Source organism: Balaenoptera physalus, assembly GCF_965194825.1.
Source record: "Balaenoptera physalus genome assembly, chromosome: 20".
Taxonomy (NCBI): domain Eukaryota; kingdom Metazoa; phylum Chordata; class Mammalia; order Artiodactyla; family Balaenopteridae; genus Balaenoptera; species Balaenoptera physalus.
Genome location: NC_138901.1, coordinates 46,733,428 through 47,882,657, shown reverse-complemented (window position 1 = coordinate 47,882,657; position 1,149,230 = coordinate 46,733,428). Strand labels below are relative to the sequence as shown.

Here is a 1,149,230-nt window from a genome sequence, read left to right as displayed (position 1 = left end):
CCGATTGTCTACGCCAGAGGAAAAGCTCGGGCTTGGAAAGACGTAGGGCTTTCTTCTAGATGCTATTTACCCACCAATGTAAGGGTCCCATCCCTCCGCCACCTCAACCCAGCATGCCAGCCCAGACGCTTGGGGTGACACCTTGATTTGTCGTGTGTTTGGGAGCGCTCTAGAGCAAACCGACGGTCCGGGTTCAAACAGTCTCTACCACTGCCTAGCTGTGACTTTAGGCAAAGTTGGCTCACCTCTGAGTGTCTGAGTTTCCCCATCAGTCAAAATGGGGTGATAACAGTACCTATCTGATAGGGTTCATGTGAAGAATGAGTTAATGTGTGTACAGCACCTGGATTGATTACTGCCACGTGTAGGCACTAGATAAAATGTTAGCAGTTGTTACTGTTCAGCCTCAGATCTCCTAAGCATGCCTCCACACGTGAGCAGTGGGCATGGGCGAAATACCCACCCCATCCCTCACCCTTCCCTCCCACCTCCTACCACTTCCCCTGAGCTCAATTATCTGCCTAAACTGAATAGACAAGACTCTGATCAAAGGTCCCACACATCCATACTTCCAACATCTGCCAACCAGAAGAAACCTCTCTCCTAAGCTCCTTGGCTGCAGAAGCGGCTGGCTAATTTATCTTGGTATCCTCTTCACAGAGCCAAATACAGAGCATGGCACACAGCAGGGGCTCCAGAAAGCTGTGCAATCCAATTCATGAGTTCTTAAGACAGGTCCTATGCCCTGAAAGAGAAACTGTGTAACAGTGGCTCTCAAACTTGAGAGTGGATCAAAATCTCCTGGAGGGCTTGTTAATCCACAGAATGATGAACCCCACTCACAGAGGTTCCCTCCCACTCAGTAGGTTGAGGATGAGGCTGGAGAATTTGCATTCTAACAGGTTCTCAGGTGATGCTGATGCTGCTGGTCTGGGGGCTGAACTTTGAGAATCTTTGGCACAGAGAAAGGTCACAGAACAGGAGAACTATCTCAAGGGACGGTCCATAACCAGGCTGCAGCCTGGTTGGTTCAGAACCTCTGTTTGTTCAGCAGCCAGAGCTGCCAGGCTAGAGTGACTGGCTCACTCTAACTTAATTCACAAGAGATTTCCTGATAAATGCCTACTATGCAGTTACAGCAAGCTTGTAAATGGGGCCTGGTCAACACATTTTTCTGCAGGGCCACTTTACGTGGAAGCCATATCCTGCGAAGGGCCACTGCCAGCCTGTGGCATCCACACCTACCCATGCCGTTATGGCAATGGTGTCAGGGCTGGAGACTGGACAAGCCCCAGATCCCTGGCTACTCTCCCGCCAGGCCATGCAGCCGGTCCCTCTTCTGTGGACACAGTCTTCCTTCTGGTTGGTGGAGAGCATTCAGTAAGCCACAGCTTGCCTTCCCGCTTCATCTCAGACGCACTCCAGCCTTCTCAACTGGGTTTGGGTGTCCTGTCGGCCACCCGTTCACAGAACTGCCTCTTAGAGATACAGAAAGCAAGGATTTTAAGATAATCCCTTCATTCATCCTTTTAACATTCCATAAGTATTCATTAAGTGTCTACCTATGTGGCAGGCCCTGTTTTGGGCTCTGGGAAACAGTAGTGAACAAAACAAAGATCCTTACCCTCCGGGAATTTATATTCTGGTGTGAGAAGACAGAAAATAAATAAAGAGAATGCACAGTGGGTTAGGGGGTAACAGGTGCTGTGCACAGCATAAAGCCTGCAAGGGGACAGGGAGTGTGACGTTTCAGAGCTGTTTTAGAGACTGGGGTTCTCAGCATGGTCTCTGAATCACTGTATGACCTTGGGCAAGTCTCCTAACTCATAGCCCTGATCCTCATTTGCAAGATGGAGATTATATGTTGTGAGGATGAACAGAGATAGTTATGCAAATGATGGTCACAAAGTAAGGGTTCCACATATTCATTTTTATTTATTCAATAAATAAATTCATAATAAATTCCTTCCCCACCTTCCAGAGTGAGTCTCCTCTAGTGAGATGAATTCGTCTATCAGGTGATGATTCTTAGGTTTGGCTTCAGCTCTTGAGACTTTTTCTGTGACACCCTCAGTACAGAAAGTTCGCCTCTTCCTTCCTCCCTCCCCTCTGCTTCAGGCACCTCTGTTAGCATCACTCTAAGTTTCCCCAGCTTGGACTCCCCTACCTGCATCTCAACACCCCAGCAGCCATACAACCACATTCATGAATAGACCCACAAACATGACAAACCAAGTTTTTATTCGCGTGAAACAAATGTGAGAATGAAGACAGGTAACTAACAAGTTAACAGGTAACTAACAATAAAAATATATTGCCAAAATAAATAAATTCACAGAATGATAAGTGCTATGAAGGGGGAAAAAAGCAAATAGTGATAGCAAATTCGCAGGGGATGAGGTGCTTCATTAGATGAAGTGGTCAAATAAGTACAGTCTAACTGATCATTGAACTAAGATCTAAATAAAGAAAAGGAGCCAGCCGTCTGGAGCTCTCGGAAAGGGGCATTCTAGGCAATGGGAACACCACGTGCAAAGGCCCTGAGGCAGGAGCAAGTTGGCACACTCCAGGAACAGAATGAAGGCCAGCTGGTGTTGCTACAGCATGATGCAAGAGAAAAACAGGGGTTGGAGATGACGTGGGAATGCTGGGCAGAGGCCAGATAAATTAGGACGTGGACAGGAAGTTTGGATTTTTCTCTAAGTCTTTGTTAGTCCTAATGTGGTCCAAGATTACTGCATCGCCGGGAGCTTGTTAGAAATGCAGTCTCAAGCCCCACCCATATCAACTGAATCACAACCTGGATTTTAGCAAGATCTCCACGTAACTTGAATGTATTTTAAATTTTTGGAAGCATAGCTCTCTAAGTACATGGAAAGAAAACCACGTTCCTTGCAAAGTGTTTTAAAAGATTCCTCTGGGGAGTTCCCTGGTGGCCTAGTGATTGGGATTCTGGGATTTCCCTGCCGTGGCCCGGGTTTAATCCCTGGTTGGGGAACTAAGATCCTGCAAGCCCGCGGCGCAGCCAAAAGAAATAAAAGATTCCTCTGGCCACCACAAGGAGAGTGGATATGGTAAAGGGGCAGGGTCAGAAGCAGAGATGCTAGATTTGAGACTGCTGCAGCGGCCCAGGTGAGGTGCAGGGGGAGGTGGGGGGATGGAGGACACGTTTTGGAGACAGAGTCAACAGCACAAGCCGATGGGCTGAATGTGGAAGGAGGAAAGAAATCATTTCGGCCGTCCTGGCCATCCTCTGCTCCTCCAAAGATACTCCGGGGCACTGAAGGGTGGGAGGAGCCCTACCCTTCAGTCAGGTCCGGCCACACCCTCATGTGCCACGCCCACCCCCCCTTCCCACCTCTACCCACAGCTCAGGACTCAGGCAGTATTGTCTTAGAACCTAGAACAGTGCAGGGGGAACTTTGGATTCCTGGATTTCACCTTCAGTCAAATTGTCCAGGGCATTTGTGGAGTTGCCCTGGAGAGATGAACTCTGTTATTACATACTCCTGTGCTCGTATTCATTCATTCATTCAGCAGATATTTACTGAGCCCCCAATATGTGTTCAGCACTGTGCCAGACTCTGCGAATAGAGCAATAAACAGTACATCCCTTTATCGTTTATAAAAGGACTTTGATTTGAGCTCATAGTAGCCTGTGTTGTCTTCCTGAGGCCTGTCCCATGTTGCTCCCCATGGGCCGCTGATGACCTCAGAGCAAAGTATGAATTCCTGAAAGAAGGCCTATGAGGTCCTTTATTCCCAGGCCCTACAGACCTCTCCAAGTCCATCTGCTACCCAAGGCTTTTTTTGTCAATGTCCCCCAACTTAAGAATCTGATGAAAATAAAATTGTCTCTCCAGAGAAGAGTAATACAAGGGGACTTCCCTGGTGGTCCAGTGGTAAAGAATCCACCTTCCAATGCAGGGGACGTGGGTTCAATCCTGGTGAGGAAACTAAGATCCCACATGCCGCAGGGCAACTAAGCCTGCACGCCACAACTACAGAGCCCATGCACCACAACTAGAGAGAAGCCAGCGTGCCGCAACGAAAGATCCAGCACGCCACAACAAAGATCCCTTGCAACTAAGACCCGAAGCAGCCAAAAATATAAATAAATAAATAAATAAATAAATAAATAAATTTTTTAAAAAAAGAGTAACACATGTCTACTCACAATTGTGATACAACTTCAGGAGGTTTGTGGGTCCCCCTAAGCGTATCCTTGAACCCCTGGGCTGCAGACGAGGTTAGGAACCCTGCTCAACAGCTGATACTTGCTGCCTTTACTCAACAATCTTGGGTCACACCGTGGAGAGTCATGTCACCGTGCCTTTGCTCAGGCTGTCACTTGTGCCCACAGTCCTTTCTCTCCATGTCCCCAGATACATTTCTGTTCATCGTGTAGATCTAGCTCACATGCCCCGCCACCCCTCTCCCACAGTAGGAGCAATCTTTCTGACTTCCGTATTCCCACCGAACTTTGCAACTTCACATATCTTTGGTTCTTTCTCTGCCTGTTTCCCTGACTGGATAGTGAGCCTTCTTGGGCTCAAATAGACTCTATATGACCTTGGGCGAGTTTTTGATCTCCCTGAGCTTTTATTTCCTCTTCTGCAAAAATGAGGATAATAATCTCTCCCTCCAGGGTGGCTGAGAGGGGTAGACGAAATAAAGCAGATAGGCCTGGCACACAGCGGTGCTTAATATGTGTTTGAATAAACAAAGGATGGATTGCACTTTACAGGTGAAGAAACCAGGGCCTCTGTTCAGGGATACTGACCCCTGTGGCCTTAGGTGCTCGTTCTAGGATACACCACCACCACCTGCGCCGTGTGGTCAGAACCAGCTCTGGGTCAGGTCACAGGAAGGAGCCAAGCTGACAAATGGCCTTCTCAGCCCTGAAACTGAAGACACCCAAGTTGTCATGGGCTTTTCAGGCCACCTGGCAGGAGAGGGCTGTTCCTGGAGATGCAGGGAGGAGCCAGTCCAGGGAAGGCCCCGAGGTGATGTGGGTGCCCTCCTGGCTCCCAGTTACCTTGTCCAAGCCATTTATCCTCCTCCACTTCCAATCCTTGTCCTTCTGAAGCCATCAGTGTCCACCGTGTGCTCCCCCACCTTGTGGTTTCTTGTACCAAAATCTCCCCATCACTTCAGGTCTTCCGCTGTGGGCCCCAGCTTCCTCTCCGCCCCTGTGCTTCAGCATAACCCCCGTCCACTTCCATGATCACCTTTTCCACTATCACGTGCTCATGGCCTTCCTTCCCTCCTCACCCCACGCAGATCCCACACTCCACCACGACTATTGCTCCCCAGCGAACCCCCTGCATAAACTGCCCTCCCCTTCCCACCACACGCACCTGGCCAAGTCCCAGCCCTCGTAAAACCCCACGCTCCACTTTCTCCAGGCCTGTGCCAGAGCAGCTGACGGGTGCGCTTTAAATTCATGACCACAGACCTCAAATTGGCACTCTTCATGCCTGGCAAGCCTACCAACCTTTCCTAGAAAGTTCATTTTCCTGTTCTCAGAGATGGCTATTCCATGCTTTCCTCTGTCTCCACAAACCACCCTGCACTCCTCAGTGGATGTACTTGGTTCATCCTTCCTTGAGAAGCTAGAAGCCATCAGACCAAATCTACCAGCCCCTCTGCCCTGTGCCTCTGCTCCCTGCCTCTCCTCCTGTAACCAGTCTAAGGCCAACCACCTTCGGCTAGGACTCCGGATCCACCCCCCCGGCAGGCCTGTGGCCTCCACTCCAGGAAGTATCCTGCTTTCCTCGGCATCAGCATCTTCTCCCTTGCTGCCCTGTTATTCTCTTTTGTACACAGACATGTTCTAGTCGCTTACTTCATGAAAGACAGAGAGAGTGGGAGAGGGAGGTAGGGAAGAAAGGAGGGAAGGAAGGAAGGAAGGAAGGTAGGAAGGAAGGTAGGGAGGGGGAGGGAGGTGGGGGGAGGGAGGGAGGAAGAGAGGGAGGGCGGGAGGGAAAGCACACCTCTGCTTCAGTTAGGGTTCTAGCAGGGAAACAGAATTCACGTAGATGATTCAACCGACCTCAAAGAAAGGGCTACTTACAAAGTTAAGGGAAGAAACAAGGATATTGGGTACCCAGAGACAAGCCAAGCTCGGTAGGGGTGGTAACTCCTAGCTCAGAAAGGACCAAGGGAAGAAATAGTGTTCTGAGAGCCATGGGGGAGGGGCAGCCCAGAAGGACCTGCAGGCACAGGGGACACAACTCCTGCCCGGAGACCAGGTGCGGAAGCAGCGAGGGGGTTGGGGGGAGGGGCAGAACACAGACCTCCCTTTCTTCCAGCCTTCTGGCTCTCCTGCCTTTGCCTCCCCTGGGCTGACCCCACCTGGGCACATTCTAACAGGAGAGCCCAGGTGATGCAGTACAGAAGGGTCGCCCTCCCAGAACCCAGAGCAGAACACAGGCAGAGAAGGGATCTTGGATGGGCGCTTGGCCAGCACACCCTCCCTTGACCCCAAACGCCCTTCCAGCTTCTGCCCCATTTCTCTGCCGACCTTCACAGCAAAACCAAAGAGCTGTCTTCACTTCACATGCTTTCTCCAACTCCCTAGTCCAGCTTTTGTCTCCATTGTTCAGCCTGACAAACTTTCCACTGAAATTCCTCTTCTCAAGGTCACCAGTGGCCTCCACGTTCCCAAAGCTGAGAGACAGCCTCTCCGGCACAGCTGCCACGCCCTCCTTGTTGGAGCCTTCTCTTGGCTTCCTGGCCCCTGCTGCTTCTGGTTTTCCTCCTCCCCTCAGGCTGCTCTTTCTTACTCTTGCTTGCGGTCCCCTCATCCTCTGCATTGGCTCGATCCAGAGCCCAGCCCTGAGCCTTTCCCTCTTCTCATGTGGACCGTCACCTTTGTGTCTGCTCTCTGGTTGACCAGATGCACAGGGCCTTCTCATCCTTCAGCTCTCAGCTCAGATGCCGCCTCCCCAGAGAGGCTTTCTTTCCTTGACCAAACTCTCCAGAGCAGCCACTCCCTGCCCTGTCACTGTGTCATGCTGCCCTGTTTGCTTCTTTCATCAACTTTATCACCATTTGTCAACCTGGTTGATTTAGGGATTTGTCTCCTTGTTTATATAGGCACTTGTTATCCGGAAGCCTTGCCTGTTCCTATATCCCTAGGACTTGCTGCATGGTATATAGTAGTAAAACAGGAGGGAAGGGGGCAGGGCACAACATTTAAAAGAATGACATAGCCATAGGACATGAAAAAAACTGGTTAGAACTAACTAGATCCAAGATGGCGGAAGATTCAACTTCCAGTAGACCTTGAGCCTCATTTTATGCTCATTGTAATACACTAACATACTAAATGACACATCTACCAGTGCCATGAGAGTTCTGAGGCTAACCATAAAAGGCCAAAAGCACGCAGTGGCCCAATTCCTGGAAATCCCTGCCCCTTCCCTGAAATAGTTGGAATAATCCTCCCACTCATTAACCTATGAAATTACCCAGCCCATAAAAATTAACCACCCCATATTTCAGAGCCTCTCGTCTTCTGATATGGCCCACACTCTGTCTATGGAGTGTGTTTCTCTCTAAATAAATCCACTTCTTACCTATCACTTTGTCTCTCACTGAATTCTTTCTGTGATGAGACATCAAGAATCTGAGCTTCATTAAGTCCTGAGATCAGATGTGTGGTCTCAGTTAAAAGACCATGGGTTCAAGTCCCAGTCTGGGTTCTGGCTGAGTTCAGGTCCCAGCCTGTGGGTTCAAGTCCCAGTCTGAGTTGCACAGTTTCAGCAGGCGCTAAATAAATCGTTATTGAATGAATGGTCAGGAAACTTGCAAATGTCACAGAGCAAGATAAAGTCAGTAATTTAAGAACACTGTTTTGCTTTTGCAAGACAATTTCTTGATAGGCACTTAAATATTCTACTGGGTCATTTGAAAGAAACCTCCTTTCCTATTAAATTTATACTCACATATATCACATATGAGCAGAGAATCTGGCCATAGGGATTTGGAAGTAAATGAGGTCCCATGTTAATGTCAGGTAATTTTGTTAAGTGAAGACTCAGAATGAGATCATCTCTCTGCCCCCTCCGGTTCTAGCCTCCAGGAGGCTAGCATTAGGAATGGTCAAGGGTCAGCGCTGTGGAGTGAGGCAGACCGGGTTTAAATTCCATTTCTAACCCTCATTCACAATGTGACCTCAATCAAGTCACTTGGTCTCTCTAAGGCTCAAGGTTTTCCTGAGTAAACTGCCCGGGTAGGGCTGTCAAAGGGATTAAGGGGACAATGCATAGAAAACCTTTAACCTCTGAGCCTGGCACATGACACTGTTTAGTATCAATAATTTCCAGAGCTATGATATGATTTTTTGACTCCAGAAGCTTCCTAATGATCACAGCCTGCAAAAGAGAGTGATGAACATAGTTAGGGAGTTGAGTTGAGGTTGAGCTGTTTCTGGAAGGTTGTTTGGAAAGGGGTGGGAACTGACTAGAAATTTAAGATATTGTACTATCCTTTCCAGGGTCAAAGCATTGAAAAAGATGATGGTACCCATTCCCACAAACATGAATCAAAATCAAAATCAAAACCATAAAACACAAAATCTGGATGTATGCTAAAATGAAAACAGCTTCTTTCTAGATTTTCTGATTGCATAATTCTAGATAATTCATTGAAGCCAAACTCTTTCTTTTTCCAGTGCCCCTGCTGTGTTGCCTGCTTCCAGGTAACCAAGCAAACATCTGATTCCAGCTTCAAAAATTCCTGGGATCTGAGGGCCAAGAGCTACTTCCCCCACCTCTAATATAATTAATGGTAATGAGAATGCATTGCGTCTCTATTGTCCCATCATTCTTGAACTCTTCAGAGTTCTTTGACCTATGTTAGTTTGCTTGAACTGCACATTTCCCAGATGTGGTTAGTAGCTCCATGGGTTTAAAACCAGAGAAATTAGGTGACTGTCAGGGGTCACCCACACATTCACAGAATAACCAGAAATGTAGCCTCAGTCCCTGGACCTATCAAATCACAAGCCAAACGACCTTCAAATTACCCTTTGCCCAGAGGCCAACCAACTCACCTTTATTCATGCGATCCAACTCACCACTCAGGACTTGGGTGCCACCTCCTCCGGGAAGCCCTCCCTCACCTCCTCACTGGTCCAGCTCACTTCTTCCAAGCTGCTAAAGTCCTCAGAACTTGCCCCTGGCATCTTAAGACATCCCAGCCTTGAAGCTCTTCGCTTCCTCATCTGCCTCCTGCACTGGACTGGCCTCACAGCCCAGTGTTCCCAAGGTGTGTGATTATTTGTTGAATTAAATGAGCCAATTTAATTAATAGATAGATCTTTCTCAAGCTGGATTTAATATCCCGGGAGGACTTGCTTTATTGGAAGTAGAGACAACACTGACCTAGTCCCAGGCAGAAGGCAAAGACTTGAAAAGGTTCCCTTGTGCCACCTCCATCCCATAAGCACACCCCCCACCCTGATAACCGTGGGCCCTGAAATGCCACCATTTGAGAAGAGTTTATTGTCTTTTTCTACTGACATGCTTTTTTTTAATATAAATTTATTTATTTATTTATTTATTTATTTATTTATTTATTTATTTTATGGCTGCGTTGGGTCTTCGTTGCTGTGCGTGGGCTTTCTCTAGTTGTGGCGAGCGGAGGCTACTCTCGTTGCAGTGCACGGGCTTCTCATTGCGGTGGCTTCTCTTGTTGTGGAGCACGAGTTCTAGGTGCGCGGGCTTCAGTAGTTGTGGCACGTGGGCTTCAGTAGTTGTGGCTCGTGGACTCTAGAGCGCAGGTTCAGTAGTTGCGGCACACGGGCTTAGTTGCTCCGCGGCATGTGGGATCTTCCCGGACCAGGGCTCGAACCCATGTCCCTGGCATTGGCAGGCGGATTCTTAACCACTGCACCACCAGGGGAGTCCTCTACTGACATTCTTATTCCCCTAGATGGTACTAGAGTGAGGCAGGTGAGGGGGTGAGTGCCTAAGAGGGGAGGGGGCTACTGAAAGATACTAGTCCTTACACTTATTTACAGATCTGCAGCTATTAGTCCCATTTTATGGAGGCTGAAATGGAGCAGTCAGAGGCCGTCCCTGGAATTTTGTGCTGAATCTTCTGGGAAAGGTGGTCTTTCCCACAGAGGTGTTAAGTGAGTAGGAAACAGAATTGGGGCTGCCATGGAACATCTTTCTTGCTACATGAAGGTCAGCTGGCGACTGTAGAAGGGCAGCAGAAAAGACAGAGAGTGCCCTAAGACCTTGTTTGAACCTTGCCTGCCCTGCCCTTGGGCTTCCCAGATACACAAATTAATCAATTCTCTTTTTCACTAAAGCTGGAGAAAAGTAGGCACACCAGGATGGAGAAGATGAGAGGGTAGACCAGGAACTCAGCAAGGCCTGGAACTATCCAAGCAGGACAGAGAGGGACAGGGAGGGGAGGGGAAACAAAGTCTTCCAACTCAATTTGGTGCCATCCCTGACACCCACCCAGCAGCCTGCCATGTGACTTCGTAGCCGGGGTGTACTTCTCTGATCTCAGGCCTGCCATCTGCAGAGGGATGTACTAATTTGCAAAACCACACCAGAGATGGCTTGTTCCTGGGAAACTGCAGAGAAATGGGAAATTTTCCAGTGAAATAAATGTAAAGAGACCTTTCCGGGTCCGGAGAGGGAGGAGGGACCACACATTTTCTAAGTCCCTAGTGCGTGTCAGACACAGCCAGGAGGTACCTTATCTGCTTACTTGTAAGCTACTAAACTGAAGGTGGGGACACAGTGCTTGATACTCAATGCATGTCACTCGCTCAAAAGGGAAATATTTTTGGAATGAATGAAACGCTTATACCAATTACTCCTCATAAGAGTCCAAGGAGAAGAGAGTTAGGGACAAGGAAACTGACCCTCCAAGAGGGTCAGAAACTCCCTCAAAGCCACAGAGTTGGTAAGTGGCCAAAGCAGAATTCAATGCCCATCTTTCAGGCCTGAGAACTTGCATTCTTGCCATTACCCTAGCCAGAGAGAAAATATCACCTCTATAGGACATGTCCATGCAGGGCCTCTGGGAACTAGAACAGAGAAGTTGGAAAGAACAGGTTGAATTATATGACTTCCATAAGTAGGATTGAAAGCATTAGATGATGAAGCCTGTGTAATTGCTAAGATGGAGGAAAAAGCCACACAGATTGTAGGGGGCACGGCGGCACCCAATCAGGGCCAAGGAGGACTCTGGGAGGAGGTGGAGGGAAGCCAGTGTTGAAACACAAAGTGATAGCAGGGAGAGGCTTGGAATGAAGGGTTTATCTGAAACTGCTGGCCTTGAGGATGGAGTTCTTGCTTGGGGAAGGAGAGAGAAGCTGAGAGATGGCTGTGGTCAGGAGTGCCCGAGACTGCCAGAGGAGTGAGCGTCTCCGCCTAAGGCAGAGGAAGCAAAGCAAGAGGGACAGCAAGAGAGACTCAGGGTAGACAAGAGGAAGCTTCCTTCAGGGCAAGAGTGAGGGAGCCCTGGGCTGGCTGGATGAAAAGACTTAGGGCAGGAAAGGCTGCTGGTTCAACATAAAAGCTCGAAGCTCTGGGGCCGGCCAGCCTGGGTTGGAATCCCAGCTCAGCCTGTCACTAACTGTGTGACCCTGCATTACTTCCTTCTCAGCCTCCATTGTCATCTGAGAAGCAGTACAATCCTTTACCAAGCCTGGCACAGAAGTGGGTATAACAGGAAAATGACTAATAGAAGAACTTAAACCTTACACCCTGGGGTTTGCCCCAGAGAGGGGGCAGTCTCTCCTACCCCTCTGCCTGCCCCCCAAGGGCGCTGGGCTTGTGGACAACTTTCCACGTGCAGAGATCCCTAGAGGGGAAAGGAGAGGAAGGGGGCCCGAAGCCCAGTGCTTTACCCTTGAGCCTTGTCTAAAACATTTATCTGAGACTTTTGAAACTTTTTCTTAGGGGAAAAGAAATATAAACTTCAAAGTTTCCTTGTTCTCTGTGTTGGGGAAGGAAATGTCTTAAATTAGACTTTGGGGCACCAGCCCCTCTTGTTTTTGGAAAAAACACTTCTATGGGCCTTGGCTGACCAGGGGTTACACCAGATCTTATTCTGGAGCGAATGTGCACAGATGGGGGCTTCCCTAAATGTTTGCTGTTTAAGCCACCCAATCCATGGTCTTTTTGTTATAGCAGCCCAGATGGACTAAGACGTATGGCAGTGTGCAAAGAGCTTGCTGATTCTTCAGCACCATCTCAAGAGGGTTGGTTGAGTCAATTAAGTCCAAAGGAATGTCCAAAATAATTTTATATTAGATTTTACTTGATACAACAAAATCCCTGCGTTGGACCTGAAAGGCTCTTGGTGCCATAAGAAACTGGGGTTATTTGGGGGTAAACGTCAATGGGGAATACACCATATGCATTTCTTTTTGCTTGTTTGCAAGTTCCTCAGGATGAAAGACTGTGGCCATGCAGTGGTCTGATTTCTTTGCAGCAAGTGGTTGGGAAGGGCTGGAGCACAGTGGAAATGTGCTGCAGTGGAGGGGACAGTGGAAAAGAGAATCTTAACTCCCCCACTCAGGAGTGGAGAAATCCTGGGAAACATACTTAACCTCTTGGAACCTCAGCTTCCTCATCTGTAAAATTAGGAGGAACCTTTCTCGTAAGGTGGTAGGGCAAACGAAACAAAGGAATGAATGAATGAATGAGATAACATACACAAGCCCCTAGGATGAAGATAACTGCTGCATGGTCAATGCTCAACTAGCACTGGGTCCTCCCACCCACCTTGTTTCCAGATCACAGGTTGCAATGCTGCAGAGGATATTCTGGCCTTGTAGGAGGAGGGTTTGGCCCACAGACCCAGTCATCTGCATTGCACCTGTGAGATTTCATATTCCCGGCCTCCGCAAATCACAGGAGAGAGACATAGAGAGGATGGGCAGTTAGCATTCCTGCTAAGGGCCCCAAAGAACCAGCCAGCTTCCAAGCAAGCCTGGCTCAGCTCTGTGGGACTTTCTCAGCCACTGCTCCGGTGTTTCCTATCATCCAGCTCCAAGTTTGTCTTCCCCTTCACCTCTGCCCTCATTGGCTCCGGCCATGGGAAGGCAAACACAGCTTGGACAATGAGGGAAGCTAAAGGCTGGACAAAATTACAGATGGGCAATTGGTATTTTTTCTGATGTTTCTGTTCTCTAATTAGGGATTTGTTTCTTTCACTGTCATCATTTTATCTTCCAAGCCGGGGCTTTACAGGAAGCTGGATAATCAACTTTGGGAGACAGAGTGTATGACAAGCATAACTTACCCAGGACAATTTACGTGTGAGATTCCATCAAATAGATTTCCATGTTCTACAAATTAATATCCATAGGGGAAAAAAACTTTCCCCCTACCTCACATTACATACAGAAATTAACTCAAGAAGGATCACATACCGACATGTAAAAGATAAAACTATAAAGCTTCTGGAAGAAAACATAGGAGAATATCTTCTTGACCTTGGGATTTCTTTAGGCAGGACACTAAAGGATTAAGTATTTTAAAAAATTGGTAAACTTGTCATGATCAAAATTAAAAACACCAGAAGACACACTTAGGGAAGTAAAAAAGCACACCACAGACTGGGAGAAAATATTCACAACAGATAAATCTGACACAGGACTCATATTTAGAACATATAAAGAACTCTTACTAAATCAACTTTTTAAAAAAGATAAACACAAGAGTTAAACAGATATTTCTCAAAAAAAAAAAAAACCATACGAATGTCCAGTAAGCAAATAAAAAGGGTGCTGGCATCTTTCATCATTAGGGAACTGCAATTAAAACCACGCTGAGTTACCACTTCATATCCTTGAGAATGACTCAGAGTAAAAAGACCAACAATTCCAGGTGTTGGGAAATGGACTATTACTCAACCCTAAAAAGGAACGACTTACAGATACTTGTGACAACATAGATGAATCTCCCAGACATTTTATGCTGAGTAAGAGAAGCCTCACGCAAGAGCACACTCTGTATGAATCCACTCCGTTTATAGGAAGTTCAGGACGCGGGAAAATGTCTCTCTTAGTGATGGAAATCAGAACAATGGTTGCCTCTGGGGAGTAGGACATTCACTGAAGAAAGGGCACCAGGGAACTTTCTGGGGTGATGGAAATGTTCTTACCTTGATTTGCATGATGGTTACATTGGATGGTACTTTAAAAATCTATAGTTTTGGGGGCTTCCCTGGTGGCGCAGCGGTTGAGAATCTGCCTGCCAAGGCAGGGGACACGGGTTCGAGCCCTGGTCTGGGAAGATCCCGCATGCCGCTAGAGCAACTGGGCCCGTGAGCCACAACTACTGAGCCTGCGCGTCTGGAGCCTGTGCCCCGCAACAAGAGAGGCCGCGATGGTGAGAGGCCCGCGCACCGCGATGAAGAGTGGCCCCCCGCTCGCCGCAACTAGAGAAAGCCCTCGCACAGAAACGAAGACCCAACACGGCCAAAAATAAATTAATTAATTAATTAAAAATCCTTCCCTCTAAAAAGAAAAAAAAAAATCTATGGTTTTTTACTGTATGAAAGATATACCTCTTCAAAAATATACAAAAGTTTGAAAAGTTTGAAAGACTCCTAAGACAGATAAATGGAGAGATGCATCTGTTATGCACAGTGTTTAACTATTTGCAGTACAATTGACCCTTGAACAACACAGGTTTGAACTGCATGGGTCCACTTATATGAGGATTTTTTTCCAATAAATATAGTACCTGTATTTTCATTTTACAGATCTTTTTTTTAAAGCCTTTTTTTCTTTTATTATTATTTTTTAATAATTTATTTATTTATGGCTGCGTTGGGTCTTTGTTGCTGCAGGCAGGCTTCCTCTAGTTGCGGCGAGCAGGGGCTACTCTTCATTGCAGTGCATGGGCTTCTCATTGTGGTGGCTTCTCTTGTTGTGGAGCACGGGCTCTAGGTGTGCAGGCTTCAGTAGTTGCGGCACGCAAGCTCAGTAGTTGTGGCTCGCGGGCTCTAGAGCGCAGGCTCAGTAGTTGCGGTGCACGGGCTTAGTCGCTCTGCAGCATATGGGATCTTCCCGGACCAGGGATCGAACCCATGACCCCTGCGTTGGCAGGCGGATTCTTAACCACTGTGCCACCAGGGAAGTCCCCATTTTACAGATCTTTAAGTTAACTAAATGTAGGGAAAAGTTTGTGTTGGATTAGAGATCACAATAGGTGGAATCAAAAGAACTAGAGTTTGAGACCTGAAGATGTCCAAACTGTTTCAGCTTCTCGCCTTTGAGTGAGTCATTTATCAATCCCTTTGTTTTTGAGACAGAGATAGCAGCACGAGGATTTTCAGGTGCGTGCGGCAGCGGGGAGAGGGGTGTTGGCGCCCCTAACCCCTGCGTGGTTCAAGGGTCAACTGTGCATTTCCGTATCCATGGTCCCAGTATTCGAAGTCCTGACTGGGGTCTCTATTTTCTCACCAATTTTCCCCCATAACATTCACCCCCGAATCGCTCTGCTCCAGCCCCATTGACCACTAGTTCCTCAAAGAGGCCGGGCACATCCCCATCTCAGGGCCTTCTCACTTGCTGGTCTCTCTGTCTGGGATTCTCTCCTCCCAGAGTCCAGCTTGCTCCTTCACTTCCTCAGTTCTCTGCTCAAATACTCCCCTGTCAGGGAACAGCACACACATCCTCCTTTCTCTCTTTCCCCTCTGCTTCATTTTTCTTCATTACCTTTATCACCCCCTGACATTGTACACATTTACTTGCTTATTGTCTATCTCCGCGCTAGAATATCAGCTCCATGAGGCGGGGGTTTTGTCTTGCTCACTGCTGTATCCTCAGGACCTGGAATAAAGTGCTCACTTCACATCTGTTGAGTATTTGGTCTTAGCGGGCACTTATAGCAATCCTGGGAGATTTTTTTAAAGATTGTAAAGTTTAAAAAAGGATAATAATTGTAAGCAGAAGGCCTGACATACAGTAGATTGTCAATAAGTCTGAGTTCTTTTACCTCTCAAATTCTTCTCTAGGGTGTATAGGCAAGGATTCATCATCTTCCCTATTTTTAAAAAAAAATTTATTTTTTAATTTTTTTATTTATTTTTGGCTGCATTGGGTCTTCGTTGCTGCGCGCAGGCTTTCTCTAGTTGCGGAGAGCGGGGGCTACTCTTCGCTGCAGTGCACGAGCTTCTCATTGCGGTGGCTTCTCTTGTTGCGGAGCACAGGCTCAGTAGTTGTGGTGCACGGGCTTGGTTGCTCCGTGGCATGTGGGATCTTCCCGGACCAGGGCTCGAACCTGTGTCCCCTGCATTGGCAGGCGGATTATTAACCACTGCGCCATCAGGGAAGCCCCTTCCCCATTTTTTAAGTTAGGAAAATCAAGTTCTGTATGGTTTAGTGATTTCCCGAGGTCACTGCAAATGGCAGCTCTCAGTTTGGAGGCTAGGCCTTAATGCAGACAGCAGCCATCAGTTAAATGGCCAGATTACACAATGGAAGGCAGAGGTATTAGCACATGGACTAATTTGCTGCCCACTAATGGATACTAGCTAGGTAACTCTCCCCCTCCTCCAGTTTCACACCCTGGAGACTTTGGCAGGATACATGTAACTCTCTATTAACTTCTTGGAGGAGGAAGGAGGCCTGGTGGTGCTGCAGATAAGCGAAAGGTCACAGGCATTTGACACCTGAATATATCACTTAATCACTTATTTTCTTTTTTTTTTTTTTTAATTAATTAATTTATTTTATTTTTATGGCTGTGTTGGGTCTTCGTTTCTGTGCGAGGGCTTTCTCCAGTTGCGGCAAGCGGGGGCCACTCTTCATCGTGGTGCGCGGGCCTCTCGCCATCGCGGCCTCTCTTGCTGCGGAGCACAGGCTCCAGACGCGCAGGCTCAGCAACTGTGGCTCACGGGCCCAGCCGCTCCGCGGCATGTGGGATCTTCCCAGACCAGAGCTCGAACCCGTGTCCCCTGCATCGGCAGGCGGACTCTCAACCACTGCGCCACCAGGGAAGCCCACTTATTTTCTTTTGACAGCAGGCTTACCTTCCCAATTAGGTAAGATCTCAGTTACATTCACATGAATTTTCAGGTCAAGGCCATGTACTCCATGTTTGCAGAACATTTGAGTTTAGGGCAGTGGAATTAAGGGACACGAAAGAGCTCAGTTGATTTAAGGCAGCCAACAGGAGAATAAGTGTGTGCCATCAAGTCTAAAGTACACGCTCTCCAGAACGGAAAACAGCAAATCACTGTGAATGGAATAAATGAAAGTTAAGAGACCAACATTACTTGGCCCTGTAAGTGCTAATATTGGACCCATCTCAGGGTCTGATTTAGCTGGTAGCACATCCCATCTAGCCTCTCACTTCCTTTTATTACCCTCTTAATTCGGAATCACTCGCCTTGGCCCATCTGACCTACTCCCCAAGTTCACTGGTGACTTCACTACCCACCAGATCGAATGCTCCAGACCTCTCTCCTCCAACAGTGCGGTTTCTTCAAACCGAGCCTGACCCAGGTTCTGGGGATTTCACTCCCGGTGCTGATCTCGAGAGGACATCTAATATTTAATAACGGAAACCCCAAAGCTAGGGAGAACTCTGCAATGCAAGCACAGGACGGTCATCTTTTCCTAAATCTGAGATGTGTGATTTTTAGCAAGAGTCACGAACCCCTTTGGGAATCTGATAAAACCTGTGAGCCATTTCCCCAGGGAAAAGTGCATTCACCCAAGAATTCAGGGAGTCCTGTGCTCCGTGAAGCCCATCCACAGGAACTGGGTTAGGTACATCTGCTTGAAGTATAAAAGCATCTATTTTTCAGAGCCTGTGTTATATCCCTTGAAACATTCCAATGATCTGCCGCTTTTCAACCTTAGGATGATCGGGGGTGTTTCCCGCCACTTAATTACAGGGGAGTTTGTGTTGGGAGAAGGCAGATCCAGTAGTAAATGAAGCTAAGGACTTGTCTGGGAGAATGAAGAAGAAAAGAATAGCTCAAGTCTCGTGTTTTGCCAGAAGGAAAAGGAACAGGTCGTCCTCACGCTCAAGCCTTGTTCTAAACTTAGCCAGCTCCCGTGGTTCCAAGTTGGCAAAATGAGCTCCCACTGTCCTAATAAACATGCTATGGTGCAGTGACTCAAGAGATAGCAGCCGGGTGCGGGATTCAGCTGCTTCTAGCCAGCCAGACAAGGGACATGGTGGGCTAGACCCCCAACACAGCAAGGACGTCCAATGTAGCGGGGAGGACGGCCTGGGCACCGGGCTTCCCTAAAGAGCCAAAGAGGCTTGCCAGTGGCAGAACCCAACTTATCAATGCACAGAAGAGCAAATGAAGGCCTGGGGGTCTAGGCAGTGAAGGGGAGGACCTGGTGAGGTCACACAGTGAGAGAGGGAGCCATCCTGGGGGCGTCATCTGATAGGACTTCACACCCATCAGGGCACTGAACAAGGGAGACAGTGGTGCCACATGGGTACATCTAAGGAGGATGGCATTCCTAGATGCCAAGGGTATTCTGCTCCCTGTGACCTTACACATCTAAGCATCAATAGAAGGTGGATTCTAGAAGGTAGACAGGTAATGCTGCTCTGCCCTGCCTGGCCCTGCTGTGGCCAGGCTGCCCTGGTTAGGCTGTGATGGAGGCCTGTGCTCAGCTCAAAGTGCTGCACTCCCGGGGAGGGTGGGCAGTTAGGAGGGGGTGGGTGGACTTGGGGTTCGCCACTGGATGGGAACACAGAGACAAACGGGCATGGTCACGATCTCCAAAGAGTTGGTGGGCTGTCCAGGAGGTCAGACTCCCTCTGCAGAGGCTGGGACACCTGGCAGGAATGCCAGCCACAGGCTCAGTGGGGTGGGGAGGGACCTCCTGGGGTGGGCGCCAGGTGGGCGCTGAGGGTTCCTTGCGAAGGTCAGGAGGAGTGTTCACCTGAGCAGCATGTAGAAGTTACAGCTGGGAAGGGGAGCTGCCAAGGCATCATACAGCATCACCTGAGAGGTGATAGGAGGCTGGGACAGGTGGCCCAGAACAGGGAGGTAAGGGACAGGCTAGCGGCTGGAATGGAGCAGGACATTTGTCCTGAACAAGCAGGAATGGGCAAGTTTGTCCTGAGTGGGGAGTGGCCTCCTGGCACCAAGGGAGGTCTGAGGGCCCAATGACATTTCACAGCTACTGAACAATGAAACGGGAGGTAGTGAGCTCCCTAGCACTGGAAGGCTTCAAGCAGGTCCGCTTGGTGGGGGGAGGAGAGAGCAGATTCAAGCGTCAGAGTCCCTTCCAACCTTAACAGTCTTCGGTTTGGATTCCCCCAGAAGACTTGTTGAGAGAGAAGAGCAGAAATTTGTTTCTTCTTTTCCAAAGTGGGAAAGTTCAGACCCAGACTGAACACTGCACCCAAGGTCACACAGGAAGGCAGCAGAATTGGGAACAAAACCCACATCCGCTTCTTCCCAAGCCCCAGACTTTCCCATCTGGTTTCCCAAATGGTGTCCCAGCCTGCGCTATTTTGGGCTGGCTTCCCCACCGGGACAGAGGTCGCCTATGGGACAGCATGGCCCTGCCTGCCGGCTCCCAGGTGAGGCTGGTAAACGAGCACCGAAGGGCCAGTCCTCTCTGCCCAGGTCCCAAAGGGGGACCAACCCTGGCTCTGTCCCTGCACCCTCAGGAGGGAATGAAAGGATGCAGGGCACTTATTCTGACTCTGGCTCTCTTCACAAAGAAAACCATGTTGACTTCCTTTGGGGAAGTTCCAAGATCCGCAGGTGAGGACTTCCCTGGCGGCGCAGTGGTTAAGAATCCGCCTGCCAATGCAGGGGACACAGGTTCCATCCCTGATCTGAAAAGATCCCACTTGCCGTGGAGCAACTAAGCCCCGAGCCACAACTACTGAGCCTGCGCTCTAGAGCCCATGAGCCACAACTACTGAGCCCACACGCCTAGAGTCCGTGCTCTGCAGCAAGAGAAGCCACCGCAATGAGAAGCCTGTGCACCGCAACGAAGAGTAGCCCCCGCTCGCCACAACTAGAGAAAGCCCGCGCTCAGCAACAAAGAACCAACGCAGCCAAAAAAAAAAAAAAAACAAAGATCCGCAGATGAACCTTGTCCTCCAGGCCACCAGGGGGACCCAGCTGGCCTGACTTAGATCTCTTTCTCCCAAGTAAGTTCCTTAGAACACCAGTCCTTCAAAAAGCTCCTTGAGGAAAGGCTTTTTTGTTTTTTGTGTTTTGGAACAGCTTTATTAAGATATAATTCATATACCATGTACCATATAATTCACACATTTAAACTGTACAATTCAATGATTTTTAGTATATCCAAAGTTGTGCAACCATTGCCACAATCAATTTTTGAACGTTTTCATCACTTCTAAAAGAAACTCCGCCCTGCGACTATCACCCTCTAATTCCCCATGTTCCCAAGCCCCAGGCATCCACTATTCTACTTTCTGTCCCTATAGGTTTTCCTATTCTGGGCATTTTACATAAACAGAGTCATATAATATGTGGTATTTTGTGTTTGGCTTCTCTAACCTGGCATAATATTTGCAGAGTCCAGCATGTTGTAGCATGTGTTGGTACTTCATTCCTTTTTACGCCTGAATAATATTCCATTGTATGGGTATCCCACATTTTGATGATGTATTCATCAGCTGGAGGACATTTGAGTTATTCCCACCTTTTGGCCAATGTGATTGAGGAAAGGTCTGGTGTTCAAACAAATTAGAGAGTGATACCAGCTCTATGTCCCTCTTCGAGATTCACGGTGTCCCTTAGCGTATTAAAGGCTCTGAGAAGTCCTGCAATAAAGGCAACTGTTCATCTTTACTTGACCTGGTGTAACCAGACTTTCTTCACAGTCCTTCACACAGAGAAATCCCGGGAATTGATGTGTCAAGGTATATACTTGGGAAGACAGAGACCAGACTGAAGAGGAGCTGCCAACCTGAAATCTCAACTGAAAGGAAGTGGGCGATAGAAAGCATTCCAGCTCCTCCTGCTACTGCCACTGGAGGGACTGTTCTCTGAGCTGAAATGCCATGAATCCTGAGATATCCAGCAAACTGGGAGACCTTGCCAGGCCAGTCCATTCATTTGCTCCTTTGGTCATTAAACATACACAGTTTGAGCAACTATGGGGCTAGAGCAGAGGCTTTCAAGCATTTCTGACTATGGGTGAGGGGTCTGGGAAGCAGTGGGGGGCAGATAAAGGACCTAGAGCATCTCATGTTTCTGCCTTAGCAACCAGGTGGACAACGGCGCCTTCAGAAAGCAGTCAGGATTGGGGAGGAAGAGGATGAGTTCAAGCTGTGACATCTTGAATCTGAGGGGCTGTGGGCCATCCTCAGAAAATGTGGGGAGGTTGGAATTTTCCTTGGTCCAGGGCTCAGAAGAGAGATGTTGGGCTGAATGCTGAGTCCTAGGGGTCTTGTTAAGGCTTGGGAGTGAATGAGAGACTTGGGGAGGGTGGGAAGTGCTGGGAAAGAAAGGTGAGAACACAGTCTTGGAGAACACTAGTATTTGTTTTTCTAGCATCTTTATTGGAGTATAATTGCTTTACAGTGGTGTGTTAGTTTCTGCTTTATAACAAAGTGAATCAGCTATATATATATATATATATATATATATATATATATATATATATCCCCATATCCCCTCCCTCTTGTGTCTCCCTCCCACCCTCCCCATCCCACTCCTCTAGGTGGTCACAAAGTGCAGAACACTAGTATTTAAGAGTGAGTACTTGGGGGGAATTCCCTGGCGGTCCAGTGGTTAGGACTCGGAGCTTTCATTGCCAGGGCCCAGGTTCAATCCCTGGTTGGGGAATTAAGATCCCGCAAGCCCCGAGGTGCGGCAAAAAGAAAAAGAAAAAAGGGTGAGTACTTGGGAAGGGATGGAGAGAATGCAGCCAGCGAGATCCGAGATCTGAGGAAGACAGGAAGGTGGGGTGTTACAATAGTGATGACGTGGTCAGAAAGGCCAACCACCACAGAGGTCACAGGGGATGAAACCAGAGACAGGGGACAGGAGAGAAGGGTCAAGAACTCTATGGCAAGAGGTGAAAGGGCAAATGATGAGGATGTGAAGCCAGGGTGTGTAGACACCCTTTGGAAAAGCATGACTGAGGGAGGGGAGAAGGAGGGGTCCGTTCCCTAGGAAACGGGAGCCGGAGCAGGCGGGGGGCAGCAGAGCAGGTAAGGCGGCCTGGCTTCGGCCTCTCAGCACAAGCTTCCCTCGCAAACCTTCTTGCTACTTGGAGCAGAAACAGCCTCTTTTTGGCAACCGTTTTGCCCTTACTCATGCTTGGATTAACAGCAAATTCTAATTTCCTGGCCGACTCATTTCCCACCCTTCAGGGAGCCTGGCAGGAGGTCCCGACTCTTTCCCTGCCCCTCTACTTCCAAACAAGAGTGAGGCTAGGGGAGCTGCTGACCATTCATCAAGGTCTCCCCCGATCCCCCCTTCTGGGGGGATGAGTCGAAGCTAAGACCCGGAGAAGGGTCTCTGGTTTGCCCAAAGCCACAAAGCTGTCCCCACACCACTGCACAGACCCTCAGTGGCAGACGCCCCGGAAGGCGTGGGTGGAAAGGGGGTGCCCAGCCAGTCTGGAGGCCCCAGGGAACACCTCCCCACTCAGCAGGAACGCTGATCCCTCCAGCTGAAAGCGCCTGGAGAAAAGGGAGAGATAATGAAACAACTCTCCCGTGACTGGTTGGCCGGTTGCCCTTGACTGCTTGAGTGGGGAGGGGCGGGCCCAGCCTGGGCCTCCTGCCAGGCTCCCTGAAGGGTGGGAATGGAGTCTGGAAATCAGAATCCCCCGTTACCCTAGGCATGAGTAAGGACACAGGGGTTGCCAAAAAGAGGCTGCTTCTGCTAGGAGTAGCAAGAAGGTCTGTGAGGGAAACTGACACCAAGAGCCCAGAGCCAGACCCCGTTACCCACTCTGTTGCTGTCTGGCTCTGTGACCTCGAACCTGCTTAACCTCTCAGGGCTTGGAAATGCCTCCCATCACCTCTGGCAGACACATGTTCCTTTGCTCATTCATTCATTCATTCATTCATCCAAAAAGCATTTCTCAGCATCTGTTCCCTTGGAAAGGGATGTGTCATGGGGAGAGCTAAGGATTTGGAGTCAGAGACCCAAGTTCAAATCTCCACCTGCCACTTACCAGCCACGTGACTTTGGGCAAGTCGTTTAATCTCTGTGTGCCTCAGTTTCCTCATTTGCAAAATGGGGGTAAGACTACCTACCTCATAAGGTAGTTGTAAGAATTAAGTTAAACTAGACAGACAACAGTCTTCAATAAATGCTGAACACAGCAGCTGTACTTAGACCACAGTGGCAGCCTGGTGATGCTGCTGGCTGTGGTAGTGTAAATACTCCGTAAAGCCTAAGCCAGATCCTGAAGCATAAAAGATGCGCAAGAGACTGTAGTTTCTGTTATTGTGTTACTGTTGACATTAACAATCATAACACAATAATATCATTGTATGTACAGTGCTTAACATACTTCCTGATGTGGCAGCTACTCCAGAAGTGGTTGTTATTAATGCATTCATTTCGGCGATGGCATCATGATATGCCAGTGCCCAACACCTAGCAGGTACTCAATGTGTGTGAGTTTCCTTCTCATCAGCAGGGACCTTGGGGCATCCTCACCCTGGTGAAGCGTCCGTGGTCATCTAGGATGGAGTTAAGCACCTTTGGGTACCCAGAGCAGGGTGCATCTGAATCCCAGGGTCCTGTGGAGGCCTCCATCCTAGGGCCACTCAGGACCCAGATCTCTCTCACAGCTGTTGCTGGAGGACACAGATCTTTCCAGCAAACCTCAAGTCTGCTTCCAGACCAGCCACTGTCCCCCACCCCCACTCCATGTTTCTCAGCCCAGGAGTGGGCTGGACTCCCCTCTCCCTGCCCAACATTTATATTCCCAGCTATTTATAACCCAGGCTTAGAGCAGCCATGGCTGGGGCTGAATGGGTAGTGAGAAATCTGGCTTCCCATCACGTGCGCAGCCCCAGAGGCCCCTGGCACCCATCAGAGCATTTCATTTTCCAAGCCATCTCTTTAGCTTTCTTTCTCCTTCCCTGGCTCTGGTCCAGCATCTCTGTAACTTGGGTGATTTGGTTCAAGAAGAGGTCATTTCAGCCCTCCCTGTAACTGCTTTGGAGTCACCTGGGCCAGGGGGTCCTGGCCTGTTTGTGGCCTGAAGGCGCTGTGCTTCCCTTTCAAAGCCTCCCTAGCACCAAGGAGGAAGGCGGCCCTGACTGCCTGCTGGGAAGTGGAGGAGAAGATGAGAAGCAATGTCTAATAGCTTGGGGGGTGGGATAGGAGGAGGGCACCGTGCTGTCTACAGTGCCAGGGAGCAGGGTGGGGGCACCAGAAGCCCCTGTAATGTGGTGAAGGGGCAGGAGCACAGGTGCTGGAATCCCAGATCTGCTACTTCCTAGCTGTGTGCCCTCGGACTAGTTACTCAACCTCTCTGAATCTCCATTTCTTACCCTGTAAAATATAAAGATAGTCCCACGACAGAGTCACTATCAGGACTGAGAAAATCTTTGAGGAGCTCCCACAGCACAGCGTCTGGCATGCAGTTGCCAGGTCTGTCTTCCTTTTACCTCCCCTCAAACACAGATTCCCTGGACCAATGAAGGCTAGAAGAGCTGAATCCATTGCACCTCATGGTTTCTAAGGTTTGCAACTGAAAAGGGCATCAGCTTGAGGAAGAGAGCCTTGGCCTCAGCTTCCGCTGACTGGGGTCTCCCCACCTAAACTGCCTGATTTGAAGCTGGCCTGTTGGCTGAGGGCAGCAGCCGCTCTAGCTTGAGCCTGAGTGACCACAGACACTCGGGCCTGGGAGGGAGGAGGGATGGAAGGGGGAGAGGGTGTCTGCATGAGGAACTCTGGAGGTTCGTGGGAGAAAAACACGACCTCAGCTGAGAATTGGGGCTCAGGCCTTATCCAAGAGCCTCTGGGTGGCTTTGTGACAACATCAAGACCCGGCATCGTGAAGGCGGATAGGTTCTCCCTACAGGGCTGAAGCAGGAGGGGAGAGACATGGTGGCCTGAGAGGCTAATGTGAGGCTCACATGGGAAGAAATCCCCAAAATCCCTGAGGGGCAGGGCGCACAGAGCTGGAGGGCCTGCCATCACCCTAGGCTCCAGCCCCAGAACCCTGCTCACGGCCCTTATAGCGCCCCCTGGTGGCTGGGGAGAGATGCTTGGCCCAGGCTGAGAGCTAAAGTAGGTTAATATCCCATGACGCTCAAAGAACAGATGGACTCTGTGTGTGCGTGCGTGCACGTGTGTGTGTGTGTGCACGTGTGTGTGTAAGTTGGGACTGGGGAGACTGGATTTAAAATTTACTCCAGATCACTCTGAGTCTCCTCAGGGACCGCACAAGCCTGCGAGCTCTGGGAGGGAAGGACCACCTCTAGCTTGCTCAGTGTGGTCTCCCCAGGGTCCAGTGCACAGCCTAGAACTCAAGAATGATGAATGGATGAGTAAATGATGTGAGAGAGTGGTTTTCAGGAAAAGCTGCCAGGACTTCCCTGGTGGCAAAGAATCCGCCTGCCAGTGCAAGGGACACGGGTTCGAGCCCTGGTCCGGGAAGATCCCACATGCTGTGGAGCAACTAAGCCCATGTGCCACAACTACTGAGCCTGCACTCTAAAGCCCGCGAGCCACAGCTACTGAAGCCCTCGCGCCTAGAGCCCGTGCTCCACGACAAGAGAAGCCACCGCAATGAGAAGCCCACGCACCGCAACGAAGAGTAGCCCCCGCTCGCTACAACTAGAGAAAGCCTGCATGCAGCAACAAAGACCCAACGCAGCCAAAAATAAATAAATAAATGTATTAAAAAAAAAAAAAAAAAGGAAGAGCCTGCCAGGTGTGGGCAGAGGAACAAGACCAAGAAGGCCTTGGTCTGTGGTGCCCATCCCTCCCCATACCCAGCCGAGCCACAGCTCAGGATGGTCGAGGCAGCTGGTGGAGGGCAGGAGCATCCCAGCTCTATACGGACGTGCTGGGTGGCGCCTCAGGCTCCTCCTTTAACCTCTCTGAGCCTCGTGATCCACATCTACAAAAAAGAGACCCCAAGTAGCTGTCTGGGCAGAGGTTTTTTGAAAATTAAGTAAATTTGATGGATAAAACAGCATAGCGGGGCTTCCCTGGTGGCGCAGTGGTTGAGAATCTGCCTGCCAATGCAGCGGACACGGGTTCGAGCCCTGGTCTGGGAAGATCCCACATGCCGCGGAGTGACTAGGCCCGTGAGCCACAACTACTGAGCCTGCGCGTCTGGAGCCTGTGCTCCGCAACGAGAGGCCGCGATAGTGAGAGGCCGGCGCACCGCGATGAAGAGTGGCCCCCGCTTGCCGCAACTAGAGAAAGCCCTAGCACAGCAACGAAGACCCAACACAGCCATAAATTAATTAATTAATTAATTAATTAATTAATTAATTAAAAAACAAACAAACAAAAAAACAGCATAGCGTGTTTAGGGCTCTGTGCACGGGCATTGCCCTGGCAGAGCAGGGATGGGTGGGCAGAGCCTCCCCCCACCACCCAGCACCCTGCCCTGCTCTCTCTTCCTGTCGCAACCGCTGCCCCGGCTGCTACCTGCCGGCCTGGGTCCAGGCCCAAACCAGCCCCAGGTACAGCTGCTTGCTTTCTTCCTGCCCCCCTTCCCTTCCCACTCACCAGCCCCCACTCCCCCATCCGTGCCTTTCCTTCTTCCTGCAGCAATTTCCCCGCCTCTCTTTGTGTCCCTTCTAGACATGGTTCCAGCCCCCTCGCTGGAAAAGACTACAACGGAAACTTCTTCCTCAGATTCTCCTATTGTGACAGCGCTCTCAGCCCCCTCTGGGCCCCTGGACTCCAAGAAGCCCTCCCACCCATGCACCCAGCCCCTGCTCATGAGGCTCAGCCTGAGAGGGGAGTGGGCACCTCACCAGAGTGGACACATCAGTGATTTAGGGAGCGCAGCTCAGGGAGCTGGCCTGACCTCCCAGCTCTGCTACGATCTCTGGTGGCGGTGAAATCTTCCTGGGTTTGGGTGTCTTTTCCCACAAACATGGCCACAATCACCCCACTCCAGGCTCCTGTGCCACTGAGGCTGAGGTGACAGAAGCCCTGCCCGACCAGGGAGGTCAGCAGCGTCCTCTCAGGGGCCCAGGCCCTTACTGCACCATCTCCTGGGAAAACACCTCCTGTAGCATCCCACTGTGGCCACCACTACCTCAGGGTAGGAGAAAACTCTAGCGAGTCTCACAGATGAGTGCGCACTGTCTCTCAGGCACTGAGCTTTGACCTTTATATGCAGTATCTCATTTAACCTTCACCACAACCTTTTGTTTCCCCCCATTTTACAGCTGAGGACACTGAAGGGATTGCCCAAGGTCACATGAAAGTCAGTGGTGGGACTGGGAGGCAGCTCTAACTTCAAAGCTGACACACTTTGACCACAATTCTTTCTCTGGACAGAAAATGTACAAATCCAGAAACAAAAACAAAATACCCCAAACCCATATAAATAAAATCCCCTTCTTAACTGGAATCGATTTTATGCAAAGGAAAAGTCAGAGACTCTGGAAAGCCCCACCATTGTCACCTGAACATTAAGAAGTTCTGGGACTCGGTTGGCAAATAAGGGGTGGAAAACAGATCTGTATGATAAAAAGTGCATACAGGGACTGGAGCGGGTTAGCCCAGGGTCTGAATGCTGATTCTTCAATTTGCTGGCTGGGTGGCCATGAGCTGGGGATGATACCTCTCTACGATTTGGTTTTGGGGTTTTCTCTTCCAGTGTAACCAAATGAGATCTTACTGAACTGACCCTCCCACAGATAACAACTGTTTACAAAACACACACACACACACACACACACACTCAAGGCATTGGAGAGTGAATAAAAGCAAGTAGACTCTGGAAAAAGGGAACAACAAAGGAGAAGTTAACCATTTTTTATGGCTTTGAACTTGAGAGCAGACCATAGCCAGCACAGCACAGATAGAAAATCTGCAGTCTTTCTGGCTTGAAGAACCAAAGGACAAATTTCATATCAACCACAGGTACCAGAAAGTGAAGGCGGCAGCCTTAGCCAAAGAGGGAGAGCCTTAGGTCCTGTGCATAAACTTGGTTCAAACCTTCAGTTGATCCCTGAACCACACATGCATGGAAGTGACTTCAGCTGAGGGGGGAAAAAAAAACTGAACTGAGATTTGGGCTGCCATCCAAAGAGCAGAGTTTGAAGTTAATTGCCTAATAAAACAAAATATCAACACATTTTGAGAATATAACAGAATCCAGAGCCCCTACAATGAAACATACACAATGTCCAACATACAATCCTGTTCCTTTATAGTTATGTTCTCAGACCACAGTGGAATTAAACTAGAAATCAAAAACAGGAAGATAGCTGGAAAATCCCAAAGTATTTGGAGATTAAACAACATACTTCTAAACAACACATAGGTCAAAGAGGAAGCCTTAGGAGAAATTTTAAAATATTTTGAACTATATGAAAATGAAAGTACAAAATGCCAAAATTTATTGGACGCAGCAAAAGCAGTGCTTTAAGGGAAATTTATAGCATTGAACACATGTAGTACAAAAAGAAAAGATCTAAAATCAATAATCTAAGTTTCTACTATAAGAAACATTCCCATGACCTGTGGAAGAAACTAGAAGATGTTAAAACATGAAGAGTTTAAACAAGAAAACAATTCCATTTAAAATTGCATCAAAAAGAATAAAATACCTAGGAATAAAGTTAACCAAGGAGGTGAAAGACCTATACTCTGAAAACTATAAAACATTAATGAAGGAAATTGAAGATGATTCAAAGAAATGGAAAGATATCCCGTGCTCTTGGATTGGAAGAATTAATATTGTTAAAATGTCCATACTACCTAAAGCAATCTACAGATTTAATGCAATCCCAATTAAGTTTTATATATATATGTGTATATATATATATATATACACATATATATATATATACACACATATATATAATATATGTATATAGATATAATGGGATATTACTCAGCCATAAAAAAGAGTGAAATTCTGCCATTTGCAACGATGTGGATGGACCTAAACGTATAATGCTTTGTGAAATGTCAGACAGAGAAAGGCAAATACTCCATGTTATCACTTATATGTAAAATCTAAAAAACAAAACAGGGAATTCCCTGGTGGTCCAGTGGTTAGCACTTTGCGCTCTCACTGCCATGGGCCCAGGTTCAATCCCTGGTGGAGGAACTAAGATCCCACAAGCCACTGCAGTGTGGCCAAAACTAAATAAATAAATAAAATAAAATAAAATAAAAAACAAACAAATGGATATAACAAAACAGAAACAAACTCATTGACATGGAGAACAAACTAGTAGTTACCTGTGGGGGGAGGGTTGGGGGAAGCAGCAAGAGAGGGAAGGGGATTAGGAGCTACAAACTACTGTGTATAAAATAAATAAGTGAGAAGGATGTATTGTACAGCCCAGGGAAATATAACCATTATTTTGTAATAACTTTAGATGGAGTATAATCTATAAAAATACTGAATCACTACGTTGTACACCTGAAACTAATATAATACTGTAAATCAACTATACTTCAATAAAAAATAAAATCAAATAAAATTCCCCTGTAAATTAAAAAAAAAAAAAAACCTGAAGAGTTTTACAAGAAAAAGAAAACTTCAGGGCTAGAAAGGGCCTCAAACAGTGACTTTCTATGATGTCTCCACCATTTAATAGGTAAGAAAGCTGAGGTTAATAGCTAAAGAAAATGTGCTTTGAAGTCAGGTAGCTCAGGGTTAAATCCTGGCTGTGTCGTAGCAGAGGGTCACTCTGGGTGATGGGCGGCTTTCTCACTGACGGTCGGTCCTTTGGCCTCTTCATCATCTCCTCTAGTCATGGGGAGCTCATTACCTCTCCCATCAGCCCCTGCCACTACTGGGCCAATCTCCTTGATAGAAGGTTCTTCCCTGCCTCAGTCCTGCTCTTCCTCAGTTTCACTTCTCCCCTGAGGGTCCTGTCACACAGAACAGATGAGTGCCTTGTCCTCATGACAGCCTTCAAATGTTTAAAGACTGTATTCACCGTCCCCTCCCCTCCCCACCCGTCTTCTCTTCTCCCAGCCAAGAGCTCTAGCAAGCTCCTAAACTTTACTGACAATCACTATGTAGAAGTCCAGGCTCAGGGAGGTGAAGTAACCTTCCCAAGTTCACACAGCTAAGACGTAAACAACCATTTCTCTGAACCCATGATTGTCTAGGTCTCTCTGTGGTTCTAAGCTACCAGTACCTTTTTGTTAACTCTCTCTCTACTCCATATTAGTTTCCTGTGGCTGCCATAACAAATTACCACAAACTGAGTGGCTTAAAACCACAGAAATTTATTCTCTCATAGCTCCAGAGGCTAGACGTCCAAAATCAAGGTGTTGGCAGGGCCCTGCTCTCTCTGAAGTCCCTGGTAGAGGGTCTTTCCAGCCTCTTCCTAGCTTCTGGTGGTTGTCAGCAACCCTCGGCATTCGTTGGCTTGTAGATGCGTCACTCCAATCCCTGCCTCCGTCCTCACATGGCCTCCTCCCTATGTGTCTGTGTTTCCACATTGTTCTTGCCTCTGTGTATGTCTCTGCACTCAAATCCCTTCTTCTCATAAGGATACCAGTCACTGGATTTAAGATCCAATCTAATCCAGTGTAACCTCATCTTAATTTGATTATATCAGCAAAGATCTTACTTCCAAATAAAGTCACATTCACAGGTACCAGGGGTTAGGACTTGGACATATCTTTTGGGGGGACACTATTCAACCCCTCTACCACCAAATGTGGTAGAAAGCAGTTCAGCAGAGGAAGCTGAACAGAAATTGCCGTGCCTGGGGAATAGGCTGTCCATGCTCAGGGGGTGATGGAGGGCTGGACAGGGCCCCATGGAGAAGGCCCAACTGCCCCGGGCTCAGAGACGGGAGCCTGGTTTGTGCTCGGTCACCAGACTGTCTTGTGCTTTTCCTGGCTGCTCCGTCTGTCTGTCCTCCAGCTGGTAGGAGGCATGACGATGCAGGCAGAAGAGGAAGCCCAGGAGGGGAGGCCAGCAGCTCCTGGGCCTGTCCGGATCATTTGCAAGGAACCCTGTGCAGGTCACAGCTTTGCTGTGCAAGACACTCTGGGTTGTAGCTGCTGCCGAATTGACCTCATCGGTAAAGCAGCAGCTCAGTCTAGAGCCAAAGGATCCTTGGCAAGAGCTGGGAGGACTGGGAGGGAGGGGAATTTTTCTTTTTCTTTCTTTTTTTTCTTTTTTGGTATCAGATTTTATTTTTTTAATTTAATTTTTATTTTATATTGGGGTATAGTTGATTTACAATGTTGTGTTAGTTTCAGGTATACAGCAAAGTGGTTCAGTTATACATATATATATATCTACTCTTTTTCAGGTTCTGTTCCCATATAGGTTATTACAGAATATTGAATAGAGATCCCTGTGCTATACAGTAGGTCTTTGTTGTTGATTATCTATTTTATATATAGTAGTGTGTATATGTTAACCCCAAATTCCTAATTTATCCCTCCTGAGGAATTTTTCTTAAAAGAAAAGAGATAGAGGCAGACTCCCAAGGCAAAGAATGCAGTGTTTTCCTTTTACAGAGTCACCGACCAAATCCCAGTTCATAAGAAGGACAGACCCACACGTTATGATTTAAAAGAAGGGCCTCTGGGGACTTCCTTGTTGGCCCAGTGGTTAAGAATCCACCTTCCAATGCAGGGGACACAGGTTTGAGCCCTGGTCAGGGAACTAAGATCCCACATGTCACGGGGCAACTAAGCCCAAACACCACAACTAGAGAGCCTGCGCACCGTAACAAAGACCTGACGCAGCCAAAAATAAATAAATAAATAAATAAATACTTTTTTTAAAAAAAAGCTTAAAAAAAAACCAAAGAAGGGCCTCTGAGTAGGGACTGCACTGTCCTTCCTGTGTGTAAGGCTGTCCCTGGGGCAAGGTAGCTTTGTGCAAGGAGCCACTTGAAGCCAGGCAGACCAGGATTCCAGCCTTAACTCTGCCAGGTACCAGCAGTGTGACCTGGCGTGTCAGTTACCTCTCTATGTACCTTATGCCCCTACATCTGAAACAGAGTGGCTTGAAAACCTTTTTTGTCTGCCTCTCTGGCTTCTGTGCCCCCATCTTAGAGCAACACCCCTTGATTTTCACTTAGAAGGTCCACCCCTCACCTGCTCTCGTCCATGAGGTTAGGGAGGGCACCACACCTCATTTCAGTGGTACATTTGGATGGGCTTGGAGCTTTTGGTAAGAGCCTCAACCATTGGGAAGTCACCCTCCTCTGGTTAGAGTGACGGGCTCAAGGACATACCAGTGACCTGAGCTGGTTTTTGGGGTGGGTGGCTGGGCTTTTGCAGGGGCTCCCAAAAGAGGTTTCTGCTCTCCCACTGACCTTAGAGCTCTAGGGATCTGAACCTGCAGCCAGATGGTGACTGTGAGAGGACCCACAGGGATGCTGGGGTGACAACATGATGCCAACCTCAAGGTGAGAAGAAACAAGAGCCAGGGCAGTGTGGTCCAGGAGGCATTGCTGAATCTAGATCCAGCCATGCCTGAAGCCAGATATGCCCCCCTTAACCCTGCAGTCACGTAACCCAGTATGTTCCCTCTTTTGCTCAAGCCTCAGGTTGGGTCCCGTGTCACTTGGAACAAAAACATCATAATCAACTTAGATTAATAATATTCATTTCAGCAGGTTACTGTAGGATTCAACAGAATTAGATCCTCAGATTATGAGCTTTCTGAGGACAAACTCTGTCATATCCATATGTGTGTTCCTAGTAGCTGACCCACAGCAGATGCCCAGATGTTTGTGGGATGAATAAATGTGCTTAAACGTCCCTAAAAGCTTGTAAGATTCTTAATAAATGTTAGTTAATATTATTATCCCAGCAAAGTTAATTTCATCATCTTTTCTTGTTCCTATTGCCCTACGTCTATGGCAATATGAAAAATGGCCATATTCTCTGCCAAGAATTAATTGGCTCCTCCAAATAATTAAATAATTAAGTTAGCAATATCTGTTGATGGCCTAGTATGTTCCAGGGTTGGCCAGTAAAAGTCCGGTGATGAACAAAAATGACACATAGAAACTGGTCTCGTGAAGTCCCAGCAGCTATAAATTGTGTATGACAAGGTTACCATAGAGATAAATTTAAGTGCCTGGGGGACACAGAGCAGGGGCAGCTAACGCTGACTTGGAGGATTAGACAAGGCTTCTCAGAGGAAGTGTTGCTGGGGGCTGAAGGCTGAGGAGGGGTTACTATGGTAACTGGGGTGGGGTGGGAGAGTGTTCAGGGGAGAGGAACCAGCAGTGCAGAAGCGAGGAGGTATTAGAGGAACTCGGGTCAGCCTGGTTTGAGAGGGATGAGCCTGGAAGGATGGAGGAGGGGCTCCCACAAACCCTACTAAAGACTTTGGATATAGTCTTAGAGCAGAAGGAAGGCACTGAAGGGGTAAGAGGCGGGGTGGAGCATGTTCAGACTTGCAGTGTTGGAACACTCTGCTTGGCTGAAGTGTAAAGGATAGTGTTAAAGACCAAATGCTGGGAATTCCCTGTCTGTCCGGTGATTAGGACTCCACACTTCCTCCGCAGGGGCACGGGTTCCATCCCTGGTCAGGGAACTAAGGTCCCTCATGCTGCACGCGGCGTGGTCAAAAATAAAAAAAGACCAAATGTTTGTGTCCCCCCTCCCCCCAGTTCATATATTGAAATCCTAACCCCCAATGTGATGGTATCAGGAGGTGGGGTCTTTGGCAGGTGATTAGTTCACAAGGGCAGAGCCCTCATCAAAGGGATTAGTGCCCTTATAGAACAGATCCCAGAGAGCTCCCTCGCCCCTTCTACCATGTGAGTACACAGAATATGGTCATCCATGAACCAGGAAGCAGACCCTTACCAGGCACTGAATCTGCCAACGCCTTGATTCTGGACTTCCCAGACTCCAGAACGGTGAGAAATGAATTTATGTTGTTTACAAGACACCCAGTCTCTGGTATTTTGTTACAGCTGCCGGAATGGACTGAGACGGATGGGTTGTCCGGGCAGTACACCCAAGGTGGTGCAGTGGTCCGTGGGAGATGCTGGTGGCCTGAACCCAGGGAGAAGCAAAGGGTGGAGAGAATTGGGCTGATTCCACAGTTGTTTGGAAGTGATGGAGAGGATGTTGGGAAAGAGGGAAAGGGAAGACTCAAAAGGCAGTTGGGAGGACCACGTGGCTGTTTCCTGAGAAAGATCTGGACAGGAGAAACAAGGATGGCCATTCATGACTGCCGATTCCTTCTACTGCCAAGGACAGCTCTGGCTCAGCCCATATCCATCCTGGGCTTTAGGGATAAGCAAGGGAACTGCTGTGGCCCCAGCTAGGTTTCCATGGGAAGAGCTGAGGTTGGGAGGGAGGGGACTGGCAGCTGCTGCCACACATGCAGGAACAAAAAGAGAGAGACGCAGAGAGGCACGTTCAAAAGGACAGAGAAAGAGAGAGACAGCTGGGGAAACGAGCTTTTAAAAGTTCTGCTGCATTATCACAGTAATTCCCTGAATTGGTTTCCCAGGGGCTGCCATAACAAATTGCCACAAGTCTGATGGCTCAAAACAACGGAAATTTATCCTCTCATAGTGTTAGAGGCAAGAAGACAAATCAAGGTGTTGCTGGGGTTATGTTCCCTCCGAAGTCTCTAGGGGAGAATCCTTCCTTGCTCCTTCCAGGTTCTGGTGGCCCCAGATGTTCCTGGGCTGCATCATTCCAATCTCTGCCTCCATCTTCATGGCCTTCTCTTCTCTCTACCTACCTCTCCTCTGTGTGTCTCTTATTAGGATACTTGTCTTGGATTTAGGGCCCACCTGGATAATCCAGGATGATCTCATCTTTAGATGCTTAATTACATCTGCAAAGACCCTTTTTCCAAATCAGGTCACATTCACAGGTTCCAGGGGTTAGGATGTGGACATATCATATGGGAGGGCCACCATTTAACCCACTATTTTCCCTTCTAGTCTTTTCTCAAGGAACAACAATGAAGGTTTCAAATCACTTTTTTATTATTTTTTGTATCAGCTTTATTGAGATATAATTCACATAACATACAATTCAACACATTTAAAGTGTACAATTCAATGGTTTTTAGTACATTCACAGAATTGTTCAATGGACACCACAATTTAAGAACATTTTCACCGTCCCCCAAATGGTTTATTTCCCTTTAGTTGTCACCCTCCATCTCCCCATCTCCCACAGCCCTAGGAAACCACTCTTCTATTTTCTGTCTCTAGGATTTGCCTATTCTGGACATTTCATATAAATGGAATCATATGTGTCCTTTTGTGACTGGTTACTTTCACTTAAGCATAATGTTTGCAAGATTCATCCACGTAGTGGCATGTTTTAGTATTTCATACAGGCAAATAATTTTCCATTGTATGGATAGACCGTATTTTGCTTATCCATTCATCATGGACATCCTTGCAACGACGGACATTGCTCATCCATTCAATGATAGACATTTGAGTTGTTTCTACCTTTCGGCTATTCTGAATAATGCTGCAATGAATAGTCATGTACAAGTTGCTGTATGGACATATGTTTACATTTCTCTTGGGTATATACTTAGGAGTGGAATTGCTGGATCAAATGGGAACGCTGTGCTCAACTTTTCGATGAACTGCCACATTGATTCCCAAAATGGCTGCACCATTTTACATTCCCACTAGAAGTATATGAGGGTTCCAATTTCTCCATGTCCTCACTAACACTTGTTATTATCTGTCTTTTCCATTACAGTCATCCTAGTGGCTGTGAAGTGGTACCTCATTGTAGTTTTGATTTGCATTTCCCTGATGACTAATGCAGTTGAGCATCTTTTTATGTTCTTCTTGGCCATTTGTATAGTGTCCTTGGAAAAATGTTTCTTTTGGTCCATTTCCCATTTTTTAACTGGGTTACTTATCTTTTTATTATTGAGTTCTAAATGTTCTTCATGTATTCTAGATACAAGCCCCTTATCAGATAAATGATTTGCAAATATTTTCCTCCCATTCTATGGGTTGTCTTTCACTCTCTCGATAGTATCCATTGAAACACAAAAGCTTTTAACCTTAATGAAGTCCAGTTTATCTACTTTTTCCTTTGGTCTCTTGTGCTTTGGGTGTCATGTCTAACCATTGCCAAATCCAAGGTCATGATTTACCCCATGTTTTCTTCTAGGAGTGTTATAGTTTTGGCTCTTATGTTTAATTATTTTTATGCCTACTCAGTGTTTTAAATATAACACCTAAGAAGGATCCACAGGTGGCCAACCAAGTAAGCTGCGGCCATGCTTACTTGGGAAGGACCCATGCAGGATTTGAAGAAAAGTTTCCTTGTGCCTTTCCTCCGCCTTCCCATCCTCATCCCTGGTGGTGCACACTCTATGGGGTGATGTCATCTGAGGATGGAGTCCTCCTCATGGAAGAGAGTCCTGGAACACAGCTGAGAAGCCTGGTATAAATCTGCAGGGGTAGACACGAGCTATAGATCAAAACTGCAGGATGAGCGTGGAGGACCGGAGAAGCTGATTCTCCAGAATCCATCCCAAACTGAGAGAGCTGGAGCAGACTGCCAGTGAGATTGAGCCTGTGGTCAAAATGAAATAATCCACCCACCAGAATATCTGGACAAGGAAAGACAGGCAATGCCAAGCATCAGTGAGAATGTGGAGCAACTGAGACTCTCAAACCTTGCTGGTGGTAGTGACTTTTATCACCACCACTTTGGAAAATGGCAAGTCTCTACTATGATAGAGCATACACCTTGCCTATGACCCAGCTACTCAACACCTAGGTAGATACCCAACATGAAGGTGCACACATGCTCCCCAAGACATGTACAAGAATGCTCATGAAAGCACTAGTCTGAATAGCCCCCAACTGGAAACAACCCAAATGTCCATCAACAGCAGAATGAATAAATTATGGCATATTTGTGCCACAAAATATTATATAGCAATAAGGATAACTAAACCACAACATGAATAAATCTCATAAATACAGTACTAAGTAAAAGAAACCAGACTCAAAAAACTATATAATATATTATCATATTTATATAAAATACAAGGCAGGAAAATTAATGGTGAAGAAAGCCAAAATAATGGTGACCCTTGGGGGGGAGCAGTGCCTGGAAGAGGGCACAAGGAGGGCTGCTTACCTTCTCTTTCTCGATCTGGATACTACTGACATGGGTGTGTTCACTTTGAAAATTTGCCTAACTGTACGCTGATTATTTGCATTTTGGGGCATGTAGGTTATATCATGAAATTTACAACAAAACCAATGAAAAACTAGAACAAGCAGAAACTGGGTATAATGCTATGTTCAGGGATGGGGTGAGATGAATGTCAATTACAGCCAGTCCAGGCCCAGATCCTCATTATGTGAGGACTGACACACTCCCAGCAGAGGGGGCGGACGCTGACAGCGGTGGGACCCTGCCAGGCAAATGTGTGGAAGGAAAAGGGCAAATTAACTAATAGACCTCTTCCTTTTTTCCTTCTCTCCCTCCTTCCTTCCTTCATTTATTAATTCACTCTTTTATTACAATCTCAGGACCCATTTATTGAGTAACCACATCAGCTACACCCTAGGTACACGAGCTAAGTAATATACAGCCCTTGTCATCACAAAGCTCACAGTCTGACGCGGGAAGCAGATTCATAAAGAAATCAGTACAATCTAGAGGGAAAGGGGTCCCGATAGGCATCTGTCCAGGTAACAGCATGGCCAGATCAGGCTGACTGGGGACCAGGGAAGGGCGGGGGGACAGTTAGGGAAGGTTTCTCAAAGGAGGTGATACAGAACCAGGGACCTTAAGCAGGCTACAGAGAGACGATGCTCCTGGCAGAGGAAAGAGCCAGCCTGGCTCCCCTCCTGTTACACCGAAGTGGACATGAGTAGGAGGTGAGTATGAAAAATTGGGGGGCAGGTCAAGAACCATAGAGAAGGTGCCCGGGGATAACTCCATGGTAGTAGATGATACAGGCTACTGTGTTCTTAACCGCTGGCTGGATAGGAACCCAAAATGATCCTGGTAGCAAGAGGCTGAGATGATTTTCCAAGAAGTCATCTTCTTGCATTCGCACCTGTTAAGCACACAGATGGCCTACTCAGGGGTTCACGAAAACAAAGCAAAGATGCTCATCTGGCTGGGTGTGAGGCTGTAGGGTGTGGTGGGGTCTGTGGATCTTGACTCTTCGGAACTATCCACAAGCATTCAGATTCTGTTGTTTTCAAAATGAGGTATAGGACGAACGGAACAATCAGGTCCCTGAGTCCCATCCAGCGTGTGGCTGCCAGTTTGCAGCCTCTGGACAAACTTATTTCCAAGGTGCCTCCGGATTTAAAGAGTGATTTCAGCGATTTCGTGTGTGGGTGATGCAGTCACACAAGGTAAAGCGTCCTCTGAATTCCTTCATCTCCTGACAGAGTCTCTCAGTAGACAGGGCCACCCTGGGAGCCTTTGTGCATCTTTCCGTGACTGTCAGGGGCAGAACTCAGAGGGATAGGTTGGTTGGTTTGTTTTTAATATTTATTTATGTATTTGGTTGCACCGGGTCTTAGTTGCAGCAGGTGGGCTCCTTAGTTGCAGCTTGCCAGCTCCTTAGTTGTGGCATGTGAACTCTTTGTGCACGTGGTATCTAGTTCCCTGATCAGGGATCGAACCCGGGCCCCCTGCATTGGGAGTGCGGCGTCTCATCCACTGTGCCACCAGGGAAGTCCCCAGAGGGACTGGTTTTTAACTGTGGAAAAATACTGGCAATCATAACAGATCTTGATCCAGGTTCTGGAAAATTCCAGAGGCCAAGAGCCTTGGATGCACAGTTGTCCCATGACCAGAGCAGGAAGAATTTTGGAATTTGTGGGACAAGTCATCTTCCTCTCTGGGAAGACCTATTTTGTGCCAATTATTGGGCTGGTCCCTAAGCCCATGTCATCTTTATAACAATGTCTTAGGCTGTTTATTATGATTATCCTCATTTAACAGAGGGGCAGAGAGGTTCAGTGACCTGCCCAAGGTCTCACCATGGCAAGCAGCAGAGCCATTGCAGCTAGAACTGCAAACAGCCCCGAGCCCACTCTAAGACAACCACATCCGTGAGGATGAGCCTGTGTCTAGTCCAAGGCTCAGAGAGGGGAGGTGACTCATTTAACGCCACACAGCTGGCAAGGTAGTTCATCATTATCATGCTCCATTTATTCTTTCAAAAATTTTTCTTGAGGGTCTGCTATTCATTCAACAAGTACTTTCTGAGCACCTGCCTGACACTGCTCTAGGCTCTGGGGACACAACAGACAATAATCCCAGCCCTGGCTGAGCTTACATTCCGGAGGGGAAACAGTGAACAAATCCTGAAGTAAGTCAGGTGAGAGATGGGGAATACAGTGGAAGAAAGTAAATCAGGGAAGATAGGCAGGGTGTGTAGGAGGTGTGAGGGTTGCTGGGTTTAATAGGACTCACTTATTAAGCCAGGGCTCACATCCTCACTTCCTTGGGTTTCATCTCAAAGGTCACCTTCTCAGTGGGGCCTTCCCTCACCTGCTTTTCATCTCACCTGGTGTGTGGAGACAGACGCTACAGAGCAGGAGCCGGGGGGGGCCAGTCAGGAGGCCTCACACTGACCCAGGCAAGAGAAGACCGGACTCACCCACTCACCACAACTAGAGAAGGCCCACGCGCAGCAATGAAGACTCAGCGCAGCCAAAAATAAATAAAAAATTAAAAAAAAAAAAGACGGGGCTCAGTCAGGGTGGCAGCAGCAGAGGTGCAGAGAAGTAGGTGGATCCCAGACATATTTTGAAAGTAGAGCTAACAGGATTTGCTGATGGATTGGACATGGCAAATGAGACAGAGCAATGATGATCTCAAAGTTTTGGGCCGAGGGACTTCCCTGGCGGCGCAGTGGTTGAGAATCCGCCTGCCAATCCAGGTGACACGGGTTCGATCCCTGGTCTGGGAGGATCCCACATGCCGCAGAGCAACTAAGCCTGTGCGCCACAACTACTGAGCCTGCGCTCTAGAGCCCGCAAGCCACAACTACTGAAGCCCGCACGCTCTAGGGCCTGGGTGCTGCAATTACTGAAGCCCGCGTGCCTAGAGCCCGTGCTCCGCAACAAGAGAAGCCACTGCAATGAGAAGCCTGCGCACCACAAGGAAGAGTAGACCCCGCTCACCGCAACTAGAAAAAGTATGAGAGGAGATGGTTTGGGGGAAAGTCAGAAGTTCAGTGTTGGGCATGTTAGTTTGAGATACCTCCTGGATTTCCAAGTGGAGATACTGAGGCAGCATGGTGCTGGGGACTAAGGGGAGGAGTCAGGACATGGGAGGATGTCCATGAACTTAAAGCACTCTCCAGATAGTTGGGAAGGCCGGACACTCTGGTGAACCTCCCCGGGGCCTCTTGATTCCAGCAACACCCTGACATCAGGACACTCTGATGTCCCTCATGGTGGCCCCAGTGGTGCCCACTTCCTGGTGTTCACGCTCTTACACATTCTCCTCCCACACAGAATAGGGCTGAACTGTAACAAATAAGAGATGGCAGAAATGATGGTTTGTGATGACCAAGACTAGGTCATAAAAGAAATCATGGCTTCTGCTTTGCTTTCTCTTGGGTCCCTTGCTCTGGGGAAGTAAGCTGACATGTCAGGAGGACACTCAAGCATGCCTATGGAGAGGTCCATATGGCAAGGAACTGAGGCCTCCTGCCACAGCCATGAGAATGACCCATCTTAGAAGTGGGTCCTCCAGTCCCACTTCAGTTGACTTCAGTTGACTGCAGGCCTGGCTGATAGCTTGACTGTAACCTCATGAGGGATCCTGAGACAGAACCACCCAGATAAGGTGCTGCCAGATTCCTGACCCACAGAAACTGTGTAAGATAATGACCTTAGATTGTTTTAACCTGCTAGGTTTTAGGGTAATTTGTTACATAGCAATAGATACCTAATACAAAAAAAAATTTTTTTTAATGCCCAGAAGGGCAAGGCAGGCACTTTTGTAACTTACCCAAGTTATTACTTATCTGCTGGCTGACCCTGATGAGCGAGGCAGCTGCCCAGCCTGCCACTGCCCAGCTGTCCCAAGACCATCCTGTGGCTTCTGAGACTCCTGGGTCAGGTTTGTGCTTAACATCTCCACAAAGAGTGTCAGCTTCTCCTGTAGGAAACCTTCATCATCAAGGTCAGAGGCAAGAAGAACTAGCACGGGTCTCAGTCCATCCTCTCAGGTTCCAGCTTATCCTCACCCTCCTCCACTTTACATCTGTCTTCTCTTCCCAAATGCCTGCCCTATGGACATAAAGCTCCATCATCAGACACGAAGAGAGCAGCTTTACAGAGACTGTTGACGCAATTAGTTATGTAATATCAAAGGCCATAACAAATCCCTTTACAGAGCTAAAGGTGGTTCTGCTGCTCTGACACAGCCCTTCAAGCCTCTGAGGGCACAGAGGCAGAATTCAGATTTGGGGAAGGTGAGCGCATGGGCCCAAGTGGGCCTTGTTCATATTCTTGTCCTGGTATCTGGTCTGAGCTCCACCCAGAAGAAGCACCAGACCTCTCTCCCCCATCCCCAGGCAGAGTGTCAGGATGCCAGAGTCCAGTGGCAATGGGTTTGGAGTCCTCAGACCTGGGTCTAGAATCCCTACTTGGCAGTTACTGGCTAAATGACTTTGAGTCACTTTACCCATCTAACCTCAGTTTCCTCAGCTGTAAAATGGGTATTTAATGCTGACTTAATGGGATTATCGACATTAGATAAGCTGTGTTGGCCATCCATTAAATAGTGGTGTTTATTATGATTTGACCTCATGGCTCAAGGCCGGCTGGTTGGGGCTTGGACAGGGAAAACCCAGCACTTTTCATGTCCCTCCAGTTCCTTTTGGTGATATCAAGTGCCTAATCTTTATCCTTACCACCCCTCCTGGGGCTGTTGGGGGAACACAAATAAGAGTTTATGTGAGTAAATGTCTTAAAAGATGCTATCACAAAGGAGGGGTCTCCAATGATGGCAGTTGGATGAGTGGTTTGAGCCGGAAGGACCTCTCTTTCAGTATCTGCAACTTCTTTGTGAGTAAGAACCATCTTTTACAGTCCTCAAACCTTGAATTTCACTGGCACGGCCAGAGGAATTTGGGGTCAGAACTGGGAGGGTAGGAGGTTGGTGGACAAATTTTCAGAAGAAGTCCGGGAGGTATAGAAGGGAAGAGATTGATCTAGCTGCTATCTCTATATCTATTTATGCACATATCTATTTATATATGTCTGTTTTAATCTATCTACATTTCTAGCGCTTTTGTTTATTTATTTATTTATTTATTTATTTATTTATTTATTTATTTATTTATTTTTGGCTGTGTTGGGTCTTCGTTTCTGTGCGAGGGCTTTCTCTAGTTGCGGCAAGCGGGGGCCACTCTTCATCGCGGTGTGCGGGCCTCTCACTATCGTGGCCTCTCTTGTTGCGGAGCACAGGCTCCAGACGCTCAGGCTCAGTAGTTGTGGCTCACGGGCCTAGTTGCTCCGCGGCATGTGGGATCTTCCCAGACCAGGGCTCGAACCCGTGTCCCCTGCATTGGCAGGCGGATTCTCAACCACTGCGCCACCAGGGAAGCCCCATTTCTAGCTATTTAGTAAACATTTATACAGCACTTAACTATGTGCCAGACAGCACTCTAAGCACTTTATGCAAATATTAATTACCATTTATTAAGCACCTAGTATATAAGTGCAAGCACCTGGCACATCCGTTCCCATTCAACTCTCCCAGCAACCCTGCAAAGGAGCTGTTATTGTCCTCATTCTGAGATTAGCAAACAAAGCAAGCAAATGGGGAAGCTAGGATTCTGAGTTTTGTGAGATGCCAAAACCCACATCGTCCCACCACTCTTGACATGTTAGAAATCCAGGCAGGGTGGAAGCTGCCCGGGTGGAAAGATTCAGCTAGTTTGGAGAACTAAAGCTGAGATGGTTTACAAAGTTCCTCCACATCGAAGAATGTTGACAGGAGCTGCTAGCAGGTGTTTGAGAATCCCTTTCCCACTATCTCCATATTAAAAGGGAATAAACTGGGACTGGAGAAGTTAAGGGAGTTGCCCAGGGACAGTTGTGTTCCAGCCGCATACAGTGTTAAAAAGAGTTTTCAGATGGGCAGGGGAAAAGTGAAAGGCTTTTTATTAAAGTCATCTGTAGACCCTTTCAACATTCAGCATTCTTTTCAGGAATGTTCTCATCTCTTCCCAAGAGGGCAGAGCCTGGCCCTGAACTAAAGCGAGTCAGAGAGAAGGGATGTTCTTTCAGCTCTTACTCTGCACCAGGCAGTGTACACACATCATCTTGCAACAACTCTAATATTTTCATTCTCCTTTTATAGCTGAAGAACTTGAGTTTCAGAGAAGTAAGAGGATTTGCTGAGGAAGTGGTGGAGGTGGGATCTGAACTCACATCTGGTTGACTCCAGAGCCTGCAAGGCTCCTTCCACTGCCACTCACTGTCTCACCAGAGGGCAGCCAGGCCACCAGGTGGGACGGCAGAGTTAGGTCAGAGCTCTCCTGCCCCTCAGGAGGACGTGCAGACCAGCCAGGAACAACTCCCCAGAAGGCTCGGGCGCAAACTCCATTCCCCTGAGCCTCTGCTCTCAAGGCGTCATGGCTGCAGGGCCAGGAATGGACGATCTCAGAGATGCCATTTGCGTTGCTGTTTATGCCTCAGAGCAACAACCTGAGGACCACCTCACCCAGGTTCCCGTTCTGAGGTAAACCCCCATTATGCCACCCGCCCAGGGTGCTAGTCCGGCACCTGCTTGAACACTTCCAGGGACAGCAAGCCCACTCCCCACTAGCTGTGTTAGCGCAAGCCCTCCAAGCCCCCACCAGTCCATTGATAGAAATAGGGCCACACATAACAGGAATCGGCTTTCTCTGGCTCTGTCCCCAGCAGCTCCTGCGCACCTTCTGGGAATGCCCTGCAGGTGTCTCACAGGTGCTCCGCCTTTGGAGGTACGCTTCCCAGAACTCAACCACCCACTTTAAAAATGCTGACTTTTGGGGACTTCCCTGGCGGTCCAGTGGTTAAGAATCCGCCCTTCCAGTGGAGGGGGCGCGGGTTCCATCCCTCCTTGGGGAACTAAGATCCCGCATGTCCTCGGTGCAGCCAAAAAAAAAGCTGACTTTTTAAAAAAACAAATCTTCAGTGTCCACAGGAGATATGAAGCCACCACACTGTCCTAAAGCCCCACTGATCAACTTGCTTCCCAAGTGGAGCCCCAGCTGCCCTCAGCTCCTGCTGCTTCCCGGGGTGGCCTTGTTTCAGGGCCCACAAATGATCAGAATCTGGGAAATATTATTGTCTGCAAACTTTGCACGGGAAACACCATGGGGTGGGGGGGAGGGGGGAGGAGGGTAAAATTAATGCCTGTCTGTGGGGCGAGAGTGCTGAATTCCAGTCCCCCGCTTCCCAGGATGGGCTGCGCGGCCTTAGTCAAGGCACACCCCCTCCCCCAGGTCCCAGTTTCCCCATCCGTGACCGTCAGGGGTCTGATTCCGGGCAGAGGGCGGGGAAGAGCAGGGTCAGAGGCCTTGCTCGGCTTCTCCCGCTGCTCGCCGGCCGGGGGAGGTGAGTCCTGGCAGCCGAGGAAAGCCGGCTCGGCTCCGGCGCCCGGGGAAGGCGCTGCGGGCTCGGGCACCCCCTGCGGGCCGAGAAGAGCCTCGCAGTGCCGGCGATCGAGGCCGGCGGGGAGGGTGCCGGGCCGCCGCCCGGGCCGGCTAAACTGGGCGCAGGACTATGTCACTGGGGAGAAAGGAAATGAGTCATCGCTCCCCGGGGCCGTGAGGAGGCCCCGGGCGAGTGCAGAGTCGCGGCCACAGGAACCCGGGACAATGGCAGGAAGTGAGAGGAATGTGGGCCTGGCTTCGGCAGCGGGGGCCCCCTCCGCCTCTGACCCCGGACCCTGCAGAGGGTCAGGCGACTAGAGGAAGAGGGGGTGATACGGTGCTGGGGGGGGGGGTGGCTGGGGGCGGGAGGGGGTGGATGGACGGATGGAGGTGGCCGGGTAGGGTGGACGTGGGGTGGCTGGAGGACGTAGGGGGTAGAGTCGTGCCCGGGGTGCCCCAACCTGAAGGACAGCCCGAGTCATCCTTCCATCAGCCTGGCCGGACCCCTCGGTGGCTCCTCATTACCCTTGGAACAGTGCTCAAATTTGACTGAACGTGAGGATAATCCCAGGGGCTTGTTAAAACCCAGATCCCGGGGCCCCAGCCCAGTGTAGGTCAGAGCTGGAGCAATAGGAGTGCATTTTTCACAGACTCCTAGTAGGTGATGCTGAGGCAGGGGTCCTGGGACCACTCCTTGAGTAGCTCCATCTTAGAATAGACTCCAAGCCGCTTAGCTGGCCTATTGTTCCTCCAGCCTCACCTCTCCCCACTTCCTACCCCCCGCACAGATGTTCTAGCAAAACTCAACTACTTACTTTTTGCTGTTTCTTTCCTCTTTGTGTTTACACAGGCTGTTTCCTTTGACGGAAACAACTTCCTCTCACTCCACTGCTGCCCAAACGGGCTGACTTCCACCAACCCTTTAAAATCTTCTCCATGGTGTACGTCAAAGGGCACAAGTAACACAGTGGAAAGGTAGCCCACAGAACCGGAGAAAATATTTGCAAACTCTATACATGATAAGAGGTTGATATCCAGACTATATAAAGAACTCCTATGAATCAACAACCAAACAACACACAATACGATTTTTAAATGGGCAAAGGACTCAAATAGACATTTCTCCAAAGAAGATATAGGACTGGTTAATAAGCACAAGAGGGCTTCCCTGGTGGTGCAGTGGTTGAGACTCCGCCTGCCAATACAGGGGACACGGGTTCGAGCCCTGGTCTGGGAAGATCCCACATGCCGCAGAGCAACTGGGCCCGTGAGCCACAATTACTGAGCCTGCGTGTCTGGAGCCTGTGCTCCGCAACAAGAGAGGCCGCGATAGTGAGAGGTCCGCGCACCGCGATGAAGAGTGGCCCCCGCTCGCTGCAACTAGAGAAAGCCCTGGCACAGAAACGAAGACGCAATACAGCCAAAAATAAATTAAAAAAAAAAAAAAAGCACAAGAAAACATATTCAATATCACTAATCATAAAAGAAATGCAAATCAAAACCACAATGGGATACCACTTCACCCATTAGGATGGCTATTATCAAAAAACAAAAAACAAGAAGCGTTGAAAAGGATGTGGAGAAACTGGAACGCTTGTGCACTGTTGGTGGGGATGCAAAATGCTGTGGCTGCTGTCAAAAACAGTATGGTGGTCGGGACTTCCCTGGCGCTCCAGTGGTTAGGACTGGGCACTTTCACTTACCGGGCCTGGGTTCAATCCCTGGTCAGGGAACTGAGATCCTGCAAGCTGTGTGGTGCTGCCAAAAACAAAACAAAACAAACAAAAACAGTATGGTGCTTCCTCGTTTGATCTGGGTGTCCGCCAGAAAGAACTGAAAGCAGATACTCAAAGAGATATTTGTACCCCCATGTTCATAGCAGCATTATTCTTTTTTTAATAAATTTATTTATTTATTTATTTTTGGCTGCGTTGGGTCTTTGTTGCCGCGCATGGGCTTTCTCTAGTTGAGGCGAGCATGGGCTACTCTTCGTTGGTGTGCGCAGGCTTCTCACTGCGGTGGCTTCTCTTGTTGCGGAGCACGGGCTCTAGGTGCTGGGGCTTCAGTAGCTGTGGCTCGCGGGCTCTAGAGCACAGGCTCAGTAGTTGTGGTGCACGGGCTTAGTTGCTCCACGGCATGTGAGATCTTCCCAGACCAGGGTTCGAACCCGTGTCCCCTGCATTGGCAGGCAGATTCTTAACCACTGCGCCACCAGGGAAGTCCCATAGCAGCATTATTCACAATAGCTAAAAGGTGGAAGCAATCCAAGTGTCCATCTACAGGTGAATGAATAACAAAATGTGATATATACATACAATGGAATATTATTCAGCCTTAAAAAGGCAAGAAATTCTGACACACACTACAACATGGATGAACCCTGAAGACATTCTGCTAAGTGAAATAAGCCAGTCACCAGAGGACAAATACTATAAGATTCCACTTATATGAGGTACCTAGAGCAGTCAAATTCTCAGAGTTAGAAAAATTGCCAGGGGGCTTCCCTCGTGGCGCAGTGGTTGAGAGTCTGCCTGCTAATGCAGGGGACACAGGTTCGAGCCCTGGTCTGGGAAGATCCCACATGACGCGGAGCAACTGGGCCCGTGAGCCACAACTACTGAGCCTGCGCATCTGGAGCCTGTGCTCCGCAATAAGAGAGGCCACGATAGTGAGAGGCCCGCACACTGCGATGAAGAGTGGCCCCCGCTTGCCGCGACTAGAGAAAGCCCTAGCACAGAAACGAAGACCCAACATAGCAATCAATCAATCAATCAATCAATCAATCTTTAAAAAAAAAAAAAATTGCCAGGGACGGAGTGGGGTGGGGGGAATGCAGTTATTGTTTAATGGGTATAGAGTTTCAGTTTTACAAGTTGAAGAGTTCTGTGGATGGATGGTGGTGATAGCTGCACAACAATGTGAGTGTACTTAGTGCCACTGAACTGTACCCTTGAAAATGGTTAAATTCATAAATTTTAGGTTATGTGTATTTTACCATAATTAAAATTAAATAAACAGTCTCTGTGGCAGCCTCTCTCCTTCTGGTTGCAGAGAGCTTGACCCTGTGGCCCTGCCCCACTGCACAGGATTAAGAGACACAGTCCTTTGCTGAGGAGCCAGGTTACACAGGGTCTGTAGGCCATCGTAGGACTTGGCTTGTACTCTGAGTGAGGGTTTTGAGCTCACAGTGACTTGATCTGATTTGTAAAAGATCCCTCCAGCTGCTGTGTTGAGAAGGTTGAGGAAGGGGAGGAGAGAGAGGGCAAGAGTGGGGAACTCCGTTTGGATGACCTCCTTTCTTGGCTTCCTCCGGCCCTCAGGTGGAGCTGACCTCTTCCTCCCTTGTTCCCTGAGCTTCCAGGACACTTCTCATAGTTTAAACACTAGCTGTTTGCTTATCAATCTTCCTCCAGATCGATGTATACACAATCCCTGGCCCAGAACAGGTGCTCAGCAGCAGATGTGGCAAGCAAGTTAGATGCAATTGAGATAGCAGCTGGAACCTGGGGTACTGGTCAGGGTTCTTCGATTGCAAGCAACAGAAACCAACTCTGGCTGTCTTAAAGAAAAGAAAAGAAAACTTGGGAGGTCCCCAAAATCCGTAAGAAGGCTGGAGAACTAGGCTTGGAAGAAGCATAGGAAGCGGAAGAGAAGATCCTTGGCAGTTAGGTTATGCTGCTGGGGTGAATATACCAACTGTCTCTCCCAACCTTGTTTCAAAGTCCTGGAAAGGGGTCTGACTAGCAGGCCTTGGGCCATGTCTCCAGGCTTTGGTCTCACTGGGGCAGAGAGAGGAACAGCCGTGGCTGAGAAAACCTCCAGACACCCCTTTGATTTCCAAGAGGGGAGGGCAGGTTTCCCCTGATCCATTGTCTCAGCAAGGCTGTGCTTGTGGGGGGCGGGTCATGGGAAAGGAAACCAGAGAGCTGTTAGGGGAAATGAATGCTGAGTGGCCAAGGGCCAGCAAATGTCCACTACAATTTCCCAGGGCTAGAAAAGCACAGAGCCATGAAATGTGACCTGTGACCTATGACCTGTGGACTGTGAAGGAGGTGCATCTTCCTTGCCTTTGCATCCCCCGTGCTTAGCACAGCACCTGCTACTCAGTAGGTGCTCACCTAATGTTTATGCAGTGAGGGAATGGATGAAATGACCAGCTGTGGAAGCCCAAGGGCTATTAGTGTTTCTTGAAACATCCATTTCATGAATAAAATGGGATGAGATAGCAGCAGCCTCAAAGAAGAGATTTGCCAAAAAGGAAAAACAAAAACAGAAACAGTCTCAGGGGATAAATTATAGCCCTGTTCCTTCTGGCCCTTCCCAAAGGCCCTGTCAATCTAGCTCTGGGCAGGATTAACGTTTATTTAAAGCAATTGGCCCCGTGCAGCCTTGGCTGATTGCAGTGGATGCATTGGAGAGGCTGGGCAGCGGGGGTGGGCCAGCCTCCAAACCCTCTCAGAAGCCCATAGATCTGGTGTCCAGGCTTGGGGCCCAGCAGTCTCAAAGGAAGAACAAAGAGGGAAGTCACGATTGCGTGTGGCATGAAGGTGATGTCTTCCAAGGAAATCCACTGAGCTGGGCACCAAGAAATGTCCCCATCCAGGTCTGGGGGGCTGACTGTAGAGCCGGCCTGGAGGCCATACAGACCAGACGGCTCCTGGGCCTGGGACATCACTAAAATGCCCCAGGTGCCCCCCCAGGGGAGAGGGGGAGGAGGAGGCTGCACATGGAGCCTCGGACAGTCACCTTCAACCAGAGCAGAAACACACTTTCAGGTTTCCCATGGAAATTCTGTTTGCATAAAGAGTTCGTCTGTGTAACAACAACAACAAAGTTTAGGCTTTTGTTCGCTCAACTAGTGCACCCCTTTTCAGAAAGTGGTTTGGGTATGCAGGTGGAAGGGACACTTATTACTTACGTGACCTTATTAAGCCTTAGTTTCCTCATCCATAAAATGAGGATAGTATCAGGAGATTGTGGTGAGATTAAACAGGATGTATATATTAACGTATGTGGCTCATGCAAGTGTTCGAGACACCTCGGCCAGAGCAGTGGGGAGAGGGCCCTGGTCCAGAACCAGGAGGAGGGTCCCATGGCCTGAAGGAGAATGACAGAGGCCCCAGGAGGCAGTGGGAGCCTGGGGGGAATGGTTTGGGGATGCCCTTGGGCTGTGACAGTGACCCTGAGGAAGTAACAGGAAAACATCGGGGCAGGAGAACCTCAGAAGTGACTTGGGAATTGTTTCACGAGAACCAAAACGCCATCCTCCTACCATGCGTTATTGCATTAAGATCTCAGAACTAGGGCTTCCCTGGTGGCGCAATGGTTGAGAATCTGCCTGCTAATGCAGGGGACACGGGTTCGAGTCCTGGTCTGGGAAGATCCCACATGCCGCGGAGCAACTAGGCCCGTGAGCCACAACTACTGAGCCTGCGCGTCTGGAGCCCGTGCTCCACAACAAGAGAGGCCGCGATAGTGAAGAGGCCCACGCACCGCGATGAAGAGTGGCCCCCACTTGCCACAACTAGAGGAAGCCCTCGCACAGAAACGAAGACCCAACACAGCCAAAAATAAATATAAAAATAAATAAATAAATAAGAGCCTTCCCTAAAATTAAAAAAAAAAAAAGATCTCAGAACTAGGATATAACTCCTGGAAGAAGTGGTATATTTTCCCCCACCAGCCTGCTGGAAAAGGGACTCAGAAATGAGGCACACTTGTAGAAAATAAAGAAACTTCTATGTCTCCTCCCCACCCCTTGAGATGCCTGGCCACTGAGAGAAAACCCAGCCTGTGGATCTGAGGCCTGGAGCCCAGAGGATGGACTGCGCATGCTCTCTCAGTCCCTCCCGCCACTTTCCTCTAAGTCTCTGCACTTGGTGCTGCCCCCTCCCCAGGCCCCATCTGTTCTGTGGTTACTTCCCAATCTTGACTTTCTCTGGAGGGTGGAGCCACGTTTTATGACCCCTGTAAAACACTGTGAGCTGTTTACTTCTCCCTCTGGGTTACTTAGATTCTTGCAGGAGCTGGGGAGACGGCAGTGAGAAAGGAAGGGGCAGGCTGATCTTTCGAGGCTCCCCCCAGCCCGTCAACACAGCTGTCAACAGGGAGATGTGGCCCGATTCCAAGACTTGGCAAGACAACCACAGACATTTGCAAAGTGACAAAAGGGGAGGAGGGGCCTAAGAAGAAAACAGCTTTCACACATGAAAATGCCTGGAAAAGTTTTCCAGACTCATTATTCTTCTCTGGGGTGATTTTCAAGGCCAACAGAGCCTGGGGCCTACAGCTCCAGGAGGTGACTCAAGTGGCCCAGCAGACATGCAGATGCTTCCTCTCTGCCGAGTGTGTGTGTGTGTGTGTCCATCCCAGGACAGGACACTCTCTGGATCTTTAGAGCCAGTAGGGCATTTAGCCATCCCCTAAATTCACTTCTTTTAGGGCATGTGGAAACCAGGGCCTCAGGGACATAACCCGCCTGAGGTCACACCATTCTCCAGAGATAAAGGAGGAAGCGGCCAGGGATTCTGAAACCATCTCGTCTAGTGCCCCAGCACTGGCTCCTCCAGCTTGGTGGGGGTCACTCTCTCACGATGGCACAGCCAGGAGATAAAGATAGCGCGGTTGGACTGCCCAGCATTGGTCCTCACCTAGGGCCAGGCCCTATGCTTTTTCACATAGGTTATGTTGTTCCATGTACTCCTCACCCTCATCTTCCAAAAGAGGCATTTTAATACACATTGCAGATGAGGAAACTGAAGCCAGGTGTGTTTTATTTCCCACAGCCCATGCTGGTCCTATTTATATTATCATGATTGACATGTTGAGCACATACTCTGTGCCAGGCACTATCTACACACTTCACACGTGTTAGTTCATTTTGTCCTCATCCTGGCAGGTACTAGGACTAGCCCTATGTTATAAATGAGGTCCCTAAGGCACAGGGTTTGAGTAATTTGCTCCAGGTAAAAGACAAAACAAACACAAAAAACAAGGGGAGGAGTCAGAAATCCAACATGAGGTGAAGGAGGGGAGGTGAGACAGGGAAGGGAGGAAGGCCCCTGAAGTCTGCACTCATGAGGAAGTGACCACTGTGGGCAACTGGGGTCACTCCCACCGGGACCCTCTGAGGGGCTGCATAGAACACACATCAGGATATGGCAGAGGGGTAAAGATGCTCCTCGTTGGTTGAGGGTCACAACTGGGGTATTGGCAATTCCTTGGTACTTCTGAGCTGCCCCTGTGGGCTCCATATCCGGGGTATGTCCTGAGGCAGAGATGCCAAAGCTACCTTCCTAAAGCTACTAACTGCAGGTGACTCCAGGTGGCCCAGGGGCAGCTTCTGCTACCGGCACAGTATTAGACCCAGCACATCCATGCTCAACAAATGTTCATTCACTTCCCTACTCTCTACAGGTTTTGTTTATTTTCATTCACTTCCCTACTCTCTACAGGTTTTGGGTTTTTTTTTCTTTTTTACCCAGGCATTCCTGGAAATCAATAAAATTGATATCATTAAATGTATGTCAAAATGTGATTTACTTTTACAACACCATGAAATTTTCGTATTAAAAAAGTCATAGATTAGAAAACTTGCTTTGTCAGATCACTCCCCAATTATTACTTCATAAAAATCATCGTCTCTATGAATGCACATAGCACTATTCACAAGAGTCAAAAAATGGAGGCAACCCAAAAGTCCATCCATGGAGGAATGGATAAGCAAATTATGGTATAGCCATACAATGGAATATTATTCAGCCATAAAAAGGAGCAAAGTACTGATACATGCTACAACATGGGTGAGCCTCAAAAACATTTCACTAAAAGAAAGAAGCCAGGGGCTTCCCTGGTGGCGCAGTGGTTGAGAATCTGCCTGCCAATGCAGGGGACACGGGTTCCAGCCCTGGTCTGGGAAGATCCCACATGCCGCGGAGCAACTGGGCCCGTGAGCCACAGTTACTGAGCCTGCGCGTCTGGAGCCTGTGCTCTGCAACAAGAGAGGCCGTGATAGTGAGAGGCCCGCGCACCGCGATGAAGAGTGGCCCCCGCTTGCCACAATTGGAGGAAGCCCTCTCACAGAAATGAAGACCCAACACAGCCATAAATAAATAAATAAATAAATAAAAATTTTAAAAAAAATAAAAAATAAAAAAAAATAAAGAAAGAAGCCAGACACAAAAGGTCACATAATGTATGATTCCATTTATATAAAATATACACAATAGTTAAATCCACAGAGACAGAAAGCAGATTCATGGTTACCAGGCTGTGGGGAGAGAGGAATGGACAGTGATTGCTTAATGAATATGGGTCTGCTCTGGGGGTGATGAAAATATTTTGGAACTAGATGGAGGTGATGGTTGCACAACACTGTGAATGTACTAAATGCCAATGAACTGTTCACTTAAATGGTTAATTTAATGTTAGGTGGATTTCACTTCAATTTAAAAAAATATCATGGTCACCTATCCATAAGGAGTAGAGAGAGGAGGCAAAGGCAGGTCTCAGGTGAACCTCAGGTGAGGAAACAGGTCAGTTGCCATCCCTGCCCAGGTGGTCCTGCTGAAAGGGTTTCCCCAGCAGCCAAGAACGGTAAATTAAGACAGAACAATGAAGTGGTATTTTTTGTCTTTCAAATTGGGACCCGTTTTTTACAAATAATACTCAACCTTGGCATGAGTATAGGGAAAGGGCATTCTCATACTCTTCTGGTGGAATATAAATTAGTCTAGCCATTCTGGAGGAAGGCTTGGCATTTTGTATTATAAGACTTTTAAATGTTCTTGTACTTTTGTTGTTGTTGTTCGTTTGTTTAATTTGGGCACACACCCGGCAGAGAAAGCACGGAGTCCTAACCACTGGCCTGCCAAGGAATTTCCCAAAATGTTCTTGTCCTTTTAAATGAAATATTTCCCATCCAGTTTTCATGTGCAGATGACTCACTCAGGACTGCATTTTTATCTGGATCTTAAAGAATGTGAATATGTCCTAAATCCATGAGAAGTGGTCTAATACTTTTTTTTTTTTTTTAAATCAGTCTATACCCTTTGACTTGTGTATAAGGGTCGGGATCCTGGCCAGAAACAGGCCCAAGCATTTATTCTATAATCGAGATGGTATTTCAAATCAGTAAGGAAATATTCTAGTAAAGAAGAAAGGCTGAATAATGGTATTTAGGAAGTTAGCTAACTATTTGGAAAAAAATAAGCTTAGATCTTTACTTCACCCTTATAGCAAAATAAATTCCAGGATTTAAAAGCAAATGAAGGGACTTCTCTGGTGGTCCAGTGGTTAAGACTCCACACTTCCAATGCAGCGGGCCCAGGTTTAATCCCTGGTCAGAGAACTAGATCCCACATGCTGCAACTAAGACCCGGCGCAGCCAAATAAATAAATATTAAAAAAAAAAAAAAAAAGCTAATGAAGAAGGAGAAGGAGGAGCAGGGAATAAAGGAGGAAGGTGGGGAGGGGGAGAAAAGAAAAAAAAATCGAGCTCTAGAAGAAAATAAGGGAAATCTTTTGTCTGATACTCAGATGGAAACAGTCCTATAAGCAGAAAGCAAAGGGGGAAAGAATAAAGCGAAACATCAAAAGGTCCTCATAAAAATGTAACCTGTATGTGTCAAAAATCTCTAAAAACAAAATCGAGGTAAACTCTAAGCTTAGAAAAATATTTGCAGCACGTGACAGACTCAACATGTCGGAGAACTTCTAAAAATCAATACGAGAAAAAAAAAATAGAAAAAATGGACAAGAGATATGAATAGGCCACTCACAAAAAGGGAACTGCAGATGTTCGCATCTATTTTTAAAATGCAGCAGACACGTGATTTCGGGGATGCGGAAAGCAGGAACCAAACCAGGCTTTCACCAGAAAAGGGCAGTGACCCCGCCTCGCTCTGTAAAAGGGCTCCCCACGAAGGGGGGTCCGGGATGCCGGAGCTTGCCCTTTCCCCGAGCGCTGGACGAACAATTCCATCCTTTGTTGAGGCTTCACCCAGAACGCAGCCCACACCCTCAGGAAGGTGGTGATCCCCCTCCCTTTTCACGGGGGCGGACCGGGCTCCCGATGTCAGGGCCAGCAGGGCAGGAGCTGGGCTACGCCCCCGGGGCTCCGCGGCCACCGGGGGGCGGTGCTGCCCAAGGGACGCGCCAGCCTCGGACCGGCTCGGGGACCACAAAGGCCCCTTTCTTCTCCCGGAGATGAGTCACAGGAGTCACGGCCGGGGCCAAAGCCAGAAACGCCGCCCATCCAAGGCGATGGGAGAGGAGGGCAGCGGGGCCGCAGGGCGGCGCCTCGGAGTCACCCTGGACTCCTGCTCTGGCCTCATCTTCGGCTCGTCGGGCTTGGCTGGCACAGCGGGGAAACTGGGTCAGGCCGGTGGCCTTGTTTGCTGTTGAACATCAGTGGCCCAGTGGCAGGATGTGAGTGAGAAGGGCATCTCCATTTCCTTCCTGGTGTACTCATGTGACAGATATCTGAGGAGTCCCTAATGCCAGTCAGGTCAGGAGACACTCTGACAGGCAGCTCCTAGGGAACTTCTAAAGCCACAGCCCCAGGAGTTCAGAATGTGTGATCTCAGACCCTGGAGGCTGGGCTTGCCTGGGTGGGTCCCCAAATCACTGGTCTCCCCTTTGCATCTCAAGTTCAGCTGCCGGATTTGGGACACCTCATCCTGGCATTGGATTCCCTTGGGATCCACCTCTCTGACTGGCTCTGACACCCCCTCTCACTCTGTCACCACCCCCCCCCACCATCCCACACACACTCCACATCCTACCCATTGGGGTCTGTGTTTGTATCCCAGGCTGCCGTGGCCACCGGTCTCCCATGCCCACTCAAGCCCATCCAGTCTTTCCTATACTTCTGAAACTGCTGTGGGATGTCTGCAGTCTGCATTTCTTGTCTCTCCAAAATTCTCACTTTTTGCTGATAAGGAGGACACTTTTGTCACTTGGTCCAAAGGTGTGAGCTACACAGTCTTAGGGAAGCTAGAAGCAGCCTGTACAGCCCAGGTCTGTTTAGCTGGAGATGGCTGGAGAGACCCAGGAAGACGGGACCTTGGAGAAGTTGGGGGCAACGTCAGGGAAGGAAGCTCTGGGCCCAAGTGACACGAAGACCTCCCATGCCAGCAGGGAGGTCAGCGAGAGAGTCAGGTGGAGGAGGGTCTGAGTCCAGAAGAAACGAACTCTTCCTCTCCTCTCTCTCCTTCTCTCTTTCCTCCCTCCTTCCCCGCCTTGAGCTTGAGTCTGACTCTGAACCCACATTGCCCTAACCGTGAAGTCGGGCTGCTGCAAGGCCTCTCTTAAACTGAGTTTTGCTAACACAGTGTCACCTCTGCCTGCGTTATGTGTGGACACAGTGAGGCACAGAAGGGCTAAATTATGTGCCAGGAAACACGGCAGAGTGGCAGAAGGGCTTAGCTCCCAAGCCCCCCATGCTCCGCACTGTAGAGAATGTGGCCAGAATAAAGGGGAAAGCAGGTTGGTGCTCTGCGACCTTGCTGGGATGACCTGTTCACAGAATTGAAGGCAGAAATTTGTCTTTAGCATTTTTTAAATTGACTATTTATGTACTTATTAATTTAGGCCATGCTGTGCGGCTTGTGGGATCTTAGTTCCCAGACCAGGGATCGAATCCAGGCCCTCCGCAGTGAAAGCTTGGAGTCCTAACCACTGGACCACCAGGGAATTCCCTAAATTGACTTTTTTTTTTTTTTTTGGCTGCGTTGGGTCTTCGTTGCTGTGCGTGGGCTTTCTCTAGTTGCGTTGAGCAGGGGCTACTCTTCACTGTGGTGCGTGGGCTTCTCGTTGTGGTGGCTTCTCTTGTTGTGGAGCACAGGTTCTAGGCATGTGGGCTTCAGTAGTTGTGGCATGCTGGCTCAGTAGTTGTGGCTCATGGACTCTAGAGCCCAGGCTCAGTAGTTGTGGCGCACGGGCTTAGTTGCTCCGCAGCATGTGGGATCTTCCCGGACCAGGGCTCAAACCCGTGTCCCCTGCATTGGCAGGCGGATTCTCAACCACTGCGCCACCAGGGAAGTCCTAAATTGACTTTTTTAAAATGTTTGCTGTAAAATGTCCAAACAAGACAGAAGTATATAAAATAGAATCTGAATGAAAGTCCAATTCTCCCCCAACTGACATCTCACTGTTAACAGCTTGGTGTAAATCCTTCCAAGATTTTTCAACTATAAATTGAGCATACCATTCTAGAACTTGCTCTGTTCTCTTCCTACAGTTTTATCTCCTTTTGTACAGGCTCCTAACATCCCACAGATGGTAAACCCGGCCTTCTCAGATGGACAGTTAGGGAGTTTCCTGGTTTTACCTTTACAGTACACATCTGTGGTTTACTGCAGGCACATCTGCAGGGAATAACTTTCTAAAAGTGGAACTGTGATAGCAAAGGAAGTGCATGCTTCTGCTACTCTCTCTAAAAGCTTGTGATGGCAAAGGGCTGACAGGCGCAGGGCAGGCTGTGCTGAGCCACCTCACGGAGCAGTTCCAGACGTCAGCCTCCCCTGCTCCCTGGCCTGCCCCTCACCCTCCAGCCAGGAAGCAGCCCGGTCTAAAGTTTCTGCCTTTGTGCACAGACCCTGGGGTCCTTCTGGCACACCTGACCTCCTCCCCCAAATTTCTTATTTCCCATCAAACACCTCCCTCTGGCCATCAGAACTGACAACTGTCCCACCGTGGGGGGCCACCAGGGACTCACAAAGCCACCCTTTTGCAGCCTAGTGGCCCTGCCTACTAGCTTTGGTAACACATTTCCATTTCCCTCCTTTTAAGGAAGAGACAAAGATAGAGAAACGGTTTGTCTCCAAATGCAAATCAAACCCTCCCCACTGCCACAGGGCTCTGCTGGGAGTGTGTCTGCTTATTGTCTTAATGCACGGTCCGCAGTGCACTCAGGTAGCTTTGAGTGACTGATGTGAGCTAGTCAAGCCGCAGGGCTTCATGGAGCCCACTCAGCTCTGGGCCAAGCACTGGGGGTGAGAAAAGAAAAATAGAGAACATGAACCTGGGTCCACTCTCTCCCCAGTACTGTGTGTTCCCCAGATCCTGTCACAGCACAGCATGGCTTTAAAGAGATTTGCCTCCCTCCTGCCCATCCCCCTCCCCAACAAAAATGAGTGCAGGTGATACTTCTTTCTCACAATGACTATACCGGGACTTCCCTAGTTTCTCAGTGGTTAAGAATCCACCTGCCAATGCAAGGGACAGGGGTTCGATCCCTGGTCCAGGAAGATCCCACATGCCGCGGAGCAGCTAAGCCCACGCGCCACAACTACTGAGCCTGTGCTCTAGAGCCCGCGAGCCGCAACTACTGAGCCCACACACCACAACTACTGAAGCCCGCGTGCCTAGAGCCCGTGCTCCGCAACAAAAGAAGCCACTGCAATGAGAAGCCCGCGCATCGCAACGAAAAGTAGCCCCTGCTCGCTGCAACTAGAGAAAGCCCGCGCACAGCAACAAAGACCCAACGCAGCCAAAAATAAATTAAAAAAAAAAAAAAAAGAATGACTATACCATGAGTGTTAGCAATCAGTATCATCTATGGTGGTGGGGAGTGGAAGCAGGGTTCTCAGAACAGTTTACAGAGCATTCTCAGAGAACCTTCTTTTGGGGTCCCTTGAGCCACTCACTGGGTATCACTGTCTACTCCCGGAAACTAGGTGGGAAAATGTCCCTGCCCTTAGGTCTAGCCTCACAGTCTGGTCACAAGACAGGAGCAGAAACAATCACAATACAATGAGATAGATGCAAGAGAAGGCGTGGGTAGGAGGGAGGTTGGTGCCATTAAATGAAGGGGAATATTTACTCTTGGTGGAATGTTTTGGGGGGAATGTGATATCTGTCCATCCACCTTCTTTCCTTTTTCACTTACACATTTTTGCTCGAGGCTATATGTTCTCTGCCTGTACCTCTTGCTCTTGAAATCCCATTATTGCCTCAAGGATACATTTTTATATTAGACAAAGGAAAAGATAGTAACATTCGCAGCCTAAAGGCAAAATCCCCCATGAGTCTGGCTCTCTTCACAGGTCTGCACCGGTCCTCTGTCTTCTCCATAGGCTAATAATCTTTCATGAGTTTTTCCTTTCATTCAGGGATGCCTTGGGAATGCGGACCGCAGGAGGAAGCAGTTGCCTGTTGAACATGCTGGGTACCAAACATTTTTTGGACAAGATAACGCCCAGTGCTGGTGAGGTTGCAGTGAAGTCGTCATACCCACACACATGCTGTTGCTGTGGTTTAAATGGAATCTACACTTTTGGAAAGCAAGCTGGCAGCATGCAAAAGAGCTGCAAAGTAAAACTTTTGACCCACTAGTCCATTTTCGGGATTATCAAAGCTTTGTTTTTCTGGGAGCTATTTTTAATAGGAGAAAAGAGGGAGCAAGCTTAAATGTCTAACCAGAGGGAAATTGTTCGTTAGACTGAAAGCTCCTTTGATACAGGGACTTCCTCCTATGCATGAAGCCCAGGTTCAAAGAGGGCCCTCTGGAAAAGTTTGAGGGCCAGTGGAGCCAAGAGATGCAGCATAGTGGTTAGAGGTACAGCTTCAAGAGCCAGCCTGCCCAATTCAAGTCCCAGCTCTGCCACTAACTAGCTGCGTGACCTAGAGAAAGTTATGTCCCTTCTCCATGCCTCAGTTTCCTCTTCTGTAAAATGAGGATGATGATTAGAGTTGGGCTATTCCCACAGGATTATTGTAAGAATTAAAGAAAGGTAAAAAAAATTTTTAAGAAAATAATTTTTAAAATAAGAAAAAATAAAAATAAAGAAAAATCTAAAAATTAAAAAACCAAGGGAATTCCCTGGTGGTCCAGTGGTTAGGATTCTGAACTTCCACTGCCAGGGCCCGGGTTCAATCCCTCGTTGGGGAACTAAGATCCTGCAAGCCGTGTGGCGCAAAGAATTAAAAAAATAAAAATAAAACAACAACAACAAAAGAATTAAAGATGGTAAAATATGTGAAGTATAAGTGAGCCTAAATATTCTATTATTATTATCACTGAATAAGCCAAAACATTCTGAAATATCATGTAGTGATTATAAATGATAATAACTAATTCTATGTAGCAAAGTGGAAAAAATGTTAATGATGTCATCAGCTCCTCTCCATTCTCCCTGCCTCTTGCCTTGCTTCTCTGGTACCTTCTTCCTCAGCTGTCACATAGCTGACAAGCAGAATAACCCTGTAACTGCACTGCTGGGCTTTTACTGCTTCACTTCTCCTAAAATGCCTAGAAGCTGCTTCACACCTCTATATCTTTACCAACCCCCTCACCCAACCTGGTGAATGCTGACTCATCCTCCAAACTTTGCATTGCATCTAGAGCCTTCCTTCTTTGAAACGCCTGACACTTTCTGAATCATAACAATTGGATGGAGAGATGAACAGGCGACTGGCTCTGCCTGCGCTCCTAGTCTGGGTCTCCAGCCATGCACACAAATACAGATGGTCTCTGACTTACACGGTTCAACTTTATGATGGTGTGAAAGCAATACAAATTCAGTAGAAACCATACTTGGAATTTTGAATTTTGACCTTTTCCCAGGCTAGCAATATGTGGTCTGATGCTCTCTTATGATGCTGGGCAGGGCAGCCACACAGCTCCCGGGCAGCCACGCGATCACGAAGATGCACTTACAATCATTCTGGATCCAGACAACCATTCTGTTTTTCACCTTAAGTACAGTTCTCAATAAATTACCTGAGATATTCGACACTTTATTATAAAACAGGCTGTGTTAGATGATTTTGCCCAACTGTAGGCTAATATGTGTTTTGAGTACGTTTAAGGTGGGCTAGGTGCTAGGTTCAGCTGTGATATCAATAGTTTAGGTGTATTAAATGCATTTTTTACTTAGGATATTTTCAATTTATGATGTGTTTATTGGGAGGTAACCCCATCGTAAGTCGAGGAAGATCTGTGCCTTCACAGACTTTCTGGCCCCTTGATCTCTCCCTTCCATCCTTCAGCCATTGAAAGGCTGCTGTCCCAAGGCCTTGCTCTGGCCACGAACAGGCACTACTGCTGCCTAAGGAAGGAGCCCTACAGAAGGGGGCCAGAGAGTGTGCTTTAAACTAGAAGAGGCAGCCAGGTAAGGAGGCCATGGGAAGGATAGCAGCACCACCCCACGTGGTTTCCCAGCATCCTCTTGGTTTCCCAGCATCCTTCCTGGTTTCCCAGCATCCTCTCTGGTTGCTGGCGCTCTCCCCCATGGCCCCGCCTTTTGAGGGTCCCATTTGCTGTGAGGACCGCTGGGGCCATGGTTCCAACAACAGGAGTGAAAGGAAACAACCCCTCACTTTCCCGGTCTGGGCTCTGCTGCTGACTTCACCTTGTCTTGATGGAGTTGATTGACTTCAGTAAAATTAAGGGGTTTGAACAAGATCAGTGGTTTTCAACTGGGAACGTACTTCTATGTGGCCTGTGTTGACTGAAACAAAAGACACAACCTAAAAGTTGACAGTTGTGTCTTATTCGGCAGACATACCGTGGACTTCAAGCCCAGGAGACAGGACTCTCAGATCACGCTCCGAAGAGGTAACGGGGAAGCTAGGATATATGGGAGTTTTTGCAACAAAGACTAGGTAGTCAGAACTTTAAAAAATTACTGTTAATTAAAGAAAACCAGTATCTCAAGTTAAAGAATTTAGCACTTTTCTATGTATGGGGAGAGGCAAGAGTCTGGGCTCACTGAAATCATTCCTTTGATATGCACCTTAGCTCTCTAGGGCCAGTAGTCTGTGCTTTCTCATCCTGAGTCTCCTCAGGGTGCACCATCGGGGGTGGCTGCAGTGGCTGACTGCTAGATTGGCGGGCATCTTGTTTCTATTCTGAGTTCCTTCAGGGCTCACCATCCGGGCGGCTGTAATGTGATAGCTTGGTAGCTGCAGCATCCTTTGTTTACTGATACGGCAGGCAACATTTTTTCATTGACACCTGGGTTGTGGTTCCAACTCAGAATGTCCAGGGAAGGGGCCTGGCAGGTACTTTTTCCAAAATTCCACAAGTAACTCTTATGGTCAACGTAGCTCATTCATTTTCTGGGGAGGGCCATGGGGCACGCTCGCTGTGAGCTTGGGTGGGGTGGGTGTAGAACCCCATTGCTATACGAAAAACTTGCAGCGTCGTAAAGAAAACCGACTGAAACGCTTACACTGCTATATGTCAGGCCCTATTCCAGTCTTTTTTTTTTTTTTTTTTTTAGGTAAGAAGTGGATTTATTTAGAGAGAAACACACTCCGCAGACAGAGTGTGGGCCACCTCAGAAGGGGAGAGCAGCCCCTATTCCAGTCCTAAATCCTTTAATCCTCATGACAACCCTATGAGGATGTAACTGAAACAGGAGGGAAGGGGGCAGGGGACAGGCTTTAAAAGAATGACATAGCCCGAGGACATGACATAAACTGATTAGAACAAAATAGGTCCAAGATGGCGGACTAGTCGGCTTCCACTAGACCTTGAGCCTCAGTATATGCTCATCGTGACACATCAGCAAAGCTAAATGACACAACGGCCGGCGCCATGACAGTTCCAAGGCTGACCATAAAGGTCAAAAAGTGGGCGGTGGCCCAATGCCTGGAAATCCCCACCCCTTCCCCAAAGTAGCTGGAATATTCCTCCCATTCATTAGCCTATGAAAGTACCCACCCCTGTAAAAACTGACAACCCCATACCACTGGGCCACTCTTGCCTGTGAGATGGCCCACACTCTGTGGAGCGTGTATCTCTCTAAATAAATCCACTTCTTACCTGTCCCTTTGTCTCTCGCTGAATTCTTCCTGCCATGAGACATCAAGAACCTGAGCTTCATTAAGTCCTGAGACCATATGTGTGATCTCAGTTAAAAGACCGTGGGTTCAAGTCCCAATCTGGGTTTTGGCTGGTTCAAGTCCCAGTCTGATATACACGGTTTCATAACTACTATTATCCCCATTTGACAGCCAAACAGAGGCACAGAGAATCTCAGTTCCTGCCCGAGGTCCCACAGCTAGTTAGTAGAGAGCTGGGGTGCCTACCCGGGCAGTTTGGCTGCAGACTCTCCTGTCAACCAACTCTTTCTGTTGCTTCCCGTGATAAACCCACTGAATAAGGCCGTGAATAGTGATCCTGCCTATGGCCCATTAAAGCAATTATGAGGTTTTTTGCCTTAGCTGTTTAGTTTTGCAGATTTGTTTTCATCTGCTTTCGAGACTGGGATTCGTGGAGGGCGGGAACTGTCTTGGTATCCCCGGCACCACCATGGTCAGGCATATGGCAAGTGCTCAGGATATGCTGAGTGAATAAATGAAGGAAGGAAGGAAGACAAGAATGAATGAATGAGTTTGTGAATGACAGGTGCGGGGATAGAAGGAGGCCCAGGATGTCAAAGAAGCCAGGGTAGGACAGCCACTGCCTGGGCAGAGGCAGGAATCAGGCCCAAGAGGGTGGTTCTGTGCCCTGATCAGTCCATACCCAAGGCAGCTAAACAATGTCCTCTGACAGTCTCTGCCCACAGCCCAAGTACTGGTTCCAGCAAAACCCTCTGCCTCTTGGGGCTGCAGCCTCCCCACCGTCCTCCACCCCCACGCCCAGGCTCTGCCTTCTCCCCAAGTGGAAGGAGGCGCCTCCCTGGGTTCCAGGGCTTGTGTCTTGGGGGCAGGCAGCCAAGCTCCACTTCTCTGCCTCCCAGCCCTCCCTGATCATCTGACTGGTCACATGAGGCCTGGAGTGGGGTGTGGCTGCTTTTAAGGCCTTTGGCATTTCTTTCAGGAAAAAAAAAAAAACAACTAAAAAAACTAAAAACAATGGCTCAACACGCTAAAAAAAAATTTGATTTGCCTCAAATTTGCCTGGGGGAAGGGGATAATCAAAAACACCCAAGGCCCCTGCTTCTGTGGACTCTTTTAGGCATAATAACAGTTCCCTGTCTTAGGCTAGGCCCCATGCTAAATGCTTTTGGGGCTTTTGGGGCTTGCTCTCATATAATCCTGACAACCCTGGGTTTCAGGTACCAGGATGATTTCACAGGTGAGGAAGAGGAAGTTCAGAGAGGTCAAGGGACTTGCCCAAAGCCACACAATTATGAAGTATCAATAGTTAGAGCAAAGATTTTAAACCAAGTTATCTCTTGACTTTGAAGCTTATGATCTCATAGGTGTATAACCACACTCTGCCTTGGCCTTGTCTGAGGATGTGTCAATGGCCTTTCAGTAAATATTTAGTGCCTAGAAAACAGGCCAAAGTGACCCACTTTCTACAGAAAAGTTCCAGATGGACGCTCCACATCTCTCTCTCTCTGACCCCCGCCCCCCCCAATTATTGGACTGGCCAAAAAGTTCGTTCGATCTTATGAAAAAACCCGAACGAAACTTTTGGCCAATCCAATGCAAAATGAGATACCAGGCATGGGATCTTTAATGTCATTTCTAGGAGAAGAAATAGTATGCAGTTTTTGTCAACTTTGTAGTTTTCCATGTAGCGTGACGTGAAGAAATCATGAGCATTTGTCTTTCAAAACAGTGAAGTTGGGAGCTTCCCTGGTGGCATAGTGGTTGAGAATCCGCCTGCCAATGCAGGGGACACGGGTTCAAGCCCTGGTCTGGGAAGATCCCACATGCTGCGGAGCAACTAGGCCCGTGAGCCACAACTACTGAGCCTGCGCGTCTGGAGCCTGTGCTCCGCAACAAGAGAGGCTGCGATAGTGAGAGGCCCGCGCACCGCAATGAAGAGTGGCCCCCACTTGCCGCAACTAGAGAAAGCCCTCACACAGAAACGAAGACCCAACACAGCCAAAAATAAATATTAAAAAAAAAAAAGAATAATAAGAAAACCAAATGACATTCAAAATGTTTATTAAAAAAAAAAAACAGTGAAGTTATGAAGACATTACTTTAAAAGTACCTGTGGAGATTTATTTCCATTGAGCATATATTTACTTTTAGATCCTATTTTGCTCTGCCTGCCAGGAAGCTCGAAGTTGAACTTTGTGCTCAATTTGCACAATGAGTGTTTTACCTTCTTTTTTCCAGGACCTGGAGTCAGAAAGCCTGGGTTTGAATACTGGCTCCACCATTTACTATCAGGTGGCTTTTTGGCAAGCTAGTTAACCCCTCTATGCCTCAGTTTCTTCATTTATAAAATGGGGGTAAGAAAATCTGCTTCATTGGGTTGTTGCAAGGATCAAATTATGCAGGTTAAGCACTTAGGACAGTGCCTAGATCATAGTAAATGTCTATAAATGTTAGCTATTTTGTGATTTTAATATATTTTTGTTAGCTGGATTTCATTGTCAAGCCATTTTTCAGGAAGGGCTAATGGATCTCCCTTCACTTGCCTCATCGAGTCTCACACTTCATTTACCATCTGCTTCTGGTGTCTTCTACTCCTGACATTATCTATAACATCTCACGGATGTTTTACTTGTATGTAAATACCACTGACTTGTATTTCATCAAATCCTAGATGCCACTGATTATAATCTGTACCATCAGTGTGTACCACTTAAGAAAGAAAAAAATTTAAAGACAAGATCGATTTTAAAATACATCCCAATTTCAGAGATGTTCAAATGTGGAGGGGTAAAAGTACAATCCATGAATGGTAAGAATGATCTGATCCTTTATTCCTGACTTGGGCCCTCCCTGGCTGTGAACTGTCGCTGCTCCTTCCATCGCATCTGTGTCAGTTGACCTGGATAACGCTTCCACGTGGCCCAACGCCACCCTCGTGGCTGGTATTCCCACTGGGTCAACTCCAGGCAAGCGTGTCTAACCTTGTGCACACAGCTGGTGCAAGGGGCTCAGGTTTCCCCTGGATGTGGTAATTTGTAACCTGACCTGGTATTGATCTTTAAAGCCAGTAGTTTTAAGGTCAGCTGACTTTTTTTTATATATATATAAATTTATTTATTTATTATTTTTATTTTTGGCTGCATTGGGTCTTCGTTGCTGCGTGCAGGCTTTCTCTAGTTGCGGCGAGCGGGGGCTACTCTTCGTTGCAGTGCGCGGGCTTCTCGTTGCAGTGGCTTCTCTTGTTGCGGAGCACGGGCTCTAGGCGCTTGGGCTTCAGTAGTTGTGGCACGCGGGCTCTAGAGCGCAGGCTCAGTAGTTGTGGTGCACGGGCTTAGTTGCTCCATGGCATGTGGAATCTTCCGGGACCAGGGCTCGAACCCGTGTCCTTGCATTGGCAGGTGGATTCTTAACCAGTGCGCCACCAGGGAAGTCCCAAGGTCAGCTGACTTGCTCACCTTTAGTGACTGCTTTACTGCTTCCTGCTTTGGCCTGAGTTGGACTGTTCCCGTGGGCAATAAAAATTACTTGTTTGAGATAAGTTCATAAGGAGAACAGTGTGGGGAGAAAAACTAACCAATGTCCAGTGTAATTTCCCCAGGCAGTGGGCAAAGCACAGGGCTCAACAATCATTTTTCTTGTCTGCATGGGTTTCAATCACCAAATTATATTTGGAGTCGTTCCTTCTAGTTCATTTTTTCCGTGATCCAGGGAAAGGAGAAGTGTGTTGGAGAGGTTAAGCCTGACCTCCGCGCTAACCCCAGGGGGTGGCAGCACAGGCAGGGACTAACTTAGGAGTCTGAGGTTGACTGAGTAAGCGCCTTCCCTAAAGTCTAGCGTCTGTTCATGGCCAGTTTGGAGAGAGACAGGGCTCTGGAGGCAGAGTAACTGGAATTTAAATCCTGGATGTTGGGCTTCCCTGGTGGCGCAGTGGTTAAGAATCTGCCTGCCAATGCAGGGGACCCGGGTTCGAGCCCTGGTTCCGGAAGATCCCACATGCCATGGAGCAACTAAGCCCATGCACCACAACTACTGAGCCTGCGCTCTAGAGCCCGTGAGCCACAACTACTAAGCCCGTATGCCACAGCTACTGAAACCCGTGCGCCTAGAGCCCGTGCTCCGCAACAAGAGAAGCCACTGCAATGAGAAGCCCACGCACTGCAACGAAGAGTAGCCCCTGCTCTCCACAACTAGAGAAAGCCTGCACGCAGCAACGAAGACCCAACCCAGCCAAAAATAAATAAAATAAATAAATTTATTAAAATAAAATAAATAAATCCTGGATCTCATTTCTTAGCTGTATGACCTTGGGGAGTGAGTTGGTCTCTCTGAACCTCCATAGCTATAAAACGGGGATAATAGTACTTCAGAGTCATTGGGAAGCACCAAGAATAGCAATGAGCACACAGCCAACGCTCAACAAATGGTAGTAACACATGGTGAATGCCTACCGCATACCTGACACTGTGCAGAAAATAAAGCTAAACACCACTCATGGAAGAGAGGCACTATTACAGCATTTTTTAAATATCAAAACTCCGGAAGCTACATGCTATTAAGCAGTCAAGCCAGCAATCACCCAAGTCTTTCTTGAGATGCCACCTTAGCCCGCACTTCTGCAAAGTCCTCTGGGCAGCTGGCCGTGGGGTGAGAAACTGGGCCAACCTATCATACGAACATCCTCCTGATCTGAGGCCAGATGCAGCCAAGCCTAGAAGGGCTGGGTCTTCGCCATGTGTTGAACATCGTGACCCAGTCTGAGAGAACTGCTCTCTCCACGCAGCATAGGCTGGATGGGCTGGCGCTATGCCTCCCATCCCAACTCCAACCCAGGGGTACTTCCATGCCTGCTGATCAGGGGCCAGTCTCTCCTTTCCAAGGCACAAACAACCTGCCACTGTGACCCAAATGCCAGCCAGGGGCAGAGCCCTGTGGGAGAATGCTGAGAGCCTGCGCTAAGTGTGAGGCATTTCTAAATGGGGCACCAACCCCTAAGAAGAAGTAACCAGCAACAGGGCATGTCTGAAAGGCCAAGCAAATGGTGTGGAAATTAAGATGGATGGAATTCAAGAAAGAAAGGGGCAAGACCACTCTGGGCTGGGGTAGCTTCTCTGTGACCACCAGAGAGAGACCGTCTAGGTCATAAACTCACATACCTACAAGATTTGGGCATGTCGTGAAATTGAGTGAAATAGGCTCGTGTCATAAAATAGGGGGTGGTGGGGACGCCTTTGAATTGGGGGCTGCTGACTCTTGCAGCACAGTTGGCCCACAGTTCCCGTTTCTAAGCTCAACTGGTATCACTGAAGAGGGAGCTCGAAACCTACAGAATTCCTGCCAAATCATCTTAGCAGGGGTGTCTTAGAGGCAAGGAGATGGTTGAGGAATACAAAGAAATGGGTATCTGTATGTTCACCTAGTGCAAATGTGTCTTTATGGTTTCCATTTTATACTAGCCTCGTTCCTGGCTCTATTTCGTATCATTATCTTTCTCGGGTATCTTTGAATATTCATCATCCTTTTTTTTTTTCTGTAAGAACATGTCATTATTAATCAAAAATTGCGAAACTTATACACAAAACTTATTGGAGTCGCCACTTCATCTATCTTTGTTGCAGGTCATTCATCTTATTCCTGACCCACACTTGATGATTTCTATGGTCCACACTTTGTTTTTGGAGAACAATTTTTAAAAAGAGCCATTAGTGCTTCAGCCTCATTTAAAACAAAACAACAACAAAAATCACCATCATCACTGTATTATAGATTTTCCTAAACAAAGTTTAGGGTTTATTTAGAGACCAGAAGAGCAACTTCTCTGTGGTATTACAGGTAGAGAAAGTTCCTCGATTTCTATCGTATCTCTAAAAGAGAAACCACAAGGATAATCATAGTTGCAGTCTCTAAAAAGGAAAATAATGCTGGAGTTCATCAAAATTGAATTAAATCATTTTTCCTTCCCCAATCCTAGCCTCATTCAATCTTTTTTTTTATTTTCTGATTTCTCAACTGTTAAACCTTTAAGAATGCCATATCATAACCACACAAAGCTACCCAAACATCTGTAACATAAATAGGTCATTTTATACTTGATTCAGACCAGACATTTTGCTTTTGGCTAAAGGCAAGCTTTACAGAGGAAAGAGCACGTTGAGATTGCTAACTGATTTTCATTCCTCCCAAACATTTTACCATAAACATAAGCCGTGGTAATGATGACCTTTCTCCTGGCTGCACTTTAATGTCACTACCAACAGCTCTCATTTCTCAGGGCAAAGGATTTATAATGTTTTAAATATTTATTTTTGGCTTAGTCAGGTCTTAGTTGCGGCACTCAGGATCTTTCGTTGCGGCGCGCTAGTTGTGGTGCACAGGCTCCAGAGCGCGCCCTGGCGGCAGGTGGGATCTTAGTTCCCCCACCAGGGATCGAACCCGCGTGCCCTGCATTGGAAGGCGGATTCTTCACCACTGGACCACCAAAAAAACCAGTACTCCAACTGATGCTTTATCTATGATTTTGAAACCAAGATACAATAGTAAACCCAAATATCACTCTACTGTAGATTTTTTTTTTTGAAAGTCTAGGGTTGTATTTTTTTTTTTTCCCTCTTCATTGTGGTGTGCAGGCTTCTCACTGCAGTGGCTTCTCTTGTGGAGCACGGGCTCTAGGCGCACGGGCTTCAGTAGTTCTGGCTTGCAGGCTCTGGAGTGCAAGCTCAGTAGTTGTGGCACATGGGCTTAGTTGCTCTGTGGCATGTGGGATCTCCCCGGACCAGGGCTCGAATTCGTGTTCCCTGCATTGGCAGGTGGATTCTTTTTTTTTTTTTTTTTTAATTAATTAATTAATTAATTAATTTTTAGATGTGTTGGGTCTTCGTTTCTGTGCGAGGGCTTTCTCTAGTTGCGGCAAGCGGGGGCCACTCTTCATCGCGGTGCGCGGGCCTCTCACTATCGCGGCCTCTCTTGTTGCGGAGCACAGGCTCCAGACGCGCAGGCTCAGTAGTTGTGGCTCACGGGCCTAGTTGCTCCGCAGCATGTGGGATCTTCCCAGACCAGGGCTCGAACCCGTGTTCCCTGCATTGGCAGACAGATTCTCAACCACTGCGCCACCAGGAAAGCCCTGGCAGGTGGATTCTTAACCACTGAGAAACCAGGGAAGTCCCTCTACTGTCGATATTGCTTGTGTTTTATCTAAACATTCTATAGTTAAAATGCATTGTCTTAGGCCAGAACTTGGTCAGAATTACTTGGACAAAATGTTTGTCACCCACAAACCATTCCGGTTAATCTGGAGATTGGATTCACCATCTCTCTGACTTCTGGCTTATGAGACAATGTTTTACTTCTCATTCTGTGTCTTTTCTTAGCCTCGCAATGGCTGGCCAACAGCCAAGTCCTCTGCACCAGTCAGATGCTGCTTCAACCCGTAAGCATGCTACAGTTGCAGTCAGCCTTTTTTGGTCTTGCTGCCCTGAAGGCAGGGCAAACCAATCGAATCCAAATTTACCTCAATTGCAAGCAGGCAGGGAATTTCAAAGACCGTAAGTTTAAGATTTGCCAACCTCAGATCAAGTTACAGGTCATAAAAATCACTTGAAGTTGTGAAAAGATTGCTTGGCTACTGAGGGTGAGAAGCATTTTCCTATGTTCACAGGCACCCCTGTGCGGTCCTAAAACAGGAAATGAAATCTGAACATAAAGGCTCTCTTGTCAGTTCTCCAAATGACATGAGAGAAAGCGGCAGTACCATTTTAAAATCATGTAGGCTAGAATCTGATCCATGTTAGTATCCCAATCATGTCTTCCCTACCTTCCTTTGGTCACTCAGTCTAAAGCATTACCATCCTGCTATTACTTCTTCCTGATAGACATACAGAAAATGTAAGCGTGTTTCTATTTATATTCTGCAATCTTCCTTTCATCTTGCACTATGGTTTTCATGGGGAGATGGCAAGCAATTCTGGCTTTCTCAGAGAACATATCTTCCCAAAATGCTATTTTTACCTAACTGGATATGTTGGTTGGAGAGTAAATAATTTAATGATGTGAAGGGTATTGGTATCTTACTGCTTTATAAAGTAGATGTATTAAAGTAAAATGAAAAAAAAAAAAAATCACAACAGGTTTAAAGATAAGATGCTTTTGTAAAATACAGGTGATTCTCAAGAACTTGGGTAGATTTTCCACTGGCTTTTAACTTTATAACCTACAACTATATACACCCCAAAAAGAGCAACTTGTAAGAACTTCAAAACAGTTTCTCAGTGGAGACAAGTCTTCAAGGGTACGCATAGCTAATAAAAGTTTTCCTCATTTTGCCTCCTCAAAGGGCCCACACCACTAGATTTTTTTCTTATGGTTACTTTAGCCAGAAAGGTTTACTATAAGCCTATTAGGTCCCCTAAAAGATCATAATTTTCTTTTGCTCAGTAGTTATTTTAAAGTGAGCATTTCTGCAGCAGCCCTCCAAGAACAAACCAAGTAAAAGCGGTTGCATTCATGGAGCGTTAACTCTCAAGCAGTGCTCTACAGTTGTGCTGTTTCTTCATTACCCTTCTTATTTAATTTGCCTGTGGTGCTTCCAACATATTTAAAAAACATTTGAGATAGTGGTTTGTTTTTTTTTTTACAAGTCTTTAATTAAAAAACTCAACAAAAATATATAATCAAGCATTTTACATAATGCATACATTCTTAATATCTGCAGGTAAGATAAATAACAGAAGGCAAAAGCAGATATACTAATTGTATTGCTTCTCTTTGGCAAGTCACCAATATTATCCCCTGCAGAAACATAGGATATGTGTAAAAAATAAACAAAAAGCAAATACGCCCACCACGGTCTTAAAATAATTGTCCCTTAGTACAAACAACAAAATATTTAGCAATAATGCAGTAGATGGATTTTTCAAATTGACTAAAATTTATTATAATACTTTATTTATACCACAGGGGTTAAAGTAGCAAGCTGCTTTCCAAAATTAAGGCCCACAGCAGTAGTTAGGAAAAAAAAAAAAAGACACCCTTTTTTCCTGGTTATATCCTGGCTATTTTTCATTCAATAATGTGACATTCAAATTCTACCTCTCAGATGCCACTCCTAAGGAAAACAAAATCCTTCCCTAGACAAAAGCTGTTTTACTTGAAGGTCAGTTGTCTGACCACCCCCCAACCAAATACACATTTTGTTATGAGGCATTCAGCTTTCTTAAGTCAGTATTTACCATCTAACTCAGTGTCCCAGAATAAAAAAAATTCCTTCCACTTTACAGCAAAGATACATAGTGTGGCTCTACTGAAGCAATATATACATGTTGGAACTAAAAATTAGAAAAGCAGAAGGGTCCATTCAAAACACAGCAGCTTATATCGAAATATATACATGTATGTATATGTTTTCACAGTTACATTTTAGAAAAAAATTTACATTTGATATGTTCAGAAATATTTCTCCTAAGGTCTATAAATAATATTTTAAAAGCTCAACTGATCAAAATGCAATACAAGAATGTATCAAATTAAATAAATCTCCTAAACCTTGAAGTCAGCAAAGCTTGAGGCTTGTGTAAAGTGTGTCGTCAGTCCCTAACACTAGGGAAGACAGCATCCTCTACACACGGTAGGAGAGGAACTCTAAAACTTTGGAAGGAATCGGCAGCTCCTGGACTTCTTGGGTGGGCATCACTCTCCGGATTGACATGCGACATAAATGTTGGAGGCTAGGGACTTGCCTTGGAGTGGCCCAAAAATACACACTTCCATCATGTGTCCTAGACAGAAACAAACAAATCACAAGCTCAGTCACACAAATCCATGTATTTCATCATCCCACAGCTCAAACAACTACCACCAAGGCTGTGAATTAGAGCCACAAACTGCACATTAAAACCTAATTAAGGAGACCTGCCCAGTGATCTCCCTCTATGACAAAGTAATAATATTATAAAGAGCCCTTATGGAAGATTTACTGACAATAAAATACAGGCTGCTTTGACTAAAAGCCTCCTTAAATTGCCTCTTAAAAGAAAACAGAAAAATCACTTACCCAGCAGCTAAAACACTGCCATCAGTAGAAAAGGCACAGCAAAGACCATTGCTCAAAGGTGCAACTTGCACTGGATAATCCTCATCAATTCTCCAGAACCTCACCATTCTGGAAAGGAAATAAATCGTCCAGTGATTATCTAGTAGGAAATTTAAGGTAAAAGCAACTTTTAAAATTCAGAAAGAAATGCCACCCTGTGCTGAGTCACAAAATATACACACAAACACACACACACACACAAATCACTGCAGCAATGACTGGAACTTGCTTTATGAAAGATTTTATAGTTTATACCAATTGGTAATTTGGATTAATTCACACTGAGAGACTATAAAGCATGGCTGCCTTCACTTCCCAGTGTTCTGATCTGTAATGCCCACAACCGGAAACTTTCTCCTTACTTCCTTACACTTAAAATATAATCGGTATCTGATCTGTTTAACTCTTTTCAAGAAGTTTATGAAACTTTTCACCGAGGTACAGTGTGTCTAGGAATAGCAGATAACTGATAGTCAGAAACTAGCTGAACAAACAGGAAAACAATGACTGCTGGCAAACAAAGAACTCTCCCCGTACGTTTGCTAACATTCTAGAAAGATGGTAATGAGTCACTTTCTGAACTGATGTGACCAAATTGCTTAATGCTATATCCACGTACATTGATAAAAGTATGAGAAAATGGAATGGCTACATCTAGTTTCTCCTTACCAATAAGCAGCACATCTTACTGATGTGACATTTCATCTTTATAGTCTCAGTTTCAGTGGATACAAATGACTCTGTTTTAATCATTTATTTCACTTTGAAAATGTCCTTCTGTTTCAACCTTTATAAGATATTACTAAGAAAATCTGTCAGCTGAGCTAAAAAGTTAATTAAAAATGCACCCAGTTTGCCTGAACCAGTTAACAAACAAAGAACACAGGGAAAGGCATGCATTATCTTTAGTTTACATAAATACTGTTCAGGCCAATATTCTTTAAGACACATAAACATCTCCCAAGGTCTTGTCTAGAAAAAGGGCCATTAAAACCCAACTGCAGAAAGGCCATATTTTTCATCCTTAAGAATGTTTTTTATTAAGTAGAAGAATGAAAGGAAATCTTTACAATAATAAATAGGTCAAGATGTAATTCACACACTTACTTATCATCAGCAAGGCTTGCAACATGCAGTCCGTCATGACTAAACGAGACAGATCGTACCCATCGGTCATTTGCTCCTCCAGCAAATATTGGAGTGGGTGGGGGAAACAGGTGCCTGAGGTCAAAGACATGTTTTCAGTGGAAATGAGAGTCACTTCAAGAAACAAAACTACCCAGGTACAAAGTACATCAGTCTTTGGAATAATGTTTAAAGTGGCCTTAACAAACACAACTGAGAAGACTGAGCAGAGCTAGTCTATCCACTTTAAATGAAGCGATTAAACCCAATTACTAATCTCCTTCTTACAGAGTGGTTTAAGACAGTCCAACTTTAGTTTTAACTATGTTTCCCCAACACGAAACTCTAAATATAATTACCACTTCTACAGAGTCATGTACTGTTAAGTAACAATAACAAGATCTGTATCAAGAAAGTCAAATTTATTTGTAGAATTTAGACGCATTATTAAAGGGCCTAAATGATACCGAAATTTTAAATTATGACAGACTGTAATTTTAGATTTCACATGTTAATGATTCTAATCATCCCCATGACTTCTTAAAAGCTGTACTGATAGTAGAGATGAATTACAGACTAAAATAATTCATGCTGTACCCACCCAAATTCCATCAGAATGTCTCCAGTGTGTGGATCCCAGATATAAACTCGAGTATCATAAGATGCCGTAGCCAGTAATGCTCCATCAGGAGAAAAGTCACAAGCTACAACATCATGGTGATGTCCTTCTAGTTTCCGTATCATGGTATATTTATCCATATTCCAAAGGAAAACCTGCAAAAAAGGCAAATGTTATAGCTTCATTCAGACATGCAGAGGACAAAATGGCACATCTTAAACTAAAACTGCTAAATTTAATTAAGATTACATTAAATTAAACATTATAAATTATGAATAATTATGAAAGAATATGCTCAGTGTCATAGTCAAAGATTAAAATCAGTTTTTAAGTTAATTAAAGTAAACATGCAAATTCTATTTCAAATGTTTCTGTTAAATGTTAATTTAAAAATAAGCCTAAACACAAAAAAGGCAATGCAGTTTAACCACAAAGTTATACTGACATCCATTTATTCCAAAAACTAATTAACTAAAATATACAGAAATAAATAGGGTTAAGTACTACAAACCCCCTTCTTTTTTTTTTTTCCAGAAACTACCAAATTTTTAAAAAATATACAGACAGAAAATATAAGGTTAACAAATTGTTACTCCATTGGCATCTCCCTTTGAGATAATCACTTGTTTACAATAGGCTTGGGTCACCAACGTGAGCCTAGGAAGAGAAACAGATACTGCAAGCAAAGAGAATTTTTCACAGCCAAATGAAATTTCTTTGGCAAACAACAAGGATGTTAAACCACATTATAAAATGAAAATGCTAATTTACGAAAATAATACAATTAACATTTCTGTGAATCAAGATTTGCCAATCTTATTTTTCCCAAACCAACCACAATCATTAGTCATTTTAAGTATAAAACATTTAAATCACTTTAGTACAAGTTCACACATAGTTTTAGATTCTAAAGATCAGTAGTTATACTGTGCAGAATAGCTCTAAACAGGATTCTAATGTTTACTTCAATCTGTTATATTAAACGTGAGCTTGGAGGTTTATTACAATCCTAATAAGACAAACTCTCCTCCTCTTGGAGTAAAGCAATCCTTTTTGCTATGTTTTTCTGCACAGACACAATATATTATTTCCAAAGAAAAATAAATACAAATTTTAAATTGGATCAAAGACTTAAGGTATCTCTAGTATCTCAAAGAATTCCAAAAAATAGCACAGAGAAACCATTTGAAAGCCAACTACATTACATTAAATTGGTTTCACATGTTAGACTCCCAATTCCACCAGACTGGAAGATCAATTACATCGGAGGAGTCAGTTGGTTTCACTGTGGGGAAAATTATTTTTAAAAAGAAAAAAAGAAAGAAAGAAAAGCAGAAAGTGGACATCGACCAGCACCTGTGTACGTACAGTACACCTTGCAGCCGAATGCAAGGTTACTTCATCCTATGGTAAAGGTCGCCCCCAGCCCGGTAGCCAGAGATGCCACTCTTTCTGCCCAGCTAACACCATTGTGCGCCTGTGTGCGAGTGGTGCCAGCATAACCTCAATCACACCAATATTGCTGCCACCACCTGTGACAGGGAAAGCAAGAAGCATATGGAAAACACACAGCCTAAAATAGCAATGTCAACATCTAGCTTTGCTCTTCTTATGATTTTTAAAGAACTGAATATTTTTTTCTAAACTGCCAACATTTGCAACTATCATTTTAACACACTTCTTGGCTAAATAAAATGCATTTTAACCAGCCTCCCACCCCCCCATTAATTCAAAGTGTATTGTGATCATCACATGTATTTGGACTTCAACCATTTTCATAAATACCTGAAGCTAATAAGATCTCTTTAACTATACTAACTCAGAGCTGGTAGACAACTAACTAAAGGAGGGTTCATCAATAAGCATAACCCTCTTAAGAGTCACTTTATACTTAATCTGTCTACAGGTATGCTATGCGAGACAGATCATATCAAATTTAGATGAAATTTACTCCAGGACATACATGACTGTTATTTTTATTCTTATTAGATTTTTAAGTTACTTTTTTTCAGTTAAATGTCCAGGACCAGCTGGGACTTAAAACTTTTTAAACAGCAAACTGGACCAAAAAAAAAAAAAAATAGAACAACAGAGAAGAAAATAATTAGCAAGGGAATGTCTTAACATTTGGACTAGATCTCTTCTATAGCACATAAACTCTCCTAGATCTGAGAAAATATAAAATTGACATAACCCTCATTTTATGAATATCATCTCTAACTAAAACAATCCAATTTCTCACTTTACAATCAATAACTATACTTATTTAATTTCCCTCATGCAAATTCTCCCCCATCATGAAATAACACATTTAAGATAATCAAGACACCGAGCACAGACTTAATAGGTTACTTAGATTTAAAATGATTATGCACATATTATTGTAATCCAATTCACAGTAAGTATACAAGAACTTTGACACATACTGCTTTACTGGCTCCCACTGAACACAGCATAGAAGAGTCAGGAGAGAATGCACAGCTGTACACCCAGTTCTGATGGCCCCTCAGTACTTTCATCATGTTTCCTGAACAAAAGGAAAATACCTGGGTTAACCCTAGAATCTACTTCAAATAAGTAGCATTTCAAAAATGGCAGAATCACAGAATCACAAACTTCTACAGAGGCAGTGATTAATCTATTACAGGGGTTGGCAATATACAACAGTTGCTTATTTTTGTACCTAAGTTTTACTGGAACACAAGCATGCCCATTGTTGTGACAGCAGAGTGGAGTAACTACTGCAGAGATAGCATGGTCCGCAAGCCTAAAATATTCACCATCTGGCCCTTTAAGAAAAGGTCGGCTGACTTACAACTGAAAGTATGTTGAGAGAGCAAATTCCATATGATATGAGAAAAAAAATAAAATTTAATTTTCAAATGTTTTAACTATTGGGATCCCTTCACCCCTCAATAGCTGAGCAATCATAGAATTGATCAATGCAGAAGAGGTGCCACATAGTTTGGTAATAATATTAGTGTATTATTCTATCAGGCAATGGTTATTACCCATAAGCTGAAACAAGTCTCCAAATCTGAGGGGTTTGTTTTCTACTACATTCAATATAAGCTATATTTCCCCAAACAAGCCTGTCAACTTCCAGCTTGAGGCTGGTAGAGCACTAGCAGATCTTAATTAAATATATGGTTTTAGTTAAAACTATAAACTCTTTCATCAGAGGCTAAGAAGGGGGAAGAGATGCTCATCTCAGGTCTTCTCAAACAAGGTAGACTCTCCAAAACTTTGTAAAAGGATCACAATTATCAGTGTTTCCGAAAAAGCTAAAACTTGACACTGATATTCCTTTTACTATATTGGAGGGCAAATCTCTTACTTTTTATAATTCTTACTTAAACTATCCAACTTATTATTATGATTAGTATTTACATCCTATAAATTCTGGTGTATAAATCATGTTTGAATTTACATTTTATTAATTACTAAGTTATATCTTTTGTTAGGTCAAGATCTACTTAAATTTTCACTAAGCAAATGAAGGAAGTTAAATCCTCCCCAATATAAAGGAAATAAAACACAGACCAGTTCAAATAAAACCCTAAGACTGATCCAGATTCTGTCCTCAAATAGTTGATACAGATATGTGTAGTTAGTTTCTGAGTAATATCAGATTGTTTACTTAGAGTAACTGCTGGCTCCTATTCTGGGTCACATTTATCATTTTGTTTGATCTGTACAGGGAAAGGGACCAAAGGACTAAGCAGAGAAAAGGAAACTTTGATCATGTCACTTTTAATGTCAAATGACCCAAGTGTTCGTAATACCTCTCAGTAGTAATATCCAGAAACTAATTCTTTTCCACAGACTAGAAAGAAAGACATACCATCATCTTTCAGGTCCCACACTCTCAGAGTTTTGTCTCTTGAAGCTGACACCAGGATCAAGCTCCCATCTGGAGCAAAAGTTAAATCTCTGACCACTTCAGTATGATCTACCAAGTTAAGGAGGAGTTTTCCTAAATGCAATGGAAGGTGGGAAAGAGACAATGTTAATAATTTTAATCAGCTTCCATATTAAAAAAATAGGGTTGAGATCACCATTAAAAAAAAAAAGAATAGAAATATCTGGGTACCTCCTTAGTTTACCAAGTGTAAAATGACTTATTTACTAGTGCCTTTACTATTATCTTTAAAGATTCACTATTTACATTGTTTTAAAATGGATTATTTCCAAGATACCAAAGCCTAAATTAGAAAAATTAAAAGGGAATTCCTGAAATGTGAACAAACTCCTGGATCAAGTCAATTTAATATCAAGAAAATCTACATCATTTAAAAATCTTTGTATAGTATGATTTTAAAATACAAAATCAAAATTCTCCTTTTCTTTTACTTGGCCTAGACTACGAATGGACTGTCAAACTCCCCCAAAGATACACGTTATCCAGAACAGCCTAAATTTTTAAACATAATCTCGATGAAAAAAAGGTATTTATTCATCTAATATTATAGTTTTGTTTTTCTATGAAAAGCAATGTGCTTACCTTAAATGTTTTCCCAGAATTCAATCAAATTTACTGACTCATTATCCGCACTCAGTGTTAGTATCACTTGCTGTATTCTAATGTACATAATTTTAATGCTCATTTGAAAAAATCTTTTAAATTTTGGAGTACATACTATCAGCCAGAAACTATTTTAGGTAGTGAATAACACATTTACTTTTTTAAAATTTATTTTATTTTGGCCGTGCTGCATGGCTTGCGGGATCTTAGTTTCCTGACCGGGGATCGAACCCATGTCCCCTGCAGTCCTAACCACTGGACCGCCAGCGAATTCCCACAACACATTTACTTTTAATTGCCCAAAGAATTTAACTTCTCAACCTATCTGGTTAAACTTTAGATAAAATGTCATTAAAACTTTCCAGAGGTTAGATAATGATTGTTGAAAACCAGATTTACCTTGAAAGCCTCTGAGCTATCAATCATTGAAAAAGTATATAAGAAAACACCTTGCGATATGAGTCATAAACTAAATTACCAGTTTATAAGTGATAATTAACTAAACATTCCTTAGACGTGCCCTTCCTACTATAATATTCTCTGAAGAGTGATCAAGCAATATGAACTCTATTTTCCTAAATTAAAACTATGAGCTGAAGATGCTATTTAGACCAAATATAAAGATACATTCATAGCATCAATTCTTGCTTCTCTGTGAGTTAAACTCCTCAAATTATGTATTCTTCCAGTGCCTATGAGCTATGCTTGCATCACAAGATAATCAGGTTTGCTTTCAAAACTATGACTCCATACCTGTATATACATCCCATATTTTGATACGCCCATTGTTTAACCCTGTGGCAAGGAGTAGCTGATCTTGTCCAAATCTGAATCGATGCCATTCTATGTTTACACAGCGACTCTGTTTTTCTGGAACTGAAGATCCAAAAGCAAGACTCCAGACTATATCGCCACAGTCTATAATATGTTCACGAGGCTTATTTTTTGGACCACCATCACTGTTTTGTCTTGACAATCTTAAACTGCTTGAATTGGTGATATTCTTGGTGCCATGCAGGAGACTGGGTAGGAAAAAAGGTCAGATTGAAATCTAGTTATTATTTACTCTGGATTCATGTGAATACTAAATAATGATGTGTTTGTTAAAATAACTTCAATATCATTATAGTGATACAGAATAACAACAGAATCCTTATAGATGGGAAGAGGAAAAGTTGCTACAAGCTACATGGGCATGACCAAATAAATTCAGACTAAAAGAAATCCTCAGTGTCTGAGAAAAAGTTCAACAATAAAGCAATTTATAATTTATTCATTTCAAATTTTCAAATTTGTTTTAATATATCCTTATTGATATAGAAATCCTATCTCAATTAGGACTCCTTTAATTAACCCAAAAGTATAAACAAGCAAAAAACAAAAACAAAAAATTCTGAGAACATTAAGATATTGTGAAGCTGACACCAGAAAACTATCTTAAACCCCATAATAATCAGTAGTTTCACATACGTTCTAGACCTAAAGTAATACGTAATAAGGACATTAATGACAAAAACCATAAAGGTGAACTAAACACAAAAAGCAGGGAAAGATTAAATTTAGTAGATACATTTTAGAAATTGCACTACCAAGGCACAATTAACCTGCCTTTTGATATATGGAAAAGAAAAATTTAAAGACACCGAAGTATCTGAGAAAGTATTCTATGATATATAAGGCCAGACAATTCTTCCCACAAATTTTCCAACAAATATATTCAGCTTATGAGTAAAATGCATTTACAACAGTCTCCAAAGGAAAAAACTTAAATAGCAAAATAATCTTATTATTCCACACAGAGAAAAAAATAAATTCTACAAACAGACAGATACAAAATACAAAAAAGAAAACAGTCTTACAAGTTCTTAAGGCACTGGGACCACGGAACAAGCTTTACTGCACGATGTCCTTGTGACCAAGCAAAGTATGAACCATCTGGAGCAAAAGCAACAGTCCAATTTTCACGACCACATTTCTTGTCAAAAGGAGCCGCAGGAGCTAAAAGTTCACCTATAGTACGTGATCTCACTAAAAGGAAAAATAAAAAATATAGGATATCATATATAACCAACAATGAATTTGAGACTGCATCCATATTACTTTGGGATCCACTCAGCTCCACTGAGTTTTTCCTTTTTCTATGTAGACAAGGTACAATGAGTTCTGCATTCTACCCTTTGAGGGGAGATGTGTGGTGTGAAGACCCCGTAATGAGAATAAACATCTTTAAGTTTTGATAAAGTGATTTTCCTAAAATTTCCCAAATCAAGAGCTTTTTAAGAAAGTTTCAAAAAAAAAAACTGGTCAAATAACAATAATGTAATGATCAATCAGGGCTAGCAATTACTGAAGTCCTGACTTTTGCACTGCCTTATGTTTTCCTCAAATTACTAACATTTAAAATGCAAGAAACTTAAGTTGCTCTGCAGGAAAAGTATCTTCCAAAAAGTTTGTAGCTTTCAAAAACCATAAACCACTATAAAATAAAGTTTTATATCATTACTCAAAGGAAGCACTATAGGGACTTCCCTGGTGGCGCAGTGGTTAAGAATCCGCCTGCCAGTTGGGGGGACAGGGATTCAATCCCTGGTCTGGGAAGATTCCCATATGCAGCGGAGCAACTAAGCCCATGCGCCACAACTACTGAGCCTGTGCTCTAGAGCCCACGAGCCACAGCTACTGAGCCCGTGTGCCACAACTACTGAGCCTGCGCTCTAGAGCCTGCGAGCCACAGCTACTGAAGCCCGCGTGCCTAGAGCCCGTGCTCTGCAACAACAGAAGCCAACACAATGAAGAAGCCCGCGCACCGCAACAAAGAGTAGCAGCCAAAAATAAATAAATAAATAAATTTACTTTTAAAATAAAATAAAATAAAATAATTAAACTGGCATATTAGAGTGTACAGAGAATTCTTCTGCCTTTAACAAGAAGGATAATCAACAAGTTCCTATTGTACATGTGCAGATGCAAACGCGGCTGCTATTTCCTCAATTCTGGAAAAGGATCTTTTTTTTTTTTTTGGCTGCGTTGGGTCTTCGTTGCTGCGCATTGGGCTTTCTCTAGTTGCGGCAAGCAGGGGCTACTCTTCGATGTGGTGCGCGGGCTTCTCCTTGTGGTGGCTTCTCTTGTTGCAGAGCACAGGCTCTAGGCGCGTGCGCTTCAGTAGTTGTGGCTCGCGGGCCCTACAGCGCAGACTCGGTAGTTGTGGCTCACGGGCTTAGTTTCTCCGCGGCATGTGGAATCTTCCAGGACCAGGGCTCGAACCGGTGTCCCCTGCATTGGCAGGCAGATTCTTAACCACTGCGCCACCAGGGAAAGGATCTTAATCAGTCTATCACCACTGCTGTCTTGGGTCTGTCTTGATTTCAAATTTTGCTACTCTTCCTTTTTAGTTATAAGTCACCTTCGGTTTAGTTTCCCTATTATCTATTTTGTGATCTGTTGCGTGTTCAACTCTATGGTCTACTTTTATGTTTTGGGCTTAAAGTTTCCAACAACTAAACTTCAATATATTCTACATACTGCAGTTCAAATGAGAACCACATATACTCCTATTGCAAGAGCAGATATATATACACAAACCCCAAAAATGTATTCATTCAGTGACACTTCCAGTCTCCACGTGTGCTCCACCAACAGGGATTGTAGCACCTGGCATGTGACAGGGGCTCAGAAAATATTTATTGGACGAATATGAAAGCACATGTATAAGCTCCCATTCTTAAGCGATTTAAATATTTCCTTGGGACTTCCCTGGTGGCGCAGTGGATAAGACTCTGTGCTCCCAATGCAGGGGGCCTGGGTTCGATCCTTGGTCAGGGAACTAGATCCCACACGCATGCTGCAACTAAGAGTTCGCATGCCACAACTAAGGAGCTGGTGAGCCGCAACTAAGGAGCCTGCCTGCTGCAACTAAGACCTGGTGCAATCGAATAAATAAAATAAAAATAAATAAATATTAAAAACAATAATTAATAAATAAATAAATATTTCCTTGCCCAGTTCTTTGATACATTAACAATGAGAGATTATGGTTTAAAAAATGAAACAAAGGAAAACTGAAATCTGTTTTCCTATGATATTCATAAATATAAATATGCATTTTGGCACAGCTGAAATTATTAGAAAATTTCCTTTTGATGACTCAAAATCTTCCCCCGTGACACTCCACCCACTCAGTACTGGGTCTGATCTAAAAGAATAAGCCTGATCCTGCTCTCACGTGACATTCATATATTGAAGACGGCCATGACATCAGCAACTAAATCTTTTCACCAGGATAAAATCTGGAGAGTTTTCAATCATCCCTTAGATTACATGGTTTCAAGTCCACTCTCCACCTACACCTTCATACTTTTCTGGATAAACTCCAGTTAGTAACGGCCCTCAAAAAAGTGGAACTTTTTCAACCAAACACAATACTTCAAGCGTGGTTTAATCAAAGCAGAACCCCCCACCTACCCCTGCCCCACTTGTATCACATGACTTTAATACAAAATTCACAAACCGGTGACACTCTTATGCCTGTAGAATGATTTTTTAAATATACAAATGAGGGAGTTCCCTGGTGGCCTGGTGGTTAGGATTCTGGGCTTTCACTACCGAGGGCCCGGGTTCAATCCCTGGTTGGGGAACTAGGATCCCACAAGCTGCACGGAGCGGCCAAAAAAAACCAAAAACAAAACACTCACATACAAATGATTTTTGAAAGGGCTTGCTGCTCCATGTCCCCTATATTCCTCCAAGCCCACAGTCTTTCATTTATGTGCCTCGCCCCTGAATTTGCAACCCCTGCCTAAATCTTTTTTTTTTTTAAAACATGGGTTTCTATAACCACATCTATCTTTTAAAATCCACAAATTTTAGGAGAAAAAGAAAATCAAAGTTCACAAATAAGGGAAGCAAGTTTTAAAATTCTACTGAAAAATGCAAGCATTATCTTAAAAAGAGAAAGCCCCTGATTAAACTAGATGAGTATACTTATATAACTTCCATCTCAAAAAATAGAGGACTGGCCCTTGCATTCAACTTCAAAAACATCTGGTAAATTAGACTAGAACTCATTTCTCCTTTAGCAAGCATAAGCAAGACTAACTTTCCTACAGAAGACTCATTTTTTTAAATCTGTATTTTAGGATCACTCTGTATTTTTCTTCTTTCACCTTGACCACAATCACAAAACTCCTCTTGTGTAAAGGGTGGTAATAAATTAACTAAAAAACTGGTTCAGATAACAAAGACCACGAAATAATAAGCTAATCTACTCTCGAATATATTTTTTTTTCAAGAAATAGGGCCACCCTAAAAAAATACTGCCAAATAAATACAAACAAGTACTGAATTAATAATTACCTTGTGTTTCTTTGCTTGTTAACAGGCATATAAAATGATCACTTCATTTTAATCAAATAATTTAAACACTCATTTAAATACTTACTGGTACACTATTATAAACTAGCACAAGGTTTATAATGAAGAAAAAATTTTAATTAAACCTTTATATACTACCTGCAACTATTGAATGTTAGTATCCTAAGATACTATGATTTAATGACCTTGTATAAGGGAAAAGCTGCCTGCCGTGGGAACTTGGCCATTAGATACAAGTTATTAATATTATTAATATCCGCACAGTAGTAACACATCATCTGAGTCACTGCTCAACCAAGCAAACCAGATTCAGCTCCTTCTTCACATTCCTCCCTGCAATTTCATAACTAGAAAGGGAGGATCTGTGGCAGAACCTTGTGAAAGAGGGCAGTAGCTCTAGGCAGTAACTCCCTGTCACAGAGACTTCTTTAATCATTCATGGAATCTTGCCTCCTCTTTCAGTACTTACTTGAGAAACCAAACAGCTATAATTAATACCCAAGAAAAAATGTTAGTCCTTACTGATAGATACAAAGCAATGCAGAGGTATTAGTGTTTAACTTTGTATTCAAATGATATTTTAAAAAATGAAACAAAGAAACAAAAACCTGGAGTTTAAAACAAAAACTTACAAAAGGCCAAAGTTCTTTTAAATATAGCAACTTTATACTATATAGTAACTTTATATAGTTATATAGTAACTTTATATTATATCCAGGAAATAACACTGAGACACATACACAAAAAAAAATTTTTTTTTTTTAATTAAAAAAGCTATTTAGTGCATGGTTCTACCTTATGCAGGTATGCTAAGAACCTCTATCCATCCCTTAGAAGAGAGGACTGGAAAGTTTTCAAAATGATTCATCAAGATGAAATAAAATACAGATAAATGAAAGGCAGATCACTCATCTGCAATACTGCTGTGAGTAGGAAAAAAAAAATAGCACTGAATTGAGAATAAGAACTTCTGAGTTCTATGTTCCACAGTTAAAATAAAAATTGGACATGAATTTTGTTTTCTCTGTATGTTTAAAATAGTCATTAAAACCAGGGTTAAAGTCCCCTCCTAACCTGCCATTCAACCTTATCTCTAAGAGAACAAAAGTCCAGAACTCTAAGATAGCTGTCTCTAGATATAAAAATTCACCCACATACAGGATACAGGGCCTTTTGGATACTTCAGCTTCTCCCTTTCTCTAGAAAACCTCCTCCAAGGATTCAATAAAGGCACACATTTAGTTGAAGAACAAGAAAATGCAAAGGCTCTCTGCTCAGTAGCTCCTTCCAAGTTTCATTTAATTAACACACAGTATTGGGCTCTGGGGAGGGATGAGAAGATGCTAAATCTATTTTATTTTTTTTAAAATAAAAACTGTCTATCTATCTACCTATCTATATTTTTTTGTCCATGCCGCGCGGCTTGCGGGACCTTAGTTCCCCGACCAGGGATCCAACCCGGGCACCCGCAGTGAAAGAACCCAGTCCTCACCACTGCACCGCCAGGGAAGTCCCAAAAACTGTATGTATTTAAATAAGGTGTATAACATCACTTGATAAGTTCAGGGTTTATAAGCATAACAATCAATGCACAGCACCCGCAACTCGCCCCAAAGTTGTTCCAGTTATATTACCTTGAGAGAGAATTTAAATAATGTGAGGTGCTTTCTACTGAGTCAGTGGGTAGGTCCTGACGCAGGACCTTCAACATCTATTGGCCTGTCTTCTGCTTGGCAGGACTGGCCACTAAGCCAGTTTCTAGGCAGCCTTTTCAAGAGTCTGCTCTTCTGTAGATCAGCTTTTCTCCGGTCACTCCACCCAACCACCCTGCTCCTCCCTGCTCCTCTGAGTGTGAGAGATAACTGAGTCTCCTCCCCAGAGCCGCTGCCTTTCTTAACGCCATGCCATTTTTTTAAATACTGCTTTTTCCAGGCTGATGGCACCTCTTCGGCTGCATTTCTCCTTATAATTGTTGGTATACACGAAGACCCATCCTTTCATAACAGTTCAGATCACACAAGTTTACTTTTCCCCACCGGAAACTTTTTTAAGAGTCCTGGAGACTTGCCCAGCCCTCCCCTGCCCACTCGACGCCCCAGCCCCTTAGCCAGAAGAAATCCAGAAGAATGGCCCTGCGCGGACCGCCGATGAGAAAACTGGGGGTGGGGGGGGTGGTCCCCGGGGAAGCGTGTCCATCTCCGGCCACACAATCATTGCAACCCTCGCCACTCGGCGCCCAGGTTCTCTTTGCCTCTAATATCCGCGCACCGCCTCCCTCCGCGCCAGGCGCACAGCAGGCGCCGCATCAATGCAGATCCCATTTACCCTCGGCGACACCCACCCGGAGGGCCGCTTCCTTTCTCTTCGCTCCAGGGCTTGGCCCCGGCTCACTGTTCTTCCTCAGACTCAGAGACGCTTCCTCCCGAGCCTCTGCCTCTCCGCAGCCCCCGCGCGCTCACCAGCAACCCTCACCCATCGTCCCATTCCTCACCGATCTCTTTCTCGTTGACCCTCGGGGGAAAGCTGGCCATCTATGGGGCACCTTCTGATTCCGGGGGCGCGATGCGGACGCAACGACAGAGAAGGGAAAGGCGAGCGCCGAGGGGCGTGACGCGGGCTGGGTCCCTCCCGGTCCCGGGGACGGAGGGGAGGGGCGGGGCGGTCGCGGCGGCTTCTGCCGACTGCCCCGGGAAAACTCCGGGAGGCCTCGGACCAAACTACGGAGTCAAACACAGACAATAGATGCTGTTCCCTTCCTCACGCCTACGGACCAAGACGCTTCCCTCTACACAACCGACTGCAAACGAGACACTGGAGACAAAATGGCGCGTGTCGCGGGGGATAGCAGGGCAGCGGGGGCGGGGCCTCGTGACGTCACAGAGCGATGGCCAGCCTCCCGACGTTCGAGACGTGACGGCCTCGGCTCGGCGCCCCGCCTTCTCTCCGGGTGCGAGCGGGCGTTGTCCTGGGGACGCGAAGGGGGAGCCGGAAGAGCGCCGGGGCGGAGGAGGAAGGGGAGGCTGCAGCACCAGCCCAGCCCCAAACGCTGGGTTGGAACTTACCGACTGTGCGTTTTAATTCTGTCTCATTTTCCCGGCCGGGAGCCCAGCATGGTATTTGTAAGTTGAAGAGCGTTTGAAAACGCAAACACAGAATTGTATAATACATATTAGCTCACAGCGTAAAGATTGCATGGAACTTAAACTGACTGAACTGTAAAGAACAAAAAAGACGTTTCAGGTTTTAACTCGGTTTGGCCACCTCCCCGGCCCTCATGTGCTGGGGACCTGGAGGTTGCAGTGATGAAAACAGTGAGAAGACAATGAACATCGCTATGCACCCACACGTCCGGCCGCGAACGTTCTGACGAGAGCCAGCCGGTTTTTGGAAGGGCCGAGGTGACCCGAATTCAGGAACAGGGAGACCCGGGCATGATGGCGTCCCGCCCTACCATGAGACCTGCCGGGGCTGTCTTTGTCCTGGCTGCTTCCTGCAGCTGGGCCTGCCTCGGGGCTGCAGCGAGGCTGGCGGTCAGCAGTGTCCCTGCCACTGGCCAAGGCAGACCCCACCGTGTCTGCTGAGAAGCAGCCCTTCCCGCACCCAAGGTCTAGGCCTCTGGGAGGCAGCTAACCATTCACACAGCAGAGCTGATAAACGTGTCAGTGTCTGCCAGAAGCCAAGTTGGTTCCCGTATACAGATGACATATTTGCATTTTAATTGGCTCTTCTGTGGACTCTAAACCTAGTTCCAAAGGAGGACAGCTAAGGCTGGGAATTTCAAATATGCAGCAGATGCTAATGGGAGAGGAGTTGCATAGCCAGACTCTTTTGAGAGATCTCAAGTGACAGCACCTAGACATGGCTACTTCATCTTTTTCTTTGCATAAGGATAATTCTTCCAATGGTGAGATGTTTAATACCAGGTACAAGAAATCATCCCCCCTCCTTTTAAAAAAAAAATCATTTTGTTACATTCAGTAAACATATTTATTGAGGCTTGCTCTGTGCCAGATACTGGGGCTAGTTGTTGAATATTTATAGTAGAACAAAAGAAAAATTTTAATGCAGTCTTGTAGCTCAGATACCAATATTTTTGTCAGTCCCTGCTAATTCTTCTAACCAACTGCTATTACCTCTGTTTACATGTACTGTACCAAACAAAGTCATGGAAAATACCAGTTCTTGAGTGTCTGTGAATTGTTTTGGTGACTTTTTGTTTTGTTTTGTTTTGGTGACTTTTTCATACAATTGTTTAATTCCACTCTAGTTTATTACTGCTAGTCAACAGACTTCCAGACCATTTCCTCAACTGACAAAGTATGACAATGGAATGAAAAATAATTGTATGATTTGCGTACTCATTAGTGATAATATCTGCTGTTTATTGGGTCCATGCTACATGTCAGGCACCGTGCCATATAAGTGCTTTTGTGGATTAACCCATTTAATACCCACAGCAGTATGAGCAGTGTATTAGTCATTTATATTTTACCAACAGTTAGTAACTTGACGATAGTTACAGAGCTCCGAAGTGATAAAGTGCTAGATTTGAACCCAAACTTGTCTCCTGCCCTGCCCTGCTTCCATGCTACCTTGTCTCTCATAAATGAACCCTACCATGAGAAGCAAATATGTACGTGGCATTTCATATTTATATTTGCTATGTTAATGTCAAATCCGAATGGCTGTCTTATCACCTGCATATCCCATAAAGCTGAGATTCTCCAGAGTTTTATTCTTGTTCCACAGCTGTTTTTCTTCTTCCACACTCTCCCTGCGTTATGACAACCTCTCTTTGGGGTTTAATTACCAGCTCTATGTGAAGACTCTCAAGTCCAGACCTGCCTTCTCTCTTGAGCTTCAGATTTACATATTCAGATACTTAGAGTAAAGCCTGACATGTCACAACTGAGAACATAGTCTTCTCTCCCAAAGCTGCTCCATCTGTTATATTCCCTGCCCTAGTGAGCACGTCCATCCAGTCACCCAAGCCAGAAGCTGGAGTGTTTTTAGACTCAAGCCACTCTCCCCCAACCCCATGTGGCATGAATCAGTCCACAAGCCCTGCCAGTATTTTCTCTTAAACGTTCTGGAGTCTGCCTTCTCTGTTCCAAAACAGCTGCCACTGTCTTAATTCAAGAGCTTGTCATGTCATCTCTCTTAACACTCCTTTATAACCCCACACTCTAAGAAACCGCCATCAATACCTTGGTGCATTTCCTCCTAGGCTTTTAAAATTTTACTAGCTGTGTGTCCTTGGGCAAATTTGTTAACCTCCCTATGCCTCAATCTTCTCATCTGTAAAATGGAGATGGTAATATTACCTGCTTCACAGTTTTGAGAATTAAGTGAGTTAATATGAGAAAAACATTTAGAACAGGGTCTGGCAACAGAGTGTCAGACACTAAGAGTAAGATATAAGTGTTAGATACTATTTTTCTACATAATAATCCCAGCTAACTGCAAAAGTGAAAGATCAAAATCTCATAAAATATAAGGGATTGGCAAAGAGCCATAAAAATAACATCAAGTATACGTATAATCAAAATCATAAGTAAAAGTTCTGGAAAGCATTCACTTCCAAAACAAAGCTGATCCAACCACTAGAAACCCGTTCTCTTGAATCTCATTCTTGAGTTATTCAGAAAACATTGCTGCTGTGTGGTTATCTACTAAGGGTGATTTAGTCATGATTTTTTTATGTGGATATCATTTCTTTTGAAATTTTTGAATCAACATTTACTATCTTGAAATATAATTTTAAAAAAATTTACATCCTGTCTTATTCCATTTTCTCATATCTCAGCAAAATGTTGTAGTAACAGTTTGGCATTGGGAATTCCCTGGGGGTCCAGTGGTTAGGATTCCATGCTCTCACTGCTGAGGGTGTGGATTCAATCCCTGGTCGGGGAACTAAGATCCAGCAAGCCACGCAGCTTGGCCAAAAAGAAACAACAACAAAAACACAATTTGGCGTTTTCATGTAGTTATATCTCTTAAGGATGTATTTTTCTACACCGTTTTCTTATACTGACAGAGAAGTACATAAGCATTAGAGAGGGGAAGCAAAAATTATTACATTCTTTTGTTCAAGGAGAATAAATATAACCATTTTATATGTAAATAATTAGAATTTTGGAGTAGAATACAATATAAAATTTTGTGTCTTGCTTTTTTTCTTTCTCACGATAAAATAATATTTTCCTATGTAGATAAACTTTTCACCACATCGTAGGTAATTTTAACTTTATTTGGAGGGGAGTTTTTTCCTTTCCTTCTTCAGAATACATAATATTTAATAGTGCAGAAAGGTGGGCTTCTCCTGTAATTAAACTCTGATTACTCATATGGACAGTGTAGGTATATTCCCTGTGATGTTATGAATGTATCCAGTTCAAAATTGTGGCCTGTTTTGGGAGACTCCATATTCACCAAAAGTTAGAACAATTCAAGTGGGTTGTCTCTGAAGTTACAGACAAACCTCTAAATTAGCTTTAAATTGGGAAGGATTCTTGCAGGATCTTGTTTCTGAATGTATATCCTGGTGAGAGTAGAAAGTAAGTGTTCCCTTCCTATAACTAAAGGGAAACAATGTTTACTTAAAATAACAATCAAACATGACTTTAAAAAAAGAAACCCACTAATAATTGTACAACTGGAGTTTGAAGCCTACCACCACCAGAAAAACAAAACAAAAACAAAACAGAACAACAAACCAACATCCAAAATCCCAAATATTTTATCGTCCCCTAGTGTGGTTAAATCTCAAAGATGAAAAAGATTACCATAGTCTTTTGACTCGCTATTGACTGAGACCAAACCAAAAAAAGGTAAGAACAGCCTCATTGTTTAAGCAATAGGAATGTTGCTTGTGTGCCTGTTTGTTTTGCTTTTTGGACCTTTTTGCTATTGTTGTTACAGCTCCCCCAGGCTAAGCCTAGGAATTCACCCAAAGTTATTCAGTGCTTGGGTCCTAGGGCAGGAGTTTCGGATCTTGGGATTTGTGGAGTTAAGTCTGGGATCCTCGATTGAAGAGTGTGGAATTTGCTCAGAATTTAGCTGGACAAGCATAATTTATACACACAAACATGTGCATTAATAAACTGTAGTAGATACCTTGATAGTTATAGAACATACAGGGAAAATAATAGAGCCCAGAGGACAATTCTGGAGGCAACTCCTTTTGGCTGTGGTAGCCTTACTGGGGATGAAGTGTCTAGAAATGCCCCTGCTTTTACCCTGCTGTCTTATTTTTCACTTTTCTTCCTGATTTCACATTTTTTGTGGGGTGTTTGACAGTGTGGTATGAGCAGAACGTTAGTATCAGGTTTTCAAAGATACATAATTTGATCTTAGTTTACAACTATACCCAGAATGGCTCAAAGTGTGGAAAATGGTGTAGCCAGTCTAGATGTTTCTACATCTATGTCTGAGCCAGAACGCTCCTGGCAGCCTATAGGAAGTTATCGTATTATATCTAAAAGGGTAAGTGGAGACCCTGTCTCCAGTGTTCTGTAGGATTCCCAGAGCTTGTTGCTGAGCTGACTCAGCTCCATCCCCTTCTCCTCTCCTTACCCCCTTCTCCTCTCCTTACCCCCAAACTCGGGGCACTTACACGCAGGCTCAGTCCTTTAGCTCAGTCCTGGACCTTCAGGAGAAATCTGTATAAAATGGAATATTCCGTGCAGTGACGGAGATTTTCCTCATATCAATCATTTTTCTCTTCCTCTGACAGAGCTTCGCATTTTCATTTTTCTGAATGTTCCTGCCTGTGACCATCTGTAGAGATTATGAGGGGGAAGAAAATTATCTTTCACCGACTGCATGAAAGGCAAGGGTTTCTCTTACTTGTCCTCCCCTCTATCCTTTGTTTGGGAACTGCTTCTGTACTCTTCTCAACTTCAGTTGCCTGACTTTGGGGGCAACTTTTTAAGTCAGCTGTTTCTTTCTCCCTTCTGTTGGAGGGTGCCAGCATTGGCTGGAATTTGAGTGCTTCTCCGGGGACCCAGAGAGTCCCGCAGACAGCTCACAAGCTCTCTCTACTCGAGCTGCTGGCCCCAGCCAGTCTTGCCCTGGTGGAATGGATTTGAATGCAAGATCTTCCAACCGATACCTTTACTTGCTAACATATGGGTCCCCGTTTCTTTTAGGCTGAGGAATTTCTGACTGATTTCCAACCCTCCTCCATATCATTTCTTTTTAAGTTCTTTTTTAATCTTCCATATTGTTTTACTTTCTGAATTTGTTTTTTCCTTTCTATGAAATGCATTCTCTTGGTGTAATGAAAATGTTTCATTTTCTCTACTTGGTTTTAACTTCCTTGAGGGCCATGACCTTTCTTTATCTTGGAGTCATTTTTAGATTTTGCACATAATTTATATTCAGTAGATGTTCGTTGAATGGAATTGAATTGAATCTTTCGTCTGACTTCCCACTAGGGTATCTGAGGTAAATTGAGAAGGCAAGTGTTCCTATTACTGTCTTTACAAAAATCAAGAGAAATCAAATTCGAAAGTTTGCTAGTAGGAGAGTTCAAAGATTAAGGCAATTGTGATTGAAGCCAATAAAAAAAAAAAATTGTGTGATTTTGCTTATTACTTTTACCTGGAAAAATAAGTGTATTGAAGAAATCGTCTCCAGTGTATAGTTAGGAGTCTTCGAGACTAGCATTTAAACTAATTTCTCAGAGGCATAGAATCATTTTCAGATTCATAGCTGGAAGGGACCTTAGAGATCATACAGTGTAACCTTATTTTACAGGTGATGAAACTGATAGTTGATTCTACAAATGAGTTTCTCACATTCATGTGACTAGTTAGTAAAAGAATGAAGATGGGGCACAGTTCTGCTCATGAGGAGCCTGGCGCTTTTCACATTGTACTGTAGTTCTTTTACCATACTGTGGTTATTTGTATACATGCCATCTCCCCTCAAAGTGTCATTGGTTAATAGAAGACAGAAGCCATGTCTTTTTCATCTTGCTATTTATGGAAGATAAAAGGTATAATGCTTGGCAAATATGGCCGCCAAATGGTAGGTGCTCAATTAACTCCCTTTGAATTAATTAAATTCTTACCTGATGAAATGTGTTTCTTCTTGGCCTCATGTTCATGAGAAGCCACTTTTTATTTATTCATTAAATATTTATTGATTACCTACTATGTACCAAGTACAATGCTAGTATCAAAATGAGAGTTAAAATGAAGATCTTGGGGAGTGGGGAAAAAAAAATGAAGATCTCCTTTCAGCTCTCAGTCTATATTAAAATATTACTGTAGGGTATTAAATATCTCAATTAGAAAGGAAAGGCAGTGAATTCTCAGCTGATCTATTTCCTTTTTATAGACTTGTTTGCATTTCATAGAATTTTAGTGCTAAAGGGAACTTAAGGTTACCTAAGATCACATTTTCAGTAAATGGCAAATTTGAGGACCAGAATGAATGTCATCTCCCTCAAAATCCAGTATTCTTTCCATTACAAATAATTCCTTCCTTTCTTTTGCATTTTTGGAACAACATATGCATTAGTTAAACTTATGAGTGTTAATAAAACGGAGATCCATACTTCTTTTCGATTAGATATCAAATGCCTGAAGGGGGTTATGGAGAGAAAACAGGACAACTGATTCTTACCCAAAAAACAGAAAATGTCTTAATCATCTGCTTCAAATGATAGGATGTTAGAGCCGGAAGCTTCCTTAGGGACCAACTGAGCAAACCCTGTTAGTTCCAGATGAAGATGCTGAGGCTCAGCTTCACCCAAGTCACATGGTAGGTTTCTACCAGAGGCAGGGCTGGAATCCAGGTCCCTGGACTCCTCATCCATGAGGCCAGTGTTTCCCAAACTTCAGTCGTTTGAAAACTACCTTTTCAATTTGTCCAAATCCAAATATCATTTATGTTAGTATTTACTTAATATTTTTATTTGAATCAAGTTTTTTTGTTTTGTTTTATTTTGTTTTTTTGGCCATGCCTTGCCACTTGTGGGATCTGAGTTCCCCAACCCAGGATTGAACCCGGGCCCTCAGCAATGACAGTGCAGAGTCCTAACCTCTGGGCCACCAGGGAATTCCCTATTTTTAAAATTAAAAATTTTCTAATATGTAATGTATTTTAAAACTTCCGGGCTTCCCTGGTGGCGCAGTGGTTAAGAATCCACCTGCCGGGCTTCCCTGGTGGCGCAGTGGTTGAGAATCTGCCTGCCAATGCAGGGGACACGGGTTCGAGCCCTGGTCTGGGAAGACCCCACATGCCGCGGAGCAACTGGGCCCGTGAGCCACAATTACTGAGCCTGCACGTTTGGAGCTTGTGCTCCGCCACAAGAGAGGCCACGACAGTGAGAGGCCCGCGCACCGCGGTGAAGAGTGGCCCCCGCTTGCCGCAACTAGAGAAAGCCCTCGCACAGAAACGAAGACCCAACACAGCCAAAAATAAATATAAATACATAAAAATTAAAAAAAAAAAAAAAAAAGCTTTAAAAGAATCCACCTGCCAATGCAGCGGACATGGGTTCGAGCTCTGGTCCGGGAAGATCCCACATGCCGTGGAGCAACTAAGCCCGTGCGCCACAACTACTGAGCCTGTGCTCTAGAGCCCGCGAGCCACAACTACTGAGCCTGTGCCCCTAGAGACCGTGCTCCACAACAAGAGAAGCCACTGCAATAAGGAGCCTGCGCACTGCAACGAAAAGTAGCCCCCGCTCGCCACTAGAGAAAGCCCGCATAGCAACAAAGACCCAACACAGCCAAAAATAAATTTATTTTTTAAAAAAACTTCCATTTACTCCTAAGAAAAAAGGTTGCCATTATCATAAATGGGAAACCAGTGTTATTTGCTATAACTAGAAGACAAACATAAAAATTAAAACTTTGGAAATATTTCTAAATTCTGCTTAATTACTCCTCTTGCTGAAGGCATGGCTCCCAAGGTTTACTCTCTTTTTAAAGAGAGAAACAACAAGTATTAGAGACTCCAAATGAGAATTACTTCCTGATGTAATTAAAGACAATTGAAAGGGAGTCACTTTCTCTCTACATATTTTTTGTCATTTTATGCGGCAGCCAAAAAATGTTTTGTATACCACCAGCAATTCAAACTCCACAATTTGGGAAACACTACCCTGACCTATAATAGCATGTATTGAAAATGCATTTTGACCCTGTACTCTCATCCTTGGGTAACACTGTATTTTATAAACATTGATTGGTTCTTATCTAACCTGTGTCTTAAAGGCATAGATTGTTATTTCTTCATCCCACAGAGGAATGAACTGAGTTCCAGAGAGGGTTGGAGAATTATCCCAGCACAGTGATAAGTTTGAGCCAGGGGCAAACAAGCCAGGCTTAAATTCCTGATAAGGATTTGGCCACCTTCCTTCCCTTGATGTGACCTGGGAATCTAGGAGTTGTGCAATCCTTGTGGCTTGCTCCAGCTGTCAAGCAAAGGGCTGAGGCTGGGGCAAAGGCTGACTTCTAAACTCAGTTTGGCCCTTGCCAGGTTAGCTCATTTAATCCTGCAGCAAATGTATCCCATTTCACAGAAGGAGAAACAGTTTCAAAGAGGCTAAGTAACTTTCCCCAATTCTCACACTCCTAAGAGGCAGAGCCAGAATGTGAACTCCCCTTCCTACTTCTTAAGCTCATGTGCTTCACTGACACCATGAAATTATACATTTGGAGACCTGGGTTCTAGTTTGATTTTGCCACCGTTCAGAAAATCAGAGGACCCTGAGCCATTACCGTCTCTGCCTGCTTTGCCCAGTCATGGGTTTCCTTAGTTTTCTCATCGCCTCACAAAGGGACACAAGTGGATTCGCGTTGTAGGCCCCTCGTTCCATCTCTCTTCCCTGCATAAGTACCATTCTGCCCTTATTTTATTTTGCATCATACTGTGACATGATTAGAGCAATGGCAAAGTTTGAGAAATTGGTTTAAAAAATTGAAATTCCCAAATTAATGCTGCTAAGAATCAACATAAACTAGACTAATTTTTTTTCAGATGTAGAAATAATCCATGCTGAGAGATAATTTATAAATCGACTTGGCTAGCTCCTAAATCTTATCAGGAAGGCCTTTGGTGAGGGGGTGGGGAGGTGAGCGGAGGCTGAGGGGGACCTGCTTGGAGGGAGACCATTAACAGGGAGATTGAAAGGGCCTAAAGTGAGGGGAGGGGGAGGAATCTTAATAAGCAGGAATTCAGAGGGACTTGGGATGAGGAGCAAAGCGTGGGGGGGATAGAGAGAGGGATGGCGGGGAGTGGGGGGACAGGAGACGACGAGGGAGGAGAGAGAGAGACAGTTTTCTTCTCTTCAGCTCCTTAGCCTGACTGCTCTGCCTGCAGCAACCCCTGTATATATCTTAGGGTCTTTTCCCATTCCTTGAGCTGGCAGTGCCCTCAGCCAAGTAGAAGATACAGACCTAGCGCTCCTTTTTGCTCCCTTTGGGCAGCAGGTCCTCCAGCAGCCTGATGCCTTGGAGAATATCATCTTCATTTCACATTTTAGCAGGTCATTCATAAACACTTCCTCCTTCAACTTCCATGGGCGCCCCACCCTACAGTTCTCACACTGCCTCAGCCATGGCGCTGCCATCTCCATGGTCCATTGTATCATATATTTTAATGCATAAGTTTTGTAAAATATCTAGGGAATACCTTCAAATGGGGAAATAAGTGTTCTGTCTTCCAATTTTATTTATTGAAATATAGCCAAAAGTTAATGGACCCATATCACATGAGGAGCTAGCGAGTGACATATCCTTCTTCTCAATGGCTTGTCTGATAACATCACTAATTTTGGATAATTCATTTACCATTTCACCCCCAACACAGCCTATTACACACACACACACACACACACACACACACAAATTCTAATCATTTTCTTTGTCAATAAATGTAAGGATTGTGGGTAGTAAATGGCGTTTTAGAAGTTGGGACCCCCCTCTGATATCAATGCTTTAAAATATTTTTAAACTAGTCATTATCACCGGAGAGATTCCAATTTATTGACAGGCAATTTGAAAGCACAAAGAAATTATTTTCAGAGTCGCAGAGCAGGGAATAGTGAAAGTCCTTGAGTCAGTGAATAAGCCAACAGACAAAATCTCTCATTGTTTGCCAAGCTCTTGATTTCTTCTCTTGGAAAAAGTGATTTCAAACCAAAAGTGATTTCAAACAAACGTCTCTCAAAGGGAATTAAAACTTGAGGTAGGTGAGAAGGAATTAAGAGTGTAGGTAGTCTCATAAAAGAGCTTGTCTTCAGGCCCAGACAATACCCATCCCAGGAAAGAACCTGCAAATGTGACCCTGACGCCAGGGTAGAAACTCTTTGATAAGAAGTCAGGAAGAACAGACATTAACCGAATTTGTAACTAGTGGAGGATTTTTACCCAGAGGGGTTGATAACAGAATGAAATTGACCTAGAGAAAGGTCTCTAGGAGTGATCCCTTGGGGAATTAGGAATCAGGAAGATGAACAGTCATCAATCAGAAGGAACCATAGTCTGGAAAGTACATCATTTGGATCTAAAGTGGTGCCAGAGTTCAGTGGAAAAAGTCCAGAACTTGAAGTCTGGAATTTGAGTCTCTCTTGCTGACAGTTCACATGACTTAGGGTATGCAGCCTGCTGTTCCACTCTTAGAAATGCCTGCTGAATAAAAGAGAAAGTATGTGTGAAAAGCTTTGTCTCTAGAAGGAAAAACTATGTATAAAGGCAGGATAGTAATGTAATACTTTTCATTCAGCTCTCAGGCTTCATTGGACTCATTAGAAATTTATGTAGCTGGAATTACCAAATGATTTAAGGAATAAGCTCCGAACTATGGAGGAGCAGGCAGTTCTAAAATGGATACAAGTGAATTAGTAAGATAAAACCTAACTATTTTATTGCTTTGAAATAGGACTAGTGAAGCTGCTGAATATACAATTTGTTTTTCTTCTGCCAGAGTAGAACCATTTTCCATGAACTTTTCTTTATGTCTTTCTTGTTGTTTTCCTCCCAACTTTATCTTTTTTCTCTTTTAAAAAAAATTCTCATGCATTTACTCCTTTGGGGGAGGGTATTGTTAAGGGGTTAACTACCTAACTTTTTTCACCAATGCCTTGACTTAAATTAGTCCTAATATTACCAAGTTATGTTTCTATATGTGAACTTGGGTGGAAAATAATAAATGCTAAGGGAAAGGTCAAATTGAGGATGTGGAAGAATTGGCAAGAAGTTGAAATCCAAGGGCTTGAGTCATGAAAAGGAAATAAATGAGGCTAAAATATAATTAAGCCGTGAGAGGAATTAAAGTTTTTTCTTAAGTGAAAATTATTGTTTATGGCTGTCACTATACCAGTCCCAGAACTCAAGGCTCCTCAAGTCCATGAAACATGGCTCTGAAAGGAGCTGCTTCAGTGTATTATCTTGTTTCAATAACTACTTAAATTTTCATGCATTTAGCTCCCAAGATACAGATAAGAGAAGGCAGAGAGCTGGGGAGGAGAGACACTTGTTGCCAAGATTTTCTTTTTGTAGCAAATGAGTCTTAAAGAAGGAAGAGCTCATTCTCTTATCCCTTGAAATCTTACTGTTTCATATTCCTCCCCAAACTTGACCTTCCTTTCAACTTGTATTGGAACCTCTCCAGAACTAAATTCTACTGTCCAATTCAAACGATAACCTTTCCTATTTCCTTTCTTCTTCTTCTTCTTTTTATTTTTTTTTAATTAATTTATTTATTTGGCTGTGCTGGGTCTTAGTTGTGGCACACAGGATCTTTGTTGCAATGTGTGGGATCTTTAGTTGCGGCATGTGAACTCTTAGTTGTGGCACGCAGGATCTATTTCCCTAACTAGGGATTGAACCCAGTCTCCCTGCATTGGGAGCACAGAGGCTTAACCACTGGACCACCAGGGAAGTCCACTATTTCCTTTCTTTTTGCCTGCCCTATTACAAATAAGTGGCACAGAACTTGGCTTTTTATTAAAACTTTCTTGTAACAATGCTATTTTTTTAAATTAATTAACTTATTTATTTTTGGCTGCTCTGGGTTTTCGTTGCTGTGCGCGGGCTTCCTCTAGTTGTGGTGAGAGGGGGCTACTCTTCGTTGTGGTGCACGGGCTTCTCATTGTGGTGGGTTCTCTTGTTGCGGAGCACGGGCTTCAGTAGTTGTGGCGCACGGGCTTAGTTGCTCCACGGCATGTGGGATCCTCTCGGACCAGGGCTCGAGCCTGTGTCCCCTGCATTGGCAGGCGGATTCTTAACCACTGCGCCACCAGGGAAGTCCCAACAATGCTTATTTTTATCAAAATATTCCATTCAACTAGTTTAGGGAGTCAACTGATGATTAAAAAGTCTTCTACCAAAAGCAACATCTCCTGATGCCCTTGGCTCTCGCTCATCATCACTTCCTGCCACCCAGAGGCAACTGGTCAACTGGTTAAATTGTTCTCTTCTGATGTCTACCTCCATATTTCTAAGAAGAATGTGTATATTATCTTTTTTTATTTTGTCCCAGAGCAATTTTTATAAGTTAGGCAATTGTGAAAAGCTTAAAGATGTGAACAAGCTGTTTATTTGATCAAGTTTATTGTTCTTCAAAATTCAGGCATTGAGTTTAATTCGTCTTCAAAGTACAAAATATACATAACCAACCTGCAGTACACTATTCTGAATGATAAAGTTTTTGGAAGTGCAAACCGAAAGAAGATAATGCATTTCCCCAACTATAAAAATCAATGAAATACAATCAGCCAGGATTCAATCGGAGACTCAGAGCCCACAGGAACAGAAGGAGCAGAATGCACTAGGAGCTGTGTGTGTGTGTGTGTGTGTGTGTGTGTGTGTGTGTGTGTGTGTGTGTATCATGTAAATCATATCTAATCTTATGCAATTGTGGGGCCTGTTTAAGCAGTCTCTGTAAAGCTGTTGTGATCACACCTAATCCTGGAGCTTGAAGACTTCAGCAAAGACAGCCTGGAAGGGAAGATAGATATAAAGTAGGGAAAAGCAAGTACAACCTGGAACCTACAAGCATGAGCTAAAACCCCAGGAGGACAGACTGAAACCATGTCACTTCTCACTGCCTCTAACCTTGATGGTATAGATAGCCTGTGGGAGAAGCTGTCCCCTTCATTATATATCTAGCCCAGGAGTTGAAAAAGCTGGAGAATGATTCAGGGGAAGGTGGAGCAGTTGTAGGTCCAGCCACTGTCCCATGCCAACAAGGTAAGCCAGCAGATAAGCAATAATGTGAGCTACAAAGTGGTTGCTTCTTGGGGCTTCCCTTGTGGCACAGTGGTTAGGAATCCACCTGCCAATGCAGGGGACACGGGTTCGATCCCTGGTTCGGGAAGATCCCACATGCTGCGGAGCAACTAAGCCCATGCACCACAACTACTGAAGCCCGTGCGCCTTAGAGCCCATACTCCGCAACAAGAGAAGCCACTACAATGAGAAGCCTGTGCGCCGCAACGAGGAGTTGCCCCCGCTCACCGCAACTAGAGAAAGCCCGCACGCAGCAACGAAGACCCAACGCAGGCAAAAATAAATAAATACATAAATAAAATTTATAAAGAAAAAAAGTGGTTGCTTCTTTGCTTCCAAACCCCAGATCTGTGTAAAAATGTCTCTTGTAGTTCACCCTAGCCAGAAACATACAGGGAGGGAATTTTGAGTAATTATTATTATCATAATAAATAAATAGTTCAGGATTCAAGTATGCATCCTGCCCCCTTACCAAGAGGACAATGGAAAAGTCATCTAACAATCCTGGGACCATGTGTACTTTGGGAAAAATGACTTGTAAGAGGAAAAAAAGAAGAATAGTGGTATTTCATTCCTGGAAATTACCTAGAAGTCCATCATCAGGGATATTTGCCCAGCTCCTTTTCTACTGCCCAAATTAAGATAACTGCTGGATAAACCGAGGTTTCTAAAATTGTATTCCCTAAATTTTTAATAAAAGATAGCAAAGCTAGGCTTTTACTTCAGAGCCTTTTCATTTTCAATCACCACCTTATTTAAAAGAAAACAAACAAAAGGCCTCCAAATCATCTCTGTAGTAATCTGATTTATTTTCTTACCTCTTGGCATTTGGGTGAATTGTGGTTTCACTTTTTTTTAAAGTAGGTAGGCTTAAGTTTCTCTGTTATCACAGTGGAATTTAAGAATTGCTGTTTACACTGTTTAACAACCAAGAACAATGCATACTGTTCAGTAGAGGGTAGGTGAAGCTGGACACGTATTAAATTTTGAGTATTAAGAAAAGTGCTACGGTGGAGCCAAGAAAGTTAATGTTTTTAGATGAACAAACTGTTTCCATTTAGAATAACTCTCTCTCTCTTTTTTTTTTCAGGGAAAGTCATATAAAAGGAAGGACTATACCTAAATTTTAAATTTTAAATATAAATTAAGTTTAGGTCTCCCTTTTTCCTCCTAAGCTATTCATAGATGAAGTTCATCATTCTTTCTACTGTACGACATGGGATATAAGCAACAGAACAGAAAAAGCCCCCCAAAACAAAAACCATTGTATCTGTTTCTCCCCAGCTTTCTCCATGTCAACAAAAGTTAGGAAACAAAAGATAGTCATAAAAATCTCCACTACAGGAAAACTCATCCAAAATAAATTATGTCTTTTTAAAATAAATTTATTTATTATTTATTTATTTATTATTTTTGGCTGCGTTGGGTCTTCGTTGCTGTGCGCGGGCTTTCTCTAGTTGCGGCGAGCGGGGGCTACTCTTCTTTGTGGTGCGTGGGCTTCTCAGTGCAGTGGCTTCTCTTGTTGTGGAGCACAGGCTCTAGGCGGCGGGCTTTCAGTAGCTGTGGCTCTCAGGCTTCAGTAGTTCTGGCTTGCGGGCTCTAGAGCGCAGGCTCAGTAGTTGTGGCGCATGGGCTTAGTTGTTTCGCGGCATATTGGATCTTCCCGGACCAGGGCTCGAACCTGTGTCCCCTGCATTGGCAGGCGGATTCTTAACCACTGAGCCACCAGGGAAGGCCCATAAATTATGTCTTTATAAAAATGAACTTAGTAGAAGTTGATCATATCAAACACAAAAAGCAAGCAAAATTGTAAACCATATAAAGGAAATCAATCTAACTTATAAAATGGCATTCAACCAGTCCAATACTTTGTATAAAAATTGGATAACTTGAAGAATTACAGTGATTGTGTCACAAAGGTAGAGGTAAGATGTTTAAATTACAGGAAGTTTTAAAAATAATTTTTAAGTGTTTCTGCTTCAGACAAATAGGAGTTATCAAACCCCTTTCACAGACTTCTTTTCTCTGGATCCTAAGGTATGCCCCATTTTTCTTGCCTTCCTGGTTTTTGGGGGGTTCTAGCAGAGCTCAGCCGCATGGCTCAGTTTCTCAGCGAGCTCATCTTTCTGTGTTATGGGTATTGCCTCAATCGTTCTATGCCTCAGTCATTCTGCAGACCTCACATCTCGGAGAGTGTTTCTACTTTTTACAATGAATACCATAGGGCATTCGTCTTTGGTTGCAGGGATGGGGCGGGGGTGGTGGAGATTTCCTCCACCATTTTTTTACTATATGGGTTTTCTAGATTCAGCAAGATTGTCATAAGAACCAATGTCTTCATTTATCCATGTACTGTACACCTGATGGAGTATGAGGCCCATTAACTGCAAAGATTTCTATAGACGCATAGATTTAATGAGCTCACCTTCCAAAGGCACTGTATGTGCCCCTATTTGTTATGTTAAAAGTGGTTGAAAATTAGAAGTGTTTCTGTGATTTTTTTTTATTTCGCAATGCCTCAAAGAGTGCATATGAGTTTTTTTGTTTGTTTGTTTGTTTTAAATTTATTTATGTATTTATTTATTTTTGGCTGTGTTGGGTCTTCGTTTCTGTGCGAGGGCTTTCTCTAGTTGCGGCGAGCGGGGGCCACTCTTCATCGCGGTGCACAGGCCTCTCACTATCGCGGCCTCTCTTGTTGCGGAGCACAGGCTCCAGATGCGCAGGCTCAGTAGTTGTGGCTCACGGACCCAGTTGCTCCGCGGCATGTGGGATCCTCCCAGACCAGGGCTCGAACCCGTGTCCCCTGCATTGGCAGGCGGATTCTCAACCACTGCACCACCAGGGAAGCCCCCATATGAGTTTTTAAAAGCCAAATTTAGGGCTTCCCTGGTGGCGCAGTGGTTGAGAATCTGCCTGTTAATGCAGGGGACACGGGTTCGAGCCCTGGTCTGGGAAGATCCCACATGCCACGGAGCAGCTGGGCCCGTGAGCCACAACTACTGAGCCTGCGCGTCTGGAGCCTGTGCCCCGCAAGGGGAGGGGCCGCGATAGTGAAAGGCCCGCGCACCGCGATGAAGAGTGGCCCCCGCTTGCCGCAACTAAAGAAAGCCCTCGCACGAACCGAAGACCCAACACAGCCAAAAATAAATAATAAATAAATAAATAAAGTAGCTATAAAATTTAAAAATATATATATATAAAAGCCAAATTTAATAAGCAAATTGGTTGCATTATTAAATAGCAAAGGATGCTATAATTTCACTGTGAACTAGAAAACATACCACCAATAAAATTTCTGAATATCCCAGAAATATTGACCTATAATCTTACAAATATCCTACAGAAGCTTAGCACGTCTCTCCATGACATCCAGGCTCTCAAAGATCAGAGCAGTTTGCAGGTGGGGTCTCAGTAGCAAGATGTCAAGGTCACCTAGGGGATTAACACCCGGAGCTGGACTCCTAGGCAGCTGGCCTGCCCTGCTTTCTTCAGACAATAAAAGCCAAAATGATAGTCTCATTTAGTTGGGCTTCAGGGGAGGGAGGGAGAGTAGGGAAGCACTCAGGGAAAACCTACAAATTCTACCATAGCCAGAATTTCCATTTATCCCTACTTGGAAAAAAAAAAAAAAAAAGACAAAAGAGTAGCAAACACTTTCTCCATATGTTTCTCCATTGGTTCATTGTGCTCACTAAAACCAACTCTGTTTGCAATTCTGATCCAGGATGCAGTGAATCAGCAAATCGTTTTCTTTTTAATTTGTGCTATTACTCAGTTGCTTTGACATAAGCAGTGCCTTATACACTGACCATATTTCGCCATGATACAAGCAACATCTTTCTCTGCTCTGAAGCTTGAGACTTCCTGAGCTGACTTTTCTAATGCAAGATGTGCTTCTCAAGGGGAACATGCTGTGTAATCACGTTTAAATATTTGCACTGGCACCTTTAAAATGTGGTGCTGTCTTTAGGGCCTTTGTGGGTGAAGGCTTGGAAAACCAAGACAACACCACTGTGGTTCTCACTAGTATTCCCTTGTTATGATGAACAAAAGTTTCAACGTATAGAGCAAGGCATAGATACAAAGGTGAGCAAATTTGGGTGTCAATTTTAAGTAAATTATTTAGATAGTTGTAAAACGAGACCCTCTTTTTCTCCTCCATTATTGCATTATTTTGAAAACATCTGAATTCCGAAGCTCAAAAACTGTTGGCTAGAGATTCCCTCTTTGCCACAGTCTTCCCAGTAAATATTGGTGGGAGCTAGGAACAAAGCTTAATAAAAGCTTTCTTGTATGTTCTCTGCTGCCCTGGCATAGCATTAAACGGGTACGGATGGTCTTTCAACAATAGCCCACACTGAAGCAAAACGTAACCCTGAGCTAACCCCTTCTACTACTAGCTAACCCCATCCGCTGCCTCAAAAAGTTACTAAAGAATATAACAAAAGAAAGGAAAGGATGAAGATACTAACAGGAGTCACAACACCCTCTCCCCTGCAAATTTAACCGTCCAACCTCCTCAACCAACCGCAAAGTTGGCTGTGTTATTTTGCAAAGTAATCTGTGTTAGACCAACAGGTAATCCCTCTGTAGTTATTTCTGATTTAGGCAATAGGCATTTGTGTTTATTTTGTGGCCATAGTGAATCCTCAAGCTGTAGCCTCAAGGGTTAAAGCCAGATAGAGCTGAAAGAAATGCTTTTCAAAGCTGTCCTTCAGGAGGCGGCCCTAGATCAGCTACATTTTGTAGGACAGCTTCCTTATGACCTCAAAGAGAGTATCAGAAATCTTCTTAGTGCAATGCGATCTCTTCTGTGTGCAACTGGCCCTTTGCTTTGTGGTTTGAGCTTCAGCAGAATTCCATATGGCTGATGGTAAAGCAGAGAAGAATCCCAGGAGGGCCAAGAAAAGGTGGATTCCTGTTGCAAAAAGCTGCCTAGCAGTTTCCAGTCCATTATGTTCATCAACATCTGAAAATCCCTGACAGCCGGCCATGGATATGTGGGAATGGCTGCTGCCCAGTCAACCAGCAATCCCTCAGCACAGAAGCTCTTGAAGGGGCAAAAAGCATCTCAGAACACTTAAGTGGACACACTTGCCATGCGTGGAGACTTAGGACTCTCGTTAAGGCCACAATGGCCAATGGTGGTATAATTTGACACAAATCTCTAACTAGGCAGAAGAACAACAAGAAAGCTGTCTGAAATAGGCCTGGATTCCTTGTTACCTCATGCTCAAGATGGCAACGGGCTGGCATGGCTGGAGCAGCTAGGCACTGGGCAACATGACTGTCTCTCTCCACATGCCTCGCTTGGGCTTGCTCACAACGTAGCTGTTTCAGGAGAGCTGCATTTCTTACACGGTGGCTGACTTGCCCCAGAGCAAGCATTTCAAGAGAAGTGCAAAGCTTCTTATGACCTGTCCTTGAAAATCCCAGAACTTCACTTCTGCCAAATTCTATTGTTTAAGAAGTCATGAAGCCCAGCCCAGATTTAAGGGGAGAGGAATTCAAGAATGCCTCCTGATGGGAGAGGAGCATGTGAGGTGGGAGGTATTGTGTAGCCATCTTTGAAAAACACAATCTTCTGCATCTCAGGACTCCAAATTTTCTAACTGTCTAGTATTAGTGATTCTAGTGCACTGTATTTCTATAAGAAAAACCCTAAATTTTGCTCTTGGTAATTCTATTTGGACAAGTTGGAAATTGATTAAGCTTTTCAACTAACCAAACTTCTGAATTTGAGTTTTAACCATATTTAAATGTTACTATGATTTCAAAGAGGCTATTGATTTTGAAGTAGTGGACTTTGATCGAGTTGACTTAAAAAACAAAAAACAACACTATTTGGATTTTAACTGTGATATAGACATTATAGTAATAGATCATTGGTGTTCTACTGACTATTTCTATTCTTTTTTTTTTTGGCTGCATTGGGTCTTCATTGCTGTGCACCAGCTTTCTCTAGTTGTGTCGAGCAGGGGCTACTCTTCATTGCGGTGCGCGGGCTTCTCGTTGCGGTGGCTTCTCTTGTTGCGGAGCACGGGCTCTAGGTGCGTGGGCTTCGGTAGTTGTGGCACACGGCCTCAGTAGTTGTGGCTCGCGGGCTTAGCTGCTCCACGGCAAGTGGGATCTTCCCAGAGCAGGGATCAAACCCGTGTCCCCTGCATTGGCAGGTGGATTCTCAACCACTGCGCCACCAGGGAAGTCCAACTATTTCTATTCTTGAGGACAAATTCAATGTATGCCATCATTAAAACTTAAAAAAAGAAATGAGGGCAAGGTAAGTACAGATAAAGCAGCACCCAGAAAATCTTCTAAGAATAATTAGAGACAACTTGACTAAGACCCAATAAGACTCAATACGTTCAACATCCATTGTTGAACTTGGAAAGATGAGCCCAAGAGAAATCTAAGTTATTATAGCCAATCTCCTTCTTGTAATCTTTTAGGATCCAGTCAGCAGAATGGGACTTGCATCTAGAAATAAGCACAGTCACCAGTACAGAACAAAGACCAGGAGTAGGAGTGGATGGGTGGGGAGGAGGACTGAACCTTCTCTATATGAGCACAAATAGAGGAGGGTCAGTCTGGAGGGCAGTCATCAAATTATCAGGGTCTCCCAGGAGACAGGTAACGCAAAACAATAGAACCGCTGGCTGGGACATAACAGGATGTCCGTGAAGGCAGGCAACAAACCAGTTAGACACTAAGGGGTCCCCAGACAGCAAGAACGCCACAAAGGCCCAAGATTCAGGAGTAGGGGTGGTGGCGCTTGTATTCCCAAGAGAGAGTAACACACGAAAGCAAAAGACACAGTTCTTTGAAACAAAACAGAATCGATACCAGTTCTGTTCTCTTCTGCCTGAGGTTATGACTAGTCCTGGGGGCAGAGGCAGAGCTGAGGTGAAGATCAGCTGGTTAGATGTAGGAGTCCTAGGAAGCCTGTTTAAGGGAAGGAACTAAGCTTATTTGGTCAGAAATGAACACACTGACTCTCAAAGTTGAGTGTGTCTCAGAATAGCCTAATTGAGTTGTTAAAAGCCACCCTTTGAACTCCACTCCCAAAGACTGTGGGTCAGTATGTTGGGGTGCAGTTCAGGAATCTGCATTTTTATAACCACCCCAAGTGATTCTGCTGGCCCACATTCTGAGAATGATGGAAGTACAATCCTTTCCACTTGACCGCAGGCTCGGGGATCACAAGGACAGCTGGGTTAAGGTTTTAGCCCACAAATAGAACAGTTAGAATTTGAGAGGACTTAAGAGGGCCTTCAACATAACCGAGCTTAGTGAATAATTAGTCAGAAATGATCCTATTTCAGAAGTTTTGCTTTTAAACAACTGCAGCAGAGCTGTAACTGCCACATCAGAGGTTTGAAATGTGGCTAGGAACATTTTGCATCATTTAAAAATGTCAAGCATTTGAGAAGTTTCCCGGCCTGATTTTAAAAGCTGCACGTTTGAAAATAAAGATACTTTTTCCCCTTAAAGTAAAAATAACCCTTGTTGATTGTAGAAACTTTAAAATTTAGATAAGCAAAAATAATATTTTTAAAGACCTATAATCCCACCACCCAGAGATAACCACAATTAACCCCTTTGTGTGTATCTTTCCAGCCTTTGCCTAGACAAATACACTCATATGTGGGCTTGTTTTTCCTCCCCTTTGTTTTGATAAATGGGATAGTATTGTACCTTCCTGGGTAGTGGTGGTGGTTTTTCAAGTTTTTGTTTTAGAACCAGGCTCTGAGTTTACTCTCTAGCCCTTCTAGACCCTGTGGCCTTCCATCTCTACTTCCCTCCGTATCTTGGCTTCTTTCCTCTCTGTCTGTTGATCGGTTGTTACTTTGTGACCAAAACTGGGTGTTCTACAAATTACCGATAGATGCGGCAACATGCAGAAATCTCACAGGCCTTGTGCCAAATGATAGAACCCAGGCGCAGAGGAATACATGCTGTGTGATCCCATTTGTACCAAATTCTAGGAAAGGCCCAACTCATCTGTAGCGGCAGAAAATAGATGAGTGTTTGCCTAGGTATGGTTTGAAGGAGTTGATTACAAAGGGGCATGAGGGAACTTTGAGGGATAATTTAAATATTCTATATCTTGATTATGGTGGTAATTTCATGAGCGTGTACACTTGTCAAAACTCTTTGAATTTAAGTTGGGTGTGTTTTATTGTACGTAAATTATGCCTCAACAAAGCTGATTTACCCTACACTAATTTATTATTCAAAATTCTGAGAGGGATTCTTACTGGCTCAGTTTGTGTCAGATATCCACTGTGAGTCCTATCAGCCAAGGCTGGAGGGCCACTGTAAGAGACAGAGATTGGGGTAGATTCCCAGCTCACAAGCCTCCCTTCTCCAAAAATAGCCCTCAGACTCAGGAATGGACCCCAGTGGCCATGCCTGGGCTGTGGGACTCAGTCCACCTGTCACAGCTGGCTGATGCAGGGTGGACACATGACACAAATCAGGCTAGTCCCCCCCCAGGAGTTTTCAAATGGGGACTTAGGAGAGAGAACCAGCATCTGGCTGGAGGGGACCTCTTCGGATGTGAGGCCCAGGTGCCGCCAGTAAGCAGGTCTGCTATCTTAGAAAACAGAGTCAACGTGCAGAGAAGTGCAAGGCAGAGCAAAGTACTGGTAGAAAGGATTTCTCTGCAGTCAAGTGGGTGTGCAATAGGAATAATTGCAAACACCAAAACTCTAAACGCACAGAGTCAACCATCCATTAGCTTTCCTCTTCCAGGACTAGAGAAAATTCCAGGGATGAGGCTTGATCTGAGTAGTTTATCAGAATTGCCAGAAGCAGGTATAAGTGGTATAAGCAGGTATAAAAGGGGAACCTCCACAGCCAGAGGAGCAAATGTAGGCATGTGATCTAAGCAACCAGTGGGAGATCAGACATAGGAGGGAGTTAAATTGTGCTTTCCATGCCTATTTACTGAGCACCGGCTGTGTCCCCAAAACTGTTCTAGGTGCTGGCAATATAGCAGCGGATGAGGCAGATGAGGGCTCTGCTATCATGAAGCTTTCATTGCACTGGAGGGAGTATGGCAATAAACAAACAAGAAACAGACACATGGAAATTCTAGATAGTGACACATTCAATGAAAACATAAACACAAGGAGGTAATAGAAAGTGGCTTCAGCAGAGAGCTAGCCATCTTAGACAGAGGGGTCAAGAAAGGCTTAGCAATAGAGGTAGCATTTGAGTTGACAGAAGGAGGAGCCCCAAGCAGCAGGACCAGTTTCCACAAATGCCCTGAGGAGCTCAAAGGTGTTTGAGAAAGTCCACAGGGGTGGAGTGAAACCAGCAAGGAGAGCAGAAGCAGGTGATGTCTGATGGGGAGGGGCCAGACTACACGGGTGAGGGGTTTGGTTTATGCTAAGGATGACGGGAAGACATTGCAATATTAAGAGAAAGTTTCCATTTGTAAAAGTTCCTGCTGGCTATTCTGCTGAACATGGAATGTAGGAGAGCAAAAATGGCAGTAGGGAGACCAAATAAGAGATCACAATAGTAAGTCCTGTTGGACACAAGTAGACAAGTAAAGATTTGGGATATGCATGACATCAGGAGTTGAAAACAACAACAACAACAAAAAAACAGGTGTTGGGCAAGAGTTTAAATGTGTAGACCAGTGGTCCCCAACCTTTTTGGCACCAGGGACCAGTTTTGTGGAAGACAATTTTTCTCTGGATGGAGGGGGAGGGGGGATGGTTCAGGCAGTAATGCGAGCTATGGGGAGCCATGGGGAGCGGCAGATGAAGCTTTGCTTGCTTACCTGCCGCTCACCTCCTGCTGTGCGACCCGGTTCCTAACAGGCCGCGGACCGGTACCGGCCCGTGGCCTGGGGGTTTGGGACCCCTGGTGTAGACTATGAACAAAGCAAGGTCATGTGACATGTAAGAGCCAACTTGAAACAGAATGTAGGTCGCCCAGCAGGCTTGGGGTGTCTGAGTCATACTGCTGCCCTCAGTGCCCAGAGGCCCACGTGAGGCTCTGCTGCTGAAGTGGGGGAACCCCTCCTCCATTTTTTGTCACATTTCAATGTCACCCAGACATCAAAACAATGAGGTTTGTGCCCTGATGTTTCAGATTTCTTAGGGACAACAGCTCTTTCAGCATCTTTGGAAGCCCCGCTCTCCCTAGCGCTCAGAGGGCAGTGTTGACTCCCCTCCCAAGACCCGCTCTGCTGGCATGGGCAAAGGTCATGCTCCTTCTTCAACAGCTCTGTACAAATGGAGCCCCAAGAACAGACTCCTTCGGAGCCCTTACTTGCACTATCCCACCCCCATGGCCACATATGTTTAAATAGCCCAGTGGTGGACACAGTTAGGTTCAAGCCAAGACTGCTACAGAAGTATTATTTTAAATCTCCCTAATTAATCTCCTCTAACATGTTCAAATATTAAGACCTTATTAACTAAAATGATTTGGATAATCCAAGCTTGAAATAAGTACTTAACCAGCAATATCCCTAATCTGAGCTTTCTGTTGGACTTCTGAACATTTTCCTCCAATTTTGAAAAGCAGAGAGACAAACCAAGTAACGGCAATTAAGACACACTGTCATAATCTCTAGGCTACACATGAGTACTAAACTGAGTGCCCAAACACCCAGATGTCAGTCCTCAGAGGTCAATCTCTTCCCACCAAAGTTCACTCTTTTCACTCTTTCCAATTTCGGAGCCAACTCTAATAGATGGATTATAGTTCAATAGCCTCAGCTTACTCAGGTTTAGACTATTAGGAATTAATTCATCTACTCTTCTAGTCAAGGGTCTGTGGGTTGCTAGAATCAAAGACTTATACCTGGAAAAACTAAACATGGGTTAGAGGAAGAGCAGCAACTGAGGCTGCTCTCTCACCTCCTTCTCTTTCTCAGCTGCCCCGCCTCCCCCTTGCGCGTGTGTATATCTCCTCCATTCCTCTCCCAGTTTCTTTTCTGGCCAACTTCCTCTGCTTAGTCAGTGTCTCCATTGCCTCATATTTTAGGCCTGCACATCGCCTGTTAGGGCCACCCAACCTTAATTCTTTATAACTTGCCAGAACGCCTACCTCCCCGCCCTTAACCAACCTAAACTCCCCAGAGAGGAATCTCATGGCCCAGCTTATATATTCCAGCTAGGCCACAAGTCAGATCACTGACCAGACCATGAATGAGCTGCCTTTGGACCTGAGATGTATCTCTGATTATATGGGTTATAACCAGGGGGCTCAGGGTCACACGGTTTATGACATGATCACTCCAGTGCAACTGGATCTAGGGACAGCAGTCCCCCAGAAGAGAGAGTGTGTGGGCAGACATCCTAGAATGTCTTTTGATACATCCTCCCCACTCTGGGGCGCAGTGGCCCAGTCATCACATTGGGTTCCTATGCTGCTACCCGAGTGCCCTTGCTGTCAGTGAAACCCAGGACAAAGTACTCCCATGGGTGTCCCTCCCCAAGCATCTAGCTGATCTGGAGTCACCATCCTCCCCCTCTTCCTCACCTTTCCTCTAATTGTCTCAGTCCAGAGTTAGAGAAGTGCTTCTCACACCCTAATGGGCATACCCGTGAACTGGGGATTAAAATGCATATTCTTATTCAGTCAGTCTGGGGTGGGACCTGAGATTTTGCATTTCGAACAAGCTTCCAGGGAGCACCGATGCTTCTGCTTCCAGGACCTCACTTGAAATAGCAAGGTGTCGTAGAACTCAGCCTGTTTCCAGCTCTTTAGTTCTTACTGGGTTTTGTTCTTAATTTGTTGTTTGAAAGGCCCCAGCCCTGGTTCAGTAGGAGAGCATCACACTGAAAAGGCAAATTATGTGACAACTAGAGCCTGATGGTCAAAAGACTTGAAATAAATCATCTTTTAGGTGTAAGGTGGTGGAAGAAATTATATTTCTTAGAATTCTAGAAGAACTCCTCCTCAAGAGATAAGCTGAGTGCAGAAGATCGCACCATGATCCCTGGGGAAGCTCTGATTAGAGTCACCCCTGACATTTGCAGGCCCTGGGACTAATGCACTCACAGAGGCCCACACACGCTATGACTAAATGTTAAAAATCATAGATCAGTTGAACACACTGCTAAATAAAATGTGTTCCACTCTCCAGTCTTGACAACTGTATCTTTGAAATGGCAATATTTAAAAATACATGTAAAGCTATAGTTTTATATGCCCAAATCAGTAAATTATCAAAGTTGACCAAGAATAACTGTTGGAACTCTTGTCTTGCTGTTCAGTTGATGGGTCAGGGATGTTTGGGAGAGTAATAAAATAAAGCAAGCATACTTTGTAAGTTATTCTATATTTATTTCATGAAATTTATTTTTTGTACTTTGTACCTTCATTTCAGCAAAATTATAACAAAATTGTGACAGTCAACATTTTTCACATAGTTGTGTTCTGTTGACAGTAATGACCTAAAGGATTAAAAAAATGTGTTCTTATTGTATCCAAAGTGTAAAAAATTAGAATATAGTTTATCAAAATATAAATTAAGGGGAATTCCCTGGCAGTCCAATGTGTGCTTCCACTGCAGGGGGCACTGGTTCAATCCCTGGTCAGGGAATTGAGATCTCACATGCTGTGTGGCGTGGCCAAAAATAAAAAATAAAAATAAAATAAATAGATAAAGTATAAAATCAAAATAATTACTTTTCATAAACTTTCAAAGTACTTATTTTACTTCTTATTTATTTATTTATTTATTTTTGGCTGCGTTGGGTCTTCATTGAGGTGTGTGTGGGCTTCTCATTGCGGTGGCTTCTCTTGTTGCAGAGTGTGGGCTCTAGGCACACGGGCTTCAGTAGTTGTGGCATGTGGGCTCAGTAGTCGTGGCATACGGGCTCAGTTGCTCCACGGCATGTGGGATCTTCCTGGACCAGGGCTCAAACCCATGTCCCGGGCACTGGCAGGTGGATTCTTAACCACTGCGCCACCAGGGAAGTCCCTTATTTTACTTCTAAAATACTTAATGTTAGCTATTAGAATTAAAAGGCAATACAATTATATTTAATAAATATCAAAATTTTTAATGGAAATTACTTACATAAAGCCAAAATGTGTATTGGGTTTTGAAAATTTAGTTAAATCTTGTTAACTATTTTTATTTTTTAAATGACGGGGGTCAATAGGTAAAATGAAAAAAAATCTATGCATTTACCAAACAGATGGAACTTTTCCAAGTTCAAAATACCAACATGGTGCAAAGCCATCCCCAGGTCGATGTTCTGGCTGCAGTGCATCCCATCTAAAACGTGCCTGCTATTTCTTCCTCTCCTTAGATTATTTTGCTTATTAGAGTCTGGTGTTCCCAGGGAATCTAAGGGCTGGTGGGAACAAAAACAAACAAGATGCCTTTGCAAACATTCCCTGTTCTTTTGACCTTCGAGGGACCCGCTAGGAAATGGAAAGGCTTGCTCGGCTTCCTGAGAAAACTGTAGCAAAAGGAATTTTCAACTGGGTATTATTTTTGGGAACTGTTCAGATTTCTCTAAACCCATTTTTTTTTTCCCCCTCACAGAACAGGAGTAAAGAAATCCAAAGATTATCTTGAAAATAGAGGCAATGCTACCCTGTCTCCCTGTGTGCTATAGCAGTTAGGTTTTGATAGTATGTTTAATTGAGTAGGCCCTTTCTCCAGACATGGTCAAAACTCAAAATGTTCTGAGTATCTGATTTAAACTTAAAGAGCTTTTCTATGAATTAGAGAAAAAAAGAAAGAAATTATTAGTACTTTTGGATAAGATGGTGACTTTGAAGGCTAACATCTAATTCCATACTACCTTGCAACCCCAGTTCCTGAAAGAAAGGAATAAAACACAAGTAAAAGAGTACCAGTACCAGAGCTAGAAAAGGATATCACTGAAGAATTTTGGACTACAGCAGATAGTCTGCATTGAAGGAAAAACACCTTGACCTTGACTCTTTTTCCCTTCAGGAAGCAGAGTCCTGCAATAATTGGAGATCCTGGATCCCACTGACTCTCCTAATAAGAAGGAACAGAAAATGAAAGGTAAAAATTGGCCTATGTCATCACTCCACTTGCAACCTCTTTTACCTTTAAAAAACAGTTGTGTGTGAGGCCCAAGGTTACAAGTGACTACCTCATAAAGAAGGTGGAGGGAGTGCCTTCCTGAGTTGGTGGCCACAACAATAGGCTAGATTCTACCTGGGGCCTGGGGCCTGGGGCCCCCACGCTAGTCACACACCCATCAGAGAAAGCTGGCAGAGGTGCATCATCAAACACCTAGAATCAGAATCTCTGCCCATCAGTTTATAGCCCTGGAGCCCCTCCTTCTACCCTTAGGCTGAGGATCAAAGAGGCTTTCAAATTAAGAAGAGCCTCAAAGCTGCATCTGGGAGAGGTGGGGAGGAGGGGGGAGATAGTGATGGGATCCCAAGAGAATCACTTTACTCATTTCAGGGCCTTATAGGACGTTTAGATAAATCTCTCAATTTTCAAAGGTCAAAAAGTAGAAAAAAACCAACATGGGAACCATGAAAACCTCTTGTGTCATAAAGGGAAGGGAACATAGCACTCGTGAGAAAAACCACGCTGTTGAGTAAGGTGAAGTGTAGTGTGCTCAGGAGAACAAAATATTCCTTTATGCGCTGAATACATAATTTCTCACAGGGAGTGAAATGTCTTTGCTCAAGAACATATCTCGCAGAGCATGACTGGCTTTGAAGAAGAAGCCTTCTAGGCAAAGCCAAGATGGCTGGTGAACAAGAAGATGGAGAGAGAAGAAAATGAACCTGAATTGGGAGGGGTTGGAGCAGATCAGAAGGGGCATGATGTGGGGAGAGTCTGAGGAGAAGGGCTAGAAGTTCAACAAGTTGAGGAGAAAGTAGGCCCTGAGAAGAGAAGAGAAATCTGGAGTAAAGTTTAGAAGACAACCCCATTTATGTCCAGATGTTGCAGTCTGGAGCATCCTGACCCAGTAAGAAATGGGCATCTCTCTTAGCAAAAGAAAACTCTAAACTTGTCTCCCCAGAACTGTGTAGTCCAAGATGGTAGCCGCTAACCACACGTGGCTATTTACATTTAAATTAAGTAAAATTTAATAAAATTAAAAATTCAATGCCTCAGTCACACCAGCCACATTTCAAGGACTCAATAGCCAGACATGGCTAGTGGCTTCCGTATCGATGGTTTAGATATGAAACATTTCCAGCATCACAGAAAATTCTACTGGGATAGCCGTGGTCTAGAAAATCCCTTATGCTCTCCCACCTATTAGAAATTAAAACAAAGGAAGCTAATTCTTTGGGTAACTATGTTAGCCAGTGCAGAGATTATAAACATTCCTCTTCCTGGCGGGACACAGGGAAATTCCTTTGCCTTAAACTTTCTGTACTTAGTTGACTTTGGATGTTTAGGGGTTTTTATCAGAACTTGTTTTAGGAAGGAAGACTAGAATTTTTTTTTTTTTTAATCTTCTATCTGACTAAGTCAGAGAGAATTCTTTGCCAAGATTCTTTGCTACTCTTTGCTACTTCCTTTTCTTTTTTTTTTTTTTTTTTTGGACGTGCTGCGTTGTGAGGCATGCAGGATCTTAGTTCCCCTGACCAGGGGTTGTACGCACACCCGCTGCAGTGGAAGCGTGGAGTCTTAACCACTGGACTGCCAGGGAAGTCCCCAATACTTCCAATTTTTAATCCAGTCTATTGTCTATTTGGAGATCCCAGGAGTTGATTGGATGGAGTTGCTTTCTGGGTCAACAGGGGTTACAGTATTTTCTCAGGCCTCCTGCCTACTAGTTACTTCTCTAGGATGCCAAGAAGCTTGTTTCTTGTTTATTAGATACTGTGTTTAACCTATCAGCTTGACAAAGATCAATAGCACACGTTATATGTTGATGTTGGAATTAAGTGCAAATTGTTACAGCCATTATGGAGAGTGATATGGTAATCTCTATCAAAATTACCAATGCACCTGCCCTTTGACTCAGCAATTCCCCTTCATGATTTTATCCTACAGATATATTCATGCAGCATAAAATTATATATGCCCCAGGTTATTCATTGTCATACTGTTTAGAAGCCTGGGAACAACCTAAATGTCCAAAAATAGAGGACTGCTTAAGGAGGTTATACTATCCATATAACAGAATATTATGAAGCCATACAAAAGGATGAAAAAGCTCTTTATGTAGTAGTTGGGAACAATTTCCAAGATATATTGTTAGGTGAAAAATAACCTGCCATCATTTGTGTTTTTTTTAAAAAAAAGGGGATGGAGTAGGGGAAGAATATGTGTAATTTCTATATGTGTACAGACTGTCTCTGGAAGATGAGGGAAATGAGGGGCTGCTGGGGAAGGGGATGGTGGGAAGGAAACTTTAATGTCCAAATAGACTAAATGTCCTATGGTACCTTTTGAGTGTTGTACTATGCGGACCAATTGCCTGTTAAAAATACACATTTTTAAAAAGAGAAAATGGAGTTTTCCAAAGGGCTCCTTCACCTTAAATCTTTCTATCACAGTTTTCGTTAGCTGATGAATATGCGTTTAGAATTAGAAAAATAGCTTGCATGTGTGGTAACATGGCAGACTAGCTAACTACTGACTCTCCCACTGAGCAGTCAATTACCACAATGAAATAGTAACAGTATCGTCTGGAAAGTATCTGTGAACTGTCCAGAAAGCTAGAAATCCTCAGGCTAGGAGCAGAGAAGGGCACTGAAGGCAGCTTTGACCCTGAGGGCTTTGCCAGATCTGGTGAACTTGACTGACTTCATGACCTAGCGAGGCTCTGGAGCCTGCAGAATGTGAGGATTTTAGTAAAGGAGCCCCTCACAAATACGGGGTCCCAAAGGTCCACACCCTCATGGTAAAGATGAATTAAAAATGCCACCCCGCTCCCAGCAGTCTACAAGGAACATAGCCTGTCTTAAATCTTGGCACTGAGAACAGTGGGGAACTCCTTCCCTAAGCCCACCCACAGGAAATCTGAAACCCAAGCTGGTTCTCACCCAGGGATGCACCCTGAACTTTAAAACCTCGAACTGAGGTCTTTGGCAGTGTTCTCCGGTGCCCGAGAGAAACAAGCACAGATTCTTTCTGAAAGAACCCATTTTAGGTTTGGGCTCAAAGAATTTCTATAGATAAATTAGAAGAAAACTGAGAAAAATCAATAAACACATAAGGAAACAAGGCATCACAAATGGTAGCCTACAGGGCACAAATGCAGAATCAGACTCGTAAAAACACCTGATATTGACATTATCAGAGCTGGGACATTCAAAATGGGACACTTAAAAGTCTGAGTAACGAGCAAGAGCTGTTGAAAATGAACAAAACAGAACTCGTAGAAGTAAAATAGATTTACTTTATGCAGATAAAATCTCCAGTGGAAGAATTTGTCCTCCTCAAAAAGCCTATAAAGTATGTGCAATGCCCACCAGAGACCTGTGTGTGGCAAGCATTGTTAATTGCTTACCCAACAGACCTCAGCTTTAATTGGGTATCAAGTGGTGGTAGCTTCAAGGGAGGTTGGCCTCCTCTCAAGCCCCAGGGGCTGAATCCTGATTGTTCAGACTCTAAGCAAATCACAGTCTGCTCCCTTTGCCTGTCATTGATAGGCAAGGGTATGTGAAGTCATTATAGGCATTAAGATGTGAGAGAAAGTCTGCTGGGGACTTTTGGGAAAGTCCTGAAAAAGAGGACTTTGCTCCTAAAGAGAGGTGAATGGCGAGAATTAGACGTTTTCTAATGCTAGGCATTGATATCTGCAGTGTGAAGCATGGAGCTGCAGCAGCCATCTTAGGACCATGAGGGGAGCTGACCTATGACATTGAAGGGGACAGGCCAGTACACTGAAGATGAAATGGCAAGAACTTAAGTCCTTGATGACCCAATTTGACTGGTAAGCTCACCAACTCTGAAATCACCTGACTTCCAGAATTCTTGTTCTGTGAATATACTTTTCATTATTGTTGAAGCCATTTTGAGTTGAGCTTTCAGTGACTTACAACAGGAAGCTTCCTGACCGACACACCAGGCTCTCACACTGCAACACACACCTAGGGCAGCAGGTCAAATCCAGACCAGGGCAGCAGGGACTAAATTCACAACCAGCTGGCAGCTCACCTGGAGCTTCTTGGAAAACTGTGATTGGCCTCCTACCAGCTTCCTGAGGACAAGGGTCCAGGGGCAATGGAATGTGTTTTGGCACTTAAGACTGAAGAAAAGTACCTGTTTTACACCAAGAGTCCAGCTTTGACGTCATTGATTTAGTTACTCATTATAAGTCTGTAGACACTAGGTTAGATGTAAGGACAAACAGAGGTGTAGAACAAACAGTGTGTCTTCTGAGTCCCCTCCCTTCCACACTCACCAATCCCCTTTGTGGTGCCATACCCACCCCTCTCTGCGGTTAGAGGCGCCTCTCCCTGACTTTTTCACAGGAGATAGAATGGTGCTCCATCTGAGAGTTTGTGTATGGGCTGGATCCAACCCAGCGGGGACCTTAAAAACTAAAGAATCAGGCTGAACTCTCAGACAGCCCCATCCTGCATTGGGGTGAACTCTCTTCCCTAGCCCTATCCTTCTGTTCAACACGTCCACTCTGAACCTAAAGGTGGGCTGGAATCAAACTCCCCTATAGGAATTCATGGATTCATCCAAAAGCCATTCATTATAAAGGCACAGGAGGAGTTCACCATGCTCTGTTATGCCTCTATGATCTTGCACATGCTATTAACTCTCCTTGGTCACCTGACAAGCTCATACTCACTCTTCAAGACCAGCTTGAACATCATCTCCTCCGTGAAGCTACCATAATTCCCAATCTCCCTTCTCACCAGTACCCCTTCTTGACAAAGGGAATTGCCCCTTCCTCCACACTCCCAGCATGCTTTGGACAATGTCTGTTCACTCAGTATTGAAAAATCTTTTGTTTGTGTCCATTTCTCCCTCCATGACTTATTCATCTTTGTATCTCCATTTGTGACATATAAGAAATCCTCATTAAATGTTTATTGAAATGAAATGAGAAGGCCTGAAATAATGAAAGCTTTTCTAGATCATGATGTCCGTTGCACGGTGGAATGTCCCATAGCCTCTATTCTGCTGTTGCCTGCAGAGTCATTTCCCCTTGGGGATGTGGACTTGAGGTAGTAGAACAGTTCTGTTTCCTTCCATTCAAGGAAGGCACAGAAACACACAAAGGAAATATCTTTACTGAGATTAAACAGATTCTTTTAAAGTTGCTAGTTGGATCTCCTGGATTCCAGAGGTCTCTAGGGCTTCCATAATGTTGCACCAGATTGCAAACGCTTTACCATCCTGATAAACCAATCTATTTGTATTCTCTGGATTCAAACACGTTATGGCTCTAGTGTAAGTATGCATATGACTGAGAAAACAGTAATTTCAGAAAGATTAAAATAAGAGCCCCCCACTAGAATATGTAAAGAACTCTAACAATCTACAATTAAAAACAAAAATACCCAGTTAAAAGTGGATAAAGGCTCTGAATAGACATTTCTCCAAAAAAGATATACAAATGGCTAATAAGCGCATGAAAAGCTGCTCAACATTATTATTCATCGAGGAAATCCAAATCAAAACTACAATGAGATGCTATTTCATACTCACTAGGAGGGCTATAATAGAAAAAACAGATAATAACAGGTGTTGGTGAGGATGTGGAGAAATTGGGGCACTCATATACTATTGGCGGGAGTGTAAAATGGTGCAGCCACTTTGGAAAATAGTTTGGAATTCCTCCAAAACTCAAACATAGAGTTACCATATGAACCAGCAGTTCCACTCCTAGATGTATACCCACGAGAAAGGAAAACATATGTCCACACGAAAACTTGTACATGAATGTTCATAGCAGCATTATTCATAATAGCCAAAAAGTAGAAACAGCCCCAAAGCCCATCAACTGATGAACGGATCAACAAAATGTAGTACCTGCATAGAAAGGAATATTATTTGGCAATAACAAGGAATAAAGCAGTGATTCCTGCTACAATATGGATGAACCTTGAAAACATCATGAAACTGCATATTATAGGATTCTATTTACATGAGATTTTTCAGAATAGGCAAATTCATACAGACAGGAAGTATATTAGCAGTTGCCTGGGAGTGGAGGGGGGGGGATGGGAAGGGGGGAGTGACTGCTGGTGGGCATTGTGTTTCTTTTTTGGATGATGACATTGTTACAGTGGTTGCACAATTTTTTTTTTTTTTTTTTTTTTTGGCCATGCTTCGAAGCTTGCAGGATCTTAGTTCCCTGACCAGGGATGGAAACCAGGCCTTCAGCAGTGAAAGCACGTAGTCCTCAGCACTGGACCGCCAGGGAATTCCCCACAATTCTTGAATATAGTAAAAACCACTGAGTTGTACACTTCAAATGGGTGAATTGCATGGCCTATGAATACGTCATTAAAGCTGTTTTATTTATTAGGTAGATAGATAGATAGGTGATAAACCAACCCCAGACAGAGGCAGCAGCCTGCCTTCTTCCTGCTTCCTGGGCAGGGAGTTCTCACCTGTTTGTCTTTAATCCGTTTATCTCCCTGTTGACTGGGATCCACCCAGCCAGCAAACTCGTGTTTGCTCTGCGGTAACATCCGTAGGATGTGCCAGGCCTCAGGCCTGACTTTTCTCTGCAGTCCTTGCCAGCTAGGTCAGTGTCGGGGAGGCAAACAGCCGGGGCTGGCCCTGTGGCAAATGTGTGACAATACAAGGGCGTGAGAAGCAGTCAGAGAGCCCCCTACAGGCTCCCTTGGAGAGCACGCTGGAGTCCTTTCTTCCAGTTGAACCTCCTGTTGCTGAACCAGGAGGTGAATGAAGCCAGATACCAGTGTGTGGGATTGGAAATAGGAAAGCACTTCCCCAGGGCAGGGACAGGCTCTGGGGGCTCATTACAGTGAAAAGGAAGACAACACACACGACCAAGCACTGCCCAGTGAAGACTCTGTGCTATTTGCTTTACCTACTGATCTCATTTAATTCTTCCAATGACCCTGTGAGGTGTGAAGGAGGGACTTTTTTAATTCCTGTTTTACAAATGACGGAACTCAAGTTCAAAGAGGTTAAGTAACTTGACTAAAGTTGTATGACTAGAAGTATGTGAGCCAGGTTCTGCTCTTAAAAAAAAAAAAAAAGATTCCAACTAGCTTATACATCCCACAGTAGTGGACTGGTTTAATTAATTATCCTTCATTTATACAGTGGGACACTATACAGATGTAAAAAAGAAGTAGGCTTGCGGGCTTCCCTGGTGGCGTAGTGGTTAAGAATCCGCCTGCCAATGCAGGGAACACAGGTTCGAGCCCGGGTCCAGGAAGATCCCACATGCCGCGGAGCAACTAAGGCCGTGCGCCACAACTACTGAGCCTATGCTCTAGAGCCCGCAAGCCACAACTACTGAGCCCAAGTGCCACAACTACCAAAGCCCGTGCACCTAGATCCCATGCTCCGTAACAAGAGAAGCCACCGCAATGAGAAGCCCACGCACCGCAACGAAGAGTAGCCCCCCCTCGCCACGACTAGAGAAAGCCTGCGCTCAGCAACAAAGATTCAACGCAGCCAAAAATAAATAAAAATAAAAATAAATACATTTATAAAAAAAAAGAAGTAAGCATGCATTAAATAATAATATGGAATGATCACCATGATGTATTTTTAAGTGAGAAAAGCAAGGTACAGAATGGTATATGTAGTATTCTACCATTTGTCTAAAGGAGGGAAGAAAAGATACATATATTTATAATTGCTTGTTTCTGAATAAAATAACTCTGAAAGGGTGTATAAGAGGCTAGTGACATTGTTTGCTTCTGGGGAAGGTATGATTGTCAGGCTCCAAGATCCCCCCCCCAGCTTCTAGCCTTCTGGTAGTCACATCCTGTATGGGCTATTTTGGGCTGACTTGTTAGTCACACCAATAGGACATCACAGTAATGATGGTGTGTGACTTCCAAGACTAGGGCATAAGACATTGTGGATTCTGTCTTCTTCTCTCTTGGATAATTCATTGACATGTCATAAGGATACTCAAGCTGCCCTATGGAGAGGTCCAGGTAGAGAAGAACTGAGGCCTCCTGCCAACAACCATGGGAGTGACCCATCTTGGAAGGGGATCCTCCAGCTCCAGTCAGGCTTTCAGAAGACTGCAGCCCCAGCTGACATTTGACTATGGCTTCATGAGAGACCCAGAGACAGAACCAGCAGCTAAGATGTGCCCAAATTCCTGACCCACTGAAAGTACATGAACTAATAAATATTTACTGTTTTTTTTTTTTAACTGCTAAGTTTTGGGTTAATTTGTTATGCAGCATTAGATAACTAATATAGATTTGGGGGCTGCTATAACAAATATCTAAAAATGTGGAAGTGCTTTGGAACAGGGCAGTGGCAGAAGCTGGCAGGACTTTGAGGGGAGAGTTTGTGAAAGCTCAAGATACCTTGAACAAGACTATTTATACAAACCCAGTGATATTTGGAGAAAATATGGACTTATAGGAAAATGTTCCTGGAAACTGGGGGATATGGAATCCAGTTAGGGGACTGGAGGGCTAGGGGATGGGAGTGGGAAAGAGACTTTTCACTTTGAACCTTTTGAATATTTAATGTAGTACCTATATAAAAAAATAAACTGATAATATTTAAATAATAATTTTTAAAATGAGGCTTAGAATGTGATCTCCATAATTCAAGGTGACTTCTAGGATCTCTGGTCACTGCTGCCCCTCTCCCTACTATGATGCACAGGCCACCACAGCTCTGAATGGTCCCATTTTGAGGAGGACTAGAAAGGTCCAAGTGTCCCTGTCCCCAGAGTCCATGGTCAGTGTTCTCCCGGTGTACTTCAGGGGATGGAAGGAGCTTTGGGATATTTGGATTTGTTCCTTAAATGTCTTTTCTTTCCTCTTTTTCATCTCTTTTTTGTTGTTGTTGTTCTACCTTCTGGAAGATTTTCTTGATTTCACTTCCAATTATTCTTTGGACTGTTTTATTTCTTCATCATATGGTCAATTTTCAAGGACTTTTACCTGTTCTCTGTTCCTTTTTTGGAGTTTCCTAATCTCATTGTATGATTATAAGATCTTCCCTTACCTAGCTGAGATATTAATTAAAACTTTTAATTTTTGGTCTCTTTTCTATGTTGTCTCTGTTCCTCAGAGATCCTTTTTTCTCTTTTTTCCCCTTCATTTTGTTTGCCTTTTCTCCTTTACAGCTTGAGGTGTCTAAAAACGTCTGGTGTGCACTGGTTCCCTGCTTATATTTTAAAATGAGGCTTTAAAAGTCTCACTGGAACCTACATGTGGGAACAGGCTTTGTTCACTGAAGGTGGCTCCTTAGCCTGATGAGGAAGGAGATGATTTTTTTCCGACGAAGCTCCCTAATGTCCTCATGTAAAGGGTTTTTCTCTGGGGTTTTTTGGTTTCCCAGAGGAAAATCCCTAATATACTACCTAAGATGTAACAACCTAGTTACAGGCGTTCTGGGAGCAGACAAGAATGGGGAAGAAGGGGAAGCTGAGGGTCCAACCGTTTGTCAAGCATTTGATCCCCCTGTGTTCAGTCCTATGCTTCCGTCCTTGCCCTCTCCTGTTCCTGGAGCCCTTTAAATTAATTTAGTCTACATTTTGGAGGTTGGGGGTGGTCTTACAGATTTTGCGTTAATTCCCCTGTCTTCACTCTCAGCCAGACCTTCCCTGTACTCTACCTTGTAGCCTTGACCTCTTAAGGGTTTAGGGGGAAATCCCCCTATTCTCACCAATCTCCCCACTGCAAGCATTATTTTCTATTTTCTTCTGCTCTGCTAGATCTTTTATCACTCTCCTGCCTTCCCCAAAACATCTTGAAATTTCTTATGTCTTCTCTCCTATTCTCTACATCTTAAGGCTTTTTTAAAAAAAATTTATTTACATATTTATTTAGGCTGCTCCAGGACACAGTTGTGGCATGCGGGATCTAGTTCCCTGACCAGGGATCGAACCCGGGCCCCCTGCTTTGGGAGCTCAGAGTCTTACCCACTGGACCACCAGGGAAGTCCTTTTTTTTTTTTAAATTCCTTTACCAATGTTTAAGTTGTGTCTCTGTAAGAAGATAAGAAAATCTCTTACAATCCATCTGCTCTGTTTAACTGGACACAGCTCACATTTTCCTAAAATGCAGTACAGACTCAACAAAACATACCTGTGCACAGGATTCAGCTCACCACCAGTTTCAACCAAGATACTGCCAGTGTGGGCTCCAATGAGTGGGTCAAAGCTAGCTGCCAGCCAGATAAAGATCTTACCTGGATGGGGAGGCAGAGCCTAGGTATTTGGGGAAACCCTGAGGTAGAGCAATAACACCGTAAAAGGATTAACAATTGAACATTAAATTCAACTATGCTTATATGGCAACTGCCATCTGATTGGGTTTATCTGGTGTCTGGTATTGACCTGGAGTGTCAGGTTTTTCGGCTTCTTGTCTAATTAGACAGATATTTAACTGGGTATGTAAATGTCCTTTCTTTTATCATTAAAAATGTTTCTTGATTAGGAAAATAAGTATGGTGTAATAAGTATGGTAAGTATGGTGATATGATTTCTGTGTAGATAAGCAGTTTCCTTTATACTAAGCACAGGAAGATGAGAATACCCAGGAAACTATAGCATTCATAAGGCATACTGATTGGACATTAGTTAAACTTATTTTATTATTATTATTTTTTTTAACTTATTTTTATTTTTAATTAATTAATTTATTTTTTGGCTGTGTTGGGTCTTTGTTGCTGCACGCGGGCTTTCCTCCAGTTGCTGTGAGCGGGGGCTACTCTTCGTTGCAGTGGGCGTGCTTCTCATTGCGGTGGCTTCTCTTGTTGCAGAGCATGGGCTCTAGGTGCACAGGCTTCAGTAGTTGTGGCATGAGGGCTCAGTAGTTGTGGCTCACGCACTCTAGAGCGCAGACTCAGTAGTTGTGGCACATGGGCTTAGTTGCTCCGCGGCATGTGGAATCTTCCCGGACCAGGGCTCGAACCCGTGTCCCCTGCATTGGCAGGCGGATTCTTAACCACTGCGCCACCAGGGAAGTCCAGCCATTTCCACTATTTGACAGCTCTTCTACATTCAAAAATGAAGAAGTGCCAAAATAGAGAGTGTCAGGCAGAAATGCTTTAGGCTACCAATTACCTAAAACCTGATTTATTGTTCAAGAAATGAGTTTGTTTCCTGGCATAGTAAGAAGTCCGGAGATGATGTTGGTATTGGTTCCACTGGACCCCAAGCAATTTCTATCTTTCTCATTCATCATCTCTAACAAGCTAGCTTTGGGACCTATGTACCACCTCCTACCCCTAAGATGGTCACTATAGTTCCAAGCATCATGGCCTCATTCAAGGTAAGAATGAGGGTGAATGGGGGTAGCACCAGCAGCTTTGTTCCCATTTGTCAAGGAAGCAAAAGTTTTCCCAGAAGCTCTCAGGGTTCTTCAGCTTGTACTTTATTGGCCAGAACTATGTCACATAGCACTCTCAGCTGCAAGAAGGTCTGGGAAAGAGAATATTTCCCCACCCAGACTATATGATGGAAGAGGCCAAGGAGAAGGGAATTGGGAATTGGTATTAGATTAGTCAACCTTCAGGGCCTGATGCCTTGGCTTACAAAAATTGCAGCCTATTTTTTTTAAATTTTATTTATTTTTGGCTGCGTTGGGTCTTCATTGCTGCACGCAGGCTTTCTCTAGTTGCGGCGAGCGGGGGCTACTCTTTGTTGCGGTGAGCGGGCTTCTTATTGCGGTGGCTTCTCTTGCTGCAGAGCATGGCCTGTAGGCATGCAGGTTTCAGTAGTTGTGGCGTGCGGGCTCAGTAGTTGCGGTACGTGGGCTTAGTCGCTCCGCGGCGTGTGGGATCTTCCTGGACCAGGACTCGAACCCGTATCCCCTGCACTGGCAGGCGGATTCCTAACCACTGTGCCACCAGGGAAGCCCTGCAGCCTATTTTTAATGTTGCCATTTACCAAATCATTTTAACTCTCTATACTGATACAGGTATACAGAAAATGAGCTATAATTGTTCCACACTTGGAAGACAATTAGAAATTTATATTTTAAATATTTAATTTGAAGTGCCTTGCTGGCAGTGTGGTCCAGAATGAGAAACAAATTTAAAGACGTCTTTCAACGCTATCAGTGAATTTCTGTGACTCTGTATAAATTGAATTCCAGAGAACTGACCAAGTCTAAAATCGAGGTATCTTGATTTAGTGATGTAGATTTAGGTGAACTAGGCAATGACCAACTTGCTAATACCATCCCCAGAATTAGACCACCACCCACCCCACTGCATCCCCCCCACCACCCCGGCACCTGGTCAGAAATGCTGAAAGCCCTGAGCCTCGCTCCAGGGCCGGCTCCTTTACAGCTGTGCTTGCAGCTGGCCAGCTGGCGGGAGACCCCACTGGAAGGAAAGCAGGAGGCGGGGCTTAGGCAGCCCTCCTCAGCCTGCCACCTCCTCCTTCTAAGAGAGGTTTGTGAGAGGGAGAGAAGCCAGGAGGGTGTGACAAGTGGAAAGGAGTCTTTCCCCGACCCCTCCCAACTTATCAAGGTTGTACCATTTCCCTTTCTTCCTAGAGGTTGATACTCTTCTCCGTATTACAGGAGATTTGTCAACTACAGTCCAGCTCCTGCCTGGCATTCAAAGAAAGCGAGTGTTTGTCATTCATTAGCCTCTTCCTCCTCCTCCCCCATCAAATGATCTCTCAACCAAGGTTGGGAGAAATGAACCTTCCCTTCCTCCCGGAACATATTCCGGACTTCATTTCTCCTTGGGATTGCTCAATTTCCCTTCCTGTGTTTGCAATTTCCCCCAGCATGTGACTTGCATTTGGCAACTCTTGTCCTGGGGTGTTGGGGACGGTGGAGTTATGCCTCTCACACCACGTTTCTGTACCACGAAGTCAAATTGCACTTTTTGGCTAGACCCACCTGCCCCCTGTCCCTGCCGAGGGCTCTCCTCTCCCCAGCCGCCAGCTCCAGGGCCTGTCTTCCTTGTGCACCAGCTCAAGTAGCTGGAGGACATTTCTCTCTCCCTCCCTCTCTCTCTCTCTCCTTTTTTTTTTTTTTTTTTTTGGCCCCTAGCACTTCCTATGTTTCAGTGGGGGAGAGTGTAGCAGATCTGGATTCCTGGTGCTGCGGGGGCATGGCACACATGAAGCTTCTATCTGGGGTGATGTTTCTGACTGTGTAGCTTTGAGCCTGGTTCTCAAGCATCTGGATGGTTCTGTGAACTGCCCATTAACCTTTTGAGATATTTTCTGCTTAATTCAGTCATTCCATTTCTATCGATTCCAGCTGGGAACCATGACAGTCGGTAGTAGTTGAGTCCCTGACCTGACCTTCCAAGCCTGACTTTCTCATCAGTTCCCCCTTGAAGTAAGAGAAGGGACCCAGACTGCGTGTCAGGGAAGGATATCAACGTACTCACATTGTTCTTTTGTGTTGGGGGAGGCCGTGCTGTGGAAACTGCACTCAACCCAGAGTTGGAGCCACATGCTTTAGTCATCATTTTGTCAAAACTAACCCGGTGACCTTAGGCAAGTCATTTTCCTTCCATGGGTTTCCTCATTTATCAGATGGTCTAAGTGAAGATGCAGGTCAAAAGATGCCACATTTCCACATGGTTCCTGTTCTTGGAGCCTAAGTTTCATCACAGTGGCTCCACTTAATAGAGTATTTTTGTTTTTCCTGTAATAACTTGTAATTATAGTTCAAGCAAAAATCTTGACGCATGGTTAATTTTATTGCCCCGTGCCAGTCCTGGTTTCCAACCCCAGACTCAGCTGTATCCCAGCTTTAAAAGCCCAAGAGCTGGAACTCTACAAAACAAGGATTAAAATATGTGTATTCAAGCTATTTATAGGGACTGGGTCTGGGAAGCGTGTCTTCATTCTACTTATGGGTGGCATTGTCTTTACTTACGGATGGTGATGGTTTATGAAATCAGCCCGGGCTTGGGGCTTGAATCCTGGCTCTGAATGGCCTTGAGTGAGGACCATACAGGTTCCCACATACTGCTCCATGCTGCCAGCTAATGGGTTGGGACTGACTTACCGTCCCAAGAAGGCTGTGAGTTTCTCAGGAGCAGGAACCATGTCTTAAATGGATTTCATGTCCCCTCTTACCTCTCTCACTTCGACTTTTATATACCTATGTATATGTGGAACATCTCTGGAAGACCACCCAAGAAACTGACAGCAGTGGGGGCCTCAGGGAAGACTGGAGCCAGGAGGAAGTGAGAGATTAAGTCTTCACTGTACACTCTTGAGTATTTGACCATGAACATAATGTAGTTACAGTATTTTTAAACTGCTTAATAGAGAAATAAGAAAACTCACATTTCCATTTTTATTTCATTTTACACAATAGTGTATTTGTTCAACCCCCCATTTGGGGGCATTCTGATTTCTCTGTCTGGTTAGGGGTTGTCGCTCACCTCTCTTCAACCTGGAAAGGCCTCCCAGAGGAGGTGGCTTCTGACGGATGAGTAGGAGCTAGTCAGGTGAGGGAAGGCATTCCAAGTAGAGGGACAATTAATAAGGTGTGGAGCTTGTGAGAAAATGCAAGGAAGGTGGAATTGGTGGACATCAGCCTGAAAGGATGGGATAGGTCATTTAAGGCTCCTGAAGCATCCTGGAAACTTGAATCCCTGGACTTTATCCCAGACACAGTGAGAAGCCACTGAAAGGATTTTAGATTAGTGAGTGATACTGATCAACTGTATAAATCAGCAACTCAGATTATGAGCAGTTCCCATGGCTTGTTGGTAAGACAGCTGGATTCTCATCTCCTAGGACCCTCAGACTAATGGTGTGATCATGGGACCCTCACCAGAACATCAGGTTATACTACTTTTTGCGGGACTGTCAGTGTCTCTGCTATTTAGAGGCAGAGGGTCTTTAAAAGGTCAGTGTTACTGTCCTAGATGATATCTGGGGTGATGTTCACGGGGGATTTCATGGAATCAGATTTTTAGTGATGGGGAAAACTTAGGAATCCAATTCAGTTACAAATCCAAGTATTTCTGAGGAGCACTTGGGCTTCTGCAGACATGTTTAACATGAAAACCTTTTTCTGATCCTAAATGCCTTGAAATAAGTTAAAGACCACCTGTGTAATCTTAGAAGCTCAGATTCTGAGACATTGTCGGAGGGATCCAGTTCTTCGTACAAATGTTCTCTGAGCACTGAGTCTATGGCAGCATGAAACCTGACAAGCAAATATCCCTGCCCTCTGTGAGGTCAGTCTAGCAAAATACAAGAGGATATGAGATAAATGGGATAATTTAAAACAGGAAGTTTTACTGTTGAACTCTGATATTAAAGTGAGAACAGAGAAGAAAACATTTGTATATCAAGTTCAAGCCAAGATTTTTTTATATGTTAAGGATTTTACCTGTTTTCTCTGGGGCTAACATGGGTCTCACCAGTAATGGCCAACATTTCCTGAGCTATAAGTTGCATATCATTTTCCCAGGCTTTAGCTGCAACACCATGACCATGGCCCTTATTTTCATTTGAGGGAGTCTGGGTAGATTAATTAATACTTACGAAGTTTTGCATTTAGTTTAATAAAAGTTGGAATGAAATACATCTAATGCAAAAAGAAAAATGCAAAGGGTAATTTACAATTCAAGCCAGAACACTTTCGAGTGTGAAAGGGGTGCAATTTAGTAATTTCATCCTGAAAACAGGTATGAACTGAGGCTGTCCCAGGGAAAGCAGGCACCTTCGCTGTGTATCACTTAGTGAACTCATTCTGTTACCAAATTGGTTGACTGGACCTGCCCCGGGGTCCTAGCCTGGGGCAAGACTCCTTGTCTCCACCAGGGAGGTTCTCTTTCCAAGTGGATTCACGCAGCCAATAACAAAACCCGTGCTGAGACTGGAACAGCACAAGCTTTATTGGAACAGCACAAGCTTTATTCAATGGTCAAAGAACGGAGAAGAGGGAGCCTTGTTTGCAAATCAAAACTTCCCAACCCAATTCAGGCAGAGACACCAAATATATAGGAGGGTTGAGGTAAAAGGGAGGGAATTGGAAAGAGTGGGAGGATTATTCATGACATCCGAGGACAGTGGTGTGGTTTGGACCTGGAATTGATGCAACACTCCCTTCAGTCCTTGTTTGGGCTTTTCTTTTTTTTTTTTTTTTTTACTGTATAATTCCATTTATATGATATACCCAGAAGAAGTAGATCCATAGAGACAGAACACAGATTGGTTGCTTTCAGGAGCTGGGGTGAATAGAATGAGGAACAACCTCTTAATGGACATGGGATTTTCTTTGGGGATGATGAAAATGTTCCAGAACTACATAGAGGTGGCACAACATTGCAAATGTACTAAATGCCACTGAATTGTTCATTTTTAAATGTTTAATTTTATGTTTTGTGAATTTCATCTACAAAAAAAAGAAAGAGTTCTTTCCCCTAGGGAAGTTTAATTCAAATACCTCTCTATGCTTTGGGCTTTTCTGATTGTTGTCATGGCAATTGTCAACTGTCATGGCACTGGTGGGTGTGTCATTTAGTTAATGTATTACAATGAGCTTATAATGAGGCTCAAGGTCTACTGGAAGTCAAATCTTGTGCCACCTTGGACCTAGATGGTTATAACTGGTTCTTGTTTTTTAATCTTTGCAGCTTCCTCCTGAAACTTAGATAAGAGCTGTTGGTTTCCATTTGAGGACACAGCAGGGGTAGGACTCTGGGGCTACAGCCTTGGTAGCAATTCTACTTAGAACCAAAGAAAGGCCAACTATTACTTTATTCATCAATAAAAGTTGGTTTATTCATAAATAAGGGTTGACCACGCCCCACCCCGATAAGCAGTCTGGAAGTGGGGTGTTGCTGGTGGCCCAGCGGCCCCAGAGTGCAAGGGTGGAAGGCTCTGATTCCCTTGGCCTTTCACTCCAAGTGCCAAGATGACAGATCCAGCCACTGCAGCCACGTCGGAAGAAGAAAAGGTGCAGTCCTGGGACCATGAAAGCTGAAGCTTTCCAGAAACCCTAGTGGACTTATGCTTATTCAACACTGGCCAGAGCTGTCTTGTAGCTTCCAAGTGCAAGGGAGGTGAGAAGGTGTGTTTTCAATGAAGGAGTAAACCAAGGAAAGAGAAAGTTGGAAGGGCTTTGGGTCCAACCTACAGAGTGTCCGCCATAGGCTCCAAGTGGGAAACACACACAGAGCTGTGGGAGCAGAAGAGAACACACCTAACTCTGCAAAGGTGATGAGGGTGATAGAAAAAGACTTCTGAGGCTGGAAACCCGGCCTCGGTTGACTCGATGGATGGAGAGCTCCCCACATGGATGCTGAGGGTGTCGTAGGCAGAGCTAACCACAGATAGCACAGGGCCAGGCTCAGGAAATTAGGCCCAGCAGGTAGGAAGGGGCCAGATGCTAATGAGTTTGATTTTCATTGGTTATGAAATCATCTGAGGGCTTCCAATGTAGATTTCAGGGCATCCCCAGATCTACCTAATCAGAACCTCCAGGGGATGCCCGGCAAGTTTGGGAAAGCTGGCTCCAGTCTCGACCAGGGGTTTCAAAGTGTAGGTGCTGCCTAAAGCCACCCACAGCAACCCCCCATCGCCAACCCCCCACACCCCCCACCTCCCCGCCCTACACACACACAAGGCATCAGAATGGCAGTCCGTCTGGTGAGGGAGCTGCTTGATGAGGGGATGGTCACTGAGTCACTGCTCTCCTGTCAGTTTGGCGGGGCCAGGAATGAAGGTGGACCAGTTCTGCAGGTGGGGTGAAAACAAAACCTGGAAAACAGCAACAGAGAGTTATCCAAGTTCTTTCTGAATGTGACTGAGACCATTCCTGAACCGTCCCAGCCAGGGGCCCTCCTTCCCAGGGAGCCAGAGGGAACTGGCAGAAAGATAAGTCATCAGTCTCTGGCTGGGGTTTCCAGTGGGGCTCACCCACCCTCAGGGCTTCCCCACCACCCCTCCCTCTTTAAACTCTAACTCCTCACCTCCCCCACTGCGGAGTTAGCCTGGGGAAGATGGTTCAACAATAACCACTGGGCTGGAGGGAAGGAAGGAGGGAGAGGACCCAGATGCTGGTGCTTTACCCCCTGGGCTAATTCGGAATTAACCTGCTATCAGCAACACTAGTTTTGCAGGTAAAGCACCATTTGTCTTGAGTTAGATATATATCCCAAATAAATCTCAGTGACCTCTGGGACTCTGGGCTGGCACTGGTATTGGTAGCTAGAGAAGACATAGGAGAAAACCACAGCGCCAATTTATAATGTGTAGTGCTGGCCCTCAAAATGTGAGGTCGGTCACCTTCCCATCTCACCTTTTATTTCATCAACAAACAATCCTTTGAGAACTTGCCATCTACAAGAGGCTGTGATGGCCCTGAGGCCCCAGGAAGAAAGGCAAGCCCTTCAGTTTGGAGCAGAGGAGACAATAAAGGTGTGATAAATAAATAAGCAAAAGAGACTTCCCTGGTGGCGCAGTGGTTAAGAATCTGCCTGCCAATGCAGGGGACAGGGGTTCTATCCCTGGTCCAGGAAGATTCCACATGCCGCAGAGCAACTAATCCCAGCTGTTGCAACTACTGAGCCTGTGTGCTGCAACTACTGAAGCCTGCGTGCCTAGAGCCCGTGCTCTGCAACAAGAGAAAGCCCAACGCAGCCAAAAAAATAAAAAATAAGTAAGCAAAGAGCTGTGACAACACAACACTGGGGCCATCAAAGAGGGGCATTAACCTGGAATAGAATAGGGGCAGGGGGTGGGGTGCAGGCAAGGAGGTCTGAGCCAGTCTTGAAAAGTCAGCTCTAGTTGACCAGCCAAAAGGAAGTTTTCTCTTCCCCCAGAGGGATCACATGGGGAGTTCAGGGATAAAACAGGTGGTGTTTACAGACTTTTCTTCTCCCACCTTCACCCCGCACCCAACCCCAGAAACTTCACTTCCATCCCCAGTTAGACTAACTTTTAGTACTTTGTGATCCAGACAATGAGCAGAAAAGGTCCAAAGGGGAAAGTGATTACTGAGGGTGGGGTGGGGGGAAGAGTGAGTCAGTCTTCTGATAAAGAGTGGAATGGAGAAGAGGGAGGGAGGCGGGTGTCATTACTGGCTGTTGAACTGCTTCTGGAACTGGGCCCTGCTGTACAGTTAAATCAGTGGGCTTGGAGGTGGCTTTCCCTCAAATCTTGGCATCTAGAGCCCTACGGCTCTGCTCCTCCCATCAGCCACGCTAATCGCAGTAGCCACCCATTCATTCACTCATTCATTGAGGCAGAAGATACAGCCATGGGCAAAAGAAAACCTCTGACCTTATGGACTTCTGTCCCAGTGGGGAGACAGGCGAAGAACAATCAAACCAGTAAGGGATAAAGAGCAGCAAGAAAGAGAGGGGGAAAGGGAGGGGGAGAGGAGGTATACTAGTTTACTGTGTTGGGGGAAGGTCTCCTCTGTAATAAGGTGACAGGTGGGCAGAGACCTGAAGGAGTGATGGAGGAAGGAGCCATGTAGATAGATATCTGGGGGAATCGCATTCCAGGTGGAGAGAGCAGCACCTGCAAATGTCCTGAGGCCCGACTGCGGGGGGACCCCCAAGATTGCCAGTGCTGCTGAAACAGGATGAGCAAAGCAGGGAATTCCTTGTAAGAGAAGAAGCCCAGAAGGAGTTTAAGAGCACCAGCTTTGCAGTCATGCATGCCTGGGACCTGCTATTTAGTAGCTGTCTACATTTAGGCAAATTGCCTGATTCTCTCTACGGCTCATTCTCCTTGTCTATAAAATGGAAGGAACAGTGTTATTGCCCTTATGGTGTTCCTGTTACTGAATCATACTTGGGTCTGCTTGCCCGAAGCGCAGCAAAGCCAATGCACTGACACTGGGTTGTGGTGAAGAAAAGTACAGTGTTTATTGCATGGCGCCAAGCAAAGAGAACGAGGTTCAAAAGACCCGAACTCCCCAGTGGCTTTCAGGGAAGGGGTTTTAAAGACAGTGTGACAGAATGTGTCACAGGATGCGTGATCAGCTCGTGGACAGTTCTCTGATTGGTTGATGGTGAGGTAACAGGAATCTCAATTGTCAGCCTTCTGGTCTGGGGTCTACATTCTGGTGGCCAGCATACAGTTAACTTCCTCCACTTGATGGGGGGTTCAGTATCTTTAAGACAACTCAAGGACATAGCTCAGATTATTATCTATAGCCTTTGAGGAGGAAGCAAAGGTCGTTGACTTTGTTTTTATGGCTAAACTATTATTATTTTGTCTTGCTTGACTGTTTTCCTTTGATTCTGCATGTTCTGACTTCTCTGATTAAATTTGCTCTTTAGAACTTGGAGAAGGCCTAGGAGGCTAAATCTTTTCCATCAGCAAGAGGCGCGGGACAAGGGGAGGGGGGAAGGTCTGTCCCCAGGAAGGCCCCACAGGGTCCTGCTCAGTTTCATTCCACATACTTTTATTATAAGTACAATGTGTACATGTTCATTATTTGCTTTAACATTTTCCCAAAGAGATTTTTCCAACAACATATGCTAAATTTTTTTCTTTTTGCCAATTTTTTTAATTTGAATTTTATTTTATTTATTTATTTTATACAGCAGGTTCTTTTTTTAAAAAAATTTTTGGTATGTTTTATTTTCATTTACTTCAATGTGTCTTTTTTTAAAGATTTAATTTTATTTTTGGCTGCGTTGGGTCTTCATTGCTGCGGGCAGGCTTTCTCTGGTTGTGGCGAGTGGGGGCTACTCTTCATTGCAGTGCGTGGGCTTCTCATTGCAGTGGCTTCTCTTGTTGTGGAGCACGGGCTCTAGGCATGTGGGGTTCAGTAGTTGTGGCACACGGCCTCAGTAGTTGTGGCTCGCGGGCTCTAGAGCACAGGCTCAGTAGTTGTGGCTCGCGGGCTCTAGAGTGCAGGCTTAGTAGTTGCGGCGCGCGGGCTTAATTGCTCCGTGGCATGTGGGATCTTCCCGGACCAGGGCTCGAACCCGTGTTCTCTGCATTGGCAGGCGGATTCTCAACCACTGCACCACCAGGGAAGTCCCAGCATGTTCTTATTAGTTATCCAATTTTTTTTTAATTGTAGAAAAATATACATAACATAAAATTGACCATCTTAACCACTTTTAAATTTGCAGTTCAGGAGTATATTCATGTGTTGGGCAGCCATCACCACCATCCACCCCCACAACTACTGTCATCTTGTAAAACTGAAACTCTCCATCCATTAAACTGTAACTCTATATACCCCCCTCCTCCCAGCCCCTGGCTACTACCATTCTACTTTCGATCTCTATGAATTTAACTACCCTAAGTATCTCATATAAATGGAATTATATGGTATTTGTCCTTTCATGACTGGCTTATTACACTTTTTTTTTTTTTTGGCCAAGCCACAAGGCATGTGGGATCTTAGTTCCCTGACCAGGGATGGAACCCGTGCCGCCCAGCAATGGAAGCACAGTGTCTTAACCACTGGACCACCAAGGAAGTCCCTGGCTTATTTCACTTAGCATAATGTCCTCCAATTTCATCCACGTTGTAGCATGTGTCAGAATTTCCCTCCTTTTCAGGGCTGAATAATATTCCATTGTATGTCTATACCACATTTTGTTTATCTATTCATCCGTAGATGAGCACACTTTGGCTATTGTGAAGCATGCTGCTGTGAACGTGGGTGTACAAATATCTCTTCAAGACCCTGTTTTCAATTCCTTCAAGTATATACCCCCAAGAGGAATTGCCAGATCATATGGTAGTTCTATTTTTAATTTTTTGAGGAACCTCCCTACTGTTTTCTGCAACATCTGCACCCTTTTACAGTTCCACCAAAAGTGCACAAGGGGTCCAATTTCTCCACATCCTCACCAACACTTGTTATTTTCTGGGATTTTTTGGATAGTTCACATCCTACTGGGTGTGAAGTATCTTTTCTTAGTTTTATAAAAACATTTTAAATCACATGACAACTGCGTGTCTCCCATGCTGTGTTTGAGGTACGTGGGCATCACATACCAGCAATCACAAATTACTCTCACTGCTTCCCCCATTCCTCAAGGCGGGGGCTTGCCATCGTTACTCCGGAGCTCTGGTACAGGCACCAAAAGCAAGGCCAGAGCAGCATAGAGCTTGGCTGGGTCTCAGCAAGACAGTTGCCAGAGTCAGGGTCAGGATTCAGTTATCTTCAGACGGAAGCAGAACATTTCTCTTTGAATCAGTACTTCCTCCCACTTTCTTTTCATTTTGAGCAAACAGAAACCCTAAGATTTAAAACCCTTTCCAAGGAGTTCTGAGCTACGGTCAACGTAAGGAAGCAACTGTCTTGCTTTTAATCTTCAGTTTTGAACCTGAGTCACTGGGAGGTCCCTCGGCTACTGGTCCTTGGAATGGTCTCTGGAATGTGGGCAGATTGTAGCAGGTTCTGTCTCTGCCCATCCCTGTTTGACCCCTGTCTCTGCCAGGCGTTGCACACCCACACCATATCTGGTCTGGAGGGTTCTGTGTAATCACGCCCCCTGCTCACCCCCTCTCAACTTCTCAGGAACCCACACCCTGCCCTGGCCCTGCTCACTGCACTGTTTGTACACTTCACCCTAGAAGCACGGCACGACACAGCTTCTCTCTCCTCGGGACATACCCCGGGCTCCCTGCTCTTCTTGGGCCCCTGCTCTTGGCTCTCCTCGTAACGCAGTGCATCCTCCGTGGCTGGCCCACGGGTCTATGACGGTGGGAGAGACGGGCACAGGCCTCACCCTGGAAAAGCCTGGCATAGCAGGAGAAAAATAGTAATGACAATCAGCAAACTGAGTGCTGCATTAAGGAAAAACTAAGTGCTGCATTAGATAAAAAATAAAGGCCCAGAGGCCAAAGGTGGAGAATCGGGAGGAAGAGCTTGCCGCTGAGCCGGGAGCTGGAGGCCCATTGCAAACGTCGCCCTTGCAGGTGAGGCTTGGGAGGGGGAAATGTCCCTGTCCATAGGGAGAAGGTCTCCGACTGTTGCTGATGGGCTGGCAGGAGGTGTGATGGGCATTGGGCATCCAGTTGCCTCTGCTGCACTTCAGAGGTGCCCAAGACGGGGGTGGTGGTGCCAGTCGACGGGCCAGGTGACCAGGTCAGGGTCTGTCAGCTGTGATGGCTGCATCACACAGCAGACATTGAACCTGGTCTGGGATAGTCAAGATAAAAGGTTTAGAAAAAGGCATGGTTAAAAAAAAGAAAAAGAAAAATGAAAAACATTAAAAAAAAAAAAAACCAAGAAAAGAAAAAGGCATGTGATTTTCTTCCTTGTTTGTTTTTTACTAAAAACAGTAACTCCTCACCAATAACATATGATGGCAATAGCTCTCTCCTAGTGATCACGTGGTAGGTGGCAGATGCTTTGCTAAATTCTTAACATGTATTATCTCATTTAATCCTCGGAACAATCTTAGGAGGCTTTATCACTATCTTCACTTTATAGATAAGTCTACTGAGGAGTTTATCTCTAGGGAGGTTAAGTAACTTTAACAAGGTTCAAACGTAGATCTGTTTTACCCAGAGCTCAAATCTTTAACCACCTAATTCTGCCTAAGTATAGGCATTTTCTTTAAACAGCTGGGATGGGTTTGACCTGGCCGCAGGGCTTTCTTTAATTCCCAACTCCTTCACCTCAATTCACATTTAAACCAGTCCTCCAGTTTCTGCCTAAAAAAGCAATGCTTATCATATTTAAATATTTATTAGAAGTCTCCATCTCTGTAATGGTGTATTTCCCAAATAATTTTTCTGATGGGGTCCAACCCCACTGTGAGAATTTTTCAGATTTTAACTATGAGAGGTGATGGCTGCATTAACTAATCTTATTGTGGTAATCATTTCTCACAATATACATATATCAGTTCATTAAGTGGTACATCTTAAACTTACACAATGTTATCTGCCAATTATATCTCAATAAAGCTGGGGAAAAAAAGAAAGAATTTTGGGGAATTCCCTGGTGGTCCAGTAGTTAGGACGCAGCGCTTTCACTGCTGAGGTCGTGGGTTGGATCCCTGGTGGGGGAACTAATATCCCACAAACTCCGTGGCCAAAAAAAACACAAAAAAACAAAAAATAAATGGAAGAGTTGTGCTGAGGTAAATATTTTTCAAAGTAAATAGGTCATTAAGTAGGGTTAGGAATCCTTTGTTATAAAGAAAGATTTTTGATGAATGGAATTTTCTGTAGCAAGCTTACTATTTATATTAACTCTAAGTATACCTTTGTATCACCTCTGTCAGGCAATTTACCTTTGCTCACCCTTTGGGAAATGGTTTTACATTTGATAAAGAGGCCCAAAGCAGACAATGCATCTCTGCTTTAATCCTTTAAGAAAAATACCTGCCTTTATGTCTGGCCCAACCTTAAAAATCAGGTAAATAACAGAGAATAGGGACTCCGTAAAACTATTTACACTGGTAACTGGGATTAATGTAGACCTCAGAGCTTTTAGTGACTTCTTCTGACCTCTCCTGGACACATTTGGGATTGCATGGCTCTCAGGTCCTTTAAAGCAACCAGCAAAATTAGAATTAAAGAGTTGAAGTATAAAGTGTTTCATCTAAATCCCTCATTTTTTTTTTTTTTTTTTTAAACAGAAACCACCAGGTATTTCGGAGGGAATTTATTTATTTATATTTTTTGGCTGTGTTGGGTCTTCGTTTCTGTGCGAGGGCTTTCTCTAGTTGCGGCAAGCGGGGGCCATTCTTCATCGCGGTGCGCGGGCCTGTCGCTATCGCGGCCTCTCTTGTTTTGGGAGCACAGGCTCCAGACGCGCAGGCTCAGTAGTTGGGGCTCACGGGCCTAGTTGCTCCGCGGCATGTGGGATCTTCCCAGACCAGGGCTCGAACCCGTGTCCCCTGCATTGGCAGGCAGATTCTCAACCACTGCGCTACCAGGGAAGCCCCCTCATTTTTTGAGATAAAGAAAGTAAGGAGGGACTTCCATGTTGGTGCAGTGGTTAAGAATCCATCTGCCAATGCAGGGGACACGGGTTTGAGCCCTGGTCCGGGAAGATCCTACATGCCACGGAACAACTAAGCCCGTGTGCTACAGCTACTGAGCCTGAGCTCTAGAGCCTGCGAGCCGCAACTACTGAGCCCGTGCATCACAACTACTGAAGCCCATGCACCTAGAGCCCATGCTCCGCAACAAGAGAAGCCACCGCAATGAGAAGCCCGCACACCACAATGAAGAGTAGCCCCCGCTTGCCATAACTAGAGAAAGCCTACGTGCAACAATGAAGGCCCAAAGCAGCCAAAAATAAATAAATTAATTAATTAGTTAATTAAAAAAAAAAAAGGTAAGGTGCAATGAGTTTATGTGACTTATCCAAGGTCATTCAGTTACATGGTGGGATATGCAGGACCAGCACCTAGATATTTATTATCTCATTTAATGATAAAATACTGATGTGCAAATAGTGGTGAACTCCATTGCGATGAATACTCTTTAGATTATCTACAGAGAACCATCATTATTAGAAATGGGAACAACCGGCATAGACAAAGTGGTTGATAACCAAGAATTAAAAATTAGGATTGTTGGGACTTCCTTGGTGGACCAGTGGGTAAGACTCTGCGCTCCCAGTGCAGGGTGCCTGGGTTTGATTCCTGGTCGGGGAACTAGATCCCGCATGCATGCCACAACTAAGAAGTCCGCATGCCACAGCAGAGATCCTGCATGCTGCAACTAAGACCTGGTGCAGCCAAAATAATAAATAGATAAATAAATATTTTTTTAAATTGCGATTGTTTGAGGAAGGTCATAATTGTTTGAGGAATGTCATGTCCCATATCCTATAATCCCACAATTATCTTCAGTTACTATTTGATGATATATGTAGAGTAACAGAGAAGGATTCAGAGAATTCATTTTCACAGAAAGCTCTTTTTAGTTGCAAATTCCTCTTCTTGATTATGGTTTATTAAAATTAGTTTGCTTTCCCAGAGGAAATTTTAACTGACTATAGGGAAAGAAAACTGCCCAGGGTTAAAAGGATTGCTCTTTTTAAGAAATGACTCTGCTAGTGTCCCTGCAAAGGCATTTGGGACCCAAAAGAGGTGTCCAGAGGTTTCTGGTCCTTCTTCGGCCATGAGTTCCAGGTCTCCCCTTTGAGGCATATCTGGATTAGAAAGCTGAATGACCACAAATATAGAGTCAACTTATTCCACATTTTAAAAGATCCAGATGCATAGCATTATCTAGATGAGTAGAATATCATATTTGAAAGAATAAAAGCTTTGGAGCCATGCAGTTAGTGGCTACTTACTAGCTGTGTGAGCTTAGGTAGATTACTTAACCTCTCTGAGCCTCAGTGTCCTCAGCTATAAAATAAGACTCAGAAATGGTACCTCCCCAGAGAGTTGTTTGAGAGTAAACCAGACTGTGTGTGCAAATTCTTAGTACACAACCTGGTACAACAGGCCAAGGGGAGGGATAGTGTTGAGTTTCTCACATGATCCTAAATACACCAAATATTTTTTAAATTTTATTTATTGAAGAATAGTTGATTTACAATGTTGTGTTAATTTCTGTTGTACAGCAAAGTGAATCAGTTATACACATACATACATTCTTTTTCATATTCTTTTACATTATGGTTTTTGTTTTTTTTGTTTTTTATAAATTTATTTATTTATTTATTTTTGGCTGCATTGGGTCTTCGTTGCAGTACATGGGCTTCTCATTGCGGTGGCTTCTCTTGTTGCAGAGCATGGGCTCTATGCACGTGGGCTTCAGTAGGTGTGGCTCTCAGGCTCAGTAGTTGTGGCTCGCGGGCTCTAGAGCACAGTCTCAGTAGTTGTGGCGCACAGGCTTAGTTGCTCCACGGCATGTGGCATCTTCCCGGCCCAGGGCTCGAACCCCTGTCCCCTGCATTGGCAGGCGGATTCTTAACCACTGTGCCACCAGGGAAGTCCTCCATTATGGTTTATCACAAGATATTGAATATAGTTCCCTGCGCTATACAGTAGGATCTTATTGTTTATCCATTCTATATATAATAGTTTGCATCTGCTAATCCCAAACTCCCAATCTATCCCTCCCCCACCCCTGGCAACCACAAGTCTGTTCTCTATATCTGCGAGTCTGTTTCTGTTTCATAGATAAGTTCATTTGTGTCATATTTTAAATATTTATTTATTTATTTATTTATTTTGGCTGCACCAGGTCTTAGTTGCAGCATGTGAACTCTTAGTTGAGGCATGCATGCAGGATCTAGTTTCCCGAACAGGGATAGAACCCGGGCCCCCTGTATTGGGAGCGCAGAGTCTTACCCACTGGACCACCAGGAAGTCTCATGTGTCATATTTTACATTCCACATATAAGTGATTTCATATGGTATTTGTCTTTTTCTGACTGACTTCATTTAGTATGATATTCTCTAGGTCCATCAATGTTGCTGTAAATGGCATTATTTCATTATTTTTTATGGCTGAGTAGTATTCCATTGTATATATGTACCACATCTTTTTTTTTTTAAGTATTTATTTAGTTAGTTAGTTAGGCTGCTCTGGGTCTTAGCTGCAGCTTGCAGACTCTTAGTTGTGGCACGCAGACTTCTTAGTTGCGGCATGTGGACTCTTAGTTGTGGCATGCAACTTAGGGGCTCTAGGTCCCCGACCAGGGATCGAACCCGGGCCCCCTGCATTGGGAGCTCGGAGTCTTACCCACTGGACCCACAGGGAAGTCCCTGTACCACATCTTCTTTATCCATTCATCTATCAGTAGGCATTTAGGTTGCTTCCATGTCTTGGCTGTTGTAAATAGTGCTGCTGTGAACACTGGGGTGCACGTATCTTTTCAAATTATAGTTTTGTTGGGATATATGCCCAGGAGTGGGACTGCTGGATCATTCTATTTTTAGCTTTTTGAGGAACCTCCATACTGTTCTCCATAGTGACTGCACCAACTTACATTCCCACCAACAGTGTAGAAGGGTTCCCTTTTCTCCACACCCTCTCCAGTATTGTAGACTTTTTAACGATGGCCCTTCTGACTAGTGTGAGGTGGTACCTCACTGCAGTTTTTTTTTTTTTTTTTTAATTTTACTTATTTATTTATGGCTGTGTTGGGTCTTCGTTTCTGTGCAAGGGCTTTCTCTAGTTGCGGCAAGCGGGGGCCACTCTTCATCGCGGTGCGCGGGCCTCTCACTATTGCGGCCTCTCTTGTTGCGGAGCACAGGCTCCAGACGCGCAGGCTCAGTAGTTGTGGCTCACGGGCCTAGTTGCTCCGCGGCATGTGGGATCCTCCCAGACCAGGGCTCGAACCCGTGTCCCCTGCATTGGCAGGCAGACTCTCAACCACTGAGCCACCAGGGAAGCCCTCACTGCAGTTTTGATTTGCATTTCTCTAATAATTAATTAGTGATGTTGAGCATTTTTTCATGTGCCCGTTGGCCATCTGTATGTTTTCTTTAGATAAATGTCTGTTAGGTCTTCTGCCCATTTTTCTTTTCTTTTTTTTTTTTTTCCAGCACCACATGGCATGTGGGATCTTAGTTCCCTGACCAAGGATTGAACCTGTGTCTTCTGCAGTGGAAGTGTGCAGTCCTAACCACTGGACTGCCAGGGAATTCCCATTCTGCCCATTTTTTTCTTTTTTCTTATTTTTTTTTCACTGTTTTGATATTTTTCTATACATGTATGAATATGTACTTTATATATTTGAGATCACATTATACAGACTACTTTTAAACTTAATTTTCACTTAATAGTTTTCCCATATAAGACATTTCTAATAACTTTATAGTATTTCTATCTTTGGTCTGGGACTCATTTTACCAATTTCTATCATTGATTAGTTAGTTATGTTTTCTGGCTTTTCCTATTATAAACAACATTGAAATGAATTGGGTTGTTTGTTTTTTTCTTGTTGAGTTGTATGAGCTGTTTGTATATTTTGGAAATTAAGCCCTTGTCAATCACATCATTTGCAAATATTTTTCTCCCAGTCCGTAGTTTGCCTTTTCATTTTGTTTATGATTTCCTTTGCTGTACAAAAGCTTGTACATTTGATCAGTTCTCGTTTGTTTATTTTTGCTTTTATTTCTATTGCCTTAGGAGACTGACCTAAGAAAACATTGGTACAATTTATGTCAGAGAATGTTTTGCCTGTGTTCTCTTCTAGGAGATTTATGGTATCATGTCTTTAAGTCTTTAAGCCATTTTGCATTTATTTTTGTGTATGGTATGAGGGTGTGTTCTAACTTCATTGATTTACATATGGCAGTCCAGCTTTCCCAGCACCACTTGCTGAGGAGACTGTCTTTTTTCCATTGTAAATACAGAAGATCTTAATGGTGAAAGTTATACTCATTTTGTTATACCCACAAAACTACTAATTTATGCATTTATCATGAAGGAAGTTTCAATTCTATCCCTCAAAGACCTAATAAAATCATCTAAAATGGACAAGACTTATGTTCACAAAGGCTTTCAAAAGAGTAGTACGACATCCCCACTCTAATACTTTTTTGCTGTTTGCTTTTTGTGATTTTGTTGTGTTTCTCCACAATAAAGAGTGCTCTTAAAACTTGGCAGTTAAATTGACTGACTGTGTATGTGTGTGTGTGTGTGTGTGTGTGAGTGTGTGTGTTTAAACATTTCATAAACATGTGCTTAGCACATTTCTTCAAGAGGAAACAAATCTTTGTCAATGAGAAACTGAAGGCATGATGCCTCCCTGAGTTAATGAAGTCAACCCAGCCTGTCTTTTGTTGCAATGAAAGACCAGAAGTGTAATCCTTTCCCATTATATTAGAGCAGAAGTCACAGTGGGGTGCTACTGAGAAAGAGCTAAGGGGACAGGATTCTGGAGTTTTGAAATTCTTTAGCCAGAGCAGTGCTGCATTGATCAGTTTTGTGATTTATCTGCTCCCCTCAGGAAGATTTTGTTTACGCACAATTTTTTTTTTTTTTTTTTTTTTTTTTGTGGCTGAAAAATATTTGAACAATAGAACACAGATCTAGTCCCATTTCCTAATTTTACACATGAGGAAACTGAGGCTCGTGGAAGTGAAATGACTTACCACTAAGTTAGAAATAGAGCCAAAAATAGGATGTGTATTGGTCAGAGGTCGTGGTTGTCCATTATAGAAGCCAATTCTGGATAGCTCAAGCAAAGGCTCACAGGGGCTGTCAGAATTCATGAGACTCTGAGAGTCAGACTTGGAAATATTGGCAACCAAGAGCCCTCTGGAGGGCCAAGAAGCTGGACAGTGTTCACAGAAAGTCCAGAAATTGTTTCATAACCAGGGGAGCCTGTTCAAAATATTGATGCCTCTTCCGCCTTGACTGCAATGGATGGCGCCAACCTTTCTTTCTATCATGTCATTTTTTTTAAAATTTATTTTATTTTATTATTATTATTATTTTTTGGCTCTGTTGGGTCTCTGTTGCTCCGCGCGGGCTTTCTCTACCTGCGATGCGGGGGCTACTCTTCGTTGAGGTGAGCGGGCTTCTCATTGTGGTGGCTTCTCTTGTTGCAGAGCACGGGGCTCTAGACTCATGGGCTTCATTAGCTGCAGCACGGGGGCTCAGTAGTTGTGGCTCACGGGCTCTAGAGCGCAGGCTCAGTAGTTGTGGTGCACAGACTTAGTTGCTCCGTGGCATGTGGGATCTTCCCAGACCAGGGCTCGAACCCATGTCCCCTGCATTGGCAGGCGGATTCTTAACCACTGTGCCACCAGGGAAGCCCAGTATCATGTCATTTGCTCAAGATTCAGAGTCCTCGGAGAAAGTACCTGGTTGACTGAGCTGAAGCCATGCATTCTTGCTGCAGCTGAACTTGAGCCAGGAGAGGCAGATCTGGCCCCTTGAGTTCCCATAGGAGAGTAGCACCACAATGGCCCATGCATAATCAGGGAGGGAAAGTGCCCCAGAAGGAAATTTTGGATACGGTTTAGTGGGAATGGATGTGGGCAGCCCATGGGGCAACCACAGGGAGCCTGGTGGCATACAGCGGATTCTGACCACATGGACAAATTGCGCCAAACAGGAAGTGACACAGCAGGGAGGAAAGGATCCTTGTTGATGTTTAACCTGACTCTGACCTTTCCCAGGGTGAGCCTCTTTCCTGCCGTTACATCCTTGGTACAGTTGGGAAAACTCCACCAACTTATCACCGACATGAAACTAGTTATTTAATAATCCTGTACCCATTGCTGAACAATGGCTCTTTTAGAAAATTATTTCTTAAAATGTAGGTCTACGTCCAAGGTTAGGATAAAGAGCTGGTCGGGTCTTTAGGGAAGTAATGATGGTCTATCAGTCCAGAGAAACAAAACCAGTAGGTTGTGTATATACAGGCAGACCTCAGAGATTTTGAGAGTTCTGTTCTAGACCACCAAAATAAAGCGAATATTGCAATAAAGTGAGTCACATGAATTTTTTGGTTTCCCAGTGCATATAAAAGTTATGTTTGCACTGTACTGTAGTCTATTAAGTGTGCTATAGCATTATGTCTTAAAAAAAGCGATGTAGAGACCTTAGCTTAAAAATACTTTATTAGGGGCTTCCCTGGTGGCACAGTGGTCAAGAATCCACCTGCCGATGCAGGGGACACGGGTTTGAGCGCTGGCCGGGGAAGATCCCACATGCCACAGAGCAACTAAGCCTGTGTGCCACAACTACTGAGCCCATGCGCTGCAACTACTGAAGCTCATACGCCTAGATCCCGTGCTCTGCAACAAGAGAAGCCACTGCAATGAGAAGCCCGCGCACCACATGAAGAGTAGCCACCGCTCGCTGCAACCAGAGAAAGCCAGCGCACAGCAACGAAGACCCAACGCAGCCAAAAAATTTTTTTAAATAAATAAATAATTAATTAATTTAAAAAAATCTTATTAAAAAATACTTTATTGGGACTTTCCTGGTGGTCCAGTGGTTAAGACTCTGTGCTCTCAATGTGGGGGACCCTGGTTTAATCCCTGGTCAGGCAACTAGAGCCCGCATGCATGCTGCAACTAAAGGTCCTGCGTGCCACAACTAAGACCTGGCGCAGCCAAATAAACAAATAAATATTTTTTTTTAAATAAAAATACTTTATTGCTAAAACATGCGAACCATCCTCTGAGGCTTCAGCAAGTCGTAGTCCTTTGTTTGTTTTGTTCTGCTTTTTTATTGAAGTATAGTTGATTTACAATGTTTCAAGTGTCTAGCAAAGTGATTCATTTATATGTATACATAAACATATATACATGTGTATATGTATATATTCCAGCGAATTGTAATCTTTTTGCTGGTGGAGGGTCTTGCCTTGATATTGGTGGCTGTAGCAATTTCTTAAAATAAGACAACAATGAAGTTTGCTCTATGGATTGACTCTTCCTTTCATGAACGATTTCTCTGTAACATGAAATGCAATTTGATAGCATTTTACCCACCATAGAACTTCTTTCAGAATTGGAGTCAGTCCTCTCAAACCCTGCTGCTGCTTACAAATTTTACGTAGTATTCTAAATCCTTTGTTGTCATGTCAACAATCTTCACAGCATCTTCACCAGGAGTAGATTCCATCTCAAGAAATCAGTTTCCTTACACGCAGCTGCAGAGCAGCATACTCATTACTCCTTGTGGAATGCGTTGCTACAAACCTTCAATTTGTAAAAAGTGGCAATATCTGCGAGGCGCCATAAAGTGAAGTACAATAAAACAAGGTATGCTGTATATGGAGAGAGGGATGTATTTTCAGGAACTGGCGCACTTGATTGTGGAGGCTGGTAAGTTCAAAATCTGCAGGGTAGGCGGGAGGCTGGAGACCCAGGGAAGCATTGCAGCTTGAGCCCAATGTGGTCTGCTGGCAGAATTTCCTCTTCTTCTGGAGAAGTTGGTCTTTGTTCTTTCTTTTTTTAAAAAAATTAATTAATTTTATTTTTATTTAGTTTTGGTTGTGTTGGGTCATCCTTACTGCGCGCGGGCTTTCTCTAGTAGTGGCGAGCGGGGGCTACTCTTCGTTGCGGAGCGCAGGCTTCTCATTAGGGTGGCTTCTCTTGTTGTGGAGCACGGTCTCTAGGTGCACGGGCTTCAGTAGTTGTGGCTCGCGGGCTCTAGAGCGCAGGCTCAGTAGTTGTGGCGCACGGGCTTTGTTGCTCTGCGGCACGTGGGATCTTCCCGGACCAGTGCTCAAACCCGTGTCCTCTGCATTGGCAGGTGGATTCTTAACCAGTGTGCCACGAGGGAAGCCCGAGTTGGTCTTTTTTCTATCAAGGGCTTCAACTGGTTGGATGAGGCCCACCCACATCATGGTCATCTGCTTTATTCGAAGTCTACTACTTTAAATGTTAATCTCTTCCTAAAAATACCTTCACAGAAACATCTAGAATGTTTGACCAATATCTGGGTACCATGACCTAACCAAGTTGACACATGAAATTGATCATCACACATCTCAGAAAAGGAGCTGGGAAAGTTTAAAGGACTTTACAGCCAGCTGTAGGCACAGTTGACCTTGGGCAGCCACTTTCCTCTTTGGGTTTCAGTGTCCTTATTTGTAAGGTGAGGGGCTTGAGTTGGGTGGTCTCTAACGGCTTGGGGGTAAAATAGGAAGGTGAGTATAAACACTGAATTTGTCCCCTCCCAGATTCTCATGGGGAATTTCCAACAGAGTTTTAAATGGTGAGAACTTGCTTCAGACGTGGAAACCAGGTAGAGTGCTATTTATGGGTATCCTACCCAGCCCCCATTCCCTCCTTCCCAGCAGCACCCCAGCTTTTATTCAGGTTCCCATCTTCCCTCACATAGCTGTGTGCTTCCAGAAGAACTGACCTCGGGCTTCCCTGGTGGCACAGTGGTTGAGAATCTGCCTGCCAATGTAGGGGACACGGGTTCGAGCCCTGGTCTGGGAAGATCCCACACGCCGCGGAGCAACTGGGCCCGTGAGCCACAGCTACTGAGCCTGTGCGTCTGGAGCCTGTGCTCCGCAACAAGAGAGGCCGTGATAGTGAGAGGCCCGCGCACTGCGATGAAGAGTGGCCCCCGCTTGCCACAACTAGAGAAAGCCTTCGCACAGAAACAAAGACCCAACACAGCCATAAGTAAATAAATTAAAAAAAAAAAAAAGAACTGACCTCATGCCCAGCACCAAGAGTTGGCCTGCTTGGCCTGCGAGGACTTTTATCCCCCTGCCATTTATTGGTTCAAGAACCCAGTCAATTAACACACACCGATTCTCTGGACATGGGAACAAGTTCACAAAGGGGTTGGTAACCAGATGGAGCCAATAAGGTGTAAAGAGAAGTTTGCTGTAAGCTTCTGAAAAAGTTACATCCTCCTGCTTGAGAGATACCTACCAGAAGAGGCCATTTGTCTTCCTCTGGATGTGGTCGGGTGAGGCTCAGAATTGTGGCAGCCATCCTGCTACTAGTGCAAGACGAATCCAACTCAGGAGAATCCCAAAAACCAAAGCTGAAGCCCTGGTTGTATCATATCCAACCACCCCTAGTGATGAACTTTTCCAGTTATGGGACCCAATAAATCCTCTTTTTTTTTTAAGCCAGTTTGAGTGGGGTTTGAGTTACTTGTAACAAACAGAACCCTAACAGACACAACACTATAAAGGATGCCATTGAAATGCTTCTGGACTTGGTGCTAGGCTAATTCTGACAGTGGAGGGTGAGAACAGGCAAACACAGCAGGACCAAAGCCTGCACAGCAGGGCTTTCTCTCCAAGCAGACAGCTGCACCAGGCAGTACCTGCATCCAGTAGGGCTTTCCCCCAAAACAAACAAACGGGGAGACATCACTGTATCTATGAAAAGATGCTGCAAATCCAAAGAAGAGGACCACCCTGGAGAATAAGGAGAAATTCTCCAATTTGAAGTAAGTTTACGCAACATTTTAGAAAATGTATGAAGCGGATGTTATTGTTTAATCTGCTCAGCATCCCTCCCCCACCTCTTTTGACAATTGGCTTCATCCAATGGAAACAGGTCTGGGAATGAGACCCAGGCTAGACCAATAAGCCTATCCCCAATATATTTCGTGAAGCCAGAAGAGAGGAATTTTATCGCCTCTTGGGTTACAGAGCTGAAAGGGTATGAATTTGGTGTTACTAGTGTTCATGTTTCTAACCAGAGGGAAAAAATCCAACTGCAGTAGGAGAAAATGAAGCCAGTAAGGCTAAGGAAGGGGAGAGAGAGAGAGAGAGAGCTGGCAGCGTGAAGACCCCGGTTTCACTCCCTCTCTGAGGTCCCTGGAGACATCCTGGTTTCTGAGACTCTGCCTTCGTTCTGTCAGCTTCCCCAGTGTCTTTCCAATAAAGTCCCCATTTCCCTCAAGCCACTTCCAGATGGGTTTCTGTTTCTTGCATGTGAAAGGGCCCTGGCTCACAGAGCTTCTGCTTCATGTCCTTATCCAGCCAAATTGAAGGGAACATTGGCCAATACAGAGCAAGAAGTCATAAGGAGGGATCCCTCTGAGATCAGGAAACATTTTCACGGAGAAGGAAACAACAAATGCCAAATGAAAAACTTCTTGGAGGCAGAGCTGCCAAAAATTAATTTAGTGAAGAAGACAAACTTAAGAAATTCACCTAGAACTCAGGATACATATGAAAATTACAAAACCAAAAGTGACGTGGAGGGCTTATTCAGGAGATCCAAGGTAGACATACAGGCTAACAGTTCTTTATTCAAAACCCCTGGAGTCAGATGTGCTTCTGGAGTCGGCATTTGGGGGGTTTTAGAGAGGGGACGTAGTGTATCCACAGATAATACATACATCCCTCATGGGGTCTAGGTCAGCACTCTGCAATCAAAAATATTACATTTCTGCAGTAAAACACTGAGGGAAATAAATAAAGACAATAAATAGTCTCATATCATGCCTGGTCAGGATTTACTGCCAAATAAGTGTTGCCAGCTCCTGAGAAAATTTTTGGTTTTCAGAGAATTTTAAGATTTTGGAATTCTGGCTAAAGGCAACTATAATAGGAATCTCAAAAAAAGAGCACAGAACTGATAAAATAGGAGAAACATTCAAAGAATCAAGGGGGTGGGTAAACATTCAAGAGCTGAAAATAGTGAAACTGAAGTTCAAAAGGTCAAAGAGTGCGAGGTGAAATTAATTTAAACAAGACCTAAATGCACTCTGGTCATATTTTTAATATGAAAGATAAAGAAAAAAATCTATAAGAATATAGAAAATTCTAATAAATAATTTATTGCATTGATTTAATGACTCTATCCCAAACTTTTTACCCTATACACACTAAATATCATTTGCTTCAAACACATATATTACATTTATATAAATTGATCATCTACTGGACTACAAGGAAAAGCTCAGTTGTTTCTGAAAAATAACTTGACCAAGGTCACCCAGCTGGAAGGTGATGGAGGTGGGTATTCATTCAATCCAGAGCTCCACCTCTTTACTTCTTCTAAAATCTTAATATTCTCCATGGACAACAAGGGGGTAGTAATTCATTTCCAGGCACTTGATCACAGAGATAAGTATTAAACTTGAGGATAAAGACTACAACTGGCTAAATGTCCAGAACCATGTCAATATTCAATAAATGTTAGTTGGTTAAATAAATGAGTGAATGAGCTAATAAAAACAGGAAATAAAAGAAGGCTCACCAAGGAATTTTGTATTTTACACGGGATGTACTCAAAAGCACCACTCTTTTTTAGAACACATCTGAGACACGGTTGGGGAGGGCAGCTGTTTCTTTACAAAGCAAGTGATGTAGCCACAGCTGCTATTAGGCACCATTAGAGGAAGCATTAAGACAAGGATGTACATGCGACCGAATTGCAGTAAAACTTCCGTAAAGTGACAGGGATCAACGGGAGATGGGGCCTCGAGAGCCTTAATGGGCTTCACTTACTCTCCCTCAAAACTTTTTAAGCTTCCCCCATGGTGACCAACCCCAGAATAATGCACATTTAATTCAGCTGCTAATGCAGGAAAATCAATAGCTCTGCACCACAGATAGTTTATTACACATAATCTCAAGTTTAACACATAAATAAATAATATACACAAACCATGGCATTTAAAGAGTACAATTTGGGGCTCCTCTTTTTCCCACAGATCAAAATACTTCTTACATCTTACTAAATATTTCACGTTAAAAATAATAAAGATTTTTTTAAAAATCTAGGCTGGAATCACTCGGAAAATTTTTCCTTTAAAATAATCATTATGATGGCTTTTATTTTAATAACACTTTACAAGTTGTTTTCATATACCTCACCATTTTTTTAAAAAATTAATTAATTTATTTATTTTTAGCTGTGTTGGGTCTTCGTTTCTGTGCGAGGGCTTTCTCTAGTTGCGGCGAGCGGGGGCCACTCTTCATCGCGGTGCGCGGGCCTCTCACTATCGCGGCCTCTCTTGTTGCGGAGCACAGGCTCCAGACGCGCAGGCTCAGTAGTTGTGGCTCACGGGCCTAGTTGCTCCGTGGCATGTGGGATCTTCCCAGACCAGGGCTCGAACCCGTGTGCCCTGCATTGGCAGGCAGACTCTCAACCACTGCACCACCAGGGAAGCCCCCTCACCATATTTTGAGCTTCCTCCTCAAATCCTTGTGAGTTAGATGGGACAAGTAAACCTATTTAGCAGATGAAGAAACTTGAGAGGTGAGGAGAAGAGTCCAGCTTATAAGAACTGGGAGTCCAACACCTAGCCAAAGGTATTTTTAGTCCCAACAGGGACTTGGTTCTGTTGGAGCTGGTGGGGCTGGAAGCAGTTTTACCCTGAATTGTGTCTACCACTGGAATTCGCACATGTCTGGACTTGGTAAATTAAGCTCACCAGAGTCTTAGTTTTCTGGAAGCTTGTTTTGTAGGTTTTTGGAGACCTCAGGTAGAGAGAGTTGAGTTAATCATACCCCTTAATTCATGGCACATCACCATCATCTTCTTCTTCAAGGAATTGCTCTTATTTTGTTCAATTATAGTTTTCCTTTTATGCCCCATCCCCACTCCTTTTATATAAAGTTCAAAACAGGCAAAGCTATCCTCTAGTTGCCAGGGTTGGGGGGACCACTGGTGTTCCTGAGGTTGTGGCAATGCTTTAGTTTTTTATCTGTGTCATGGTTATATAGAGTTACTCACTTTGCAAAAATTCATTGTGTTATATACTTGTGATTGGTGTGGTTTTCTATATATATATGTTACACTTCAATAACATTTTACTTTAAAAAATCCTGCTGGCATTTTTAATGGAATTACATAAATTTATAGATTAATTTGGGAGAGAACTGACAACTTAGAATTGCTGTCATCTTATCCATGACCATGTTGCTAAAATTTTATTAAGAGGGATATTTGTCACGAGGGATTAAAGTCTGTAGTTTTTTTTGTTGTTGTTGTTGTTTTTCTTGCAGTGTCTGAATTTAGCATCAGGGTAATGCTGGCCTCATGGAATGGGTTGGGGAGTATTCACTCCTTTTCACTTTTCTGGAAGAGTTTGTCAAGAATTGGTATTATATCTTCCTTAAACACGTGAGAATTCACCAGTGAAGCTACCTGGGCCTGAAGTTTTCTCTGTGGGATGATTTTTTTTTTTTTTTTTTTAAATGTGGTAAACCATTTACATATTGACAAGATGGAAGAGAACCAATTGTGATCGCAAAGCCTCTTTATTGTTATCGGGTTTTTTTGTTTTGTTTTGTTTTTAAATTTACTTATTTATTTATTTATTTTTAGCTGTGTTGAGTCTTCGCTTCTGTGCGAGGGCTTTCTCTAGTTGCGGCAAGCGGGGGCCACTCTTCATCGCGGTGCGCGGGCCTCTCACTGTCGCGGCCTCTCCTGTTGCAGAGCACAGGCCCCAGACGTGCAGGCTCAGTAGTTGTGGCTCACGGGCCCAGCTGCTCCGTGGCACGTGGGATCCTCCCAGACCAGGGCTCGAACCCATGTCCCCTGCATTGGCAGGCAGATTCTCAACCACTGCGCCGCCAGGGAAGCCCTCTGTAGGATGATTTTTAACTTCAGATTCTATTTCTTTAACAGATATAGGGCTATTCAGGTTATCTATTTCTTCTTGAGTGAGCTTTGGTGGTTTGTGTCTTTCAAGAAATTTGTCCAGGGAGTTCCCTGGTAACCTAGTTGTTAGGATCCCTGGCTTTCACCGCCGTGGCCTGGGTTCCGTCCCTGGTAGGAGAACTGAGATTCCCTGGAAGCTGTGCAGTGTGGCCAAAAAAAAAAAAAAAGAAAAAGAAAAAGAAATTTGTCCATTTCATCTAAGTTGTCAAATTCATTGGCATAAAGTTGAATTACCTTATTATCTCCTTAATATCTATAGAATCTGTAGGGATGTCAGCTCTCTCATCCCTGTTTTCTCACTTCTGTCTTCTCTTTTTTTGCTGATTAGTGTGGCTAAAGGTTTTTCAATTTTATTGATCTTTTCAGAGAACCAGCTTTTGGTTTCATTGATTTTTTTCTATTGTGTTTCTTTTTTCTAGTTTACTGATTTTCACTCTAGTCTTTATTATTTCCTTCTTTTCTGATTACTTTGGGTTTAATTTGCTCTTCTTTTTCTATACCCTTAATGTGGAGGCCAAGAACATTGATATGAGACCAATAGATCAATGGAATAGAATGGAGTCCAGAAACAGACCTGCACATACATGAACAACTGATTTTTTTTTTTTTTTAATTTTTATGTATTTATTTATTTATTTTTGGCTGTGTTGGGTCTTCGTTTCTGTGCGAGGGCTTTCTCCAGTTGCGGCAAGTGGTGGCCACTCTTCATCGCGGTGCGCGGGCCTCTCACTGTCGCGGCCTCTCCCGTTGCGGAGCACAGGCTCCAGACGCGCAGGCTCAGTAATTGTGGCTCACGGGCTTAGTTGCTCCGCGGCATGTGGGATCCTCCCAGACCAGGGCTCGAACCCGCGTCGCCTGCATTGGCAGGCAGATTCTCAACCACTGCGCCACCAGGGAAGCCCCTGAACAACTGATTTTTAATAAAAGTGAAAAGACAACTCAGTGGGAAAAAGATAGTCTTTTCAGGAAATGGTTCTAGGACAATTTAGATATCCATATGCAAAAAAAAGAATTTTGATTCCTATCTCACAACATATACAAAAATTAACTCAAACGTATCATAGACCTAATGTAAAACCTAAAACACTAACATTTCTAGAAGAAACCATAGGAGAAAAGATTTGTGATCTTGCAGTAGGCAAAGATTTCCTAGCTTCTGTTTGAAAAAGTTGTACATTCTATTTTTATTCTTCTAGGGTTTACTTCTCACACATTAATATGTATACTCACCTCCATTTAATTTCTTAATCTTATCAAGAACTATTTGTTTTCTCCCAAAGAGACGTGTACCAGGTACTTTTCACTAGCTCTGGTCTTTTTTATTTCTGCTCTTGGTATTGTCTGGAGATTGGGTTATGGCTTATTACATTCTTTTTCTTTTTTTTTTTTTTTGTCATCATTTATTCAGCTAGCAAAGAACTTGACTAATTTATTTCCATGCCATATATTTCAAAACATTCTCTGGCTTTATTTTTCTCCTTGCTGGAGAACTCCCTCCAACAATGTCTTCAAATGAGGTCTTTGTGTGGGAAATCTTCTGAGGGTCTCCTAGACCACCTGACACCATCTTCAATTCATTCCTTCACTTAAAAGATAGCTTAGCTTGATATAAAATTCTAGGGTCAAAATTCCTTTCTTTCAACATTTCAGAAACATCTCTCTAGTGTCCTCTTGCATCCTATTGAGGATTCTGACATCAGCTTACTTCTTGTCCCATTAGAGATCATCTGCTTTTCTCTCTGGATAGCTCCATGAAAACGAGACCTCTGTTTTGTTCACAGCTTCATGTTTAATGCCTAGATCAGTTTCCAGCCCAGTCCTTCAGTCAGCAGTTGCTGGATGAATGAATGTTATACCATCCTGCCTCCAGGATTAGTGTTATTGGCAGTTGTGTGCTTACACCGGTGAGCAGGGCAGGCAGGTGTGGTGTGATTTAACAAGAAAGCCGCATAGAAGCCTTAACTATTCTTCCAATGTTTATAATGACCAATTGAAATTATGGCCCCCTGGTTCAAAGTCAATGTCACATTCAAGAAGCAGAGGACAAGAATTAATTTAAAAGAAATTTTCTCCCCCTCTCTCCCTCCTCCACAGGGGTTTATTATTCCAGCAACTCCTTCCCCTATGTTCCTTTTCTGTTTATTCTCTGTATCTGCTTCAAGAAAGTTGTCTCTGACCAAAGTCGACAGTGAATAGGAGCTGGGGCCATGGACAAAGGAGGCAAGGAGTTAGGCTGGCAGTTAGAGAATCTGAGGGAGGACTTCTGTAAAAACCCTCTTGTTCATAATTTATATTCCTGAAACTCTACCCTGGCATTAGGTGTCTCCTGAGTATTTCCCTCTAGCTGGAACACTTTCTTCTCAGTCTATTCAACATCTACTTGCCTACAGCTCAGATGTTACCTCCATGGGGCCTGACATAACAATTAGGAACTCATCTACACATTATATTTGAGTCCCTACCTGCTTGGTAATAAAAATATGTTTCATTTCACCCAGGTGATAACATGTAATATTTGGAAGGGACTTCAGGGAAGGTATGATCTGACCCCCAACCAGTGCTGGCAGTTTCTCAGCCCTGCATAGTAGAATCAAACCCCAGACCAATTAGATCAGAATACCTGCAGGTTGGGCTCAGGCATCAGGAATGTGTAAAAGCTTCCCAGCCGAGTGTACGTGCAGCCAGGATTGAGCGTCACTGCTCCAGCATCCTGACTAGTGGATATCCAAGAGGCACCATCGTGCCCTGGAATTCAGCACAAAATATGATGACTTTGGGTTTTTAGGTTCAAACCAAAGCTCAGAGATTTTCTAGGTATATGATCATGGACAAATGAATATTTCTGTGCTTCAGTTTCCATATCTATAAAATGGGAATTTGAAAATACACCATCAGATCTAATTGCAGAATATACGTGGACATCCACACTTCCATTAAGTAAATTTGAAAATGCATAGGAAATTGCTTATACAATTTCTTATCTATCTATCTATCCACCTATCTATCTATCTATCTATCATCTTTACAATCTGTACATATATTGTTTCTGTGATCAAGATTAAAGTAATTTGCGGGACTTCCCTGGTGGTCCAGTGGTAAAGAATCCACCTTACAATGCAGGGGACGCAGGGTTTGATCCCTGGTGGGAGAACTAAGATCCCACATGCCGCGGGGCAGCTAAGCGTGCATGCCACAACTACTGAGCTCGCACGCCTCAATGAGAGAGCCCACGTGCTGCAAACTACAGAGCCCAGGCGCCGTTGAGCCTGCGGGCCACAACTAGAGAGAGAAAACCCGCACTCCACAACTAAAGAGAAGCCCATGCCACAACGAAAAGCCCACACCCTGCAATGAAAGATCCCATGTGCCGCAACAAAGACCCAAAGCAGCCAAAAAAAGAGAAAATAAATAAATAAATAAAATGTATTCTTGAAAAAAAAAGATTAAAGTAATTTGAAAGCCAAAATTTTTAAAATAAAATAAAATGGAGATAATAAAACACACCATCCTCTTAAGGTGGTTGTGAGGGTTACAGGAGAAAACCAGTATAAAACACTTAGCATAATGCTGGTACATTGCTAGTGGTAGCCAACCTTCAAGATGACCCCAAAGATTCTCACCACCTAGTATTCATCCCTATGTGTAGTCTCTTCCCACAGTGACAATTACAGAAATAACAGAGTGGGATGTCTGAGGCTAGGTTGGAAAAGACATCGCCCCTTCCTCCTTGCTCTCTTTCTCAAATCACTTGCTGTGGTGGAAGCCAGTTACTATATTATGAGGTCGAAACTCAGGTACTCCATGGAGAGGCCCTCAGTGGGGGAACTGAGGCCTCCTGCCAGCAGCCAGGTCAGGGAACCATCTCGAAGCACATCCGCCAGCCCCAATTAAGCCTTCAGATTACCGCGGCCCCCGCTGGGATCTTTACAACCTCGGGAGAGATCCCACGCCAGAACCACTCCTCTAGGCCACTCCTAAATTCCTGACTCACATGACATGCATGAATTAACAAATGTTTATCCTTTTAGGCCGCTATGTTTTGGAGTAACTTGTTATGCAGCAATAGATGAGCAAAACACCCAACAAATCTATCGTCATTATTATTATAAAGCACTTCCTAATTTTGTGCTGAAATCCATCTTCTCATAATCTCCACCCTCTCTTCCAGTTCCGTTTTTTTTTTTTTTCAAGCCACATAGAAAGAATATCATCTTTCTTCCTCATGGTCAAAATGTTCAGTGACTGTCTTCATGCCCACAGTTTAATTAATCAGACCTTAGCTGAAGAACAGTCCTTGTGCCAGGCAGTAGGGTTGCAAAGAAGAGTAGGACAGGGATTCTGCTCAGCCAACATCCCTCCTTATGAATGAAGGGACTTGGCTCCCAGGTGCAGGAGGAGGAAGTCCCGATTGAGGCATGGCTGGTTCTACTTGGAGAAGTGAGGGAAGGCTTCTCAGAAGAAGTGGCAGGAGCTGAGGCCTAAGGGATGAATAGGAGTTCTCCAGGCAGATGAAGGCGAAGGCTTTCCAAGCAGACGTTACAGGCAGCAGACCCCACACCTTCACCCCTCCACCTAAGCCCTTTCTCCTCCAGGGCGCTCATCTCCTGCTCTTGTCCAACTTTTGGCGAAGTTTTGAGTCCCTCCACTGCCCCATCCCCACCCCCAATCTGAGTAATTCCACTCAGGACACACCCTTTCCTCTCACATGATGGGGCATCCAGACAGAGCCAAACCTCCTCCAGGGTGGTCTGACCAGTGTGGAGTAAATTCAGCCATTCCCTTTCTTTTTCTGGAAGTTCCACTGGGTCCAGAGCTGCCTGAGGTTTTCCTGGCACCCACATCCTCCTGCTGACTCATGATGGGCCTACAGGCGTCTGGACTGCTAAGTCCCTTTTCACACGTGCTCCTGTTAAACCACATCTCACTCAGCTTTGTACTTCTGCTGTCGTCTTGTTTTTACAATTTTTCCTGGGTATTTTGAAGTTTGATAATTTGATCTATGCAAACTGCTAATCTCAGCTCCTGGTTGGCAGGGGCCACATTGAAGCAAACTGGACCACAAAAACTCACTTTAGAACACGCCCTGGAAACAGAAACCTTCTGTCATTCTAAGGCCATTGTGGTTAGGGGTGATTCAGACTGACTGCAACTCCAACCAGCTTCAAAGATCTCACCGGATAAGAGGCTGTCTTGGATTTGGAGATGCTTTCGATGAGGGAAAGGCCATGGGGGGGTGGGGTATGGGCTGTGATGCTTTACAGAAGGAAGGGAATTGGAAGGGGATGTTTGTGTGGTTCCCCACGGTTCCCACCTTCCCCAGTCAGGGAGAATCGGGCCATTGTCTAGCTGGAACGCTTGGCTTGTTTATCTTCTTAGGCCCAGTTTGGTACAAGGTTTTCACTCAGTTTTTCTTCTGCCCAAAAAACAACCACAGGAAGGGGCTGACCTGCCTTTGGCAAGTGTCCAATCCATGTTCTCCTTCTCCATTTCTCTGCCTCTTTCCTCTATCACCGGCTTCTAAGAGAAAATAAGAAGAACAAGCTTCCCCTTTTGTCCCATCAAGGCAACATTTAATCATTCATTCATTCAACTAGTGTTTACTGAGTACCTACTATGTGCCAGGCATTGTTCTGGGTGCTGGCAATCCTAATGTGAAAGACACAGTCCCTGGCATCAAAAGGTCACAGTTCTGGAAGGAAGCTCAGTAGTGTTAGAGGCAAACCAGAGGAGGTGAGAGCACATGGTAGAAGCATTTGAGCCAGCTTGGGAGGAATTAGAAAAGTCTTCCAGGAGAGGAGACACATAAGCTGATCTTTTTTTTTTTTAACTTTTTATTTTATATTGGAGTATAGCCAATTGACAATGTTGTGATAGTTTCAGGTGCACAGCAAAGGGACTCAGCCATACATATACATGTATCCATTCTCCCCCAAACTCTCCTCCTATCCAGGCTGACATAGGCTGATCTTAAAGGCAGAGTTAAAGTTAGCCATGGAGAATAATCATTATTATCATAGCTTTTGTTAAGCATCTTCTCTGTGCCAAGCACTGTGTTAAAATCTTTACCTATATATTATTTTATGTTAATCCTTGCAACACCACTAAGAGGTTGCTACTGTAATTATTCCAGCTTTATGAATGAGGAAAGTGAGGTTTAGAAAGGTCAATTTGCTCACGGTTTTACAAAGAATAAATAGCAGAAGTGAGATTTAGACTCAGAGTTCTCTGACTCTGGAGCTCATTCTTTAACCCGGGGCTGCTGTGTATAGCTGTGCATGTTGTACACTGCACAACTCCAGGGATGGCCCTGCTCTTAATGATGCATTATGCATGGGAAGGATATACAGGCAGAAGAATCTTCCTTTACAGAAATAGAGAAAGCAACCTAGATTTGGGAAACTGGCTCTGCAATGTAGCCGTGTCAGGGGCTAAGGAACTCCTTGAAGATGGGCAGCTCCTTTGCACCTCCTGTGATTGCTATTGGAACTAGCTATTAGCATCTTGAGAGAGCTCCTGGGGCCTTGTATATGGTGAGGGACCCAATTCTTCCTTCTCACAGAGCAGTGGAACTCTCTGCCAGAGGTGACGTGAATGCGCCTAGTTCCCTTCTGAGCTGTTGGCCACACAAACTTTCCAGTTCATAGGCTGCATGTGGTCCCAGGTTCATGAATTTCAAAACACCAGATGGAGGCGTTTGAATCTTTCTGCTGTGCTGTAATATTTTCAATAAACCTTGGACAACCATAATGACAACAACAACAAAAACTTTATTTACAAAAACAGACAGCTGGCCTGCAGTCTGTAATTCACCAATTTGATTTTTGTAAATATTGCATTGAAATATCACTTCCCTTGAGTACTGAGTTTTCCAGTGTCCCTTTCACTCACCTCATCCTAGCCCCTGCCCTGCTTAAGAGCACATGTGTCCCTTGACTGGATCCTAGTTCAGAAAAACCAGCGTCTATAAAACTTCTGGGGAATAAACCAAAAAAAAAAAAAAAGGTATAAGATGATATTGGGGAATATTGTTACTCTTTAGGTGATAACGGTATTGTAGTTATGTAGAAGATGTCCTTATATTTTGGAGATGGCTTTGGCAAAAAGTACACTATATATATATATATATATATATATACACACACACATATATATATATACATACATATGTGTATATATATAAAAATAGAACAACAGGGCTTCCCTGGTGGTGCAGTGGTTGAGAACCTGCCTGCCAATGCAGGGGACACGGGTTCGAGCCCTGGTCTGGGAAGATCCCACATGCCGCAGAGCAACTGGGCCCGTGAGCCACAATTACTGAGCCTGCGTGTCTGGAGCCTGTGCTCCGCAACAAGAGAGGCCGCAACGGTGAGAGGCCCGTGCACCGCGATGAAGAGTGGTCCCCACTTGCCGCAACTAGAGAAAGCCCTGGCACAGAAACGAAGACCCAACACAGCCTAAATAAATAAATAAATAAATATTTTTAAAAAATGGAGTATCATTAATAATAACTAAGTATTAAAAAAAAAAATAGAACAACAATTGGATTTTGGTGGCAGGTATATGGATGTTCATTGTACTCTTCTTCCAATTTTTCAATATGTTTGACACCTTTCATGATAAGTGGCTTTTACAAAATCTTATATAAGCCAAACTTTTACAATAATATAATAGACTGAAGACTGCCTGGAGGAGGAGGATTGCCCCATGTTGGGGAGGGGGACAGAGACACCTCACTTGCTCTGAAACTAACCCAACCCTACTCCTTTCAGCGCCTCCCCACCCACCTTACCTGCTGCCTGTCCTTGCTCCAGACCCATGAGGAATGGGGGGCAATGGCACAATAAATTTTCAACTTAGGTTCAAATACAGAATTTCAAATGAGGGCATTTCTAATTAATAAATATCATTTTGCCCACTTCTGTGTTGTCTTCTTTCTCCTGGTATTTCCCAGGAGTGTGCAGTGTGAAACAGGCGGGCCTCACATCAGACCCAGGAAAGAAAGGAAAACGTGATCCGTTTTATTACATAAGGCAGAGGTTGTCACAGGTGGGCCTCTGACCAGCCGCATTAGCATCACCTGGGACCTTGTCACAACCCCTGGCTTCCTACCTCAGACCTGCCAAAGCTGAAGCTGTGCTGCGGCCTGGCAATCTGTTTTAAGTCCTCCAGGTAATTCTGATACATTCTCAAGTTTGAAAACTACTAATACAAAGACATGCAAACATGCTTATGAATAGACTTCTTAAATTTGGTTCTCAGTAGACTTAATAGATTTTTTGTTTGGTTGTTTTGTGTTTTTTTTTAAATTTTATTTATTTATTTATTTATGGCTGTGTTGGGTCTTCGTTTCTATGTGAGGGCTTTCTCTAGTTGTGGCAAGTGGGGGCCACTCTTCATCACAGTGCACAGGCATCTCACTATTGCAGCCTCTCTTGTTGCGGAGCACAGGCTCCAGACGCGCAGGCTCAGTAATTGTGGCTCACGGGCCCAGTTGCTCCGCGGCATGTGGGATCCTCCCAGACCAGGGCTCGAACCCGTGTCCCCTGCATCGGCAGGCAGATTCTCAACCACTGCGCCACCAGGGAAGCCCTGTTTGTTTGGTTTTTGATTTTTGGTTTTTTGTTTTGTTTTGGTTTGGTTTTGGCCACGCCATGTGTCCTGCGGGATTCCAGTTCCCCGACCAGGTACTGAACCCGCACCCTCGGCGGTAAAAGCGTGGAGTCCCAACCACTGGACCGCCAGGGAATTCCCCATATATACTCTGTTCTGTTCCACGGTGATGGATATCCATTATAAACAGGTCTAGGGTGACATTCACCTGTGTATAATTCTGACGAGGAGGTTCCATTACAGTGTGCTCAGAACCTGTAGCAAGTGTTTTAGAAAAGTGCCCGTGTCACTTTCAGGAGCCAGTCTCTGGGCACATGAACCCAAGACGGTGTTGCCAAGTCTGTGGTGTCTTTGGACCTTGAGTGTCTTTTTAAGCTTGGTCATATATTTCAGAGAGTCGGGACAGCTGTAATGTAGGTGTCTCATTACAGCCATTTTCAAGTTTTTCTGAGGCCTCAAACGATTTTATTAAAAAAAGAAACAAAGACAGTCAGTCCGATGAGGGTGTTGGGAGCAGGCTCTGGGGAGGGGGTGATGTCCTTTTTCATCACATAGGGCTGCTAGTCGGCCCCTACTTCTACATCCAGATCCATGCCGGGGAGCCTATGACAGCCAGGGTCCTCTCCTCCTCCCCGACCCCCAGACCGCTACGGCCTCCATTTGGCCTCAAAACATGGAGCTACCACTGTTCCCAGACACAGCTGGCCCAGCTGCACTGACATCACCCCTTTGGGCCTTCCCATGATTTAGGCATAAAGTAAACACAGATGTGGCAGGTGAGCAGCAGGAAGGCCAGGTGCACCGAGATTTCATAGAGGCAGGAAGTGTCCATGCTGTGCGATATTACGATGATAGTTTACCTAACAACAATCAAGAGGCAATTCTTACCACTGGCTCTGGACACCCCACCCCGAAGCCCCACCCAGGTGGGAATGGTCCTCTTCAACTTAAAGCCTGGGCAGCTTCATGAATGGGCTCCTTTAATCAGGTGCAAGAGGCTGCAGGCTCCTGATTAGGCAGCATTCCCATGTCAGTCAGAGAATATCACCTTCTAAAACCAAAGTGAATTTTGAATCATGTGTATAGCGTACGCTAATGGTAACATATAAATGTGTTTCTGACATTTCTCTAATATCAGCAAGTGGGGACTTCCCTGGCGGTCCAGTGGTTAAGGTTCCGTGCTTCCACTGCAGGTGGCACGGGTTCAATCCCTGGTTGGGATACTAAGATCCTGCATGCTGCACAGCCCGGCCAAAAAAAGGAAAAAAAGATAATATCAGCAAGGGGACTAAAATATAACATAAATTGTGATTCAGTCGTTGCAGTGGGTCTGAGTTAATTCACCCATGGTGTGGAGGGCATTTGCCAATGTTTGTGACTGTCTATCATCCAAGCCCTCCCTCTGTTTGGGGGAACTTCCCAGTGCGTGAGTCAAAGTAAGCCTCATGCCCCCCAGGGAAGTAGAAAGGTCTAGAGACTAATCTCTTCCCCCACGTGCTCTTCGAATAAGGGCAAATGACCTAGGATAGCCAATCAGACGCTCTCACCCTAAACTTTAAATTGTGAATAAACGAAGCAAAGATGAATGGAAAGTTAGGATACATGTGCGTTGGAAGGACTGGTCTGAGGCATTCTGGTTGGATTGTTCCTGCTAAAAGATGAGTATCCTGTATTCTGCTCCTTAGGCCCTGTCCCTACCTCCATTTTTGTCTAGTCTCCAGCTTCTTGTAAGTTCTTTGTAGCCCTACAATCTCTTTTCTGTTTACAATAACCAGAGTTGTTTTCTGCTGCTCACAACCAAGAATTGACTATACACACATGTTTTGAATGCACAGTCCCAAGTCCATTTCCAGGTGTTGTAGGGATACCGAGATGACTACAGGCTGGAACGTGCTGCAAGCAGTGAATGAGAACACAGGCTCTGTCTACATGACACAGGCTTGAGTTCCAGTCTTGGCTCTGTTGCTTACTAGTTGGGTCATCTTCCACATGGGTTCCTTATCTTCTCCTGGCATCATTTCTTCATCTATAAAATGAGGCTGCTGCTCACAAGGTTGCTATGAGGATTAAATAAAATAAGAGTGGTAAAGGGCTCAGCATAGTGCCTGGTATGGAAAAGTACATGATAAATGTTGGCTCTGATGACGATCTTTTTTTTTTTGGCATGGGGTGGGGGTGGGGATGATGATGATTCTTTTTTGTTTGTTTGTTTAATTAATTAATTAATTCATTTTTATTTTTGGCTCCGTTGGGTCTTCATTGCTGCGCGCGGGCTTTCTCTAGTTGGGGCTATTCTTCATTGCGGTACGTGGGCTTCTCATTGCGGTGGCTTCTCTTGTTGTGGAGCATGGGCTCTAGGCACGCGGGCTTCAGTAGTTGTGGCTCGCGGGCTCTAGAGCGCAGGCTCAGTAGTTGTGGTGCACGGGCTTAGTTGCTCCGTGGCATGTGGGAATCTTCCCAGACCGGGGATAGAACCTGTGTTCCCTGCATTGGCAGGCGGATTCTTAACCACTGCGCCACCAGCGAAGTCCCGATGATGATTCTTAACTTCAAGGAATTTGTAGTCTTGAGTCTGGCTCATAGTCACTAGTTCTTCCCAAACTTCCACGGTAGAGATACAGGGACAGATACTGTCACGACAAAACGTAATTATCTGCATGGGGTCTAGAAAATAGAGAGGCGTAAGTACATTAGTCAGTCATTTAACCAATAAGATTCAGAGATAGTTATTCAGGTCTTTATTGAGCTCCTATTATGTGCCATGGCCTTCACTAAGCATGGCTTCAATGGAGGAATAAAGCTATATTTGGAAAAAACACACACTCTTTAAGAGAGCCAGGTTAATTCTCCAGCCTAGAAGAAGTAAATTCCTCTCAAAACCATCCTCTTTCAAATGCACTTCTGAATATTAACTAGTTTACTTTTCCAGGGACTTTAAGGCCAGGAAGTAGATATCCTGTAAGTCTGGTTATTGTGAATCATTTCCCAGATTCTGGGCTTCCATGAAAAATTAAGTTTCTAAACTTGCAAAGATGAAAGCCCTGATCCACCACTGACATTTGACCCCACTAAGAAGCAGACAGCCTGTGTGACCTACTCTGTGCAGAGACATGCATGCACAACCCAAATATTTTTTGAGCATGTCCTGTATGCCAGCCACTGGGTGAGGCACACAGGAAATACAACAGCAAATCAAAGAGGGTGGCCCCTGTTCTCTTGGTGCTTTCTCTGTGGTGGGGAAGGGAGATATTCACCAAAGAATTACATAAATAGTCATGCCATGGCAAATTGTGATAAGTTCTCTGTAGGAAAAATGTAGGGACCTATGAGGTCATGTGATAGGTGGCACTGACCAAGCCTAGATGTTGGGGAAGGTTTTAATGGGTAAGATCTCATCTGAGCTATGATCTTAAGGATGTGTAGTGGTCAAAGTGAGGAAGGAAGGAAGGAGCAGGTTAGGCAGAAAGAACCACAGATGAAGGTCCTGCAATGGGAGGGAGCAAGGCCTCGGTATCTACCTCCTGAGTGGTTGGGGAAACATATGAGAAAATACCTGTAGTCTTCAATAAATATGAGCTGATTGAATAAAATAATAATGTTAATAAAAACTAACAATTATTAAGCCCTTAATATATTGTAGGAACTTTTAAAATGTATTAAAAAGGTTAATTAACACTAGCTGCTGTAGCACAGAAGTCGCAAATCTCTGTGGTTTAGCACAACAAAGATTCATTTCTTCCTCAGCTCACAGTGGGTTGGGCAGCTCTCCTGGGCAATCTCCTCCAAGTGGTGACTCAGGGATCCAGGCCCCTTCCATCTTATAGCTCTATAACCCCCCAGGGCAGCCTTAAAATTCTTCCTTAGATCTTTTCTATACAACCACCCAACTAGTGAAGAAAAAGAGTATGGAAGATTGTGTGAGGTGTTTTGGGGCCAGGTTTGTAAATGGCATACATCACATCTGCCCTCATTCAACTGGCTAGAACCCTGTCCTAATCTGGCTGTCATGGAGGCCAGGAAATGCAGTTGCCTGTGTGCAGTGTGACTGCAAAATCTGCTCTCTTGACCATACATAATACTTGCTGATAAATCTTTATCAAGAGGCAGACTGAAGTGCTTGTTTGTACACTGTACTATTCTGGATGAAGCACTAACAGAATTAGATAGAGATGGTTACCTGATTTGGGAGTTTACAGTCAAAAAGCCAGCTCTGGCCCGGAAACTTACAAATATGGCACATTCTATTGAAGAAAACTGTTAAACCCAGGCAGAGATTGTCAATTGCCGGGGAAGGGAGATGGGACCAGGGAAGAGATTTCAAATCTCTGTGGATGCTTGTGTACTTTGAATAAGAATATTCTAAGATGACCATTGTTTTAATGTTTTTTAGTTATGATCCATTTATTTTGAAATTTTGAATACAGTTGGGGTGGGGTGTGGAAGGAGATATTTATATTGTTCTAAGGGGATTAAAAGAAGGTTGAGAAGCTGCCTAAGGATAGGAGTAATTTACAAGGGGCTGAATTTATGTGGGAAAGAAATAAAGGAACAGGCACGATTCCTTCCCTTCCTTCTTCTCCCAAGCTGACCACATTTTACATGTTCTAAACTGATGAAAATTTCCTATCCAGTCTAGACTTTGGCCTCTGGAGGGACAAGATTAGGGAAAGAGAAGACCAGGAATGAAGAATTGGAGGGATAGAAAGAGAGGAGGCTCTTACATAACAGAAAGTTGCTTAAGAACATAGGGAAGGAGAAGAAGCCGTCAAAAGCCAAATGGAGTACTTACAAACGGTACCCAGACTACGTTTAGGTGTTAGAAAGTGTTCCTGGGTGGTTGGAGAGCCCAAAGGACTGAGTATCAAAGAAGGGAGAAATAGCTTGGTGATTCGAGGAGTGTGACGTTACTCTAGACAGGACTTCAAGATCTGAGGTGGTGAGAGTGGTTGATGGATAACAAAAGTAAATAAGGTACATTGAGGGCTGCTACTCACACAGACTGTGACATGCAGTTTACCTGCTTTTACTTTACTATTTTATTTTACTTTTATTTTATTTTATTTTACCTGCTTTTAATCATCACAAGAGTCCTGTGGAACATGCACCCCTGTTGGTCCCATCTGCCAAAGGTCACATGGCTGGCAAGTGGCCAAGCTGGGATTGGAACTGTCCCCTGGCTCCAGAGTCCAGGCTAGAGTGGATGTGCCTGGGTTGCATGGAGGCTTAATTAAATGCTGGTGTTTATACAGTGGAAACACACACACAGCACAGTCAGTTAATTACTTCTAACAGTCTGGGCATTAAATACTTTCTCCTTTACCTTTCCTCCAGGCTCCCACTTAGAGAATCTTTGCATCCTTAAGGACAATCTACTTGTTTCCACTTGGACAGCTTGATGAGGAAGAGAACGAACTCCTGGAAAGCTCATACTCACAGCCAAGGAGAGCCAAGTGAAAAGTTGGTTCCATTTTCCCCAGAGAGTAACAGTTCATTTAATTCCAGCAATAAACTGGCTCCAGGGAGAAAGGACTGTTTAAAGGTCTGTGTCAATTACACAGTGATTATGAAATTCATGATATGACTAATCCAGTGGCTGAACCTGTGATTATCTGACATAATCCAAGAATATAAGTGTAACACACTCTTTTCCTCCCATTAAAGAGAAGTCAGTTAGTGCTACATTCCAGATGACTTCTCTCCTTTCCTATCTCTTCTCTCTATGAAAGAGTAAATGTTTATCAAATGGTTTCTGAATTAAACTCAGTGTCCTGGAAGCTATAAGGGCTATTTTTCTTGGATGGCTCAAGGTCTGGGAACTCCAGTATGTTGATTTATATAATTTGAAGTACCATAAATGCCTTTGACCTTGAAGACTTCCTTTTAATGATTTGCATATCCTTGCCAATGATTAGACTACAGGCCATCATGACAAGCCTGTAACTTCCTGGAGAACTCCTTCTTTATTTATTTTTGGACATTTTATAATTTTTTTTTTCTCTTAATGCTTTGTAAATAGTAACTAAAACCCATTTGTAACAAGCACCTATAAACGTACCGGCTTTTAAAATCAGGAGGTAAAAAATTATTGCGCAAGCTCTGAGGTCATTGATTGTTTTTGGAGAGAAGTCTATGACAATCTCTGAAAGCCTGCCACCTCTCAGACCCTTTCAGAGAAAAATGTTTGTGGTTCCTATGCACTGGGGGCTATGTTTTGGGTCCTGTGGCCACGCTTCCTTGGCCAAAGCTGATTGGACCAAGGATTGGCACGTGATTCAAAAGTTGTCCTTTATAGGCTAGACAGCAGCCAATGAGATGTCCTGATACAAGAGCTTGGCAGAAAAGGAGGAACTTCTGCAGGATGGTGTCTGGCTGACTCGGACTGTGAGACGTGCTGAGGTAATTAGTAAGAAAAAAGAGGAAGGAGAGACAGTCATGATATCGGTGGAAGTCTAGAGTCGCAAGCAAAAGACACCTGTTGTTGAGAGGCCAGCATGATAACCAGGTATCTGTGTTGTATCCCAAATGCCAGTTGGTTTTCTTATCTCCTATTCTCTCACTTCTCCATGTAACTTTATAGTAAGCCCCCAGACAGAGGAAACATGATTAGAACTCTGTTTCTGGCCCCCACCCCGTATGTCCATATCCTGACCCCCAGCACCTGTGAATGTTACTTTATAGGGCAAAAGGGACTTTGAAGATGCGATGAAAGATTTTGAGATGGACAAACTGTCCTGGATTTTCCGGTTGGGCTCGGTGTAATCCCAAGTGTCCACATAAGAAGGAAGCAGGAGGGTCGGAGTCAGTAGTAGGGGTTGTGACCATGGAAACAAGAGGTTGAAGTGATGTGAGGAAGGGGCCAGGAGGCAAAGAATGCAGGCACCCTGGAAAAGCTGAAAAAAGCAAGGAAGCATATTCTCTCCTGAAAGTTCCAGAAGGAGCCAGTCCTCAGGACATTTGGCTAAATCCCAGTGAAACTGACTTCAGACTTCTGATGTCCAGAACTATAAGATAATATCAATAAATCCGTGTTGTTTTAAGTCACCAAGTTTGTGACAATTTATTACAGCAGCAATAGGAAACAAATACACCACCTGACTGACTAAGCCAGGGATCCAGCATTTTTGTGCTTTTTTTGAGAAAGACATAAAACAAGTAACTTAAGCACTTGGCAGTTTTGCCTATTAGTTCAGTATTGTGGGACGTTCCCTGATCTGCTCCGAAGAGGTCATTTCATTTTGCCAGGAGGATATAAAGGGAAAAAATGGGAAATTAGGTATTAAATGACAAGAGAATTGTCAGCGTGGCCACAGTCACTCAGAGAAGATTCCCTTAAGAGCAGTATTTGTAGGGGGAAAGAATTTTACGTTATGCTTTTAAGACAACAAGATCAAAAACAGATGAGAAGCCCAATAAAACTGAAACCACACTTCACCCAGGACTATACCCATCACACTGTCATTTTTCATTAATTCAGAATCTGTCTGGAGATAGATCTCAGTGCCCTTGTTAATGTCTTTCAAGGCATTCTCATCATTGTAATTGGGTGCCATCCTAGAGGGGAGGACGTTAATGACCATATACAACACACTGAGCCAAGTACAAATACACATTAACTAGCTTTCCAGGACTCCTTTCTGCTCTCCCGTTATAATTTATGGAGAACACTCAACCAGTTAGGTTCACCTGTCATCCTCCATAAAGACCCAAACGAGAATTCTCTTCTGGAAAGCTTCAAGTTTAATCAGTTCCTTCTGCTAGTTGTTCACAAAAGGCTTTCTGCTGCTGAAGAAAATTAAGCCTTAAAAACAACAACAACAAAACAAGTTTCCATACATGTGGTATCTTTTAGGATGAATGCATTTTGAAGGCAAGGACAAGGTTTTTTATACATGCTGTTCTTGATCCCTTTAGGAGACAATATACTTAATAAAGAAAACTTTCTGACAGTGGTCATTAGGATTATTCTGATAATTACTGTATTTATTATTCTGATAATTACTGTACTGATCGTTTGATAACTTACTGTGTCCTTAGTTGCAGGCAACAGAATCCACTCTAGCTTGTTTTAACAGAACAGGATTGGAGCAGAGTACTAGGTAGATTAGAGGATTTCCAGCAGTGCCAGGGAAACAGACTAGGATACCACACACAGCCAGAACAGTCCCAGGAGAAATGCCCAACCATAAACAGGACTGTTCTCATGGAAACCCCATTGTGGCTGCTCACCACTCAATACCTATGATACTAGGGGTTGGACACTGGAACTTTTTTTTTTTTTTTTTGGCCGCGCGGCATGCAGTATCTTAGTTCCCTGAGCCAGGGATCCAACCCAAGCCCCCTGCAGTGGAAGCACGGAATCTTAACCACTGGACCGCCAGGGAAGTCCTGGACGCTGGAACTTTTACCAAAGCTTCTCCACCGTCGTGCTTGCAAAAAGATGGATCCACCCATGTGCAACTGCCACTCCGTTTGAATCACTTTCACCTTCCGGGGTCACACGTGCATCTACTTAGCAGAACCTGGGTCATATGCAGAACCCTAATTACAAAAGAGTTCAGGTGCTGGGAGTATTAGAAAGGGTCAGAGTGAATGTTGTACAAGCCAATCCATGGAATCTGTCACAATGACCATATCTACTTCAGGTGATTTGTGTGACAGAATGGTGGTAATCATGAGGGTCACAATAAAAATAATAGCTAGCATTTTCTGGAGTGCTTTCTGTGTGTCCAGCACTGTGGTAAATATTTTATGTACATTATCTCATTTAATCCTCAAAGAAAAGCTATGAGGTTGGTACTATTTGTACCCTTGCATTAGAAGTGAAGACATTGAAGCACAAAGAGTTAATGAACTTGCCCCAAGTCTCGCAGTCAGTAGAGTCAAGATTCAAACTCAGGTCTGTCTAAAACGAGTCTGTGCTTTCAGCTAGTGTAGTGATGATGCTTCATTTTTTACCATTTTTTTTAGTCCATCTGTGAGGGCCAGCTTGACTAGCTAATCTGTGTTTCCCAAGTTTCTAGAAGACTTTTGCAAACACTGGGACTCTGATACTTGTGTAACTGGAAAAAAATATTAGATCTTCTGAGTGTGAAATCCAAAGAAGGGGTACATCTGACCAGTCCTGGATTATATCACCTTTGTGTCAGATCTAAGGTGACCAGCCAATGATAAGAGATGCACTAAATGGAAAAAGTCAGCTAAACAAATTGACCTTTGAAGAGGATGGAAAAAGCATGACAATTCTATATCCTGTACAACCTATATAGGTTGCTTTATTTAAAGTGGGGGGATCCCTTAAAAAGACTAACCTTAACTCTAGGCAAAACTTAAATGATTTTCTTCTCTTTCTTCATTTTGAAAGCCAGAGCCAGCCAGACAAGACAGGGCGTATACTGTTGCACAAAATCCTGCTGTATTTTGAGCCTCCAGGCTGAGGAACAAATGCAATTAACATTCCAAGGTGTGAATTATTTCCTCACCATATGAAGCCCTGAAGCATCTTATTGTGATTACAAAGGCTGGACTAACTGCAACTTTCTTAAGGTAAAGTGTACACAGTAAAGATATACAGAAAAGTTCTTAAAAGTTATAAACCCAAACATTGCATAGTGCTTAGAACCCGTTTAATCACAGAACAGGAGACAGTTTCTAAAGAGCTTGCGGTTCAGTGCCTTCCCACCTCTTGTTTCTAAGTTAAAACAGAACAAAACAAAAAACTAAGACTCAAACCAACTCCACTGGAATCATCCTTTAATCTCATTCTAAACTTGTGTCATCCTGTTGAATAGAGGCCCACAGGGAACAGGGCCCAGCAAATCCCTGGACCTCCTGGTCTCTGGTAAAGACACGGTTCCTCCCCTGAACTGGCTTCCTTAAAGCTAAGGTATTTTCTCTTTTGCACACAGAGCAGTATTTTCCAAAATGTACTGTGGAAATCACTGGAGGGGTCAGGGGGTGTGTACATACATGAACTTTAAGTGGTTTATGAACAAGTATTTTTTAATTTTCACATGTTTTAGTTTAAATGTATATTGAGAAAAATATATAACATCAAATATGAAATTCATGGATATGATTGCTTATAACACGGCTAAGAGTTTAAAAAAAGGAGAGACTTCCCTGATGGCACAGTGGTTAAGAATCCGCCTGCCAATGCAGGGGATACGGGTTCGAGCCCTGGTCTGGGAAGATCCCACATGCCGCAAAGCAACTAAGCCCTTGCGCCACGACTGCTAAGCCTGCGCTCTAGAGCCTGCAAGCCACAACTACTGAGCCCGGGCGCCTAGAGCCCGTGCTCCACAGCAAGAGAAGCCACCGCAATGAGAAGCCCATGCACTGCAAAGAAGAGCAGCCCCTGCTCGCAGCAACGAAGACCCAACGCAGCCAAAAATAAATAAGTAAATAAATAAATTAAAAATTAAAAAAGGAGAAATCACTGCAAGAAGTACATATATTAACCAAGTAGTTGTTAAATAAACCAATCAAATGCTACTTTAGTCAGCAAAACTGCAAATTGCTCAGGTGATAGAAATGTGGGAAACTGTCAAAGGGGAGGGTGACTGGATTCCGGCACCTAGTCTGTTATGTCCAGCTAGGGAGACCTTGTTTTAATTTTTATTTTTTAACACAATGTAAAAATATACTCCATTTGCAGTTATTACAAGATATTGGCTATATTTGCCTTGTTGTACAACACATCCTCGTAGCCTATCTTACACCCGGTAGTTTGTACCTCCCACTCCCCCACCCAGCTGGGGAGATCGTGAGCAAGTCACTTCCTCTGGTAAACTTCAGGTTGTAAAATAAGAGGGGATATTAGGGGAAATGTTGGAAAGTGGGGCTGTTCTTGTTCCAGGAGCCCAGGGCTCCCCAAGGTGTCTGAGGGGCTGGCTGAGGAAGAAGGATGAGGCCAGCTCTCTAGGCTCCAGCCCCCAGAGCAGCTTTCATTAGTTTTACTTATCAGGCTTCTAATAGAAATTGGTTTGAAAACAGGGTTCACTGATTTTAAAAAAGTCTGAAAGTGTTCCTCTCAGCCTGAAAATATAATATTTTTATATTTTGCTTTTATAAACCATAACTAACCAAAAAGCTAATGATATTTAAATAAGCTCAACAAGAGTGAGGCTTGTTTCAGGAATTTTGGCCGAATAATAACAGATAACATGTTTTGATCACATAGTATATACCAGGCACTGTGCTATAGATCTCATAGTATATTCCAGGCACTGTGCTATAGATTTTGTTTTGTTTTGACAAAACAAAATTGAAAACAAAACCAAACCACCACCGTGAGGTAGGTTGTATAATTAACTCCATTTTATAGATGAGAACGCTGAGGCTCAGAGAGGTTATGCACTTGGCTTAGGTCACCCAGTTTGTTTCTGGTCAGGATATAACCCAGGCAGTGTGAATCCAAACCCTTCACCTGTATTGCTGTTTTTGCCCCTGGGAGGAGAGAGTGAGGTGCCCTAGTCTGAAGGCCAGTATCCTGGGGGTTGGAGATCTCCAGCAATATAACCATCCAGGTAATCCCACTTATCTCAACTTCACATACAGCTGCCCTGCACATTTCCAGTTACCCAGCATCCATGAGCCAACTTTCAAAGACTACCCACTCATCTAGTTGTTTGGCAGCCATGGTCCAAGTATGCTGCTCTTGGCTAAATCATGGGTGATTTCTATGTCACTGTACAGTCTTTGGTGTGAGGGTTCACCTGTGTATGGGCTCACCAGCCACTTGCAGTGGAGTTCCTCATGTTCTGAAAGCACTCTGGGATCTCAGGCTAGGTCCCTTGTTCATATTCACTTTCCTTCTGTACCCCAGTGCTGGGCCTACCTACTGTCTGATCCACAATTACATGCCTGCTCCTGCCCTCACTTAGTTTCCCTTTTCCCAGACCCATGACTGACTTGAACACAATTTTTTCCTCTCTCTCCACCCAACCCCCATTTTGCTGCTCCTGGGGAGAAAGCAGAGAACCCCTTGGAGATTTCCAAAAGTTTTTTGTGTTTTTTTCTTGCTAGTAACAGTGGAGGGGACATGACAATCATTTTTATTTAACAATCACTAATAGAGTGCTTACCTTATTACCAAACACCACTCTAAGTGCTTTACAATGAGTAACTCGTTGATTCCTTATAATGACCATATGAGGTAGTTACTATCATTATCCTTGTTTTGTAGATGAGGAAACTGAGGCACGGAGAGGTTAGGAAACTTGCCAAAGGGTCTCTTAACAAATAAATGACAGATTTTATATTCAAAACCAAGATTGTGTAGCTCCAGTTGGTGGGCGCCTCTTAGCCACCACATGCTGATGCTTCCCAAAAGAAAAGCGTTAACAAAAAGCAACAAGAGGGCTTCCCTGGTGGCGCAGTGGTTGAGAATCTGCCTGCCAATGCAGGGCACACGGGTTCGAGCCCTGGTCTGGGAAGATCCCACATGCCGCGGAGCAACTGGGCCCGTGAGCCACAATTACTGAGCCTGCGCGTCTGGAGCCTGTGCTCCCCAACAAGAGAGGCCGCGACAGTGAAAGGCCCGCGCACCGCGATGAAGAGTGGTCCCCACTTGCCGCAACTAGAGAAAGCCCTCGCACAGAAACGAAGACCTAACACAGCCATAAATAAAATAAATAAATAATTTAAATAAAAAAAAAAAAAGCAACAAGAGAAGGTCGGAAGTTGGAAGTCATCTTAATTCTTTTTTTTTTTAATTGAAATATAGTTGATTTACAATCTTGTGTTAGTGTCTGGTGTACAGCAAAGTGATTCAGTTTTACATATATATTCCTTTTCAGATTCTCTTCCATTATAGTTATTACAAGATATTGAATATAGTTCCCTGTGCTATGCAGTAGGGCCTTGTTATCTGCTTTATACATAGCATTACAGTTTGCAGTTTGCAATTAGCAGATACATCTTAATTCTTTATGGTCCTCCAAGACTTTCAAATGCCTCTTACAACATTCCTTCACGGTTTGTGCTGCTGGGCTGTTGATTCCCTCTTCATCGTAGTGCTGTCTGCATATCCCCCAAGGCCCGGGTCTCAGTAAACGACCATTAGAGAGGGCAGGATACTGGGTCTCTGCCGAAATCCTCCCAGATCTTTTTTTATCATTTTGGTCATTTCTCCCCAGCTTCAGGTGTGCTTTTGCTTACAACAGCCTAACCTGTGACTCTTTGGGAGCCCCTCTTCCCTCAAGGGCAAGGTTTTGGAAGTGCTGAGTTTTCATCCTCCTGGGGTGGTCCTTAACAGATGACCACCGGTGGGGAGTACGAATGCCTTGCCTTCGTTTGGAAGAGACACAGGCGTGACTTGCATTCCAGAGTCTCCTGCAGCATCAGGCCGAATGGCAGCCTTGCTGGTTTCTTCCCTTTCCCCTTTGTCCACTCCTTTACTGATTTCTCCTGGGAGCCCTTCCTTAATAAATCATGTGCACACAGTTCCTCACCTCAAGCTTTGGTTCTGGGAAACCCAACCTAGAAAAAACTTAAAAAAAAGAAAAACACCTTAAATGTTAAAAGAAATAGTGCTCCCTGATTTCAGGGTAATTTAATAGAGCCAGGCCTGTTCCTTCTTAGCATCCTGATGGAATTAATGCTCAGTTGAGCATTTTATTTACATTTTCATTCATCTTTGTAAGAGTTAATAGCACCCAATCTTTACGTTGCTCTTTTATTTCTTTGAAAGGTTTCTGCAATACTTCCTCACTCTAGGGACTCACTGGAAAGGATTGACTTAAACAGGGGTTAAAATTTTGTGTTACCCCAAACCCCTCCCACCTTTCAGGAAGCAGTATCTCAAGTCATTCTTTGTCCCCCAGGACATGCACACGTGAACAAGCACGCACACACACACACGCAGATATACTCACATATATGTGCACAAATCATGTGCTTACATGCATGCACCTGTACATGCACGTACAAATACACATGCATGCACACAATACTCATATATATGCACACACAGACCATGCACGCACATGCATGCATGCACACACACATACACATATATGTGCCATAGTTAGGACACAGATTTCTGCCCGTCTGTCTGCCTAAGCAGTTCTCTGAGGAATCTCCTCATGCTTCTTTTTACTTGTATAGCTTCCCAGAGGAGTATGAAGGACTCTGATGGCTGTCAACAGAGTGTCAAGTGTGGCTCTGAACCAAATGATATAATTTTAAATGTAATGAGAAAAATAGAAGGCACTGAGGAAAAAAAGAAGGCAAATTATAAAATTTCTCTGGGAAACCTTTAAAACACAGCTGGTCTGTTCAATCATCCTAAAAGTTTTTTAAAGTCTAAGGGGGCATACAAAATTACCTTTAATTGAATGTTTACTACAGCTTACATATTACTGTTAGGTCAAATTTATAATATAGTAGATTCTGAACAGAGCTGTATTTATTACTATGCTGTGTGTATGTCAATTGTATCTCAATAAAACTGGGGGTTGGGGGGAAGGACTATTAAAAAATATTTTCTGTAGAAGCTCAGAGAATCCCTGCCAGGTGACTTTCACATCAAAGAGGGGAATTTACATGTGATGAGTGTTACAGAAGGAACTGAATCCTTTTGGGAGGTGTTGCTTCTCTCCTAGCCCATAAGAACCAACAATGAGGACCCCTCATCTCTGAGGCACTGTGCTAAGCACCCTGTGTGAGTTATCTCAGTTACTTCTCACGGCGCTGCTCTGTGGGAGATAGCATTATTCAGTGAAAAAACGGAGGGTAACAGAAAGTTAAGTAACTCACCTGAGGTGACCAGCAATTATCTGGCAGGTCTGGATTCAAATCAAAATCTCTAGCACCAAAGCCCGTGGCCTTAAACAATAAAAGGAATGAGAGGGAAATACAAGTATATGTAAGTGAACACCTGGATACCCCTCTACCCTTGTGTGGCTCTGCCTGCCTAGACTTAAAGTCAGGCCAGAGCCTCCAAGGTGTGTGGCCCAAAGGGACCATGTGAATTTCCCATACCTTAGGACAGGTCACTCAATGATCATAGCTGATACTTATGAGTGTTTCCCAGGTGCCAAGCACTGGTAAGATCTTCACGAGCATTATCTCACTTAAACCTCAAAGTCCAAAGCTGTGAGGCAGGTAGTATAGTGACCTTGTTTTACAGATGAGCATAGGCTCAGAGAGGCTGATTTGCTTGCCCCTGGCCACACAGCTCAGAAACAGCAGACCTGGCCTTCAAACCCAGATCTGGGGCTTCCCTGGTGGCGCAGTGGTTGAGAATCTGCCTGCCAATGCAGGGGACACGGGTTCGAGCCCTGGTCTGGGAAGATCCCACATGCCGCGGAGCAACTAGGCCCGTGAGCCACAACTACTGAGCCTGCGCGTCAGGAGCCTGTGCTCCGCAACAAGGGGGGCCGCGATAGTGAGAGGCCCGCGCACCGCGATGAAGAGTGGCCCCCACTTGCCGCAACTAGAGAAAGCCCTCGCACAGAAACGAAGACCCAACACAGCCAAAAATAAATAAATAAATAAATAAATAAAAACCCAGATCTGGTCTGAGTTCAAGCCACATACTTAACCCCCTCTCCTATACTGCCCTCCAAAGTACTAAGCATAAGACAAACTGAATAGTCTGGGTCTCAAATACGTCCTTAAAAACCTACCAGATCTCTCAATTAAAGCTGGAAAAAGGTCAAAGAATAGTCCTTTTTTCAGATATTTCCAAATTGTGATTTTTTTTTTTTTTTTTTTTTTTTGGCCTATGCAGCACCTAAATCTCATTCCCTTTTAGTTGGAATTCCATTTTTGGAAGGTCTTGAAGGGAGGGTCCCTGCCTGCAGCGGAAGCTCAAAGAGGTCAGATAGTCCCGGTCCTGCTTGCTGGCTCAGCCAACGGGATGCTCCAGCAGGGAAAGATGGCTATGGAGGGATGGTGATGCAAATACTCAGGAGCCCTTAGAGAGCACTCACAGCAGTGCCTGTGGCCGTGAGTAATATTCCTGTGTCACGTCTTTGGCTGGGTTTCCTGCTGACTCACTTCCATTGGTTCCTGCTTGTTTTCTGGGGCCTGTCACTCAGCCTCCCCACCCATTCTATGACCCACCAATATCTTTCCAGTACTCTCTCCTTCTGTTCAGGTAAACTGCAGGCTGCTTCTGATGTGTGCAACCAAGAACCTGACGAGTACGAAATTATTCCTGCGTTTGGAATTACATAGGTAGAGGTGAAGATAAACCCTTATCTTAGACTTCCACAGATGATAAAGAACGTACTCTTTTCTGAGATCCAAGGCTAGGGACATAAGTACGTATTTGTACTTGGGTAACAACAATCTTTTGTACATTGGGGCTATAAGGAGCTTTCCTGTGAAGGCCAGAGGCTGTCAGTAGCACTCTAAGTATTAAAAAACAGACACACACACACACACACACACCCAACACACACACACACACACACACACACACACACACACACGCACTCACACAAGATAAAGGTGTTATCTGACAATGATGGAGAGAGAGACTAACTCCTTTCCTAAAGAAACATGCTATGGAGAGGGCATTTTGAAAACAGATCTTTAAATATTTTGTAGTTATGTGGTTTGTTCCTAAAAAACATAAGTGTGCACTCACAAAATGCTTATAGCTGCACACTTTTAAATTTGGAAGTCAAAATTTCTAATTTAAGGTAAGAAGGACATGTTTCAGGGGATTTTGAATCCATTTGTTAGGTTAGAAAAACAACTGACTGACCTCAGGGAAAATGGAAATACACTAACTGCATTACAAGAGTAGCAGCACCCTTGCAGAGTTAATGACTAGGGCTGAAAAACTAATATCATTAGAGGAAACTTGTAAGTTAGGGTAGCCATTAAAGAAGTAACAAAATAAACTGAACTTTAGAGCCAGAACTTTGAAAAGAGCAATAAATCAAGATGCTGAAAAATAATGAAAAAAGTCCCATCACAATGCTCTCGGTAAAAATATTATGATAAATGACATTCATAATATTTTATGTTTTATAATATATTATAACAATATATTAAATATCATTAATAATATTGCTACTATTAGACATTTTAGTGAGAACAAAAAGTAATATATTATTAAATAAAACACAGAATAGTTTAGAATATGTGTAGAATGTTTAAGTAAATAAATAAACCTATATTGGGCATGAGTGCTTAAATTTTTTTAGTGATAGAAATACACCTTCAAAAAAGTTTGGGTACCATGGGCCTAAACTATTACATTATAAAGAAAATGACCCTGTGAATTGACCTTAAGGAGCCATAGTGCATAGCATTTCTCAAACTCCTCTAGTCATGGAACATACGGAGAGATGAGTATTCTAAGAAACCTTCTGTGGACAATGCTGTATGATGGTTAAGAGAGTGGCCCTGCATGGCAGTCAGACCTGGATTTAACTACCAGCCTCATCACACACTAGCTGGGTGCCCTGAACATGTTACTAAATCTTTTTGACCTTCTGTTTCCTTACCTGTAAAATGGGGCTAGGAATAGCACCTCATATGCGTGTATAAACTTTTAAAATGATACTGTATATAAGTGTCTAGTATTATATATAAGTGCATAGTACCTGACATCTTGTAATCACTTCTTGAAAGGAAGCTTCTATTATTACATGATAATAGAAAGTTAGGATAATTGTTTAGAGAGCTGTCATCTTTCACAACTACACTTCCTCAGGGCAAGGGTTGAGTCATCTATTACGAGTCCTATTAACACTTAGCTGCCATAGACATTCATGAATGAATGAAGAAATGAATGATAGAAGCAGAATTCTCTGAAATGAAAGTTTGGGAGACTAAGTATAGCACCAAAGACTGAAGGAAAAACATTTCTTTCTTGGTTGTCTATAACTCATCTTTTAATGACTAGACCAGAACACTCATATAGGATGAGTATTCATAGTAGCTTTTGTTACCTAGACAGTTGATAACAATTAGCCAGTAATTAATTGTTTCCATCTGCTCCCCTTTGATTCATCATTCAAAACAAAGGTATTATGGTTCTCCTGTGGTTTGGTATTGCTGGGAGCTAGAAGCCTAGCACAACCTGAGATGAAGACAAGATGACTACGAGTGCTTTAAAGGTCAAGGGAGTAAGGACTGGGGTGGCCAGGGAACGTTCAGCCATGGGGACATAAGATAGGCTTCCCCCTCCCCCTCCAGCTTTATTGAGGTATAACTGACAAATAAAATTGCAATATATTTAAAGTATACAATGTGATAATTTGCGATACTTATACATTGTGAAATGATTACCACAATCAAGTTAATTAACTCATCCATCAACTCACCATTTTTGGTCTTTTTTGTTTCTGTTTTTGGTGAGAATGCTTAAGATCTACTCTCTTAGCAATTTCAAATATACAATACAGTATTATTAATGACAGTCACCATGCTGTACATTAGATCCTCAGAGCATATTCATCTTATAACTGAAAGTTTGTGCCCTTTGACCACCATCTCCCCTCTTCCCCCACTCCCCAGCCCCTGGCAACCATCAGTTTACTCTCTGTTTCTATGAGTTTGACTTTTTTTTTAAGATTCCACATGTAAGTGATACCATACAGTATTTGTCTTTCTCTGTCTGGCTCAGGTGGGTTTTGAAGGATAAACAGAAGAAAAATTATTTCAGGCCCAGATAAAACAAGTGAAGGCATAATAATAGAGTCAATTTCTATCTCTCGTTTCCCTTTATGGGCTCTCCCCCAGCCCCTGCTGTTCCTATTACAGTGTTTAAATAGTTCTAATGATACTACTGCTACTCCTGATGTCATATTTATTGATCAATAAATAACTCAAATAAGTCCTAGGCTTCACATGGCCCGGTGTTGGGGTGGTATTGTATTCAGAAAAAGAATCCAGAAACCAAAAGTGAAAGGTAATTCCTATGTACTTTCTTCAATTTACAACTCAAAGTAACACTTGAGAAAGTCACTCTCTGTCAGTTCCCCTGGTCTCCAATCAGCAGCTGCTAAGCCCTCTCTCTTTCCATTTCTTTCTTTCTTTCTTTTTTTTTTGTAAATTAATTAATTAATTTATATTTGGCTGCGTTGGGTCTTCGTTGCTGTGAGCCGGGGCTACTCTTCGTTGCGGTGCGCGGGCTTCTCACTGCGGTGGCTTCTCTTGTTGCCGAGCATGGGCTTTAGGTGCTGGGGCTTCAGTAGCTGTGGCTTGCGGGGCTCTAGAGTGCAGGCTCAGTAGTTGTGGTGCATGGGCTTAGTTGCTCTGAGGCATGTGGGATCTTCCCGGACCAGGGCTCGAACCCGTGTCCCCTGCATTGGCAGGTGGATTCTTAACCACTACGCCACCAGGGAAGCCCCTCTTTCCATTTCTTAATACCCACTGGTGTCAGTTGGGGTTGCATTCAGCTTCATGTAGTGACACCTGTACACACCTGTGTAACTAAATGGAGGTTTTATTGTCCGTATGTAACCAGAATTCCAGGGGTAGGCATTTCAGGGCTGGTATCACTGCTTGAGGAAGTGTCCGGGACCACAGTTCCCTTTAGTTTTCATCTTTTGCAAAATGGTTGCTTCACCTCAAGGCTTTGAATCTGTGTTCTCAGCAGGAAGAAGGAGAGGAATGAAAAGCAAATGACAAAAGCTTCATGCATGCCAGCTGAGTCTGTCTTCTTATTTTTCTTTTTTCTTTAAATTCAGGAAAATAATAGTTTTTTAGAAACTCTACCCCTTGGATTTCTGCTTATATCTCATTGGGAGTATTGGGTCAATTGGCCATCCTTAGCAGAAAGAGAGTCTGGAAAGGTAAGGATTTTTGTTTGTTTGTTTTTTTAAGGTGGGCACATTGCCCCCTAAGAACAAAAATGGGGGAGAAAGGAAAGAATGATGGTTAGGCAGCTGGCGGTGTGTGCTGTATTTCTCTCCACCGAAGTGCTCCCTGAACCTCTGCTAACACACAGGTACACATATAAACTCCCCTCTCATCTCCCCCTCTCTTTCCACTGCTATTCTCTTCTTTCTTTCAGGAGTCAAACTGGATCTTTTTTATTCCAGCTTTTTGGGGGCTCCTCTCCTCAACTGGGAAATACCTACTGGATGACAGGCACTGTGCCAAGCCCTTTATAAGTATTATTTTATTTAACTCTCATTACAGCCTACAAAGCAGGTACTTTTATTATCATCCCATGTATAGATGTGGAAAGTGACGCTTAGAGTGATGAATTAACTTGCCAAGGTCACGTAGTTAGTTAGAGAGTAAGAGGTAGTGCTGTCATTTGAACTCTGATGTCTCAGGTAGAAACTGACTTTGAGATGGAAATTTGTAGACAGGAAGTTCATTGTAAAGTGCCTTCAGGATTAATACCTGGGGGAGCAAGAAAGCAGGATTGGCCAGAAGAAGTGAAGCTAAGACATAGTTGCAACAAAGGGTTTGGCCAATCGCATGAGGAGCTTTGGAGTTGAGAAGGCCCATCAGTGTAATCCCACCTGGAGGCAAAGTTCTCAAGGGCCAGGCCTTTAGAAGTGGGGGTCCCCTAAACTGGAAGTGGGTTCTCATAGGGAGGGGGTTTGACCTTGGGCAAGGTAGTTCTCTTCAACTGATGGTAATTTCTCTATAGGGTCTCAGACAGCCATCAGCTACTAACCCTCCCAGCAGCAGGGGTAGGGGTGGGGAATGAGGGCTTCAGTCCTGAAGTGGATACCATGGCGTCCACTATTGTCAAACCCTTGCACTATTCAAATCCACTTTATTCATATAAGTTCTGGGAATAGTTCCTACAGATTCTGGTTGGTCTCTTTTCTGGGGGAAATTTACAAGAGTATAGTTAGTAGCACGAATTATAGCCCTCACCACTGTCACTGGTCTTAAGACCACACTGATCATCTCCCTTCCCTCGCCTTTCTGGAGCCCACTGACCTTAAGGTAGCGTCTATGCTACTCTCAGTGGATGATCCAAACACACATCCCTGAGAGGGTCTGAGCCCCTAGTCACCACATCCTTTTCAGATGTGGCTGCTGTAGTTGTCTATTTGCCATCATAACTGAACAAGGGAATACCAAGAGATGTCCCTGTAGATTGCCAGACATATTCTACTCTGCCCCCTGTTGTGTAATAGCAGCTCTACCTCTTCCTGATGATCAGGGTCAATTATCCCTGAAGATGGTGACTTCTTTCCTTGCCTGCTAGTGTCTTAGTACAAACAGCCCAAAGTGACTGGGAGGCAGTCATAGCTTGAAGTTTAATGGGACTATTGCTGTGTCCCCTGGTGGAAGTGCTCTCCCTTTGGGAACAAGGATCTCTAGTCCTACAGAACCCAGAGTTGTGGGGATGGGAAACACAAACCCCCCAAACGGATCACCGGGGTTGATGTGACACAGGGCCACTCCTTCTACCCCTCAGCTCTCAGATCCACGAATCCTACCTATTGGGGACATAGCACTACATAATGGTCTTTGATTAGGGTGCATTATTTGTCCTGGAGGATGGTGCCCCATCCTCTCAGTGTATCATCTCTAATCTGGACCTCAGTTGTGCCTTCAAATGGCCATTCCATTACTCTGTTGGACTGGCAGTTTCTGGCTAGTGGGGTATGTTATAGGACCAATAGATATATGATCATGTATCCACCGCTTTACACACCGCTTTTATTGTAGGAAGGTTTCTTTGGTCCAATGCTATGTTATGTAGGATCCTGTGTCAGTGGATCAAATATTCTGTAGACCCTTAGACAGTGGTGCTGGCTAAAAATAAAGAAACCAACCAACCAACCTGAGGGCAGGAAAAGCAAACCCATACCCAGAATGTGTATCTATTCTAGTCAAGATAAACTACTGTTCCTTCTAGGATGCAGGAAGTCAATTTGCCATCAACTGGCTGGTTGGTTTCCTTTGAGGGATGGTGCCATAGTGGGGACTCAGTTTTGGTCTCTGTTGCTGGCAGGTTGGGCACTTGGAGGCATCAGTAGCTCAATCAGCCTTGGTGAGCAGGAGCCCATGCTGTCGGACCCATGCATAGTCTCCACCTCTACCACTGTGGCTACTCTCTAAGTGCACTCTAATCTCTGCCACTCCCCCAGGGGATGCAGGGTTTTTGTTTTTGTTTTTTAATTGAGAATCTTGGCTAGGTTGGTGCGGGGCAGTTTCAGAAGCTTCCGCTTGGCTTTCCCCACTATAACTACTCATCCCACAGGCCAAGGAACTAATGTGGGGCTTCTGCTAACTACCAAGTATGTCTATTCTAATTATACATTCAGGGAGGACCAAAGGACTCATTACTATATGTACTTACTGGAAATCCAGTCTTCTTTAGTCATTAGGTTCTGGGTCTGAACATTGGCTGAGGTCCAGAAACCAGGCAGAGGATTGTGACTTTTTATTGGGGCAGCTTCCCTCAGCCTCCTCCTCATTCATCCATGAGTTTTAAAAGGTGTACACAAAATTGGGGCAGCCACTATGCAAAACAGTATGTAGGTTCCTTAAAAAGCTAAAAATAGAGCTACCATGTGATCCAGCAATCCTGCTCCTGGGCATATACCCGGAAAAGATGAAAATTCTAATTTGAGTGTTCATAGCAGCACTATTTACAATAGCCAAGATATGGAAGCAACCTAAATGTCCATTGACAGATGAATGGATAAAGAAGATGTAGTATAAATAAATAAATAAATAAACACACACACACACACACACACACACACAAATGGAATACTACTAAGCCATAAAAAAGAATGAAATATTGCCATTTGCAGCAACATGGATGGACCTAGAGAATATCATACTAAGTGAAGTAAGTCAGACAAAGACAAATATTATAACCACTTATATTTGGAATCTAAAAAATAGGGACTTCCCTGGTGGTCCAGTGGTTAAGACTCCACGCTCCCAATGCCGGGGGCCAGGGTTCGATCCCTGGTCAGGGAACTAGATCCCACATGCTGCAACTAAGACCCAGCGCAGCCAAATAAATAAATAAATATTTTAAAAAATAATAATAATAATACAAATGAATCTATTTACAAAACAGAAACAGACTCACAGACATAGAAAACAAATTTAGGGACTTCCCTGGTGGTGCAGTGGTTAAGAATCCGCCTGCCAGCGCAGGGGACAAGGGTTCGATCCCTGGTCCGGGAAGATCCCACATGCCGCGGAGCAACTAAGCCCGTGTGCCACAACTACTAAGGCTGAACACTTAGAGCCCGTGCTCTGCAACAAGAGAAGCCACCGCAGTGAGAAGCCCACGCACCACAACGAAGAGTAGTCCCCGCTCGCCTCAACTAGAGAAAGCCCACGTGCAGCAATGAAGACCCAACGCAATCACACACAAAAAAAGAAAACAAACTTATGGTTACCAAAGGGGAAAGGGCTGGGGGAAGGATAAATTAGGAGTATGGGATTAACAGATATACACCATTATGTATAAAATAAATAGGCATTTACTGAATAACACAGGGAACAATATTCAATATCTTGTAATAACCTATAACGGAAAGTAATTTGAAAAAACATATATGTAACTGTATCACCTTTGCTGTATACCTGAAACTAACACAATATTGTAAATCAACTATACTTCAAAAAAAAAAAGTGTACACAATGAACCCTGGTTGGCTGCCCATCTCAGTTTCCTCTAGGCACACAGTGTTCTATTAACTATCTCCATAGCTCTCTGTGGCTCATGTCCTCTTGGTTGCCACTCTTAACAATGCCACTTAATTCTGTTGCTTAAGCGCTGCCACTTGGTCTCTATTTCTTCAAGATCCTATCAGGCCTGTTGTTATCAGGAAGTCTAGCTCTGTAACAGTATCTTCTGTCATCAGCCCAGGCCTGCAGAGAGGAGTGTAGCAGTGGGGCTGATGTCCCTTCCCCTAGTGCATTCCTTGTTGGCTTGTGCTAAGTGGCAGAACGTAGTCAGTTGGTGGGATGTACACAGTATATCCCTCTAGCCTGCCCACTTCACTGCGTCTTTTGCTCCCTTCTTCTATTGTCTGCCATGACAGCTCCAGCCTTTCTATTTCACCTAAGGTGGACCACTGCTTTCTCCAAGCTTCCTAGAACCATCCTAGCAACCTGTTAGCACTATCTCCTGGAGTCCTTGCCAGGATGTAAATACTGTAGAACAGGAATATGCTCATGTCTGTAAACTCTGCTTTGTCTGGTGTTATGCTGTCCTCTTCCCTCCCCCATTCAGCACCCTGGGGACTTGATCCCACACATATACTCCCAGCTTCTGCAAGTATATATATGTTAGCTAGGTCCTTTAGCTCTTTCCGGTTGCATAGTACCTCTCCTCCTTTGGCAGGTCCAGCATTTCCTCAGTGGGGTTACTTTGTGACTTGGCTTTAGTTATTGGTCTGGTAGGAAATGTACAGGTAGATCCTGAGAGACTTGCAGGGTAGACACTTCATTTTCAAGCAGGGGGCAGGGCACTTCTACAAACCCAGTGCTCAGGGTGATGTGGGGTTTTAAGGTGTCTCAGTGCCTTTACCCAGATACCCCGTCCGAAGTGTCAGGACCCCTCTGCTTCCTGGCTACAGCCCTGATCTTGGCATAGCAGACTTCCCAGAGCTGAGAAGTCAACCTTTTGGGAGTTCTACTACTCTGCTAATTCAGTCCTGGGCCTGATCCCCCGCTTTTTCTGCCTCCTCCCCCTCCCCCACCTCATTTATATGCTGCTAAGGAGACACTCTAGCTTTCATCCTTAGCCTTTAGTTGGTGATTAATCACCCTCAACTTTGCATTGTCTTTTCCTGAAGCTTAGATTTACTCCATCGATAGCTATCCAATCCCGTAGTTCTTAAACTGCTATTTCCCCCATATTTTAAAGAGTGAAAGGGGTAGGATTCAGTAGAAAGAGAAGCTGGACTAAATGCAGTCACAGCTGAGGCCTCAGCTGACCCCTTGGGAGCTGATCCCTTAAGGGGACTCTGGAGTGGGAAGGGCCCTCCAGGGTGGTCTCACCCTGAGACTGCATCTCCTGGTCATTTGTGCGGGCTCTCCTGGGCAATGGTGTGACCTGCTCCAGGTAGTTGTTTTAATGAGGGCAATTCCCGGAAAGGGATTCTGTTGAGAGCTGTTGGCCACCAACACTTCCAGGGCTGGGGAAATGGGCGCCTCGGTCCTAAGAAGTTGCTTGCTCCTTGGCATGCTGGAGGTGGGAAAGAGAGGAGAATAGAGGGAATGCTCCTTTTGAAGAGCTTGAAGAAAAAAATTGGCAGATTGTTGCCTGACCAAGAAACAGAAGATGAATGAAAGACATGCATTTAAAACTATACCAAACACTAGTAGTTCCCCTAAACCCTCTTGTGTGGGATGGTGCAGAATGGGGGATGTTAGGGCACAAATCTAATTCTGTTCTACTCTGAAGGCCATGTCTTCCTACTAGACCAGAGCTAGTCAAACTGGTGCTCCATGGGCTAAATTCAGATAGCAGACGTATTTTGTTTGGCTGCACAGTGTTTAAAAAAATGTGAATTGGCTGCCACTATGTAAAAATTGGAAGAGTTTATATGTAAGTTCAGAGCTCCTGCTTGTCTTGAGTAATGGAAGATCTAGCAACACTGTGTCAACATTCCTGCAGGGCAGGAATTGACTGGAGTTGAGTGACAGCTGCTCCTTTACATGAGGGGCTGTGCTCCATAGTTCACCAGTCTCTATGTGTGAATTTCTGAACTTCTTTGGCATTTTTGTTTAGAATTCCTGCTATACTGTGCGTGATATATATAAAATAGGTGTTTGGGCACTTAATATTGGTTCAGTGGAATTGAATGAATTTGATTAGAGAGGAAGTTTGGAGTGAAGTCTAGACCTCCAGTTGTAATGAATGGCTTGGCACTCAGGGGAGGCCCCGGGACAACAAGTGCTGATTAGGATAAATTAATGACATGCTGGCTGGAGCCTGCGTAAAGCAAGATGAGCAGAGGGCAAAGGCCTGAAGTTTGGGTGTCTTACCATAGAGTTAGAGAGGAATGGGGAATTAGGGGAACCAGAGAAGGAGAGGAAAGGGAAGCACAGAGGGACCTTGGCAATGAAATGTCACTGGAGGCAAGGGAGCCAAGAGTTTGGGCAGTTACATCCAGTAAGATGACAGGAATGGACAGGCAAAAAGCCATGCCAACAGGAAAGTAATTAGGGACTTTCAGAGGAAGTATGAGAAAAGGAAAGATAGATTGTGGGTCTGAAGTTTGGCCCTGAAGTAGAGGCCCTGGGATACTTTGTGGGTGTATGAATGAGAGCTTTTTGGGGGGTCCTAATTGGGGAAGGCATAGATGGACATTGGTTTAATATTCATCCTTTTCTTCAACACTGTCAGCATCATTTCTGACATCATCTAAAAGAAATTAGTCAGTATTCATGTTGCATCCTTAAAGAATGGACAAAAGAACCATCCAGACTCTGTCCTCTTGTTCTATTGGAATGAAATATTAATTAACTTAATACGTATTTTGGACAATCACCAGCCGGCAGAGACTGGAAACTTCTCTCACAGATATATCTCTCTGTATAAGTGCTATCGGCTTTGTGGGTTTTCTGTGGTAAAATTAAAATTCTGGTTTCGCTCTACCTTGTCACCCAGTTAGTATCCTGCTATGTGGCCTCACTGGCTCTTAATTAGTATGTGCTTAGAATGTGTAAACTCACTTAAACATTAGCCTAAGTAAAGTGTATTGAGGAAGATGAAATTAAAAATAACTCATTCCAAAGTTCGTGTTAGATATAGATAGATCATCCATTGTTTTGGATGTAAACCTGGAAAACCATCATAACCCAATTCCACACGAAACCATTTCAACTCTGGTATTGGGGGCACAGGGAACACCTTTGTTTCAGAAGAGCCACAATTTGTCTCTATTGTCTTTAGGGTCAAACCACCTGGGTTTGCATCCTGACTCTGACACCTACCAACCAACTCTATGACTTCAGCCAAGTCACAGAACCTTTGTGACCCAGCCTCATTACATGAGGGTAATGATACCTATTGGAAAGCCTCGTTGAAAAGAGTTAAATGAGAGGATGAATGTGTTGAATTAATAATGTATGCCAAGCCCTTAAAGGCTTTTTGAGGATGGTGAAACTTGAATCTTTCTATTATCAACTGCGCAAAAGTTTTATTAACTCGGGTGCCTATCAGTTCAGCAGAGGAAGTCGACTGGGATTCCGAAGTCTGAGTACTTTGCCATTGGGTCTAGCATTGGGATTTAAGAGAACGTTTAAAAAAAAAAAATCACCGAATCTCCCTTGGCCCTTGGCCTTACTTTTCCCTGTTACTCAGCAGGCTATAGTAGCTACGAAGAACCTGGAAACCTGAGGTTGTGTGCCTTATTTTTTGAGAGAGCTTAAGGCAGAGCATAGCTCCCCAAAAATCAGCGGCAGAGATCTGTGTGCAGGGAGAAATGCTAGCCCCAGGGCGCCCTAACTTCCAACCCGGGGAGCAATCCAAACTCGGAGGCTGGCGGGGGACGGGGAGTCTGAGGTGGTGGTGGGATGAGAGCGGATGCTCCCGGGTCGGCTCGGACTCCCTCCGGCTACAACCAGAGCCCGAGTCGAGGTGAGCCCGGCGGCGATGAGGGACGCGCGCCTCGGGGCCCGGAGGAGTTAGGTGACGTCACCTCCAGGAGGACTCGCTTTTTCATTAATGAAACCGGCCGGAGCGGGCGCATGCGCGGCAGGCCCCCTTTCCTCTCGCTTCCCCCTCCCCTTTCCCAGCCGCGCTCTCAATCTCGAGCTCGCTCGCTCTCCCTCTCCCCAGGCCGTGGAAAAGATCCCACTTCCGGTGGGGTGTCATGGCGGCGTCTCGGACTGTGATGGCTGTGGGGAGACGGCGCTAGTGGGGAGAGCGACCAAGAGGCCCCCTCCCCTCCCCGAGTCCCCCTTCCCCGTCCCCCTCCCCCCAGCCTCCACGCCAACGCCCCCTTCCCCTCTCCCCCTCCCGGCCGGGCGCCGGCCACCCATCCCCACCCCCGTGGGAACGTTCGGCGCCTGCACTCCTCAGACCCTCTCCTCGCCTCTCCCCTCACCTCAGCCCCCGCTCCCCGCCCTCTTCCCGGCCCTGGGCGCCGGCCGCCCGGTCCCTCCGCCGCCCCCCGGCCGCGGGGAGGACATGGCCGCGCACAGGCCGGTGGAATGGGTCCAGGCCGTGGTCAGCCGCTTCGACGAGCAGGTAACGGGCCCTTGGCCGGCGGGAGGTGGGAGCGGAGCGGGGGTGGGGACGGAGTGGGTGAGGGGAGGAAGGAGCGGCCGCCTCCCCCGCGGCCGCCTCGGGCTCTAGAGGAAAGACTGGGGGGATAATTGGGGGTGGCCTAGGGGGGAGGTGCGGCAAGGAGGGGACAGCTGGTGGCTCGAGCTCCCCTTCTCTCCTAAGTCGGGGGTGGGGCCTTTTCCCTGACCACCCCTCCGACCCTCCATCCCCTTTATCCCAGCCCTTCCGCTTGCTAATAGGGATGAGTGACCTGGGGACGCTTTCAGGGGCTCTCCATGTGGATTTAATCATCCCCCCCCCTTACTATTTTTTTGTGAACGTAGGTGGGTAACATTTAGGGGTTTCCTCTTGCCTCAGTGGATCTCCTAACTGGGGGTGAGTAACTGAAGGAACCCCCAAGGCCCGTCTTGTGTACCCCCAATGGGAGAACGATAACATCCCGCCCCTCCCCCAGTTCTTCAGCTTCCTCTCTTGGAGGGGGAAGAGTAGAAGAAAGCAGGGAAAGCACAGGTTTTGTTACTTCTTGCTCCGTCGTCTCAGCCCGCCCCGAGAGCTCCAAGTGCACACACACTGCACGTCTTTTTGATGCCCCACACGGGCGTCCCCCCATACCCTGATAAGACAAGACTGGCTTTTACATTGCCGTTTGCAGTGGAAATCATGGTTCTGGTTCCCTCCTGCTTCTGAAATATTTTTCCTTTTTTTTTTTTTCCCCCTTCCTTGGTAGTTGCAGTTTCCCCCTTTATTTTTTGCCAGCGATCTGAGAATGTGAATATTGCTTTCTATAGTGGGAATCTTGGGGATTAAGGGGAGAAGAGTGAAAGGAAAGTGGGAAACTGCATCTGAGCCACTGACAACAGAGAGCAAAGACAGCTGGGAAGTGGTCCTGAAGCCGTTAATTCTGCTAGTGTTTTGTTGTTTTTTTAAACTCTCACCTCTTAGCTGACAAGAGAACTTTCATTGAGAATATTTGAGATGGAAAAAAAAAGTTGCATAGCTTGGAGAGGTGCCTTTTTATTCCCTGAGCTTCAGACTCTGAATCCTGGGGCTGATCTGAATGAATGCACCCGGAGCCTTTTGTCAGTAGGATTTAGTTTAACTTTGTGTTGCTTAGGTAGTTGGGGATCGTTTAAAGGGATGCTTTTTGCAGCTGCAGTTCTACCATGGGCTTCCTGTGATGAGGGAACTGTTTGAGATTGAGTCAATCTGTTTTGTTTACTGGATATAATCATAAAACTGATTATGGGAGCTGAATGGAGGGGGGAGAAGGGCTCCACTTTTATTTGATCCATAAACATTTTCTTATGGGACTCATAGTGTTTCTGACCTATCTGAAAGATGTTTGGGAATAGGCAGAGGAATTGAGAAGAAATTTGAGAAGAAACTACTTAGATAAAATAGAATTATGAAGCTGTCAGAGACTTGAAGTTCTTTCACATATCCTTATGCTTCCAGACCAAAAAGTATCTAAAAGACTGTGCTACTAATCTGTTTGAGGAAGTGAAATGTTACTGCATATATTGGATTGTATTATTGATAGAGCCTTAGATTTAAAACTTGAAGAAAAGACTTTCTCTGTGTAATTTAAAAAAAGGATTTAAAAGGCACACAGAAGAACCCCAAAGCTGATCTGTGTGGACAGTTTAATCTGGATGCGGGAATTTGATGGATTCACACCACGACTGTAGTTTCCAGTTTTTTTTTAGTTAAAAATTGTTTCCAGTTTTTAAACTTTATTTCTTCACTTCTTACCTGTTGATCTTTAGGCTTATCTGCCACATATGACAAACATAGTTTTCTATATTTTAAAAGAGGAATGATTTTGATTATATGCCCAGTAATGCAAGTAAATTTTTCCTTCTTTTTGTCCCCAGAGTTAAAAGACCTTAGGCTTTGTTGTTTGCTTTGTTATGAATATTGTGGAATCAAACTCAGCACCATCTGTTAAAAAATAAGGATGTAAGAATTTTAAACAGAAGCATTAAAAAAATATATTCCTTAGGTTGTAATTAAGAGAAAGATCCATAGGACAAATTATTCCTCACATTTTTCTCTTACAAGGTTAAAGCCCACTGACTTCGAGATGTAAAAGTATAAGGGTTTTGGTGTTTAACATAAGGCATTTATATACATTAACTTATTATAGAAGTAATAAACGTTTAATTCAAATTAGAGTTTACCTTGAGGTTGGAAAGCAAGAAAACTAAGCCTCATAGTGGTTAAATGACTTTCCAAGGTCACATAGCAGACCTAATAATAAGAGCCTCAGTATGAAAAGCATTGAATGCTGGACAATCAGGAATATTTTTTCTGATAAGTATCCCATAGGATTTGTTTTAATAATCCAAAAGTATAGTTAGGAGAGAAGAATTTACCTTTTTATTGAGGGGGGAAAACAACCTGCATGTAGTGAGAGATATTTGTATGGGAGTCTTAAGCATTTCAACTATGTCTAAAAGTTTTAAATTTTGGATATATTGACTGTGCTTTGTTTCACTGGGTCCAGGCGGAGGTGGGCTGCTTCCTTTTATTATAGCTAAGACATGTGTTGAGGCAGAGAGCATGTGCATCTCTAAAGATGGCAGCTCTATTTATGATTGAATTGATGTTTTGGTTGGACTTCTAATATTTGTGGTGATTAAAGTAGAAATGCATTACTAGCCGCTGTTGATTACGTATTGTACTCTGATGGGTATTGCTCAGCCACTTGGTGCCGTAGACCCAGTTTAAGCAAGTGGTAGTGTTCCGTCTTGACATTTTGAGCTCAAGTCCTTGTTTCCAAGTGGGTAAAGTAAAATTCCTGTAACCTGCTGGTTTTGCAACTAAACCTAATATTTATGGCCTGAGTTGAACAATTCTTAACAATTTGAAAAATAAGTACTGGACTTCCCTGGCAGTCCAGTGGTTAAGACTCCGTGCTGCCACTGCAGGGCACGCGGGTTTGATCCCTGGTCAGGGAAGATCCCGCATGCACAGCGCGGCTAAAACAAAAACAAACAAAAAGTAAGTACTTCCTTGATTAGGCATGGGAGTTGTGAAGGTGGACAGCTAGAAAGCTGAATGGATAAGTTATATCTTCTGCTCCTTCTTAACCTGCCTTTATGGTGCTGAGTGGTAAGTTTCTAAATTGAAATTGGCAAATTTTAGGTGTGCAGCTTTAATTTGTGGCTCATTATCCAGGTTACTTAAATGAGAGGGAGAACCTTCTTACATGCCTCACCTAGCTCCATATGCCCCACCGGTCTCTGTAGGACTTTGTTCCTGAAAAGGAGTATAGGAAAACTGGTCATATGAAGGTTTTTGTTTTAAGAAATTGAGAAAAGATATCACCAAATGATTTATTGTAAATATGTTCACTTAAGCACTTATATTTTCCATATCTGGTCAAGTAAAAATGGTATATAAAAAGCCAAAAAATAACATTTTAAAGAACATATTAGAGAGTAAACCCTGATTTTTTATTTTTAATAATAGCATATTTGTTGTTGTAAATTGAATGCTAATTGGAATGTCCTTCGAATATGTGGTAAAAAAACTCACATTATAAAATGATTGGCAAGTGTCTTTGAAGTTAGAAACTACATGTTAATTGGCCAGATACATTTGTAAAACTTTGAAGTTGTTTTGGATTTAAAAAAAAAATCTCCTTAGCCTTGTTCTTAAAGCCTGGTCTGCCTTTGTAAGGCCTTGTAAGTAGTTGAAAATGAATATTCTTTTGACAAGGGGTATGTTATGGTGAGTGAGAAAAAAATGCTTATTCTTTATTCTGGAACTCATCTTTTAAAAACAATTTCCAACTGGTCCTCAGTTAGTTCTCTGTGTTCCCTCACTCCCCCCACCTTATCTAGCATCTAATTCAGTCTTTCTTTATGTGAGCGCCTTCCTTTTCACCTTCAAACTTACTTAGATTTTTTTTCTTTTAAACATTTACTTGGTCCTGTAGCTTTCTGTGTATAGATCAATCTTTTTCTTCCTTTGTTGCCAGATACCTGCTGCCTCTACTGTTTATCCACCTATATCCTTCATAACTCTCTGAAAACTAGCTTTTGCCTCTGCTTTCCTTCTGGATTGCTTCTTTCCAGAAAGTGATTCCTTCTGGCAAAACAGTGGTTTTCTGATCAACTGTAATGCCTCTGTGGTGTTCCGTTACCCCTGGAAATCAGTTTCCTCGAATTCCCAAGACACGATACTGTCTTGTATGTACGCTTGCAGATCCTTATATGTTGATGTTCTCATCAATCCTTGTGCTTTCTCTGTCATACCATGCTGCCCATTGTTGAACTGCGGTTCCTAAATGAGGGTCTGAGTTTTGTTCTGCTATTTACAGCCTCAGTCCTTATGCTAGCCATTAGATCTCTGTGGATCCTAGATTTCCTCATCTGTTGGAATTGACTAGAAAATCTGTAAGATTTCTTTCTAGTTTAAATATTCGATGATTTTAATACTTTAACAGCATCTACCTATGCCACAACAGTCTTATCGGGAGCTGACCCCACTTAATTTACTTAACGTTTTCTCATTATGCCTCAGTGTGCACCTATGTTCCAGGCAAGCTGGCCTAGTCTCTTCTGTGTATGTCAAGCTTATTCCTGCTTCTCAGCCTTTGTTTATACCAGCCCCTGCCTAAATGCTTTAATTCCTCCTTTATCTTTTTTTAATTCCTGTCCACACTTAAATGGGCAGCTCAAGCTTCATTTTTCCCACGAAGTCTTTTTAGACTAAACTCACTGCAGCCTCACTTCTTGGTGTGCTTGTCACCTGGGGTTCTACAGAACCCCTCTTTAACATGTCTCCCTTTGGGAGGGTAGGTTGAACATAGTTTAGCATTGTTTTCTTTTATCTTTTTATCAGATAGAGTATAAACTTTCTTAAAAGCAAGAAGCCGCTGTTAGAATTCTCCTAATAGTCACCCCAGGGCCCAGCACAGTTAGAAGCACACAGTGAGTCATTGATGGAATGGTTTTCATATGATTCCTGGTTCAAAGGTAGACTGACTAAAAAGAGTGGTAATTTTGGCTTTGTTTTAAATGTAAATAACTGAATTTTAATTTAGTGTTTATGGTAGCCTCGGTCTTATTAAGTTAAGTGATATTTTAACTAGGAATAGGTTTTTAAGAAAAGAGAGCTTTAAGGAGGAACTTGTATATATTTATATTTCCTCCAACAGAGCTAACATTTTTAAATCAAGTTTCAGATCCAGTTAACTACCTTTGTGATCTTGAATTTGTCATTTACTTTTAGTGGCAAGTCTCTACATAAGGAAATTTTTTGCAGTGGTCTGATAGGATAATGAATGTGAAACACTTTGAAAAGACTAAAATTATTCAAATGTAAAATTTATACATTTTCTTCACTGCTGACTATTATGTTTTCACTAAATAAAGGAGATTGACTAGTCTCTGGATATGCCCCTGTATGTACCTTGGCCAATATATACCTTACTTTAGCATTCACTGACGAATACTTAGGATACTGAGAGGGTCCTTAGGATGACTGTAATCGTTCTCTTTTCTTGTTTATCATCTAATTTGTGGCATACATAATATACAGCTCTTCAAGTTTGGGAAGTGTAGTAGAAAAATGTCATAAGGTGTGTGTGACTTGGGCCAGCAATATTGTTATATTAGATTTTAAATATTGCTACAGTTTTTGCCATTTTTGGCCAATAGGAAATTAGAATCTTAAACCTCCTTTCTTTTTTTTTGGATGTATTTAGCATGGAGAATTTTGTCCTTAAAGAAAAGGTTAGAGATATACTATAATAGTAAGCATGCCTTATTTTTGCATCTTTGTTCTTTAAATTACTCAGACTGCTGTGGGGCATTTTTTGTTTTATTTTCATATTTGTTGTTATGGGGTTCCATATAGACTCTCTGTTGTTGCATTATAACAACATACTTTTCAGGGTGAGCAGTGTATTAAAAATGTGTTTTGCACATGTGTTCACTAGGCCTCAGTCTACTCTTCGTTGGGGGTTTTGTGTGTGTCTGTATGTATATAAGACAAGGGACGGGAGTTATAGGAAGGCTCATTTTTTAAAGGAAGTTTAAGGAGAATGTACTATAGAAGAAGTAGAAGGGGAGATTTGTGGTCAGCTTAAACTGTTAAAAGACTTAGAATCAATACTGAAGTAGAATATGGGCATCTTAAGCCCTTTCTTTGCTGAGGATTGAGTTGGATTTATGAAAAGCATTGGCTTATTCCATCCGACATCTTTTAGAATACCCCATTTTCTTGGGTGTGGAGAGGGAAGGATGAGACAAAATTTGTTTTGACCTTGAAGAATAGAAAAGGTATTTTTACATTGTGGTGACTGAATTAAGTTTAAGGTTTCAGCAATTTGTAAATTTCTGTTTCATACTGTGTGGTAGAGCCTTCAGGAAAACAGAGCACACTCAGAGGTTGTGCTGAAGAAAATTTTAATGTTGTAGAATATAAATAACTGGAATTGATAGTGCCTCCAATAAACTCTCACCAGGTGCCTGCTGTCGATGGCATATTTGACCACTTCAAATGTTATATGCCTGAGATATATAGTTACCTTCTTTGGTTCTCTGAGTGGCTTTTGAGCCATTGATCATGTCATCAGAAGGGCTTCTGTTAAGACAAGAAAGCCCCAAGCTCATATGGAATCCCATCTTGTTATAATGAAAAATTGGAATTATCTTCTAAACTTTACATATTTTTGCTATAAATGGTACTAATCACTTTGCTGTAGCAATAACTTGAGGTGCAGACTTACAGATTGCATATTTTCTTTAAACCACAGCCTGGCACTCTTCTGGTTTGGCTTAGGGTTGCCACTACGGTCTACAAGCTGTTGCCTGCCCCTATTCATATTTTATAGTTTGGAGTGTCTTATCCTGTTGGATTTCAGAGAACATACTTAACTTTTTCTGGTGAAATCCTTATCCCCTCCGTTTCACATCCCCCAAAGTAGGGTGTTGTGTCTAGTGCAAGAGGCATGAAGTTAAATTAGTAAATAGCAGGACTTTTAGAAATTTACTTTAAAGGACTTTTATTTAACTTTTTTTTAAAAAAATAAATTTATTTATTTGTTTTTATTTTTGTCTGTTGGGTCTTCGTTGCTGTGCGCAGGCTTTCTCTAGTTGTGGCGAGCGGGGGCTACTCTTCGTTGTGGTGCGCGGCCTCTCGTTGTGGCTTCTCTTGTTGCAGAGCATGGGCTCTAGGCGTGCAGGCTTCAGTAGTTGTGGCACGTGGGCTCAATAGTTGTGGCTTATGGGCTCTAGAGCACAGGCTCAGTAGTTGTGGTGCACGGGCTTAGTTGCTCTGTGACACGTGCGATCTTCCTCGGCCAGGGATCGAACCCGTGTCCTCTGCATTGGTAGGCGGATTCTTAACCACTGTGCCACCAGGGAAGCCCTATTTAACTTATTTTAAATTATAGTTTTATATCCAGATATTGGCCTTGTGGGTAATTATGGCTATAACAATCTCAAGCGACCCTTTTCTGTTTAATTGTTGACAGCTTTCCTTGGATAGTCCTCATAGTCATTTGGGCATGAGAAAACCACTCTTACTGCCTCAAATTTGTGATGGCAGTATACTATGTAGTAAGAGAAAGAGCTTTTGACTGTACAGTTTTCAGAGTGACCTTGGGTAAGTCAGCCTCTCTGAACTTCAGTTTTCTGTTTTCTTCTGTAAAATGGGGATAATATCTGCCTTACTTATGTCATGGGCTTGTTTAGTGTCTTAGGTGTGACTCTTCTATGTGAAAGGAAGCTGTAAATAATCATTAAAGTGTATTGCCATGATTATTGTCCTGTGCAGTATTTTTTTGTCTTTTCTTTATATCGATAGTTTGGTGATTATTATTATTTCTATAATGCATGAAAAAAAAACTAGAGAGGCAAAGCAACTTGTTCACAATCATATGACATGTAATTAATTGAGTTTAAACTAGAGTGTGGGTGTCTTAATCCTTAGAGCAGTAACTTTCAATAAATAGAGCTTTATAAAAAGGGCCTAAATTTTGTGAACAGGTAGCACAAATATGTAGAGTGAGGAAAGTATTACTGCTTCTTCACTCAAAAATGACATGTTACGTTTTACCTTTTATGTTCATAAGAGAGTATCTGGAAATCTTTTTCAATTGGTTATGTGTTAGACAAGTTTTAAGCATTATATACTGATTTCATTGTTTATCATTCTTCTTTTCACCTTATCAAAGCTTCTCTTGGCTGTTAGAAGTTGTAACATTGTTCCCCTTTTATTTAGTTTTATAACATTTTATAACTCACTGCAGATTTTTAGGTGAGGAGAGTTGAATTCTGAAGGTGAGAGAGTAGAATTTGTGAGAGTACCAACAGGAGTGTATAATTATAAATATGAGATTATGTTTTTATTTCATTCTTTTATCTGGCATTTCACAGTCAAGTTTTGTAAAGTTGCTTTTCATACTCTAAGAACATTCCATTTAGGATTTGATTAAATTTGAGACAACCTTTTAAACTTTGGTAGTGTTTGAGTGTCTTGTTCTATTGGATTTCTGGGTGTTTCTTTTTGTCTGTGCCCGTCTGCTTTCCTTCCTTGTTTCCTTCCTTTGTCTACTTTTTCAGCTCCTTCCCATCCCCATCCCCAATACCAACTTTCGAATCATTCATCTTGTCTCTTAGAGTATCTTTCCAAATCTCCTGTCTTTATCAGTGCCTTTCACTTCTGTCCCAGCTCAGGGCTGGGAAGATGTTTTAACTTTATGCTCCAGGCAGGTCTTCTTCCTTTTGGGTAATGGACTAAGGGGGAAAGAAAAGAAGCATTTGTATTTCCTGTTATGTTTCAGTTTTTGGTCTCTGATAACTGAATTTACAGTAGGGAATGTGAGAGATAGAAAGTATTGTTTTGGTTAAATGTTGGTAACAAAGATCAGTAAAGACCTGTGCTCTGGTTTCTGCCCTAACACAAACTACCTTTGCTATATTATGTAAATCTCCTCAATTCTGAGCTATTTCATTTACTGTATGTTAAACAGGAAAAATATAATCTGACAGTCCAAAACTTTTATAATTCTTAAAATGGGTTGATGTTTGTTTCATTTTTTTAGAGCCAGTCCTTTTGAGTAAGAAAATAATTCCAGTCACTAATTGATTAGTGACAGATCCTTAGTTAGAAGGAATCTGAGCTTACTTAAATCCACTTCTGCAATAGCCCTGACAGATAATTGTTCAACCTCTACTTGGACATTTATTAAAAAAAAAAAAAAAAAAAAAAGTGGTAATTCATATTCATTGTAGGAATATGAAATGTAACAAAATCACAATAAAAAAAAAAAGGCCATTTATAATAGCACAACTCAGAGGAGAACCACAGTTAAAATTCTGAAATTAGACCCCTTGGGTTTGAATTCTTGAGCTTGGGCTCTGCCATTGCTTACTAGTCCTTGGCCAGGTTATTTAGCTTCAGGCTTCAGTTTCTTCACTTGTAAAAAGGGGTCAATAATAGTACTTACTTCACAGAGATTGATGTGAGATTTATATTAGGAAATACATGTAGAGCACGTGGCATAGTTTCTGGCAATAAATGTTAGATACTGTTGCTTTTATTAGGTTGTTGGGATTGAATGAGATACATTGTCTTATAATCTGCTCTTATAATATAACGTGAGCATTTGCCCATATGATTATACTTTCTTTTACATTATTTAAAAATTTAAGGTATTATATGTAATTATTTTTTCTTAATATTTTAAAAATAAATTTTGAATTTTCTACACTGAATATGTATTTTTATAATCAGAAAAACAATCGGTAACAAAGCAAATAAATGTTACTTTATAAAATGTAACTGGAATGTATTAATGTAAAAAAAAAATCTCAATTTTTAGCAGCGTAAGGTTAACATAAGAGTAGGATCAGAATGAGGTGACTATAATAAAATTATTAAAGTACAAGAACTTGTTACAGTGCCTTCAGCTGTCCAGGTGAGAGGGGATCATGACCTGCCCACAAGAGAAGCCTTCTTGACAGGTCTGTTGATTTCGGAGTTTTCAAGGATTGGTTGTATGGTTGTACCTCACAAAATTTGACCAGTTCCTCTAAAGACAATAGGATAAATCCTTTTTTTCCTGTCTGTTATAAATGGTACTATGATATGCAATCTTATTTTGCCCTTTGGGCAGCCAGGGGTACTACATCTCAAGGTAACACATTCCATTAGTAGAATTGTAATTGTTAGAAACTGTCCCTTAAATGGAGCCTCCTCTGTCTTATTTGATCACTAAACATTCAAGTTCCTATTATTTGTGGTAGATGCTGAGCACTGTGGTAAATGCTGCGGAAATAAAGACAAGACATGCTCTTGGTCTCAAGGAACCTAAAGTCTATGGGAGTGTGTGAGAGGAGCACTTAATTTAGACTGGGCAGTCAGGGAGAGCTTGACAGAAAGTGAAGCCTGAACTAAGTTGTGAATCTTGTAGGTTCTTATATGCCATACTAAAATGTTTAAGCTCTCATTTGAAGATTTTGGGTGAATGTAATTTCATCTAATGGCTTATGCTTTAGTGGGAGAGGTTGAAAAATATAATAAAGGGAAATGTGGAATGTAGTACCATAGGAGGTAGAAGAAGATAGGGATCTAAATTCAGGTGGTGGATTTAGAGACTGAGATGGTAGAGAAGGAAAGAATGGGTTTGGTCTATAATAACTGTTGGGGTAAATGAGAGAGTGCAGTTTAAGGGCACTTAGCAGTATTGGGCAGTATTAAGGACTCAGCTGAGTTTGGAGACAGTGTCTTTGTTATGGTCATAGTCACTAGAATTGAAGGGATCAAGGAGTGTTGAGGACCAGTTGTTGGATAGGTGGTCCACCTTGACATTGAAGTCACCTAGATTAGGGTTGCCAGATTTAGCAAATGGAAATATAGGATGCCCAGTTAAATGTGAATTTCAGATAAACAGTAAACGTTTAGTATAAGTATTTCGCAATTATTGCATGGGATATAGTTACACTAAAAATATTACTTATGTTTATCTGAAATTCAAATTTAATTGGGAGTCCTGTACTTTATCAGGCAACACTCACCTAGATGGTAATGGATGTGAGGTAGAGGAAAAACTGAGCCAGGAGTCAAATTGTTTTGATGATGGGGAAAATATCTAGAAAATTGGTAGGTGACTGTGACAAGGTTTGTTAGTGAGTAGCACATGAGTCAATGAGCCTCAAGGAAGAGTGGGAAGAGTAGAAAAGTTTGGAACCTGGCCTCCTGGAGTCTTCTATTCATTGTTCCTAATTCTATTCTCTATAACTCTTCAGAATGTTTGTCTTTTTTACTTTAAAAATATTGGGAGACAGATCTTAAGTATTCCTCAGGGTTGTCTCCCCGACCCCAAAATATATTATTCATTCAATTATTTATAGTATAAATTGTTAAGATATTTCACTATCATGGTTGTTTTTTCTCTTGGTGAAGTGGTGGTCAGTATTCAGGCATATCATTTGTCATCCCTTTTCTAAGTATTTTTGTATATGAAGGTGTTATGTGAGACTTAAAAAAAAGGCTTACAAAATGCTGAGCTTCAGGTACTCTGTATTTTTGGTATTCATCTGATTACCAGTACAGTTAACCTATCAAAGAGCATGTGTGTGCATGTGTATTTTTTTTTTAAGTTTTATTATGAAAAATTTTAACATATACAAAAATAGAGAGATGATTATAAATGAACCCCCATGTACCCATTATCCAGCTTCTACTTAGTTTTATTTCATCAATAGTCCTACCCCTTTCCTGCTCTGTGCGTTTTCATTATTTTGAAGCAATCCCAGTTATCATTTCCATGTGACTTATTCTTAACTCATGCTGACCTTAAGAGTTGTGTGATATAAATACAGTACTCAATGGGGAAGACTTGAGTTTGAGTCCTAATTGTCTACTGAGGAATGAGTTAACCTGGGCAAGTCAAGCTATCTGAGTATTTTGAAGAGTGTATATGAGGGTTGGGGAGGAGACATATGCTACCTGCCCTTTTTCACAAATCAAAGATACAAGGGAATGTATGTGAAGGTAGTCTGTAAACTTGCTTTACACAGGTAAGATTTCATTATTGTTAGTAGATAATGCTTCCTTCTGTAAGTGCTTAAAAGTCATCTGCATAATAATCAGTCCTAGAATTATTTGGGTGTTGACATTAAATTAAGTCCATAGTCCTAAGATGACCTTTTCACCTTTAGCTGCGCCTGCATTTTGAGGCACCGTTGTTTTCTCGTTCCCAGTCTGGCGCCTTTCTGTTTTTTGTGAGTTCTCAGAGTTCACAGACAGCATTTCCTTTGTCACATTTCAAAATTTTCATCTGTCCCCTTGGATTAATTCATATAGACTTGAATTCAGATAAGCAGGTAGGTGGGGTCTTTATGCATTATCTAAGTGTTCTGATGGCTGTCAACAATGCTCTTTTTCACATTTGAAGATAATTTTGTTTTCTGCTAAAACAATTAGAAATAAAATTGAATTGAATAGTTCTACTTTCAGTCTCCTATAGGTATTATACCATGTACTCAAACTAGTGATTCTTGCCTTTCCTTCCTCCTCTTCTTGATCGTAATATATTTTTTGAAGGCTTTACATATTTATTTTAACATCTTATCGTTAAAGTCTTTAGTGATTCTGAACTTTTAACTTTTTATATTCATGTATCAGTTTATCTGTTGTATGTAGTGTGTGTTCTTTCTCTAATGGCCTTATCAATACTGAGCTGGGAATGGGGGACAGGAGGAACAGGCACATTAGTTTCTTTCTTTCTTTTTTTTTGGCCGCGCCGGGCAGCTTGCGGGATCTCAGTTACCGGACCAGGGATTGAACCTGGGCCACGGCAGTGACAGCCCGGAATCCTAACCACTAGGCCACCAGGGAACTCCCACATTAGTTTCTTTAGAAATATCAGCTTTACCAGATCACTTAAGACTCTTGTTAAAAGTACAGATTTCCTGGCCCCACTGAACATCTATGAGTTCTAGAGGTATGGACAATGAGTTGTAGTTTAAAAACTCTCCCCAGGTCACTTTGATGTAAAGCTGGGTTTGGGAATCACTGTATGATATGCAGGGAGACTTCAGCTTCTGGGTAGTATAGTCATCTATATAGTACATAGTACAGTCATCTGTATCACTGCAATGAGTAGTAAAAAACTGAATGAACTTTTAAAATCATATTTTAAAAAATATTGGAGGCCTGTAGAAGTAATCACGACTAGATTAATTAAAATTCCAGATACAGAAGAGCCCTTTGTAGGTGAGAAGAGGATTGCTGACATTTGCTGATTCTGGACACAGACTGAAGAAAAAGAATGAACCAGAGGTGAACTGAGTCTTACTAAAACTGTAGCATAGCACTGACACATTTCAATTCATGAATGGATTGAAATGATGAGCCTCTCTCATCCCTTTTGCCTAATAGAGTAGATAGAGAATGCTCACTGGGAAGATATATTCTGGGGTCTCTGAGGCTCTTTCATTTCCAGTATCCAGTGTACAATGAACAATTTCTAAAAATTTGAGAAGGTGGAAAACTGTGATCCTTAATCAAGAAGAAAAATAAGCGGTAGAAGTAGACCTACAGGTAATTGAAATGATCAGACAGGGACTTTAAAATAACTATGATATGATAAAGAAAATATAGGAAAACGTGGACAAAATGGAAAGGTGGAGAATTTCTATAGAGAATTGGAATTCATGAAAAGGAATTAAATGGATATTCTAAGAATCAAAAACATGTCAGTAGCTTAAGGTCTGTCATTTATATGTTACTGAGAAAACTTTGGTGCAGGACTCTAGGATCTCACTCCACCCCTTGCCTTACTCTTCATTTATCTAAAAAAATGGGAAAACAGGTCAATCGAATATATACCATTTAAGTTCTATGAGAGCAGGGACTGTGTCTGTCTTTTCAGTGCTGTGTTCCCAGGGCTTAGTGCCTGACACATTAAAAATAAAACAAAAAACATGCAACAACAAGAAGCCCACAGTATCTGAAATTAATTATTCATTGGGTGGATTTAATAGACTATACCAATAAAAGACAAGAGTACAGAACTTGTAGACAAGTTAATAGAAAATAATCCAGTTTGAAGCACAGGAAGGAAAAAACAATGGAAAAAGTAGGACAAAACAAAAGAGATATGTGCAACTCTAGTAAAAAGTTGAATAATGTGTGGGACTTCCCTGGCGGTCCAGTGGTTAAGACACCATGCTCCCAATGCAGGGGGTGCGGGGTTGGATCCCTGGTTGGGGAACTAAGATCCCACATGCCACTCAGCATGGCCCCCCAAAAAAAGAAAAAAAAAAAGTTGAGTAATGTGTAATTGGAAACCCAGAAGTAGAGAAGGGAACTTAGTGTGGGAGCAAATATTTGAAGAGATAATGGTAAGACATTTTCCAAAACTGATGAAGGGTATCAACCCATAGATTCAAGTAGTTTAGCAAACCCCGAGCAAGATAAATACAAAGAAAATTACACTTTCTAAATACACTCAGACATATCTTAATTGATCTGTTGAAAACTAGAGACAAACTCTTAAAAACAACCAGATGGAAAAAAAATAAGACATGTTACTTTCAAAGAAACTAATATAACTGATGGCTGCATTTTGAACACAACAGTGGAAACTGTGAAATAATGGAATGACATTTTTTAAGTGTTGAACAAAAAAAACCTGTCAAGTTAGAATTCTGATCCCAGCAGAAGTATCCTTCAGAAATAAGGGTAAAATAAAGACATTTTTAGACAAACAAAAGTTGAGAGAATTAATCACCAGCAGACCTGCTCTGTAAGACTTACTCAAGGAAGTTCTTTAGGCAGAGGGGAAACATGTCAAGTGGAAGGATAAAACTATAGGAAATAATGAAGAGCACCCAATTGGGTGTAAAATGAGTAAATATACACCCAATATGAATAAATATGCAAAAACAGTGCCTTTTTTCCCCCCCTATGTTCTTTGGAACTTTTTAGGAACTTTATTTTAGGAATTTCATTTTTTATTATTATAGAAATTCTAGACTAGGATTTTTACAGTTTCTAGAATGATAGAAATTCTACAGTTTTATTAAGGCAAACTTGCCATACAATAAATAAATAAACTGCATATATTTAAAATGTACAATTTGATGACTTTTCCTATATTTTTAAGCCTGTGTTAACACCACAATCAAGATAATGAATATATATATCACCTGCAAAAGTTTCCTCCAGCCCCCATAATCCATTCTGTACCTCCATCCCATTTCTGGGCACCTGCTGAGCTGTTTTTCTCAATATTTATTCATTCACCTGTTGGTAGACACTTGGGTTGCTCCAGTTTTTAGCTACTGCAAATGAAGTTGTCCTGAAGATTCATGTATATGACTTTGTGTGGACGTATACATTCATTTCTCTTGAGCAAATACAAAGGAGTAGAATGGCTGGGTCATATGGTGGGTGTATATTTAACTTTTTAAGAAGCTGCCGATCATTGTTTTCCAAAGTGATTATGTCATTTTACAGGAGTATATGAGGATTCCAGTTGTTCCACATCCTTGCCAACATTTATTTGCTTACAAAAATTTTTTTTGACTAAAAATTTTTAAAATTATAGCCATCCAGTGGGTGGGAAATGGTATATCATTCTGGTTTTGATTTGCATTTCCCTAGTGACTAATGAGCATCTTTTCATGCACTTAATTTACCATCTGAATATTTTCTTTGATGAAGTGTATATTTGAATCTTTTGCCCATTTTTTAAAAATTGGGATTTTTTATTATTGAATTTTTGAGAGCTTGTAATATATGCTGAATACAAGTCTTTTACCAGATATGTGATTTGCAAATATTTTCTCCCAGTTTCTGGCTTGTTTTGTTTTTTTTTGATTTTGTTTTCTTCTCAAAGTCTTGAAAGCAGATGTTCTTAATTTTGCTGAAGTTCAAGTTATCAGATTTTCTAAAAAAAACAATAAGAGGATCATGTTATTGATGGTATATCTAAGAAATCTTTGTCTAACACAAGGTCACAAAGATTTTTCTCCTATGTTTTCTTCTAGAAATTTTGTTTTAGATTTTACACTTAGGTCTATGACTCATTTTTAGTTAATTTTTGTACTCAGTGTGCTTCTATATGCCTATTTTGTCTTGCCAGTCGACAGTCTTGATTATTGTAGCTTTATAGTCATTTGAAATCAGGTATTGTAAATACTTCAAGTTTGTTCTTTCTCAAGATTAAGTTAGTGTAGATATTTTGCAAAGAGGAAGAATCAAGTCCTTTGTCCTTCCTACAGTCTTTTTTAAAAAAGTATTTATTTATTTATTTATTTATTTATTTATTTATTTATTTGGCAGCACTGGGTCTTAGTTGTGGCATGCAGGATCTTTTAGTTGCAGCATGTGGGCTCTTAGTTGTGGCATGCGGGATCTAGTTCCCCGACCAGGGATCGAATCTGGGCCCTTTGCCTTGGGAGCTCGGAGTCTTAACCCCTGGACCACCAGGGAAGTCCCACCTCCTCCAGTCTTGACAGGATTTCTTTAGTGTCCCCTTGGTAGAGCCTTAACAAGGAGCCAGCTAGCAAAGGGAAATATAGTTTGCGCAGTAGCCCAGCCATCAGAAAACAAGGTAGAGAAGGATAGGTGTGAAGATGAGAGGCAGCAACTTAGCAATTGGCACAGTCCACTTCTTTGGCTACTCAGCAGCCATGCGTGCCTTTATACAGATATTTGATCTTGTGTACAGAAGACAAACACTATGCTTTTGCCTAAGAAGATGGAAGTCTTCTTTATAAAAATGAAGATGTCCTGGGACTTCCCTGGTGGCACAGTGGTTAAGAGTCTGCCTGCCAATTCAGGGGACACAGGTTTGATCCCTGGTCTGGGAAGATCCCACATGCCGCGGAGCAGCTAAGCCCGTGCACCACAACTACTGAGCCTGTGCTCTTGAGCCCATGAGCCACAACTGCTGAAGCCCACACGCCTAGAGCCCATGCTCAGCAACAAGAGAAGCCACCGCAATGAGAGGCCCGCGCACCGCAATGAAGAGTAGCCCCCACTCGCTGCAACGAGAGAAAGCCCGTGTGCAGCAACAAAGACCCTACGCAGCCAAAAATAAATAAAATAAAATAAATAAATTAAAAAAAAATTGAAGATGTCCTTACCTTCTTCCCAAAATGGGAAGCAAGTTCCAATACTCATTGTATCCATATTTGGGTGACATTCACACTATCCATTTTTAAGCTATGTTAATTATGTCTCAAATTCATAGTCCCATCTGAATATCATGCTACCTAAAGACTAAGTTGTAAAGTTAACCTTTACTAATAAAATTTGTATAACATATTGAGAAGGAGAAGAGAGAAGAAATTGGTTTATACATTCACGCAAAATCTTCTGTAGTAAGCAAAGAAGAATATATGTGTAACTGCTGTAGTCTTTGCTTTTGTTAACTAGTTGAGTGATTGTAAATTCATCCTTAAAACTACTGTCTTCTGCTCATTCCATGTTTCCTTTGCCCTCATTCAGGGCCTCAGCTGGTGGGGTAACCCAAACCTTCATTAGTGAAGAATATGTGTCCTCACATATTCTTCACAACATCCTCATGTATTCTTCACACATTGCTTTGTGTGTGTGTATTTTCCATTAACTTTTACTATTACACACGTATAAGAGATTATTTCAGAGAATCCTTGGGGTTCCAGGCAGAGTCCTCCCCTGTCCTTATGTAGCAGTAGTCCTTTATCTCCTAGGTAACCCAGATGAATTACAACAGCTAGTAGAATGACCCTCTTCTTTGCCTCCTCATGATGATTCCAAGTTTATTTTGATCGTTAGCTTTCTTTTTTTATGAATGAAATTCTCTTTCATTCAGCCTGATAGTAACAAATGGCCATTAGTACAGAAGCTTGGGCTTCTGGCTTGAACTAAGTAGTAAGCTAAGCACAGTGGCAGGTTCTTGAGCTCTGTTATTTGAAAAGCCTCTCCTTCCCTGGAATGAGTTTAGGATCTTATTTATTTATTTATTTATTCATTCATTCATTCATTCATTCATTTATTTATAGCTGTGTTGGGTCTTCGTTGCTGCGTGGGCTTTCTCTAGTTGCAGCGAGTGGGGGCCACTCTTCGTGGTAGTGCACGGGCTTCTTATTGCACTGGCTTCTCTTGCTGTGGAACATGGGCTCTAGGCACGTGGGCTTCAGTAGTTGTGGCACGCAGGCTCAGTAGTTGTGGCTCGCAGGCTCTAGAGCGTAGGCTCAGTAGTTGTGGTGCATGGGCTTAGTTGCTCCGTGGCACGTGGGATCTTCCTGGACCAGGGCTCGAACCCGTGTCCCCTGCATTGGCAGGTGGATTCTTAACTACTGCGCCACCAGGGAAGTCCTTAGGATCGTTTTAAATGTCATGTTACAACCAGCAAACAGAATTTTTGCCATTCAAAAAATCTTTTCTCAGCCTCAGAAAACAGGTGAAGCCCGGTTTGGACTCTTCACTGACCGTTCTGACTTTTCTTCTGCAATTTTAAATTTATTAAAATTTACAATTTGTGAATTGTATGAGAATATTTTGTTAACATGTTCTTAAAAATTTGAATGCCAGAGGTAAACACCGTAAACATTTAGTGTGCATATTTGTTCTCTACTATTTGGATGTCCGTTTTCATTTTTAACATCAACTGCATTATTTCTTCACATAACTAGAAAAACAGGATGATTCGGAAGTTTGGTTGATGGCTTTAAAAAAACGGTATTAGAAAAATAATTTTCACAATTGAACATAATTTAAATACTAGATAAAATGATCACCTGGAGGCAGATTGTTTTGGTAGGTAAACACTACATTGGAATTCTGGGGCTGCCAATGCTACCTATGTACTTTTAGAATTTTGAATAATTTAAAACTTACAGAAAAGTTGCAGCAGTAGTATAAAACGTCCCATATATTCTTTACCCAGATTTACTAGCTGTTTATATTTTGCTCTTTGTTTTACGTTTTATTATTTATTCTCTCTTTCTCTCTGTCCATGTGTCTGTGCATGAGTGTGTATATAATATAAACACACACACATATATGCATTTGTTGCATGTGGAGGAGGCATTTGACAGTAAGTTGTAGGCATCATGTTCCTTAATTCCTGAATACTTCAGTATGTCTTAATAAGTAAGGACTCTCTTACTTAGCTACAGTACAATTACTGAAGTCAGGAAATTTAACTTTGATAACAATACTGTTCTCTTTAATACACGGTCCATACTCAAAGTTTGTCAGTAACAAATTCCCAAATAATTCACATACTTTAAAAATCTGTTTTGTTTTTACCAGTTTCCTGTGTTTCCTGATTTTTGAAGTGGTATTTTTTTTTCTTCTTTCACCTTTGGGTTTCAGATGTGAGATTAATTAATATTCAGTACTGTAAACTCTACAGAAATTGCATACTGTGTTTTTCATTCTTAGGCATATGTAACGTTAAGTCCAAGTAGGTATGCTAGGCTCCAACTCTTAAGCATATTTTGGGTAGTCTTTTTGGAAGATGATTTTATTTAAATTTTTTTGAAAAATTTTGAAAATTTAAACAAATATGGCTATTATGGAATAGAATGCAGAATTTGCATCTCTTTTTAAGATAAAGCATGAGACATCAAAGAAGTAATTTACCTCCCAATAATTGAGAATAAGAATCAGACCAAATTTGCTTGAGGTAGAGGAGGTAACTCCCGTTAAGATTAGGCTACTGAAGCCTAGGCACTTGGCTATTTAAAACAAAAAAATTAATGTTTGAAGCTCCTTGAGCAATAATTTGAGGGAAAAAAATCACAATTAAAAAATAAAAATAAAGCATAGTAATTATTTATTAAATGCTGTTTTAGTTATAGCTCACTCACCCAGAGTGTTTCTTGATTTTCAGACGTTTTCCTGGCTTTCTTCTGGTTGGTAATTTCTATCTTAAGTGTTCTGTGGCCAGTGAATATGGTTTGTATGATACCAGTATTTTCAAATTTGAAGTTAGCTTTATGAGCTTGAACACTGTATTAGTTATTTATTGCTATGTAACAAATTCCCCCAAATGTAGCAATATTAGACCAGAAACATTTATTATCTCATAACATTTCTGTGTGTTAGAAATCCAGTAGCAGCTTAGCTAGGTGTTTCTGGCTCACAGTCTTTCATGAGGTTCCAGTCAAGCTCTTGTCTGGGCTGCAGTCATCTGAAGGCTTGACTGGGCCTGGAAGATTTAATTCCAACCTAATCATTTACACAGCTGTTGGCTGGAGGCCTCAGTTTTTTGCTAGCTGCTTTTTTATTTTTGACACTTTTTTAAAAAAAATTCAAACAGAAAGTCACAGAAATTATAATCATCCTCATCAGTTCACTCAGACCCATGTAATTAATTTTTTTCATCTTGATCTTTTGTTAGCACTTTTATGAATTCATCAGTTTTCCATTAGAGTTCTGAAAATGCTTATTCATTCAGTTCAGCAGTATAGTCAGTTACCAGAAACCTGTACTTGTCAGAGTCTTTTCCATGAATTCCTTGAAGATGAAACCCTTTTATAGGAACATTTTTGCAAAAGCATCAGAGTACACCCAGAACTGTCTGTAAATGACAAAAGACTTAAAAATGACCGCGGTTAAAGATTTTTTTTTAAATTAATTTATTTTTGGCTGTGTTGGGTCTTCGTTTCTGTGCGAGGGCTTTCTCTGGTTGCGGCAGGCGGGGGCCACTCTTCATCGCGGTGTGCGGGCCTCTCACTGTCGCGGCCTCTCTTGTTGTGGAGCACAGGCTCCAGACGCACAGGCTCAGTAGTTGTGGCTCACGGTCCCAGTTGCTCCGCGGCATGTGGGATCTTCCCAGACCAGGGCTCGAACCCGTGTCCCCTGCATTGGCAGGCAGATTCTCAACCATTGCACCACCAGGGAAGCCCCACGGTTAAAGATTTGATGAAAGTTCATAATAATGCAATTGACAAGGAAATTTAGTTATTTGTTAGATATACATTTTAAAGTAATAATAACTAGAATTATGACTTATTATACAAGAACATATAAGGTTTTTAGGAATTTCATGTAATGTCTGAAACATTTATGTTAACATATTTCCATACAAATAACCCAAAGAAAGTTTAGTGTTAGTTTTGTTTTTAATTTTTTAATTTTATTTAATTTATTTTTTTATACAGCAGGTTCTTATTAGTCATCCATTTTATACACATCAGCGTATACATGTCAATCCCAGTCGCCCAATTCAGCACACCACCATCCCCACCCCCCAGCGGCTTTCCCCCCTTGGTGTCCATACATTTGTTCTCTACATCTGTGTCTCAACTTCTGCCCTGCAAACCGGTTCATCTGTGCCATTTTTCTAGGTTCCACATACATGCGTTAATATATGATATCTGTTTTTCTCTTTCTGACTTAACTTCATTCTTTATGACAGTCTCTAGATCCATCCACGTCTCAACAAATGACCCAATTTCGTTCCTTTTTATGGCTGAGTAATATTCCATTGTATATATGTACCACAACGTCTTTGTCCATTCGTCTGTCGATGGGCATTTAGGTTGCTTCCATGACCTGGCTATTGTAAATAGTGCTGCAACGAACATTAGGGTGCATGTGTCTTTTTGAATTATGGTTTTCTCAGGGTATATGCCCAGTAGTAGGATTGCTGGATCATATGGTAATTCTATTTTTAGTTTTTTAAGGAACCTCCATACTGTTCTCCATAGTGGCTGTATCAATTTACATTCCCACCAACAGTGCAAGAGGGTTCCCTTTTCTCCACACCCTCTCCAGCATTTGTTGTTTGTAGATTTTCTGATGATGCCCATTCTAACTGGTGTGAGGTGATACCTCATTGTAGTTTTGATTTGCATTTCTCTAATAATCAGTGATGTTGAGCAGCTTTTCATGTGCTTCGTGGCCATCTGTATGTCTTCTTTGGAGAAATGTCTATTTAGGTCTTCTGCCCATTTTTGGATTGGGTTGTTTGTTTCTTTAATATTGAGCTGCATGAGCTGTTTATATATTTTGGAGATTAATCCTTTGTCCGTTGATTCATTTGCAAATATTTTCTCCCATTCTGAGGGTTGTCTTTTCGTCTTGTTTATGGTTTCCTTTGCTGTGCAAAATTTTTTAAGTTTCATTAGGTCCCATTTGTTTATTTTTGTTTTTATTTCCGTTACTCTAGGAGGTGGATCAAAAAAGATCTTGCTGTGATTTATCTCAAAGAGTGTTCTTCCTATGTTTTCTCTAAGAGTTTTATAGTGTCCAGTCTTACATTTACGTCTTGAATCCATTTTGAGTTTATTTTTGTGTATGGTGTTAGGGAGTGTTCTAATTTCAATCTTTTACATGTAGCTGTCCAGTTTTCCCAGCACCACTTATTGAAGAGACTGTCTTTTCTCCATTATATATCCTTGCCTCCTTTGTCATAGATTAGTTGACCATAGGTGCGTGGGTTTATCTCTGGGCTTTCTATCTTGCTCCATTGATCTATGTTTCTGTTTTTGTGCCAGTACTATATTGTCTTGATTACTGTAGTTTTGTAGTATAGTCTGAAGTCAGGGAGTCTGATTCCTCGAGCTCCGTTTTTTCCCTCAAGACTGCTTTGGCTATTCGGGGTCTTTTGTGTCTCCATACAAATTTTAACATTTTTTGTTCTAGTTCTGTAAAAAATGCCATTGGTAATTTGATAGGGATTGCATTGAATCTGTAGATCGCTTTGGGTAGTATAGTCATTTTCACAAGATTGATTCTTCCAATCCAGGAACATGGTATATCTCTCCATCTGTTGGTATCATCTTTAATTTCTTTCATCAGTGTCTTATAGTTTTCTGCATACAGGTCTTTTGTCTCCCTAGGTAGGTTTATTCCTAGGTATTTTATTCTTTTTGTTGCAGTGATAAATGGGAGTGTTTCCTTAATTTCTCTCAGATTTTTCATCATTAGTGTATAGGAATGCAAGAGATTTCTGTGCATTAATTTTGTATCCTGTAACTTTACCAAATTCGTTGATTAGCTCTAGTAGTTTTCTGGTGGCATTTTTAGAATTATCTATGTATAGTATCATGTCATCTGCAAACAGTGACAGTTTTACTTTTTATTTTCCAGTTTGTATTCCTTTTATTTCTTTATCTTCTCTGATTGCCGTGGCTAGGACTTCCAAAACTATGTTGAATAATAGTGGTGAGAGTGGACATCCTTGTCTTGTTCCTGATCTTAGAGGAAATGCTTTTAGTTTTTCACCATTGAGAATGATGTTTGCTGTGTGTTTGTCGTATATGGCCTTTATTATGTTGAGGTAGGTTCCCTCTATACCCACTTTATGGAGAGTTTTTATCATAAATGGGTGTTAAATTTTGTCGAAAGCTTTTTCTGCATCTATTGAGATGATCATATAGTTTTTATTCTTCAATTTGTTAATATGGTGTATCACATTGATTGATTTGCGTATACTGAAGAATCCTTGAATCCCTGGGATAAATCCCACTTGATCATGGTGTATGATCCTTTTAATGTGTTGTTGGATTCTGTTTGCTAGTATTTTGTTGAGGATTTTTGCATCTATATTCATCAGTGCTATTGGTCTGTAATTTTCTTTTTTTGTAGTATCTTTGTCTGGTTTTGGTATCAGGGTGATGGTGGCCTCAGAGAAGGAATTTGGGAGTGTTCCTTCCTCTGCAATTTTTTGGAAGAGTTTGAGAAGGATGAGTGTTAGCTCTTCTCTAAATGTTTGATAGAATTCACCTGTGAAGCCATCTGGTCCTGGACTTTTGTTTGTTGGAAGATTTTAAACCACAGTTTCAATTTCATTACTTGTGACTGGTCTGTTCATATTTTCTACTTCTTCCTGGTTCAGTCTTGGAAGGTTATACCTTTCTAAGAATTTGTCCATTTCTTCCAGGTTGTCCATTTTATTGGCATAGAGTTGCTTGTAGTAGTCTCTTAGGATGCTTTGTATTTCTGTGGTCTGTTGTAACTTCTGCTTTTTATTTCTAATTTTATTGATTTGAGTCCTCTCCCTCTTTTTCTTGATGAGTCTGGCTAATAGTTTATCAATTTTGTTTATCTTCTCAAAGAACCAGCTTTTAGTTTTATTGATATTTGCTATTGTTTTCTTTGTTTCTATTTCACTTATTTCTGCTCTGATCTTTATGATTTCTTTCCTTCTGCTAACTTTGGGTTTTGTTTTGTTCTTCTTTCTCTAGTTCCTTTAGGTGTAAGTTTAGATTGTTTATTTGAGATTTTTCTTGTTTCTTGAGGTAGGCTTGTATAGCTATAAACTTCCTTCTTAGAACTGCTTTTGCTGCATCCCATAGGTTTTGGATCGTCATGTTTTCATTGTCACTTGTCTCTAAGTATTTTTTGATTTCCTCTTTGATTTCTTCAGTGATCTCTTGGTTATTTAGTAACATATTGTTTAGCCTCCATGTGTTAGTGTTTTTTATGTTTTTTTCCCTGTAACTGATTTCTAATCTCATGGCGTTGTGGTCAGAAAAGATGCTTGATATGATTTCAATTTTCTTAAATTTACTGGGGCTTGATTTGTGACCCAAGATGTGATCTACCCTGGAGAATGTTCCATGCGCACTTGAGAAGAAAGTTTAATCTGCTGTTTTTGGATGGAAAGTCCTGTAAATATCAATTAAATCTATCTGGTCTATTGTGTCATTTAAAGCTTGTGTTTCCTTATTAATTTTCTGTTTGGATGATCTGTCCATTGGTGTAAGTGAGGTGTTAAAGTCCCCCACTATTATTGTGTTACTGTCCATTTCCTCTTTTATAGCTGTTAGCAGTTGCCTTATGTATTGAGGTGCTCCTATGTTGGGTGCATATATAATTGTCATATCTTCTTCCTGGATTGATCCCTTGATCGTTATGTAGTGTCCTTGTCTCTGTAACAGTCTTTATTTTGAAGTCTATTTTATCTGATATAAGTATTGCTACTCCAGCTTTCTTTTGATTTCCATTTGCATGGAATATCTTTTTCCATCCCCTCACTTTCAGTCTGTATGTGTCCCTAGGTCTGAAGTGGGTCTCTTGTAGACAGCATATATATGGGTCTTGTTTTTGTATCCATTCAGCGAGCCTGTGTCTTTTGGTTGGAGCATTTAATCCATTCATGTTTAAGGTAATTATCGATATGTATGTTCCTATGACCATTTTCTTAATTGTTTTGGGTTTGTTTTTGTAGGTCCTTTTCTTCTCATGGTTCCCACTTAGAGAAGTTCCTTTAGCATTTGTTGTTTGGTGGTGCTGGTTTGGTGGTGCTGAATTCTCTTAGCTTTTGCATGTCTGTAAAGCTTTTGTTTTCTCCATGGAATCTGAATGAGATCCTTGCCGGGTAGAGTAATCTTGGTTGTAGGTTCTTCCCTTTCATCACTTTAAATATGTCATGTCACTCCCTTCTGGCTTGTAGAGTTTCTGCTGAGAAATCAGCTGTTAACCTTATGGGAGTTCCCTTGTATGTTATTTGTCGTTTTTCCCTTGCTGCTTTCAATAATTTTTCTTTGTTTTTAATTTTTGCCAATTTGATTACTATGTGTCTTGGCGTGTTTCTCCTTGGGTTTATCCTGTATGGGGCTCTGTGTGCTTCCTGGACTTGGGTGGCTATTTCCTTTGCCATGTTAGGGAAGTTTTTGACTATAATCTCTTCAAATATTTTCTCGGGTCCTTTCTCTCTCTCTTCTCCTTCTGGGACCCCTATAATGCAAATGTTGTTGCGTTTAATGTTGTTCCAGAGGTCTCTTAGGCTTTCTTCATTTCTTTTCATTCTTTTTTCTTTATTCTGTTCCGCAGCAGTGAATTCCACCATTCTGTCTTCCAGGTCACTTATCTGTTCTTCTGCGTCAGTTATTCTGCTCTTGATTCCTTCTAGTGTATTTTTTATTTCAGTTATTGTATTGTTCATCTCTGTTTGTTTGTTCTTTAATTCTTCTAGGTCTTTGTTAAACATTTCTTGCATCTTCTTGATCTGTGCCTCCATTCTTTTTCCGAGGTCCTGGATCATCTTCACTATCATTATTCTGAAATTTTTTTTTGGAAGATTGCCTATCTCCACTTCATTTAGTTGTTTTTCTGGGGTTTTATCTTGTTCCTTCATGTGGTACGTAGCCCTCTGCCTTTTCATCTTGTCTATCTTTCTGTGAATGTGGTTTTTGTTCCGCAGGCTGCAGGATTGTAGTTCTTCTTGCTTCTGTGCTAGCTGGTTGTTTTGCAGAGGGTCTCTTTGTAACTTACTTGTAGATGCGTCAGGTGTGTGTGTGTGTTAATTTTTATTATTATTTTTTACAATTGTAGCAATTTCATGTATCTTTATTTATTTTATTTATTTATGGCTGTGTTGGGTCTTCGTTTCTGTGCGAGGGCTTTCTCTAGTTGCGGCAAGTGGGGGCCACTCTTCATCGCGGTGCGCGGGCCTCTCACTATCGCGGCCTCTCTTGTTGCAGAGCACAGGCTCCAGACGCGCAGGCTCAGTAATTGTGGCTCATGGGCCTAGTTGCTCCATGGCATGTGGGATCCTCCCAGACCAGGGCTCGAACCTGTGTCCCCTGCACCGGCAGGCAGATTCTCAACCACTGCGCCACCAGGGAAGCCCCTGCTCTCTCTTTTAAAAATAACATCCTTTAAAATCTTTCCTAATGTCTTTTAGGATGTTAGTAATTAACTTCTTTTAATGTGTGAAATATTCTTCTCATTCCCGCATTTTTTTTTCTAAAAATTAATTTGTGTGTGTTTACTTGGTTCCCTTTCTTTCATGCTAACAAGCCTTCTTTGTGCCTGGTGATTCTAGGCTGTCTGTTCTCACTTTAAATATTTATTCTTAAATGTGAGACAATTGGAAGCTTATGCACATCGGCTTGACTATAGGGTGAGTTGGTGGTGAGCTAGCTTCACTGTTGGAAGCCCTCCAAATGCAGATATTTTCTTTGGGCATTCAGTTTCTCCAGGAAAATACTACCCAGTTGCTTACCTGGGAAGATATATGTCTAGTTCCAGGATTCTGAGAGCCACATGAATGGGGGCTGGTGGTTTATGGTGTGGAGGTTTTCATTCAACTAGCAAGTAATAGGATTATTGTGGAAATACTATTTTATGGTTCACATTTGTAAAATATAGTTGAAGGAAATGGTTAATTGGGTTTCTTCCCCTGAAGTCCCCTAACTATCTGTAGACTGGGTGATAGACTAGCAGGGACCATCTGTTGTTTCTGGACGTAGTTTGAGGAACACTGCATTAGGTAATAAAGAGGCTGTTGTTAAGGGAGATAAGAGTCGGTGTGACACACTAGCTCATTCTTTTATTCAGCAAGCACTTATTAATTACCTTTTAAAACCCCTGACCTCAGGGAATAAAGTAGGTTACAAGAAAGATACTTCCCTGCTCCCGTGGGACTTGCATTTTTGCATAAGGATGGACATTAAACAATTTATCATCTGGTTATTTACAGTTGTTGGAGGTTCACAGAGCATTCATATATAGGAGACCTGCTCTTGGGTTCAGGGATGGCATCTCTGAAAGTATGAATCAGGAAAGTGGTGGGAAAATGAGAAGAGAGTGGCAAAGAATGAGACTAAAGATCTTATTCAGGATAATAATAATTGTGAGATTAAATGAGGTGTAGAATGTGTTTAGTGACTGGTACTTGTGCTCAATAAGTGTTAACTAGTAATTATATTATTTGTAGGAATATTATTATATTGGATGATCAAATAGAAGACATTTGATTTTTAGCATTTAATTTATAAAAATAAAAGTTTTGTGTTAACAGTACAATAAAACAATATATTCATAGAATCATTTATTACTAAAAAAAATCCTTTGTTGTATAGAAATTTTGGTGTTTCAGATTATTGCTAGAGCAGAGATTGTGCTTAACTTCTTAACAGTTATATCTCCAGCACCCAGCATAGTGTCTGACACATACAAAGTGCTCAGTCTTTTTTTTTTTTTTTTTTTAATTTATTTTTGGTTGCGTTGTGTCTTCATTGCTGCACGTGGGCAAGTGGGGGCTACTCTTCGTTGCAATGCATGGGCTTCTCATTGCGGTGGCTTCTCTTGTTGCAAGGCATGGGCTCTAGAGCGCAGGCTCAGTAGTTGTGGCGCACGGGCTTAGCTGCTCCACGGCATGTGGGATCTTCCCGAACCAGAGCTCGAACCCGTGTCCCGTGCATTGGCAGGCGGATTCTTAACCACAGCGCCGCCAGGGAAGTCCCTCATTCTTTTTTTTAAGACTAAGCACTTTGGGGCACTTCCCTGGTGGCACAGTGGTTAAGAATCCGCCTGCCAATGCACGGGACACGGGTTCGAGCTCTGGTTCGGGAAGATCCCACATGCCGTGGAGCAGCTAAGCCCGTGCGCCACAACTACTGAGCCTGCGCTCTAGAGCCCATGCCTTGCAACAAGAGAAGCCACCGCAATGAGAAGCCCGGGCACCGCAATGAAGAGGAGCCCCCGCTCGCCACAACTAGAGAAAGCCCGCGCGCAGCAATGAAGACCCAATGCAGTTAAATATAAATAAATAAATAAATTTATTTAAAAAAAAGAATTCGAAATGAGTACTAGAAACTCCGGGTAACCTAGAAGCTGGGAAGGATATGTGATTTCAGATACAAGAAATACTTTACTTTTTTCCTTACTAAGGCATTTGTTTGGTCGTGTTCCTTCAAGGGAATTGCAAGTGGCCTTTTGATTAGAATTTAAATATTATCCTTTTCATATATATTCAATACCTTTTCTGTAGCCAGCAAGGATCTGTTAAGGACAAAGTACTTTTCTTCTCTTGGGGGAGTGTAATTGGTGCTCTTTAGCCCTCCAGCACTCAGACCTACAATGTATTAGTTATCTATTGCTGCAAAACAAATTACCTCAAAAAACAACAGACATTTATTATCTCACAGTTTCTGTGGGTCAGGAATATGAGAGTGGCTTAGCTGTTTGCCTCTGGTTCAGTGTCTCACTTGAGGTTGCAGTCAAGCTGTTGGCTGGGGTTGCAGGTATCTGAAAGATTGGTGGGAGGATGTGCTTCTAAGTTCACTTCTCTGATTGTTGGCAGGAAGCCTTAGTTCTTTGCCATGTGGACCTCTCCATAGGCTGCCTGAGTGTCCTCATGACATGGCTCTTGGCTTTCTCTAGAGCCAGTGATGAGGAAGAGGCAGGGATTGGGGGGTGGAGGGGCGGAGAAAACAAGCCAGTTGGAGATGAAATCTTCCGTCTTTGATAACCTAATATCGGAAGACAGACATCATCACATCTGTTGTAGTCTAGCGATTAGAATGACCAATGCTGGTACAGTGTGGGAGGTGTGAATATCAGGAGGTGTGGCTCATTGGGAGCCATCTCAGAGACTGACTGCCCCACACTCAATCAGTGGGATCAACTTCTTCCAGCCCAGTGTATCAAATATATTTAGAAGTATAGGTTAATTAAACTAGAACTTGATTAATATTTGTACATTGTTTCTGTTGTAAATTGAGAGTTCCCACATTTCTGAGCTTTTTAGTTTGGCATTTTTGCTACTCTCTCTTTTTTTGGCTTTTCCCACTTTCCCTTCCTTGTCCTTTTTTTTTTTTTTTTTTTTTTTAAACAAATTATTTGTACTGTTTTTTTGTTTGTTTTATTTATTATTTATTTATTATTTATTTTTGGCTGTGTTGGGTCTTCGTTTCTGTGCGAGGGCTTTCTCTAGTTGCGGCAAGCGGGGGCCACTCTTCATCGCGATGCGCGGGCCTCTCACTGTCTCGGCCTCTCTTGTTGCGGAGCACAGGCTCCAGACACGCAGGCTCAGTAGTTGTGGCTCACGGGCCCAGTTGCTCCGCGGCATGTGGGATCTTCCCAGACCAGGGCTCGAACCCGTGTCCCCTGCATTGGCAGGCAGATTCTCAACCACTGCGCCACCAGGGAAGCCCTCCTTGTCCTTTTTATATTTCTCAGATTTATTCAGAAAATTGTTCATTGTTTCCTACTTTCAACTTAACGTTGGGGGTACTAGAGAAAATTGGGTTAGATACTTATAGCTTGTAGATCCTGTTAGATTATAAATTTCAGTCTCTTACAATAATGAATGTAGATAAAAATTCAATTAACAATCAAGCTAAGAAGAAAAAAAAGAGAATTTTATTCAAGCCAAACTGAGAATTATAACCCAGGAGACAGACTCTCAAGCTGTCTGAGGTTCTACCAGTTAGGAGCTAGAGATGCAGTGTTATGCGTTTTTGAGACAATTATGGATCATATTATACATAAAGTTCATCAGAGATGTTTTGGTCAGGTATGCTTGTTCAGAGCGAGCCTTTAGGTCAGTGTGACCCCCTATATAGGACGAGAAAGAAATATTAATCTTAAAATTACAATGTTGGTATCAGAAGAAAGGCACCATTTTTCTCAAAGGTTGATTATATCCTCCTGCCTAGAGGAGGTCTGGTTAATGTGTAATGCAGATACACATTGCACATTGGGAAAGGCCCATCACAAATGGGGGCGGGTTGGGGCATGTTCGTGTGTGATTCAATTCTGACTTAGTTTGGTGTCCTGCTGTAGAGAAATTTATGATTTTCCTTATGTGTATAATAATGCTAATTTTGTGGTTTTAAGTCTTCAAGGAGAAGTGAATAAAGTAAATAAAAGGTATTATTTGTAGGCATATTTGATTTTACTTGTATGTGGTTATTATACGTTTTATTAAAAAAATAAATGATTGCTGGGCTTTAGCACTTACAGATAGAGAACATGGGCCTTCTCTATAAATTAAGAGCCAGGAGATTTTTGTTTGAGTTTAGGAACAAAATTATTTTGTAGCTTTCAAAGGTACTTTTCCTTCCTAAATCATGAGTTTGAGCATCAGATTTCAGAAAGCTGAATTATTACTGAGGGCACTACAGCCCTCAGCCTGTGAATAGGTTATATGCTGACACTTCACTTGTAAGTCTATGTGGAATTCAGATACTTGATCCCTATGGAAATGCTGTTTTAAATAGTATTAGGTTCTCTTCCTACCCTCTAAACTCCTCCCCCTCTAAAACCTGAAGTTTAGCCTGTATTGAATCAGAGCTCAATCAGAATTTTTAAATCTTTTTTAAAAATCTTAAAGCAATCATAAACTTACAGAAAAGCTATGAGTAAAGCACAAAGAATTTTAATCCCGAACCATTTTAGTCGTAAGTTGATGATATGATGCCTTATCACCCCTGAATACTTCACTGCCTTTTCTACAAATTACAGTGTTACTGTATTACCCATAATACACCTATTAAAATCAGGAAGTTAACATTGATGCCTTATTACTACCACCTAATTCTCAGGCCCCATTCAGGTTTTATATTTGTCCAATAATGTCCTTCATATCAGAAAGATGAAGTCCAGAATCATGTTATATTTAGTTCTTACGTCTTTTTTGTCCCTTTCATTCTGGAACAGTATTTCTTTGACTTTAATGACTTGGACACTTTGGAAGACTGTATCATCTGGTTATTTTGTAGACTGTTCCTCAATTTGGATTTGTTAACATTTCCTCATGGTTAGGTTTATGTTATACATATTTGATAGGAATATCTCAGATGCAATGCTGTGTCCTTATTATATCCCATCAGGTGACACAATTTAGACTGTCCAGCTATTGATGATGCTAACTTTGATAACTTCATTAAGATGATGAGCCAAACTTCTTCATTATAGAATTACTCTTTACATTGTATGGGCATGCTTAGAAACTGTGTAAATATCTCAGTCTTTTTTCTTTTCTAAATGGATTCTTTTTTAAAAAAAATTTATTTTATTTATTTTTAGCTGTGTTGGGTCTTCGTTGCTGCGCGTGGGCTCTCTCTAGTTGCGGTGAGCGGGGGCTACTCTTTGCTGTGGTGCGCGGGCTTCTCATTGCGGTGGCTTCTCTTGTTGCAGAGCACGGGCTCTAGGCGCACGGGCTTCAGTAGTTGCGGCATGCAGGCTCAGTAGTTGTGGCTCGTGGTCTCTAGAGCTCAGGCTCAGTAGTTGTGGCACACGGGCTTAGTTGCTCCGTGGTATGTGGGATCTTCCCAGACCAGGGCTTGAACCCATGTCCCCTGCATTGGCAGGCGGATTCTCAACCACTGCGCCACCAGGGAATCCCAATATCTCAGTCTTCATCAAGCTTTTAGTTTATTCAGCGATTCCTAAGAGTACAGACTAATTGTTTCTGTTATTCAATGGATGATATGTTTTATCATTATTTATTTTTATGCTCAAATTATTCCAGACTTGGCCAGTGAGAGCCCCCTTAGTCTGGCTTCTGTGTCCTTTTGACATGTCTCCGTCATTCTTTGAGCATTTCCTTTTTTTCTGACATAACAAAATGTTCCAGACTTCTCTGGATCTTCCTTGTGTTTCGGAGCTGGAATCATCAGCTGTTTCTCTAAGGAGCCCTGGTTCCTTTCAGAGGAGAATGGTTTTTAAAAACCAAGATATAGGGGCTAGGTAGACTCATTACTACTGAGTTGTCCTTGTTTCTAAGTCTTCTTAGTGGACAGAGCTAGGGAATAGACGTAGTCCTATCCACACATTCCAGGTATGTGTGTGTGTATACATATTTATATCAATATTAATTTCCATATCTATATATTGAAAGCTCTGTGTTTACACTGCCTCTAATTTTATTTCAACACGAGGGTCCTTTGTAGTTTTCTCCCTTTCTTTATTTGTAACTTCTTTCTCTGACAGTAAGAAACCTGGCTGTCATTATTCTTAACATATATATACTTCTTTGATTATTCTTCCTTCATGTAACCAATCTCCCATCACTGTCATTCCCTGTCACCACTTGCTCCCAAGTGCAGATGCCCTCCTCACTCTGCTTGGGCTCCAACGCCCCTGATTTTTGAACCGCCACCCCCACCTTATGTGGGTGCCCTTCTTGCCTTGCTCAAGCTCGTATTCCTTACCCTGTGCTGCTTCCCTATGTGGACATCCCTCTCACCCTGTTCTGTGCCAGAACACCCTCTCCCTCGTCATGCAAACGCCCAACACAGCCCAACTCCCCTGGCTGGGCCCCACTCTCTTATCTCTTAGTCTCACTCAGGCTGTGAAACCCAGCTTTGGGCTATCCTCCTTATGGACACCCTCCTTATCCCATTTCAGCTCTGACACCCTATGTGGCCTGCTCTCCCATGTAGATACCCTTCTCACCCTGCTTAGATTCTAATACCCCATGCCTGGCTACCCTCTCAATGGGAGTCTTTCCTTACTCCATTCATGCTCTGACACCCTTTGCTGGGCTGCCTTCCACATGTGGACACCCTCTTCGCCCTGTTCATGCTCCATTTCTTCTACACAAATGCCTTACTCATCCTGCTCCGACTCCTACATCTCCTCCCCGAAACACACACAGATGCCTACCTTGCTCTACCCCTCTTAATGGCTTTTGTACTGAATTATTTACTGAAGGGAAGGGAGAGGAAGGGAAAGGAAGAGCCAGCATATTTTATGGGAACAGTGTGATCCAAGTTTATGTCTGACAGAAACAAATCTTCCCCTGCAGTGGTAGATATGTGGAGACAATGGAAAGGGCATTTGGGAATCTGCTTTTGGAACTTCATTAGTATTTGGGACTACTGGTATAAATAGGTTCTTTATTTGTGAATCAGAGACGTCTATGTATGGAAAAACTTGGGTAGTTGGTAAGTTCAGAATAGTAGGAAGGGAATAAACTAAAAGCAAGAAGTGTTTAGGGAAGGATGATGTTGGAATTCACTTCTTGATAAAATTGGTTTGGCTCTCTGTTAATCTCCTTGCCTACAAGTGTCCATATCGTCTTACAGTGTCCATTAAAAAAAAAACAACAATTAATTATTTAATAACCTGTTTTATGAGCTCAGTATTAAATTTCAGAATGTTATTGCAGTATTTTCCTACCTTTAATCATTTATGTACTATTAGTTTAGCCATATCCTGTGTCCTTTACTTAGCTTAACTTTAAGTTGGCTTACCTTTTTCACTTAGCCTTGTCAAAGGAATAGTATCTTTGTAATCATAGTGCTAATTATATTTTTTTTGTATCACATGTTAAAATGAATGTAAAACTTAAATTTTTTAAAGTTCATTAGGTGCCATATAAAGTCATATAAAGTCAATCCACTGGTGCAGAGTCCACTTTGGGAAATGTGTTACTATAACCAGTATAAATATTTGATACATTTTCTTGATTTGTGTTTGTTACTTGGTATCTAGAGCCTATTTGTCTTTTTTTTTTTTTTTTTTTTTTTTGGTAGCATGATTTTTTCTAGGTGTCTTTTCCCCCAGTATGATTTTTTTCTTTGCTTTTTTTCTCATTTAGATGAAGACTTATATTAAGTGAATTTTAATGTCATTCCCAACCCCATCATGGTCTGAGGGCTTTTTAGAAATTGGTTAAAATGTACACAGAGGCAAAGATTTTAGCCTATGACCTTTTCAAGAATTTTCTGAGTGCAACTAGGAACAAATTATCCATTGTTCACAGTGCTTTGCTCAATGTTATGCCTTCTCTTGCTAAATCCTCTTACTTGTTGAAATCTTCTATCTTAAGTAGCTAACAGTTTAATACAGATCATATTAAAAGGTTATTTTTCTTCCTGTAGTTTAGGCGCTTTACATTTTTGCAGTAATACCCAAAGTTTTATATAAAGTAGCATGAAGTGTTCAAAAAGGAGTTTTTTTCCCAATTGGGAAAGTAATACATGCCAATTGACAGTAAGAGAAATTCATAAAAGTAAAAGAGAGGAAAAATATTAACTCATTTTTACTTCTCAAATACAATTTATCTTAAAAAAAAATTTTTTTTTTTAAAATATGCCCACTCCAGGCATAGTCATTTCTTTATTATGAGTTCCAATAGGATTTAACTTTATTTTAGAAAACTGTAGAGTCACAAAAATGGTTTCATTTTATTTTTCACTTTTAAAATTATTAGTGAAATGAACACATTTTCATATATTTATTGACTATTCATCTTCTGTGAATTGCTTCGTATTTCTTCAGTTTTTGCATTAAATAGTCTTATTAATGTACAGTATAACCTGGGACTTCCCTGGTGGCACAGTGGTTGAGAATCTGCCTGCCAATGCAGGGGACACGGGTTTGAGCCCTGGTCCTGGAGGATCCCACGTGCTGCGGAGCAGCTGGGCCCGTGCGCCTCAACTACTGAGCCTGTGCTCTAGAGCCCGTGTGCCACAACTACGGAGCCCACGTGCCACAACTACTGAAGCCCCTGCAACTAGAACCCATGCTCCTCAACAGGAGAAGCCACCAAAATGAGAAGCCCGCGCATCGCAGCGAAGAGTAGTCCCCCACTTACTGCAACTAGAGGGAGCCCGCGTGCAGTAACAAAGACCCAACACAGCCATAAATAAATAAATAAATAAACATAAATAAATATAGTATAACCTTATACTATATTAGTATGTAAACCTTTTGGCTGCTAGTTGTTGCACATTATTTTACTTCCTGTTACTTGTCTTTTTCTTTGTCAGTAGTGTCTTGTTTTTTTAAAGTAGGATTAAAACGTTTTTATGTAAGTAAATATATTGGTGTTTTTTTGTTAATGGCTTCTGGATTTTGTCTTGTTTAGGAAAATCTGTCCTACCCAAATATTATGAGATTATTCTTCAGTATTTTTTCTAATAGTTTTATGACTGTTTTTCTTTTTTTACATTAGGTTCTTAATCTCTCTCTCTCTCTCTCACACACACACACGTATTTTAAAATGTTCTGTTGACAAATCATTCTTTTACCTCTGATTTGAAATATTAACTTTATCATGTTTACTTTCTATGTACATACTAATATCTGCTCTATGACTGTAATTAGTTTATCCTTATAATATATTGGTTTTGTTATAAAAGCTTAATATTGAATAGAATGTTTAAGTACCTGATAATGCAAGTTTCCCCTGGATCTTGTTTTTCAGAAAGTTATTTGGTATTCTCACAAATTTGTCCTTTCAAGTGAACTTCAGAATCAATTTGCCATTTTAAATAAGCCCCCCATCTTCCAAATCCATTATAATATCTTCTCACTACTTCTCCTCTACTTTTTTTTTTTTTTAAGGACATACTTTTAAAAAAAAATTAATTTGTTTTTGGCTGCATTGGGTCTTCATTGCTGCACGTGGGCTTTCTCTAGTTGCAGCAAGCAGGGGCTGCTCTTCGTTGCGGTGTGTGGGCTTCTCATGGCAGTGGCTTCTCTTGTTGCAGAGCGTGGGCTCTAGGTGCATGGACTTCAGTAGTTGTGGCACGTGGGCTCCGTAGTTGTGGCTCACGGGCTCTAGAGCGCAGGCTCAGTAGTTGTGGTGCATGGGCTTAGTTGCTCCGCGGCATGTGGTATCTTCCCGGACCAGGGCTCGAACCCGTGTCCCCTGCATTGGCAGGCGGATTCTTAACCACTGCGACAGCAGAGAAGTCCCACCTCTACTTTTATTAGCGTAATTTAAGCTACCATTTTTCTCTTGCCTAGACTATCTTCTAACATACAGCAGCAAGAAGACTCTTTTAACAATTTTTTTTTTAAGATTTTTTTTTTTTGATATGGACCATTTTTGAAGTCTTTATTGAATTCTGTTACAATATTGCTTCTGTTTTATGTTTTGGGTTTTTGGCCGCGAGGCATGTGGGATCTTAGCTCCCCAACCAGGGATCGAACCCGCACCCCGTGCATTGGAAGGGGAAGTCTTAACCACTGGACTGCCAGGGAAGTCCCAAGAAGACTCTTAAAAAACGTGAATCTGATCATGTTGCTCCCTTGTTTACATCCCTTCAATATCTTCTTCCCCTCTCTTTTTCATTACCTATTGCTGCATAACAAAGTACTCCAAAGCTTTATAGCTTAAAATGGCCTGTTTATTTTGCTCACAATTTTGGGAGTCAGGAATTCATGACGGGTTCAACAGTGTGCCACAAGGTGTTGGCTGGGGTGGCTCGGGCTGGAGAATCCCTCCCAGTACTTCTTCAGTCACATGTCTGGCACCTCAGTGCTTCTTGACCTCTGTCTCCACATGGCATCTCATTCTTCACAATCTCTCCGTGTGGCGTGGACTTTTCACAGCATGGTGGTCTCAGAATAATCACACTTTTTACGTGCAGCTGGCTTCCAAGGAGGAGGGAAAGAAAAACTGTCAGACCAATTAAGGGCTGTGCCTAGAACTGGCACAGTGTCCCTTCTGCCATATTTTATTGGTCAGAACAGTCACAGAACCTGCCTAGTTGCAAGAAAATGGAAAAATAGACTCCACTTTTTGATGTGGGAATGGCAAGATCTTATTACAGGAGAGCATGTGGGTTGAGAGATACCATGACTGTATTTGAAAAATATAATCTGCCACACCATCAAACTCAAAATAAATTCAGAGCTTTTAAAATGACCCACAAGGCTTTTCATGATCTGACCCATCCCTGCTTCTCTCTCTGACCTCATCCCCTGTATTTTCTTCTTTTGTTCCCTTTAGTTTAGCCACAGTGGCCTCTTTGCTAGGCTTTGAATGTGCCACACTCATTCCAGCGTCAGATGTATTTTACCTGCCTCTGCTGCCTTGAATGTTCTTCTTTAGACCTTTGCATGGGTCTTCCCATTCTCTTCATTTAGGTCTCTGCTCAAATGTCAGCTCTTCCTGACCACCTTATCTGATAGAATCTTGGTCACTTAGTACCCCTAATCTTGCTTTTTTTTCTACATAGATTTTAGGGCTGGTATGAGAGCCTGGGGGGCCTGCGTATACTTTTCTTCCCTCTTTGTTTTCTGAACAAGTTGAGAAACAGAAGACCAAAGGTAGAGACCAAAATATATATGAAATATATAAATATTTGTGTGTATATGTATGTATGTGTGTGTTCAGTGTGAAGTTGTGAAGTTGGAGACCCAGTGGGCCTGCTATCTAAATCTCAGAATTAGGCAGACTTACCCACCTAGTCTCAGGCAGTGTTGGTTACTCCCTTCTGCAGGGTGAGTCCCCTGATCAACTCTTGGAATGTTGATATAGAGGAAAATTCTTGTACTCTGTAACAAGCCTGTTCCCAAGTAAAGAAGGGTAGAGCTGAGTTGTGTGTACCCATTTATTATTCTCATTTTTATCAATCTGACTGACTAAAGGAGGATGAAAGGAGGGGAATAATGGAAGTGTCAGAGATGACTCTCAGATCTGAGAAACTTGATGGATTGTGGTACTATTTACTAAGATAGGAAACATGGTAGGAAGATTATAAATTAAATTTTAGAAACACTGACTTTGAAGTGCCTTAAGATACCCATGTGGAGATACCAAATAGGCATTTGGATGACACATTTGAACATACGGATTTGGTAGTTGTATTAGTTTTCTATTGCTGTGTAACAAACTACCAGAAACATAGTGGCTTAAAACAATACAAAATTATTATCTCACAGTTTCTGTGGGTCAGGAATCTGGGCACTGGTTAGCTGGGTTCTCTGCTCAGGTTCTCACCGGGATGAAATCAAGGTATTGGTCAGGGCTATGATCTCATCTGGGGCTTGGGGTCCTCCTCCAAGCTCACTGGTTGTTGATAGAATTTAGGTCCTTACAGTTGTAGGACTGAGGCCTTCAGCTCTGAGAGGCCTCTTGCTGTTCCCTGCCATGTGGCCTTCCCCACAGCATGGTAGTTTGCTTCTTCAAGGCCAACAGAAAGTATTTTTGCTGTTTCAGATCTCTTTTATGGCTTCCCTGGTTAGGACAGACTCATTTGAGATAATCTCCCTTTTAAGTCAACTGATTAGGGACCTTAACTGCATCCTCAAAGTCCCTTTTGCCATATAATATAACAGTCATGAAAGGGATATCCCTTCATAGTTGCAAGTCCTTCTCACTCTTAAGGAAGAGAATTATACAGGGTGTGTCCACCAAGGAATGAGACTCTTGGGGCTTAGTCATTAACAGTCATCATAGTAGTAATCAGTAGGATAGTCAGTGAATACACAAGATTGCCCAAGAGAAAGGGAGAACAGAAGAGAGATTAGGGGATAATTTCAGAATTATTGATACCTTGAGGGTACATTTATTCATCTTTGTGTTTGTAGCACCTACATTGCTATCTGGTACATAGCGGATATTCAATAAATGTTTGTTAGAATTCTTCCCTGATCTCAGATTTTGAAAAATTAATGTATAAATTTATATTATGTGTCCTTTTATGTATATAGTCTTTTTTCTTTTCTTCTGTGTGGTAAAATACACATAAAATTTACCATCTTAATCATTTTTAAATGTACAGTTCGGTGGTATTAAATACATTCACATTTGTTGTGCAGCCATTACTACTATCCATCCCCATAATTTTTCATCTTATAAAACTGAAACTCTGTACCTATTAATCAGTAATTCCACATTCTCCCCTCCCTTTAGCTCCTGTCAACCACCATTATACTTTCTGTCTTTTGATTTTGACTACCTTAAGTATCTTGTATAAGTGGAATTATACAGTATTTGTCTTTTTTGTGACTGGTTTAGTTCATTTAGCATAATGTCTTCAAGATTCATTCATGTTATAGCATTCTGGAGAATTCCTTTCCTTTTTAAAGCTGAATAATATTCCATTGTATGTATATACCACATTTTGCTTATCCTTTCATCTGTCAGTGGACACTTGGGTTCCTTCCATGTTTTAGCTGTTATGAATAATACTGCCATGAACGTAGGTATACACATATCTCTTTGAATCCTACTTTCACTCCTTTTGAGTATATACCCAGAAGTGGAATTGCTGGATCATATGGTAATTCTATTTTTAATTTTTTAGAGAAAATTTCATACTGTTTTCCACAGTGGCTGTACCATTTTATATTCCCATCAGCAACGCACAAAGGTTCCATTTTCTCCACATCCTCACCAACACTTGTTGGTTTTCTGTGTGTGTGTGTGTGTGTGTGTGTGTGTGTGTGTGTGTGTGTTTTGATATTAGCCGTCCTAATGGGTTTTGATTTGCATTTCCCTAATGATTAGTGATGTTGAGCATCTTTTCATGTGCTTATTGGCCATTTGTTTATCTTCTCTGGAGAAATAACTATTCAAGTCCTTTGTCCATTTTTGAATCAGGTTGTTTTTGTTATTGTTGAGTTTTAGGAGCTCTCTTTATAGTCTGGGTATTAATCTCTTACCAGATACATGATTTGCAAATATTTTCTCCCATTCTGTGGTTTACCTTTTTGCTCTGTGGATAGTGCCTTTTTTTTTTTTTTTCGGCCTCACCGTGTGGCATGCAAGAGCTTTAGTTCCCCAAGCAGGTATCAAACCCCATGCTCCCTGCAGTGGAAGCATGGAGTCTTAACCACTGGACTGCCAGGGAAGTCCCTGGATAGTGTCTTTTGATGCACAAAATTTTAAAGTTTTCTTGAAGTCCAGTTTGTTTATTTTTTCCTTTGTAACCTGTACCTTTGTTGTCATATCCAAGATATCATTAACAAATTCCGGGTCGTGAAGTGTACTATGTTTTCTTGTAAGAGTTTAATTGTTTTAGGTCTAACATTTAGGTCCTTGATCCACTTTGAGTTCCTTTTTGTATATGGTGTTAGGTAAGAGTCTAACTTCATTCCTTAGCATGTGGATACCCAGTTTTCCCAGTACCATTTGTTGAAAAGACTGTCCTTTCTCCTTTAATTGGTCTTGGCACCCTTGTCAAAAATCATTTGATGATATACAAGAGGGTTTATTTCTGGGCTGTCTGTTCTGTTCCATTGGTCTACATGTCTGTCTTCATGCCAGTACCATGCTGTTTTGATGACTGTAACTTTCTAATAAGTTTTGAAATCAAGAAGTGTGAATCTTCCAAGATTGTTCATCTTTTTCAAGATTGTTTTGGCTATTCAGGGTCCCTTGAGATACATATGAATTTTAGAATGGGTTTTTCTATTTTTGCAAATAATGTCTTTAGGATTTTTGATAGAGAGTGCATTGACTCTGTAGATCATTTTGTGTAGTATTGACAACTGAGATAATCATGTGGGTTTTTTTTCCCTTCATTTTGTTGCTGTGGTGTGTCACATTGATCAATTTTCATATGTTGAACCATTCTTGCATTCCAGGAACAAATCCCACTTGGTCGTGGTGTATAATCAATGCTTTTAATGTGATGCAGAATTCTGTTAGTATTTTGTTGAGAATTTTTGCATCTATGTTTATCAGGGGTATTGGTCTATAATTTTCTTGTAGTGTCTTTGGCTTTGGTATCAGGGTTATGCTGGCCTTATAGAGTGAGTTAGAAGTGTTCTTTTAATTTTGAGGGAAAGCTTTAGAAGGGTTGGTATTAGTTTTTCTTTAAATGTTTGGTAGAATTCACTAGTGAAGTGATCAAGTACAGGACTTTTCTTTTTTGGGAGATTTTTTGATTACTGATTCAATCTCCTTAGTAGTTATAGGTCTGTTCAGGTTTTCTATTTTTTTTGTGATTTAGTCTTGGTAAGTTTTGTGTTTCTAGGAATTTTTCCATTTTATCTAGGTTTTCCAATCTTAAAAGGCATACAGTTGTTCATAGTACTCTCTTTAAATCCTTTTTAGTTCTGTAGAATTGATAGTAATGTCCCTACTTCCATTTCTGATTTTAGTGCTTTGAGTGTTCTCTCTTTTTTTTGGTCCATTGAGCTAAAGGTTTGTCAATTTTGTTGATCTTTTTGAGGAACCAACTCTTGATTTCATTGATTTTCCTCTATTGTTTTTCTATTACTATTTTGTTTATCTCTGCTCTCATCTTTATTTCTTTCCTTCTCCTAGATTTGGGTTTCCTTTGTTCTTCTTTTTCTAGTTCCTTAAGTTGTAAAGTTAGGTTGTTGAGTTGAAAGTTTCTGTGTTTGTTTTTTTTTTTTTTTTTTTTTTTTAGTTTCCTTGTTTTTAATGTAAGCATTTATGGCTATAAGTTTCCCCCTTAGCACTGCTTTCACTGCATCCCATAAGCTTTGATTTGTTGTGTTTTCATTTTCATTCGTCTCTAAGTATTTTCTAATGTCCCTTGTGAGTTCTTCTTTGAAACATTGGTTGTTTAAAAGTATAATGTTTAATTTACACAGTTTTGTGAATTTTCCAGTTTTACTTTTGTTACTGATTTCCAACTTCATTCCATTGTGGTCAGAGAAGATACTTTGCATATCTATCTTTTAAAATCTATTGAGATGTTATTTGTGTTCTTACCTATGGTTTAACCTGTAAAATGTCCCATGTACACTTGAGAAGATTGTATATTCTATTGTTGGATGGAGTATTTTGTACATGTATATTAGGTCAAATTGTTTTATTGTGTTGTTTGAGTCCTCTGTTTCCTGACTTATCTTCTGTCTGGTTGTTTTCTCTGTTATTGTGAGTGGAATGTTGAAGTCTCCAACTATTATTGTAGAACTCTCTGTTTCTCCTTTCAATTCTGTCAGTTTTTGCTTCATGTGTTTTTTTTTTTTTTAATTGTGACCATGTCACATGAAGTTTTTTTTAAAAAAATAATTAATTAATTTTTGGCTGTGTTGGGTCTTTGTTGCTGCACGCAGGCTTTTTCTAGTTGTGGTGAGCAGGGGCTACTCTTCGTTGTGGTGTGTGGGCTTCTCATTGCGGAGGCTTCTCTTGTCGCAGAGCATGGGCTCTAGGCACACGGGCTTCAGTAGTTGTGGCATGTGGGCTTCAGTAGTTGTGGCTCGCAGGCGCTCGAGTGCAGTCTCAGTAGTTGTGGCACATGGGCTTATTTCCTCTGTGGCATGTGGGATCCTCCTAGACCAGGGCTCAAACCTGTGTCCCCTGCATTAGCAAGCAGATTCTTAACCACTGTGCCACCAGGGAAGTCCCTGCTTCATGTATTTTGATGGTCTGTAATTAGCTATGTAAATGTTTATAATCTATCTTCTTGCTGTATTGAACCTTGTATTAATTTATGATGTCCTCCTTTGTCTCATAACTTTTTTTGATTTAAAGTCTATTTTGTCTTATATTAGTATAGCCTACTCTCTTTTGATTACTGTTTGCATAGAATATTTTTTTCTATTCCTTCTTCTTTAACCTGTTTGTGTCTTTGGATGTCGAGTGAGTCTCCTGTAGGCAACTTATAGTTGGGTCATGTGTTTTTATCCATTCTGCCAAATCTGTCTTTTGATTGGAGGGTTTAATCTAATTACATTTTAAGTAATTACTGATAAGAGGGGATTTACTGCTGTCATCATGCTATTTGTTTTCTATATGCCCTATAGCTTTTTTTGGTCCCTCATTTCCTACATTACTGTCTTCTTTTGTGTTTACTTTTTGTAGTGGAATGTTTAAATTCCTTTCTCATTTCCTTTTTGTATATTCTACAGCTATTTTCTTTGTGGTTACCAGAGGGATTACATTGAATGCCCTAATGTTATAACACTCTCACTTGAATTTATACTGCTTAACTCTGAGTTTTGACAAATACACACATTCATGTAATCCTCACCATGATCAAGATATAAGAAGTTTCATTACCCCCAAAATTCCCTCGTACCCCTTTGGCCAGGAGGGGAGGTGGTGGCAAATCCTGAGGGGACATCTGTTGTCTTGCAGGGGAGAGGCCTCTGAATTGTCTTCACACAGGCGTGGGGAATGCTTGCTCTTAGTAACAGTAATGGGCCACTTCTGTAGACTTTGACAGTTCAGGGCAATTTGGAGAGAAAAGATTTTGGGGAGCACCAACCCAGATGTTTCCATTACATGTGTCAGAGTCTTATTATTCTTTGCGAACCACAGCTCTCTGATCTTGGCGTAGCAGACCTGCCTTGTTTGGGAGTTTAATTTTTGGAGCCTAGCAACTCTGATAATTCTGGTTCTTGTCCCTAGGTTTCTTTGCCTTCCTGCTGGAGGAGAGGAGAGCATCTTTGTGTGCTTCCAGAGAGGCCTTCTGGCTTTCATACTTAGCTTCTAATTGGCAGTCAGCTTTCTGTTATCTTTTTTCACAGAGCTCAAATAGTTTAGTAATATTCTTCAAATTCAATTGTTTTTGAGGTTACTGTTTCTCCTTCATTGCCAGCTTTAAATTCACATCTTAGCACCTGCTCCGTCTGCCCTGAGAGCCTAGTGCAGGATGTTCATTAAGGTGTTCCCTTGGGATGCACACCTGAGAGAAGGGAGGATTGCAGATGCAGAATTCATGGTACAGTGCAGGCCCAGAATCAGGTTTGGCCAACCCCTTTGGGGAGCTCTGGAGCTAGAATGGCCCTTTTGAGTTTCCCAGAATTGGGCTGAGGTATTCCGGCCTTTATATTGCCATATCAATTGGTCATTGGATGTGGGCTGCCCAGGAAGGGTTTCACCTGGGCAGGATCATTCTCTGCAGGTGAGGCGATCCCTAAGGTGCTGACTGACAGCTCTCCGGCACTTAAGTCCTTACGTGAAGGGGGAGCTGAGCAGTGCCTCAGTGTCTACCAAAATTCCCCTGTATCCACTAGGAGCGACCAGTTTGTTTTTGTTTTTTTAGTTTCATTAACTCATGGATTTAAATATGTATATATTTAGCAAACTTGCCATTGACTTATAAGTATGGAAAGACGCACAAATGTATGTAAATATACAGCTCAATAAATGTTTGCCAAGTAAACACAGCAGTGTAACCCGTACAGAGATCAGGAAATAGAACAGTGCTAGCAATCCAGGAGCTCCTCTTTCCCCTTCCTTTTCCTCTGGTCATTACTTGCTCTTCCCAAGGGTCTCTGCTATCCTGACTTGAATTTAACATGTTTTTGAAATTTGTGTAACAATCATACAGTAAGGGATCTTTTGTTCTGACTTCTTTCACTCAGTATTATATTTATGAAATTAAGTTTATAGCTGTAAGTCATTTATTCCCATTGCTGTAGAGTTTTTCTTTGTTTGAATATACCATTTTTAAAAACCATTTCTGCTGTTGATAGACATTTGGAGTGTTTCCAGTTTTTGGAAATTACGAAAGCACTGCTATAAACATAGCTGAACATATCTTTTGGTGAACATATGTACACATTTCTCTTGGGTATATACTTAGTGAAGTTGCTAAGTACAGTTGGCCCTCTGTATCCGTGGGTTCCACACCTGTGGATTCAACCAATGCATATAAAAAATATTTGGGGAAAAAAAATTCCCAGTAAGTTCCAAAAAGCAAAATTTGAATTTGCCAAGCAACTGGCAACTGTTTACGTAGCATTTGCATTGTATTTAAAACTATTCATGGCATTTATATCGTATTAGGTATTATAAGTAATCTAGAGATGATTTAAAGTATATGTAAGTATGTGCGTAGGTTATGTGCAAATATTATGCCATTTTATATAAGGGACTTGAGTATCACAAATTTTGGTATCCTCTGGGCTCCTGGAACCAATGTCCTGCAGATTTGGAGGTATGACTGTATGTATATGTTCCATTTTAGCAGATAATGTCAGTCTTCCAAAGTAATTACTGATTTACACTCCTACTTGTAATGTACAAAAGTTCCATTTGCTCTGATTTGCCCCTGTTTATTTAGGATGTTACCCTCCAGGCTGTACGATTAAGAACTGGGTGTATTTACTAGGGTCCCTCTCTCTTTAGTAGGTTCTGTACTCTAATCTTTGTCTTCTGCGGCTGTGAGATTTTGAAATTCTGTTCTGCTTTTCAGAAGTTTTTGGCTTAGCTTTTTTACCATTTTCCACCCAACTATGCATTTGAGACTCCCTCATGTCTTCAATTGTGTCACTCCAGCTCTCAGTGACAACCAGAATCTCTGATGGTTCCTCTTTCCCTCAACAGAGGTACTTTGCTTGGGAAAGGCAAAGAAAAAGACTTTTTTTGTGTGTGTGTAGGGGGGCCCAGGTTCTGCAAATGCCCCAGGGCGGGAGGAAACAGCTGCAGAAGATCACCTTGCTTGCTTCTCCATAGTTCACCCTTTTTTGGAAACTTAACCTCTCTAGTCCTCATTCCTTCAGTAGCTCTCTAAAATCTTTAAACAGTTGAGTTTTGTATTTTTTCTTTTTTGTGTGTGTGTGAATTTGGGGGAGGGAGGTGTTGTTTTGCTGTGAATTACTCTACCTTGGAAGCAGAAGTATAGATTAAAACATATTTGATGTTTCGATAAATTAAAATTGTTGTCCTTAACAGTGTTCAAATTATTCCATTTCTGGTCAGTGGGAGCCTCCTCAAAATTTATTCCTGAGTCTTTTTGACTCGACCCTTTGATAGCTTTCTTTGGCAGCTTTCTTGCTATCTGGTATGACAAAGTGTTCCAGGTTCATCATGTACCTTTTTGCCTCAGATGTGGACTCAGCCATTTTCTGAAGGCGTCCCAATTCCTTTTACCAGGAAATGGAATCTCAAGATCATTACTGCAGGGTTGGTCATTGTTTCTAGGCATTTTCAGCAAACAAAGGGGGAAAAATATATTTTATTTTCTTCATACAAGATAAAACTACATTAAGAATTGATATAGATACTTCCAGTTCCAATTCAAGACTACAGGGTTTTTACTTTACTGTTCCTCTCCTGTACTGAGAGTTGCAGTTTTTAATGACACCAGTAGTGACAGAATTAAAATATCACCGAATCACTCATTTCCATGATCCCACAATACATACAGGATCAAGATTTATCTTCATATTTTTGTCCCTAGAGTATATTCCATTAGGAAGTGAACCTAATATGATTTAAAATAACTTAGAATAGTTCTTCTCTTTGTGACTATGCCATTAAAAATTTGGATACAAATTTCAGTTCATTTGTTTATTTTTGATTTCTATTTTATTTTTTAGAATTTTAATTTAATTTTATATTTACATAAATTACATAATTTCAAAATAAAATCTATAAAAACCAGGGAATATAGATTCTATCCTCGACACCTCTCCTTTATTTTCTTTCACTTCCTAAAGGTAACCACTTAAAAGTTTTTAAGTTTCATCCTTCTGTTTTTGTATGTGTGAAGAGGTGTGTGTGTGTGTGTGTTTATTTCTCCTCCCACTTCTTAGATGAATGGTAGCATACTGTATACTCTTTTCTTCACCCTGTTTTTTTAACTTAAAGATATATCCTGGAGACTGTTCCATAGTTTGATGAATTTGGACTCATTTCTGTCATATTTTTTATGTTACATTTATATTTATACAAGTCTTTTATTTTAGTCATTTTTAATTGTGTGGTCTATGTTATTTGCTCTCCCAGCGTATTTTTTGGTATTTCAGAAGGTTTTTGTATTAGGGTTCAGTCAGGGAAGCTGATTGTGTAATGTGGGAAGGGACTTATTATGGAAATTAGACCATATACAATTTTGAGAGGACTCACGGGGTGAAGATCTAGAAGGGGGAATTGGAGGATCAGAGAAGGAGTCACTAGTCAGATCCTCTAAATCAGTGGCAATGGGTAGACAAGTTGGAGCTTTTAGGGAAATCTGAGAAGCCAACTATGTCCAGCCACTGAAGTGGGACTGTGAAGGAGAAGCTTAAAGAGAGCCACGTGGGAAACTCTTGCTGTGTTTAGTTACCCCCTCTGTAGAGGTTTTCACCTAAGCATCTGGTGGTGGGCTTGTGCCACTGCTCACCCAGCACAAACCAGCAGTTTGTATTTTTGTTCTGTTGGTTACTTTTATATTGATGCCTTTGTATAGTACTCTACTTTCCTCCCTTTCTTGGGAGGGGAAGTTGTTATATAGTGGTTTTCTTCTGTAAGCAATATTGAAACAGCTAGTAACTTATTCTCATCTCCTCAGCCAGCATTTGGTTTAAAATAATACCCTTTTACTCTTAGTACCATAAGGTAATCAAGAAACATCCTACTTTTTGTATACTCTCACTACCCTCTCCCCATTTTTGATAATTGTACTGTATCTATACTGTCATTACACATAGCAATTACATAGTGTGTTTTTTCTCTTACTATCATCATTTATTCTCAGTTCTTTTAATAAATGTGTATTTAATGGTCCTTCGTAATGTGGATGTGTCTCCTGTTATTTTGGTTGACTGAAGTATATTCTCTAGTAGATTCCTCAGGAAAGGCTTACGGGAACAATATTTCCTGGGTTCTTGCAGTTCAGAACAGTTTGATTGTCACCATTGTACTTGGGAGTCAGTTTGCCTGCATATAAAATCCTTGGTTTACTTTATCTTGTCTTGAGAATATTAAAATGTTATTTCATTTTCTATTAGCATATAGTATTGTCAAAGTCTGATGACAGTCTAATTTTTGTTTTTTTGTGTAAGTGGCTTTCTCTTTCTGCCTGAATGTTCAAAGGATTTTTTTTTTTTTCTTGTTCACAGAAGGTCAATAGTTGTACTAAAATATGCCCTGGTATTGGTCATTCTGGGTCAGTTTTTCCAGGTATGCGGTATGCCCTTTAAATATATAGTTTCAAGTGCTTTTGAAAAATTTCAGCAACGTTTTCTTGAATTCTAATTTCTAATATTCATTCTACTCCATTGATTTGATTTCCTTCTTTGAGGACTCCTATTATACCTATGTTGGATCTTGTTTGCCTGTCTGTCACTTCATTGCAAATCCCATCTCATTTTTCTTTTCTTTTCTTTTTTTTTTATATTAGAATTTTCCTCCTATTTACCTTCTTTTTCTCTTAAAGCATTATATATATATATATATATTTTTAAATAAATTTATTTTATTTATTTATTTCTGGCTGCGTTGGGTCTTCATTGCTGTGCGCGGGCTTTCTCTAGTTGCAGGCAAGCGGGGGCTATTCTTTGCTGCGGTGCACGGGCTTCTCATTGTGGTGGCTTCTCTTGTTGCGGAGCATGGGTTCTAGGTGTGCAGGCTTCAGTAGTTGTGGCTCATGGGCTCAGTAGTTGTGGCTCGCGGGCTCTAGAGCGCAGGCTCAGTAGTTGTGGCACACGGGCTTAGTTGATCCGCGGCATGTGAGATCTCCCTGGACCAGGACTTGAACCCATGTCCCCTGCATTGGCAGGTAGATTCTTAACCACTGTGCCACCAGGGAAACCCTATATTTTGTTTTATTCACTCTTTAATATCTTCTGGTTAGTCTTCACTTCTGAAATGATTTTTCTTTTTTTTTCTAATTCTTTCCTGAGTTTTGTCAACTTATTTCTATTTGTAATTCTAATTTGTTATTTCATATCTTTAGTCATTTAAAAAATTTCTCTTGGCTCATTTTGAATTAATAATTTACAGTTTCATCTGTTGGTGAACATATCTTTTTGGCATGTTTTCATTTTCTGTTGCAATGTTATTCTGTCTCTTCTTTTTTCTCAAAATAACTTCACATATGATTTGACTACAGTGTTTTCTGTTGCTCATTTTTATGTGAAATTAGTTTTCCTGAATTGGTAGGAGAGAAATGTGGGCCAGGATAATTTCTATCTTCATGGCTGTGGAGCTCTTCTATTGCTTTCATGAAATTAAATGAATACGTCATCTCATTCTTTGTGAGCTCTCTTGGCTTCCTTCCTCTTTTCCACCTTTATCTGGATCTTTTTCTTTTGCCCTGTTGTTCTTGTTTCAGTCTGGAGTGAATCTCAGCAATTTCTTCTCAGCATGGGCTTCATCCTTGAAGGGAGTGTTTCTTTAGCTGGTTAGTTTAGAACTGTGCTGTCCAGTGGGTACAATGTCTACTTAAATTTAAGTAAAATAAATTAAAATAAAATTAAACATTTGATTCATCATTTGCATTAGCCACATAACAAGTGCTTAATAGCCATATATGGCTAGTGGCTACTGTAATAAACACTGTTGATATAGTATAATATCCTAACCACAGAAAGTTCTGTTAGACAGTGATGGTTTAAAGTGTGCTTTCTTCTTTTCAGACTTTATTGTAGACCTTTTGCACACATGTGCCAATTGCCATGTGTACAAAAACCCCTGTATTTTAGCTAAGCTTCTAAACTTGTCCTGCTGTAATTTTCATTGAGGATGTAATGCAGTTTGGGGATTTTCCTTGTCAGATCCATCAAACATTCTGCTTCCCTCTGCTCTCTCTTGCACAGATGCTTATACCACACCAGTTTTGTAGCTGTAAGTGGTTTGTTCTTATTTTCTGCTTGTATTTTGGTTATTGTGGGGTGCCTTGTCCCCTAATTTTGATGTAGATATGGTCCATGGGTTTTGCGATTCTAGCTTCTTTGCTATTTTATGAGGGGGTGTATTAGTCAGGGTTCTCTAAAGAAACAGAACCAATACAGGGGAGACAGAAAGGTCTGAAGGCCTGAGAACCAGGAACACTAAGGGCAGGAGATCAATGTCTCAACTTAAGTAGTTAAGCAAAAGGGACCAGTTCTTCCTCCTTCTGCCTTTTTTATTCTATTCAGGCCCTCAGTGGATTGGCTGATGCCCACCCACATTGGAGGGGTGCAAACTGCTTTACAGAGTCCACCCATTCAAATGCTAATTTCATCTGGAAACACCCTCAGAGACACACCCAGAAATAGTGTTTAGCCAAATATCTGTGTGGTCTATGATCCAATCAAGTTGACATGTAAAATGAACCCTCACAGAGGGATTTGGGGAGATTCACAAGCTACATTGCAGCCACTGCCATCTTCTCTCTCTCTCTCTTTTTAAGGATATTAACAATTCTTAATTTTCTTAATATCAAATGTAAAAGATCTTATGGGTATTTATTTGCATTTTTTATCAGTTTATTTTTTTAGAGCAGTTTTAGGGTCACAGAAAAATTGAGTGGAAGGTGAAGAGTTTTCCCATATGCCCTGTGCCTCCACACATGCACAGACTCCTTTATTATCAGCATCTCCCACTAGAGTGGTACACTGGTTACAATTGATGAACCCACATTGACATGTCATAATCACCCAAAGTCCACAGTTTACATTACAGTTTCCTCTTGGTGCAGCCACTGCCATCTTCTACAATCCTCTTTTTTTGGTCTTTCAGATTTTTTTCTCTCCATAATCTTGTAACATTATGTAATTCTGTAGCTTCTGTTCTGCCCTATCTTCTAAACCCTAAACATGCTTCTCCTCTTTTATTTAATATTTCTTTACCATCAAATTAGTCACATTATTAACTGTTTTTTTTTTTAATTTTTATTTATTTATTTATTTATTTATTTATTTATTTATTTATGGCTGTGTTGGGTATTTGTTTCTGTGCGAGGGCTTTCTCTAGTTGCGGCAAGTGGGGGCCACTCTTCATCGTGGTGCACAGGCCTCTCACTCTCGCGGCCTCTCTTGCTGCGGAGCACATGCTCCAGACGCGCAGGCTCAGTAGTTGTGGCTCACGGGCCTAGTTGCTCCACGGCATGTGGGATCTTCCCGGACCAGGGCTCGAACCCGTGTCTCCTGCACTGGCAGGCAGACTCTCAACCACTGCGCCACCAGGGAAGCCCCACATTATTAACTGACTAAGCAAACTTGGGCATGCTGCTTGGTCTCTTTCCACCTTTTGTTGCACCATTTTAAAAATGAGGAAGCTGGACTCAGGTTTGTTTCTTCACGGAGGAACCTCATCATGTTCTCTGTTAGTGTTAGCAGGATCTAATATTTAAACAGTAAATATATTCGTGATGCTTTCAGTACAGAATGCTGCTCTTAAACAGGGTAGAGATGAACTTCCTGGTAGTGCGACTTAGTTCATTCTCAGATAAATATAGGTAAATATAAATATAATATCTCCCTTAAAAGATATTTTTTTCCATGAGATTTATCTCTTTGTTGTTCTGTTACTCCCTCAGCTGTGTACCTGAGGGTGATTATCTTACCTGAATCAGTCTTACTACGTATATTCCAGGCTTTACAGCTTGTTTTCTTTTCTGCACAGTCTGCCGTTATTTGCCATTATTGACTAGAGGTCTAAGGCATAGATTTTCTTGGTCTGTTGTTCTTTTAATGCTTGAGTTCAATATATAAAGGAAAAGATTGCATTTTATTGCAGACGTTTTTCTCTGAAATAATTTTTAGCTACAAGGAAGTAGCTCTATTTCTGAGTCATCATTCTGTCTTACATAGTGCTGGGTAAAGATTTAATTTTGTAGATAGAGATTTATGACTTCTAGAAAGAAAGCTGCAAAAAGTTGAAATTTCTAAAGAATTTTAGATTTGCTATAAATTCCTTTATATATTGAAAATTGGAGCTTGAGATACAAATATAGGTAATTGTGGTTGATAAAATTTTCCTAATATCTCATGATTTTCAATGAGAAATAGTTCTCGGTAGTCATTTTAAAATGTAAGCTAACATTTTTTTTTTTTTTTTCCTCAGCTTCCAATAAAAACAGGACAGCAGAACACACATACCAAAGTCAGTACCGAACACAACAAGGAATGTCTTATCAATATTTCCAAATACAAGTTTTCTTTGGTTATAAGCGGCCTCACCACTATCTTAAAGAATGTTAACAATATGGTGAGTGTTTGCATTACTGTTTTACGGGAGAATTTGGTTTGTTTTTGATTTTAAAATTTGGAACAGCATATTTTGAAGTATGTAAAGTCATTTTCTGTGGACTCTGGACATAAACATCTTAATTTATGGATGAGCACAGGTAACCTTTTAACTTTCTTTTTAGATTTTAATTCTTTTTCTTAGATACTTGTCTTATTTGTGACCCTATCTACTGTTCCATTTTTCTGGAATTACGATTTCATACAGATTTTGTCATATTTAAATTGACCATAGTAATCTATTAAAATCTTTTCCTTAGCTTCTCATTTGAATGTTTACATATCAGATTGTCCCAGTCCTAAGTAGATGGTAAATAAAATATGACTTTGTAGTCCTAAAATGTGAGATTGCTTTTGTGAAGATGCTGTTTTATTTCCTTCGTCCTGTAACCTGTGACAGATTCCATGGTAGAGAACCTGTGTTGAAACAGTTTTCCTCAAATACCTATTTCATCAAGTATTTCCACTGTCAAAAGCTCATAATTGCCTCTTTGTTTCCTGTTTTATAAAATCTGTTTACATTCCCTAGACTTAAAGGTACTCCAACTATTTTCTCTCTGTACCTTTGAACATATTATTTCTCCTCTTGCTGTCAGGTGATTCTTTCCTCTGTGTCAACTTCTATCTAAAATCTCCTTTATACTCAGTTCAGAACAACTGATCTGGATATTTCTTGATTAACTCCAAACTGCTCTGCTTGTTTTGAGCACTTATAACCACAATTTATACTGTTTGCATTGAGCAGTGAAACTGATTTCTGGTTGTAGATTGTGAAAATCAGTACCATTTTCATAGTCACATCATCTTTGGTGTGTTTTCTTTTTAAAAAGTTGATTGGAAGATGCCCCGGGCTTACAAAATTGGTAAACTGGAGGAGTGGGCAATCATATTTTCTCTTTATGGAAAAAAATTAAGATTTTCTGAAAAAAGGACCTTTTATAAATATGTAAAGTAACTTACAGAAATACATTTAAGATTTTATGGAACTCTTCTGTTGCATAGTGTGTGGGTCATACTGATAGGATTTTACTTTTATAGATAAGTGGCCATATTCTCAGATTGAAAATGTTTTAGTATTTGGACCCTTCTTTTAAAAACAAAAACAGTATTGAGATATTGGCATTCATTTAGTGCTTATTGAGTAAACTGAATTGTGGAAACCATAGTCTGCTGTTAATAGTGTAGTATTTGATTTAAAGATAGTGAATGCTTAAAACTCGCTTTAATTGGTGTTACAGCATTTTGTTGCTGTAAGAGTTAGGCTTTGATTATTTTGTGGCATCAAAGTGTGGTTAAATGTTCAGTTCAAGATTCTGGTAAAGATCTATATGTGTATCTAAATCCTACATATTTTTTTCTATATTGTTCAAATCTAAATTTTACTTAAAAAATAACAGAACATGGGATTTTCCTAATGTTACCATCTCTTTAATGCTGTTTGTTTCAAAGTACATTTACTACATATTTTTAAAGTATAAACTAGAGTATCTTTTACTGTGGCAGGCTGATGGCAGATTGTTTGCCTGAGAATTTATTTTGTGTGAGCATTAGGATAAAATCAGAAATACTAGATTTAATTATACTATGATCTGGGAGATACAATGATTTATCTATTGATTTTCTTGATCCTTAGTCCCTCACTTTTCAGATGTGTGCTGATTTGTAGTGGAGAGTAATAACCAACTTTTAGTGTTCTGAATATCTTTTCTTTTAGAGAATATTTGGAGAAGCTGCTGAAAAAAATTTATATCTCTCTCAGTTGATTATATTGGATACACTGGAAAAATGTCTTGCTGGGGTGAGTAAATCTATTCTTGAATAGGCAGGTTTTGTGCCTTCAGTTTTGAGAATGATCTGATGTACTGAAGCACAGGTGTGGACAAGAAGAGGCATGGACTTTCTGTCTAAGACGTACGAAAATGAATTTTGTTAACAGAGCTGACTGGGTAGCATAGAGAAGTTTTCATGAAAAAATTATATTCTCATCTTTTGTAAATTAAATAGATATTAAGATTACTTATGAAGTGTTAAGCTTGAGTTACATCTCTCTCTCTCTCAGGTTTTCTAGAAAAAATTTTGTGGAAAAGTTACTATTTCATTTAACTAATTTCTCCAGTTGGTTAGGCCTGTGGCATTGCTTAGCTGTCAAAGAATGTGATGTTAAAGACCAAGAGAATCTTGTTTCCCCCGTGTGAATCTGATTTTATATTTTACTTTTCAAATCTATGTAAAAGAGAACTTAAAAAATTAAAACTGTTACTATTACTGTGATAGATCCTACCTTAAGAACACGTGTTATGTAAATATGAACATATAAAATAGATATGTAGAGGAGTAGTTGAGTACAAAACAATTGTTCCTCATGTTTCCTCTAAATAGTTATCTCAGAGTTTTCAACCATGACTTAATTAGAAATTTTTCAAGAATGTTTCTGGTTACTTATTTATTTGGCTGCATCGGGTCTTAGTTGCAGCATGCGGGATCTTTCGTTGCAGTGCGCGGGCTCTTCATTGCGGCGTGCGGCCTTCTCTAGTTGTCGCAGGCGGGCTTCTCTCTGGTTGTTGCACACAGGCTTCTCTCTAGTTGTGGTGTGTGGGCTCCAGTGTGCGCGGTCTCAGTAGTTGCGGCGTGCAGGCTCAGTATTTGTGGTGCATCAGCTTAGTTGCCCCTCAGCATGTGGGATCTTAGTTCCCCGACCAGGGATTGAACCTGCATCTCCTGCATTGGAAGGTGGATTCTTAACCACTGGACCACCAGGGAAGTCCCCAAGAATGTTTCTGTTGTATAAAGCATAGTGCTTCTATACTTCAGTAGCTTTAATTCTTCCTGGAAAATGGTAGGAGTTTACATAAGTACATAAATTTAATATCTCCATTTTAAAGATCTCTCTATTCAATATGTATTGGGGTTAACTTATTTCTTCTGAGATTATAATCTCTCTTCCTTTGACCCATCTTTTGCTTTTATTCAGAATTGCTTCTCTCTTCCACATATGTTATAATTGTTCTTTTTAGTAAAACTAGATGGGAAGGGACTCTGACATATGAGGACTGATCAATTGAGAACAGAGAGAACAGTCAAAGTGTTTAAAGAAGGGGTAGTGTCGGGAGTTGGAAAAGGGGTAGGGTAGGGAATTGGAAAAAATAATTACATTCACACAATGATGTATCCTTAGGGAAGAGAAGTATAATATTTAAGACTATAGGCCACAAAACCTAAGCATAATGTTTTAAATTCTTTTATTGACCCTTGTCCACATTCCAAAATTGTGCGACAGTGCTTATAAATTTTCTTCTTAAATTGAGGACGAGCTAGTTCTGTTTTAGCTTTGTGCTATGTATTAATTTGTGATGGGCTGTTCATTTGTAAAATAGAGTGAAAGAGCAAAAAAGCTGTTAAATAGGATGATGGAATTTTGAAGGTGGACAATTTTTCAACTTCTCTTGAATCAATTCTTTGTAGTGGTCTTATTACTTTGATTGTAGATGCCAATATATCAGTGACACCTGTGTTTGAATGGGGGTAGGCTGGTTTATTGCCTCTTCAGTTCTACATCTTTTCTCCATTAACATTTATAATTGAGAGGTAGTGGTAAAGGTATTTTGGATAATGATCACTGATATCATTGATCCCTGTTTAATTTGATACTCTTTGGAGATAGCCTAATTGAAGCCCTACTAAGTGGGCATGGTACAGCTTTTATAATACATAAAATATATATTAGCTTGCTCTGCTCTATTGAAAATGTATAAATTTTTAGATTAAATTTATAATTAAAAATAATACTATTCATATTATTGAACAGCTGTGTTTTTCTGGATTGCCTTCAATGACTTTATGGTTGTGTCCTGATTTTCCTTTTTACTTATTTATTTATTTTATTTTTTATTAAAAATTTTTTTTTTACAGCAGGTCCTTGCTGGTTATTGATTTTCCTTTTTAGATCAAAGTAAGTTGAGACAGTTTAAGAACTGAGCCCTATAGTACATATTTATCATATTAGTAGTTGAACTAGCTAAATGAAAGTGAACAAATACTTATCAATATCATGATTAAAACCAAAATTTTGTGAGTAAAATTTTGTAGAATTTGAGGAATCTTAAGTATTTTTGATCCTGTATATATGACCATTATTCAAAAGATTGAACACTTCTATAATTTTTATTTGTATATTAATTGGAGTTGGTTTCAACACCTGTATTGTCTGGTTAGCCTATAAATAAGAAAGAGCATTGTAACTCAAATTTTGCAGGTTTTTGTGATATCTGTTTATTTACTGTCCAAATATTTCAATGTATTTGCATCTGAAAGCTTTTGGGATGCAATTACAGATTTGATCATAGCACACTTACAAAAATTTGTTCTTTGTCATCATGCTTGGTATTATCAAAATTGTCATTCATATAAGGATACTGAAGCCGTTAGGTAAAATACTGATGTGGAACAGTCTATTTTCAACTAAGGGTAGCTTATCCATTGGCTGTTTTGTTAATTGTAGAGATTTATTTTACAAAGTAGAAACCTCAGTGTTAACACCAAAGTTATCAAACTTGGTGTCATTAACAGAGAGACCACCTGGCATTATGTACTTCGGATGTGATGTAATACGAACTGTAGTGAATTTTACCTAGTGTTTAACTTGAATCTAATCAGACTGTTATATTTAGATTCCAGCTTAACAGAAAATATAACAACTAGGAGAACAAGTTTCACCACTAAGACATAATCAGGTCAATAATATACAACATTTTGTAAGGCAACTGGTCTATTTTCTTTAAAAAAGTCAGTGTTATGGAAAATAAAAATGATCTATATGGTGTGTAAGGGGGAAATAGTTTTAGGATAAAGAGACTAAAGGAATGTTACAATCATGCTGCAATCTGTGAACCTTTTTTGGATCCTGGTTGAATAAAACAAGAACAGCTATGAAAGACATTTAGGGGGCAGTTGGGGAAATTTGGATACGGTTTGGGTATTAGCTGATCTAAGGGAATTTTTTATTTCTCCTTGGTGTGATGATTGCATTGAAGTTATATTGGAGAATTTTCTTATATTTTAGAGATGCCAAAGTAAGTTAGTAATGAAGTAATGATGTTTGTAATTTACTTTGAAGTGGTTAAACTAAAACAAAATTATTTGTAATAAGTAATATCTACCTGTTTTGGTCAGTCTGCCCAAAGGTAGATGTGATTGCTCACCCAGGAATTAATTTGGACGTTGAGACAGATGACGCAGTGCACTCACCAGTGAATATGAGTAAAGTTTATTTAGGACTTACAATAAGCTAGGGATTCCCAGGAAGGGAAGGGCTTAGGAAGGGATTTGATGAACAGGGGAACAAGCAGAAATTGGGGTGCTGAGGAGGATGGATGGGGGTACCTGGACTTTTCTTGTGATTAAGAAGTGAAAGATGGAACCACCCTCTTTATTAAACTAATTGTAGATAGATAAAGCAAACATGATGAAATATTAACAATTGTGGAATCTAGGTGATGAGTATATGGGTGTTTGTTATTCTGTTTCATCTCTTATGTATGTTTGAAATTTTCCATAATAGAAAATATTTACAGGTAAGTTTAAGAAAGTTTTAGAATTATGTGATTATTTCTGTTTTAGCAACCAAAGGACACGATGAGGTTAGATGAAACGATGCTGGTCAAACAGTTGCTGCCAGAAATCTGCCATTTTCTTCACACTTGTCGTGAGGGAAACCAACATGCAGCTGAACTTCGGAATTCTGCCTCTGGGGTTTTATTTTCTCTCAGCTGCAACAACTTCAATGCAGTCTTTAGTCGAATTTCTACCAGGTTAGTGTGTAAATTTACATAGGAATGTTGTAAGTAATGTAAAATTTGTCTACATAAAAGTAAAAAGTTGACAGAAATGAGTTTAACCTGGGCTTCTGTTGAAATTTTATGCATTGATTTCTTTGAAATTTTTATTTTGTAATGTTGTGTTATTGGTGGGTACAGTTAAATGCGAGTACTATGATAAACTTGAAAGTCTAAATTTTAGGAAAAAAATGTCACCCATGACCGGGCTTTTTTTTTTTTTAAATACTATTGATAGGTATAAATTTTGGGTTTGGCTTTTTAACGTATTATTCCTTGTAATGAAATTAGTCAATCAGAATAATAGATGAGTGGTCAGAATTCTAATGATCTTAATGCTCTGATCCTTATCACAAGCTCCTAAGTTATCAAAAAACAAAACAAAACAAAAAACCAAACCAGCAGTGTGGAAGCACAAGGAAATGAGTAATTCTAGAAAGTAATTCTAGTAAGTGTATGAACTGTGAAATCTCCCATTTGTTGAGCATTTACAGCATGTGCTATGCTGTTTGATCTTCACAGTATCCTTGAAATGTAGGTGATACCGCATTTTATAGGTAAGCAAACTAATACTAAAGAAGTTATCAAGGTGCTGTGCCAAGTGACGGAGGACCCAAAACTTTGAAGTCCGGCTGGCTTCAGAGTCTGTCTGTTTTGTTGTGCCCGGCTGCTTCCTGGTACCGCTATTTTAGCCGCATTTTGATGAAATCCTTTTTATAATATCCACTGCTGTGCTTTAAAATTGTATGATAAGTATAATTTAAGCTTTTATTGATGCTTAGAAATCATCATGTGATCATTCATTGTGATAATGCTAGAGATGGAGAAATGGGTATAGAACTGTAGCTGATGGTAGCAGGTAACTCTGGATCTTAATTTCATGCGGACGATTTGCCTTTCTCATGCAAGTAGAGTCAAATGGGTCCCTAATTAAGACCAAGTAGGAAGTATAACGTAAATCACCTAGTGATTCAGTGGATCAAAGACTAACGCAGAATAAAGAAAAACAATTTCCTTTGCTTAATGGCACCTGCATCTTTGATTTGTCTTTTGTGTGAGCAATGGACGTCCATTAGCTTAGTTCATTCTTATGTTGTTTTCCAACAGATGTGAATGAGAACATACATCATAGTTTGAGAATTTGTGCTGTGGTTTTTAGGCGGAATTGGCTAACTTCAAAATCCTGCAGTCTTTTTAATAAAAAATGGCATTTCTTTGATCGTGATGCTGGGCAACAGTATTCTTCCAACCTCTCATCAGAATTGTGGTGCAAAGAAAATTAAAATTTTATCTAATGTTATAATATGACTGATAATGTAGGGTAATAGTTATACAATAGAACGATGTCTTCATGAAATCTCTTGAGTGTTAACATCTCATATTCTGAGTAAATAGTACACTGGTTGAAGCAGCAAGGTAGCAAACACCTAGGTAATAGGACGCATTAAAATGATAAAAAACAAAACCAAACCCCTTCTTTGTTTAGGTGACTACTAGACCAGTCTTACTGTTTGAAATAATCTTACACTGAAGGTAGAAAATGATCAAAAGGGTAAAATGTTTTTTAGTCTATCCAAACATGAATTGCTTTAATAAAACACAGCAAATGTGCCACCTCTGAAAACTCTAAAAATCTTCTAGTCACCAAAGGTTTTATTTTGCAGCATTGGCACGTGTAAAAATAGACAACTTTTGGTTGTTTCCTGAATCTAGTTCACTGTTTGCAGAGTAGAAGTTAAATGTCTCCAGAATAAGCCAGTTTCTTTAGCTTTCAGGGGACAGACTGCTCAGAAATGGGATCTATGAAATTCATGTTTCAGACAACTGCATTTGCTGTTTCATTTAGTTGGTGCCAGAAATAGGAGCTGATCTTATTAGAGGGTCACTTACCTAAAAGACCATTATGATGGTTTAATTTAGATGGGGTTATCCTGTGACACTGCTGTCGTAGCATTAGGTGACAAAATATGCAAGGAACTGGAATGGCAGTTCTTTCTGAAGATTGAATTTATACTTCGTATGTACTAGATGAATCAGTATCATGAAAATTTGTTGTGCTTGACCATTCTACCTGTCTATGGATGTTTCTCTTTTAGGATTAACATTAGCTTTTGATATTTCTGTCCTTTGCTTTTCTTTAAGGGAATAATATGAGTTACAGATCATAAGATAACTTTTTTATTCTGCTGAAGTATACCATGTTCTGCGGCTCATAGTACTCTTTTTTGTAGAGCATTAGCTGCTTTCTCCACAGAATTATTATACAATGCACTGGATCTAATTGTTTTGTAGTTGGAGGGTCCTGAAAAATATCTAATTTGACATATACCAGAAGCAGAAGATCAGTGACTTTGAAAGTTCTATTTGATTCTTTTACAAATCTGCTGGTTTTTTTAAAATGGTTTCTTACTGTTTTTAATAGTTTAAAATTTCTTCTTATATGTCTGATTATTTAAAACATACTTATTATATATTCTCTTTAAGATTGTTAAATAATCTCATTTGTTTGTATGTGCCAACTGTCATTCACAGTGAATTTTTTCTCTCTGTTTTGTAAACTTTGATTGCAAATTTATCTTTAGTGCAGTCTGTATTTTCTTTGGGAATCTCTTGTAGCCTGGGAGTGTGGGAGTATCCTAGTGATGGTTTTGCATTTGTTTTTGCCAAGTGCCCAGTTCTGGACCTATATTTTTGTTAATTTCTCAGCCCCAGATTGTATGGGTAGTACAAATGTGGGCCTCAAACCCTTGTAAGGTGACAGCCCTGGGTGACTTTTTCCCCTACCCAAATCTTAGGCAGAGCAGACAGACTTCTCGTGCTGGTAGATTTCCCCCCTCCCTCTCTTTTCTTTATGTCTCTGTCTCTCTTTCAGTGTCTCTTTCTTTTTTTAAGGAAGTGCATAGCTCTTTCTAGCCATGTTTTATGCAGGCCCCTGATTCTACTCTCTGCATTATGAGGGTACAGGACTTTGTATCCAGTCCCATGTGGATGTTTTTAGCCCCAGACCCCTAGGTTAAGGAGAGAAAAAAAATCTAACCGACTCTCACCCTTCTTTTGTTGGCTAGATCATGCCTTCAAAACCATCTCTGGTTTTCAGTTTCCTTTCCATTTCTGGACTTGGGTGGGTAAATAGTGTTTGTTTTGCTTTATTTCTGTACATTTAAAATATCTTTTTGTTGTTGTTCAGTTTACCTAGTTTTTCTAGATGTTTTAGTGATAGGTTTTCCACTTCATTTCTTTTGCCCAGACTACCCTTTATTTGATTTCTCTGCCTTATAAATTCACAAAATGTTTCTTCCCTGTGGTAAAAACTGGACTATAAAAGGAATTAAACTTTTCTTCCATTTCTCACAAACAACCACAAGAGTTAGCTTTTAAAAAGTTGGTGTTGCTGATTTATTAAGTTGTGTTTCCTAAGGAGTCATATTCCATATTTTTAGGCTCTTTGCAGCAGCTGTGGAATTTGTAGCATGTAAATCAGTTTTGAGGACCTTCTCATTCCCAGTGTGAACTGCTAAGCTTTTCTCACCCTGATGATAAGAAGAACATTAGTGTAAGTGCTTAGAATAATTTTAATGTTAGCTATACATCTATGGGCTAAAGTGAGTGAAAGAGGAATTTGAGAAGGAAGAAATAGCATTGATTTCATTTTTAGCAACTGAAGGTTTAGTGTGATGATTAATGTCAATTTTAAATTATATTGAAATGGTTATACTTTGAGCTAATATTTTGAATAAGGTCCTGTACTATTTGTGCTTTTTCACACATCTCTCTCTGCATTTATGAAAGTTAGTAATTTCATTCTATTGCTTACATTTTTGATATCTATTAATTGAAATAAGCAAGCTTCATTAGGAAGCACACAACAATAGATTAGCAGTACCAACATTTGAAAAGCTGACCTCTGTGGTTGTTAGCGAAAAAAAGGAAGAAAACTTTAACCTCTTTTATTTATTAAGCTTAAGTGAATTTCTTAGCAGTTTAAACATCTATATTTTTGTTAAGTGCTAAATTTTTCTACATTTTTGGTAACTTCATATTTAATAAGAGGGAAATTTGGGGTTTAGAAAGATTTTTGTCATTACAAGCTTAAGTTCTGTGAGAGAGGGACACTAATTAAATAATCACGTAAGCACACGTACAGACTGAAAAGCGCAGTGAATAAAGGCTTACTCATTTTTTTGATACAAAGTAAATGTATCCTGTGAATGTAGATAAAATGTCATTCATGTTTCTGAAGTCTAGTTGATGTGAATAGAGGTTAATAAAATTTATCTTTTTTTAACTTATAATTTGAAATTTGAATTTTATATTATAGAAAAAATTTTAAAATACACATAGCAGAGAGAAAGTATTTCAGATACCCAAGTATCTCTTACTGTGCTTCAGCAGTTATCAGCATGCTGTGATCCCTTTTTTTTAATAAAAATTCTGTATATTAAATTCTGTATATTGTACAACATGGTGATTTGATATACATTGTGAAGTTTACTGGATTATCACGGTTTCTTTTATCACAGCCTCTGAATTAGTTATGTTCCTTTAGATTTTCATTAAAAAATTTATTCTCATTTTTATATGTGTATTTTCTCTTATAAACTCATCATTAGGGTGAGAAGAGTCTGTTGAATTCAGAATTTCGGACTATCCTAAGACTTCAGTTGATAAATTATTTTTGGTTTTTACTTTTCAGGTTACAGGAATTGACTGTTTGTTCAGAAGACAATGTTGATGTTCATGATATAGAATTGTTACAGTATATCAATGTGGATTGTGCAAAATTAAAACGACTCCTGAAAGGTAAGTTTAAATGTATGATATATCTGAAATTAATCACTGTGGGTGAAAAACCAGTATGTTGAATGTACTAATTATACTAATTGTGTTGAGCTAGAACATCAAAGTGGATTTCATAGTGCAAATAAATGTCCTTGAGAAATGGACAGTAATACTTTATGGTTCAGTAATTTTTGAACCTTTGAAAACAATACATTAGCGAAAATGAGTATCTTAAGTCTTGGCAATGGAAAGTTTTGTTCAACTACAATTTTTGCTTTTAATAAAGAGAATGGGGCTTCCCTGGTGGCGCAGTGGTTGAGAATCTGCCTGCCAATGCAGGGGACACGGGTTCGAGCCCTGGTGTGGGAAGATCCCACATGCCGCGGAGCAACTAGGCCCGTGAGCCACAATTACTGAGCCTGCGTGTCTGGAGCCTGTGCTCCGCAACAAGAGAGGCCACGATAGTGAGAGGCCCGCGCACCGCGATGAAGAGTGGCCCCCACTTGCCGCAACTAGAGAAAGCCCTGGCACAGAAACGAAGACCCAACACAGCCAAAATAAACAAACAAACAAACAAACAAACAAATAAATAAATAAAAAGTAAAAAAAAAAAAGAGCATTTCTTTAAAAAAAAAAAAAAAGAGAATGTGAGGATGCTGTTATTTAATTTTTCTAGAATTTCACCTCTTGAGGGTAGCTAGTAGGTTATAGAAGTTATTTGTTTAGCTATTGGTAGTGCTAAAAGCAGATAGCGTAGCAGGCTATAGAAGTTTCATTGCAGGTGGAACCAGAAGATTGTGCTCTTACGATGAGAGGAGAAATTGAGTCAGGAATCTCATTTCTGACATTCTGTTTTCAATTCTGTTATTGACTTACTGACTGACTTTATAGCATTACAAAGTCTTACTCTTTCAGTAAAAGTTAGTTTTGCTTCCTTGTAGAACATGTCAATAGTAGTCACACATGGGAATATTATAATGCCTAAAATGTGTGTTTTTAAAGCTTTGGAAAGTGCTTTCTATGATTATGTTGATTGAAATAAACTATCAGAAGGAATTGAGAGAATTTTTGTGGTAAGCAGGAATGTGTTAATATAAATCAAATATCATTGAGTATTATTAATAAAATGAGTATAAATACCTAAATTCATTTCACAAAAATTGTGTTTTAATTTTATGGAATATTGGATCCTGGCTAATTTAAATGTGGAACCTTATAGTATATGATTCACACTCATTTTTATTTTACTTTGTATGTTGATATAGGAATTGTCACTAATGTTTTTTAATGTCTGACCTAAAAGGAGATTTAGTTATACTAACTTTGAAAACCTCAACAGTTCTACAGTGTGTAATTTTCAAAATACCATGTTTAGTTTTCTTAACATTTGCTTTAAACTCAACAACTATTCACCAGAGATGTAAAAAGGCTGTATCTATATAGATGAATCCTATAAGGCTGTGTTCCAGCTATATTACCTTGTTCAGAATTTGTGATTTTAGATCATTACCATTATAAAACCAAGCAACAATTAAATCACTTTTCAGTAACTTTAATAAAGGAAAAATGGATCATTTTAGCTATTATGTCAAGATACGGACAAGTGGGCAGCAATTATTTTAGATTATTATAAACCACCACTCAATTCAGTTGAAATTTCAAGATTTTAATATTTATCATTAAACATTGAAAAGTTAAGGAAGTGAATGGTAATATTTAGAGATTTAATCTTATAAAATCTTATCTTATAAAAAATTTTATCTTATAAAATTTAAGAAATTAAGTGGGGTTTTGTGATTTTTTTTTCATAACTGTTCAGTGACATTTGGGAAATCTAGTCCAGGGTGCCTGTGGATAGGTGTTTGTTTAAAAGATCAGTTTTCATAGAAATGTTTAATCCATAACAATTAATTGAGATGGTTCTCCATGCACAAATGAGAGAAACTAAGTGTGTGGATAAATTACTTTCTTTTTATTGTGGTAAGTTATCCCCATTGAATGCAGCTTCCTTATGATCATAAATTTAGAGTTTATGCTGATAAATGTTAAGTATAAAGCTAATATTAAATAGACCAGCAAAAGATGGTTCTACATGATAATGGTGAAAGGAATGGAAACTTCCTGTAATATGGAATAGTAGAAGTAGTAATGTGTTTTAAATTCGATTCAGCAGCTTTGGTTGGGAAACTGTATGTAAGGAACCATGCTAAGTGCTGGGCTTACAAAGATTAACAAAGTATTGAATCTCTCCCTTTGGCGCTCATGGCCTGGTTTATCAGACAAATACATTATCAGATTATTTGCAAAGCAGTGTGTCAAAGCTAAATAGAGTGAGCATAAAGTGAGAGAATAAGTATCTATGGGTTTGGGGGTGGGAGATGTTAAGAGGAAAAGAGCAAGATATAGAGAGGTACAAGAGTAGGTCAGATCATATTAATAAAAACATAGTAACATTTGTTGCATTTTCAGTATGTGCCACATGTCACGCTATGCAGTTCACATGCTTTTTTCATCAATACTCACAGTAACCCTGTGAAACAGATATTATTATTATTATCATCCCCTGTATTGATGAGGAAACTGAGGCTTAAGTAACATTTACAAGGTCATACAGCTATTGAGTGGCAGGGTCACATCTGTCTGTCTCTAGAACCAAAGTACCTAACTGCTATACTGTTTTGCTTATGGGTTATTAGGCTTTATTTTAGTGGCCATGGGAAGTGATGCAGAGGCTTTTGGGTGGGAATTACCTTGATCAGTATTTTATTTTAGATATGCCACTTTGCTTGAAATTTGCAGGATGATTTGCTAGAAAGTTACATGAACTTCTGGGACTTGGTTGTATAGTAACGTGAGGTAGAAATAAGGATAGTGGAGGTCTGGATGGAATGGGGTAGGGTGGGGACCAATTTGATATGGTATTTAGGAAGTAGAATACATTGCATAGCTTTTGGTGATTAATTTAGGAATGTGATGTTAAAGGGAAGTATCACCAAGTGTTACAGAGCAGCCTGGTTAAAGCAGAGAAGGTGGCCAGGAAAATGATAAATTCAGTTTTAGATCTATTGAGTTTGAGGTATTGGTAGGGTACCCAGTCAGAAACTTGTAGAACTGGAGTATTAAAATATTTATACATTGGAATTGAGAATAGACTACTGTGTATAACACATTTAAAGTGTCATAAAGGTAAAGTTGATGAGTATAGGAAGGCAAAAAGACTCAAGAGCACTGTGAAGTGTAATGCTATTGTTTGGAAGTCAAAGGAGAGCAAGAGCAAAGAAGGTTGGAAGGATATGTTTTAAAACTGACTTGGAGAGCAAGTTGCTCATTTCCAAGTCCAGGAAAAAAAGTGACTTTTAAAGGATTATTTAGACAATTTTATAACTTGTAGACTCATCTCTGTCTTATAAAGATATTTATGTAATTGTAGAAAGTACCTGCATCCCTTCATTAAAAGTCCATATGGGGAGTTCTCTGCCAAGAGACTGTTATCAGTAATATAGTTTATAGAAGGGTCATCTTTTCCAGATATAAATCTTTTTATAAATGTGGACAATACATTTATAGAAGAGGAAATTAAAATATCTAATATATTTATATGGAGAAATGTTTAGTCTTATTTTAAAAATGCATTCTACTTCTTTGAACAATCAAATTAGCAGAATAAAAGAAATGAACACATTTAATGATGGCAAGGATGTGATAAGGGCACTTTCATATGCTGCTTGGTGGGAGTGGCCTTTGGCCCAACCCTTCTGAAAATCAGGTTGGCAATATTTATCAGGAGCCTTAAAAATATTCATCTCTTTGGACAGTTCTTTTTCTAGGTATTTATGTGCCTTAAAGAAATAATCAGAATGTGGAAAAGACTTGGATATAAAAGTATTAATGTTACTTATAATAGTGCAGTATTGGAAATATCTTAAATATCCAACAATTGGAAAATATTTAAATAACCAGTGACTTAATACAGTGACTTAAATATTCTGAAAGACATCAAAGCATACTGAAAAGACTATGGCTTTGAAGCCCAATTCAATCATTTATTAGATCTGTAACCTCAGAAACACAGTTGGCTCATCTGTAATACCTGAAAGCATTAAGATTTTGAAAGAATTAAATATATTGGATTGAAAATACCTGGCATGTTGTAATTGTTCAAGTAATAGTTATTATTGTATATAGAACCATCAAATATATGTATGAGGAATTTTTAGTGATATGGAAAAAGTGGGGGATATGATGTGAAATGTAAAGAACAGGTTTGATATGAACAGGTTTTGTTCAGTTATGGTAAATGTATTTGTCTTATACATGCATAGGAAAAGGGAAGGGAGAAAATTCACCCAACTGTTAACTGTGATTGTCTCTGAATGGTAGAATCATAGATAATGTTTTAAATTTCCCTTAGATTGCTGTGTATTTTTTGAATTTTCTACAATGACCGTGTATTTTATCCATTTTTTAAAAATGTAGTTATTACTAGAAACAAAACAAAGGAAAAAATTCACAACAACCTTTGAAGTTCAAGGTTCAGTTTGGTCTTTAGTGGACATAACCAGTGAGGTTTTGGCTTATACTAATTACCTTTACCTTTACATTGCTTATAAATAATACTGGAACAAAAGTTTATATATAAAAGGAAAGTTATTTTTACCAGTAGCTCTGAATTGTATTTGTGTTAACTAATTAAACTAGAGTTAATTGTAAAACTTTTTTTTTTTTTCTCCAGAAACATCATTTAAATTTAAAGCCCTAAAGAAAGTTGCACAGTTAGCAGTTATAAATAGCCTGGAAAAAGTAAGTAATAACCTCTTTGATATTAAAGTTTTGTTAATTTTGGGTTATAAGTGTTGCTGTCTTCAGTATTTTGAATCAAGGAGTTATGACTTGAGTGACACTTTCACATTAATTTTTAGGAAGACTGCATTGCAATATTCTTCCAAAGGAAATTAGAATTTTGTGATATAATTGGAAGCATATGTTATTTTATTTACTATATTAAGAAAATATGACATAAAAACATATGTTTTGTTATTTGTAGGCATTTTGGAACTGGGTAGAAAATTATCCAGATGAATTTACAAAGTTATACCAGATTCCACAGACTGATATGGCTGGTAAGGATAAGATTGGTTTTGTTTGTTTGTTTGTTTTTGTCTTTTAAACTCTTATGAGGTAAAAACCTATCATTTTCCAAGTTATTTTTGTTATTATGGTACTTTTAATCTTTTCAACTTACGTCAAATAGGAAATATTACTTTTTTCTTATATTTCTAAATTAGCCTCAACCTTTTTCCTTTGAGCAAATGGATAAGGAAGTTTGAAATGAAGCTCTGATCTTTAATTAGAGTTGTAGATTGGATACTGATGGCTCTTTGTTTTAGAGAAGCACCTTTTTTCTGTGTGTGCTCTGAGGCTTTAGTTTGTATTTAGAGAGATGTGTGTAAAGTAGGAATATCCCCACTTGGAATTCTCAAGACACAACTGCAAGAGGGAGAATAGACTCCTGGAGAGCTTTGGTAATTCCCTTTGAGAAGCTATTCAGTCTTCGTTTCTTGGATACATCACACTTTGCATAAGGCCCTGCACATTGAGACTAAATACAAGTCTGGCCATTCTAAAATTTGGGCTTTTCTAGATGGATCAAGATAGCTGTTATAATACATAGACAATATAACCTCTTCTAATACATAGACCATATAACATTTCTTGAATTGAAAGAATTTGCTGAGTTACGTGAACTTCCAAGTTTATCTTTTAAAAATGTGGCCTTTGGGTTTTTGGATAGCACCAGCTTTTAATTTAATGCCAGAGATTTTCTTCTCATCTAATTATATCATTTAATATTTATATTTTTCACATAGAGTGTGCAGAAAAACTGTTTGACCTAGTGGATGGTTTTGCTGAAAGCACCAAACGTAAAGCAGCAGTTTGGCCACTACAAATCATTCTCCTTATCTTGTGTCCAGAAGTAATCCAGGATATATCCAAGGATGTGGTTGATGAAAACAACATGAATAAGGTGAGGAGGGCAAAGTTGTTTCCATCATGTCCAGATGTGAAGCAGTTTTTGTTTTTTGTTTTTTTTTTAATTTGACCACACCGTACGGCTTGCAGGATCTTAGTTCCCCGACCAGGGATCGAATCCAGGCCCGGCAGTGAAAGCACCAAGTCCTAACCACTGGACCGCCAGGGAATTCCCATGAAGCAATTTATTTTACTCAAGGTGTATATTACTTTAAGCTTAGCATTCTGTAAGCATGATATTTCAGGTGACCATTTCTAGTTGCATCATTGTAGGTTTTTTTGTTTCCTGTCCTTAGCAGAGACATACTTGGACATAGATTTAGTTGGAGGAAAAATATGATATCAGTGATAACACTCATTGATTAAAGATTTAAAATAATCCTGTAGTTGCATTCTTTTACCAGAAAGGACAGTATTAAACATAGTTTTTTTATAAATTTATTTATTTATTTAATTTATTTATTTGGCTGCGTTGGGTCTTCGTTCCTGCACGCAGGCTTTCTCTAGTTGCGGTGAGTGGGAGCTACTCTTCGTTGCGGTGTGTGGGCTTCTCATTGCGATGGCTTCTCTTGTTGTGGAACATGGGCTCTAGGTGCAAGGGCTTCAGTAGTTGCGGCATGCAGGCTCAGTAGTTGTGGCTCGCGGGCTCTAGAGCACAGGCTCAATAGTTGTGGTGCACGGGCTTAGTTGCTCCGTGGCATGTGGGATCTTCCCGGACCAGGGCTCGAACCTGTGTTCCCTGCATTGTGAGGCAGATTCTTAGCCACTGCGCCACCAGGGGAGTCCCTAAGCATAGTTTTTGTTTGTTTGTTTGTTTGTTAACATCTTTATTGGAATATAATTGCTTTACAGTGGTGTGTTAGTTTCTGCTTTATAACAAAGTGAATCAGTTATACATATACATGTATCCCCACATCTCTTCCCTCTTGCGTCTCCCTCCCTCCCCCCCTCCCTATCCCACCCCTCTAGGTGGTCACAAAGCACCGAGCTGATCTCCCTGTGCTATGCGGCTGCTTCCCACTAGCTAACTATTTTACATTTGGTAGTGTATATATGTCCATGCCACTCTCTCACTTTGTGCCAGCTTACCCTTCCCCCTCCCCATATCCTCAAGTCCATTCTCTAGTAGGTCTGTGTCTTTATTCCCGTCTTGCCCCTAGGTTCTTCATGACCATTTTTTTTTGCTTTTTAGACTCCATATATATGTGTTAGCATACGGTATTTGTTTTTCTCTTTCTGACTTAGTTGACTCTGTATGTCAGACTCTAGGTCCATCCACCTCACTACAAATAACTCAATTTTGCTTTTTTTTTATGGCTGAGTAATATTCCATTGTATATATGTGCCACATCTTCTTTATCCATTCATCTCTTGATGGACACTTAGCTTGCTTCCATGTCCTGGCTATTGTAAATAGAGCTGCAATGAACATTGTGGTACATGACTCTTTTTGAATTATGGTTTTCTCAGGGTATATGCCCAGTAGTGGGATCGCTGGGTCGTATGGTAGTTCTATTTTTAGTTTTTTAAGGAACCTCCGTACTGTTCTCCATAGTGGCTGTATCAATTTACATTCCCACCAACAGTGCAAGAGGGTTCCCTTTTCTCCACACCCTTTCCAGCATTTATTGTTTGTAGATTTTTTGATGATGGCCTTTCTGACCGGTGTGAGGTGATATCTCATTGTAGTTTTGATTTGCATTTCTCTCATGATTAATGATGTTGAGCATTCTTTCATGTGTCTGTTGGCAATCTGTATATGTTCTTTGGAGAAATGTCTGTTTAGGTCTTCTGCCCATTTTTGGATTGGGTTGTTTGTTTTTGATATTGAGCTGCATGAGCTGCTTGTAAATTTTGGAGATTAATCCTTTGTCAGTTGCTTCATTTGCAAATATTTTCTCCCATTCTGAGGGTCGTCTTTTCGTTTTGTTTATGGTTTCCTTTGCTGTGCAAAAGCTTTGAGTTTCATTAGGTCCCATTTGTTTATTTTTGTTTTTATTTCATTTCTCTAAGAGGTGGATCAAAAAGGATCTTGCTGTGATTTATGTCATAGAATGTTCTGCCTATGTTTTCCTCTAAGAGTTTGATAGTGTCTGGCCTTACATTTAGGTTTTTAATCCATTTTGAGTTTATTTTTGTGTATGGTGTTAGGGAGTGTTCTAATTTCATTCTTTTACATGTAGCTGTCCAGTTTTCCCAGCACCACTTACTGAAGAGGCTGTCTTTTCTCCCCTGTATATTCTTGCCTCCTTTATCAAAGATAAGGTGACCATATGTGCGTGGGTTTATCTCTGAGCTTTCTATCCTGTTCCATTGATCAGTATTTCTGTTTTTGTGCCAGTACCATACTGTCTTGATTACTGTAGCTTTGTAGTATAGTCTGAAGTCAGGGAGCCTGATTCCTCCAGCTCCATTTTTTTCCTCAAGATTGCTTTGGCTATTTGGGGTTTTTTGTGTTTCTGTACAAATTGTGAAATATTTTCTTCTAGTTCTGTGAAAAATGCCAGTGGTAGTTTGATAGGGATTGCATTGAATCTGTAGATTGCTTTGGGTAGTAGAGTCATTTTCACAATGTTGATTCTTCCAATCCAAGAACATGGTATATCTCTCCATCTGTTTGTATCATCTTTACTTTCTTTCATCAGTGTCTTATAATTTTCTGCATACAGGTCTTTGTCTCCTTAGGTAGGTTTATTCCTAGATATTTTATTCTTTTGGTTGCAGTGGTAAATGGGAGTGTTTTCTTAATTTCACTTTCAGATTTTTCATCATTAGTGTATAGGAGTGCAAGAGATTTCTGTGCATTAATTTTGTATCCTGCTACTTTACCAAATTCATTGATTAGCTCCAGTAGTTTTCTAGTAGCATCTTTAGGATTCTGTATGTATAGTATCATGTCATCTGCAAACAGTGACAGCTTTACTTCTTCTTTTCCAATTTGGATTCCTTTTTTTATTTCTTTTTCTTCTCTGATTGCTGTGGGTAAAACTTCCAAAACTATGTTGAATAATAGTGGTGAGAGTGGGCAACCTTGTCTTGTTCCTGATCTTAGTGGAAATGGTTTCAGTTTTTCACCATTGAGGACGATGTTGGCTGTGGGTTTGTCATATATGGCCTTTATTATGTTGAGGTAAGTTCCCTCTATGCCTACTTTCTGGAGGGTTTTTGTCATAAATGGTGTTGAATTTTGTCGAAAGCTTTCTCTGCATCTATTGAGATGATCATACGGTTTTTCTCCTTTTTCTTCTTGCGTATATTGAAGAATCTTTGCATCCCTGGGATAAATCCCACTTGATCATGGTGTATGATCCTTTTAATGTGTCGTTGGATTCTGTTTTCTAGTATTTTGTTGCGGATTTTTGCATCTATATTCATCCGTGATATTGGTCTGTAATTTTCTTTTTTTGTGGTATCTTTGTCTGGTTTTGATATCAGGGTGATGGTGGCCTCATAGAATGAGTTTGGCAGTGTTCCTTCCTCTGCAGTTTTTGGAAGAGTTTGAGAAGGATGGGTGTTAGCTCTTCTCTAAATGTTTGATAGAATTCACCTGTGAAGCCATCTGGTCCTGGACTTTTGTTTGTTGGAAGATTTTTAATCACAGTTTCAATTTCATTACTTGTGACTGGTCTGTTCATATTTTCTATTTCTTCCTGGTTCAGTCTTGGAAGGTTATACCTTTCTAAGAATTTGTCCATTTCTTCCAGGTTGTCTATTTTATTGGCATAGAGTTGCTTGTAGTAGTCTCTTAGGATGCTTTGTATTTCTGCGGTGTCTGTTGTAACTTCTCCTTTTTCATTTCTAATTTTATTGATTTGAGTCCTCTCCCTCTTTTTCTTGATGAGTCCGGCTAATAGTTTATCAATTTAGTTAATCTTCTCAAAGAAACAGCTTTTAGTTTTATTGATCTTTGCTATCATTTTCTTTGTTTCTATTTCATTTATTTCTGCTCTGATCTTTATGATTTCTTTCCTTCTGCTAACTTTGGGTTTTGTTTTGTTCTTCTTTCTCTAGTTCCTTTAGGTGTAAGATTAGATTGTTTATTTGAGATTTTTCTTGTTTCTTGAGGTAGGCTTGTATAGCTATAAACTTCCCTCTTAGAACTGCTTTTGCTGCATCCCATGGGTTTTGGATCGTCGTGTATTCATTGTCATTTTTCTCTAGGTATTTTTTGATTTCCTCTTTGATTTCTTCAGTGATCTCTTGGTTATTTAGTAACGTATTGTTTAGCCTCCACGTGTTTGTGTTTTTTACGTTTTTTTCCCTGTAATTCATTTCTAATCTCATAGCGTTGTGGTCAGAAAAGATGCTTGGTATGATTTCAATTTTCTTAAATTTACTGGGGCTTGATTTGTGACCCAAGATGTGATCTATCCTGGAGAATGTTCCATGCGCACTTGAGAAGAAAGTGTAATCTGCTGTTTTTGGATGGAATGTCCTGTAAATATCAATTAAATCTGTCTGGTCTATTGTGTCATTTAAGCTTGTGTTTCCTTATTAATTTTCTGTTTGGATGATCTGTCCATTGGTGTAAGTGAGGTGTTAAAGTCCTCCACTATTATTGTGTTACTGTCGATTTTCCTCTTTTATAGCTGTTAGCAGTTGCCTTATGTATTGAGGTGCTCCTATGTTGGGTGCATATATATTTATAATTGTTATATCTTCTTCTTGGATTGATCCCTTGATCATTATGTAGTGTCCTTCCTTGTCTCTTGTAACATTCTTTATTTTAAAATCTATTTTGTCTGATATGAGTATTGCTACCCCAGCTTTCTTTTGATTTCCATTTGCATGGAATATCTTTTTCCATCCCCTCATTTTCAGTCTGTATGTGTCCCTAGGTCTGAAGTGGGTGTCTTATAGACAGCATATATATGGATCTTGTTTTTGTATCCATTGAGCAAGCCTGTGTCTTTTGGTTGGAGCATTTAATCCATTCATGTTTAAGGTAATTATCAATACGTATGTTCCTATGACCATTTTCTTAATTGTTTTGGGTTTGTTTTTGTAGGTCCTTTTCTTCTCTTATGTTTCCCCCTTAGAGAAGTTCCTTTAGCATTTGTTGTATAGCTCGTTTGGTGGTGCTGAATTCTCTTAGCTTTTGCTTGTCTGTCAAGCTTTTGATTTCTCCATCGAATCTGAATGAGATCCTTGCCGGGTAATCTTGGTTGTAGGTTCTTCCCTTTCATCACTTTAAATACGTCATGCCACTCCCTTCTGGCTTGTAGAGTTTCTGCTGAGAAATCAGCTGTTAACCTTATGGGAGTTCCCTTGTATGTTATTTGTCGTTTTTCCCTTGCTGCTTTCAATAATTTTTTCTTTGTCTTTAATTTTTGCCAATTTGATTACTATGTGTCTCTGTGTGTTTCTCCTTGGGTTTATCCTGTATGGGACCCGCTGTGCTTCCTGGACTTGCGTGGCTATTTCCTTTGCCATGTTAGGGAAGTTTTTGACTATAATCTCTTCAAATATTTTCTTGGGTCCTTTCTGTCTCTCTTCTCCTTCTGGGGCCCCTATAATGCGAATGTTGTTGCATTTAATGTTGTTCCAGAGGTCTCTTAGGCTATCTTCATTTCTTTTCATTCTTTTTTCTTTATTCTGTTCCGCAGCAGTGAATTCCACCATTCTGTCTTCCAGGTCACTTATCCGTTCTTCTGCCTCAGTTATTCTGCTACTGATTCCTTCTAGTGTATTTTTTATTTCAGTTATTGTATTGTTCATGTCTGTTTGTTTGTTCTTTAATTCTTCTAGGTCTTTGTTAAACATTTCTTGCATCTTCTCCATCTTTGCCTCCATTCTTTTTCCGAGGTCCTGGATCATCTTCACTATGATTATTCTGAATTCTTTTTCTGGAAGGTTGCCTATCTCCACTTCATTTAGTTGTTTTTCTGGGGTTTTATCTTGTTCCTTCATCTGGTACATAGCCCTCTGCCTTTTCATCTTGTCTGTCTTTCTGTGAATGTGGTTTTTGTTCCACAGGCTGCAGGACTGTAGTTCTTCTTGCTTCTGCTGTCTGCCCTCTGGTGGATGAGGCTATCTAAGAGGCTTGTGTAAGTTTCCTGTTGGGAGGGACTGGTGGTGGGTAGAGCTTAATGGGACTTTTTGTTTATTAGGAGCAGTAATCCATTATTTTCAGTTGGTTGTAAATATTTTTTCCAGACCATTATTTCTTTTGACTATATTATCTTTTTTAGCAGAAATATTTGAAGTATACAATGAATATAACAATGACCCATACTCATATTAACAGTATGATATATTGCTTATCTTTTTTCTATTTACATATGATTTTGAAAATTGAACAAATAATAGTTGCATAAATTCTCCTTTAATTCCAGATAAAGCTGAAGTCCCCTTTGATTCCACTAATTCCATATTCTTTCGTTTTTCCCTGGGAACAGCCACTGTCAGGGGTTGGTATACATCCTTCTAGTCTACTTTTTAAAATTTTTATGAGACAGAGAGATTGAGATCAAGATCTAGTTCAGTGCTTCTCAGAGTGTGGTCTTAAGAGCAGCAGCATCAGCATCACCTGGAAACTTGTTAGAAATGCAAATTGTTAGATCCCCACTCTAGGTCTGCTGAAACAGAAGCTCTCGGGGTGGGGCACAGCTCGCAACCTGTTTTAGCAAACCGTCTAAGTGATTGTGGTGCACACTAAAGTTTAAGAACCATTGTTCATTTTGTTATGAAACAATAACTCCCCATATTCCCCTCCCACTAGCCCCTAACAGCCACCATTCTACTTTCTGTCTCAATGAATTTGACTACTCTAGATACCTCATATAAGTGGAAATGTAGAGTGTTTGTCTTTTTGTGGCTGGCTTATTTCACTTAGCATAATGTTCTCAAGGTTCATCCACCTTGTAACATGACATGTGTCAGAATTTCCTTTCTTTAAGGCTGAGTAATATTCCCTTGAATATATAGACTATATTTTGTTTATCCAATTTCATTTGTCCCTGGACTTTTGGGTTGCTTCCACCTTTTAGCTATTACAAATAATACTGCTGTGAACATGGGTATACAGATATCTCTTTGAGACCCTGCTTTCAATTCTTTTGTATATATACACAGAAGTGGTATGGTTGGATTGTATGTAAATTCTATTTTTAATTTTTTGAGGAAGTGTTGTCTCTTTTAAGGTTACTATTGACAGTTTATTCTTTGCTAGGAAATATATTTTTCAGTTTCATCAACAAGGAGTTATGTATATCTATATCTACATATGTTATTTACAATATAGAAATATATAGACAGAATGTTTATTTATAATGTTTATATATTCTCTTCTAATTATTTTCCTCAATATCCATGTTTATAACTCTTTCTTCATTTCTAATATGTCTCATGTTTCCTCATTCATGTTTACTAGGGTTTATATATTCTATTGGTCTTTAAAACCTGGCTTTTTTTTTTTTTTTTTTTTTTTGCTGCATTGGGTCTTCGTTGCTGTGCGTGGGCCTTCTCTGGTTGTGGTGAGCGGGGGCTACTCTTTGTTGTGATGCGCGGGCTTCTCATTGCAGTGGCTTCTCTTATTGCGGAGCATGGGCTCTAGGTGCGCGGGCTTAGTTGCTCCGTGGCATGTGGGATCTTCCTGGACCAGGGCTCAAACCCATGTTCCCTGCATTGGCAGGCAGATTCTTAACCACTGCGCCACCAGAGAAGCCCAAAACCTGGCATTTTGACTTTATATTTTCTAACATTTATTTTTTGAGGTAATGGTTTAGTTCATCTATTTGCAATTTTTTAAGAAATTGTAAAAAAAAAAAAAATTGTAGAAGTATCTGTAAGGCTTTGGATTTTACTTTTTAGCAGCAGTCTTGGTTTTCAGATGAAGTTTCCTCAATTTTAGTGATTTCCAATTTCTAATTTCTCTTACTTGATGATGCCATATTCGACTTAGAGGAATGTTTTTGGTTTCCAAATTGTTAGTTTTTTGTGATTTAAAAAAGTTTAATTGTGGTACATATTTGTTTAAAAAAGTGTTTCATGGTCATCCGAGTAGAATGTGTATAATTTTAGTAAGACACAGAATTTAATGCAAATCTTTAATGCCACTCTTAGAAGTACCCTGTAGGTGGCTTGAGATAGTATGCTGTGAGAAATGCTTGGTTTAGCTGGCTGGGCTCCCACAGGTAGCCAATTGACTTTGGCAGTGTGGCAGAACTCCTTCCAGGCTTTGGTAATCATACGTAGCGCTTTATTATAAAGCAAGCAAGGCAACAAACAACAAACAAATAGAACCCTAAACAGATCAGATCAGGCTTTCATTTACACCAATCCTAGACTGCAGACTATGTATGGAAAGCAGTTCTATTTTTCAGTTTCTAAATTTTATTATTATTTTTCTTTGTATTACTATCTTACTGTATTAGGGTAGGTAGTATAACAGCTCAACTAAATAGAACTTTATTATACTTAATGAAATAGTATTGAGCAGCCGAACTGAGTAGCTCTGCAGGACAGTCCTCCTCTTTGTGGTTTCTTAGGACCTTGGCCAGCAACGACTGCCATTTTCCATACGTGGCTTCTATGGGAGTTGTTTCCATTCTGCGAGCCAGAGGGAAAAAGATAACATAGAAAAAAAGCATGCTGAGGATTTTTATGGATCAGGCCCTTAAATAGCATGCATCTCTTTCATTCACATTTCATTAGGTGAACTCAGTCATATAGCCACATTTAACTGCAAGGGAGGCTGAGAAATATGGCTATATCTCCAGGAACAAGAGGTGAACATGGGAACCAAGGAATAAAGGAGCTAGAGGAGAGATCGGCAGTCAAGGATGGCTTAAGACTGCTGTCTCCCTAGAATTCCCAGTTATTTCTCTTTTTAAAAAATAATTAATTAATTAATTAATTAATATATATATTTGGCTGTGTTGGGTCTTTCTTGCTGCGTGCAGGCTTCCTCTAGTTGCAGCGAGTGGGGGCTGCTCTTCATTGCGGCGCGCGGGGTTCTCATTGCGGTGGCTTCTCTTGTTGTGGAGCACTGGCTCTAGGTGCATGTGGGCTCAGTAGTTGTGGCTCACAGGCTTAGTTGCTCCGCGGCATGTGAGATCTTCCCGGACCAGGGATCGAACCCGTGTCCCCTGCATTGGCAGGCGGATTCTTAACCACTGTGCCACCAGGGAAGTCCCCGTTATTCCTTTATGGATAAAAAATTATTTATCAAGAGTACCTGTTTACTAGGATAACAGTACAGGCTGTATGTGCTGTAAGAATTCAGATGAAGCTTGGATAGTTAGGAAAGTTTTATGGAAGAGGTGTGGAACTTAGCTGAACTTGAAATAAGAAAGGAATTTAGATTAGAGAAAGTGAGTGTTGTTCAAGCCAGGGTAATCAAGAAAATGGATATAAAAATGTTGAAGGTATGTTCAGAAAAGTTAGCTAGAGAGTGGAAGGTTCACACAGGCAGTTACAAGAAGTGAAGATGAAGAGCAGATGTGAGTAATCTGGAAGACATTGTGAGCCAGTTTGGGTTTAAACTTTATTCTTTAGGCAATTAGGAAAAGTCTAAAGATAAGGGTTAGAGGTGAGATATGCAGAATAGTGTTTGAGAGTGATCAAAGAGAAGTCCAAAGTGGGAGTTGGTTCAGAGGAAATATGAATTTAGCTTTTAAATTTTTATTTACTTATTTATGTTGTGGTGAAGTAGCAAAAAATTTACCCTTTTAACTGTTTTTAAGTGTACAGTTCAGTGGTGTTGAGTACACTCACAGTGTTTTTGTGGTGTTGTTGAGTTGTAGGAGTTCTTTAAATATTGTGGATATTAATCCCTTTTCAGATATATGATTTGCAAATATTTTCTTTCATTCTGTGGATTGTCATTTCACCTTCTCAATAATGTCCTTTGATACACAAAAGTTTTTTAATTTTGATGAAGTTCAGTTTATTTTTTGTTGCTTGTGCTTTTTCTGGTATCATATCAAGAAATCATTGCCAAATTCGGTGTTGTAAAGATTGTCTTGTATGTTCTCTTATAGGATTTTATAGCTTTAGTTGTTTAGATCTTTGATCCATTTTGAGTTCATTCTTGTATATAGAGTAAGGGAAGGATCTGACTTCATTCTTTTGCATGTGGACATCCAGTTTTTCCAGCTCTCTTTGTCGAAAAAAACTGTGCTTTCTCCACTGAATTTGATCATATATTCGAGGATATCTTTCTGCACTTTCTGTTCTATTCCAGTGGTCTATATGTCTGTCTTTATACCAGTATCACAGAGTTTTGATTACTGTAGCTTTGTAGTAAGTTTTGAAATCAGGAAGTTTGAGTCTTCCAACTTTGTTCTTCTTTTTCAAGATTGTTTTGGCTTTTTGGCTTCCTTTGAAATACCATATGAATTTTTGGATGAGTTTTTCTATTTCTGCAAAAAACACCATTGGGGTTTTGATAAGGACTACATTGAATCTGTAGAGTGCTTTGGATAGTATTGCCATCTTAACAGTGTTAAGTTTCCAATCCATGAACATGGGATGTGCTTCTGTTTATATCTTCTTTGATTTCTTTCAGCACTGTTTTATAGCTTTCATTGTACAAGTCTTTCATCTCTTTGGTTAAATTAATTCCTAAGTATTTTATTCTTTTTGATGCTTTCATAAGTGGAATTGTTTTCTTAATTTCCTTTTTAAATTGTTCATTGCTGGTGTATAGAAATGCAGTAGGCTTTTGTGTGTTGATTTTGTATCCTGCAACTTTGCTGAATTTGTTTATTAGCTCTAACAGGCTTTTTGTGTGTTTGTGTGTTATCTTCAAGGTTTTCTACATATATAGATCATGTCATCTGAGAACAGAGATAACTTCTTCCTTTCCAGTTTGGATGACTTTTATTTCTTTTTCTTTTCTCATTTCCTTTTCTTTTTCTAATTGTTCTGCGTAGAACTTCCACTAGTATGTTTAATAGAAGTGGCAAAAGCAGGTGTCCGTATCTTGTTCCTAATATTAGACCAGTAGCTTTCAGTTGTTCACCATTAAGTATGATGTTAGCTATGTGTTGTTCATATATAGCTTTTATCATGTTGAGGAAGCTTATTCAGTGTTTCTGTCATGGGAGGGTGTTGAATTTTGCCAAATGCTTTTTCTGCATCAATGGTGATGATTTTTTTCCCTTCATTTTATTCATGTGATGTATTACGTTGATTGATTTTGTTGTTGAACCATTCATGTCCTCTAGGAATAAATCCTACTTGGTCATGGTATATAATCCTTTTACTATACTGCTGGATTTGGTTTGCTAATTCATGTTGAGGATTCTTTCATAGATATTCTTAAGGGAAATTCGTCCATAGTTTTCTTGCACTGTTTTTGTCTGGCCTTCATATTAGAGTATTGCTAACCTCATGGGATGAATTAGGAAGTGTTCCTTCTCCTATAATTTTCTGGAAGTGTTTGAGAAGGACTGGTGTTAATTCTTCTTTAAATACTTGATAGAGTGTTCACCAGTGAAGCCGTCTGATCCTGGGCTTTTTCTTTTTAGGGAGGTTTTTTATTACTGATTTCATCTCCTTGCTAGTTATAGGTCTATTTAGATTTTCTGTTTCTTAATGAGTCAGGTTTGGTAGATTGTGTGTTTCTAGGAATTTGCCCATTTGTCTGGATTATCCTGTTTGTTGGTGTATAATTTTTCATAGTGTAATAATCTTTATTTCTGTAAAAACAGTAATGTCCTCATTTTCAATTCTGATCTTTAGTAATTTGAGTCTTCTTTTTTTCTTAATCTAGCTAAAGGTTTGTAAATTTCTTGACCTTTGCAAAGAACCAACTTCTTATTTTGTTCATTTTTCCCGTTTTTCTATTCTCTATTTCATATTGATTTGAGAATTTTCTTCTTTTTTAATGTAAGAGTTTCCAGCTATAAGTTTTCCACTTAGCACTGTTTTCTTTAATTTTTAGTATGTTGTATTTTTACTTTGATTTGTCTCAAGATATTTTCTAATTTTCTTTGTGATTTTTTTCTTTGACCAAGGGTGTTGTTTAATTTTTACACATTTGTGAATTTTCCAGTTTTCCTTCTGCTGTTAATTTCTAGTTTCATTTCATTGTGATCAGAAATATTATATATATTATTTTAATCTCTTTAAATTTATTAAGACTTGTGGCCTAACATATGGTCTATCCTGGAAATTGTTGCTTGTGTGTTTGAGAAGAATGTATATTCTGCTGTTGTTGCGTGAGTTTAGCTTTTGGCATGTTATATTTGAGAATGTGTGTAAGTATAGATGTATTATTTTCAGTTAGGAGTAAGGCCAAAGGGAGAAATTTGTTAATGAGCTGTAGAGAGGGCTTGAGATCACAAGAATGCATAACTTTCTATGAGGAATGGAATTTAGAACAATAGAACAGCCTTAGATATATCCTTAGTTAGAAGGCTGAAGCTTGAATATAGCCTGGAGTTTTAGATAAAGATGGAACAATTTGAGATAGACAGTAACCGAGGAAGTATAATATTTAGAAATTAAAGATAATATAAAAAAGAGAATTTGATCAGCTAAATTCAGGGTTGGGAAGTCAACTACATTGTTCGGGAAGGATGGTTTCTCATGTTCCTTTAATAATTCAACAAAGAAAGGGAAGAACAGGTTCCTTTTTTTTGGATTCAACAAACATTTAAATGATGACAGCTACTTAAATTATGAAATTTAAAACCACAAATATCAATATATCAATTATATATTTCTAGAGTATAATTTTTAGAGGCTAATTTGCTACTTTATTAAATAAGTCTGAAATCTAAGAAACTTCACATATTATCTAATTGCTGTATTTGAATTTTGTAGAAGTTGTTTCTGGACAGTCTACGAAAAGCACTTGCTGGCCACGGAGGAAGCAGGCAGCTGACTGAAAGCGCTGCAGTCGCCTGTGTCAAACTGTGTAAAGCAAGTACTTACATCAATTGGGAAGATAACTCTGTCATCTTCTTACTAGTTCAGTCCATGGTGGTTGATCTTAAGGTAACATGCTTATTGTTTCTCTTATACAAACTTAAAAAACGTTAAATGAAGAATAAACTTATAGTATAAATAGTATACTAGATCACTGTCAAAGATCATTGCAACACAGAAGTTCTGAGTCTTCTTTTATTAAGTTCTTAGGACCTGCTTTTGTTACTGTTCCCCCGGCTACATAAAGTGGCTTAGAATATGAAGAAAACACAGAATGAATCTGTTTTCTTAAATTAGCATAAATATTCAGACTTGGGTTTAAAATAATGTAGAAATTTGGGCCTGAAAGGAACCATATATGGTATAGTAAGAATTTTGTCAGACTGATGAACCACAATATTAGTGTTTTGTGTTTTGTCTGGGAACTAAATGTTACTGCCATCTGTGTGGATGATGTGTTATTATTAAATACTAGTAGAAAAAATACTGCATGACTGTTTAAAGGCTTTTGTTTTCTATTGGGATTTTCATAGAACCTGCTTTTTAATCCAAGTAAACCATTCTCAAGAGGCAGTCAGCCTGCAGATGTGGATCTAATGATTGACTGCCTTGTTTCTTGCTTTCGTATAAGCCCTCACAACAACCAACACTTTAAGGTGAGAGCATTGGTTTTGATCCAATTGTGTTTACTGATGCTGTTGATCCTTTTAAATGTGAAAAGAGTAGAAAAATGAATAGATTACACCTTTATCAGTATTGCTCGTTATTATATGTTAATTTCAAGACCTTAAAGATCTATTCTATTTTTAAAAAAACTTTCTTTTTGTTGTTCCTTTTGTCCTCATATATATTACTATATATTTTTCTCATAGAAGTAATAATCACTTTTTTTCTTTCCTCTTTAGATCTGCCTGGCTCAGAATTCCCCTTCTACATTTCACTATGTGCTGGTAAATTCACTCCATCGAATCATCACCAATGTAAGTCCAAAAGGTATTGCTAAATTACTTAAAAATTTTTTTTCTTTACTCCTTTTTTATTTCTTTTTAAGAAAGACATTTTTGGTTTACAAAAGATTTTGAATTTAGATGTATGATATAGGAAGATTTCTCACACATGATTCTATCTAATAACTGATATACAATTGTATTTTTCATATTTAATCTTGACCTCAGGGCCCTTATTGAGGAAGGTGGGGTTAATAGGATCCTTTGGAAAGATTAAACTTAAAAGATATTTGGATCAGAAGCACTTGAGAACAGTGCCACTGAAAATATAATTTAACATTTTCATCCCAAAGCTCTTCACATATTATTTTAATACTCTTAGCCCTTTCCCAGCATTTGATACATTCTGACTTGTCACCTTACTGTTTAAGTTAAAAGTAGCAGTATTTATGTTGTAGCCCATTATGTATATTAAAAAAATGGTGGGACCATATTTGATTGCACTTTTTAGTCTTCCTTAAACAAATGAAACATGAACACTTAGAGGTGTTTACATGATATAAAAGCATATCAGACAAAATAAGCAAACTCATCAAAAGGTACTTGTGAAACCTTCGACTCTGATGTGCGTGCATCAAGTAGAAAGATAGTAACCGTATTAGATTTGGACCATGGATTTAAAAAATTCTGTTCTTCTGATCATATTTTGAAGGTTTTCAAGTGTTATTTACCATAGCTCCACTTTTATCCATTTTTAGATATTCACACGTAAGTGTAAATTGTTCAACTTTTTCCTGTTTTCCTCCCTTAAAAAGGACTTTAATCATTGATAACTTAGGTATATTTGTCCTCTTTATAATCAAATTTCATTTTAAAGGAGTGTCTCTAGTGAGTTAAAAATATCCTTCTCACCTTCATTTGCCTTGGATGTATTGAACTATATATCAAATTCTGCCACATTTTCTTTTATCCATTCCTGCAGAGGAATAATAACTATTAATAAAGCTATGTAGTGACACATTTGGTTTTTCTCAGTGGGGTGCTAGTAACATTTTTGGTCAGGACAATCTTTACAATGCAGGACTGCCTTATGCATTGTAGGACATTTAGCATCCTTGGTCCTCATTTCATTAAATACCATTTGTGCCACTTCCCTCCTCTCCCATCTCTGCCCCCAGACACTATGAATAACTAAAAATGCCTGAGGGAATGATTCCTCTCTCAGTTGAGATCAGTTATAGGTAGAAGTAACATTAACTACAGTTTCTTGCAAAAGGTAAAGTTTAATGAATCTGATACTGCAGATAAGGTATGTTTGTATTAAAAACTTAGAAAAATTTTTATTTTGCTTTTGCCAGTGTAATGAGCTAAGACACTGTACCCTTAAGGTTTACTTTCAAGGCCATTAGTTTAAAAAAGCAATGATTTTTACCCTTCATGTTTATGTGTAATTCAGAAATAAAACATTATTACTTTTTTCTCCTTTGGTTTATAATACTAAAAACATTCTATTTATTAGAGTGGATGGTTTACATAAATGCTTAAAGCTTGTATTTAATAAACCCAAGTGTATACTTTTTTGATACTCTGTGGCTAGTTACTTTAATTGTGAAATATTTTTGTCTACAATTGAATATATAGAGCACTTTCAAGCATGGACTTGGCACTGCTGTAAGTGGCTGAGCTGCTCCTTTGTGGGTTTAAAGCATGCCTGGAGTGGTACTTCATGCATGCCTCAATGTATATGGTGAAGTGGTTGTGCATCCTTCTGTACTCTAATGAGTACTGCATGTGTGAAGGTGGAGTGTGTCTGTATCAGAGGCCACATAAATATGAAATCTATTTTTATAAAGAAAAACCTGTATTGGCTAACTTTTAAAATATTAAGTGTTAGTAACCTTTTAATGACTAGCTTGAAAAGGAACATAAATTTGAGTCTATAAAATATCTTTTATAGTTGGACCTTAGATAATGATACTTTATTATAATAGATTGTTTGATAAATTGTTTCTTGTTAGGGTTTTTCTTTCCTTTGGTTTGAGGCTAAGAGATATTGAATCTGAAGTAATTTCTGATTGAAAAGGACTATGTATAAAGTAAATATGCAAATTTATGGAATTGACTATTATAGAATCTCACTTAATGCAGATATTATGGAAATATTCTGTCTTGAAGTCACATAAAATTTTTCTTAGATATTTGGACTCCTAATCTTAAATTTATTTGTAGTATAAGATTTCCTTTTAAATGATTCTTGGTTCAATACACCTCGTAAGTTTTCTTCTTCCTTTCTTTTTCAGCCAGCTCACAGATTATTTTAAAATTACCACATTCTCAAATTAGATAAATGTTTTACTGATGTGGTTTTGGGGGTGTATGTAGAAGCAGTAATGATGTTTGCAGTTTTGTTTTGCTTTCGTGAAACATACTCATATTCAGTTCATAAGTACTGTGTTTAGGTCTAAAAGAGTCCACTGTTTCTTCTTAAGAAATCTGAAAATCCAGTCACTATTTGAATTTGATTATAATTTAAGCTTTCATCAGTTTCTAAAATGGTACGTGTTGTACCATCACCTTTTTTATTACGGAATGCCATAAGAGATGAATTGTAGTTAAAAGATCTGTGTTATGTGCTTAATCTTTATACGCTTCCTTTAGGTTAGATTAGATATGTTGTTATAATTGGGCAATTAAAGAAATAATACATACATATATGAACCAAATATCTCTCCCATCAGTGGAACATGCTATAGCTGGTATAGTACTTAGTATTGTTTTTTCCTTATGGCAGTTTACTGTAGTTTACTTATGGATAGTTCACATATTGAGAATGAGATGATCTCATTCTATTGAGAGGGTTTGGTTGAAGAAATTATTTCCAAGGTATGTGAAATTTATTGAAATAATCTTGAAGAATTGCCACATGGTTTGCTTATATTATGAAAGTATTGCCATTTGTTTGGCAATGAACTTAGAATTTTCAAGGACAAGAAAGAATAAGTCTACCTTAATTGACTAGTTTTAGAAAGGACACATTTAATAACTGCTTGAAACACTGAAATTTTTACCAGCTACATGATGTCTAGGTTTTAGTGCCTATTTTATTTGAAAGTGTATCTTTAAATTTTACTTTAAAATGAATGATTTTATATATTATGAAAAATAGAAATTTTGAAAATAACTAAATCTTAAGTTAAAATCAAGTTATTTAATAGGGTATACCTGGTACCATGATACAATTCCAACAGCTATCAAAATGACATAGTAGTTTGGATAGGATGTTACATGGGATGCATATGTCTTTAGTTCAGCAGTTTCTGACAAGATATTATAGGGTCAGTAGAGTGAGGAAGACCCTTATCTCAAAGCATTTTGTGATTATTCAGTCTTTGTTACTTTAAGCTGATTAACACAAGCTGTATAAATTAGTAGATATATGGAAATCAAAGTGTATTGATTGCTCTGTGCAAGTCAGGTGACCAAATTGACTAACGTTTAAGGAATTCATTATATAATGAAACTAATAAAACTTGATCATTTGTTGGGAAGTAAATAAAGTAAGAGTTTGAGAGAAAAATAGAAACAATCATACTATCCAAATAAAAGTATTTCTTCCCTCATAACTTAGGAGTTTTTTCATAAATGGAGTTCAGTATTGATTGTATTTTATAAATTGGTTTTATAGTATACTATCCAGTAAATAGAGTTTGTAATCCAAAATTGGGGGCTTAGGTAATATAACCTGATGCTACTCTAAATATTCTGAGAGTTATGGCTAAAAAAATTAAATGTTGAGAATTTAATTAGCTTAGTTTCAAATTAGAGGGAACTTGGGAATAAGATGTGAAGCTATCACATCCCCTTATCTAGTGTTTCAAATTGTTCTTTCAGGTATTTCTTATAGCAGGAGTATTATAACTTGGAAGCCTGTATTTTAAGTCATCCTATTCCTTGCATGCTCTCTATATGTAGTGAAAATTCATCCAGTCATTTTTGTATTCAGTGATAGACAAACTTAATAGTTTTAGTGATTTTCATAATTGTCATTTTTCATAATATAGTAATTAATTCATTTACAAGTAAAAGTAAAAGATACACTTTCAAATAAAATAGGCACTAAAGGGTTTCCCTGGTGGTGCAGTGGTTGAGAATCTGCCTGCCAATGCAGGGGACACGGGTTCGAGCCCTGGTCTGGGAAGATCCCACATGCCGCGGAGCAGCTGGGCCCGTGAGCCACAGCTACTGAGCCTGCACGTCTGGAGCCTGTGCTCCGCAACAAGAGAGGCTGCGATAGTGAGAGGCCCGTGCACCGCGATGAAGATTGGCCCCCGCTTGCCGCAACTAGAGAAAGCCCTCGCACAGAAACGAAGACCCAACACAGCCAAAACTAAATAAATAAATTAATTAAAAAAAAATAGGCACTAAAAACTAGAATCAAAGCTAAATAAACAGGTTAAACTGTAGAAAAATATTTACATAAAATAATTACTTCTAAAAAATATTTAGCTATGATCATTTTGTCTTTGTGGTGATCATTAGTCTTCTCATGTATTGTGCCATCATTGCATATCAATTTAAGATTATAGGTTTACTAATAGCTTTATCTCATTTACTAATTTCATGTTGTAATTGTTGTTTGTCTGTAGGCATATAAGTAATGGTTTATCACATATTCCTTCAACACTGTGTGAACCACTAATCTCTTTTAAAACTGATAATAGCATTCTTGCCTTGGGAAAATATATACTATATATGCATATGTTTCTGAAATGTGTAAAACATTAAACTTGTAAAAAAGAAAAAGATTGCCTACAGAATTAGCTCTCTAAAAACTTTGTTTTTCAGATTCACTAGATTATCAGTGAGAAAAGACAGTCTCAAATGCTCACGCTTATGTAGTGAGCGATTTGTTTCATGTTCATTATGATATTTTAAAATAGATGTATGGTTTGGTGTTTGAATTAAAGACATTACTTGAAGACTTTGGAAGTCATAGTGTGTGTTTGCATGGTCTTAGGAAGTTTCTCACAAAGTGATAAACCATAAAACTACAGTGATTACCAGAGCATATAACTCATGCAAATTTGGACTTTTCCTTTCTTATGGTCTCTGTTTTTCTCCAGTCTGCATTGGATTGGTGGCCTAAGATTGATGCCGTATATTGTCACTCAATTGAACTTCGAAATATGTTTGGTGAAACACTTCATAAAGCAATCCAGGGTTGTGGAGCGCACCCAGCGATACGAATGGCACCGGTAAGATTAATCAAGAGTTTTGAATTCCACCTTCTTGCAATTGCGTTTTCAGTGTCTTTATCCCATTCTTGCTGTTTTGATTTTTCTAGAAAATCAAATGAGACCTTTCTTTTCAGTAAGTATTGTGGTATGTTGAATACTGCAATATTGTTGCAATACTAGTTAATGATGTATGTTTTCCACTATTTCAGTGAGTTTAACTTACTTTTCTTAGAGATATTTTCTAACAAAATGCTGTTAAAATCTTAATGAATGTCACTTTTTCTTTCTTTTCTTAGTTTCTTTTTCCTTTAATTTTTCCTTATGAATCAAAATATTTTGATTAGCTCCTCATCTTTTGGGGGTGAGTAAGGGAAGCTGACTCCTGGGTTAGAGTGAATGTTCCTACTAATGCACAGTTTTGCCCATTGGATGCTGAATATTACACACAGGAAATTACAAATAAAATTTAAAGTTTATATTCAAAATAATATTTCATATTTCATTAAACATGCTTTGAACATTTAAAATGATAGGCACTTTGATATTAAAGTTTGACTCTGTTTAAACTTAATAAAAGTAGATATTTTCAAATAAGCATTCTCACAGATTAATACTCTTAATTTGGAAACTCATATAGAACCAATTTAAAAAGACAATTAGAAGATGGTAGAAGTCATTTCTTGGTATTCATGTATAGCAGGAGTATTATACATGGCAACTCTTGACATTGATTGGTAGTGCTTTGTCTTCTGCTTCTTCTTTTCTTTTTTTTTTTTTTTAAGAATTTTGGTAGGAACTTTATAAATTTATTTATTTATTTATTTTTGCTGTGTTGGGTCTTCGTTTCTGTGCGAGGGCTTTCTCTAGTTGTGGCGAGCGGGGGCCACTCTTCATCGCGGTGCACGGGCCTCTCACTATCGCGGCCTCTGTTGTTGCGAACAGGCTCCAGACGTGCAGGCTCAGTAGTTGTGGCTCACGGGCCCAGTTGCTCCGCGGCATGTGGGATCTTCCCAGACCAGGGCTCGAACCCGTGTCCCCTGCATTGGCAGGCAGATTCTCAACCACTGCGCCACTAGGGAAGCCCTGCTTCTTATTTTCCATTCTTTTTGGCTGCTGTCGCTCACATGATCAGATGCCAACCAGTCACTGTTTTGCATGGCAGTGGGCTTCTGTGGCTGTATGTATGACCATTGTAACTACCTCAGAAAAGTCCTTGGTTTCTTTGACTTTTCTGTGTATAGTTACCATTATAGTCATATCATGTCATTTCACATGAAAATGTGGCATGTTGTCACCTATTGGTTTTAATAGTAAATTAGCCACTTCACACTTAAAAGATAATTTAAACAGCTTTCTTCCTGGCATACATCTCTTTTTCCAAGTTCCCTCAGTCAGTAAAATATTTTGGTTTTGTACAGTTCTAGTTCACTCTGATCCAGTTGTCAACCATTGTTTCTGAGGATTGTTTATCTTTGATGTTCAAATAGAGAAGTTTGCTACACCATATATTTTGGGATTATTTACCCCAAAAAATTATAGCCAAAAGAGCATGGCAGTCATGTTTTAGTAAATAAAATACAAAGTTATCTTTAGTTTTTGTAATGCCAAGTACTTAATTTTTTTAAAAAATGAAAATGTCAATCCAAGTATAAATTAATTGGAGATAAACATAAATAATAGCTACTTAAATGTTATTAACTTGACATTCATTTTTAAAAAGTTTTAGAAAATGACTTAAACTGTTTAAAAATTATTTATTGACCTATTTATTCATTCCAAATGTCCTCTGGGAAGTTAGAACTTTGACTTTTTTATTTTATTTTATTTTATTTTATTTTATTTTATTTATTGATTGATTGGCTGTGTTGGGTCTTCGTTGCTGCGCACGGGCTTTCTCTAGTTGTGGAGAGCGGGGGCTACTCTTTGTTGCGGTGTGCGGACTTCTCATTGCGGTGGCTTCTCTTGTTGCGGAGTATGGACTCTAGGTGCGCGGGCTTCAGTAGTTGTGGCAGGTGGGCTCAGTAGTTGTGGCTTGCAGGCTCTAGAGTGCAGACTCAGAGTAGTTGTGGTGCATGGGCTTAGTTGCTCTGCGGCATGTGGGATCTTCCCGTACCAGGGCTCGAACCCGTGTCCCCTGCATTGGCAGGTGGATTCTTAACCACTGCGCCACCAGGGAAGTCCCAGAGCTTTGACTTTTGTTTTAAGTTTTCTGCCTCTTTCAGTAGAAAATTAATGGCCACCAGTAACAGGAATTGGTGGAAAGTTGATATTCATTTCCAATTTGACTTCAGTATCTAGTTTACCAGCTGTCTGTAAGAAAAATGAAAGAAAATGAAGCTAAATTATTTTTTTGAACAAAAACAAAACTTTATTGGTAGTCTGAAAATGTTCCCTGCATTTAGAAGTTATTTTACTTCTTAGCCCTAGTTATTAGCTGATTCTAGGAGCTACATACTATACACACTATTTATGATAAGTATTTCATAAAAGCCATAACTAGACTTACTTTGGTCCCAGGACACCTGTGATAAGAATTTAGTTTTTATTTCTAATTATTCTCTGAAAGTATCAGTATATATATAGTTTTCAAAAATCTTTCTTAAGCTGTTCATATCCGTGTATTTATATGTATACATGTGTGTGAAATTTTTTTTAAGGCATTTTTTGTTTTAATAAATCTATTTATGGTTGCATTGGGTCTTCGTTGCTGCGTGCAGGCTTTCTCTAGTTGTGGCAAGTGGGAGCTACTCTTCGTTGTGGTGTGTGGGCTTCTCTTTGCGGTGGCTTCTCCCGTTGTGGAGCACGGGCTCTAGGCGTGTGGGCTCAGTAGTTGTGGCTCGCGGGCTTAGTTGCTCCGCGGCATGTGAGATCTTCCTGGACCAGGGATTGAACCCGTGTCCCCTGCATTGACAGGCGGATTCTTTTTTTTTTTAAATTAATTAAGTAATTAATTAATTTATTTTTGGCTGTGTTGGGTCTTCGTTGTTGTGCGCGGCCTTTCTCTAGTTGCGGTGAGCGGGGGCTACTCTTCGTTGCAGTGGGTGTGCTTCTCATTGCAGTGGCTTCTCTTGTTGCGCAGCCTGGACTCTAGGCACACAGGCTTCAGTAGTTGTGGCTCGTGGGCTCTAGAGCTCAGGCTCAGTAGTTGTGGTGCATGGGCTTAGTTGCTCCACGGCATGTGGGATCTTCCCGGGCCAGGGCTCGAACCTATGTCCCCTGCATTGGCAGGCAGATTCTTAACCACTGTGCCACCAGGGAAGCCCAGCAGGTGGATTCTTAACCACTGTGCCACCAGGGAAGTCTGTGAAATTTTATATGTATGTGTATTTGTACATAATGGCCAAGGGACAGCTTCCTGGCTGATACTCTTTTTTTTTTTTTTTAACTTTTTATTTTATATGGGAGTATAGCTGATTGACAATGTTGTGATAGTTTCAGGTGTACAACAGAGCAACTCAGCCATACATATACATGTATCCATTCTCCCCCAAACTCCCCTCCCATCCAAGCTCTGGCTGATACTCTTATCAGGGAAAATAATCATCAAATCTACTATGAAATAATTTTTTAGGATAAGAAAATGCTTCAATTTGGATGATCCTTAAGGTGAATCTTACCCCTCTTAAGCCTGGTGAGTGAACAGTCTGACAACAAATATAGGAAATATCGAATTTGCACTAGCTGCCAAACACATTGTTAATGCCAGGGAAGCATGATGAGCTAAACAGACACAGAGATGCCAGTCTTGTAGGTTTTGCTTGAAAACTTCTAATGAAGAGCCAACTACAGTGCCCATAAAGTCTGGAAACAGTCAAATATACATAATGAATGGTTTAGAGATACTTTACATCAGGGTTTCCCAACTTTGGCACTACTGACATTTTGGCATGGTTAATTCTTTGTTGTAGGGGACTGTCCTGTGCATTGTGGGATGTTTAACAGCATCTTTAGCGTCTACCGACTAGACACCAGTAGCATCTCTTGCCCCCCAGCCAGTCATGAAAAACAAAAATGTCTATAGACATTTTTCAGATATTCCCTGGGGAACGAAATTGCCCCCAGTTGAGAACCACTGTATGATATGATATGTTCAGTGGGTTGTCCTTATTTGCATTGCCTCAGATAATTTGTGGCTCTGATAAACCTTAGCTTCCAGTTTGCTGCAGAAGTAATCAAGGAGTTCATTGTGTCAAGTTAAAATAATATGTGTTTCTAGGCTTTACAACTACTCTGTATTTTGGATATGGATAAATTTCTTTCTGTAAAGAGCCAAGTATTTGAAAATTTTTCTCCAACCAAGATCAACTCATGTCCCTATCACTCCCAGCTATCATGATCCTCTCTCTTTTTCTGGAGCTCTATAGAACCCTTCTGATTCTTCCATAAGACAGCACTGCAGGAGGGGGTGGGATTAATTGGGAGGTTGGGATTGACATATATACACTATCGATACTATGTATAAAATAGGTAACTAATGAGAACCTACTGTATAGCACAGGGAACTCTACTCAGTACTCTGTGGTGACCTAAATGAGAAGGAACTCCAAAAAAGAGGGGACATATGTATATGTATAGCTGATTCACTTTGCTGTACAGTATAAACTAACACAGTATTATAAAGCAACTATACTCCAATTAAAAAAAAAAAAGTGGCACAGGAGATCAAATAAAGAAAACAAGATCCATACACACACACACGCACACAAAGACAGCACTGCAGATATTTGAATAAAGTTATACTGTACTGCTAAGGGTTCTTCAAAAGTGTGTGTAGGTATGCGCTTTGTTTCCTCTGTTTTTAACAGCTAAGGAAACTGAGGCACAAGTACTGTTAAATGAATGACATATCATCATATGGTTAGTAAATAGTCAACATTCAGTCCAGTGCCTTTCCAGTTCTTCAGCTGTCTTCCCCTACCCTTGTTTTAGCTTGATGAAAGCAGGAGCCTTGTCTGGCTTCTCTAGCACCCAGTTCCTGGTCCCTAGAACAGTATCTGGCATGTCATAGGCATCTAGTACATATTTGTTGAATTTCTTACTTGACCTGCTTTCAAAACCCTCCTCCATCTGGTATGCTTCTCTTCTGGAAAGAATCTTCATTGCTTTTTTTCAATGAAAATGATATATTAAGCTCTGAGTTTAGTGTTCTAGATGTGGTATAATAATTGATGAAAACTATTAACCTGCTGTGTCTGCATATGATGTTTCTACTAATACAGTCAAAGATTGCATTATTTTAGATTAAGCTTTTAATCATTTAAATTCTTTAGCCTTTTTCACATGAACATCGAGCCATAGCTTCTCCATTTTTTACTTTTGTAGTATTTTTAAAAATTTTAGATATTTATCTCAGCACTAATCATTTATGTTTTAAAAATAAGATAGCCTGTTAATAATATGTGTAAATTCTGCACGAAAATTTTCCTTCTTAAAGGGGATCCTGGCTCATCACATGCTTCTTACATGCCTATAATTCAGTCATGGCCTTAATTAACTTAACAGATGGTTTTGGCCCTTTGTAAACACCTGAGTACTCTGATTCATGAATTTTTTCCTGGGCGTGACTGCCTCTCCTCTTTGGCCAATGTGTATATACCAGGTTGGATTCCTACTATTATTTGCAATGTGGAAGATTAATTAATAAACTAACGGGTGGTTTATTTTTCTTACATTTCTAGCCAAGAAATACCTTTCTTCTTTAGCATGTTATTTCTAACTTTTTGTAACCCACTAATGGTCACTAATTAAAAGGTATTTGAATTGAAAAATTTATTTAATTTTTTCAAGTCTTTTCCCCCAGTTTTATTGAGATATAATTGACCCACAGCACTCTATGAGTTTTCCCCCGGTTTTATTGAGATATAATTGACCCACAGCACTCTATGAGTTTAAGATGTACTGCATAATAACTTAAGTTTCATATACTGTGAAATGATTACCACAGTATGTTTAGTTAACATCCATCATTTCATATACATACGAAAAAAAAAGAAAAAAAGGTTTTTTCCTTGTGATGGAAACTCAGGATCTACTTTCTTAACAACTTTCCATACAGCAGTGTTAACTATAGTCATCATGTTGTACATCCCCAGTACTTATTTACCTTATAACTGAAAGTTTGTACCTTTTGACCATTTTCATCCAGTTCTCCCAACCTCTACTCCCTGTGTCTGGTAACCAGAAATCTGAGCTCTTTTTCTATGAGTTTGTTTTCTGTTTTGTTTTGTTTTTAAGATACCACATATAAATGAGATCATACAGTATTTGTCTTTCTCTGTCTGACTCATTTCACTTAGCATAATGCCCTCCAGGTCCACTCACGTTGTCCAAATGGCAGGATTTCCTTCTTTTTTATGGTTGAATAATAATCCATTGTGTGTGTGTGTGTGTGTGTGTGTGTGTACCACAGTTTCATGACACTTGTTTCCATGTCTTGGCTATTGTAAGTAATGCTGCAGTGAACATAGGGATGCAGATATATCTTTGACATAGTGTTTTCATTTTCTTTGGACAAATACCCAAAAGTAGAATTGCTGGATCTTATGGTAATTCTATTTTTAATTTTTTGAGGAACCACCATACTGCTTTCCCTGGTGGCTGTACCAGTTAAATCCCACCAGTAGTGCACAAGGGTTCCCTTTTCTCCACATCTTCACCAGCATTTGTTATCTTTTGTCTTTTTGATGATAGTCATTGTCACAGGTGTGAGGTGATAGCTCATTGTGGCTTTATTTTCATTTCCCTGATGGTTAGTGATTTGAGTACCTTTTCATGTGTCTGTTGGCTGTTTGTATGTCTTCTTTGGAAAAATGTTTATTCGTGTCCTTTGCCCCTTTTAAAATTGCATTATTTGGTTTTTGCTGTTGAGATACATGAATTCTTTACGTATCTTGGATATTAACCACTTATCAATTTATGATTTGCAAATTTTTTTCCATTCCCTAGGTTGTCTTTTCATTTTGTTAATCATTTCTTCTACTGTGCAGAAGCTCTTTAGTTTGAAAAACAACACCCCACTTGTTATTTTGTTGTTTGTGCTTTAGGTGTCATATACAAAAAAATCATTGCCAAGACTCATGTCAAGGAGTTTTTTTTTTCTGTTTTCTTCTGGAAGTTTTATGGTTTCCAGTCTTACATTTAAGTCTTTAGTCTATTTTAAATTAATAATTGTGAGTGGTGTAGAATTTTTCAAGTTTTACATTTTGTATTAGGCAGCCATGCTGGAACAAAATTTGTATGCTGCTATCTGAGATTGATATGATATAATTAAACTATTATTTACTTTTTGGAAATGGTTAATAAATAGATGATTTTTATATCTGCTAATTGTTCTCTGCTCCGTTTTCCTGTGCAATGGCTGCATCATGGAAGAACAGTTACACTTAGTGACATTTTAATAAATAAATTTGTTTAATGAAAGTTTTACCTTGATCTACGGTGTTAACTTCGACTTAGAATGAAAAGAAGTTTAATGGGAGCAAACAGTAAAAACAGCATTTATTAAATATATTTGGTAAGATGTTTGTTGTGCGATTATAAATATAAAAGCAACTTGTATTTGTAAGTTTTGCTATTTATTTTCTGTAGTGACATTCCTGTAGTACATTAGATAGTTTTTCTTCCACACTGAGGACAAAAACCTTCAGTGTTCTTGGGCATAATAACAAATGCATTTCTCACATGTAAACATTGACAATAATTGCTGTATGTTATAGATATGCATCTGTACTTTTTACCTTTGAAGTTCAGCCTTTTACAAGGACTTTTTTAAAAATTTTTATTTATTTATTTATGGCTTGCGTTGCGTCTGCGTTTCTGTGCGAGGGCTTTCTCTAGTTGCGGCAAGTGGGGGCCACTCTTCTTCGCGGTGCGTGGGCCTCTCACTATCGTGGCCTCTCTTGTTGTGGAGCACAGGCTCCAGACGTGCGGGCTCAGTAGTTGTGGCTCACGGGCCTAGCTGCTCCGCGGCACATGGGATCCTCCCAGACCAGGGCTCGAACCCGTGTTCCCCGCACTGGCAGGCGGACTCCCAACCACTGCGCCACCAGGGAAGCCCAACAAGGACATTTTTATTATGAGTCCATAGATGCTGGATATTCTCCTATCTGTGTATTTGCATATAAAAACATGCATGTCAAAAGCATACATTTTTGTTTCCTTTTAAAGGAAAAGGGGAAATGTTTTGTAAGAATAGATAGAAAGGTGGTATTGGATCCAGAGTATAATTGTTAGATTTCCGGTTGAATAACATCCATAATTATAGTATTAACACAGCATCTACCATAGTATCTCTGTAATTGAAACACATTTTCCATGATTTAATTTTTCTCAAAGAATTCTTTCTCTGTTTTATCAGTGTTCTTCAGGCAAAATACATGCATTCTGTAACTTGAGAGAGATGGAATACAATTAAAGGAAAAAGAAAATCTTACAGTTAAACTGTTAAATACAGAGATTGCCTGTATAGCATATTTCATCAATTCTAAGAAGTACCTATTTAACATTTCTGAAATTGGGGTTCATCTTATTTGTATGATGTCTTACAGTTGACAGTGAGTTTTCATTCCTTGTGGTACATAAAATGATGATGCATCTTACAGTTGATAACGTCATTGATTCTATGAAATATTTGTGTATACCTGTATGAGATGTTTTGTTAAATGAGTTGCTCACTGTATGTATCTGTGAGAGCTATAGAATAAATATTTTATCTCTAATATTTTCACATTTGGAAAATTGTTTTTAGCATAGGAGTCAACCTTATATTAAAACTTTTAGTATCTTAGCAGATTTTCACTTAAACTTTATTATATAAGAATAATATAAATGTTGCAAAAATAATTTTTATTTGCTTTTCAAGCTTACTTATATTAATCTTATACTTTCTATTGAATGTTTCTACTAATACTACACATTTGGTGGTGTAAAATATGTCCCTTTATTTTTCGAAGCTTTTTAAAAATAGATTTACTTGAAAAAGTTGAATAGCTATTATCCTGATTCTTATGTCTGATTCTTACAAGGTGAATGTCATGTTTTTGTTTTTAGAGTCTTACATTTAAAGAAAAAGTAACAAGCCTTAAATTTAAAGAAAAACCTACAGACCTGGAGACAAGAAGCTATAAGTATCTTCTCTTGTCCATGGTGAAACTAATTCATGCAGATCCAAAGCTCTTGCTTTGTGTAAGTATTTTTTATAAAATGCCTTGAAATTATCATACTAACTTAGTTTGGTTTAGCTGAAAAGCCAAAACCTTGAAGGTGATTGTTAGCTCAAGAACACTTACTGACCTTCCTGATCATACATGAAACCTAAGAGATCCCTAAGAAAACGAACTTACAGAGACTACTAATATAATTAGATCAGATTTCTTAACCTTTTGTCTTAATTTTTCTTATCATTAAACTAACATACTTTGGTGAGATCTTCTGTCCATACCCGGCTACCAGATTATATATTATTCAGGGCATAATCCTGGGATGGGGTTTAGATGTAATGAAGCAACCATAAATTGAGTGCTTCCTATATCTATACAGTTGGTTTTTTAAGTCTCCAATTGCTATTGCCAAAAAATTGAGTTTTTCCGTCCCCCTTTCTTCCTGTCATCAGCCTTTTAATATCACTGGCTTTGCCTGTGTATACTGTATTGGGAGGAAAAGGAGTTAAAAATGGGTATGGTTAGCACTCAGTTATTGTGGTAACTCTGCTCTTAACAGCCTCAGATGGTATTAGATTCCTGAAAGCATCACTGTAGTACACAAGATAATTAGGAACTAACAAGTGAAAATGAGTGACAGTTATATGAAAGGATGAAAAACATGGGTTCTGGAGACATATTAGCTATGTGATTTGGGTGACTTAACCTCTCTGTGTCTAGTTTTCTTATCTAAAATATTGTGATGATAATAATAGTTCCTACCTTAGCTTGTTAAGCAGACTGAGATAGTACATGTCATGCTTTTAGGAACAATGCAAAATAAATGCATAATGAGCACTAAATAAATGTTACGTATTATTACTATTAATAAAATACAGTTAACATTAACACTAATATTATTAATGCCCAAAACATAACAGAAATATATCATGAAGCTCATAGGATAACATATTTAACTCCTGTGGAATTTCTTCAGTCCTTGGAGCGCAACATCCAGAAAACTTTCCTATTGGTTTGTTCAGCAACAGGCTTTTTAAGTGCTAAGGGTACTTTTAATTTTGATGGTATATTTTTCAAATTACTATACTATAGGAGTTCATAACTTGATGTGCATAGTTTCAAGAGTTCTTTGAGTCCTCTGAATTAAAAAAGAAGTATTTATGTAAATATTTTTTCTGGAGAGAAAAGAGATGAGAGAGAGAATTCCCAAAAGGATTAGTGACCCCCCCCCCCCCCCCCCCCCGCAAAAAAGGCCTATGTTGTTTTGAGCTCTTTGAAAAGCCCATCCAAATTTGGGAGTCTAATAGAATAAATTGTTAGAACTTTGGTGTGGAAAAAGTCCTAAAATCTATCATTAAGACTTTATAAACGGAATGAAATAACTTTTTCCCCTCATTTCTTTGTTATGTAGCCCAGGTTACTTGTGGTGTTGTTTCATCATGCATGTCATATATTAGCACCACTCTGTTTGCATAGCTATAATTCAGAATCAGAGAATACATCAAAGTCACCAGTGCCTTTTGTGTTAAATATTTTATTGTCAAGGAACAAGAATTTAAGCAAAAAGTGCTGTTTTCCACGTTTAAAATTTAGCAAGCAGAAAAGGAGCATTTAAAATAGAAATTATTTTCTTTGCTGCCATCTAGTGGTTAAACAACTTTTCTCAGAGTAATCAAAGGTAAGTTAAAATTGTGAAAGATTCATTGTAAATATTTGATTATTTTATATTTTACCTATAAAAATCTAAATCTTAGTAAATAGGATAAATATAGGAATAACTATTAAGTGATTTCAGTCATGGTTTTTTAAAGTAATGTGATTTTATTGTCTTCTATCTCTACCTCTCTATCCTAATTCATACTACTCTCAATTTTTCAAGCCTCCTAATTGCTCAGCTTGCATCATCTGTTGCTTTTAATCATTTCTCTGCACTGAAGTTACAGTGATATCTTCAAAAAACAAATCTTATGCTTCCTGCCCAGCTTAAAACCTTTTAGTTGAGGTTGCTTTGGGAATAAAGCAAACTCCAAATAGACCTACATGGTTTTGCAGCGTTTGACTCCCACCTACCATCTCTGCAACATCTAGCATTATATTTGTCTTCTTTACTCTAGTCATGACGGCCTTTCACTCCCTCTTACTACATTCCTTCATGCTTATCCATGCACTTGCAGTTCCTCTGCCTGCAGAATGCTTCCCTATCCTCTTGACATAGTAATTCCTAATTCTGAGCTGTTATCACTGCCCTAAGGAAGCATCCCTGCCTATACCACATTTCCCTGTTACAGGTGCTCATAGCAGCATGTAACTTCATAGTTCTTTCTCATTTGCAATTTAAACTTGTTGATCTAATTATTTTATTGATGTTTGTCTTTCCCACCAGACTACATGTTCCAAGAGGGTAGGAAACATGTCTTTTTTACTTGTTGTGTCTTTGGTGTTCAGTAAATGTTATTGGGTTATTAATGAATGAATACAAATGTCAGAAAAATAGGCAAACAGTTTTTGAATTATAGATACACTGGGGTAAGGGCTTACCTTAATTGTTGTAATGGGAAAGAGTGTGTAGTTAACAAAATAAAATACGGGCACTAATTGTATTGGCCTCACTTAAATGAACCATATATGCTTGAAGTGTAAATAGATTCTTCCAAGTTACAGGAAGCATTTTAGTCTCTTTAAGTAGGTAGACACTCACATGTATATACCGCTTTGTTTTGGATACAATGTCTTTCCGCAATGAAAAAGCCTGAAGTATGGGGATCTGGAGGTGTGGATTCTAGCCCTGTGTGGATTTGGGTAGGTCCTTGTACTGGAAGAGAGGGCTACACAGGATAATCGTGTAGTCCTCGTCAAGCATGCACATTCTTTGCCTTTCATCACAACAATTTTAAGATCCCAAACCAGAAGTTCCAAATCAGAGGTATATTATTTAGCCAATGTAGTGTTGCTGAAAAAAAATTATTTACTTCCATTATTGATGTAATTTCTTAACTAAAAAGCTAATACCTAGTTTTTGTTTTCTTTTAATTAGGATTTTCTCTGGATATTATTCACATTAATGAACAAGTATAGATGTAGATTAAGAGAATTCTTAACAAAAGCAGTTTTGATTTTTTTTTTTAAATCCCACAATTATTATTATTTTTGAGGTAAAATTCACATACCATGAAGTTTTTACCTGTTTAAAGTGTACAATTCACTGGTTTTGGTATATTTACAAGGCTGTGTAGCCATCACCACTATCTAGGTCTAGAACATCTAGAACATTTTCATCACCTCAAAAATAAACCTAGAACCCATTAGCAGTCAGCCTCCATTCCCTCCACCCTTCAACCTGTGTCCAGCGATTTTTTTTTTTTTTAATTGAAATTTGCTTTTTTCTTTGCAGAATCCAAGAAAACAGGGGCCTGAAACTCAAGGCAGTACCGCAGAATTAATTACAGGGCTCGTCCAACTGGTTCCTCAGTCACACATGCCAGAGATTGCTCAGGAAGCAATGGAGGTAAGGGGAAAATGAATTCTAGGCTCTTGAAGGTAAAGTTGTAACTACGTACATTCCTTTTTTTAATCTATTCCTTTTAAATTTTTTCTTTAATTTTTATTTTGTTTAAAAATTTTTTTAATCCAATTTTTAAAGGTTACTTTCCATTTACAGTTACTACAAAATATTACCTATATTCCCCATGTTGTGCAATACATTCTTGAGCCTATCTTACACCCAATAGTTTGTACCTTCCACTCCCCAGCCCCTGTATTGCCTGCCCCCCAAACTCCCTCCCATTGGTAACCACTAGTTTGGGCTCTGTATCTGTGAGTCTGCTTCTTTTTTGTTATATTGACTAGTTTGTTGGATTTTTTAGATTCCACATATAAGTGATATCATAAAGTATTTGTCTTTCTCTGTCTGACTTATTTCACTTAGCATAATGCCTGCTAAGTCCATCCATGTTGCTGCAAATGGCAAAATTTCTTTCCTTTTTATGGCTGAGTAGTATTCTGTTGTATGTATATGTATTCATTACCACATCTTCTTTATCTATTCATCTGTTGGATGAATGGACACTTAGGTTGTTTCCATATCTTGGCAGTTGTAAGTTATGCTACTATAAACATTGGGGTGTATGTATCTTTTCTAATTAGTATTTTTTTTCTTTCCGATATGTACCCAGGAGTGGAATTGCTGGTCATATGGTAGTTCTATTTTTAATTTTTTGAGAAAAAAACTGTTTTCCACAGTGGCTGCACGAGTTTACATCCCCACCAACAATGTACAAGGGATCCCTTTTCTCCATATCCTCATCAACATTTGTTATTTGTGTTCTTTTGGTTCATTCTGACGGATGTGAGGTGATATCTCACTGTGGTTTTGATTTGCATTTCCCTGATGATTACTGATATTGAGTATCTTTTCATATGCCTGTTGGCCATCTGTATGTTTCTTTGGAAAAATGTGTATTCAGTTCTTTCGCCCATTTTTAAAATCGGGTTGTTTGTTTTTTTGATGTTGAGTTGTATGAGCTGTTTATATATGTTGAATATTAATCTCTTATCAGTCATATAGTTTGCAAATATTTTCTCCCATTCAGTAGGCTGTTTTTGCATTTTGTCAATGGTTTCCTTTGTTGTGCAAAAGCTTTTAAGTTTAATTAGGTCCCATTTGTTTATTTTTGCTTTTATTTCCTTTGCTTTAGGAGACAGATCTAAAAAAATACTGCTACCATTTATATCAAAGAGTGTTCTGCTTATGTTTTCCTCTAGAAGATTTATGGTTTCTGGCCTTATATATTTAGGTCTTTAATCCATTTTGAGTTTATTTTTGTATATGGTGTTAGAGAGTGTTCTAATTTCATTCTTTGACATGTAGCTGTCCAGTTTTCCCAGCACCACTTATTTTCTTGCATTGTTTTTTTTTAAATTAATTAATTAACTTATTTTTGGCTGCATTGGGTCTTCGTTGCTGCGCGTGAGCTTTTCTCTAGTTGCGGCGAGCTGGGGCTACTCTTCATTGCGGTGCCCGGGCTTCTCATTGTGGTGGCTTTTCTTGTTGCGGAGCACGGGCTCTAGGCACACGGGCTTCGGTAGTTGTGGCACATGGGCTCAGTAGTTGTGGCTCACGGGCTCTAGAGCGCAGGCTCAGTAGTTGTGGTGCACGGGCTTAGTTGCTCCCCAGCATGTGGGGTCTTCCTGGACCAGGGCTCGAACCCATGTCCCCTGCATTGGCAGGCAGATTCTTAACCACTGCGCCACCAGGGAAGGCCAGTATGGTCATTTTAACAGTATTGATTCTTCCAGTCCAAGAACACGGTGTATTTTTCCATCTGTGTGTTGTCTTCAGTTTCTTTGATCAGTGTCTTATAGTTTTCAGAGTATAGGTCTTTTGCCTCCTTAAGTAGGTTTATTCCAGGGTATTTTATTTTATTTTATTTTTTTGACGCGATGGTAAATGGGAATTGTTTCCTTAATTTCTCATTCTGATAGTTCGTATTTAGTGTATAGACATGCAACAGATTTCTGTATATTAATTTTGCATCCTGCAACTTTACTGAATTCATTGATGAGCTCTAATAGTTTTTTGGTAGTGTCTTTAGGATTTTCTATGTATAGCGTCGCGTCATCTGCAAACAGTGACAGTTTTACTTCTTCCTTTCCAATTTGGATTTCTTTTAGTTCTTTTTCTTCTCTGATTGCTGTGGCTAGGATTTCCAAAACTATGTCAAATAAAAGTGGCAAGAGTGGACATCCTTGTCTTGTTCCTGATCTTACAAGGAAATGCTTTCAGCTTTTCACCATCGAGTATGATGTTAGCTGTGGGTTTGTTGCATATGGCCTTTATTATGTCGAGGTATGTTCCTTCTGTGCCCACTTTCCGGAGAGTTATTATCATAAATGGATGTTGAATTTTATCAAAAGCCTTTTCTGCATCTATTGAGATGATCATATGATTTTTATTCTTCAGTTTTGTTAATGTGGTGTGTATTACATTGATTGATTTGTGGATATAGAAAAAAATCCTTGCATCCTTGGGATAAATCCCACTTGATCATGGTGTGTGATTTTTTTTTTTTTTTAATTATTTATTTATGGCTGTGTTGGGTCTTCATTTCTGTGCGAGGGCTTTCTCTAGTTGCGGCGAGCAGGGGCCACTCTTCATCGCGGTGCACGGGCCTCTCACTATCGTGGCCTCTCTTCTTGTGGAGCACAGGCTCCAGACGTGTGGGCTCAGCAATTGTGGCTCATGGGCCTAGTCGCTCCGCAGCATGTGGGATCTTCCCAGACCAGGGCTCGAACCCTTGTCCCCTGCATTGGCAGGCAGATTCTCAACCACTGCACCACCAGGGAAGCCCTGTGATCTTTTAATGTATTGTTGAATTCATTTTGCTAATATTTGGTTGAGAATTTTTACATCTGTGTTCATCAATGATATTGGCCTGTAATTTTCTTTTTTGTCATAGCTTTGTCTCATTTTGGTATCAGGGTGATGGTGACCTCGTAGAATGAGTGAGGAAGCATTCCTTCCTGTGCAATGTTTTGCAATAGTTTGAGAAGGATAGGTGTTAACTCTTCACTAAATGGTAAAATTCACCTGTGAAGCCATCTCTGGTCCTGAACTTTTGTTTGTTGAGAATTTTTTTTATTTTGATTCAGTTTCATTACTGGTAATTGGTCTGTTCATATTTTCTATATCTTCTTGATTTAGTCTTGGAGACTACATTTCTAGGGATTTGTTTTTTTCTCAGGTGTCCATTTTATTGGCATATAATTGTTCATAGTAATCTCTTATGATCATTTGTATTTCTGTGGTATCAGTTGTAACTTTTCCTTTTTCATTTCTGATTTTATTCTTTTAGGCCCTCTCCCGTTTTTTCTTGATGAGGCTGGCTAAAGGTTTATCAATTTTGTTTATCTTTTCAAAGAACTGCTCTTAGTTTCATTGATCTTTTCTATTGCTTTTTTAGTCTCTGTTTCACTTCTGCTCTGATCTTTATGATTTTTCTTCTACTAACTTTGGGTTTTGTATGTTCTTCTTTTTCTCGTCCCTTTAGGTGTAAGTTTAACTTGCTTATTTCAGATTTTTCTTGTTTCCTGTGCTAGGCTTCCTCTTAGAACTGAGGTAGTCTTCTCTCTTAGAACTGCTTTTGCTGCATCTCATAGATTTTCGTGGATCGTCGTGTTTTCATTTTCATTTGTCTGCAGGTATCTTTGTTTCCTCTTTGATTTCTTCAGTAACCCATTGGTTGTTTAGTAGCATATTGTTTAGCCTCCATATGTTTGTGTTTTTTGTAGTTTGTTTCTTGTAGTTGGTGTCTAGTCTCATAGTGTTGTGGTTGGAAAAGATGCTTGATATGATTTCAGTTTTCTTAAGTTTACTGAGACTTGTTTTGTGGCCTAACATGTGATCTATCCTGGAGAATGTTCCATGTACACTTGGAAAAGAGTGTGTATTCTGCCGCTTTTGGATGGAATGTTTTCTACATATCTGTTAGTTGATATCGACTAATGTGTTGTTTAAGGCCAGTGTTTCGTTATTGGTTTTCCGTCTGGATGATCTGTCCGTTGATGTAAATGGTGTGTTAAAATCACCTACTATTATTATGTTACTGTCAGTTTCTCCCTTTATGTCTGTTAATATTTGCTTTATGTATTTAGGTGGTCCTATGTTGGATGATAAAGAGAGACATCTCATTATTGCAGAGGGTTCTAATCCATCCAGAAGATAAAACTTTATATGAGTCTAATAACAAAGATTTAAAATATATAAAGCAAAAATATAAAATTTCTAAATATATAAAGACATGTAAAGTAAAAGGAGAGATAGACAAATACGGTTATAGTGGGATACTTGAGCATACTTTTCTCAGTATCTGACAGAATAAGCAAGCAAACAAATAGTAAGGGTAGAAGATCTGAACAACATGGTTATCAGATTTGACCTATTTGACACTTACAGAGCACTGCATTCAATAAACGCATTTTCTTTTCAAGTACACGTGGAACATTTAGTATATCTTGAGCATAATGCAAGTCTCAACAAATTTTGAAGGATTGAAATTACCCAAAATTTTTTTTATGACTACATTGAAATTAAGCTAGATAGCAGATAACAAAAAGGTTTATGAAAGATCAAATGACTATACAGTTGACGCTTGAACAACATGGGTTTGAACTGTGCAGGTCCAGTTGTACACAGATTTTTTCAAAAAACATGTTGGAAAACCTTTTGAGTATTTGCGACCATTTGAAAAAACTTGCTGATGAATTACTAACCTAGAAATACCAAAAAAATTAAGAAAAAGGTATGTCATGACATAAAATATATATGGATACCAGTCTGTATTATCATTTTTTGGGTCATTTATTTTATTACACTTTTTTACTTTTTTTATTCGAAATATAGTTGATTTACAATGTTGTGTTAATTTCTACTGTACAGCAAGGTGATTCAGTTATACATATATATACATTCTTTTTTTTAATGTTCTTTTCTGTTACGTTTTAATCACAGAATATTGACTGTAGCTCCCTGTGCTATACAGAAGACCTTGTTTATCCATATATTATCATTTATAAATCTATTATAAAAAGTTAAAATTTATCAAAACTTACACACACACTTACAGACTGTACATGGCATCTTTCACAGTCAAAAGAAATATAAACAAATGTACAGATGCAGTATTAAATCATAACTGCATAAAATCAACTAGTACATACTGTACTACTGTAATAATTTCATAACTGCATTTTGTTACTATTTTGGTGAGCTCAAGTGTCATGAGTATCCTCTTAAAATGCTATGTGAGGCTCATAGTCTCTGCATGAGCAGTTTATCTCTCCAGTAAATTGTGTATCAGTAAAAAGCGATCTCTTGTGGTTCTCGTGTATTTTTCATCATTTTTAGTGCAGTAACATACTTTGAATAACACCATGTGACCCATATGAAGTGCCACTAGTGATGAACGCAGAAAGAAGTCATGACATTACAAGAAGTTGAATTGTTTGATATGTGCTGTAGATTGTAGACAGCTGTGGTTGTCTGCCATTTCAAGATAAATGAATCCAGTGTAAGGACTATTGGTTGGAGGGGGGAATGGAAATTCATGAAGCTGTTGCTGCAGATACTCCAGGTGGCATGAAACCTTGCACTTTTTGTGAAATATCTTTTTATCTTGTATTGAAAAGGCAGCATTTATGTGGGTGCAGGATTGCTATAAGAAAGGTATACCTATTGACTTCAGTATGATTCGAGAAAAAGTGAAGTCTTTATCTGACAATTCGAAGCAAAAGGAAAGTGAAGGATCTAAAAGCTGGAGAATTTAATGCCAGCAAAGGATCATTTGATAATTTTAGAAAGAGGTTTGGCTTTAAAAATGTCAAGGTAAAGGAGAAGCAGCTTCTGCTGACCAAGAGGCAGCAGATGAGTTCCCAGATGCCATTAAGAAAATCATTGAGGAGAAGGAATGTAAGCCTGAACAGGTTTATAATGCAGATGAAAGTGCCCTACTCTAGAAAAAAATGTCACAAAGGACATTTATTAGTAAGGAAGAGAAGCAAGCACCAGGATTTGTGCAAATGCAGTTGGGTTTATGATCAGAACTGCCCTTATTTGTAAAGCTTCTAACTTCCAAGCCTTGAAAGGAAAAGATAGATACCAGTTGCTATTCTTTTGGTTGTACAGCTAGAAAGCCTGCACAGTGAGAACCCTTTTTCTGGATTAGTTCCATCAATGCTTTGTCACTGAAATGAGGAAGTACCTTGCCAGTAAGGGGCTACCTTTTAAAGTTCTTTTGATACTGGACTGTGCCCCTGGCCACCCAGAACTCCATGAGTTTAACACTGAAGGTGTCAAAGTGGCCTGATTGCCCCAAACATGTCTCTAATTCAGCCTCTAGATCAAAGGTTCATAAGGACCTTTAAGGCTCGTTATACTCTGTACTCTGTGAAAAGGATTGTCAACGCTATGGAAGAGAATCCAAATAGAGAGAACATCATGAAAGTCTGGAAGGATTACACTATCGAAGATGCCATCATTGTTACAGAAAAAGCTGATTCATCTTGTAAACATGATGTAAACTTACAGTATTGATAAATACAGTACAGTACTATAGATGTTTTTTCTTTATGATTTTTTAACAACATTTTCTTTTTACTAGCTTTATTGTAAGAATATAGTATATAATATATATGACATCCAGAATTTGTGTTAATCGACTATGGTATTGGTAAGGCTTCCAGTCAACAGTAGGCTATTAGTAGTTAAGTTTTTAGAGAGTCAAAAGTTATATGTGCATTTTTTACTGCATGGGGGGTCAGCACCCCTAACCTCATTGTTCAAGGATCAAACTGTGCTTTGTTTTTACTCATATCCTGCTCGTAAGAAAGTAAATTAGTACAGCCATCATTAAAAATTGTTTTGTAATATATCTACAAAAGCTAAACATATGACTTAGCAATTCTCCTCCTAGGTATGTATCCAACAGAAATGTATATGTATGTTTACCAGAAGATACGTACAAAAATATTAATAGCAGCATAATTTGTAGTAGGCAAAAACGCTGGAAACAACTCAAATGTATCAACATTATCATTCCACTTATTAAAGCAATGCAAAAAGAACAAGCTGCCACTAAGTACAAAGCATGGTTGAATCTCACAGACATAGTATTGAGTGAAAACAGCCAAACACAAAAGAGAACATGCCGTATGATTCCCTTTATTTATATAAAGTTCAGAAACAGGCAAAAATACCTATGGTGATAGAAGTCAGAACAGTGGCTACCTTTGTCAAGAGCTGATGACCGGAAGGGAATGTGAAAAAGGCTTCTGAGTGTTAATAATGTTGATCTGGGTAATGGTTATATGAGGTATATTCATTTGTGAAATTTCATTGAACTATATATTTAAGATTTGCTACTTCATTATTTATCATGCTTTATTTTACCAAAAGTGTTTCAGCACTCATTGTTACACTCATTGCTTGTATTTGTGTACATTGCTGTTGGTTCTATAAAACAGTATATACTTTACATTCTTTTTGGAAGGCTATTTGACAGTATTTAGCAGGAGCTATACAGATGTCCATTTTTCTGTCCAAAAAATTCCAACCCTGTAATTTTTTAATCCTGTGAATGTAAGTTAAAAGGAAAAAGCTGCACACATATATGCTTATTGCTCTTATTTGTAATAGAACATTAGGAGAATTTTAAATATTCACTAGTAAGAGAATGTGTTAATATTCAATAACAAGAGAATGATATTTCAATTTGGTGAACTGATTGACATATATACACTAATATGTATAAAATGGATAACTAATAAGAACTTGCTGTATAAAAAAATAAAATAAAATTCAAAAATTCAAAAAAATCCATTAAACCATGCAGATCAGATAGCAATATGGAAAAATATTTATGAAATGTCAAATGAGTATACTGTGTTTACAGATTTGTTAAAATATATGTGGAAAATTTTAAAATGGAAAGGAACATGAAAAGGAAAACATTCATATTAAGGCAGAGAAAAGGCTAACACATTTTCTTTGAATATTTCAAAAAAATGTTTTGTCAAAAATGTTACAGAATTTGCCACTTTAAAGTGTCAGTAAATTGTACTAAATTTTTGCACAATAGTAACAAAATTGAATGTTAATTTGTGCTGTTTTTCCTTGATATGAGAGGTATAACCTATATAATTCTTGAAGATTCTCACAACGAATTGTAGTTTTCACTAAACATCTCAAAATAATTACAGTGAAAGTATTTGAAATAAGAAAATATAGGTCTGGTGTTTATATAATTTATAACTTATGGAGTTACAAAGTTGAACAAGGTTAGACATTTACTTATTTTTCCTAATGTGAGGCAGGTTATCATTGCAGCTGTATTTGCAGTTTATGCATTTAATTTGGTTTTAAGAGAAGAAATCAGATCTCATTATGTGTTCCAAACAGTGTTTCATTGGAATTTTAATAAAAGGCTTTAAAGAAGAGTAAAGAATCTCCAAATGTGCTGACCAAGGACTGAGAAGAATGTGCAGAGCTCAACAGTGTGCGTCTGGGGGAAACGTTGTGGAGCTGGAGTTAGGATAGGGCTGGTTTGAAGGAAGAGTCTAGTTTTACTCTTTATACCCTGGATGACATTAATTTATTTAATAGTAGTGTTTTTGTATATTAGTTGTATATTCCTGTTAATGTTCTGTGAGCCAAATCCAATTTCAATTCTGTGGTCAATTGAGGTATTTTAGGATGAATAATCTGCTATGAAATACAAAATCTATTTTCCTCCCCCTCTCTCCTTTTTGAAAAATAATTTGTCCTGTCTGTTCCAAAAGAATTTGTGGCAAATAAGATAACTTCTACTTTATCTTATGGCCTAGAAGTAAAATTTTTTTTTTCAAACTTTATGGACTGACTTTATTTTTTATTTTTTTATTTTTTAATTATTTTTTTTCTTATTAGTCAACCATTTTACACACATTAGTGTATACATGTCAATCCCAGTCAGCCAATTCATCACACCACAACCCACATCCCACTCCGCTTTCCCCCCTTGGCGTCCATACGTTTGTTCTCTACTTCTGTGTCTCAATTTCTGCTCTGCAAGCCGGTTCATCTGTACCATTTTCTAGGTTCCACATATATGCGTTAATATACGATATTTGTTTTTCTCTTTCTGACTTACTTCACTCTGTATGACAGTCTCTAGATGCATCCACGTCTCTACAAATGACCCAATTTCGTTCCTTTTTATGGCTGAGTGATATTCCATTGTATATATGTACCACATCTTCTTTATCCATTCATCTGTTGATGGGCATTTAGGTTGCTTCCATGACCTGGCTGTTGTAAATAGTGCTGCAATGAACATTGGGGTGCATGTGTCTTTTTAAATTATGCTTTTCTCTGGGTATATGCGCAGTAGTGGGATTGCTGGGTCATATGGTAATTCTATTTTTACTTTTTTAAGGAACCTCCATACTGTTCTCCATAGTGGCTGTATCAATTTACATTCCCACCAACAGTGCAAAAGGGTTTCCTTTTCTCCACACCCTCTCCAGCATTTGTTGTTTGTAGATTTTCTGATGATGCCCATTCTAACTGGTGTGAGGTGGTACTTCATTGTAGTTTTTTGTTTTTTTTTAAATATTTATTTATTTATTTATTTATTTATGGCTGTGTTGGATCTTCGTTTCTGTGCGAGGGCTTTCTCTAGTTGCGGCAAGCGGGGGCCACTCTTCGTCGCGGTGCGCGGACCTGTCACTATCGCGGCCTTTCCTATTGCGGAGCACGGGCTCCAGACGCGCAGGCTCAGTAGCTGTGGCTCACGGGCCCAGTTGCTCCGCGGCATGTGGGATCTTCCCAGACCAGGGCTTGAACCCGTGTCCCCTGCATTGGCAGGCAGATTCTCAACCACTGCGCCACCAGGGAAGCCCCCTTCATTGTAGTTTTGATTTTCATTTCTCTAATAATTAGTGATGTTGAGCAGCTTTTCATGTGCTTCTTGGCCATCTGTACGTCTTCTTTGGAGAAATGTCTATTTAGGTCTTCTGCCCATTTTTGGATTGGGTTGATTGTTTTTTTAATACTGAGCTGCATGAGCTGTTTATATATTTTGGAGATTAATCCTTTGTCCGTTGATTTGTTTGCAAATATTTTCTCCCATTCTGTGGGTTGTCATTTCGTCTTGTTTGTAGTTTCCTTTGCTTTGCAAAAGGTTTTAAGTTTCATTAGGTCTCATTTGTTTATTTTTGTTTTTATTTCCATTACTCTAGGAGGTGGATCAAAAAAGATCTTGCTGTGATTTAGGTCAAAGAGTGTTCTTCCTATGTTTTCCTCTAAGAGATTTATAGTGTCCGGTCTTACATTTAGGTCTCGAATCCATTTTGAGTTTCTGTGTATGGTGTTAGGGAGTGTTCTAATTTCATTCTTTTACATGTAGCTGTCCAGTTTTCCAAGCACCACTTATTGAAAAGACTGTCTTTTCTCCATCGTATATCCTTGCCTCCTTTGTCATAGATTAGCTGACCATATGTGCGTGGGTTTATCTCTGGGCTTTCTATCCTGTTCCATTGATCTATATTTCTGTTTTTGTGCCAGTACCATATTGTCTTGAGGTAAAATATTTTTGTGTGTATTAGTTTTGGAGAGATCTCCTTACTTGGGGATTATTTTTGTTTTCCATAGAGTTCTTTGATACTTATTGAAATTATTTTGTTTGTGTCTTAAAGAAGTTTTTACACATGTATATTGCTCTTCTGAATTCATCAGTATATAACTTATGTGTATATGCCATTTAAAGTAAGACTGATAGGAATAAAGTAACTTCATTTTTTATATATATACATTATATATATATATAATACATATAATCCCCTAGAGATTTTGGTTCTTCAGAGTTTTTCTGTTGTGCCCTATACTGTGTGTTGAGGATACAATTAAGTAGCTCAATTTGTTAGCATTTGTAAAATAAATACTCCAGTGTTATGTTTACCAAAACTCTTTTGAATAAGTCTTCTCTTTCTCTTTTTTAAAAATTCAGGCTCTGTTGGTTCTTCATCAGTTAGATAGCATTGATTTGTGGAATCCTGATGCTCCTGTGGAAACATTTTGGGAAATCAGGTATATGCACTGTTATTTTTTAATTCAATTTAAAATTTTATTTTGTATTTTTTGTCTTTGAATATTAACTCTGTAGTACTTAGTTTATTATAAAACTTTATTCATTTATACCTCCAGAGGTTTTATGAGTTTGTATTTTATTTAACTTGAAATTATTAGATTATTTCTTGTTTTAACTGTAAGAACATTGTCACAGCAGTTTAGAAAATAAATTTTTAAAAATTGTGCTAAATTTCATTATCTAAACATAAGTACTGTTATTTGGTATGTTCTCTTCTATTTCGGATTTTTATGTGGTTACAACTGTGTTTTAAATTGATTTTTACAGTTATAAGCTTAGAGTATTAAAATTTTGTAATGTTAATAGTTTATTTCAGTTTTCTAAACTGTGATCTTTCATACATTTTCGATAATACCAGTGTTTTTGGTGGATGAATTAATACTGAATATCTGCTTAGAAGGCAAAATATATATAAATTTTATAATTTATTTCCTTGGTTATATAAATTATTACCTTTCAGTGAGCACAGAGGTAACACATTGAGGAAAATGTAAGTGTGTAAGCCTCAGGTTTTGTCATTTTCTTATAATAGAAGTGGGTACACCAAGTCACTTGGCATCTGAGTTAAATCCTAGACTCTGAAGCAGTGCTTTTTGATAGTAATGTAATGTGAACCACATATGTAATTTAAAATTTTCTAGTTGCCACGTTCAAAAGTAAAAAGAAACAGGTAAAATTAATTTTAATAGTATATTTTTTAACCCAGTATATATATAATATTTTTCAACATGTAATTAATATAAAAGTTATTAATAAGATATTTTACATTCTTTTTTAAATAAAGTCTTCAAAATTTATTATGTTTCATACTTACAGGACGTCTTAATTTAGACAAGCCATATTTCAAGTGCTCAGTAGCCACATGTGGCTGGCTATGGACAGTGCAGCTCTAGAGTAGGAATAAGGAAACTTTTTCTCTAAAGGGCCAGGTAGTCAATATTTTAGGCTTTGTGAGCCAGGTAGTGTCTTTTATAACTATTCAGTTCTGCTGATGGGACATGAAAGCAGCCATAGACCATATGTAAATGAATGAGTGGGGTGTGACCATGTTCCACTAAAACTTTATTTACAAAGGCAAATGATGGACTGGATTTGGCCTGCAGGCAGTCATTTGCAGACCCCTGCTCTAGAGCATTAGGTTCACATACAGTCTGTGCTGTGCACCTGGTCTATAATTTTTTCTTGAGTCCTCTGCAAGGATGAGATGCATGGATGAAACAGCTGGGAGTTGGGAGAGTAGGGGGCTTAGAAGTACTTGCTTTTTTTTTTTTTTTTTTTTTAACGTAATCCGTATACTTACATCCTTTGATGATCATGCTATTAACATTTTGATAACCATTTCTCTAAAACAAATCCTGGAAAGGAAAATAAGCTTCTCTAGACTTTGTCCATTATTAGAGAATGCCATTCTTACGGACTGATTTTATCTGCATTACGTTGTTTGTTGACAGTGCTGGTAACAGTGAACTTTGTTTCTGCAGCTCACAAATGCTTTTTTACATCTGCAAGAAATTAACTAGCCATCAAATGCTTAGTAGCACAGAAATTCTCAAATGGTTGCGGGAAATTTTGATCTGCAGGAATAAATTTCTTCTTAAAAATAAGGTAAGCAAAATGACATCTTTCATAATGGAAGAATATTTGGAATGGTAATGAGAAGAGATTAAGGAAATGTTTATTAGCCAAATTAAGTCCTAATTCAGCTCCTCTCTCCTACAGTCTTCAAGGGAAATTTTGTGCAGAAGACAATGGCTGACAAATCAACTCTTTAAAAATTATTCTGAGCCTTTAGCCTTAAAGCCACAATCCTGATAAAGTCTTGCTGAGTTAATCAGGACTCTGTGGGGCAGTGCTAGGAGGAGTGGGGGCTGCTATAACCAAAGAAGATTGAGTAACAACATAGTCTATCTCTCCTCTCAAGTTCATACATAAGACTTGAATCCTATGGCTAGGCTAGTCCAGAGAATGTTATCTATCTGTATATGTAAAGAAACTGAAGGGAAGAGATTGAGGGCCCTCAATCTAGGTTTATTTATATTTCTGCGAGAAAGCTTTTACCTCTTGAAAATATCAGGCATCTTCTTCCTTGGGGTTGAGTGAAAAGTTTTGATCCTGAGCTATTGAAGTATGGTGACAAGGTTTTGGGGGCTAGAGAAGAGCCTTAATTTTTTTTTAACATAAAGTTTCTATAATTAGTCAATTAAAAAGTTCTTCTATTACAGCATAGTTTTAGGAGTACTTGATTCAGTGAATTTTTATCCATTTCTAGAATGGATAAAATCTATGAGAAATCTTAAATGTATCAAATGCGTATGCTTTTCAGTGTACCATGCAGCTTGTTAAATTTTCTTTGTTTAGAAATGGGCTAATGGTAAGTTGGATTTATTTATATCTGGCTTATCTTAGTGTGTTAATATAGTGGAATTTGGCATTATTCCAAAGATAAGGAACAAGATATTTCATGTTTCATGCCCTTGCCTGTGGTATAATTCTCTGGAGTACAAGCATTAGTAATCCAGTAATGAATCTATAGTCTTCTGGTCAGTGAGGTCACTCTTATATATGGCGTATATACCAGTGTTAATTCTGGTCCAGAGGAACTTAATCTGAAAAGAGTCAACTTCCAGTTATCCTGACCATAGCACAGGATATAAATCTTACGGGAGGCAATCTTAGTCGTTTTTTTTTTTTTTTTTTTTTTAATTTTTTTTTTTAATTAATTAATTTATTTATTTTTGGCTGTGTTGGGTCTTTGTTTCTGTGCGAGGGCTTTCTCTAGTTGCGGTGAGCAGGGGCCACTCTTCATCGCGGTGCGCGGGCCTCTCACTATTGCAGCCTCTCTTTTTGCGGAGCACAGGCTCCAGACGCGCAGGCTCAGTAATTGTGGCTCACGGGCCCAGCTGCTCCGCAGCATGTGGGATCCTCCCAGACCATGGCTTGAACCCGTGTCCCCTGCATTGGCAGGCAGAGTCTCAACCACTGCACCACCAGGGAAGCCCCTTAGTCATTTTTAATTGACCGAGAAGTACATTATATTTTTCATGTGGTAGCTTTATGTTGTTGATGTTTTACTTGTGTCTCTGTTAAACCTAGAAACGTTAATTTACATTTCTAGAATCTGTTGATTCTGATGGTTTGAAGAGTGGAAAACTGAGAGGAGTTTCAGAGATATCGAGGAAACATTATTTGTACTATTGGGTTTCTAGTGAATGTTCTTCAATGTGAGGGGAACAGGAGTTGGAAGGAGAGGTTTTCCAGGATAGTCTCAAACAGAAAGACAACTTATATTAAATATTTATTTCTCTTGGTTATCAGTACTTTGAAAAGGCTTATTTTTTCTTTCTAGCAAGCAGATAGAAGTTCCTGTCACTTTCTCTTCCTTTATGGAGTAGGATGTGATGTTCCTTCAAGTGGAAATCCCAGTCAGGTGTCCATGGATCATGAAGAATTACTACGTACTTGTACTCCTGGAACCTCTCTCCGAAAGGGGAAAGGAAATTCATCCATGGTAAGGAGTTTCTTTTGTAGTTTTCTTGTATCGTCATCTGTGCTCTGTATTTTTTTCCGAATGAACTTGGGTAAATTTCAACTAGGTAATATAGCATAGTGAAGAACTGCTTAGCTTGTAGTTCTGTTACTGCTCTTTGTAGACCCTCAGGCAAGTTCCTAACATCTCTGTGATTCAGTTCCTTGACTTTAAAATGGGGATAATAATAATTTCTGCCCCAGAATTGTTGTGAGGATTAAATGAGATTATGTGTAAACAGCACTTGATTTTTTGACACTTTTAAGCTTTAACTGATACCTATAATTATTATAACTCTCTATCCCATAAGAAAGACCATTCATACCCCAGAAGTTTAAAAGTTCTGTCAACTAAAAAGAGTACAGATTTACTGGGGAAAAAAGCATGTTGCTTGATGTTATGCGTAAGTGTTTTCATGACTTCTGTGTCCATAATTCCCTTTAAAAATAAATCATAATACAAGTGAAAATATCAAATGATTAGAGTTTCTTTTTCAGACCAAAGCTTTTTTTTAATCCATAATTTACAACATAATCTTCAGTTGAAGGAAAAAAAACCAACTACTAAGCAGTGTGGTATTTAGTCTTGTCTTACCTGCAGAATTTGCATTCATTTTGTAAATGAGGATTTCTCTATTTCGTGTTTTGGGAATATGTTATCCAGAGCCCAATGTATCTTCTACAGTAATGTTCAGTTCTTATTCATGTCCTTTGTTAAGTCAGTTTTGCAGCATGATTATTTTATTTCTTTCCTCAGGGTGGATAGAATTTCATGTTACTTCCTCTTCCTTTGTCGTTTATGATTGACTGAGAAGTGTATTATATTTTTCATTGAGTAGATTTATGTTGTGCCTGTTTTATTTGTGTTCATATTAGACTTAATCTACATTTCTGGGATCTGGAAAGGATACCTATTCTAGTTGAAATTGAACAGATAGTAGTATTGTGTTGGTCCAAATAATCTGAGTTCTCATTCAGGCGAGATATTTTGAGGTTTGAAAATCCTATCATGGTTAAAGGGGAAAAGCTCTTGTGGGTTATTGTATGCAGACGTATCTGGTACACAGCTTGTTGTATTATTGGGTTTTGTAAGTAAAATTATGTAAGTTGCAAATATTTGCCTCCCACTCCTGACTCCCAGGATAGTGCAGCAGGCTACAGCGGAACCCCGCCAATATGCCGACAAGCCCAGACCAAACTAGAAGTGGCCCTGTACATGTTTCTGTGGAGCCCTGACACTGAAGCTGTTCTGGTTGCCATGTCCTGTTTTCGTCACCTCTGTGAGGAAGCGGATATCCGTTGTGGGGTGGATGAAGTGTCAGTGCACAACTTCTTGCCCAACTATAACACATTCATGGAGTTTGCCTCTGTCAGCAATATGATGTCAACAGGTAAATCATGAGTAATGTTTTTTCACTCAGTCTGCCTTGAATCACGTGACGTCTGATTGCTCTAGGAACATAGGAATGTATTTAAGATTACTACTTTGTAAGTTTACAGGGCTAATTCAGATAGCTTACCTGAAATCCTTTTCTGCACAAGGTAAGGTGAAAGTAAATAGTATCTGAAATAAGTTGTTCATTTCTCACTGAGTTTTTAATATGCCATATACATTTGTTTAAAAACTGGCAGTATAAATTACTTTCAGTTATAGATTATATAATTTACTCTGCCGGAACTGTATGTAGTGAAGTTTTAAAAACATTGGCACATGTTATGAGTAAGTTTAGGTGGGAGTAGCTATTTTAGGCTGTGGACATTGTGGGGTCCCAGTTAAGTGCCCCTTTCCTGTGAGGCTGGTGAAAGGAAGTGTTCACCTTTATCATTTGAAGTATTCATTCCACTCCTCCTATTCTGCCTTTGGGTTGGGCTTGCCAGGTTCTCCGTTGGCAAGCAGGGCTCTAAGTGCAGTAGGTTGACTTGTTGTTGTCTTTGCTTAGGAAGAGCAGCACTTCAGAAAAGAGTTATGGCATTACTACGGCGAATTGAGCATCCCACTGCAGGAAACACTGAGGTATGCCCTTGGCAACAGAAATATCCCTCTCAGGCCCCCACCCTCAATTTTAGAAGCCTTGTGTTATGCGTATGTGACCAGGAATAGCTTTTGAAGCAAATCTAAGATATGCGCATATTACAAGTAGGATATTATAATATGCACCAGGTTTGAGACCTGCCTATTACTGATTGATTTTTAGCTCTAGGTTTAAAGTTGCTTTCAAGTGGTAATTGCCTTCATTTCAGGCTTGGGAAGATACACATGCAAAGTGGGAACAAGCTACAAAACTAATCCTCAACTACCCAAAAGCCAAAATGGAAGATGGCCAGGTGAGTTTGTGAAGTTGATTTTGTCTATTGATTGATCTCCTAAATATATGTACTTTACTTCATCTTTTGTGAGTGACCTCTTAATATAATAAGTTTGTAGATGTCTTAAGACTGATATTTAGTTGTGGTTAATCTAAACCTGCACTAATATGGTAGCCACTAGCCACTAGTCAAATTAAAGTTTAATTTAAAATTAAAAACAATTAAAATTCAGTTTCTCTGTCATTCAATAGCCACATGTGGAAGTTGACTACTCTATTGGACAGCGTAGATATTAAATGTTTCCATCATTGCAGAAATATTGGACAGCTCTGAGCTAGAGATGATTTATGGTAGGACCATTTCTTTCCCCTCTTTTCTTTCTCTTTCTCCATCAGAGTATTTCACAGAATTTTCAGGAAAGGAGCGACAAAGATAGAGAAAAATAAATTAAAATTGAAACGATACATTTTACTATTTTATTAGGTATTCTAATTAAGGGATCTGGTGGCCAGAAGATTGAACCATAGGTTAAATGAAGTTTTAAAATTTGGGCATTTCATTCATCAGCTGTAATCATCTGTTACCCTGGACATTTACAATTGATATTTCTGTATGTTTGATTTGTAATGGCCATATTGTTCTCATTATTAGGTGTTTTAGAAAAACTCATTAGTCTCCCATTGTTTTTTTCTTGTCATGCTTAATTAGAACAAGAAAAAAAGTTATGTTTTTGTGAAGCAAAAATCTGTACCTAATATCATTATCGGGAGAGGGACACGTGGCTTTAAACTGAAAGCTTTTTTTTTTTTGGTAGCTGTTTTGTTGAGATATAATTCACATACCATAAAATTCACCTGTTTAAAATGTATGATTCAGTGGTTTTTAGTATATGCAGAGTTGTGCAGCCACCACCGCAATTTAATAAAAACCCACACCCGTTAGCTATCATTCCCTAACCTTCCCCGGCACCTCTGCCGCCAGCCCTCAGCCCTAGGCAACCACTAAGCTACTTTCTGTCTGAGTAGACTTGCCAATTCTGGACATTTCATATAAATGGAATCACGCAACATGTGGTCTCTAGTGACTGGTTTCTTTCACTTGGCATAATGTTTGCAAGGTTCATTCATGTAAATCAAAGCTTTTTAAAAGAAATTTGATATCCTGTGTTGATTATATTAGTCTATGATAAAAATATTTTAGTGGCTCTTTAAAAATGTATATGATAATCTTAAGTTTGGGTTTTTTACTTAAAAAATTTTTTTTTGCATCTTTCGCATAGTTTTTTAAAATTGAAGTATACATTCAAAAATATGTGTAAATCAAAGTGACAGTGCAAAATATTAGGAGGTGAACATACCTGTGCAACCAGCACCCACATCAAGAAAGAAATCATTACCAGCATCCCAGAAGCTTTCATTGTGCCCCTTCCAGTCACTAATGACCAAGAGTAACCATTATCCTGATTGAATACAGTCATTTTCCTGTTGTTAAACTTATATAAACGGAGCAGTAGAAGTATACTCTAATATCTGGCTTCTTTCACTTAGCATAATGTTTGTGAGATTCAGCCACACTATTTCATGCAGTTGTAGTTCATTTATTATTATTGCAATATATTATTTTGTTTAACAGTCCTCAATTTAATTTTTCTTTTCTATTCTTTTTTGGCATTGGATAGTTATACAACGACTAGTTATTTTGAATAGTGCTGCTATAAACATTCTTGAATGCGTCTTTTGCTGACCTTATAGATGTATTTCTGTAAGGCACACACTTAACAGTGGAATTGCTGGGTCACAGGGTATGCAGATGCACATATGGGGAATATAAATGGATATAATCACATTAAAAAACTGTTTGACAGTTTCACAAAAACTTTTAAAAGATAACTAACATTTTAAAATGAACTGCCATAATATCTGTGTAAATGATCAAATATCATCCAGCCATGAAAAGCATTCCTTTTAAAGAGTATATACAAAATGAGGCAATTGATCCACTAACAGGGGTCTGTTATTAGTAGTTTCTTATACCTGCACGAACAAGCAATTTTTCTATTGGGATTGTTCAAATTATAACCCTTTAAAGACCAAAAGTAGGAAATAAAATATTGTACATACTTTTTCTAATTCAACTAGATAAATATTTTGAAGCACTTAAATATTCAATAAAATTAGACATTTATATCAGGCCTGGGCAGAGCTAAGCTGAAAATATATAATATGGTACAATATGATGTAATATAATATATTCAGTTAATAACTGAATTCTCTATGTCAGAGAATGGGACAACATTATCAAAACAGTATAAGACAAGGGAAACCTGAAATTGTACCAGTGGAACAGAATTGAAAATCAAGAAACTTGTGGTAATCATTTGAGCCCCGATAAGAAGTATATAAATATATAGCAGAATTCAAACTAGAGAAGAAACACCAGTCTAATTCTTTATGCACTATAAAAGTCAAAACACAAAAGATTCCCCAGATGAAAGAACAGTGTCATAATCAAAATGTTTATATTTCAGCTTCAGTTTAACGTCACTTATTTAGCTTCTTTTATATACACTGTGACACAGTTTAAGAACATTTAACTGTAATTTGAAACCAGAGTAATCACCACTATGTTCCCAGAGTCAAGAAGAGAATAAGTATTACTATTACTCCTTTGTTTCTGTTGGAGATGATCTAATCAAGAAAAGTGCCGAGAAGTACTGATAAAAGCAAGACAGTGATAAAATATTGGGTTGGCCAAAAAGTTCGTTGGGTTTTAAGGACATTTTTCATTTTCACCAAGAACTTTATTGAACAACATATTCATTAACCAACGAACTTTTTGACCAGCCCAGTATGAACCCTGTAAGGGAAGTCTTTAAACCTAATATGAAAACCACAATTACTAAAAAATAGGTTGATAATGGTACGTTAAATGCTATGAATTCACCACACCTAGTTGATAAGAATACACAAAATGAACTTTGACTACTGCATAAAAAATTTTTAAATTCCTATTTACCTGTTGTTTCCTAAATTTTCAAGGCAACCTTCAATGAAACTCATTCAGATCTATCTGTAAACCAACATACTAAGCAACAGAGAAGTTTCTCTGCTTCATTTATTAATCCTTCAGAAAGATTAATTGTATCATCATCTTGGACTGTATCCCACCACAAGGTGTTTCCTTTCTTGCAAACAATATCCAAATTAATGTCTTTCACAGAATTACTGTTGAATTGATGTTTATGAATTATAGGTCCTTGATTAAGATGTTCATGGTAAATAGATGCTACATTGGCAAGATGTTGTTAGAGATGGGATGGTAGCTCTGCCTATGAAATGAATCTGAACTAGCTCCTCTTCACACCCAGATTCTTCACTATCAAAATCAGCCATATTTTTTTCTGATTTTGCACTGACCTGGGAGCTACTGCAACTGACATCATCTGCACTTAGCTTATCATCAACCATATGCCCATCATGGTAGTGATGACGATGTGGTGGTGGGGGTAGTGATGCTGAATTTAGTGATGCTAAATTGCCGACAAGCAAATAATTCATTTCCAATCGTCTCCCAAGAAAGTCCCCAGTGCGTGTAATACTGCAAGATTCCTGAGATGCTTGTGCTATATGAGCAGCATTCATTTCCTCTGAAATATGTTCTGGGTCTTCAGCGTGTGAACAGGCATCCAGCATTTGTATTTGATTATCTACTGATGGCATTGGCTCAGTGTTAAAAAACAGGTCCTTTCCTGTTCCATTGCTTGCTGATGGGCCTTGGGAATCCCCTAAGCAAATGCCTGCTTGACTTTCTAACTTTCTGTTCCAAAGATCCGTACCACAACTACTTTTAAGAGGATTATGACCATGATCTTCATCTTCTTGAAGGGCTTCAAATCTGCAGTGTCTTCTGACTGTACCTCATTGCCAGAGCGCTCAGCTGACTGGCTTGCATTACTAGAATTCACCTCATTGCTAGGTCCATTACTATTGCTTCTAGGACCACTGCTTCCATCTTCACCACTGTTGGCAGTTTTGCCAGAACTTCCTTGCTTGGATTTCTTTGTGTCTGAAAGTTGCTGTTGCATCTGTTTCGTTCTGTGTGTAAGTTGCTCATCCATTTCAATATCACTGCCTCCATTCTGATGAGTTTCACTGTTATTGCTGCTTTGAGGACTAACTACAGGTGACCAAGGTGATGGAGCTGGTCTTCTGAGCTCTTCTTCCTCTTTCTTATTTTCAATGGGAAGATTAATAAAGATGCCAAAGAACTGTTTAGGTAGCTGAGCTTTAGCGGCTAATACATTATTCTATAATGCGTTAATTAACATCAATGCCAAGTATAATGTCTGTTCAGTATGAACACTTGGCTGAAGAGCTGAAACCAGATTAAGAAGATGTCTAAGTGGTACTGGATCCAAATTCTTGATGAATAAAGGAAATAAATCAGCATATACCAACTACAGTGTTTTCAGCTGTGCTGCAGCCCAAATGTAGTCAATATGCTAAGTACTCAGTCATCCTTCCGCTGCTAAAAAATATTCAGTCACTGACAGTGTTTGATAATCTCAGTATGAAATTCAGTCCATATATATGCTCTACCACATTGTTGCTTATAAGCCAGTCTGCAAGTTCTTTTGCAGTGGACTTTCTATGGCTGATGCTAGTGACTCATTACTGCATATATCGTTGAAGGTGTGAAGTTGATTCATTATCTGACTGAGCCTAGTCAACCTCTTAGTCAAAATAGATCACGTAAAGTACTTAAATGCAAGAGCTAGGCTTACTTTATCAAAGCATAGCGTTGTATCCAATGGTTCTTCCACTGTGCTGCACATTAAGTCATCCATATTGTGAGCCCCACTCTGTCTTAACTCCTGATCAGGGAACTTGCATAAATACCTGATAATGTAGGTCCTAAAAGAGGTAATGTGCTACATGACAGCAGAGATATGTAGCCATATTCTAATACTAGATACAACTGTAGTAAATCCATGTGCTGTAAGAAATGGTGAAGTTTTAAGAGTCCCATATTCAAAGCAGTCATTCATGAGAGGTCATTTTCCCCATAAAACAGACATACCTAATGAAACAAATGCAGTGGTACTTCTACATCATCCATGTCACAGATTATCCCTAATATGTTGCTTTCTTAGGTTGATATATCCTCTATAGTTAAGGTGAGTATTATGCTTGCAAGCAGTTGGGAAATTGAATCTGAAAAATTTTTGCTACACATAGTAAGTTTTTCTTTCTCATCTCTGTTCCGTAAACTAAAAGAACCGGAACTCCTGGAAGATTCCTCCTCTGTCAGGTTACAAATTCTTTTAGAGTATTATTTTTTTCTATTGACTTTTTATCTTTCTATACTCCTTCATTACACTCTTTTCTATATTCAGTGGTTTTTCCACTTGGTTACTCTCATCTTGCCATGTGGGAATCTGTAAGATCTTCTGTAAGAGCGTATGGAAAAATCCGAATGAACTTTTTGGCCAGTACAATGTTCACAAAGCTGATCCCAGAGCACTTGAACTTCAGCAATCACTAAGTTATTAAGTGCACACACTACTTGGTTAAAAATCTCCAAATGCTTATATTCCTTGAAGCAGCACAGATATGGCCTCTGTGTCCAGGAATTGATATAAGCAAATGTTTCAAAAGTATGTTCCTTCCTGAACTGCAGTCCATTACCACCTTCTGTATCTGATACTGGATATACGTGTATCACTACCTTCAATTCTGTAACTTAAGACTCATCCATCCTCAAGCAGTAAGATACCTTGATGTGACTAGAAATTACAGAGTGAAGACTTGGATTTTTTAAATGTAAAAAATGTTCTTTTGTCATGGAAGAAATGTTGGATAAAAAGTAATTTGTCAAATCTCTCAACCAATTTAGGTTGAATTCATGCTTTCCATAAAAATTTTGTGTTTAGGCTGCTGAAAGCCTTCACAAGACCATTGTTAAGAGGCGAATGTCTCATGTGAGTGGAGGAGGGTCCATAGATTTGTCTGACACGGACTCCCTGCAAGAATGGATCAACATGACTGGCTTCCTTTGTGCCCTTGGGGGAGTATGCCTGCAGCAGAGAAGCAATTCTGGCCTGGCAACCTATAGCCCACCCATGGGCCCAGTCAGTGAACGCAAGGGTTCCATGATTTCAGTGATGTCCTCAGAGGGAAACACAGATACACCTGTCAGCAAATTTATGGATCGGCTGCTATCCTTAATGGTCTGTAACCATGAGAAAGTGGGACTTCAGATACGGACCAACGTTAAGGATCTGGTGGGTCTAGAATTGAGTCCTGCTCTTTATCCAATGCTCTTTAACAAACTGAAGAATACCATCAGCAAGTTTTTTGACTCCCAAGGACAGGTAAAGTGTTCTCTGTTTTATTTTTCACCCTTCCCTGTGAATAGAGTGACTCATTTGAAATAATGAAGCCTTTTCCTTTTAGATTATTTAATTTTGATACTGGCATGAACTTTCACTTATAATTTAAAAAAAATAGATGAAAACATTGCAAAAAGAAGAATCGTCTAATGTAGGAATCAATTTGCTTTTTAGGGACTCTAGCGCATGGGCGTGCCTGGGGTTAACCGTGTCTTGGGTATGGATATGGGTGTCTGTGTGTATCTATGTGCACGTTTGGATATGTGCCCATGGTTGAATTTCTGCATGTGTATGACATTTAGATCAGGCAGCTTCATCTCTCTGTGGTCTGTCTGCTGTGCATTGATTCCCAAATCAATTCCCAGTGTTTTGTTCTTCGTATAGGTTTTATTGACTGACACCAATACTCAGTTCGTGGAGCAAACCATAGCTATAATGAAGAACTTACTAGATAATCATACTGAAGGCAGCTCTGAACATCTGGGGCAAGCTAGCATTGAAACAATGATGTTAAATCTGGTCAGGTAAGCGTTCTACTGAAGTGTAGCAGACACACACTGGTATCGGTAGTTAGTAGTGAAATAATTTGCCATCCTTTTCTCTGTTGCACCCAAATTAGGGTGTAATAATAAGGTAATTAGAAGTTATATATGTTCTCATATAAACAAAATGAAAATCTTATAGTTCTTATGGTTACATTTAATCATTTTACTTAGAGATGAAAGCATTTAGAAAATCTTCTCTTTTGTTTATATCGAATCATTTTTTTTTAATGCTTCTGTGTCTAGATATGTTCGTGTGCTTGGGAATATGGTCCATGCAATTCAAATAAAAACGAAGCTGTGTCAGTTAGTGGAGGTAATGATGGCAAGGAGAGACGACCTCTCATTTTGTCAAGAGATGAGATTTAGGTGAGTTCTCAAAAAAGCAAAGTTAAGTCTTGTAAATCTTATTATGTTGAGTGAAGTACAGAAAAATAGTGGGCACCTGGTTATCGTGGGAAGTGGGGAAGGTGAAAAAGGAGCATTTTATGTGTGTGTGTGTGTGTGTGTTTTTCTCTTCATATCTTTTCAAATTTCCCAAACCTTTGTGCCCATGACAGTGCTCCCTTTTTCTAAAATTATACTACACTTGAGCCAAGAATTTGATTTTGTATCCAAATGGATACCATAGCTAAGGGCTGATGTGGTGGATGAGTACCCAGGTAGCTTATGTTTGTGCCCTTCTCACTGTTAAATTTGTAATAGCAGTATCTCTTTTATGAAATTGTCATGTTGCTTGGGTGATTTGGAAAATTACTTGAACTATTAAAAATTCTTATATGACTAAAAGTGTATGTGTGACTTTAAAAAAGCTGTGTCCTCTTTTCTTTTTCTCTGCCATTCTATAGGAATAAGATGGTAGAATACCTGACAGATTGGGTTATGGGAACATCAAACCAAGCGGCAGATGATGATGTAAAATGTCTTACAAGGTAAAAAAACAAAAAAAGACCTTTAACTAAGTATGAGCAGGTTTACTCTAGGTGTTAGTACTACTTCATTATAGTTTGTATACATATATTTTATGTGTTTTGAAATTGTTTTTTGGGATATCAAGCTTTTGCATTTGAATTATATAAAGATACTAATCTTTATTATTTCTTTTTCTTTTTAACTAAAAGTCTTTCAGTAAAAACAAATGTGAGAGAGTGTTATGTTTGGAAAGTTTGTGTTGTCTGTTTAGGGAGGATGGTCTACAGTTGGAAAATAAGGTATATAAAACCTTAGATTGTTTTTATTTTTTGATTGGATAAAGATATTATTTGAGGAACTTAGTCGTTTTGAGTCTTTCTAAAATGTAATTGCTTAAGTTTGCTCTAATGATAAACACTTACTGCAATGTGTCAGAAGTATTTAAACATTATGAATTACACAAAAACCATTCACATATATTTCTTTGGCCAGCCTTGGTTCCATAGTATGTGCTTTTAATTTAAGGTAGTCATTTTGCCAAGATTACTTTGTAGAAAGCTATTATCGCCCTCTCCCCAACTTGAAATGTCTTGGCATTCTGGGCTCTGCATATTAACTCAGATTATTTAGGTTTTCGTAGTAATTTGTTTAATGAAATAGGTAGTTATTAAAGTTTGTGTCTGTTAGGAAGAAGTTTATTTGAGGGGAAGGTGGAGTGGAAGAACCTGAAAGATTTGTGGTCTTTAAACTTTTTTTTTCTTCAGAGATTTGGACCAGGCAAGCATGGAAGCAGTAGTTTCACTCCTGGCTGGTCTTCCGCTGCAGCCTGAGGAAGGAGATGGTGTGGAATTGATGGAAGCCAAATCACAGTTATTTCTTAAGTAAATTTCAGTCACCAAAAATACAAAGGAAAAAGCAAAGCCCCACACACAACAAAACAAAGTGTAACCAAAGTAGCAAATGATTATATTTAGAAAATGGACTTCAATTGCTTTGTTTTTATGGCCATCGGCCGCTGTCTCACAAAATATAACATGTGCTTGAAGCAGTATTATCCATGATAGGGCTGGTATAGGAAGTCCTATACCAGAGCCACTCATGGGATGCACATGTGTTTTGTGGTTTGTTTTTTTTTTTCTTTTCTACTGAACACTCTGTATTCTTTTTTTCCACACACACACACTGTATTTTATTTTTACAAGAGATAAATAAACTGACACCAAGCATTGTAAATGGATGACCACAACAAAAGCAACAATGATTGCAATTACCAAACACGAAACACACTCATACTATGTCATAATATTGACATTCAGTCCAGTAATCCAGTGTTTTGTGGTTTTTAAAGAAAATAATTTGATTGGTGAATTTTTAAAAATTAATTTATTTATTTTTGGCTGCATTGGGTCTTCGTTGCTGGGCGTGGGCTTTTTCTAGTTGTGGCGAGTGGGGACTACTCTTCGTTGCAGTGTGCGGGCTTCTCGTTGTGGTGGCTTCTCTTGTTGTGGAGCATGGGCTCTAGGCGTGTGGGCTTCAGTAGTTGTGGCACGTGGGCTCAGTAGTTGTGGCTCGCAGGCTCTAGAGTGCAGGCTCAGTAGTTGTGGCGCACAGGCTTAGTTGCTCTGCGGTATGTGGGATCTTCCCGGACCAGGGCTCGAACCTGTGTCCCCTGCATTGGCAGGCGGATTCTTAACCACAGCGCCACCAGGGAAGTCCGATTGGTGAATTTTTATTGACAGTAAAACCCAGATCACCTCCTTAAGTCATTTAAAACGTCATTGTCTAAACTCTTTGGACCACTAATTTTTATATTCTAAACATTAAAAGTGATGCACTTACCAGGAAACACTGCATCTATTTGGTGTTTATATTATGAAATATGTACTGAGCTTTGTCAGGATAAAATCATATTCAACACAAAACACTTCATAATGAGCCATGCTGGCTGATTACCCCAAGACTGGAGAGAAGCAGATACCCAGAGCCACTCATGTGATGCAGATGTGATGGTTTCAGAATGTCTGATTAGCTGTCTGGTTGATGTGGCCTTCACTGGGTAAGGGTCAGTCTTTTTATTTCTCAGGTATTTCACATTGTTTATGAACCTTTTGAATGACTGTAGTGAAGTTGAAGATGAAAATGCACAAACAGGTGGCAGGAAACGTGGCATGTCTCGGAGGCTGGCATCACTGAGGCACTGTACAGTCCTGGCAATGTCAAACTTACTCAATGCTAACGTGGACAGTGGCCTCATGCACTCCATAGGTGAGATAAAATGAAAGCTTCATTTAGAAATTTAAAACCTAGAGAACTGGCATGTAAGACAAGTGGAATTACTTCAGAAAGACCATGTTAGTAAATTTGCATCTGTCTGTCCATATCAGGTTTAGGTTATCACAAAGATCTCCAGACAAGAGCTACATTTATGGAAGTTCTGACAAAAATCCTTCAGCAAGGCACAGAATTTGACACACTTGCAGAAACGGTGTTGGCAGATCGTTTTGAGAGACTGGTGGAGTTGGTCACAATGATGGGTGATCAAGGAGAGCTCCCAATAGCTATGGCTCTGGCCAATGTGGTCCCTTGTTCTCAGTGGGTAAGTTCATTGAGTAAGAGCAGAAGAGCAGTGCCTGGCACATAGCAGATGCTTCAAAATTCATTCATTCAATGAATTTTTTTAAATTGAAGTATAGTTGATTGACAATGTTTCAGGTGTACAGCAAAGTGATTGAGTCATATATATATATTCTTTTTCAGATTCTTTTCCATTATAGGTTATTAAAAGATACTGGATATAGTTCCCTGTGCTATACAGTAGGTCCTTGTTTATCTATTTTCTATATAGTAGTGTGTATCAATGAATTGAATTAATTGCTAAAACTTTTAGAGCTGGAAGAAACTTCAGATATTATTTGAGTGATTTTCAGCTGTGGAAAGTGGTTGGCTCTTCTAGCCCTCACTAGATTTCTTAAATATGAGGATCTTATTTCACATATTTAAAGTAAAACTCAAACTCCTTACCTGACCCACTGAAAAATTCCATTTGAACAGTCATCAAAAGAAAATTAAAACCCCTGATCTGGTCTGGTGTCTTCATATATTAAATGAGATAATTAGGGTTAAATCTCATATTTAGTTGTTTAGTAATGCTAGAACTAGAATTCAAGGCTTATGCCTGTTTACTATTGATATATCTCTAGTTCACAACTCTTTTTTTCTGTAATGCGTTATACAATTTTTTAAAAATTTAACCACTCTTATTTGCATTTGAAATTGTGACATTGCTTGTTTTAAATACAGAAGACATAATATGGCTATTTGGCATCTCTTAATAAAAAATTTCCTAGAACCATATCATTTTTGGTAACATATGCTAAACATTTGAGAAAGGTTGTCCCTTTCCATGTTAAAAAGCTGTTTAGTTTATACTGTACAGAAAATGATTTCATTTCATTTCATTTTAGTAAATTATATCTAATTTATAATTATATCTATAATTATATCTAATTATATCTAATCTGTTGTTGCCTGTTAGATGTGTTTCTGCGTAAAAGCTGTAGGATCTTATTCTTCATACTTACAGTGAAACTCAAACTCTTTACCCTGGTCTACAAGGCTCTACCCAGCCTGGGCCCTGCCTCATCTCTGACATCATCTTATGCCATTTTCCTTCTTGTTCACCAGACTGAAACCACACTGGCCATCAAGCATGTTAGGCTTATTTCTACCCTTGAGCACCCTTGCTGCTGCTGCTGCCTAGAATACTTATTCCCTGGTCTCTTGTTATTCACGTTTCAAGTCAGATATCACTTTCCTAGTGAGGTCTTTTCTGGCCATCCAATCAAAACCACACCCCCAGTCATTTTATTCCATTCCTTGTTATATTTTCTTTGCAGCAGTTATTTACTATGTGAAATTATCTTGTTTATTTGATTGCTTGGTCTCATTGCACCACAATGTGAGCTACATGAGAGCAGACTGTGTCTATGTTGTTTACTGCTGTAGTTCCAGGTCTTGAAGTACAGCCTGGCATATAACAATGACTCAGTAAGTAATTGTTTAATGAATGAAGATGGAATCCTGCTTGTAGCTAGGGAGTTAGAAAAAGGAAATTGTTGAAATCCTCTTGAAGCCTAACATTAGTTCACGAATCTTCATATATTTTGAAAATGGATATTCTGAGTTACCTTTTAGCACCTACCTATAATTAGCGCTAAAAATTATCAGTAATTTTTTCAATAAAATAGAATTAGTTAAGTCCAAGAGGCTTTAATCATTTTGTTTTCTTTCAGTAAATCATTTCTTATGTGTTTTATACTAACTGACTTTTTTTTTAGAGAAGGACTTTTATATTAGGCCAGATCTATTCGAACTGTATCTAAACAAAATACAAGATAACTTTAAAAATTTTAAGTCTATTTTGTAAATTTAAATTCTGGTGCTTATATGAAAATTCAACTATCATTTATAAAGCCAGACACTTTTAAAAAATGCAAAAATACAAAACAACACTACTCTTCACAGATTTTTGTTGTTGTTTTGGAAAATATAATTATTTTTCCAAAAAATATTGTTTATGCTAACATATTATGGATTTATGATGTTATTTTTATTGTTATTCTTAAATAAATTAAAATACTATAAAAAATAAATAAATAAATAAATTCTGGTGCTTAAAGTTTTCAGAATTTTGCAGGGGAGGGATTAGAGTGGAAAAAACTAGCACAGCAGTCTAAAAATAGTTTTATTTTGTAACTGAATTATTTCTCTTAATTATACTTGGCTTTAAAGTGGAGGATAGAATTTTTATATCTAGTCAATTATGTATTGTGTAACTGTAGGAAGTATAGCAGAGTATTGGGTCGTATTTGGCTTCAGTTATCTGTGGTTAGGATTGTTAAATTTTTTCCTTTACTCGAATAACAGATTATAATAATCCTGGGACCAGACAAGAATTAGAGGAGCTACAGGCCATGATCCTGGCTTTGTTGTCACTGATTGAAGTTTGGGCCATCTTATTATGGTTACCCCTGTTCTCTCTAAATCTCTTCCCAACATGCATGGTTAAACAGTGATTTACTATCACATTCATTTTTCTCGAGTGTACCAAAAGAATACTTTACTGTGGGGAATTATGAGGCTTATCATTTAGGAACTAGATGCAAATTAGCCACCCACCCCCACTTTGTATGTAAATCTGGCTTATCTTTTGGTTCTGAATGCACAGCCTAGGTCTTTTTCCTGACTTGCTGAAAATCCTGTCGTTTTTCCATTTTTGTTGTTTCTTGCCTAGCCCGTGTTCAGTGTTCACTGAGTTTCCCTGACCATATGAGAAGAGAGTAGAGCTCTGTGGTCACCGAAGTCTTATTCGCCCTCATTGATTTTCTAAGAAAATGATCTGTGCATATCAAATTCTTTGCCATCATCTTCTATTTCTGTTTTCTTTTATTTTGTCATAGAATTTGAACTGAATCCTGGATTTTTTTTGTCTTCTGGTAAAGCCTTGGCCTCTCTTAACCTTTTATCATTTAATCCTTAGAGTTAGCAGCTACTGTAGGTGTATAGAAATAGTCATCTGTCATAGACAGATATACACAGATAAATCCCAGGGGAAAACTTAATCAGTCACCATATACCTCAGTTCAGCAGGTGGTTGTCAGCTTTGGATTTGCCTTTCAGTTTCCTGCTTAAGGAAAAATGGAACTGTTTACACTGACACAATTTTATTTTGTTCCCAGGATGAACTAGCTCGAGTTCTAGTGACTCTATTTGACTCTCGGCATTTACTCTACCAACTGCTCTGGAACATGTTTTCTAAGGAAGTAGAATTGGCAGACTCCATGCAGACTCTTTTCCGAGGCAACAGCTTGGCCAGTAAAATAATGACCTTCTGTTTCAAGGTTTGTATCCATTTATCTTTTTTTTTTTTTTTTTTTTTTTTGGTGCCAGAGGTATGCCAAACAGTGATTATGTACAGACTGTACAGAGCAGAATGTCTTCTTTAATGCAAGATATTTGGAGCAGGCATAATAAATTCCTACTTGTGTATTTCTTTAGGTATATGGTGCTACCTACCTACAGAAACTCCTGGATCCTTTATTACGGATTGTGATCACATCCTCTGATTGGCAGCATGTTAGCTTTGAAGTAGATCCTACCAGGTGTGTCATCCTCTCATCTGCAACAGCTCTCCATTTTTTCATTTCCACTACATGAGGCAAGGCCCTCATAATTTCTCCCCTTGATTCTTAAGATTAGTCTTTAATTATAAAAGTTACACACAAATACATTTTTCTTTTCTTTTTTTTTTTAATATTTATTTATTTGGTTGCGCTGGGTCTTAGTTGCAGCAGGCAGGCTCCCTAGTTGGGGCTTGCGGGCTCCTTAGTTGTGGCATGCATGTGGGATCTAGTTCCCTGACCAGGGATCAAACCCGGGCCCCCGGCACTGGGAGCACAGAGTCCCAACCACTGCACAACCAGGGAAGTCCCTCAAATACATTTTTCTTAAAGAAAGTTACAAATAACATTAAAGGTGTCTTTGACTATCACCTCTAGAGACATAGCACTGTTACTAGTTAGGCTGTTCTTCTGTCCTTTTTTCAATCCATTTGCATATACATATTTCTAGTGGTAGAAACTATATTATAATGTGGGCACTTAATATAAATGGTAAGATATTATCAATATATACATGTTTTTGCAACTTTTTTTTTTTTAACATAATCCTGTATCTTAGATCATTCTTTGTCAGTATAGAAGGATAATGAATCTGATTCTTTTTAACTGCTGCATAATATTTTGTGGTTTGGCAATATCATAATTTATTTAGCCAATGCCATATCGATCCCACTGACTTTTTAATTAATTAATTAATTAATATTTGGCTGCATTGGGTCTTTGTTGCTGCGTGCGGGCTTTCTCTAGCTGTGGCGAGCGGGGGCTACTCTTCGTTGCGGCACATGGACTCTAGGCACGCAGGCTTCAGTGGTTGCGGCACATGCGTGGGCTTAGTTGCTCCGTGGCATGCGGAATCTTCCCTGACCAGGGCTTGAACCCGTGTCCTCTGCATTGGCAGGCAGATTCTTAATCACCGTGCCACCTGGGAAGTCCCAATCCCGTTGACTTTTGTAGTAACTTTCTAATTATTGTCCTAGCATTATCTTTTTATTTGCAGATCATTTACTGCAGGAATTATTCTGAAACCTAAAATTTTTTGTCACTTTTTTTCTTAGAAACCATCAGTTGTTCCCCACTGACTGCAAGAAAAAAACTCATCTGACTATAATCCACATCACTACTTGTCATTCTTTCATGTGATCTCTGTACTTTAACTCCAGTGAAATAATGCGCATGTTGTACATTTTTAAAGTGGCTTGACAACGTGGGGTTCATTGGGATTAGAGTTGCCTAATAAGTAATACCCATTTTCCCCCCACCAAGTTCAAAACCAAAAGGTCAGAGGGAGGGAGGGATGGGAGGGAAGCACGCAGGAATCAGCTATCTCCTTTATTTCTGATAAAAATGATTAAAGAGTGGGGCTTTAGATCCTGTGGGCATATAGTATAGGCTTGCTAATACATCACCTTGAATTGGAATCATCCTCCCCATCCCTTGCACAGCTGGGTAAACTACAGGCTTCCATCACAGGGACTGGCAAGCTTTTTATCACAAGTGGAGAGAAGACCAGATTATGTCTTTTCTGCAGGCAGACATATCTAGAATGGAGAGGATGGCACTGAACTGAGCATGCTTGACTCTGTTTTTTTTTTTTAATCTATCTCGCTCTTCCTCCTATAATGAGGATTGACTTAGGAGAAGGGAAAGAGGCCAAGGGGTAATGTAAGGTGCATTATAAAAACCACCATCTCCATGAAGCTTTCTACCTGTCCCCATGGTATCTGGCTTATAGTTGGCATTTCATAAATATTTGTTGAATGAAATTTTAAACACTTATGCTTGCTTTTTCTAAACCACATCTCTTGTCTTTCAGTTAGGACCTTAACATTATTTTATTTTTTATTTTCAAGTTCAGAGCTTCTTGATGGTTTCTCTTCCTAAATAATTTTATTTGGCAACTTCGTATCAGTTATTTTTGGCTCTGCCTTTGCTGAAGTATCAACTGTAATATCTAATCAGAACTCTGGCACCTAAATTAACCAGTTATTGTTAAAATGATTAAAAAGTTGTAGTTTAAAACTTAAAAGCAACATTCTTTTAATGTCATCTTGTATTTTGTTACCATTTAGCAATTTCACTTTCTAAAGGGTAAAAATTACTTAGAGAGTGAACTACTACCTGAAAGAAATCTACTGTACTAAGTACTTTGGTACAGAGAAGGAAACTAGATGACAAACTTCCTATATTCAGGTTACTTAAAATCAAGTTGACGTCTTTTCTGACATGTAGAGGGCTTGGAAGTTGACACTGCTATGTTCACAACAAGAAAAAGCTGAAAACAGAAAATCAGCAACTCTTCTTAGATTCATCAGAGAATTGAAGGGCACCCCCCCCCCCCGCCCAAAAAAAAGGGGAAAAACTGGCGTGACAGCCAAATTCAGAGAATCCCAGCTTACAGGGAGAAACAGCTGCTGGAGTCAGTAACTGGTAGGAACACTTAGGCTGTAATTGACAACTTGCTGGAAGTTGAGCGTGGATTAGCTTGAGAATGAAAGCTCCTGGGGGCCCTGTGTCAGGGGGACCCCCCACACTTCTGTGAGTTTGACCTCTAGAAACCCTACCAGGTTCTCATGGTGAAGATGGAAGAAAAGTCCCCTTGCGCTCTGGGCAGGGGAAGGGGAAAAGTAACCATTTTGTAGTATGCGCATAGTGTTCTGTTCTCCCTTACAAAGGCCTGCCTTTAAGGGAGACTATCAGAGCCTTATCTGGCCTGGAGGATGGGCAGTTACCCAACTTCAGCCTCCTCTAGCCTTCCTGACTCACATAAGGGGAGAAAAAAGCCTAAGAAATTCTTCTGAAGGTCACAGCCCAGCCACTCTGGCCCAATAAAACAATGGAGATATAAGCATAAGATTATAGACTGCTTCCCCTCCCCAGTACCTCACTACTACATCAACAGGACTCCAGTGTATTAAAAGTGGGTTACAACCGAGAGCTTCAACACAGAGACTCTAAGAAGAAATTCCTAGGGAAAACTAGGGAATCCCAGACAACTAGGTAGACAAAAACAAGGACACTGGAAGAAATTGACACCTATAGCTACAGCAAACATTAAACACAACCTAAGTCCTAGCCAGATTAACATATAACCTTACACTAAAGACCTCTTTGTTTCTGTTCCTGCTACCCATTATGTCTTAGGTCTTTCAACAAAAAAACTACAAAGCATGCTAAAAAGCAATAAAAATCGCAGTCTCAAGAGACAAAGCAAGCATCAGAACTAGACTCAGATGTGACAGATTTTGGAATTATCAGACAAGGATTAAAATAACTATAATTAATATGTTAAGGGCTCTATGGAAAAAAAGTGGACAACATGCAAGAACCGGTGGGTGATTTAAACAGAGATGGAAACTCTAAGAATCAAAAGGAAATGCTAGAAATCAAAAACATCGTAACAGAAAGGAAAAATGCCTTTGGATGGGCTTATCAGTAGACTGGACACAAATGGGAAAAGAATTAGTGAACTTGAAGATATGCCAATAGAAATTTCCAAAACTGAAATGCAAAGAAAAAGAAAAACTAAATGGAAATGAAAGTACATCTTATCAGAATGTGTGGAATGTAGTGAAATGTAGTATTTACAGCATTAAATGCATGTATTAGAAAAGAAGAACGATCTAAAATGAATGGCCTAAACTTTCACCTTAGAAAATTAGAGAAAGTTCAGTATAAACCTAAAGCAAGCAGAAGGAAAGAAATAAAAATTAGAAATCAATGAGATTAAAAACAGAAAAACAATAGGATAAAAAAACAAAAACAAAAGCTGATTGAAAATCAAAGGGAAAAATTTTTGTACACACAAACACTTAATTGAACACAAAGCTTCATTATAGATCAGAATTAATGGAATAGCCAGTAAGTTATCATTGGCATGTGGGAGGCAGGAGGGATAGATGTATTAGAGGGACATCTGAAACAGACCAGCAGCACACCTGCTGCTGTGTTGACTCATTAAGAAAAAGTTCCCACAAAGTAGACAAGAACTGTCAAGGTTTCTAGGAATCTCTTCTAGCCCTGTTAAATATATTGTTAATCTTTTCTTTCATATGCAAAGCTTCTATGCCCTCCATATCTCAGATTTGAGTTACTATTGTAGCTTCTTAAGTGATCTCCCTGCATAAAGCCCCCATTTTTAGACCAATCTCTTTTTAGTTCCCCATATATCCCAAGTTCATCTTCTGCCTCTGACTTCTCGGCAACCAGTTGCCATGTGAATTAATCATGTCTATCTCTGGTTTGCTATTTTGTCTTTTATATCCTTGAATAATTGTACTCATTGCTTAGTGTGTACTTGTCTCCCCTCTTTGAGAAGTTCAAAGGCCAATTATTGTTGAATCCTCAGCACCTGGCATTAAGATGGCAAATAGTAGACGCATGATAAATGTTTATCGGATTGAATTGTGTGCTTGTCCTGCCTTCTTCTTTCTGAAAAGCCCTTACTTCTTTTTGCCTATGCAGATTCTTTCCCTCCTTTAGAACTCACCTAGTCCATGAAATCTTTCCTGCCTGTCGTCTACATTAATTTCCAAACTCTTACTGTATCCATATGCTGCACCACATGGTGAGCTGCAAGGAATCTGGAGTGTCCCCAACTTTTATGTAATATGTAAATTAGTATAGAAAGAAAATTACTAGTTAAGAGATTGAAAACAAGTATTTATTCAATAATTGTTTTGGTAAGGTACTATGCTAGTTTTTAAGGGGTCAAAGATGACTACATCCTTCAAGGATCTTACAGTTTAGTAGGGGAGATAAGACATATAACAAGTAGTTAAATAGTGACTTTCATAGGGAATGTGTTTTGAGAGTTCGATTGGGCAGCTCAAGTAAAGGTTTGTGGGTCTGAGAGCCACTGGGTAAAATTTAAACCCCATAAAGGAGGCATTGTAATTATTCCTGTCTTATTGATGGAAAAAATGAGGCTCAGAGAAGTTAAGTATCTTGACCAAGGTCATAATGGTCAATAAGTGGTAAAGCTGAAATTTAAACCTAGTGAGTCTGCCTTCTGAATATCTGCCTTTAATCACAGCACCAAGACTTTAGAATCATACAGAAGAGGGGCTTCCCTGGCGGTCCAGTGGTTAAGACTCCGTGCTTCTACTGCAGGGGGCGCGGGTTCAATCCCTGGTCAGGGAACTAAGATCCTGCATGCTGTGCAGCACGGCCAAATAAATAAATAAATACCTTAAAAAAAAAAGAATCATACAGACGAATTAGCAACAGTAATTGAATGTGGGGAATAATGGAATACTGCGGGCAAAGACGACATCAGAGGTCACCTGAATGACATGATTGAAGCAGTAATGGTGCCATTGACAACATGGGGAACACAGGATGAGACATACAAGTAGGAGGAAAAAAATCAGCTGATTTTGAACAAACTTGAGTTTTAGGTACTGGCAAGAGGGACACCTAGCAGTTAGAGATATTAAACTGGATATGAAGGGCAGTTGAAAATAGGGCCTGAATGGCCACAAAATATTGAAAGCATGTCTAACTTTACTGAAGTCATGGAAATAAAAGTTAAAAATGTGAGATGCACTCTCCTACCTACTAGATGGACAAAGGAATAAAAATCATATACTAAATTTGTGAAAATATAGGGGGAGCAGAATTTTTATACACAGTTCTGAAAATTGCCTTTTTTATAGTTGGTTTGTTTAAATCAGGTTCCCAGCAAAGTCCAAACGTTGCATTTGGCTGAATGTCTCTTAAGGAGTCTCTTTTAAGGAGTGTGTCTGTTTGTTTGTTTGTTTGTTTTTAATTGGTTTTGCTTTTTTTCTTTTTCCTCTCGATAGGTTAGAACAGTCAGAGAGCCTTGAGGAAAACCAGCGGAACCTCCTTCAGATGACCGAAAAGTTCTTCCATGCCATCATCAGTTCCTCCTCCGAATTTCCCCCTCAGCTACGAAGTGTGTGCCACTGTTTGTACCAGGTATGCTTAAGGTTAGAGATCACCATTATTAATCCACAGCTAAATTTCAAAGAATGCTTTACCAAAGAGGGATTTAGCTGCTAATAGTGGGTGGTTGATAATACTGAATCAATTTGGATGAATAATGCATTAAGAATTGTTTAAATTGGCTTTAAAAATATGAAGTAGTTTAAGGGGGTACTTTAAAAATAATAAATTTTCCTTGCGTTGAGAACAAGCTTAAAATGCACCAGATCTACTGGGTATAATAGATGTGACTGAAATGAGATATATTATGGAATTTTTGTTGTTGTTTTTATCTTGTACCTAAATTACTCATAGGGTCTTTCACATATGAGGCTGGTCTACTCCTTGCTTTTTGTGTTGTGAAATGCTTGATCCATAATTTTGATTTTTTCATTAAGCTCTCTTGTGTTTGTGTCAGGTTTTGCCAGGACAGGCTGATGTTTATTTTATGTAGAATGCTACTTATAAAATATATTGCATCATCATTCACGTCAAATTATTAGACTTTCCAACACTAGAACTGCAAGTAATGCTTCTGAGTTCAGATGTCCACAGTCATCCCCTCCTTGCTAAGGAAATTGCATCTGTGTTCTTTTATGGCTTCCACTGTGTTTTTGATCGGCATATGCAGTTTCAGAAATGATTTAATCACTCCAAGGGAGATTAGTGCAAATCCACATTAGCCTGTTAAAACTGCGATTCTGGAAGAAACATTAGTGGGTCTGGAGTTTGGGACAGGGGCAGGTATAGGGGAAAAAATTTATGCATTTATCAAAACCCATGCCTTTTGTGTCTTTTTCTTTGCAGAGTTATCCCCAGCCATTTGTTTTTTAGCACAGGGCTTCGGTTGCTTAGAGACGTTAGCAAGATCAGTGAAATTGTCATTTAAAAAAGCTGTTTCAGGCTGCTCTGTGTGAATTTTTCCCCCATTGCTATTTATAAAGATGTATCTGCTGTATCTATAAAAAAATGTTTCATCATGTTTGTAGATGATGAAGCATACTTAGCATTAAAACTCTCTTAATTTAATTTATCATGACTTTTCCTGCCTTTTCAAAATAGCTCAAGGAAGCTTAGGAGAGCCCCACATAATTTTTTCATCTAGTTAAATCTGAGGCCAGAGGGTGGTTTAGTTATAGTATGAAATCTAGTACAGTATGTAATAGCTTAAGTTTGGGCATTATTCAGGTTTCTCTTTAAATCAAATTCGGTCCTTCTTCTGTTTATAAAACTAGGCAGAAAAGAAATGGTGAGCACATATTAAAAATAGTCTGGACCAACTTCTTGGTTGGCCTAATAGTAACTGTTTTCAGAGAGCAAATGAATTTCTCAAGTGGCAGTGGCTTTGACTTTAGCTGGTTAGACGTGAATGGGTACTAACTACCTGGTTACATATATGGTCTAGTAGATTTTAGTAGAAATTCTTCATGTGGTTGTCTCCCTAAAAGAAAACAACTTTTGTATCATCAGCAAACTTGGAGTCCCATTTGATAAGGAAAAAGGAACTAAGTGCTTGGCACTTATTAGTAAGTACTTAGAAAATATTTAATGAAGGAATAAATAACCCCATTCCTCCCACCCAAGTAAACAAGATTCTTGCCAGCTTTCATAGTTAGGAAGGGAGGGAGGTAGCGAAAATAATGCAGAAAATAAAGCTAGTTGATAATTGGTGGCTTATTAACCACTGTGTGTTGTGCTTTTTAAAACATTCCATAATACAATATCCCATATTACAACAGACCTGAATTATTGTATTAAAATTTCACATACAATTATTCCCTTTAATAATATTATTTAAATGCTAGTGCATTTTGGGGACATATTGGATAAACTTATTGTTGGAATGTACAATACTATAGAGGAAATATACGCTATGTTATTTATAAATAAGAGTTTGTTTTTTAATAAGTGACTGATAACAGGAAATTTTACATTTACTAATTAAAAATGAAAAAAAAATAAACTTTGATCTCAAGATATTCTTTCATTGAGTCTCCTTCCAAACGTAGTTTTTCCCTTAGTTTGCTCTTTTATTTTTATTCATCTTCCCTCTTCTGGCTTTTCCTTGCCCTTTTGACTTTGGCAATAACATAATGGTCCATTTGTACTTTTATGTTCTGCTGGGAGGGATAGTAGTCGATTGTTTTTTTCCCTCTAGTAAATATGTCTCCTGCTTTGGGACCTACTGGGGAAAATTTGAAAGCTGAGTATATTGCTAGCTAATAAATTTCTCTGAGCTTTAGGTCTTTTTACTTGAGCTAGTATTTTTGACTGTTAAGCCTTTTTAAAATCATGGTTTAACCAGGTCTTTCATTTTATATGCCTCCTTACTTAGTGGACTGGGTTAAGATTATATAGAAATAGTCAACTGTGAACATATGTTAGATTTATAACTGAGACATTTTCTCATGTAGTTATTTCCACTTTTCCTCCTGATAGTTTTGGAATAATGAGAAAATAATTCCCAGAGTGGATATTCTTCTAAGTTGTGGTGAGAGAATTCTGAGAAAGAGCTAAATATGATTCTAAATAAATGTCGTCTTTTCCTAGCAAATGTGCTTCTCCAAACAGAAGTAGTTTACACAAAAATTTTAAGGCTATAATTGATGGTTATATACCATAATTGAAAATAAAAAGTGTATAAAACTGCATTTTTGGGATAAATTGGGTTACTAGTGCTTTTGTATATAGTCTAAAGTTTGAATCAAAGCTCCTTGAGAAAAGGACTGTGTCTTCTTGTTTTATTGCTTTCTTCCAGTGCTTAGAATGGTATCTAGCAAGTAGGTGCACTGTAAGTACTTGGATGAATGGATGGACGGATGGATGAACAAATATCAAACTAATGCCAGGTTATTATGGGTTTATGGTGTTGAATGCACAGAATTCCTAGAATAAAATGCCATGTATGGTGGATTAAAGAATTCTAATTTGTTTTCAAAATATTTAAAAGATAATTATTGTGCCTAGTCTAGTCCAATCAGGAGTCTTTTAATTTTAACAGAGCTCTTTGGCCTAGGAGGAGCTCTGAGAGATGAAACCAATATGTCTCTGTGGGTTTTGGGGGTTTTTTTGGGTTTTTTGTGTGTTTTGGTTTTTTTTTGGAGACATTCTGATAAATGGTCAAATCTGTGAGAAATTTTAAGCAGGCTTACAGTTTTATTCTGTAATTTTCTCTGCAGTTTCTTCACTTTAATATTAATGCTTATTTCTAGTTGAGCTGATAACATTCTTTTCCCAAATGTTGCAGAGCTTTTAACCTCCTCTGATTAGAACTTTTTCAGGAAGTAGCCTGCAAAGAAAAATAAGTGAAATTGTAAGAGTAATCTTTCTTAAAGAGAGAGAGAGAGACTTTTAGCTCAGAATCTCTAAAGTGTATTTTTCTATTATATTTAGCCATTTAATGTTTATTTTTTTAATCAGTAGGATAGGAATTCAATGCCAGCTATTGAAAAAAGAACTTTTTAAGTCAATTGAAGGATACACAGAGAAGTATATATAAATATATGTATCAAGAAAAAATTATGTAGACGCATAGAAGTGTTTTTAGAGTATGATCTATTTGTAATGAACATTTTATATAAAATTTATCAAAAGCTAGGATTTAACTGAAATGTAAATATTAAATATCCTCACATTCACTTGAGGAGAGCTTTTCTGCGATTTATAGCCAGAAATAGTAGATATGATTGTCTCAACATTTCTTGCTATTTATTTAGTGCTTTGGCTTAAAAATGTAATAAAAATTAAAATCCAGAGATAAAATTCATCCCTCAAAATTAAGTTGATTCCTAATTTTTTGTTGATTCCATTTGTGTTACATTTTGATCATGTAATTTTATGTACAAGCCAACATTGTTTTTGTTGCTGTATGTAGTTGGTGCTGTGACTTGTTTGTGCTCATCTCTGTTCTGTAGGCAACTTGCCACTCCCTACTGAATAAAGCTACAGTAAAAGAAAAAAAGGAAAACAAAAAATCAGTAAGTTTGGAGAACTTTTTTTTAGCTGTTTCTTTCAAAGCAAAACAAAAATCTTTTGCTGTTTGTTAAGAACATCTTCACTTCAGCCTATTTGACCTTCACTGTAAAATCATTCTACTAATTCTGGCACAAAATAGCTTTCATTTCAATTAACCCTGGAATTAAGTTACATTGAAACATTCTCTGTGTTCCTTTGGTTTGATTTATCCCAAAGGCATTTTGGGGGCATTTGTTGCATTGGATATCCCTGGTCTAATTTTATTATTTATTTTTTAAATTATAAATGAATGCAAAAGAAACTTAATTTCAAGGCCTTAGGAAATGCTGACTCTCTTCATTCTTGCTTCTTGTTTGCAGGTAACGTGAGTGATTTCTTTTCCTAGAGATGAAAGTTTTTCTTAATTGTTAGAAGTACATGGAAGGAAAGTGTCACTTTCTAAATCTTACCTAAAAGTAGCTGAGGTTTATTTTTTACTTCTTATATTTTTATCTAGACAGTCTCGGCCAGGATTTAGATAATTGTGCTTAGATTATAAAAATTCTAATGGTAAAAGAAAACCACTTTTACTTTAGAGAAAATCATTATTAAACTATTGGGACTGAGAATATAGTACTTTGAAATAAAGGAAAACAGTGAGTCCATATTTATAGAGAAACACCTTATTTGCAAACATGATATGCATATACTTACCTGCTTCTATGAACTTGCCCTAATTTAAAAGGAAGAAAATTATGATAGTCATAGTTATTTTCTTCCTGTGAGTGATAGTTGTCCAAAATATTAACGTGCATTCATTTTAAATTTGCCATTATCTGTCAGTATGACTGATCTTTATCAGGCTCAGTACTACCTTTGTTCATACAATCCAAATGAATTTAGAGAAAGATGTAAAGAAAACCTTTAGGAGTCATGTAGGTAGTTTACTTTAAAGGGTGAAATTTAGTGTATAGTATTCATCTGGTTTCATCTTTCATTTCTCGTCTGAGCTTTACATATAATACATTTCTATTTTAAATTCAGAACTAAATTAAAATTTAGAAACATGCTTTTATGTCCATTCAAGAGATTCTTTTTTGGATATGTTAAGTAAATTTGGTCAGCTGTGAGCAAATGGATTGGATTGGATGGCCATCTTAATAAAAACATTGCTTTCTAATGCTTCAGCCTTCTAATTCTCAGCATATGTGGATTTAACATAATATACACCATCACTGTTGAAATTAATTTACTATTTCTAACACTCTTGTTTGGTGTTTTACTAATACCATTGTGTAGTATATCACATAAATTAAAATTCAGGCTTTCTCTGTTTCTCTAGAGCATGTTTTTTAGCCTTCCTAACATTGCTTTACTTATTAAGATTTTGTCTAAAATTGTTCCTTGAAATGTTTTTTTCTACTAGTGTTATTTTCAGATTTAAAAAAAAATGTTTCTGGGTAACACTAAGTTTTGGAATGTATTTCTCAGCACAAGTGATATGAGGTCCTTGTGGAAACAAAGGAAATCTAATTGGCAATTTGAGATATTTTAGAACACATTCCGAAGTATGAAGACAGTATAGTTATTATAAATTTAAAATGTTGGTTTATGGAGTTGTTGGCTTAACAGAATCTAATGATCTAAAAAGCAAGTTAACTTTCTTTTGGGGTGTATGTACCATCGATTGTAATGTGTAAGATATGGAGAGAAGGTTCTGGCTTCTGGTATATAGCTGTGTAATCATATTATAGATAATTCTCTTTATCATACTCAAACATATACTGTAAATTAGATTTCCTTTGAGAAGTTGTCAACCTAACTCAGGTAATTAAGGATAGATGGGTTGTGATTCTCTTGATGATGTACAGTGTATGACTGCCTTTATTTGTAACCTGTAGTTCAGCTTTTATGGGGGGGTGGGCGGGGAGGTAAGTAAAGGGGACATTTGACTGATAATTGGTTTCAGCATTCAGACTGGCCCTACTTTGACCTTTTATGCAGAATGTCTTTTGGATACAAATTAGATTTTTGCAGATTAAAAATAAAAACAACTTGAGTATGTGTATATTATGAGGTAAAATTACACTGATGTTAATTTGTGGTGAAAGGAAAAGAAGTATTTTAGTAAATTAACTCATAAAATTTGTTGTTGAGCATTTTTATGGATATTGATTATTTTATCAGGTTTTAGTTCCAAAAATATACTGTCATTGGTGAGATACATAATTTTATGATACATGAAACAATGTGTTCTTGTAGTGTGGATACTTTTGAGTTTTGACATGAATTATTTTTGAAGATGTGGAAGTTAGTGAAGGTGTAGTACCTTTCATAATTTTTACAGTATTCCGTTAGGGAAATAATTCACTCAGATATTCATTAAATTCTGAGACTGCGTAATATTGAGTTTAGATCAGGTATAAATGTGTGTCACACTTTAAGAGCTTTTCTGTCCTAGAGAAAACCAGGAAATAGCTACTCTAAAAATGCATTTTAAAAGAGTTCTCTGTGTGCATATAAGTAATTGATTTTTTTGAGACACTTTCCCAGCAGGTTAGTATTTTATAATTAACCAGTTCTTTGGAAACCAAACTCTTACCTTTTACTTCTTTAAAAACCATTTCAGGATTTTAATGGATTAAACTGAATACATGCGATTCTTTTAAAACAACCTATTTGCAATTATAAATATAAAGCGGTTTTTAATCCCGTTCCTTCTTGCTAACTCACTCCTTAAAGGCTTTAAAAATTTGTAGGTTTGTTGAGGTGTTTCTTATCTTTTAAGATTAAAATTTGTGAGTTCGAAAAGAAACAGTCAGTAGTAATGGTGGTCTGTGAACATTCTAAAATTTATGAAGAGTTTTGTCTGTGCGAAAGTAAACGTTCATTTTTCTGTTCCTACTCCCCGAAAGGTTAAACACTGTACTAGAGTAGTAAAAGCACTTGTGTTTTCTTCTTAATTCTGTTTCCAAAACTGTATTTCAGCTAAAAATAACTAAAACAGTATTTAGGTTTTAAAGCCATTCTTCTAAGACTGCTGTGTGTAGCCACCTTCACCAGTTTCCTCTTACTGAGGTGTAAGGTTGTCCTTCACGCGATAGCACTCCAAGTACTATAACACCAAGAAAGCTTCCTGAGCTATGCAGTATACATGAAGGTGAGAATATATTAGTTATAACTCACCCCTGTTATCACCTCTCACAAAGATTTTCTCAGCTTAAAAAGTCATTCTCTAAAGTCTTATTTTTACTAACTTCGTATCATATATAGTTGAAAACTATTTTGAGATTTTAGGCAGTGAATAAGAACACATTTAAAATGTATACCACATGAAGCACTGAAGGAAATAGAATGAAGTGAAATGATTCTTATTCTTTCCAGAGTTAATCTTGAGTCAGTCAGCCATGAGAATTCATGACAAGAAGTATTACTTTTTTGAGGCATTGTGAAGAAAACTAGAGCTATGTGAGATTCTGCATATAAATCTTGTTTTCTCATTTTCCCCCAATAGCCTTTGAAATGCAGGTATATCCTTGGAATCCCAGAATATTGAGTGGAGTACTGCGCCTTGCCGTTAGGCAACACTGCTTTAAGCAGCAGTTAGCCACGCTAAGCATGAATAGTTGTCGAGATTTAAATGTTATATGAGTGTTCTTTAAAAATAAATATGTGTGTGTTATCTGTAACAAATGTAAATTTCAGAATACTATAATTTTCATGTGTTAATTTAAAGCAGGACACGCTAGGAAAAGATGGGAGCTGAGCCAGCTTCATAACACTTTCCCAGTCTAATTTACCTTCAAAGTGGAATGTTCTATAAAGAGAAAAAGAGAAAATAAATCCATTTAAAATGTTGGGCTCACGTTGTTTTTCAGTGTGGGCAACGATTCCTTGTATCTTTAACTTTTTTTATTTGGCAGAATTACAAATTGAGGTACACATAGGGGTTCTCTCTTTTGCTGGTGGGATCCGTTTTTCTTTTAGGTCCCCAAGAATTCCCATTCCTCCATGGTTTAAATAATAAATAGGTCCTTATATTGTAAAGCATTCTGATGAAGAAAAAGAACTGGCAATAATGTTACTTGTAAGTAAGTTTTTTCTCTCGATAGGAATCAAAGAAAACTAAGTTTTGTTTTGTATATGGCAAGCGTTTTGCTCAAGAAATTTAATTGTACCTGGTATACAGCAAAATGTAAGTATTTACCGTTAGGTATTGGATGTTTCAGGGGTATGCTGTTGAAAACTTATTTAGCTTTGCCTTACAAGAGTTGACCACACTCTCATGTCTTGTGATCTTAGTAAAATATGATAATCCTTGTGTGAAAATTTGTTCTGCTTTTGTTGCTCATCAAACCTGCAGTATAAACAGTGATGATAAAATTAAGATCTTTTTTCAGATCTCGTCTACACAACTCATCTATGAGACTTCTCTTTTTTTCTTAGATGCCTTTATTGTGCTTTTGAATGATAGAGGGCAAGAATTGAGGATAAATTTTTGTTTACTGATGTTTTGGGAGTAGGAAAAATTAGGTGTGTGTTGTTCACAAGGATTGGTCTATTCAGCGTTTTTGTGCAAAGTTTGACTTTCGAGCCCTTTCTTCCCATTTCCTTGTTTTAATTCAAACCATATACTGAATTCTCAACTCCTTGTTTCTAGGTGGTTAGCCAGCGTTTCCCTCAGAACAGCATCGGTGCAGTGGGAAGTGCCATGTTTCTCAGATTTATCAATCCTGCCATTGTCTCACCATATGAAGCAGGGATTTTAGATAAAAAGCCACCACCTAGAATCGAAAGAGGCTTGAAGTTAATGTCAAAGGTGAAGAATCATTTTGATATAACTATTCAAAATTTCTCTTCCATAAATTTTCAGTTTTTCATATTCACTGTACTTTCTCTTAATTTTTGAAATGCCCTGTGGTTTTCACTTATGTGCTTTTGTTTTATTTTTATTTGTTTATATTACAAAGAAATTCATTAGACTGATACCGATGGACCTTATTATCATTTGAAAATATTTTAGCAAATGTCTTCTGAAGATGGTTTTCTATGTAATCATTATGGAAATTCTGAAATGGAAACCAAAATGTATACTATATGATTTTTAAATTAAAAAATACATTAAAATTTTAATTTGTATTTTGTATATGTAAATATATACGTGTTTATATAATTATATTCATATTTGGGAAAGCATAGAAACAAAACCTAGTATTTATTGAATGAGCAATAATTGATTTTAACTACCAGTAGAAATTGTATCAGTGAGAAAATTAATATTTTTTAAAGAATATATGAATGTGTAGCTTTCATAAATAAATAATCAGATCCTTTATAACCCTATTTTATTGTTTAGATACTTCAGAGTATTGCCAATCATGTCCTTTTCACAAAAGAAGAGCACATGCGGCCTTTTAATGATTTTGTGAAAAGCAACTTTGACGCAGCACGAAGGTGAGCAGCCTGCTACTTAGCCAGTTGCTCTGTTTGGATCAAATATTTTCAGTTTCACTCACATCTGTGTACTTGATCTACATGAAGCTCCTGTGTAGGTTTTTTTTCTTTTTTCTCTCTTGGTCAAGAACATAATCTTATTTTATTTCACTATAAAAGACAGTAATGAAATAAAATGATATTCTTTATAATCTGGTAGTGATTTCCATATTTAAAAACCAGGAGGGATTTTTGACATATCTACTAAAATAAAGGATTTGAGTTTGCCACAATATGGAGGAGAGGAAGAAGGAAAAAGATTTCTTTCAGTAAAAACTAAAACCAAACTGGTACAGATGATGCATTATAGTGTATAATCACAGGTTTTTTTGACGTTAGAATATTTTTGATACTTTAATTTGGATATGTATGTAAACTAAAAATTTACTCTTTAAACCACGTGATGCAAATGCATAAGATTTTGTTCATGAGTAACTGGACAACTGTTGAAGTTTTATGATTTTAGAAAACTTGAGTTCTGCTAGGTTCCCATAACTAACTAGTTGCTTCTCCTTATCTCTCTGAGTTGTTGGTTTATCTGTAAAGTAGGTATAACACTATGTTTGCCTGTGAGTTGATTTTAGAGAAGCAAATGACATAACTTATGACAAAGTGCTCTGTAAATGTAAGTTAACGTCAAGAATTCTACTTTTCATACAGTGTGAATCTAATTGTTTTGGCTCACAGTCTAAGCTATACTTGTACAACACTCTCTTCCAATTTTTCATTATAGTTCCTGCGAACTTCTCTCTAATTGGAGTTTAAAAGGTGTACTGTTGGACTGCAAATCACATTGGAAAGAAAGTGAATGTCAGCATAGGATTTATATTCTGGCAGATTGACTACCCATAGAAAGTTAAAAGAACAAAGGTTCTGATCCTGGCTTTGACCTAAGAGGCTGTATAACTTTGGGGAGGTCTTTTGTCTTGTCTGGGCCTCCGTTTCCTTATCTGTAAAGTACTGGCTTCTATACAAAGTCTCATCTGTTTAAATTTCGTTGTCTGACTTCAGAGCCTACTCTGAAGCTGTAGCCAGGTATCAGAAATGGAAGACCAACTATCTCCTTGTCTCTTCTTGTTTCGTTTAATGATAGTCACATGTGTGAATAAAACCTCCATATTTGTAATAGCAGTAATTTCACAAAGTTACTTCACATAGATTTAATTCAAACATAGATATGAGTATATCTGGTTTTTGAAATTCTAATAACTTTGCATTTTTGAAGGTTTTTCCTTGATATAGCGTCCGATTGTCCTACAAGTGATGCAGTAAATCATAGTCTTTCCTTCATCAGTGATGGCAATGTGCTTGCTTTACATCGTCTACTCTGGAACAATCAAGAGAAAATTGGCCAGTATCTTTCCAGCAACAGGTAAAATTTCCCTGTCATGGGGGTATTGAAAAGTCTCAGCTTAAATTTTTTTTTTTTTAGTATTTATTTATTTATAATTTATTTTTTGACTGCGCTGGGTGTTAGTTGCAGCACGTGGGATCTTCGTTGAGGCATGTGGGATCTTTATTTGTGGCATGCGGACTTCTTAGTTGTGGCATGCATGTGGGGTCTAGTTCCCTGACCAGGGATCGAATCCGGGCCCCCTGCACTGGGCATGTGGAGTCTTACCCACTGGATCACCAGGGAAGGCCCAGTTTAAATTTATACTAATAAAATTATTGGTCATGAATAATGCTTTTTACTTTGCATCTTCTTAGATAAGAATTATGATTTGGAAAGAGAAATGTAGACTCTTTTTAAAAGTATATAGGCAACAGGTTAAGTCATATTAAATGATCAACCAACCTACATCAGTGCTACAGACTTTTTTAAAAATATTAAGCTAAGAGGGAATTAATCCTCTGGTGGTCCAGTGGTTAGGACTTGGTGCTTTCACTGGGTTTCATCCTTGGTGGGGGAACTAAGAATCCTACAAGCCGTGCGGCACAGCCAAAAAAAAAAAAAAATTAAGCTGAGAATTCACAAATTAGCCTTTTGGGTTTTTTTCTGGTTTGCAAACATAATGTACAACAAGACATAGAGAAGTTTAAATATACTAGAAGTTCAAATGAGTATTGGCATCTGAATCTGAAGAGCAGCTTAATTCTTAGGAATTTAATAATTAAAACATTGCTATTCTATTGCAATCCTATAATAATCCCATTTGTGATACTCTAAGTATATGCAAATAGCTTTATATAGACAATACTTAATAATTGAAAATTATTAATTTGGGAATTGTTTCATTCGCTGTTTTTAGTTAAAGTCTCTTGTAGCCTGAATCATTTGCTGTCCTTTCTAGTTATGTATGTTTATAAAGGGCCCAAACTCCTATGTATGAGTTCTCTTACGTAGGTAAAATGAGTCTAGATTACTTTTAAATGGCAATAAAAATGGTTTGCTCATTCATGGGTAAAATAGAAGACCAAAGCTAAGGCTAGCAACTAATTAGGAAATGGAAGTTTAAAAGAGAGAGCATTTTAATCCTTTAAGAGTTGTTAATGGATTGAAGTAGACATGGGTATGACTAATATGTGCCTAAGATAGAAAGAGGAAGATGCTTTCTATATCTGTGTGACACTTAAACTGTGGAACTGTTAAATGCAAACGTTCTTTTAAATGCATTTTTTAAGTGCAAACTCTTATATAACTTACAATCATATTCATGTAGTTTAATACTAGAGAGTTTTTCTTCAATTTGGTTTTTTAAAAAAAGACACATTGCAAACATACAAAGAAGTATAGACCATAATGTAACAGAGACCCATGTCTGCCACCTAGCTTTAACATTATTTATTTTGCTGTAATTACTTCAGATCTTTATAACATTTTATTTCTTGGGGGAAAAAAAGGTATTACTTCTCCCTTGTGTAACTGACAAGAAAAAGGAAATTACAGGTATAACATAGGTACATATAATATAGTTTTGTGTGGTTTAAAATTTTACAGCAGTGATACACTGAGTATAGTCTCTTCACACAATATTCTATTTGAGATTTATCATTTATTTAACTTAGTATTTCATTGAATGACTATATCACAGTTTATTTTTGCACTTCCTAAATGATGGATATTTAGGGTTTCCTGTTTTTTATTATTTTAAATAGTGATGTAATAAATATTCTTCATGTTTGTCTCCTTGTGTATTACCTAATGTGTAATTGCCGAGTTCTGGGGTATACACAACCTCAACTTTACTAGATGTTGCCACATTACTTTTCACAGTGTACATGCTTATTTACACTTTGACAGCACTGTGTGAGAGTACCTCTTTATACACATCCTCATCAAAATTGGCATTAGCAGACTTCATAATTTTTGGCCAGTTTGATGTTTGTGAAATAATATCGTTATCTTTAGTTTTAAATGTTTAATAGTTGTTGAAAATTCATATTTACCCTGGTTAAGCAGAAATCTGATATCAGGGACAGTATGTCCACTTCCTAAAAAGTGGATCAGAATGTTATATTTACTTACTGATTGCCCATTTAATGGTAATGGATTAATACTAGAACAAAATGAATTTTTATGTGAATTTTGTAGTTTGGGGAGTGGTCATATTTCTAAGACGTCTCAGTGTAAACTTAAAACCCCTGAGCTCTTTTGGATGCTGTTTACAAATTAGCAGGAACCACCAGCTGACAGTAAAAAGAAAAGCAGCCAGTGACAATCTAAAGAAATGTGTTCTGCTAAATGTGAACTGCTACTTTTTTCTTGCTATATCTAGGGATCACAAAGCTGTTGGAAGACGACCTTTTGATAAGATGGCAACACTTCTTGCATACCTGGGTCCTCCAGAGCACAAACCTGTGGCAGATACACACTGGTCCAGCCTTAACCTTACCAGTTCAAAGTTTGAGGAATTTATGACTAGGTAAAGTACCACCTTGAAATGATGATTGCTTTCTTTTTCGATGAGATGCAAGGTTTACCACCAGGCCACTTGTTAGCTATGCTTGTATATTTGATAGAGAATTCTTAGGAAGGATGTACTTAATGACCACATTGCCATGTTTTGGAATCCCACTTTTCTCTTACTCTGTGTATTGTTGAAATATGCTTTGTTTCACAGTTGATTTTCTTATAAAAATAATAGCATCTTATTGAATAGTACTTTGTCATATTGTTTTGAGGTGTTTTTGCATTTAATAGTTAAAAGGGAGGGTAGATAACATGATTTTCATATTATAATTAGCGAAAACAGAGTTCAAAGTGAATAATTAATTTGCCTAAGATTCCATACCTGATTCATAGGTCCTTTGGTTCTAAGTGCTGAACTCTTTCTACTACACTGTAACATTTTTTAGAACCCTCCTGAAAGTTAATGATACTAGCTTCTTTTAGATTGAGGCTCAGAAGATATAGTATACTTTAATATTGCTATAAAATTTCTGTAGACATTTGTTTTGAATCTCATTTAGATGGATTTAGTTTGGATCCTCGTTGTTAGACATTCACCACTATGATGTTACAGTGAAGATAGTTTGCTGAATTCTTTAGTCTTTATAAAGTACCTTTCATACTACTTTACACTTAGTCACTTAGTGTTTCATAGTGAGTGTGGGTTAAGTGCTTTGTTCATGGTGTGTGCCAGAGGCAGAAAGAAAAAAGCAGAATATGACATTCTGAAGTTAATTCACGTTAACGATTTGCGCATAATGTCCCGGGCATTGTAAGTGCCTGTTATTAATCATATTACATACAGGCCATAGTTTTGTACACATGACTCCCATATTTTGATACTGTTAAAAGAATGTATGAATGTATAACAATCGCCTTTCAAACTTAATTTTTATCTTTAGCTCTGTTACTTAATTTTTATCTTTAGCTCTGTTACATTTTTCTGTGTAACAAATGTTTATTCCTATGTAATTAAAGGAATATTTTCCGTACAAAATTTTCATGTTACCTAGTTGAAAATTGTGCAGTCCAAAAATATAAAACTATTTTTTATTCAACATTACTAAGGATGTCCTTGCCGTTTTTCCATTTTTCAGAGAAAACCTCTTTATTAGTCCTTCTACCTAAGACCCTACCTTCCTTACAAAACAGCCTTCTGTCCTTTTGAACACTAAATGATTTAATATGTGTAAGATACTTAGAACAATGTCTGGTGTATATATAAAGTGTTTAATAAATATTAGGTGATATTTTTGTTCTAAGTTCCCACTGATGCTCTCTGAGACTCATTTTTCTTTTAAAAAAATGGAAATAGCTTTATAATGTTGTCAACCATAAAAATAAAAATTGTTAAGTTATTCAAAACATAGAAATCTAAAAAAGAAAGTAAAAAATTTTCAGTTATTTCATCCCTTAGAGATAATTCAGTTAACATTGGGCAGATAGCCTCCCAGTCATTTACCTATACACGTGTGCACCTGTTTCCCTTATCAAATGATATCTATGTTGTTTCCATTAATATTAAACAAATGCTGACCTGGTACAAGCAATATGATGAACTGAGGTAATACAACCTCTCCTCCCACCCCCAAGACACATAGAAATACTAGATAAAAGAAAATGTATTTTAAAAATAAAGTAGCACAGGGAGATGAGCTCGTTGCTTTGTGACGACCTAGAGGGGTGGGATAGGGAGGGTGGGAGGGAGGCTCAAGAGGGAGGGGGATATGAGGATATATGTATATATATAGCTGATTCACTTTGTTGTACGGGAGAAACTAACACAACATTGTAAAGCAATTATACTCCAATAAAGATATTAAAAAAAATAATAAATTCATACATAGCTGGAAGAGAATTTTGGAGCAAATTACCTAGTATACAGTCAGTACAGAGAGATAAAGAAATGGAAAATATGAAAGCGTTTAAGAGATACAAGTGATAGAATGAGAAGGTCCAGCATGTCTAATAAATAGAGCTTAAAGAGAATAGTGACGAGGTAATATATGAAAGACAACAAATGAGAATTTTCCAGGGTTGTTGAATGACATAAATCTTCAGGTTGTTAAAGACACACACTGAGTATTGAGCAGAATATATAAAAATTAAACCATGCCTTTTTTGGAAGTATATTTAAATATATATAAGAGTATAATTATAAAAGTGATATTCAGAATCAGGGAGATTAGAATGGACTTTTAATAAATTGTGTTGGTACAACTGTACCAGTAAGTAACCATCTGGAAAAAGATAACGCTATTTGTGAGGATAAATTCCCATAAAGAAGAACATGTGGGCCTTTCTCACTCATTCAGAATCAGTAAGCCAGGAAAGAAAAGGTTGATAAACTGAACTCTTAAAAAACAAACAAGTAAAAACTCAAAAATTTCTGCCTAGAAAGAAAAATGATTAAAAACAATTCTATGGTTAATATCCCTGTCCAGTAGTTTTCTTAGCATTTTCCTAAGAACCACTGTTTGTGGTTCAAAGAACAACACCTTGAATTTTTTGGTACATGTTAACCACATTGCCCTTCAGAAAGCTTTTAAAATATTTTGTCATTTTGTATATTTTATCATTGGTGCAGTTGTGGATTTTTGTAGATATTCAGTGGACAATGTAAAGCCTATGAGTTACTCTATTCTTTTTTTTCTTTCAGACATCAAGTACATGAAAAAGAAGAGTTCAAAGCTTTGAAAACTTTAAGTATTTTCTACCAAGCTGGGACTTCCAAAGCCGGGAATCCTATATTTTATTATGTTGCACGGAGGTAAGAAACACTATGTTTTATCTTACCAGAGCTTTTAAAATGATATCAAATGTAGAGAGACAGGAAGTTTGGTTTTTCCCATTTGATTTTACTAGAATTGAAGACAAGTTTTTCTGGGAGAATGTAGCTGGGTAAACAGCCGTCTTGTCCCCAAATGATGCTCAGTACATTAGAAATTACTTTTCAGACTACCTGTTTCGTATTGGCTTCTCTTTGTTACATCAGTTTTTTTATACCACGTTACAATGAATTAATTACCAAGAGTAAAAAAATCACAATTTTTTATTTTCTGGTGTATTCTGATTAAATACTATCCACAACATGATACTCAGAAACTTTTTTTTAAACGGAAATAAAACTTTAAGAGTCTGAGAACTTTTAGTAATATGCTGTGTAATACAACATCAGGGTGATTTAACAAATAATTCAGAGACACTATGGGAAATTTCTATAAAGATATGGCACAGGTGACAGCCTGAAAAATTGATTGTATTTGTTCATGCTGTCTTTCAGTCAAGGCTAGTTCCTAGAAAACCTTTCTGGCAGTGCTCCTCCTTCACAATAGGTATAATGCTTGCATTGCTTTCCCTGCCATTGTCTTTTCTTTCTTGCCTCATTCTGCCTTCCTTTTGAGAACTTGTCTGTGACGTTAGTCAGTTTTACTTCTTCCCATTTAGTGTGACATAAACTCATGGTAATTGAACCTTAAGGACAGTGTGATATAATAGAGAGACCACTGGCTTTGGAATCTCAAGGACTATGTTTGCTCTTAGTTCTGCTGTTCCACTAGGCTCTAGGAATTAATCTTTCTGAATTACCTCAATTTAACATAAATTGAGGAATTATGTCAGTAGACTTAATGGTCATGATTGGCAAAAAATTGGCAGTGTATAGGAAATAAACGGAGGTTGAGAAGTAGTGGCAGAGGAGTGAAAAAAGGAAGGTGGGAGGTGGGAAACTCAGTTAATTGGATAATTCAGATAGCGTTAACACCAAGAAGTCCTAAGAACTGGGGTCTTAGGGAATCAAGAGGGCATAGAAACTTGCATTTATCCTTAGCCCTCCTCTTTAACAACTCTGAGTAACATCGCTTCACCTTCCCATGAAAGTCTTCTCTCTACCTTTTATCTCAGATGCTGCTTCTAAATTGCCTAAGATGATTTTAATTTTCTTTTGCATTTGAGATGAACCATATTTGTATTCCATCCCAATCTTTAACACCACCAGTGTATTTTGATTTTCCCTATTTTGTCAAAGTAATTAAAAGTGAGACATTGGTAAGAGAGGTAGATAGACATGTGTCTTCCCCCCCTCCCCCCTTTAAATTCTTGTTAGTTTACAAGTCAGAAAGATTTCTGGAAAACCTCAAAGCTGAGTTTTTTCTTCAGGATCAGAGTGTAAGATTGTGTTCGTTCTCTGCAGTGGTCTGTACTATGCAGGCCAAAAGGAAAGTAGCATGGGCCTGATGCAGACACCCTCTGTGGTATTAAATCAGTGGGATTTCCAAGAAACCTGTACAATATGGTGACTTTGAGAGTGCTAAGGATTCCCAGCTCTGCTGCTTCTTAGATAAAAGTTAATTTTTACGAATCTGTTTCTTCATATGTTAAAGAGGGGGAGATGCTTATAAAAACTATCCTGCCTACCTCTCCCATAAAGTATTTTGTGACCTATAAAGTTCTGTACAGAGCATATTTGAGGTTTTCTTTTTTTGTTGTTTTTGTTTTGGGATATGACTTTGCTAATTTCAGACTTTCAGATGTTTCAGTTTCTTACTTAGACCTATGAGAGTGCCTCCTGGCCTTCATTGTCACCTGGTGTGAAGCCTCAGGTCCAGGACAGATGAGCACGTAATAGCTCAGAGTAGAGAAAGGCCCAGTTCCTCCACTGTATACAAAAGCAGGAGAAGGGAGTAACTCAGCCAACTTTGTCAGAGAACACTTAGATTTGACTTTTTGATATTCCTTTGTTTTTGTGGCTTAGACTACCATGTATTAGTTTATGTCTTTTGAGCTGTGGATTCCAGTCTCCTTACAGATACTCCACAGACATTTCGCACTTGAAATGTCCAAAACTTAATTCAGTGTATATTCAAATCAACTTCTTCTTCACACCACATTATCTTTCTCAGTAGCATCACCATCCCGTCTCACTCTAGAAACCCTAATCATTTAAAATTCTTCCTTCTTTCTTTTATCCTCCTCAGTATCAGTCACCACATCTGATTTTAGTTGTGTGATCTAGGCACATCAATTAGGCGGTTTTAGTCAGGGCCCTGTTATTACAAAGAAGTCATTCTTACTTTCTCAAGAAGATAGGCCTCAGGAAAAACATGAATTAGAGCAGGGCCTGCCCAGATGTAGACAGAACTTAGATGTCTGTCAGTCCTGGCACTGGCTTGCGCTAATTCTCTCTTGGCTTCACGTTCAGCTCTACCTCATTATTTTCCTCTGTCTGTATTTCTTCAGTTTTAGCCCCAGCTAGTCGGTCCTTCATTACCTCAACATTGCACACTTCAGATTCCAGAAGGAGGACATGGTTCCGCTAGAAGTACCTGTCTGGCAAAGCCCTTAATGCTGTATGCTGGCCGGCCACTAGATTTCTGGCTGCCCCTACGTCAAGTGCGTGTTCCTAGCCTAGCAGTCATGTGATTCAGAATAACCTCCTAGTGCTGTTCCTTTATCAGGGGCTGTCCTGTGTCTTAATTTTTTTTGAATTGAGTCTTAATGGTTTAATGTTACTTTTCGGTACTTTGGAAATGTCTTTTGAATTTATTCCCCCCCCCCCCCCACTGCCATTAGTGAGAGTCTCTTATTAGCTTTAACCTGTACTAATGCAGCATTATTCTCCTACTCCCTAAACCCCACATAACTACTTCCAGGTCATCTTTTTATTTATTTATTTATTTATTTATTTATTCATTCATTCATTCATTCATTCATGGTTGCATTGGGTCTTCGTTGCTGCGCACGGGCTTTCTCTAGTTGCAGCAAGCGGAGGCTACTCTTCATTGCAGTGCGCGGGCTTCTCACTGCAGTGGCTTCTCGTTGCAGAGCACGGGCTCTAGGTGCACAGGCTTCAGTAGTTGTGGCACGCGGGCTTCGGTAGTTGTGGCTCACGGGCTCTAGAGCCCAGGCTCAGTAGTTGTGGTACACGGGCTTAGTTGCTCCGCGCCATGTGGGATCTTCCCAGACCAGGGCTTGAACCCGTGTCCCCTGCATTGACAGGCTACTTCCACGTCATCTGAACGTTGCTTCTGGAGGCAGTTTCCAGTTCAGATCTAATCTTGTCTCTCTCCATTTGTTAAATAGAGTCCCCATATAAAGTCCAGGTTCATATAAAGTCAGGCATGCTGGGTGCGCCATAATTTTGACCTAATTTAGTTTCTAATCTTTTCCTGCTATTCCCTCCCGTACACTTTTGCTCCTAGCCTGTAATATTTAAAGTACCATAAATATAAGGACAGTTGTTGCAGCATTGTTTATAGTGGCAAAAAACTGTGTATCAAAAGGAAATTGTTGAATAAATAATGATACATCTCTATTATGGAATAATATGCAATGTGTTAAGTCTAGTTTGCTTGTTACAAGTGATAGAAATGAAATTTAAACTTGTGTAAACCAGAAAAGATATCAATTGCCACATGTACCCAAGAAGATCAAGAGATGGACTGGCTTCTTGCATGACTACATGCAGAGCGTTGAACGGTGTCATCTGGAGAACATCTGTCTTCTCTGTGTCTTGACTCTAGTTTCTTTGTGTTGATTTCATTCCCAGGCAGCTCTTCCTAAACTATAGCCAGTGATGGTTTGTGTTCTCCCAGCTTAACAACCCAGTGGAAGAACACTTCTTTCCCAGTAGTAACAGCAAAAGTACTGGTCTCATTGGCCTTGAGTCACCTGCCAGTTTCTGAGGCTTTCACTATGGCAAGGGGAATGGAATTTCTTGGTTGTCTGCGCCCGAATTATGTGCCCATCCCTGGAGCTCAGTGGTGAAGCCAGCTTGAACTGCGTGAACTAAAAGGGGTGGGGGGATGGGAGCAGGGTTTCCCAAAGGGAAATTGGATTGCCGATATCAGAATGAGGAAAAATGGATTCTGAGCAGGAGAAAGTAACAGAAGTCCTCTAATGCACCTTTAAAAGGATCCGGAAGGATGGCTCTGACATTTATCATGCAAGGTGCAGAGGAATGTGGGTGTGTATGTGCACAGGCATATGATATGTATAGACTGTGAAGTGTGTGAAAGTACACACATTAAACTGTTAACATTGCTTATCTCAGGGGAGTATGATTGGAGCAGGTAGAGGATTAATTATAGTATTTCTGTTATATATCTCTGTTGTTTGACTTGTTGCCAGGGGCACATATTATTTTTGTCAGAGTAATTAAAAATATAAAACCTGAAAGTACAATGAGGAATTTTCCTCTTAGGAATATTGTGATACCTGGCAATTGCTTTTTGGGTGTCAGTAGTAATAATGATAATAGCTAAAACTTACTGAGTGCTTTCTCTGCATCAGGCAAACTGTGTGTATTATATACTTTTTCATTTAACCCTTAAAGTAACCTGCTGAGCTATTATTATTACCAGTGACTGACTTGTGTGTAAACTGAAATTTAGAGAAATTGTTAGTCATTCAGAAATCTAGGTATTAATCAGAATGACCTGGAAAATTAAAACAAGCAAATGTATATATCCCAAGGCCCTACCTGGGCTGCCAAGTCAAAATTTCAGGGTAGAGCCTAATCTGTATATCTAACAGACACCCCGAGTGATTCATTCATAGTCAGTTTATTACTGGTTTGTTTGGGAGTCTCACTGGGTCAGGTATTTAATTCATGGTGGCACAACTAGTAAGAATCAGAGCTGGGTTTCAAACCTTAACGACTGCACTATTAATAACATGATTATTAAAAAGATAACATGTTTATTATCACTGTTAAAATTATACACTAGGTTTTTAGGTTAAATCAGTCTTTGTAGACCAGCATGAAAATCTTACCAGTAGTTATGGGACATATTTCTGTAGGGAAGAATTCTGAATTCTAGGCATCGGATTTACAAATGACCTTTTGCAATAAAAGACGAAAGTTTACTCTAAGATAATTTTGTCATTGGAGCAGCTGCAGTCTGCATTCCAAAGGTTAGCCGAATTGAAACCTTTTTTACTGTAACAACGTATTACTATTACACATTCGTGGAATATGGTGACACAGATAGATGTATTGTTTTGTACAGCAGCTGTCCCCAACCTTTTTGGCACCGGGGACGGTTTCGTGGAAGAACAACTTTCCCACAGACCCGGCGGGGTGGGGGGGAGGGGAAGGAATGGTTCAGGTGGTAATGTGAGCGATGGTTCAGGCAGTAATGCGGGTGATGGGGAGGGGCAGATGAAGCTTCCCTCGCTTGCCTTGCCCACCACTCACCTCCTGCTGTGCGGCCCAGTTCCTAACGGGCCTGGGGGTTGGGGACCCCTGTTGTAGAGCACTGTAGTTTATCCTTTTGTCTATTTAATAAAAAATAAAATAGGGCTTTCCTGGTGGCGCAGTGGTTGAGAGTCTGCCTGCCAATGCAGGGGACACGGGTTCGAACCCTGGTCTGGAAAGATCCCACATGCCACAGAGCAGCTGGGCCCGTGAGCCACAGTTACTGAGCCTGCGCGTCTGGAGCCTGTGGTCCGCAACAAGTGAGGCCGCGGTGGTGAGAGCCCCACGCACCGCGATGAAGAGTGGCCCCCGCTTGCCACAACTAGAGAAAGCCCTCGCACAGAAATGAAGACCCAACACAGCCATAAATAAATAAATAAAATAAATTTTAAAAATAAATAAATAAATAAAAAATTAAAAAATAAAATAAATACAAAAACAACACATGCCACTCCTCAGTCCCCATCCCCAACCCCCTATCCTTTACACAGACACACACACACACACACACACACACAGAAGCACACTTTGATTAAACGTTGCCAACATAATTTCTTCTGTTATACCTTTAATGTAAAAACCTGAGTTTCAACTCAGTTTTGCAAACATTTAAAAGGCAAACGTGGTATTTTGCCTTTTTTAGCATTAATAAGGAAGGAAATCATCATATTAAGGTAATAATTAAGCTTACACAATTAAAATTTGCAAACAATCAAATTAAACTAGGATATGATAATTTACTCAGAAGTAAGTTGAAATAAATTTGATTTTCCTAGTGTGCTTGTCATTCAGCAGATATAATGAACTGAGATAGCAATGCAAACAGTCCAAGTCCACTTCAGCCCGAGTGTACGCAAAACATCAAAAATATTACGTAGAAAAGAGAGTGCTGTCCATTGCGTTCAGTGTGGTGCCACCACTTTTCGTGTTCATGGTTGTGGCTATCTTTGGGGTCACTTCTGTATTCTTAGTTGTCTTGGGATTTGATGTTGTCTTGGGATTTGAAGTTGTCTTGGGATCCAGAAATGTTTGGGGCTCTGGAGTTATCTTGGAATTTGGGGTTGTCTCAGAATTTGGGCTGATCTGCTTAGAAGCTGTCATAGAATTTGAGGTCATCAGTGTTGGAGTTGACTGCAAAGTGTCATCAGCAGACAGGAGGAGCAGACTGAGTAATAGCTTGAACATCATTTTCCTGTTTCAAAATAATTATGGAAAATTAATCTAACACTTGGATCACAAACAAATCTAAGAACTTGCTTTTTTAAAAGTGGTGGTGAGGGGGCAGGGGGAATGAAGGAAACCTTATCTCAGCACTGGGGAAATGCCAACCTTGGTTTAACAAATTTCATGGTTTTTAAGATAAAAGGAAATTCAGAAGAGATCGATATCAACTCCTCCATTTTACAGATGGGCTCAGACAAAGGCAAAAGGATGCATATCTAAAAATGACCAGAACTAGAACTTGAGTCTGAGTCTTAGTCTAGTGTTCTTTAGTAGATGGGGACTATGACATAGGCATAGTATAGACATACACCAAAAGATTACTAGTAAACCATTTTTAAAGTAAGGCTAATTTTTTTTTAATCATGTATTCAAATCTAATGGTTTGCCGCATTTGAGATAAAGCAGCTAGCCCATGTTGAACATGGTTAACTATTCTTTTTTTTAACTTAAAGCGCAAACTTAAATTTTAGAAGTCTAATATATGCTAAAATTTACATTTGGTTCTAATGTGTAATTGAGAAAATTTCAAATTAATATTACCTTTTGATGTTTTTTCTTTGAAGATTAAAACTTCAGGCTTTCTCCAGTGTCCCGTGGGGGATCTAATTTCTCACTCACTGTGTGCTGTTTAAATAAAATTAGTAAGTCACATGTTATAAACTTGATCTGCTATTTGCTCTTTGGAAATAACCTATTGAGTGCTTTCCAAACTGGTGCAAACAGATGGACTGTGGCAGAAATCAAGGAATTCAAATAAAGTTCCTCTAAAATCTAGTGTCTTATTTAAAGAACCCTGTGAATACCACTTTGTTATTCCTCTTATCCATGTGTATATTAGTGAATGTCTTCATTGGATTAACACTAACTGGAGGAATATACTCTTTGCCTGCTGTGATTATCATGACTTAAAATCAAGTAAGTATATTAGAGATAGATTTTTTTTTCTTCAAGCATCTTGTATATATGTTTAGAGGGTAGGTAGTTTTTGGCTGGAATTATTTTGAAGTTTTAAAAATAATTCAAGAATATAGCATTCTAGGAGTTTAATTTCTAGTAAATAATTATTCTATTAGAAAAGAAGTTAAACTTTATTAACATAAAGCTAAATAAGAAAAGAATTGCATATGAAAGTGATACTTTTCATATTGAGTTTGCAAAGATTTTTTTAGTACATTAAATCACCCACATTGAAGCACATTAAGTGAATTCTTTAAAGGAATTTCATCTTTCGGTAACTCCTTTTCCTTGATAAGTGGTATACAGGGAAGTTGGGTTGTATTGTGCTAACGTTTTCATCACATTAGCCGGCTCTTTTAAAGAATTGCAAGGCTGTGAACAATGGTGTTGACATACAAGGAAATGGCTACATAAGTGGCAGAAGCTCAAGTCAGTACATGTTTCTGACTTGTTTTACTTTGCTATGTAGGTTTCTTTTTCCTCCTGAATGAAGAGAACCAGTGCTTGCTAAATCTTATTTATATTAGGTACATATTGTATAGAACCTAACTTAACCGGAGGTTTGTGTGATCAGACCTAAGAAGTAAATATAAAAAGCCTCAGAGTAGATATTATAAATCAGAGTACTAAAATAATGCACAGATAACTTTTTATTGATGCTTCAAACACCTCAATCTCAACTTATTTAAAATTTTAAATTCAACATTTTCCCCTTCCTATTCTTATACCCAGATATGTTGGGTTGGCTAAAATGTTCGTTTGGGTTTTTTGGTAAGATCTTATGGAAAAAGCCAAACAAACTTTTTGGCCGATAACATATTTTTCTCATAATCTCTTTCTCAGGTAACTGCGTCATTACCCAGCCAAATGGCTCTCCAACCTTGAATTTCTTATTGTCTTCTTATTGATCTTAAGCTGCCCAAGCCTCTCGATGGTAATTAAGTAAAATTTAAAGTTCTGAACGCTCCAGCACTTAAATGTTCCCCCGCCCCCCAAAAAATCATCTGGAATTATTTAGGCCTTTAAATACCTCCCACTTCTTTATCTTTGTGCAGCTTTCCCCATCTGCCCAAAGTATTTCTTCCTCATTCAAAATTCCATTCTTCCTTCAAGGTCTAACTCTGATGGCAGCACCTTTTATGAGAGCCTTCCTTAATTCTATACTTCAGAATCAGACATTTTAGGACTTCGTACTTCTAGAGCACTTATCAGAGTCTGTTTTTTTTACTATAGATGTATCCTCAGTCTTTCTTCAGCCAAATTCTGGCTTCCTTGTGATCAGGTACTACTTCTTATTCTTTGTACCTGCTAGCACAGTGAGTACTTGTACATAATAGGGTACAACAAACACTGGAATTTACTGAAACTTCTCTTTGTTTCTTCATGTCTGAGGGCTGATATCATTAGTGATGTCTAAAATAATAAACATTTGGTCATTTACAGTTTTCCCTGCATTACAAAGTCCTATTTCTACTTTCTGGCAGCTGTTTTGAGAGGATTTCTTTATTTGTATGATGTGGATCATAATGTACATTCATATTCTTTACCTGTGTTGTATAACAAAAATTCAACCGAGTAAATTTTAAAGATCTAATTGGCTTTATTTGAACAATTCATGAATCGGACAGCATCCCATCTAACAAGTAGAGAGGAGCTCCAAAGGATTATGGAAAGGGAAAGTTTTTGGTTTTGTTTTCCACATCTTTATTGGAGTATAATTGCTTTACAATGTTGTGTTAGTTTCTGCCGTACAGCAAAGTGAATCAGCTATATGTATACATATATCCCCGTATCCCCTCCCTCTTGAGCCTCCCTCCCACCCTCCCTATCCCACCCCTCTAGGTTGTCACAAAGCATCGAGTTGATCTCCCTGTGCTATTCAGCAGCTTCCCACTAGCCATCCATTTTACATTTGGTAGTGTATATATGTCAATGCTACTCTCTCACTTCGTCCCAGCTTCCCCTTCCCCCGCTGTGTCTGTCTATGTCTTTACTCCTGCCCTGCCACTAGGTTCATCAGTACCGTTTTTTTTAGATTTATGGAAAGTTTTTAAAGGCGAGACAAGGAAGTCATAAACAAAAGTTATTTCAGGCTTAAGTAACCTACCGTGGGGGATGGACGGGGGATGGACAGGGTCTGTCTATGTGGCAGATTATCTCGACTTCCTTTTGGTGCTGACCAGAAAATTCCACTTCGACTGGTTAGGATTACATTCCTGGAGAAGGTTGTAACTGCAGTTAGGTTAGGTATTAAGTCTCGGTTTTAGCACAAGTGACTCCATTTTGGGCTTGTTGGTTTTTTTTTTTTCAATAGTATGTAGTAGCAAGTGGCTTTTCAGTGTGGACATCTACGTTTCAAAAATCTTTTTGGAAGCTTCCTGAGAAAGTGGATATGCAAATGTGCAAAAACAGGCTATTGTTATGTTAGACTTAAATGTGAGTACCTTTCAGAATTGTACATAAGCAGTTTTACAGTAAAATTTCAGCCTCTTCATTGTAGGACTCTAATACAGGAAAAAGAACACATTTCTCCTTAGTGGCAAAATACATGTTCTGAGGGGAAATGTCTGTCTTTGAACAAGTTTGTCTTCCAGTATTATTACAGTATAATACCGTAAGCCTGTTATCTAATTTTGGCTTGTTATTTATTCTTGTTTTTCATTATAAATGAAAAAAAGTGATTTAATTTTAAAAAGGAGCTCTTCTGTTTCCTTCTCTTGGATAATGGTATCTCCATCCACCTTGAGTTTTAAATGGGAGGCTAAACATCAGTCTTCATTTCTACCTTCTCTTAACCACATACATCTGATTAATCACTAAGTCTTGTTGATTCTGCCTCAAAAAATTTTTTGTACTTTATCCTTACATTACAGACTCAGTTTGTAGCTTTATCAGTTGTCTAAGCTGGGGTTAGCAAACTTGTTTGTCAAAGGAGCAGTAGTAAATATTTTAGGCTTTATAAGCCACATAAAGTTTTTCTTTTTTTCTTGTTTTTGTTTTGTTTGGTTTTTGGTTTTTAACTGCTCTTTAAAAATATAAGAGCCATTTTTAGCTTGCAGGTCATACAAAAACAGGCCACAAGTAGCATGTGGGCGGGATATCGCCAGTGGACCATAGGTTGCTGCACTCTGTTCTAGGCTGTTGAAATAACTTCCTATTTGGATTCTTTGTCACCGGTATGTTACCCCATCCCCTCCTTCTTCCACATTACTGCCAGAATGATCTCTCTAAAATATGACCGTGTGACTTTTAGATAAAACCTTTTATGTGCTCTATTAACTAAGTTTTTATACTTAAGGTGTTCATATACCACCTCTGGGGTTTTTGCGTTTCTTCGTAAGATCTATCCTATTAGTTAATCAGTATTTTTTTATTGACTTTTTTCTTAAAGGAAATTTTGTATTATACCATAAACAGAAAATCAGTATTGATTGCCATAACTAGAAAACCAGCAAACAAAAGATAACAGTAAAAAAGAAATACGGAATTATTAAATGACTGTTTCATATACCACCCCATCATATAGGTACCACACTTCAAAAAACCACTGACTTATAAGATGAACCTTTTTTCCTTAGCGTCATACAAGTCTCTTCATAATCTTTTACACTGTTCACAATAGTTGCAAGATTGCTGAACTAAAGCAGGAGATTGAAAGTCATTTTGGTAAGAGGCTAGAGATGCTGGCCTTATTCTGGAAATCTCATGATGCTCTCGTCATTGATGTGGTTCCAAGTAAGCCTTGTATGCTTTCTGGGCTGTTCTCAGGAAAGTGTGTTCATGACACACTGCTGAGGGTATCTTTAAGGGCAGTTGTCAAGAAGACTCTAGGAGCTGGCAAAGCCACAAAGTCTGCCCAGAGAGCTCAGAATGCCACATGAGCATTCTGCACATTACCTCCTATATTGGTCAATAAAGTCTTAAAATAACTTTCTCAATTGGTCATTTAAGTTTAATAATAGAAGACTAGTCATCACAGTTTGTAGTAACAGCTGTAGAAAGATGTCTCGCCTTTGCTTCAGCAACACTGACCATCTCACTATTTTCCTACTCTGGCATGGCTCTGTGATTCTGCATAGACTTACCATTGCCTTTGGGTGCCGTTAATATAGGGCAAACTCCTCCTTTTGATTCAAGACCCATCTCAGTAACCTGACTGTCACTCCTCTAGGCAAGTTAAGAAAAAAAAACGGCTTTATTGAGACATAATTCACATAAAGTTTACCCTTTTAAAAGTGTACAATTTAGTGGTTTTTAGTATATTCACACAGTTGGGCAATCATCACCACTACGTAATTTTAAACATTTCATCACCGCAAAAAGAAACCCCATACTCATCAGCAGTCATTCCCCATTCTTCCTCACCTCAACCCTCTTAGTCCCTGGCAACCATTGTGTGTGTGTGTGTGTGTGTGTGTGTGTGTATGTGTGTATGTGTGTGTACATACATATATACACCACATTTTCTTTTTTTCTTTTTTTGCTATTAAATATATTTTTATTTTTTTCTTCTATAATAAAACCTTTTTTTTTGAAATAACTTCAAACTTACAGAAACATTTCAAATATATAATACGGAGAGTTCACACATACCCTTCACTCAGATTCCCATAATGTTTATAATTTTCAAAACCACAGTACAATGATCAAACCAGGAAATTAATATTAGTATGCTCCCGTCAGCTGAACTAAAGACTTCTTCAAATTTTAGTTTCCGCCTTATATCCCGTTTCAGTTCCACAATCCACTTAGGATCCCACATTACATATAGTTGCTGTGTCCTTCATCTTCTCCAAGCTGTGACAGTTCCTGAGTCTTTCCATATCTTTCGCTACTTGGTAATTTTCATACTCATGGTCTTAAATATATTTTTTAATGCACAGATTTTTCAGCATGAAGAGCCTTCTCTGGTGGGTAACCCATCTCTTGAATCACCTTCAGTCATTAAGGAGAAAAGACTGTGGCATTGTGATTTGCTGAAGCAGAGCCTCATACAAGTGTTAGGCTGTTCAGAATGCATCACTTTTATTTTTATTTATTTATTTTTCTTAACATTTTTATTGGCGTATAATTGCTTTACAATGGTGTGTTAGTTTCTGCTTCATAACAGAGTGAATCAGTTATACATATACATATATCCCCATATCTCTTCCCTCTTGCATCTCCCTCCCTCCCACCCTCCCTATCCCACCCTTCTAGCTGGTCACAAAGCACTGAGCTAATCTCCCTGTGCTGTGCGACTGCTTCCCACTAGCTATCTATTTTACATTTGGTAGTGTATATATGACCATATATACACTACCACTCTCTCACTTTGTCCCAGCTTACCCTTCCCCCTCCCCGTGTCCTCAAATCCATTCTCTAGTAGGTCTGCATCTTTATTCCCGTCTTGCCCCTAGGTTCTTCATGACTTTTTTCTTTTTTAGATTCCATATATATGTGTTAGCATATGGTATTTGTTTTTCTCCTTCTGACTTACTTCACTCTGTATGACAGACTCTAGGCCCATCCACCTCACTACAAATAACTCAGTTTTGTTTCTTTTTATGGCTGAGTAATATTCCATTGTATATATGTGCCACATCTTTATCCATTCATCTATCAATGGACACTTAGGTTGCTTCCGTGGCCTGGCTATTGTAAATAGAGCTGCAGTGAACATTGTGGTACATGACTCTTTTTTTTTTTTTTTTTTTTAATTTTATTTATTTATTTACTTATGGCTGCGTTGGGTCTTTGCTTCTGTGCTAGGGCTTTCTCTAGTTGCGGCAAGCGGGGGCCACTCTTCATCGCGGTACACGGGCCTCTCACTATCGCGGCGTCTCTTGTTGCGGAGCACAGGCTCTAGACGCGCAGGCTCAGCAATTGTGGCTCACTGGCATAGTTGCTCCGCGGCATGTGGGATCCTCCCAGACTAGGGCTCAAACCCGTGTCCTCTGCATTGGCAGGCAGATTCTCAACCACTGCACCACCAGGGAAGCCCCATGACTCTTTTTGAATTACGGTTTTCTCAGTGTATATGCCCAGTAGTGGGATTGCTGGGTTGTATGGTAGTTCTATTTTTAATTTTTTAAGGAACCTCCATACTGTTCTCCATAGTGGCTGTATCAGTTTACATTCCTACCAACAGTGTATGAGGGTTCCCTTTTCTCCACACCCTCTCCAGCATTTGTTGTTTGTAGATTTTTTTGATGGTGGCCATTCTGACTGGTGTGAGATGATATCGCGTTGTAGTTTTGATTTGCATTTCTCTAATGATTAATGATGTTGAGCATTCTTTCATGTGTTTGTTGGCAGTCTGTATATCTTCTTTGGAGAAATGTCTGTTTAGGTCTTCTGCCCATTTTTGGATTGGGTTGTTTGTTTTTTTCATATTGAGATGAATGAGCTGCTTGTAAATTTTGGAGATTAATCCTTTGTCAGTTGCTTCATTTGCAAATATTTTCTCCCATTCTGAGGGTTGTCTTTTCGTCTTGTTTGTGGTTTCCTTTGCTGTGCAAAAGCTTTTAAGTTTCATTAGGTCCCATTTGTTTATTCTTGTTTTTATTTCCATTTCTCTAAGAGGTGGGTCAAAAAGGATCTTGCTGTGATTTTATATCATAGAGTGTTCTGCCTATGTTTTCCTCTAAGAGTTTTATAGTGTCCGGTCTTACATTTAGGTCTCTAATCCATTTTGAGTTTATTTTTGTGTATGGTGTTAGGGAGTGTTCTAATTTCATTCTTTTACATGTAGCTGTCCAGTTTTCCCAGCACCACTTATTGAAGAGGCTGTCTTTTCTCCATTGTATATTCTCGCCTCCTTTATCAAAGATAAGGTGACCATATGTGCGTGGGTTTATCTCTGGGCTTTCTATCCTGTTCCATTGATCTATATTTCTGTTTTTGTGCCAGTACCATACTGTCTTGATTACTGTAGCTTTGTAGTATGGTCTGAAGTCCGGGAGCCTGATTCCTCCAGCTCCGTTTTTCTGTCTCAAGATTGCTTTGGCTATTCGGGGTCTTTTTACACCACATTTTCTTTATCAGTTTGCCCACTGATGGATACTTAGGTTGTTTCCACATCTTGGCTATTTTAAATAATGTTGCAATAAACATGGGGATACATAGAATATTATTTTCCTGTTCATCTATTGGACTTTTAGCTCCTAGATCTTATATGTCTTCATCTGGATACACAGAGAATCTAGCAGAGCATGTGGCATTTCATAGAACACTTAATAAATGAACTTAGCTTTTAATTATTATATGTATGTAATCATTCAGTGCTAGTGTTAAGACTAATCGCCAGTTTTAATTATGGACACACATGACTGTAGTTTAAAGGAAGAAGACTTGATTTAATAACAGTGATTAGAGTTGGAGTCCTGAATTGAGCCAAAAGATTTCTCCAGTGGTTTTGTTTTCTGTTATTCTTGGTTTATAGAAGTATAGTGGCCTTGGCTGTTAGTGAAACAAGGCTTTGGTTTACTCATCAAGGGCGATTTAGTGATTTATGACTTGACAGTACTTAAAAAGAAACAGTGGCTGCAATCCGTCTATTGTTATGAAAACACAGTTGATTTTTTTGAATCAACTGTGGTTCACCTCTTTTAGTGTTAATATATAATCCTTGAAAGGAAATAATCCTGAGATATATTTATGAGGTTTGATTTTATGAAACAATAGGGAAAAATTCTAAAACAAGCATCTGAGGGTAAATACATCCAAGTGAATATTGCTCCCTTCAGAAGAGCCGCTGTTGGAGGTGATGTAGTTACTTCAAACCCTGATGCCTTTGAGCACACATTTTTAGGGAAATACATTTTTGGACGTGTTGTCGAAGTCTAAAACATGTTCTTTTTAAATGGGGTGGGAAAATCTTCATATTTGAAATTTTTTGATAAGGCAAAATGTCATTTAGTAATATATTTGTTTAAAATGAGTTTTTTCTTGTGTGACATATAAACTGGCTCTTAGTAATATTTGAAAGGAGGGGCCCCAAAGGTGTTTTCACTAATGACAGCCTCATTGGAATAAGAGTTTAAAGACTCAAACATACCTGCTTTGAAGAAAAATGTAAAGAAATTTAGATATGTGACATTTATGTTTAAAATTTAAGTCAGTTTATAGTCAACTCATCATTAATATATGAAGATGTTTTACTAGTTTCAGGTGACTCCTTCATCCTTTGATTACTTTTACTATGTTTTTTTTTAATTTAATTTAATTTATTTATTTATTTGTTTGTTTGTTTGTTTATTTATTTATTTATGGCTGTGTTGGGTCTTCGTTTCTGTGCGAGGGCTTTCTCTAGTTGTGGCAAGTGGGGGCCACTCTTCATCGTGGTGCACGGGCCTCTCACTATCGCGGCCTCTCTTGTTGAGGAGCACAGGCTCCAGACGCGCAGGCTCAGCAACTGTGGCTCACGGGCCCAGTTGCTCCACAGCATGTGGGATCCTCCCAGGCCAGGGATCGAACCCGTGTCCCCTGCACTGGCAGGCAGATTCTCAACCACTGCTCCACCAGGGAAGCCCACTTTTACTATGTTTTAAAGAGACTAGCCTTTACAGTGTGTTTCTAAGTTTATATTTAATGTCCTGCAGCTTTTTTTTTTTTTAATTTAGTGTCAGGGCAAGAGACTCATAACACTTCATCAGAGTATACTTTGTTAAGCAAAAAAGATTTCATTTACTCATTGTAGAAAAGCCATACCATGAGGAAATACTAGAGCCTGTAGATAAATGAAATTATTTTTAAACATTTATTGGCTTTGTTTATTTGTCATTGGTATGAGGAAATGCAGCTGAGTATCTGATTGTAAGTAATAGAACTGGTAAATGGATGTGGCTGTGTGCCAGTTACTCTTACACTATACAGTGTCTCAGGTGCAGTTGTGGTTACTGAGGGTTCGCTTGGCAAGGAAGGGCCTTCCAATGGTTTTTGTGGTGTATGGCATCTTTATTTTTCCTTAGTGGTGTTTTGTTCTTTTCTTTCTCGATGAAAAGCCATTAAATCTTAGTTTATTTTCTGTTGAGGCAAGCATTTGACAGGCATTTGAACTCCCTCAGCCTTCCAGAAGTGTTTACTTTGTTTTTTCGAGCTGTGACTATGGGCAACAAAATAGCACAAAGTGAAAAACTACATTTCCTGGTATTGAGTATTTCATCAGATTTATTTGATACTTGGCCTTGAGATACCCATTTGAAATATTCAGATATCTAATTTTTTACTGATAAATCATATTTTCCATGGAGTAAATAAATAACAAACCTTGTAAATTAGTTATTTGAAGTGTAACTAAGGAAGACAGATACATGGGGAATTATGTACCACTATGGGTTCAGTTATCTCCATTTCTGATCTTTTTAATTACCTAGAATCTCTTATACAAGACATAGGAGTAATATTTACAACCTTTATATAGCACCTACAAAGTGCTTTAATATACATGTTTTATCTATTCTTTAAAATACCCATGTGGAACACGTGTTCTTAACAAGATTTTTACCAGAGGACACATTTAATCGTTTACCCAAGATAACAACACAGGCTTTTGGTGACAGTCTTATCTCATGCTCTTTCTATTAAATCACAGTGTACTTTAAATATTCTTAGAATTGTTTTGATCAGAAAATACTGTACAGTTTTGCTGCTTTTATTGTGTGTTTGTGTGTGTATGTTTAATTTCTGTACTTAGATTTCATCAATAACTTCCAACAAATTCAGAATATCAGGCCATGGTTTATTGAAAAGATAAATGGGTGTATTGGGCTTATGTCTCAACGGGTTCCTGAACGTGTTTAACAGAGTTGGGGCCGTTGAACCAAAGTGACAGTTCGTAAAAAATGAGCTTCTTAAGAACCTCACTTGTATCACAGTTTTAAAAGTGTGGAGCAGACTAATCTGCTTAACACATTATTAACACATTGAGGTGGCTTTTTTTTTCTCTGTTTCCTTGATTTCCCTTGAGCAATCTACTTATACTAAATTGTTCACAGGTATCAGAATTAACCTTTCTCTGAAATTGTTCCAAAGGTAACTCCCCACTGCCCAGAACTAATTTCTTATATGACAAGTAGCAGCCTAGCCAAATCCCCTTCATTCATAACTTTTCTTTCATCTCTCTTTTCTCTGGACTATGAAGCTAAGACTTTGACCTATTGGAAGAAACTTAGGCTCTAGAATAAGAAAGACTTGGAGGTTTGACTTGGTCTGTCTTAAGTAGGTTATTGTTAGCGCACCAGTCATATCTTTGATCTGTATTAATTCATCCTTTTATTTAATAAATTCAGATCAAGCTGGCCCTTCTCCCCCCCCCCGCCCCCCACGAATAAAAACCTCCTAGCAGGAGGTGATAATCTACGCTGAAATAAAAAGGATAAATAAAGGTTTGCCAGGGGAAGAAGAGGGAAAGGAGTGTAGTGGTGAGGACATGAAGAATCTCTGAGAGCCTGATGGCAAGAGAGAGCACGGTGAATTACAGGGGCAGAAAGATGTTTTGTTTGAACTATACAGTGTGAGGGAGCTGGAAAATTTTAAGATGATACTGTAAAGGGTGGCAAGGGCCCGATCATACAGTAAGCCATATTAAGAATTTAGATTTTATTCTGAGACATGGAAAATTATTGAAAGTTTTTTGGAGGGGTTTTTGTTGTTGTTATTGTTCATTTGCTTTGTTATTAGGAGAGAAAAGAGCTTGTCTGGTTAGATTTGTTGGAGAACAATCCTGACAGCAGTTAACCGTGTAGAGCTAATGTAAGCTAATATAGTAAGTATGTGCTTCCAAAAAATCTGATAGTGCGTCTCTGTCTCTGATCTTTATTCCATGATACCCTCCAGTTTCTTAACCACCCCTCCCTATTCACAGTTCATTTTGCATCGTCTCATTTTCTTACTCAACCTAGAGCCCTTGGACAGCTGTTTCAATAGTTCTTTTCTAAGATCTCTTGCATTTTTCAAAGACAAAGCAGGTGATAAAACACACTTGGTATACATATTAGCATTTTGGTATATTTATCTTTTTTGTTGTTTTTATACGTAGTTCTATAACATACATGTTTATATATCCTATAGTTTTTGCCTGTCTTTCTAGTATATGCATTTTCCACTTTTCAAACTTAAAAAAAAACCTCTACATAAATATTTGTATTGGACACGTGATACTCTGGCCAGTGGGCCATCATTTACTTGACCAGTTTCCTAATGGTAGATATTTAGCATTCTGTTTTTCTTGCTATTAGAAAGAATGCTGGTATTTACCTAGAATTTACTAGGTTAAAGGTTAAAATATTTTAGGTTTTTGATCATTGCTGTGTTGCCCTCCCCCGTCATTGGTATATTAATTTAAAGATATGCAGATTATGACTTGTCGAATGAGGAGGCACAAGCCACCCACTCGGGGTTGGCAAGTAGCTCCCTCAATTTCCAAGGGAAGTGAAAACCCCTGGGGTCGTTTTGATTGAAGGCTCAGTTTCAGTACACTCAGAAAAAGGAAGTAAAGTCACAAGATTTATTATTTAGAGATCCCAGAAACGTCGCCGGGGGGGTGGGGGGGTGCACAGTGAGCTGGGGGAAGAGCAGTCCTCTGCCCCAGTTCAAGAGATACAGTACAGGGTAGGAAGCACCTCTTGTAAGTTGGTTGGGATGACAGTCACTTAACTTTTTACAGGCTCGACTCTAAGTGCTTATTTTAAAAGGTGCCCCAGGAATAGCAAAGTGGGAACTTCTGGTGGTAATCCTAATTTGAGTCCTTATCTAAATGTCCAGACTCTGGGTATGTGTAGGGTTGTCATACTGTAAAATGCTTAGGCAGCAACTCAGAATAGCTGTTTTCTCATCGCAATTGCCAATTGCTGTCCCAAAGAGTTGTACCAGTATGTGAATGTGACTATTTCCTAATGTCTTCCCCAGCATTGATTTTTTTTTTTTTTTTACTTTTAAAAAAATTGCTTGCTGTTTTAGTAATAAGCGTGGTATCACATTTTATTTTTATTTCTCAGTTATTATGTGGTTTGCCATATTCCCATATACTTATCAATCCCCATGCTTCCTGTCTTTTAAACATTCTGTTTGTGTCCTTTACCCACTTGTCCATTGGGAAATCTAAGTATTTTTCTTATCAATTTTATGAGCATTTGATTAACAATCTCCTGTACATTTTTCTCTTTGAGTATTTTTATCAGGCTCATTGTTTGCAGCATAAGAAGTTTGGGATTTTGTATGTCAAACCTATTGATGATTTCTTTGTGATTTCTTTTTCTTTTTATAATTAAAAATAGCCTTCCACCCAGAGATTTATATTCTTTTTTATTCTTCTGCTGGTTTTAAGACTTCCTTTTTTATATTTTCTTTTTTAGTTCACTATGTAGGTGTATCACATGAAGTAAGTGTTAAATTGGACTGTTTTCAAATTTTCCCAGCATTGTTTTTTGAATCTTTCCCTTCCCCTTTGATTTTTTATTTTTTTCCTTCTAAAGTTAACAGTGTCTGAGAACGCACTACATGGTAGGTACTGTTCTAAGCACTTTATACGTATTAACTCATTTTTTTTTTAAACATCTTTATTGGAGTATAATTGCTTTGCAGTGGTGTGTTAGTTTCTGCTTTATAACAAAGTGAATCAGCTATACATATACATATATCCCCATATCCCCTCCCTCTTGCGTCTCTCTCCCACCCTCCCTATCCCACCCCTCTAGGTGGTCACAAAGCACCAAGCTGATCTCCCTGTGCTATGCAGCTGCTTCCCGCTAGCTGTTTTACATTTGGTAGTATATATATGTCAATGCCCCTCTCTCACTTCGTCCCAGCTTAACCTTCCCCCTCCCCGTGTCCTCAAGTCCATTCTCTACATCTGCGTCTTTATTCCTGACCTGCCCCTAGGTTCTTCAGAACCATTTTTTTTTTTTTTAGATTCCATATATATGTGTGTATTAACTCATTTTTTCCTCACAACTACCCTGTGAGGAAATGGAGTCACAGAGAACTTCATATGTGTCCTGTGCTCTAATTGTGCTATCATTTCTATATTGTAGTTATCTTCCTTTCTATTTATATGCCACTACCATTCTGTCTTAATTATTATAGCTGATGAAGAAAGGCTAAGATACTTCTGTTTCTTCCTTTTTCTATTCTTGCCTGTGTATTTTTCCAGATGGACTTACGTGTTTTATTCTAACAAGAATCTCATTGGAATGTTTGTCAGAGTTGGCTTAATCCATAGATTATCTGGAATTAATCACATCTTTACAATATCAGTCAAGGTGTGTCTCCTGTGCTTAGCCTTTGTGCCTTTGGACATTCCAGATGCTGAAAAAATACTGAGTGAAAGAATAAATGAATGGGGAGACCTTTGTTTATTGTCTCCATCAAGTCTTGGTTTATACTTCTCATTAACGGTTTTTAACTTTTCCCCATTTGGTCCTGCACATTTCATGTGAATGTTATTTCTTGGCATTATATATTTTGGTTTGTTGTTGCTGTCATGAATAGTATCCTTTTCCTGTAATCTTCTAATTATTTGTTGCCAGAATGTGAGAAAACCATTAATGTTTGCATATTTATTTTGCTGTTATTTATTTAAAGTTGTTCTTCTGAAGGCATTCCTGAGGAATCCTTTGGATAGATAATTATTTCACCTGTTAATAATAACCATTTTGGGTTTTTCCTATAATTTTATTTATATCTGTTGTCTTTTATTCTGGAATAATGTTTAAAAGATTGATGGTAATGGACATTGTTGTTTTGATTCTGGTTTTAATAGAAATATAATTTTTCACTTTTAAGCATGACATTTGCAGTACATGGTATCATTCCTTATCTAGTTCTTACAATATATTTCATAAGGAATAATCTTATAAAGGTTTTAAACTGACTTTTGTGTGACATTTTTGGTGTAAAGGAATTTGCTGTTGCTTCAGAACATTGTTATGGAAGATTATTGAATAGCACATATTTGTCATCTTTTAAGTTAGGCATAGAAGACATTTTCTCATCCTGCTGTGATAAGAGAATGTTTCTCTGACTTTCTTCTGGGTCCCCGTCTCACTAACATCTGAACCTGAATCCTGGAGGGTGAAGGATCAGGGACTGAAGCAAAAAATATACTATTTCATTTTCTTGCTCTTAGAGTGTGGCACTTGGGTGTTTACGTATGTGGGAATTTCTCAAAGCACTGGGTTTGGACATACACATATAATAATACTAACAGCAAAATTACTGCGTGTAGAATGTGGGGAGCCAAGACACTGTGATAAGACTGTATATGAATTATGCCATTTATTCCTCAGGAAAAAATACCCACTATGAATAATTTCTGCCAGCCCATATGACTTAGGGCATTGGTAACTTGCCCAGGGTTGTACAGTTGAGAAGCGGCAGAGACAGGATTTAGGCCTAGAACATTTGACACCAGAGCACAATACCCTTCACCACTATTTTATCCCTTATTGCATTTGCTTTTGTGTTTGTGCTCTTATTTTAATTCTCTTGACTGGGGAGAAACAAAAGTTACTTGTAAAATGAAATCAAACCTTAGGTATGGATGGATGGATATATAACTTATGAGCTTGAGAGATAGACACTGAGGATAATGCATTTTGAAATGTTTATGGAGCCCAATAATACGGTAGTTCTTGTTTGAGTGGCAAATACTGCTCCCTCCTCCATCGGTAATGATAAGAACACAATTTCCTTAGAAGGAAGTATGTAATTACTGTAAGGCTAGATAATACTTCTTTCTGAGGACCTAAGGGTCTGTGTGGTTGACATATGTTGTACGTGTAAATTTACTGCATTTTTTTCTCTGCATTTTGCAGACACATCATTAAGATTGGCATAATTTATAGGTGCTGCTAATGCTATAATGCGTAATTTCACTTTTTGGTCACTTTTCCTCATAGGATTTCTAAGACAGCACTGAATTTTTGGCACCCTCAGAGTGAAAGACAGTTACCTTTAAGAAACCTACTTTCTGTGCAATTCAGTGTGTGTGGTTTTTTAAAACAAGATGCAAGTATGTCGTAGATTAGGAAATATCTAAGCAATTAGCCTGTACCATTGATGGTGAAGATACTAGATTGTTGATTGGGAGGGAGGAGAAACAGCTTGACCATTTTCAAATCATTTAGGGACTACTTCAAATAATTTCTTTTCTTCATGGTGAGATTCCCTCCTGACAATAGTGAGCCAGTTACGTTTGCCAGGGCAGAAAAATGTTCAAGAGTCACTGTACTAAGTCAGTATAGGAGAGGAACTGCTTCATTGAACCTTAAAAGTAATTTTTCCATAAGCCTGCCCCTTAAAAAGAAAGAAAGAAAGAAAAAAGAAAGAGCACATTAGAAGGTTGTTACTTTTCTCTTTCTCTGAGTAGAAATGCTTCCAAATGTGGAAAGAAATCTTAGTTTTAAAAGTCCTTAGGAAGAAGCCCCAAAATTTCTATCTGTAGTCTTTTACCAACTCTAAGAATGCTTGAAATAGATTCTTCCTTATGTCTCACAAATTAAATTCCTCATTTGTGGCTCACCCATTTCAGTTATGCTGTCTTGCATTTTAATCTAGCCGTGTTTCTGGGTCTCTTTTTCTGACTCTTGGCTATTACTTATGTTTTTCTCTGATTCAAAAGATGGCTTACTTGTATATTTGTAGAAAATTCTCAATTTTCTTCTAGTTGAAGTCCCAGTGCAGTTTGGAGTGTCAAGATCTGTCCCATGCCCAGCTGTAGGCCTGTTGTCTGTTTTATTGGGTTCATCACCTGGTCATAGCACCAAATGAATCCCAGCCTTCTTTCCCTTTCTCCTTTCCTTTTCCTTCCCTTCCTTAGTATTGCCCGTGTTTGTTAGCCCCCCATGATTTTATCCTGAAACTAATCTTATTTTTAACTTAGGTAAGTCAGATTCTAACTTCTGATGTGTAAAAGATAAATTTCCCTCTCCTGCACATAGAAGGGTTTTAATTTTTTAAATATTTTAATTTTCCATTAATGAACAGTCTGTTAAATATGCACGAAAACTGTTCCTTTACATGTCTTTAAGCTTGAAATTTTTATTACATTTTTAATACTTCCCTTAAATACAAAAAACAACGCCATTAAACTTTACTTATTAAAATGCAAAGCCTAGTGTCTTCTAGCTTTTTGAAGAGCTTTTGTCCATTATATAATCTGTAAAGTAGCCAAGAGTTCCTCAGAAGCAGGACATCATTTAGATTTAAAACAATCATGGCTTGTGTGCAAAATAATGATGTGACATAACCATTCATGGGGAGGCAGCCACAGTTTTACTCTACATAGTGACAGAACTCTTGGATACCTCCAATATTACATTTACCATAAAGACTTGACCAGGGTACCCTAGAACAAAAAAAAGGTTAAGTCATTTTGATTCTACCAAGTAGATTAAGTTGGTATGACTAGAAAGCCAAATGACACAGTTATGAGCATAGACCTTTTATTTTTTCCCAGATGTTTGACAGTGTAAACATACATAAAATACATATTAAAGTTGAGATGCTTTATATTTTGTGCAGTAAATTGAAGCCTTAAAAAGAAAACATTTCATTTAAAAAAAAGAAACTCATTAGTTTTACTTCATTAAGACAGTAAAATAGCAGCAAGTACCAAGACATTGTGCACTTCTTTATTTAAGACGAGTTGCTTCATTTACATCAGAGTCAGAAATGTAAGACTGGCTTTCTTGAATACTTAATATAGCTTGAGTCACTGGTTAGATAGGGGCATATTTTCCCAACTATACATCAGGGAGGAGTGCTTTCATTAATTTCAGAAAATGCAGACCCTTAGCCAGCCAGCATGACCACAGCATTGAGCATTAAGAGAAACGAAGCATTTACTTTCCAAGCACTTGCCACAGAAGAAGGTAAGCGAGTCTTTACATTTGTGGTTGTCTCTTCCCTCCGTAAGTTAAGGGTTGTGCTTTGTTGAGGCATTTCAGAGAAATTATTTGGCATGCCACTAGTAATACTTAGGGTCATGGGTGTTGGGGATGATTTTGTTGAGCTAGTGAGGCTTGTGTTTGTAACCATTCCATCTTGGAGGTGAATAGTTAGAGTTGCAGCTGCTGCTTCATGTGAATTGATCGTTTCTGTGGATGTATCTTCTGGATAGGGCACAAAAGCCTTGTCAGTGCTAGTAAAGGTGGTGTCTTTGCTTAGAGTGGCACCAAACGTTGTTTCCTTTGTTCGATATTGTTTAGGTATTTTGGTCACTTTGGATTGAGTTACCATACTCAGAGAGTTAATGGTGTCCACTGTCTGCATCCCACTTACAGTGAACAAGCTTGAGGTAAATCCAGAAGGTGTAGGGTATATGTTATGTTCCTTCAAAGGTGATATTTGTCTAGAACAGGGAGTCCCTGTTACATGGGCTTTTGTTTCCATCATCCACTTAAGTAAGTAAGTAATGTTTTGTTTATGGTCACATGACCACCTGTTATTGTAAAGGGTTATCTCTTGCAACTGGAAGAGTTGGTCAAAAGCTTGATCTGGAATGAATGTGAACTTATTGTTGTGCAGGTAAAGATGTGTGAGATTTGTCAGGTTTATTAATGTTCCTGGAAGGATTTGTGTCAAGGAATTGTTAGACAGGTCCACAATATGTAGTTTGGAGGGCATGTTGGTTGGAACTGTCCAGAGTTTGTTACTACTGAGGTTGAGAACCTCAAGACTTCTTAGTGTATTTTTAATGAGGACAACCTTTTCCAGCATATTCTTAGAAACATCCAGATATTTAAGGTTCCACTGATAAGCAGTATCAGATTTTTCAAGCAGTTTAATGTTGTTGTTAGCAGCAGACATGTTCCAGAGGGACCGAGGTAACTGAGCAGGCAAGCTTTCAAGCCTGTTGTTTGAAATGTCCAGGGTCCTCAGATTGGTGTACTGGGTTAACTGGTTATGCAGATCAGTAAAGTGGTTATAAGACAGATTTAAATGGATAATATTCTCTTGCAGTCCAGATGGTAATGTAGTCAAGTTTCTGCCTGAACAGTCCACATGCCTGTGCCTCTCGGTGCATATACATTGGAGAGGGCAAATGCATAAAATACCAGGTGTGAGAAACAGAAGGATGAACAGGCTGGGAGACATTTTCAATATCTGATATTCCATCAAAGCCTGGAAACAAACAGATACACCCTTCTTTTAATATGCAAATACAATTAGGCATCTGCATGGGTCAGTTAGCATTAGGCAAAATTTTCAATAAACCTCATTGTTGTTGAGTTCTTTTATAATTGTTCCAGTGATTAAACTAACAAAGCTCCCCTTCATTTATAGTCCAAATGCTTAATCCTTCAATTGGGGCTATGTGATAGAGAGAGACTCTCTCCCCCTACTGTCTTCTGCATTTTCTCATTTATTTTCTCCCTTCTTAGTCTTTCTTATTTATCTTCCCAGAATGTTGATATTATAAAATGGCATTCTCTGCAAATAAAGAGTCGGAATCTTAAGCTATTACTATTTTTGATAATATTCTTCCTTACTCAGATGGGAAAAAATGGCTGTCGTGTCTGTTTTGGTTGTTTTTTTTGGGTTTTTTTTGGTTTTTGTTTTTTGTTTTTTTCAGATCTCTGCAGTAATAAAATAGTCAATGTGTATGTAGGATGAGATTTTATTTAGATATTAAAACAATACTTTGAAATGCATCTTTGTCTTTTCAGGATAAATATATCCTTGCAAAACATTTTAAGGCACTTGAAAAATCTGACCAACACCATACCTTTAAATCTCACATTTTATAAAGTGATTTCTTTTCTGTATATTTCAGTGCCGATTCTAAAGGAAAACAATGTGTATATTTACAAAGTGAATGAATATTAGAAAGAAATCCCTCAACTGACACTGCAGCAAATTTCTGGTGCATGCACTTGCTATTGAATATATATTCAATCCTAACGTTGACTTTCTCTTAAGACAAGGAAAAAGAAAAAAATTCCGAAGTCGATTTTTTACTGATTTAAATAACAGCTTACCATAGTGTTGTCTTCTACATCAGCATCTCATTTTCTCCGGGAAACTTAAGCTTAAAGGTCGCCTTGTTCTGGAAAGTAGGAACCGCTTCTGGCTGTGGGCTGTGCTTGCCTGCTCAGCTGCATTGTGTTGCTGTGAGCTGAAGCTCTGCAACCACCTGATCAGTACCACATAGGAGGACTGCAGAGCTGTCATTGGTGCTGACTCAAATTTATTGCAAGAGGTGCACACGCAACAGAATGGACCAAAAGAAATTTTTTTTTAATTTAGTGTTGAGTGTACCCATATATCTCAGATTTGCTGTAGGATGGAAAACCTCGGGCACATTAGACCTGGCCTTTACTCATTTCTGTGTATTTGAGCTTAGGCTCCACATTTTAACTTTCACCTCGTGAAGAATTTGTGGTTCTTTTTAATGCGCCTACTCTTCATTCATTTTATACATTGAAAAATGTTGAAAATGAATTTGAGCTTCCTTGTGGATGGTTTTCTAAGATATTAGTTTAACTATTTTTAACTCTGCCTTTTTATCTTTTCTAAAATGGTACAATTGTCTTATCACTTTTTAAAATAACATATTACAATCTGTTTAATTTTTTTCTGTACCCCCCCCCCAGCCAAATATGGTGATTATTATATACAGTCAGGTTTTCAAATTTATCAACCACCTAACTGTTCATCTTTTGGAGAAGTACAAAAGTACTTAAATATGATTATTTTGTTTTTATCTTTCTGATACAAGGATTGTTTGACCTAGGCTATGCACAAACGAGGCTACATTTTTTAATGAGCATCTAATTCTTTCAATTATCAGTTCATGTAGTAAAGTAAATGTGTTTTATTTTATGTCTTTTGGGTTAAGGATTTTTTTCTTCATGAAATTACTTTGGTCAGTTGATATGAATACTGTTGTCTCCAGAGACATCTTTGGTACTATATGAATGGCCATTTATTTGATTTTATGTTTTAAGAATAATAGCATAAATTTTAGTTGATTTCTTCAGAATGTTTCACATTTTATCTTTCTGAGAAAATAATTTACATTGTTTTTAAATTACATGAAATAATGTAAAAGGGAAAACTTTCATTAGGGGCTTTATAAAATAAGACCAGATTTATGACAGCTTCTGCTCCACTCTTTAGTGGACTGATAGTGTAAATAATCTGCTAAAACTTGAATCTAATTTCTAGAATAGCCAGTTTACCTTAGAAAAGAAAACAAAGTCATGACATTTTCTTTACCAAATTGTTACCATTTAAAAACCAGCAATTATTAGCACGTTACATGTAAGGAAAATCTCTTTATGCCTATTTACTAAATCCTTTGTTTTTCTCTAAATTACATTTGCCATTTTTTAACCCCAAAGTTTACCCTAAATAGAATTTATTGTATTAAAAATTGAAGTTTATTTTCTTAGAAAAGAAACTATACTCTAGGAGTCATCTTTTGTATGAGATTAATGTTCCTCAAAAAGTACCTACATTTTAAAAGTCTGAAGTGTTAGAAATTTACTATTGATTAGATACTTTATTCCCACTTTACTTTGAGGGTTCAGCCTTGGACTCTTAATAAGATTCTTTCTATGGATTTCAGAAACCAGTCATCAGTCTTAGTGCTTAAAAATAATGCGTTAAAAATACAACATTCAGCAATATTGTTGTGGAAATAAGGAATGATTGTTTTGACATTTAGGTTTCTTCCATTTCAGCTTCTGTGTATGTTAAACTTCAAGGGATGTGACTGAGGGTCAGTTTACCAAACACTTAAATCTCTCCTTTTAATTTTAGGAAGTCTCATTACATCCATGTGGATGTAGAGTTCTCCAGTTCCATTATACTTATTGGTGTTTTTGTTTGAAAGAAAGAACATGTTATTTCATTATGGATCATATGAATTAGGGTTTAGGCTGTATCGAGATCAGATTTTGCAGCATATAATAGAAAATTCCAATATAATAGTAGTGGCAACGTTTCTTATTTCAAGTTTGGGGACATACCAAATTGCTTCTGTTATTCAAAGACTATTGTAAAATTCTCAAAAAGAAAAAGAGGGTGGAAGTATTGCCTACAGCCATACAGCCCTGAATGTGCCAGATACTCGTCTAATCTCAGAAGCTAAGCGGGGTCAGGCCTGGTTAGTACTTGGATGGGAGAAAAAGGGGGGAGTTCATTTTAGTGTGCTTGAATCGTAACCATCTGTCCGTATGATTTTAGAAGTTCTCATGAAATAAAACAATAGTATATTACATTACTCCAAATAATAATAATAATTTTTTGTAGGCTTAAGTGTTTGTTACAACTTATTTTAGATGTTATTCAGACACATTACATTTTAGATAAGTCAAATATTCTAGACTAAGCAGTAAATTAACTTACATATTCTTTTGTGAAGCACACCGTTCTAGGATGCATTACCCCAACATTGTGAAAGGTATAACAAATTACCTACCAGGGCACAACTATCCCATATTAAATCAACAGTTTGGAAACTCAATCAGTTTATCTTTGTTACTTAAGTTGATAACATTTGTTGTGCTTATTTGAGAGTAGAAGTATTATATTCTCTATTTTTGGTAACATAGTTGGCTATTCAGACTGAACTTACTGCTGAAAACAGCTAAGAGTAGTGAATAAAGTATTTTAAAAGCATGGAAGAACTGACAAGATAGAAATTATCAGGTCAAAATTCAAGTGAATCAATCCTTTCTCCTACCTCACCACCCTTTTCCCCCCGTGTCACGGGCTTGTTGCCAAAACTCAGTCACTTGTTCCCTAGAATGTCCCTCATCTGGATTTATCTGTTTGCTTCCTTGTGAAGATTTAATTTGTTCCTCTATCCCCCATATTTCCTATAAATGGTTTCTAACAGCATTAACATAATTGCTTATTTGTATCATCCTATAATAGTTTCAAAATAATACTAGTATTGCTACAGATACTTAGATTACAGACTACTGAATAAAGTTTAAGACTCTTTGCAGCCTTATTTGTTCTTAGAATACATTTCACTAAAGATGTATAATCAATTCTGTGTCCTAATGCACCTTGAAATAATTGTTTTCTCTATATTTTTATATCACCAACTTTACATAAATTTAGCTTCATTTGTTTCAGTTACTTATCAATTTTTAGGGACTGCTTTAGTCAAAACTGTATAACAAGGTATATTCAGGGAAATCTTGCTTCTCTATCCCCTCCACCCTATTCCCTTCCTCCTCTTATTGGTGACTATTTTTATTAGCTTTTGGTTGTATCTTAACAGTATTTCTTTTTGAAAAAGAACAAAAATATGTATGTATGTATCATATGTTCTTATCCCCGCCCCTCCTCATATAAAAGGTTGCATACTAAGTAGACTGCTACACATCTTCTTTTTTTCTTAATAATATATCTTGAAGATCACTCCATGCCAGCATACAGGGATCTTTCACATTTATTTCATGATGCATAGTACTCCATTTGGGAGTGTACCATGGTTTATTAACCAGTGCCCTGTTGATGGGCATCTGGGTTGTTTCCAGACTTTTGCTGTTACAGATAGTGCCACAGTGAATACCCTTGCGCCTGCCTAAGTAATTTTATATTTTGTCCAATGAGTCTTTGAGAAAAATTTCTGTAAGTAGGATTGCTGAGTAAAACGGTAAGCGCGTTTGGAAATTTTCTAGATATTACCATATATTGACTACACCATTTCGCAGTTCCACCAACAGTATATCAGGGTGTCTAGTTCTGTAGAGCCTCACCGTAGACTTTGTTGCTGAACTTTTGGATTTATTTCCATCTGATGGGTAATGTATCTCAGTTTAATTTTAAATGCATCTTTTTTATTATAAGAAAAGTTGTATATCTTTATGTATGTTTTTAAGGATCATTTAAATTTTTCTTCTGTGACTGTCTTTTATATGTTTTGCATGGTTTTTTTTCTAGTGTGTTGTGGGTATCTCCCCCACCCCCAATCTGTATTTAGGTTTTTTAAACTTTAGGGATATTAGCCCTTTGTCTTAACTTAAGTTGCACATTTTTTCCCCAGTTTGTCCTTTGTCTTTTGACAAAGGTATGTTTTTTCTTTTTTAATGGTGTTTGTTTGTTTTACATTTAAAAGTTTTATGTAATTGGACTTCCTTTTTTTTTTTTTTAATTAATGCTTCTGGATTTTGAGTCTCAACTAGGAAGGTTTGTCCCACTTTCAGATTATAAAGGAATTCACTCATATTTCTTCTATTTTTTTATATAATTTTATATAATTTCATGTTTTATATTTATATCTCTGATTTATTTGGTGTTTATTCCAATGTAGTATGAAGTATGGATCCAGTTTCATCTTTTTCCAAGTACCTATCCAGTTGTCCCAATACTGATTTGAGATTTGAGTCTGTTTCTGGACTTTCCATTCTGTACCATTGATCTGTCTAATCATGTACTAATATCGCAGTGTTTTACTTATAGGTGCCCATATATTTTGCTACTTTACTTTTTGTTCAGAACTAAGTAATAACAACAATTAGAGTCACTCTCATCTAATTCATTGTGTTGCCCACCACCAACACCAAATGGAATACATGTGTGATAAATGTATGTTGCAATGTGTGAGGTAGCTGCTCTTTGGTCCTATGTTAGTGAAAAGAATGCTGAACCAGGAGTCAGGGAACAAACTCAGCTTTCACTACCACTTCTAAGCAAGTCACTTACTCTCTCTGGGCCTGTTTTCTCAGCATTTAACAAATAAAAGGAGCTGAACTAGATGGTCTTGAGGGTTGTTCTGAATCTGGTTAATGGGATCTGGTAAGAGCACCACTGGTGTGTAGTATGTAGTTCAGTCTACCTTTTATTCCCCTGTGCCTTGTCCTTTTGCCGTAGCCATGAAATAAACTTTGTCTTCTGAATCCTGCTTCTTTAGTCTTTCTGTAGGTTTTTCTTTGTTCCAGCATTTTCTTTTCTCCTGTGTTTCTTTAGCTTGCATTTCTTTCTGCTGATTAGGCAAGGATTGCCACTGTTTGGCTGCTCAGCTTCCACTGACCTCAGTGGGGAAAAATTGCATTCAGTAAATAGGAATTACTTTCCCCCTGGCAGAGAATTTCCTAAAAAACAAAAAGCAGCTGCTGACAGGAGTCTGTTCTTCTGTTGTATAAAAAACAGAAGGAGAAAAGCTGCCTCTATAGTGTTTGAAGAAATCAGACGTGACTATGACCAGGTCATCAGCTCTTGATTTGTCTATGAGGGTTGGTATTTCCCAATACTTCTCCTTCAAGAGGTCAGGAAAGAAAGTGATGAAATAGAAGAGCAAAAGTGTGGAAAGAGCCCGTTAGGTAACAATCCTATATGTAAAACAAGAAAGGTTATGATGATTTAAGGCATGTCAAAGTCTTGACCAAATATAAAAACTTTATACCTTATTTACCCTAACTAGGATACTTAAAATTCCAACGAATAAGAGGAGATTCTTAACCTCCTAATTGTTGCTAAATAAATTAACCTCAAAAATGGTAAGTTTGAAAAATACATGAAAGAACTTTTTAATGTGGAAGACAGAGGAAAACCAATGTAATATGACAGTAAACATCATGCTTATTCAAGAAAAATAAGAAGTGCAAAGGAAGTGTGTCTGCAGATAAAAAGTTTTAAGAGTCAGTCAGGGACTCCTCTAAAGATTTAAAGGGAACATTGTATATAAAATCTCCGTGTCCAAAAGTCTGCTAGTTTTTATTAAGATGGAGCTTTATTGGTTTCTTGAACACCAGTGCTGCCAGTAAGTGCTATATTTTATTCTGAAAAATCCCAGAACTATGAGAGGTTCTCCAAGGGTAGGTTACCACTGTGGCCTCCGTCTTTCATTCTAAGTGACTGTCCCCCGAGTTCGGGTGCGGTAAGGCGGGAGAATGTGCGCTTTTGGGCAGAGGAGCACTTCTGCAGGCACGGGCTGGCATCTCCACGAGGATCAGCCAGTGGACTCTCTCCGTCTTAACTTTGACAAAGGTTGGGCCCGCCCCTACTCTGATAACTCAGATTTATCACTTGTCAGGTAATGAATAAAAGATGAAATTCTGTGTAAGAAAGGTAGTTTAAGAGTTTTTTAAAGTTGAGAACCATCTGTATTTTGATACAATCCTTTTTTCCTGAAAAAAGTCATCTGGATTTGGAATGAAGCCATAGAGGTTTGGTTTTTTGTTTTTTGTTTTTTCTTTTATAAGATTTCATTTTTGGGGGGGTGCTTGAGGCATATAAAGAAACTTTGAGAATTCCCTGGCAGTCCAGTGGTTAGGACTCCACACTTTCACTGCCGAGGGCCCGGGTTCAATCCCTGGTCACAGAACTAAGATCCCGCAAGCTGTGCAGCACAGCCAAAAAAAAAGAAGAAGAAACTTTTTTAAGTGGCTAGTTCTAAACTTTGTGTTCCCCCAACAAGATAGGAAAATGTCTGCATTTTATGGTGTGTGCTCATATTTTTTTCAGAGTAAATGTCCCCAACTCATCCCCCCAATTTGATGCTTTAATATGTTTGTCTGACAGTTTCCAATGAGAGCTAAAAGGAAATTTATTCTCAAATAGACATGCATTTTAATCTCTCATCCCCACAAACTTGGAATATTTATTTAATACCCGAGGTATTAATTTAAAACTTACAGTTTTGTTTAAAACTTGGAGTATATATTTAAATTCTCTCACACACACTCTCCCTCAAACTTTGAAATGGAAAAATAAAATTTTATTTATTCAAGGTAAATTTATACACAGCTTTTCAGGAAAAAAATATCTATTGCGTAATAATAAGTATATGTAGATTGCTTGTTTCCAAAATGGCTAAGTTATTGATACACATACCATCCACATATGTAAAATGTACTGTACATTAAAGTTAGGGCCTATAGCCAGTAAATAGACCACTGTTATATAATTTTTTTTAAAAGTTCCACTTATGCACATAGGCTTTGAGCAGATTTCAGGTAGTTCCCGAATAAAAATCAAAATTGGCTACCAATTGCCATTTAATGTATTTCATCACGTGAAGAAAAACAAAAGATTGGAGTCCTTTGAGAAGAAGAGAAAATCAGCTAAAAAGCAAGTAGTAGTTATAACAGTTCGGCAGGTGGGGGTGGCAGGGATTCATTGAGATTTTGATCAGAGTCAGGAGGACTAGGGAACTGCTGACACTGGATCTCCTGGTTTGTCATAAAATCTCCTAGAGGCAGGGTCAAGTTAAGTGAGTCAGGGGGAGGTGGAAATGACTGTTTGAACTCAGAATCATGATCTTCACAGACTTGATTGAGGCAGTCCAGAGATGGTGGGAGATTGGTGGAATCATTTGGAAGAGGAGATACAGTTGTCACTGTGGGTCTGTCAGATTGGTTACTCTCCTGTCCTTCCAAATCAAGAAGGGGAGGAGGTGGTGGAGGCGGATCTACATCATCTGAAGAGGAAACAGCAGTGCCAATTGTTGATCCATCAGCACTATCTTCTGATGTACCATTTGCTTGATCTTTTATTTTCTCTGTTTTGGGAGTGTTAGAATCTTCAATGTTTTCATTTGATTCAAACAACTTAATTTCTAAGTCATCTGCTAAAAGTGTGCTTTTGCTTGGTTTCCAGGCCGTAAGTGAAACAATTGATGTACGTTTTGGGAACACTTCATTTTCTCTAATGTTATCCAGACATACGTCAGGGGTTTCACCATCAGCAAATGGAGACCTACCTGCCCAATTTTGATCATTTAACACTGGTTTTCGCAAGCATTTCCACAATACAATCATGATTATAGCTACCACCATGGAAGTCAGAACTAAACCAATTAATATGACCACTGTTGAATTAGAATTGGTTTTCTGTGGGCTCTTGTTTTTAGTGGTAGTTTCTAGGTTGAATCCTGGTGTCCTCCTAGGTGAACTTTTGACAGTTGGTGTTGGTTGTATGGATAGATTATGAGCAGTTGGTAGTATTGATTTTCTAGAGGAGGTGTGGGTAGATGATGGTTGTTGAGTGGGAGTATAGACAGATGGTGGTGGTTGTCTGGTAGAAGAATGGGCAGATGTTGATCGTTGTCTGGCAGAGGTGAACACAGGTCGTGCTGTTCCTTGGGAGGAGGTGTTGGCCATTGGTTTTGGTTTGCTGGTGACATTATAGGCAAGAGGTTGTCCAGCAGAAGTATGTGCTGCTGGTTTCCCAGAAGACACATAGACAGCTGGTGTTGGTTGTCCAGCGGCAACTTCGGCAGTTGTTATTGGTTGTCCAGAAGAAAGGTTGTTGAATTGTGTTGGCTGACCCGAAGGATTCTCTATTGTGCTTTGAGAATTAGCCGAGACATATGGCCTTGATGATCTAAGTAAAGTAGACTGTGGTTGCTTCTCTGTTGTAGTTGCTTCTGTCTCTGAGAAAAAAATATCGTTCAGATGTCCACAAAACAAAATTATGGTGAAATATTTGGGATCCATTTCAGAATGTTTCCTCTTTACCAGTAGTTTTATAATAAAAGAAAGAAAGAAAATTAGATATCATTTACTATCTGGCATAAAGTAGGTAGGTACTTGATGAGTATTTATCTTTCCTAATTTAGACTTGATACACTATAGGCTAATGTGATCAACTCTTAAATATACTCTAATTTATCATATAACATTTGGAATTCATAGGCAGTGATCTCTCTTAATTCTTTCATAAGATCTGTACTTGGCCCTGCTGCCCCTGTAGGTTTATTACATTTCAGTCCTTCGTTTCACAGTCATACATCTCAAATGCCTAGGCTCTATATGCTGGTACCATGTGTGTGCATGCTACTTTTTCCTCTGTTTACTACTAGAAATACATTGATCCTGCTGCCTCGAAGGACACCATTAACCGTCTATCACCTAATCCAGTGGTCTTTTCTTTCTCTTTTTTTCCTGTCTTGATCACATTTGACACTGTTGATTGCTCCTTCACTGCTATTCGAGTAGCTCTTTGTAGTCATCTTTCTTTCATGCTTATCTCACTAGCTCCTGTCTTTCTCTTGCATCCTAAATATGGTACTTGATAACTTGATATGTATTCTGTCCTCACTCTTAACTACTTTTCTTAATCCTGAATCTGTAAGGTTTCAGCTCTTACCTTTATGCTCTAACTCCCAAACCTGTATGTCCAGCCTAAATTTCCTTAATTCTTGTTCCATCTGTGTGACTTCTTGGTGGACATTTCCATGTATATATCTCACTATCAGCAAATTGAACATATTAAAAACAGTATTCATCTTCATCTCGATAGTGACTCCTGTCCTAACTTCTCTATTTTTGTTAATGGTACTACCTTTGTGAGTTTCTCATGCACAGAGTCTATGGTATTAAGTAATCTTTGCAGCTGCATCAGTGTCCAGCACAGCGTCTTTATACTAGGACCTCGTATTTTTAAAGGATTCAATTCAACTCATAGTCCTAGGCTCAAAATCCTAAAGTGCTCTTTGAATCTGCTTGAGTAAGTAGTCTTGCTGCTGCTTTCACTTATTAATTGATAAACACCACCATTGTGTCAGGCCCTGTTCTGGTTTAGGAGATAGCCCCCCCCCCCCAATTTTTTTTTAAGTTTCTATTGGTAGAAACAATAAATAAATAAATACAATAATCTGATAAGTTTTCTCACAAAGGTATGCAGAAGATGCACAGAGGAACTAAGCTAGCCTGGGAGGGCTTCAGGGAAGGTTTCTCAGAGAAGTAAAACTTGAACTGAATCTTGAAAGGTCTGTAAGAATTAATTAAGCAAATAAAATATTCCAGCCAGGGGAACAACATAAGGGCCTAAGAAAAGAAGTCATGTCTATAAGTTTGTGGGATGTGGCAGATGCTAAAACTTGAAGAGTTTTAAGTTCCAGTTCTACTTCTACCACCTAACTACCTATCTAACCATGAGAACTAGTCACTTAATCTCTCCTGTTCTCAAATGCCTTCTCTCTCAAGTGAGGACAGTTTTCAGCTCTGTGTGTAATATTCTTGTTTTGCACATCATTAAACATAATGGTAACTATTTGGTTATTTCTTAACATTAGGGAAAGGAACATCTCAGGGTTTTAGATCCTGGTCTATATGATTTGAAACTATAGTTTTTCTCTGATTTTTAGGCCAATCTGAGAGAGATTTGATGGTCTGTGCAAGATACAGTAATAGGAGAAGAACAACTCCCTCAAGTTTTGCAAATAGATTTTTCAACATATTTGAGTAGTTTTCATTGCTTACTCCTCTGCCACTCGGTACACAGTAGAAGAAAAGACGTGATTTTTTTCCTGTACAGTCTCTTTATTTTCTCTGTAATACTTCAAGCCTAAATTTTAACATATTTCTCCTTTAAACCCCCTGCACACTGCTGATGAATTAGTCTTCTTACAAGCGTGTATGATCAGGTTACTGTTCCCTTGCTTGAGAGTTCCCCATTGCTGTCAAGATAAAAATGCTAAACTGAATTCTCTTCCACCTGGCTCGAGTTTACCAGTCCAGATTCATATCTCATGACTGAAACTTCTCATTCCTCATCTTACATACTTCCTGAACACACACTTTTTTTTTTTCTTAAACAGGCACTTTTCATTATGCTATTTTTCACCCTCTGAGAGTGTGTTCTTTTTTCCAAACCCAGCCTCTTCCCCCTCTGGCTGCCTAACTGAACCTGTCCTCGTCTGTCAGACCTCAGCTTAAATTCCCTTCTTAGACCAAATTCTCTGTGACTGACCACAGCCCAAAGAGCTCAGCCATTCCCTGAATCCCCGAAGTTCTTGTTATCGTTATAGTTCCTTAGATAATTCTTCATGTATGTAGCTCACTCACGCTTCTTTTCTCTTAAATAATTGTGTTTTTTAAATTACTTCTAACATTTTCTTTTTATTATCCCCACCCCCCAAGCAAGATTTTAAAGAACCGTGAAGAAGGCAGAAAGAAACAAAGAAAATTCCTTATCTAGAACGTCCTATGTGTTGCACCATCTCAGGTGTTTTACATACTTCATTTCATTTAACCTTTAAATAACTCTGAGAAAGATGGAGTAATCCTTGATTTATAGATAAAGAGACAAATTCAAACGCTTTAAGCAATTTGCCAAATGTTATATCATTATTAGTGACAGATTGGGAATTTATACCCAGGACCATCTGATTCCAAAGCATATGCTCTATTCTACTACCCCCAAACTGCCTCATGTTTTTATATTTTGATTCCTTTACAGCAGAGTGCTGTATATGTTAGCAGCTCAGTAAACGCTTAACCTATGTTGGGCTTCTTGGTTCTTTTCCATGTCAATTTTTCACTGTTTATTAATACTTCTATACCAGAATGTAAGCAGAGACGGTGAAATCTGAGTTATTAAATTATGCTTTATATCAACTTTGCAAAAGGTTTAATAAGGAAAAAATTTGAAACTTTTGGCGTAAATATGGGAATTTAAATCATCTCTAGTTGGTTATCATCCATGCAATTCCCACCTCCTATTCTTACAGATTACCCCTTCCCCCCAAAAAAGGCCTCATTGGAAAGTGTTATTCTTTAGAGTTTCACTTTAGTTTTCAAAAAATGCCATCCAAAGCAACAGAAAACATAGGCCATGAATTGTCTTTGCCAAAACATGTTTCTTCTTTTGTGACTTTTCTTAAATTTTTTTTAAAAACCCACACAGTTCCTTCTTTCAGTTAGCTGAAAAAGACATTAGAGAAGGAAAGAACCCAAATAGGAACATAATTATAAGCCCAGTTTAGTCTGTAAGATCAATTTTGATAGGTTCATAGCCTCTTTTGTCAGTAGGAACGTCGTAGACCTTCAGTGTATGAGATTTGCCACTTGTCATTTAAGGGTTACAGCAATATTAACACCAAATGCTATTTTTCACCTATCCTACTCCTTTCTCCAACTCCTCAGTTAGCTATCTAACCTCCTAGGGTCTGCTACGTCAGAATACTAGAATGTCTTAGAATTCTACTACAGCAATTCAGAATAGTCCAGAAAAAAGGAACAGGATTTTAAAAAAGAATAAATAGGGGGTATAATAGTGAAGAAACTGGCTTTCTTTTCTAGTTCAGAGACAGTGAGGCCAGTTTTATTACCAATGCAGAAAGTTATTTAACATTTGTATTTTAAATATATATATATAAGCCATGTGTACCTGAAATACCAACATTGCTTCTGCAGGCAAAGAAGGTAGAAAGAAAGAACCATATGGGGCAGGGGAGTAAAAAGGAGGAGAAAATGTTGGCTAGGATGAAATGAAAGAGGAATATAAAGAAATACAAAATAACACAAAGGAGAAAAATAAAGCAAAACTTAGAGTAAGCAGCAAATACATGGAAAAGGGGAAGGTAAATTGATTAGAGAAGGTATTGAAGAAAAGTTAATAAAAAAGCTGAAGAATAAATAGTGATTATGTATTTAGCAAGAAGTTAGGGTAGAAGGTTAAAGTGAACAAAACTAGACGTTGGGGGAGAAGATTGAAGTAGAAGAAAGAAGGAACCACAAAATGCTGCTCTCCGTCTTTGCGGATACAGGGAACCAGCAAAGAGGAACGATCTTCCCAAAATGGAGGACAGGACTTAAATCACCCACCTTCTCAAACTCACTTACCTTTCATTTCAGGCTCTCCTATCTGTTCTAAGTATCCTTAAGATTCCCCACCTCCCTTTTTTTCCTGTCACTACCCAGAAGCATACTTGTTAATTACTCTAAATAACCTATGCACAATCTATATAGCATTTTTCTAGAAATCCCTTAGTCTGCTGCTCTGGGAAACCCTGAATTTGTCTACCTTTACACGGCAGTATTTTGCTCATTATTTTAGGTTTGGACTTTGAGGTTTAAGTTTGTGATTTTGGTCCTTTGTTTTTCCTGAATATAGAACATTTTTTAAAAAGAAGGAAAAAATCAGCAGTTTTAACTAAGCATTTTAAAGGCAGTTATAGTGAAGTAGGAGTCCCCATATATTAGACATGTTCTCATAAATACAATGCATAAGTACATAAAGGATTTAGCATTTAAAATTGATGCTAAGTTGGATATGATCTCTCTTGTCTTTTAAGGGGAATCAAGGAGATTTGGATAGCATATCCTAGACAAGGCAAGTGTAGGTAGCAGTATCAAAAATATCATTTGAATTTCGGTTACTTTGATATAATGTTATAATATAATAGATTAAAATTTAGTGTATCTAAATTTTATTGTATCTCCAACTAGTAATGTTATGAAACCAGAAAAGGAAGAACACAGCAGTTCCGTATCTTGAGGAAAGGCAGAAAGGGAAATTAACTTTGAACTATGATAGGAATTATTTGATGACTATTTTTTATCAATAGTAATAGCTACCATTTACTGAGTACATGCCAAATGTTCGGCACTATCCTATTTTTTTTTTAATTAATTTATTTATTTATGGCTGTGTTGGGTCATCGCCTCTGTGCGAGGACTTTCTCCAGTTGTGGCAAGCGGGGGCCACTCCTCATCGCGGTGCGTGGGCCCCCCACCATAGCGGCCTCTCTTGTTGCGGAGCACATGCTCCAGACACGCAGGCTCAGCAATCGTGGCCCACGGGCCCAGTTGCTCCGCGGCATGTGGGATCCTCCCAGACCAGGGCTCGAACCCGTGTCCCCTGCATTGGCAGGCAGACTCTCAACCACTGCGCCACCAGGGAAGCCCGGCACTATCCTATTGTAATGAGCAAGGTGATGTTATCATCATCTTACAGATAAAGCTGAGGCACAGAGAAGTTGGGTGACTTGCCAAAGTGTCACAGCTCTAAACAGTGGCACTGATACAGAAACCAGTCAGTCCTGTACTAGAGCTCTTTCCTTCTGTTTACATTCGTAGTAAAATTATGAAATAGGAATGCTTTATGAGGGAAGGAGATGTGAGCTCTCTGGGAACAGATATGTAAGGAACTTTTGGAGTTAAGAGTTGTATAATAGGTTGGACAAGAACGACCAGGAAGCCATTTTAGCCCTGTGACTATGGAAACAGCTATGGGAGTTTTGAATGGTTAGCCTATAAGCTGTCATATTTGAGGTGATTTTTAAAGATTGGACATTGACAGGCATCAGATTTATATTTAACAAATTCAGACTTAATTCAGAATTCATAATTTCCTTCTGAGTAGAATTATATAGGCATTAGTTGAAAAACACAAGCACTATTAAACTCTACACTTGAGACTGACCCTTTAAAAATATATAGACAGGACTTCCCTGGTGGCGCAGTGGTTAAGAATCCGCCTGCCAATGCAGGGGACACGGGTTCGAGCCCTGGTCCGGGAAGATCCCACATGCTGCGGAGCAACTAAGCCCGTGCACCACAACTACTGAGCCTGCACTCTAGAGCCCGTGAGCCACAAGTACTGAGCCCACGTGCCACAAATACTGAGCCCGCATGTCATAACTACTGAAGCCCGCATGCCTAGAGCCCGTGCTCCGCAACAAGAGAAGCCACCGCAATGAGAAGTCCGAGCACTGCAACGAAGAGTAGCCCCTGCTCGCCGCAACTAGAGAAAGCCTGCGCGCAGCAACAAAGACCCAACGCAGCCAAAAATAAATAAATAAATAAATAAATTAAATATTTTAAAAATATGTGTGTATATGTGTGTATATATATATATATATATATATAGACAAGTCTTGTCAAAAAAAAGAGATACAAATCTTTATTTTTTTAACTTCTGTAATAGTTACTTAGAAGAAATCCAAAGTGGACTTGTAGGAGGGAAAGTCATAAGTATTTAATGAAATGTTGAAATAGGATATCATCACCCACTATGAATTTATCATTCTGTGATATTACAAGTCTATGTAAACTCTTTGCAGTTTTTATTTTGGAGGATATTCATTTTGTAATTGTCCAGCTTACTTACAGAATAAGCATCTTTTCGCCATATTAACAACTTTCTATTCTGTGGGTGTTTTTTCCTCTGTTTTACACTGTTTACTAAAGACTCAGATAATACATGACATAAATATGTAGATGATATGAGTAAATATATACACATTTTATCATAGCAGTTTTTTCTTAGCTGTAAAAATGAAGGATAATATTTTCATGTCATCATTATTACTTAAATTTAAAATTCTATTTGTGTGAAAAAGCATATATGATAATGATAATTGAATATCTCATCTAATCACCTTTGGTTTTTTTTTTTTTTAATTAGGTGAAGGTGACCATTCTTACCATGGAAACTAAAGGGGATTAAAAAGTAAAAATAATTTAAATCTATGGATTATGCTTATATACAGGAAAATTTTATAGACAGCAAATCAGAACTTTTAGCAATCGGTATTTTGGGGTTGTAAATTCAATCATATCCCATAAATTCTAGTTTTATTACCAACCCTTAGTGTTTTCTGTCATGGCTATAGATTTCTTTCTTTTAATTACAGAGCTAAGGTCAACAAACATAGTGAATCAATAAACTTTAAAGGGTTAATATTTTAGAAACCTAGGTGAAAATTTTTCTCCAAGGCAGGCTCAACACTGAATTTTTAAAATTCTATGCAACAAAACCACAATACCTGTTATAGACATCTTTAGACTCTCAGACTTTAAGTTTAAAACAATAATGAAATTTTAGTTTTAAAAATAAATTCTATATAAAGCAAAGATCAAACCAGATTGCCTGTGTGAAAATTGTCTTACCTCAGCTGTTAACTTCTTTTGCAGAATGCTGAATTCTTGTTCTAACTGGACATTTTGGTCATTTGGCTAAGAAAGCAGAAGGGGTGGTTCAGTTCAGATTAAAAATGGTCCTTTAGCAAACTGAAATGGTTTCTGCAGAAAAAGAGGAAGTTTATCAATAGTTGTTTCCGGAAGTTCAGTAAGCCACAAAATGACTAAGAAATGTACTACTTTAACAGAATTTATTTTGAAACAATTTGGAGCTACATGATTTGAGTGCTTTTAATTAACATTTATAGGTAAACATTTGAGACTCTCTAGTAATGTGATTATATAGTTTAGTTATTTAAAATAGAACCTTGGAGAGAAAATTATATGTTATAAGGAAAAACTGCCAGTCAGGTTATTACCCATAGTGAGATTTCTTTTCCTAACAAGTGAATGATGTGTCCTGTTTCCTTGTATGACCTTAGGCAAGTCGCTGCACTTCTGAGTCGCCATTTCCTCCTCTGGAGGAATATTTCTATTATTGAGTTTTGTGAGGATTAAGTAAGATAACATAACATGTGTAAATGCCTTACACACAGTAGATAGCCAGTAAATGTTAATGTTATTTCCTCATACATAATTTAGGCTAAGCCCAGGTAAAAGTGTGATTAATTTTTGACCAAATACTTTCCTAAATGATTTTTGAGTTCAAGTCCACAACTCTTTCGTTACCCACAAAGTAAGTGTCGGTGCAAAGTAAAATAAATTGGGAATCATTTTTTTAAATAAGTTAACTAATAAGCAAAGTATGTTGAGAAGAGTATGAGTCAGTCTGAATACAGATTTCTTTGGGCATGTCACCTTCTAGCCTCTTTCCTCATCTGAAAAATGGAGATCATAATTCTAAATTTATAAATGTATTATGGGATTAGATAAATGTAAAGTGCCTAGCATAGCACCTATTACAGTAGATACAGTAAGCATTAAACCATGCCCCGCTTTCCCCTGGTCACTGCAGAGGAACACAGATGGTTAAGACCTAGTTCTTAATGTCAAGGCACTTATAACTTGGAAAAAGAATAGTTTTTTTTTTTAATATGCTATAAACTTATGTAATATAATTTGCTATATATATAGTATACAATATGCTATAAACTTTTAAAATATGCTATAAACTTTTGTTTCACTATTTTTAAATCCCTGAATTAATAAGCATGTGGACCCTAGCACCCCAAGGGTAGAAAACAAAAGTGTCTTAGTTCAGAAATAACTTTTAAAATTTGAATTCAAAACATATCTTAACCTATCATCTTTAAACACTGGTCAAGTTGGGAAAGGAGCCACTTTTCATGAGCTACCATTGGATGCTGTCTACCTGAGGATGTGTGTTTAATAGCCAAGATAGTGAGTGATGAATTTTAAATATTCCTGCAGTAGGAGTTTTCTGATTTGTGAGAAAATGTATGTTGAATAGGAAAGTAGTTGCCTAGTTAATTTCTTCTTTTTAAAAGGACACTAATTTGTTTCAGTTTACTGACAAGTCCTTATATATGACACTTGATTCAAGGACTGCTTTGTGTTGTCACTGTTTGTTCTAGTATACAATCTCAGATTTTTTATTTGCACAGAATGGGAGCTCTGCCCAGCCAGTGTCCTTTCAAGTCTGATCCTTTTTACCCCTCAAAAAATAACCTGATGTACCACAATCAGCATGAGTATTCTCTTGCTTTCCTTTTTCCTTTGTTGATGTTTACCTTTTTCTGAAATAATGTGATTATGATTTGTCATTTAGGAAATGGATTTTTTATAAATTGGTAATAAATTGATAATAAAATTGATGCTTTTTTTTCCCCCTCTCATTTTAAGAGGTAACCTTAAAAAAAGTGTAACCTAGATCTTTGGAGCCATGGAAATTTTAAGAATTGAATTTGATGACCAAAGCAGTATGACCTAGGGAATTATGCAAAAATTATCAATGCCTGGAGCTCGAGCTCACCCCATTCTAATTAAATCAGAAGGAAAGGGTGTGACTTAGGCATTGATGAGTTAAACTCTTCAGGTGATTCTGATTTGCAGTCGGGATGAGAATCACTAACCTAGAAGGGAGGGTAAGATAGTGGTAATACTTGGAAAAAATATATAAAATCTTGTCTTAAATGTCTAGCATATTGCCCAAAATAAATGCTCAATAAGGGATGAGATTTTTTAAATGTGGTCTGAACTTTAATTAAGTATGCCCTGTGTCAGTTTCAGTGGACATTTGGAAAGTCTCTCAAACCAATTTTTGTAATACATTGAATTGATGACGGAAGTCTTGACTTAAATGTAAGTCATTATTTTACTTGAACCCAGTTTCTTTAAAGGTTAAAGAATTACCTGAAGTATCCTGTTTTCCAAATTAGAATAAACACGCGCGCACACACACACACACACACACACACATCTTTCCTTTGCTTATGTCATATTGGGTAATAAATAAAATTGGTCATTTATTAGTCCACTTGGCATTCTCAAAGTCCAAAAATTAATCAGCCTTTGGATATTTGCTATAAATAATCCAATAAGCAATATTTATAGAGTAGAGTTATGTTACACTTAAACAGTAAGATATGCTTTACATTTACACTTAGCCTTCTGTTGTGGCTATAAATCTCATCTGTTTCAGTTGTGCTCTATTTCTTATTGATCGTGACAGTGTATTCTCTAAAATAATAAAGTGAATGAAAATGTACGTAGTCACTTTTATTCTAACAAGTCTTAATTTATTATACAAAATGTAAAGTTTTAATTAAATATTTATAGTAGAAAACCACTTTCTTATGTGTGCCATATATAAAGATGAAAACATCTAGCATAACATTAGCTGTGTTGATAGATGAGCTGGTATGGATTCTGTCACATTCAGCAAAGAAGGTACCACGTAACTGTACAGTTCAACTCTATGCATTAAGAACGTGACTTCTGTTAGATGTTAAAGCGTATACTTGCCTCTAACGACACACTAAAACTCTTCAAAATTTAATAACATTCGGACAAAGATCACTTAACTACTATTGCTGAACAGGAAATATTTAATTGTCCCTTTCTACCTCTATTAGTCAGTTCCTTCAGCTTGTCTTTAAAACCTTCCTCAGATGCTTGGTTGTTTTATTTTTGCTTTTTAAAATAATGTCAGACACAGTTTAAGTAATTAAGTAAGCAGGCATACGTCTCCCCTTCTCACCTGCTTGATTCTAAATTGCACAGCCTGCCATGTTAAATTTTAGACCATCAGAACAACACCTTGGCATTAAATATCAAACTGACTTCATTTTTACTCCAGAAACTTTCTCATTGCTACTTTGCATTTTTCTTCACTAAAGCATCCGTTAGTTGGTGAGTTTTTCAGTTCCTTCTTCATCTTTTCTTTCCCTTGTAGCTGTGAGCACTCCAGTAGATTGCATCATTAGGTTAGGCCCTGTGAGCTGTTTTGCTCTTTTCCAAGTGTCTGATTCAGCAGGCCATAGACCACTGCTTGCCAGAAAATCGCCATTGCTTCTAGGCTGACGCTTGCCTACTTGTTTTGATCGTCTGAGAGATGAGACTTTGTTTGCCAGAACCACAGTTGATAGAAATAAAATTGTACAGATAAGAAAAAGCACCACAATTATAATTAAGCAAACTAGCATAGCCATTTTGTTGTTGTTTTCCTCACAGACACCTTTTTTGAAAATTTCACTGTGACTTTTGCTTGTGTTTTCAATGCTATGTACTGCTGGAGAATTGTTCCTGACGACGGAAGATATATAAAGCTCCAGTTCAGATTTAGGAGTTAAAGACGCGATGTGAGATGATGTTGCTATTTCAGGCATTTTTGTAGAAATAACTTTTTTATCTGCTTCAGGAGTTGTAGGGTTTGTGTTAATGTTTTTATTTTGGCTTCTGCCCGTCTTATTTTGAATATCTGGATCCAAGACAGTAGTATTATTAGCCCACAGATGGGCATAGTTTGCTTTTGTTCCAGGAGACAAAGAAAAAACTGTTGTCATCAGAAAGGCAAGATGCAGGTAATGTCCTGTGTGTTCCATGTCCGTGAGTATACTGGTAATCTGTTGGGATAGCAATAGAATTTGTTAACTTGTGAAAGAATAATGGTTCCTCGTTTTGGTAATTGTAGTTAAAAGACAGCTGATAATGTTATAAATTAGATGCAAGCTCATGCCTAACATTTGCTATCCTGTTTGAATTCCTTCTGAACTGATTTTTTTTTTTTTTTCCTGTTAGGCTACATATAAAGAAACAATTTAATTTCTGTTATTTGTTTAAATGCTAAAAGGTAACATTACAGATATCTACTAATCATTGTAAACTGAATACCATGGTTTTATAGTTTTCTCCCTCTTAAGCATGCTAGACTTTAGCTTTGAGTCAGATACTTCGGCTTTTACTTTTTTGATTCCTCCTTTTTTTTTTCCTGACCATTTAAGGAAACTCCTTGTAGAAATTCCCCATCCTCTAACAAATGAGTCACCATTCTTTATAGTAAAGGAGAAATGGGACATTTTGCTTCATGTATGAAAAGAAAACGCAAATGGCTTTGTGGTGATGGGGGGGGGCAGTTCAGGAACGGGGAAGTGTGGTAGCAACCAAAAGAAAACGGACTTCAAGTAGGAATTCAAGATGTTCTTTTTTCTTCTTGGGTGTTTATCTTGAAGCTTAGAATAAAGCTGGTACTTAGAAATACATTCCTAGCAGTTGTGAAAGCAGTTTTATTGTGGTGGGTCTCCCTTCACCTCTATATCCCCTGACTTATTGTGGCTTTCTGAAAGCAAAGGCATGCAACTTTTCTCATCCTAAACATTTGGCATTACAGAGAAAAAGAGGCAAGTTTCTTTTGAATAATCTCAAAAGTTCAACAAAAATTATTGACTTGTTTCATTATTATTTATGCTTAGAATTTTCCTGTGAATATTTTGACATAATTTTTTAAAATAAATTATACAATAAAATATTTAATAGAAATAAATACAACATCAAGATCATGGGGATTTAGACTCAAGTGGGAAGTCAAGGCAGATCATAAGAGTCTCAACCTATAAAGGAAAAGGTGGAATTTCAGTTTTGGCTCTGAGCTCTCTGGAAGCCAGTCCACAAAGGGAACAAAGTCTGATCCTGATTTTCATTATTCACTGTCAGATTGAAGATTTAAATACAACTAGCATATCTGTTCCAGGTACTGGTAAACAAGCAGGAAAGATTTATTACCATTATTGAGCTGTCTCTCTTATAATAGTATTCCAGTCTCAGCCACTTTTGTAAGAGTATTTTATTGTTAGCATTTATACGAATAGGGGAGTAGAAGCAAAAACTAGATTATTCTCCTGAGATGTACTAAATAAAATTGCGTGTTTAAGAACTTTATTTTATATAAGTTCTTCTCAAAAAATGTACATGGGAGTTTGTTGTTGTTGTTTTTTTTTAATGCAGATTTATTCCATAGGTCTAGGAGGTACCTAAGATTTCTAACCCACACTCAGGTGACACAGATACTGCTGCTACTCATGCTTCTTCTGCTTCTTCTTCTTCTTCTTTTTTTTTAATTGAAGTATAGTTGACTTAAGAATAACAAATGTGATATATTGTTATACAAACAAAAATAGCATATAGTAAACAATGCTAACTGGAAACTAACCTCTGAAGTAATATTTTCCATTGATAATAGGGAGGGGAAAAAAACCTTTCTTATGTGTTCTAGAAGTAAGATTACTTTTTGGATTATGATCTTTAATAGACAGTTAAAGATAGTGTGCACTGACTTCTATCTAATAGTGTCCAACTTCAATTTTTAAGTTGAATGACATAAATCTTTGGATACTTTATGATTCTTCCACAAAGAGAAATACTTTAAATTGGGTTAGCAAGTAATTTCCATCCTTTTAAACTAGACTGGACTTCTGCATTAGATGCTAAAATGATTTAAAGCAGGTTATTGTTCTTGTCACATTAGTTCATTAACAATGTAATATGCATCATAGTATTCGTACACATTTGAACGGCGCTCACCATGGGATAGATAATAGGCCCGCTGTTGACTGTCTTCAGCCAGATGTACTGTCATCCCCAAATAAACAAACTGTTAACAAAATGAGACTTTCTCTTACCCTTACAAATGCCTAAGAATAGAGAGCTGTCTCTACATCCCAGATTTATGCAGTGGAGGCCAGGTTGTTATCAAAAGTTTTCTTTATCTCTGGTCATTTTCAATAAAATTTATAATGCCTAAGCATTAGTAATGAGAAATTTATTTTTAAAACTTATTTTAATAACAAAACTGTGCAATTCACCCTGGAGTCTAAGCTCAGATCCTTCTTAATCCTACTTTAAAGCTCTATGTTGATGGTAAATCTTTCCATTTCTTACTTAAATTTTACTTAATAGGAGAGAAAAAAACAGCATACGTTTTCCATTACTAAATCTACTTTGTTAGTAAGATACTTAAGTACTGTTTGAAAGCACTTCCTCAAACACTAATCTGTATGAAGTTACAAGTGAAAAGGCATAAGAAAAGCCATATATATGACCTACCTTACAAAATGCTTGGTCAAAATCTTATTATAACCTGATTTTAATAAGCCACTTCTTTTCTTGTCTTGAAGCACAGCTTCCAAGTAATTTAAGGCAGAATAGACTTGAAGAATCTGAGCCTAAAAGTAAATCTGCAGTAAAAAAGGATATGTACAGCTAGCTTTCCACTAACCACAGATGACACATTTCCTTTCCACTGCAACTAAAGCACATGTCACAGGGGAAAAAAAGAAAAAAACTCCAACTTGTCTTGTTGGCCACTGGCATAACAGGAGGCTTTGTAGAACAAATCCCCGCCTCCAGGGCAGGGAGAGTTTTCTGCTTAATGCCTTTTGACCTTACATTTATTATGTATGCCTGCTATATGCTCTTGAATGATATGTTAGTATCATTAAAATGAAGAGAAAATAGCATTTTCCCTGAGATTGAGCATTAAAATCTTCTCTAAAAATTGTATTTGTATACCACAGACTGATTTGATAACATGAGTTTGGAGACCCGGGGTATTGGTCAGATAATAGAAACAGTAATGTATATAACAAACATCTCAAAGTGTGGAACTGCAACAATAATTTGGAGAGAATATCTGATACACTTAGATTATAAGGGACAGAAAATGCTTTTGTGTGGTTTAGTGTATACACACACACACACACACACACACACACACACACACACACACACTCCCCTAGAATGTCCTGTCATCACTTCATATTCAGTCTAAAATGGATTTCATTTTTCCCCCTAAGTGGCTGCCCCTCATGATCTCTGTTTTTGTTCATGGTAGCAACATTCTTTGTAATGACAGAGCCTTGGTATACAGCAAGTCCTTTTAATTCAAGGCCTTTCTTTCAGCCCTGATCAGACCTTGGATCATGTCGGTCCTTTCTTCATATTTTTGAGTCAGTTTCTTCTTTCACTGTCACTTATTTTCACCGTTACCCTAGTATTTTAGATGCTTATTAAACCATACCTAGACTACTACGACATCTTTTTTACTAGCCCCGACTCCTTCATATATGTTGTATATATCACTTCCTGTGATCATAACACCCCTTTCTTTTAAAAAGTGTGGTTGAATAACTCCCTAACACCTACAGCAGCAATTCAGAAATGTTTGTGCACATAACTATCAGATGAGAAGGTTGTTTAAAAACAGTGAAAATTTCCAGGCTCCACTGCATAGATTCGTATATAGTAGGCCTGGGCTGGGACAGGAAACCGCACTTTTATCAAGCACCACAGTTGATTCTGATGCTGGTGCTCCACAGAACATCCTCTGAGAAATGCCAGGCTCCTAGGAGAAAATCTGAGCCCCTTAGCTGAACAGTTCTGGTCCATTCACAATTTAGCTATTCTGTATTTTTCCATCTTTATCTCTTAAAACTTCTCTACATGAATCTTCCATTCTAGCTAAACTAGCTGATTCTTACCTCAACACATCTAGTTACCTATTTTTCTCCTTCTTTCCCTCTCTCCATGAGGCCTGCCAATCCCTCTTCTTGTTGAGTTTGAAATTCCTCCTGCCTGCTTCAGCATCTTTTATGTAGTTTTCACTGGTTACCCAGTTTGTGTTGATTTCTCCACTCTTTTGAACTTAACAAAAGTATTTTTCTCTGCAATTTCTTTGACAAGTGATTACATACTACCTCATATCTTTTCTTTGTTCTTGAAATATTTTTCTTTTATTTTAAAATCATTTGACTTGTCATAGTTTTGTCTTATTTTCTCCCAGTAAGATTTAAAACTCTTAGGAAAGGATATTTATCTTAGCCTACTTCGTAGTACCACCTGAGTCATCAAGTATAGAACACTGGTTGTTTTGATTTGAAATTCTTGTACTGTAATTTGTGGGCTTTCTGATGGTCCTTATTTTGACTACTCACATTGATTAGCATTCTTTTGAGTGTAAGCAACATATGACCTAATACAGCTTTATCAAAAAGTGGAATTTATTGGCTCACACAACTGAGTAGTACAGGGATAAATGTGATCCCAGGAGAGGGGCTTTATCTAGGACTCAGATGAAATGGCCAGGGCCCCAGTTTCGCTCTTCATTTCTCTGCTCCTTTTCTTCAGTTTTTAGACAGGCTCTTCCTTCATATCTCAAGATGTAAGCTAACAGCTGCCAGAGCTATATGGTCCCTTATAAACATCAGGAAAGAAAAAGGTCTCGATTCCCAACAGTTTAAGCTGAAGTCTTTGAATTGGGCCTCTTTGGCCCTGGTTGTTCTGGTTTGAGTCATGTGATCATTGTTGAACCATTCTCTCTGGTCACGGTGGGATAAATGAATTGACTGTAAGTCATTCAGTTTACTCCAGAACTCCCAAGTAGGTCATTCCCACCCAAACTGTTCACCTGGGAACTTGGATGGGCCTAGAAGCAACCACCGAATGTCCATTGACTTCCTCCTTGCTTGACTGTGGTGGGCAGGTTTGTTGTTGTTATTGTTGCTCAAAGTTATTGATCTGGGGATTTGTCTCTTCCATTTTGCTTCAGCCTTCTCAGTGTCTTAAGAACAAGTGATTTAAAAAATGGATTCAGACTTTGTATAATTGTTTAATATTATAGTTAGTTTTCTCTAGAAAACTAGTCAGAATATAAGGGAATAAAATAGATTAGTAGCATCTGTATATTCATTCAGAACTCTGTTAATGATCTGTGTACTTTTTTTCATCTTCCTTAGGTTCAAAACTGGTCAAATCAATGGCGATTTGCTGATATACCACGTCTTACTTACTTTAAAGCCATATTATGCAAAGCCATATGAAATTGTAGTGGACCTTACCCATACTGGGCCTAGCAATCGCTTTAAAACAGACTTTCTCTCCAAGTGGTTTGTTGTTTTTCCTGGCTTTGCTTATGATAATGTCTCTGCAGTCTATATCTATAACTGTAACTCCTGGGTCAGGGAATACACCAAGTATCACGAGCGGCTGCTGACTGGCCTCAAAGGCAGCAAAAGACTCATTTTCATAGACTGTCCTGGGAAACTGGCCGAGCACATTGAGCATGAACAACAGAAACTACCCGCTGCCACCTTGGCTTTAGAAGAGGACCTGAAGGTATTCCACAATGCTCTCAAGCTAGCTCACAAAGACACCAAGGTTTCTATTAAAGTAAGTTTCACTCCCTGTTAGGTAAGTAATTCATTGCCTTTCTTGACTAACCTGACTATATACTGGACTCCCCAGGGTCCCGGTAGTAATGTATCAAACATAAAGTCCAGATGGAGGAAAAGCAAGCTTTCTATATCTTCATGGAGGTCCTGCAGAAAACTGGAGAGGTGTACCCTTAATAATATTCCAGGTTGGATTGGAGGCAGGAGAGTGTTGTAGAATGGGCAGTTTGCTGTGTATCAGTCTTACAGTAGGAATATGTGAACAGTGGAAATTACCTATCGAGAGTTCTTCTGATTATTACATGCTTTTTGCAGAGTGAGGAAGGTGAACCTTCAGGATAAAACCTGTAATTAGCCATAGGATTCTTGACCTTTTAAAAAATAACTTTTTTCTGCTGTTTTCAGTCTCTTTTGACAGCATTTATGACAATAATTATTGAACCTATTTGAATACATAATGGTGGTAACTCTTCTTTATATGGCTAACATGGTATTTTGTTTGGTTGGTTTTCGAAACCTCTCAGAATTCTACGTAATGAAATTTAATTCTTTTCCGCTCTACCCTCTTGCTACCATTTTTCAGGTTGGTTCTACTGCTGTTCAAGTAACCTCAGCAGAGCGAACAAAAGTCCTGGGGCAGTCAGTCTTTCTAAATGATATCTATTATGCTTCGGAAATTGAAGAGATCTGCCTAGTGGATGAGAACCAGTTCACCTTAACTATCGCAAACCAGGGCACACCGCTGACCTTCATGCACCAGGAGTGTGAAGCCATCGTTCAGTCTATCATTCACATCCGGACACGTTGGGAGCTGTCGCAGCCTGACTCCATCCCCCAGCACACCAAGATTCGCCCAAAAGATGTCCCTGGGACACTGCTCAATATCGCATTACTTAATTTAGGCAGTTCAGACCCTAGTTTACGGTAGGTTTATAAAAAACTCATTTCAATCTTATTCAAGGTTTGTTGGTTTTAAAAAGAGACCAATTAATAAACTTTTAAAGCAGCCTCTACCTTAATACTGTAAATTGGCAGGTATTCTATATTGGTTAACCAGTATGACCTCATCCAGTTTGCATGAACTGTGGAATTCTGAATAGGGTGATTCACACTAAACCAATGTATGTTCTTTCAACTTTCAGCTGAAACATACAGCATAGCAGTTTTGGTGGGGGTTTTTTTGTTCGTTTGTTTTTTTTAAAACAAAAGTCTTTTTTTTCCCTAAAAGTCTATTTCTAAATTAAGTTTCTCCTTTTCTGAGTTCTCTAAATTTTTCCCATGTTCGAAAGTACATCACTATTAAGTTTGCTCGCAGTCAAATTAGATTATCATTGTTTGAAAAGGAGGGCTTATAACTTTATCATTTTAAATGAAAAAAAAAAGAAAAGAAAAGAAAAGGAGGGCTTAGTGTTCAGTAACTCAGTAACATAGCATAGTTTCCACCTGTGTAACTTTAACAAAATTCTTGAAAGAAAGTTTAAGACAAATACAGATGTCAGATGAGCAGAATATAATTGGTTCTGGTTAGGCTTAGTAATCAAAACATGAATGAGGAAAGGGCAGGGCCTACGGAGTCAGTAGATTAGGTTTAAATCTAGACCTGCTTCTCTGTATGACTTTGGGCAAGGTACTGAAGTTCTCTGAGCTCTAGTTGCCTCATTTTTAAAATAAAGGTAACATTGCCTTCCTCATAAACCTACAAAAGTTTAATAAATGTGTGGTAGTATAGTATAGCATCTAGCATAATAGTTTGTGCTTAGCAAATATTATTTCCTCCCAACTTGCACCCACCCTTTCCTCTCTCTGCCATCGTCTCTTTGCACCACTTCCCTCTTGTGCCCCTCTCCTTTTCATGTTAAGATAATTTTTTGTTCCAGGTACCTTGGGACTGTCAAGTTTTTACAGATATAAATTCTTAGCTTCAGAAAATCTTCCCTTGGTTATAATATAACCCAGGTTTATAAATGGGCTTTTTAGAATTCCAAATTCTCCCTTATTTGAGAGGAAAAAAAAAATCAGCAAGATTTCTTTACCTGGATGGCCCTCATGGGGTGCATGAACTCCCAGAAAATATACACAAAACTTCATGTATGCTTAGCTTTCATTATCTCAGAGGAGTCTGTGACACCTACTCCCAAGTGAGGAATCCCAATTCTTTGTAGCTGTTGAAATATACAGAGTGAAAGTCACTGTCAAAATAGTATCACTCAGAATTCCTAGGAGTTAGCAAAAGATAAACTTAGAAACAATAATATTTCCATTTTAGGAAAATGGAACTATAAGTCTGTCTTGAATTTCTAATTCAAAATTCCTTATAGAAGAATGCTAGCAAACTTCTAACAATTATTAGCTTGAATGAACCTCTATTCTCTTGTGAAATAAAGCAAGCTGACAGCTTCTGCTTTTTGCTGAAGCATGTTGTCGCAGAGAAAAAGCCTGGAGGCAGACTTATAATTTCAGTGGCTTTTTCCCCCCATATGGTTGTTGCATAAATATATTAGCATGATGAAAGTTCAGAGGTAAGGAAAACCTGAAATTTACTGAGCAAACCATTTCCTTTGTGGATAGGGGAGAAAAATCAATCTAAAAATTGAGTTTTTTGAGCTGTTTCCTAAGTTGTTTAAGTATATTTTTAGACATTTATAAGGGAGCTTCTAGTTCTCATGGAACCTGGATATATATTATGGTTTGGGTTTTGTGGTTTTTTTAAAATTCAGTGCTTATGTATAATAGTAGGAGTTCATAAAAGAAAAAAATGGCAGGGGGGACTTAATTATATTAAAAAAATGTTTGACCTCTAGTTTGTAGTATAACTTGTAGGACACCTAGAAAGAAATTCAGTAGATGCAGATGAAAGATTTTAACCATCTAATTTGATGAGAGCCATCTCATTTCTCATTATCCCAGTTAAAACAGGATCTAGTGGGAGCGGGAGCCACAATTTGAGTTTTGGCCTCACTGAAAACATGATATGCCTTATTTTGACTTTCTTTATATTGATCCATCTTAAGACCATAAAATTCTCATATCTTATATCCCAATGAAATGTCTTTTAGAAAGGCCTTATATTCGCTGTCTCAGGAGCCTCACAGTTCTCTTCTGGTTATGTGAAGATTTCCCTTTTAAAAACAACCCCTAAATGATAAAGGGGTATTTTGGGTTTACGATAGAATCACAAAATCTTATCTCTAATTGATCATAAAATTTAAAAATAGTTGATCTATGCTTGGTTATAGAATCGTAAGTTGTATGTTATGAAAAAATTTTGGAATTATAAGAAAAAATAAGTTTTAAAACAACTTAATTTGTGTTTTCTCCTAGGTCAGCTGCCTATAATCTTCTGTGTGCCTTAACTTGTACCTTTAATTTAAAAATCGAGGGCCAGTTACTAGAGACATCAGGTTTATGTATCCCAGCCAACAACACCTTATTTATTGTCTCTATTAGTAAGACACTGGCAGCCAATGAGCCACACCTCACCTTAGAATTTTTGGAAGAGTGTATTTCTGGATTTAGCAAATCTAGTAAGTAATGATAATTTTCCTTAATACTAACAATGATTCTAAGAAGATTCAAAGACAACCGTTTCATTTCAGAATTTGCCAGTGAAATCTTTAGTATAGTTCCACTTCTTCTGTTTTTTCGTCTGACTGAAGAAACTTCATAGTAGACCACATTGAGAAATCCACCAAAATTCTGGCAATACAAGCAAGGTGACAAGATTTTGATACTGTTTGTGTCTCTGGGCAACTTACAAAGCATTTTTTGTACTATTTCAGTTTAATTAGCTTCAGTATTTCTCTTCTTAGCAGGTTATTCCCGATGAGTAAAGTATCCACTTCCTTGATTTTAGGGAAGTAGTCATTTCCTCTTTTCTTCAGGTTGACTTTGAACTGTGATTTTATTGTTCATGTACAGTTCATGGAGAATGCAGTGGCACAAAATACAGGGTCCAGAGTCAACTCCTGACTTGGCTTTGATAAGTGTCATAAATTTAACATCTACTCTTTATGTCTGTCCGTCTTCAGATCCTATAGTAGTATAAATGTTGCTCTTCTCCCAGCTTATTTCCTGACATTTTCTTTTTTTTAATTTATCAATGTCATGAATAATATTTTATAGTTTTTTAAAATAAATTTATTTATTTATTTATTTTTTAACTTTTGGCTATGTTGGGTCTTCGTTGCTGCACGCAGGCTTTCTCTAGTTGCAGTGAGCAGGGACTACTCTTCGATGAAGATCATGGGCTTCTCACTGTGGTGGCTTGTCTTGTTACAGAGCACAGGCTCTAGGCACACGGGCTTCAGTAGTTCTGGCACGCAGGCTAGGTAGTCGTGAGCCACAGGCTCTAGAGTGCAGGCTCAGTAGTTGTGGCACAAGGGCTTAGTTGCTCCGTGGCATGTGGGATCTTCCCGGACCAGGGCTTGAACACGTGTCCCCTGCATTGGCAGGCAGATTCTTCACCACTGCGCTACCAGGGAAGTCCCTCCTGACGTTTTCTTCCCTTCCCTTTCTCTCTCTATAATACATAAAACTTTTTTTATGCATTCATACACATTTCTTGATTTTTCTGTATTAAGTAATTGAAAGCTTTGAAAATTCCGTGAGACCAGATCACTATATATTTTTACAGTTAAGAGATGTAAGAATATAACCCTAAAAAGAAAATGTGTAAGACTGACAAAACAAGAAAAGTATAAAGCTTTATTGAAGCATATTAATATGAAAAAAAAAATTTGAGTGAATGGACACAGGTATTGTGTTCCTGGATGAACAGTTCTTCCCAGATTATTATAATATCAATGTAATTCCTTTTAAATATCTATGAGATTTGAGGATTAAGAATGAGGTAGAACTTTAAATGATTATACATTTCACTAGAAAGTACAATAGCTAAGAAAATATTGAAAGGAAAGAAAACTGAGACGGTCTTGAATTAACAGATATCTTAACACATAACAGTACAATAATTAAAACGGGTGTTCAAAAATCAGCAGTCACATCACTTTAAGAGAAACAGATTGATAAAGAAGTATCACAAACTAATAGAAGAAAGAGTAAATCATTTAAGAAATGAGGCTGGGAAATGAATTAAGTTGGGTCTTCATCTTAATGCCAAACCACAAGATGTTAAAATAAGTTCTAACTATCAACATATTTAAGAATTGAGAGGAAACTTGCACAAGGATCTTAGATAGCCTCATCCACCAGAGGGCAAACAGCAGAAGCAAGAAGAACTACAGTCCTGCAGCCTGTGGAACAAAAACCACATTCACAGAAAGATAGACAAGATGAAAAGGCAGAGGGCTACGTACCACATGAAGGAACAAGATAAAACCCCGGAAAACAACTAAATGAAGTGGAGATAGGCAACCTTCCAGAAAAAGAATTCAGAATAATGATAGTGAAGATGATCCAGGACCTCGGAAAAAGAATGGAGGCAGAGATGGAGAAGATGCAAGAAATGTTTAACAAAGACCTAGAAGAATTAAAGAACAAACAAACAGAGATGAACAATACAATAACTGAAATAAAAAATACACTAGAAGGAATCAATAGCAGAATAACTGAGGCAGAAGAACGGATAAGTGACCTGGAAGACAGAACTGTGGAATTCACTGCTGCGGAACAGAATAAAGAAAAAAAGAATGAAAAGAAGACAGCCTAAGAGACCTCTGGGACAACGTTAAATGCAACAACATTCACATTGTAGGGGTCCCAGAAGGAGAAGAGAGAGAGAAAGGACCCGAGAAAATATTTGAAGAGATTATAGTCGAAAACTTCCCTAACATGGGAAAGGAAATAGCCACCCAGGTCCAGGAAGTGCAGAGAGCCCCATACAGGATAAACCCAAGGAGAAACACACCGAGACACATAGTAATCAAATTGGCAAAAATTAAAAACAAAGAAAAATTATTGAAAGCAGCAAGGGAAAAACGACAAATAACATACAAGGGAACTCCCATAAGGTTAACAGCTGATTTCTCAGCAGAAACTCTACAAGCCAGAAGGGAGTGACATGACATATTTAAAGTGATGAAAGGGAAGAACCTACAACCAAGATTACTCTACCCGGCAAGGATCTCACTCAGATTCGATGGAGAAATCAAAAGCTTGACAGACAAGCAAAAGCTAAGAGAATTCAGCGCCACCAAACCAGCACCACCAAACAACAAATGCTAAAGGAACTTCTCTAAGTGGGAAACACGAGAGAAGAAAAGGACCTACAAAAACAAACCCAAAACAATTAAGAAAATGGTAATAGGAACATACATATCGATAATTACCTTAAACGTGAATGGATTAAATGCTCCAACCAAAAGACACAGGCTCACTGAATGGATACAAAAACAAGACTCACATATATGCTGTCTACAAGAGACCCACTTCAGACCTAGGGACACATACAGACTGAAAGTGAGGGGATGGAAAAAGATATTCCATGCAAATGGAAATCAAAAGAAAGCTGGAGTAGCAATACTCATATCAGATAAAATAGACTTTAAAATGAAGAATGTTACAAGAGACAAGGAAGGACACTACATAATGATCAAGGGATCAAACCAGGAAGAAGATATGACAATTATAAATATATATGCACCCAACATAGGAGCACCTCAATACGTAAGGCAACTACTAACAGCTATAAAAGAGGAAATGGACAGTAACACAATAATAGTGGGGGACTTTAACACCTCACACCAATGGACAGATCATCCAAACAGAAAATAAATAAGGAAACACAAGCTTTAAATGACACAATAGACCAGATAGAGTTAATTGATATTTACAGGACATTCCATCCAAAAACAGCAGATTACACTTTCTTCTCAAGTGCGCACGGAACATTCTCCAGGATAGATCACATCTTGGGTCACAAATCAAGCCCCAGTAAATTTAAGAAAATTGAAATCATACCAAGCATCTTTTCTGACCACAACGCCATGAGATTAGAAATCAATTACAGGGAAAAAAACATAAAAAACACTAACACATGGAGGCTAAACAATATGTTACTAAATAACCAAGAGATCACTGAAGAAATCAAAGAGGAAATCAAAAAATACTTAGAGACAAATGACAATGAAAACATGACGATCCAAAACCTATGGGATGCAGCAAAAGCAGTTCTAAGAGGGAATTTTATAGCAATACAAGCCTACCTCAAGAAACAAGAAAAATCTCAAACAATCTAACCTTACACCTAAAGGAACTAGAGAAAGAAGAACAAAACAAAACCCAAAGTTAGCAGAAGGAAAGAAATCATAAAGATCAGAGCAGAAATAAGTGAAATAGAAACAAAGAAAACAATAGCAAATATCAATACAACTAAAAGCTGGTTCTTTGAGAAGATAAACAAAATTGATAAACTATTAGCCAGACTCATCAAGAAAAAGAGGGAGAGGACTCAAATCAATAAAATTAGAAATAAAAAGCAGAAGTTACAACAGACCACAGAAATACAAAGCATCCTAAGAGACTACTACAAGCAACTCTATGCCAATAAAATGGACAACCTGGAAGAAATGGACAAATTCTTAGAAAGGTATAACCTTCCAAGACTGAACCAGGAAGAAGTAGAAAATATGAACAGACCAGTCACAAGTAATGAAATTGAAACTGTGATTAAAAATCTTCCAACAAACAAAAGTCCAGGACCAGGTGGCTTCACAGGTGAATTCTATCAAACATTTAGAGAAGAGCTAACACTCATCCTTCTCATACTCTTACAAAAAATTGCAGAGGAAGGAACACTCCCAAATTCATTCTCTGAGGCCACCATCACCCTGATACCAAAACCAGACAAAGATACTACAAAAAAAGAAAATTACAGACCAATATCACTGATGAATATAGATGCAAAAATCCTCAACAAAATACTAGCAAACAGAATCCAACAACACATTAAAAGGATCATACACCATGATCAAGTGGGATTTATCCCAGGGATGCAAGGATTCTTCAGTATACGCAAATCAATCAATGTGATACACCATATTAACAAATTGAAGAATAAAAACTATATGATCATCTCAATAGATGCAGAAAAAGCTTTCAACAAAATTCAACACCCATTTATGATAAAAACTCTCCATAAAGTGGGCATAGAGGGAACCTACCTCAACATAATAAAGGCCATATACGACAAACCCACAGCAAACATCATTTTCAACGGTGGAAAACTGAAAACATTTCCTCTAAGATCAGGAACAAGACAAGGATGTCCACTCTCACCACTATTATTCAGCATAGTTTTGGAAGTCCTAGCCACAGCAATCAGAGAAGAAAAAGAAATACAAGGAATACAGATTGGAAAAAAAGAAGTAAAACTGTCACTGTTTGCAGATAGCATGGTACTATACATAGAGAATCCTAAAGATGCCACCAGAAAACTACTAGAGCTAATCAGTGAATTTGGTAAAGTTGCAGGATACAAAATTAATGCACAGAAATCTCTTGCATTCCTGTACACTAATGATGTAAAATCTGAAAGAGAAATTAAGGAAACACTCCCATTTACCATTGCAACAAAAAGAATCACATACCTAGGAATAAACCTACCTAGGGAGACAAAAGACCTGTATGCAGAAAACTATAAGACACTGATGAAAGAAATTAAAGATGATACCAACAGATGGAGAGACATACCATGTTCTTGGATTGGAAGAATCAATATTGTGAACATGACTATACTACCCAAAGCAATCTACAGATTCAATGCAATCTCTATCAAATTACCAGTGGCAGCTTTTACAGAACTAGAACAAAAAATCTTAAAATTTGTATGGAGACAAAAAGACCCCGAATAGCCAAAGCAGTCTTGAGGGAAAAAAACGGAGCTGGAGGAATCAGACTCCCTGACTTCAGACTATACTACAAGGCTACAGTAATCAAGACAATATGGTACTGGCACAAAAACAGAAATATAGATCAATGGAACAGGATAGAAAGCCCAGAGATAAACCCACGCACCTAGGGTCAACTAATCTATGACAGAGGAGGCAAGGATATACAATGGAGAAAAGACAGTCTCTTCAATAAGTGGTGCTTGGAAAACTGGACAGCTACATGTAAAAGAATGAAATTAGAACACTCCCTAACACCATACACAGAAACTCAAAATGGATTCGAGACCTAAATGTAAGACCGGACACTGTAAAACTCTTAGAGGAAAACATAGGAAGAACACTCTTTGACCTAAATCACAGCAAGATCTTTTTTGATCCACCTCCTAGAGTAATGGAAATACAAACAAAAATAAACAAATGAGACCTAATGAAACTTAAAACCTTTTGCAAAGCAAAGGAAACTACAAATAAGACGAAATGACAACCCACAGAATGGGAGAAAATATTTGCAAACAAATCAACGGACAAAGGATTAATCTCCAAAATATATAAACAGCTCATGCAGCTCAATATTAAAAAAACAACCAACCCAATCCAAAGATGGGCAGAAGACCTAAATAGACATTTCTCCAAAGAAGACGTACAGATGGCCAAGACGCACATGAAAAGCTGCTCAACGTCACTAATTAGAGAAATGCAAATCAAAACTACAATGAAGTATCACGTCACACCAGTTAGAATGGGCATCATCAGAAAATCTACAAACAACATGCTGGAGAGGGTGTGGAGAAAAGGAAACCCTCTTGCACTGTTGGTGGGAATGTAAATTGATACAGCCACTATGGAGAACAGTATGGAGGTTCCTTAAAAAAGTAAAAATAGAATTACCATATGACCCAGCAATCCCACTACTGGGCATATACCCAGAGAAAAGCATAATTCAAAAAGATACATGCACCACAATGTTCATTGCAGCACCATTTACAATAGCCAGGTCATGGAAGCAACCTAAATGGCCATCGACAGATGAATGGATAAAGAAGAAGTGGTACATATATACAATGGAATATTACTCAGCCATAAAAAGGAACGAAATTGGGTCGTTTGTAGAGATGTGGTTAGACCTAGAGACTGTCATACAGAGTGAAGTCAGAAAGAGAAAAACAAATATCATATATTAACGCATGTATTTGGAACCTAGAAAAATGGTACAGATGAACTGGTTTGCAGTGCAGAAATTGAGACACAGATGTAGAGAACAAACATATGGACACCAAGGGGGGAAAGCGGCAGGGGGAGGGAGGGTGGTGGTGTGATGAATTGGGAGATTGAGATTGATATATATACACTAATATGTATAAAATGGATAACTAATAAGAACCTGCTGTGTAAAAAAAAATTCAAAAATTAAAAAAAAAAAAGAATTGAATATAAAAACTGGGACCATTTAAAAAAGAAGAGGAAGAATAATATTTAGTTTTTGTGAGTGAGTAAGGACTTAGGAAGTAAAAAAGTCACAGATGGAAACAAAGGAAATGGTGAACAGTTTTGACCATGTAAAACTTCAAAATCTCTATTTAAAAAAAAAAAAAAAAGATTAAAAAGAAAAATCTTAAGTATGCTTGCAGCAGATATGAGAAAAGAGTAATATCTTTATCATGAAGAATTCTTACGGATTAGTAAGAAAAATGCATCAACAGTAACATGCAGGTCATACTACGAAAGAGTATGTTTTTAAGAGTTCACTAATAAATTCAAAGAAGTTCAAACTGAAAGAATAGTAAGATAATATATTCAACTATCAAATTGGCAAAGATATTTTTTTAAAAATTCAGTGTCAATGTCTTTGGAATTGTGAAGAGAGCAGCTTTTCTAGAAAGCAGTTTTGACATGGATATCAATAGCCTTATGGATGTTTATAGCTTTTGGAATCATAATTCCACTCTTTAGAATTTATCCTAAGGAATTAATGTTCATATGTTTATCATAGCATTATTTTTTATTTAGGTTTTTTTAATTCAGGTATATCTTATCAATAAAGTGCCCAAATTTTAAATGAACAGCTTGATTAAGTTTTACATGTGCATACACCACAAAACATCTCCCAGGTCAAGATACAGGACATTTCCAGCATCCGGAAGGCTCCTCTCAGTAAATACCTGTCCTCACCAAGAGTAACCAGTATTATGACCTCTGTTGCCATAGATTTATTTTGAACTTCACATAACATTATTTATAATAGCAAAAAATTGAAACAGTCTAAAAGTAAATAATGAAGAACTGACTACTTTGTTGGATCTCCATATGATGAAATAATATGAAGCCATTAAAAACGTTTTTGGTACAGAATTTCAGTTTGGGAAGATGAAAAAGTTCTGGAGATGGATGGTGGCGATGGTTGCACAACAATGTGAATGTACTTAATTTCTCTGAACTGTAAACTTTAAAATGGCAGATTTTATGTTATGTATATTTTAACATAATTAAAAAATGTTTTGGGTACTCTAGGTGAAGTTATATAGAGGAATTTTTGCTTTATTTTTGTATCTTTTTGTAAGTCTGAAGTTATTTCAAAATAAAAAGTTACGAGATGTCTTTGGAGAATTTTTAATGCTGAGTAAATCTCAGTATAATATATAGTGAAAAAAATATTGAGATCATACTACGTATATAGCATAACCCTAATTTTTTGTGGAGGAGTTGGGATGGGTTATGTCTGTGTATACACACATGTGAATATACATTATCTTTGCATAGATTTGAAAGCCTATGGAGAGATCAAGTGATCCACCAATATATTGATATTGGTTTCATTATTGTGGTGATACTTTCCTTTTACCAAACTTCCTGTAATTACCCACATATTCCTTTTACAATTAGAGTAAAGCAAGAAAAATTTTAACTAGAAGAGAAGTTATTAAAAGGGAGAAAAATAAGGACTTCCCTGGTGGCGCAGTGGTTAAGAATCCGCCTGCCAGTGCACGGGACACTGGTTCGAGCCCTGATCTGGGAAGATCCCATGTGCCGCGGAGCAGCTAAGCCCGTGCGCCACAACTACTGAGCCCACGTGCCACAACTACTGAAGCCCGTGCGCCTAGAGCCCGTGCTCCGCAACAAGAGAAGCCACCACGATGAGAAGCCCACGCACCGCAACGAAGAGTAGCCCCCGCTCGCCATAACCAGAGAAAAGCCCATGCACAGCAACGAAGACCCAACGCAGCCCAAAAAAATAAAATAAATAAATTTATTTATTTTTAAATGGGAGAAAAATAAAACTTTTCAAAAATTGGCTTAATGACTTTGAAGATTACTTTCTTTAAGGGTTGTTCTCTTTCTTCATCTCTATCTTCAGTCATATATTTGCCAAGTCTCTTTTCTCCAGGTCTGATTCTAGGTAATGGTCTTTATCTTTTACCGTTTTTCCCCCAATCTTTTATTTTAAAATAATTGTTGATGTAATTTTCATGGACCATCTGTGCTAATAGTGTATTTTTTTCCCCAGGTATTGAATTGAAACACCTTTGTTTGGAATACATGACTCCATGGCTATCAAATCTAGTACGTTTTTGTAAGCACAATGATGATGCCAAAAGACAAAGAGTTACTGCGATTCTTGATAAGCTGATAACAATGACTATAAACGAGAAACAGATGTATCCATCTATTCAAGCAAAAATATGGGGGAGCCTTGGGCAGGTATTGAGTTTGCTCAAATATTTATCTAGTACCTCCTTGGTGCAGATATTTATCTGATACCCACGTTGTACAAAGCACTAAGCTAGGGATGTAGCTGTAGAAAAGACAGTCCCCTCTTTCAAAAAGCATGCAGACACCCACCTAATTCTTGATGTGCTTCAGAATTGTAGAAGTCTCATGCATGTCTCAGAGCCAGAGAAACACTAATTATTTTAGCACTCTTCTCCATGGCATAATTACAGTCATCCCACGGAATTCTCAGTGTGTAGAACCCACAGGTGCTGAGGGCCAACTGTACTAAGCCATTTTTTATGTAAGGAACTTGAGCATCCCGGGAATTTGGTATCTGCAGGGAGTCCTGGAACTTATCTCCAAGGCTACCAAGGGATGGCTGCATGTAGAATTTAACTGTAAAAATCTGATGTTGTTTCTAATAAATAGTGCATTAGAGTGTATTCTAGTACCCTATATACCATAGGTGTCAGTAAATGTTTGCTAATGATGTTATTTGGGCCACCTGCTCTCACTTATAGTTCCAGCATAAGAATGCCAATATTAAAATAGTATAATGTAGCTATTTTTTATCTGACAAGAATTATGCTACCATTTCTTCAAGATAATCATTGAAGGAGGCGATACCCTTACTCAATGCTGTGAATCCTCCAAATAATTTTAAATGACCTTGGAGCCATTTTTGTAGCTCTACAAAACATCTCAGTACTTGATGTCATTCCTGTATTTTAAAATAATTGTACCTTATACTGCTCATACATTACTGTCTTAGAAGAGAACAGAGGTGCTTTAAGAGTGAGTGAAAATAGGACTTCCCTGGTGGCGCAGTGGTTAAGAATCCGCCTGCCAAATGCAGGGGACATGGGTTCGATCCCTGGTCTGGGAAGATCCCACATGCCGCGGAGCAACTAAGCCCGTGCGCCACAACTACAGAGCCTGCACTCTAGAGCCCACCAGCCGCAACTACTGAAGCCTGCGCACCTAGATGCCGTGCTCCACAACAAGAGAAGCCACCGCAATGAGAAGCCCGCGCACCGCAACGAAGAGTGGCCCCTGCTCACCGCAACTAGAGAAAGCCTGCCCGTGCACAGCAACGAAGACCCGACGCAGCCAAATAAATAAATAAATAAAATAAAATAGTAAAAAAAAAAAAAAAAAAGAGTGAGTGAAAATAATATATGTAGAGATTTAAAATTTTTGAATGCCGGTCTCTGAAGGAATTGAGGGAATATTCTCATCCTTTCCTGGATATTTTATGATAAATTATATTTATTGACAAGTCTGTAAATAAAACCTAGTATTTTGGAGGCCTCAGGTAAAATAGAATTTTCATGTTGACTGGGCTACTCCTTGAACTATTTTTAAGTTAAAAATTAAGTTGGCAGAATGGCTAAAACATAAGTTATCTTTCCCTCTTCCACTAGATTACAGACCTCCTTGATGTTGTACTAGACAGTTTCATCAAAACCAGTGCAACGGGTGGCTTGGGATCAATAAAAGCTGAGGTGATGGCAGATACTGCTGTAGCTTTGGCTTCTGGAAATGTGAAATTGGTTTCAAGCAAGGTAATCCCTTTTCCTTTGCCTTCTGGGCTATGGCTTGATGTATCTTTTTATTATCAGGAGGTTTTTTGTTTTATAATGAGTCATTTTAAACTGAAATTTTTTGTGATAAAACTTTTTAACTCCCGTGTTTTTTAAAATTCTGCTTCTTTACAGGTTATTGGAAGGATGTGCAAAATAATTGACAAGACATGCTTATCTCCAACTCCTACTTTAGAGCAACATCTTATGTGGGACGATATTGCTATTCTAGCGCGCTACATGCTGATGCTGTCCTTCAACAATTCCCTTGATGTGGCAGCTCATCTCCCCTACCTCTTCCACGTCGTTACTTTCTTAGTAGCCACAGGGCCACTCTCCCTTAGAGCTTCCACACATGGATTGGTCATTAATATCATTCACTCTCTGTGTACTTGTTCTCAGCTTCATTTTAGTGGTAAGTTCCAGGAAAGCAGTTTGTGTTTCACCAGTTCCTTTCTCCATTTTACACATTTGACACTTGACTGGCATAGATTACCTTATTATTTATTATGGTACCTTAATACCAAGCTGCTTAATCAAGCCTATGTTAATGATATGAAATATAATCAAATCAAAAAGAAAAAGAATGAATTACTTCTATTCCATCTCAAGCCATGGCAAAGATGTTCTGTGCATGTTTGTCATGTAGACTCTAGTACTTCACATAAGCTGAAGGCTCAGCACCGGTTGACAGTGTTGCTTTACTAGCACGAATTTGTACGTAAAGGGAGTTATGTAATGAGCATTAAGCTCGTGTATCCAGAGGGTTGGTTTAGGGAGCATTGTTATGTAATTTTGATATGATATTCAAATTATCTAAATTCAAAATGAAATATGGCACTTTAGAATTAAAAAAATAGTATCTTTAAAGTCTTTACTTGTTCCTTTTTTCTTTTACAGAAGAGACCAAGCAAGTTTTGAGACTCAGTTTGACAGAGTTCTCATTACCCAAATTTTACCTGCTGTTTGGCATTAGCAAAGTCAAGTCAGCTGCTGTCATTGCCTTCCGCTCCAGCTACCGGGACAGGTCATTCTCTCCTGGCTCCTATGAGAGGGAGACTTTTGCTTTGACATCCTTGGAAACAGTCACAGAAGCTTTGTTGGAGATCATGGAGGTATAGAAGGCAAAATGATAAGAAACTAAGCTCATTTTTAAAAATCCACTGGTACTGTATAGAAGAAATACTGGTTTATTCTGCTGTTTCGCACTTAATGCTTAAATAAAAACACTCCCATGGAATGTGTTTATTGGTAATATATATGTCACTTATTTAGTGCCATTATAATAAACATTTTTTAATGTTTCTATAAACATTTATATACATAAATATATTCAGAGTATCTTTTTTTTAGGCATGTATGAGAGATATTCCAACATGCAAGTGGCTGGACCAGTGGACAGAACTAGCTCAAAGGTATGTCCCAAATAAATTTAAGTTGCAAAAGTACGTGTACTGTTGAAAAGATAGATACTATTGCATAATCAATATTTTAATTAATTATTTAATATATATAAACACAAAGGTTTTCATAAGCTCTTTGGATCTTTAAATTGCAGATTTGCATTCCAATATAATCCATCCCTGCAACCAAGAGCTCTTGTTGTCTTTGGCTGTATTAGCAAACGAGTGTCTCATGGGCAGATAAAGCAGATTATCCGTATTCTCAGCAAGGTACCTCCTCCTCTCCTCCTCTCCTCCCAACTATTTGTTGCTCCCAAGTTGTAAAGTATATCTTGAATTTTTCTAAGGGACATTTAAATTTGAATTTAATAAAATATCTTGTATGTTGCTTATTGAATCTTTAAAAAATGGGTTTTGATTATTTTTTTATTGTAATTCTTTGAAGTGAAAAAACCTCTCTCTAGAGAACCTGTCTTAAAAAGAAAATTAAGTATTTCTTTTGGTAGAAGGTACTCTTAATATTTTGTTATAAGCATTTAACTAGATGGTAAGACTAGCCTTATATAAAATTATATATTTGTAATTACCTATAATAATGCCTGACTTCTTACATTAGAATATAACATAGAGATATTTTAAAATAAGAACCCAAATGTGCTTTTGAGCTAGCTACCAAAATCACCACAGCACTGGAAATAATTCTCACACTTATTAAATAAGAAATTGTTCCTGAAATAATTCTGAGATTCAGTTTAGGAGTTAATGTTTTATTTCAATGAAAGTAAAATAAAGAATTCTGTTTCCCTAAAAGGCGCTTGAGAGTTGCTTAAAAGGACCTGATACTTACAACAGTCAAGTTCTGATAGAAGCTACAGTAATAGCACTAACCAAATTACAACCACTTCTTAATAAGGTAATTACTGTGCAGAAAATGAGTGCATTCATTTTGGGTATCAGTGTTAAATGTTATTTTCTTTCAGAATTCAGAAAATAAGATGGATTGAGAAGTTATAAAGAAAGAGCTATAGTTAAAGTAGAACTTCCTGCCTTAAAATTTAGTTGTTTGAAGTATTTACATTAGAGGAAGAATAAGTGTGGGCAGTATGTTCTCAAATGCTTGCGTGTTGTCTCATCAGTGCTAAAGGACAGATGGGTATATATTCTTAATTCTTTTATCCAGTAAGTAATAATTGAGCATCTGCTATGTGCCAAGTACTGTTTTAGGTGCTAGAGATATATAACTGAACAAAGCCAATAAAATTATCTGCCTTCGTGGAACTTTCATTCTAGGGTGAATGTAGAAGTTGAGGAGTGGCTAGATAATAAACAAAGTAATTAAAATACATGATATATTAATTGGTGACCATTATTGTGAAGAAATGTAAAGCTGGGTAAAGTATACCTGATAATCAAAAGTTTGGGTGCTAAGTGAAGGTAATGTTTAAAAGGAATAAGATGATAATAGCCACTCTTTTAGGGTGGTCTGAGATCATCTCAGCTTTGTGACCTCAAGCAGGTCATTTAACATCTGGACATCATGTTTCCACATTGATAAAATGAGTAAAATGGACTAGATGATGGCATAGTATTATCTTCCAACTCTAAAGTTGTATTCTGTGAATTGAGCACAAAGATATGCCAGATTTCAGAGAGATTACTGAGAAATAAATACTTGTATATTCCTGGTATTGAGTTATATGTTCTACAAACATTCTAATCCTAAATTATACAAAATGGTTCTCTCATCTTCACTGTGAGGGTGAAGGTCATTCTGGCGGTCGTGTGCACAGCGGATTGGAGCAGGGAGAAACTGGAGGCAGAAAGAATCTGCATTTAGAATAAAGAAGGTTGGCATGGCACAGTGTTACTAGCAATAAGCAGACGCAAAAGGGACTACTTTGGAAGCATCAACAAAACTTGGTGACCAGGTTTTAGAATAAAGAAGGTTGGCACGGCACAGTGTCATTAGCAATAAGCAGATGCAAAAGGGACTACTTTGGAAGCATCAACAAAACTTGGTGACCGGGTTTTAGAATCCAAGAATAGGGAGCAATCAAAGGAAATGCCAAGGTTCTCAGCCTGGTAACAGTGTCTTTAGTTACACACATGGAATAGAGGAAGAGCTTACTGATGTATTTACCTTCTCCAGAAGAGAAAACATGCATAATTTGCGGGATAACATGATCCGTTTTATACTGCAGTGCGTTTTGATGAGGCTGTTTGTGGTTCATCTTGCTAACCTGCAGTGCGTCTCCCTTGCCAGGACTCCCCTTTGCATAAAGCCCTCTTTTGGGTAGCTGTGGCCGTGCTGCAGCTCGATGAGGTCAACTTGTATTCAGCGGGCACCGCACTTCTGGAACAAAACCTGCACACCTTAGACAGTCTCCGGATATTCAATGACAAGGTGAACAAGCTTCCACTTGGTATTCCTAAATACCAAGCACATTAGAGCTCCTCCCTCTTTTCTTGTTGTTATCTTTTAAAATCAGAAGAGGTCCATAACTTAAATACGAATTTCTGTAATGCAACTTATTATGAGTATAGTTCCTTACCAGCTCATAAAAACTGTTTAAACTTTGCATATTTTTTATATAAAAATAGCAGAAAACAGTATTTGCCCAATATTAGTAAACAGAATAGGGATAAAAATAGTAATAATAATAGCTACCATGCTAGGCCCTATGCTGTCCAATGCACTGTACACTCAGTTGTAATTTCATAACTCAAAGGTAAAAGTTAGCATTCCCCACCCCCATTTCACTTCACGAAGAAATAATCTAAAAATGAGCTTACTTTTATTGAATTATGGTACTTAATGAAAAATAGGTATAATTAGAAGCAGATAAGGAGTTTGGAGAGTCTAAAGGAAACTTTTGGATACTTAATTGTACTAGTTTTTTGTTTGCTTAATCCCACTTTAAAACATACCATCACCACCCCTCTTAACATTTATCAGCCTTGATTGAGGTTGGATTTTGGTTCACAGAGGACAGTGGAAGGAATATAACAGTAAGAAATTGTATTCCTTTTGTCTTTGGAGAAAAAAAATGGGACGAGTCTAGGAGAAAAGAGAGGAATTTTAAGATAGATGTGTGCATATAACAAGAGATTTGCTTGAAGTGAAATTAACAGAGGTTGTGGGTAGAAAGAAACAGAACCAGAGCATGGTTTTAAGTGTGAAGATACCTCATCTAAAAATTATTCGTTCAGTCTTATGTAGACCCAGAACAGCTGGGGCTCTGGGAAGTATGGAAACAAAATTATAGAGGTAGAAGCTACCTTGAAGTTTATCAGTCAGACCTCCATTTTACAAGATAGAAAAGAACAAAGAAGTCAAGTAACTTGTTCATGTTTGTACATCTGATGTGGGACTAGAACCTCTCTTTCCTAATCCCCATTGCCCTCTTCTGGGGTGGTCTTCGGACAGTGGTGGTCAGAGAGATAGCTACCTATTGGCCATTTCTGTGAATATAAGAATAGTTGTAAGTGAAGTGTTTGTCTAGGAGTATCTGCCTTGGCATTTTCATTGCCAGAATAGCCCATTAGCAGAAGCTAATATTGCCTCCACTGCCCCAGGATACTAGGAATCAGAGATAATAAAGCCTGTTAAAAGTCACCAGAATGAACGACGAATAAGGTCTGAGAATCTGTTGTATAACCTGGTGACTATAGTTGATAACACTGTAGTGTATAATTGAAATTTGCTAGGAGAATAGAACTTAAATGTTCTCACCAAAAAGGGGGATGGGATATAAATATGTGAGGTGATGGATGTGTTTATTAACTTAATGCGGGGAATCCTTTCACAACATGTATGTGAGAGGATATACATTCATCGTTCAAATCATCACATTGCACACTTTAAATATCTTACAATTTTATTTGTCAATTATACCTCAATAAAGCTGAAAATATATATATATATAAATTGAACATATAGTAGGTTAATACTTTATATAATATTTATATGATATTCTGCAACTTGCTTTTTTATTTAACAATATAAAGTGAACATCTTTCTAAGCATGTATATATATACACACACACATAAATGTGTGTGTGTATATATATACATTTGTATGTGTGTGTGTATAATTCTTTCTCATGGCTGCAGAGTATTTTACAGTATGCATGAACCACAGTTTATTCAACCATTTGCCCATTAATGAATATTTGATTTGTTTGTCATCTTTTCTATTATAAAAAATGCTCAAAACATCTCTCTACATTTATTTTATAGACTTAATGCTTTCCTTTCTTTGAGATAGAAATCTAGACAGACCTGAACATGACCCTAAATACCTTCAGTTTTTGCTTTAAAAAAATCTCTGTGCATAAGGAAATCACAGGGCTTCTTTTTTTAAAAATGCAAATTCCCGGTCCTTATCACCTCTCATGATTCTGAGATGGAACCCAGTACTTTCCACCTTTAAACAAGCATCATCAGTGACTTTAAAGCAGGTATTCCTGGTACCACACTTTAGGAAACATTGACGTATGTGCACTGCCATGTGTAAAACAGATAGCTGGTGGGAACCTGCTGTATAGTGCAGGGACCTCAGCTCCGTGCTCTGTTTCAACGTAGATGGGTGGGATGGGGGTGGGCGTGGGGAGGTCCAAGAGGGAGGGGATATATGTATACATATAGCTGATTCACTTCCTTGTACAGCAGAAACTAACACACTGTAAAGCAACTATACCCCAATCTAAAAAAAATCTTAATTTAGAGGTCAAGTTACACCACATTTTTGAGTTTCAATTTCCTTGTTTTCCCACACCAGAATGTCACATCCACCAGGGCGAGTAGTTTTTGTCTGTTTGGTTCACTGACGTACTTGCAGAGCCTAGAACCATGCCTGGCACATCAAAAACATGTGATGAGTATTTGATAAGTAAAAGAATGAATGAATGAATCTGTCAATCCGTAAAGTGGAGCTAATACCTATTACATAGAATTGCTTTAAGGTTTCAATACAATAATGTATCTAACACTTGTATACGGCAGGCACTCAGTAAATATGAACTCTCTTCATTCTCTTGAATTTCCAGTCATCATAGTACACAAAGTGCCAGCTACAGTTCAGTGCATGGTCTTATTTAAAATAACAGTAATTTTAGTTTTTAAAAAGTCACCAGGATATAAATTGACAGTCACTTACTTTGCATTGTAAATCAAAAAAGCTGTTTTATCTTCCATCACCTTATTATTTATATGCTTAACTATCTTGCACTAATTTATTTGCAGTACCTTAAATGTTCTGTGGTTTTCTGTAGTCACCTGAAAATAATTTCTCTCAACCTGAAAGGAGTATTTACCTTGTCATAGCTGTTGAACACAAACAAAAACCAATAAGTGATCCTTCCTTTGTGAACCCCATCAGCCATCTCATGATTATTTTTTAATAGAGTCCAGAGGAAGTATTCATGGCGATCCGGAATCCTCTGGAATGGCACTGCAAACAAATGGATCATTTTGTTGGACTCAATTTCAACTCTAACTTTAACTTCGCACTGGTTGGACACCTCTTAAAAGGTAGAGGCCTTATGTCAGAATATTTTTATGAAATGGTGTCGAGAAGCCAGAAGTAACTGAAATGATTGAGTGCTTGAAATAATTTGGCTCATGTGTCTCACTTTAAACGCAACTGTATGTCTTATTGAGTTATGTTTTGTTCAGTATATATTTTAATAGAACCTAATTTCCACATCAAATATCAAATTTCCTTTAAAAAGCAAAGGAGTTGATTCTTATAAAATTTCTAAGTACTAAACTTTCTAATAGCTGTTTTATTAATTAATGCTACTTATTGATAAGTATCTTTTTGATTATCAGAATAAGATAGACTGCAAATCAATAAATGTTATTTGAGTAACTCATGTTAGAAAATGTTATGTTAGCGATTTGACCACAGATTTTCTTAACTTGTTACTAATTTACTGTTGATCAATCCTGTTGTCACATACCATAGACCCTCACCCTTCTGGTGCCCCATCCTCCCACCTCCGCATTTCTGCATTGCTTATAGCAGTGATCTCCAGCTCTTCCTCAGAGCCAGCTTGTTCACTCCCTCACCTGACTTTACTCCCTACTGGTGACTTCGCTGAGTGTTAGTTTTGGTTTATTAATGTGGGGCAGTCATGGCCCAAGACTGCAGTTAACAGGAACGGCAAATGGGGTGAGTCAGAAGCAAAAACAGTGTAAAGTATGGCCTGGGATAAGGAGCTGGCGTGAATTGCTGGCTTTAGATTTGGTCAAAATTAGAGACTCAAACTAGAGCTTGAATCTGCAGTTAGGTATCAGTTTAAATGATTGTTAAGCTTGAGGGATCATAGAGGTTCCCCCAGTTTTTAACCAAATATATATATACACCTACCATTGTGAATGTATACATTTGATTTCACCACCTTATGAAATTTCTGCAAAAAATATTGACAGTTTTAATCTCTAAAGTGAATAGGCATTGCTCAAAAGATACTACATTTACTACAGGATACCAAGAAGATGGATTGCAACTAGGCTGATAAAATGCTTGTTTATTCTGTATTTCTAGAAGAATACCAAATATTTTCAATGTACAAATCCCCTATTTTAAATGGAGTCGCGTTAGTGATTAAAAGTTGTCCAGAGATCAAGCTTACCCTCTAATCAACCGGATTCTTTGGGCTCTGAGAGCTTATACTCCCTATATCATAAGACTTTTTTCTTTAATTAAAAAAAAAATTGAAGTGATAGAACCCTATTTTCAAAGCATATCTTAAGGCAAACTACACTAAATAGGTTTTTAAAAATTCCTTATGCTGCTTTAGGGAATAGAAGATCTGAAACACCATCATCTTCTAATTTTCCTCTCCCTGAGGTACCTTCGAGTTCCAGGGAACATTATTCTATTCTATACATTTTTGGTGCTTAATCCTATATGTAATTAATTAACTATTCACATATGTATATATTTTACCTTCCCAAATGGCTATTCCCCTTACATACTTCCTTTCCTTGCAAAGTTGCTAGTCACAGAATAAGAATTCAACAGATACTTGATGAAAAAATGAATTAACTTCTTGTTTGTTTTTATTTTTTGTAGGATACAGGCATCCTTCACCTGCCATTGTTGCAAGAACAGTCAGAATTTTGCATACACTACTAACTCTGGTTAATAAACATAGAAATTGTGACAAATTTGAGGTGAATACACAGAGCGTGGCTTACTTGGCAGGTAAAAACACAAAATAGACAAAATTAATCTTACCACAGCTATATCTAAGGACCATGAAAAAGGTACAGACACCTCTAGGTCCTTCCGCTGGTTGCTTGGCAGGGTAAAGAGTTCACAGTTCAGTCCTGTGGCATTGGTTAAAATTTGGAAAGTTTTGCCAAAACATTTTTCCTTACAGAAGAATTTGCATTAATATGTGAAATGTGTTCCCTTAGTCATCTTTGGTTCAAGACACCACGTGGCTCCCTGTTGTCTGTCATAAAATCTAGAAGCCTCAGCCTAGCATCCTGGGCCCTTAAGCAGCCCTCCTGATTCTGTCCCCTTTCTCTAATTTCATAGGCCTCATTTTTTATTACCTCTCCAAATGGATGGGCTATTTTAAGCTAATCTACTTGCCATCTCCTAGAAGTGCCTTTATGCTTCTTTAATATTCATTCCTGATGCCCTTTGTTTTACCTAGACTGTCTGCCCATCCCCACCATTCCATTATACCGTCCCTATCTGCTCTTATCTGATTTGTGTTTCTCCTCTCAACAACACTTAGCACTTATGTATAACACAGTTCTTGAACATCGTTGTTTGTTGGAAAGTGCTGATTCCCAGTTTAGCAGACTTCAGTTTGTGGCAACTTTTTTGTTTGAATTATTTGACCTTGGGCAAATCATTTAACATTTCAGAGTATTTTTCTAAGAAATGGACCTTATAGTCCTGCCCTGCCTACCTTTTGTGTTTGTTGAGGTCCAGTGTTTATTAAAGCACTTGACTAATATAAGGTGCTATTTAAATCTCTTTGTAAGTTTCATGTTTACATGCAGTCTTCCAAAACAGACTGTAAACGCTTTAACATAAACAAGTCTGTCCTAAGTGTTTTATATCCTTAAACTTCATACTCTCATGTTTAACAGCTATTATTCTCTTCAGGAGGTTGTAAGAAGTATATCCTAATTTAAGTCACGCTTGTGATTTATTAAATTTTTAAATCTTCCTTCTTTTTCCTTTTAGCTTTACTTACAGTGTCTGAGGAGGTTCGAAGTCGCTGTAGCCTAAAACATAGAAAGTCTCTTCTTCTTACTGATATTTCAATGGAAAATATTCCTATGGATACATATCCCATTCATCATGGTGACCCTAGCTATAGGTAAATGGACTTCTTCTCCCACAATTTCATAATTACAATCAGGTTTCAATATTCCATGCCAATGGAGGCAAGCAGCAGAGTAATCCAGAAGGTAATATAGAAGGGACTCTAAAGATAACCTAGGAAGAGTGTGTAAATCAAAACTCATTTTATAAATGTACAGTATTTTATGTGTGTTAGTTGAAGGAAAGTTCTTCTAATCTAATTGTGCTAATTAGTTAACATTAGTTTGCCTCTTTTTAAGCACAAATCAGTTGAATAATGAAAAGAGATGATCTTGAAAGTATCGGATTGCAGGAGAAGGCCTAGGAAAACCTGATGTGAAATATAAGCAACATTACATGCTTAATGATAGAAAACTAAGCTATACAGATTTGTAAAAAGATACACATGCCAACATATTTATTGTATTTACTCATATCACACTAAAGTTACTAAAAAGTCTTCTATAGTACAGATTTAGATGTTAAGATAATCATATTATATCCTGTTGTATGTTGCTTTGAGTGGTATATTTTTCACTAAAACATAGAGAAATTACATGAAAATAGCATCATTTGGAGTTTTTTTATATTTTCAATTAAACAAAGATACCTTTAAAGTTTTAGGTACAGTGTTGAACATGGGAAAATAATCTTGTGTTTGTAGTGCTTATATCATTAAATTTATCAACATCCCACTTTTTGATAAAAAGCCCTCAGCAATTTCCAGCTGAGATGTTAACAATGTATGCAAAAGCTTTCCAGGCATACTTGGCTTTCAGTAGTCTTACTCTTCAGTCATTCCTATGATTATATTTCTTTGAGATATGCCCTTTTTGTTATGAAAAGGAGAAAGTGAGTTTGACTGTGTTCCCCCTTGGTTTTTAAACCAGGGATACAATTGCTTATTTAGACCTGATTCTCCCTGATTAAAAAATCAATGCAGTACAGTTCAGTTGAGCATTTGTTGAGTACCTACTGTGTATAAGATGTCATGGCAAGAAAGTGGATACTTCCTGGGGATAGATTAAGAGTTTGTACCGTAAAGAGCTTTAAAGTACAGTTTTAAAATTACTTGATCTCTGCCTTTGGGAAATACAATAGTCAATTAGGAGGGCCAGCAGTGGTTGTATTTGTCATCATGTTTATTGATTCTTCTCAATTGTTTGTTTTAATCTCTCAGGACACTAAAGGAGAGTCAGCCATGGTCCTCTCCCAAAGGTTCTGAAGGGTACCTTGCAGCCAGCTATCCACCTGCGGGCCAGACCAGTCCCCGAGCCAGGAAATCCATGAGCTTGGACATGGGGCAGCCTTCTCAGGCCAACACGAAGAAGTTGCTTGGTTAGTTTATCTAAATTATGTAGAAAGTTTTAGAATTCTTTTCAAAAATGGTCAGATACTTTCACTCCTGGAAAATTATTTGAAGCTGTTCAAGATTATCAAAATTTCCTGTTTTTGATGTAGCAAAGTCTTTGATGCCAATTATGAGAGAGTTTGATAGATCAGTTAAGCCATATCAGTTAAGATAGAGGAATGAGAATGAGATCTTGAAACAGTTTTGGGGGGATTCTTAGACTAAATATTGTGGCTCTACTTGTTTTATTCTGCCTTGGCCAGGCAGAAGGGAAATGGGAGTAGGAGAGACATTAGATACTCAACAGAAAAGGAAGAGTCTTGCAGCATTCAGATGCAGGGCCTTTAACAATATATTTCCCAAAATTACCCTCTGAGGGCAGAATACATGAATATGCTATGAAGCTATAATAATACTATTTGCCATCTTTTCTTTAAAAAGACAAAAAGGTAAGAGGTTTTGATTACTGTAAGAAGATAGGGTTCTTGGAAGTTAAAATTGCTTGGTTATATCAACATTTGACCATGAGAAATATACCTGAAATGCTGTGAGACCCTTTTTCCCTTTTCAAAAACTGAAGTAAATAACGAGAGAGCCCACTGATCCCACCTCACCACAGATTGAATGCAAAGGTGCTCTTACACAACTTTGGCTAAAGAAGTATAAAATAAATAACCTGCCAATAAACCATGAGAGAAATTGAAACCATGAATGTTAATCACTATTACTAATCACATAGGACTGTTATCTTTTTTTTATTTATTTTATTTATTTATTTTTGGCTGCATTGGGTCTTTGTTGCTGTGCGCAGGCTTTCTCTAGTTGTGGTGAGTGGGGGCTACTCTTCATTGCGGTGCACAAGCTTGTCATTGCGGTGGCTTCTCTTGTTGCGGAGCATGGGCTCTAGGCGTGCGGGCTTCAGTAATTGCAGCACATGGGCTCAGTAGTTGTGGCACACGGGCTTAGTTGCTCCGCAGCATGTGGGATCTTCCCGGACCAGGGCTCGAACCCGTGTCCCCTGCATTGGCAGGCGGATTCTTAACCACTGTGCCACCAGGGAAGTCCCAAGGACTGTTATCTTTTGTTTGAGTTCCTTTCTCTTTATACTTTTCCATAAATAATGTTCTAGGAGTTTCCTGGTTACTTTGTGTTTTGTGATTCTGAGTTTTCATGCCAAGGAAGTTGTAAATGAAAAACTAACTTCAGAGAAAATGCAATATTGAATTCATTCAACCCATGTGGTAGACGAAAAAGTTACAGTCTTTGCCCTGGAGTGGCTCATAGTTTGGTGGCTAAGACTTATAATCAGGCAATTGCAACAGCATCCCCAGGTGCCATTAAAGTAAGGAAATTAGGAAAAGCTACAGAGCGGAGGTAACATTTGAACCAGATCTTGAAAATTTAATACATGCTTGCCTGGTAGGCACAGGATAAGGAAGGCATGTATTCAAGAGAGGGGGGAAATAGCATAAATAAAGCAAAGTCAGGAAAAGCACTGGGGTACGAAATGAGGCTAGAGAAGAATTGCAACTAGTTTGTGGGAGACTTTGTGCCATGTTAAGAGATTTAGCCTTATCATGTATCCAGCAGGGATCTTTAAGTAGGGGAGAGACGTTACAAAATTTTATTCTTAGGAAAGGTTTTTGGCTACAATATGGAGAAATAGGAAGAGTTTTTTCGCAAGGGAATCATTTAAGAGATCGTTACAGCGGTCCAAGCAAAAAATGGTGTAGGCCTACACTAAGGCAGGAGCAGTGGGACAATGGAGAAAAGGAATCAGGTGTGGGACTTAGTGCCTGACTCTTTGGGCCAGGTGGGGAAGGAGAAGGCAGTGAAGGATGTCAGAAATTTCTGGCTTCAAAAACTGGCTGGGGGCTTCCCTGGTGGCGCAGTGGTTGAGAGTCTGCCTGCCAATGCAGGGGACACGGGTTTGAGCCCTGGTCTGGGAAGATCCCACATGCCGCGGAGCAACTAGGCCCGTGAGCCACAACTACTGAGCCTGCGCGTCTGGAGCCTGTGCCCCGCAACAAGAGACGCCGTGATAGTGAAAGGCCCGCGCACCACGATGAAGAGTGGCCCCCGCTTGCCGCAACTAGAGAAAGCCCTTGCACGAAACGAAGACCCAACACAGCCAAAAATAAATAAATAAATAAATAATCCTTCCCTCTACTTTAAAAAAAAAAAAAAAAAAACTGGCTGGATAGTGATTCCATTCACAGAGATCAAGACTAATATATTTATAGTACAAGATAAATTTAGGTTGGTTGATATTATATTTGAGGTCCCGTCAGGATTCTTGGCGTGTATATGTAAGAGATAAATGAGAACATACATCTGGAGTTCAGGAAGAGAGAAGTGGACAAGTGGCACATTTAGAATTGATTAGTTCATTAGACAGCTGAAGCTACGGCAGTGGAAGGAGATCTCCCAGGAAGAATGCAGAGTGTAAAGTAAAAAAGGAAGAATGAGAAAAGTAAGAAAACTAAACATAGAGAGTGGTGTCCTGATCTCATGCAGTATGAAAGCACGAATTGGTTTTTTTTTTTTGGCTGTGTTGGGTCTTCGTTTCTGTGCGAGGGCTTTCTCTAGTTGCGGCAAGCGGGGGCCACTCTTCATCACGGTGCGCGGGCCTCTCACTGTCGCGGCCTCTCTTGTTGCGGAGCACAAGCTCCAGACGCGCAGGCTCAGTAGTTGTGGCTCATGGGCCCAGTTGCTCCGCGGCATGTGGGATCGTCCCAGACCAGGGCTTGAACCCGTGTCCCCTGCACTGGCAGGCAGACTCCCAACCACTGCACCACCAGGGAAGCCCGCACGAATTGGTTTTTAGGAAATTTGATATTTAAAGTCTGGTCACTAACTGGATGCCTAGCCTTGCGACTTCAGGCTAATCTCTTAACTGCTCATGGCTTCCTCAGTTTACAGGTACAGGAAGTGAAGAGGTTGGACTAGATTCTTCTGGGCTGTTAAATTATTTGACCTTGATTTTTATGACTATTGTGAATAATTATTAGTATTAAAACTTGAGGTTAATAGAACATTAAATTTCTCAAGTGTTCAATTGTCATATGTAATTATAGTGGCTTCAGTTCTGGCTTTTAAAAAATAATACTGTCAAAAGTATTCCAGATTTGCTGTTAGAGCTGTACCAAGAAGAATAAGAGAAGTTCTTAGAATATACAGAACAGAAATATATAAGTTCCAAATAATCCAGTTTCAATACTTTTACTTTAAGAGACAGGTATTTAACATTGGTATAATACATGATTAGAGAAACTCAAAGCCAAGTGGGAAACGGTACTGCTTGCTATTTTTGAAGCATCTCCCAGTGTATCTATTATTTAGTACTTTTAGGCATGCACATCCTTTTTTCAAAGCCTGAAGAACTAAAACTTTGATTTTGTCTACTTTTAGAAATTCTTCATAGGTTAATGACTCATTCTTGGCACCAGCAGAATGCCTTAAATTGAAAAAAGGCTGTTCAGACATAGTTGATCTTTGCTACTAAACAGCACATATCTCTGTATTTATTATCAAATATTGTACTTGTTGGTGGAGTTTGGTTTACCTCCAGTGTAGTGCATGTAATCTCAATTTAATTTGGACCAATAAGGCACATCCTGTCCTGAAACAGAACAGCTGTGTGGCCAAAATTCCTTGAGAAGATGGAAAAAAACAGGAGAGGAGAGGAACTCTGCCCCAGGGATATGTTTGAGCTTTCTTTGGGTCCTTAAGTGAAAACTTAAACACTTTATGCCCAAACATTTTCTTTTTAGTATATTCCTATTCACAGACACTGTGGTTAATGAACTTCCATATTCTGTAACTTTTGTTTATAGGAACAAGGAAAAGTTTTGATCACTTGATATCAGACACAAAGGCTCCTAAAAGGCAAGAAATGGAATCAGGGATCACAACACCCCCCAAAATGAGGAGAGTAGCAGAAACTGATTATGAAATGGGTGAGAAACAAAGTTAATAATTAATCTAGATCATTGAAAGTAAGGAGGGAGAGTACATTAAAGCCATATTTGCTTTCCAGCCATTTCTTAGTATCATTAGGATAAAATATAGAAACATTTGCTCTTTTTCAAAAGACAAAGACAAGCTATACAGTCCTTAAAATGACAGATATCCTGAAACCTGTGTAGAAAGTAATCATACATATGATATACAACATTGTATACAGCTAGCCAGAACTTTTGTATAGGTGAATAGTAATTTTGTATGATATTTATGTTGATATTTTAAGTGTCTGTTAAAAAGCTATCGAATTTTAGAAGTGACATTAAAATATGTTAGGTGAAGTAGTATCTAGTGTGTTATATTTGATTAATATAGCTGATTGTGTTAATCCATATCTTACCACAGAAACTCAAAGGATTTCCTCATCACAACAGCACCCACATTTACGTAAAGTTTCAGTGTCTGAATCAAATGTTCTCTTAGATGAAGAAGTACTTACTGATCCGAAGATCCAAGCACTTCTTCTTACTGTTCTGGTAATATTTTTTGCTTTTTGTGGGGGGTTTTTTCCAGTCTACTCTTAGAAGGCCCTTAAATATTAAAAACATGAAAGGAAGGCCAAATTCTGCTTCTCACCGAAACAGGTAACAATTCAGCCACAAAGTAAAATGTTTTTTGTTTACTTTTTTTTTAGGCTACGCTGGTGAAATACACCACGGATGAGTTTGATCAACGAATTCTTTATGAATACTTAGCAGAAGCTAGTGTTGTTTTCCCCAAAGTTTTTCCTGTTGTGTAAGTATCTCCACTTGTGTTTAACTTTTGTATCTGTCTTGAAGTCAAATGTTTTATAAAAGCTTAGGAAAAGTATCACCCAGTAGTGTTCACTGGTTGTGGAGAGGGGAACGTGAAGTAGTGTGATAGTAAAAAAAAAAGTAGTGTGGTAGTGATTTTTAGCTTAGAGACAGTGGGTTTAATGGGACCTAGGACTAGTTTTGGCCTGCCGATCGGAAAAAACATTTTTTTTTTTTTTTATTCAAACAGAAAGTCATAAAAATTATAATCATCCTCATCAGTTCACTCAGTCCCATGTAATTAATTTTTTTTTCATCTTGATCTTTTGTTAGCACTTTTATGAATTCATCAGTTTTCCATTAGAGTTCTGAAAATGCTTATTCATTCAGTTCAGCAGTATAGTCAGTTACCAGAAACCTGTACTTGTCAGAGTGGGAAAAACATTTTTTTATCTTGTGATTTTCTTACATTGTTCATTGTGATGAGCATTGTTTATTTCCTCACTTAGGAGAAAGCTGTTAGATTGCTATATTTAAATCAGCATACCTGTTCTGTTTTCTTTTTCAGTAGAGCTTTTGTTTTTAATCCACAGCTGCGTGAAAACAAAATTGACTTCTTATTTGGGAGATGAATTTTATTCTCTCTTAAGGGCTAAAATCATATTAGCCTCAAAGTGTTCAAATCTAGATAACCCAAAGAAACTTGGGAAACTCTATTCCTAATCTAGGCCTTCTATGTAGTATCATTATTTCTTTGTTTTTGTTTAATCTTATTTATAAATTTCAGAATTCTATATACTTGGTTCTTGGTTATTTTTATTAATGGGGTATAGCTGGGTTAGAAATAGTTAATTTCCTCAGAAGTTTGAATTTGATCATATATTCCACCCCCTCCAAGCTAATTTTGCTTTCCTCATTCGATCTGATTCAGCATTTATTAAACACTGATTAATATTAAATTTAGTTTTAACTCCTGGGTACATATCAATAATCAGCAGAAAGAGATGGTCCTAAAGCATGCTGAGTGGCAGACAGAAGCCAACCTTGTCTTGAGCAAATAATCACCACATATAGTTAAGCATGGTTATATGACAGTGCTAGTTAGGTGCTTTTACCATATTTTCCTAATGAGTTAAACACAAAAGACAAAACAAAAAAGCAAATACACACGTTCATTAGAGAAAAATTGGAAAAGCACTCATCACCCTTCATTTTTATCATACTGTTCTAGGGAAAAATATTTTCCAGTATATATTTTCATTTAATTTTCCTTTAAAATGTTCCTCTGTTGACTTTTATTTTTTTAGGCACAATTTGTTGGACTCTAAGATCAACACCCTGTTGTCATTGTGCCAAGATCCAAATTTGTTAAATCCAATCCATGGGATTGTGCAAAGTGTGGTGTACCATGAAGAATCCCCACCACAGTACCAAACATCTTACCTGCAAAGTAAATAAACGTATCGGGAGGAGGATGGTTGATGAACTTGAAACATGTGTGCTGTTAAAGAATGCACTGGCTGAAGAATTCCTTATGAGGAATAGGCTTGTTCACACCTCTCTAATATGCCATTTTCTGACTTTTAATTATGTGTTCAGTACAATAAGTGGTTGACAACTTTTTAACTAAAATATGGTTTTATACTGGGTATATTTTCAGTGAGTTTTAGTCTACTTTGACACTCATTCTAAAAAAAAAAAGTTTTCACTGTGTGTGGGGGTTTTATATATCATCAACTATATAATTGCTGTTAAGACTGAAAGAGTGTCATGCTTGCTATAAGAGTAACATTTGATTTGTTGCAGGTTTTGGTTTTAATGGCCTATGGCGGTTTGCAGGACCCTTTTCAAAGGTAAGAAAATATCTTTTTCTCTATTGACAAAATGAAAGTTTTATTTATATTACTGTTCCTGCTTTAAGACAATATGTTGAAAACCAGAATGATTCACAAAAAACACATATATTATTTTTATTAAAAATTTTCTACCACAAGATTCTTTCCAAGAGGCAACACCTTTAATATGTTTATATACTAGCTTTTACAAAAAAAAAAAATTCAACTAAATTTATGCTTGACTTTTCAGAAACGTATGATAAACCTCTGTAAACTTTCTGCCCTCAGTCCCTCATGTAATTGATGATCTTAATGCACACATTTAGGTATCTTGTGATTAGGAAGGAGCATTACATATGTTTAAAATCTACCTTATGACCTAAAATTAATATAATGTTATATGTCAGTTAAACCTCAATTTTAAAAATTACATAAAGAAAAAGAAATTTACCTCAAGAAAACATTTTTCCTTCCAACCTGTTGCATTAGATTCACTCTTCCCTGAATATATCCTCATTTGCTCCATTCAGTTTGTTCTTTGATTGGTGTTAGTTGATATAGTGCTACATAAATGTGTATTTAATTATTCTCTCTGTATATGGTCTCTCTCCAAATTGATTGAGGTTCCTTGAAGGCAGGACTTCTTTTTCTTCCCCTAGTGCAGTGTTCTAGAGATAGGGGTGCTAAATCAATATGAATTGCATAAATCTTGTTCTGATTTTAACAGTTGAGTACTTAGTTTTGTTTTGTTTAGTTATTACTGCATATCTCTTGATATGCAAAGGCTGTCATTTAAAAAATGGGCCTGAAGTCACAGAAATAAGTATATCATGCGGGAACTTTTGCAGTTTGATTGCCAGTAACTCTCCGAGCCCTTCACAGTATTTAGTTAGTTGAATCTCTACATGGCAGCTGGAATGATGCTCTGCTCATTTTCTCAGTTTTGGAAAATAGACTAGACATCATTCCTGATGATTGGATTGTCTCAGAATTAATTCAGTCTTTGTGCATGGCCTTCAGTAATCACAGGTTCATCTGGAAGCTGTAAGTGTTAGCTGAATAAAATTCCCAGTTGTAAGTCCCATGGTAGTCTACAAATATTATTCCACCCCCTTTTTTTTTAATGATCTGTAGTACAAAGGAAGAAAAATAGTAAATTAAGCCCAAAACAAAAATTGAATTTATCTTTTTTGGCTTCAAGGGGGATTTACAAAAAAAGAAAAAAGAACAGAGCTAAAATAATGTCCTATTTTCCATTACAGCAAACACAAATCCCAGACTATGCTGAGCTTATTGTTAAGTTTCTTGATGCCTTGATTGACACGTATTTGCCTGGAATTGATGAAGAAACCAGTGAGGAGTCCCTCCTGACACCCACATCTCCTTATCCTCCTGCAGTGCAGAGCCAGCTTAGTATTACTGCTAACCTTAACCTTTCTAATTCCATGACCTCACTTGCAACTTCCCAGCATTCCCCAGGTCAGTAAATGTAATCTTTATATAAATTTGAGCAATAATATTACTATACCAACATTAGGAATTCCCTTGTTATCAGTTTATAGCAGATTTTGCTCCTTTTTATCATGAAATTCATCTTACATTTCTTCTTTACCTTGTAGCTGATTTGAATTTTGGTTTCTGTAAAGCTGTCTACTTTCAAACAGTTATACAAAGATAGTGAAATGTTTAGAGTGTTCACATAGTGTTCCAAGGTTGATAAGTTTTTAGAGTTTAGGCAGGAAGAGTAACCTAAGGTATATAACCCTGTAAGTGAACAGAATTATAATTCCCTTACTAATTATAATTCACAGTGTTTCTGTGTCCCTGATACAGCATACTGTATCCCAAAAATAAACAAAATATAGTAGTGCCCCTTTTCCCTGCTGCCAGCAACAACCTGAAAATCTAGGAGTAAATAAACAACCAGACAAAAATGCCACCTCAAAAAAATAACATCTTAAAGCCCATAAGCATATTCCTGACTCTGGAGTCACTCTTAGGTCCAAGTGGGGAAAGTATGCCCATTCAACATGCAACTAAGAGGCAGATAAACTGAGGAATAACAGCTAATAGCTCGGGTGGGGCTGAGATAAACAAGATGGCAGAAATGGCAAACGTACAGAACTCTGAGCTTTTTCAGTGACAAAGCGGATGATTTCTTATGACTCTGTTCAAACCCGGGAGGTATTATTCAGTTCATTACAGAACTGACGCCATTGTGTATTTATGATTACAGTGGGTAATGAAGGAAAGCTTCCGTTGTGGTCATGTATTCTATTCAGAAAGATATCTTTCTAAAATGGTTAAAATTAAAAAGGTTTTGTGTTTAAAGTTCATCATCTGAAAAGTGTACTTATGAAACACCTCATGCGATAAGGAAAAGTTATCAATATTAGATGTAGTTAAGTGTTAGCATGGATTTTCTTTTAAAAAGCCAAATGATGTATTATACTATTTTGTGATGTTTAAGATCCATAAATAGAATTCCCAGTTTATAATCTCAGTTTTGCATGAATGTTTAAACATATATAGTTTTGAAGGTTCTGAAGAACTTGGCAAATCTAATACCCAATTCATATTATAAACCATTATATTAAATAACTATATTCATCTATTAAGCTTTGGTCAACAACAAAGCCTTGGTCAGCAGAGGAAACAAATTGTTTAATCCAGCATTTATTTATCAATCACCTTACTGCACCTAGTCAGGTTTTCTCCCCAACAAGAAATAAGAGAAATCTGGCCAACTTTTTTTCCCCATATAACTGTGTTTATTTGGCCTCTGTCACCTATTCCCTAGAACAGTGTTTCTCCAAGTGTGGTCCCAGACCAGCAGCCTCAGCATCATTTAGGAGCTTATTAGAAATGCAAACGCTAGAATCCCACTCCAGACCTCCTGCACAAGAGACTCCAGGAGTGGGGCCCAGGCGGCAATCTGTGTTTAATAAACACCCAGGTGATTCTTATGCACTAGAGTGTGCCTATGATCTTGCCCCATTATCAGCATTTCAACTGTTAAAGCCAGGGCAAAACTTTAAGTTTACTTTCTTCTAGATACTGCAGCCACTGAATTCTTTCCCTCATCACCACTACCCCCCGCTTCCCGCCATAAAATCTTAGCATTTTGGAGCTAGGGGTTACTATAGAGGTAATTTAGTTCTAGGCTCACAATGTTGTGTGTGAAGGGGAGACTGAGTTTAGAAGAGCTAAGTGAATTGCTTTATCACACAGTTCTTATCTAGAACCAAGGCCAGTGCTCTTTCTACCACATTCATTGCCTACTGTATCTGTCATCTTTCTTCCTTCCCTTCCCCTGCCTTTCACTTTTTTTTTCATTTCTTTCTTTCTGTCTCATTACTTCCATCTGCCTTACCGTAAGTCCACCGCTCCTTTTCTTCTGTAGAGCTCTCTGTCGTCTGGGTTAGTCAACCACTGAAGTTAATCACAATTAGAAAATTCGTAGACTGTCTATATTGATCCTCTTGTTTTTAAAGTTTGGTTCGTTTTGACCAATCTTTTGCCTCTTGGGCTACTAAAGTGATGTTAAAGCTGTCAAAATGTTTAGCTGTTTTTACATTGACTTTTTTTTTTTAACCCAAACTAATTGTCAGGGGTATTTCTGCCCATATTTGCCCACTGATGGAGACAATAAAATAATCAGATTAAGAATAAAGGTACCAGTACAAGTTCTTCTGCTAGTTGATTAACTGTTCATGTCCTGTGTTGATTGGACATTAGCCATATCATTTGCTTAGAAAAGTAGTCCTACTCTGTAACCTCTTATTTAGAATTGTTTAGAGAAATCAAAGAATAGCATATGTGGTTTTGGTTACAGTTTTAAACCTACTGTGTCGCCTCCAGTAGTTCTCCAAAGGTGGCTGCTTGAATAGATTATAACACCCTGGAAACCTCTGACTATTCTCAAAAGAAACTGAAGCTTTAAAAGTAATACAATTAATTAAGTAGAATAACGGTGTTTTTCTGTCTCTAAATTGTAAATTATATATCCTTTGGTTCACCACATTATTTTACTACATGTTATTAGAGAAAGAGTTTATCTTTTCAGTAGTAACTTTACTCTTCGATGAAACCCATTTGTATCTCTAAACTGTGGGCTCATCTCCATGAAAGGATCCTGATTTATTTATCTACCTAATTATTGTGTTTTTGTCATTTGCTCTTAGGGAATACCTCTTAAAAGAGTTAATACTTTGTAACTAGGTATGCTGTTTTATATCTTTAGCTCCTTGTAATCTTACATCCCTATCTCCTCAATTCTTTGTGGATCTGAGTTTGCTGATATCAAAGGGCTAAAAGAAGTGATGAATCTAATCCAGATTCATAACTCACTCCAGCATTTCGGCTTCGCTATTTGGTCGTATAGAAACCAGAATATTTCCCTGTCTCCACTTCCATCAGCCAAGTCCTAAGCAGAAGTATTTAAAGAAGCCCTGTGTCACTCCCTGAAATGGAGCATAAGTGTGGCTTGCCATCAAATTACCCAACATCAACCTGCACTAGTCTACTGAATTTTAAACAGGTGAAAGCTCTGTTTCTTTATGTCAAAAAGCAAAAGTTGCTGATCTGCACACAGCTCAAGCCTTTGCTTCAAACTTTCCCTGTCAGTGCAAGACTTTGCTTTCTAGATCTTTGGTACTTAGCAGGATCGGCCACTAAGCTGTATCTTCTTTTGGTCTCCAATAGTCTCTGCTGTCAAATTAGCTAGATAAGAAATTCATGAACCCCCTCGCCCTCCCCCATGAAACACTAAACCTTACTTAGGAAAAAATTTTGGTGATAATTCATCAGTCACCAGCTTTTGAGGAAGTAGCGGTCATTTACATAAAGCAGTTGTCTCTGAAAATCCAGTCTTCTTGACAGATGATCATAGCCCACTTGTCTATCCCCTTAGCACAAGAAGGATTGTTTTATAACTCCATATATAAAATTACATAAATGACTGTCTTCTGACCCCACTCCTAGTAGAAGTTGACTTGGTATCAGTGGAGCCAGTGGACTGTACTCAGAGTTCAGTGCATATGAAATTGTGTTAACTGTGGTCCTTTTAGCCAAATGGACATAAAACTTTGTCTCTTCAGATTTTCCCACATGCCACTATGAGAATCTTGAAGAGAATCCATAATATTTACTCTCTGATAGATAAGAATATTTCAAATTTGATATTGCGATCCATTCTTAGGTCCATTGTAGCTGAGCTGGACATAAATTGGAGAACCAGGATTAGAACTAGAAAATAAAACCTATCTACTAAAAATGTTATATATGGGACTTTGTCGTGCTTAAGGCCAAGCCATAAATGGCTCTCTTACAGGATGAGCAAAGAAGCCTTTTTAAAAGCCATATTGTGAGTGCTTTATAACCATTTCAAGTATGCATTCCAAATAGTCTTCCTGTATCCTCTTTAGATATTAAGGAGCAAGTATACTAGAAATAAAAATCCAGATGGAATTATATGGATTTTAGTACTCATTAAAAAGAAATTAAATAGGTTCATTTCCAATGTATTAAAATTTAATTTATACTCTACCGAGACCTCCTAATATTTTTCACACTGTAATTTAATTCAGTAAACATTCGAACACCTATTTTGTAGGTATACACTAGGTACGCTGGAACATTTAAAGATGAGAGAGACACTGGTCCCCAGAGACTTGACAGTTTTTGCCTATGGATCTCACTATTCGGTTTCAGCTAAAGTTGTTATTTCCTTCTGAGTCATGTTGTTTAACAAATTCTTTGTGTACACAAGTTCTTTGATTTTTAGGTACGAGATTAATACTACAATGCTCTGTAGAAAATAACCCGAAATCCAGATTTTATCATGAATTATCCCAGATATTCATTGTTTACTACATGCAAGGGACTCTGTTAGACCCAAGGGAGTGGCAGGGGCTACTAGGACATGAGACCTGCCCTCAAATAGATTTCAGAATAGTAAGAGTGGCAAAGTATACACAGGTAACTATTTTGCCCTCTTTTGTGATCTCTTTTGTACTTATGTTGTACCTTGTACTGTAAAGTATTCTGATCATTCAAAGGGACATCTGTTTGGAAAAATCAGGTAATAATTACGGCAAAAGTTTTATAATATATTTTTGACCTCAAAAATATGTGAGGTCACATGTTTTATAATTTTTTAACAAAAATAAGCCTGTGATCTATTTTAAATGTTTTTTCACTTGAAAAAAAAAAACTTTAATTTTTTTCTTTGATCACCTTATTTTACTGTTAGTGTTAGAGCATGGATTTTTTAGAGCAAAGACCTATTTAGGTGAACTTTATTTTAAATTCACTTCTTTCACTTTATTTTGGGGCTATGTCCAGGCCTGTCAGTTATTCAGTCACTTTGCTTCTGTAATGCAGACCTCCCTCCCAGGAAGCCGGGTGGATCAGCTAGGAGTTGTAAGGATTCCTACCCAGTAGTGCTGACAGCTGTGTGCAGAAAAGGTTAGTTTATCAAAACCATTTCTCCGAAGGGTAGACTTAGTCACACTTCCGCTGTGCTTACCAGGTTTAAAATGTCTCCCTCTTAGAAGAAACTTAGAGGCCTCTATTTTGAGACTACTTAAAATCTCCAAAACAGTTTTGATGTTTTAGGGAATTGCTTACCGTATCCCAGACCTTTATTTGGTATATTCTTGATTTGGTTTTTCTTCTTTTTTCTTTGTTATTGCCCTGTATTTAAGGGAGAAAAATAATTTTAAACTGAGCAATTGCTTGGTGTAATTTCTGCTAATTTTCCATTTCATTTTTTAGTGTAATTCTTGATTTACACTAAAATTCTTACTTCTAATAAAGGTGGTAAAAACACATCTATCTGTAAAATTGTAAGTTCTACGATTTATTTAGAGATTGTAATGTTTGGGGAATTTATAGTCAGAGTTCAGCAATTAAAACAAGAATCCTCCTGAAAACCAAGGAAAATAATAATTATCCAGTATCTAATCATATTTCACCCTTTAAAAATCTTACAGATATCACTCACTTTTGTTTTTTCTTCCATTCTGTGTCTGTGAAGCTTCTCTGCCTTGCTCTAAATCAGCAGTTTTCATGCAGCTGTTGCCTCATCAAGGTACTCTTTACTTTTGTCATCTTTGCACGAAATACTGCTTACCCTGCGCTCATCCTGGGCACATGGCATGAGACTTCATTCACCAATCCCTGTAAGCAGAGTCTGGTTCAGGCACCTAAAGAATTTGTAAGGCCATTACTGTAAGGTCTGGATGCTTACGGTGCCACAGGGCTGAGACTTGTCTCGATGAAAGAGCTGTTCATGCTCCCCCTGAGCGCTGAAGATGCCGTCCCAGCCCTGGACTAACACAGGCAGCTGAACAAGAAACTCCAGGGAGAGTTAATAGAGAAAGGAGGGTATGTGGTTTGGGGAAGGGTTTTTAGCTTAGGAAGTATTTATTTTCCCCAAATATAGATACAAAGCCAACCCCAGCATTTCCGTAGAAATTAAAGCTGGCTGTCCACTCTGTCACCCGTGTTAAAAAGAAAGGAATGTGGTCCTTAGTTAGCTCAAAGGACTAAGAAGAAAAAAATGTGATACACTTATGTCTAATTTATAAAAGATGCCTTTTCTTTCTTTTACCTTTCGGTAGTTAGTATACAGAAAGATTAGACCTGTATAGAAAAAGAGGTGTTAGCAATTGATGAAAGACCATTACAAGTATTTTTAAAATTCTTATAGTCACTCTTTTGTATATCTAGCTCAAAATATGAATTTTCTAAATATATATTTAACACGTTTCCATCAGTGTATTACTATAGCATAAGAACAAGCTATAGTTATCTTTTCTTCTAAGAAGACTTATATTTCTTGCTTATTTACATTAGCGTCAGTAATTTTACAAATCCTAGTATAAAATTCAAGTCCTATGCGTTTGTTCTAAAATTCCTTTCAGCACTTCACTTGGTCTTTTTTTTTTTTTTTTTTTTTTTTTCAGGTATTAGGAACATCTTAATTTATGCAGTAATTATCTGTGTGCAAAAAGTCTTCACCTAGCCTATCTGATTCTTCTAACAATCCTTTGAAATAGGCACGTCTACTGTTATTTTTTAATTGCCAGATTAAGAACTGAAACCAAATAAGAGTTCTGATCCAAACAGACTGGAACCTGGGTCTTCTGATGTGCCTCACTGTATGTGTAACAAATGAGCCTTCTGACAGCTTTGCCTTCTCATAGATGCAATAAGAGTTTTCTGACAGGTTTGCCATATGATATATGTGATAAACTAAGCAATGCAGATTCAGGGAACTTACTATCGCCTTCTGCAGGTGGTGGGAGGTTTGGATTATTATGTCTTTTATTTTTGTTGAAAAACTTCTCACAAATCACCTAACCCATTTTTCCTCAGCTTCTCAAGAGCTAAAAGGGATTCGATCCTTTTATTATTTCATGAAAATATTAGGTTCCAGTTTGAGAAATCATTTTGGTGTTTAAAAAAATAGGTGACTTTCTAAAAATTATTTGTCAGCCTGGAACTATATCCCTAGTTGTCAAAATAAACCCTGATACCTGCCTTCAAGGAACTCATGTTTGAGCAGAGGAGATAGACATATAATAGATATATAAGTTATTTATATATGTTATTTAACTATAGTATAATCTAATAATTTTTTTCCCACTTAGTTCACTGAATTTTGGCCAATAACACCTTTTATTTAGGATTTTATCTTTATCTGGAACCACCACAATTCACTGAAGCACAGTGCTTATTCATACACTGCTGTAGAGAATCTTCAGCTTCTTCTGCCCTGCATGTTGTTTGTAACTGGCTGCATGCTTAACTACAGCATATCTAAGGGAATTTAAACTATCAAGTCAGGACCACAGAGGTTTTTACCTTTATTTCACTTGGGTGGTGGCCTTTGGATTTCTGTCACCTCATGGATTTCTGCTTTTGTGCCCACTGAGAGTCAGAAGGGAAAGCCAGTGCGTAGGGGCATAAGAGAGACCAGGATGCAAAGCCTCCAAGCAGCCTTGATGAGCAGGAGTGCAGCACCAAGGTCTGCTCACCAACTTAAAATACAGTATGTACCAAAGCAGGAAGGATCTGTCTCCAATTGGGCAGTCAGGCTGATAATCTGAGAGTTTTTCCTATAGAATGTTGAGACCAAATCCTTCACTACATTCTAGAAAGGTTTCTAGATTTATTTTCAAAGGGTTAAAAAGAAGAATGCTGCCAAAATTCTCAAAAGTGAGAATTACGCTTAGAAACCAGGATACTGGTATCATTCTGTTTCATACTAACCTGGCTTTTTTCAAGGTGCTATTTTTTGGTATATATATAATGCTTTTTTAAATTGATTTTTTAAAAAACCTCCAAGATTTTTATGTCAGCTTCTCCTTAGATCCTTAAATAAAACACCTTTGCTGTGAAGTTGAACTTAGGAATCACAATCATGCCACATTTACCTGTGTGTGACTTGTAGGGTTGGGTCACTAAGTAGGAAGAAAACATATACACAAAAACAGGTAATGAATTGAGATGAAAATTGAGTAAAAGTGGGACATCAGCCTCTCACATAGCATTGAAGCTTTGGGTTATCAGTGACAATCCTAGGTCAGTGATACTTTAAGATTTTTAATTAAAAGGAACATATGCTCATTAGGGAAAAAATTTTAAAATTCAGCAAAATAGAAGAAAAAATCACCTGTAATCCCACCACTCTTAAGATAATCACTGTTTATTAACATTTTGGTGCATCTCCTTCCAATTTCTTTTCTTTATGTAGTTGAGGTCACAGTATGTGTAAAACTTTATTGCTTGCTCTTACCCTTAACATTTACTGGGGTGGCCAAAAAGTTCATTCGGGTTTTCCCATAAGACGTTATGGAAAAACCCGAACGAACCTTTTGGCCAGCCCAATAAAATTTTATTTAGAGGTCTGAAAGTCACTTGCTTAACAAAGCAGGAAATGGAATATTCTTAGTATGTCTTTGAAGAAAAACCTTCACCCTAGTGACTTACTCTGATTATAATTTATATAATTTTAATTCTTAAGAATTAAACTGAACAGGCCCTTGTCCTCAGATAGAAGCTTTGCTACCTTGCAGCGTGATGACTGCTCTCCCCCCCCACACCCCCAGAATGAGCCATAGTCCAGCAGTGGCAAGGCTGCACCAAAGGTGGTCACACAAGAAAGAGCCCCAGAGTGGAAGATTGCTGGCAGAGGGCCACTGGCCCTCCAGTGGTCATCAACACTGTGTCCCTCCTGATGACCATCCCCTGGTTGTTTCAAACCCTTATCTTTAAAGTTCTAGTTTTGCCCGAATCTTATTTCCTATTAAGGAAATAAACCTAGATAAGGAACTGTTGGACTTGAACTTGTAGGCCACATGCGAATTTGAGGAAATGGAAAGTCAAATACTCAGACAAGTTCATGATCACTTCAGATGGGAGAAGCTAAAAAAAACTTTGTCTTTTCCAATAAAAATATGGCGCCACCCCACTGGAGATCAGGGGTTGCATGCTTTTTGGCTCTGAATTGCAGCCATCACATTTAAAAATGGAAACATCAGTTCAACCAATGTTTGTTGAAAAAGTCGTCAACTAGATCTTATAGGAAAATAAAAATGAATGATGAACGATCTTTGCCCTTCTAGGTGCTTTTATTCTAGTAGAGAAAGTATGACATATACACAAGTTGTGATAATATAGGCAAAATATAAATGCCATATAAAAACAGGCAGAAAAAAGGGGAGGGAGAAAATAGTTCTGGCAAGAGACAGGAGAACGCATCATGAAAGAAACAGATGAGAAGAAATATGGGTTGCATTTTATCTTGTAGAGATTGGTAAGGCAATTGAAAGAGCTGCACAAACACACATTACAGAGTTCAAGGCGCATTCAAGGGACGATGAGCAGTCTCCTTTCAATTTTGTTATTTCTTTTTTAAATAGCTCTGGAGAAGATGCAAATAAATATGCAGAAGAGAAAAAAAATCATCCAGAATTCTGCGACCCAGAGAAAAGTTCTTTGAACATCACAGTGTATTTTCTTCCGTTTATCTTTCTACCCGTAGGATTAGATTGGAACAGATTCAAGAGTGGGTTCACTATGCTTGCCTCCTGGAGAGGTGTTGCTGACATTTTTAATGATGCACTCACACTCCCAGCCCAGTGCACTTTTTCATATGCCTGTGTTCCTCTGATAAGCTCAAGACAGCAAACCTCTATGGAGCCTGTGTAAACCAGACCGTGTGCCTGTAGATGCCTCATACTCTGAGTTGAATTCAAGGCTGAATCCAAACAAAGATGTGTGGCTCCTAGAAGGAGGTCATCACAGATCCATTCCCTGTTCAGGAACCAACAAGCAAATAGATGTGTGGGTCTATGTACATTTTCAGGAACATAAATACTTTTTGACTTGAAGTACTATTTTTTGTCCAAAAATAGAAATTTTTCCATTCTCAAATTTACTGTTTATTTTAAAATTCAGATGGTACAGATAAGAATAAAGTAGGGAATTCCCTGGCGGTCCAGTGGCTAGGACTCCACGCTTCCATTTGCAAGGGGCATGGCTTCGAGGAACTAAGGTCCTGCAAGCCGTGTGGCTCAGCCAAAAAAAAAAAAAAAAAGAATAAAGTAAAAATTACCTGAAATCACACCATCCAGAGATAACATTTTTTGGCAAATGTTTTCCCAGCCTTTTTGTTTGTTTATTTGTTTATTTTCCCCTGTATGTGGATTTTTTCCCCCTAATCCAAAATTATAGTCATTTTTCTGTATCAGTAAATATCAATCAGTACTTTACTTTTTTTTTTTTTTTTTTTTTTTTTTTTTTTTTTATTGGCTGCGTTGGGTCTTCGTTGCTGCACGCGGGCCCTCTCCATCTGTGGCAAACGGGCTACTCCTCGTTGCGGTGCGCGGGCCTCCCACTGCGGTGGCCTCTCCCGTTGCGGAGCACAGGCTCCAGGCGCACGGGCTTCAGCAGTCGTGGCTCACGGGGTCTAGAGCGCAGGCTCAGCAGCCGTGGCGCATGGGCTTATTTGCTCCGCAGCATGTGGGATCCTCCCGGACCAGGGCTCGAACCCGTGTCCCCTGCATTGGCAGGCAGATTCCCAACCACTGCACCACCAGAGAAGTCCCAGTACTTTACATTTTGATACAAATTGCTAAAATACTTTTTGCTTTCCTACCAATAGTTATGTCAAAGGTGGGTATAATCGGTCTAATTATTTTAGTAAATTTTATTGAAGTATGACAGAAAAGCACACAGATTATAAATTTACAGCCTAATGAACTTTTAAGAAGTAAACATACTTAAAAATCCAGTATCCAGATCAAGAAACAACATCGCCAGCACCCCAAGAAATCATCCTCATGCCCCCTTCCAGTCACTTCTTCCCCAGAGGTAACCACTATTCTGTCACCTGTCTAATTTGTAATCTTTACTAATCTGATGAGTAAAAAATACCTGTTTTTGCTTCTAGTTACTTTTATGAAGTTACTAATTAGATTATTTATAAAAATACATTGTAGGGCCCAGTTTGAGGAGGTTTAATCTCCTCCATGAGAGAAATAAATGGCATCTGTTAAAGGTGCAGAACAAAAAATGACTTGCCAGAGTTGAAAAGATCAAAGCAAAAATTCTACAGTATGACCTTTCTGATATATTATTTTCTCAGTAAATATTTGAGTTCCTTTGGGGTAGGCACTATGATTTAAAAAATAAAAAGCATCTACCTTTCTTTGAAATGACGAATTTCTGTACCTTCTGCAACTACAGAATATATTCTGTGTGTAAACACCAGTAAGGCTACGTGGCTAGAAGCTGACCTCTGCTGGAAGCTTCTGGTATGATTTGGAGGAAGGCGTTCTAGTCTTTGGTGGCTGCTAGCCTTTCATTCAGCTCAAGCCTGCCTGCCTCTAGCTTTTCCTTGCAACTTCTCTGTTTTGTTTTTTTTTCTTCCTTATGCTGTTTTTCTGCCACAATAGCAAATTTTGCTTAACAAAGTGTGAGGTTTTCTGTGTGACAAGATCTTTGTAAACACTCTAGCAGCTGACTATTAAAATGAAGGCAAAAACAATACACCAGGTTGTATCTCGTATACAAATCGTGAGATTCAATCCTGGAGCTTAACACCACAGGAGAGGGGGTAACTGGCTGCTCTGTTTCTCTCCAGGAATCGACAAGGAGAATGTTGAACTCTCCCCTACCACTGGGCACTGTAACAGTGGGCGAACTCGTCATGGATCCGCAAGCCAGGTGCAGAAGCAAAGAAGCGCTGGCAGTTTCAAACGTAATAGCATTAAGAAGATCGTGTGAAGCTTTCTTTCTTTCCTTTTTCAAACAGACTTAACTTATACGGGCTCTTCACTAGTGACCCCTCACCACCGTGCTGTGATGCTGCACTTCATGTTTTATAATGAGCCCATCCAGTCTGCCATGTTGCCAGATGATCAACTCTTGGAAGCGTTGCCTAAATTTAATGCTGCTTTTTTCTTTAACTTTTTTCTCTTCTACTCTTGGTTTGTCTGGTTTAAGCAAGTGTTCAGAACAACTGCAAAGAAAGTGGGAGGTCAGGACACTTGAACTGAGAACATCCCAGTTGTGAGAGAGGATGATTTCTTGAATACTGCTACTACTGGCCAGCTATGAAAGCCATTTGCACAGAGCTCTGCCTTCTATGTTTTCCCCTTCTTCAACATACAAGTAAAGTGTTAGTCTTATTTACACACTTTTCAAGATAGAAGTTTATGGGAGAAATAATATTATAACCCCAGTATGTTTAATCTGACTTTTAGCTGTGGACTTTTTTTTACCTTACAAAACTGAAGAACCATAGCGGTCAAGCCTCAGTGACTTCATACCATAAAGCCACAGGCGAGGTACTTTGGGGGGTGGGGGAGGAGGGATTTAGTATTTTGTAGTGGGTTCTTAAGAAATACTAACACTTGAGTATTAGCAATAATTACAGGAAAATAAGCGTAACCACATGTATCTTATTAACATTACTGAATTAAAGAGATGAGTTCTGAGGCCTTATCCAAACTCAGTCATCCAAACAAGTTATATTTTTCTCCAGTTGATTATCTTTTAATCTTTAAATATGCTAAAAGTCGTTTTTGTTTTTGTAAGCCAAAACTATACTAAGTATAGTAATTATACATTTTTCCCCTCCTCTTCTTCTTTCCTAAATAATTCCGAGCAGGGTAATCAGTGAACAAAGTGTTGCAAATTGTTCCTAGGAGGTAATTTCTGTAGATGGTTGCATTAGCTCCATACAAAATGGAATGGTACGTGACTATTAGAGTAGACGATGCTTTTATCTTGTTTAATAATTTTCCCAGAAACATAGAATGTGGTGTATATTATCAAAAATTGTTGATGAGATGTATTTTAAATGTCTTGTAATCTTTCCTCTCCCCTCCAAAAAAATCAGGAATCTCTTCAGCAAAAACATTTGGGTTCTATATGATAGAATTGCATTTAATCACTGTGAAAAGACTGGTCAACCTGCATTATTATGACAATAGGGGACCTTAAGAGTTGCTGCTATACTGAATGGTATGGATTATCATGGCATTGGAATTTCCATAGTAATGCAGATCCAATTTCTTTGTGGTACCTGCAGTGTGCAAAATAATTTGACTTCAGTGAATATATTAGTATCTGGATGTTCCAATTTAGGACTAAACAATATTTATTACAAGAAGATATTATCCCCCTATTCCTGGGTTCCCTTTATATGTTAAGGTGTAATGGCTTTGGGAGAGAAGAAGAAACCTAGGGGAGGGGGAGTTTCCTGAAGTGCTATTTCATGAGTGGATTTCAGTAAATTAAATTCCACAGCTAAATCAATGGTACATTTAAATGTTCTGATTTTAATAATATAACACACTTCACATTTATCCACACAGTAACAATGTAATATGTTAATGTAAATAAAATTGCTTTTGATATTCAGAAAATAACAAGAATTTAATTTTTTTAATTTGTTTACAGTCCTGGGAAAAGTAAAAACCGTTAGCCAAAATGATAAAAACCTTAGTGTTAATAGTTATTTTGACACTGAATTGTTGGGAAATATTGAAGACAGGTGCAATTAACTAAACTTTTGTTTTTAACTATTGTAGACGCTTCATTAGAATAGAATGTTTATAATAACAGAGCAACCGAGACGATAAGGAATTAAGACTAGAGCTGAGTTTAGAAACAGATCATTAACAGCCCGGTGCCAAGGATGCCAAGCTGCTGGTAAGGTCCACGTTCCCCCACACCCCAGAGCTTCTGGGGTGGGCATCACAACTTCCTGGCTCCTGGAATAAAAGGCAGATGCGAGCCTTTAATCATTTGGGTTCCATGTTTTTCCCTCTTTGTTGTTGGTTTGGTGCAATGACAGTGGGTAGTGTTATGCTATTTTGCTTCTCCTATCAAAATAGAGGAACTTCCAAAGGTTTACCATTAAAAATATTGATCTTTCCATAAACAAGTTTTCCAAGGTATGCTGTGTCTTAAATTTATTCGTTATTTTCCTCTAGTGTAATGAATGGATGAATTCACTTGAAGTACCTCATGAAGTTAATGATCTGCATTGCACAAATCAAAATTGAGCCTTCTTTGAATTGCAAAAATACTTCTTACCAGTACATCCTGGGAATTTGAAAACTTATTAAGGTTTAAGATTTACCTTGTTTGAAGAACTTCTGACTTTTGAGGAAAATCTAGCTTTCCAAGAAACTGAGATGCACATGAGATAAATCTCTCACCAATATGCTTCCTCTGAGAAATGAAACTGTTTTTTAGGCCTCATACTTATAACCTGCACAAGAAATTCTGAAGTTCATAGTAGGTTGCCCATTTTGCATAATTGGATGTAAGTTCTATAAAGTAATTTGTTTGGGGTTTGTGGATGTTTCCCCTGACTTTTTAAAAAGGAAAACATTAACTCACCATGTTTTTTGGCATGCATGATCTCCCTGTTTTATCACTGCCCTGTCCCAGGAGTGTGCCCTTGTTTGCCAGCACCGAGACCCAGTTCAGTAGCTTTGGGGGAAGTGGCAAGTGCTCTGTCCTGCCTCCACTCAGCCCCTGTCCGTTACTGGGTGCCGGCTCTGTGCAGGTCCTGGGCCAGGGCTGAGGACGCCACAGAGAACAGCCAGCTGCCACCCCTATGAACGGATGTCCTGGGGGAGACAGAATGTAAGCCGGCAACCCTCCCTGCTCAGTGGGTTTTAGGGGTTTTCAGTTTTGTTTTGGCTTTTCTGTTTTTTTGGTTTGGTTTTTACCTCCCACCCCCAACCCAGGCATAATGAGGCATGTCTTATTCAATGTTACGCAACGGACTTACACAAAAATTCACTCTTAGTGTCAGCCACACAGCTTTTTTTTAATGCAGTATATTCACCTGTAAATAGTTTGTGTAAAATTTGACAGAAAAGTATATTTACTACACTGTAAATACCTGTGATGATATATTGTATTATTTTGCTTTTTTGTAAAGCAGTTAGTTGCTGTACATGGATAACAAACAAAAATTTGATTATTCTCGTGTTAGTACTGTTAACTTCTTCCTGCGACTGCGTTACATCATTTAAAGAAAATGCTGTGTATTGTCAACTTACATTGTATATGATAACTTCCTCTCTTTTCCATTCAGGCCCAAACTTTGGCAGTTCCCTTGTCTACAACCTCGTTAATATTGTAAGCAGTTGTACGCCAGCAGGAGAAATACTGCCCAACAGACAAAATCTACCATTGTAGGGGAAAACTGTAGAAATCCATTTCAGATCATTGTTGTTCCCGTCCCATTTTCCTCCCTGTGTATGTACTCCTCCCCTTTTTTTTAAGTAAAATGTAAATTCAATCTGCTCTAAGATGTGGGGAGTTATTTAATTTCTTCACATGCATCAGTTCTGTTTTCTCACTTCCCCGCACTCCTCCCTGATCTTTTGAAACATTAAGGCCATTTCCTTTCTTTTAAGGATGTCTTGGGTTCTCCTCAAACCACCATCACCACCCCCGCTCCATGGGAAGGATCTTTCTATTTCCAGAACCTCTCTAAACGAAAGGTAAAATAATTTTGGTGAAATGTATAAGGGAGAAAAAAGTTTCCCTCGAGCCTCCTAGGGGTCTCTGGCTGAGTCTGAAAATTAAACTGATAAATTAATAGGAGAAAAGCATACACATTTATTTAATATAAATTTTACATGTCACAGGAGCCTTCAAAAGAGGTGAGAAGACCCCAAAAAAACAGTTAAGCCTGAGTATTTCTATCCTAGGTTTGATGAAGAGTGAGCATTTGTGTAAAAATCTGATAGGTCAAAGACTATGAGGTAAGTGCAGTGAAGTGCGGGAAACCTAGCAAGGCCTGTTCCAATTCTCGAAGTCCCTCTGTCTTGTCTTCAGAGATAAGGATGCTCCTTTCCTCCGGGGTTAGGGAGGGCGCCTCTCAAGTGAAGGTTTTACGACCTGTTTCAGGAGAGGATGGCAGGGGAAAGGTCAGAGAAACCTTCCTGCTTCTGCCATTTCCTCAAGCTCCTTCAGTGTGCCATATTTTGAGGTCACATGTCCTGAACCCCATCAAATACTTTTTTAGGGCCTGCCAAACTTAGGGGTGACTCCGTTCTCTGGGTTAAGGTGACTTTAGTTCTTTTAAAATGAGCAGTCAGAAATGCCAGGACACCCCGAGATCAACCAGAGGGCATATATTAGGAGCCCACAATTCTCTCCAGCTCTCAGCTCTCCCCAACAGAACCTTCCCGGGCACAGCATGTGTAAACACTGTCAGATGCTTTCCATGGCTCCACTGCTGCGAGTTTTACCATTTTCTTTACCCCATTATGTGGGCAGCTCCCAGATGGAGAAAGAATGCAGCCTAGACCCTGTGGGCAGGACAGAGCTGATGGCTACGAGGGCAAGAGCGTCTGGTATGTTAGACAAAGGGCTAAAAACCATGAAGCAGACACCTGCAGGTCTGAGGCAAGTGCTGGTCTGTTTACGGAAAAACTGAGAAAGCAGAGGAAACTCACCTGGAGAGCATGCCAGCGCTCTGGGCCAGACCTCCAAGGCAGAGTGTGCATACTCTCCAGGGGTGGGGTCCTGGGAGGGAGGGAAAGAAAGAGCCTGTGGGGGGTGGGGGCTGTTGGTGTGGCTGTAAAGCTTCAGGTGAGTTCTCTGGGCACCAGGCTTAAAGACCGCTGAAAATTCAAGTACAGTTGACCCTTGAACAGTGGAGTTTGAACTGCAAGGGTCCACTTACACACAGATGTTTTTCAGTAGTAAATACTACAGTGCTTCACGGTCCGTAGTTGAATTCAGAGATGAAGAGGGACAGCGGATGCAGAGGGGACCGACTATAAATGATACACCACCTTGTTCAAGGGTCAACTATACTGCAAATAGCTATCTTTTCCCTCCAGGCTAAAGCATCGTAATCAAAGTAGGGATGCCTTTGGATGATCACCTCTCCATCCCTGGACAGTAAGCTCCTTGAGAACATTGACAATATCATCCACTGTTTACAGGCCCGTGTGCCCATTTTTGCCTGCACAGTTTTGCTTTCTGGGACAGTCCAGGCTAGTCTGGCAATTTTGAACTGTCTGGCCAGAGAAGTTTATCCCCAAGGAGGTTTGGGTAGGGCGGAAACGTGCTGGAAGAATAGTAAAAACTTAACCTACAACAAAGAGGTAGCATCGCAGTGTTCCTTTTTCCAGAAAAAAGTAGCCCATCCCTCACCCCCATGCCCCAAGTGGTGGCCAGCATCTGTAACACTTGCCCTCACCCCCTCGTTCTCCCTTGATCTCTATCTGTGAAACTTAGCCTGCACGCTGCACGCCAGAACGCACAGCGGCATCCAAACTCTCTCAAGGGCAGTTGCCCTGAGTAACATGCCAGGCCTGTCTTCATTAGTCAGTCAGTCTTCTTACTGAAGTACGTTCCACTTAAGACCCTTTTAGCTGCCAATTTAAAAGAAGCCGTTTCACAATGTTGATTCTGTTTCTGTAAATATTAAGCCACACTACAGCAACGTAGTCCCCGTTTGTTTGAATCTCTCATACTTTGTTCTTTTAAAAGTACTGGCTAATCGTAAGTGGATATTTCATAATGTTAATGTGGAATTGTAATTTTAGTAGATTTGGCTTTTTTTTAAAGTACCTTCTAAAAATCCGTTTATATCTTGTAATATGTACATATGTACATACACCACATATATGTATATATGCATATTTAAAATTTCCAAAGACGCATCATACATTTAAATTGGGCCAAATTTTTCTAGGTCCTTTACCATTTGTATATGCTGTGAGTCAAGCCAGTCATGATAAAGAGAATCCTGTGGGGTTACAGAGTTCAGACATCCCCCATGGGGGCCACTTCCTCCATACAAAATAGGAAAGTCACATCGGAATCTTAATAGGGCCCCTTCCTGGTCAGAGGTTCAGAGAGCATTCCCCAACTTAATAAACAAAGAAAATGTCAACAGAGGTAACCTCAGCTGATTAATTCATTTGTTCAAAGAAACATTTTCAGTTACTATAATTGTGCCAAGCCCTTTGCCAGGCATTGCAGATGCCAAAAAAGAAGAAGAAAGCTTGATCTCTGCCCTATGCGAGATCACAGTTTAGTCGGGGAAACAGCCACGTAACCAGTGAGCACAGTGTCCAAGGTGTGGACCAGTGACAGGGTCGATGACTGAGGAGTTGGGTCCTGAAGAACGACCAAGAAGTGTGTCCAGGTGGATATGTCCACTGAGCAGCTGAAAACAGGATTATGGAGTCTTGAATGTACAGGGGGTACGTGAGGCTGGGGACGACCTGGCCCAGAGAGCACATGTCGCATCCAGGCAGAAATGCATCCGGGCAGAAAGCAGCGCACCGGAGACGAGACTGGCTCGTTCTGTTCTTATTTTCCTCCTTTCGTCCCACTTTGGGAAATGCGCCCTGATTTTGTACATTTAAAAACTCCATGAAGGCATGCCTTAGCCCCAGAGAGCAAAAATAAGGGTACTCTCTATCTTTGAGTCTGGCCCAAAGTCAGAAGAGGATGAGAAATATATGGCATGGGATCCTCCCTCACCAACTTGATAATCTGCGGGTGGAAGGCAGAAAGGAATTAGGTCGTGTATGCCTTAAGCAAAAACAGTACCACCACTCGCCATATACTCATGTCTAGGATTCTACAAGAGGCCAAAACAATTTTTTCTCCTTAAAATACTGAGTCTTTTTAAGTTTACAGCATTCATTCATTCATCCATCAGACATTTATTGGGCCCCTTGTTTTCAGTGAACTCCAGCATCAGCACCTCTTGGAAATGCTCTCTGTTCTCCCATGGGCTGCACTGAGAGCCTTTCTCTTGGTCCTGTAACAGCTTCTCGTTACAATGTTGTGATCATCAACTGTTCCTGTCTCCCTGGGTAGACTCTAGGCCTCCAAATACAGGGACTATGCCTTGTTCAAGGAGCTGGATAGATGGTTGTTGAATAACACCTAAGGCTCTATGCTATCAGGAAACTATACAAATAGAATAGAAAAAAAGACCCCATTCACAATATCAAAAATCCCTACCGAAACGGAGATGGCCTATGTAATAAAGATCTGTTGAAAACGAATCCAGACTTTGAGATTGCACACATTAGGAAAGTTTCGAAAATGTATTTTGTCAATGTATGCATATAGAAAACAAAAAATTCCAGGAACAGTCTTTTTATAATAGGGCATGTCAACCCCAAAAAGAGTAGGGCAAGAGGGACTCACCGGAGGAAAAATAGTTCTTTAAGAGGACTTAGTTTTGCTTTATGGAAGGTCACTGTGTCGTCCTTACTTTCCTCCCGTTGGTGCTGATTCAGTCCGCACAGCGTCACTCAGCAAACAGGCATGTGAGGGCCGCGGGCTGTAAGGAGAGGAGTAAATGAAGAGACAGCCCACAGAGCTGGATGGGAAGAAGCAGAGTGCCAATTGCTCCCAAACTAATCACTGAGTCCACACAATTCCAATCAAGACCCCTACAAGAAGAGAGTGTGTATCCAAACAAAATGATCCTAGGTTTTACCTTAATAAGACAAGAAAGCATGGCTAAGGGAAAAAAAAAAAAATTAAGAGCATACATAGAAACTTTCCTTACTAGATAATAAAACATAGACATTTTTAAATATTTAAAACTGTGATGATGGTAATTAGGTAAATAGAATGGAAAAGACAAAAAGTTCCGGATTATGTTACGGTGTTAAAAAAAAAAAGCACCAGTAGCCCCCAAATTTCATTGGCTTAAAAGCCACAAAAGCTTTCTCACCCTGCTACATGTCCATCACTGGTTGGCAGGGGGACTCTGCTCACTGCAGTTTCTCGGGCCCCACAGACTGATCAGCCACCGTAGCAAATGACAGAGGGAAGGAGAGCTGAGACAGCACCGCCCAGTTGCCCCTGGAGTGATGGAGACGTTCCATAGCTGAACCGTCCCGTACATGGCCACAGCCACACAGGGCTGTCAAACCCTTGAAATGTGGGTACTGAGACTGAGGAGCTGACTTTTAAATTAGAGGTAAATAGTTACAGGTGGCTAGTGGCTACCAGATTGAACAGCCCAGAATCTGGAGGGTCTCATATCAGCAGTTAAAGGCCGGAGACCAGATGTGCAGTCACTTGTGCTCACAGTCACCGCCAGAACTTGTCACACGGCTCCACAAAATCACAAGGATCAGAAAGAGCTATCCTCTTCCAGAAGGAGGAGAGCTGGAAATGTTGGCCAAGAACATTTACTCCCCCAATAGGGAAGGACTTCGTACGCCTAAAAGCAGTGGAAGAAATCCTAAAGATTACGCTTGACTACCTAATCCATAAAATATCCCCATGTCCAAAAAAAAAAAAAATCACACCCAAATTTAAAGGCCAAAAAAACAGGGAAATTGTTCTAATTATAGGGTTCATAAGAATCGATTTTAAGAAAAGACCCAAGTAGAAAAAAAATGGGCAAAGGACATGAACGGCTAATCCACAGAAATAAAATACTGTACCACTTGCTAATTACTATATGATGGAAAAGGTCATCACGCTCAGTAGTAAACAAAAAAAATGCAAACTTGAAACAGTGAAATACCATCTTCATCTGTAAAATTAGCAAAGATGTATTTAGTACTCGGTGCTGGTCCAGAGTGTGGTGGGATGGACTCGCTCCTGCACTTGACCTCATCCTTCTGTATCATTAGCCTTAAACATGTCCACACCATTTGCCCCAATAATATTATGTGCAGGGATCTAGTCTAGAGAAGTAAGTGATCAGAGAGCTAAGACTTTCATCAAAGCATTATTTATAATATCAAAACACCTGGAGACAACCAAAACATCTGGAGACAACACCTGGATGATTTTTTGGCTAAATATCTATATTCATCCAGCACCTTCTGGAAGCTAACAGGGCTTCCTTATGCACCCTTTAAAAATGGGTTTAAAGAATAATATTTAAATTTGGGAGGAAACTTCCAATAGAATCAAGGGATTAAGAACTGTATATGAGGGTAGATCCCCAATCATGTAAAATGTCTATGTATTTTACACATAGGAAACTATAGTTATACATAGGAAAAAGATGAATATGTATGGTTAATTTTTGTTTATTTGTATTTTATTACCTTTTTACATTGAGCATTATTTAAAAACAAAGGTTGTTTTTAAGAGGCGAAGATAATGCTGACTTTCAGTTCTAACAAGGTATTCGTAATAATGGAACTTATTCAGGCATTAAATTAACAACTACCATCCCCTCGATGCTTTTTACCTTAGTCTTTTCCCTTTTATCCAAAGGTAGCTTTTAATAACTAATTCAGATTCCAGGGAGCTGGGTTTGTTTTCTTTCTCCAGGGGCATATTTTTGTACCTGGTTTAGAGCAGTTCTGGGGACACACCTGCTGACTCCATGGACCCCAAGAGAGCACACTGGCCACCACCAGCCCTTCACTATGACTTTATGACTTCTGCTCACAGCTTACAATCTTTCACGGTTAACAAGGCTGGCTGGAAATGGTCCTGGACCTCACGAAGCTCTCGGTCTATTAAGGGGCCTATAAATTTGCGTAGTTGTGTGCGCTGCATCGGGAAGGTTGTGCACACTGACTACAGTCCGGTCATTTTCCTCAGCTCTTAGGGCTTCCAGGCACTGGCTCCCTGTCCCCATTCTCCTCCCACTGCTCTGACAGCACTTCCTCCACCTGCCTCTTCACCCTCAGCTCTCTACCCTGCAAGTGTTTTCCTGAACTTTCTCATCTTTTAACACTATGTGAAGTGATTCTAATTCATCGTCACCACTTCACCTCCTTCCTCCCCTCCAGACCTGGATAGCCAACCACCTAATGGCAGCTCTTCACCTCTGCACAGGATTTCCAGTGCACTTCCTCCTGGGCCCCTGCCTTGGCCAGTGGCACCACCATCCCCAACAATGCACCTGAGCTAGAACACTGGGAATTATCCTTAATTCCTCCCCACTCACCACCCATCCCCACCACCACACTGGATGGTCACCAAATTATACTGATTGTGCCTTCTGAAATTCCTTCACCATCCCCATTACCTCCCTGCCCATTCAGGGGCCCAGCTCGCTGGCCTGTTTACAAGGGTCCCTAGCATGACCCACTGTCCCCGGTGTACCACATTCTAACCCATCATAGGTGCAGCCAGGACATACTTCAAAGGCTTCCTTCTCACCACCAACACACAAAGTCCAAAGTCCTCACCAGGATACGCAAGGCCATCATTTGACCCCTACCTGTCTTTTCAAGCCCATCTCCTGTTCCAACCCACTCTAGCTCCAGCCATTCCAAGCTCCTCAGCTGGGAGAGCAAGCACCGAGATGACGGACCGTTACACACGTAACCTAAATATCACCGGTCCCCTCCTTCCTCTGCTCTTGCTTTCAACCCTAACTCACCCTGAAACATGGCCTGGCATCTCCTACCCACTGAAGAATCCACTTGCACAAAACTTTACTGAAGGCTTTACAGGGAGGTACAGAGGGGGTTTTCAACCCACAGTCAGCACCTTACAAATCCTCCTAGAGACATGGCACCTTCAGGGCCCATCACTGCCTGGTGGGAGGGATTTCTTCTTTATTGGCCTCTGCGCATGCGCGGTGGCTTTTCTCATTGGTGATTCAGATTTGTTCCAGCTTCTCCCCTCAACACGAATCCTGAGAATGGGATGTTTTGCTTCCTTGGATCTCGCGATGCTCTTGTGTGGGGGGCCTATGCAGACATCATTTCTTTCCGGGGGAGCCTACCTTGTCTTCCAAGAGACACTCCCCCTTCCCCCCGCCCCGAAATATCATCTCCAGCAAGACCTTCGTCTTGGGCCATTCTCCCTGCTCCCTCGGCAGCTTACATCTGTCCTGGGGGGTTGAGCACTGTGGGTTGTTGGCTGGCTGCTTATTAATCTCACCCCAGGTCCCTAGACTCCTGGGGGAGTCTGTGTGACAACTTATGTCCCTGGTGCCTTGCCCTGGGCCTGGCTCATAGGGAGTCTTCAAATCCAGGTGGCATTAGTTAATAACTCCTGTCTAAACATTATGTGCCAGAAAAAAAAAAAAAAAATCTCACCATTTACATCCAGGATGGCGCTCGGAAGAGGCCTAGAATTTCCTTGGGAATTCCCCAGAACCCACAAGAAAATGAGCTCGGTGAAGGGAGAGAAGTTTTCCATCTTGTTCACTGATGTATCCCCAGAGCCTAGAACAGGGCTTGGCACGTAGTAGACGCTCAATACCTATTTGTCAAGAGAATGAGTCTAGGAAAGAAATGCTGCTTCTAAGGAGTGATCTTAAATTTTAAAACCTCCCTTGAACAGCAGGGGGCGCGGGAGAACCGGGCCTGTCCCCGGGGAGGAGGCTCGACGGAGTCTCGGAGCCCTCCCTCGCTGCTGCTTTGCTTCCTTGGGCTGGCGCCCTGCTGGAGACCCCTCTAAACACTGCACCTCAGTTTGTTTCTGAGAATCCTGTGGAGGGTTCACCCCAAGGTCACCAAGCCGTGCACCCGTGCGTTGTCCTTGTTGGAGAGGTTCCCAGGAGGAAGACCTTGGCCTCTGCACGGCTAAATCTCAGCGATCCTGGCTTGTTCGGCCCAGCCGGCACCGCAGCCCCCAGCCCCTGCTCCCTCCCAGATGTGTATTCAGCAGGACTGGACGCCCCGGATTTCTGTTTTCTTTCGTTTTTAAGCTTTTCAGGTGGGGATGGCAGAATAGGTAGCTGGGGCTTTAGTCCAGCGATTCTACTCCAGGACCTTCTGTTCCAAAGCTTCTGTGCAGAAAGGAGCATTGATGGGGGTCAGGAGGCCACTTAGGCCGTGGTCCTAATTCTGCCACCAAAAAGCTTTGTGATCTTGGAGGAGTGGGGGTTGGGAGGAAGGTATCTCCCATCCTGACAGTCTTTGGCTCTCTGAATGTCAGGCCTTCCGTGGAAACCAGGATCCCTCCTCCTGTATCAGGGTAAGGCCGGTTACCTTTCAGTAAAAAATGGCCCCTACCCCACCCCAATCTTCCCACTCTCCCCTTTATTCCATGCAGTCTGTAACTGAGGACTCCCGCGTTTCTTTCCGGCAGAAGGGGCAGCAGAGAAGGCGGGGAGCAGGGAACGTGCTGATCGGAGAGGACTTCCGGTAGGTGAGACGCGGGCAGGAGGTCGCTTCCTAAACCTCGAGACGCTCCGGCCACAAGTCACTTCTAGGAGCCATTTCTGAGGCTGATGAAAGGATGTGGAGCCTAGTTGGGTAGAATAAGTACGGTTTTGTCATTCTTCTTAGAATCCTGGAAGGAACGTTAGCAATCAGATGGACCTACTCCCTTCTGAGGGTCAGAGAAACTTGTGGGTGGGCACCCAGGGTGAGTAAAACCCCAGCCCGGGCACCCCTCCCGACAAGGAAGGACAGGGTCTTGAGACACCCTGCTCACCCCAGACTCACCCCAGTCCTGCCAGGGTCCTCGGCCCCCCAGGCAGTGCCGCTGCTTCTGCCTCTGTGGACTCTGCATGCTGGAGGACGGGTGAAAAAGGACCAGGCGTTCCCACCCTCCTCCTCTCCGCCAGAGCGATATTTATTCATGGTTAAAAAAACCCCAGCAGGTTGTGAGCAGCAAGAAACTGTGAATCCTGTCCCATTTCCACACAACATGGACGCTGAATTCAAGGCCTGGAGGTGAAAATCAGAAATGCTTCCCCCGTTCAGACTGGTTCTCAACCTCTCCATGCCAACACGCATCATAATCACCATGGGCCAGGTACATGCCAGGCACTGTGCCAGCCACGTTACATTCATTTTCTCATGTGAAACCTGCAGGACTTCTGTAGGTAGGAGCTACTATCCTCACTTTACAGATGGGGACACTGAGGTTCAGAGACGTTAACTCGTCCAGAGTCAAAGGGCTAAATGAGTAGCAGACCTTGGTGCCTGGCTCAGCTGTTTTGGATTCCAAAGCCTGGCTCTTAATCTGTAATAACCTCCCCATGATATTTATACCATATATATTGGTTTCCTGTGGCTGCTATAACAAAGTACCACCAACTTGGAGGCTTAAAACAACAGAAATTCATTGTGTCACAGTTCTGGAGGCCAGAAGCCCAAGATCAAGGTGTGGGCAGGGCCATGCTCCCTCCAGAGGCTCTAGGAATGATACACATCCTCACCTCTTGCAGCTTCTGGTGGCCGCTGGCATTCTTGGCTTACGGCCAAATCCCTCCGATCTCTGCACCCTGTGGCCACATCGCCTTCTCTTCTGTCTGTGTTAAATCTGCCTCTGCCTCCCTCTTATGAGGATACTGTGATTGCACTTAGAACCCATCTGGCTACCCCAGGAGACTCTCCCCATCTCCAGAGCCTTAACTTCATCACACCTGCAAAGAATCTTTTTCCAGTAAGGTAATTTTACAGCTCCCAGGGATTAGCATGTGGGTATCTTTTGAGAGGCCATGTTTCAGTTTACCACACCATATGTGTGCCCATTCCTTCCCTAATTTATTCCTTCATAGACCTTAATTGTGTGTATTGGTCATTGTGCTAAGAGCCTAGAGCTAGAAAATCAAAAGAGAAATGACACAGTCCCTGCCCTCACGGACCTCATGGTCACTGTGTGAACTTTCAAACCTACTTCCCAGATGTTCTTGTGATAAATAACAGGAGTGAGAGACATCAGGACACAATAGCTGGCACTTACTACCTGCCAACACTCTTCTGACATTTACACATATTAAATCACTTGACCTTCATGGCCTTATCCCCAGCTGTAGGGTGGCTCCACAGTCTATACTTGTCACCTCCCTGCACAGAATGCTACAGGAGCACAGGGGAGAGGCAGTCAAGGTGAGCGAGGGTGTGGTCAGGGAAGGCTTCCTGCAGGAGGTACCACTTCCATGCAATCTGGAAGGATGGGAGTTGGCCAGAGAAAGTGGGATGGGGAGAGGGTAGGAGTGAGGAGGTGCCCCAGGAAGAGGGAGGCAGGAGGGAGCTGAGATGCTCCTAGATATGGGTGAGGAGAGACATGGGTCAGGGAGGGCTCCTGTCTTTTGGGAGAAGAACCACTAATCTGGTGTGGGCTTCGAGCTTGGTTCACCTGGGATTTGTTCATGCTCAGGTCTGAGGCCCCCACCTCTGCCAGCTGAGGTCTTTCAGCTTCCCTGGTCTCTTCTTTTGGGGGATTTGATGCAGGGAGAGCTCTGAGAGCCATTTCTACAGCTCCCCAAAGGGGATAACTCAGCCCTGCCCATCTCCCTTCTGTCCTGAGCCTCTTGGGTGGGAGAATCAGAGAAGCCACGTGGCAGCCCCTGAGCAGGATATATTCACAGTTGAGCAGGAAGACCACAGAGGGGGAAACTGAGGTCCAGGGAAGAGAAGCCACACGGCTCATGTGCAGAACTGGGCCCCACCCCAGCCTCTCTGTCTGGGCCCCTACACTGCTCTTGGCTCCCGCAGATGATGGCGCAGGGCCCCATCTCCTCTAGGCAGGGGCTTCCTCTGGACCCACCCTTGAATGGAGGTCAGGGACAATAAGTGACTAAGATACATCCTGCCCTGGAGGGTTTCCCACCATGCTGGGGGAGATGGGCAGCCCACCAGAGAATTGTAGAACTAAGTAGGCATCTGGAGGAAGGGACCAGAAATCAGACTAACAGGCAAGATGGAGTGCCATCAGGGAAGGCTTCCTGGAGGAGGAAACCTCTGAACTGAGCTGGGAAGCATAAGTGGGGGTGGGCTCAGCCAAGACCTGTATTTGGGTTGGGTGCAACTGGTGCCACAAGGGCCTGGCATCCTGAGCAACAATGAAGGAGGAGAGGAGAGCCAGGCCAGGTTCTGCAGAGTCCTGGGCAAGGCTGGGAGTCAGAGGAGCTGGGGTGGAGGCTCAGCTGAGCATGACTGGGAGAAGGCTAAGGTCCAGGCCTGGAGGCTGCCACCAGCTCCCAGGGCCAAGACTCTTGTCCTGGGCTCTCAGCTTGAGGTCCAGGGCTGCAAGGGCTGAGAGTGGGAACCTAGGGGAAGGGAGGGAGCCTCCCCAAGGCGCTGGGTGGCCCCCGGCCCTGCAACAGGCAAGCCTGGTGGGTGGCCCTTGCTTTTCCTTCCTCCTGCCTGCTCTGGTCTCCTCTTTCCCCCTCCTGTCCCAGGGTCCCTGCTCCCCCTCTCTGCACCCTTTCCCAGCCCAGAGCTGGCCCAGAGTTCTGTTGGGGAGGCCTGTGTGGACCTAAGCCTGGAAACTGTTCTTTAAGAGGCAGCACAGAGAAGGGTAAGAATAGGGAGTCTAGCTCCATCCAGCTCCAGACTGGCTAGGAATCCTGACCCGGGCTCCCGGCTCCCAGAGGCTGTGTGACCTAGGGTAAGTAGTTCAACCTCTCTGAGTCTCAGCTTCCTCGGGGATGAATGTAACAATCCAACGCGCTAATGTAGGAAACCCCTAGGACATACTGAGCTCTCGACACTGCTGGGTACGCACACAGGACGCGGTGAACGGAGAGGGGCTGGCCTTGGGGTTGGGGGTCTGAGGTTGGATGCGAGGCTGTTGGACCCCGGCGCGGCTGGTCCGGGGACTCGGGCCTCCTCGCTGACTCCTCCAAGTAGGGGCGGGGCCTTCGGGCAGCCCTGGGTTTCCGGGCGCCTGTCGCACACCCACCCTCCCGGTTTCCCAGGGGACGGGACGAGCTTGGAGCCGCCGAGGGACACCGAGTCTGGGGGAGGCGGCGGGGCCGCGCGGGCGGCCGCCCTCGGGGGCGCGCGGCCTCTTTTGTCTGCAGCCTCCCCCTCCCCCGCCCGCCCCGAGCCGCGGAGCTGCGGCGCCGCTGCTGACACGGCTCGGCCGCCGCCGCCACCGGGCGGAGGCTGCGCGTCGCAGCGCCGGGCGGAGGGCGCGCGGCGATGGCGGCGGCGGCGGCGGCGGCGGCGCGGGGCGGGCGGGCGCGGCGGGCGCGGGGCTCGGGCTAGCTGCGGGGCCGGCCCGGATGGCGGGCGGCGCGGGCTGGGCAGGCGCCCCCGCGGCTCTGCTGCGCTCGGTGCGCCGCCTGCGCGAGGTGTTCGAGGTGTGCGGCCGCGACCCCGACGGCTTCCTGCGCGTGGAGCGCGTGGCGGCGCTCGGACTGCGCTTCGGCCAAGGCGAGGAGGTAAGGGCCCGCGGCGGGGGCGTCGGCGCCCCAATCCCCCACCCCCGGCTTTCCCGCCGTTTCACCGGACCGCTCCCGGCCGAGCCCCCGGGCATCCCCGCCCTGTCGGACCCTCGCTTTCCACAATTAGCGCCGGCGCTGCGGGAGTCACGCATCACGCCCGGGGTGGGGGCTTCTCTGCCCATCTTCCCTACCCCGGGCCCTTGCGGGCCCCTCTGACCGCTCTGCAGCCCACTCGGGGTTTGGAGGGTGAGGGGAAGGAGCCGTCAGATCCTGGTCCCGGGACCCCCGCCCCTTCCTACCCTGCGGAGACCGAGACGCAGAGGTCCGTGTGCGGAAATCCCAGGACGCGGGGCGGGGGGAGGGAGGCACGCGCCCCACTGGGCCTGGCCGAGGGAGTGAGAGGACAACTAGGGGCACTCTGCTGTCTCGGCTCCTTGACTGCACCCAGCCGGCCTAGAACACAGCGAGAGGTGTCTGCTTGCGACATTCCTGGATTCTCGGCCCAGCGCCTGATGACCCCCCTTGCGGGCTCCTATGGGCAGGCCTGGCTGACAGCTGGCTGTGTCGGTTGCGGCAGACCTCCCAGAGCCAAGCTGGGGAGCGGCAGCTAGGCAGCGTTTGCAGCAGGGGTGGGGGGGGGGGCCCGCGTCGATTTGGCGAAAGCAGGAACGGTGTTGGTTGTTAGCAGGGCTGGAATCGGAGGGTGGGTGCTGCCAGTGGGGTGGGCAGAGACAGGTGTACTCTCATGCCATGGGCACAGGGACAGGTGGCTATGTCTGGGGGAGGGGAGACGGCAAGGCACCCACCTGGCAGAAGAGCATCCCCGCCCTTCTGCTACTGCCCACTCTGAAATGGTCAGGAGCCGAAGCCCTGAGTAGTGGGTTTCCAAGGCCACCTGAGGCCTCAGGCTCTGCATGGGCACTGGCTGGCATTCTGTTCTGGGGACAGCTGGGGCCTAGCATTCCAGAACATAGGAGAAGCCAGGGCATGGCTGGGTTGGATCCATGCCTCCCTGTCACCTGGCAAGGGGGAGATGATAGATAATCATCTCTGCATGGCCGTTGGGCATGGCTGGGACCTGGGAGTCCCTGAGACCAGTAAGTGGAAGAGGGTGAGGCAAGTGTCAAGTTCGAGAACTCAGGTACCCCATCCCAGGAGGCTCACTGCTACAGCCCCTTTGGAGCCCACCCTCTCCCTCTGCTGGGATTTGTTCAGGACCATTTCCTGCAGCCACCTGGTCCTTCTCCTTCCCAAAGGCTGGTCAAGCCCCTCCCCCTCATCGAGGCAGGCTGAGCAGACCCCAAGCGTGGGGAGAGCCCCAGTCCTTCCTCTCAAGACACAGGCTGCAGGGGAGAAGTCTCTGGCTCTGGCTGGAACTGGAGTTCCAGAACCGCAGTCGCAGTGGTGGGAAGAGCTTCCCAGCAGGCTCTGGCAGGAGGCCACATGGGCTCAGCGGTGAGCCCCTAACGAGCCCCACCTTATCCCTGAGCTGGACAGCTCCTCTAGTTAGAGCTTCTTCCTCATACACTCTGGAGCCAAACCTGCTTGTCACTTAGTCATCGTGGTTCTGGACGGGGACCCATGTGGGTCTCTCTTCTACGTGGCAGCCTTTAAAGATTTGAAAAGAGCACTCCTGTCCCCTTCCCACTCACTTCCTACCATTCTCCCTTCTGCAGGCCAAATACCCCCTGTTCTTGAAGCCCGAGACCATTTCCATACGATCTGGCAGGGACCAAACCTCTGGCTTCCAGCCCTGAAGCCACCATCGACTAATTGTGTGACGGAGTTCTCCTAGTAATGACATGGAGGGGCTGGACCAGGAGACTCCCAGGACTGTTCCGGCCGCAACACCTCTCACACACACAGGTGGCTCAGGGCGAGGCTGCCTTTTGAGTGGTGCACTCATGTTAAGTTTCTGGCCACTGAAACCCCCAGGGATCTTTCTTAGCAGCTTCTGCCAAGCCAAGATTCCCCTCCATCCTGGAGGAGGGTCAGTGATTTTTCTTTTTAAACCATAATCTTATATCATTACAGAATCAGTTTATATGCACTGTGGGAAGTTAGAAATATGGACAAGCAAAAATAAAATATGTTCCCATCTCCCAGGGGGCCTAGCTGTGACACCTTGGTCACATCCTTCCAGAGCTGTTTCTATGCTTATATGTAGGTTTTCTCCATAAAATGAGGTCATGCTGTGCATACTGTCTTGTAACCTGATTTTTTTCCAGTAACTGATCAGCACTTTTCTGCTTCAATAAATTCTCATCTCATTTAATATGCACACCTTACTCAGATTTCCCTATTTGGCCTCAAAACGTCAACCTTTGCTCTTTTGTTCAAACCAGTTTCCTCACCAGAACTGCGCAGTGCATCCGGTTATTCTGATCTCTTACTTTAATGCAATTCTTTTTTTTTTTTTTTTTTTTAATTTGAATAACCCTGACTTGTTGAAGAGATCAGGCCTGTTGTCTGGGTCAGTACTTTCTTAAACCTAAACCTGTAACTTGGACCTTATTCCTGTTAAATTTCATCTTGTTCATTTCCTCCCATTGTAACAGACAGTAGAGAGAATTTACAGTCCTACCTCTGTCACTCCGATGCTGTGCTGCCTACAGGCTGGAGAAGTGGGTGCTTTATGTCTCAATCTGCCGGGCTGGTGTAAACCCAGGGCAGGACCACGGACAGAGCCTCGTAGGGGCGGTTCTGCTCACACTGTGTTATTGACCGAGACCCACAGGAATACATTTTACAGCCCTGCTCACTGCACACCAAATTCACACATACACTACAAAATAGGGATGTCATTTCCCCTTCAAAATGCTATGTTTTCTGGCAGTTTCTATTTCATTTGTTTAAAAATCACATAGAGACCTTGATTTCCCACCTCCCACCCCCTTCCAGTGCTTTAGGGTGGATAACTATCATTCATTAGATATGGAATTCAGTGAATTTATCAGAGCTGATTATCCATATTTTATCAACTATACCCAGAATGCCAGGGACACCAGAATCAAATGCTTTGCAAAAATCAAAATATACTAGGTTGCGGGCTTCCCTGGTGGCGCAGCGGTTGAGAGTCTGCCTGCCAATGCAGGGGACAGGGGTTCGAGCCCTGGTCTGGGAGGATCCCACATGTCGCGGAGCGGCTGGGCCCGTGAGCCACAACTACTGAGCCTGCGCGTCTGGAGCTCGTGCTCCGCAACAAGAGAGGCCGCGACGGTGAGGGGCCCGCGCACTGCCATGGAGAGTGGCCCCCGCTTGCCGCAGCTAGAGAAAGCCCTCGCACAGAAATGAAGACCCAAACACAGCCAAAAAATAAAAAAATATATAAATAAATAAAAATTTAAAAAAAAAAAAAAAAATATACTAGGTTGCAAAGTGTAAAACAAATATCCGTGAGGCCATACTAATATCAATAAATGATTTAATGTTAATAAATAAATACTAGGAGAGTCTCCCATACAGAACAAATTAAAATAATTTATGTAGATAATTCCCTATCAAGGAGGTAGAGCATAACCCCCCACCCTGTAAGCGTCAGGTATGCATAATGACTGCCTGCTAAAGAGGACAGTATGGAAAGGGGGAAAAGGCAGCTTTACAGTGGAGAAGCCTGACACACACTGCCTCAGCCGGGTCACCAAGATCGACATCAGCGGTGATAAGTCATGTAGGTAGTACGTACCCTTCATACGATACGATGGGAGAGGCACTCTACCACTGTGATCCCCCTCCCAAACCCATCACCCCAGTCTAGTCATGAGAAAACATCACAAAAATCTCAACAGGGGGACATTATTCTACAAAACACCTGCTTAGTGCTCCTCACATTTGTCCAGGTCATCAAAACCAAGGAAAGTCTGAGAAACTGTCCTAGCCAAGTGAAGCCTAAGGAGACATGACAACTAAATGTAATGTGGTGTCCTGGGTGGGGTCCTGGAACAAGAAGAGGACGTTAGGCAAAAACTAAGGAAGTCTGAATAAAGTACAGACTTCAGTTAATAATAATGTTATGTATGTATCAGGTTGGCCTCTGATATTTCCCTAATTTACTGACTTGGGAATCACAGTAGAGAAGAGAAGACAAGGAAATTTGATGAAAACATGAGTCATGTGTGAGAACATAGGTTGACGTTTCAAAGAACGTAAGGGCACTGTCCCAGCCCTGAAAGTCTGTAATAAGTAGCAGCAGGACCACTATAACAAGGACGAGAAATGATGGCCCAGTGCCCTGAACCCGTGTTGACTTCTGATAGCTTGCTTTTGTTTCTAACCTCTCTAGGGCTTTGTTTACTCATCCATAAAATGGGGGTGATAACAGTTCTCATTCCATAGCGCTGTTGTGGGGCTTGAACACGTTAATACACGTAAAGTGTTCAGTATCGGGACGGAGTAGGCCCGCTATCAGAATTGCTGCTGCTCTTACTATTGGTGTTTTTGGTAAACACTTGCAAGCATCTTTGAGAGGCTGTTCGAGGCTGGGGGGTTCTTCGGGGTTGAGGTCCAGATCTGCGAACAGTCCCTGGTGTTCTCAGCCCACCCTCCTTGTCAGCTCTGAGCTTCTAGCCCTCCCGCATCTGTGAGTGGAAGGCGTTGGGAGCGGCCAGAGATATCTTGGGCCACATCCCTGGTAAATATATTCTTCTCCCTTTTCCAGTTTGAAAACCATCCTTCTTGCCAGAAGAATGGACTCAAAAGTAGTTGAGTGGCGTCTCTGCCATTTGTTAACCCATTACCATCTCCTTTGAGCAGTGGCCAGTCCTTCCTGCTGGGAAGGGTGGTGTTAATTATTTCGGGGTAGTGACTCAGCTTTAGCCCACCTGGGACTAGTCTATAATTTCCCCGCTTCTTTGCAGGTGCCAAAAGCAACTGGGGCATCGTGCCTCCTCGTTCATATTGAGCAGGAGATGAAATAAGGGTTCCGACTGGGCTCCCTTAGTCCCCAAGTCCCCTCTGGACGAAGGACTGCCACAAGGGAGTGCTGATGCTGGCTGGCTTCAGCCTGGGTGTCTGAACCGGCAAAGGGGTTGGGGTGCTAGGGTGGGCCTAGACTTACCAGGAGACAGTCCTGGGGCTGCCAGGGGAGGGAGAGCCCTGAAGTAAAGCTGGATCTGCTCAGGAGAGGAGGGACGGGATGCTGGGGAAGAAGCAGCTGTATCCCTACGTCTGTGGCTGGAGGTGGGAGGTGATAGGAGGAGGGGCTAGAGGGGAGGGCGGGGCCAGATCAGGAAAGACTCAGCTGTTCCCTGTGGATGGTAGGAAGGTCCAGGCAGCAGGGTCACATGTGTGCTTGAGAACAGAGGCTGGATCCAGGAGGGGACTGTGACACCTGGTCTGAGAGGAAGAGGGTCCTGACTTGGGCGGTGGCAGCGGGTACAGAACTGACAGGGGTCCAGAAGGCCTGCAAAGCCCAACACGCCACTCCTGGAGGGAAGAATTTAAGGCTCTTTTGGAGAACAGGCCCCCTCTAAGTGCCCCACCCTAATGGGGACATGGTAGGGATGACAGAGCTGGCAAAAAAGAAGGAAGGCCCTGGTTCTCCGAGCCTCGAAGGAAAGGTCGGGGTGCCTGTGACCCATGAGTGGGGAGCAGGACAGGAGTGGGGCCCAGAAAGACCTTCTCTTTTCTGAGTTTGTGCCTCACCTGGGTGCAGCCGGTGCCCCTGAGCTTGGAGGTCAGTGTGGGAGGCAGGCTGAGGCTGCGGTCCCTCGGGAGGCGTAGGAAGTGAGCGCGAGGCACCAGGCTCCGGGGGCGGGCTGGGAGGGGCCAAGCCCCAGATCGGACGCCCAGTGCTCTTAGGCCTCTGGCTGCCTGCACCCCGCTTTGGCTGTGCTGGGAGGAGGGGTGTGAGAAGAGCGTCCAGGGGGACTGGTCCATCTTGTCAGGCAGTCTTGACACAGCCTGAATCCATGTGGCAAAACCTCTCTGGGCTATAGCTTCATTCCCAAGGTACCAGGATCTAGAGCAGGAAGAAGCTCGTGGTCGTGGAGGGCTTGGTGGAGGGCGGTGTGGCCCGTGCCTCCCTTGTTGAGATCTGAGTGGAGAAGTGGGGTAGAATCAGGCCTTCCAAATAGCAGGACACGCCCTCGGACCGGTTGCAGTGGATGGAGACTCTCAAAGCACAGACAAGCCCCAGCATGGGTAGCGGCCAGTCACCCTGTGAAGAAGAATTTATCCCTTTTCCCAGGTGGATGGTGAAGGGTCACCAGGCTGGGCAGGCAGAGCGGCTGTCAGATCTGGCCTTGACTCTGAGGCCCGGGAGCTTTCCCCTGCACCTGGAAGAGAACCAAAGAAGCAAAGAAGGAGAAAGGAGATGGGGAGGTGTGGGAGCAGGACAGAGGGAGGAGCACCTCACCTGTGGCTGACGGCTTAGGAGGCAGAGCCAGGAGGGAGGCTGGACCTCCGGATTCCCGCGCACGGGGAACCCAGGACCCTGGTGGGTGGTGGATGGATGGCTGAGGAACTGCGCTCCTCCTTCCGTGGGCCAGGGCTCCACTGCCACAGCCTGAGGGGGGCAGTGCGGATTTGGGGCTGATGCAGCCGCCAGGTGCCTGGCGGGTCCCCCCCAGGCGCCCCACCCCGAGCACCCGTGTTCACGGGTCCGTTTGTAGGGGTTTGGCGGGGGGTTCTGCCCCAGCCCTGGACTGTGTGTGTGTGAGTCGGGGCTCGTGGGGTGGAGAGGAGGTGCTCCTTTGCCTCGTGCTGCAGCGGCCCCTTTGGGCCCCCCAGCGGTCGTCCCCACCGGTGGAGCACAGAAGCGGAGGCTGGCAGCTGCCTGCGGTGGACAGTTAGAGCTGGGTGCCCCAGATGTGGGGCGGGATGGAGGGGAAATGCCCTCTGGCCTGGAAACAGTGAATGTCATGCCTGGGTGAACAGCTGTCCTCCCCTGACCTCACATGATTGGGTGAATGCCCTGAAATTTTTACAGAGTAGCCTTAATGGAAATACCTTTTGCATTGGTGGTTGGTGATTGTCTTAATACATGTCTCCAGGATTTAAAAAAGTTATTTTTTCGATTAATATCTTGCGTACCTACTCTATGCCAAAACTTTTCCAGGCTCTGGGAATCAGGAGTGGCCCGGAGCTTCCATGGGGGAGGGGCTGGAAAAGAAACTGACAAAGGAACGACAATTACTGCTGGGTGGAGGAAGGTACAGGAGTAGGAAGAGACAGAAAATACTGAGACAAAACGATTTTTGCCCTTAGAATGACCACGGATGGCCTCTTCTGTCATAGATGAACATTTAAGTGGGGCCTGGAATGAAGTGGGGGGCTGCGCCTTGCAGAGATCTGGGGGCAACTGATCCAGGCAGAGGCAGGAGGGGGCCTGGGGGTTAGAGGTATGGCAAGAGGACTTAAGGGAGAGGGCAGGGGCTGGACGGGAAGACTGGTGGGGAGGCTGTCACTCCAGGCTGGTGAGACTTGCTGGAGGCACAGAGCAGGGGTGCAGCTGGGGAGACGCGGCTGGCTTTGGATAACTAGAGCCCGTTGGAAGTGGGTGTGAAAGGAGAGAATTTGGAGAATTCAGAGGCTGCCATTTGGTGGATGGGGAAGACTGAGGCAGGAGGCAGGTTGGGCAAGGAGTCAAGGAGTTCCACGCTGGCCTGTGAAACCTGAGATGCACCTGGCGTCCCAGTGGGGCTGTGGAGCCAGCAGTGGACAGATCCAAGGAATGGGCCTCAGCCCTGCTCCTCCTGACAGACCCTTGCCTCCTCCTACCCTGGCCCTTAGGTCTCCCTGCCCACAACAGAGAAATGAGGGAAGAACACAGAACCTGATAAGGTGTGATTCAGCCCCCTTTAAAAGCCAGGCTTGAGTTTGGGGGTCCAAGGACTCAGCTGGACTGGCTTGGGGCATCTCATCTTCCAGGCCAGAAGGCATCTTCTAGGCAAGATGCTACCCGTCTTGGGATGCTGCTTGCCCGTCTGCCCAGCCTCTCGGTCTGAGAGCTGCCCTCGCCTCCTCCTTGGACAGAATAAGAACTGGCTAGAGCCATAATTCACCGCTTGAACGTGCTGCTGGCGTGACCACTGGCCCGCTCCAGTGGATCAGTTGGAGCCACCCCCCAACTAGACTTGGGCTCTTTGCACCCTTCTGCCCCTCACTGTCTCCTGCATTCCCAGCATCTTCTGATTCTTGGAGGCCCCCCAGGAGCCATAGCTTAGGGCCCCCAATTCTTTGCAGACTACCACTCCTGGGGTCACTGCTGAGGGACCCATTGTCCATAGTTGCACGCTCTTGGGGACAGGGAGAGCAAAGCAGCTCAGAATCCAGAAGTGTGTGTACCAGTGTGAGCAAGAGGCGAGCGGGCCTCCTGGTCGCCACAGCCCAAACTATAGCTCTAAGGATCTCTAAGTTCCCTTTAGACCTAGGACGTTGAGTCTAACTTGCTGTGGCACAAAACTCAGAGAAGATTGCCACCTTCCTCCAAAAGCATTTGTTGATTGCACATAGGCCTCTAGTGGCCACTGTCCCCAGGAGAGATCCCAAGTCTGAGGCTAGTACCTGGACAGGGTAGACAGAGGGTTGATTTACATGAAAACAAAAACCAAAAGGGGAGTAGAGGTCCATTCAGTGCTTGTGTTGCTGTAGAACAGCCCTGCCAAGAGATGGGGACTCACTGCCTGCCGAGGCAAGGCCATGCCATCTTGACAAGGCTCTGGCTGAGTTCTCTTTCGTACAGTGAACTAAGGTCTATCTCCTAGAACTGCTGCTCTTCATTCCCCCTACCCATCCATCCAACTACCTACCTGCCCATTCAACAATGCATCCATTTATACATTCACTTATCCATCTGTCTACACATTCATCATCCCCTCCATCTAACCATCTACCTGCTCATCCATCCATCCATCCATCCGTCCATCCATCCACCCAGCCATCTGTGTACCTGCCCATCCATTCATCAACCCAGCCATCAACCCATCTACTTACCCATTCATTACCCATCCATCCATTGGTCCATCCATCTGTTCACCCACCCTTCCACCAGCCTCCCCAGCCTCCCCATCTGTCCATCCACCACCCAACATTTATTGAGTATCTACATGCGCAAAGCCTAAGCCCAGATCCAGGGATGGGGACTGGCATTTTCAGGGAGTGACAAGTGGCTCCGCATGGTGAAGGCACAGGAAGGGCAGGAGGGTGAGAGCTCAGGCTGGAGCAAGGGGTCAGCTGGTGACCTTAGGGATCTTACGGAGGGATCAGGGGCTGGGACTGTGTGACTGGCTCAGATGAGTTTTGGACAGGCAGCAGCACCCCAGCACCTGCCTACCCTCACTGGAGTTAGCTGTTTTTATGATTTCTCACTTCCCACACAGGCCATTGGGTCTGGCAAGAGCTGAAGCCTTTCTGAAAAAAGAGAAAGCCCAGGTTATTTAAAAGGTGCTTATTATGATGGATGGACCTCAGTTTCCTTCTCTGCAAAATGGTGGTCAGAACCCCTATTTGTGGGACTGTTTTGAGGAAAGGAGATAATACATTAAGGCCGACCATGACGCCTGTTGGCCTGGTCTCTGCAGCCCACCTACTCCATGACCCATGTTGGCACCCCTGCTGCTCTCAGCCCCAGGAGTGCACCTCTGGCCCCTTTCCTCCACCTGGTACTTTTCCAGGCCTGACCTCCCTTGTTCAAGGGCCAGAATTTCTCCTGCGGCCACTGGTGACTCTGTGGACAGAGGAGGTGAGGGAAGGATTGGTGCTGACTGCCTTCGTGTTTCTTATCCCCTTCATCCTCGCAATAGCCCTGAGAATCTGAGAGGTGATGGGAGTTGTCCAGGGTCCCACAGTAATTGGAGGAGCCGGGATGTGAACCCAGGTCTGTCTGATTCTAAAGCTGCCTCCTTAGCTGCCTGCCATTGGAGGGTTCCAGGTTCCAGTGTCAGGGGAGGGGGAAGATGATCAGATCTGAGTTTCAGAAATTTGACATAGAAACTTCCAATCCGAGGCTTCCTCTGGTTTTCTAAATCTGGGGTGGTCTGGCTTCCAGGGACGGAGCAGCGCCAGGCAGGGGCTGTAAGTAGAAGTAGATTTGTAATCTGCAGGGTGGGCAGGCACTGCGTGTAGGTGGGGCTGCGGGCAGTGTGCCACCCGGAAGATGCTGTGGAAGGTGGCAGGTGGCAGCAGGAGCTGACTTTTCAGAGCAGAGAGAGGCTGCCTGCAACCACGCCCTGAATTATGCATCGCCACCACTTCCTGTGCAAATGGTGATTAAAGAGCCCCCGGGAGGCCAGCATTTCTCTGGCTGCTCCGGTTTCCTGCCTGGCGCCTTTCCGCAATCCTCTGCAGTCCCAGATGGGTGTGTAGCAGGGGCAGGGCCCTGACTCTCAATCCGGACACCCCGCCGGCACCCAGTCCACGTTCTCCGGGCTCCTCCATCTTCTAGGCTGGCACTGCTGTTTCCTCCCAGCCACGGAGGCCCTGTGGCCCCAGCTGGCCTTGACCCCTCTTGCTCCCCATCTCCTCCACCTCCCTCCAGTGTCTCTGTTCAGGCCAGGTCAGCTTTCTCTCTGTGCTACAGAGAAGAGCTTGGGAGCCGGGGCCCTGGCATCAGGCTCACCTGGTTTGAGACCCGGCTCTGCCACTTTCTAGCTGCGTGACCCTGAGAAGTTACTTAACCTCTCTGTGCCTCAGTCTCCTCATCTATAAAGTGGGGATAATGTTAGCAACGTGTGTTTGCTAATGTGACTGTTAACCACCACTAACTCTAGGTTTTCTGGGTGGGCTATCCATTTCCATTCTTTTACACATCTTTTTGAGCACCTGCTCTGTGTCAGGTTTGATGCTGTCAAACCAAACTTGGGTCCACTCGCCCAATCTCAGTAAAGCCAATCTACTGACCCCGGGTTGTGGTGAAGGAAAGTGCAGCATTTATTGCAGGCACCAAGGATGGAGATCAGGCAGCTAATGCTCAAAAGGCCTGAACTCCCCAGTGGCTTTCAGGGAAAGGTTTTTAAAGACAGAGTGAGGGAGGGAGTTGCAGGGGACAAGATCAGCTCACGGACATTTTTCTGATTGGTTGGTGGTGAGGTCATCAGGAGTCAACATCATCAACCTTCTGGTTCCAACTGGTCTGGGGTCTACATGCTCGTGGTCAGCATGCACTTAAGTTCTTCCACTTGGTGGGGTTTCAGTATCTGCAAACTAGGTCAAGGCTATGGCTCAGAATATTATCTGTAGCCCCTGAGGAGGAACTAAAGGTCCTTGACTTTGTTTAGTGGCTAAATTATTATTACTTTGTCTTGCTTGACAGTTTTCCTTTGTTTCTGCCTTTTCTCACTTCTCTGATAAGTGTGCTCTTTGGAACTCAGGGAAAGCCTCGGAGGCTCAAGTTTTTCTACAAGTAAGAGGCAGGTGAGGACATGGGGGTGGTCTGTCCTGGGAAGGCCCCATAGGGTCCTGCTCAGTTACAGTGTGAGAGGATACGCAGATGGAGAGGTTAGGACTCCTTCCCTGAGGGAGCTCGCTTCTGCGGGGGAGGGGCTCTAGGATAGAAATCTTGGTCCACCTGTGAGAAGGGCAGGGCTGGAGGCCTGTTTAGGTGTAGTTGGGGTGTGAAGACAGCAGATTCGCTCTGCCCGGAGATGGAAAAGCCTTCCCAGAGGTGATGCTGGGCCTGAGTCTTGAACACCAGGGTCCACCAGGGCAGAAGGGAAGGATGGCTGTGCCAGAGGAGAAACATACCTGGCAGGAGGCGGACAGGTGAGAGAGGGGGGCGCTGACCAGGCAGGTGGAGGCACAATGGAGAGAACAGGGTGGATTTTATCCCGAAGGTTGAAGCTGAGGGGGACATGGCTCGTTGTGTTTTAGACAAGCCCATCTGGAATCATGTGGGGCGGGGGAAAGCAGGCCGAGCTGGGAGGGCTCTGCTCCGGTCCAGGGACAAGGAGAGGGGCGTTTGAGCTGCTGGAGAGAAGGGGAGGGTCAGAGGGCGGCTGCCGGGCCGTCTGCAGGACCTCACAGCACGGAGCTGGGACAAACAGGACAGAGCATCCTTTCATGAGTCCTTTGTGACCCCACCCAGGTGACTGGGTGATGGGGCCCGAGCCCAGGTGCGGGTACCTGGCAGCTCGAGGACGCTCACGCACCTGGGCAGCTCCAGGGCTCCCCGGCCTGCCCTCACTCTCAGGAACCCTCCCGAGGGCAGCTGCTCTTTATTTTAAAAACAGAAACGTTCCAAATATTGTTGTCACTTTATAAACAACTCTAGAGGACAAGAAAGCTAACTAGTGTTAAGCTGTATTTTTAGACCTCAGAATCTATGTCCTGTCCTTAGCGGCCACGCACATGCGGTCGTGGCCAGTGTGTATGAGCTCTTTTGGCCCCTTTCCGCCTAATGATATTTCCTGTGTCTGAGTCCCAGACAGAGCCATGTCACCTCTCTGCCTGGTCCAGGATTGACCATCCCATCAGTCACTACTAATGTCTCCACTGCGTTCCATTCTGCCGGGTACACCTGGAGGGGAACCTGGGCGGGCCGGTCAACCCCTGGCTCGCCAGCAGCCTCTGCGGGGCCCAGCCCCTGAGCTGGTGCAGGCGGGGTGGAGCCCAAAGAGAGCAGTGCTTCCCAAGAGTGGACGTGGCGGGTGAGGAGGGCAGGATCCTGGGCACCCCCAAGCCTGCACTGCACGCTGGGCTGGACCTCCCTCAGTGCCACTGACCATCCCCTGGGTCCCAGCCTGCTTGGGCTCTTCCCAGCCCAGTGCTTGGCTGCCAGCCGGAGGATTGACCTCTGGTGTGGGTTTCTCAAAACCCCTGACCCCGAGTGGGCACTGCCAGGGGACACCTGCTCCCATGTTCTAGACACTGAGTGGATGGAATCGAGAGCCTGTTTGCCCACTCATCTGGCCACAGCCATTTGGGCTTCTGGCCACGCTTTCTGGGGCCGTGGGTGGTCTTTGTTTCTCCTTCAGTCTCCTCCCCTTTCTCTCTCCTGCCTCCTGTTTGGCCGAATATCTGACCTTGCCCGAAGCATGAGGATGCCCGTTTCTCCCATCTACACTGAGTATTATTTCAGATTTGTTTCTCCAGTTTAATGAGTGTGTAATAGTATTTCAAACTTGTTTAAATTTTCATTTTTAATGGCTAACGAGACTGCATTTTTTCCACGTTGCTGTTTATTCTGGGTATTTCCTTCTGCATAAACTGTTATGTCCATCTCTGTTGAGCGCTTATCAAGGGGAATTTTTATTTTGATCTTTATAATTTTATTTTTATTTTATTTAATTAATTAATTTATTTTTTAAAGTGTATGTCTGTATTATTTTAAATTTTTATTTATTTATTTATTTATTTTTGGCTGTGTTGGGTCTTCGTTTCTGTGCGAGGGCTTTCTCTAGTTGTGGCAAGTGGGGGCCACTCTTCATCGCGGTGCGCGGGCCTCTCACTATCGCGGCCTCTCTTGTTGCGGCGCACAGGCTCCAGACGCGCAGGCTCAGTAATTGTGGCTCACGGGCCCAGCTGCTCTGCGGCATGTGGGATCCTCCCAGACCAGGGCTCAAACCCGCGTCCCCTGCATTGGCAGGCAGATTCTCAACCACTGCGCCACCAGGGAAGCCCATTTTTAATTTTTTAAATAAATTTATTTATAAATTTATTTATTTATTTTTGTCTGCTTTGGGTTTTCGTTGCTGTGCGCAGGCTTTCTCTAGTTGCGGCGAGCGGGGGCTGCTCTTTGTTGTGGTGCGCGGGCTTCTCACTGCAGTCGCCTCTCCCGTTGCAGAGCTCCAGCTCTAGCGCGCGGGCTTCAGTAGTTGTGGCTCATGGGCATCGTTGCTCCGCGGCATGTGGGATTTTCCCAGACCAGGGCTCGAACCTGTGTCCCCTGAATTGGCAGGCGGATTCTTAACCACTGCGCCACCAGGGAAGTCCTGGATTACATTTTATTACTCAAAAGTTCTACATTTGAATATTTCTTTTTTCCAGTTATATCTGCATTCTTTCTAATTATATTTATCACTTTTTAGTAGTTAGGAACTTATTTCCCATCTCTAGCAAGAATAAATAAACTATTTTGTTAAAACCCCCAATTTGTAAAAATATTCGACCTTTACCCATTTGGAATTTATTATGAGGTTCATCCAACATTTGGTTTGTTAATAGTTGTTTGAATTTATTTCTAAACTAGAACTGAATTACACTGATTCTTTTTTTCTATTTTTTTCTCATGCTTTATTTTGAAAATGTTCGAACAGAAAAGTTGAAAGAAGGATGTGGTGAATACCTGGATACTCTTCACCTAGATTCACTGTTACACTTTGTCACAATTGCTTTTTCTTTCTTTCATTTTGTCACTGATAACCTGTCATCTATCTCCTTTAATGTTGCTTTGCAGAAGCATTTTAAGTAAGTGAAGACATCTTGACATTTTCCCCATGAACACTTCAGAGTGTAGGGACAAGGACAGTCTCCTGTGTAAACAAGTGCCACCATCACACCTAAGACTTACTGTTAATTCAACAGTCATCTAATATTCAGTCCATGTTCAAATTCCGCAAGTTGTCCTCAAAATGTCCTTCCTAGCTTCTTTTTGTTTTGATCTAGGATCCAATCGAGGATCACATATGGCATCTAGTTTGTCATTTTCCTGTTTCATCTCCTCGAAGTTAGAACTATCTCTGATTTTCTTTGCTTCTGTAACCAACACTGACATTTTCTGCCGATCCTGGGCCGGTTGTCCTATAGGCTGTCCCGTCGCCTGGACATGTCTGGTTGTTTCCTCGCACTTTTGGCAAGGAGAGGGGATGGTGTGTACTCCTCAGGGCATCACATAAGGAGTCACGTGATATCGGTTTGTCCCATGATTGGTGATGCTGAGTTTGATCAGTTGGTTAAACCCGCATCTGCTTGATCTCGTCAGTATAATGGTACTTTTTCCCCTTTATAATTAATAAGTAGTCTGTGGGATGGTACCTTAGACAGTGTAAATATTTGGTTCTCAAATAGCTTCTCACACAATGGTTTTAGCATCCCTTGATGCTCCTTGCCTGCATAGATTACACTGGTGGTTGCAAAATGGTGATTTTTCTTTCATTCCTTCTAGAGATAGAGGTTGTTCTGTGTAGAAGATCTTTCCTTCACCACCTTTCCTGAGTGTCACTATGGACTCGTGGATTCTTTTCTTTCCCATGTGTTATAATCCATTACCATCGTTATTCCTTTTTGATGCTCTAAGATTTTTTTTGTCTTGTTTTTAATGCAACATTATAAATTTTGATCATTATTACTTGCTATATTTTAAAATTGAAAAAAGTCAGCCATCATTACCTTTAAAAAAAAAAAAGCTCTCTGATGCTTCACCATTTATGGATTTTTAAGTATGTAAACACATTTCCAAGTTCTTTAATTGGTATTGCATTAAACTTATTAAATTAGAGAGTATTACCATCTTTATTATATATTTAGTTCTCCCGGTAGGAGCAAAATATTAACATTAAAAATAAATGTCTTACAATTAGGCTAAACTAGTGTTTAGTATTTAATGTGTTTGGTTACTACTGAGAATGAAACTTTTTTTTTCCACTGATTTTTTTTTTTCTAGCTGCATGTCACTAGCATATAGGAATGCAATTGATTTTTGTAAATTTATCACATATCTCCCCACTGGTATGAACTCATTTATTATTAATTTATTTATTTTTGGCTGAGTTGGGTCTTCGTTGCTGCGCATGGGCTTTCTCTAGTTGCAGCGAGCAGGGGCTACTCTGTTGCGGTGCGCAGGCTTCTCATTGCGGTGGCTTCTCTTGTTGTGGAGCATGGCCTCTAGGTGCATGGGCTTCAGTAGTTGCAGTGCATAGGCTCAGTAGTTGTGGCGTGCAGGCTCTAGGGCGCAGGCTCAGTAGTTGTGGCGCACGGGCTTAGCTGCTCCGCGGCATGTAGGATCTTCCCGGACCAGGGATCGAACCCGTGTCCTCTGCATTGGCAGGCGGATTCTTAACCACTGCACCACCAGGGAAGTCCCGACTTTTCCTTCTGAGATGGGACTCACACACATTTCTAAAACTAGTTGGTTGTTTTATTATTTTATTTTTATTTTTAAATTTTATTTATTTATTTATTTTTGCCTCACCACGCGGCATGTGGCATCTTAGTTTCCTGACCAGGGATCAAACCCACGTCCCCTGCAGTAGAAGCTCAGAGTCTTAACTGCTAGACCACCAGGGAAGTACCTAAAACTAGTTGGTTGTAAATCAACGATATTTCAATAAAAATTTTTAAAAAGGAAATTGTATAATGTGAAAAAGAATTTTTTAAATAAAACCAGTTGGAGCCTGGGTGGGTACTGGAGACATGGCCCTGACTTAGGAGGGCTCGGGAGTGAGGCATGCTGGGACGCTGGCCACATGGCTGAGTGGCAAGTTAAGGAAAACAGGCCAGGGTGGGTGCCTGAGCTGCAGCTGCCCTGGGTGCTCTCACAGACAGCGTCCCAAAGGCAGTGCTGCCGAGGCCGGTGTCGCTGCGGGAGGGGGCCTAATGCAGAGGGAAGAGGCTGGCAAGAGGTAGTCGTGCGTCTTGACTGAGGGTCGGGGAGGACGCCAGCCTCCAAAGGCAGGGAGACAAGACAGCAGCAGCACAGCAGGGGGATGGACAGACTGAAACTTGCTGGGCACAGATGACTGCAGAGCTGGTGTCGGGCAGCCAGAAGTGGCTGGAGGGCTGAGGTTGTCCCCTGCCCTCTGCTCTGGTCCTGGACTGGTTGGTGGGGCCAGTAGGCATAAGGGTTGGTGGCAGAAGCAGACCCCCATCATCCCTTTCTTATTAGGTTTTTAAATGGAGTGACTGTTGCTTACTACCATTGAGTGTAACGTTGCTACCTGGGTTTAGGTTTATCATCTTTCGCGCGTTAATAAAGACCGCCCCCTCCTTGCCCCATTCTCCTCTTGTTAGAATGTTATCCAAGACCAGATGGTACATTGTACCACATGTCTTCCCAACATCTATTAAATGTTTTAATGATGTTTGCTCTTTTCCCATTTGAGGCAAAGAATTATGCTTGGAAGCGGGGAATCGCTGACAGGCCAGGCCTGGTCAGGTGCCCATCCCCAGAGGCGGGCCACCCAAACTCCCTGGAATGGGGAGGGGTAGTTCCCCAAAGGAAAGCAGGGTGCACCTGCCAACGTGACGTTGCAGAGAGAAACAGCAGGTAGTGGGAGCACGCGTGAGAGGCGTTTGTTTCTGTGGTTCTCTTGGGAGACGGAATGTGGGGACCAGAGCTGGGTTCGGCTCGGTCCCCAGCACCCAGCCCAGCATGTGGCCCGTAACGAGGGCACAGTGAATGCTACCTGAACGACCGAGGGAGTGGATAAAGCAAGTGCAAGGGAAGGGGGCCGGCCCAGTGCCCGGAGCTCCACCTCCACCTGAGCTCCTCCCTGAAATCGTGTGACTTGGAAGCAAGGCTGCCTGATGAGGGTTTGGGGGGCAGGAGGATTCTGTGGTCAGGGACTCAGGTTCTGGGCTGGATAGGCCAGAGGTCAACTCCCAGCTTTCCGACTTGCTGGCTCTATGACCTGGGATAGGTCTCTGAGCTTTTTAGCCTCAGCTGGGAAATGGGGGTGCAGTGATGCTGTCCTCATAGGGGTATTGTGAGCAGAGAATGAAAGAATGAGGCAGAGCTCTTAGTGCCTGCTGCATCCTAAGCCCTTTATGCAGGGAGGTTATTTTTATGGACCCTCTGTAGCTCTAGGGACATTTAGAAGAGGAAGCATGGCACTGGGTATAGCCTGCTGCTGGTGTGCCTGCTGCTACCACCAGTGTGACCCCAGGTTGATGATGATGATGATGATGGTGATGGTGGTGGAGGAACCTGTGAGCACCTGCTCTGTGACAGGCGCCACCGCAGGCACAAGAGTAAATTGAAAAGGTGGTATCGCAGAGCAGAAAAAAGTGCAGGCTCTTAAATTTGAATTCTGGCTCGTCACTTCCTAGAAAGTCCTTAACCTCTCTGTGCCTCAGTTTCCTCGTCTGTAAAGTGGGGATGGGTGATAGAAGCTACTTCCTAGGCTTGTGGAGTGTAGGTGGATTAATACACGAACAGCTCTTAGAACCATGCCTGCCTCCTAGTAACTGCTCCTAAGTGTTACCGATTATTGTATCATTGTCACCATCATTATTATTGCTACTACTCCAAGGAGCTTTCAGCCCAGCGAGGGGGCCGACGGGGACCCATCACACGCCTGGAGAGGTTGTGACCCTTGTGGGCTGAGTCTGCCCGGGAGGAGGTGATGGCAAAGCCCCTCTGTTTTCGCTGCTGCTGCTGCTGCTGCGAGAATATCCCCCGCCAGCCACCTAACTGCCCTCTTGCCAGCCTCAGAGGGCACATGCCGGGCTCAAAGCCCAAAGCCCCCAGGGCCCTGGGTGAGGACCGGCCCACTGTCTCTGCCTGTGTGAGGTCCACCAGCCGTTCACCTCGGATCCCCTCCCCGGCCTCCTCAGACTCGCCAGGGGGAGGCCTTAGGGAATGCAGGCTCCACCCCGGCTACCAGACCCAGCAGAGCTGTGTTGGGATGACGGGGTTGGGACTCTCCCTCGTCCCTCTGCCTGGGGGCCGCACAGGCTCCAGGTCGGAAGGCCAGGCTCACACCTGGCTGGCCTCCCTCCTCACTGGGACTCACTGGGAGACCCCCTCCAAGCCCCTGACCCTCCTGAACCTTGCTTCCCTGGTCTCGTAAATGAATCCGGGGACCCTTCCTTCGAGGGCTGGCATGAAGGTCCACGTGGTGAGAGTGGGCAGGTGCTACAGCCCCGGTCCCTCTGGTGCTGCAGGGCCTTCGCAGGATGGTACCAGGGACCCTCTCGCCTTGGTCCTCCTGCCTCCGTCCCAGGCCTCCGACCCACTTTCTCTGGGGGGAGAGATATAAATTATAAATTAGGGCGTAAATTGTGTATGAGGCCTCTTGCCTCCCTTTTTTTTACTGCTGTGCTGATGGGAAGAGAACTTTGCGTCTGCAAAGAGCTCCCTCGAAATAAATGAACTCGAAGCTACCCCACCCTACCCTGCACCACCATTTGGCCCTGCTGGCCCCGAGGAAATTTCCCCGGGGGCTTTGCATGGGGGTGGCTGCGAGAAGGGACGGTTGCAGCAGAGAGGGAATGGGGGCGAGTAAGCCTGAGATGGGGCAGCCCCCTGGGATTGCCATTATGCCCCGCCTCGGGGTTGGGGCTCCAGGAGGGCCAGCCAGCTTCTGCAGAGGGCGTGTGGGATCTTCCCAGGCCAGGGCTCGAACCCGTGTCCCCTGCATTGGCAGGTGGATTCTTAACCACTGCGCCACCAGGGAAGTCCCCAGTTCATTTTTAAAATTCAACCAATTAAAGAATGTAGAAAGAAGAGGTGAAAGGACTGCCATCCCAGCGGAAGGAGGTAACCTGTGTTTACAGCTTTGTGACCAGCCTCCAGGCACAGTGTGCCTGGAACACACCCATTTATCTAGAGTTTGCTCTGTGCCAGGTTCCAGGCTAAGTCTCGGTGTTTTTCCCTTTAAATCCTAACACCCCGTGAGGCAGACGCTATTGCTCAGAGAGGTTGAGTCAGTCACCCTTGGTCACACAGCTGGTAAATGGAGGAGGTGACATTATACTGGCCCTGGGCTTGTGGCAGTGTTAACAGTCATCTACACACTTTTGTGCTGTTCCCTAGGCTATTTTTATTTCACTCAAAAATATATCAGGACAGCTGTCCCTTTCCTGGGAGCCTCCTGGGAGCTGGTCTGTCTCCCCACAGGGCAGTCGGGCTGAGGAGCCGAGGAGACATTTGCTGAAGGGATGGACAGAGGGACAGATGGATGCATAGGCCGGTTTACCTCAGAGACCACCTGGGCTTCTAACCCTTTCATTCCTATTCAGACACCAAACAAAGCCCTCTTGGGTGGCCTAAGGGATTCTGGTCAGCAGAAGCCAGGCTGTGAATGAGGGGCCGCCTGGTGACACTGGGACACACTGGGGGTCTCATAAAGGAGGGCATTTTCAGCCCTGGAGGTGGTGGCCTGGGTGCCATGTGACTGGCCCTCCTGGCCACCTGGCCAGAGGCACCCCAACCCCATGGCCGCTCTCCGTTGTGCGCTGAGCACTTCACTCCCGCAGCCACCCTCCCACCACCGCCTTTAACCCCTGCAGCTGCTAAACGAGGGGTCCTTCATCTGTCAGCATCCCCCCGAATCCACCACTTTACGAACCAGGAACCGATGCAAAATGGCTTATATGCTGAGGAAATGTATCCTTTGTCCTAACACTTGGGCCCAGAGTTAGGGCAGCTCCAGGGCTGGTTCCTTCAGGGCTTCAGAGGCATCATGCAGGACCCAACCCCGTTCCATCAGCTCCCACAGGGAGGCCCAGGGTGGTGTCTCCTCTCCAAGAGGTCAAGAAGGGCGGGGAGCACTTCCTGTGAGTTGTCTTTTCTTTTTCCCATCATCAAAGGAAACCTCTCTCAGAAGCCTCCTGCAGATGTTTCCTCATGTCTCATTGGCCAGAAATGTACAACGTGCTTTTGCCTAAACCAATCACTGGCAAGGGGGCTGAGCCCACCTGACTGGCTTGGTCCAATCAGGACTTGTGCCCTGGGGTTGAGGTGCCCCCAAGGCAACTGTTCATCTCAGCCACATCAGGGCTGCCCAAAGGGGAGGGAGAAGAGGAGGGGCAGCATAGAGGTGACCAACAAGATTTGCTTCAGTCCTTGTCATAATTTCTTTTTTTTTAATAAATTTATTTATTTTATTTTTATTTTATTTTTGGCTGTGTTGGGTCTTTGTTGCTGCGCGCGGGCTTTCTCTAGTTGCAGCAAGCGGGGGCTACTCTTCATTGTGGTGCGCAGGCTTCTCATTGCGGTGGCTTTTGTTGCGGAGCACGGGCTCTAGGCGTGCGGGCTTCAGTAGTTGTGGCTCGCAGGCTCTAGAGCGCAGGCTCAGTAGTTGCAGCGCACGGGCTTAGTTGCTCCGTGGCATGTGGGATCTTCCCCGACCAGGGCTCGAACCCTTGTCCCCTGCACTGGCAGGCGGATTCTTAACCACTGTGCCTCCAGGGAAGCCCCTTGTCATAATTTCTTGACTTTATAGAAGAGGGGAAGTAAAAGGCTCAGAGCAGTTGAGTAATCCCCCAGGGGCACACTCCAGGGTTCCCACGCCATTTATTTACCGGGTCCCTAGTGAAGCCACGTTGGATGGAGACATTTGCTCCCAGCCCGTTACTTCATCTATTTCTCTGATTTTCTTCTCTTTATCCGCCTAACCCCTTGCCCACCCCCGGACTTCCCTGGGAAAACATTACAATCCTACAGACTTCAGAACGGAAGAGACCTTCAACATTAATGGCTCCAATGCCCTCATTTTCCAAGTGGGGAAACTGAGGCCCAGAGAGGGAGGGGTCCCTCCAAGACCACTCTGTGAGGTCACTGATGGCAGAGCTAGTACGGGACTGAGGGCCAGGGAAGCACAGCATCCCTGAGACTCACAAAGGGGCTTGGAGCCGCCCTACTTTACCACCTTAACCCTCACTGCAAGGCCACCCCTCAGCCTCCCTGCTGGCTGGCTGCCCTCTACCTGCTGCTGCCAGGGTGGAGGCTCGCCGCCACGTCCCTCTTTATGCCCCTCTGCACGGGACACTTCCGTGGCACCCTACACTCTACTGGGTCCTTTTCTGAGCCACAGTCTCACTCGAGCCTCAGAATAGTCCTGTGAGCTGCTCAGGAGTGCACTGTAGACGTGGAAGCTGAGGCCTCAAGGTCACACCATGAGGACGTACTGAAGCGCCAGCGGAGCCGGCTTTACTGGCAGGTGACCTGTGCAGTCACACGGGGTTTAATGCTCTGCGGTCACCATCTTGAAATTGCAAATAAATTTTGAACGAGGGACCTGATGGTTCCATTTGCACTGGCCCCACGAATTACAAAGCTGACCCTAAGCCCCCAGCTCCTGACACCTCAGGGTGCTTCGTACAAGGCGCTTTTCCCTACCCACCTGTGGCCCAGTCAGGGCAAGTCTGGCGGGTTCCGTGGGACAGCCTTTCCCGGGGGGAGAGTGGGCTTCTGGAGGCTGGGGGTGGTCTGCAGCTGGGTCCAGAGGAGCAGGACCTGGAAGGACCACTTGGGAACCCCTCCCTGTCCTTGTCTCCAGCTGGTTTTGCTGAAACTCTGGCCTGACTTCCCTCCCCGCCCTCCCCCCGTCCTGAGAATTAAGAGAATTAATGGAGACGGCGGGTGGCTGCCTCCCCCTCCCCGTGTGCCCTCTGTCCCTTGGGGATGGGGGTAGGGGCTCCAGAATACAGGGCCCCATTGTGTGCCCTGACGTCAGGCAGCTGGGCTGCCTGGGAAAGTGGATAAACAAGCAGCCCTGAGCGTGTGGCCCTGGGGCCGGAGGGGAGGACAGGAACCCCTGGGGTGGTGGGAAAAAGGTGGAAGTGACCCAGCTCTTTCTATCCAGAGGGCTGGACTGTAAGGAGGGACGGAGCGAGACGTTAACGCCTGACACCTAGGAAGCGCTCTTCAGCTGGGAGCTGCGGCACTTGTGACTGTCACTTCTGTGTCTGTGCCTCCAGACCTTGGGGATAAAGTGCAGCCTCCTGGGCGTGGCTTCCAAGCCCTTCTCCTTCAGACCCTGTTCCCTCTCTCCCTGGCCTCATTCTTGATGACACCCCGCTTCCCATATGCTCACCCCACCTTGCCTCCCACACGCCAGAACTCTTGCCTTGACCGGAACCCCTCTCTCCTCTCTGCTCCCTTTGCAGCCGGCCACGTTGTTCCCCACCAGCCCCCTCCCAGCGGAATACTGTCCAGCTAATCCTGGGATTCAGGATGCCCCCGTCCATATTCCTTCCTCCAGTGGGTCTCAGCTCCACCAGCTGCCTCAGCCCCTCCAGGGGGCCTCCTCCCCAGAAGCACTTTGAAGGCAGTCTAAGCTCTGTGTGGGACACAGGACCCCCAGTGGTGGTCGCAGGGCTCCTGCCAGAGCTGAAAGCACTTCCTGGCCTGGCCCAGGGAGTCTCAAGGAACCCTGACCCTCCAGGGGCCTGCGCCTCCCCTCTTTACCTGCCTGCCTTCCTTTGCGGCTGCTTTTTTATGCTGGGGAGTTTCAACTCTGCCCTCCCCCAAGCCCATCCCTGGAACTCCTTTTGCTGGTGCAGAAAACTTCAGGGGCTCAGCCCAGCTGGGGGTCCCCCTAGGGCAGCAGGACTCCCCAGGATGCCCACAGGCCCAGGAAGGGAAGCAGCCTGGGGGGTGGGGGGGACTAGGGGTGGGAACTTGGGGTTTGGGGGTTACTGTGGCATACTGGGGAGCAGAGCAGAGGCCTGTCTAAAGAGTATGCTCTAACACAGCTGTGACCCATTGTTGCTGTGGGGAAGTGTTTCCAAATCTTCAAGAAAAGCCAGATATCCCACTCTGTGTGTGCAGTTTCCTTGATTAAAAAAAAAAATTTTTAGGACTTCCCTGGTGGCGCAGTGGTTAAGAATCTGCTTGCTAATGCAGGGGACACAGGTTCGAGCCCTGGTCCGGGAGGATCCCGCATGCCGCGGAGCAATTAAGCCTGTGCGCCACAACTACTGAGCCTGCGCTCTAGAGCCCATGCGCCACAACTAGTGAGCCCGCGAGCCACAGCTACTGAAGCCCGCGCGCCTAGACCCCTTGCTCCGCAACAAGAGAAGCCACCACAATGAGAAGCCCGTGCACCGCAATGAAGAGTAGCCCCCACTCGCTGCAACTAGAGAAAGCCCGCACACAGCAACGAAGACCCCAATGCAGCCAAAAATAAATAAATTTATTAAAAAATATATATATATATTTTAGGATATCCCTGGCGGTCCAGTGGTTAAGACTTTGCCTTCCAGTGAAGGGGTGCAGTTTCGATCCCTGGTCAGGGAACTAAGATCCCACATGCTGTGCGGTGCAGCCAAAAAAATAAAAACTAAAAAAAAAATTAGATTTAAAAAATTTTAGCTTTACAAATAGTAAATTTCACTTTTTGTTGGGGGAGGGGACATATGATTCCATGAATTTTAATATTTGCATAGATTCCTGTAACCACCACCACAATCAGGGTACAGAACAGTTCACCCCCAAATTCCCTGGTGCTGCCCTTTTGTATTCAAACTCTCCCCTCCTTCTTGCCCTTGGCAGCCACTGACCTGTTCTCTGTCTTTATAGTTTTGCCTTTCTACGTCAGTGGAATCGTCATTTGTAACCTTTTGAGACTGGCGTCTTTTGCCCAGCATAATGCGTTTGAGATTCATCCATCTGTTATCAGTTGCTCCTTTTTATTACAGAACAATTTGCTTATCCATTCACCGTCGGAGGACATTTGAGATATTTCCAGGTTTTGGCGATTGTGTATAATGCTGTTATAGACATTCGTGTATAGTTTTTTGTGTGTGAACATCAGTTTTCATTCCTCTGGAATACGGAAGTTCCCTTCTATTCTGAGTTGGCTGAGAGTTTTTATCATGAATGGATGTCAAATTTGTCAGTTGCTTTGTCAGCATCGATTGAAATGATCGTGTGGTTTTTTTCTTTAGTCATCTTTAGATTCCATCGGTTGATGTTCAAATGTTGAACCAGCCTTGGGGGATAAACCCCACTTGGTTGTGGCTGTGTTGTATCATTCATACATAAATAAATTTACTTATATATATAAATAATATACAAATATATATTGTATATTCTGCGGGTTTGCACAAACGTGTAATGACATATGTCCATCATTAAACAGTGGTCCCTCAGTATCCGAGGGGGATTGGTTCTAGGACCCGCGTGGATACCAAAATCTTCAGATGCTCAAGTCCCGCAGTTGGCCCTCTGTATCCGCGTTCCCTCTGTATTTGTGGTTCTGCATCCACGGATTCAACTAACCATAGACCATACAGTACTGTATGTAATTTATTGAAAAAAAATCCACATATAAGTGGACCCATGCTGTTCAAACCCGTGTTGTTCAAGGGTCAACTGTAATATCATACAGAGTATTTTCACTCCCCTAAAAATCCTCTGTACTTATTAACCTATTAATTTTAAAGTCTGTAAGACGGAGAGGTTTGGGCCAAGGTGGCAGAGTAGGAAGACCCTGAGCTCACCTCCTCCCATGGGCACACCAAAATCACAACTATTTACAGAGCAACTATTGATAAGAATGACCTGAAAACTAGCAGAAAAGATCTACAACTGAAGATATAAAGAAGGAACCACAGCAAGATGGATAGGAGGGGTGGAGACGCAATAGAGTCAAAACCCACACTCCCGTGTAGATGGCCCACAAACAGGAGGATAATCATAATTGCAGAGGTTCTGCCCAAGGATCGAGGGGTCTGAGCCCCACATTGGGCTCCCCAGCCTGTGGGTCCTGCATCTGAAAGATGAGCCCCCAGAATGTTTGGCTTTGAAGGCTAGCAGGGCTTGCTTATAGGAGAGCCAGAGGGCTGTAGGAAATAGAGACTCCGCCCTTAAGGGCGCACACAAAATCTCACACTCCAAGACCCCAGACGGAAGCAGTAATTTGAAAGGAGACTGGGTCAGACCCACTTGCTGATCTTGGGGAGCCTCCCAGAGAGGCAGGAGGCAACTGGGACTCACCGTGGGGACACAGACACTGGCAGCAGCCATCTTTGGGGGCTCATTCTACCATGAGGACACTGGTGCTGACAAGTGCCGTGCTGCAGTCCTCCCTCTAGCTTGTTAGCCCTGGGACCCGGCCACGCCCACCAGCTGGTCAGCACCAGTCCTGGGACCACCCTAGGCTAAGCAGGTAGCTGGGCAGGGACACAGCCCTACCCACCAGCACGCTAGCGGCTGTAGGCACCCTGAGCCTCCCAGGCACCCTGGGACCTGGCCCTCCCCACCAGTAGGCTAGCAGTAGCCCTAGGACCTCCAGGACCCCAAAGCTAGTTGTAGGGACCCAGCCCTGCCCACCAGAAGACTGATACCAGCTCCAGGACTCCTGGCCCCCCACCAATGACCCCAGGACCTGGCTCCACCAACCAGTGGGCCGGTACTAGCCCATAACCCTGGGCTCTGCATCCAGCCATGCCCACCACTGGCCAGCAGCCTCCACACTAGGTAGGGCCTGGCAACCAATTGGGCTGGAAGCCAGCCATACCTACCAGTGTGTACACAGTAGTCAGCCCACCACAATGGAAGGGACCGTGCAGCCCACACAGGGGGCACCCCTAGAGCATACAGCTGTGGTGACCAGAGGGGAGTGCACTGCTGGGCCCCATAAGACATCTCCTACATAAGGCTAGTTCTCCAAGGTCAGGAAATGTAACTGACCTACCTAATACATAGAAATAAAAAGAGAATTAGGCAAAATAAGGCAACTGAGGAATATATTCCAAATGAAGGAACAAGATAAAATGCCAGAAGAAGAACCAAGTGAAGTGTAGATAAGCAATCTACCTGATAAAGAGTTCAAGGCAATAGTCATAAAGATGCTCAATGCACATATTGAGTATGTGCTCAATATGGTCAGAGCACATACTTTATATGATTTCAGTTCTTTTAAATTTGTTAAGTTTTGTTTAATGGCCCCAGGATATGATCTATCTTGGTGAATGTTCCATGCGCACATGAAAATAATATGTATTCTGCTGTTATTAACTGAGAGTTCTATAAATGTCAATTAGGTTAAACTGGTTAATGGTGTTGTTCAGTTCTTTTATATCCTTGTTGATTTTCAATCTAACTAGTTTTATTGATTACTGAAGAGAAGTGCTAAAGTCTCCAATGATAATTGTCAATTTGTCTGTTTCTCCTTTCAGTTCTGTTAGTTGTTGCTTCATGTGTTTTGAAGCTCTGTTGTTAGGTACATGCACATTTAGGATTGTTATATCTTCTTAGTGAGTTGACCCTCTTACATAATGTTCCTCTTAATCTTTGGTAATTTTCCTTGCTCAGATTAAATCATTTCTACTGCACTGTTTTCAAGTTCACCAACTGTTTTTTCTGTCATCTCCATTCTGCTACTGATCCCATCTAGTGAATTTTAAATATTTCAGTTATTGTATTTTTCCATTCCAAAATTTCCATTCAGTTCTTTTTCATAGCTTCTGTTTTTCTGCTGAGAATTTCTATATTTCCATTTGTTTTAAGATTGTTCACCTTTCCTTCATGGAATATGGTTATAATTGCTTTAAAGTCTCCATCTACTAATGATAACATCTGGGTCATCTTGGGGTTGGTATTTATTGTCTTTTCTCTTGTGCATTGCTGAGGTTTTCCTGTCTCTTTGCATGTCGAGTAATTTTGGATTGTGTCCTGGACATTCTGAATATTATATTATGAGACTCTGGGTCCTGTTAAAATACTCTGAAGAATATTAATTTTTGTTTGGTTTTTTTTAATCAGGAAATCAACCCAGTTAGGTTGAAACCTCAGATCCCAACCTGCCCTCTGAGCTGCTCAGTCAGTTTAGTTCTCAAAGCCTTTGAAGTGCTATTTGGATCCACCTCAAGTGTGCACTCTCCTGGGGCCGGTCTGTTCACTGTCTACTCTGTAGTTCAGTTCTCAAAGCCTTTGGCATACTATTTTGGGTTAGTTCCATGTATATGCAGCTCAGGAGTGGGCCCAGGACTTCAAGTACAACTTATCGGATCCTAATCTCAAACTCTCTCTTCTCTGTGATCCTCGCCCCCCACAAGCTCCCAGGAGCCCCTCTTCCTGGTCCTTTGGTTAGAAATCTGAGGTCTTGGCCACGCTGTGCTGTTTCACACCTCCCATGACTGGTCTACCTGCAGGATGCAGTGGTGAGGGGAAAACGAGAGAAACGTGTAACAGGAATTCCCCCTCCCCATTTTGACCACAGGGACTGTTTTTCCAAGTTTATCATTCCACAGAGAAAGATTTTCCTCCTCTCCAAGTTTTAGGTGGCTGCCTGGTGCTGTAGCTGCTGCTACCACCCACCTCTGAGACTGCGGCTTGGGGTAGGGCTGGGAAAGGGAATTAAAAACAAAAATAGAAACAAAAACATTTCTCCCACTCTCTCTGTCCCAAAAGGGCTCCCTTCCCTGACCTCTCGTCAAAAAGAGAGAGTTTCAGGGAATTCCCTAGCGGTCCAGTGGTCAGGACTCCTCACTTCCACTGCAGGGGGCATGGGTTCGATCCCTAGTCGGGGAACTAAGATCCCGCATGTTGCGCAGTGAGGCCAAAAAAAAAAACTAAAAGAGAGGGTTTCTTTTGGAGCTTTTTCTGTTCATATCTGCCGTGCAGTTCTGGGGTTTGAGCTACCTGAGTCTAGGCTGGAAAATATGTGAGAAAAAATAAATCAGGGGACTTACCACCGTATTCATCTTACTTCAAGTTTTTTGGTTTGTTTTTGGTTTTTGTTGTTGTTTACTTCAAGTTTTAATTTTTCTCCCAGTTTGCCTGTTATGATTTACTTTGCAGAGTCCTTGTATAGTTGCTTTATGTATTCTGTCCAGAGTTTTTAGTTATAATCAGTGAAAGAGACAGGGTGTAGTGTTACTGACTCCATCTTAACCTACACCAGAAGCCTTTTGGATCTTGGCAGTTCATTTTAAATATTTAAGTCTGTCTATAAGCCTCATTTGGGATGCTAGTTGGAGACTTGTGCTTTAGCAATACAGCATTTGAAATTACACTTTTTCCTTTAAACATTCAAATTTTTCTGCCACTGCGCTAAAAAAACTTTTTTTTTTTTGGCTGCGCTGCGTGGCTTCTGGGTTCTTAGTTCCCGAACCAAGGATTGAACCCAGGTCCGTGGCAGTGAAAGCGTGGAGTCCTAACCCCTGGATTGCCAGGGACCCTAAATATTCAAATTCTTAAACAAAGGCTCTTTGGACTCAGTTTTTCTAGGTGAAAAGACAGCAGAATTGGGAATTCCCTGGTTAAGGCTCTGCACTTTCACTACTGTGGGCCTGGGTTCGATCCCTGGTTGGGGAACTAAGATCCCATAAGCCAGGTGGCACAGGCAGAAAAAACAGAGAGAGAGCAGAATACGAATTTATCCTTTCTCTGGTCAGAGCAAGCCCCAAACTTGTGATAATAATAGTGATTATCATTATATTAGTAGAAATAATAGTAATTATTGGTTAAGAGCACAAACTCTGGAGCCAGGCAGCCTGTGTTCAAATCCCAGCTCTGCCTCTTACTAACTGTGTGACCTTGACCCTGAATGACAGCCTTCCTGAGCATCAGTGTCCTCACCTGTACAATGGGAATAATAATAGTATCTTCTGAGGTGGTTGTGAGGCTTCGTTGAGTTTGTATGTATACAGTGCTTAGAGCAGACCTGGCATCAAAGAGGAGTTACTAAGCATTTGTTTGATTAATAATTTAATGGCTAACATTTATTAGACCTGCAGACTGAGCCAGCTTATCTCCCTTGCTCAGATAATAGCTCGCTTGAGTCCATCTGGCTTGAACATGTCAAAATTGGGGAGGCGGGGACTTCCTTAGTGGCGCAGTGGTTAAAAATCCACCTGCCAGTGCAGGGGACACGGGTTCGAGCCCTGGTCCGGGAAGATCCCACATGCCACAGAGCAACTAAGCCCGTGCGCCACAACTGCTGAGCCTGCGCTCTAGAGCCCGCGAGCCACAACTACTGAGCCCGCATGCCACAGCTACTGAACCCATGTGCCACAACTACTGAAGCCCGCGCGCCTAGAGCCCATGCTCCGCAACAAGAGAAGCCACCACAATGAGAAGCCCGCGCACCACAACGAAGAGTAGCCCCCAGTCGCGGCAACTAGAGAAAGCCCACGCGCCGGAACGAAGACCCAATGCAGCCATAAATAAATAAATAAAAATTAAAAAAAAAAAAATTGGAGAGGCGTGAGTGACCGGGCCCACGCTCAGGGAGGATCTGGCTGGTGATCAGAGGGCAGTGGCCGTGAAGCTCTGAACATCAGTCTGGTCTGAGCTAGAAGAGATGTGACCTCGGGGGAATGAGCGGGGGAAAAAAATCAGCCTGAAGAGAAAGGCAACCGAAATAGAAGGGGAAGCCTGCTAATTGTGTGGCCCGAAAAAGGAGGATCAATGTTTTACTGCCAGGGAAACAAGCAGTTTCCCTGGCAGCCAGCTCAGCGGCCCAGCTGTGTGAGCTCCAGCAGCAAGAGCTGCTCCCGCCGCCCCTGGCAGGCCCGGTGCGCCCAGCCCTCCCGCCTGGGAGCCCGGCGCGCCCCCAGCGCAGCCCAGCCCTGCGTGGTGTGTGCGCCCCGCTCCCCCAGCCCGCGGGCAGGCCCCCAGCATCTGGGGCCCCGGTTCACCACGAAGACCACCCGTGGGTGGTTATTTGCTGTTCTCACCGTGTGACCTTGAGCAAGCCCCTCCCCCTCCCCTCGACTTGGCTTCCCCGTCTGCCGAATCAAGGGCTGGGTCAGCTGAGCGCACCCCTGCCCTCGGGGGTACCAGCAAAAGTTTATCTAGTGTCCAGGAAGGTTGACACTCTTGCTGATCAAGGTGAGGGGCTCCAGCCCTAGGGGGTAATGCTCCTCGATATACAAGAGGACGGGGCGGGGAGGGGCGGGGATTGAAACATACTTTGGTGCAACCTGGCAAGAGCCTGCCTCTGTGGAAGTCAGTAGGGTGCAGAGGCTGATACTCGGGTCAGCGGGGCTTGGGGTCAAGGAAGAGTTACCACTACAGGGATTCTCTGAGTCAGGGGTCCCCAACCCCCGGTCCGCGGACCAGTACCAGACCGCGCAGCAGGAGGTGAGCGGCGGGCCAGCGAGCGAAGCCTCATCTGCCGCTCCCCGTCGCTCCCCATCGGTCACGTTACCGCCTGAGCCATGTACCCCTCCCCCAGCCCCGTCCGTGGGAAAAATTATCTTCCACGAAAAAACCGGTCCCTGGTGCCAAAAAGGTTGGGGACCACTGCCCTAAGTGTCATAACGTCTCTAAATGTCTGAGCCTCAGTTTCCTCAACTGTAAAATAGTAGCTGCTATTGAGGTTGGTGTGAGGATCAGATGAGATGGGTCCAGGGACTTCCCTGGTGGTCCAGTGTTAGGACTCCGCACTTTCTTTGCCAAGGGCCCAGGTTCAGTCCCTGGTTGGGGAACTGAGATCCTGCAAGCTGCCCGGCGCGGCCCCCAAAAAAAAAAAAAAAAAATGAGGCTAGTCCAGCCAGAGTTCATGGCAAGCCCTCGGTGAACCCTGCCTGTTTTCTAAAGGGCTGTGTAATGGTTGGTGTGGCACCTTCATACGCATTGCTTTCTGGGACCTTTGCTCTTTGAAGAGCCCTGTGGGAGTCCTGGGCCCACCGCTCAGGGGTGTTCCAGGGACTTTGCAGTGGTCCCCAGGACCCCATCTATCTGCCTGTCATCGAGCGCCCTGGCACCTCTGCTCCAGGCTGGCTTTCCCTGGAGGCAGGGGGACGGATAGCCTGGCCCCACAGTGTCTCCCAGCCCTGGGGAGCTGCGGACTCTATGGATTACAGAATCTGAATCTGACTCCACAGCCTGCTGCCTCTTACGTGGATCTGAGGTTGGGCCTCCACATCAGCCATTCAACACTCGGTGACGACTCTGCCCTCGTCTCACATCAGAGATAATTAAAGCATAACCCCCAACCTTGGAGAGGATTGTAGGGGTGAACACCGGGAGCCCCAGCCCATCCCTGCATTCATAGACCCCCTAGAATGCCACTGACGAGAGGGCAGGAGGAGAGGAGGCGGGGCACCAGCTGGGAGGGCGGGTGGGTTCCCCGCAGCCCTGCAGGTGGCACCTGGGCATTTCTATTCTCAGAAGCCACATCCTTGCCTGGCAGTGTCAGAGGCTGCCTGGCTGGGAGGGTGCGGACAGCCGCAGTGCTGAGGAGGCGCCGGCCAGGGCGGGAGCGGGCAGAAAGCCACCTTCCTCCTGCTCTGGAATTCTTCCAGCCTTTCCCAAGGGCCTGCTAGGTGCCAGGTTCAGGGGGGTCACAGAGAGACGATGCACAGCCTCTGCCCACCCCTCACCCCCAGAGTCACACCCGAGTGGAAAAGCAGGGTCAGCTGGGACAGAGGTACAAGCTCAGGGCCACCAAGGTCAGGGAGGGAGGAGGGATGTTTGTATAGGGTCTTCCCTTGCTCACTCATCTTCCAAACCCCACTGGGTGTGTCCCCATAACTGGAGCGGGCTTCAGACCCCTGCTGCAGCTGCCGCACTAGAAAAGTGTACTGTGGGCATGCAGGAAACGTGGTCCTTGTGGATAGGTGAATCCCCCAGGATGGCTTGGGCTTCGGAGAATGCGGTGGGCGGTATGGTGGCTGGAGGGTGTCTGCCGTGACAGTATTAACAATAACAACAGTGACGGTAATCCTTTCCCTACATGCTATGTCTACAGTTTCCAAAGTGCTTTCATACCCTCCACCTGCAACCCAGCCCCAAAGGACTCTGGGAAAGAGCTCATCCTTGCCCGACTGTGCTTTAGATACTGATGGTGATTACGGGGGAGAGGGGCAAGGTGCCTGGCCACCAGCATGTGAGAGTGTGTGCACGTGTGTGTCCACGTGACCGTGTGTGGTTAGCCAGAGGGGCCAGCAACTACCATCACCCCCCAGCAGAGTGCCCGGCTTATAGGCGGTACCCAGTCGTCCTTACTGAATAAATAAGTAAATGAATGCAGGTGTGCTGTAGAGGGGCTGCCACTAAATTACAGGTTGATTTAGAAGTGGGCTTCTGGAAGAAATATCAAGAGGCTGCATTTCAGGTATTGGAACTTTCAGGGGGAAAAAACGGGTTCTGACAAAATCGGCCATTGACAAAAACTAGGAAAAAATACCCAGAGCTCACAAGTTTGAAGTCAGATGCTCTGATCAAAGACTAAATTGAGACATCTTTACAGAGAACAATTTGGCAACTGTTATCAAAAGGCTTAAAAACTTAGATGTCTTGTAGAACCATTTATTTTCATTTATTCAACAAATATTTATGAAGCTTCTATTACATGCCAGTAATGGTGGGAGCTACAAGGTATGCAGTGGTGATCAAAATAAACATGATCCTTGATCTCAAGGAGCTTACTTTCTAGAGGGGTAGGGGGGAAGCTACAAATTAATAAAACTATCACATAAACATATAATTACATATTGCAACAAATGGTTCTGAAAGAAAAGTATAGGGTGCTACAAGGCAGGGTAACAGTGGGGTAGGCCCTAATTAGATGGGCAGGATGGGCTTGTCCAGGAGAAACATTCCATAGAGGTACAAATGGAGACCTGTGGGATAAACAGACATTGCCAGATGATGAATGGGGAGGACAAGCATTTGAGATATAGAGAACAGCATGTGCAAAGGCCCTGAGGCAGAAAAGAGCTTGGCTTGCTTGAGGAGCTGACTGAAGGCCAGTGTGGCTAGAATGCAGTGAGTGAAAGAAACAGTGAGAGGAGATTTGGCTGGAGGAGCCAGAAAATATATGGTGTTGTAGGCCATGTTGAGGAGTTTGGTGGGAAGGGAGGAAGGATGCAGTCAGGGAGTAGTACATTTGAGTGAGTGATGTTGGAGGAGGGACAAGCAACGGTGATGCCTGGGTCCTCACTGTGGCCAAGGGGCCTGGGTGGCTGAGGTGGGATATGGAAAAACAGGAAGTCAAGGTTCTAAAAGGCCGGGGAGTCCATTGGTCATTCGCACAGCTGTAGAACCCCCCAAAGATGAGTTGTAACAGCAAAAAGTTGGAAATAACCAAAATGCCCAACTATTATGGGTGGTTAATAAGTAAATTATGGTATATCTACTGAGCAGAATATTTTATAACCACTAAAAATGTGAGTGGTACCCACTGGGCAGGGAGGGGAGGTGTTTCTGATATACTGTTAAGTAGGGGAGAAACTTCCCAACATCAGGAATGGCAGATTCCTTTGGGCTACACCTTATTTACAAATATATTTTTTTAACACTTTTTATTGAAGTATAAGGTACAAATAGGACAGAAAAGTGCACTGACCACAAGTGGACAGCTCAGTGAGTTTTCACTGTGTAGCCAGACCCTAGATCAAGACAGAGAGACGACCCTGGTGTCTTCCTCCTGCACAATTCTGCAGATGTAACTGCTATCTTGACCATAATTGGCTTTGCCTTAAATCTTGATTTGTAATTTGTAATTTTTAAATAATGGATATGTATGTCACATAATTATTTCCTCCCTGTAGATCAAGGGTGTCTCAGAACTAGAAAAAAAAAAGAAGTGGTTAGAACTATGTGTTTTAAAGAAAAGTGGGAAAGGGAAGGTTTTTTGTTTTTGTTTTCAATTCATTATTTGTTTTTATTTTTGGCTGTGTTGGGTCTTCATTCCTGTGCGCGGGCTTTCTCTAGTTGCTGTGAGCGGGGGCTACTCTTCACTGTGGTGCGCGGGCTTCTCGTTGTCGTGGCTTCTCTTGCTGCGGAGCACGGGCTCTAGGTGCGTGGGCTTCAGTAGTTGTGGCTTCAGTAGTTGTGGCTCGTGGGCTCTAGAGTGCAGGCTCAGTAGTTGTGGCTCACGGGCTTAGTTGTTCCGCGGCATGTGGGATCTTCCCGGACCAGGGCTCCAACCCGTGTCCCCTGCATTGGCAGGCCGATTCTTAACCACTGCGCCACCAGGGAAGCCCAAGGGGAGGGGTTTGATACATTGTCTTTTCTAGAGTTTCTGCAGTGAATTTGTATTATTTTTGTATGAAAGAAACTGCTAAGTTAAAAAAAATCAGTGTTTGTTTTCCACGTGCCAGTCTTTGAGAAATAACTTGGAGACGGAAGCTCAGGCCAAACAAACCCGGGTTCTGAGCACTGCAGTAATGGATTTGATTTTCCTCACTCGTGCTGTCTGTCAACCTCAGAATAAAGTGGCCCCACCGCTGTCTGGGGCCGGTGCTGACCCCGCCGAGGGGGACAGGGCTAGGAAGGGGACTGCTGGCGTCCCCTTGGTTCAAGTGACAAACCCTCCCTCCCTCCCAGCCTCCCTGGCCAGCCTCACGCCAGCTCTGTGAACTCTCTGGGGCATTTCTGGGAGCCTCACACCTGTCCCTCCTTCCTTTCCACAGGTGGAAAAACTTGTGAAGTATTTGGATCCCAACGACCTGGGGAGAATCAACTTCAAGGACTTCTGCCGAGGGGTGTTCGCCATGAAAGGTGAGGTCTTCTGGGGGGAGGGGGGTCCTAGGGGCTCCCAGGATCCTGTCTGGCTGGGAAGGCTGGCATGGCTTGGGTTTCAGCTCAGATTACCCCCTACGGGGGTCCCAGGAGCCCAGGATGGGTTCCAGAAGTAGGCTCTGCCCTTGACTCCCCCGGGGGGCCGAGGGGAAGGGTCTTGGGCTCCCACAGCTGTGCCCGCTGGTGAGGGGCTGTGGGTGTCACTGAACCTCTGCCATGCGGTCCCACACCTGCATCCAGGCATTTCTACCCTTCCCGGTGTCTGTCCCCTTCCCGAGAACAGCTCCCTTCCCTTCCCTCCCCTTCCCTTCCCTCCCCTCCCCTCCCCTTCCCTTCCCTTTTCTTTCTCTCTCCCCCCTCTCCCCTCCCCTCCCCTTCCCTTCCCTTTTCTTTCTCTCTCCCCCCTCTCCCCTCCCCTCCCCTTCCCTTCCCTTTTCTTTCTCTCTCCCCCCTCTCCCCTCCCCTCCCCTTCCCTTCCCTTTTCTTTCTCTCTCCCCCCTCTCCCCTCCTCTCCCCTCCTCTCCCCTCCTCTCCTCTCCCCTCCTCTCCTTTCCTTCCTCTCCTCTCCTCTCCCTTCCTCTCCTTTCCCTTCTCTCCCCTCCCCTCCTCTTTTCTCTTCTTTCCTCTCCCCTCCTCTCCCCTCCTCTCCTCTTCCCTCCTCTCCTCTCCCCTCCTCTCCTCTTCCCTCCTCTCCTCTCCCCTCCTATCCTCTCCCCTCCTCTCCCCTCCTCTCCTCTCCCCTCCTCTCCTCTCCCCTCCTCTCCTCTCCCCTCCTCTCCTTTCCCTTCTCTCCTCTCCTCTCTCCCCCTCCATCTCCTGAGGGAAGTCATCTCCCTCAAGGATGATCAGACTCCTGAGGAGTTTCCCAAGACACAGGACTTCAGTTTTAAACCAGGACGGTTCTAGGCAGACCTGGACAGAGCTGGTCCCCTCATCTCCCTGCCTCCGTTCTGAATTTCCTTCATTTGTTTCCTCCCCACTCCCTCCTCCTAACTCCTCCTAATTCCTTCCTTTCTTCCCTTTAGGGGGGGAATATAAAAATCCCTCTCGTTTTCCCCCCACTCAAAGGCAGTTATGAGACACCTGCAGGAATCAGAGTGTGGCCACTCAGTACTGAACTGTTCATCTGGAGAGAGTGGTCCAGCTCACCAGCCTGTGAGGAGAGCACAGTTTACGTCTGGAAGTCCCAGGGCCTTGCTGTTATCTGTGGAGGATGCCGTGTTTCCCTGTCTGTGTGGCTCAGAGCAGCACGAAGCCTTCCCTGGGGGGTCCCTCAGAGTCTGGGCGGGTGGGAAGGAAGCAGGAATTCCTTGCGTAGAAGTGAGGGGCGAAAGGCAGTGAGCAGAGAGGTTGGGGGGACCGCGCACGGCAGCCCCAGGAAAGGTTTCTGAATGGAGTTGTTTGACTCAATAGGGCCGCCACTAACTGTGCCCGGCATGTCCCTGTGCTGGCGCTTTGCAGGTTTGACCTCCTGTTTGCTGTTCCGAGACCAGTTCCAATGTGTGGAGGTGAGGGGCTCCTCCCATGCCAACAAACAATTTTCTCACACCAGCAGGGTGTCCGAGGAGAATTCAGCTCAATTCTGACACCATCTACCTGGAGGTAGCATCAGATTCCACAGGCTAAGGGCTCAGTCCTATAAGACTGTCTCCCCACCCCCATTTCAGACGCCAGTCACTAGCCCAGGCTGTTACCTATGCTTCTGACCAACTGGCTGTGAATCAGAGGTTCCCACGACCCCCTCCTTGGGTTGGATTAATTTGCTAGAGCAGCTCACAGAACTCAGAGAAATATTTTACTTACTAGATTACCGGTTTATTGCAAAAGGATATGACTCAGGAACAGCCAGATGGAAGAGGTGCATGGGGCAAGGTATGGGGAAAGGTGCAGATCATCCTTGCTCTCTCGGAGGGCACCACTCTCCCCAAATCTCCATGTGTTCACCAACCCGGAAGCTTTCTGAACCTGGTCCTTTTGGGTTTCTGTGGAACCTTCATCATAGTCGTGATCAATTAAATCATTAGACATTGGCGATTGATCCAACCTCCAGGCCCTCACCGCTCCCTGGAGGTCAGAGGTCAGAGGTTGGGACTGAAAGGTCCAGCCCTCTAATCACCTGGTTGGTTCTCTTGGCAGCCAGCCCCCATCCTTAGGTGGGTCCACAAGTCACCTCATTAACATAAAAAGATACCTTTGTCACTCTCAACACTTAGGAAGTTCTGAGGGTTTTGGGAGCTGTGAGTTAGAAACTGTAGATGAAGGCCAAATATGTATTTCTTATGAATCACAATATCACACCTCCTTTGTCCATTATGATTTGGGGGCATTTGTTCAGGGGAGGGAGGCCAGCTGTGTAATGAGTCAGCAGCAAGTAGCGCCATCCTGAAGGTGGCCTTCCATGTTCTGGAGTTTGCAGGGTTGCAGAGGGCCTCAGCCTCGCAGCCCCGGACTGTGTGTGTTTGGAGTTCCTGTGAGCCAGGAAGGGAGTATGTTCCTATATCCCCTCCTCCAGGAAGGCCTCCTGGATTCTCTTTGCCCCAGCCTCCCCTCTGCAACTGGGAGTCTGTCTTCTGTGTGTTCCCTGATGGTGTTAGTCCCAGTGGAAGAACATCTGGAGGGCAAGGACCTGTCTCGGCTCCCTCTGCCCAGCCCTGGACTCGCTTCTCTTCAGATTGGGTGCCCCATCTCTGCCTCTGAATGATCAGCTGGTCTCTTGGAGACTTGGGGCCTCTGCCTCCCTGCAGCCGTACCCACCCAAGGCTTACTCATCAGAAGCAAAGCTGCCCAGGGAATTCCCTGGCAGTCCAGTGGTTAAGACTCTGTGCTTTCACTGCCAAGGGCCCAAGTTCGATCCCTGGTCGGGGAACTAAGATCCTGCAAAAAAAAAAAAAAAAGAAGCAGAGCTGCCGGGCTGGGCTGAGGCTCTGACCCTCCGCTGTCTGTCTGTCCATCCACAGGCTGTGAGGAGCTGCTGAAGGATGTGCTGGCCGTGGAGAGCGCTGGGACACTGCCCTGTGCGCTGGAGATCCCAGACTGCGTGGAGCAGGTGAGAGGGGCGGCCACCGCGGAAGGGCTGGGGAGCCTCCAGCCGCCCGCCTTGCCCTGCTTGGTCTTCCGTCTTCTTGCCTTTGCTTCACCTTTTTGGTGTCAGGGAGACCCCAGAGCCCCCTCTGAGGGCCCTTTGGCTTCAAAGTCAAGAAAGAGATTTTGGAACTGGAGCAGTGCAGCCCCTTGGGAAGCCACAGCAGAGGGTGTAGGGGCTGGGAGTCCTCACAGGGCACCTTCCCCCCCTCGGAGGTCCCAAGGAGAAGCTGAGCTCCAGAGGGAAAGTGGCAGGCTCGAGGTCAACAGCAGGTAGGGTGACAATTTTTCTCTTTTCTCCGACACCAGCTGGGTGTCCAGCAATCCAATCCACTCCTGACACTAACTGCCCAGAGGTGGTGCAGGCCCCAGGGCCAGAGCCTCAGCCCTGCTTGGGAGCAACCACAGACGGGACACCCAGGCTACCTGCACTTCTGCTGGGGCCAGCTACAAATGCGGGGTTCTCGCAACCCCCCTCAGGTTCCGTAGTTCACTAGAAGAACTCACAGAACTCAGGAAAACACTCTGTTTATGATTATTGCTTTATTATAAGGGATACAATTCAGGAAAGACGCACGGGGCAAGGTATGTGGCCGGGAGGCGGGGGCACTCTCCAGGGGCACCACGTCCTTGCATGGCAGTGTGTCACCAACCCGGAAGCTCCGGGTCTGCTTGCTCTAGAGTTTGTATGACCCCATCTGCAGCCCTCTCACCTCCTGCAGGTGGGCATGGGTGGGGCTTAAAGTTCCCAACTTCAAATCACCAGTTTGGTCTTTGTGGTGACCAGCCCCATCCTGTGGCTCTCTGGGGATCCCACCTGAGTCACCTCATTAGCATGAACTCAGGTGGGGTTGAAAGGGACTCCTTATGAATAATAAAAGTCACTCCTGTCGCTCAGGAAGTTCCAAGCGTTTTAGGAGCTCTGTTCCAGGAAGTGGGACAAGGACCACAGTCCCCATGGCTCTGTCTTACTGCCATCATCACCTAATGGTTTGTTTATTATGAAACTTTCATCGTTTTCCCAAACACTTGCAGAGGCATCTTACAGACGAATACAGTTCACGATGCCTGTACTGACAGTCTCTGGGGTCCCTTCTGGCGCAGACACCCCAGGGCTGGAAGAGGATCTCCTTGGTTTGTCATCCAGACTAGCTCCAAAACCTCTTCTCCACCCTCTGGTTGGTGCCTCATCTGGACCCCAAAATATGAGTCTTTTCTATAGCTGAAGGAGGCCCAGGACCAAGAGGTCACTTTGGCCAATGGCATACTTCTTGGGATCCAGCTGGGTGGTGGGCTCAGGGCTGGGACTGGGGGAGGGGGTCCCTACAGAGGGCTGTGGACAAAGAATGTAGGTTGCCATATCGGTAACAAAGGATGTTGTGGCCATCACGCCATCAGCCACTGCAGCTGCGGCTCCCCCCTCAAATGGTGCCCCCTGAGGGGCTTCAGGATGGAGAAAACAGGGTACTGGCCCTAGAGAGCTAAGGTGCATATAAAGGAATGATTTCAGTGAGCCCAGACTCTTGCATCTTCCCGTACATAGAAAAGCGCTAAATTCATGAACTTGAGATGTCTGTCTTTCTTAAATTAATAGTAATCTTTTGATGTTTTGACTACCTGTTTTTTTTTGCAAAACTCCTGTATGTCCTGGCTCCTTCCTTACCTCTTAGGAACAGTCCCTCAGAGCTATCTGCCTGGGCTTAAGTCCTCAGTAAGTCTGCCAAATAAAACATAATTCTTGGGACTTCCCTGGAGGTCCAGTGGTTAAGACTCCGTGCTTCCACTGCAGGGAGCGCAGGTTTGATCCCTGGTCTTGGAACTAAGATCCCACATGCTGCGCCATCGCGCAGCCAAAAAAAAACGTAATTCTTGACTCTTAGGTTGTGCTTTTTTTTTTTTTCTCCTCTTGACAGGGCCATAATGCCCAGAGCTGCCCAGCAAAATGGCGTTACAGAAGGCCAAGGCTCAAAGGTGGCAGAGACCCAAGCCGGGTACCAGGGCCTCCAAGATAGGTCTCAGGTGGTTGGACCCCAGGGTGCTGTGCCCTCAGGGATGAGTGAAGAGAGCTGGGCTCCAAGAGGTGCAGAGGCCAGCAGTGAGGGCTCCAGGCCTGCCTCAGGGGGCAGCAGGTGTGGGGTGAAGATGCATTTGGGCCTGACTGATGGGACCAGGACCAGAGCAGAGGACCCCAATGCAGGACAGACACTGAGTGTCCTGGGAGTCTTGGAGTGGGGCCCTCGTGGATTGAACAGGAAGTGGGGTAACGAGGTGGGCTGTGGGACCATTCAGAGCTGGGTCCATACCCCGCTTTGGCCACTGATGAGCCCTGCAGACCCAGGCACGTTACTCTCAACTCCTCAGAGCCTGTAAAACAGGGCTCGCCATACCCGTCTTGTGAAAATTCAGTGAGAAAACAGGCTGCTAATATGTGAGAATCCCCTTCCTCCCAGTGCCGTGTCTTAGAGATTCGTGTGAGAAATGGTGCTGAAGTCTGCATCTTTCACCCTTGGCTACCGGTGTTTCAAAATCACGTCAGAATAAAGGCCTGCATGTGAGGAGCTGGAGGTCAGAGTGGAGCCCTAGCCGGGCTTCCGCACCAGCCAGCGGTACCAGGGCCGGATCCCGTTCCTGCAGCTGTGGGCTGCTTTCGTGGCCTCCGCACTAGGCCGGCCACACTGGCAGGTGGAGAAAAGGAGAGAGATAGGCGTGGAGGAGTTGGCCTCGGAGAGAGTGCTCTTCTTTTTGTTTATTTATTTATTTATCTTTGGCTGCGTTGGGTCTTCTTTGCTGCGTGCGGGCTTTCTCTAGTTGCGGAGAGCAGGGGCTACTCTTTGTTGCGGTGCGTGGGCTTCTCATTGCGGTGGCTTCTCTTGTTGTGGAGCACGGGCTCTAGGCACACGGGCTTCAGTAGTTGTGGCACACGGGCTCAGTAGTTGTGGCTTGCAGGCTCTAGAGCGCAGGCTCACTAGTTGTGGCGCACAGGCCTAGTTGCTCCGTGGCATGTGGTATCCTCCTGGACCAGGGCTCGAACCCGTGTCCCCTGCATTGGCAGGCGGATTCTTAACCACTGCGCCACCAGGGAAGTCCCAAGAGTGCTCTTCTTTTTAAAGCAATATTATTTTTTCCATAATACAAAATCTGGAGGTTACAAAAAAGCAGAAAGATCAGGTCGGTCGAATCCCAACAACCCCAGTGCCCCTCTCATCTCCTCTCTCGGGACTTTCGGTGTAAGCCCCTCCTGGTGAACTCTTCTCTGCCCCCGACCTGTCTGGCCCTTACAGATGGCTCGGGTGGTCGAGCCGAGCGAGGTGGCTGTTGATCATTGGACGCGCTGGGCAGCCTTGTCCATGAGCGCCCGGTGGGCAGCGTGGGGGGCCGGGGCTCTGTTCCTCATGACGGGCTCCTCGGTGCTGGGAGGGGTGAGGGGGCACAGCGCAAAGCCAGCCTGCCGGACCAGTGGGCTCCCACAGTGAGGGGCTGCAAAGGCCTGGAGGCCCCGCGTTGTGAATGAATCTGTCCCTGCTCAGGCTCCTGCACCATCTGGGCAGCTCTGGGTTCCATTTGGCTAAAGGCCACGAGGGGCGAGACCATAGCTCCTCAGGTTGGGGGGAGCTGAGGGGGCCTGCCTGGGGCACATCCTCATCCTGCAGGCTCAGCCCTCAGGGCCCTGCTGTGTCCCAGCTGTCCCCTAGGGGTCAGCTTGAGACCAACCAAGCAGAGGGAGCCTGGATCATTACTTGGGCTTCCCAGGTGCTGCTAGGGGAGGAGTGGTTTGGGACCAAGCGAGCATGACATAGGATGGGACCACAGGAGCATGCCTCCCCCCACCCACAGGGTGAGGCAGGGACCTCTGACGTCAACACTTGACGAGAGGGTCATAGTTAAAGTAGTGAAGCAGTGAAACACTCTGTGGTGCTGGTTGGTAAACAGATGCAAACCCGGCAGCCTGAGGGCACCCGCCCCATTCACCCCTCTTCCAGGCCCCTCGAACCCAACCCCCCCAAACCAGCTATCACCGCCTGCTCTCCAGACAATGCAAGTCCGTCTGGGTAGGTGACACCTGCATCCCACCGGCTCTTTTTTTTTTTTAATTGAAGTATAGTTGATTTACAATGTTGTGTTTCCTGCTGTACAGCAAAGTGATTCAGTTATACATATATATATATATATATATATATATATATATATATATATATATATATATACACATTCTTTTTCATATTCTTTTCCATTATGGTTTATCACAGGATATTGAATATAGTTCCCTGTGCTACACAGTAGGACCTTGATGTTTATCCATCCTCTATATAATAGTTTGCATCTGCTAATCACAAACTCCCACTCCATCCCTCCCCCGCCTCACCTCCCCCTTAGCAACTGCAAGTCTGTTCTCTATGTCTGTGAGTTTGTTGCTGTTTCATAGCTAGGTTCATTTGTGTCATAGTTTAGATTCCACATGTAAGTGACATCATATGGTATCTGTCTTTCTCTTTCTGACTTCCTTCACTTAGTATGATAATCTCTAGGTCCATCTGTGTTGCTGCAAATGGCATTATTTCATTCTTTTTCTGGCGAAGTAGTATTCCATTGTTTATATATACCACATCTACTTTATCCATTTATCTGTTGATGGACATTTAGGTTGTTTCCATGTCTTGGCTATTGTAAATAGTGCTGCTGTGAACATAGGGGTGCGTGTATCTTTTCGAATTATAGTTTTCTCTGGGTATATGCCCAGAAGTGGGATTGCTGGATCATATGGCAACTCTATGTTTAGTTTTTTGAGGAACCTCCATACTGTTCTCCATAGTGGCTGTACTGATTTACGGTCCCACCAACAGTGTATGAGGGTTCCCTTTTCTCCACACCCTCTCCAGCATTTATCATTTGTAGACTTTTTAATGATGGCCATTCTGACTGGTGTGAGGTGGTACCCCACTGTAGTTTTGATTTGCATTTCTCAAATACTTAGCAATGATGAGCATCTTTTCGTGCCTATTGGCCATCTGTCCCACCAGCTCTTGAACTCACTGGATGTCACCCTGCCTTTGTCCTTAGAGCCTGCAGCTCCCTGGCGCAAAAAGGGCTTGGTAAACCCAACTGTTGGCAAGTTTTCTGATGCAGGTGGATTTGAGTTTGGTCAGAGGGGGCGCTGGGTGTCCCAGAGGTCCATGTGTTGGCATCCCGAGGCTGAGGTCTCAGGAAACGCCCTGGGAGTCCGTCGTGAGGCTGGCCTGCTTAGCGGGCTGCTACTGCACTCCCTTTTTGCAGCTCCCAGTCCGTATGGTATAGGGGTCTCTGTAGGGTGGGGACATGGGCGGTCACAGAGAGCCCCACCCTCGGGCCTTAAAGGCAAGGGGGCAGTGGGATGAAATCTGACTCATAAGCCCTCATGTGAGATCCTGCGTCGTCCTCCCACGTGGGCTGGTTTATAGGGAACCCCATAAAATGAATAGGGTGTCAGGCCACCTGGTGCTCCTCCTGTGTAACCACCATCCCAGCGATGGTGTCACCATCCATCCAGCCCCTAAGCCAGAAAGTCATCCTTGACGCCCCACATCCAGCCAGCCTGAGTCCTCTGGTCCCCACTCACCCCTCGTCCCTCTCCCTCTGCTGCCTCCTGGCTCCTCATCGTCCCCCAGCCTTTCTCTCTCCAGACCCACATCCCACAGTCGCCTCAGGATCTTCCTAAGGAGCTGCCCTGATTGTGTCACCACCCCCCTTCGGTGGCCCCCTCATCACCAGTGGGATAAAATCCACCACTTCTCCAGCCTCACCTCTCACTGCCACACTTCTCACACCCCGAAATTGGTGACACCCAGTTGCTCCTCATTTACTGAAAAGACCCTGTTCTCTCTTGCCTCCCAGACTTTGCACAAGTTCTTCTTTCTCCTGGGATGGCCTCCCACCCACTGTCCCTGGGATAACTTCTGCTCATCATTTAAGACTTAAGTAGGTACCTCCTCCTCCAGGAGGCCTTCTCTAGTTCCCTCTGCCCCCAGCCTGGAGTGGGACCTGTGCCGAGCTTCCCTGGGGCCCTGTGCCCTCTGTCATCCCTGCCTTAACCTCACCCTCCAGGACAGCTCCATGTTCCCCACACGGCGACACCATTTTCACCTGGTGGTGGCAGAGCTCGAGCTGAGTTCATCTCCTTCACATCCAGCACAGTGCCCGTAGCAAACATCCTTATCCACGTGCCATAGAGCGTTTCTCTGAGTATTTCTAGGATTTGAAATCTAGAAATGGAATTGCTCTATCGAAGGGTATGCAGATTTTATTTTTTAATCGATAGGGCCAAATTTTTCTTCCAAAAAGACGGTACCAATTGTATCATCCAACAGTAGATGAGAGAGTGCCCGGGTCCTCAGCCCTTTGCCAGTCCTGGAAGTTCTCCATCTACCTACAGGCCTCCCTTCCACTCCTCTCCCCTCCCTTCTCCCGCTCACCAATCTGATGGAGGAAAAGTCACTCTCACTCTCATCTGTGTTGCCGTTTATGGTGAAGGAGACCATCGTTCCTTCTGTTCACTGGGCCTTCGGATTTCTTCTTTTGTTAATTGCCTCTTTATAGTCTTTGCTCATTTTCTGTTGGGTTGTCTTTTACTTTTTTTTTTTTTTTTTTTTTCCTTTTCTTCTCTTTTTTTTGGGGGCCGTGCCTCACAGCATGTGGGATCTTAGTTCCCCGACCAGGGATCGCACCTGTGCCCCCTGCAGCGGAAGCGCAGAGCCCTAACCACTGGACCACCAGGGAAGTCCCTGGGTTGTCTTTTCCTTATTGATTTATATGAAATCTATATACACAAAATCTATATATATTCTGTCAGTCTATGCACTTTGCTTATATTTTAATTTTGGTTTTGGTGTCTTTTATTGCATAGAATTTTAAAGTTTGGATGTCGTCATTATCAGTCCTTTTATGCCATTTACATTTTGTGTATTATGTGGTGCCTTCTTTACCTTAAGGTCATAAACATACTATTCTCCTATATATGTTTTTCAAATACTTCTAGACAAAAAGTGTATATGTTTAGCTCTTTGATCCACCAGGAGCTTATTTTTGGTTTTGGTGAGGATAATATCTGGCATTTTTATGTTCCAAATCTTGCCAGCTGTTCACATTCCTACTGTGGAATAGTCCCTCTTTCTCCACTTATTTGAAATCTCACCCCTTTATCGTGAGCTAAATTTCTGTATAACGTGGGTCTCTTTCTGGACTCTGGTCTGTTGTATTGATCTATTTGTCTACCTATTTCTAAGCCAGTTTCAGTTACCCTTGCTTTACAGTGTGATATCTGATAGAGAAAGCCTCCCTCATCATTCTTTATTTTAAAAAATTTTTTTGTTATCCTTACATATTTTCTCTTCCAGAATACTCTTTTTTGTCAAAATTCATTTAAAATCCTGCTAGAGATTTTGTTTGAAATTTGTACATCAGTGGAAGGGAACTGGCTTTTTTACAGTATTGAATTCTCTCATCTGAGAACATAGTATATATCTCTTCATCTTTTCTGGCCTTCTTTTATGCCCTTCAGGAAAGTGTTATGATTTTCTCAAATAGGTTTTGCACATTTCTTCATAGGGTGACTCTATTTTAGAGTTTCTGTTGCTGTTACATGTAGGATCTTTTTGCCATGATATTTTCTAATTGGTTATGGCTAAGTGTCTAGGAGACGTTTTGATTTTTGGTGTTGATCTTGTCATGACAACCTTACTAAACTCTCTTATTAGTTCTAGTAGTTCATTTACAAACTATTTTCCAGCCTGCTTAATCTATATAACAATGTAGCCATATTCTTTTTTTCTGCATAAATTTAAATAGCTGCATAATATTTCATTGCAAGAAGACAACCACATTTATTTACCAGTTCCTTATTATTGGGCATACATATATATATATATAGATAGATAGATAGATAGATAGATAGATATATATATATATACTTTTTTTTTTTTAACCTACTTTGGGGGATTAACAAAAGCAGTGTTATAAACACTCTTGTAGCTAAATTGTTCCCCACAGAAGCACTCATTGTTTTAGAGCAAGCCAGAGGTTGGCAAACGACAGTTCCCTTGGGCCAAGTCTAGCAGCTTGTTTTTGTAAATAAAGTTTTATTGGAACATGGCCACGCCCATCTGCTCACTCTTGTGTGGCTGCTTTCCCATCACAATGGCAGAGTTGAGTGGCTGCCACGGAGCCTAAACTATTTACTATCTGCCCTTTACGGAAAAGGTTTGCCAACCTTTAAGATAAATTCTGATAGGTGGAAACCGTTTTATCAAAAGGATACAAATCTTAAAATTTCTAATACATCTGTCAAATTCCTTTCCAGAAAAGTTGTCTCAATTAATCTTTCATCAGGATTGTGTCAGATTCCTTCTACCCTTTGGATGCTCGCTGTTCTGCTTTCTCAAATCTTTCTCATTGAGAGGCTAAAATTAGGATTGCTCTTTTGAATTATAATATGGTTGAACATCTTAAATTGCCTTTATTGGTCACCAGGAGTTCTTTCTTCATTAATTGCCTGCCCACATTCTTCACCCTCGTTTCCATAGATGTATTCATTCCCACTGATATAAAAGAAGTAGAAATATTAACTTTTGGACATACCTCACAAATATTTTTTCAGCCTGTCATTTATTTTTAACTTTGTTTATGACAGCAAATCTAAAAGGTTTTTATAGCCAACTCAGTCTTTTCCATTGTGGCTTCTGCCTTTGGTGTAATGCTTAGAAAGCTTTCCTACCCAAGGCTGTGACATTATATTCTGTTTTATTTTTATTTTATGTATTTGGTTTTTATGTTTAAAGCTTTGATCCACAGAGTGAATTTTGATGTCTGTGGTGAGATAAGGATCCAGTTTTCCTTTTTTTCCTCAGCCCCTCTTACCCTCCCTCCTGCCCACCTCACCTCACGGAAACCAGAAGCTCTTGACAAGGTTATGCTTAAGGGGTCCCCGGAGGCCAAAAGAAACCGGGGTTTGCTGGGAATGAGGACGTCAGCCTGAGCCCAAACTGGCTCTTCTGCTCATAATCAGAAGGAGCGTGGTCAACCTCCAGTCTTGCCAGAACAGTTTTTAAAAATCTGCCCTGAGCTTCTCTCCAGAACTGGCCTGGGGGTATGTAGGGTCTGAAGGGCCAAGTCCACCGTTGCTTAATTTCATCCATTTTGAAGCAAGCATTTCTAAAACCACTTGCAACAATGATACTTTTAAATTCTAAAAATACTTTTCTTGGCAGCCTCTGATTCAGCTGTGCTGGTGAAGGTGTAGGTGGTGGCACCATGCTTATGCTGGTAAGGGGAGGGGGGAGGGTGTTTCCTAGCTCAGGGAGGGGCCTTACTTGATCCTTTCCTCTCATATATGGCCCCAGGTTTTTTGGGTTTTTTTTTTCTGTTCCAACACCTTCCTCCTTCCAAAGGAAAGAATGATTTACTTATCCGAAGCCCGAGAATTTCTGTAAGAATAAAAAGATTCTTAAGTCATATCTTTGAGAAGTAATTAAATTCTGATTAAACCAAAGGTGGCTGGGACAGAAGCAGAGCCAATGTTGATGGTTGCCTTGGTCTGTCCTGGACCGTCTGTCCCCCGTCTTCTGCCCCTGACCATCCCGACCCTAGGAAGGCTGGGTTCAGCTGGCCCGCTGAGACCGACTTCCAGGACACTCTTGAACTCCCCCTGCTGCCAACTCCAGCCTTAATGCTCAAGTTCACGCCTATCTTTAGAACTTTGACTGAGTTAGAGTTTGAGCAAACTTGAGAGAGTGACCACTTACACTCCTATCTTTTTAAAGCTGAGAAGAAAAAAGTTTGGTTTTATTACCCCGTAGGCTATTAATCAATTTTGTACCTAACTTTGCCATCTTCTATCATTGACTATACGTACTTTGATCTCTCCTATTCTCCTTTGAAGCAGCTATCCCAACCTGCTGGTTCCCTCACTGATGAGTTAATTCTTGTCACAGGTAACTGTGGGAAAACACAAATATACACAATCACATAAGGACAGATGTTAGTCACACATACAGTTATATCAGGATGGATGCTAGTTCTCAGAAACAGCAGAGTCTAAACAAGCTGTTCTTAACCCTGGCTTCACACTCGAGTCATGCAGGCTGCTTTCAGAACATACTGATGCCTTGGTCCCTTCTCCCAGAGATTCTAATTCAATTAGTCTGGGGGAGGGGTCCACTCATCTATTTTTAAAAGCTCCCCAAGTAACTCGAATGTACACCCAACGTTGAAAACCAAGGATCTAAGCTAGGAATGCTCAGACTTTGCAGCATATTAGAATTCTCTGGGAGCTTTTAAGATTCTGGATGCCCAGCTGTCCCTCAGACCAATGAACCCGGAACCTCTAGGGGTGGGACCCAGGCGTCAGCACTTTTTAAAGCTCCTCACGGGATTCCATGAAGCCATGACCCGTACAACATCCTGGATTCTGGTCAGTTTACATCAACACTTCTTTCCCTGAGGATGGAACGCAGAGGCTGGGAGTGGGGGAGAAGTCTTATACCTTGAAAATGGCCAATGCCTGGCACAGCGTGTGTGTTCAAATGTCGGCTGCCCTTGGCACATGGCCCCGGAAGTATCCTCTGGGGAGAGTGGTTCGGGACCACAGGGCCCTGGCTGGAGGCGTCCGTCCCCGGTAGAACTGGGCCGCCTGGGTTCTCAGGCCCGTGCAGGGAGCATTCTTGGTGACCAGTGAGCCGTGACTGCTTTCCCAGAGGGAGGCGTGCAAGGGCCCACGGGGACTCTGGGTCAGCAGGGCGGGGGCTCCATGTGTCAGAGCCCAAACAGGAATCTCATTTAGAGAGTTCCTCGTCTGCCACCCAGTTTTGAAAACTTCTGAGAGCTCAGGCTGCCCTGCAAAAGGTGCAAGAACGGAGAGTAGATCACACTGACTTCACAAAGACCCACCAAATGTACTTTTCCTCCAACTTTCAGGAGAGTTGTGAGAGCAGTATAACGAGTACCCATAGATCTGCCCCCCTAGATTCACCGGTTGTTAACATGTTGGCAATTTGCTTTCTCTGCATTTGTGTGCGTCTCTGTAGACACACTTCTTTGGGGGGGAGGGGGGCTGGACCGTTTGAAAGTTAGTTGCAGACATTATGACACTTCACTCTTAAATACTTGACCCTTCCTAGGAGCAAGGATATCCTCCTAGATAACCACAACATAAACTCCATATTCAGGTTTTCCCAATATTTTTATAGCTTTTCTGTCTGATCTCGGATCCAGTCCAGGATGACACATTACATTTAGTTGTCATGTCTCTTTAGTCTCCGTTAATCCGGAATAGTTTATCCACCTTTTGCTCTATGTGCACCATCACCTGAGGGCCCCAAGCGGTTGTCTCCCCACTGATTTTGCCTTTGTCTTCAGACTCTCGTATGGAACCACAGCGCCCTCTGCACTAACTGCATTAACGCCTAGTGGGCGTTTCACACCCGTCTGGCACAAAGCCCTTTGATGCTGCCCCATCCTCTTAGCTCTCGAAAAGGCTCCCCATCTCAGGAACTGGTACCGCCACCCACCTGTGCGCTCGGACCAAGAACTGAGTTGTGCTTAATGTCTCTCCTTCCTTCCATAGCCAACCCGTCCGCAAGGCCTGTTGGTTTTATCTGCAGGATCCGTCCCGAGGTGTCCCCTTCTCTCCACCTCCACGTTACACCCCGTCAGAGCTTCACACCATCCCCCTACCTGGTCACCTGTGCTCTCTCTTCCCTTCCTCCTTACAACAGCCAGAGTGTCCTTTCAAACTCTTAAACCAGGTCCTAGAACTCCCCCACTTAAGATGTTCTAATCACTTGTCATCTTAGGGTAAAATCCTAAACCCCGACTTCTCACTGTGACCTACCAGCTTTCACTTTTGCCTGAACCTTTGACCTGGTCCCATCCCATCTTCCCCATGATCCTCGCTGCTCCAGCCACACTGGCCTGTTTTCTGTTCCTCAAACCCCCGAAGCTAGTTTCTTATCTTTGCCTGGCTATTCCTTCTACCTAGAACCCTCGTCCTCAAGTCTTTGAACAGCTGCCCTTGCATCATTCAAGTTTCAGCACAAGCGTCCCCTCCTCAGAGAAGCCTTCCTTTCCCACGCATCTCAAGGAACCCCCTCTACAGCCGTCCCCTGTCACTGTCATAACACCCTGCTCATTTCCTTTAGAGCCTGCGCCACTGTTTGCCACACTCTTAACTGTCTACGTGTGTCCTGCCTGTCTCCTCCACGTGGGTGGAGGGCTGTGCCTGCCTCTCTCACTGCTGTGCCCTCCACGCCAAGCACAGTGGTGGCACGGAGCAGCTGGCGGTACATATTGGAGGGATGAACCTCTGCTGTGCAAGGTCAGCTCTGCCAGGGAGGAGAGGGCTAGGTTTCCTCCCGCCTGGGAGCAGTTGAGGGGCGCCCCCTTCAGGTCAGAGGCTGTAAAACCACACTCAGTGCTGCGTGGGGAGGAGGGGGGAGGGCATAGGAAGGAGCTGAAAGGGGGAGGACTATTTGCTCTGACTCTGCACCTGGGTTCAGAAACCTTAATGTGTGTACGAATCACTCGGGGGCTTAACACAAGGCAGGCTCTGATCCAGTAGGTCTGGGGTCGCCTGACTGCATCTCCTACAAGCTCCCCGGTGGTGGTGACGCCGCTGGTTGGGGATCGCACCAGCCGTGCTTTTGGTGACTTGTGGGTCCGGCCCCCCCTTCCCCCCCTTCCGCCCTCGCCCCCCCACCCCCGCCTTCAATGCCGTGGGAAGATGTGGAAAGAGCCCGGGGGTGCTCTCGTTGCTTCTATCCCTCCCACCCTCTGCCAGGAAGTGTTGTTTCTAGCAGTCGCTGTCACCTCCGCATGTGGTGAGCCCCTCGTGGTTTTCCGTCTCCACGTGTCTGCTACCGTGACAGACAAGACACTCCCTCCCAGGAATCGTGCTCCGCCGCCTGCTCTGTCACTGCTCTTATGTCTCTCCGGCGCTCCTTTCCTTAAGCAGACTCCCCGGGGGCGTGGTGTCTGGGGGAAGTCAGGCCGGGCTCACTGCCCCGGTGCAGGACAGGACAGCTGACCAGGCTGGGAACTGGGAAGCTGAGGGGCTCCCAGGCTTTGGTTCAGAGTGTAGGCACTTAGGGGCAGACCCAGCCCCAGAGGCAAAGGGCTGATTTAAACTTGGGAAGAGCGTTGGCTTTGGGGTCTGAGGGTCCTGGATTTGACTCCTGACCGTGTCACTTACTAGTGGACCATCCTGAGCAAGTTACTTAACCTCTCTGAGCCTCACTTTCTTCCCTTGCTAAACAGAGGTTGTAATTGGTGTCTTCTGCATAGGGTTATTATAAAAAACGAGAAATGAGAATGCAAGCACTCAGTACAATGCCTAGAAAATGCTGGAATCTCTCAGCTCACAAGGCACAGATTGTGAGACTTGAATACTTTTTGCCCCAGGGCTGCTGACAAGGGACTGACAGGCAATGCCTGTGACCCAGGCTTCCTTCTACACCTGCATCCCACAACCCCACCGCGCACCCCCACCCCCACCCCCGCTGGCTGCTCCTGCACAGCTAGGAGATTTACGCCCTGGGGCATTCCCCAGAATTGGGCTCACTCCTGTGTCACACCCACCTCCCAGGGTAGGCAGGGCCTGAGGGCATGAAAACCACACCCACTGAGCCTGAGGGAAAATGCCCAAACATTTTATAAGAGGGATAAACAGCTGTTCCCATCCCGGTCATTGCTGCGTTCCCATCCTGACCAGGGCAATAAAAATGACTGGAAATAATATGAGACACAGCAAGAAGTCTGATTCTTGAGGGGAACTTTCTGCAGGCTCTGTGAGTGTCCCAGGTTTATGATCCTCCCCAAGCCTCTTTGATTATCAGCACAGGGCGGATGGGCAGGAGGGACACTGCACAAGTCCCTGCCTCAGAGCCTGGCCCAGCCCCTGCTTTGTACACACTCGCTGTATCTAGATGGAAAGAGAGGGCTCCTTTGACCCTGGGGGCTGAGAAGCTGAGCACCTTCTCAACACCCATGCCAAGACTTTACAAGCAGAAGCAGTTTCAGAACAGCTGCCTTTACCGCTCCCTGCCTGGGCTTCTTCCTGTGCTGTGACTTGGAATATTCTTGCTTTCCTCAAGGGAATTTTTAATCTGGGCTGAAAGGACCCCTGAGATGGGTGAGGGGTCCGGCACCCAGGCAGAGGCTCGTCAGGACCTTTATCTGCTGCAGTAAACATCAGCTGAGGCCTGGAAAGGGGCTGCACCTGAATTTACAGGCAGAAACTCAGCTTGGAAGAGTGATATGGGAGAAGGTATTCCTGAGGACACACTAACCCCCATTCCTTAGATTTTCCATTCCTGGTATCCGGTTCCCTGTCAGAAAGCACTGTTTCATCTTACCTTCTTGCAAATACCTCTTCACGGATGTACATTTTGTTTTTAATCCCCTTGGCTCAGTGTAAGGCAACCCTAAACAGAATATTTCCTCAGCCTCCTTAAAATTGCTACTGGAAACCTTATCCAATTTGCCATTTTGCACGCTTTGATCTAATACATTCTTCTTAGGATTTTGCACCAGAAAAAAAAGTCTTTCCTGATGAAATGATTTCCTTCTCTCATCGGATAATAAGAATTGCGGTATAACTAACCTTGCATTCCCGTTTTTGTCTTGGTAGTTAGAAAACTTAGAGCTAATGGTGAATCAACTTTCCATTTACTCATTTACCTGCTTTTTCTGTCGGGCTTATTTTTTATTTTATTAGTCCAACTATGAATGTATTTTATTGTAAATAATTTCACAGATGTCAACAACAGCAAAAAATGAGTTCGGTGGGGGTGGGGGGAAAAGTTCAGATTTAATAAGGAGAGACTAATTGAAAGGATGATTCCAAGCTGGCAGGTGGGGGGGAGAAACTTGAAATAGGAGGAGGGGGCCATGGCAATAGGGAGGAAGCTCTCACCGTAAGATCTCCAAGCATCTCAAGGGTGAGGCAAGAGGGGGTTTCTTTGCGGGAGGAATAAACAAAGGAAGAACCACCGGTGTGGGGAGGGAGGCGACAGGGTGGCTTGGCCATTGGGAGTGGATCAGGGAATGTTTACCCTGAGGCCAGCCTGTGTTTGGAGGGCTGTTGGGAAGGGGCTGTGTGCTGACTCAGCAGGGGTGGCCAGAATTCACAGAACTGGGGGAAGAAGGGAAGCTTCATCATAATTTGGATAGCAAGCATTTTGTTCTGATTGGTCATCAGGACCAGCAGTTCAAGAATGGGAATTTGGAGGGTGGACCCCAGTGGCTTCCAAGTTTCCCTCTGTCTAGACTGTTCTCTCCCAGGGGCAGGGACCAGGCTCACTGCTTGCTCTGCCCAGCCCAGTCCTGGGCCTGAGTGAGTTACTTGGTCAGTGTTCTCTGACTGGCTGAATGAGGACCTTCCTGGAGTCAGGAGCTCGCCTCTCTGGGAGGTGCAGGAACAAGCAGGCCGCACCCCCGCCCCCGGCCAGGACCCCTTCTCTCTTAACTTGTCTTTCTGTCTCTCTGCCTGTGCGCTCTCTCTTTCTCTGTCCCTGCCTATCCAATCTTTCTCTCTCCAGCCCATCTCTCTCTAGCCCTCTGATATCTCCAGTCCCAGCATCCAGGAGGCCCTTCCACTTGGCCCCAGGTCTCAGCACGAATCAGGCACAAGGCAGGGCTGGGGCTGGACAGATGGAATGTCAGCCCCCGCACAGGCAGTTTACGTATCTAATCTCTCATCACCACCCCACCCCCGTCCTGTCTACTCAGACCAACCCTGCCAAGTAGGTACCATTAGACCCATTTTACTGGTAAGGAAGCCGAGGCTCAGACAGCAATTAAGTCGCTTGCCCAAGGTCTGAGGAGTGCAGTGTGCAGAGCCAGGGCTTTAATCTGCACCTACCTGACCCCAGATCCCACAGAGAGCAGCTCTGCATCCACTTTTCCTGAGGCTTCTCAAGTTTCCCGGGCCTCTCTTCACTTCCTTCACCCCCGCCTGGGAGAAAGGACCAGAGGGACTCATTTGCCCTGAGGGGTCTGCCTAGAATCAAAGGCAACTCATCTGTAGGATCTGCATTCCTAGAGGACAATCTTTTACAGAAAGGAAGGAAACTAAGTATTCCAGGAGCTGGGGTGAGGCCTGGGCGGGGGAGAGAAGGCAGAAGAATTCCCCCAGCCCATTCCTACTACTTTTGGAGCCTGAACGTGGCCTCTGACCTGCACAAAGAGGGTCCTAAAGCCTTTTGCTTGGTGAAGGAGGCTGGCCACACCCAGCCTCCCTGTGCAGGGCTGTGCCAGGATTGCTAAAAGGTGCTCCAGAGAAAGGCAAATACCGTATAATATCGCTTATATGTGGAATCTAGAAAAATGGTACAGATGAACTTGTTTGCAAAGGAGAAATAGAGTCACAGATGTAGAGGACAAACTTATGGTTACCAAGGAGGGAAGGAGGGGTGGTGGGACGAACTGGGAGATTGGGATTGACATATATACACTGCTATGTATAAAATAGATAACTAATGAGAACCTACTGTATAGCGCAGGGAACTCTACTCAGTGCTCTGTGGTGACCTAAATGGGAAGGAAATCCAAAAAAGAGGGGATATATGTATACCTACGGCTGATTCACTTTGCTGTATAGCAGAAACTAACACAACATTGTAAGGCAACCATACTCCAATAAAAATTAATTAAAAAAAAAAAAGAAAGAAAGAAAGGGGGCTCCTCTGAGAGGGAGTCTGGGAAACTCATCAAGGAAAGATGAGCAGCTTCTTGGCTGCAGGACTTCTGAGAGCCTTCAGAATGCTCACGTGCACCTCTGGGACCCCAGCAGGAGGTGAAGGCGGTTGCCAGCCTTCTTTGCTCTGGGAACCCTTCGTGCACCAGCATCTTGGTTACAGAAATACGGAACTGATGGGCCCTGTGGGTAGCCCAGAGTGTGGTGCGAAATGTGTTTGGGGCGTAGCTGCCACTGCTTCCCCAGAGGAAGCAGAATGTGGCTTTGTGATAACAGTGTGGGTTTGGCCAGCAACTGTTACGCAGGGACCAAAAGGCTCGTGGCAACATACACCATCATGTGTGAGTCTGGTCCCTCTATCTACTAGGAGGGTCCCTGTGCTACACAACTTCAAGGAGGACTAATCTCACTGTAGTCCATGGGAATGGCGCCTCTGGGAGTTGTGCAGTGCACAACCTGTGCAGCCGAACATGACAGTCCTGGTCCTGGCCCTCATCCTGGTCGTCTGACTGTTGCAACAGCCTCTCTGTTGACTTCCTGTCTCCAATCTACCACCTCTGGTGTCTCCTGCCCCCCTCCTCTGTGTCACCTCTCCAGTCCTACCCTCCTCCAAGTCCCTTCTCCCCTAAGTCAGCTGCCAGAGGTCTACAAGTACCCTCCGGCTGTGCAGGACCCTGGGAGAGGAGTCCTGCCTCTGAGATGGATGAGCTGTATCGTCTTGGGCTTAACCTCTTTGGAGCCAATGTCTCCATTTGTAAAATGAGGATAAAATGCTTGGGTTATAGTTTTCTTTATCATTAGATTCTGAGCTTCAGGAGGCCAAAGGCTGTCTGTCATTCATCCCTGTCCCCTGGCGTCTGGCACCTCCTAGGTCCTGGTGAATGTTTGGTCACTTTGACCAAAACCTTTCTGCCCTTCCCCCTCTCATGCTTGATTGATTTGCCCAGGACTTCTCGGAACACTGCCTGCCCTCCCTACTCCTAGGCTTTGCCTATGCCGTTCTTTCCCCTAGAATTCCCTTCTGCTCTATCTGCAGCACTAACCATTTTGGGGAGAGCTCAGTTGCCACGCCCGAACCCTTTCCCAGCCCTCTCCCCCAAGCCCCACTGGAAACAACCTCCCCCTTCCACACCAACCCCGCCCCCATGGCAGGGGAGGGTCCTGCTGTCCCAGCCAGGCTCCTCTGTTCTAGGCAGAGGAGGGGTTGGCACTTCACTGCACCCGCTTGGGGTGCCCAGAGCCTGCATGGTACCAGGTACAGAGCAGGGCTCAGGACGGAAGGGCCCAGAGTGGACTGGAAAGTGGTGGCAGCTTCAGGGCTCTTTCCTGCTTTCCAGTCTCCCCCAGGAGGGAGGAAATCCTGGGCAGGGTGGTTGCCAGTCGCCTTCCCAGAACAGGCCCAGGCTGGGCTGGGGCAGACCGGTGTGCTAATACCGGCTCGGGGCATGGGGTGGAGCACTTCAGTTCGGCTTTGGGGTCCAAAGCAGTCTTGGGACTTCCCTGGCGGTCCGGTGGTTAGGACTCCATGCGTCCACTGCAGGGGACACGGGTTCGATCCCTGGTGGGGGAACTAAGATCCTGCAAAACCATGCGGCACGGCCAAAAAAAAAAAAGAAAAAAGAAAAAGTAGTCTTTGGGTCTGGTGGAAGAGTAAGCGCATTGGAGACTCATGTTCAGTGTCTTGGCTTATTGGGCTCTCTGTTGTTTAAAAAAAAAAAATTATTTAAAATGCTTAATTTAGGACCCGGCCTGTGGTAAGTGGTCGGTGTCTGCTGTCCGTGGGAGGAGCGTGGAGCTTCACGTTGAGAGCATGGACGTTGGGGTCAGAAAGAGCTGGGTCTGAATCCCGGCTCAACCCCTTCCTAGTGAGACTTTGGGCATGTCCTGTCACGTCTCTGGACCTCAGTTTCCTTGTCTGTGAAATGGGCACGAGCCTGGTGCTCTCTTCTTCAGGCTCGGTGTGAGGATTCGGGGAGACCAAGTCGAAGCCCGTGGCATTAGTTAGGATGTGGTGGAGCCTGCCAGAAAGCAGAGCACTGGAAACATTGGTGGCTATAAATATTACTACTTCACTTCTGTTTTCGGGCAAAGAACCATGAATTTCGTGGACCTCTTCATTTTTTTCTCGCTTTCCATGACTAGCAGTAGCAGGTGGCTTTCTCTCCGTGACTTTTTTCACGGAAGCAAAATCGCGTATGTTTTTTTTTTAATCACTTCACAGGAGGGATCACACACGACTCGTGAAGAACAGCTCTGCTGTAAACCCGGCTGGGTCACACGCTGAGCCCTCACTGCCCACGGCTCCCCGCCCAAGACCCCACACACCCGTGGTCCCTACCCACACACCCCCACCCACTGCAGCCAGGGTGACCCCCGGCAGCTCCCTCACCCACCTCATAGACCCCACCATCCCCAGCTCCCCAGCCCCACCTGTCTGAGCAGTACCTTACGGCCATTTGCCACAGAGGAGCAGGTGTGCAGGTGAGGCAGAAAGACCGCTCCACACACACAAGCCCAGGCCTGGCCTTTGACTCAGATCACCGTCTGCACCTCCATCCTCTCCACAGAGCCCTCAGCCGATCCCTAAGATGCACTGATAACACCCACTGATAAGAACCACCACCAGGGTGCCCGGCACTGCCGTGAGCCAACCAACCAATCAGATATGAATGGGTGTAGGACGCCTCAGTCTGCTACACTGATGTCCCTCGGGACTGTCAAAGAGGGTGATGTGACTTGGCCAGGGAACCCTGTCTTCCCCTCAGGAGCAAACTGTGTCACCAACACTCCAGGTCCTTTCTGTTGGAAGTGTGGTCCAGGGATGGCACCTGGGAGCCTGTTAGAACTGCAAGCTCTGAGGCTGAACCCAGACCAGCTGAGTCAGAATCTGCATTTTAACAAGACGGCAGTGGCTCATTCACATGCTCCTTGAAGTCTGAGATGCGCGCCTGCCGGTCACTGGGGCTCGAGCTCGGCTGCGAACGAGAATCACCTGGGGACTTTAAAATGTGCTGGTGCCCGGGTCCCATGCCCAGATCCAGATTCCACTGGCCTGAAGTTTGGCCCGGACGTGGAGAGTTTTAAATACTCCTCAGGTGATTTTAATGTGCAGAGAAGTTTGGGAATCACCCTTCTCAGTCTTATCACTGGACCCATAAGCTGTTTTATTGCTTGTGTTTGTAAGTAGGACTTGGTGAGAGGAAGGGCATAAGGTTCGGGTGGCCCTGGCCGGTGTGTGGACGGGTGTACATTAGAGAGGGTCTGGGGTAGTGGCTTGGAAATGTGCAGGGAAGCATTTAAGGCCTTGCAACCGCCCCAGTGAGGCACAGGGGAGCAAGGCACTGTCCCAAGGTCCCAGAGCTGGCTGGTTGCAAAGCCTGACCCAACACTTAGTTCCCTGATGCCAACTCCCAGTTGATGCCTGGGCATTTAGAGGTGCTACCTCCACACCTTGGTCCTTGAACCAAAACCTCAGCTGGGTTTTGATCAGTAAGCCTGCCTCTGCTCTGCTCTTACTTTGCTGGTTGCTAGCTCCGGATTCCAGCAAACCATCCTTGAAGCCAAGAAAGCTAAACCCACCAAAGCTGGAGGCGTAAGCACACTGGGGCCTCATCCCCTTGTGTGATGAACACTGAGAAGCAGCTCAGCTTCATGGAGAGCGAGGGACTCCAGGTGGCCGGGGTCTGAGCCCCAGCCCTGCCACTTGTCAGCTGTGCTGCCTCACACTGACCCTGCAGCCTCTCCGGCCTCAGTTCCCTTATCTGTAAACTGGGCACAGTGGTACTCCCCGGCTTCAGGGAGTGTGCAGGTTGAGTGGGATGAAGGCGACAGAGCCGCAGGCTGGGCCTGGCAGGTGTGGGCACCGGATCAGAGTGAGCCGGGGTCACTGAGGGCTCAGCGTCACATGGCATGGCCTCAGGAGTCTCCGGAACACCGGCCTAGGTCCCCAGCAGGCACATCCTGAACCTCCAGGGCCGGGGGCCGCCGACACGTACCTCTCTCCTCCTCTGCCAGACACACGGGCTCAATTGCCGTCCCATGTGTGTGTTTGGTGGCTTTGGGGAGACCTGTGCTGCCAGCGTGGGGACTCCCTAGCCTTCCTGCCCTCATTAAGCAGCAGAAGTTGGCCACGGTTGGTGGCACTCTCCCCCCCGTGTGGGCCCACTCAGGACAGTGCAGCTGTCACTGTCATGGTTATTTTATTTTTATTCCTCCCTCTGGGAGCCCAGAATCAAAAGGAAACGTTAGCGCTGCAGCCTCGTTACGGAGAGTAGAGAAACGGGGTGGGGTGGGCGAGTTTGGATCTTCTCAGCCAGGGCCCCATAGGCTCAGAACTGCAGCATTTCAGAGCGCAGAGCCCATGGAGACTGTCTGGTGCGATGCTTTCATCTCGCAGCAGATGGGGAAACAGACCACACGGGGTCCTGGACTTCCCCAGGGGTGAGTTGGGGCCAGGCTGGAACATGGTTCTCCTGGCTCTGGGGTCTGAGGTCTTTCCCCTGCCACCTAGGACCGCTGCAGCCAGGGAGGAATTAAGGGTAGTTCTCCAGAGACCTCACCCCTCAGCCAGTGTTTCCACGTGAAATGCAGATCCCTGGGCCCTGGTGCCTGACTCGGGAGCTGGGGTGGACCCGGGGATCTGCATCCTCAGCAAGCTCATCTGACTAGTTTGGAAACATTGCTGTGGACTCTCCCCATTGGGCCGAAAGCCCCAGCCCTGTGCTCTGCGCCTCTCCTGCATTAAAATCCCAGCCCCTGACTCATCTGCTTTCACTGAAAGCACCACTTATGCGGCACACCTGACAACAGTAGGTCCCAGGTGAAGGGGACAGAGGCAGGATCCTGTCATGGATAAGCACATGCACCCTGGACCCGGGCAGCCTGGGATCGAATCCCACATCTGCCACTTCTAGTTGTGGGTCCTCGACATGTTTCTTCACCAGCTGGTGCCTTTGTTTCCTCATCTGTAGGTTGAGGAAGCAAGGCTTCCCTCCTGAGGTGTTGTGGGGATTTGATGCGTTAATACAAATGAAGTGCTTCGGTTAGTATCTGGCACATAGTAAGGTCTATAGAAATGTCCACTATGATTATGCACATTTTACAGGCTGAGAAAATTATGCTGAGAGGTTAAGAGACTGTCCTAAGGTCACACAGCCACCAAGCAGCAAAACTGGTTGGGCTTCAACCCTTGTCCCACATAGTCCCTGCCTGGGAGTCTACAGCCTTCCCAGCCCTGCCTGCCAACTGCAGCTCTGCTGGTGGATTACGGATTGGCCTCCAATTGCTCACTCACACACTCTGGGTTAGGACGGATTATCAATTCCTTTAGCCAGGAAGGCAGAGTCTCTGGAAACCAAGTGGCCGTACAGAGCCACCTTTGTCCCAGAAGTCCCTCCCGGGGACAGGGGCTTCTGGGGACGTGACCACCCTCAATCTCGAAAGCTCCATTTTTGTTATGGCAATGCCCATCTGTACTCAGAGTTTATTTTCAATTTCTGGAAGAAATTGCACTTAAAACCTCTGCATTTTGGTCTAAGAGAATGTTTTCAAACATCAGCTCTCCTGGTCCTTGTGCCACTTCCTTGTCTGGGAAAGAAAGTAAAGTCCAGGTGTCCTTAAAAGAACCTCTGCCTCGAGCTTTCTGGTGTTTGCAAAGTGGTTTCTTCCCAGCGTTCCCCTTCCCCACTGCCACCCTCAGTCCTTCTCTGACTTAGTTCTCGTCTGAGTGGTTCTGATGGAATTGGGAAGTTTGGTCCAGCATCCGGCTGGTGCCCACCTTCAGAAATGGCTCTGCAGTACCTCTCTGGTTGCCCTGAGGACTCAGGAACTGAGCAAGGCCATTCAAGCCTTTGGAGGGCCTGGCCTCGGGCCTGGCAGGCACTGGGCCCACCTCTTTCCACCACCCACCCCTCTCCCTCTCAGTGGCTGGGGGAAAGGCAGCTCCATTACCACTCTTTTTCTCTTCTTTCATCCCTGCTGTGATAGAATCTGCCCTGAGCGGTCAGTGCCCGGCCAGCTCTCAGGGCCCATTCTAATGAAGGTAACTGAATGCCCGGGCAGCTGAAACCGGCCCTTTGCAAAACAGCCAGGGGAGGCCTGCCCTTGAGGGCAGAATGTGCCAGCTCTTGTTTGCCTTAGCCTGGCATTAGAGACGGGCTGGGCCCTGCCGTGTGGATGGAGGGGCCCAGAAAAGGGAAGGGGACAGAGAGCAGGTTTATTTGGGGTGAGCTGGGCTGGTTCATTGCAGTTTGCTCTCAGTGCTTTCAGGAGTTGCAAAAGCAAACAGTAGATTTGGGTCACAGGGGGGTGGGTGGAGAAGGAGATGGTAGGATTAACAAGGATTCTGCCGCCAAGTGCTGGGGCTCAGGGCTCTGGGCTCGGGACTTGGGACCCTTCTGATCAGAGCTTCTGCTTCCCTCCTTCCTTCCATCCCTCCCTCCCTCCACTCAGAACCCACAGCTGCGAAGCTGCCCTTGGGCAGACACATGTCACCACTGTCCAGGGCTCCGTTTCCTAGACTCGAGAGGCCTGCAGCAGAGTGGAAGGGCTTGGGAGGCAGGCAGGCAGGCCTGCATCCAAATCCTGGCTCTGAATGTCCTTGGGCAGGTCACTTAATTGTTTTGAGCCTCAGTTTTCTCATCTGTGAAATGGGAAGAGTAGTGCCTCTGCTCTGGAGCATCCAGATTTTGTGGGGCCTGAAGCTCTTACAATGTGTGGAGTCATCCTTAAGGTGAAGGATCTTGTTGCAGCTTCCTTTTGCACATTTTACAAAGCACATGACCATCTGAACACACCCCTCCGGAGCACATAAGTGTCCTAGACGTTTGTTTCATTAGCTTCACGTGTACACATCTACCTGGTAGGACTATGAAGGATCAAATGAGCTAATATGTGTGGAACTCCTAGAACAGTGTCTGGCCCAGAGTAAGGCCCTCGTAAATGTTTTTTTGTGTTTTTTCTTTAATTAATTAATTTATTTTTATCTGCATCGGGTCTTAGTTGCGGCATGCGGGATCTTTCATTGCGGCATGCGGGCTCTTCGTTGCAGCAAGCAGGCTTCTCTCTAGTTGTGGCGCACGGGCTCCAGGGCGCATGGGCTCTGTAGTTCGCAGCACACAGGCTCTCTCGTTGAGGTGCACGAGCTCAGTAGTTGTGGCACACAGGCTTAGTTGCCCCATGGCATGTGGGATCTTTGTTCCCCAACCAGGGATCAAACCCACATCCCCTGCATTGGAAGGCGGATTCTTTACCACTGGACCACCAGGGAAGTCCCCCTCGTTAGTGTTAACTTTTAGTCTTATTACCTCTCAGGGTTGTCGTGAACATTAGGTGTGTACAGTGTTATGCTTGCGGCACCACGCTCGGTGCTGGCAGATGTGTTCATTCACTAGCTCACCTAATAGTTAGTGCACACGATGGGCCGGGTCCGTGTTGAGGTCTGGGGTCAAATGGTCCCTCCTGGCGCTTTCAGTCTGGGAGGGGTAACCAGGCCATCAGTTAATTACACAAATACGCAATTCCAAATGGAATGGTGATGGTGTGAGAAGGTGAAGATGTGCTAGGTGATCTCTAGGGGAGAGAAAAATGAAATCATTTGACTTGGGATATAAGGAAAGGCCTTTCTTGATACATTAAATGAAGGAAAGGATTCTTATTACTTTAATTTCTGCATGTCCATCATGAAGGCAGTCTGGCACAGTGACCAGGTCCAACTAGAAGCTAAACAAATGTTATCTTGTTTGATCCCCTAGACAACTCTGAGATGAGAGAATGGAGACCAGGTGGGAGAGGTGGTCTTATCTGAGCTGACATATGTACTCAGTGGTAGAGCTGGGATTCAAACCTCCACCCAACTGCCTTCCTGCTCTTTCAGCTACACCACATGGCTGACACAAACACACAGATGCCCTTGTAGGCTCATGTGACCTCATGACGTTCTCGGAGGTCACACTATCACTACTACCAAAGTGGCTGTGACCTCCCTGAGGTATCAGACTGCAAGAGCAGTCAGTCTCCCAGACTTGGAAAGCGCTCCTGGTGTCCTCAGGCACCTGCATCGTGAGTGTAGCTCCGCAGGCCCAGTTCCCATGGCCATAGACGCCAGCCCTGTCCTGGCTTTCTGGTCTACCCACTTGGTGCACTTATTCCTGCAGGGGCCACTGATGCTCTTTTACTTGTTACCTTGGAGGCCTGGAGGTGCTCACAGCGTGAGGTACAAGATGCACTCAAACCATAAGACAGAGGTCAGAGTTCAAAAAACAAGTAGGGAAACAGGAGGAGCCCAAGTATTGGGCCCAGAAAACCACAGCGGGGGAATAAGCTTCTTCCTGGGTTTGACAGGCATGGCAGAAAGGGGGATAGGTGAAACATAGCGCCCATGATCCAATGGAGGGAAGCAGGTAGGCAGGCGCGGGGCAGGATGGGGCCAACACTCCTTAAGCACCTACAATGTGCCACCCGCTCTGCTAGGTGCTAGAAACCTGTTATTGAGAGATCCTCTTAGCAATCTTGGGGTAGGTACTTTTATCTCCTTTTCTCAGATGTGAACACTAAGGCTCAGAGTGTCAGATGAGCTTATAAAGACTCATCCCTGAACCTGACAGGAGTTTATGGAGAGCGTCATGATTGAGGAGACAATGGGCCACACAGTAGATGGAGTTTTCTATGGAAATATTATTTTATTTTATTTTATTTTTTTATAAATTTATTTATTTATTTTTGGCTGTGTTGGGTCTCCGTTGCTTCTCACAGGCTCTCTCTAGTTGTGGCGAGCAGGGGCTACTCTTCTTTGCAGTGCGCGGGCTTCTCATTGCAGTGGCTTCTCTTGTTGCAGAGCATGGACTCCAGGTGCGCGGACTTCAGTAGTTGCGGCACGTGGGCTCAGTCGTTATGGCTCACAGGCTCTAGAGCGCAGGCTCAATAGTTGTGATGCACTGGCTTAGTTGCTCTGCGGCATGTGGGATCTTCCCAGACCAGGGCTCGAACCCATGTCCCCTGCATTGGCAGGCGGATTCTTAACCACTGCACCACCAGGGAAGTCCGGAAATATTATTTTTGTAACCAACATTATTGTTTTTAAATACAGAAGCGTGTCATATTTCTATTACCCCTTGTTAAAAGCTGAAGCAAATGTGTTAAAATTATGTGTGACAAAAGTATGTCTGTGGGAGACGAGACTTTTTAAAAAAGTGTCCAGGGTTGTAATATTTGTGCACGAAACTCAATGCCAGGGTAGTAATGACAAGCGCACTCATATTGAGGTCGTGGGAAGCAAGCGCTTTAGAGACCTTACCGCATGAGACAGATACAGTTTTATTCCCATTTTACAGCTAATGGGACTGAGGCTCCGCTGTTAAACAGGTTGCCTGAGGTTGCCCAGCTGGGAAGTGGTGGATTTGGGACTCACAGTCAGGTCTGTTGGAGAGGAGAGAGGCAGCCGTGTCCTAGTCCTGCCCTGAGCGGGCTCTGACAGGAGCTGGGGAGCTGATGGGCCGAGCTGAGGTCGGGGCGACAGGGTGGTGTTGACAGAAGCAGCGACCGAGCTCTCGGTGCCAGGTGTGAAGATGAGAGTTGCCACCCTGTTACCGTCCAGCTGGCCGGCCCCTCGCCTGGCACCTGAGATGGCAGGCAGTGCGCCCTGCTGGCTGGGTCCAGACTTGTGTCCGAAAGCAGTTGACCCTGCCAGGTGGTGGGGCTCCTTGGCTTAAGCCCTCAAATGCTGAGTCACAAAGCAGGAAAGAGTCCACTCACCGGAGGTCAAGTCCCCAGACCTTGGCTGAGAGCTGCCCTGGGGCGGGCTGCTGGAGAGACAACCCAGTCTGTCCTGGAGGAGCTCAGCCTACGAGGATGTAAAGAACCGCAGGGATGCGTGCTCCAGCTGTACCCCAGGAGGGGGCAGCTGATTCTGCCCTGGGGGGGCGGGGGGCAAGCACAGGGCACTGGCTGCACCAAGCTGGGCTTTGAAGGCTGAGTCCTGGTAATCGTCCCAAGAGCTTCCCTGACACCCCCACTGTGTGCGCCCAACAGTCTGCACCTCCAGGCCTCCCACCCACCCCAGATGGGTCCCGCTTCCTGACAAGGCTCAGCCATGCACTCATTCCGCAGCTGTGTGTGGGGCACCGGAGATCCAACTGGTCCCTCCCTCCAAGAGCTTTATTCTAAGGGGAGAAGGCAAGACCATACCCAGGAAAATTGTCAGTAATGTAAATGCAGACAAAGAGAAGTGCTTTGAGGGGACTTCCCTGGCGGTCCAGTGGGTAGGGCTTTGCGCTCCCAATGCAGGGGGCCCGGGTTCCATCCCTGGCCGGGGAACTAGATCCCGCATGCATGCCGCAACTGAGTTCGCATGCCGCAGCTGGGAAGCCTGCGTGCTGCAGTGAGGATCCCACGTGCCGCGGCTAGGACCCGGCGCAGCCTAAATAAATACATATTTTTTTAAAAAGAGAGAGAGAAGTGCTTCGAAGAAATTACAGAGAGTGAAGGGGAGGGAGTGATGGGGGGGGTGGTCGTCTCTAGAGGTGACTAGAGACGTAAGGGATGGAGGCAGGTGAAGCTGGGGTGGGGCAAAAAGCAGGGAAGTGTAAAGGTCCTGAGGCAGGAAAGAGCTTGGTTGGTTTGAGAGCTGGCAAGAAGGCCACCGTGGCCGGTGATGGAGAAGGTGGATCGGGGCAGAGGCGCCTGAGAGGAAGGGGCCGGGCGGGGCGGGGTGGGGGAGTATAGGGTTTGTTCTGGGTGTCGTGGAGGCCAGGTGAAGGGTTTCCCTTGGGAAGTGACAAGACCTACTTGGTGTTTTAAAGAGATCCTTGTGTGTGGGGGGGGTGTCAAGACAGCGCTGGCATCAAGGTGGCCAGTGAGGTGGCTGTGCATTCGTCCAGGGAAGAGGTGGTGGCAGCTTGGCCACCGAGGACGGTGCCAGGCAGGTGGGTTGGGTGGTGAGAGGAAGTGAGCTTGGCTGATGTTGGGGGGAGGAAGGAGTCTTTAAGGACCAGCCTGCGGTTCTCGCCTGGGCTCCTGGGTGGATGCCGGTGCCCTGTGCTGAGCTGGGCTGCGGGGTTGGGGTGGGGCGGGGGGCGGGGAGGGGGATTGAGGGAGGCAGCGGGCTCGGAGGGAAATTCAGCAGTTGGTGTGGACACGTTACTCGAGACGCCCACTGGAGGGTGAGTTGAAGACGTTCACATGCAGTGATGATCCCCTTTAGGTCAGAGCCCCTCCCTCGTTCTCCCATCTGCCGGGAGCGCCGGCCGCAGCAGGCCCTCCCCAGGCTGCGGCCGAGGCCCAAGATTACAGACCCTTCCCGGGGGCGTCCTGCATCCCACGACTGGTCCATGTGGGGATGCGAGGGTTTTGTCCCCTTGCCTTTTGGGGGGGACAACTCTGAAGGGCCATCCCAGCGCCAGAGCACCTGTGGGGTCGTCTGAGACCTCATTAACAACCGCACTGCTGTTCATCTCTCCCTCTGCCCCGTCCTGCTTCCCTCGTGCCCTTGCTGGGTTGATCCCTAACTCGCTCCTCAGTAAACTTCCTCCACGGACGGTTGGATACAATAGTTGGGACCTCAGGGGAGAGGTCCAGGCTGGACATAAACCTTTGGGAGCCCTGGGAAAAGAGGAATCACTCCTGGGGGAAGAAACCAGGAGGGCAGGCATCCTAGAAGCCAGGCTGAAAAAGTGAGGGGGACAGGTCCACCGGGTCAAGGGCTGCGGTGAGGCGAGGACCCACGTGGCTCTGGTTTATTTATTTCCACCCTGTGGGGTTTAGGGAGGGATTTTCAAAGCCAGGGCATAATCTGGTATGGAGATGAACTAGTGGAGAAAGAGACATTGGTGATGCAGAGCGGCTGGGGGTGAGGTGGCTGCAGGGACAGAGAACCTTCAAGGGGGCGGGGCCCAGGATCTGAGGAGCAGGGTCCATCTGTGAACCACCCACTGCAGCGGACAGAAGGCATTAAGGCACCTGCACAGGTGAGTGTGCAGACCTGCGGAGGGGACAGGAGGCGGGTCTCTTCTGGTCGGGTCTCTTCTGGTCGTTTCTATTAAGCACAGTGTCAGCTGCGTGTGAGCAGTGGGGAAGCAGTGCTGGATGGAAAGGAGGAGAACCGACTTAGCCTGAGGGCTCCCAACTAGCAAACGGCAAAGGTGTGATTCGAACCCAGCCGGAAGCTAACTTAAAAAGCCTGGGCTCTGGGCTTCCCTAGCTGGAGAAAGCACAAGGAACAGCAAAGGTGTCAGTTACCTGGTCAGCAGGTAATAGAGGTAGCAGCAATACAGAGAGGTATGGAGCTATCGCGGTGCTGAGTATTCTTCTGAATCGCCGTCAGATGCATTGTCTACTGTGCCACTGGCCTACATCTGTAAGTGTCCTTCATGAGTTATTTCATTTAACCCCCAGCTCCCACCCTGTCCCTCAGTCACCCTGTAACACAGATACAGTTGATCCTCAGTTTTTGCAGATTTCATATTTGCAAATTTGCTTACTTGCTAAAATGTATTTGTAACCCCCAAATTAATACTCACAGCGTTTTCGTGCCCATTTGCAGACATGCTCAGAGATGAAAATTTGAGTCGCCCAACTGAGGTCGAACAAGATGTGACTCTACTTTTTAGCTCATTCTGTAAACAAGTGTCCCTTTAACAGTCTTTTTAGTGCCATGTTTTTGCATTTTTGTGGGGGTTTTTTTGGGGGGGGTGGATTTCACTGTTTAAAATGCCTCCCAAATGTAGTCCTGAAGTACCGTCTAGTGTTCCCAAGTGCAGGGAGGCTACGATGTACCTTATGGAGAAAATACATGTTAGGTAAGCTTTGTTTAAGCATGAATTATAATGCTTTTGGCTGTGAGTTCAACGTTAATGAATCAACAACGTCTAATAACGTGTGTCTTTCAACAAACACGCATAAAACAAAGTTATGTATTGACTGGTTGACGAAAACGTTGTGATCAGGGGCTGGCAGGAATTGACTTGAACGCCAGCTATGGGAAGCGGAGCTGGAGCTGGAGCCTGGCTGGCCGGGCGCTCGAGCACTTCCCGGCCATGAATGTGGCCTTGTGGTCCAGTGAGACAGCAGGGGGCCCGGCCTGGAAGAAAGGTTTCTTTTCCAGGGCAGCCCCTCCCTCCCCTGCGCTGGCCTCCTCTGGGCTCGGCCTCACCAGTGTCTGTACCTGAACACAGCGGCTCCTTCAGTCCGCCTGGCTGCAGCCACTGAGCCCCGCCGGGCTGCGGTTTTCCCCTAAGTGGGAGAAACACTGGCTCAGTGTCCTGGGCCCAGGGCCTTGGCTTTCCCGTTGCCGAGCCCGGCCCCGGGAGGGAAGGCACAAACGAGGCGTGTGTGCCGGAGAGGGAGGCCAGCTCCGGCCTCCAGATGAGCCCAACCCGCCAGTTTATTCAGGGGCATTCTGGCCCTCCCCAGCCCCCTTCACTCACGGCCTCGCATCGTGAAGAGCCCACAGCCCTACTTTTGTCATTTATGGGGCGGCTTGTTTGCTGTGGGTTTGGGGTGTTTTTCTCATCTCCAGATAATGTAGGAGACAATTGTGGGGAACAGTGATTTCCAAGTGGAATTACAAGCCCTTCAGGATAAGGTCCTTCCGACCTGAAAAAAGACGTAAGGTTGTGTGCATCCACTCCCAGCCTTTTCTAAAAGTTTTTCTCCTCTCGGGAGCCGGCTGAATTCCTGAGATGAATGACCTCCACCCTGGAGCATCCCTGGTGCAGGTCCTCAGTGCTGGCTGAGAGCAGGGATGCAGGGAGAGCTCACAGGACTGTGAGGAGGGGGCCGTGACCGTGGAGAGGGGGGCTCAGAGGGCCTCGGGGCCCCACCCTGTCGGAGAACAGATGAGGGCAGGCGGTGGGCAGGCTGCGGCCCGGATCAGCTCTGGGGAGGGTTGCGGTGACCCGACAGAGAGCGCAGCCTGGCTGCCAAGCTGTAAAACCGAGAAAGGAGCCTGGTCTTGCGTTTGGGGCTCATTTTAAACAGCCTCCCCACTCCTGTGGGGAGTGGAAAGAGCTGGTACAGAATCCCACAACCCTCCCTGAGCCTGTGTATACAGAAACTGCCGCTCAGGGACACGGCTGTCACAGCAGCCGAGGCAGCGTTTAGACCCCAGCTTCTCAAGTGCGGGGCCTCTCTGATGACTCACACACCCAGCACACAAGTGTGTGCACATGTGCTGGTGCCTGGCAGGGCACCCTCGCCCCTCTTAGCGCACAGCCCTGGGTGTCCAGTGGTGCTGGCGGGAGGGGGGAGGGTGGCGCTCTGCATCCCCTTCTTATATTTCCAGGTGGCTGGCCTGTGGTTTCTGCTCAGTGAATGTTGTTTGAATAAATGAATAAACGAGTGAATGGATGAATGAATGGCCTTGGTTCCACTGTGGTTGCTTTGGGGAAGTTATTTTACAAATCTGAGCCTCCCTTTTTTGGTGCATCAGTCTCTGGGATCAGCTCCCTGGGTCTGAAGCCTGGCTCTCCACTTATTGGCTTTACGTCTTTGAGTAACCTCTTTGAGCCTTAGTTTCCCCATCTGTAAAATGGGGATAATACCTGCCTCATAGGGTTGTTGTGAAAGTTAAATGAGTTAATGTCATGTGAAGCACTTAGAACAGAACCTCATGCATAGTAAGTGTTCTGTAGGTGTTTGCTATTCATATCTTTAAAATGAAGATAATAACATCATGTTGTTGTGTGTGTGTGTGTGAGTGTGAGTGTATGTTGGGAGCCTGGTGCATTGTTTTCCCAAGTGTGTTCCTTACAACACCGAGTCCTTTTGTTGTTAGAAGTTAAATGAGAAGAGATCCTGTCCAAAGCTGGACAGCCTTAAGAAACCCCCAGGTTCAAACAAAGCGAGGAAGGCCTCTCTCCTGCTCATGTGCTCTGTGACGTCTCCAAGGGGGAACCAAGAGTTTCGCCTGCTGATTCGACCACAGAGCCCATTTTTGCTTTCACAGTGGGATGGGGGCTCCACAAAATACATTTTTGGAAGCAATAAATATTTCTTTTTTTAAAAAATTTTATTTTATTATTTTTTTATACAGCAGGTTCTTATTAGTTATCCATTTTATACATATTAGTGTATACATGTCAATCCCACTCTCCCAATTCATCACACCACCACCATCACCCCCACCCTGCTTTACCCCCTTGGTGTCCATACGTTTGTTCTCTACATCTGTGTCTCTATTTCTGCCTTGCAAACAGGTTCATCTGTACCATTTTTCTAGATTCCACATATATGAGTTAATATACGATGTTTGTTTTTCTCTTTCTGACTTACTTCACTCTGTATGACAGTCTCTAGGTCCAACCACGTCTCTACAAATGACCCAATTTTGTTCCTTTTTATGGCTGAGTAATATTCCATTGTATATATGGAATTGCATACAGTACAGTAGGGAGCCTGACAGGAGGCCAATCCTGACAATACATTGTGTTCCTCACAGTAGCAGAATTTATGTTTGAGGCATGGAGATCATGAAGCCAAGGAGTCATTTATTCTCAGCGAAGGAGAGGGGAAGACTTCACATGACAGTTCACACCTGAGTGGGGTTTTGAAGGATGAATAGGAGTTTGCCTAATGGACAGAGGAGGCAAAATGTTTGATACTCAAACAGCATCCCCAGTCTACTCTCAACCACCGCCCCTTTCTGGGGTCAGTGTGGACCCTTCTGCCATTAGTAAGCTTTGTGACTGTAAGTCATTTCTTCTCTCCAGGCGTCAGTTTTCCATTTGTAAAATGGGATCCCTTCCAGCTTTAATGTGCTGTGATTTCATGTCTATATCGGCCTAGATGATATTAATTTCTAAAGAGTTCCCATATTTGCAAAACACTTTCCAAACGTCTTTGACATTGTTTTAATCCACAGCCCAGCCTTACAAAGTTAGTTGTACTCTCTCCATTTGACTGAAGATGAAAGTAAGGCTTGGTGAGCTAAAGTGACTTGCCCTTTGCCTATAAGTGGCAGAGCCAAGCCTCAAATCCAGGTCCTCTGACTCTGAGTTTGGGGTTCCACACGACCTCTAACTCAACTCATAGGCCTAAAATCCATCTGTGTGTTGCACATAAATGATCCTTGATGAATCACTGGCCTCGCACAGGCCCTGTGTCTGATGTTACTGCTGACAAAGGGGGAAGAGGAGGAGTGGAGACCATTGTGCGCAGAGGATGCCAGGCCCCACCTAAAGAAAGAGCTTAAGGGAAAGAGGTAAGCAGGGTGCCCTGTGAGGGGTGGAAGGCAGGACCTTGAGGACTGATTGTCAAGGGAAAGCTGTTTTAGCCAGACAGTAAAGTCCAGGACAACAGGCAGGGGCTTAGCTGCTCTTTCCAAAGCAAAAATCAGTGCCTAAATCCAGGGTGAAAATAATCCCCTGCCCCCAAAGTCTTTCTGTCCTGCTTCTGTTTCCTTCATAGCACTTGTCATGGACATCGTCCATTCATTTATTTGTTCATTGTCTGACTTTCCCCACTAGAAAGCAAGGGCCACAAGAACTGAGATTTCTATTGATTACAGCTATATCTCCAGCTGGAACAGGGTCTGACCCATAGAAGATCGTGATTAAATATGTGTGCATGAATGAATTAATGAACGATGCCTTCCCCTGCGATCGCTCCAACTCCTGATGTAGTCAGCAAGCCTTTGGCAAAGTATTCAATTGTTCCCAAACTTTGCTGCATTGCAGTCACCTGGGGATCTTTAAAAACGGCTAACGGGGGTGAGATGGGGTGGGGTGGGGTGGAACTTCCCTGGCGGTCCAGTGGTTAAGACTCTACACTTCCACTGCAGAGGGTGCGGGTTCGATCCCTGGTCGGGGAAACAAGATCCCACATGCCGCGTGGCACGGCCAAAAAAACAAAAACAGAAACGGCTAATGCCTGCCTCCCACCCCAGCCGTTTAGATTCAGTTGCTCTTGGTGTGACCTGGGCATTGACTTTTTTACTCTCCCCAAGTGAGGCTACTGTGCAGTGCAATTTTGGAACTGTGGCCTTACTGTCCACTCCTAAAATCAGAGATGTGGGCTGCCAGGTCTGGGAGGTGGTAGGGAGGGTGGGGGGAGGCATTTGAAACAGAGGAGACTTGTTTATGCTCTCAAGGGTCTGCAGTCACCTGATGTTACCGAGAGTACAGGAAAGGGAAGTTTTCCCTCCTTGCCCTCTCCCGATGCAAGTCAAAGAAGACCTTGTTCCATTTCCTCCTCACCTGCCACCATCTCCTCTTAGATGATTGGATGAGTCAGAGGAAACGCAGGTTCTCTCACCATTTTCCCCTCTTATTGGGTTTGTGTAAGAAAACCCATTGTTTACGTCTGCACAGGTTGACAAAAATAGAGCTCAGCCTTTCTGAACACTCAGCCCAGGTCTCGAGTCAGTAAGACCCGGTCCTGCCCCGTCTGCACAGTGTCCAGCCGGACATCACGCAGGACCCCAGCCCCCAGGACAGACAGCTGAAGGCAGCCTGGCCAAAGGACAGCCACCAACCCCGAGGCGTTTGCCAGTGGAAGGGGGCTTATGTTTCTGGGGCTCACACCTGGTCCAATATCTGCTCCTGGGAGAGCGTGTGGCTGTAGGATGAGAAGTAATGTGCTGTCCAAACCGCAGCTTTCCAGAGGAAGGGATGGTCCCAGATGCCTCCTCTTCCCTACGCAGTGCAGACACCCTGGACAGGCCCCTGCTGGAGCGGAAGGGCTCTGGGGTTCAGAGCCCTGTTTGTTGGAAGTGGGAGATTGGGAACGACTGGGAGTCGTTGAGGTTAAGGGGCGTCTCTAATCCCAGCATCCCACCTACTGCCTTAGTACCTGTTTCTCTTTCTGAAGCCACTGCTGAAGTCATCAGAGGTTGAACTTGTCCCCTGGGTTAGAAAGCTGAGACTTTTAACAGCTGGGGCTGATGCTTTCTGACTCCAGAGTCAAGGGACCTCTGAAGAGGAGGTTGGAGAAAACAAGTGTTTGTGGCAAAGTCTGAGCAGGCTACGTGGAGGGTTTTTCCACACAAAGAGCAGCAGCTGGTGATATTGTGTTTGGACAGAAATAAGGTCCAGTGTGTGACCAGGTGTGACCGATGTTGACAGTCCTGGTTGATAACTGATGTTTGTCTTGCAGAGCACTAGACAGAGTCTTGAGTCCCAGCTCTAATCCCGGCTCTGCCACGAACTGTGAGGAGAGAAGCCATTTCCCACCTCTGGGCTTGTTTCCCTGTTATGGTAAATGAGTGGTTTCACTAGACTAGTGATTTGAAACACCTTTTAAGCCATGGAACTCTTTGTTCATGTGAAATTTCATGCGGAAGTCTACATGTAAAGCAGATAGAAGTGGAGCTATTCCTGTTGCTTATCTAGAGCACACCGCCAACCCCACTTTTGCAAGGTCTCCACAGAACCGTGAGGGTTCCAAGGAACCCAGCTTGAGAACCACTGGACCTGATGCTTTCCCCCCCAGCTCTGGGGTTATTTGTGTTGCTGTTTTCTGTTTGTTCATTTGGCTAATGTTGGTTGGCATCGGTTGTTTGGCTAATGTTAACACTGGGTAATGCTCAGAGAGCTCTTTCCTGTTACAATGATGCCCTTTATGCTTAGCCTGGCCTTCCATATGGCCCCAAACATGTACAAAACGTGGCCTCTTTACACCCTCTGATGTTGAGCTAACTCCTGCGTGGTGACAGCAGAAGGAAAGAAGACATAGGTAGATAGCCGTGGTACAGAGAGAATTTACTAATCTCTTCCCTCACCTGGATCACCCAGATGACCATGTGTTTTCCGCCCCCATAAGTTTCTGGAGGATCGTTAACTCCTGCTTGTCAGTGTTCTATTGGCTTTTCTCTGGCTTTGGCATTCAGCGTCATGGGAGTATTCTTGCATCAACAATGGCAGAATCAGTTTCCTGACATAAAGAGAATTAATCAGAGTGACTTGCAGTCTAAAAATTACTCTTGGGTACATTCCCTGGGAGAGGGTTTCTGATTTTAATGAGATTGTTCTTTCTCTTGAAAAGACAAGTCAGACCCCTTAGGAGACTCACAGCGCCAGGCGAGCACTGTGAGGGAGTAACCTCCCTGCCACTCCCCACCCCCAGCCTGTCTGACCCCATCAGTAGGAAGGAGAGGGTCCGGCACTGGCAGTCAGGAGCCTGAGTTTCAGTCCCTGCTTATCTGGTATCTCACTGTGTGGCTTTGGACAAATTCCCAGCCTTCTCTGAGCCACTGTCTTACCATCCATAGCATGGGGGAAGAGTACTTTTGATACTTACCCAGAGAGTCTTCCTAGCTTAACATGGTTAGAATCTATGACATCTAAAACACAGCTATGCTAAGGGACCAGAGTAGCTAACTCAAGACCCTCCTTGTCCCAGCCTTGTAGGTGGGGCTGCCTCAGAGGCAGAACTATATTGCTTAATAACTGTCTCTCAGGCCCCGCTTGATCAGATGACACTGAGTCCTCCATGTGCCCTAGTCTGGGCTGGAGCCCTCAGTTCCCACATTCCATTTCAGAAACAGTAGTTCCCCACACCCCCTCCCCCCCACGCCAAAACTATCACTGCTTCCCTGAACACTATGGAAGACGACAGGGCCTCTCCAGAAAGTCAATGTCCTAAGTTCTCCTGAGAATTCTAATCCTCCTGAGGTTCTAATCCTCCCCCTAGTTCCTCACCAGCCTCTTGCCATGTGGTAATTGATAATGGCTACTGTTTATTGAGCACCTGCTATGAGCCAGGCCCTGTTCTAAGTATTTTATGGGTCCTGATTATTTTCATCTTCACACCAATCCTAAAATATGTATCACTATTATCTCCCACTTACAGATGAGGAAACTGAGACACTGGGAATTAAACCTATCTGGGGTCATCCAGCTACAATGTGGTAAAGCCAAGAAATGACCCTCAGTTCTGGCTCCAGAGCTCTTGCACCTAATCACTGGGTCAGACTGGGGCTCATTCATGCCACTGGGAGTAACTAGCAGCTGGTATTTATTGAGTGCTTGCAGCTCAGGAGGCATTATAATAGCTACTTTTGTTTTTGTTTTGTTTTGTTTTGTTTTGTTTTTGGCTGCGCGGCATATGGATCTTAGTTCCCTGACCAGGGATCGAACCCGCGCCTGCTACACTGGCAGCGCGGAGTCTTAACCACTGGACCGCCAGGGAAGTCCCCTAGGCACTTATTTTATCATTCCATTTACACCTCACAACTGGAAGAGGAAAGGTCTTGTTTCCATTTTCTAAAGTTGGAAAACTGAGGCTCTGAAACATTACATGACTTCCCCATGGCAAATTGTGGAACTGGCAGCCTTCAACTCAGCGTGTCCAATGCTAATGTCTTGTGACACTCCTCTCTGTCATGCTACTTTTCAGGACAAATACCTGGAGATGCTCCGCACCCCACCAGTTTTGGGAAAGATAAAGAGGGACCACTAGCAGCCCCCCTCCATGGAGCTCGGGACCGTGTCCATCACGCTCCCCCTGGTGGGGGTAGGGAAGCCAGGTCTGACTCTCCACTGACCTTCTCTGGGAGAAAGCCAATGATCACCTTAGGTTTCTGCTTCTCTTCCCCAGTTCTGCGTGACCCTGTCCTGTGACCTGCTTTCTGGAGCCCCACACTACTTAGGGGCAACATGAGACACAGAAGGGTAAAGGGGAAACCGAGATAGAAACCCTGAATTCAGCCCCACCCTAAAACCTCACCTAAGGCAGCTGAGCTAAGGCCTTAGGTTGGAGCTGGGAAGGCAGAAAGAGCAGGCCCAGGGTGCATGGGCTCATTCACACACCACACCTTTGATGAATGCCTAAGATCAAATGTACCCCCTGGGCCAGGGTGCCAAACAACCCATGAGGTAGACTGTGCCATTCCCATTTTACAGATGAAGACACTTGAGTCTGAGACGTTATATAACTTGTCCTAAGACTGACAGCTGGCAAATAGGATTCAAACCCAGGTCTGTCCGATTCCAAAGCCAGTGCTCTTTCTGGTACGCCACAGTGCTTCTGCGTGTGTAGGGACTGTGGGGGTGGACACAAACTAGGGTGAGAAACAGTCTGTGGCCTCCGCACGTAGACCTCTGAACTGCAGGGCATAAGCAGGGAGCAGAGGGCCAGCTGTGATGGAGTTTCCACCTCACCCACACTACCCCAGCCTCCCCCCCACATGTAGCCCTTGCCAGGAGGCCCCCCTCTGGCTAATGCTGTCCCTTTTGGAGAGTCCCCAGCAGGTCTGGGAACCCCAGTGGGATGCTTTGCCTCAGAGACAGGCCCTGGTAAACAGAAAGGTAGCTGGGAATTTATTTGCAAGGGAGATACTGGGGAGAAGGAAGTTGAGAGCAAAGAGCCAGAGACAAGGGTGCTGAAAAGTTCTGTGTGTGTGTGTGTGTGTGTGTGTGTGTGTGTGTGTGTGAATTGGTGTTGTACCAAAGGGCCCTGCCCATACCAAGATGCCACCTTGTTGGTCAGTGAGGACTCAGGAACGGCCAAGGTGGCTTCATACGGGCCTGAACCAGACAATTAGGAAGATAAATCCGCTCCCCACCCTCCCCAGTTACACGATACAACGTCAAGTCAAAGGGAAACCACACGTGCAAAATTTACTGGTTTACAGGTTTCCTTCTTTTAATCCGGAGCATAATGAAGATTTATGAGGGGGCACATTTTGGACTTAAATTATATTTACTAGGATCCAACAGAAGGAGTCCGTTCCTTCTTTTGTTTTTTAGTTCTTGTTGCCGCTTGGTTCTTTGTATTCCCGTACTGGTTATAAAGACAGTTTTGACTTTACACGAAAAGATTGAGAAAGTTGTGGGTGGGGTTCAGGATGAGAATCAATTTAGGAGTCACCAGACTCAGGCTGCTGGTGGTGGCGGGCTGTTGGCAGCTCTTCGTTCGCGTCCGCAAATGTGAACCAGGAAGCGGGGACAGCAAACTGAGAGTAGCCTGCAACGGGCAGCGGCGACCACAGCGCCCGCCCGAGAGGCGCTTTAATTTACAAACTCCGTCTCCCGTAATCCCAAGGTCCGGGCCGCCCAAATCCCAGCGGCAGTAACCTTGCTGCGCGGGCTCGACAGGGCCCTGGCGAGCTCCACCTCCGGAGGCACCCCCTCGGGCCGGGGGAGGGGTGCAGTGACCTGGGCCCGCCCCGCGGCCACGCGGCCAATGGTCGGCGCCGCCCCAGCCACCTGCCCCTACCTTAGGGGGCGGGGTTACCTGGGCCCCGCCCCCGCGGCTCGGATTCCCAGGCCGCGCTTCCTCCTCCTCTAGCCCCGCCCCCAGCGCGAGGCCCCGCCCCTTCGAACCCTGAGCCCGGGCGCCTCGTGATGTCACGGCAGCTTTGATACAAAGAGCCCTTCGGCCCACGCGGGTCTCCCGGCAACGGGCGCGGGTGGGGGCGGGGCCGGCGCCTTCAACTGGTGCCGAACCGGGCAAGCAGCCGCGGCTCCGACCGGACTGTTTCTGCGCCCTCCGCTCGGCCGGCGGCATCCCCGTCGGCCCCGCCGACCCGCGCCCGCCCACTTCTCGCCCTTCGGCAGCACACCGACCCGCGGTCGGACTGGGGATGCGCACCCCGCCGGCCCCTGGGGGCCAGGTAAGCGGCGGCCGGGAGGCTCGGGGTCGCGGGGCTCCGGCGACACGCACCTGGCCCGGCCCGCGGCCCCGCCACCGGGGAAGTTGCCGGAACGCGGAACTTCGCCCGCCCCGGGAGGGTCCGCCCTGTCGGCCCTGGCCGGGGAGGTCGGGTTACCTGCCCCCGGCTCGCTGGGCCACAGCGGGGAAGTCGCCCCCGCGCCTCCCCCTCCGACCCTCTGCCGGCGCCCAGGTGCGAGGTTGGGCAGCACTAGCCCTGGGGCGCGGGGAGACGAGGCCAATTCTCTCCTCGGCGCCGTTTCAGAAAGTGTTTTTAGGGAGACCTAGTTGGCCGAAAAGGAGGCTCGTTTGCCCGGACGCCTCCCTTGGGACATCCCCCGTCCTCGCGTCCCACCTCGGCTCCCCGCGCGCCTGCCCCTCCGGGACCAGTGTTGCCCCAGCTCCCTTCTCTTGGCCCCGCCGAGTCCCGAAGCGGGCTCTGCACGGGCGAAGATTTCCCGTAGCTTTCGGAGGCTGCACCGTTCCCGGGCTTCCCTCGTTTCCAGGGTCTGTGCCAGGCAAGAGGGAGGACCAGCCTAGTTCGGGGTTTGGGGACAGGGCCCTGCTCCTTACCAGCCGAGAGGCTGCGGAGGCCGGAGGTGTGCGGGGCCTCCCAGCTCGTAGCTCTCTGGGCCGCAAGAGCCGGCAAGTCCGCCCCGGTAGTAGTTGCTGTTGTCACAGCCGCTTCTCTGCGGACGACAAGCGTCTCTGAGGTCTTGGCGGAGCAGCCTCTGGAGAACCGTGTGTGTGCTGCAGGAACCCTCCCCAGCCCCAGACTTTATTTCTTCTCATCCCTGCACGCTCCAGTGTTCGTCTTTCCACATTTCCCTTTCTTGCTAGCCCTGCTCTCCCACAGATGGCTGGAGGTGACACATCTTTCAGCCCTGAGGGACATGCCAGTATTCCTTGACTGATTGATAGGCCGCCTCCTCAGAGGAGTGTAAGGGGGCTGAGTTCCTGCACTCAGCCTATAGGACTTGGGTGGGAGCCCTCTGGTCTGGTTCCTGTGGATCCACCAAACCTCTGGCCTCCCTACCTGGAGGCGGGTGCTAATCGCAGGGGCTCCTGGGAAGGGGCACCCTCAGGTCCTTTCCCTGGTGAAATGTGGTTACAGTGATTGCCCGGGGGTGGGGGGGGGGAGGGTACCAGCTGTGTGTGTCTCAGACCTCTGCAGCAGTAGAGTTCTTTCTCTCTCTCTCTGTAACCATCTAACCCAGTCCTGGTGGAGTCCTTGAGTCACTGCCATTGACTGGGGTCTTGCCACCCACCTGGCACCAGCTTACTCAGATAGACTGGCCCAAACCTTACCCTGCTGGGCTGGCATTCGTGAAATGCTGATTACGTGCCCAAGGGCTATGACATGCAGACACTTCCCTCCCCTCAAGGTGTTTGAAGGCTGGTGGGAGACTGATAAACTGGGTCTAATTGCTCCCTGCCCAACACCGTCTCCCCAGCTCTCAGGCAAAGTTGATGTGGGTTGTCTCTGAGGTCCCCATGACTAGGCATGTGTGTCCCCTGTGGGATTCTTGAGTAGCAGGCAGATGCTTGGGCACATGCTTGCTGGGGAACAGCTTTGTAATTTGGGGACTCCGGCTTTGATGGAGGGGTGGGGTGGATGACTAAGGCGGGCGGGAGATAAGACAGTGCTCTGGGGACGGACAGGACTAACCAGGCCAGGTGAGCAGGCAGGAGGCGAGACCTTTGCCCCAAGGAAGAGAGACTATCTGGAGCCTGTGCGTAGAAAGGACTTTCAGTCTAGCAAGGGCAGGAAGGAGAAGAAATTAGGGAGACCGGAGCAGCCTGCACTGGGGAGGCACTAGGCTGCAGCTTGAGCGCTTGCTGGTGGGTGTTCTCCTGGCCCCCCACGCTCCTTCCCTGCTGGCCTCTCTTCAGAGCGTTTGGACCCTCCCCAAAGCACACTGGCCCCTTCATGGCCTCTCCTGGCCCCCTCCCCTCCTGCTGGCTCCAGCTACCCTCACACCCAGGGCTGTCTCCTCAGCTGCTTACGGGGGCCCTCACGGCTCTCACCTTCCAGCACCCTCCCCACCCCACATCAGAGTGGCCGGAAACTTCCTTTCCTAGGGCTGCGTTCCCTCCTCTGAGGTGGCCTGTTATGCCAAGGGATGTTTCGCAGCTGATCCTGCTCTAAGGGGCTTCACAGTTTCACTTCACTTTTTATATTTTAGGTGTGGATAGGGAGGAGGCGCAGGGGAGCAGGTGGGAGAGGCTCCCAATAAAATAGCAGGTGAGCAATTCCTGGAAGGCAGGCACCTCAGGCACTCAGGGCCTTAGGCGGGGGAGGGACAGCCCGGGCAGAGGGAGCCCACCCTCTGGCCCTGTGCCCTGGTCCTGTCCCCCGGCGCAAGGCTTATTGCCTTTGGAAGAGGAAGCATCTGTCTGATCTGCCTGCTGTCCGGTGTTGGCAGTGGGCACAGTGCTTTGGCCTTGCTGGGCGTGCAGGATCCCTGGGGTTGGGCTGTGGTCCTCTGTGTCTTGACTCAGCACCTGAGCGTTGATGGCATCAAGTCACTGGCCTCTCGAATGAGGAGGACTGCTCAGGTCTTCCTACTGCCCAGTCCTGCAGCTGGATAATGTGCCCACGGCCAGCCGGGCATGGGACAGGCGTGTGGATTGGGCACATCCACCCGGCATCCTTCTGGACATTGTGTGAACGTATCTCCTGGCTGTGGTACACAGTCCCCTCCGTCAGGTGGCTTCCAGGGCACAGTTCCTTCCCCATGTCTGTTCACCCAGCCCCCACCAGGCACATTGCCCAGTACAGGCAATTCATTCATTCAGCAATATTTGAGCATCTAATTCGTGTTAGATTCTGTGCTGGGCACTGGAGACACAGCAGTGAACCCAACTGGCAATAATCCCTGCCTTCACGGAGCTCACATGACAGCAGAGGGCAGGCAAGCAGGTAAAACCTGCAGCGTGAGAGACGGCAGGAGAGAACGCGGGGTCCTGGGGAGTGCTGGGCAAGGAGTTGTGTTTTTAAACAGAGTTGGCAGGGCAGTCCTCTCTGAGAAGGTGGCCTCTGACCGAAGAGGCCCAGGCAGGGGAAACAGCAACCGCAAAGGCCCTGAGGTGGGACCGCGGCTGGCGAGGTGCATCCACGGGCCTGCAGGGAGGCCGCTGTGATTGGAGAGTGAGCCAGGGGACGGGACGGAGAGGCCAGGGGGCGCCCGATGCTGCCAGGCAACAGCCGGGATCCCAGGAGGAGAACAGTAGCACAGCTGAGATTAGAAATTCCCGGGCACAGAATGCATTTCAGTGCTCTGTCCTCTTTAGACCCTTGCTGTTGAGGGGTTTGGGCCTGAAGGTGTTCCTTGGGGAGAGGTGCCTGCATGTGGCCATCGCTGCGTGGACTTCCTGCTCTCAGCGCGGGTCGGGTCAGATGAGCCTCTCTGAGTGGATATGGAAACCGTCCTTGCCAGACTGTTGATACGAGCCAAAACCACCGGGGTGCCGTCTGTACAGCTGTCTAAGCAGGCAGATCACGGTCGGGGCTGTCCCCGTCCCCACGGGCCAGTGCTACGGGGGTGCAGCAGGTGCAGCGCTCAAGACCCACAAGGTAGCCGGCAGCCCCCCCGGGTCGGTGCTCTGGCCAGCCACTCCCAGGGCTCTGCTTCCTTGTCCCCTCCTTGGGCTCCCTCTTCACTCCCTCTACTCGTGGCCAGGTGGCAGCTCGCTTCTGTGCCCCGGTCTCCTTAGGAGCCCAGCAGAGGTGCTCACGCACCTGATCTGTGTATAGCTGGGGGCCCCAAGTGTGTGTGTGTGTGTGTGTGTGTGTGTGTGGAGTGGAAGGAGAGAATAGGCATTCAGAAATCAGTGCATCCTCCGAGGGGCGCGCGGAGGTCTGAGGAGGTAGCTCGGTGGCCCAGAGCGGGGGACTCCGGGTGACCTCAGCCCAGCTTCGTCTGGCAGGCGGTACGAGTAATACCGACTTTTCTACCCCCTTCTTGACTTCCTTCAAGAAAGGGGAAGTTGCCCGACTCTTGGGCATTTTTGTAATTGATTCAACCTGCTTCATCTTCCCAGACAAGTGGGTTCTTTCCCAGCAATGTAAACACGACTCAAACGAAAACAAAGCTTTGTAGCGGCTATTGTTAATATCTGTGGCTCTGCTCGTGGGTGCTTTTCTCTTGTAAGGGATCCAGAAGAGGAAGGCCTGAACAGAACTGGAGTGTGGGAGAGTGGGCGGGAACCCTCTCACTCTTGAGTCATCTTTTGTCACCCCGACCCTCCTGAGCTCTGCAGGCCTAATTACCATAAAAAGGGGTCTCACGTGTGTCACGTGGCCAGTGCTGTCTGCAGTGGACCCGGGGTAAGAGAGCTGAGAGGGCTCTGCTGTCAGCACCAGACTTCAGTCTCCCTCTTGGGATAGGAGAGACACAGGAGCAAGTTTCTCCTTCCTGCACACCGGTTTTCCTGGGAGAAACGCCTGCCTCGAAACACAGGTGCCTTCATCTCGTGCTCGGTAACCCAAGGCCTGTTTTCTTAAAACAGGAAAAAAGTGTCAGAGCCAGGAAACACCTGGGTCTAGGTCCTGGCCCTGCCGCTTGCTAGTTGTGGGACTTTGGGCAAGCTACCTCGCCTTCCTGAGCCTCAGTTTCCCCACTCCCGGAATGAGAGTGATGATAGTAGCCACCTCACAGGGTGATGATGCAGGTATAATGAGCTGCCGTGACCTAGAATACCCAGAGCGGGTCCTGACGCTTGCTTGGCTGGGGCCTGGTGGACGGTTAGGTAGCTAGAAGCAGGATAGTGTGGTCCCTGCGAGCCTGGGCTCCGGCGTCGGGCTGTCTGGGTTCAGGTCCTGGTTCTGCCAGTTGCTGTGTGTGGAATCTTAGGCAAATCATTTAACCTCTCTCTGCCTCCGTTTCCTTGTCTGTGAAAAGAGAATGATGCTATATTACCTCTCTCATAAGGTTGTTAACGTGGATCAAATATGTAAAGGTATGAAAAGCACTTAAGACAATGCTTGGCTTACAAGCGAGCTGTTATTTTTAGTTCCTTCAGGCTTCTGCTGGTTTGATTCTTGTGACTGATAACCTTAGCTCCTAACAGAACTTCTTGCAGGGAAGATGTCAGCCCCAAAACGGGAAGGTGGCAGGGGAAAAACTGGGCTACCAGAGGACAGGAGGAGCAAGATTCCACTTCCTCAGCGGCTGCGCTTTTAAATAAACCACCTTGGCCTTTGCAGATGCGGACTCTGGGGCTGGGTGAAGTGACTGGCGCCTGCCCGAGAGGCAGTCTGTGAATGAGATGCAAAGCACGTTCCCAGGTGACGGACATCTCCCCGGGCTTGGTGTGGAACTGTGCCTGGTCCTTCCTCCCAGAGGCCGCCTGCTCTGCCGGCCGTGGCCCCTCTACCCAGGAGAGTGGGTCCGCGCCTCTGCCCACTGCCCTTCGCCTCCAGCCGGGACCTGCCTCTCTCTCCACCTGTGCTCAGCTGGAAAAGCCAGCTTGGAGCAGGGCTGCCCGTCTGCCGCTGCCAACACAGTCCCTGCCTTGTTGAAGCACTGTGGCTCTGGCTGGCTGCAGGCCCCAGGAGATCTGGAGAGGGGCCAGGTATAGAAAGGTGTGGGCTCTGCAGCCACCCAGCCACGTCAAGTGACTGCCCTTGGTAGTTTTCCAAGGAGCAAACCTGCCTGTCTGTCTAGCTTGGCTGCTCAGAGGTCTCCAGCTCCACTGAGGCGAGGCTGGCCGGGCTGGCTGGTCAGGTGAGCGGTGGTGAGGACAGCCTCTGGCTGACAGCGTTGAGTAACCTTGAATTGATGGCCTCCTGGCGAAATGAGAGTTCTTGTTGACAAGGCAGGTCTGGCCAGCACATTGTTGTGTGATTATCTGCAAGAGTTATTAGCAGAGGAGGAGCTCACAGCAGCAGGTGTGTGTGTGTGTGTGTGTGCACGCGCGCGGAAGTGCATGCACGGAGTTGTCATTACCCTTCGGTGTACGCACGCGCACACACAGAGGAACTGGCTGAATCCCCGTTCCCCACCAATAGTCACACTGTATTTTATAGATTCTAAGACATAACTTTTTCCTCACATTTTAACATCTCAAATTGCTATGTGTCATACGTTTGCTGGTATGTTATAATTTAATTGACAGTGCCGTTTCTTGGTACACTCGAAATAACAGTGCATCTTAAAATCAAAGACATCTTGGATTTAATGAAACACAGAAACTAGGTAACCACTAGAGAATTTACATAATTTGCCCAGTTTCTTTGAGGAAGGAAGTAGAGCCACCTTGTAGTGGTGGGAGGATTTAAAAAGCAACACTCTGATGTGGTTCAAGGGAATGAGCTTGGGTACTGGGCAGACCTGGGCTCAGTTTCCAGCTCTACAGCTCAGAAGCTGTGTGACCTTGGGAAAGTAGAGCAACCTCTCTGAGCCTTGGGTTGTTCCTCTACCAGATGCGGGTCATGGCTCCACAATCATCAGGATTGTGTGTGAGGCACCTTTCCCTGTTTCTCTCTTGCTGGGTACTGTCTGAGGTCATACTGCTCCCTTCCACCTGGGTTGAAAGGGAAAATGAAGGCAGGGAGTGGGTCCTTGGCCTTTCCAAGGTAACAGAGGGAAACTGGCCTTCATATCTTGGCTTCCTGACTCAGTTTACAATCCTTAAACATCATCTTTTCCTTCCTTCCCTCCTCTTCCCACTTTGTCTGAGTTTTCATTTTCACATGTTTCCCTTTAGCAATTTTCTTTCAAATCTCTCTCCTCTCCCTTTCTATAAAATCTTCCCACGTGTAGCCTCTTTGAAGCTCCCTGTGGTGGGAAAGGGGAAGGGGCTATGCCCCGTGGCCAGGGTGGCACAAGCCCCAGGAGCCTCAGTGGACAGTAGTCCGTGGTCTAGTGTGCTGTGGTCCCTGCAACCTTCAGCTCAAGTCCAAGTTCTGGTGCCACCAGCCCAGCTAATTCCTGTGCCCGTGGCCTGCAGGGCTCAGCCCGAGAGGCTGCTCCAATGCTAAGTGTTGGACCCTGCCATCTCCAAGTGTGTTTAGCATTCCTGTACCTTCCTTGCTGTATTGAAATCAGACCTTGTTCAAACCCTAGTCCAGCTAGCTCTGTGACCTTTTCAAATTGGTTAACCTCTCTGAGCCCCAGTTTTTGCATCTGAACGATGGCTGACGCACAAAAACACCCAGCACATGCTAGGTGCCTAACAGATGCATTCTTTCCTGGTCTTCCTCAAATGTTGAAGACCACCCTGTGTTTCTTTAGCTGGGTGCCAAGGGCTCAGGGAGTGCCAGCTGACAGTGTCGCTCCAAGTAAATGCCCTGAGACAGATGGAAAAGTTCAGGGCAAGGAATAGTGCGGGTGAAGGCATGGGGGCCTGCCTCGATAAGCGGGATGTGGTGGGTGGGCTGGCTCGGCTGCAGGGGGAGGGAGTGGGGTGAGCAGTCAGTGCCTTGGCACCTGTGGGGGGTGAGATTGACAAGGGGGGCTGCTCCCTAAGGGAGGAGCAGGGCTGGGGGAGCCGCAGGCCGAGGGCTCAGTGAGAGACGGTGGCTGGAGGGAGACCTTCAGAGTGGGCAGTGGTCTTAAAGCTTATTTTTGTCAGCGGTCTCCTCTCTGCCTCTCAAGATGCTGATGAAAGCCAGTAGCCCTACGTCCTTAGTTTTGTGTATAGTGTCAGGGGTTGGTAGCCCTTTTTTTTTTTTTTAATAAATTTATTTTATTTATTTATTTATTTTTGGCTCCATTGGGGCTTCGTTGCTGCGCGCGGGCTTTCTCTAGTTGTGTTGAGCGAGGCTGCTCTTTGTTCCGGTGCGCGGGCTTCTCACTGCAGTGGCTTCTCTTGTTGTGGAGCACGGGCTCTAGGTGCGCAGGCTTCAGTAGTCGTGGCATGCAGGCTTAGTTGCTCCGCGGCATGTGGGATCTTCCCGGACCAGGGCTCAAACCCGTGTCCCCTGCATTGGCAGGCAGATTCTTAACCACTGAGCCACCAGGGAAGCCCTCGCAGCCCTCTTTTGATGAGGTGGTGTTGGGTCTCTGGCATAAAGGTGGACCTCTGTCCTTCGGGTGTACCAAGGGGTGTAATGAATTAAACCAGCCCTAAGAGAAACAGAGCTGCAGGTGGGGCAGATCTTTGCTTTCAAAGAGCCTATAATACCTGGTGCAGTGGCCCCTGTGGGACCCCCAGGAGGCAAGGCTACCACACAGCTCCTGGCTGGGGACAGGGGGAGCCAGTGGGTAGCTGTGCCAAGGCTGGGATGGAAAAGCTTCCCCCTCCTCTCCTTAAAATGGTACATGAGGGGCGGGGGAGGTGAGGAGGAGGACCCAGCCTGGCGTGTGCCTCCTTACCCGGTGCCCCAGGGAGAGTCACGGGCAGAGACAGGGCTCACCGGAGAGAGGGTGCCCAGAGATGGCTGGAGGGCTCTAGAAGCTCAGTTCTGGGCCTGGGAGTGAGGGGCGTGGGTGGAGGGTGGAGGGAGGGCGTTGGCCTCCCAGATACAGTGACTTTCTAACTGGGGCTTGTTTAGGGACAGGCATGTGTGACCCAGGGAGGAATTGTGTTTCAGGCATAAGGGACATCACGTGCCAGGGCTTGGGGGCTGGGGGGTAAAGCTGGACAGGAGCTTGGGGTATGAAGGGAGCGGGAGGGGCAGCGTCATGTCCTGAGGCCGAGACTGCCGTGGGGCCTGTGTGTGCTGGCCTGAGGAGTCAGGACCTGGTTCTGTGGCCAGTGGGGAGCCCCCAGGCTCTTTGAGGGCGTCTTGAGGGACTTCAGTACTCTAGGACTCCCTGGGGGCCTCCCCGCTCTGAGCCCCAAGCTATGGCTGCTGGCGGGACCTAGTGCTCTCCCCCATCCCCATTGCGGGGGGCGCCTGGGAAGGGACCTGAGCCGGCTCAGCCTGCCCTGGCCAGCTGTGCGCTGGTGGCCCCAGTGCAGGGCTGCACCCCTGGAACCGGCAGCTTGGATAGCTGGACCTGGCAAAGGCTGCAGAACAAAAAGGGACCCCTCGACTGAGCCTGCCGGGAGCACTGCCGAGGACTCTGGGCTGATGGAAGGTGCTGGAAGGTTACAAAAACAGAGAGCCTGGCAGGGGAGCTCTGTGGGGTGAGGAGGAGGAGAGTCGCCGTGTCATTGGCCTACCTGATCTCACCCTGTCCACTCCAGGAGGACGGGTCAGAAGGAGCCTTGGCCGTCAGCTGTGGGTAAACGCTGGCACCTGCTTGGCCTTTCAAGGCCCGAGGCTTTCTGTGGCAGAGAGAGGCTGGGGTGGGCACCCAGCCTAGCTCTGGACTGTCAGCTCTGCCCAGGTGTGCCCCCCCAGGAGGTTTTGTCACATCGTTTGAGGGTGCCCTGCTGAAGGAGTGCAGCTGGGCCCACCTGGTGGGCTCTCGGGGGCGGAGGACTGGCCCCTGCCATCCCTTCCCCAGCCTTCACTTTAAACTCCTCTTATCAGGATTGTAACACAGGGAACCCCCAAGACAAGCCCCACAGACTCTTGGCTGTGTGAGTAATTAAGCCCTCACTTCAGACGGCCACATCTTTCAAAGCTCTAATTTGTAGCCCAAAATAGTTGCCTGTTCAGAGAGCCAGGAGAGCCCCTGATGGGCCCCCCTTTCAACGTGCAGCCTGTGGATTCGCTTTTGACGTTTGAGTTGCTCTCCACCTGGCCCATGGTTTCCTCAGGAAGAGCCGTAGATATGATGGCTGGTGGGAACTGGGGCTTCCCGGCAGGTACTTGGGGAATCTTTTTTTGAGAATTTAGAGGGGGCAATGGAAGTTAAGGTTCCTGATTCAGGTTCCCATGGCTCCACCTTTCTGTGTGATGACAAATGGGCGTGGAGAGAAAAATCACAGCATCACTTCAGGGCAGAGTGGATTAAATTCTCTGGACACCGGGTCCTCATCTGTAGGGAGGAGACAGTATTTATTTGCAGGATTTTTAGGGGAGGAAAATGAGACCCGCCTCAGTAAAGCATGTAGCAGACGCCGGCCACGTGGTCGGCGCTCCCTTGGGTTACCTTCCTTTCCTTGCTTCCTCTCAGGTGTGGCTCCACCTGGCCTTTTGTAGACAGATCTTGCGTGTGGATTCGGGGAGTTGGATGGGGGGTACTCGGCCAACAGGAAACACCTCCCTTGACCTGCAGCCTCTCCAGGCTGACATGCCTGGAATTCTTGGGACTGGCTGCTGGGTTTGGTTTCCAGATGTGGAAGCAATTTAAGTTCTGTTTTCATAATCCCCAACAGTTTGCCTCCAAAGTCCATGTTCTCTTTTGAAAATCAAGACCTTTGGCTCTGCCTACTTCAGGGGCAGTGGGGGAGACTAGCTGGCCTGTTGGAACCCTTTGTGTTCAGGAGGTAGATTCACCAGGGCACTCAGATCTGGGACCCTGGGCTTTGTTGGGACAGTTAGACCCCATCAAGGGCTTGATGCCTGTGGGAGCAAAAGCCGACCCTGGGACCTCCTCCCCTGTGGGTTTTCCTTGGAGGTGGGTCACTTAGCCAAATTCAGCTGCAGTGTCTGCCTGGCCTCTTGGTCACCATCACTGACCCTAGACAGCCAGCCTTGGGGCGGGGGAGGGGACTCTGGTTCTGGCAGTGTCAGGGGGAGGCTGGCATCACAGCCGAGGAGGGTGCCCACATGTCCCAGGAGTGGTAGAACGCCCTCCTTCCTAAACTGACCACAACAGAGGGAAGAAGTCTGCCCTAGATTCCAAGTAGCCAGAAATACTGCCTGGCATGGAGAAACTGGTAATATCTTGCTCAATTACTAGGCACTGCTGGCCACAGAGGTGACCTGGCCCAGGGTTAGAGGCTCTGTGGTTCCAGGGCTAACTGCTGATCTCTTGTCAACCAGACACTATTTAGGCAAAATAACTTTTATATTTGTACTATAACTACACTGTGTACAGTTCTGGGCAAACAAAAATTGCCTTTGCAATTTTAAGTGCCCGTGATTGAACTGCACACACGCTTCTCTACAACGAAACTATAATACCTATGCTATTGAGAGAACGCAAGAAATGGAAATAATTTACTTAGATCCGTGTATAAAGTGCTTATGAAACATTGTCCTGATAATCGTAGATCCACCAGGCTTCAGTGTCAGCAAAATACAGTCTCTTTAGAAGCAGCGATATCTCAAAATGATCATGGAAGGGAAGCCAGCGATTCCTTTGACCAAAAAAAAAAAAAAAAAATCCCAAGTTTCTTGACAAGGTTCTGGAGATTCAGTAGTTAGTTCTCTATGGAGGTTGAATTGAATTGACCTTGAAGGAATTTGCTCTTATTATCCAGGTGGGAAGGTGGGTGGAAAACACAGACCTAGTTGAGGGGTCTCCACACAGCCTTCCTAGAGGAGGAGGAAAGAGTATTATTAGTTTGCTAGGGCTACCCTAACAGTACTCCCTGGTCATGTGTGTGTCTGTATGTGCGTGTCTGTGTCTGTCCACGTCCTAATTTCCTAATAAGGACGCTGGTCATACTGGATTAGGGCCACCCTTATAACCTCATTTTAATTTAATTACCTCTTTGAAGACCCTGTCTCCAAACACAGTTATGTTCTAAGAGACTGCTGGTTGCGGGGGGAGGGGGACACAATTCTGCCCATAACAGAAAGGCTCTCCGGAATCATCCTCCAAGGGGGGAGGAGGAGGAGGAGGAGGAGGGTGAGCGGAGCCTGGCCCCCAGGGAGAGCCCGAGAGGAGGGGAGGTAGCTCTGCCTTCAGGCAAAGGCCCGCCATTGATGAAGGGCCCTTCACATTCTTACAGCTTGAGCCGCCCCTGCCTCTTGATCTAGTCATTTGTAATCTAGACTGCTGACACTTCAGCTCTTATTCTCAAGGGTTGGTTTTACCCGAGGAGGTTGTGCTGGTCCTCAGAGCTCCCTCTTTCCGCTGACTCTGCCTTTAGGATAGCATTTTTAAAGGATGGCTGCCCCCTTCCATAGTTCTTTTATTTATTTATTTTTTTTAATTTAATTTTATTTATTTATTTATTCATGGCTGTGTTGGGTCTTCGTTTCTGTGCGAGGGCTTTCTCTAGTTGTGGCAAGCGGGGGCCACTCTTCATCGCGGTGCGCGGGCCTCTCACTATCGCGGCCTCTCTTGTTGCAGAGCACAGGCTCCAGACGTGCAGGCTCAGCAGTTGTGACTCACGGGCCTAGTTGCTCCGCGGCATGTGGGATCCTCCCAGACCAGGGCTCGAACCCGTGTCCCCTGCATTGGCAGGCAGATTCTCAACCACTGCGCCACCAGGGAAGCCCCATAGTTCTTTTATTTTTAAAAACTTTTTTAAAGTCTATTCAGATCCTTCATGCATTTTATTTATTTTATTTTATTAATTAACTAATTAATTTGGCTGCGCCACGCAGCATGCGGGATCCTAGTTCCCCGACCAGGGATCGAACCCGCACCACCCTCCCGCCCCCCAATGGAAGCGCGGAGTCTTAACCACTGGACCACCAGGGATGTCCCCCGACATTCCTTTTAAATGGAGCTAAGTTTATGAGAGATTTTACACTTTTCCTTAACCAGTTCAGCAAGCTTGGGGCAACTATCTTTCACGCTCTATGTATGTAAGGTTTACTTCTGACGTATTGAAAAAAATGAGAGCTGTAAGAACTGATTATGGGAGGCCACTGTGGGTGGGACTGGCCACCATTCTCGGCCACCAACCTGCGGGACTCCCATAGGTTTTGCCGTAAGCAGTGCCCTGCGGTGGCTCACAGCACCTGCTCCCCAGCCCTCGTGGCTCCTGAACCCACCATACAGCCCCTGCCGTAGCCGTGCCTCCGTCACCACACAAGGGGACCCCACAGTGTTTCACGGGGAGCCCAGACCAGCCCCTGCAACCAGGACAGACCATCAGGGAGCTGGTCGTGGAGGAAGACTGCACCGTTAAGGGTTCTCGTGCCCGGGTGCTCCCCGGGGCTGCTACCGTATTTGCTTTATCTCTGTGTGGGAGATTTTCTTCTGAGCCGTTTGAAATAAAATTCGGCAAGATGTTATTAAAACTAAGGGCATTTCTCCTTCATAACTAGATACCGTTAACACACCTAGCAAGATCGAGCATCATTCCCTAATATCACCCAGTATCTACTCCATACTCCAGTTTCCCTACTTGTCCCCAGAAGATCTTTTACAGCTAGGTGGTGGTTTGCTTGCTTGCTTGCTTGTTTGAACCGGGATCTAATCAAAGATAACATTCAGTTTTTATATCTCTTGGTTAATTGAAAACAGTAGTTCTCCCAGTGTGGCCCTGGGACCAATAGCATCGGTATAACCTGACAACTTGTTAGAAATGCACTTAAATTAAAAAAAAAACCTATTTCAACCTATTGAAATGCACATTTTCAGACCTCACCCCAAACCTACTGAATCAGAAACTGATTCAGTCTGAGTTTTAACAATCCACCGCACACTCCAAATGACTCTAAAGTTTGAGAACCACTCGTCTAGAAAAATCCCCCTCCCTCTTCTTCTTTTTTTTTTTAACATCTTTATTGGAGTAAATTGCTTTACAATGGTGTGTTAGTTTCTGCTTTATAACAAACTGAATCAGTTATACATATACATAGGTCCCCATATCTCTTCCCTCTTGTGTCTCCCACCCTCCCTATCCCACCCCTCTAGGTGGTCACAAAGCACCGAGCTGATCTCCCTGTGCTATGCGGCTGCTTCCTACTAGCTATCTATTTTACGTTTGGTAGTGTATATATGTCCATGCTACTCTCTCACTTTGTCCTAGCTTACCCTTCCCCATCCCCGTATCCTCAAGTCCATTCTCTAGTAGGTCTGTGTCGAATAAAGTCTTGCCCCTAGGTTCTTCATGACCATTTTTTTTTTTTTGGATTCCATATACATGTGTTAGCATACGGTATTTGTTTTTCTCTTTCTGACTTACTTCACTCTGTATGACAGACTCTAGGTCCATCCACCTCACTACAGATAACTCAAATTCGTTTCTTTTTATGGCTGAGTAATACTCCATTGTATATATGTGCCACATCTTCTTTATCTATTTATCTGTTGATGGACACTTAGGTTGCTTCCATGTCCTGGCTATTGTAAATAGAGCTGCAATGAACATTTTGGTACATGACTCTTTTTGAATTATGGTTTCTCAGGGTATATGCCCAGTAGTGGGATTGCTGGGTCGTATGGTAGTTCTATTTGTAGTTTTTTAAGGACCCTCCATACTGTCCTCCATAGTGGCTGTATCAATTTACATTCCCACCAACAGTGCAAGAGGGTTCCCTTTTCTCCACACCTCTCCAGCATTTATTGTTTGTAGATTTTTTGATGATGGCCATTCTGACCGATGTGAGGTGATACCTCATTGTAGTTTTGATTTGCATTTCTCTAATGATTAATGATGTCAAACATTCTTTCATGTGTTTGTTGGCAATCTGTATGTCTTCTTTGGAGAAATGTCTGTTTAGGTCTTCTGCCCATTGTTGGATTGGGTTGTTTGTTTTTTTGATATTGAGCTGCATGAGCTGTTTGTAAATTTTGGAGATTAATCCTTTGTCAGTTGCTTCATTTGCAAATATTTTCTCCCATTCTAAGGGTTGTCTTTTCGTCTTGTTTGTGGTTTCCTTTGTTGTGCAAAAGCTTTTAAGTTTCATTAGGTCCCATTTGTTTATTCTTGTTTTTATTTCCATTTTTCTAAGAGGTGGGTCAAAAAGGATCTTGCTGTGATTTATGTCATAGAGTGTTCTGCCTATGTTTTCCTCTAAGAGTTTGATAGTGTCTGGCCTTACATTTAGGTCTTTAATCCATTTTGAGTTTGTTTTTGTGTATGGTGTTAGGGAGTGTTCTAATTTCATTCTTTTCATATAGCTGTCCAGTTTTCCCAGCACCACTTATAGAAGAGGCTGTCTTTTCTCCACTGTATATTCTTGCCTCCTTTATCAAAGATAAGGTGACCATATGTGCGTGGGTTTATCTCTGGGCTTTCTATCCTGTTCCATTGATCTATATTTCTGTTTTTGTGCCAGTACCATACTGTCTTGATTACTGTAGCTTTGTAGTATAGTCTGAAGTCAGGGACCCTCCCTCTTCTTTATGACTTTCTCTTTTGGAAAAGACCAGGCCAGTTGTCTTAGAACGTGCCACATTCTTTCTGTCTTATTGTTTCCCCGTGGTGATGTGTAACTTGTTCCTCTGTTCCCTGCTTTCCCGTTTAATAGAGGTTAGGTTTTAAGGCTTGATTAGAATTAAATGTTTTGTAAAGACTATATGATAGGTGATGCTGTGTCCTTCATAATGGAGCACATCAGGAGGCCAGTGTGTGATTGGTCCTAATTAGCATTGCCAGGTTTGATCACTGCATTAAAATGACAGTAGCCTGTTTTCTCCATGGTAGTGGTACTGGGGGTGGGGTCAGGGGGTTGCAGTAATCTGTAGGGTGATTCTTTGGTATTGTGCAAGTATCCAAATGCTCATCAACCTTTGATCTGATGGTTTTATTCTACAGCTGTTGGGTGTAATGTTATATTTGTGTCCTGTCAAGCTTGTGTTCACATCTTCTGTCTCCCTTCTAATTATCTTGTTTGTGTGCCTTATCATTTACTGAGAGAGATGAGTTAAGTTTTGCTCTGTACATTTTGAAACCACTTTATTAGATGCATAAACGCTTAGGAGTGTTACATCTTGTTAAATTGATTTTTATCGTTTTTTTAATGTCTCTCTATCTCTTGTCTGATATTAACATAACCTCTCCAACTTTTAGTTGGTGTTTGCGTGGTGTATCTTTTTTCATTCGTTTACTTCCCACCTATGTGTGTCCTTATGCTTAAATTGTGTCTCTTGTAAATGGCATGTAGTTTTTTAAATCTAGTCTGACAATATTTCTCTTTTAATAGGATGGTTTATTCAGTTTTCATTTAATGAATTACTGATATGGTTGAACTCTTTATTATGCGTCTTTTTGTTGTTCCAGTCTGATCTTTGATTCTCTTTTCCTCACTTTTCCTGAATCCTTTTGGATGACTTAAGTATTCTCCTCTTCCATTTTCTTCTGCGTTAGATTTTTAGCAACACATTTTTATTTTTATTTTTTAACTGATACCTTTTGACATGCTCAAATGTGTTATTGGAACAGAAGTGGGGACAGAGGGCTCAGAGTGTCTCCTGGGTGGGACTATGGCCCCGGTGTGAGCGGCATTTCCAGTGGGGTCCAGGGTCTGACCCGTTGCCTAATGGGCTTGGAAAGCAGATCTTGTTGGCCCTTCCCACACCCCTGGGACTCGAGTGCCCCTTATGCCCGCAGATTGTCCCTCCGCGGACGCACAGAGCCAAAACGCCAGCTGATTCATTCTCAGTGAGCATTGCACTCCGGCAGTGAGCTCGGGCAGCCCTCCCCTCATTGTCAGCAGGCTCCTGGGAAGCTCGTCCTGATCCGAAGGGTGGTGGGTGAACTTGGACCCCGGGGAGCTGGTTAGAAGGTCTGAACGGACATGGAGTGGTCTCCAGCTCTGGTGCCAGTTCAGCGAGACCCCACAGCCTTTAGGGCAGACTGGACATTCGGGTCAGCCGGACAAAAGACCCCTGGCCGGTGCCTGGGTGGTCGCTGCCAGGATCTGCCTCAGAATCTCACCCCAGCCCTTAAGACTTCCAGCCCCTCAGTTCTGCTGCCCTGCAGGGGATTCGCCCACCTCTGGCCTTAGTTTGGCTGCCAGGGGGCCAATCCAGCATCCCTTGTTTCTACAGTTTTTCTGGGAGCTACGTCATGCCCTCCTTTCCCTTGCACTCCTGGGGTGCTACCTTATCAGCAGCGTGTGTGCTGCGGGGAGGATGTGGAGATCAGGCAGAGAGACAGTTGAGGAGTTGCAGTTAAAACACTGAATAAAAGGCAGTGCGGGCTTCCATGCCCCTTCCACACCCCTTCCACACCCCTTCCGTAGTGGTGGTGGTGGTGTGTGCAACAGCAAACCGACTCATCTGACCACCTTGGCTTTATGTAAATGGGAGTTCGTGAGAAACATGAGCATGACTTTCTCTTCCGTTCGTTACCAGCTTGAGGCTCCACAGCTGGTGGAGGCCAGATCCTGGACTGAACCAAGTCTGCCCGAGAGCCTCAGTCTCCCCATCTGCAAAACGGGCTGGTTTAGTACCTCCCTCCAGGGGGTGATGGGAGAATCAAACCTTCTTAGTATTTCCCACTTGAGACTAATAATAAGCTCCTGAGGAAGCCCTGTTGTCACTATTGTCCCCCTCCTGGGATCTGCGGGTCTACTTTATGATGAAAGTAGTGTAGCTGCTGGGGCGTCTACACTGAGATCCGCTCTTGGGTGGGAACCCAGTCAAGGGTGGTCTTCAGCTGCCGGTGGTGCCCTCCCTGAAGTGAGGGTTCAGGAGGTGGATCCTGGAGCCCCTGGCTGGGAGGAGACAGCCTGAAAGCTGCTTTGGGTGCCCCACCCCTGGGAGGGAGGTTAACTAGAGGGGATTCTGCTCTAGCCTTGGGGGTGGCAATCTGTCTGTTTGCCTGACTTTGGCCTCCCCATCAGAGTGGGAAGCTTGGGCTGCAGAGCTTTGATCTCACAGTGTGAGGTCAGTCCCCAGGGCTGGCTGAGACGGGTGATAACCTCTAATAGTTTGGTGACCTGGTGCTCCCAGGTTTGCCCTTGGCCCTGTTGTGGGCAAGCTGAGGCCTTGTATCTGAGTCAAGGTTGCTTTTGTTCAGAAGGCAAGGCTGAGGCACCAGCCCCTCTATGTGGACCCCTAAATCCCTCTTATTCCCACCCTCACCCCTTGACTGGCACCCAGGCAACCCTCTGCTGAAAAGTCTCCTATGAGCCATTGATGAGCACCAGCCGCCTGCAGAGCGAGGCCTGGCTTCAGGGCAGGAGCTGGCAGCCACAGACAGGAGTTGGGGACAGCCTGCATTGCTGCTAATCTCTACCGCCACCACCTTTGCTTGATGAGAGCTGCTGAGCCACAGTGGTGTGTAGTGGCTCCTGGCCCAGGTAACCCCATCCCCTCCCTGTGCACCTGGGGCATTGGCACCAGCAAGTTAGCTCCTTAACCTGAATCGTCTGCTACCTGTGGGAAAGACGCAGCGAGACCCTGACCAGGCCTGTCACTGTTCCTGGGCTGTTGGCTGGCTGGGAGGGTGGATGAGGGCTTTGATGCCCCACACCCCCAGTCGCCTCAAGCCTGCTCAGCCTCGCCAGGCGGCAGGCTGGCCTCTCCCCGGTCCTGGGCTTAGTTTGTGTCCATCCCTCCCCCCATACCTTCCCTGCAGTGGGGTTCCACGTGTGCCCACTGGTGCCTGGCAGCACGGGAAGCTGGGATGTGCCCGCCTGAGCTATTTTTACCCAACCCTGTCCCCATGGAGCTGTTCTTTGCCTCCGCATTACTGCCTGGGGCGCAGAGCCATTGCCGGGGCTGGGGGTGGATAGCCAGAGCCTGGGAGCCTCGCGGACTCCCTTGCCCAGGCAGCATCTCGTCCTAACACTTAATAAAGGGTATAATGAATGCACAGAGAGACCTTCCCAGACAGTGGGCAGAAGACAGCCCTGGTGGGGAGAAAAGAGGCACCTGGCCTGTTTGGAGGGCCGGCTTTGCACCATGGGGTGTCTGGCTTCCAGAAGCTGCACCCAGCCTACCTTCACACCGTGTGCCACTGGGGTCAGAGGGGGATAGGATCCCGGGGGCTGGAGAGAGACCACTAGGCCAGCATGCACCCCTGGCTGTCTTTTTCTCAATACAATGAAGATAATAATAGCTCAGGTTTGAGCACTTTCTGCTTAGAATATGTACCAACTCATTGAATCCTAATAGTTAACCGCATTCCATAGATGGGGAAACTGAGGCACTGAAGTTCAGTAAACCTAAGAGCGCAGAGCTGGTAGCACAGTGCAGGTGGACTGACCAGGATTTGAACCGCTCGGTCCACCTGCAGAGCTTGCTTCTAACGCCACTTGGCCCCCCGCTCTTTGCCGAGTTTCCAAGCATCCATGAGGTGTGAGGCATTATTATTCTCCAGGGCAATCTCGCCAGGTAGGTATTTCCATCCCTGTTTTCAGATGAGGCTCAGAAATCCAACAGCTGGGTCACAGCCAGCCAGCGACCACGCGGGGGTCAGCGCCCGGGCCTCGGGCCTCCCGCGCCGGGCTCTTGCCGGCTGACCCTCAGCGGCGCGCTTGGGCCCAGTTGCTGATCACCTGCCCTGTGCTCCCTGTGATGCTCACCGTGGGGTTCAGACGTGGAAATCCTCACGTTCACCCCTTTAGGGCCTTCCCTCTCCCCGGGAGTGTGGAAACGGGGTCACCTGGAGTCAGCTGCCAGGAAAATGGGCCAGGTGGGGGAGGGGGAGGACCAAAGGAAGCGGTCGAGTCTGGGCCCTGCCGCACCCCCTCCGAGGGTGTGGCCGGTGGGGCGTTGTTGGCCCCTCTGAGGCCTGGAAGGGCCCCACGGGTACTGATGCTTGGCCTTCTCACCAACCATTGAATTCAGCTCGTGCCGACTTGCTACAGAGGAAGACGTGACTTTGGGGCCTGCTGGCGGGTGAAGGCTGCTCCTGAGACTGGAGACGAGGCCCCACGGGCAGACTTTGTGCCTCCAGGCTCCCACTTCCAGCCCGGGCCGGCGGCATCCAGCCCCAGCCAGAGACGGGGGTGGGGGGCTGGAGAACGCTGGTGCTGCAGACCTGCCCTGCCGGAGCGGCTAACTAGGACATGTTTGCCCAGCCTTGGGCCTCAGAACTCTCCAGAAACGCTCTTGAGGATGACCTGCCTCCTGGCCTCCTGTCTGTCCAGGATCTCACCGGTTGACTAGCCAGGGACCCATGGGCTGCAGGGGCAGCTCGGCTTCTGCAACACGCAGCCCCAAGGAGGCCGGATCAGGATTGAATGCTTCCACAGCTGCCAGCTCTTTGGTGCCTGTGAAAATTGTCACGTGTGGTCCTTAGAGTGGCCTCTGAGGTAGAGGTGACTGTCCCCATTCTGTAGGTAAGGAGTCAGGCAGGAGCTCAGAGGTGACTTGCCCAAGGTCACACTGCTTGTGAGTGGCCGGGCCAGCCAGGACTAAAAACCCAGTCTGCCAGGCTCCAGAGCTGCACCCTCACCCAGCCCCGCTCACAGGGGTGTCCTGGGGCCCCTCCAGGTGACCTGGAGTGCGCTGGACATATGCCAGCCACACCCATGTGGCCCTGTGGGGACAGGGAGCTCCATGTGCAGGAGTGGCTCTGGGTCCTGAGGAACAGAGCCCTGGGGACATGGGTCACCCACAGATGTTGCCTGGAGCTACCTGCTGAGGACACTGCCTCTTCCCTAAAGGCCCCCCCCAAAAAATCAGACACCCCCTTTCGGTGAAATCCCATTACCCACTCCCCCGATTCTGCCACGCCTCCAGAGCAGGCCTAGGATCCGGGACCACCAGGCGTCCTCTGACGCCCGAGGAGCTCGCTGATGTGGAGGGAGGTCTGGATGTGGACCAGGTGGCCTGGGGCGGGCGGGCAGCTCTCGGGGTTCTCGGCCTAGAAGTGCGCACGAGCAGGAGGTGCCCCGTGGAGCGATGTCCTCCTCCCCCCACCTTCCCCCAGCTCCATCCCGGGGCTGCCGCAGCCCAGTTTCCTGCTGTCCAGAATCAGCCTGGGGTTTGTCTGGGAGCTCTGGAATCTTGGAGCAACAGGAGAATCTGCCTCACCACGCCCAGGCAGATTACTCTTTAGCTCTGGCACATTCCCCAGAGTTCTTCCTCTTCACGGAAGCACATGTGACACGGGGGCTCCATGGGGGCCCCGACCAGCCCAGGGCCCTGACTGGAGGGTAACTGGGCCTCAGGAAGCCCCTGCTGTCAGGTGCAGCATCTTCCCAGGCCTTCTGGAAACGCTGTGAGGACGGTACTTTTATTATGGATGAGTTCTTCCTCTTCCTCTGTAACTTTATCTAAAAAATATAAAAGAAACTGGCTCCGAAGGGTTTCTGATGTGACTTTGGTTCTCCCAGCTAGGGAATGATGGCTCCAGGTGGGGTGAGAGGTTGCCTTCCAGCACCTTCCAGCACCTTCCAGCAGCCATCTCTGCTTGCCTCCCTTCCTGAGCTGTCTGGGATCAGAGCAGGCTGTCCCCCAACCTCAGCAGCGCTGCCTCCCCACCCCACCCAGTGCTACACTCAGCCCTTCCCTGGAGGGCCGGGGAGAGTGGAAGCTGGGCTGGGACCCAGGCCCCCAGGAAAGAGCACGGGTGACAGGGCCACTTTTGTCCAGGAAAAAAGCCAAACTGGTACCATCCCAGACTAACCAAGGTATACAGTTAGTTACTTTTCTTATAGCTGTCTTTATATTATTTAAATTTGGGAGAAAACTACAGATCTTAGTGGGATGTAACCCCGTTGTATCGATAAGTGGAAAATGCATTTAATATACCTAACCTACCAAACATCATAACTTAGCCTAGAATACCTTAAACAAAATTACCCAGCACAAAGCGTATTTTTAAATTAAGTGTTGAATAGCTCATGTAATTGATTGAACACTGTACCAAAAGTGAAAAACAATGGTTGTAAGCGTTTCAGTGGTTCACCCTCGTGATCGGGTGGCTGACGGAGAGCTGGGGCCGCCCGGCATCAGGATAGCGTCGGACCGCACATCGCTAGCCCGGGAAAAGAGCAAAATTCCAACTTTGAAGTACAGTTTCTACCGAACGCCTATCACTTTCACTCCATTGTAAAGTCAAAAAATCGTAGGTCGAGCCATCGTAAGTTGGAGGACCGTCTGCACTAGAAATGGTTTTGAAGTTATCGTTAAAATTTCCACTTGCCTTGGGCAACCAGTTGTGGCTTGAATGAAGAGGTGTTGACGTAGGGAGAGCAGCCGTTTTTTTTTTTTTTTTTTTTTTTTATTTTTGGCTGTGTTGGGTCTTCGTTTCTGTGCGAGGGCTTTCTCTAGTTGCAGCAAGTGGGGGCCACTCTTCATCGTGGTGCGCGGGCCTCTCACTATCGTAGCCTCTCGTTGCGGAGCACAGGCTCCAGACGCGCAGGATCAGTAATTGTGGCTCACGGGCCTAGTTGCTCCGCGGCATGTGGGATCTTCCCGGACCAGGGCTCGAACCCGTGTCCCCTGCATTGGCAGGCGGATTCTCAACCACTGTGCCACCAGGGAAGCCCCGAGCAGCCGTTTTTTAAGAGAAAAGGCCGGCGTGTCGAGAGCGTGTGTGCACGCGTGTGTGCACACGTGTGTAGCAGAGGGGGGGCGTCGGGGTGGGTGAGGGGCTGGGACTTGGCGTGTCGGGAGCCTGGCTCCAGGTCTCAGGTCCCTCTGTAGCCGGGAAGTTCCAGGCAGTCCCCTCCCTCTCCGAGTCTCATCTTCCCTGAGTGTCAGATGGAGAAGATGAATCCTTCATCCTGCCCTGTACACTCCCCGGAGCTCTCCCAGGGCTGTTGTGAGAGCCGAACGGTGTGTGTGGGAGACAGACAGGATGCTTTGTCAAGTGTGAAGGGCCGGGCAGGTGTGGACTCTGCTTAGTCAGAGGATAAAAATATGCCCAGGAGGTGTTGGTCTAGTTGGGAGGGAGGGACCCCTGTGGGGTGTCTGACCCCTCCTGCTGCCCCTGCTGTGGCTGAGACAGGCCACTCGAGACCACTCTTTCCACCCTGGGCAGGGCCTTGGGCCAGGTGTCAGGAGTTATGGGTGTGTCGCTGTGGGACCTCAGGTGAGGGGGTTGGTCCCCACCTGTGTACCATGAGTTGGGTGTTGGGACAGAGTGCCTGGCAGAAACGCGGCGTCTGTATCTCAGTGTCCAGTGAGGCAGACGTGAGTTGGCCAGAAGCCAAGCCAGATGCTTAATCATGGGTGTTGGGCTCCACTTGGCCCCCTGCCTGCCTTCTGGGGGCAGGGTGGGCGGCAGCCTCTTGCGGACCCCTGCGGACGCGGTTCCAGGGGGAAAGCATGGGCGTTGGTGACTCACGGTCCAATCCCGGCCCTGCCACTGACTCCCACGTGGCCCCAAGCAAGTCACTTCACCTCCCTACACAGAGGGGGAAGGAGACCCACCTCTCAGGGCTGTGAAGACGAGAAGAAACACCCACTTGCAAAGTGACCAAGCCCTCTTGTGGGCCACAGAGCAGGGACTCCTAGCCAGTGCTGCCTTCCCCCTGCCATGTGTCTGGGAGGGTGAAAAGCTGCAGGTGGAGGAACAGAGCACACGCCTTGCTTCTCCACGAGCCCCAGCTCTCCATGGAGGGCCTCTCTCCGGGTGACCACACACTAGCCCGGACATTCCCTGCTGGGGGCAGGAAGGGGGCGGCATGTGGAAGTTGCAGCATTAGGCGGAGTGCCTGGCCTTCATAATTAGTAATGTGTTCCTGTGATGTGTGTCTCCTCATGGTCACCGTGGGGTTTGAAAATCCATGAAGCGTGGGTTGCGTCAGTGATAAATGGAACCAAGCGAGCGGTGGCCAGAGGCAGGTGGGACTCTCTGCCTACTGGCCAGTGGACTTCTGGCAGGTGACTCTCTGGGCCTTGACTTCCTCGTTAGTAAAATAGGGATGGGAATCCCTGTCCTGAAGGGTCATGAAGCCCAAATGGGGTAATAAATTAACTCTTAGCTCAGTCTCCGGAACTTGGTGGTGGTTCTGTAAATGTTGGTTTCCCTTTCTTTCTACTGGGACAGCTTCGGGCTTGCAGACAAGAGCTTGCTTAGGACACAAGATGTGATAAGGTTGGGAGCTGTGTGGGATTGATTAGTGACATGTAGGTGCAAAGGGCCGCGTGAACACTAGGGGGGAGTTTAATTACACAGCCCCTCGGCCTCCACAGTCAGAGGCTCCTGGCTGCCTGATGCCGGCTTTATTGGTCCATCTGGTGCTCAGCCCGAGTCATGGCACAGGCAGGAGCCAAGCTCATTAATCTCCATCTATTCTTAGCCCTGGCGTGTGTCTTGGTGGGGACAGACCCCCTGGAGAGCTGTGCGCTCACCAGTGGACAGCTGCCTGCGTCTGGGCGGGCACAGCTAAGCTGCTCGCTGACCACCTTCCTTGGATGTCCCTGATCCTGTTCTTGTCTGAGATGCCCCGAGGCTTTTCACAGCCCTTGTTACTGTTACTCTTCTTGTGGTCCTGGGGCTGGAGGACGCACCTTTAACGGGGGCCCTGCCAGCCCTAGCTAAGGAGCACGCTGAAGAACCTGAGGAATAGTTGACATCTCCGGTGGGAGCAGGTGGAGGCTGTCACCTCCAAGGTTCCTACCTCCTCAGGGGCAAAGCAGCCCCGAGAAATGGTTTGTAGAGATCTGCCTCTCGGACTAGGTAAACTCTGAATAAAGCCAGAGCTCTTCTCCTGTAAGATGGTTTTAGCAAAAGGTTTGGGCAAATCTTTATGGTGCGCTGACATGCCGGGCAGGGTGCTAGGCACCAAGGACCAGTCCAAAGCTCAGACTTGAAAGACCTAGAATTCTTGCTCCCCAGCTTGGCTGTGACAGGGCCAGGGCAGATCTGTGGCCTAGACTTACCCACTGAGGTCCTGCTGTGACACAGCGATCCCTCTGTAAGATTCCATCGCCATTCTCACTCCACTTACAGAGGCCAGAACTGAGGTTCAGAGGTGCTATTTGATATGCCCAGAATCATGGGGGGCAGACCCCATGCTGGGCAGTCCCTGTACCATGCCGCATCAAACTCTGCTAGGTCAGAGTCATTGTCACTGGGGCTGTGCCTTCTTAATCACTAAGAAGCCTTCTCTGGGTCACTTGGCTTCCTGTGCAGACTTTGTGTTGGGGACCTTGCCAAGCAGCCCAGGGGCCCTGGATGATGCAGCTGGCCTGGCTGTGGCCCTTCTCCATGGGTGGCTGTTCTGGAGGTTCCCACCCCTCACTGGCCTTGCATGAGAGGTCCCCGAGGTGAATCATCTGCCAGGGTCTCACACCCGAGGTTTCAGTGTCTGGGCTTCCCGGCACCGCAGTCCCTGCTGTCCCCTCCATCCCCGGCCCTGCTGGCGTCCTTGAGGTCTGAAGAGCAGTGCTGAGCCTCGGGGAGCCAGGCTCACTCGCGCTGCCCCCCCTCTGTCTTCCCCAGGGCAGCGAGGTGCCAGACCCCACCTTTGCTGATGGCGAGCTCCTCCCCAGGGAGTCCGGCTTCTTTCCTGTGGATGAGGACGAGGCCATGACGCTGGCCCCGCCCGAGGGCCCCCAGGAGTCGGACATGGACGGCCCCACGGAGAGCACCCGGAGCCTGGAGGGGCCGGTCGGGATTCCCGCCGAGGAGAAGGATGCAGGGCTCGGGGGCCTGTTCCTTCCAGAGGACAAGTGAGTTAAAACTGCCTGGAGCTCCACGTGTCGGGAGAAGGTGATGGTCACGGCCGGAGATTTGGAGAGGGAGGAGAGGGCTTCCGGTATCAATCTTACCATACGAAATGGTCGATTTTTAATCATGTTCGACCTTCAAGAAAAAGGCAAGTTCATATGTTTCAACCTAGTATATTTCCTCAGTGCAGGGGTTCGCAAACCCAAGTGGCTCTGGGAATCACACTGTCGAGGAGGGGTCCTTTGGAGCTGCTCATCCGTGTTGCTTCCCGGGGGCGGTCCATCCGCTGCGCTGGTGACCAGCCAGCCCAAGGACAGCTGGTCATATGGCTAATCACCTGCCACCTGATCATTCAGGGTGTTATCTGGGGCCAGTCACCAGGAGGCAGCCAGCAGCGGGGGTGCTGAGAGATTTGGTAAAATTTACAGGAGAAAGAAGTGAGGAACGTGACTAATTCAACCCGAGGTGCTCAGGAGCCCAAGGACAGATAAATAAAGTAAATAAATAAAATAAGGTGGAGATACCCAGAGACCTAATCTTCAGCGCCCTATCACTAACGCTGTGATTCTTAGATGGAAACCAGGGTTCCTCAGGGGCACAGTTTGAAAATCACTGTCCCATTCTTTGAGTGCACAGGCTTATCAGTAGGTTGGAGAGATTCTAGTTTACGAGTTAAGGATACACAGAAACTGCTGCACAACGACTCAAGGGAAGATATGTTTTGGCAGGTGATGAGTTAGTTGTACTTCTTTGTTCTTAGGTTGTAGACAGGGTTCAGCCAGCCACTGACTCTGTCCCAGGCCACACTGGGTCACCCGTGAGAGGCCTGGGGTCTCTGACCTGTGTTCTGTGGCATTAGGCTTCTTTGGACTAGAAATCCGCTCTATGAACTAGGGGAAGCATCCTGCCTACTGGCTCATTGTTGTTTATTTTTAAACCTCATTCATTGTTGGAGCATAAGCACTTACACAGAACTTGAAAAAGGGAGGAAAAGTGAGAATGAAGGGCAAATAACTTAGTTTACTCATGGTCCCACCACCCAAACCCAAGCCCTCTTGCCTTTTAAATATTTTTATTTCCTGCTTTACCTTCTTCTGTGTAGACCCTTTACATGCTTAGACTTATTATGTCTAAAATTTTATATCTAACTTTTGGTTTAATTTTTAGTTTAAATTTTTAAAACTTCAAAATAATTTTTTTTAAGTTTAGTTTTTAGTTTTAATTTTTAGAACGTTTTTCAATCAAAACAACTTTCACTTTTAATTTTTCCACATTACTGCCAATATTTTTTTACAAACCTATCCACAATGATTTGAGAGTCCATAATTTATGTGACCATTTCATTTACTGATGTATAGTATAATTTAATAGTTAATTCAGTGTAGCTGTCCGTAAACCATTGAGTTGTAAGCAATGTTTGGCTGCTCTAGGGCAGCATCGGTTTGAACATCTCTCGTGCAGAAACCTTTTCTGTGGTGAGGCGTTTCCCTTAGGATGAGGTCCCTAAAGTGTGCTTACCAGGTCAAGAAGTACAGGCTTCATCAGGCTCCTGGTATCTTGGCGCCCGTGGACCTCCTGGAAGGTGTGGCCAGTTTCGGCCCTGCAGGCTGTGGTGGCGCCCCGTTCACAGCCGACCCTTGTCTTACACTCAGGTCCCTGGGCCGCACTCCGTCCATGACCACGTCGGACCTCTCCACACACTCCACCGCCTCACTCATCAGCAACGAGGAGCAGTTTGAAGACTACGGGGAGGCGGATGACGTGGACTGTGCCCCCAGCAGCCCCTGCCCCGACGACGAGACCAGGACCAACGTCTACTCGGACCTGGGGTCGTCGGTGTCCTCCAGGTGGCCCCTTGGTCTGGAGTGGCATTTGGGGTCCAGGAAAAGTGGTAGAACCATTCCAGCCTCTTCCTAGCGGGGGTTCAGCTGGCGGAGTCGTGAGCTAACTGGCCTCTGCTCCTGTAGTGGGGGGTGGGGCGGGCGGGGGGGTGCTGCCTTTGCACCCTGATTGGGGGTCTGGAATTCCTCCTTCCTTCTGTCTTGGGGAAGAAACACAACCAACCTGGAAGGCCGAAGGCTCCAAGTGGCCTATTGATACCTTCCCACGCAGCTGAGTCATTACTCTGACGTTAGCTCTCAGTTGCCTTCTCTGTGAAATGGGTACAACTCATTGACTTCCTCTCTTTGAGAGCTCTGGAGGAGGGAGATCTATTGCTGTACTTCCACTCCCCACCCGCCCCCACCCCCAAACACACACACAAGGCTCACAGGTTTTGGAGAATCTAATAGTAAGCTCGGCAGGACGGGGCAGGGCACCAGACTGGACAGCAGTTCAGAAGGTGATTTCTTTCCCTCTCACGACCCAGCGCGGGGCAGACGCCTAGGAAGATGCGGCACGCGTACAACAGCGAATTGCTGGATGTTTACTGCTCTCAGTGCTGCAAGAAAATCAACCTGCTCAATGATTTGGAAGCCCGACTGAAAAACCTGAAGGCCAACAGGTGAGGCCCCGGGGCCCAGCATAGGGGCGGGTGGGTTGGGGACCAGAGGGAGAAGCAGCGGGGAAGGTGGCCCCGCTCTGTCCTGGCAGGTGATCGGGGGCTGCTGCTCAGGGCCAAGCTGATTAGTGAGGGCAGGAAAAAGCCTCGCCCGCACTTTGATCTCTTGCAGCCGGGGCAGAGGAAGGAGTGGGCTAAAGGCCTCTCTGTTCAACCATCCTTTCCTCTCTCTCCCCCTCTCTCCCCCCACCCCACTCTCTGTCTCTAGCCCCAACCGGAAGATCTCTAGCACAGCCTTTGGACGGTAAGGCCTCCCTCAGGGTAGTGCGGGTTGAACGCTGTCCCCTTTCACTGTGCTCCTGCTGCCAGGGTTGCCGACTCCGTGCCAGCAGCCCAGACCCAGCCAGTGCCCTGCGTGCAGCTGGACGTGCAGAGGGGGACGAGGCGTCCCAGGCAGTGCAGGCAGAGGAAGCTCCGCTTGCGAGAAAGCGGGGCCGGCCCTCGCCAACCCCATCCCTCGTCCCTTCTGTCCCTCTGGCAGTGGGCGGCCTCTCCAAGCCCTCCGTTGCCCCCGCCTCAGGCAGGCACACAGGGGTGCCCTGAGAGACACAGCCGCCCTCACGGCTGCTGGTGCCTTTCCCTGGGCTCTGGAGCTGGCAGCTCTACCAGCAGAGGCCCTGGGCTTCCCGCTGGCAGAGATGGGGCGTGAGTGTCCCCCCTGGAGCTGGTCCCTCTGCTCCAGGTTAAATCCTGCACAGCTGACCTCCTGGGCCCACCAGGGTCCCACTCCCGCTCTCCTGCTCATTCGCCCCAGTTCCACACCCGGGGCTCTGGGAGCTGCCAGCAAGTGTCCGGGAGCTGGGGTGGGACAGTCTCTTGGCTGAGACCCTGGCTGCTGGCTGGGAGGGGGAAGCGGCTGGGTTCTGCCTCAGGCAAGAGTTACCTGGACAGCAGTGCCCGTTTCCAGTCCCAGCCACCGACCCACCGTCCTGCAAAGCCTGGGTGGGTCTCCCTCCCCCTGCCCACCACCTGGGTCCCCAGAGATGTAGCGGGAGCAGCTTGGTAGAGGGCTGGGTGGTCTCAGGGGGCCCAGGCCCTCTGCCGGGGCTGTGGTACCAGGCTGCCTGCACGGGGCGGTTTTCCAGGTGGAAGGGGCCGGGGTGGGGGGCTCCTCCACCAGCTCTGGTCTGTGGCAGCTGCCCGCTGGAACACCAGTGTGCACGGCGTACTGACGCAGCGGGAAAGGGCTCTGATGGATCGGCCATGTCTGCCGGGGCTCAGGAGCCCCGTCTGCCGTCCTCAGAGCAGAGTGATCTCTTGAGTTCAGAAGTCAGGCCACTCTGCTCCCCTGACTGGGTGAGGGCACCCTCCCTGGGGTCCCGGGTGCTCCCCCAGCCCATAGCCTGAGTCTGGACCCCAGTCTCCCCAGGGCCCCTGCAGCCAGACATGCCTTCCCCCACCGTGTGCAGGCAGCTCATGCACAGCAGCAACTTCAGCAGCAGCAATGGCAGCACCGAGGACCTGTTCCGGGACAGCATCGACTCCTGTGATAACGACATCACTGAGAAGGTGGGCCTGGGCGGGTGGAGGGGCCGTGACATGGGCGTGCCCCCTGGGGGTGGGGGGAGGGGCTCCTGACGGCTGCCTGGGGACTTGGGAGACCCTGTCCCTGCCCAGGAGTCGGGGATAGGTGGCCCCGATCACATGGGCACATCCACCCCCAGCCCCACCCAGCACGACTCTTCACTCACAGTCACGCGGGGGTCCTAGCCGTCAGTCCCACCATTATTAGGTTCTCAGTCCTGTGGACTTAAAGGTTTCCTCCACCCCACCCCTGCCCCCCTACGGTAGGTGAGTTTTCTGGAAAAAAAGGTGACAGAGCTGGAGAATGACAGCCTGACCAACGGGGACCTGAAGAGCAAGCTGAAGCAGGAGAACACACAGCTGGTGCACAGGTCAGGCCCGGCCTTGGCTGAGACGTGGGCATGGAGGGTGGTCCGTGTTACTGAGCCCCCAGGAGAAGCTGGGCGGAGTGAGGTGGGGTGGCTAACCTGCAGGTCCTTCTAGCTCTGAGGGTCTGTGATACGTCAGCCCCTGGCTGTGGGCCCTGCCCACGCTGGGTGCCCAGGAGGACAGGTCTTTGGGGACAGGGAGAAAGGCAGAGCTTGACCTCGGCCCCCCAGGTCTGCAGCCCCAGCTCGGGTGACAGGGAGGAGTTGGGATCCAGTCCTGTCTCTCTCTGTCCCACAACGATGAGAGCCTGACCTCCCTTCTGGGGGACAAGCTCTGCAGAGGGAGAGGCTGGTACGAGTTGGGGGCTCACACCTGCCACCGGTGGGAAGGGTCCAGGCATTGCTGCGCCCTCCGCCCAACAGAGGCCCACTGAACGTGACTCAGTGCGGTGGTGCGTGTATGGTGTAGTCCTCACAGGATGGCATAAAACTTGGTAAACTGATGCCCGTCCAGGGTCTGGTCCTCAACCTTGTAGGGCCCAAAGATGAGTCCTCTTGTACACCCCAGAAGTTCAGCTCCATGGAGGGACTGTTGCCAGTGAAAGGTGCCCCAGACTGATATACCAACTAGGCCACCAGTAGTGGGGTTACGATGTCTGCAGTGGGACCTGGCCTTACCCGGCTCTGGCAGGCCCACCACCAGCCAGGATGTGCCTATCTTTGCGGTCAAGGTGCCCAGTGAGCTGAGCTATTGATCAGAGGGGGACCAGCCGGGAAGGAAGGGAGCAAAAAGAGTCGGTGAGGCCTGAGGGCTGTTTGACCCGCTGTGGCGAGGCCAGCCCCCTCCGTGCCTGCCCTGGGAGAACCCCTTCAACTGCCAGGACTGACCTCTCCCGGCTCCGGTGGCGGGTGTGGCTGGCACGCCTCTCCTTAGATGCCGTGGGGTCCTTCATTCATCTGTCAGTGAAGCTGCCGGCCCACAGTCGGGGTGTCAGGGTCTTGGGGTCCGGGGCTCCCAGTGGTCGCAGCCTGGGTTCGGGGGAGGAGAGTCAGGCCGCAAGAGCTTGCCCTGCACTGGAGTCCACGCCCCTCTTCTCAGGGTGCACGAACTGGAGGAGATGGTGAAGGATCAGGAGACCACGGCCGAGCAGGCCCTGGAGGAGGAGGCTCGGCGCCACCGTGAGGCCTACAGCAAGCTGGAACGGGAGCGCAGCACGGAGATCGAGCTGCTGAACACCAGGTGGGCCCTCGGGATGGCCCAGTGCCCTCCACCCTCTGATGCGCCCTCACACCCAGGTCTCGCCCTGTGGGCAGGCGCTGTTCCCATTGTATGGATGGGAAAACTGAGCCCCAAGGGGAAGCCTCCTGTAAATCTACTTCTGATACTTGAACACATGGATGTGTTCTCTAGGAAGCAGGTAAAAGAATGTTCGTAGTAGGTACAACTGGAAACGACGCATGTCTATCAATAGGAGAATAGGTTAAAAAAACAAAAACAAAAACACAGTGGTCTTGCCCTGAGTCCTGTGCTGGGTCTGATGTCCAGGCTTGGAGCGCCCCCTGCTGTCAGATTCTTCCTGACCCTGAACACTGGGGCGCACTGACCCCAGGCCCCAGACACCAAGGATAAGCAGGGCTGCTCCCGGGCCTCGGGTATGGCTGTTGGAACCTGCGGCAGGCAGGGAGAGAAGGACGGACCTGGGAGTCTGGCTTGGTCACGCATTAGCTCCATGACGTTGGACATACTCGGTCACTCTCTGGGCCTCAGTATCCATCTGTCAGCCCTCCCTGGAGAGTGACCAGGAAGGCAGGTCGGCGGATGCACGTGAGAACACTGCACACAGCTGAGGGCTGTGATGATGCCAGGGCCCTCCCCCGACACAGGCCAGGGAGGCCACCTGGGCCCCCGGCAGAGGGGATGGCTGCCCCTGCCCTTCTCAGGCCCCCTGTGGCCCCGGTCTCTGAGCTGAGCCTCTGCAGTCTGACAGGTCCAGCCGGGGTGGGGGGTGGTTTGGGAGGTGGGCTCCCACCTTGTACCTCACGGCTGGCAGGCAGGTGGTCCCCTGCCTGCTGAGGTCAAGCAGGCCCAAAGGAACTTGGTGGGCCAGACCCCTGTGCAGCTGGGTGAGACCTCCCAACTCCCCGGTGCCTGAGACCCGCTTTGTCCCCTTTATCGACCAGGGCTTCATCTTAAGTTTCCACGGGTGTTCTAGAAGCTGCTGTTTTGCATCTGTTTCTTAATGAGGTTGGTACCTCATTAAGCATCATGTTCTCTGCCTGCTCCTGACAGCTGGCCAGTCGGCCGGCCTGGGCGAGGTGGCTGGGACGCAGGTGGTGGAAGAAGATGGTGGGAGTGCAGACCAGGGCTGAGGCCGAGCACAGAAAGCCGGCCCTCTTGGGAACTGTCACCTAACCCGTGCCCCTGTTCAACTCCAGGGGGCGCTGTTCCCTCAGACACTGCAGGCAGCGCTCCCAGAGTCTGCAGCGTGCTTTGTGCCTCAAGAGAGGTGGCCTCGTCAGGGGGTGGGGGGGTGGTCTGAATTCCCCTTAGGCCCTGGCCCAGGGGCTTCTCCTGGGGAGCCCAGAGGGCAGTGGGGGCCAGGAAGCCCTCTCTCTGCGAAGGAGGACATGACAGTGGGAAGGAGAGGGAATGCCCTACCAGAAATGTCCCTGCACTGTCCTGGTGCCACTGGCCAATGGTCCAACTCACCTACCCCTCTTCTCAGGTCACTGAAAACTGACCTCGACAGTCCCTGGTGAACATGAACACAGAGGAACCACTGCCCGTGGGCGTCAGAGGCAGCTGCAGCGAGCGCTCAGAGGGCAGAGCCCTGGGGGAGATGCGGGGGAGAAGGTTGCCTTCCAATGGTGAACCCTAACAGGAGGGCCCTGCCCCAGATGCCACAGGAGGACTCTCCATTAGCAGAAGAATACCACTGCCTACCCGCTCCGCAACCCCGGGGGTGTTTCAGGCCCTAAGGAGTATGCAGAAAGAACCTTATGTTCTTATTCATTCACAAACAAGTGTTTCCTTTTATCCAAAAATAATAATAACTCAGAGTCTTTACCATTTTGCCTTGGATGACAGGAAGCTCAAAGCCATATTACCACTTGGAACAATTATTCATATTCTCCTTCTCTTTCCCTCTCTCTCTCTCTCTCTCTCTCTCTCTCTCTCTCTCTCTCTCTCTCTCATTTACTGGTATGTACCCCCCAGGGAGCGGAGAATTGCTGCAAACTGTCAAATTGTAAGGGAATCTCCATTTTTGACATTCTTGTCCTTCTCCTTTCCCCAGGGTGCAGCAATTAGAGGAAGAAAATACCGAGCTTAGAACGACAGTGACTCGGCTGAAGTCACAAACAGAGAAGCTGGATGAGGTAAGCAGCAGGTCCAGGCATCGCTCAGACTTGGATCTTGAGCCAAATCCACAGAGAGGCTGCGTTGGCCATCGGAGGCCTTTAGTTTCTAGTTTCTGAAATTCTAATAAAATTGCTCTAGCTAAAAAAAAAAAAAAGGCATCAAACATGAATAATAATTCATTTTTCCATATTCCTTATTTTCCAAATTTTCTATAGTGAATATCTATTTCCTTGTATTATGGGGGAAAATAATAAAAAAAAGAAAGAGGTTAGCTTCTGTTTGGGGTCTTACCTTCTTTTTTTTTAATTAATTTATTTTACTTATTTATTTTTGGCCGCATTGGGTCTTCGTTGCCGCGCACAGGCTTTCTGTAGTTGCGGCGAGCAGGGGCTACTCTTCCTTGCGGTGCGCCAGCCTCTCATTGCAGTGGCTTCTCTTGTTGTGCAGCACGGGCTCTAGGCGCATGGACTTCAGTAGTTGTGGCTCACAGGCTTAATTGCTCTGCGGCATGTGGGATCTTCCCGGACCAGGGCTCGAACCCGTGTCCCCTGCATTGGCAGGCGGATTCTTAACCACTGCACCACCAGGGAAGTCCAGGGCATCTTACCTTCTTATTCAAGTCCATCTGGCATCATTGAAGGGCTTCAGAGACCTGAGATTTTTCTAGCTGTGTCTCTAGACTCCTAGGGGATCTGGCCATTTCTTTAATCCGTGCCTCGGAAGGCTCTGTCCAAGGGGCTGGTCTGATGGCCCATTTGTCGAGGTGGCTGCCCCGGCCCCCAGCAAAGCCCCTGGGGCACCGCGGGCCCCCTGGGAACTCTCCCCCTGCCCCGGTCTCCCCGGCTCCAGGAGCGGCAGCGCATGTCCGACCGGCTGGAGGACACCAGCCTGCGGCTCAAGGATGAGATGGACCTGTACAAGCGCATGATGGACAAGCTGCGGCAGAACCGCCTTGAGTTCCAGAAGGAGCGGGAGGCGACGCAGGAGGTGGGTCCCGGGCCGGCAGGTGCCAGGGCTCCCCCCGACCCCCGCCACCCCGCATGCCCCACGCCCCGGCTCCCGCCAACCAGCCTCTTTCCCCCGCAGCTCATCGAGGACTTGCGCAAGGAGCTGGAGCACCTGCAGATGTACAAGCTGGAGTGCGAGCGGCCGGGCAGGGGCCGCGGCTCGTCCTCCGGCCTGGGCGAGTTCAATGCCAGGGCCCGAGAGGTGGAGCTGGAGCATGAGGTCAAGCGGCTCAAGCAGGTGGGCCCTGGGAGCCTCTGACCCACGGGATAAGGTGTCCAAGTCCCCTCCGGGTGGGTCTCCTGTGAGGGGCCGAGGGCCGTAGCGCCCCCTTCCCCGACGTAACTGCCTGCTCCTCCCAACACCCTCGTCGTCAGGGCTGCTGGTCCCCGTCTCACAGCTCAGCCAAGGCAGATGGAAATCCCAGGGGCTCTGCTCAGCATCCGTGAAAATAAGCAGACACCCGTCTTCTGTCCTGGGCACATGGGGTGGGGGAGGAGACTCTACCCAGCCACCCAGTAGTGCCTCGCTCCGTTGGGTTCTCCCAGGAGCAGACCCCGCACCAAGGATTCCATTTCAGATGGTTTCCGGAAGCACTCCCACGATTGGAGACCAGTTGGGGGTGGGGGAAGCGGGATCAGGAGGGGGCAGTGACCCAGAGAGGGCGTGATGCTGCGGGAAGCCCACACCCAGAGACTCTGAGTTGACCACCCCCCGACCCCCGGAAGCAGAGGTGCTGCTCCCACAGCAATCCTAAACCCCAGCCCTTCTCAGCCACAAGGGGGCGCCCTAGGCCCCAAGTGTGAGCAGTTAGAAGCCTTTAGGCAAAAGCTAGAGTGCAGGGCTGGTCACCAGGGTCTGGGCAGGACAGTACTGGGCCTGCTGTACTCAGGAGCGAGGGTGCCCCTGGAAAGAACTCCCAAGAGCGGGATTCCTGAGCCCGGCTGCAGGAGGAGCCAAGGAGATGAGCTGACCTGCCAGCCCAGAGATCCAGAGCATTGCTTCTCCTCACCAAGGGCCAGTGTTGGAGAAGGAGCCACTGGGTGGGCGGTGTTCTCACACAGGGCCTCCGGGGCCCCTCTTCTGGCTCACCCACCTCCAGGGAGGAAGGGGTGGCCTGGAGCCATGCCCCTGTCTGGAAACTTGGCTCCCTGACCAGGGCTGTAACTCCTCCTCAGAACCCCAGGACCTCCCAGGACCCAGCCTCCTCCCCCTCAAGCGTGGCAGATGCCCCGTCATCTGTGGGTGTCCTGAACTGGCCATGACACACGCCCAAGGGGAGGAGAGGGTGCTGGTGGCAGTCAGGGGGCAGTGGATGTGGAGAAGTGGGTTCCGGTGGGAGTTGGTATTGCCTTTGTCCCCCTCCACAGGAGAATCATAAGCTGCGGGATCAGAATGACGACTTGAACGGGCAGATCTTGAGCCTCAGCCTCTACGAAGCGAAGAACCTCTTTGCCACCCAGACCAAAGCCCAGTCACTGGCTGCGGAAATAGACACAGCCTCTCGTGATGAGGTAATGTGCCCACCGGCTCTCGCCTTGGAGCCTGGCTTCTCATCTGTGAGTCCTGCCCCATCTCACCTGTCTCGATGACAAGCCTCAGGCTGCCCGGGGCCTGGCCCCTCGAAGTCCCCATCTGCAGTGACCCCGAGTGACAGGGCAGAGCGGTGAGGCGAGGAGGCTGCAGGTGGAGTTAAATCCGCTCTGATTTCCTGTACGTGGTGGGAGGAGCATGGGTTTGGGAGCAGAACGGAGTTTGAGTCTTCGCTCTGCCAGGAACATGCCGAAATGGCCAGTTGATGTCATCAACTTATAATCCAGGGGAGGCTGGACGACCCCTCCCCCAAGTCAAGAGGGGAAGGACGCTGGCATTTCTTGGGCACCTGCTTACAGTATGTCTTCGCTTAATCTTCTGAGAACTCGAAGGCTTTCTGAACACTTGCCTGTCACAGATGGGGAGATCAGGACACAAGATCACCCAACTTACGGAGGGAGAGGGACCCAGGTCTCTAGCTCCAAAGCCCACTCTTTCTGCCCCACTGGGGTGTGCTTATGAAAGATCAGGCCTCCGAAATACCCAGGTTAGATTTCAGCACGAATCATGAGTCACTGAACCCTTACCCTGTGCTTGGGACACACAGCTAAGAGCTGGCCTCTGGGCCTCAAGGAGCTCCCATGTGAGCCGGGCACCAGCCTCCAGCCTGCAGGCAGAGGCAGCATTTCAGTTACAGCCTAAAGGACACGGCAGGAGTTGACCTGGAGAAGGACAACGGCAGGGCCGGAGAGTGGTGAGGAGGACATTCCAGGCAGAGGAAACAGCTGGCAGTCTTAAGGACTTCGAATGTCACTCCTGATTATAAACGCCTCTGGCCAGTGTTCTCTACCTTTATCAGAAAATCACCCGTACCTGGACTCCTCCATGGGCCAGTGATATGAGACTCTCTGGGGGTGTGGCCTGGGCATCTTCGTGTTTAACCCTCCCTGAGTGTGACACCTTAGACTCATGCCCTGGCTCCGAGCTCTGAGGCTGGTCTTGGGGCACTGGCTCTGCCCGCACCCCAGCCCCGGCCCGGCCTCTGACCTCTCTTTCTCGTTCCCTTCAGCTCATGGAAGCCCTAAAGGAGCAGGAGGAGATCAACTTCCGGCTGAGGCAGTACATGGACAAGATTATCCTTGCCATCCTGGACCACAATCCCTCCATCCTCGAGATCAAACACTGAGACAAGGGGCCTGGCTGCAGAGCGGCCTCGGGACCCCTGGACCCCGGGATTAAGGGCCAGATCCTGCCTGAGGATGCGGCCCAGGCCGGGCTCCCACGCACACTGTTAATGTGTCTCTGGCCACGGTGGTGTAACGTGTACTGGTGTGTATGTGGGGAGGCCATACGCACAGCAAGGGGTGAGCGTGGGCCGTGGCTGCGGGCGCCATCTGGGCTGTTAGCCGTCCTTGCACTTTGTGGTCCCTTTGCGAGGGGCAGAGGGTCCCCGAGGTGGGCGGGGGCGAGGTCGGCGGTCAGGAGTTACTGTAATGATGAGAGCTAGAAGCTTGTGTTTCAGATACTGGATAAAATGATTCTACCTCTGGGGACCAGGATTAAAAAGTACTCTAGTGAGACAGGCTCTTCCACCCCATCCCTGTTTCCCCCTGGGAGTGGGAGCAAAATTACGATCTTTTCCAGGAGTTCAAATGCCTCACCAACCTCTTCGGCCACCTTTCAGGCCCAGGTGCTTGAGCTCGGAGAGGAAGAAGGAGCGTATGGGGGGAACGTGTAGGGGCCCCGCACGAGCCCCCCCACCCCCAGCCGGCAGCCCGTGTGAGGCTTGTTCACAGTGTGTCCCAAGGACTCAGGTTTGTGGAGGAGCTGGAGGGGGCGACCTTCATCCTGAGAATTCTTGGCGTTTTGAGAGTTCCCTGCAAACTTCTCCATCCCTGCTCACCTACCTCTCCCTCTCTGTTTTGTTTTTTAAGACAGTGAAAAATAAGCAGCGTTCACCTGGGTGTACATGAAGGGTTAAAAGAAAGGGGAAGGAGGCTGGGGACAGTCTAAGGCACGTGTTGGCGTTGGGCAACCGAAGACACGATTTTCGGGCGGGAGCACGCTCAGGTCCCTGCCAGCATCCTTTCCCGTGGATGCCTTTCAAGAGAGGACATGGACGGACCCTCTCGACAGCTCCCTCGGGCTAGAAGTGGGCCATGCTTACCTGTCCCTGGTGATGGCCTTGGGTTTGGATTTTCAGAATCCAAGCTCTGGGCTTGGCTCAGTTGGGTGGTGAGGGCCCCGTGTTCCAGCCTTTAGAAATACACCTGAACTCGGGTCTCAGCCAGGGGAACAAACGCTGTGCTGGTGGGAGAGACAGTTGGGGAAGTTACAGGGAAACCTTAGTCTTCCATCCTGGTGACACATGGTGGAAATTCACCCTCTGGATCTTTCATGTGATGTTTTGTTCTAGGTGGCTGGGAGTAGATACGGTACTTTCCTTTGAGTTTTCCAATGTGTCTCAGTTTTGTATGGCTTGTGAATTGTTTCCTTTAATCCAAATACATATAAACAATGTATGGTCTTATTTTCCCCCCTGCAGTTTCTTGTTTCCTTCAGCACTTCTAGTGTGAACAGGAAAGCTTGGGCATCTTGGGGAGGGGTGTATGCAAAGGAGAGAGGGCAGGAGAGGGTGAAGAGGGGACCTAGGGACTCGAGTGTGTTCCCGCTCACAGAGCAGGGCTGTGGCCAGGACTGATCTTCATCCCATTCCAGTCAACGTTTGCTTTTGTTGGATTTCGTGATTTCTTTCTAAGCGTATGCATGGGATTTGTTTCCTGCAGCAAATCATGGGGCTGCATTGGTCTGATCCAGGACTTTGGGGCCGCCCACACCAGGAAGATGAGGGCAGGGGTCAGTCTCCTGGGAGTCTCTCAACCCCTAAGGACACTGGTCTCCTTGGGCCCCCCAGGGGTCTAAGCAGAAGCAGCGGTGGAAAGAAGGCACGAGGAGTGAGTCTCTTGAGAATTTGCTAGTAGGATGGAATGGCATGAGTTAAAGGACAGGAAAGATGATGAATCACGAGGTGGCTTTGGTCTGGGTTTTATATGGGGAGGCGTCCTGCAGAGAGGCCAGCCAGATCCGGATCCTGGTCTGTGGGGGACTCGCCCCAGGGATGAGCATTTTATGTGTAACCGTTTATGTGCTGTTTAGCCGCCCTGATGTGGAATTCCAGGGGAGGCCGCAGAGGCCTGAGTTAATAAAGTCACAATGTGGGAAGGAATCTCCGCCAAGCGGAAAGCGGTGGATAAAGCTGTCAGCCTGCAGGGGGCGCCACGGGAGCGGACTCCCGCAGGAAGCGCTAGTCGGGAAGGCCCCTCGGGACCTGGTCTCTGGAACGGGCTGACTGTAAAATGAGACTGAGTTCCACTTAACACACGCCCCATGTTGAGTCCAACCTTTTCACTTCAGCCAGAATGTATCAGATTGGCTTTTTAAGAGCCTGTAGCTTTTTAGCCTGAGGGGGGCAGATGCGGGAGGGGTCCCAGCCCCACAGCCTCTGGGCAGGTTCCAGAGCTGGACTGACTGCTCCAGGTGGGGCAGAACGTGCTCTCTTCCTGTGTTTTCTCCTTCCTTTGTTTTCCGGTGGAGCGTTCTGCTTTTCTCTCTTCAGTGGTGGGGCTGCTAGATAGTATACAGGATGCCCGGTGAAATCTGAATTTCAGGTAAGCAAATGACTTTCAGTAGGTGTTCCCTGCAGTACTTGGGACACATTTTAAATGGAGAAGCTTTTAAAATTCTGATAACTGGGCCCAGTCCCCAGAGGTTCTGATTCCGTCGGTGTGGGGTGTGGCCCAGGCATCAGTGTTGTTTTTTTTTTTAAAGAATTCCCCAGGTGATTATAATTTAACTGGGTGCCCCATGTGGGTTTTGGTTTTGCTAAGCCTGGCAACTGTACCAAGTAGGGATTAGCAGTAATTTGTGTGAAGTTTAGAGGTGTTTGGGGGTGTGAGGAGGGGGTTCTGCAGCAGATTCACATTTACATGACTGAGCTATCTTTGCATTCAATCAGAGCCCCAACAAAATTAGTTGAACCAGCAAGTGTTTAAAAAAAAAAAAAAATTAACTTTGAATTGCCAGAGTTAGGCAAGTTATCTTAAATGCGTAGATTCTTCAAGAATTGTCAGAGGGAAATTATCCTTTATCTATAAACGTCTAATACACTTTATTTCTCACCTATTAAAAACACAAAGCTGGACAACCTCCCAAAGTACCTGGGCCTGAAACAGGGTTTCTCAGCTTGGGCTGTGCATTGGAATCACCTGGGGAGATTTTTTTAAATGCTGCTGCCTGGGCCCCCAGAGATTTGGATTTCATTGGTGTGGGTGTGGCCCAGGCACCCAGCTGTTTAAAGAGCTCCCCAGGTGATGGTAATGTGCAGCCAAGGAGGTTGCTGGCCAAAGGCGGAGAAAACCTCTGTTGGGCTTGTTAACCCAGGCGCTGGATAATAGCGGGTTCTCCTGCTGGGATGTTGGTGGCTTTTCCTGTAATGATGTCGGATGGTGAGAGGTTAGCAGACCCCTCGCCCCTAGGATGGGAGGCCAGATGCCTTCAGGAGTGGGTGGATCCAGCTGTTCTCACTAGCCTAGGGGTTAGCAAACCCAAGTGGACCGGTCTCTGTCTGTTGCTCGTGGAGCCGGTGGGTGGCACATGCTGGGATGTATCAGACACAGTCCAGAGTGGGAGTAGAACGGAGTGGGGATGGGGAAGGGGCGGGGGTGGGGGGTGGGGGTGGCTGCCGAAAGCAGCCTCAGAAACAGCAGCCACCGACTTGCACAGCTGAGCCCGAGGGGATTCCCGCTTTGGGGGTTTTGCCTCTGATCTGTTTTCAGGCTGGGGGGTTAAAGGTCACCCCAGCACCTCCCCTGTTAGTAGCCATACCAGCATCCCCGCCCAGCTCCGGAGGCTCCAGGCGCTAATCTGCTGGATTCCTGGCCGAGCCAGGTCCTGAGGGTCAGAACGGCTCTTTTGTTCCAGTGAGGGACTTAGTAACGGGCAAAGCCCTTCAGGGGCCCGTGGGGCCTGGGGGACCGGGAAGAAATTAAGCTCTCTTTTTGTGCTCCGTGGGTATGTGTGTTTAATGCATTAGCAAATTTAAACCTAAAAGCGAACTTTAGATGCGATCGGAACAGGGGAAGCGTCGGGATGGTTATAGTGCCAAGGAAACGACTGTTCGCCCGGCAGATCTACAGCGACTCTCTTACAGGGCTGAGGTGGGTTTTAGATTAAGGAGAGGGGCCATTCGGGGCTGCAGCCCTGGCACCCGGCCCGGCCTTTCCTCTTTTGGGACTAGGCCAGCTCCTCTAATGCTATGCTTCAGGCTGGCGAGAGGCCTCAAGCTAGAGGGCCACGCCCTCCTGGGTGACTTTGCGCAAGTCCCTCCCCCCCCCCACCCCCGCTGACCTTAGGGACCTCCGGGCCCTGCCATCCCGTTCTGAGTGCGTCCATGAACGGGCAGGGAGCAGGAGAGGCCGGAGCCGTGGGCCTGTTTACCTGCCCTCCTGCCACGCTCCACCTACCTGGGAAATAGGCTGCCTTCTAGAAAGGTGTGTTTCTAGAAGTGTAGGCCCTGCGAAGCCTGATGCCACATGACGCTGGCGCCCCGGCCTCGTAGGCTCCTCTTTTTGTCGTGATTGTAACGGGGTGTCTGCCCGGAGCCAGCAGCAGGGGGGTGGCCGGGAGAGGCACCCTGGCGCCGACCCTGCAGGAGCTCAGTGCTGTCGTCTGGGGAGACGTGCCTTCTCCGGGCCCCTCTGCTTTGCTGTGCTGCACAGGCTGTGTTTTGTCTGCATGGTTCGGGGTCATCGTCCTTGTGCCTTCTGTCCCCTGTCACCACTGTACAGGAGTTTCCACTGCCCCCTTTTCTACGTCCTCTGTTTACCCGAGCCCTGTAACGTGTACATAGCGTCCCCCTTTGCGTCCACGTGCCTCCGCCCCGCAAGGCCCGCCCCCCGCACGCCCGTCCACAGGCCCCAGCTCCGCTTCCTCCGCTCGCTCAGCCGTGCAGACTTGCTGACCTGGGACAGGTGTTTCATTATGGTCTCACTCAGCCCGTCGTCCAGCCTGCCGCTGTTTAGGCGCCTTGCACACTAGAAAAGGCTCACTCTGTGCAAAGCAGCTTCTCCCACAACCCCCTCCCTGAGTCGGTGTCAGTACCTGTAGCCGGCAGAACGCACCTTCTTAAGCTGGGGCGTCAGCCCGGCCGCGATGTCGTGGGTCTGCGGCCGCTCTGTGGGCCCCTCGGAGGATGCACCCCCGGCCCACGGGAGAAGCTCCAGCCGTGCAGCTCCCAGTGCTTGGCACTGGGCCTGGGTTCAGGGCCATCGCCATCTGGTGTCTAAACAGCTTCGGACCCCAAGCAGGCAGAAGGAAGAGGCTTCTGGCTGCATCCCCTGCCTGCCACTAACAACTGCCTAGCTCTTCCTCATCCGCCGAAGGTGCTCAGACCCGGGTGCCATTCAATCCCCGGTGAGGTCAGGACCGCCGTCGGACCATGCGTCGCTGAGGACTGGCTCGCAGCCCGCTGGCTTCCTCGTCCCGGCTCGTCCCGCTTTCTTGGCTGGGGTCTCCGGGGCCCGGGTGGGATGAGCTGCATGTGAGGGCTCGTCCGAGGGTTTGTCATGTGGCTCTGACGCATCGTGGGATTTCACCTGAGTCTTTTGCCCCAGGAGCCTCCGTCTGGAAGCAGGTTTAACTTTGGGGCTGGAGTGAGACTTCCACCTCCAGGCCCCAGGGTGGGGAGAGGGTGGCGAGGCTCCAAGGCTGCGTCCCGGGGTCCCGAGCCGTCTGCCAAGAAGGAGCAGGCTCTCAGAGGCAGGCTCCCTCGGGAACGCTCACGTACAGACCCAGGTGTAAATAAACACTTTGCTCTTCTTGCCTGACTTGACAGTGTTTCTGTGGTAGGGGAGGGAGGGCGGAAGAGGTGAGGCCTGGTCCCAGAACTCCTAGGGTCGGTCTCCCATAGGAAGAGCGGGCCTCATCCAGTGTACCAAGGTGACTGGTGCCCCTCCGGGGGCAGGGGCTCACCCTGCAGACCCTCTTTTGAGCCTGTCCTAGGGACAGCACCTAGGAGAGGAGATGGGCATCCCAGAAGCCCTGATAACGGCACCCTCGGGGCTGTGATGTTTGAAAACTCTGTCCTCGCTGCAGCCACGTTCCCTTTCCCAGCAAGGGCCTCCCAGGGCTCTCAACTTGTTCTGGTCACTAACGGGGTCCCCATGCCATCTTCTGCCGTGTCCGCTCCCATGACTCCGCTGGGTCACAGGCCCAGGTCCTGCACTTGAACCTGGTTGCACACCAAGCTGCCAGCATGGGTACCACCAAGCACTGGAGGTGCCTCAGGTTGGTGGCCCAGACCCCCAGGGTCCTGCCCTCTCCTGTCTGCCCCTGGTGGTGGTTATGGAATTCCAGGTGTCAACAGGGTTCACAGGCCCATCCTCTCTGGAGGTGAGTCTGCCTTCCTGTTAGCCCAGGCCCTCAGGACAGGCAGGACCAGGCCCTCTTACCTCCCCACACAGGCCCTGGTGCTATAGGTCTGCCCAAGTGGGCAGATGGTGCCCCATTCATTGGATTCACACGGCCTCCTGGGCTCACAGCAAAGTCCCCTTCCAACACTGGGCGTTTTGTGATCTGGACCTTTACTCTCTCCATCCTCCTAACATGCCTTTCCCTTTCCCTTCCCAAGTAGGGTTGCCAGATTCTGCAAGTCAAGATACAGGATACCCAGTTAAATTCGAATTTCAGATAAATAATTTTTCAGTGTAAGTATGTCCCAAGCAGTACTAAAGTTATTCATTGTATATCTGAAATTCAGATTTAACTGGGCGTCCTGTATTTTATCTGACAACCCTATTCCCCACTCCTTCTAGGACCCCTCTGCTGCCAGCCAGGTGTCTCCAGTTCCTGAGCACTGGCCCTGCACCCCAGTTTCAAAAATGGCTTCCTTCTTAGTTTGCCACTACTTTTTTTTGAGACTGGTTCTGCCTTCCCTACCCCAGCCATCCAGAAGCAACTGCTGGCCTTTCCAGAAGCTGTAGCCCCCTTGCACCCTGCCTTGGGGTGTGTGTGTTGAGATCTGAAGTCCTGAAAAGGTGAACTCGTTGTTGAGGAAGCGGGGGAGAGTGCAATGGGGTCTCGGGAACCAGGGTGGGGACGGGGTGTCACTGAGAAAACCCCAGTACTAAACTTTCAATCTGCTGTTTCACAATAATTAGGCCATTTCTGAGCACCAACTCTGTGTTCATGGAAAAAGTCCTGCACTTGAAATCAGACCCCCATTCTATCACTTCCTTCTGTGTGACTAAGCAAGTTTTCTGAGTTTCGGTTGCCTCGTCCGTAAAGCAAGGGAAGTAACAGTTCCTACCCATGGAGTCAAGCCACCAGATGGGGATCCAGTGCGTGCTTGCAGAATCAGAATCTGGATTTCGGGAGGCAAAACTCATCTTCCCCCAAAGGCTCCTTATCAAAACGTCTCCTCTATTAAATTAGTTTTCTAGGGCAGCTATAAAAATGTACCACAGGGGACTTCCCTGGCAGTCCAGTGGTTAAGACTCCGAGCTCCCAATGCAGGGGCACGGGTTCAATCCCTGGTCAGGGAAGATTCCCACATGCCGTGTGGCATGGCCAAAAAAAAAGAAAAAAAAAAGGTACCACAAATCGGGGGAGGGGGTGGGGTGGTGCTTAAAACAACAGAAATTGATTCACAGTTCTGGAGGCCAGAAGTCTGAGATCGAAGTGTCAGAAAGGTTAGTGCCTTCCGTAATCTCTGAGGGAGGATCTGCTCCACGCCTCTCCTGGCTGACGGTTGACAGCAATCCTTGGTGCTCCTTGGCTTGTGGCTGCATCGCTCTGCCTTTGTTGTCGCATGGCCATCTTCCATCTGGGTATCTCTGTGACCAAAATTTGCTCTTCTTATAAGGACACCAGACGTTGGATTAGAGCCACCCTACTTTAGTATGACGTCAACGTGATCACAACTGCCATCGCTCTATTCCCAAATAGGGCTACGTTCACAAGTACAGGGCTTAGGACTTTAACATGCCGTTTGGAGGGGACACGATTCAACTCAGTTTACTATTCTGGAGAGAGGTGAGAGCAAGCCCTGCAGTGTGTGCAGGCTGGGGCCCCTGCACAGTCTCGGAGACCGTTTTCTCACCCTCTTTATTACTGACGACGTCCCTACGCCGCTTAGAGGTCACGGTTCCTGCAAAAGTTCCATTGTCGGATCCCACTAACTCACCATGCCCTCAAATTTAGGCCCTTTTAGAGTCATCTGGGCCCAGGACAAAGTCTCCTGGAGGGTCAAAAATGTCTGGATACAAAATCACTCAACCAACACACTTAATCTACCGGGCACCAGGGTGGGATGGGAGCTGGGGGCAAGGGGACTGAGGCCAGTGGGCATCAGGGATAGCGTCCCCGAGGAAGGGCTGTTTCAGCAGAGCCCTGAAGAATTGTAGGATCTGGGAATCACACGTGGTGGAGGTCTGTAGAAAGCACGGCCGTTTCAGGGTACGGTGGCCGGGAGGTGAGTGGAGAGGTGGGGCTGGAGAGATGGGACAGCGGAGGCCCTGCAGAGCCTGGTGGGCCAAGGGTGGATCTCATCATCCATTAAGCAAACGTTTCATCAGCACCTGATAGGCGCTCAGTGTAGGGTGAGGTGCTGGGTTTGTGACGGCAAAACAAACCCGCTCCCCAACCTCAGGGCATAGCAGCTTCTAGAAAGGGAGGTTCTCAAACTTGGCTGCATATTTGAATCACCTGGAGGAATTTTAAACCACGTGGATGTAGGGCCCCAGCACAGTGATTTGGATTCAGATGGGGCTAGACGCTGGGGTTTTTTCCAAACGCCCCCCGCCCCCACCCGAGTGATGCCAGTGTGTGGCCAGGGCTGAGAGTCATGGGTGCATAATCACTGCTGAAATTGTTTTAGGAGTCGGGAGATTTCAACTAGGCCTGAAGGAGGAGCTGGAGATGGCCAGGTGAGAGAGGTTGGGAAAAACACAGAGAAAGAACAGGTGCAAAGGCCTTAGGAGAACTAGCGGGTCAGAGGGCAGAGGGCAGGGGCCAGGGGGCAGGGCCGTGGCAACCACTGAAGGATCTTAAGCCAGCGGCGGCCTGGTCCGAGCTGAGTTTCAGAGAGCGGCAGCAGGACCAGGTAGGCTGCCGAGAGAGGAACCGAGACGAAGGCAGCGTGGACTCAGGTAAGACCTGGTTGGTTTTGTTTTTTGCTGTGTGAGGCGGAGAGTTGGAATCACCAGCTTTGGGTGTTCACCTGGGCAAGGGAGCCACGCTTCTCATGGCCTTGCCGGGCAGGTCCACCCAGCCAACCCATCTCCGGAAAATGACTAACCTACGCCCAGGGGTGGAAAAAGCTATTTCCGCGGCCTCTCGCTTGCAGGCCCAGGATCCTCAGGGGGAGGAGGTGCAGCCCTGCTAACCATGGGGTCCAGAGATCCGTGGTCAGCAGGGGGCCCTTGGTGAGGGGTGAGTCGGGTTCGGTCAGTCCATCTGGCTGCTCTCTGACCTTTGAGCCGCGGAGAAGTGGGATTTGGCAACACTCCTCCCCCTACAGCCCCTCTCCCCTCCCTAATCCCTGTGCCTAATGTGGTGTTTGGCCCACAAGATGCAACAACTAGGTGGTTCGTGTAGCTGGCGTGTCTTTAGGGCTCACCGTGCGCCCTGCGGTGTTCTGAGTGCTTGGCGTGGGGCCGTGGGCTCTTTAGGAGCAAGAGCCCACAGGTGGAACTTGTGCGGCCTGTTTGCACTGATGGGGGCAGGAGCAGAGGCCCAGGAGAGATGGTGGTTCCACCACGGGTCAGCCTGATTGGCCAGGCTACAGCTCAATGTGGGCTGAGGGGTCAGTGGTGCCCCAAGCCCGCTGGGGCAAGGTTGTGGGCTCTAGGGCCCAGGAAGCCCGGAGCCAGCTTCAAGCCAGTCCTTCTGGAACTCACCATGTGGCTGAGTTGGGGCTGCAGGAAGTTCCCCTCATTCTCCTGCCATCCCTGGTTTGGCCCTGACTTTCTCTCCAAGCTCTGACTTTGCTACTGGGTTCTGAGTTGGGCTCCATGAACTGATGTGGCCTCTGGGTTTAACAAAAAAGAAAAAAAATTGCTGGAGCTCCTGAAAGGCCCAAACCCAGAGGGCAAAGGCGCTGAAGTTTGGGCCCACTTTCCAGATTCCGTTTGGTGTCACTAAGCCCAGGGGAGCCTGTGAGACCCTCATCCCCTGCGTTCTAGCCCAACTGGCCCCCTCTGTCTCCACGTGGCCTTCTCAGTTATCCAGTCCAGCAGGCGACCCCCAGACCAAAAGCTGGACTCTTCGGGTCTCCGGCAGCGTCAGGCCAGACCCTCAGTGCTTCGGCCTGCAATCATGGTGGTGCTGGGGGGTGGGGGAGGGGATGCTGTAAACGTCAACTCCGGAGGCTGTCAAGGCAGGAAGGAGACTAGGAGAGGGTGTAGTCCAAGCTGTCCCACTAGAGAGCCCTCAGATGTTTCCATTTTGTGAGGTGAAGGTGGGCACAAAGAAGCCCCACCTCACATCTCTCTGCATACCTCTCTCTACATTTTGAGGTAGCTGGTCACACAGCAATAGGTGCATGAGATAGCAAGTCTTCAGCGGTTTCGGCCCTACCAGGCTTGTTTTCAGGAGATCCATCTTTCCCAAAAGAAATCCACCCAAACAGGACCCATCTTGGGGAATGACTTGGTCCATCAGTGCTCTGATCTCAACCAAGTAGATCTCTTACTGTCCGGGAGCCCGCGTGGAGACATTCCTGACTGTCCGTCACAGCAGGATCGTGTTCAGGGAAAGGAAGGGTCCCAAGGGCTGTAGCTGCTTAGCGCTGGTGCTCAATAAGGCTCCTGCCTTGTTTGGGGCCTTCTGAGGAGGCCTGATTTATACCCCAATAAAAATTAAAAAAAAAAAAAAAAAAAAAAAAGATTTACAATGTTGTGTTCGTTTCAGGTGTACAGCGAAGTGAATCTGTTATACGTATACCTATATCTTTTTTTAGCTTCTTTTCCCATATAGGCCATTACAGAGTATTGAGTAGAGTTCCCTGTGCTATACAGTAGGTCCTTACTAGTTATCTATAGATATTTTATATATAGGGGTATGTATGTGTCAATCCCAATCATCCAATTTATCCCTCCCCCACTTATTTAGCCTGTGATCCACCTGTGAGCCTGCCCCCGACCCTTTAAATTACAGCCACCTGTAAGTATTTTGTTATGAGGGAAGGCTCGACCAACGGGTGGAGGAGTTGGGAAAAGGTAACCGACTAAACACTGAGAAGGGGAAGAAAGAGAGAAAAAAATCAAACCACGTTAACCCCAAGTATGAAAAGCAGCCTTAATTTAAATGTCTACACACGTGGCCATACACTCTCCAAAAAGGTTTCAACCTGTGTTGACTTTTTTCTCCTACTAACAGCAGCCTTAATTTAGAGCCTTCGTGCTGGCAAAGGGACTGTGAAACTTGACGAAAGGGAAAGTTTCAGGTTGCTACCGCACGCACCTACGGAAAAAGGGTCGAGCGGCATTTCACACCCCTGCTCACTTCAGCAGTGAATAGTGAAGAAGGTGGTTCAATTTTTAATTAATGCAGGGCTGTGGCTGATAGCGAACAAACTCCCATTTTGTGGATGAGGAAACTGAGATTAAATAACCTCTGAGGGGCCAGTGGGCATGGCCCCTGCCTCATTCATCCAGCATCACACACGTTTCGATTACTCCATGCAAATAAGCACCAGCCCACAAACCTAGAAAGTGTGTTAGTTGTATGTAACCTCCTATATCTAGGAACTATTATTGCTAAGTAACAAACTACCCTCAAAACCCTACCACGAGAACAATTTATTATTTTCCCCATTTTGTGGGTAGGCTGGCAGCTCCTCTGCAGGGTGTGCCTGGGTTTGCTCATATAGCTGCCCTCAGCTGAAGGGTCAGCGGGGCTGGGAGGTCTGAGGTGGCCAGGCTGATGTGTCTGGTAGGTGGTGCTGGCTTTTGGCTGCGAGATGCCTCACGGCCTCTCATCCTCCAGTAGCTGGACTGCCTTTCTTACACAGCGGTCTTAGGACAGGCTTCTGAGATAGCAAAGGCAGAAGCTACAAGGTCTCTTGAGACCTAAGCTTTAGAACTTATTATACACCATCACTTGGCCCACATTCTATTGGTCAAGGCAAGCCAGACGGGCAGCCCATACCCAAAGATGGGGAATAGACTCTACCTTTGGGTGGGAAAAGTAGCAAAGAATTTGTGACTGCTTTTAATCTACTATATCTCTCTGTTTAAAGTTACCACCCTCCATCCTACCTGCAGAACTTCCCATCCTTCTTCTCTGCTTTATTTTTCTCCCTAGTACTTATCACCATCTGATATACTATATGTTTTGCTTATTTAAGAATAGAAGCTCCATGAGGGCAGGGATCTGTGACGCTTAGTTTACTGCTATAGCCCCAGCACTGAGAAAAGATTCTAGCACCTAGTAGGTGCTCACTGAGGATTTGTTGAATGACTGGATGATCTTATCACTGCACTGCATGGAAGTAGGTATGGCCTGATTGTCAGCTAGGAGCTTCTGGAACCAGCTCTCACCTTTTGGTCAAGTTTCAAAGCATCTTTCTCAAGGCAAAAGCTCTATGTTAAAAATGGTACATGTGAGTTTAGGAAACAGAAGTTAGACCATGCTCTTACGGCTGCTCACTGCTGGAAGAAGGACAAAATCAGGCTCCTGGGCCAGACCCACAGGGACCCCCACCAAGAAGCAGCCCCAGTGCAGCCCAGGGTTGGCTGTGACTCACAGCACGGGAGTCAGAGTAGAGGATTCAAGAATTACCTCTTGGGCTTCCCTGGTGGCGCAGTGGTTGAGAATCTGCCTGCCAATGCAGGGGACATGGGTTCGAGCCCTGGTCTGGGAAGATCCCACATGCCGTGGAGCAACTAGGCCCGTGAGCCACAATTACTGAGCCTGCGCATCTGGAGCCTGTGCTCTGCAACAAGAGAGGCCGCGATAATGAGAGGCCGCGATGATGAGAGGCCCGGGAACCGCGATGAAGAGTGGCCCCCACTTGCCGCAACTAGAGGAAGCCCTCGCACAGAAACGAAGACCCAACTCAGCCATAAATAAATAAATAAACCCAAAGTTTAAAACAAAAAACGAATTACCTTTTTTTTTTTTTTAGTGTTTTTTAAAGGTATTAAAAAAAAAAAAACTTTATTTTTTAGAGCAGTTTTAGGTCCATAGCAAAACTGAGTGGAAAGCACAGTTACCATATTACCCCTCCCACCCCCAACGCACAGGTTCTCCTGCTATCAACATCCTGTACCAGAGTTGTACGCCTGTTACAATCCATGAAATGATCCACTCTTAAAGACGTGGGACGTGCTCATCTTACAATGGTGAGAGAAATGAGGACACCATGAAATATACGAATGTGAAAATATGAGTCTGACTCTCCTAACTATTATATATATATATACTCCATTTCATCAGATGCATCGATTTAAAAAACTTTCGTGCCACTAAAAAAAATTGCCAGTTGTAAAACTCCAACTATAACCAGTTGTCATATTGATTTCTAATTTGTTAAAATGTGCAAAAAAAAAAAACCAACCCATGTATCTCGGAAAAAATGAATTAGTGTGTTTTATACATACAAGAATGCAGGCACAATTGTGCTTCTCTCTGGTGGTAAGACTACGGGGTCCTTTGAATTCTCCTTTTTATGCTTTTAAAAACTTTCCTGTCTCCAACAAATGGTGCTGGGAAAGCTGCATATCCACATGCAAAATAATGAAGTTGGATGCTTACTTTACACCACATACAAAAATTAAGTCAAAATGGACTAAAGACCTAAACATAAGACCTGAGTTGATATAACTCTTAGAAGAAAAAACAGGGGGAAGGCTTCAGGACATTCGATTTGGCAATGATTGATTGCTTGAAGAGGACACCAAAAAAAAAAAAGGCAACGAAGGCAAAAATAGACAAATGGAACTACATCAAACGGAAAACTTCTGCACAGTAAAGGAAACAATCAACAGAGTGAAAAATCCAACTAAGGAATGGGAGAAAATACTTGCAAACTATATATGCGATAAGAGGTTAACATCCAGGATACATAAAGAACTCCTAAAACTAAAAAAACCCAAGCGAACAAAAACCCAATAACCTGATTTAAAAATTAGCAAAGAACTTAAATAGACATTTCTTCAAAGAAAAACGAATGGCCAACAAGTATATGAAAATATGCTCAACATCACTAATCAGGGAAATACAAATCCAAGCACAATGAAATTACACAACCTCACACCTATTAGGATGGCCACTATAAAAACAAAACAAGTATTGGCACTGATGTGGAGAAATCTGAACCCTTGTGCACAGACGGTGGGATTGTAAAATGGTGTAGCCACTATGGAAAACAGTTGCGAGGTACCTCAAAAAATTAAAAATGGAATTACCATATGATCCAGTATTCCCACTTCTGTGTATATATCCAAAAGAACTGAATACAGGATCATGAGATATTTGCACCCCCATATTCATTGCAACATGATTCACAATAGCCAAGAGGTGGAAGTAAACTAAATGTCCAATGACAGATGAATGGATAAAGAAACAACCAATGGAATATTGAGCCTTAAGAAAGGAAATCATGTCATATGTAGATGAACACGGATGAACCTTGACCTTATGCTCACTGAAATAAGCCAGTCACAAAAAGAAAGACACTTATATGAGGTACCCTGAGTAGTCAAATTCTTACAAACAGCAGAACGGTGGTAGCCAGGGGCTGGGGGAGGAGGGAAAGGGGAGTTGCTGCTCCGTGGGTACAGAGTTTCCCTTTTGCAAGATGAAAAAGTTGCAGAGATTGTTACACAGCCATGGGCCTGTAGTTAACACTATTGTACATTTCAAAATGGTTGACAGTGATTTTTATAGCTTTCCTGACTTTCCCCAAATCTCCACCAACACAAGGATGACTTGGGCAGTGGAGGTGGCAGGGTCGGCAATGGAGGGATTGGTCTCGTTTGTGTCCCCACCCCCGACGCCTGTGTACAGGAGGGCTGGGGCCTGAGGGAGGCTGGCAGTTGGCCACGCCCTGCCCTGGGACGGTGGAGGGGGGCCTCCCCTTCCCCACCCATCCCCACTCACCCCCACTCACCCCCACTCACCCCTCCTGGAACAGACGCTATGGCCACAGGCCAAACAAGGACAGAGGGACCTAGTTTCGTTTCCTTTCTTAAAAAAAAATTTTTTTTTAATTTATTTTGGCCGCCTTTCGCGGCCATGCGGGATCTTATGTCCCCGACCAGGGATCGAACCCGTGCCTAACTGCAGTGGAAGTGCGGAGTCCTGACCTCTGGACGGCCAAGGAATTCCCTTCCTTTCTTTTTAATTTAAAGAAAATACAAAACCTACAGTATCGTAATAAACACTCGTATCCCCAACCTCTCAGCTTTTTGCCTCTTTCACAGAATAGAAACGAAACATTACCAGTAAACTCCCCTTTGGTCCCTATCTCGTCTCCCCCTTTCTATTTTTCTAATGTTTTTACTTTTATCTACTTTGTGTGTCTTTCCCTTTGCTTTAGTAAATGGAATGTATTGTTCTACATCTTAAAATCACATGCGCTTTTGTGCCCCTTCTATGCTGATAATCATTCCTTTGAATCTAGATCATTCCTTCTAAGAGTGTCCTACTGTTACGTGGTATGGCCAGACTAAGAGACTCCTCCATTCAGGTCGCCTCCAGCTGGTCATTCTAGTACTGTCCCCAGAACATCCCTGGGGGCATCTCTTGTGCGCCCACATCTGACCCTCCTGGGCAAGGCCACAAATAGATGTTTACTTGGAGTCTCCAGGCCCGACGCCCGTGCCAGAGGCTGAAGGGCAAGAGGGTAGTGAGAGCAACCGAGGAAGGTTTTTCTTACACAGACGGCCGCCCCTGAGGGATCAGCCAGGCCTACTTCCCTTCGCCCCTGCAGCGTGGCGCCCATCCCTCCCGGCTCCCTGAATCTTTCTCCGAGGGCCAGTCCCGTTCCTGCCTGTACCGCCCTTCTTGCCCCCTCGGTTCCCCGTGGACTCGGCCCGAGCTCCAGCGCGCTGCCCCAGTATCCTGCCGACCGGATGGAAATGACCCGGCCAAGGTCACACGGCGGCGCTCCGAGCCGGCGGAGACGCCAGCGGGGACGCTCTGCCCTGGCTCGCTCGCCGCCGCCGCCGTCTCCGCTTCAGCTCCTTCACAGGCGTCGGTCGTGGTTTCTCCCAACCTGGGTTCTCCGCCCGCCGCCGCTCCTTTCGAATGCCCCTCGGGCCTCTCCGCAGGCGCCGTGCCCCTGGGGGCGCTAGAGGCGGGGCGGGGCGGGGCGGGGCGGGGCCGGCGGGCGCCGCGAGTTCGGATCCCGCCGCGGGCAGGACGCGGGCGCCTGGCCTTCACGCAGAGAGGGCCCCAGCGGCTCCGAGCGCTAGGTCCCGGACGGCGGGTCTGGAGGGCAGGGCGGCTGGGCCGGGGGCGGGGCCGGAGGGGAGGCGCCGCCCCTCCCGCGCCTGCACCGCCTCCCCTCCACTGAGAGCTTCCACCGCTCCCTCGGCTGTCAGGCGCGGTGGCCAAGTGGTAAGGCGTCGGTCTCGTAAACCGAAGATCGCGGGTTCGAACCCCGTCCGTGCCTGGTTCTTGAGGTTTGGGGTCGATAGTGGGGGCTTCAGTGTTTCCATGTGTATCGCCTCTTTCCTCTGCGATGTGGCATTTTTTTACTTTTCATATTGTGTTCAGGCGTCTTCCAGTCCCACCCTTCCCCGTCCACCCGCATTCCTCGGCTCCGCGGTCACCAACGCAGGCCGAGCCAGGGCACCAGGGTTCGCGGGCACCAGCTATGTCGCGCTTCGCTAGCCGCCCTGCGTCTCCTCTCCCCGAACCTCCATTCACCCAGCCGCACTGGGCAGGGCGGGGCTGGCCTGGGATCCTTGTGTTACCTGTGGTGACACTAAGGCCCGCGCTAGGCATTGGTGTTGCCAGCGGCGGGTAGGGTGGAGGTAGAGGTCCGGTCTCACTGGTTTTGCGCGTCTCGAGGGTGGGAGAAATTTCCAGAACGGGCGTTTGAGTTTCTGGAGCAGTGTTTTCTGGTTTCTGGGTTTTGCTTGAAAGGTGAGTTCTCCACGTGGTACTCGCTGTCTGCCTTCTTGTCTAGGAAGCCAACCACATCGTTCATCTGGCGGGTGCCTTTTCCTTTCCCAGCCCTTGTGAACTGACCCTTTAAGTCTGGCGCCTGCCTGTGTGATCCTTTGAATCTGGCCCCTAGCCAGTTATGATACTCCCCAAGTCATTTCTAGGATAAATAGACCAATTTAATATGACATGATGTTTAGTGCCTCTCATTCCTGATATGCTCTGGTCTATCTGTCCCCTTCTTCAATTGTGACACTCAGGACTGAAGTGACACGTACTACTCCAGGTGTAGTCTTATTAATGTTTCTTCACCTCCCTCATTCTATATCTCATACTCCTGTTAACGTGACCCAAAAACACACCTTTCCATAGGTCCCGCTGCACAGTTGACCACGTGGAGCTTCAGGTGGATTGAATGTCAGCAGAGTCTCTTTGGGGCAGGATGATAGAAGACAGGATATGGGGCTCAGGAAGCAGGGAAATATATTGATCTTTTTCGCTAAGATTCCAATAAATGGAAGAGATACACTTAGGTTTTGAAGGGAATGCTGAGCTAGGGTATCAGTGTCATCATGGAATTGTTCCTAAATGCAAATCGATTTTCCAGACATTCAGATTCCAGACATTCAGGGATAGGAAGGGGAAAGGTCCTGAAATACTGGATATGGCCTTGAATCCTGTCCCTTCGTTTGGATTCCTGATGAGAAGGAACTCGGAGGCTGGACACTGGGTTTCCTGCAGCTGCTGGAGCAGAGAATTCCACCCCACCAGAGGGGGGTGGATGAGCCAAGCCAAAGTCAATAAAAGAGGGTCAAGGTACAGAAGAGGTCAACATACAGATGTTGGGGGAAACATGGTCCCCCAGAGGCAAGGGTCAAGTATGGATCCCAAGTCAAGGTTGGTGAGAGGAGATGGAAGTGCAGGTGGGTCAGATACAAGCACCAGGGTGAGCATGGGAGCCGAGAGGCCTAGCAGTTACCTTGTAGGCCCACAGGTATCTATACTCACCTCCGTGAGACTGGAGGTAGGTCATTGGCTTGAAGGGGGAGGGCAGAAGCAGAAGGGGACACCTGTGTTGAGTTTATTGCATGACCCTTGTTAAATCACATACCCCGGACTTCAACTTCCTTAGCTGCAAAATTCGAGAGTTGAAAGAGATGTTTCCTAAATGCCTTGTGGCTTGAAATTCAAAGCTTCTACCTCAGAGCTTGGCCCTTGGAGAAGCGGTGTGTGTGTGTGGTGGTGGGGGGGGGGGGCTGCCTCGAGCTAGCGCCACGCCCAGTCTCTCTTGGGGCTGCCAAAGTAGTGAATCATAGTATCCCCTTTCACAGTGGGACTTGGTCATGGCACCCTGGCGGTGAGACTATATGGCCCTGGTTCCCCCATCCAGAGTTACAGCCAGTCCTCCCTGATGGGCAGGACCAGAGCTACGAAGCCCCTCCCCCCCATCAGTTTCCCCTTGCTTGGACCTCCCCACAGTGGCTCCCCCCAGAGTCTAGGACAAACACAGGGCCTCTGGGACCGCAGTTGGAGAGCCACGTATGCAGGCACAGTCATTTGTGGGCAGCTAAAAACCTCCAGGATATTTTTAAAAATACAAACTACTTTAGGTCAGGCTGCTTCTTTCCTGCGAGCAAATATTATGTGACTTAAAAGCAGAATTTGGCAACTGTATATATTTTGCCTTGTGCCGTCAGTTTTAGTCCAATATTCCAGCCTGGAGATATCTATTTTTAAATCTTTTATTGTACAATAAAACACAATTTCAGAAACCACACAAATCAAGTGAATGTCTTAATGAGTTATAAGTAGAACACCACCCAGGTCAGAGAACTTTGCCAGACACCCAGAAACCTCTTTCATGTGCCCCCCTCGCAATCACAACCCACTACAGCCAGAGGCAACCGTACCCCTTACTTTTATAGTAATCACTTCCTTGCATTTTAACTTATCACCTTGTTGTACACCTTTACATCTTTATACCCTATAGTTTAACTTTGCCCATTTTAAAAACTGATATGTCTTTTAAGCTTTTTTTTTTTTTTTTTTTCCAGTCACTAGGATTCTCTTCCTTCCCTTTTATTTCCTTGCAGTGTGTCTGTTGAGGAACCTGGCCCATTTGACCTGGAGAGTTTCCCGTAGTCTAGACTTTGCCGACTGCAGACTCTTAGTGCAGTTCCATTTCTTCTGTCCTCGGTATTCCCTGCAAATTAGCAGCTAGATCCAGACACTGGATCAGAGTCAGATTCCATCCCTTTGGCGAGACCCAGGTATCACCTTCTCTGAGAAACCTCTGATTCCCCCAGGTAATGAGTCACAGCTTATTGTCTGGGACCCCTCTGTGTGTTTCACACCATAGGTGGGAGGCCCCTCAGGACTGGGACAGTGCCTTGCTTGTGTCTGTGTTTCCAGCATCTGGTACAGAGACAGAGCCCTCTTACAAGAGAGGACCCTGCTTAAAGGGTTGCGGAGGTCTTCCCAGAGGAGGTGACGTCATACCTGGGCTCTGGAGGATGAACAGGAATTTGCCAGAGCACCACGAACAATCTTGGCTACTTCTGCCCTCATTCAATCATCGTTGACGCTCAAATATCATGATCTAGGTTGCAACTAAGCAGGCAGGGTTGCTTTACTCCTCCCTAAACCCCACCCCCAACCCCAGCTGCCAACCCCTCTGACCTTGCACATAAAATGAAATTTCAAATTAAGAAACAAATACTGTCTGTCGATGCTTTTATAAGCCAACACTAAAGGTCCAACCCTATACTTTGGGACAAAAGTTGCCAGTTTGGAATCATGGTCTGATAGGAATGAAAGCAACCACCCAACCCTCTCATTGTACAGCCACAGAGACAGGCAAAGAGAAGGGAAGTGATTTGTTCAAGATCATCCAGAAAGCACTACCTTTATGACATAGGTTAAGCTCTTCTGCAGGATGAGCACAAATCTGCTTGGAAAAGTCATCTTTGATTATAACCTGACATGTACCCAGGAGATGGCCCATCTCTTTGCCAGCCCATGGGGCAAGCAGGTACTTCTCTTGTCTAATATTCACCCCTGATCAATAGAAAAAGCACAGGGGCTTCCTTGGTGGCACAGTGGTTAAGAATCCGCCTGCCAATGCAGCGGACACGGGTTCGAGCCCTGGTCCGGGAAGATCCCACATGCCGCGGAGCAACTAAGCCCGTGAGCCACAACTCCTGAGCCTGCGCTCTAGAGCCCATGCTCTGCAACAAGAGAAGCCACTGCAATGAGAAGCCCGCGCACCGCAGCGAAGAGTAGCCCCCCCTCACCGCAACCAGAGAAAGCCCACGCACACAGCAACAAACACCCAGTGCAGACAAAAATAAGTTAATTAAATAAAATAAAATTAAAAAAAAAAAAAATAGAAAAAGCACATAGTGAACAAAATCACTAGGCTTCACCCCAGTACTCAGGCTGTGGAGACAAGGGAGGGACACAGAAACTCCCTATCACCAGTTGGATTCCCCAGGAGACAGACTCCTAGATCTTCTGAACCAAGGGCTCTCCCATCTTCCAGGCACTTACCCTGCCCAGAGAAAGCCTTTCTGAGAACCCCGAGTGAGAGAGCTGGCACTCTGAGCCAGCAGGGCTCCTTTGTGTCCTTACTTTCCAGGATTTTCCCATCGCCCTCTCAGCCTCACTCCCTGGGTCACATTCAGAGTGACCACCTGCCTTCTCCGCACCCCCCATCAGGCAGGAAAACTGAATCCAGCTCGAAGTGCTGCCTTGGCCTTGCGGAAATACCATTACACCTGGAAAGAATCGACTCCTTTCTGGGGACTTTACCCCCCTGCTGCTTCTTGCAGGCAAAGGTTGTGTCCTGTCTTCTCAAGAGAGGAGAAGCTGGGAGAAATCACAGAGAAAATCCCATCCCAGTTTTGCCAATGACAAATGGAGGCCCCAGGCAGAGAACTTATCAGAGTTTGCACAGGAGTGAGGAGGTGAAATCGGCTCGGCTCGGATGTTGACAGAGTCGGTGATCCCAGTAGTGGCTTTTCTGCTGTAAAGATTTCATGGCAAAACCTGTCTTTCCCCTGAGCTCTGGGGCTCTCCTTCTGTCCAAGCCATCTGGGCCGAGAGAAACAAAAGCCATGTAACTTGCCACCTGAGCAAAATCTGCTGAGAAAATCAGCCCCGTGAATTCCATATTCACATACAAAATGATTTTATTTGCAGTCCTTCTCTCCCTCTGGTCACCAGGATCCCCGTGTCTTCTGTCCGAGCTCTTTCTGACTGATGGCAGGAAGCTGAAAAGAACCCAGCACAACCGTGACTGTAGAAGATGCACAATCGTGGCATCTGATAGGCTGGATGGTCCGGAGGAGGAAGTTGAGGGCAAAGAGCTCGGTACGGAGTGACCTTGGGTAAATCATTTCATCTCCCCAAGCCCAGTTTCCGTATCAGTAAAATCGGGGTTCTCATTCCTGCCCTGCCATGTCACACCACTTGATGCCTTGCTAGAGAGATGGCACGTGTTCGTTATTAGCAGAGAATCAGGACTGTAACATGGGGTTGATATTAAGTACCTTGCACGGTTTGCGCATTGGAGGCCGCGGCGAATGTGGCCCTCCTGCCTTGGGGGGGAACGTGGTCATCCTCTGAGAGGAAAAGGGTGAAATCAACAGGTGTTAGAGTGTGTCTGTGCCTCTGTGTATGTGGCTCAGCCCTGGGGGTGGGGGGGGGCCTTGGATGGGGGAGGGGTGGGGGCAGCCAAGCCCATCCAGTAATGGCAAAAACGGAGCTCTCAGGGCAGTGTATGCAGGACTGAAAGGCATTCAGCACGTACTTGCTGAGACTGCATTATGTGTACGGGGATACAGTAGTGTACAAAAGAAACAAAAAGTCCTACCCCTGTGGAGCTTACATCCTGGGAGTCGGAGGCAAAGATCAGCAGCAGGGAGACAGGCCCTATGCAAATGAGTAAAAGATGTGGCATATTAGAGGGGATGAGGGCTACGGAAGGAGAAAAATGCTGGGTTGGGGATAAGAAGTGATGGAAAAAGAGGCTGCAGTTTCAACTGGAGTAGCCAGGGAAGGCCTAGGGAAGAATCTAGAGTGAGGGGAGCCAGAGAGAAAGGTCAGTGTCTCCCGATCTATGGGATTTTGTCCCCAAGGCAGGTCGATCCCTCCCAGCCACAGAGATGGATGTGTGCAGCAGGCAGGCCCGGACATTTAGATTGTCCTTGTCACACCACACACCCCACCCCCACCTCAGGGGCTCTGAGGTCAGCTTGTTAAGGAGCCTGACTCCTGTAGGTCATTTGTGGATGGGGGGAAACAGGGCAGGAGCCACAGGGCAGACTTGGAGGGATGGACTACATTGTGGGGAGGGCAAACGTGGTGTGAATGCCCTGGAGACTGGGCCTTTCTGAGATACTTACTCGGAGTGAGCTGGTGGGAAGTGCACTAGACCGGAGTGGAGAGGGGCTGCTCTCGGCCTGCACTTACTAGCCGAGTGACCCTGGCAAGTAATTCCACCTGTAGAATGTAGGCAATAATAATACCTCTGACCTAGGGTCATTGTGAGAGTGTAAGGAGAAGCTCTTTGCACAGGGTCTTGGCACTGAAAAATTTCTAACTGAGAGCTACCATCATCTTCATCATCATCATCACATGTTGATGTTCTCTAAGGCAGGGTTTTTCAAACTGCAGGAGGTAACCCATGAGTGGATCATGAAATAAATTTAATAGCTTGCAAGCAGCATTTCTTTTTCATGGAACAGAATAGGATTGCATCAAATATATTTGCGTGTATAAGAATTGTTTCATAAAACATTTTACATACATATATAGATAAATTTCCTACCATGGGGCATGACTGAATGTTTGAAAAACACCGTTCTTAAGGCAGTGTTTCTCTAAAGATGATCCTAAAGAGTGTTTTTCTAATTAGTAATTTGCAGGCCACTGCCATCACTTTTGCCATAGCAAAATACCACTTGTGCTATTATTTACTAAATACTGGTCTTTGAGTTAGCTCATTTTAACCTCATCGTAACCACAATATTCTTGAAATTTATTTTTAAAAATATATATTACATATTTTTAGCCTAAAACCATCTCACATATGAGCACCACGCTTTGGGAACACGGGTGGTAAGGTGCATCTTTGTGAAAGCATTTTCTGAAAGCTGGGAGCTAACAGAACTGTGAGACATAGAGGAGTCCCAACCCTTTCAGGGTCCCGTTCTGCCCCGGAGGCAGGCCCAGCCCCACTGCCCAGTTTTCTGAATTCTTGTGGTTGACCTTCCCACAGCGGCCACCTCAAGAAGCAAAGAACAGGCCCTGTCTGCTTGTGGACTGGCTCGGGACCTTTCCTGGGATGTAACCCAGGTGGAGGAGGCCAGAGCCCTGGTGTATCTATCTTTTCTCTTGTGAGCTGTGTCCTGACGCTGCACCAAGTTTGCAGATTTCCTTTCTTGTCCAGCTTTGATTCCATTGATGGGATTAGGTGCCCCCTACGGCCATGTCCTTTGATGTGGTCAGGGGGTAGCAGGGAGATTTCAATCTCAGGGAGCAAATCTTAATCTTCTGCGGGCTTCTCTGAGATCAGCGCTGGGGTAAACCCATTACATCCCTGCACTTTCATCCCCCCAGGACACCGGCTCCTCCAGGCTCCTCAAGTCTCAGAGATCCAAAGGGTTTGTCAGATTTAGAGACAGCAATAAAAGGGGAAGAGAAAGCAGAGCACGAACCCCAGACCCCTGCCAGCACCGGCAGCATCACCAGCAATGTCAGGGCATCTTCCTCTTTCTTCCCTTCTAATCCTGGGCTCCCACAAAATGGGGATTACAGAGGCTTGGGGCCAGAGGCCCGCCCTGCCCCAGCGCTGGGCACCTCTGCAGTGCCTGGCTGCCATCTGCCCTCCATCCCTCCCAGAGCTGCTCTCCTGGGAGCACCTGCTCCTGCACATCTGTCTGCCCTGCCCTGGGGTCGCCATGTGGGGTGTGGGGCCAGCTGGCAAACTGAACAGATAAACCACTCAGCCCTCACCACAGTGAAGTCTTAAGGCACGATTTGCATTGGTGAGGCCAGGAAACAGAAGACAGGAACATAGCCAATACCTATGCGTGGCCACAAGCAGGTATGTCTCATTATTTAAATTAAACCTGACTCCAAGGCTCCATCCTAAGAGAGGCAGGGCAACTCCATCTCAGTCATTATTTGCGTTTACCCATCCCTCCCTCTGCCATGGTCCCTGGAGTCCTGGCCATCTTGAGGATGGGGATCCTGGCCTATGGATGCCCCAGACTGGTCTCAAGATGAGGCATGTGGTTACTCCCCCCGTCCCGGCGTCTCCAGAGAGAGAGAGAGTGAGGCACCAGGTCCCCACCAGAGGGGATTCCACCGAACTCGGATCCCTCTCCAGTCTTGGGAAAGTTCTCCCTCGGCCTCGAAGCTTTTCTGTACCATCCTTCCTCCCTACAGTCCCCCTAAAGGAACTCGGGTTTTCAGAAAGCGCAGCCAGGAAGAGAGAAGTGGGTAAGCAGACAACTGGAAGCGGGGAGAGGAAAACACAAAATTAACATTTCAAAAAGCGTGCTGCACAGCCCTCCGCTTGGCGCCTTACATTTATTTTCTCGTTGGTTTGCCAACGAGAAGGGCCTGGCCGGCCCCAGGTTCCAGGTGGGGAGGTTGAGGCCGGCCGCAGGCGCGCTCCGCCGGGCCGGCGACGCGGCCCGGGAGCAGAGCGGCCGGCAGGGGGCTCTCGGCGCCGGCCTTCGCGGGAGGAAGCGCTCGCTGCGGCTCCGACCGGTCAGAGGAGGAAAAGGGAAAATTACTGGAGCTCGGGGGCGGGAAGGGCTGCGTGACTGGGAGGAAGGTACTTGAGACTGTCGAGTCTGGCAGCCCGCGGCCGGACTCGATCCCCAGGGCAGCTCGGACGGCCAGGGAAAGGGGCGCTGGTGCGGCCCCCACCGCGCCCGGGCGTTCTCCCGCGGGTGCCGCAGGCTGGAGAGGGCTCCGCGGCCCGGGGCGGGGGCGGGGGCGCCGAGGGGCGGGCGGAGGGCGGGCCGGGGCGGGGCGCGTCCGCCCGGCTCCGGGAGGCGGTGCGGGCGGGCGCTGGCCGCGTCCGCCCGCTGGGAGCCGTGGGGCGCGCAGCCTTCCTGATGTGTCACCAGCACGTGGAGCCAGCTCGGGCTGCGCCGCGAGCGGGAGGAACTCCCCTAACTTTCGAGGGGTCTCGCCGCCTCACTCCTCTCCACGCGGCGCCCGGTCCGCGCTCCTCGGGGCGGTGACGGCAGCGGCCCCCAGGTCCCGGGCGGGTTGAGCGAGGCCCCGGCCCCCGGCCCGGCGCACGCGGGGCGCCCGGGACGTCGGGGCGCCTGGTTCGGCTGGCGGCTGCTCCCCGCGACCCCCGGCCGGGGCGCGGGCTCGGCGGCGCGGGAGGGCGAGGCCTGCGGTGCGAGCGGCCCGGCCGGCCCTGCGCCCGGCGGATCTGAGCGCAGGTAACCCAGGCGGCGCGGAGTTGGGCCTCGCGGGCGCGGCGTGGGATCGCGGCGAAGTTTCTCGGCGTGTAACTCTTGCGCTCGACCGGGGGTGGAGGATGGGGGGAAGGCTAGGTTCCTGTGCCTCCCCCACCCCAGCTCAGTGTCTTGGCCTGCACCCCGGCGGCCCGGACGCCGCCGCGCGCTAGGTGTCGTGTAACCCTTCGGGGGCTGGTCTCGGAGCCCTCGGGTCGAGGTCGGGCGAGCAGGATGCCGCCTTTGGGGGACGCCGCTTGGGGAAAACCCAGAATCTCGGGCGAGCAGAGCGCCTGGAAAGCGGGCAGCCGGATCCAGTCCCAGGAAGCCCGTCGGGGGCGCAGCCCGAATCCGAGACGCGCGGGAGCTGAGAGCTGGGTCTTTGCGGGCGAGATGAGGGTGTCGGTTCAACTGGCCTACAAAGTCCCAGTTCTCGGCCCCCGGGACCGACGGCTCCTTCTCGCCCTTCACCGTTTTCTCCCGGGCGGGCGAGAGCTCGGCGCCCAGGCGGGTCAGGGACCCCGGCCGGGCCGCACCTCTCGGGGTCCACACTGGAGAGGTGGGGTGGTAAGGCACGCTCGCCGCGAATTCTGTGCGGAGGTTCGAGGGATCCCTGGGCTTGGCAGGAGCAATGGGAACGCACTCGGAAATTCGAGTTGGTCACTGCGTGCGGTTCTTGTTTCTCCGGGTGGAGCCGGATCCCCGCCGGGGCCGACCTGGAGGGAAGGGAGAGACGGAGCCCCTCTTCCTAATCGGCGGAGCCTATTCGTCTACCAGGCCCTGCCCTGCTGCGCGCTCCGGAGCCGCAGCCTTGAGCTTGGGGGTGGTGAGGACCGCCCGAGGTCTAGAGTTGTCCCTGGGAGTATGGGCCGAGATGTGGAGGTTTTGCCCCTCTCCCTGCGCCCCACCACCATTTCTTTAAAGATGCCTCTTTGTGGGTGTGTTCCTAATGGCTAGCCTTTTGTTCCCTGACATTTGCAGCATAATGCTGACCCACCCTGAGTCCCCTTAATGTTTTATGCTGAGATTCCCTTCTTAAACCATTTATTCAGTAACTTTGCTTCTACTTTCCTCCTGCAAAAGAAAAACCCCACACTAACCCCTGAAACCTCCGGTCTGCCTGGCGTTGGAACTTTTTATTTTTGTTCATTTGTATTGTGTTTTGGCTGTCTTGGCAGTGAGGTGACCTGAACCGTGCGAAGGACCAGTTGACAAAATAGGGCACTTTGGGCCCCCTTCTTCCTGGCTTTGGAAAACAGGAGAGCTTTCTAGAAGCAGGGAGGAGGGAGAGGGAGAAACCAGCCCAGCCAGGTTGGCCCACCTCTCGAAGTTGTGGAAGCTTCTTCTAGAGGTGTCTCCAACTTCTGTGGGTCCGTGTAGAGATAGACCTCACAGGGTACCTACCACATCTGTGTCCCTGTTTTGGTGGCCATGAGGGGGCGTGAACAGAGGGGAGCCCCATGGGCTATGGGATCACCGAGGCAGGGTTGGGCCCGTGAGCCCAGGAGTGGGCATAGCCCCAAACTGCAGTTGGCCGGCATTTTTTCCGTGTGAGCTTTGTCCTGCTGGCTCTAACCAGTGGACTGTGCAGACGTCAGAATTGTGGGAGAGAAGTGTTTATTTGGCCAAGTATCTAAATGTACAGGCATCTTGATCAGTTTTGAGGCATAATCGTCTCTGAGTGGACTGGTGGGAGTTTCAGCTGGAGGCTTTGCCCTAATTAAGGAAACTGCTCCGTTCAGAGTACTGAGTCAGGTTGGGAAAACAGAGATCTCCCTTTGAACCCATGCCTCTCCCGGCCCTGCAGATCAGTACCTTAAATTAAATGAAGTGGAAATCTCCAGAATATTGCATGGTCATAAAACATCCGCAGGACTGGTCTGGAGCAGTGAGATGCGGAAAAGCATTGCAACCATCCTGGAGGGGACACGCACGGGGATGAGGGGCAGAAATCACTGGGAATAAGGGAAAAGGAGCCGGGCAGTGCCCCAGGCCTCCCCTGGCCTTTCCCAGGTAGCCGGCAGTTTTCCCTCAGGCTGTGCCCGGTTCTCAGGGGCTGCCCAGGGTTTTAAGGATTTTTAGGAAATGCCTCGGGGCTTCATTTCTTTGGGTGGGGGTGGGAGTGAAAGGTTAGGTTTTTCCTTTGCAGGATGTAATCGAGTCAGCTATGCCGTGGGCTGGCCTGGCCTCCAGCAGCTGATTTAGGCTGTGGTATTTAGGAATTGTGTTTTAGCTGCGAGCTTTTTGATTTCGCCGCCCCTTTTGAATTCTCATAGTTCCTGAAGCAGATGCCTCCTCCCGCCCCCCCACCCCCACCCCAACCCCATCCCTCTAAGCTGGGTACCTAGGAGCTTTGCGCGGGAAGTGGCTTGACCGGCAGACTTGTTTGCCCTGGAGCCATCTTCAGAAAGCAGCTAAACGCAAGGTGGGAAGCTGGTGGGAGGGTAGGATTTTGGCCAGACCCCCAGGGAGACCCACGGAAGACTTGTGAAATCCAGCTGGACTCATGGTCCTACCTACTGGGAGGAAACGTGCATTCCCTTAACTCTTAAGTAAATTGCAACCTGGTGAATAATTAACCTTGCCCATTTCGCTTTTTTTCTTTTCTTTTCTTTTTTTTTTTTTTAGAAAAATAATATCCCAACCTGTGAAAGATTAGAGATCAATTTTTGTTCAGCATGCTTGCATTGACAAAGGAGCACTGGGAGAAGCCGACCCTCTCCCCTCCACCCCGAAGTCCTAGCAACTCAGGAAATTCTGCTACTTAGAAATCCCTCCAGGGTTTACTCTGGTGGCAGTTGTGGGGAACGGCCTCTGAGCTGCCTCCCCAGGTCTCCTTCAGTTCCTCTGCCCAAAGCTGAGCTGTCTGAACCCCCAGCAACGGTCAGGATTCTGTCCCCCACTTTCTGTAGCGACAGCTTGGCCTTCACTCCTGCATGGAGTCGATTCTGCTGTCAGGCCAGTTTGCGGCTCTGCGCGGGATGGTAAATATTTGGCCTGTCTCAGTTCTTTTACACAAAAGAACAGCGCTCCTAATCTGGGACAAGTCCGAGGAAGAGTTGTCTCAGAAACAGGGGATCCATCTGGGCTCCATGAAGGGTTTTTCTCGAAGCAGCCCAGTGTGAGCGCCATGAAGGCGGATTTGGGGGCCAGATGTGTTCAAGTTGGAGTCCTAGCTGCCACTTGCCAGCTGGGTGGCCTTTGACAGGTAACTGCTCTGTGCGCATTTCTTCCCTTGTGGACAAGGGTTCTGAGACCTCCCTTGTAACGCTTTGGTGAGGCTTAGATGAAAAATGCAGGCACAGTGCCTGGCACACACCAGTAGACCTTCAACTGGTTGTCCTCATCTCCTCTGCCCTCTTATTTTGAATAAGCGCGGGTGGGCCTTGGGCAAGTCATTTAACCCACTGGGAACAGAAGCTTTGTAATCCTATAGCGGGATGATGCCTGGGAACCCCTTCCCCTGTCCGAGTCTATTGTCCACCAGCCACGTGGCAGGGACCCGGCCAGGCTGGGGTTACGACCGTGGGTAAGATGGGCATGGCCCGTTGCTGCCCACTCCGATTTGTACCCCAGCTCTGAGCGCAGATGAAGGGTTTGGTGAGTCCTCTTGTTATAGCTGAGGCTGCGACTCCGAGGGGAAAGGCTCCCCCAGATTCTCACAGCTGCCTCTGGGGCCGAAGGAGCGGGAAGCCTGGCCTTCTGGGTGCAGTAGGGCCTCCCGGGTAGGGTAGGAGCCAGCGGGCTGTGGAACAGGAGCTGGGTGGGTCTGGATAAGCCCCGTTGCTTCAAGGAACCCTGGGTGCGCAGAAGTGGCTGCCTCGCACGTCTGCTCTGCCATGCGTCCAGCCTGAAAGGTCCCAAGACTCCACGTTTCATGGAAGGTCCCCATGAAAGGCGAATTGCCACAGCTGCTCTTGGCCCGCTCACTCATTGACCCAGCTGGCAAGCCAAATGCACTCTAGTGGGACCAGTCAAGCAGGGTACAGACTCGAAGGGCTGGGGGAGGGGAAGGAAATACTTTGATATTACAAAAAGTAATATCTGCAGAGTAATCACCATGGGAAATAAAAATCAGGATTTCATTGGACTTCCTTATACTTTTTTATGGCTTAGTGATGTTTTTATTTTGCATTTCGAACTGGAGGTTGAGATGGACCATAATCTCTTCAGTGCTTTAGAGCCCGGGGCAGTGGGCAGGGTTTACTGGGACGCAGAGCAGGTGACTTCTCACCCACTGTGCAGCTCCCTCCCTCCTCCCTCTGGCACGCTCTGGGGAATTTTGAAATTGCCCTGTGGCCAGACCCCTTGTGTTTGCTGCCCAGGAGGACTGGGGAAGGAGGTGCTGTGTGGACAAACCATCGGCTGATTTTAATCTCAGCTCTGCCACTCTGGGCCTGAGAGCCCCCTTCTCCGTCAAGTGGGCGGCTGGACCAAATAGCGTGCACACCCTTTGTAGTCTTAACATCCTTCTAAGTTTCAGAGCTCCAAGGCGAAGCGCAGAGGAGGGCACCGGGCTGGGACCTGGGCCTGGGGTTGGGAGGGGTGGGAGGGGTGGGGGAAGGACTCAGAGATGTGCAGCTGGGAAATTTGGATCAGTCTGTGAGGACTTGGTGGTTCATTCTCATGAAATGCGCTTCCTCTCACTGGATTTCTGCCCTGGGGTGTGTGGGGTTCAAGGCAGAACGCTGGCTGCTTCTTGGCGACTGAGGCTTAAATGCTGGTTTTTCAATTCTCTGTCTCCGTGTCCACTGTAAGGTAGACCTCCTCCCGCACCCTTTTGAAAACCAGTCACTTGCATTGCTATTTATATGCTGATGGCACCTGGCTTTCCAGGAGGCTGAAGGCAGGCATTGGGGAAAGGGCATTGGCTTTGCAGGCTCTCCCATGGACTAGCTGGGTGACCTTGGACCCGTGACATGCCTTCTTGAGACTGTTTCCCCATCTGTGTTGATACATGCCCACTGTGTAGTGTGGTACAGGGGCCACATGAGAAGGCCGGTGGGAAACGCCGGGTGGTTTGGGGGGACGGCGGGGGAGTACGTGGTAGCTATTCTTAAGTGGCACCGTAGCTCACCCCAGGGCCTATGGGGCCAGCGAAGAAAGCCCAGTGAGGTCAAGGAAGCGCACCCCGAGCCTGGCGAGCCTGCTTGCTGCCTTAACATCTGGGGAGAAAACATTGGAAGAAAAGCAATATGGAGTAGGGCTGGAGGGGGTTCCTGTTTCTCCGGGGAGGTATGCCCAGTACAACCTAAGAGGGGTGGCTGTGGGGCGAAGTCACCGACTCTTCCAGGGGTGGGTGTATTTCATCACGTATTAGTGGGAGAGGCGGGATAACGTTCTCTTGAATCCTTTCCTGTGGAGCTTGCTGCAGTGAGCTTAAAAACATGGGGGAAGAAAAAAAGTTAAAAAAAAATGTGTCTTTGCTCTTGGAACCAAGAGGGCGATTAAACAGGTACTTGGAACCAGGACTTGCATATAAGCAAAATGTTGGTCTCCAACTTGCCTGGCCAGACCACTGTATATCTGGGAAAAGTCAACCAGACCACTTGCTCCCAGCTGGTTAGCACGGAGGGTTCTCCTGCCGCCCTGGGCTGCGTCTCTCTCCCTCTCCCCCTGCCCTGCCTCTCCTCCCATGTCTGGTGATAGCAGGCGTTCATTGTCGCCCAGGTCTGGGTGCATGCGAACCTTGGCCAAATCGCTGAATGTTAAAACATCTGGCAAAATATCACATTTCGACAATGGGCCTTTTCTGTGGAGCTGGGGATAGAGGGGGCAGTGTTGGGATGCTGGAAAACCACTTAAGCCTTGACAGTGGAAATGGGCAGGGTCCAGGATCCTGACTTTGAACACAAGGGGTGAAGATGGAGCAGCGAAGGGCACTCCTTAAAATAGAAGTAGGCCCCGAGAACCAGCTCCCCCTGTTTCCAGAGCCCGAGGTGGGGAGGGAGGGGGGCTGCGGCCAGCCTACCTTGGCACCCTCCCTTTTGTCCTTTCGGTGAATTTTGTTGTAATTAGACAGGTCGTGACAAATACCCCATTGCCCTTTGGGCCGGGGAGCTATGTGGAGTCCTCCCTGGAAACCCAGCCCAGTTCACTTGGGAGCCATAATTAGGCAAGAGAACAGTTCACGGGCCCTTGATTCAATAAAGACCCTTTTATGATGTTGGTTTTTCCCAGAAAAATAATACCACTTTGCCCCATTTATTGCATTTAGATGTGTAATCATATTAGGGCTCAGCAGCCCCGGGGACTGAAGTTACATAGTTGGGGTTTTCACCAAAGGCTGTTACCCGGTCTGCAGAGGGAAACAGTGTGTCCTCAGAGGGGGAAAAAAAAAAAAAAACAACAAGGAACATTTCTGAGGATTTTTGTCGCTTGGCATTTCAAGGACATTTTCTCCCATCAGGGTGAGAAGCGACCCAGGGGAAAAAAAAAAAAACAGAAAGTGAAACTAACTCGCCTGGCCAGTGTGGCCGCAGCCCTGCGTGCCCAGCATGGTCCCTCCCTTGTCGCTGACCATATCTGGCAGTCAGATGGGTGGCACGTGCCCGGCAGAGGGCTGAAGGAAATGCCAGAGAGGATGCCTGTGGCCTCTGCACCGGGAGTCGTGGTGTCCCAGCACGTCCCCACCTCGATGGCAGGGCTGCAGGCGCGGGTGTGTGCAGGTGGCTGTCCTCTGCCTCGCCCAAGCCCCCCCTGTTGGGGCAGTCAGCCCGGACTAAATATAGTCCTGGAGGTCCCTGCGGCTTTCGGTTTGTTGGAAGGCTTTGCTTGGCCCCGCCCACGGCCCCTGGAGGCACCATCTTCCACGCATTTGCATACGGATGGCGCTCTCACCTGCAGGCCCCCTCCCCATGCAACCATCCCCTCTTACCTTCTAACCCCAGACCCTGTGTCAGGCAATCACTAAGAATGTCTCCCAATCACTCACGGAGTAAAAATCCCTCCTAGAAATCTGCCCAGGGCCGGGGTGTTGGTAGACATCACCAGTGGTGTCCAGAACTTCTTTCCCAATTCTCGGTTTAGAAATCTCAGGCGATGAGGAAATTTCTGAGAGTCCATTCGTAGGTGTGCTCTATTAAGAAATAGGGTAGGACCTTTCATTAAAACTGTGTTGCATTAAAAAGGGGAAAAATCCATGTAATTCCGGGACATCTAATGAAACTTATTGCTGAAATAAATATCTTTTCAGATATCATCCTTTAATGCAGAAGAACTGGTTCGTCTATTTATAGATATTGCATATTAAAATAGTCTTTCAGTGTCACTACTATCAAGGTGTGAGGTCTGTAGTTCAGTGTCACTACTATCAAGGTGTGAGGTCTGTAGTTTTTCAATCTTATACTTTAGACTTTGTGGAAAAAGTGCTATTGTTACATATTTATAATAAAATTGTTTTTCGGTTCCCCCCACCCCCAAAAGGAATATAAATAGAACACCTGAAACCAGATTCTCTAATTAGTACATTTTTCTACTTAGCTGTTAGGAATTTGTGATGGGATCAGTTATTTTAGATTTCCAATGAAACTTTGGCCACAGGGAGGTACACCAGGGGAAAAAATCACTGGTTTTCAGTTTTGGCTACCACCCACTCACCTGCTCCCCCCAAAACACCTAACGTGCCTGCCCATCAGGCAGCAACAGTGACAAGAAAACAGTATTATTTTCCTTGTCCCAAGTAGATGGAGTTGGAAAATTTACTCATTTATGTCAGCCTCTCTCTGCTCCTGCCAGGGGAGCAGGCAGATGAAGTTTGGGTTTAAATACTACTTTTTTTTTTTCTACATTTTTCAGCAGTTATGTTAGTAGCTGTTCTTTGGAGAAAAAGTTCTGGTGATCTGAGTTCATTCAGTTCGTATTTTCTGTGTGCCTTGTGTGTGGTTTCTGTGCCTGGTGGCCTGGGGGGTCGGTAGCCCCCCCAGGAGTAGGGACCTCCAACCAAGACCAAGAAGTGAAGTCAGGACCCAGTGTTTGCACTTTGTAACAGTTGCCGGTGCAAGCCCATGATCATTTTATTCATTGATTGATTGACTGATTGCTGCACTGGGTCTTAGTTGCGGCAGGCATGTGGGATCTAGTTCCCTGACCAGGGATCGAACCCGAGCCCCCTGCACTGGGAGCGTGGAGTCTTACCCACTGGACCACCAGGGAAGTCCCAAGCCCGCAGTCCTTTAACCAAAATTCTGAACTCCAGAAAACTCTGAAAACCAAAAGCTGTGTTTATAATGAATTTCCTGGGGAATCCTGACCCGAACTGACTTGAGACTATTAGAGTCTATGTTTCTCTTGTGGGGTGTGAATCTTCATGGCTTTCACTGCAGAGACATTACTGTGTGTGATTCCGGGGGCCGCCCTATGGCATAGTATGTGGCCTGTGCACCACGTTACCTGAAAAATTCTGAACCAGGTAGGGCCTGAAGGTTTGGGGTATAAGAGGTTGCAGCCCTGGATTAGGAGCGTCAGCTAACCAAGACGGCGGGCCCCATGGCCTGCAGAGCCCTTCTCTCCCCAGGCCTTGAGCTCCATGAAGGCTCACCAAGTTTTGCTCACTGTGGTATCCTCGGTACCCAGCTGGGTGCCTGGTGCCTCCTAGGTGCTGAGTGAATACTGATCAGAAGCAAGGGTCAGCCAGCTTTGTCCGTGAAGGCCAAAGAGTGAGTATTTTAGCCTTTGAGGGCCGTGGGGCCTATGTTGCAACTCTTCTGCTCTGCTGTCGGAGTGTGAACGCAGCCATAGATAATACGTAAAGGGGTGAGTACCTGTGTTCTGATAAAACTGTAAGGATGGTGGGTGGGTGGGTCTGGCCTGTGGGCCCACAGTTGGAGTCACCTATGAGGAAGATAAACGCATCCTAAATGTAGACCCTTCCCCATTCTGTTAGCCCTGCTGTCTGCAGGCCTGGTCTGCTTGTTTCCCTGCCCCAGTGGAGTCTCTTTACCAAAGAGATAAAGGCAGCGCCCACCCCTGGCATTGGCTCCTCCCATGTTCTGGACACATGGCCGAGAGGGAGGCGCTGCCCTCCCCGGACCGGCCTGGTTCGTGGGAGTGGGTGTTTGTGTGGACGAACGCGTTTGGGCTCTGGTCTAGCCTCGCCGAAGGTACATCGCTCGGGCCTTCACCCACTGAGGAGTTTTTTGGGGGCTGAGCCAACCTCGGGGCAGGCTGGCTGTCAGCATCGGGCCAGGCAGGGCTGGAGTTTGTGGGGCGTGGCGGGAGCTGAGGGGGGTGAGCGTGAGCGTTTAGGAGGTGTTCTCAGCCAAAGAATTTCTGGCAGAGGGACATGGGTGAACGTAAACCCAGGGGCTCTGATGGGTGAGTTTCAGGTCTCCTGGCCGTGTTCATCCCAGCCCTGGAGTGGCCAGCAAGGGTGGATGAGGCCAGCCGAGTCCAAGAAGGCTTTCCACTGCGGTGGAGGTGCAAATCCAGCCGAGCCCTCTGGCTCCACCCCACGGTGGGGTGGCTGGAAGGAGGGCAGCACCTTGCAGAGCGCACGCCCCTAAGCTGAGCGCTGGGAGCACCGGCGTCCCTAAGCCCGGCGTCTCCAGGCCCCCAGGCCAGCCCCTGCTGCAGGCCCTGGCTGTGTCCAGCTGCTTCTCTGCAGGAGGGGTGCCCCCAGCACATTCTGGGACTGCTGCCCTCTGCTCAACCACCTCCTTCCCTAGTCCGGGTGGAACCGCTGTACGGTTTTCTTTCTTAAGCAAACTCCGAACAAGGGCTGCTGTCTCTGGTCGTTGGCCTTTCTTTTCCTTCCAGCGTGGTTTTGTGGGTTGCCGGCTATTTTAGGGACTCTGAGTTTGGAGTGGAGCCTCCTTGCTCTGCAGCTCCCTTGGAGACTCGATGGCTTTTCAGCCCCAATGTCATCAGTGTGTGTTCAGCACAGGGCGAGGGCTTAGGGAGGCCCCGAGGAATGGCTCTAGGGGCTGGTGTGTTTGTTTGGTGTTGGTTAGCTCTGCTGTCAGAGCCAGGCTCAGGTGGGTCCCCGTCGCACACCTGGCACGGCATAGGGGATCCTCTGGCCGCTGCCCCGGGCAGCCTTCCTGACCTCATCTCGTTATTGAGCTCCGGGGCCAGGCACTGCCTGTACCATGGTGGTAAGAAGGCCCAGAGCAGTGCTTCTCATACTTGGGTGTCCTTGTGAACCACACAGGGAGCCTGTTAGCAGCGCAGACGACTCCAGGGCCCCTCGGTTGACCTAGGGGTCCTGGGGTCAGCGTTGTTAATAAGTGTGTGTGATTGTGATGTTGGTGGTTCCAGGGCCGTGCCGCCGGTGGCCAGTAGGTAAAGCAGCGTGATGTGTGGAGTCAGGGGGAGCAGGGAGAAAGAAGGGGCTCTAACCCAGGGAGGGGCTGTGGTCAGGAAGGGTCACCCAGAAAAGGTGAGCTGAGTTTTGAAACACAAAGCAGGGCAAAGTAATGATCGCTAACTCTGATTGAATGCTTGGTGCCAGGCACAGCTCTAAGCCTTTATAGGAATGGACTCATTTATTTTTCCGTATGTCCCCTCTTTTTTGGATTTCCTTCCCATTTAGGTCACCACAGAGCATTGAGTAGAGTTCCCTGTGCTATACAGTAGGTTCTCATTAGTTATCTGTTTTATACATAGTAGTGTATATGTCAATCCCAATCCCCCAATTCACCCCCCACCTCCGCCCGGGTATCCATACATTTGTTCTCTACGTCTGTGTCTCTATTTCTGCTTTGCAAATAAGTCATCTGTACCATTTTTCTAGATTCCACATATATGCGTTAATATACGATACTTGTTTTTCTGTTTCTGACTTACTTCACTCTGTATGACAGATTCTAGGTCCATCCATGTCTCTACAAATGACCCAATTTTGTTCCTTTTTATGGCTGAGTAATATTCCATTGTATAATGTACCACATCTTCTTTATCCAGGAATGGACTCATTTAATCCTCCCAGCAGCCCTATGATCTTGGAGCACAGAGGGGTTAAGGAGCTTGCCCAAGGTTCTCGGCTAGTCGGTGGTGAACTGGGTCTCACCCTTCTCCTCTGTTCCACTGCATTGGGGCTGGGGCACCCCAGGCAGCGAGACACGCTCATGCAGAGGCTGTGCAGACCAGGGTTGGGGCTTCTTAGGATGCGGTCATGTTGCTGAATGGTTCAGATGGCTCGGCTCGTAGTGTGTGGGGACAGTTGGGTTTTGCTGGTGGAGTATACGGCCATGGTCTTGGTTAGGGCAGAAGGTTGCAGCAAGGTGAGCTGCTGTAACATAGCTTTGAGGGGGCTGAGGCTGTAGTCGGGGTTCTGGGAACACGTGCTTTTTGTCTAAACAAGGCAGGACCCCGGGGTGTGGGGAGAGGGTGCAGCGTTAGTGTCCAGGGAGCAGCAAGGCCTGTGCCCTCACACGTGTCCCAGTTGCCCTCTGAGAAGGAAGAATTCTCCATGGTCTGAGTCCTTGGAGACTCCCAGGGAGCCTGGCCCAGCTCTTGGGGTCTGAGGGCAAGGGGGAAACTGCTTGGAGAGGGGAAGACATTTTTGTTGGGAGCCGACCAAGCGCTCTGTATGCTTCCTTTAGTCCTCACGTCGCCCTACAAAGGGGGCTGCTTATTCCTATTTACTGATGTGCAAGCGGAGGCACAGAGAAGCAACGTAACTTAGACACCGTCACACAGCAAGTAAGCAGGTAGTGGCACCAGGTCTGTCTTCTGTGGGATGCGCTTTTCACCGCAGCGGGGTCCCCCTTGTTCTGAGAGGCCACATGTCCTGCACACACGGCAGGACTGGTGCCCAGGCCCCTCCCTGAGTGGGTGCAGTGGCAGGCTGGGTGGGGCAGGCTCCCAGCAGCCAGCTGGGCAGATTCCAGCTGAGCTGGGGCCCTGGCTGGGATGGCCTGGCTTCAGGGGACGGGTTACTGGCTGATGGGTGGCATTCCGAGGAGTCAGAGGCCCAGGGTCTGTGGGAGGGGCCTGCTGGGGCCTTCCTGGTCGGGGGCCCTGATGCTCGGAGCTGAGCCTCTGCCGCCCTGGAAGCTCACCTGAGTCTGGGGGCACAAGGGTCCCTCATAAAGGAGGACCTTAAACCAAGTTCTGATGCCAGAGCCCCTTTCTTCCTCCTGTAAGAAAAAAAATCAGCCACCGGCCCCTCCTGTTTTTTCTCGTTGGCCGCTTTCTGGCCCTCCCCTCACCCTAACCCCCAGTCTCTTCCAGCAGAGCGGGCAGCTAGCTGATTTGAACCTGAACGCCATCGGGACAAACCAGAAGCCCGCACTGCTCTTTGCCCATGACAGGCTGTTTGCGGACAGTGGGTGGGGAGTCTCTACTATTCCTGCGTCACGACAGGCCTGTGACCGTCACTCAGCCTCTCGAGCTCAGTACCCGCAAGACGGGTCCACGCCCCACATGTGAAGACGAGGGCCAGATGGCCCTTCCTCCGGGTCTTCCTGCTTTGCCTAGTTCTTGGGGGCCCCTCGCCACTTGGGATTCCACCAGGATTCTAGCCCCCAGCTCCCTGCGGGCAGAAGGCACTGGGTTCTGAGTTGGAACAGAGGCTGGTCACTCCTGGGCGTGCCTCGGGGTACGGGGCGGGGGGGGGGGACAGTGAAGCCGGCCACAGTCCAGGCCGAGCATTGGAGAGAATCATGCCACCGTGGAGACCCCGCAGCTACCCCACCTGCCACAGAGCTTCCCGTGGGCCACCATCTCCTCCGCGGCTCACCTGGGCCAGCCCGTCGACTCCTTACTCACCTGGAGAGTGCTCAAGGACAGCAAGAAAAATGAGGGACTTTCAGGGGCAGCTGTGTTTTCTGACTCAGTCATAATGCCCCTAAAAATCCTTATTGTTCTTGCAGTGTGCAGCAGGCAGCGGCCCCAGCCCACCCGGCTGCTCTGGGGTGGCAAGGGCTACCTGGGGTTCGACTGGCGTGTCCTCCCCCGTCGTCCTGAAATGAGAGTGAAGGGGAACTGACTGATTACTAAAACATGTTGTTTGGTCGGTGCATTGATTTGCATGTACTGTTATAATTTCTTCTTTGGGGAGGGCCGGGCCTCAAGACATTCCTGTGCAGATCGGAGCCCAGGAGAATGCAGGGTCTCCCCGGTTTGTGTGTGGGGAGGGTTCCGTAGAGCCCAGCTGCACGAGGAAGGGTAGCTTCGGGGGCAGTTGTGTGCTGGGCTGGCCGGGATGCCCCGCCTGTCCTGAGAAGCTGGCACTGTTTAGGGGCACTGGGTTTTAAAACAGAAGGAGCCTCGGTCCATGCGCTGAGACCCAGTGAGCTGGCCGTTTTGTATAGCCGCCTGCAGTGGATCGAGGTCTTCCCCCGCAGCTGTGACCCTAGAGCCTGCTTTCTCTCGCCCATGTGGTCTCTACCCTTCTCTCACCTCCTGGGTTTCTACCATGCTCAGCAGGTGCCCCACCCACAGATACTTCTGCTGAGCCAAGGCTTTTATGGGTGGAGGTGGGGGTCCCGGGGGACTGTCAAGCAGAAATACCAATTGGTGACACGCCCCCCTTAACACCACCATCCCACATGTCACCAGATCCCACAATATCGTCCTCTCTGGCAGAGGCTGGGCAGGTGGCCAGCCTGTGGATGGGTGGACGGGGAGCTGGATAGGCAGTAAGCAGGACTGTACCTGCTCCCGTGGTCCACCCTGGGTCCTGTCCGCCTCCCAGTCAGCGGAGGAAGTTCATCCTCAAGGTATTTCTCAGGTTTCCCCCCAGGTGCCAACGCAAAAGCTCTTGTCGCGCCAGAAGATGGGTGTTTGTGGGACCCTGACGGCCACGATCCTCCTCCTTGGCCAGCCGAGCCCCCTGCGGTCCCCACTGTGCCGCCGTCCCAGCTCCCAGAGCCAGTTTTTAAGGGGCTGAGTTTGCTCAGCATTCTTCTGCCCAGGGGAAGGGACGGCTCCAAGGTAAAGGTCAATACGGGATAGGGGGGATGAGGGCAGGGGGAGTGATGTTTATTCCTTCTTGGTAAAACGTGGGCGGGGCTCTCGTGAAATGAGCTGCTCACATCCCACAGTGGACACCCGGGCGATAGAGCATATCCCATCCCCTCTCACAGCTAAGCATTTGCTAACCTCTAATCAGCTGTCCCTCCCTGAGGCCCGTCTGCCCTGCTCTTCCATCCCCACAGACCTCCTTGTTCCTGAGTGTGTTCCTCATTCTTTACCCCAAAACATCTGCAAAAAAAAGATAACGCATAAGACATAAAACTGATTACTGGAGAGCATTTCAAAAATCCAGAAGGATGAAGAAGGTTTATAGATACCTATACCTAGAGATCATGTCTGCTAATGAAATAGATCCTTCCAGCATTTTTTTTCTCTTTGCATGTATATCCTCACCCAGTTAGCAGGATTGGGGCTTCCAAAAGTGGTGAAGCTTGTAACCCATCTGAGCGACGGCCCTGGGCCCTTGGGAGGCAGAAAGGCTCTGATTTTCTTTTTGCCAAGTGGGCCAGGGTGCGCCAAAACTTACCTCCAGCTAGCAAGCTCGTTGGGAGGTGCTGGGGCAGCACTGGGTCTCTCTCTAAACCGAGACTGGTGAAGTTGCTGGGGAGGGTGCTAGAAATGTGGGCTCTGGGACTTCCCTGGCCGGTGCAGGGGTTAGGACTCCCTGCTTCCTCTGCAGGGGCCACGGGTTCAGTCCCTGGTCAGAGAAATAAGATCCCACAAGCTGCTCGGCCAGACAGCAGCAACACAAACAGAAATGTGGGCTGTGCCCTGATTGCGTTCTAAGCGGGCTGCTGCTTTGCTTCCTGACTCTGGGCACACGGGAGAATCACTTAAACGTTAAAAAAAATTTCAGGACTTCCCTGGTGGCGCAGTGGTTAAGAATCCGCCTGCCAATGCAGGGGACACGGATTCGAGCCCTGGTCTGGGAAGATCCCACATGCCATGGAGCAACTAAGCCCATGCACCTAGAGCCCATGCTCCACAGCAAGAGAAGCCACCGCAATGAGAAGCCCACGCACCACAACGATGAGTAGCTCCCACTCTAGCCGCAACTAGAGAAAGCCAACGCGCAGCAACGAAGACCCAACACAGCCAAAAATAAATAAATAAATAAACATATAAAAAAAAACTTCAGTGCCACCCCGCCCCGCCCAGGAGCAATTGGATCTGAATTGCTGGGTGTGGGGAGGGACCCAGGCCTTGGTACCTTTGTTTTTCTTCTGTTCCTCAGGTGATTCTGTTAAGCGGCCAGAGAACTCTCCAGGTCCACACCCACAAGTTAGTGACGGAAGAGTTCCTCCAGCTCTGCCTTCAGAGCCTGATGGTGGAGATGGGACCATTTGCAGCTGGCAGACTTTCACTTCCATTATGTTCTCTGCCACTCAGTCACCTTTTGATCCTCATTTTACAGACGGAGGACCGAGGCTAAGGAGATCAGGAGACTTCCTGAAGGACACACGTCTAGGATGCAGCAGAGCTGGGGTGTAGATCTGCAGCTTCTGACTCCCAAGGCTAGTGCCCTTTCTAAAATTGCCATTTGTAATTAGCATATTTAGTTATAACAAGATATGGTCATCATAGTGTCCTGAGCTGGGTGGGTGGGTGCCCCTGTCCCACAGGGAGGCTGGGTGATCGTCCCTTCGTCTCCCTGATGCTGAGTATGTACATGGCCAGCCCGGACCCACGGCCCACCCCATCAGCCTGCTGTGCCAAGGATCCCAGCTCTGGGCAGGGCAGGGTTTAGCCCCATTTGCAGAACATGCAAGAGGTGTGGCTCAGGTCACACAGCTGGTGGGTGGCACAGGCCTAGCGGTCCCTGCTCCTTGCCTGGACAGAGGCATCCAGGAAGCAGCACAGCCCGCATGGGGCTTTGCTCGTCAGGGCCCTGCTCCGAGCTGGCGGCCCTCAGGGTCAGGACCCCTGCTGGGGGTGCCTCCCTCATTCCTGCAGAGCTGGACTCCCAGGGCCTGGGCAGGCTGCCAGGGCAGGGAACTAGTGGGCAGGCACACTGTTGGCTCTAGGAGTGTCACTGTTCCTGGGCCGGTCCGCAGGGCTGGAGGGCCTGGACATGACAGCAGAGACAGGAGCTGGGAGCTGAGAACGCCCCTCTCCCAGGGCCCAGCGGCTCTGGGCCTGGCCCACGGGCTTCCTTTGGCAGGGAGGGCCAGAGCTTTGTCCACACCACCTTCCCTTGCTGGGCCTGGGCTCTCGCCCTGCTCCCCACCAGATCTTTGCGGCAGAGTACACGCTCTTGGCAGTGACATCCATTTAACCTGCTTCGCAGAAGACAGGACGGGTGGGCAGGCAGACTCAGCCGGCAGCTTGGTGGGAGATGGGGTGAGGGCCCTAGGCTCAGGCTTCTCTTGCCCATATTCTTTGGGGAGCCGGGCGGGGAGGCGGCCCTCAACTACCTTGCTTACCTGGGTCAGAAATAACCTCAGCTCAACTGAAAGCCTAGAGCAGCCAGGATGAGGGCAGAGCTTTGAGCTTCTGGAGTTGGTGGGCGTTTGCCCAGGAGCCAGGTCAGGGGCAGCCACTTAGCCGGGGCCTTGGGTAAAGCCCCCTCCCCTCCAAGCCTGTTGCCTTGTTTGTTTAATGGACATAATAGTGCCCTGTAGGAGTATGTCCACTTTCTAGGCATATTCTGAACAGGTAGGCTGTTGTGGCTCCCTGTCTCTCCCCTTCCAGGAGGACACTTCATCAGAGAACTCGGGGAGGTGTCTGGCGTGGAGAACATGCTCGTTTCTTGCTGGTTGCAGTAGGAAGTGAGTGTAGGTCTCCAGGCGTTGGATACTGTCTTCTGTCCGTGATCTCTACAAAGATGACCTTTTCTTCAGTCCTCTCTCTGGCCCTCCTGCCCTGGCCAGACCCTGTTAGGATGGTGGTTCTAGACTGAGAAGCTGTCCTCCTTGCCCCTTTGCCCTGTGTGCCTCTCTGGTCTGGCCTCCCCTGAGGCCCAGGGAGTCATCCTTCCCTTCCTTGGGGTTCATCTTACAAGTCCGGATGCCATCAGCTCCAAGGAGTTCCCTCTGGGCCAGAGCTCCTCCCTCCTCCGCCAGCCTCCTTGGGGTGCAGACAGACAGCCCAGCACAGGCCGGAAGGGCTTTCTGTTTGCCTTGGCTGGTGGGGAAGAGATTAGTGCTCGCTTTCTGTTTTGACTATTGTATCTAACCAACACAGAGCCTGTGACATCGCAGAAGAGCAGACTTGGGTCTTGAATGAGTTTGGGGCCTGTCCCTGATGGCCTGGCCTCTGCAGAGATGTCTGGAGGTAGGAATGGGTGATAACACCGCCCCCTGGGTACGGAGAGATGTGATGACCATCTGTCGGCTTTCCCGGCCCAAGGTCCACAGCCCTTTCCTCTTTTTTTCCTTCAGGGGATGACTTCTCCCCACCTCCTGGGATTCACATGGGGCCACTCCCCGTCCACTGGCTTTAGAGGCAGGCATGTGTCCCAAGCTGGACACTGAGACTCCCTCTTGGGACTTTTGCAGCAACTATGGGAAAAGAGGCATTCACTTTTCATGGGAGTTGCCAGGTTGATGGAACTCCTGCTCTCCACTTGAGGACGAAGCCAAGTGGTAGAGAAAGTATGCTGTCCCCAGACCTCAGTAAGCCCCTGGATCCAGCCATGCCTGAAGCTAACCACACCTCTGGACTAACCTGATTTTATGAGCCAATGAATGCATTTCTTTTTTTCTAAAACTATCCTGAGTCGGATTTCTGTCATAGAAAGGGTCCTAATAAAGTTATGTTTTTCTTTGGTCTCACTTAAGAAATCAACTTTGAGGTACCCACCCACTTTAAGTGTCTAATTCATAAGTTTTTTCAAATGTGTACACCCTTGTAACTACCACCACAGTCGAGCTGTAGAACGTTTCAAGTACCCTCATTCCCCTTTATGGTCAGTTCTTCTGACCACAAGCAACCACTGACCTGCCTTTGTTCTAGAGATTCATTCAGTCTTCTCTCTGGTCAGGTCCCTGGAGGTCAAGGAGAGCATTTCCCTGAAGCTCATGTTGTGGGTCAATGTGGGTCATTTCCCTTGGGACTCAGAGTCACCCCTGGGTCCAAATGTGCTGAAGCCAGAGGCACCTCTGGGTCCCACAGTTCTGTGGTCCAGTACATCCTTTGCTTCATTTGAGCCAGCTTGCCACGGAAGGAGTCCTGGCTAATACAGCTCAGCCAGGACCGCACCCTTCAGTGAAGCTCCCCTCAAGGACCCCCCCTAGGCAAAATCAACCATCAGTCCAGCTCACCTCCTGGGGGCCAGACACTAGTAAGTGCTTTACATGCATTATCTCAAGTCCTCTCAGCAACCCTAGGGGAGGTACTGTTATCCCCATTTTACTGGGATGTGGGTCTTGTGTGGCCTCTACAGCTTCTCTGTCCGCCAGACTCCTGGCTGCTTGCTCTGCCTCAGCCATGGCTGTCTCACAAGTGAAGTTGACCCCTCCCAGCCCACATCCCAGGGTAAGGGGGCTGGCTCCCCAGTGGCCGCCAAAGGGGCTGGAGAATGCAAGCCATATGCCCGGGGAGGGAGGGATGAACTTTGAGCGGTAGTGTAAGCAGCTTTTGGCAGGAAAGAGCTCTCTGCAGGAGGCCCTTTTGTCTTGCCAGTAACCTAGCACACCTTTCAGATCTTTTGATCACACAAAACCTTGCCTAACTTTCTGGTTCTTTCTGTAGATCAAAGAAGTAGAAATGAAGGATAAGTAATTAACAGATGACCAGATCTCTTCCCCAGCTTCCCCTGCAGTAATCCCACGAGCAAACTGTGTGAACAAGATAGCGTCTAAAGAAGAATCACAAGAAGTCGACAAGCCTGCACACGGTGCGGGATGGCGACGACTCTGACCCCCTATCTCAATGATTAACTGAGATTACTTCCCTGTTTCCCCTTAAAAACTTTTATGGCCGAGCAGAATCTTTGGAGGTGGTTTTGGGGGGACACTGAGTCCCCCTTCTCCCCAGATTGCCGGCATTCTGATTAAAAGCAACTTTCCTTTCTACCAACAACTGCTTCTCGGGTGTTGATTTCTCAGCAGCGAGCAGCCAGACCTGAGTTCGGTAACAGTCGGAGACGAGATGAGGATAAATTCCTTCATCCTCTGTCCCTTGGACCACTTGAGGCACATTTTCCACCTGTGGTTTGTTGTACAGCAGTGTGGTTATACATCATCTTGCATTGCTTCCCATTCTTCCCGACCTCCTTTCTCTTTTCCCTCACTTTTGGCACCCTGGAATTCCACTTCCAAGCTAAAGTATCAGCACTTAATCCCTTGGCAAGGGCTGCGCTTTCTAGGGAACTCTGTAGCCTGGCTCCTGGGACCTCACTACACGACCTCAGTGAATGTTGAACAAGAGAATAGATGCACGACATGTCATGGCCATGGGGTTGGGGACTGGATAGGGGGCAAGCATGGTGCCAAATTCATCACAGATTATTCTCCTTTCTCTCTCCCCCTCCATTCACTAGGCCTAATCAACCAAATCCTCTCTGACTCCATGCTGTTATGTCAGAGGCTGTGGCCTCCCCCAGTAACCTCTGTCTGGTACAAAAGAATCCACGCTCCTTATCCTCCACTTGCCAGGTGTGTGAGGCTGGCAAGGTACTCAGCCTCTCTGAGCTAGCTTCCCCATCTGTACAATGGGGATAAGAATGGTCTCACTACCTGGGACTGGTGGGATGCCTAACTGACACTTGGTTTGTGCCTGGTGCAGAGTTGGGGAAGGGCATCATTGAGGCTGCCTGTCCAACTACAGCCCTGCTCTCTTTTGGGAAGCACCCCTCCTCCATTCTCAGTCCCTACTGGGCAAATTGAGGCTGTCCCCCATCCCACCCCATTCCCACACCTGCCACCAGACCCAGGCCAACCAGCACATCTCAATATTGACCACAAATATTGGCTCAGGCCTGGGCATAAGACCTAAGTCAAACCGGTCCCTGCAACAGTGCCCTGAAATTTCTGGAGTAAGGAAAGAGATGCTTGCTCTTTGCTGAGATCCTTAGCCTGGAGCTACCAGAGGCTGTTTTTACTATTTGGACATTTGAGAATGAAGTTAGTGCAGTGACGGCGGAAGAAAGCAAAGCCGAGAGATGGAGCAGGACACAGACACCTGGTGTCGCCCTTGGAGTTCTGGGATCCACCATGCCAGCAGCTAGGTAACCCCTGGTATTTTTAGAAATTAATACATGCACAAAAATTTTCCTTTTTGGTTGCTTAAGCCAGTTCAAGTTGTGTTTCTATTACTTAAAACTGAAATGGTCTTGACTAATACCATAGGTTCTTTATAAATGATCGCTGCTGTTACTGCAATTAATAATATTATTACAAACACACTCCCAGGAGGATGCAGTCTTGGGGATGCATAGGCCACGTTCCCCCAGGGGCCACTGCTGCTCTCCATACGTTATCCTACCCTAGATATCAGCTCCCCAGGGCGGGGGATTCATGTTTGCTGCTGATATAGCCAGGTGCCTGGTGTCTGTGCAGGGTAGGTGATTAATAGACATCCACTAAGTGAACGAATGAAGTTGGTCCATTGCCACCTGGCCCCCAGGCCCAGGTTCACGTTTTGCCCTCTCTGCTTGTCCTTGGCTGACATCTGAACCCACTGGGGTGTCTGCCAGGAGTCTGTCTTGCAAACCGATCTCTTGTTTTCACAGTGTCTTTTCTAGGGCCTCATTCATCCCTTTATTCATTCATGTATACAGTTTAAAATATCTTTATTCGAAGTGTACGTTATGGACCACTATCTTAAACCAGTCACAAAAATTAACTCAAAGTGAATTGAACACTTAAAGGTAAGACTGCAAACCATAAAACTCTTAGAAGAAAACATAAAAAAAAAAGCTCCTTGACATGGGTCTCGGCAGTTACGTTTTTGGATATGACACCTAAAGCACAAGCAACAAAATAAAAAATAAACAACTGGGACTACATCAATCTAAAAAGCTTCTCACAGCAAAAGAAATGATCAATAAAATGAAACCTATGAAATGGGAAAAAATATTTGCAAACCATATATCTGATAAGGGGTTAATATCCAAAATATATAAAGAGCTCCTACAACTCAATAGCAAAATAGTAATAATAATAATGATGATGGTGATGATGATAATACAATTAAAAAACAGGCAAAGGACCTGAATAAACATTTTTCAAAGAAGATACATGAGTGGCCAACAGGTACACGAAAAGATGTTCAAAATCACTAATCATTAGGGAAATGAAAATCAAAACCACAATGTCACCTCACACCTGTTAAAATGACTATCATCCAAAGACAAGAGAGAACAAATGCTGGCAAGGATGTGGAGAAAGGGGAACCCCTGTGTACTGTTGGTGAGAATGTAAATTGGTGCAGCCATTATGGAAAACAGTATGGTGATTCCTCAAACAAAATTAAAGACAGAACTACCATATGATCCAGCAATTCCACTTCTGGGAATATATCTGAAGGAAATGAAAACACTATGTCAAAGAGATATCTTTACACCCGTGTTCAGAGCAGCATTATTTACAACAGCCAAGACACGCAAACAACCTAAGTGTTCATTGACAGACAAATGAATAAAGATGTTGTGGTATACACACACACACACACACAAACATATACATGCATGCAATGGAATATTATTCAGCCATAAAAAGGGAAATCCTGCCATTTGTGACAACATGACTAGACCTTGAGGGCAATATGCTAGGTGAAATAGGTCAGGCAGAAAGACAAATACTATATGATATCACTTATATGTGCAATCTAAAACAAAATAAAAATAAAAAGCCAAACTCATAGAAAAAAAAGATGAGATTTGTTACCAGAGGTGGGGGTAGGGGGTGCATGGGAGCTGAGAGGAGGAGGAATTGGATGAAGTCAGTTAAAAGTACAAACTTCCAATTATAAGACAAATAAGAACTAGGGGTGTAATATACAACATGATGGCTATAGCTAACACTGCTATATGGTATATTTGAAAGTTAAGAGAGCAGATCCTTAACGCAATATTGTAAATCAACTGCACTTCAATTTAAAAAATAATAATAGGGGCTTCCCTGGTGGCGCAGTGGTTGGCAATCTGCCTGCCAATGCAGGGGAGACGGGTTCAAGCCCTGGCCTGGGAGGATCCCACATGCCATGGAGCAACTGGGCCCGTGAGCCACAACTACTGAGCCTGCGCGTCTGGAGCCTGTGCTCCGCAGCAAGAGAGGCCGCGACAGTGAGAGGCCCGCGCACCGCGATGAAGAGTGGCCCCCGCTCGCCGCAACTAGAGAAAGCCCTCGCATAGAAACGAAGACCCAACACAGCCAAAAAAATAATAAATTAATTAATTAATTTTAAAAAAATAATTTAAAATAATAATAATAATAAAAGAGTAGGGCTTCCCTGGTGGCGCAGTGGTTGAGAGTCTGCCTGCTAATGCAGGGGACGTGGGTTCGAGCCCTGGTCTGGGAAGATCCCACATGCCACGGAGCAACTGGGCCCGTGAGCCACAACTGCTGAGCCTGCGTGTCTAGAGCCTGTGCCCCGCAGCGGGAGGGGCCGCGATGGTGAGAGGCCCCCGCTTGCCGCAACTAGAGAAAGCCCTCGCACGAAACGAAGACCCAACACAGCTAAGAATAAATAAATAAATGAATAAATAAAGTAGCTATTAATTTAAAAAAAAAAAGAGTAGATCCTAAGAGTCACAAGGAAGAAAACTTTTTTTTTTTTTACAATTGTAAAAGGAATTTAATTGTTTTTTCTTTTCCAGTTGTTTGCTTCTAGTACATAGAAATATAATTGTTTGTATATTGTTCTGGTAACCTCAGGTCTTGTGAACCTCACTTATTAGTTTGAGAACCTTTTTTTATTGTTATTAATTCCTTAGGGTTTTTGTTGTTGTTGTTTTTACAAAAAGCTATCAGATTGTCTCTGAATAGGATGGTTTAACTTTTTTCCATTCCAATCCATATGCATTTTTTCCCCTTTTTTGGAAGAAAACATTTTTTTCTTTTTATTGTACCTATGTAAGATGACGGAGGGACTTCCCTGGTGGCCCAATTGTTAGGATTTTGTGTTTCCACTGCAGGGGCCACGGGTTCGATCCCTGGTCGGGGAACTAAGGTCCCGCATGTCGAGGGAACCAGGGACAGATGTAAAATGAACAATGTTCTGCCGGCCTTCAGGGAGCTTCTACTGGGGATGTATGTTGACAATTTTGGTACATTTAGGTTATTTTAGGCATTTGGATAATTTTCTGGTATTCTTCTGCAGACCAGATAATAAAACCACTCTAAAGAGTGTATTTTGGTTTTAAGCTAAGTTGGAACTAACCCGATTAGCTATCTTCAAAGAAAAGTCGACAACTTCCCTACCCTCTCCTCTGCCAGTTCACACCCCACCTCGGTAAACTCTAAGTTTTTTACATTGTTCCTGTTATTGACATTCACATCCTCTTCTGCTCCACAATCAAGCCTTTACTGCTTTGTCCACAGGTTGACTCAAAAGATTAAAAGCCATGGAATAGCATTTACATGACTATAATCGTTAAACACCATTTACTGTAAACACCTCCTTTTAACTGCAGCTAGTTGGATTGGGGTTTGTGTTTGGTCACATTTTATTGAATTGGATGAGATGTACCTTCCGGCCGCTGGGACAAAGCTTCCTCTCTGCCAGTTTCAGGGCCTGTGTTCAGAAGGGCCCTGTGCTTGGTTTGATGCTTTCCTGTTGTTGTTTTGAAATTCTAAATAATTTTTGAACAAAAGGTCCCACAATTATGTGGTTAGTCCTGAGCTCACGGCTTTGCTGCTAGAGGCCTGAGTGATCTGAGAAACACTCTCGTGGGGCACCTTCCCTTGGGAGGAAAGGCGGGGTACTTAGGCAGGTCTTGAAGTAGCCATGAAAAATTAAAGCGATAGGCCATGGACCTGAGTGATGGCTTGTGAATGTGCCCCACGTGGTGATGTCAGGCTGGCCTGCTCCTTCTTACAAAGGGGCTGAAAAGTTGGTGAGCCTTGGGCTGCATGAGGGAGGAGGGATTATCCTGATGAGAGCATCAGGGCTGAATGATCTGCCCAAGGTCCCACTGCTTATAAATGGCAGGTCCTGGATTCAAGTCCAGGTCACTGATTCCCAGACCCAAACCTTCTCTGCTCCACCACCCTGCCTCCAGACCAGTGCCACACATGATGCAGCAGAGCTGGGTTTGAATTCTAGTCCTGCTCCCAATTTGCTGTGTGTCCTTTCAGGAGGGACTTGCCCTCTCTGAACCACCTACCCCAGAGTCTGAGGGAGTGGATAAACTTTAGAAGTCCCTTTCAAACAGAATCACTATGTAACTAATAATAGAAGAGTTTCTTCCATAGACAGATTCCAGCTAATAAAAGCAGAAGGAATAAAATATAATATCATTTTGCAGTCCCTAACAACTTAATTGTTTGAATGGCAGCTAACATCACAAAGAGAATCTGACACCATGGATCTCCTGATAGAAGATCTCAACACCTCCTAATGAGGTATTCTTGCCAGAAAAAATAAATAAATAAATAAAATAAAAATTTAAAAAATTAAAATAAACAAACAAACAAATAAATAAATAAATAAAATAAAGAATAAAGAAACCAAACTTGGCAACTAAGCCCGTGCGCTCTGCAACAAGAGAAGCCACTGCAATGAGAAGCCAGCGCACCGCAACGAAGAGTAGCCCCTGCTCGCCGCAACTAGAGAAAGCCCGTGCGCAGCAACGAAGACCCAATGCAGCCAAAAATAAATAAGTTAAATAAATAAATTAAATTAAAAACAAAGAAACCAAACTTGAATCTGATCAAACCTCTGCTTCTAACAATTTACAGGACAAAGGACAGAGGAACACATCCGACTGCACCAAAGAGCAGCAATCAGCGATGTCCAGATGGAGTGAAATGCAACAAGATGGACAACTAGTTCCTTCCAATAAATACAACAAAACACTAGGCCCAAAGAGACTCAAAAGACATAGTGACCAATTGTAATGTAGAAACCTTATCTAGATCAAAATTTAAGCAATCTGTAAAAAGATAATTATGTCAAAACTGGAAATGTGAACACTGACTCTGATAATATTAGGAATTATTATTAATTTTGGGGGTGTGATCATGGTGTTATGATTATGGTTTAGTCTGTTTATTTGTAAGGAAGGGTCCTTTTAGAGATACACACTGATGTGTTTATGGATGAGTTGATATCATGCCTGGGATCTGCTTCAAAGTGATGCAGGAAGAGGGATGTGGATGGGGAGGCGGGTCTGGATGAGGTAAGATGGGCCATGGGTTGATGACTTTCACAGCGGAATGATTTATTGTCTCTGGTTTTGTGTATAATTTTCAGTTTTTAAAAAGTCCCTCCAGCCTATGGGAGGGGTCAGGGGTGGCCGGGCTGAGGGTGGGGGATCGGGGAAGGATGGCCATGCCTTCTCGGAGCAGGGCTGGGGGCTAACAAAGGGGACACCAGGTCCTGCCTCTCCCTGACCACCTCCCATGGCCAGGCTGACCCCTGGAATGTTGCAGTCACTCGTGCCCAGGCTCAGACCTAAAGGGTAGGTTTCTTGGTGTTCAGATAAGCTCACGGAGTCAGACACTCTACTTGTAGAACCCTGGCCCCAGCCCGCAAGCCCAGCTCTGTCCTCCCCGGGGGATACTAGTTTCATATTCCAGGCACATCCTCAGCCATGTCAGGCCATCTGTCCACCAGCACAGGCAGGAGAAGGTGCAGCAGCTGGTGGGAGGTGGGGGTCATTCCCCGACGTACATCCTATGACATCCCTGGTGCCAGTAGTGTGGCCGGGCCAGGACCTGAGGACCTGGAGGGTTAGAGGGCCACTCTCAGGCCCACCACCCAGGAGTGGTCCCCCAAGGAAGTTGGTGCCGACCACCTTAGTGCCCAATTTACTGCATGACCTCGACAAGACGCCTTTCCTCTCTTGGCCTTCGGTTCCCCATCAAAAAAGAGGCTGCTCCGTGTTTCTCAGTGGGCTGCTATTGACCTTCGGGATGGACAATTCTTCCTAGTTTGCATTCCCGGCCCCGGCCATTAAATGCCCACAGCAGTCCCTGTTGCTGTGGCAACCAGAAAACGCCCCACACATTTCCAACCACTCCTGGTTTGCAAACTACTATGGGTCTCTAAGGACCTCGCCAAGCCCATAGTTCTGTGTTTCTGGAGAATTCAGGACAAACTGAGGAAGGGAGGGGCAGAAACTTAATGTGATTTGTAGTCTTACAGAGAGATGATATTTGGGTGGGTCTTGAAATACAACTAGGAGTTTGCAAATTGAGCAAGTGACGGGGGCTGGGAAGGGGGGGAGCTGAGAACATTCTAGGTGGCAGGATCAGCCCGTGCACGGCACAGAGGGATGAAGGAGCATGGAGTGTTTGGAGAAGGGCAGGAGTTCCCTGTGGCCCCTGGAAAACCATGCAATGGAGATAGCACATCAACTTGTGGACAACAGGGAACCAGCAAGGATTTTCAAATGGGGGCAGAAGGACATTTTTCCACCCTGGTCCCTCTGGAAGAAGAAATCGCTGGATGCCTATGTATGAATCAGGAGAATGTCTCACTCTTCCTAGGAAGAACTCATGGGTCCAAACTGCAGAGGTTGCAATTCCCCAGCTGGGATTTTTTGCCTGGGGGGCAGCCGGGTGAAAGAGAGACTTGTGGGTGGTTTTTTTTGTTTTTTTCTTGTGTTTTTTGGCCGCGCTGCGTGGCATGCGGGATCTTAGTTCCCCGACCAGGGATCGAACACACGCCCCCTGCACTGGGAGCACGCAGTCCTAACCACTGGACCGCCAGGGAAGTCCCGAAAGAGAGATTTGGAGGTGACAGTGGATGAGGGGCTGCTCAAGCTTCCCAAATTACTGAAGAGGCCCATGGAGGGGAGCAAGTGTGTGTGTGTGTGTGTGTGAATGCATGTGCACGTGAGTCTGCGGAGGAGAGTATGTGGATGAGTGTGAGTGGGTAGACAAGCGTTCATGTGACAAATATGTGGCGGGTGCAGAGTGGTGAGCAAACACTGCCCTGCCGTGTCCTCACTGAGCGTGTAACCTAGTGGATCTAGTGGAGGAGAGAGAAATAGACAAGAAAGCAAAACCACATTCCAGGAATCAGATTGTGACCCGGGGCCCTCCACCCTGCCCTAGCCACAGGGTGGACACGGGACCCCAGGACAGCCGGTCAGAGCCTCCTTCTCTCTGACTCTTAGGCAGAGTGACAAAGAGGGCCGGAGCCCCCCCGCCGCCTCCTGCCCCACATTCCTACTCCCAGTCTGCGCCTGCCCTTCTGGCCACTTGGCCTTCTGGAGCTGTCGAGGTTCTTACCCCTGCCCAGGCCTGTTTTCCAGCCTTCCCATCGATTGTTGGATGTGCCTCTCTCTGTGTGGGTTTCGTTCTGGCTTTGAAACAAGCAAAGCCAGGGCAAGAGCGCTGTGAGCACAGACGAGGCTCTCAGGGAATCCCCTGCCCGTGACCCTCGCGGACGAGGATGCAGAGGCCGCTGGGCTTCCCAAAGCCGGTACCCCTCCCTGGCACACGCCGTGCACACGCACACGCGGGTCCCTCAGCACGCTCCCCGGTGAGCCAGCCAGTGTGCCGAGCCCCGGGCGGCCTCACAGGGAGGAAATGCCAGCCGCGTTTCTCTAAGCCTCTCTCAGCCTCCCCAAGGACTCTCCGCTGCCCAGCGCTTCCTCTGAGGCCGTGTCAGCGGAGCGGGCCTGGTCCGCCCCGGGCGGGCCTCCAGTGGGGGCCTGTGACTCAGGGCTCAGTCAGGCAGAGGCAGGATGTCGGCCCATTCACTGGGCCATGAGGAATCTCACTCTTCTATTTATAGGCAGCGCAACTGCTGGCCTAGCCTGGGGGGAGGAAGTGGCCATGGCTGGCAAGTCAGGGGAATGGGAACAGCGATTCTAGAACCAGGATGAAACCAGGCCTCGTCACCCCCGCCCCCTGCCTCGGGGGTTTCCAGACAAGGAGTCAACTGGACTAGCGCTTCCACTCCAGAATGGTCCAGGCTGGGATGGGCCAGGAAATGAGCCCAAGGGTCTGCATGACCCATGAGCCAAGTGACAGGAGGCGGTGGACACCGGGTGGCTGGGCGCCTGGAAGGGTGGGCACGGTGGGAAGAGGCCAGAGGAAGGGAGTGCCCAGAGGCCAGGCATCCTGAAGTCTGGCCTCAGAGAACTCATCCTAATCTTCCCATATTGGAGTCCCAACTTGCTTCATCCGTCAAAGACCCCTGCCCGCCCTTAGCTACCATCTTGCCCCGTGGCCAGGATGGCTCCTTATTCCTAGGAAGCTAAGATTTGATACCCTACTATGAGCTGAGCCCTGTCACCTATATTCCCTCGTTCAGTCTCACAAAGCCTTGTAACATAGGTATCAATAAGCCCATTTAACAGAAGTTGAAACTGAGGTTCAGGGTGGTTAAGGGACTTGCCTGGCTTTAAGTGTGTGAACAAATGTGTACTAAGTGTACAAAATGTGCAAAAGGGAAGCTACAGTGCCCTGTCAGCGAGTGCTCTGAGGAGTGGACGAGCTCACATTGGCTGTTATTTGTCGCCATCTATTTTATTATTTTTTTATTAATTAATTAATTTTTTGGCTGCATTGGGTCTTTGTTGCTGTGAGTGGGCTTTCTCTAGTTGTGGCGAGCGGGGGCTACTCTTTGTTGTGGTGCGCAGACTTCTCATTGCGGTGGCTTCTCTTGTTACGGAGCTCGGACTCTAGGCGCACGGGCTTCAGTAGTTATGGCACACGAGCTCAGTAGTTGTGGCTCGTGGGCTCTAGAGCGCAGACTCAGTAGTTGTGGCTCACGGGCCTAGTTGCTCCGCGGCATGTGGGATCTTCCCAGACCAGGGCTCGAACCCGTGTCCCCTGCATTGGCAGGCAGACTCTCAACCACTGCGCCACCAGGGAAGCCCTCGCCATCTCTTTATGGCGCACCATCCACATGGTTTATTTACTTTGTCCTCGGCTGAGCTTGCATCTCTGATCACGTCCTCTGGTGGGAACCAATTTCCGGAACAGGAGACCCTTCCAACTGAGCCTACTGGGGCTGCTTCAGAGGAAACCAGCCAAGGGCCGCCGTGGATACAGCAAATCTGCTCTCACCCTCAGAGAACGTGCGAGGAGCCGTCATGCCGTCCTTTGTATCCCACGGGGCCTCCCCCATCCTTGGTTCCTTCCTGAGGCCCAGATCTGGCCACTCTCTGGGGCTGTTGTGACCGCCTGCTGGCCATCCTCACTGACCCAATGCGCACTGCACCCCGAGGATGCTTGAAGCAGCTGTGAGGGCTTTGTTGAAGGGCTCAGGCCCTTGTCCCAAAGCCAGGCAGGATGGGAGGGAGGGTTGGAGGGAGGGGCCAGCTAAAGGGTATCAGGGTCAACAGGAGGTGGATTCTCACTGCCTTGACGCCAGAGGCAAGAGGGGCCCTTCCTGGCCCGGAATGCCTCATCTACCTCCCCAACCAAAGTTCTCACCCTTCTTTCACCCCACACACATCTCCTCCCTAAGGTGATCAGCAAGCCTCAGGGCCTTGTCTGTGTCTTGCAAACTTCGCAGCCTCTGACAGTCTCTGAATGTCGCTGACTCTTTTCTTCCAAGCAGGACGCAGCGAGGACACATAGGAGGGAAGAGGGCTGGGGGTGGAGCGGAGAGGGTTGGTTCTGAGATGTACTCTGAGCCTGAGGAGGAACTAGGGTGAAGGGAAGAGGGGTCCCCAGAGGTGAAGCTCTTGGGGAAGAAAAGAAGGTAAACCTTCCAGAATGTGGAAGAACCTCTGGCTGGTTGAAGGTCTGAGGCTGGAGTCCGGGGTGTGGTGGGGAAGTAGCGGGAGGCTGGATGGGTGGGCAGCTCTCTAGGGCCGGGGGTGAGGCTAAACGTTCCTCTGAACGCAAAACTGAAGGCAGCCAAGGCTTCCAGGCAGGATGCTGTTTAGTGAGCTCCCTCTGGCCTTGGGGGTTGAAGGGGTTGGATGAGACAGGCTGGCAGCAGGTGGGCCAGTGAGACACCAGCACAGCCTTCCTGGTGAGAGATGAGAGTGGATGAACTTGGGAGGGGGAGGGAGAGAGATGGGGGACTGCGAGAGAGCAATGACATGGGGCGGTTGACTGGCCCCGATGCCCACCCCCCTGGCCCACCCCATAATGATGAGGGTTGGGGTGGCCGGAATGGGGAGGCGAGGCGCCCCTGATGAGCCCCCGTCGGCTGCGCCAGCTGGACGGGTGCAGAAATGACATCACTTTCATGTACTTAACACAAGGTAAACAGTGGTAGAAAAACCCAAGCGCTCATTATCTAACTTGGTAGCCGGCCTTTGGCTCCTTAACAACCGGTTTCCTGGGATTCTGCAGTTCTCTGCAGAAGAGAGCAAGAACCAGGGACTGCCCATCCCTGGGCGCAGGGAGTGTGACCCTTTGCCTGGGGCCTCTTCCTTTCATTCATTCCCTACTTGTTCAGGGAGCCTGGTTTGCTGCGGGCCGGGCCCCAGGCTAGCTGCTTGGGCACAGTGGAGAACAAAAGGAGTGTGATGGTGGTGGTAGGGATTTGATTCTAGCGACCAGCTGGGCTTGAGAGCCCAGGAGTACAAGGAAGCAGTGGGGTGACTGGTGGGGATGGGAGCTGTCATAAGCATTCGAGCATAAGCTGGATCAATCTGAAGGCACCTTGGAGATCATCCAGTTTGACCCTTGATGCTACAGATGGGTAAACCGAGGCCTAGAGAGGTCACATGACATATCTAGAGTCATATGCTGGGAGAGAAGCAGGGGCGGGACTAAAATCCCGATGTTCTGTTATCAGTGGTTCTTTCTAACAAATTCACTGAGAGCTGGCCGACTCAAGAATAGAAAGAAAGGGACTTCCCTAGTGGTCCAGTGGTTAAGACTCCTGGCAGGGAACTAGATCCTGCATGCTACAACTAAAGATTCCCACGTGCCGCAACTAAAGATCCCTCATGCTGCAACTAAGACCTGGCACAGCCTAAAAATAAAATAATAAAATAAAATAAAATAAAATAGAAAGAAAAAAAAAATTAAAGCATGTAGCCTCGCCTCCCCCTTCCCCTCACCACCCAGGCACACATACCTGTGGGTTCTCCAGAGGGTCAGAGACAGAGAGAGAAATGCCTTCTTGCTGGCTGGGTACCGAATGCTTTCCCTTCATCCCCAGAACCCACCCCACATTCTAAATCTGGGGCCGGAGGAGAGCTTCCTCCTTGTGGAAGGAGCCAGAGATAACCACAGCGGCCAGGTAGCCTCAGGGGAACCAGCCCTTTGCCATCACTCCCTGAGGTGGCACTGGCCCCTCTCTACCCTCCCTGGATGGAAAGCCGCAGTGAGGGGAGAGCCTTTCAAAGAGCACAGACGCCCAGCAAGTCTCTGCAGGCTGCTCACGCTCGAGGGCTCCAGGCCCTTGCAAAGCACTCTCACCCCCACCAAATCTGGTAGATTTTGTTCTCTGCTTTAAACAAGAGCAACCACAAACGACAGCACCCCTTTCTCTAATGTCAGTTGAGTGAAACAGACAGCATGGAGGGAAGCTGGAGAACTAGCCCAGCAACTTTTGACAGATCCTTAGCTCCCCTTGGGCCTCAGTTTGCCCATTTGTATTGACCCATAAGTGTCCCCAAGCTTCACTACCCTGTGAGGCTGAACGACCACCTAGTATGAATGCCCAAAGCCTGCTAACTCCAAACCCCAAACTCTACTCTCAGCAGTGCTAATCCCTCACATCTTTTTGAGAGCCCCCAAGAAGACGTCCGGCCTGCCCTCCTGGGTTATGTGCTAGGTTTAATAATGGCCCCCGAAAGATGTCCACATCCTAATCTCAAGAACCTGAGAATACATTACTTTTCATGGCAAAAGAGGATTTGCAGATGTGATTAAATTAAGGATCCTAAAATGAGGAGATTATCTTGGATTACCTGAGTGAGCCCAATGCAATCACAGGGGTCCTTGTAAGAGGGAAGCAGAAGGGTCAGAGTCCCAGAAGATGATGCAATGACAGAAGCAGAGGACAGAAGGCAGAGGTCGAAGTGATTTGAGGAAAAGGCCGTGACCCAAGGCATGCAGGCAACCTCTAGACGTCGCAAAAGGCAAGTAAATGGATTCTCCCCCAGAGCCTCCAGAAGGAATGCAGTCCTGCCAACACCTTGGCTTTAGGACTTCTGATCTCCAGAATTCTAAGAGAATAAATTTGTTTTAAGCTACCAAGTTTGTGGTAGTTTGCCACAGTAGCAATAGGAAATGAATACTGCTGCAACCAGCTACCACGGACAGACGGCCACTTCTGGGGTGGTTCATCCCAGGCCACCCTGCCTGTCCTCTGCCCCTTCCGCTGGGCCACCACTGCTTCCTTGACGACTCTGAGACAGCCACCTCTGCCGGTCACAATCTTCACGTGGGCTTCCCCGAGAGGCCCCAAGGTCTGGAGGTCTCTGCTTGTTCAGCAGGAAATGTTGGCAGTCTCCAAGGAACAGCAGTAGTTTGCTCTTCTCCTGGGTCCCGAGTGTCACGCATGCGCACATGCTTTCTGCCCTGAGCACAGACCCACCTCAGCCTAGAGCAGCTGCCGCATCATAGACAGGAGGGTCCTCGCCGACACCACCGAGGCCCGTTTCTAAGGGGGGCTCCCTCTGTGGGAGGCCCCTCCCCTCTTCACGAATTCTTTTCAGGGACCCACGCATTCCACCCAGCTCATCATCTCCAGGGTGGCCAGTCATTCTCAGTATGAATGGCTCCAGCTGTGTATGCGGTCCAAGGTTCATGTGTTTCTTCCCAAGAGGCTTCTCAGCCTCCACGTAACTCAGCTGACCCACCTAGATATGTGGTGGGGGACAGAGGGTGTGGCAAGTGCCCAGCTCCACATGCCACAAAGCAGCCAGGGACCAGCTTGAAGGGCATGATGTAACCTGCCCATGTGGCTTGCAAGCTGGGTGTATCTGTGAGGTGGGTTCATGGTTGTTTATGAGCCCTCCACACCCCCCTGCTCATGATCTGGCCAGGGCCCCTGATACTGATGTCCCCTACCCCCTGCCCACGCCCAGGTCTGTCCCCTACTTCCCCCTCACTGGTGGCATTAATAAGCCCCCTCCACGTGGCTCAGTTCTGAAGTTTCTGGAGAAACCACGGACAGGGGTCAGTTATGCAGGAACTTGGGAGTATCCTCCTTTGAAAGTGGACTTAACTTCCACTTAAGTATGCAACTGACACATGTTCTCTGAAGAGAAAAAATAAGGAAAAAAATAGTAAGAAAGAAAGAAGGGAAGGAAGGAAAAGAAGGGAAGGAAGGGAAGAAGGAAAGAAAGAGGCAGGAAACAACCTAAGTGTCCACTGATGGACAAATGGATAAAGAAGTTGTGTGTATATACACGATGGAATATTATTCAGTCATAAAAAAGAAGGAAATCCTGCCATCTGTGACAACGTGGATGGACTTTGAGGGCATTATCCTAAATGAAATGTCAGACAAAGAAAGACAAATACTCTATGATCTCATTTATAATTGGAATCTAAAAAAACAAACAAACAAAAACCCAAACTCATGGGAAAAGAGATCAGATTTGTGGTTACCAGAGGTGAGGGATGGGGAGATTGGATGAAGGTAGTCAAAAGGTACAAACTTCCAGTTATAGGATAAGTACCGGGGAGGTAATGTATAGCATGATGACTATAGTTAACACTGCTATATGGTATGTTTGAAAGTTAAGGAAGTAAATCCTAAGAGTTCTCATCACAAGGAAAAAAAGAACATTTTTTTCTTTTTCTTTTTAAAAAATCTATATGAGATGATGAATATTAACCAAATTTATTGTGATTACTGTGGTAATGATTATTGTGGTAATCATTTCACAATATATGCAAGTCCAGTCATTACGTTGTACCCCTTAAGCTTATATGGTGCTGAATGTCAATTATATCTCAATAAAACTGGAAACAAATAGAGCAAGGTATAAATATTCAGCCTGTTTGGATAAATGGGAAAAAAAGAAGCAAGTAAAAATGATTGCTAGGGACTTCACTGGTGGTGCAGTGGTTAAGAATTCACCTGTCAATGCAGGGGACATGGGTTCAAGCCCTGGTCCGGGAGGATCCGACATGCTGTGGAGCAACTAAACCCCTGCACCACAACTGCTGAGCCTGTGCTCTAGAGCCCGCGAGCCACAACTACTGAAGCCTGTGCGCCTAGAGCCCATGCTCTGCAACAAGAGAAGCCACCGCAATGAGAAGCCCGTGCACTGCAACGAAGAGTAGCCCCCGCTCGCCACAATTAGAGAAAGCCTGCGTGCAGCAGCAAAGACCCAAGGCAGCCAAAAATAAATAAATTTATATTTAAAAAATGATCGCTAATCCCATGATATAGACATAATAATCCAATCATCCACTGCTGAAGTTTTGGTTTACATCTGATATAGATATCAGATCACTTATCATCACTGGAATATTATTTATTTATTTTAATACCACAATCATACATACCACTCCAACACAGGCTTTTTTCTCCCACAGCAAATGCGCGATGAACCTCTTTCCGTCTTAACAGATCTACATCTGCATCACTATTTTTCATGGTTATATGGTATTTGCCTCTGTGAATGTGCTACCATTGTTATTAAGTCTAGTGTCAGACAATTACATTGTTTCTAGTTTGTCAAAAATGTAAACAATGTTGCCTTATAAATACTTCTTGGCCCACTTTCTCAGCTATTTTGGGAGGATAAGTTCCTAGAGGTGAAATTGCTGGGTCAGAGGTGTGCACATATTCAAGGCTTTTGGTGCATTTTTGTGCCTTGTTCTTAATTCCAGACCCATTTCTTTCATGCTCTGGATTTGTCACCCACTTTAGCATTAGCTCAAGGACAAATAAATTTAGGTAGAGATTCTGCTATTTGTAATCCTCCAGGCTACGTCTTTCCATTAATATGTATGGTTGAAAAAAAAAAAAATGACTCTAGTTTCCATTTTTAAAGTCCCAAGCATATTCTCACCCTGATATTCCAGTGTGCCTGGCTCTTCCTGGTAGTACTGGGAATTGGGTTAAATGCTGTTTTTTTCCCTTCTAGAGTGAGAAGTTCCCAGGTGAAGCCCAAAACACTGCCATCTCCCGGAACCTCAGTTTACTCATCTGTAAAATGGAGATATTAACAGTACTTTGCAGGATTTTCCTGTGGGTGAAAGGAACCCAGCTCAGTGTCTGACACTTGGGGAAATCTCAGCACTTTTGTCTTGTCCCACCCCTCAGGGCCAGGTGGTGTGCAATGGGGTCTCCTGGCCCACATGTTGTCACTGAACACTTGGCTCCTCCTGGGCCCTGATCCCAGTGATGTCTACCCCACATTCCCAGCCATCCAAGGCTAATCATCTGCCTCAAGAACAACCCCCGGATTTGCCCCACCTTAAAAGGTCCTTGAGCTCTCAGAAGGACAACCAAACAAGAGAACAGAACATTAGAGAAAATTGCTTGTCTAAAATAGATAAATAATTTTCATTTCATTCTTACTTCTGTGTTCTACTTTGTCTTTCTCCTTGCTGTCCCTTTTTCTACATAAGCCAGGCAGGAGGGCAATATTATTCTTATAAATTCTTGAGATGGATTACATAATAATCTAGACTGGAGACTTAAAAAGAAAGGCAACAGCTTGGTAAATGGACAGAAGTCTTTGCAACTGTTTAGAGCGCCAAAGCCCAGGTCACTCCTTGCCTCCTGACACTCAGGAGCTGACTGGCCTCATTCTTGGGTTCCCCAAAAAGAGTCCCAGCTGAGCCTGTTCAGAGCTGCATGGCCCAACTTCCCAGATGATCAGAGTCACCCAGGATGCTTATAAAATGCAGATTCCTAGGCCAGACCTAGGCCCCAGGCCAGACCTGAATCAGATTCTCCCAGAGAGAGACCTGTATATTTACATATGCTCATTAGACATTTAACAAGTGGCTGCAGGTAATTCTTAACATCAGGAAAATATGACCAGCACTGTTACAGATGGAGAACATTTGAGTAATTTTTAACCTTGGCTGCAAATTACAGTCTCCTGTAATTGGGCTTTTAAAAGCCCAATGCTCAGTTAAATCAGAATCTTGATCACTTTGAACCATGTGCAGGGGCCATTGGGAAGACCTCCGACTACATACGGGCCAAGAGTCCAGGGTTCTAGAGCTGGCTTTGCCACTAACTCACTGAGTAGCATCTCTAGTCCCCAGTTTCCACACATGCAAAATGAAGGACATGGACCAGCCCACTGGGAAAACTTTCTGTCATGTGTGTCAGTCTGATTGACTGGAGGTGGCTGCCTGGGTTGCGATATTGAGAAGGATTCCAGGACTGAGATTGGGCTAAATAGGAAGGAGTGCCTTAATAGATTAGTGATGTCTGCCATGGGTGCAGGTGAGAGGGTGTTGGCTTGTGTGTCAAGGGTTTGCTATCTCTGGACTAGATTATCTTTAAGGTTTCCTCTGAACCTCAGTGACATAATAATAATGATAATGGCACCAGATTTATTGTGATGAATAATTGAGATAATCCATGCAAATAATATCTTGCAACCTGTAAAGTGCTATACAGATGTCAGTTATTATAATAATAGTTATTATTTTAGTTCTAGGATGTTATTTCTTTGACATTTTTTAGGCAGAGGCATGAGCAGCAAGTGGCCTGCCTGGGTTGGGGTGAGGTGTCTGGGTCAAAATGCACTATTGGATTGGGAATCACATGGGACTGTAGAAATGGATAACTGAAATCATTAGGGGTTTCAAAGCTAGAACTCTTTTTTTTCCCAACCTAACTGAAGAATGAAATGGTAGAGGGAAGGCAATAAATGGGGTTCTGGATTCCAGAGAACATCCCTGGCCCAACAAGAACCTATTGGACATATAGTCTTTCTACTCTCACGCAGGATTATAATTAAGGATACCCATCCACCCCATCCGTCCGTCCATCCATCCATTCATCCATCTATCCATCCATCCACCCATCTCTCCACTCATCCCTCTACTCATTCACCTGTTCATCTATCCAATTATATATCTATGCTTATTAAGCATTTACCATGTACTGGCATATTCCAGGTTCTGGGATACAGTTGGGGCTGCTACGTTGTACAACCCCAGGGAGCAGTGTGCATGTAGATATTCACATAGGTATCACATAGATAGATATTTGCATAGATCCACTGGACACAGAGGTGAACAAGACAGGCAAGGTCTTTGCTGGCATGGATCTTTCATTCTAGAGGAGGGACAGACAATAAACAAGCAAACAAAATGAATGAATAAGATTATTTCACATAGTGATAAGTTTCTAAGAAGCAGCTAAAACAGGGTGATGTGACAGACAGTGATGGGGGCAGGGGGAAGACAGGGTGGGTGCCTAATTTGGATGGGGTAGCCAGGAAAGGTGATATTGAATAAAGGCCTGAATGACAAGAAACAGCTTGTGATGTAAAGTCCTAAGTTGAGAGCATATCAGGCAGAGCATGTGCAAAGTTCCTGAGGTGGGAACAATTCTAGGAACCAAAAGAATGCCAGTGTGGCTAGAGCTTGCTGCATGAAAGGGAGAGTGGTAAGAGATTAATGCATTTTGGGCTTAAACAGCCAGGTGAATAGTTTATGCATTTACTGAGATGGAGAAGACTGAGGGAGAAATAGATGGCAGGAGGTGAATGAGGAGATCCATTTTGGCCATGTTACCCTTGAGGTGCATATTAGACATTCAAGTGGAGATACTACATAGGCAACCAGATTTAGTAGTTTGGAACTCAGAGGTCAGGGTAGAGGTATGGATTTGGGAGTTGTGGTAGACATCGGGATTGCTTGTCCAATATCCATATGCTTTTTCATGATAACTACCCTAATTTATGCTCTGGTGTCCACGTCTCCCATGTGCCTGGGGGAATAACTCCATCCCTGCACTAGGTGTGGGACATGAAGCTCAAGCCTAAGCAGCAATGCATCCCACCCTCTGGCCATGTAACCAGTCTGGAATGGCCACTGGACCCTATTTGAGGCAATGAAACTAAAGACAAATGTTAAGGCTTTCTGGTCCTTTCAAGAGTACTCTGGAAGAAACCTCCTTTCTCTCCCTGAACATGAAGAATCTGGAGGTTGTTGGCAGCCATTTTGCAACCAAGAGGCAGCAGTAAGGGGATGGGAGGGCCAGGATGATGGTAAGATCGACACAATGGAAGGTAGAAGAGAGGACATGAGGGGGGAAAAAGGTACAAGTTCTGACATTTAGTCTCTGAAGCCTACCTGCATCACAGTTTTGTGGGACAAGAAATCCACCCAATGATCTAAACCAGATTGGGCTGAGATCTCTGTTACTTGCAGCTGAACACAACCCAATGGATAATAGCCATGGCACTAGATGCCATCTCCTTGGAAGAGAGTGTAGATGAACCAGGAGGTGGGTGGACCCAGAGGAAGGCTACTGAAAGTTTTCCAAAGAAAGGGGGCTGTTACCCCTGAATGCAGCAGTTCTGCAACTTTTCCTGTGTATAGTCTGGATCTTCTACTGGAGAGGAGGTGAATGCACTGGAAAAAACACAGTGCCAGAGTGGCTAGATCTGAACAACCTCTGCCATTTACCAGCTGTGTGAGTTCTGGGAACTCATTTAGCCTCTCTGAGCCTCAGTTGCATTCCCTGTGAAAAAGAGGTAATAATACCCACATCAAAGCCTTGTGTGAGAGCTTCCCTGGTGGCACAGTCGTTAAGAATCCATCTGCCAATGCAGGGGACATGGGTTCAATCCCTGGTCCAGGAGGATCCCACATGCCGCAGAGCAACTAAGCCCATGCGCCACAACTACTGAGCCTGCGCTCTAGAGCCCACAAGCAACAACTACTGAGCCCACGTGCCATGACTACTGAAGCCCACGCACCTAGAGCCTGTGCTCCACAACAACAGAAGCCACCATAATGAGAAGCCCGCGCATCGCAAGGAAGAGCAGCCCCCGCTCGCCACAACTAGAGAAAGCCCATGCGCAGCAACAGAAACCCAACGCAGCCCAAAATAAACAAATAAAATAAATAAATTTATTTTTTAAAAAAGGGTTGTGTGACTAGGAACTGGCGACACAGACTTGAATGAGCAGGCTTCACAAGCTTACATGTTGGCTATGAAAATCATGTTTAAACACACACACTACTATATATAAGACAGATAACCAACAAGGACCTACTGTATAGTGCAGGAAACTCTACTCAGTATTCTGTGATAACCTATATGAGAAAGGAATCTAAAAAAGAATGAATATATGTATATGTATAATTGATTCACTTCGCTGTACACCTGAAACTAACACAACATTGTAGATCAACTACACTCCAATAAAAAAAATCATATTGAGGAAAAAAAAGGGTTGTGTGAAGGTTACTTGTGTGAAGGATGTACTAGGTTCTGCGTGTGAAGCTTTCTCTGCCTCCATTTTGCCTTCTCCTTGGTGGCAGAAGCTGCTCTCTCTCAGTGCATTCTGAGGGATGCTGAGTCATTTTATTATAAAAATTAAAATTTTTAAGTGCTCTCTTAAATGACTGTCTCCAGAGAAGTGGCTGATCTCCAGGCACATTCGTTCCTCCTTTTCATGCATCTATCACATTTGAGCATGAAAATAGATGCTCTAATTAGGAGAGAAAGAAGCATGAGCTCCAGTCTGGTGGTGGCTCAGTGATGACTCACATGGGACAGGAAGGAAAAGCTGCTTCTAACAGGGGTCACCCTGGTAGGATGACACCCCATCCTGAGAGGTCCCTGAGGTACAGCCCCAAAGGTGGGAAACACACAGAGCTTTTCCGGAACTGGAATGTAACTACTGGAGACTGAGCCAGTCACAGGAGGCCAGGATGCTGGTTATGGAGGGGTTAACCTCTCTAAGCCCTCTCCCCAAAGGGTAGAGAGTGAGGTCTTCCCAGACTAATGCTATACATCTTATCCACTGGGGAAACATTTCTTGGCTGGGTCCAATGACCTGGGCACGTTATTTAATGCCCCCGTATCTCTGTTCTTTCATCTATAAAACATAGCATTGGGAGAGTAATGTTTGTTCTGGGTGTGCTCATATATTGCTGGCAGGAATGCACAGTGGTATACCTACGATAGGAGGGAATTTGGAGGTATCTAGTAAAATTACATATGCATTTACCTTTGACCTAGCAATCCCACTTCTAGGAATCTGTCCCAAAAGCACAACGGCAAAATACAAAAGATACATGCACAAAGCTATATGTTGCAGCATGACTTGTGGTAGTAAAAGGCTGGAAACAACCCAAATGCCCATCAGCTGGGCACTGGTTGAATACACTATGGCCCATCCATGCAATGGAGTTCCAAGCAGCTGCTAAAACGGTGAGGACTATTTCGATATACTGCTTTGGGGTGATCTCCCAGATAAGATGTTAAGTGAAAAAAGGTGGAGAACACATGGAAAGCTGCTCAACATCATCAATTATTAGAGAAACGCAAATCAGAACCACAATGAGGTATCGCCTCACACTGATCAGAAGGGCCATCGTCAGAAAGTCTACAAATAACAAATGCTGGAGAGGTGTGAAGAAAAAGGAACCCTTCTACACTGTTGGTGGGAATGTAAATTGATACAGCCACTATGGAGAACAGTATGGAGGTTCCTTAAAAAACTAAAAATAGAGTTACCATATGATCCAGCAATCCTACTCCTGGACATATACCCAGAAAAGATGAAAATTCTAATTTGAAAAGATACATGCACCCCAAGTATTCACAGAAGCACTATTTATAATAGCCAAGACATGGAAGCAACCTAAATGTCCATTGACAGATGAATGGATAAAGAAGGTGTGGCATATATGTATACAATGGAATATTACTCAGCCATAAAAAAGAATGAAATAATGCCATTTGCAGCAACATGGATGGACCTAGAGATTATCATACTAAGTGAAGTAAGTCAGACAGAGAAAGACATATCTTATGATATCACTAATATGTGGAATCTAGAAGAGTGATACAAGTGAACTTATTTACAAAACAGAAATAGACCCACAGACAGAAAACAAACATATGGTTACCAAAGGGGAAAGGGGTGTGTGGAGGGAGGGATAAATTAGTTTGGGATTGACAGATACACACTACTATATATAAAATAAACAACAAGGACCTACTGTATAGCACAGGGAACTATATTCGATATCTTATAATAATCTGTAATGGAAAAGAATCTGAAAAATTATATATATATGTGTGTGTGTGTATATATAAAACTGAATCACTTTGCTGTATACCTGAAACTAACACAACATTGTAGACCAACTATACTTCAATAAAAAAAGGTTAAAAAGTAAAAATAAAAGTGGGGGGGATTCTAAATTGGAAACACACACAAACAGAATGAGTTAATGGTATGTAAAGTGTGATTTGAATATAGGAGTCAGGAACATTCAGTACTGTTGCCTGTTTCACATGGGATGCTTCTGACAAGCTACTAACAGACAAGCTATTTGGAACAACGGCTTCCCTTCCTCTCTCTCTCTCAAGAAAAAAGGAAAGGTGAAGAAAAGTATGTTTAGTATACAGCCATTTATTCAAGAAAGGAGGGAGAGAGCATGCATACACGTGCAAACAAACAGAGAGTATTTTTAATTGGGATGATAACCAAAAAAATTTTTGAATGGTTACCTATTAAGAGAGGTGGAAGGCGAAAGAAAGTCTAGATTTCTCTGAGAGTGCTTCATAATACCATTCCCTCTTTTGTAGATGTTTGAAATCTTCCATAGTACAATATATATTTTTTAAATGCTTGTTGCTTTGACCTCACACTAACCAAAGGACCCCACAGCATGGCAAAGAGCCACCACTGACCTAAGGCCTTACCTCAGACTTTTATGTGAGGGGCAGAAGCCTTTTCTTGGTTAAGTGACTGAATGTTTGGCATCTTTGTTCTGCAGCTTAGCCCACCCTAACTAATACACAATCCCACCATTTATCTTCTAGGCTTTGGCTTAGCCTTTCCTTCCTGGCTTGAGAGGTTTGGATTCACCTCACGGAGGACAAGTCCTGCTCTCACAATATGTTCTCCAGGAGATGGAAACCGTGAGTCTGAACCCTGCCTCCCTGGCTCCAGCCCCAGGCCCACAAAGGAGTTGGAGGTATATTGGTGGCTCTATATTTTTTCTGTTCACTTGTTCTATAAGCTAGGGACACTTGCTTGGGCACTGTGGTTTTGATTCTTCATCTTTAAAATATAGAATTCTTATGTTTAAATCTTACAGTGACACCAACTTTTTAAGCAGATAGAAGCAAGCTCTGGTTAAAACAGAAAAGAATTCAGAACTCTAAGGTCTCAGCTCCCTCTGCAGCAGAACCTACCAATTGTCCACATCATCATCCTTTCCCCTCTTCCTCCTTTGTTAATAGAAACCCTATTTTTAGCTGGGCATACTGCTGCCTGGAAAAAAAAAAAAAAGACTCTTTTCAAAGTCCCCTTTTCAGCTATGTACAGTCATGTGACTACATCCTGGCCAGTCAGAAATAAGTGGAAATGTTGTACATGACCTCTAGTCTTATTAAAATGAAAGAGGAATTTCCTTCCCCCTCCCCTACCTGCATTCCACTACCTGAAACACAGATGCAATGGCTGGAGCTCTAGCAACCATCTTGGGTTATGAGGACAAGGACCACATCCTAGGAATGTCAGAGCAGAGAACTGGAGGGAAACTACATCCCTGATAACCTGTGATATCACCATACCAGCTCTAGGCTAGCTACTTCTGAACTTTGTAAGAGAAGTAAAAATGTGAAAGAATAAACTGTCTTATTTAAGCCATTGTTACTATGTGATTTAAAAAAATAAACAGTTTAATCTAATCCTAATCAATGTCTTCACACATAACCCTCCACCTCAACAGCAGCTCTAAAGTAGCTCTGCAGGGCCCCAGACTACTGTGGAACACCATTCTGGCCACAGGAAAATAAGCTGGTCATTGTGAAGTACACTGGCTCTTAAAGCTTCTGCCTAGAACTAATACATGTCAATTCAGCTCACACATCAATGACCAAAGCAAGTCACATAGCCAAATCTGATGGCAATGGGCTGGAGATGTATAGTCCTCTGAGAGAGGGGCAGGGAGTATTTGGAAATAATAAAAATCCACCTTAGATGAAAAAACCAAGACCTGGAGAAGTAATGTGGCTCACCTGAGGTTATACAGGCCAGTAGGAGGCAGAGCTAGAACCCAGATGGAGCTGATTCCAACTCTAATGCTCTTCCTTTCTACTTTACTGTCTCTCAAAAGGAACATGTCATTTGGGAACTTATAATAGCCCCCAAGGAAGCAGTGCTTGGCAAAGTCAGGCTCACACTCCAGGTCCCTGTGTCCATGACTTACCCCTTTCCTGCACTCTTCTCTGGGGAGCAGTTATAACTTGGCTCCTTATCCTATCTCTCTCCTCTTCTTCCCCACTTTTGGGGTCCAAAGTATCAAAATTTATGATTACAGAAGAGAGTAGAAGTGCATCCCTGCCCTAACTTTAGGAAGGATTACAAAACATGCGGAGGAATGTGTGAAACAGCTTCTACATACAAGCATGGATACTCCCAGGGGCAAAGAAAAGAGAGCCATTTAAAGAATCCAACATGGCCATCTTGGGAAACTTTCAATGAACTCAGATATTTTAAGGATACACACAAAAGTTGGGAGGACAGGCATATTCCCAACTGATATGCAGGAAAGAATTGTAGAGATTCTGGGTCTATTTTTCTCCTGTTGTGTGAGCTGTTTCTACTCATTGATCTTCCAAGCTGCTAATTTGATTAAAATGAGAAAAAAGAAAAAGAAGAGAAAATAAATAGCAAAAAGTGAAATGAAGAGCAGGCATAAAATAAAATTGGTAGGAATAAAAGACAGCCAAAGTAAATTTATAAAATAAAATATACATGAGTATGCTTAAAGTAAAACGGTAAAAGGGGTAGGAAATAAAGGGATGAGAGAAAAATAAAGTAGAAGTGGCAACGTTAATATGAGTTAAAGTGGAATTTAAGATCAAAAACATTAAATTGGGGGACTTCCCTGGTGGCGCAGTGGTTAAGAATCCCCCTGTCAATGCAGGGGACATGGGTTTGAGCCCTGGTCCGGGAAGATTTCACATACCGCGGAGCATCTAAGCCCGTGCGCCACAACTACTGAGCCTGTACTCTAGAGCCTGCGAGCCACAACTACTGAAGCCTGTACTCTAGAGCCTGCGAGCCACAACTACTGAAGCCTGCGTGCCACAACTACTGAAGCCTGTGTGCCTAGAGCCCGTGCTCTGCAACAAGAGAAGCCACCGCAAGGAGAAGTTCACGCACTGCAACGAAGAGTAGCCCCCACTCACTGCAACTAGAGAAAGCATGCACGCAGCAACGAAGAACCAATGCAGACAAAAATAAATAAATTAATTAAAAAAAACACAAATTGGTCAAAGAGGAACATTAAGTAATGATAAGAAAAATATTATTTACAGAATAGTAAACATAAACATTTATGTACTAAACAAAACAGGTAAATATATAAGGCAAAAATTTCTAATAATATTGAGAAAATTTGATTAAAATTTACATATGGTTGAAGATTTTTTAATAACCCTTTAAGAATTTGACAAGTCAATGGGACTTCCCTGGTGGTCCAGTGGTAAAGAATCTGCCTTCCAATGCAGGGGATGCAGGTTCCATCCCTGGTCGGGGAACTAAGATCCCACATGCCGCGGGGCAACTAAGGCCACGCACCACAACTAGAGAGAGAAAACCCACAGGCCACAACTAGAGAGAAGCCTCCGCGCCGCAACGGATTATCCCACGTGCCGCAACTAAGACCCAATGCAGCCAAAATTAAAAATAATAATAATTTATAAATTTATTGCAATTCCAAAGATACCTCCAACAATTTTTGAAGAGGGAAGGAGAAAGTGATTTTAAAGTAATTATAAAGAATAAATGTTTCAGAATAGTGCCAACCAAATAATGAAGATGAAGAGTAGTGAGGGGAGACTTGCCTTACCATATATTCAAAAGTACTGTAATCAAAACAGTACAGCCTAGGGATAGACCAATAGGTCAGTGGGAGAGAATAGAGTCTAGTAACAAATCCAAATATATGGGAACTTAATGTATGTCAAAGGTGGTGTTTCAATTTGGTGGGGAAAGGATGGTTTATTTAATAAATGGTGCTGGTACAACTGGCTACCCATCTGGAAGAAATCAAAAAAGGACTCCTTCTCACTATATTAAGAAAAATTAAATTCCAGTTGTATTAAAGTTTTAATTGAAAATATAATTTTTAAATTAGCAGAAAATTTAAACACTGTGTAATTCTAACAAGATAGGAAATCTGAATGTTGTAAAGAAAAGGATAGATTACATTTGACGATGCAAAATTAAATTTTGTATGTTTAAAAAATCATAAACAAAGTCAGTGATAACACTCTATGGAAATTATTTTCAATACATAGGACACATAAAGGGTTAAATCCATAACATCTCAAGAGCTCCAAAAATTGATTAAGAAAAGAAAAATACTCTGATAGAAATAGATGGATGTAAATAGGCAATTCCTAGAAGAGGAGCTCAGATGGCTAATAAATATATTTAAAAAATGATATTCATGTTCTCCAGAAGTCAAGGAAATGGAAATGAAAACAACAGAGGGAGATACTATCAGATTGGCAAAACAAACCCCCAAAATGATAATGTTCAATCTTGGTAAGGATGAGGAGAACTGGCACTCTTATATATCTACTGGTAGGAATGTCAATTGCTAGAGCCTTTTTGGAAGGTGATCTAGTAAAATTAAAACACACACACCCCCTCCCCCCCACACACACACTCCACATACCGTGTTTTTACGTATGTGCTCTCTGAAAAACTACCTGAGAAACTGGCAACAGTGGTCAGTCATCTAAGGGGAAGGAAAACGTGTTTTGGAAAATAGGGATGGGTGGGCAATTTTTATATCATGATAACTTTTTGTACATTTTGAACTTGATGTTAATATATACTTTTTAGTTGACAAACAAAATCTTCTTTTGTAATATTTTTAATTGAAGAGCTTTCTTCTTTTTTTAATATAGGTGTTTACAGCTGTAAGTTTCCCTCTAAGAACTGCTTTCACTGAATTCTATAAATTTTGGCATGTGTTTTCATTTTCAGTCATCTCAAAGTATTTTCTAATTTCTCTTGAGATTTCTTCTTTGACTCATTGGTTATTTAGGACTGTGTTCATTTCCACATATTTGTGAAGTTCCCAATTTTTCTTCTATTACCAATTTCTAATTTCATTCCCTTGTGGTTGGAGAGCATACTTTGCATGACTTCAAGACTTCTAAATTTATTGAAACTTTTATGGCCTAACATATGATCTATCCTGGAGAATATTTCATGTGCACTTGAGAAGAATGTGTATTCAGCTGTTGTTGGGTAGATTGTTCTACAGATATCTGTTAGATCTACTTGTTTTATAGTGTTGTTCAAGTCTTCTGTTTCCTTGTTGATGTTCTGTCTAGTTGTTCTATCCATTATTGAAAGTTGGAAATGAAGTCTCCAAATATTGTTGAATTTTGAATTTTTCTTCATTTCTGCCAGCTTTTTGCTTCATGTATTTTAGAGGTCTACTGTTAGGTGCACATATGTTTATGCACATATTGTTATGTTTCTTGATGGATTGGCCCTTCTATTATTGTAAAATACATTTATTTGTATCTAGTAACAATTTTTGTCTTAAAGTCTATTTTTTCTGATATTAGTATAGCCGCTCCATTTCTTTTTTGTTACTGTTTTCCATTCTATTACTTTTTTCATCCTTTTTCTTGCAACCTTTTTGTGTCTTTGAATAAAAATGTGCTTCTTATAGACAGCATATAGTTGGATAATGGTTTTTTATCCGTTCTACCACCTCTACCTTTTGACTAGAATGTTTGATGTGTTGATATTTAATTTAATTATTGATAGGGTAAGGTTTTTTGTTTGTTTGTTTTTTTAATATTTTATTTATTTATTTATTTATTTATTTTTGGCTGTGTTGGGTCTTCGTTTCTGTGCAAGGGCTTTCTCCAGTTGCGGCGAGTGGGGGCCACTCTTCATCACTGTGCGCGGGCCTCTCACTGTCGCGGCCTCTCTTGTTGCGGAGCACAGGCTCCAGACGCGCAGGCTCAGTAGTTGTGGCTCATGGGCCTAGTTGCTCCGCGGCATGTGGGATCTTTCCAGACCAGGGCTCGAACCCGTGTCCCCTGCATTGGCAGGCAGATTCTCAACCACTATGCCACCAGGGAAGCCCTAGGGTAAGGTTTATAACTACCATTTTGCTATTTGTTTTTTTTTTTTTAATGTACCTTATGTCTTTTTTATTAATCTATTCTTCTGTTACTGCTTTTTTGTTAAATATATGTTTTCTACCATTTAATTCCCTTGTCACTTCTTTTACTATATTTTTTGAGTTATTTTCTCAAAGGTGGTTACCCTGGGGATTATAATTAATATCTTAATTTATAACAGTCTAGTTTAAATTAATACCAACTTGACTTTCATAGTATATAAAAACTTTGCTCCTATATAGATCCATTTCCTCACCCACTTTTGTGCTGTTATTGTCATATGAATGACATCTTTATACGTTGTATGCCCATCACCACAGATTTATAATTATTGTTCCATGCTGTCTTTTAAATGAAATGGGAGGGGAAAGAGTTACAAACAAAAATATATTGATACTGTCTTTTATATTTATCTATGTAGTTACTTATACAAGTATTCTTTGTTTCTTCATGTGGATCTGAGTTACTGTACACCCTCCTGTCATTTCAGCCTGAAGGACTCCTTTTAGTATTTCTTGTAAGGGTGGGTCGACTAGTGATGAATTCTTAGTTGCTGTTTATCTGGGAATGTCTTTCTCTTTTATAGGTTAGTTTTGCTGGATATAGAATTCCCAATTGACTGGCTTTTTATTCCAGCACTTTGACTATGTCATTCCACTCCTTCTGGTTTCAACTGTTTTGGATGAGAAATCAATTATCAGTCTTACTGAAGGTTCCTTGTATGTAATAAGTCATTTCTCTTTTGCTGTTTTCAAGATTCTTTGTCTTTCAACAGTTTAATTATGATATATCTTGATGTGAATCTCTTTTAATTTATCCTATTTGCAATTCATTGAGCTTCTTGGATGTGCAGATTAATGTTTTTCATCAAATTTAGGAAGTTTTCATCAATTATTTCTTCAAATATTCTTTTCCCTCTTTTCAGGATTTCCACAGCTCTCTGAGGCTCTGTTCATTTTTCCTTATTCCTTTTTCTTTCTGTCCCTCACACTAGATAATCTCAATCAACATATCTTCAAGTTCACTGATTCTTCCTTCTGCCTGTTCAAGCCTGCTGTTGAGCCCCTCTAGTGATTTTTTAGTTTCAGTTACTGTAAATTTTAACTACAGAATTTCTATTGGAGTCATACACACACACACACTATCCCCTTATTGGAAATCTCTATTTGGTAAGATATTGTTTTCATATTTTCTGTTAGCTCTTTAGAAATGGTTTCCTTCAGCTCTTGAACATATTTGAAATAGCTGATTCAAAGTCTTTTCTAGTAAGTCCAATGTCTGGGCTTCTTCAGGGGTTGTTTCTATTGGCTACTTTTCTTCTGTGTATAAGTCATACTTTCTTCCTTGCATATCTCATGATTTTTTGTTGAAAATGGACATTTTAAAGAACATAACGTGGTGACTTTAGAAACCAGATTCTTTTTTTTTTTTTTTTTTTTGAAACCCTTGTTTTATTTTATTTTATTTTTTCACACACACACACTGTATTTTATTTTTACAAGAGATAAATAGACTGACACCAAGCATTGTAGAAACCAGATTCTTTTCCCCAGAGTTTGTTGTTGTTGCTGTTTGTTTGTTTAATGACTTTCATAAACTAATTCTATATTTTCTTCTATGGTTTCTGGAAATTGATTTATAATTAGAAAGGCCTTCTCTGTTTCAAGGTAACAAAGGAGTTTGCCCATGTTTTCTTCTATTTCTTTTATGGATTAAAAATTTATTTGTAAGATCCCAAATTTAGTTTATTTAAACTTTAGCCTAACATGAAGTACGAGGTATATATCCAACCTAATTTTTTTTCCAGGTGGTTATTTGTTGCTCCCAATACCATTTATTGCAAAGTCATCTTTCCCCCACTCATTTGCAATGCCTCCTTTATTTTATACTAAATTCTCATATGAATTAGGTTTTTCCTTTGGACCTCCTGTTTTGTTCTCTAGGTATGCCTGTCTGTTCACAAGCTAGTGCCATACTGTTTTCATAATTAAGGCTTTGAATTATATTAAAATATTCAGTAGGAATACTGGATATTCCTACTCACTGTTCTCCTTTTTCATAGTTTTCCTGGCTCTTCTTGTTTGTCTATTTTTTCATATGAGCTTTCAGAATCAGCTTGTCTGGTTAAAAAAATCTTGTCAGTATTTTTTCTTTCATTTGGATTGCATTTATAAACTTTATATAATTGTATAATATTAAATATGGAAATATAATTATATATGACTAATTTGGGGAGGATTGGCATCTTAAAGATATGAGTCTTCTCATAAGACATAAGAATATGTCATTGCAATTGCTATTGTCCATCAACAGTGTTTTAAAGCTTAAAAAATTTTCCTCATTTAGGTCAAGCTTAATCTCAGGCATTTAATTTTGTTGCTATTTTAAAAGAAGCCTTTTCTTTTGATAAAATTTTTTTTTTTTTTTTTTAGGAAAAAGAAAGGATATACACTTAACCTATGACCCAGCAATCTCATATCTAGGTATCTATCCTATAGAAATGAAAGCACCAATATTTCAACTCATGTGTGAAAAGCTATTTGCTATAGCAATGCTTGTACTGATAAAGGCTAAATATAACTTTATTTCTATAATAGGGGAGTGACTGGATAAATTATGGTAGGTCTACAGTATGAAATAATCTTTAGCTATATAAAAGCTGAATTACAAAAAGATACATGCACCCCTATGTTCATAGCAGCACTATTCACAATGGCCAAGACATAGGAGCAACCTAAATGTCCATCAACCAATGAATGGATAAAGAAGATGTACATATATAAAATGGACTACTACTCAGCCATAAAAAAGAATGAAATAATGCCATTTGCAGCAACATGGATAAAACTAGAGATTACCCTACTAAGTGAAGTAAGTCAGAAAGAGAAAGACAAATACCATATGTTATCACTTATATGTGGAATCTAAAATATGATGCAAATGAACCTATCTATGAAATAGAAACAGAATCATGGACATAGAGAACAGACTGGTGGTTGCCAAGGGGGAGGGGGTTGGGAGAAGGATGGAGTAGGAGGTTGGGGTTAGCAGATGTAAGCTTTTACATATAGGATGGATAAACAACAAGGACCAACTGTGTAGCACAGGGAACTTATTTAATATCCTATGATAAACCATAATGGAAAAGAAAATTAAAAAAAAATGTACATATATGTATAACTGAATCACTTTGCTGTACAGCACTAATTAATACAACATCAACTATACTTCAATAAAAAAAGAGCTAAATTAGATATGCACCTATTGACCTTAAAAAATAGTGATGGTATTTATGTGAGTGAAACAAGTTTCAGCAAAAATGTATCTAACATAACCTCAGTTTTATAAAAACCAAACAAAGATAGAATCGCTGTATGTACATGTTTGTGTTACTATAAGCATGGAGAAAGGTACAGATGGATCCACAGCATATCATTAATATTAGTTATATGGGGTAGGATATAAATATAGGGAGAAAATTAAAATATATGACAACAATTAGCATATAAAACAGAGCAGGATAAATAACAGGAAAAGTGTTCTAATGTCTTTGCATTGTCCAGGAAGCAAGGACAAGCGCCAATTAACATTTGATTTTTGATAAGGGTGCATATTGTTTATCTTTAGCATAAGCTTTACAGTAATAAAAAAAAGAGTTTATAACTTCTGAGCTAATAGGGGGATGGATAATAAAATTCTCAATCAACCTGAAAGGGGTTAATGAAGGACAGGTTAAAAAAAAAACATGGAACAGGAGAAACATATAGAAAACACTTAGTTAGATGGTAGCTTAAAACCAAATATATCACTAATTGCAAAAAATATAAATAAAGTAAATGCTTCAATTATTGTCAGATTAGATAAAAAAATAAACAATTGTCTATTGTTTACCAGAAGCATATCCAATACACAAAGCCACAGAAAGGTTGAAAGTAAAAATATGGGAAAAAGTTCTATTATGAAACACTGACCAAAAGGAAGCTGGTGTTGCTATATTAGTGTCTTTCAAAAGACTTTAAGGCCAAAAGAATTACTAGAGGTAAATGGGAATATTTCATAACTATAAGAGGCTCAATTCACCAAAAAGATATAAAAATTCAAAATTTCTATTCACCTAACAATACTGCCTTAAGTATATGGAAGTAAAAATTAAAGATATAAGGAGAAATAGAAAATTCCACAGAGTGGAAATTTTTAAAACACAACTCCTGGTTAATGTTTAAAAAATCCAGACAAAGATTTGAATAATATGATCAGTAAAATTGACTTATTGGAAATATATATTGAATAAAACACTGTACCTAATAATTACAGAAAATATAATCTTTTAAAGCATATGCCAAACATTTACAAAATTATCCATATGCTGGCCATAAAGCAAATCTTAAGAACTTTGAAAAAGCTGAAGTTGTCCAGAGAATATTTGTTCTATGATCATAATGCAATTAAACTGAAATCAATATAAAAAAGATAAATAGAAAATCCTAATATGTTTGGAAATTAAGAAATACACTCCTAACACATGAATTAAAAAAAGAAATCATACTGGAAATTTTAAAATATTTTGAATTAAATAATACAAAAATACTACATATCAAATGTTGTGCGATACACCTAAAGACATGCTTAGAGGAAAATTGAGAACTTTAAATTAAATGCATATATTAGAAGAGACTGAAAAAAGCAAAATTAAGCTTTCATCTCAAGATGCTAAGAACAACAAATTAAACACAAAGAAAATAGAAGGAAGAAAACAATAAAGGGCAAAAATTAAATGAAATTTAGAAAACAAACAAGTACTAAAGAGTATCAACAAAGTGAAGAGTTGTGTCTGAAAGAATGAATGCAATTGATAAACCCCAAGCAAGACTGATAATAGAGAAAGAGATAGAAAAGGCATGAATGAATGTCAGCAGTGAAAATGGGAATCTCACCATAGATTTCACAGATATTGAAAAGACAAGAAGAAAATATTGTAAACAACTTTATGCCAATAAATTTGAAAAATTAGATGAGATGAACAAATGCCTTGTAAAACATGGCTTACAAAAAGCAACACAAGAAGAAACAGAAAACCTGAATACTCCTATAACTATAAGACACATTCAATCCATCATTTGAAATTGCCCAAAGAAGATAACTGCAGATAGCTTTACTGACAAATTCTGTAAAACACCTAAGGAAGAAATCGTTCCAATCTTGCAAACTCTTCTAGAGAATAAGAGATATTATTCCGCCACTTATTTTGTGAAGCCAGCATGACATTGACAACAAACTCTAGCTGGAACATTTGGAAAAAGGAAGATTCTAGGTCAATCTCATTCGTGAACCAGATAAAAAATTGTAAACAAAATATTTCCAAGCCTATTTGTAAATGACCAAGTTGGGTTTATTCTAGGAATGCAAAATTGAATTAATGTTAGAAAATCAATCAATGCAATTTATCCTATTGACAGAATAAAGGATGAAAACCATATTATTATCTCAGTAGATACAGGAAAATATTTTGATAAATTTAAACCTCATTCATGATTCTTAGCAAACTAGAAATGGAAGGGAACTTCCTTCACTTGAGAAGACCATCTCTAAAAAACGGATAGTAATCTTGATATATAATGGTGAAATGTTGAAAGATTTTCCTTTGAGATCAGTAACAAAATAAGGACGTTTGCTATCACCAATTTTATTCAACATTGTATTAATCTAGTGCAGTTAGACATTAAAGGGTTGAACAGGAAGAAATAAAATTGTCATTATTTGCATTGTAACATGATATATGATGTATAGAAAATCCAAGAGTCACAGATAAATTTTGAGAACTAATTAGCTTAGAAAGGCACTAGAAACAAGGTCTATATACAAGAATTATTTGCATTTCTATATATCAGAAAAAAACAAATAAAATGTAATAAAAATATACCATTTCCAATAGCATAAAACCATAAAATACCTAAGAATAAATCTAATGAAATATGTTGCAAAGTGAACCTTCAAACAGTAAGAGAAATAGCAAAGAGGATCAAAATAAATGAAGGAGTATACCATGTTCACGGACCGGAAGACAACGTTGTAAAGATGTCTACTGTACCCAAGTTATTCTATAGATTCAATGCAATCTCAATTATAATCCCAACATTTTTGTGGAGTGTGACATTTTCAAAAATGTATATGAAAATACAATGGATCATGAATAGTCATGCCATTCCTGAGTGAGAAGAACAAGATGGGATGACCTTTTCTATCTAACATCAAAAATTATTATAAAAATACAGCATTTGGGCTTCCCTGGCGGCACAGTGGTTAAGAATCCGCCTGCCAATGCAGGGGACACGGGTTCAAGCCCTGGTCCGGGAAGATCCCACATGCCGCAGAGCAACTAAGCCCGTGCGCCACAACTACTGAGCCTCCACTCTAGAGCCCGCGAGCCACAACAACTGAAGTCTGTGCGCCTAGAGCCTGTGCTCCGCAGCAAGAGAAGCCATCGCAATGAGAAGTTCGCGCACCGCAACGAAGAGTAGCCCCCGCTCGCCGCAACTAGAGAAAAGCCTGCGCGTGGCAACAAAGACCCAATGCAGCCAAAAATAAAATCAATAAAGTAAATTAAAATACAGCATTTAAGACAGTGTGGTGTAAGGACAAATTAATACATGTAATAGAGTAAGAAGCTCAGAAACAAACACAGGGGTATATATATATGTGTGTATATATATCCGTGTGATGTTTTATAAAGGTAGTGCTGCAGATCAGTAGGGAAATGGCAGTCTTTTCAATAAATAGTGTTGGACAACACTGTATATTCTTTCAAAGCAAGAATACATACTGTATAATTCTATTTATGTGAAATGAAAAACATGAGATAAATGTGGAAGGAAAAGAAGGAAGGAAGGAAGGAAGGGAGGAAGGGAGGGAAGGAAACAAAACAAAACAAGGAAGGACAGGATCCTTCTAGATAATAGAGGTAAAGTTCTTCAAGACCTCATGGAGAGAAAAACTGTTAAAAATAGGTCAAAGGAAGTACCAGTCATAAAGGAAACAACTGCTAAATTTGACTACATTAAAATTAAGAACTTCTGATCATCAAAAGACATTAAGAGAATGAAAGGACAAGCCACAAGTGAGAGAAGGTATTTGCAGCACATATAACCACAAAGGGCTCACATAGATAATATTTATTTTTAAAATTCTTTCAAATCAATAAGAAAAATGTAAACAACCAAAAAGAAATTAGGCAAGGAATTTGAAAAAGCTCTTTACAAAAGATATATTCAAATGGTTAATAGACAAATGAAAAGATGCTCAACTTTATTATTAATCAAAGAAATGCAAAATAAAGCATACTGTAATACCATTACACACTTGCCAGAATGGCTAAAATTAAACAGCAACAATAACAAGTGTTGAAAAGGATATAGGGCAATGGTCACTCTCATACGCTACTGACTGGAATGCAAATTGATATTGCCACTTTGGAAAACTGGCCTTAGCCACTAAAACAGAACATCCACACAGCCTCCAACCCGAGTTGTTTCCTAGTTATTTACTCAATAGAAATGTGTGCACGTGTTCACCAAGGGATGCACATTAGAATGTTCATAGCAGCATCATTCACAAAAGCCCCAAATTAAAAACAATCCAAATGGCCATCAAAAATGGAACGGATAGATACAGTTTGGTATGTCTGGACAACATATGAACAAAAGGGTCACACGCGGCAACATGGATGAATCTCACAAATGTAATATTGAACAAAATAAGCTATCACAAAGGAACACATACTTATAATTCCAATTATATAAGGTTCAAATAACAGGCAAAATTAACTAGAATTTAGGAGCACATACTTAGTGAGTGAACCCCATGAAGAAAAGCAAGGAAGAGATTAATATCAAGATTGTGGTTAATTACATGGAGAGGGAGAGGTAGTGATTGGGAGGAGGTATGACGGAAGCTTCTGGGATGCTAGAAGTGATCTATTTCTTGACCTGGGGGAGGGGTGTGGTTAAACTGGTGTTTACAATAATCCACTGAGATACAGATTTGTTTTTCACTTTATGCATTATGTTATATTTCAAAAATTTTAAATGTTTGTTACAGATATTGCCACCAATATTTAAAAATAAAATATGCAGAAAGATAAGAATTAAAGTATGGAAAAAATCATTGGTTTGATTAGGTTACATAATTATGAGCAATTTTTATCTTGGATATTTGTTGTTACTTTAGCACTATTTAAGTTTAATAAAGTAACTTCTAAAGAATATTCAGGAGCAAATAGTGTTAGGAAAGAGAAATCAATCCAGAATGAGCTGAAGCCTGTGAAATGCGTTAAAGAAAACACAGAGATTTTTTTAAGGTCTATTCAGAGAAAGAGAAAAAAAAAAAGTCAAGGCTAGGCCAGGACTTGGGGATTTTGATGTAATATAAACAGATGATGGAGAGAAAGCAGAACTACTCAGCCTTTAAGTTGCTTCTGTCTTCAACCAGGAGAATAATCTTCAAACTGGAAAAGACAGGACAGACATCACGAAGATGGGGAATTAAAGCCCAAGATGAATGAAGAAACTGTGAAAACTTGCAGTTGTGATTGCAGACGAGTCAACACAGTTTGTGAGAAATCAGAGGACTGGAGAGAGGAGCCAGAGGACAGAAGACAAGGACATAATACAGAGTGAAGTAAGTCAGAAAGAGAAAAACAAATACTGTATGCTAACACACATATATGGAATCTTAAAAAAAAAAAAAAAAAGGTCATGAAGAACCTAGGGGCAGGACAGGAATAAAGACGCAGACGTAGAGAATGGACTTGAAGACACGGGGAGCGGGAAGGGTAAGCTGGGACGAAGTGAGAGAGTGGCATGGACATATATACACTACCAAATGTAAAATAGATAGCTAGTGGGAAGCAGCTGCATGGCACAGGGAGATGAGCTCGGTGCTTTGTGACCACCTAGAGGGGTGGGATAGGGAGGGTGGGAGGGAGGCGCAAGAGGGAGGAGATATGGGGATATATGTATACGTATAGCTGATTCACTTTGTTATAAAACAGAAACTAACACACCATTGTAAAGCAATTATACTCCAATAAAGATGTTGAAAAAAAAAAAAAGACAAGGACATATAATCATCATTTCATAAAGGGATGGTCCAGTCAATGTATGTCCCTGTCTAAAATCCAAAGAAAGAAACAAATTGTGGATATTTCCAAGTCATGATCACTTGGAGTCTCCAGTGAATCAGCGAAACAAGTCTAACCAAATGGTTTTATTTCATAAATATACAACAGATCAGACTGGACACTTTAGACATTGTTCATGTAGGGTGCATGTTGAGATTTTCATAAATTTGATATGGTTCAGAATTTTCTAGAAGAATGAGGAGTTTATTGTAAATGGGAAGTTACCCTAATTGGGGGGCCTAATGTTTGACTGGGAAGACACAGTATCAGTGAGGAGAGGATAGGTCATGCTGAATAACAACATGACTCCAAGTCAGCGACTTCAGCAACAAGGCTCATTTCTCACTCAGGCTGTGAGTCATGGCATGTCAGTTGGAAACTCTACCCTGCTTGGAGGACATTCTGGGACCCAGGCTGAGGGAGCAGCCCCATTTGGAGCATTGCTGGTTGCTGTGACAGGAGGAAAGAGAACATGGTAAGCCATGTATTGGCTCTGAAAGCTGTCATCCTGGACTGACAATGCAAGTCTCACGGCCAAGCTTAACTTTGAAGCAATGGGGAAGCAAATGCTACCACGCGTTGGGAAGATGAAGAGCCAGGAATACCCAGTCACTAGCACTCTTGACCTCCACAGACAGTCTTCAGCCTTCTCGTACGGCAATGTAAGCTGACCCAAACAGGCTTTGGACAAGAAGACATACTAGCAACTGCGCAGGGATCCTGCACTTTGGCACCTGACAGCATGTGGGTTTCCCTTCCCTCCTGATCAGGGTTCCAGGAGTAGGAGCAAGTTGGAGGCATGGACCAAACTAGCCCATGGCTGGGTATTAAGAAAGAGGGAGGGCTTCCCTGGTGGCGCAGTGGTTGAGAATCTGCCTGCCAATGCAGGGGACGCGGGTTCGAGCCCTGGTCTGGGAAGATCCCACATGCCGCAGAGCAACTGGGCCCGTGAGCCACAATTACTGAGCCTGCGCCTCTGGAGCCTGTGCTTGGCAACGAGAGGCCGCGATGGTGAGAGGCCCGCGCACCGCGATGAAGAGTGGCCCCCGCACCGCGATGAAGAGTGGCCCCCGCTTGCCACAACTAGAGAAAGCCCTCGCACAGAAACGAAGACCCAACACAGCCATACATACATACATAAATAAAAAGAATGTAAGCAGACAAGAATAGCATTAAAAAAATTTTTAAAAATTAAAAAAAAAAAAAGAAAGAGGGAGGCAAATGCTAGATGAGGGCAGTATTTCCTGGTTCCACCCACCCTCCACACCTGTCCTTTCTTGCCTCAGGCCCCTGCTTCTCTTCACTGCTGGTTCTCCTCTTCCCCAGCCCTCTTGAATGGAAGGCTCTGAAATGATGTATACCAATCCTTACTTAGTATTGCCTTTATCAGCCTGTATACCTCAAAAACAACATCAGCAGAAACAACCTAAAAATTCAACAGTAGAGGGGTGTTTAAATATTTGCCAGTACAGCCATATAAATGGAATATTACACCTATTTAAGATAATATAAACATGCATTTATTGACAACAAAATATATCATGAGATATCATCTTTGAAAAGCAAGTTGTGACAACATCCAACATTCATTCATGATAAAATCTGTCAGTAAACTAGGAATAGAGAACTTCCTCAACCTGATAAAGAACATCTACAAAAAACCTACAGCTAACATCATACTTAATGGTGAGAAACTTGAAGCTTTCCCACTGAAATCATGTACAAGGCAAGGATGTCCCCTCTCACCACTTCTTTTTAACACTGTACTGGAAGTCCTAGCTAATGCACTAAGACAAGAAAAGGAAATAAAAGGTCTACTGATTGGGCAGGAAGACATAAAAAGCAGATTTGTAAGGTGGTGAAGGAATCCTCTTCAGAGAAGGAGCTCTTGGTGGTGTTTGTGGCTGTGCTGTGGACAGGGACTCTTCAGGGTGAGTGCTGGTTCAGAAGTTAGAAGGATGAAGGATTAGTAAGTACCCAGAGAAGTAGATGGTATCAAGGTCTGTGGTCAATGAAATGTTTTCACAGTCAACACTGTACCTGGCATTTCCCCCAGAGCTACTGATGACACTCTGTGTGTAAATGAGTGTGAGCACGTTCACCCCAGGTGTGCACTCTGCTTTCCCAGAGCCACACAAACCTGGCTTTTTTGTAATCTGGGTCTAACACAGAGCCTGGATGTAGGAAGCACTTACCAAGTATGATGAATATATGAATATGAGCATTTTCTCCATATGACCACTTTGTCCCTGCTCCCCCAAACCTCTGCTCCTACAGTGAGGCCACACACCATGATTAACAGCACAGACTGTTGGGGTTCAAATGCATATTCAGGGTGACACTGTGGGACCTCCAGTTAGCTATATGACCTTTCTAGCCTCAATTTCCCCAACTGTAAAATAATGCTTCAGAGACTTGTGTTGAGATTTAAATTAAGTTAAATATAAAGGACTTAGAGCCTGGTCTGAAGAAAGCATCCAATAAATATGAAACTTTATTTTTATTATTATACTGCTACATCTGACTTTCAGCAAAGAATCTGCAAGTCACTCAAGGTAACTTCGTTGGCAAATGGAAAAATGTGAACCTGATTAATAGTACAATCATGCAAAGTCAAGGGAGGCTGGACATCTGCAGAAACGACTGTTTCACCTTTCAGTGATTCAGGAATTAGTGTCACCTTTTGAAGCAGGTGTTCAGTGGTGTGCCCTTAAGTATTCAAGTCAGAACACAATAAAGTGATACTTTAGATCAACAGGGAAAGGAAGAATTACTCAACGTTGTTCACACTCTGGGAAAAAAAGTTAAGTTAGGACCATACCATAGTATCATATTCTAAAATGAATTCCTAATAGATTGAGTTATATGTAAAACGTGAATGGAGATGTAGAAGATGCAGGTACAGATATGGGCAGAGAAACAATTTTAAGTAGCACAGGGCACTTTGATTTCTCTTCCACTTGGTAAACCACTGGGATCGTGTGATGGGGTTGGGGGGAGCCAGGGACAACTGTCTGCCCCCTCAGACCCTGAGTGACAAGTATAGAACTAGCATCTTGTTGAGCCGAATGTGATTCCAAAATGTAAAGGCACATGTATTCTCACAGTGTGGCCTTGGTGTAAGCCAACCCCTTTCTCCAGAGCTCAACCAAAGAAACCGTGATCCATCCCCACAACGGAAGAAGGACCGACTTTGTTGTACTGAATAAGAGATAAAGTGGCCGGCAGCAGCAGGAGCGCCTTCTGTGTGTGGATTTCAGCGTACACCCTGGTTACAAAGCCTGAGAGACATGACTGCCCTATATCTGGCTAGTCCCCCGTGTTTTCCCCTCCCCAGCACCACTTATACACTTACCCAGCTCCACCTTTTTTTCCCCAATATCATTCATCACTTTCTAACACACAATTTATTTATTTATTAGGTTTATTATATATTACCTGCCCCCCACTTCCCTACACACACACCCTCCCCACATAAACTGTCAGCTCCAGGAGAACTGGGAATTTCACCTGTTTTGTTCATTGATAGATCCAAAGTACCTAGAACAAAACCTGGTGCCTGGTTGGGACTTTATAAATATGTGTTAAATTAATGCATCTCAGGCTAGGGAAAGGCTTTCTAAGCTTGATATCAAAGAAAAAAAAAACACAAAAGAATATACTGATATGCTTCTCTGCATAAAAGTATAAGACTGCTGAGACACAATCACAAAACAAAAACAACCGAAGTATGTAACAATAGGAAATCAATAAAAGAAATTGGTATATATCCATACAATGGAACATCTCCAGCCATTTCAAATGGTGATGTAAATCAACATAGATGGTCATGATGAAGGCTGTGTGATATATCATCAAGTGAAAATAACCACTTCTAAAATGTTAATCCAATGTTTGTTTACAAAGGTATAGAAAAACCCTATGACTTCTTCCCCAAGGGTAACCTCTCAGTAGAACAATTGTTAAGACAATAATTTTAGTACCATATTGATTATCATTAACTTTGCCCTTGGGAGTTCATGAGACAGTACAGAGGTCTTGCCCAATAATCCAGAAATCTCTTCAAATTCTATTTTTCATAATTATTGCTTTTTTGCATTCTATCATGATTGTCTTAAAAGATGTTTCCTATACTAGATGATAAATTCCTGGAAAGCAAGGACAAAGGCTATATATCTATACCCTTCACTCTCAACCTGCATATTGTAAATACTTAATACATATTTTTAACCCTAAGGAAAATACGAACAATGCAAAAATGAAAAGGAATTACAGAAAAGTGGGAAGATAACACTAAGATGGGCTTGTCTCTGGATGATTTAAATGTGGTTGACTGTGGTTTCTATTGCTTCTCTGTATTTTATCATTCTTCTATAATAAACATGTACAAATTGAAATGAATAAGAAGTTACTTTGACTAAAAATTAACAAATTAAAATGAAAAGGCAAATATCAAACTAGGAAAAATAAATACAACATATGTGATTCACAAAGGCATGTCCATGCCTTTAATATATAGCTTTTAAAATCAATAAGAAAGCCTTTCTCTTCCTCTTCTCCTTTTCCTTCTCTGCCCCACTCCCTGAACAATTTGATCCTAAAGTCATTAGGTGGGCAGAGCGAGGCAGGCATTCCTATTAGTCATGGGGGTGGATGGATGCACACATATGTTTAAAGCACCAAACAGGTGTAGAATGATAAACAACAAATTCAGGATAGTGGTCTCCTCTGGAGAGGGCAGAAGGGTGGTAGGGAGGGAAGGGACATCAGGGAGGGCTCTTGAGGATCTTCAAGTGTATCTGTGAGGTTATTCTTTTTTTAAAGTCTGAAGCAAATATGGTAAAATGTAAAAAACTGGCAGAACTGGGAAGTGGGCATGGGGTGTTTGTTATTCTGATGCTAAAAATACCTCATAAAAAAATACTATAAGGAGGGAAGAAGGGAGGGAGGATGAATGAATGACAGTCTATCCTCCCTTGGTTCCAGGGAGGTTAAGTGCTCTGCCCAAGGTCACACAGCATGTAGCGGCAGATCCCCATGGCCTCTCTGCCAGCCCCGTGTTGAGTCCACCCCACTGTGCAGTGCAATCAGCCCCGCCAGGAAGCAGCTCCACCCAGGACACCCGGTTTGACTGGGTGCACAGTCCAGGAGTTTGATCAGGTTCAACGTCTTGAACCTCAGAACTTCTACAGACTGTTCATACTTGGGCTCCTGGGGCGGCCAGATGCCCAGGGAGGAGCTAGTGTCTGAAGGGTACCAAAGATCATCCTCCCAGGACAGGGCAGCGCAGTGGAGCAGGGACTTAGGCGCAGGAGCAGGTCCTGCCTCCCTCCCCCTCACTCCCCTTCTTCCTTGCACGCGCTGCTGACCACCTGAAATCCTGGACTGCGGGAATAGCAGGCTGTGATTCTCCAAGGCCCGCTGCTGGGCGGGGTCAGCTAGGAAGGAATTCTGACTCTTTCTATTGTTCTTCTGGAGGTGGGCTAATCCTGGGGTGGGTGGCCCACTGGGACTTTCCTCTGCCCCAGTGAGCTTCCAGCAGGACTCTGGGAGCTGCTGCTTTAAGAAACACAGAAAAAGTCCAGAGACCCACTTCCCTCCTTTCCTCCCTCCCCCAAAGCTACACCCAGCCTGCCCTGCACCTCCCAGACAGTCATCCTAGAGTCTTCCCAAGTTTTCCGAGGCCACGGATAATTCCTCCCGTTTGCTTGGGGATTGGTGCTCTGAGGCTGTGTTTGCCCAAGAGCCCGGTGATCTCCTGAAGAGGTTGGTACAATCATCGCCCCATTTTACCCAGAGGCATAAGAGAGGCGGAGTCTGGTATAACCGGATTCAGTTCTAGTGCCTTAACCTTCCTGAGCTTCAGGGTTCACATCTGCAAAATGGGGGGAAATGTCAAACTTCCAATCGATCTCCTGCCCGTGTTTCTCAGCAAGGGTGCTGCTGGTGCTGAGGGCGGGAGGACTATCCCGTGTGTTGTGGGATATTTAACAGCCCTGGCTCCCTCTGTGCCCCAGTCACTGGGACAACCCAGATGCCGCAGGCATTTCTAAGCGTGCTCTAGGCCAGTACTTCAGGTGGGAGACTCTAAACTCCTTGAAAGCAAGGACCATGTCACTGTGTCACCAAAGCCAGGTGCCCAGCAGGCACTCGATTTGACTTTGCTCCTTCCGTGGACTTTTGGTTTTAATTTAAAAAAAAAAAAAGTCACCCCTGGGGCAGCGATGTGATTAGGATAGATGTGCAGCCCGGTGCCCACGGTCTTTGCCCAGGCTGCCGCCAGGCTGAGGATGAAAGACAGGCTGGGCAGAGCAGCAGCCTGGGGGGGACAGACTCCCACCACCTTTTAAGTCCCAGAGCCCAGCTCAGCGGGACTTGGCTGACGGAGGCCTGCAGTGGGGCGAGGTGTCAGGAATGGGGTGCCGGAATGCGGAGGGACACTGCCAAGCTTTCGGGGCAGAGTGACACGACACTTGCAGTCAAACTGGCCTGACTCCACCCCAAATAGCCTGCCTTTCCGTGCGGCCCAGCCCATGTGCTCTAGGCTCCTCGGCTCTGCCCAGAGTGCCAACGGTCACATACCCCGTGGCCCTCGGCCCCCTTACGGGCAGGCCAGCTTCTGGAAATGCTCTAGCAGAGGCCCCAGGGGCACGACACCTCACCCCTCTGAGCCTTATTCGTCGTCATCTGTAAATAGGAATCACGGCACTCACACTGAAATCACAGAGTGTATCTAAAGAACCGGGGATGCTGCAACTCTGTTCACGTCCCCACCCTTCCTACCAAGAGGCAGCTGGGGCATCAGATAACGCTGACAGCAAGTCCTGGCTTTGGAATTTGCTAGCCAGCATTCGGATGGGTCATTTCACCTCTTTGAACATCTGCGTAATTATCAAATAAACACAGTAACTGTTGCTGACCGTCCTACCTCCCAGGAGCTGTTGTGACAATCAAATGAGCTAAGAGCTGGAAATAGTTTTGCAAACTATCCCAAGCCAGTGCAACCTCCCCTCTATCTGCACCCCACCCGTCTGGCCTAGAACTCTAACATGATGGTCCAAGGGGTGAGCAATGCCTTCCAATCCATTCCTAGTGGGTGCCCCTGTGGACACAGCTCTCTGGCTTCCAGGGACTCAAGGGCTTTGGAATCACACATTTATTCAACAATCTGATTTCCTCCAACAAGAGGCTTTTTTTCTTAGCCCTACAAAAAAAATTTTTTTTCTTTTACTTTGTTATCTTTGGCATTTTTCTCCCTTTTTTGGTGTGTGTTTTCTGTTCCTAAGGATATAAGATCTCTTGGCACAGCAAGACTCTGTCTTGGACCCTTCATCTTCCCCCACCTTCCCCTCCCCGTGCCCAGCAAAGGTTGTGGGCAGGCAGAGTCCTGTGCAAACAAATTGCTTTGGTCCACAGTGCAGGCCCCTGGCTGGTGACCACAGGGCTAATAGGAGCAAATGTCACTGGTAAGGGACACTCCATACCTCTGTAACCAGGAAAGAGGATTTTTTTCAATTCACTTATTAGGAACAAATCTTTCAGCTAGTTGGGCAACACACCTGGGAAAACACAGAATAGCCTCAGTGAACTGGTGGCCCAGTGGTCTTACACCCCATGGCCCTACACCCTCGAGCTTGCCAGTCTCTGAGCCCCTTCTTGCCCAGAAGCTGTGGCTGGGTGCTCTCCCAAATAAAGGCCGCTCCTGGCAGACAGGATTTAAAACCAGAAATGTCTGAGCCTCCCTCTTTTTTTAAAGATAGGCTGCAGCCAAAAGCAGGACAGCTTTCACTGATGTGGCTTCACCTTATTGCGCTTCCTTACAGCTCATACTCCCCAAGACCCTGAACCTCAAAGGCCATCCCGAGGCCTCTTCCTCCAGGAAGTCTGCCTGGCCTGCATCCCACCCCATCCTTAGTCACAGGTGAGCACTCTGTCCCTTGGAACCCCATGATACTTTGCTGTGCTGTCTGCGTCCTTTCTACACCTTCATATGTGCATCTGGACCCTTTTCTCATCCACGCCGTCCTCTTATAACCATGAGCACCTACAGGGCAGCGATAGCCCTGCTCCCTGTCGTGGCCCCATGATGCCAGTGCAGGGCTGTCCCCAGAGCGAATGCCCAAACGAGCCAGGTTTTATCTCCCTTCAGCTTCACTTGACCTCCACCTTCCAGCTATGCCAGGGCAGAAGTTTCCTTGAAGAACAAGATGCAAATCACACCTCTACCATTTACGCTGCTTACTGATACATCTCCAGCAGCTAGCACAGTGCTTGGCACTAAGTAGGTGCTCAAACATCCAAATGTTTGTTGGGTTAATGTGTAGCAGGACTGAACATATACTCATGCTATACTCAGATTTATGAAGAAAACATCACTTCTTTCTCTGTAACTGATGTGCCTTTCTTGCGAGCCTCCTAGGGAGCCAGGCCAGTTCAGACTTAGCAATGAAAGAGATTCCATCCTACAGATTTAAATGCTGGATAAATGGCCATTTGCTTGATGTTCTTAGGGTCCCCATACCTATTTGCACGTTTCTTATTCCAAACAGGGGACCCTTCATTCTTAACAAAACCCCTTGGGATTGGAAGAGCTTCTACCAAGGCTTGTTATTTTCTCTGCCCCAGAGCAGTGACCTTGGAGTCCACCTGCCCAAAGAGAAAGTGATGATGGGGTCCTCCATGCTAGATGCTTCATGGGCCAGAGGAACGATGAAAAACCACTGCTCTCCACAGTGCCTGGCTTTCAAGCTTATTGCCTTGCTATAGGTTCAAGTACAAATCTAACTGGACAATGTTCCATAGTGACTGCTGTCCTGGTCGATATCCACTGTCCCCTGAAAAGAAACCAGAAATCCTCAATGGGTAAGAAACCTCACTGCAACAAGATTTATAGGTGTGAACCTCACACCGGTCAGAACGGCCAACATCAAAAAGTCTACAAATAATAAATGCTGGAGAGGGTGTGGAGAAAAAGGAACCCTCCTACAATGTTGGTGGGAATGTAAACTGGTGCAGCCCCTATGGAGAACAGTATGGAGGTTCCTTAAATAAGTAAAAATAGAGCTACCATATGATCCTGCAATCCCACTCCTGGGTATATATCTAGACAAAATTATAATTTGAAAAGATACATGCACGCCTATGTTCATAGCAGCACTTATTTACAATAGTCAAGATATGGAAGTAACCTAAATGTCCATCGACAGATGAATGGATAAAGAAGATGTGGTATATATATATACTATGGAATATTACTCAGCCATTAAAAAGAATGGAATAATGCCATTTGCAGCAACATGGTTGGACCTAGAGGTTATCACAGTAAGTCAGACAGAGAAAGACAAATACCATATGATATCACTTATATGTGGAATCTTAAAAAATGATACAAATGAACTTATTTACAAGAGAGAAATGGACCCACAGACATAGAAAACAAAATTATGGTTACCAAAGGGGAAGGGGGGAGGGATAAATTAGGAGTTGGGATTAAAATATACACACTACTATATGTAACATAGATAACGAACAAGGATCTACTATATAGCACAGAGGACTATACTCAATATCTTGTAATAACCTATAATAGAAGAGAATGTAAAAAAAGTATATATTTATATATATATATGTATAACTGAAGCACTTTGTTGTACACCTGAAACTAACACAACTATATTCAACGATATTTCAATAAAAATTATAAAAGTATATTTTACAATTTATAATATTTATATTTCAACATAATATTCAAATTAATATTAATTTCAATATAATATTTTAAAATTATTATATAATCTAATTAATATATTAATATAATATAATATTTATACGATTTCAATAAAAATTTTTAGAAAAGATTTATAGGTGTGGAAATACATGTGGGAAAATTATATATAATTGTATTTTTAAGTATAAAATATATAGATATAAGAAGATGTGGCACATATATACAATGGAATATTATTTAGCCATAAAAAGAAACAAAATTGAGTTATTTGTAGTGAGGTGGATGGACCTAGAGTCTGTCATACAGAGTGAAGTAAGCCAGAAAGAGAAAAACAAATACCGTATGCTAACACATATATATGGAATCTAAAAAAAAAAAAAAAAAAAATGGTTCTGAAGAACCTAGGGGCAGGACAGGAATAAAGACGCAGACATAAAGAATGGACTTGAGGACACAGGGAGGGGGAAGGGTAAACTGGGATGAAGTGAGAGAGTGGCATGGACTTACACATGCTACCAAATGTAAAATAGATAGCTAGTGGGAAGCAGCCACATAGCACAGGGAGATCAGCTCGGTGCTCTGTGTCCACCTAAAGGGGTGGGATAGGGAGGGTGGGAGGGAGATGCAAGAGATATGGGGATATGTGTATATGTAGAGCTGATTCACTTTGCTATACAGCAGAAACTAACACACCATTGTAAAGCAATTATACTCCAATAAAGATGTTAAAAAAATAAATAAATAAAATAAAACATATAGATATATCAAACTATAATTCTATAGTCAGTCCTCATTATTCACAGGTTCTGTATTTTCAAATTCGCCCACTTGCTAAAATTTGTCAATAACCTTCAAATCGATACCGGTGGTGTTGTCACTCATTTGTGGAAAGGTGAAGAGGCAACACATTCAAGCTCCCCAACGTGCCCCGAGCTGAGGGTGAATGAGGTGACGCTCCGTCTTCTTGTTTCAAGTCTCATGCTATAAGCATGTGCCCTTTTCACGGTCTATTTAGTGACACGCTTTCTGCATTTTTGTGCTTTTTTTGGGTGATTTCACAGTTTAAAGTGTGAAACTGGCCCCCAAGCATAGTGTTGAAGTGCTTGTAGTGATTCTAAGAGCAAGAAGGTTGTGCTGGGCCTTACGGAGAAAATATGTGTTAGATCAGCTTCGCTCAGGCATCAGTTATAGAGCTGTGGTCCGTGAGTTCAACGGGAGTGAATCAACAGTATATATTAAATAAGGTGTCTTTAAACAGAAACATGCATAGGACAAGATTATGTATTAATCAGTTAGCAAAAATGTCACCAGAGGTGTACAGGCACTGAAGCCTGTACCTCCCCCTGGAGCAATGGTTCAGCATTTGCTTATATTTATTTTTATATATATATATATATATATAGTATATATTTAGTATACATATAAATAAATATATAAATAAATATATATAAATATAGTGTGTGTGTGTGTGTATATATATATATATATATATATATATATAAATATAATTTTGGCCATGCCATGTGGCCTGTGGGATCTTAGTTCCACAACCAAGGATCGAACCCATGCCCCCTGCAGTGGAAGTGCAGAGTCCTAACCACTGGACTGCCAGGGAAGTCCCTAGCATTTAATTCAGTGTTCATAGCAACTTACAGAGCATAACCACCATGAATGATAAAAAGTTTTTAATATATATATATAAATATATATATGAATATTCTACATCTAGGAGACATTTGTTATGATTTTTGGCCACCCAGCAACTAACCCTTCTTCTATAATTTGGGGAATTCCACCTCCTGCCCCCCACAGGTCTTGGTGACGCATGGAGCCCACCTCCCTCTAGACCAGGATGCAGGCATGTGACCCAGGCGCTGCCAATTGGATCCACTGGCCCAGAGTCTGAATCGGGACTCTGGTCGTGGAGATGGTGGCAGCAGTGCCAGGGGCCACCGTTAGCAGGGTTGACAGTATAAGCTGCAGTGCCCATGGTGTCCCACGCCTGGTTCAGAGGTGCCCTAGCCTGGAGCCTGGGTTCCCAATTCTCTGGTCATTCTGGAGATGATCCAATATCCTTTTAATAAAGCCCTTTTCTGTTTCAATTAGCCAGAGTTGGTTTCCACTGTTCACAACCAAGAACTGTGTGTGCGCGTGCGCACGCAGGCACGCACATGAATGTATGTATTTCTTTGCTGTGTGTGTGTTTGCTTGTTTACAAGGGAATGGGGGTCAAGGAGTGTTGGTGAAAGAGGCTTCATGGAGGAGAAGATCTGGGTTAAGTCTGAGGGTGGCTGAGGGTTTGCCAGGGGAACAAGAAGGAAGGAGCATTCCAGGCAGTGAAGGCACAGAGGCAAGAAGAGCAGGACATTCGGGACATCATGAGACACTGGGTGAGGCCGGAGCTCGGGGTCTGGGGAAGGTGAAGGTGAAAGTGGGACCGTGTGGAGAGACGAGTGCAGATGCTGGAGAAAATGTCGAACCAAGGCTCTCATCCTCTCCCTGTTACCCCTTCAGACCCCTTGACCCACACTGTCATCCACACCAGTGCAACCTGCTTTCACCTGCCTGGGCCAACCTAACACACACAGTCAAGCCAAACAGATTCACTCCTGAGGGTGGAGAAAGCCAGTTCACTTGCCAGCAGGCCGGGGAGAAGAGGGGTTTGTTATAATGAGTTCTAGGGGCACCCTGAAGGAACATCAGAGCCAGGTTCCTCCGGGGATGCTAAATGAGAATGTGACCGACTCAAAGGCTGTCTTAGTCAGCTGGAGTGGCTCAAACAATAGAAATTTATTTTCTCACTGTTCTGGAGGCTGGGAGCCCAAGATCAAGGTTCCTGTGTGGTCGGGTTCTACTGAGGGCTCTCTTCCTGGTTTGCAGATGGCCGCCTTCTCACTGTATCCTCACATGGTAGAGGGAGGTAGAGAGAGAAGTGTCTCTCTCTTCTTCTTATAAGGCCACAGTCCTATTGGATTAGGGTCCCACCCTTATGACTTTATTTAACCTTAATTACCTCCTAAAGACCCTGTCTCTAGATATAGTCGTATTGGTGGGGTCAGGGGTGGTTAGGGCTTCAACATATGAAGGGGGGATACAATTTAGTCCATGGCATTGACCTTCAGGGAGTTTCCTTCAGGGGGATAGAGGCTGCGCTGGGAGCCCAGAGACCAGGTTCTCACCCCAGCCTGCTCTTAACTGGCAGCGTGGCTTTGGGTGAGTCACATGCCCTCCCCAGCATCATCTGGAAAATGATAAGCTCAGGTTAAGCCTTAAAATTCCTTCTGTCACTAAGATTCTAGGAGTGGCCCTGGGCTCTTTATTTGGGGTTTGGGTTGGGGAGACTCTTTCCCAGTCCTGAGAGTCGCCCCCCACCCCCTGGAAAAGTCGGGTCAGGAAGAGCTGGGCTGTTTTCTTTCCAGCTCTTCTAATGAATGCACTTGGCGCTTGGACTGTCTGTTGCCATGGTGAGCGCTTCCTGTGGTGCTGGGCCTGGGAGACCTGCTACAGGGACTGCGGCATCTTGGGGGTGGAGGCTGTTAGGAACAGTGGGTAGAGAGGCATGTCAGTGGATTCCAACTTGGGAAGAGGCCCAGAATCAACAGATCTTCTAGCAGTGTTGGCTGAAAGTAGAACTTAGGGAGACACAAAGGGATTTTCCAGTTCCTCAAACCCCACCGATTCTACTGCTTTCTTTTCACGACCACAAGTAAGGGATCATTTCTCTTCTGCAAGAGTTGGCTCTTCTAGGCTGGAAGTTTCTCAAAAACCAATCTGGGAGGAGGGATGAGTGATGAACGGTGTGGTGTAGAACCTCGGTACTCAAGGCGTGGTCCTGGACCAGCAGGCTTGCATCCCCTGGGCACTTGTTAGAATGCAGAGTCTTGGGCCCCACCTCAGACCCACTGAATCAGAATCTGCATTTTAGCAAGCTCCCCAGGGATTTGCATGCACATTAAAATTCTAGAAACCCTGGTACAGTAGGAAAGAATGCTGGCCCGGAAGCCAGCCGACTTGGTCCTGGGGCCAGCTTTGCACTCTGCTGTGTGACTCTGGGCAAAACACTGTAGGTTCTGTGATCCAATTTCTGTAAAATGGAGAGACGACAAGAATTTTTTCTAAGGTGGCATTATCTTCCACTGAGAAGCTTTGCTCGGGACAAGTTAGTGCATCCTGGAGGCCTCACCTGGCTCTGGAAACCAATGATCCAAATTGTGTTGCCCTAATCAACCTGCTGGAATCTGAACCACTAAGGGGGACAAAGGCGACCGACGGTCTTTTGGAAACTGAGAAAGAATAAATAAGTGTTCAAGGGACCTCTGGTGTGATGGAACTGGGAAAGCAACATATCCAGTCAAGGGGAAACAGGACCTGATTTTTCCAGGAGGGAGGAGGCCATCCCCTGCAGACCAGACTCCAGTCACAGCTCACGTCCCAGTGCAGTTTCTGACTCAGGTGGGGCTAAGAATGTGCATTTCTAACCCAAGGGATAGGGATGCTGGCAGCAAACCCCCATCCTTAGGTGCAGCCAGAAATCATCTCATTAACATAATAAGACACTTTGTCACTCTTACCATTTAGGAAATTCCAAGTGTTCTAGAAGCTCTGTGCCAGAAACAAAAGGAAGACCAAATATATACTTCTTACTATAAATCAGAATATCGTAGAAGGGAAACGCGGCAAACGTTAGCACGTGAGGCTAGGCTACCATCTTTACTCAGAGGTCAGTAAAGGAGACAGCAGGTCTTATTTTGGAGGGGCAGGGGCAGGGCAACAATGGAAAGAGGACAGCAATCCAGGCTTGGGAACTAGGGTGCCCAGGGGGCTCAGTCCCAGGAAGAAGGCAGATGCTGTGACACTAGGACCTGGCAGCCACACTAAGCAGGTGCTGAGATTCCTGAACCGTAGGGATGGACCCTCTAAATCTCTCTGACTGGGCTAAGACTGAAGGTGGGAAGTACTGAGGAGTCAGGCAGCCCATGACTCCAAGTCTCTGGGAAACAGGAGCAATGGGTGGGGTGGGAACCCAGAAATGATAAAGCCCAGGTGTGCTGAGCACAGACCTGGGATGACGTCACCCATTGGCTCAGTCACTGGGGAAAGCCACAAGTTAGCTCTCCTGCCCAGGAATGGGCTTTCCCTTTGCTGTCCTCCCAAGGGTAGAAGCCAGTGAATTCCAGTAAAAGCTGAGAACTGGGGTTTCTCACCTGCAAAGGCCAGAAAACCTGTGCCGTGCCAAGCTCATGGGGAGAAGGGAGAGGGATGCATTTCTCAGTGTCTGGAGCCCAGATGGAGCTCCACACAGTGGGCAGCTGTCTGATCATCAGTCCTTTTTGTTCACAGATGGCAGTGGGCCCACAAAACGTTGAAAGCTAAAGGACCCTTAACAGACTACCTAGTTGACTCCTCATTTTAAAGTTGTGGTCGTTGTATTTGGGAGTGCCTGTCTGCAGTGCCTGCTCTAGGAAATGTCCTTCCTCTCCCTTAGCCTGTGCTGAAAGGGCAGCCTTAAGTGGCCAAGTTTATACCAAGTGACTCACCACTCCTTTCCAGCCATATCTGATTGGAGGAGAGCTAGTCACCTTACCCAGGGGGAACCAATCTATTGGCTGGCCAATGACCAATCAGATTCAATCTTTCTCAAAAATTTAAATTTAGAGTCACTGTGGGGTACCTGAGCTAGAAAAGGTTGGAGTGCCATGTTGGTCCATTTTTGAGCAAAGGAGAGAGAGAGAGAGAGAGAGGGAGAGAGAGGGGGAGAGAGAGAGGGGGAGAGAGAGAGAGAGAGGGAGAGAGAGAGAGACAGAGAGAGAGACAGAGAGAGAGACAGAGAGAGAGAGAAAGAAAAAAAGAAAGAAAGAAAAGAGAGAGAAAAAAAAGAGAGAGAAAGAAGGAAAGAAAAGGGAAAAGCTCAACATCTCCAACTGGATGTTTCACAGGTGCCCCAAAGCTGTTATTTCAAGAATCAAACTCTTCCCCCACTAGTCTGGTTCTCTTCCCACCATCACCAGCTCAATGAAGGCACCACCACCCATCCAATTAAGCAAACCAGAAAACTTAAAGTCATTGTTGTCACCTCCTTCCCTTCATTCACAACATTCAATCCATCATCCCATCTTGTTTTCACTGCCTTAATATCTCTCAAGCGCTGCTCACTCCGTCTCCTGCTTTACCCTGTAGTGAGGACACTGCCATCACTTCCCTGGAGCTCTGTGATGGCCTCCCCACATGCTCTGGAATTTCTCTATACCCTTTACAGCCATTAAACTTTTAAGCACGCAGATGTGATCATGTCACTCCCCCACCACACGGAGCACAACCCCATGGGATCCATCTGCCTACCTGCACCTCCCATGCCTCTCACCATCCTGTTCTCTGCATTCCAGCCACACTGGCTTCCTTACAGCTTCTCCAGTCTGGAATGCTCTCCCCTCCTTCCTCCACTTACTGCATGAAAATGGATCCCCTACAGAGTGTGAGAGAAGAGGTGGGGAGAGAACTTGAGCTGCACCTGCAGCTTGCCCGCGCCTGTACACTCCCCTTTGTTTCAGTCCAGCGTGAACTGGGGTTTTGGTCATTCGCAAGGAGCCCTGACTGACTCAGTTTGCCTCCTTCACTCTGAGCATCTACAGTCGAAGCTCCTGCCTTATTCTTTTTTAGATCCCCAGTATCTTGAAGAAGGAGAGGCATTTAGCACTCAACTGTTTACTGAACAATGAACCTAAGTAGCGATACTGAAGATCGTATTGTAGGAAGAGGGACTAGGCAGAAGCAGAGGGAAGCAGAGAGAGGAAGATGAGTCCTCTGCCTGCTCCATGGAAGCCAACCACGGAGAGAGCTCCTCGGGACTGAGGGTTCTGAGATTTCTCCATGGACTGAGCTTGGCTTCTTCACGGTTATCAGCTCTTAAAGGACGCCCAGTCTCTCCCCTGCCTCCAGAGGGGACTGTGCCTCAACCGTCCATCTTCTTACAAATTGTTAGATCAATGACTAAATAGACAAGGTGAAAGCATCTGCGTTGAGTAGGTTCCCCAAAACCCACTGAACTCAGAAAGAGAAAACTAGGGTCCAAGCCCCAACTCTAACTCTTCCTTGCTGGGGTCCCTGGGAAGTCACTAAAGCTCTCTGTTCGCAGTTTCCCCATCTTTAAATTCAGGGTAATGAGGTCCGAACCACTCCCTGCCCAGAGTTGACTTGAGATGTTGTATGTGAGTGTGAGTTCTAAATGCTCCATTATTATTGCTATCATTGTGAGTTTATTTGGTAAAATAAGTTTTAAAAAAACACTACAGGGTTTCCCTGGTGGCGCAGTGGTTGGGGGTCCGCCTGTCAATGCAGGGGACACGGGTTCAAGCCCTGGTCTGGGAAGATCCCACATGCCGCAGAGCAACTAGGCCCGTGAGCCACAACTACTGAGTGTGCGCGTCTGGAGCCTGTGCTCCGCAACAAGAGAGGCCGTGATAGTGAGAGGCCCATGCACTGCGATGAAGAGTGGCCCCCGCTTGCCACAACTGGAGAAAGCCCTCGCACAGAAACGAGGACCCAACACAGCCATAAATAAATAAATAAATAAATTTAAAAAAACCCCAAAACACTACAATGTAGAGATCTCTGCTGTTTATAATAATGAAAAATGTATGTATATATCAATGTATGTGATTCCAAATGAACAGGTAACATAATTGGGTTGAATGCTTGATACAGTTGTTTCCCTTTAAAATCACTTAGATAACTAATTATTCATCAAGAGTATTCCTGTATCATGTTTCAAAACTTAAGGACCTTTAACTAGATTACCTGACAGTTCCTTCCAAGGTTTAACCTAAACCTCACTAAGTTAAATAGTTTTTCTCTTTACTGACTTACGCTAATGATGTAGAGAGAAAAATCAAGCTGGAAACCAGAGAAGAGAAAAATAAACATAAAAGATAAAATTATGTGAGCTGTTCAATGGCTTTCCTATCTCCCATGGCCCACTTATCCTCTTCAACAGCACCATGAAAGCCAAGGTGGAAGTCGTGCAGACCCCCAACCTGCCTTGGCACCGGGGACAAGTATTACTAAGACACAGGCCTTCCCTGCAGCATCTTCCTGGCTGTCACTTCTACTCGTAGTCACATGGTAAAAAGGGTGAAGAGGGTACAATTCAATCAGGGGGAAAATGAAGATTTGCTAGAATGACTATGTGAATGAGAATGAGATACCATGTTCATCTATTGAAAGTAACAAAAAATTTTAAAAGTTATAAGGCTTAATAGTGGTGCTGAGGTGATAAGATGCCACGCTCATACATTGCTGGTGGAGTGCAAACTGCACGGGATTGGGGGAAAAGCAGTTATGTTGTACCTACCAAGAGCCTAAAAATGCTCAGTTTTTGACCCAGTAATCCCACACTGCAGGATCTAAATTAAGGAAAACATATGAAGTCCAGAGAAGTTTATAAACACAAAGATATTCATGGCAGTGTTCTTTAGAATGGTTTTCCTGTACCTCCAGGTTTTCAGGGCTTCTTTTTACGTTCGTGTGTTTCATACGCCAGTGACCTATGACTGGGCCAGGCTCGCCACTGGCTGTGTCCCTCCTCCTCATCCTAGCAGAATAGGGGCCCCGCTGCAGCCTGGGCTGTGTTTCTGCTGCAGGGTAGACCCTCCTGGCCATATCTGATAAACCAGTAGGACAGGCCTGCCCAGGACTCTACCCAAAGAGAGACTGCATCCAATACGGAAAAAAGAGGCAGGCCCACCCAAGTCTGCTCAGGGAAACACAGGGATCAGAGGTCAGAGCGGAGGGGTGAGCCTGAGTCCTTCATGAATCCCAGGCAGAGAACAGGCTGCAAATAAAAACTGAAAGAGCTATTTCACCAAAACCTTTGAACGACATTGGTGCCAAATGCTACTCTACTTAGACCTGTATCTCAAAGTGTTCCACAAACCATGGCATGAGGCCTTCTCCTCACTTCTGCCTAGAGCTTAGTGTGCTTCTGCCCTGGCAGGTGGCTCAACAGTGGGTCCCAGGCCCCTCCACTCCAGGCGTGGAGGCCTCAAGTGTCTGATGCTGATATTGATAAGCACCTTGAAGATTCTCTTCTGCCTCCCAGAAAGAGAGAGGAGAGACTGGAGCCCTTCAGGTATGCATGAAAGCCGACAGTCACCTGGGGGAAAACGCTAGTAATACAGCCCAACTCTAGGAGTTTTACTATCTCCAAAATATTTTTATGACCATCTTTTCATGTGGTCCTCCCAGCAAGGAGTTCTTCCTTTCAGTTAGGGAAACTGAGGCCCAGAGGCCACTTTCTTTGCCCAAGAGCATCCTTGTGGCCAGTGGCACAGTCCAGCATCTCTGGCTCATTTTGGTACACCACAGGGGACTTTATCCTGGATTCAGCCTTAGGGAAGAGGTTCAGATAGATGTTGCAACCCTCAGCCTAGGTTTGGCTCAGGGAGAGAAGGAAACTCCTTTTGAGCCTCTACGAACTGCATTATCTTTTCAAAATCCCACAACAGTCTTTTAAGGTAACAGACACTTAGAGAGCGCTTATGTCTCAGACACTGCCCTGAGTTCTTTACAGATATTAACTCTTCCTACCCTCCACCATCTGTATGAGGTGGCTACTGCAAGTATGATCACCATGATGAGGAAACTAGGCCCAGGGAGGTGAAATAAATTGCCCACACAGCTCATAAGAGGTAGAGCTAGGATTTAAACCTGGTGTCTATCTCCTGAGGCCAAGATTATTCCAGTTTTACGGATGAGGAAATTGAAGCTCAGAGGACTTGTTACCTCATTCAAAGTCTCCCAGTTAGGAAAGAGCAAGGTCTCTAATCAACTTAAGAACTTTCTGCTTCTCACTCACGGTGCTTCACAAGTCCTCTTTCAGCGGGCCAATGAGCAAGGCAAGCTACTTTCTCTTCCCTTTTGCCACCAGTGCTTTCTCTTCCCCCTCCTTGCCTCTGCACCCTCTATCTGCTTATCTGTACAATAGTATCCCTTCCCCAGCAGAATAAATACAAAATGCATACCTATAGACATATAATCAAACTACCAAACAAAGCTTTAGCCATATAGTCAAGCTACAAAAAAAAAAAAAAAGAAAGAAAAAAACACAAGGAGAAAATTTTGAAAACAGCCAGAGGAAAAAAAAACCATATTTCATACAGAGAAGCAATGAAGCAATGACACACACACACACACACACATATATATATATAAAATTTCACTGACTTTTCATCAAAAAGAATGGAGGCCAGAAGGCAGTGGTACACAGTGGAACAACATCTTTAAAGCACTGGGGAAAAAACTCTGTCAACTCAGAATTTTATATCCAGTGAAAATACCTTTCAAAAATGAAAGTGAAACAAAGACATTTTCAGATAAATGAAAAACAAGAGAATTCCTCACCAGCAGACTCACTTAAAAGAAATGCTAGGACTTCCCTGGTGGCACAGGGAATTAAGAATGGCCCACAGTGGTTAAGAATCCACCTGCCAATGCAGGGGACACGAGTTCGAGCCCTGGTCCGGGAAGATCCCACATGCTGCAGAGCAACTAAGCCCACGAGCCACAACTACTGAGCCCACGTGCCACAACTACTGAAGCCCGCGTGCCTAGAGCCCGTGCTCCACAAGAGAAGCCACCGCAATGAGAAGCCTGCGCACCACAACAAAGAGTAACCCCCACTCACCACAACTAAAGAAAGCCCGTGTGCAGCAATGAAGACCCAACACAGCCAAAAATAAATAAATTAAATAAATTAATTAAAAAAAAAAAGAAATGCTAAAGGAAGTTCTTCAGATGGAAGGGAAACAATAGCAGATGGAAACAGATTTATCAGGAGCGAACAAAGAACCAAATTATGGGTAAATATAAAAGATTGTTTCCCTTTTCTTAAAATGCATGTGACTGTTTAAAGCAACAACATAACAATAAATTGTGGGTTTGTAGTGTACGTAGATGTGATATACAGGACAACTAGGGTGGGGTCATGGTTAATGGACCCATAAAGTTGCAAAGTTTCTATACTTCATGAGAGTACAAGTAGCTTGCCAGTCAGGAAGTGGTGGAGTAAAGTATGACTAATGTCCAAATCCCATCCTCTTTCTTCTACATCAGACAAGAAAAGTGAGTGGGTAGGAGGAGAAAGCTAGACAGGGAACAGAGTGTGACAGCTTCAAGCAGCCTCAGGGGCTCAACAGCTGCTGAACCCAGAGGATTCCCAGGCCTCGGAGTCTAGCCCAGCGAATGACAGGGCCCGATGTGCCAGGGCAGGGATGGGGCCCCAAGGAGGGGGTTTGTCAGTCCCTGTGTCTGAGCAGATGCACCTGTGAAAAGGTATCCTCCAGAGGGGATAGGGAGGTGCTTGTGGCCACAGTGAATCCTGCCCCTGCCCCCTGGCCAGGGAGTGGCTCTCCATGGATGCCACCCTGCCAGCTGCCCAGGCTCATCGAGCCTCTGCAGAAGACCTGGACAAAGCATGGCAGGGAACTGGGGCAGGGCACGGGTATCCCTCCAGCACCCCAGAGCTGGCCTCATAGACCGTAGGAATCCTGTTCCCTCGTTCATACAATGTACAGAGATGGAGCCCAAAGCCCAGATTCTGGGCCCAGCACCTCAGAACCAGCCCTGCTGCGCCAGCTTGGCAGCACCCGCAGAGCTGGGTGCACCCCTCCTCAGTATTTGAGCTCCAGCTCCAGAGGCCCCTCCAAGCTCCTAGATTCTGGTACCCCTCTTCCCTTTTGTCCCTCCCCCCACTGGCCAAAGGTGAGAACTGCTTTCTATAGTTCTTTTCTCTGGGTTTCCCTCATTTCTTTTTCTGCTCTATGTAACCAAATCCTTATATTAAATTTCCTCTGTTGAAAGCCTGGCATGATTTCTGTCTTCCTGACAGACTCCTGCTGATACAGAAACAGAGGTGCTTCTCCCGGGAGCCTGATGTGGCTCCCAGGAGACAGTGTGGACCAGATGGAAGGGCCTGGCTTTGGGCTCCGGTGGTCCCAAGTCCAAATCCCAGTTCTGCTTCTACTTCCCGAGTGACTCCAGGCAAGCCTCAGCTTCTCGGAGTTTCCCTGAGCCTCAGTTTCGTCACCTGAAAATGGGGTTGATAGCACAAACCTGATTAGTCATTTTCTTCGGGTACAAGAGACAAAGCCACAATTTGAACTAGATTAAGCAAACGGGCGAAGCTATTCTGGAAAGTTCCCAGAAAATAACCATCAAGTGCAAAGGGTAAGAAGGCAGGGGTAGAGCCTGCCTCACATCCTACTGGAACCAGGAACGCAAATGCCTTCAGGCTTTCTCTCTGCTTTTCAGACTCAGTTTGTGGAGCTGATCCTTTACCACAGACCCAGCTTCCCATGCAGTGGAGGAAAATGGCCTCTAAGTAGCCTTTTCAGACTCCTGCCCTTACAGCTTTGCCCACAGAAGAAAGGTCTCCTCCTGGCTGGACCCAGCTCAGTAGTTGCCAGGGAAGGACTCCGACTGACCAGGATGGGTCACTGTGGCCTGGAAGCAGGGTCATATACGGGATGACAGCTGCCAGTCAGTCATATCCAGGTCTTACAAAAACTCAGTCCCCATTTTACAGATGAACAAACAGAGGCTCAGAGAGGAAGGGGGCTGACCACAGTCACGTGGCTTTTGTCTAAGTACCAGTGCTGGATATTATGTCACTAAAAGCAGATTATTAGAAGTTCTGCAAGTTTCACAGAAAGCAGCTGGCTAGGGGTGAATGCAGTTCTTCAGAAGGTGAGGAGGGCAGGAGCCCACATTTTTTTCATGCCTAGAACATCCCAGGCACTGGACAGGGGTGGGCGGATAAACATGGGAGAGCCCAGCTTCCTCCAGGGGAGTGGGTGGTGGTATTGGCCCCATTTGAAAACGAGAAGAAAATGAAAGTAGCCAATTCCAGGTTCCACAGCTTAGAGGCAGGGCTGGGATTCAAACCCGTCTGTATTACCCATCATGGTATCAGTGCACCCAGTCCCCTTGGGAAATGTCACGTTATCGGACGGCCTCAGGATTGGATGACCTTCCCTGGCTCCACTTGCTCTGGCCTTAGATGCCGGCAGAGTACAAGGTCCCTTTGGGATTGTGGCAATTGAAAAAATGTGGGGAAAGTGTGCAGAGAAACTAAAAATGATGATGAAGGGACCAAAAGGGTCATCTGGGGAAAGGTAAAGACAGATGGGGCTGCTGAGTTGCTAGGAGAGAAGGCATGGAGAGACCGTGGCTGAGGTCGAAGCTCACTGGCAAAGGTTGGCACTGTTGGCTGTAGGGCTGTGCAGGGTCCCGTGAGGCCGTGACAGGTCCCTTTACAGGCCTTCGCTGGCCTCGCCAGGCCTCCCACACACCTGACACAGTACTACTTCACGCTCAGAGTGGAGTGACCCCGAATGAGGTGGGCTGAGCCCTCAGGTAGCCCTAGCTGGGAGCAGTTCCCCCCACCCACTGGCCCACAGGCCAAGAAGTCACAGTGTTTATGAGACGCAGGGCAGGTGAAAGCTCTCACCTGTCCCACCTCTCCAAAGCCTGAGGTTGCTTCCTGATTCATTCCTCTAGCAAAGACACAGAAGGCTGGCCTTAAAATGCAAGTGCACAAGGTCGTTATCAGCCAACAGTAAACATCCTGGCTCCAGTTTGGGCTTCACCCCAGGTTCTCTGAGGGACCCTTTTCATCACTTTCCCCTTCTGAGCCTCAGTTTTCTCACAGGTTAAGGGAGTAGACCAGTTCCGTGATTGTGAGAATAAAAAGTGGAAATGAAGACACACTTGAACACACCTGTGACACTGTGCAAATAAGAGGAATGAACAGCTTGGGTTTATCCCAGGTGGAGAAACTAGTGCTGCCGACAGAGGGTGGGAGAGCGAGGGAAAGGAATAATAATAGGAAGAGAAAATGTCAGAATTCTTAGAGCAGGTAATGCCCGCTGGCTCAGAGAAGGTGCCCCCTGGAGAGAATATCTCAGTCTGGACACCTCACCTCTGCAGGTCAAGTCCAGACCCTCCTTTTGACCTCATGACCCAGCTCTGGCTTTTCTCCAGCCTACCTCTGCCTGACCCTTCAGCCACACTAAATTACTTACAGTTTCCTGAATATGTCACTATTTCCTGCCTCCATGGCTTTGCAAAAACTGTCTTCTTTACAAAAAAAAAAATCCAAACCCTGTCCTCCTGGGAAACTCCTATGCTCCCCTGAAAACCCATTTCAGTCATCTCCTCCGTGAAGTCCTCCTGATTCTATCAGTGGACACTCCTTGCCCCATTCACCAGGGTTGATTGCCCCCTTTTCTTTGTATACCAATGTACCTAATACTTCCTCTCGGCCCTCATCTGTGGATCTGCTGCATCTGAATCACCACAGGAGTGATTTCAAAATATTCAAGCCCAGGCCTCACCCCATGAGAGTCTGACTCAGGGACTCTGGGGTGGGGCCAGATGTCAGAAATTTAAGTTGAAGCTCCAGGTGCTTGTCATGTTAAACCAGGTGTGGGGATCACTGGGGTGTGTTCCTTGAAAGAAGGGCCTTCTCCTATATACCAGGGCTTGGCTCAGAGGTGCTCAGTGAGTGAGGAAGGAAGGAAAGAAGGCAATGAAGAGGAAGGGGGGGAGGAAGGGAGGGAAAAAGGTGAGTAGAGAGAGGAGTGGGAGGATGAAGATGGGCGTGATTCAGGGATGGGCAGGAAGGGGCAGGAAGCAGAGGGTCTCCGAGGTGATGCTCCTGGACCATTTCTACCTCACGACTTGCTGGGTACTGGCGAGGATACCCATCCCGGAGTCAGACGTGCCAGTGTTTGAGTCCAGCTGTGTGTGCCTTAACAATTCACTCAGCCTCTCTGTTTGTTCTGCCTAATGGTGGTAAGAGCTGTACCTGCCTCACTGATGATCTGAGGATCCGGGGACCTCTTAGGGTCAGCGCTTTTCAAGCACTGTTGTGCGTGAGAACCATCTGGGGGTCTCGTAAAACTGTAGATTCTGACTCAGTATGTCTGGGCTGGAGCCTGAGATTCTAAAGTTGAAAATGACCTTCCAAGTGGTGCTGGCGCTGCTGGTCTGTGGACCAACTCTGAGTAGCGAGGACCTAGATCAGAAGTCAGACCTGTTCCCTTTCAGGGTTCCAACCTGTTCCTCTCCAACAGGATGGGAATGAGGCCAGGAGGGTCCTTTCACTGAGCACCGGTTGTGTGCTCCAGGCTCTGCGCTAAGCCGATCCACACCCCACCTCGCTGAGCGAACGGAGGCCCCTGTGTTCTGGGAACCTCAGCAGCAGGGACTGTACATCACTTGAACCATACTGCGCGCGGCTGCTGTAACAAATCGCCACAAACTTAGTGGATCAAAACAACACAAAGTATCTTTCAGTTCTGGAGTCCAGAAGTGCGAAATGAGTCTTGGGGGCTCTAATCAAGGATTTGGCAGAGCTGGTTCCTTCTGGAGGCTCCAGGGGAAATCTGTTCCTTGACTCTTCCAGCGTCTAGAGGCTGCTGGCAGTACCTTGGCTTGCGGCCGCATTACTCCGATCTTTGCCTCTGTTGTCACATCACTGCCTCCTCTCTCTGACCTGTCTCCTTACCCCTGCGATGACATTGAGCCCACCCAGATAATCCAGGATAATCTCCCCATATCAAGATCCTTACCTTTATCACACCTGCAAAGACCCTTTTACCATGTAAGGTAACATATTCCCAGTTCTGGGAATTAGGAGGTGAACATCTTTGGGGGCTGTTATTCTGCTTCCTACCACAACTATCCTGAGTCAGACCCTGACAGCAGCTCCTAGGCTGCTCGTCATCTCCGGGGAACAAAGTGCCTTTCATGGTCCCTTTGAAGTCCAGGCTCTGGGCTGCCGGCAGTGGCCAGTGAGAGTGACTTCTCCTGCTGGCCATCCCTTGGCATGACCCTCAATGTCCCACGTGTGGATCTTCTGAGTGTAGGAGGCTGAAGGAGCAGGACCAAGGTCATGCTGTTCCCTCAAGCCCCACCCACGTGTTCGCCAGGAAACACAGCACTTGTAAGAGCCAGGCCAGAGGTGACCTCTTGGTGCCAAAGGGGAACGCCAGCAGGAGGGCCAGACAGAGTGGGCGGAGCACTGGCCAAGGAGGCAGAGTGGATAGTCAGTGAAAAGGAAAAGAAAGTTGAAAAAAATCCAGCCTTACTTTTCCCTAAAACACTTATTCCCTTGGCCCTGTGGACCCTGCCACATGGGTGCGAGCTGAGCTTGACTGCCCTGATGATTGCAGGTTCTGAGTCCGCTAATGGCTCTTTGGAGTGAGGTGAGGTGCCCATTCCTGCCAAGCGTCCAGGTCAGAGGGTGAACCCACAGGGCAAATGGGACAGGCCCCTTGGCCTGTCCACCGTCTCTATCCATGCAGACTGTGCTTTGGACTGCAGGGAGGGGACCAACCCTTGGGATTTTCCTGGGACTGAGAGCTCCCCTGGGAAAGTGGGGACAAGTTGGTCACCCTACTTGTAGGGCAGCCACACAAACCCCAGCAGCGGGCTTGGCTGCCATCCGCCCTCCATCACCGGCTGAGCTGGCAGGCTCCTAACCCCGTCAGCTGGCAGGGTTCATATCTGTTAAGAAAGACTATCTGGGACTCCCCTGGTGGCGCAGTGGTTAAGAATCCGCCTGCCAATGCAGGGGACACAGGTTTGATCTCTGGTCTGGGCAGATCCCACATGCCGCGGAGCAACTAAGCCCGTGCGTCACAACGACCGAGCCTGCGCTCTAGAGCCCGTGAGCCACAGCTACTGAGCCTGTGTGCCACAACTACTGAAGCCCGCGCGCCTAGTTCCCGTGCTCTACAACAAGAGAAGCCAGCGCAATGAGAAGCCCGCGCACCGCAACAAGAGTAGCCCCTGCTCACCACAACTACAGAGAAAGCCTGTGCGCAGCAACGAAGACCCAACGCAGCCAAAAATAAAAAAAAAAGAAAGACTATCCGTGTGAAGCAATGTCTGTGGGTGACAGGTGGAGCTCAGGGGCCCTCTCCTTCAGGGCTGCTGAGTCACACAGGCTCAAGGTCTGGGAAATTCAGGAGCTTGCTTTTTCTCAAGTCCCTAGGGGGTAGAGGTGGGGCTCAGGCTAGAAGGAGGGGCATGGGGAAAAAGACCCCAGGGTTAAGTCTCCACTGCACATTCAGAAGCCTACAGTGGAGGCACGTCTTTCCAGGGTCAAAGCCGTGGTGCTGGGATGAAGTGTGGTGTGGAGGACACGAGATGCTGGGGTCAGACAGACCCTGGATTCCCTGCTTCCCAGCAGAGTGCCCTTGAGCAAGCCCCCTAGCGTCTCTGAGCTTCTGTTTTCTCACTAGTGAAAAGAGGCTAATGAGATGGTTCAGAGTTAAGATGAGCAATCAACAACCATAAAAATGAATTTATGGTTATGGTGGTGGGGGGAGGAAGGGAGGATTTGGGATTGACATGTACACACTGCTATATTTAAAATAGATAACCAACAAGAACCTAATGTAAATAAATAATTTGAAAAACAAACAAAAAAAGCAACCAGTGTGAACTTGCCTAATACCCAGGAGGCGGCTCCTGTCTTGAGGCCCAGACCAAGGTCAATAGGAAAGCAAATGAGCAACCAGAGGCTGCCTGGTGAGCCTTGAACTACAACAAAGGGAGCAGGACAAACCCAGGGCTCTGGACCCAGGGCCCTTCCCTCCCTTGGACAGTATTTCTCACTAGTCCCCTGGCACACCCATCCTTCCAGCGTGACCTCATATTGGCTGTGTTACAGATGAAATTAGATTCTAGTTCCATTGTATGACACACAGACACTCTGCTAGGTTTTTTTTTTTTTGCCTAAGTGATCTCATTTGACTGTTCCAGCACCCCTTTTGGGAGTAGGTGTTACTTTTCCCCATTTTACAGATGTGGAAACTGAGGCTTGGAGAGGTTGAGGAAGCTACTCACGGTCACATGGATTCAGGCCCACATCTCCAGACTCAAAGTTCAATGTTTTCCCCACTGAAGCAGACCCTGTGACGTCAGTCATGTGAATGGGGTGTCCCCCTGCAGAGAATGTAGGGGGGCAACCCACCCTAGTGGACAGCAGCTGGCAGGTACTCCCATCTTTGGGCAACTTCCTCACCAACAGTCCCAATTACTTGACTGGTAGAAGATTCTTTTCTAAAGAATATGGTCCTCCCTTCTCATTCCTGGCTCAGCTGCTGAGAGATAAGGTCCTGGTTCTCGTGTCTGACTTACCCTCCCACATCCCTCACCCCAGACACTGTGAGCCAACTCCCCTCAGCTGCTAAAAATGGAAGTGACAACTCCAACTTCCTTTTATGAGAGTAATGGAAATTTATCAGACTTGAGCAGCAAAGGATATACTCTGATAGGAGAGCGACGCATGTAAACTGCAGTCAGGGAGAAGTCCCCAGTCATGTGGCTGGCTGTGCTGGCCTAAATCACACAGTCCAGCTCTGGTATTGCAGTACTGCACACCACCCCAGAAAACAAGGCCTGGCATCCTTGGGAATCCAGCCAGAGAAGGGGTCAGGGGCTAGGGCTCTGGACATTGTCCCCTGACAGAGGGTTCCAGAACTTTGCTTACTGACTTTTGTAAGGTGGGAGATTTTGAAGCCCAGAATTGACCAAGACTTTGATCTATGAAGGAAGCACCAAAGCTTTTGTCATTGGATGTGGCTGCCAATTTGACCAGCCTCGGAGCTGGTGAAGGAAGGGCAGGAAGGCAAGGGTACAAGGCAAAGCGGGGGTAGAAGGCAATCTCGACCTCAGAGACGTACACCCAGTGACGCTCACAGCAGCATTCCTGGCGGTCAGGCAGCACTGGGAACTGCCTACCTGCCCATCAATAAAGGAAACATTACATGGCCTATAACAGCCTCACCCTTTCCAAAGGATTCTCTGAACTATTAAAAAAATGAGGACAGTATAAATGTTGCTCATAAAATTAAAAACAGAACTACGATATGATCCAGCGGTTCTACTCCTGGCTATTTATCCAAAGAAAACAAAGCCACTAACTCGAAAAGATATTGTACCCCTGTGTTCATTGCAGCATTATTGACAAGATATGGAAACAACCTAAGTGTCCATCAATGGATGAATGGATCAAGAAAATGTGGCTTACATATATATATATGTATACACACACACATACACACACACACACACATACACACACACAATGGAATATTATTCAGCCACAGAAAAGAAGGGAATCTTGGCATTTGTGACAAGGTGAATAGACCTTGAGGGCATTATGCTAAGTGAAATAAGTCAGACAGAGAAAGGCAAATACCATATGATCTCATTTACATGTGTAATCTAAAATAAACAAACTGAATTCATAGATACAGAGAACAGATGGTAGTTGCCGGAAGTGGGGGGATGGGGGGTAGGCAAAGTGGTTGAAAGAGGACAAAAGGTACAAACTTCCAGTTATAAAACAAGTAAGTCATGGAGCTCTAATGTACAACACGGTGACTATAATTATACTGTATTATACATTGAAAGTTGCTGAGAGTAGATCTTAGTAGTTCTCATTACCATGAAAAAAACTGTAACTACGTATGGTGACAGATGGTAACTAGACTTATTTTGGTGACCATTTCCCAATATAGACAAATATTGAATTATTATGTTGTACACCTGAAACTAATAGAATGTTGTATGTCAATTACACCACAATTTTTTAAAAAAGAATGCCGATAGGGACTTCCCTGGTGGCGCAGTGGATAAGACTCCACGCTCCCAATGCAGGGGGCCTGGGTTCGATCCCTGGTCAGGGAACTAGACCCCACATGCATGCCACAACTGAGAGTTCACATGCCACAATTAAGGAGCCTGGCAAGCCGCAACTAAGTCCTAGCACAACCAAATAAATATTAAAAAAAAAAAAGAATGTGGATAGAAGATAATTACACTGATGGGAGTGATCTCTAAAACTGATTTTTAAAACAACAGATTGTAAAACAACACATACAGTATATCATTTATATTTAACAAATTAGACAGAGCAATTATATATTCATATTCATGTATATAAAGTCAGAAAAAAGGATTTGGGAAGATAAACACCAAACTGATAACAGAATCCCTGTTATCTCTGGAGAGGAAAGTGAAATTGGAGTGGTGGTCAAGGGGGAATTTATCTGTACTGTTTGGACTTGTATTTGTGTATTAAGTAATTAAAACAAACAACTTTTAATAAAAGAAATGTTTAAAAAAGAAAGCAAGTGCGGTCTCCAGCTGGCTAAGATGCAAAAAAGAGAAGGGGTTGAGTTTCCATGGAGGTTTGGGGAGGAGCCTCAGGATGGATCTTGAGGAACTGGCTTCGTTCTGTCCTGGGTACTTGGGCTGCAGCCCTCCACCCCCCTCCCCCCCGCCCCCGAGCCCTGAGGACTTGCCTGCTCACTGGTCCAGCAGCAAGCATGTCCCACCACAGAGCATAAACGGAGAGCAAGTTCCTCTCAACTAGCAGCCTCACCTTGACCCCCCGCACCACCTGATTCCAGTACACAAAGGGCTGGTGTCTACATCTTCGCCCACGCCTGGGGGCTGTGGCGTCTCTGGGGGCCAACTGAGCTGCTTTGAGCTCCTTCAGGCTATGAATTCCTATGTCAGCGGAAGCAGAGGGTGGCTTGTCCATTCTCTGCTGGAGCCAGCTCAGCCTCTGCCTATTAGTACTGTACTCCGGGAGCAGAATGAAGGATGGAGGCTGTGGGAGAAGAGATGGGAGGTGGGGGGCAAAAGTGGCTCTTCTATGTCGCAGCCTTGCATCTCTAGCTCAGCAGGAGACAGACGTGCTCAGGAGAAAGGGGCAACCACGTGGAGGCCTTTACCCAGTGAAGGAGGGGAAGCACACAGCAGTGGGCAAGGAGCAGTGGGCAGGGGCTGTAACTCCAAGGTCCTTGAGTGCCGGACTGGAGGCAAGGAGCAGAGGCCTGGATTTCAGCTCCTATGGGAGAGCAGGGCCCACTGTTCCCTCTCTCATGGTTGGGGGGCAGAAGGGCCAAGTTTTTATGGGTTTTTAAAATTGAAGTATAGCTGATTTACAAAGTGGTGTTAGTTTCAGGTGTACAGCAAAGTGATTCACTTATATATATATATACAGATCTATTCTTTTTCAGATTCTTTTCCATTATAGGTTATTATAAGCTATTGAATATAGTTCCCTGTGCTATACAGTAGGTCCTTGTTGTTTACTTTATATGTGGTAGCGTGTATATGTTAACCCCAGTCTCCCAATTTATCCCTCCCCACTCTACCCTAGTTTGGCTCCTCCAGGCCTTCCAACAATTTTATAACCAAATTTCCCCACTAAATCTTCTACTTGACATACCTAGCATAATTTCTGTTTTATTGACTAGACTCCTACGGATACATCAGGTTGAACAACACGCACACACAAACAGTATAGAGTAAACGTACATGGCAACAATCTATACTGGGAGGGAGTTAATGGTGTCTAACTGATTTAAGGATCTTATACTGTTTGGGAGGAAAGAAAAGGTTTTGATTAACTTTTGACCTTTATATGTTAAGAATGCATGTTGTACCTTCCAGAGTAATCATTAAAATAATGGAAAAAGAGGTTTTTAAAAAGTGGAATTAAGTTTTTTATAGATATAATTATTCCAAAAGAAGGCAAGAAAGGAAGGAAAAACAACATGAAACAGGCAGGACAAACAGAAAGCAAAAGTAAGGAGGTAAATTTAAACCAAAAGATATATATTATATTAAATACGTAATTACTCCAGTTGAAAGATAAAGATTATTGGGGACTTCCCTGGTGGCACAGTGGTTAAAAATTCGCCTGCCAATGCAGGGGACACGGGTTCAATCCCTGGTCCGGGAAGATCCCACATGCCGTGGAGCAACTAAGCCCGTGTGCCACAACTACAGAGCCTGTGCTCTAGAGCCCGCGAGCCACAACTACTGAGCCCTCGTGCCACAACTACAGAAGCCCGCACGCCTAGAGTCTGTGCTCCACAGCAAGAGAAGCCACCACAATGAGAAGCCTGCACACCGCAACGAAGAGTAGCCCCTGCTCGCCTCAACTAGAGAAGGCCCGCACGCAGCAAGCAAAGGAACGAAGGAAGACCCAACGCAGCCAAAAATAAATTAAAAAAAAAGAAAGATAAAGATTATCAACATGCATTAAAAGAAAAATCTGGACTTCCCTGGTGGTCCAGTGGTTAAGACTCCGCACTTCCACTGAAGGGGGCATGTGTTCAATCCCTGGTCGGGGGAGTTCTACATGCCATGCAGTGCAGCCAATAAATAAATAAATGAGAAAATCCAACTATGTGCTATTTACACAAGACACAGAAGTATACATTAAAGGTGAATGCAAAAGGATGGAAAAAGATAAACCACGTAAACACTACCCTAAGAAAGTTTATGTATACTAAATTATTACAGTCATTTTATTACTATCAGACAAAATAGACAGTAAGTTAAAGACATTACAAAATCTAAAGAGGGTTGCTTCATAATAGTAAAAGGCTCAATTCACCTAGAAAATATAAATTTTATGCAAAAAAGAAATAAAAGAATTGGAAAGGAAAAACCAAACTGTCGTAATTTGCAAATATAAATTTTGCACATAGAAAGTCTAAAGGGATCTACAGATGAATTATTAAAATTAATAAGTTTGACAATATTGCTAGGTACGACATGAGTATATGTGAAGTCACTCATGTTTTTGTACATCAGCCACCAAAAGTAGAGAAAAATGCTTTTAAAATATACTATTTACAAGAGCATCAAAGAAATATTAATTGTGGAGAATAAAATCATCAAAAGGTGCACAGTCTCTCTGTGGTATGATTATAAATCTGTATTGAGATACTTAAAAAGGCTTCAATAAGAGGAAAAATATACCATGTTTGTTTGATCCATACCTTGGATCATATATGAAGGTTAACTCAAAATTAATCATAGACCTAAATGTAAATCCTAAATGTAAATCCTAAAACTACAAAAAGAAAACATAGGAGAAAACCTTTGCAACCTACGGTTAGGCAAAGATTTCTTTTTTTTAAAAATAAATTTATTTATTTTATTTATCTATTTTAGGCTGTGTTGGGTCTTTGTTGCTGCGTGCGGGCTTTCTCTAGTTGTGGCGAGCGGGGGCTACTCTTCGTTGCGGTGCGCGGGCTTCTCATTGCGGTGGCTTCTCTCGTTGTGGAGCACGGGCTCTAGGCACACGGGCTCAGTAGTTGTGGCTCACGGGCTCTAGAGCGCAGGCTCAGTAGTTGTGGTGCATGGGCTTAGTTGCTCCGCAGCATGTGGGATCTTCCCGGACCAGGGCTTGAATCCGTGTCCCCTGCAATGGCAGGCGGATTCTCAACCACTGTGCCACCAGGGAAGCCTGGCAAAGATTTCTTAGATGTGACAACAAAAGCACAATCCATAAAAGAGCAGACTGATGAATTGGACTTCATTAAAATGAAAATCTTTTCTCTTCAAAAGATACTGTTACAGGGGGCTTCCCTGGTGGCGCAGTGGTTGAGAATCTGCCTGCTAATGCAGGGGACGCAGGTTCGAGCCCTGGTCTGGGAAGATCCCACATGCCGCGGAGCAACTGGGCCCGTGAGCCACAACTACTGAGCCTGCGCGTCTGGAGCCTGTGCTCCGCAACAAGAGAAGCCACGATAGTGAGAGGCTCGCGCACCGCGATGAAGAGTGGCCCCCACTTGCCGCAACTAGAGAAAGCCCTCGCACAGAAATGAAGACCCAACACAGCCAAAAATAAATAAATAAATAAAATTTAAAAAAAAAAAGATACTGTTACAGACACATGAAAGCATGCTCAACATCATGAATCATTAGAGAAATGCAAATCAAAACTACAATGAGATATCATCTCACACTGGTCAGAATGGCCATCATCAAAAAATCTAGAAACAATAAATGCTGGAGAGGGTGTGGAGGAAAGGGAATCCTCTTGCACTGTTGGTGGGAATGTAAATTGATACAGCCACTATGGAGAACAGTATGGAGGTTCCTTAAAAAACTACAAATAGAACTACCATACGACCCAGCAATCCCACTACTGGGCATATACCCTGAGAAAACCATAGTTCAAAAAGAGTCATGTACCAAAATGTTCATTGCAGCTCTATTTACAATAGCCAGGACATGGAAGCAACCTAAGTGTCCATCATCGGATGAATGGATAAAGAAGATGTGGCACATATATACAATGGAATATTACTCAGCCATAAAAAGAAATGAAATGGAGGTATTTGTAATGAGGTGGATGGAGTTAGAGTCTGTCATACAGAGTGAAATAAGTCAGAAAGAGAAAAACAAATACAGTATGCTAACACATATATATGGAATGTAAGAAAAAAAAAAAAAAAAAAAAGGCCATGAAGAACCTAGTGGCAAGACGGGAATAAAGACACAGACCTACTAGAGAATGGACTTGAGGATATGGGGAGGGGGAGGGGTGAGATGTGACAGGGTGAGAGAGTGTCATGGACATATATACACTACCAAATGTAAAATAGATAGCTAGTGGGAAGCAGCCTCATAGCACAGGGAGATCAGCTCGGTGCCTTGTGACCACCTAGAGGGGTGGGATGGGGAGGGTGGGAGGGAGGGAGATGCAAGAGGGAAGAGATATGGGAACATATGTATATGTATAACTGATTCACTTTGTTATAAAGCAGAAACTAACACACCATTGTAAAGCAATTAAACTTCAATAAAGATGTTTAAAAAAAAAAGATACTGTTAAGAAAATGAAATGACAAACCACGGACGGGGGCGAAAATATTTGCAAAGCAAATATCTGATAAAAAAAAAAAGTTGTATCCAGAATAAAAAAAATTCTCAAAACTCAATAATAAGTTAAAATGAGCAAATGATTTGAACAGACACTTCACCAAAGAAGATATACAGGTGGAAAATAAGCACATAAAAAGCAGCTCAACATTGTGGAGGGGAGGGTGGGAAGGGGTGGGGAGGAAGGATCACCAATAGAAATGAAGAAACCTTCAGGGCTGAGGGATTTTTTCACTATCTTGCTTGTAGTGTTGGTTTCATGGGTGTACACAGATGTCAAAACATATCACATCATACACTTAAAATAAGTGCAGTTTATTGTATGTCAGTCTTACTTCAATAAAGCTATATTTTAAAAGATTTCAGTAAAAGCAGAAATGCATCATGTTTGTGGGCTGACAAACTCAACAGTCTCCCTAGTTTGATTTATAGATTCATTGCAATCCCATTAAAAATCTCAGCTGCTTTTTTCCTTTTGTGGAATTTGATGAGCTAATTCTAAACTTTATATGGAAATGCAAAGGACTAAGAATAATCAAGACATTCTTAAAAATTTTCCCACAACGTGGGAGAATTTGGTTGATGAAATATAAAGATTATTGTAAATCTGTAGTAATTAAAACAGGGTGGTGTTGGCTCAGGGACAGACCAGTAGACCAATGGAACAGAAGAGAGAGCCCAGAAATAAGCTTGTGCTTACATGGACACTTGAGGTGGCTTGCAGAGCATGAGGGAAAGAGCAGACTTTGCAATAAATGGTGCTGGGACAGCTGAGCATTCTTCAGTGGGGATTAGGGGGGTGAAAATTGGACCCCTACCTCACACCACACACAATTCCAGATGGAATTGATTTTTAAATGTCAGAGACAACAATTTTAGAAGATGCTATAGGTTAATATCTTCAAGATAGCAGGGTAGAAAAGAAATTCTTAAACATACAAAAAGCACAGGTCATAAAACAAAATATTAACAATCTCAATTATGTTAAAATTAAGAACTTCTGTTCTTAAGAGGACAAAAAAAGACAATTCACAGAGTGAAAGAAGATATTTGCAACTCGTAGAACTGATCCAAAAATGTAATATCAAAACTATATAAAAAACAGTGGTTACCAGAGACTGGGAGGGAGCAAAGAATGGGGAGTTATTGTTTAACAGGTAAGAGTCTCAGATGTATAAGATGAAAGAATTACGGGGGTGCATGATGGTGACGGCTGCACAGCAATGTGAACGTATTTAATACCACTGAACCGCACACTTAAAAATGGTTAAGATGGTAAGTTTTATGTTATGGGTATTTTAACACAGTAAAAAGGAAAAATTAATTACCATTAAAAAAACTGTATATATAACAGACAACCCAAATAGAAAATCGGCAAAATTTTTTCTAGGCATTTCATAAAAGAGGAAATACAAATGGCTCATAAATACGTGAAAAGTGCTCAATCTCATTAAGAATCATGAAAATGCAAATTGAAACCACACAGAGATATTACTACATATATACCACATTGACAATCAAATTCTGACACTACCAAGCGTTTACGGAGGATGTAGAGCTACAGGAACTCTCTTACAGGACATATAAGTTGGTGCAACCACTTGGGTGAACAATTTGGCATTTTCTGGTAAAGCTGAATACAAGCATACCCAGAGAAACTCATGCATATCTGTACCAAGAGAACTTTCATGAACAATGAAAGTCCACAGCAGGGTTCTTGTTAATCAGATACGTTAAACCTCCATATCAATGAGTTATAAAATATTCATAAATAGAGTAGTATACAGAAATGAAAATGAACAAACTACGGCTATATTTAACAACATGAAACTTATATTTAGTGTAATTCAATTTCTTTAAAAATTTATATATGTCAAAAATATGCAAAATATATTGAAACTGTTTAGGGATGAATACATGGTGTTAAAATCAAATGAAAAGTCAGAGAAGTCAGAATGGTAGTTATTTCTGGGAGGAGGGAGCGGGTTGTTAATGGCAAAGGCACATACAAGGGGCTTCTTGGGCTGGCAGTGTTCTAGGTGTTCAAGTCCAATGAGCCTCTTCCCTAGTCCTGGAATTGAAGTCCTTCCATTTAGTCTGATTGGTCCAACCTAACTCATGTGCCTAGCCCTGACTAATAACCATGGTTAGAGGAATTGATTGGCTTATTCTGGAGTTCTGAAATTACCCCCGTTAAGAGAGATGAGATTTCTTAAATTTAGACCAGTCAAATCCATCCCTAAAGTTGGGTTGGGATCAGCTATCCTCAAGGCACATGAACCACCTGGTGTAGGAATGATGCCTGAATAAAATCGTGGTTCTTTTAAGAAGGAAGAAGGAAGAAATGAATACTGTGAAGGCACCTGACCATGTACTGTACACATCATTGGTGCTGCTGTGGTTAAACATTCATAGCTGCCATTCCGGATGTCACCAACACTGGACTCCAGACCCCTCTATTACCACCACTACATAAGAAACCTCTATCTCTCCCTGGTAGGACAAGGGGTCTTTGTGTCATTCCTTCAGAATTCCAGAACCCAGGCAAGAGCACAGAGTTGGGTCTAGGTCATTGGCACTCCTTATGAGCCAGGGAGTGGAGGAGAAGAGCATCTTCCACTTTTGTTTCTCTTAGCGAGAGGGGGCCTGCTTCCCATCTATTCTGAGAGCCCTCTAAAATAGGACAGGGACAGGCTCGTATGTTGGTTAGCCAGTGGGGGAGTGGAAAGATATCCTTTGACCGACAAACCATGTTCAGATCCATTCTCCCCTTTGCCCCTGCCAACAACCTTGTATGGTAGATAGGGCTGTTACTATTTCCATTGGCAGAAGAGGAGGAAACTGACTCCCAAAGAATACAATCGCCTCGCCCAGGTTCACAGAGCTAGTAAGTGGCAGAACTGTGCTTTGCATCCATCCCTTTGACTCTGAGGCAGGTTCTCTCCCCATAGCCTCAGGCTGCCTCCTATCAAGGAGCTTCAGATCATTAATACTGGGAGCAGATCTGATTGCGAAAGCAAATGGCTTCTCAGGAAATGGGGCAGAGATGGGAGGCTGGGACAAATTCTACCCAGGACATTGCTAGGAACCTCAGTTCTCCGGAGTCTGGTCACACCAAGGATGCAGTTGGCTATTGTGGTCTGCAGCTGGCTAACCTGCGAGCCTTGATCCACCTGTGGCCACCATCCTCACTCCTACCCATCATTTAGCAACCAGATTAAGACTGGAAGGGATGATATTCCAGAGACTGGAATGGGGGCTCCCTAGGAGGATCAGAATCGAAGACTCTTTCTCTAGCCCGACTCCCTACCCAATGCAGAAATCCTTTTGCACCATGAACCCATGACCAGGCACCTCCGGGGGCAGGGAGCCCACCTCCTCTGCCAGCTGCCCAATCTAGTGTCAGGCAAGCCTCACTGATAGAACCCCCTCACTCCCACTGAGTCAGAAGTCCCCTCCATGTAATGCCCACTCCCTGGTCCAGTTCCAACTTTCTGCAACAGCATGGGATGAGTGTCTCCATGACACCGCTTCAGGGACAATAAGGGGGAAAAAAAGAAGAACAAAGAAGAGGGGAAAGGCGAGATAAAGGGGTAAAGACAAGGCAGAGAAAAAAGGGATATTTTCTTCCCCAGGCTAGACATCCCCAGTCCTGCAGTCCTGCCCACCATTACCTGAAAACTGCTCCTCCCACCAGAATCAACCTTACACGGGCAAGAAGGCCCCCTGACTTGGGCTTGCCTATGACAAATGCACCCAGAATAAAGACGCTTACTAACAAACATCTGAGCGCCTGTGTCACTCGGGATCTGGCCCTCAGCCCTGGCACAGCACAGCTCCAGCCCTACAAGCGTGACGCCCTCCAAGCCCCAGGAAATGCTTCCACACTGCTCTTGTACTGTTTTACCCTTGCATACCAGGAAGATCTGTGGGTTTTACCACTGCCAAGGTTGGACACTATGCAGAGGATACAAGGAACAGAAATACTTGGGTCAGGGAAAAGACAAATTAAATACCTTATGGAATCTTTCCTCTCAGATGGCAGAAATGCATCCTTGCATTCAATGTATCATTTTCCAAGAGTGTTGAGTAGTTTTCTTGCTTCTTTTTGTGTTCTCATGTAGCGGGGCTAGAACTATTCATGAATTACTATGGAATTTCCAAGAGTTGCACAAGAATGGCTAAGAAACACTTGCAATATTAAACAATTCATATTAATCTTAAATTTGAATATATCTAGGTCTAGACATACTATGCATGAAGATCGATGTCAATTCTTTACATTGTCAATTGGACAGACATTGAACTTCAGAATTGCAAAAGGATTTTAATACAAATACAAATATTAAGATTTAATTCAATTCGCCAAAAATATAGTTTCAGCTTTATTTAAATAATTGTATTTAATATTTTGATATTAAAATTTTCATTTTACCTTTTTTTTTTTAATTGGAGAACATTGTGTAAGTTTAGGGTATAATCATGCTACTTTGATACACTTATATATTGTAATATGGTTGCTGTCCCTTTATTTCTTTTTCTTTAAAGATTTTTTTTATGTGGACCATTTTTAAAGTCTTTATTGAATTTGTTACAACATTGCCTCTGTTCTACGTTTTGGTTTTTTTGGCCTCCAGGCATGTGGGGTCCCAGCTCCTCAACCAGGGATCAAACCTGCATCCCCTGCATTGGAAAGCAAAGTCTCAACAACTGGACCGCCAGGGAAGTCCCTATGTCCCTTTTTTTTTAATAGATAATTTTAAATGATTTAGACACTGGTCAGCAAACATTTTTTCAAAGGGCCAGAGAGTAAAAGTTTTTGGCTTTGCAGGCCTTTGGTCCCTGTTATAAACTACTCAACTATGGTGTTATGGGGGGGGCGGGGGAAGGCAGCTATTGGACAATATGTAAATTAGTGTTTCAATAAAATTTTATTTATGAAAACAGGCATCCAGCCCATGGGCCTCAGTTTGTTGACCTCTGATTTAGAAGATAAAAAGATTTTGAAAACAAAATAAATTTAAAATTTTTTACATTTACCTTAATTTACATAATTTGATGAAAATATATTTAAATGTCATACATTTGGAACACAACTACACTTTACTTTTTATAGTAGATTACTACTATCAATAGAACATAAATTATGTGAAAATATTATCAGCTAAATTTTGCTAAAAAGAAAGGCAAGAAAATCAAATGGTATGAAATAGATATGTAATCAGCAAATTATGCGTGTTTTTATTTTATTATTCATCCAAATGTTGCTGGCCCATCCACAGTCATTATATTTAGTCATCAAAAATAATCTGCTTTCTATTTTTTTTCTATTGATTTTTAATTTCATCAATTATATTTTGAACTTACTGTTATGAAGATGTATTTGATGGACATTTTATATGACTATTTATAGTTAAGTTAGCTCTTCATATTATATATAAGTAGTTTTGATTTATAACTTCTGATTATTTTGATTATTGATTTACAACTTTTAACTATTTTGATGCACGGCACATGAACATCGACTAGTACTTTTGCTCTGGGCTCCACCAATGTTAGGGACCGAACTGCCCCCCCAGGAGAGGGCCAGCCATGTGCTTGTCAGAACTTCAAGGTAGTGATGGGAAGCAAGGGCTTTGGAATCCAATTTCCCAGGTTTGAATCCTGGTTCTGCCGCTCAAGTGCTGGGAAATGAGAATCAAATCCTTCAACTTCTCCTCATTTTAGTTTCCTCGGCTACACTATAGGGATAAAAAAAGTACCTACCAAATGAGATTGCTGTGAGGATTCAGCGGGGATTCAGACCCTGCAAAACAACAGTTTATCACAGTTCTGGTCACAGATGCAAAATGTTAGCTGATGGTGTGGGTGATGTTAATATACGCCGCCCAGTTGTAAAAAGGATAAAGAAGCAAGTGCAGGACAACACGCACACTATTCCAACTTCAGTATATAAAGGGGGGACATTTATACCAAAAAAATATATTTATAGTCTCTTATATAAGCTTTAAATAAATCCAGAGACTATTCAAGAAGCTAATGACAATAGTTACAGAGGGGACTGAGGGGGGAGGGGGGAAGTGGGAGACTTTTCACTGTTTACCTTATTTGTGTGTTTTATTTTTATATTTGAACCCTGTGAGTGTAATTCTTATTCCTAAAATTAATGTTTTCATTTAATATTAAAAATGTGCTGTTCAGGACTGAATGCAACCTTGTAACAGATCAGGGTAGAGCTGTTCTCTCCCTTTCCTCGCCCTGGAAGCTGCTGCATCCCCAAGACTGCGCTGGCTTGTTTTTGCCTCTGCATCACACACTTCATTCCACCTGGGTTTCTGGTCGACAAACTCAGGTCCTTGGCCTGGTCCCTGGCAGCAGTCACCAGCCCTGGCGGGGCCTCTGCGCCCACCAAGAAGGAGGCCTCTGAAGCCCAGCACAGGCCTCACAGTCCTGCCTGGTACTGACTCACCTCCCACCCCCACCAGCTCACCTGTTTGAACCTCATGACACCACCTGCAGGCCCGTGATTCCACCTCGACAGCTCTCCCTTCCCCCTCCTCTACCTGCTCAGGCCAGGTGCTGAGCCTCGGCCCTCACCCTCCTGGCACCTCTGAGCTCCAGCCCCGGGCTACCACTCTGTGCTCTGAACCTTGCGCAGGTCCTCTGGGTCCCCTTGGACCACTTTGGGACACATGTTGGAGGAAAAAACAATAATCAATACAGTTCCTTTGAGAAGCCTGCAGTTTAAAGTTTGGGGACGATAGCTGTTTGAGACATACTTTTAACTCCTTTCACAGCTTATGACAGAAATATCTAGTAGAGGAAAACCTTGCATCTACATTGGAAGCTGGGAAGCGTCATCCACAGGCCAGAAATGATGAAGACTTTATGCTAAATACAGAGCATGTAGGAAGGAATAAATTAGGGAAGGACTTTTGGAACCGGCCCCTGAGCACAGCTCTCCACAAGGGGGAAGAATCATCAGATTGAATCCTTGGGAAGCAGGGTGTAAAACTGCAGGACTTAGCCAAGAAGTGGATCCCTGCTCCCTCGGCCTCAGCATCCTGAAGCACAATGTGAAGCTCAGAGAACCATTTTCAAACATCATTACGTGGCAGCGGTCCCACCGGCGCCCATAAATATTTTTCTATTGACTTTTGTTTTCATCTTTAACAGTATCCTATGAACAATTTCAATAAACAGTGCAAGGCAAAGGAAGAGAAGTTTCAGAGAGCGGAATAAATCTTTGACATGTTAACATAAATTCCTAGCCAACTCCGCCTTAGACTGAGGAGGAGCCTGGGGCACGGGCACAGACCAGGCACAGATGTGGCCACCTGGGCTCTGCCAGCATCTCCTGCAGCGTCACCAAGTGGAGAGGGAAAGAAGGTTCCAGAACTAGGGAAAGAGGCCAGCTGGAGAGGTGGGGGTGGGGAAGGGGGAGGAGACCCAGCCAATCACAGAGTTGTGAGGTGCCCCAGAGCCCCTCTGATCCTCCCCCCTGTGATGTGGGCTTAAGAGCTCAAGCTGTGGAACCCGACTGCCTGGGTTCAAGTCCTGGCTCCACCACTTACTAGCCGTGTCCCCCTCTGGCCTCAGTTTCTTTATCTGTAACTGCAGGGTAAAAATGGCATCTACCACCTGAGGCCAGTGTCAGCATTAAGTGAGACAATTCACGCCAATTCGCTTAGCAGAACGGACAATGTGCTCAATAAATCGCACCTGACATGATTTTACAGGCAGGACCGTGGGAGGCTCTGAAAAGTCCCAAGGACGTCCCACAGTCCAGTCTCTCTGATTCAGAATGTCTTTCATTTACTTTTCCCCCAGTTCCCCCAGGAGTGAGCAAGTTCTGGGAAACAGGGTGCCACAAAACATTAATTTGTTTACAGCTACTGATTGTGGGTGATGGGCGGATGAATACCTGGACCCGGCCGGTTAAGCCGCGTTCCGGAAAGCAGGTGCATTCAGGAAACCAGGTGCATTCAGGAAACCAGACCGCGGATGGGTTGGAGGCTGTTGAATGGGCGGATCGAGCGGCAGGGTCCCGGGTGGAAGGAGCACAGCTCTGGGGCAGCACCTGGTTCCCACCACTGCTTGTGTGGACCCTGGCACATCATTTAACCTCTTGGGGCCTCGATTTTTCCCTTTTATAAAACGGACATGATCGTACCATTGCCAGAATTTCTGCCAAAAGCAAATTCAATAGCAAACGTGAAGAGCCTGGTACGAGCAGGTACACCTCCCACCTTGCGGAACTGAGCAAATGGTGTCCCCCACCGAAGTCAGAAGATCCGGTGGGATTTCCAGCTCAGCTGGACCCTCAGGCAAGTCACTTCTCTGTCAGGATCCAATTGGATAATGTGCCTTAAAGTGCTTTAAGAATGACAGTAATTTACCAAGCATCGTATTGTTTACTAATACATGCTTTTATGTACTGGGCCTCACTGATACCTCTGAGGCTCAGAGAGGTAAAGCGATTTTCCCAGGGCCACACAGCAAGAAAACGGCAAAGCAGATCAGATGCTAGTTTTGCAACTCTGAATCCCCAGCCTTTTCTCTCTGTGCCTGGCCCAGAGCTTGGGGCTCTACAGCCCCATGGGCAGGCTCACCCCACACCATCCCCAGGCCCTGGCATGGAGAGCCCAGCCTAGTCCTCCTTTCCAGCTCCTTCCCCACTGGTGAGAGGAACCAGAGAGTGTCTGCTGCTGCCACCCCAGCGTCTGACGAGGTGGGGCTGCGGTTCCAGGCCCGATCCATCTAACTCTGCAAGTGTCAATTGGGATAATATCAGAAGCACTAAGCATAGAACTTCACCCCTGCCAGTCCTCAATGGCAGTTAGCAGGCTACTGTCAGACTCTGAGCTCTTGTGGGAAGTGACTGTGTTTTCTCTACCTATAAACTCTGGTGACTGAGAAAAACACACACAGGACTGCAGGGAAGAGCGGCCTTTAGGATTGTGGCCGAGAAAGAAGACTGCGTGGAAAAGACAGGGCAGAAATGACCAGCGGAGTAGGAGGAGAACCAAGGGGGTACTGTAGCCAGAAATTAAGGAGGAGAGTTTTTCAGGAAAGAGTAGGCCATGGTGCCAAATGCTGCAGAGAGGCCCCCCTAGAGGGTTGGAATGAAGAAGCCTTTGGATTTTGCAATCGGGAAGCAGAAGAGGCCATGGCAAGAGCCGTGTCCTTGGGGAATCAGATGGCAGAGGTCTGCGTGCCTGAGGGAGAAGAGACAGGGAACGGGGAGCTCGGTCCAGCACGACAGAACAGCTCACATTCATGGGACAGTTAACACGTGCCACCCACTGTTAAGCTTATTTTTGTTCATTATTTCAGTCATTCTTCTCAACAATCCTGTAAGATGTGCTATTGTCCCCATCTTACACATGGTAAGATCAGAGAGGTTAAATCGTTTCCCCAAAGTCACACAGCAAGGAAGATGGAGATCCAGGAGCTGAGCGTAGTTCTCTTTGATCTTGTAACCAGAGTCTTAACCGATGTATGGGGAGAGGGTGAGGATACAGGTGAGGACGCAGAGGCGGTGGGGACCCGGGATCCAGGCCATGGGACTGAGGACATCCGTTTCTCGTTTCTGCCTATATGAGGCACTTAGTCTGAACCAAGACTGACATTAAGGGCTCAAACACAGTTTTTCCAGACTGATGAAACTTCTGTGCACCCTGATTCTACAATAAGCTCTCTTGGCAGTGCAGGCCAGTAAAGAAGCTTCTGGAGGAGAATGGAGCCCAGAATCCATTAACGATTAAAACAAACAAACAACACACACACACACCATTTACATGAGGGTAGCATTCAAACTTGCAGTATCTCAACTGGTCTTCCAACCAGTCCCGGGTGGACACACATGGAATCACCGCCACTTGGCAGGTATGGAAACTGAAGCTCAGGGATTTTGTCAGGCACCGAGGCACCAGAGTGCTCAACTGCTCCGCTGAGAGCAGGTTTTAATCTCATCCTCACTGATCAACTCTGCCAAAAGCCCAAGGAGAATGAGATCAGAGGGAAAAGTCCAGGATGAGTCATTCGTTCTACATTCATATATTGACCACCTACTACGTACGAGCAGACTGCTCCAGGAGATTCAGAGACAGAAGGACAACAGTCCCTGCCTCCAAGCTGGGGAGACAGACAAGGACACGAACGGTGACTTATTCTCCTGCAAGTGCCGGGGAAGCCCAGGGCCCTTGAGGCATGGGCGCTGGGATAAGAGGGGGCTGCTAGTAGCTGGGAGAGGAAGACTGCACTCTCTCTGGGGCTGCGGTAGCTGCCCTTCACCCCTGAACGTGAGTGGCATCTTCCCCATCCTGGTGCTCTCCTATGACAGGACAGCCCGGCACAACCCACAGCTCTTCTGGGCATCCTGACGCCCCAGGCAGCCCGGTCAGTAGACCCTGTGCTGTCCCCCTTTCTCCCTAGCAACCTCAATGGCAAGCCCTGGCCCCATGCTGCTGGATGGGCCAAGATTTGGGGAAGAACCCGGACCCAGGATGAGTCAGGTTCAAGACACTCTCGTCCCTGCCACGAAGTCTGTGTCACCTGGGGCCACTCAACTCACACCCTGAACCTTGATTTCCTCATCTGTCCAAAGCAGTTGGGCTGACTCCACCGAGCTGCTGCTGGGAGAATGAAATGGGATCATGTTCGTGGAAATGCTTTTTAAGCCGAAAATCTCTTTACAGAGAGCAGGGGCTTTTCTAAGTCTTCTGCTGAAGTCCTACAATTGAGGTTCAAGATCATCGTCATTGCCTCTCTTCCAAAAGCAGTGGACGAGTTAATTCCTAAACTCTTCAGCCCATGGGGAGCAGGGGCAGAGTAAAGGGCAAGTCTGGAGGCCTCTTTTGGAAATGACAAGATCCATTTAGCAATCAATTAGCGCAGTCCCCAGGCTCCAGGCCTGCACGCCCGGCAGAAAGAATGCATCTCACCGCGCTGATTAGAAACAGATGCGCTGGCAAACAGACCTGGCCGAGTGAGGCCGGAATTCCTGGGCACCCAGCTCCTGGCTGGGAGATGGGGTTCGTTATTACATTCTGGGTACTGATATGGGGAGGGAGGCCAAGGAAACCAAGCTCAGAGAGCAGCCTGCCTGGAGAATGTGTACCTCTGAGGGGATTTGGAGGCGGGAGAGGGAAGAATGTTGACTCTGTCAGAAATAATCCGGGATAAAATTAGTTCAGCCAAATACAGAATATGACTTTTGACCCACAGAGGCTGATTCCAAACATGATACGCCTGACACGTGAGAAAGTGAGTGACTTGGGCGCTGAGCAAGTTGCAGGAGGCCCGAAAAATAACCTACTGCCATCCATCTCATTTATTGAGTTCTTACTGTATACAAGGCCCTGCACCAAGCCCTCTATACACTCTCTCAATTCATTTATCACAGTTACCCTGAGTTTATGTCCATTTTGCAGATGAGAAAACTGAGATACAAAAGAGGTTCAGTAACTTAACCCAAGATCACACAGATAATTAGTAGATCCAGGACTTGAACCCACTTGGGAGGTCCCCTCTCCTGACCATGATGGTAATTATTTCTCTCCTTCCAACTTTCTCCTTCTCCCTTAACAGATGGAAGAGGACTTTGAGCTCCTCTCTTCTCCAGTCTCCCAGCACTGCAGGAAAGCTCACCGTAGTGTCCCTGACCATGGGCAGCAGCCTCTTCAACCCTCCCCATGAGGAAGGCCTCACCACCTCCCAAGGCTGTTGGTGCTAAGCTTGGACAGTTCCCAAAGCCGGCTATTCTTACTTCTATTAAGCCCAAAGCTGGGTCCTGGCAAGCTTGGGGTTTCCTGCAGTCGTGCTGCTTCTGACCTCTGCATTCCCTCTGACAGTGTCTAATTCCTTTTCCCTGGGACTGTCTCAGGCATAGCCATGACCCCATCCTTATTTTTCTAATTTTTCTAACCAACACAGCCTCTGTTTGACAGCTGCTCCCTGCAGGCAGCTGTGCAATTCCCCCATCATCACCAACACCCTTCCCTGGACACCCTCCAGCGCCAATGTCCCTGGTGGGTCCAGATGTGAACATGGGGTCAACCAGGTCTCCCATCTCCCTATAGCACAAAATGGAACACTCTTTAAAATATTATTTTAATACAGTTTGTTTACCATAAGAGTGATACAGTCTCACTGTAGGAAATATTAAAAATGCCATAAGTAGAGCAAAACTGCCTCCCCAGAGAGAGAGAAATCACCCGTTATTCCACGTCCAGCCTTTTTTCTTCATTTGTATCTGGCTTTGTTTATTCTAGATCTGTAAATTTGTGACCTGCGTTTTCACTTATCATTATAGCATAAGCACTTGGCTGTATTATTAGAAAGCCTTTGAAAATGTCATTCATAATGGTCACATCATAGTCTGTTGTCATGGACAGACCTACTTCACTATTTCCCTCATTTGGGACAGCGCTACGAATCCCTGTCTCCAGTTCTTCCTAACTACAGAAGCTCAGTTTTGTTCGAGGTCTCCACAAGATGTCACCTACATACTAGGAGATAGGGCCCTTGATTCTAAACTCCTGGCACTAATGTCAAGCCCCCTCCCCCGATGTTTGCCTGATCAACCAACTTTATGTTATCAGGCCTGAGCAGAGGGTACCGCTAATACACAGACCAGTAATCTATCACCTAAGCCCTATTATTACCTTGCTTGATTTTGTAACCTCATGATGTCACAGCTGGAGAGGCCCTTTAAGATCATCCTCTCAAGTTTCAGATCACAAAACTGAGTTCAGAGAGGGCAAGTGAGTTGCCCCAGGTCACACAGTGGTGATGCTGGGCCAGGAACCGAGGCCTCTGGACTCCCAGCTTGGAGGTCTCTCCACAGCCACCCCCATGCTGCCCAGGGTAAGTGCAGCTCCCAGACAGCCAGGGAGGGCTCATGTTAGGGCAAGGTTTGTTATTCCTTGACACTAAAAAGAATAAATCAAGCAAGTCATTTTTAGCTAAGGCAACTGGCCTCTTACCGAGAGTTCGAATTTAAACAATGAAAAAAAAAACAAACAAAGAAAGGAGAGAATGGAAATCAACAATGGCATTTGGGCCACAGAAGCACACAGAGCATTTCCATTTTCCTTGCTGGCCACCCTCCCCAGCTTCCCCGCTTCTTTTCCCACAGTCTCAAGCTACCACCACCAAGAAGCCCTCCAGAATTATCAGACTTGAAGCTCCTAGGCTGAGATATTGATGTCCTGAACCCTGGAGAAGGGGGTGGGAGGATCATACTCTCCAATAAAATAAGATCCATAGGGCAGGACCAGAGGACTTCTTCTGTCTTCTTACAACTACAGGAATGGATAATTTATAGAAAACACAAATATGTGAATGAATGATACCACCTAGAAATCACCTTGACCAGCATTGAACTGCCAGAGACTTAGGTTACTTCGTGTCTCTGGTCTCAGTCCTCATCTGTAAAATTTATCCTCCCCAATTCATTCCACAAACATTTCTTGAGTGCCTGCTGTGTGCCAGGCTCTGTGCTGAGCACTAAGGGAAGAGTAGAGGCTTAAGGATCTCAGTGACCAGGAGATACAAATAAAGAAAAAAAGAAAAGAATGTTTATTCAATATCTTTTTTTCCAGGCATTATGATAGGCAAAAGGGACACAACAATTAACAAAAACAAATAGTAAGGCTTACAATTTTAGAAATGTAATTTGCTAGATAACCTGAAAACCCTTCCACTAATAAACACTTAGATACTGTGGATAAAGTATAACAGACATCCTTTGAAAAGCAGAGCTAAGTTTTCCAGTAAGAAAGGAAATCATCAAGGGCCAGAAATTGAGACGTGACTAAATATCAAAGGAATAAGGTTTTGAGTTAATGCTGTAGCTGTGTGGGAGGAACCCTACCCCTGCAGTGCAGAAACTCCCAGACTGGTAAAGTAACATGGTAACATTAGTCTCAGGACAGTGATACCCCTAGGATTCCTGACAGTAACAAACATGAAACTGCTCAGGAGAGCACACTGTCGACCAAGGCTGCACATGATTCCCACAGACAGAGTGCTGCTGTAGATGAGCTCGTAATCCAAATTACAAGATGAGTGAGCAAGAATGAGACAAAATAAGCAACAGGATTTGATCCCCCCCACCGCCACCACAAAGACTTTAACCATTAGAACAAACAACATACAGAATACAAAATAAGTAAATCTTAAATAATTAACAACATGAAGGAATTTTAAAAAGGAAAGAGAACGCTATCTTTAAAAAAATAAGCATATTTTGGAAAATATCCAACTTGAACTATTAGAGAAATACAGAAAGTCCCCGAAATTAAAAACCCAATGGGGACTTCTCTGGTGGCGCAGTGGTTGAGAATCCGCCTGCCAATGCACGGGACACGGGTTCAAGCCCTGGTCCGGGAAGATCCCACATGCCGCGGAGCAACTAAGCCCGTGTGCCACAACTACTGAGCCTGCGTTCTAGAGCCCGCGAGCCACAACTACTGAAGCCCACGTGCCACAACTACTGAGCCCGTGTGCCTAGAGCCTGTGCTCCACAACAAGAGAAGCCACCGCGGTGAGAAGCCCGCGCACCGCAACAAAGAGTAGCCCCCGCTCTCCACAACTAGAAAAAGCCCACGCGCATCAATGAAGACCCAACGCAGCCAAAAATAAATAAATAAATAAATTTATTTTTAAAAACCCCAGTGGATGAGTTAAACAGCAAATTAAATCCAGCTTAAGAGATGATTGCTACACTGGAAGGTACCTCTGTTAATAATTTACCTTACTGCTTCTTATGCAACAGAATATTTTTGAACAGTTTTATATTGTTATAAGTTGCAATGTCACTTTGAGACTAATCATTCAAAGGATAAACAAAGAGAAACTGATTGTTTTATACTAGATGTGATGAGCTTTTTAACATTAACTGGCAAACATGTCTCCATCATACTTCTGAACAGATTAGCTTCTGGCATCGTGCATTTCAAACTTTATTTCTCCTTCAATATTCATATACTTCCAATCCTGAACATCATAAGACCTGTTATTATACTACAACATCTGGCCCCTGTACCTTATGCCACAATCCCAGGTGAACTGACACAGTGGGCAGTAGTGTTTATTATCCCTGGAAGCCATTCCCAAGCCAGGATGCCTAGTGATCCCTTACCTATACATGGAAATGACTGCAAACCACATAAATATATACCACTGGGATGGATGGTCTGTTGTCAACTTGCAACCACCATCATCGCTTCTTGTAAGTCAGAAAATTACTTCCCAGTATGGCTCCAGGTTAGAGTTTGCCAATAAGAGAAACCTGAACAAGATTGGAAGGTAGAAGAGATGCAAGGTGAAATCACTGAAATATTAGCATTTTTTCAGAAGTTTGTGGTGGTCAGACACGGCTTCAAAATTTCTCTACGAGCTACCACTCTGAGGTTGCGCAAAAGTGGCAGTTCACGGCCTTTCCAAAAACTCTTACTTCACAGTCATAGTGGCAAGACATGGTGGTTTCTCAGACTGTCCGACTATCAGTGGCTTCTCCCAGTCTACCCTACCTCCCCTTTCCCACACCAGGCCAGAGTACAGATATCATGTTGATTCACAGACAGAGGCTAATAGTTTGGCTGGATGGACAGGGACCTTGAAATAATAAGATGGGAAAGTGGGTGACAAAGATACAAGGGGTGTGAGTGGATAGATCTCTTCAAATGAGCGTATTTGTGTGGGGTTGCTCAGCAGAAGAGCGCTCCAGCATCAGTGGAGAAGAAAACCCATCCTATGGGCATCAGTCAGCCTTCCCCCCCCAGCACTTCTTCCCTTGGTCAAGGTGCTCACGGACAAAATGGCCATGGTGGAAGCAATTCATGTGATGCATGAGCTCAGCAATAGAGACCCCCACTCACCATGGCTGATGTGGCTACAGCCCGTGTTGAGAGTCCAGCCTGCTGACCACAAAAACCAACACTGAGCCCTGAATACAGCACCACTTTCCACAGGGACCGGCCAAGCCATTTGATGGAGCATTGATGACACTGAACCAAGTCCATCGTAGAGAGTTTCATGCAAACTAAAAAGCTGATTCCAGAATCTGTATGGAAGCCTACAGGACCATGAAAACCTAAGTCATTCTTGAATAAGAACAAGAGGAAAGGATTTGTCCTACCAGATATCAAGATAAAGCTAATCAAAATAGTGTGGTATTGGTACAGGAGTAGACAAACAGTCCGATGAAACAGAAGAGAGAGCCCAGGAACACACAGGCATATATGGAAACTGGATTTATAGCAGAAAAGATGTTACAGATTTACAAGGAAAAGGATGGACCATAACAAATGGTACTGACACAGTTGGTTATCCATACAGAAAAAATTAATTCCTTCTTCATGTCCTACATAAAAATCAATTCAGGGTAGATTAAACACAAATATGAATGATAAAACTATAACAAAAATTAGGACACAATATAGGACAATAATTTTTGGTTCTCAGGGTAAAGAAGAAGTTCTTAAATAAGGTATATTTGTATACACTCACCTTTTTTTAAAAAAAAACACAACAAAATAGACAAATTAAGAACTTCTGGTTTTTCAGAGACTTCAGAAAGAATGAGAAAAAACAAGCCACCAACTTGGAGGTGAAAATTGCAACACATATGACAAAGGATTAATTTCCAGAACATGTAAAGAATGCTTATAAATCTATAAGAATAAGGAAAATAACCCCAAAGAAAACAGATGAAAGGCAAAAACAGGAATTCCACTGAAGAGAAAAGACAAATGTCTGATAAACATGAGAACATGGTCAACATAACTGAGAATAAAGGAAGTGCAGATTAAAATCACAATGCCTAAAAGTTTAAACACACACACACAGACACACACACACACACAGTGCCATACCATTCCACACTTATACCAATTTGGCAAAAATTAAAGCACTGACAATTCCAAGGGTGAGTATGTGAAGCACAAGAAACATATTGAAAGTAGTAGTATAATCACCAAAAATTGGTATCACAGGTGTCCATAATGAGTAGGTTAGATTTATATATTGTGATATATTCAAACAATGAGTCCATTGTTAGACTGCAGTGAAATGGATTAACGACACAGCTACTCATCAACACAAATTAACTTCAAAAACATAAATTTGAAGGGGAAAGAACAAGTCACAGAAGAATATGTACAATATGATCCCATTTGTATAAACTTTAAAGGCAGGCAAAACTAAATAATAAATTGTTTAAAATACATATGTGTGTGGTAAAAACTACAGAAAAGCAATGGAATCATCAACATAAAAGTCAGAATAGTGGTTATGTGGGAAGCGGGGCAGGATGCCCCTGACAGAGGCACGAAAGGAGCATATAAGGTATTAGGTAATGTTCTAATTGTCAGCCTGTATGCTGGGTACATCATTCTTTGGTGTATGATTTATATACACTTTTATGTATGATACACAATAAAAGCAAACACACAAATGGTTGAAGCAAGTGTCACAGAACTGAGGCCACAAAAATGGTCCATTGTATGTAATAATGTAATAGCGAAGAACAAATCTGACTCCCTACTGGATCTGTTTCTTTTACTTTAACCTTTGTATTGTATTGCTTTTGCTACAAGAACCGTTGCCTATAGCCTGAAATATACAGGATAGCCCATTCTCAAGGCTCTGACCTTTAAAGGTATAACACTTTTCCATTCATATAGAGATAAAAAGTTGCAGAACAGAGAACAGCATTTGTCTTGTTGGAGGCTTATAGGAACATTGTGATGGGACCTACATGGACAGCTGCAAGAACAAAGGATTCCGGCACCAAGAAGCTGGCAGCAACCAACCACACCCCCTCCCCTTTTAGTATAAAAGAAGGCTGAACTCTATCTAACTCAAAGAAGACGGTGTCCACCATCTTCTCGGTCTGGTGGCTTTCCAAATAAAGTCACTATTCCTGGCCCCAACAACTTGTCTCTCAATTTATTGGCCTGTCATGTGGCAAGTAGTAAGAGTTGGACTCAGTAACAATATCTAGAACGTTGTAATAGCTATGGTGGCTTTAAGGGGTACAGGCAGATCAGACAATCGGAGGAGAAAAGGACATATTAAGTTGATGATATATTTATTACTTTTTTTTCTTAAGATACAATTTTAAATGAAAGGTTTTTAATGTAGGCCTTTTAAAAAGAGAAAATGGTTAAGCACTCACCAGAATTGATGGATTTTTAGATACAGGAAGCACAATGAGTCCTTAGAGGGTAAGGATAAATGAAACTATGCTTATATACATTATAGTTAAGGTGACTACATAATTTATCATTCTACACAGGATATTTTTGAGAATGAAAGAGGTGCTATTAACAGTTATGCAAGGGTAACAGGTATAAACAATGACTGCCCAGGGCAAACAAGAACATATCCTGGTGAAACTGCAACCACAGAGAAAGTACAGATTGCTTAAAAAGGAAACACAAGTAGAATGGCAATAGACTTCTCAACAGACACCAGGAGACAATGGAAAAATATCTTCAAATTACTCAGAGAAAATAAAGTTCAACCGAGAATTCTACACCCAGCTAGATGTTACAGGGGAAAAACCATGTTTGCTCAAACTAAACTAAGAGAGTTTCCCATTACATACCCATGCTGAAAGAAGAACTAAAGGATGTACTTCAAGAAGACGAAAATTAAATACAGAAAAGGAATGAGAAGCAAAAAACAATGGTAAGCAAATGAATTGGTAAAGTTACAGATGAATCTAAATAAACCAGGACAACTTAACTAATGTTAGGGAAATGTAAAAAACACACTTCTAAACAACAAATGGATCAAAGAAGAAATTAAAATTAAAAAAGAAAATATTTAGAGCTGAATGATAATAAAATTCTATGTATCAAAGTTTGGGATGTAGCTACAAGCAGCACTTAGAGGTCATAGCCATAAAAACACGTGTTAGAAGGAAAATTTATGGATTAAGCACAAAATTCAAGATGTTATATAAAGTGCAACAAAGTAAATCCAAAGAAAATAGAAAGAAATCAGAAAGGACGAGGTATTAACAAAATGCAAAACAAAGAAACAATAGAAGAGGTAATCAAGTTTAGTTCTTTGAGAATACCAGTAAAATAGGCAAACATCTGAACTGACGGATCAAAATATGAAAAGGCACAAATAAATAACATTAGGAATGAAAGAGGGACATAACTATAGATATAGTAGAGAATTTTAAAACAATAAGAAAATACCATGAATGAGATTATGCCAATAAATTGAAAAAGTTAGATGAAATGGAAACTTCCCCAGAAAAAAAAATTTATCAAAACTATTGAATAAGAAATACAAAATCTGAACACACAAATAATCATTAAATAAACTGAATCTATGTTTTAAAAATCTACACATATATACAAACACCCAAAACTTGGCCCAGATGATTTTACCAGTTAGTTCTATCAAACAGTGAGGAACAGGTAATCCAACCTCATGCAAACTATTCCAAAGACTAGGAAAAGAAACTTCCCCCAACGATTTTATAAGGTAAGTATAACCTTATTACCTAAAAAAAAAACCCCCAAAACAAGGAAAATATAAGAAAGGAAAACTACAGCACAATCTCACTTTTCAACATAAGTGCAAAAATCCTAAAATGTTTGCCGTTCAATACAGTATTATGTACAATAATCACCACCACCAACTTAAACCAACTAGGCTTACTCTAGGAATAAAAGGATGATTTAATATGAGAAAATCTGTTTATGTAATTCACAGATCAAAGAGGGAAATTATATGACTATTCAATATACATAGAAAAACTCTTTAAAAAAAATTTAACACCCATTTATGATATAAGTTTTTTAAAGTCTTAGCAAACTAAGATTTGAAGGGGACTTTATAACTTAAAGTGTATCTGCAAACACTTTGGAATGAACATCAGACTTCATGGGCAAATATTAAAAGCATCCCTTTAACGGCAGGATCAGGACAAGTCTGCCCATTATCTCCTCTTCTATTCACCATTATTCTGGAGGTCCTAGCCAGCGCAGAGAGACAAGAAAGAAAATTACAGCTGTAAAGATTTGAGAGGAAGAAATGAAACTTATTCTCTACAGATTATAGGATTGCCCATATGGAAAATGCAACAAAGAGCTACTGCCAAACCACAGGAACAAATAAAAGGCCTCAGAAAAATGCTTGCTAAACCATCAGTGTGCAAAAATCAGCAGGGCTCCTACAATCAGCAACAAATGATTTAAAATGTAATTTTTTAAAAATTCCATTTACAATAACAAAAAACTGTAAGATACCAAAAATTACTACAACAAAAAATACACAAAGAGCTTTACAGAGAAAAGTATGTACCTTTATTAAAAGACCTTAAGAAAACAAAAAATAGAGACAAACTGTTCATGAATAGGAAGACTCAGGCTCATAGAGATGGCAGTCCTTTCTCCAAATCATCAATAAATACAATGCAAACGCAAACAAAATTTCAACTCAGTGTGTGTGTGTGTGTGCACACACACACACATGCCTGCAATCTAACGAATCGATCCTAAAGTTTATAGGGTAGAGCAAAGACCCTAAGTACAAGCTGATTTTTGAGAACAAAGTAGGATGACTTACCCTACCAGATAGCCGGACATTTTATGAATTATAGTAATTAGCACAGTGTGGTATTGGCATAGGGATAGAAAAATAAACCAATGACACAGAATGGAGCTCAGATACAAGGCTAAAGCCATGTGGAAATGTCATATATGACAGAGCCCTACAATTGTGGGCGGGGGCGATGCGCTAGTCAATAATAGTGTTGGAAATATTGGTTACGGAAATGGGGAATGGGGGAAAAATAGATTCTTAACTCACATGGTAGACGAAAATCAATTTCAGGTGAATTCAAGACCCAAATATCAAATGCAAAGTTTAAAACCTGCTGAAGGAAATATAGCAGAAAACCTTTATGACCTCAAAAAAAGAGTTCTAAAGGAAGCATAAACCATAAAGGAAAAGATTGTTAAATCTGATGACAGACAATGCCCTTAACAGAGTTAAAAGATGAAACACAGCGTTTCTCATAAAGTTAAACATACACCTTCCCTACGCCCCAGCAATTCTACTCTGAGGTATTTACCCCAGAGAAATGAAAACATATGTCCACCAAAAGACAGGTACAAGAATGTTTATAGCCATTTTATTCATGGTAGCCAAAAACTGAAACAACCGTACTGTCCATCAACAAGAGAAAGGATAAACAGATTGCAGTATATTTATACAACAGGAATCATCTCAGCAATAAAAAAGAAATCTATACAACAACATGGATGAATCTTAAAAAAATTATGCTGAGCAAGAAGCCAGACACACTATATGGTTTAATTTATATGAAGTTCTAAATCAGGCAAAATTAATACAATATGGTAAAGGAAGTCAAAGCAGTGGTTGCCCGGGAAGGAGCACAAAAGACCTTACTGGGGTGATGGAAATCTTCTACGACATGATAGAGGAGTGGGTTACACGGCTATATGCATTTGTCAAAATCCATCAAACTGCAGCAATTAAGATTTGTGTATTTTGCTGTATTTTAAAAAAACCTCCCAATCCCCCACCCCCACCCCAACAAAAAAAGACAAACTACAGCCTGGGAGAAGATCGTTGCCTGCCAAGAGATTCGTGTTCAAAATCTATAAAGAACCACCACAGATCAATAAGATCAGCAAATAGAATAGGCAAAAGACAGGAACCGGCAATTCACAGAAAACAACTGAAAATATGCTCAACCTCACCAGCAGTCAGGAAAACAACAAGACAGCACTTCATACCCTTTGGATGCACAAAGATTTTGAAGTCTGGGAATACTGAGCACTGGTGAGACCACAGAACCACTGGAATTTGGATACCCTGAGCATGGGAATGCAGATCAGTGATATCTAGGAATAGAGAAGATGCTCATACCTTACGGCCCAGCATTTCCATGCCAGGTGTGCCCCCGGAGGTCTTCAGCTGAAGGGCATCTGCGTCTCTCCTGAGCACTGGGAGAGCACAGGCATCCTCACCAGGGCACTGTTTGTAACAGGAGAAAAAAGAAAAAGAGAAGAAGTCAGACGAGTGAGGAAGGGGAAAGGCTAACTAAATGTCTATTACATCTACCAGCAGCAGAATGGACAAAATACGGTAAATCCACATAATGGAATAAAAATCATTAGTGAAAATAAATGAATTCCAGGGTACACATAATGTCAGAATAAAATGTTAAACAACAACAACAAAAAGCAGGTCATGGAAGAACATAAACTATGTTTCCATTTACATAAAGTTTTTTAAAAAAACCCAGCAAGACTAAACCACCTATTGTTTAGAGAAGCAAATATATTTGGTATAAGTATAAAGAAAAGCCAGAAAATCATACACACAATTCAGGATAATGGTTACCTCTGAGAAGGGAGCTAAGGGGATGGGATGAGGAAGGCTTCATAGGGACTTTAAAAGTGATGGTTAGTGTCTTTTTCCTAAATTGGGTGGTGAGTACACAGATGTTCACTGTTCGTTGTTCAACAGAGCTAGAACTCTGGACTGAGTGACAATCATCAACGAACCATGATGGGGTGACAGGAGGATTCCAGAGTGAGGGCCATGGGACAGAGTGACCTGTCTAGCACCAAGAAGAAATGGCTGCAGGCTGGGAGGGCTGGGGATGTGGGATGCTTGTGGGTAAGGACACGGTGACGGAGGCAACAAGGGTGACTCCTGACAAACTGGAGGGAGGGGGCCGTCTCATCTCCCCAGCCTGACTGCAAATGCCTGTCCATGCTAGTGTCCTTCAAGTTCAACCACCATAGGAGGCAGCAGATACCTGCCGGAGGGGATGGTGACAGGCTGCCCTGGACCGGTGCTGGAGAAGAGGCAGAACTTGCTTTGATTGATGACCACCTCTACTGCCAGTAGTCGCTTTACAGTCAGCACAGGCCATGAGCAGCAGGGTACAAGGGGCGTCTGTGGGTGCCCGGTGGAGGCTGGGGTCCCAGGAGAGAAGGCGGTCTCAGGTCAAGGGTGGGAGCCCATGGCTCTCTCCCAGATTCATCCACTCCCTGCCCCCATCCCAACAGGAGCTCATTCACAAGCAAACACTAGGAAAACAAAGGGAAATCATCCAGCAGGGGCCTTCCCATCTGCAGAGCAAGGAAGTCTCAGTCTCAAGGTTAATGGTGAAGAGGAACTTGCCCGGCTGTGCAGGTCGTGAGGTCGGCAGGAATTCTGATAAACAAAAGGGGACGGTGGCACCGGGGCAGGGTGGGGGGTAGGGGGATCACTAAGAGCTCTGGCCACAGGGTCAAGAGGAGGCCAAGGGTGCACAATCTCAGGGAAATGAAATGGTGATCATTTACAAGCACAGATTGTTTTACATTCCAGGGGAGTTGGCTCCTAAGCCAAACTCTTCCTGCAGAAGTTGAGGTAGTGGGTGAGTCACTGTTATAAATAGACCAGCGATCAGAATGTCATCGGAAAGGACACAGTCCCATAGGCACAACCTTGGAGGCAGTGGAAGGCGCTACATGAACTGACAGCCGGGTTCTAAGAGGAGCACAGAGGGGGGTCTCTGATGGGCTATCGTGGAAGAGGAAGTGGCCGCTTGGGAAGGGGGTTCCAGCCGAGCAGGAGGAAGACGGCGCAGGGGACTGGCCAGAGACAAGCCTCCCGCATGGCTGAGCAGAGCCCAGCTCGTGGCCTGCCAGCCCCTGGATCAGACTGAGCCATCTCACCTTCTAGAAGTTCTTCCAAAGAGTTCAAACTCTTCTAGGGTCCCAAGAGACCCCATCCACCGAAGCACGGGAGAACAAAATCCTTCAGCGGAATCAGCTCATTCATTCGCCTACGGTTGACATGCCTGATGGGCACTGGGGACACAGACGACCCCTGCCCTCAAGTTCACAATGACTCAGAGATCTTAGGAAACTTGTAGAAGGGGAGAACAGCATCAGGGAAGTGAAGCCCTGTCCCCTAAGGGAATCTGAGTCCGGTCCATGGTGGGGAGAGGTGGCCCAGAAGCCTTTCCTGGTCCCTCGAGGCCAGGCTGGGTGCCCTCCTCTTTGCTCCCACCGGTCCCTGCACTTCATCTTATCACTGGTCATGGGAAGGATCTAACTGTCCCAGAACGGAGCCGAGGCCCAAAACTGAGAACAAAAGGAGCTAAGAATCTGGTATCTCCATACCCGGAAGAGGAGGCAGGGCCTGCCCAGCCACCGTAAACTAGCAGCCCCTAAAGGGACCAGGAGGCTATGGAATGCACCCAAAATGTGTCAAGGGACAGGAAAGGGGGGTTCAGCCTAGCATAATGGAAAGCCCTGTGAAAAAATAAAAACGTTTCCTGTTTAGACTCCCGTGAATTGACATTCCCCAATAAGCCCTGAATCGCAGGATGATGGCTTCTGTTTCCACAATAGGATTGTAAACTCCTTGAGAGGGGAAGACATGTCCCCCACTTCGTCCCCAGCACCTGCAGCGGTCTCGGGCCCAGTAAGACTTGCCGGAGGAACCCAGTGCCCAGGGCTCCCCGCGATGCACCTCCTGCTGGACAAGCCAACCCCTCAGAACCAGAAGCGGCCACGTCTCACACGAGGCACCAAGCACTCCGGGTCCTCCCCCATCCCAGGGCCCCTGCTGTGGGCCTCGGGGCAAAACTCGCTTTCTGGAAGACTCAGCGGCCTGTCCTGGAGCGGGCTCGGCCCTCTCTCCTCTTCTGGTGTGAGGTCAAGGGCCCGAGGAGCCTGGCCTGCCTTGTGGAGCGGACACTCCAGAGTTCTTCTGGGAAAGCGGAGGGAGGGAACCTCCCTCATGGCCCACCAGCCGGAGGTCAACAGGAAGTGGCCTAGAGGCCCTGGATGAGATCCCCTCCTGCAGTGTAGCCAAGCCCCAGCGTGTCTGTCTGGCAGGAGGTGGGAGGAGTAGGTGGCAGTCCCTGTGAGCCGAGCGGACGGCCCTGGCCTCGGCAACTAAGAGTCTGGGGCTGGACGGGCTGCTGGCTGACCCACTGACACGGAGCGCTTCCCCGGGTCTTCCTCCCGACACTGCCCCAAAGGGGGTGAGGCGTAGGAGGCAGGCCCTGAGCCCCCAGCCCCTCAGGCACCCCAGCCAGCAGGGGCCAGAGACCCAGCACCCACTCTAGCCTCAGGACTCCCAGGGGAGGCCTCAGGATACAAGCACATGGCCCTCAAAAAGACCACCAAGGTCTTCACCACCAGCCCATCACTGTGCCCCAAGGAGCCCCAGGACACAGGAAGCGGGGGCAGCACAGCCAAGACCTGGGCCCTTCCTCCCTTGTGGGAGCTTAGCTTTGATCTGGTCTCTTTATGAGTATGAAGGGAAGGCTACCCTGGCAGGGTCGCATTCCACAGCTGGGGAAATTGGGACCAGAGAGAGGGAAGGACTGGTCGAACGTGACACAGTCAGCACCAGCTCCTTAGCCCGGTACTAAGTATGGCAGGCACTGGGGAGCCACTGTAGATTTCTGGGAGGGAGTGACACGCCTGAAGCAGGCAGGGAAGAGAGCAACAAGGGGATGGCTGAAATTGGCTACTCTGGGAGCGGGGAGATGCGGCAAGAACTCAGTGAGGGGGGAGGAGGAAGATGAGGAAGGCACAGGCCTCCACTGAAGACGAATAGATCTGGGTCTGGGCCGCCGCTTGGATAGTGCCACCAAGTACGACATGGCAGTGATGGTCAGGGGAGCAGAGGGGCCAAAGATGACCCCAAAGTTTCCGATGAGGTTGTCTGAGAGGCTGGCGGGGCCAGGAAGAGAGAAATTGGGGGGCTCAAATTCAGGCAGGTTTGCTTTGAGGAACACGAAGGACAAGGACATTTCTTATGAGAATAAGTAGAGCTGGGGTTGGGGGCTTAAGTCTACTTTCCTCCAGTGGCTTTAAAGTCAGCTAGGCCTGAGATCCAGTCCCCCAAACTCTGCCATTCACTAGCTGTGTGACCTTGGCAAATCGTGTAACCTCTCTGAGCTCAGTTTTCTCACCTGTAAACTGACGGTAATAATAGTGCTCACCCAGAGGACTGTTGTAAGGCCTAAGACACCACATGTAAAGTGCTTGGTGCATTATAATCGCTGATAAATATTTGCTGTTATTCTCACTACGATACACCAGGCGCTTAATATATATAACCCCTCATGTCATCCTCCCAGCAATCTACAAAGCTGGCTTTGTTTTTTCCCGATTTGCAGGTGAGAAAAAAGGAGGCTCAGAGAGGTTAAAGAAAGGGCTCAGGGTCACACAGCAAGCATTAGGATCAGAGCAGAGAGTCAAACCCAGATCCTTCTGGTCCAAAGCACAAACTTTCCAGCATCGGGTGGTACCTTCATTGCTTTCCTGGGGCTACAGGGCTGTCTCCCACTTCCAGGAATGGGGAGAGTCAAGAGGCTCAGAGATCAGGCAGTAGGTTTGAACCCATAGGACATGAACCCAGAATCACCTGGACATAGTTTGGACAATTTTATTTGTCTCCAGTGGACCTGATGACATTTTCCTTTTTTTCTCTCCCTTTTTCTTCTCCCGTCAATGAGACTGTACTCTCAACTCCAGTGAGTCACCGGAAAATATAAATTAAAGAAAAAAATAAATTAAGAGGAACATTGCTCCTACGTAAGCCCCTGCCATCTGTGAATCATTCAAGACAGGTATAATGGACATAATTACAGCTCACCCACAAGCTAGACCCAAAATCAGTCCTGAAGGCTGATTTCAGAATCTAGTGGTTTCCCCAGCAGAGCCCGGGGCAAATCAAACCTGAACTGATGCTCTTGGCCTTGGTCATCTCACTGGGGGCCCATGGTGGGAGGAAGCTGGGTACCATGCCCTGGCGCCAGGGACACAGCAATTTCAGGGCACCCCTCCAACCCCAGCCTATCTCCACCCCCCAGTTCCCATCCCACTCACTCAAGGCCCCTCCCTCCCTTTGAATTCATCCTCCTTCTCACCACCTTGCTTCTTAAAGGAGCCAGACCTTTATTCCTCCATCTCTGTAAAGTTATCCCACCTAGCAAACCGTGGGCGGATATCCAATTCATAATACTATAAATAACACATTCCTTTATGTGTCCAGGCGGCCGGGAGCTTGATTAATCACAGGGCTTTTGTGGCAATTAAGTGAGATGATGCATGTAAGGCCGTTTGCACAATGTCTGTGTTCAGTAAATGCCAGCTATTTTTTTTTATTTCATTTATTTATCTTTTACATCTTTATTGGAGGATAATTGCTCTACAATGTTGTGTTAGTGTCTGCTTTATAACAAAGTGAATCAGCTATACATATACATATATCCCCATATCTCCTCCCTTTTGCGTCTCCCTCCCACCCTCCCTATCCCACCCCTCTAGGCGGTCACAAAGCACCGAGCTGATCTCCCTGTGCTATGAGGCTGCTTCCCACTAGCTATCTATTTTACATTTGGTAGTGTATATATGTTAATGCTACTCTCCCACTTCGTCCCAGCTTACCCTTCCCCCGCCCCCTGTCCTCAAGTCCATTCTCTACATCTGTGTCTTTATTCCTGTCCTGCCCCTAGGTTCTTGAGAACCATTTTTTTTTTTTAGATTCCATATATATGCGTTAGCATACGGTATCTGTTTTTCTCTTTCTGACTTACTTCACACTGTATGACAGATTCTAGGTCCATCCACCTCACTACAAATAACTCAATTTCATTTTTTATGGCTGAGTAATATTCCATTGTATATATGTGCCACATCTTCTTTATCCATTCATCCGATGATGGACACTTAGGTTGCTTCCATGTTCTGACTATTGTAAATAGAGCTGCAGTGAACATTTGGTACATGACTCTTTTTGAATTCTGGTTTTCTCAGGGTATATGCCCAGTAGTGGGATTGCTGGGTCATATGGTAGTTCTATTTTTACTTTTTTAAGGAGCCTCCATAGTGGCTGTATCAATTTACATTCCCACCGACAGTGCAGGAGGGTTCCCTTTTCCCCACACCCTCTCCAGCATTTATTGTTTCTAGATTTTTTGACAATGCATGCCAGCTATTATTAACACTTCCATCCTTTTCACCATCTTGGGAGATGGAAGTGTCAAGAGCTCCCAAGTAAGATGGCAGCCTCCTCCCACGGCCTCGGGGCCCCATAATCTGGTGGCCAGGATTAGGAATCACAAGGGTACAAGAGTTAGAATGTCTGAGCTGGCAGGTCATCCAAACCCAGGAGGGAAAGTGGGCCCCAAGAAAGGCAGAGACCAGCCCAAAGCCACCTAGTTGGTCAGTGGTGGAGCTAGGACAGGAACCCAAGCCTCCTGCACCCACGTCGCTTCTCACTGCACTCCAGCACACGTGCCCCTCAGAGTCGCAGAGATCAAGGAGCAAACTTAATGCATCTCTGTGATCCCCGGAGATGAGATGAGCTCCTGGGAAATGGGAGACATTATGCTCTCATTATGCTTTCATTCCAAAGTTCTCTAGCTCAAGTGTAGGGAGCCTGTGGTCAGTGGGAAGCGTGCTCTCGCCTGTCAACGCCGGTGCCAAAAGGAAAAGAAAATACCCCTAGTCTTCTCAGGGAAGGGTCCTGGAACTGGCCTGAAATGTCATCAGGAAGCACAGTTTAAAGACCTCTCTTGGGCTTCCCTGGTGGCGCAGTGGTTAAGAATCCGCCTGCCAATGCAGGGGACACGGGTTCCAGCCCTGGTCTGGGAAGATCCCACATGCCGCGGAGCAACTAGGCCCGTGAGCCCCAACTACTGAGCCTGCGCGTCTGGAGCCTGTGCTCCGCAACAAGAGAGGCCACGACAGTGAGAGGCCCGCGCACCGCGATGAAGAGTGGCCCCCTCTTGCCACAACTAGAGAAAGCTCTTGCACAGGAAGGAAGGGAGGGAGGGAGGGAGGGAGGAAGGAAAGAAGGAAGGAAGGAAGGAAGTCCTAAGGCAGCAAGAGGATGAAGAGTTGGTTTAAAAAAAAAAAAAAAAAAAGAAAAGAATTAAAGACCTCTCTTTCCAACCTGCCCTCCCGGACCCCTCTGCATGGGCTGCACCCCCAGACCCACCAGCTCGCTGCCTTCTCCTGGCCTGGAGACACCCACTCTGCACCTAGGGTCTCATATTTCCTATAGTCCTTTCCCCCAGTAGCGAGTCCAGAAATTCCTCTTGCCAGGCAACTGAGATGAAGGCATGGTTCCTCCCCTCCCAGAGCTCATTGGCTGGCTGGCAGGGAAACAGGCAAATGGAGAGGAGACAGGTGTGGGCAAAGGCAGTCCAGCAGAGACGTGCACAAGTCAGAATAAGATGTCATCCAAAGAGGCTTGTAGTCCTCCCTGCTGCTCTGGTCTCCTCCCCAAGCAAATCAGGTACACCCTTCAAGGGCCCCTCCTCCAGGAAGCCTTCTTTGACACAAAGGTTGCAATCTCACTCCTCTGAACTTCTGTCCTAATTGGTCTGTGACCATTCCATGCCCTCCCCTGCCCCATAGCTGGGGCCCTTGACCCAACCTGCAGGGTCTACCCTGCCCCAAGCACAGACCCAATGTCAACCTGAGGCAGGAATTAACAGAGCCTGGCTTCAAACCCAGACCTTCTGATGGCAAACAAGCCCCTTTCCCACTTTCCCAGGCTGCCATGGCCTGCTCCCTCCCACCAGCGATCCAAGGCAGCGAGAGGCTTAAAAAAAAGCTTCCCCATCCCTCCTGGGTCTCAGTGGAGGCTGAGGTTTTGTATCAGAAGGGTCCTGATGACCCCACCTGCCCCCCAACCCCATTACCGGCAGGGAGGGGCACTGCCCCCCCCATCAGTCAGGATTCCACCCACTTGGCTACAAGTAGCAAAACCCTCAGCCAACATAGGCTTCAGCACATTCAGGGTCATTTCTCCCACATGAGATGTCCAGAGATAAACAGTGCCATTCCAGCTTGTCACCAAGGACCTGGACCCAGCCTGTGTTCCTGCCATCCTTAGAATTGGAGTTTTACTCTCAGTCACAAGATAGCTGCATTGTCCCCACACTGCTCTGAAGGGCCAAAGAGGCGTGCCAGCCACAGCTGTCCCTCGGGGACACCAGCAGACTCCTGGACGTGCACCAGGACAGGGACGGGAGCCCTGGCCAGATTGGCTGGACTGGCAGGAGGGCGGCCCAGTGTAGGCACTCTGGGGATGGCCTGGGGCTTGTTAAGGGTGCCCTGACCTGGGCAAAGGGTGTAGCGTGAAACCCAAGCCTCATGCAAGACCTCCCTCCACAGCCTGCTCTTTCCTCGACCCCACACAGCCACAAATAAATAGACCCAAGGCTCAAACCCGTACCTTCTAATGCCAAAACCAGAGTCCTTCTCACCTTCCCAGGCTACCTCTGGCTGTTCCCTTCTGCCAGATCGCAGGCAGCCAGACTCCAAATCCAGAGGTGAGAGCTTGGGCTCTGAAGGCTGGTGGGGCCGATCCCAGCCTGGACTCTCGGGGACTTTCTGGAACTTCTTTGGTTCCAAGGCACCTGCCAAAGAGCCACCTGCCAGGAGAGTAGGCTGCGGGGTCCAGGGCAGCCAACGAGATCTCCTGAAGGACTAAGATGAAGCTGCTCACCCACCTTGGGGAGGGCTGTTTGCTTTACTCAATCCACTAATTCAAATGCTAATCTTCGGATTTCCCTGGTGGTCCAGTGGGTAAGACTCCGCACTCCCAATGCAGGGGGCCCGGGTTCCATCCCTGGTCAGGGAACTAGATCCCACACGCATGCTGCAACTAAGAAGTCCGCACGCCGCAACTAAGAAGCCTGCACGCCGCAACTAAGACCCGGCTCAGCCAAAATAAATAAATAAATAATCAATAAATATTAAAATGCTTAAAACGTTGAAAAGAAATGCGAATCTCGTCCAGAAACACCATCACAGACACACCCAGAAACAGAATTTAACCAGACATCTGGGCACCCCATGGCCCAGTCAAGTTGACACATAAAATTAACCATCAGACACCCTTAGAAAATCCGATTCAGAGGCGTGGGCAGGAATCTGATTTAAACCAGCAAACCAGGGGAGTACGATGCAAGTGACACAGTGACCACACTTTTAGAGCCAATGGAGCAGAGAGCGAGGGGCCCAGCTGACAGCAGCATAGAGAGGAGCAGACACCCGGCGAGTAGCGGGTCGCATCAGTCCCATGAAACCCTATAGCTGAATCTCTAGAGGCACCTCGGCTGGGGAAGCCCCTCCAGCGCTCCTTTCCCCAGGGCATGTTTTGGGGGGGCTCGTGGGCCCCTGCGTGTATATCTTACAATGTCTTTCCACTACAGGAAGGGATTGGAATGTGTCTCTGGGCATCATAATCAAAAGGGCCCTGCCAGGGCCAGGCCCCAGCCCCACTTCTCCTTCACATGTGGTGGTTCCAGGGAGCAGGGCCTTAGGACCTCTGACTTCCCCTAACGGAGTCACGTGTGCAGTAGTCAAGCGGGCAATCTTTGGAGGCAGTCATACTTGGATCTGAATCCTGACCCCACAGCTTCCTTCTAGGCCCTGCTGACCAAGTTAATTCACCCTCTGGAGCCTCAGTTTCTCCTCGAAGTACCAAGACAAGAATACCTGCCTCAGGAAGTTGTCCTGAGGGGTAATCGGCCTTCCATACAGTGTGACTTTCTCTTTCGATCTCATCTAAAAACTGGTTTCAAAATCAGGCACAAGTTGGATATACGCAACAGCTCTGATCTGCCCTGTGCGGAAGTTGTGGTGACAGATACCACTGTCATCCCCGTGAGCTACATAGAGCAGAAGCATTAATGCCACAAGTGGTTCTTTTTCTAGACTTAGGTTTAAAATATATATAAACATATATTACATATATTAAAATTTAAAATATACATATATACAAATATCTTTCTATATTTATACATATATTTACAAAGGAAGAGAGAAGAAGAGGGACCCAGAGATATCAAGACAGGATGGCATTTTTTTCATCCATAACCAGTTGCTAAAACAAGCTTTTTTTCCCCAAAATAGAAATACCTTTATTATTTTAATCTGATTATAAAAGTAACAATTGCTCATTATTTTAAAAAATCAAGTACTACAAAATCTATACGATAAAAGTGTCAAATTCCCACAAAATCCTAATCCACATAGAAAACCACTGTTAATGGTTTGAGCTATGTCCTTCCAGATGCTTTTTAAAATGCACATATGACTTGCACCCCAATGTTCATAGCAGGACTATTTACAATAGCCAACACAGGGAAGCAACCTAAATGTCCATCGACAGATGAATGGATAAAGAAGATGTGGTACATACATCCAACGTAATACTACTCAGCCATAAAAAAGAATGGAATAATGCCATTTGCAGCAACATGGCTGGACCTAGAGATTCATACTAAGTGAAGGAAGTCAGACAAAGAAAGACATATCATATGATATCACTTATATGTGAAATCTAAAAAAAATGATATAAATAAACTTATTTACAAAACGGAAATAAACTCACAGACACAGAAAACAAACTAATGCTTACCAAAGGGGAAAGGGAGGGGGAGAGATAAATTAGGAATTTGGGATTAACAGATAAACACTACTATATATAAAACAGATAAACAACAAAGACCTACTGTATAGCACAGTGAACTGTATTTATTAGCTGGTAATAACCTATAATGGAAAAGAGTCTGAAAAAGAATATATATATGTATGTATGTATAACTGAATCACTTTGCTGTACACCTTAAACATTGTAAATCAACTATACGTCAATAAAAATTGTTTTAGGGCCTTCCCTGGTGGCGCAGTGGTTAAGAATCCACCTGCCAATGCAGGGGACACGGGTTCAAGCCCTGGTCTGGGAAGATCCCACATGTCGCAGAGCAACTAAGCCCGTGTGCCACAACTACTGAGCCTGCGCTCTAGAGCCCGTGAGCCGCAACTACTGAGCCTGTGTGCTGCAACTACTGAAGCCCGCAAGCCTAGAGCCCGTGCTCCGCAACAAGAGAAGCCACCGCAATGAGAAGCCCACGCACCACAACCAAGAGTAGCCCCTGCTCGCTGCAACTAGAGAAAGCCTGCGCACAGCAATGAAGACCCAACACAGCCAAATAAATTTTTTAAAATTGTTTTAAATGCATATATGACTTTTTAGAAACATAATGGAATCATATTATACTGTTCTGATTCTGCCTTTTTCCACTTATTATATCATCCTCCTGGTTTCAAGTGCACTCTCCTTGCTTTGGGATTTCACCCCTTGCTCATAGAGAGAACGCAGCTGGTACCCAAGAAAGACGCTGTGAAGGACTCAGTAGGTGTATTGACATAGCGCAGTATGCAGTGTACATATTTTTTCAATAAATGCTAAAATGAGAAATCTTAGACACTGGAGTAATTGCCCCCATTTTAAAGGTTGTGTCTGTCAAAGAGGTGCTACATGCATAAAAAGTAATTTCACCAAAAGGAGAATTGCATTAAAGAGATAGTGCAAAATGCAAATTAAATAACAAAAGGCTGTCATTTTTCCTTTACCAAATTAGCCCCCAAATTATTTTAATTATATATCTGGTGGTGGAAAGGAATATAGCAGGCTCTCTCTGCTCCTGGTGGGTGTATTAATTGGAATACACTTTCTAGAAAGTAATTTGGCAATATATATCAAAAACCTGACAAATGTTCATATCTTTTGATCCATTGTTAGGAATCTACCGCCAAAGAAATCATTCAAAATGCTGGCAAAGAGCTAGACACAAAGATGTTCATTATAAGTATTTTGTAATAAGGGGGAAATGTAAACAGCCTAAATATCCAGCATTAGGAGACCAATCAAGTAAAATCTAGTCCATTCAAAGTATTGCATATTATCTGGCTATTTAAAGTTTTTGCTAACAGGTGGAAGATCAAAATCAAGTGTTGTGATTGAGCAGTGATGTCTGCTACTTGTGCAACTTTGTGGAGAGGAAAGGGGAGGAGACTTATGCCTTGTACACAAGTAATTTGGTGGAAGCCTTGAGGTCACCAAGTGGGAGCGGAGGCTGAGACCTCTGTGGTTTCTATTCTGGATTTAAGTAGGTATGGAATTCATTTAGCATCTTTGCCTTCTTCAGGCCAGTGCTAATCCACCATGTCTATCTACTGACACTCAGATAACTGGGATCTCCTCTAGAATCGGGCACTTTCCCATGTAGAAACTCCGAGACTGAATGGCCTCTCTCATTATTTTTGTTTGCATGATTATTTGTTCTAATTTAAAACAATGTCTATAATTAGTATGTAGAATTTTGGAAAGTACAGAAAAAAAGTAGAAAAATTTACAAATCCCACAAGGCTACATCCTCCAGCTAAGGGTGGACCAGTAGCTCTTGCAAGGACCACCACCTGCTTTAAGACATTTGAGGAACTCAGGAACCTCAAGTCCCAAACATAGATCAAGTTTATCTCAGATTCTAGAACCCCCAGGCACCTGCCAAAGAAATTTAAAATCCTCTTAAGAGGAAGACCATCATTCATCATTCTACAAATAATTTCTTCCGACCCCGTATCCTTCACGCAAAGATAACCAAGTGCACAGGAGATAAGACACCATGAGTGAAAACCGGTAGAAAAAATAGACAAGAGATACAAACCAACAGGGATCCTGGATCCTGGCATTAATCAGACAGGACCGTAAAATAACTATGCCTGCTGTGTTCAAAGAGGTAAAAGCAAGCTTGAAAAGACTGGCCCCAAACTAGGCATTATAAACAGTGACATGGCAGATTTGGAAAAGAACCAAATAGAATAATCGCATTTACTAAGCTGAAAATATAACAACCAAAATGACTAGAGAAGATGCCAGCATCACAGACTGTCCCTCTCTGGGCTGTGTGGGGTTGCTGACGCCGAGCCAGAGCTGAAGTTTATTTCCATCTTGTGTTGAAGCACGTAGGGCTTGTCGCTCCCGCCACAACTTGCGTGGAGTTAGGAGATTTTGCTTGCTTCTCAGCCCCTGACTCCAGAAGTACCTTTCATATCAAAGGCACCAGCAATCACAGTGCTTTAGGGTAATAACTGAGGGCTCTAATATTGATCCCCATGCAAGAGAAAGGGTCTCATCAGTATGATCTGTCGGCTAAGGCAGGGAAAGGTGAGATATATTTTAGGAAGACTTCCTTCAAAATGTTTTCAAATTTTCTTTAAATTGTTCAACTTTCCTTCTTGGGAAATCTCATCTGTAGAGCAAACATGGCCTCGCTCTTTGCCAACTTCCCTGAAGGGTTATCTGGGCCCATTTTCAGTGTTCATCACGATGTTACTTATAACGGAAGCCACCTAAGTGTCCAGCCATAGTGGGATGGCTACATTCATAGGGCCACAGCTGCTGAAGAACCATTTATTAAGCTACCCTGCTGCCTCTCAAAGCTGGCAGGGAGGGTAAGAGAAGAGGCCAGAGGGGCAACCCCTGGCCCTCCAAACAGCCTGCAGACATCCACGGCTCCCAACTGCGGGCTTGGCAAGAAATGAAGATAAAGAGCTCTCAGGTGTGAAACAGTCCCGAGACAACCTGCCAGGGAGGTCAGTGGGGTGGCTGACCCTGATCTTCAGGGCCTCTGACCTTTTCTTTACTGATTTAGATGGACTGAAATCCAGGACCCAGCTGCCAACAGAGTGACCTGGTTGTTCCGAGGCTCTGGAGCCAAAGGTCTGGGCTTATATCTCCAGATGACCGAGGGGAAGTCATCCGTTCTCTACCATGAGAGTTGGCTTCCCATCCCAGCCAACACACACTCTCCAAACCCTGTTTTCACCCAGCCTCGAATGGCACAGGGAAGACCCTGAGACCCTCTGAACCTCCAAGACAGGAACCCAAGCAGACAGGACTAAAATATTCACAAGCTCCCAGGAGATACCACGCATCAGCTCTCACAGAGGCCACATGAAAACCTCGCCAAGTGCAGATGGTCGTTTACCTGATACAGATGAGGACAAGTGTGGCAGCCAAAATGGGGCAGAGCTGGGATTTTACCCTAGGTCTCGCGCCAATTACCATTCTCTGTTCACTGTACCAGCCAAGCTGCTTAGGGCCGGACCCCACTGCTCCCTCTCACACGCCAAAGCTGATCCATGATTTTCCCAAACATTTTAAGAGAAAGAAGTGACAACATGGTTGTTTGGCCCAAGAATTCAACAAGACATGTGGTGATTTACCCAAATATACTCAACCCTGGAGAAAATACTACACGATTTTGTAAAATCCGTCCTCAAACACATCATCTGTAACCTCTTGTTCCACATGCTTGGAATTTAAAAAAGAAAAAGCCTTTCTCATACAAAAAAAGATAAACGTGTGAGGTGATGGAGGTATTCATTAATGGTGGGAATCCTTTCATAACGTATACGTACATCATATCACCACGATGTACACTTAATTTTTTTTTTGATGTACACTTTAAATACCTTATGATTATATTCGTCAAGTATACCTCAATAAAGCTGGGGGAAAAAAAAAACCTCACAATGATTACCAAGAAAAAAGAAAATAAAACTGAGCGCTTTTTTTTCCCCACCTAGAAGGAAGAGGCTTAACATTCAGTGGGTGATTGCTCTGTGCCAGTTACTGAAGTAGGCAATTTAAATTAATTATCTCATTTAAACCCAACTATCAGATGAGAACACTGAGGCTTGGAGGGCTTGGCCCTCTCAAAGCTGCATATGGCATAGGAGTGGCAGACCCGTTACTCAGACCAGCCAAAGTGCCCTACTAGAAGGCCTTTCTCTTTGCCTACTAGCCAGCCAGTAGACTGGTCAATTCATCCACATCAGCCTGGTTTGCCTGGGACTTTCCAGGTTTTAGCACTGAAAGTCCCACATCTCAGAAACCCTTCAGTCCAAGGCAAACTGAAAAAGTGTGTCACTATATTGGGCAGTTATCCGAAGCTGGGGAAACATCATGATGGCTGCTGGTTTTCACATCACTTTGGTTTAAATTGAACAATTTTCTTTTCGGTACATCTAATAATGAAGCACAGAACACGCCAACACATCCTGACTTCCCCACTTCTGGGTTTTTCTTCCTTCCTCGTTTTGAATAGCCCTGAAAACACCAACGACATCCTGAAATCTACTGAACACTACCCAGAAAGGCAGCGCGCTTGGAAATTGTGCAGTTGTTGACAGCCCCATATTTCTTTCTTAGAGAAAATGAAGTTACTAGGGAAGTAGAGGGCTCACCTAGAAACCAGAACCCCTGAGATGGTTCTGCATGTTAAATAGCTGTGTGCCCTTTGGTAAGTCCCCTCCCCTCTCTGAGCCTCCATCTGAAATACAGGAGTTTTAAGTGATCCCTCAAGGAGTGCACAAGCCTTGGGGCTTAGCCCCCTTCATTCCACAGATGACAACTGAAGGCCAGGGAAGTAAGGAGGCTTGGCCAAGGTCACCCGGCAAGCACTACGGGAAATCTCGAGAGCTTTGTCCACCCCCTCTAACATACAGCAAAGAAAAAGCAGAGTGTGCTAAGAAACAGAATCTGTTTAATGTTGCTTTCTAAGCCTGTAAGGAAAATGAGCCAAATGCTGAAAAATTAAGGATTCTGATCTTTAAAAACAAATCAGGGTTTAATTTGGGTTTTCTTAGAGCCTCATAAAAAGGGGGAGCTGAATCCTTGACCAAATACTCAGCATTCCAAACTGGGAAGATGAGACAGATTTTAATCCCCTGTGTGAGGAGCGGGCAGATTGGAGGATGTGTGTTTCCATTGGCCTGCATATTTCTCAGATGTGTAAATGGCAGGCAGCCTGGAGAAGAGGCCGGCCCCAAAGGGCCAGGCGGGGAAGGTGGGGGCTTGAGCAAAGGCATAACGAGAGCTAACTGAGCTGCGCGCTGATGGCTCAGTGAGGCTAAGTAATTTGCTTAAAGTCATTCAGTTAGTAGGTGGAAGAGACAGGAGTTGAACCCACATCTAAATTCAAGCCCACGTGCCCACTGGCTATGCTGTGTAATCTCGGGAGCTGGAATTTGAATGGAGAAATCAGGGCACCTTTCGATTATCCTGGGAGTCTGCTGTAGACTCTCCAGGCTCCCTTCTGGGTGTCTCTTCTGCTACAATATTCCAGGTTGTTTCTTTAGCCTCCCTGTATTAGATCGAAACTTAATCATTCAGTCATTCATTCATTCAACAAACGCTTACTAAGCATCTAGTATGTGCTACCTTCAGTGCACAAGAGGATCCTGGCTGACACTTCCCATCAAGGAAATAAGCCAATCAAGCTAACATGGAGATGTGTCCAAGTGCTGTGGGGTTAAGGAGGGCTTCCTGGAGGAGGCGATATTTGCAGTGGGACTTGAGTTGGATTTGGATATATCAATTGTCACGTCAAGATAAAACTTGGCTGAATTATTCAGTCATTTACTAGGAGCTTGGGTCCCCCCTGGATCAGTACCATTGGCTGAAACAAACTTGGGAATTGTCTAGGAATGCCAATTATCCCCAAATATTCCAAAACCCAGTGTATCAGACTCTCAAGGATCTCTGTATCTCACTTGTGTGACACTTGCCTCTACCAGCTTTGGGAAGGCACGTGAGGGAACTCCCATAGCCCTAGCGCCTCTGCACCAGTTATTTCAATAAATACACTGGCCTATGTGGGAAGTAACGCAGCCTCATGTTAGAGCTGAAGAACAGAAGCTGAGAGAACATGGGTGACTTGCCAAGGTCACACAGCTATCCAGGGCAGTGCCGGGATTGGAATCCCCACGCTGTTTTCATGGCCCTACCTGACTTCTGTGTGCCAGACACAATTAGATGCTTGAAAAACAAAATCTCTGCAAAAGACAGTCCCATAAACCAGGGGTTCACAGACGCCGAACCTCAAGGAAGGTCTTGCTCTGCTCAGAAAGACCTAAAAAATCTAGAAACCACAGAGGCCCACAGATAACCTAGAGTTGAATTGTGTAGCATCCCTGGTATTCTGGGTGGTAGGTACAAATGAAGGCTTCAGGGATCAGTGATCAGAGTCCCAGGGGAGGCAACTTCATGCTGGCTAAGAAGTCTGGGAAGGGTGTTGATAAGGATGTGGAGAAATTGGAACCCTGTGCATTGTGGGTGGGAATGTATCAATAAAATGGTTCACCCACTGTGGGAAATATGACAGTTCTTCCAAAAAGTAAAACCGGAACCCCATGTGATGCAGCAATTCCACTTCTGGGTATACGCCCAAAGAATTGAAAGCAGGGTCTTGAAGAGATATTTGTATACCCACGTTCATAGCAGCATTATTCACAATAGCTAAAACATGGAAACAACTTGAATATCCATTGACGGATGAATGGATAAACAAAATGTGGTATATCCATTCAGGGGAATATTATTCAGCCTTAAAAAGGAAGAGAATTCTGACACACTACAACATGGATGAAACTTGAAGACACTGTATTAAATGAAATAAGCCAGACATAAAAGGACAAATATTGTATGGTTCCACTTATATGGGGTAGTATATACTAGAGGAGCCAAACTTATAGAGACAGAAAGTGGAATGGTGGCTGCCAGGGGCTGGGGAAACGGGGAGTTGTTTAATGGGTACAGAGTTTCAGATTTGCAAGATGAAAAAGTTCTGGAAATTGGTTGCACAACCATGTGAATGTACTTAATACTACTTAACTGTGCACTTAAAAATGGTTAAGATGGTAAATTTCATGTTGTGTATTTTACCATGATTTTCTTTGCAAATCAAAAGAAGGTGGGGGGAAGAAAAGAAGAAAGCAAGTGGGGTAGGAAACATAAGGAAGGCTTTGGACAGAGAGAGGGGAGGAGAAAGCCAAGCAGTGGCCATTCCAGATGGGAAAACAGTCCTCCAGCACTAACTGGGACCAGGTTTCTTTCCCCCCCCCAGCTCAGCTCTACCCTTCAGGGTAGCTCCTTTTCAGGCTTGATTCTCAAGCTCAGGCTGCTGCAGCCACATCCTTCCAGATTCAAATTCAGACGAAAAGAGCAAGTGTCTGTGTCCTGGCAAGGGTCCTGCGATTCACTCTGGTTGGACCCACTTAGGTTGCCTGCCACCCATGAGGCAATGAGGTGGCGTGGAAACTTGGGATACACTGCTCAGCTTTGCACTGGATCATGGGTTCTACTCCTGACACAGGGAGCAGAACTAACTCCACCCAGAGGTTCATGGACTAAAAGTGGGGCAGAGATGTTTCCAGAGGAAAATTAGGGTATGGCTACCAAAGAGACAGTACAGGTGGAAATGGATGCAGAGCTTCCAGGACTCAGTAAATATCCACTGGTTCCATTTCCTAAAGAGAACCCAAGGTGCAGAGTGGTCACATGACTTGCCCAAGATCCTAGGGCAGTAAGAAGTAGACTGAGAACTCAAGTTCAGATCTTCTGCTCAAACCCAATGATGTAAACTGTGTGTGTCTTGGGAGGTAAGAGAACTAAAGCAAAGAGTCGGGTCAGGTGGTGATAGAGATGAAGGATGCACCCAGGTTATGGAGAGTTTTACAAGTCAGGAAGAGGAGGTTGGGTTTAGTAAAGAAGGAAACTGGAAACTTCTGGGTTTTAGTAGAGACAGTGGCAGGATGGAAGCTGAGACCCACTCAAGGCTGCAGTCGGGGGTCTGGACTCTTATCAGTTCAGATGGATACTCTCTGTTACACCTTGGGGATGTTTTCAAAAGATGGTCTCTGCAAGGCGTGTCCACTCCCCACCCCCACTGCCTGGCTCCAGTCTGTCCTTTGAGACTCTCAGTGCCCCCCCCAACCCAATGCTGTGGCTTTGGCAGCCACTTTGGAAACTGCAAGTTTTAAATGAATTTCCACCCCAGAGGAAGTTGAGAAGCAAGCATGTTCCACCAGCCACTTCTGAGCTCCCAACATTTCTCCTACCCCTCAGTAAAAGGATCACACACTGTCTCACAATGGAAGGAGGGGAGGGAGGGAGGAGGAAGGCAGAAGCAGAAGCAAAGAGAAAAAAGAATAAATAAGAGAACCTCATTTGATCTTAATCAGACGAAGTTTATGTCTGAATTATACATTTTCCCCTTCCCTGCTGAGAAAACCAATACATAAGGGAAAACAAATCACATGTTATTTATTTACTTCCCTTGAATTTTCTCTGATTGATTCCAAAAGGATTTAGGAGGCTCCCAAGACTAAACACAGTGGTGACTATGATAATTAGGGACAAAAAAGGGGCGAAGACCATGAAGGTAGCAGAGAGAGTACGTATCATCAGGCACCTGAGGGAACACCGATTTGTAACTCGGATACTCGATTTGGCCCCATGTGGACAAAATACTAGCTTTATATTAGTTTTGTCTTCTGATGATAGAAAACATTCAAACGCATCTGTGGCCACAAACTTTTTCTCTGGGACTACACTCAAGCTGAAATATATCACATGGGGCTGACAAATTATATTTGAGTTACAGAGAATAACGAGGGCAGTAAACCCAAAGGGCTTTTGAAGGAGGCATTGTCCGGAATGGCAATGAATGTTCTACACGGCATTTTTATTGCCAAAAGAATAAGCATACTGTTTGATTGAATCATGTGTTCTTTGAGTAGGAAGAAGTCAATCTCAACCCAGGCCTGGAAGAGTTAACTGCAACAGGATGGGCAGCCTGGGAGGTGCTGAGATGTGGAACTTGCTGACCTGGAACTGGACCTACAGACTAAACTGGAGCAGACACAGGAGAGGAGAGGACCAGAGCCAGGTGCCCACCTGTTCCTGGCCCTTTAAGCAGCCTGACCCCGTCACACACCCCATCCCTGGAGGTCAATCAAGCACCTCTTCCTCTCCATCCCTTAATCCTTGCATGCTTTAAGACCCTGGCATCACCTTAAGTCTTCAGCTGTGACCCCCACCAAGTTCAACCTCCAATTAGAATGAACATCTGTAGGTTGCCTCTCCACATCCACTCCCACCTTCTCCCACTTCAGTGCCCCCTGAATATCCTTTGAGGGCACTCTTGCCCCATTTTCAGCCATGTGGTTTGGGTGGGATTGACTCTACCCTCAAATCTAGGGTTGAATCCTGTGACTCAACCCTTAATTAATCCATACATCACATTTCCCTGACCCTAGTGGTTGCTTTCAGGGAAGGACAGTGACCCATATCAGGCCAATCAGGGCTAACAAAGCTCAGTTCTGGGACTTTTGATTTTCTCTTTCTCCTCTGGAAAGAAAATGGGAAGGATGTAGCCCCCAGAGCTGTTGGCAGCCATCTTGTGACACGAGGGCAGAGCCAGTTGAAGAAAGAAATTAACCCAGAAGAAACCAGACTGTAAGATGGGAATAACCGGATTCTAGTGATACCATTTGAACCCAAGCAATGAGCCATGCTTGAAGCCAGCCTTACCCCTGGACTTCCCAATTAGTTATCTTGTTTAAACCAGTTTGGGTCCTAATAGAAAAGCCATCTTTGACTCCTCTGGAGTTAGGATTACCTCATTCTCCCCTCCATCAAGACCTTGGCATTTTCTTACAGATACTGCCTTAGCCCACTCCCCTGAGCTTTTGGTATTTCCTATTGTCTGATGTAGGAACTTCCTGCTCCCAGTTTCTACTCTCAGTGGTGCTGGTGGAGCCAGCCCTGGCCTCCAAGAAAGGTTGGGAATAATTCAAACACCAGCTATAGACAATAAGAGAAAGTTGGATCAACAGGCAAAATGTAGCAGCCAGTCGATCCGTGCAAGCCTTCGGAGGCTTAGGTCCCCAGTTCTCAGGAGCTTTGACAGTCGGGCTGTGGGGTGTTTCAAGGAATCTGGGCAGGTGGTACTTGGGAGACCTGTCAAAAGGCAGTAAGGCTCCACAGTACCAGATTGGAATTTGGGGCTAGGACTCCTGACTAGGAGAAGAACCGGCAGAAGCAAGCAGGGTTCCCAACTTAGAGAGAGCCAGGCCAATTATTTAGCAAAGAATTCAGGCAAGAAAGCATCCAAATACCAGAACAAGGGGCCAGTTCAGCCTCTGTATCAGAAACAAGGCAGAAGTCCAATGACTTCAGTGAAGCCAAGATCAGAACCAGTTTGGAGGCCAAGCTGACCTGACTCTGGGTCCCTAAAGACACCCAGACAGAGTACAGTTCACTGGGCCTGCAACTGAGGGTCCAAGGGCCTGAACTAGGCACTTTTCCACCCAATGCAGGGAAGCACTTAAGACAGAGACTATCTCCTACCCCAAATCTACCTTCTCTTCTTACTAGATGTTTGCCTACAAGCTTTGGCCAAAGTGGCAATGTGCCAAACACTGTCAAAAGGAAAGTTTTTTCCCATGTTCCCCCTTCTTCCTGATTGGAATGCTGGTGTTAAATATGAAATGCCTGGGCTTCCCTGGTGGCGCAGTGGTTGAGAGTCCGCCTGCCAATGCAGGGGACACGGGTTCGAGCCCTGGTCTGGGAAGATCCCACATGCCACGGAGCAACTAGGCCCGTGAGCCACAACTACTGAGCCTGCCCGTCTGGAGCTTGTGCTCCACAACAAGAGAGGCCATGACAGTGAGAGGCCTGCGCACCGCGACGAAGAGTGGTCCCCGCTCGCCACAACTAGAGAAAGCCCTCGCACAGAAACGAAGACCCAACACAGGCAAAAATAAAATAAATAAATAAATTTAAAATATGAAATGCCTGGAGCTATGGCAGCCATCTTGCAATCCCGAGGAAAAGACCAATAGAAAGTAAAGCCATGGCCTAGAACCTGACATCACTGAGCTGTTAAACCAGCCCTGGGACCACACTCTTCTGGACTCTTTGTTCTACGAGGTAACTGAATCTCTCAATTGTTTAAGCCAGTGGTTCTCAAAGTGGGCCCCAGGCCAGCAGCATCAGCACCATATGGGAATGTGTTAGAAATGCACATTCTCAGGCCCCACCCCAGACCTATAAGAACCTGAAATTCTATAGGCGGGCCCTGCAATCAGTTTTACCAAGTCCCCCGGTGATTCTGATGTGTGCTAAAGTTTGAGAACCACTGGCTTAAACCACTGTTTATCAGATTTTCTGTAAGACTCAGCTGAAAGCATTTATAATTTACACATTTCTCCACAGAATTCCTGAACTGTTTATGGGATATCAGGAGGCTGAGGGCAAAGTGGGATAGCTGACATTCAGAAAACCAAAAGAGAAAGTTTCAAAGAGGAAATGGAACTCACAAAGGAAAAGATAAATAAAAATTAAGCACTTCTAGCCATCAAAATAATAATAGAATGAAAAGGCAAAGGAAAACAATGGGGAAAATCATTGCAGCAAACAGGACAACGCTTCAAATCCTCTCTTTGTCGCGAAGTCGTGCAAAAATTATAAAGAAAAACAATAAGATCCCAAATAAAAAGACAAAGACCACCAAAAAAACCAAATTTACAGAATGGGAAATACAAATGAATAATTCAGAGGAAAAATGCTCAACCTGTTAGTAATCAAAGCAAGTGTGAATTAGGAGATATTCTCATCTACTGAATTAGCAAAGATTGAGTAAAAAATTTCTCGATGCAGCGAGGGTAGAATAGGATGGACAGTTTCCTGCTCGGCCAATGGGGGTGTTTAGATTGGAACTGCCACCATTCTGGAAAGCAACCAGGCCACATTCATCAAGAGATTGTTCAACATTCATATTTGCCGAATCAGGAATTCGACATCCATTTATCTAGTCCAGGGGTCAAAAAAGGCCTGCTTTTGTATGGTCTACAAGCTAAGAATGGTTTTTACATTCTTAAGAGGTTGGAAGGAGAATGAGGAAAAAGAAAAAAGGAGGAGGGAGAAGAAGGAGGAAAAGAAAATAGCAGGGAGGGGAGAAGAAACAGCAGTGACAGAAACTGTATTGGGTACAACTAAATCCATTTTCTGCCTTTTATTAAAAAAAAAAATTTGTGCATCCTTGACTGATTCTAGTCTAAAGCAAGGTTGGCCGTGATAGTGAGAGGCCCACACACTGCGATGAAGAGTGGCCCCCGCTTGCCACAACTAGAGAAAGCCCTCGCACAGAAACGAAGACCCAACACAGCCAAAAATAAATAAATAAAGCAAGGTTGGCAAACTATGGCCTGTGGACCACATCCAACCAGCCACCTGTTTTTGTAAATAAAATTGTATTGGAACACATCCACACTCATTTGTTTATAGAGTTTATGGTTGCTTTTGTGCTACAACGGAGAGTTGAGTAGTTATGGCAGAGACTATATGGCCCACCAAACCTAAAATAGTTATTACCTGGCCCTTTACCAAAAGTTTGCCAACTCCAGATCTAAAGAAATAATCAGAAAGCTAGATTAAAATGTATGCACAGAGATGTTCATCACAGTATTATTTATACAGAAGACCAGTTAAGCAAATGATGGATTATTTAACTGAGACAATGAGCAGGTGTTTACCCCATGGCCTCACATCTTAAGGACTCAACAAACAATAGCAATTATCAGTATCTATGGGATATTGAGTCATTTTTGTATGTTTTCAAAGAACCAGTCATAAAACAGGAAAGCAGCCTATAGCAATGTCCGTATTTGTTTCTTTTGTATTATTTCAATTAAGTTTTAACATATAGAGATGCACAAGAAAAAAAGGGGAGTGAAAGGTGTGAATCAAAACCTCATCAATATACAGCACAGGGAAATATACTATAGTCAATATCTTATAATAATCTATAATGGAAAAGAATCTGAAAAAGAATAGATATATAGGGGCTTCCCTGGTGGCGCAGTGGTTGAGAATCTGCCTGCTAATTCAGGGGACACGGGTTCGAGCCCTGGTCTGGGAAGATCCCACATGCCACAGAGCAACTGGGCCCGTGAGCCACAATTACTGAGCCTGCGCATCTGGAGCCTGTTCTCCGCAACAAGAGAGGCCGCGATAGTGCAAGGCCCGCGCACCGCAATGAAGAGTGGCCCCCGCTTGCTGCAAGTAGAGAAAGCCCTCGCACAGAAACGAAGACCCAACACAGACAAAAATAAATACATTAAATTAAAAAAAAAAAGATAGCATCATGTAATGGCAATTCTATAAAAAAAAAAAAAAAAAAAAAAAGATATATAACTGAATCCCTGTGCTGTATACCTGAAACTAACACAACATTGTAAATTTTAAAGATGGTTAAAAAAAAAAAAAAACTCATCAATAATTCTCTTAGGGCTACAGGATTCTGGATAACTTTTCATTTGCTCCCATACATTTTTCAGTAATTTCCAAGATTCCTGTAACGGGTGAATATTGCTCTTATTATCATTAAATGAAAAAGGCTTATTTCTCAGAAAGTAATTGAGTTTGGAAACCCAGCTGAGGGCCAGCGGCAGGCTTTGGGAGTAGTTGCTACAGAAACCTGAATCAGGCCTCATAGCGTGAGGAAAAGGTTGAGAGGAAGGATTGAAATTCGGGAAAAAGAGCCCAGGGTGTGGTGTGAGACTGGGCACAAAGCAGAGGCAAGCGGCCTGTGGGAAACCGCAGGGGCCACAGAACTTAGAACAAGCAGGTCTAGCACAGCTGCTCACGGAATGGACCCCAGACCAGCCGCATTGGTACCACTGGTCAGAAATAGACAATCTCAGGCCTCACCCCAGACCTCCTGAATCAGATCCCCCAGGTGGTGTGCGTGCATGCTCAAGTCTGAGACACAAGAGCGAGTCTATCTGGACTGTTAACCCTCCTCCAGCCACCACCCCCACCCTCAATCTTTTTCAGTAGATTCATCACATTTAAAATACCTTCCGAGAGAGATCTGTGCCTCCCTCATGGATCAACAGGGAGGCTTAAAAGAAAAAAAAAAACCTGATAGATGGGCAAGGCTCTGCCCCTACACAGACACAGACACACGCCAGGCTTGAGCAAGCATCAGGAGCTGGAAAACACCTGAAGAGTGGCAGGAGGACCTTCCAGAGGCCGAGAGAGGCCCGTCAAGCTGGCATAGAGTAGCTGTTATTCTTGGGTCAAGCCTGAGAGCACAGACGCAATGCAGAGAGTGTTCCAAAGGCCATCCTTCTGCTGATTTCCCAGAAGATATTTTATTCCTTGTTAAAATAACTTGAAGAGCCATTTCAGAGCTGGAAAGACCGGACATAGGCTGAGAAGGGCAGAGATGGAGAGCAGAGAACAGGACTCGGGCAGGGGTCTTTGGCCTGCAGCAGTCCCTGCCAGCTTTCTGAGCCGTCACCAAGGAGGGTAACCGTAGCCCTTCCATGGGGCCGAGAGCTGCACGTGCATAATGTGCACAACAGCCCACTAAGGTAGGGACTCTTGTTATTCCCATTTGATAGATGTGGAAACCGAGGCTCAGGGAGTTTGAGTAGCTTGCCAAGGGGTGACACAAGGAAGAGACAGAGTAGGGATTCAGCGTGAGGTCTCTGACTCCCAAGGCCGAGTTTCTTCCCAGACACCAGTCTGTCTCATGGAAGAATCACCTTTGAGTCTAACTTGTAGGTAGAGGAGGAAGCTGCTGGGTGACCTTGTCAGGTTTGAGCGGCTCTGCTCAGAGATGCCCTGAGGTCCACAGCCTGTCCTGAGTCACAGCAATAAGCACGCGTAGTCAGACGAAAAGTCCTGCTTCCCCCACTCTCAGAGAGGGGCCTCTCTGGGGCCTGTGTGGCTACTCTGAGAGCCACTGGCTTACCAGTCCCAACCAGATGGGTTCCAGGTCATAGAGTAGCTGACCAGCTCTGGCAAGGAGGGGTCTAAAGAGAGGGAGGCCAGGCTCGGTCGCTAGTAGTATCTCAAAGCTTCCCAAGTTGCCCCTTACCAAAGCCAAACCAGGTCAAAAAGAAATAACACACCAAGAGGACTTCCCAGGATGAAGGTCAAATGGTAAGAGCTAGGTAGGAGAAGGGGAGAGGGAGAGAGAATGTTTAAGAAGGGAGGGGCATCAAAGACATGGAAGCAACCCAAATGTCCGTCGATAGATGAATGGATAAAGAAGATGTGGAATACAATGGAATATTACTCAGTCATAAAAAAGAACGAAAGAACGCCATTTGCAGCAACGTGGATGGACCTAGAGATCATCATACTAAGTGAAGCCAGACAGAGAAAGTATCAAATGACATCACTTATATGTGGAATCTAAAACAAAAATGATACAAGTGAACTATATTTACGAAACAGAAAGACTCACAGACATAGAAAACAAACTTATGGTTACCAAAGGGGGAAGGGAGTGAGGGAGGGATAAATTAGGAGTTTGGGATAACAGATGCACACCACTATATATAAAATAAACAACAAGGTCCTACTGTGTAGCACAGGGAACTATATATTCAATATCTTGTAATAAAGTATAATGGAAAAGGATCTGAAAAAGAATGTGTGTGTGTGCATGTGTGTGGAACTGAATCAGTTTGCTGTATGCTTGAAACTAACACAACATTGTAAATTAACTGTACTTCAATTAAAAAATAAGAGACAGATTAACAAGAGAAAAGAAAAAAAAGGGAGAGGCATCAAAAAAATTAAACATAGAATTACCATATGGTCCAGCAATCCTACTTCTGGGTATATATCGAAAAGAATTGAAAGCAGGGATTAAAATGGAGACTTGCTCACCCCTGTCTACTGCAGCATTATTCACAATAGTCAAAAGGTGGAAGCAACACAAGGGTCCATCGACAGATGAATAGATAAACAAAATGTGGCATAAACATACAACAGAATATTATTCAGCTTTAAAAAGGAAGGAAATTCTGACACACACTACAACACAGATAACTTGGAAGACATGATACTAAGTGAAATAAGCCAGACACAAAAGGATAAATATTGTATAACTCCATTTACGAGGTACCTAGAACAGGCAAATTCATGGAGACAGAAAGAAGAATAGAGATTACCAAGGGCTGAGGGGAGAGAGGAATGGGAAAATACTGTTTAATGGGTCCAGAGTTTCGGTTTGAGATGATGGAAAATGTTCTGGCGATGGATGGTGTTGATGGTCGCCCAACCAAGTCAAGGTACTCAATGCCACTGAATTGCATATTTTAAAGTTGTTAAAATGGTAAGTTTATCAAACTTACATATAGTTATATATATTTTACGACAATTTTTTTAAGAAAAAGGGGCAGATAGGGCAAGAAAGGAGAGCCCCTCAGGCCCTGGGCAGGGGAGGGGGAATATGTATTAAGGATCTATAAGATGCCAAGCCTGGTGCTGGGTGGGCTCTTCACATGTGCCATTTCATTTAATTCTCAAAACGACCCTTTCAAGTAGGAATTGTTATTAAACTGAGGTTCAGAGAGTGCCTTGTGCGGTGTCACCAAGCCAGACGGTGGTAGACGGGGACTCCAACCCAGGTCTGTGTCCTCCAGGGCACCAGTCATGCAAACACTGTCTCAGGCAGGAAGCATTGGGAAGGCCTGGTCCCCATCGCTCATTCACTTCGCACCACCGAGCACCTCCTCTGGACTGAACAGAGGAGGTGGCAGCAAAGGGGACACAGCCCCCGACAATTAGGACAGCTGGAGGCTGAGGGACCACTCCCCGTCTTACTTCCCACCCTCAGAATCTTAACACAGAGCGAGCGACATTCTACCTCTGACATTACCGGGCCTGATTTCTACTGAAATTGGGAGCTGCAACAAGCTAGCGTGAAGGAGATTTGGGCTAGGGTCAAGGTGAGACCAAAATTTAACCTTGAGCATCTCGGGAAATGAATCCCAGACATCCCACAAGAGCAGAGGGATACAGGTTCAAACTCTGCCCTGGCCTGGCAGACACCTTGGCGGAATAGAAAATGCATGGGCTCTGGAGTCCGATAGCCCTGGGTTTGAAATCCAACTCTGCTACTTATGGTGTGATCTAGGCTTGTCCTCAGGCAAGCCTCAGTTTTCTCATCTGTCAAAGGGGCATGTAGTACTTGCTTTATAAGGGCCACCCCCACGTGAACTGTGGCGCCAAACCACCTGGGTTTAAATCCTGTTTCCCTAGGTGTATGAACTAGAATAAGTTACTTAACTTCTCTATGCCTCAGTTTTCCTCATCCAAAAAATGGGGGTAAGTTATTACCTTAATGGACTGTTGTAAGGTTTAAATGAGTTAATACAGATAATACGCTGAGCACAGTGCACACAAGAAGTTATTTTATATATACGTAAATTTTTGGTAACTGTCACAAATTGTACATAAAACCCTGGCACGTGGTAGGGGGCTCACCAGTGGTAGTTTCCCCTTCCTTGTCCCTTCAGTTCCCCTCCTGTGTGAGACTCAAAGAAACAGTTAATGGATATTTGTCCTGAGCTTTTCTCTAAATATCCGGGTTGGACACAGCCAGCATTGGCAGGAACCTCTGGCCCTTCCTGTGCTTCCCCTCCTGCCCACACCAACAGGGGCTTCTGGAGAGAAACCCGTCAGGCTGAACCCTCCAGGAAGGAGGCTATAGATGAGTCATTCCAAAAATGTGCTTCTTGGCTGCCTGCGCCAGTCCCACCCCCATTGGTCCTAAGTGTGGGCTCCAAAGTCCCAAGGCAGGCGGGAGCACTCCCAGGAGCACGAGAGGAGCCCCAGGCCTTCCCTCGAGCCGGGAATGATCCTTCCTCCGAATGAGCATTAACTGATCCTCTCCAGCTACCCTACAGGAGCAGTATTGCTTTCTCCATTTTACTGATGAGGACACAAAAGGCACAGAGAGGTTAAGACACTTGGCCAAAGTTACCCAGCAAGTCCACACAAGGGTCAAATTTAAATCCAGGCCTTTCATGATCCAAAGCCTAAGGAGCTTTCCACTGCCACGTTCTCTCCCTACTGAACCACATCAGCACCAGCGCTGCCACTTACCGGCTCTATGAACTTGAGTAAGTCCCTGCACCTTTCTGAACCTCAGTATCCACAGTCATAAATGGGGAAGCTACGCTACAAGGTTGTTTGTTCGTTCAACAATCACCAACTGAGCCCAGGGCCGTATTTATGGGGACGCTATTGAAGCTTCAGGTTCGCAGCCTCTCCTGCACAGGCTCTTTCTAGGATCCTGGGAAGGGTCTGGTAATGTTATATGCTTTTCTTAAAGAGAGTCCCCAGCCTCACAAAACCTGGACCCACCCCGGCTACCACAGTGTGCCAGCACCACATCCTGCCCTGGATGTCCGATGGGGTGGGCACAAAGGGACACCAGAGGAGCCTATGCTTGTGAAGTCCCCAGCAGCGGGCCTGACCCAGTGCTACCTGAGAAAAGGATAGCTGGCATTATTACTACCTGTTTATTGTCTGTCTCTCCCCCATTAGAATGTTAGCTCTCTGAGGACAGGGAACTTTGTCAGTTTTGTTTTTTGATGGAGCCCAAGGGCCCAGAACAGTGCCTGGCACACGGTCAGAGCCCAGTAAATATTCTCTGACCCTTGAGATGGTGTAGTTCAACTCTCCAGTTCACAAATGAGAAAACTGTTCCAGAAGGTGTGTCTTTCCCACGATCAGGGCCACGCCCCAGGGCCTCACAATCCCCGTGAAAGGCTCTCTGTTAACTTCTTGCTGCCTCTCCAGTGACTCACACTGGGGCCTGAAAGACATTTTTGGAATAAAAATCTAGGGAGCAACATTCTGAGTAAGAAAAGCAAGGGAAGTGACAGAGGGGGAAAGAGTAAGGTTGCCAGACTTAATAATAATGCAGAACAATCAGTTGATTTCGAAACTTAGAGAAACAAGAAGTCCCATTTTAGTATAAACATGTCCCATGCAATGTTTGGGGCACACTTATACTATAACATTCAGAGTCACTGTTTATCTGAAACTCAAACTTATCTGAGGATCTTGTATTTTATCTGGCAACTCTGCCTTAGAATTCCATAGAACTTAGTCCAAATTCATGCTCTGCTATTGACCATGTAATCGTGGGCAAGAATCCTTACCTCTCTACGCCTCAGTTTCCTTGTCTGTAAACCATGGTCAGTCCTACTTCCTCACGTAGTTGCTGTGAGGATTAGACGAAATGATGTTTCTTACTATGGGCACATGGTAGACAGGCACTTCTAATGTTGGTTTCCCTCCGCTGTTTTTAAGACACCCTTAAGGAACTCAGTAGGGAGACTGACTTGACAACTATAAGATAACATGGTAACTACAATGTTGAAATTCTTTCAAGCAGCACACTTGTATAGAAAACAATGTTATGGGTCCTGTTTTAAGAAGGCCAACACCAAACCTGGTATTTCTCAGCCCTATCAGACCCAATACTCCCTTTTCATAAACATTTTTAATGCCTCCTTTGCCTTTCTTAAATGAAACTTGGTGATAAAAATGACCCATTTACACACAAACTGAAAAGACTTAATACTCGACTTGCAATTTAAGTGCAAAATAAAAGGAATGCAATAAAATAATATTTCAACATGTGAGTGCTTGGGCATGAGGTAGGGAGATGCTTGCACAGGCTAAGAAGAAGTAAGTTTGGATTAAGAAGTTGGACGATATTTAATATTAAGCTGAACCATGTGAAATTACTGATATGGAACTGTTTTTGATCTATGAAAATGGAATTTCACATGATTCAACCTAATATTTGACATTCTAAATACAAGCAAACTAAATCTTCTACCTATCATGCGTGTGCGTGTTTGTGTGCGTATACATGTGTATATCACACCACGAATCAACAGTGACAAACACAGGTAGGTATAGATGTGCTGGTGACTCAAATACCATAAACAACATCACCATTCAGGCTGTGATTTTCCAAAATGATAGTCCACTCTTATAAAAATTACAAACAGCACAAAGTATAATCTTTTCTTGTTTTGCCCAGTAGTTGCACTTCTGAAAAATTAAGCTTGTCCTTTTGAAACGCAAGAGCAAAACACTGCATTTGGTTGAAGGTCTCAAAACCCTTAACCCAGTAATTCTACTTCTAAGAAGAATCCTCTTCTAAGAATTCCACTTCTAAGAATATATGTAAGTAAACAATCCAGATTGCCATTGAAATCTGTGCACAGAAAGCATGGTATAGAATGATGGAACTAATGACATACCAACAATAGGGAAATGGGTGAGTAAATGATGGTACAGTGTCTCTGTGGTCTAGGAAGGAGCCATCGGAGATGAATGGTTGGCAGCTGTTGTAGGGCATGGGTGCTTTGGGGCTTTTCCCCCATTGCTTTTCTCATTTTCTATAATGATTTTCATTCCCGTAATAACTGGATGAAAACTGACTCCAGGGAAAGGAAAAACAAAGAGCCATGAAGGGCATGGCTGGAATCCCTTCCATGGAATGAAGAAACTGGAGAAGGGGACTGCGGAGAGCCGTTCACTGGGGCCACCGGGGCTCCCGCATCTCTGCCCCATCTGAGGCTTCATCAGGGTGGGAGTCCCCAGCACCCCTCCAGGGGCTCCCAGGAGCGAGATCCAGGCTCCCACAAGGCCCAGCCTGTGGCCTGCAGAGTCACCACAGAGCCGGTGCTCTAGACCTTTCCGCTGTGACTTGGGCTCCAGGCTCCGCTGGGGGAAAGGAGGCCTGGAGGCTCTGCTGAGAGGTACTCAGGATGGGAGAGAATCTGTTTTGTTCTTCTTGGCCCTTCTTTTTTCTTTTCTTTTTTTTTTAAATTTTTGGGCCACACCACACGGCATGTGGGATCTTAGTTCCCTGACCAGAGGTTGAACTCGTACCCCCTGCATTGGAAGCTCGGAGTCTTAACCACTGGACCACCAGGGAAGTCCCCAAAATCTTTTTTTTTTTTTTTGTTTTGCCGCACCACACAGCTTGCGGGATCTTAGATCCCTGACCAGGGATCAAACCCAGGGCCCCGGCAGTGAAAGCACCGAGTCGTGACCACTGGGGCCGCCTGGGAATTCCCTTCCTGGCCCTTCTTAAAGTGAGTTAGAGAAAAAAGCAGGCCACAAAACAGCATAAACATATAATATTATTCCAGTGTAATAAAAAGACTCTCTGTGGGGCTTCCCTGGTGGCGCGCAGTGGTTGAGAATCTGCCTGCTAATGCAGGGGACACGGGTTCGAGCCCTGGTCTGGGAAGATCCCACATGCCGCGGAGCAACTAGGCCCGTGAGCCACAATTGCTAAGCCTGCGCGCCTGGAGCCTGTGCTCCGCAACAAGAGAGGCCGCGATGGTGAGAGGCCCGCGCACCGCGATGAAGAGTGGCCCCCGCTTGCCGCAACTGGAGAAAGCCCTTGCACAGAAACGAAGACCCAACACAGCCATAAATAAATAAATAAATAAATAAATAATTTTTTAAAAGCTGAAAAGGTTGTTTAAAAAAAAAAAAAAAAAAAAGACTCTGTGTGAGTGAGACTGTGTGTGCGCGACAGAGAGAGATGGATTCCGTGGGTGCTGGGGCAGGTATAGGAGTGTGGGTGGGGTGCATGTGTATGAAGGAGAGAGAGAGAGAGAGAGTGTAGAAGGAGTGACAGAGGGAGATACTGTAGGGGTGAGAGAGATTGCAGGGGTGAAAGACAAGAGAGAGAAAGATTGCGGGGAGGGGGGCCGGAGAGAGAGACATATTGTGGGCAGAGGGAGAAAGATATCGTGGGGGTGAGAGAGAAATTTGGGGTGAGAGGGATTGTGAGAGGAGGTGAGAGAGGGTGGGAAAGTAAGAGCAATAGATGTGAGGGGGTAAGAGAGAGAGATTGTAGGGGCAGCAGAGAGATTGTGTCGGGATAAAAGAGAAAGACGGGGGCGGTGAATGAGAGATTGGGCAGGTGGCCAACAAATGGAGGGGTGGCAACAGGTGGTGAGGGTGAAGGAGAGATGCTCTGCATGTGCACAAGAGACGGTGTGAGTGTGTGTCTGTGTGTGAGAGAGATCATGTGTGTGTGAGACGGTGTGTAGGCTACTTGAGAAGGCTCACACCCAAAGGAAAGGCCACCTAGCTCAGTGGCTGGGAGTGCAGACTGACCTGGGCTCAAGTCCCATCTCTACACTTACTAACATATAACACTGGGGACATCAACCTCTATGAGACTCAATTTCTCAGTCTGGAAGGTGGGGATCATAATAATAGCACCTACCTCACAGGAGTAACTTGAAATATTGCACCTGGGGGCACGTAGCAGAATGCTTGGCACCCAACAAACCTGGCTTCCATTACTTTGTACTAATAGTGGACGGAGCCAGACATTCTTCCAGGGGAAAAAGCTCACATAAGCACCCAAGCTACAAAATGAGACCAGTGGTCCCACTGGCCCACCCGGATGGCTGAGCACAAGCTGAGCCGAAGTCCCTCTGGTGACCTGGGGCAGCGGCCATCAGACTGTCCCTGCAATCTGCACACCGAGGACGTCTGCAGAGGTAGTCCTACAGGCAAGATACAGCCCAGATTGGGCCCACATTTGTGCCAATCAAGTGTGAAAAGGAATCAGTAAGAAGACATTTGGAGGCTATAAAAAACAAAACAAAAAGACAATCGGCCAAGAAAGAAACACTGGAAAAGGCAGGGGACAGGAAATCAAAGAAGCACGTCTTTCTCATACGTGTTTGAGCGGATTGTCTGAAATTAACTCTAAAATGTGGCTGCTCATCCTTCACAGAACTGGCCTCTGCGGTCCTAGTTACCACAAACAAACCAGCCCTCAGATGGTAGCTATCTGCCTTGCTGGAGCATACTCAGGAAAAGATTATTAAGTATTCTCACACAAGGAATGAGGTAAAAAACTATCCCCATTTTAGAGAGTATTTTATACTTCACCAGCATCCATCAATCTATACCTTTTGGTAAACATTGTATCTTATTTCAGGGATTTTGAAATTTGGGGCATTAGATATAATAAATACTATATGTCTATTTTCTCAAGTTATTTTCCTTATTTACAGGTTTTTTTAATTCTCAATTTCAGAAGAGCTTGTTCAAATTATTACCTGAATTTCTCTAAAACCCCAAGCTTCCATATGTGCCAAAAATTAATGTGTTTATTTACTGTAACATTAATTTGGATTTCAGGTCTTAGGTTTTGGAGATCCAGCTATCTAAAGCCTTAACACAGAACTTTTTATCCTCATCAATGTCCTTTATAAGTCAGCATTATAAGTTAATGACTTATGGGACTTCCCTGGTGGCACAGTGGTTAAGAATCCGCCTGCCAATGCAGGGGACACGGATTCGATCCCTGGTCCGGGAAGATCCCACATGCGCGGAGCAGCTAAGCCCGTGCGCCACAACTACTGAGCCTGCGCTCTAGAGCCCGCAAGCCACAACTACTGAGCCCACGTGCCACAACTACTGAAGCCTGTGTGCCTAGAGCCCATGCTCCACAACAAGAGAAGCCACCACAATGAGAAGCCCACGCACGACGAAAAATAGCCCCTGCTCGCCACAACGAGAGAAACTCTGCACACAGTAACAAAGACCCAACACAGCCAAAAGTAAATAAATAAAATTAATTTTTTTTAAAAAGCATTTATAAGTTAATGACTTATAAGATCCATAAACTCTCAGTCAGAAGTTACTACCTTTGCACTGGCTGTTAGGACAATTTCCTAAACGAACGAGGCTGTTTCATACTTTCCTTTTCATCTGACTGACTAATTCTACTGGGAGCTCTGAGAAAACATTCTTGCTGGTTACAATTTGTACTACTTCAGATATAATCATCCACTTTCTTAAGTACAGATTCCAGCCTGTACTGAGATAAATATTCCCTGGTTGTCCTTTGTCTACAGTTTCCTCATTGCTACAGTTCCCTGGTTGGAGTGTCACAAGCTTACTTTAAGAGACATCGTGTGACCTGGGTATCCATCTGTCAGCTGGAGATGCTGTTTCATTTTACTTACAATTCATAATCTTGAGCAAACCGAAAAGCCTGTTATCAGTAATGATTTGTTAATATGTTGCCATGTTAAAATTAATCAAAACCTACAATTACAGTAAAAATAATAATTTTACAAACGAAAAGGATAGCTCAAGCCATATGCAAATGCTTAGTTAGGTGAATGGATTGGTAATCAACATGGCACAGTGGTAATTGGAGGCTGATCGACACGGCACAGTGGTAATTGGAGGCTGATCCCTAAAAGTTTTAAGGACTAGATATGACCTGAAGTTTTCCCCCCAACTTTCTTACTTTTTCAGAACATGTCTTCGAGGCTTAAGATAGCACTTGTTAAATTATGTTTTCTTAAACACACACATGCACATGCAACTTCCAAGCAAAGTCTCTACACTGGTTCAGGAATGTTGCACGTTACAAATAGAAATTTGTTTTTAACACGAAAGTTAACAGATGCTTGGCCGTGTTCAGGTTTGTGTTACCCAAAAAAGTACTGAATGCAAACTGTATATGTAAATCTGAGGTCTACTGCCAACTTTTTAAAATAAACCTTAAAAGGGTTTTTTTTAAATGTTAAAAAGTGAGCTCATTTTTGCAAAAAATTAGTCTATACCTACATACATAGAAAAAAATTGTTTAAAAATTCCGAATATTAATGCCAGATAGCTCTGGGTTATATGACGGTGGAGGGGTTGGTCTTCTCTTTTTACACCTTTCTATAACATCTGAACTTTTATAGTGATTCTATTATTGCTTTTATAATCGGGAGAAAAAAATCAATAATCCGATTTTTATTTTTCAAAAATGATAAAGGAGGGGAAAAGTCTAATAAAATGAAAGTGGGTGAGAGTTGCTCACAGGCCTGGGAGCTGGAAGGAACCAGAAGAACTAATTGGGAAAGGGCACGGGCTGACCTAGACAGTCCCGGCTCCCCAAACAGTCCCCGAGGAGGAGGAGGAGCCAGGCACATGAGCAACTTTGAGGTCACGAGGCTCCAGAAAGAGCCAGACGTGCACCAGGGGCCAGCAATCCTAGGAAGTGAGGGCTCTACCCTAGATACAAAGGTCACTTGGACCCAGTCCTTGGAGAAGTGGTCAGTCTAGAAGAGCCAAAGAAAAGCATGGTGACATGAGTGAAAAACAAACCGATAGTATAATTTGCAATGTCTCTAGAAATCAGAGGAAAACATAGTGAAACAATGCCATCACTCTCCACATAACAAAAGAATAAAGAATTTTAAAATGCTGGTGAGGGTGTATGCGGACTAGCATTCACTCACTGCTATTGGGAATTATTACGTTACTCAGTGCTTTTGAAAAGCAACACGGCAGCAGGTACCAATCGTTGTAAGATATTCACATCCTTTCATAATTCCATCTCTAGAAGTCTACCCTAAGACAAACATAAAATGCTTTATTATCAAAGATAGTCATTGCAGTGTGATTTATAATTTTTTAAAAAGGAAATAACCTGAATACTGTCCAACAATAGTTAGAATGGTAATTTTTGATGCAACCTCTCAGTGGTGCATTACGTAGCCATTAAAAACAATGTTTATGGAGCCTTTATAACAAACACACAGGGAAATGTTTGTTACCATGTTAAATGATACAGTAGGATATAAAATTGTATATAGAACATGATTTTAACTACATAAAAGTCCACAGAAACCAGGAAGAAATGCTCTAAAACTTTATATAGTTCCCTGTGGATTGGCTGGGCTATGAATGGGTTTATCTTTTAAAAAATAATTTATTTTGAAGTAATTTCAGATTTACAGAAAAGCTGTAAGACAAATAAAAAGAACTGCCATATTCCTTTTAGTCAGGTTTCCCAAGTGTTAATGTTTTTCTACACTTGCTTTATTGCACGCATGTGTGCACACAATCTTTCTTTACACACACACACACAATATCTACAATCATTAGTCTTTTTCTGAAACATTTGAGGGCAAGCTGAAGATAGGATGTCTCAGTGCCGCTAAATACTCCAGAATATATTTCCTAGAAACAAAACACTCTGCAACATAACCTTCCCGATAGGGAAATCAACACTGGCACAGCACCATCATTCAATCTGCACCCCGTTCACGTTTCATCAACTGTCCCAATGTTTCTTTTTCCTCTTTCCTTTCTGGTCCAGGATCCAATCTAGGAATACACCTTGCATTTAGTTGTCATGTTTCTCCAATCTCCTCCAAACTGTAACATTTCCCCTCTCTTTCCCTCTTTCGTGTCTTTCTTTGACAGCTGTTTTTTTAAAGAGTGTAGATCTTTCATTTTATAGGGTACCCCCGACCTGAGGCTGACTGTTGTTTCCTTGTGATGAGACTCAGGCCATGCATTCTTGGCAGGAATAGCACAGAAATGAGGCTTCACTCATCTAAGGAGGCCCATGATATCAACTTACCGAGCCCTGGTGAGGTTCATTTTGATCACTTGCTCAGGTTGGTGGCTGCCAGGTTTTTCTACCAGAAAGTCACCATTTTTCCCTTTGTAATTGGTAAATATTTTCTGGAGATACATTCCAGCATTACACCCATATCCTGTTCTTCAAACATTCACCTGCCAGTCTTAGCATCATTGACAAGTCCAGCCTGAATCAACCATCACCGTGATGGTTGCCTAATGTGGATTTTTCCTATTTCCATCATTAACTGACAATCTCTTGCAAGAAAGAGCTTACCCTTCTCTCCTATTAATTTGTTCATTTACTTAACTACATCAATATGGTCTCATGGATTCCTATTTTATTCCACAAGTTTTATCCAGTACTATCATTATTAATGTTGATGCTCAAATTGCCCAGATTTGATCAATAAGACCCCCTTTCTAGCTGATCCCTATATCCTTTTATGTCCTCATCATTCTTTGAGCACTTCCTTCCTTTCTGGCACAAGATGTTCCAGACTCACCTTGTCCTTTCCCTGCTCCATCTCTAGAAGCAGCCACTTCTCCAAGAAGCCCTGTTTCATATTAGTGGAGAATGGTAATTAGAAACTAAGATCTGGGAGCTTGGTGTGTTCACCACGACTATTAGAATGTTATTGCTTCTAGGCCATCTACAAACTAAGAAATGCATGTACGTTTACAGGTACAAACACCTATAACTATATATATATTTATATAACTATAAATCTGCACATACATACATAAAATTCATGGTTTTAATGTGTGTATAAGTATGCATATGTCAGTGAGGTCACACCTCAGGGTTCTTTCTAGACATCCCCCTTTCCATGTTTGCAAATCACGTAACTGTAAGAAACTTGGCCCCCATCAGCCTCAACTTATTAATTTATTTGCTCAAGGTAAGCAATCTCCCAACCACAGCAGCTGCCTTCTCTGCCCACTGTCCCGTTCATGCCCCGCCTCCTCAGACACCAGGCACGCCAATACTTCTGCAAAATATTGCCTTTATGTATTGTCAAGCCCCACCTTTTTTCTTTTCCTTTTTTTTTTTTTTAAAAAAGATCTTTTTTTGATGTGGACCATTCCCAAAGTCCTTATTGGATTCGTCACAATATTGCTCCTGTTTCATGGTTTGGTTTTTTGGCCGAGGGGCATGTGGGATCCCAGCTCCCCGACCAGGGATCGAACCCGCAACCCCTGCATTGGAAGGCCAAGTGTTAACCACTGGACCACCAGGGAAATCCTCCCACCTTTTTTCTTTTAATATTTTAATGTGAAAAGGAATTCCCTGGTGGTCCAGTGGTTAGGACTCGGTGCTTTCACTGCCAAGGGCCTCTGGGTTTGATCCCTGGTCTGGGAACTAAGATCCCGCATGCCGCATGGCAGGAAAAAAAAAAAAAAAAAGAAAAGAAAAATGTGAAAGCCATTTAAGATGTAACACCTGCTGCTCTCCTGAGGAGGCTGCATATCGTCTCCCGTGGTTCTGGCTTGCATCCCCAGCAGGTGTAGGAATGCTATCAAGTGTATGGTGTTAGAATTGTTATAACAACCCCTCCGCCATGGGCCTCCTTGTCTCCGCCCCCCATGCTCCCTCTGCACCTACCCCCACTCTAGGCAGCAACTTCCAGGGATGTGGCCCTTCTAAGGGTCCCTCTGCCTCTCTAGAGACCAGTCAGCCCCCTGGCAGAGACCCTGAGGCCTTTCACAGCTCAGCCCCCATGGGTCCTTCTCCATCACCCATGGGGCACCTTCGATCTGGAGGGTGGGTCCCACAACCCACTCCTCCCCTTTCTCATCCTCACAGACCCAGCACTGAAGAAACTAAACCATCAAACCCAGTGAGCGTGTGGGAGCAAGCATAAAGGACACACAGGTCTGCGTTGACAAGAGGAGCTCTTTCCTTAGAAAGCTTGAATGTCAAAGGGTCGCTTATGGATGAGCAGAAAAGCTTCAGAAAGATGGTAGCAGCAAACAGCAAGAAATGGCAGGTTCTGGAGTCAGGATCTAAGGGCAGGGGTGGGCACGTTAGGACACCCTATACAGAAGTAGCCAGAAGGGTCCCTAATTCCCCCCCACCCACAAGCCACCCCGCACAGCAAAGGTCACCCTCCGGGCAGGACCTGGCCTCCCCCAGGGCAGGACAACAGGCGTCCTCCAGTCCTCGGATACACTGGGCCCCAGTCCGTTCATTGTTCCTGGCCAGAGTGAGAGCCCACATGCAAGGCAAGACCCTCCTCTGTTCAGGAAGCTCTGAAGGCAGATCCAGCCCCAGCTCCCACGCTGTCTCCCAGCCACACTCAGCCAGGAAGGGAAGCCAGGAGCAAGCGGAGACCATCACTTATCTCCCCAACTGGCCAGCTTTGTCTGGGCCTCATTTCACGCCTGTCCTGGGTCCCAACAGAACAGTCCAAGTGGAGCACAGGGTAGCAAGCTGGTTAGTAGTACCAGTGAGAACAGCCGTGGCAAGAAGCTCAAACGGCTTTCAGCTGTGAAAAATAACTTCATGTGACTCCCCCAGGACCATGTGTACCAGGCTGGGAGAGGTTAAATGACTCACACGCACCCCTCAGCCTGGGCACTGACCTGCTGCCAGCTTACCAACCCCTCTACTTTTCCCCAAGTAACTTTAATTGTTAATTTTAGGTGTCGATTTGACTGGGCCACAGGGTGCCCAGATTTTGGTCAAACGTTATTCTGGATGTTCCTGTGAGGGCGTTTCTGAATGAGTTAACGTTTGCATCTGTGGACTGGGCAAAGCAGATTGCCCTCCCTAATGTGGGTGGGCGTCATGCAACCACCTGAAGGCCCTAACAGAACAAAAAGCCGGCTGCTCTGTGAGTAAGGAGGAATTCCTCCGGCCTGACTGCCATCAAACTGGGACACTGGCTTTTTCTTGTTTTTGGAGTCAAACTGAAACATGAGGGTGTGGAGGAAAGGGAGCCCCTCCCCTACTCTGCTGGTAGGAACATAAATTGGTACAGCCACTATGGAAAACGGTATGCAGGTTCCTTGAAAACCTAAAAATAGAACTACCATATGATCCAGCAATATCACTCCTGGGCATATACCCAAAATATAATTTGAAAAGATACATGCACCCCTATGTTCATAGGAGCACTATGTACAATAGCCAAGACACGGAAGCAACCTAAATGTCCATCGACAGATGAATGGATAAAGAAGATGTGGTGTATATATAGTCAATGGTATATTACTCAGCCATAAAAAAAACACAATGAAATAAGGCCATTTGAAGCGACATGGATGGACCCAGAGATTATCATATTAAGTCAGAAAGACAAATACCACAAAATATCACTTAACACGTGGAATCTAAAATATGACACAAATGAACCTATCTATAAAACAAAAACAGACTCAGATGTAGAGAACAGACTTGTGGTTGCCAAGGGAGGAGATGGGGTAGGGGAGAAAAAGGTTGGGAGTTTGGGATTAGCAGGTGCAAACTATTATATATAGGATGGATAAACAACAAGGTCCTATTGTATAGCACAGAGAACTGTATTCAATATCCAGTGATAAACCATCATGGAAATGAAAAAACATATATATATGAGTCACTTTGATGTACAGAAGAAATTAACACAACATTGTAAATCAACTATACTCCAATAAAATTTTTTTTTTTTAAAAATGAGACATCAGTTTGGCCTCAGGCCCGCAGGCTTTCTCAGTGAAACAACACCATTGGCTCTCTGGCCTTCAGGCTCAGAATGGAACTATATCATCAGCTCTCCTGGGTTCTCTAGCTCGCCGACTCACCTGCAGATCTTAGGACTTGTCAGCCTCCGTAATTACATAAGCCAACTCCTTGTAATAACTCACTTTACACACACACACCCTGTTGCTTGTTCCTCTGGAAAACCCTGACTAATACAGTGGCCCCGACAGAGGCAGTGACTTGGCCCAGGCCCCTCAGCATTGCAGCGGAGGACGTAGGTGCCAAGCTTCCAAGCACAGCCCCCTCCTCCTCCTGTTTCCCGGTTCACAAGGACTGGGACCCTCCCTTATGGAAGAGCATCCCATAATGGCTTCAGCCACGGTGGGGCCTGCCCAGAGGGACCGGGCAACCTCTCAGGATGCCAGGCAGCTGGCAGGAGGGAGCATGTGTGTGCAGAGTCACAGAGGCCTGGGTTGAAAGCCCAGCCCCTCTGCAGACTAGTTCTATGGCCTTGGCGGTTTGCTACACCTCTCCAAGCCTCAGTGAGCACCTCTGTAAAATGGGGATCATATCACCACAAAGCTGTAGGGAGGATTAAACAAGACACTGCTTGTCAAGTACCCAGCACAGGGCCTAGTCCATCAGTGAAGCCCAGGGAGTATTCTTTCTCTCCCCTACTCTCTTAACTTTCCCTTAATTAATCTCACCAAGTGATTGAGAACCACTGCCCCAGGCCAATGGCCCTTAACCCTGATGTCCATTAAAATCACCTAAAAAGGCTTTGAAACATACCAGCAGTCAGGTCTGTGCTGGCCCAGTACCTGTAGTTTTAACCCCCCACCCCTCAGGGGGATTCTCAAGTGCAACCAGGGTGAGAACCCCCAGGCGACCCCTACTCACCGGAATCTCTCACCCTCCATGGTCTCAGAAAACTAAGCTAGAAGGACACATAAGGCGGCCTGGGGCTGAGCACATAGCTGGTCAAAGGCAGCTCCTTGTCCCTTCATTGCCTGACCTATCGGCCCCGTGGGTGCCAAGGTCAACCTCTCTGCATCCCTGGAGGGGCTTAGCCTCGTAACCTGTGTGGCACTCCCGGTGGGGTCACTGAATTGCAAACTTTCTGCCTCGCACCTCCTAGACTCAGTTCCTTCATCTGCAGTGTGGGGAAGCATAAGCTCGTGGGAGTAAAACCCCAGCACGGCAGCCAGCTCCGGGACCACGTCTATATCCCCGAGGACGACACTTAAGGCTTTCCGTCATCCAGCCGCCGCCCGCATCTCCAGTCCCTGCCTTCTCACCTGCACACGGGCTACCCACTCTGCCTAGACCATGCTCCTCACCTTTGCTGCCTGGAAACTCCTACTTATCCTTCAAAGCCCTACGCAATCGTCATCCTCCTGCTTTGCAGCCTTCCAGGACTGTTAATCAGGGTTCTTAGGGTCCACAAAAGCCTAACTCAAGCTTCATTATGCAGCAAAGTGACGTTTTTGGCTTTCCTACCTGGTATCCAGTCATCGCTCTCCTATTCTTAATGCTGGTTTCCTCCGACTTGTCTTCACTCTCCAGCAGCCTCGCTCCATGTGGTGACCAGATGACCACCAGCATCTCCAGGCTCCTGGCTTACCAGTGAGCAGCCCCAGCAGCACGGGAGTGTCTCTGACCCAGTAGTTCCAGGACAAGGCCTAGGGTTGCTTTCACTGGCCTGGATTGGGTCCCACGCCTATCTCTGAACAAGTCACTGTTGTCAGCAATGTTCCAAAGGGCCGGACAGCCCAGGGGCATGTGTCCATCCCTGGACCCTGGGGATGGGGTCAGCCTGCCCCCAACCAAATGGAGTGAGAGCAGGAACTGTGATTCCCAAAGGGACTTTGGGAGCAAATACCAGATGGAGAAACGGGAACTCGGCAATAACATACTGCAGCAGCCGGCCTTCACGGGGTCAGGACCCCCTCCTCTCCGCTCCAGAAGGCTCCGAGTGCCCCCTTATCAGAGCATGACAGTTTCCACACGGACTTGGCTTTGCACGCGTCTGCCCTCGGCGGCGGAGCCTGAGCTCTGTAAGGGGTAGAGACAGCAGACTGGCCGCATTTAAAGCAATCAGCGAGATGGCAAATCTCTGACAGCTGGGCAGGTTTCTCCCTGACTGGGGAAATAAGCTCTCTTGGGGCCAGGCGGTCTCTGTATAGAGAACACCTGTGAAAGGTGAAAACTCTGGATGGTAGGAAGGAAATCAGGGAGAAGAGAGAGCAAAATGGCTCCTTGTGATAAAGTCAGGAGTTTGGCAGCCCAGCAAGGAGCTGGCAGAAAAGCCTGAGATGGAGGGGAGGAGAGAAAGCTGGGAAACACCTTGGGAGGCAGATTCAAGGCCAAGAGGCAGCCAATGTCTCGCAGAGGCTGGAAGAAGAGAGAGCGTTAGAGTTAAGGCTGGGCTGGGCGGGCTATACCCCTTCTGACTCCTTCAAGTTTTCAGTAATCATCTGCTAATACCCCACAGCCTGTGTTGGTGGCTGATCTGGAGAATCAAGAGGAAAATGCTAGGTTCTTCTGTAAACTCCACATAGGGCTGAGAAAAAAAACCACGACCTGGAAGAAAGATGTAGCAAGAGCAAGAATTCAGTGGAAATGTACTAAATGCCACTGAACTGTACACTTTAAAATGGTTCGAACGGTAAATTTTCTGTGTATCTTATCACAATCTTTTTTTTTTAAATTAATTTATTTTGGGCTGCGTTGGGTCTTCTTTGCTGCACGCGGGCTTTCTCTAGTTGCAGCGAGTGGGGGCCACTCTTCGTTGTGGTGCGAGGGCTTCTCATTGCAGTGGCTTCTCTTGTTGCGGAGCACGGGCTCTAGATGCACAGGCTCAGTAGTTGTGGCACACGGGCTTAGTTGCTCCGCGGCATGTGGGATCTTCCCGGACCAGGGATCAAACCCGTGTCTCCTGCATTGACAGGGGAATTCTTAACCACTGCGCCACCAGGGAAGTCCCCACAGTCTTTTTAAAAAGTGGAAAATATCTACATGGTGGGGGGGAGGGGGGCAGAGGAGAAGTCAGTGGATGTAGGAAATCAAAGCAGGAGGTCCCAAAGAGAAACCCAGACATGAGATGGGGGCTTCAATAGACCCACCATGCGCACATTTGACTGGGAACCAGTTTTTCTTAACTGTTAAGGAGAAGGGTGATGCCGCATGGCTCAAACACAGACATTATCGATAATTAATAAATAAATCATTGTCATTGTTATGATTATTTATTCCATGGCTCCATTCCACTAGCTTGGAGCTGACAGTAAACCTAATACGATCTCATTGCTTCTTAAGATGCCCATCTTTTCACAATTTCACAACTCTGAAATTGGGGTGCACGTTTCAATTAACAGTATAACATAGCTGGCAGCATTCTTTTGCTGTCGGTACATAAAATAACAATGTTTCTTACAATCACCATCAGATCTTGGGTTCTACGGAATACTGTCAATAGGAGAACAAGAGCCACGTGGTCTGTTTCTCTGTGGCCCGTCTCAGGGAAGTGAACTTGGACAGATCCACATCCTCACAGAGCACACGGACCTTCTGACTGCAATACTGGGGGGGCATTAACTCCACCAGCCTGCTGCCCCGACCACTTCTATTTTATCGTCTGACCCCAGCCTGCCAAGGACCTGCACAGCTGGGAAAGACGTGTCTCAGAAAAGGAAATTAGTTTCTCAGATGTGCGATGTTTGCAAAGGAAGTGAAATGTGGTGTTTATTCCATGAGCCCTGCATCCTGCACTTAGGAGCTGCCTGTGACCCTCGGGGGGCCACACAGACTCAAGGCCCATGGCCCTCCAGGGCTGGGACACAACATCTTCGTGGGGGTGTGGGGGGCAGTTAGCAATCACCTTGGAAACGCTCTGCCCTCCCGGTAAGGAAGTGCTGCTGTTTTCCTTAAGATCAGCAAACCCAGGCCTCCTCCCCAGCCACCTTGAGGCTCTCTCCCTGTCAACCCTCTGCCTGCCTGTGAACCCTCGGGCCCAGCTTCTCTTATTCTGGCTGCACGCCTGAAACCCCGCTAGGAGGAGAACGATGGGGGTCTCACCAAAGCCCGGGAGGCTGAGACTGAGCACAGCCATTGGAGGAAGGCAACACGGTGTGGCTGTAAGAATCCGGAACAGGGTAGCCAGATAAAATACACTGGTGGCGCAGTGGTTAAGAATCTGCCTGCCAATACAGGGGACATGGGTTTGAACCCTGATGTGGGAAGATCCCACATGATGCGGATCCTGCAATTTTATTTGCTAAATCTGGCAACTCTAATCAGGGGGCGACACAAAAGCCATGAATCTCTGGACGCCCCTGGGCACTGGACACAGCCTCTCCCCACTGAGGCCGGCATGGGGGATCCAGGTGAAGAAGGCAGCCTTTCCCCGACTCCTTCACACGTCTGTCCCACTCGCCTTTCTGCTCTGAGCCTCAAAGGCTGCCTCTTTCAAACCAGAGGATTCAGCTGTGAGCCTGGCAGGACCCACTTCAAGGGCATGTAGGGTCGGCAGAATAATGGCCCCAAAAGTTAACCAGGTCCTAATCCCCAGAACCTGTGAATGTTACCTTCTGTGGCATAAGGGACTTTGCAGATGTGATTAAGCATTTCGAGATTATCCTGGATTATCCAGCATGGACCCTAAATGCGATCTTCATACAAGAGGGTGGCGAAGATTTGACAACAGAGGAAGTAGGAGATGTGACAACAGAAGCAAGAGGTTGAAGTGATGTCAGGAAGGGGGTCCCAAGCCAAGGCACGCAGGCAGCCTTCACAAGTTGCAGGAGGCAAGGAAATCCAGACTCCCCTAGAGCCTCAGGAGGAAGGGTGGTCCTGCCAACAACTTGATTTCAGCCAGTGAGACCCATTTCAGATTTCTGGCCTCCAGAACTGGGAGAAAATTAATTTGTTTTTGGGTGTTTTTTTTTTTTGGCCTCTCCTCACAGCATGTGGGATCTTAGTTCCCCAGCATGGATCGAACCCGCACCCCATGCATTGGAAGCACGGAGTCTTAACCACTGGACCGCCAGGGAAGTCCCCTACTGTATTGTTTTAAGCCACTTAGTTTGTGGTCATTTGTTACCAGTCCCACAGGGCTCATGCTCAGAAGGGCCCCACACTTGGTTTAATGCTCTGCTGGGGGGCTTCCCTGGTGGCGCAGTGGTTAAGAATCCACCTGCCAATGCAGGGGACACGGGTTCAAGCCCTGGCCCGGGAAGATCCCACATGCCGCGGAGCAACTAAGCCCATGTGCCACAACTACTGAGCCTGTGCTCTAGAGCCCGTGAGCCGCAACTACTGAGCCCCCGTGCCACAACTACTGAGCCCACACACCTAGAGCCCGTGCTCTGCAACAAGAGAAGCCACCGCAGTGAGAAGCCCGCGCACTGCAACGGGGAGTAGCCCCCACTCTCCGCAACTAGAGGGAGACCGCGTGCAGCAACAAAGACCCAACGCAGCCAAAAATAAACAAAATAGATACAACATTAAAGAAATAAAAAATGTTTTTTAAAAAAAATGCTCTGCTGGTACAGTCTTGAAATTCTAATTTTTGAACAAGGGACCCCACATTTTCATTTTGCACCAGGCCTCGCAGTAGCTGGTACTGGGGCCTGGTACACCTGCGGCTTCCACCCCTACCCCCTACTAAATCCAACACACCACGTGGAGCATCAGTGTGACTCCAAAATGGGGGAGAATAGGCTTATTTTCATACGAAAGCAATCAGACACATTATAGGAGAGCACACAAAATTCACATTAATTTAAAAGGTAAAACAAGAGACTTCCCATATCTTTTAACATCAGAGGGGTTACTCATGGCCAAATGCCCAGGCCCCCAAGGGCTACGCATCTCCTCTGCCGTCAGGGATGGCTACCCTGGGGCAGCAGTATTTCTCTATCTAGTGACTCCGCAATGCCACCAACTCCAGGAAGGATTGATCACAGAGGGTTGGAGGTCCCTTTTTCAGCCTCCCCTCTCATAAACTCCCTGGGCTCTCCAGCCTCCCTCACCGCTCCTGTCCCTAATATGCACAATTCTGTGGGTACATGTGTGGCACAGACCCTGTCTGGGACTTATTGGTCAGCAGTTCCAGCCGGGGCTCCAGGGTCAAGGTCATAGCTTGTTCAGCTGGTTTTGGAATGGGACTGCATGGGCTTTGGAGTCAGCCAGCTGAGGATGATTCTGTCAATCATTCAACTCCCACCAAAGCACCCGCTATGTGTCAAGTACTGTTCTAGAGACTGGAGATACAATGGCATGTTGGATTGTGTTTTCAACTTGGCATCATCGCCTCCCACTTCTGTAGTCTGCTCTACGAAGGGAAAGCCAAGAACCATATTTCCCAGAATCTCCTCCCGTGTACGTTTCTGGATTCAAGGCTGTCATGGAGACGGATTCAAAATGATGGATGTGAAGTCTGCAGCAACTTCCAGGTAAGTGCCTGCAAATTACTACTTGCAGGCAAGTGAGCTAGCAAGCAGAGGCTTCCTGGAAGTTTTTTAAGATTCGCAGCAGCTTCTGGGCAGACTCTTGAAAATGACTTTCCTTATTGCAACAGACTGAAATCACTGACAACCAGTTCCAGTATTTCTCAAAAGTCACAGTGGCCTCCCGGTGAGCTCTTGAGAACCGCCCACTTTTCCCCTCCCCACCCAAGGCTCCCCCCATCTTAATTCCCACCCGCCTCCCAACAATTGTGTTCCACAGATTGAATTCTCCAATTCCACAGATTGAAACCCTTCACACGTGGAATCCAGAGAGTAGCGTCTGTTTTCCTGACCAAACCATGACTGAAACCAACAGCCCACAAATCTAAGAACCTGTCCGCAGGAGAGCTTGTACTTCTAGTGGGCTGAGGCAGGTCACAAACAATGAAAGGCATAAATAAGGGCTACTCTGGTTAGGGTGGTCCGAGGGGCCCTCTCGGAGGAGGTGACTTTTGAGCTGAGACCAAAATGAGCCAAAGGAAGCCGCTGTGGGAAAGTGCAGGAGAACTTTCCAGAGAAGGAACAGCAAGTCGAAAGGCACTGATGAGGGAATGAAGGTAGCATATCCAAGAAATAGCAAGAGTCCTTCACTACTAACCACTAAAGCCTAATCTCCTCGAATTGTTTGAGAACCTAATAATGTCTGCAGTGATCTTACTCAGCACTTTGTCGACTGGACTTTTGTCCATCTACCCCAATTACAATGTAAGTCCATGCACACGGGGCCTGTCTTGTTCAACACTCTGTCCCCAGCACCTGGCACAATACCTGACCACTGGACGTTTAATATGTGGTGAATGAACCAACAGATGAGTGAAGTGTGATAAAAGCCATAATACAGATATGTTCAAGGTATAATGGAAACTCCAAGGAGGGAACATGAACGCTGCAGTGCCTGGGAGGTGGAGTGGGAAGATGTTTCTTACTGACAGTATTTGTGCGCCCCTCTGATAAAAGAGCACTAAAACCAGCACCAAAGTGCCTTTGGCTTGCACTTCCGGCTCTGTTTATCCCACTACCATGTTGGGTTTGGTTTAGTCTGCTGCAAACATTCTTCTGGGCGTTAGGCGGGAAAGGGGTTTCAAGGCCTAATTATTGCTTGCCCTCGCAAAACATAGTTCGCCAATGAACAGAAACCAACTAAGCTTCAAAATCAGACATGCCTCCGGGTGTGTGGGGAGGAGAGGTTTGGTGGGGAAGACATTTGTATTGCGTTGACACAGATCTGCATGGTTGACATTTGACAACCATCGACATTTGTTAAAGCCTGAAACATTCGTCCACTTAGGTTGCCATGGTGACACCCACTATCCAGGATGGGACCAAAAATGCAGCAACTGAAATCGACCGCAGTCAGATTACTAAGGTCTCAACCTCCCTCGTGGTCCTTCCTTTCCCCTTTCTGCTCCTCCAACTGTGGTTTCCCATGATAGTTGAGGCACAGAGCAAGTGGTTGATAAAGTGACCTCTTTAAAACACAAATCTGGGGCTTCCCTGGTGGTGCACTGGTTGAGAATCTGCCTGCTAATGCAGGGGACACAGGTTCGAGCCCTGGTCTGGGAAGATCCCACATGCTGCGGAGCAACTAGGCCCGTGAGCCACAATTACTGAACCTGCGCGTCTGGAGCCTGTGCTCCGCAACAAGAGAGGCCACGATAGTGAGAGGCCCGCGCACCGCGATGAAGAGTGGCCCCCGCTTGCCGCAACTAGAGAAAGCTCTTGCACAGAAACGAAGACCCAACACAGCCAAAAACAGATATAAATAAATAAATAAATAGAATACCATGGCCAAAAATTAGTAAAAATATTAAAAAAAAAAAAACAAAAAGACACAAATCTGATCATGTCAGTTCCCTGCTCTAAACAAGTCAGGGCTCCTCTGCTTTCCAATTAAAATAAAATCCAAACTCCTTCTTGTGGTCTCTTAGATCCTGCATGAGTTTCCCTGCTGACTGCGAGAGTTCACTGCCCCAAGGGTGAAGTCACCCTGGATATTCCCTCCCAGGACTTGATGTTTTCCTTTCCAGCCCGGCCTGCAGTGTATAATTATACATTCATTTCTTCACCATCTGCCTCTCCCACTTAATTATAAACTCTTTAACGGCAAAGTCTTTCTATTTGTTAACTCTTATGATCCATGGCCTAGCACAGTGCCTGGCATGTAGTAGATACTCAATAAATATTTGCTGTTAAGTAATTGGCACGCATCTCCAATCAAAGGGAAGGAAGGAAACTGAGCAGCACCACCCCGTAATCCAAGGGTGGAGGGAGGGAACACTTGAAGTGGGGGAACCAAGGACCTTCAGGGAGTCCCAGCTCAGGCCAGCTCAGCCCATGCTGAGGACATAAAGGAGGATTCCCGGCACATGGTCTCCATCCCTGGAGAGGCTGCTGTCACACCTTGGGACACACCTCCCCAAGTTGGTCCTTCTTCTGATGGTCTCTAAAGTTGGGGAACAGCTACCTATAGTTAGAAGCAAGGCAGAAAACTCACTCTCAGTTTATATTCCCTGACGCTTGGGGAGTGCAGTCATTCCCCAGAGCTTTTTCATCTTAATTATAATAATAACTAGCATTTATCAGCACATGCAATATGCCAGAAATTCTGCTGAGAGCACTTTACAAGAATATCTCATTTAATCCTCACAACAGTCCTATGACGTTGAGGTTACTATTATCCCCATTTTTTCAGATGAGGATGCTAATTCTCAGAAAAGTTAAGAAAATTGCCCATGACATCCCTGGTGGCACAGTGGTTAAGAATCCGCCTGCCAATGCAGGGGACATGGGTTCGAGCCCTGGTCCAGGAAGATTCCACATGCCGTGGAGCAACTAAGCCCATGCGCCACAACTACTGAGCCTGCGCTCTAGAGTCCATGAGTCACAACTACTGAGCCCGCGAGCCACAACTACTGAGACTGCGTGCCTAGAGCCCGTGCTCTGCAACAAGAGAAGCCACCGCAATGAAAAGCCCACGCACCACAACGAAAGAGCAGCCCCCACTCACCACAACTAGAGAAAGCCTGCACACAGCAACGAAGACCCAACTCAGCCAAAAATAAATAAATTTAATAAATTAAAAAAAAGAAAAGAAAATTGCCCAAAGTCAAAGAGCTACTAAATTTGAAAACTTTGAGCTCTTAACCATTAAGTGAGACCACCTCTCCTTAAATATAACCTATTTCCCCTTCCAACCAGCCTCCTGCCTCCCTGTCAGGCAGAGAAAAGCCTGAAGTCCCATCAACTAGGCACAAGGGTTAGTTGAGGTGGGGGGGGAAGGCACAATTGAAGAGCCTGGGGGTTTGACCTTACTGAGAGGAGGTTTGTAATTCTCTGGGAGAGTCTGGGAATGAATCAGGATGATTAAAAGGATCCTAAGCAAACTGGAGAACAATAAAAATTTTAAAAAATGGCTTTAAGTATTAGGTATTAATGGTAGCTGCCATAACAGACCCATCTTAAAATCTCAGTGGCTTAAGACAGAAAAATCTATCTCACCCACATCACAGGCTGATGCTGGTTGGTGGCTCTCCTCCAGGTGGTGACTCAGGAACCCAGCCTCCTTCCCTCTTGCAACTCTACCATTTCAGTGCCCTTCACTCAGGCTGCCTGGAGTGTGAAAAAGGTCTTGGACTGCCTGGGGCTGAAAGGGCTGTATCACTTCCCCTTGCATTTCCATTGGCCAGAACATAGTCACATGGTCCCAGCTGAATGCAAAGGAGGCTGGGAAATGTAATCTCCTGTGTTCTCGGGAATAGAAAACAGGGGTGAACACATAACATTGTTTCTACTATACTGTATAAGAAATAAGATGTAATCATTGCACCTCTTGTGACTCAGCCTTGGACAATATTTACATAGTCACAGTAAGGCAAACACCAGATATTGGTTCAACCAAAAATCACAGTATAACTATGTTAGGAGAATAAAGAGAGCAGAAGTGGTTTCAGGAGGAGTTGCCAGGTTGGGGAAAGAGAGCAAAATCTTTTTTAGTAGGAGGTCAGTAGATAATATAGAAAAAAATGTAATTGAGTATATATTTCATAATATATCTAAGTCAAACCATTATGGTGTACACCTTAAACTTACACAGTGATGTATGTCATTATATCACAGTAAAACTGGGGGGAAAAAGAAATAGCATTATAAACAGATTATTTAGAAATATGGTAGAAAATGCCAAAAGGAAGACTTAAAGAGTTTACGAAGGTTGACTCTAGAGAGTTGGATTCAGGCGCAGGGTGTGATCCTGCCTGCTTTAATTTTTTAACCAGCTACCCATGTTACCTTGATAAAAATAGAAAATTAATTTTTAGGGACTTCCCTGCTGGTCCAGTGGTTAAGACTCCACGCTTCCACTGTGAGGGGCACAGGTTTGATCACTGGTTGGGGATCCCACATGCTGCGCTAAGATCCTGCATGCCGCGCAACGTGGCCAAAAAATAATAATAATAATTTTGAAAAAGGAAAAAACAAAGAAAGGTAATGTTATTGTTTCCCTAGTGAGCAGAGGGCAAGGACAAACACCAGGTATGACACGGTGGAGGCACAAAGAAGAAACCCAGAGGCATGGGCCTAGCAAAAGGCACACCGCGTCCGATTCTTGCCACACCTTGCAGAGGCATCCTTGGGCCAGGCACAGCCGGAACACCTTAGGTTGTCCTCCAGGGGAGGGACCCTGGATTGGTTAAGTGGGCTGGGTTAGGCTATGGAAACACCTCCAAAATCTCAGTGGCTTCACACAACACCAGTTTCTTTCTCACTCACGTTCCTGTCCCATGAGGACTGGGGAGTGGCAGGGCTCTGCCCCATTCAGGCCCTGGGGACCAGGTGGAAGGAGGCTGCTCTCTGCTGGAGCTGCTCCACGGGTAACACGGTCTCCTCAGTTGCCATGCACCTGCTCTTGGATGCCTCAGCCCAGAAGGGACACGTGTCCTTTCCTCTCACAGCCCATTGGCCAGAACCACGTGGCCCCACGCAATTGATGTATAGTCTTCTGAGTGCCCAGAGGGGAGGAAAACTGGACATTGGTGCAAGCTGAGTGTCTACACAGATCCTGATTTCCTGTCACCGGGGAAATTTTAGAGGAGTTGGGAGGAGGCGGGGACCCCCTGACTGAGTTGGAAGGCTCAAGTCTTTGCAATCAGGGTTACCGCCTTCTACCAGGGTCAAGCCGTGGACACACTGATTGGTCCTTCTACAATACCTGAGTCTGTAATCTGCCATCTGAACCCACTATTACATGAAATGGGTTATTATTCTGAAGCATTAGAGAAATGGAGGAGAAAGGACGCAGGGCTCAAACCTCCAGTTCATTCCCCCGCCTCTCAGTAGGACCTCATCAAACCAGCCATAAAGAGCACAAAGCAATGGACAAATGAAAATGAGACACAATTTTAAACCACAAGCAGAGCTCTTTCTCAAGACCCACCAGGTAAAGTCCAACTTCCCTTTCATTTCTTTCAGAGATGACACGAGACCCATGTGACCCAATCGCCTCATCAGCAAGCACCCTCATCTCGCCTTTGCACTGATCCCCAAGTCAACATTGGCTTGGATAAACAGAGTCTCCACTGTCCTGTTTGGGAGTTTTATTCTAGATACTTCTCCATGTTTGGAATGTGCAAAGGCTGTTGTTACCACATTGGCCCAAGGCTTCTAAGACAAGGAAGCATTCAATCCTGGTCTGTTTCCATCAATGTAAAGATTATCCCTAGAGCCATGTATGTGTCTTAGAGAAGTGGTAGCAATAATAATGATAAAAATAACAATAGCCAACTTTTATTGAGTGTGCCCAGCACACCGTGTTATACTTGTCTTAACGCCTTTGGTCCTCCTAACAGCCCAGAAAGGCAAGAATTTTTATCACCCCTATTTTACCAAGATGAAAGAGATTCAGGAATTTCCCTAGGTACACACAACTAGTAGGTGGAGGAGCTGGGATCTGACCCATATAGTCTGGTGCCAGAGCCCAGGGTTTGGAGTTTTACAAAATTTCAGTTTAAATTCTGGCTCTGCCACTTCACACATGTGACATTAAGAAAATCATTTCTTATCTTTGAACCTCAGTGTCTCCTTAAAAAAAAAAAAGCCTGAGTTTCTCCAAAAATGGGGGTGTTATATCTACTTCTCTAGAGGTTGTTGAAGATTAAATAAAATACCCTGTAAATTTCTCAGCACAGGCCTGGCACGTGAAGGAAAGCAGGGCAAGCCCTTTTGGAGATGTGTTCTAGCCAAAGCTGCCCTAGACAAGAAGGCTTGATCTCCTTTTGGAGAGGCCCCACCACCACCCCCAATTATGTTTTTCATCCATAAATTAGAGATCAGTAGCCTTGTGATTCCACACAATGAGGCACAGAGAAGGTGCTGGAATGCTTTCACCCTCCCTCTCCCCTCTGACCATTGAGCATTTGGGTCATTGCCAGTTTCTCACTGTTATAAACACTCAGCCTCACACGTTTTTGCCCGGGCCTGTGCCTGTCTCCGCCTCTGGCATTTCTCCCCACTTTCTGAGTCAGACCTTTGGAGGTGCCTAGGTGGGACTGACCAAGGAGCGTCTCTTGGCACAGCCCTCGCCCTGGGACTGGGAAGAGCAGAGAAGACACAGCTGTTGGCACCCAGCACCAACTGGGGCCCAGTCTGCAGACCATCACCCTGCCCGGGAACCTGCCTGATAAGAATGAGTCCAAGGGGGCTTCCCTGGTGGCGCAGTGGTTGAGAGTCTGCCTGCTGGTGCAGGGGACACGGGTTCGAGCCCTGGTCTGGGAGGATCCCACATGCCGCGGAGCAACTAGGCCCGTGAGCCACAATTACTGAGCCTGCGCGTCTGGAGCCTGTGCTCCGCAACAAGAGAGGCCACGATGGTGAGAGGCCCGCGCACCGCGATGAAGAGTGGCCCCCGCTTGCCACAACTGGAGAAGGCCCTTGCACAGAAATGAAGACCCAACGCAGCCAAAAATAAAAAAAAATTAAAAAAAAAAAGTGCCAGGATTTTATAAAAAAAAAAAAAAAAAAAATGAGTCCAAGCAGAATTCATTTCTGTTTACCCATATCCACTTTAATATCAGTCATCACTCAGTTTTCACATCCCACGGCCATCATCCATCTTGGTGGACACCAGTCACCACCAACCCAGAACCACAGGCCAGAGAAAAAGCTCACCACCTCTGGATGCCCAAGTATGTCCGTCACATCAATTTTACGGCTTTTAACTTATTTAAATACTTATGAAGGGGCTTCCCTGGTGGCGCAGTGGTTAAGAATCCTCCTGCCAATGCAGGGGACACGGGTTCGAGCCCTGGTCCGGGAAGATCCCACATGCTGCAGAGCAACTAAGCCGTGTGCCACAACTACCGAGCCTGCGCTCTAGAACCCGCGAGCCACAACTACTGAGCCCGAACACCACAACTACTGAAGCCCGCGTGCCTAGAGCCCGTGCTCTGCAACAAAAGAAGCCACCGCAATGAGAGGCCCGCGCACCGCAATGAAGAGTAGCCCCCGCTCGCTGCAACTAGAGAAAGCCCGCGCACAGCAACGAAGACCCAACGCAGCCAAAAATAAATAAATAAATAAATACTTACGAAGAACCAGAGACCCCTAGGGCCAAGGATTCAAACTAAATTTTGAACCCCAAACGAGAAAGAACCAAGTTGATTCTCTGAACCCTGAAATGAAAATCCAAATACAATTTTTTTTTTTCCTGAACCATGAATCGAAGCCAAATTTTCCCAGGAAACATCCAATGAACTACTTTGACCTAAATTGTGGGCTGAGCCTCAGTTTCTCTATCTGTAGAATAAGGTTAAAAAGTACTCAGTCCATTCAGGCTGCTATAACAAAAATACCATAGATTGTATGACTTAAACAACAGAAATGTATTTCTCATAGCTCTGGAGGCTGCGAAGTCCAAGATCAAGGCATTGGCAGATTCAGTGTCAAATCCTACATGCTATTTAATGCCCAATTCAAATGCTACTTCCTCCACTAAATCTTCCGTATTAATTAGGGTAATTCTAACTCTTAATAATCCCAAACTGTCAGTGCCTTACCGTAATGGAAGTTTACTTTCCCCTCAAGTAACAGACCGAGGTAGGTATTCTTCATTGGCAGGTGCCTTTACTCCTTGGGATGATTTCAGGAACCCAGGCTCCTGCTGTCTGGTAGTTCTCCCTCAGCATCCTCTTCTTCCAGCCAAGAAAGGAGCAAGTAGACAAGCCACACTCATCCTTAAAAGCTCCAGACTGGAAGTGCTTCACGTTTTATCGGCAGGAGCAATGGCGTGGCCACTTGGGATGCAAGGAGGAGATGTCATCCCCGGGCTTTACCCTGTGGGATGGGGAGCACACATTTCTCACGGACAGTCAGCCACGTCTGCCATTCGTAACCTGAACCACCACCCTGCCCAACCCCACCCTCCATCCTAGTCATTCCTCCCTTCCCTGGTCCCCATTGTGTTTCATTTGCTCTTAGCCACTTGCACACACCAAAACCAACATTGTATGATGGCTGGTCCTGTATGTGCATGTCTCCTTGCCCCGAGGACAGGACCATGTCTTTCATCGGTGCATCCTCACAGCACTCATGACAGTGCCTGACACACGTCAGGTACGTGATCGGCACTTGTTATGTTAAATTACTCTGTTTTTTCTACATTCCTGGGTTATTTCTGTCCAAATGGCCAGTACTAACTATTAGTATCTCATCTCCTCCTGCCTTGGACAGGGCTGGAAGCACCAATTCGCTTGGCTCTACAGCTATAATAGGAAGTTGGATGGAACTTTCCTGTAGTCTCAATTTTTCAGTTAAAGACTAAAAGCAGAAAGTGACAGATAACATACATCCTCACATTTTAAGGAACACATTTTATGTCCAAAGAAGACATACAGATGGCCAACAGGCACATGGAAAGATGCTCAACATCATTAATCATCAGAGAAATGCAAATTAAAACCACAATGAGGTATCACCTCACACCAGTCAGAATGTCTAGCATCAAAAAGACCACAAATAACAAATGTTGGCGGGGATATGCAGAAAAGGGAACCCTCACATACTGTTGATGGGAATGTAAATTGGTGCAGCCATTGTGAAAAACAGTATGGAGGTTTCTCAAAAAACTAAAAATAGAGTTACCATATGATCCAGCAATTCCACTCCTAGGTACATACCTGAAAAAAACAAAAACACTAATTCAAAAAGATACATGCACCCAATGTTGTGCTTTTGTTTTGGCCGCACCATGCAGCATGTGGGATTTTAGCTCCCTGACCAGAGGTTGAACTGTGCCCCATGCAGTGGAAGCACGGAGCCCTAACCACTGGACCACCAGGGAATTCACCATACCCAATGATCATAACGGCATTAGTTACAATTGCCAAGCTATGGAAGCAACCTAAGTGTCCATCAACAGACAAAGGGATAAAGAAAATGTGGTATATATTCACAATGGAATACTATTCAGCTCTAAAAAGAATGAACATGGATGGACTTGGAGGGTATTATGCTCAGTGACATAAGTCAGACAGAGAAAGACAAATACTGTAAGATATCACTTATATGTGGAAGCTAAAAAATAAAACTAGTGAATATAATAAAAAAAGAAGCAGACTCACGTATATAGAGAACAAACTAGTGGTTACCAGTAGGGAGAGGGAAGGGGGAGAGACAAGACAGGGGTAGGTGATTAAGAGGTTAAAAGTACTATGTATAAATTAAATTAGCTACAAGGAAATATTGTACAGCACAGGGAACATAGCCAATATTTTTATAATAACTACAGATGGAGTATAACCTTTAAAATTGTGAATCACTATGTTGTACACCTGAAACTTATGTAATACTTCACATCAACTAGACTTCAATTAAGAAAGAAAGGAAGGAAGGAAGGAAGGAAAGAAAGAAAGAAAGGTAGGAAGGAAGGAAGGAAGGAGGGAAGAGAGAGAAAGAGAGGAAGGGAGGAAGGGAGGCACAATGCAAAATATAGTCATGCAAAATTCACTAAAAGATGCCAAAACCAATGCAGGAACCATCACCCCCATCATCCTATATCAGCTGAAGACTAGAAATGTGAGGGTGTTCATTGAAATAGGGAAAATATAGGGCTAGAAATGCAAAGGGGATGGAAGGGGCACCACCCACCAGATCGGGCTTCTTAGTATCTGAAAATGAATCATGATGATCAAAATTAGAGACCATGGTTAAACTGAAAATGACAAGAAAGTAATGATTATTAGGCATATGCCAAAAAAAAGAAAGTAGAAATCAAGATCATAATATCTAACAAGTTGGATTCGGGGCAAAACAAATAAGTAAATGAAATAAAGAAGGGTATTTTAAAATGATAAAGGGTGTGGTCACAAAAGAGATTTATACACCAAATAACAAAGCATCATGAATATGAATCAAAAGCTCATGGAAACACAAAGAAAAATATAGAAATGAATTGGTGGTGAAATTTAGATGACCTCTCTCGGTCCGTGACAGATCAAGTGGATAAAAGGTAAGAACTGAGAAGACCCAACTAACATAACATAATAAAGTACATCTAACACTCTAAAACTCAAGGATGTCTTTTTGCAATTCAAATCACAAAAGTTGACCAGATATTAGGCCTTAGATTCTATCTTTTTAAATCTCAAAACGTAGAAATAGAATAGAAAACATTTTCCAGTCATAAAATAATATTAATAATAATAGTAAGTAAATAAAAGGGAACAACAGAAAACAAAGGGATCTTGTCATACAGAAATTTTAAAACTCTTTCTTAAATAATTCTTGGACAGAAAAATAAAACTGAAGGACTTTTGCTTCCAGCCAAGATGGGCTGATAGAGACTGGATATGCTATACCTCTCGCCTGAAGCAACCAAAAAACTGACAAAAATAAAAGTTTTCAAGACACTGGACATCTTTAACAAAGGACAGTGATCCCTGAGTAGTTTTCAGGCTGCCGTGCAGGGAGGGCGACCCAAGGAGAGCCAGGCCACCTCCCTGAGTTGAGGAGACCAAGGCAGCTAGATTTTATGGGACAGAGGACCAGAGAGGAGAGAGCTGTCTGGAGAGAAAACTCCAGAGATCTAAACATCATCTGGCTCAGCTTCTCTCCATCCTCACTGGCACCACCAGAGCTCATACCACGGTCATCTCTCACAAGATTCCTATAACCCTCCTGCAGTCTAATCACACGGCACACATAAATACATCTCATAGGCAAACCCTTCAGTAGCTCCCCATTGCCATCAGGATAAAGGACAGACTCCAAAATTCAGTTAATAAGGCCTCTTATGATCTGGCCCCTGCCTGTTTTTTCAGCTTCTCTCTTAGCTCTCTCCCACGTCACATTTCATACTCCAGCCAGACTGAATACTTGCAAATCCCCTGAATGTACTGTATTTACTCTTGCCTCTGGCTTCTTGTACATGCAGTTTCCTCAGCCTATGCCTCCATCTCTTCCCTCCTCCCTTTTGCCTGACCAATTCTTTCCAATATCTCCTTAAGGCCATTTCCTTAAGGAAAACTCTCCTTAACCCCATGAGACTGCACTAGGTACCCCTCGTGGAGGCTCCCCTAGCTTACTGTCCGTACTCCTAACACTGCATTAGAAATGTGTCTGTCCATCTTCCCCACTAGGAAATGACCTTCTCAAGAGCAAGAACTTGATCTTATTCACTGCTGGCTTCCCAGCACCTAGCACAAAGCAGGCACTCCATAAATAACTGTCGAATTATCAACTCCATGAATAAATGAACGGTCAGCCACCCAGCTATGTTATAGTAGTCAGCACATCATCTGTCTGCCTCCAAAGCCCCCATCCTTTCATTTCTCTGGAACACTTGGGAAGGGCTGGAGAGAAGTTTATGAACTGACCACCTTTGGAAGGTTAACTTCAAGGCTATGTTAATTTTTTTTTTTAATTTCTAGGTGGCCTCCACCTCCATCCCCTTAATGCATGGTTTCCAACCTTGGCTGCATTTTGAAATCACCTGGGGAGCTTTAAAAATTACTGATGCCTGGGTCTCACCCCCAGAGGTTCTTATTCGACGGTCTGGAGTGTAGCCTGGGATTCCCCTGATGATTCTAATCATCTGGCCAGGTTGATGCCTGCCCTAAGGTTAGGCAACCTTTTCAGCAAGACTCCTATTTATTCTTCAAAACCCAGGGCAAATGTCACCTCCTTGGAGAAGGCTTCCCAGGCCAACACACACCCCCCCCAGAACTAACCGCTCACTTCTCAGTTCTTTAAGCTTTTGTACATCTCTCCAAAGAGGCACTTGTCACACGTATCTCTAGCCCCCAGCACGGGGCCCAGCACACAGAAGGTGCTCGACAGAGATTCACAGAATGCACGGATGAGCAAATTCCTCAACCAGACATTCCGCCTGAGGTCCTAAATCCCGGGCAGAGGCCGGACTTCAGCACGCAGTAGGCGACGGTCCCGAGAAGGATGGCCCCTCTAAACCAACCGGAAGGACGCTGCACTCAGAGGCAGATCAGCCAGACGCAAAGTAATCGTTGCTCCCCCAGAAGTTACGGTAACAAAGCCAAAGGGATGCATAATCATTAGAAACGAAGTTTTCTCCTTGGCACTTTTACACTTGGGCTGACGGATCAGTTATGAAAATACTGAATACATAACGCAATGATGGTCCAGGGAGAGCCTCTGGCAAGGAGGGCTCACGCAGCCGTTTTTAAAAGCAGAAACACAGGTTTACTGAACTGGGCAGGTGCGCTAAATCCTGACTCTCAGGGCTGAGGCTGTGAGAAAGGCCGTTCTTCCACACATCGCTGGCGGTTTACGACTGCTTCAGCTCTGAATGCAATCGGCACTGCTCGGCTTACCATCCACACGTGCTCCAGGGGCCCCACCCCTGCTATTAGAAACATCTAGGAAGACTTTTTAAAATAACCAGGCCCAGCTTCTCCACGCCCCTCCTCCCCCAGGTGGCTTCTGATTTAATTGGTCTTGGTTTGGGTGTCGGAAGTTTAAACACCCTCCGCCCCCAGGTGACTAAGGCACAGTTAGATGTGCGAAACACTGATCCACAAGAGGTGACGTGAGGGATGCTGAGAATCCCACCTGGGCTGACATACCTACTAGGTGCCAGAGGGCCATAATCAGAGGTCCTCATAGCAGCTCTCCATTCAATGTAGCTGGTAGGTACATTCAAAGTACCTACCAGAATTATCCTGAGAGCTTTCAAGAAGAACAGGTAGGGGGCCCTGCCCCAGACCTTTGAAAAGCTCCCAGGTGATTCTATTAAGCAGCCAGGGTTGACCCACTGGGCTAAAGCAGTGCGTCCCCCAATGTGTGTGAGAGTGAGACTCATCTGGGGCTTGCTAAACAAACCAGATCCTGCCCTGAAGATTCTACGTGAAGTCTGGGTAGGTTCCAGGAGGAAACACTTTTAATAAGCACCCAGTTCACTCTTACTAGTAGCAGTCTCCCAAACTTGCCCGATCGTAAGGATTTCCTAGAATACTTGTGAAACAGAGATTCTGGATCCCACACCGGACCCACTGAACAGGCATCTTTAGGAGAGGGACCCAAGAACTTCATGTATAACAAGCAACCCAGGTGATTCTAGGACCAGGCATATGTGGAAAAATCGAGGCAAGGTATTGTGAACCCCGAGACCTCATCTCAAATTAACAAAGAGATAAATGAGTCAGTGTATTTCCCCACCTACAGAGAGCTCTGAGTTCATTCATTCAGTCGGTCAGACCACGAGTCCATCAACCTTTTCTACCTGTCTGCTCCACAGCAAGGATTGGGATACAAGGTGATAAGATACATGCCCCCATCTTTTCTCCAACTACATGGAGTGGTCCGCCTCACCCTGCAGGCCATCTCCAGTTCCTGCCCCAAGAATCCAACCCTCGCACAACTCTCCTTACTCTTCAAGACCTGCTCTGAGCTAATTCTGCTGAAGAGTAGAATTGACCTCTGCCGTTTGTTCCACCCCCATCCCTAGACGCACATCTGCCAGCCCATTTACAACAATGTTGGCCATTACTTGTTTGTACCTCTAGTCCGAGCTCTCCTGAAGGACTGAGACTGTGGCTGGTTTATTTGCAACCCCAGTAGCTTGTACCTGGTAGACACTCAATGGAGACCTATAGTTTATCAGGGCAGAAAGACACATACACATATAACAGAGCAGGAATTGCTATCACAGAGGTAACTATTTAAAATGAAAATGCAGGCACCAGGGCCAGACAGTGTGCTTGACCCTACAGGTGACAGAGAGAGGGCTAAAGCACAGTCCTGTCCCCAGGAGCCCCCCAGTCTAGGAAGAGACGTGGAAAGCAAAAACCATGATATAAGGCCAAAGGGAAGGGACACTAGGCGATCAGAAACAAGCTGTCCCCAAAAAGGACATATCATTTCTGGCTACTAATCAGGAAATGCTTCAAGGAGAAGTAGTATTTGAACTTAGACTGAAAGGGAGGACTTGTATATCTGAACGAGCAGACATGGGATGGCAAGGCATTCCAGGAGGGGGAACAGTGTGAGCAAAGGTATAAAGGCAGGAACAGGAAGGCATGTTTAGGAGGGTCTAGAGATGAGACAGCATGACACAGAGCCTCAGAGCAGAGTGCCTGGGAGTTGGAAAGTCACAGACAGGAGTCTGAAGGGACGCCAGGCCTCCCTCATCTCCATGGCTCCCCAGAGTGGCCACCAAAAGAGTCTGGCCTCCCTTTGTCTGTTATTTCCACATTTTCTTGATTTAGATTTCTTAATTAATTCGATTTCATCAATTCACACATTCCCAGTATTTACAACATTTCCCCTGGGCCTCAGAAATGTATCGCATAAAAGCTGTTATCTGTGTTGAACAACAGTTTGGCAGAACTTCATATGTAAGGTCAGGAGGTGGCCAAACAGGGTCTAGTTGGGGAGGCGGTACCCTGCATTGGTTTGTCCGTGGGATGAGTTCAAAACCGGCCACAGTTTCTTCAAAGAAGGGGACTTCTTTTTTCCTGGTCTTCTCTCCTGATCCCAAGGGCTGAGGCCAATGTCATGTGCTCTGAACAAGAGCTCAATGAACACCAGATGACCTGTGTCCAGACTCCCAGGGTCAGTCCTGGGTGAAGTCTAGTGGAGGTGGCCGGGGTGAGGGGGGCCATGAGCGTGTGGGGCAGCCCTGGGCTCAGGAGAGCCTGGGGAGAAGGAATCAGAAGTCTGCTCTTGGACTTCCCTGGTGGCGCAGTGGTTAAGAATCCGCCTGCCAATGCAGGGGACATGGGTTCGAGCCCTGGTCCGGGAAGATCCCACATGCCGCGGAGCAACTAAGCCCGTGCGCCACAACTTCTGAGCCTGCGCTCTGGAGCCCGTGAGCCACAACTGCTGAGCCCGCATGCCTAGAGCCCGTGCTCCGCAACAAGAGAAGCCCCCGCTCGCTACAAGTAGAGAAAAGCCCGTGAGCAGCAACAAAGACCCAACACAGCCAAAAATAAAAATAAATAAATAAAAAATATTTTTTTTTAAAAAAAGTCTGTTCTTGCCTCCTATACTGTTGGTAGGAATGTAAGTTGGTGCAGTCACTGTGGAAAACAGTATGGAGGTTCCTCAGAAAACTAAAAATAGAACTACCATATGATCCAGCAATCCCACTCCTGGGCATATATCCAGACAAGACTATAATTCAAAAAGATACACGCACCCCTATGTTCACAGTAGCACTATTCACAATAGCCAACACATGGAAACTACCTAAATGTCCACTGACAGATGAATGGATAAAGAAGACGTGGTACAAATATACAATGGAAAACTACCCAGCCATTAAAAAGAATGAAATCATGCCCTTTGCAGCAACATGGATGCAACTACAGATTATCATACTAAGTGAAGTCAGCCAGAAGGAGAAAGACAAATACCATATGATATCACTTATACGTGGAATCTAAACTATGACACAAATGAACCTATCTATGAAACAGAAACAGAATCACGGACATAGAGAATAGACTGGTGGTTGCCAAGGGGGAGGGGGAGGGAGAGGGATGGCTGGGGAGTTTGGGATTAGCAGATGCAAACTGGTATATATAGAATGGATAAACAAGGTCCTACTGTATAGCACAGGGAACTATATTCAATAGCCTGTGATAAACTGTGAGGGAAAAGAATATGAAAAAGGATGTATATATATGTAGAACTGAGTCACTTTGCTGTACAGCAGTAATTAACACAACATTGTAAATCAACTATGCTTCAACTAAATAAAAAATAAAAAGTCTGTTCTTGAAATTCCTGAGCCAAGGGAGAGAGAGGTAAGAGCACTAACCAGCCATGGGGCAGGGGTCAGGGGTCTGAAAGTAGCTAATGATCACGGCAACACAAAAGGACAGAAGTAAAAAGGTCAGGGCTTAGAGGTCGTCATTCAGCGAGGATGAGAGACAAGCTGGGCATTCACCAGGGCATTCCTGCAACAGGGGCTGGAGACTTAGAGTCCCCTCAAGGGCCGGGGCCAAGTCTCATCTTTACTCTATGCCCTAAATATGTTGTGATGGCTTATTAAAACACAGGAGAGCTGGCTACTAGCTGGGTGGCAGGGCCCAGGCCCTCTTTATACCAGCATTGTCCACTAGAAATACGAAACAAGCCACCTAAGTAACCTTAAATTTTCTAGTAACCACTTTAAAAAGTAAAAAGAAAACAGGTGACATTAACTTTATAGATATATTTAACTCAATCTAGCCAAAATATACTTCAATATGTAATCTATGTAAAAATTATTAATAAGATTTTTTGCCATTTTTTTCAACTAAGTCTATGTATTTTATACTTACAGCACATCCCAATTCAGACAAACCACATTTCAGGTGCCTGATAGCCACATATGGCTGGTGGCTCCCACAATGGACAGTGTAGCTTTAAAGTGTCTGATTTGGTGGCCTGCCTTGCAGACATGAAAGAGACAAATATCCCTGCCTCATCCATAGCCAGAGTGGCCGGCTAGAATGGTGTCCCCTTCTGTCCTCACTGCCCTTCCACGCCCCTCCTGAAGCAAGAAACGCACTTGATGAAGATGCCCTTGCACACAGAGAAATGGTACAGACATGGTGTTCTCCCATCTAGACTCTCCAAACCAGTCCTCACGACCCACGTGCAGAGGAGTGTGCGCTCTGTATTAAAAGAAGGGTGGCTTCTTGCAAAGACTGCTCAGGGGGAGGGTGTATTAGTCTGCTCGGGCTGCCATAACAAAGCACCACAGACTGGGTGGCTTAAGCAACAGAAATTTGTTTTCTTATAGCTGTGGAGGCTGGAAGTCCAAGACCAAGGTGTTGGCAGGGTTGCTTCCTTCTGAAGCCTCACTCCTTGGCTTGTAGATGGCGATCTTCTCCCTGTGTCTTCACATACTCTTGCTTCTGTGTGTGTCTGTGTCCTGATCACCTCTTCTTATAAGGACAACAATCATGTGGAGGTAAGGCCCACCCATATGATCTCATTTAACTTAATCACCTCTTTAAAGACCCTGTCTCCAAATGCAGTCACATTCTGAGTTTATTTGGAGTTGGGACATCAACATCTGAATATTGAGGAAGACAATTCAACCTATAACCGAGGGAAAACACAGGATACTCTGAGATTAAATGCTGGCTAAAAGTCCCAAGATCCTTGAAATTTCAATAGGAAAGGCAGAAGTTGAGAGTAGGAGGGAGCCTATATTTTCAAAGCTTCAAGCAAGTCTCAATTTTACCAGAGTTGAATTCGCCTCTAGAGAAGACAGCTTTTTATCTGAGGACAAATCCACTCTGTGTTTCACAGTCGTGAAGACATAAAGCAAACACTCCCGTAGCCATGGAGATGGTGGAGACAGCCGTGATGCCAGGGAACCAAACGAATCCATGAGATGCAGGGAAAGGTAATCTGTGTAAGCAGAGTGGTACCCTGCAGACCAGGAGAGAAAAGCTTCTTGCACTAGCCATGGATGTGACCGTCCTGGGCAATGAAACCATTTTTTATCCTTAGGAAGCTGTACGGTCTTATGCAGGCAACACTCACAGAAGATGAGAAACTGAGGCCTAGTCTTCACTGAGAACTAGAGAAGAGACTGTAAAAAGAACCTGGGCTGGGTTGTTAATGTCCCCCTCATGATGTCATTCAAGACCAAGGCCACTGGGGCTGGGGCTGACCAATTGGGTTTGGAGGTATAGTCGTGTTGTGCTCTCAGTGCAGAAACACACCAAGCAAGGAGTGGAGTTGCTCCCCTACCAGGAATGGATGTCCCCCCCGCCATCACTCATCCCTGGAAGAAGTCATCCTGCAACATAAAATAAAGACGAGGGCTGCCAGTGTCCACCTAAAAGGAGAAGAAACTTCTCCACCTCCGTGAACCTGCAGGAGTATAGGACAAAAAAAAGTTGGGCAGAAGATTGCCAGGCTCTGTGACATGCCCTCTGACCTGTATCTTGTCCAGGATGGCCGGGGTAGCAAGTGACAAGCAGGACAGAACATGGAATCACCCCCCTAGAGGGTGACAGAAAATACTCAGAGAGGAGACCAGCAAGATGCAGCTAAAGTGACAATAATATCGATGCTAAATGATATTTAGCAGGTCCTGGCTGTGGCCTGGACCTGTTTGCTCACTTCTGCTGGGCTGCGAGTTCCTGAGAGCCAGACCTCTTACTTGTCTTTTTGTCTCCAGAATGATCCTGGCACAGAGAAGGGCCTCAGTAATCACACAGTGGAGGACCTGGGAAGCCAAGCCCAATCCTGCAGAGAGGAAAACTGAGGCACAAGGGTATCAGACCATCGAGGGGCACAGGGCAACTGTGGGCAATCTCGGATGATGTTTTTCTCTGTACTTCCGCACAGAAAGAGGTGGTCCCTCCCATCCTCAAATATGCCTCTCGACAGAATTTGCCTTCCAGAGAAACAGTGTGGAAAAACAAGCAGAAAAATATAACAGGGAGTAGTTCGTGGTAAGCCCGTGTCCAGGTAAAACATTCTGTGGATGAAGAAGAAAAATCACCAACAGCAAACCCCCGGGCAGGGCCAGACCACCAGGGCTTCCCTTTCCCGGCAGTGACCAGTTTCTGAAAACGATTTCTCTCCCAGGTACTGCAGCAATCACGAGGAACTACTGCATCCCAGAGCCATCCCTGCCTGGACTGAAGTCAAGGAGAGACAACGAAAAAGCTGGGGCCTGACCAGTTCATCTGAAGGAAGTCCAAGATCAAGGCAGCTCTGCCAACAGCATCCAAAAGCAAGAGGGTTCGGGCAACCCTGGTTTCACTGTTCTCTGCAGTCCTTCTGATGAAAGGGACTGGCATGGTTCTACTGTCCAGCTGGCTAAACAAAAAAAGAAAATTTATTCAGGAGTAGGCTTGAGACAAAACATCGAGAAGTAACACCCCAAACCATGGCCCGATAAGGAAACTACCGCGCGTGCCAAACTCTAAGAGACAAGAACCAGTCCTGCTGCAACCACTACCGCAGCCAGCACTGTTTTCACTTCTGCATCAGGAACTTGACCTCGCTACCCCTGGGAACCACCACCACAGCAGCTGCCACCACCAAAAGCTGGGCACCTCTGCTGCCGCCCACACCAGCAAACATGGCGGCTTCACCCAAGCCTGCTTCTTCCTGTGGATCCCACCTGAAGCAAAAGGTCTGCATGGACGCGTCTGATTGGTGGAGCCTGGTCACAGGCCTGCATCCCAGTCCCAGGGCATGTGGGAATGTGGGTTCTGACTTCCCCACTGGGAAGACAGAAGAGGAGTTTCCCCAGACACACAAAGACAGTTCAAAAGGCATTGGGCCCTACAAGATGAAAAGAGTTCTGTGGATGGATGGTGGTGATGGTTGTACAACAATGTGAATGTACTTAATGCCACTGAGCTGTACACTTAAAAACGGTTAAGATGGGGACTTCCCTGGTGGTCTAGTGGTTAAGACTCCGTGCTTCCACTGCAAGGGGCACCAGTTTGATCCCTGGTCGGGGAACTAAGATCCCTGCGTGGTGTGGCCAAAAAGAAAAAAAAAAGGTTAAGATGGTAAATTTTATATGTATTTTGCCACAGTTTTAAAAAATTTTTTAACTAAAAAAAAAAAAAACAACACTGGGCAGCAGTGAATATGACAAATGGCCACCACTGATCTCAATAAACGTTTAGTGCGTAAGTAAAGGTATTAGGTGGGGATGCTGGACTCCCAGACACACAGTAGTTGTCACCAGTCAGTCACTGTTTAACATTTCTCAGTTTACTGAGCATTTTTTAGTGTACTTTGTACTTCCTGCTATCAGTGCTCATACCACACAGGATGACTGTTATTTACATAATTATAGCTAATTTGCATAAGTATTTGCAATGTGCCTGGTGCTTACACACGTTATCTCAATTAATCCTCACAATAAACGATGAGGTGGGTGATGGGTGAGTGCATTGCTCAGAGGGAGTAATTTATACTGGAGGAGGAAGAGGGTATCAGTCAACAGAAATAGAAAGTGAAGTCAGTGAAGTCAGGGCAAAGATCCAGAAGAACCTGTGGAGAAACAGAGACAATAAGGAGAGAGAAACGTCAGCCCGTTTATGCTTTGGGGGACCACAAAAGCGAGGGGCCTAGAAAAGTCTGGAACACAGGGGAAGTGTAACCAAATAGGATCAGGCTAAAATGGCATAGATCCAGTACCCCTGGCAACAGGCCCCCACTCTTACAGGCATGATGTTCTAATGAGAAAAGCCACGTATGAAGAAAGTAAACAGTCATCCCAGACGGGGCTACATAGAGTCCAGCTGGCTCTACCCTAAGGAAAGTTCTGGGAGGAAATTGAGAGGAGTTTGTGCCATAAGTTGCGGTCAAGAGAGATATCATCTGAGTCGTGCATGATAAAGGATTAACTTGAACTACACACTCAAGGGAACATGTGGGTCCAGCCCGTACCTGTTGCTTCTGCCACTGAGGTTGATCAAAGTCTGTGTGACTAATCAATTGTGCGTGTGCTCATCCAAATGGCCTCACGTGTTCCGCCCTGGCATCTCTGCCTGGAGAAAACTCCAGACTGGAAAAGGGTAGAAGTTCACTCCCCAGTTTGGGACTGGGCAGCTGCAGCAGCCCTCTACTTCACTGTTCTCCTGACCCCCTACTACCACCCAGCTGGAGTCTGCCCCAAAGAGATTTGGGGAGTAGGACAGAGAGTTCATAGGGTTATAATTCAAACTGAAGATTGGAGAAGTTAAATACCCACCCAAGACTGCCAGCTAGCAAGAGGTGGAGCGGGGATTTGAACCTAGTCTAATTCCAAAGCCCACACCCTTAATCACCAAGAACAGATCCAGATTCCTATAACTAGCTGTGGGACCCGAACAAGTTTGTTTAGCTTGTTGAGTCTATTTTCCCGCAAGTAAAAAGGTAACACCCTACGGGGTGATTGAGAGGATTGGAAATGATGCATGGCAAGTCTTAGCTCAATGCCAGGGCCCCAATAAAAGAGCATCAGTGAGCAAAAGTTATACTCACTTTCAGGGGGAAACTCTCAGCCTCATGGATTAGGAACATGATTAGGGTTACATGGCCATTTGCTATCAAAGACAGATCTTGATCCTGGGTTTTTTACCCCACATTCCATGCATCTGTCTGGCTCATTTGAGGGTTTGGGTGGGAATGTGGGGAGGACTAAATCTAAGTGTCTTCCATAAGAAATTCAATTTTATTTCATTGAGGACAAGGCTGTGTGCATCTGCTCCATGTGAAGAACTATGGCAGGTACTGAAGAATGGGGCAAGATGAGGGTGACCTGGCTCTGCCCTCAAGGGCAGTGATGTGGCCGGTGAATAGGCCTGGGGCAAAGTTGTACCAAGGGTACCCTTCCTGTCTTCTTCCATCAGGGAAACGGGTTTAGCTAAGCCAGTGATTCTTAACCTTGGCCACACATTGTTATCACCTGGGGAGCTTTAAAAATGCTGCCACCTGGCCCCAGCCCCAGAGGTTCTGAGTTCAATGGTCAGGCATGCAGCCTGGGCATCAGTGAATGCGGCAGCCAGGTTGAGAACCCCAAGCTAAGCAAAGATGCAGTTCTTGGGCGAATTGGGGTGTGGGAGGAGGAGGGAGTCTGAGTGGGGTTTCTTTGTGTCAGGGAAGTAAACGGACCAGTGAGGAGAAGGTCCAGGGCTGTGGTCCCTAAGGCCCTAGACGCAAGCCCCGGGCACTCATGACAGGAACAGGACAGAGCCCCTGCCTCTTAGCGGGCAGCTGCAGGTTTCACAGGCAAGACCTCAGACACGCAGTCAGGACAAACATGCTTCCATCAGCCTGAGACACGGTTTATTGCAAGAGCTGTTCACCAGGCACATGAAAGAGAAAGGTGTGACTCCAGCTCTGGACTGGCCTTTCTGACCATGGGAGGCAAGCTGCATGGCCACCTGGAAACGGTCTGTTGTGTTTCCAAACAGTCAGATAAATAAAATGATTATTTTATTAGCAACTCTTAAAAGTTCCTGTAGTGGCGTGAGTTACAACAGATACAACTACTTTCATATATTTATTTTATGTGTTTAGCACTTAATTCACACTCGCTTGCACTGCAAGACACTCAGCTGTAACACATTTTTACTGTGTTCTGTTTTTCCACATTCATCAGACTTTATTGATTACTAACCGCCAGGACTTCTAGAAAGCAGTCATCTTGTTTCCAATCATCCCCTTCTTTTTTCAGTGTTATCTGTCCATCTTTGTTACTATAGGATGTGCTTTCCATGTTGCTTTCTCTTTCGTCTCCCGTCTTTCATTAGTCTTTCCTCTATGGTTTCTCAGAGTTCTTACAGACTCTTCCACCATTTTGTGCTTCTTGAAATATTAAGACATAAGACTTAATTGAGGAAAATACTCCGAAAACTCAATTCTTTTTACTTTTATATCCCCACCCCAACGTGGGTGTCCCAACCATAACTCCACACCCTTGTCTTTCAGGGTCACCTTCCCAACCTTCCACCCAGGTTCAATAGCCCTAGAATTCCTGAGGCCCTGCCCTCTAAAGGCTCCGCCTCCTTATTAGACAAACGCAATCCCTGGACCCACCTCCAGCTCAGATGTTCCACCCAAACCCCTCCTCAGGCTCCTCCTCCACCCAGGCCCCGCCCCTCCACCTTCACAGGCTCCTCCCTAAGCCCCACCCCTCTCCCGACCCGAGAAGCACCGCCCCCAGGGCCAGAGCCCTATATACCACCACCACCACCTCCACCACCACCCCTAAGCTTTGCCCGCCCCACTCCCTGGCTCAGGCCCCTTCCTTGCCCCGCCTCAGGTTCCATCTAAGGCTCCCGGGATCGTGGCTCCCAGGCCGCTGAGCTCGGACTCAGGGGCTCCGGGCACATGGTGGCCATCTTGTCGTAAACTCAATTCTTACACTTTCGAGTGTTGTGTGAAGTCCGAAGTTGGTGGTATGTCGAACGTTACTTGAGGTAGAAATCCTATGCTTGGCTTTGATGTAGAATGACTAAAAGCTCAGAAACATGCATAGAACTTGTCGTCACCACCTATGTCGATATGGGTCGTGGAGGAAGCAGATGCTGGACTTAGATGCAGAGCTGGAGTTAGGAGTGAAAGATTTGGTGGAGGGCCATAACTATGAAAGATAAAGGCTGAGGAGGTAGGACTGGGCAGGGAAAGCCTTCAGAGGGCCATGCAGATCCTATCCCGTGAAAAGAAATGCAAGAGGAAGAAAAATAGGGCTGGGAACATCTCAGACCACAGTGAAGATCATGCAAAGTCTTGGGCAACCCAGTGGGGAGTGAAGCAAAGTTGCCCATTAGAGGGGTCTCCCAACGGGCAGAAATGGTGGGTGCTGGTGTCTCCACCACACTCAGTCTTTGGCTTGGGAGCCGCCAGGGAAGAGCGAAGCTGGCTTAAGTGCTGCAGCTGGAGGCGATCAGCTAAGCGCATTCTTCGCAGCTGAAAGAACTTCACAAGTTCTTTCTCGTAGGGAGATCCAAGCACTGCTTCTCGGCAGCTGCCACGCCCCCTCCCATCTCCTGACAATGCAAGCCTTTATAAATGAAAGGCTCAGCTTCTTTAAGGTTATTAAATGCTTGTCTTTTCTCGGCCTGGCGTGATCAAGTAAACACCGTGCCCAGCTGAACTGTGGGGAAAATGCAATTAAACGTTGTACAGAGAGATACAATTGACAGTCAGTGGCAGAGCCACGGGTAACTTTTCTTTCCGCTTTTCTCTATGTTCCAAATTTTAGACCTTGATCATTTATTTTTCTTTTTGATTGGAAAATATAATGAACATTTTAAAATTAGTCTCCATATCATACCTTTTTGATCCAAAATGGCATCCCCCAATTTGACAGCCCAACAAATTGCTTTCAAATAGGAGAACATGGTAATAGACCAAGCATAGCTTTGTGCTGAGACAGATCTGAGCTTGAACCCTGGCCCTGTGACTACTACTCTGACTCTGGGCAGGCCCTTACCCCCTCTCAGCCTTCACCAGGAAAGGCAGACACGTGTCCTTACTTCTCAGCTTTGCTTTAATAAAGCATTTTTAAATCGATGTTTAAGCCTCCCAAAACTGCTAGAAATTTCTAAAAATCCACATTCAAAGGTCAAGGAGTGGCCATAGCTGAGGAAATCCAAAATATTCCTGGGAAAGTCCTAAAAATGAGTTCTAAAAACCTCCTCGAGGGGCTTCCCTGGTGGCGCAGTGGTTAAGAATCCACCTGCTAATACAGCGGTCATGGGTTCGATCCCTGGTCCGGGAAGATCCCGCATGCCATGAAGCCTAGAAAAAAGCCCTCGCGCAGCAACGAAGACCCAATGCAAGCACAAATAAATAAATAAATTTAAAAAAATAAAAGCCTCCTTGACAGCAATTGCACTTCTAGGTATACATGCCTAAGAATTCAAAGTAGAGACTCAAACATGTATTTATACACCCATGTGTATACACCCATACAGCAGCATTATTCACAATAGCCAAAAGGTAGAAACGACCCAAATGGCCATTGACAGATGAATGGGTAAGCAAAATGTGGTATACACATACTATGGAATGTTATTCAAGCTAGCTGAAAAAAAGAAGGAAATTCCAATATACACCGTAACACAGATGAACCTTGAAGACATCATGCTAAGTGAAATAAGCCAGATACAAAAGGACAAATACTATATGATTTCACTTATATGAAGTACCTAGAATAGTCAAGTTCATAGGGACCAAAAGTAGAATAGAGGTTACCAAGGGCTGGAAGGAGGAGGGAATGGGGAGTTAGCGATAAATGGGTACAGAGTTTCAGTTTGGGATGGTGAAAAAGTTTTGGAAATGGATGGTGGTGATGGTCGCACAACAGTGTGAATGTTACTTAATGTCACTGAATTGTACACTTAAAAATGTTACAGTGGTAAGTTTTATGTTCCATAGATTTTACCACAATAAAAAAGAATTTCTAAAACCTCCTTGTCAATGCAGTGTTACTACTTAAACACAGGCAGGGAGCAAAGCTGAGCTGCCTGCAGGTGTTTCTCACATGGAGAAGCAACACACAGCTTGTGCAGTTCATTGCATTTTTCATCACTTTTAATTATAAAAATAAAACCACATCACAGAAAAATTTGAAACTAAAGAAAAAACTCATAATCCCATTCCTTTTCTTCTTTACAGGATTTTATTTTTAGACCTAGTTGTAACCATAGTGTTTGGACAAGTCCCAAAAGTGACTTCCAGAAATCTCCTTCATCTGAGCCTCAATTTCCTTAGCTTTAAAATAGGAGTCATATTTCCAGAAACCTCCTTGGCAATGCCCAGAGCAAGATAGACACTATGATTTCTCTTGGGATGCCCAGCCATGCTTCCCCCAGAGTAGGAAGCACCCATTCTCCAGTGGATGTGAAGAGCTGGGATGGTGGCAGAGGGGAAGGAGAGTAGCGAGAGAGAAGGCTAATGGCTGTCTATGATTCCACAGGTCATTGGCACACATGTACATGCATGCACACATGTACCCGAGCACACATAGGTTCTCCCCCTGCTGAGGGTCTATAACATCCCTGTGGCTCTGTTGCAGGTTGAAGTGCAAAACGAAAAAGGAACTGGTTGTTGAGGTAGCCCCAGGCTCTGGACATGATGACAATCTGGCTGATGGCTGAGACCCTCTGCAGGGAGCCCAGGACAGGGTGTTCTGGGAAAAATGAGGTGGATCTATGGCCTCCTGTTCAGTTTGATTCCCACCAGGACAACAGAATGCAAGTCTGGGGCTGGACACACCCATGTTTGAGTCTCAGTGCAGCCTTAAGCAAGTGACTTGCTTTCATCTGAGCCTCAATTTCCTTGTCTTTAAAATAGGAGTCATACTTCCTACCTCCTGATGGTGTTATGAGGCCTGAAAGAGAAACCATGCAAAGTGCTTGGCATGGAGCCCTCGCTAAATGGAGGCCATATCAGACACAGCCCTCCTAAAGCCCCAGAAGCAACTTCATTGACCCAACCAACCAACCAACCAATACTGAACACCTTTCCACTGTGGACCTGTTTGTGAACTCAAGTGAAGAACTCACCAAAATTATTTTAACATTGTAAAGAAACACTGGAAAGACTTAATAAAAGGTTCACTTAAGTAGTTCGTCAAACCACATTAGCAATCATTCCATAACAAATAAATTGACCTGGCTAGAAGAACTGATTTTGGAAATAGCTTCAGATGGTCTTGACACAAAAATCTGTTGAAGAGGAGGCACATATATCATTCTGATTAGAAATTCACTTTTAGTCTCCAATTCAATCAAGGCAGGCAGGTATTAGTCAGAGAAACACTAGTTGCTATAATAGATGAACTCCAGAATGTCAGTGGCTTAATATGGTAGGAATTTATTTCTCACCGCAGTTAATCTCAGTGTTCCTGGTGGACAGCAGCTTTTCTCCATGTGGTAACACAGGAACCCAAGCTCCTTCCATCTTGTGGCCCTACCATCCCCTGGGGCCTCTTTATGGCAAGTGGAAAGAAAACAAAAAAGTGGAAAAGTTTCATTGCTTCTTAAAAGTTGACCCACAAGCATCACACATCACTTCCACTCACATGTCATTGATGAGAACAAGTCACATGGCTATAGTGGAAGTAAGACTGGGAGAAAATATTTGCAACAAATATATTTGATGAAGTTCTTTAAAGTTCTGTGTCTAGACTATATTAAATATATTATGAAGAATATATTATACATAATAATATATAGAATTTAAACTCAGAATATATAAAGAACTCATAATTCAATAAGACAAACAGTTGAGTTAGAAAACAGCAAAAGATTTGAATAGACACCTCATCAAAGAAGATATACAGATGGCAAATAAACACATGAAAAGATGAAAAGATGCTCAACATCATTGGTCGTCAGGGAAACTCAAACTAAAACCACAATTAGATCCCACTATACACCACTAGAATGGCTAAAATTAAGAAGACTGAGTATCCCAAATGTCGGCAAGGATGTAGAGCTACTGGAACTCACATGCAAGGCCAGTCAGAATGTAAAATGGTACAAACTCTCTAGAAAACAGTTTGGAAGTTTTCTTATCTATAAGGTGTTTAACTTTTTAAAGTTATGTATACCACTGGACCCAACTATTTTATTTTATTTTTATTATTATTCTTTTGGCTGCGTAGGGTCTTTGTTGCTGTGCGCGGGCTTTCTCTAATTGCAGCAAGTGGGGTCTACTCTTCGTTGTGGTGCGCGGCCTTCTCATTAAGGTGGCATCTCTTGTTGTGGAGCACGGGCTCTAGGTGCGCGGGCTTCAGTAGTGGCGCACCGGCTTAGTTTCTCCACGGCATGTGGGATCTTCCTGGACTAGGGATCGAACCTGTGTCCGCTGCATTGGCAGGCAGATTCTTAACCACTGCGCCACCAGGGAAGTCCCCCCAACTATTTTAGAGTATACATTTTTTCAGAAATACATGGAACATTTAAGAAATTTAATTATATTCAGGTCTTAACAAATTTCAAAAGTTTGATATCCTGTAGACCACTTTTTCTGACAACAGTACAATTAAATTTGAACTCAATTACAAACAGAAAACTAGGGGGAATAAACGTGTTTGGAAATTAAGAGGCATATTTTTTAAAGTCATGGGTTAAATAATATATCAGTGGAAATTTTAAAAATACTTAGAATTCTACAATAACAACAGTACTACATGTTAAAACTTATAGAGTTTACCTAAAGCATTACTGTGCTAGTAGGAAATGTATACTTTTATATGTTTTTTTTACATAATAAGTTTTTTAAAATAGATAGAAAAACTAATAGTAGAACAAACCCAAAGAAAGTTGGAAGAATGGGAATTATATAAATAAGAGCAGAGAATAATGAAATATAAAATAAACATACACAGAAGGATCAACAAAACCAAAACTATGGGGTTTTTTTTTTCCTTTTTTCTTGGCCACACTGTGTGGCATATGGGATATGGGATCTTAGTTGTGTGGCACGTGGGATCTTAGTTCCCCAGCCAGGGATTGAACCTGCTCCCCTTGCATTGGAAGCACAAAGTCTTAACCACTGGACCACCAGGGAAGTCCCAAAATTATGTTATTTTAAAAGATTAATAACACTAACAAACCTCTGTCAAAATTGATCAAGAAAAAAATAACAGAAGGCATAATATTAGGAATGAAAAATGGCATATAACTGCAGGTGCCACATAGATTGAAAAGATGGAGAATATTATATACAATTTTATGCGAATAAGTTTGAAAACAGAAACATATGGACAAATTCCTAGAAAAATAAGCTGACTCAAGAAGAAATTTAAAATCTGAATAATCCTATAACCATTAAAGAAATTGAATTAGGGACTTCCCTGGTGGTCCAGTGGGTAAGATCCCGTGCTCCCAATGCAGGGGGCCTGGGTTCAATCCCTGGTCAGGGAACTAGATCCTGCATGCATGCTGCAACTAAGAAGCACGCATGCCGCAACTAAGAAGTCTGCATGCTGCAACTAAGAAGTCTGCATGCTGCAACTAAAAGATCCCGCATGCCACAACTAAGACCTGGTGCAGCTAAAATAAATAAATAATAAATATTAGAGAATAAAGACACAGACCTACTAGAGAATGGACTTGAGGATATGGGGAGGGGGAGGGGTGAGATGTGACAGGGTGAGAGAGTGTCATGGACATATATACACTACCAAATGTAAAACAGATAGCTAGTGGGAAGCAGCCACATAGCACAGGGAGATCAGCTCGGTGCTTTGTGATCACCTAGAGGGGTGGGATAGGGAGGGTGGGAGGGAGGGAGGTGCAAGAGGGAAGAGATATGGGAACATATGTATATGTATAACTGATTCACTTTGTTATAAAGCAGAAACTAACACACCATTGTAAAGCAATTATACTTCAATAAAGATGTTTAAAAAAAAAAAAACCACAAAGACAGTGAAAAAAAAAAAAAAAAAAGAAGAAAGAAAGAAATTGAATCAGTAGTTTAAAATCTCACCACAAAGAAAACGCCAGGTCCAGACGGTTTTATTAGTAACTTCTATCATTCAAGGAACAAATAACTCCAATATTTAAACTCCAATATTAACTCTTTAAAATTACAGTAAAGGAAGAAACACTCCCCAATTTATTTTATATTAAAATTAATACCAAAACTGATATGAACAGTGCACAAAAGAAAAATTATGAGACAATTTCACTGACAAACATAGACACAAAACTCTTCTTAAAAAATTAGCAAACAATTCCAGCAATGTATAAAACAATCTTGACCAAGTTCAGCTTATTGCAGGAATCCAAGATTGTTTTAATGTTAGAAGACCAATTCATATAATTCAAAGATTTAAAGGAGAAAAATGATATGATCATCTCAGTAAATGGAAAATTTTTGATAAATTTAAATATTCATTCATGAAAAAAATATTTTAAAAATCCTTAGAAATCTAGTAGAATTTCCTCAACCCCTAAAGAGTATCTACAGAAAATTGGCAACAAAAATCCTATTTAATGTGAAACATTGAATGTTTTCCCTTTGAGGCCAAGAAAAGAATGTCGGCTAACATTTTCATTCAGCACTGTATTGGAGGAAGAGAGCTAAAGGTATAAGGATTGGAAAACAATAAATCAAACATTCAATATTCATATATATTATCGCTACATGGAAAACACAAAAATCTATAGAGAAATTATTCGTTTTAGTAAGATTTCAGCAAGTTGGCTGAATAAGAAATTAATATACAAAAGTCAATGAATTTCTACAATCAGTAACAAATAAAAAAGTAATTATTAAAAAGATAATCATGCCAAAAATATAAACTGAAATGAATAAATCTAACAAAAACTATGTAAGTGCTTTATGGAGAAAATTATAAAATTCTTTTGAAAAACATTAAAGATCTAAATAAATGGGGACTTTTCAATTTTAATATACTTTTCTTCTAAAATGCTCAAAATTAACTCTTTGGAAACATATAAAAACTATTTTAATTTTTAAATATTTTTATTATATTCATTCAAACATCGCTGGCCCATCTACAGGGTATCCAGACAGAAACAATTATGATTAAATTCGGTCATATTTACTACATTGCCAATTTCAGTAACAGGAATTACATAGTTGTACACGTATTTTTATATACATTTACACATATGTATTTTCTGATCTTGCCATTAAGAAGGTGCATTTGTCAAGGCAGAAGGATGGAATACATTTAGCACTTTGTTAGCCTGATTCACAACTTTTAAATATTTGGACAGATGGTATGTGGGCCTCCTTTTGCCTTCTTGTCATGGGATCCTCTGACATTAGGGGCAGGCCTGATAAGAGGTATTGTGGTGGTCCTGGCTGTGGGCAAGGAACCCATTTCTGGTTTCCGCAGACTGTCTCAGCAGGCGCCAGCCCAGGTGAGTCAGGATATCTGCCCTGTTTGGAAACGTCAATCAAACTCCATGAAACTGGTTCCTGGAAGGAAGCTAGTGGACCTTCAGGGCAAACCTACTCAAGCTGCCAAGAGGGAAACAAGCATTCAAAGCCTCTCACTCTGGGGCTATGTTGAGTCAGGGCTGGAAGACGGGCGTTTGTTGCAGGAGGTTCTAGAGACGAGGCTGGGGATCACAAAAAGGAGACAGAAAAGCCATTGCTCCTTTCTGTCTGTGCATGAGCAAAGCTGAAATTCATCCAACAAATATTTCCAGAGTGCTAATCGTGGTCATCATCATCAAAATAGCTAAGATATATTAAGCACTTATGTCCCGGGACCTGGTGAGGTGACTTTTACATATAACCATGTACAATACATGTTATACACAACAGTCAGATGAATGGGGTACTAGTATTTTCCCAGTTTTACAGATGAGGAAACGGAGGCTTGATGTTAAGTGACTTATCCAGGGTCATAAAATTTGTACATGACAGAGCTAGGATTTGAATCAGGAGAAACTTGGGTGAATCTGGAGAAACTTGAGTCTACACATTGGGCCACAAGCCAGTACCAAAGTTATAGAAGTGAGTCATGGTCTACTGGGAATGTCAAATATGCACATAGATGTGTTTTGATACCTCAACTTGGATAAAACTAGATGATCACGAAGGACATCTAAATGAAGCAAAGTTAATGACCTGGGAGTGATGGGGCATGTTGGAAGTACAGTGAGGGGTCTATCAGACTCTAGAAAAGAAACACACAGAAACAGCATGGGTGAGTAGTAACCAAGTTAGCTTAATATTGGATTGTGGAGGACTTCTAATGCCTAGTTAAAGGAGTTTGGACTTTATCTTCCAGTTAATGGTAAGGTAGAGGAGTGACAAACAGCCTTAAGATTCATTTGTCTCCTCTGTGTTGGGTGAATGCAGTAGACACAACCAATGACAAGATGACCAGTGGACCAGTGAGGAAGCCCATGGCACACAATGACGTGGCCTTATGGTGGGTGTTGGCCATCAGATAGGGAGAAAGGAATGGTTACAATGAGCTTGGCAAAGAAAGGATGGATAGGGCTTGCAGCTGTTTAGCTGGCCAAGGGGGAAACTAGTTAAGATTAAGACCAGGAATAATACTAGGGTACTACCAGGAATGCAATGTAGCCTCTAAAAATGATAGTTACGAACACTACATAGCAATTCAAGGAAATGCTTAAAAGGGTAAGTGAAAGGACCAGAATTTTTACATTCACACGTACCTATGATTACAAATCTCTTTTTAAAGCCCCAGAAAAAATACGCCCAAACAAATTAAGTGAATCATCCTATCCCAAAATCTTATTTCTACTCGGTTAGTGTTATGGAGTGAACTGTGTTCCCCCCGCCTAAAATTTGTATGTTGAAGCCCTAACCCCCAATGTAACTGTATTTGGAGATAGGGCCTTTAAAGAGGTAATTAAGGTTAGATGAGGTCATGAGGGTGGGGCCCTGATCCTATAGGACTGCTGACCTTATAAGAAGGGGAAGAACACCAGAGTTCTCCCTGCGCACACAAACAAAGAAAAGGCCATGTGAGCACAGAGCAGGAAGGCACCATCTACAAGCTGGGGAGAGAGGCCTCACCAGAAGCTAATACCACCTACACCTTGATCTTGGACTCCCAGCCTCCAGAGCTATGAGGAGATACATTTCTGTTGTTTAAGCTACCGAGTCTGTGGTATTTTGTTATAACAGCACAAGCAGACTATTGTAATACAGTTAGCCAGCCAGTCACCAAATCCTGTCAACTCTTTTTTTTTTTTTTAAATAAATTTATTTATATATTTTTGGTTGTATTGGGTCTTCGTTGCTGTGCTTTCTCTAGTTGTGGCGAGCTGGGGCTACTCTTCGTTGCTGTGCGCGGGCTTCTCCTTGTGGTGGCTTCTCTCGTTGTGAAGCCCAGGCTCTAGGCACGCGGGCTTCAGTAGTTGTGGCACGCAGGCTCAGTAGTTGTGGCTCTCGGGCTCTAGAGCGCAGGCTCAGTAGTTGTGGCACACGGGCTTAGTTGCTCCGCGGCATGTGGGATCTTCCCGGACCAGGGCTCGAACCCATGTCCCCTGCATTGGCAGGCAGATTCTTAACCACTGTGCCACCAAGGAAGTCCCCTGTCAACTCTTACCTTTGCAATTCTTGCTTTCTTCCTCACCATGTCCACTGCCAGCGTAGCTCAAGATCATCTTGTGCCCAGATGATGCAGTTGACTCTCTTATCTTTGACTCTGTACTTCCTGACTTGCTTCTTTTTTTTTTTTTCACATTCATTCTTTGGTCCTAGTTTAATCCACTTTTTCCTCAGAAATTGACAGGCATCCCTACTGCACATCACAGTTACTAAAGAACTTTTAAAACAGTTGTAATTGCTTTCTTGATCTTTTCTAAATAGCTCCAATCATATCAGTTATTTTACATATAAAGCATTTTGAATCTCTTTAATGATCCAACCTGTTCTCCTTTTTATGTGCTTCTGATTGGCAAACACCCTCTTCAATTACAGCACTTATAAATGAATATGATTTTCAGAGTATGGTTTTACGAGTATAGATTAGAGTTTACATAAGACTTTTCTCCATCTATATCATGTTAAAAAATATGAGTACATCCTTGCTCCCAGTCCAAAACAGTTAGACTCTAATACTCTTCTGCATCCATTTTTATTTATTTTAATGGCCTTTTCCTCATCTATAGTTTTTTTTATTTTTAATTTTTTTTTTTTACAGTAGGTTCTTGTTGGTTATCTACTTTAAATATAGCAGTGTGTACATGTCAATCCCAAACTCCCAATAAATCCCTCCCCCGCACCCTTCCCTCCTGGTAACCATAAGTTTGTTCTCTAAGTCTGTGAGTCTGTTTCTGCTTTGTAAATAAGTTCATTTGTATCTTTTTTTTAGATTCCGCATAAAAGCAATATCATATGATATTTGTCTTTCTCTGTCTGACTTATTTCACTTAGTATGACAATCTCCAGGGTTATCCATGTTGCTGCAAACGGCATTATTTCATTCTTTTTAATGGCTGAGTAATATTCATTGTATATATGTACCACATATATACAATGACTTGCTTCTCATATTCCCAGCCACCAATCCCTACCTTGCCCCCTCCTGACTATCATCTCAAACATCTGAAATGTTTGAATCTGATGCCTGGTATTTTCCTCTAGTACCAACCCTTGGCTCCCTCATTCCAGAACTCCCTGCACTCACCTCAAAGGTGCAAGTTCTCTGACCTCTCCAGGTGAATTAGACTTTTGCATTGTAAGTGCCCTTCATGCACATGTGTCAGTAATATCGGTAGGATCTATTCCTAGCCGTGAAATTTTGCTAGGGCAGCTGACGCGTTTTAAAATGTACACTTTAAATTTTGACAGACACCATCAGATGGTCTTCTATAGGACTTGTACCAGATTAAACTCTACCCAAACACATATAAAAGAACCTGTTTCCCCATACCATCATCAGCACAGTCTTAACCATGTCTTTGATCTTTGACAGACTGAAAGGTAAAAATAGAATTCCACTTTTGTTTCAATATAAATCTTTCTGATGACAAAGGCTGAGTCATCCATTTCAGACAAGCACTCAAGTAGCCGGCATGAAGACAGTCTCTTTCCACGTTTCCTGCCTCATCTCTGTGGGTCTTTCCTTAGCTCCACATTCCCAGACTTCTATTGCAGACAGAATTTTCCACATGGAGGGGAAGAGGACCACCACAGCCTTAAGCCTACATCATCCCAGCTTACCAAACACACTTCGTTCTCCCAGCACCCATAGGTCAAATTCCAGGAAGGAATGTGACTGGCCTTTCTTGGGTCAAGTGTTTACTCCTGAGTCAGTCACTCTGGCCAAGAGGAAAGGAGATTCCACTAGGCCAGGGCTAGGTCATGATACAGTAGTTTGCAAGAGCAAGAGAAGCCCCTATTATCAGAAGAGGAAAGAGGTATTGAGCAGATAAAAACAAATGTCTCCTCTTCCAGGTAACACCTGCGCTGATGGAACCCAGCACACAGGGCACCTTCCCCAGTGTCACGCTCACTGACTTTGCCACATCCCAGCAGGAATGAATCGGATGGCACCGCCCCCCAAGAAAGAGCCCGGCATGCTGTGCTGCCCCGCATCTCCGGGGCCATAGGTAACCTATTCTGCTTGGTAATCCAGGAGAGGAGCATTTGAGCTCTTCTTGGAACAACGGGAATGTTTTTCTACTAACAGTGATTTGTACAAACTTGGCAGTGGGGTTTTACAGAGAAAGGAAAACAGACACTGACATCTCTGATGCGAAACTGTGAGTCCTCCCAGAACAAAGCTGAGCCTCGGTTGGACAGGAAGTATTGGGGTTTGTGATGCAAAGAAGGAAAGTCTGCTGGCTTTAAAGGTTAGGCTAACACTGGTTTAGAGCACAAAGTAAGTCTACAGAAGCTGCGTCCTGGGGGATCCTTTAAATACGACAAGCCGATGCTGGCAATGGAAAAGTGAATTGGGCACACGTGTACATTGTTGGTGGGACTGTAAACTAGTATAAGCCTTTCCAAGAGCAATTTGGCAATCCTGTCTCTAAAATGCCAATACCCTTTGACCCACAAATTTCATTTTCAAGAATCCACTCCAAGAAAACAATACAAAGTGCTGAAGATGCTTTATACAAAAAAGATGTTCACTATGCTTATTATTTATAACAGTGAAAGTTTAGAAACAACATAAAGTAACAGTTAGATACATTATGGTAAATCCTCCCCATGGGATATTTCTCAGTAATTAAAAACAAAGTCTAGTCAGTTCACAGAAAACAAAATATAAGTGGCTTTGAAAGATTATTCAGGGCTTCCCTGGTGGCGCGGTGGTTAAGAATCCACCTGCCAATGCAGGGGACACGGGTTCAATCCCTAGTCCAGGAGGATCGCGCATGCCGTGGAGCAACTGAGCCCGTGCGCCACAACTACTGAGCCTGCACTCTAGAGCCCACGAGCCACAACTACTGAGCCCACACGCCACAACTACTGAAGCCCGCGAGCCTAGAGCCCATGCTCCATAACAAGAGAAGCCACGGCCATGAGAAGCCCGCGCACCGCAACAAAGGGTAGCCCCCGCTCGCCGCAACTAGAGAAAGCCCGCACGCAGCAACAAAGACCCAACGCAGCCAAAAATAAAAATAAATAAAATAAATAAATTTATAAAAAAAAGATTACTCAGCCTTTCTCATGAAAAAGAAACTATGTTAAAAGTGGAATTTTTACCTTTCAGTTTGTCAAAGATCAAAGACATTGTTAACACTCTGCTGGTGATGGTATGGAGAAACAGGAACTTTTTTTTTTTTTAACTTATTTATTTTATTTACTTTTTTGGCTGTGTTGGGTCTTTGTTGCTGCACGCGGGCTTTCTCTAGTAGCGGGGAGCGGGGGCTACTCTTCGTTGCGGTGCACAGGCTTCTCATCGCGGTGGCCTCTCTTGTTGCAGAGCACAGGCTCTGGCACGCGGGCTTCAGTAGTTGTGGCACACGGGCTTCAGTAGTTGTGGCTCGCGGGCTCCAGAGCGCAGGCTCAGTAGTTGTGGCTCACGGGTTTAGTTGCTCCGCTCCACGTCCCCTGCATTGGCAGGCGGATTCTTAATCACTGCACCACCAGGGAAGCCCGGAAACAGGAATTTTTTTTTTTTTTAATTTATTTTTGACTGTGTTGGCTCTTCCTTGATGCGTGCAGGCTTTCTCTAGTTGTGGTGAGCGGGGGCTACTCCTAGTTGCGGTGCGCGGGCCTCTCATTGCGGTGGCTTCTCTAGTTGCAGAGCACAGACAGGCTCTAGGCGTGCACACTTCACTAGTTGTGGCACGAAGGCTCAGGAGTTGTTGTTCGCGGGCTCTAGAGAGCAGGCTCAGTAGTTGTGGCGCACAAGCTTAGTTGCTCCGCGGCATGTGGGATCTTCCCGGACCAGGGCTCAAACCCGTGTCCCCTGCATTGGCAGGCGGATTCTTAATCACTGTGCCACCAGGGAAGCCCCGAAACAGGAACTTTTATATGCTACTGGGTAGAGTTTAATTGGGTACAAGTCCTATAGAAGGCAATCTGATGGTGTCTATCAAAATTTAACGGGTGTACATGTTAAAATGCATCAGCTGCCCTAGCAAAATTTCACTGCTACAAATTTATCCTACAGACGTGACTGACACGTGCATGAAGGGCAGCACTGTTGCTTGAAACACTGTCTATAGGAACCAAAGAAAGGAATAGTCTTCAGTAGCAGACTGGATAATATATTATGGTACATCCATGAAATATATTTTATCAGCCATTAAAAAGACCATGTCAAAATCATATGTGCTTTTGTGGGATGACTTCCAAGATACATTAAGTGAAACAGACAAGAAAGCAAGGTGCAAACTAGTATGTCTGGCACTCTATTATTTGTGTAGAAAAGCCCATTTATGTTTGAATATGCATAGAATTTCTCTGGATACACAAGAAAATTATGACAATGGTTCCTCTGGAGAGGATGACTGAGGTCAAGGGTGGGAAAGAGACTTTTTATTGTACACCCTGCCCTATTCGAATTTTTTAAAATCATGAGTATGTGTTTCCTTTTCAAAAAAAAGACAATAAAAATAATACAATACATAGGCTAAAAAAGGATGTCTATATATGTTTACAGTTATATAAATAAATATCTATATTATAACAAGCAAAAAAAGAAATTAAAATTATTCATAGAGTATATTCAGTTATGTGAAAAGAGAAAAATGTTTAGAAGAAAATAAGAAAATGTACTAAAATGTTACCCTTGAAACTAAGAGTGAGTCATCTTTCAACTTTTTCTGTCGTTTCCAAAATGTGTTTAATAATCACATTGTACTCTTATAACAGAAAAAAATAAACTTTAAAAAACTGTGTTAAATTAAAATATAGTATCAATCCATCTTTATAGTCTAAATGCAGAAGGTAAAATCAGGTGAGACAAGAGGTATTAACTTTTCAACTCCATGATTCTGCATTAATGAAGTTTGCTGTGGTTTACTAACTCCTTTTCACTTTTTTGGGCTTGGCAACTGCTACCGATAAAGACAAGACCTAGTTCATAAATCAGTCTCAAGAAAACTATTTATAATACCCAGTACCAATGGATATGCAGTTGGATGAGCTTTTTCAGACATTACTGCATTCAAATTGATACCACCTTTTTGGAAAGCAACTTGGCTACATGAATCTGAAGCTATAAAGAGTGTTTATGCCCCGTGACCCAGTAATTTGACTTCTGGAATCTTAAGGAAAAAACCTGAAATACCGGAGAAGTTTACACATAAAGGTCTTAATTAAGAATGGTATGCAATCATAAAAAATTACAATTACGAATAACATGTAGCAACATGGGGAAATGTTTATGATACAGCGTTAAGTGAAGGAAAAAGAATACAGAAAAGTCCATATCCTACTATTACAACTGCTTCATAAAATATGTGTGGAAAAATCCCAGAAGAGTTTTACACCAACATGGTCACAGTGCTTATGTTCAGGTGGTGGGACCTTGGGGGAATTCTTGATATTTTTCTCCTTTTCTCTTTTCCAAAATGTTTATAATGTATTTTTAATAATTTCAAATACGTAAAAATTTGAAGTCTGGGCTGTTTCACAGGAAATAATGACTCTCTATGTTATCGTGTCTCTAGTTCCCTTAACTGAAAATAAAAGTCCTTCCTCTCATGTAATAATAACGGTCACTGATATTTATTAAGCAACTACTTTCTGCCAAGCTCTTTACACATTTTAGTTCAATGACTTCAGTGAAGTAGAAATTCTTATTATATACCATTTTGCAGATGGGGAAAACTGAGGCTCACACCGGCTAAATGACACAAGCAAGAGGTGACAGCATCAGGATTCAAACCCACGTCCTTCTAGCTTTAAACCCAGTTCTTTCCACCATTATATTGTCACAATAACTACCCAAAACAGTTCTCAGGGTCCAGGGTGTGCCAGGGAGAGTACTAATGCTTTACACACATTCTCTCATTTAATAACACTGTAGATGTAGACGGTGTCCTCATTTTACAAATGAGGAAACAGTGGCTGAGGGAGGTTAGGTCACCAGTACAGCTGGTAAGAGGTAGAATCGGGATTCTTTTTTTTTTTTTTTTTTAATATATTTTTCGGCAGCGCTGCAGGGCATATGGGATCTTAGTACCCCAACCAAGGATCGAACCCACGCCCCCTGCAGTGGAAGCGCAGAGTCTTAATCACGGGACCGCCAGGGAAGTCCCAGAACCGGGATTCTAACCCAAGTTGGCCTGTGTTGGGAACCACGACACTGTCGTGCCTTCCCATGACAAGGAAAACCCCAAACCCTCCGAGCCCAGGATGCAGGGCGCCATCCCTGGTGCAGCCACTGTCAGAAAGGAAGCACCTGGCAGGAAGGTGAATGCAACAGGAGGAGGTGGGCTCCCGGGGCTCCCCCGCTGGGCAGGGCCGGCTCTGCACACACTGCACACCTGAGGCCCCCGGCTGGTTGAGCTGGCGCTGTGCACAGACATCAGGCCAGCACACATGTCACGTCCTCCCGCCGGCGCTGACAGGGCTGGTGCTAATCTGCCCAAAGGCCTCAAGAAGAGCCCTTAAAGCTGTCTTTAAGGACTCCTGGTTCTGGGAGGTATGGGGAGACAACACCGCCTCCTCCATGGTGGAAAATTCCAGGGCCACCTGGCTTGGCAAGAGAAAGTGATGTCTAGCCTCCTTGACCCCCAGGAGCCAGAGGGCCCAGGACAAGGCTGAAGCCCTATGCCTGGACCCAGAGGCTGAGCCAACAATATGAGCCAGGGCTCCAACTCTCTGGGAAACAGGAAGTTCAGGTCAGCCTGGGGGTGGTGGGAGGGGGGGACCAAACCAGAGGGACTCAGGCCAGAGGCCAAGTGAGACCAAGGGGCCTCTGAGATGTGGACACAGCTGAGTGGACAGGCCAGCACCGAGGAGAGCTCTGAGGCTACGGAGTGTTAGGAACACTCACAGACTGCTGGGAGGAGTAGTGGACCCAAGTATTTGGAAGATAGTTTGGCATTACCCAGTACACACACACTCTATGAACAGGCAGTTCTACTCGTCATAATGCACCTGGAGAATCTCTTCCACCACATGGGCCCCAGGATGTTCACAGCAGCACTGCTCATAAAAACAAAAGCTGCAAACAGCCCAAACACCCGTGGACATGAGAATGGGTTAAAATATATATATTCTCTATTCAGGAACAGACTTGTGGTTGCCAAGGGGGAGGTGGGTGGGGGAGGGAGGGACTGGGAGTTTGGGGTTAGTAGAAGCAAACTATTACATATAGGATGGATAAACAACAAGTTCCTACTCTATAGCACAGGGAACAATATTCAATATCCTGGGATAAACCATAATGGAAAAGAATACAAAAAAGAATGTATATATGTGCATAACTGAGTCACTTTGCTGTACAGCAGAAAGTAACACTTTGTAAATCAACTATATTTTAATTAAAAAATTAAAAAATATATATATATATATTCTCTATTCATACAAGGGAATACTACATAGCCATAAAAATAAATATGCTATAACTTCATGAGTGAATCCCATAAACACAATGTTAAACAAATAAGGGAAATCACAATATAATATATACGGTGTGGTTTCATTTAATAGAAGTCCAAAAAACTCTCCAGACTAAACAATGTATTGATTGGGAAGGAGAAAAGGGGAAGGGGGGTTGTTGGCCAAGCCCTAAGCCTCTGTCTTCAGGACCTTCTTTTAGGGACCCAAGTTACCAGCACAAGGGCAGATCCTCACCCACAGACTCACCATGTCCATACTCTTGTCTCCGCTACCCACCCAGCATCCGTGGCCCTTTTCCCATGTCCAATGTCAGTCTCTTCCCTCCTCCCTGCCCCTCCCCCAGTCTCTGGGGAATTGATAAATTGCCCTTCATTTCATATTTCTTACCACTGGCATTCCACATTTGTCATCTCCTCTCCCAAACCAGACCCAGGGCCTGGCAGATCATTGAGAGCACACAGAAAGGCCACCTGAACTGGGAGCTTTCTCCCCTCACAGTCATGAACTCCATCAAAACAGAGATGGTCTGTCAGTTAACGTGGAATCACAGAATCTTTGAGGCCATCCGCCCCTAAGCCCTTATTTTATCAGGTGAGAAGCTGAGGCCCAGGGGGTCCGTGTGATGTGACTGGTCTAAAATCACAGCTAGTTTGAAGGCAGGACCAAGGATTCCTGAACCCCAGTCTTTTCTCCTACAATGTGCTGTCTCCCTAAAGCTGACGTTGAACGGACTTCTGATTCTGGCCACAGAGCCGACTAGACACCCCAAACTACTTCCTGCTGAAACAGTCAAAAGGCTGGACAAAACATTTTCAGTCCTTTAAAGGCACCAAGTGAGATGGCATAAAGGGTTAAGAATAGTCAGAGGCCAAAGAGGAAGGGAAAGCAGGAAACCGGAGAGAATGTAGAAGCTGGCTTTCTCCCTGAGGACCTGTGTCAAACCCACATGATCTTGAGCACTGGTTTTCAAGGCCTCACAGAGTGCGTGGACAAGGAGACAAACCCCAGCCCGGTCAAGGTGAAGAATTAAATGGAGAGCTTCCCATAAGGCTGGGCCCTATATTCAGTACAAGAGTGGGCGAGAAATAAACTCCTTTTCCCCCCAGAGGAGCAAGGAAAATTGCCCATGTTAAACACTGGAAGCAGGTGGGAAGGAAAACAAACAAACAAAAAACCTTTACCGTGAGAATTCTTTAACCACAAGCCAGCTCTTATATATATTTTTTAAAGATAAATTCTTTCTTTTTTTTTTTTTTTTGGCTGCACCGCACATTATGCGGGATCTTAGTTCCCCGACCAGAGATTGAACCCGTGCCCCCTGCACTGGAAGTGCAGAGTCTTAACCACTGGACCGCCAGGGAAGTCCCAGCTCTTATATTTAAATTCAGAGATAGTGGGCAAAAATCCTCAAGCTGATTGAGCAAGACTCTGGGGGGGTGGGGGAGGCAAGAGAGTTAGCCGTAAGACTCTCTGGGACAGAGCATTCCGGGCAGGCAGAGGTGATCGCCAACTCAAAGGCCCTAAGGCAGACTCATGCCAGGCTTGTTCCAGGAACACGAGAAGGCCCAAGGGGCTGGGGTAGAGAGAGCCAAGGAGAAGTAGAAGGAGATGAAATCACAGGAATAACAGGAGACCAGGTTGGCCAAGGCCTGGCGTGCTGTCGTAAGACCTTGGACTCTTCCTCCGGAGTGTGGGTCCATTGGAGGAGTTTGAGCAGAGGATTAACATGGTCTACCTTATGCACACAAGGATCACCCTGTGGCGATGGTAGCACAACAACATGAATGTACTTAACGCCACTGAACCATACCCGTTAAAATGGTAAATTTTATGTTATGCATATTTTACCACAATTTTTTTTAAAAAGATCACCCTGGCAGCTGCTGTGCTCATATGTGGAATGGAAGCTGGAACACCAAATAGGAAGACATTCCAGGAATCTAGGTGAGAAACGATGGCTCCAGCAAGGATGGCAGCAGGATAAAGGATGAGGTCATATTTTGGATGTGTTGGATGTCAGGTATCAAAAAAGGGAAGATCGTGGTGACTCCCAGGTTTCTGGCCTGAGCAATTGGAAGGACAAAGTTGCCATCGACTAAAGAGGGAACAGGTTTATAGGAGAACGTAAGAGTTAAGTTTGGGGCTTACTGGGTTTGAGATAGCTATTAAACATTCGGGTGGAAATGTCACGTGTTAGTGAAGATGTGGAGCAAGTAAAACTTTCACATATTTCTGGGGGAGTGAAAATTGCAACAACCTTGGAAAACCCTTTGGCAGCATCTATGACCCAGTGATTCCATTCCTAGGTATTCTTAGCATTCTTTGTAATAACCCAGAACTGGACATGACCCATCAACAATAGATTAGATAAAATTGATATATTCACATAATGACATTTTATCGAGCAATGTGAATGAGCGAGCTACTGCTATGCAGTAATGTGGATGAATCTCTCATTAGAGAATATAATCTTCACAAAGTACGAAGCCAGACAGAAAAAGAAGATGAATCTGATCCAGCAAACCCACTCCTGGGCATCTATCTGGAAAAAACGAAAACTCTAATTTGAAAAGATACATGCATCCCAATATTCATAGCAGCACTATGTACAATAGCCAAGGCATGGAAGCAACCTAAATGTCCATCGACAGATGAATGAATAAAGAAAATGTGGTATATATGTACAACGGAATATTACTCAGCCATAAAAAAAGAATGAAATAATGCCATTTGCAGCTAAGTGAAGTAAGCCAGACAGAGAAAGACAAATATCATATGATATCACTTATATGTGGAATCTAAAAAAAATGATATAAATGAACTTATTTATAAAACAGAAATAGACTCACAGGCATAGAAAACAAACAAATGGTTACCAAAGGGGAAAAGGGGGGGAAGGGACAAAGTAGGAGTTTGGGATTAACAGATACACACTACTATATATAAAATAGATGAACAACAAGGACCTACTGTATAGCACAGGGAACTATATTCAGTATCCTGTAATAACTTGTAATGGAAAAGAATCTGAAAAAGAATACATATATATAACTGGATCACTTTGCTATATACCTGAAACATTGTAAATAAACTATACTTCAATTTAAAATAATTAATTAATTTTTTAAAAAAGAATATGAATCATGTGCCCAATGTTAAAGTTTGAAAACAGACAAAATTGGTGTTCAAACAAAAATCTGTACACGAATGTTCATAGCAGCACTATTCATGATCGCCAAAAGGTGGAAACAACCCAAATGTCCATCAACTGATGAATGGATACAGAAATGTGGTGTAGAAATACAACAGAATGTTATTCAGCCGTAAAGAAGGAATGAAGTACTGACACATGCTACAACATGGATGAACCTTGAAAACATTTTGCTAAGTGAGAGACACCAGACACAAAAGGCCATATATCGTGTGATTCCATTTATATGACATGTCCAGAAATGGCAAGTCCATAGAGACATAAAGCAGATTCGTGGTTGCCAGGGGCTAAGGAGAATGGGGGATGGGGAGTGACTGCTAATAGGTGTGGGGTTTCCTTTTGAAGTGATGAAAATGTTCTGAAACTAGGTCACGGGGATGTTTGCACAACACTATGAGTGTACTAAATGCCACTGAATTGTATGCTTTGAAATGTTTAAGATGATAAATTTAAGTATTTTATGCAATAAGATGAAAAAGATAAAACTCATCTATGGTGTTATAAGTTGGGATGGTTGTTATTTTGGGGTGTAGAGAGGGGTAAGTGATTGGGAGGAAGACAGGGCTTCTGAGGTATTGATAATATTCCTTGTTTTTCGAAAACCTAGATGGTACTTACATGAGTGTGTTCATTTTGTAAAGATTCATTGAGCAAAAGAGACAAGTACAGACAATTCTCGCAAGGTGTTTTGCTGCAGAGTAGGGCTGAGAAAGTGGGCCGGAGCTAGAGAGAGAAGTGGGATTACGGGAGGGTTGTTTTCAGATGGGAGAAATGATAGTGGTAAGGAGGGCGAAATAGATGACGTAGGAAAGGTAGGAGAGAATTGCTTAAGTGGTTCTGACTAAGGGAGAGGAGAGAAGATCTCATGCATGCACAGGGGTTCTGCAGTGAGCCCATGATAGAAACTAGTAACAAGCAGGAAGCTGATCTCAGGGGTGTCAACGCTGGGGGGTGGGGAGCGCAGTGGTGAGTCTGTAGAAGTTCACTCCTGGCTTACTGCCAGGTTTATTGCCCCTCAGTTTACCAGCGAGCACTCTGAGACTCAGGGAGAAAAGAGGATTGCTCACCGTCACACCACTGGGGCCAGGAGTGGAACCCAGGTCTCCCCGATGCCGCGTGCAGAACACCGCGCTGCCCACATGCCTCCAGTCAACCTTTCCACCGTTGAAAAGAGCGCTTCCTATCATCTGCCCTGAAACAACTTCTCAAAGTTTCAGGAGTACCCCCCTAGACTTCTAAGGACTCTGGGATTTGAGGAACAAGTCTGTTCCGCCTTGTGGATATGCCTTATCATAGAAAGGACTTTAGTTCTGTCCCCTCCTCAGCCTCCATCTTTCCCGGCTGGAGAATTCTCACTGTGGAGCTTGCCCTGATGGTAAAAAGCCCTTCATCACTCCATTGTTTGGCCCCTTTCCAGTTCTATTACGTCTTTCTTGGAATGCAGAGGCCATAACAACAGAAACCACAGTGGCTTCCATTTTGAAGAGCCTTTCGCAGGGACAAGGGCCCCATTTATGCATTCAAACCGATGGTCAGGGAGCCTGTGGTCTGCCCAAGGTCACACAGAGTGTCAACAATAGAGCCCAGCAGAGGAGAATTCCAATTGCTGTGATCTCTCCCCACACCCAACTGCCTGCATGCAGGACTCCAAATGGGCACATATTATCAGTCGGGAGGCATTCAGCAGCAAGCGACGGGGGAAAGTCATGTCAAAGCAGTAAGGATGATTTATTGAATTGCATAACTGATAGTCCTGAAGCAGGCAGGCTTCCGGGGTTGGTCCATAGGGGCTCAATGATGTCATCATGGTCCCAATTTCATTGTCTTGCCACCCACAGAGGCTGTAGTGGGTTGAATGGCAGCCCCCAAAAAGATATGTCTCCCTCCTAACCCCTGGACCTGTGAATGTGACCTTATTGGGAAAAATGGTCTTTGTAGATGCAATTAAGTTAAGGATCTTGTGATGACATCATCCTGGATAACCCAGGTAGGCCCTAAATCCGATGACAAGTATCCTTACAAGAGACAGAAGAGAATAGGAGAGGCTTGTGAAGGGGAGGCAGTGCCTGGGCTGAGCAGCTACAAGCCAAGGATTCTGGCAGCCACCAGAAGCTAAAGGGATTAAGGAACAGAATCTCCCCTAGAGCCTCTGGAGGGGGCACAGCCCTGCCGATAACTTGATTTTGAACTTCTGGACTCCAGAACTGCGAGAAAATAAGTTTCTGTTGTCTTAAGCCACCAAGTTCATGGTTATTTGTTAAGCAGGCCTAGGAGACTCATACAGAAGATGAGATATACAGGTCAACTTAGACCTGACCCCCATACCCCACCCCTACGTCCAGGGGTGGGGTTAGCTTTCCCCATGGTCCATGAGAGACACGAGGAAGGGGTGATCATCAAGAGGAGGGCAATGGATGTCAGGGAGGCAATCAGAGTGTCCACCCCACACGCCATGTGCAAGAAGGTTCCATCTCCTGAGCATCTGCTCTCCAAGCATAGGAAAGACAGAGGGTGCCCTGGACGTGTGAGCTTCACAGGTGAAGTTCAAGGTGGAGGGCTACACAGCCCCGGGAGTCCTCCAAACCCTGAGAGCAAAGTTGAACATCTGGAACAGGGAGCACCTTCCTCTTAAAATACTGGCTGTGAAAGGTCTTATGAATCTAAAGATCATTCACTCGTAAGAGACTGTTTCATCCACCTGGTTGCCCAAGCCAGGACGGACCTCAAGCTCATCCCAGACTCTTTCCTGTCTCTTGCTCTACCCTTACAGCCAATCTGTCCCCACTTCTATAAATAGTCCCAATCTGTTCGTTCCCCTCCATCTCCATAGCTATCACCCTAGTTTAGGTCCCCATCCTCTCTTACTAGATTACAGCCCCCAGACTGACCTCCCTGGCTTGAGTCTCAGCCTCCTCCCACCAGTCTCCACCAGGAACTAGAAAGTTCTTCCGAAAGTGAAAATCTGCCCAGGACACGTTCCTGCTAAGAACCCTGCAAGCCCCTTGGCATAGCTTCCAAGGACTCTTGCTTACCTGACCATCCCTCACCATGTCCCCAAACACACAAGACCTCTCACACCTGGGGGCCTTTGTACACACAGCTCCCTCTGCCTGGGCGACCACCCATCCCACTTCCTGGCCAAGTCCTCCAGGACTCTGCTTCTAGGCTGTCTGCTTTGAGGGGTCTCCTTGACCTCCCACCCCTTCTTCTGGGTTCCCACCATACCCTGGGCTTTTGTAGTTCTCCTGTGCTAACATAAGGGTCCATTGATGTGCCATCAACTTCCCCCTAGACTCTGAGCTCCCTGAAAGCAGAAACCAGGTCCATCCTGAGTACATAGTATATAGCAGGTGTTCAGAAATAAATTGACGACTAAAGATCAAATCTACACAGCGGGGCTTCCCTGGTGGCGCAGTGGTTAAGAACCCGCCTGCCAATGCAGGGGACACGGGTTCGAGCCCTGGTCCGGGAAGATCCCACATGCCGCGGAGCAACTAAGCCCGTGCACCACAACTACTGAGCCTGCGCTCTAGAGCCTGCGAGCCACAACTACTGAGCCTGCGTGGCACACCTACCGAAGCCCGTGCGCCTAGAGCCCGTGCTCCGCAATGAGAAGTCACCACAATGAGAAGCCCGCGCACTGCAATGAAGAGTAGCCCCTGCTCGCCGCAACTAGAGAAAGCCCACGCGCAGCAACGAAGCCAAAGATAAATAAATTAATTAAAAATAAAAAGATCTACTCTCTTAAAAAAAAAAAATTTACACAGCAAGCATATATTAAGCACTTAGTATATGCCAGACTCTGGGGTAGGTGCTGGGGTAGGGGAGAGGGGGATAATGATGACTCTTACCCTAAATTTCACAGTAACTTTTTCTGAGAAAACCCAACTATAAAATCAGGAGTAAATCCTGCCATGAACTCACAGGTGAGCTTGCCAACCAGTAGGACGCCCACTGACAGGAAGGTAACCCCGAGCAAGCTCAGCATCTCCTCCAGGGCCCCTCACTCTTCCCTCCCCGTGGGTCACGCAGGAGACAGAGCGGCGATGGGTCTTTACTGCCACCTGCTGGAGGGATGGAATAACGCTACAGGCGGCAGCCAGGAGAAATTCAGGCGCCTGCCTTGAGTTGCCAAACACATGGCTCTGACTTATATCTGCCACATTTGTTCAACAGCTAATGAGAAGCTGTCAGAGGAAATGGCTTTTGAAATCAAAATCACCTCACCAGAAAAGGGGAGGGTGGGTGGAAAAGTAAAAAAGAAAAGCCAACTGTACCTTGCAATGGTCAGAGAGTGGGAGCCTGCCTCCTAGGGAAATTTCTCTCTCTGACTCAAAGGGGAGGACGGGAGAATCCTGTAAGACGGAGAGAAATATCTCCTTCTGAAACTGTGGCTGTGTTTTTTTCCCCAGGCCCGCAGCAAGCACAAATCCTGGTGGAACTCTCCAAACTTTGGTGCCCTGGAACCCAACTGAACTCTCCTCCTGCCCATCAGCACCTGCAGGATCTAGCTCAGTCCTGGAACCAGCTCAACAGAAACTGCCAGAAGCTGGGGGGCCGTTCTTTCCAAAGGCCTTGGCTTTGCAGCCAGACTCGCTAAGTCAACAAAGTGGGAGCCAGCCGTGCTGCTTGCCCTCCTGTTACACCCTCCAACTTCTCCTGGGCCTGCCACACTCACACACACGTGTGCACGCTCACACAGAGTGCTCCAGATCCAGCATTCTGCTATTTGGGTGGGGAATCTGCTCTGGGAGAACTGGGAGGCAGAATCCAGATGGGCTACAGCCAGAGTATTGGGTTGTTTTTTGTGTTTTTTCCTCTTTCTCCATAGTCCAACCATCCTGTGAAAAGCTGGGCCCAAGAATGCAAATTCCGGAAAACCAAGGGCAGTGCAGCGCCAAGATATTTACTTAGCCAGCGAGTGTGCTTCCGTCCCCCTGGAAGACAGTCTCCGATTTCCTCAGGGCACTGGAGCCTTGCAGAGTCCAGCCAGCTGCTTCTGTATATAAAGAGAGTGGTCCCTGCAGCCTTCACAGTCAACCCACCCAGCCACCCAGGCATCTGAGAGAAAGTTAGGGGAAGCACCATCTACCATCCCCGCCCTGGGGTCTCAGGATGACCAAACTGTCCCCACTATAAACAGCACCAAACTAATTTAGGGGTGGGGTGAAAGGGTACATTCCCCCAGACCTTCCCAAAGGGAAGAAAGCTATAACAGACAGAAACACACCAGAGCCATCAAAAATACACAAAACTGGGACTTCCCTGGTGGCGCAGTTGTTAAGAATCCGCCTGCCAATGCTGGGGACACGGGTTCGAGCCCTGGTCCGGGAAGGTCCCACATGCCGGGGAGCAAGTAAGCCTGTGCGCCACAGCTACTGAGCCCGTGTGCCACAACTACTGAAGTCTGCGCACCTAGAGCCCGCGCTCCACAACAAGAGAAGCCACCTTAATGAGAAGCCTGCGCACTGCAACGAAGAGTAGCCCCCGCTCGCCGCAGCTAAAGCCCGTGCGCAGCAACAAAGACCCAACGCAGCCAAAAATAAACATAAATAAAATTTTTAAAAAAGAGTACCCAGGAAACTTCCAATGCATTTGTAACTTAAAAAAATAATAATACACAAAACCACTTATACAAACTGTGAACGGCACAATTCTGTTTGTTCTGCCACAGTACAAAAATGGCAAGTTTTTCATCCAGATAGAAAATAAAAACGAAGAAAAAATTATCAGCACTCTGATATGAATCAACCCATGATGATACTTTCAATATGCCATTCTCTACCTACCTGATGGTCTGGTCCCCTGCCTCCAGCAGTAAGTCGTTCTCATCTAGGCTTCTGTTAACTCTGCATCTCCTGCATCTTGGGGGTTCAAGAAGCAAAACTGTCGTCTCTCTGACCATCCCAATTTCCGACACCGAGCTTCCATCTGGGCCTTCTGGGGTTCTCACTTCCTCAAGCAGTGCATGACATCATCCAATATCCATCTTCACAGGTCCTCTTTGTCCCACGGCCCCTCTGGGTCCATCAGGTTCTCTGCATGCTCAAGGCCTGGGCACCTTTTGCCAGATGGTCCTGACTGCCTAAAAGAACCAACATCTATCAGTCTCTGGGGACCTAATTCCCCAGGGACACACCGAGAAGCAGGGCTCATCCTTCCATCTGCTCTCAGCGTCTCCAGATCTCTCTCTCTCTTCTCTCCATCTTCCTTCTCATAGCCCAGGGAATTTTTTTTTTTTTTTTTTGGCTTGGGGAAAATTCTTTCTTCCCAAATGTCTACAAGATTCATAGTCTGTTGGCCCCAAACTCCCTTGCCTCCTTACCAAAAAATATTTTTTTTTAATTTAAAAATCCCTTTTTGTAAAACCAAAACTAAAAAAATTTCTTGGCTGTTTCGACTCTGTCACATGCCTCCACTAAGGCAATGAGCCTGCTTGCACGGAGAGAGGGCAGGAGAGAAATGAGGGTATATCTGAAATGTCATCCAGCCACACGATAAACACGTTTTTCCTCTCTTTTCCATCACCCGAGATTTTTAAAGTGGTCAGCTGTGGTTTCTTTCCTGGTAAATGATGTTGTCTGAAAGAAACGCCAGAATAAGAGTTTCTCTTCTGTCCCTCCGAACAGTCCCTTCGTGCCTCTATTTCTCCAGCAGACTCTGCCCACTTCTGTCCCTCTCCCTGGTCCCTCCTTTTCTGTCCCATGGCTGCCTCTTCCAGCCTGGCTTGTGCATTCTGAGAGAAGTTGGCCGGATGTCACCATTGCCCCCCCAGCCAAGAGAAACAGTAGCACCAAAGGCTCAGGTGCGTCCCCCAAAATGTGTTAGCCTGCAATGCCCTGTCCCCATCCCTGCCCCAAGTCAATACATTCTCTGAGCACTTTCTGATTCCCACATCCCAAAATACCTTTTCAGCCTGCATCTTACTTTGCCTCTCTCTAGAAGAGATGGCCGCTCCCTCTTCCTTAAAACTCTCTTCTCCTTAGATTTGGCTTGAGTGGTGCCTACACTCACCTGGTTTTCCTCCTCCTCTGCCACAGCCTGCCCTTGGGATCCGATTCTTCCATTTACCCTGTAATCGCTAACGCTCCCCAGGGCGCTGTCCTTGGCCCTCCTCTATTCCACAAGCCCTCGCTGAACAAGCTCAACCTCTCTCAATGCTGCAACGCCTGCCAAAACCTCAAAAATCCCCAAAACAGTCCCCTCTCCCTTCCCCTTCCACCTCCTTCCCCCCACCCCCGGCCCCCTGATTCCAGACACATGTTTACAACAGCCTAGAAAAGGAAAAGCCGGAGAGAGGATAAGAGTGCTCATTTCCTACACTGGAAAGAGTGTCAGGACCACAGAGCAGACCACGACCACCAAATGGGTAGACTCCAACTCCATACAAGAGAGACTTTTCCAACAAGTAGCACCAGCCAGCAATGAATGGGCTCCTTCTGAGGTAATTATTTCATTTTTTGGCCATGCTGTGCGGCATGCGGGATCTTAGTGCCCCAACCAGGGATCAAAACTGTGCCCCCTGCAATGGACGCACGGAGTCATAACCACTGGACCTCCAGGGAAGTCCCTACCTTGTTCTTTCATCACCAGCTTGTTGAAAGGGATGTTGTCAGTCAACCCTAAACACAGCCTGGGCAAATACTGCACCATTACTGAAGAAGACTGAATTTGAGCCAGTATTTACTGAACGTTTTCATGCTGGGCAAAAGCTATGAAACAGGGATACTGAGGAGTAAGATGTGGTCCTGCCTTCAAAGAGCACTCACCCTAAGGAGGGAGGTGGACCCGTAAGCCGGTGATTGCAGCAGAGGGAGCCAAGTGTTGGGATATTTGTCAGACAGAATGGGGAAGGCTAGGCAGAGGAGGCAACTCTGTTTTAGGATAACAACTTGTCTTTAAATACCTCATTGCAAAATCTATACTAAAATAACAAAAATATAAAAGCAAACTGCCAACACCTCCACCGTCTAATCAAATTGTTTCCATTTGTCCATATTAATCCTTATCACTTACATATGCCATTTTTTCATGTTTCCAGTATAATCAGAGTGGTTTTATAGTCTATATTTTCACTTATTATATCATTAGTATTTTTCCACATCCCTACTTTCTTTTTCTTACTTGAACTTCACCCCCCTTCACCCCACTTAACTCCCCAGGCTGTGAACCAGTGTTCACAGCCTGGGGAGTTACCCATCTCCATCCTTCTCTGTTTGATCCATCCTAGGAGGGGAACCAGAACGATACCTAAATCAGAACAATTGACTAGCCCCTCCCCCCTTTTCTTGTTCTCCTGACACACACAACTTTTGGCTGTGAAAGCCATTCTAATGTCTTTAACTCTAAGAGAATATTGCTGGAAAGAACCGGGAGGAACTGCAAAGAGTAACTTTTGAAAAGCAGGAGAGTCTAAATTCACAACCATTCCATGGATCCCAGCAGCGGCAGCTTGTAAATTTTCTTTGCTCAGATACTCATGCACGTGTACTTTCCTTACTCTTTCTTCCGTCCCTCCCTCTGACATACGTGTAATCTCCCCACCTCGTGACTTCTGCTTTTACTCAGGTTCAGCTGCCTCATAATTGCACATGGGCCGACGTAACCTGTCCATAACACCACCTTTCTATTTGGCAGCTCTGCCATGCTCCTCAAGCCCTCAGTGTTTCTTAGCTCAATTTCTCAAGTTCCTCTTTTCACGTCAGACACGCTCATGGTCTAATCAGCCATGGCACTGGGAGGAGTAAAGCAAGAGTGGTGTGGGGATGTGGTCTACGACTGTCTCTCCAGCAAGGACAGCGGAAGGGACCATTTTTTCTCCCTAGGACAACCTTGGCCATGGGGGCTCTTCACAGCCAAAGCTACTGCCCTCCCTCATAAGGTGCTGCCTTATTCACACATTTTATGGGGTCTCTGAAAAATAGCTTAAATGGTTAATTGTTCATTTAACTGCCGTGGATTTCAGATCTGAAACTTTTTCTTGATTCAGCTTCAATACGGAGGCAGGGAGGTAAGAAGCAATCCCTAGCCTGCCCAAGAGGCAACGGTGACATGGTCTGGTGTGTCACAGACCTGCCGAGGTGTGGCCCCCAGGCCCCACCTCCAGGCTCACACACACACACACACACACACACACACACGGGCAACCATGGGAACAGACTTCAGAGTCATGTGAGGGTTCAGGTCACATTTCTGCCGTTTCCTGGCTGTGTGATCTGGGAGAGGTCAAAACATTTTGAGCCTTATTTTCCTCATCTCCCAAATGAGGTTAAAAAAAAAAATTTAAGTGACATGTAAGTAATTGTAAGGATTAAAAGGTTAAATGGAAAGTAGAGTGTAAAATCCTTTCATGCCAACTGAGGGCTATACAACTGCTGGTTTAATTAATTTGCCATTTCATTTTCCAGCCTACAGAAAGTCCTTGTTAACTAAGTAAATGGTCAATTTTCCATCAACAGGAATAGCAGTCAGCCGCAAAGTCACCAGTGCCTCTTGGGTTCCAATCTCTGGTCAATAGGGCCAGATCTACAGAGGCAAAAACTAAAGTATCGTTTTCTTTCACAGAGTAGTTTCATCTCAGACAACATCAATCCTGAAAATGTAAGTGAGGGGCTTTAAATGAAGGAGTGAGGCTTTGCTCAGAAGTATCTAATGAAAAAGGGGGTTAAAAAAGTAGGCAAAAGCATGCTGGTTTTTTTTTCTACTTTTATTTATAAAGAACACCATTCCTTCCCGACACAGACATAAACACTCACACGTTCCAAGGAGGAGCTCATTAAAAACAACAACAACAACAGAACTGGGGGACAGAGGACCTTATTTAACACCAGTCTGTGTGCCCGACTTGGGGATCACTGGGAATGTTTCCTCATATATGACATCTCACCTCAAAGAAAGGAGACGTTGACCTGGAGGGCCCACCCACTCACCAGGCAAAAGCTATGCCCTCAGTCTTCGGCATCATCAAACTGTCCCGTTTCAAAGACCATCTTGGAATAATGGGGTATCAGTGGAGGTGGATGGTGCCAACTGGGGTCATAGATCATGTCTCCTTGCGGGGCACAGCACACCCAGGGTCTGACCTCTTGAGAAAGGCAACCCTGGATGTCGTCAGCATCTGCAGGCAGTTTTAAAAGACAAATTAAAGGAAGGAGGGAGAGTGAAAAGAGAGAGCCAACAATGTCTAGGGGACAGACACTTGCACTGTCTTTGCTTAAACACATGCACACACGCGCACACAGACACAGACACACAGACAAAGACACACACACACACACACACACACACACCACACACACACAGTCCTCCTTTGGTGGAGAATCCCAAGCACCTTCACTCTGACGCCACCCACAGTCCTGCTTCTCAGACACCGGTTCCTAGCAGCGCAGAGGAAGCAACTGGTGAACAGAGCACTTCTGTCTGCAGCCGCTGGATTCACACAAAGATATTTGGAGATGGTAACATTGTTTCAATGTTAAAACTGACCAATACATTATATAATAAAATGCAAAACTGGCACTTTTTCCCCCCCCGTATGAAACAGGAGCTGTCACAGAAATTTCAGACCTATGAGAGCTATCAGGCTAAGCTCACGGATGTGGGTCCCTCTTCCAAACTGTTGAGGGGTGAACGTGCAGGAGGGTCTCAGAAGCCTGGCCTAGGACCCCAAAAACCCCACACCTACCATACGGATTCCCTTGATCTGCTTTCAACTCCAAGTCCCAGTCCTCGTTAAAAAGATCAGCAGCCTGTTCCCTGCGTGGACAGCCGGACACCCCTTCTGACAGCTCCCAGGGACTCGGTTCCCCATCAGAATCCTCGTCATCCACAGCAAAGCCTTCCTCTTCACAATGGGTGCCCTCACCATGGGCAGGGCTATCATGAGGGAAGCTCTGTGCTCCACTGGCTAAGAAATCGACAAAAGGAAGAAGGTCTTAAAAAATAACTGGCAGACCAGAGAGGGCCTAGTCGCGCACTCGGGAGATTTTTGGCAGACTTACTAAGAGGGCAGCAGTAACAAGTGTGCAGAGTTCCTCAGCCACCGGAGCGCTTATTTAAAAATTGTTGTTCTGTTTCCAGTTTTAGAAGTAGGGTTGATCATTTACTTTCAATAAGATGTTTTGCCTTAAATAAGGCCGTTAATTACCAGCTCTTTTCATTCACATGAGAAGGCAGGCACAGTTTATGTTTTCAGGTAGTTTAAATGCCACTGAGGCAAAGGGCCTCTCGCGGATGATAAGCTTTCACAATACAGACCTCCTTGGTCTCTCCCAACACCCACCCCAGGCTCTGCTGCCTACTTGCCTAGTCGATCCGCGGCCTTCTCAGTCTCTCTCTCCTGACCGGAGCGGCCAGCTGGGGCAAAGGCAGCCTGCAGGAAGAAGAAACAATTACCCAGGACTTGGATATCTCAGGTACGGCCAGTATTTCAGCCCCACACCCACGCTTCCATACACCCTCCTTTGTGAGGCTGGGGCAGGGACTCCGCCACCCACATCTCTGCTGTGCCCTGTTCGACTGGGCCTTGCTGCTTCCTCTTCCTGTCAGCACCACCCCTGCCAGCAGGATCGCCTGTCTTCCTCGAGTGGCCACTGAATCCAGTGTACAGTTTGCCAGCACGTGCAGAGCCAGCCTCCTCTCAAGCCCTCTCTAGAGCGGCCTCAGTCTCGGGGCCCACAGGACCCCTCCTCCAAGCTCGGAGACTCTAGCACTAGCTGGGACAGTACCCCCTCCTCAGAGGTTGGAATTTCAGCTCCCTGCAAAGCCTCTCCTCTGAGCTTGTACATTTCAGTCATTCCAACCTCACCCCTTTGTTCCGTCAGCCCTAGGGCTGGTCGCTGTTTCCCCGCAGGGGCTACCTCCCTGTTTTTAGCTTTTCAGTTACTTAACTTTTTGTCTAGTTAACAGCTCCTTTATCAAATTCTCTGTCTCCTGACTGACACATGGGGACAACAGAGCTTTAGTTGTTAAAGGGAAATCGTCTTCTCCCATAGCCACCCATATGCTTCTCTGCTCCCATCACTCAAAAGTTCCTGAAATCCTATCACCTGTTAAGACCTCTTTCTAAGTGGGATGAGAAATGTTCACAGCCTGCATGAGAAGACCTGATTTCAAACCCATTCATTCAGTGTGTACCCTGGACACATCACTTCAGCCACCACACCTGGGTTTCCTTCTCTGGAAATTGGGGATGACTGTTCTGACCTTGCAGGAGGTTTATAATGAGGTAACATTTATGAAAACACCTAGCACACAGCAGGAATATAACATCTGTTGAATTGAAATCCACCTTCTTTGCCCCTACATCTAAACTGCGTTTGGCACCTGCCCCAATTAGTTCATGATCTAGTCCTACCTGGATTTAATGAGTCAATTCCATCTCCTGTAGTCAGCGACAACTCCTGGTCACTCCTGCCGACCAGTAGTGGGACCTCTCATCTCTTCCACCGCAAGAGCTCCCTAACTGCCTTCCCACTCACCCATCTTGCGCAGCCTTACACGCTTAATGACTCCTCTGATGAAAAACTCAACAGGCCTCCACTGCTGGAGCACAAAATTCGCCGTGGCATCCACACCTCCCCCTCACGCTCCATCAACCTGTGCAGCATACTTCTCTCTCCCAGCACCGGGACCCAAGCTCCCAGCCATTTGCCCCGCATTTCTTCATCTCCACGCCTTTGCCAGGACCACCATCGTCTCATCTTGGAGAGAAAGTGCACAAACCTTCCTGCTCTGCTCTGACAAAATTAGTTTCATCCTACCTGCACCCCAAAGTAATTTTCCTTATAAGCTTATCACTACATTTTTCATATTTTGGTTCAGAGATGATATCTTTGATGCTTAGACAAGCATTCCATTCCTCCATCCAATTAATATGTGTGTCTACGGTGCCAGGCACTATGCTAGGCGCCGGGTTTACAGCACTAAACAGAGGGTTCCTACCCTCAAGGAGCTCACCCTCTAACACGGATTGCTGACTGTAAACAAGGGCAGATGACTGTAATAACGGTCTCTGAAAAGCCAGGAGCGTCTGGCGCACAAATGAAAACAAGTTTCTGGAAACCCTGCGTCAAACGCGGCCTTTTGGTTTCAGTGAAGAGAAAAGGCGAGAGCGCATGAGGCATCATCTGGTGCTGAGGCTTAGCTGAGCATCCCCACCAAGGCACACGGACCCTTCAGGAAAAGTCGCTCTCCTCGCTGCCCTCACCTGGCCCCAGCCCAGGCCCCCCAGTAGCGGCTCCAGCTCTGGGTCAGCAGCATCACCTCCCATTTAGCAAGGACGCACAGGCGCCCTGCGGCCGACAGCCAGCCCTCCCGGCCCGGCGCGCCCACCCACGTCCTCGGGGTGCCGCGCCCCACAGCCCGGCCGTTTCCAGCTCGGGCGCGCGCCCAAACGGCGGGGCTGCAGAAGGCGGGTCCGAGGCGCTTCCCCGGCTCCCCGCGGCCCCCGCCCAGCCCGCCCCGCGAGCCCCGCAACTTCCCGCCCCGGGCCGCAGGTGGTAGCCGCGCCCAGGCCCCGCGCCGCGCTCACCCCCGGGCTGGGGGGCGCCTCCCGCGTGCTCAGCAGCGGCAGACCCGGCGGCTGCTTCACCGCCCCCAGCGCCGGGGCCCCGGCGGTCCGAGAGTCCATGCCCAACAGCCCGCAGCTCGGCGCCCAGGACGCCGCTCGGCCACGTGACACGCCGGCCTGGCTGCCAGCCGGAGGATACGCCGCGGAGGGCCAATCAGCCGGAGGTGCTCTCGGCCAGGGGGCGGGGCGCGGGGGTCACGAGGAAGCCGGGGCCGGGGCAAGGGGCGGGACGGAGCACGGGGCGGAGCGCGCCCGACTGCGAAAGCCCCCGTCCTTGCCTACCGGTCCCGGAATCTGATTTTTGTAGCTCCTGACGATGCAGATCCCAGGGATAGACGACTAGCTGGGTCTGGAATGCCAAGTGTTATCCCTACCCCACCACACTGCGCATGCTTCCGCTTCAAAAACTGTTAGAATCGTTGATTACCCGCGCCTACCTGACAGTGTATAAAACTCAGCTCTCAAAACTTTTCATGCAACTGTAGCTCTAATCCCATTTCACTCTTTTCTCTAAACAGGTTTCTCTAGAACTCGGTCTAGAATTAGACTATAACTCACCCACAAATGGATGAGACAACTCAGGAGCCCAGTGATTCCCCACCTTGAGTTAATGTCAGTTCTTAAAATTAACCCATTAGTAACCAGGTTGGATGATCAAAACAAACTCTTCAAACGTTCCAGACACCCTATAGGCTATGACAATTGGTCATAGTAACCCTAAACATTCTGTGCTGGGCCGGTACAGTCTCACCTGGGCGACGAGACCAGCAGAGGTTAGGCAGTGCCTGGGCTGGGGATAAACCAAACTCTAAAGACAGCTTTCCCTGCCCTTCCCTGAACTGTCTGAACTCCAATAACAAATCTGCTCAAGGTGTGATAATCATGTTAACCTTTAAATAGCAGAAAAGCTGGAAGCTGGGAGTCCTTGCTCACCAGGCCACCTAATGACAATCTGAGACATAAGCCTATTCCTTCATCTCCCTCAAAGAGTGCGTTGTTTATACATACACATTTGAAAAAATTTAGCCTAACAGTTCATACATTTTTTTCTCTATGTAGACTTTCCTACAAGGAGGAGAATGTGACCAATCAATGTGTGTTCTGTTCTGATCCATGAGTCAGTTTCCCCAAATCTAACTGGATCTAGGTCAAGTGTCCAATATAACCTTATTTGATGGTGGAAATAAAAGTTCTGTTATCTGTGATGTTCAGTATGGTAACCATGCGGCCGGTTGAACACTTGAAAATGTGGCCAGTGTAAACAAGAAACTGAATTATCTAATTTCAATACATTTAAGTTCCCACACATGGCTGGAAGCCACCCTAACAGTGCAGCTCTGGGTCAACTGGCTACATGCATTTTCATTACCTGCAATGGTGAGAACCGGGTACAGGGTGTGATGACCCCAGGGTGACCCACCTTCATAGCCTTGCTTTAAGGCAGAGGTCCCCAACCCCCGGGCCACGGACCAGTATCAGTCTGTGGCCTGTTAGGAACCAGGCCACACAGCAGGAGGTGAGCAGCGGGCCAGCGAGCGAAGCTTCACCTGTGTTTACAGCCGCTCCCCATTGCTCGCATTACCACCTGAGCTCCACCTCCTGTCAGATCAGCAGCGGCATTAGATTCTCATAGGAACCTACTGTGAACTGCGCATGTGAGGGATCTAGGTTGTGCGCTCCTTATGAGAATCTAATGCCTGATAATCTGAGGTGGAGCGGAGGTGGTGATGCTAGCGCTGGGGAGCGGCTGCAAATACAGATTATCATTAGCAGAAAGGTTTGACTGCACAGAGACCGTAATAAATCAGTTGCTTGCAGGCTCATATCAAAACCCTATCAGTGAGTGGCAGGTGACAAGCTGCATCTTACGGAGTAGACTGGACATAAGCCACACACTTCGCGTGTCACTGTCTCCCATCACCCCCCGATGGGACCATCTAATTGTAGGAAAACAAGCTCAGGGATCCCACTGATTCGGCATTATGGTGAGTTGTATAATTATTTTATTATATATTACAATGTAATAATAATAAAGTGCACAATAAATGTAATGCGCTTGAATCATCCCGAAACCACCCCCCGCCCCAGTCCGTGGAAGAACTGTCTTCCACAAAACCGGTCCCTGGTGCCGAAGAGGCTGGGGACTGCTGCTTCAAGGAATCACCCACCACCCTCTTTACTCTCATCTCTTATGTGCAACATGTATCTCTTTCCTAAAATAAAAAAGCCCTTTAAGGATTTAAATGTTGAACTTCCTGGGACTTAACGGAGTGGAGAAAGAGGAGATTTTTCTTATTTTAAAACAAATGACACACAAACACCATTTTGGGTACAAAAGTTCATAATAAAGATGCCCTAAAATAGACTCTAATATTCATAGGAATTTAATATATAATAAAGGTAGTATTACAAATCAGCAGAGACAAAAATGGCTACAAACGGTGTTGTGGAAAATTTAGTTAACTGCATGGGGGAAAAAGTACTGAGTTGTCCTCAGCAAGAGGCAGTGTTTTCAACAATAGAAATCATACATACAAAACCTCTGGATCTCAAAAAACACCACAAAAAAAAATCTGGGGGCAAATAATTTGCAAAAATGAAGAGATGAACTAAAGATGACTATTCTTAGTACATAAAAAACTTATAAATTAGTAAAAAAAAAAGGTCAAAAAATAGTCAAACATGAAAAGACATGAGAGCCAGGAAAAATGCATTAACTGCACTGATATCAAAGAAATGCACATTAAAACAAGGATATATCACTTTTCACCTATTAAAATGGTAAAAATAAGAAATATAATGCCCACAGTGCTTCAAAGTATTTTCATACATTGCAAATTGGCAATACTTATCAATATTCTTTAAAACAGTTATATCCCTTAATACAGTAATTCTACTGTCAGATGTCAGTCTCCTAAAGAAATAACCAGGGATGTTAACAAAGATTTACAAGAATCTTCACCAACAGTACTTACAAGAAAAAATTAGAAATGACAAGGTCCAACCATAGGGGATTAGTAAAATAAGTCATGCCTCATCTATACAATGGAATGTTCTGAATTCATTAAATCTTTTTAAGGCTATTTAATGACATGGAAAAATAACATAATATTAAGTGAAACATAATAGTAAGTAAAACTGCACTGAATGCTTCTCCCAGTGACAGCATCATAATGTTAAGTTACAGGATGTACAATTCAAACAACTGTCTCCCCTGCTCCCAGAACGCCCTTCTCTACTCCAAGCCATCCTCCATCCTCGCCTCTGAAGCCCTTCTCTTTCTAAGTTACTCCCTACCCCTACCCTCCTTTTGTTGCTGGGCCTCCCCAATGTAAACATTTCTCTGCAGATCGGTCCCAGAGATAGAACATGCTTTTATAATCGCTTAAATCTTCTTAAAGGACAACTTTCCCCCCAATACCCAGCATCCTTCTCTGCTGCTTCAACCAACTCAGGACATCCAGCTCTGTTCCTCCAACCCTTACCTCCATCCCAAAAAGCTTCTCTTCTTTCCTGCCTACGACGGGCACTCAATGAATGAATGAATGAGTAAATGATCTAACAGTATAAATCCAATTCTAATAAAGGAAATCAAATTAGTGATTTTAGTCCAGATGACAAAATTACAGGATGCTTTTATTTTCTTTTCCACATTATTCTATTCCACCCATATTTTCTACAACAAATGCATATCACATATATTTTTATAATAAAGAGAGAATAAACAAACAGAACTGTACTTTCCTCTCTATTTTAACTGACCCCTGGGTCTAGATTAGAGATACTCAAGTTTGACCGGTGGTAATAAAAGAAGATCAGTGATATGATTTCCATGTATTTTGGAAAACATTTAGGACCTACGGTAGGTCTGGCCTCAACAATTGGCCTCTGGCCACTAAACAGCAGTTCTCTTTTCTGGAATTAAAGGTTAACGCATTAACAAAATTAAAGCATGTCTCAAAATCAGACACCATCTCGTCTGCCATCTCAGCAAACTGCAGATGAATGCATAATACAAAACTACGCAGAGGGCTTACAATACTATTTCACAAAGTTGGCTGTGTTCTTCCTCTTTTCACAACTGGCCGGCCTGGTGCACAGCATGTTTAGCTACAAACAGCTCTGCTGACTCTCCCTGCAACATTTTCATGGCTCGCCAGTAGATCTGTCCGCAGTGCTCAGGTCTACCAAGGGGGTGGTTCAATTCTTCTTTGATGTAATCCATCCAAAGATCTTTAAAGGGAACCCAAAAAATTACTATAAACATACAATTAGGTAACTGACAAGGCTTTATTACATAAACTTAATTATTTAATATCAATTCAATGCAAGATTTCTAAGAAACTTAACTTCTTGCTGTTATTTTCCTAGAACCCTATGTAAAACAATACCTCTCGGGGCTTCCCTGGTGGCGCAGTGGTTGAGAATCTGCCTGCTAATGCAGGGGACAGGGGTTCGAGCCCTGGTCTGGGAAGATCCCACATGCCGCGGAGAAACTAGGCCCGTGAGCCACAGTTGCTGAGCCTGCGCGTCTGGAGCCTGTGCTCCGCAGCGGGAGAGGCCGCGATAATGAGAGGCCCGCGCACCGCGATGAAGAGTGGCCCCCACTTGCCACAACTAGAGAAAGCCCTCGCACAGTAACGAAGACCCAACACAGCCATAAATAAATTAATTAATTTAAAAAAAAAAAAATACCTCTCAGCTTCTTTACACTATGGTATTTCAAAGACTTTTTTTTTTTTTTTAAAGTAGAAATCTTCACTTGGATCGTGACAGTCTAGTGCTCTCACCTTCTGACACAGCCCACATTCTACTATAGAATGTGTATCTCTCAAGAAACCTGCTTTCACTTTAAAAAAAAAAATCATGACAGTCTATATATTTCATAAACTCAAAAATACTAAATATTGTAGAGGGAGGATTTTGCTGAGTCTCTTTCAAGGTGAAACAGACCTCAATGAGTTCATTAGGACCTTGTCAGCTTGCTTAATAAAACTTGCTTGGGTTAGTAAAAATGCCATATTCATTCATTTCACCAGAAGAAAGTCTGCTGAAACCTTGAAAAAGCTAATGTATTGTTTTAAATCTGAGTTTAACAACTCTACATGTCAGTTTTTGAGTTCACAAGTAAACAGACTTTACATGACTTACCTATACCGAGAAGTATGTTTTACAAGTCCTATAAATTAGACACAGACAATGTGGCAACAGCCCATGACAACCTTCGTCAATTAGTATCCCACTACCCTTCTGCTGTAATTCCCACCCCATTTTGTCCTGACCTACATTATTAACCTTTTCCTTACAAATATCACATTTTTCAAGAAAACCGAACCAAACGAATCTCCTTCTAGTCCAGAGTTCTTAACAGAAGACCCATGGATACCTGGGCTTGTGAACTTGAAATTATAAGCAAAATTATGTCTGCCAGCATTTATGCACTGAGTGAGGGAGGAGGCAGGGGAAGGATGCCAAGTTATATCCGCAAAGAGGACCATGACCCCAAAGCAGTTAAGAACCACTATTCTAACCATCATAGGTTACAGACCACACATGCAAACAGACCCATGTGTCTATAACTGAAGTTTACTTACCAGAATCTACAGATCCAAATTCTCTCAAAGCTCTCTCATAATATTCTCTTAAGTTCGCTATCTTGCAGGATTCCTAACAAAAACAATCAGACAATCTTGCCTCAAAAGCCTAATTTATAATGTCACAAATTCTTTTCACACATATTGTTAAGCAGATATCAACTATTAGGCATTTGAAGGGGAGGAGAGATAGGTTTAAATGAACACAGCCTGACTCTGAACTTATCCAGAGAAAAGTCAAAGACACTACATGGCAGAGTAAGTAAACGCCAAACAGTGATTAAAAACACTTTGTTCTGGTGGCATGGAAAAAGCCTAATTAATTCTCACCTGGGGGAACATGGGCACCTCCACAGGAAAATATATGTGAAAGCCCTGAGGGAGGAGCAGGATTTAAATAAATAACTGGGGAAGGTTCTATTCCCTATGGCAAGGGATTTCTTCCTTTGAATATCTGGGCTCTGGCACACGTTAGCCATACCCACCTTAAAACTTATTATATCAAGGCAAAATATATATAAATACTACTTATATGAACTTCAGGAAGTTTTTTGAACCCATCAGACAGACCTTGAAGTTTCCTCACCCATAAAACGAGGACAATAATATCTCTTAGGACAACTACAAGGATTCAATTAGAATGCTGATGAATTACGCACCAAGCAGAGTAGGCAGTGCTAACTTTACCATCAATGAATGTTAATTCTTCACCTGTACTTCCATTTACACGTATTCTCCTTGTTTCATTTTCAAAGCAGATTAATTAACATCTTCAGTTTAAAAATCTTTTTGTGTAGTCAAATAACTATTTCCTCATTCTAATTTCTCTTCGCTGAGACAGTACTATTTTTATAAAAAGCCAGTTTAACCTCACATCTTACATATGCATGAAAAACAGAATCACACTTTGCGAAGGGCTCATAGCGTGCATGGAACTGTGCAAAGTCCTTTCCATCCAGTCTCCCATTTGGCCTTGTAACCCTCACACCCCTGAAACAGGTATTCCGACTTCCTTTACAGATAAGGATGTCGAAGCTTAGAATTAAGTGACCTGCCCAAGGCACATAACCATTGTGTTATTAATCCAAAGCCTGGCTATGAATTATTATGCTAGACTAAGTCTTATACTGTAAGACAAGAACAGATCACTGACCCACACAATGGTCAAACCTATGAAAATAAGAGTTCAACCTCATTGTTAATTTTTCAATTAATTTTTAATTGTCAATTTTTCAAATAAAAATAAACACCAATCCCTGGACTTCACTGGTGGTCCAGTGGTTAAGACTCCACGCTCCCACTGCAGGGGACATGGGTTCAATCCCTGGTCGAGGAAGTTCTGCATGCCGTGCAGTGTGGCAAATAAAAAAAGTAAAATAATAAAAAAATAAACACCAATCAAAATACCAAAATAAAAGAGAGAAGGCGAAACTGAACACTTGGAGAAGGTATGGAGGAAACAGGTATACTGATATATAGATATATATATGGTGATTATCACTATAAATAAGTATAACTTTTAGAGAACTATCTGGCAATGTGTACAGAACCATTTAAAAAGCCAGTATAGGGACTTCCCTGGTGGTCTAGTGTTTAAGAATCCGCCTGCCAGTGCAGGGGACACGGGTTGGAGCCCTGGTCCCGGAAGATCCCACATGCCGCAGAGCAACTAAGCCCGTGCGCCACAACTACTGAGCCTGCGCTCTAGAGCCCGTGAGCCACAACTAATGAGCTCGCGTGCCACAATTACTGAAGCCCGCGTGCCTAGAGCCCGTGCTCTGCAACAAGAGAAGCCACCGCAATGAGAAGCCCACACACTGCAATGAAGAGTAGTCCCCGCTCACTGCAACTAGAGAAAGCCCGTGCAAAGCAACGAAGACCCAATGAAGCCAAAATAAATAATTAATAAATAAATAAACTTATATATATAAAAAAAAAGCCAGTATCTCGAGTCCTCAAAAGAGAAGGAAAAAAAAAAACCATATAAGCAAAATGCTTGCAGCACTGTTTTCAATATCAAAAATCTAGAAACAACCTAAACGTATAGAATGGTTAAGAAAACTACAGGTTTAAGAATAATACAACAACCATTAAAAATGATGCCAGGTAAAAACACAGGAATGTGTTTACAAAATGATGTTAAGGAAAAAAAAGTGAGAACCTCCACATGTCACGTAAGTCAGAAATAAAACATCACAAAACTGTGCATATGTATATAAATAAGGATTAAAGAAAACAACAAAAATAAAAATAAATATGATCGGTTGTGTTATTGCAAGGGGATTACAGATGTATTTGGACTTTCATGTATAATTTTTTTTAACTGACACTTTCCTGTATTTTTTCTCATTCACAAGTTCAGTTAAAAACACCAGAAACAGTCACGAGTGCCTACTCTCTACCTCACAACCCAAAACAAGAGACAAACAGGGCACTGGAGGCAGAAAAGCAGCATCTCACACAGCCTGGCAGGGAGGACTTCCTGTAAGAGGTGACATCTGAGTTGTCTAGTTTCCAGACATGTACCTTTTATTCTTTGCTTGATTACCATTCCTAAAACCACATCTATGAAAAAGGGGTTGGAGGAAGGGACCAGAAATTATACTGTATTATAACGAGAGCTTTTTAAATAACAAAATGCTGCCATAGATTAGTTAGCACTAATCCACTTTCCCAGACAAAAAATGCATAGACAGGACACTTACTTGCTCCTTTTCAAATTGGATCATCTTCCTGAAAAAATCAACTGAAAATGGACGGCTTTCCTGCAAACTAAAAAGGAACAGGGGGAACCGTTATCTTCCACAGTGACGAAAGCCTCTTACATCGCATGAATATAAACACCTGCGCCAGTGCCTCCGCCACACGTAGTTGGATAAAGTCCTGGCTGCAGTTCAGCATGGCGACTGGACCTGGCCACCAGTCACTCACCATTTTCAATCTCCAGTGCCTTTACTCTTCACCACCACCAAACACCTACCCAGTTCTCTTCCTGTTCTCTTCTTTCTCACTCTCAGGGTTTTAAGTTCCCTCTCCTTCATCTCAGGGTCTTTTTGAAGGAGACCAAGAACTCCATTTCTAAGAATATATTCTAAGAAAATAATTTCCAACATGGACAAATAATATTTGTGCACAAAGGTTCCTCAAAGCAGTTACTGTGGCCAAATAAATCATGGCATGTCCACAGGGTGGTATATCATATAGCTGTTTTCAATAAATGTTATTTATGAAGAATTGTAACTCGTAGGAAAAAGGCCAGTCTAATGTTCATCAATAAAAGTGGTACACCACGTGCGATTATAGCATAATCTCAGACATGTGAAAAACAAATTTTAAAATGATACACTAGGACGGTTTTTCTCTTGATGATAGGATTACAATGAATTATTAGTTACCGCTCTCTCTTTTTTTTAAACTTTCCACAATGGGTATGAACTAAACAGCTCTTGGATTTATTCCTCCATCTATTTGTGATTCATATAATCTGGGTACGAGGGGCTGAGAATGGGGTTGAGAGACTCATAACAGCCATGCATGTCTGCGAGTACCTTTTAAACACAGCTCTGGCCTTTTTGTAGCCACCACTTCGATAAGCCCAATCCAGGTACTTATCCTTCAGAGTGACTGAGTCGCCACCCGTGACAGCTAAGACAGCTTTCTAAAATTTAAAAGAAAAGAGAAACAAGCTACATGAGGAAATGTCTACATATCAAAACAAATTTTCCCAAAACCATCCCAGGCCATGCAATGAACAGTGCTTTAAAAGGAGCACCTGCTTTAGAAATAACCCTTTGAAAGCTAGCCAACTAGCAGGGCTATCTGCTCATTCCCCACACACAAGACTTACAACAGGGGGCCTGTACCTTAAAGATTGCTTCAGTGTCTTCTTGGCTTTTGGCACCTTCACTCCACTCTGCCCAAGAAATCCACAATGGCAGACAAATCTGCTCACAAGTTAAAAAAAAAAAAAAGTTAGAAAATGACATCTTAGCACTATGCTGTGAAAACTAGTCATTATAAAGACAGGTTCCTCCTGAGATAATCAATATATGCAATACAGAGTCATTCCCAGTCTGCCCCACTGTACAGAACTCTCAGTGCTTGGCAGGAATGGTACACCAGAACACAGACAGCCTTCGGACCCCGTTGCCCAAAGCAATACTCTCCTGTTAATTCTACTTCCCCACTGTTGGGGAATACTGCCTAAAGTTATTATCATCAATTATCAGTAAGTTAAGCACTTAACAACCCAAAACTAGTCAGACCCAAGCTACCCAGGTCACGTCTCTGCTGTGTAGGACCACAACACAAGTGCTAACTAGTCTAGGCTGAACTATCTAGCCTTTGCTCGTGTCCCAGCAGCACATACAAACGAGCGGTAAAATAACTATGATTTTTTTTCCCCCTATTTTAACTCCTGGAATATCTTTTTCCTACTAGTATAAAAAATTCACTGCAAAGCTTTAAGGTTTAGTCTTTTAAACTTTAAAGTTTAGAAATAATATTCTATTAGTATTTCTCACTTATAAGATATATAAACAGGAATAGAAAAGTTTACATAATTTAGTCGACTTTCAAATAATGAATTAGAAATAGGCTGGTAAATGGAAGTAATTCTTCCACCCATGATCCCTGAACCATCACCACAAATGCACTCTGGGGCCAGCTTTCCTCAGACAAGTCTACTCCAAATGAGCTTTGGCTGCAGTCTTAAAAGGTTTCCCAAACAGAATGAAATACAAAAGACACAACTCACAGACCTGGGGTTTCAGGTGCACAAAGGCTTCTTCAAAAAGCATGGCTACGTCAGGGCTCTTTGAGGCAATCAGCACCTGCAGCTTCACCTGCCACATCATCACGGAGCCTGGGAACAATTCCATCCCGGCTCCTGCCACCTCCAGAGCTTCCGTGAGGAAGTCATGGCGCAGCAACAACTCGCTCTGGATAAGACAAAGGGTCATTGGAAAAGTATCTACTGAGAGCTACATTATCTATGGAAATGAGGACAAATAAAGACCTCATGCGAGGCAATAGATACAACAGCCTTTCTACTAAACCTTTCACCATGGCGGCCAAACAGGCACAAAGTAAAAAACTTGGAATTTCTCCTCCATTCCCTGCTCCTATCCCCAAGGGCTATCAAAAAAACATAGGTGAAAAGCAGACGGCCTAAATAATTTAGGTTGAAAGTTATATTTTTAATAAAATAGTTCACTATAATAAAACCCACATCCACCACCAGTATTTGTGGGATGGTAAAGAAACAAGTTTATTCATTCAAACAGAGTTGGGCACATTATAAACTAAATAATGGGTACCCATTTTTCTGAAAAGAGTCATGACTGTTCATGCCACAAACTTGGGAATTTTACTTTAACAAATATGACCCAACAAATAAATGAACAGGAGGAAATATCTGTTTAAAAATGCTTCCGTCGGGGCTTCCCTGGTGGCGCAGTGGTTGAGAGTCTGCCTGCCAATGCGGGGGACACGGGTTCGAGCCCTGGTCTGGGAAGATCCCACATGCCGCGGAGCCACTAAGCCCGTGAGCCACAACTACTGAGCCTGCGCATCTGGAGCCTGCGCTCCGCAATGGGAGAGGCCGCGACGGTGAGAGGCCCGTGCACCGCGATGAAGAGTGGCCCCCGCTCGCTGCAACTGGAGAAAGCCCTCGCATGGAAACTAAGACCCAACACAGCCATAAATAAATATAAATAAATAAATAAATTTATTAAAAAAAAAAAAATGCTTCCGTCCACACTACTGTAACAGGGAAAGAAAAACCTAAAACCAATCCAATTCTACAAAACTGTGAAAAAGCAAGTAAATGGCAGTATATAATGCATTCATTCAGCAAGCATGTTAACTGCATGCTATACAGTCTAGATTCAATAATGAGGAGGTCAGGTGCATTCCCTACTGCCCACAGCGCCTCCAATTTAGTAGCAGAGAGTCTGATACGTACCATCACAGAAAAAGAATCATATGCTACAGAGTACAAAGCAGAAGCACACAACAGAGTCTTTGGCAGTGATGAGAAAGGACTCCCCGAAAGGAAGCCCCATCTATGCTAAGACTTAAGGAAGAACAGGCATTAGGTGAAAGCAGAGATCCCCAGGAAAAGAGAGGACTCTCCCACCAGCATGTGCAAGAAGCTGAAGACGCTAGAAAGCTTGGATCCGAAAGGAAATCCAAGTTCAGAATGCCAAAAGAAACTAATAATGGAAAGAGAGCAGGACTGCCAAGGCACTCCAAGCCACGCCCAGCTGAATTTACAGGGTGGGACGGACTGTCCTGCCAGCAGCATTCAGTAGCTCCAACAGAGCGGCTGAACTCATCCAGGCCTGGGAGTTTTCACAGATAGATTCCATAGTGGAAGAAGGGTACCCAGTCGTGGTACAATACAATACGCTACTAATATATATATCAATAGTTTATGTCGATCTACGTAAAAAAGTATAGAAAAAATGTTAATGTAAAAACAGTACCACACAATACAAAATAGCAAGAAATTAATTGCAATTACATAAAAATTGTGTAAATTATATAAATCAAAAGAGGTTAAGAGTTATACAAATAAAAGGCATTCAATAAATATAAAGATTTTTGTCCTTTTTTTTCCACTAAGAAAGTATTTAAATACATTAACACATTCACCATCTCATGGCATGCTCTCAACAACTTTGTGAGGTGGCAAAAACAAGGATCACTATCATTATTCTAAAATCAAGTAAACCAACTCAGAAGGGTTAAGTGGTTTGCCCATCACCTACCTATTAAGTCGCAAAACCCAGTCTAGACCTGTGTATTCCCACACTACATTATTCTGGTCTCTATATAATAATCCTTACCCACTTCAGAGTATAAGGATGGGTTAATATGCCTCTTACTAGAATGTCAGCTTCTAAAACACTGAACACATCTAATTTGTCTTTATTGTACCAACGGTTAATCTGAGACAAGCATAGGTTCAGGAAAACATGAATGGATGGACAAACAAAATACACCCAGTTGTGACTCTGTTCTGAGTGTTTTCCACTATATATTACAATATTCCTCCCTCTACTGGTACAGATTTCATTTCTGGCACACACTAAATACTGACAGCCGAATAATAAACACTCTCTACATCTACCATGCCAATCTTCCAAATGTGCTTAGTCATAAAACTATATATATTAAAACACATGACACCAGCCTGAACCAACCAGAATTAAGTACATGTAATTGACACTGAATGTGTCCAGGTCCTTACCCACTGCTTGTACTGGAATTCTGGTAGAAGTTTGAGATCATGTGCCTTCCTGAATGCAACCATGGTTCTTTCCAGCCTCTGAAATCAGAAAAAAATCTCTCAGTTCATCACAAAACTCCCAGCAGGGGTCTTTGGCCTCTGACAGGAACGAAAGCCGTTTTACACCTTTCTGAGAATTGAAAGAAGGGACAGAGGTGGTTTCACTTATGATTAAATGATCTGGGCAGTGGCACCAAGCACAGCCCAGTAAGAGAGGACCTCCTTACCTGGTGGCCAGAACTAGGGCAAAGCAGACTCAGACCTTCAGAATGACAGGTCACTCACAGGACAAAGAGTGGTTATGCAACAAGTTCTTGGAAGCTGTCTCAGACCCCAAAAACCTGTGCCTATGTTCCTCTTTCAGAAGACACTTTCTAGTCAGCCACTGTAACCACGTAACAAAGTCAATACCTTCTCTCTGAGGAGCCGACTGCTTGTCTTCTTAGCAAACCTTTCCATGCAAAAGTTGATGTAACACTTGCACATGGCCTCTGGAAAAATCAGAGAGATTATGTTGATCAGACCAGCAATTCTTTTAGTTTAACAGTCATCGTACATCTTTTCTTTGAAGGGAAAACTCCTCTGAGGAAGAGTTTAAACTAGTCTGGTGAAAAATATAAGTTATTCTGATTACAGCCTATCAAACATCTCAACTACTGAGGGCCAACAACTGAGTAGTGACATAAATACAAAAATTAAAAGTCTTATCCATGTCATGCACCCTTTACCTTTATTTTCCAATATTACAAAATTATAAAGTAAATCTATAACAGAAGATAATTAAGTAATGATAATGAAACAACCTTCTGAATGATCACATCCTAAGTATCATTTATTTCCCCAAATAAATGAACAAATGCCACAGCTATCGAGGAAGGTCATAAAAGAGAAAGAACAAGTTGGAAAGCCAGGCACACTGTAAACTACCACAGAGAGGTTCCAGAAGTGGATTCTGGTCATGGGAACGGAGCTTCAGGTTCCCATGCAGGAACACCGTTACTCCTCAGCACACAGGGCCTGGAGAAGCTCACCTGTACGCAGCGTCTTCACCGCCTCTTCATACACGGCGCAGCACCTCTCCTCCCGGCGGCCCACCTCTGCCACTTTGGTTTGTTTCGCTGTGGGCGGCTCTTCTCCTGGCTGTGACTCGATCTCTAATTCTCGCCGGGCCACATAATCCCAAGTGAGGGGGTCGTCTGTATGCAGAGCCTGAAGGCTGAAAAATACTGACATCAACCTAGGACATAAGACTAACTCAGAACATCCAACAGAGAGACAAGACTAACCCAGAACATCAAACAGAGAGACAGTCCCAATGCTCTCAAAATGTACCCAGGACACCCCTTTAACAATTCCAGCACCAAAAGAGTCATTTCCCGACAGGCTCCCCAGAGGTCTTCACCCTCACTATGTAAATGTTGTCAATAGATCAGAGCTGCCACACACTTGTTAGTTTCAGATTGTTTCAGACATCATTCACAAATGTTAACTTGTAGGTTAGCTCTCAAAGTCAAACCAGCAGGTATGTGTGACAAGATACCTGGTTCTCGAGCCCAAGAAAACCTTACCATATCTAGACTCTTGATTTTCTCTAATAGAAGGAGCCTACTCATGTACCAAAACCCTAAAGGTATCCACAGAGCAAACTGATCCGAGTTCTCTCTTATCTCGTATGAAAGTAAGAGTCCTATTAAGGGTGAAGTACCCACAAGGTAGGCTGCAAATAATTCTTCAACCATATAACCAGACATTAAAAGAATAATGTCTGGGGCTTCCCTGGTGGCGCAGTGGTTAAGAATCCGCCTGCCAATGCAGGGGACACGGGTTCGAGCCCTGGTCCCGGAAGATCCCACATGCCACAGAGCAACTAAGCCCGTGCGCCACAACTACTGAGCCTGTGCTCTAGAGCCCACAAGCCACAACTACTGAGCCCACGTGCCACAATTACTGAAGCCCACGCGCCTAGAGCCCGTGCTCCACAACAAGAGAAGCCACTGCAGTGAGAAGCCCGTGCACCGCAACGAAGAGTAGCCCCTGCTCGCCACAACTAGAGAAAGCCCACGTGCAGCAACGAAGACCCAATGCAGTTAAAAATAAATAAATTAGATAAATATATTTAAAAAAAGAATAATGTCTGATAACCTGCAGCACTCAACTATAAACATTCATGAGTACAACTCTCATCTTAAGGACAAAAGACATGCCAGGAAAGCAGGAATACAGATTTTTATATAAGCTATAGAACATATTTCTTATTGAACAAAGGCAAACTATTTCCCAAGGGAAGCCAGTAAGTGAGTCAAACAACTTCTCCAAAAATACATTTTTTATGTATACATAAAATACTATACAATAGTCCTAAAACAGCTTTCTTCCAAGGATTTTGTATGGTATCTTCTTTCCCCCTTTCTAAATATCCAACTTCAAACCCTTACCACAAGATCAAAACAGACATATTCACTTTTCCACTATTTTACTTACTCATCATAAATTTCTCTTTGCAGATCTTTGGCAAAGTCGAATAGCTGTGCAATTGAAAGCAGTGACACATGAAATTCTGCACCTAAAATTTAAAAAGCGGGTGAGGGGAGTAAGACTCTAAAGGAGCACTTTCTTAAAGTACTGGAGTTAGTTTTGGTTTTCTTATAAAGTGGGAAGTAAGATAAAACAAAAAAATCACCCACTACACAAGCAAAGTCATTATTAATATTTGAGTATTCATTAAGGACTTTATTCTAAGCATCTTTAGGACACAAAAGAATGTACTAAATCATTTATTCTTTTCAACTCCCCACATGATTTAAGTATTCAAAAACTTACTTAAATGTTCAGTTATAATCTAAGGGGAAATAAGCCTTTTCTGAAAGAATCAGGACACTATTTCCTACAATCAGAGTTTTATACACATTCTAACAGAAATTTTCAAAATAGGCTAAAGGTTCCTCATTATAAATTGAATGTTTCACTTTCCCACCATAAATAAATTTTCAAAGGATACCTACTTTTAATTATGTTTACAGAATTTTTGTAGATGATCCTTGCCAACTCGCCCATAAGGATTTCTTCAGCATACTCGAGATTCCCCTAAAGAGTATGATATTAAACATCTGAACAGGTAATGCCAGTAAGCAAAAATAGCGCTAGAAGGAAAATTAACAATCCTAGACTACCTGTGCCACATGACCTCTGGCAAATCACATCTCTCTCTGGGCCAGTTCCCTCACTTGTAAAATGTACAGCTTGAATAAGATCACTGATCTTCCAACTGTATTCTCAGGCTCCTGGAGTTGTAGCAAGATTACACGGCTTAAGGCGTCACTCTCTACCTAGACCAGAATAGGTCAGGTTTTACATGCCATGTTTACCCTTCTGTGTAAGATTTTATTTGGATAAAAAAGTTCAGAGCTGGTAATCACAATAACAGGTGATAGTGAAGTTCCTTTTTCAGCTCTAACATTCTCAAACTTGTTTCTTTAAACTTACTCTGTCACGTAAAAAATTACATAAAAAGGAAAAGAAAGAAGGCTAGGAATCACACGTTTCACAACCTTTCTTGAGCTCCTTCGACCCATTAACATATCATTTAATGAGATCATAAAGAACAGTATTTGGCCATTCCATCAGTAATAATTTCAAGGACCACTCCAATTAGTCCAAATGTCTATTTTTAAAGCACAAAATTCCATTTTTATTACTAAGCCCATTTTAATTAAATCAATGCAAGACATTTAAAAGTTTCAAAATATTAAGTTGGAAAGAAAAATACATTCTAAAGATTTTCTTCTTTATTCCCACTTTGTCTCCAAGACCTGAAACCAAGAGCCACGAGGCAGTCAGTCGCGTGGTGCTGGAACTGCTGTGGCACTGGAATGGAACCCGCCAGCCACGGGCAGACCGGCAAGTCACGAACAGTGCTCCTAAAGATTTTCTGTTACTCCTAAGCAGGTTCAAAACACTATATCTTGTTAACAAGTGACAATACATTAGGATCTTACCACATCCATCTTGGCTTTTTCAAACTCTTGCTTTTCCTTCCTCAATTTCTCAGCATGCATCAGCTCCATCCTAAAATACTAACACAGAAGGGAAATAATGAACTGAAAACCCTTGGAGATAAATTTTTAATTAGAAATATATAACGTGCCTCTTTTTACTCATAAATATCAGATCTGGGGAAGTGTGGAGGGAGTGTTATAATCTATCTTGTTATGAAACTAGCTGACATTGACAAGGCATGGATTTTTTTTTTTTTTTTTTTTTTTTTTTTTTTGGCCACGCCACGCGTCTTGCAGGATCTTAGTTCCCCGACCAGGGATCGAAGCCGGGCCCCCACTGTGACGACCAGGGAATTCCCTCTCCCGAATGTTTCTATACAAACATATGGTTAACACATAATACAAAGTTGGATTTGTCCAGAATTTTTAATACTTTGAATTCTATGTTACAAGACATATTAAAATGACAAGTTTTAAAACAATGTTTATACTCATTAACCCAAAAATTCTGCTTCCAGAAATCGATAAGGAAATAATCCTAAATACCTAGAAGTTTCATACACAAGGGTATAAGAGCAAATAATGCAGACAATCTAAGTGTCTAAAAGTAGGGAAAGTGAAATATATTATAAAAGAAGCAGACTGGTGATGCAGCCATAAAATAGTTACAATAATTTAGTAATGGTGCACCACAATTCTAGTGATATTCTACTTTGTTTTTAAAGCTGGCTATAAAATTTTGCATATAACACAATTACCATTATGTGAAAAATGTGCACAGGAAAAAAGCCTATGAAGAAATGTTAATAGTATTTGTCCTCAGTCATACTTTTTCCTTTTCTGTGCTTTTCTGACTTTTTTCCCCAAGATTTTCTACAAAGTACATATTACTTTTAGAGTATAAAATAAAAAACAATCTTTATGTTTTTTAACAAATGCAACTATCAGAACAGATAATGTATATCTCAAAATGTGACTTGGAGATACCTGGAGATTCCCAAAACCCTTTCAGGAGGTCTACAAGGTTAAAACTATTTTCATAATAATATAACATGTTATTTGCCTTTTTCACTCTTATTCTGTCAAGAATTTAAGGTTTTTCAGAGGCTATATGATGGGTGCTATCACCCACACTGAATGCAAAAGTAGAGACGAGAATATAGCTGTCTTCTATTCAGTCAGATATTCAGAAGATTAGCAAATATGTAAAATAAGGCCATTCTTCTCTTTAAACTTTGTTTTAGAAGAGTTTTCTTCACTTAAAAATAAGTAACCTATATTGACATGTAATGGGTTTATTTTTATTTTTATTTTTTATTTTATTTTATTTATTTTATTTATGGCTGTGTTGGGTCTTCATTTCCATGCGAGGGCTTTCTCTAATTGCGGCAAGTGGGGGCCACTCTTCATCGTGGTGCGTGGGCCTCTCACTATCGCGGCCTCTCTTGTTGCAGAGCACAGGCTCCAGACGCGCAGGCTCAGTAATTGTGGCTCACGGGCCTAGTTGCTCCGCGGCATGTGGGATCTTCCCAGACCAGGGCTCAAACCCGTGTCCCCTGCATTGGCAGGCAGATTCTCAACCACTGTGCCACCAGGGAAGCCCCAGGGTTTATTATTTTTAAGTGAATATTTTTAGATTTCTTGGTTTTAATTTTCAATTAAATTAAATTTCAATTAAATATTTAGTTTTCAAATAAAAATTAACAGATAACCCATATAATAAAAGATCCTTGGGGATTTCGGTAATTTAAGATTGTAAAGGGGTCCTAAGACCAAAAAGTTCGAATACCACTAATATAAATTAATATATACTAACATGGGACTATATTCGTGATGTATTAGTTAAAAATATAGAACACAAAAATGTGTTGTAGAATCCCACTTTTCAGAATAAAGCCTGTTTTAAATATCTGTAATATGCATAAAAGTATGGGAGATAAAATTATGAGTACTTTTTCTGTTACTTTTTTCATAAAACTGCTTTCTCTGAACCATTTATAATAAATAAATTCTATTTACTTTTGATAAGAATAAGCAAAAACTCTATTTCCATTTTGGAAAATACAAGTCTAGGCAATTGTGAAAGCCTCCAAAAAACATAAACAATAACACCATACAATAGCACTCTAATAGCAGGGATGACTGATTCTTATAATAGTTTCTCAATAAAAATAATAAAGGCCACAAAGAACTGTCTAACAGAATATGAAGAGAAAGGACACAAGACTATAATATAAAACATTAAATTACTACAAAACCAAAATACAGTTGAGACAGCTACAAAACCTATTAGCTTTAAGACCCATCACACATAGGGGTCTTAATGAGGGTCCCCCTCATCACATAGGGCTTAATTTTCCTTTGACGGCTCAACAGTAGTTTCTCCCTTATTCTGACAGACACCTCAGAAAAGGGTGCAGTTTCAATAATATGTTATTGAATAATATGTCATTATTAATACTACATATTATTACATATTACATAATATGTAATGTGTAATATTATATGATATGTAATGTGTAATATTACGTGATATGTAATGTGTAATATTACATAATATGTAATCTGTAATATTATGATATGTAATATTACATAATATGTAATATTACATGTGTAATATTACATATTATTACATAGTACATATTATATATTATTACATATCACATACATAATATTACATATTAATATACATAATATGTACAATATTACATGATGTAATAAATGTAATATTATTACATAATATGTACTATGTAATAATATTTAATATATAATATGTACCATGTAATAATAAATTATTGCATATGTAATATTGCATATTATTATATGTGATAATATGCCATTTCTAGCATTTGCTGGTTTTTTAAAAAATTAAGTCTGGCTATCATTCATTGTTCTAGTGCACCCCTCTAAGAGGGAGTAAGTCCACCAGGAGGGGAAGGAAATATCTATCTCAAGAAAACTAGATGAAGAGAATGAGAAGAAAGTGGGAAAAACAGCAAGGGAAGCCAAAAGAAGCAGGAAGGGGATGGGAGGGGAGAGCAGGAGAAGGGGAGGGGAATAAATGAATGAATGAATACATACATACATACATACAAAGATATAAAGATGGCTGAACCCTGACCCTCAAGTAAAGAAAGGTAGGGTCCAGTTCCCTATCCCTCCCCATGGTAATGGACAGGTAGGAGTTCCAATCTCTCACTAAACACCTGGAAGATGAGCAAAGTCAACACCTACTACTGGCCAAGAAATACCCTTGTGACCCCCTTTCCCCAGCAGCTCCCCTACTTATTCCTAGTCTCCATAAATCGAAGCCTTTTTAACTTAATAAAGTATATACGTCTCCAGAGGACCAAACTAAGACATGACTCTCTCATCTTATGTTCACACACTCACCTCTTGATAAAGTTTTGGGCACTCTGGATGAAAGCGCAGAGCCCGAAGAAATAGTTGTCTTGCACTTTCTGAAGACAAGCGATCTTCCATTTCCCATTTGGCCGCCATAATCCACAAGGCTGTAAGTGAAAAACATCAGACTTCATTTCAATAAAGTAATCAAGTCAGGTATGAAAAGACCAATGCTCCAATTTTGATACCCAAAGATCTTTTTTTTTAAATCTTACCAAAAGAGGAAGGGGATGGAGATAGGGAATTTCTAATGGTTATCTGTAAAGTATTGTTGCTTTATCTAAAATTTAGAGTGTTCTAAACCAAATCTGTAAATGTTAACATTTGTGCGTACTTATGTGCCCGTTACTATATTCCATCAGATCTAAGGTCAACATCATCATTAACTCACCTACAATTTTTTTTTTTTTTTACATACAAATTTTTAATGTCTTAAAACGCTGGAAAAAATTGTACCATGTTTTATAATGGTGTGTTAGTTTCTGCTGTATAACAAAGTGAATCAGTTATACATATACATATATCTCCATATCTCCTCCCTCTTGCGTCTCCCTCCCACCCTCCCTATCCCACCCCTCTAGGTGGTCACAAAACACCGATCTCCCTGATCTCCCTGTGCTATGCGGCTGCTTCCCACTAGCTATCTATTTTATATTTAGTAGTGTATATGTGTCCATGCCACTCTCTCACTTCGTCCCAGCTTACCCTTCTCCCTCCCCGTGTCCTCAGGTCCATTCTCTGTGTCTGGTAATCGCTGACCTTTATGAAGTTTCTAGGGAGATAGCTAGAATGTTACCTCAAGGTTAATTTAATAAACTCCAATAAAGATGTTAAAAAAAAAAAAAGATCACCTATTACCAGGCAAGAGTGCTTTTGGTAAAAATGACCCACGGTTTGTAACTGTGTCTGGACGAGGAGGGCTATGAATGGTAGACAGCCACTGCTCTGGGCTTTCTTGAGCATGTGACTCCTGAAACTGAGCAGAGTTCGCAGATATAATACCTGGAAGCTGCACCCAACCAGGGGTTCTCTACGCCAGTGTGGCTCCTCTGCCCACTCCCGTGCTCTCATGCCCTCCCACCAAAGACAAGCCTCCGAATGGCTGACAGTAATAACGTTGTCTTGTTGTATCCTTCGGAATCAACCGGTGCCAAATGTAGCCGATTTTGAGTCTTGTGTGCTGTAAACCGAATACTCCAGAACAGACACTGAAGCACCTTCACTATAAAATATCGTACTGCTTACACAGTGTTCACAAGAGAAGTCTTTCTCTTATAAAACTTGAGTACCTACTCTGTGCTAATCGCTCTTGTAAAATCTGTATTAATATTTTCCCCTTTATGTTTCTGAAATCCTCAGATTTGACTGCCTCCAAACAGAATTCCCCTCAAAGAACTGAAGAGTTTCTTTCACCATCAGCTAGAAAGAAACTTAGTCCTTCTCGCTCACAGATACAATAGCTGGCACAGTAACTAGTTCACAGTAGCAGGGATGAACTAAGAGGCAGCTATTCAGGAATAAAAACTGCCGAGGCCAAGTTCATATGCTCAAGTTCTCAAAATAATTCTCTTAGGTTTATCAAGCAAAATAAATTCCAAAATGGCTTGAGTCTACAAAAAAGGTAGAAAAGGAACTGACAAGGATTTCACCATACCTGGCTTGTTCGAATGAATGGCCAACATGGCAGAGAATACCTTGCTAAGTTGAACTTTGGTAGCCTGTAAAAGAAGAAAAATTCTACTTCCTGCACAGCAAAGTCATTGCTATTAAACTCTAAGTGATCTGCACTGTACCCTCACCAACTGTGAACCCCAATGAGGCGACATCTGCTATTGCTAAGGACATATAAACAAATACAGATTCACTCAGGGTTCTCTTCTACCTAAACCACTTAACATAAACGTTTTAAATATCTAAAAAATGTTTTCAACTTTACTGAACATATATGCATAAAGACCCTTTTCTTTTCAGCTGATATGGAAGCCATTTATATAGTCATTCAAATATGCAAATGTTGTTACACTGAGGTTCAGCCTTCTTGGGTTCTTTTCCCATTTGTTAACCTTACACACCTTTGGAGAAAACATGGAGTTCAGTAGTCAAGAATGAGGTTTAAAATGCAGACTAACCAAAAGCGGGAAAGAGGAACCAAGATAGGGCTGCCCAATACTCACCCACTTCTTACAAAAGACTACATAAGACAGCCAAAGTTGAACATCATCCTGCAAGAAAAGCAATGGAGTAAGTTGCCTGAATTTGAATTTTATATACAATACACCTTTGCATTCATTAATTTTGTTTGCAACAGAGGCAGATTTCAGAAAATCCAATGTGCCACATCCCTCAGCCTATTAGGCTGTTCCTTACCCAAGCCTTAGATCTCTTAACCATGACAACCTGTTCCGTCCCCCCACTCCCACCTACTATGATCTAAGACAAAATTTGTCATCTATCCAATTTGTTCAATGCACTTCTGAAATGGTCTCAATCAGAGGCAGCAAACTAAAATTTGTCATTCCCAAGAATCCAAAGTACTTCCCATATAATATATCCCGGTCCCAGAACCAAACTTGAAGAAAACAAAGTTACTGAGGTGCTGCGCCTACTCTAACCTTATCTTCCACCTCCAAGTACCCCAGCTCGGGGTACTTTATTTAGAGACAAATCCAAATCCCAGACAAGTTTCTGATCCTTAAATATGAATCAAATCCACTGTTTTCAGCATCATCCTCACAGACTAAGGTAATGCGATCAATTTTCTTAACGGTTTGATAAGTGGCCTCAAGTCATGATGTTATCATTAGAATAAGTATTGAGATACCCAAGATAAGAATCCACAACCACACGTTTGAATATCCATATTCATAATACGTATAATACACACCTTCACATCCCTTACAGCTAAGGGCACTCTGAACACTTACTTTCCACTTGGCTGACGCACGTCGGAAGACACCTTGTACCCGGTGTACAATAGAATTTTCAATCTCATCCTTCTTAAATGAATACCCAATACGCTAAAAAGGTGCATTAAAAAAAAAAAGCCTCAGTTTAATCCCATTAATCCAAAGCAGCATTCCCAGTTGATCTTTAAACAGTACTGGTAGAGAAAGCAAATAATTACAAGTATCATTATCAGCACACCACCACAATTATCAATGCCAGCTACTTCCCAAACCCAAGTTCTAGCTTTGCAGTCACACTATTTAATTCTATATTTTTTTCCAACTTCCAGAAAATCATCTACTTACAACTCGTCTTCGCTGGATCAGTTCCAAAAGATTGATTTCATACTATGAAAGAAAAACATACAAAAAAAGAGAAAACAAGAAAAAGTATAACCTTTTATATAGAGGAGGTTTAGTCAAAATCATAAAGTAAATAAAAATCAAGAACATAAAACAGAAAATAATTTGCTATCAAGAAACCTAATTTACAGTAAATGTCTAGCATTCACTAAAAATTCACCTTGCATCTGCAAAACTCAAAAATACATACATTAGCATGCATCTAAACATGTTAGATACAAAGAAAGCATGTTACTAAAACTCTAAGACTTCTAAGATTTACAATATCAATCTAACTTCCTAGTCTACAACAACGTGTTCAAACTTTTAGGAAACTAACCATTCAAAAATTTTAGCTGACGCACAAGCAAATAAAGCAGATAAACAGGGTTGTACTAGCTGAAACAGGGCACCTAATTGGCTCTCCCTACCCTCGCCTCCAAAGGACCACTGAGAACCTCTAAGACTCTCCAAAAGCCACTACTATATAATTCCTCTCTAAGCTTGAAGACTACTAGAGACAGAAGGCGCAGAACCTTACAAGACCGCATGCTTCCTTTTAAAACTGTCTTACGAAATATTTGAAGCATACAGAACACACAAGCAGCTACCACACAGCTACGTCAAAGCCTACATTTTACTATATTTGCTTCAGAACGTTTTTAGAAATAAAACATTTCAAATAAAGGCAAAGCCCCCCATGTCTGATTCCACTCTTCTCCCTCTCCAGAGGAAATGATGATCTTGACTCAGTTGTTTATCTTTCACAAGCATGACTTCAAACTTTATTATAATGCTGTCTTGAATGCTTTTAAACTTTATACAAATGGTATCATACTGAACCCATCACTCCATATTTTTACTGAACATTATGACTTCAGATATATCCCTGCTGTCATGTGGAATTTAAGTCCATTCATTTTAAGTGCTGTATAGCATTTCATTATACGAACATGCAATTTACCTATCCTTCCTCCGGGGATGCGTATTTGTTTCCAATTTTTCTATTACAAAAAGCTGTAATTAATATTCTTGCACACATCTTCTTGTGGATATATCCAGGAACTTTACCACTAACATGTAAGCTCCTCAAGGCCATGATTTCTGTCTGCTTAATTTATTGTTGTACCCCATCAGTGCCACGTACATAACAGGTACTCAATATATACTGTATGACTGAATGAATGAAATTGCTGGGTCACACAGTACACGTATCTTCAACTTCATGAGATATTGCCAAATTGCTCTTGAAAGTGATGGAACAAATCATATGCTGATACTGTCAGTCTTTAAAACGTTTATTAATATGATGGGTATAAAGTAGTACTGCACCCTGGTTTTAATCGATACTTACCTGATTACTAACGAGGCTAACATCTTTTCAAAAGTTTACCAATGACTGATGTTTCCCCTTTGTGAACTGCATGAACCTATTTCTCCAGTTGTTTTCATTTTCTTTCCACTTGTTTGTCATTTCTTCTTGATTTGTAGTTTTTTACATATTCTAGATTCTGACTATATATGTTGCAAATATTTTCTCTCATTTTGTGGCTTAACTTTTTACATTATTTATGATGTCTTTTTTGCACAGAAATTTTTACCTTTAACATAGTCAAATCAATCTTCTCTTTCATGGTTTGTGCTTTCACAGTCTTCTTCATTTTAGGAAACTTTTCCCTACCAGAATGTAAACTGGTACAGCCACTATGGAAAACAGTATAGAGTTTCCTTAAAAAACTAAAAACAGAGTTGCCATATGATCCAGCAATCTCACTCCTGGGCATACATCCAGAGAAAACTATAATTCGAAAAGATACATGCACCCCAGTGTTCCTAGTAGCACTATTTACTATTTACCAAGACATGGAAGCAACCTAAATGTCCATTAACAGATGAATGGATAAAGAAGATGTGCTATATATACATGATGGAATACTACTCAGCCATAAAAAAGAATAAAATAATGCCATTTGCAGCAACATGGATGGACCTAGAGATTATCATAGTAAGTGAAGTAAGTCAGAAAGAGAAAGACAAATACCATATGATATCACTTATACATGGAATCTAAAATATGACACAAATGAACTTACTAACGAAACAGAAACAGACCCACAGACATAGAAAACAAACTCAGGTTACCAAAAGGGAAACAGGATGGGGAAGGGATAAATTAGGAGTTTGGGATTAGCAGATACAAACTACTATATATAAAATAGATAAACAACAAGATCCTACTGTGTAGCACAGGGAACTATATTCAGTATCCTGAAATAACCCATAATAGAAAAGAATATGAAAAATATGAATACATATGGATAGCTGAATCACTTTGCTGTCCACCAGAGACTAACACAACATTGTAATTCAACTATACTTCAATTTAGAAAAAAAAGAAACTTTTCCCTACCTGAAGTCATTCTTAATTTTTTGTAGATTTAGTTTTCCCACCACATTTAGCTACTCAATTCCATAGGAATTTGTTTTTGCATGAGGAAGGGATCTAATTTTATTTTTTCAATGTGGATAATCAGAACCTCAATATAAAATGCCACTTATGTCTCATAGCAAATATATATGGTTGTGTGCAGGCAGAGGGGGTATACATGTAAGAGAGGTGTGTATGTGAGTTTTTATATCTACTTATTTCAATTTGTGCTCTAAAACTAAACAAATCAACCTAATCCACACATAGCTCTTCAAATATATTAAGAGTGAAATTATTTGTCACTTCTTAAGTCTCCCTAAGGTTAAACATCTCCATTTCCTTCAATGATTCCTCCCAGAACAAGGTTTACGTCCTGGCTGCCTTCTAACCAACCTCTCAAAGTCCTTCTTAAAATGTCATCCTGAGCTGACAATGCTCCAGACATAGTCTGACAAGTGCAAAATACTTTTTTTCAAACCAACGTCTTCTGAGTGCCTACTGTTTGCTACCTCCTCTGCTCAGCTAACTTACCCAACACTCTACTTCTGTTCATGTAATCACTTAGATTATATGCTTTGACATGATATACTTCTTGATCTATTTTGATATAGCAATCTACTGAGCCTTAGGACCCCCTTCAAATACAAGATTCTTAGCCAGGTCTCATATATTTTTCATTCAGTAGGTTTTTTTAAAAGCTAAACTTAGAACCTTTTATAATGTTTATTAGTGTTAAAGTATAAGATTTATTTGTTTTGGTTTTTAATTTTATTTATTTATTGGCTGCGTTGGGTCTTCGTTGCTGCACGCGGGCTTTCTCTAGTTGCAGAGAGCGGGGGCTACTCTACGTTGCGGTGCGTGGGCTTGTCGTTGCGGTGGCTTCTCTTGTTGTGGAGCACGGGCTCTAGGTGCGCAGGCTTCAGTAGTTGTGGCACACGGGCTCTAGAGAGCAGGCTCAGTAGTTGTGGAGCACGGGCTTAGTTGCTCCGCGGCATGTGGGATCTTCCTGGACCAGGGCTCGAACCGTGTCCCCTGCATTGGCAGGCGGACTCTTAACCACTGCGCCACCAGGGAAGTCCCAAAGTATAAGATTTATAACATCTAATTATTGGATTCTTTCTGAATCCTGATTTTATCATCCAACACATTATTCTCCCCCACTGAAAACTGATCTAGCATGTGTGTGTGTGTGTGTATATTTTTTTTTTTTCTGGGGGTGCTGCGTTGGGTCTTCATTGCTTGTGCGCGGGCTTTCTCTAGTTGCGGCATGCAAGCTCTAGAGTGCAGGCTCAGTAGTTGTGGCACACGGGCTTAGTTGCCCCATGGCATGTGGGATCTTCCCAGACCAGGGATTGAACCTGCGTCCCCTGCATTGGTAGGTGGATTCTTAACCACTGGATGACCAGGGAAGTCCCAAGCATGTATATTTTATCTTCACTCAAATCTTCCATTCATTTACAGGACTGAAGAATCTTGCAGCATACCTTACCTCTCTATAAATCGACAGACCTCAGGCACATAAGCGTTAACTTCCTAACCATGTGCTATCATCAAACTCACTTTCCTTTATGTTTCCCCACAAGACATAATTGATCAAACCTCTTGCTGAAATCCTGATACACTGGGTCTTTGGCAGACTCTGATCTACTAACCCTATAGAAGAAAACAATGTTCAGTTTGCCTAGGACCAAAGCCTTAGTGGAGCAACACTAATACCAAATTACCTCTATTCCTGTTCAAAAATTACCTGTCTAATCATCAGTTCCAGAATTTTGTAGAAAACTGACATCAAGCTCACTATTCTATAACTGATTTTAAATTTGTGAGGGCATTAAAAGGTAATAAAATTATTCACTTACTTGAACATAATTGATAAAGTCTTCCTTAAAAAGAGTTCTTCGCTGTATTCTGTATTCTAGATCTGAAGCCTTTTTAATGATAGCCCTAAGGAGAAAGCCATTTAAAATGTAACACTTGAAACAAGAAGTTAAATAAATAACTTTGGAATTTTTAAAGTTTATGTTTAATATATTTGAAACATCTATTTGCCAAAATATATAATTCCCAAATAATTATCCTACATAAGCAAGTACATATTCCTTTTTTTTTAAATAAATTTATTATTTTTATTTTATTTATTTTTATTTTTGGCTGCACTGGGTCTTTGTTGCTGCCTGTGGGCTTTCTCTAGTTGTGGCGAGTGGGGTCTACTCTTCCTTGCGGGGGCTTCTCACTGCGGTGGCTTCTCTTGTTGTGGAGCATGGGCTCTAGGCACGCGGGCTTCAGTAGTTGTGGCTCACAGACTCTAGAGCGCAGGCTCAGTAGTTGTGGCGCATGGGCTTAGTTGCTCCGCAGCATGTGCGATCTTCCAGGACCAGGGCTCGAACCCGTATCCCCTGCATTGGCAGGCGGATTCTTAACCACTGCACCACCAGGGAAGTCCCCATATTCTCTTACATAATTACCTCTGTGTTCTTTTTTATTATTATTATGAAAGTATAGTTGATTTACAATATACTAGTTTCAGGACTTCTGTGGTCTTAAGGGCATGAAGATGTACCTTAAAACTTTCATGAAAATCATCTCAATCGATTGCCAGGACCACGGACATTCCCACCAGCAAAGTAAATAATGTTAAGTAGTACTTTACATTATTTATATGTGGTATTAGTAGAGATCTCTTTTCCTCCAAATTCAAGTCACTTGGGTTTTAATAATAATCAAATTTCTTTCCTAAATTCCTCTTATTTCTGAATTTTCAACAGGTAGATTTAAAAAAAAAACAAACACCTAGATTGTCTCTACCTATATCACTACTGCAAAGGGCTTATGGGAGAAGACTCACTGTATTTAGCTAAGGAATGAACCAAATACAGAGTCCACTCTTATTAAAGAGTCCACAATATGTTGCGTTTCATAAACAAATGTTTACTTTAAGGTTCCCATAGCCACAGTACTACATTCGCAGTCATTGTAAAATGAAGAAATAGTCACAGTAAACCATTAAAAACTATTATACAAATTAATGAGTAACAACTATATACTAGTTGTTGGCTAAGCCCTGGGGTAAAATATAAAATCGAATTAAATGATCCCCATCTTCAAGTCTTGTTAGAATTATCTACTCCTCCCGGGCTCCCACGGCTCTCTGTTCACATCTCTAGGGCAGTACTCTACTACGATCAACTTACAGTACGCTGCACTGCGATCAAAATGTTTCACTTGTCTGTCTCCCCCACCATACTGTGTCAGGGCAGCTAGCTCCTGACGGGCGGGTATCCTGGTTTTATCCCCTTTATAGCCTCAAAACCTCCTCCACGAAGAGCTGTCAGTATGTTCGAGGGGTAAATGGACTGATCACCTTGCAATGAATGAGAAATTAATTCTGGGCATCATCAGAATCTGGAAATGGGCTTCTACAACATTAGAAAAAATAAACACAACCCAAGTGCCCCCTATCCCTGCCACCCCGCCACACACACGCCCCAGCCTCCCCTCTACCCGCCCCAGCCCTTCCTCTTCCTCCGCTCTCTCACTTAATCTCCGCACGACTAAACAGTCCAATGCGCTCCAGCTGTTGCAATTCCGGGAGTCGATCCTCTATGCGTTCCTGAATTATCTCCGCCATGAGGTCGAACTCCACAACCCGACAGCGACCTCCTCACAGCCAACACGCGCAGGAAGCGCCCACTCTCTATTCCAGGGACCCGGCCTTGACGCTCGCACGTGCTGACGTAACGTGCGCCCCAGGTCCCGCCTTTTCCGCTTCCGTCGCCTGGCCGTTGGACAGGGACCCCTGGCTCTTGCAGCCGCTGTCTCCCCCTGGCGGCTGACTGTGGGTTTGCAGCGAGCACCGCCCCCCTTCGCTGGAGGACTCGAGAGGACGGGAGTCGAGGGGTGGGGCTAGGATGGGGGCGGGGCTCAGTGCGCGGGATCTGGGATCGCGAAAATCACCTCGGGTCTAGAGGGGTTACCTGAAAGGGGCGTGAAATGCATTTTCTGCAAGATATTGTCTCCATTTATTCTGCTTTCCAACACCAAGAACCAAAGTACAACCAAACCAGGACCTCCCTGGTGGCACAGTGGTTAAGATGCTGCGCTCCCAATGCAGGGGACCTAGGTTCCATCCCTGGTCAGGGAACTAGATCCCACATGCGTGCCCCAACTAAGAATTTGCATACCACAACTAAGGAGGCTGCCTGCTGCAACAAAAACCCAGCGCAACTAAATAAATAAATAAATATTTTTTTAAAAATACAAACAAGCCAAAGGGAAAGGACAGAGGATATCGTAAAATCATAGTAAACATTTCAATGAGGCGTAATGAAAATTGTAGGGGGTGCTAAAATGGATCAGGCTGTCCCAAACACTATGCTTTCAACTAGATTTAGTAAACCAGTGTGATACTGGTTTTCCATGTGCCAATTAGACGGCTGGTTAATTTTTAAATGGGGAGACATTTTTATTACTTAAAAAACTATACTGGCTTTGTAGACGCAATCTTTCAAAATATGGCCCTGGGTGGGTATCAGAAACTATTTTTTTTAGAAGAGGGAATCTTGGTATTGAAAAGTTTGGGAGTTACCCAAAGAAGAATCAATAAGATATAGACCCTCCTTAAACCTTTGCCCAAGCAACTTAGCATTTCTAAGAGAACCGTCAGACAACCGAGCTTGAAAGCGACATTGCTGGTGTAATTACTAAACCTAAAATATTAACTACATGGCTCAGTTCTTTTTAAGTTCTGAGATGATTTTAAAAACCCAAGCGGGAGTTCTTGCTAGACCTGTTTACTTCAACATTGGCATTAGCACCTTGATCCTCCGTGTGATTTATTAAAGAGGAATATATGCTTAGCAAGAGTTCCACCCTTGACCCTTGAGCCTTTCCTTTCCACTGGTCTCAGAATTTAGGCTAAGGTTGGCTTGATTCTTGATTCCCTCAGCTCTAAGACAAGAGGGAAGTGGATGTAAAACAAAGATGGAATTTCTTTGTAATAAGAAAGTCTTCAGGGGCCTGTGTTAACAGTAAGAGCAGGAATGCCACTAGAAAGTAAGGTCCATGTGGGCAGGGGATTTTTGTTTGTTTTGTCTACTCCGATACCTGGGTGCTTAGAACAATGCCTAAAATATAATAAGCACTCAATTAGTAAAATCATGACAGAATAAGAAAATGTACTAAATGTTCTTTAGGTCCAAAGGAGTCAGCAAGCTCTGAGAGATTGTAATCTTTCCTTTCAAGGCAAATTTGATGGATAACTACATCAAATCAACCCAACTATAAACACTTTCCTCCCTTATTTTCAAATTTAGCTTCTATGTTTATCTTGCTCTAGGAATTATCATAACGATAATGGCAAAGCCTTCTTGTGTCTCTTCTGTATCTCATAATAATAGCTATCACTTATTTAGGACGTACTATGTGCCCAGCTCCTATGTGCACTGTTCTAAGTTTCTTATATATTAACTCTTCTACTCCTATCACAAACATTTTAAAATATCAACACAAGAAGAAGCTCTTGAAGAGGTAAAAAGCACCTAATAGAGAAAGACCAATACAGCAGAAGAAACTGTGTTTGCATAATGGCCACTGGGTCTCAGAATCCTTAGCTGAGCACACCTTCTAAGTAAGGAATCCAAGGGCCTGAGAAAAAGTGCTCTTGAGTCTGGAGTTCTAAGGTGTACCTCAGAAAGCTTGACATATCTTTAGTCCTTTATTTGACCTTTAAAATTCACCATAGATTCAGATTAGTAAGCAGGTACGGACTGATAGGGGGCACAAGGGAGCCTTCTGGGTGCTGGAAATTTCTATATCTGATCTAGGTGGCCATTATATGAATGTATATGAATATAAAAATCCATCCATTGAGGTATACACTTAAGATTCATGCACTTGGGGCTTCCCTGGTGGTACAGCAGTTAAGAATCCGCCTGCCAATGCAGGGGATACAGGTTTGAGCCCTGGTCTGGGAAGATCCCACATGCTGTGGAGCAGCTAAGGCCGTGCGTCACAACTACTGAGCCTGCACTCTAGAGCCTGCAAGCCACAACTACTGAAGCCCACGTGCCACAGCTACTGAAGCCCGCGCACCTAGAGCCCATACTCCACATCAAGAGAAGCCACCGCAATGAGAAGCCCGCACACCGCAACGAAGAGTAGCCCCCGCTCGCCGCAACTAAAAGAAAGCCCATCCGCAGCAACAAGGACCCAACGCAGCCAAAAATAAAATTAATTAATTAATTATTTTTAAGTTATAAAAATTATTTAAAAAAAGATTCGTGCATTTTATGAAAATTATACTTTAAAAGAAAAACTTAATGACCAGCTCTCTCTTTGAGGATATTGTTCTCCTCAAGAGCTTCAACTATTATTTTTAGGAGTGTGGCAGGGTCAAAATACTGAAACACAAAAGACCAAAGCCTTCTGCTTCTCTGAAAGAGTTCATTTGAATTTTGCATTCTAGCCCACAATAGATTAGTATTTGTTCGAATATAAATTATTGTGGGTTTTTTCCCAGCTTGTCAAGTAAGATTAATCCCACAAAGATGTACCCTGCTCACCCCACGTTAGAGAAACACTTGGCCCCATTGCAACTCTCGCGAGACAGTTTGGAAAATAGTAAAGAGGGGTCTCAGTTAGGGTCCCAAGACAATCTTTTAAGGAGTCTGGCAGATGAACAATAGCCAGATGTTTGCAAATCAAGTTAAAATTTCTATTATGGCCTTCAAATTATTTAAGTGTTAATTTCAAAGTAAACTTGAACTCTTCCCTAGAGTACTCATTGTCACCTCTGAAGATTAAGTTCACCAACAGCTCAGTGGTTAAAAACAGCAGAAAAGGGCTTCCCTGGTGGTGCAGTGGCTAAGAATCCGCCTGCCAATACAGGGGACACGGGTTCGAGCCCTGGTCCGGGAAGATCCCACATGCCGCGGAGCAACTAAGCCTGTGCATCACAACTACTGAGCCTGCGCACCACAACTACTGAAGCCTGCGCGCCTAGAGCCCACGCTCCACAACAAGAGAAGCCACCGCAATGAGAAGCCTGCACACCGCAACGAAGAACAGCCCCCACTCACCGCAACTAGAGAAAAGCCGGCGCACAGCAACGAAGACCCAATGCAGCCAAAAATAAATAAATTAATAAATTAAAAAAAAAAAAAAAGAAAACCAGCAGAAAAGGGAATTCCTTGGCAGTCCAGTGGTTAGGACTCGGCACTTTCACTGCTGGGGCCTGGGTTCAACCCCTGGTTGGGAAACTGAGATCCTAGAAGCTGCGTGGTGCAGCCAAAAAAAAAAAAAAAAAAAAGCAACAACAGCAGAAAAAGAAACGTTCCTCTCTTTTCTTCATTATTATTATTGTTATTATTATTAGGTAAAGAGAAGTACCTACTTTCAGTGATAATGAGAGGAGAGACACCTGGAATCCCATCCCCCTACCTTGTTCAAAGTCCCCTGCCTGCTTCTCCCGCACAGAGAACCCTGGTAGACTTCAAAGTCAGAGCAGAAGTGATAGACAAGAGTCTGGTCTTTGATGCCTAAGAACATCGTATCCCTCAGTCTGATGTGAATGCAAAGCATCTGTACCTTTCAAACCTTTCATGTTACCTCACGTTGCTAACAACAAAGCTGATAAGTTTGAGGTGACACACATTACACACATTAAAATATTTGGAACCAGGAACTTTTCATTTCTTTTTCTATCATATATAGCTTCTTTTACTTTGTGAACCACACTGGATAGTAAATTACTTCTGGCACGCAGCCTTGTCAGCTTGCCAAATTTCAACCGGAGCAAGTTTTTACAGCCGGGCTAATAAGCCCTGAAAATTAGGAGGTAAGTATAATGGAAATAATGACATGGTCTTTAACTGCAGGAGCCTAGAATGACAACGTGAGAGTCTAATAGATTCTACTTTTCAAAGTTTTTTTTTTTATTCTAGTGAAATCCTTTTTAAAAATTTTAGGTTCTTCTAGTTCAAAACACATGTAAATGGAAAGAGTTTCTTTTAATTGGTGAAAAGCATTTTTGTGGGTTTTTTCCCCTGTGGCTTAAGTTATTGCTTTTTGCAAACTCGAAAAAAACAAAAACAAAAAGAAAACCAAGAATATGGTAGTCTGAGGATAACAACCTACTATTAAAACAAACTAACATCTTGAAAAAACATGTTCGGAAATGATTGGCTTCCAGGATGGGGCCTGGCGATTGTTTGTGTATGAATACATTTCATCAAAACCATAGCTGATTAGTTACACCAAATTTTTTTTCAGTTTGCCCCCAATCCAGATAGAAACCCCAGTCCCTGCTAAGTAACTTTCAGGTCTTTATGGAACAAATCTTCAAAAGATGGAAAATTAATATCACATTTAATTTTTATCGCTGAAAGAAACAGGTAGTATCTATTGCAAGGTAGTATCCATTTCTCTAAATTTAATTCTTACATCCATTCCCCTTCACAGTTTACAAATGACAAGGAAAATTCTTTTTCCCCTTCTCATTCTGCCCTCCAATTAGACCTGGACTGATTAGCTTCAGCATCACATGCTCAGTCCCAAACTGTTTAAGCCAAGAAGAGTTTTGGAGTTGTGTTGTGTGTATGTGTGTTTTTTTTAACTATACTAAAATAATATGGCCTTGCTCCAAAACTGCCAGCTCTCTTATAGTTCCCCAAGTATACTGTGCTGTTTTATACTTCTATTAACACCCATTATTCCCTGTGCTTGGGATGTCTTTGTCCCCTTATCCACTTGGCAAATTTAGTTCATGAAAAAAAAAAAAGGAAGCCTGCCCTTAATGCCCCACCATCCCATCATCACCACCAATTTGTGTACTTATGTATATACATTTATATAAAGGGCTCAGTCTTCCTGTTTTGTTTTGTTTTGTTTTTGGCTGCACCGTGAGGCTTGCGGGATCTTAGTTCCTTGACCAGGGATTGAACCCAGGCTCCAGCAGTGAAAGTGCCAAGTCCTCACCACTGGACTGCAGGGAATTCTACTAAAGGGTTCAGTCTTTGAATCTCTTTTTCTCTGTTCTCACTAATTCCCTAGGTCCATAAAACAAGAAATTTATCCAGGTCCGTAACATCAGATGTCATCTTTCAGTGCTGTCCAATAGAACTCCAGTGATCATGGGCATGTTCCACATCTGCACGGTCCAATACAAGAGCCTCAAGCCTCATGTGGCTGTTGAGTACGTGAAATGTGGCTAGAGCAACTGAGAAACTGAATTTTTAATATCATTTAATTTAAATTTAAATTGCCACATGTAGCTAGTGGCTGTCACATTGGACAGCATAGATCTATGTGACTTCCATATTTCTAACACCAGTTCATAACTGTCCCCTGAACTCCAGACTCATGCCAGTATACCCAACTGCCTACTCAGTACCTCCACTTGCAGATCTTACAGGCATTTCAAAATTAGTACATTCAAAACCAAGCTACTGATGTTCTCCCCCAGTATCTGCTCTTGCTGTAAACTTCTCCATCTTGGTTAATGGCAATTCCATTCTTCTAGTTTCTCAGACCACAAACCTTGGAGTTGTCCCTGACTCCACATCTAATTCATCAGCAATCCTCTCTGTTCTACAAAATATAGCCAGAATATGACCTCTCCCCAGCATTACTACTGCAATCATCCTAGCGTACACCACCATTATCCCTCACCTGGATTATTGCTAAAGCCTCCGACTCTTGTCTCCCTGCTTTCTTCCTGGCCCTCTTGAGTCTGTTCTTAACAGGAGTCTATTCTTAAGAACAGCCAACCTTATTTTGTTAGAATATAAGTTGGACCACATCACTCCTCTGCTCAAAGCTCTGCAGTGGCTTCTTGACTCAGAGTAAAAACTAAAACTCTTTCACAAGCCTAGAAACTTCCTACGATCTGGTGCCCTGCCCCTCCCTTACCTTTCTGACCTTATTTCTCACCCGCTCTAGTTTCCTCTACTGCAGATACATTAGCTTCCTTGATATCCCTCCACAGGGCAATGCAGGGCCTTTGCACTGGCTATTCTCACTGCCTGGAATTCTCTTATGCAGATAAATTCTTGGCTCATTCTTTCACCTCCTTCAGATCTTTCTCAAATATCACTCTCTTGGGGAAACTTTTCATATTTAAAATTGCAGCTCCTATCCTCAACAATCCTTAATTCTACCTTCTTGCTTTTTTTCCCTCCATATCACTGATCACCATCAACATATTACAGTAGTGTTTATTATTTGTGTCTCCTCAAGCTTACACTGAAACAGAAGCTCCATGGAGCTGACATTGTTTGCTGTTCAATCTCCAGGGTTAGGCGTGTAGTAAGTGCTCATTACCTCTTTGTTGAATAAATGAATGAATATTTGTGTAGTTTACTACTTAGTTTGTGCTGTAACTTTTTTTTCTTTAATCTATGTCTACCCTTTATAATACTGTGACTTCCATGACAAAGAGAACAAATATTTTATTTATCTTTGAAGTCCCTAAAACCTAGCATTGGAAAACATTAGGTACTCAGTAAACATTCACTGAAAAGAAACAACTGTACTAACACATACTATCTAAGAGTCACTCGCAGAGTTTAATATGCCCAAAACCCTTCCTGCAGGAAACTGATCTACCCACAGCTCCTTTTTTCTTACCACCTGACCCTGGGCAATTTGCCACTACTGCTCAGACCACAAGTAAGCTCCTGACTCAAGAACAACCCATCCATTGGCTGGCCAAAAACCTATAATGTACCCTGGCATGAAAAGATGAACTGAACTAACTTAACTCTCCCTCTCTGGATTCTGAATTAAGAGGTAAAAAGAGAATTACGTGATGGGAACATGTGAGTTAAAACAAAAGAGAATCCAAGAATTAAAGATAGGAGCTTGAGGAGCCTGGCAAGGCAAAGTTGTAAGGAAGCAGAAACTGCATTAAGTAGAAACTATGAAATATAGAAAAGGTATACAGAATAAAAGGGGATGGGGGAAGGAACACAGTACCTAAGAGAGAGTCACTGAATCACATTAATAAGAGCGCCCTGGAATGAGGATCCACAGACTCCGGCAATTGAAGTCCCATTTGAACTGTTTTGAATCCAGCACTCTTGAAATTCTGGGCCCCTTCTCGCTCTCTGTGTCACTTACAATAATGCCCAATTGCTTGAGGTGCCTTAAAGAGATTGTCTCTGTAATTTACAACCCTCAACCTAACTAAAATACCATTCTTGGTTCATACAGTTGCTGTCACCTGTCAAAGAGTGAGAGTATTGTGTTTTCGTATTTTCTACCAAATGATACACTTGAGATGTTCTTCAGAGCCTTTGGCAATTGACCCTTTGAGCTTTGAACCTTTATTAGGAGGCACAGGGATGAATGTTCTCTTCAGAGCCGTTTGGTTTCCCTTAAAGTCACCCTCCTGTGGCAAGCCAGGATCCACTTACACTGTGAATGTACCTTGCTTTAAACAGATTTGAAATTCTGGATTTACAGCAATAGATTATTATAGGGTCACTTTTAACAATCTTTTATTTATTTATTTTATCAGAAAAGTCACATACTGCTAGAAATTCAAAGGCCATATTCTTCTCAATAGTGAGGATTTATGAACCACAACAGAGCCACAAACCTCAAGTTCCCTTGCTACGTTTCAGGGACTACCATTGGCTTGGGTACACACAAAGCACCCAAGGAAAGGCACTTTCTGCTTCAAAGACTTGGTCACAATCTTTCTCTTTTTCCTTCTCCATGAGTAACCCTCCCCCATGGGTCCACACACCTGCCACTACCCAAGGAAGCCAGCTATTTCAAAATGCATTCACTACTTTGCTCAAGGTGCAGTGGGGCATAACCGTTAAGACAACCAGCTTTATTTTGAGTACGTTTTGGCAGTATCTACCAACATTTTAAACATGAATGCTTAAGGCCCAGCCATTCTGACATCTACAAATCTATCCTACAGAAACACTAACGAAAACGCACGAACATATACATATAAGCAGGGTCACTGAAGCAATGTTTGTAATAGCAAAACATTGGAAAGATCCTACATTGTCTATCAGGGAAGTGGTTAAATGAATTAGAATACGTCCATACAATGGCATACTATGCAACTATGAAAGAGAATGAGGAGGGTGTTATGTAATGAGATGGAAATAGGCCTATGACACGCTGTTAAATCTAAAAAAGGCAAGTTGGGCTTCCCTGGTGGAGCAGTGGTTAAGAATCTGCCTGCCAATGCAGGGGACATGGGTTTGAGCCCTGGTCCAGGAAGATCCCACATACTGCGGAGCAACTAAGCCCATGCACCATAACTACTATGCCTGTGCTCTAGAGCTCACGAGCCACAACTACTGAGCCCACGTGCCACAACTACTGAAGCCCACGCACCTAGAGCCCGTGCTCTGCAACGAGAGAAGCCACTGCAATGAGAAGCCTGCGCACTGCTAGAGAAAGCCTGAGCGCAGCGATGAAGACCCAATGCAGCCAAAAATAAATAAATAAATAAATAATTTATTTTTATAAATAAATAAATAAATAATTTATTTTTAAAAATAAATAAATAAAAAATAAAAATAAAAAAGGCAAGTTGTAGGGCTTCCTTGGTGGCGCAGTGGTTGAGAATCTGCCTGTCAATGCGGGGGACACAGGTTCGAGCCCTGGTCTGGGAGGATCCCACATGCCGTGGAACAACTAGGCCCGTGAGCCACAACTACTGAGCCTGCGCATCTGGAGCCTGTGCTCCGCAACAAGAGAGGCCACGGCAGTGAGAAGCCCGCGCACCGTGATGAAGAGTGGCCCCCGCTTGCCGCAACTAGAGAAAGCCCTCGCACAGAAACGAAGACCCAACACAGCCATAAGTAAATAAATAAATAATTAAAAAAAAAAAAAAAAGGCAAGTTGCAGAACACCAGTTATTGTATAATCCATTTTAAATGTGTGTATGTGCATGTTAGGAGCAAAATAAAAATTAGGAGGATTGCCCACCAAACCATTCACACATTGGTTACCTCTGAGAAGTGGAATGGGGACTTTCTACCTTACTATATTGTTGAGCAATTATAACAAAGGTGTATTATTTTTGTCACTTTTATTTAAATAAAACATTTCAATAGAGAGAAAAGAAAAATGAAAGAAGAGGCTTCAGAATCAAACTCTGGTTCAAATTCCAACTGTATCATCTTTTTCGGGTTATTTGGGATATTAAAACAAAAACGTGCTTTATCTTAACTTCTGATTGACTTCACAGCAATTGCTTGAAATACCTCAACTTTTACTTTACACATTGTTGTTTTTAAACACCAGACAAGATTCTGCCTTAAGGGACTTAGGATCCGTTTTTCATGTGAGGAATACTTTTTGTAAGGTGAGTAATTTCACTCCTTAAGTTATCTGTTTGCTAATAAGGTACTCATAATAAAGAGGGCATATTCTGTCGCTTTTCGAAAATCCAGCTCCCTTTTCTCCCCTTCTCACCCCAAGCCTCCACAACCTGGGAGCTGTCCAGGTACAAATTAACATGTAAAAAGACCTCTAGTTGTTCACACAAGCAGCTCTATTATTGCTCTCTCCTTTACAGCCTTGGTCTGCTCAAAAACCCACATTCAAATTGGATCACATCCACTCCAGCCCTTCCGCACACAGGTATTGTGGCAGAGAGGCTGCTTTTGGCTACAAACCCCTTTATTCATTCTAAAATAACTTCATTCATAAGGTTCATTGAACAACTAGCTTGTGCCCACCACAGAATCTGACAAAGCACTTTTGCCTACCTGTCACACTAATCCTTACTGAAACTCTGTGGGTGGGTGAAGCTTCATTTCACAGATGAGCAAACCAAGGTTCCAGAAGGTGAAGTGACTTGCCCAAGTTCACACAGCTAGTAAGTGGGGGAGTCTGCTGGGAAATCTAGGCTTACTAAAGGTCACCAATGGTTCTTTATCTTTTTTCTTTTTTTGAACTAACTAGTTTTAAAAGTCAAATAGTACTCTAAAACATGTAAAGGAAAACAGCCTTCCCCTACCCCAACACATCCCCTCTCTCCTATTCTAACGCGCCTGTGCAACCACGTGCAACTTTTTCAGCTCTGTCTACTGGTTTACCGCCAGATTTCTAAATAAACGCATGACTCGTGTGTTGCACAGATTTAACCACGGTATAACCAAAACGCCACTCTACCGTCCACTCCCTCTGCTCGCTCTTGGTTCCCGGGGTCACCCACCCCGCCCAGCTTGGAAATTCGATCGGGGCCCCTCTCTTCGCTCACTTAGTCTCCAGCACCTCCGCTGCGGTAACTAGGCTGGCCAGGGCCAAGGGACCACCATCGGGACCCGGACCGGGATGCGGGCTGAGCTGTCAGCCTCCTCTGGCCCCGCCCGGGCTCGCCCCAGACCCCTCGAGGGCTACGGACTGCGCTCCGGGCGGCGGTCGGTGTCTGTGAGCGAGAATCGGGCGGGGGCGAGGGCTGGGGTCGCAGGAGAGGGTCAGGGTCGGAGGCCCAGGGCCTGGCCCGGGGGACGAGGATCCGGGTCAGCGGGCGAAATAGGTCTGGGTGGGGGGCCGAGGGCCGGGGTCAGGGGACAAGGATCAGAGTCAGGGATGGAGGGCCCGGCGGGCGCGGCGGCGGAGGCGGGCGCTGGAAGCGAGGCGGAGCGGAGCGGGCGCCTCCCCGCCCGGCCGCGGTGGCCCTCGGGGGGCTCCTGGCGGCCGTCGATAGCGCGGCCGCAGCCCCGCGGACAGGACGCCGCCCTCCGCTCCCGTCCGGTCCCCGCGGCTACTCGGCGCCGCAGCCCGGGCCCAACTCGCCAGCCCTCCCCTGCCGCCCGCAGGCCGTTGTCCTCCCAGGCCACGGATTCCCCGCGGGAGGCGGCCCGGGTCGCAGCCGGCGCGGGGCAGGCACCGGGGCTCCGGGTTTCCCGGCCACTCGGCCCGAAGGCCGCCCCCGAGTTCGGAGTCGAGGGTTGCACCCCTGTCCCTTCCTCGGGGGAAGAGGGGGTCCACAATCCCGCAGCCTTGCTCCAAACAACCAAGCCCTCCATTTTTCCCCTCTGGCCCCGTTTGTATGTCCTTTCTCAGACTGAGGGGGTCCAAGACTTGAGCAGTTTCTGAGGGAAATGTCCTTTGTTTATGGAGGGGGCAGTCTGTTTCCCGTTCAATGTGGTATCCTCTTACCGGTCTCTCACCAACTCTGTCCCCTTTTCTCCACACCCACTCACCCTCTCCACACCGTGGGTTAAATCAATTTTTAATTTACTTTATTATACATTGAAAATACTTCTCACGGTGGGTCTGAGTAATATACTATGATTGTATCTCCTGTCTAGTCCCTGGAGTTAATCACTGTCTCAGTTCTTTGTTAAGCATTCTACATGCCGTATCTCACTCATTTTTCCCCAAACTGTAAATCCCCATTCATTCATCAGGTTAAATAAGTCTATTTTGTTTTTTCTCGGGAATCTTCCCCCCATTCCAATATTAACTGTTGCTCACTAAGCCAATTGCACAGCTGTTGTTCTGGGCTTTCCCTTCATCGTCATCCTGGGAATTTTCCTTACCTTTTTGTCTGAGTCCCCTGTGTCCTGGATCCCATGTCTTGTTTTTCTCCCTCGTTTTGGTGCAGCACATCTTCTGCTAGCTTCCTGAGAAGGAGTGTAAAGGAGGTAAATTTTTTTTGAGATCTTGCATGTCTGAAAATATCTTTATTTGACCTCCTCACTTGATTGAAGTGATAATTTGTCTGGGTATATAATTCTAGGTTGGAATTCATTTTTCCTTACAACTATGAATTGTCTTCTAGCTTCCAGTTATCTCAACAGTTATTGTTGAGAAGTCTAATGAAATTCTTACTTTTGTACATGACCCATAGTCCTTTGTGTATTACTGTATTTTATTTCTGGAAGCTTTGATTATCTTCTATCTTTGGTGTTCTGAAAATGCCCAATGATATACCTTGATATACATCTTTTCATTCATTGTGTTAAACACTCAAGGGCCCTTTCAATTTAGAAATTCTTGCCCTTTAGTTCTGGAAAATTTCTCACTTAACTTTTTTTTTTTTCCTTGCATTACTCATTAGATCTCTCCCCTCCACACACACATACTCTGCTCCACTCCATCCACATGTCTTCTCTGTTCTTACTTTCTCACATTTCTGTTATCTGTACATCAGAATCTCCAAATAATTCTAATTCTCTCATCTTTTCTCTTCCACTTCTCATGTCTTTTTTTTCCCTACTGTCTGCAGATTTCTTCAACTCTATTTTCCAAACTTTTCATTACCCCTTGGTCAAGTTTGCCTTCTAAACAATGGTGTGCTAGTAAATGACTAACAACCAACTCTCCAAAGGCAGGGTGTGTGTGGGGGCGGCGGTGGAGCCTTGATTGGTAGTGCTTGCCCATTTTCAAAGTGTAAATATTTGCACAGTGGCTGATTTTAAGCTACCAACATTATACCACTGAATGCAGAATTGGGAAGAGAAGCACAATAGTATATCATTATACTAGTATTTCTATAATATAGATACAGGAGACAATCTCAAGAGCATAGGTGGTAATAAAATATCAATAATAAAATAATTTAGAAGTGATGGGTTTTGAGTATTACTTTTATTTTTAATATCTATAATTTTAACCTTATATAACCTAATTTTAAATAACAACTGTGTTTAACAAATGGCTTACAAAATTCCTCAAGATCCACCAGTTGGCTCTTGCAAGCTGGTATGAGCCAGCTCCTGCAAATTATTGTTTCAAAATAAAAAACCATGGTCTCTAATGTAATAAAATTAAATCAGAGTAATCCTCCATATGCAGTTCTGATCACATCACTCCCCTGAGTGAAACTCTTTATTGCTTCTCTGCCTTCTGAAACCCTCAAGTCAAGGCTCAATTCACATTCTACCTTTCTTATTTGTCCATCAAACAAACATTGATCAGGTATCTGCTAAGTTCTAAACCAAAAGAGGCTGAGGATCCAAGGATGAATAATATAACACTACTATATATAACATAGATAATTAATGAGAACCTACTGTATAGCACAGGGAACTCTACTCAATGTTCTGTGGTCACCTAAATGGGAAGGAAATCTGAAAAAGAGTGGATATATGTATACGTATAACTGATTCACTTTGCTGTACAGCAGAAACTAACACAGCATTGTAAAGCAACTACACTCCAATAAAAATTAATTTTTAAAAAAGGATGAATAATATACATTTCCTTTCTTTGATGTACTCCCAGTGTAGTAGGAGAAGCAGAAACCTAAATACATTCTACAGAATGTGATAAGTACCTTTAAAAAGGTATGTACAAAGTACTATAGGAATGTCTAGCAAATGACTAATTCAGCCTAGGGGATCTACCAAGAAAAAACTCAGCGTGTTTTTCCTTGTCTTCTAGGTCTACTAGTGGGTCAGGTTTTTAAATTTTATTCAGCATTATATACTTTTCTCATCACAAGCCCTAAAGGTAAAGTGGAGTTTTCATTTTGAAAAGTGCTAGTGTATTTTTTTTTTTTTTTTTTTAGCTACAAGAGATGTCCTCAGAATAAACTGCTGGTTAATTCAGTTAAGTGCACAAATTTTAGACTGAAATAATAGAGGATTTTTTAAAGCTATCTATGTATGGGAAAGATAGGAATATTAAAGTATGTGATGCTAAGTTTCTGGACCATATTTACATGTATGAATAGAAGAAATGTCATAGAAATAATGTAAAACATAAATGGAAGTAATAGAATATAAGGCAGTGGATGAAATAAACTTAAAAGTTGTAACTGAGCTATAAGAAGCTTTCCAGAAATCATATAGGTAGAATTTCATAGGACTAGCAATCTTCTTATCAGAGGATCACAAAGATTTGTCTGACCCAAAATATTTGAGGCTATGATCTCATGCCGGACTGAGAATAACTGATCCAGCGGAATCTTCTAATTGTGTAAAGAAATAGGCCCAGAAAGTTGAAGCGACTTTTCTAAGGCTATGTAGATGTTGGTTGAGCTAGGATCAGAGAAGCTAGGTGACTTGGCTCCCACTTCAGTGTATCTTTCCCTTTAAATACTTTCAATATTTACCTAGGGGCAAGCTCTGATGTCCACCAAGCAGCGCTGAAGCAACTTTATGTAGATATATTCATTTTTTGTTAATTAGTTCAACAAACATTTATTGAATGCCTTTTCGGCAATAGGCTTTAAAGATACACAGATGAATTAGATGTTAGCTAATAGGGTAGACAAGCACATACACTATGGGTAATTTATTCTATCTGGCAAGATTAGGCAGTATTTTCATGTCAGAGATGACATCTAAGTGAAAATGATAAATGTGCAGAACTTTGATGAGGGAAGGGGGGAAAGCATTCCAAGCATAGTAAGAAAGTATAGAAGTGCTCATGGAATAATGCTGAAACCAGTATGACTGGAGAGCAGGCAGTATAGCCAGGAATAGAAAGAGATGAAATATGAAAGTAGGAAGTGTTACAGGCCAGGGTTCTTGGCCTACCCCAATCAACAAAAATTGACCAGAGGCCAGACAAGAAATTCAGGCAAGGCTTTACTGGGGCCCCTGCTGCACCATGGGGGAGTGAAAACAAGTAACAGTTTCCCTTGCTTGCTGGCTCCCTGAGTGGGGGCAAGCTTGTTCCTTATACACGGTGAGGGTAGGGGTGTGTCCAGGAGTCGGGCCAGAGGGGTGGCTTAGGTGTTTTGCTCACCCCTTAAGTGGTGTTGTGTGCAGAGGGCATGCACAGTACCTGGCTTTTGCTCCCAAACCTGTTTTTGCTCCAGGCTCTTCAAAAGTGGTAGTTGGGTTTTTTGGTCTCTTTGTATCTTTTGGATCCAGAATTTGCCCCAGCTGGGCTGCATGCAGTCCCATATAGTTTCTTTGTATTTTATTGCTCGAGGAGAGGTGTGTCCATGTGCAAGCACTGCAGCACTGCAGCACTGCAGCAAAAGGTCCCAGGTCCCAGCCTGTCTCAGAAGGACTCTGATTTTGCAAGCCGTTTTCCTGAGAAATTAGGGATATTTATTAACTTTGCAAAAGGCTCTATCATAGTGTTGTTTGAAGCAGGATTCAGTAGCTTAGGCACTTGAAAAAGTCTTCAAGACTCATGACTTTCCAGACTACTTGCTATATGCCATACTCCTCGCTGAGATACTCTTGAATTCACAGTGTCAGGAAACATTTATACCAGAATAAAACAAGTTCCCCAACTCTGTTTGGGGTTTCATGGTGAAGTTCCCTCTGTTCAAGATATATTTTGTTCTCCCTTCTTCTGCTCAGACACTTCAGTAAAATTTTAAGATTTCCAAGAAATGAAAACTAGCTTCTAATGAGAAAAAAAAAAGGAACTCTTGAGTATATAATTGAGTATATAAGAAACATAATTAGAATCAGAAAGATATAACTGATACTTCAATTTTCCAGGAGCCCTTAACGTGAGAAACCTGAAACATGCCCCTTATGATGCGGACTCACGTTTAAGTAAAGAGGAAGCCCCCAGTCTGGAGAGTGAGCTCTGCCAGGAAAGAGGAAGGATAACTGAGAAGTAGAACTTCAACTAGTTTGCTGTCCCCATTGCCTCTTTCTCTCAGTGTTTGCTGGGAAGGGCAATGAGCTGTGCCACCCTTCCTTTTACTGGGGGATTTGGTTGTCATCTCTCCTGTAACATTTCAAGTTTCCCGGGAAAATGAAATTAGTTCTTTCTAGAGCATATGGCTGATTCGCTTTCTTGTGCAACAGAAACTAACACAGTATTGTGAAGCAATTATACTCCAATAAAGATATATTTAAAAAAATGAATATAATGTTATAAGTCAATTATATCTCAATTAAAAAATAAATTAAAAAAAAAAATAAATAAAAATAAATAAATAAATAAATAAATAAATTAAAACCTGCATGTTGCAAAAAAAAAAAAAGGTGGTAACACCTGTTAAACACATAAGTAATTATATTAACAGTACCATCTGGGGCTTCTTGGGGTAAGTGCTCAGGAAAGGGAGAGAGATTGAAAAGAACATGACTACTACTATTGGAAAGCAAACATTAAAATAAAAGAGGGGCTTCCCTGGTGGCGCAGTGGTTGAGAGTCTGCCTGCCAATGCAGGGGACACGGGTTCGAGCCCTGGTCTGGGAAGATCCCACATTCCGCGGAGCAACTAGACCCGGGAGCCACAACTACTGAGCCTGCGCGTCTGGAGCCTGTGCTCCGCAACAAGAGAGGCCGCGACAGTGAGAGGCCCGCGCACCGCGATGAAGAGTGGCCCCCGCTTGCCGCAACTGGAGAAGGCCCTCACACAGAAACGAAGACCCAACACAGCCATAAATAAATAAATAAATAAATAAATAAAAAATAAAAGAAATAGAGTCAGAGACATCAGTACAAACTCAAGTTTAGCTTAATGTAATAGAGATGACAGGCAGAAATAATTACAGATTTGTGTGTATGCACGTGCTAGAATACATACACATATATCCTATCCACTGAGAGGGCCTAGAAGAAATGACACCTCAAAAGCTATGAGCACGCCCAGCACCCACATCTTGGTTTCTCCATCATTTATCATAATGAAAGGAACCAGAGCTCCTTGGAGAAATGGCTGCTCTAGGACTGGGGTAGGGAATATACAAGATGAGGCTGGCACTTTGTCAGAGTACAAGAAAGTAAGAAATTGCTAAAAGCAAAACACAAATGATGGTGCTATGTCAAAGGGGCAGATCTCCCCAATGGCCAAAGCAGCAACGATCTGAACAACAAATTAAATGATATAGTACTGGATATAGCCCAAAGTATCCAAGTAAATATCCATAAATAAATGATTGAATAAATACAGAAATGAGGGAGAAGAGTCTTCTATACAGAGGAATTGTATATAACTTACAAAGCTACTCCCCCATCAAGGAAGTGGAGCTTAATTCACCACCACAACCTCTATCACCACACCTGAGTGTGGGCTTCACGTGGGGACTTGCTTCCAAAGAGTAGAGTGGAGAAGACTGTGAAATACTTAGTTGGTCTGGTGGCTAAGGTTAACATCACCAATGACAATCATGTTGATAGCAGGTACCCTGGATATGAAGTGGTGAAAATGGCACTTTATCTCTGGGATCTTCCTCCCCAAGACCCATAACCCCACTCTTAGAAAAACATCGGACAGATCCAAACTGAGGAACATTATACAAAATACCAGTACTCTTTAAAACTGTCAAGGTCATCAAAAACAAGGAAAGTCTTGAGTGCTGTCACAGGCCACAGACCAGAGGAGACTAAGGAGCATGAGGACCAAAAGTAATGTGGTTTCTTGGAGGATGATAGATGGATTGATAGGTAGACAGACATAGATGATTAACTTTATTTGTGTGTGTGTGTTTTCTTTTCTTTTTCTTTCTATCTTTTCTTTCTTTTTTTTTTTTGCTGCGAGTGGCTTGTGGGGATCTTAGTTCCCCAACCAGGGATTGAACCCAGGCCCCTGCAGTGAAAGCGTTGAGTCCTAACCACTGGACAGCCAGGGAATTCCCTAGATGATTAACTTTGTACACAACAGAAAATATCCATATTATTGAAACATCCATGGAACATTAAAAATAATTGACCATTTGGGGCCCTGAAAAAAAGACTGGGGACTTCCCTGGTGGCACAGTGGTTAAGAATTTGCCTGCCAATGCAGGGGACATGTGTTCCATCCCTGGTCCGGGAAGATCGCACATGTGCCATCATGGGGCAACTAAGCCCGCGTGCCCTAGAGCCCGCGTGCCCTAGATCCCACGTGCCGCAACTACTGAGCTTGTGTGCTGCAACTACTGAGGCCTGCATGCTGCAACTACTGAAGCCCGTGCGCCTGGAGCCCGTGCTCTGCAACAAGAGAAGCCACTGCAATGAGAAGCCTGAGCACCGCAACGAAGAGTAGCCCCCGCTCACCACAGCTAGAGAAAGCTTGTGCGCAGCAACAAAGACCTAACACAGCCAAAAAAATAATTAATTAATTAATTTAAAAAATAAAAAGAGTAAAGGTAATTAAAAAAGAAAAAAGACTGAACAAATTCCCAAAAGCAATTTATACAGGCCTTTTTTTTCTTCTTACCATAGTGTAACACAGAATTAATAGAAGATTGGTTGAATAAATTATTGAATATTTTTTAAAAGGCCTAACAACTTATTTTTTAACATTCCTGTCTGTGGGCAATTCAGACTGTTCAGATCCTTCTGTACTCTCAGCGTTTTTTCAGATATTTTTGTTTTAATCTGTGAAAGAGGATTTTTATATTCTTGCATGATAAGTACAATATAAACTTTCCTTTTTCATTTCCCATTCTAAATATTGTGCAGTTCACCTTCTTACCGGGCACTCTTCTACATCATTTGACATGTTTTGAGCTGAATTTGTAACCCTTTTTTGCTCCATTGGAGAAAAGATAACACTATTTGCCTTTTGTTTATTGATCATTCAGGAACCAAAAGTAGAACCCAAGTTTTATGATTTTTACAGAAAAGGAACATTAGGATGAATTTAACTTTGGTATAGCACACTAGAAGGTGATTTCTGTGATTTCTGTGATTTTCTTAGAATTAAAGAACGGGGATAACTTTAACAATAACCTATATCAGTGTTTCTTGATTTTTTTTCCTCAATATCTAATTTGATTTTTAAAAAATTCCTATTCCCCTACCCCTGTAACCCATGTCTATCTTTCTAGGGAGATGTGCCTTAAGAACACTGATATATGGAAAACTGTCTATCTCTTCATGTACCCACTGATAAAGAACTTTATTTTCACTGATTATAGGGTAAAAACTGCAGATAGCTTTGTTTTTGCTTTCCAAAAATAAAATTATAATGTGGAACATGATTTTCCACATTACACATGATCTACCTTCAACTTCCAGGGATTCTGTTATAGACAAAAATCACTGGTCTAAATCAATCCTTAATTTTATATTTGAGAAAAGAAAGACCAGAGAACTTAAATAACTTTCTCAAACTCACACTGTGAAATAATGACCAAGTCAAGTCTCCATTGATAGTATAATGTTCTTTCTCCTAAGTTTGTTGCAAAGTGGAACTTGAGGAAAACAACAGATTTAAAAATAGAAATAGAGCCAGAAGCATTTCTCTCCTATTAAGAAAACTCTCTTCGAAGAGTACTCTCTGAAGAAAGCCCAACCAAATTAAAGTTCGCCTCTGTGTGTTAATTTTGATCCTGATACACTAAAAGTACAGAAACAATTTACCTTGATATGAAGTTGAAGTGCTACTCCCCCAATTGCTCTCTCTCATCACTTACAATGCCTCTGTGATAGAAAATGGTTACAGAATTCTGAAATCTATTGTCAAATGCTTTTATGATCTCAAGGAATTTTTTCCAGGCACGTAGAGTACTAACTATCCCAGTGGCAACATGTAAGGTCTGTGTTGTTCTATCAAAAAACAGCTGCTAAAGCACTCTGTGGTCTCTTCAGGACACCTCTCTTATTCAGCTCAACCATGAGGGTGGCAACTTTCTCAAATTAGTCACGTGAATAAGTTATTGTAGGAAGCCATGTGTATGAAGAAAAAAAGTAGTTCAACCAGGAATAATAGCAATGTTTCCCCAGGGTCTAGCTCCACTGAATAGTGTGCAAGCAGAAATAAAATTCTGAGTAGAGTAAGGTGGATGAGGACTTTTTTTTATGAAGTACATAAAAAACATCCTAAAGAATACTGAATGTATAAGCTAAGAGGCAGCTTTTCCACAAATATTTAGCCCTATAGATTCTCTCTCAGCATACACTTAAACCTCCTGTGTGCTCTTGGCAAATTAAACTGTGGAACTCAGTTTCCTCAGGTGTATAAAAAGAGGCTTAAGCTAGATACTATCTAAGTTTCCTCTAGCTATAAAATTTGTTTTCATATAATAAATTAATTTATAAACAGTAATTGCTAAATGTATCCTTCAAACAAAAACCATATCATGGAAAGAAGAACAATATTTGTAAAATGACAACTAGCTAAAAATAAAGACCTGTATCTCTTAATTTGTTCTGATTAAAAGTAGTAATCAGCAATTGTAAAATGAAGGTGAACTTATAAACTTTAAATGGAAATCCAGACTATACCATTATTATGGAAGTGGTATAATACCTACTTTGTTGATATTATTTATGAAGAATGGTGACATAGTAATGCTCTTTTTTCCTCAGAAAATGAAGGAAACATTTAGTTTGGAAACAATCAGTTCACACAAAGATAAGGGGTAACAACAGCAAGACTGAATTTTTTTTTTCTGGGCAGGGCATGCGTGAGATATACACAGATTTTTTTCATCTATATTTCATTACTATTAAAGTAATCTTCATTACTCTTAGCATACTCTTGTTTTTAATGGTGTCAAATTTTGAGGTGAGTATAGCCCAGAATACATTATTAGTGTCATTTTAGCTCATTGTTTCTCATTATCAGGCTTGGGAACGTAGCTGAGTGTAATGCGGTGGTTTTCAAAAAATATTTTTTCAGCAAGTAGATCCATTATCTTCAAACAAATTATACAACACATAGAAGCAGAACAGCTCTGATTGAAGATGAACGAAAGGGGAAGCAGAGTCCACACTGTTTCCCTTGAGGTAGCTTTTTGAAACTCTGGGGCTTCCAAAATGCTTCCTAGATACCTTTGTTATACTGGAAAACACATGGGGTTTTGAGTCCCCTGTAACTGGGTTCAAATCTCAGCTCACCTACTTAAAAGCTGTGAGATGGGGAGAGAGTTACTGAATCTCTCTGAGATTCAGTTACTCGTGTGTGAGAGGCTAACAATAGTAAATAACATAACTGTTTATGATTGTTGTATGGATAGAATGCTCTATAAATATCAATTCACTCCTGCTTTTGTTTAAAATTAAAGATAAAACCACCTGTCCTATAGTTTTAAAAATGGGCATAGTAGCTATCTCCAGATGTAGGCCTCCCAAAATTCAGGTTTAGATATTTCCAATTTGTCTCAGGTGGTTTTTCCTCCCTCAAGTTATTAGTGTCAAGTTTCTTTTTGTCCCAGGGGTTCTAACTATGCCTTACTAGCACCCTTATTATATCTAGTTAAACCTAGATAAACACACACACACAAATCAGGGGTTTATTATGAAAACCTCATACTACACAGTGAACGTTCCATGGTTCTCATGTTTTTCTTTTCTAGACAAAGGAAACAAAAATGTGCAAGCTTTTGATTTTAAATTTCAAATAGAACTGTTAAAATTGTTCTTTCACACTAACTTTTATTAGTAGGTTATTAGTATTTTTACTTTGGAGGCCGTTCCTTTTTAAAAATCAAATTTGATTATATCTCTCCAAGAATTTATCAGCAAATATAACTTCAGTTCTCTCAAAGCAAGACTTAAACATATATTTTTTTCTGATATAGTTTTGTTGGCTTAGACTCAGTGCTTAATCTTAAGGTGATGGGAGTGGATGGAAGATAGAAAGACACTATACAAGTAAAAAGGAAGACTGATACCTAGGTTATTTTTCAGCAAATGCACTCAATACTGATGATCATTCATTCCAGTACATCAGAGGCAATATTTACTAATCTTTCTTGACCTAGAAATGACACGTGCAATATTTTATATCTCTAAAGCTCTCCAGTTTCATGGCATGATGGTCAAGAGTGGGCTCTGGAAGCAGATTGTTTGGGTTAGAATACCAGCTCCATTACTTATCTTGTGCAAGTTACTTAACAAGGCTTGCCTTTGTTTCTTCATCTATAAAATGGGAAAAATAATAGTTACCAACATCAGAGGGTTGGTGGGAGGTCTGAATGAGTTGGAATTGTTAAAAGCTTAAAATACTGCCTGGCACATAGTAAGTACTTAATTATTATTATCAGTATTTATATTTATGCACTGGTGTCCATTCCTATTTATCAAAACTCATTGGATGAGCCCCTATTCTATGCCAGGCACAGTGACAGACACCTCGGTTGCTAAAACAAATCACCCATCATCCCTGCCCCCAAGAGCTTACAGCCAAGTAGAAAGAAAAAGACTTGATGCTGTGACACCAAGTTGTAAATCTGTATCAAATTCAGGGAGTCCCCGAATTTAGAGGAGAAAATAAATTACATCTTTATGTACATTAACCTCTAACTGAAATTTAGCATTTCCTTCAGCTACTAATATAGGTGACAAATCACAGTAGTGTTAGCAACGCCTGCGGCTTTGTTTCCAAGAGAAGTTACAGATATTTTCATATCACATTACACTTCTTGCAGGTATCTCAAAATATTATTTGCCCTCATCACTGCTTTGAAATTATGATAGTCATAAGACTGACCTGCTGCTAGATCTTATTTAGGAAATTTAAAAAGAAGCACCTATATTAACACATCACAACTTTTTTGGTTTCCCTTATAATCCAATACATTTTATATTTGTGCATTTACAAAAGAAGCTTTCATAGGCTTCATCAGACTGCCAAAGGGGTCCATGGCACAAGAAAGGTTAAAAATCCCAGCACAGAAGTCTGTGTAAGGCCAAGTGGGGACACTGATGAAAAAGGGCACAATAGGAAGGAGTATAAAATGATTTTTTTTTGGTAAGAGAAGCTAAGTGGTCCTCAGTTTTTAAAACATACTTAAAAACAGTCAACTTGAGGTACTAAGGATAACTTCATTCTGATTGCAAAAGTGCATAGAAATTGAATTTTAAAAACCTGGGTCCAGGGACGTCCCTGGTGGTCCAGGGAAGCGGTTAAGACTCCATGCTCCCAATGCAGGGGGCACGGATTCGATCCCCAGTCAGGGAACTAAGATACCCTATGCTGCATGGTGCAGCCAAAACCAAAAAAAACCAAAAACCTGGGTCCAACTCACGGCTCTGCCACTAAATGAGCAAATCACTTAACCTCTCTGAGACTATTTTCTCTTCTGTAAAATGAAAATAGTGCCAATTTCATAGGATCATTATGACAAAGTGAGGTAATATACATAAAAGCATACTCACAACTATAAAGGTCAAAACGATTGCTCTTCTTCTTTCCTTGCACGTGTATCTAGTCCTGTGCTAGGAAATATAAAAGAAATGAACAATGGCCTTTGCTTTTTAGGAGTTTACCAATTCCAAATATGCATGAAGGCAGAAACAAACAAAACCCTGGAAAGCAATTCAAATTCAGTGTGAGTTAGGGGACTAAACATACACCTGTCTTTGACAGTGAATTGGCATCGAAAGTCTCAAAAACTGTTGCCCCACCAAACTTAAAAATAACAACACAAAATAAATAAGCTGGCCACAGAAGTGACCAATACTGAGGTGATATACAGACATTTTACCTATAGGACAGAGTCTGATTAAGAATACTGTAATGTAACCAAGAAAACCCCTCAATTAATTCTAATTTGTCCGAGGGTATAAGGATTTTTTTTTTTTAGTGTTCTACATACGTTCTCCACAAAGGAGAATACAAAAAGGGAGAATTTGTTACTATGCCCCTCCCATAGAATGGATGGCTTTGATTCTCACGACCAGTACTGGTAAGCGACTGTACGTTAAAACCATGTCCATGCTGAAGCCTAGAACGCTACCATGGCATTCCTAAAGGAAATACCCTTTAAGAACCTCCCAACTCCTTTGGCTCCATTTTTCTGTTCATCAAAGATTTATGATAACCTGTGACTCGGTCTTTTTCTTTGACTGTACCTGTATCTCCACCCTCCCCCCACCCCAAAGAAGAACCCTGTATCAATGATGAAGACTGGTAATTCTGCCAGTTACATTTACTGTTAATTAATAAATTAGCATTCTGGTTTATAATTTGATATCTTGTGATTTGCTTAAGTGCGCTTTAGTTCTCCAGACCCTGACTGAACTGATGAAACTTCATTTTCTAACCCTGTAAAGCTAAAGATGAGCACTTTAGCAAGATCTAAAACCCCACAAGCCTCTACGGGTGGCACTAATCAGAGAAGGCTTATTTGAGAAGTCTAAAGAACAAAACAAAACCTCTTTTTTTTTTCTTGGTAGGGGGAGATTTTTTTTAAAATACTGAGTACAGACAGTATAACAAACAAGAGAGCATTCTGAACTTTTTGTCCGACTAAAAATATAGACTGTACTTAAAATTCAGCAACAGGTATACCTAATTTCAGATGTGTTCCTGAAATGCCAAATTTTTTACTAATGCATCATTTGTAGAGCTCACTTTCTTAAGTAGCAAATGCATTGTAAAATCAGCACTTTGGTTATTTAAATAACCATTCCAAAGGTGCTTGCTTTGTAAACAGCGTTTTGAAGTGAACTATAAAGGGCTCAAAGCAGGCATTTAAAAAATATTATTGAAAGTATGAAACGGCTCTGTGTTTACAGATTGGAATTTTTGAAGATAATGTTTCATTTTAATGTAACACAAGATTACAGGATTTGATTTGGAAGAATATCCCTAGAGATCATCTTGTCCGACCTGAAATTCAAGTCTTGAAGAGTATTAGCTCAACTCCAAACCCGTCCGGGCCTATGTATCTCTTTTTAAGCGAGACCGGCTAAACACCGGATCCCCTCTCCAGTTTCTGAGCGCAAAATGAGCAGGTTCTCAAGATGGGTGTAGGTACTTCTAAGAAATCATCCAGTTTGTCCCTCTGGCCACTCCTGTGGTGTCCGGGAATCAAATATCTAAGGTTTGCTTCCAACACGTTGAGAAGCCACAGCCGCTCTCAGTAACGATCCTGATGCCTCACCGCACCTACAGAAAATCCTTTTCCTCATTTGATAGGACATTCCTGCTCCCTAGAAATCGCTCCCTTTGGTGGAGCCCAGCGGCGTCCGAGAGCAGCAGCCGCAACCCCTTGGCTGCCCCCAGTCCTCTCCAGGGCTCGCTGGGTGGGATTCGGCCAAGGGTGGCTTGAGGCACGTGGTGGCGAGGGGACCGGGGAAGAGATCCTCGCCCTGCGAGCCCCTCAGACCAGAAGCGACCCGACCAACCCCCAAGCAGGCCCCTTCCTGTGAAGTTAGAGACTCGGTGATCCGGCATGGATCTCAGTTCATTTAACAAGCCCCTCGACCCCCCAGCACCCGCCCCCCCGTTCCTCAGAGGCCCGCCTCTCCTCAGGGGTCCTGTATCCCCCGGGGGCGGCGACTGACGACGCTCAGAAGGCGAGAAACGGCTCCCTAAGCCGCTCGCTGGGTCCCTCTCTCCCCACAATGCACCGGGGCCAGCAGGAAGGCCGCTCCGACCCCTAATTTTCCCGCGAATTCAGTTCAAAGAGGCGGCCGGGCCCGCGATCGGCAGCGCGCACGGGCCAACCAAGCCGCGCCTCCGCGAGAAGCGCCTCCGCGTGACTGACGGGGGAATCCGCGGGCCAACAGGCTGGGCGGCCGGGCGGCGCGCGCTCCCGCCGGCCAATCAGAGCGCCGGGCGGGGGAAGTGGGCGGAGCGAGGCCAGGCTAGGGTGAGCGGTCTCCCGAGCGGAGCGGGGCTCTCAGGAGGAGACACTTTTTTTTCCTCCCTCCTTCCCTCCTCTCCTCCTCCCTTCCCTTCCCCTCTCCTCCCCTCTCTCCTCCTTCCCCCCTCGGTCCGCCGGAGCCTGCTGGGGCGAGCGATTGGTATTGCCGGCGCTTACTCTCCGGGGCCGCCCGGCGGGTAGCTGGCGGGGGGAGGAGGCAGGAACCGCGATGGCGCCTCAGAAGCACGGCGGTGGGGGAGGGGGCGGCTCGGGGCCCAGCGCGGGGTCCGGGGGAGGCGGCTTCGGGGGTTCGGCGGCGGTGGCGGCGGCGACGGCGTCGGGCGGCAAATCCAGCGGCGGGGGCTGTGGAGGCGGCGGCAGTTACTCGGCCTCCTCCTCCTCCTCCGTGGCGGCAGCGGCGGGGGCCGCGGTGTTACCGGTGAAGAAGCCGAAAATGGAGCACGTCCAGGCTGACCACGAGCTTTTCCTCCAGGCCTTTGAGAGTGAGTGTGTTGAAGGCTTTGAGGGCAGGAATCCCCCCTCTTGCAGCGTTAGGGGGCCGGGACACTCGTGCTGGGACCCCCTTCCTCACCGGGAGTCGGTTTGATTCGGGAGTGGAGGGCGAAATTGAGGGGGCCGTTCCGCCTTCCGGGGTTACGGCTCGAGGGGGCCCGAAGTCTAGGGCCTTGGGGGGAGGTGGACTAGGGGGTCCAGGTGAGGTTCGTGCCTCCCCGAAGATGTACACGCGAGCTGAGGCATGGGGCCCCGCGTTGAGAGCAGGCTGCTTTTTAAGGTGGGGAGGTCACAGTTGGACTGTGCAGTTGGATCTACCGTCAGATCCCAGGACTAGTTCTTGCTTTCTTTCATGCCTTCCGTACTCTAGAAGTACAAGGCTGTCGGTTGTAGGTTTAGAGGAGCAAAATTAAGCCTGTGAAGAGAGGAGTGCAGTAAAATCGACCAAATTGTCAGTAGTCTGAAATGCCTTCGCACTAACTTGGTGCATTAACATGGCACCTTTTGATGCTCTACACCTTTCACATCTTTCCACCCGTTTCATGGGTACGTAAACTGAGACAGGCAGTGTTTAAGCATTTTATTTCTCTCTAGACGATCTCGGAATTCTGCCCGTTTGTAGTTGTCTTAATTTCGGGACATTTTCTGATGTCAGTTTCTGTTTTTAAGATCTGTTTCGAGGGCAGAGCTACGACTTAATTTGGGAAGGGGGGCAAGGTGTCTGGAAAGAAACAATAGAATATATAAGAAATATCATGACTATGAGTAATCTGAACTTCAGTTCTTTAATGAATATTACATCCTGATTGTTTTCCTCTTTGCTTTTGTATGGATGTTGTAATTTGGATGACCTTTAATAGCTAGATATCTTACAGAGAGACTTGAATAAACTCAGCTCTACCACTCAAGGTCTTTATTTACAATTTTTTTGTGGCATATGTTAAGGGCATGGTATCAGCTGTTCTTGGAAAGATGTATTACGTTGTTTAATACCCTTCTTTCATTGTCTCTCATTAGTGCTTCATGAAATTCTAATTGGAATTTAATACAAGGAATTTCGGTTTTTATTGAAATTAGTATTGAACCTGCTTGAGAAAGATTCACATTATTCTAGCCTTTGCTCAATATACTTTCAGAAATCTGGAGAGGCTTTCAGTTGGAAATATGGTGGAGAACTAAAGCACAGTGATGACAGACATGTTTGCAGCCTTTCTAAAACATCTCATCTCCTTTTAGTTTATTTGAAGCTAAAACTAAACTAACTGAAGATTAAGTGGAAATTTAAAAAATTCTTTCCAAATGTTGTGAGAAGACAAATCCTGCAAGAAAGTTTTAGCTGTTTTGCTTTTTTGATGAGTCTACTTTTAGAGAGATGAACTGTCATTAAGAGTTAGATATGGTCACAAAACAACTTGATTCTTCTCTAATATTGATCTTAGTTTCTGAGAAGTTTATATGCTTTGATGTATTTACTAATATAGTTAGCCATATTAGGTCATTTTTATACTGCTTTATTTAAAGAAACGTAATACTAACAGGTCATTAATGTAACTGGTATTATGGTACTTGTATATAAAATATTTTCTATCTGTAACCTAAGTCCTTTATAACAGATTTTAACTAAACAGCATTAAAAACACTTTGGGAATCTATTACTTTAAAAATATGTGTTGAGGTAGTATTTACATACTGAGGTAATATTTACACTGAGCAAAATAGAAACTTGAACTATAACTAGCAATATTCATCGAAAATTTTAGCTAATTTATGTCTGGGATTTCACTTTGATTATATCTGTATTAGGACATCTATCTAGGTAACGGTTTTATTCCATTTCGGCTGACGACTGTACAGACTTTTGAAAAGACCAGTTAAAAAGTGAACATTTTATTTTGTTATTTGGCTTCAATAAAGAGTTCTTTTACTGAATCCAACTACCTCATTTTAGCTACTTTTTAGAAGATGGGTTATAAATAGTTTAAATTAACTAAGCTAAATGAATATAACTACTTCTTTTCAGTTCTGCATACAGACTAGTTTAAAAATAGCTACCTTAGAAATGCAAGGTTTAAGAAGTAGATTGTAGAGAAACTTAAGTTTAAAGTAAATGTAGATGCATTTTGTGAATGTATGCTATAGATTGAATGTCTTTTGATCTAATTGTGCATACTTATTTTCTTGATATAAATATTCACTACATAGTTTCCATAATAGGTTATTGGTTTATATTGGTTATAACATGGGCTGGGTTGGTATTTTCTTAACAACTTAAGTAATGAGTAAATTTAGATAACTTTGGATTTTGTTTCTGTTACCTAGAACCAACGCAGATCTATAGGTTTCTTCGAACGCGAAATCTTATAGCGGTAAGTAATCAACAAAATTTACTGATACTATTTTTTTGCTAGAATTTCACCTATTTAATTTTAATATTTTAACTTTTTTTATAGCCAATATTTTTGCATAGAACTCTTACTTACATGTCTCATCGAAACTCCAGAACAAACATCAAAAGGTACATTTTATGACTCTTATTTCAAGTTGTTCAAACCATGTTAAAATTTTGTTTGAAAGTATGATTTCTAATGAAAGATTAAATATGAAAACTGAGGTGAAAGAGTGAATTGGTTGCAAAGTGATTTTTAATAGTATCATTTTTGTAAATCCCAGTTGATTGCCAGTTTTTTCCTAACAGAAATGATTTGTTAGTGGAGTCAATGAAGTGATTTTACTGACTGATGTTTTTTACTCTGTGCTGATAGTTATTTTCAAGTTTGGTAGAAGTTGAGGATTTAAATATTTACTAAAGGGCTCATGGGAACTATCTTTGATACATAAATTTAACAGTTAGTGTCTGAATATTTCTTATATTTTCTAACAATAAAGAATTCACTTCTATGATGATAGGTTCAGAAAGTCTCATTTTATATCTTTGGTGGTTGTCTTATTAAAAGGGAAATACTTTTGAAGACAGTAGGAGGAATGTCTTTAAAAACTTCTTAATCACCTAGTCTTAAAGTGGAATCTGAAGGTGTCGGAGAGCTTGTTTTTGCTTTGTAACGTTTAACCATATATAATTATAGAATGGTAGTTTCTTGTTCTGCACCCATGATTATTTACTGAGCATATCAAGTGAACAACTTTAAATTTAAAGGAGAGAACCTCTACTAAGCATTTGGTATTGTTATAGTCTTGACTTAGTAAAACCATTAAGCTTTTCAATAAACTTTGAAACTAAACTCCTTTGGAGACTCCTGCTGGTTACTAAATAAGCACCGTGTTTTTTACAGCGAGACATAGTTTAGCTTTGTAGATATTTCTAGATGTATTTTGAAGGATTGAAACGTTAAAACTATTTGTCATCTGGTAATCTTTCTGAATCTAGAGAGAGAGAGAGAGAGTGAGTGCATTGCATTTAACGGGTGAAACCTGCCAGGTGCCTAAATAACTAGGAAGAAGGTGATGGATTAGGCAGCAGAATTATGTCAGCTCTTTACCTGTCTACTCTATGCCAGGATTCAGGAAACTTTTTCTCTAAAGGACCAGATAGTAAATATTTTAGGCTTTGTGGTCTAGAAAACGGAATTGAGGATATTAGGTAGTATGTAGGTACTTATACAGAAAGAGAAAACGAATATCAACAAATTTTTTTATTGAAATGAAATTCAAAACATAATAATTGAGTGCAGTGTTTTCTTTTTTTTTTTTCCTTTTCTTTTTGGGGGAGTGGGGTTGCTGCGCGGCTTTCGGGATCTTAGTTCCTTGACCAGGGATTGAACCTCGGCCCTGGCAGTGAGAGCGCCAAGTCCTAACCACTGGAGCCAGGGAGTACAGTGTTTTATAATACGTGCCTACGAGTGAGAAATGTGGGATTCTTTTATTTTTTCTGGGTGGGGTGGGAGGGATAACATTTAGCTTAATTGGGATTTAGAGTTAGTATTCTCTGTTATCAAATCACTTGCAAATGTTTTATCTGTAAAAACCATTCTTAGCTCATGGGCTGTGCAGCTGGATTTGGCCAATGGTCCATAATTTGCAGACCCTTGATTTACTCTGTAAAACTAGGAGAATTTGATTAAGTAGTAAACTTTTTCTTTTAGTATTTTTAATATGGAAGATCAGTTACCCTCTAGAGGGCTTCCCTGGCGGTCCAGTGGTTAAGACTCTGTGCTTCCACTGCAGGGGGCGCAGGTTCGATCCCTGGTCAGGGAACTAAGATCCTACATGCTGAGGTGCGGCCAAAAAAAAATTTTTTTTAAGTACTGCAGTTGTCATCTACAATGCTGCCCGATTTTAATTTTAAAGTGATAAAAGTTTTTACAGAATAAATTTGAGTTTAATCCATAAGTGGATTAAAATATATACATCATGTTTGTTTATTAGACTATTTGACTGCCTCATTGTGGGATACATTTCTGTTGTCTGCTAATGAGTGGAGGCAATTTTAAAAGCATGGCAGTAGAAATGAACTTTCTTAATTTAGTACCCCTTAGGTAAAAAATTGTCCTTTGGGACAGTTTCGAAGCAGTTTGCCAGCCAAGAAACATATACATTCCATTTAGTTTACTTCCATGTAAAAATGCGTTAGGAATCACTTAATTCTTTTGTTGTATGCCTGGCGTATATAAGACAATAAGACTGATTTTTAACAAATTATACTACAACTTAATATCTTCAGATGAGCGCTGTCCTTTTCAAAGTAGTTGGTGAATTTGGAAGGTGATGAATTCAGCCCAGTGATTGTGGTCTTTGTTCCAAATGTTTTTGGAACTGCTTTTACAGAATTGCTTTTAGTCCAATCCCTTTGCTCAGAATGTTTTTGGAACTCCTTTTGTACTGTTACACAACAACATAATATTCATTGTTGGAGTACACTTATCACTCCTTTTGAAGTTGTACAAGCAGGTGTAACATTAAATCTGATATATTTGTTAAACTTGCCTTTTACTTTAGTTGCACTTCATAGAGGTATTCAGCTTCTGTAGGCTGACACTCACTACACTGGCAAAGTGGAAATACTGGTGAGGACAACGGCATCTTTTATTGAATCCATTTTAGTAGGTTTTATGTAAGCTGTTTCTGAATCCTCCCCAAAAAATTTCTTGAATTTTAAGAATATTCTCCTTTATGATGACCTTTTGATAACTATTTCCCTTGTTAAATCTGAGCTACAGTAGCAGTACCTTTCTAAAGAACCAGAAATACTTGGTGTTGGGAGGTGGGGCTGCTTTTGTATAGTTGCCTATACAGTTTGTTTTGTTTTTCCTAAGGAATGCTGGGTTACCTGTATTATCTATTCAAATGGTTGTTAATACTCAAGTTTTCCTATGTACAACTCCATAAAGTTGGAAGAGGTGAACCTTGTGACCTACAGTCTTAACTTTTCTTCCTACAGACAGGGTTTCTTCTTAATCATTACACAAAGATAAACATATTATTCTAAAAAGTTTTCAGTAACTTTACAACCCTCCTCAGTAGTACATTTCAGTATTTATACCGAAAAGTTCTTTGTAACTAGCCTAAAAGAATCCTACATTTTTCTTCTTTCTTCTCTCTTATCTATGGAGATTGAAAATGTATTGCCTGCCATCCTTCATAAAGAACTCCTTACTATGCTTTATTGGGTGAAACTTTAATATTGAGGTTTTCAGTAACTCTAAAGGTAAAGAGAGAAGCTTTTTTATAAAAAAGATCTTTTGTTAATGGAGGCTATTTATTCACCTGAAATATAGATCATATCAATTCTGCTCTTCCTATCAGTGTTTTACTACAATGTATTTAAATTAACATTTCTCTACTGATAATTTTTATTATAGTAGTTGAGTACAATAGCTGTTTTTGAGGAATTGAGCATATTAGTAATTTCTAATATCTGAATTCAAGTTTTACAAGAATACATGAATCTTTCCAAGTTCTAAATTTGAAGAAAATATATGAGTATAAGTAGAAATGTTTGTTTCCAGTTAACATATATGGGTCTAGTTTTTCAGCCTCTAGAAAATGTATATAGTAGAGCACCTTAAGAACTAAGATGAGGCTTGTTTTAGAATCCATTCATTCTTAAATTGCTTGCTAGGGGTGTGGTTATTCTTAATATAAGCTTCTATTTTATTGGAAATTACTTTTTTCTCTTAAAGTTGTTAAGTTAAAAGCTGATATTTTTGTTACGATTTGATGGGTATGTCCTTTAAACTTCAAATTTTTTTCATGATGGTGACAACCATCTCTTTAAAATGACATACTTAACTTTAGCCATTGCTGCTAATCTTTGAGGGTGTTTTACTAACTTCATATTTGTTTTATGGAATATCCATATTTGTCAGGTTACTTAATGGAAATATGAGTGTTTCAAAATATACATAATTTGCATTTGTTTGGCTCAGTCCAACAGATGCTTGAACACCTACCAAGTATAAGGCAATATGCCAAGGACTATGTGGCTTTCCTTGAAGAAAACAAATCTCTGCCCTTCAGGAGCTAATAATCTAGTAGAAATAAAATATTTATGCAAGTTTCACATTGAGGAGACTAAATGTCAAAATAAATGTAAACCAAGTGCCATAGGTAGGGAGAAATCACTCTGGTTTGGGAATAATTACAAAAGGTAATTACAAAAGGTTTTGTGGAAAAGTTAGCATTTGAGATGGGACTTGAAGGCTTGTTTGCTGTATTACAACATACACTGTCTCGATAGTATTCATTGTTACGGCTAACCATCCCATAATTTATCTTATTATAAATAAAATCAGATCTCCAACTTGCCTATTATAGTGACAATAAAGTGTAATCTGTTTGTTTTTCCCAGTTGAGAAGTGATTATTTTGTTTATCTGTTTCTTCCAGGAAAACATTTAAAGTTGATGATATGTTATCAAAAGTAGAGAAAATGAAAGGAGAGCAAGAATCTCATAGGTAAGATAACCTATAAGTTTACATTAAGTGACATACTTGAGGAAAGAGGAAAAAGTACAGTGATCATTTTCCTAGTGATCACCTCAATATTGTAAGGAGTTAGAATGAACCTTAGATGTCAGTTGGTCCAAACTCATACACAAATCAGGGATTACTTCTTCTGTAGCATCCCTGGCAGAGAATCAGTTCTTAAGCCTCATCTTGAATATCTCTAATGCTGGGAACTCACTGTTTTCTAAGACAGTTCTGTTCATTATTGTTTTTCTCTACTACCAATTTCTTGCATTCTGAATCAAAGTTTCTGTAACTTCTGTAGTTAGTATTAATCCTACTACCTCATCTAAAGAATGATGGAGACTCATTTTTATGGTATACTCAATGTATACGCTAGGTGCTGTGCCAGGTGCTTCACAACATCACATCTCTTCTAAGTAATCATCTACAATTCTGAGAGAGGCTGTCTCTTTTTTTTTTCCCATCTTGTCCTTGCTCTTATTTACATCTTTCAGGCAAAATATTCTTAACTTTAGTTTATATTTGAAATATGTTTATCACATGATAGTTTCAGAAACCTGGCCCTTTGGATGGAATCTTCTTATTGTCTGTTTTCACATATGTTACCCAGAACTAATCCCTAAATGTTCTGACTAGCCTAATATCTGCGTAGGCTACACAGTATGTTTCTATTTATTCTTTCACACATAAACTAAAGAAAGTTGAATATTATTCTAAAGAGAAACAGGGACTTGGGTGGTATTTGTTTATTCATTGACTACTTTTAGGAAGAATGTAGAACTAAAAATACTAGATTTGAAAAAAAATGGAATTAGGAAAATTGCCACATGGATTTTTCTTTTTCTCTTGAAGTTTTAAATCATATCTTACCAATTTAGATAGGATGTACACTGACTTAATGATGCTTCATTTATACTTTCTCATTTTTGTGACTAGTATAAGATGTCATTTTTTCAATTGCTTTTATTTTAAGTTCGCCTTTTCAATTAGGTTATTTTGTTACTGGAATTTTTTTTATTGCATTTTAAAATTTTTGTATCAGTATCTCGCAGTCTTGTAGGACTGAAGTGTAATTTATATTTCCATATCTAGGCAATCTTGATTTGTAAATAAACTTTGATAATCCATTCTAGAAGCTGAGATCCCAAATCTTTACCTAATCTATTATTGCCCAAGGAATACCTTACAATACAGGTTTATAAAGACTGAGAATATTCCCAGCGCATGCACTCTCTATTCTTTGCTTGAATTTCTATTCCAGATATTTGGCTGTTCACCTACCCTGAACAGAGCTTTTGGGATCCTCAGGGCCTTTTTAACTTAAAGTATAAAGCTGTAGTCAGAGCCTGATCTGACATCCTCACTTCTTTTCTCCTAAACACCTTAATAGTTTGCCCTCCAGGTCTTTCAGGGCTCATGTGAGAAGGAAGAATGAACCAAGAAGAAGAAAACTTGACCCTTTTCTTCATCTTCCCCATCAAGGTTCCACCTTCATCACTGCAAAACCTTACTACTATCTCATTGTGACACTGGCTTTGATAAATATTACAGAACTTCCTTTATAGTGTGTGTTGTGAGGAAGTTAGATTATACTGGTCAGTTCTCTCTGAATAATCACTCACCCAATAATTATATTTCTTTCGACCCAATGGGTTCAATAGCTAGGCCAGTACTATAACAGGGGTATTGTTAACCAACTCACAGAAACATCAGAGGGTTGCATAGAATTCCTGCTTGTCATTTTGAAAAACAACTTTTTCATTCTTTAGGATCTAGCTGGGACCAGTGAGTTGGTCATTTCAACACCCAAGATCTCTTTTTTTTTTTTTTTGAGACAGACCTAACTCTGTTGGAGCTGACCATGCTTATTTAATACCCAGTGAGGCACTTTAGACCCAGGAGGTACTGAGTTACTGTACTAGGTGCTTCAACCGCCCCCCTGGCCCACATCTTTTGAACGTCTCATTGTTGCTCCCCGAGTCACTAAAATTAATTGAGAAATTGCTTCATTTTAAGTTTACCCCCAAGGCCCTATATTCTTAAATTTCTTCAGTGTATTTCTCATCTCAAATTAGGCATAATTGGTTTAGTAGACCAATAGGTCTACTAAACTTATCACATAGGATTGTAAGAAGTTCTCTAGACACCAGTATATAATGCCAGCATTGTAAAACCTTACTTGTAAAATCTATGGGCAAATTCTCTGAGAGAACAAAATAAACCTTTGTTGTTCCATGTCATTAATTAGTAGACGTTAAAATCTTAAATCATATACAAAAAGGTATTTCCATCTATATTTTTATTCTTTACCATCTCAAACATAGAGATCTTGTTCAGTTTAATTGGATCCTGGGTCTGTTCAGTAGCTACTGACTGGATGTCTTCCACTGGAACTCATATTCTTTTAGTACTTCCACAGTTTTAAGGTCTCCACTCTCAGACCCAATGTATTTCATTCTCAAAGTTCAGGAGAATATCAAGATACCCCAAATTACTGTAGTACTACGGCCCAAAGCTTAGAACAGTCAAATGCCTGACCTGTTTATGACAGTTGTAGTGACTTACAAACAAAACCAAATTCCTGGCATTGTCTGTGCAAAATAAAGTTGGTGTTCCAGGATCTTTTTTGTGTTTTATACTCTAGATCTATATTTGTCTTACTTGTCGCAGATAATGGCAGAAATTTATTAGGGGAAGGAGCTGATAGAAAAAAGAAACATGGGACATTTCATGGTTTTCACTTCTTCAAGGTATCCATTTGTGACAATAGACCAGAATTGCATTTGTAACCTTAAAACTCAACCATAACACCCACCAACTATGAAGATTGTTTCTTTTCTTGAACAGTGGCTTCTGAAAACTCCACAGCAATTAGCAAATTTTAGAAATTCATAGTGGTCACACTATTTGACCAGGTTTTTCACATTCTCTAGTGACCAGACCTCTAGTCTCCAGGTTTTTCCTAGTCTTTCTCCTTGCTCTTTTGGTGTGGTTATGTATATTTAAAATATCTTTATTTTCTTTTTAGAATTTCTGATATCGTGCCTTATATTCTATCTTCTCCGTCTCTTGTTTCTGGCATGCCAATATATTGTGGGTTTTGAATTTATTTTGAGTTTTGACCAAGCACCATGGTTTATTGGTATAAATCTCTGATCTTTCTGTAGTTTTCTGTTCTAGCAGGATCCCAGGGGGTCTCTTGGGCTATTAATCCTACCAATTTTGGAATTCTCTAGTCATAACTCTTGTCTTCTAAGTGCATCTCCACTGACTGAAAGGTATCATGAAAAGATTTCCAAATTGGAATTGCTTCCAAAAGTATTTCCTGTGGTCAAATTAGAAGCATTTCCACTTAATCATTTTCTGTTCCTGGTCCACTGTTAGTAGCTGGAGAAATCCCCTCCAAAGGTAGCTGAACTAGAATATCTACTAGATATATTTTCAAACCTATGTTTTTAGTAGGTTGATAAGGTAAAGTACCTTTCATCACTTTTTGTTGTTGTTACTACAACCTAAACTTTTGAATTAGTAATCTTCCTTTTATCGTGTTTTTGTACTGTAACAAAGTCTTGGATTTTTTTCTGGGATTCCCATTTCCTTAGTGTACCATGTCCCAGACACTATACTAAGTCCTAGGGGATATAATGATGAGCAAAACAGATGAAGACCTTGCCTGTATGGAACTTATCGGCATTTAGGAGAAAAAGACATAATTGTATAATAAATATAATTATAAAATAAGTGCTGGGAAAGAAAAGTACACATAGGGAAACTATGGGTGTATAAAGCAGGAGAATCAGCTCTTGTTTGAGAGTTGGATTTGGGAATAGTGATGTTCAATGAGGGCTTCCCTGAAGAAGTGAGCTGAGATTTGAAACATGAATAAAGGAGTAAAATGGGGATAGAGGGTGAGCAGATAGGTGATTCTCGATAAAGCGAATATTATATATAACCTCATTTGAGGCCAGAGTAGCTGACTAGAGAGAGTAGGGAGAGTGACATTTGATGAGGCTAGAGCAGATGGCCATGACCAGATAATGCAGAGCCTCGTAGGCTATTTAAGGATGTTGGTCTTTATCCTAAGAAAGCCATAAATTATTTTAAATAGATATATTGCATTAATGGTGTTTCCCTAGCCACCTCTTTTGTAGATTTAGCTGCATTTTTAAAACTTCAAGCTGCTTTTTAAGTTGATTGTATGTCTTTTCCACCATAATAAGATCTGATGTCTTCCTCCCCTTTCTCTTTTTTTTTCTTAACAGTTCTGTCTTGATTGGAAGTTTTGAAGTTGTTTTCAAATCAGCATCTTTTCAAACTTAAGTTTTGTTCGTTTTTCAGAATCTGCGCCATAGATTTCTTTGTACATACCTACTCCTGAAGATGCCTTATCATTCACCACTGAACGTATAGGATTCTTAAAATCTAAGTATTTAAGAACAAATTTTTTTTCCCCAAAACAATCATATCTTTATTGACTTTCTTTTTTCCTGAATTCAGTGGCTGTTTTTTTTACTCTTAAAGAAAATAAACATCTTTTAGAAACAGCTCGATACATACAGTCTTCAGTGTGAAGCAATGTACTAATAAGAACACTAGTCATCTTAATATTCACAGTTTTCATATATATTATGTATATGTATACATATATACACTGTATAATGAGGCCAGATATAACACGGCCAGATAGGAACAAATTTTTAAAATGTTCCTTCTTGTATAATCTTTGGCTTTACAATAATCCCTTTATGTTGTATCTACAATACTTCTGGGAGGTGATTCATTTATATGTAATGGACTCCCACCCCTCATTCAACTTTATCTTCTCACTACAAAGTGTTCTCATCCTTAGGTCTGAACCTGGAAAGAGACATTGGATTCCAGAATAATGGGCTTGATGCAGTCACCAATTCCTCAGCTTTCTAATACGTCGTCGTAGCATGAAATGTAACACACTGTTATTAGATGCCAAATAGCTTATCATCACACTTGGGCTATTTTGAGGTGATACAGCCATGACCCTAGAAATGAAGCCTTACACCTGCCACTATCAGATTAATGTGTACAAATTCAAGGCACTAATCTTGGTTTCTTTCCTGCATAAAAATGTTGATCCTTCTGTGGGATCTGGCTGTTCTTAAAATTTGAGTTTCCTACATGAATCTCATCTCAAAATGTTAGTCCCTTATGAATTTAAATTTACTTAACCTTATTCTGCAGACTTCTTTAGAATTGTCAGGTACTTGTGTTTAGAATCTTATCTCCAAATTTCACATTCCCCCTCTAGTTTCCTATTGCCATGTTGCTTGCTTCCTAAGATACAGATAGGGAACACATCACAAAGATGAACCAAATCCTTATCTGATATCTTACCTTGATCATCTAAGCTAGATCCTTTGCTGCCTAAAACTAAACAGGCCTGACCATGTTTCTTTCTTCCCTTCTTCTCATTCCCTTCTTCTGATCCAGTTTAACCAGTTAAGATGTAGACACAGTAGCCACAAGAGAGGGAAGAGGGTAAATCAGAAAGGGAAAGAAAACTGCCCTTTTTCCTTGGATTCAGCCATCAACTAGGCCTCATTGTTACACTTTATTCTAGATACATATCAAGAGTGTTTACTTTTGGGAAGGGAAGGAGGAGGGGAAATTGTGCATAGCAAATCGCATTCCCATGTTTGTTTTTTAAGTTGGTTAATTGAAATTTGGAATTCCTTTTCTCAAAGAAACTTTATAATGGTGGCTGAATGTGCTTGCCATCTTATTTAACTTACAATGTAGCATTTAAAACTGTGTCTCAGACCATCCTGTGGTGACCTTTTTGTTTGTTTTTAATTTGCAGTCCTTTGTAGATGGATACTTTTGTAAATGTACTGATCACATACTTGGATGTTGTGGCAATGTTAAATTTTTATGAAAGTGGTTAAAGTCTTATTCTCAACTTCTTGCCTTGTTGTGGAATGGTAACAGTTTCCCGAATGACCTCAGTTTGCAGACCATGTTTTGAATAACACTAATTTAAAATATTTTCTGGGGTAGATCAATGCAAGGTATTTCTGTCATTTCACAGTTGGAACTTAGAATCGCATTCCCTATAAAAACAATATAAATGATATTATAAGTACTACAGTATAATGGGTCCTGATACCTGACCTTAAAAATCTTATTACTCTAGGGAGGACATCATTATCCTTTTGAAAATCATTTGTTGAGTGCCTTTCTGTAAGACACTGCTAGGTGCTAAGGACACTGATATGTCAAAAGAGAATGTGTGTGAAAAAATTGTGACAAAGTGGTAAATACAAGTGCTTGTAAAGGAAATGAAGCTCTGGGATGTTTGGGGATGGGTCTTTGTAGAAGAGGGAGAGGGTATTTTGATGGATTGTTTAGTATTTTATCCAAGCCTCACAATCTTGAGAGAGGTTATCTCCTCATTTTATAGATATCAGGTCACAGCTAATAAACTGGAGCCAGAATTCAAACTTGGATTTTGTTATCCTATTCTACTTTCCTATATATGGCTTTAGTAGAGGTAAAAAGGAATGGGAACCGTATTACAGACAGCAGTTAGACGAAAGATTTTGCAGTTGGGGACCCATTAGAAAATTGGAGAAAGGAATGATTCATACAAAACCATTTTAAGAAAATTTACCTGGTCTTAGTATGTAGGTTTAACTGAAGCAACTAAGAATAGGATAGACTGGTTGTGACTAATGGATTATCTTCTAACATGGAAACTGTAGAATATTTCTCTCTTTCAGTTTTGTTTTGGAGTTTCACCAATTCTGCATTGTAAGGTTACATTTATGGAACAGTTTTGATAGGAAAATGCTAATTATCTTTTAGTAAAATGGCACGTAGATTTCATAGATGGTAGATATACTTTTTAAAAATCAACTTTGGGTATAATTAACATTCAATAAAATACACTCACCCTAAGTATATAGTTTGAGTTTTGACAAATGTATGCATTCGCACAAGCATAACCACAATTAAGATATAGAACATTTTCATTACCTTGAAAAAGTCCTTTGAACTCCTTTACAGTTGATCCCCTTAATGTACTTTTTTTTTTGAGGTATAAATTATATGCAGTCCAGTTCACTCTTTGGTATATAGTTCTGATGCATTCAGTCAGGTAACAACCACTACAATTAAGATAAACCCTACAGATTCCCTCATGCCCCATTTATAGTCAACCCTCCCCCTCCCCACTCCGGCTGTGTTTTTGAAATGTATCTGATACGTGTCAGAAAGTAATATACATGAATTACCTGTTTTAAAGAATCCCATTTTATTTTCTTGATACTTAAGTTATAATTGCTATTCTTAGTTTTTCCTTTCTATGTTTATGCTTTCTAACTCTGCTTGGACCCTTATACTTCTACTCCGCCATAGTCATTTTGTTCTCTACTGATATCCTAGCATACTTTTCTTAGTACTGTTCTAGAAATGCCCTTCAGGACCCCCACCCTGTAGTTTTTTTAGCATACACTTTCATAGATTACCTCACTAAGAAAATAGAGGCATCCTTACATCTTCTGTTGAAATATCTCACTTACCTCCTGTTTCTCTAAGAAGAAGAGTCCTGGGCAAAGTTACAAAGCTAACCTCTTTATAATATGTCCTCATTTCCAGTCATTACTTGTTCCTTAACGCTCTCTTGCCTCAAAGTCTTTACATAACTCTTCCCCTCTGATTATAAGAATGTATAGATTGTCACCATCATTTAAAAAAAAACAAAAACATACCCTTTATTGATCCTTATTGCCCTTTTACTGCTATTTACTTTGATTCTTTAGTAAATTTCTTGAGTAAAAGTACTGCTTCCCTTTTCCCAACATCTGTTCTGCAAAGTTATGAATGGCTCCTGATCACGAGATAGATTGCTCTTTTTCCAGTTTAAAGGTACTACAAAAGCCTGTTGATGTTTTTGTTTATTCTATCCCAACTTAATAGTTTTTCCCTTGGTAGTAAATATTTTTCAAAACAAAAGGATCATTATAGTTTATGCTTCCTTTTCATTGCTTCTAAAACTAAAAGTGAAAATGACAAGTTGAAACAGTAAATTACAAATCTATAGCAGATTTGTAATTGTATATTTCATCCCTAATTGAAGTAGAAAGTGATGGTTCTGCATCATTTGTTAGGAGGTTGAAATTCCATAGCTTGAAAATACTCAAACATTTTTGCCTGGATTCAGCTACCGTTTGACGGGTGGGAAGGGAAACCTGTTCCCATTTTATAGGTAGAACACTAAAGCACAGTAAATTATCTTGCCTCTTATTTGGTGGTCTGTTATTTTCTGCCTTGCTTCTTTGGTGTTTTTGTGTGTGTGTGTGTGTGTGTGTGTGTGTGTATGTATGTATGTGTGTGTTTTTAATGTGTATAGACACACTGTTTTGGATGTCATACTTAACAGGGAGAGCATGGAGTCATGGGCTTGAACAGAGTTAAGAATTAGACAGCCAAATATTTATAAATTAGCTGAAGTAGCTTTGATTTCAGTGTTATATTTTAAAGTTGAGGTTATTTTTATTATAGAATATTAAAGTGATAAAATTTTTTTGTTCTGTTTAGCTTGTCAGCTCATCTGCAGCTTACATTTACTGGTTTCTTCCACAAAAATGGTATGTACTTAAACATATTGGCATTCTAACAACAAAACACCTTTGTGACTGAAAAAAAAATTTGCATGTAAATTCATAAAATTATATTTAATGGAAAAGATGTTGATGTTGATAATTTAATTTCTCTTTAGTGGATTTCTCCAACAGTTTCAATTATCGCTTTATTTGGTCAGTGGTGGGATGTGGAGGAGGTAACTTGCAACTCATTAAACTTTAAAAGTAGTAGTTCTTAAATTTTAGTGTGTGTAGAAACGTTTTGACAGTTTGTTTGAAGTACGTATACCTGGATACTACAGGGACTCAGATCTAGCAGGGTTTTGGTGGAGCTTAGGAGTCTGCATTTTAATAAAGCACCAAGGTAATTCAGAAGTAGGTCATCTGAGGAACAAGTTTTAAGAAACTCTGGCTTTAAAAAAAGAATGTGTCAACATATATGTGTGTAACTGAGTCACTCTGCTGTACAGCAGAGGTTGGCACAACGTTGTAAATCAACTACACTTCAATAAAAATAAATAAATAAGAAACTCTGCCTTAAAAGTTTTTAAAAATTGTAGGTAGACTTTATACATAAGGTTGTGTTCATCGCCTGGTTTTCTTATTGCTGTCTTGCTGTCCATTTAAGTTTTAAGTAGATTTTTAAATTGTTAAAATAATCAGTGCTGTGTGGGATCATTCTTGAAGGTAAACATTAGCTTCATCTGGCTCATATCTAAATAGATGAAATTCTGGCTCTTACCGCTCAACCGTACCTTTTAGGGCTCTAAGTATTGCAGTTTAAAAAACGCTGTGTAACATTATCTTACCCAACTCAGAGCCATCATTCCAAAGATCCTAAGTAGAAAATAATGGGAAGGACTTGTAATGAAATTAAATTTCTTAGATTTTGTCATTTTTTATTTCCAACGTTTTTCGAACTTTAAGTTATAAAGACTAATGATGAGAATTGTAATTAATTGCCTTCGAACCTGGAATAGGTGAAGAGTCTCCTGAGTAGAGCCCTTTCTGCATAAACATTTTGAGTATTTTTTTAATACAATAATAAAACAACTGAAACAACCACTGCTACCAATGGGATATATCAATGTGTTAGATATTATATAAAGAAAATTATATAGTCTTAAATGTTACTTCATTAAAAGAGGTGAAAGCATACTGGGTAAAGTTTCAGTTGGTTTCAGAATGGATAAAATGCCTCTAGGCTTGTCCCTCTTAAATTTGTATGTGTATCCTTTAATAATCATGTAATGGAATAAAACCTTTATAAGAAACAGGTCAAGTTGGTCATCCTTGGTATTGTTTAGTAAGAAACAAAGTTTAATAATAAGCAGAATGGCTATATTAGAACAGTTTGATAACTAGTCAGGTTTTTAATGTAAGAAATTTGAAGTCTGGTCATATCTGTATTAGCAGCTAATGTAACTTTACTTCTAGTTTTGCCTTACATCTGGTCTATTTTTTTAAATAGAAGTAACCTCAGTAGCATTTTCATGGTTTTTTTCCTCCTAAATCATTTATAATCATCTTGTAGAGTTCATATTTCTAATCATTCATCATACTTGGTCTTCTGTGATACTTAAAAAGTACATGAACTCTAATACTTTAGAAGCTTATAATTTGAATTTTATAGGTGTTAGCCCTTTGTTCTCAGGGACTTCTATAAAACATAAATTATTCATCACTGAAATCATTGATGGATATTAATCGAATAATATTTACTAATTAATATTATTTGATTAATAGTAATTGAGTTTACTTGAATTAATTAGTTGAAATTAACTGGAACATGGTACGATAAACTTTTTTCCCATCTACATGACAAAAAAGTTCAAAAATTGCACAAATTCACTTGAACTTTTTTTTTCTTGATATTACTGAAGTAAATGAGAAAGTAAACTCTGTTGATACTTCTATTTCCAGAAAATAATTTCCCATTTTAACTTTGAAATTAGTGGAAGTTGGAAAGAAGCAGATATATTGCCTCCCTTGTCTATTCAAGGTATATTCGTAGTTTTTTTTTTAAGAAATAATATTTTTAAGAAATCAGGATAGAAAAGCAACATCACAATCCCTAAAATATGATTATTTTTTCTTTTGTTTTTAAATGAAGACTTTTGTTTAGCAATTACTACTTGAGACTGCTTAGAATGAATACACAAAGATTATTAGGGTACTATTTTCATGGTGAGTATTGTTCAGAGAGTATTTTTGTTACTGCATTTTAGATATTTGGTTATTTTTTGGTATGTTAAATTATTTTTATCCTGGATGCAACTTTCAAGAGACTGATTGAAATGTATTTTATGTATACACCCTGAGTAAGAAGAATGTTTTCAAGTAGAAAGAAGTATTGTCCAAAATCTCAGAACAAAAATTATTTTATTTCTGTATATGTTTATGGATTTATCTATAATATATAGAGAACTATATAGAAGTACATAGTAGTTCGATATATTAGGAACTTAATGATGAATGAATGATTAAATATTTAAGTTTTTTGGACTATTAATGCCTTTGGGATTAAAGACAAGCTGTAGGGAAGTATTCTGGAACCTTAATTTGCAGAAGCCTTTGTTCATTGATATAGAGAATATAGACTATTACTTTAAAATTAAATTTTCTAAACATTATAAACCAAGAGATTTCCCTAGGTAGTAAATAATGTCTTGATTTTTGCTATCCCATTTAGGCATGTAAGTTTTATGTTTAATATTTTTTGAAAACTTTTTTTAATCCCTTTGGTTATGTTTTGATCAAATCAAAGAGCCTTTTAGTTTAAATATCTGAGCATTCAAAATGAAATGAAATGTGTAAAATAGTAACCAGTTCAATTTAAATGTATCTTAAACTAAATAATTTTTCTAATAGGTTTTAGAAGAAGGAAAAAATTTTTTAATGTTTATTTTGTGTGTTACCTCTCCTGAACTGTTTCATTTGCGCTTTCTACTAAGAAGCCTTAACTGTATTTGTCAAATTTGAAACTGATCTTGGGAAAAAGGAATGAGTAAACTTCTGAGAAGACTTCATTATAGGAAGTCTTTTTTGTAAATTCTCAGATTTCTTAGGAAAATGAATACTATTTTTTAAAAATAGATTTTAATCACTTCTCGGTCTTTTGGCTAAGATCAAGTGTAAAATAGATTTTAAAGTATTGATTTTCTATTTAGATAAGCCATCCCAAAATTCAGAAAATGAACAAAATTCTGTTACCCTGGAAGTCCTGCTTGTGAAAGTTTGCCACAAAAAAAGAAAGGTAATGTATAGGATGACACTGGTAGATGAAATGGAATAATTTTTTTCATTGAATATATTTATGCATATATATTGTTTATGCATATAAACCTTAAAAGCTTTTAAATATGTTGATGGCTGAATTGTAAAACTGATAACCTCTTTTGCCAACCTCCCATATCTTCATGTTTTTTCTAATCTGGCTATAGGTATCTGCATAAAACTTTCTGTTACAGGAGTATGACAGTGAAGGGAAGAAGCTATCTTTTAGCATCTTAGGAGATAAATTCAGTTGCTTCCTGCCACTCCAGTCTCTTAGCTTATTTTTTTTAGCTATTTGTACACATTAATGTTTTAAATAAGGGCTAAGAGAGAGTTTTTCCCAAAAGGATTATCTTGTAACACTACTCTCAGGCAAAGAAATTTCTGTTTCTAGCATTATCAGCCGTTAACTTATAAATATATTGCTTCAAATTTTTATTTATAAGATGAAATCATTTCACCATAGAAACAAGTATTATGGTGGTTAAATTTCCTGGGCAACCCACCAAAGCCAACAGATATACTTTTAGTAGCCTTAAGTCCTTGGGTATTTTAAGAATGGGAGGGAATTCCCAGGCAGTCCAGCGGTTAGGACTTCATAGTCCCACTGCAGGGGGCCTGGACTCGATCCCTGGTCGGGGAACTAAAAGCCCACAAGCCATGTGGTGAGACCAAAAAAAAAAAAAGAATGACCTGTATAGAGGTTCTGATTGCTCATGCTCTTCGAAAATCAATCACAGTAAGGTGATATGGTGAAAACTGTGCTAGAGCATTGGTATGGAATAGACCAAGGTGATGGGAGACAGCAGTGTAAGTACATGTTAAAAACTCTATAAAGTTAGTTAGTAATGCTCCACGCTCCCACCCAACCCCCATACGCAACAAGTAGTGATGTGAAAATTCAAGATAATATTAAGGCAAAAAAGTGTGCCTGTAACTATAGTATGATCCTTTTTGTGTTAAAAAAAAATAATAGGCATAAATATTTTCTTCAAAGGATATATACAACCAATTGCTAATATTAGTCTTCTCTGGAGTATAAGACCTGGGGGGTGGAGGAGACTTATTTTTCTCATTTTATATTCTTGTAGAGCAGAATTTTAAGACCATAAGCATGTATTCTGTTTGTTTTTAAAAAGAAGTTACCTAAAATATGTACTATATTTTCTTGTTAAAAAGGTCTTCTGCATCTTGCAGTTTTTCAACTTTGCTCTTTCAGCATAACTCTAGTTATATAATTACAGAACATTACTCATAAGATGATTAATGTTACTTCTTATAAACTATTTCAATATATGGATTTACTATTTCTCAGTGTTGTTGACAGTGGGGTTATTGTAATAATCTTTTTTCATTTCTAATAGTCCTATCAGTCATTTTGTTAAAATAGAATATTTAAGGGGAAAAGGTTAATTTGCATGAGTTGTAATATTTTAAGCATGGTTTTAGTTCTATATTTCTAACTTAAAACTTTCAGATGACCATCAGCTAAATATTAGATATACTATTATATCATTATTTTCATTATATTGAGGATATCCTCAATTGTGCTAATATTTGAAAGATAGTTGATCCAAATTTTCTTTTTGCTTCATCACAATTTTCAGACGTATGATTAGAATTTTAGCATGCCATTTGGAAATCATGGCCTATACCATATTTCCTATAGCTGTGATTAGAGGTTTTATTGTAATTCTTACAATTGCATATGCATAAATAAATATAATAATCTTTGCCTTTGCAGGATGTAAGTTGTCCAATAAGGCAAGTTCCTACAGGTAAAAAGCAGGTGCCTTTGAATCCTGACCTCAATCAAACAAAACCTGGAAATTTCCCGTCCCTTGCAGTTTCCAGTAATGAATTTGAACCTAGTAACAGCCATATGGTGAAGTCTTACTCATTGCTATTTAGAGTGACTCGTCCAGGAAGAAGAGAGTTTAATGGAATGATTAATGGAGAAACCAATGAAAATATTGGTAATTTTTATTTTAATAATTTTACTAGATTTTGTTGGAGATTAAGGTGATCAGTGAAAATGATTGAACTAATACATCCTCATAGTATTCATAATTGTGTACAAAATATTTCTTTTTTTAGTTATTTTCATATTTAGAGGAAAAAATGGCGCAGAACTAGAAATAAATGCATGTGTTCTAATAGCATGGCCTTTATTTATTTGCAAATCTCTTGTAGTCTAATGAGATAATTAATTTTATGGTATATTGGCCTTGCTTTTAGACTTTTGGCTATTGTGCTGTACTAGGTATTTCATCTGTAAAATTCTCATTGTTGTACGATGAAACATTTCATGCAGCAAAAAAAAAAAAAATGTATATATATATATATTGAACACTGGATGGAAAATACTGGTATTTAAATTAGTCTCTCAGCAAACAATGAATTCATTCCCCCCTCAACATTTTATTGTGAAAAATTTCATACATACAGAACAGACAAAAGAATTTGGTAGTGAACACCTATCCACCCACCACTTAGAGTCTACAATTAACATTTTATTATACTTACCATACATGTATCCTTGTATCCTCCCAACAGTTCTGAATCCACCTTTGAGGTAATCATTCAAACAACATATAGGTGCTGGGGACACAAAGATGATTAAAAAAATCCAGTCCCATCTTCCAAAGGCTCATAACCTAGAGTATGGAGATAAACATAAAATATAATTGCAGCTAAATGATATGTGGTATAATAGAGGTATTTGTGAAGTTCAGGGGAGAAGCACCTTGGAAGAAATAATCTTTGAGTCTTGAAGTATCCTTTGAAGTTCCTGGAAAGTAAACATGAATGAGGAGGGTTTTTTTCTCCTTGCCTAGCAAGAAAGATCATTCTGAACAGAAAATAACATTTGCAAAAATGTGGGGTTAATAATGTCAATGAATATCAAAAAGTAAGGACATACACATAAGGCTGAGACATAAAGTTGAAGAGTGTTTGGATATTATTATATTGCAACTTAAGTTTATTTGTACCTCATTTGGGATAAATGTAGTATGTTATGTGAAGGGACTATATATCATAAATATGATATTTTTGCTTGAATATTTGATTCATGAGAAATGTTTGTCAAATTCAGATGTCAATGAAGAACTTCCAGCTAGAAGAAAACGAAATCGTGAAGATGGGGAAAAAACATTTGTTGCACAAATGACAGTATTTGATAAAAACAGGTAATGTTGATGGACAAGCAAGGCTCCCATGTTTTAGAAATGTTTTTATTTTGAAGCAGAATATAGTGGTGATATTGTTTCTTTGCCTTTGTTTCTCTTTATTCTTATGGATGAAAAAACAAATTTGCAAATACTGAACTTTTCTCTTTATCACATAGAAAGCAATAAACACAGATGAGGAACTATTTGAACGGCTCAGTTAAGATTGTTTATTCAGCAAGTATTTTCTGAGTGTCTCCTCTTTGTCAGACACTGTTTTAGGCAGTGAGAAGGCAACAAAACCCCTGCCCTCATGGAACTTAATTTCTAGTGGAGGAAACAGACACCACCCCCCAAAATTGTATCAACTAATGTCACTTAGTGGGAATGCTGTGAAGAAAAATAAAGAGAATAAATGGTGGTTTTGTAGAGAAAGCCTCTGAGAAAAGGTCATATTTGAGCAGAGACCTGAATAAAGTGGGCCCCATGCAAATCTTGAGATTATGTATTTACTAGAGTTAAGGAAGAAAAGTGTGTGTAATCATCATTGTGTGGCTCTGTGTGCATTTGGCACAGGGTAGCAAGGAACACTTGGATTTATAATCATCTCTGCAGTTTTAATTTGGGAATGAAGCATCTTAGTGCCAGTAAAAGAACCTCTGGGAAGCAAATACAGCATTCTTTTTTGATAGGGTTGGAGGATGAAACCTAATGATTTCTTGTCCTAGGCTGCTCACTGGTAGTTAACCCTTAGGTATAGGAGAAAGAGCCAAGAAAAGCAATTAGTGTGTTTCTCCTGCTCTTTGAAAAGTAAATTGTTGCCTTAATGTAATCCACTTATTAGCCACTAGGGTAAAGAAAGGTTATAGGGCTTTTAATGGGAAAGCAAAGGTGATTAGGAATAATGCCATGGATTTTGCTACCATATTGTCTTAGAGTATATCACTTAATGTCGCTTAATGTTACTGGCAGAAACCAATATAGTGTTTTTTTTAAAGTCAGAAATTTGAATGTGGATCAAAAATTTAAACGGAGAACAACAGAAACATATATGCTAGGAGATAGGGGTTGTGTCTGTGGGAGAAGCAATTAGGCTGTTGTTGCACACTGGCCTTCATCAGTGTTGGTAAATGTTCTATATATTTTAGGCAGCGTGAGGGGAGGGGTACATTATATTCTTTTAAGAATTCTTTCTACCTTATATTAACATATTCCTTGTACGTTAAAACAAAAAAACTGCTTTTTTAAAAAGTACCAAGAGGAAATCATGGGAGAATTTTCCCACAACTTCTTTTGAAAATTTCCAAACCTATAAAAAAGTTGAAAGAACAATACAGGTAGTAATTAATACCCATGTACCCTTCACCTAGATTTATCAGTTGTTAACATTTTACCACATTTGCTTTATTTGTGAGTGTATTTTTGTGACAGACCATTTGAGGGTTAGATCATGACGCTGGATTTCATTCCTTATTCATAAACACTTCATTCAGCGTGTATCTCCTAAGAGCAAGGACATTTCCCTCCATAACCACAGTACGCCTATCATATTCAGGAAATTTAACATGATACAAAAAATACAATACTCTCTCCCCAGTTTCCTCGATAATGTCCTTTTCTGTTCCCTACTCACCCCATTCAAGGATTGCGATCTGTCAGTTGCCATATCTATTCAGTCTCCTTCAATTTGGAACAGTTTTCCAGCCTTTTTTTTTTTTTGCCCTTTGTAACAACACTTTAAATACAGGCCTGTAGTTTTGCAGAATGTCTTTCAATTTGAACTTTTGTGATTATTTCTTTATGTTTAGATTCAGGTTAAACATTTTGGGCAGGAACACTACTTGGTGATGTGTTCTTTGTGCACATCACAGACAGCTGATACTAGGTTTGATCACTTGGCTAAAGTGGTGTTTACCATATTTCTCCATTGTAATGGTCCCTTTTCACTTTAATTAATTAATATGCAACCTCTGTAATAATTAATACATGAAACTGGATAAATGTCCTTTTTCTCCCAACAGTCTTTTTTTTTTTTTAACGCAATAGTTTAGCATCCATTGATGATTCTTACTTGAATAAATTATTCTATGGCGGTGGCCACATGGTAACTTTCTATCAGTTCTTCCATGTTTGGTTTGTTGGCATTTTTCTGTGAAGAAGAGCGTTCCTTCTCTCAACCTTTTTTTTTAATCAGTATGGATTAATGAATTCCACTTTTATTCAGTCTGTTTTAACCTATTGATGTTGCTATTTTAATGCTCAAATTGTCCCAAATTTGGTCAGGAGGAGCCCCTCCAAGCAGGCTCCTAAGTCCCTTTGACTTGTTTTTATTTATTTATTTCCTTGTTTTCTGGAATATTCTAGATATTCCAGGCTTTACATTCTCCTTTTCCTACCTCTGCTCTGGAACTGGCTATTTCTTCAAAGGGTCGTAGTTCCTTTCAGTAGAGGAGAAGTATTTGCCAACCAAAATCTGAGGAGTTCGATGTTTTAAAAATTCTTTTTATAATCTCTGAGAAGCTAAAGTCTCCTTAAAGAATGACCAAAATTCAAAAGCCATATTGAAAGAGTATGAAATATGGAGTGAAATAAAAAAACTTCTTCTGAAAACAAAAACGCCATCATAAGCCAAGTCAAAATAAAGATGACAAGTCAGGAGAAAATTAATTTCAACTCATAATATATAGATAGATGCCTCATTCCTTTAATATAAAAAGATTATACTAAGTAAAAAGAAAAACACCACAGGCCAGTAGAAGAATGAGGAAGGGATATCGTGAAAATGTTTACAAGAAAATATATATGGTTTTTAAACAACTAAAAGGTAAAACATCTGAATATAAAAGTACACTGAGATGTCATTTTTTCACTTACCAGTTTGACAGATATCAAAAAACTTGATAAAGCACTGTTGATGAGGCTGTGGGGGAAAAGGGCCTCTTCATACACTACAGGTAGGAGAGTACATTGGATTGTAGCTATCACATGTTCAGCCATAAAATAGAATATTATGTAGCCATGTAAACATGCATGAGGAAAAGTCCTTTCCATTTTAGAAGTATACTAATGTATTACCTATTCAAATTAGTAAATAAAATTAGCTTCTAAAAATATTAAGTTGAACAGCCTTGTTGATATATTATTGAAGTAGAATAAATTCAGTAGCACAGCATAAAGACAAAAATTCTTAAGGCTCAAAATCATTCGGTGTTAAGAGTCAGACTTTGGAGACAGATTACCTGGATTCTGTTGCTAGCTCTGGCTACTTACTGTGTCATCTTAAGGCAAGTTATTTAACCCTCTCTATGCCTCAGTTTCTTCTTCTGAACAATGGAGTAATAGCATCTACTTCATAGAGGTGTTGGGAAGATTAAATGAACTCTGTAAAGTCTTTAAAATAGTGCCTGGCACATAGTAAGCACTCAATAAATGTCAGCTAATACCACCTAACAGAATTTCTCTAAGACTGATGAAGAGATGCCAGATTCTTGATATACAATTAATTATTGAGTATGGTTGAAGAATGGTATTTAGGTTAGTAGTGTTTAATTGTATGGAAAAAATAACATAAACTATGTATACACACACAGATATGTACACACACATTAAAACTATACTGTGAGTATGGGTAGAATTTAATCGATTCTTTGATTCAACCAGTATTCCATTTATTCATTCACCTGTGAAATGTTTATTGAGCACCTATATGTGCCAGGTGCCCCCCAGGATCTTACAGTTAATTAGTTTACTGGTCAAGTATAAAAGTCAAGAATTCTAGTTCAAGTACTTAAAGTAGTTAAAGATAACAGAGACGTAATTTTTAGCGGTTCCCTAAGGCAAGTATTATAACACCGTTGTTACCTCGTTTTTAAAAGTATAAAGCCTGCACACATGCTTTATACTTAACGTTTAAAACTTAGCAAGTTTTAAGACCTTAGGCATATTATACTTTAAATGTTTAAAGTTATATCTGAGTAGCTACAGTAATGAAATAATTCTCTAGTAATTATCAGTACAAATCATTAAAATTTCTTTTGTCAGGAATGGAGTGTAGGTATATTTTTAAGTCTTGTTGGGTATGTAAGCTAGTTTATAAATTTAATAAATGCTTTTTAGTATAAATCTAAAGATGTAGAATTTGTGTACTTACAATAATACTCAGGTTACTTTAAAGTGTATGTGTTTGTCTAACAGGCGCTTACAGCTTTTAGATGGGGAATATGAAGTAGCCATGCAGGAAATGGAAGAATGTCCAATAAGCAAGAAAAGAGCAACATGGGAGACTATTCTTGATGGGAAGGTATGGACTACTTAGAAGACTGAGCACGTTATAGTTATGAACTCCCATTTTTGATTGATGTTTTCTTCCCCAAATGCAAATTCACATTGGAAGGAATTCATGTTGGAAGGAAGAGTCCTTTTTTTTATACTTTGAAAAACACAAGTCAAAATTATCTAGTCAGAGTATTTAATGGAAGGCATCATCCTTGGAACCAGACTGCCAGCTTCAAATCTCCACTCCTAGCTATGTGGCATCTGGCAAATTACTTAATCCCCTGTGTGTCTCGGTTTTCTCATTTGTGAAACGAGGCATAGAATTGATGGATTAAATGAAATAATTAAAGATGCTTAGCACCGTGCCTGGCATAAAATAAGTGCTCAATAAATGTTAACTGATATTTTAAATTCCATTCATAGTAACAGCAGGTAACATATGACTAATAAATTTATCAAGAAATCTTCAAATCTTAGATGAAGCAGGCTTAAAATAACTCTTCTAAGAGACTTAAAAAAATAAATAGGCATACATACATTTCTTGGATAGGCAGACTCAGCAGAATACTAATGTCATTTATTTCTAAATATATTAGATCAGTGTACCAGCACAAGCAAAATCCTGATTTTTTTTAAGCCTTAAAAAATTAGTCTCAAGTTAACCTAGAACAATATGTAATAATACTGAGGAAAATTATGGAAAAGTTTTCTGAGAACCTTTACTTACCAGATAATAGAACATAGTATAAAGTTAAAAGAACTTAAATTTATGGTAAAATCTTAGCAATAGATAAGCACATCACTGAAGCGTAGTCTTGAAATAGTTTCCTGTATATTTTGAATTTATGATAAAATTGGTGTTCGATCTGTGTGGGAAAGATAAACTGTTCATTATCCATGTGACAGAATTGGTCTTTAGCCGTCTGGAAATAAACTTAGACCTAATAAATTCCAGAAGGCTCATAAATGTAAATGTGAAAATTAACACTATCTAACTTCAGAAAAAAATATAGGTGAATATTAATGTAATCTTGCTATGAGGAAAGAAAGCCCTTCTAGGTATGCTACAAAAGCTAGAAAGCATAAAATAAAAATGACTAATTAAAGTGAATCATATACTGCACAAATCTAAAGTTAAAAGCAAATGATGGACTGGGGCTAATATTTGTAACATACAAAAGGCTAATATGAATATGCAGTTAATAAAAACATAAGCAATCTAATTAGAAAAAATGGATAAAGAACAGTCTGACAGTTCTTAAAGCAACAAATATAGATGACCAGTAAGCTTTTAAAAAAATATTCAACCTTACTAGTATTCAAAGATATGCAAACAGAATCAGAGATACTACTTTTGACTACTAGTTTGACAACAGTTTAAAAGGGTTGACAGTTTCTAGTTGGAGACGTGAGGACACATGCTCTCAAATAATGCTTTAATGTAAGAATAAGTTGGTATAACCTTCTTGGAGGGCAGACTGGCGATACGAATAAAAATTTTAATTGTGTATATAATTATTAACCGTTTTATGTAACAGTTAATTTTCATTCTACAGTTTTGTCACAAGGTAGTAACTGTTTAACTGAAAAGATGTAGATAACAAATCTTGCCTGTAAATTTTAAATAGTGAAAAATTGGAAACGCCTTAACTCTAAAAAGATAGCCATTGAAAAGAATACTTTGACAAGAAGATTTCCATGATATTTAATTTTTATATAATAATACATCCCCTTTTTATAAAATTAATCATAATAGTGGTTACCTCTAGGTGATGGGATTTTAAATAATTATTTCTTTATACGTATCTACAGTGCTTGAATTTTCTGCAGGTATTTATTATCTTTCTGTTTTAAATTTCTTTTTTAAAGTTTGTTACGTTTATCCATGAGAAAATAAGGATTATTATATGAGTTGTTGGGTTTTCCCAAGAAATTGAGGCAATATGAAATGGGTATCCTTTTAAGTCAGGTCATATAGATTTGCTTCTTTTTAACAGCTCTGTGTTATTCTTTTAAATAAATGTCCCATAATTGACTAAACCAATGTACTTCAATGGATAATTTGATTATTTTAATTTTTTTTACATTTTCAAAAATGTTGTAGTGAGTTTACTTGTATTGGGTTGACCAAAAAGTTCGTTCAGATTTTTCCGTAAGATTTTAATGGAAAACCCAAACGAACTTTTTGGCCAACCCACACATGTATCTTTTTGTATTGCAAGTATTTTTATAAGATAAATTCCTAGATATGGACTCACTGTATCAAAATTGGTTTATATGATTACACTTTCACTTCATTCCAGTCTAAAATTATAGTTTTAAGAGGATTATTTGTAATAAAGATGTAGAGGGAGATTAGACTTGTGTGGCAGTAAAAATAAATAGGAGCCCATTGAAGGTTTCTGTAAAAGGGAATAGCATGAAAGCAGTCTTTGAGAAGATTATTTGGTCTCCTGGATATGGATTGGGAAGTAAAAATTAGAAGCTGGGAGAGCAGCTAAGATACTGTACTAATAAGATAGTAAGGATCTATACTTGATGATTATGTAAGAAAAGCAGAAGCAAGAATAGGGGTCAAATGTAATTCTGAAATTTTTAGTTTAGGGTCACTAGTAGACTGATAATGCTTGGAACAAAAATAATTGTACCTGAGAAGGAAAGAAAAGGTAATACATTCACGTCTAAAAACATATTTTAGTTCAGGGTGACCTTGATATCCAAGTGGCAGTGTTTAGAGCTCAAGTATAAAGAATGGAGAACCAATTTGGGATCATCTGTCTAATGGGTAAATCCTTGAGGATGGGTGAGAGACTCAGGCATATGGCTAAATGTTAGCTAGGAATTAAGGAGGCCAAGAGAAGAGTGGTTTTATAAGTGACTAGAGATGGAGGAGGAAAGACAAGATAGTTTAGTGTCCTAAAATCCAAAGAAGAGAAGTAAGGGCAGTCGTTAGTGAAGCTGAGAGAAGTCAAGGAAAATTACTAATTGTTTTAATAATCATTCAGTTTACACAAAAAAAGTAATTGATCATCTAAGAGAGGTTGCAGACCAGCAGGCTTTGGGTATCATAGTTTTTTGGTTTTTGTTTTAATTTTTTAATTAACAACAAATAAAAATTGGAATATTTCTCTTGGAAACTTGGAAAAAGATCTGAAAATCTGGGTGTGTTGGGCCATTGTTTGTATGGGGCAGCAGTTCAGCAATTGCCAATAAGTAGTCGCCTCTTGTAGACAATCTGAGCCCTCCAGTACTACAGGCTCTACTGCACTATACATTTACTTTATTTGCCTGGCCATCCATGTAGGCATTTGGGGTTTTTAAGGAAAAATCTGTTAAGTCAAATTCACATTAACATGTCATAATAAATATTTTCTTTTTACTCCTACAATTCCTTTCAGTTTATTATTTGGAATCTTCACTGTTTTCATGTTTTTTCTTTTTAAGAGACTGCCTCCATTTGAAACATTTTCTCAGGGACCTACGTTGCAGTTCACTCTTCGTTGGACAGGAGAGACCAATGATAAATCTACAGCTCCTATCGCCAAACCTCTTGCCACTAGAAATTCAGAGAGTCTCCATCAAGAAAACAAGCCTGGTTCAGTTAAACCTACTCAAACTATTGGTACGAATACTTTGCTGTCAAAATAATGCTTTGCAGAGTTAGGACTTAGGCTTTAATTTGTTTGTGTTTTGCTCCAGTAATCTTTGGGAGATATTATTTGACTTATTAGGCATGTTATGAGTAAATTAGGGTTCCCTATTATTAGTCCTTTATTCAAAACCTTTGTGCCAGATGTATGTGGGAATTTTGGGGGATTTTTGGTTTTCTTAATTTTAGAATTGTGGTATAGTATATAGGATATATGCCGTATACTATATAACACCTCCAAATGAGGTTTATAGATAGCCTTATGTCCGTTTAGGGTTTTTCCATGAAATAAATTTGTCTCAAACTCATGAGAAAATGATTGTTTTTCAGAGCTTTTTAGATGTTGGAATTGCAGCTTTAAAGGGCTTTGGAACTGTATGCTTTTAAAAATTCATATAAAAATTTGTTTATGTTATGGAACTGACTTCATTATTTCAGAGTGTTTGTACAATTTTAGGGCTGGGAAAGGATCATCATAACCTGAATTTTACCAGGTTAAATTTTGCAGTAAATTTTTAAGAGGAAAAACATTTACAAATTGTAGCAGTTAGCTCTGCTGAGTTAAGGCCCAGGTTGCAGTATTCTTTCATTTTGTTTATCTGCGTGATAAGAACACTGTCCTTGACCTGAGAGCATCCGTATGTTTTTATCTAAGACTGTTTAAGAAGGCAGAAGGCTTAAGACAGCTGTCTTTGACATATACCACTCATGTCCATTAATTGTGTGCAGGTCACTGTAAGAGTCAGATTCAAGAGATAAAAGAAATGACCCATGTCAGAGGCAAGATTTCCCAAGTAAATTGTGGTCTGGGCACTTCTCAAAGAATTCTGTGGCCAAGTAGATAAAAGAGTTTCAAAGAAACTGAGAAGAAGAGTTTTATACGAAATTGTACATATGAAATGATTACTTATGTCAGGGGAAATAATTTTTATTTTTAAGTCAGTAAAGTAATACACCAGAATTATTTACAAATGATTATCTTTTGGATTTGGAATGATATTAGTGCAATCACTTTAATTTAATTTCTGTTAAACCAACATTTAGTGGATATCTGCTCACTGCTGTGCACTGGGAATACAAAGTCCAATCAAAACTATACTCTGACCTCAAAGTGCTGAAAGCATTACAGTGACTACATATAATTACTTGGGGTTATTTTTAGAATGTTTTAGGACATTATAGGTGGTTTATAAAGAAAAAAAAATGGCTCCTGCCAATAAAGACCTTACTATCTGATTAGGGTTGCTGATTAAGGGGATTGTTCCCCTGAACATCAGTTGAGGGTGAGAACAAACATTGTATTAAATACCACAAGAAGAATTTTGTGAAACCTTTATTGTTTAATTATTTTCACAAGATATATTACTTCACTTTTAAGAAGCAAGTATTTTTATTAAATATAAAAGTATATGTTTTCAGCTGTTAAAGAATCGTTGACTACAGATCTGCAAACAAGAAAAGAAAAAGATACTTCAAATGAAAACCGACAAAAATTAAGAATATTTTATCAGGTAAACATAGCTGACCCTTCTTTTTTAAGTAATCACGAGATGTCTTTGTTTTGCATGTTATATCTGAAATATTTTGGCATATTTAAATAAAAAGAATGCCTCTGACTTGATTTTCCTTGTAAATTGTTTTAACTATTTTTAAAGGTAATATTGAAACAAAATATCTTGAGATATGTAAGGTGGAGATTTGCTGTTCTTCTTTTTGTTTTCTGTTATTTTTAAAGTTCCTTTATAACAACAACACAAGACAGCAAACTGAAGCAAGAGATGACCTGCATTGCCCTTGGTGCACTCTGAACTGCCGCAAACTCTACAGCTTGCTCAAACATCTTAAACTCTGCCATAGCAGGTTTATCTTCAACTATGTGGTGAGTGACTTTCATCTTTTCTCACTCATAATATATTATACATTATAATACAATTTGACTTTCAGAAATTGTACTTTGTGCAAAATACCAAAATCTCTACACTGATGGATTGCTTATGCATGAATTAACAGTGAATGATTCAGAGTTTATGTATATTTGCACAGTACACCTATAATGACTCACATAATCCTCACACCAGCTCTGAATTAAGCAGTAATTTCCTTATCCTTGCTCAGTCAAGAAATCATTTGTACGAAGTTACCAAGCCAATAAATGGCACAGCCAGGATTTTAACACAGATCTTTCTGACTCCAGGTCTTCTGACTTCCTGTTCACCATGCTGGTATGCCTAGCGTATTTTAGTTTTTGAAACATTAAGAACCCCAAGTACTTTTTAGTTAATTAAGTTGGAAGAATAGGTATTTAAGTTAGGATAATTAATATTTTCTTTTCCTAAACACCTTGCCATTTTTGTTACAGTATCATCCAAAAGGTGCTAGGATAGATGTTTCTATCAACGAGTGTTATGATGGCTCCTATGCAGGAAATCCTCAGGATATTCATCGCCAACCTGGATTTGCTTTTAGTCGCAATGGACCAGTAAAGAGAACACCTATCACACACATTCTTGTGTGCAGGTAGGTAAAAAGGTCATACAACAAAAATTTATTCTGACTTCTATTGATGATGTTGGAGGAATAAAGGGAAGCCAGACAAAGCTACATTTAGGTGAGAATCCTTATTTCAGTATTAGCTAAGTCTCTGGGGTGGTATACTGCTGTATAACCTTCCCTTGGCTCCTGTTTCTACAGAGGTTTTCTCACTTCCTCCTTACAGCTTTTTCCTGTGTTGTTAATGTTGCTACTGCTCTAGTGGTTATAGGGGGATTAAAGTGTCTCCCAGTGGAAGTTTGTGTGTGCATACCTAGGTAGAAACCTGTAGGAATGGAACGTACTCTATTTGGGGGCTGTGAGCCTTCTCTGTGTTACTTAACATTACATCAACATTTCTTTTCATTAGGCCAAAACGAACAAAAGCAAGCATGTCTGAATTTCTTGAATCCGAAGATGGAGAAGTGGAACAGCAACGAACATACAGTAGTGGACACAATCGCCTGTATTTCCATAGTGATACTTGTTTACCTCTCCGTCCACAAGAAATGGAAGTAGATAGTGAAGATGAAAAAGATCCTGAATGGCTAAGAGAAAAAACCATTACTGTAATTATTGTTGTTGCTGTTATCATCATCATTATTGACAATGACTTTAGAATTTTATGATTTAAATGATTTTTGTTTGAAAACTAATAATTGTTTAATATGAATTACATTTTGATTTAGTGTAAAGGAGCAATTTTTATAATTGTGTCATTTTAACAGTAACCAACTAAAGGAAATACAGATTTTCTTCTTGTGCTTCTGTATTGTGTTTTTTCATTTTATTTAAAGGTAACTATTGTCATAACTTAGAAGTTCCCTTTTAAAGTTACTACCTAAATAGATGATTTTAAGAAACATTGCCACTTTACTATATAAATAAGTTGTGGTATTTTTAGTTGCAAAAACTTCTATTTTTGACATTCTCACAATTTTTTCTTAGAAATACCAATTATACTTATTCTGTATCTAATAGATATTTTTTCTTTTTCTCTTTTTTCTTTTTTTTTTTTTAAAGCAAATTGAGGAATTTTCTGATGTTAATGAAGGAGAGAAAGAAGTGATGAAACTCTGGAATCTCCATGTCATGAAGCATGGGTAGGGTATTTCTAAATTCAAATATTCCACTTCCTTTACGTTCTTTTTGTTGCTTCACATTCTATAAATCTGTTAGAATCTTACTTAAAATTCTGTTAATTTAGATATAATTTGTCCTAAATATCCTAATTCAACTATTATAAAGAAAAATGGTTATCCTCAAAGAATGTTTAAGGAAGGTGCTAGCTCCATCTAACAGCAGGTTTTTATTTAATGTGTCCTTTTTTTTTTTTTAAATAATAATCCAATTTTTATTCCTTTTATTGCTAGGGGATACATAAATAATATGCCATGTGCTACACACCTGGAATTCCTGGAACTATTTATCACACTTATTGCCACAATTTTTTAAAATTGCTTAATTATTCAGAATAAAATATAAGCAGCTTTTCTGATTTCTTATTACCATTTCATAAAGCTCAAGGTAGAACAATCCTTATTTCTCGTGCCTTTGTAGCTGAAGCATTGTTTTTCCTGCAGATCTGCTTCCTTCCCTATGTGAACTATTTACCTGTCAGTACATATGTTTTTCTTCTCTACCTTCATTAGTATTAGATCCTCATATAAGGCTTTCTTGTATGGCACAAGCATGTAAGGTTTTTTCATTTATAGTTAAATAAGTGGGAGGGGGCACTTTTGTTTCCTTAGTCTTGGGGAGTGAAGAGTTGGTACATAACTTCTAGTCCAGATGTCTGGGTGCATGGCCTATAGCCTTTTTTTTTGTAAACTGCCTTGAGCTAAGAGTAGTCTTCACATTTTTAGTGGGTTGTAAAAAATTAAAAAGAGGAAGACAACAGAGATCACATATGGCTTGCAAAGCCTAAAATATTTACTATCTAGCCTTTTACAGAAAATGTTTGCCTGATCCCTGGTCTAGTCACTAAAACGCAGTTATGAGTAAAGTATGTATATGGAGGCTTGCCTGAAATCTATGTTTTTCCTTTTGTCCTGATATGCCAGTTTCAAGGTAGAATTTTAGATTACTTAATTGAGTTCTGTTTTAATTCCTGATCCAAATCTGTTAGCATAACAACTACTGGGTTCATGATACACTGGCATTACAGACTGGCAGGTATTTGGTAAACTATTTGGATTTTATCAGATCTGCAGGCAGGCTTTTACAGGCTCTGTTAGAGTCTCAGTTTCAGTGGGTAACTGAGCAGCCTTCTCCTATTTGGTTTAATTTGCTTCTCTCAAATTTTATTCATTGCTTTCCACCAAAACAATCACACTGTACCACATTTGTTGTGACATCTTCATCTTTTCAGAGGTTTACCATGAACTGAAAATGTAGAGGAAACACTGCTTCTGAAATAGGAAACTGAGAGAATAGTTAGTATTATATACTTAATGAAAGTGGTGCTGGCAAGAGAAAATGTTTTATACTTTTAACTGCTAACTTCCTAATTTCGTTAGGAAAAACAGAAATGACATCTATTTAAGCTCTGGTTAAATTAAATTTGTTTAAATTTCTAAAACTGTAAGCTCATTCAGTTTATTGAATCTCAGATTCACTATAGTTTTACTACTTGTTAAGTCATCACTTAACTGGATTTGGATATAGTCTTAATGTTCTATAATGGTTATCACTGTGGCATTTGACAGAAATGCTTTGTATTGCTATTGATGTTTTGTGTTGTTTTTATTAAATAGGTTTATTGCTGACAATCAAATGAATCATGCCTGTATGCTGTTTGTAGAAAACTATGGACAGAAAATAATTAAGAAGAATTTATGTCGAAACTTCATGCTTCATCTAGTCAGCATGCATGACTTTAACCTTATTAGCATAATGTCAATAGATAAAGCTGTTACCAAGCTCCGTGAAATGCAACAAAAATTAGAAAAAGGAGAATCTGCTTCCCCTGCAAATGAAGAAATCACTGAAGAACAAAATGGGACCGCAAATGGATTTAGTGAAATTAACTCAAAAGAGAAAGCTTTGGAAACAGATGGTGTCTCAGGGGTTTCAAAACAGAGCAAAAAACAAAAACTCTGAAAAGAAAAGGCCTAACCCCATGTTATGGACAAACACTGAAATTTCATTCTAGGGAATTCAGCCTCTAGGAAGAGTCTTGTTTTTGTTTTTAATCATAAGTTCCAAACAGGCACTGTCAGATGAAGTAAATGATTTCAACAAGGATATTTTTATCAGGGTTCTATTTCACTTCATTATGCAGCATTACGTGTATATCAGTTTTATTGATGTCATTAAAACATTCTCAAGTTTGAGCATGAAAAGCAATACTTCAAAGAAAGTATTTTTAACTTTAACAATTGTCTTATGAAATATATTGACTTGATAATCTAGAAATTATTTCATATATTTAAATTATAATGTTTTTTTGCAGTTGTGACTGGCTGTTTTTCTACTTTGTAATTGTGAGACATTTTCTTGGGGAGGGAAAATTGGAATGTGATTCCCTTTTTTAGAAATTGAAGATTTTTGTGAAATTATGTTGCATTACTATTTGCAGTCAAACCTTGATCCTTGATTTTGAAATCATTTGTCAATTTGGAATGAAAAATTACGACATAAGATATTTTACATGATGTAAGTTCATTTTACAATTTAAAAATAGCACTTCTTCATCTTATGCCTGTTTGAGAGCATGTTAATTTTTCACATTGTCGATGGTGAAATGTCATGTTGGCTTATAAGGTTACTGACCATCCATTTGTTTTTATGTGGATAATTTTGGTGCATTGCTCACCCAGTATATTTTTTTAAACTTGAACATTTTGCTGGTTTTTTTTGTTTCTTGTTTTTCTTTCCCAATTAGGTAATCACATGGAAAATTCAGCTGTCCATATCTCTTCATTAGGATTGTAAACCAAGGGAAGAATGAGTTTGAGATTTTTAAGATGCCACTTTTGAGGGAGGAAATGTTCTATAAAAATGAACCAGAAAATGATAATAACTTTTTTTTTTCTTCACAAGGATGTCTTCGTAATGTATTTCACGATTAGAATATCCAATACAGATAAGCTGACTTGAATCGTTTTGAGCAATTTTGCCCTGTGTTATATGTGTCTTATGCACATATTTGCAGTTGGATTTTCTCCAACAGAAAGTGGTTTCACTACTGGCACATTAACAAGCACCAATAGAGTTTTTGGTCCAACTCCAAGCACTGTGGTTGAGTAACATCACCTCAATTTTTTATTATCCTTAAAGATAAATGCATTTTCATATTCTTTATTTATAAAGGATCAATGCTGCTGTAAATACAGGTATTTTTAATTTTTTTATTTCATTCCACCACCATCAGATGCAGTTCCCTATTTTGTTTAATGAAGGGATATATAAGCTTTCTAATGGTGTCTTCAGAAATTTATAAAATGTAAATACTGATTTGATTGGTCTTTGAGATGTGTTTAACTGTGAGGCTATTTAACTAATAGTGTGGATGTGATTTGTCATCCAGTATTAAGTTCTTAGTCATTGATTTTTGTGTTAAAAAAAAAATAGGAAAGAGGGAAACTGCAGCTTTCATTACAGACTCCTTGATTGGTAAGCTCTCCAAATGCTGAGTTACAGTAAACTCTGATTATGCCTCTGGATAGTGGATTTCGAGCATTTTTCTCGGGCTTTAATTTGCTAAAGCTGTGCACATATGTAAAAAGAAAAAAAAATAGATTATTTTAGGGGAGATGTAGGTGTAGAATTATTGCTTATGTCATTTCTTAAGCAGTTATGCTCTTAAATGCTTAAAAGAAGGCTAGCATTGTTTGCACAAAAAGTTGGTGATTCCCTCCCCCAAATAGTAATGAAATTACTTCTGTTGAGTAAACTTTTTATGTCATCTTATAATAAAAGCTGAAAAAATCCCTTTGTTTCTATTTATAAAAAAAAAAAATTCTTTTCTATATGTACCCTTGTTAAGAGATTTTGAAGAAATCATGTAAGATGATAAAGCATTTGAATGGTACAGTAGATGTAAAAAAAAAAAAATCAGTTTAAAAGAACGTTTGTTTTTACATTAAATGTTTATTTGAAATCAAATGATTTTGTACATAAAGTTCAATAATATAAAAGCTGTATTCTGTTTTGTTTTTGTCTTTTATTATTATGCATTGTCAATACATGCACAAAAATTTGGGCTTGGCTAGGATAGTAAGGATCCAAAAAAATTACACCCATCAGTCAGAGCTAATAAGAAATTAAGAGAAAAATTAATGTGAAATCCTGCTTTCAGTTCTAGTAACATCAGTTGCAACTAGTATGTTATTTATGGTATTACATAAAAAATATTTTAAAATTTATAGTCCAGAGTAATGTCAATATTAGTTAACCTAATGTTAATCCATCTTTGGTTTTTTCATTTTCTTTTGAATGAAAAAGAATTTATCTTGGCCTTCAAAAAGCCCATAGATTAAGAGTGGGATACAAATGATAAAGTAAAACAATATATAATAAAATTGTATACTACATTCTGTGAGGTGAATAGTTTGTTGAAATTAGAAGAGTTGAGGGAAACTTTACAGAAGTGTTGACAATTCCACTGTGCTTGCTTTATTTACAAGTAATAGCTTGCCTGTGTACATGTTGCGTTGTGTTCTTTGAGCTGAGCACCCTCTGCCTCCAAAGCTCACCGTGTGTTTCTTTTAAGCCCCTGTTTCCCTTTCACTAGACTGCTAAGTCAGTCTCACTGGCCTTAGTACTGCCTCACGGTCCTAGTTGGTGTTCAGACATTTGCCACATGAACTGAAGGCTTTACATGCCACGCTAAGCGACTGGATTTCAGGCAGTAGGAGGTATTTGGAGATTTACTGCACACACATGACACAAACACGTGTGTTATAGGTGAGCCATGGCTACAAGAATTTGGGAGGGGAGAAGCTCTACGGAGGGAGGACACTAGGATGCTGTTGTAGTCCTCCAGGTGAAATATCCAACTACTAGAACACTGCCCGCCGTGAAGTAAGTGCCCAAGAAGTAATCACTGAGTGGTGTTTGTTTCGGTGTGAAGGAATGAAAATGAACTAATACGCAGTGACAAAGCCAAGGGAGGAGAGCTTCAAAAAGGAAACGGTAGTGCTGTAACAGAAAATGAGTACGATATCACCTTCAAGGGAGTTTAGTGATAGAAAACAGGTTTAATGAGCTTAGTAAATGGAAAATGAGTTGGAGAAGTTCATCATGAAGATGTGAAAAACGGGGCCATAGGAAGAGGGAAACAGGCAAAGGAAGAGAACGGGGAGAGTGGATGGGAAGGTTGAGCATGTATACTGAGGAAGACACAGAGAAGACCAAAGATGCAAGTTACCAGAAAAAGGAAGGAATGAGATCAAGAACACAGATGGATTTAGCTTGCTAATAATACTGTTGGTAAAAAATGGGGAAGTGGGTACTCAGGACATTTCTGGTGGGAAAATAAATTCGTACAACCTCTGGAGAGAGCAATTTGGTACTTCCCGTTAAAATCAATGCATTTAACCTTTGCCCCAACAATTTCATCTTCAGGAATTTAATCCTACAGATAAACTGGAACACATGTAAACTGACAAATTGTGACCACTGTTGAAAAGAGCAGATTAGACACAAGTCATCAGTAGGAGACTGGTTAAGTAAATTATAATCCATATAAGTGGAATATACAGCCATAAAAAGGGGATCGGGAAGGTTTGTTTTGAACCAATGTGGAACAAATACCAAGATGTAAGTTCCATTTTTTAAAAATTTGAAAAATATGCCCATTTTTGCTTGGGTTATAGAATATGACTAAAAGGATACACAAAAGCAACTGCTTTCAGAGAAGATGGCTGGATGAAAGGACAGATAGGAAGGCAGCTTTTCACTGTGCCATTTCTGAAACAATGTACTGCCTATTTTCTGTAGTTCTTATATTTTAAAAATCTAAAGAAATAGATAAGGGAGTTCAAGAAGAGGGATGATTTCTCACTGGGAAGCAGGTATAATGGATAAGTGGTTAGCACAGAATTGGAACATAGTAAATTTGTATTAAGTAAAACGGGAAGTTCACTGTCAAAAAATAGTTTCTAAACATTCAATTTATATTTTGTTTGTTAATCTAAATAGTATGCTGATCTTAGAAAAGGAGAAATACATGAGGTTTTATTAACTATACCAAGTACCATATTAAAACGGATCACTGATGGTTCCCAGTTGTTGACAGCGTAAAAATCACGCTCTTCCTCCCTGATCTGAATTCACGAAGTTTTCAGTCTTATCTCTCATGTATGCAGTCTCCCCTCCAACCAGGGGAGATACCAGAGTGCAGCATGGTACACACCACGCATTCTGGTGTTCTCCGTACATAGTCTACGATCCAGTTTCTGGAGCATATTCTATTCCTAGGTACTATTTGTACAAGTGTGAGGTTGATTTTTATACAGAGGTAAAAATTCACTCAAGTACATTCTTAGGCAAACAAGATTGCTACTTAAGTGTCACATGGATGAATCACGTTATAAAGTTGGTTCTAGAGAACAGGGTGGATATCTCCTGGACTACTGTATTTCATCTGTCCTCTTTTCCCATTTCTGACTACCATCCTATCCACATGGCAAAGCTTCAACCAGGGGCTACCTGCGGGTGCACCATCTCCTGGAATCATATTTCTGTCCATGCTACCCCATTCTTTTTCAGAACCCCAATAGCTTCCACCTGCTCCTGCAGCATGCCACCACTAGCAGCCGTTCTGTCAATCATCTGTGAGTGTGTGCCAGCACTTGTCCCAAGCACTGGCAATGAGACGTTGAATAAGACTCAGATCCTGTTTCAAGGATTCTCCCAGTCCCCACGGATCAAAACCACAGTCACTTCTTTCTCCTCCTGTCCCTAAACAATCATTTACCTCTTCGCTAGATTTATTGCTCATTACTCCAGAGAAGGGGTGAAGTTGTACAGATATCAGAATAAAACCTTTTTATATTTTGAGACAAATTTATGAATCACCTAATACAAGTACCTAGAATGTAACAGGCGTCCAACAAATCTTAGCTTCTTCACTAATTCAACTAAGATTTTCTTCTGAATGGATTCTATCCATCCCAATTTCTCATTTGGGGGGGCTGGTTCTTCTGTGCAGCCCTGTAGGGAAAGGACCAAGGGTGCCATGTGGGTAATTAGCCTTAAGGAGCCTTACTTATTCATTAAATGCTTCCTGGGCGCTTGCTATGGCCTTTGCCTTAAGCTAAGCATGAGGATACAAAGATGAATAACCCAGACATTGTTCCTGTCCTCGTGAATCTTAAATTCCAGAGAGGGAGACATTCACTCATGTTCTAGTAAGCCGTATTTCCAAGTGTCTAATCTCCAACTGGTGCCCTGAGACATCGGGTAGTGTGGACAGAGTGTATCGTGGTAGAAGAACTGATAGTCGATAGCCTTGGATTTGAATGCCAACTTTGGTGCCTTTGCAGCTTCAAAACTCATAGTTACTTAACGACACTGAGTCTGTTTCTTCAGCTGTAAAATGGGATTAAAATGCCCCCTTCAACAAGGGATCTAGCACAGTAACCTGCTCTTGGTTACCATCACTGTTTCCTTCCCTACGGCCACACGGTTTTGCCAACTTCAATCCTCAGCTCTCACCTCTAAAGAAAAACCATATGCTTGGCTCCCTCTTCCACAAGCTGTTTTAAGAACATGGAGAAGTCTCCTGAGATTACATTAACAAAGTCTAATTCTCTACAAAACTGCAAGTTTTCTAACATTGCCTTATGTAAGACTAATGAATAGAAGTGACATAGAAAGGTCACTTTTCATTTAATCAACGTGAAATTCCATGAGAGATAGGCTTTTGTGAGAGATTAGTTTTATTTTGCTGAATATGGTTTTTGTTTTTTAAAAAGAAAAGTACTGGTCTTAGTTCAAAAGTATTTATCAGATGCCCATGTATCAGGAAATGTAGGGTAGTAAGTAGATCCCAGACTTTTGGATTTCATAGACCAGTAATATACATTCAAAAATTTTTTGACTTTTTGTCAGATAAGAGTTATGAACAAAACAAGCAAACCTGACATCTACTGTCACTTTCATGTTATAGAAGGACACAGTGCAAAAAGAGCAAGAAGGATAATTTCAGAATAAAGGATAGTCTTTCAAAGAAAATTTGGATTTACAAAAAAAAATTACTATGGAGACTGGACTTTTAGTTACTCTGGAGCAGTTATTCCCAAATCTGCCTTCATAATACAATAATTTCATTTCTTTAAAAAAAAAAAAGTGAGCGCCACTAGTACCAACTAAATCAGAATTTTTGCTATTTTTAAAAGCTCTCCAGGAAATTCTAATGTGCAAGCAGGATTGAGAATAATTGCTACAGAAGATACAAAAGCTCAAGGAATTTATAATCTAGTGGGTTTAAAGCAGGTGTCAGAAATTCATGTACCCATAGGGTCAGCAGTTAAATGAGCTATATAGCTGAGTGTTATACCAACATAGGAAGACAGAATAAAGAGAAGATACCACAGTCTTCCAAAGAGAAAAAACATATAACCTACAAACGAATGGGCACCAGAACGGCATCAACTTTTGGTTGTATCCTAGGTGACAACAGAGCAATGCATTCAAATTCTGAGGGGAAATGATCTCCAACCCAGAATTCTTAATGAGTCACAGTCAAATGTAGGATAGAATAAACAGATTTTCAGACCTCTACCTCTCAAAATATTTACCTCTTGGGCACCCTTTCTCAGGAAATGGAGGAAGTGCTCCACTAAAATAAAGGAATAATCCAAGAAGGAGGAAGACATGGGACACAGGAAACAAGTAATGCAGCAGTGGATATGAGCTGAGCAAACTATCCATTCTGGCACTGGTTGATTTACATACGTATGGAAAGTTCTGAGCCAGTTTAGGAGATACCTAAATGGGTGTGTGACCGTCAATCACAGTTGTCACAATAGTTTGTTCTCAATTGAATAAATCTCACTTCTTGAACTAAATCCTTCATATTTAACACAGGAGCTAGATGCTTACTCTGCTCCCTCTGCAGGAAAACCCCTCATAAGAGATGTATTTACCTTTCATCTCTACTTCTATTTTTGTTTTGATATTAAAATCTATTATACAGCTTCAGAATTTATGCTTCTGAGAAGATGGAATAGCATAATTTCCCTATTCCTCCTGCTAAGTACAACTAAAAACCCTGGAAAAAAATATGAAACAAACATAATAAGATTCTGACAGATGGCCGAGGGACCTCAAAACTCAAGGAACTCAGTACTGTGCGTTCCTAGGGTTCTCTTGTCTTATGTATCTCAGACTTGGGGCTGAAGAAGCCAGCAACATGGAAATACCAACAGACACAGACAAAAAAGCCCCAACAAAAGCCTGCTCTCTGTAGCCAAAGGACCAGGAAAGGGGCAGCCTAGCAAGACAGAAACTTACAGCCAACCACCACTCCACTCCAGCCAAACACCATCGTCAGGGTTGAATGGTGGTGGCCCACAAAAAGACATGTCCACACCAGAACCTGTGATAGTGATTTTATTTGGAAAAAGGGTCTTTGAAGATATAAATTGAGGACCTTGAGATGAGATGATCCTGGATTCTCTGACTGGGTCCTAAATCCAAGAGAAGTGTCCTTTTAAGAGACCAAAGGAGGGAATTCCCCGGTGGTCCAGGGGTTAGCTAGGACTGCCGCGGCCAAAGGTTCAATCCCTGGTCGGGGAACTAAGATCCCCACAAGCTGTGCGGCCCAGCTAAAAACAAAGCCCAAAGGCCATGGGAAGACAGAGACTGGAGTTATGCAGCAACAAGTCAAGGAATGCCTGCGGCCACCAGAAGCTTCCAGAGACAAGGATTCTCCCCAAGACCCTTTGGAGGGAGTACAGCCTTGCCAATACATATGTTATATATGTATATAGAACTTATTCATTTTATGTACATATGGTTCCTCCCACTTATAAGTGAAGATGACTTTTCTCCCTCTACTTAAAAAATTAAATCTGAATTAATTAAATCTCATGAAAGAAAAAAATACACACATATACCTTTTAGCTTTTTATTTTGTTTCAGACAGTTGGACGAGGCATCTACATTCTAGCACATCTTCTTAACAGTCACTAAGCAAGTGAAAAACAGCTTACTTATAATATAAAAAGGCAAGGGGAAAAGGTCATGATTGTCTAATAGGGAACTGGATTCCCCAAATAAATTATCTCACAAAAATATCAAACTTGCTTTTCCACTTTTCTACTGTTAAAAATGAAAAAAAAAAAATTCACATTAAAGAAAAAAGATCTTAAGCTGTTATATAGCAAGATAATCATTTTTACATCCTAAGTCCTTCAAATAAATATTTTAAACAAATTTAAGTTTTCCAAAAAATAGGTCAAGTATTTACCCTACATTTGTTTGGTCCACTAAAAGACCATTTATGAAACTGACATGAAACTGGGCTGCAGCTCAGACCCTAGGAAGAACGACATGCGCGTCACTGAGGCTGGATATGCACCTGTGCACATTTCAAACATGGGACATGGCTAACACGGCTGTGCAGACTACTGCCATAAGTAGTTTTACCCTGTAAAAACCCTCTAGCCTATCGTGAACTGAACTGCAAGGAAAGAACAAAAGAAAATACTTTGCCTGTTGTAGACATTTGCTCAGTAATTTTTAAAAATGCAAAAATTATCATGCTTTTGGGACTTAAAGGTTACTGAACATGAGATAAAATTCAATACTGCTTACAAATCCCTGAATATGAAAAGCATATTCAACACTCCTGTGGAGAACACACAAGAGAGTGTATATTACAGCGTACATGGTGGCACATTCTACCTGGTCTATTCTTGCCTTTTCATTCTAAAGTCTTGGATGGCCCTGGATCTTTAAAAGATAGAGATTTAATTAAAAAAAAATGTTACGTTACATTTTTGTGTTCTTACAGCCAACTTTAAAAAGAAGTACAGTGGAAAGGTACATAGGGCTGTCTATATCTCCTCATACTTTTAAAAGCCAATTTGATTTTTATCGTGATGTGATATTCCAATTAACACTATGCTAAAAATAAAATGGACTGCATTACTGTTTTGTCCACAATATTCACGCCTCTTATTGCTAAGATACTGGAAAATAAATCCAGTAAATAATTTCTGTTTCCAATGACTTAACTGAGAGATGAATCTAACGATTTTTTAAACCAATGACAACTGAACTGGGCTGAGGAAAGCTATGTGAAACCCCTGCAAACCCAAAGCCAATCATCTGAAAATCTAGAATACCAGCACTTTCCACCCAGGATAGAAAAACGAGCATCCAAAGTAAAGAGAACCACAAGACTGATCGAGCAACCAATCAAACACCACTTCTCTGTTATTTGAGCTAATAGTTACTCGAAGCTTGATGTTTCCGCCTTCGTTATTATTGCTGGATCCTAGAGTCACAGCTTCAATGTCAAATGTGACAGTGGACCCAGAAGTAACTGCGGGCAACTGATTAGTCATTTCTTTTCCATTTACAAAAACTGCACCTAAAACGTTAAGGTAAAGAGTCATTCATATGTGAGCAATAACTAAGAACGGAAACAAGATTCTAGATTATTGGTAATACAGCTAATTTCCTAATTCAGATAAAGAAAACATTTTGGAATGCCAACTGGTCAAAGATAATGCAGTTAAATATGTTAATTAACCCCCATCCCCAAGGCAGAAGAAGAAGTTAAAGCTTTAATAACATTTTAGAGTTCTGGTCCAGGGTTCCACTCTTTTGAAATACAGACCATGAGTTTCCCATATGGATGGCATCAAAAGAAACTTGACTCCTTTACAAAATTACATCCTGTGGAACAACAAGATTGTTTCCCATGGAATAAACAAGAATCTTGTGCTACCTACTGTTTGACCCACACAGTAAAATATTAATACATCTTGGTAGTGATTTTTAAAAGTGTGATTACTGCAAAGTAAGGGACCAAAGAACACTACAGATGTAAACTTTCTCCCCGTTTCCCTAATCTATGCCGAATTTATGTTGTCTAATCTATGTTGAATTCAGATCACCCAGGCACACCGAATCCAGGGGTAAACCACCTGGTGAAAATCCCAGCTCAATCACCTCCAGACTATGTGAGTTTAAGCCAGCTACTTCACCTCTCTGTGGCTGTTTTTATCAACTACAAAATGGATATACTACTACTCCTCACTTCAAAAAGCTGTTAAAAGGATTAAATAACGTATTATTTTTAAAGGGTATAGAATAATGCCTGGTACATAGCAGCCACATAGATATGCCATTAAGACCTAAACTTTTTCATCTTCTGCTATAAATGTGTGATCTTGAAACTGATTCAAATCTTACTACAGTGAATCATAGATTTCAAAGAGAACGGCAGTGATTTCCCTCTTACCATTTGTACTAATGCAAACTGCTTGATCCCGCTGCAGGGAGTCATATCCGTTCTGTTTTTCTGCACACACTCCTATACTGTCTCTTCTGTCTGGCTGTCCCACAGTTTCAACTCTGTCAATGAGGTAGAAAGGTCATTTAATCTTTTTTTCTTAACGTGATATCTAATGCTTAAAAAGAGCCATCTCACCACAATTACTCTTAAGAATAGCTAACAATGATTCAGGCAGGACCTCCTAAATTCCAGGCACTGTTCTAAAAACTTTGTGTCTATTTATCTATCTATAAATCATCTCATTCAAGTCACATAACAACCCATGATGTGGGTGCTATTAGTATCATACCCAGTTTATACATGAGGAAACTGAGGCACGAAAGAAAAAATAAGGTTAAATAAACTGATGCTGATCACCTAGCTGAGTGGTGGAACCAGGACATGAACTCAGGCATTCTGACCGCAGAGTCTACGTTAACTATTTATAACTATGACAGCACATTTCTATTCTATATTCTGGCTCTAGACGTGTAGAAAATGTGTCATATTTGCCATTATAATGAATGTGACCATTACTGCCATCACCTAAACCTTCAATATGAGAGTCTATGCAATGATTAGATTACTATTTACCAAGAATTTAAAAACAGACATTATCATCTTTTTAAAAAGAGGATAATATAGTTATGGACATATTTTGGTTGCAGAACTTCATACATAGTAAGTTTAAGCATTTCCTTTTGTGTTTTAGTCTCAAATAATACATCATCATGTACTCTAGAAATGGGAAACTTAGATGTAAAGGTCAATCTACATCCCTATTACCAGGGTCATCTTTCCCTGCATTCCAGAAAGCCAGACTTTGCAAGGACAGGAAAAGAAAAATTAGCAAGGAGCAGAATGTAGCTTTATCAAGGGAAGATGAGATTATTTATACTCAACGTGGCCTCAAAATGTTTTTCTTTGTAAAGTGGCAAACATACAGGTTCACAATAAACATGTGGGTGGGTTTCTTAAGTCATTTCACTTCTAAACCAGCAGCATAAAGAAGTACGGGGAGGAGGAGAACGACATCAGCAAACACAGCAGAACTGTACGTCCTAGGACTCATTCTACCACAGAAACACCACTTTCAAAATGACATACGGACCAAAATACCTTTATGAGATTTCCAGAATCCAGTTAAAAAGTCCCAAAGGATCACAAAGCTGAAAACAGCTGCACTGAAATGGATAAGAAGAGCAATTTCACTTGCCCCACGTCAACCCCTCTTCCAAGCTAGCACAGTTTGGTGCCAGGCAAGAACAGCCCGACTCCTGACTTTTCCTTCAGAAAGGAATCACAGGAGTGGAGTGTGCCTCCAGCGTTCTAGCTCTTTGGAAGGTTGCCTGAAGGACGGGTTTCTGACATGCCTCATTTGGAGCACTGACAGAACTGGCATAGCATGGATGCCTGAATGCTGCAAAGACCAGAGAAAAGGGAGGGGTGGCATCCTGCAGGCAGTGCAATTTGGCACGGGAGGGAAGGGGAAGAGGAAAACTTGCTTCTGGTATGCCAGCTTTTCACAGGGCTGCTCAAGGGAATGGTATCTGTCTCGCCTCATGGGGAGCCAGCATACTCTGGATGCCTGGTGGCCCCTGATTCCAAGAGAGAGCGAAGGCACCCTGCTGCTGGAGCACCAGAGAACTTGCAGTGCCACAAACAGGCACCAGAGGGAGCAAAAGATTATGCGCGCCTAAAAAACCATCAAGCCTCTCTAATTGAGAAATTGCACACGCAAGCCCAGAGAAGTCACATCCCGCCAGAAAAGGTTTCAGAAGCCCCCCGGATCTTTAGCTGGGCTCATGTGTGAGAGTCTTCTCCTGTACGAAGCAAGGCCATAAAGATTTGAAAAGGTGGCTGTTTTTCCATATGTGCAGATCCCAGCACAAAATTATGAAACATGAAGAAACAGGGAAACCTGGCTCACACAAAAAATAAAAGAAACCGATCTTCAGAAAATTATCCTAATGAAATAGAGGTATATGAATTATCTGACAAACAATTCAAAATAACCATCATAAAGATGCTCTACAGGCTCAAGAAAATGAGGCATGAACAAAATGAGAAAACCTACAGAGACAGAAAATTTTAAAAATAACTAAACACATTTTGGAACTGAAGAATATAATGAACTGAACTGAATTTCATGAACTGAAAAGTTCATGAGAGGAATTCAATATCACACTTAAGCACTGGAAAGAAACATCAAACTTGAAGACAGGTCGTTTGAAATAACGCAATCAGAAGAACAAAAGGAAAAAAGAATGAGAGTGAAGAAATTCTAAGAGAATTATGAGAGAAGAGAGAGGAAAAGGGGCAGAATGTTTAAAGAAATAATGGCTAAAAATTCCCCAAATTTGGGGAGGGAAATGGACTTTCAGATTCAAGAAGCCTAAGGAACTCCAAAGAGATGAACCCAAGGAATCACACTGACACTCGTTACAATCAAATTGTCAAAAGTCAAAGACTGAGAATTTCGAAAACAGCAAGAGAAAAGTGACTTGTCATGTACAATGGAACTCACATAAGACTAACAGTGTATTTCTAAGGAGAAATCTTACAGGCCAGAAAGGAGTGAGATAATATATTCAAAGTGCTTAAAGAAGAAAACCTACCAACCAAAAATACAATATTCAGCAAAACTGTCCTTTAAAAATGAGAAAAAAATAAAGACATTCCTACATAAACAATAGCTGAGGGAGTTCATCACCACTAAACCTGCCGTATAAGAAACGCTAGAAGGAGTTCTTCAAGTTAAAACAACAAGACACTAAACACAACATGAAAGTATGTGAAAATATAAAGCTCACTGGTAAAAGTAAATATATAGGCAAATAAATACTGTAATACTTTAACAGTGGTGCATAAATCACTTTTAATTTTGGTGTAGAAATTAAAAGACAAAAGTGTAAAAAATATAACTATAAAAATATGTCAATGAATACACAATATGAAAACTATGTAATGTGTGACATCAATAATAAATGTGGAGGAGGAAGAAGTAAAAGTGTAGAGTATATGTATTCAATTGATGCTAAGTTGCTGTCAGCTTAAAATAGATTGTTATAACTACAAGATGTTTTATGTAAGCCCTAGGATAACTACAAAGAAAATACTCATAGAAGATACACTAAAGAAAATGAGAAAGGAATCAAAGCACATCATTACAAAAAAACCAGTGAAACATGGGCTTCCCTGGTGGTGCAGTGGTTAAAAATCTGCCTGCCAATGCAGGGGACACGGGTTCGAGCCCTGGTCCGGGAAGATCCTACATGCCGTGGAGCAGCTAAGCCCGTGTGCTACAACTACTGAGCCTGAGCTCTAGAGCCTGTGAGCCACAACTACTGAGCCTGCGTTCTAGAGCCCGTGAGCCACAACTACTGAGCCCACGCACCACAACTACTGAAGCCCACATGCCTAGAGCCCGTACTCTGCAACAAGAGAAGCCACTGCAATGAGAAGCCTGGGCACCGCAACGAAGAGTAGCCCCCACTCACCACAACTAGAGAAAGCCCACGCACAGCAACGAAGGCCCAACACAGCCAAAAATAAATAATTAATAAATAAATTTATTTTAAAAAAAGAAAAAATCAACCAAACTACGTTGGTTTTTTGAAATGAGCAACAAAACTGACAGACTTAGCTAGATTAACTAAGAAAAAGAAAGATAACATACAAATAAAGTCAGAAATAAAAGAGGAGACATTACAACCAATGCCAGAGAAATAAAAAGGATTATAAGAGACTCTTACAAATAATATATACTAAGAAATTGGATAATCTAGAAGAAATGGATAAATTTCTACGAATATACAACCTACCAAGACTGAATCATACAGAAACAGCAAATCTGAACAAACTTACAACTAGAAAGTAGATTGGATCAGTAATCAACAACATCCCAGGACCATCAGTAAACAACAGCCCAGGACCAAGTGGCCTCACTGGTGAATTCTACCAAATGATTAAAGAAGAATAAATAACAAACCTTCTCAAACTCTTCAAAAAAAACTAAAGAGGAGGGAATACTTCCAAACTTATTTTATGAGGCTAATATTATCCTGAACCGAAGTCAGAGAAAGACACTACAAGAAAACAAAACTACAGGCCAACAACTCTGCTGACAATAGATGTAAAAATCCTAAACGAAGTACCAGCACTGTTGGTGAGAATGTAAATTTGTTCAGCCACTATGTAAAACAGTATGGAGGTTCCTCACAAAATTAAAAATAGAACCACCACATGATCCAGCAATCCCACTTCTGGGTATATAGCCAAAAGAATTCAAGGCACTGAGAAGAACACAATATTACTTCTATAATATTTCTGCTGAAGATGCATAACCTGAATCTAACCACCAGGAAACAGAAAAACCCAAATTGAGGGATATTCTATAAAATACCAGACCTGTACTCTTAAAAAATGCCAATATCATAAAATTTAAGAGAGACAGAGAAACTGTTCCAGATTAAAAGAGACATAACAAATGAATATAACACATGACCAAGATCTTTTTTTTCTGTAAAGGTCATTAATTGGGACAACTAAATCTAGTAAGGTCTGTAGGTTAGATAATAGTATATCAATGTTAATTTTCTGATTTTGATAATCTCTTTTTACAAAATACTCACTGAAAATGATTTGGGAAGAAAAAGTAGAGGACTTCCCTGGCCATCCAGTGGTTAAGAATCCATGCTTCCACTGCAGGGGGCATGGGTTCAATCCCGGGTCGGGGAAGATCCCGCATGCCATGTGGTGCAGTCAAAAAAAAAAAAAAGTAGAGAGAAAAATGATGAAGCAAATATTGAGGCATCTGGGTGAAAGGTATTTGGGAATTCTCTGTACTATTCTTGCAATTCTTCTGTAAGTCTGAAATCATGTTTATAAAGATTTTTTAAATACACAAAATACTATATGGATAAATATATACATAGAGAGAGAGATGTGGGAAACACAAGATACCTGAATTTTATCCCTAACATCCCTAATGTTATTTCCTAAAAAATAAAAACCTGCTAATATTATTAATCATAGATGGAGGATAGCAGTTACTTGTTTAGTATTGTGTAATGAAAAATATGGCTTCATCCTGGGAGGTAACCTTTAAACCACTGCAATTTCCCAAGTGATAGGAGTGTCTTTGTTATTCATGGTGGGTCCCTCAGACCACACTTGATAGTTTATGCTAATGAGGTGCTCAAGGTGGGCCCCTAGATAGCTTATGCTAACAAGATGACTCAGGATGGGAACAGGTCACCCCAGAAAGACCAATCATATGATTACAGGGTTGAGGCTTTGAGCTACATGATGTCAGCCCATTCTCCTAGGAGGGCAGGGGAGGTGGATATCGAGTTAGGTGGGGAATGATTTAATCAACTATGCCTCCACAATAAAATCCCAACAAAAACTCTGGACACCAAAGCTTGAGTGAGCTTTCCTGGTTCGTAATACTCTTTGAGTACTGTCATGCCAAAAGGCCTTGCATCCCTGAGATGTATGCTTCACACTATGAGTTCCTCCCTTTGGCAGGTTCTGATTTATATCCTTCTGCTATAATAAAACTGTAATCATAAGTGAAGTGCTTTCTTTCTTTCTTTTTAATATTTATTTATTTAGCTGAGCCAGGTCTTAGTTGCAGCAGGCGGGCTCTTTTAGTTGCAGCATGTGGGCTCTTAGTTCCCTGACCAGGGATCAAATCCGAGCCTCCTGCATCGGAGAGCGGAGACTTAACCACCCGACCACCAGGGAAGTCCAGTGAAGTGCTTTCTTAAGTTCTGTGAGTCATCCTAGCAAATTATAAAACCTGAGCGTTGGCCCTGGGGACCCCTGAACTTGCAGCTGGTATCTGAAGTGAGGGCAATCTTTTGGAGGACTGTGCTCTCAACCTTGAGTTTGGCTAGCTCATTGCAAGTGTACGTTTTTTTCTGTGATTAAACTTTTTAAATAAATAATTAACGCAAGTAAAATTTCTTGAAATTAACTAAAATCCTGGGAAGAAGGAAAAAAAACTCCTTATTCGAATAAATCACAAAATTGTTCCTAAAAGCATCTTACTTGAAAACAGCATTTGATAAATAAGACAAGCCTGGCATTAAAAGCTTGTAAAAGTTTCTCTGAATATAAAATGAACCACGAAAGTAAAGAGCTAATTTGCCTTAACACAGAATTATTTTCACAGCTCACTAAGAAATAGAATGGAAGTTTAAAATCTTTGAATTTTTTCCCCCCTTTGGCCACACCGCACGGCTTGTGGAATCTTAGTTCCCCGACCAGGGATTGAACCTGGGGACCCAGCAGTAAAAGCGTCAAGTCCTAACCACTGGACTTCCCTCCAGGGAAGTAGCTAAAATCTTTGAATTTTTAAATTGCAAGACAAGTAGTCATGACATTATTTCCTAAAAAACTACCCAAGTGGTTCTCTCACATAAACAAGTCCTATAAGAAACTCTGCCATAAATCATCCAAATATAAAAAGTATATAAAAAAAGAAAAATGGTATACAAAATAATTCATAGTAGGGTACAGTGACCTTGGAGATACGATTAATAAAAAAAATCAATTTATGCACAAGTTGGTAGGAATGCATCCATTGCATAGAGTCATGTAGAAAGTTCTAGGTGATAATTTTTCTCAAAGGTAAAGTATTCTGAGAAAGAACATGGTTCAGAACAAAAAGGAAAAATTTCGATGGCAGAAAGAAAGCTAATCTATTCCTACTACTCTGGCACTTTGGCTAACTGACTGGATTTAAGTGGCAAATTCTCATATAATCTCAAACTTCCTTCTTCTCACAGTGAACACCTGGAGCAAAGATATAAAAATTCAGTTGTTTGGCTAATGTATCATAATATATTATGAAAAATATCCAACTTTATGATAAACATAAGAAAGAAAATGAAAATATTATTATGTCCTACAGCTACAAATTAGGTAAAAACAGTAATACTTAATACTGACAAGGATGTAGTGACATCAGTCAGGACCCTCACACACTGCTGGGAAGACTGCAAGTGCTTCCAGGAACACAGCTAGTTGGCCTGTGTCACTAACAGGAAACTAGCCCAAGGAATAAAGAATACGCCATATGTCAAAAAAGAGGGTCATAGCACAGCTTGACTTGTCAGGAAAAAGAAAGAGAAAGAAGGGATGTCTTATCAAGTCATAGTAAACAAGGATTTTTGATATAGAAATATACTCCTTACTATACAAATCCTAAATAGCTTTTATCCTCTTTTAAAATGAAACTGATAGTCTTATATCTATTATAGAAATTGAAAATCTTCCAACAAAAAAAATTCTAGGATAGCGAATTCATTGGTGAATTCTATGAAGCATTTAAGAAATAATACCAATTCTCACAAACAGTTCTGAGAAATAAAAGAGGAAGAAATACTTCCCACCTCACTTTATGAGGCTAGCAATTACCCTGATACCAAAGACATCATAAGAAAAAACAGACAGATATCTCTCTTCTGAAGAGACATAAAAATCCTCAAAAAAAATATAAGACTTAAATTTAGCAACATATATAAAGAATAATACACGGTCAAGTGGGGTTTTTCATGGGAATGCAAAGCTGATCCAATGTTAAAAAATCTATCATTGTAACCATATCAACAGAAGAAAACCCATATGATTATCTTAAAAGATATATAAAAATAATTTGACAAAATTAAACATCCATTTATAGATAAAACTCTCAGCAAAACTAAGAATAGAAGGGAACTTCCTTAACCAGATAGAGGTTGTCTACAAAAAAACCCTACAGCTAGCATCATACTTAATGTGAAAGACTGAATATATTCCTGCTAAGATCTGGAATAAGACAAGGATGTCTGCTTTCAACACTGCTATTCAAAATTATACTTCCTAGCCAGTGTAATAAGACAAGAAAAAAATTGCAAAACACTGATGGAAGCCATTTTTTAAAAAACTAAATGAAGATGGCAATTCCCTGGAAGTCCAGTGGTTAGGACTCGGTGCTTTCACTGCTGTGGGCCTGGGTTTGATCCCTGGTTGCGGAACCAAGATCCCACATGCCACTCAGTGCGGCCGGAAAAAAAAAAAAAAAAAAAAACTAAATGAAGGGTGACTTTCAGATTTACAGCTCTCCAGCCTGTCCCCCATTGCTATAGGAAGGTACTACCTTATAATATGGCTCTTCTGTGAAGCCACATCTCCTCTGACACTCAAAACCTAATCTGGTTCAAAAGAGCTTCTATTGCCAGACCTCAGTTCTCTTCAAAGGCTGCTTATAAACTACTGTCCACTGTCACCAAGGGACACAGTCCTTGCTTCCTAAGATGATGCACTGTGACTCCCCTGGACATTTTTCCCACCTTTTCTCTCTGCTTCCTCAAGAACACTCAAACACTGTTCAGTCCTGGCCCTGTTTATAGTCTTAGGGTGGAGTCTTCTCCTTCTGGGACTGAATATTTGGAGATTTCTGAGACTGGCCAGCAAACTCATGATTTCCAGCCTAGCTGTGTCTTAGCGGGCCTTTACAGCTAATTTGGAATTTGAGTTTTCTGTATTTCTTAGTTCTGTTGAAAAAGTACTTATGGGTCCCTACCCCCCACCTCTTTATTTCTCCAAAAAGTTTCCAGTAGTCGAAAAATTCAGAACTATGGTGCTACTATGCATCTATTGGTCCCCAAAGATCCCATCTCTCTTTTGAACCCACTCTAGTCAAGCTTCCCTCCACCACAGCTCCCCTGAAACTGTTCACGTCAGGGTCACCAATCCATGTCCACGCTGCAAACCCAAAAGTCAATTCTCAGTCCTTTTCTTATCTGTTGGGTCAGCAACATTTGACATAATTGATCGCTACTTCCTCTTGGAAACACTTCCTTTGCTTGGCTTCAAGGACACCACATTCTCCCACTTTTCCCGTCTACCTCACTTGCTACTCCTCCTCAGCATCCTTTGCTGGTTCTTTCCTCCCCAAAAGCTAAATGTTAAGAGTTCTCCAGTGTCCTCTCCCTATACTCATTCCCTGGCTAATCTCATGCAGTCTCATGGCTCTAAACACACATCTATACATTAAAAACTCTCAAATTAGTATCTCCAGTCTGGTCTTTTCCACTGAACTCCCGATTTGTATATCTGTCTACCCCACATTTTCACTTATATGTCTAATAAGGAACTAAAATTAATTTGTGAAAGAACAAACTGATATTCACCCATAAATAGGCTCCTCATAAGACCTTACCTACCTCAGTAAATGATAATTCTACCCTAAGTTACTTAGTCCAAAAACCCTAAGGTTACACTTGACTCCTTTCTCATACCTCACAACCAACCTGTCAATAAATCCCATCAGTTCTTCCTTCAAAATAAATCCAGATTCTGACCACTTATCATTACCTCAACTGCTCCATCCTGGTCCAAGCCATCATTAGCCGTCACCAAGATTAATACTGGAATGCTGAATACAGCTTTCCCTTCATTTCTGGTAATATTTTTGCTCCTCCTCTCCAGCCTCCTAAATGGTCTCCTTCCAGCCTGTACCGCTGTACAGACTATTTTCCACCCAGCAGCCAAAATGACTTGTAAAACATATGTCAGATCACATCATTCATTTGCTCCATGTCCTCCAATGGCCTTCCAACTCACTCTAAGTCCAAGCAGAGTCCTACAGGGCTAGACTGCTAGGATTTGAATCTCAGCATTACTATTAAGAATCTGTACAACCTCAGGCAGGTGGTTTAATCTTTTTACATCTCAGTTTCCTCATCTATAAAATGTGTCTACCTCCTGAGCATGTAATGAGGATTTATAGACATTAACTCAATACTTAAGAAGTAACACACAGTAGGGTTCGACAAAAGTGAGCTGGCTGTTATTATTTTGTAGTCTAGCTCAACTCGTGAATTCATGAAAAGTCAAATGCAGAGCATGACTCCCAAGACTATGAAATGTAAACCTGACTTGGTTTTACTTGGTGAAGACTTTTGTTGGGAAAAGGAAAAAAGAAAAAGACCTCTGTATGTGGTATCAAATGTCCTCCTTATAAATGGGCACAAGTGAGCTCCAAAGGGGCAAGTCTTTGAGAAATTGAAAAAGAAATAAATATACACAGACTGTCCACAAGAATGTCGTACTTTTCTGGGGTTCTGACTATACTCCCATCTCTATAAAACCCATTCACACTCATTACTTCCTGTTTTTTATATTTTTTTCTCCTCCATATCTTTGGTTCTTGCTTTGTTTCTCTACTTGAACTTTCCTTTTCAGCCCTACCTGAGATAAAGCCTTCACCAACCCCTCATCTAGAAGTAACTCTTCCTTCTTCTATATTCCACGGCAGTCAGGATCTTTCTTATACTTTATAATTTATAAACTGCCTATTCTATGTTTAGATAAGATTCTAGTTTTTTCTTTTTCTTAAACTTTGCATTCCCAACGATACCAAGTACTGTAAGTACCACCTGAATGGAATGGGCTTGTATGAAACAATCAGCATCATTCACAAAGACCACAGGCGAGCAGAACTGTCCTTACAACTGTCCTTACATTTTAGAAAAGCAGTTTAAGACAGAAGGATATGGACAGGAAAAATAAGTCTAAGGAATATTCCTTAGGTTATCTGGGAGGAATAGCTATTATATGTGAACATCCCAAAGCAGATATGTCTCCCTGACTTCATGTAATCCTCCCTCTACAAACAAACTAAAAGCTAGGGTTTAATATGATATCACTTATATGTGGAATCTAAAATACGGTAAAAATGAGCCTATCTACAAAACAGAAACAGACTCACAGACAGAGAGAAAAATACGGTTTAAAAAATAGTAAGATTGGGAAATCTTAGAAGCAAGGGAAAGCAGGAATGTTCAAGACAGGAAATCAGGGAGAGGCCTGGAAGGAGGGGGTTGCTAGCAGACCCGGGCACCACATGAGACTGGGCTCTAGAGACTGTTAAAAGCCGGCCAGTAACAGGTTCCTTTGGTGTCAGCAGTTCTAAGCATTCCAGAAACTTCAGCAGGGATCGACTGGGCTGAGCAACAGGGCAGGGCCTGCAGGAGTATAATCTCCCTTCTGACTATGAGGCCCTCAAAAAGCTGAATAAAGTTTACCTTGATTCAAGCAGGCCTATCTGCCCCCAACCCCATGCATGAAGGTGCCCCATACAAACACACCATTCACATCCTCTGCCTTAACTGCCAATGCCTGAAATTCCTTTAAACAAGGAGAGAAAACATTTTCAATCCACATTCAAAGGAAAAATGACAAAAATGCAACGGTCTGGCTAAGATAATACTGAGCTTAAATAAGTTTCACTTAATCACCCTACCAAGGGGGGCCCCTTTGGAGGAGGAGGGAGGAACTAATGGTTTATTGAGGCCGACTAAGTGTCAGGCCACAGTCCACAGACAGTACATGGGTTTAAATCAATGTGTGTAATTTCCAATGTTGTAATCTATAAACATTTACTGAATGACTTTAGAAACAAACCTAAGTAGGTCATCTATCGGCCCTTCCCCTGTGTTCACAGAGGGAGAAGTTAAAAGTAAAAAGAGCATCAGATCACCATCACCCAGGGATAAAAATCATAGAAGAGAGAAAAGGAAAAGAGTTGAGGATACAGTAGCGGAGAAACTATACATTTCCACACTAACTCAAATCATGTTTACTCTCCCATGAAAAAAGACAAATGAGAAGCAATACAGACCAGTGGTTAAAATTACTGGAGCCAGACTGGGTTTAAATCCTAGCTTTGCCACTTACTAGTTATATGACACTGCGTAAATGACTTCACTTCTCTGTGCCTCAGTATCTTCATCCCTAAAATGGGTAACTACACCTATTTCATTGGGTTATTGTGAGAATCAAATGAGTTAATATAAGTAAAGTGCTTAGAACAGTACCTGGCACATAGTAAATGCAATTTAAATATTAACTGCAATTAATAATACTATGATTATTATTCTTATTATGATCTGAGGTATCTGGCCTGAATCTGTTAACTCAGGAAGTCCTATCATTATACAGAAGTACCCTGTTCTTAGCAGACTCACTAATGGGAGTATTTCTATAAACAAAGGACATCAGCAGAGAAGAGGTTTGTTAGTACAGAAAACTCCTGATTACCTGGGGAATAATTAAACAGATGTTAGGTACCAGACTCCTCATTTCTCTTTGTTAGTTTTTTCTGGTTATTAAGTCATTCTTTTTTCATAACGTAAGGGGTGAGAGGAGGTGTCAAAAATGAGACAAGGTTTCTGACGGTGACGACCTCCCCACGAGGACATGCCTCTCGCAAAGGATCTCCTTCATCCCTCTCCAGAAGAGGAGAAGAGGAAACACAAGAAGCAGCGCCTGGTGCAGAGCCCCAATTCCTGTTTCATGGATGTGAAAAGCCCAGGATGCTATAAAATCACCACCGTCTTTAGCCATGCACAGACAGTAGTTTTGTGTGTTGGCTGCTCTACCGTCCTCTGCCAGCCTGCAGGAGGAAAAGCAAGGCTTACCAAAGGTTGCTCCTTCAGGCGGAAGCAGCACTAAAAGCCCCTGGAATCAAGATGAATGGGAAACCATCCCAATAAACAGATTTTGGATACGTCCAAAAAAAAAGAGACAAATGGGATTTCCCTGGTGGCACAGTGGTTAAGAATCTACCTGCCAACGCAGAGGGCACAGGTTCGATCCCTGGTCCGGGAAGATCCCACATGCGGCGGAGCAACTAAGCCCGTGTGCCACAACTACTGAGCCTGCACTCTAAAGCCCACGAGCCACAACCACCAAGCCCACGTGCTGCAACTACTGAAGCCCTCGTGCCTAGAGCCCATGCTCCTCAACAAGAGAAGCCACGGCAATGAGAAGCCCACGTACCACAACGAAGAGTAGCCCCTGCACGCCGCAACTAGAGAAAGCCCACGCACAGCAATGAAGACCCAACGTAGCCAAAAATAAAATAAATAAATAAATTTATTTAAAAAAAAAAATGAGACAAAGCATAAACTAGTGCATTCTGATCATGCTGACAGTTCAAATGACTTGGCTGGTGGAGAACATGGCAACACTAGCTTAGATAAAACTCTCAGATACACTCCATGCCTTATACAACAAGGGACTGAGACCAAGAGGAACCTGGAACAAACATTCACCATAAAATCCTATGATCTCACAACTTAAAACTTAGAGGAGAGTTTGCTACACTGAGGTGTGTATGGTGAACATCAGACAAGCTTCACTTTTCTAAATCAAAACCGGGCTTTGGTTTTTAGGAAAAGCTATTTAGAAATAGGACCACAGAGAATACATCTCAGACAACATGAAAACAAGAAAAAGGGAATTTTTCTAATACAGGAAGAAATGGATGAAGAAATAGAAAATTAATTGGCGACAGGAGAGGCATGCTTTCAATTTTATTTTACAGAGACTATATATATAGTATGTTTACTCTGATAGGTTGTCTCTCACAGATACTTGCTCTTATTGATTCACAAAGAAAAAAAAAATTGGGGACCTCTGAATGCTTAAGATTGATTTCTGAGAGGTATTCTATTTACTAAGAAGAAAGAAGATGTAAACACAGTGAATACACACTATGTATCAGGCAGAAGCAAGGCATTTTATACCCATTATCTCAGTTCATGCTCATAATAACCCTGTGAATACATACGAGAAAAGCGAAGCAAAGAGAAATAAGGAAATTGCTCCGAAGTAACACTACCTAGAAATGACGGAATAAACTCAGGACTGTTTTGATCCGAAGCTCATGGATGCTCTGTGCACTTCAATTACTGCCTAAGGCATGACAGACAGATCTTTTAATATCCACTTGCCTGAATGTTAATGTCTGCCCACAGAAGTAAGTGGGAGCGCTGGAGTAGAGAACACCGGACGATTCAGCATCATTCCGAAGCGCTATGTTTCTTCGACTGCTCAGACTGTACCCCTCAAAGCCAGCTGTCCACTCTTTTTAAAAAGCAAAGATATTGTAAATTGTTAGAATCTTTTGGGGAATATCTTCAACACAGACACATTAAATAAAACTTGGAAGTGGAAGACGCTACTTAGGGTTCATGGGCAAGTTCAATGAAAGGAAAAATTCAGTGACAGGGTGTCATGGTCAATCCTACAAATCACAAAAAAGATTTTAGTTTCTTCCTACACATTTTTGGCAAGGAAGATCAAATAAGTGTTATCTCTTACCTAATAAAATCACGTTTGAGCTTATTCCAACCTGATTAAGAAGTAATTAACCGAGTCTAAATCTTTTTAAAAAGTAATATAGGAGAGGTCAATTTTGGATCATAAGACTTCTAAGAAAAAGCCTCTATCAAGATATACGTTGGGGCTTCCCTGGTGGCGCAGTGGTTGAGAATCTGCCTGCTAATGCAGGGGACACGGATTCGAGCCCTGGTCTGGGAAGATCCCACATGCCGCGGAGCAACTGGGCCCGTGAGCCACAACTACTGAGCCTGTGCGTCTGGAGCCTGTGCTCCGCAACAAGAGAGGCCGCGACAGTGAGAGGCCAGCACACCGCAATGAAGAGTGGCCCACACTTGCTGCAACTAGAGAAAGCCCTCGCACAGAAACGAAGACCCAACACAGCCATAAATAAATATATAAATAAATAAATTAAAAAAAAAAAAAAAAAAAAAGATATACGTTGAAGGTCTGGGTCAAATATTGCAGTCTTCTAATGCAATATTTAAAATCTTTGGTTTTAGGGATGCTTATAATCCTGCCTGGCACTGTTCGGGGACTCTGGAGATAAGAACGAATGAAAATTTCTCAAAATTCACATGAAGTAATTTGAGCAGGAAGTAAAAGACATATTCCATGTTATTCTCCATCAATTCAGGGTTTTTCCTTAGGAAAAAGGGTTGTCAGTGTGCTGCCTTTAGCACAGGATACGTGTACTCGTACACAGTTAAGCTTCAGGAGTGAGAAGGCAACAGCATACCATGAGGCACCAGCGTGGAATGACCTATCTGGGGGACACTCCAAGGACTCCACTCCTGTCGGCCATCTCCTCGGGCGCAGACTCTGAACTGATAATCAACATTGGGGTCTATGTGCAATACTATGAATTCAGTTTCAGAGCCTACATACGCGTCCTCAAAATGACTGGAAGTACATTTACGGAACTGGAGCCTGTAATCTTGGGCGGTAAAGTCGTCATCCACCTGAGGAGAAAGGCTTTACGTTAGGTAAAAGTCAGAGAATAACTTCTCTCAGCATCACTACTTAGGAACTTTGAATGGGGGCATTTGGGGCCAAGCATACAGGCCCACATGCTGAATACGGGCTCTTCTCAGGAAGGTCAGAGGAAACATGCCATTATTATTTCCCTTCTTTTCCTTATTGAACCACGTGTTTTATAACCCCAGTCTGATATGAAAAAAATCTGCTTCCTCTGAAGTAATGGCATGTCTTCTAAACAATTAATGCCAAAGATAAGACATTCAAAATTCAAAGACAAGTATCCCAAAACTACATTATTCATATAACCAAGAGAGAGCTAATATCTGAAATATATAAAGGACTCCTTAAAATTAACAGAAGACAGGGCTTCCCTGGTGGCACAGTGGTTAAGAATCCGCCTGCCAATGCAGGGGACACGGGTTCAATCCCTGGTCTGGGAAGATCCCACATGCCGCGGAGCAACGAAGCCCGTGAGCCACAACTACCGAGCCTGTGCTCTAGAGCCACAAACCACAACTACTGAGCCCACATGCCACAACTACTGAAGCCCATGAGCCTAGAGCCCGTGCTCCGCAACAAGAGAAGCCACCGCAATGAGAAGTCTGCACACCGCAACGAAGAGTAGCCCCTGCTCGCCGCAGCTAGAGAAAGCCTGCACACAGCAATGAAGACCCAACGCAGCCAAAAATAAATAAATAAATAAAATAAAACAGTAAAATAAATAAATTTAAAAAAAAATTAACAGAAGACAAACCACCCAATAAGGGAAATGGGCAAAAGACATGAATAAGCATTCTAGAGAATAAGAAATGTAAGCAGCCAAAAATATATAAAAATATTTAACCTAATTTGTAGTATGGAAAATGCAATCAAAATCCACAATGAGATACCATATTGGCAAAAATATAAAGTCTGACAATGCCAAGTATTGGTCAGGATGCAGAGTAAGAGGAACACATACACTACTGGTAGAAGTATACTCTGGGACAGTCACTTTGGAAAGAGTTTGGTATTTCCTAGTAGAGTATAGATCCAATACTCTAAGACTTCATAATGTTATGGCTAGGTATATGCTTTAGAAAACAATCTTAAATGTGGACACAAGGAAACATGAATAATAATGGTTACAGCAAAAAAACTGGAAATTGTAGGTCCACAGATAGGCAAAAACAAAAAATTAATTAATTAAAAAACAAACCAAAAAATTGGAAAAAATAAAAATAAAAAAATAAAAAAATAAAAATCCCATTTAAGAAAATAGTTTCCAGAAGCTGACCACCCATCTCTGAATGATGTTATCTGTCAACAGCCAAGACATCATGACTCATCTGGACATGGTTTTTATCTAAAATATGGTAACTCACACGCATAATATGATTTAATACACAAAATTCTTGGCAATGCTGACAGTGTGAAAAAACTATACTTTAAAACTTTATTTCAGAGGTATTAGTTCAGTGTTGAACAGAAAAATATCCAACACCCAATATTCACTATCACCTTCTGACTTTTCTAATTCTGAGCGATCCTCAACTCACCAAGAGTTAAGTCTGGGAAATATGTGATGGGAAACAACATTTCGATACAGAGATTTTATAAAGTACCTTCAAAATTGTTTATCCCAACTGGAAGAGCTACCTCAGTTCAAGTTCCCTGTGACCTTAGCTGTAAAGCAAAGGGCACTTCTGTTCACAAAGAGAAGAAAATATTCAAAGGCAACTAATAAAAAAAAAATCGTAAAGGCCCCCAAATCTCAAATCCATAATGCTGAAGCCACTTCTACGATCCTGAATTACGTACCTTACACCATCGTACGATGATGCCTCCGGGTTTCTCTATCAATTCTTCTATCTGTACTGGTGGGCGAGATGCTACCGTTCCGTGCTTGAAAATATGGTCTTTCACTATGTTAAGAATTGAGTCATCCAACTGAGCAGATAAGCAAGGCACATCAACCAGTAAAGGCACCTCTGGTAAGCTGAGGAAACAAGGCTCATGTGTTTATAAGGCTTTTAACTGAAAGTTAAAAATACAAGGGAGTATAGCCTTGAAAAACTGCAAATCACTATGCTGTACACCTGAAACGTATACAACACTGTAAATCAACTATATCTCAATTTTTTTAAAAATAACAAGGAATATTTTATTCATTTATTTTTGGCCGCGCTGCACAGATTGTGGGATCTTAGTTCTCAGACCAGGGATCAAACCCAGGCCCTCAGCAGTGAAGGCGTGGAGTCCTAACCACTGACTGCCACGGAATTCCCCAACAAGAAATACTGTAGATCAGTCACATACTGTAACAGTGCAGAAGCCCCCAGTAAACAATGCTAATGGCAGTGGGGGTTTTGCAAGATATTACATAAAAATTCTCTTCCCAAATAAATGAAAGGAACAAGAGAAAATGGGTAGGATCACAATTGTCAAGTTTATAGCAAAAGATCTGGTTTACTGAGCTATGACTCAGTTTTGTTTGTTTTAATTCAAGTGTACTTGATTTACAATGTTGTGTTAATTTCTGCTATACAGCAAAGTAATTCAGTTATATATATATACGTTCTTTTTTATATTCTTTTCCATTATGGTTTATCACAGGATATTGAATATAGTTCCCTGTGCTATACAGTAGGACTTTGTTGTTTGAGCTATGACTTTGTTCAGATTTTTTTAAATTAACAATTCTCTTACACATTAGGATTGTAGAAAATCGGTAGTAATTCTATACCAGAGATTACAATCACAACTATTTCATACTAGTAATACTGGTAATGGGCAGTGAAAACTTGAAAAATACATTCTCTATATCCCTGAATCAGAATTTTTAACAGGCAAAAAGAAAAAAAGAAAAGCGGACAGCTTAAGCCCAAGAGACACTAACTCTTTTACCTGTCCAACTGGATGTGTGAGGCCTTTTTGGTAAAGCTCCACAGTTTTTCATTCTGTTCTCCTACACCACCCAGAATGGCGATCTCACCTACAATCAGGAATAAGAGAACTAGTACAGGGAAAAATGGTTACGTTATAAACTAATCAACACAACCCATGTCTAAGTGGGTCTCTGGTTCTCTTGAAAACAATTCTTAAGTGATGTCACAAATTCCCCAAAAGTAAATGTAGAAACTATTTTAGGGACTTCACTGGTTAAGAATCCGCCTGCCAATGCAGGGGACACGGGTTCAAGCCCCTGCCTGGGAAGATCCCACATGACGTGGAGCAACTAAGCCTGTGCGCCACAACTGCTGAGCCTGCGTGCCACAACTACTGTGCCCGCACGCCTAGAGTCCGTGCTCCACAACAAAGAGAAGCCACCGCAACGAGAGGCCCGCATGCCGCAACAAAGAGTAGCCCTCGCTCGTCGCAACTAGAGAAAGCCTGTGCGAGGCAACGAAGACCCAATGCAGCCAAAAACAAACAAACAAATAAATAAATAAGAAACTATTTTAGAAACGGCTTTAAGGTTAAACCCAAGAGGAAAGGGGTACACAATGACGACATTCTGCCAGAGATGAAAGATTCTGCTCTACAAATGGAAACTTGGTTTGTCAACTAATTTTATGCAAGGCATAAGTCCCAGGGACCTCTTCCCATCTCCCCTACAGAATCTTTATCAACTCCAATAGGAGTCAGTGCAAATATTATCCTGACACAAGCAATAGGGTGAAGGGTCATATAAAGGAAATATTATATAAAGTCATAAGAAAATGATCAACATCTCTGTCCTTCCACAGCCCTGAAGAACACTACCAGAACTGTTTTCCATCTCAGTATACCCTGGAGTTACTCAAGTGTTTTGAGACCACATGACATGACCTTCCCCCTTACCAAAAGGAAAACAGACACACTGAACACTGCCTCAAAATCCTAAAAATTTCATAAGTAAGTTTTTAATCCCTCGGGAAGGGAGGGGAGAAAAAAGTTTGAAAGTTAAAACATTTCTGAAGTATAAAAAAAAAAAAAAAATCAGATGCTGCAACAAGCATGTATGTGCCTCAAAGGATTTATTTTCTTTTTTTTTTTTTTTTTTTTAATTATTATTATTTTATTTATTTATTTATTTACTTATGGCTGTGTTGAGTCTTTGTTTCTGTGTGAGGGCTTTCTCCAGTTGCAGCGAGCAGGGGCCACTCTTCATCGTGGTGCGCGGGCATCTCACTATAGTGGCCTCTCTTGTTGCGGGGCACAGGCTCCAGACGCGCAGGCTCAGTAGTTGTGGCTCACGGGCCTAGTTGCTCCGCGGCATGTGGGATCTTCCCAGACCAGGGCTCGAACCCGTGTCCCCTGCATTGGCAGGCAGATTCTCAACCACTGCGCCACCAGGGAAGCCCATGGATTTATTTTCTAAATAAAAACATTGGTCAAGCCTCGTGGTGATTGGTATACACTCCTGACCTGTGCTGAACTGCTGCTGAGTTTGTTTCCAAATGCTAAGCGCCCAAGAAAAGACATTCTGAAGTCCTGCTAAAAAGAATTTTCTCAAAGGCACTGTTATGGTCAGTGGCAAATAAACACTTCTCCTTGAAGATAAGACAAAAATGTAATTAGCGTGTAAAGATAACATTAGTACTATATTCTAAGTGGGACCGAAAAGGGGACTAACTTCCAGCTGGAGTGACAGAGCTGGGAGCCAGCCACGCACACTTTTTATCCTACGCCACTCATAGCACTCATCGAAGAACCAATGGTATTTAGTCTCCTTCCCTGGATCCTTTTTCCTCAACTGCCCTTTAAATACTGGCGTCCCTCAGAGTCCCACCTTCTGCAGCCTTCTCTTCTCATATTGTACACTATCTCTTGATGATTTTACTTATTCCCATGGATTCAGAGGTGACATACACACCATTCACTGCCATATTGACAACTCCAGGTATGATCTCTCTCCTAAGCATCACACCCACATTCCCAACTCCTGGCATCTCCGGCACCTCGAACTAACATACCCCAAACCAACTGTCTAACTACCCACCCTCCCCCTTCATGTTCTGTGTCAGTCAACGGCACAATTAACCAGTCGTCTAAAATCACACTGGGTTGGGTCATCCTAAATTCTTCTCTTTCTCCTCCATCCTATAACCAGGCAATCACCAATCATCAACACTTACGGCTCAGTAAGATCACCATTAATTCTATCTCCAAAAAATCTTTTTATTTTATTTTATATTTATTTATTCATTCAGCCACTCATTCATTCATTTTTGGCTCCGTTGGGTCTTTGTTGCTGCGTGTGGGCTTTCTCTAGTTGCGGTGAGTGAGGGGCTACTCTTCATTGCAGTGCACAGGCTTCTCATTACAGTGGTTTCTCTTGTTGCGGAGCATGGGTTCTAGGTGCACAGGCTTCAGTAGCTGTGGCGCATGGGCTCTGTAGTTGTGGCTCACGGGCTCTAGAGTGCAGGCTCAGTAGTTGTGGCGCACGGGCTTCGTTGTTCCGCGGCATGTGGGATCTTCCCAGACCAGGGCTCGAACCCATGTTCCCCGCAGTGGCAGGCAGATTCTTAACCACTGCGCCACCAGGAAGTCCCTCCGAAAAATCTTAAAACCAGCTCTGCTTCATCTTCACCTGTCATCGTCTCCATCGTTTCCTATCTGACTGCCGCCACAACTTCCTCATCGGTCACTTTTACTTCCTTACAACCTCTAACACAGTCTCCAAACTGTGGGCAGTGTCGTTTTTTAAAAATGCAAATCTGACTGTATAACTCTGCTGCCTGAAATACTGCATTCAATACCTCCCAGATATGCCATTCACTTTACTCCTGACGTTACTTCTGCTTCCAGTCGTGCTGTGACCTCCTTTTCTTCCTTGGTCTGCTTGATGAATTTCTTCAAGCCTTGGTGGAACTCCTCCTATAGAAAGCCATCCTACACTCTTCCAGAGGTAAGCATTTCCCCTTCTGTGCTCCCATGAGGTCTTAGATCTCTCTCATCGTGTGTGCTTCTCTCACTGGGCTGTGAACCCCAAAGGGCAGAACTTACTACCTTTTTATTTAATGTACCTGACAAAGACCTACAGGAGGGAAGGAGGGGAGTTAGGTAGATGTGGAGATAGGAAGGCAGCAAGGCAAGAACCGGGCATGCTTTAACCAAAATAATTGACTAAAGTTAGGGATATAACCACTGCAATTTCAGGAGTAAACACCAATCCTACTCCTTAATCTCTAAAAAGAACGATGGCATTAAATCCTATAAACCACTGACACTCTGAAAAATATGTGAACAGACTCAAAATGACTGTAAAACCACTGTGTTAACAGAACCATGATAAAAATCATTTACTCCTTATTTTGTAAATGATTATAATTAGTACATTAATTGCACTTACCCTAGGATACCTCACTGTACACCTGTCATCCTATATCACAAACTGTCCCAAGGTACGAATAGCCTAAGCACCCCACAGATGGCAGGAAGCCTGCTGGAACCCTGAGATACCAGCAGTGTCAATCTGAATGTGCTGCGTTTAACGGGCTCCCTGGACTCCCCACCTTCTTGGACTAAGTCCGCTGCAGTGTTAACTCCGTGCTCTATCAGCTTCTGGCAGTCATCTAGAGGTTTAATGGTCTCCTGTTCAATGGTGTCCACCTCTTGCAAAAGGGTCACCAATCGCTCATCCAGGAGCTTCCCAAGGGTTCCTTTTAAATCATTAAAATGCTGTTTGAGGACATCTCTCGTCTGGGATGCACTCTCTTTGATCTGAAAAGAAATAACATAAAAACTCAGAATCTCTAGAAGAGGCTAATCCACAGGCATCACCCCTAATAATCTCAAGGCACTACACAACCATCACCTTCCATTCAATGATAAACCAAATGTGATTCATTTGTGCAAACTTGCAGAATTCCATAGAGTTGGCCTTCAGGTGAGACAGAATGGTCCCATCATTCACAACTATGTCAATCTGGCTAAGTTAATTAAACATATCATGCCTCAGTTCCCTTATTTGTCAAATGAGTATAACAATGCTCGCTTCATGGAGTTGCTGCAAGGATTAAATAAAAATAGTCTATGTACCGCACTTGGTAAAATAACGGGCACACTGTTGTTCTCAATAAATAAATGTTAGAAATAAATATTATCTGCACAAAGTAGTTCTTGGAAATAATGTCTCAGTACCAAAAAAAAAAAATTAAATTAAGAGGAGATTAAAATTCATTTTACTGAAAAGCAATAAAGAAACGGTAGGTTTAAAAACCACAATACAGGGGCTTCCCTGGTGGCGCAGTGGTTGAGAATCTGCCTGCCAATGCAGGGGACACGGGTTCGAGCCCTGGTCTGGGAAGATCCCACATGCCGCGGAGCAACTAGGCCCGTGAGCCACAACTACTGAGCCTGCGTGTCTGGAGCCTGTGCTCCGCAACAAGAGAGGCCACGATAATGAGAGGCCCGCGCACCGCGATGAAGAGTAGCCCCCACTTGCCGCAACTAGAGAAAGCCCTCGCGCAGAAACGAAGACCCAACACAGCCATAAATAAATAAATAAATAAATCCAAAGTTTAAAAAAAAAAAAACAAACCCACAATACAGGGACTTCCCTGGTGGCGCAGGGGTTAGGAATCCGCCTGCCAAAGCAGGGGACACCGGTTCGAGCCCTGGTCCGGGAAGATCCCACATGCTGCGGAGCAACTAAGCCTGTGCGCCACAACTAGTGAGCCTGCGCTCTAGAGCCCACAAGCCACAACTACTGAGCCCACATACCACAGCTACTGAAGCCCGCGTGCCTAGAGCCCGTGCTCTGCAACTAGAGAAGCCACCGCAATGAGAAGCCCGCACACCGCAACGAAGACCGAACACAGCCAAATAAATAAATAAATTTATTTAAAAAAAAAAAGAATAGCTATTAAAAAAAAAACAAACACAATACAAAAAAAAATCACTTCATGGACAAAATGCCTTCATTATGGTAAAAGAAAACTAAGAATTTATTCACCATCCAAAAGGTTAAGAGGAGGCAGAAGACAGATGTTCAGGAAAAACACACTTCTGGGACAATGACTTCATCCTTTTTCAGTCATGGTCCTCTTTGTGAATCTCAATGAGAGGTTCTTCCCAAAAAAATGAATAAACCCTACCCAAAAGAAATTTATTCAATTTCAGAGATTACAAATTCCCTCAGATACCAACCATGGCTTGCTCAGAGCAGTAATTCTGAAACTTGCTTTGCAGAAGAATCACGTATCCTACAGTTGCATCCTATTATAGTTTAGATGGCAGGGCTCCATCCCAGAACCAGCTTGGAGAAGGGGCTGGGGGAGCGTATGGGCAGAGTTCTTTTTTACAAGCACACCTGTGACTCTGCAGCCCACACTTTGAGAAACACTACCCTAGGTCCACAGACCCCAGATTAAGAACTGCTGTTTTGGAGATATGACAGGAAAATCTTTACATCTCAGAGATATTTTGAAAACAAGTCAGTTGTCTATACAGACACTGGATTTTTTTTTTTAAGAATACAGATAACACACAATTCACTTTTTCTCACTTAACAGGAAAATTCTAACTATAAGCCAAACACTCAGTTGAATTAAAGCAAACTCATACTTTACTTTGCAGATATCATATTAGTTTCCTAAGACATGTTATGTTTACTACCCTAACCCTTGCTAACTTGATCTTAGCAAGAACATTTGATGTCCAAGAAAAATACACCAAGAAAAGAACATATCAAAATATGGATAAAGCACAATATTTCAACAGTTAATAGAGAAATTTAGAAAACTTTCTATTTATTCTCTAACACTAAAATTAAGAAGAATACAAAACTGTTGTCCAGAAATGTTCACAACCATGTAAAAACAAAAGATGCCCACGTCTAAGGACTACAAAGAAACACAGGAAAAAAAAAAAAAATGGTTTGATTGGCTGGGGTGGGGAGATCACAGAAACAATTTTTTTCCCTTTTGACATTAATGTAAGTTATGATGGTATTTGTGCGGTAATGAAAGAATTTCTTAAATCATAAAGAAAAAGAGAAATCCTAATTTAAGTTTAATTGTTAACTAATATCTGTAAAATTACTAGAGAACTTCTAAACCCAAGTCGAAGTTTAAAAGAAATCAGGGGGCGGGTATATTCAAAATGTCCTTGATTTGGTGCATCACCAACTGTGGGATCCTTGAGAATCGGGCCCTAACATACATAGCACCTAGCAAATAAATGTTCAGTGAAATTAAGTTAATCGTGTACGTTTTTAAGACCTTTTAAAAAGAACCAGGAAAAGAATGCCGTATGATTTTGATACATCCCACCTGGAATATTGTTAGAAATGCAAAATCTCAGGCCCCACCCAGAATTACTGGATCAGAAGCTGCATTGGTAACGAGATCCCCGGGTATTCACACAGGCCTTACAGACACCAGAATAAATGAAGACAACGTGCTGGAGCACCCTCGCCACGGGGAGGAAATTCTGCAGTCAGCGCTATACCAGTGAGGTCCTAGCTCCCTCTTCGACGGACACCGCACACACAGGAAGTGCATTGGTTAGGTAAAGTCAATTTCCTCTTTAGGAAGAATTCAAAAGCTCCTTCAGCTGCTGCAGAGCTCCACTACGTTTTGTTTTTGTTTCAGAACCTCAGAAAAAAAGGAAGTGTGTGAGCACAAAGCAGTGAGAGGGCCAGCGAAGGGAGAATCCATTTCCAAATCCACCTCCCGCAATTTCATCGTAAACTTGACTCCTTTTTGTTCATAGATTCCCGACCACTGCTGTTTCAAACTTGACACTACCTTGGCATCATTTTCTTCTCCCTGAAAGAGTTCATAATTCAAAGCCACAGCCACCTTTAATTGAATCATGTAACTAATCAAGTTCATTTGCTCGGCTTTTAATAAAACTAATTTGAAAATGCGAACTTCGCTGCTGAGTGAATTTCTTCATATTTGATGTGGTACCACGGTCCAGTGTGCTCACTGTTAGCTCATTCAATCTTCCCAACAACTCCGAGAGGTAGGTCTGTATTGTCTACGTTGAAGAAAGTAAAGCTCAAGGAAGTCAAATAACTTCCCCACGGCTTCCCAGTGCCAGAAACAGTGCGACTCCAAGGACCATGGTCTGTCCACTACATCAAGCTGGTTAGTGCTTACAGACCCCATTTTAAAGCATTCCCGTAAACTGGTAAATTATGTATTGGCTGAAGACATTTCCTGCTGCAACATGTATTTCTTGTCCTTGCATAAAGAATCATGTGGTAGATTCCATATATATGTGTCAGCATATTTGTCTTTCTCTTTCTGACTTACTTCACTCTGTGTGACAGACTCTAGGACCATCCACCTCACTACAAATAACTCAATTTCATTTCTTTTTATGGCTAAGTAATATTCCATTGTATGTATGTGCCACATCTTCTTTATCTATTCATCTGTCGATGGACACTTAGGTTGCTTCTATGTCCTGGCTATTGTAAATAGTGCTGCAGTGAACATTGGGATGCACGTGTCTTTCTGAATTATGAATTTTCTCAGGGTATATGCCCAGTAGTGGGACTGCTGGGTCATATGGTAGTTCTATTTTTAGTTTTTTAAGGAACCTCCATACTGCTCTCCATAGTGGCTGTATCAATTTACATTCCCACTAACAAGGGAGGGAGATGCAAGAGGGAGGGGATATGGGGATATATGTATACATATAGCTGATTCACTTTGTTATATAGCAGAAACTAACACAACATTGTAAAGCAATTATACTCCAATAAAGATGTTTAAAAAAAAATGTGGTAGACAACCACTCAGGGCAAAACAACTGTGATGGTTTCTAACAAAGTAAATTTAAGAAAAATACAAATGATACACAACTCAAAGTCTCAAAAAGGAAACTGTAATATACATTGTTTATGTTGATTAACAATATTCAGAACCAATTTTCTACTAAAACCTCTCCTGTAACAGACCATTAAATCTTATTTACAAAGTTTCCACTGCAGTTGACTCTTAATTCCAAAGCAACTGTATTTTTAAAGTTTTAACATAAGGATAAGTTCTCAAAATGCCAAAAAGTCATCAAGCTTATACATCAATACTAAGCCATGCAAAAGCCTAGTAAATAAATACTTCACAGCCCTCCAAGACAACAGTGACTGATACATTTTCCTCTAGAGTTTAGCCACTAAAATGTCATAAAACCTACCTAGAATCTGATTTAAGATACCTCTGGTCTTAAGTGGCAATATACAGTTGCTCTATCTATAATATAACGCAACATAACGTGTATGTGTTTCAGGAAATTAACTGGAATCTCCTCTACCTCCTCTGAAACATGCACTTTCATGACTTTATAGAAGAAAAGAATTTTTATCCTCCAAGTGTAATCTAAGAATTTATTTTCCCAATTGTTTTGCTTACAGGAAACTAAAACTATTTTTAAATTAGAGATTGGCTTTAAACACTATTAGCTAACAAGAACATAGGGATCAAAAATAAAAGACAAAGATAAAAAATAGTCAACTGAAATTGAAGAAGCTAACCAAAATGTTTCTTCTCAGTTCATATGAAATGTACTGCATTAGCTATGTGTCTTCCCACTGACACCAAGATATTAGTCATTAAAAATAATAATGGCAATAATAACAATACAACAGCAGCTCCCACCTACTGAACACCTACTGTGTACCAGGTACTTATACCCAGGGTCTCATTTAAATTCTACCACAACCCGATGAAAAGCTAGTCAAGTGGCAGGAAATCTGAACTGTCTGCTTCGTGTATGGACTCATATGTGCTGCTACATTTCCTTCTTGTCTCTTACAGTTAGGCTTTTTGTTTTTTTTAAAAATATTCATTTATTTATTTGGCTGCGCTGGGTGTTAGTTGCGGTATGCAGGATCTAGTTCCCTGACCAGGGATCAAACCCGGGCCCCTGCATTGGCAGCGTGCAGTCTTAACCACTGGACCCAGGGAAGTCCCTACAGTTATGTTTTTTTAAAACATGCTTATTAAAACTTTCAAAAAGAAAATCTTGACTCTATCACTTGGTAGTCTGTTACATTAATGGCCCCAATGAACCACGAACCATGCCTTGTGGTACTCATATCCTCATGCAGACCTCTCCCTTGGAGACGAGGCTGGGCTGGTGACTAGCAATGCAGTCACATGTGCATCGTTACAGAGTGGAACTGAGCTGTGCCAGCTCCAGGCCTCAGCCTTAAGACTACCTGGCTTCTGCACTGCGGGGGTTCCTGAGCCACTGCGTAAGAAGCATGGCTATCGGGGCTTCCCTGGTGGCGCAGTGGTTAAGAATCCGCCTGCCAATGCAGGGGACATGGGTTCAAGCCCTGGTCCAGGAAGATCCCATATGCCATGGAGCAACAAAGCCCGTGCACCACAAGTACTGAGCCTGTGCTCTAGAGCCCGCGAGCCACAACTACTGAAGCCCACGCGCCTAGAGCCCATGCTCCGCAATGAGAGAAGCCACCGCAATGAGAAGCCCGTGCACCGCAACGAAGAGTAGCTCCCACTCAACACAACTAGAGAAAGCCCGCGTGCAGCAACGAAGACCCAACACAGCCAAAAATAAATAAATTAATTTAAAAAAAAAAAAAAAAAAAAAGGAAGCACGGCTATCTTTCTTGAGAGAACAAGTGGAAGGGGGAGGAGAGTGAGAGGGGTGGGAGGAAGAGTGTGGGAGGGAGAGAGAGAGCTTGGCATCCAGGCTCAGCCATGCCAGCATTCCAACTGAGTCCTGCTACTACTTAAGGCTCCAAACAGGTAAGTAAATGTTCTATCTTGAACATTCCAGCCTCAGCTGCCATCTGACTGCAATTACATGAGAGCTGCCAGCAAAATCAAAACTGCCCAACTGAGCCCCGGTTAATCCCCCGAATACTAAGCAAATGGTTGCCTTTTAAGCCATTATGCTTTGGCATGGTTTATTATGTAGTGACAAACAACCAAATCATGATAAAACAAATGTTTAATTCTTGATTATCTGCATTAGTGAACAGGGTGCCTATAATCAAGACTACGAACAATCTAAAAAGAATGTCTGCAAAATCACACCCACAACATTCATAAAGGCATTCATTCTATATTTGTTGAGGTCTAGTGCCAGGAGCTGGGGTTATAAAGATGAATAAGGCATGATCCTGACCTCAAAAAACTGTCATTCTAGTAAAGGAGACAGTTGCATGCACACGTAACTATAGTAAAAAGTATTAAGTCCTTATGTAGGTAAGTGAGACAGCCACAAACTGCCATCAGAGCTCAAAAAGGTCATTCTGCTGGGAAAGAGAGTAGGAGACACTTAAAGAATAAGTTACCAGTTGGAGAAGTAGGGGAGGTCACCTTGAATAATAATATTATTTGGTGGTATTATTTCTATGGCTAATATTTATTAAGCCGTTCATATGTCCCAGGCATCGTGCTAAACATTTTAAATACATTTCTCATTTTAATTCCCACACTGGCCAAGTAAAGTAGGTACTATCCTTATCCGCATTCTACAGATAGGGAAGTGAGGCGTCAGGAAAGTTAAGTTTCTCAAGGTCTCACACCTAATAGGGGCAAATGCAAAAACAGTAAAATAACTGCAAATATAAATGATTCATGGATACCCCTCAAAAATAAAAGCCTGTCCCAGGAATTCCCTGGTGGTCCAGTGGTTAGGACTCGGTGCTTTCACTGCCAGGGCCCAGGGGCCCGGGTTCGATCCCTGGTTGGGGAACTAAGATCCCACAAGTCATGCAGTGTGGCCAAAAAAAATTAAAAATTAAAATTAAAGGGGCTTCCCTGGTGGTGCAGCGGTTGAGAATCTGCCTGCCAATGCAGGGGACACGGGTTCGAGCCCTGTTATGGGAAGATCCCACATGCCGCGGAGCAACTAGGCTCATGTTCCACAACTACTAAGCCTGCGGGTCTGGAACCTGTGCTCCGCAACAAGAGAGGCCGCGATAGTGAGAGGTCCGCGCACCGCGATGAAGAGTGACCCCCGCTTGCCGCAACTGGAGAAAGCCCGCGTGCAGAAACGAAGACCCAACACAGCCAAAAATAAATAAATAAATAAAAGATAAAAAAGGGAAATTCTTAAAAAAATAAAAATAAAAAAAAATTAAAATTAAAAAAAGTCTGTCCTACATTTGTTTGGCTTTAGATCACAAATTAGCCATATTATTTACCAGGTTTCTAGTAATAAGAACAGTTCTTCTCTATCAAATTTAAATTTACATTACACTCTATATTGAAAAAAAAAATTCTACACAGAGAGAAACTGGGCTCCTCTGTGACACTCACACACTTTTTAATTTGAGGTTAACATTATAGATTCTGAATGCTTGTTTAAATTCTCATTTATATCCTACATTTCAAGTGAGGTTTGGACTCAACAAGCAGCTTTCAGAGTGTCGTGTTTAAAGACAATTTGTGAAAAGACTTAAAAAAGGATGACTGAAAAGCCAATATAAATATGTGGTTTTTGCACACAAATATATGTGCAGCTTTTTTTTTCCCTTGGTAGTTGATTATTTAGTGTTGCTTCTAGAGCTTTGCTTCCGGTATTTTGGCATATTTGAGTCAATTCATTTTCAGCCTACCACCAACAAATGCTCCATAAGTATCTATGTAATAGACTATTCACCTCTGCATTAAAAATTAGACTGTACGTGGGAAATTTTTCATAATGCTTATGATATAATGTTAACCAAAAGAAAACAAATATAAAGTTGCATATACAGTAGTCTTTCAATTTGGCAAAATAATATGTCTAGACGGATACACCAAAATGTTAACAGTGGTTGTCTGTAAGGAATAGAATTATGGGTGATTTTCAGATTATTTCATCTGTTCTTGGTTTTCCCCAGCTCTAGATTTAACCTTTTCTTAGGACACTATAATAGGGACATTTTAAGTACTACTGCAGTAACAGATTATTTTCAAACAGATTTTTTGGACTGTTTTGAAACGGGTAACAGAAGGGGAAGTGGGAGATAAAAGAAGCAATAACAGCTTTCTTTTCTTTGCTGAGCTACTAAGACTTCCTGCCCTGGTTTTCTGAAATAACTTTTTTCCCCCAACTGAGTTCTCTATCTGTTCCAGTCTTTAACTAGTATGCTACGTGTTTTCAAATCTTGTGAGAATAATGATCTATGGAGAACCTGGTATTGTACATTAGGAATATCAAAGTTCCTAATAAGATCTTCAAAAAATTATCTGAAATCAATTATTAAAAAACTGAAAACAAAATACTATGAGAGGGCTTCCCTGGTGGCACAGTGGTTAAGAATCTGCCTGCCAATACAGGGTTCAATACAAGGGTTCAAGCCTTGATCCGGGAATATCCCACATGCCGCGGAGCAACTAAGCCCGTGCGCCACAACTACTGAGCCTGCGTGCTGCAACTACCGAAGCCCATGTACCTAGAGCCTGTGCTCCGCAATAAGAGAAGCCACCGCAGTGAGAAGCCCGCGCACCGCTACAAAGAGTAGCCCCCGCTCGCCACAACTAGAGAAAGCCCGCGCAGCAACGAAGACCCAACGCAGCCAAAAATAAAAATAAATAAAATAAATAAATTAAAAAAAATACTATGAGAGACAAATGGTCACATTACAGATGTTAAGACACGCTAGGACAAGAGTTGGCTTGAGATTGTCCATTATTCACTTGTCTGTCACTGTATAATTATCTAAACCCATGCTATTTCAAACAGCGTTTTAATCTTGAGGAAAAACCACAGCAGTTTACAACAACACACCTATGGTTCAGGATAAACTACAGAAATCGGTAGAGAGCTGATGAAGAGTTAATGGTATCCTCTAAGGCACTGTGCCTCTATTTTTAATGTGCATACACATCACACCTGATGACGATTCACCAGGTCTAGGGGGGGCCTGACTCCTGCATTCTTCACAAGCTCTCAGGTCAGGATGACCCTGCTGCAGTCGTGGACCACACTTGTAGTAGCAACGATAAAAGGGACACCACTGCCCAGAGCTGGGCAGGGTCCTCACCAGTGTCTTAATCAGGCACCAGGATCTGGCCCTTTACTCTGAAAGAGCAGAGACTTGCTCTTGTCAACGCCCCTAGAGACACTGAATCACACTAATTAAAGGCACATGAAGGCCAACAGTTCATTTTAGAGTAAATTGTAACTGTACACAGACTAGAATATTGGTATTTCTCACTGCTGCCACCTCCAGTACCTGAAACTAATTCCCCTTTGATACTGTACAAACATGGAGTTTCTGGACCTGCAAAGCTTAAAGACTAGGTCCTGGACAGTGGCAACATCGTCAAACTAGTGTCACTCTTTGAGGCATATCTGACTGGCCAGCTGACATCACTATGTGACATCCTGATCAGCTATCTCTACTCACAACAAGCAGGAAAGTCAACCTGTAGAAATCAACAAGGGATGAACAACACAATGGAACTGAAATCTAAAAATGAATACACAAGAATTTAGATTTTTCCTATTTGTTTTGCTTTTAGGCGGAAGAGGTTAATGACCAGCCACCAGAGGAAAGAGTAAATCTGTGACAGCAGTGCTCTGTTGCCCTACCCACCGGATTTCTAGGACCTAGAATTACCTCTGACCCACAGAATGCACCCAGTGCATATTTATTGAGTAAATGAACAAATGAGTATTTAAGGAGGGTCGGAGTTAATTTCTTTGGTATTTACATCTTAATACCAAGGATTCCAGGGAGCTATATAGAACTATTCTTAATGATTTCAACATCAGTTACGCCAGGCTGACTGTAAATATTATCTGATTTCCTGAAGACAACGAACATCTCTCCAGCCTTTAACTTATTCAAACAGTAAGAGTTACAGACTACCTTTCATTCCTACACAGAACTTCCTTTTCTCTGAAGACAGAGGGTAGGGCTTAAACTTAACCACAAGAAGAGAAACTGCTACATGCTGGCGGTTGTTTTTCACACTAAAAGACTGACAGTAAAAGACTGTTATTCTTGTTCCTTCTAAATTTCCGTAGCCATGATTTCCTAACAGGAGGCAAATTTCATGAGAGATTTTTAAAGGGTGAGAAACAAAAGCAAAGATAAAAAGTATGCCAAGAGTTCTTGAAAAGGTTAAACAAAGAGTTACCACACGACCCAGCAATTCCTAAGTATATACTAAAAGAACTGAAAACATGTCTACACGAAAACTTGTACATGAATGTTCACACCAACATTATTCATAAGAGCCAAAAAGTGAAAATAACCCAAATATCTATCAGTTGATGAATGGAGAAATAAAAGGTGGTATATCCACACAACAAATATTATGCAGCCACAAAAAGGACTAAAGTACAGCTACATGCTACCTCATGGATGAACCTTGAAAACATTATGCCTAAGTCAAAGAAGCCAGCCACAAGGGGCCACAGACAGTATGGTTCCATTTATATGACGTGTCCAAAATAGGCAAATCCAAATAGAGACAGAAGGTAGTTTAGTGGTTATCAGGGGCTGGAAGGGTGACAGCTAACAGGTATGGGATTTCTTTTTGGGGTGATGAAAATGTTCTGGAATTAGTGGTGATGGCTGCACAACTTTGCAAATACACTAAAAACTGCTGAATTGTACATTTTAAGGTATGAATTTTATGGTATGTAAATTACATATCAATTTTTTAAAAATCCTGTGCCAAAAGGAAACAAAATCGGCAAGTAAAAAATATACACAAAGGGAGCATCTTTCCTCTCTGCTCTCTCATCCTTCCCTGATACAAAATCTTTGACTGAAAAGCCATATATTTTATGTAGTTATTCTGAAAATGACTGGAACCCTAAAAATATCCTAACCACTAAACAAAAGCAGCTGCTTATTTTGATAACATTTCTGTAACACTGACCTTCCTTAAAATGCAAGTTGACAGAGGACTTATTCTACAAACCCAAACGTGTACAACCCACTAGAATTAGCTTTGAGGAAGAATTAAAGCTTTTAGAACTAGAAGCTGTTGTAACTGGCACCGGCACAAAACACATTTCAGTTCACAACAGTATGACATTACTCAGTCTAGTCCGAAGGCAATGTCATTAGGAACCTAAGCTAATGGATGTTCTCTTAGTGTTTTCTGTTTCAAGCACAAGACAATGGTCCTCAGAAACAAAACAAAACCCCATACCAAACTCCACTAAGTTATAGGAAAGTATGTTCTGTCTTTAAATTTTTGGACATAGAATTTAAAAGAATGTAGGTTTGGAAACAATACTAAACCATTCAGGATGAGATCATACTAAATTGTTTTAATGTGTTCAATATCACACGAGAAAGTAATCACTACTTCTCCCAGGTGCTAAGCTCATTCATTTAGTATCAACTCTGTTTCTTAATCCTTGATGCAGTTAAACAATAGTCTCATTCATATATAAAACGTCTTAATTGGCTGCAACGTTAATCACATAATAAGAGATACTTTAATCTCTTTTTAAGTATGCCCTAGATTTAGAACCTCTATTTCAAAACAGCAGAAGGAATAATGCAGATGTTTTCAAGTGGAAATCAAAATGAATACATTGGAAGGCCTTAAAAAGCATTCGTCAAATCAGGATCACCATATCTAGATCTTGCTCCCAGATTTGCTACTAAACTACAAAAGATGCCTGGCCTACATTTAAAATCTACAAGAATTTTTAAATGTATAAAACCTAAAGCATGTTGAGTATCCTGAATGATGAGAATATCCAAAGGCACTGTTATCACAGCACTATTCTACCAGTTGTAATTTTCAGATTCTATGCAGCAAGGGAGTTACTAGGATGACAATATATATTAATAACAAATGTGATGTTGAAAAATCCCACTCACTCAAATGATTCCACTCAGACGGAATCCCACTGACTCAAAAAGCACTTATTAAGCACCTGAATTAATAGTAGCTTGAGGATTATCTGTCCTCCTGCACATTGGCAGTGGGTTATATCTTTTTCTGTATATGTTCCAGGGCGCAGAGAAACCATGTGGCATTCCTTTATCTTTGATAACCAGGTCCCCATGGAGCAGATAACTGCCCTCACTTGAAAGTATATTTAGCTTCTCCTTTCAACACTTCTCTCTTTAAATCTGTTTTTCCATTTCCCTACACTTTTGTATCCCATCCCCCAGGGGCTTCATTTTCCTTCTTTTGCCCTTCCAACATAGCTTCACCTTAAAATCCAAACTCTCTATAATGGGATCCCGCTACATGATTTTTTAATGCGTTCAGGATCATATGAGATACTAAGTACTACTCTGACACCAATTCCATTCATTTAGTGTTAACGTTACTACTTCTCCACTCCTCTGTCTCTCCTTAGTCCATCCCTTCCACTGTCCATTCCGCCTCCACTTTGAGCTCTCCCCAAGTCACTGCTACACATTTTCCTCACGCTCTCTAAAACCGCTCTCCATCCACAAGGTAGGTTTTCCAAAGAATCTCCACCTCCCCCAACTCTCTCAATCTTTACTACCCTCTGTGACGCCCTCGGTTTTTGCTCCGGTCCCTCACTCCCCCCAACCTCGGACCCCATCGCATCCCCGACACCGCCCCACACAGCTTAGGGAACGCTCCTCACACTCTCCCTCGATCCCCCAAATTTGCCCCTTCCTCTTAAGACCCCCCCGTCCCCCTCCCCCGCCTCCCCGCAAACCCACCTCCCCCTTCCCAGACCCTGCCAGGTCTCCCGAACCTTCAGAGACGCTTCCCTCCTCCCTTCAGAGTTTCCGGGCACTCCCGCCCCTCGCAGCCCTCCGTGCCCTCGCCCATCTCCGGGCACCCCGCACCCTCCCCCGGGCCCACAGCGCCCCTGCGGGCGCGGCCCTCCGACCTGCCTCCGCGCCTCCCGCAGCCCCTGCAGCCTCTGGCCTAGCTCCCGCCGGTAGCTCTGCGCCGCCTCCACGCTCTCGCGGGCCTCCTGCAGCAGCAGCTCGGGCTCCAGCTCCATCGCCCCCTCGTCCGGCCGCGCGGCCGACGGCTGCGGGCGCGGTTCCCGACTGTCCCGGGCGCCGCCGAGCGGCCCCGAGCGGCCACGCGCAGGCGGAAGCACCGCCCCGCCCCGCCCCACGGCGGCCTTGATTGACAGCAGCGCTCAACTAGCGTCCGGGGCCCAGCTCCTCCCGCGCTGCAGGCCCAGCTGGTCTCAGCTCAGCTCCCGCGCGGCACCTGCCAGTGATGCTTCCTCGGGGCACGCGTGGAGCCAGGGAAAGATTAATGACTACACCTCGCGAAGTGCTTCCCGCATCTTACCTTATTCTGGCCTCACTACCAGGCCTCCTTGCACCTCTATTCCACAGAGGAGAAAACGGTGGGACACAGAGGAGAATTAACTTTCTCAAGCCGTCGGGATTTCAAGCCGTTGGGATTTCAACCCGGATGGGTCTTGAATCATCATTGTCCTGCCTCCCTAGTAAAGGAGCATCCGTGCAGTGGCCAGTGTTTTAGGAGGTTACTGTGAATCAGGCACCACGCTCACAAGGATCAGACAAAAGCCCCATCACCCAGAAGCTCGTAGTCTAATGAGGGAGCCAAGACAGAGGCCTAAGCGTGGGCCGGCGGTAGGTACCTCAATCCTGGCAGAATTGCAAGACGGATGTTATCAAACTTTCCTGTGTGGGCCAGGTAATTGAAAATGTGGAGCTCGGCGGGCCATAAGACCTCTGTTGCAATATAGTGAGTAAATGGGCGTGACCATGAGATAATAAAACTTATGGACACAAATTTGAATGTCACGTAATTGTCACATGTCACAAAATATTCTTTGCATCTTTTTTCAACTACTTAAAAAGGTAAAAACCATTCTTCGTTCAGGGGCCATACAAAAACAGGTGGTGGGTCAGATGTGGCCCTGGCCATAGTTTTTTGTTTTCTGTTTTTTTTAAATTTTTACTGGAGTATAGTTGATTTAAAATGTTGTGTTAGTTTCAGGTGTACAGCAAAGTGAATCAGTTATACATATACCTATATCCACTCTTTTTTAGATTCTTTTCCATGTAGGCCATTACAGTGTATTGAGTAGAGTTCCCTGTGCTATACAGTAGGTCCTTACTAGTTATCTGTTTTGTATATCGTAGTGTGTATATGTCAATCCCAATCTCCCAATTTATCCCTCCCCCCTTCTCCCCTCTGGCCATAGTTTGCTGACCCCTGGCTGAGTTTGGTAGAGTTGCCTCCCCAGAAAACAAAAACAGAACACTGATTGTCTCAAGGTTACACAATGAATCTGTGCTAGAGGCTAGATTCCAGTTTTCCTGGGCCAGACTAAAGCTCTTTCTACCACATTGTTTGGTGCTAAGTAAATGACACTGGAAATTAGAGAAGTTTAGAAAATGAAGGCTTTTCTGGAGAAAATGGGAGATTATCTTTATCCTGAAGTAGCAAGGCACTCAGTAGATTCTCAACAAATACCTGTGGAATGAATCAAGGCATTAACTAAACAAAAAGGAGTAAGTAAAGGCACCCCAGGTAGGATTAAACTAAGGAAAGGGTATAAGGACTTGCAGACAGGAATATAAATGGATTGTGTAAGGAAGGAGGAGCAGACCACTTTGACTGGAGAGGAAGGACTGAATAATATATTGGGAGATGAAGTTAAGAGAAAAGTAAGGGCCATGGAGTTCAGGTTAAGAAGCTTTGACTTTAATGAATAGACATTAAAGATTTTTGCATGTGCAGTGACATTTGCAAAACAATGTTTTAGGAAGATAAATGATAGAGAGGTGGGACTTGGGTTTGTCTTAAGGTAAGGCAGGGGTTGGCATACTGTTGTAAATTCTCAATAAATATTTGTTCAGTGAAATGAATATGCATGAGATAACTAGAGCGGAGTAAATAGGCAAAACTAAATAGCGTTAGTCTAGTTATGATATGATGGAGACTTGAATTAGGATGTTGGCTTTTATGGAGTTTTTGGGTTTTTTGTTTGTTTTTTTAAAAAATTTATTTATTTTTGGCTGTGTTGAGTCTTCGTTGCTGCGTGCGGGCTTTCTCTAGTTGCGGCGAGTGGGGACTTCTCTTCGTTGCGGTGCACGGGCTTCTTATTGTGGTGGCTTCTCTTGTTGAGGAGCATGGGCTCTAGGCACCCGGGCTTCAGTAGTTGCAGCACGCGGGCTCAGTAGTTGTGGCTTGCGGGCTCTAGAGCGCAGGCTCAGTAGTTGTGGCGCACGGGCTTATTTGCTCCGCGACATGTGGGATCTTCCCAGACCAGGGCTCGAACCCGTGTCCCCTGCATTGGCAGGTGATTCTTAATCACTGTGCCACCAGGGAAACCCTTTTATGGAGTTTTGACAGTGAAAGCAGGGGGAAAGATAGGCAAATGGTTCAAGGGAACAGGAGAGTTTGGACACACATTGAGTCAGTAAATAACAGGATTTATTAATTGTTCTTGAACATGGTATGTTCTGTGTGCTCTCTAAAGCTAATTGAACAGAATTGGCTCCCACTCCAGAGAGCTTTACTAAGTGAAATTCAAAAAAAAAAAATTAAAAGGAAAACTTCCATAAAGACAAGCTACCAATCTTAGTCTCATTCAACTTTATTTCCTTGACCTACTAACTGATGGGAGGCAGGAAATGTGTAATATATCCACACTACCCACAAAAATAACACGAAGAAAACTGAAGAAAAGCTGTAAAACTGCGCCCCCAGGCTCGAAATTTTTTTATTTTTTTTAATTTTAGAGCATAAGTTTCTGAAGAATAAATGCTCTGGTCAATAACAGAGAGGAAGATTGATCTAGATGTGGTGATGACAGAAGCCAGCAGGCCATCAGACAGGGCTTTACAGAATTTTCTGTTTTTTGTGTTTTTTTTAAATTTATTTATTTATTTATTTATTTATCTGTTTTATTTATGGCTGTGTTGGGTCTTTGTTTCTGTGCGAGGGCTTTCTCTAGTTGTGGCAAGCGGGGGCCACTCTTCATCGCGGAGCGCGGGCCTCTCACTATTGCGGCCTCTCTTGTTGCGGAGCACAGGCTCCAGACGCGCAAGCTCAGTAATTGTGGCTCACGGGCCTAGCTGCTCCGCGGCATGTGGGATCCTCCCAGACCAGGGCTCGAACCTGTGTCCCCTGCATTGGCAGGCAGATTCTCAACCACTGCGCCACCAGGGAAGCCCTTTACAGAGTTTTTAATCTCCGTGTCACCACATTAGTCTAGCACTGACTTTTCAAGAGTACCCAGAGGTGAGCAGATTCAGAGGCACAGACTCCTCGTGCTACAAGAAACAGAGGACTTGCTAATTGATTTATTTATGATAAGAATGTAATTGCCGGGCTTCCCTGATGGTACAGTGGTTGGGAATCCGCTTGCCAATGCAGGGGACACGGGTTCGAGCCCTAGTCCGGGAAGATCCCACATGCTGTGTAGCAACTAAGACCGTGTGCCACAACTACTGAGCCTGCACTCTAGAGACCGTGAGCCACAACTACTGAGCCCACGTGCCACAACTACTGAAGCCTGTGCGCCTAGAGCCCGTGCTCCACAGCAAGAGAAGCCACCGCAATGGGATGCCTGCGCACCGCAATGAAGAGTAGCCCCCGCTCGCCACAACTAAAGAAAGCCTGAACACAGCAACAAAGACCCAACGCAGACAAAATTAAATAAATTAATTAATTAATTTTTTTAAAAATGCACTGAAGTTTAAGTTAGGAGACTTGGCTAAACATTGTAACTTTGGAAACATGTGTGAGCTACATTTCTATAAATCGACAATAATGTAAATGTCTTTCTCACAGGACTCATGCAAAGGCTGAATAGTATGGCCAGGTAAAAGCACACATTTATTTACAAAATATTTAAAGAGTACAAGGTATGCGTCTGGCTCTGTGCTTAGGTGCTGGGAATCAAATCAGGAATGAGACCTAGGACTTGCCTTCATAGTCCAATAGGGGGATCACTCACACATAAGCAGGAATTTATATTCTGATATATTGAGTGCAATGAGTAGATGCACAGAGACGGCCACCTAATTCAGCCTAAGGTAAAGTGGAAGGAAGAAGGTATCAGGAAAAGTTTCTTGAACAAGGTAAACCCTAAACTGAGTCTTAAGGCTTTTCTCGGCTTGGCCACAGGTGCTTCTCTCCTTTCCCTTCCAAAACCCCATCAAAATAACAATTAAGGAATTTAAAACTGGATTAGGAAAAAAAAATGGATTAGGGACAAATGGAACAGTAGAGAACACAAAAGAGCACTAGAGAGTTCCATAAATTTTTGGAAGATGGAAAGTGGAGGAGTAGTAATTGCCCAAGACAACTGCAGGAAATTACAACCTAAACTGCAGAGGATGAACCATTCAGAACTGGGCTAACTCTTCCCGAAGACTCCTGAGAAACTCATGCTATATATCCTTTCAAAAATTTTAGTCACAAAAGAAATCACAGCCCCTATTCTGACATTCCTTTCCTTATCCTACTTCCTGCATTATTTTCTCCTCAGCATTTAGCCCTGTCTTACCATATACTTTACTTATGGATCATTTTTATTACGTCTCTTCCAACCAGAATATAAATTCTAAAAGGATAGGCATTTTTGTCTGTTTCGTTCACAGCTGCTTTGTTCATAGCTGGCACATATCAGGCACTCATTTGTATTTATGGAATGGATGGAAGGATCAATAACACAGCACATGAGATTGAGGTATGGGACTGAAAAGGGGAGACATCGGTTAATATTAGAGTTAGATATTTTAGGTCCATTGCCCTATTCCATGCATTTAGGTGACGCCTCCCTATTGCTTCCACAAAACTGCATGAGATATAAACACCTCTGCCCCTAAATAGATTGGAGGAGAAACCAAGTGGTCCAGAGAAAAGACCTCCACCTATTAACATTAGGAAGTTCCCCAATGAAAATCTCCTGATCATCCTACAGTAGAACCCACTAGTGAGTCCCACCTATGCTAAAAACCTTCAATCAGCTTGAACCATTTTTTAAACAGCTTTATTGAGTATAACTGATTTGCAATAAACTGCATATATTTAGAGTATAAGATGTGATGAACTTTTGCATCAGTAGATACCTGTGGAACCATCACCATAACCAAGATAATGAACATTTCCATCACTCCCCAAAGTTTCCATGTAACCCATTCCTTTGTAATCTATCCCTCCTTCAACCCCTGAACACAGGCAATGATGATCTGCTTTCTGTAATTACAGATTAATTTGCATTTTTCTCAAATTTTAAATAAATGGAATCGTGCAATATATACTCTTTTTTCATCCATGTTGTTTCATGTATTGATAGTTCATTTCTTTTTATTGCTGAGTAGTATTCCATGGTATGGATGTGTTTGTTAATGTACCTGTTGATAGGTTGTTCCAAGTTTTTTACTATTACAAATAAAGCTGCTATCAACATTTGTGTACAAGTGTACAAGTCTTTATAATATAACTATATTGGGAATGTGGGAGGAGAGAAAGTATGGAGGGTGGTGTTACAAGAGAATTAACCACCATAACAGGACTTTAATGAATACTGTTTAAAATTGTTAGATCAAGAAATAGCTATTTAGGGCTTCCCTGGTGGAGCAGTGGTTGAGAATCCGCCTGCCAATGCAGGGGACACGGGTTCAGGCCCTGGTCCAGGAAGATACCACATGCTGCGGAGCAACTAAGCCCGTGAACCACAACTACTGAGCTTGTGCTCTAGAGCCCAGGAGCCACAACTACTGAGCCAGCGTGCTGCAACTACTGAAGCCCACGTGCCTAGAGCCAGTGCTCCGCAATAAGAGAAGCCACCACAATGAGAAGCCCACGCACCGCAACTAAGAGTAGCCCCCGCTCGCCGCAATTAGAGAAAGCCAGTGCGCAGCAAGGAAGACCCAACACAGCCAAAAATAAATAAATAAAATAAATAAATTTATTAAAAAAAAAAAAAAAAAAAAAAAGCTGTGTAGGGCTTCCCTGGTGGCGCAGTGGTTGAGAATCTGCCTGCCAATGCAGGGGATATAGGTTCAAGCTCTGGTCTGGGAAGATCCCACATGCCGCAGAGCAACTAGGCCCCTGAGCCACAACTACTGAGCCTGCGCATCTGGAGCCTGTGCTCCGCAACAAGAGAGGCCGCGATAGTGAGAGGCCCGCGCTCCGCGATGAAGAGTGGCCCCCGCTTGCCACAACTAGAGAAAGCCCTTGCACAGAAACGAAGACCCAACACAGCCAAAAATAAATTTTAAAAATATATATATATAATTTTTAATAAAAGCTGTGCAAAGATATTGAAATATTTAAAGATAAGCAGATATTTATAGTGCTAGAAGACCAGGGATTGAACCCGTGTCCCCTGCATTGGCAGGCAGATTCTCAACCACTGCGCCACCAGGGAAACCCTCAACACGTTTTAAATGCTTAGTTTTTTAGAAGAATAAAAAGCGCTAGAGACATACCTTATAACCCAGCAATTCCACGCTTAGGTGTGTATCCTGGAAAAGCACCATTTGTGTTCAAGGAGACAAGAATGTTCGCTGACTCATTGTTTGACTAACAGAAAATTGAAGACAATTTAAGTGATCATCACTAAGGAAATGGATAAATAATATGTTGTGCATAATTGGGTGGAATGCTCAGGAATGAAAGGGAGCGAATCAGATCGACCTGTATAGCTCTTGAAGACAATGATGAAAGAAACAAATTGCTGAGTGATATTTACATTGTTACCTTTTATGTAAAGAAAAACGAAACTAAAGATTTTTCTACGGATACGTATATGTATGTAAAAGTATTAAGAAAGGCTGCAATGCTATCCACCAAATAGGTAATACTGGCTGCCATTGGGGCTAAGAGGAAGAGACCGAGTTAGGGGGTGAAAGTCAAAAAGACTTTCAGTTTTTTCTGTAATTTTCTTATTGATTTCTCCTCCTTCTCCTCCTCCTCCATGCTCTTGCTCTTCCATCTTCTCCTCCTCTTCGCCGTCATTCTCCTTGCTCAGCGTTCTTACACTACGTGAGTTACAAACAAACGAAACCGAAACAACAAAACAGTTTATATTTAGAAGTGCAGTCTCCCTTCCTGAAAAACCTTATCCGGGGTTAATAATTTTCAAGGAGAAAGTAATTACCACTAATTTCATTGGAGAAATTTGTACCCTTTATGTTGTCCAGACAATAGCAAATACCATAAAGATAGACACAATTACGTCAACAGTTAAAATCAGTTTGCATAACCCGACCGAACAAGGTGGCTTCCCGTTACTATTTGACAGGTGTATTTACATGACTTGTTTCGGCTCTTACATACCGTGTAGTTAAAACTAGCACTCAGACAAAATAAACATACTCTCTATATTGCAAGTGCAATGTAAAAAAAAAAAAAGTAAAGCTAAACATATCTATGAAAACAATGCAAATAATGTATGAGATTGTCTTCACTACAAACTAGCAAACTACTGGTACCCAGCAACAACTCGAACACACGCCAGCCAGCTGAGGCGACGACCTTGGGCTCCTAGCTGCTCGGGAGGACGAAATCCACGGGAAGAAATGCCTCCTGAGCTCAATTAGGGGTAAAAAGTCGAAATCTCGGACCCCAAGTGGGGGTCTCTAGGTAGGACGCTTGCCAAAATAACATTTTATTCCATGTGGGAGGAGTGTAATCAATTGTTATTCCCTTTTCTGTATTTTTCGATTTTCCACTTTTAAATAGGGGCTAGTCTGGGGCGTCAAAAGTGTGGGGTTCTAATTCTGCCACCAACGGACTTAGTCAAATCATATCCTCATCAGTGAAACTGGACGTTAGAAGTTTGAATCTCCGAAGTCCCCGCTACTTTTAGATTCATGGTAAAGCAATCCGCCTCCTGCAGGCTTGCCGAAGAAGCATTTTGGCCCTCTCGGCTCACTGTCCGCGCAGCCTCCGGAAGCAATCTAAACTCCGCCCCCTGCACTCCGGACGGCGCGAAAACCCAATTGACAAGAACTCCCTCCGAAGCCCGCGGGTAGGATTTTTGTTCGGCCTGCTTTCCCCGCGGGAGCCCCAGTCCCGATCACTCAGAACTGGAGCGCCGGCCTCAGGGGCACCCCGCGCTCACCGACCGCGCCCGAGGGTCTTCGCTGCCCGCGCTTTCTCACCGCCTCTTCCCGCGTTCTGCTTGGTTGAGCTGGGCCCAGCCTCTGCGACCACCCCGGGCAGTGGGCGCGGGGGAGTCCGAGGCGGACCCCGCGGCCCAGCTCCTCGCTCCTGCTGGAGCCGGCCGCCTCCATGGCCTCCCGACAGGCCGGGCCGGGCCGCGGAAGGTCCTAGGAACCGGGATTCCGGGAAGCAGGGAGCATGGTGGGGGTCTTGGCCATGGCGGCGGCAGCTGCTCCCCCTCCGGTGAAAGACTACGGGAATGAGGTGAGCTTGAATATCTCCGAATGTTGAGTGTGGGTGAAAGGTGATCCTGACTTAGGATCTATGAGGGGAAAGGAGGGATCTGGTGAGGCCCCAGAACCTGACATTCTGTGGAACAATTGCTGGGGTGTGTCGTTTCTTAAAGATGTGATAGGTCCCTAGAAACATTGGGATTGTGAGATGTTTGCGGGGACCTTAAGATGCCTAGTAAAGGACTAGTTCCCAGATCCTGAAATGTTTCTGGAACTTGATGTTTTGGACTTGTGAAATGTTATGGAGGATCCCAGGGTCAAGTCTGGGGTTCATGATAAGAAATCATAGAACTTTCGCGTTAAAAAGAATCTTTAAGTTCTACCTGTCCACCCAATCATCTGCTCTAGGAATACCGCTTAGATTGTCACTACAGGAATCAAAAAAGGTACTTCATTTAAAAATCACTATCTCATTGTTCTAGGGCTTAAGATACTGCAGTTATAAGTCCCAGCTTGGCATGCTGTTATTCTTCTGTGTTCATCAAGTTTCAGTGAAATGTACTAAGCAGTTGTTGTTAAGAGATTCTAATGCCATGAAGTAGTGGAGTAGCATCTAAAAGTAGACGGTTGCTATACTTTTACACCTTTTCATTTCAAGCTCGCATTCTAACTGAAGTATGCAAACAGATGTCTTCGAAGTGAGCCAAGATGTATATTCACTTATTTCGCTGCGACTCTTCCTTACTTTTTAGAATTGAGTACTTTTGTCTGCTTGCTAATAGATGTTATGCTGATACTTTGCTGAAAAGGCAGTTGCTCTGCTTGTCTCAGGTGTGAAGAAGGACTTTTGATACTTGAATTACACAGTTCTTGCTTTTTGTTTGCTTAGTTTTCCAGTCTTTTCATTACACTTTCTGCGTTTGGTGCCCTGCTTAGAGGGCTATTTCACAGTAATGATACTTACTGTTTAGTATTTTAAGGGTAAGGACCTTATACACATTATTTTACTTAATATCAACCCTGTGATGAGGTGTTATTATCTGTATTCTACAGATGAGAGAAGGCTAAGAAGTAATTAAAAGTAAGTTGGGTTAGAAAAAGTTAAGTTAGAAAATTAACAGTAATTTGCTTAAGGTCCCACACTAGTAGATGTCAAAGCCAGCACTTGAACTTAGATCTGCCTGACTCCAGAGCCTATGGTATTGTGCCTCTGATACGAGCTCACGATAATAATAATACTAACAACTCATTAGCATTTTCTTCTAGTACATTTATCATTTCATTTTAAGATGTAAAATTTTAATCTGTTTGTAATTTACTTTGTCTCATATTTATCCAGAGGGTTAAAATTTGTCCCAGTACTATTTATTAACTACTTCTTTGTCCACTAACTTGAGTGCTACTATTATCATATACCAAATTCTTAAATACACACTTATGTCTCTTTCTGGTTTTCTAATCGGTTCTATTAAGTTGCCTGCCTATTCATGCATCAGTGCTATGCTTTTAATCATGATAGCCTTATAATCCATTTTAATTTTCTAGACGTATAATTCCTTTGTTACTTATCTTCAAAAAAAAAAAAAGGTTTTCTTGTTCTTCTGGCAAGTTTTTTCTAACAAATGAACTGAGGGAAATTAAAAATAAAGTTGATGGAGCTTTTTTTTAAGGGTACTAAATAGTGTAAGAGGCAGGCGGTAACTCTTAATAGCATACTAAAACACTGAAAAGTCTTATTTGTTTTATTTGTAGTAAATGTCCACTATAATTTTTATTTAATTAGTAAATTTTGGGATCCTAGGCTTGTTCACCATGTACCTGTTTCTTGGAAATAGTTAGAATAATTTGTTTATTTTTAACTAAAACAGTATAAAGGGAATGGAAATAATATTTATAGAGTTCCTAGCATGCATCAGACTTCACATGTTTGTATGTAATATCTTCATTACAAATTCTGTGGGGTGGATGGTACTATTCAAAGGTTATAGAGTAAACAGAGGCTAACAGTAACGAACACATTTGTACACAAGCATAGGGGGCCTTGAAACTTTTTATTGATGTATAATACATATAGTAAAGAACGCAAATTATAATTGTATAACTTGATGTGACATTGAGATTTGAATGTAGGTTTAACTTTAAAGCTCTTTTCTTCCTAATATGTAATGTTTATCTACTAAGGGAGCCTTCCTTTTTTTATCGCATTACATAAAATAATAGATCCATGTTTAAAATTTATGTTGCTTGAAATAAGTGCTTCTTTTCTTCTTTTAAATTGATAGGCAAGCAAGAAGCGAAGGAAAGACGATGACAGAACTTCTTGCAAAACAATCACCAAATATTTATCACCAATGGGGAAGACTGGAGACAGGGTTTTCTCTCCACCAAAATCCAGTAATATTCTGGATTATTTTAGAAAGACTTCACCCACAAATGAGAAAACTCAGACAGCAAAAAAGTACAAGATAAAGTCATCCACACCATTGCCTGCTGACAGTGACAAAGACTGTAAAACACCTTTGGACATGTCCTCAAATACAGAGAATAAGAAGAGAGGAAAGAGACTTAATTTATCTCATCAACTAAGTCATACTAAAACTGAAAATGAATCTCCAGTTGAAATTAACAGTGATGATAGCAAGGAAGACTCCAGTTTAAGTAACAATTTTGTGGAAAGTAGTACTTCTGCTTTACTCTATAAGAAACATGTCGAGGTACTTGCAGAAAGTATTCAAGATACCAAAAAACAATCAAAAACTATGACCTCCAAAAAAAGTTCTAGGAAAGTAAGTCCTAAACAAGGGGCCTCAAAAAATGATCGCAGAAAATTGAGGAAAAGGAAGCACAGAGAGGTAATAGATCTATCTGAAAGTTTACCCTTAGCAGAGGAACTAAATCTCCTTAAAAGAGATGGTAATGATAGTAAACAGATAATGCCTTCCCTAACTAATGAAATTGAAAATACTGCAAATGATGCAGAATCTAGAGATAATATAACTAAAACAGCCCAGTTAAATGATAGTACAATAACTGTCTCATATGAGGAATTTTTAAAAAGTCACAACGAAAGTGAAGTGGAACAGGCACCAGACTCTACAGTGTCTATTTGTATTCCTTCTGAAACTGTTGATGATACAGTCAAAAGTGGTTGTATGACTGACCCAGAAACCTATGAAATTTCCCAACAGGTCCGCTTTAAGACAGTCACTGTTCTTGCACAAGTTCACCCCATCCCCCCAAAAAAGACAGGGAAAATACCCTCAATTTTCTTGAAACAAAAGCAGGTGGAAATGGAAAATAGTCTGTCTGATCCTGAGAATGAACAGACGATTCAGAAAAGAAAATCTAACGTCGTTATACATGAGGAAGAACTAGAATTGGCAGTGTTGGAAGCTGGAAGTTCTGAAGCTGTGAAACCAAAATGCACTCTAGAAGAAAGACAGCAGTTTATGAAAGCATTTAGGCAGCCAACATCAGATGCACTTAAAAATGGAGTCAAAAAATCTTCTGATAAGCAGAAAGAGCTCAATGAAAAATCTTTAAATGAGGAAGGAAGAGACAATAATTCTAAAAAAATCATGGAAAATCCTAATATCCAAATGATTTCAAATAATGGCAATTCACAGACACATGCTGATAAAGGAGGTTTTCCTAAGGAGAAAAGTAAAAAGCTGAAGAAAAAGAATAAAAAAATCTTAGATACTGGTGCTATTCCAGGTGAAAATAGAGAGAGAAATACTCAAGAGAAAGAATCAGCTTTTTCATTTAAAGAGAAACAAAATCAAAACAGGCTTAGAATGAGTTTAAGACAAAAGAAAACAGAAGTTTTCAAAAACAGCACATTACTTAACAGCAAAAACCTTGTTTGTGAAGGTACAGCAGATGATGACCCTCTAAAAATTTCCTCTCCATGTAACAATAAGTCTTCAAGAAAAACCGGCATACCAGTTAAGGATAAGGTTATACACTCTAAAGCTGAGACTGAAGACAGCTTGGTATATGTTTCTACACCGAAACCAAGCAGAAGATCTGTAAGAAGTAGCAGCACACCTGCTACAGTAATCATTAGAGGTACTGATTCTGAAGACGCACAAGACGATAGTCCAGTAAAAGCTTCTACTCCAAAAGCAGCGAACTTATCAGGGAAGCATAGCTTATATACAGCGGAATTAATAACAGTATCCTCTGATTCAGAGAGTCCTATTAGGTAAAGTTTTGTTTTGTTCTCAAGTTCTAAATATTCTGCATGTATTCTTAGATGTGAAGGAAAATATGTCAAGCACTGAAGAATTGTTTTTTTTTTTTCTAGAACATGGCTGATTTATAAGAAAAAGAAAACAGGGTTTCAAAAATGTTGCTTATTTTCCATATTTAATTTAAAGTCAGGCATGATTTCAGAAGAATTCTAGATGTATTTTAGATGAGTTTTAAGCTCTTAATTATCATAGTTGTTAATTCCTGGAGAAATACCCTCCAAATATGAATTCTGTGCATTTAACAAACATAAGATTAAAAATAAACCATAGAACTTTTTTAGGTAAGCTGAGCCATATACTGTGAGGTATTGGGTTGGCCAGAAAGTTTGTTCAGGTCTTTCCATAAGATGCTTCGGGAAACCTGAATGAACTTTTTGGCCAACTCACCATGTACTTGCATGTTGGTTCTGGCTGATCTTAGGGGCTAATTTTCTAGAAAGCTTATGATTTATAAAATGAAACTTTATGTTTTCTAAGGGTTTAACATTGAGTTTGGCTTACTTTTGAATCAGTAGTTTGAAACTAATGGGGGGTGTCTTTTTTCGTTTTCTGTTTCAGAACTGTCCAGAAATTAGAGCCCTAGTTGATTCCTTTCTGTATTTAATTGAAATTCTTACACATTATAATCATATAAATGTGAATATCTTTTTGGGTTTTTTTCAGAATGAAATTCACCAGAATTAGTACTCCCAAAAAATCTAAGAAAAAATCTAAGAAAAGGTCTAAGAAATCTGAAGCAGCTGATGAAGATTTTGAGTCTCAGACTAGAAAGGTAATTGAAATATTAGGGTGTCCTGTAAGTGGTATTCTGTTTTGTAAAACAATAACTATTACTATTGGAAGTGATACGCCAAAAGAAGATTCACATATTTCATAGATTGCTTATGTTAACTATAACCCTATATTATTTTTTGCTGTTATTTCATTCCTCTAGTTAGCTTATTAAGAGATCAACATATCTTACTGTGAGATGAAAGCAATTGATAAAGACAGTATAGTTTACTTAGAAAAAGTTTTCTTAGTGACAGTTATATTCCAATCTTTTTCCCTAAGGCTGCTTACGGAAATAAGCATGATTGAATTTTTGGCTTATTTCTATAGATTAGAGGCTAACAAGTGGGGTCTCTCAACCCTGGTACTGTTGACATTGTGCACTGGATAATTCTTTGTTGTGGGGAACTGTCTTGTACATTATAGGATGTTTAGCAGTAATCCTGACCTCTACCCGTGAGATGCCAATAGCACCCCAACTGCCCTAGCTGTGACAACCAAAATATCTCCAGTCATTGCTAAATATCCCCTAGAGGGAAAAATCATCCCCAGTTGAAAACCACTATCCTAAAGGGAGAGGTTGTATATGTAAGAATAGTTTAGCTGCTTTTGTAAAGTAAACTGCTTATCCCTTATGATGATAGAATTGGATTCTCTCCTGGGTGAGTAGGTACAAGTGTGTGTGTGTGTGTGTGTGTGTGTGTGTGTGTGTGTGTGTGTGTGTGTGTGTGTGTGTGTGTGTGTGTGTGTTGAAAAAGCCACCAGGGTGATCCTGATTTAATCCTTGGGTGAAAGCCACTGCCACAGAAAGTTGGTATCTCTTTTGTTTTTATTTAACAACTCTCTTTTTTTTCCGTGTTGGGGGGCTTCTTATCTCACTGTAGGTACTATGCTTGGTACTCTTATCATTAATCTCATAAAGTAAATATTTAACCCTGTTTTGAAGGACAGTGGTGCCAAAGGAGGTGAAAACATTTTTGAGAGTTGACATGATATATGATGGAATTTAAGCTGGGGATGGGGAAAAGGGGTACCAGGGACTGATAAATAAGGAGAAAGTAGAGAGCTGTCAGGACGGAGGTTCCTGTTTTAGTCACGAGTAACCAAGTGTGAGCTGGGAGGACAGCCAGCTAGGTCAGAAAGGAGGGTGTTGGAAATGACTGGTTTTTGAGATGATAGGATTATGGTTGATTTTGATTTTCTTCATTTTTCTGTTTTTTGTTTTTCTATAAACATGAACTTTTAAAAACTTTTATCAGAGAAATAACTATTAGGAAAAAAAACCCAGATTTCAGGTAATAGCAGAACTACATGCCAAAATGCATGTGGATTTTTTTTTTCACATTCATTAAAACATATGTCTTTCTTAACTGTTTCAATGATTGAGTCGTTAATTTAAATTTAGCTGGATTATTTTGAATACTAACTTATCCTAAGGTTCATCAGCCTGTCAAAAATTTTGCTAGGGACTTCCCTGGTGGCGCAGTGGTTAAGAATCCACCTGCCGGGACTTCCCTGGTGGCACAGTGGTTGGGAATCAGCCTGCCAATGCAGGAGACAGGGGTTCGAGCCCTGGTCCCGGAGGATCCCATATGCTGCGGAGCAGCTGGGCCCGTGTGCCACAACCACTGAGCCTGTGCTCTAGAGCCCGCGAGCCACAGCTACTGAGCCCATGTGCTGCAATTGCTGAGGCCCGTGTGCCTGGAGCCCATGCTCCGCAAGCCCCCGCTTGCTGCAATTAGAGGAAGCCCACGCACAGCAATGAAGACCCAATGCAGCCAAAAAATTAATAAATTAATAAATAAATAAATTTATTAAAAAAAAAAAAAGAATCCACCTGCCAATGCAGGGGACACGGGTTCGAGCCCTGGTCCAGGAAGATCCCACATGCCACGGAGCAGCTAAGCCCGTGCGCCACAACTACAGAGCCTGTGCTCTAGAGCCTGCGAGCCACAACTACCGAGCCCATGCACCACAACTGCTGAGCCCACACACCTAGAGCCTGTGCTCTGCAACAAGAGAAGCCACCACAATGAGAAGCCCGCGCACCGCAATGAAGATCCAACGCAGCCAAAGATCAATCAATCAAATAAATTTATGAAAAAGAAAAAAAAAATTTGCTAGCAGAACAATAAAAATCTGTCACTCTACTACTATAAAGCAGATCCTTAACATTCCTAACCTCCTTATGTATGTTCTGAATATCCATGCCTATTCTTTTTTTTATATTTTATTTTTATTTTTAATTAAAAAAAAATTTTTTTCCGTGCGTATTCTTTTTAATGTTTTTAAAAAACATTTAAAAAGTTTTGGGAATTCCCTTGGGGTCCAGTGGTTAGGACTCCACGCTTCCACTGCAGGGGGCACAGGTTCGATCCCTGGTGTGGGAACTAAGATCCTGCATGTCACAAGGCGCAGTCAAAAAAGTTTTTTTAAGTTTTTAAAAACAGCAAACATTTGTTTAAAAGACACAGTAGTATATAAATTTAAAAGTGAAAACTTTTTAAAATTTTCTCTCCTACTGTTTAGGGGAACCCACTTTTTTTTTCTTAATTGCTATCTCTCTTTTTAAAAAGATTCTACTGAACTTTTAAATGCTGCTTATATTATTTATTTATTTGGATTTAATTTTATTTATTTATTTATTTGTTTGACTGCCTTGGATCTTCGTTGCTGTGCGTGGGCTTTCTCTAGTTGTGGCGAGCAGGGTCTACTCTTCATTGCAGTGTGCGGGCTTCTCATTGTGATGGCTTCTCTTGTTGCGGAGCACGGGCTGTAGGTGTTCTGGCTTCAGTAATTGTGGCACACAGGCTCTAGAGCGCAGGCTCAGTAGTTGTGGCGCATGGGCTTAGTTGCTCCGCGGCATGTGGGATCTTCCCGGACCAGGGATTGAACCCGTGTCCCCTGCATTAGCAGGCAGATTCTTAAGCACTGTGCCACCAGGGAGGTCCCCAGGGGGAACCCACTTTTAATAGTTACAAGTTTATCTGTCCAGACTTTTTCCTATCCTTAAATATTTATATGTCATTTTTAAAAGGGATCGTATAATGTGAACTATTTTGCAGCTTGCTTGCTATGTGTTTTTAATCCAAATGTAAAAACCTGTAGAACTCAGAATATTGAAAATACATTATATGGAAGATAATATTTAAATGCACAAGATCGCTTAGTACATCAGTGGCAGAGCCAGGCCTGAAGGCCAGACTTTATTCTTGTCAGTGATCTTTTCCATACCTACTACCTTTCAACCTCTCTCCAAAGGATTCAGCCTAAAAGTGACTAAACTCAAAGAATAGATGCCATGAAGATAATGGGGAAATAACCAATAATTCTAATCTGTACAGACATCTATTTGTTTGTTTTGGCTGCACCATGCAGCATGTGGAACTTCCCTGACTAGGGATTGAACCCATGACCCCTGCACTGGAAGCGTGGAGTCTTAACCACTGGACCACCGGGGAAGTCCCCAGACATCTATTTTTTTTAAATTTTTTATATACAGACATTTAATATGGATATCTTTTTGGGTATTTTTCACAAATGTAATTATATTTATCTGAATAGATTTCAAGCAAGAAATAAAGGCAAACCAAGTATAATTAGACACATTTTAATTTCATTTCCTTGGTAAGATTTGAATAACCATTTTTTTGGTCTTTTATTTAGTGTGATCTGTGATTATATTTTTCTATTATATATGTACTTAGTGGGCTTCATTTTTTAGAGCAGTTTTAGGTTCACAGCAAAATTGAGCAAAAGGTATAGATTTCCTATATATACCCAGTGCTGTCACACATGCATAGCCTCCCCATAATCAATATCAAAATAGTACATTTGTTATAATTGATGAACTTACATTGACACATCATTATCACCCAGTGTCTGTAGTTTAAATTAAGGTTCACTCTTGGTATTGTACATTCTGTGGGTTTAGACAAATGTAAAATGACATTTATCCACCATTATAGTACCATACAGAGTAGTTTCACTGCCTTAAAAATCCTCTGTGCTCTGCCTATTTGTCCCTTCCTTTCTCCCTGGCAACTACTGATCTTTTTACTGTCTTTAAAGGTTTGCCTTTTCTTTTTTTTTCTATTATTAAATATAAAATATTTGCCAGTAACCTAAATTATTATTTCACATTTGTGTTTAGGTAAGCAGTGCTTCAAAAAATGTATCCAAAGCAAAACGATTGATTGAAAAAGCAAAAGCTTTACACATTAGTAGGTCAAAAGCTACTGAAGGAATAGTGACACCTTTAAGGCGTTCGGCCAGACATCAGACGCTCCCTGAAAGGTCAGAAACAGAAGTAAGTATTACAAATGTTTATTGATATAAATTCTGTTCTTCTGTTTGAAATGGGAGAAGGAAACCGTTATAAAATTATAAGGTAGAATTGTAGGAAGCCCTGAGGTGGTAGAAAAAATATCATTTTCCATTCTCTTTTCAAAGGCTTTGGCTCTCTTTTGCCTACAGAATACACTCTGAATCCTTATCAAGTCATTCAAGATCCTTCTTAGGCTGAACTAGCTCTTCCTTTTCCTCAAAACAACCCCCCTTCCCCAAACACACACTTTTTGCTCTGTTACACTAAATTATTCATTTTGCCCCAAAGGCTGCAATTTTTACTTTTTGCAGTTTGTAGATTCAGTGTAAAATGTATATTAGGTACTCTCTTCTACCTGAGGAATTTCTACTCAAAGTTTAAGACCCTGCTAAATTATGCCACCATCTCTCTCTCTTTTTTAAAAAAATATAATAACATGATTTATTTAAAGTGTGCAATTCAGTCACTTTTAGTATATTCACAGAGTTGTGCATTCATCACCACAGTCAGTTTTAGAATATTTCGTAACCACAAAAAAACCCTCATTCTCCTTAGCTGTCACCTTCCTATCTCCCCTCCCCCAGCCCTAGCCAAACACTAATCTACTTTCTGTCTCTATAGATTTGCCTATTCTGGACATTTAATATAAATGGTATCCTACCATATGTGTCCTTCGTATCTGGCTTCTGTCATTTAGCATAATGTTTTAAAGGTTCTTCCATGTTGTAGAATCAGTATTTTGTTTCTTTTTTTAACCAAATAACACCCCATTATATGGAAATACCACATTTGATTTACCCATTCATCAGTTGATGGACATTTGGGTTGTTTCCACTTTTCGGCTATGAAAAATGCTGTGAATAATCGACTACCTCCTCTTGAAAGCTTTGCTGATGCCTTCAAGGCAAATAGTTTCCTTCCCTATATGTACTTTAATTTACTTTCATGGGGTTTTTTTTTTGTATTTTAGTCAGTATTACTTTCACTATACTGTATTATAACTAGTTAAACTATTTTTTTAAATAAATTTATTTATTTATTCATTTATTTTTGGCTGCTTTGGGTCTTTGATGCTGCACACGGGCTTTCTTTAGTTGTGGCGAGCGGGGGCTACTCTTTGTTGTGGTGTGCGGGCTTCTCATCTCGGTGGCTTCTCTTGTTGCGGAGCACAGGCTCTAGGCATGCAGGCTTCAGTAGTTGTAGCATGTGGGCTCAGCAGTTGTGGCTCGCGGGCTCTAGAGCACAGGCTCAGTAGTTGTGGTGCACGGGCTTAGCTGCTCTGCGGGCATGTGGGATCTTACTGGACCAGAGCTCCAACCTGTGTCCCCTTCATTGGCAGGCGGATTCTTAACCACTGCGCCACCAGGGAAGCTCACTAGTTAAGCTATTTACTCATAGATTAGCTCTTCCTCTGTCCCCTAGACCCTGGTGTAAACTTGACACCAACTCTAGAGTTTCATTTTTTTGTGTGTTCCCAGTGCCTGCTGTATTGCCTAACACATAGTAGATGCTCAATAGATGTATGCTGACCACATGAGAACTTACCAGACTTCATCTAATACATATCTAGGATGTATAGTTCTGAAAGGGAATAGCCATAATTTTTATAGCTTGGTTGTATTGATTCTTTTATCTGCAATATAGTCTGTTAGTTTCTTCTTTAAAAAAGAAAACCCGTGGTCCTAATAAATCCACTCTTTGATCACGTGAACTTGTATGACATAAGCACAGACTATTGCCATTCATATCCTGTGTTTTCTGTGTTAGTTTCTGACAGGGAGATGTATGGAGTTGCTAATGTGATTATCTTGTCATGGCTTCTAGCACTGTAATCCTTTTGAAATTTTAGTAACATTAATTGTATGTTATTAAAAAAATTTTTTCTTATTCTGTCTTAGGACTCTGTAATAACAGGTTCAAGTCCTACTCCTTTAAAGCATCCTGAGAAAAATCAGAAGAAACTTCAGTGTCTGAATGATGTGTTAGGAAAAAAACTTAACAAGACTCCTAAAAATGTCCCTGGTAATCAGATTTGATAACTTGATGATGAACATTAGAATGTTTTGGGGGGATTATATTGTTCTGAATTTTAATTTTATCTCGTTTTGATTTAATCTCTTGTCTTATAAAATATAACCTTTTAGTTATATTAAATATTTTTATTTTAATGAGTAAATGAGTAAAGTTATAATGTAGTGAAGAGTTTTACAAAAGGTAACTGTGTATTTTAAGTGATTGCATTTCTTTGTTATCTATTTAGCCTCAGTTAACTTAGTGGTTCCCAAAGCTGACTGACCATCAAAATCATCTGGTAAATTTAAAAAATTTTTAAATCCTTAGGTCCTTCCCTAGACATACTGACTGAGAATCTCCAGAGGTGGGTTGTGGGAACCTGTAGTTTACAAAGAAGCTCCCCAAGAGATTCTTATATTGATTTTGCCAGGTTGAGAGATCAGCTCATTATAGAAAATTTTTTAATTAAAAAAATTTTTTTAAAGTTTTAAAAGTAGTTAGAGGTAAGTGGAGATGGTGAACCTTGATACTAACCTAAGCATTTATTTTTCTAAGGAAAAGTGAAAGTCGCGCCTTTATTTCTTACTAGAAAGGCTCAGAAAACAGCTGATCCTGTCCTTGGTTTTGATGAAAGCAGGTCAGTCTGATACAAATTTTAAAATGCCAGAATATTTCATGGAATATGTTTTGCATTCATTTACTTTGATGAGAAAGCATTTAAGTTATCATTTGAAGCTTTGATAAATCCATTTTAACAGATGACAATATTGACAATGCTACAACTGCAATTTGAAGATCTTGGTCTTTTGCAAACATTTTGTGTCCATCTCTAGACAAAACAGTGGAAAAATAAACAAGCAAACCAAAAATAGCAAAAAGCTGACTTATGAACTTGTTCAGTAAAAATTTAAATACCTACTATGTAGCAGGTGCTGTTTTTGGTACTAAGAATATTATGGGGAATAAGACACATTACCTGTCCTCAGGAGGCTTATACCCTAGAGGAAAGACAATCTGATTAAACATTAATTGGGCCAACAAGTGAAAAAATTGCAGTGTGCTAAGAAGGAGAGGTACAAAGGTCTATTAAAAGTTTGTTGAGTAGATTTGGTCTGGTCAAGAAAGGATTTTCTGAGGAAATGACATCTGAACTGAAGGATGAGCAGGAGTTCATCAGGGGGAGGAGCAGTGTTCCAGCCAGAGGGACCATCCACAGAGTCCCTGTGGCTGGAAGGAGCGTGGTAAATACCGGAGGTTGAAGGAATGCCAGTGTGACTTGAGCATAAACAGCACGGGTGAGAGAAATGAGATTACGCTGGAGAGGTGGCTGCCAGCCCACGTGGGTGGGGCCCTTAGGAACGAACTTTGTCACTATGCTAAGAGCAATGAGAAGCAATCAGAGGGTTTTAAACAGGAGTATGGACATAAACATTTGGATTTTGAAAGTTTAATTTGACTGCTGGATTAATTTGGCTATTGTACAGAGAATGGGATGGAGGAGGGACTAGAATGCATGCAAGGGTTTGGGTGTGAGATGATGGAGTTGTGGACTCAGATGCTGGAGATGATGTATGAAAAGATTTTAGGAGATAAATTTAAGAACCCTTGATTAATTAGACACGGGGGCTGGGGGTGGGAGAGACGAAGGTAGAAGTATGACACTTAAGTTCTGGTCTGTGCCAGTAGATGGCACGATGGAAGAAGACCAGGTTTAGGGACATGAGTTCAGGTTATTTTTTTTTTCCTGTTTCAATTTTATTGAGGAATAATTACATATTGTTAAATGCACAAATCTTAAGCATACAGTTTTGATAAGTACACTATATCAAGATATAACATCTTTCTTTTACTCCCTAACGGTTACTTACTGTTTTTCTGTATCACCACCATCACCACCACAACAAAAGGTTACCACTATTCTGATTTCTATTACCATCAATTAGTTTGACTTCTGTTGCCATGGGTTAGTCTTGTCTGTTTTAGAACTTCACGTAAACTTTATATATATATTGTTTTGTGCCTAACTGCTCTTGCTCAGTACACATATATTTTTTAAAATCAACTTTATTCAGGTATAATGTACATACAATCATATGCATCCATATTAAGTAAACAGTTTGAGCTTTAACAAATATACACATCTGTGTGATCGCCACCACAATAGAGAACGTTTCATCACTCACAAATTCCCTTTTGCCTCTTTGCAGTTCATCCCTGCCTTCCACTCCCAATGCCATGCAACCTGTGATCTACTTTCTGTTGGTATAGATTAGTTTGCCTTTTCTAGAATTCATAGAAATGAAATCATACAGGAGGTACACTTTTGTCTCTGGCTTCTTTCAGTCAAAGAATATCAGTAGTCTATTCTTCTTTATTGCTGAATAGTATTCCTTATACGAATATATTTACCACAATTTATTCTTTTATTGGTGGCCATTTGGGTTGTTTCCAGTATTTACCCATTTACTCATGGATTCCTGTTTTATTCTCTGGGTTTTAATCCATTAATAATTTTAATGCTCAAATTGCTTCTAATTTGGCCATTGGAAGCCCTTCAGCTTGGTTTCTATGCCCCTTTGACACATAACTCATCATTTATTGAGCATTTCTTACTTTTTTGAACACAAAGATATTCCAGGCTCATTTTTTTTTAAATTAATTAATTAATTTATTTATTTATTTTTGGCTGTGTTGGGTCTTCGTTTCTGCGCAAGGGCTTTCTCTAGTTGCAGCGAGCGGGAGCCACTCTTCATTGCGGTGCGCGGACCTCTCACTGTCGTGGCCTCTCCTGTTGCGGAGCATGAGCTCCAGACGCGCAGGCTCAGTAGTTGTGGCTCACGGGCCTCGTTGCTCCGCGGCATGTGGGATCCTCCCAGACCAGGGCTCGAACCCGTGTCCCCTGCATTGGCAGGCAGATTCCAGGCTCATCTTTTATTTGCCCTGCCCCAGCTCTGTAATTAGCCTCTTCTCCAAGGAGCCCTGGTTCCTTTTAGTGGAGGTGCTTATTTTACCTAATGCTCCTGAGGTATCAGTGCTTCTAGACTTTCTCAGCAGATAAAGCTAGGAAATACACACACACACACACACACACACACACACACAAACACACACATCCAAAACTATTTCTAACTGGGTATATAATATATGTGTGTATATTTTTTATTAGTTCCTTGTACCCCCTCCTTAAAGTTTACCTTCCCCTATAAGCACATACTAATATAGCTACTTCACCCGTCTTTTCATCCTTCCCTCCAGTTAATAGTCAAAAAGGTACACCTCCTCTTTTCTGAGATTAATCTCTTCAGTCTGGCTTTAGATCTCATCTTTTCTTCATTTCTCTCAAACTGGAAAGGAATAGAAATTTTTGAAGCCTCTTCTTAATTACCAACCCAAATTTCAGTTTGCAGAGAATATTACAGTCCTCACTCTATATATGGCAGGCTAGGAAGGGTGTATAAGCTGTGATAGACCAGCACCACGCTCTCTCTCCCCTCCGCCACTCCATCATCCCATCCTCCTCTACCCTTTCACCACCCTCCCGCTAAAGTCAAGATTCTTATGATTAGCAATACAAGATAAGCCAGGTGAAACTGAGACATCAATAATAAGGGCCTTAAGGTTCCTGCTATTGTATTGGAAACAATATTACCTTAGAAGTTCTTGTATTAACTTTTAGAAATGTGGCACTGATTTTGTTTTCTGATTATAATATAAATGTATGTTTAAATAAAAAAAAGGAAGACAAAGACATTTTGGTGGATGTCCTTCAAGACATTATTTTCTGTATATACTTATTTTTATTTAATTTTTTTTAACACTGAAAGACTTTCGTTTTTATGATAAGCAGAAAAACAATTTGACCAGCTAACATCTCAGGTAGCTGATTAAATTTTTTCAAATAAAATTAAGAAGTATTTATTGTACAGTTAGTTTATTTTTTTTAAGTGTTTATAACCTTAGCTCTCCTTTTCTCACATCATTTTCTTAAAAGTCAAGATGCAACTGAAAAGCCTCAGGCTTGTGATGTGCAGTTTAAAGCAAAGCGTGACTTTCTAATGAGTGGTTTGCCAGATTTGTTGAAACGACAAATTGCAAAGAAAGCTGCTGCGTTAGATGTGTACAATGCAGTGAGTACCAGTTTCCAGAGCGTCGTTCATATTCAGCAAAAAGATGATGGTGAGTTTATTACTATGAAATATTTTTAAATGTTAGTAGTAATATGAAACTATGTAAGTTGGTTTAAGGTGAGACAAAGGTTTAGGTATAATTCTTATGGGGATTTTTGTGGGAATTTAGTGTTTTATCCTCTCTTCTTCAGCCTTGGACTGAGGAAGGGGGTGGGGCAAGAAAACCAAAGGCATCCTCAGCCCTTACCCCTGATGCCAGGGGAGGGCAGGCACGTGTGTGGGCCCTTAAGTGAATGCTGTCCAGACAGGCGCTGTGTTCTAAAAGGAAGGCAGTTCCCTTCTGAAATCATAGCCTGTGTGTGAACAGATCATCTTTAAGAATATCTCGGGCCTCCCTGGTGGCGCAGTGGTTGAGAATCTGCCTGCCAATGCAGGGGACACAGGTTCGGGCCCTGGTCTGGGAAGATCCCACATCCCGCGGAGCGACTAGTCCTGTAAGCCACAATTGCTGAGCCTGCGCGTCTGGAGCCTGTGCTCTGCAGCAAGAGAGACCGCGATAGTGAGAGGCCCACGCGCCGCAATGAAGAGTGGCCCCCACTTGCCGCAACTAGAGAAAGCCCTCTCACAGAAACAAAGACCCAACACAGCCATAAAGAAAGAAAGAAAGAAGGAAGGAAGGAAGGGAGGGAGGGAGGGAGGGAGGAAGGGAGGAAGGGAGGAAGGGAGGAAGGGAGGAAGGGAGGAAGGGAGGGAGGGAGGGAGGGAGGAAGGAAGGGAGGAAGGGAGGGAGGAAGGAAGGAAGGGAGGAAGGGAGGGAGGGAGGGAGGAAGGAAGGAAGGAAGGAAGGAAGGAAGGAAGGAAGGAAGGAAGGAAAGAATTTCTCAGAGGAGCTCCAGCCCTGTCTTTGTCCAGTCTGCCGTCCAATCTGTTTGCCTCCTTTCCAGAACAGCTTGTGCTGGTTACCACAGAAGTATCTTGTGGGCTATCTCCTGGAATTGGTAACAGGGAGCAGTGCTCCATTGCTCTAGTTTGCTCTTTTCTCACATGCACCGTGCACGAGAGCGAGCTGTTTGCCCAAGCCTTGTAAGGTGGTGTTAGCTTGATCCTGAGCTAATTCTCTTTGGATCCAAGTGCTATGGCAACCATAGTCCTACTTTACTTATGTAGTTTTTAATTACTGATAATGTACAAAGCCTTCTATCTTTGCTTTGTTGTTGTTCCTACCTAGAGTTTTTTTGTCAGCACAAAAACAGTTATATTCTTCTCAGCTGGCTTTGTGGTTTGGTTTGGTCTATTCCCTCTACTCATGAAATGTTCACTATGTTCTGCTCTCCTTTCTTTTCCTTTTATGTTTCTGACCTTGATAGTTTTTGAGTTTTGTTTAGCCTCTCTTTTTTTTTTTTTTTTTATAACATGTAATATGTGGGAGGTTCTTGGTATATTGATTATTATTTATCTATTTATTTATTTTTGGCTGTGTTGGGTCTTCGTTTCTGTGCGAGGGCTTTCTCCAGTTGCGGCAAGCGGGGGCCACCCTTCATCGCGGTGCGCGGGCCTCTCACTATCGTGGCCTCTCTTGTTGCAGAGCACAGGCTCCAGATGCGCAGGCTCAGTAGTTGTGGCTCACGGGCCCAGTTGCTCTGCGGCGTGTGGGATCCTCCCAGACCAGGGCTCGAACCTGTGTGCCCTGCATTGGCAGGCAGACTCTCAACCACTGCGCCACCAGGGAAGCCCTAGCCTCTCTTTTATGGGGAACTTCCCAGTCAGTCTTTCTAGTAATATTCCACTTTTCTTTTTTTCCCAGTTCTGCTACTGGCCATTCTGTTGATGAAGCCTTTCTTGTTACTTTTACTAGTTCAGTTCTTTTTTTAAAAAAATATTTATTTATTTAATTTTCTTTTTTGGTGCGTTGGGTCTTAGTTGCGGCACGCGGGATCTTCGTTGTGGCACGTGGGATCCTCCACTGTGGCACGTGGGCTCCTCGTTGCAGCGCGTGGGCTTCCCTCTAGTTGTGGTGTGCGGGCTCCAGAGCACATAGGCTCTGTAGTTGTGGTGCAGTGGGCTCCCGAGTGTGTGGGCTCTGTAGTTTGCGCATGCAGACTCTCTAGTTGAGGCGTGCGAGCTCAGTAGTTGTGGCGTCTGGGCTTACTTGCCCCGCAGCATGTGGGATCTTAGTTCCCCGACCAGGGATCGAACCTGCATCCCCTGCATTGAAAGGTGGATTCTTAACCAGTGGACCACCAGGGAAGTCCCTAGTTCAGTTTTATAAAGCATTTTCTAATAGTACGTTCAATTATAGAAGTTAGTTACGCTTTTCCTTAGGATCATGCCCACGCTCACCTAGTAACAGAATCTGGATTTCAGGATGCTAACTGCCCCTGAAATTTTTAACCTGATTAGCAAGGTTGATTTAAAAAGAAAAGAAAATATGCTAATATTTGCTTATTTTTAACAATTCAGAGGGAAGACTGGGTAATTTTTATGAATTGTATTTGTTGGAGGTGAGGGTATTGTTTCCTCTATACTCATTTGAGTTTTGGTACTTTTGTGTTAACTATATAGTTGTTGTCGAGTCTTCTCATGTTTATTTAGTTGGTATTTGATAAATGGATAAGGATATGAATGAAGGTAATTAACATAATTTTTCTGTTTTTCTTTAGGGTGCCATTTGTGGCATTTGAAACCACCCACTTGTCCTCTTTTAACTAAACTTAAAGAACTGAATACTAAAGTAATAGATCTCTCAAAATGTGTCATGGCTCTTGGTGAATTTTCAACATTAAATTCAAATTCAAAAAGTAATAATTCTGCTGTTGTGGTAAGTATGAGAGCGGTCATCCATTGTAGGAAGTTTCCTTCATATGTTTCAGAGGGAAAAAGTTTTGGATATTTACTGTTGTGGCCTAAAATTCATCTCTTCCTAGAGTCCAATTTTAAAAAGTAAATCCCAATTGAAGTACATATCTCTTTTAAATACTCCTAGAGCTTTAAAAACATACTAAGAATTAATGATAGCCAGTTTCAAAAGAATATTAGATTGTATAGCACATTTAGATACTTTATCAGTCAGAATTATAATCTAATAAATGTGTAAAATACAATTAGTTGAAAAGAAAGAACGATAAAAATATGAACTAAGGGACTTCCCTGGTGGCACAGTGGATAAGACTCCGCGCTTCCAATGCAGGGGGCCTGGGTTCGATCCCTGGTCAGGGAACTAGATCCCACATGCATGCTGCAACTAAGAGTTCACATGCCACAACTAAGGAGCCCTCGAGCTGCAACTAAGGAGGCCATGAGCCGCAACTAAGGAGCCCTCCTGCAGCAACTAAGACCTTGTGCAACCAAATAAATAAACAAATAAATATTAAAAAAAAAAAATGAACCAAGTCCTTCTAAAGCTGTGCGAATGCAGCTTTGCCATCGAGGTTGTATTTAGTGACTAAAGCTAATCCTACAATGACATAGACTTATTATAGACAGAAAGTAGTTGGTAGTATTCTGATTAATATTAATGGACAATGTGGGTTTAATTGAGCATTTTATTCTTTATTGCAGTTTGTGGGGAGAAGGAAGGATTTGACTGAAGAAGTACGAAATCTTTTGCTGGAGGAAATTAGGTGGTCAAATCCCGAGTTTTCTTTGAGGAAATACTTCCCTTTGCTTCTAAAAAAGCGAACTGAGCACCAGGTACTTTCCGAGTGTCATCATAAACAAGGTTAGTGATAATTATTATTTCTGTTAACATTTCAGTTTTGAAAACACTAAGCTTAGCCATTGACTCTTGGAAGTGATCACCACCAAGAGAACATTGCTTATGGTTGATAGGGAGAGCTGTTCAATTAAAGTAAAGCAACTTGTGTGATACAGTGTTAGACCCTGCCAGCTTCCAGAGTTGGCAACCCAAAGACAGGTTTAATTATGTTAAAATACTAATAATTTATTTAAGGAAAGCCTTAGATGAGGTGGTTTATATAGCCCGTACAAAAGGCAATCTAAATAACAAGATATCCAGCTTGCTTTCAGTATGCCACATTTGATTCTTGCGTTTTCATTTTATAGTGATAAGGCTATTGGATATTTTGAAGTGGTATTAAAATTATTGGGTATTAAAATTTGTGTTTTGTTGATTAACAAGCACATGCATTTCAATATTTCCCCAAATAGAAAGTCCAAAACTAGAGCCCGATGTCAGTCGAAAAGAAACCAAAAGGAAACGAGTGGAAATGGAAAATCATAAATCCAAAAGAAAGAAACCAAATGAGTATTCAGAAAGTCCAAAAAAGATAAGTGGGAAACTAGAAGAACTTGACAAAAGAAACAACTCCAGTGGGATAAAGCTAGATTCTTCCAAAGGTTTATTTCCTAAAACATCCAGGAAGAAACGAACAGCTTTGAGTACAAGGTGTAAAGTGGAAACAGAAGCCGTAGAAGATTCTGATATTCTGATAATAGATGGTGACAAGTCTACATCAGAAGTATCTTCTATTCCAGGTAAATTAGACTTTCTCCCTCTGGTCCTAGAGGTTTTTTGTTTTTAACTTCTCATTTTTCCCCTGTCTCTTTTAATATATGCTTATTGCAACATTCAAACAAAATAAGAAGTGGAAGCCTCACTGATTAGTCTTCCAGATAACCACGTTTAACAGATTGCTGTTTGGTCTTTGATTTTTCTGTGCTTCCCTAAATACATACGCTTTTTTAAAAACCTGGAGACTTCCCTGGTGGTGCAGTGGTTAAGACTCCACGCTCCCAATGCAGGGGGCCCGGGTTCAATCCCTGGTCAGGGAACTAGATCCTGCCTGCTGCAACTGAAGATCCCGCATGCTGCAACTAAAAATCCCACATGCCCCAACTAAAGATCCTGCATGCCGCAACTACAAAAAAGATCCCGCATGCTGCAATGAAGATCTCGCACATGGCAATGAAGATCCTGAGTGCTGCAACTAAGACCCGGTGAAGCCAAATAAATTAAAAAAAACAAAAACCTGGGATCACACTCTACCTATTATTTTACACATGTTTCACATATTTTTGACATATTCCCATTTGGTTATGTAGCTTTTCTGAAACATTCTATTAATTCATCCATTTAGATTATGTTTTGATAATTTGTACAGCAAGTCTCTGTATTTTTTTAAATTAATTAATTATTTATTTTATTTATTTTTGGCTGCGTTGGGTCCTCGTTGCTGCGCACTGGCTTTCTCTACTTGGGGCGAGCGGGGGCTACTCTTCATTGCGGTGCGCAGGCTTCTCACTGTGGTGGCTTCTCTTGTTGCGGAGCATGGGCTCTAGGCGCACGGGCTTCAGTAGTTGTGGCTCACGGGCTCTAGAGCACAGGCTCAGTAGTTGTGGTGCACGGGCTTAGTTGCTCCGCAGCATGTGGGATCTTCCCGGACCAGGGCTCGAATCCATGTCTCCTGCATTGGCAGGCAGATTCTTAACCACTGCACCACGAGGGAAGCCCCTCTATATTTAAAAAAACTTTTTTTAATTAATTAATTTTTTTGTTTTTATTTTTGGCTGTGTTGGGTCTTCGTTGCTGAGCACGGGCTTTCTCTAGTTTTGGCGAGCAGGGTCTACTCTTTGCTGCGGTGCGTGGGCTTCTCATTGTGGTGGCTTCTCTTGCTGTGGAGCACAGGCTCTAGGCACGTGGGCTCAGTAGTTGTGGCACGTGGGCTCTAGAGCGCAGACTCAATAGTTGTGGTGGCCAGGCTTAGTTGCTCCGGGGCATATGGGATCTTCCTGGGCCAGGGATCAAACCCATGTCCCCTGCATTGGCAGGCAGATTCTTAACCACTGCACCACCAGGGAAGCCCTTTTTAAAATTTTTCTTGGAGCATGGTTGATTTACAATGTTGTGTTAGTTTCAGGTGTACAGCAAAGTGAATCAGTTATACATATACCTGTATCCACTCTTTTTTTAGATTCTTTTCCCTGATAGGCCATTACACAGTATTGAGTAGAGTTCCCCGTGCTATACAGTAGGTTCTTATTATTTATCTGTTTTGTATGTAGTAGTGTGTATATGTCAATCCCAGTCTCCCAATTTATCCCTCCCCGCCCTAACCCCCGGTAACCATAAGTTTGTTTTCTACATCTGTGACTCTACCTTTGTTTTGTAAGTAAGTTCATTTGTACCCTTTTTTTAGATTCTACATAAAATTGATATCATATGATATTTATCTTTCTGTGTCTGACTTACTTCCCTCAGTATGACAATCTCTAGATCCATCCATCTATCATCTTTAAAACTATTTTCATGCATTGACTCCACTAAATAAACTATAGATTCCCTTACCCCACAAATTCCACTGGGGTTTTGATTTTGCATTAGAATGTAGATTAATGACACGTGGTGCGGCCAAAAAAAAAAGAGAGGGAGATGCATACCAAAATGTAGATTAATTTGGAGGGGACTGGCATCATCCTAACTCTTCTCAATTGGGAGTGTAGCATCTCTCCATTTACTCAGGCTGACCTCCTAGAATGTTTTAATGTATCCTTTTAGTTGTCAAGAAGAGGCTCCATGAAAATTATGCTGCATTTGTTCTTTAGATTATTTCTTACAGTACAAATTATTTTTCATATTTTGTGTTTCTTGAGTGATTATTAAAATTTTTAATGTATACTTTTAAATCTTATTGTCATAAGATTTTTTTTTAAATAAATTTACTTATTTTATTTATTTTTGGCTGCTTTGGTTCTTTGTTGCTGTGCGCTGCTTTCTCTAGGTGCGGCGAGCGGGGGCTATTCTTCATTGTGGTGCGCGGGCTTCTCATTGCGCTGGCTTCTCTTGTTGCGGAGCACGGGCTCTAGGCACGCGGGCTTCAGTAGTTGTGGCACACGGGCTCAGTAGCTGTGGCTCGCGGGCTCTAGAGCGCAGGCTCAGTAGTTGTGGCGCACGGGCTTAGTTGCTCCACGGCATGTGGGATCTTCCTGGACCAGGGCTCGAACCCATGTCCCCTGCATTGGCAGGCGGATTGTTAACCACGGCACCACCAGGGAAGCCCTGTCATAAGATTTTATGGTGGTTAGCTTTTAAGTGGGAAGGGTTTTGATGTGAAAGATTTTTAATGTAATGTTAAGTTTTGAAATTGCCTCTTTGGCAATTTGTAAATATAAATATTTGTACAAATACTTATTGTTACATGAAACAATAATGTAAATGCCTAAGAATATATGTTTATGCCAAGGAACAAAATACTTTAATATATATTTTTTGCTTTAGATTCTGGAACTGAAGACATGCTTTGGACAGAAAAGTATCAACCTCAGAACTCCGGTGAACTCATAGGCAATGAGCTAGCTATTAGAAAGTTACATAGGTTGGTAAAATTTGTAAAGGAATTGAGAAATAGTTTATGAATCTAGTTTTACTATTTATTTTATTTGTACTAAAATCTAGAAATTATAAAATAATACATCACAAGGTAAAATCTTAAAAAAAAAAAAAGGAAGAAGAATTTTCAGTGAAAAGTAAATGTACCTCTTTTCTCCTGTTTCTACTCCCTAGAGGTAAATGACTATTAAAAGTGTCTTGTAAAACCTTCCAGAAAAATTTTAATGCATATATTTGCTCCTTTCTTCCTAACAAATATGATCATATTACTACTAATTCAGGTAATAATCCTTTGTCTATAATTCCCACCTCCAAAGAGTTCTGGAAATTGAAAGTTTATTAACTTTATTATATACATGTTATTATAGTCTTTATCAATCCCACTTAGTAGGAGTTCATATTTTTTTAACTAGAAATATTCAGTGATTATGGATGTACTGCCACAGACCCACTAGGGGTATTATGTTTTATGTGGTATATGTACCAAATTACATTTCTAATATCTGAAAAGTCCTGAATTCTGAAACTCATCTGGCCCAAAGGATTTCATACAAGGAATTGGAACCCATAATAATAAAATCTTTGAGATTGGCATTGTTCTAAGCACTTGATCATGCTTAGCTCATTTGATGCTTAGAACAATCCTATGAGAGTAAATACTGTTCCTCATGAGGAATGAAGCCCAGAGAGTTTAAGTTATTTGTCCAAGGTCACACAGCTAGAAAGTGCTGGAGCTGGAATTTAAACTCAGTCTAGCTCCAGACTAGAACTTAATCTTTCTACTCATAGTTAGCATTGGATCAATATATTAGACATCTTTCATGTCACCATACAATCTACTCCAGTTCTTCATAGTTTCTCTGTACTGATTTCTTATGTGAGCATACATACCATAAGATATCTTTTCCCCTACTGATGTAGTTTTAGGTTTTTCCTTTTGGAGGCTAATATAAACAGTGTTGCAGTGAATATCCTTGTACATATTGTCTTGAGTATTCAGGCAAAAATTACTTCATTTTAAAATATTCATGTCTATATAAAATTATTTTACTATATAGTTGATTCAGAAATGTTTTGGAGTTCTTAAAAACTAACAATATACCATCACTTCCCCCAACAATCATTTTAACATATCATCTAAGAGATATCTATATTCTGTGAATTATTTTTATTAACATACATTTTCTTATGGTAGTTGGTTGAAAGACTGGAAAAGAAGAGCTGAATTGGAAGAAGGACAGAATTTGAAGGGAAAAAGAGATGAGAAACAGGAAGGTATTTTGAGTCATTTTTTTCCATTTCACTGAACATTTTTAGAATTAGATTAGCTGAAAATTTTTATAAAGCTGCTTGTTCGGTATTTTATATTTGGTTTTTTAGTTTTTGTACATTGAATTTCCAACATTTATTGGCAAGAAGTTTGTGGGATTTGGTCATTGGGTTTGGTGAGACAGAATTGATGCCTAAGCGATTGTTTCATGTGCATTTGAATGATTTTTCAGATCCATTGGACGGCATAGACTTTAAAGGCAGTTCAGATGATGAAGAAGAGAATCGTCTTTGCAATACTGTTCTTATAACAGGACCAACAGGAGTGGGGAAAACTGCTGCGGTATATGCTTGTGCTCAGGAGCTTGGATTTAAGGTTAGTGAATGAATGTTAATGTAATAATTACCCGTGAAACAAAAGGAAACATAAACCATTCTGCCATTTTTTCATATATTCTTCTGTTAGATATTTGAAGTGAACGCCTCTTCTCAGCGCAGTGGTAGACAAATTCTGTCTCAGCTGAAGGAAGCTACTCAGTCCCATCAAGTAGACAAGCAAGGTGTAAACTCACAAAAACCCTGTTTTTTTAATAGCTACAACATAGGCAAGTCACCAAGTAAGTAAATTATTTTCCTGAAGTTATAATGTTTAAAAAATTAAAATCTAAGAAAAGAATTTTAATAATTAGCATTTTAAAAAAATAAATTTATTTATTTTATTTATTTATTTTTGGCTGCATTGGGTCTTCGTTGCTGCACACAGGCTTTCTCTAGTTGTGGTGCGCAGGGGCTACTCTTCATCATGGTGCGTGGGCTTCTCATTGTGGTGGCTTCTCTTGTTGTGGAGCACAGGCTCTAGGCCCATGGGCTTCAGTAGTTGTGGCTCGCGGGCTCTAGAGTGCAGGCTCAGTAGTTGTAGCGCACGGGCTTAGTTGCTCAGCGGCATGTGGGATCTTCGCCGACCAGGGCTCGAACCCATGTCCCCTGCATTGGCAGGCTGATTCTTAACCACTGCACCACCGGTGAAATCCCAATAATTAGAATTTTGCCATTCATTTTTAATCTTTTCCTATATATAAACACATGCCTTTTTCATTTTTCTTGGACTTTATTTTTTAAAACAAATCTCAGGACCATCACATAATTTTACTCATGTATATATATTTCAATATGTAGCTCTAACTCAAAAGGACTTTTTTAAAAGCATAACCACAATATCATGATCAGACCTAACAAAATTAGCTATATACCTTAATTTGATGTAATATGTAGTTTAATTTCAGTTTTCTGTTTCAAATGGTTTGTCCAAATCAGGATCCAAACAAGGTCCACAGTTTACATTTGATTAATGTCACTTAAGTTTCTTTTAATCTAACAGCTCCCTCACCGTTTCTTTTCATGTCATTTATTTGTTGAAGAATATGGGTCATTTGTCATAAAATTTCTCACATTCTAGATTTGGCTGATTATATCTTAATGGTATCAGCTAACACATTCCTCTTCCTTGTATTTCTTATAAACTGGCAGTTAGATCTGTGGGGTTGATTAGATTCATTTCAATTTTTGTGCTGGCATACATGTGTAGACGGGGCTGTGTGCTTCCTGTGGTGTCATAGCAAGAGATACGTCATGACTGGTTATCCCACTTTTAGTGATATTAAAATATTTTTAAGATTACACCTCTTTCCTTGTGGTGTTAAAATGCCCTATTTTTTAAAAAAATATTTATTTATTTATTTGGTTGCATTGGGTCTTAGTTGTGGCTTGCAGGCTCCTTAGTTGTGGCATGTGAACTCTTAGTTGCAGCATGCATGTGGGATCTAGTTCCCAGACCAGGGATCGAACCCTGGTCCCCTGCATTGGGAGCGTGGTGTCTTAACCACTGCACCACCAGGGAAGTCCCTAAAATGCCCTATTTTTATGACATGATAGTGATATCCATGATAATTTTTTTCAAGCTCAAAATTTTTACTAAGTTTTTCAAACACTTATGATATGCAAGGTCTATGATAAGATCTCTGGAGATGAGGATACAAAAAAAGAACAGTACACAGTCATGGAATTGTGCACATATGCTGGTACATAAAGAAGATCCTGCTCTGAGTCCATATGATAATAACTAGCACTTGTAAAGGCTGAATGAGGGTACTTAGAGAGGAGCAAAGGACATGCTCTGGAATAAATGCCAGGCCGCTGTTGGGCTTCTGAAGGGTAGACATCAGCCATTTGTTTTTTAACTTTGTATCCATCTTTCACAGCATATCTAGAAAAACATATCGTTTGCTTGCAATATCAGTTTACTGTGGGCTAAATTGAAGTTGCACAAGAAAGTCTGTAATGTGCTCAGTATGTACCGATATCACTTTTTCTCCAGCCTCTTCTGACCTCAAGCAGATGTAGACAGAGTGAATTAAGGGATTATGAAGATTTTTGCTTCAAGAATATATGTTTCTTTTTTTTAATTTTAATTTTTATTTATTTATTTATTTATGGCTGTGTTGGGTCTTCGTTTCTGTGTGAGGGCTTTCTCTAGTTGCGGCAAGCGGGGGCCACTCTTCATCGCGGTGCGTGGGCCTCTCACTATCGTGGCCTCTCTTGTTGCGGAGCACAGGCTCCAGACGCTCAGGCTCAGTAATTGTGGCTCACGGGCCCAGCTGCTCCGCGGCATGTGGGATCTTCCCAGACCAGGGCTCGAACCGTGTCCCCTGCATTGGCAGGCAGATTCTCAACCACTGCACCACCAGGGAAGCCCAAGAATATATGTTTCTTGGAAAAGAGTATCTTTTCCAAATGATTGGTTTTGCCTTCTCTACTGGTAGAATAACTAACAATACAGTAATATTTGACTGTAAAGAGAATGTAAGAATGAAAAAGAATTTTTATACCTTTGCCTTTTAACTGGTAAAAGTAGAAATATACTGTGGATAACTGAATCTTGCCGTCTGTTTAATTTTTAGAATATTTGTCTTTAAGTGCAATTTGTTTTTGGCAGAAAAATTAAGCTCCCCCAAGAAGGTTGTTACATCACCAAGAAAACTTCCTCCACCATCACCACAAAGTAGTGGACCAAAGCGAGTACTTCCACCTAAAACTTTGGCAAATTATTTTAAAGTGTCTTCTAAGCCAAAAAATAATGAACAAATAGGAGCACTTCTGGAAAATAATAAAGGTAAGATACTAAATTGACAGAGACCCTGATAACATAAAAATATGATCATAGTTCATGAGTTCCTATTGCTATTTATTAAACCTCAGTTACACTGAAGGTCATATATATAGGAGTACTGATACTTTGTTTCAGTTTTTTGTTTTTGTTTTTAAATTTATTTATTTATTTATTTTTGGCTGTGTTGGATCTTTGTTGCTGTGCATGGGCTTTCTCTAGTTGCAGCGAGCCGGGCTACTCTTCGTTGCAGTGGCAGGCTTCTCATTGTGGTGGCCTCTCCTGTTGTGGAGCACGGGCTCTAGGCACGTGGGCTTCAGTAGTTGTGGCGCACGGGCTTAGCTGCTCCGTGGCATGTGGGATCTTCCCAGACCAGGGCTTGAACCCCTGTCTCCTGCATTGGCAGGCAGATTCTTAACCACTGCACCACCAGGGAAGTCCAGTTTGTTTCAGTTTTGATAATGGATTTCAGTTTGAGTTTATTCTGTGGAAATATCCAGTGTTCTATTAAAAGTTGATTTTATCTAAAATATTAATGTTTTATTTATGCAGGAATCAAAAATTCTTTTGAACAGAAACCAATTATTCAGACTAAATCTACAAACACAACTAATAAAAATGTCAAAGAGTTTGGGGCTGAGGAACCCAACAGGAAAAATGCAACATCTCTCATTCTGTTTGAGGAGGTAGGCTTACAGAGGTATACATTTGTGATACCTCCTGATAAAAGCTTATTCTAAAGATTACTGTATGTTTTACTATAAAGGACTGTAAAATAGCCAAGAAGGTCAGGAATAATTGTATCTATTTGAAATTAAAGTGAATGAAACTGTCAGCCATAGAAGAATTTTTCAGGAACATGATTAATGCAATTCAGTTACTGTTTAGTGTTTGTAGAAATTATTCTGACCCATACTTATCCAATTATAGGTGACTGCATTTTTTTGTTCTTAATGTTTGATAATTTTTTTACCCTTTTAATAGCATAAGACATTGTAAGCTTTCGGCATGGTGTGAAGTCACACTGTTCACAAATTCATAAATTCTGTCTCTATAGACATATAGTGTATCTACTGTGTATATGTAACAGATATCCAATAAGTGTATTGTTACTACATTAATATTCTAATAACCATTTGTTCTTAGGTTGATGTCATTTTCGAAGAAGATGCTGGGTTTTTGAATGCAATCAAAACATTCATGGCAACCACGAAAAGACCTGTAATCCTTACGACAAGTGGTAGGTAACCAGTGATTTTACAATTGATTACTTTTGGTTAAAATATTTGGGGAAAGCTTCTAATTTTAATTAGATATGTTCCTTTAGAAATCTGCTGGTAAATTAAGTCTGTTTTTTTCCCTAAAGCGAGGAGGCTTCTAGATCTTTGTTGTTTTTTTTTTTTAATTATTTTTGGCTGCATGGGGTCTTCGTTGCTGCACGCAGGATCTTCATTGCCACGTGCGGGATCTAGTTCCCTGACCAGGGATCAAACCTGGGCATTGGGAGCGTGGAGTTTTAACCACTGGACCACCAGGGAATTCCCTATATATTGTATTATAACATTCTTTTCTAATATTTGTCATTGCAAATATTCAGTAGAATATCTCTGCTGTGGATTTCTGTTGGAAAATGTGTTAGACTCTACTTAGAAATTAATAGCCCGTTTGATAGTTAATGATTGTACTCTAAAAATATCGATAAAAATCGTATTAATCCCAAGTGAGATGGTAGTTTAATTAAAAAGTCAAGATAGAAGTTCAGTTCCTTAATGATTTGTAATTTGCATATTTTATTTTCATTACTGATGAAATATAGAATACTTTCATAGAAAAGTATGACTAGAGAAAGTACCTTAGTGGTCTTAATGTTTAAAAATATGTTTTTTCCCTATAGATCCAACATTTAGTTTAATGTTTGATGGCTGCTTTCAAGAAATTAATTTTAACACTCCTTCACTGGTAAGTTTTGAATTTTGATCAGCATATATTATATATCACAATTATATAAAACGTGGTTTATTATAAAATTTAGCTATAATTTTAAAATGTGGTTACTAAGGGGTATGTTAAAATTTTTGAGTTTTAGGAGACTTCTGATTATCTTTTTCTTACTTTAAAAAATATCTTTTTCAAAATTCATGTATTCAAATTTTTACTAGACTCCAGTGTTCATTAGGTCTTTTTCATAGTAACCAGTGCTTTACTGAGGTGAAATTTGCATACAGTTTAAAATGCACTTAAGTATACAAATTGAAAAATGTGAACAGAGATAAACATCCATGTAACCATCACCCAGATCAAAATACAGAACATTTCCATCACCTCCAAAAGTTCCCTTGGGTCCTTTTTAGTCAGCACTCCCCTCTCCACCAGAGATAACCACTATTCTAATGTGTATTAACTCAGATTAGTTTTGTCTATTCTGAAATTTCAAATAATAGGAAACATTATGTGTCCTTTTATATCTGGTTTCTTTCATTTAACATTATGTTTTTTAGATTTATCCATGCTGTTCTGTCAGTGGAATTGTTGAATCATATGCATTATGTTATTTTTATTTGTTTAGCTTTTTAAGAATCTGCCAGATAGGTTTCCAGTTCATGAGAATTCTGGCAAGTGTTGTCAGTCTTTTTAACTTTGGCCATGGTAGTGGTATCCATCTGTGTGTGTGCATGTTTGCTTTCTGTTAATTAGCTTTCAAGTATAGTTTATTTACAGTAAAATACACCCACTTCAAGTGTATGGTTCAATGAATTTTGACAAATGTAGTTACCGAACATGTCCATCAAGATAGAGAACATCTTTATTACTTCCAAAAGTTCTCTTGTGTGCCGTTGTGTTCTGTCCTTTGTCCTAACCCCTCGGCCCTGCCGACTACCAGTATGTTTTCTGTCACTGTAATTTTGCCAATTGTAGAATTTCATGTCAATAGAATCTTATAATATGTAGTATTTTTTACTTAGTTTCTTTCACACACCATAATGCTTTTTCAGATTTGCTCATATTACCTGTGCCAGTAGTTTCTTTCCTTCTTTTTTTTTTTTTTTTTTTTTTTTTTTTTTTTTTTTTTTTTAAAGATTTATTTATTTTTATTGATTGATTGATTGCTATGTTGGGTCTTCGTTTCTGTGCTAGGGCTTTCTCCAGTTGCGGCAAGCGGGGGCCACTCTTCATCGCGGTGCGCGGGCCTCTCACTATCGCGGCCTCTCTTGCTGCAGAGCACAGGCTCCAGACGCGCAGGCTCAGTAGTTGTGGCTCACGGGCTCAGTTGGTCCGCGGCATGTGGGATCCTCCCAGACCAGGGCCCGAACCCGTGTCCCCTGCATTAGCAGGCAGATTCTCAACCACTGCGCCACCAGGGAAGCCCCCTTCTTTTTTTTTTAATAAGTTTATTTATATATTTATATATATTTTATTTTTGGCTGCGTTGGGTCTTCGTTGCTGCGAAGGGGCTTTCTCTAGTTGCGGTGAGCGGGGGCTACTCTTTGTTGTGATGCGCGGGCTTCTCAATGTGGTGGCTTCTCTTGTTGTGGAGCACGGGCTCTAGGCGTGGGCTTCAGTAGTTGTGGCATGCAGGCTCAGTAGTTGTGGCTCACGGGCTCTAGAGCGCAGGCTCAGTAGTTGTGGCGCACGGGCTTAGTTGCTCCATGGCATGTGGGATCTTCCCGGGCCAGGGCTTGAACCCGTGTCCCCTGCATTGGCAGGCGGATTCTTAACCACTGTGCCACCAGGGAAGTCCCTTTCCTTTTTATTAATGAGTAGTATTCCACTGTATGGATATACCTTACATATATGAATATGTCTATCATATTCACCTACTGATAGACATTTGGGTTGTTTACAGTTAAACTATTATAAATAAAGCTGCTGTGAATATTCACATTGAAGTCTTTGTCTGGACATATATATTTCCATTTCTTTTACTTAAATACTTGTAGGTAATTGTTGGTCCACTAAACAGAAGAGCCTGACAATCTATTTTCTGAAGTTTTCCAATGATTTGCAGTCCCACTAGCAATGTATGAGAGTCCAGTTATTTTTCACATACTTACCAGCACTTGGAATTGTCCATTTGTTTGATTTTATTCATGTTAATAATTACATATTGGTATCTCCTTGTGGTTTTAATTTGCATTTCCTAAATGACTTATGATGTTGAGCATCTTTTTCATATGTCCCATTTGCCATCAATATTTCTTCTTTGTTGAAGTGTATGTTCAAATCTTTTGCCCATTTTTTAAATCAGTTGTTTGTCTTCTTACTGAATTTTAGCAGTTCTTTTTATATTCTAGTACCAGTTTGTATTAGATATGTGTTTTGTAGATATTTTTCCCCAGTTTGTGGCTTATCTTTTCTTTCTTTTTTTTGTAAAGAGTGGTTAAAAGTTTTTAATTTTAATGAAGTCCAGTTTACCAAGTTTTTCTTTTATTTGTTTATGATTTTTGTATCCTATTTCAGAAATCTTTACCAAACCTAAGCTTACAAAGATTTTGTCCTAGAAGAGTTGTAGTTATAAGCTCTTAGATATAGGTCTTTGATCTTTTAAGTTCAAAGTTTTGTATGCAATAGTAGGTAAAATGTATGATTCATTTGTTTTCCCAATAGATATCAGTTGTTCCAGCACTGTTTGTTGAAGGAGTCTTTTTTTCTATTGAAGTACTTTTCAGTTTTGTCATATATCAATAGGCTGTGTATGCAGTCTTACTCTGTTCTATTTGTCCATGCAAAAATATGACATTGTCTCGGTTACTCTAGCTCTTTCGCAAGTCTTGAAATCAAGTAGAGTAGGTCCTCCAACTTTGTTCCTTTGCAAAATTGTTTTGGCTATCACATGTCATTAATTTCTCTTAATTTTAGAAATACGTTGTCTGTTTTTATAGTTTATTTTGGTGTTTTGATGGGAATTGCATTGGATCTATGCATCAATTTCGGGAGAACTGACATTTTAACAATATTGAGGTTTTTGATTCATGAACAGTTTCTTTATTAGGAGAGGGGGTTAATTTCTTTCAGCAATGTTTTGTCGTTTTCATTGTACAGACCTTGCACATATTTTGATAAATTTAGTCCTAGGTATTTAATGTTTTTTGATGTTATAGTAAATTACATTTTAAGATTTCAATTTCCTGGGAATTCCCTGGCAGTCCAGTGGTTAGGACTCTGCGCTTCCACTGCAGGAGGCCTGGGTTCAGTCCCTGGTTGGGGAACTATGATCCCGCAAGCCACGCACCGTGGCCAAATAAACAAAAAAAAAATTCCAATTTCCAGTTGTTTTTTGCCAGTATATAGAAATACAATTGATTTTTGTATCATGTGACCTTGCTAAACTAAGTAGTTAGTTCTAGTAGTAGATTCCTTAGAATTTTCTATATTGATGGTCATGTCAGTTAAAACCACGTTTATTTCTTCCACTTTTATTTCTTCCTGTGCAATCTGTCCTTTAATTTCTTTTTGCCATATTCTAGTGGCTAGTGCCAACATACCTGCAGTATTGAATAGAATTTGGAGTGGCATCTCTAACTTGTTCCTAATGTTGGGGTGAAAGCAGTCATTCTTTCACCATTAAGTATGATATTTGCTGTATATTTTCATAGATGCTGTTTATCAGTTAGGTGAGAGTTTTTATTGTGAATGGTGTTGAATTTTGTCAAGTACTTTTTCTCCATCTTTTGAGACAATCTTATCATTTATCTTTTTGATTCTACTAATATGGTGAATGACATCGGTTGATTTTTTTAATGTCAGACCCGTCTTGCATTCTTAGGATAACATGGTCACGATGTATTCATTATGTCCTTTATATATTTCTGGATTTGATTTGCTCATATTTTGTTATGGATTTTTGTATCTACATTCATGAAGGATATTGGTGTATAGTTTCCAGGCCATATGAGATGGGTTAGGACTTATTTTTTAGTAGTTTCTTTAGAGATTAAAATATGCATCCTGAGATTTGCATATTATACTGATTTACAGAGAATCTAAGAACCTTGTAGAAATATAAGTCCATTTACCATCCCTCTATTTTTATGCTTTAATTTTCAAATATTTTATGTTTACACCGTTACAAACTTGATACAATGCTCTGTTTTTTGCTTTAGCCAGTCATATGTTTTAAAGAAATTAAGAGGGTAAAAAGTTGAGTTTATGTTTACCTATATGCTTGTACATTTTGATGTTCTTCACTTCTTTATGAAGATCTGAGTTTTTCTTTCGTTTTGTTTCTCTTCAGCCTGAAGGACTTCATTAGCATTTCTTATAGAACAGGTCTGCTGGCAGTGGATGACATTAGATTTCCTTCAGTTTTTCCATCAGTACTTTACACATGTCATTTCATTGTTTTTTTGGTCACGACTGTTTCTGTTATGTTACATAACAGAACGTCTTCATAACGTCAGCAGTTTAAAAATTTATTTATTTTTTTGCCTCATATGTAGTGTGTCATTTTCTTCTAGATGCCTTCAGGATACTCTCTTTAACTTTAGTTTTCAGCAGTTTGCTTGTGATGTTCCTAGGTATTATTTTTCATATTTGTACTGCTTGTGGTTCTTGGATATCTATAGTCCTTAATTATATATCATTCCTCCAATTAGGGAAGTTTTTAGTCTTATTTTTTCAAATTTATTTTATTTTCCTTTTCTCTCTTTATCCCTTCTGGGGATTTAATTACTGGTAGGTTAGACACTTACATTGTCCCGCATGTCACTGAGGTGTGCTGTTTCCTCCCTAACCCCCCAGTTTTTTCTGTTTGTACTTCTGCTTTGGTGATTTATATTGATTTATCTTCGAGTTACTGACCCTTTTTTCCTGCCATCTCCTTTCTTCCATGAGGCCCATCCACTGTATTCTAATATTACGGTTTTTAGTTTTACGATTTTTATTTGCTTCTTTTTTATAGTTTCTATTTTTCTGCTGAGATTTCCTGTTTGTTCATTATAAGCATGTTTTCCTTAAGCATAGTTTTACTAGCTGTTCTAAAATTCTTTGTTGCTAATTCCAACTTCTTTGTCATCTTGTGATCAGTCTCTATTGATTGTCTTGTCTCTGAGGTATTGGTTACTTTTCCTATTTCTTTGTATGTCTAGTGATTTTAGATTTTTATCTTGTACTTTGTGAATGATACATATACCAGTACATATTCTGGTTTCTGTTATGTTCCTCTGAACAAGTATTCTCCTGTTCAACTAAAATTCTGTTCAGTGCTTTTAGTTTTAGCTGGGCTGCTTTGAGACAGGCTCACACATGTGAAGTTCAAGCATCAACCAGTGATTTGCATTCTCCTTTATAGCTAGAATTTCTGTTTCTCTACCTTTGTGGACCTCCCCTCTCACTTTCCAGCTGCTGCAGTCATCCCAAACTCTGTCCCTTGGTTCAAGCCAGTAACACTGTGAGTTTCTATCTGAGTTTTAGCTACCACTGCTGTAGCCTGCACTCAGTCAAAAATCAGTTTTAAAAGGTGTGGTGGGGATTCACCCAGGGCCATTTCATTTTTCTGAGTGTTGATTTTCCTTCCATTTTCTTTTGCCTTTGGTTACTCTCTTGTTCATTCAGGTAGTTGGCTTTTTATATTTTTTTGTAGTTGATTATAGAATTTATAGTTATTATCGATGGTAAGGTTTGTCTGATAGTAGGTACTCCTTTGTTATTGAAAGCAGAATTCCCAGTCTGTGGGAAGCAGAAGTCCCATATGTGTGCAAGAATAATATGTATGTATAGAATAAAGTCAAAGATATCATAGGGGAAAATATTTTTTAATTGTCTTGTTTACTGTAATGTAAAAATGCTAGTGGTCTTGTAAAATCTGTGAAATGTGAATATAATTTTATATGTTTTAGCTCTTCAAGGTATAAAGCTTTCCATAAACAACAATGGGAAGAGAATTGTACATATTTTGTTGTTTTACAAAAAACATAGCAATATTAATTTTACACTAACTAAAATGAAAAAAATGTACTTGGTTTATTTACTGCCAACAAATAACATGTATTTAAAATTTTTTCTTCTATTTCTTGCTTACATACATTTATTCTTTTATGCATGCATTTATATAATTTTTGAACTCTGGTTTTCAAAAATTATATAGTAGGTATTTTTCAGTACCACTGTAGTATTCATATTTATCATTTTAATGGCTGTAAAATGTTCCATCAAGCTGTACCATTATTTAATCCTAAGGGATTTTCTTAAGGTTTAATAAAATGGCCTTCAGGATTCAGGTTGGAGGATCTCCCATAAAATTTTCCTTGCTGTCTCAGACTATATACAGTTAATAAAAGAAGTTTATGTAAATGCTTTTAATTTGGTACCATATTCCTTTATATTTTTCTAGATCAATCATTCTCAATAAGAGCTTAAGATATTGTGAATCTTAGCAAAATTTGGCTTGCTTTTTGATATGTTATTGATGTATTTCTGTTAACTCTGCAGTTGACCATGTTTCTTTCCTGTGTCTCTCTCCCTCCTACCCCCACCTCTCCCCTTCTGTCTCTCTCTTTCTCTCACTCTCTCAGCTAAATGTTGCCAGCTACCTACAGATGATCTGCTTGACTGAGAATTTTAGAACTGATGTAAAAGATTTTGTAACATTGCTAACTGCAAATACTTGTGATATCAGAAAAAGTATCCTTTACTTACAATTCTGGATTAGAAGTGGAGGTGGATTTTTAGAAGAAAGGCCATTATCTTTTTGCCGTAAGTTGATTTGTTGTAAAAGAAATTTCTGTAATGGGATCCTATATTAAAATATATGCTGTACCAAAATATTTGAAAGATTATAAAAATTTTGAGCATTGAGGTATCATGTTAATATTAAAAGAAACATACATACATCAACTTAGTTGATGAAAAGTTTTGTAAGCATTAAATGTGGGTAAATACAATTAAACTGAACCTGGAACAAATGGTTACTTGTACATTTATAAACATAGTTTCTTATAAACAAATAGAATTATATTATTTAGTAACTTCCTTTTTTCACTTATTAGAAAAATAAGTATTGGTAATTTTTCCATATGTAAATTATTTTTAAATGACTGTATTGTAAGTTCCTTTTCAGCTTCCCTAATAGCCTATAATTCTCTCTTTCCTAAGAACTCTATTATTTCAGAAATGCTTTATTTTATTTCTTATCAATCTTCAGTCATTGTTACCTAATTCAAGTCACGGACATTTACTGAGCACTTTCTCCATGCCAGGTCCTGTGTTTATATGAATAAGACATGGTTCCTTCCCTGAAGAAGTTCATAGTTTGTGGTTTCCATGCTCCATAGTCACAGTTCTGTAGTTACAGATCCTGCTCTGGGAAATATACAAATATTTAATTTTAAAAAAGGTGAAGTTCTGTAATATTAATCCCTTATTGGTTTTCAGATTAGTTCAAAATTTAATATCTTATTCTTTTGCAAAGTATTTAATTCAATTTAGGCTGGCAGTTTTAACTATTTCTTAGAAGTAAATATGATAAATAAGACATGGATAATATCCTATTTTAAACAAAATAGTTAATAACTATCACCATATTACTGGTTATAAAATGCAGTACCAAGAACTTTAGCATTATTTCTTTTCTTGAAGATCTTAAATGCATTTCATTCCTGTCTTAAAAAAAACACACAGATACACACTCATTGGAAATCAAACAATACAGAAGTATATAATGTAAAAAGTAAAAGATCTTCCCCCACTTCTTAAAGGTAGCTACTGTTAGACCTTTATCTATGCATATACAAATATTGCTACCTACTTATTTAGCAAAATTAACCAGTACTATATGTATTGTTAAACAGTTTGCTTTTTCTTTTTTTTTTTTTTTTTTTTAATTTATTTATTATTTATGGCTGTGTTGGGTCTTCGTTTCTGTGCGAGGGCTTTCTCTAGTTGTGGCACGTGGGGGCCACTCTTCATCGCTGTGCGCGGGCCTCTCATTATCGTGGCCTCTCTTGTTGCGGAGCGCAGGCTCAGTAATTGTGGCTCACGGGCCCAGTTGCTCCGCGGCATATGGGATCCTCCCAGACCAGGGCTCGAACCCGCGTCCCCTGCATTGGCAGGCAGACTCTCAACCACTGCGCCACCAGGGAAGCCCAGTTTGCTTTTTCTTACCTCACAATTTATTGTCAGTACGTATAGTTCTAGCCCTCTCTTTTTCACAGCTGCGTGCTATTCCATAATATAAAGTGGATGTAACATAATTTAATTAACCATTACATACTAGGTGACATTTAAGTCATCTTCAGTTTGTCGTTAAAGTATGCAGTGAATATCTTTTTTAGTTTTGCCAATTTAGAAGGTGAAAAATGAATGGTATCTTATTTCAGTTTCCATTTCCATGATCACTGGTAAAATCGTACATCTTTTTATGAGTTTATTCGATATTTGTGTTTCTTCTGTGACTTGCCTGTGCAGTCCTTGTCCTTTTTTCTGTTGGATTGCTTTGTAAGCCCACCCCACACCCCAGCCCCACTTAACCTATGTAGAAATCGTGTTTGTATTGTACGCTTTATGAATTAGATGCATACGGGGAGAATAACAAAATGAGGATTAGGTCCAAAAAATGCCTAAGGCGACTTCCCTGGTGGCGCAGTGGTTAAGAATCCGCCTGCCAATGCAGGGGACTTGGGTTCAATCCCTGGCCCGGGAAGATCCCACATGCCGCGGAGCCAGTAAGCCTGTGTGCCACAACTACTGAGCCTGCGCTCTGGAACCCATGCTCTGCAACAGGAGAGGCCACAACGCATTGCAACTAAGAGTGGTCCCCCCTGGCTGCAACTAGAGAGGGCCTGCCCACAGCAAAGACCCAACACAGCCAAAAACAAATAGATAAATAAATACATTTATTATAAAAAAATGCCAAAGGATCTTGGATTTTAAATAATTGCTTGCTACAATTTGATAAAAATATGGATAGCTAAGGTTTTCTTTTACTAATTTTGTAGGAGGAAATAGCAGAAATGTACAACTTGTTTGCTCTGAAGATGACCCTGATTCCAAAAATAATGCTAAAAATACTAAAAGGAATCCAACGGACCTTCCCAAATGTGACACTGGCTGTGCTGAGACCTTGTTTGGCCTTAAGAACATTTTTTCCCCATCTGAAGACTTATTTTCATTTTTGAAGGTATTTTCAATGTCTAGTAAATTTATGTTCTTTTTCATCTTCCCAACACTCACTTCTGTCTTTTGAATCTTAAGGTTAACTTAAATTTACCAGTAATTTTTACAGGCTTCAGATTTCTGATGTTAGCACATTGTACCACTTTGACAAATGGTGCATAGGCATTGCTCTAAATGTATATTATAGAATTTAGAATAGAACTTAGAAGTATTTCAGGTAAAAAAAGACAATTTCAGAACAGTAGTTTTTAAGCAAATGAGCTTCTAATGATTGAATTAGGGTATATACTGACTATTAGAGAATTTAATTTTTTAAATTAACAGTCTAAGTTAATCTTTTAGACTCATGATACTATTTGATGTATTAGGGAAGAGTAGGTTAATAAAATTATGAGGGTTAGCGACTCATTACTTTGAAAATAGATAGGAATGACACTATATTCATATAGGTAGAAAAATGTTCAGACTATGTACTGTTATGACATTTCTTTACTCAATATTGTTTTTCAGCACAAAATCAGAACAAAGGAAGAATGGCATAAGCTCATCCAGCTTCTTACAGAATTCCAAATGCGGAATGTAGATTTCTTATATAGTAATCTTGAGTTCATTCTACCATTACCTGTTAATATCATTCCAGAAACAGAAAACTTTTCTGGTTCATCAGTAAGTGTGGACACCAATGCAGCAACAAAAAATATGAAATGTCTTGCTAGGAAACCTTCTGAAGGAGAGAAGCCATTGAAAAAGTCACAAAAAAAGAAACGTAAGAAAAAGATGGTAATTTTAGATGATAGTGACTTATTTGACACCGAATTGGACTTTTCTGATGAATTTATTAGCCTTTCCTCTGCATCTTCTCCAAATTCAGAAGAAAGCAAAGCCAGAGATAAAGAAAGCAATCCAGAGACAAAGAAACTAAACAAATGTCTAGAGTCAAAAGTTGAATCTATTCCTCGTTCTCCTAAAACACCAGCAGAAAAAAAATATTCTGTCCTTGTTTCTCACTGTTTAAATTCTCTCACTGAGTTCATGGACAACATGTCCTTCTTAGATGCCCTTTTAACTGATGTAAAGGAACATAGGGAATTTGGTAAAAATGATTTTGGCTGGACAAATGGAAAGGTTAAAAGTGGACTTTGTGATGAGTTTAGTCTCGAGAGTAGTGATGGATGGACTTCTCAAAGCTCTGGAGAATTAAAGGCAGCTGTAGAAGCTCTCAGCTTTACTAAATGTTCTTCTACTATTTCAAAAGCGTTGGAAACCTCCCTGAATTCTTGCAAGAAAGTAGGAAAAGATCCAACAAAAGAACTTACATTTTATGTTTCACAAAAGCGCAACAATGTACACTTCAGTCAGTCAGCAGCTAATTTAGAGTAAGTCTTGACTTCTGTTTACTTTTTATTTTTAAATAATAAATGGTAAAGGGGAAATTATTAGTTTCTTTCTCTTACTAATTTTGAAATGCTGGGCTTTATTGATCATGGTAAGCCCTTCATATTAATAATGTAGCTTCTAATGAGACAGTTAAGGAGACCAGCCTGATTGCTGGGAAGAAAAAGTGAGAGATTGGGGTGGGGGTTAGATTTGGGAGACTCTTGGATAACAGGGAAGGGGTCTGGATTTGCTATGCAGACAGCAGGTAGCCATTAAAGTCTTTTCAGTATGGGAGTGACTGATGTGTTGAAAATGATATAGGAAGTGAATCTGGAATACAGTTAATCTAGTCTAGACCAGAAGCAGGGAGAAGCAGAGGCCAGCAGCTGGTTTTGGGATTGTTGCATTTTTATTGGGCATTAAAAATCAAAAAATAATGCATTACTTTTAATTTACAGCAGTGCTTGGAAGAGGATAGCAGTCATCAAAAGTGTGTTTTCTAGCCGATCTCTTCCGAACCTGGGTAATAGACAAGCTAGTATAATAGAATACTTGCCAACTCTTCGAAACATTTGTAAGACTGAGAAGCTAAAAGAACAAGGAAAAAGTAAAAGAAGGTAGTTTCTGTAAAAACATTTTACGTAACTATTTCAAGATTGATAAATATTCTCATCTGATGGAACTATTAATATTTAAGTGTGTTTTTCCTTGTAATTTTGACAGATTCCTGCACTATCTTGAAGGAATTCATCTTAACATTTCAAAAGAGACTATGAACACTTTGGCAGCTGGCTTCCCTTAATATCCTACATTTACAGTGTCTTGTACAGATTCTTACATGGTCCTTAAGAGACATTTTTATAGTGATTTTCATGGAAGAGTTTATTTCTCTTAATGTACATTTAAAACAGACTATTTGTATATTTTTATTAGTGTGTAAATATTTAGAATGAAAAGATTTGAGTTACAAATTGTATTTATAATTGTGGTAGTGGTGGGGTTTTTTTGAATTTTTTTGTATTATCTGATTTAGTGTTGTTGGAGTATTTTTGTATGTGTGTGAGCTGTTTCTAGAAGGTATAGTTCATTGAACATTTCTAAAGGTGCTTCAGTGCTGAACTAATCCATAATTTTTCCCCTTCTGGTGACCCTTAATCCAGGCTGTGAATGTGAATCACCTAGGTGATAATCTTTTTTAAAAATAAGTTTACACAATCCAAAATACAAAATAACATGTATAATACATAAGCAGACTTCCTAGGAAAGAAATTTCAAAAAGTAAGATCTTCCTGATAAAATTATTTTTAGTGTACTCATCCAGCATATTCTACCACGTGAATCACTGAACCCGGACAAGGTGAAATCAAGATTATGAACTGTAGTTTTCATAAATCTTTTTTAGCAACCATACAAATGTGATATCTTGTATATTTTGACAACTCAAATCATTTGTACATTTTTCTTGTATTTTTATATCATCGATGTTTTATTTCATAAAGATATTAATGATAATATAAACATTTTGGACAAACTGCTATTCACTGAAACTGTAACAAAGGGTTCTACCCTAGGATTTCTACATGATAGCCATTTCAACTTAAGGTTATATTTTTGGAGAAAGTATATATTTTTAATTACAAGATTTTAAAATACCACATTTCACTTAAAATCATTTTTGCAATCAGATGTATCTGAAAGTAGTTTCCTATTTCAAGTGTTTATATATTAGCTTAATATTCAGTTACATTATCTGGTGAATTAATTTTCACTTCAAAAGGTAAGGATCCTAATTTTGTACAGTTGAAAAATAGATGTATACCTGTGTACAAAATGTTTTTACCTCTTATTTGTTCAACCTACCTTTTCTTGTATTGATAGTACACTGATTTAATTAAAGGCTAAAGCTAAAAGACTGCAATGTTTAGAGTTCCAGATGTAATCATCTGGGTAAATATGGATATTGTATAGGCTTGGATATAGGCTATATCTTATAGGTTTTGTCCCTGTACAAAAGAGAGAATAACATCTAAGGCATTTTTTTTTTTAAGTATATGGATTTATTTTTTTCTACTGAATGCAAAAGTCCACTACCTGTAGAGCATTTACCAGTTAATTTGGTCTTTAATTATTAGAAAATTCGGATAATCCTCATCAACTGAGGAACCAAAGTAAAATAACTCCATAGAATTGTATTTAAATGATCAAAAACCAAGAAATAATGGGGGTATTTTCCTCCCTAATAGGGACACATTTAATATCTTTTTTTTTTTTTAAGGTTAAGCATAATTTTGAGAAATATTTTCTCAATTCTTTTTTTTTTTTTTTAAAGATTTATTTATTTTTTATTGATTGATTGATTGCTATGTTGGGTCTTCGTTTCTGTGTTAGGGCTTTCTCTCATTGTGGCAAGCGGGGGCCACTCTTCATCGCGGTGCGCGGGCCTCTCACCATCGTGGCCTCTCTTGCTGCGGAGCACAGGCTCCAGACGCGCAGGCTCAGTAGTTGTGGCTCACGGGCCTAGTTGCTCCGCAGCATGTGGGATCTTCCCGGACCAGGGCTCGAACCCGTGTCCCCTGCATTAGCAGGCAGATTCTCAACCACTGCGCCACCAGGGAAGCCCTATTTTCTCAATTCTTAAAGGTTCCTGTAAGACTTAAGATTTACTTTTGTGATAAAAGTAACTAAATTTGATGACTCTTCAGTACTTAGCATCTCATCCTATAAATGTCTAATTTGGACACATTTCACTACAGCTATTTCCAGAAATGTGAGAAGTAGAATGCCACACATCTGGCATGAACAATTGAATAGTTGGTGAAACTGTTTACTAAAGTATAAAACAATGGATTATGAGATGGTCAGGAGGAAAGAGAATTTCAGACGTGTACTTGGAGGTATCTACAACAGTTCCGAGGTGGAGATGCTCACGTATACAGTCACATATGTAGAGATTTACATGTGCATGGCCACAAGTTTAGAGTGTACATCAAACTGCCTAGGGAGTTGGAGGTGCTGGAAGGGAGGACTTCCATGTATTTTATAGATTTCTGATTATTTGAATTTTTTTTTTTCCCAACAAGTATACTTCACTTTTAGATTAAAGGAAAGAAAAGACTTAATGCTTTGACATCAGAGAGACTTGGGTTCAGTATAGGTGAGATATAATGAGGGCCTGAACTAAGGCAAGTCTAATGGAAATGGAGAGATGTGGGGAAAAAAGTGCTACTTTTCTCAAAAGATGGTCTGTTAAGTAAAATATTTCAAAGTTTAAAAATGAGCCTAGGGACTTCCCTGGTGGCACAGTGCTTAAGACTCCGCACTCCCAGTGGAGGGGGCCTGGGTTCGATCCCTGGTCAGGGAACTAGATCCCATATGCATGCTGCAACTGAGAGTTCACATGCCACAACTAAGGAGCCCACATGCTGCAACTAAGACCCGGCGCAACCAAATAAATAATGTAAAGAAAAAAAAATGAGCCTATTGGGCTTCGCTGGCAGTCCAGTGGTTAAGACTCCGTGCTTCCACTGTAGGGGGCACAGGTTCGATCCCTGGTTGGGGAACTAAGATCCTGCATGCTGCGTGGTGCAGCCAAAAAAAAAAAAATGAGCTTATTAAACAAAGCTTGTTTGTTTTGGGCTTAATAGATTGAGCTGATGAAAACTCCCTTCTGGAGGCAGTGCATCAAACCACATTGTACTTTCAGAGTAAGAAGAGGATTCCACAAGTTGTGTTATCAATTATATTTAGCTTTATTCCCACGGTGAGCACCATCCAGAAAATTCATTATTCCCTATTTTAACAGTATGATAATAATGCAAATCCTTTAGTATAGATGGCATTTGCCTTTTAAGGAAGATAACTTTGTTTCTTGTTTTGGATGTTTAGGGAACATCTTATTTTCTAACGCTTAAACCCAAAAGGCACAGAATCTCATATTTATTGATTTAGCCTTGGTTTATTATTGTGTAAACCATTCAGTAGCCAAAAGTCTGACTTTAAACATCTAAATACACTCAAACTTATGTTTTCTTCTCCATTAACATGGATGTTCAAAACAGTTGGTTTTACAACTTCAGACCTAATAAATATAAATTAATATGATATTAAGAACATGTAACATACTAACCTCAGAATTTTAAGATTCAATATTAAAAACTGCCAGTTCATAGAAGGCAATAGCTTGTAATAATGAATCATATAACTCTTCTATCCTGTATTGTTCAGTAGATGAAAACATCTGTCTGTAGCGGACTATCTTATCTGGTGGGAAGAATACCCGAGGCTCTTCTTTCAGTACAGACTCTGAGAGGAGCTGCTTCACTACCTCTTTTCCACTAGTCCGTGTGTCACCAATCATCAGTTCAAAGTGCTTCCCCACTGCATTTCGATTCATGCTCAGCACCTGATGACGGCCATCCCGGGTAAAAGTTGTATTCAGCAAGGCATACAGCATGGCTTCCATGATGTGAAAATGTAATAGTATAGGAAACAGAGATGAGTTCTGAAATGAAGGTCCTGTTTTCTCCAGAACATAGAAGTCGGCTTTAGGCATCTTTGAAACAACTGAAGAAATCTTTTTTTGGGGTGGGGGGGAGGGAAGGAGGGAAGATAAAATAAGTGAACAGAAATAATTCATTAAGTTTTATTGTTTGGGCCCCCTCTCTGTCCCACTTCTATTTTTTAAATATATAACTTACATAATATTGCTACTGACAATTCTGAAGTAATTGAAAAAGCACTTTATGAAGGGGTCAGGACAGCCAAGTTCTTTCTAGCAGGAACAAGCTGAGCTAAGACAAGTCAGTTAATCCTCCTAATTACTAGTTTCTTCATCTGTACAATGGGCTTCATAATTCCTAAAAACTATATTGGCTTTAAAATTAGACAAAATTGTCTTATTTAGCTTTTAAAAAATTCTAGGGTAGAGTATATGGTTGGAATAACTAGCCTAGAATCAATCACCTCTGCAACTGACTAATCACATCATATACTTGATTGAACCAGTTTTCGTAGATATAATCAGGATGATCATTACTGCCCATCTCACCAGGTTTTGAAGACTAAATGAGACAATAAGTAATAGCGTTTGAAGAGTAAGCTTTATAACTATGGTAATGAAGTTTCTTAACATTTAGAGTAATATACTTTACCACTGATTTTCTCAGGATCTGCCTTTGATTCATAAGGCATTTCTTGAAATAAATGATTCAATTTTTAAAAAATCGTAAGTGATGGAAAACATAGGAATGGGTGAATAATAAGTACCAAAAGAAAACCCATCCTTACTATCTTATTTCATTCCTTTTAGGACTAAAAGACGACACAAGAAGCTCTAGCAGGTAGGGCTTTGGAGGTGCAACTGCCTTACCTCTTCTAAGTAGGCAGATGATAGGTACGTTCCTTTCATCAATCGGCAATATTCAGTTTGCTGCCAGTCCAGCACTGCCAATTGACGATCAAGGTGAGCCCAGGCAATTCTTCGAGTACCAGAAACAATGGATACAATACTATTAATCGCCTAAAACAAAAAAGGCTGGTTTAATTACAAGTGTAAACATTTTAACATATATAATTTAAGATACAAACTCAGAAATCCAAATTATGTAATAGAAGTATATTTACAGTTTATGAACTAAGAATTGTTAAAGAGTAATTATTATTAAAAGGTAACCAGTAGCAGTCTTTTACTTGTTGAACAGAACTTTTACTTGTTCTCAGCACCTAGCTCAAAGTAGGCATTCAAATATTCAAATGTTGCTGGGGAATGTGCCAGATACTGAGAAACAAGGGACATAACCATATATTATAAGAAATGCCACCATACAAGTTACACTGTAGAGAGGAGAAATGGTCAGGAAGACTTACTGGAGGACTAGGAGAATGAGTAAAGTGGTAAACGGGGAGTTATTTCACCCAGATATCTGCAAATACAGGCTGACACCTCTCACTCAGGCAGTGGAATAAAGAGTGCAAGTGGGAAAAGGGCAGAGGGGTAGGCAGATTTCTGCAAAAAGTAACTTCCTTTATCCTGAGAGCTACAGGGAGCCACCAAAGCATATAACATTCAGGTGTAACATGAGATATACATTTCAGAAAGAATATGGACAGCTGTGTGGAAGGTGGACGGGAGGCGTCTATAGACTAGAGGTGGGGATTTGTGTTAGGTGCCTGTTGCACGACAAAGTATTAAGAATCTAGGTCACAGTGAAGAAGCACAAGAAACAGGTCAGAAGTAATAGGAGTAGAATTAACATGTGAGATGAAGGAGGAGCCTAGGAAAACAGCCATATATCTTCTCAACATTCCTCCTAAATAAGTCTTGCCCAGACCTACTTCTCTACATCAACTGTCCTTTCTTCCTAGAATGCCTTCCTCTTCCTGCTAGCCTAGTTCTCTCTCCATGATCCAGGCTGAGTTCTTCTAGTAAACATTCCCCAACCCACAGTTCTCTCCTCTAAATTGCCAATTTACTACCTGTACATCTCATACTTTGAGAATAACCATATAATAGATTATCTATTTATATGTGTATCTCTGGGCCCACCAACTAAACTATAATCTGCCTGAAGAACCCCGTCTTGGTGCTCAGAATAGTGCTTTGGTTCTCAAATATTTAGGCAGTATAAGACGCATTAAGAAAAAAAGAGTATACCTTAAGTCTCTCTCTTCCTATTTCTGGTTTGATGAGCTTTCTCAAGAGACGATTTTCCTGTAACTTCCTTTTTTTCCCTCCAGTCTCTGGATTAAGAATGGAGTTACAAACTTGAATGGTGGTTTTATACTGGAACAAGGGCACATTCATTAAACTCTCCAAATTCTGAAATGGCCCAAACTTTTCTCTGTGCTCTACAATGCTGAGGGACTTTTTTCCACGGAGCAATGTGAAAGCTTCAAGTTCTTTATTAGACGCTGTATTCAACACATGCAAGATGGAAGCCTGCTGTTCTGAAGAGAAGAGCTTGTCAAGTGCCTTTCCAGACTCCTTTGCGTTTTCATCAGAAAAATCAACATGGGGAATAATTTTCTTTGGTGCAGTGGATTTTTTCCGACAGCAGGAATTATGTAGGGCCTGGAATAAGGAGGACCCTAATGGAACTGGAAAACATCTCCACCTCCCTAAAAGGAAATTTTAGCAAAATGTAAGTTGAGACGTCTTAGTTCCTTTTAGCATTAGTTGTGGCCTAACCAGAGCCTTTGCAAAGTGACATTGACTTTCCTATAATTTAACAACTAGTGGGGTTTCCCTGATGGCGCAGTGGTTAAGAATCCGCCTGCCAATGCAGGGGACACGGGTTCGAGCCTTGGTCCGGGAGATCCCACATGCCGCGGAGCAACTAGGCCTGTGCGCCACAGCTACTGAGCCTGCGCTCTAGAGCCCGCGAGCCACAACTACTGAGGTCGCGTGCCACAACTACTGAAGCCCGCGTGCTTAGAGCCCGTGCTCCGCAACAAGAGAAGCCGCCACAATGAGAAGCCTAGGCACAGCAACAGAGAGTAGCCCCCGCTCTCTGCAGCTAGAGAAAGCCCACGTGCAGCAACAAAGACCCAACACAACCAAAAAGAAAGAACTAGCGGATCATATCTATAAGAGATATCTTCTGATTTTTATGGATAACGCCTAGGTTTTACTACCTAGAAATCTTATTTTATGTCCATAAAGAAGCATGTATTTAAAAAATGATTTCAACTGCTTAACGTTTTTGAAACTTTTAACCTTAGAGAAATCTTTTTCCAATTAATAGATCTTTTTAACAATATTTATCTTCAATAGTTTCTTTCTCATCCAGTGGAACCAAATAAAACTAAATTTTAGGGAATTCTCTGGCAGTCCAGTGGTTTAGGACTTGGTGCTTTCACTGCCAGGGCCAGGGTTCAATCCCTGGTGGGGGAACTAAGATCCCGCAAGCCACATGGCGCAGCCAAAAATAAGAGAAAAACAACCAAATTTTATACGTTTATAATAAATGTTTTAGCTGAGTGGTAGATTTAAGGGCGGTTTTTATTTTCTTTTGTACACTTTTCAAGATTTCTACCATGACTATATTTCTACAAAGAAGAAAAACCATATAAGGAGCAACTTTGTAAAACCAATGGAAACTTTGACATTGCGGCCACAGGACAATAACGCATCCAGAAGCAAGCAAGCAGCCGTTAGACTCTGAACCCTCCGCCCTCGGCCCAGTCCGAGGAGTCGCTCGTGGACCCCTAACCCAGGGAAGAAAGCACAATCGCTCCTAGGCTCGGCGACCAGAACCGCCCCGTCAACTCAGCGGGGACTCCAAGACACGGGACCCAAGGCGGAAATACTCCAGGACCAGGGGCTAATGTCAGACGGGAGATTCACCTAGTATTGCAGGCACCCTACCTCCCGCCAAGAGGAGACTAAGGATGTTCATCTTCCACGTTAAAGCAGTAGGTTCCCGCGCCCGTCTTCCTCCACTAACTTCCGGTTCCTGCGTGCCTCACCCAAAAGCGCCCGGCCTTTCAGTAGAAAGGTTCCAGCGGAAGCGGCGTTCCGGCCGGCCCGAGCCGGTTCCCGCTGGGCTGTGGGCAGGCGCTCCGCTGCGCCTCTGGGCAGACGCCGGCCGGATTTGTGCCGGGATCCGGAGCCCCCGGCTGCGCCGCAGGCACCTTCCACTGCATCCGGGAAACGGCCTCGCCCTCTCCGGCCCCTGACTGCCGGTGAGCAGAATGTCTGGGAAGAGAACGCCTGGGCGGGTTTTAGCCTGTAGTTGGCAAGATCCCTCCTTTGGGGAGACTCTCTGGGTTTATTATCTAGGCATACAGATTGATGAGCTCCGATTGGGGCCCTGCCTAGAGTCTGGTGGGGGAGTGTAGGCAGGAACATACATAACCAAATCACCAGGTAAAATGGAATAACTGGGACAGATGCGAGGTGGTGTTTCAGGAGCTCAAGGAGGGAACTGTGTGAAGACAGCCTTCAAGGAAGGGAGAGGTAGGAGGAGGTGGCTTTGACACTGGGCCTCGACAGTATCCTATTTGGAAGGGATGGAGAGAGCTGAGGCTGGCTCCAAATTTGGCTGGGCCTCGAATGCAGAATGGAGCAGTTGAATAGTTCCACGAGGTAACTGGAAACCACCGGGGCTTTTGTAGAGTCAGATCTGAGGTGTGTTTCTAAAAATTGGGGCATATGCCGAAGTGTGAGGCCGGATTGGAGGTAAAGAGCCTGGTAGCAAAGTGTATTTGGAAGCTAGTGTATCTTCTCAAGGGACAGGCAACCATAAGGAATTGAACCTGGGAGGTTGTGTGATCAGGCCACTCAGGATGGCTGTTCTCTTGCTCTCTGTACATCCCCTGCTGGAACAGTCCCTGCTTCTCCTACACCCTACTCAGGTGGCTGACCTTCGCTCCTAATCATAGAGCCTAATCAGTAAATGCCTTTGTACTTGCCCCCGGCCCCAGCTAGTGATTTTTCTAATCTATAGCCCAGAACATCTCCACTGGGATAGTTTATCAAAGGGGCAGTGAGGGGCTGTGCTCCTCTGCTGGTTTCCCTGGTAACCAATGTACCCACCTGATGTCATTTCCCTCTATAACTGGTAACCTCTCCCCCCACTCCCAATGAAGACTGCTATCATGTCCTGCCCTGCACCATGTGTTGCCGCTCCAGAACACTTTTGCTTCAGATGTGTAAGATCCCTTATCCATTAAACCATTGATGTCTCTGTTGCTGACTCTGGGTTCTTTCAAGAAAGATAGGACGACTTTAGCTAATTTTGTGAAAAACAGGGAAGTCAGGAGGGCGGTGGCTTTGGGAGGGAAAGATGGTGTGTTTGCGTTTTTATGAGGCAGCAGTGTCTGTGTAGCTACTGTCCAGGAGGTAGTGGAGATGTGACCAGTTATAAGTACTCATGAGAATTCTAGGATTCTTGCCAATTTCTGCGGAACTTAGGAATCCAACACAAAATAAAGCCAACTTTTTGTGCAAAGTTCTCCAAATCAATGGGAAATAATTTCCTTTTAACTCCAAGGTTTATTCCACTTAATGAGGTGTTAATGAGTTGAAATGTATCCCTCAAAAAAGATGGTGGCCTTATTTGGAAAGAGGGTCATTGCAAACATAATCAGTTAAGATGAAAATGCCGTCACACTACAGGGGGTGGGGGGCAGCTAATCCGATATGACTGGTGTCCTTATAAGAAGACGACCCTGTGAATGCAGGTGAAAATGGAGGCGGAGCTTAGAATGATGCATCCACAAGCCAAGGCCAAGGATCATCAGCAGGTCGCACACACCACAAGCTGGGAGACAGGCATGGTACAGATTTGCCTGCAGAAGGAACCAACCCTGCTTGCATCTTGATTTCAGGCTTCTGGGCTCCAGAACTGTGAGAGAATACATTTCTGTTGTTTTAAGCTGCCCAGTTTGTGGTGATTTGTTACAGCAGCCCTAGAAAACCAATACACGAGGCCATAAGGAACGCTGGTGATTGATGCTTTCTGAGATGCTGTGGTTCACTGGCAAGATATAACAAATGACTTGCTACCTGCACAACCTTAGACAGTTTCTCATCCCCTCTGAACCTCAGCTTCCTCATTTGTGAAGTGGAGATAATGGTACCTGCCTCACACCGCCAGGAAATCCTGCTGAGAGGATTTCTCGTTAGAGACTGGATGCGGAGAGCCTGGCATAGAATAAGTGTGCAGTAAATGTTACTTCCCCTATTAAAGTTTCATCTCTTCTTTGGAGCTGATTATTAATGACCTTGAGGGGAAACTCCCTCATTCCTCAGAGCATTCATTCAGAATTACTTTGACAAGAGCCTGGAAGTAGTAAGAGGCAACCACTATGCGTGATTTACTGTAAATCAGAACCAGTGGGTTCAAAGTGAAAGTCATCATCTTCCCAGAAACCAGCTCCTCACTTCCCTGTTTTCGCTGCCCAGATGCAGATGGCCCTGGCCCTTCCCATGCCTGCATCTAGCCCGTTATCTAGTTCCTATGTTTTCAAAACTTTTTTGAATGTGACCCAGGACACATTGATGATGTACGTGTGAAACAAAAGCTTCATTTAAAAATACTTGTACCAACAAGGACCTACTGTATAGCACAGGGAACTATACTCAGTATTTTGTAATAACCTATAATGGAAAAGAATCTGAAAAAGAACATATATATTTTAACTGAATCACTTTGCTGTACGCCTGAAACTAACACAGCATAGTAAATCAACTATACGTCTATTTAAAAAAAGAGACAGGGGCTTCCCTGGTGGTGCAGTGGTTAAGAATCTGCCTGCCAATGGGACACGGGTTCGAGCCCTGGCCCAGGAAGATCCCACATGCCGTGGAGCAACTAAGCCCACACGCCACAACTACTGATCCTGCGCTCTAGAGCCCATGAGCCACAACTACGGAGCCCACATGCTGCAACTACTGAAACCTGCGTGCCTAGAGCCCGAGCTCTGCAACAAGAGAAGCCACCGCAATGAGAAGTCTGCACACTGCAAGGAAGAGTAGCCCCCGCTCGCCGCAACTAGAGGAAGCCGCGCACAGCAATGAAGACCCAACACAGCCAAAACAAAACAAAACAAAACAACACAAATACATAAATATTTTAAAATTTTAAGAAAGAGCGAGAAAGAAAATATTTGTGTTTTTACATAGGATGCACCTTGACATTTTCTACTGTATTTCAGTTTGTGTGTATTTCAACTTTTAAAAAACACTGATCTGTTGTTTTTTTTTTTAACACTGATCTGTCTTTAACCCACAGGACACTGGGTGGAGATGTCCAGTAGATGGTTAGATATGTAAGGGAGAGGACTAGGCTGTGCCATAAGGAAATGGCACTTTATCCCGGGAGAATGCCTGGCTGAGCCAGGGAGAGGGGCGGTGTGAGGAAAGCACAGGGAGTCCAGGAGAGAACCCTGGGAGCACGAGCATTGGGTGCGAGTAGAGGATTCCCCAAAAGACGGAGAAGCAATGTTCAGAGAGATTTAAAAGGAAACAGGACAAAGTCAAGTTAAAAAAGAGACAAAAGACGTAGAATACTGAGGGGGGACAAGATTCAAAAAAAAAAAAAAGTGGGTTAATTGGAACCACTAAATTGATATTAATTTCATGACTCACTACTGTGTGGCATCTTGCAGTTTAAAACACATGAAATTCTATCAGCCTTACCTGCAAAACGTCTTTTTACCTCTCCCTGTGGCCACTTCAGTCAGAGCCTCATTGTCTCCATTGGGCTCCTGCAATAACCCTGCACCACCTGATTTCTCAGCTTTCCGTCAGCCTAACCCCATCCCTGTCCTTACACACACCCTCCCTGTCCTGGCCCCAGTGCTGACTAAACCTCCAACTCCGGCCTCACCTTGCTCTTCCAGCTGTTTCTGTCTGCTCACCGCCAGGCACCCACATGCTGCCTCTCCTCCTTCCTAACAGATCCCTGCCAGTGGCGATGCCCGGGAAGGTGAACCAGTTATGGGAATCCTATTTCCCTTTACTAAAGATTAAGATAAGAGTGGGTGTGCGGGAATTCCCTGTCGGTCTGGGAAACTAAGATCCCGCACGCAAGCCGAGCACTGGCAAAAAAAAAAAAAAAGTAGGTGTGGTTCTGTTTGGGACCTAAGTGGGAAAGATTTTATACCCTGATCAAGAGTGGGAGGGGGTGTGGGAGGGGAAGCAGGCACCTCCCTTTTCTTCTTGTGGCTCTGGTGGTGGGAGGATGAACTCAGAGGAGCAGCTGTCTCTCCGTGGACAGGCAATGCTGACAAGGGCTAGAAGAACAGGCCTTGATAACATTGTTTAGCTGCGGGACAAACCCTTGAAACCACCTACCTGCAGACTTATGGTTCAGTGAGGGAATAACTGACCTTGTTTCAGGCACTTTCGATCAGTATTCTGTTACTTGGAGCTGATCACTTCCTGATTAAGATACCCACTCAGGAGATGTTCTGGGCATCTCTCCTCTGCGCCTTTGTGCCTGCTGGTCCCTTTCCCTAGGATGCTCTGTCCCTAAAATGACCTGAATTCTGCTCACCTTTTCAGGGCCAACAAGGGTACACTGAGAAGCCTTCCATTATCCTGAGCCAAAGGCATCCTCTCCCTTCTCTCAAGCACGTGACTCACATCTCCCTCATAGTACAGGCAAACGTGAACTGTAAGGTTTTGGGGTTTTTTTTTTGCTTTTGACCGTGTGTTTTTGTCTCCTTATTTGACTCTACATTTTCCCAAGGTGACCGGGAAACTACCAACTAGAATATGTCAAAAATCCATTCCTGGTGGCTCAACAGTCCTGGAGACAGAGGAGCTCATGGTATGCTCAGACTCTGGAATCAGTCAGTCCTGTGTTTTAACCCTGTTTTAACCCAGCACAGCAGCAGTGTGAACTGGGGCAAGTGACATCACCTCTCCGAGCCACTTTAGATCCGTCTAGAGTGCAAGAGGGATTCAAGCCATAATTATATCCCTTATAATACCCAGCACATCGCCTGGCACACATGGGGATTCCTTAAGTGATTGTTAAAAAAATTAATGAATGATCGCATATGTAATATTCCAAAGGTTAATTTTCTTTAGGAAAATTATTAAAAATTCATGCTCCATAACTTCATGATCTTGACATAGGCAAATATTTCTAAAATAGGAAATGAAAAGCATTAACCGTAAAGGAAAAAAAAATGAATAAATTGGATCTCATTTAAGTTAAGAACATCTACTCACTAAAAGACACCAGTGGGGGACTTCCCTGGTGGCACAGTGGTTAAGAATCCACCTGCCAATGCAGGAGACACGGGTTTGATCCCTGGTCTGGGAAGATCCCACATGCCGCGGAGCAACTAAGTCCGTGTGCCACAACTACTGAGCCCTCGCGCCTAGAGCCCCTGCCCCACAACAAGAGGAGCCCCTGCTCCACAACAAGAGAAGCCACTGCAACGAGAAGCCCATGCACTTCAACGAAGAGTAGCCCCTGCTTGACGCAGCTAGAGAAAGCGCGCATGCAGCAACAAAGACCTAAAGGGGCCACAAATAAAATAAATAAATAAATACATAATAAAACTTTTAAATAAATAAATAGACAAATAGGTGAATTCCATCGGATTCTTCTGCATGACTGTTTGAGCTTCCCCTGTTACACATGCCTGCCTGTTATTTCTTTCCTTCAGAAAGGAAAACACTTCCAACAAGGACCTACTGCATAGCACAGGAACTATATTCAATATTTTGTAATAACTTATAAGGGAAAAGAATCTGAAAAAGAACATATATATATATTTACTTACATATATTTATAAATGAATTGCTGTGCTGTACACCTGAAACTAACACGATATTGTAAACCAACTATACTTCAATTTTTAAAAAATTTTTTAAAAAGAGCAACCTAAATGTCCATCAACAGAGGAATGGGTAAAGAAGATGTGGTACATATATACAATGGAATATTACTCAGACGTAAAAAAGAACAAAATAATGCCATTTGCAGGAACATGGATGGGCTTAGAGATTGTCATACTGAGTGAAGTAAGACATAGACACCGAAAGACAAATATCGTATGATATCGCTTATATGTGGAATCTAAAAAAATCATATAAATGAACTTATTTACAAAACAGAAGTAGAGTCACTGATGTAGAAAACAAACTTATGGTTACCAGGGGATAAGGGGGGGAGGGATAAACTGGGAGATTGGGATTGACATATACACACTACATATATAAAATAGATAACTAATAAGAACCTACTGTATAGAACAGGGAACTCAATACTCTGTAATGGCCTATAGGGGAAAAGAATCTAAAAAAAGAGTGGATGTATGTATACATATAACTGATTCACTTTGCTGTACAACTGAAACTAACACAACATTGTAAATCAGCTATACTCCAATAAAAATTTTTTTAAAAATTTTTTAAAAGAAAGGAAAACACTTTTGTGACCTCAAGTCCTCTCATTTATTGTTTATTATTTTTTACCCCCACTCATTTCTTCATTTATTTCAAACATATTTATCGAATCCCTGTGTTATTGCAGACAGTTGCCGGGGATAAAACGGAGGACACACTGACCTGGCCCTGTCTTCACGAAGCTTAGATGAGTGAGGGAGACCAACTACAGTAGATTGTGGTGCTTGAAAATACAGTGTTAAAGAGGGAAAATACTGTGTTAAAGAGGGAAAATACAGTGTTAAAGAGGGAAAAGGCTTTGGGCACAAAGTTACTCACTACGATGTTATGTATAACAGTGAAAAATCAGTCACCATCTATGTATCCAACAACAAAGAAATATATATACCCACATGGACAATTACATAGCTATTAAAATGATGTCATGCGTAGAGAATGGACTTGAGGACATGGGGAAGGGGAAGGGTAAGCTGCGACGAAGTGAGAGAGTAGCACTGACATATATACACTACCAAATGTAAAATAGATAGCTAGTGGGAAGCAGCTGCATAGCACAGGGAGATTAGCTCGGTGCTTGTGACCACCTAGAGGGGTGGGATAGGGAGGGTGGGAGGGAGATGCAAGAGGGAGGGGATATGGGGATATATGTATACATATAGCTGATTCACTTTGTTACATAGCAGAAACTAACACAACATTGTAAAGCAATTATACTCCAATAAAGATGTTTAAAAAAATGTCATGAAGCACCTATAGTAATATGATAAGAAATATAATGTAAAGAAATTTTTTAAAAAATATTCTTGTTTTGAATTTTTTTTTAATTTTTATTTATTTATTTATTTTTATTTTTGACTGTGTTGGGTCTTCGTTTCTATGCGAGGGCTTTCTCTAGTTGTGGCAAGCGGGGGCCACTCTTCATTGCGGTGTGCGGGTCTCTCACTATCGCGGCCTCTCTTGTTGCGGAGCACAGGCTCCAGACACGTAGGCTCAGTAGTTGTGGCTCACGGGCCTAGTTGCTCCGCGGCATGTGGGATCTTCCCAGACCAGGGCTCGAACCCATGTCCCCTGCATTGGCAGGCAGATTCTCAACCACTGCGCCACCAGGGAAGCCCCCAAAAAATTTTTAAAAGGATATAAAATTGTATGAAAAATATGGTCCCAATGATCAAAAGATGTATAAAAGACCAGAAGGAAATTTATGAAATATTAATCAATATTAGTGGTAGGACCATTAAAAAAACACCATTAGGTTGAACTGCATGACATTACTACTTTTGTAAGTCAACTTTATACATTTCAACATAATATTTTGTTGAAAAGGGCTCAAGATGAACTTGGGTTTGAATCCCAGCTCCAGTACTCTGTATCATCCAGTATGTATCATCTCAGTTGTGTAACTGTGGACAAATTCACTTAGATTCTCTCTCGGGGCCTCAGTTGCCTCATCTGTAAAATGGGCATAAAAATAATCTACACCTCAGGGTTTTATTGAAGAGCAAATGGAATAATGTCCATAAGGGGCCTGACATACAGCAATCCCTGAATAAATGGTAGCCATAACTGTGGGTGGTGTTTTCTTTCTTCTTTACTGTATTTTCCAAATTTCCTATAATTATAGTTTTAAAAATTCTGTAACTAATAAACGTAATTATTTAAAATTTCCAAGGGGTTGTGGTGTATTCTGTGGGGATCTTGAGCCCAGTCCAGAGCTGGGAATGTGGTTGAAGGTTTTCTTCTAGTCCTGCTGTGGCTGGGCTCAACTCGACAGAGACAGTGACCCCGGGAGCAGGGCTGATGTTTGTGCTCTGAGGGATCCTGGGAGCTTTATTTACAGAGGACACTCTGTCCCAGGGCCCGACTGCCCCCTCACCCCAGCAGCTGCTGTATGGACTGAGCCCACGAGGGAGGCTGCCTCTGCCCGATCCCAGTACTCGGTGTCCGCTGGGTCAAGACATCCTTTGGCACAGAGTTCTTCCCTTAGAAGCAGCTTCTGGTTCCCGAATACAGAGCTGAGCTAGACTTTGATCATGTCCAGTCCCCACGAGGGGGCTACAGAGTCTCTCTTTGTGGCAATGAAAAAGGTTTGGAAATAAATAGTGGTGATGGTTGCACAGCATTGTGAATGTAATGAATGTCACTGAATTGTACACTTTAAAATGGTTAGAATGGCCAATTTTATTTATTTATTTTTTTAATTTTAAAATTTATTTATTTATTTATTTTTTGGCTGCGTTGGGTCTTCATTGTTGTGCGTGGGCTTCTCATTGCGGTGGCTTCACTTGTTGCAGAGCACGGGCTCTAGGCACGCGGGCTTCAGTAGTTGTGGCTCGAGGGCTCTGGAGTGCAGGCTCAGTAGTTGTGGCGCATGGGCTTAGTTGCTCCGTGGCATGTGGGATCTTCCTGGACCAGGGCTCGAACCTGTGTCCCCTGCATTGGCAGGCAGATTCTTAACAACTGAGCTCCCAGGGAAGCCCCTATATGGCCAATTTTATCATAGAGATTTTGCCACAATGTTTTTAAAAGTCAAAAAAAAAATCCAGTTATGGGAGGAGGACTAAAGGGAGAGCAGCCTTGTCCTGTGGGGTTTGCCAGACACCACAATAGGAGACCTGGATGTAGGCCCCTGTTCCCACCTTTGCTTGGCTATGACTTTGGGGACCTTAACCTCTCATCCTCCATGAGGATAACAGGCTGCTCTCAGAGGGCTGTCATGGAACTCAAGTGTGATCAAATGGTGTGAAAGTCTCTGTAAAAACACTCAATACTTGTTAGTTAGCATTATCCCTCTCTCTCCCCCTCTCCCCAAAGAAAGAAAGAAGGAACGAAAGAAACCCATCACCATGCGGACTTCCCTGGTAACTCAGTGGTTAAGAATCCCCCTGCCAATGCAGGAGTCACAGGTTCGAGCCCGGGTCCGGGAAGATCCCACATGCCGCGGAGCAACTAAGCCCGTGCACCACAACTACTGAGCCCACGTGCCGCAACTACTGAAGCCCGCGTGCCTAGAGCCCGTGCTCGGCAACAAGAGAAGCCACCGCAATGAGAAGCCACCGCAATGAGAAGCCCGCGCACCGCAACGAAGAGGTGCCCCGGCTCGCGGCAACTAGAGAAAGCCCGCGTGCAGCAACGAAGACCCAACGCAGCCAAAAATTAAATAATAAATAAATTTTAAAAAAAAGAAAGAAACCCATCACCAACAAAGTTTAACAGTACCACTTTTTGTTTGTTTTTGTTTCTTTTGTTTGTTTTTGGCAAACCTTGAGGCTTGAGATTCTGGTGTTTTTTGTTTGTTTGTTTGTTTGTTTTGTTTTTAGTTTCAGTTATTTATTTTTTTGGCCACACCGCGGCATGTTGGATCATAGTTCTCCAACCAGGGATCGAACCCGCGCCCCCTGCAGTGGAAGTGCAGAGTTTTAACCACCACACTGCCAGGGAAGTCCCTTGAAAAGAATTAAATGGAAACTTCCAGAAATAAGGATGGGAAGAGAAGAAACTAAAGGAACCTCTCAATCTCTTGCTTCTCACCTTGAAGGAGATGATATATTTTCCCTTGGGTTGGCTTTTGTGGGACCTCCAGGGAGGGACGCTGAATCTCAAGGTGCAAAGAGAGCAGCTCAGCGGGGCAAAGGCACCCAAGAAGCTCCCCAACATCACTGTTCTGCCCTGGCAGCCGAGAAGTGATGTCCTTTGCCTGTCCCCTCTTCGTCCCCCACTTCCCCCCTCGCCTTGCCTTCATACCTTAGGTTGCCTTTCCCAGATTTCTCCTGGGAGATTTATTTCTGTCCCTTTTTTCATCTAAAGCAGCGGAAATGAATCATCTTTCGGCCTGTTTGGTAAACAACCCCATGCCCTCTGACCCCTCTCCGGGCTCTCTCCCTGGTCCCTCCGGAGAGGTTCCTAGGCCAGGCCTCACCCCCACAGTCAAGACCCTCCTGGCTGCTTACTCTTGGTAATGTCCCCTTCCCCCAGAGCCTGGAGGCTTGACCTCCTCCACCCTGGGGAAGATGGGAAATGACACAGAGCATTCCAACGGATGATCCCATGAGCTGACCAGAGGGGCAGGGGAAGCAAGGGAGCCACTGTGTTTTGAGGGCTTTGTGTGCCATGTACTGGCTCATCTCAATGACCCTATTAGGTGATCTCTCAACCTTCGTTTTACAGATGAGGTGTCCAAGGCTCAGAGAAGTGAAGGAACTTGCCCAAGGCCACACAGCTGGTCAGTGATGAAGCCAAGATTCAAAGTCTGGATTCCTGAATTCATTCCATTATACCATGCTGCCCTATGTGTTCGCATGTGTATATGCATGTGTGTTGAATTGGGGATGCTGGCAGATCAGCTAAATCCCACCAGAATGGAAACCTAAGATGATGTGCATTAAGCCTTATGCATATGACAGATATTTGCCTACAGAGGGGATGGCAAGTGTGCACAGTGTAAGCCTTACCAGGAGTCTGTGGGTCACTGAGGATGGTGTCAAAGAGGGACAGACATGGGGGAGGGGGAAATTCAGGAAATGCCCAGATTCAAGACCACCTAAGCCCTGCCCACACCTCACGGTGATGGAACTTCACAGATAGAAATGCCCAGCGGTGTCCCTATTGATGAAGCCACACTTCCTGGGGAACACAGTCATGCGACTATTTATTAGACTTCTAAAAATGTGCAGGTACTCTTTCTAGGAGCTGTGTGGGATACAGAAGTAAATCTTCTGACATCAAAGTATCTAGTGTGCGCATGTGTGTGTGTTGGGAGTGCAGGAGGAATTAACATAAATATATAAATAACTGTAATGCAAGATCGGTAGAAAATGCTCAGGGCCAAAGGGAGAAATGGATCCAATAACGGTTGGTATTCTAGCAAGACCAGAAGCTGGAGAGATTACTCCAGGCTAGGTATCAAAGAGGGCTTCCTGAGGAGGTGGCATTTGAATGTCTCTAAGTCTCTGAGTAGTTGTAGGATCTATAATACATCAGGAGAACGCTTTAACAGAAGTTAGATCCTTTTTAATTTGTCAAGGACATATGCCCTTATTCCTCTTTTACAAGGGTGTAAACTGAGGCCCAGAGAGGTTGACCAGGTTGTCCACAGTCACAACGCTAGCCAGTGGCGGGCCAGGATTTGACCTCGGTCCAGGGTGACCGACTCCAAGCCCTGCGCTGCGTCCCTGCCGGGCGGGCGTGCGCCTTAGAGAGGAACGCAGTCCGCGAACTGGACGCGCCGGGGGCGGGACAGAAAGTCCAGGAGGGGCGGGGCTTAAAGTCCTGGGGGGCGGGACTGGCGGCGCGGGCGGGCTGGAGGCGCCGGGTTTGCGTCCCGCTCCACCTGCGGGCGAAGGCGCTGGCAATGGGCGGCCGCAGGCCGGGGGGCGGCCGGACTGAGCCCTGCTGAGCCCGCGGGGCCGGCCATGGGCGACCGCGAGCGGAACAAGAAGCGGCTGCTGGAGCTGCTGCAGGCGGCGGGCACTGGCAACGCGCACTGCGCCGACTGCGGGGAGGCGGGTAAGGGCGCGGCGGCGCGTGCAGTCCGGAACGTGGGACGGGCCCCCGGCCCGCCGGCCCCCTCCCCTCCCTTCAGGCCCGGGCCGGTCCAGGACTCCCGCTGGATCCGCGCGTGGCCCTTATATCACCTTCGGGCCCGGGCCTCCGGCAGCCCTCTCCTCGGCCGGTACCGCTTCCACTCGAACCCGGGCCGCCTGTTCTCCCCACTCTGGACCTCGACACTAGATCCCGGCCCCGGGTGCCCTGACCATTCTACTCACCTCCCCTGCCAGACACCCTACCCACCCGGACCACGGTCCTTGACGTCTTCATTCCGGACCCAGCCACTTCCCACACCCTCGGATCCACACATCCTACACACCAGGGATCCCAGACCCCGGACCCAGTTCTGCCCTGATGGTCCAGTGACCCTTCCCCACCCGCCCCGGACGTCCCCGGGGTCCTCCCACGTTCCTGCTCCACAGCACTCCGACCCTGTGGACCCCGAGCGTCCCTGACTCCGACATCCCCACCCGCAGCTCCCCAGCCAGGCGCCTCGGTGCCGGTCCCTCCCTCCGCGCTCTCCTCTAGGTTCCTCGGAGTCCTGACACTTCCACATCGCGCCCGCCTCAGCCTCTCGCCCCCATCCTCGGGACTCCTTACAAGATCTTCATCCTGGCCGCCGCCGCGCCAGGGCCAGTGGGCTGACCAGAGGCTTTCATGCTGATCTTTGTTCATCCAAGGCGGGGAGGCTAAGAGAGAAGGCATGGGCTGAGCTGGACACCTCCCCAGGCTAACTGCCAAGCCCTGCCTCTCCCGGCGCCCCCTGCCCAACCCTGGTTTCTTCACCCAGCTCCCCTCCTGTCCTCTTGCCCCGCAGATCCCGACTGGGCCTCTTACAAGCTGGGCATCTTCATCTGTCTGAACTGCTCCGGAGTCCACCGCAACTTCCCAGACATCAGCAAAGTGAAATCTGTGAGACTTGACTTCTGGGACGACAGTATTGTGGAGGTAGCAAGGGGCACAGGTGGAGAGCATTGGAACAGCAGACCTGGGGTGGAGGCAGTGGTCAGGGCGCTCCCATTCTACAAGGAAGGAAGCTGAGGCCAAGAGACGGGCAATAAGGAGCCAATTAGACTTGCCTTAGACGAGGCCCTGAGTTCAAATCCTAGCTCCATTACTTGCTTACTTACTAGCTCTGAGGCCCTGAGCCTGCTATTTAACGCTAGTTGTGAACCCTTTCCACATCTGTATTATAAAGATACCACTACCCCTTCATAGGGCTGCTGTAAGGATTCAATGCAGGCTCAAGGCAGGTACAAAGTAAATAGTCAGTTAACAGCTGCTGTTCTCAGTAGCTGAAATCCTGGACTAGAACAGAAGTATCCTGGTTCATGGTTCACAGTCCTCCTGCAGTCCCCCTAGCCAGGGAGGGGACCACTTTTCTCTCCTGACCTGCAGAGATGGAGGACACCTGCAGCCCAGATAACACCATTCTGGCCAGAAAAAACCTTCAGAGAGCAGGCAGTACTAAACTGGGCTGGCTAGCTGAGGATTTCGAGGACTACTGGGGAAGCAGACCCATGTGTACTGAATACCCATCTGTGCCATGCACTGTGCTAGACCACTGGGCTAGATACTTTACTCATTTATTCCACACGTTACGGTAAGCCTACAGATGCTGGGTATAGGAGAGAGCAGTGAACAAGATAAAGTCTCTGCTCACGTGGAGCTTACATTCTAGTGCAGGAGAAAGACTGGAAACCAGCACCTAAACCTGAGGGTCGTTTACTTTGTGCCTCATCACTTCCCTGTTATATCTTCTTCATCTTCGTGGGTGAGATCCCTGAAGCTCAGGGGCTTAAGTATTGCCCAAGCGTCACTCAGTGAATAAATGGCACAGCTGGGATACGAACCCTGCTCTGTTGAGATCCAAAGCCCATGCATATCCTGCGACACAGCCAAGTGGTCACTGGGGAAGGGGAGAAGAGGGTTCACACTGCCCAAGGGATGTGGATTAAAAACCTGATGTTTGTTCCACACATGCCCTCACCCCAGATATGCCACTGCTGTTACTGAGTGCTGTTGGCCAGGGCCACTCCTGGCACATCTGCCTCTGGGTCTCTTGGGTGCCAAAGGCCCCCAGTGATCTTCCTGACCTACATACTCTATGGGGCGAGCACTGAACTTCTTCCATCCTCCAGCTCCATCTATCTCCTGCGGACTTGCAGGGACTGCTGCTGGTGGTCCTGGCCATCTGTGGAGGGGGTGGGAGAAAGAACATGAGCTATGGAGTTAGACAGGTCTGGGTTCAAATCCCAGCTCTCCACTGACTAGCTGTGTCACCTTGGGTAAGTCACCTAACCTCTCTGAGCCTCAGTGTCCTCACGTCTAAAACGGGGATGGTAATATTACAATGGTTGAGCGGATCGAATGAACTAATGCAGGAGAGCTGTAAAGTGCTCTGCCTGTATGAAGCATGGTTGTTACAGCACCTCATTGCTCCAGGTTGGGGCTTCCCAGCAGCACAGATGACCAAGCTGGGTGGTGTGGCGGGGAGGAGGGGAAATGTGTCAGACTCTGGGAGGAGTGTCTCCTGACTCAGCCCAGGAGCCAGTGAGAACAGTGGCCTTCAGGGTAGACCATGGTTTCATTTCACGTTTTTTCAAGTTCTAACATTACCCCAAGTTGCTGTTGTCTTGCAGTTTATGACCCACAACGGAAACCTCCGAGTGAAGGCCAAGTATGAAGCCAGAGTCCCTGCTTTCTACTATATCCCCAAGGCCAGCGACTGCATGTGAGTGGGTGATTTCCTAGTCCCACCCCTCCCACCACTACCCCATCTCCTGTGTGGTGGTCTCTTCTACAGACATGCCCAGCAGGTGGAGCCAGGAAAACATTTGGTACTGTCATGGAGAACACACAGACCTGATGAAAGCCCCTCTCCACCTTCATAGCTTGGGTTGTCACTTGCCCCCTCTGGGACTCAGTTTCCACAGCTGTGAAATGGGGCATTTTCTTTAGGATCTGTCCCTTTGACTTGATGGTCTCATAGCCTACAGGTGATGACTAACTTGATTAAGAAGCCGCCGGTATTTTAGCAGAACAAATGTGTTTCAGCTATTATACTTTCTACAGAGTCCCACCTGAGCTGTCCCACCTGAGCTCAGTGTTGCTCCAAAGCAGCTGCTTAGGCCCCACCTAAGCACCTACTATGTGCTCTGCACAGTACAAGCCACTTTGTATGCATTTAAACCTCTCAACAACCCTCGGGGGTAGGTAGGTATAATATTATTGGCATACTCCCCAAGTTCAGAGGAGTTAAGTAACTTGCCCTTGGTCACACAGTGGATAAATGGTAGAATGAGACCAGATCCCAGGTGGTCAGACCCTAAGACCACTGCTCTGTCCAGTGTAGCATGCTCAGATCTCATGGGTGGGCCACAGGAAGAGGCTCTTGGACTCTCCTGGCTTAAGCTCATGAACACGCAGTGGGATATGGCAGAGTAGATGGTCCAGGGGAGCTGTTATCTGTCTCATTGACCTAGAGGGCTGAGGCTGAGGTTGGAATAGTATAGTGGTGTGCATATAGCCCACTGGGGGAGATATTTCCCCCTGGGGAGACACTGGCAATGTCTGAAGACATTTTGGGGTGTCACAACTGGGGAGGGGGTGCCACTGGCATCGAGGGGGTGGAGGATTAGCAGAGATACTGCTAAACATCCTACAAAGCACGAGACATCCCCCCACCACTGAGAATTACCCGGTCCCAAATGTTAATAGTACCCAGGCAGAGAATCCCTGGCTAGCCTGAGCAGGCAGCCAGGCAGCTGCTGTGATGTTCCCATCCTCAGCTGCGGGGTCTCAGAAAGTTGCCATGGGAAGAGGATGCATAGACACAGCTGACTAAACATTCTCTCTTTTTAGGGTCTTAAAGGAACAATGGATTCGAGCAAAGTATGAGAGACAGGAGTTTACGGCTGAGGGGAAAACAATCTCACCCCCAGGTAAAGTTATTTTCATCATCTTTTGAGGGCTAGTTCTGATGAGTTCTAGAAAACAAAGTGCCTGAGTATTAGGAACAAGGTCAGCAGAGATACACCTGCCACCCTTGCTCTGGCCACAGAGGCCAAGGTGTGGGTTCCTCTGTCTCTGAAATAGCAACACATCGGCTGGTGGGGTTTTATGGTCTGAGTGGCCGAGAAACACATCCGTCTCAGGTCCTTGCAGGGCCACAGGGTGTAAGGGGCTTCAGTATAAATTGCAAAAAGACTCACCCACCGGGCAGACCAGGAAGAAATAGACACCCTGCTTCTGGCTAATGTAGCCCCTGGTGTGGCACAAGCCTTGGGAAGGTGCACGGACTGGATTTCACCTCCCTTCCCGCCTTTGTGCAGGGCACAACCTCGTCGGTGGCCCTGAACCTGTGGCAGTTTCTGCCCTGCTGCTCTGAGTCCAAGCTGACACTGACCCAGAGAGCAAAGTATACAAAACTGCTCTTTGAGGACCAGAGGCCGCCAGTGCTTAGCTCTCCTAGTGGCCAGGAGCACAGAGTATTCATCTACCAGCAGGAGCCCAGAGGTCACTCATTATTCCCACACTCTGGAGAGTTTCATTAGGCTGATGTCAATGTGAAGTTGGGCCTCCTTCAGAATCAATCCAGTTTCTTAGGATTTAGCCCACTTAAGAGTTTACTATGTCTTCTTAGGAAACAGCCAAGGAAGAAAGTTGAGGGGAGCCCAACTGAAATCGTACAACATTGCAGATTTGGCCCCAGACAGGACCCCCATGTCCTGCAGCTGAAATAGCTAAATTAGATCCTAGACATTTTAGCAGCGGGTGGGAGGTTCATTCCACCCCTGAGACCATGTGGTATGGGGTTCATGAGTTGCTTGTTTGTCTTGAAGCTGTGAGTGTTCACTCTTTCTCATCCTTGGTGGAAGGTAACCGAGAAGGGTTCCTATGGAAGCGAGGAAGGGACAACGCACAGTTCCTGAGAAGGAGGTTTGTCCTCCTGGCAAGAGAAGGCCTCCTGAAGTACTACACTAAAGAAGAGGTAAGTCTTCTCTTACTCCTCCCCGAGCGCTGGCTCTCACCCCACTCAGGTCTACATTTTTATTTATTTTTTTAATTTTTGGCTGCGTTGGGTCTTCATTGCTGCACGCGGGCTTTCTCTAGTTGCGGTGAAGGGGGGCTACACTTGGTTGTGGTGCACGGGCTTCTCATTGTGGTGGCTTCTCTTGTGGCGGAGCACGGGCTCTAGATGCGTGGGCTTCAGTAACTGTGGCACGTGGGCTTCAGTAGTTGTGGCTTGTGGGCTGTAGAGTGCAGGCTCAGTAGTTGTGGTGCACGGGCTTAGTTGCTCCACGGCATGTGTGGTCTTCCCAGACCAGGGCTCGAACCCGTGTCCCCTGCACTGGCAGGCGGATTCTTATCCACTGAGCCACCAGGGAAGTCCCAGGTGTACATTTTGATCAATAGTGCCTGGTCTCGTGTATGAGCTCAGCCCCTGAGACTTAGGTACCACACGCTGCTACTTTTCCTTGTGATACAATCCATCCAGTCTCTGCTGAAAACCACACCTTCTCTTCACCTAGAATGGGCTCAGACTGGTCCATGATTAAGCCTTTGATGATCACTTGATTTTTACTTCATTTATGTATGTACTTAAGAAATATTTATTGAGCACCTACTATGCTAGACCTTATTCCAGGAACTGGGGATACAGCAATAAACTAAACGAAGTTCCTGTTCTCCTGTGGCTTCCATTCTAGTGGATGGAGACAGGTGTAACCAAAACATACATCAATACGTAATCTATCCAGTGGCAATAAGTTATATGAAGTAAAATAAAGGAGGGTGAAGAGTTAGAGCATGGGGTAGAGGGAAGTGCTACCACAGGTGGTCAGGGGAGGCCTCTCTGATGACATTTGAGCAGAGAACTGAATAAATGTGAGTTATGTGGATTTGTGGGCGAAGGGTTGAAGTAGAGGGAACAGTATGTACAGAAGCCCTGAGCATGGTCATGTGTGCTGATTAGAAAAGGTAACCCCTCTGAGAGGGTGCAGCCCTGGTCCCTGTCTAGGCAAGCAGAAGCCTGGATGGCAGTTCTCACTTGTACCTTCAGCCGGGGGCTTTTTGTTCAGTGCACAAACTGCCCAACCATGAGCCGTAGCCCTGGCTTGAGCTGGGAATGTATTTGGTGAGTCTAGAGGACATGAAGGAGGCCAGAGTGCTTGGTGCAGAGTGAGCAAGAAAAAAATGGAGAGAGATGAGCTCACATAGTGGAAGACTTGAGAGGCCATAGGAAGACTTGGGATTTTTCTTTGGAAACAGCTTTATTGAAATATAAATTCACACACCATTAGATTCACCCATTTAAAGTGTGTAAGTAATAGCTTTCAGTATATTCATGGAGTTGTGCAACTATCACCACAATCAATTTTAGAACATTTTCATTACCCTAAAAAGAAACCCCACATGTGTTAGCTCTAGTTCTCCACTCCACTCCCCTCCCCCAGCCCTAGGCAACCACTAATCTACTTTCTAACTCTATAGATTTGCATATTCTGGACATTTCATACAAATGGAATCATACAATATGTGGTCTTTTTTCTTTTTAATTTTTGTTTATTTATTTTTGGCTGCGTTGGGTCTTCATTGCTGCACACGGGCTTTCTGTAGTTGCAGCGAGCGGGGGCTACTCTTCATTGCGGTGCACGGGCTTCTCATTGCGGTGGCTTCTCTTGTCGTGGAGCACGGGCTCTAGGCACACGGGCTTCAGTAATTGTGGCTCATAGGCACACGGGCTTAGTTGCTTCGCGGCATGTGGGATCTTCCCTGACCAAGGCTCGAACCCGTGCGCCCTGAATTGGCAGGCAGGTTCTTAACCACTGCGCCACCAGGGAAGCCCGTAATAGTTCTTTATATATTCTATACACAAGACCCTTATTGGATATATGATTTACAAAACATTTACATTCTTTTTTTAATATTCTTTTCCACTATGTTTATCACAGAATATTTTTACGAAACATTTAGGCGTTTGGATTCTACTCTGCTATTGGGAAGCCACAGGAGGGTTTTGAGCACAGAAGTGATCTGCTTTGACTGAAACTTTTGGAAAGGGGCACTCTGGCTGCTACTGGGGCGAGAATGGAGCAGGGAGGGCGGTGAGAATGGAGCAGTGGGGAGGCGAGGGTGGAAGCAGAGAAGGCAGTTAGGAAGCTATTGCAATAATCCAAGCAAGGAATAATGGGTTAGATCAGGGTAATGGTGATGGAGCTGGTTAGAAGTGGTCAGATTCTACATGTATTTTGGAAATAGAGCCAATGTGATCTACTGAAGGATTGGACACGGAGTGTGAAAGTCAGCAGAAGCAGGAGTGATTCCCAGATTTTTGCCTTATGCAACTAGAAGTCTAGATTTGTCATTTGCTGAGATGGCAAAGATTTAGCTCCCTACGGGGATGATCAAGAGTTCCTTTCCCGTTTGAGATGCTTATTAGTCATACAAGTAGAGACTGAGAAAGAAGTTCTCAGAAGTTCTGAGTCTAGCGATTTGGGGAGAGTTTGGAGCTGGAGTCATCAGCATGTAAACTGGTTTAGCAACCGGACTGGCTGGGGTCACCTAAGCAGGGGGTGGGGGTGGATGAGAAAAGATGTCGGAGGACTGAGTATTTTAGTTATTTGTTGCTGAGTGACACACCACCCTGAAACTTAGTGGCTCAAAACATCAGTCTATCGTGTCTCACAATCCTGTGCGTCAGGAATTTGAGCAGGCAGCGGCTGCTCCAGTGTACTCCATGTGGCATCAGTGGGGTGGCTGGGCTGCGCTAGGAGACCCAGGAAGCCTTCACTCTCATGTCAGGTGCTTTGGCATCCTCCTTGTGCCTTCTCTCTCTGTGATTGTTCCTCATTCAGGAGTCCAGCTCAAGCTTTGTTACAGCATGGCAGCCGGCTTTCCCCGAGCAAATGAGAATGCTGCCAGGCCTCTCAAAGGTTAGGCCAGGAACTGCCTTCTGTTGGTCAAAGCAAGTCATGCAACCAGCTCCAATTCAAGAGGAGGGGATACAGATTCCACCTCTTTATGGGTAGAGTGGCATGTGCAAACTAGGAGGGAAGGAATTGGAGAGGGCCATCTTTGGAGATTATCTATCACACTGAGCCCTGGGATATTCCAATATTTAGAGGAACGATAAGAAGTTTCCAGCAAAGAGAAGGTGAAGGAATGGCCAAGAAAGTAAGAGAAGGACAAGCTCTGAGCACTTTAGCCTTCATCTTACTCCATTTCCTACATGTAGAAATTACTGTTTATGTCCCCTGTTGCTTTCCTGGATGGACCAGAGCAATGCCAGAAGATCTATCCAGTGTGGCCTCAGTCTGGGGCCAGATGAAAAATGATGGGGGATGAAGAGTATTAACCCTCCAAGAGAGAGTAGGGATTTCTTCTCAGTCTTCAGTTTAAATCACTGAAAAATATTTCAGGTACAAAAGGCAGGAAGAAAAAGTGCTGCTACAGAGTTAGGAGCAGCCACTGAACCCCAGTAGCTGTTGTGAGTTAGGATGTGAGTCTCATCCTTGGTTGGAAAAAGTTGATCTGTTTCTCAGTCCTAAGCCTGTTCAGTCTAAAGCAGTCTAAAAATAGAACAAGTTGCCTTTGTTCTTTTTTTATTTCTTGACCCAAATGGAAAAGTTTTAAATTATAAAGGTAACTCATTTTTATGTGAAAAGTTTGGGTAATACAAAAAAGTGAAGTTTAAAGAAAGCAAAACTCAGAAGCTATTTCAACATAGCAAAATATTAATACCCAGGTCACATTTTTTTAAAACCCTAAAAATCAAGAAGAAAAAACAATCCATTGGCAGAAGAGGCAAAGGAAATGGTTTGGTAGTTCACAGAAAAGGAAACCAAAATGCCTGATAAATACAGGAAAAGAAGCCCAATCTCTCTGGCAGTCAAGGAAATGAAAATTAAAATCACAATGAGTTATACTGTGTATCCACCAGAACGGCTAAAATTAAAAAGGTTGACAACACCAAGTGTTGACAAGGATATGGAGAAACTGGAACTCTCATTGCTGGTGGGACATAAAATGATACAACCTCTTTGGAAAACAATTTGGCAATTTCTAATGAAGTTAAATGTACACTTTAAATAAACGTTGAGTGACAAAAGCAAGATGTAGAATGATTCATATAATGTGATACCATTTATGTAAATTAAAGCCACATAAAGCCACATAAAACAACACTATGTATTGTTCATGGGTATGTGTATGTGTGTATAAAAGTGTAAAAAGTGAACTAGAAAGATGAACATCAAACTCATGACAGTGATTGACTGTGGGGAGTGGAGGAGGGGAAAAGGACAGGGTAAGTAGTAATTAAAGGGATTTTGGCTTTATTAGTCATGTCGTAGTTTTTAAACAAATTTCCTTTTTGGGAACAATATTGACAAAATTAAATACACTTTTTTTGTATTTTTAGTATTTTTCATAGTAAATATTTTAAAAGGAAAGTCATGCAGTAATCTTTCAAGAAAACCATTGTGAAGAGTGTTGGTATAAATCTGTCCATACTTCTTATGTATGTGCAAATAAACATATAGTATATACATATAGTTTATGTACATTATATATATACTATATGCATATAGTATATGCATATATATGTGTGTATAATTTTTGCATTAATAGGTTCCTACTATACATCCAGTTCTGGGACTTGGTATTTCTCACACATGGATATCGTGGACATTGTTTCATATTAGTGATATTGATTTAAATTTTCCTTTAAAAAATTCTGTGATATTTTATTGTGTGGATATGCCATGATTTATTTATTTAACCCATTATCATTGATGGACGTTTAAATAATTTCTTCTTTTTTTTTTTTTACTGTTATAAGCAACATGGCAGTAAACATCTTTTGACATACATGTTTGCATAGTAATGCAGTTACTTCCTCGGATAGATTCTTAGATGTGAAATTGTGGGTCAAAGCAAAACACTCAATGTTTTAGTAAATATGACCAAATTTCCCTCTAGAGAAGACTGTCCACTAGAACTTTCTTCAGTGATGGAAATTTTCTATGTTTGCACTGTGCAATACCCTAGCCACTAGCCACAGGTGGCCGCTGAGCACTTGAAATGGGACTACATGTGACTAAGGAACTAAAGTCTTAATTTTATTTAGTTTTAATTTTTTTTTAATATTTATTTATTTATTTTTGGCTGCACTGGGTCTTCGTTGCTGCGCACAGGCTTTCTCTAGTTGTGGGAAGAGGAGGCTACTCTTCACTGTGGTGTACGGGCTTCTCATTGCGGTGGCTTCTCTTGTTGCGGAGTACGGGCTCTAGGCGCGCGGGCTTGAGTGGTTGTGGCACTCAGGCTCAGTAGTTGTGGCGCACGGGCTCTAGAGCGCAGGCTCAGTAGTTGTGGTGCACGGGCTTAGTTGCTCCGCGGCATGTGGGATCTTCTCGGACCAGGGCTCGAACCCGTGTCCCCTGCATTAGCAGGCGGATTCTTAACCACTGCGCCACCAGGGAAGCCCCTAGTTTTAATTTTAATAGCTGCATGTGGGTAACAGCTATTATGGGACTAGAGTGTTGGTATCATTTTTCTCTTATCAGTTATGAAAGGAAGCACTTGTTTTCCCTTTGCCTTCTTAGCATCAGTGAGTGCTCGAATTGTGTTCAGACCCTGAGAACAGAGTAGAGGGCGGGAGGGTGGGAGGGCGTGCCCTGAGGCTCCCACCCCTGCTTTTATCTGTTTGTTTTATCTATTTTATTTGTTTGCCTTCCACGGATATTTGTTTCAAATTCTTTTTTTTTTTTTTTTGGCTACACGGCATGCGGGATCTTAGTTCCCCAGCCAGGGATCAAACCCGTGCCCCTTGCAGTGGAAGCACCAAGTCTTAACCACTGGACCTCCAGGGAATTCCTGATGATTCGTTTCAGAAAAAGTTCTATGGCTAAAAATTTTGAAAAGTTCTAAGTTAAGGTCTTTCCAAGCCCCCTTTCAGCTCAGAGAGGCCAATCTGATTAAGCAGGAATGGTGGGATGGCTGAACACAGGACAACGGTAGGATATCTGTACCTCTTGATATTAGAGCAAGAACATTTAAAACCCACGCAGAGTTCCATACGGGTCATCTGTTTGCAGTTAAGTCTCCCTAGGGAACGTGATGAGAAGTCACCCTGCTGACTGTCAGCATCTTAAGTATCTGCTTCCTCTCTTTTAGGGTAAAGGGCCCAAAGCTGTCATCAGCATCAAGGACTTGAATGCCACCTTCCAGACAGAGAAGATAGGGAACCCCCATGGGCTGCAGATCACGTACCGAAGAGAGGGCCACGTCAGGAACCTGTTTGTGTATCACGAGAGTGGGAAGGTGAGAGGATGGCGTTGCCATACCAGCCTCCAGCTCGGCACCCCAGGACCCGGCAGCCCCAGCTCGCCGACCCCCTTGCACGGCAGCCTCCTGAGATCTGCTGCTGCTGTTCACCTTAACCTATTGTCACTTTTTTTTTTTTTTTGGGCCACACCACGTGGCTTGTGGGATCTTAGTTCCCCAACCAGGGCCCACGGCAGTGAAAGCACCAAGTCCTAACCACTGGACTGCCAGGGAATTCCCTATTGTCACTCTCTAGTTGGAGACAGAGGTACAAGTAAAGCAGAGCGAGATCAGGGAGAGGAAGCTGGTGGGTACCAGGGGTGTGTCTGGATGGTGCACAGCCGTCAAAGGGCATCCACTTAGCAGAAGGGACTATGCCCAGGGATGGAAAATCAGGTGGGGCCGGAGATTCCAAATATGAGAGGAGGAATGGATCGAAGCTTGGGCAGCGGCGCACTCCACGGCCTTGCTTCTCAGCATTCGGGCCGGCGCCAGCAGCATTAGCCATCACCTGCGAGCTTCTTAGAACTAGAGTCTCGGACCCACCCCGGACCTACTGAATTAGAAGCTGCATTTTAACAGGATGCCCAGGTGATCCTTATGCACACTGAAGTTTGGGAAAAGCACCACTTAAAGGTCCAGGAAATCAACTCCATCAGAGGAGAGCAGGCCAATAGTACAGGTTCAAGAGAATAAGCTGGGTCCAGATGAGCAGGGTCATGTGACCAGGCAAGGGTCAGAGATGCTAAGTCGAGGTGAGGCGGGGGCAAAGGTGGGGGCTGACATTTTGTGAGTTTCTTTTTAATTCTGTGCCAGGTGCTCTTCTTGGCGGTCACTATACATCATTTCTTAATCTTCAGATCAACCCTGGAAATGTTTTATCCCCGTGTTACAGAGGCATGGGCACGTTAAATAATTTGCTCAAAGTCACGTAGCCAATGGTTCCTGAGCCCTGCACCCATTCCACCTCCCCAAGTGCCTCTGCTGGAGGGGGGACCCTTGGCAGCAGGAGCCAGGAACCAGATACAGGGACTAGATCTTCCCATAAGGCCCTAGCGCTGGGATGGTGACCGTGGGTCACCCTCCCTGCAGGCTTCATGCCCCCTCCACACGCTGGGCTGACTTCCTGGCGTGGTCCGAAGAGCTGGGTTTGGAGTCAGAAGCTGGGGCCCTGGTTCTGCCACTCCCAGCTGTGTTACTAGGGCAGGTCCCTTCCCTTCCTAAGTCTGCTTGTTTATGGTTGATAACGTCCACCTCCCAGAGGGGTTTTGAGAGTTGAGTGACCATGAACCATGAACGTGAAAGCGTCTCATTACGGTGAAGTGCACTGTAAACATTAGTTGCTACTGTAATTTGTTCGTGATTGTGGCAGCTGCAGAAGAAGACAAACTCTTGTGAGTCATTTCACATCTGTATCATTTATGCATTCATGAATTCACTCTTCCGGCAAATCCTTACCGCGCTCCTCCCCACAATGTGCGCAGCCCTGGGGTGTGTAGTGAATGGGGCAGAGCCGTGAGTGGGGTTCTGGGATCTCAGAGTCTCGGGAGGGAGGCAGATGGGGAAATAGGCACTGATGATGCTGTGTGAGGATGGGCTGGAGGCCGTGCTAGGGACACACAGGAGACATATAAGTAGCCCAGTCTGGGGGGGTGGGTGGGCTGGAAGGGGGCAGTCAAAAAGGCTTTCCAGAGGAAGGAGCATCTATTTAAGAATTGTGTGAATATGCTGAAAAGGAGAACACTCAAACCAGCTTAAACAGGGCATGAATGGGAAAGATACAGGAGTGTTTATTTCAAGGGCCAGTAGTATGGCTTGGCCTCCTGAGAGATTAGAATCAGGAACTGTGGTGTGTGTGTGTGTGTGTGTTTAAGAGAGAGAGAGAGAGAGAATACACTCTAACAGGAACACATTGTTCTATAAAACCAAGAGTGCGAGTAATGTCTCACTTGTTTGTTTCTCTAAATTCAACGATCTCATTCCCCAAATTGCCAAGAAATCTATTATCAGTCATCTTTCTCGGCTCCCTCCCTTGGCTTTACCAGAATCTTGGGACTAGTGCAGTGGGGGAGACATGGAGGAGATCCCTGGTTCTCAGTCCACACTGGGCTCACTGCTGTAGTCCCATGTCCAGACTGGCTGGATACCAGTGGCTACCCCTCTACCCGCGCGACTGCTACGAGGACTTTTGCTGCAGTGCCCAAGGTCTCAGACAATTACGGTACCTGGCTCCCTACCACTGACCCAGTTATAGAGCATCTGGCAACCTGGTTCTGGCCAGTCTCCTCCTTCCCTTGATGCCCCAGCTTCTCCCTTAGATGGGCATAAATTGGGGGGGGATACTCAAACTCATGCCCACAGGAGCCAGGTGGGCAATTGAAAAGTAAAGTGGACAGCCTTAAGGCTGTGGCAAACAGGAAAACCTGTATAGAGGATTGAAACAGACAGAACTTCAGGAGCCTAACAAACCTGTATGCAGGTTGGATTTTGCCCCAGAGCCACCAGTTTGTGACCAAAGAGCCCTTCCAAAGTGGAGGCCTAGGCGGGTCTTTCATGGGATGGTCCCATTCCCTTAGTGCCTGAGCCTCTAGAAGTTTCTTAACACCCAGGACAGGAGAGCTCCGAACTCAGGAATACGGGGCCAGCAAGTTTGACCTGCAAGAGAGAAAGGGTAATGATGTTTCATACCTTTGAAATCAAATTCAAATGAATTTCTCAATCACCGTATTACATCTAAGTGCAGCACAGCAGCTCTTTCAGCTAGCTCCCCAATTCCAAATTCCCGGGAGAAAGAATCTGATAAGCCCTGTCCAGCCTCTGCATTTGTCCAGCCCTTGTCCAGTTGCTGTGGTCAAGAGTGGGTAGGATCATAGCCGCAGGTGTGGCTGCAGCTGTGGGTGGGTGGTGTGTGGCTGAGAATGGGTGGGGCAGTTCTCATAGAATCAGGGCTTGGGTGGAGCAGAAATCTATTACATCTAAACTCACCCTCAGGATGAGTAGAACGTTCTAGGTAAAAGGTGTGTCTGGGGTGAGGGCAGAGAGTTGGGTGAGGCAGAGTGTTTCAGGAAGAGGTAATAGCATGTGTTGGGACGGGGGAGGGATTGCAATGGTTTCGTATGGAAGGAGCTCAGAGGGCAAAGAACTTAAACTCTCTTCCTGAGGGTAGTGGAGAGGACTCTAAGCTAGACTCAGTTAGATCTGCAATTCGAAAATGACTCTGGCTGCCATAAGGAGAACTGAAAGGAGAGTGGCAGAGCAGAGGCAGAGCCAGCTGGATAAAGTGAGAGATGATGGTGGACACTGCTGAGGGAGGCGTTCTCCCGGAGGGACACAGAAGGTCCAAGCCAGCTTTAGCCTAAGTTGCCCTCCGGGTGATGAGCATTCGCATTGGAGGAGCATCCCCAGGTGCACCTGCCCCCACCTGAAAGCCAGTCTTTGATATCGAAGGACGCTTGCTTCTCAAAGTGTGTCCCAATGACCAGCGTCACATCATCTGAGAGCTCGTTAGGAATGCAGAATCTCAGGCCCCACCCCAAACCCACTGAATCCAAATCTGCATTTTAATGAGGTCCTCAGGTGATTCATACACACATTAGAAAGTGCCAAGCACTGCCCTAGGCCATTGCATAACTCCTATGTGGTTTGCCTTGGTCCTTTCCCATGGCTCTGGGGATCTCCCTGTCAGTGGCTTCCCACTTGCTCAGGTGATGCCCCTGGGCTCTGGCCCTGTCCTCCCAGATGCCTGTGGTCAGCCCACAGGGGTGCGTGCATGTGCCCAGACCTGAAGATCCAGCTGGCTTCTTGCCTCCAGCCTCAGCTCCCCGACTACTCTGTCTCATTGGCTGTCCATCTGTCCTTTGTATTTTTCTCTGCAGGAGATAGTGGACTGGTTCAATGCCCTCCGTGCAGCCCGTCTCCAATACCTAAAAATGGCCTTTCCTGAGCTCCCGGAGCCTGAGGTGAGCTAAATGTGGACCCCAACTTCCACATCTCCTCTCTGCCATCTCCTTTGCTTCTTGTCTGCTGACCTCGAAGACGCTCAGAGGCCAGCCTCAGTTTGTTTGCAGGAAAGACCTTGAGATTTGGGGTTGGGGACCTCAGTGGGAAACCAAAAGCTTTCTCCTGGGGAGTCTGGGGGTTATGGCCTCACCCCTGGCAAGGCAGCCTCCAAAAAGTGGGTCAGGCTCTCCCCTTCGGGATGCATGGCTACCACCCACAGTGTCAAGGGGCTCAGGATTTGGGCATCTCTTTCTCACCCCTTCTCCCACTAAAATGCACGAATGGTCCCTCACATACTGCTTATAAAGTGCTTTTGAGCCCATTTTATCTTGTAATCCCTTTTATCTAGTAATCCCTTGCAGCCAGCAGTTAGATGAGTGTGATTATTCCCATTTCACTGATGAGAAACTGAGTCCCAGGAAGGTCAAGTGCATAACCGAAGGTGTTCTTCACATTCGAACATTCCCCCCTTTGCCCTTTCATATTCTGGTATAAGGAAGGTAGTGGGATCTTTCCCATTATCATTCTTACAGGAACAGTCTGCCTTTCATGGCCTAGGTAATGGGGAGCCTGAGAGCTTCATCTGATTGTCCTCAGATGTCTGGAGCATCCATCTACATCTCTCAGGCTTGGCTGGGGAAGCTGTATAGTGGGCTGGAGGATACTGCCCTGAGCCAGGAGGCCTAGGCTCTTGTGGATGTTCTGCTGCTAACTTGCTGTGTAGCCGCTGCAGGTTGAGTCACCTCTCTGTGCATCTGTTCCCACATCTGTAAGATGGTGCTTGGTCTGGGTCATCTTCAGGGTCCCTTCCAACCCTGAGGTGCTGTATTCTGGTCCCTGTCTTAGGCCTGCTCTAGGAGGATTTTGTAAGAGATAGGGGTGGAGAGACCGTGTTAGTCCTGGGACTTTCTTTTTCCTTTTAATATTTATTTATTTTATTTATTTTATTTATTTATTTATTTTCTTTCTTTCTTTCTTTTTGCTGTGTCGGGTCTTCGTTGCAGCACTCGGGATCTGCGCTGAGGCATGCGGGATCTTTTCGGTGCGGTGCGTGGGCTCTTTTTTGTGGCGCACAGGCTTCTCTCTAGTTGTGGCGTGCGGGTTTTCTCTCTTTAGTTGTGGCGCGTGGGTTCCAGGGCGCATGGGCTCTGTAGTTTGTGGCACATGGGCTCTCTCGTGGAGGCGCACGAGCTCAGTAGTTGTGGCCTGCGGGCTTAGCTGCCTTGCGGCATGTGAGATCTTAGTTCCCCCACCAGGGATCGAACCCAGGTCCCATGCATTGGCAGGCAGATTCTTTACCACTGGACCACCGGGGAAGTCCCAGTCTTGGGACTTTCTTAATCCCAACTGTTAGACCCTCCTTGAAAGCCTAAGTGCTCCTTAATGCCCAAGTTTTCAGGGAGCAAAGTGTCTGGAACAGGGGTCCATTCCAGACCCAGTGATGCACTGAGATGGCAATTCTCTAGGAGCAGTTCCAGCCAGACCCAGCTCAGGGCCCTCCCGGTCTGCAGAGTCAGCACCCGGAGCTGGTGACTGCCCGCTTCCGTGGGCGGGGCGCTGGGGGTGCTGACTGCTGGCTGGAGAGGATGGAGGACAAAGTGCAGATGCCCAGCCTCGTTTTCCTGGGCCAGCTCTCCAACTCTGCTGACCCCTGCGGAGGAAACTGGTCTTTGACCAACATCCTCAATGCCCTCTTACCTCCCTCATCCACCATCGTTACCCCTTATCAACCCCCAGTTTCCTCCCTGCCCACCTCTCTCCCCATCTTTCTTCTCCCCATGTCTACGTATGACGTGAGGTTCTGGGCAACCACCCAGGCCTGGCTCAAGCTCAGGGATCCAGATGCCAGAAACCTGGGGAGCCCGAGTGGGGTTGTGGTCCTGTGATAAGAAAACGCATGGACTCAAAGTCAGAGAAGCTGATGTGTTATGTAGGACAAGTCCCCTCACCTCTCTGAGCCCCAGTTTACTCATCTGTCACCATGGGGACGATCCCTGCCTCCAGGGCGGCCGTCAGTCCAGTGAGCCAGGTGTCTAAGGTACAGTGAGTAGAACCCCATCCACGTGCTTTTCCTTCTTCTTCCATTGGCTTCCCGAGGCCTAGACTCCCCCTGCTCTGGCTCCAGTTCAGACGACTGAGCTGTCAGGACTTGTCTTCTCTCCAAATGAAGGAATTAAAGCCTACAGAATGCATTTTAGGGAAAGGGGAGTGTTGTCCTTTATATTTTCGTTTTGAGCTCACGACTTTCTCCCTTTCAGACTTTCCATTCCTATTCCCAGATGTCATGTCCCCTTCGTCCCTGCCCTGGGCTCAGGCTCTGGAGAACCCCTGTGTTCTCAGAAACCTGGGCTGTCACTTGAAACTCTAGACTTGCCAGTTTGACGCCCTGGAGCATAGGAGGCCAGCATCAATCCCTGGAAGCTCCTCTGAGCATAGGATGGCAAGTTGGAAGGGATCCTGCAGATCACATAGGCCAGTATCCTTATTACATAGCGGGAAATAGGCCCAGAGAGGCATAAGGTCTTACCAAGGTAACACAGCTGGTTGAGGTCAGACCTGGAGCTAGAACTCAGGTCTCTTGACTCCTAGTCCAGAGCTTTCTCTACTTGCCCACCCTGCCATCACCTCCTATGGCCCTGGGTCAGAATCCCCACCAATGACCAGGTCTTGGCCAAGGGCCTGATCAGAGGGTTCTGCCATGTTTATACTTTAGCATCATAGAGTAGCGGTAGGGCTACCACTAGTGTCTGTATGGTGTCCATTGCCTCTAGATGTGAAAGCTCTTCATCCTACCAATGACATGTCTTTGAGAAAATCCACAACCACTTCTCTGAGGCCTGGTTTGTTCATATACACAACGAAGATGATAATATCCACCTCACAGTGTGGTTGAGAATGACGCGCAGAGCCTGACACACAGTAGATCCTCAGAATATGCCCCCCTGACACCAGGAGGGTCTCCTCAGCGCCTTGCCTGTGTCCTCCTTCTGGAGTTGCTGAAGGAATCCTTAAACTAAGTCTTGAAACCAAGACTTGGCTGTGCTGGTGAGCTCTGCAGACATCTGGGGTGCTGTTATCTGGCTCTGTTGAAATGTCAATGTTGCATCCATACCAAATATAACCCCCTGAACCATGCGTACACATCCTTCCCCATTCCAAACTTCCCCTTTTTTGGGGAGCCAAGTTCGGTGGGGAACCTCGGGCTCCTGGGTGTGAGGCAGGGGTGTCAGTGTGTGTCTTTCTTCCCCCAGCTCGTGCCCCTCATCACCAGGAACTACCTCAAGCAAGGCTTCATGGAAAAGACTGGTCCAAAGGTATATCCTCCACTCCTGGGGAGACTTTCGTGGCCCCTGTCCCAGTGGGCAGTAGGGCAGAATTTGGGAGGTGGGAAAATGAGGAAGCAGGGGCAGAGAGGAAGGAGGAAGGGGAAGTAAATGGATGTTTGTGAGTTCCGGGGGTGGAGGACCAAGTGGAGACCGGGTGGCTGGAGTGTGGTCCAGCATCGCTGCAGGTGCTTCTCCCTATAATTGGGCATCCTCCCTCTTTATCAACATCACCATCAGCTTCTGTCCTCTTAACACCATCTAACTGATCCTACTCTTGGGAAAGCATAGCTGAAAAGGGACTCCTTGGGGGACAGCTTTTGACTTTCCAGAACGCTTGTGTGCTCTGTGCTGGGGCCCTACCAGGACCATTCAAGTGACGCAGGGACTAGTGATCAGTCTGAGAGAACACACCTATATATACCCATGCTTGGGTGCCCAGCTGCATGCTGGTGGGGCGAGGCTCAAAGTCACAAGGTGGAGATGGTGGGGGCTTGTGACGGGTGGAAGCAGGGAAGGGAGGAGGGAAAGGGAAAAGGAAGGGAAAAGTAGAGGGGCTCCCTGAAAAAGAACCCCAAAGCTACAGCATTCCAGTGCAGTTTTTTTGTTTTTGTTTTTTTTTTAAGATGTAATATGCTGACAGGATGCTTGTTAAGATGACAGTGAAAGGTGTTCGGCAATCAGGGTAAAGAAAGCCTCAGGCAGCTGGAAAACTTGTAAAAGGGTTGCAGGTTCTCTTCCTTCACCAGCTGGTGGCACCGCCCTCCCCGTGGTTCTGGCCAGGGGCTTTCCTTCCCCTGACCTAGGATAGAATTTGGCCAAGGCCAGCGCTTTCAGAAGCGCCGAGCAGTGGCCACTTCTGATTTCCCAGCTTCCTTTTTCTGAGACTTCTTGTCCACAGCCTGAGAAAGGGGGAAAATGCTTCTTCCAACCCACGCAGGCAGCACCTGGAGGCAGCAGGGCGAAGCTGGGGCTGGGGGAGGGGGTGGGATGGGAGGGGGAGGGATGGGGCGGGGTGGGGGGAGCGGAGCCTGCAGCGCTCTAGGCCTGGAGAGGGGCGCTGGGGCATGCGACTGCGGGGCTGGGACCCGCCGGCTCTCTCGGCCTGGCCCAGGCTGGCCCTCTGACCTCTGTCCCCCACCCCCGGCCTGGCCGAGCCTGGTACGAGGTTCCCTCTTTTGCAGCAGAGAGAGCCTTTCAAGAAAAGGTGGTTTGCCCTGGATCCCCAGGAGCGGAGGCTGCTCTATTACAAGAACCCGCTGGTAAGAGCCACTGCCGGCCCCACCTCTGTGCACCCGCAGGCAGAGGTGGGGTCAGTGCTGGTCGGGGACCATGGGGAAGCGACAGGGCTGGAGAGACCCAGCCAGAGGCACACCTCCATCATCACTTGTCTCTAAGTCAGTCTTGTGCGTGAAGCTGTGCTCTCCCTCACCTTCAGGAAGTCCTTTATGTGTGTCCAAAATGCTGCCGATGTGTCAGTAGCTAAGACAGGTGTTTCCCGGCAGGACTCTGTTCCAACCGGAGGCTGTGGAGTGTCAGTTGGGAGTGAGGGCTCTAGAACTCGGCTGTCTGGGCTCCGGTTCCAGCCCTGCCACCTGTAGGGGTGCGCTCTGGGCAGGGCACTCAGCATTCCGTGCCTCAGTTTCCTCCCCCAGAAAATAGGCTTCATAACACTGCCTTCCTCAGAGGTTGCCGTGAGGATTATCACATGAGTTACTACATGTGAAGTACTTGAATTCATGGTGCAGAGTTAACTCTCTGTAAATATGAAGTATCATTTAAACAGATGCCGTGTGTGATGTCTTTTATGGTTTGAGCCTTTTAAATTCTGGGTCCCATCTAGCCGAAATCCCCAGCAGAAGCCCCACCCAACACACACACCTCTTACTAAAATGGGCCTGGGGGGCTATCGGGCCTGCAGGTGGCCCTCAGCCCCAGGTGTGGCCTCTGACGACATGTGTCTTCTATTTTCAGGACGCCTTTGAGCAGGGCCAGGTATTTCTCGGGAGCGATGAGCAGGGGTACCAGGTGTATGAAGACCTGCCTAAGGGCATCCGAGGGAATCGCTGGAAAGCCGGCATCACCATCGTCACCCCGCAGCGGAGGTTCATCTTCACCTGCCCCAGCGAGAAGGAGCAGCGCGAATGGATGGAGAGTTTTCGGGATGTCCTCTCCCGCCCCTTGACGCCCCTCAACCTCCTCAGTAAGATGCAGGGCTTGTCCCTTCGGCTGAGGGCAGTAGGCAAAAAGGGGCTTCTTCACTTGGGTTCAGCTGTGAGCCCTGAAACTGGGGTCATGGCTCCCGAGTGCCCTCTTTCCATTTTCTTCTCTTCCTGCCAAAGAAAAGTTGAGACAGTGCACATTATTGCCAGGAAACCCTCTCTGTCCACGCTTAGTTCCTCTACCAGGAACCTTTCCCTAGCCACGTCTGGAGGAGTTTCGCTCTGGCAGAGCTGTCACTTAGATCCGCTTTTCTGCCCTGCTCAGTCCAGGAGCCTTGCAGCCTCTCTGTCCCTCCACCCTCTGCCCCTGAGTCCCTTTTCTCATGAGAAAACTCTGGCCTGTTATTAAGGTCACAGCGCTGGGCAGCTCCTGGGATTTTGGATTACTCCCCACTCATAGAGGGAAGGCTATTTTTAGGGCTCTTCTGTTTTCTGGGTCCTTTCATGTGTCTGCCCCTCTCCTGCTCCTCCCCTTCGCCCCAGATGTGTCACAAGCAGGCTTCCCTATCTGCAGACAGCCCCGTGAAAGGAGGGGAGACATTCGGAGCCAGAGCAGGAAACTTCTGGCTCAGGGCCTGGCTTCTGGGACACCAAGGAGAAGTTCTTTGTTTGGTAAAGTACAGTCTGAGCAGGTGACCCCACACAGCCCCTTTGGAGAAACCCTTGTGCCCTTTGAGTCTGACCAGGATAAACACAAACTTGCTTCGCTTTCCAAAATCCCAAAGCCAAAGAGCCTCAGAAATGGGCTCGGAAGTTGTTAGTGAGGCAGCTGGTGCTTTTTTCCTCTGGGGGCCTGTGTGTCCGAGTCTCTGTTTTTCTCTGTTTCTGTGTCTGACTCTCTGCTTTTCTCTCCTTCTCTGGTGTGTGTGTCCCCTCTGTCTGTCACCTTTTCAGTCTGTTTTTTATTCCGGTTCCCTCTATCATTGTCCCCCTGTCCCCCTGCTGTCCCTTCCCACCAGTGGGTCTGCACTGGCATGGCCACGCCCCCAGCCCTCTTCTTGTTCCCCTTGCAGCAGCATCAACAGAGAGTGGCTACAGCAGCAGGTGACCCACTGGCCAGCCAGCGCACCTGGTGGGAAGGAGAAGTTTTCACCTTGGCCTTGGGGGCCCCGCAGGAGTGCCCCACAGTCGGCAGCTATCAGGGGCTGTGAACTCTGCCAAGACCGAAGCTTTGGCCTTTATCTGCCGGCTCTCTGGGCTTCCCCGCTACCTAGCTCTGGGGGTCTGATGATCTGGTAAATGTTCTCAGGGCCCAGGACATCTGAAATGAAGGCATTGCAATGGAAATGCACCCACAGCATCACACAAGTGGCATGCTTGCTGTAAAGAAGAACGACAACAATAAAAAGTTAAATCTGAATCTAACCATGAGGAAACAATCAGGCAAGTCCACATTAGAGAAATTCTGCAAAACAACTGGCTGGACTCTTTAAGAATGTCAGTATCATGAAAGATCAAGTAGTCTGGAAACTGTTCTAGTTTAGAGAAGACTAAAGAGACATAGCGACAACATGCAATTCATGATTCTTGATTGGATCCTGGATTTTAAAAAAACACTTATAAAGGAAATCATTGAGATAACTGGGGATATTTGAATATGGATGTATATTAGCTAGTAATATTGTAGCATTGTGATGATTATGCTGTATTTGTGTAGGAGAATGCTCCTGATCTTAGGGGATATGGGCTGAGGTGTTCAGGGGTAAAATGTAATCATGTCTACAACTGACTTAAATGGCTCAGCAAAAAATGTGTATGTGTACATGTGTACATATAGAGTATATACATAGATATAGTGTGTGTGCATTTATGTATGGAAGACAGGAAGTCTGTGTGTATACACACACACACGCGTACACGGGGAGAGAGAGAAAGCGGGCCACTGTGCAAAATGTTAGCAACTGATGAATATAGATGAAGTATAGCTGGATGTTTATTGTCCAATTTATGTAAATTTTCTATAGGTTTGAAAGTTTTCAAATTTAAAAGTTGGGAAAATTTTTTTTTTTTAAATCCACTTTTCACTCTTCAAAAGTAGTGGGTTTTCTACATGAATCGAAAATGTTCCTGGGAGAGTTCTACCTTTGTGCACATTTTAGAAGAAATAAAAGCCCAGATAAGGGCTTCCCTGGTGGCGCAGTGGTTGAGAATCCTCCTGCTAATGTAGGGGACATGGGTTCTAGCCCTGGTCTGGGAAGATCCCACATGCCATGGAGCAACTCAGCCCGTGCGCCACAGCTACTGAGCCTGTGTGCCTAGAGCCCGTGCTCTGCAACAAGAGAAGCCACCGCAATGAGAAGCCCACGCACCACAACAAAGAGTAGCCCCCGCTCACCACAACTAGAGAAAGCCCGTGGGCAGCAACGAAGACCCAGTGCAGCCAAAAATAAATACATTAAAAAAAAAAAAAAGCCCAGATAATACAAACAAACAAAAAAACCAATGTCCCCATTGACCATCCACGCACTCTGGAAGGAAAGAAGGAAGCTGAGAAGGCAACTCAGCTGGACCCCAGGACAGAGAGCTATCCAGCCCGAATGCCGGGTCTGGCCCTGCCACTAATGAGACTGCTGGAAATCTCACTTCCCCACCTCTGTGCCTTGGTTTTTCTCTTTCAAATGAGGAAGTTGTACTAACTACTGAAATTCAATGGAAGCAACAAGTATTTTTGAGCACCTCCCAGGTGCCAGGCTGTGTGCCGAGCCCTGGGACCAGGCAGGAACCAGATGATGTGGTCCCCGCTGTCACAGATTTCAGCCTGCTGGAAGGCAGCCTGTACATGGGGCAGGACAATGAGACCAGTGTTCCGAAAGGGGAAGTGGGGCTGCTGTGAGACGTGTGGCAATACGGTTCACCCTAACTGAGGGGGAGAGGGGAGACTCCTTCCTCTCCAGAAAGTGACGTTGAAGTCAAAACCTTAAATTGTTTAGAGGTTAGTCAAAGGGAAGAGGGCCAGGAAAACACTCTAGGTTGAGGGAAGAAAATGTTCAAAGGCTCTCAGATGGGAAAGAGGAACTGAAAGAAATCTCAAGTGGCTGAAATGTTAGAGAAATAGATCACCCAGGTCTCTGCTCTGTGATTCTTTGTCCCTTCGAGTGACGTGGAAAAAGACATTGAGTGTTTTCATTTCAGTGGAGACCCAGAGGTTGGGAGGGTCTTTAAGACAGTCTCTGCTTTTTATGGAATTTTCCTTTGATCCCCCAATCAGAGGACAATCAACGTCATCGGGATGTCTTTCCTGAGGCTTCCTGACTGCCCAGATGAAGACGTGGTTGCTTCCTCTTCTGGCTCCTAAAGCACCTTGAAAATGTTTTTCAGCACCTGCTGGGTTGTATATTAAGGGTCGATCTACTTGTCTGCCTTTTTTTTTTTTTTAACACGACCCGTGAGCTCTGTTGACTGTACTCTGCTAAGTTCTGAGAATGACAAAATCAGTAAAGGCATAGTTCCACCTTCAAGGAACTTATAGTCCAGAGAGGAAGAAAGAGAAGTAAACAGACAATAACAAAACTACTGGAAGAGGCAAATTGGCATTCTTAGGAGTCCCTCAGCGGGGCAGAGAACAGACACAAGAGATGGAGACAAAGTCCCAGTGAAATGGAATGTCTGGTTTTGGTTGGTTTCTGAGGCCTAGCTGAATCTGTCTTCGGGTTTCCCAAGGATACTTCTGTACTCTTACATTAAATCCTCTTCTCCCTTTTGACTTGTTAGTACAAGGAGATTTCTGTTACTTGAATCGGTCCTGACTAATGAAGTTCTCCAAAAGAGGTAGTATCTATGCTGAGTCCTGTAGAAGGCACTTGGGTTGGGGTTGGGGGGGAGACAGAGTGTGTACAAAGGCCCAGAGACAAGAGAGAACATGGCCTGTTCTGGAAATTACAAATAATTGAATATGGCTAGAGCACAGATCGTTGGGGGCAGGAGGGGGGTCAGCTTCCAATAATGGTGGAGTAGCTCATATCAGAACAGCCATTCCACAGATAACAATTAGAAACTCTGTACAGACTATAACAGAAATTATCTGGAGGCCTTGGAAAATAACCTAAATCAGTCAGAGAGGAGTTGGCACTAGGAAGCAAGGAATGGCAAGGGTGAGTTTCTCATTTTTTTGCTTTTCACCTGATGGCAGGCCCCAGTCAGTGCCTCAGGGGACACTAAATTCTGATGGAAACCTGCAGTCTTACTGGTTGAAAAATAGAGAACAGAGTTTAGGGCAACTTTAGCAGCAGGGAAGTCTTGGAGAAGAGGGCTACAGAAGGGGAGCCCTGAATTCTATTATCTGCCTGCTCTCTGGAGGAACATAACAGAATCCAGAGGTTTGACATTCATAATATCAGGATGCAACCCTAAATTAGTAGACATATGAAGAAACAAGAAAATATGAATTGTACTCAAGAGAAAAAAAATCAATCAATGGAAACTGATTCCAAGATGCCCCAGATATAGGAATTAGGCAAGAATTTTAAAGCAGCTATTATACCTATGCTCAACAAGTAAAGGAAAATATGATCATAATGAATATACGGATATGAAATTTCAATGGAGAAATAGAAACTATAAAAAAGAACCAAATGGAAATTCTAGAACTAAAAAATACAATATGTGAAAAAAAAATTCAGCTCAACAGTAAATTGGAAATGACTGAGAGTCAGTGAACTTGAAAATATATCCATGGTAATTATCCAATCTGAAAAACAGGGTGAAGTAAAGGATTGAAGAAGTAAAAAGAGAGGACTTCCCTGGCAGTGCAGTGGTTGGGACTCTGAGCTTCCACTGTAGGAGATGTGGGTTCGATCCCTGGTCGGGGAACTAAGATCCCACATGCCATGTGGCATGGCCGAAAATTAAAAAAAAAAAAAAGAAGAAGTAAAAAGAAAACCTCAAAAGCTCTAATATACATGTTATTGGGGTCCCAGAAAGAGAGAAGAGAGAGGTATTGGGGCAGAAGAAAATATTCGAAAATATATTGATTGAAATGTTATTAACTTTGGTGAAAGACATGCAGAGACTCAAGAAGCTTGGCAAACTTCAAGTATTTAGAATAAATACAAAGAAAACTACATTCAGGTACATTACTGCCAATCTGCTGAAGACCAAAGATAAAGAACAGATTTTGAAAGCAGCCAGAGAAAAACGATACATTACATACAAGGAAATGTTGTTTCTTATCAGAAACAAAGAAAAAAAAAAATGAATGGACTTCCCTGGTGGTTCAGTGGTCAAGACTCTGAGCTTCCACTGCAGGGGGCCCATGTTTGATCCCTGGTCCGGAAACTAAGATCCCGCGTGCTGGGCAGGGCAGCCAAAAACAAAACCCCCCGAAACAAAAACAAAACAGAAACAAAGGAGGCCAGAAGGTGGAAAGACCTCTGTAAAGCACTAAAAGAAAAAAAAAATCAGAACTCTAGAGAAAATATCTTTCAAGAATAAAGGATATGTAGATCTATATCTATATCTGTAGAGAGAGCAAACAAAAAAAAAAACTTCAGAAAAAGAATAAAGGCAAAATATCACTGAATTGTACACTTAAAAATGATTAAAATGGTAAACTGTTTATATTTTACCCCCTGAAAAAGTGCAAAAGGCAGATTTTTTCTTAAAAAGGCAAACAAAAAAAGATATTTCTGGATAAAGATAATTGTATATTTCTGACAGAACTGCAATATAAGAAATACAAAAGAAAGTTCTTTGGGGTAAAAGAAAATGATACCAAACAGAAACTCTGATCTTTAGGAAGCAATAAAGTATAATAGAAATGGTAAAGATATAAGTAAATATAAGACTGCCTATTTAAAGCAAGAATTACATGTGTTATGGTTTATACCATCTGTAGAGATAATGTATATGACAACTACAGCATGAAGGCCTGGAGTAAATGGAACTCTACACTTTCAAGCTTCTTATATTTTACATGAAGTGGTACAAAATTAGGTCTACGTAGATTGTGAAAATTCAAGGATGTATACTGTAATCCTTAAAGCAACCACTAAACATATAATGCAAAGAGGTATAGCTAAAAAGCTAACAAGGAAATTAAAACAATTTTAAAAAGCATTTGATTAACCCGGAAGAAGGCAGGAAAGGAAGACAAAATGAATATGAAATAGATGAGACAAACTGAAAATAAAGAACAAAAGGGAGGCCTTACCATATCAATAATTACATTAAATATTAGTGGATTAAACAGTTAAATTAAAATGCAAGATTGTCAGAGTGGATAAGGAAGCATGACCCAATTGCATGATGTTAAAAAGACATTTTAAATCTAAAGACATAGATAGATTGAAGTTATAAGTGTGGAAAAACATATACCATGCAGACAGTAACAATAAGAAGGCTGGAGAGGCTATACGGAGATCAGATAAAGTATTTTTTCAAGACAAGGAGTAATATCAGAGATAAAGAGTGACGTTTCATAACAATAAAAGGTGTAATTCATCAAAAGACACAACAATCATAGATGTGTATGTGCCTAATAATACAGCTCCAAGGTATGTGAAGCTGAAATGGACAAAATTTAAGGGAGAAATAGACAACCACGAATCAAAAAAGAAATCACATGGGAAATTAGAAAGATTTATAACTGAATGATAATAAAAATACATGTCAAAATTGAAATGATGCAGCTAAAGCACTAATTAAAGGGAAAGGCATAAGAATCAATGACCTACGGCTGCACGAATATGGTAACAGTAGCCACACATTGCCATTGAGGATTGAAATGTGATTAATACAACCAAGGAAATGAATTCTTAATTTTACTTCATTTTATCTAATTTAAAATAATTTAAATTTAAAATAAAAAACTGGGGGAGTTCCCTGGTGTCTAGTGGTTAGGATTCTGCACTTTCACTGCCATGGCCCAGGTTCAATCCCTGGTCAGGGAACTGAGATCCCGCAAGCTGTGCTGTGCGGCCAAAATTAAAAAAAAAAAAAGTAAAAAATAAAATTAAAAACTGGAGCAGTGTAAGATATTTTTTCTTCAAACACAACTTAGTTGTTTTGGTAAGACTTATATTTTAATTTAACCATTGCATTGCATAAGATATTTATTATTTCAGTTGTGGAAAAAAATTTAATGATGAGGAAAAGACTAAAAACTAAATTTTATAAAAAGTGAAGTATCTTCAGTTAAGCTGCCAAACAATTACCTGTAGAATACGGTATTTTTTCTTAATAATGTCAAAGATCAGCTGATTCAAAATTTGAAAAAATGCAGGCACTTTTCTTTAGTTTTAGGTGAGTTGTGTGATACAAGACTAACAATAATTTGGGTAAGTTTTGTTTCAAAGGACTTTTAAATTTATGAGGAAGGGCTTCCCTGGTGGTGCAGTGGTTGAGAATCTGTCTGCCAATGCAGGGGACACGGGTTCGTGCCCTGATCTGGGAAGATCCCACATGCCGCGGAGCAACTGGGCCCGTGAGCCACAATTACTGAGCCTGCGCGTCTGGAGCCTGTGCTCCGCAACAAGAGAGGCCGCGATAGTGAGAGGCCCGCGCACCGCGATGAAGAGTGGCCCCCGCTTGCCACAACTGGAGAAAGCCCTCGCACAGAAACGAAGACCCAACACAGCCATAAATAAATAAAAATAAATAAATAAATTTATGAAGAAATATCAATCCACTGCCTAAAAATCAAACTGATGGTGTAGATATTTTTGAATCTTTTACATCTGTAAGAGAAGAATTTCAGGTAGATATGGAAAACCTAATTTTTATTGTGACAGATGGTTCTTTAGCTATGTTAGGTCAAAAATTCAAATATTGAAATTTTAAAATAAGAGACTGATGATTCTCTTATGATTTTGTTCCATTTTATGACACAAAATAAAAATATTTATGTTCAGTTTTCTGAAACAGACTATGAAAACTGTCATGGATACAGTTGTTAAAATTGTTCAGCATGTACATGAAAATGCTATGAATCACTGCCAGTCTATAGAACTGTTGAAAGAAATGGAAAACAATTCAGTGATCTCATATTCTTTGCCAATGCTTTTGGTTGAGTTCTGGAGAAGTTTTACAATTATATAGTGTACTGTTAATTTCAACTCAAGATTTTCTTGAAACCAAAGGAATGCTTGCAAAATAGTCGATAATCAAAAACTTAAGGCAGTGTGATTATGTTTTCTCACTGACATCCCACTGCATATGAATGAGCTAATTTTGAAACTCTAAGGAAAGGTTAATTTGTGACTTAGTTAAGCAGTTACAAGAATTTATGTTGCGATGAGAACATTTAATAATACAAATCAGTAGTAACAGTTTTATACACTTTTCTAACATGAATCGATATGCAGAACACTTTAATTATTATCAGTAGTAACATGTAAATTGTCCAAAAATACTATAAGAAAAATTTGCAGGACACTTTACTGATATTGAAGTTGCTCTTAAATTTATGCACTATCCCTTTGAAATAATACTGAGTTTACACTAGAGTTCATGAAATTATTCAACTTGGAGAGGCACAGTTTTCAAACTAATATGCTTTTGCTTTAAAAGAGTTAAATCAATTTTCCCCAAAAGATGAAACAGTTTTGTCAATACAATGTGATATTAAATGGTTTGTTTTCTTATTGTTGAGTTTTGAGAGTTCTTTGTGGATTCTGGATACTAGTCCTTTGACATATATAGGATTTGCAAATATTTTCCTCCAATCTATAGTTTTTCATTCTTTTAACAGTGCCAGTGAAGCCTTTTTTAAGTCAAGGCATTGAGGTGAGGGTTTGTGACTTCCTTCGTTTAATGAAGATTTTTGTTGGTGACAAGGTTTGGCATTAAAAATACGTTTTGGCTTATATTTGGGTGTTTTGAGTTCATATAGAGTGGAAATAAGGGTGATGTATGTCTTGTGAAAATTAATAAAGGGAAACCTCACTAAACTGGAGTCAGGAGGCCAGAAGGGGGAAGCTCTATCATGTACATACCACTCCACATCAATACAGATCCTAATAGGAAAAGAAGTACCTTGCATCTCCAGCAGGAAGTGACACAACTTTACTTCCGCCAGCAGGAGGAAGAAAAAAATTTTCCTTGCCTGGCAATAGCTCAGCCAATAAAAAGCCACTGTACTTCAAACTCCCAATTTCCTCCAAAAGACCTTTTGTTTCTAGAAGCCCCTCCCAGCTTCCCCTTCTTCTCTATAAAAAGAGTTTCCTGTCCTTTGCTTAACTGGACTTGCATGTGGTTCACCATAGTTCCACATCCTGAATTGCAATTCTTTGCTGCTCCCAAATAAACCCATTTTCCTGGTAAAATTAACTGGTTGTTCAATTATTTTAGGTTAGCGGTTTACTGACTTCTGTCTTCCCCTGACAAAATATGCTTTGTCCCTTAAGGAATCCAATGAGAGCAAAGCAAAGAAAGGAGCACTGATAGAATATATTAATGGCAGTTGCACACAAACTCCTTTCCCATCTAACTTAGCATTAGAACTCAGCATCACAGGAACGTGTATTAACACATCTACTTGAATTTAACAATGATGTCAGATTCTCTGATAGAAAATGAGTCTGATTTGACTGGTTTGACTATGAGAACTGGCACCTCCAGTTAAGATTCTGTAGCCCATATTTTGCATGTATTGAATGAGCTAAATTTGCAGCTCCAAACTTTTGAAGGAAATATATTTCAAGCACTTAAGACAAAAGTACCTTTCCAAAAAAAATTAAATTAACAAAGGTGTATTTAAATGAACAATATTCTAATTTTCCTAGCCCTTTCTGAGTATATCAGGTTAAACAAAATGCCTCTAAGTAAGAGTAACTGGTATAATTGATAGTAGTTTGATAAACCTTGGTAAAGTCTTTTTAGCCTACCTCCCAGAAAATAAGAAAGTGGATAATTCTAATGACTTTTGCAACACAGGTGGTTTCAAATTCTCTGCTTTCAACATAAAATAAAGGAAAATCTAATCAAGTTGTCAGCTGAGAGATTATTAAAAATAATTTCTGGTGATGGATCACTGTTATTTTTTTTGCATATATAGATACAGTCATTCCTCAGTATCCGCATGGGATGAGTTCCAGGACCCCCGTGGATAACAAAATCCTTGGATGCTCAACTTCCTGATATGAAATGGCATTCCATGCAAGGTAGGTTGAATTTATGGATATGGAACCCGCTGATACGGAGGGCTGACTATATCTCAGAAAGTGTTCAATAAAATCTGTGGCATTTTGTCACCTATTTATATATGTGAACAAGGTTTTTCAGCATTAACATTTATTAAAAAAATAGAAATAGAATTTATTGTTGAACCTTGTCTAATTCTACTGTTAAGTAATGTTCATCACTCATATAACTCAATAGCAAAACCTCCCACAAATAATCCAATTTAAAAATGGGCAGAAGACCTATATATGTGTGTATGTGTGTGTGTATGTATATATATGAATGTTATTCTGCCAAAAAAAGAAAAAAAGAAAAAGAAGAAGAAAATCCTACCTTTTGTGACAACATGGATGGAGCTTGAGGGCATTATGCTAAGGGAAGTAAGTCAGACAGAGAAAGACATACTGTATGAGCTCACTTACGTGTGGAATATAAAAAAGTAGAGCTCATAGAAATAGAGGGTAGAATGGTGGTAGCCATGGGCTGGGGGTAGGGGATATGGGGAGATGTTAGTCAAAGGGTAAAAACTTCCAGTTATAAAATGAATAAATTCTGGGGAGCTAATGTAAAACATGGTGACTATAGTTAACAATACTGTATTGTATACTTGCAAGTTGCTAAGAAAGTAACTCGTAAGTGTTCTCACTGTAAAAAAAAAAGTAATTATGTGACATGATGGAGGTGTTAACTAACCTTATTGTGGTAAGCATTTTGCAAAATACACATATGTCAAATCATCGAATCATACACAATGTGTTTTTTTTATTAATTAATTTTTTATTTATTTTTATTTTTGGCTGCGTTGGGTCTTCGTTGCTGCGCGCAGGCTTTCTCTGGTTGCGGCGAGCAGGGTCTACTCTTAGTTGCGGTGCGCGGGCTTCTCATTGCAGTGGCTTCTCTTATTGTGGAGCACGGGCTCTAGGCGCGCAGGCTTCACTAGTTATGGCACGCAGGCTCCGTAACTGTGGCATGCGGGCTCTAGAGCGCAGGCTCAGTAGTTGCGGCGCACGGGCTTAGTTGCTCCGTGGCACGTGGGATCTTCCCGGGCTAGGGCTCAAACCCATGTTCCCTGCATTGGCAGGCAGATTCTTAACCACTGCACCACCAGGGAAGCCCCATACACAATGTTAAATGTCAGTTATATCTCAATAAAGCTGCAGTGGGGAAGTAATGTTCATCCACAGATAAATGTGTTTTTAAAAGAAGATGGACCATCCATCTCATTAAGAGCTTTAATTCCAATAAAAATTTACTTTTTGTTTAACAATTATTTATATAAATTTACAATATTTTTTGTTTTGATTGATAGTAATAATTGCAATGATAATTCAATCCAGGAGAAAAATTTAACAAGAGCCTTTTGGTCACAGGATGTAAAAAAGAGGGACTTCCCTGGAGTTCCAGTGGTTAAGACTCCCTGCGGGTTCGATCCCTGGTCAGGGGAAGCACGGCCAAAGAAGTAAAAAAGGTTGAAAATTCAATATATATACATATTTTTGTTGCAGAGAATTATAACAAAGTGACGAAAGTGATCACAAAGTTATAAAAGACTTTCGTCATAAAATATACTCCTTAGCATAGAGTTCTATGAGGAAAGTGGAATGGAAATACAAGTTCAAGATGAAAGAATGATAAAATTTCTGATGTAAAGGAAGAAATTGTTCATGTATTTTTCCAGCTAGGGCTGACCCCTCCTACCCCTCCCTCCTTTCTTGTAACCACTGCATGTTTTTGCATAAAACTTTTAGGAGGTGTCCAAGAAAAAAAAAGTTTGAAGACCACTGGTTAATCCACTCTTTCAAGAAATTTGGGTGTATAATGGAGAAGAGAAGGAGGGGTGGCTAGAAGGAGGCTTATATCAAAGGAAATTTTATTTGTTAAGATGGAAGATTTAAGCATATGTGCCTGGAATCATGCTTCTTTTCCAGAAAAGACAGGCGCAGAGAAGCTATGAGTTTACTTCAAATGAGAAGTCTCTGGAACAAAATCCAGGTAATCTATCAGTCAGGATAGGCTAGGTTATGCTGCAGCAACAAGCACCCACTAAATCTCAGTAACTTAAACATATCTCAGGTTTCTCTCCTTTACTGCGTGTCCTAGTGTGGGCCGGCAGGGGCCACCAAATTACGATTTCATCTCTGTAGTTAGGGCAGCTGGCAGAAAAAGATGCAACGACTTACTACCTTTTTAAGCTGATGTGAAGTTGAAGTATTACTTCTATGTGTTTCAAGAGTGTCAGAGAAGTGCCAGTCCTACCAAGTGCCTAGTCGGGGAAAGAGCTGGAAACTTGGATGAGCAGCGCTAAGGACTACTTCCTGTCATTTCCAGTATTGGAAATAGACACAAATTTGTATTATCTGGTACCTACTTTGACACCAGGCAATATGGGGTAAAATAAAATATAAGACATTTTTAGTTCATTTCAACAGATCATGGAGATACAGGCCCTGTTCTCTGCCATTCAGTTATTGCTGTGTAAGCCTGTAAGTTCCTTTGCCTCTTGGGGACTTTGCTCTTCCAGCTCTTACATTTTCTACTTGTAATGCACTTGGGACTGGAATGAGAGAGGAGGAAGAGAGCAAGCCCCATCAGGGCCAGGCCTGTTACCTGAAGAAAACACACTTTGGGACTTCCCTGGTGGCACAGTGGTTAAGAATCCGCCTGCCAATGCAGGGGACATGGGTTCAAGCCCTGGTCCAGGAAGATCCCACATGCCATGGAGCAACTAAGCCCGAGTGCCACAACTACTAAGCCTGCACTCTAGAGCCTGAGAGCCACAACTATTGAGCCCACGTGCCACAACTACTGAAGCCTGCGCACCTAGAGCCCCATGTTCCACAACAAGAGAAGCCACTGCAATGAGAAGCCCAGAGCAGCCCCTGCTCGCTGCAACTAGAGAAAGCCCAGGCACAGCGACGAAGACCCAACGCAGCCAATAAATAAACAAATAAATGAAAAAAAATTTTTTAATTAAATTATAAGAAAAAAAAGAAAACACTTTAGTATTTTTGTTCTGAAGTCTATCGGGTAATGTGCTTTCAGTCAGCAGAGAGCAGTAAGGAAACAGTGGCTCAATTCTGCATTGTAATAGCGATTTTAAAAGTCTAGGGGTCACTCAACTTTGGCTGCACGTTAGAATCATCTGGGGGAGGTTTTTAAAAATACCCCACCGGGGCTCCACCTCAGACAATGAAATCAGACTTTCTGAGAGTGGAGGCCGAACAACATCGGTATTTTTAAAGAGCTTCACAGCTCTCCGCACCGAGTATTCTTCAACCCCTCACTACTCGTTGGAGTGGTTGGATGACACCTAGTGGGCGCATTCTCAGAAAAGAGTTCTTAAATCGAATCTGCTCCTTTTCCTCCTCCCAAGAGTTGTTGGGGTAGTTATCTATCTATCTATCTATCTATCTATCTATCTATCTATCTATTATCTATCTAATCTATTTATCTATTATCTATCTATCTAATCTTTCTATTATCTAATCTATTATCTATCTACCTATCTATCTAATCTATTATCTATCTAATCTATCCATCGATTATCTATTTACCTATCTATCTAATCTATTATCTATCTACCTATCTATTATTTATCTAATCTATTGTCTATCTACCTATCTATCCAATCTATTATCTATCTACCTATCTATCTACCTATTATCTACCTATCTATCCAATCTATCTATTATCTATCTATCTATCTAATCTATTTATCTATTATCTATCTAATCTTTCTATTATCTAATCTATTATCTATCTACCTACCTATCTAATCTATCTATTATCTATCTATTATCTATCTAATCTATCCATCTATTATCTATTTACCTATCTATCTAATCTATTATCTATCTACCTATTATTTATCTAATCTATTATCTACCTATCTATCCAATCTATTATCTATCTACCTATCTAATCTATCTACCTATTATCTACCTATCTATCTATCCAATCTATTATCTACCTATCTATTATCTATCAATCTATCTAATCTATTTATCCATCTATCTATCATCTATCGCTCTATCATCTAATCTATTATCTATCTAATCTATTATCTATTATCTATCTAATCTATTATCTATCTAATCTATGTAATCTATTATCTATCTAATCTATCTATTATCTATCTACCTATCATCTATCTAATCTATTATCTATCGATCTATCTATATTTATCTATCTATTTATCTATTATCTATTATCTATTATTTATCTATCTAATCTATTATCTATCTACCTATCTATCATCTATCTACCTATTATCTATCTAATCTATTATCTATCTACCTATTATCTATCTATTATCTATCTACCTATTTATCTATCTACCTATCTATCTATCTCTGTCTATCTATCTATATCTTTTGGCCACACCGGGGGGCATGTGGGATCTTAGTTCCCCGACCAGGGGTCGAACCCGCGCCCTTAAGTGTTAGCGGGGGTCCCAACCACTGGACCGCCAGGGAAGTCCCCGGGTTGCACTTTGATGGGAGTGGGGGACATCAAACTAAAGAAAATCTTTGGGACATCAGCGGGTTTCTAACGGCCTGGGGCGAGCGCATTTCCCAGCGCATAAATCAGCTTGCAAAAGGACTGGGAAAAAGGAAACAAGGGTGGACCCAAGCTGCAGAGAAGGAGGAGGGGACAGGGAGAGTGAGGGAGGAGCAGGAGGAGACGTAGCCGCAGGGCTAGCAGCCCCCGGCGTAGCCCTGACTCCCGCGCGTCGACCCCGGGGATGGGCGGAGCGGCGGCGGCCTGGGGACCAGGGCGGGCCTGGACGCCTGCCCGGCCATCCCCATGTGGCTGGCCGAGGACGACCGGGGCTGCATCATCCGTCACGAGCTGCTGGCTCGGCCTGCCACGCTGCCCTGCGGCCACAGCTTCTCCCGCGACTGCCTGATGGGTCTGTGGGGCGCGGGGCGCCACGGGTCCTGCCCCACCTGCCGCGAGGGCGCCGAGCGGCCGCTGCAGCTGCGGAAGAACACGATGCCGCAGGACCTGGAAGACAAGTACAGTCGGGAGGCGCGCGAGCTGGAGGGCCCGAGCCCAGCGCCCGGGCCCCCGGGCCGCATCGCGCAGCTGCCGGTAGGAAGGCGGGACCAGAGACTGCCCTCTGACCTCCGTCCGCCCGCGCGCGCCGACTGCATCCCATTATCCCCACGGCGTTTCCTCTCCTCCTGATTGTATTTTCACGTTACTTTTCTCAGTCTGAACGTAGAACCCGTTCTTTGGAAAGTTCAGAAAAATATGAAGAAGCAGAAAAAAAAAATCAAAATCAGAAATCCTATCAACCTAGGCGCTATCCACCCGGGCCTCTTTCCACTTATTTCCAGTCTTTCTGCACCCACTCTGTCTCTCTGACAATTTTTAATTGTGCTAAAATATGTTTACATTATATAACGTAAAATTTGCCATTTAACCATTTTAAAATGTACAATTCAGTGGCATTATATTTACAGTGCTGTGCAACCATCACCACTATCTACTTCCAAAACTTTTTCATCACCACAAACAGAAGCTTTGTACCCATGAAGCAATAATTTCTCCCTCCCCTGCCCTCCAGCCCCTGGTAACCTCTATTCTACTTTCTGTCTCTATGACTTTGCCTACTCTAGATATTTCATAGAAGTGGAATCATACAATATTTGTCACTTTGTTTCTGGCTTTGGCTTCTTTCACTTGCTATAATGTTTTCAAGATTCATTCATGTCGTAGCATGTATCCGAACTTCATTCCTTTTTGTGGCTGAATAATAATTCCCTTGTATGATTATACCACTTTTCTTTTTTTGAATCCATTCAAACATCGATGGACATTTGGATTGTTTCCACCTTTGGGTTATTGTGAGTAATGTTGCAGTGAATGTTGATGTACAAGTATCCGAGTTCCTATTTTCAGTTATTTTGAGTAGGAGTAGAATTGTTGGATCGTATGGTAATTCTGTGTTTAACTTATTGAGGAACAGCCAAACTGCATTCCACAGCAACAACAATACTTTGCATTCCCATTAACAAAGTAGGATTCCAATTTTCCCCAACTTTTGCTCCTGGGACTTAGGTCTATTTGCTCCTGGTCTATTTGCTTCTGGGACTTAGGTTATTGTCTGTTTCCACCACAGTCTTTTGCCCCAGACAGGTTTAACTCCGCTTGCAGAACTTCTGAGCAATACTCACCACCTTTCTGGTCTGAGCTCTGGGTTAGATGAAACAAAGACAAGCACCCTGTGTCATTCCTTCAGGCAGCCCCCAGCCAGGTTAGAACAGACAGACACAATGGTTTGTGAGTAAGATCTGCTCTGCTCCTTTGGGAACCAGGACCAGAGTTCCACGCTGGGAATTTTCAATACCATCACAGCCAGGAAGGGAATGGGGCAAGGGCAAGTCAAAATGCCACAAAGCTTTCCTACTGCCAGGTTGTACTTTTTTGAGTCAGTGTCTGCCAGAGTTCTGACAAAGTTGGTTCTGACAGTTTCTGCTTGTCTTGAGACGTTTCTCTGTGTGTGTGTGTGTGTGTGTGTGTGTGTGTGTGTGTGTGTGTGTTGGGGGGGCAGGGTTGGTGGAGGGTAAAAGAGCTTGGAGCTATCCACTCCTCATTTTTTAAAAAAAATTAATTAATAGACTTTATTTCTTAGAGCAGTTCTAGGCTTATAGAAAATTGAGCAGATAGTACAGAAAATTCCCATATACCCCTCACAGTTACCCTTATTATTAATATCTTGCATTAGTTTGGTACATTTGTTACAATTTATGAACCAATATTGATACGTCGTTATTAACTAAAATCCACAGTTTACATCAGGGTTCACTCTCTGTGTTGTACCGTTCTATGGATTTTGACAAATGCATGAAGTCATGTATCTGTAGTTAACAGTTTTATGCCTTGAAAATCCCCTGCACTCTACCTCTTTGTACCCCCTCCCTCTCCCCAACCCCTGGCAACCACTGACTTTTTGCTATCTCTTTAGTTTTGCCCTTTCTAGAATGTCGTATCTTTGGAATCATACAGTATCTAGCTTTTTCAGTCTAGCTTCTTTCATTAAACAAAATTAAGGTTTGTGGCTTGATAGCTCATTTCTTTTTATTGTCAAATAATATTCCATTGTGTAGATGTCCCACAGTTTATCTATTCACCTTTTGATGGACATATTGGTTATTTCCTTTTTTTTGCAATTATGAATAAAGCTGTTCTCTTCTTTTTGGTTATAAATACAGCATTGGGACTTCCCTGGTGGTCTAGTGGTTAGGACTGGGCGCTTTCACTGCTGTGGCCCGAGTTCAATCCCTGGTCGGGGAACTGAGATCCTATAAACCAAGTGGTGCAGCCAATAAATAAATAAATAAATACAGCATTATTCCTCAGGTCCTTAAAACTCTTTGTTGGTATAGCTTATAGTGACTGAATATACTTTCCATTGGCTTTTAAATTAAAACGATTGCCTATGGATGGTAGGATATCGGATAATTTAAAACATTTCTTCTTTCGCATTCTCTGCATTTTCTAAATTCACCACAATGAGTGTGCAGTTCTTTTATGGATGGAAAAAGCAACACGCTTATTTTTTAAAGTTTTAAATTTGTTCAGGTGTCTAGATAAGGACTCCATTCCAGAATTCCAGCTGCCTGAATATTTAAGAGTGAGACCTGGAAATTTAAGAGCAAACAATGTTACCTGTGGTCAGCCTCCTCCTCTATAAAATAGTCTGCATACGGCTTCCAAAACATATGCTATTTTAAGGGACGTCAGTGCTTCTTAGAGATGAAAAACTGGTTCCAGTTTTTGAGGTTCCAGCATAATTTAAGAAGTGAAAAATGTCCCTCCAAAGTTCTAAAAACTCTGGTTTATTTAGAGTAAGATGATGAACATCTTGTATTTCTGTGGCTCTCCGTAGGACCTCTTTTGGAGGTAATGCAAATTTCTCCATTGAAGTCTGGGCCCCGCCTGCCTCAGATGACCATGACCAGGTCTTGAGGGTGTTGCCAGAATGTGTTGGCTGCAAAACTTCCTCCCATTCCCAGCCAGGCAGCTGAGCAGATGAAGCTCCGGAAGTGGAGTGGTTTAGCATTCTCATCTGAATGTTTCTTTAAATGTGAAGGATGTCAATAAACAAACAACAAGTCAACAGTTGTGATACACTTGTACCTACTAATAAATAATATAGCAGATGTTGTTGGATCTTGGTAAAACATATAATTGGTACTTTATTGCCAACATTTAGTATTCCTCCTAAGATACCTGTTGAACCTGCCTCTAAACTCTTTTTTTTTTTTTTTTAATTTATTTTTTTTGGCTGAGTTGGATCTTTGTTGCTGTGTGCAGGCTTTCTCTAGTTGTGGCGAGTGGGTGCTACTCTTTGTTGCGATGCATGGGCTTCTCACTGCAGTGGCTTCTCTCATTGTGGAGCACAGGCTCTAGGCGCACGGGCTTCAGTAGTTGTGGCTCGCGGCCTCTAGAGCGCAGGCTCAGTAGCTGTGGCGCACGGGCTTAGTTGCTCCACGGCATGTGGGATCTTCCCGGACCAGGGCTCGAACCCGTGTCCCCTGCATTGGCAGGCGGATTCTTAACTGCTGTGCCACCAGGGAAGCTCCCTATTTACTATTCTCGAGCTCGTTAAAGATGACTCTAATCCAATCCTATGACTATTTCTTGCCTGGATTTCTACCAAAGCCTTTTAATTGCTCTGCTCTGTTCCCTCCAGAGTGTCACAGTTCTTCCCATCACCATGGAATGTTCTTCTTTTACTCTGTCATGTAGGTAGTGCCTGCTCATCCTTCAGACCTCAGCTAGATTATCACTTCCTCGGAGAAGCCTTCACTGATTTCCATGAACAAGTCAAATCCCCTTATTAGAGGCTCTTATGTATGATTCCATGTACCTTTCATTTGTAGCAGTTGTTACAGTTGTGACTTGATAATGATTGGCACCATAATTTATTAATGTCTTTCATCCCTCTTCCCTTGCACTGGACTGTAAGCTCTATGAGGGCAGCGACCATGATGGCTTTTGTTCTTTTGTTCACTGTTCTATCCCCAGGCCTAACACAGTGCTTGGCACATAGTAAGTGCTCAACAAACACCCAGTGTATTGGAGTGAGTGAATAAATGGGTCCTCAGGGATGCAGTGTGTTGGGGTAGAAGGTCTGAGAGTCTGTCCATCAGTCCTGACATTGCCACTCACTAGTGTTATGACCTTGGACAAGTCATTTCACCTTTCTGAGTCTCAGATTTCTATCTGTAAAACAAACAAACAAAAAATGATCTATGGCCTGCACCTCATTGGTTTAATGTGGAGATTTTTTTTAAAAAGATCTTGCTTAAAAAAGTGCTTGAGCAATGTGAAAATGTGGGACAATCAAATTAGCTATGGCAGTATAGTTAACCTCCGTGAACTCCCTCTTTTGTAAAATGAGGATAATAAACCTATCTTGGAAAGTTGTTAGGCAAATTAGAGGTGAGCAGTGGAAAATATTCAACGGGTGGTACCTACTCCTGTTATGATTGGCAAAAAGAATGGGAAATGGATTTTGCAAAGTTGGGAAGGAAAGTCAGGTGCTGAAGGTGGGAAGGTGGTGAGCAGATGAGAGGCTGTGTTGGGGAATAACAGGACCTGAAGTTAAAGAAAATCAGGGAGTGTGTGTTGGAGGCCCCAGAGAGCAGGGCCTGTATGCAGGCAACATGTTTGTCTTGGCCCTTAGGAAGAGTTATGATAGCAGTCTGGGGAAGATTATTTCAGCCTCTGTAGCTTATCTTAGTGACTATCTATATTATTTATTTTGTAAAGCCCCTATAAGATGGGCCTAAAATTTTCAAACTTTTTGGGGGTATGAGCTAAGAACTCCATATCTGTTGTACAAAATACTAGAAAATATATAGCAGTTGAAAAAACAAATGAAAATCATCTATAGCCCCATCACCAAGAAATCACCATTTTCTAATATTTTTGCCATACTATGTATTATTCTAGATTGTTTTCAAGGCACATATATTGAGGGCCTAACTATGTTTTGAAAAACCCGTTAGGAGGTAAGTAGAAAATTATAAATGGTTGGTAGAACTGGAATATATTTGATGCATTCCTTAGGAGATTTTCATTTTTCCTTCTTCCTTCCTTCCTTCCTTCCTTCCTTCTTCTTCTTCTCCTTCTCCTTCTCCTTCTTCTCCTTCTCCTCCTCCTTCTCCTTCTTCTTCTTATTTTTTTTTTAAATGATTCATCAATAGGCTTTGTCAGATGGGGTGGACCTTTCCTTGGCTTCTCCAAAACTAGTGACTTCCAACACACCTGAGGGGAAAATGAGAGACATTCTCCATGACCTAGAAGAGATCCAGGAAAAATTACAAGAAAACTTCACGAGGAAAGAGGCCTTTGAAGAACAAATGCAGGGTGAGTTGATTTTATTTGGTAGAGGAGGTTTAATTATGGAAGTTGGGGCAGCGTTCCATGGCTTTGTTTTTTGGGGACAGGATCTGAGAGCCCAGCTGTGTTATCCCTGTGGTGTGAATGAGTGGGCTGAGATATTTTTGTGACTGGATGTGTTTTTGGACCTGCCTGGAGGTGTGCTGTATCACAGGCCCTTAATAGATAGAAACTCGTTTTCTAAGACCTATAAATCCAGAACCTAGACCTGATTTTGCTAGCTCACCATGCATCTGTGTTATCTACCTGAAGAGATTCAGAAATAGGTGGCTTTTTATTTTTCACTAGTAAATGTCCTTATTAATGAAGCATGCAACTTTGTATATAGTTCTTGATAAATTCTACTCAACTGTAATCTCTGGCCAGTGTGTTTAATAATAAAGGGTAACAATGTAGAAAACAACCTTTCTGTCCTGACTTTTAGGTTTGCTGTTGTTCCCTGGCTCAGGATTGAAAAACAATTCACACCTGCCCCTTAGACAAGTGCTCTAGTCTCGCTTGCCTCTGCCTCCTGACTCGGCCACGGCCAGCTTTGTATGCTTTAGAGACGTTATCTCTTAGAGCTTTTAGATATTTAAATCATCTTGCTCTGCTTAAAAAGTTTCTTACTTGGGCTTCCCTGGTGGCGCAGTGGTTGAGAATCTGCCTGACAATGCAGGGTACGCGGGTTCGAGCCCTGGTCTGGGAAGATCCCACATGCCACGGAGCAAAGATCCCACATGCCACGGAGCAACTAGGCCCGGGAGCCACAACTACTGAGCCTGCGCGTCTGGAGCCTGTGCTCCGCAACAAGAGACACTGCAATAGTGAGAGGCCCGCGCACTGCGATGAAGAGTGGCCCCCCCTTGCCACAACTGGAGAAAGCCCTCGCACAGAAACGAAGACCCAACACAGCCAAAAATAAATAAATAATAAATAAATAAATTTAAAAAAAAAAGAATCTAGGCAATAAAATAAAGTCTAACCTTTAAAAAAAAAAATTTCTTACTTAAGTGGAGAAGTGTGATTCCTTGGGAAAGGTTTCTTAAGGAAACCAGTTAGAGTACAGTTTATTAATTGTTCCAAAAACAATCTGAGAAATAAAGTGCCCTCTTAGCTCCTGTGTGCTCCTAAATTTAGGATGGGTTCCTAATTTAAAATCTAAAATCGAGCTTTAAACTTGAGGATTAAATTTAAAAATTTTAATTCAAAAATCAAAAAATATGAAAAGACACAACAAAAGTATTGTGTTCCTACCCTCGTCCAATTCCTCTTATTCCCCCAGTTAACCACCTTTACTAGTTTTCTTAAGTGTCCTTTCAGAATTTACTTTTGTAAGTACAAGCAAACACAAATTTATATTCTTATCTCCCCCAATATTTTTTTTTTACACAAAAGTTAGCATACTGTATACACTGTTCTGCATTTTGCTTTCCTTTTTTACTTAATATATCTTGATACCTTTACAAATCAGTACCTCAAGCATTTTCTCTTTAAAGCTGCATAATATTCCAATTTATGGATATGCCAACATTTATTTACTCAACGCTTTACTGATGGATGCATGATTATTCCCAATTATTTATAATTGCAAACAATGCTGAAGTCAATTACTGTATATACATCATTTTATATGAGTGCAGAGATAATTGTAGGTTAAATTACCAGTAAGGATTGCTGGGTCACAGAGTAAATTTTGCAATTTTGATAACGTTGACAAACTGCTCTCCAGTTGGGTTGTATCAGTTGGCACTCTTACAGAAGAAATGTTTGTCCCCCAAGCCTGCCAACACAATGTGCTGTCAAACTTTGGTATTTTTTTTGCCAATCCAATGGGTTTAAAACAAGTGATATATTTGTGTACTGTACTTTTTAATTTGCATTTCTCCATGAATTGTCTTTTTATATCTTGTATTGTTGGTCCTTTAAAAATTTGATTTTTAGGAACTCATTATAAATTAGGGAGATTAGCCTTTTGTCTGTGATATGAATTGCAGATTTTGTTCCCCATTTGTCATTTATCTTTTGATTCTGTTTAGTGTGGGTTTTAGAATGTCATATAGACATTTTTATATTTTCAAGTAGTACATTTTATCAGTGTTTTCTTTTGTGGCTTCTAGATTTTAAATTTTATTTAGAAAATTTCACCACCTCAAGTGGTGTGTGTGTGTGTGTGTGTGTGTATGTACACTTTTATATTAAATCTTTGGTTTCACATATAAATCTTTTATCCATTTGAAATTTATCCTAGCGTGTGTCCTAGTGAATTTTAAATAATAATGTAAATGTTTTATAACATTTATAATGTTTAATGGTGTTGCTCTGGTTGAAATATTTCTTCTTATTTAACTGGAGAAACATGATATCTTGGGAAAAAATTATGACTTTCTATGATTACTTAAGTGTGCATTTTTAATTTTTAATTGTGGTAAAATACATACAACAAATGCACCATCTTAACCTTTTTGAGTTTACAGTTGAATAGTGTTAAGTATATTCATATTGTATGCAACCAAGTTCCAGAACGTTTTCATCTTGCAAAACTGAAACTCTATACCCATTAAACAGTAACTCCCCATACCCTCCTTCCCCAGCCCCTAGCAACCACCATTCCACTCTCTGTTTGTATGAGTTTGATTACTCCAAATAGCTTATATAAGTGGAATCGTGAAATGTTTATCTTTTTTGTGACTGGATTATTTCACTTAGCATCCATATTATTAGATCCAAGTTTCATCCATATTGTTGACTGTGTCAGAATTTCCATCCTTTTAAGGGCTGAATAATATTCAATAATATTCCATTGTATTATACACATATATATACCACATTTTGTTTACCCATCCATCCATCCATCCATCGATGGACATTTGGGTTGCTTCCACCCCTTGGCTACTGTGAATAATGCTGCCGTGAACATGGGTGTATGAACATCTCTTTGAGACCTTGCTTTCAATTCTTTTGTATATATGCCTACAAGTGGAATTACTGGATCATATGGTAATTCTATTTTTAATTTTTTGAGGAATTAAGTATACATATTAAGTATTTTTAAAATTTAACTTAGAAAATTCAAGTATGCCTTATCAAGTACAACGTTGATTATTTTGGTTATTTTGATTTTGATTATTTGGACCAGTCCAGGACAGTTTTAAAACATAAGATCTGAATATATCCCTACTTCCTGAAACATCATTCCCTGAAGTTCTCACAAGATTGTTTTTAAGACAATAGATTAGTTATTCTTCAAGTCAGCGCTTTAACAGCTACTAAGCGATTTGACTGCCTCATCACAATGATTTCCTTTGACCCTATGTAAACACACCATGAGCTGCCACGGAAATCACGCAGCCTAAATGGCATAGTGTTTCTCGAGGTATGACCCGGTATTCTCTGTAACGCTAGTAAGAATGCAGATAATCTCCAGGTTTGTTGGCCTATGTTGTTTTTTTTTTCTTATATGTTCTTTTTGTGGCTTTGATATCTGTATTATGGTAACTTCATAATATTAATTAAAAATCTTTCCACCCTTAAAAAAACAAAAAGCAGAATCCAAGGCCCATGGCCAGACTATTGAGTTAGCATCTCCGGGAGTAAGCCCCAAGGATTTGCATTTTTGACAACTTTGCAGGGGATTTTCATGCACACTAAAGTTTGTTTTTTTTTTTAAATTAATTAATTTATTTATTTATTTTATGGCTGTGTTGGGTCTTCGTTTCTGTGCGAGGGCTTTCTCTAGTTGCAGCAAGTGGGGGCCACTCTTCGTCGCGGTGTGCGGGCCTCTCACTATCGCGGCCTCTCTTGTTGCGGAGCACAGGCTCCAGACGCGCAGGCTCAGTAGTTGTGGCTCACGGGCCTAGTTGCTCCGCGGCATGTGGGATCTTCCCAGACCAGGGCTCGAACCCGTGTCCCCTGCATTGTCAGGCAGATTCTCAACCACTGCGCCACCAGGGAAGCCCCCACACTAAAGTTTTGATAAGCATTTTGGTGCAGCTTACCCAGCAGGGGTGATTATTTGTAATACAAATTTAATTACTGGGGAGTACAGTTGACCCTTGAACAACATGGGGGTTAGGGGCACCAAACGCCTATACAGCCGAAAATCTGACTATAACTTTTTTCTTTTTTTGTAAACAGGAGTCCTATTTTATTTTATTTATTTATATTTTTAATTAATTTATTTATTTATCTTTGGCTGCGTTGGGTCTTTGTTGCTGCACGCAGGCTTTCTGTAGTTGTGGTGAGCGGGGGCTACTCTTGATTGCAGTGCACAGGCTTCTCATTGCGGTGGCTTCTCTTGTTTTGGAGCACGGGCTCTAGGCGCACAGGCTTCAGTAGTTGTGGCACAAAGGCTTAGTTGCTCCGTGGCATGTGGGATCTTCCCGGACAAGGGCTTGAACCTGTGTTCCCTGCATTGGCAGGCAGATTCTTAACCACTGTGCCACCAGGGAAGTCCCTTGATGCACCAATTTTAATGCCAGTATGTGTAAAACTTTATCACACTCAAAGATACAAAGCTGCTTTTTGCTATTTGAAGACCTCTTAGCATGAACCATCAGAGGTGGCTAGTCATGTTCTGGTTTTTTTCCCCTGGGGTCATCAATCCAACCTTTGACCTAGGGAGCCTCTCCTGTAGCCTGGAGGTGTCCAAGGATCACTGTATGTCACCGCCCACAGCCCTATCCCTGGAGTCATGAGAGGTCTGCCTCCTGCCAGGCCTTATGTTCCCAGGCTCTCTCTTCTGGGCAGCAGTACTGGGAAGTGGACACTCAGCGTTGTAGCCACTGGGCAGTTGGGGTGGCTTCCTGGGGGATGAGGCGTGACCAGATCCTGGGAAGGACCAGGGACTCCTGGTGTGTAGAGTGGAAAGGGACTAGCCAGCTCTCTGCATGGCACATAGTCAAGGAAACTGTCCTTGGCTCAAACAGACCTGGTGTGGTGGGCATCTGGCTGGACCTTGAGGAGGGAAAGCTTGCCTTCTATTCTGTGGCTGAGCAGGTGAAGCTCCTGTGTGAGTGCCCAGTCTCTGCTGCCTTTCCTCTGCACCCTGCCTTCTGGCTGTATGGCTTATTCCCTGGAAACTCTCTGACTATGAGGCAAATAAACGTATAAACATTCCCTGGGTGTTAAAACATGTTGATTTCCTGGTCTCTCTGCCTTCAAGCAGGGTGTCAACTTGACTTAAGTATCTCACTTCAAAAGTTAAGGGATGCAAAGTAAATGTTTAACTCAGCAGGCTTGCATTGTTCAAACCCTGCACGGTCCAAAGAAAGGACAGGCTCTTGAGTGGGAGATAATATCTAAGCCCTTGGAATATCCTGCCTGATAAGAGTGTATTTACCTGAGAGCCTTGGGCCGCACAGTATCAGCTTGATTTCTGGAAGGGCTGGAAACTAAGGTCAGCCACTTGGGCGGTGCGTCTGCCTACATGACCGACCGCCAGTCAAAGCCTTGGGCACCAAGACTTATGTGCTTCCCTGGTTGGCAGTGTTCCGTGTGTGTGGTCACACGTCGTCCTGGGAGAATCAAGCATTGTCCCCATAACTCCACTGAGAGAGGAGTGAGTGGGCTCTCCTGGCCCCTGCCCTATGTGCCTTCTTCTGTTGCTGGTTTTAACCTGTATCCTTTCACTGTAATTGTCTGTAACCGTAAGTGTAACAGCTTTGCTGAGAGTCTGTGAGTCCTAGTGCATCACTGACAATGAGATTGATTTTAGGGGACCAGCCCTACACACACACAAGGGACACGCTATCAATTGCTGTGTAATACTATGATCACACATTCAGTGGTTTCAAACAACACACATTTATTCTCTCGCAGCTTCTGTGGGCCAGGAGTCAGGGTACAGCTTAGCTGAGGCCTCTGCTTTGGAGTCTCGCAAGCTGCAGTCAGGGTGTGAACTGGGGCCGGGTGAGATCTGAGGCTCCACTGGGGAAGGATCTGCTTCCAAGCTCACGTGGCTGTCGGCAGCATTCAGTTCCTTGTGGGTTGTCAGACTGAGGACCACCCTCAGTTCCTTACTCGGTGGGCCTCTGCAACATGGCTGCTGACTTCAAAGCCAACAAGGGAGATCAAGTCTCCTAGCAAGGTGGACATTAAATCTTATATAATGTAACCACAGGGACATGTAATCACACGTATGCCATCGCCTTGCCTTATTCTATTGGTTAGAAGCAAGTCGCAGGTCCCGCCCACATTTAAGGGGGTGGGGTTCACAAGGGCATGAATACCAGGAGGTGGGGGGAGGTCCTTACAGTCTGGCTGGCACATGGTATCATCTCATACTCGATTTCCCCTATTTTTTAGAATCATTTTATTATATTAACAGAATGGACAGAGAAAACTACACAAAACACATGTGCAGCGTAAGGAATAATTATTATTATTATTATTAAACACCCTTGTAACTACCCTTCAGGTCAAGAAATAAATCCTGGGCTTCCCTGGTGGCGCAGTGGTTAAGAATCCGCCTGCCAGTGCAGGGGACACAGGTTCGAGTCCTGGTCTGGGAAGATCCCACATGCCGCGGAGCAACTAAGCCCACGCGCCACAACTACTGAGCCTGCGCTCTAGAGCCCGTGAGCCACAACTACTGAGCCCGCGCGCCCCAACTACTGAAGCCTGCGTGCCTAGAGCCCATTCTCCGCAACAAGAGAAGCCACCGCAATGAGAAGCCCGCACACCGCAACGAAGAGTAGCCCCCTCTCACTGCGACTAGAGAAAGCCCGTGCGCAGCAACAGACCCAACGCAGCCAAATAAATAAATAAATAAATAAATTTATTAAAAAAAAAAAAGAAAGAAAACCTTGCTGCCCACCCCAGAAGCTCTTTCATGTGCCCCATTCCAATCACAAAACCCTCCGTCCACCTGAAAGGCATCCTGACTTTTATAGTAATCACTTACTTGCATTTCTTTAGAGTTTTAGCACCCAAACATGCATCCCTAGCATAAACCCTAAAAAACCCTGATATATCTTTTTCTTAACAGCTTTGTTGAGATATAGTTTACATACTATAAAATTCACCTATTTAAAGTGTACAAATCAATGTGTTTTAGTATGTTTACAGAGTTGTGAAACCATCACCATAATCTAATTTTAGAACATTTTCATCTCCCACAGAAAGAACCCTCATACCTATCAACAGTTGATATGTCTCTGAAGTCTCCTGATCTACAGCTTTCCCCTCCCTTTCTTCTCCTTACGATTCATCTGTGGGACATCAGGCTCTATTAGCACCTGTTGGAGAGGTGGAAATCCAGCTCTGTTGGATGGGGTTGAGCAGAAAGCCTTGCCACACAAACCAGCCAGGCAACCTTTGACAGTGCATTTCACTTCTTTGCCTCTCTTTCCCCTGTAAAATGGAAATAATTATTATTCGCCCTTCCTTACCTTCCTCAAAGGGTTGCTGAAAGAATTGATGTAACAGATGAGGACACTGGAAGAATGCCAGGGTGATTATAACCACAGCAACAATGACATAACTATATTTTCATATCACACACCTTGATCTCTAACATCTGTAGATTCACACCTAATTTCCATATGGATCCTTGAAAACAGGAGCAAGCAGAAGTCTTCCCCTGTGATCTACTCATTTGCTCTCTGAGCCTCATGACCACCCTGCGTGATGAGTGTTATCATCTTTCTGTTAACATATGAGGGAAGGGTGGGGGTCCTGGACCGGTTGAGGGCTTTGTGCAGGGCCAGTCAGCTGATCGTGGCAGAGCTGGGAGCTGGCCCAGCGTTCCCACTGTCAAGTCTCTAACCTTAATACCCTCTGATAAGGTCCCAGTTGAGGCCAGGACCTGGGCATCCACTTTGATAGGACACAGCTCTAAAGCCACGAGGTGCTCTTTTTTTCTTGTTGTTGGTGTCAGTTCTCAGTGTAGTGGCCTTGAGTTGCCTAAGCAGGGACAGGGCCTCTCTGTGCCAGATGACCGTTAAAAGGCTCTCTGTTCTCACTTTCTGCATTACGGAGCCTTTATCTTCTCACCCAGAGTCACCTTGATGTTTGCCTTTTAAAAGTGCCAAGAATTTAGAGGCCAGGGTTTTAGCTTCTTGAGGTCCTTTGATTAAATACCATCCTTTCAGGTGGTTTGGATAATGGGGCCTCTGTCCGCGTGGGGTTTATTGGCTGGCCACGTGATTTCCCCAAGCTGCAGCCAAAGCACAAGAATCATAGAGGTGGGGAACAAAGGTTATCATTTTTGGCTTCCTTGCTTTTGTCTCACGTTTTCTGTCAGCATATCCCTTCCAGTACACTGTGGAAAATAGCACCCTTCACTCAAACAAAACAGAAAATCCTCCCAAGGAGAAGAACTGAAGCTGAAATGCCAGTGGATGAAGGCACCTCTCACTGAGGTCTACACCGTGTCGGGGATGAAGTCATCCACCGTGGACCAAGCTGGACATCCCATCAGGGGCTCCTGGGGCAGCAGCTCACCCCATCTGGAGATGTTTCTCTCAAACATCTGAGTGGTTGTACCCATTTTTGGGGTCTAGGGCTTTGGGTTCCTGGAAGAACCACCTGCTAAGCAGGAAGCCACAACCTTCTTAAGGCTCACGACAACCTCTAATATAGTTATATCTATCTGTCCCTTGCTTCTCCCTCAAGTACATTTTTTTTTTCCGGAAAAGTTTAATTTGAAGACTTTATTTCCTAGCTGATTGCAGAAACAAACCACAAGATGAAACAGTGCTGCTCTCTGGGGAGACCTCTCAGGCTGCCTTGCTCAGTTCAAGGGAGAAGTCCCTTCCCCAGGGGGCACTTGGGGATTTTGACAGGAAAAGGGGACTCTTCCCTGGTATATGTTCAGCTCCATCACCCCCTACTCCTGCTGAGCCCTTAGCCCCAAATTCATCCTCATTCATCATTGCTCAAAACCCTAATCACTGGGTCCTTCCAGACAACTGCAGTCTTCTTCTTTAATTATACATACTTAGGTTATGATGAAGATTTTTTAATATTTATTTATTTTTATTTGTTATTTATTTAGACTGTGCCGGGTCTCAGCTGTGGCATGCGGGGTTCTTAGTTGCGGCATGCACGAGGGATCTAGTTCCCCGACCAGGGATCAAACCTGGGAGCTCTGCATTGGGAGCGTGGAGTCCTACCCACTGGACCACCAGGGAAGTCCCTGAAGATTTGTTTTGATTTGGGATTTATCTTCCTAACCAGCCATAGGTTTTTTAAGGACAGGGTTTCTTAAGCTTCAGCCTTTCATGTGCCATGATTCTTATTACATCTGCATATCCCTTGCACTTTTTTTTTTTTTTGGCAGGGCCGCCTGGCTTGTGGGATCTTAGTTCCTGGACAAGGGATCGAACCCGGGCCCCCTGCAGTGGAAGTGCGGTGTCCTAACCACTGGACCAGCAGGGAATTCCCGTCTCGTGTACCATGTTTTACTTAATATTTTTCCTAAATCAACTCACATCTCCCCTTTTAGGTACATGTATTTCAAAAGGAAACTTTAAAATATTTATATAAATGAAAACCAGAATCATGTGTCTTAAATAGAGGGATAAGCCTAAATGTATGTTTCAAGAAAAACAAAACAGTGACTAGCTTGGTACCGTTGTCTGTCTAAGTTTCTGAACCTGAAGTGGGCTTGCGCTCTCCCTCTCTTTCTCTCTCTCTCTCTGGCTCAAAAGGAGATTATCGGGTACTAAAGATTTACTGAGGATTTCACCTTGACTTAATCAGGATGGAAAGAGAATAGAAAAAGGAAACCTTTCTGTTCACAAGAGTCACTGTTTCTGATGTCCCTGCACCACTTTTACACCTCTTATTCCACCACTTTGGGAAACGTGATTCTAAGAGATTGGTCTGGTGCAATATGGAAGACTGTGTCTTCCTTCCGTGTGCAGGGAAATTGTTTCACCTTTATTCTTCAAAATAAATACACCCTGGGGGAGAAAAACGTATGGCTTTGGTCAGTGACAATCTCCAGGACACAACGTCTTGGAGTTACCATAGGAGCTTTTCTGATACCACCTTCTGTACAATTAGTCACCACGTTCTGACCCTCGATTCTGCTTTCTCAAATCATTTCAACTCTGGCCCCTCCTCTTCCCTCTGCATCTGCTCGCCGGTTCAGACTCCCATCACATCTCTCCCAGGTTATTTTAATTTATTATTTTTGTCTGAGTTGGATCTTCATTGCTGTGCGTGGGCTTTGTCTAGTTGTGGCGAGCAGTGGCTACTCTTCGCTGCGGTGCGCGGGCTTCTCATCGCGGTGGCTTCTCTTGTTGAGGAGCATGGGCTCTAGGCGCGCGGGCTTCAGTAATTGTGGCTCGTGGCTCTAAAGCGCAGGCTCAGTAGTTGTGGCGCACAGGCCCACCTGCTTCGCGGCATGTGGGATCTTCCCGGACCAGGGCTCAAACCCGTGTCCCCTGCATTGGCAGGTGGATTCTTAACCACTGTGCCACCAGGGAAGCCCTCTCCCAGATTATTTTAATGCGAGCTCCTCTATCTCTAGTCAGAAGGCCCCTTCCCATCCATTCTCATTCTGCTAATGTGAACTTTCCAAAATGTAAGTCAGATCATGTCACTCCCCTGCTTAAAACTCCCCAGTGCTCCCCGCCTACAACAGAAAGTTCTGCTTCCTGTTTCTGCTCTTACCTACCTCTAGCCCCCATTTGCTGTCATCCCCCCACATACACCCTCCACCCCAGCCTCCCTGCTTTGTGTCACACTATGTACTTTTGCAATTCCGGTTTGCTTTGCCTGGAGTGTCCCCCAACCCCCCTTGTCCAGAGTTGAAAACTGTTTACCCAGAGTGGATCTGGTTTCCACCAAGAGGACTGGAGTCTTTCACTGTCACCATGTCTAACGTGGCAACATGTGCACAATGAATTTAGATCAGATCAACGCTGACTCACTAATTGTAGAAGCAGGTACTGGAAAGCCACTCAGGCTAAAATCTTGGTCATTTTCCTAGGAGCTTTCTGGGGATATTTTCAGTTTTGCTGGGTTAAGGCATTTTGTTGCCTGGGGGGTTGTCTGTGAACACAGCCAGACAGGGAGAGCAGATTACTGGAAGGAGCGGGACACAGTCACACAAGTCTGGCTGGTTTTGGCTAAGGGTGGGGTGGGGAGAGAGGAGGTAGAAAGATTTAGATTATGAGATGCTACCTCTCATGAAGGGTTTTTTTTTTTTTTAATAAATTTATTTATTTTAGTATTTATTTATTTATTTATTTATTTTGGCTGCGTTGGATCTTTGTTGCTGCGCACGGGCTTTCTCTCTAGTTGCGGTGAGCGGGGGCTACTCTTCCATGCAGTGCACAGGCTTCTCATTTCGGTGTCTTCTCTTGTTGCGGAGCACGGGCTCTAGGCGCGTGGACTTCAGTAGTTGTGGCACGTGGGCTCACTAGTTGTGGCCCATGGGCTTAGTTGCTCCGTGGCATGTGGGATCTTCCCAGACCAGGGCTTGAACCCGTGTCCCCTGCATTGGCAGGCAGATTCTTAAACACTGGGCCACCAGGGAAGCCCGAAGGTTTTTTGAAAGAGGTAGTTTGGGCTGATAGGGAATGATTTGGAGGATTCTGGTGAGAAAGATGAATGCCCAAACTTCCTTGTCCACAACTTGCCTCCCATGATAAGTCTGTGTTGTCCATTACTGTGTCTCTGGCACCTAGTACAGAGCACCGCACAAGGTGGAACCAATAAATATTTGTTAAATAATTTTATAAACATGATATCCTATGTTAATGTCTCAAAGCATTGCTATTCTTCTAAATATTTCTATTATCTTTATTATCTTTCTATTATCTTTATTTAAAAGATATTAACTTTGACATTTTACAAAAGATGATTGTACTGGGACTTCCCTGGTGGTCCAGTGGTTAAGACTCCGCGCTTCCACTGCAGAGGCCACAGGTTCAACCCCTGGTCAGGGAACTAAGATCAGCATGCTGTGCGGTGCGGCCAAAAACAAAAAAACAAAAAGAAGATGATTGTACTAAAAATTAATTCGTAATCTTTAACACATTTTCTCCTTCCTTTGTACCCTCATCTAATGTTTATGTACATCCATTAGTTTTTAATTACCCAAATAATACTCATGCATCCTTATCAAAGTTCAAAATTGCAAATGTATAGAGGGTAAAAGTTACATAAATGTATATTTTATACTTGGTTTTTATATAGTTGTAATTGTATGTATGGTTTTAGATTTCTGTTTTTTCACTTATTTTGTAAATACTTTTCCCTCTTTAATAGTCATTAGTTTTAATGACTGCAAAAGTTCCAGTAATCTTATGTCATACTTAATTTAGTTATTCCCCTATTATTGTATATTTTTCCATTTTTTACTATTGTGTAATGATGCTATAAATAGGATATGTATATGTATATATATATTTCTTCTTTTGAATTATTTTCTTGGAACATACTTAATTGTGGTGATTTCTTTGCAGAGATAAACAAATTATAAGTTTACTATTCTATGGAATTTTTCGTTTTGTGGAAATGGCCTGTGACCTAAAATTTTTTGAGAATCACTCACTAGTTGGTATAGATAATAAGTCATCAAAAATTTTAATGTCTCTGCAGTGATTAAAAATTATGTTAAATGCATTTTTGTCGTTCAGAGTTTACAATTTGGGTGGGCAGGCTAATCAATTTGCCCTTGGAAGGATAATGCAAATCAGCAAATGAATTCCAAATTTTAAAATGCAGCTGTTAAGGATGATGTATGGACATGTACTATATGTTAAGTAATGTGATAAATGCTTTATTGCATTATTTTACTTAATTCTCAAAGAGCTCTATGAGCTAACTCCATTTTGCTGATGGGGTTTACATTTTTCAGAGAGGTTATGTAACTTGTCCAATGTTGCACAGCTAGCAAAGTATTGGAGACGAAATGTAGACTCCAGAGCCCATGCCCTTAACCATGCCATAAGGGAATTCAGGCCACTTGGGGGCAAGAAGGTCTGAGAGGCTTCTCAATATCAATTATCTCTTAATTGAGGGTATTTGTTTTACAATATGTATCTGAAAGGAGCTTGAGAAAATTAAAAAGAAAACTGGATGCAACCTCATCAACAGGTGAGGCTCTTGTCTGGAAAATGTGTTTTCAGTATGGTTAGTTGTAATCAAATGCCTTTTAAAAGTAATTGTGCTGAGTGATGTCTCTTCTGGCCAAATCAAGCAAACAGAATCCATATCCTCTAGAGACCAATTCACGTGACTATGCCGAGGACATGGATGTCTGGCCAATGAGCCAAGAACATTCAAAGTGCATTCAAAGGCAAGATAAAAGATTTACTCTGTACCAAAGCATTGGACTTTTCTGCTCCACCACATCAGGCTTGGCAGGAAAAGGAGGAAGTCTTCCTGGAAGGAATGGGAGACCAGAGTGAAGATGGATGCCACTTTGGGTTTAATTTGGGAGACCAAAGATAGATGGGTCTGAAGAGTGGGACCAATGCCAAGCCATCTAATTTGGCCTCCTGCCCAGGACTGTGTCTAACTCACCAGAGACCAGCCTCTTGTTCCACCCAATGTCAGTCATTTAACACACACTGTATCTTCTCCCCAGCAGGCCTGCCCACCAGCCCTGGGGTGTTCCACTGTCCTGAGACTCAGAGAGAGGCTGTGTTGCAAGTTCCTTCTTTGATAGGTGTGAAAGATGGATCCGCTTAAATCCTGGCAAAGGTACTTTGTTCAGACCCCCAGTGTCCCCTTCACAATTGAGAAGCCATGAAGTTTGTCTTGTGAAGGTAGAGCTCCTTCCCAGCATTCTAGAGGGAAATTCCATCAGTGCTTTCTAGATACTAATCTGTCCTCTTGGCTTTATCCAATGTACTTAATATACAGTCATCAATCTGTAATATCCCAACAGTAAATTCCACTGCCAACAACTGCATTCTCTGGCTTCTGTGTTGCTGCAGTGTGTGTCATCGTGTGGCTCTATCTTCTGGCTCAGAAAGGTGTACAGAAGTCACTTCTCTCACAGTTTATTTTATTTATCCAACATTTGTATATTACAGACCATGTACCAGGCACTATTCAAAGCATTTTCCTATTACATTAACTCGTTTAATCTTCATAACAATCCCATGAGGTGTTATTCCCATTTGGCAGATGAGGGTTAGAGAAGTTAAGAAATTTGCCTGATGATGCACAGCTAGTAATTGGTAAAGCTGAGGTTCAGACTTAGGCAGGCAGACTCCAGAGTCCCTGCTTTTATTTTATTTTATTTATTTATTTATTTATTTATTTATTTAGGCTGCACCGGGTCTTAGTTGCGGCGTTGTGGACTCTTAGTTGCGGCAGGCATGCGGGATCCAGCTCCCCAACCAGGGATCGATCCCGGGCCTCCTGCATTGGGAGCGCAGAGTCTTACTCACTGGACCACCAAGGAAGGCCCCAGAGTCACTGCTTTTAATCACTGAGCTATGCTGTCTCCAAGAGAACTTCAGAGTGACCCCTGATGGATGTCTGTTAGCATAAGAGAAGGGCATAAAGCTCAAGGCAAGACAGGAGGCCACAGCTTCAGAAGTATAGCTGACTGGGAGATGGGAAGGGGCTGTAAAAAGAAACTTATTGATACATTGCCTGTGAGGCACACTCTGGCTTGTCCGGCTCCCCACTCCCACTTTAGTTTTGGTCTTCTTTTGTATCAAACTGTTAGTCATCGCTGGCTGTAAGTGCTTGCTGGGTGACTCCTTTCTGCAGCCCTTGGGTCTGGATTTTTAAGTAAGTTTTTTTCTACAAAGGAGTTTGAAGTATTATCTTTGCAATGTTCCCTCTAAATAAACTCTTCTTCCTAGCCCTCTGCCTTCCAGACATTCCCCCTGCAAAGCCTTTACGCAGCATGCATGTGCAACATCACGAAGGCCTTGTCTCTTCTCACGCTCCTGATGTCCACAGAATTAACACCGGCATCCACTGGCGATGCTGATGCAGGGCTCCCGGGGTCAAGATTCTCTACAAAGTCTTGCTCGGAGGGAGCTGTGCCCTAGAGAACTTCGTCCTTTGTGATCTGATATTTGTGCAATTCATTTGTTAAAGAAAAAGCCTTTTTCACAGACATTGTTTTATGGGATCCTCCAAACTACTCTGTGAGGTAGAAGGCTGGGAAGAGATGATAGTCTTTGGTTGAGAGGAAACTGAGGAACAGAGAGGTGATGTGACTTGCCTAGCCTCATATGCTCAGTATGGCAGAGCCCGGGCTCAGTCTCAGCTGTCATGCCTTTGGCAAGTTATGGTATCTCTCTGGACGTTGCTTGTCTTACCTATAGAATAATGGGATTAGAATAGGTGCTCTGTAAGGGTCCTTCCAACTCAAACATTTTGTAATACTAAAATTCTGAGGAATACTTTCCCCTGAAAGATCAGGCCATCAAGCCTCCTGAAGTTCATCTTATTTGCCTCCATCCTGGAATATGACTTCATTATCTCCCAGTGAGCAGGAAGTGTGCCTTTCCTGTCTTCCTCTTTATATCACAGAGAGAGTGTTTTTTGGAAGGGCTTCCACCCCTATGCTCCTTACAGATATCATATAGCTTAAATGGTGAAATACTGTTGTAAACATAACAATGAATTTGCCTCAAAACCTGTGGATTTCAACTTTTCAGTGAGCTCTACGACAGTAATGACAGCTGAGATCAGTAGAGCAAGTGCTGTGCATCTGACAAATGCTTGACATGTATTATATATTCTTCACAACCACCTAAGAAGGTAGGTATTATTATCATTATTGCCATGTTACAGAAGAAGGGGCGGGCTTGGAGAAGTAAAGGAACTTACTCAGGATCACATAACTATCAGGTGATGGGCTCTGGATTCAAACCCATGCAGTTTGTCAGCAGCTGTTAAATGCTGCACCAGACCACAAGGCTTCTCCTAGGAGAAAAGGGGATTGGTATTATACACACTTTATTCCCTTACAAAAAATTCATTTTGTAATATTTAAGATAGAAAAAAGGCACAAAAAAAAAAGAAAAAAGGCACATTATGCACAGATAGTGTTTCCTCCTTTATTCTCTCTCTCTCTCCAACCATCTGTCCATCTATCTCCCACTGTCTGCCAAGCACTGTTCAAACATATAAGCATATATAGAGAGAGATAGCAACAAATTCCTCCGGATGGAGAGAGTCAGGAGGAAATTAAGACAATGTTAGAAAAATTAGTACAAGTTTATTATTCAGTGTCACCTATGTGTCCGACACTGCGCTGGGCAAACCTATGTAAAGAGACGTATCAGAAAACCCTGCCTAAAGTAAACCACAAAGAGAGAGGAAAATCACTTAGTTTGGTTACAAAGAAACGAATCTGTTTACACAGATAGTGTAGAAACTAATCTCATTATTTAGAATCGTATTTTATAAGCACCACAGATAAAAAGCTGCTAGGGTGGTGGGCTTTGGTAGTGGAAAGGACTCGATTCTGGGAGGTAGTCATCCTTTACTCAATCAAGCGCTTTCTGAGGGCTTTGTCCAATAAGGTGGGGAATACTTCTGAAAACCAGGTGGACACGTCGCTGCTCTCCTGCAGCTTATAGTCAGTCAGGTGAGAATATTCCCGCCCTGAGTCACACTGCCAAGTTCTAGCTATATGACCTTGGACGAGGAACTTCTCCTGCCCCTATTTCGTAAAAGAAATGGGGTCAGATAGCGACCCTGCCACTCAAATTCCCGGCCCAAAGCGTATCCCTGGCCGCTGTTCCCGGAGGTGGGCGGGCGAGACTCCCGCGCGATGCTCTGCGGCGAGCCTGACGGCGGGGGCGCAGGTCCGGGACAGAGAGCGTTCGCGTTCCGAAAGCGCTTGTCCCTCGCGGCGCCCCGTCGCCCCGCCGCCGCCGCGACTCGCGGAGCCGGAGGAGGCGGAGCAGGCGCTGTCCCGGCTCTTGAGCGGGCTAGCTGCCGAGGAGGTGGTGCGGCGGGCCCGGGAGGCCGAGGTTCGGGCGGGGCGGCGGGAGAGGCTGGCAGGCGGCGCCGGCAGCGTGGGGAAAGCGGCGCCGCGGGCTGGGCGCTCCCGGCGAGAGGAGTCCGCTCCATGCGTGCGGGCCGAGGTCGGCCCCTGCGAGCCGCAGACATGAAGAAAGACGTGCGGATCCTTCTGGTGGGAGAACGTGAGTCCGCGCGCCCGGGCTGGCCGGGGCTGGCCGCGGCCACCGCAGCCCCTGCCGCCCCGCTGCCCTACCTCCGCGCCCCCAGGCCTCCCAGCCCCTCCGCTCTCCCCTTTCGGCTGCCCGCCGGCGGCCCTCGATCTCTCACCTCACCTGGGCCCTCCTGAGCCCTCCGTCCTCTGTCCCCCCGTCATCACCCTCAAGCCGTGTCTCCATTAGCCTCTGACCGCCCGGCCTCATCCCTCCGAAGGTCCTCTCCTCCTTTTTCTCTTGGAATGCTCTGCTCCCGGGCCTCCGCGTTTCCGAGGCCGCCTCCTCTCAGACCCTCTCGTCTTCCGTGGAGATTCCCTTGTCCCTGCCAGGCAGGTGCTGGAACAGGCGGACTGACCAATTGGGATGGCGTGAACTGGCTCCCCGGGAAGCTAGGGGGAGGGGTGCAGAACTGTTCGACTTGTGGGCAAGGTCAGGTGTCTGCTTGTTTTTGCGCTCGCGGTCTTCCCTCGCTCTAGGCATTGACTGTAAGGCACGGAGCATTTTAAGCGGTATTTGCTCTTTGCATTGGAATAACTCCAGGTACACTCGATGTTTCCTCAAAAATTTACTCTCAACTTCAAGTTATACAAGTGCTCAATGAATGAATACTTATCTGGGGAGGGTCCTTCAGTTGAGAGAATTATTGTTACCCTAAAGCCTAGTTTCCCCCATCTTTTAAAACATTATTTCATAACTACTTGGTAATTAATTTAAAAATAACGAGCACACGTGAGACCCCTCCCCCCCCCCCGAGATTCTTAGATTTCACTTTTTGAAGATGTAATAAAGGAGACATGTCTTCTGTTCACTGATTTGGGGACAGAACAGCAGGGACTTCTTGATATTGTGCAAGTTACATGACTCAATTGGTAGGACTAAAATAAGAAAAAAGTGGGCTGGGGAGGACTGGACTGTTTGTTTTAAAAGTACGTTAGTTAATGCCCTGCCTTTGCTGCTTTGAAGCTTTCTGTTCTAAACCCCGTTTCATTCTGGAGTAGCCCCTCCACGTCACTGTGATGCCCTCCCAAGGAAGGAAGTGAACACATTTTTACCCTCTTCTGTAGTGTTCTTTGCTGTTCATAGAAACCTCTGTTCACCTGCTATTGTAGAAATCTTCCTTTAGAATCAGAATCTAGAAGTAAGCTTAGCCAGACAGTTTACTTTTTGGTTTGCAGTTGTGAATTTTAGTTTTAATTTATAACAACACGTGTACCTTAATCTGTGTTTTGCATGGACTTCCTTGACAAAGTTCAGGAATATGATTCATGTTGATGCATTTGGAGCAAGGCAGGGAAAGTGAGTAGATGTCCCACTTAAAAAACCGATGCATAAAAAAATTTTTTTTTAAACAAAAATTCTTTGTTTTGGTTTTAGTTTTGAATATAGGGAGCAATTACCTATAATCATTAGTCTGTAAAACATCTGAATTGAAGTGTTATACATATGTAAGATATATTGTCAGCCTTAGGACGTTTAAGCTAAAAGGTTAACAGTATTACTTATTTTGAAATACATAAAAGACTTAAAAATTTGTTAGAAAAATTACGAGCCATATTCTGATGAAATGAAAGCAAATAATAGAATTGGTAAGAGTGTATATGTGAAAGTTTTTAGATAGGGAGAAACTTGACACAGAGAAAGCCTTCGTTTTTGAGGAAGACATTTTTCTTAAAGAGGATGGTACCGAAAACTTTAGGCCAACTACCATATATACATGATTTTTTTTTCACATTTAAAAGTATGAGAGGGCTTCCCTGGTGGTGCAGTGGTTGAGAGTCTGCCTGCCAATGCAGGGGACATGGGTTCGAGCCCTGGTCTGGGAAGATCCCACATGCCGCGGAGCAACTAGGCCCGTGAGCCACAATTATGAGCCTGCGCGTCTGGAGCCTGTGCTCCACAACAAGAGAGGCCGCGACCGTGAGAGGCCCGTGCACCGCGATGAAGAGTGGCCCCCACTTGCCGCAATTAAAGGAAGCCCTCGCACAGAAACAAAGACCCAACACAACCATAAATAAGTAAATAAATAAATAAAATTTAAAAAAAAAGAAAGTATGAGAAATGGGCTTCTCTGGTGGCGCAGTGGTTGGGAATCTGCGTGCCAATGCAGGGGACACGGGTTCGAGCCCTGGTCCGGGAAGATCCCACATGCCGCGGAGCAACTAAGCCCATGCACCACTACTGAGCCTGTGCTCTGGAGCCCGCGAGGCACAACTACTGAGCCCGCGAGCCACAACTGCTGAAGCCCATGTGCCTAGAGCCCGTGCTCCGCAACAAGAGAAGGCACCGCCATGAGAAGCCCATGCACCGCAACAGAGAGTAGCCCTGCTCACCGCAACTGGAGAAAAGCCCGCACGCGGCAGCGAAGACCCAACGCAGCCAAAAATAAATAAATTAATAAAATAAAATAAATTAAAAAGAAATATGAGAAAGAGTTACACTTATTTGGAATATATAATTTTAATTTTATAGTAAAGGGTTGTATTCTGGGGGGAAATGACTGAAGCATTACTTTTTGAGATTTAATGTAAATATCTGACAGCTACTTAGCCTAGCTGTAGTGCTTTAAATGCTAGGTAAACAATAAGTGTGACCAAGAATGGTCATTTTGATACTGGTCTGATACACAGATTTATCAGGAAAACCACTTTTTAAGGAAAAAGTTGTAATAATTCATTTGTAGTTTTAAGATGGTTAACTAAGGGAAATAGGAAATGAAAAGAAAAAGGAGCATCGTCTCTGGAGTTGTTGTAAAGCCTGTTCTTTCTCAATCACTTCAGTACATTTTATTGCTGTTAGTGTCCGTCCCTGAACCACACAGCAGCAGCTTCATTCACTGAGGCTCCCAAACCGTTGTGAGCAGTTTCAGCATTCTGTTGGCTTAACCTATACTGTACTCTGGAGGTGAAATGGATCTTTTCTTGATCCATCCAGAATCTGGATTCTGAGCCAGCCAGGCTTTAATGCTAAGTAGTTGCTTAATGTCTGTTGACTGCTTAGACAGAAAAGTTAGGCTGTCTGTAAATTTTAAGGTGTTTATTTGCAGAGAAAGCCAAAGTATTTTAAGTACCTTCTTCACCTTATCTTAATTATTGAACATATTGAATACTATTCAGACCAAATTAAAAGTCAATTACCATTCTTTAAACAAAACAAAAAATTTAAAATTTTAAAAAATGCAACCACATGAAACTTAGTTCTTCAGGTTATAACTTTCCATGGTCAATTTCATTGGCCAGAATTTGCATTTAACTAGATTTGCATTAGTATGCTTAACAGATGTCCTTGTTATAATATGAGGAATGAGCCTTATTAACCTTTTATCTAAATCCTGTAGCTGCATTAAAAGTACACAAGATAGTCTTAGTTTTAGTGAAGTCTTGTTTTTAAATTAAATTGAGATATGTTTGTTTTCTGGTCAAATTAATTAAGAAAGTGGAACTGTTATCCTCTTTTTAAATGAGTCCGGTAGCTCTTACCCAATTTGTCTAACTGCTTGGTTTATCATCGAAACTTCTGGCAAACTAGCTCACACTTTGGTTGGCTCTGGCCTAGGCTTTTGTAATATTTCCTTAACTGGTATCCCTGCTTCTAATTTTGTCCATTCTCCATGTAGCAGACAGAGTCATCCTTAAAAAATATCTCAGATCGTGTTACCCATTTAATTCTCTGATGATTTCTACTTTCACTTAAAGACCATTAATTTTTTTTTTTTTTTTTTTTTTTTAACTTTTGGCTGCACGGTGAGGCATGCGGGATCTTAGTTCCCCAACCAGGGATCAAACCCATGCCCCCTGCACTGGGGGTGCAGAGTCTTAACCCCTGGACCACCAGGGAAGTCCCAAGGCCATTAAACTTTTTAATGCAGTCCTGTAGAGTCCTTCACAATCTGGCCCTTGCTTTGTTCTTGTACTACTCTCTCCTTTACTTTGCTTTCTCTGCAAGACCCAGGCATTATCCCTACTTCCCTGCATATTTGTTCACTTTTTTCTGTTGTTACTTGAGCTAGAAGGTAAGCTTTGTAAGGACAGGGGATTTGTCTTGTTTATTGACATTTCCCCAGGCCTAGAGTAGGACTGGCACAAAGTAGGCACTCAAATAGTTGTTGAAAGAATGAAAGAGTTCAAGCTAGTTTAGTTTATTTAGACTTTCCTTGTTTTCCAAACCAGTCCTTTTAGTCATAAAAATGTGATCATTCTCCTTTCTTAAAATCTGGTCTGAAAAAAAAAAAAAAAAAAAAATCTGGTCTGATGTGGTTATTGTTAGGATTTGAAGGGGCAGCATTCATCCAGTCTCTTGTTCCATGTTCTTAGCTTTATTTTGTTGCGGAGATTCCTGTGTTCTGGCAGTGAAGTAGACCAGTGACTTATAATGGCAATGCCATGTCTAGTTCACGTCTTGACTGCCAGGAATTATAGTCCTTGCCAAAAGAGGTCAGCTTCTCCTTGAACCACCAGAGGCCATCTTGGAGGTTTAAAGGAGTTAAAGAAAGATTCTTTAGGTATAAGAGTTAAAGAGACTTCAGGAATAAGCTAGCATTTATTTTGGAGAAAAACTTTCTATGATCTTTTTAAAGCCATATTGCTCTCCATTCTGGTCTTTGTTACAATGATATTTGAAGATTAAACTGCTCCCGTTTCAATTATACTGTGTCTGGTGATAGATAACGCAACGCAGTATGGTACCTACTATCACCTGGGTGATAGTACCTGGGTGATTGGCCATAGAAAGTCCATTCTACATAGCCTATTCTATTCATATAGAAAGTCTCTTCTACATCATCCTTACCTATGTACTGAGACCTGTTCTCTGCTGTCTTTTCTGCTCTGCCGGCACCAGTTGGGCTCTAGTGTTGACGTAGTTTGAAGGAGAGGGATAGACCATAGCATTTGTCCTTCTGCAGCCCACATTGTCTGCATATGGTTGATGAAATTTTCCTTTGGAACAATGCTCAGCTATTTCCCCAAATGCTAAAATTTTCCAGTTAAAAATACAAATTCATAGCTACTCTCCTCCTCCCTGTGTATTCTAATTACAATAAATTAGGAAGAGCCAACAAGGCTTCTTAATAAAGAAGCAGATAAAAATGAGGAGTAGGTCCCTTTGCTACTTGAAGCATGGGGTGTTTGTTATCAAGAAAAATAGCCAATATGGCTGGTAGGGTGGTAATTGGAACCAGGGAATATTACTTCTGCTTCATGACTATTAAGAATTTGCTGTCATTTAGAACTAGATGTTCAAAAGATGTGATGAAAAGACAAATTTTTAGCTGGGATAAATCTAGATAATTTGTTCTATAGTGATGAATTATGCTTCCCATGGATGACCTACTTAGAAGCATGGGGTTTCAGACAGAACTGTAGCATGTTGTGTTGAACTGAATCAGAAGGCCTTCTGTCCTTGGGGATAATTGTGGCCATGCTTTTAATTTTTATAGATCACTTTAATATTTCTCAGGCAAAATAGAGGAAATAGAGACCATCAGATGTCTGGCTAACAAAGAATAATTTTTTGTCCTCCATATTAATATGTATATTAAAATGTTTATATTATATATAATTATTAAATTTAATTATATTTATCATAAAATTGTACTATATAAAATATTTATAGTATATATTATATTAAATATAAAATTTAATTGGTACAATAATTAGAGAAGAGCTTGGGATATTGTTCCTTTATGGAAATAATTTTTATTTTCTGGAGTAGTTAAAAATATGCAGCGCTTATACTCATCTGCCATTGTTATAAGGGATTTTTTTTTTTGGCTGTGCCGCGCGGGTTGCAGGATCTTAGCTCCCTGACCAGGGATCGAACCTGGGCCCTCGGCAGTGAAAGTGTGGAGTCCTAACCACTGGACCGCCAGGGGATTCCCATAAGGAACCTTTTTGATAATAGGCTTATTTAAATAGTTTTAAAATTTTAATATTCTAAAATTTTTTCCTTCAAGGCATTCATTTATTTTCTCAATTAAAATTAGCTTGAAAGTGGCCTATTTTAACTTTAATTTTAAACCTGCTGCTTCATTATTTCTTTGATAGTCTCACTCAAGGTTAGGTGGGTAGGCCTTAAGAGAAGCAAAAAAGCCCTAGTTTAGATTCACCAAAGCATTTTTTTTTTTTTTTGGTTAAATTTTTTTTTTTAATTTATTTTATTTATTTTTGGATCTGTTGGGTCTTCCTTGCTGCGCATGGGCTTTCTCTAGTTGCGGTGAGCAGGGGGCTATTCTTTGTTGCAGTGAGCGGGCTTCTTATGGCGGTGGCTTCTCTTGTTGCGGAGCACGGGCTCTAGGTGCGTGCGCTTCAGTAGTTGCAGCACGCAGGCTCAGTAGTTGTGGCTCGCGGGCTCTAGAGCGCAGGCTCAGTAGTTGTGGCGCACGGGCTTAGTTGCTCCGCGGCATGTGGGATCTTCCCAGACCAGGGCTCGAACCCATGTCCCCTGCATTGGCAGGCGGATTCTTAACCACTGCGCCACCAGGGAAGTCCCTCACCAAAGCATTTTGAAACTAAATCACATCTGTATAATCCTTTATTAGTTAAAGCAGCTATCATTTCACTGCTCTTCCAAAAGGAAACCCAAAATGGTACTAATGAAAACATGCTCATTCATTTTCTCCCAAATTCACTGTAATCTCTCTCTCTTGCTCTAATTTTGAACTTGTTTTAAAAAAGGAGATCACTCTTGGATTTCTATGTGGAAGAGATTCATGTTCTTTGATTTTTTAAAAGGCCTTTTATTATACAATTACTTCAGAAACTAGATGGGATTGTTTTATTGTAGTGAGTGCTAAATTGCCTCAGATTCTTTAACAAATGAGGCAGGATACGAATGAGTAGAAATGTCACATTTTGAAAGGTAGTGTCATACAAATAAATTAATTATCCCCACTCTTTGGTATTGCTGTCTTGTAAGTCTGTATGATCAAGCATAAGTAAAGCTCTTTAATTGTTGCCGTCTTTACAGTGCCTCGTCTCCTCCAAGCCGTTTCCTTTCCTGTCTCTGAGGCCTGCCCTGTTGGAATGGACATGGTGACAGGTCTGTGCTTTGGCAGGAGTTGCTGCAGGTAGCCAGAACTGCCCTGAGGAGCTGAGCTGCGACGAAATCTGAATTTCCTCAGAATGTTGGTTTTCTCTTCTGAAAATATCACTGGGAATACAGAGGGTCCATGAGAAAAGCAGAAAAGGGACTATGACCAAGAAAAGGGTTGTTGTAATGAGTTTTAAGAAGAGAGATGAGGAAGAATGGATGCATTTTAAAGGTTACCGTGAGGGGGAACTTTAAAGGTAACACAGAACACCTGTTGAAGACCTGCATTTTGCTAAGGGATCCTGAGTGATGGTGATTAAGGAGAAACAAGTCCTTTGCTGTCTTGGAAACTAATAGGCTTTTTGATATTGTTGATTTACTTAATTTTGGAGATTTTGTTTAACATTTTGAGTTAAGGATTCAAAGGTAGGTTTCTTCTGAAACTGGTGAGGGCCTTTGAGTGGTAGGATGCAAATAAAATTTTTAAAAGGTAATTCTAAAAAGGGGATTATCAGGGTATCCGAAGAAGAATCAGGGTATTAAGGTAGGCAGATTTCTCAAGGACCAACAGTGGGACTTGTTTTAGTTACCAAGGAGCATCTGAGTTATTGAGTATCCGATTGAGTGTCTGATTATTGAGTATCTGATTCATTTTTTCCCATTCCTAACTTAGTAGATCAAGGATAACATTGTAGACATGTACAGCTGACCTTTGAACAACACAGGTTGGAACTTTGCAGGTCCACTTATCTGCTGATCTTTTTCAATAGTAAGTACTACAGTACTACACAATCTGCAGTTGGTTGAATCCAGGGATGAGGATACAGATGAATCGCTGATACAGAAGGCCGACTATAAGTAACACTATTTTCAACTGTGCGTGTGTTAGCACTCCTTACCCCCGCATTGTTCAAGGGTCAGCTGTATAAGATATCCAGGAGGGTTCTTCAGAAATGGAAAAGTTTCTGGGAACATCTGTGCTGGTGATAGTTGTAGGATTTTAGAGATAACCAGGGAAAAAGCAGACATCTCTCCTAGGGCCAGAAAGGCCCAGAAGTTCAAAGGTCACAGGTATTGTACAGGCATTGGATCTTCTAAAAGATTTGTTGTTTTAAGTATCTGGAATAAGAGGACGGTGGCTTGGCCCATTTGAAGATAACTACATTTGACCTTTCAACAAAGCAGTGGTTAGGGGTACTGACCCTCTGTGCAGTTGAAAATCTGTGTATAACTTATAGCTGGCCCACTGTTTACTGTGTTCCTCTGTATCTGTGACTCCACGTCAAAGATCTGCAGATTGTGTAGTATTTTAAATTGAAAAAAAAAATCTGTGTCAAAGTGGACCCACACAGTTCACATCTGTGTTGTTCAACATGTGGGGAATTTGATTGAAGGATAGACATGACTCCTTTGAATTATTTTTGCAATTTTTCTGTAAGTCTGAAATTTTCTGAATATAAATTTAAAAAAAATTGAGCCAGAGTTGCTGGATTAGTCAGCAGTGCATCTGAGTATTTTAATTAACTTACGCAGTATTTGTATATGGGGTGTTTCCTGACTTTTGTGGTCACCATTCCTTTTCTGTATTACTAACTTGTGTTAACAATAATTTTTAATGTCTGGCATAAGAAAGAGAAAGAACACTGCTTAGCCATCAGGAGATGGGTTATTCTCTTAGTGAGACCATGAGAAAATCACTGTGGCTGGGTCCCTTAGCTCTTCATCTGAAATTTTTGTGGGGAGCTGGATAAGCTGCCTTCAATAACTAGGTTGTAGCAGTTCTGTGATGATGGGCTCCTGATTCCCTGACTCAGGGAGATGTTATGTTATTGTCAGCCACTTGAAGAAGGCCCAAGCCTTCTTACACATGTAAATTGAAAAGATTGAAGAAGTCAGAGCTAGAAGACACCGGTTAACCATCTGATCTGCCCTCCATCTGCAGCACCCGCTTGTTTGCCGCACACCCTCTAAATTGTTTGGACCAGTGCTCTCTTTTCTAGCCAGTCATCATTTTTCCAGAGACTTGACTTGTATTTTTTTAAAATAAATTTATTTATTTTATTTATTTATTTTTGGCTACGTTGGGTCTTTGCTGCTGCGCTCAGGCTTTCTCTAGTTGCGGCAAGTGGGGGCTACTCTTCGTTGCGGTGCGCGGGCTTCTCATTGAGGTGGCTTCTCTTGTTGCAGAGCACGGGCTCTAGGCGCATGGACTTCAGTAGTTGTGGCACGCGGGCTCAGTAGTTGTGGCTCGCGAACTCTAGAGCACAGGCTCAGTAGTTGTGGCGCATGGGCTTAGTTGCTTCGCGGCATGTGGGATCTTCCCGGACCAGGGCTCAAACCCGTGTCCCCTGCATTGGCAGGCGGATTCGTAACCACTGCGCCACCAGGGAAGTCCTTTGACTTGTATTTTTAGTCACCCTTTCTTTTAGTCATTTAGAAAAGGAATGTGACTTTCCTTAACTTTAACATTTTCCAGTTCTTTTATATTTAGACTTGACTTTTGAAAACTATAATTTTCTATTACAGCAGAGATTAACAGGCAGGTGGACTGTTTTCCTCTAGAATCATGAGAGGATTTAGTTGATAAGCATTTGAATATCTAGCAATAGTAATTATATTATCGGAAAATGATGGGAATGAAAGTCAATTTTTAGAAAAAAAATTAAGAATTTAAGTTTGTGCATTAAAAAAAATTGCTAGGTTAGAAAATGTAACAGGAAAGTATCTTTGCTGTTACTAACCCTTTAAATATGATACCCTAAAAAAGAAATGAGGTAAAGATATAAAGAAATAGACACTCTGCTCTTCTATTGGTGAGGATATAAATTAGTTTATTCTTTTTTGGAGCTAATTTAACAATGTCTATTAAAACAAAAAAGATCATGCATGCTAACTTGAGTTCCACTTCTAGGAATTTATCCTGTAAAAATACTCATTGCAGCACTGTTTATAAAAGTGAAAACTTGAATACTGTTCATTGTTAGGAAATTACGTTAATAAATTATGACATCATACAATGGATTCTTATACAGCTATCAAAAAATAATGTAGGAAGCTTTTTAAATGTTAATATAAAGTACACCTACTGCTATTTTTAAAAATTGTGTTAAACTATACAAGACAGTATTAAACATTTTAACCTTTTGTAAATGTACAGTTCAGGGGCATTAAGTGTGTTCGCAGTGTTGTATAACCATCACCACTTTCTACATCTAAAACTTTTTCTTCATCCCCAACGAAAATGCTATATTTATTAAATAATAACCTTCCCTTTCCCCCTCCCAGGAGATTTAAAAATATTGACATGGAATACTGCCCAAATACATAATTAAGTGATAAAGGAAGGTTGCAAAATAGTAGAAATACTCTGATTCTACTCTGGTAAATTATTACTATGTTAAATATAAGTGTAGGAAAATCTGGGAGACTACATATGTTAAACAATGGGGAATACTATGGGAGATTTTTACTTTTATATATTTTGGTAATTTTTTGTTTTAAATAATATGTGTAACTTTACTAAGCAGAAGAAAAAGATATAATTTAAGTATTGTACTAAAACATGCTAATTTGGACGCCTCTGATTTTAGGTAACAAATAACAGACTTTCCTGTGTGGTTGCTAAATTTGAGGTTATGTAGAATCTAAATACTTTATTAAAGTAATTCTTTCTTCTTTTCACAGCTAGAGTTGGGAAGACATCACTGATTATGTCTCTGGTCAGTGAAGAATTCCCAGAAGAGGTAAACATTTTGATTTCTTAACTATATTTAAAATGTTTTAAATTTTATCAAAATTGAGTTAAATAGAATACATTTTTGCATGTGGTTTCTTTCTGATAGTTATGACTTCTAGAAAGGCTTGTGGTAGTTTTTACAAGACATCTCTGAAATATAGTGTAGGAGAAAGAGTCAAACTAGTTCTGAGTTCACTAAGGCCTTTGTGTTTCTTACTTTTGATCTTGGCTAGGACATTTGTCATCTCTGTGCCTTAGTTGTCTCATCTGTAAAATGGGAGCTGAAAGAGATGTTAGAGATATCTAAGCTGTATCATCCTCTCTTAATGTTTTTCGTAAGCCCAAAGTATAGAACAGATGGAGTATTCCTTTAGTTGAAGTAAGGGTAAAAGGTCTGGCTCCCCGCCTGCCTTCCATCTGACACTCCCCAGTCTTTGAGGCATTGGAACCACTAGGATTCTGCCACACATATTTGAAAACCTCAAATATTATCCACCTGCATCATTTTACAAATAAAAAATATAATTCATTCCACCTTTGCCTACCTCAAAGGATTGTTATGCATCTCACATGAGATAAGCTTAGTAATAATACAGAGCCACCAAAAGTTAGGTGGTTTTGTTATTGCTGGCAATGTATTTATTTATTACATTTTGGAAGTTCCCGTATGGGGGACTGTTGGCTAAAACCTTATGTAAAGTTAAGATATTGTTATGAGGAATGGGATCAATGCAAAAGGGATGAAAATTATTTCTTTTTATTTTCTTTCTTCACATAGTAGGTATTATTAGTGCCACGGTTTGCATTTATCATTTCTTTACTCTTGTTTAATTAGGAATATCTGTGCAATTTTGCTGTTTAGAGAGGAATTTGATGTATTACGTGGTAGTTATTTCAAAAATTACAACTGCCATGTGACCACTCATTGTTTCTTTTTTTTTAAAATTTATTTATTTTTATTTTTGGCTGCCTTGGGTCTTTGTTGCTGCGTGCGGGCTTTCTCTAGTTGTGGCAAGCGGGGGCTACTCTTCATTGTGGTTCGCGGGCTTCTCATTGGGTGGCTTCTCTTGTTGCAGAGCGTGGGCTCTAGGCGCGTGGGCTTCAGTAGTTGTGGCACTCGGGCTCAGTAGTTGTGGCTCGCGGGCTCTAGAGCGCAGGCTCAGTAGTTGCAGCTCACGGGCTTAGTTGCTCCGTGGCATGTGGGATCTTCCCGGACCAGGGCTCGAACCCGTGTCCCCTGCACTGGCAGGCGGATTCTTAACCACTGCACCACCAGGGAAGTCCCACTCATTGTTTCTTTTGCTTTTTTTTCTCTTAAATAAGATAGTTAAATAAATCATAGCTTAATTTGTAAAATGGAGTGTATTTTCATATGTGGTGTGTGGAATCAGTAATGTTAATTAGGATCACTCAGGTTATAATACCTAAAAGTTTTCTGTGATAGTTTAACTTAGTTTAGAATTGTCATTTTATTTTATTTATTTTATTTTTATTTTTTTATTTAATTCCTTTATAAGTTTATTTATTTATTTATTTATTTATATTTTTGGCTGCGTTGGGTCTTCGTTGCTGCGCCCAGGCTTTTCTCTAGTTGCGGCCAGTGAGGGCTACTCTTCATTGTGATGCGCGGGCTTCTCATTGTGGTGGCTTCTCTTGTTGCGGAGCATGGGCTCTAGGCATGCGGGCTTCAGCAGTCATGGCACGCGGGCTCAGTAGTTGTGGCTCAAGGGTTCTAGAGCTCAGGCTCAGTGGTTGTGGGGCACAGGCTAAGTTGCTTCATGGCATGTGGGATCTTCCCAGACCAGGGCTTGAACCCATGTCCCCTGCATGGGCAGGAGGATTCTTAACCACTGCGCCACCAAGGAAGTCCAGAATTGTCATTTTAGCATAGTCCTTTTTGGGCGTGGATAAGGGGTTTTTCTAAGTAATAGGGTCATTAAGCATAAGGCTTATGTAGCCAGTTATCTTCCAGAAGAAATGAATTTTGATAATTTATTAATTTATTTGAGGATTGTTTTAGATTAACATAGGTCTTCATTTGCAGAGTACCTTAAGCCTTCAACAAAATAGAATGAAAACTACATTTTAAAAATCTAATTTTGAAACACCAAATTAATTTAGGAGCTGAAGTATCCTTAATATGTCCTGTGCCCACACAGGTATAAATGTGCATGTTTTTTTTAAAAAAAGTGTTTTATCGTATAGTTTTCATATATATTTGCATCTGTGGTAAAGCATAAAAATAAGCATTTAAAAGTACAATCAATACTTGTAAAGATAAGTATTGGCAAAAGGGGCTACTATATGGATAAATTTACATAATCTGTTAACAAGTTTGATTGATAATATTTAAAGGTTTTTCCTTTTTTATATTTGTTTGCAAATGAAGGTTCCTCCCCGGGCAGAAGAAATCACCATTCCAGCTGATGTCACCCCTGAGAGAGTTCCAACGCACATTGTAGATTACTCAGGTAGTAAATGTCTTCTTGTAGGTGAAGCTGTAGAGTTAATTTAATAGTCCTTAAAAAGGTACTTAACTGAGCTTTAAAAAATGTTTTAGGAAGGGTGTTCCTTTTCTCTAGCAGTAAATGATCATTTACTCTTTTTGTCTTACCCCACACCCCAAGAAAAGCCTCCACCTTGCAGTTCTCTGTCCCTAATTCACTAAGTTGGGTTCTGTAATAATGAAAAAGAAGGAGGGATGGCAAATGACCAGACAAATGATACCCTCCTTGAATTTGCATGTTTGCAGAGAGAAGTTCTGTGTTAATTTTGTTATCAGACATTCAGGCATGCTCTGATGATGTAGAAAGAGTTCTAATTTGAAAATTTTTTGAGTTCTAAATTGGTTCTTTAACTTGTCAGACTTTGTCCTAAAACAAAAAAAGCTAAAACAGTTATCTTGCTTACAGTGTATGATAATGGAAGCACATCTGTATTGCTTTTAATAATGTAAAGTTTTTCTACACACTACTACTTTACTTTTTATTCATTAAATTATTTTACTTTGTTCTGGGACTTCTTTTGGAAAGAAAGGGAAGTTGTAACAGGTGTACCACTCTGATGAGAGATGTTGATACTGGGGAAAGCTATATATGAAGGCAGGAGGTATATGGGAAATCTCTGTACCTTCCACTCAGTTTTGCTGTGAACCTAAAACTGCTCTAAAAAATGAAATCTATTTTTAAAAATGGGTATAACTACATTAGTAATACTTTGTTTTGCTGAGCTGGTATTCCATATATTCCAAAAGTGAAATACTTTGCAGTCTGATACATATGACTGTTGAACACTTAAAATGTGTCTGGTCTAAATTGAAATGTGCTCTAAGTATAAAATATAAGTGGATTAAAAAAAAAATAAGTGGATTTAGAAGACAGTATGAAAAAAGGAGTGTACGATATCTCATTAATAATTTTTCTATTGATTACATATTGAAATTTTAATATTTTTGTTATTTTGGGTTAAATTAAAAAGTCATTTTACCTGTTCCTTTTTACTTTGTTTAAGGTGACTACTAGAAAATTAAAAATTTCATGAATGGCTTGTATCATATTTCTCTTGGACAGCACTGTACTAGAAGCTGAGGGGAGTTGGATGTTTTCTGCTACAATCAGTCTCATAACTAGCTTTATTTACAGAATTATTCTTTTTCAATATGTGTAGCCACATACTTAGATTCACTTCAGCATTAGAATTGAGGCCTTAACCCATTGATTACTCAACATTTGAGAAGATATTTAAAATATGGCCAATTTTTTAGCATAAATTGAAATACCATGTACTCATTTGTGGTATTAGTTTGTATGTCAGAAATAACATGCATTTTGGGGGGAAACAGTTAACGTAAAGTGATCTAAATTAATACGTCAATAATTGCTTTGGTCTTCATTTGTTTACTTCTCCATTCTAGCTATATATTGCACTTATCCTCTGCACCTGTAGGATTATAGGCATATCCACCCATTGAGACCAGTTCTAGCCAGAGATATGGGCCAGTGAGGGAATTTTTTCTTTTTTTTCTTTTTTTTAAATATTTATTTATTTATTTATTTTGGCTGCACCGGATCTTAGTTGTGGCACTTGGGATCTTAGTTGTGGCACTTGGGATCTTTTAGTTGAGGCATGAGGGCTTCTTAGTTGCGGCACGTGAACTCTTAGTTGGGGCATGCATGCAGGATCTAGTTCCCCAACCAGGGATCAAACCTGGGCCCCTGCATTGGGAGTGCTGAGTGTTACTCAGTGGACCACCAGGGAAGTCCCCAGGGAATTCTTGACTCATTATCATGCTCCAGTTTTGCTTCTGAGGCCTGGTTAAGATTACTTCTATCTGCTGTCTAGATCTTAAGCTTATACTGCCCAGATTCTAACCTGGCTTTTTGACCCTGTGTGTATAGACTCTTTGTCTGGGCTTCTGACTCTAGCTTGGGTTTCTGATCTCTTTTCCCATTCCCTTCTCAACTCTGGATCAGATGCCGGCCCAGATTTATCACACAATGCCTTCTGCTCTTCCGTGCCTGAGTTATCTTCATGTAGACTTGTCTCTCAGTGCCAGCCAGCTTCCTTATCATAGTTCAACTCTGCTTTCTCTGGCTTGCCCTTGTCTTTGCCACTTGTCTGGCACTACACCATGTAAATGGCATGAGGGGTGAGGGATGTTTTGAGGGATGTTAGATGGGTGTCATATGGATTTTAGCTTGGCCATTTGTTTTTATGAAAGTGTTTAAAATATGAAAAGAAATTTTTGACTTTGTCATTTGTAGAAGCAGAGCAGAGTGATGAACAACTTCATCAAGAAATATCACAGGTAAGTTAAAAAAAAATAGTTCTAGGTTCTCTTGTGGCAAAACAGTGATGATTCTGTATCTACCATTTCATTCTCTCACTTACCAAGAGGGCTTTTTCAGTTCTTTATTGTTACTGCTGACTTTGAGAATGTATTTTTGCTGTAAATCCTTTGGAACCTTTTTCTCTTAGAGGCATGCTAAGTTTTTTAGTTTTCAAATTTTGTTCTTTCTTTGGCCCAAATATATTAGCTAGTTGGTAATTAAATGCTACTTTTGTGTTATTTTAAAATGACATCAATTTGTTAATTTTTCTTGTAGGCTAATGTTATCTGCATAGTTTATGCTGTTAACAACAAGCATTCTATTGATAAGGTATGAATGTATGACATTTTTTCACTATATTTTGTTAAATTTCAGTGGGGGCACTTTTAAAATTGATCCTCAATTTAGAATTTTAGGGGTCAAGGGTAGAGTATTTTTCAAAGAAGATCCTCATCATGGCTTAGTTCTTGTTAATTTTCATTTTAGGTAACAAGTCGATGGATTCCTCTCATAAATGAAAGAACAGACAAAGACAGCAGGTAGTTTTTTTCTCTCAAACTTTGTATATTGAAAAATTTCAAACTTAGAGAAAAGTTGCAAGAAATAGTATAATGAACATCTGTAAACTATTTACTTAGATCCACTAGTTAACAGTTTGCCATATGTGCTTTATCTATAGGTCTGTCTGTTTACACACTCACACCTTTTTTGGGAGGAATTATTCGAGGCAGCGCATATATTTGAGAGCAAAGCAGAAAATAGAGCTCTGGTACTATAATGTGCCCTCTCTCTTGAGATGCCCTTTTGAGGATTGGCAATACCCTAAGTCATTGAGTGCTCACCATGTGGTATATGTAAGAGCACAGGACTTGGAGGAAAATGAGTGACCTTGGAAATCTGGCTTGGCCTCTTATGAGCTTTAAAACTTCATTGAGCCTTAGTTTCCTCATCTGTAAGTGGGTAATACTTCTCTTGGCTACATGTGGTTATTTTGAGAATCCAGTGAAATATAATGCATGTATAAGTGCTTTATAAGTTCTCTAAAAATCTTTATAGAGATGTTCATTTAGGAATTCATGCGGGGAGATTTCTTTGAAATTCTTTGTAAGATATATGTATGATAGGGAAAAAGCAAATTCTGTTTTTTTCTGAGCAGATTGGTGGTACTAGGTATAAATGTTTTGAGCTTTAAATGGAAACAAAACATTCTCTTGTGGTATTGTTTAATTGAACATGTTATTTGTGAAGCATTTGAGTCTTTTTCAAAAAAATTTTTATTGAGATATACTTGACATATAACATTATGTTGGTTTCAGGTGTATAACATCATGATTTAGTATTTGTATACGTTGTAAAATGGTCACCACAATAAGTCTAGTTACTATGTGTCATCATACACAGTTAACTTTTAGTATTTACTCTTTTGGCTACTTTCAAGTATGCTCCACAATATTATTGACTATAGTCACCATGCTGTGCTTTACATCCCTGTGGCTTATTCATCTTGTAACGGAAAGTTTGTACCTCTTGACCCCCTTCACCTGTTTCACCGACTCCCCACCTCCCACCCACTTCTCTGGCAAGCACTATTCTGTTCTCTGTATCTATGATTTTGGTTTTTTTTTTAGATTCCACATATAAGTGAAATCATACAGTATTTGTTTTTCTCTGTCTGACTTAACTGTCCTTAGCCTAATTCCCTCAAGGTCCATCCATGTTGTTGAAAATGGCAAGATTCCATTCTTTTTTATTGCTGAATAATATTCCATTGTATATATATTCACCACACCTTCTTTATCTCTTTATCCATTTATGGACACCTAGGTTGTTTCCATATCTTGGCTATTGTAAATAGTGCTGTAAATGAACATGGGGGCACATATATCTTTTCAAATTAGTTTTTTTGTTTTCTTTGGATAAATACCCAGAAGTGGAATCGATGGATTGTGTGGTAGTTCTATTTTTAATTTTTTGAGGAACCTCCATAGTGTTTTCCATAGTGATTGCACCAATTTACATTCCTACCAACAGTGCACAGAGGTATATGAGGGTTCCGTTTTCTCCACATCCTCACCAACACTTCTTATTTCTTATCTTTTTGATAATAGCCATTCTAACAGGTATGAGGTGATATGTCATTGTAGTTTTGATTTGCATTTCCCTGATGATTAGTGATGTTGAGCATCTTTTCAGGTGCCTGTTGGCCATCTGTATGACTTTTTTTTTGGAAAAATCTGTATTCAGATCCTCTGCCCATTTTTAAATCGGATTTTTGGGTTGTTTTTTTTTTGGCTGTTGAGTTTTATGAGTTCTTTGTATAATTTGGATATTAACTTCTTATCTGATATATGATTTGCAAATAATTTTCTCCCATTCAGTAGGTTGTCTTTTAATTTTGTAGATGATTTCCTTTGCTGTGTAGAAATAGAAATTTTTAGTTTGATATGGTCCCACTTGTTTATTTTTGCTCTTGTTGCCAGATCCAAAAATTCATCACCAAGTAACTTATGCCTATATTTTCTTCTCGGAGTTTTATGGTTTCAGGTCTTACATTCAAGTCTTTGATCAAAATGGTCTTACATCCATTTTGAGTTAGTTTTTGTGTATGGTGTAAGATAGTGGTCTAGTTTCATTCTTTTGCATGGGGCTGTCCACTTTTCCCAATACCATTTGTGGAAGAGACCATCCTTTCCCTATTATATATTCCTGCCTCCTTTGTCATAAATTAATTGACCATATTGTTTGGGTTCCATTGATCTATGTATTTGTTTTTATGCGAATACCATACTGTTTTGATTACTATAGCTTTGTTATGTAGTTTTAAATCAGGGCGCATGGTGCCTACAGATTTTTTGTTCTTTTTCAAAATTGCTTTGGCTATTCAGGGTCTTTTGTAGTTCCATCCAATAGGATTATTTGCTGCATTTCTGTGAAAAATGTCATTGGAATTTTGATAAGGATTGCATTGAATCTATATATTGCTTTGGGTAATATGGACATTTTAACAATATTAATTCTTCCAGTCCATGAGCACAGAATATTTTTCTGTTTCTTTGTGTCTTCTTCTGTTTCTTTCATCAATAACATACAGTTTTCAGTGTACAAGTCTTTCACCTCCTTGGTTAAATTTATTCCTAGGTATTTCATTCTTTTTGATGCAATTGTAAATGGGATTGTTTTCCTAATTTTCCTTTCTCATAGTTTGTTGTTAGTGTATAGAAATGCAACCAAATTTTGTGTATTGATTTTGTACCCCACCACTTTACTGAATTTGTTAGTTCTAACAGTTTTTTGGTGAAGTCTTTAGGGTTTTCTATATATAAAATCATGTTCTCTGCAAATAGTGACAGTTTTAGGTGCCTTTTATTTCTTTTGCTTGCCTAATTTTTCTGGCAAGTACTTCCAATATTTTATTGAAAAAAAGTGGGGAGAGTGGGCATGCTTGTCTTGTTCTTTTTTTTTTTTTAATTTATTTTTATTTATTTATTTTTGGCTGTGTTGGGTCTTCATTTCTGTGCGAGGGCTTTCTCTAGTTGCGGCAAGTGGGGGCCACTCTTCATCGTGGTGCGCGGGCCTCTCACTATCGCGGCCTCTCTTGTTGCGGAGCACAGGCTTGAGACGCGCAGGCTCAATAGTTGTGGCTCACGGGCCTAGTTGCTCCGTGGCATGTGGGATCTTCCCAGACCAGGGCTCGAACCCGTGTCCCCTGCATTAGCAGGCAGACTCTCAACCACTGCGCCACCAGGGAAGCCCCTTGTCTTGTTCTTTGAGTCTTTTTAAATGTTAGGAAAACCAGACTAATATCTATATATTATACACATATGGCCCTTTACTTCATTTTTTAGATTTCTTTTTTAGTTGGGCATTTTCATGCCTTGAAACTCTAAAGATCTGTTTCTAAACAGATGAACATGGTGACTCACCCTCTCACGTATTTACTTTGTGACTGAGATGGCATTGTATGTGCTACATCTTGCATCTCTGATGGCTTCTCTTTATCATTGTTTTATCATTAACATTGTTTTAAAGTCACTTTGTAGTGACTTACTGACAAAGCTGAAAGGAGCTCTCTAGAGCTATACTGTCCAAGGCAGTAGCTTCTAGTCAGTTGTGGCAATTTAAGTAAAATGAAATAAAACGAAAAATTCAGTTTCTTGGACATAGCCACATTTCAAGTGCTTGATAGCCACTTGTGGCTAGAGGTTACAGGAATGGACAATACAGATAAAGATCATTTCTGTCATCACAGAAGGTTGTATTGGACAGGACTGCCTTGGAGGAAACAATGCCTGTATGCTCCTGACACTTGTTTTTCTTGCTGATTACTTGAACTGTTTCCAGGAGGGACTCTTCAGAGGAGTCAGTTTTGCCAGGATCTCTCAAGCACTAGCTTGAACAACTGAATTTTTAAAATGGGCTCTACTACGACAGCTTCCTAAACTGCTCTTTAGAAACTAGCTGGCTAGTCTTGTGGCCCTTTTAGTATGCCATCTGAAAGTGGCTTTCAATATTTGGAGATCTAATTGTGCTTTCTCAGGTGTGGCTATACTTTTACCCCTTCCTGAATCATGTGAGCATATTTATTTCTCTTGTGGTTGATTTGTTCCAAGGTGGTCTATTTCTTTAGTGTATGGACTTCACATTTTCCCAATACCTTCTTTCCTGGGCCTCATACCTTAAGTTTATATTTGTTACACATGTGTTCTTACTTAGGACTTCCTTGTACCATTATCACAGTGCTCCTTAGTCAGGGGTGCCCATCACTGTCGCCTGAAGTACTTTAAAACAATGTAGGTGCCTTTGCTCCACCCTTTGAGTTTTAGAATCTGTAGGTTTGGAGTAGGGCTTGGACATGTGTATTTTTTTTTTTAAGATCCATAAATTATTCTGAGCATACCTTTGGTTGTAAAGCAGCACATTTTTGGAAACCCTTCTGGCTCTATTAACAATCTATATTTGGGTTATGAAGTGGGCCAGTCCTTTTACACATAATAACCACACTAGGTGGTTAAATAAATGCTTGCAAGTATTTCTTTTGCAATCTGGAGTTCCAGCAAGATGATTTGCTTTCCCTTTAAGCTTTCTTGTGGGATGTACAAATAATTGTTCTCCACTGGGCTAGTACTCCTTGGTAATCCCCGTTCAGATTTCTGATAGGCCTGTCAGATTTAATTTGTTTAAAACAAAATCCTTAATTCCCTGCCTACTCCCCACTGCCCCCCCACCCAGATTTCTCAGTCTTTTCTGTCTCAGAAGCTCTACGCATTTTGTCCAGCCAAAAAAATCTGTTTATTTTTCTTGATTTCTGTTTTCCTTCAATCTCCATATTTAATCTACCCATTGCTCCTGTTCGTTCTACTTCTAAAATATATCTCAAATCTGAATATTTCCTCTTCACCTTCATTGCCCTAATCCAAGGTATCACATAAAAAAACTTTTTTATTATTGAAAAAAAATCAAACATATACAAAAGTAGAGAGAATAGTATAACGAATCCCTCTGTATCAGTCATCCAGCTTCAGTAATTAACAACTCATGGCCAGTGTTGTTTCATTTATTACCCCTTCCCTTGGGATCATTTTGAACAAATCAGACATCATATTGTACTGTAAACATTTCAGTATGTATCTCTCAAAGATAACAAATGACTGCATTTTAAAATATCATTTGGATCATATCATTCACCCAGTTATAACCCTTCTGTGGCTTCCCTTTTTACACTTAAAATAAAACACACACTCTTTACTGCAGCTGTAATTCCTTTTGTGTCTGGCCTTTGTTCCTCTCTCCAACTCCATTTCATACCTCTTCCCCTTGTACCAGTACTCTTCAGCCACTCTGGCATTTTTCTGTTCTTTGGACTCATGGGAATGTTTTTTCAGTTCGGGGCTTTTGCACATGCTGTCCCTTCTTCCCAGCCAGCTCTTTCTTGGCTTTTCACGTAACAGATTCCATTTCATCCTTCACTCCTTGGCTCAAATGCCACCTTGTCAGAGAGATTTTTCCCTGATTACCATGTAGAGTTAGCCCCCTCCCGTTACTTTATCCCATATCCCCCTGTTTATTTCCTTCATTGCACTTACAGAATTGGAAAGTGTCTTTGTTTATTTGCTTATTGTCCATTTTCTGATTTGCACTATGAGAGTGAGCGGGGACCTTTTCTGTCTTGTGTCTGTAATGCTTAGAACAGTCCCTGGCTTATAATAGGAACTCAGTAAATATTTGTTGATTATGAACATGCTTTCCAGGGTGCTTGGGCTGACTAAGATAGAGGGTTCATATTGAGCAGATTAAGTAAATCTTATTAGTTAGACTAGGTTACAATGTACATTAAAATATAAATCTAATGTCTTCTGCCTTCCTTATTATTACAATGTGCCCTGTTTATTTCAGGCTGCCTTTGATATTGGTTGGGAACAAATCTGATCTGGTGGAATACAGTAGTATGGAGACCATCCTTCCTATTATGAACCAGTACACAGAAATAGAAACCTGTGTGGAGGTATGCCGTATCATTTGATTTTGAAATTTACGGTTGGTGAATTCTCACTAAATTGAGGTTCAGAATAGGAGGGAGGGAAGATGTGGGGTGGAATAAATTTGTTTGTGAAGTCATGTAAACCAAATAAAACAGAGAACTTGGAGATGGCCTCTGAGCTCTTTGTAGACAGTCATATTGTGATATCCACTAAGAAAAATGCACTTTTTTCAGTTTCTTCAAGGAATGTTGATAGTTTAAAAAATATTTTTAGCTCTCATAATTGCTTTCAGAGTGAAAAATTTTAAACTTTCTTTTCAGTGTTCAGCAAAAAATCTGAAGAACATATCGGAGCTCTTCTATTATGCACAGAAAGCTGTTCTTCATCCTACAGGGCCCCTGTACTGCCCAGAGGAGAAAGAGGTAAACCCTCCATCCCACCAGGCTATGTTAGTAGGGGCTGGAATGTGTAGGTAGTAACTCCGTTATGATAACGATTTTTAGTAACTCTGAAGTATTCATCTAAACTGCTAAAATTAAAATTTATTGCTTACTATACTGTTATATTTTCTAGGTACTTTTCTTCAAAGACATTCACATTAAATAGTCAGAATAATATTCCAGATCAAATATTATTTCAGGAAATACCATTAAAACAAACAGAATTGGCAATTGTAACAACAAAAAGTCCAAAGACTTAACTAATGGTCTACTTGTTTTGCTACTATTAAATCCACGAATCTGTGGGATGAATTGGGAGATTGGGATTGACATATACACTAATATGTATAAAATAGATAACTAATAAGAAGGTGCTGTATAAAAAAATAAATAAAAAAAATAATATTCAAATCAAAGAAAAAAATCCACAAACTTAAAAACACATACAAGCAAAAAACTTGTGTAATTATTTGACATGGGTACTATATGTAATACAATTTGAATACTCCCTTTTGTTCCATAGCTTAGAAACACAGTAATTCCTTAATGAAATATCTAAAATTTAACAATATTTTACCATAGACTTTTAAAATTAATTTTTAAATTGAGATGTAACTCACATACCATAAATTTCACCCTTTTGAAGTGTTCTCTTCAGTGATTTTTAATGTATTCACAAAATTGTGTGTCCATCCTCACTGTCTGACTCCAGAGCGTTTCATCTCCCCAAAAGAAACCTTGTACCCACTAGCAGTCACTCCCATTACCCCCTCCTTCCTTACCCCAGTTTTTGGCAACCACTAATCTTCTTTCTGTCTCTATGGATTTGCTTATTCTGGACATTTCATATAAATGGAATCATACAATATGTGGTCTGTTGTGTCTGGCTTCTTTTATTTACTTATTTATTTATTTATTTTTGAATTTTATTTAATTTATTTTTTATACAGCAGGTTCTTATTAGTCATCCATTTTATACACATCAGTGTATACATGTCAATCCCAATCTCCCAGTTCATCCCACCCACACCCCCACCCACACCCCCACTGCCCCCCTTGGTGTCCATACGTTTGTTCTCTACATCTGTGTCTCTATTTCTGCCCTGCAAACCGGTTCATCTGTACCATTTTTCTAGGTTCCACATGTATGCGTTAATATGCGATATTTGTTTTTCTCTTTCTGACTTAATTCACTCTGTATGACAGTCTCTGGATCCATCCACGTCTCTGCAAATGACCCAATTTCATTCCTTTTTATGGCTGAGTAATATTCCATTGTACATATGTACCACATCTTCTGTATCCATTCGTCTGTCAATGGGCATTTAGGTTGCTTCCATGACCTGGCTATTGTAAATAGTGCTGCAATGAACATTGGGGTGCATGTGTCTTTTTGAATTACGGTTTTCTCTGGGTATATGCCCAGTAGTGGGATTGCTGGGTCCTATGGTAATTCTTTTTTTAGTTTTTTAAGGAACCTCCATACTGTTGTCCATAGTGGCTGTATCAATTTACCTTCCCACCAACAGTGCAAGAGGGTTCCCTTTTCTCCACACCCTCTCCAGCATTTGTTGTTTGTAGATTTTCTGATGATGCCCATTCTAACTGGTGTGAGGTGATACCTCATGGTAGTTTTGATTTGCATTTCTCTAATAATTAGTAATGTTGAGCAACTTTTCATGTGCTTCTTGGCCATCTGTATGTCTTCTTTGGAGAAATGTCTATTTAGGTCTTCTGCCCATTTTTGGATTGGGTTGTTTGTTTTTTTAATATTGAGCTGCATGAGCTGTTTATATATTTTGGAGATTAATCCTTTGTCTGTTGATTTGTTTGCAAATATTTTCTCCCATTCTGAGGGTTGTCTTTTCGTCTTGTTTGTAGTTTCCTTTGCTGTGCAAAAGGTTTTAAGTTTCATTAGGTCCCATTTGTTTATTTTTTATTTTATTTCCATTACTCTAGCAGGTGGATCAAAAAAGATCTTGCTGTGATTTATGTCAAAGAGTGTTCACCCTATGTTTTCCTCCAGGAGTTTTATAGTGTCTGGCCTTACATTTAGGTCTTTAATCCATTTTGAGTTTATTTTTGTATATGGTGTTAGGGAGTGTTCTAATTTCATTCTTTTACATGTAGCTGTCCAGTTTTCCCAGCACCACGTATTGAAGAGACTGTCTTTTCTCCATTGTATATCTTTGCCTCCTTTGTCATAGATTAGTTGACCATAGGTGCGTGGGTTTATCTCTGGGCTTTCTATCCTGTTCCATTGATCTATATTTCTGTTTTTGTGCCAGTACCCTATTGTCTTGATTACTGTAGCTTTGTAGTATAGTCTGAAGTCCAGGAGTCTGTTTCCTCCAGCTCCGTTTTTTTCCCTCAAGGCTGCTTTGGCTATTCGGGGTCTTTTGTGTCTCCATACAAATTTTAATATTTTTTGTTCTAGTTCTGTAGAAAATGCCACTGGTAATTTGATAGTGATTGCATTGAATCTGTAGATTGCTTTGGGTGGTATAGTAATTTCACAGTATTGATTCTTCCAATCCAAGAACATGGTATATCTCTCCATCTGTTTGTGTCATCTTTAATTTCTTTCATCAGTGTCTTATAGTTTTCTGCATACAGGTCTTTTACCTCCTTAGGTAGGTTTATTCCTAGGTATTTTATTCTTTTTGTTGCATTGGTGAATGGGATTGTTTCCTTAATTTCTTTTTCTGATCTTTCATTGTTAGTGTATAGGAATGCAAGAGATTTCTGTGCATTAATTTTGTATCCTGCAACTTTACCAGATTCATTGATTAGTTCTAATAGTTTTCTGGTGGCATCTTTAGGATTCTCTATGTATAGAATTATGTTATCTGCAAACAGTGACAGTTTTACTTCTTCTTTTCCAATTTGTATTCCTTGTATTTCTTTTTCTTCTCTGATTGCCGTGGCTAGGACTTCCAAAACTATGTTGAATAATAGTGGTGAAAGTGGACATCCTCGTTTTGTTCCTGATCTTAGAGGAAATGCTTTCAGTTTTTCACCATTGAGAATGATGTTTGCTGTGGGTTTGTCTTATATGGCCTTTATTATGTTGAGGTAGGTTCCCTCTGTGCCCACTTTTTGGAGAGTTTTTATCATAAATGGGTGTTGAATTTTGTCAAAAACTTTTTCTGCATCTATTGAGATGATCATATGGTTTTTCTTCTTCAATTTGTTAATATGGTGTATCACATTGATTGATTTGCGTATATTGAAGAATCCTTGCATCCCTGGGATAAATCCCACTTGATCATGGTGTATGATCCTTTTAATGTGTTGTTGGATTCTGTTTGCTAGTATTTTGTTGAGGATTTTTGCATCTATATTCATCAGTGATATTGGTCTGTAATTTTCTTTTTTTGTAGTATCTTTGTCTGGTTTTGGTATCACGGTGATGGTGGCCTTATAGAATGAGTTTTGGAGTGTTCCTTCCTCTGTAATTTTTTGGAAGAGTTTGAGAAGGATGGGTGTTAGCTCTTCTCTAAATGTTTGATAGAATTCACCTGTGAAGCCACCTGGTCCTGGACTTTTGTTTGTTGGAAGATTTTTAATCACAGTTTCAATTTCATTACTTGTGATTGGTCTGTTCATATTTTCTATTTCTTCCTGGTTCAGTCTTGGAAGGTTATACCTTTCTAAGAATTGGTCCATTTCTTCCAGGTTGTCCATTTTATTGGCATAGAGTTGCTTGTAGTAGTCTCTTATGCTGCTTTGTATTTCTGTGGTGTCCGTTGTAACTTCTCCTTTTTCATTTCTAATTTTATTGATTTGAGTCCTCTCCCTCTTTTTCTTGATGAGTCTGGCTAAAGGTTTACCATTTTGTTTATCTTCTCAAAGAACCATCTTTTAGTTTTATTGATCTTTGCTATTGTTTTCTTTGTTTGTATTTCATTTATTTCTGCTCTGATCTCTATGATTTCTTTCCTTCTATTAACTTGGGGTTTTGTTTGTTCTTCTTTCTCTAGTTCCTTTAGGTGTAAGTTTAGATTGTTTATTTGAGATTTTTCTTGTTTCTTGAGGTAGGCTCGTATTGCTATAAACTTCTCTCTTAGAACTGCTTTTGCTGCATCCCATAGGTTTTGGATCATCATGTTTTCATTGTCATTTGTCTCTAGGTAATTTTTGATTTCCTCTTTGATTTCTTCAGTGATCTCTTGGTTGTTTAGTAACGTATTGTTTAGCCTCCATGTGTTTGTGTTTTTTACGTTTTATTCCCTGCAATTGATATCTTTTTTTTTTTTTTTTTTTTTTTATTATTTTTATTTTTGGCTGTGTTGGGTCTTCGTTTCTGTGCGAGGGCTTTCTCTAGTTGCGGCAAGTGGGGGCCACTCTTCATCGCGGTGCGCGGGCCTCTCACTATCGCGGCCTCTCTTGTTGCGGAGCACAGGCTCCAGACGTGCAGGCTCAGTAGTTGTGGCTCACGGGCCTAGTTGCTTCGCGGCGTGTGGGATCTTCCCAGACCAGGGCTCGAACCCGTGTCCCCTGCATTAGCAGGCAGATTCTCAACCACTGCGCCACCAGGGAAGCCCTATTCCCTGCAGTTGATTTCTAATCTCATAGCGTTGTGGTCAGAAAAGATGCTTGATATGATTTCAATTTTCTTAAATTTACCACGGCTTGATTTGTGACCCAAGATGTGATCTATCCTGGAGAATGTTCCGTGTGCACTTGAAAAGAAAGTGTAATCTGCAGTTTTTGGATGGAATGTCCTATAAATATCAATTAAATCTATCTGGTCTATTGTGTCACTTAAAGCTTGTGTTTCCTTATTAATTTTCTGTCTGGATGATCTGTCCATTGGTGTAAGTGAGGTTTAAAGTCTCCACTGTTATTGTGTTAGTGTCGATTTCCTCTTCTACAGCTGTTAGCAGTTGCCTTATGTATTGAGGTGCTCCTATGTTGGGTGCATATATATTTATAATTGTTATATGTTCTTCTTGGATTGATCCCTTGATCATTATGTAGTGTCCTTCCTTGTCTCTTGTAGCATTCTTTATTTTAAAGTCTATTTTATCTGATATGAGTATAGCTACTCCAGCTTTCTTTTGATTTCCATTTGCATGGAATATCTTTTTCCATCCCCTCACTTTCAGTCTGTATGTGTCCCTAGGTCTGAAGTGGGTCTCTTGTAGACAGGATATATATGGGTCTTGTTTTTGTATCCATTCAGCAAGCCTGTGATTTTGTTTGGAGCATTTAATCCATTCACGTTTAAGGTAATTATCAATATGTATGTTCCTATTACCATTTTCGTAATTGTTATGGGTTTGTTTTTGTAGGTCCTTTTCTTCTCTTGTGTTTCCGGCCAGAGAAGTTCCTTTAGCATTTGTTGCAGAGCTGGTTTGGTGGTGCTGAATTCTCTTAGCTTTTGCTTGTCTGTAAAGCTTTTGATTTCTCCATCGAATCTGAACGAGATCCTTGCTGGGTAGAGTAATCTTGGTTGTAGGTTCTTCCCTTTCATCACTTTAAATATATCGTGTCACTCCCTTCTGGCTTGTAGAGTTTCTGCTGAGAAGTCAGCTGTTAACCTTATGGGAGTTCCCTTGTATGTTATTTGTCATTTTTCCCTTGTTGCTTTCAATAATTTTTCTTTGTCTTTAATTTTTGTCAATTTGATTACTATGTGTCTCAGCATGTTTCTCCTTGGGTTTATCCTGCCTGAGACTCTCTGCGCTTCCTAGACTTGGGTGGCTATTTCCTTTCCCATGTTAGGGAAGTTTTTGACTATAATGTCTTCAGATATTTTCTCGGGTCCTTTCTCTCTCTCTTCTCCTTCTGGGACCCCTATAATGCGAATGTTGCTGTGTTTCATGTTGTCCCAGAAGTCTCTTAGGCTGTCTTCATTTCTTTTCATTCTTTTTTCTTTGTTCTGTTCCGCGGCAGTGAATTCCACCATTCTGTCTTCCAGGTCACTTATCCGTTCTTCTGCCTCAGTTTTTCTGCTATTGATTCCTTCTAGTGTATTTTTCATTTCAGTTATTGTATTGTTCATCTCTGTTTGTTCATTCTTTAATTCTTCTAGGTGTTTGTTCTTTAATTCTTCCCAGTCTTTGTTAAACATTTCTTGCATCTTCTCGATCTTTGCCTCCAATTCTTTTTCCGAGGTCCTGGATCATCTTCACTATCATTATTCTGAATTCTTTTTCCGGAAGGTTGCCTATCTCCACTTCATTTAGTTGTTTGTCTGGGGTTTTATCTTGTTCCTTCATCTGGTACAAAGTCCTCTGCCTTTTCATTTTGTCTATCTTTCTGTGAATGTGGTTTTTGTTCCACAGGCTGCAGAATTGTAGTCCTTCTTGCTTCTGCTGTCTGCCCTCTGGTGGATGAGGCTATCTAAGAGTCTTGTGCCTATTTATTTTTTAAAATTAATTAATTAATTTTTGGCTGCGTTGGGTTTTTGTTGCTGCGCATGGCTTTCTCTAGTTGTGGCAAATGGGGGCTACTCTTTGTTGTGGTGCATGGGCTTCTCATGGCGGTGCCTTCTCTTGTTGCGGAGCATGGGCTCTAGGCATGCGGGCTTCAGTAGTTGTGGCACGCAGGCTCAGTAGTTGTGGTGCATGGGCTTAGTTGCTCTGTGGCATGTGGGATCTTCCCAGACCAGGGCTTGAACCCGTGTCCCCTGCATTGGCAGGCAGATTCTTAACTACTGCGCCACCAGGGAAGTCCCTGTGTCTGACTTCTTTCACTTAGTGTAACGTTTTCAAGGTACATCCATCCATGTTGTAGCGTTATTAGTACTTCATTCCTTTTTATGGTCAAATGATACTTCATTTTATGGATATACCACATTCTGTTTATCCATTCTTCTGTTGTTGGATATTCGGGTTGCTTCCACTTTTTGGCTGTTCTAAATAGAGCTGCTAAGAACATTCGCACATAAGTTTGAACCCCTGTTTTGAGTGTCTATTTAGCAGTGGAATTGCTAGGTCATTTGGTAATTTTATGTTTTACTTACTGAGGAACCACTAAACTATATGAAAGTCCCAATTTCTCCACATCTTTGCCAACACTTGTTATTCCCCAACCCCCACCTCTGTTTGTTTGTTTATAGCTATCCTGGTAGATGTGAGTGGTATCTCATTGTTGTTTGAACTGCATTTCTTTGATGGCTAATGATATTGGACATCTTTTCATGTGCTTATTGGCCATTTGTATATCTTCTTTGGAGAAAGGTCTATTTGAGTATTTTGCCCATTTCTTAATGGAGTTATTTGTTTCTTTTGTTGTTGTTTTTGAGTTTTTAAGAAATAAAAGTTTGCTGGGGGAAAAAAAGTTTCCTGAAAACATTTTTTTCAGGAAAAGTTTATAGTATCGGTGAGTGGTTGCAGAACTGACCCACAGGCCAAATTTGGCCTGCCACCTGTTTTTATACAGCCTATGAGCTAAGATACATTTTACATTTTTTAATGATTGGGGAGAAAATCAAAAGGAATAATATTTTGAGATATGGGAAAATTATATGACATTCAGATTTCACCATTGATAAATAAGTTTTATTGCAACACAACCACCTTCATTCCTTTATGTTTGTCTGTACTTTCCTGTTACAAAGGCAGAGTTGCATAGTTGCAACAGAGCTTATATGTGGTAACTGTCATCACACTGCTGCTCAGTGCACTGCTAACTGGACTGACACGGTTCAAATGCGGCAGCGTTTCATGTACCATGTGTACCACTGTACTGCAGCATTTTATTTTTTTATTATCAGTATATACCTATCATGCCAAAACAAGAAAAGAAAAAAAGTGGGTTTTCAGATGGCAAAACAGATATATATTCTGAGCTCTAATTTCAGCATTGGTGTTTTTGGACCTAAATGCACGTGCAAAAGAAATTTCCTTATTTCCTAATCCATTTGACCATGCAGTTGAGGAGCTTCCACCCATCCTTCAGTTGGAACTGATCAATCTGCAGTGTAATGATGTGTTAACAGGCAATAGCAAAAAAAAAATCAAATATGATTCTGTAAATGCCTTCCAAGTGATGAATGTGCTCAATTAAAGTTATATGTTTACAGATATGTGTCACTATTGGCAGTGTGTATCTGTGTAAAAAGACATTTTCAAAGATGAAATATGTAAAATCTCATTACAGATCAGCATTAACAGCTGAACACTTGGAATTGATTTTCATGATAGGGAATGCTGACTTTTTTTTTATTTTAAGTATAGTTGATTTACAATATTGTGTTGGTTTCGGGTGTATAGCATAGTGATTTGTTTTTTGTTTTTGTGGGTTTTTTTGCAGATTATATTCCATTATAGGTTATTACAAGATAGGGAACATTAACTTTGAACCCTAATGAAGCCAAATGTTATCCCTCTACGAGGAATTCCATCCTTCTCATTAGTACACCTGTATAGTAAATGTATACTCAGTTACTACTGTATTTTTAATTTCATTAATAAAAACTTTGTGGAAATTTGATTATCTCTTGCTATGTAAGTACCTACATGATATCCTTGATTTTGCCTGTTGACCCCCAAAGCCTAAAGTATTTGCTATGTAGCTCTTTACCAAAAAAGTGCTGACCCCTGGTATAAATATTAATCTGAGTTATCCCTTAATCTGACCCTGATTTACTCTTCCTTAATCCTGGTTTACTGTTCCTTAATTGGAGTGTTTATTTCTAACTTGCTCTTAATTCAGTATTTCCCAAATTCACCTCATAATAGTCACTAGGTGTACTTGTTAAAAATACAGATTCCATTCTGATTCAGCCAGGTGCTATATCTTATGATCAAGAAAATTTGGGAAACAGTCTCATACTGTAGAGATTTACTTCTGAGCTTAGCCTAGCAGTACATTAAATCCCCACTGTTAGTTTGTTCTCGATTCTCTAATTGCTACTTTTTTCTTAGGCCTATTATTAGTTCTGCTAATCTGCTAATCCTCCCTTCCCTGTAAAACACCTATTACCATCTGTTAGTCATTTCTTAGGTGGACCTGCCTAAGGCAAAATCTGTAACTTTTAGAGACTATATGCCTTGATTTATACAAGTACAAGCCTTGAGTCTAAGCTTATAACAGAATCTTTTATTTAGACAACATTAATAAGCTTTTTAACACAGATTTGAGGTAGGATCATCAGAAAGATTATATTCTAAATTAAAGCCTGAATTTGAAATATGTTTCCAGTGATGATGGACTCTGTATGACCCGTGGAGTCCTCTGCTTACCTAATAATGGAAAAGATCTGTGTGAGGGTTTAGATTACTTTATATGCAAAATGAGTTTATTTTATTACTGCCAAAATATTTTAGTTTTATTAAAGTATAATTTTTAATACTTTTAAAAAGTAGTCATTTTTTGGTGTTATATTTTAAGAGGTTAATATTTAAATATCGTATTGAGCTAGTACGTTAGAGCGCTTTTGCTCCTGATGCATTTCAAGCTTTAATGAAAAATGCATCACTGTTTTTCTTCAATTACTTTTTTTAATGTAGCATTTTATGATACAAGGAAAAACCACTTGCAAATAAAAAGTTAGTTTTAGAGTCTGTTTTCTGCACCATTCTAGCTTTGCTACTTTTTGAAACGTTTAGATTACTATGTAACAGATTTTTAAAAGAAGAGTAAATAAAATATAATGTGATCTTTATTAATCTTGAATATCTAATATTAGGATCACATTTATAGAAGCAATATCTTATTTTTGCTTAAAAAATTATCCATGAATGTGATAGGTTATAGTCCATTTAACGTTCTTTTATGAAGAAAGCCCTGACCAGTGCTCCCTAAATGTTTGACTTCTTTTTCTCAGTTCTTTCTAATCTCTTTATGTCTTAGATTTTACCTTTTTATCATTATATCAAGTTGCTCTCCTAGAGCCCCTATTTAAACCAAAAGAAGATAACTGTTCCTTCATTTTTTTTTTTGCATCTTGACTCTGGTGGCTATCTTTTTTTTTTTTTTAATTATTTATTTATTTATTTATTTTTGGCTGTGTTGGGTCTTTGTTTCTGTGTGAGGGCTTTCTCCAGTTGCGGCAAGCGGGGGCCACTCTTCATCGCGATGCGCGGGCCTCTCACCATCGTGGCCTCTCTTGTTGCGGAGCACAGGCTCCAGACGCGCAGGCTCAGTAGTTGTGGCTCACGGGCCTAGTTGCTCCGTGGCATGTGGGATCTTCCCAGACCAGGGCTCGAACCCGTGTCCCCTGCATCGGCAGGCAGATTCTCAACCACTGCGCCACCAGGGAAGCCCTCCTTTTTTTTTTTTAACACCTTTATTAGAGTATATTTGCTTTACAGTGGTGTGTTAGTTTCTGCTTTGTAACAAAGTGAATCAGCTATACTTCCTTCCTATTTTTAAAAGAACTTATTTTATGCACTTGAGTTTGACATGTTAGTGTGATCAAAACTCATCGTTACTGTTTGCTCTGGAGAGCCATATCACTGAAGTTAGTAAGCTAACAAGTACACATTTCCTCCCCTTTCCATCTCATTTCTCTTATTCAGATGTCCATAAGATATCTCCCTCCACGTTCACACCGTGTTCAGAAATCTTCCTGAAAGTTTTATTTTCTCAAAATTGTTGACAGTGATTTTCCTATAGCAGTTATACAACTTAGAAGCATGTGGGGCTTATTTTTAAATAGTCAAATATTTGTTCTATCCATTATAAATCCTAAAATAAAAGTTGTCAAAGTACATTTCCAGCAGCTTTTCTTATAAAAGTTGTAGAGTCAAAAATGTAATTTTTAAAATGTAATTCTTATCTCATAGTAGGAAGTTAGTAAAAGACTTGTACACTTATCAACCAGTGCTATTTTGTCACCTGCTTGCGAATCAGTACATTTTATATCCCAGCTTTGATATATACACACACACAAGTGACAGACCAAAACATTTAGTCCCATTTTGCTGCTAGAAGGTCAAAAATCAGAGAAGTTGGGGGGGGAAAGCCTTTACTATAGTTTTATGTCAGCTCAAATTCTTTATGGAATGAGAGAGGGCATTTCTTCTTTATATGACTGGAAGAATGAATCTTCCCTAAAGATGAATTTCTCTTTTGCCCATCTTCAGAGGGTGTGTGGTCACGAAGGGAGAGTTTAACCATTCCAGATATCGGTCCAAGTAAATATTGCCTCATTTACTTAAAGTGGCTTGGGTATAAAAGGAAATGGCTTTGCTTTAGTTCATTTTTCATGTTGGTTGTATTTGATGTTATGTATTTGACAGTGAAAGCATTCAGAATTCTTCTCAGCATATTTATGAAAATCATATTTTAAAATCCCAGCTATTTACATTAAAACGATTGTTTCTTTTCTCAATGATTTATAGATGAAACCAGCCTGTATAAAAGCCCTTACTCGTATATTTAAAATATCTGATCAAGATAATGATGGTACTCTCAATGATGCTGAACTCAACTTCTTTCAGGTAGCCTTCTTTTATTTCAGATATTTGTGTATCTTGGTCTTTTTTTGCTGAGAAGAGAAAAAATTTATTGGCTTGAACAATGTTATTTTGATAAACATGCATCTCTTTCATGTAAAAACTCTCTTTCACATCAGGCTATTTAATTTTTACCTAGGGGATAAAACTCTCTTATGCTTAGGAACTGAGGGGACTCTGAGAGTGTCATTTCATGGTGTACAGTGGGTGTATTAAAGATGACTTGAAGTCTGAACTCTGAATTATTTTTCTTTCTCGGTTTTGTATAACATAGCTACACAAAAAGCTCTGTGTTTTAGGAACATGATGGGGAGAGTAGGGAAAACATATCCTAAGTATGACATGTTTTACTTAATACAAAGTAGAGGCTCTGCTAATTCAGAATTTGTTTCCTTTGGGTGCAACTCTTTGATTTACTGTTGCTTTGTGGATTAATATTTGTATTATTTGTGGTTTTAATGCTGATTTGTTTTTAACTTTATTTTTATGTTTTTTGCTAGAGAATTTGTTTCAACACTCCGTTAGCTCCTCAAGCTCTGGAAGATGTCAAAAATGTAGTCAGAAAACATATAAGTGATGGTGTGGCTGATAGTGGATTGACACTGAAAGGTGGGTGAATGGTGCTTTTTCCCCCTTTTGAATTTAATATTTTCAAAATTTGGCAGAAGGCAGAAGTCTTTATAGTATTATCTATATTTAAGGAAATGTTTGTATTTACTAATATACCTAAAATCTAACCTGGATGTTTAAGAGTTGGAAGAGACAGGTGTTGGTGGGGATAATTATCTTTACTGTGAGTATAAATTAGAGGTAGGGAAATTGATTGGATCTCAGGAGTGCAGAGGTCCATCTGCGGGTAAGAGATTTCAGAAACAAATTTATCTTAAAATTAAAATGATTTCATTTGTTTTTATCATATAACCATGTGAATGTCAGTATATTCCTTGGGATATGTTTTTGGCCCTTTCATGTAGTGCCATCTCTTGCTGACTTGGGTGTATCTGTGAAATGATTCTGAAATCAACTCTTTGAGACAGTTGTGAACTTTGTTTTGGTTTGACCTTCCATATGCAAGACTAGTACACATATGTTCAGTAGTCTAGCTCTTGCCATTATGTGTTACATGCTTTTCTCCCATGTGACTCTGTACCCATTTTCACATCAGTTATATTTACTAATTTATTTTATTTCAGGTTTTCTTTTTTTACACACACTTTTTATTCAGAGAGGGAGACATGAAACTACTTGGACTGTGCTTCGACGATTTGGTTATGATGACGATCTGGATTTGACACCTGAATATTTATTTCCCTTGTATGTACCTTTGGCTTCTAATTTATTTCACTTGCCAGTATTTTAAAGTTTTATTTAGCACGTTGGTAGGTAGGCTCTGAGCTACTCAGGAACAATTTACAGATTTATAGAGCCGTTTATAGCAGGGTTTCTCAAACTCGGCACTACTGACATTTTGGACTAGATAATTCTTTATTGTAGAGCCTGTTCTACGAGTTATAGGATGTTTATTAGCACATCCTTAGATGCCGGTAGCATCTCTTCCCCGAGTCGTGACAGCCAAAAATGTCCCCTCAGGAGTGAAATCATCCCCAGTTGAGAGCCACTGATTTATAGCATGGCTCAAACTCTTCCTCTTCTTCTAATGAAGAATACAAGTATCTTTTTTTATTCATTTTATTGAGGAAGGAGATAAAAGATGCTAGACGAACTTGTTTTTAGAGTCAAGGGATCAGAAATATATTGGTTAGCATTTTTCTTTTCTTTAGTCCTTCTCTTCCCTAAGTTTTATAGCCTGTTTTCAGCTCAGGATAAAATAAGTATTCTTCCTAAACGACCAGTCTCTTTGTGGTTATTTTTCTTTAGATAGTGATATGTTTAAGTTCTGTATGTTTAATGATGAACCCAGCATCACCCTGAAATAGGAGACTGCCTTGCTACAGGATGCCTCTCCCATACCCAAGGGAAGTAGGCTTTTCAGGGAAGTGACTTCCCAAGATCTGGCCTTTGAGCCTTTCGCCTTTTTTCTTCACTTTTTCAGTAGCACATTATCTTCATGTTCTCCTTTTTAATTTTAGCATAGCACTGCTAGCTCTCCGTGTAAGGGTTCAGAAAAACTTTGTTGTTGTTTTTCCTTCCCCATCATTAAGGAAGCAAAATTTCTAGTTGGATTCCTGGTCCATTAATCAGTTCTAAGTTAAAACTTCCCTTGTCAAAGTTATTAAATCTTGGCTCAAGTAATTTCCCAGGTTTTTCAATAAATATATATTGAATGAATGCATTTGTCCCAGGACTTTTTTATCAAGTTTTCTTTTCTGTGCCATTTATGTGGGTAGATAAATTCTACGGGAGGTTGCTTATTGCTTTCTAAAGTATGACAATAAGGAAACTCCATCTTTTATGGCTTTGTGACTTACACTAAGATCTCTTTTAATTTCTTTCTGCACTCTACCTTTAATTTTCTGTTAAATAGCCCCTTCAAAGTCACCCCTTGAGTCTTCTTATTAAAATCTCTGCCCCTGTCCTTCACACTGCTGCTAGATTAGTAGATATACAACATGGATTTTGCCATGTCACTTTCCCTTCAATACAGGATAAAGCCTAAGCTTCTTAACCTGGTGTAGGAGGTCATTCATGATCTGCTCACTCTGGCTCACACCCTGCCTTCATTCTAGAAGTAAATACTAAACTATTTCTGGTCTACCAATCAGATATTGTTTCCCACTCCAGGCTTTTGCCCGTGGTATTTTTACTCTCTTCCTCCCTCTCCCCCCAACCTAATTCATGTCTGTTATCCTTCAAGTCTCAATACAGGTGACAGTGTCTCTCAGCAGTGCTGACACCTTCCCATCCCCAGGCCAAGGTGTTCCCTTTTACAGGGGTTCCCCTTGCATCTGTAGTTTACCCATACTCAACAGTTGCCTCATTCCGTTGAGATAGTGAGGTTATCTACTTGTGGTCTGTCTCCAGCTTGAATGTGGTTCCTTAGAGGTAGGGAGCCTGTCTTGTTTTTATGTCCCCAGTACCTCCGTGCATTTGATAAATGTTTATTGACTCGAATTTAGGGTGTGTCAAAGGTCAAATCAGGCAGAAATAACATCTCTTCACATCATTTTCAACTCATTACAATGTTGACATTGTTTAAAGCTCATAATTTTGACTTATAATTGATTTGTAGGAAGAACAACCCATTACAGTTTAATCAGTATGGTCTGTAAACTTTTTAATACAACCTGCCCTTCAGATAGTTAAGAAAACTGTCACCTTGGAATGAGCACTATTATGACTCTTCTGAGAATTGCCATACCACTGCAGTGACTTTCCCTGGGGAAGTCTAAATGGCTACAGAAAACATGTTCTGTAAATGCTGTCATCCTACAAAAAGACTTGTTGCAATTTCATGTTCATTTCTCCAATTAAATTTTAATATTTGGTTAATGATTTATTTTACTTTTTTTTTTCATCAACAGGCTAAAAATACCTCCTGATTGCACTACTGAATTAAATCATCACGCATATTTGTTTCTCCAAAGTACTTTTGACAAGCATGATTTGGTAAGCATTTAGCTGCAGTTTTCCATGATATATGATAAAATATTTTCCTGTGAATGATGTAACTCTGTTCCCTGAGCTATTGGGTATTCCTGTCACATAGCCAAAAATTACCCAAACTTTCTTAAACTAGCAAAGATACTTTCTCATATTATTTACTTTATTATTTTCTCAAGATGAAAAAGTCTAGTTTCTGATAGACCCTAGCATAGGTTTCCTTATATATGTGTAAGGAGTTTTCTTGATAAAATGTAAAATTTCTCTTCATTTGTTAGTTTTTAGAAACATAGCTTTACTTGATTAGGGGGCTCTTGCATTTGGGAATTATCCTCTTAGATATCTAAATGTTATGTATACTTCCTTGTGTATCTTCAGGATAGAGACTGTGCTTTGTCACCTGATGAGCTTAAAGACTTGTTTAAAGTTTTCCCTTACATACCTTGGGGGCCAGATGTGAATAACACAGTTTGTACGAATGAAAAAGGCTGGATAACCTACCAGGGATTCCTTTCCCAGTGGACGTGAGTATAAAGCTCACTTCTTTCCTCTAGAGTTACAGCTAGTTTGAAATTATGGTGCATTACATTCATCATTTTGTATATTTGTCAGATCTTGTGAAATGCTTCAATGATAGCTGCCTGTGAGCAGGATTTATAGTGCTGCTGCTATCTCTAAGATGAACTATCGATGTTCTATAAATTTATCAGGAAGGGATGTGTTTGCTTCTGGTTGAGGTACAGGGAAACAGTAATAAGTCATATAAAAATGGAAGGAGGGCTTCCCTGGTGGCGCAGTGGTTGGGAGTCCGCCTGCCAATGCAGGGGACACGGGTTCGAGCCCTGGTCTGGGAGGGTCCCACATGCCGCAGAGCGACTGGGCCCGTGAGCCACAACTACTGAGCCTGCGCGTCTGGAGCCTGTGCTCCGCAATGGGAGAGGCCGCGGCCGTGAGAGGCCCGCGCACCGCGATGAGGAGTGGCCCCCGCTCGCCAGAACCGGAGAAAGCCCTCGCACAGAAACGAAGACCCAACACAGCCAAAAATAAATAAATAAATAAATTTATTTAAAAAAAAAAAAAAATGGAAGTAAATTTTAATGCTTAAAAAATTTTTTATTGGAGTATAGTTGATTTACAGTGTGTTTTAATACTTTTGATTAAGGGAATTGGAAACATCATTGTCATTGTACAAATCGTGTATTTTCAGAATATGGGGAGAGCATATTTTACTTGACACTGAATTCTTACTTTGAGGGTTTTTTTGTTGTTTGTTTTCAGTGAACTCTTAGACTTAGTGAGGGTGTCTACAGTCTTGTTGACCTGTTGTCTAGGGTGCTAAGAAAATTCTCTGGTTGTGCATAATGACATAATTACTTTAGCATTGGCGAGAATAACTTTCCCAACACCAGGGTCTGTTCTTTTTTCAAATCATACGAAAGGCTAACTATTTTCAAGTGCCTTTCAGCCTTTCAGTTATTTTTTGCACCTTTTGCAAACCTTTTCAGATTTAATTATCATTAAGTCCTTAACTAGCTAGTATTTGCAGTACAATATGTAACTTGGGAAGCAAATAATATAAAATATCCCTGCTCTAGATCTTACCAGCTGCTCACTGCTCACCTGTGTGGCATTGCTCTCTCTGGGCAGGTGGAATAGATACAGGAGTCCCCTCTACCCCCCATCTTGCATTCTTGTCCCTTTCATCTCTGCCCTAAGAATGTCACTGTAGGAAAAGCCATGGTTGGGCACATGGGAAATTAAAGCAGTCTGACAAAAATTATCTGGGTCTGGTGGTAAAATTATTTGAGCTGTTGTAAATTTTTTTTTTTAATAAATATTCATTTAGGAACTTTTCACACTTTAAACTCTTCCCTTTCCTAGGCTCACGACCTATTTAGATGTGCAGCGGTGCCTGGAGTATTTGGGTTATCTAGGCTATTCAATATTGACTGAGCAAGAGTCTCAAGCTTCAGCCATCACAGGTAAGTATCTGAATGCTATTTAATTAGAAAAAATTTTTTTTTAAGATTCCAGTTTCATATGTAAAAAGAGTGAAAATAAATGCATCTTCATTAGTCTTCCATGTCTATACTCTATTTGTTTACCCTTGATTTGGTAATCACTTTTGAGGTAAGTTGCTTTTTGATTGTTTATCAAAAAGGAAAGAGTAGAGGTTTTACCTCTAGTCTCCCCCTGAGGGTACTTCATTGATGAAAATCAGGGAGGGCTATGGGCATGAAAAGTATTTACCAGTCTATCTTGTGTTTATAATTTGTTATGACAATAATTTATAACAGAAAAAAAGATGCGATATAGTATTGGCTATATTCATTGTAATTTTCATTCATTTTTTGAGATATCATTTTGTTATGTAAACGTACTACTTATTTTATGATGAAATAAATACCATTTGGTTACTAGAAGTTTACTTTACAGCCGACTTTCAGAAATGCATCTTTTTCACTAAGTGGGGCCCTTCTGTATTATATTTTGTACTTTATTTCACATACAGCTTGACTACTGTACAGTATGTTTATTGATTGTAAAAATGATAAATAGCAATACCCTATTTTGCAGAATGTGAAATGAAGGCTCAGTGAGTCTAAGCAGTACATAATTAGCTTTTTTTTTTCTTTTTAGTAACAAGAGATAAAAAGATAGACCTTCAGAAAAAACAGACTCAAAGAAATGTGTTCAGATGTAATGTAATTGGGATGAAAAACTGTGGGAAAAGTGGAGTTCTTCAGGCTCTTCTTGGAAGAAACTTAATGGTGAGAGTTCTCAAGAAATAGAACTTTACTCAACAGATTTTTATAGTCACGAGTTTACATAATTTTTTCATAACCATTTACCTTTTTAGATGATTAGTAGAACTGAGTGACCTATGTATAATAGTAAGGTACAACTAAAATGTAACAATAATCTCATTGAACTAGCTTTATCTTTGCTTCATTGATGTTAGCTATCATTTGTCTTTTTTTTTTTAACCAGCTTTTCGATGGAGATTAAATAAATACACATATGAAAGCATCAAACACAGTGCTTGGCATGAAGTAAATGTACAGTGAATATTTTAAACCGAATACTGATACCTAATTCTGACTACTGCCTTGAGTAAGGAGATTGACATATTTCTAGATGAAATAGCAGGCCAAATTATAGTGTAATGAGAATTGCCAGCAGGTGGCTCTGGAATAAACTTTCAGTGCTATAGTTTACTTCCTTTTCAGCTACTGCTTTCCCTTTATGCAGAACAAATGCATCTTTTATTTTAGACCTTAAGAGCTAAGAAACAAAATCAATATCCCCTTTGTATTGATGAATAATACATAGTGTAGCGAAGAATATCCTTTTTTTGGTAACACACCCACACATACATGCAGAGTGCATATGTTGATGAAAACTAGTTCCTGTAATTTCTTACTATAAATACTGAGATGTTTTTGGTTGTTTTCAGAGGCAGAAGAAAATTCGTGATGACCATAAATCATACTATGCGATTAACACTGTTTATGTATATGGACAAGAGAAATACTTGTTGGTAAGAAATTTTCTGGCATATAAAGATTATTAATTATTGGGTACATTTTAAATGACTTTGAAAACATAATTGGATTTAATTGAATGGTTTTTGTGTGATTTATTTTTTTACCTGGTTTATTCATTAGAATTAATTTTAATTCCCTTGATCCATGTGGTGATTACATGGGTGTAGATATAAGTAAAAATTCACCTATCTGTGTGCTTAATTGTGTGTTATACCACTGTAAGAAAGTAAAAAAAAAAAAAAAAAATTAAATCCTCTTTGCTCTTTCTTCCACTTTTATTTTTAAAAATTATGTCCTCTGTTGACTAGAAATTAGTTTGAAGACCTTTGTGCAGGTGTGGGGTAGTTTAATCTGTAATCTGAATCAGGTTGTATCTATTTAGCAGGGAGGAGTGTAGTTAACAAGTGTGGTAGCCTAAAAAATGATTGAAAGAATGGTATGACTGAAAAGATAATATGAAATAGTAGAAAGAGGTTTTATGTTCTTTTTGGATCCAGTCTGATTTTGGTCTGAATGCTGGTCCACCACTGATCAGCTGTGTGACCTCAGGCAAATTGCTTATTCTCTCTGAGCCTGAGTTTCTTATTAAGTTAACTAATATGAGAAGCTCCCGACAAATAATAAGTACTAAAGAAAGTTCATTCCCTTTTTTTTTTCTTTTTGGAAATAGTTTATTCTGCTATACAGGTAATCACATTGAATTTTATGCATATTTTGCTCTTTATGATAAAAGTTCTTTGTCAGTTTCTTGTTAAACCTGTTTATCTCTCATTCTTCCCCTAAGTATAATTCTGTATATTGGGTACTCAGTAAATCTTGCTGATCGTTAACTTTCCAGTTTTATTGTTAAAACCATTCATTGCAAATTGATGTCTTTCATGTCTCTGAATATCCATGCTCTAATAGTGTTTTATTTGGAATATATTGAGTCACCTCTGACTTTACACTTCCCCTTTCTTCTCCTCAACAAAGAAGCACTATCTTATATAGCTCAATACTGAATTTTACGCTTGTTGGATCATTATCATATCACAGATGGGATGTTTAGATATTTTATAATAAACATTGAAAAAGAGTAGGTAGTGAAGTAGAACCAAATAACCTTAATGTACCGTCCTTTGCTTTTTGTTTTTGATTGGTGGGGAGGAAAGGTGGTGTGGTAGAAAGAAAAAAGACTTGGGAATCATATCTGAGTTCAATTTTTGGTCTGATGACTAGTTAGTTGTGCTATCTTTGGCAGTTGACCTAATCTCTTTAGCCTGTTTTCTTATCTATAGTATGTAGAGAACGCATGTAAAGGGCCTGCCTAGCACACTTTAGTCACTCACTAAATGTTAGTTTCTGTAGGACCTTAATCACCATTTTTCATCTTCAAAAATCAGAAGCTACTTGTTTATCTATATGTCTTACTTCCAAAAATAGTCTGAAAATTTATGCTTAACTAGTATTTTTAAATTAGGAAGTCAAGTTAAGCAAACAATAAAACATCATGACTTTAATTTTACATCAGTGGTATGATACTTATGTTTCTGTCTTTTTCTTTTTACAAGTTGCATGATATCTCAGAATCGGAATTTCTGACTGAGGCTGAGATCCTTTGTGATGTTGTGTGCCTGGTATATGATGTCAGTAACCCTAAATCCTTTGAATACTGTGCCAGGATTTTTAAGGTTTGTTGCTCTTTTGGTCTAAAACCAAGTTTAACTTTATAAGGAGTTTAATGGAATTGTAATGTGGTGTTTTCTAACCAGGGAAATAAGAAAATTATTTGTGGAGCTTTTCAAAAATACATACATTTGTGTCCTATCCCTAAAGGTTCTGGTTTCATTCTGAGGTGGTAGAGTCGCAGACATCTGTATTTTTAAAAGTACTTTTTTCCACATGTGACTCTGATGTGCATTCCTGGTTAAGAACCTCTGCATTAATGGAAGGTCTTAGGAATGCACATGGATTATATGTTGCCCGTTATACCAAGAATAATAATAGAGCAAGGGGATAAACCAGAGGCTTGAAAAGTTATCAGTTACTTTGAGATTATCAACAAGATTCAATAAGAGTAAAAAACTGTATGTACGAAGGAATTTACTCTAGCATTGTTTTTAATAGCAAAAACCTGGAAATAATCCAAATGTCTAACAATAGGAGGATAGTTTACCAAATTGAGATAAAATGATCCTATGAAATTGATGTAGCCATTAAAAGTAATGGTTTTGAATTCTGAAAACATGGAAAATTCAGTATTATATTTTTAAATGGTTATGTCCAGCATGACTACAACTATGTAAACATATATATATATGCATGTGCTTAAGGACTAGAGGTAATATCAAAAAATGAAAATAGTGTGCTTTAGGAGAGAGAATTTAGGTAGATTTCTTTTTATTTCAAAGTATTGTTTCTTTTTGAAAAAAAATTTTTTTTTTCAAATTGTACTGAATTTGAAGAATTGTTATAGGTTTATATTGTTACCAACATTAGAAAAGTGGCCCTGGTCTTATTATGCTACTGACCTAGACAACTGCCAGTCTTTGCCTCTTAGTTTACTTTCTCCCTGAAACTGTTAATGCTTTCTTTGCCTATGTAGAGAAAAATTTTAGTGCCCATTTAGTTAAATTTAGTAATTTTTGAACTTATCATCAGATTTTGATCTCACTTTTTATTCTGTAGCAACACTTTATGGACAGCAGAATACCTTGCTTAATCGTAGCTGCAAAGTCAGACCTGCATGAAGTCAAACAAGAATATAGCATTTCACCTACTGATTTCTGCAGGAAACACAAAATGCCTCCACCACAAGCCTTCACTTGCAATACTGCTGATGCACCCAGTAAAGATATCTTTGTTAAATTGACAACAATGGCCATGTACCCGTAAGTACTTGCTCTGCCATGATTTTCGTGTTGCATGGTTCGTGGTAACATTGCATGCCTTTATTAGCCATGAGGGTGGAATCTCTGTCACATAGAAGTTGTTCAGCAACAGAAAGAGACTTTGTCATGAGAAGGGACAAGTTTGAGTAAAAGCAGGTTTGGTTTGGGTACCAGAAGAAAATTATATCAATGGTGCTTCTGATAATATTTGACTATATTTGATCAGGCTGTAACTATCTTAATAGGATAGTACAATAAAACTCAGCCCAATAAAATGGAATTTATTTAATAAATATATGGAATAAATAAACTCAATAAAATGGAATTGACATCATGCTAATAAGGCATTTCCATATGAACAAAAAGTTAACTTTTATATTTTTTCTGCTGATTAATTGACCTTGAGTATGTGAAGGATTCTAAAATCTTTTATGAATTTATGTTTAAATTATGGGTATGTTTGAGTTCAGGATATAATGTCTTTTTTTAGTGCTATAAAAAGTAATTGTAATTGGAATTCCTTCTATATAAATGTTTTACGTTGTGTTATGAGCCACAAATTTTATGTACATTTATTGTATATCTATACATGCATATGCACAAGCACATAACTGTGGTCATCTTCGTAGTTTACTAACTGCCTTAAAATTGCATGGTTCTTAATGGCATTCTCCTCAAGTACGGTGTTTGTATAAATTCTGTTTTGTGACAAGATAGTTTTTCAGGCAGTGCGTTTCTCAGGACTTTACAGTTTATTCTATTTATTATTATGTTATTCTCTAAATTATTTTTCTTCTTATGAAAAGTACAGTATAACATAGAGTAATACTCAAAAATTGCTATAAGCCAAGGTTTTTCAAAAGGTTGTTAATTTGCACGGATTTTTCAAATCAGAGTTAATTTTATTGCTGTTCCATTAACTAGTACTTTAAAAAAAATGCAGCAAACCTTTGAAATTCTATTTGTATTGGAAGAGAAGTCATTCCTTCCTATTACTGTTAGATAAGCAAAACCTTATTTTTTATGTTTACCTTTGCTTTAAAACTTTCGTGTATGTTATCTACAGAGAGGATCATTACAGAGACAGACTCTCCCGAGACATGGGCAACACTGATAGAATAGAGAATTTGAGAAAAATCTGGGTCTTTCTAAAAACTGCTTTGTAAGTTACTTTTTCTTTATGGCTTCTATGGCATTTTGTTGACATTTTCTTATAGATGACCAAATCTTTTTCTCCATAATTCACATTTAGTAATTATCCAGAAACGCACTGCTTGGTTAGGCTTACTGCCTAACTGTATACTATGGTGTCTTTTTTTTTTTTACTATGTAAATGCACTGTCTTAATCTTGTAAATAACTGCAACTATGTTTCTAGATCTGCATTTTTAAAATTTTACTGCAATATGTGTGTGTGTGTGTGTGTGTGTGTGTGTGTGTATATGATAAATGTACATACATGGACACTTGTTTATATGGTTAATCCGAAACTACTTCTCATGAAGCATCTCCCTGTTGCTAAGCATACTTTGCATCCCTCCTTTTTGGGGGGTGGAGCCTGTATATGTTGAAGAGTCAGATTCAACTTATAAAATAACAGATGGATTCCAGTATGACAGCTGGCAGTGACTTAGTAGCAGTGATATGTTCATCATAAGTCAGATTTTAAAATGGAATGTCTTGAGCCTGTAAGAGTCTTTTAAAAAATTAATTCTTGTTTTTCTTCATGTTGGGAATTAGGCATTATTGGGATGCTGCTAATCTCCACAACCATGCCACCGTGTGCTGTGGTCTCATCAGATCTCACAAGCTAAGCCAAGTCAGATTGGGCCAGTCCATTGACTGAGAAGCCTCTAAAAAAATGTTCAGGTGTTACAGGAAGTGATGTAATTGATTCTTCAGGTGGCGCTCTTCTGAGTGGGTTCTGCGCCAGTACCTCTCCAGGGGTGGTGTGATGGCCTTGTATGTCTGAGTGGCTCTGACCACTGAGCAGTCATTGGAGACCCCCTACTTTGGTTGTTAGAATGGAGGTGAAATGGGCTGCCCCACGTGCCTGTACCAACTAGTGCAACTCACTCAACCAGAAAGGAGTCAGAAAGCCTCCCTAAATTTCATATCTAATATCAATTGGATCCATTGTTGATTTTTACACCCTCACCCAGAGTTTCATATTATCATACTTAGCTGGTGTGTTTTGGTAGCAGATGAAATTAACCCTGTATTTTGGGTTCAAGTAGAAATTTATGAAGCACTTTGATTTCCTTTGGGAGCCATGGTGCTTGATGAATTGAAGACGATGTTGTTCATATCTCCTCAGGGTTGAACATACTCGTCTTTTGACTCTTTTGTGTATTTGTCACTCTTCTCCTTCCTGGTTTTCAGGCATGTGTATATACTGAGGGAGGAGGAGGGGATGGTTATTTAAATGCTAGCGAACTCTGACCTTTTGGTGGGTGCTGTGGCTTACTCAGTTTTTCTTTTATTAATTTAGATGAGGGTGCCATCTATTGCTGTGCATATTTATTCCACTAAAACTCTTGTACTAACAATTCTGTCCCCCCTCCAAAAAAGCAAAAGTGTTAGCTAATTTTCCTTAGATTTTCTATAGGGAGGGAGGAGGGAGCTATTGCTGTTTATTATATTTTTGGTAAATGTGGAATTCTGCACAACTTTAGCATGCCCCACACTGTCCTTTTCCTTAGTGTTGCTTATGCCTAAATCTTTTTTTTTTAAGTTGGCACACTCTGACTTGTGCCATATTTGTAAGTAAGAACTCAACTCCTGTCCTTCTGTGTGTTTTCGCAGCCATGCCCGGTTACGCTGTATGTGCACCTGCAACAGGTGTACATTTTGCATCTGTCAGAACTTCCTCAACTCAGACTTGCTGCAATCTGTAAAGAACAAAATCTTCACTGCAGTTCTTAACAGGTTCTTAACTTTCTTTACTGGGTACCAGGCATTCTGTTAAAATACAAAAGAAAAAAGTGGTTAACTATTTATTATACAAATACTACAAAGACAACAAGCTGACTGATGCCCAACTAACTTCCACTAAAATTCTCACTGTGGTGACAATGTTTAGTTCTGGAATCATCCTTAATGTTTAAAAATTAATAGATATATTTAGGGGACTATAAAGTAAGATGTTAGCTTTTTTTTAATTAAGGAAGTTAAAGTATTTTTTATATTAGAGGATAATATATGTAGGGAGATTAAAAATCTTTTGGCTGAGAGTTGTAGAAATAGATTAGGGCTTTAGTAAGGAAAAGACACATTGATTCCAAATGTTATACTGTACTCAGCTTGCATTCAAATAGTACAGCTTATTAAAACCATACTTATATGAGCGGTATCTTGGGTTTGAAAAACTTCTCTATTGAAATTATTTATAGTTATAATTTACTTTTACTTTTAAGTACCTGGAATGTTTTTTTGAAATGAAGATAATAACCAACTTTAAGGATTCAAAGGAATATGGAAAAGAAAAAGATCTATAGTATTAGTTTTTGAGGTCTTTACAATTGAACCGGAAACATAAAGTATGCCTAGAAAGTAATATGCTTTTAAAAAAGAAAGAGAAACAACAACAAAAAAATAGGTTGTATACCTTCCCTCAGAGCAATAAACTTGGAAGGTTATGTTCTTATTCTGGTCATGCTACCTTTCTTTGTTCAAATCGATTTTACATTTTGTGAACATTTAAGAGCCTATGTAATATTAATTTGTATCTAATGTCAAATTTTTATGTGTCTATGAATGAATTACATTTTTGAAATCATTCAAATGTCATTGGGAGCAGGGCTTGATTAAGACAGATGATCAAGCTAAACAGATTTTGGTTAGAAATGGATCTTATTTGGGTTACTGTTGGACTCTTACTGAGGGCTAGGCTCCGACTGTACCAAATGAGTAGGATACTTTGTGTCCACCAGCAGTGGAGACATGGCTATTAAACAGTGAGGCTATATCTTATGTGAGTCAGAAACTGACTCTGAAGACATTCTAAAAGAGTTTCAGTGATGTTTTGAGCGCTAGTAGCTCTGGAATAAGAATGCAGCCATCATAGGTGATTGCTTTGAAGGGATCACCACGCTCATTTGGTGGTGAAGTTCTGCCTCTGTCTTTTGAATGGCATCTTATAAAGAGTAACACAGACAGATTTGCTCATGACAACTGTCTGAGAAAGTGCAAGGCTAGTTCAAACCAAACAGCATTCAGGAGCTCCGGTGTTGGAAATGGTAGAGTTGGAAGAGATTCTAGAATTCATCTGGCCTAACCTCCCATTAGATTGCCTTCCTGAGAGAGTACTGTTTATCTGCTGATGGCTTTCCTCATTGGAGAGGGTTTTTGCTTTTGCCTTTTTTTTTTTTTTTTTTTTTGACTAAAATTATTTCCCTATAACTTTCTCTCCTTTAGTTTTAGTTCTGCCCTTTAGAACAACATACGACTATTCTACTCCCTCTTCAACATAGCCTTCAGACATTTGAAGACGGCCATCATGTCTCCCCTAATTTTCTCTTCTCCAGGTAGAACATCCCCATTTCTTTCAGCCTTTTCTTAAATTAGATGATTTAGTGACTTCATCATTCCTGGTTTTCCTCATCTGAAAGCCCCTTAGTTGTTCAGAGTACCTCTTAAAAAGTGCCACTGAGAATGGAGAACGGTGCTTCCGGTGTGATCTGACTAGTCCATAACGGTGGGCGGTCATATTCCACAGTTAGGACAGCACCTGTCTGCTGCATGAATTAACTTTTTAGCAGCCCCCGCCCACTGTTGATGCATATTAATCTTGGGGTTGCAATCAGATTTTTTCATACAAAGTGCTATTAAGCCAGTGTCCCCTCCTCTCTGTGTATTTGACAGTTTTAGTTGGCTCTTTGTATCTAAATGCTGATACATATATATCTCTATTGAGTGTCATATTCTGCTTTTTGATCCATTGTTCTAGCTCAGTCATTTCAAACATTATTTCTGTCATTTGTCCCATTATATATATTTCTCGGCATTGTGTTATTTGCAAATTTGGTAGCTGTGTTTTCTTTATCTTTCAAGTTATTGATTAAAAAATAATGTTGAATACTCAGAGATCAGAGAGCGAGATTGCTCAAGCAAGCAAGCCCTTTAGTGCTCCACTAGAGAACTCTTTTCCCAGTGACACAGATTCAAAATTCTTGGGGAAAGATTATTCTGTCAATTAAAAGTATTTTATTATCCAGCCCATGTTGTATCTTACTGTCTTATAAGAGATTTCCTGGAGGGCTCTTTTGAAATCAGTATAATTTCTACCACATTCCTCTGATCCACCAATGTATTAATTTTATCTAAATAGAAAGTGGCATCTATTTGGTGTCTTATTCTTGGTGAACTCACCTTGGCTCCTAGTAATTGCTGATCGCAAACCATCAGTTTTATTCTAGAAGCTCTTGATCGTCAATAATTGCAGATTGATTCGTTGTCTGCATCTTTAATGACAATTTTAATTTTAGGTTGGTTTAGTCAGCTTCCCAATGAAATAGGTTGGGTATGCATTAATGGAGGAGATTGCTCATCATAAATTACTCTGTACAGTGATCCTCGAAGAGAAATCAGTACATTTTGTCATATCTAATTATAAACTAGAAATAATTTAATGGTAATGTCAGCATACATCACTGATGTCTGGTAATCAAGAAGGGAAAGAATGAAAAAGATGAGGAGGGAAACCAGCATACTTTTCAAAGAACTCCTTCCTCTTCCCTGCTAGTATTTCAATAAATTATTTTATAGAAGTCCAGTGGAAATTTAGGAGCTCTATATTGAAGTTTCTTCTAATTCACAAAAGGATTATAGATGAGGTAGGTGAGGATGGAGGCCAAAAACTTAAGTACCTACAGGGTCTGGATGGATCATGTTAATGAATGAAGGTGGCCGAGGAGAAGAAATAAGAGAGGTGGGAGCTACGACAGGTCCTGCCTGCAGGAGGCGGCCACCACTCAGCTCTGGCTGTTGCTTATTGTCCAAGCGTGGTGTTGCCAGGACTTGTGATTCTCTGAGACACTACAAGTCAGGATTTTTAGGTAAAATTTCCTGATATTTAAATAAAGGCAATTAAATTTTAAAAATCTGAAGTACTAATCAGAACAAAGAAAGCATGTTTACAGGCATGTTATATGCCTGTGTGACCTGAAGTTTGCAACTTCAGTCTTAAGACATAGCCTAAAGTTGTGAAAAATGCAGGCCAGAAAAAGGTACACCTGAGGAATGAAAATGTCTCTTACAAACACCTCCACATACAGTTTTACTCCTTTCTCTTTAATAACTTGAAAAAAGTAATGGGGTTGGTGGGGTGAGAATGGAACCACTTTCCCTACTATGTCTTGGGTTTTGGCAACCTTTTGGTGGTTGGTCACCACTGGTTTGCTGTGCTAGGTATATCTTAATGTTACATAAACAGAAAAAGGATTCACTAATTGAGTAAAAGTCATGTAAGAATTTTTCACTGTAATTCAATAGGGATGATTCTCACTCAACAGTAAGTCTTAAGTCTTTCATTTTAGAAATCTGCTGTGCCTAGCGTTTGATTTAGAAGTATAAATGAGCAGTTTAAAATTTTTTATTTAACCAAAAAGTTTTGTTAGATGTCTGCAAAGAAATTAATAGACAAATATTGGTACATACATGTTGGTCTCAAATTAGTACATTGTTTTAGTGTGCTTGTAAAAATTTTGATCACCAAAATAGAAACTACTTCCAGAGATAATACATGTTTGGGGCCACGTTCTCCCTTTATGTCATTCTCCTACCACTTTGATTTATTCATCCAAATACTTAAGTACCTGCTTTAGATAGGATCCTGCTGTGAGCTGGGGCAAAATATCAAGATGAAGAAGATACAGACCTGTATTTAAATACCTTTCTAAATATTATGTTAAATTTTTTTTTTTAACTTTTGGTTCTATTTTCAGTGACCTTAGTGCCTTATGCTAGCGAAGGAAGTGCTATAACCTGATCATGAGAAGATCTATGCCAAATTAATTAATTTATACTTAACGCAGTTTCAACAGTTCCAACATTTCTGAAATTGTCCATTTTTCCCCATCTGGCTTTGACCAGAAAAGATTGTCTTTATTTTTTTAGCTTATTTACTGACACTATGTATTTTAAGTAGAAAGTAGTAATAAAAATTTTTTTCTTTCCAGTTTAATTGAATGTGTATTCAACATGTGAGAGAAGTGTTTAACTACCTATCTGACATGTGACTTTGTTCTTTGGTAAATATGGTCTCAGCCTTTAGATCTGGATAGGTTTATGTTTTTCTTTGGAATAATTTATGAATAGCTGGAATTATTTGAATTTAAATACATTTGGAAGATGATTAACCTGTGGCCAGATGATTTTAGTCTCTGGCAATGCTTTCATTTCAAATAGTGAAAATCATGTTATTGGAGAAAAATACCTTTTGATTATATTTTAATTATAAATACCTCTTAAATCTGAAGGTGTTAAAGTGATTATGTAGGAGTGGGCTTGATTGTTGGTTTGAACTATCCAGGATTTTAGTTTATTAAATATTTATTATTCTGACTTTAGAACACTCCTGCTTTGCATGAGGATGTCACTATACTGTAGTGTGTGTGCACTTTAATTTGTCCCTTCCTTTAGGTGTTCATTTTCGTTTGTTTGCCTGTGCCACTTAGTCATTTTTTAACTCCTCTTGATCCGTTTCCCAGCTCTGTTTCAGTGTATAATCCTCCCATTTTTCCTAACCTGTAATTTAATCAAATCGTTTATTTTACAATTTATTATTTTGGTGTGGTTTTCTTTGATGCATATCTTGGTTTTAGTATTTCTTTCACCACATTTTAGTACTTGCATTAGCCGTATAGGTTATTTGTTCATGTTAATTCTTAAGTTTGGTAACAGCATCTTACTTTAGTAACAAAATCTGTAGTTCACACTGAGTATTTACCGAGACGCAAAGGGATGATGGGCAGTCGTCATACCCATTGTATTTTTTATCCTGTTTATTAATGTATTTTTAAAAATCAGATATATGTGACATTTATTTTAATCTGTTCTTTAATGACTCACTTCATTTGCCCATATTTCTTTAATAATCACCTAAGTTCCTCCTTCACGTTGTTTGAAATCATGTTACTTAATATAGGAGCCCTGTTTTTGAAGAAAGGACTTTACTGTTGTCACGCTAAAATGAACTGTCTTTTCACAGGATTGCTTTATGAAGAGGATAGTTTCCTAGAAATCTTAATGCTATAGAGATTCTGTTGGGAATGTAAGAGTTCTTAGGATATTATGTAACGGTAAATTATTATATTTTAAGGAAGTGCATCCTGTGTTTTAATTTCATATGAAACTTCTGTGTTCATATGCAAGGTCCTTACAAGGCTTTTCTTTGAATTTGGATACATACACATATCATACATTTAAAATTATATGAGAGCTTGTGTTATAGATTCTCTTCAAGTAAGCTGCTGCTGCTTATAAATTAAAAATTTTTTGCCGTTTGGTTAGTATATTAAAGGACACAACAGGATGGAGTTTGCCTATTCTGACCTTTAAGTATCGGTAGTTAACATGTAGACATTATGTGTTTCCCATGTATCTACAATCATCCGTGAATTTTTATTCTTCTAATGCTTGGTGAAGCATTTCTTGACATTGATGCACACCTATGTCCTTTTCCTAAGTATGTTACTGTTTAGGCATGCTCAGTTAACAGCTTTCGTATATTTGTGTTATATTTCTTCTTTGCTGGACACTATGTTTTTATTTCTTAACCTAGTTCGAGAAATAGCTTATTAAAATGTTTCATGCCTACTAGTTCAATTAGGAGAATTGTCATTGTTAAAATTATTATTAGCAGTAATGGCATTATTATTAGAGGTAAATATAAAAAAATACTTCACCAGGTGGTAGAAACATAAAGCAGGGAGAGGATAACATTCCCTTTATTATTGGTTAAATACACTGAACCAATAAAGATTTTAGTTCATGTTCTTATATTTACCATAAATTGTAGAGTTAGTCAAAGCATCTTGTATGCCTTCTTTAAGGCATTCTGTGCAAAGGTACATAGGAATTTTGGTCCGTTGTTATATGCCTCTGTGACCTTCACACAAACAGTTTTTAATTTGCCTCTTTATTGCCTGAATTTTGAAACATTATCTTCTCTCTGCCTTGTTGAGTAGCAGCCTTAGTAATACCCAGGTCCAAACCTGTTGGTTTGCTCCCACACTTGTGTCAAAAAGCGCTTGTCATCTAATCGACATCTGGGCCCTCAGCACTTCTAAGACAGAAAGCCAGCATCCATTCCACAGGAATTTTCTACCTAAGGACTCGAAAGCTGTGACAAGCTTCACACGATTATTTAAGGTTATATTTTAGCATTTAGTCGTTATTTCTTATGTTCTAAAAAGAGATACTGCTGAACCTAAATTATTTTATTCCGCGTAGAGTAGGGAAATGTGTGATTCTGATATATCAGTAGATTGGAAAAAAAGAACCTTTTTATATACACACACACACACACATTTTTGACCCTGTAATATTCATTTTGGGGTAATCTATCTTAAGGAAGCTATTTTAAATGTAGCGAAAAATCTTAATGTAGAAAGGTATTCATCACTTTAGTTACAGTCACCTGTAAATGGTGAGAGCCACCAATAGGAATATAAAGCAGCTATTTAAAATGATGTCTCTGTAATTTATGTAAAAGTCCCTATATAATATTTTTAAAAGATATAAAATTATATAAATTATATACATTGTGTTTGTAGCTATGTTAGAAATACATAGAAAAAGTTTAAAAGGAAATACCCCAAATTTTAATTAGTGGCCTCAGGTGATTCTAGGTGATTTTGTTCCTTCCTACTTTTATTTTCCTCATACAGTGTGCTTGTACTACTTTTTTTTAATAAATTAATTTATTTATTCATTTATTTTTGGCTGCGTTGGGTCTTCATTGCTGCACGCAGGCCATCTCTGGTTGCAGCAAGCAGGGGCTACTCTTTCTTGCAGTGGACAGGCTTCTCATTGCAGTGGCTTCTCTTTGTTGCAGAGCACGGGCTCTAGGCACGCGGGCTTCAATAGTTGTGGCACTCAGGCTCAGTAGTTGTGGCTCCTGGGCTTAGTTGCTCCGTGGCATGTGGGATCTTCCCAGACCAGGGCTCGAACCTGTGTCCCCTGCATTGGCAAGCAGGATTTTAACCTCTGCGCCACCAGGGAACTCTCTGTATTACTTTTTTAATAGTCAAAAAAAACTTAAGAAAAAGTATGCAGTAAGATATAATTTATTCTGAGATGTTTTATGTGAGTCATTTGGAAAGAATTAAACTTTTGAATTGTGGAAGCATTCCTTTTGCTTGAGTTTGTAGGCATGAACTAGGAAGCAGACTTATGAAGCTGTTACTCTGCTTCTGCCTGAGATCTGAAATGACAAACATGGCTCAGTTCTTAATACTTACAATTAAGATTGCACTGTTCTCCATTCAGGTGTTGTCAGTTAGGCAGGCAATGCAAATGTGCCATCTGTTATAAATGCATTCTCTTTTGTAAATAGAACCTGGTGATGTAGCTTTTAAATACATATGGTAAAGGCATAAAATAATTCTCTAAGTAGCTTTCTGTCTAAAAGTAGTTTTCCATGTCTAAAAGTATGTTAAACGACTATTATAACATCGATGGAGTCATTGAAATATATTTTATGAGTCAGTGGTTGCCTTGAGTTTTAAACTAGCTGTATATTGAACATGGATCTGTATTGTTTTTCATCTATAAATACGAACCACTGTTTTGCCTATTGAAGACTATACTATAGCTTAGGGAAAGTAATAATTACTGTCTTGAAATGCAAAAGAAAACTAAGCAATAAAGTCAGTTAGAATATATTATTTCATGAATGGTAATACTTTCTTAAAATTCAACAAAGGGAACTAAGCTGTGTTAACAGATTCCATACGTGAAGAATATTGATGAGAAATCATTTTGACTGATTTTAATGTCATTATAGCTAATATTAATCCTAACCCCCTTTTCCCCTAAATTAAAAAAATAAGTGTAAAAATATTCTCCATTAGTGAAGATGCATGAAAATCACAGAGAGACCAAATCTGAAGCAAAATTCTAATGCACTTTTAGCCTGTGTTCTCACTTTAAGTTCTGTACATCTCTGCTGACTTGGAGTTGTAAACTTTGAAACTCTCATCATAGGGCCATGACAGCCTCTGAGTTTGGGATGTTTTACTCAATTTTTTTTTTTTTTTACAGATGTATGTTTGTAGTTTTTAGTAGTCAGAAACTAGAAGCATTTCTAAACTTCATGACTAAGTTGTTAGCCTCATTTTGAGTAAGTATAGTCACCACATATTGTCAGGTACTGCTTATAGTATTGGTTTCAAGGGCTTCTCTTAGTGTTTCAGATATACCAAGACCAGCCTCTGGGGGATACATAGAGAACGTATATAACAGCCTTAGGTTTCCTGCCTGGTATGTGAGTGTTTTAAAAGAGTATATATAGATAGATTTTTTTAAGTTTGGCAGTTTTCTATAGAATAACTTTATTTTAAATATAGAAAGCATGAGATGCATCATGTAGGGTGGCAACTCAGTTTATGTGTGGGATGCTTAATTGAGAGATATTACTTTCAGTCCCCTTCTTTTGTGAGCTGTGCTGTGAACTGCAAACTGTGTGCGTGTGTATAAAAGGTTAAGAGCCCGGGTAGCTGAGTGGGGTGCCATGCTGTTAGCAGACGACGAAGGCAGTATTATTCACCAGGTGCACGCCGTCAGCTCTGTAGAAGATTCCATCTTCGTGGGGTCATTTCATGGTCCACTTTTTCTTGAAGCCAAGTGACATTTCCCACAAACAGTGGGTTGGCTTTGTTGGAGTTTTTCCAAGTGGAAAAACTGAAAACCTAAGTATTTTCTTCCCTAACTGTTTTTTAAAAAAATGAAACATTACCTGTTGGAAGAACTAACTTGCAAGGTGGCATGAACCTGTGTTATCACTTTGCTTTGTAAAATAATAATTATTTAAGGAGTGACTTTTTTTTTTTTTAATAGAAACTGGGTAAGATAAGAAGTTGGAGTGCTTTGTGTTGTTTTACCATAGTGATAAGCATGGAGCACTTTGCTTGTATTGTAAACTTGTTTCTTAGGGATGTACAGATTGCATTTTGTGAAAACTAATCTGATTGTTCTCTCTTTGACTATTACTGAGACAAAGTAGTTTTGTATAATTTATAGATTTTTGGCTCTTAACTCTTTTGCATATGTCAGTGTCTTGGTCTTTTAATGATGTCTGACTCTTGCTTCAAACCTGTTTGTTTAATTTAGTTGTGAAATAACCTAAACTAGACAGTCTCTCTAAGCTCTTAATTCTGTAAGTTTTCTGCATCACCTCAATTGTGTTCACTTAACTAAAACTTCAGTGACGCTGAATAAAATGTTCCAACCTTTGCTCTAAAGCTGTATCCTCTTCATGGTAAGCTGTCATACTTGAGACCCTTGGGGGTGCTTAGCAGTGTTATTAACTGAGCATGCTCACAAACTCAGTTTGTGATACAGGCTGTCCCTGTTCTTATCATGCATAATATGGCTTCTTTTATGTCATTTACCTTTCAGTCCATCATGTTACATCATGTCCTTTAGTTGGTACCAATGTCACTGCCTGTCTGATACCAGGGTTTGGTTCGTTTGTTTGTTTTTTTCTTCTTCTTTGTTTAATCAGCAGTAACCAAATTAATGCAAACTTGTAAATCCTCCCCCTCCCCATTTGGGATTTTTTTTGGTAAATTTTTATGGGACTCAGTGTTTCCAAAGTTGATTTTAAGCATTGCTCTTAGAAAAGTATTGTCACTTGTCACTTAACTGCTTACAAGATAGCTTTTGGTTCCTGGGGACAGGAGATTGCACATTAAGTTCCATGAAATTGACTCTCAAAATTGTGAGGTCTCAGTCTTACCTCTTGTTTTGAAGGACCATGCTGGTATTAAAAAGTGGCAGGTTGATTTGTCTTAAGTTCTCCGTTTCCCATGTGAAGAAAATTTATAACATTTTGGATGTTGTTTACTCCCAAATAGTAACTAATTATAGATATTTCTTTATTAATGTCTACAGCATGTCTTAAGATAATGATTATCTAAGCAATGTACATGTGGCTTTATTGATAAATGTTTTTGGTGACCATTACTGTATGCAATTAGCCTGACAAGTGTGCTAATACTTCCCTAAAAGTAGATTGTTCATATAACTGGTTTTTTCATACTAATCATGTTTTAAACATTAATTATATTTTTTGACTACAGGCACGTGACACAAGCTGACCTCAAGAGCTCCACGTTTTGGCTTCGAGCAAGTTTTGGTGCTACTGTTTTTGCAGTTTTGGGCTTTGCTATGTACAAAGCATTATTGAAACAGCGATGATTTAAAAAAAAAAAATACTGGCCCTACCAAAAACAAATACTTTTATGTACATTCTGAATGCTTTAAATTCCGCTAGAAATATTGAGATATTTATACATGCAGAGTTACTTTGTTAATATTTGTAATTCATGCATAAGAGTATTTTAATGATAGTTATAACTGCAGTATTGGCTAGCATATGGAAGGAAACAGCTTAACAGCCAAACTAAAATGGCTAACTTTCAGAGGCCAAAAGGGAATATTTTGTAAATAATGTACATATTCAGGCAAGATATGGTCTCCCAGACTGAGTTCAAGAAATGATGTTTCTAGACGTTTCTACATGGTATTATTAGTGCTCAGTTGGCTCACTCTCCTAGGTTTAAGTCAGCTCAGAGACTTTATTTACTCATTGATCACTTATTTATTTCACATTTACTCAGAATGATCTTTGGGTACTTTAAGTACACGAGGCACAATTTGCCTTTTTCTCTCCGTTTTTAAAAACGTGACTTTCTTTCAGTCCCATCCTTCATGGTAGGCCAGCCTTGAAGCCATCGTGCAGTCTAGAAAATTGTATAGCTGAGTGTGATGCTCTCCTTTAAGGAAAGAGTAAGCTCAAGGCGATTAGCAAAGGCGTCACCTGTGTGATTAGTTTCCTTTGTCAGTATGTTGAATTTTATAGCCCTTTCAATCAAATGAGAAAAAAGATTTGTATATTATTAATGTTTTTAGTTTAAATAAACAGTCACCATTACTACTATTGAGTTTCCTCCCAAAGTGTAAATCATTCTATAATGGCTGTGTCTATTATAGTATATTACAGTAGCTGCATGTGTCATGAAGTGTTCTATATCTGGCTAGGATAACCTAGAAGCAGCACTTTTTTAAATGGTAAAATAAATCTAATGAATAAAACTCTCATTATGAACCTATTTTTTCCATCATTGACCTTTTCAAGTATTTAAATAAATAAGCACTGTGTACTGTGATCTTGAGTTTCTTGTCTAACAAAAGTAAATATTTCTGTACAGATATGAATGAAATCCTCTGGTTTCTGTCTTTCCTGTCTTGAAAATTATTTTTATACAAAAAGATAATACTTATTCGGAAAGAAGACAAGTATGATTTGTATGTATCAGAGGAAATCTATTTTAAAGTTGTGGGGAAATCTATTCTTAGAAAAAGGCAATTGTTTTCCCCTACACATACCTAACTCATGAGGTTTTTGCTATGATTTACATGTTTATTTTCTCCTTTAACATGGATTTTTTTTCCCCTTTGTTCTTCTGAGGGGTGTTTTCTCCCTAAGATCACACTCCTTTAGCAGCTAGGAACAACATAATTTATTAGCTATAAGTTTGTAAAATAATGTGTGTCATGTTCACTTCATAATTCCCTGTCTCCCTCCCCACTCCCATTTCCATTCTGAAATTGAGGAAAAGGAAAATTGAGCCAAGAAATCTGGTGGCTCCTCATTCTCATTATTTTCTGAGAGTTTCTCATTTACCAAATAAATTTCAGTTACACAGCTTCCAATGACAGTTAATTCTTTCCTTCCAAGTTCTTCCCTGTTCAGACTGAAATATTATTTTAAATGAGTAGGCCCTGTAGATTGTTGTGTTTGAGGAAACACAGAGGAAAGAAGGTAGTTTGCCAAAAGGTGAAAAGTAGTATGTTTACATATTTAGATTTTTCTCTCTGAATCTTTTCATTTGAGGCCTAAGTGTCTGATTCACAGGAAGGCACCTGCCCTATTTCTTTACCTGCTCTTGACCCTTCTCCCTCCCTGGGGGAAGCCTTCCTCCACTCTCAGTCTAGGCAGGGTGGGTTTGCAGAGGAAATGCTCACTGTTTTCTCCTCTTTAACCTACAGGCTCATGCGGATCCTTTTCCTTATTTCATATCCACGTTAGGGACTAGTTAATGTGGGGAAATATGTGAATCAATACAGTAATAGGCCTCTTCTGGCTTTTACAATTTACTCGAAGGTGCAAGCTGTAAGAATACTAAGGAAAAATGAGGAAAATAGGACTTTGAGGGTTGAAAGGAAACCTTTCACTTTGCACCAACTGCATTATATTTTAAATGGACAGTTCTGAAACTGCTACAGTATTTTAATGAATTTTCGAGACGGTCCTGTGAAGAAACATCACTTTGAAGGTTTGTAGTCCCTTGGCATAATGTAGTAACTTAGCCTTAATTAGCACATCAATGGTCTGTTGCTTCTTGCCGTTCATCTGTCTTTCTCTTTCACATTTGACCAAATATGGGCCATGTCCCACATTGGCAGAGCTTATGAGTGTTATAGTAGGAGTGGGCTGATGTTAGGAGTTTGGGAAGCACATCACCATTCTGAAATGGCCTGTGAAAGAAGAGGTAGGAGGGCTGTGGATATCTGTTTGTGCAGATCTGTACATCACCTGTCAGAGGAAGGCACCAAAGAGGAGGTATACTGCTGAGCCAGTCCTGAATGAAAGGAGAACTTTTCTGACCTGAGGGAAGGCAACTGAAAAATGACTAGCAGAGGGGAAACAGAGGTAAGTGCTCAAACTCTGTATAGGGCATAAACCTTTCCTAAACAGACCCTCACAATGCAACTGGTGTTAACTTTGATGCCCCTTTTGTCTCAATTGTACTAGTAAGCATCAGTGTAAAAGTGTCTTTAAAATACATGTGCAAATCTTAAAAATGGATATGTGACCTAATTTTCATTAGCACATTTATTTATTTGGCATCATCCTCGAATTTTTAATAGTCCATGTGTTTTTAGGAAGCTGATTCGGGACTAGATGCTTTTTGAGAAATACCCCATGTCAAGATTCTAAATTTATTTAATGTTTGTAGTATGAGAATGCTCCATGCAGGTAGCCTGAACCAAAAACCTTGATCCCCAGATTCACAGTCCCAGTAACCCATTTGTTAAAACCTCTAATCTTACAAGTACCTCTTGGCTTTTAAACTCTATTTATCAAAAGGCTCCATCAGTAAGAGTGAATGTCTGTTAACCTGTTTGGCTCTCAGCTCTGTGGAAGTCTCTGACCTGTGAGTATCACAGTTAATGCATCTCAGATCTCTCTAGTGCATCCCCAATTCAAAAACTATGTCCCCTTGCCTCCCGTGGCATGCTCACACTTGTCGTACCATTTGTCTCAGTTATTTTTGGTTCAGAAAGCACGGACACCTTACTAAAAGGTGAGATTCTGACATCATTAGGAAACTTCTTTGTAGTGCCATTCTGGTTCCTAGCTGTATTTTCCAGTGATAATGTTTTACTCTGTAGATTTTCTCTTCTCCTTTAGCATAGAGAGCTGCAGAAAGACAGTGAAATTGAGAGATTGTCATTCCTTCTGGGTTTGAAAGCTGCACGTCAGATACACACACACAAGGAGGCATTGCCAGTATTATCCTCATATGTTGAAAAATTCAAGTTCTGTACGAACACTTTTCCTCTTTCAGTATTTTCCTATTCATACTTCACCTGTGTCTTTTATGATCTAAATAACCCTTGGAAGTGTTTGTTATTAAAATGATATGGGTATATAGGCTGTGGTGTAACTTAGGGGTTGCAAACTTTTTCTGTAAAAGGTCAGATAGTAAATATTCGAGATTTTTGCAGCTGCTCAACCATGTCATAGCAAGAAAGTAGCCACAGACATTACGTAAACAAATGAGCATGACTGCGTCCCAATAAAACTTTATTTATAGGCACCGAAATTTGAATTTTGTATAATTTTCACTTGTCAAAAAATATTCTTATTTTGATTATTGTAACCACTTAAAAATGTAGAAACTATTCTTGGCTCATGGGCTGTAGAAAAACAGGCTGTGGGCCAGATTTGACCAACTCCTTGGTGTAATTGATGAAAGTATTAGTAGTAAATGCATAGCAGGTTAAAAAAATTTACCTGATTGTTTCGGAATTTGAAAAGGTACAGTACTAGGAAGAACTTAAAACGACTGTAGTCATGTTTTATTTATAGGGAAACCAAGATTGGACCTGCAGAAAGTGTTTGATTTCTTTCACTCTTACTGATGGTACTGTTGTTCACCAGAACATGGTGCTCTGGCTGAGCTGGCACCCACCTCGGAGGGCAGCATGGCACTCAGAAGGTAAAGGGAGCGTCAATTCCACTTCCTCTGAGCACTCATCTGGAGCTGTTCTTTTGATACTTGATCCATGTTTGCTTTCCCTTTGTCCAGTTGCCTAATTGACAAAGGTGGAAGGTGAAGGAATCCCACAAGAATGTTTCGTTTGAACTCTAGTTATCTGGGGACTGTCCCCTTGTGTGCATGACAGTGTGATAATGCTTCTTATTTCTTTAGATTTGAAGGTCAGAATATCAGAGCTTAAATAGACCACAAAGACCATCTGTCCAACTCTATACGTTTATAGCATAAACTGAGCACAAAGCCATACAATTAGTCTGTGCCTGGGCTAGGAGTGGAACCCAGATGTCCTGATTCCCAGTTCAGCACTCCTTCCGCTGTAGGAGCCAGCCTTAACAACCTGCCTTGATTTTATACCTTTAGTAAATATGCTGTATGTTCAGTTTAAAAACGCAGGCAAGAAAAAGAGGAGAGAGAGAGAAAGAAAAAAATAAACCAGTAAAGAGTTTGACATTTCTATTATTAAGAAGGGTTAAAGTTGGCAAAGCAAATTTTCGGGATGCTTTTCAGTTCCTCGGAGGCATTTTGCCTTCCCTTCTCGTAGCGTCGCCAGGTAATCGATGGTGTCTGTTTAGAGGAGTGCAGGCTTGGCGGTTAGGTTTATTTCAGGTATAGATAATTGAGGGAAGGTAAGGCTGTAACTACTCTTTTAAAAGCATTCTTTGTGGGTTTTGTTTAATTGTTCTAAAATTGTTAATTTTGAAAAAATTACTGTTTTGCTTTTTATTTATAAATGGAAGAGTATCTTGGAACAGGGGCTTTAATGGAGGGGAAACCTCCTAGGCTAAAGTTTTGTCATTGACTGTTTTTATCTCTACTTTTCCAGTCTGTCTCTGGAATTTCTATAATTCCAGCCTCTTTTATCCCAGCTTGTTTTGTATATGGTCTAGAAGAGCATCAGGAACTGAGTGTGTCTTCATATACTGTCTTACTCTTTTTACTGATTCCCTCTAGGATCTTTTACTTTCCCCACCCAGATTCTTTTTTTTTTTTTTAATTTATTTTATTTATTTATTTATTTTTGGCTGTGTTGGGTCTTCGTTGCTGCACGCGGGCTTTCTCTAGTTCGCGGCGAGTGGGGACTACTCTTCGTTGCGGTGCGCAGGCTTCTCATTGCAGTGGCTTCTCTCATTGTGGAGCACGGGCTCTAGGCGCGTGGGCTTCACTAGTTGCGGCACGCGGGCGTAGTAGCTGTGGCTCACGGGCTCTAGAGCACAGGCTCAGCAGTTGTGGCACACGAGCTTAGTTGCTCCACGGCATGTGGGATCTTCCTGGACCAGGGATCGAACCCGTGTCCCCTGCATTGGCAGGCGGATTCTCAACCACTGCACCACCGGGGAAGCCCTCCCCGCCAGGTTCTTAAAGTGCAGTCACAACACCTGGGAACTTGTAAGGAATACAGTTATCAGGTCCCACCCCAGACCTACTGAATCAGAAACTTGAAGGTTGGGGCCCAGCAAAATCTGTGTTAACCACCCCTGCCCCCATCCCATGATTCTGCTAAAGTTTGAGAACCACTGCACTAGATATTGAGGAGGTAGAAGTAGTTCAGTCCAATGGCTTTGCCCTCAGAGAGGTTATAGTCTGTTTGGATAACTAAGTTAACAGTGGTTAAATTTTTTTAAAGACAATTTAATTATGTGTAAGTATAATTTTGATTAAAAAAGGGAATAAACTTAACCTCTTCCCTTTCCTCTTATGATAAAATTCAAATCCTAAGGTAGTTTACAGAGCCCTGAAGACCTGGCCCCAGACCTTCTTTGCAGCCAAATGTACACTGTCCCACGCGACTACCCTCTAGTCAAAGAGATCATCTTTTGGTTCTAAGAATGCACCTTGCTCACTCTCTGTGGAGTGCTTTGCCAGATGCTTCCTGCATCTAAAACCCTGTCCTCCAGCTTCTCATCTTTTGGATCCTGGAGGGTCAAGGCCAGGATGCCAGTGTCCAGGAGCTGAGTCTTGGTGTTTAAGATACATGTGTCCACTTCATCCTCCTGTTCGCAGCATTGACACCCCTGCCCTCACCTGTGCTTTGTCCAGATACTGCCTCTTTTACCCTCTCTAAAGATTCCATTAAAGGGGTTTAAGCAGGGGAGTGATGTACTAGGCAGGTCTTGACAAATTGCCCGTTCCCCTGTCCCTGGGGAACTGAACCTGGGGTAGCTGACCAGTCTCTGTCCTGCCGTATTGGCAGTGAACTGAGTCCCAAATCTTTGCACTGCAGCCCTCCCAGCCCCCCACCATTGTGTGCCTGCCTAACCTTAAAGTACCCAGGGGGACACATATCAATCTGCTTGTGTCTAACTTAATTTTCTTGATTTATGCAACCCTTTCTTAAGAAGCAACTTTACTCAGTCACTGTAGCCCTTGTGGAAACACTGACTAGCAGCCCTGGAAACGAAAGGATCTTTAGGTGGTATTAGCAATTCACTCGGTTGCTGGGGGAGGAGTAGAAAAGCATGGACTTAAGAGCTAAAATTTTGAATCCCAACTTTGCCACATTCATTGTGCAAACCACTTGATTTTCTGGTTCTGTTTCCTCTCTCTAAAATGAAGATTAGGATCACTATGCACATTCACTGAGATCCGTCCCTGGTGGTATTTCATCTTCCTCCTTCCCCAGGAGAATAGATCTTCATCCCCACAGCAAGCACCACTGGGGGGCAAGGCTCTGCCCCTCCTACGCTTGGGTGGCAGCCAGATTTTTTTTTCTACATGTATCTGACAGATGCCTTGATTAAGCTCTCTGGAGTATTGGGGCCAGTAAAATGTCCCTCACCCCTGTTGTCTTGGCAGGCGGCACAAATAGCTGACTTTCCTATCTTGCTGGCTACTTTCTCTTTCTCAGTCTCTTGCTGGCTGTTCAACCTGTCTTCAACCTTTAAAGTGTTAGCATATCCCAAGGTTCTGTCCTGAATTTCCTTATCCTCTCTGTCTATACTGTCTCTAGGTGATCTCATCGAGTCCCCTGATTTTATTTTTCTAAATTTTTATTGTGGAATAATTTGAAACATTTTAAAAGTTGTAAAAATAATAATACGGTTTGTCTATTCTGGGCATTTCATATAAATGGAGTCATACAATATGTGGTCTTTTGTGACTGGCTTCTTTTTAGCATAATGTTTTCAGGTTCATCCATATTGTAGCATGTGTCAGTACTTCATTCCTTTTTTTTTTTTTTTTTTTTTTTGGAGAGGAGGCTGAATAATAATTCATTGTATGGCTGTACAGGCAGACCACGATGATACCGTATTGTGAGTTTGGTACCAGACCACCACAACAAAGTAAATACTGCAATAAAGTGAGTCACTTGAACTTTTTCATTTCCCAGTGCATATAAAAGCTATGTTTACGCTATACTATAGTCCATTAAGTGTGTAATAGCCTTATGTCTAAAAAAACAATGTGTGTACCTTAATTTAAAAATACTTTATTACTGAAAAATGCTAACCATCATCTGAGCCTTCAGTGAGTTGTAATCTCTTTGCTGATGGAGGGTCTTGCCTCGATGTTGGTGGCTGCTGGCTGCTGGCTGATCAGGGTGTTGGCTGCTGAAGGCGGGTGGGGGGGAGGCTGTGACAATTTCTAAAAACAAAACAACAGTGACATTCGCCACATCAATTGACTCTTCCTTTCCCAAATGATTTCTCTGTAGCAGGCAATGCTGTTTAATAGCATTTTACCTACCATAGGACTTCTTTCAAAATTGGCATCAATCTTCTCAAACCCTGCCACTGCTTTATCAACTAAATTTATGTAATATTCTAAATCCTTTGTTGTCATTTCAACAGTCTTCACAACATCTTCACCAGGAGTAGATTCCATCTCAGGAAACCACTTTCTTTGCTCATCCATGAGAAGCAGCTTCTCACCCATGAGAGTTTTTTCATGGGATTGCAGCAATTCATCACATCTTCAGGCTCCACTTCTAATTCTAGTTCTCTTGGTGTTCCTACCATATCTGCAGTTACCTCCTCCCCTGAAGTCTTGAACCTCTCCAAGTCATCCATAAGGGCTGGAATAAACTTCTAAATTTCTGTTAATGTTGATATTTTGACCCTTTCCCGTTAATCATGAATGTTCTTGGTGGCATCTAGAATCCTTTCCAGAAAGTTTTCAATTTATTTGCCCAGATCCATCAGGGGAATCACTATCTATGGCAGCGATAGCCTTACAAAATAGATTTCTTAAATAATAAGACTTGAAAGTTGAAATTACTCCTTGATCCGTGGTCTGTAGAATGGCTGTTGCATTAGCAGGCATGAAAACAACATTAATCTCATTGTAAGTCACCAGCTGCATTAGCCCCTAACGAGAGTTAGCTTGTCCTTTGATGGTTTGAAGCCAGGCATTGACGACTCTCTAGCTATGAAAGTCCTAGATGGCATCTTCTTCCAAAATACTGTTTCGTCTACACTGAAAATCTGTTGTTTAGTGTAGCCGCCTCCATTAATTATCTTAGCTAGGTCTTCTGAGTAACTTGCTGCAGCTTCTACATCAGCACTTGCTTCTTCACCTTGCACTTTGATGTTATGGAGACGGCTTCTTTCCTTAAACCTCATGAACCAGCCTCTGCTGGCTTCAGACATTTCTTCTGCAGCTTCCTCACCTCTCTCAGCCTTCACAGAATTGAAGAGAGTTAGGGCCTTGCTCTGGATTAGGCTTTGGCTTAAGGGAATGTGGTGGCTGGTTTGATCTTCTATCCAGACCACTCAAACTTTCTCCATGTCAGCAATAGGCTGCTTTGCTTTCTTATCATTCATGTGTTCCCTGGAGTAGCATTTTTAATTTCCTACAAGAATTTTCCCTTTGCACTCACAACTTGGCGGTTTGGCAAAAGCCTGTTTCAGCTTTTGACAAGCCTTCCTCACTGAGTTTAATCATGTCTAGCTTCTGATTTAAAGTGAGAGACGTGTGACTCTTCCTTTCACTTGAACACTTAGAGGCCAGCGTAGGGTTATTAACTGGCCTAATTTCAATATTGTTGTGTCTCGGGAGTAGTGAGGCCTAAAGAGAGGGAGAGATGGGAGCAGCTGGTTGGTGGAGCAGCCGAAACACACACAACATTTATCGACTGTGTTTGCTTTCTTATGTTGGTACAGTTCCTGGTGCCCCAAAACAATTAAAATAGTAACATCGAAGATCACTGATCACAGATCACTATAACAAATACGATAATAATGAAGAAGTTTGAAATACTGCAAGAATTACCAAAATGTGACACAGAGATAACGTAGTGAGCAAATGCTATTGGGAAAAATGGCACGGATAGACTTGCACAACATAGGGTTGCCACAAACCTTCAGTTTGTTAAAAAAAAAAAAAAAAAATGCAGTATCCGTGAAATGTCTGTACCATATTTTGTTTATTCATCAGTTTATGGACATTTGGATTGTTTTCTACTTTTTTAAAATAATTAATTAATTTATTTATTTATTTAATTTTGGCTGCTTTGGGTCTTCATTGCTGCACGTGGGCTTTCTCTAGTTGCGGCGAGCCGGGGCTACTCTTTCTTGCGGTGCGCGGGCTTCTCATTGCGGTGGCTTCTCGTTGCAGAGCACGGGCTCTAGGTGTACGGGCTTCAATAGTTGTGGCACATGGGCTCAGTAGTTGTGGCTTGCGGGCTTAGTTGCTCCGTGGCATGTAGGATCTTCACGAACCAGTGTCCCCTGCATTAGCAGGTGGATTCTTAACCACTGGGCCACCAGGGAAGCCCCTGTTTCTACTTTTTGACTATTATGAATAATGCTTATATGAACGTTTGTGTACAAGGTGTTTCTTTTTTGTTTTTTTTTGGGGGGGTGGGTGGGTGCTGCACCTCACGGCTTGAGGGATCTTAGTTCCCTGCCCGGGAATGAAACCCAGACCACGGCAGTGAAAGTGCCGAGTCCTAACCACTGGACCACCAGGGAACTCCCAGTGTATAAGTTTTTATGTGGACATATGTTTTCATTTCCTTTGGGTATATACCTGGGAGTGGAATTGTGGGGTCATTTGGTAACTCAGTTTTAATATTTTGAGGAACTGCCAAACTGTTTCCCAAAGTGGCTGCACCGTTTTACATTCTCACCAGCAGCATCTAAGGGTTCTTGTTCGCCACATCCTTGCTGACACTTGTTATTATCTGTCCTTTTTACTGTAACCATTCTAGTGAGTGTGAAGTGGTACCTTCATTGTGATTTTGACTATTGCTGATCTTGCCCAGAACAGTTACTACTGTAATATTTGCCAACTTTTCTACTTCTATCATTTCTTCTACATTTATTAATTGGAATTGTACTGTAAGAGAAAACAAAGCCTTTCCCCCCATATATTTATTCAGTGATTTGCATGTGTCATTATGGGCTTGTGAATATTTACTTTGTTCTTTGTGTCATAGTCCATTACTATCATTTATTTCGTTGCTCAGTGTTGCTCATTGTTCTTATCTCAGGTTTGGCCAGTGGCAGCGCCTTCAACTTGGTTCATGTGCCGTTTCAACATGTGCCCATTATTTCTGAGCCCTCCTTCCTTTCTGGCCTCGTAAGAAGTTCCAGGCAACTTTTGTACTTCCCAGGCATCATCCTGTACTTTCCCTGTCCTAGTGCTGACACCAACCATTTCTCCAAGGAACACTGGTCCTTTTATCATTTTATTAGAAACCAAGATCTCGGAACTAGGTATAGCTCATTGCTACTAGCAGCCCCTTGACTTTAAATCCAGTCCTCCAGGGAATCCCCTGGCGGTCTAGTGGTTAGGACTCTGTGCTTTCACTGCTGATGGCTCGGGTTCAGTCCCTTGTCGGGGAACTAAGATCCCGCAAGCCACACGGTGCTGCCAAATAAATACATACATACATACATACATACATGCATGCATACATTCATTCATTCATTCATCCAGTGACTCCCAAATCAGTATTACCAGCCTTGACCTCATTCCAGAAATCCACACTTCTATTGTTTCTTGCCTGTAATTACCTCTTGGATATCTGAGGCCCCTTAAACAGACCCCTTGGTATCCAGCACTAACCACCCCCTTCCCAGTTTTCCCACTTTAGCAGAGTACATTCTCAAAGCAAAAATCTGGGAGTTATCTTCTGCTCTCCCCACCCCTGCAATCCGTCAACAAGTCCCGTTGACTGTGCTTCCAACATACATTAACTGTCCTCTTATCTCCATCTCCGCCACGACCACCTAAGTTCAGGCCGCCGTGACTTCCCACCTGGACTAAATGCAAGTTCACTAACTAACTGTTGGCTTCCCACTCCCATTCTTTTCCTTCTAAAATCCATTCTTTTATGTTGCCATGACTATGCTTAAGTTCTTTTGGTGTCTAATCACACTTAAATAAAATCTAGACTCCTTGCCCTGCCTTATAAAGTCTACCTGAGCTGCTCCTTGCCTGCTTCCTGACCTTACCCTGTTCCTAGACCTATTGTGTACCTGCTTCAGAGCCTGTGCACTGACTATTTTCTGCTTGGAATGCTTTTCTCTCTGATTTTTGCCAAGCTGCCTCATTCTTGTCATTCATATCTCAGTTTAAATGTCATCTCCCCAGAGAGGAACCTTTCTAGACCATCTAATCTAAAAAAAAAAAAGCTCACAGAAACATCACCCCGAATTCTTAGCATCTCACCATCTGTGTTTCATCCTTTTTTTTCCTCATGTGTATTCCTTCATTTGTTGAGTGTCTCCCCTGTGCTTGCATATAAACTTTGTGAGAGTAGCGATTTTTCTGTCTTTCTTTAAAATTGAGATATAATTGACATATAACATTATATTAGTATCAGGTGCACGACATGATTCAATATCTGTATATGTTGTGAAATGATCATTACAATAAGTCTAGTTAACATCCATCATATACATAGTTACAAAATTTTTTTCTTGTGATGAGGACTTTTAAGATCTAGTCTCTTAGTAACTTTCAAATATGCAATACAGTATTATTAACTATAGTCACCATGCTGTACATTACATCCCCATGACTTATTTATTTTATAACTGGAAGTTTGTACCTTTTGACCCCCTTCCCTCATTTCACCCACCCCCAACCCCCCACCCCTCAACTCTGGCAACCACCAATCTGTTCTGTGTCTATGAGCTTGGGGGGGGGGCTGTTTTTTAGTGAAATTGTATGACATTTGTCTTTCTCTGGCTTATTTTGCTTAGCATAATTCCCTCAAGGTCTATCCATGTTTGTCACAAATGGCAAGGTTTCATTCTTTTTTATTGCTGAATAATATTCCATTGTTTATATATATGTGTGTGTGTGTATACACACACCACATCTTCTTTATCCATTCATCCATTGATGGACACTTGGGTTGTTTCCATATCTTGGCTATTGCAAGTAACAATGTAATGAACAAGGGGGTACATATTCTTTTCAAGTTAGTGTTTTTGTTTTCTTCAGATAGGTACCCAGAAGTTGAATTGATGGATTGTAGGTAGTTCTATTTTTAATTTTTTGAGGAACCTTCATACTGTTTTCCATAGTGGCTGCACCAGTTTATATTTCCACCAAGAGTGCACAAGGATCCCCTTTTCTCCATATCCTTGTCAACATTTATGTTTTGTGTTTTTGATATTCTAACAGGTGTGAAGTGATATCTCACTGTGGTTTGATTTTCATTTCCCTAATTAGTGATTTTGAGCATCTTTCCGGGTACCTGTTGACCACCTGTATATCTTCTTTGGAAAAATGTCTATACAGATCTTCTGCCCATTTTTAATCACTTTTAAATTGTTGTTTTGCTGTTGAGTTTTATGAGTTCTTTATGTATTTTGGTTATTAATTCCTTATCAAATATGTGACTTGCAAATATTTTCTCCCATTCAGTAGGTTGCCTTTTCATTTTGTTGATGATTTCCTTTGCTGTGCAGAAGCTTTTTAGTTTGATGTAGTTCCACTTGTTCATTTTGCTTTTGGAACCAGATCCAAAAAATCATCACCAAGACTGATGTCAAGGTGTCTTAATCATCACTGTATACTCAGAGCCTAGAACAATCAATACTTGGCACGTAGTTGGTGCTCAATAAATTTTTTTTTTTTGGCCGTGCCGTGCAGCATGCCGGATCTTAGTTCCCCGACCACACCAGGGATCGAACTCGTGCCCCCTGCAGTGGAAACGCAGAGTCTTAACCACTGGACTGCCAGGGAGGCAAGATTTTTTGAATGAATGAATGAATGAGCAGGCAAATAAACGAACTTAAGGTTACTTGCCTTAAAACTCTATAGAAGTCAGTGCAGCTTATTGGACTGAGTGAGGAAGTAAAACTAAAGGGAAACCCAGATATTTTCTGCTGAGATAGCTCTGGCAGCTGAGACGCTGTGGGGAGGGGCCTCAGCAAAATCAACTACAGAATGGCAGGGACGCAGATAATTCAGGTATAGCGGTCATGGGCCTCAGAGTCGGTGTCTAAGCTTTTCCTCAAGTCATCTGGTCAACTATCCTCCTTAGCCTGAGCTCAACAATCTCTCTCCTGCTGCACTTAGTGTTGTTGTTTTGTTTTGTTTTGTTTGTTTGTTTGTTTTTTTGGCTGCATTGGGTCTTAGTTGAGGCACGCAGGATCTTCGTTTGAGGTATGAAGGATCTTTCATTGCAGCACATGGGCTCTTCATTGTGGTGTGCGGGCTTCTCTCTAGTTGTGGCCTGCAGGTTTTCTCTTCTCTAGCTGTGGCGTGCAGGCTCCAGGGCGCGTGGACTCTGTAGTTGTGGAGCGCAGGTCCCAGGGCGTGTGGGCTCTGTAGTTGTGGCGTGAAAGCGTTAGTTAAGGCACGCAAGCTCAGTAGTTGTGGCACGCGGGCTCAGTTGCCCCACGGCATGTGGG

General features: G+C 42.6%; 16 protein-coding genes, 9 long non-coding RNA genes and 1 pseudogene across 74 annotated transcripts; 12 read left to right on the top strand and 14 right to left on the bottom strand.

Annotated features, from left to right (window-relative positions):
- Nucleotides 1-71,126: 71,126 nt before the first annotated feature.
- Nucleotides 71,127-87,046, bottom strand: WSB1 (WD repeat and SOCS box containing 1). Of its 4 annotated transcripts, none has more exons than XM_082442290.1 (9): nucleotides 86,724-87,046; nucleotides 80,722-80,890; nucleotides 79,616-79,884; nucleotides 78,182-78,313; nucleotides 76,764-76,864; nucleotides 74,320-74,492; nucleotides 73,701-73,814; nucleotides 72,555-72,662; nucleotides 71,127-72,279 (listed from the first exon to the last, which is right to left on the bottom strand). In XM_082442290.1, exons 1-9 carry the CDS (start codon nucleotides 86,761-86,763, stop codon nucleotides 72,120-72,122), a joined length of 1,266 nt encoding a protein of 421 aa, XP_082298416.1. In that variant the 5' UTR covers nucleotides 86,764-87,046; the 3' UTR covers nucleotides 71,127-72,119. The 4 variants fall into 4 exon arrangements, with proteins under 4 accessions (XP_082298416.1, XP_082298417.1, XP_082298419.1 ...); XM_082442291.1 differs by having other exon boundaries at nucleotides 74,320-75,869; nucleotides 86,724-87,032; XM_082442293.1 differs by lacking the exons at nucleotides 79,616-79,884; nucleotides 80,722-80,890; nucleotides 86,724-87,046 and adding an exon at nucleotides 75,706-75,869 and having other exon boundaries at nucleotides 78,182-78,207.
- On the bottom strand, nucleotides 81,845-86,717 carry LOC309650674. The gene is made up of 2 exons (XR_014257678.1): nucleotides 85,867-86,717; nucleotides 81,845-82,781 (listed from the first exon to the last, which is right to left on the bottom strand). It is a non-coding gene; the product is annotated as an uncharacterized lncRNA (long non-coding RNA).
- A 116-nt stretch (nucleotides 87,047-87,162) lies between the features above and the next one.
- LOC309650666 lies at nucleotides 87,163-169,126 on the top strand. Of its 3 annotated transcripts, XR_014257669.1 has the most exons (5): nucleotides 91,814-92,063; nucleotides 114,425-114,499; nucleotides 118,225-118,355; nucleotides 167,417-167,624; nucleotides 168,378-169,126. It is a non-coding gene; the product is annotated as an uncharacterized lncRNA (long non-coding RNA). The 3 variants fall into 3 exon arrangements; XR_014257668.1 differs by lacking the exon at nucleotides 91,814-92,063 and adding an exon at nucleotides 87,163-88,155 and having other exon boundaries at nucleotides 167,417-169,126; XR_014257670.1 differs by having other exon boundaries at nucleotides 167,417-169,126.
- Nucleotides 139,392-148,885, top strand: LOC309650669. The gene is made up of 2 exons (XR_014257673.1): nucleotides 139,392-142,490; nucleotides 142,800-148,885. It is a non-coding gene; the product is annotated as an uncharacterized lncRNA (long non-coding RNA).
- A 20,618-nt stretch (nucleotides 169,127-189,744) lies between the features above and the next one.
- NF1 (neurofibromin 1) lies at nucleotides 189,745-444,430 on the top strand. 9 transcript variants are annotated; one of them, XM_082442248.1, is made up of 60 exons: nucleotides 189,746-190,199; nucleotides 242,314-242,457; nucleotides 244,210-244,293; nucleotides 248,112-248,302; nucleotides 253,020-253,126; nucleotides 257,838-257,905; nucleotides 258,150-258,225; nucleotides 258,973-259,130; nucleotides 271,910-272,083; nucleotides 272,548-272,670; nucleotides 272,920-272,994; nucleotides 274,603-274,632; nucleotides 278,085-278,216; nucleotides 287,247-287,381; nucleotides 290,748-290,861; nucleotides 301,894-301,973; nucleotides 303,516-303,639; nucleotides 305,381-305,542; nucleotides 306,701-306,950; nucleotides 307,500-307,573; nucleotides 307,801-307,884; nucleotides 313,799-314,239; nucleotides 314,642-314,781; nucleotides 315,046-315,168; nucleotides 315,648-315,731; nucleotides 316,476-316,592; nucleotides 317,795-317,976; nucleotides 318,096-318,307; nucleotides 321,450-321,611; nucleotides 321,769-321,872; nucleotides 327,692-327,827; nucleotides 331,748-331,810; nucleotides 336,448-336,606; nucleotides 337,144-337,241; nucleotides 338,506-338,652; nucleotides 341,000-341,146; nucleotides 343,832-343,942; nucleotides 395,334-395,766; nucleotides 396,352-396,692; nucleotides 399,090-399,292; nucleotides 408,120-408,313; nucleotides 409,750-409,890; nucleotides 410,044-410,323; nucleotides 410,809-411,023; nucleotides 411,262-411,323; nucleotides 411,467-411,581; nucleotides 412,123-412,224; nucleotides 413,575-413,715; nucleotides 416,718-416,844; nucleotides 418,394-418,525; nucleotides 419,528-419,663; nucleotides 420,828-420,985; nucleotides 424,835-424,957; nucleotides 425,367-425,497; nucleotides 425,656-425,756; nucleotides 427,063-427,205; nucleotides 427,562-427,608; nucleotides 428,853-429,069; nucleotides 433,975-434,058; nucleotides 440,747-444,430. In XM_082442248.1, exons 1-60 carry the CDS (start codon nucleotides 190,140-190,142, stop codon nucleotides 440,887-440,889), a joined length of 8,640 nt encoding a protein of 2,879 aa, XP_082298374.1. In that variant the 5' UTR covers nucleotides 189,746-190,139; the 3' UTR covers nucleotides 440,890-444,430. The 9 variants fall into 9 exon arrangements, with proteins under 9 accessions (XP_082298379.1, XP_082298374.1, XP_082298375.1 ...); XM_082442253.1 differs by lacking the exon at nucleotides 424,835-424,957 and having other exon boundaries at nucleotides 189,745-190,199; XM_082442249.1 differs by lacking the exon at nucleotides 274,603-274,632.
- On the bottom strand, nucleotides 349,918-799,646 carry EVI2B (ecotropic viral integration site 2B). The gene is made up of 4 exons (XM_082442288.1): nucleotides 793,427-799,646; nucleotides 370,513-384,133; nucleotides 351,134-351,217; nucleotides 349,918-350,561 (listed from the first exon to the last, which is right to left on the bottom strand). Exon 2 carries the CDS (start codon nucleotides 378,931-378,933, stop codon nucleotides 377,578-377,580), a length of 1,356 nt encoding a protein of 451 aa, XP_082298414.1. The 5' UTR covers nucleotides 378,934-384,133; nucleotides 793,427-799,646; the 3' UTR covers nucleotides 349,918-350,561; nucleotides 351,134-351,217; nucleotides 370,513-377,577.
- OMG (oligodendrocyte myelin glycoprotein) lies at nucleotides 368,142-370,601 on the bottom strand. The gene is made up of 2 exons (XM_082442289.1): nucleotides 370,513-370,601; nucleotides 368,142-369,655 (listed from the first exon to the last, which is right to left on the bottom strand). Exons 1-2 carry the CDS (start codon nucleotides 370,513-370,515, stop codon nucleotides 368,324-368,326), a joined length of 1,335 nt encoding a protein of 444 aa, XP_082298415.1. The 5' UTR covers nucleotides 370,516-370,601; the 3' UTR covers nucleotides 368,142-368,323.
- Nucleotides 388,766-392,823, bottom strand: EVI2A (ecotropic viral integration site 2A). Of its 2 annotated transcripts, none has more exons than XM_082442304.1 (2): nucleotides 392,647-392,823; nucleotides 388,766-390,170 (listed from the first exon to the last, which is right to left on the bottom strand). In XM_082442304.1, exon 2 carries the CDS (start codon nucleotides 390,147-390,149, stop codon nucleotides 389,451-389,453), a length of 699 nt encoding a protein of 232 aa, XP_082298430.1. In that variant the 5' UTR covers nucleotides 390,150-390,170; nucleotides 392,647-392,823; the 3' UTR covers nucleotides 388,766-389,450. The 2 variants fall into 2 exon arrangements, with proteins under 2 accessions (XP_082298430.1, XP_082298429.1); XM_082442303.1 differs by lacking the exon at nucleotides 392,647-392,823 and adding an exon at nucleotides 392,125-392,142.
- On the top strand, nucleotides 456,997-577,032 carry RAB11FIP4 (RAB11 family interacting protein 4). Of its 2 annotated transcripts, XM_082442274.1 has the most exons (15): nucleotides 456,997-457,177; nucleotides 492,095-492,182; nucleotides 495,161-495,249; nucleotides 559,570-559,799; nucleotides 561,450-561,644; nucleotides 562,166-562,300; nucleotides 562,566-562,601; nucleotides 563,767-563,866; nucleotides 564,149-564,252; nucleotides 565,349-565,489; nucleotides 567,546-567,627; nucleotides 568,460-568,597; nucleotides 568,697-568,855; nucleotides 569,986-570,129; nucleotides 571,218-577,032. In XM_082442274.1, exons 1-15 carry the CDS (start codon nucleotides 457,019-457,021, stop codon nucleotides 571,332-571,334), a joined length of 1,917 nt encoding a protein of 638 aa, XP_082298400.1. In that variant the 5' UTR covers nucleotides 456,997-457,018; the 3' UTR covers nucleotides 571,335-577,032. The 2 variants fall into 2 exon arrangements, with proteins under 2 accessions (XP_082298400.1, XP_082298401.1); XM_082442275.1 differs by lacking the exons at nucleotides 456,997-457,177; nucleotides 492,095-492,182; nucleotides 495,161-495,249 and adding an exon at nucleotides 534,254-534,544.
- On the bottom strand, nucleotides 671,077-693,103 carry LOC309650682. The gene is made up of 2 exons (XR_014257682.1): nucleotides 687,612-693,103; nucleotides 671,077-687,464 (listed from the first exon to the last, which is right to left on the bottom strand). It is a non-coding gene; the product is annotated as an uncharacterized lncRNA (long non-coding RNA).
- COPRS (coordinator of PRMT5 and differentiation stimulator) lies at nucleotides 766,117-814,242 on the bottom strand. Of its 3 annotated transcripts, XM_082442308.1 has the most exons (8): nucleotides 814,085-814,242; nucleotides 811,854-811,924; nucleotides 811,238-811,455; nucleotides 807,568-810,670; nucleotides 806,343-806,638; nucleotides 805,464-805,552; nucleotides 804,831-804,908; nucleotides 766,117-783,825 (listed from the first exon to the last, which is right to left on the bottom strand). In XM_082442308.1, exons 1-4 carry the CDS (start codon nucleotides 814,181-814,183, stop codon nucleotides 810,501-810,503), a joined length of 558 nt encoding a protein of 185 aa, XP_082298434.1. In that variant the 5' UTR covers nucleotides 814,184-814,242; the 3' UTR covers nucleotides 766,117-783,825; nucleotides 804,831-804,908; nucleotides 805,464-805,552; nucleotides 806,343-806,638; nucleotides 807,568-810,500. The 3 variants fall into 3 exon arrangements, with proteins under 3 accessions (XP_082298434.1, XP_082298436.1, XP_082298435.1); XM_082442310.1 differs by lacking the exon at nucleotides 805,464-805,552; XM_082442309.1 differs by lacking the exons at nucleotides 804,831-804,908; nucleotides 805,464-805,552.
- Nucleotides 814,243-816,491: 2,249 nt separating this feature from the next.
- UTP6 (UTP6 small subunit processome component) lies at nucleotides 816,492-843,864 on the bottom strand. Of its 2 annotated transcripts, XM_082442278.1 has the most exons (19): nucleotides 843,663-843,863; nucleotides 841,986-842,070; nucleotides 837,663-837,704; nucleotides 837,336-837,428; nucleotides 836,586-836,633; nucleotides 836,066-836,129; nucleotides 834,400-834,518; nucleotides 831,007-831,084; nucleotides 830,014-830,095; nucleotides 829,493-829,574; nucleotides 828,043-828,227; nucleotides 827,423-827,502; nucleotides 826,973-827,050; nucleotides 824,478-824,657; nucleotides 823,581-823,661; nucleotides 823,266-823,375; nucleotides 822,423-822,489; nucleotides 819,718-819,790; nucleotides 816,492-818,356 (listed from the first exon to the last, which is right to left on the bottom strand). In XM_082442278.1, the coding sequence occupies exons 1-19, from the start codon at nucleotides 843,752-843,754 to the stop codon at nucleotides 818,199-818,201; spliced, it is 1,797 nt and encodes a 598-aa protein (XP_082298404.1). In that variant the 5' UTR covers nucleotides 843,755-843,863; the 3' UTR covers nucleotides 816,492-818,198. The 2 variants fall into 2 exon arrangements, with proteins under 2 accessions (XP_082298404.1, XP_082298405.1); XM_082442279.1 differs by lacking the exon at nucleotides 819,718-819,790 and having other exon boundaries at nucleotides 843,663-843,864.
- A 25,647-nt stretch (nucleotides 843,865-869,511) lies between these two features.
- SUZ12 (SUZ12 polycomb repressive complex 2 subunit) lies at nucleotides 869,512-907,388 on the top strand. Of its 3 annotated transcripts, XM_082442260.1 has the most exons (16): nucleotides 869,513-870,001; nucleotides 872,331-872,377; nucleotides 872,462-872,526; nucleotides 876,854-876,922; nucleotides 885,512-885,561; nucleotides 888,726-888,811; nucleotides 890,576-890,807; nucleotides 891,929-892,022; nucleotides 896,196-896,301; nucleotides 899,721-899,898; nucleotides 901,345-901,436; nucleotides 901,661-901,804; nucleotides 902,285-902,442; nucleotides 902,825-903,023; nucleotides 903,478-903,557; nucleotides 905,211-907,388. In XM_082442260.1, exons 1-16 carry the CDS (start codon nucleotides 869,728-869,730, stop codon nucleotides 905,554-905,556), a joined length of 2,220 nt encoding a protein of 739 aa, XP_082298386.1. In that variant the 5' UTR covers nucleotides 869,513-869,727; the 3' UTR covers nucleotides 905,557-907,388. The 3 variants fall into 3 exon arrangements, with proteins under 3 accessions (XP_082298387.1, XP_082298386.1, XP_082298388.1); XM_082442261.1 differs by lacking the exon at nucleotides 876,854-876,922 and having other exon boundaries at nucleotides 869,512-870,001; XM_082442262.1 differs by lacking the exons at nucleotides 869,513-870,001; nucleotides 872,462-872,526 and having other exon boundaries at nucleotides 872,358-872,377.
- A 6,132-nt stretch (nucleotides 907,389-913,520) lies between these two features.
- Nucleotides 913,521-951,021, bottom strand: CRLF3 (cytokine receptor like factor 3). The gene is made up of 8 exons (XM_082442302.1): nucleotides 950,810-951,021; nucleotides 937,555-937,762; nucleotides 933,962-934,049; nucleotides 932,876-933,053; nucleotides 930,834-931,056; nucleotides 929,707-929,839; nucleotides 915,881-915,993; nucleotides 913,521-915,004 (listed from the first exon to the last, which is right to left on the bottom strand). Exons 1-8 carry the CDS (start codon nucleotides 950,924-950,926, stop codon nucleotides 914,748-914,750), a joined length of 1,317 nt encoding a protein of 438 aa, XP_082298428.1. The 5' UTR covers nucleotides 950,927-951,021; the 3' UTR covers nucleotides 913,521-914,747.
- LOC309650665 (small ribosomal subunit protein eS27 pseudogene) lies at nucleotides 927,235-928,492 on the top strand (annotated as a pseudogene). Its single transcript has one exon. The product of its transcript is annotated as a small ribosomal subunit protein eS27 pseudogene (transcript).
- A 6,639-nt stretch (nucleotides 951,022-957,660) lies between the features above and the next one.
- LOC309651267 lies at nucleotides 957,661-958,434 on the bottom strand. Its single transcript, XR_014257989.1, has 2 exons — nucleotides 958,365-958,434; nucleotides 957,661-957,911 (listed from the first exon to the last, which is right to left on the bottom strand). It is a non-coding gene; the product is annotated as an uncharacterized lncRNA (long non-coding RNA).
- Nucleotides 958,435-958,853: 419 nt separating this feature from the next.
- On the top strand, nucleotides 958,854-1,001,069 carry ATAD5 (ATPase family AAA domain containing 5). Of its 3 annotated transcripts, none has more exons than XM_082443675.1 (23): nucleotides 958,854-959,301; nucleotides 961,553-963,477; nucleotides 964,190-964,298; nucleotides 968,451-968,606; nucleotides 970,523-970,646; nucleotides 971,193-971,274; nucleotides 974,629-974,813; nucleotides 977,425-977,582; nucleotides 978,323-978,482; nucleotides 978,932-979,258; nucleotides 981,999-982,095; nucleotides 983,305-983,384; nucleotides 983,612-983,754; nucleotides 983,845-983,995; nucleotides 986,371-986,547; nucleotides 987,094-987,227; nucleotides 987,688-987,781; nucleotides 988,436-988,500; nucleotides 995,052-995,232; nucleotides 997,473-997,654; nucleotides 998,161-999,026; nucleotides 999,486-999,644; nucleotides 999,725-1,001,069. In XM_082443675.1, exons 1-23 carry the CDS (start codon nucleotides 959,236-959,238, stop codon nucleotides 999,801-999,803), a joined length of 5,700 nt encoding a protein of 1,899 aa, XP_082299801.1. In that variant the 5' UTR covers nucleotides 958,854-959,235; the 3' UTR covers nucleotides 999,804-1,001,069. The 3 variants fall into 3 exon arrangements, with proteins under 3 accessions (XP_082299801.1, XP_082299802.1, XP_082299800.1); XM_082443676.1 differs by having other exon boundaries at nucleotides 958,855-959,301; nucleotides 999,489-999,644; nucleotides 999,751-1,001,069; XM_082443674.1 differs by having other exon boundaries at nucleotides 958,855-959,301; nucleotides 999,751-1,001,069.
- LOC309651268 lies at nucleotides 964,305-966,533 on the top strand. The gene is made up of 2 exons (XR_014257990.1): nucleotides 964,305-965,003; nucleotides 965,056-966,533. It is a non-coding gene; the product is annotated as an uncharacterized lncRNA (long non-coding RNA).
- A 1,683-nt stretch (nucleotides 1,001,070-1,002,752) lies between the features above and the next one.
- On the bottom strand, nucleotides 1,002,753-1,007,483 carry TEFM (transcription elongation factor, mitochondrial). Of its 2 annotated transcripts, none has more exons than XM_082443747.1 (4): nucleotides 1,007,393-1,007,483; nucleotides 1,005,680-1,006,143; nucleotides 1,004,396-1,004,545; nucleotides 1,002,753-1,003,600 (listed from the first exon to the last, which is right to left on the bottom strand). In XM_082443747.1, the coding sequence occupies exons 1-4, from the start codon at nucleotides 1,007,421-1,007,423 to the stop codon at nucleotides 1,003,163-1,003,165; spliced, it is 1,083 nt and encodes a 360-aa protein (XP_082299873.1). In that variant the 5' UTR covers nucleotides 1,007,424-1,007,483; the 3' UTR covers nucleotides 1,002,753-1,003,162. The 2 variants fall into 2 exon arrangements, with proteins under 2 accessions (XP_082299873.1, XP_082299872.1); XM_082443746.1 differs by having other exon boundaries at nucleotides 1,007,372-1,007,479.
- Nucleotides 1,007,484-1,019,032: 11,549 nt separating this feature from the next.
- Nucleotides 1,019,033-1,052,322, top strand: ADAP2 (ArfGAP with dual PH domains 2). Of its 5 annotated transcripts, none has more exons than XM_082443737.1 (12): nucleotides 1,019,146-1,019,398; nucleotides 1,020,258-1,020,352; nucleotides 1,022,083-1,022,174; nucleotides 1,023,305-1,023,384; nucleotides 1,024,321-1,024,433; nucleotides 1,030,619-1,030,765; nucleotides 1,034,644-1,034,727; nucleotides 1,038,019-1,038,081; nucleotides 1,039,275-1,039,352; nucleotides 1,040,065-1,040,293; nucleotides 1,050,304-1,050,409; nucleotides 1,052,177-1,052,260. In XM_082443737.1, the coding sequence occupies exons 1-11, from the start codon at nucleotides 1,019,305-1,019,307 to the stop codon at nucleotides 1,050,384-1,050,386; spliced, it is 1,158 nt and encodes a 385-aa protein (XP_082299863.1). In that variant the 5' UTR covers nucleotides 1,019,146-1,019,304; the 3' UTR covers nucleotides 1,050,387-1,050,409; nucleotides 1,052,177-1,052,260. The 5 variants fall into 5 exon arrangements, with proteins under 5 accessions (XP_082299865.1, XP_082299863.1, XP_082299861.1 ...); XM_082443735.1 differs by having other exon boundaries at nucleotides 1,019,149-1,019,398; nucleotides 1,020,258-1,020,388; XM_082443739.1 differs by lacking the exon at nucleotides 1,030,619-1,030,765 and having other exon boundaries at nucleotides 1,019,033-1,019,398; nucleotides 1,020,258-1,020,388; nucleotides 1,052,177-1,052,322.
- On the bottom strand, nucleotides 1,043,649-1,082,155 carry LOC309651266. Its single transcript, XR_014257988.1, has 2 exons — nucleotides 1,079,900-1,082,155; nucleotides 1,043,649-1,047,835 (listed from the first exon to the last, which is right to left on the bottom strand). It is a non-coding gene; the product is annotated as an uncharacterized lncRNA (long non-coding RNA).
- On the top strand, nucleotides 1,054,430-1,075,057 carry LOC309651253 (E3 ubiquitin-protein ligase RNF135-like). Of its 4 annotated transcripts, none has more exons than XM_082443757.1 (3): nucleotides 1,054,430-1,055,522; nucleotides 1,060,652-1,060,814; nucleotides 1,074,379-1,075,057. In XM_082443757.1, the coding sequence occupies exons 1-3, from the start codon at nucleotides 1,055,235-1,055,237 to the stop codon at nucleotides 1,074,477-1,074,479; spliced, it is 552 nt and encodes a 183-aa protein (XP_082299883.1). In that variant the 5' UTR covers nucleotides 1,054,430-1,055,234; the 3' UTR covers nucleotides 1,074,480-1,075,057. The 4 variants fall into 4 exon arrangements, with proteins under 4 accessions (XP_082299883.1, XP_082299882.1, XP_082299884.1 ...); XM_082443756.1 differs by having other exon boundaries at nucleotides 1,074,376-1,075,057; XM_082443758.1 differs by having other exon boundaries at nucleotides 1,070,110-1,075,057.
- RNF135 (ring finger protein 135) lies at nucleotides 1,061,563-1,066,160 on the top strand. Its single transcript, XM_082443755.1, is given in 2 exon segments — nucleotides 1,061,563-1,065,477; nucleotides 1,065,479-1,066,160. Coding segments are annotated over 2 exon segments (564 nt in total). The 5' UTR covers nucleotides 1,061,563-1,065,373; the 3' UTR covers nucleotides 1,065,939-1,066,160.
- LOC309651261 lies at nucleotides 1,066,608-1,070,117 on the bottom strand. The gene is made up of 3 exons (XR_014257984.1): nucleotides 1,068,331-1,070,117; nucleotides 1,067,963-1,068,179; nucleotides 1,066,608-1,066,906 (listed from the first exon to the last, which is right to left on the bottom strand). It is a non-coding gene; the product is annotated as an uncharacterized lncRNA (long non-coding RNA).
- LOC309651264 lies at nucleotides 1,075,937-1,078,185 on the bottom strand. Its single transcript, XR_014257986.1, has 3 exons — nucleotides 1,078,059-1,078,185; nucleotides 1,076,589-1,076,684; nucleotides 1,075,937-1,076,074 (listed from the first exon to the last, which is right to left on the bottom strand). It is a non-coding gene; the product is annotated as an uncharacterized lncRNA (long non-coding RNA).
- Nucleotides 1,077,438-1,144,855, top strand: RHOT1 (ras homolog family member T1). 19 transcript variants are annotated; one of them, XR_014257974.1, is made up of 22 exons: nucleotides 1,077,438-1,077,913; nucleotides 1,084,907-1,084,978; nucleotides 1,088,654-1,088,712; nucleotides 1,091,095-1,091,176; nucleotides 1,093,469-1,093,512; nucleotides 1,093,811-1,093,864; nucleotides 1,094,021-1,094,073; nucleotides 1,099,928-1,100,036; nucleotides 1,100,334-1,100,435; nucleotides 1,111,754-1,111,852; nucleotides 1,112,368-1,112,476; nucleotides 1,113,061-1,113,181; nucleotides 1,115,350-1,115,434; nucleotides 1,115,807-1,115,952; nucleotides 1,117,310-1,117,410; nucleotides 1,118,069-1,118,199; nucleotides 1,118,886-1,118,969; nucleotides 1,120,527-1,120,646; nucleotides 1,121,644-1,121,846; nucleotides 1,137,656-1,137,785; nucleotides 1,138,224-1,138,290; nucleotides 1,138,548-1,144,853. XR_014257974.1 is itself a non-coding variant. In XM_082443698.1 (22 exons), exons 1-22 carry the CDS (start codon nucleotides 1,077,538-1,077,540, stop codon nucleotides 1,135,265-1,135,267), a joined length of 2,559 nt encoding a protein of 852 aa, XP_082299824.1. In that variant the 5' UTR covers nucleotides 1,077,438-1,077,537; the 3' UTR covers nucleotides 1,135,268-1,136,238. The 19 variants fall into 19 exon arrangements, 16 of the variants coding, with proteins under 16 accessions (XP_082299824.1, XP_082299818.1, XP_082299826.1 ...); XR_014257975.1 differs by having other exon boundaries at nucleotides 1,139,229-1,144,852; XM_082443698.1 differs by lacking the exons at nucleotides 1,084,907-1,084,978; nucleotides 1,137,656-1,137,785; nucleotides 1,138,224-1,138,290; nucleotides 1,138,548-1,144,853 and adding exons at nucleotides 1,122,913-1,123,008; nucleotides 1,124,651-1,124,773; nucleotides 1,133,549-1,133,692; nucleotides 1,135,150-1,136,238.
- Nucleotides 1,144,856-1,149,230: the final 4,375 nt, after the last annotated feature.

What these genes read in the sequence shown, in the direction of transcription:
- WSB1 (XM_082442290.1), bottom strand. Translation starts at nt 86,763, where the DNA reads ATGGCCAGCTTTCCCCCGAGGGTCAACGAGAAAGAGATCG. An exon ending in GTGGGACCTGAAAGATGATG is followed by an intron (nt 76,865 to 78,181) that starts GTATGTCTTTCT and finishes CCTTTTGTTCAG; the next exon opens with GAAACATGATGAAAGTACTG. An exon ending in CAGTGGGAGCCAGTAAAGCA is followed by an intron (nt 74,493 to 76,763) that starts GTATGTGTCAAA and finishes CCTTTTTTGCAG; the next exon opens with GTTTTCCTTTGGAATATGGA.
- NF1 (XM_082442248.1), top strand. Translation starts at nt 190,140, where the DNA reads ATGGCCGCGCACAGGCCGGTGGAATGGGTCCAGGCCGTGGTCAGCCGC. An exon ending in TGGTCCCTTGTTCTCAGTGG is followed by an intron (nt 318,308 to 321,449) that starts GTAAGTTCATTG and finishes TTTTGTTCCCAG; the next exon opens with GATGAACTAGCTCGAGTTCT. An exon ending in TTTTATTATGTTGCACGGAG is followed by an intron (nt 343,943 to 395,333) that starts GTAAGAAACACT and finishes CATCTTCCTTAG; the next exon opens with GTTCAAAACTGGTCAAATCA.
- EVI2B (XM_082442288.1), bottom strand. Translation starts at nt 378,933, where the DNA reads ATGGATCCCAAATATTTCACCATAATTTTGTTTTGTGGACATCTGAAC.
- RAB11FIP4 (XM_082442274.1), top strand. Translation starts at nt 457,019, where the DNA reads ATGGCGGGCGGCGCGGGCTGGGCAGGCGCCCCCGCGGCTCTGCTGCGC. An exon ending in TCCCAGACTGCGTGGAGCAG is followed by an intron (nt 495,250 to 559,569) that starts GTGAGAGGGGCG and finishes TGTCTTCCCCAG; the next exon opens with GGCAGCGAGGTGCCAGACCC. An exon ending in ACACAGCCTCTCGTGATGAG is followed by an intron (nt 570,130 to 571,217) that starts GTAATGTGCCCA and finishes CGTTCCCTTCAG; the next exon opens with CTCATGGAAGCCCTAAAGGA.
- COPRS (XM_082442308.1), bottom strand. Translation starts at nt 814,183, where the DNA reads ATGGACTCTCGGACCGCCGGGGCCCCGGCGCTGGGGGCGGTGAAGCAG. An exon ending in AGGCGCCCCCCAGCCCGGGG is followed by an intron (nt 811,925 to 814,084) that starts GTGAGCGCGGCG and finishes TTCTTCCTGCAG; the next exon opens with GCTGCCTTTGCCCCAGCTGG. An exon ending in GCCGCGGATCGACTAGGCAA is followed by an intron (nt 811,456 to 811,853) that starts GTAGGCAGCAGA and finishes TTTCTTAGCCAG; the next exon opens with TGGAGCACAGAGCTTCCCTC.
- UTP6 (XM_082442278.1), bottom strand. Translation starts at nt 843,754, where the DNA reads ATGGCGGAGATAATTCAGGAACGCATAGAGGATCGACTCCCGGAATTG. An exon ending in TGATCCAGCGAAGACGAGTT is followed by an intron (nt 837,429 to 837,662) that starts GTAAGTAGATGA and finishes GCACCTTTTTAG; the next exon opens with CGTATTGGGTATTCATTTAA. An exon ending in ACACTGAAGCAATCTTTAAG is followed by an intron (nt 823,376 to 823,580) that starts GTACAGGCCCCC and finishes TTTAAATTTTAG; the next exon opens with AAAGCTGTCTTAGCTGTCAC.
- SUZ12 (XM_082442260.1), top strand. Translation starts at nt 869,728, where the DNA reads ATGGCGCCTCAGAAGCACGGCGGTGGGGGAGGGGGCGGCTCGGGGCCC. An exon ending in AGAAACCAATGAAAATATTG is followed by an intron (nt 890,808 to 891,928) that starts GTAATTTTTATT and finishes TGTCAAATTCAG; the next exon opens with ATGTCAATGAAGAACTTCCA. An exon ending in GGTTTATCTTCAACTATGTG is followed by an intron (nt 901,805 to 902,284) that starts GTGAGTGACTTT and finishes TTTTTGTTACAG; the next exon opens with TATCATCCAAAAGGTGCTAG.
- CRLF3 (XM_082442302.1), bottom strand. Translation starts at nt 950,926, where the DNA reads ATGGAGCTGGAGCCCGAGCTGCTGCTGCAGGAGGCCCGCGAGAGCGTG. An exon ending in AGCGGACTTAGTCCAAGAAG is followed by an intron (nt 934,050 to 937,554) that starts GTGGGGAGTCCA and finishes TCCTGATTGTAG; the next exon opens with GTGAGATCGCCATTCTGGGT. An exon ending in TCACACATCCAGTTGGACAG is followed by an intron (nt 933,054 to 933,961) that starts GTAAAAGAGTTA and finishes TTGTTTCCTCAG; the next exon opens with CTTACCAGAGGTGCCTTTAC.
- ATAD5 (XM_082443675.1), top strand. Translation starts at nt 959,236, where the DNA reads ATGGTGGGGGTCTTGGCCATGGCGGCGGCAGCTGCTCCCCCTCCGGTG. An exon ending in GACTCCTAAAAATGTCCCTG is followed by an intron (nt 970,647 to 971,192) that starts GTAATCAGATTT and finishes TATTTTTCTAAG; the next exon opens with GAAAAGTGAAAGTCGCGCCT. An exon ending in ACTTCTGGAAAATAATAAAG is followed by an intron (nt 986,548 to 987,093) that starts GTAAGATACTAA and finishes TTATTTATGCAG; the next exon opens with GAATCAAAAATTCTTTTGAA.
- TEFM (XM_082443746.1), bottom strand. Translation starts at nt 1,007,423, where the DNA reads ATGAACATCCTTAGTCTCCTCTTGGCGGGAGGTAGGGTGCCTGCAATA. An exon ending in TAGGAAGAGAGAGACTTAAG is followed by an intron (nt 1,004,546 to 1,005,679) that starts GTATACTCTTTT and finishes TTTTTGTTTTAG; the next exon opens with GCGATTAATAGTATTGTATC. An exon ending in CATCTGCCTACTTAGAAGAG is followed by an intron (nt 1,003,601 to 1,004,395) that starts GTAAGGCAGTTG and finishes CCCCAAAAAAAG; the next exon opens with ATTTCTTCAGTTGTTTCAAA.
- ADAP2 (XM_082443735.1), top strand. Translation starts at nt 1,019,305, where the DNA reads ATGGGCGACCGCGAGCGGAACAAGAAGCGGCTGCTGGAGCTGCTGCAG. An exon ending in GAAAACAATCTCACCCCCAG is followed by an intron (nt 1,023,385 to 1,024,320) that starts GTAAAGTTATTT and finishes CCTTGGTGGAAG; the next exon opens with GTAACCGAGAAGGGTTCCTA. An exon ending in TGGAAAAGACTGGTCCAAAG is followed by an intron (nt 1,038,082 to 1,039,274) that starts GTATATCCTCCA and finishes CCTCTTTTGCAG; the next exon opens with CAGAGAGAGCCTTTCAAGAA.
- LOC309651253 (XM_082443756.1), top strand. Translation starts at nt 1,055,235, where the DNA reads ATGTGGCTGGCCGAGGACGACCGGGGCTGCATCATCCGTCACGAGCTG. An exon ending in GCCGCATCGCGCAGCTGCCG is followed by an intron (nt 1,055,523 to 1,060,651) that starts GTAGGAAGGCGG and finishes ATTCATCAATAG; the next exon opens with GCTTTGTCAGATGGGGTGGA. An exon ending in CTTTGAAGAACAAATGCAGG is followed by an intron (nt 1,060,815 to 1,074,375) that starts GTGAGTTGATTT and finishes TCTTCTCCCCAG; the next exon opens with CAGGCCTGCCCACCAGCCCT.
- RHOT1 (XM_082443698.1), top strand. Translation starts at nt 1,077,538, where the DNA reads ATGCTCTGCGGCGAGCCTGACGGCGGGGGCGCAGGTCCGGGACAGAGA. An exon ending in AGAACAGACAAAGACAGCAG is followed by an intron (nt 1,094,074 to 1,099,927) that starts GTAGTTTTTTTC and finishes TGTTTATTTCAG; the next exon opens with GCTGCCTTTGATATTGGTTG. An exon ending in CCACTTTTTCTTGAAGCCAA is followed by an intron (nt 1,133,693 to 1,135,149) that starts GTGACATTTCCC and finishes TTTTGACTACAG; the next exon opens with GCACGTGACACAAGCTGACC.